This window comes from Drosophila takahashii, chromosome 2L, assembly GCF_030179915.1.
Source record: "Drosophila takahashii strain IR98-3 E-12201 chromosome 2L, DtakHiC1v2, whole genome shotgun sequence".
In the NCBI taxonomy this organism is placed as follows: Eukaryota; Metazoa; Arthropoda; class Insecta; order Diptera; family Drosophilidae; genus Drosophila; species Drosophila takahashii.
This window is the reverse complement of record NC_091678.1, coordinates 12,033,631-13,024,701: the sequence shown is the minus strand read 5'-3', so window position 1 is coordinate 13,024,701 and position 991,071 is coordinate 12,033,631. Positions and strand designations below refer to the sequence as shown.

Here is a 991,071-nt window from a genome sequence, read left to right as displayed (position 1 = left end):
GTCGCTTGGCAACATCTTGAATGAAATTTATGCTCCTTACACTTGTTATCCATACGAAGACAAATCGATGAATGTGTGGTACACTGGGGAAAATTATTTAAACAGATTTTGTGGGGTATTTTAAATTCTTAAATATCATTCCATAGTTTGACTAATGATCTATAATATTTTATATATTATAATTACTATTACTACCAGTTACTACCGAATTGAAATCATTAAGAACAGTGTCGAAAAGTATGCAACAATATTTTTAAGTACAAGAATCAGATTAATATATTTTCTTTTTATGACTGCATATTTAAAGACATATTTCTGAGTGATTACATACTTTACATTATTTTTCTTATGGATGAATGACAAGTTTTTCATGCCTATTTTTCTGAGTGTCGTATTTTCGTGCTGGTCCATAATTTATTGAATTGGAACTTAGGAGGCAACATTAATTTATTTGCCAGCTGCAGAGCGCTTTCTGTTTACCTCCGGAGCTCCAAAGTGCAGTTGCCGTAGGACCTGAACTTGGGTTTCGAAAGGCGGGTTACTTACTTGCGTCTAAGCCTTTGCCATGACATGTCAGTTGGTTGGCTCAGATAGCGGGATTACCGACACATGCAAATTGAAGCTGCTGGACGGACTGAGAGACTGCGTCTAATCTAATTTCAATTGCTTAATCCACCATGACTGACACTAAGAGCCAAGTTGAAAGATGGTCGAGTGGGATGTTGGGTTGGTTGGTTTGATGGGTGGAGCTTTTGGACTACACATCTTTACGCACCACAGCACTTCAAATACTCCAGCTTGCTATTGAATTACGCACCCACACATGTCAACATATCATGTTACACTTCACTTTGTTTGCGCGCTAAGTAAGTTGTAGTTCGGCAGCCGGAAACGGAAACGCTGCCTCCACTGTCTCACTCACACACATAAAATCACAATGTTGACCCTTTTATTTCGACTGGAAGTTTTATAACCAAAAAGAATCGGGGGCCAAAAGAAACACACTCACTCAGTCACACGAAAATAAAGCAGCTCAAGCTGTGTGTTTGCTTAAGTTTTATGTGTGCACAGATTTTACGACCGAGCTGAAACAGGATCACGTAGCTCAAGGCCCGGCTTAGTGGCCCCTGAACTTTGCTCGGGGTCAGTTGGCAACGGGTTGCATTTTAAATGGGCTTATCCCTCCGTGGATGTGCAGCGAAAAAAATACCCGCAAAACCGAAATCCACCTGACAAGCTGAAAAGCAAATAAAAAAAAGAAACAACACAAAAGCCGTCGAATAAAATTCATTAAAAGTCATTTAGCAGATAATTGTTTTTTTTGTATATACTCTTTCCTAGTGGTTTGGTTATAACGTGGCAACTTAATTGATAGATCTATTAAATTAATAATAAATTAATAGTAATAAGTTTTATAACAAACTTGTTTAATTAATAAGCTTAAAAAGAAATTTTAGTATTTAAATTAATTTAAAATAAACAATTGTGCTTCGAATAAGGATCCAAAATCGTTACTATGTTTTTGAGTGGTTACAATATTTTTAAAATGCCAAAATTGTTCCCAAAGAGCATTTAATTTGTACCTTGGGATTGATTTCTTGTAAAACCAAAAGTATTCCTTTTTTGGACGCTGATAAAGGACTTTTCAGACGCCCGCTGACGAAGTGCAAATGCGGTTTAATTAGTGCCATTCACGAGGGGCGCGGCCTCCCTGACAATTTCTCTTGGACAGCGGTCAGCGCGATGTGACAACCCAATAAAAAGCTGATCAATTTACAACTTGAAGGGAATTTGACTTGAAACACGTTTTCAATTAGCAACACTTGCTGCAAGGGCTAATAATGAGTTGACAAATGGCTTGTGTCAAACAAAAGCCGCGCGGAATAAACAAACAAACAAACCAGACAGACGGAACGCGTCTTGTTGCTGTTGTGCGTGACTTTGTGTGGATGTAGGCAATTTTCCACCCTAAAACCACCCTAGAAGCACCCGGGAACCACCCACCTAGATGTCAAAGTGGGCTAACAACCAAGCCACCCACATACTCCAACTCAAACAGAATTGTCAACTTACAAGGCTTGGTGGCTAAAGTGTCGCGTAATTTATTTTCCACCTCTCGGCGCCGACTGACAAATGAGCTGATAATTTTCCCCGTATCCTGAATTTCGCCATTGTCAAGGACATGGGAGGAGCGGCAGCTAATTCATGTCCTCAACATAGCCTAGTCATCGGAAGGCTTTGTCTAGCCGTTGACAGCAGAAATTAATTTGTGTTTACTTGCCGGCCTGACATTCGTGAGTTATTGATGGGAAATGGGGAAAATGGTGCATGTAAATGGTATTGGATAAACACAAGATCGATCTTAATTACTAGTTTAAAATGGCATTAGCAGTCACTTGGAATCTTAGAATTATATTTTTATTATTATTTTTTAATAATTTAATAATTTGGGAAGTATTAAAAAGATAATCTATTGTATATCCGCCTATTTACCCGAAATAAGCCACTAAAGGATTTATCTTCATTATGTGCTCTCAGCGAATGCTAAACTTTTAAATGAATATTAATGACTAAATTACACACTCATTTTAAGTCCACATCCCTCAAACCCCAGATGATGCTTTGGTTAATGGCTGGCACTCCAATCTCAAGATATATGTAAGACGCGGGCTATGTACCCAGACATGTATCCTTTTATGTACATATTATATCCACATGTCCTCAGAGCTGTAAAAACTTTTTTGGGCTTGTAACTTAATGACAACCCGCTAGCAAATATATGAACAGTGCGTTTCAAAATAAAAAGTGAGTGAGACATTTTAAATTAAATATAAGTGTTAAAAAAAATTCTTTTCGTTTTGCTTTAAGTATTCCGCAAATAGCCAGTTTAAACTGTTGTTATTTCTTTTTTAATAAAATATAGAAAATGTAGAAATATTTTTTAAAATTATATATTTAACTGTTCCGAAATTTTCATGCACCATCGCTTTATTTTTAGCTGCCTTAAAGCTATGATACGCACTGTTTGGTTGGCATATGTGAATGTGCTGCACTGCAATTTGACTTTAATGCATTTTTAATTTGTGCATGCGTGTATCTCGGCCTGCATCTGTATGTATGTACGCCTATATCCAGCACATGGGTGTGCGTTTGTATGTAAATAGAAAATGAAATTACCGATGCGCTACTTTGTAGCCTCCTCCATTTTCCGGCGGCGGGCATTTTCCCGAGAAGGCTGAGCGAATTCCGTTTATGACTATTTTATGCGAACTGCAAATTCTTTTGCACTTTATTTTCGGAGCAGCTTAACATGCAAATTATTATTTGCCCAGTGTGTGCCGTTCCGTTGCTGTTCCGTTGGTGCAACATTGTGAGGGAATTTTATATTTGCCGGCGCGCCCTACAAAATACAAAATGCCGTGTGTTTTTAGCTAGGGGCGCCTCCTTTTACGGACTTTCTCGGTTTTCCGGCTTCCTCAACTGCATACTTCAATTTTTAATTTGCCACAGTTTTTACCGTGTCCTTTCGTTTCCGGTGTTAATTATGTTACTCATTTGTTTGCAGGCTTCCAGTTTTTTGTTGCTTCCAGTGTGGCTAATGAAAAGCAGAAAATAGTTGAGAAAAAATCTGTCTGCTAACGTAGAGAGAAATTTTGATGGCTGCCGTTTCTGCAGGTGATTAAAGTTGGGAAGTTTTAATAACAGAAATTTTGGGCTTCTCAAAATTGAATTTAATGGCGAATTATATTTTAGAGGTTTTTGCCAATATTGATATACATTTTTATATTGGCTATCAAGTATTTCTCAACTTTAACGGCATATTTATTTTCTCAAAGTGGAAGGGGTTCCTGTAATAAGGAAAACAACCTTCACGTTTGAGTTCTGTATAAAAACTGATTTTATTTCATTAAGTCTTTGCTTACGTAGCTAACATGAAATTCTTATAATATACTTATCTATGGTCTACGCAGAGACCACATCTGTTTGCCTGAGCGGGAGCCTTATCAACGGCCTCCTGCAATGCGACCCTTTTCTGCAGTGTGAGAACTATATTTATGGTCAGGCTCAAGTGGCCTGTACTTAAGATTACAAGTGTTAGCACTGCACCCTTGTAGGGTTTGAGTTACAGATCGTTATTTACGGCTCTAGATCAATTTACATATTGACATGTACTGAACTCGTAAAATATTAGATTTATTATAAAAGGTGTTCTTCTTGAACATTCTGCCAAGGGCGGCAAGATGCGGTGAAGAGGTTATCAATTACATAAATTCTTTTCGTTAACAATGCAAATATAAAATTAGTGGACTGTATATTTAATTCGATTTATTGTATCTGCTTTTTAACTTATATGTTTAGACACCTTGCAACGGTCTTGGATTTTATTATCAAATTTATAAAATCTTTATATATTAAATCTTTAATTTTAACATGATACCTTTTCATGTACTCTTTTTCATTCTTCAACCGTTTAATATTTACTGTATAATTAAACAGACCTAGCTTTAATGGGCACCAAATCATTCTTAAATAGAACCTACTTTGCTTCACAAATTTGTAATTATATAACTTGGCCCGAAAGTATGCGTTGCAAATCCTAACTGTCATAGGACTTCCATTTATTAATTCTAAGTCTATTGACTCTTCTTCTACTAAATGAACGGTTGGAACGTCATTAGCCTCAACTAATACGGATGGTGAACTAAAAAGAACCTCACCTCCAAAGTGAGGTCCTGCCGGCGGAATATCACGGCAGTGTATTTGCTCATCTTCTATTTCTTTAGAAATCGTTAAGCTACCTAACTCTTTCTCTTTTAATGGACTCGATAATACAGTTTGTGAATCTATTTGATTTGATTCTAAAGTATTCTCTTTTTGTTTGAATTCATTACAACAAATTAATTCATCGAGGTAATTTGAAAACTGTTTCTCTGGCAGGGTAAGAAACTCTTCTTCCCTAAGAACCCAAGGACAATATCCTTCAGTGCGGAATCTTTTTTTTATGACCGTTACTATATTTTGAACATCAAACTCCAATTCATCAATAATGCGTTCAAATTCTTTGCGTTCAAAATAACATCTAGCCTGTTCCACCACATTAAACAAATTTGTAGCTAAATAGTTAATCTTATTTCTTCTTATGTTAAGAGAATCCTTGCAGCCACTCAAATTATTTACTGTCTCATCGAGATATTTGTTTAATTGCTCGACTTTCTCTAAGAAGGCCACCTTTGCACTAAAATAACTAATATCGGACATCGACATCGTGCTTTTTACAACTATATCAGTTACTCATATCGAACTTATCTGTTGATCACGTTGACTTAGCCCATTGATGACGATAGCGTTTTTTCAAAGATGTTGTCGACGACGTTCTTGTAGCGACGATTTTGGCGACGACTTCCCTTGGTGTCCAGGTCCTGCGGTCAGCCAGCAAGTCTTCTTCCTTCCAAAATGAAATTAAGTTATGGTGCCGAGATCGTCCTCTCGGTAGCTTGATGTATTATATTTATCCCAGTTTCGGGATGTTAAAATGCAATATTGCATCTGCAGGCTATTTGCCCAATGGTGTATATTTTCCCATAATCCAAATTAATGGAGTTGAACGCTTAATTGCGATTCAATTCAAGGCCCTTTTACAATATTCACATTTATATTGCAGGCTCTTGTTAACCATAGTCAATGCTAATGGTAATATTATTATTTATTGTGCACTTTTTCTTTAATAATAATATTTTTATTTAGTCGGATTTTTCAATTTTATGCTTTATAGCTTCTTGGCTTTATAGCATTTGTAGGCACTTTTCACCCTTATTTTTCCAAATTTTTGGATTTTGCGCAATTTTCTCTTGTGGATTTTTTTTTTTTTTTCCAATACAAGAGTATATCATTTGCAATTAGGCACTTTTTGCAAATGTTTTTTTGTGGGCAATTTTATTTTTAATGCACTTTTCACAAAATTTTATATTTTTTTATATCCGCTGTTTTGGCCACGGACACGCCTTACCAACTTATTGGTTTTAATATATAAATCACTATATTTCTCTATATATTAATCCGATGTTAAGGCCTCGGAAACGCCCTACCGACTTTAGCAACCTGTAGCTGTTAAAAAACAGAATCTTTAAGGTGCTTAAAAACAAAAAAGACTCTTTATTTGTCTTTTTGCTTTTATTTTGTTCAACACTTTTGTCTCTTACCTCTGGTGGGGGAAAACAATCGTGTGAATCTGTTTGCAACCTGTAGCTGCAAGTGTCTAGCACTTGACAGAACCTTTAAGGTGCAGAATATCTCTGAGTCTCTTACCACTGGTGGGGGAAAACTGCAGAGTAGTCTGGCCAATTGTTCCGCAAGGAATCAAAGGCTCGAATGACCAAAATGAAAGGGATTCCTGTAATAAGGAAAACAACCTTCACGTTTGAGTTCTGTATAAAAACTGATTTTATTTCATTAAGTCTTTGCTTACGTAGCTAACATGAAATTCTTATAATATACTTATCTATGGTCTACGCAGAGACCACATCTGTTTGCCTGAGCGGGAGCCTTATCAACGGCCTCCTGCAATGCGACCCTTTTCTGCAGTGTGAGAACTATATTTATGGTCAGGCTCAAGTGGCCTGTACTTAAGATTACAAGTGTTAGCACTGCACCCTTGTAGGGTTTGAGTTACAGATCGTTATTTACGGCTCTAGATCAATTTACATATTGACATGTACTGAACTCGTAAAATATTAGATTTATTATAAAAGGTGTTCTTCTTGAACACAAAGTCATATTTCATTTTAATTTCCGTTTGCCGACCTCGACAATGATTAAGTAACTGCAGTTGATTTATTTGAAAGACGAGCTAGAAACTGATAGAAAATATTAAGAATCTATTAAAAATTGGAATTGAAAAATTGTTTTCTCTCCTTTGTGCCTGGCATAGAAAAAGGGTTAGGTTTTGAGGCGGAAATGAGAAAATCTCTCGCTTTGCCTTTGCGGCGGCCTGTAGCTAAGTAATTAATTTTTAATTGATTGGTGGAAGCAGCCACGATGCACTCCAATTTCTCTCGTAGCCAGGATTATTATGCAAATTTGAAAATAGAAAAGGGGTTTCTGCCATTCCCCAGGTCTAGGCAACATTTCAGGGCGAAGTTAATGTCACGCATTGCAGCCAGCTTGTTGCCTTGGCACTTTTAATGTCCTCATCGCTTTCACAAGTCTCAGCTAGCTGCTAGCTGCATTTTACATGCGCTTACTGCAGTCGAGTGTAAAATGGAAAATGAGTTCGCACTTTAGATTAAAATCTGTAAACATGAGGGGTCTCAACTGCAAGTGCACTTAGCCAAGATTGTTGGCAACTTCAACTCGCCTGAGGCTTATCGCAGGGCATTCAATTAATCCGTCAGGAAAAACTTCTTGAGGTGAGCGCCATCTTGATCGGTGGCGTATACTTAATTGAATACTCGTATTAAGTATACGCCATGTGGGCGTTGAGCTTAGCTTATTATAGTAAAAGTAATTATGTGTTTAAAAAAAAGTAAAATATTTATTTCCCATTATATACACATATTACGCATACGCAGTGGATGCCATAGCTTAAGGCTTATTGTTGGGATTTTAATTAATCTTTTGAGAAAAACCTCTTCAGTTGAGCACCTCCTTGATCTTTGTTAAATACTGATTCAAAGGAGGTTCTGTAAGCTGGGATTATTTAATTTTCAACCTCTTTAATAATATGGTTTTTTTGTGGCAAATTAATACAATGATCCGAGCTCATTCAGTGTGACGAAGTGAGTCTTGTTAGCCTAATGGAGATGGAATGTCAATTAAGTGACGCAGCACAAAACGGAAGCGGAAATGAACCCCAATGAACCTTTTCCCCTTGACCAAAATGACAAATGCTTGTCATAAAGCGCTTAACTTAAAGCTGCAAAATGTACATGTACTAAGGAAATGCAACCAAAAGTTGTGGAATGTGCGAACATATTTCAATTGTAGCGAGCGAGGGCTGGCAACAGTTTTATAAATTAATAACAATAATTTATGCAGCAGCAACTACAGCACTCATAATAAATTCAGTGAAACTTTTGTACGTACTCAGAGGCAGGCGGGTGAAAACAACAACAACATCAATGGGAGAGTATATGAGAGTAAGTTGCATTTGAAGCCTTACAGGCAACTCGGCAATTCTCATCAGCTGTGCCACTGTTGGTTGCCATTCGCCTTGGGCCCGGGGAAAGAACTATAACTATGCATGTAAATTTATAACCCGGCCCCCAGTAACCCCCCAAAACCCCAGACCAAATCCCCTTTACAACACTCCCCACCGAGGAAAGCTGCAAAGGGCGGCACAACAAAACAAAAAAATCCAGCCAAACCGAACAGAACTTGTTTATGAAACAAGTCCAGGCGAGAAGTTGAGGGTGTGGGTGGCCGGAAAGGGTGGTGACACTAGCACACTCAGAAAAATATGTTACAAGGCCTTAATTGTGTTTGAATGCCATTTTCGTTCTTCCTTAAAATATTTAACTTTAAATTTTTTAAAGGATTAAAGGATTTTTTTCAAGGATTAGCTAGGTTAAATCAAATTAATTTTTGAAGTTACTCACTTACATCTCTAAATATTGTTCAGTATATACATTTTATAAGTAAATAAATAGATGCATAAAAAATTCTTAAAGGGTACATAATGAATATTAGAAGAAAACGACGTTTTTATTTTTTTTTTAATAACTGAACAAGTTAAAATTTCCTTTTTTCCAACTTAATTCTCTAATACAAAAATTCATATATTTTCCCACTAAATTTTAAGTAAATTTTTTCTCCTCTTGCTGCTGCTGGCACAATAACAACACGTAAATCTGGCAGCAGCTGACAAGTACAGAAATTTAGCTTGTTACGCTACCCGAAAACGCCATCGTATAGCTCAAAAATTGTTGTGCTCAGCTCAGGAGGCCAGAGGCGTTGGACAGAGGGGGCTTCTAAGGGGGGTCAAAGTGGGGTTTGGGGGGCCGGGACTTTCCCGAAGGCATTGAAATATTAATGCTAATGGCTAGAAGGAAACACATTTCCTTGGCGTCGGGCAATCGCCCTGATTGTATTGCTGCCGAACTTTGGGTGTTGGACGAAAACTCAGAAGGACGAACTGGCAGCAGGCGATGAGTTTTCCCAATAAATTAATGAAAATGCAAAGAGCTCTTGCAACGAAGCAATTTTCCTCGGCAACAGGAAGGGAAGCAAAAAATCCGGACAAAATGCCAAGCAGCTGTGTTGCCTCTTGCAATTTTCTACTTATGCAGTAGAAATTACAAGGAAATGCCAAAGTATGAAAAGCTATTGAGATGTTGGAGGGATAAGCCGAGAAAAGGCGAAATACGGGTTCCAAACTAACCGAGGAAAACAAAAGTTTTCAGCCACAAAGTAGCGCAGAATATTGACAGCTTTAAGGCTTAGATGCACTTATACTGACCGACCGTACTGTCACGTGCCCGTGAGACACGTTCCGCAGCTTACTCGGTAAAAGCCAAAGGCATTCAGTCGTAAGAGGACTTACACGCCGAAAATAAAAATAAAATACCTTTAACTGGCGCAACAAAATGTTGCATAATTTCCTTCTTTTTTTTGACTGCGGGGCGAACGTAATTGAATCGTAATGCAGCCATGAAATTTTTATTATTTTGTTGTTATAAAATTCAAACTCTTCTGGCTGTCGCCGCTGTTGCCACTGCTGTGGAAATTAGCATAATTTTACAACTGCCTTGAGAATTTGTCAGCCCAAGGAACTGCCACAAATATGTAAGCGAGCAGTGAGGGGCTATAAACTTTTTCAGATGACGGGCGAATAGTGTTGTCTAATCCGAAAGTCACCAAAGAAAAGCTAAGATAACTTAAAGATTAAATTATAATTGAGGAGGTGTTTAAATCTAAATAATCGCCTCATGAAAAGATAAGATAACTTAACAATTAAATTATAATTGAGGAGGTGCTTAAATCTAAATAATCGCCTCATGATAAAAATCTTAAAAAAAAAGAAAATGTATTATCTGTTAACCCAGGAATTTAAAAAATAAAATGTTTAATAATTTTAAAATAATTTTAATTTGTTGGTTTTATAGTAAAATATCAACAATTCCTAAAAAAGAAAATGTACTATTTATTATCTATTTTAAAAAGTGTAACAAAGCCATTCATTTAACTTAAATTAATCGATTTTGATTATTGGTCATAGGTATAATAAAATATTGTTATTATTTATTAGTTATTAGTTATTTTGTAATGTTTAACTTATTAAGTTATAGATAATGTTTACCGGTTATTTAGCTATAAGTTATAAACCGAACTTCAAATGGGTATTTATCAGTCACTTGGAAAATTAGATTGCCGTTGTTTTCCAACTTTTGGAGTGCAGATTTGGCCAGAAGATATCGAAGTTGGCATCGCAGCTGGCGGAGACATCAAACTGCGTTCGAAACTTTTTGCCCTTCGCCAAGAAAACTTGCACAGCTGCTGCGTGCATCCCGTTTCCCCAGCATCCTTTAGTCATGTGAAAATGTCCTTTTTACCGTTGTCGTCCAGGTTTTTTGTTCCCTTATCCTTGAGCTGTCGCAGCATCCTTGCCACGTCACTAGGTGTGTGAAAGTTTGGCAGAAAAACTTTCATGGGCCAAAGACAAAAAAGAAAAGTTAATGCAGGTCCGCTTAATGCAAGACCTGGATGATTTTAATGAGCTTTTCCTTGGCGGAGGAGGAGTCGAAAGTTTTTGGCAATAATTAGTGCGGAGGGCCAAAACGCAAATTGCATGTTTCGAATGGCAAGCCAGAAAGTTTAGAGCCTGTTTTCCTTTTCTTTTTTTTTGTAAATATTAGTGGTTGTAAATATTTCGTTTGGCACTCAAATAGCTAGCCATGCGTGTATGGGTCATGTCCTGAGAGCTTTATTAAACATTTTATTAACATCATTTAGATAATCTTCCGAAAAAGTTTGCCCAAAAGTTGCCAGCAGAAATTAACAAGTGCCGTCGCGACGTCAACGGTGATTATGATTATGAATGGAGCCTTTTCCGGCGGAGGCAATCTTTGTCTAACTGAGCTGAGAAGCTAAGCTGAGCCCCCGACCAAGTTTGCAGTGGGACGTGGCTCAAAGTTTTGGTTTTTGCTGCCCGAAAAGTTCTACATTTTTGCTAATTAGCTTCGTTTATCTGCACTGCACTTGCAGTATTTGACAGGAGTAGGAGCTGCAGCCAAAAGCAGCTGGGAAGTGAAGTTCCGAATATATATTTAATTAATTCCCGTTCGCCCGGTTTATTGTGCCATTTGATTGGTAAACTCAATTTAAGTTCATCTCTATTTTAAAATTCAATTTATTTTCCATTCATATAGCCTCTCCGTTTTTCGGACACGTGACAGAATATTAAATGCGGTCATCTTCAATGTGATTAAAGAATATTCATGGATTTTTTATATTCCCTCGCTCTTTAAGAGCTGTGTATGAATATTAAAAACTTTATTGACACGTTTTCCATTCCGAATGCAAGCAATCAGCATCACGAGCGACTTTAGATTGAATTCCCCTGGCACAAATCTTGGCAGAGACTCGGATTTAAGCTGTCTTTCTGCATCATAAATAAGTCAAAGGCCAGGAGATTGATATAGATGCAGGGGATAGGAAGAAGAAGGACCACATAATTTCCGACTCGACTGAAATTTACATTTTGAGACAAGGATTTTGCAATTTACCTTGGTCGATTTTCAGTTATTTTGCAACTTAATTGTTATGGCCATAAGCAAATTGCTGTGACACAGATGCATCAATTTGGCAGCCGGCAAAACAATGAATAATATTATTTAAATCTCCATTAAATTCCTGCAAACTGGAGGCCACTTCGTTAGTGCAACTGGGCAAAAATGGCAATTTCTTGTCCTTATCCTTATTTCCTTTATTTTGTATTTTTATTCAATTTGTGCGGCACATCCAGTCGGGCAAAAAACCAATAAATTTGCATGTAAGAGACAGGCAAAAGTGTGCAAACCGAGGGAAGCATTTAAAAATTAATTAATTCAATTGCAATGCGACTCTCGTTGCAATGTTCCACGGGCTTCCCGGGTTCCGTAGTTTCCCATTTTCCCAGTTCCTGGACCTGGGCTGCCGTATAATTTGGTCCTGTTCTTTGAGTCCCTTTTATCCTTTTTGCGCCACCTTTGTGTTCAAAATGTGTGTGTGTGAGTGTCAGGGGGGAAGTGCGTGTGCGGGCTCTGTCATTGTCCTTGCGAGGAATTAAATTGCATTTTAAATAGGCGGCGTTAATTTTATAAATAATTTATACGAACTGGCAATTTGCAATTGCAAACTGCCGCCGAACAGGTGTGAAAAGTGTCCGGCGAACGTAATAAAGGATCATTGATTGTAATTTCATTTCATTTAATTTATTATTCAGTCTGGAAAGCCCCGCCGACTTAGATACTAAAGAGCAATCACGTAATGGAGGTACATTAAAATTATGTAAAACTATTTTAAAAATGATAGAAAAAGAATAATATGATACTTTATCGATATATCTACAAAAATATATATGTATATATCATAACCTGTTTAATGAGTATTTATTTTCTTATTTAACAACCTGTCAGACTTGCATTAAATACAACATTATTTATGGCCATTGATTAATGAAATAATTTATGCAGAAGCCAGTGGAAAGCTTTAAATTGCATTGACACTATTGCGTATGAATGGATTTATAATTGAGTGACCATCGCGTAATTGTACACTTAAAGGAAACTTAATATAAAACGATGATCGATTTTGACTTGATATGCGGGGACTTCATTGGTATGCTATACCAGAAATTTTACATGCGCATATCGATTTGACTTTTTGTGTGGTCATTATTGTAAAGTGAAAGTGGAACACTTTAAACAGGCCCATTAAATTTGACTTCCCTTCTTTGTGATTGCAAATGGAATGTCCAAAAAGGTCAACCAATCAAGCGGAGATAATTCGCAGTCACAGGACACATCGTATCACATCAATCATAAGGACTCCTCCCCTTAAGTGACAGATTTTTTATGAAACATTCGAGCAGTTAAATTGAGCAGTAAATGTGGCTAAGCGAACGAAATGATTTGAAGTCATTTAAGTGCCATTTGCGAGGAATATTGATTTACAGACTGCGTGGCTGGCATTTGAACTGCGGTGGATGGAGAGCGTTTGACTGGCTTAATTAGATGGCTAATTAGTGTGGCCCAAGGGCCCAAAGCACGACGATAACCCGTCATTATTGGCCTGGCCAGCTGTCATAAGGTATCAAAGCGATTTTCCTCCAGCTCAAGTAGTTTATGCACGGCATAATAATAGCGCAAGTCTGTCGGGTAATTTGCATAATGCATCCGATAAGCTGCCTTTCTCATTGACAGCCGGAACAATGCGGCGGAAGACAAACAGGTGAATCCTACACGAATATGTAATATATCGACGCGAGTTAATTAACAAATTCATCCATTTACACAGCAAATATTGATTTAAAGTTCCGGCCCACGGGGGGAAAACATCAACAGGATTTATCTTATCTTCTGGGAAAAAGTTAAAAATTAAACTTCAAACGCATGCAGGGTAAAAAAGGTGGCGAAAAATCGGAGATTCAAGCGAAAAATTGCATAAAACTGTCGTTTCTGTTCGTGTTTGTTTTCTGTGGCATTTACATGAATCTATATATATAGTATATATCTGTCTGGGCAGGGAAGATCGCTGGATGACATTCATAAACCGCACATGTCGCTGGCGTCTGGCAATCATAAAGAGGCAACGATGAAAATGAAATTGCACTGCTGGCCATTTTAAAATTTGTAAAAAATGTAAATAAAAATTCAGGGTGGCTGTAAAATATATATAAATAAATTACATGTGTTTGCTGTCGCTGTTTGATATTTACAGCAATTTATTCCCATTTTTTGCCTGGCCAGGCCAGAGTGGGCCCTATAATTTCACGTCGATAAAAGGGTTAAACCCTCATCATCATCATTGGCATTGACAGGGAACCAGGAGAACGGGAAACCAGGGACTTGACCAAAAGCCCTTCTGGCCAGCCTTTGGGCTATTTAAATGCACTTTAATTTGACAGATGCTCCTTCAGTGGGAAAATCAAAGGGGCCAGGGGGCAAAGTTCACCGGGGGGCGGGGGCAGGGCCACCTTTGTGGACCTGAATCTGAACCGCCTTCTGTTTGTCGGCAAGTCAAGCGTTAAAAGTGCTTCCAATTAAGCACTGATTTCGGTGCCCGAATGCTGGGCAAACAAAGTTTTCATTTCTAATTAAAATCGTATTAAAGCCAAACGATAAGAAAATGAAACGAATAACGTTGCTAAGCCGCAAAGTTTAGCTTTGAATGGTTTCTCTTTTTGGTCCGCAGTAGGCAATACAATTGATTCTTTTTTTTTTTTTTTTTTTTTTGGCCATTTCTACTCAATAATGTTATTAGTCAGGCCAATTTCGGTGAGTGTTTTTGTGTGTGTGTGCCCTTGGTCTTTTTGTTGCGATACTTTTTTCTTCTCGGCGGCGGCGAAAAACACTTTCCTTTACTTAGGCTGATTTCATTGTGATGGATTCCGTGAGCCGATGGCTTAGCCTTGGACTAGGAGGGATTTTCCGGCTTGATAAGTCATTTTTAGCCTCAATTATCCGGTCATAAGTATGGGGAGGTATTTATTGAGGAGAGTTTTTAAAGAGAAAAATAAATAAAAAGTTCCTATTACAATACACAACTCATTACTCTATGCTAAAAAATATATAAATTATTAAGATACGATATCCAGACTTGATAATTTGCTTATATCTTTTTGTAGAACCTAGGAAAAATTTTTAGTGAGTTGCAAAATAGTTACCCCAGGTTGAGGAGTCATTTAGAGCAGCAATTATGCGCCCATAAATATTAGAACTCACCCCCTTTCCGCCATAAAGTTTGGTTGCATAGAAAAAGTGAGAGAAAAACTATTATTTCACGCTAAATTGCATTCAGCAGCAAAACAGTTTCATTCAACGACTTCACAGAGACTGATAAATGGGCTTTCCCACAAAACGGCAGATAGACACCGCCAGAGGCAAAAGTTTTACGCTTTTTGTCCACTTTTTTGCCTTTTCACGGGATATATTTGTGTGGATTTCATCAGGCGGGACGAGGACGAGAACGAGGCCTACGCCTCATTTGATCCAAAGTATTGGCACACAATGCGACCTCGTCGAACCAATAACAATGACAGTTATGAGTTTTTGTCCCCTGGACGTTGGCAAATGGAAAAAAATGCACGTTGCATGGAAATGAGAGTTTGCGATGCGATCCACGGGAAAAGCAACAATCGGAATCAATTAAGCTGCATGCTGAAATAGTGGAGGGAGGAGAGCCAGTTGTTAGTTTTGTTAAAGGGAAATCCATTGATGCAATCTTCTTTTAAAAAAGGCTGGTAATAAAATCGAAAACCAGAGATTTTTATATTTCACTTTAATATTATTAAACCTGTTGTAAAAACTACAAATGGGTACATAGCTTTCTTTAACAAGAATTAAAAAAAAAGGGAAACGGAGCTTGAATACCATTTTTCTTTACCCTAAATGGCCTGCATCGAGGAAAAATATCGCAGATATAGATAAATGATTGGAAAGAATAGACAAACCGGATGAATGCGGGCAGCAGGACAGTTTGTCAAAGTTTTTGTATACACAGAAAAAAAAATTGATATGAAATTGCACTCAAGTTAACATTATTTCATATCAAATTTGGGCCGATATTAATTAATGCAAAATTGATATTTCGAACATATCAAGTTGATATTTTCGAGAATATCAAGTTGATATTTTTAAATATCAATTCAATCCTAAGAAAGATTAGTGTTTAAAATAACATTTGAACTTTTTGGTCATCAAAATGATATTTTTTATATCAATTTTTGTCATCAAAATGATATTTTTTATATCAATTTTGTTCATCAAAATGATATTATTTCGTGTACCCCCCAGTAAAACAAAATTTTTATTTTATATTAAAACAATTTAATTCTAATCATTTCACATTTTTTTGAGTCGGTGTACATATGTATAGGTGGGCCAGCAAAATCTTCAATATTTTATTATTTTAGTTTTGCCTGTGACACACACAACGTAAAACTGCGGCCGGCACACACACACACGCACATTCAGAACCGAAATGTCTTTAAATTGTGTGCTAACTCGACGGCAAAGTTAAAATCACCACAACTTTGTAATGTTTCGACTTAGCACTCAATAAAAAAATAAATTGATTTCATTTGACAATAAAAACACCTTGTTCTTGAATATTTTTGGTCTCAAAGTTGGGCCAGCTGTTTTTGCAGTGCTGCACAATCTCACATTGGTACAGTGTTGTAAACTGTGGAACACTATTTCTCCCTTTCGAACTAAATTCGAAACGACATTTGATATTTTTTCATATCAAAGTCATACGATTTCATATAAATTGTAAATATACTTGTTTTAAATACCGAATTCAGTATTTTTTTTTCAAAAATTAATATGAAATAAGATCAAAATAATATTTCTTCATGTTAGAATGATATGACGAAACTTGATCCTTAAAAAAGATCAAATTAACCAACAAATATCAATTTGATATTTTGTCATATTTTTTTCTGTGTAGAAATGGAAAACCGAAGCGGCGACGGATATTTGTGTGCAGTTCAGCGGACGAGAAGTCTACGGCTCATTGAAGCCAAAACAATACGATGACAGTTATGAGAATCTTTTTTCAGCTTCCCATGGATACAAAACCATTGATATCACTTAAATTGTGTGGCTGGAAAGATACGTGTCATGCCCATAATGCGAACTCACTGGGAAAAATCGATAGTTAAATTGGATTTATTAATAACTAAAGTATTGCAATCATAAGCATAAAACTTGAAACATCCGATCGACTTTAAATATTTAAAAGAAAATGATCAAAATCAATTAGCCATTCACTTGAAAAAAAAATATTTTTTCCCTTATTAGAAGAAATTTTGATTAAAGATTTAAAAAATTAATTTTTAGACAAATTCTTGCAACACGTTTTTTATGGAAAAAATCTGTTTGTTTTGTTATTTTTTCATATATAAGTATAGAGAAGATAGCCAATTATTTTTTGGTTTATAAAATGTACGATTCACCGCAAACTAGTTGGCATCGCAACCGGAACAGGCGAATACTGTTCTTTGAGTTGCCAGACGGTCTTCATTGAATTACTATACATTTCGGCGCTGACATGCCGTGGGCTACAAATGACATAATACTGGCATACAGACAGGCTCTCCCGTCATCCCGGCATCAAGTTGGCCACTAATGAACGGCGTTGCCTATAAACAAACATCAACGACTAGGGGATCAGCCATGGCAATGGACCAATGCACGTTGTGTTGGCCACAAAATTGCATTTGCGTTTTCCTCGAAAATACTATACGTCGTGCTAGACTAACGGCCTGTTTTGTGGGTGGAGGCGAATTCCCAGCCCACTCGAATATCCGAATTCCAGAGCCAAAGGATGACAGGCATTTTTAGCCCAGCAGGAACTCCGCGTTCATTCGCTTTTAATTAAAACTGTGTCGAATTATTGTCGCTACCCTCGTCATCGACTGGGATTAGATTTGTTTAGTGTTCGCACTCCCAAGTACTCCAAAGTTAAGTAAATCAATGTGGATGTTGTGGTCACAATTTCGCTGTTTAATTAAGACCCATAGTTGGCACACATATATTTTCCACCACTTTCGTTTGATATTAATGTGCAATTAAGTCTTTAGTTTATTCCATTTCGAGAAGTCGAAAGTTTCCGACAGCAAAATTGTCTTGTAAATTACTTTTGCATACATTTTATGCGGTTAGCAAAAAGTACATGGACAATTTGCTAAGTCGCTGTAGAAAGTTGTCTCCGAGTCCTGGAAATTTGCTTAGCTATGGTAATATTTATTTGGCAGTTTTCGGTCAGGAACTTGGTAACATTGCCATGCAAATTGAAGAGTGTAATTATTTATTATCCTTTTTTCTTTCTTTTTTTGCAATCAAGCTGAAAGTTTATGGGAAACCTTCGGGCTTAAAGATTTGCTAGAGTGAAAAAATGAAATAAAACCCCATCAACTAAATCCCAAAGTTGAGAGCCAAGCAAAAGTGAAATTGCAAAACAATTGCTGACTCTCAACTGCAACCTCGGGGATTTTGCTAGCAAAGAAACAAAAATTATTTTGATAAAATATCATTTTGTTCTGCGACTCTTGTGAATTGTTCTTGAAGAGCTTATTTGGTTGTCAGAAAATTGTCAAACAAGTGCGTCTTATATCTGTGGAGTTTTTTGAAGAAAAACTTCAGTTTTGCGAATTTTAATGATCTCAAACTAGATTATGCAAACTCTCTTTATATATTTCTGAATAATTAAAATGTTTGCCAGGAATGTTGATATGTTTCAATTGTGTGCTACAAATGGTTAGTTATTCAATAAATAATTCTAATTGAGCCATTAAAATTTTATTCGGGCTTATATTTATTTAAACATGTGGCATAACAAATTTATGAAAATATGATTGTGGTTCATGTTTCTCGCTGAACATTAAATGTTACCAAAAACTCCATTTCTCGCTGTTTTGTATATTTTTTTCGGTCTTCAGGCTAAAACCAAATCTGTCCAAAAACCTGAAATGCTTAAAAAAGCATTTAAATTATAATTTATAATTATTTTATTTAATAAATCCTGAAATTGCGCAAAATATAATTTAATTTAAGGCTTTTTGCCAATTTAAAACGAAAGCTGCTTAAAGTTGAATGAAATATTTCGGCATTTAGTTGAATTATTTTCTTTGCACGCCTGGAGGCAAAAGCACAAACTTCTTGGCCGGAAACAATTATAGCAAATGAAAATTTAATTTCTGCTAGCCATGTCCGTATTTTACTCAACGTTAAAAACTTAAATTCGCACTTTGGCCCCGAGAAAACACTCGACTTTTTCCGCCACCCCCCACTCCACCACCCCCGAGTTTTCCGCTGACAGCTCTGACATGCATTTCGCGCCCGAAGAATAAAACAGGCAGACAGTAGCTGGCCTTTGTACATTCTTAAAATGTATATATGAATAAGTGAGTGGAAGGCCGAGGAAGGCGGAAAACTTTTCTTGCAATTTCTCCGGGGGCTCTGGTGGCTGTCAGCCGAATGCCAAAGGACCAAGAGGACCAAAAGGACCAGGGATCGCCACAAAATGGCGCCAATGATGAGCTTGAGAACTTGGGAATTTTCGGTGTGAGCCATTCAGTGGGTAAACTGATTTTGCCCATTTGGTTTGCTCTGAGCCAAAATACACAAGTCGAGTTCAGTGCACTCGAACTCGCTCTCGAAGGATTATTGCGGAGTTCTAGGTCCAATTTCATAATTACCATTATTCATGACGAGTTCAAGTCAAACTGGCGACTTCTTTTCGCCAGCGCCGCCACCGGAAAAACAATGGAACACAATGAGGGAAAACTTTTGCACCAACTTTGAAGACTTTTTAATGTCTTCGAGCGAAGCATTTAAAAGAGCCATAAAAAAGCGTTTTATTGTCTCGACTTCCCCGCTATATTTTCCTCAGCCATGGGGGAAACCCCAAGAGTATTCGGGTTTCCTTTCTGCAGAAGCTTTTGTTTGGTTTGCCTTTGTGTTTTTGGCTGTTCATTTCTTTGCGGAAAGGAGTCAATGGAAAAAAACAAAGGGCGTGTTAATTAAATTAAGGCGAATTCACCTTGGGGCAGGCTGACACGTTATCGGAAAAATCGAATCATTGAAAGGGAAGCTGGTCGGTGGGTTTGAACCCTAAATAATGGCCAATAAATATTTTTGCTCACGCAGGGGAAACTTATTAGAGGTTTTCTTATCGATTGGTCACGCCCTTGGTAATTGCTTAGCACCATATTAAAATAAAGTAGATCTTTTCGTTGAAATTTTGAAGCACAAAAATATTTTGGGTTATTTTCGAATTATTTCCAAAATTTTGTGAATTGTTTTTACAAATTTGTGGCCTAATTTTTGGTTAATCTTTTTTATTATGCTTTTAGTTTAATTATTTGGTAACTATGGCGTTAACTTTAGTATCTTATTGCACATGCCTTCTTCTTTCTTATAAGGGCATTAAAATGGCAGAGTTTCTTATACTCGCACGCCTTTCTCAAACTTTGGCCCTTTTGGCAAGATTAAGATTTAAATAATTTATTTTAAGTACATTTAATTTGCTGGCAACACACAAAGATATCCCAGGCCATTTCCCAGGCCCCCTGTTTATGGGCACAATAAGTTGGGCAAAAGGTTGACCCATTCGGGGGACAAATGCGCACTTAAACCGGTAACCCGAGATTGCTAGGACGTCATTTGTCCTGCCTAATTCGGCATGTGACCAAAGTCATTAGGCATTGACTTGGCCACGGGTAATGCCGATGGCATTGGGATCAATTCGTCTGAGGATGTGAGGATATGAGGGTGCTCTTTGGGGCTTAAGGAAATGCGGGTTCTGTTCCGGGTTCCGAGGCAATCTCACACATGTTTACATTTAATCCACTTTTATTGCAGCCCTCGGAGGGCAGAGGGCAGTGGGTGTTGGACCCTCAGTTATTATGCTGATTGTGTTGACACACTCGCCATCCCTTGTTTGCCCACATATAGATTGTGTATACTAAATACACCATGTTTATGGGGCCTATGGCAACTTTTGTGTTTGTGCTGAGCTTGTCACTAAATATTTTATAAGCGCTTACCTTGACGGGGCGCCCACTTCTGGGGTCCAAGATAAATAAAAATTCAATTTTATTTTTATGCCCGGCTATTGAAACCGTTTCCAGGGTAAATTTGACTAGTGCACGTGCCCAAAGTCAAGACCTGACGTCTTATGACAAATTGATTACCACCTTGTGGCAAAGTCTGGTCCAGAAAGTATCCTGCAAACCATTTATAGAGTGTGCCTTCTGACCTTTTTTTGTTCTTTTAATTTAATCAATGCCGATCGCATCGTCACACTCGAAATCTTTTTCAACTGTGACGAGGCTGAAATCAAAAGTTTTCGAGTGCAAAATGAACCCTTTGACAAAATTGTGTTTCTTTTTTTTTGTGCGGGTGGAAAAGTGAAAGTCAAGCACTTTGCTTTGGGCTTTGTGCCTCGACTCGATTCAGGTTATCCTTTCAGATTAATGTCACGGCAACGGGTTGGGATAACTTTTCAACTCTTCTGCAACGGAATTCAGCAGGAAAACCCAGAAATAAGAGTCACTAAATGAGAGATTTGCCTTTTCCGAGTTTTTAAAGTCATCCCTCATTAGTCGAACTGCGTTTTTCGGTATAATTCTTGGCTTGGCAAGAGAAATATGAGAAATGTTTTCCCTACTTACGATAGATAATAATAATCTGCATTTCCTTCTGCTGCCTTCAGTTGAGTGGAAACAAAATTGTCTGTTGTCTGGCAACAAATATGAACAATCAATCTGTCTGTCGCAACACAAATACTATATAGTAGATATTCAGTGAGAGCAACCATTTCCTTGAAACTGCTCGGGTATTTTCTGCTTTTCTACTTTCCTTTCATATCTCTTCGCCTTGCTAGCTTCCGTTTTCTATTGCATATTTTTCGGGTATGTCAAAAGTTTGTGCACGTTGCATATGGCATTTGAAAATGTGTGTTCGCCTGTATGTAAATGGTTATTTGACAAGCTGGTAACGTTGCATTGTCTTCGTTGAGTTAACAAGTCACGGAAATTACGGACACATAATAGTCAGCTTTGAGTATTGAAACTCTTTGCTTTCGCATTGCTTGTACTTCAATTGGATCTCTTGATTTTAGGGATATTTATTTGCATTAGAAAAAATTTTAAAGAGAGAATAATATTTTAATTTTTTTGTGAATATTTTCTTATTCTTGCAGCATTCCATTAGTATTTCATCTCGACTAACAGTTGGTTCAGTGATTAAATCAAATAATCAAAAGCCACGCATCCTGCTTATCCCATACATCTTTCTTATATTAATCACTTGGATTGAGTGAATTGAAAGCATCCTGCCGACACAGCATGTGCAAAATACTAATTAACATTTCGGTACGCGATGCGGCTTCAGATTTATTCCAAAGGATGTGCACTGGGTTTTAATTAAAATCGGAAGAGCAAATTTACCACAAATGCATTGGAGTTGTGACATTTAATTCTCTTTGCAGTGCCATTTAAATGTGACGCTGAAATAACATTGAATCAATTATGTAGCGTACAGTAAACAAATCTATAAAATTTTAAAACAATTTTTAGAGTGCAAATAAACAGTTTTGGTCGATTTCGATTTAAGCCGATCGATTATTCAATCTCCACCGCAAGCCGGAATTTTATAAAACAAAAGCAAAATACTTTATTTATTAATATGCGAGAGAATGTGGACAGGCGGAAGTGATGTGTGTGTATTTTGCGGTCAATGTTAGAAAATATAAAAAAGTGATTGCCAGCTGTTCCATTTTTTTATGAAAGCCATACATGCTGGTATAATATTTTAGGAATGACATTTTTATACCCGTTACTCGTAGAGTAAAAGGGTATACTAGATTCGTGCAAAAGTATGTAACAGCTAGAAGGAAGCGTTTCCGACCCCATAAAGTATATATATTCTTGATCAGGGTCACTAGCCGAGTCGATCTAGCCATGTCCGTCTGTCCGTCTGTCTGTCTGTCTGTCTGTCTGTCTGTCTGTCCGTCTGTCCGTCTGTCCGTCTGTCCGTCTGTCCGTCTGTATGAACGCTGAGATCTCAGAAACTACAAAAGCTAGAAGGTTGAGATTTCCCACACATATTCTTTGGCTTCCTACGCAGCGCAAGTTTATTTTAGCCGAGCGCCACGCCCCCTCTAACGCCCACAATCGCCCACTAACGATTTTAAAATGGGTCCTGCGCCCACATCTTTAAAGATTTCCGAGAAGTATAAATGCAATTTTGTTGTGTATATTTATACCTATCGAAATGTAGAAGACATTTTTCAAATCGGACCATTCATTAAAAAGTTATACGCAATCAAAAATTATATATCTATCTCCCTCGCACTCCCTTTAGCTGAGTTACGATTATTAGTCGGGACACCAACCCGACACAGCGTTCGCACCCCCTTTAGCTGAGTGACGGGTATTAGATAGTCGGGACAACAACCCGACTATAGCGTTCTCTCTTGTTTAATCATAAAAACTCCAGGGATTGTGTTATTAAAATTCAATTATCTCCTTCATAATTAACTCCTGTGGCTTACACATTAAAATCGCCAACCTTTATTAAGTATTTACGTAGTGAGACCAAAAGATTGTTTGTGCTTTAATGGCTGTCGCCTGATTTACAACGCACCGACCATACAAAACAATATATCAAAAGTTTTTGTCAGCTGTGAGAGGGGGAACAAAAAAACGCCATTTACTAATTGCAACTTTTAATTAAATATCGACCTTTAATGCGGCCAGGACGCAAAAACGACAAGGATGACGCAGAGAAGAAGGCGAGTTACCGCATTTCGGGGAAAACCACATTGAATTTTGGCATTGGCATCGCAGCAGATACATTTGCGGACTCCGATTCGAACTCGGGTTCAGATACAGGGACAGTCTGGGCAGATCCGGCAGATGCAATGACTATAGCTTTCGCCATCGAGTGGGTGAACGGGGTGGACGTTGGCTCTTCCGGTTCGTTTTCTGGTCGAGGCAAGTAAACAAGCGTTTCCGCTTTTGAAAAATTGCTCCCATTTTTTGGCTGAATGGCTGACCCAATGGAAGTCGCAGACATCACCGAAAAAACCGCTTCCTGCCCTTGTTGTTTGTTATTACACCCACACAGCCGACGAACTGCGCTGGGCGGCAGATAAGCAAAATGGCAAAAAAAAAAGAAAACGGGCTGCCACACCCTCAGACATTTTGTTGAACTATAAATAATAGTTACACATTTTTTTCTACACTTTTTTGCTGCATGTTTCACCACAAGATCAACACAGTTAAAGTGCAAATGTTTCCATATGCAAGCGCCAACAACGACAAGTTTTTCCAAAAAGAAAAATGGAAAAGAAGCGTATTTGAACTATGAGATGAAAAAAAAAGAGGGGAATGGAATGTTTTAGGATGAATATAAATTATATAATTTTATGCAAAAAATGTTACATTATAAAAAGTAAAATAGGAAAAATATTGCATTATTGATTTATTAAATATTTAAAATTGCAATACTAAACTTTACTTAAACTTTTCGAGAACCTCCTTTGACCAACACGTTACAAAGTGCTTTAAAATAAATCTCATTATCTGGCTGTACAAATTTATATTGAATGTAATGCAATAAAACGTCTCACCCCGACATTGATGTAATTAAAAAACATTTGCGGCCATTAAAATGTCATTTAGTGCGCTTCATATCATTACGCCGCAGGGCCATTAAACTCATTAAAATTGTGACTTTGGTCAGGACAAGGGCGATGGCTGATATAAGGGTGATATAAGAAATCGTAAGTGAAATATCCAACGCACCAAGGGACTTGCCGTTCCGTTTGGCTTTCAATTTATCTGAGTCGGTTTCGGGTTGCCGATGTGATTAACGTTGCTCTTTGCGCTTTTGTCTTTATCTGGAGACATCCTGGGGAACTGGGGGCTGGAAACTGAGGGCCGAGCTATGCGTTAATCAAATGTCAATTACGCTGCGGATTTCGCAATGGATGTCTGCAACAATAGCTAGAGTGCTGCCAACTTGGCTGATTTTTAGCCGAAGGGGACAGTAAAAAGATCTTAATTTTTCAATTTAAGAAAACAAATTTTTTATAGGGAAATATTACAATTTTCTTAAAAGCAAATAAATGTAATTAACAAATTAAAATGTTACGGTAGAACAATACTTTATATTTATTTTGCATAAACAAAAATTTATGCTTAAAAAATATTATTTATAAATCGCTATGAAAAACTTCAACAATTATGATTTAACTTTTCTTAAACTTTAAAAATATCAAACTACAATGAAATATTTTCACCTCAAGGCATCCCTTATGGCATCCTTCTTTGTATTTTCTTTTAATTTGACTTTCCTATTTAAGAGTAATGATTATTTTGCATACATTATTCAGACCGATTCTCTGCTGCCAGCACTGGAAAGTGGCAGCTCGAGCCTGGCTTACTGGCGACACCCCAGTTGTACAATGGGTGGCCGCTAAATCTTGGCGCTCGTTGGTTTTACGTTTTCAGCGATTTTCCCTCTTGGCCCGGCCATTCACACAGATACTCGTTACTCGAATTCGCGCACCCAGACACCAACACAGTCGCACGCACACACAGCCAGTGCCAATCATAGTGGCATAGAGAGACAGGCGTCCTTTTGCTGCTGCAGTTTTGCTCCTTGGGCCCAACCCTCCATTTCCACTTCCTCATCCATTCCCATCCTTGCCCTTATCCTTTATGCAATTTGTCTTTATGCGCCACCCTTTTTTTGCCCATTTTGCTCACTTGGCTCCGTGCTCTCGCAACTTTGAGTGGTTGGCGGTCATGAGATATAGATATGCCCGACTTTACTTACGTTCCCGGCATTTTAAGTTCCCACGTCCCGCCATTCGACGCCGCCATCCTCAGCTTCATTTTGATGGTCTTTAAATATCCCCGAAACAGACAGCTTCATGCATATTAAGCATTCGCCTATGCACTTGAAAAAACCAGATTGAAATTACAGAAAAACAATAACTCCATAATATCGAAAATGACATAACAAAAAATCTGACATTAGTTTTAGTGAGTTTGACCTTAAGTCACATAAAAAATAAAATACCTTTATCAAAAATTTTTGATCAAAAAAGATTCTTTTTATTTGTATAAAATCAATTTTATCTTAATCGGAATTTTTTCAGTGTAAAATAATTTTTAATAATCTTTTCCATTCAATAGCTCATTTTGTCCAAGTGTAAGGCACTCGCTTGTGTGCCTGCCGGTGCTGTTGAATATTGAACAAACAGCTCTGGTAATTTGAAGATTATAAATCGCAACATAACACGTCGCTCAAGTGCGCCTGATGATTGGGCCTCAGGATGCATATGTGCATATGAGGAATAATCACCGCCCAAGGACATTCCCAGGACTTGTGGGAGGGACAAGCACTGGCAGTCCCTTAATATCACAGTATTGCAAGGGAATGTTCTGGGTAGATAAACAAACAATTAAATAATACGATTTCGGTTGAAATTAATTTGCTTATAACTTTAGATAATGATATCTGATTTCAATAAGAGTAAGTATGAATTAATTAAAAAAGAATTATATTTCTGCCGAATCAGAATATTTTATAAAGTAAATTTATTTAGTCGAATGTACAAGCTTTTTTTGTCACAATACTTGACAACTCGTATGGAGGTGTTTCTGATCTATAGAAATTATGCTAGCAATGCCTTACGTTATGTACCATAGAATTCATTCAATTTGGCTAAGCCAAATACATGCCAAGATAGCAAATGCTATATAAAGCTTTGTGTTCAACTTTTTCGGCAATCCAACAATAATAAGCTCATCCCCGAAATTTTGGTCCAGTCACTCAGTTCCTCTTAGTCATTGTTTACCCAATGGATAAACATTTTTTCGTTAGCTCTATGGTTTTTTTTCGAATGGGAAACTTTTGTTTGCCATTTGTATATGAAGACAAATCGAAAATGGCAAAAAAGATGATTTATTACCCACGAAGTAGATGAAAAAAACGAAGAATAACATAGGGAAAAAATGTGATTTATACAAAGGCACGTACGCATTGAGAAAAAAATATTTGGTCTTCATTAAATGGCCTTTACAACTATGAAGATTTAATTTCGGAAATCTAGGCCAAATGTTTATTTACGATCCAGCTAAGTTGCCATCAACAAAAGTTCAGTAAAGTAGAAATTCAACGTTCGACTTGTTGAACTCCCACAAAAAAAAAACAGATTTATTTTTCTAAGAGCGGCAAATAAATAATATAAATGTAGAACAAAAAGCGCATTAAATGTATTCCATTAGGCCACTCGCTTTTAAGTACATCTAATTTGCAACAATTTGAGCGCCATCTAATGTTATACATTGGGGAGAAAAGGGGAAAAGTCATAAAAATGTTTATGCTCTTTTTATGAGCACACAAGCTGCGGCATATCACACAGTTAAACAATTGTTCCCGACTAGCCAGGACATTGTTTAGCCATGTTTTGTTTTTATTTTTGTGCTCTTGCTTTTGCTGCCCCTTGCTCCTGTTCCCTGGGACATTTACTTTTATTGTGCGACTGGTTCAAGGTTCAGGCACTTTGATTATGACGTTACTACAACTACCGAGCCAACTGGCTGCAGGGCAGGACCAAAGAAATGGGGGCGGGGCGAGGGTCCTTGCCGCCGGCCCTGTCATCAGTGTTGGCCACTAAGGGGTTACGGAAAAATGGCCGGGTCAGAGGTTAAAAGGTGGTTTTAGTTGAGAATATTTTGTGATTTTCAGTTTTAACTTGAATATTTTAAAATATTGTATCATAAATAATATCTAAACGAGTTATATAACCACTTAAACGTATGGAAATATAGAAGATCTTATTACATTAAAATGATTGAACAAAATGTGGCCTACTTGTAGACACATTTACTTGTGATTTCAAAACATATAGGTTGGTAAGTTCTAACTTTAATAATATCAAAATATTGAACATATTGCATTAAAAAATACTAGTAAATTCTCCGGCTTTTTTAAAGAGGTTAAAGTTTTAAAAAGATCAAAACATATTGTTGCCTTTTTTTAGGCACAATTTTTTAGTGATTTCAAAACCCGCGTGATTTTTAAAATTTAATTTATAATTCTTAAACTACTTTCCGGTAAAAAAGACTTGATACTGGCAGAAAGCTAGCCAAATTCGCCGCTCTGCCTGCTTCATTTATGGCCAACAGGATCTGGCGATGGCGTTCGCCTGTGTGCTGGCAATTGCAGCCAAAAAGGAAATGTTAGGAGCGGCCCAAGGATGCACAAAAGATACTCACACACTTAGTCGTTGTCATGTTATCTTTATGCGGAAGCTGCCTGCTCGGAAGTGGCGCAAAGAAGTTCTGGGAACTTAAGTTACCGACTAGTTGGAGTACTAATTCGGTGGGTTTATTTCGGGGGCTTTAAGCGTTTTATGCGCCAGAAACCGGAGTCAAAGTGGCCGAGTACGGGGAAATATGTCCAAAGTTTATCAGCTTGTTATGGGGAAAACGTTTGTACGTCAGCTGTCAACGGTCGCATTCGTTTTCACCACCCTCCCACTCCCCGCAGGCCGGAAAAGCGGAATTCTTCACTTGTCTCCGGCATTAGCGGACCGGAAGGAAGTCTGTCGCTGTCCTTGTCCTGTGAACTGGGCCATAAACTAAACAAAGGCACGAATGCCCCGCCCATTTATCCTGGAATTAAGCCGGAATTCGGAGAAGACCTCCAAACAAATTGTTTATGTTAAGGAAGTCACGTAAAGTGTCGTGTCCTTAAGGAAAATCCCACAGGAGAAGGAACTAGGAAAAAAGACGCCAAGCCAAAAGACTGCTGGTCTGCCCGCAACTTTATCCTCATCATTATCATCATCGTCATCATCATCTGGCTTCCCCTTTAAGATACAATTTTCTGCTGGTCTTGCCTGGATTTCGGAATCTTAATTTAAAATTTAAGCTTGGATTTGATCGTAAAATCCCGTGCTGACCCTTGGTGGAAATTTTGTAATTGTGTTTCCCTAATTAAAGGGCCGGTCCTCCAACCCGCCCAACTCGTTGGCAACCGCAACTGAATATGCCAGGACCACAAGACCAAGACTATTATGAGCACTTTTGGTCGACCCTTGCTACGCATTGTTCGGCAGGTTATTAATCAAATGAGAAAAGTAATTTTTCAGAGGCTGGCATTCATTTGATTGGCATGCCTCGGGCCGCAGGGCAATGAACTGTTAAATAAAATATATCCCAGGCTTTGGACAAAGCTGAAAAAAAATTTTAGCAGATTTGAGATGGATTTGGTGGCCTTAATCAAAGTGACAAGTGCCTTTGATTATGACTTCTGGTGTGAGAGAAATTTATTTTGGTTATTCATTTTGAATTTTTGTTAGAAAACAATTTAAACTGCTTGCTTCTTTGCTTTAAAGATACAGTATTTATTTCCTAATAGTTTCAAATAGTTGGGGTTATAAGGATAAGGATAGGATAAGCCATTAGTTGGGGTCCTGGAAGTAAACATAAAATATTAAATATGCATAATGACAAATCTGGATGTCATTAAGGGCAAATGGCTTGAGGCTCGGAATGGGGCCCTTAAAGTCTTGACATTAATTGCAGAGAGCAAACTTGTTAGTTACTGGCCAAAAAGGGAGAAACCTTTTTCCAGGAACCCGCTTGTTTTCGGGCACGTGTTGTCTTTAAAAGGGGTGAGTGGGTGGGTGAGTGGGTTAGTGGCCCATTAACGCATCGCCAAGCTGCTCGCTTTTGCATAATTAGAAATGCCTTACGACCCACGCGCACACACGCATAAACAGGTAAATGGGCCCTCCAGGTAATACAAATTACACATACACAAACCATTGTGCGGAAAGAATCCCACTGTCCACAGGACACCCACAGAGCCTCCCCCTAAAACACCAAAGCCCAAGCCCCGTGGTGTAACTGATAGGTCTGTTTACTCAGTCGCCACAGACACCTTTCTCCTGTCCGTATTCTGTCCGAGGACTCCACAAACAAGTGACTAAGTGGCAGTATCCTTGGATCAGGTGTTAAGAGCAATGACTGTGTCGCCCGTAAATGGAAATGGGAATCCCGTCCAGACTGCTCGGGGTTTAGTTACAGCTAGAGAGCCTGTAATTAAAGTAACTTCAAGTCGTAAATATCTATTGTTTGCCAATTGATTAGGTTTCTTTTGCTGGTAAAATATTCCGATAAAAATGGATTCAAAATATTTAAATTAAATTAAGATTGGTGATTAAGGGTTTTAAAACAGTGGTACTCACAAAAAATAAAAAATTGAACTGCGGCCACACGCCTAACTTGTATTGGGCACACGTCGATTTAGTTTTCAGTAGCACTGTTTTAAAATATCCTGGGATTTTGTATTATTTTTCCTTTTGTGTCTTTAAGCAATAAGCTTTTTGAAAGATTGCTTACAAACACAAATAATCAAAAGGCCCACTTCTACAATAGAATATCACCCAGCGATACACCCGTAAATCGATTCAGATTTTTTACACCCGCCTCATTTCTATCTACATTTAATGGTCGTGCCTATCGGGATTTACAAAATTAGCGCAATCAATTTGTAAATTTGTTTCGTTTTTATATCTCTGCTCGTGGCTTGGCCTTGGGCAAGTTGATTTTCCTCCCATTATTACGAGAATTATTGCGGCCATAATTTGTTTGCAATTTGTTTTGCCAAATTTATTTGTTCTAATTTGCATTCGCCGGAGTGTTTACATTGGGATCTTTTTATTGCATAAATCGAATTAAATCGAGGACTGTCTGGACTGTAGGCCATATCTATATATGTGTATTGTCTCTGCCTGCCGGCCGACTTTGAGTGTGGACCAATATTTATAGAGTGTCTGTTCGTAGGAAAATTGATGGCGTCTGGAGAGGACACAATCATAATATTGGTCTGTCTGGTTTTCTGTGTGTGTGGTGTTTTTCCTTTTTTTGGTAAAATATTTTCTTACGGATTTGCGAATTAATTCTTGCTTATTTATATTTGTAATCGCAGTGAAAATATAATCGCGTAATCTTGTCTTCATAATTGTAATCAAAATGTACATTTTATGTAAATGAATTTCCCACGTTCATTTTTAGTTCGGAAAACGTTTTTCGCCACCCCAGTTGTGACAGGGAAATTTTAGGAGCGCCAAGACTGTGGCTCGGATTTTAATTAAAATTTATGTTTTAATCCTGATTACGTGTCCTCACCCAATGTTCGTATTTCGTATTAGGAGCACACATGTACCCATCTGTTTGTGTGGTTTTGGCCCCCGGTTATGTGTGCGGAAAAGTTGACAATTCTGCTGCTGCTGCCGCTGCTCTCATTCCGTGTGCCATGTTTTTTCTATTTTGGGTCACTATTTTTTATAACCATTTCTTTTTTTGCGACTGTCATTTTCATAACAATTTTCGGTTGATAATAAGGGTTCTCATTTTGCTTTCTCCTCTTAGAATAGTTCTTTCTGCTGTAACTTTGGACTTTTTTGCGAGCCTTATCTGTTTCTTTGACTTCCAAGCCTGCTAGTTTTCCTACCAATTAGTTTCTGTGTCGCCTTCTACTCTTTGAATCCTTTGACTTTTTCCTGAGATTAGCATGGAGTATTCTGTAGAATTTCTGTTCGCATGAAAAGGAGCTTTAAAGAGCAAAAGAAGGGGAATTTTTGTTGCTGCCTGACATTGGTACAACAGTTCTACAGCAGTTTTAATTAAATACCAAATACCGAATGCCATGCCAAATTGTTTTTATGAGTGAAACAAAGCTTTGTGTAAATACTTGAATATTCATACGCCATGTTGGCCAAATAACGTGCCACAAAGTAGCATTGTTCTGTAAAAATATATAAAATACATAACAGGGCATTAAGTATTTATTTTTCGTGTCAATAAGCAGAAAGGAAGAAACAAAGCCCTGAGTTTCATATAACACAAGTGGGTATTACAACGTGACAATAACAAAACACTTGTTATATTTTGTGGTGCTTTGAAAGAAAATCTCTTCAAATTGCCAGCTGAGTGTCAAATAATTGTGACAGCTGTTGTGAATAAACAGACAAGAACAGGGTAGTATTTCAGTATCTAATTAGGTTTAAGCAAATAAAGACCTTGTCAAAGCAAATAAATTTAAAGCCTAAAAAAAGGCCTCTTGAGATATTCCAAACACGTCAGCCGATTGCCTAGAAAATTATGCAAAAACCTTTTCGTTGGGTTCTTTTCTACACCCAAGGGATCTGAATACCAAGGGCAGTCCTTTTCTTGATTGATTTCATTGTACCCTTAAAGTAGTATCTTTTTTGAGTGCCAGTTACTTGTCACCATTTTTTAATGGTCTACGGTAAAGTGCATCAATAATTTCTCACCTTTATTACTGCACTTATCTGGAACGGTGCGGGTTGACCTGTCATTTGGTTCATCGTCATCGTCATCGTCACTCTCTCAGTTGGCTTTATTGATGGACAGGCGGGGCGCCTCAATTATGATTTGATGGCTTTCTGCTCGACTGTGTCACACGTTGCGTATGCGTAATACTCGACACATGGCCAACAGCCAGGCCCATCTAACGTTTCGGCCTCAATCCTTGTCATTGGAGCTCACTAAAAGCTTTCCCATCCCATCCACACCCCAGCAGGTATGTGTCTTTCAACTGCAGTGCTGTCCACTATAGATTACTAAACGTGATGGAAACTGTGATTAAAGATGTCAAGAAGGGCACACGTGCTATTTAAAATAACTTTCGATTTTATGGGGTGTCAGAGAAATTACTAAAGTTTTAAAAAAACTTATTACATTATTTTAATTATTAAATTGTAAAAATATAATTTTTCATACTTTTAGACATTCTTATAAAAGGATTTACAACAAATTTCAATTTTAAAATAATTTGTAAAAGTAAGGTAAAACATTAAAATTGTTATTAAATTATTTTAGTTAATAAAGTATTAAAATAAGCGTTTGCATTCTTTTAGACGCTTTTATTATATTATTGTTATATTAAAAATATTATTATTATTTTTTACCATAAAATAAAATATTTGAAATAACATAAGATAACATAAAAAAGTACTTTATTTGATTTTTGAAAATTAATTCACTTAGAAGTAGGTTAACTGTAAAATATGTTAATAATTTTAATTTTTGTTAATGGGTATTTAATAAAAAAAAAACCGGCAGCACAGATCACCTCTGATGCAGGTGGCTTAATGTCGAACGGTTGGCTTTAAAGTTAAAGAAAACTCGGCTGCAATCAAGCGTATTGAGGGGCGGCGGCCATCACGTAAATTGAGATCATTGTGGTGCAGCTGCACCGGCAGCCGAGGAATAAACGTGCCTGTTGCGGTTCGGATCCTTGTGCGGCATCCTGGCAGAGGAAGCGGAGAGCCACCGCCACACATGACCAACAATTTCAAAGTCATTAAGACAAGCCGGGGCAAAGTTTTCGCAAGAAAGAAAGATGGAAAAAAACCGAGACCGAAACCGAAACGGCTGCGAATTGGCCAGCGAGCTGCAAACTTTTTATGGCGCTGCAGCAGCATCAAAATGGCCACAAAATCATCATTCACTTGGAGCTGACTTTAATGCGATTTTGTCCCATTTCCCCAGGTGGCATTCGAGTAATTGAAATTCGAAATTCGAGTGCAGCCGGCGCTCGTCATGCGTCAGGGCAAAAGTTCAATTGCATTTTAATGAACAATTCGACTGCCGCTGACCGAGGAAAGTACGAGAGATGAGAGCTTCGAGTTCGGAGTCCCCCGAGTTGCCAGGAGAAATAAATAAAAGCGAGCATGTCACTAACTTTGTCTGTCTGCCAAAGCGCTGGCCGCTCTTCTCCTTGTCCCCCCGAGTTTTTCCGTCGGAATCGGCATGGCAAACAAATGCACTTCGGGCTAAACAAGTGTTTATGCAGGCCTCCAGTTGGGCTGTGTGTGTGATTTCCCCTATTTCCCCCCATCCCCTGACACCATATATCCCGATGATATTTGCTGGGGGAAATGGCAAAAATCCATAGCAGAAAGAATGGAAAATTGTGTGTGTGCTCTCTGCTTAAGCCGGCTGGCCTTACGGCCCGGCTAGTCAAGATTTTCCATTATTCCAAAATGCCAGTCAGGCAATCAATTTGTTTCAAAACCAATAAACACAATTTAAGCAAGACAATGTCGAAAGGTTGAAAGGCGGAGGCCTTGGGCGAAATTAGTCCTTTCATTCTGATCAAACATCCTCCCTATCTCGTTGGCCAGGAATTATTCATAAATTTTTCACACTCCTGCAAGTTGGCAAAAACTATTGGTCACATGAATATTTATGCCGGGGTATCAGAGTGTAAGAGAGTTATTTTGACTTCAGGTGCAATATGTGAAAAAAAAGAAATAAAGAGGTAAAGAAACAAAAATGTTAGGGAGAGCTTTAAAATTTAAAGATTTAATGCTTTGAAAAACTTATATTTTCTTACTTAGAAATATTACATTTTTTGTTGCATACTTTTAGACACCTTTATAAGTGATTTTGAAATTTGCGATTTTTGGGCACACCATAAATTAAGTATTATTTTAGACTTTCTTAAGGATCCAGAGTACTCCACGGTCGTAACATATCTTTAAAGTCTCTGAAATATGTTTTGTTTGTCTTTAGCTTTCCGAACTTTATAAATTCCTAAGTTAAAGTGAGAACATTAGAATGGTAATAGAATTTTAATTGCTGCTATTGCTATGCAAAGCTCCCACAGAAACCACTGCCATAACAATCAAAGTGTGTTTTAAACGAATTTTCAAGTTTATATATTGGCTGCAGAAGTTCATTAGGGTAAACAGAAAAATCTCTAGCTATTTGCCATTGTGGTTAATTGAATTGATTAAATCCATGCTCACTAATATCAAGTTCAATGAACTGAATCGAATGGGGAAGCATCGGCAGTTCGATGCATCACAATTTCGAATGCCATTTGCAAGTGCACAGAGAGAATGCCTCGCTCGCGGCAAGTGAAATTACCCCAATTTACTGATATTGATGTTTGATTCTTTCTTTTATTTTTGCATATGATTCGTGCGAAAACTGTTTGTTTTTGCATGCGTAAACACACATTCGAGGTGTCTGCCGAATGGATAGGGGATCTATATCTGCACTTGCTGGCAATTGATGCTGGCGTTGATTGGTTCATATTCAACTCCCATTCCCCAAATATCTATAGTATCTATAATTTTCCGCTTCAATTGAGCGATCCAGTGATTTTGAAATGCCGCACACGGTCTTAATTATATGCATAACTCAAAAATTGCATTTTCATTTTAAAGTTATGTTTTTGCTTGCGAAAATGTTGATGGAATTGTTTTCCCCAGCCAATCTTCATCATGCAGTTGAAACAAAAAAGGGAGGATATGTGGGGGTTCTTCAGCGACAGCTTGACATATTGTGATAAATGATATAGTTCACATAAATGAGTATGCCAAACAGCTGCACTTCAAGTTGCTCAGACAGTTTTAAAGCCCAAAATAAAGTCAAAATAAATAAAATTGAGGAGACGTGATTTATTATTTTTTAAAATGGTATTTATAATATTTTGCTTTATCCCCCTCGCCATTTAGCATAATAAATATTTTTATGACACAGTTTTGGTCCGCTTCTTAGGCTTGTTGTTTCTAAGGACGCCTATTTTTTGTGCCTGCTCCAATTACGAGTGTTATTCTTGAATGTTAATCGAGCGTGTGAATTGTTCGCATTGTCAGACGTGGGCGTTAAAAATAAAAGCGGAACATACCGAAAATCAAACAGAGCGTAGACGTACAAACAACAAATGGCACCGAATCGATATATGTGAGTTCAGCGGAGTGCGAGGACTCTGAATATAAATGTGCTTCCGTGGCGGTCTGGGTCTGCATCTGTGCTTTCATAACCAGCTTATTTGTCTAGTTGCTCACGTTTCCACGTTTCCCCAGCAAAAATCCAGTCAGATCGTATATACTTTTTCCTTACTGCCAACTCCTTCCATATTTATGAGTTCCCCTTCGATGGCTTGAAGAAATGTGTCGGCACAAATGGAAGCTTGTCGTTGGTAATTTTCGCCAGACTCGATTCCCTGAAAGATAATTTTCTGACATGGCAATTGGCAAACGAATGGCATCCCACCTATTGGCAAATTGTTTAGTATTTGTTTTTGGGCTCATTAGCATGAAAATGTATACTGTTTCTATGTTTATTTTATGCCTAATTTAAATCGGTAGGTATTCAAACCGGTAAGTTTGCAAGTTATTTATATTATATTTCTTGATAATTACTTGTAATTGTGCAAATGCATATTTTTATCTCAATCCCTCCGTTTACTCACCTTTACCCTATTATTTTTTTTTCCTTCAATCCACTTATACTCCCTTATTTATCTTTAGTCGCAGACAGTTTTAATCGGGATCTCAGGAAGTCATCCTTTAGCCGTCAGTCTGTCAAAGTTGACTGGCCTGTCAGTCCCCGGAAAGGTGTGCATTTTTTAAGGCACCTCACCGAGAACACAGGTGTTTCTCTCGGCAGACAGTTTAAGAGAGATGGGATGAGCTACCCCTGTTCATTGTCAGCAGGGTAAACATTTATATGCTTAAATTACGCATACGCCGCGTGTGCCAGTTGAACAATACGCCACCCAGCTTCTGTATTGTGTCAACTTAATTTAATTTGCCAACGCAGCAAGCTGACAATATCCTTATAGGAATAAATGTACACAAACCCCCTTGGATGATTGAAAGAGACTTGGACAATATGATATGAAAGATATATACACAGAAAATAGTGGTTTAGAAAACAGAAAAATAAAAAAGTCTAGAAAATGATATTTCATAGTATTGGTTTTTATTGGTTTTTGATTTCATTTTATTATTTTAGTTTTCAAATAAATTCTTATAAATATGAAATTATTTAAAAACTAAAATAATAAAATGAAATGTGTACCAACTACACGTAAAAAGGATCAAATGTTGCGTAAAACAATGTGTTTGAATTTTTTACAACCAATTTAAAGGTAGGTACTGAAGAATATATTTTTTTTATTTTAAGTTTTTTGAAACCAAATCTCCCTTTTGCAGATTTTTTCTCTGCATGAATCGTGGGGCACGTGGCGCTTGCAACCCGTCAAGTGGCACTTATTAAAGCGTCAATTACTCATTCACATTCGCATTTTGTTTGCCCGTCTCGAGGGTGTGTGTTTGTGTGCGTCAAAGGTTGACAATGTGTGTGCGAGTGCGTGAATGTGTGCGTGTAAACACACGTTAACAGGCTTGTTAATTGCGTGGGCATAAACAGCGCTAATTGGCATCGCAGGTGCAGCGATGATACTTCCCTAATTGCCACCCAGCATTCGGCACTTATCTATGCAAGTTGTTTGACCAGCAAATGGGTCAAAAACAGAAAATGGAAAAGAAGGAGGCGGCGAGCTCGGAAAACTTCGAAAAGTGAAAAGCACGCCGCAAAAGGCAATTCATGGACGCATCCAAATTTCATGCGTTTTCCAAGTCACATTGTCCTGGCGACAAATGGCAGCCACGACAGCTGCCCACTTCTGCTGGCCATGCAAATATTCACCAACACATCGAGTCCCGAACAGTCATGGCTAAAATAATAGTAGTAACATACATTTTTAAATATACTTACCTACAATTTGTATTATTTATTTTAATTTTTGTATTATTTATTATTTGAATGGGATACACTTATATTTTAATTAACCTTAAATTAATATATTTTGTTTTTTAAGAATATAAATTGTATATTTATATTACAAATGTTAAGTAAACTTGTTGTATTTGAATTAAATATTTAAAAAGGTTTGAAATAAGAAATTAGGTAATTAAATAGAAAGATCAATTAATTTTGTAATTTAGTTGAAATATATTTTTGAAAACTATAATTCTATTATTTTGAATCTAGCTGTCCTTTGACTAGCAAATCGAATAAACGCAATACTAGTGGCAAAAAATGCAGTTGAGTTAGCAGTCTTGTTTTTTCGCTGAGCCCAACAATTTTCAAATCGGATTCAGCGCATTTTTTCGCACTTGCTAAGTTTTTGCGGGTGCTTCTCTAGAATGGTTTTCGGTTTCGGCACTTGACTGAGACAACAAACAGAAAGGAATATTAAAAAAAAAAAGTTCCACTATTGAAACCGAAAAGTGGTGTCGAACAGGAAGAAATATTAAGGAAGAATAAACCTACCATTTGGGTGGATTGATACATTAATTTTTATCTCAGAAATAAAATTTCTACAAGTCAGATTAAATCTTAAAATTTCATTAATATTTTTCCTTTTATTACAATTATACTAGGAAATGAATACCAAAGCTTATGGTTGATATTTATGAATAGAAGTGTGTCAAAAAACTATAGTTTATTTTTATAACGTAACTTTTATCTTTAGTCTATATAAAATGGATGTTTAGTTTTGGCTTTACACAGTGTCGCCCTGAAGATAGTTTCCCAATAACTAGAACCAATCAAGATGTAGCTATATTGACAATGCAGTGGGCGAAGTAATGAAAAAAATTAGAGCAGTCGGAAGTGGAGAGCCGAATTGCTGACAATAAAGGTAGCAGATTCGCCGCACAACCACTCAGCGAGCCAGCCACTAATGAAACCACACTGCACCGCAACAGCAGCAAAATGATACAGAACAAAATAAAGCGGGGGACGCCCAACTAATTGGGAATGCTGACCAACATGCGAATGAGGTCAGATGGCGGGTTTTCCCACAGACAGTACGGTCGTTCAGTACTGAAGGAAATTCTGGGAAATTCTGCTGTTCAACATCATTGCTCATGTGACCCGGCTCTTGACCTGTGGATGGTTGGGTGGTCCTTTCGGTTGACAGTTTGTTTGTTGCGCTCAAAATCGTTTAGTTTTAATTAAATTTGCAAAAATTCACCATGTGATTTGTGGCCTCTTGTGCGATGACAATTTGTTTTTAGGTTTAGGTTTGAACAAATTTTCAGTGTTGCCTCTAATTTGCATGATAGTTTTTGATAGTTTGTGATAGTTTGCCAATTATCCAGACTTTTATGCTGCATAACTCATTATACTCAACTTTGATTTTGTAGCGGAAGAGCAATTACATTTGATTTACTGTTTAAATTACGCACACACCGTGTGGAATCCTCATTTTGTCAAATGTGGGTCGCAATAAAATCGTATGCTCTGGGAATATGTAGCACATGCCAGACAAAATAAACCAAGATATGAGTGCATTCTCGTTGAGTCTTTTGAGTGCAGTGGGGTTCGCACGGTTAAGTCATCTGGAAAGTTAAAATGACACGCGTCTGGTATTGTGTTCCCCCGACAAAAACTATTTGGAGCGAGTGGCTTGGACGGAAAGTACATTGTGTCTCCTTCAAATGTCTGAATTCAGGTTTGTACTTACAGAAAAGGTCCTTAAATAGCTTTAGTATGTCTGCTTACAAAAAACCCCAAAGCTTGTTGAATTATTTTTTTAATTACATGAATATGCTGCATATTTATTTTTGGAAAATGTTTACAGGAAAACTATGAGCGCTTCTTATTCTCAAAACTGAAATAAAAGCTTTTTACCGACATTCCATTTGGAATGAAGGCAGGTAAAATATATGAGAATTTTTTGGGTAATGTTCCCGTGAAACAGCAAAGAGCACTTAAAGAGAGCGGCTTGAGGCAATTTCAATTTACTTACATCCAGCTGAATAATTCAGGCAAAAGCGCGAATGAGTATACTAGCAATTTTAAGCTGGAAAGAGAGCAGAAATATAGATTGTCATGGCAATGATGGCAAAATGGAAAAGAACTTGTTGGGAATTTTATATTTTTTGATTGGACCATGGGCATTCGGCTACTTCTTTTATTGACTGGTCTCGGTTTTTCGTTAGTTCCTTTTTTATTTTCGTTAAATTGATGGAAATCTGCACGTCGTCAATACTGGTCGCTTAAAGGGAAGCTGTAAAAATATTTCGAAAATTAAAAACCATAACAACGGCTATCGCTGGAACAAAGGACTTAACAGGCTAACGAATCGAGGATTGCGACGCATTCCCCTTCCCTCTTTACATCTTCATTATTATGGATTTCCCATGGAGCTGAATTCATTTATTTGCACTCGAAATGTTAAAAACAAGGTTCATTGTTTGGCTTGCTGTGGTCCCTTTCAAATGACGATTTTCGAGGGGCTTCCACCTGTTCGGAATTTATTACATAAGGACCTTTTCCATTGTTATGTATTTTGCGTTATATATTTACTTTTAATTCAAGATAAATACTTTATTTTTACTAAATAAAACAGGTTTAATATTTATTTCAATGCCTTTTTTCACAACGAAGACGTGTCCAATTATCAGGAATACTTATACCCAATTGTTGGTATTCATCAGACTTCTCTCGCCCAACAATTTAAGAAGAGGTCTTGATTCCCTTGAATAAAAGTGCACTGCACTTTGGCTGATTGCAGGCATCGTTTTTCGTTTACCATCGCCTCATCGAGAATTTCCACATAATTGGTGATTTAAAAACCAAATGAAGGGCTCTTTGCTCACGACGACTGAAGGCAGAAGCGATGTCAAGCGGATGTTTTCCGATTTTTGTCGTTGAGTTTAATATTTTCCGCAATCAATTTGGAGTAGAACAGCAAAATGAAGGAGAGAAAATTAAGTGGGTAAAATTATTTAATGAATTTAATGGAAACGGTAGACATTTGTGTTTAAGAACAATAATTATATGGTAATCTGTTAAAAAATCCAAACTAGGCTCCAATTCTTAATTACTATTTAATTCATTGCTTTTATTTATAACTATGCTAGTATTATAATTTTTTTCTGCCATTTAACAACTTGGCACCTTAGCCTGGTCACAATTTCTCAGGATCTAGCCAGCAGAATAGAGTCCCAGCAGGTGAGTAATATTTCTCCCACAAGTGCGCATAAAGTAGGAATAAACTGACCATACTTACAGCCCCATAAATTTCTGGCTTTCAACGCTCTGCGGGGTGGAGAGTTGCAGGTGGGATAAGCAAACTGGGTCGAGACCAGGGGAGAATATATAGAAAACCGCATAGTAGATGCACAAATATTATAGTAGTGGTCCATTTTGCAGGCCGAGATGCTTTCGACCTGAGGCGTAGTTTTGTGAGATTGCTTTGGGGAATATTATCGCGGCAAAGAGCGGTATCATGGATATTTATGGCATCACCGAGTGCGATGCATTTTAAAGACGCTGAAGGAAACTGCCAGATTCCACTCAGCCCAATAGCCTGCGGCAGCATAAAATCCTTTGCCAACTATTAAAGTATTTGCCAAATCCTTGCCATAAAAAGAAACGCGTTCCAATGCCGGCGAATGGTAAACATTCATGGCCGTGTGATCCCTTAAGACGTTTCGGAAAAAACGGAGACAGACGGGGAGCCAGCGATTAGGGGCAGGACTGTTGTCTTACCGAGTTCTCGAGGGAGGATGTGCCGGCAAAATATTATACACAACTCACATGGCCACCCGCCGAGTGGCTCCGGCCCTCCAAACACGGCTATTAGCATATTCCCGCCATGCGGCTGCCACTTAATGATGCAGAAATGTAACCCCAGTCGAAATCTGTCCAAAATCCACGCTGGCTGCTTTCAAGTCATTGATTATGCCAGCTCGAGCTCTAGATTTTGCGCTTCTTTCACTCAGAAAAAAAATATTAGTTGAATTTTCAGGAAAAAACATAATTGTGAGAAAACTGAAGTAGGGGAGAGTGGGGGAATTTCGTCAGCATTTTTTCAAAGCTATTTTTTGTCCATCTTAAGACACGTTATCATATTTCTATTTTTATTGTTGAATGCGGTTAGCACCAAGCCTTAAAATGTGACAATCCCCTATTTTTTTAATTAACTTGGTGATTTATAAAAAATTAAAAAGTAAAACCAATATACTGGGGCAATCTCACCACATAGGGGGGTAAAATCACCACACAACTGGGGAAATTTCGTCACCTGAAAAATGTAGGCAACTTTACGCCTGAAAGTATGCTACACTGATCAAGCGTACCATTTTTGTTGACGTCCTATATTTGTTGCTGCTGCTGGTAGTCTGTTCGTTAGCCAGCTCGTCAAATATAAAAATATGTTTTTAAAATAGGTGCGAATTTACCCTTAGCGTCGGGTGGCGAAATTTCCCCAGACCGTACTTTTTTAGAAATAATTATTTTTCTTCCGAAATTAGGCGCGAAGTTAAAAATCACTAACGCTGAAATGAACATTATAGCACTGTGTATTATATAAAAAATCGTGTATCTTATTCCTTTTGAATTGTGGCACACAGAAAAAATTTCGTCGAGAACTAAATGTAGCTTTTGAACTGTTAAAACACATTTATTATTATAGCTTAATTATCTTGGCCTTCTGTGCGAAACAAATGCATTGGTTGTGTCTGGCCGTCTTGAAGGACTAAAACAAAAAAATTATATATTTTTACGACTTATGGATTCCGAGATATTGCAGGTGACGAAATTGCCCCTGTGACGAAATTCCCCCACTCTCCCCTATAAATACAAAGCAATGGAAAATTTAAATTAAATAAATGTTCTTATATTATAGTTGTACTTATCATAAAGAAGATATACTGTTTAGAATTATAAGTTCAAATATACCGTTTATTTATACACTCAAAAAAAAATTTTAGAAAATCGCCTATGGATTTGCTTTACTGGCGATTTTTTTCTATATTTCTGGAATATTTCTTGAATTTAATGAATTTTGATTAATTGGAAGAAAATTTTCTTTACCAGTAGAAAATTTTTTTATTTTAAAGAAAAAAATCGCCAGTGAAGCAAATCCATAGGCGATTTTCTAAAATTCAGGGCGATTCATTTTCTGAGTGTAAAGTGATTAACAGGAAATATTAATATGACAATTCATTAATTTTATACCTTTTTTAGGATTGAAGATGTAAAATGTTTTAAAAAACATATTTATATATTTATATATTTATTTAGGATAAGAAGAAAGTTTCATAAATATATAAACAGGTTGCTCAAAATTTAAAGATACCATCATATTATTTTCGGCTTTCGCAGATGCAATTCCGCGGTTGCGATTTTCGCTTGACGAATGAGCACGGGGGCGTATTGATCCCCGGTTATATTTACCAATTTATTCATGTCAGAGACGTGAACGGAAACTACAAACTACACTGAAGTTGGGTGGGAGGAGGGGATTTTCCTCGGCTCTAGCAGACATTTCTCATGCAGAGATTTCCATCGGCTTCTGTGTTACGTTTCTGTTTTTGTTATGCTTTCATTACAACATAGCAGTGCCCAACTCTCCAGAACATCAGAACTCCAGAGCTTCAGAACTCGAGGTACGAGTGTGTGTGCACATCAATTTCCCCATTCAGCTTGCACGCTCAGCCAGAAGGTGGAAAAGGGGGAAATAAACCCGGGAAAATGCCATTCAAATTCGGAAACTTGCTCTGCCATTTCTGTCTGTGGCTTTCCAATTAAAATATAGCTCAGTGCCAGGCATCGAATGTGATTAATCAATCATGGGACTCGACTCATCGCTAATCAAAGCCAGCCTCGCTCTCGTTACGCTTTCTTTTCATTAGTTTTTCTCGCTTTTCCCCTCGATTTTCCCAGCACAAAGGATTAAATTAAATATTCTGCTAATCAGGCGAAAGAATTGTTGCGCAATCTGCGACTAAACGCCGGAATCCGATTCGGATTCCACTTCGGAATGCCCTCGAGAGATGTCGACAGTCAAATGATTACCAATTAAGTATGCAAATTGTCTCTGTGCCACACAGACTCGCCAAGATGTTCAATCTGGCTTAATCCTTGGGCTTTATAGCGCTTTTTTTCCCATCGCGTTCCCCATCGCCACTTTATCCAATTTCTAATTGGGGACAGCACTTTTCACATTGAAATTTAATTACAATCGGGCCTTCGCCTTGAGGCGCTGCAAAGCGAAAAAAGAAAAGGCAATGGCAGCTGCTGAAATTCACACAAAAGTTTCTCTTATCAAAATAATAATCCTTTTCTTGAAAAAATAGAGGAGAAAAGAGTAGAGTAGGTGCCTATATAAAGTGTTAGTAATTAAATCCGCCTTTAAAGCTGAGATTTGAGACCACGTTTTCGGTTGGAGAAATCCAAGTTTCTGCCGCACAACTTCGACCCGCAAAACTTTGGCCGCACAAACTGTCGTAGAACAGAAAACCCGGAGGAGGTCTACAATTTCTTTGTTCGCGGGGGTAAAAACTATATTTGTGTTTTTGGCAGAGGGAGTATTTTTGGGTTTTCGGTTTCAACCGCTGACCGCAAGCTCTAGATGTTGCAGGTGCTTGATTCTATTGATCCATTCCATCTCGCCCTCCATCTCCTTTAGCTCGACTCATTATAATTTAACAAATGAACAGGGCTAAAGGGCTTAAACCGTTCAGGAAACAAGCTGTAAATCGCGAGCAAGCGAGCCGTGTAATAAATGCGGCGGCATACGCTGCGGCCCAGGTGAAAATCCGGCGCCCACCTGGAAAACGAGGCGCCACGTAACGAGCTATGCTGATTTTTGCGGCTTTAAGTAGGAGCCGTAAAGTTGATGCGTCCAAAGCGAGCACAGATACTGCACATACATGGCCATAGCCCACATATAGCGCGGCTTTCTGCCGACGTAGCGTTGATTTATGCAAACAGCCGGCGTGATGTGAGTGAATTAACGCGTCTGCGAGTAAAACTCTGCTAATGGCAGTGGCAACAGCCGGAGGACAGGAGATCGGAGGTTCGGGGCCCTTCAAGGGGTTCTGGGTTCTAGCTGGCGACTTTGAAAACTTAAATTTTTCACATTAATGACGGTGGCTGGAGCGCCAACCGCATACAAGGATGACTGTGCATTAGAACGAGTGCATAACATGGCGGATGCGCAATGTGGGGAGTGGTTTTTACAACCGTTCTGGGGGACTCAAAGGGCTGCTAAAGAAATGCTTTAAAACAGCATATGGTAGAAGAAAAATGCTCAACTAATTATCTACTTTTGAGATTTGCGAAACTTTTAAAATAGAATATTATTCCATTTTTAAATGACCTTAAATAAATGTATTTTTACCGCATAAAGCTTTTCAATGACACACAACCATTTTTGAGCATTTCAAATATATTGTCGCATTCATATTTTATGATTGTTTTCCAGGGCTATGTGTTTATGGGCCACGCTTAAGATAAATGTGGCGCAGAGTGTAATAAAATATCCATACATCCATATCTACATAAACTTTTATACGTATAAAGCCTGTAAAGCCTGTGGACATACGACCTGAGGTAGCTGGAATAAACCGAGGGCTTTATGGGCATTGTAGGTAATTGATGTGCTTTTTCTCGACTGTGTCGATTGAATATTGATCATTTACCGCATCACGTATCCGACTGGTGGACGTGGGCGAAATCGATTTACCTACATACAAGATGTATGCTGCAGATTACAGATTTATAGATTTTAAATTGCTCCTGGTTAGATAAAGTAAGAGATTTTTAAAAAATGGAAAAGGGTGCCCTGCATTTTTAAGCTCATTAATTTTTAAAATGGTTCGGGGTAAAAAGGATTGTGTTTCAAGGACTTTTGCGTACTTTTCTTGTAATTTCCCCCATCAACATTTGCACTTGCACAAATCTGTTTGAGTTAGCGAAAGATCCATCCATTTACATCAAAGTAAAGCAAATTGCCTTCCGTTCGCCCACTCGCGTTCTGCGAATCCAATAAAGCAATTTTGTATTGTCAATTTAATAAAGCCTTTTATCGAGTGTATATAAATGGATTATGCCTCCCGAGCAGAGCGCATATTTATTAGAAAAGTTTTACGCTTCGTCGGCTGGCAGGAGGCGAAGTGGATGATGAGGATTTACTGGGCCACCCGGGGAATTGATATTTATGGGGATTATCTATCAATTAGGGAGCGCAGCTTCTTATTAAGCGACTCTGTCACCGAGATACCTTCAAGACCGCCTGAAACTTAAATGAATGTCTGTCGGTTATGGTCTTCTTTCTGTTGTCCCCTGGCTGACAACTCAGTCCTTCATAATTTGGCCGTCAGTTGGGGCAACAATTTTCGTCACGTCACGCCGAACAAAGGAACTGCTTGGCATATTCATCATCAAAAAGCAGAACAGAAGGCAAGCTGTTGTATTTGCATTCAACTTGTCTGCAGTTTGCAGCGAAACTGCATCTAAAAATCCTGCAATGGAATTGTTGACAGTACAAAAGAAGTGACAAAAGGTTCCGAAAGCGTTGCCTGTTCTAGTTTGCCACCTCCTCGCTTTAACCGGCTAACTGGCCACCGAGTGGGCCAATTGGAAGGCGCAATTATTTAGGCCACATGGCGGCCGCTGGCCCGGCAAGGTTAACCGCCAACAGCCAATGGGTTAAGGGTGGTGCACTCAAAAAATATTATTTAGATTTTCAGCACAAAGAAAAATTTAAGAAGAAATTATTTGTATTGATTTTAACTATTTTACTAAATTTACTTTTTCATCAAAAAATTCAAATTTTTGTAATATTAACAAAAAACCCTTTTAAATATCTAGCATTAGATAACATTTTTATACAGGGACTTAATCTGCAAACTGTTTACGATTTATTTATAGACATAAAAGTATTATAATCATGTAAATATAATCCAATTTTTATTTTAGTGCGACAAGGGCGTAGGTGGGTTCCAAACTGTATTCTGGCTATTCTGGGTTGCCTTGGCTTTGGTTAAAAGTTGGCCGCTGGCAGAGAGGGTCATGAAACGCCTGAATGCGCAATGAGTGAAATTCAAATACAAACCGTGTTTGAATGAATGCGTCGAGAAGTGGAACCTGGGGAGCGGACCCCTGCTGGAAAAACCCACGCCCCTGTGCTCGGGGCAAAAGTGAATGCCTAACCAGTTGACTGGGTAAATAAGTGCAGAGGGCTGGGTAGAAAAAGGGCTGTGCATTGTGGGCGTGGCACGCCCTGCTTTTAGAAATGTCCTTGGCCTATGTGCAGTGGCAATTGATGGATGCATCACTCCTTTCCATTCGTCCTTCCGCTCTTTAATGCCAACTAAAGTTTCTTTCATTTGATGCACTTCGAATGGCGAAACGATGAAAACTTATGATGCATATGCATATCCAGCGACTGCTACACACTCGGCACATAAAATTTAATACTGCGATGCAGAAACATTACCTCAACTTAAATGCAATTGAATTACATACAGCGAGATGCGGAAATGCGGTCGCATTAAATTTAAGATGCTCTGAAGTTCCTGGAATGGCACAATCAAATTTTATTGAAATACTTTTCAGGAAAATAGTCGTCAGTGTTTTGATCACACATTTTTATAGACTGGTTTTATTTTTATATAATTTAGCTTTGCAGTTTTATCGTTATTATTTCAAACTGAAAATTTCTCTTTAGCTCTAAAGCAAATATATTATGTTTTGTTAGCGATATTATATGCAAAAAAGTTTTGCCCGGTCATAAATTGTATTAGCTCGCACAGACAGCTGGAAAATCAAGCCAAATAGCTTAAATAAACAATAAATAACTCATACGCAGCGTGCGCCAGCGGCACTTGAGCATAATACGCGAGGCTAATGCAGCCAAGTGGAGCATAAAACATTTGTCTAAGCCATGACTTTTAGGATAATCCAGCCCACACACACATTGTCCCTTCGCAGAGTCTCTCTATGTACGAGTACATATATGTAGCCCAGTTCTACAGTTCAGTTCTCCAGCTCCGCTGACACTTTCATTCAGATTCCGCCGTCTGCCATGGGAACTCATGTGTTATGGCATGCCTTTGTCTTGCGACGGGCCAAATTATACCATTACACAGCGGGGAATCGCACAGATTTTCGCCAGATGGAAAACCCCCTGCGAGAAGGGGGTGCATTTTAATAAAGTGAATTCAAATGGCTGTCAACTTTCAACCTTTTCGCTGTGCTTCTCAGCTAACGCATCAGAACGATCGCAATTAGTTCTAGGAGGAGTGAAAAATCTACTGGAAGACAATAAATTGCACTGACAGTTGCAATTGCTGGTCGTACTTCAATTTCAAAGTGTGGTTTTTTTAGCTTCCGAATTGGGCAACCAAAAACCGCAGCAAAGTTGAATTGAAATGCAGCAGAATATCAAAAGAAAAAGTATCAAAATAGCATTGCTGATGGAATAGGAAAAATGTAACAAAACAGAACATGAGGGAAATTGTGGTTATGGATAGTCTTTAAGCTGTAAAAATGGTATCACTTTCCATTGCATGGTTTTCATTGATATGATTTCATTTTATCCAGCGTCACTCTTTCATTAAATCAAATCCCTTTGTGCAATTTTACAGTAATGTTCATAATTTGTGTAACAAGCTTTAATGATAAAGTATGACGTAAAAAATTAAGAAGTTTTCATAACATTTAATTTATAAATCATAGAGTTTTATGTTTTCGCCATAGAAGCAGTGTTTTTACAATATTTCAGCCAACTATTCGAGTATTTCAAACAGAGCTGCCGTTTGCCGAGTGGTTAAACTTCCGCTGTATGTAAAGTGTTGAACAAAATCCATTTTAGTTTGGTCGCCACGGGATGTTGTCGCCACCTCCTGTGTATAAAGTACATATACTATGCATGGCCCATGGCCCGCCCACTGCGTCGGCATTAACCCGAACACACTCTAAAATTCCGGGATGGAGTAGTAGCAAACGCATAAGTTGAAAAGTTTTGGCAGCGCGGACTCACGGTATTCATTAGCATGCAAATTTGAAAATTTATCAGTTTGGCGGTCGAAATCCTTTTTTATTTCGTCGACCAACCGCATCTGTATAAGCCATGCACACACACACATACGCTTTCGGGGGAAAAGTTTCGTCACAGAACGAAATTGAAGGAGTATTTAGTGGCCGTGTGGTGGTTTTGGGTCTGATATGATAAGCATATGTGACGGGCACTAAGTATCCAATTTGCAGTGGCTAAATAGAGTATTTTTGGGAGTTTTTTAATATAAGTGGCTTGATAATGGCATAGAAATTTCCATTAAAGTTAGTACAAAATTCAAGGACTTAAAAAACCCCAGTGCAATGGTATTTTTTCAGTCCCCGTTCAATTTAAATCTGAATACATAGACCCACTGACCGTTCAATATTTCCTGTGGGATGGCCCCTTTTTCTGCAATCTTCACGGCAGAATTACTTCCTCAACTAATGGAACCGGTCAACAATTTGTCCGAATGGCTTCGGATGAGAGCACCCTCATATCGGGCACTTGATGCTCTATTTACCTGCCGGGGGCGAAACATCAAAGGCGAATCAGCCGGGCCCCGAAGTACCACAGTTGCTGCAATCAAGTGCTGTAAAATTGCCTCACCAGCCGGAGGCCCTGATGGGTGGGTTCCTGACAGGTGGCCCAGCAGAATGGGCTGGCAGATGGACTCACATATTTACACAGTGTGGCCAAATCCCGTCGGCTAGAAGAAGGTAAATAAATGTGGCCACAACATCGGCAGGCCATCGAAAAGGAGGGGGGATGATGTTCCCTCGCCTGTCGAACTGTCAGCTGCACTGTCATCCTTGGGCCCTTCGGGGGATATGCTGTTGACATTCCATTGTCCACGGGTTTTCTCGGATCAGCTTTAAAAGTATTTCAGGCCAAAATCATTTAGCCCCGGACCCATCTAGTTTTTATTCTATATTTTTTCCCCTTTTTCTGCTCTATTTTTTCGCTCCTTTTGTTTTGCGGAGGCGGTCCAATGAATTGGTGTAAACACTCGGGGCGTCATTCTGTTGCCATCGCAAATGCTTTCTGCTGCCGCTTCCTGACATTTCTGTGCCCGCAGTGCTTAGACAATGGTTAAGCGTCGCCCGTTGCCGTCTGGTTGAGCCTCCCCCGATATTCCCTGGGAATATTCCATTTTTAATAGTCAGGAGCCTTTTTAATTTATCTGCGAGACTGGCACGCATTTCCCAGGTCCCTGGGGCGAAGAAATGCAGGATGCGGCAGGAGTTGCACAGGATATTGCGACATTTAAGCAAATATCCCAGGCCAACGACTTCTAGTTGTTGCACAATTATGGATGCCAGGCCCTAGTAGCAGTAGTGTTTGCCCAGCTCAGAGCTGAAAATCCAACCCAAAGGTTAACCGCACGGGACCCAAAGGCACAATTGAAATGTCATCTGCACACCTGCAAATTAGTTAAGCGTAAGCGTCTCTTCGGGGCTGCATAAACATTTGTAGGCCAACAATTGATAAGGTCTTTAGTGAAAATCCCACTGGCCTGGGAAGTTCGTTCCATGCTTTCATGTCTTTCGCTTTAAATGAAATGCATAAAATTATGCAAGCGCCTGTCAGAATTTACGACACTCGGCTGGATTATTTTGCAAGTTGGTGTCTGTGAGGAGAATGAAATAATTTCCCATAAACTGCATTCGCTTGCTTCCCTTTAATTGTTGGGCAGAAATTGAGGTATTTTATTAGCATTAGATAAAATAACACATTAGTGCTGAGGTTAAATGTGTGTAACCTAATGGGTTTTACAAAGTTCCTATTAATTACTGATTTCAATTAGCACAAAATTGTTTTCTCATTTGAAGGTGGATTAAATATTAAGAAAATAATTGTTGGAATAATTAATAATAGCTAGAGAGGGAAAATAAAATTAAAGTTACATTTTCTAGGTTTCTTTTTAAAATGCCTTTGCATTTCAAAAGGACTTGGCAAGTAATCTTAAGAACCTTTCGAATTTACCTAATGAAAATGTATTCTTTGTGCATTTTAATTTTCTATGCTTGGAAGGACCTTACTAATTAATGGAGATACCCCGCCCTAGCAGCACCAACTTGTATGACTAATTTCATTAGATGATTCAGGGCCAAAACCTGACGGTACTCAGAACTGGGAACTTGGAGCTCGGACCCATCTCTGCAACAACAAGTGGCCCCATGTGCTCGTCCTGAAGTGGCGGCGCTACACTAAATTGCTTTTAATTATGCTAAAAAAAGAAGACAATAATAAAACAAAAAGGAAGAAGCTGAAAAAATATGGGAATAAGAGTGAAAAGCTCCCGCTGTGCGCTTTATGGCTCCTGGCATACTTCACAACAGGCCGCAGAAGGACGCTGGGATGCCAAGGACCTAGTAACCAGTAAGCAGGATCCCGGACCCAGGACCCGGGACCCCGAGGGAAGCAGTTAAGTTTGGCTCTCGGTTTGGGTTTCATTTTCAAGCAAGCAGCAGAGCGGAAATGAATTGTTGAATGCGAGGACTGGGGCAACTTTTCTATGGTGGTTTATGAACAATTCCAGTCAAAGTTGGTTGTTTTATTGCCTTCATTATTTCATTTGTTTCAATTAGCGACAGCTGTTTAGAGGCGGGCGAAAAAGAGCCAAGTCTGCGACTGAAATAATGTCCGAGTGGTGTCAAGGTGAATCAAAGTGTTAAGTGTTTTAATTGCACTATTGCATTTAATTACCTTGCTTGCGAAATTGTGCACTTAATCCAGATGGTTCAAAATTAAAGGCTACTTTTCTCTTCCCTTAACTAAATTTAGCTTTAATGTCTGCAGGCATTTCATTATGCACAATTTATTAGCAATAAATTTCCTAAATATTCTACCATGAGTTTACTCCCCTGAAACTTTTTCCACGTTTATAAATTCTACTTAAGGTTTTTAAATTTCAGCTCTTCCGAAGAGAATAAAAAAAGGAATGGTGTCCAGGCAGGTGAAAAATGGGTCCAGAAATTCAATAAAGTACGTGGCCAGTGTACAGTGACTGCAAAACTCCATAAAAAGTTGTACACATTTGGTCCAACTTTGGTTTGCGTGGACTGCTGATAATTCAGGTAGAATCGCTTAAAAGCTTTGGGCATTTGCACTGGATTTCGATCCAAATGGATTTAAGCAAATAATTTCAGAACTTCTCTCTCGAAAGAAATCAAACAAAAGAACAAGCAGCTGAAGGACCACAAGCGACTTCATTAACAATACAAACAGCAGGCGCATTTCTCATTTCAACAACAATTTATTTTGCCCTGGACCGAAAGGACCCTTCCATTTACAGGTGAGGCTACGATTGCAGCCTAGGTTTATTCATGCGCGATTCTCGAGTTAAACATGGCATATAGCATGAAGGGATAGGGCTACACATATATATATGTTTATTATATAGACCCAGGAGCAGGGGCTCCGTACGTGTCCACCGCCGGAGTTGTGTGACTTTTGCATATTAGCCGAGAACTAGTTGTTGGTTAGTTTGCTGCCAAGTTCCCTAGTCGAGTCACGCGCAAATACGACTTACTGCTGTTCTACCATCTTTGTTCGCACTGTCAACAATGTGTAATTTTATAAACTTGTATGTCGGCTAACTAACTTCCGGCATCATGATTGCATCAGCAGTTGAACAAAATTGGAATCAAAGAATATTGGTCGAGATTCGCAATAAAAAGCTGAAGTAATTGCAATATTACAAATTTAGTACATAAATAAATGTACATTACTTACAAAAATATATTTTTCTTGATTTTTATTCTATTTAAAATTTTTTATTTATTTTTTTCTAGACATAATTTCTATTTTCAGTGCATCATCGACTGTGAAAATATCCATTTTCCTCTCCTTACAATTCCCAACATGAGTTGCCCATGTTTGCTTTAATTTCTCCACTAAAAAACATGACTGAAAATTCCCGAACAAATGCGGTCAGAGGGTCGCCCTTGAATGGATGCTGTGCCCAAACCAAGGACTTCTTACCCTCGTCCTCTTCCGTCTGCCAGATGACAACAGAATAGCCAAAAGTGTGGAATAGACAGACGGGCACGTGCCTCCACATAAATATGTATGTAAAACAAATGCTGGAAATTAAATTGACTGAAATTTTATGGCCAAACTACGTGAAAGGCAGCGAAATGTTCACATAATTTGTGAGCAATTGTCAAAGGCAAAAACACAGCCAGAATTTAAGTTTCAATACGAGGAATCTTGAACTTAAAGTCTTGGATATAATCAAGGTTCCACAATTGCAGTTTGCCGAGCGATGCCATAAAACTCACTAACGATCCGCAGTCAGACAAAGGATGTGCTATCGTTCGGCTGTCCTGGCTGTAAACTAACTGAAATTATCGTAAACGAATTTGTTATCTCTGCGTAACATGACAACCAGCTAAAACAATAAAATTTCATCTTCCGCTTTTGTGGATAAGACGGGAGGATCCAAGGCTGCATTTTCCCTTTATGTGCGAAATTCTCTGTCAGAGATGAAAGGCGAGGGAAGGCAGGGAGAGCTGGAAAAACTGGAAAAGCTCGGTCGGAAGGCAAAAGCCGAAAGTGTTTGACAGCAATATATGCGCCAGGCTGTGCGAGTACTTAGTGCACGCCCATGACTGAAATTATGTCCGCATCAGCAGATATTTATGCAGCCTAATGCATTTGGTTCAATGGGACTCGCAGATTTACGGCTTTTGGGCGAGGATTTGGGTTTGGTTTTCTCTTTGCATTTGGCTTTGGGCGGACATTCCAAGGGAGTGTTAGTTGGCCAGCAGAAATTCGCATGATTTTCGACGAGTTTCCATTAACGTTTCATTGGTTTTCGCTAGCTTTGGATGGAAAATTGGGAACGCAATGAAATATTCTCTGCATGGAAATATAATTATTTCTTGTTACTTTGAGAACTTCTGCTTAAATTATATTAAAAGATCTATTAAAACTTCTTTAAAGATTCAGAAAGAATTATTTTTTAAGATCATAATAAGTTTTTGTTTTTTTTTTTCTTGTTTGCCATGACTTTTAAAAATAAATTTAGTAAGTTAGTCAAAATTTAAATTTTTGTAAAAACGACTAAAAGGCTCTCATGATTTTTTCTGTGAAGCCCTGTGTAATTATGTGACTGCCTTTGCATCAACGTGCTAACAGCTCCGTGAAAAATAGCGGCGCAGATAATGGTAACAGGCAATCGCCTTAAATAGATAACAATGTCGAGCGGAGATGGAGATACAAATACAAACGGGCTGCTTCGGCGTGATGCAAACGTCTGATAGGAAATCTGTGGCATTATTACAGGCAACTGAGACATCGTCGTGTCGTCGGGCGCAACATCATGTCAAAGGGGGGTCAAAGGAGAGGTCAAAGGGGCGTGAAAGCGGCTTGGGGGAATAGGTATAGATGCGGGCCCCCTTTTGCAACACTGTCGCTGTTCTTGTTCTTGTTCTTGGCACTGGCTACGATGTCCAGGGTCCAGTGTCCAGGAGCCACTTCCGGCCTGAATGCAAGGGAAACACAAACACTGCCAGCTGCCCAAGGACTTCCCCTTCCGCCAATGAGCAACAGCAGCAGCAAGAACTGCCCTGCACTCGACTACTCGCCCCAAGATTGGTTTGTTATTCGTGTGTTTGCCGGCATTGTTGGCCAGCCACTTGGAGGACGTGGGATTTGTTTTGGCCCAGCCCCGAGAATTCCGGTTAATCAATAGAGTCGGGTGGGTGAGGCGGAAATTCGGAGTTTACCTCAGCATTCAATGGAATTGAGTAGCTCACATTCAGGGACCACAAGTCTGAGTTAAATCTCCAGGCTAAGTGCCTTCGAATTTCCAATAGAAATACGTACCGTTTGTCTTTAAAATTCAGGAAACTGAAAATCCGGGATGTGATTTATTAAAAAGTGTTAAGTATAAAGTAAGTAAAAGTTAAGCAATCAAATTAAGTATTAAATCGTGCCATAACTTAAAGCTTAAGATGACCTAAAAACAACTTAAATGAAGGAAATTATTATAGAACTACTCAAAACTGCTATTGAGAAACTCCCAGCTCTCTTTAACACATTTGTTTTCAGTGCAGCATCCGTCGGTTTCTTTGGCTTTTATCTCTGGAACTGCGTGATCCCGCTGACCGCGGTAGTTTTTCATCTGCGTTGCCTGATATTTGGCTCGTCAGAAGTTATATAAGCACATGTCACGTCCCGGGGCTCCTGGATGTGTGTGACACACATAGGATGTGGATGTGGGGAGGCAGCAGGCGGGGCAGCCAGCCTTTTGAGGGCGGTGTCACCTGGTGACAAGGTGTTGGCTTTCACGTGGATTTTAGTTGCCGCGCCCGGCCGCCACGAGCTCATCACCTGTCTCCGGGTCCCCACCTCTATCCACTGCTCTCTATCCAATCCTCTCGTGGCTGTGTGATTAGCCAGGTGGCACGTAGCGGACCTGGCAACCAGCCAGATGCTTCTTCAATCAGATGTCAATTACGCCGAAGATTACCAGGGATTTGTGGCTCTTTTGTCCCGGGTCCTCTTTTATCCAAGATTATGAGTGCTCAGGGACTATCTGCAATCTTAACTTGGAATGCACACATATACAGTACACATAGTACGCATACGCCCCGCCGGTCATGTCAACAAGTCAATTGCTTACCATAAATTACTCATACGCCCCATTGAAGCGGCCGGCCGCCTGCTATCATTATTATTATCCCCCGGGGACCACTTGGTCCTGCTCAATAGCAGTGTATAAATTTGTAAGCAAAAGATAAATAAGGCCTCCTGCTGCCGCGACGACCTTCGGGATGACGCAACATTTTCCCCGCTCGGATCGATAGAATCTTTGATGATTTATAAGCAGGAAAAAGGAGGAGAATCTATTGTAATATCCTTTACACTCAACACCTTTTTTATACCCGAATGACACACATAAAAACATTTATTATTAATTTTTCAAAGTGGAGAGCCACTTTCAGCGATGCCAACAGCTTGCTGCTTAAAAATCATTGTAAAAAGTCAACATTCGATGAAAACTTAATCGATATGCAAACGCGTATAAATTTCACGGAATATGGCCAGCAACAGTTGGCTTTAATGGATCCGATCCGCGGCGGAGGGTTGCCTACTTTTTATCGCTCACTTTTAAGTCTGGTGCGGATAAATATATGTGCATATATCAAACAGGCGGATATATCCCACACATCCGCATCGTAACCTCTTTTTCTTTTCCTTTCTTTTTTTTTGAGATATCCCACCTGCTGGCAGCCGGCAAATGTAAATAAGCATAAAATCCAATTTTCTGTTAGCTCCCTGCGTGTTTGCACGGCGTCTTCTGCTTTTTTGGGAGCAGCTCCTCCGGAGAGTCCTGTCAGGATACAAGGATATGGGGATTCAAGATTCACGTGGTGGGGCTGTCAAACCCACTTGAAGATTTGCAATCAACGCCCCTGGCAAAAAGCAGGCAGCAGGTGAGCATCAATTGAAGCCATTCCCCTTTTGATCTGACAGCCGAAAGCTCACTGAAATTCACCCAATTTGGGTCATTCAATGTTCGTTGAAGGAGCCTTTAAGAGAAATAGCATGTTGCGTAATAATTTATGATTACCTCATGTGGCAGGGAGTGATGCAGAAAAAAAAACTAAAATAAAATAAAAAGGTTTACTGCCAACTGACAGCCGACTTTTGCGGCTAATCTAAATAACATAATCAGATTTGTCAGGCGAAACAAAAAAGTGGCAAAGGAACTGACCGGATCTCGCATATGTTCCCACTTGAGCTAAACACATTTGGCAGCGTCATTTACATATTTGACTTGATAAAAAGGGTTTCAAACTACACAGCTTGTTTTCCAGTCGTTTTTTCTGTTTTTTTTTCCTCAGCTTTTGGACATCTGGCAAAAAAATAGGAATATTTTCCCGAGGCTGAGAGTTTACTCAAAATATCACTTGTGATTTGCGTTGGATATTTTGTGTATAATTTATACAAGTGTTGTCTACCTTTTTTTTCTTGAGCATTTCAAAATAAGTTGGTGTTTCTAAGTATTTGAAACCTTTTAAAAAACTATCTTACACCATGAAATAATAGATTTTTACTTTGGAAGTGCAATAAACAAGCTATATTTTAAAATGAAAATTGTACATGTTTTGGTTCTAAATTTTTAAAGAAAATTACGTTTTTTTGCGAAAAATTAGAAATTAAAATGGAGAACTAACAATAATTTTTTTCATGAAGTAAAGATAAGATAGCTTTTAATTAAATCCCCCTTGGCTATTCAGTTAAACAATGGGCTAAAGGTCTACCATTACCCCATATTATTCGAATGCTTTCTTTGCTGTGCAAACTCACCGAGTTTTAGTTACCGAATCATCTGTAAATGCATTACCATGAGCACACATGCATTAGAGTGCGATTGTTTGTGAATTTGTGTGAGTATATGGCATACAAAATGTTCCCCCTGTTATTTCCTCTGCTTCTCATTCGAATTTCGGCTGGAAAATTGTGTGTGCACCAAGAAAATAATAGATATAAGGGCTTTGTTGATTGCTGAAATTTTTGAGTTATGAGCTGGCATGTTATGGCTCCATCTGATTGGGTTTTCGAATACACAACATTTGGGCCTTTGGCAAAGGTTATTAAATTCTTGTATTTTCATTATGTGTGTCTGCAAATTAGCCAAATATATTTTCCTTTCTTTTTGCCTAACTTTTCAAGGAAAGACCAATATTTCCTCTTAAATATTCATTCAAATTTTAAACTTTGGCCGATGGTGACAGCTGTGGCAAGTGTCTTTGAATCGATTAGCATAAAACTGATAATAAACTAAACTTATGTTGTTGCCGAAGAGCCAACAGCTTGAACATCAGCCGCAGCGAAATGACATGAATTTTGTCTCGGGAAAACGCTGGCAAACAGGCAAAATGTTTGCCTGCCAAAAAACAAAAGATGGCTGAGATACTCGCAGAGCAAGGCAAACACAACAAAAACAGCTTTATTTAAGCACTTTTGCCCCCACTTGGAGCAACCACCTTTCCGCGATTTCCCTGCCTTCCAAGGACACTTTCGCCTGCCAAAGATTATCAGTTCCACTTTAAATTATTATGATGGCCCTGCCATCACCCCCCAGCAGCCATGTCCTCCCAACAAATTACGGCTCGTCCTGCAAACGGAAAACAGAAAAAAGGAGCATCTACAGACTCAAAAACAAAAGGGAGCTTATATCAATTTGGTGTTTTCCTTTTCACGTTTCCCGCTTATCTTCATTTCTGGAGCAGCGTCGGGTTTATGGTCAATTTTAGATTTTATATTTGCAGCTTTCGGTTTCTTATTGTTTTTCCGCGTGCTTTTCCCCATTTCCCCGCGAACCGAGCCCCAGCCCCACCTCATCGCGAATTTATATTTGGAATTTTTTCCCATTTCCGTTTGATTTTATCGGTGTGCAAGCAACTTGTTTGCTTTCACTTTGCTTCGCTTTTGTTGCAGTTTTATTGGCTGGATTTTAAATCAATTGGGGGTTTATTTTGCCCTAGCCTTTGCGTATGCCAATTTCGATTTGCCGTTCAATATTCAGCGGTTTCTCTTTTGTCAAAGGAAAATAATCTTGATAGATATGACGTTTATTCAGAAATAGCTACATTTAAATCATGATTTTTCTTTAAGCAAAATGCTGCAAATTCAGCACAACCTTTGGCTTTTTACAGAGTATTTGCAAAGCGTTCAGCTGCTATTTTGGCAACGTTTCTAAATCGAAATGTAAATTTTCCATTTGTCTAGCGCTGCAGATTGATGATGGCTGATACTTTAAGCCGCTTTTGTCTCCAGGTTTCGCTTTTTATGGCACAACATAAAATTTCCAAATTTCTTAGCTTAGATTATTCTGCATAGCTTTTGGCATTCCGCTTTTTGTTTTCGTTGTGAATCTATTTGTGTTGGATATAAATTAGGAGATAATTGCATTCAAGCCGTGGTAAGTTAACGTTAATTACAAATTAATTTGATTTTCTTTAAAGATATAAGGTAATTTATATTTGAATTGCTTTTATCTTTAAGTTATACTAATATACTTCATACTTTCTTTAAGACAAATAAATATTCTTAACCAATTTAAGCTTTTTTTCCCATAACCATTCTGAATTCAGAGCTAATCTCCCAATTAATATTCAATATTTAAACGGTAATACTTGATATTTGCAAAACAGCAGCTAAGGTCAGGTATTTCGAGCACACTATCAAGTTCAATAAGCGTTATGGTTACGACTACGTTTACGGGCTGTGGCATTTATGAGGGTCGATTATAACTTAAGCGTTTTAAACCTTTCGCTTTTCTTTCGGTCGAACACTTTTCTACCCCTTTTGTCTCGCTACAGCCATATTCAAAGAAAAAGTCCGCAATACATTGCATTATTCAGCATAATTCAAAGGGTTTACAGGGAGGTATACGTAATCGCTGCTTCTAGAAGATAAATAACATTTTTTCTGAAAAAGGAAAATTAAAGTTTTTTTTTCGTATTTTTCTAACATTTTCGATCCAAAGAATAATTATTAAAATTTGACTACCCAAGAGAACCGACTGTCTTGAACATTCGTTTTGCACTAATTGTGGTAACTACAGATTCGTCCGTTAGCAGTGGGTATTTTTCAAAAAGGGAAATTTTAACGGGAAAAAGTTGGAAACGCCTATCCCAACAGTGCAACATGTTCGCTGCAGCATGTTGCAAAAGGAAACGTCCTTTTATTTGTTTACGCATTGTGTGGAACTTGTCACCGAATCTCTTTTGAGATGAAACCTGTTGCTGCTTAGGTATTTGCAAAAATATTTAATGCACACTTTCTAATTACATCTTTTAGTAAAGTTCCAGGATCAGAAACTTCCATTTCAGAAATTAAGTCATTATGGCGTCAAGTTTTTAATTAAAAATTATGGGAAAATTACTATCAGCGACTAAGTGCATAAGAGTGTTGTCTGCTGAAATGTGTCACATCGCACACATAAAAGCGTATATATGTATGGCATTGTATAGTTGGTAATGACTCTGGCAGACACACAACCTCATGCGAAACATTGACGAACCGCCACACTTTCTAAGCGAAACTTTTTCATTGCCCTCGGAGTGCAACTAAGTGAGGACCCACTTATGTGGCAGGCACTGAAATTTAATATGTCAGTGCGTGTGTGAATTGAAAACGAAATTACTGCGGCCCTAACTTGACTACAAGGATGGTTTTGACAAGCAGCTTTCGTTGACAAAATAGTTCAGCCCCTTTAAATAATTAAGAATTTAAGAACGTTGTTAATGGAGCTGCCTTTAAGTTCAAAAATCCATTGTACAAGTGCCTGAAAGTATTGTACACTTTATTTCGAATCCCAAAGATGACATAGATTTTTTACTGCCTACTTTAAGACACCTATTTAAGTGATTTGAATACGTTTGTAATTCCTATGATACAATTTATAATAGTCAACAGGTAGGCAATACGGGCTTATACCACACCCATAAATTAGGGAAATTATCACCTACAAGCTAATCAAGCAATGGGCTTGTGTTGCCCACAAATATGTTAGTGCCAAGCTGTCCATATCCTGATTTTGAGTGGAAACGTGTGGTTTGAGTGTGACCTCAGGAAATAGAGTTGGTTATTTGACAAATCTTGGGCCTCTAATCACAGTATCGAAAACTGAAGAAGTAATATTAGCGCATGGCTAAAATATAATTTAAAATTTAAAGTGGACTGGACTAAATAGGTAAATTTAAATAGATGCTATTTCTACGAGCATTTCGGGACAGTTTCCCATTAAAAGCTGCCCCCCTGCGTAGAAAGTGGAAAATTAAGGATACAAACTTTTGCAATCGCTCATCAGACTGTCAGACTTGGTGGTGAAAGGAAAGCGAAAGTTTTTGTTTTTTAATTTATGAGCCACATAACCTGACTATGAAGATCATTAGCTGATCAGCAGCTGGGTAGTTTGAATGCCATTATCTAAAGTAATCAATTAGGCCAGCTTTTAGAATGGCCAATAACTTGTTGTTTTCAATAAACGTTTCTTATGTAGCTCCGTTTTATGGGAAATAGATTATTCAAAAATCCTTCATTTTACTTCTATGCCCGTCCGTTCTTGCCAGGCAGCCCACGATATTCCTTTTTATAGCTTGAGAAAGGCTAATTTGCATTTTTATGATTTAATTTTCCAAATGCATCGCAATCAGTAGGAAATGGTCTATATTAATGGCTTCCGACTACTGTTCCGGTATATCATTAAAACTTAATAAACCGATTTTATGTTCCTGTTTTTATTTCTTTAAATTTGTGTCTATTTGTAAGAAAGGAATTTAATAAATCATAGCAATTTTCGTCTGTTGCCTTATGTACCGGCTTTTAATAATTAAAATTGATTCAAAAACATATCATCGCAATTACCACTTTCATATTAAGCGGTTTAATTAGCTAAGTATCCACTTGATATACTTATTTTAATTTGTTTTTTATTTTTAAAATCATTTTATTTTATTCTACGTTTAAAGACAATGTTTCCCTTATTTGCATTTGCTCAGTCCTAAAACCCTTATTTTTATACCCGTTACTCGTAGAGTAAAAGGGTATACTAGATTCGTGCAAAAGTATGTAACAGCTAGAAGGAAGCGTTTCCGACCCCATAAAGTATATATATTCTTGATCAGGGTCACTAGCCGAGTCGATCTAGCCATGTCCGTCTGTCCGTCTGTCCGTCTGTCCGTCTGTCTGTCTGTCCGTCTGTATGAACGCTGAGATCTCAGAAACTACAAAAGCTAGAAGGTTGAGATTTCCCACACATATTCTTTGGCTTCCTACGCAGCGCAAGTTTATTTTAGCCGAGCGCCACGCCCCCTCTAACGCCCACAATCGCCCACTAACGATTTTAAAATGGGTCCTGCGCCCACATCTTTAAAGATTTCCGAGAAGTATAAATGCAATTTTGTTGTGTATATTTATACCTATCGAAATGTAGAAGACATTTTTCAAATCGGACCATTCATTAAAAAGTTATACGCAATCAAAAATTATATATCTATCTCCCTCGCACTTCCTTTAGCTGAGCTACGATTATTAGTCGGGACACCAACCCGACACAGCGTTCGCACTCCCTTTAGCTGAGTGACGGGTATTAGATAGTCGGGACAACAACCCGACTATAGCGTTCTCTCTTGTTTATTGCTGCACTTATGTACGAGAAAGTTACGTAGAAAGTTAGAGACTTTAAAAAAGGGACTATGCGTCATAAGCGGACATAAAAATAGTTTATGACAACTTAGGTTTATTTATAGCTGGGTCTTCCAACTGACGAACTCGAGATGTTTAAATAACGAAATGAAAAGCATTATAAAGGGCTCATCAAATAAGAAACAAAAGGGGTTGTAGAAAACTGAACTGTTTTTGTTTACGAGAGGCTTAATATTGCTTAAATTAAAAGCAAAAAGGATTAAAAATCATAATGATGAAGTTGAAACAAATTTTCCTGGCCTGTTATTACCGAAAAAGCCTTATTAAAAATTTGTTCTTTTTGTTTAAGTTGTCAGTTGCACTGTTTTTCACCCCCATATTTCCCACAAGCAGAGTGGCGCAGTGGAAGCGTGCTGGGCCCATAACCCAGAGGTCCGAGGATCGAAACCTTGCTCTGCTAGATGGATATTTTATTTTTAAATTTCAAATTTTAATTTTTTTTTTAAACTTTTTTCTTATGTAATCTCTGCAGTATGATTACAAAATATATATTTATATATTTATTGTAATAATTTATTTCATCATACCTGATTTTATATTTCCTTTCTAGTTAATATTATCGATAGCTAGACTAAATCCTATTTCAAAGCGCCTTATTTCTAAATCACGTCAATTTCGCTCCAGGAAATGCCGGAATCCCAGAAATCCCCTAATCCCTTTCTTCTGCAGATTGGCCAGCAAATGCAAATTGTGCTCAAAGCACAAATCTTTAATCAGAACTTTATTCCGCATTCACCTGCATGTTCATACAAACGTACAATATAATCGTATGTGTGTCTGGCATTTTTTTTATCTTTGGTTGCAATTCGATTCGGAATCCCTGCTCGTTTTGTGACGCAGGTAATTTTATTGCTGCCTTTTGACTGCTCACAAAAGCAGTTCCTTGCCTTTCAAAACGCTTGTCGATTGCATTTTCCATTCGCCGACAGCACATACAACCGAAATTTACCTTTACGGGCCAAATGCAAATCGAAGTTGTGGCAGCTGCATTTCCCAGCGGGAGATCTTAAATTCATCTGCCGTTTATTCGAATGACTATCAAGTCAAGGCTATAAAAATATATAATTTATATAGAAAATGGTTTGAATTATTCGAAAAATTACTACATTTTTAATATTAATTTTTAAATAATTTTTTAATATTATAATAGAAATCAAAATTATAAAAAAATATTTTTTATTTGTGCAACTTCATAAAACAGCTTTAATCTTTTAACTTTTCTTTGCCATCTAAATAGACGATTTGGTTTGAGTCCAAATCCGATCTTTTCCAGCTTAAATCCCGGCCATTTTTGGCTTTGAGCATGCCAAGTTTACAAAATATTTTGTATAGTTTTTGTGCTGATTCCTTTTGAGCCGTGGTTTTCGTTTTGTGCACCTGCCAATCGTAAGCTTTTTTAGGTCAGCCGGCCGTCGTTCTGCGGTCAAAATGCAATTGTATTCATCTGCTGCTGCTGTCCGAGGCCTTAAAGTGTGATGGAGCCATCGCTCGTTTTTTATCCAGCACGAACACACGTTGTGTGTGCACAATTAATCAAACAACGGGCAAAAAACAGAGTGCAAAAACAAGAAATATTCAATTATTCATACGAAATGTTAACCCGAATGTGTGGCACATAACCACAAACAGGCGTCGCCCGACATAATGTTGATAAGTGTAAATGCCATATGTAAATGTTGTTCGTGCCACGCCCATTTGAGTTTTGGGGGGCTATGAAAAAATTAAGCCAGAGTGATTGTGACATCAAAATTGAGTGGTCGGATATTTATGGCATATAGAATATCGCCAACATGCGGTGGATAAGGGGAAACAACTTAATTCAATCGGAAGAAGGCTAATTGAGTGTGTCAGGTGTCCAATATCCTGAAATGGCCATCACTATCGGGTATATCTAAGGTAAATAAGGTATATTTCGCCATATTTTTGCCTTTTTTATTAGAGGTTACATTACATTTTTTTATTTGCACATTCGATTGGGAACACATTTTAACTAGAGTCGAAATTGTTAAGTAATTTATTTAATTTTAAATTGCCAACTGCAGCAATGGCGCAATTCGACTATCTAAACTGCAAAAACCAGGCACATGATGGAAAAAACGTTAATGGCACCACTGGGATGTAGCTACAAAAATTCAACAAACAAAAAATAGGGAACAGATAGCCCACAAAGTGGGTGGCATAAAAACCGCATTAGGTGAAGGGTTCTCCGAAATTTGTTGGCCATGTGGGCAAACAAGAAAGTTAATTACTTGCACAAATAGGAAATGCGATATGAAACTGCATACGAAAGTTATGAAATAATTAGATGCAAAAGGGATGGCTTGGGATCTCGGGTAATTGATAAATATAAACATAGTCACCTTAGTTTATTAGAGGTTAAACCATTTTCGCACAACGAACAGATCTAAATCCTAATTGTTAAATCCAATTTTCTGATTTCCTTTAGTGTAGAAACAAAATATTTGCGTAACTTTAGTTTTCTGCTGTCTGACAAATAAGTCAAGGCCTCAGAGAAGTCATTTTTGCCCTGTAGTTTGAAAGTCACACTAACCAAGTTCATTCAAAATTTACCGCCAGGCAGTGAACCGAAATGGTAATACAAAATTGCACCATGTGCAGTCGTAAATAAATAATTCATGTCCCACAGAAAGAGAGTCTGATGGAAATGGAGTTGCAATTGCAGCAGGGCACATCGATGTTGAATGAATTTTTAGTGCTGCTGGAGACCGAAAAACAATAAAAAATATTTTGTGGCATGGTTTTTGTTTCGCAATTGGCTGAGCTCTAGATGCAATTGACAATTGGGTATACATTTTGAAAGCAAATTGTAGCTGGGGGAAAAGCAGGCGGCATATAGCAATCAAAGTTGAAATATCATTGCACAGAGCTAAATATTCTGTTCGAAGCGAAGTCAATTGGGAATCCGAAATGCCAGCAGTGCACAAAAGAGCAAATGCAGAGGTGAGTAACTGTAACATACCTTATCATTATAGCTATGCATCCTTATAAATAATCTAACCTTTCCATAGGATGTACAGATATCCAAGGAACCGGAAGAGAACATCTATTGCGTCTGTCGACAAAGCTATTATTATGGTTTTATGATGTAGGTGATAGTGGTTTTCCTTCATATATAAACCTGACTGCATTTCGAATCCCTTTTCAGTGCATGCGATAAATGCGAAGAGTGGTTCCATGGAGAATGCATCGGATTGGACCCAGACAACGGGAATCGGTACGATAACTTCTTCTGCGAATGGTGTCTCCGCAAGGATCCCCTCTTGAAGTGCACCTTCAAAAGCAATCCACCAAATCCCATGGCGCAGGAGGTTACTTTTCCCGAAATAGCCAAGATTATCCAGGCGGAGAGCTTCATACAGCCACTGGTCACGAAGAAAACCAATTTTCAAAAACCAGAAACCCCAAAGAAATGTCGGGAGAAAAAAAAGGCCATCAAAGCTGTAAAGAAATTGGAAGTAGTCAAGAAAACAGATCCAAAACCAGTTGAAAAACCATTAGCAGTCGCCGAAAAAGTAGATCCAAAACCGGTGGATAGTGCCAAGAAAACAGATCCGAAACCAGTCAACAAGTCTTACGAATCGAGGGCATCTCAATGCAATTTGTTCCGCGAGTTGGTGCAGCAAACTTCGAATAAATCAGGAAATCTAAGCAAAAAGCGGGGCATCTGCTTCGCTTTCTATTGCAATGAGATCGCCCGACCGGAATCTAGATATTGTTGCGACGACTGTGGCACTTTCACCGCCCTCACAAACGCCTTCGCCGTAGCACCCCTCATGACTTCGGGATGGGGATTAGGCAGCGATGGATTCAGGTCCAAGGATGTGATGGTAAGATCGCTCTTTTTCTTAATATTAATTTTAATTTATGTTATCAAAAAAATCAAAAGGTTCAGTCCAACTTGCTAGCAAAAATTGAATTGAAAAAAAAACAACAGATGTCGAATAAAAGTTCACAGCCAACTGAGACAGAAATGAAGATAGAACCTGAGGCAAAAAAATCAAGGGACCAGCTGGGTTTATCCTCCAGAAGAAAATCGATGTCTTCGCGATATCACAGTCCCATTAAATCCACAAATAACCTTAGTAGTGGTATTAGCCCAGCCAAGAAACCGAAGTTACAGGCGAAACCAACTCCAATTAGATCTGGGAGCTCCGAAAAGGCGTCTTCAGGAAAAATAGATACTTTGCCTCATTGTGCGTCACCCAAGTCTTCTAGATCTGTTAAAAAAATGTCACAGACTGTACCCAATAGTCCAAGCTATTTACGAAAGACTTCTATACAAAAAACACCTTCAATTACATCACATCCCAGTACAGCCACAAAAGACACCTTTTCAAGCCATCGAAAGTTATCCTCAAATGCTAAAGTTAATACCGCTCAGGTTAAGACACCTTCTCAATCGAAAACTACACACATCAGTCGAATGGCTACACCAGTCACATCTCCCAAAAAACAGAAATCAATGCCTGTGACGACAACCCAAAGGATTTCCAACATATCAACTAATGGGGCGTTACAATGCGAGCCAACAAAAGAAAGAAGAAAATCGGTAGGCCACATGGTATCCCACCTGATACCCAAGCAGAGCGCTTATTTGGCCAGGAAGAGGATGATGATGAAGCTAGCCGGATGACTAACAAAAGGGCAAGTCTAAAGATCCTTATATAAAACCACTTCAAGTGATTGAAATCCAAACATTATCCATGTATACCTTTATTCAAATAAATCACGTACATATATTCAGTATATTTGGTTATTTTTAGTCCAAGAACACATCCTTTCTGCAGCCATAGTGAAATCAAACAAACCATTTATGGAATAAATCTCCAAAAGTGTCACATTTGTTGACCGGCGAAAGTTTCAATTTTGGCACGTCCCCGGGGCGTATACGTGATGTGAACCTTCCATCAAATTTCCATCAGTCAATGGTTTGGAACAATGGCCGAACGAAAAAAATCCAACCTAAGCGTCTCTATTCTGCATTTGAGATTTCCGGATTTTGTTTAAATATTTTATCACCGTCCTCGCCACATTTATCTTACAGAAAGCAAAAAATAGGAATTATTTCGGTTGGCTTTTGGTCGGCATTTTGATTTGTTTTCGCTTTTTCCGATTTTTCACACGTTGAGAAAGTACTTTTACCGCCCCATAAAATTGATATACGAGTGAGCTTTTGTGGGACTCGCACCTAAGGATGTGTTTTCATTATTCAGTTGGTGATTTTCGGGCCCCGGCTTATTGGCTCTAGAATTGTCATTTGCAGCATTTGCTTTTATTTCATTATTCATATCTATAGTTTACCTATTCCGCCCATCATCCATCCGCCATGTGTTGCGGAACTGGAATATAGATATAAAAAAGCCGTGACAATGATTGACAGCTTTGCGCATTTCTAGCATCGCAATTGAATATTTTTTCCCGGTCCCATGAGACTGTCGTAAAATATGGACATAAAAAAGAATAGCATGGGCACTAAATTTGATATTGCACAAATGTCGATTTCCAGTGCAAAATAAAAGCGAAGTTTTATACCCAATTAGGAAACTGTTTGCGCGGTTCATTAAAGTTTGATAGCTGTTTTTTTCAACCTCGCCTGATTCCAAAATCCGAACTTCATCTTTCGACTTTTAAGCCGATTGCAGAAATTCGAGTCGCCCGGGATTTCAATCTTAAAAGTAATCTTATTACCGTCGAGCTGCAATATGATATTTTAGTCTTTTCGTCGCCAGGCTAAGCTTGTGTTTAATTTTCCACTCAACAAAAAATATTACGTTGCCCCCTCAAGTGCGTTTTGTGTACTTTCCGAGTGGCGAAATTGTCTCATGTGCTTGCTTTGTGGGCAGATTGAAAGGGAGTTCCTCGTCCTTGAAAAATTGAAAGTGCCTCCAGCTGTCCTTGGTGTCTTATTAAAATTTTACCATATTTGCGTAACTGTGTTTGCGAAAAGAAAAAAAGTAAACGCTTGGATTACATTTTACGGCGGAGTGCATAATTTAATTTACCTTTAGGGAAATTGCAGTTAAGAAGGCCACATTTTTTTAGAAGAAATTGTATAACTATTTTTTTATATACCTATTTATTATTAATTGACAATCAATATGACCTGAATATTTAATAATGTTTTTTAGTTCGATGTATTTAAACATGATATCCTGAAATTAACTTTTATTTATCTCACATATTAAATTTCTGCTCGAGGCTTTGAAGGACCATCAGTGCTTTCGCCTCTCTTTAAGGTCCCACCCAAACCCATAACCCAACCACATGACACCACAACCCGTCACCAACTGTTGACATCCTCCTTTAAAAAGGTTAATTGTGTCGTTCTAATGTCTTTAGCCATCCATGTGCGTGGCTGACGTGTTCGGGATGCCAAAAAGGGGAAAAACAGAGGGGGCCACAAAAGATTTGCCACCAGGAACACGTTTTGTTTCAGCTTCTGTCCTCAAGACAGGAAAAATGCTTTCGATCTACGTGATGCTCGTCCCTCTTCGGTTTCATTTAATGGGGAGCAAATGGTTTTATTTCTATTTACCGTATTGCTGTTGCTGCTTGAAGAGAGAAGCTTTTAGAGAACACACAAATTTTCCTGGCACCATTTCAGTTGCAGCTGTACCCATCCATCTGAATTTATTCCCAATTGATTTTGGAGAAATTTTGATAGATTTCAATTCAGTACATCCAAAAGTTTCCTTCAGCTTGCGAGCAACTTTGGGCAACAACATCTGACTAAAAACTTCTTGGCTTGGAATAACTTGGCGGAACTTCAAATTCATTTTCAAATCGCACAAATAAAAAACGCTTCACCCACTTAAAACTTAATTTTGCTGGCATTCACTTCCCCAACAAGTGTGCATAAAGTTTTTGGCCTCCATATGAAATTGCGAGACGTTGAGAAGCCGGGAATAGACTTGTATTGATTGTCCTAGTAAAAGTTTAACGAATTACGGACATGCCATGGAAAATCTTGGTATATGGCTTATAAAATTATAAGAATTATTTATTAATAAAGCGAGGAAACTAAAAGTTCACTAAAGAATTTGGCGAATGATTTTCAAAAGTTGATTTTTTTAGATAAAACTCGATAGCTCTCAACACTATCTAAATTCAGGTCAATTGATACACAAAAATAATAGTTGAATGGCACTCTCTTCCTGGCCATTCCACACCTTAATAAGTGCCGAGTTCTTTGCCCACTTCCCATCTTGATTAGCATTCGTCAGTTGTTGGCCCGTTTTGCTCGGCCATTTGGCCTGTTTTTAAATTTCCGTTTCCGCTAGCGGTGTCAACTCCATGGCAATGTCATTTCCGTCAGGAAAAGACGCCTGGGAGGCCATCAGCTTCAAAGCTTGGGACTGAGAACTGAAAACTCGTCATCCTCGACGTCGACGTCCGTCATTGTCCTTAGCGTTTCCGCGTCATTTCCATTTAAAAGTCCTCCGCTCGTGCTCTTTTTCCGATTCTATTTTCCGGCTGGGGGCAGCGGGCTGACAGCTGGAATAGTCGTCGTCGGCACGTTGATGATGGCATCATAAAAAGTTCCATCGACTGCAATTTTTCCCAGCTGATTTATTAATGTTGACAATCGCGGCAGTCTGTTGACATTGCCCCCGCCTTCTTCAAAAACCCATTGTAATGGAGTTCCTTCGTCTTTTGTCTTGAACTTGAACTCGAGCAGGTAGTCAGTCGAATTATTTACACTGTAGATTAAAGTATAATGAAGAATGTTTTGCCATTTCAATTCGCTTCACAGCCCTCTAATTAGTTTCCTCATTTCACTTTTTTACTCTTCTTACTCTTTAACCTGCAATTAGCAGGTTTCCGTTGAAAATTGCGACTGGCTTCTAATTATGATGGCTATTTTGGGCTTAAGGCTTACGAGGTAAATGGATTATAAAACGATGAAATTATTTTGAAGGTTTTAAATTAGCATGATTAACAAGCATTAAATATAATATTTTTCTGAATATATATATATTTTTGAATTTTAATTAAACAAGACAGAGAAAATTGTCTTAATAAATGTCATAGACCAATTATTTATTTTTCATGGCTGGCGTCTCATTCCGCTAATCTTATTTACTCGGTAATTGCATCTCAAACTCGCATAAGTCACGTGTGAAACACGTGAGTTTCGTCCTGAATTCAAGTGGGATTTAAATTTTGCTACACGTGACCGGAATTTTATTGTAAAAATATATATTTGTTTATTGCGGTGCTTTTTTTTCTGTTTCTTTTTATTATTTTAATGCTAATTATGGAGTATAAATGCAAGCCAGAGCAGTGCTGCCATCACTCAGCTTGAAAAACAGGACAGATGAGCCACAAAAAACAGGGAAAAAAAGGACAAAAAATTTAAGAAAAGGGCAAAAAAAAGGACAAAAGTAAATGTGCCTACATTTTTCTGTTTTTACCAAAGGGTTATATATTAACTTAATATAAACGGATTTTAAATAAAATTTAATTATGTAATGATCTACTGCGCCCGACTCACAACCTTCTTTGTTTGATCATTTTACCATGGTAAATTTTTGTGCGTATACGTAATAATCTAAAGTTATTATAATAATTAATGCATTTCAAGTAACTATATTCGTAATACAAAAAAATTAAATATCTGCGTCAAACCCGAAAAAGAGTCGTTCAAATGTGAATTTTTTTTTCTGACAAAAAAGCAGAGAGTAAAAATCAACAAATTTTTAAAGTGATTTCCTTTTTTTTTTTGCTACAGAAAAAATCGTACTATAAAGAAAATCCATCGACTTCTTTACATCTCTTTGATAATTTGTAAAAAGAATTATTTTTTAAGTGCCGAACTGTAAGAATGATGGTTAAAAAGGCATTTTAGCAAATAAAAACAGGTTTATACACTTTCGACTAGCAAAAATAACACTCAAAACCTTTTTTTTGAAAAAAGGATAGATTTCCGGATAGGGGATGTTTGAAATTTTTTCCGGATAAAGCCGTTAAAAAAAGGACAGATCTGTCCGGAAAGAGGACAAAATGGCAGCACTGAGCCAGAGTATCAATAGCTTAAAGTTTACTACATCAATTGATTGTTTGGCTTTGGCTACAATAAATATGCCAACCACGTGTTCGGCGGAAGGACGTGATAAAGCCATACATCACTCGATTTGTTAACCCCAAATTGCCCGTTTATTATCGCTGCGTAAGCCACCTGAATAACAATTTCTCCGATTTTCCCATAAATACATAATTTAAATGCGCCAATTCATCAAGTTCATGGCTCAATACCTTTTTATTTACCTTGGTGTTTCGGTTCGAAAGTCCTTTACCTACAATAACCCGAAAACATCAATGTCGGCTCATGTGTTTTGGGCTTCTCAAATTTATGCCCATGAGAGAGGTCCCTCCTCTCCTCATCCTTTCAATCGCCGCCCTATTTTAACATTTTCCTTAGGGAAGCATACGCAACAGGAAACGGAAACGCCGATTTGTCAATTGTCTGCCACAAGATTTATGTGAGCCACGATAAATTTGATACACGAATACCTGATTTTGCTTTTGGGGCACGCGATTTTTTATGGGGTGTTCATGAATCGAGGCAATTTGTAAGGGAATCGCAAATATACTCGATTTATTTAAAGCTGTTAGATTTAAATCAAGTTGTATAATTTTGAAAAATATAAATTGACAACTTGTTTTGCTCTAATTTCAGCTATTGATATTAGTTATCTGTGCTAACTAGCACCTCAACTGATAACTAAAAAGTAAATAAATATATTTAACTCATTGAATAAATTAAATCTTTATTTTGTGCTAGCAATGTCAACAACTTTCGCACTTAAATATAAATTAAGAAGACGCTTTAGTTTTAAATTAACTTAGTCGAGGGAAAGCTAGAGAAAACTAATCAACAGGTTCGTTCGTATTAGCCAACTAATGCGCCTTGGCCTTGTAGGTGATCTTCCAGACTTCGAAGAGGCAAATGGTGGAGTGGAAGCGGTAGAAAATGGCCAGCGGCATGGAGATGTGGGTGATGATCGTCCAGCCCCAGACGCCGAAGAACTCCAGGTGGGTCTCCCGGAAGACGGCCCGTCCCTTGATCAGGGTGTTCACGAACCAGATGGCAATGTTGGCCACCAGCAGGAACGTGATGATCTCCCTGCCCGGCTTTCTCCTTCCCTGCTTGGCCCCCTTGCACCGCCGATGGCTTGCGTGCAGGATGAACATGGTCTGCAGCGAGGTCTGCACCACCCCAAACACCTCCGCTATAATGCCCTCCACGCGATCCGGCACCGTGTCCCATTTGGCAAAGTAGCTGCCCAGGATGCTGAACATTCCGTACAAGTAGACCCCCGTCTGGGCCACGATCAGCAGCAGATTGTCCAGGTCCATCGAGTGGTGCTCGTCGCTGTTGTCCTTGATGTAACGCAGATCGCGCATGAGGATCATGCCTGTAAAAAGATAGTAGAAGGAATATTATAAAAAATATATATGATCTTAACTTCACTTCAAATTAGTACATATGCTGTTTACTAACTTAAAAATTAATCTTTAAACTATAATATTTTAGTCAAACTTAAATGGGATTCCAAATAAAATTTTAATTAATTAAAATAATGTTTAAATGAATACTCAAAAATTTCAGAGGTTCTAAAATTACTTATAAGGGTGTCTAAAAATATATGCATATAATGATCCACACTTTTAAATACATTAATCAGGGATTCGAAATAATATTTTACAGATTTAAAATGTTGACTTATTCCCTATTATCCCCATAATATTCCCCCACTCACCCGTTATCACAGCCGCTGCGCACATAAAGTACATGAAGGTCTCCCAGAGAGTGACCTCCTGCGTGGCCACCAGTTCGTAGCCCGGCTGGGTGTAGAGCACGAAGTACATGATCATGGAGATAATGGTCATAACAATTATCATGATGCCAAAAAAGAGTCCCTTATGCGACTGCGAGCAGTCCACGGAGAAGTGATGGGCTGGCTTGGCGGCCACGGGCTTAACGGAATTCTTGCGCGTCTTGTCGATGTCCGGAATCGACTTGACGGTCTTCCACATTTCGAACAGGATTACGGCACAGATGAGGGAGTACTCGATGGTGCAGGGGAACAGGAAGGGTGATAGCTGCTGGACCAGAGCTCCCATTATGGTGGTGCGGGAGCAGCCGCTGAAGGGAGCCGCTGCCGTGGGCACCACCGGAGCCACAGTGGCGTTCGCAATGATGGAGCTCACATTCGTTAGCAGGTTGCCGGGATGAAGGGGATGATGCTGGTGCAGTGACTCATTCACCGCCGACCAATCAGTCCTGGTGGCTGTGCCATTGTGGATCACCAGGTCGTGGGCCGGATCCACTTCGTGCTGGCTGATGTGGAAAATCTCGTGCTTGGTCTCCTCCACCAGGACATAGAGCCACTCGCACAGATTGGTGGCCACCATGTGCATCAGGCCGAAGCGCGAGGTCACCTTGTGCCGGGCCATGTCCATGTAGGTGGTGTTCAGGAAGATGAACTGCACCTGGGCGATGCACAGGACCATTCGGCAGATGGGCGTGATGGCCACGAAGACATCCCGACACCCAGGATGGCCGTTCAGCTCGAAGAACTGACCAAACTCCAGGCCGGAATAGACCATTGTGCCGATGGCGAAGGCGATGGCTCCCACTCTCAGGTAAAAGCTGCCGAAATGGGTCACCTTGTGCTTCAGATGCACATTGCTGTTCTTTTCATCTGGAAATATATATATTATTTAATCCCATAAAGGTCTTAAATATCTCTATCAATCTTACGAAAGTCCTTGAGAGCATTGAAGAGCGATCGGTTTCGGAAGGCACTGATGTACAGGAAGATCACAAAGAGTATGCTGCCCACATAAAGGTAAACGTAGAATCCCTGGTAGACATAAGTCGGGATCTGGTCGGATATGACCTCTGTGATGGGCAGACAAACGCCGAGCAGTACTAATAGTTTGCAGTAGGTGGCCGACAGCGCTGCGCTTATGGCATCGCTGGAAATAAATATAGACCAATTTAGAAAAATCCTATATGACTTGTTTAAATTTCAAGAACTTACTTGCCTGTGCGCCTGTTCTTTTCCTTCTGCTGCTTGGCCTGAAAACTGCTGGCTCCATTGTCGAAAAAGGCCGTCGATCCATTCCTGGCACTTGTGGTGCCGCTCTGGAAATTAATGCTCGCTGTACTGCCATTCGCTGTTCCCTGCAGGTTACTGGAATATATTAAGAAATATCATATATAATTATTAAAAAATTATTATCCGATTAAAATCTGCCAGCACAAAATATGTATAACTATTTATAAAAGCAGGCGTTCCTAAAAAAAATAAAAAAAATTGTAATTTGATTGAAATATTACGGGAAACATTTTAGAAAATTTTTGTCTATTGTTAAAATAATTTAAAAATATTCCAATAGAAATTTAAAATAATTTTAAACAAATTTTTCCCATTAATTTGGTTATAAACAATATAAAAATTATTAATTCAAAAAGTTTCATTGTTGATGTGATTAGTAGCACTTTGAAATGTTTTTCTCTCCACTTCTAAAATCCTCATTATGAAACCGAAAAGTACCCATTCTTGGCCGACTTTGGCGACAGGAACATGTTGCCGTTATTTCGCCCGAAGAGCGGCGGCCGCTGGGTGAGGATCTCCTGGAGGAGCAGCGATGGCCGCCGGGACACCTGCAGCGTGCAGGCGGAGTCCTCGTGGTGAATCGGAATGGTGGGCAGTGGGAGGAGGGCCTGCCGCTGACTGGCGTGCTCCACGAGATCGAGGTTCGTCTGGGACTTGGCCAGCGGCGAGATGGGATGCGGCGACATGACCGGGATGCTGTGGTGTCCACAGTGGTCGCAGGACGTTCGGGCGTAGCGGATCACCTGATTCGAGGTGGCGGCCACCGAGTGACGCGGAGTTCCGGGCACCGAGGGGGGCAGCGAGTTCGGCGGGGATCTGGAGAACGAGGCCGACTTCTTTGGCGCACTTATGGTTATGTATTCGCAGGCATCGGAGGATCTGTGACTGCTGTTCAAGGATCGAATTTAATTTAGGGACTGCTCAAGGACTCGAACTCCGCCGGCGAGTGGCACTTATACACACGGAAACCCGACAGGTTCAATGCTTTCCGATGAACTGAACAACTGAATTTTCATTTCCAACTTTTCATTTCAAGTCTTCAGCCTGACCCTGAATAAATCGCACACAATTATATGTATTTTTGCAGCTTTGATTGATTTTTGATCGATTTTAGGCCACCAATTGAGATATTATCACTCAGCTGGCCAACAAAACCACGCGTGTTCCTTTGGAAATACCTCTAATTTGTATATAAGTGGATAGATAAAAGTACGTCGCTTGTCTCATCAATCAAGCGATAGATAAGTTGTCACTATTTACATAAACATTAAGTGATCACGTTTTTCTTTTGTTGCCTGCAATCAGTGTCTGGAATTTGAGCCAGGGCTTTCACAAACCGAAAGAAACGACAAAGAGCATGACATCTATATGGTTTTGACGAACCATTTTGATAAGATATAATACTTAGGAGTGGAAAACTATTGAAAATAAAAACTTTAAAAGAAATATATTTGTCTTTTTTGGATTTTTAGAAATATCACTGTGTATATGTGCCACTGCCGTTGAGTACTTGAATCCGAAACTAACTCATTTCCTTTCGATATCACATCGTGATGATAATGGACTCGTTGCTTGGTCCTCCACAAATTGATCGGTTCATCGTACATGTCTTTCGATTTTAAGTTAATTAGCGACATATCCGAGCCGAAGTGCAGTTTCTTTTATGAAATCTGAACAGATCGTTCGCGATCTCCAAAGCTGCGATTTTCCGCGCCCTTACAGACTCGTGTCAGTGGGAAGACTGAGGCGCTTTTGAGGCAGTTACTCCAATTGTCGGAGCTATCGGCCAGACGATATTTGACTAACTGATTAGCGTTGTTATTAGCCTGCTATTTTCACCGTACGAGTACGAGTGTGATCCGTGTGTGTAAATAAATCTATTGCAGTCTTATTATTGCCTTAATTTATTAGCCTATTTGCACTTCATCAGTCGACGGGTGCTGAATTATGTATACGCATGTTGTATATAGCATCTTCGAAATCGTATATAATTCGATTTGTTTTGATATCTGTAACTATCTGATGGCAATATCACGTCATCATAACAAACTTTGTAATTATCGTGTTCCGTGTGGGTTGTAAAAAGTTCTGCTTTTCTTTAGCAGAGTGAGCCGGTTATCTCTGCAACTTTGCCTGTCTAGATCGCGGTGCTCTTGACTTGTTTACTGGGTCAACACTGTTTGCCGATCGCAAGAAAAGCTAATATTTGCCCACATGAGTCAATTTTTGGTTGGCTTCTCAAATTATTTCAAATGTAAATATGTGACGTTACAAAATGTATTAAGACCAGTGTATTCGTTTAAATAAGGTTTGTGGCTTTGAAATGGGAAAAACCTTGAGGCTGAGTCATCAGCTTCAGAGAAAGTTACGTGATAAGTGTTAAAAATATCAACCAAAATATTATGAAAGACCTAACACATCAAACGAATCAGGTAGACGACTTTAAGTGTGAATATGGTACGCCATATTTAATTGGTAAAATATATAACGAAAATTCACAAGTTCAAGTAATTAGATCAAAGTGCACTTCATATTGAAATTTATTTTTGATCTGCTATTTATTGATTTTCTATAATAAAGACTTACATTTAAGAAAATGTATCTTTTTCTTATCTTAAATCTGATTTACAAATAATATTACTTTTTCCTTTGTAACTTTTTTAAGGGTATTTTAGTTTACCTGAAAGTAACAGTTGGCATTCTTTCGTATTGAACTCCACTGTTGCGGTCCACCATTAATTTGTCCACAATATATTTTACGTTTTTTGTTAATATTTTACTTTCTTTAATAAAAAGTTTAAGTCAAAATATATTATTCTCTTTCTCCGTTCATATACATGGTTCTGTAATAAAACCACCCGCTAATAAGTTTGTGCAGATGGCAGCACAGTTCTCGAAAAACTGAAACCCAAACCAGACATCGATTCTTATCTTTGGGGTCTTCCTCATGTTTATAATACCAACATATACATAGGCAACGCCCAACGCGTAAATTTGTGGTTAGTTAATACCCAGATATTAGCAATGGTTCCAAAAAAACCAAGACAGTAGCGGACTGAAGGTAAATACATTTCCTATCGTTATCTTTTTAAGGGTCACCATTCCGACCCTGGTAATTAACTGAGTAAGCACTCCTTTCGAATGGCTGGAAAACAGTATTTATTGCCACTATCAGTTTCTTTAAAATCACTGCACTCATTTCAGACGCCGCTTTTGCTTCTGTTTACTTTTGTAATCAATAACTTCTGTCAATATGTGCCAATACATATACATTCTTGTTTTATCGGTTTTACCTTAATATTTCCCATACTCTTTGGACTGCCCGATAAGAAAGTAGCTAGTAGTTAACAACTGAAGTCGGGCAAGTTCACCATTACTAAAATAAAATGGCCTGTAATTGAAAGATAATTTAAAGCGCGTCAGGTGGTTATTCTTAGGTTAGTAACTTTTGAATAGGAAATGCGTAACGATTTGGATCAGTCATCATTTATGAGTCATTGTTGCCGAAATTAAAAATATTCATTTATTTTTTCATTTCAGACAAGAGTTTACAAATGTTGACCTTTCGTATTTTTGTCTAATTGCACCATAAACATAAATTGCCGTTAGAAATCATTATAAAATAGTCGAATTGCGCGTTCTTCTTATTATTTTTGAGGAAACAACTAAAATACAACTTCTAAACTTGTTGAGTAATACTCCCTCTTATTGTCAATTGTCATTTCGGAAAGGGGACGATTCATTTGAACTTTTCAAACTTATTGAACTACCAAAACTCACTTGTCGTACTACTTGAGCATATTTGCGAGGTCATGGTCATAAATATGTAGTTCCCAGAGCATCTGCTTCTCCACTGGAGAAGCCTCGATTTCGATCTGTGTATAATTTGTGCGACAAACTTTGTCATGTGAGCTGATGCAGTTAGTGAAGCTTCCTCCGAACCAGATGCGGTTCCCGCTCCAAAAAGTGCCCAGAGTGTGGGAAAGTTCCGCTCGCAGGACGAGCAGACAATGCAGGGCCAAAACCAGGACCACACATTGAGAGGAAGTCTAAGGACACTCGGGAAAAATAAGCTATTAAATTTATTAAAAGATATTAAGAAATATGTCATTAAACCTGAAAGAATTTATTTTTTTTAGGTACTTGAATTAAATTTTATTTAAATGGTAATAATAAAATATTATTATTTAATAAGAATGACATTAATGATTATAAATACTGTTGAACAGTTTTCTAAAGACATTATTAGAGAGCTTAACTAAGAGGAACTACTTTGTATCGATAGTAGATTTTAGGTGTTATTTTTTTCCCAGTGCAGAGGCGGAGACCACCAGCTGATAAATTTTCAAATTTGCATGCTAATGAATGGCCTGGCATGGCACTGTTGCTGCAAAGTTTTTAACTTATGCTTGCGCTTGCCTGGAGAAAATATGCACAGGGAGATTTATCTGGCCGGCTGGTGGCATTGCCCACTAGGTAAACTGAGGTAACCAAAACAGTTTGGTCCGATGCCATTAATTGCCTGCCGAACTTTGAGTGGCTTTCATCATTAAAGACGGGGTTACACAAGTTGGAACTAGGATGGTAAAAATACAATTTAGATGATATTTATCTTTCATGGCTGGGAAAATTTCTGTAAAATAGTATTTCCAGCAGTGGCGAAAATTGCTGCCAATTGCTGACTTCAAACCAAGCTAATATTTTGCAGCGCCGGCTAATGAAAGCGTCAGTTGTGTGCCAAAATGATGCCCCAGTTATTGGCTTACGCTGCGTATGAGTGCTTTAAATGGAGTGCGATAATGTGGCCAAAAACTGTTGGCACGTTGGGTGGAAATTTGTAAAGGAGCCACGGCTTGAGCCATGAATTTTTGAAAAGTTGTTGCTCCCTAATGGCCGCCGGTATAGATAAACACTTCAACTCGCTGCAAAGCGTTCAAATTATTCAGCGAAAGGATTTCGATGGCACTTGCTGTATTTGTCAAGGGTTTTAGACACTCGTTTAATCAGCCAACTATTCACGCATTTACCTTTCACTCCAGGCCGATTCATTCATCTGCGTTCTATTTGAGTTCCCCTCGAAATGCATTCATGCATGCCGATGGAGGACTTTTAAGTTTAATGGAAGAAGGTGACAAAAGAGAAGGTGGCGAATAAATTGCCTAAGCAGATGGAGAGTCTCAAGGTTTCTAATTTATGATAAGACGTTAATTTTACTAATGAAAGTTGCTCTGGCACAAATTTAAAGCCGAAAAAAAGATAATAAAATCCATTTTAGATTATACCGCAGAATGAGTGGGATAACATCTGTTAAAAACCTTTATAATCGTAACAAAAGGTTTATAACACTTCACCACAAAAATATATTTATTATACGTATATTTGCTTGGCCTTTTTGTCCAAAATTGTAAGCCATTGCCAGAAAATTGAGTTTCTGCCCTTCTTTATTTGCAGACATAAGCCTATTTCGTGTAATTCAATTTGGCCAAGCAGGTGTATAAATTGGCATTTATTTTGGCATTCATCAAGAGGCAGGCATGAAAGTCAATCATAAGACGGACTGTAAAAGTGTATTTACGATTGAATTATGGAAAATAATTCAGAGAGGATTTGGCAGGGCAATATATGAAGTAAATTGCTAGAAAGTGGCCACCTTTGCCTCTGATAAAAGTGAAGTTCGCCACCCTTTTGCCCCAATATTTATTGGCTTTTTATTTTCGCAGCGCCAAGCCAAACAATGCGAGGAGAACCTCCGCTGTTTTTCTCACTAAGAGGTTTTCCATCTCAGCATCTCAACTCGCCACTTTGCTGTCCAAACGAAAGTTTCAGTAAAAACTTTAGACACTCAGCTGCAATACTCGAGTTAAGCGCATTTCCTTCAAAAGAATCCTTCTGCATGACTCCTGGAATTTTGACTATCTAAAACTTGTGCATTTCGCCAATAGGTGAAAATATGTGAACCATAAATCTGGAATGTTAAATTTCCATTGAGGAAACTTTAATTGGTTTAACTTACTTATTATTATCTATTAGTGATTTAATCGATATTTATTTATAAGTTTATATTTATTTGTTATTTTTTATACAATAAAATGTATTTATTATTATTTGTTTTCAAAGAATTTAAGAAAAATATTCCAATTCTTCCCAGCTACTTTAGTTAGAAACTTTTTATACAAATATCCCGTAAATGGACTTAACTTGATGGCAATGATTCTCGCATTTCTAGGGATACTTCTGCACCCTGGTTATTTTGCAGTTTTCGATTTCGCAGCACGTTTGCGAAATAAAAAAGCGCGTACGTCACGCGGAGTCAGCTCGCAGAATAACAAAATCAGTATGCCACATCACAATTGCCAATGACAATCCCTCTGCTGAGAAATGGAGCCATGGAGCCAAGGAGAAATGGTTTGGAAGGGCCCCGAGTCCCAGTTGTTTTACATTTATGCATCATTAGGTGAAGGAGTGGCTTGGCAATATGCTAATAAATGTATGGACGTGTGTGACAGTCGGCGGGAAGAAGGCTATAAAGCAAGCAGCAGGACGCCACATTCGAGGGACTCCGAGTGGATCAGGGATTGGGGTTCTCGGGCAGGATAAGCGGATAAGGCACTTGGCTTTGATGCTGCCACCTTGATAACGTCCTTCCCGATGTGTTTACTTCCATGTATTTTCCTCCCACTAAACTCTAAAGGCCACATAAATTTCGGCAACGAACAAATCCCGCAAAGCAAGCTTTAAAATTTATTAAACTTCACACCCGCCGCACACACGGTAAACAAAAATGCAATAAATATTTTATATATGTAGGTATATATATTCCGGACTGTGGTCTGGGAAATGGAAAGTGGGAAATGGGGAATTCCCTAATGCAATTGCACAAACAGCTCACAGGACACCGCAATGCGGACGGCAAACAGCTTTGCCAGTGTAATGGTCTGTTATGGAGGTTGCTCCTCGAAGGACGAGGAAGATCCCAAGGACTTGAGCTGGTATTCGAAATATGAGTTTAAGCTGCCGCTTTGATTATTCTTCCTATCAAATGAAACGACTCCAAACTAAATTGACGATAGTATCTCTCACTTTATTAAAAGCATCGGTAATTGGCAATTTCCCTCGGCATATAAAGCTGTTGTCTGAACTGGGTTGACATGGCACAACATAAAAGTGTCATCAAATATTAATGTACAATCGGACAATGAATGCAATAAATGCGAAAAACGAGGCAACGCATTAACGACTGGCAATCGAGGCTCGCGATGAGTCAGAAATGAAAGAGATCATTTTCACTGGCTGCTGCCTCCCATTAATTAAATGGCGATTCTCTTCCGACTTAAATCGTCACCATGGAAAATGATAAGCAACTCTTGCTGAAGGTGAAAATGTGAAGTCTATAATTTACCCGGGTACAAAAAGAGTATATAAGATGCGTTGAGTCGTCCAGTATTTTATTGCAATAAATTTGATTAACGCTTTTCCGTTGTTAATGTGACTAGCACATTATGCGAAATAAATAAATAAATATTAAAATTTATATTTAGTACTTATCTTGTATATTATCAACATAAAGATAACAATATTAAAACATACTAAATTTGAATTACATATTTTTAGTTAATATATATTTCATTTGTAATATTTTGAACACATGTAAGCCTATATGCTTTGATTAAGTAAGGACCATTTTACAGTCTCTGCCAGGACTACAAAGATTCCAGGAAGTAGAAGAAGTTACTCAACTCAAAGCTAGTTGACTTGCCTTTGGTTTTGTGTGTGCCTTTCGTGACGGAAACGGGAAAAGAAATAGTGCATTTGCTAAATGAAGCAGGTGGCTTTTCAAACGATACTTTATATCACCTTAAGTTTCTGAAAAGTCACCACTAAATTTCAGCTCTAAGTAAAACTGGACTTTAACTTTATGACGTGCAGTGACAATTATTTCGCGGCAAAGGATTTAATTTCGGCACACGGGACGTATGAGCGATGCAATCACAATTTTGCCGCGCAGTGAATTAATTCGCATTTCCAACGCGACATTGTCAATTAGATAGTGGAGCAGTGTGCTCTTTCAATGTGGTTTCATTAGTGGCCAAGTTAATGGATCCCATCTGCCTTTTTTATCGCAGTCTCCTCTTTCGCCATGCCCTCTTTTTTAGCGGTTTACTTTTCCACGCTGTGTGGCAAAAACTTTCCATCTCCAATTTTCTCCTATAAAACTTTTGGTTTTTGTGCAAGTTTCTCTCTTTCGGCCTTCTGTTCTGCGCTTTGTTTCTGCTGCTGTCTTCCTGCTGCGTATAAATTGCCGTCAATTAGTTTAATTGTTTTCCTAATGTTTTTTCGTTACTCTCCCTCCGCTTTCCACTTTCCACTGCACTCCATTGATGACCGTCATTGATTAGTTGTGCAATTGTTTCGCAGCTGTCATTGCCTTTGTTTCATTTTTCTCCATGTCGTTGTATTTAATGGCCGTCAAATACAAAAGCTGTTGAGTTATTATTGGCGACCATTGTTGGCCAAAATTAAAAAAAAAAGGGGAGTAAAGCTGTTGGCAAATCCTGTAGAGAAGAATCAATTTTCATGTGGCTCGTTTAGATTTTTCATTTACTAGGGGCTTAGAAAAATATATGCTTAATTTCTCATTGTTCTGAATTAAAAGATTTAATTTTTTACAGAACATAACTTTAAATATATTTGTAGAATATTGCTGCAACTCAACCACTATCTTGGTCTGACAAATGTTTTCGCTTCACATTTTTTTGTAAAAAAAACTTTCTCGCTTTGGGACAAACTCAAATGCACACATGCATGTGTGAAAACAAAGAGGGTTTTATTAAAATTGATGATGCTCTTCTGTGTTTGGTAGACGACGCCTTCAAGTATGCCATAAATCTTTGTCAACTTTTCTGAACCAACAAAAAATAAAATTAAGCCATTACAAAAGTGACACATACGTAACAAAAAAGTCTTTGGAATTGCCCAGCAAAACTAATATACTAAAGTACTTCCGGATTTTGTTATTGAAGGGTCTGCTTTCAAAAATAAACATTAAAGCTTGCCTCTAATCCGAAAAATATACAACCAAATTACAATTCAGCGACAACGCTGTGATTATGGCCCACATACTGATTTTCATATTTGCGACGACTGCACTTGTTTTGCTTTTTGTTCCTAGAAAGTGATGCAAATTGGAAACTGTGTTACATTTTCATTTTGCGCACAGCAAATATGTTGTGACAAAAATGTTGCCAGCATTTCATTTCAGCTTACAAAAAATGTAATATCCGGCTTTTCGGAATATAAAAAGCATTTTCAATTACAGTTTTAAGTGGAACACAATTAATTATGCTACTTAAATTTTGCCAGCGTCTTTCTTAAGTGAATTTAATGTAGGAATATAGATTCGCCTCGAGGGACTGCGACTAACAGCTATCAATTTCCTGACTCTGTTACAAAATTGTATTGCAAAAATTCGAAATTAATTGCGACGAGAGTGGCTCTGTGTCTCTGTTGTGTGTCTCTGGAGCAGCTTCCGGTTTCCGGTCGTTTGAAAGGATATGGGTACGGACGACGTGCATCGCATCGAATCAATCGAACTGAATTACTAATCACATATGCCAGGACAGGCAATTTCAATATGCATGAGGCATTTGTGGGGCCGGTCTAATGACTGCATGCATTTAGGAAGCCACTTCAAAGGCCTGATTAGTCTGGGAAAGCTAATTGTTGGTCTCTTCTGGGCACTTCTTCCACTGGAAAAGTTTTTGGCGCGTCTGGAAAGTTAACTGAAAGTGATACAAGGCTCGGACTAAGACCCAATTTATTTGCTTGATTAGAGGATGTTCTCGGGCCAATGCCTTTAAGTGGATTACCTTGCAGTCGGCATTTCCCCCTTGCAACAGCTAATTATAAAAGTTTCCTCGGCCAAAACTAATACTTTCTAACTGGCCACTGTTGATTGATGCCGGAGCAGTTGAAATTTTGTAATTTAAATTATGGGTTCCGCGGTTCTGGGAGCAGCTGAACTCTCTGGCATGGAAAATTGCCTGGCTGGTTGGCCGGGGAGAAGCTCACAAAACTCGGCTAAAAGTTGCGATAGAAACAGCAAAATGAAAAATATAAATACTCACCCATTTATAAGTGGCGGGGCACTTTGAGTGCCTCTGGGAGAGCTTGGGCATTTAGACGCCATTTGCCGGGATTACCACTCTCTTATGCATCTTTAGTTTTGGCCCGAAAGTTCCACAAAACATTTCCCTTTGACTGCAACCATTTAGACAAAACTGTTTTGCACCACCACCCACTGTATGTAAACCCCAACCAGGACCTTGAACCACTCGCACAATAAAAGTGAATGCCAAAAATGCCAGAGAGCACAGTCCCATGGTTCCAGCTGTGTGATATTTCGCAGCTTGGGCTGGCATAAAAGGAGCATAAACAGATTTTATTACACTTTTGCCCTTTTTAGAGAATGTAATCCGAATTATGTACTGAGTACTGAGACGAAGTTATGGCCAAGTAGAGTTATTTTTGGGGCTCAGCTAAACAGCAGAAATATATTCACCATAAACTAGTCCGCAGGGAAGGTTAGATATTATTAGATTTCTTGTTAGAAAACACGAGAAATACCAAATATACTATTTACCAAAATATTATTTTTGTAAAATCCTGGCATTATTAAAAATTTTTTCAATGAATATATGTTAATATCTTTACTTTTTTTTATATATACACATTTTTTCTCAGATTTTGTTTTGTAAACACCATTAATTAATTGTACAACCAACAACACCATTGTTATTTGCTGGTCATTGGGCATAAATCTTTTATAATATTTTCTGTTCGACAAATGCCTCGTGTCAATTCATTGAAGCAGACCCAAATCAATTAAATATCCATTATGCAAATACATTTGCCGCATCCCTCCTTCATGCATATTTATGCGCCAAGTGGGGAAACCGCAAGACTAACCAAAATAGAATTTTTTGGCAACCACAATGCCCAAGAGTAAACAAGTGGAGACGGACGAAATATTGCTGCTGTTGTTGCGATTGAGGATTTCCATATTTACTCAGGACACATTTTCTGTGGGAAGCCGGTAAAGAGCTAAAAATAAACCCGCATAGCGATGGGGGAAAATAGAATTAGAAGCCGGTGAAATGATTTTGCTGTCCAGCTGAAAATGAAGCCTGCCATACTTGTGGATAAAATTCAGTGAATAAAAATCTGTTGCATATTCTGAGCTCAAATTATGTCAGTTTTTGGCGCACAACAAACAGGATGCAATTTCAATCGAACAGCCGCAGACAATCGAACTGAAAAGCAGAATGGCCATTGCCATTCATAACCGGAAACGCGTTGTTTGTCTGCGGTAGTCCAACGGCGCCGGAAGCGAGTCAAAGGATAGTTCACTTCCGGAATGCGGGGCAAAAGTCAATAATGGAGAAAGTCAATAATGGCTTTCAAAAATATTGATTAGAATTTATCCTATAACCTAGCACTGCCGGGAGTAACTTTGTACACAATTAATTAATTATTCTAAATTTATTTTCTTTTTTTTTTGCCTTTTCGGTACTGATTACAAAAGCTCCAGCTGAGAAAACCCAGCTAAAAGTAACCATTATATCTGTTCTCGGAAAAATAGTTTACATTTCACTGGGGATAAATGGCATTGAAGGAATAGAAAACCGAGGCAAATGAAACAACAAGCCAGGCAACTAGAATGCAATTGTAAAACAATTTCAATTTTATTGTCTTACTTTCTTTGGTTTTCCTTTGTTTCCGCTTGTGTTTGCTCTGCTTAAATTTCCGACATTTTCAAACGGTCCAATTAAACTCGGTGTCAAAGGATTTTAAGCTGCCAGCAAAGCCATGGCAAAGTCCATAAACTTAATAAATGTTTCGGTAATTACGGGCGAAAACTTCATTATAATTTCATTTTTCGCATATAGTGTCAATAAAATTTACGACATTTTGTTTGCGTTGGCTGGAACAATTAAAATTTCATTAATGGCGGGAAATAAATTATGAAGTGCACAAAATGCGCATAGTCCATTAATAATCCGATGGCGGGAAATAATGTTTGCATGCCAAAAGTGCGTTTGTCCTGGTGGCCAGGACTAACTAAATAGAAGGGATATTGATAAAGCAAATTTGGTGGTAATTCATAGAGAATCCTTGTGATAAAAAGAAAATTAAACTCTGTTTCTGATATTTAAGTTTATTGCAGTCATAGCAAAAAGGAAACCATTTAATAAAATCCATTTAGATGTTCCTCTTCAAATACAGAAAGTCAACTCTTTGACTTTGAATGCAAATGAATTTCTACAAGCTAAGCTGTCAAAGAAACTTTGTATCTCCATTTTATTTGAATTAATAAAAGTTGCGTTTAATTGCTCAAAGAAAACTAATTAGAGCAATTTGTTCCTGGTTTTAAGAATCCAATGCCACTATAAATCTCAATGAAATGATCGAAAATAGGACTTGTCTGACCCCTTGTTCGAGGTTAAGTCCGAGAATCGCTTGTCGGTGGCAAGTGCAACAAAGTGCCCAATAAATTATGCCCTTGCCATTGTTTGTGCCACAAAAGAAGTGGCTGCTGCAGCGGCAACAGCAATCGATTTGTCTTGGCCGCTGCACACGTCCAACATGTCGTATGTGTAACAAGTGTTGCACATAAATATCCAAGGTTGCAGCCGCCGATGGGGGCGTGGCATGCAATGTCTTGAGGCAGCCGCAAAATAAATAAAACGAAGGCAAAAGCAAAAGTGTTTTGCCCGTAAAGTTTTGTTTGGTGCACTTTTAGCAGATATGCTGGATTTGATTTATACGAAAACATGGCAAGTTTGTGATACCATTTATAAAGTTGGGCAAAGCAATTTGTTTGTCTGTGGTAAAACATTTATTTACAGTTGGAGGTTGGTTTACAGAAGAGCAGGTGTTTTGTCTTTTTCAAAGAGTTACAAATATGAAATTTTTTGGGGAAATAAATATACAATATAAACAATTACCCATTATTGATTTTCTAGACATTTTCTTATTTGAAGCTTAACATATGGTTTATAAATAATTTATTTTTGCTGTTACGCATCAATCAAACATTATTCGAAATTTATTGAATATTTTTGTTTCGTTATTGCAACTTTTGCCTTCGGCCGAAAGTACTTAACACAATTCCACCTACGTTGTGAATTTGAATTCGTGTCTGAATTTCTCCCATTCACACCCAAAAAAGTTTTAGTTTGCCAGCATTTCTATTTGGGTCATTGGGGATTTACTGGGCCCAAAAACTTTTCATATGCTTTTGCACACCTCAAAAAGATACAAAAAACTTTTCAATTGGCAGCTTAAATTTTGCACATATTTCCGATCCACTTTAAAATTGAGTCTGCCTTTTTCATATGTTTGCTGTTCAACGAGTTTGAGTTTACTTTAAATTGATTAATTAACAGGCAAATAGTTTACCTGCCTAAGGACTTAAGATCTGGTTTTCAGGTGGCCACTCATTACATATAATTAAATCCAGGTCCTTTGCCAACCCAAAGGACGCTAATTGATTTTGCTCACAACCCAAACACACACATTTCCGAGTCCAAAGGCTCAGGGGAAAGGTTCCTAAACGAATTTGCTATCTATTTGCAACATGACTGCGGGTAAAATAATGGAATTTCCCTTTTCGCCCCTCCGACGGAAGTTTCGTAGACGGCACAAAAAGCTTGGCAAAATGCATTTCGGAGCAAAGCCCAAAAGTGTCGAAGATGCAGAAAGGCCACGGGACTTCAGACTGCAGCGGCAGTAAGTCAGCCAAAATTCCAAGATGTCCTTGTCTATATGGAACACGTTTGTGTGGGGGACTGTATAAGTTTTTAGCTGCAAGTAACGTCGCTTTCAAGGCTTGAATCTTGAATTATGTCTGTGCCAGAAAAAATGTCTGCCGGCGGTCGGAAGCATCTTCAAAGAGATTAAAGAGTGTATCTCTCAATGCAAAATTAGAATAGGATTTAAATAAGGAATTTTGCATGTAATCTTATCAGCAGACATTTATTGAGTAGGGGAGTGTAGGGTAAGGTGACGAACGATTCGTTTTTCGAATGTAACTTTTGTAAAAATCAATATTTTTCAAAAGTGTAAACGCAGAAAGTTGCTTACATCTACTGAGCATATCCCTGTAAAATTCGAATTTCGAAATTCCAATGCAGCTAAATCCCACAGCGTTTGGCGTGAACCCTACTTTTTTTGCACTTTCAAAAGTTGTAGGGTAATGTGACGAACGATTTGTTCTTTAATGTAACTTCTCCAAAAATCAATATTTTTTAAAAGTGTAAAAGCAGAAAGTTGCTTACATTTACTGAGCATATATCTAAAAAAATTTGGATTCGAAATTTCAACGTAGCCAAATCCCACAGCGTTTGGTGTAAACCATCCTTTTTACAAATAAAAAAAATACATTTTTTTATATATTATTTACGGAAAGGTTATTTTCGATACGGAAAAGAAAAAAGTAATAAGATAATACCCAAACTTACAAAAAAAAAATGGTCAAAGTGCAAATTTTTGTTTTAAATTAAATTAAACTGACGTCACTATTAAAAACAACAATAAAACTCCAGCAGTAAATGTTATCTGTTATTATTATATTTTTTTTACAAATAATCAACGATAACAGTTAAAATTCTTGAATAAAAAAAGTTCGTCACAATACCCTACAAAAAGTTCGTCACGATACCCTACAAGGTAGACTTGGAGCAAAAACGGTGTCACTCTCAAACGGCGCAAAAGAAAAAAACGCGAGGTACCAAAAACTGTTGATAAAGATCTCATGTATACGTGCATATATTTGCCTGATTTTATTTTCCACTCATCTTTGCTCTGGCACTGCTGAAACACAAGTAAATTGAATGGGTTTGCTAGTTTGCGCACCACATTTTTAGCGAAAATTACCTCACGAACAAATTACGGGACTTCTTATTAATATTACTGTAAATACATTGTCGACACGATAAGGGGAGACGACTACATTTATTTGGAATTTTTGTCGTGACGTCATATATGAGATTCGACGAGTTCGTCACATTACCCTACTCGTCAAATTACCCTACACTCCCCTAATCAATGATTTTTGAACGGTATCTTTCTTTACAATACTTTGATTACCAAATTGTTTTCACCTGTCACTCAAAATGGGATCCGTGGAACTTAAATGCCTATATTTCTCGAAACCTTCCGGCATAAAGACGTTTCATTTCGCTGTAGACAAATTAGTTAAGTACACCAGTTTATAATAAATAAAATAAAAGTAACTAAATAAATAACAAGTTTTTAAATTAAAAAAAAGACATCATCCAAACAATTTGAACTTGAATGAAGTTCAACTTTGGCAGAAACCCATGGAAACCCTTTCATCGTATAAGTAGTTTGCTTAAACTACATCACCTTAAAATAAGTAAATAAAACAAACTGAACTACGTTCCTAAATCCTAAGCCAGAGCGGAGGCTTTAGATGATACTAATTAATTTGGTTATTGTCTTCGTCTTAGCTCCCTTTTGAACCAGTCAACCTTATAACAGGACAAAGGAAACGATTCTAAAGTGCAGCCTGCACCGTTCCTGATATCGCCGACAATTTCGATTAACTTTACACAATGCAACCGGAGCTCAAGGAATACCACCTTCCTATCAATTTTCACTCAGGGGTTGGGATTAGTTTGTAAGAGCACAGACATCGATCGGTTCGTTTCATCACATTCTGAGCCTCGTATGTGATGTGTGGCATAATTTTCACCTGAGATAGTTGGGGGGCGTTTTAATGGTTTAAATAGTTTAAAAACTGATAGGATAAATTCTTTTTGAATACCACATCTCCTTTCACTTATTACCCGAGTGTGTGGGTGAGTTGGAAATCTAGAATCTAGAGTCCAGAGTCTAAATGCATTTTATTTACAACGTGCTTTGGAGAATGTCCATTGGTTTGTGACTTAACTAGGTGTAGGGAATCGATGTAAAATGCCGGTTAAAACCAGTAGATACATGTAGATAAATGAAGAAAAATTGTAAATTCTTAAGTAATGAAGAAAAATAATAAGACATTAATTTAATTAATTTATAAACTCCCCAAAAAGTTTATTTAAATTTAATCACATTTTAACCCAGTTATCTACATAATCGTATCACCTCAGAGCCCTTCGAATGACCGTGCTGAGGGTCACGAAAAAGGCAAATAGCAGGAGCAGCACAAACATCCCCAGGACAGCCATATCCCAGCCGAAGTAATCGCCCTGCATCTCGAAGTCCTTGAGGAACTGATCGGCCGTCCGGTAGTAGCAGAAGTTCATGGCCGCATGGCACTCCAGTTCGCCGCGATCGTAACCGTAGATGGCCCTCATCAGGCCCTCGAAGATGTACCTGAAGAAGGACACATCGCAGATGGGTCGCAGGAACCAGGAGAGCTCGTTCAGCCGGATGAAGAAACCGGAGAACAGGAGGAACGGAATCGTGGCACTGGGAACCAGAAAAATAGCCAGCTGCATGGTAAACAAAGATCCCGCAATCACACCGATAAAGTGGCCAATGAAGGCGGTCATCACACAAATTGCCCAGCACATGGCAAATCGATGCCATTCCGGCGGCTGACCCGTCATAAAGTACCCGATGCTGATGAACATCGTGGGGCAGCTCAGCTGCAGGGGCAGATCGGCCAGGACCTTGGACAGATAGTAGGCTCCCAGGGAGTACCAGCCATTGTAGTATTCCCGGATGAACACCGCCGAGTCCTGCATGCACAGCAGGATCGAGGGCATCGCATTGCCGGCGAACACGAACAGGATGACGAAGAACAGGCAGGACACATTGGAGACTATTTTCCCGGCATCGCCGCCGATCTGCCAGTAAACCACGCCCAGGAGCAGGGCCACCACCACGTGCATCACCAGGCGCATTTGGACAGCAACCTAGAGAACAGAGATTATAGCTAGAATAACTCAGAGAAAATAACTCAAAGAAAACCCACCATATCCCTGGACATTGTGCGCAAATGCCGGCGAAGCAGGACGCCCAGCTGAAACCAGAAGCCCACCTGCTCCTTGCCACGCAAATGGGCCAGGTCCAAGTTGTCCTTGGGGACATCGATCAGCGCTGCTGGAATAAAATTAAAGAGCAGGCAGAGAGAAAAGCGACAGATAGAGCAGAGGAAAGTGCAATGAGGAAATAAGTGCAGGAGTATGAAAAATAGGTCTGCATGAGATAAACCATCCTGACAATCAAGCCGAGCATCATCACTTACTCTCCTCGTCCACCTGGAGCTTCACCACGTTGCTGGGATTACAGTGCCTCGTCTTGTTCTGCGTGATGAGCGATTCACAGCGCTCTGCGGTGGAGGATTGGCTGCACACTTCCAGGGCTGAAAAATATTTAAAAATCGCATTAAAACCTAGACTACAAAATTTTTTATGACCTGCGGTCACACGCGTATCTTGCATTGGGCACACGTCGATTCTTCTTTGTGTCAAACCAATCTGCCGTTGCAATTTTGATCACCCCTGTTATAGACTAACCAAAATCCGCTGGATTGTAGTACTGTGGACAGACGTGACCGGAGGCAGCAAAGGTGCCCAGCATTTCCCGCTGCTCGCCGGCGTAGAGAACCTCGCCGTGGGCCAAAACCAGGACGTCGTCGAACAGCTGAAAGAGTCGCGATCCCGGCTGATGGACCACACAGACCACTATCCGGCCATCGTGGGCCAGACGCTGCAGATGGCAAATCACCTGGTAACTGGCCACACAATCCAGACCGCTAGTGGGCTCATCGAAGAACATAATGGGCGGATTCGTGACCAGCTCAATGCCAATGGACAGGCGCTTGTGCTCGCCGCCGGATAGATTCTTCACCAGGGTCCTGCGACAGGATTGCAGCTGCAGTATGTCGATAATGTCGTCTATCTGGAAATTTTAAGCATTAGCTTTCATGATTTTTTATGGTATCTTAAGCACCTACAATTTTCTGTTTCTCCTCGGGAATTGTTGAGCTGGGCATCTTGAGGTCAGCAGAAACTCGCAATGTCTCCTCGACACTCAGTAAATTCAGCATCACAAAATCCTGAGCTATATAGGCGGACATTTTGCGAAAGGATATCATATCCCTTGGGCGACCATTTAAGAGGAACTGACCCGTAACTCCTTGGAGTCTGTCAATGGGAGAATTAGTATTATTGAAAATATTAATTATTAAAGATGAAGTTTGACTAGATTTAGATCCCTACATTTTTAATTATTTTTTTATAAAAATCATAGGGAAAAGTAAATACTCACTTGAAACCGGCCAGAGCATTGAGCAATGTGGACTTTCCGGCTCCCGAGGGACCCAGAATGGCGGTCAGTCGTCCCGATTTGAAGACGCCGCATGTCTCGTTAAGAATGGGACTAGAATCCTTTTTAGCTCCCCTTAAACTGTAGCTAACTTGGCTGAAATGCAGCTCCAGGGCCTTTTGCTTGTGTGCCAGGCCATTTGCCTGAATTTGTACTGCGTTATCGGCCATCGAACGGCGGCTGATTGTTATTTATGAACCAGATACCCGTGCGCCGCGTTGTTTTTATTTGATTTTTTGTTTATGCGGGGAAGTGAACATTAAGCCGGTCAACAAACCAGCGAACTTTACTGACGAATGCGCGATTCTTAATAAATGCAGAAACAGTCTCGGAGCTTTAACTTATCTTTCGAAAGACCGTTTCGGAGGATCGCGGATAATCTTATCGCTGGGTGGATTGGATCAAGGTCGTCCAACCCAACGTGTTGGACAGCGACTTGCATGGGCTCGATTAATGGGCTCTCCAATTCCCTGCAGTTCCACCCACTTTGTACTTTTACTGATGGGATCTTGTCCGAGGTCAGGCGAATAGATTACTGGTAGGCTGGTTTAGCGATAGGAACTGTAAAAAGTTTATTCTTAGCACTTAGAAAATTCCTATTATAATTCCAAAAAATCATAGCAATTAGTTAAAAAACTGTTTTATATATTTAAAATTAAGTTTTATAATATATTTTTTAAGGCACAAAATTAACAACTTTTTTCCACCTCCGCCTAAAAGTCAGCAGCTATTTCTGCACCTACGAGTGACCTTCTTTAGAGAGTGAAATTAACAATTGGCCGACGGCACTGGGTAATTGATACAGAAACAATGACCGCTGATAATACACACCCATTTACATTGCTTATGTGGGCAGCTCAAACTGCGTAATATAATAGAAGTTAGACTCTATAATTGCCTTTGTTAATTTCAGATGGCGAACAGCTGGCGCTTATCGTAATTTTAGTTTACCCGGAATTATTGCTATTGCAGCTCAGTCACAGAATGCAAATAATTATAATTTTCTAATTTACACGAGTCATTTTCTTGAATAATAATAATAACGGGTTTGCAAGCCAATAATCAATAATTCCCAGTTTGCATTTTATAATGTGTTTTGTTATTGTCATGAATTGATTTTTTATCACTTTTAACCGCCACTTTGTATTTATTTTTATTCTGTTCGACTCCCGTCAATTAAGATTTCGCGTCGCGATCACATTAACCGACTGTCGGAGAGATATAGCGATCCCCAGTTGGCGACCAATTTCTGTTGATATTCAAAACGCGACTGATTTCAATTGCTCGAAAGTTGAAAGCCGGCAACTGCTATTAATCGTAATTCATCTGGCAACAAGTTTGAACTGCACTTAAGTTGCAGTCAAGTTTGATCCAAAAGTGTAGCATATTTCTGAGCTAGATATAGAAATTTAAATTAATATTAAAACAATTTAAAATAAATAATTTAATTTGCGAACAAATTTTTCATTGAAATGTTCAATGTCAGTGCTTGACATTGACTTTTTACTTAAAAACTTTAAACTCCGTGAGCAAAAGCAATTAAATACTTGACAGCTTTATGGGAAATTATTCAAATTTCATTGAATTTAAAGTCAGACAGTTGTGACAGATTACACCGAACAAAATTGAAATGTAGTCTTAGGCCTAGTACTCACTTCAATCGAAAAGCCAACGAAATGAAAATCTCCATACAAAATTTTGATGACAAAATATTTTGCCTGTCATTTTTGTATAGAAATTTTCGTTTCGTTGCCTTTTTGATTGAAGTGAGTACTAGGCTTAACCCAGTATAAATACAAAAATTTTAAAAATCAGTTTTATGGAAAATATTTTTAATAACATTTTCAAAGTCATACTCGCAGCCGAAGCCTGAAAATCAGGCTAGTGTTACAACTAGTCAATAAATGGTTCGTTAATACAATACAAAACAAGAGAGAACGCTATAGTCGGGTTGTTGTCCCGACTATCTAATACCCGTCACTCAGCTAAAGGGAGTGCGAACGCTGCACTCGGGTTGGTGTCCCGACTAATAATCGTAACTCAGCTAAAGGGAGTGCGAGGGAGATAGATATATAATTTTTGATTGCGTATAACTTTTTAATGAATGGTCCGATTTGAAAAAAGTCTTCTACATTTCTTCTACACAACAAAATTGCATTTATACTTTTCGGAAATCTTTAAAGATGTGGGCGCAGGACCCATTTTAAAATCGTTAGTGGGCGATTGTGGGCGTTAGAGGGGGCGTGGCGCTCGGCTAAAATAAACTTGCGCTGCGTAGGAAGCCAAAGAATATGTGGGGGAAATCTCAACCTTCTAGCTTTTGTAGTTTCTGAGATCTCAGCGTTCATACAGACGGACAGACGGACAGACAGACAGACGGACAGACGGACAGACGGACATGGCTAGATCGATTTGGCTAGTGACCCTGATCAAGAATATATATACTTTATGGGGTCGGAAACGCTTCCTTCTAGCTGTTACATACTTTTGCACGAATCTAGTATACCCTTTTACTCTACGAGTAACGGGTATAAATACATTTGTTTATATGCTATGCTATAAAAATGTCCTATTTACAATTATTGATCTCGGTAACCGCCGTGTGTGTATGTTTGTATGTTTGTCAAGGCTAGTGTGTGTGTGTGTGTGAGGGCTCTATGATCCTTTGTTTCAGATATATATCACGATTTCCTTACGCTCTACAGGCTTTTCTCAATCTTTGGCACATAAGTTTCTCTCGAATAAATGCTTAAGAAGAAACCACAGGTATAAAATTAAAACATTTAACTGTCGGCGGAATGTGGCAGGTTTCCTCGGTAGCCGAGTGCCTCATCTGAACAATCTGAGGCGGAAGGACATGATGTAGAAGGCCAGGATGCGCAGGAAGACCAGAATGCCGAGCAGAAAGATCAGCGCATGCGTGTAGCTGGCATCCTCAAAGTCCAGTTCTTTAAGTATGAAGCGGGGCAATCTATAGTGGCAGTACATGGCCTCGCAGACCAATTTCTCCCGATCATATCCAAAAATGGCCAGCATGGCTCCGTCCAGGCTGTAGTTGAGGAACGATATATCGAACATCCAGCGCAGGAGGCTCGGACAATCCTTCTCCATGAGGAAGAAGCCGCTGAACTGCAGGAACGGGCAGATGAAGAAGGGTCCCAGAATGGAGCCCAACTTGAGGCTCAGGGCCGCTCCAACCGCCAATCCAATGCTCTGCGACACCAAAGCCGTGACGAACACAATCAGGAAGAACATGCCGAACCGCCACCACTCCAGCGGCTGCTGGGTCATCAGATAGGTGGGCACTATAAACAAAGCACTGCAGATGATCTGGATGGGCAGGTCGGCCAGGGTGATGGCCACGTAATAGGCGCGCAGAGAGTACCAGCGATTGAAGTGCTCCCTCGACACAATGGGGAACTCCAGGGGAACTAAATATCATATCATATAAGTAATAAATATAATCACTATTATATTATCTACTCACACTTCACCAATATCCCCGAGAACGCACAGTACATGATGAACATGATGGTGTAGAAGAGGTATCTGAAGATGTTCGTCGCCTCGGCGGCATCGTTGCCGATCCCAAAGTAAAGGGTTCCGATTAGAAGACCCGTGATCAGGTGTATGGCAAACCGCATTGTGGTCAGTGAGCTGTCCCGCCAAATCAGCAGGAAGGTTCTCACCAGCAGGATGCCCAGCTGGCGGTAGAACGGAGTGGCGTAGATATTCTGCCTTTTACACAGATGCGATGGATCTAGTTCCAAGGTTCGCTTGGGTTTCTTGTTCTTCTTTGGCTTACAGCAGCTGCCGGCGGACTTGGCTTCGATTCCCGTCGTTTGACTGTCCCACACCCGCGAGGACAGCTCATTGATGGGTGTCAGTGGCTTGAACGTGCTGCTCTGCAGGAAGTGCGCCGGCACGGAAGTGGACATCACCGGAGCTGTCACGGGTGTGATTAATCCCGCCGCCATTAGTTGGTCTGAAAAGATCAGAAATTCCATTAATTTATTTCCTTTAATTTTAGTTGCAAACCCTTTGTTCTTACCAACTTTCTTCATGGCCGCCAATTGGGCCACTCGGGCAGTCTTGCTCTGTCTGTAGTCCTCGTTGCGACCATTGTCCATCAGGGCCACCAGCTTCTCCAGCTGGTTGTCATCCGGCGTGTCATAGTCATGGGTGGCTATTTCCATTACTGTAAGTTAAAGAATTATTAAAAAGTTACTTTCTTATAGAAGAGTTAAACCTACAGTAATCCGCTGGATTGTAGGACTCCGGGCAGTTTAGATTGAGGGCTGCGAGGAAGGGCAGTAGGTTTTGGGCTCCGCCTGCGTAAATGCACCGCCCTTCGCCGATGGCATACAGATGATCGAACATGGCATAGGTCAAGGCGCTGGGCTGGTGGATTGTGCAGATCACTGTCCTTCCCTCGAGGGCGAGCTTCTTGAGCAGATTAATCAACTGACTGGAGGTGGAGCTATCCAGGCCCCTAAAAAATTAAAGATTTCCAATTAGTTTTGAAAACCTTGATTCTCATATTAAACCCTACGTGGTTGGTTCATCCAGGATCAGCACCGGCGGGTTGTTCACCAGTTCCAGGGCGATGGCCAGACGCTTCTTCTGACCTCCGCTCAGCTGGCCCGTCCTAGTGTGCCGATTCTCGTACATCCCAATAGCCTCCAGGATGCTCTTCACCCGCTCCCTCTTCTCGCTTAGCGTCATGTGGGTGCCGATCTTTAAGTTGGCCGCAAAGTGCATCGCCTCCTTGACGGAGAGGAAGGCCTGCAGACTGGTATCCTGGCGAATAAACGCCACATTCGGCTTGAAGGCCTTCAAGTCCCGCCGATTGCCGTTGACGTGAAAATCACCCGTATAGCCATGTATTCTGAAATAAAATAGTTAAAATAAATAAAATAATAAGATGGATAGAAGTTAGGAGTAACGGGTTATCTTACGTATATCCTGACAGGATATTTAGCAGAGTGCTCTTTCCAGCTCCCGAGGGTCCCACCACGGCACTTAGCTCTCCCGACTTGAAGTAACCTGTCAGCCCCATTAGCACATCTTTGGTTTCTGTAAGGAATAATAAAATATTTCATAAATTACGTTGAAAATTAAATCGAAATTAAAGTCTTTAGAACTACAAAACAGTGCCAACTAACATTATAATCTCAAGAAGTACCACTACATTTATTGGTGGGATTTATAACTGATTAGTAAGCCGATGCCATAAAGTTATTTAATCAGTGACAGACTTCACTTCTCAAGAAATTCAACTTAATTTGATTACGTACTAAGTGCTTTAAATCATGGTAAGGATGACGTTACTTGAATTTCAAGATTAGTTTATTATTTACCTTATATGGTATTTTGAAAATACTATTTTCTGATATTATATTGATATTTTCTTTGATATTAATATCAATTTGATATTATTATTATATTATATTATATTTGATAATATCAATTATTGATATTATCAATTAATCATGAATGAGTTTAATGAATTGTAACAGAAACCCCATTTGAAATTTTTTATTTGCTTACCCCACAAGTTTTAATTGTAGGGTGTCCCACATTTTCACATTTAGTAAACCCGCACATCCCCACTGATAAGCAAATCCCATTTCCCGCGATTACTGTCGTTCAATGCTGTCTAATCTCATTTTGCACGCTTTCTGGTCTCCCCAGTCGGTGGATGATAGTGCCATAAGAAACGTTAAGTTCACTATACCACTCGATCGATCGGCTTTTGTGGGGTTCCTGGGCCAACTACATTGTTGCCGCCCCTTGTGAATGTCGCCTGGGCCCAGTTAATCTGTCGATTAGCCATGGCTACTGGCCAATTTAGATTTCAGGGGTCTGCTCGCCCACTTATCAATCACTCCGTCGTCGTCGAATCTTATCGCATCCGAGTTCTATGACCAAAAATTGTCGTTAAAACGGCTTTACGTCTTTTTTTATGCCCGCGGGCCAGATGTTAAACTAGAGCCATCGCCGGGCCAACAGGTGTACAACGAGCGATTTTTTATTGCATTCCCATGGCTGCGCCGGAGTTGGTCACCTCTTATCATCAATGTTTTGCAATGGCCTTGTACTTGGAAGTGCATTTTCGAAAAGGGGGGATTATGAGTAACCACCCATTGAACACCTGCTTCGGGGCACCTCCAAAACGTACACCCCAAATAAACTATTAAAATATTTTAAATTGAAAAAAGGTCACTCATAAGAAAAGTTATTGAAACGATTTCCTTATCTAATTGATTGGTAATTGCGATAGTAATTAAATACCATTTTGTGAGTGCACAAGCCTTATCTCCGTGTTTTTGATATTTACTGGGGTAAAAATGTTTGTGAATTTATTGGAAATGATGTGAAGCAATTAAGTTTTATTTTAAATCACAAATTTCTAAAAATTGTTTACCAATAAAAATAAAGAAATATATGCAGTGTACGAGAAAAAAACGAAAGTACCTATCACTTAAGAGATCCTCAAATATTTTAAGCACGCACAAGTCGACAGAAATCTCTGGTCATTTGAAAAAGTTTATATTAAGTCGTACCGGAAACTGCCCCCAACAATTACATCAAGAGCGTGCTAATATCTTAATAGAGAATTGAAAGCCCGCGCTCTTAAATTACCTGACTCATCTCAAAAGTTTGTTTCAAAGTCGGGCTCTTTGTAAAAATATTTAATAGACTGAAACGCTTTAAAGGGGAAAATTAAAAATATTCATTTGAAAAGTGCGACAAAAATGACACGCGAAGAGCAACGGAAAATTCAAGAAAACAAAGAAAAGATATTTCCTTTAATGGCATTTAAGTGACATCAATTAAAACGCTTGCGCCTTTCTTATAAAGAACAAAATCAGCTTTACCATGTTTTCGTATCCCTTTTGTATTCTATTCTAATACTCCTATCTAACGGGGGCATCATCTATCGTGCATTATTTTATTCCTATAATAACAACAATATTTATCACATGTCCGACATGTGTCGTAATCAAAGTCATTACCTTACTTATATGTACGATATACAAATTTCTGTCTGCCTTTACTGGCTTCCGAATTTCAATAATCTAAAATACATTAATGGTGAACCATTCATGTATGTATTAAACATTTGTTCTTGTTATTATCAATGCACTATGGGGCATTTGACCACTTTTGTTGGCCGAAATTAATAACTCGGTCATTTCAAAAGATATTGACTTGAAACTTTACCAGTCGCCATTTCTTATCCCCCCGCATATTATATATGATAATCATCCGGATCGGAAAACTATATCATATAGCTGCCATAGAAACGATCAAATGAACTTTCCTGTTTTTGGAGATAAATGCACATAACTTTAGAAATAGCAATTATGTAAGTTTTTAAAACAATATTACCAGTTTTGTACAAATCGGACGACTATATCCTTAAGTTCTCAAAAAAAGGGGCAAAGGAAAGAATTTACTTTACATTTGTACGACTTTTTGTTCAAGTTGTAGCGGAACTTTCGTTTTAAAGCCGCTAAAGTCCACTTAAGTTAGTCAATTACAAAGCTAAGTATTTCTACTATATTTTGATAATAATTTAAAGTCACGAAAGTCCTTACTTCCTTAGCCACCAGTGCAAACGATAGGAGTTTGTGAAATTTGAGGTTATGGTCTAAAAAATTAAATTACAGAAAAAGTGGCAATAAGTGGCGATTCTGACCATATACATTTTAACAACAATTAAATAATCTACAAATCCCAATAGGTTCCAGAAGTGGACTCCGCTGGACTCACTTTGTTGCTCCATTTGAAAATTAGTTTACTTACAAAAATGTACTTGTTAGACCACTCCCTTTAACACTCATTTGTAAGAAAAAACCGTCTAATTTTTGTCGTCCAACCACACAATTACTTAGTACATAGCATAATCCTTTAAATCCAATCCAAAAAGTTTACTTAGATTGCTTAAAAACTCAAATTTAAAGCTCTTTAAAACTGCAAGCAAAAAGTCGAAATACAACAGCTCGATAATTGCATATCAAACAGCTGATTTAACAGCTCCTACCTTAACAGAGGCGACCTCTATCGGATTTCTGTAAACGTAACATTGTTAAAAGGTCTTTTGTTAACACATCCTCAAACAACATTTTTTGTTTTAACGACTTTTAAAAAATGGGTTTTGGCCAACTAAAGTGGTCAAATGCCCCATAGTGCAATGGTTGGTAAGGCGATAAAGGCAGTTTGTAGATATGAAACACGAGTAACATTGTAGCCAATTCGGGTTATGTTATGCTTTGCTTTCAAAGAAGTACAAGTGGCCTTGATCGAGTATAGCAACTCAAGGATCTTTAAGGTGGATTGCATTTAAGTAGGGTAGAACATTTTTACCACCTCAATTGGTCTTGTACCTAGCACTTAACAATGGCTATCCAAACACGAATTCCGGGTAATCACAGACCATAATGTTTGTCGATGATTTATCGTGCATATAATCAGCGAGTGGCACGTGTCATAATTGCCATCAGGATCCTAATCAGATACTTAAATGAGTCATGAGTCGTGAGTCACCTGGGATACTTCTATTAAGCACCTGCTCACTGGAATATCTTTTGGCAATGGCTATCTATCGGCGGTGCACTAGAGTGAGTCATGTCCCTTCTTGTATCCACGATAAGCAATATGTAGTTCATGAGAAGTATCAAGTAACTGCGATTGCGTATTTCCTATGCATGCTCTTATCGGCATTGTAACTCTGGGATCGGCAAATTGTAAACAAAAAGTATAGTAAGGCCGCCACACTCGACGGTATGCAAATAGGTCCGTGAGCTATATTAAGATAAAAACCAATGACCTCCACATTTAGCCCTGACCATGCAACTACCCTTTATTTACTTCTCTTATTTCTGCGTGTGCCCAAGATCTGTTAAATTGAATTTAAAAGGCTCTTTGAACCCAATGATTCGCTCAATCAGCAGCTTGTCAATATAGTGAATTGAAAGTGTCTCTGCCCGTTACACATGTTCATTATACATACATATGTCCAATAAAGGGAAATCATTTCTTTCTTATTGCCATTTGCTTTCCTGAAAAGTGGACTTTGCCCCATATTTAAATCTTAGACGTGAGGAGTGTGTCAAGAAGCTGATTGTAGCCAAGTGTCCTAATCTAAATGTGGCATGAAACTTAAGTAAAAGCATTTTCAATGGCTTTATCTGGAGATTGATGAACCGAGACTATTTCAGATATCACCACTTTTAGTGCTGATGATTCAAATAATTGTAGCACTATATTTATTTTGATGGCTAGTGCATTAAGAACTCATTTTTGGCAATTCATTTTAAATATCCATTGAAGTGCCAGTGAACTGGTTAATTTTAATTGGGTTTACTGGACATAACCACGCTAGTATGTACATTATACATATATCACAAAGCCAACCCTTAATTATAATTGCCACCAATGCGTGACTGCGGGAAACCAAGCAATTTTATGACCCATGGGGGAATGCTCTTCAGATGTCAAGTAGGATTCCAAGCTTTATATATTGTATATATGAAAGAAGTGCTGACTTCACAAAGAGCTAAAACAAAGACAGCAACGTCGTGGCTTAAAAATATCCTGATAAGTTTTCTCAATAAAAAAATGTATCATTCTGATTTGCTTACATAGAAATTGTAGCTTCCTAATCCCCCCATTTTCAACAAGATCTTTTTAATCTTCGTGCCCCGATTTGAATATTGCCTTTCGATTTGACGCTTGTCTAATTTCAAATTAAAATCCAAACAAAGTATATTTTTCCGTATATATAAACACTAAGCGCGTGGGGATCTATTTTCCAATGTCAAGACTGTTTGAAAGAAAAGACTATCTATATATCTTTAAGAGTGAAAATGAAATGAAATTGTGGCTGTCACAGAAATCTTAAGGTTCTTAGGGTATTGTAAGTTACTTAACATTAATTAAGGTTACTTAATATAGAACCACAAAATCTTTATCCTAAACTTTCACAACCAAATAAGATCACCCCGGATAACTTACCCCTCTGGAAGACTCCGAACTTGGTGGTGTAACGTATGTTCTCGAACCCAATGTTGATCCTCTTGATGGTTTTGTACTGTTCGTGGGGGAAAATGGATCCTCCGCTGGTGGCAGTGCTACTGCTGTGGCGGCTTTCGTCACTATTCTGGCTCTTCTGACTCCGCTGACTTTGGTTGGCTGGTGACGAAATGGGCGTGGCGCCAATTGGAGTTCCATAGATGGACTCACTGGCCGAAAGCAAGGTGTTTTCCGTTTCGGCCAGCGGAGCATCGTGGGATTTGGACTTAACATTCAGGGTCAGGTGAGGCGGTCTCTTGGAGGTCAATTTCTTGGCGGGCACCGGTGTAGTGGGTCGGGGTAGTCCCCCAGATCCTCCAGATCCCCCAGATCCCCGGGCTGGCAGATGGGTTTCCGAGTTGGACTTCAAGTTGTTCAGTCGGATGACATCGCCACCGGTCACATTTGGCGAAACCGCACTGGCCAAACTCCAACTGGACATGTCGTGATTTCTATATACTTTCCAGAACTTCTGATCTTTCGACTTTCGTATAACCTTAACCCTCTTTCGGTTTCACTTTTATCTCTCTGTGTCTTTAGCTCGCGTTCTCCATTTAATTTGCTCTTTCCGCTCGATCGTCGTAGGCCTGTTTTTTGTGTGTTAATTTTGAGGCGCGTCAAACAATTGTGCCTTTTGCTCATTTGAATTTTAATTTCGCTCTTCGCCTTGTCTGTGTGAGTTCATTCGCTTTCTAGCTGTTCCCAAGGGCGTTGGGCAGGGGGGTTTCGACTGGGGGGAGGGGCTCATTGAGACCGGCAGACAACAACCCATTTAATGAAAAGTCGAACGGGTGGGAACAGTAGCCTGTTGCTAATCAGACCATGCCCCCAAAAACAAGAATAGCGCACGAACACATGGCAGCACATGTAAGTCGAGAGAGTCTAAACCAGGGGCGGCTCTAGAGAAATATTCAAGGGGGTTGAAATGCCGTCTATTTTAAAAATTTGTTTCACCATAAGGGAACCTAAATTATTCAAATTCTCATAATCTCTCTGGCGTTCCGAAACCCCCCTTAATCCGCCACTGGCATAAACAATGTTTGTTGTTATTGCCTCACGTAGAGCGAGAATGAGGCAAATGTGCTCTCCGTTCACAGAGACAAGCGCTGCGGGGGAGGTAAGAGGACACCAGATTATTGCGCTACAGTAAATACAGACCAGCCTATGAGTATTCCTGAAAGCTATAATGATTTACAGAAGACTAGACGATTTTAAAAACTCTTTGAAATAGGGAACATACATACATATCTGCAGTTCATAGTAGATGCAGCAGTTCAATGAAAAATACAATTTGAACTTCAATAACTCAAAACTATTTAGTTTTTATAGATTAACATTTTTTTTTCGTAGTAACTTTGAAGAATTTGTTTAGTTTTTCTTTTTAACTATTATTTTTTTTTATTTTTTTAATTTTTTTTTTTTTATCCAAGTTTTGGCGAAACTAATATGCCCTATATTTTGATTTTGTTGTGTAGCGCTTGCTAAATGCACTCGAGCTTCTTCTTTATGATGCAAATCGTGTATATTTACGTATATTTAGCACGTCACTCTCTTCAGCCTTTGTTTTGAACAATTGAGACGCACTTTTAATCGTTCTAAGTCTTTTGCTATTTACGAGTACTATTTTTTCGTATTCTCCCAGAAGCAGCTGATAATTTGTTCGGTGCATGTGTGTTGGCCTAGCCGTCGACTTATTGGCCCTATGCCATTCCCACGTCTTTCGCGATTGGTAGCACCGCGTTGCTTTTGCTCTAGGCCTGCTAACTAAGTGTTTAGTCGGTAGTTCTCACTAAAAAGTATATCAAGTTCTGAGGCTTTTTTGCGGCTTATCAACGCACAGGGGTGTGGGTTGGGGGGAGGGGTTCAAAGGAAGAGGGGCCAAAGGCTGAACCCGCTAAACCACAAAAATATTCAGTTCGATTGCTGAATTCAGACCGATTATCACTGTGTCAATGCAACTGATAAGCCGAGTGCAGCTCACACACACACACGCACACCCGCCGAACACCCGCACACACAATTACTGGGCTGAGTATTACCGCGCGTAATTATATAGATGGCTATATCTTTTGGGGAACCGAAGAGCAGCGCGATCTTTAGCGGCCGTTGGCATGGCACGAAATGAAATGAATTCAGGAAAGTTGAAAAATATGAACCGAGCTGATTAGTTCTCCCAGTGAGTAGAGAGAGAGAGGGAGAGGCAGAGATATAAAAAGAGAGAGCGCACAATCAGCTGTCTTCTCATAAACCCCCTACCAAAACAATACCCGTGTTCCATGGTTTTTGTTTACGACTTCTCTCTTCAGCGGGGGTGTTTTCATTTTCATTTGTATTATTGCTGCTCTTTTTGGGCAACTCCCAAAGGGGGAGGTTTTCCATCCCAACTCCTTTGTTTTCCTGCTTCCCAGTTGCAATCACAATTTCGCAGTCAAACAAAGAACTGGCGAGAGAACAAGTCAAACCAGTTTTTTATGACTATTCGACTGCGCACCTTGTAACTGCCTGCCGAAATATACAAAATAAATCATACGTTACTATAACTATGAAGTTTATTCACCAAAAACAATGAAACAATCCGATTTATGGTACATTTTAGTCTTGTAAAATTTCGTTAAAATTTAAATTAAAACGTGTTTTTAGTTTATTATCTGGCAACCTAGCTGGAGAATTTAAAAAAGCGTTAGGACGTTAAACATTCCACCAAAATCAGCTGTTTAAACCCACCACCACTTTCAGCATTGCCATATTTGATTTTTTTGGTGTGTTCGCTGGCGGCAAAATTCAAAATAACAAAGATGATTTTCATATAGTTTTAGGAATGGGGCTTTAAAGCGAATCACACACTTGATATATAGCCCAGTGGTTCAGATAGTATATGCTAGGCTCCACCAATATTGCTGAACTGATAATCGGCAATGCTAACTTATGTAACTTATATACTTTAATATTTGTTTAAAAATTATGATAGAATAAACCTATACATGCTGATTAGTAGACAGTGTTTACCTAATGATTCAATGAGAGAGAGAAAAAAAATTTTAATAACAATTAAATTTAATATAAATATATACTGCAAAATATTAAAAACAACATTTAACAAAAAAGATAAGTTCCTAAGAGCACAAAGCAACATAAAAATATCCAAGGGTATTAGACCAGCTTATAGTAAACAAAGAAAAGGATAATACAGTAGATAAATCATTTGGTTTTTAAAATTAAAATCAATGTATATTTTCAAGAAACATATGAATAAATTAATACATTAATTAATCACATTTATATTCCACTTATCTGGCACTCACTGTGCCTTTCGATATGAGAAAAAATGCGTGTTTTGAAGCTTTTGCGTAAAAGCTCTCAGTGAATGCAGAAGCAACACTTGGTAGTCAGGAATTGTTATCATTCTGCCGCCAACGCTTGTTGCTTCAATGTGTCTCGGACTCCGCGTCGGATACGTGATTTTTCCGAAGTACCGGTTAATTTGATACATCGTTCGCTCGTCTTTCTACCAATTTTTCGCGCGCAATTCAAAATAGAAGTGAACTATGTGGCGCTTTTAACTACTTTTGTGAATAAATTATGCCTGAGTCAACAAATAATAGGAAGAATGTGGAAAATACCATTCATACCGGCCACTTTAAATAAATATATCTCAGTGTAAGTGATGTGCAAATAAAGTGATTAAAAACGGAAACGGAAATGAGAAACGTGCACCTGTAAAAAATATGCATGAAAGCCCCGTGAAATATGCAAAAATCAAGGAAATCATAATTATTGAAAATTCAACAAGTTTAAAAATAAATAGCGAAGAGTAAACAAAAAATGGAAATTTTATGTGTAGTTTATATGAATGAAAGTGTAAACGGACAAACGGAAATTTAATTATTTTGCAAATATCCCGAATAAGTGCCGAGTGTTTGGATAGCCACTTCCCTGCCTCCCCAACAGTCGAGTATTTGTGTTTTCTATTCCCCCCACAAAATAATACAAATTCGACTAGTGAATGTTTACTGAAGAGGGGCTGAGCAAAAAGCCAAAAAAAAGTGTTGAACGTAAACAAAAGGCTGAAATGCTTGCGTCCGAAGCCATCAGCTGAAAAGTCAACAATCCGAAAACGATACTCGAGTGAAGAGTGAACCGCAAATGGTGAGTTCAAAACAAAAAATATCCAAATTGATGGAGTTTCTGGGCTTGAGCCTCCAAAGTTCTTGATAAGATAGCGAGGAAACGCGCATTTTTGGTTGGGGTGAACATTAAAAGCCTAAGGAATTTCTCGGAACTCCCCTAGTAATTTCTCTTGTTCGGTGCATTATTTTTATCGTTCGTTATTGATGATCGCTTCAATTGCGGCACGCACTGCGCAATTGATATTCCAGTTGACTCCGATCAATCTATCTATCTATAGATGGGGGGCGATGTTTTCTCACCCAGGTAATTGCGAAAGCTCACGCCCCCTTTTGGGTGACCTGAAAATATATACCCCTGCGATCCATGTGGGCGCTGGGGAATTTCAATTTTTATTAGATTGGGCTACAGTTATTTTTCGATTTTCGTCTTCCAATTTTTTCTTCTTTTTTTCGGCGCGGTAGCGGCCACTTTAAGTGATAAGCAAAGTGTCGCCATTTTTACCCAGCATTTGTGATTGCGAGTCGTATATGGCATATAGCACTATATATATATTCTGTCAGTTTAGTTACTCCACTAATTATTGAACTAAAAATTATCACACTGTTTTACCATGCTCACACCTGGCGTGGGGTTCTCTCACCCTTGCCATTTTATTACAGCTTAAAAGCATGTTATTTATTATTGAGAGCATGGTCAACAAAGGGGGAAACAACAACACAAATACGGTATCAATATATATGCCCTGCACATGATTAAGTAGCCTCATTTAATCTACTTAAACACGCGCCGAAATTGATAAATAATGGCAGCCAAAGAGCCTAGCTACCGCAATTTCTAGGGCCATTGCCTCGAACTCAACAATTGGCTTTATTTAATTATTAAAATTCCATAACTTTCAACCTCTTATATTTGTTACTTTAAAATTTAATATGGATGGAAATATATAAATCTTTGCCTCTCGAACATTTTTAAAAAAACCACAGGAACTCATCAAAACCGCGAGGTTCTTTGACAAAATGTTGTAAAAAATGTTTGAAAATAACGATACTCAAAGGGCTGCTACATAAAAAAACAGTTTGTTAAAGCCGAGAGCAACGAAAAGCAATCAAAAGAAAATTTCTGTGGAATTCGAAATATTAACTTTTAAAAATATTCTGTGGAAATCGGAATGTTGATTTATAAAAACATTCGACATTGAAGAGAGGCGACAAAATGAATTTAATGATGGTTCTGCAGAAGCAAGAAGAAAATTGTAATCAAAACTCTATAATATTGGCTTGTAGATGGTAACCATTGCCTACATCAAAGGAAGCGATTTCATTAGTTTTCTATTTTTCTTTTCGAGGAAAACGGAAATCATTTTCAATAGTTTTCTGCTTTTCTGTTCGAGGAAAGAGGTTTTGTGAATTTTTCATTGGTCGGAATGAAGTGGGTGCTTCGCAATAAAACTACAGCTTAAGTTCGCAAATAATGTTCATGCCATGTTTTCATGCTTAGGTCCGTAAAACGAAAATAAATAGAAGCCTTTTCCAAAATAATTCAGTTATGATAAATAACAAATTCACACAGATGTTTGCTAGACGTCATACCTTATTTTGCTCTCTGATTTTTTTGTTTTTGTCAAATTGTTTTCTCTCTGCCTTATTTTCTGTACTATCTCACGAATACATTTAAATGGTTGTATATAATGGCGGTCGTCGTTGTATCTCATCAATTATTTTACGAGTAGTTGCCATTGAAAGCTTTAAAAGGCTGCCGCATATGGCAAACAGTCCCAGGGACGATGAAGCTCAAACAAATTTTAAGAGTCTTACGTTTACCTTTGCCATGTGTTTTCTGGAATTGACTTCGAAATACATCATTAAAATATAAAGTGCAGGTTTTAAAAGGACTCGATCTTAATTATTTAAATAAAAGCTTTCCCAACTTGACCCAACTCGTCAGCCACTTACCAATTTATTTTTGAACACTTTACTCAACCTTATTACTGACCATTGACCACTGCAAAATGGTGAGCCCAAATTTAATTGGTTCAGGTATATGGCTGATATGTGTACTTCGGCAATTAAGGGGAATTTCCAAATTATACTATATAGACACACATATATCTGGACTTTACCAGTTCGACAGATTGCGCACATTCATCCCTAGTTTAAAGTCCAATTTGGGCACTTAAAGTTGTTTGGTTGGCGGCTTATCAATTTAAAGTCCGCACCGAAATAACAAAAGAAACCATAATTAGTTTTACATTATTTTTATGCACCCGATATCGATGACAATATGTTTATTTTAAATAGCCATAAATGCTAATTATATCATTTTCGCATGAGCAACTCCCCGGCAACAGGCGAGTTGGTATTTAGTTTTTTTTTACTTGCGCCTGTGTGTACCTTTTCCCATCGGAATCGGCAAACCAAAACAAATTGTTCAAGTTGCCGTGAAATGGAAAACAAATTGAACTTATCAATAAATCGAGTGGGCGATAACGATTAGAAAAAAAAAGTGGTGGTATATATACTATATACCATTTCATTGCCTCTCAAGCAAAAGGAAAGAGAGTCAAATTCTGATCCTGCCAGGAAAAATTCGGACTTTGTGGTAAAACCTAAGCCGCTTACACATTTTTCCTTCATCTTTTGGAATATTCAAGAGATTCTTAGTATGTTTGCCGGCCTTAACTTGGCACCGCCTGACACTCATGAGAACTTATCAATTGATTAAAGCACACGGCATTTAATTTATGAGTATTCCTCGTCTTTTTGTCTGGCCTTCGCTAACTTAGCAGAGCTTAGAATGTCAGGTGGTTAGACAGAGTCGAAATCAAGGCACCTACCTCAAAAAAAGCTTTATTCAAAGCACATTATATCTAGAACCCGATGTTCTCTGCCCAGCCACGATTCTTTTATTGATTGCAATGTTCTTTGCACTTATCACACGATTTCACAGAACAACTCTTGACAGGCTTCCATTTCTCTTACGACCTCTTATCGGGACTGTGTGTTTGCCACCCCAAAATTGTTAAAATGCGTCATGCCAGATATGCGGGAGTAAATGGATCCCCAAACTCTGGATATGCATAAAATGTGCGGGTCATTCTGCCAAAGTGAACGTTGCTATTAAATATTCTTTTGAACCAGAACATTCCATTATTTATTCCAATATATTTAATGGCTCCCTTTTCGGCCAAAAATAATATTTAAAATACAAAAAGTCCCTTATAAGCCAACACAACTGGCCGAAATCAGTCATAATCGGGAGTTGTTGACAAATCAAAGTCTATACTAAATCATCATCATTATATCAGGGCAGTAAAAACGAAGCCAGTCGTTTCAATCGATTCTTATCTGGACGAAATGCAATGCATGTGTGGACTTTATTCTCAAAAATATAAACATGTTTATCTCGGTGTTCCTCTATAAAGTTAACTACACACATACACGTAACTTTGGGGCGAGCTAAACTGATTCACAGGCTTGAGGGCTGAGCAAGCCTGGAAATTCCTTCGAAAAACCTTTTGTTGAGTACATACACTTCAGTGCATTCTAATAAAGGCCATGAAATTCCAGTAGGTCAGGAAACTAGGAAAATGAAATCGTTATGGAAAATTGTAGAAATTGTGTAGGTGAAAAAATGTATAAAAAATAAATTGAATTTGTGAATTTTAATGCTGGCTCTGCAAAATGTTACTAAAATACCTTCTTGCACTGTTTATGTGTGCCCTATAAAAGTGTCACCACGTGTGTGTTTGCAGCTAATAACAGTGTCACCCCAAAGTGTTTGCCCAACGTAATAGTGTGTCTCTATTATACATTAAGTGACGCCTTAAAAGCGCGCGTGTTTTGTTATTTGAACTACGCAAATGGTGTTTGGAGTGCAAATAGATTCGCGTAGGTCGGGGAATCCACTGCAGAATCCACGGAACATAACTCCAGGTGACGTCACAGCCGAAGCGAAACTTAATCGCACTTATTTCCGTTTGCCAACAAGTCGTGAACTTGGTCTATAAACAGAGGACAGCGAAGACATGACGCGACGCCTATCCGGAAGATTTAGTGATGTGTGCCGAGTATTACGGAGCAACAGCTTTCGGCAACGGGTACTGGGTGATGAGTACCGCCCACCTCAGACAAGCGGCGTGATGGATCCCCATTCCGTAGCTAATCTGCAGCTGCCTCCCGACTCACAAACTGCGTAATCGTTGGCTGTTTCTTAGATGAAATACTAGATGTTTACCCACAGATTTAGATACGAAAACGGTATAAATGGGGCATCGTCGCCTATTTCACAAGCCATTTTCGGACCAGAGTTACTCCGTCCAGGTTAAAGCACAGAGCATGGAAAAAGGATACCAGAGTTTAAAGTTTTCACGCAAGAGCTTTAAGGCACTCTAAGGACCTGCTCTCCAAACGAGGCTCTTCAACTGTGATATACGCGATTTAAGGATCGAACCGTACAAGTTATAAGTTACAATAGGACAACTTAGTTAGTTAAAAGGATTCTCGCCAGGATGCAGCTACTCAACATATTCCAATCGGGCATCTTCCAGTGGCAGTATCGCCGCCAACTGCTGGTCTCTTTGAGTGGTATGTTTTATGAAGATAAGATGGATTTACGGCTCAACGGGCGAGTGGAAAGTTTTGGGACCGAATCCATGCGAATCCATGTCAAGTTGTGGACAAAGAACTGGGCAGGCTTAAATGAGATTTGGGCAAGCCATGGAAAACGGCCCCGAAAAACGTTGACACAAAGTCGACGGGTGAAAATTCAATTTTCAATTTCACGCGTGTGCCCTATGCAAATGAGCCACTTGAGCTGTTGATTCGCCCTCGCCCTTGAGAGATGATGTCATATGCTCGTATGCTGATGATCTAAATGTTCTTCCTAGCCACGCTGATAACCTTCTGCCATGGCATCGCCCTCGGTTGGCTGTCGCCCATGCTGCCCAAGCTGCTCTCCCCCCAGGAGACGCCCCTGTCCTTCTCCATCGACGTCGAGGAGGCCTCCTGGCTGGGGGCTGTCATCAGCATCGGCGGAATTACCGGGAACTTCTCCTTCTCCTACCTGATGAACCGCTTTGGCCGCAAAGTGTCGATTTACGCCCTTGCCGTTCCGCACACGGTGAGTTTCTAATGCCCACATTTTCCCCGGTATTTTCATGGGTTCAACGGTATCATGTTCAATCCTTAGTGTATTTGGTTCCTGTTCTACTTCGCCCAGAACATCGAAATGCTGTATGTGGCACGGGTGTGTGCCGGCCTAACTGGCGGCGGCATGTTCGTGGTGCTGCCCATTTTCATTGGGGAAATCGCCGACAACAGGTGAGTGCAACAAAAAAAGGAGCCAGAAATCTAACAATGGGTTTCCATTGAATTTAACAGGAATTTTTAATACAGTGCGACTGCAATGCCAGAGTTATTTGAACAATTTTCATTTTTCCCTGTGCAGTTTTGCTGGTGACAGTTTCATTTTACATATTGCGACTTTCACACCAGTGCTGCCATCACTCAGCTTAAAATATAGGAAAGATAAGCCAAATGGAAATGGGGGAAAAAGATTAAAATAATTATAAATAGGACAACAAATAGGACAAAAGTAGCTTGCACATTATATGTTCAGTTTTTTATTTAATGTAAATGGGTTGAATAAGTCACTACATCTTCGCTTGATAATTTGACCGTGCTAAATTATCTATGCGAATACGTAATAATCTTGTATTACTATATCAAAAGATTTAACGATTATGTGAAACCCGCAGGAGAGTCCTAAAAAATAAAACAATTTTGTCCGAATGTTTTAAAAACAGGTTAATTCAAATACGACTAGCAAAACATTTTTTTTACAAAAGGACAGATTTCTGGACAGGAGATGTTTGAAATTTTTTTCCCAAATAAAGACCATAGAAAAAGAACAGATCTGTCTGGAAAAATAACAAAATGACAGCACTGCTTCACACGCAAAATGGAATGCAAAATATTTGCAGACTCTAACGTTGGCTACATTGAAAAGATAGGGAGCAGTTTCGTAATTGATTTTCGAATATGTAGATGAGTAATTGAATTTTCCCCAATCCTTCCGCAGCATTCGCGGTCGCCTGTGCTCCTTTTTCACGCTCACAATGAACACGGGCATAATGGTGGGCTTTGTGGTGTCCTCGCATATCGCCTACCATGTAATTCCCTGCGCCGTGGTGGGTCTGCCCGTTCTGTATGTGTTCCTGGCCACCCGATACCCGGAGCCGCCGCAGCAGCTGATCCGCTGGCAGCGCGAGGAGGAGGCCGAGCGCTCCCTGAGGTTCTATCGGCGGTGCGATGGACCCGGTGTGTCCAAGGAGGAGGAGCGCGCCTACCAGAAGCAGTTCGACGAGATGCGCCTGGCCATCCAACAGCAGAACAAGGACTCCGACGACAAGGGACTCGCCTTCTCCGATTTCCGTAAGATATACATAGCTGATTCAAAGACAGCTGATATGATATACCGATTCCCCTTGCAGTCACCAAGCGCTCCCTGAAGGCCCTGGCCACCGGATTGGTCCTGATGATAGCCAACATCTTCACGGGCACCTTCGCCTTCAACAACTACATGTCCAACATCTTCGATGCCGTGCACACCCAGCTGGATCCCAATACGAACACCATTATCATTGGGGCCGTTCAGATCCTGGGCACCTTGGCCAGCATCTACCTGGTGGATCGCTATGGCCGCCGCATCCTGCTGATTGTATCCTGTGCGGGCAGTGGCATCGGCACTTCGGCCTTCGGGCTGTACGCCTTCTATGCGGAGGAGCAGAAGGTGGACCTGTCGGCCTTCTCCGCCTGGCTGCCCGTCACCCTGATGGCCTTCATCATCTTCATAGCCAACGTGGGAGTGATATCGGTGACCATGGTGGTGCTGGTGGAGATCCTGCCGCAGAGGATCAGGGCAGTGGCCACCAGCTTCTGCCTGGGCTGCCTCAGCTTCTTTGCCTTCACCTCGCTGAAGACCTTCCCGCTGATGATGTTCCATTTGGGGCTGGCGGCCACCATGTGGTTCTGCGGCGCCGTCAGCGTCATTTGCCTCTTCTACGTGGTCGTCTGCCTGGAGGAGACCAAGGGTCGCTCCATGTATGACTAATCTCGCCTGGTGCCTAGAGAATAAAGTTCACATTGTTAGTAGTACCCATGTTGTTTGTGGTTTTCTTGGGGGAGGGGCAGGCATTAAACCAAAACAAAGCGCCCGCCGGGCGAACAGAAGCCCCAATAAAAAAAAGAAGCGGAGCAGACAGGACTTGATTTATGACCCAACAACTAGCCACCTGTCATAAGCTAATGTCGTGCAAACAATTAGCTTTGTTGGCGTTTTTATTCACCAGCACTCACCCTAATCTCCACCAGCTTCTGCTCTTTTAGACAAAGGAAATCCACATGAAGAGAAAACAATACCCTTGGAGTGGGAAAAATGAAGCGTAATTGCTTCTGAATTCTTTTTACAGAAGTTTGTAAAGCTATGTTTTATTTAGGTATTTAAATTTGATTTAATCCCTCACACAAGAATGCTCCGGGTTCCTTGCAAGTGAAATCAAGTTTAATCTCTGCTTGAAAATGCTAATCTCACTTGATTCCACTAAGCATATTCTACTTCATTCTCAACTATTGTAGTGGAATTTTCTTGGAAAACTTACAGTTGCTTTTTATACCCGTTACTCGTAGAGTAAAAGGGTATACTAGATTCGTGCAAAAGTATGTAACAGGTAGAAGGAAGCGTTTCCGACCCTATAAACTATATATATTCTTGATCAGGATCACTAGCCGAGTCGATCTAGCCATGTCCGTCTGTCCGTCTGTCTGTCCGTCTGTCTGTCTGTCTGTCTGTCTGTCTGTCTGTCTGTATGAACGCTGAGATCTCGGAAACTATAAAAGCTAGAAGATTGACATTTTGCATGCAGATTCTAGGAGTTCCTACGCAGCGCAAGTTTGTTTCAAAAGGGTGCCACGCCCCCTCTAACGCCCACAATCGCTTATATACGATTTTAAAAATTTCAATATTTTGGAAAAGTAAAAATGCAGTTTTATTGTGTTTATCAATACCTATCGAAATGTAAAAGAAATTTTTTTAATCGGACCATTCGTTAAAAAGTTACGGCGGATCAAAGTTTTTCTCCATCTCTTTCGCACTCCCTTTAGCTGAGTAACGGGTATCTGATAGTCGGGGCATTCGACTATAGCGTTCTCTCTTGTTCAATTAGCGGAGTACCCGGCTTGCCAGAGTTAAAATGGTTTTGCAGTGAACTAATTGAAAAGGATTTGCAGTGAAATGCTAAGGAAAACAAATTAAATATTTCTCGGAAAACTCAAGGGGGATAATACCAATTTAAGCTGCGATTCCTAAATCAGGTTAGAATCTTATAAATTGTTAAATTAAATGCAGTCGGTCTAAACTTCAAACTACCTTCAAAATTCGAGTGTTCTTGGAATAGGTCGTTGGTTATAATAGCGGGGCTAATAAATAAATAGGCATCTTGCTGACTCACCACGATTACGACTGCGATAGCGATACGATAGGATCACTGATAGGCGTGGCTGAAAATGGAGTGACGGTTTACGCATTATGCAAGGATGGGATCGATTCCCTCTGCCTGTGTATTTCGTTATTTATCAAAAATTGCTATTATTTTCTGCTTAAATCGATCAAGACAATCGATAAACAATCTATTTTTACTCATCGATTAACCTTTATCAGCGACATTGGCTTTCTTATCGATAAATCACAGTGCTGTTGAATTTTACTCGAGAGTTGTTCTTTGATTAAATTAAATAATTTTAAAATTAATCGTCTATGTGTTTGAGGGTATTTTAATTTTGGTAGGAAGCTTGGGAAGAAGACGATTTCCAGCTTATTAAGTGCAAATGTATGATCTTGATCAGTATCACTAGATGAGTCGATAATATCGAGTCGTTATACAAGTCGTTACAATTTTTACTTCGTACTTTTTAATTTTTTTATATTTGGGTAATGGTATCTGGCAAGGGTATTAAAACTTCGATTTCAGCTTATTGATGTTTATAAATTTACATGTATTTTTTTTTTCTTGTAATTGATAAGAATATGAAGGCACGTGCCCGTTTAACTATCATATGAAAATATCAAGCTCTGTTTTCGCTGTCGGTAAACAACTGATTTCAAGTGCAGTCAACGATTTTAAGTAGTATTCTTTCTTTTAGGGCTTCTATTATTTTCACAAGTTCTCAACTTTAAAAAAAAACAAAAAAGTGGCAGTGGCCAACACAAATATTTGTTCAATTATTCCGCGACGTGGGAGGGATCAACCTGAATAATTAGTTTGGCTTCGCTTTGCTCGAGGTATGAATATTTTGCTTTTCTGTCCTGGAATGCCGAATCTACAGCAACAACCGCAAATTAATAGCGTTCCTAATTTGAATTTGAACCATTTCCCCACCTACGTATTTTCCTCGGTATTTACGCTGGTATTAAATGACATAATTTGTGTGCGCATTTCAGAATTGATGTAACGCTTTGAGGGTGTCAGAATGGTAGGGGGTCCTTTTTATTGTGACTTTTGTATTCCGTATCCCATGTGGCATCAGGAATCGATTAATTAAAGTGAAATTCAGAGCACACGACTTTGTTGGATGGTTTACTGCATTTAAGGATACTGGCCATGCCACAGAAATGGGCAGAATTTCGTTCATTTTTAGAGTCAGTACAATGGCGACGTTACACTATTGTGAACGGCAGTCCACGTAGTGACAAATAATTCGATCGAATGGTATTATTATTAATATTTTAATACCAAGTCGATTGGTTTAGGAAAAATCAATCATTAATAACACTGTGCAGCATTTTTATTGCTTTTTAAATTTACCTCGATGGATGCTATATTTTTGGATTCGTTACGAATTCCCAAGATAAACTGCGTTTTCCAAAAAGTTCCCCGACGCAAGGATTCTTAGCAAAAGGACCTCAAAGTTCGAAAAATGCTGAAATTGGCCAACTATGCGGAGCTCTCAGAGGCAAATGGATGCATGGTTTGATTCGATGTTAAAGTTTTTTTAAAGATACACCCTTTATCTTTTATACCCCATACTTAAAAAATTTTTAAGATTTTTTTTAAGGCAGAAACAAATTCTAGAAAACATAGTCAAAAAACATAAAAGTATACAGCTGCGGTCAAAATGGTAGTAGTGTTGCCGCCCTGTGTATTTAAAAGTTTGTTGTTGTAATCAGAGCTCGTAAAAAACGGTCAACCGAATTTTTCTAATCGGGCTGCTCAGTTGAAAGACCCAAAAATTGAGAATGTCTAGCTCAGGGTCTGAGCAACAACCCTTTTTTCGTTTCGGTCTCGGTCTCGGTTTCGGTCTCGGTCTCGGGTTTCGGTTGACAACAAGCACAATGAGACCTTTTTTTACGAGCTCTGGTTGTAATTGATCTTTTCCTGGTAATATTGTATTGATTATAATTTTACTATTAGACTAATTGGATAAGAAAAAATTACAACATGAAACTTTTAAAAACACAAGGCGGCAACACTGCTACTATTTTGATCGCAGCTGTATGTTTTTCAGTTGTTTTTTGGAATTAATTTCTGCCTTAAAAAAATCCTAAAATTATTTTATGTATGGGGTTTGAAAGATAAAGGGTGTATCTTTTAAAAAACTTTAACTTCGAACCAAGCCAAGCATCCATTTGTCTCTTAGAGCTCCGCAAAGTTGGTCAATTTCAGCATTTTTCAAAACTTTGAGGTCCTTTTGCTAAGAATCCTTGCGTCGGGGAACTCTTTGGAAAACGCAGTTTATCTTGGGAATTCGTAACGAATCCAAAAATATAGCATTCATCGAGGTTTATTTTTGATGCTGCATAGTGTAATTAATTAATGTCACAAAAAGTGATATCAGAAGTTTTGTATGCTAAAGGTGCGATCGTTACTAGTTTTTACCTCGACAAGGGATTTTTAAATGAATTGAAACGAAATCCCAAATTCTTGTTGGATACATATTTATTTTTTTTGCAATTTTCGTTTTGATTTAAAAAATATATTTCATTTTTGCTGTGTTGTATTGTCTCCTTTATTATTTATGTTTAAACTTTTAACTGGTTGCTTTAACATTTTATTCCGTAACGAATAATAATATTTCGTTGTTTTCTTTTTTAAGTAAACACACTGAAATATGTGGAAACCTGGCCATCAGAATGCATCAACCGAACCATATTCAAAATAGGATAGTGTTGATTTTATGGCTGATGGTAGCACGGGAAGCCCTTGGCCAGCGTTCTTGGGAAAACAGCACCACACCTGCCCATCCAACAACGATATCTCTGGGCCAGAGTGGGGATGTGGACGCAGCGACTGCGCAGATGGAGGTGCATCGGTATGTTACCAGTTTGCCAGGCACAAAAGCCCTGGAGCCTGTCACCAGGATGCGCCTAAATGTGAGTACACTGAAAAAGCATTTTTTAACAATGTAGATAATGTCTACAATTAAAAAAAAAATTTTTAATAAATATTAAACGCTTTTATGTAGTTAACTAGTTAAAACAAGTTAATACATGTTTAAAGTAAACTAAAAAATGTTTAAAAATTAAAAAAAAAATCGTTTTATTGTACTAGGAAAATACACTTTAAAATGTTTAATTTTGAAAATGTTTTTTTTTAATTTTTTAAGTGAGTTGTTTTTTATTGTGTGTAACGCCTGTGGAGTTTTTTTTCCAAATTATTTGAATTTTACAGCCTACGCCTGAAGGAGAAATCACAGAGCTAAGCACAAATGTAACGCTCTATATGGAGAAAATCCCACGACTACAGGTGCGATGGCAGGACAATCTGCCGGACGGTAAGTGTTTTATCTTTTTATTTCCGGTAAATAGGCCCCTAGGCCCCCTTACAAAATTGTCTGCCTCAATGGCCCAGCAAGGGAATCGAAACACGAAACAAATTCCCCTAATTACAGAGCATTGTTTTCTGTTTTCGCCCCATTGCAGGCACTTCCTACAACGTCCTCGTCAGTGCAGTCAACAATAGCCGTTGTCCCGATGCTCCGTGCAGTGAATACGGAATCAAGCAGAGGAAGACCGGTTCCGAGTCCCACTTTGTATACCTGCCAGTAAATCCCAACATGAACGTGGAGTCCGTGGATTGCAACTACATGTTTGGGTGCCAGTACCAGGTCATTGTGGAGACATCCAACGCGATGGTCAGGCGATCGGCCCGCGTCTACATTCCTCGTAGGTTCATGCGAAGAATTCAAAAAGAAGATAAGAAATTCGAGCTTAAAATATACCCTGATAAAAACGTAGTAAATCCTAAAATATCATATATTTAATAATATTTTTCACTGTGTTTTTCTCTTGAGATCTTTATTAATTGCAAATATGAAACTATAATGTTTACCATGTTTAAATTATATTTATGTTTAAATTAGAGTACATTTAAAACTTTTTTATGACGTAAAATATCTTTAATATGTATAATTAAAATTCTATAAATTATTTTCTACCTTGATTAAAATATTTACATAAAAAAAATAATTCAATTGACAATATTTTTTAACGTGTATCTTCATTTCGTTTCCCTTTAAATAACAATAGAGTGTCTGGAGGGCAAGTGCTCCTGCAAATTGGCGCCCACGCCGCCAAAGGTCCTGGCCGTGGGCAAGATGCTCAGTAACGAGACCATCAGCATTAATATCTCGATCCTGGCCAGCGAACTGTTGCGCAAGGAGCAGGACTCGCGTCTGCACGAAACATTAAGGACCTACAAAATGCAATTGAAGTGAGTACTCTCAGCGGGAAATCACTTGTGAGAAACTCATGAAAACGCAATTTAATTAAATGTATCGAGCACATTTCAGTCTCGTATTCGTACTTAAATTGTTTTCAATTTAATTATAAACACGGATTATCCTGTATTTAATCATGCCAATTTTATTCAACTTTCATTGAAGATTTTAATTGAAAATTCCAGCTACTTCAATTGAAACATCAAACCAATATTCTCTGAAAATAAAACTAACTGTATGTAATGGCAAACCTCTAAAATTGCAGAATCAACGAGGAGACAAACCCCTCGCTTCCCTGGGGCGGTGTACTGAAGCACCTGATGACCCGCTCCTACAATCTCAGCGAACTGAACTTCAGGCCAACGTCCAAGGGCTTCGAGGGCATCATGCGGCTGGGTCTGGGAACGCAGCTCAAGGAGAAGGCCTCCCTCAGTCTGCAGGCCGTCATCATCGATCCTTCGGGATGCGAGGGGCCACGCAGCGTAACCAAGGTGCCAGGTGAGTTCCATTCGGCGAGTTAATCTCCTCTTTATTTACATTTCCTACTCGAAAAGTGCCCGCCAATCCCGTTCTGCTGAATGAAGGTGACAGTGTGGTAAGCCTGGATAAATATTTTACGGTCTTAATTTCTTATTCCGAATTGTATTCTGCAGAGCAACTCCATCGTTGTGATGAGCGGCATGCTAATTGCCATTATCCTGGCTGGACTGATGATGTTGCTACTGCGACGACGACGGGCCAGGACAACTGCTAAGCTTCGAAAGCAGGAGCAGATCTACATCCAGACCTTTGCCGCCTCCGCCATTGAGTGAGTAGTCACTTGGATACGACTTATCCTAGGTAACCTATTCTTTTTTCAGGATGGAGGACAATGTAAATTATGTGGACAAGTATGTCGAGGTAAGTCCTCTACGTTTGCCTCAATTTAAGCTTTAATCAAATTTTAAAGGCAACCAATTCGTTAATTTACAGAAATGGGCATTTCCGTCAGAAAGTTTAAATTATTTTATATCATTTTGAAATATTTATTTAAATTGAAAACAAGCATTAATTTGAGGCAAAGGAGAAAAAAACAAACTCCGGGAGAAAATATCTCCCCAGCGACATGACCCAAAAGAAAAAGCTAAGAATTAAATTTTTTTTAAATGGCAACAAATTTTGAGTAAAACCAAAATTATTTCACAGCGGTATGATTTGACAACATTTAAATAAATCGCCTTAAAATATTCCATCAGAATTCGATTAAATCAAATTCCGACAAAATCTAGTAATTGGATTGTATTACATGTTTTTTCCTTAATTTTCCTCCACATTTTAAATTGAAGCACTTTATACATTTTGTACTAGAACAAAAACAACATATCACATATTATATTTGACTGCAAGCAATCAATTATGAATTTATGTTGAAAAATGTGTTGTATATGCAGATTGAGTCGAGTATGCAAAAACAACATATTTTGTTATTATTACAGGTATTTGTTATTTCTCAGAGAAACGTATTTAAGTCCAATTAAAATTGATTTCGACAAGGCGGCACTTGAAATATGATTATGCATATAATCCGATATCCACTCAATATGCAAAATTTAGCTAGAAAAGGTCAAGAAGTAAAACCGGTTGTCGAAACCAAAATCATTTGTATTTCCTGAGCGGAATTGCCCATATGCATTTCATCGGTTTACAAACACTTTAAATGAAAGTAACTTAATTATAGATAGATATTTGTAAGCCAATTGTTCTTAATTGCAGTTCAATTACATACTGATTTTGTCACCCAGATTATTGGCTGCCAGTGTTCTTTATAATTAAGTTACAACTCATTTGTAAATATACATTTTAAAGAGATTGACTGCACATTTAAGGATAAACGCGACAAAGAACAATTAAGTTCAATTACATACTGATTTTGTCACCCAGATTATTGGCTGCCAGTGTTATTTTTAATTAAGTTACAACTCATTTGTAAATATACATTTTAAAGAGATTGACTGCACATTTAAGGATAAACGCGACAAAGAACAATTAACCTAGTATCTTTTCTACCTATTTATCATCTATATCTACCTCTCCAGAAGTCGCAAGTCCTGGGACTGGCAGACATATTCGAGGTTCCGCACTCGGCCATCCAAATTGGCCGAATGTTGGGCGAAGGAGCCTTTGGTGAAGTGCACGAGGCCACTGCGATTAACTTGCGCCGCATGAGGGGCACCACCATTGTGGCAGTTAAGCAGCTGAAACGTAGGTTCATACTCCTCAACTGGTAGGATCAAAACGACAGCTTAATTTCCTCTTTCAGCCAATCCAAAGGCGGATGAGGTGGCCGAGTTTCTGGCCGAGATCGAGATGCTCAAGGGAGTGGGCACGCATCACAATGTCGTCTGTTTCCTGGGATGCTGCACCATCAAACCGCCCTACCTGTTGATCACGGAATTTGTAGGGAAGGGAAATTTGGTAATTAATAGTATATAAAATATTCTCTTTTAAAAATAAATACAAAATATATAAATATTTCATTTCATATTTCACAAAATTTTTGTTCCCTCTTCAGCTGAGCTATTTGCGAGCGGTGCGCCAGGAGGCGAGCAAATTAAAGAGCCGGAATGCCAACTACACCACCTGCAAGCCCATTTCATCCAGGTCCAATGGCACTTCATTACCCAAGTCGCCAAGCGTAAACTACATCGAATTAAAGGCGTCCAGCCAGACAATTGATTTGGCCCAAATTCCGGAAAATTCCAGTGCAGACATGAACGTTCCGCGGCAACCGCATCCCTCCTTTGCCGAAAGTAAGCCACTTAAATTACTAATTACAGAAATATTGACAAGGAATTTATAATTTGCAGCCACTTACACCATTGTGGAGGAAGAGGATGCCTTCGAGTACATACTAGACAACAAGGAACTGCACAACTTTGCACTGCAAATTGCAAATGGAATGCGGTTCCTGGAAGAGCAGGAAATAACGCACCGGTATGGGATATAAAATCATACTCTGAGTACGGTATTTAATTTGGCTTTTCCTTTCAAGGGACCTGGCTGCGCGAAATGTCCTAATTGACAGCAACAAAACCCTGAAAATATCCGATTTCGGTCTTTCCCGACACGGAATTTATACGAACACAAGGACGCGAAAGGTGAGTACAGCCGGTTGAGTGGGATGAAGGGTTTATTTTAAGGCTGCAAACTTGAAGCAATCGGTTAAAAATATTTCAGAGATAAATATCTCTTAAAATATATAAAATATTTTCTTTAAAGCTCCCGCTTCGCTGGCTGTCCATCGAGGCCATTCGCGACAATGTCTACTCCAGCAAGAGCGACATCTGGGCCTATGGGGTGGTGCTCTGGGAGATCGGGACTCTGGGGGCCTCTCCATATCCGACGATCAGCAACAGCGAGCTGATCCCGTTCCTGATGGCGGGCAACCGTCTGGAGCGGCCGGAGATCTGCACACCGCAGGTCTACACCATCATGCTGCAATGTTGGCTTGAGGAGCCAGAGGAGCGACCCACCTTCGACGCCCTGTACAGGGTGCTCAGTCCAAAGACCACCTACGTGGACATCAATAGCCTGAGCGATGATTACGTCTTTCCGCCGATTAGCGAGAATAGGGAATAAACCAAGTCCAATAAGTTCACTCTACTTCTAGACGTCCTCCATCGATAATTGTTAAAAGTTTATTGCTGTCCCTAAACGTCTTAATTCGATAATTGTTACAAGTGTATTATGGTATTCGACTATTCCTACTGTACAAATATCTCCGTCTGTGTGTGCATAATGCAGAGTTCAAAATGTGCCGGAACAAAGTTTTCAATTAAGTACAAGCTTAGTTAGTGGTTAGTCAGTAAGCTTTAGAGTGTCGGCTAAGTTAAGGATACCCTTTCATTTTTAGGTAATTAAGATCTGCCGTATACGAACGTAGTTTTTGATGTGCTGTGAGTTTTAAACACTGGAAATATATTGAAATTAATTGTATTTCACATCTAATTGTTAGACTTTACTTAGCGTTCATGCGTTACTTCAAAGTATTAATAAAATTCTATTTAAAAAGTCCTCCTTGTGCTTAATGACGTACGCCATACACATCATTCCAGGCCTCAAACTGCTTGCAGTCTTCGGCGGAAACACTTTTAGATATAACCCTTAAGGCCTGCTGGAAGTCCTTCATGGTGACGGCGGGCAGCTAAAAGGATAAAGGATTACGATAATTAATGGATAAGTAATTATAGTGTAAGTAAAAATAAATTATGAGTGATTCTTTGCGAAACGTATTGAGATTTTCTACATGGTTTCAAAACGATATCTAATTTTTATCACACCACTTGAAAAGGATTAAATCCATTTAACAAAAGCAAAGATATGGCGATGCTATTTTTTTGTTTAATTTATTTATAATTTAAAATTTAAGTGGGGTAAAAAATAAATAAAAATACCCAAAAATCATTATTTTTGCCAAGTTTTCAGAAAAAATAACACCCATAATGGTTTCAGTGCAAAATAAAGTCCAAACTTTAAAAAAAAATATTTCATTCGCGGTTTTCTGCAAATCGGCATTTTTAATCTTTATTAAAAAAATAGTGTAATGTTCTATACATAATTCTTGTTGGCTCCTGAAAGTTTCGTCATGGATACTGGATTACTTTCGCCATATCTTCGATTCTGTCAAACGATTTTTTTTAAATTTTTTTTTAAATTTTTTTTTAAATGGTGTGATATTGTCATACAAATTAGATACAGTTTTGAGACCATAAAGAGAATCTCGGTACAAAGAATCACTCTTATGCGTTTTCATAGAAAATGGTATTCGGGATAAATTCACAGCTATCAAGTAACTTTGATTCTATTTAAGGATCTGCTTACCTGATGCGTTTCGATGACCTCCATTTGGTCGGGTGTCAGCAGGCGAAGGGGAGCCATCGAAGCGTAGCGGCACAGCGTGTCCACATCTGCTCCGGAATAGCCATCCGTGAGCTCAGCCAGCTCGTTTATTTCCGTAGCGTCGAGGCTGTGCTTCACCTGTCGGAGTATCTTTTCCACGATTTTCCGACGCGCCTCCTCCGTTGGCAGCGGCACGTACAAGCGACGCACAAATCTTCGACGCACTGCCTCGTCCAATTCCTGTGGGCGGTTGGTGGCTCCTATGACCAGGATTCGGATTTCCTCGTTACTAGCAGCGCCATCCAAGTGGATCAGAAACTCGTTCTTCAGGCGCAAAGTACTCTCGTTCTCGTTGCCCGAACGCTTTGACAGCAGGGAATCGACCTCGTCAATGAAGATAATCTGAAATGTATTAGCTTACAGATGAGAATAAAAGTTAACAATGTGCTCAGGCCAATTATAGTTATTTAAAGTACGACTTTGTTGAATAAGTCGCCTTAAAGGCCAGCTAAATCTTACAGCGGGTTGATGTGCAGCGGCCACGGCAAACAGTGTCTTAACCAGCTTCTCGGCTTCGCCCACCCACTTGGAGGTCAGAGAGGATGGATTGATACTAAAAAACTTGGCCTTTGCTTGGGAGGCAATGCTCTTGGCTATTAGGGTCTTGCCAGTGCCGGGTGGTCCGAAGAGGAGCACCCCCCGGGGGGGACAACGCACCCCAGTGAACAAGTCCGGCCGCCGGAGTGGCATTATAATGGCTTCTAGGAATGTGGACTTGGCAGATTCCAGTCCGGCAATATCTTCCCAAGCTAAAATAACAACAGTCGTTTATTTATTCTGCACTTGAAGGTTTCGATTTCCATAACCCACCGACTGGTTTGAAATCATGCATGCTTTCTCCGAGAATTTGCTCCACCATCTTGGGATCTAAATGGGCCAGGGCGGTCGGTATGTTTCCTGCGTTGCTGCGTTCAAAAGAATGCAAGGAAATATAAAGAACAAATTCCGCAAATGCAAGGCTTATACTCACGGGCTAGTCGAGTTCCCATTGCTAACCAAGGGCGAAACAAAGTTCGAGCTAACAGTGCGTTTTCCACCCAGAGTTTTTTTCCTGAAGTTCATCATGTCGGATGGGGCTGAACTGGGTGGTTTGCTCGCAGCCTGATGCTTGTTTTTCTGTGAATTTAATAGACAGACAGTAACGAACAGGAACATTTTGTGGTGCCCTTTAATTGGAGTTGCTGAATAAAATTAATTTTTAGGTTTCCCAGGTATTTCTGGGGATTCAATTTTAATTTTGAGGAATAGCTTTAGAAATTAAAGAAAATTTGGATATTTGTTTGGATTTCAGACCCACCTTCAAATCATCCAGGATTAGTTGCTCCCGGGCCGTGCGAAAGCCGTAGCCGCTTTGGGATGGATCCTCCGGTGGTTCCTGCTGCCTATTGATACTGGAAGGAGCTGAATTGGTCCTTGATGGTGGAACAGCCCCTTGTGGTTTGAGAGAGCCTAAGCCGTTCTGGAATGGATCCTCTGGAGGATTGGTAACCCTATGCGAGTTGGTCCCAGATGCCACAAGAGGATGGGATTGTGGATGTGATTTCATTGGAGGAGCTTGCAGGGCACTTTTGGTCATCTCTAATTTTCGGCAGCTCTCGTACGAGGTCCTGCATTCCGGCTCAAAAACTGCATTCCGGGGCATTTCGAACACGTAGCCTGCACGTGTAATCCCCGATTTCGTCCTGCGACTCGTCCTTATTGTTTCCTGGCATCGTTTTATCCGCTCCACCATTGTTTGTTCGGTACATTCGTGTTTTTGCTGCTTGTCCTGATGCTCTTTGATAACAGCAAAGTGGGTGGAATCCGTACAGAGGCTGGATATCAATTGACATGAGTCCTCGGCATACGAAAATAGGGAATTTAATGTGATTATACCTGGTTTGTTGGCACAGCAACAGGTATTGCTTTCTCCAAGCATTCTGTTTCTCGGAATTTGAGGCTATTTGGGATTGGAAAGTGGCTTCACAGGCGGCAAACCGTTTGATCCACAGTTGTTCGGTCATTTTTAAACCAAGAAAACAAGTTAAAATCCTTTAATAAACTAAAATAAAGACAAAAACTTGCGGCTAAACAGAAATCAGCTGTTGTTTAGCCAAGATCCGTAACAGTCAGCTTCTTTATAGCCACGATCACTTCTATCGTTATCGATACACCATTAACCCTTATGCGAGCGAATATTATTCACCTACTTGATTTTAAACAAGAAAGGAAGCTACCTTCGGCCAGCCGAAGCTTATATACCCTTGCAGATAAAGTAATGCTCACTCGGTGCAGTTCCAGGGATTCCAGATTCAGCGTTTCTATTTTTGAATTTTGTTTTTAAAGAGTCAAGAATTAAAACGCCTACTTCCTACAAAGTAACAATGAATTTTCTTATATATCTTTGAATATTCCTATGGGAGCCTTAAGATATAGTGGTCCGATTCGGCTCGCTCCAACATATGTACTACCTGCAATAGAAAGAAGACTTTCGGGAAAGTTTCATCGCGATATCTTTAAAACTGAGAGACTAGTTCGCATAGAAACGGACAGACGGACAGACGGACCGACGGACAGACGGACAGACGGACATGGCTAGATCGACTCGTCTAGTGATGCTGATCAAGAATATATACACTTTATGTGGTCGGAAACGTCTCCTTCACTGCGTTGCAAACATCTGACTGAAATTATGATACCCTCTACAAGGGTATAAAAAATAAATCATCTTAAATTAGAAAAATATAGCATATCTGTTTGGAAAGCAAAACTGAATGCAATCGAGCCAATTAATTCATTTAAATATATCTTTTTTAATTAACTTTCTCTTTTATCTATCCATTTCGCAATCCGGACTTAATGAAATTCTGCGCAAATAATCAGCTTATACATGGCCATGTCCTTTACTTTGTAAAATGTAAAACTTCATTAAATTGTGGCAGCTATTAACACACCTTTATTTATTCCATTGACGAAATGTATGTTCATGAATGGGTCAAAGGATTCAAATGATTTCTTTGGTATGTTGAAGGTCAAACATTTAAATTCCATTAAAGAGAAACGGTAGAATATTTTTATAAGTACCAATAAAAAATAATAGTTCCTTTAAAATTGTTCGATAGTAGATTTAATTCAAGTGTCATCTTTGGGGTGGTATGGCAGTCAGCTTAGGTGCAGGAGAGATCCCAGATATCGCTATCGATAAGCAGCATGTTATCGAATTTGAAATTACACAAAACTAGCTGGTTAAATTATTTTATTTAAATTACTAAATATGAGCTTCATTTAGTTTCCTTTTTGTTAAGCATTACACTTTTTGTCGAATAAGAAGAGCTGAAATGCTCTCAAGACTTCCGAAACAAAATGTATCTCAATTAATGTTCAATTGCTCTTAATTGGTCCGTTTCGATTTAATTAAAAAGTATTCCATTCGCTCGGATTGTGAGGCACCCTTGGATTCCATCATAAACAGAACTAGCAGCCAAGGCAGACGTCCTCAGATCTTATCGCCAAATCGGTCTGTATGCTCACGTTGGGCAAATATATACCTGCATATTGCTCATCGCCCCCATCTCAACTGCCAACTATACGAAAACACGTCCGGACACAGTCTCCGGTCGTTTGTGGCCCGCGGTTTGGGGTTCAACTGGTGGCGCATAGTGGGCTCCTTATCTCCGGACAAGGGCAAGATAACGCCGCCGATCCCATAAGCCATAAATACCCCGCAGCATCCATTAACGGATTCTCAGTTCAGTAGTCAGTGCAGCGGATTGCAGGTGTTTTCCCATTCGCCATTGGATTTTGGATTAAGGAGCTATTTTCGTCAAATCCTTTCAGCATGTGCCTACCGAAAAGGGTGGGTGGCCCGGCCATTCAGAGTATTGCCACGGCTTTAGGTAAGATTTAAAATTAATCATTTAAAATTGGGAAAATACAATACACTGCCAAATCATCAACAACTAAAATCATCAATCATGATTAATTTAATCACCTGAAATATTCTGTATTCTTTAAAGAAATACAATTTCTGTCTGTTTGTCTGTCTGTCTGTCTGTATGAACGCAAAGATCTCGGGAACTACAAAAGCTAGAAGGTTGAGATTTTCCACACATATTCCACGCCCCCTCTAACGCCCACAATCGCCCACTAACGATTTTATAATGTGTCTGGCGCTCACATCTTTAAAGATTTCCGAGAAGTATAAATGCAATTTTGTTGTGAATATTTATACCTATTAAAATGTAGAAGACATTTTTTAAATCGGATCATTCATTAAAAAGTTATGCGCAATCAAAAAAATGGTATATGTCCATCTCCCTCGTACTCCCTTTAGCCTTCTATTAACGAATTAGAAAATTAAATCAATTTATTCCTTTGCAGGCAATATTCTCTGTTTCAACTTTGGCCTGATGTTTGGCATTACTCCGGCCCACATGGCCCTTTATGAGTCGGAGGAGAAGACTCCGTTGAACGAGGCCACCGATCCGGCGGGAACTGCCTGGTTGACGGGATACCTCTTCCTCAGTGCCGCCGTTGGGGCCTTGATATCGGGTGTCCTTGCTCTAAAAATTGGCCCCAAGTCCGTGCTGCTCTGCGCTGGACTGCTACAAATTGTAAGTTTTTACCTTGCCTTTTTTGGAAAAAAAAGTAAAGGATAGGAAAAGTATATGTCAATGTCAGAACTGAGTTGGGAGGAAAAAAATTGCAAGCAAAGAATGCCTTAAACTTGTTCTCCTATATTTTTCGTTGGGCTATTAGGTTTTTTCTGGTCATATTCTTTGATTTCTTTTGCTCAACGGCTGGCAGGACTCAAAACAGCAAACAGAGGAGATACATTTAGGAATTTTGTTCTTTAAAGTGGAAAGTGAGGAATAACATGAAGGCTTCGTAATACTTAAATGTGAAACATTTTTCCCTTCCAGTCTGGCTGGGCCTGCATCCACTTTGGCTACGATATAGTTCACATCTACGCCTCCCGCCTTTTTGCGGGCGTGGCATCTGGAGCCGCCTTTGTTGCTCTGCCGATTTTCATTAATGAGATTGCCGAGTCTCGGGAAAAAGCAGCCAGGCTAACGTTTACCATCGAATTGTGGCGCACGCTGGGCATCCTGATGGGATTCGTCCTGGGCTTCTACCTGCCCTACGACCTGGTCAACATCGTCGGCTGTGCCGTGACCTTTGTGTTTACCATGACCTTTCCCTTTGTCCAGGAGAGTCCGCATTACTATCTGCGAAAGAATAATGTAGCCAGCTTGGAGAAATCGCTGCGTTGGTATCGCGGCATTCGGGATATTGACGATCGCGAGAAGCCGGAGTATCTCAGCGAATTGGGTGAGTTCCAGGCCGAGCTGAGGAGCAAGGACAAGAACGTGGGCTCCACTCCCATGTCCCATGGCTACATCATCCGGCTGACTTTCGTCAGCTTTCTACTGACCGTCTGCGCCAAGCTGAGCGGTGTTTTTGTGGAGCTAAACTACGCAGCCGATTTCCTCGGACGGACCGGCTATTCCACGGAAACCAATTATGTAATCCTGGCCAGCGCCCAGTGCATTGGAGCGCTCCTCGCCCGCCTCGTTGGTCCGCGGCTGCCGCGAAAGGTTAGTATCGGCTTGATTTAATTAAATGTAATTTTATAACTTTTAACAAGAAAGGAAGCTAGCTCAATTTTCACAATTTAATGCCCATTACAAATATTTTATTGAATATCAATTTAATATTAAAGTTGTTTTTCATTGTATGTACAAACAAAAAAATCTAGAAAACATTTTATATATAACAATGCATTTGTTTTGTATTCCAAACTTTTTTTTGCTTGTAAAGAACCAACATTTCCAACTTTTTAAAAGAACTTACATTTTTTTAACATTAACTCCGATTTTTTTCGGTATACAACTTATGCTGAATTAATTTCATTTCTTGCAGCTGCTGCTCTGCTTCTCGTCCCTATTTGCTGCAGCTGCAGTTATTGCATTGGCGTTATTCAAGATTTACGGTGGACTTTGGCTTCTGGGAAGCTGGGCGGATCGGTATTTGCCCATTATCCTGCTGGCCATACAGCTCGCTTTTGTGAGCTTCGGACTTTATCCCCTGGCGGCAGTCGTGAGCAGCGAGGTTTTGCCCACTAAGGTGAGTCGATTTTATCGTTGGAGGTGGATTAAAATTAAGACTTTTTCATTGAAAAAATATTATCAAAGTTTCTGAAAATATTTTTGTGTACCAATATTGCTTCGACAATTTAAGCAGTTTGTTTTTTTTTTAGTTTTAATTTAAAGTTATAATCTAAGTTTTATGTAAATTTATCGAAATACTATGAGTTTCAACTACATAAATATTTAACAAATTTAAGCTACGTACAGAAGAGCCTGAGTGGAAAGATTAATTATACGAGGGCATTTGAAAATTAATCCCGCTTTTAAATGTTCGGTAATCCTTTTGCAGCTCCACGACTTGCTGTACTCCCTGGCATCTGCTGTTTCCTGGCTGCTGCTCTTCGGCATGATTGAGGTGTGTGTAATGAAAACAAGCACGTGTGCAGTAAATTAATTAAAGGGATTTACTTGCAGGCATTTAATGCAGTTAAGGCCACAATCGCCCCCGGACTGGTTCTTTATCTGTGGGTCTTTGCCGGCGCCTCCATATTCGTGGGCCTTATTTCGCTGCCACTTTTGCCGGAAACACGCAATCGTCGGCCTTCGGCAGTGCAACGTGAGTTGGGTTATGTCGATGATGGCGGAGTGGCCAAAGGATCCGCGGTGACCAACGGACATATTGCCACCCACATCTGAGATGCTCGAGTATTGACTCCCATTAGCTTTACGTACGATATTAATAACGAATTTAGTTTAAGTTTTCCCTGGAGCCACTTAGAAAAGTATAAAACAAATTGAAATAAAATTAATGTGACATTTTTAAATGATATAATACTAAATTACGGATGGTATCCTGGAATTAAAGGGCTTATGATGCTTGCTTGATTTTTGACTATTGGAATTAATTATTTTTTTTTTTGATATATTAAATTTTTAAAGTGTTAAATAAAATGTAGTCAAAATTTCAGCATTTGTTATACGACCTTCAGGGATTTATTTCTAGCTCCGACTAACAAACTCTCAAAAGTATGCAATGAAATGTATACAGGTAAAATAGTTGACCACCGATTACTCATCCGGCTGGCAACGGCAAGATCCGGAATTGGATTCCACAATAGAGCAGCATGTCGCGCACGTCACTTGAGTTTTGGGTTCACAGCTTTATCTTCCACCCCGAATCTTGTTATTTGGCTACGGTTCTTATCGCTTTTACGGTCTGCAAAGAACCTTTCGTCATAAAACTTTACCCCAAGTGAATATTACTTGTGATAAAACTTACGGTAAGTGGTTCTTCAGAAGTCTGGAAAGATATTGTTATGAAATATCACCAGGCACTCTGTACACGTGTTAGTTTCTAAAAGACCTCCGAAATCTGCAGACAGGAAATGGCTATCAAGTAATTTGAGATGAACGCTTGTCTCACGTTAGCACTTTAGATTACATTATTTGTATGTAATCTAATCAAATGAAACTAGATAATCTAATATAATAAAGGTAATAGTAATCATTTTTAATAAAAGGTAACACGACGTTAAAATTCCCCTTAAGTATTGTTCTTTGAAGATTAATTGGTTTTATTATTGATAGATTTTTGTCTTTTTTAACGAGAAATCACTATACCTTAACGAGGGATTATAATGGCACCGCTGCCGCGAAATGCACCCAGTTTCTCATGTTCACGATCACTGGAACACGCATCACTTTCGCATGGTAAACAGTCCGATTAAGTTCATCCGACTGTTCTAAATAATCAAAATTTACGTGTTTACGGCTAAGAAGGCCCAGAGGGATTGCCAAAAATGGTAAATGCGCGACTGAGTTTGCGGTGAGTATCTTGACTGGGCAAATATTTGCCACGATTAGAGCGTACGGTTGATTTACAATATTGCCTCTCTTTACGGTAGGAAAATATACACCAGTTGTAAAGAGAAAGATACTCCTCTCATTGAACGCATATCAAATCAGGAAAAAACAAACAAAAGCCGTAAAAATAATTGTACACTATTATAATCGGCCGAGGGTAAGCAACAACAAATTTGCATTAACACCCCGGGCGGCAATAATTAACTATTTTCTGTGACAGTGGATTCGCTTCTGCTTCTGCTCTCATTTCGCCAGAGCATAATGAAGTAGTGATAACGGTCTATAATCTACGCCACTCGCGTTCTGCTCCCCAGTTGAACTAAGCTCGTTTACGATCTAATGCAATATATAAATATTATCATCCAGCCACTGGTTTCGCTTAGTTAAACGCCAGCACCTACGGACTTTTGACGGCCGGGTATCCGGAAAAAACATACCAACCAAAACGACGAGTCCTCGTCGGGCTATGAATAACGGAGAAATAGTATTTTTATTAAACTAGATTCGACACAATGAGCGCCGCCGGTGGTGACAAATACCAGTACTTAGCTGCCATAAGTGGTTAGTAAAAAGTTCAGAAGCACTACAAAAATGTCAGCGAATTTCCGGAAAGTTTTAAGCATATGTGTAAATGTACCAAACAAAGTGTAATAAATAATTGTGTAGTGCTCTTAAAAAGCGTGTAGTGAATTTCAGCTACAACAACTAAATCAAAACTCAAATAAGTATAGATTTAATTATAATTAATTTTCCATTTTCCTGCACAGTAAACATAATTTCAATTTCGTATGGCGCATTTTGTGGCTGGCCTTCGTCCAGTTTTCTGGAATTGGCAGCAGAGAATAGTCCTTTGGAGACTGGACCTCTGAGCCCCAAGGATCAGGGATGGGTGGCATCGAATATTTGTTTGGGCGGGCTGTTCGGAACCTTTTTGTTCACCTGGCTGGCGGATAAAATCGGCAGAAAATGGAGTCTCATGTGGATGGCATTGCCGAATTTGGTAATTATCTATGGAAAAATTCCAAAAAATATTCACTACAGTAATTAAAATTAAATGTAATTGTAGCTGGGTTGGGTAATTATACCCTTTGCCCGCAACCCAATGCATTTAATAATTGCTCGATTTATTGGCGGAGCTGCCGGCGGAGGATGTTTCACTGTAATACCCATCTACATTTCCGAACTTGCTTCAGACAAGTGGGTTTATATAGTTTATAAAGTGTATTTATTTGTTGAAATTAAACAAGTATTCCTGTTTTAGCATTCGCGGCACTTTGGGCGTCTTTCTGGTGCTCACTTGCAATTTTGGCGTCGTCTTGGCCTTCATCCTGGGCTACTACTTCAACTATGCCCAAGTGTCCTGGATCGTCTCCTCGCTGTCCTTCGTCTTTGTGGGCTGCTTTTGGTTCATGCCGGAGACACCGCAGTACTTGGCCAAAACAAATAAGGTCGAGGAGGCAGAGCACTCGCTGCGCTATTATCGCAACATCAAGTCAAATCCGGCCAAGGAACTGAGTGAGGAGCTGCAGCTGGAACTGCAGCAGCTGAAGACCACTGAGAAACCCGCTGGGGATGCCGATGATGACGATGCTGAAGCCACCGGAGTGACCTGGGCAGATTTTGGTGAGATATTGAGAAAAGTGATATAGTTTTATAGTTTTATGTCTTACAAGTTAGAAAAGGGTTCTTTAAAATTACACAGAAATTACACAGAGGGGCCTAAATATGATACAAATTTTATTTAAAATACTTGGGAACACTTAAAATGAAATACACAGAGAAGAACCGCCAGACTTGGATTGTTTCACGTGGCGTATACTTAATGTAAAATTATGCGAAAAAAAATGATTTAACTTAATAATAAATATAAATTTAAAATTAAAATTAAAGGGTTCGGACGGTAAACAAAAAACTAAATGAATTGAATGAACTAAAAGAAACATTTTTATATGAATTTTAATATTTATTTTAAATTTTAACGGTGCGTATACGAATTTTTTTGCAGACATTTTAAACAAATATAAAATATCTTTGACTCTAACTTATGATCCTTTTTATCTAATTTTCCTTTTCTATACATTTTTCTACCAGCCAAGGGCAAGACGCGCAAGGCTTTCCTGATTGGATTTGGACTGATTAGCTTCAATCAGCTGTGCGGATGCTTCGCTATGCTCAATTATACGGCTGTGATTTTCGAGCAGGCGGGATCGAGTCTGAAGCCCACGATAGCTGCCATCATAGTGGGTGGCATCCAGCTGGTGGGCACCTATCTGTCTACCCTTTTGGTAGATAAATTGGGTCGAAAGCTGCTGCTCCTGGTTTCGGCAGTGGGCATTGGACTTGGCCAGAGTGCCATGGGCATCTATAGCTACCTACAGGTGACCGGCTACCACGTGGCCTCGTTCAGCTGGGTTCCCATCGCCGGGTTCTCGTTTATGCTGCTTCTCGCAGCCGTCGGCCTGCTATCCTTGCCCTTCCTGGTGATATCGGAGATAATGCCCCAGAAGATAAGGAGCACGGCGATAATGCTGCTCATGTCGGTGCTCTGGCTGATTTCCACCTGCGTAATCAAGGTTAGATATATTCGAATATTCTGTAACATCTTCTTAATTAACAACTGAAATTCCCTTAAAATTCAGTTAATGCCCGTTTTCACCGCAACACTGGGAATGCACGGCACCGTCTTCATGTTCGCCAGCTTATCCTTCTCAGCAGCTGTTTTCATCGCCATCTTTGTGCCCGAAACAAAGGGCAAAACAGTTGAAGCCATCTTGGCTAGCCTTTAGCGTTAATAATTAATTTGTAAATCACTTGTTATTGTTTTGAATAAAATCTCAAAAAAAAAGAATGCACTTTCTGTTCGATTCGGAAAAGGTATGCAAAACTTGCACAATTGACATGATTGTTAAATTGAAAAATATAAAAAAGCACCTTCAACAATCGGTTGTCTATATGGCAACCTTGATCTTCCACAGCTGTTGCCATACAAAAGATTGTTCTAACAAGTTAAAATCGTTGATAAGATAAGATCGGTTATCTAGGCGAGATTTGTTCATGATTTTTTTAATGAGGATTGGTTGAATTATAATTATAATTGAATTATTTAATTTGGGGGAGGAAATATTCAGAAAGTGTATTTGTTCTGTATCGACCACTGGCTTAAATCAACCTTGTTGAACTATTTAAACTATAATACCCAACCCCTTATTGACATTACACATTTTTTCAGGTGAAAATTAGTGAATTGAAGAAGGGAATAAATGGCTTTGTGCTCTCACCCAGAAATCATTAGAATCGATTTATATTTCTGTTATTAGGTAAACTGCTAATTACTGCTAAACTAATTAATTTTATATAAAGCATATTAATAAAGCATTAAATCGTTTTATGGCGATTTTGGCCAAATAAACTACTCATGTGAGAAAAGGATAATTATCCAATTATAATTTACCAATTTGCATCAACAAACTTTCGTTTGAAAATCCCCCCGCAACGAAATCCTAGTACCGTTACTGGTTCAGATTAAATATTTAAAATGGATTAGATATTGAATGCTATGTAGTATACTTCTGGGATAAACCTAATTTGTTCTTGGCAAAATATTTGCCATCTCTCAAAGCGAAAGAGATCATCATTGACTCATTTTCTCCCTAGCATCTCACTAAAAAGCGGGTTGTGTCTCCACAAAATAATTATCAGCACACACCTCTTGTGAAATGAACTAGACACTCCTAATCTTTAAGTTTGAAATTAGAGTTTGCCACGTCGAGAGTAATCTTTATGGGCAAACAGACAGCAAACAAATGCCGATAGTGCGATAATAAAGTTTACAGTTTCCCCAGTGAGATTTAGCTACAAGTATTTTCCCGATTCCATAAGTAAGTGAGCTGCACTCTAAGGTAGCTGATACGTACGGAACAATGGCCAAGTTCTTTAAAAACTCCTTGCTGCGGGCACAAACACGCCACCAGCTATTGGCCACTTTGATTGGTAAGTCGATTGTTGGTTGGAATGAAAAATGCAATCTAAACATGTGGGTTTCGTGCAGTGAACATAATAACATTCGGGCATGGACTGGGAGTGGGTTGGCTCTCACCGACCCTGACCAAAATTCAAACGCCCGATTCGCCTTTGGGCTTTGAGGTTAACATCGATGAAATTTCATGGATGGGTTCCATGCTGGGATTGGGCAGTTTGTGCGGCAATCTGGTCATTGCCTTTCTATTGGAGAGAGCTGGCCGGAAATTCTGTATTTATTTGCTGGCAGTTCCCTATGCAGTGAGTTTGCTGTTTGGTTTGCAAAACATTGTTTTAAAGTGCTTAAACGTTTTCCTTTCAGTGCCTATGGATTTTAATCTACAGTGCCTCCAATATTTACTTTCTCTATGCAGCTCGATTTTTGTGCGGTTTTACTGGCGGCGCTGCCTACGTGGTATTGCCCATTTTCATCAGTGAAGTGGCCGACTCCAGGTGGGGTTTTCCGGGTTTTTTTTTTGAGGAAAAAAATATTTAATGTGTAATTTATTAACGGATCTACAGCATTCGAGGTGCCCTAACTTCCATGGTAATGCTGTCCGTTGACTTTGGGATACTGGCCGGCTTCATACTCAGCACCTATCTGTCCTATCATGTTGTGCCCTTTTTAGGCCTTATAGTTCCGGTGGCCTATTTTATTGCCAGCTTAATGCTACCCGAAACGGCGCCATATCTACTGAAGCGAAGCCAACTTGGAGCGGCCGAAAAATCCTTTAGCTATTACAAAAACGAAAAGGGAGGCTCAAGCAAGGCAGACTTTGATGAGCTGCGAACGAGTATTCTGGCTCAGCAGGCGAACAGTCCCGACGGCTTTAGCTACAAAGACTTGAGTAAGAGTAATATCTCACTTGGAATATCCTAAAACTCATTGGAAAATTTCTGTTTTTAGTTACCAAACCAGCCTTGAAAGGCTTTGCCTCGGCTACTGTTCTCTGCACTGGATTCCAGTTCAGTGGAGTGTTCAGTTTCATCAACTATATGTCAGATATCTTCGCCAAATCAGGCTCGGTCCTGGATCCCAACACATGCACCATTATTATAGGAATAGTTCAGATCGTTGGGGTCTACACCTGTACCATTTTGGTGGATATTGTGGGTCGACGACTTCTGATGTTGATCTCCTCCTTGGGCGTGGGAATCGGATGCATTGCCTTTGGCTGCTTCACATACTTTGCACAGTTCCATGATCTCGGCCATTTGAATTGGCTTCCCTTGGTGCTGATGATCTTCATCCTTTACCTGGCCAACGTGGGACTGATAGGCCTCTTCTTTTTGGTCATCGTGGAGGTCTATCCAGCCAAGGTGGGTAAAAGGGCATAACTTTTTTAGTTACTAAGCTACTTCCGTTTCAGATACGTTCGTTTGGCACTTCGGTGTCCATTATTTGGATGAGCATCCTGGTGTTCTGCACTCTGAAGTTGTTTCCCCTCATGTTGCACTTCTGGGGCATTTCCTGGACCATGTGGTTCTCGGCGACCTCCAGTTTGCTTACCTTCGTCTACTTCTTGTTCTTTTTGCCAGAGACAAAGGGAAAATCAATGGTTGAGGATTGAACCCGTTGTGTGTGTGCAAGGAACTGCAGTTTGATAAATTAAATAAAGTTAAACAAACATTAAAAAGATTTTTGTTTGCTTGCCTTCGCCAACTTCCTTTTTTATTTTTTCTGAAACTAAAGGAAAGTCTGTGATTGAAGGTAAACGACTTTCTGTCTTTGCTTTTCACTGATAGATAAGTTAAATAAATCAAAACCATACGTTGCGAAGTTATTCATTTAAAAAATATAAATATTAAACTTAGTTATTTATTGGCAAATATAAAATGGAATGTAAAATGCTCTTTATTTAATTAGTTTTCCTTTTACTTGCGTCAAGAATAAAAACAACAATAAATAAAATACAAGGTATTTTTATTAAAGACTCATTTTACAAGAAAATATGGGTGAATACATGTGTTTTGGTTGTGAAATTGTTGTGCTGAAAAGTATACTACACAAAATCCAAAAATGAAGAACCTCCCTCAGTTAAATTGTACGTTTGATCTCTAACTGAAGTTTAGATAAGTTTTAATTTTCTTCTTGGAAAAATAAATATTTGTTCCACACCACAAACTGTATTTACAGGTATCCGACCCTTAAAATACTGATTTCTAAAGTTATAAAAAGTTAAAGTAAAACTTTTTTCAGTTGGAAACGTAGCCATGGAAGTTGGCAAATTGTTTACCAGCTACTTTAAATTTTATTACTCTTTCAAACCGGCCACCTCTCAACGCTGTGAACTTCTGTTACCAGAAGTTTTCCGCCTTTGGCCTTATCTACTAAATAGCCGGTTGAGTCTGGACCAACATCGTAAATGTTACAGCTTAAGACCAGGCGAGACAGACAGACAGGCCCCTTTTTTGTGGTCTCATGGTCTCATGGTCTCAAAGTACGTAGCAAATAATTGTTTGCCTTGTGAAATTCCCGTTGGCCAAAAAAGCAATCTTGTCTAACTTAATCTATTTGCCGTGTAAAGCTTTCGCATCCTATCTTTACAAAGTAATTTGTGACGTTGCGTGTGCCAATTTGAAAGAAAATAAAGGAGGATATAGACAATGATCTCTAATATTGCGGATATAAACTTTATGAAGGGCTTCAGCTGCGAGCTTTTCTCGGCCTGCTCGGTTTTTAAACCACTCGCTATCGCATTTGCTGCGAACCTCCAGAGTGCGGCTGACATTCGGAAGGCTAAAATGGTTGCGATTTTCGAAAATTCTTTGTTGCGGCACAAAACACGTTACCAGCTTTTGGCCACGGTAATTGGTGAGTTGCCCCTTACTTTTCCCCTGAATTTCGTTTGCTCAATGCAAATCATATGCAGTGAACATCATAACCTTTGGCCATGGCGTCGGAGTGGGTTGGCTTTCGCCGACCCTGACCAAAATCCAAACACCCGACTCCCCATTGGATTTTGAAGTTAATCTCGCTGAGATTTCGTGGCTGGGCTCGATGCTGGGACTGGGCAGCCTGTGCGGAAATTTGACCATAGCTCTGCTAATTGAGAGGGCTGGCAGAAAGTTCTGCATCTACCTATTGGCCGGACCCTATGCGGTGAGTAATCCCTTTTTAATTGGTCGCAGAATTATCTCGATAACGGGGAGTACTTCCTGTTTTAGTGTATTTGGATTCTGATCTACTGCGCCTCCAATGTGTACTTCCTGTATGCAGCGCGATTTTTGTGCGGATTTACCGGAGGAGCGGGCTATGTGGTGGTTCCCATATTCATCAGCGAGATTGCCGACAGCAGGTGAGTTTATTTTTACAGCTAAAATTAGAAAATCCCATCTAAATTCACGGATTTACCGATTTGCAGCATTCGAGGAGCTCTCACTTCGATGGTGATGTTATCCGTCGATTTGGGCATACTGGCTGGCTATATACTCAGCACTTATCTGGCCTATCATGTCGTACCCTTTCTGGCCATAATCTTGCCCGTAGCCTACTTTATGGCCAATATAATGTTACCCGAGACGGCACCATATCTGCTAAAGAAGAGCCAGCTTTCGGCGGCCGAGAACTCGTTTAGATACTATAGAAATCAGCGGGATGCAATCTGCGAACAGACATCCAAGGTCAATTTCGAGGAGCTTCGTTCGGCCGTACTGGCTCAACAGAACAGAAATGCCACGCCCCTGAGCTACAGGGACCTCAGTGAGTAATAATATACCTATATATAAAATAAATAAATCTTATTATTACATATTACCTGTAGTTACCAAGCCCGCTCTCAAGGGATTTGCTGCTTCCATTGTCCTCAGTTTGGGCTACCAGTTCAGCGGCGTTTTCAGCTTCATCAACTATATGTCCGATATCTTCAAGGCCTCCGGTTCGATTGTGGATGTCAACACGGCCACCATTATCATAGGAATAGTTCAGATCGTTGGGGTCTACACCTCCACCATATTGGTGGATATCGTGGGTCGACGAGTTCTGATGCTGATCTCGACTTTGGGAGTGGGAATCGGATGTATTGCCTTTGGTTGCTTCACATACTTTGCCGAAAGCCATGATCTCACTGATTACAACTGGCTGCCTTTGGTGCTGATGATCTTCATCTGTTATGTGGCCAACATTGGACTGATCGGAATCTTTTTCCTGGTGCTGGTGGAACTCTTTCCAGTAAAGGTGGGTACTATTAATATTAAATTCTTATATAATGATTACTTATATTTTTCCTCTTTTTAATGCAGATTCGCTCCCTAGCCACTTCGCTTTCTGTGATTTTCTTAAGTGTCCTTGTCTTTGGCACCCTTAAACTATTTCCCCTGATGCTGCACTATTGGGGCATTTCGATAACCATGTGGTTCTCCGCCGCCTCTGGTCTACTCACTTTCCTGTACTTCTGGCTGTTTTTGCAGGAAACCAAAGGAAAGTCCATGATTGAAGACTAACATCCTTGCACCATTGAGGACTCAAGTAGCTTGGAGTTCTCTAAGAAATTAAAGAAAAATTAATACTGTAAAAATAATGTTATTTAATTTTAATAAAACATAAATCATTTTGGACAACTAAATAAATAAAGATAAAAAAAATGTATGTTATTGATGTTGTTTTTATTATTACTTCTGCATGCTTTTGCAGGAAACCAAAGGATAGTCCATGATTTAGATCTAACATCTTTGCACTAACGAGGGCTTAACCAGCTACATTTTCAAATGGGTTGCTAGGAAAAATAAAAATAAATTTAAACTATAAAACTAAATAACTGAAAATGCATTAAAATACAAATTATTCAAGACTATTAAAGGAACATATTGATAGACAAATGTGTCTTCAGATGTTGGATTTATTTATTTCTTTGTAAGAATTATTGTAAGAAGTATTTTAGTGAAAATACTTACTTCAAAAATTGTCCATGATTTCACCACAGCAATATCTTTGGTCGACTTGTTATTACACTTTGGTAATACCGATAAAAAAAAAGTAAAATTAAATGTTTTTTATTTTAATAACAGATTATTTGAGACATCGTTAAACAAACTTTAATTTAAAGCAGAACGTTGTAAATATTATAAATGAAATCCTCTTAACCACTGTGTAAATGATGCAGATGCTGTTTGCCGAATGAAATGTTTTTTTTTTATAATCACTCTGGTCCAGATGTTCTATTTGTCTGATGAAATAAAGAGGAGCATTGGGTAACTTATATGGATATTTTATGGATTATAAAACGTTGTAGGTTGTAAACTTGTAAATTTGTTTAATAAATCCTTCCATCGTCTTTCCTTACCGAAATACTTGTTTTTGCAAACAGGCTATAAAAAATGTAAATATATTCCAGGTGGCTTTTGGGGTTATCTGACTTAGATAGCCCCTTGGGAGGTATATAAGCGGAAGTAAAATCGCCAGTTGTTACTCTCTACCTCTAGAAATCAAATAGCGGAACTATGACGCTGAAAATGCACTTGTCCTCGCTCTTCGACAATCCCAATTGTCTGCTGAGTCGCAGGAATCGGTATCAATTCCTGGTAACCTTGCTTGGTAAGAAATACACTTCAATTCCGGTGGATGATTCCTCTCAAGAACTTTCTGATAACCAGTGAACATCGCCCCCTTTTGCCATGGCCTGGGCGTTGGATGGATGTCACCGGTGATGAGGGATCTACCCACCAGCCAATCGCCCCTCGACTTTCCCGTTCTGGTGGAGGACGTCTCATGGATAGGATCACTCGTGGGTATCGGAAGTATGTTGGGCAATATTCTGGCCGGCACCCTGATGAATCGCATTGGACGCAAGCTGGTCATGTTCGGTATTGCATTTCCCTATATGGTGAGTAAAAGTAGATAAAGTATATTTTAAACAATTTTGTTATGGGATTTCCTGTTTCACAGATGTTTTGGTGCATGATTTACTTTGTGCAGAGCGTGGAGTTCCTCTATGTGGGTCGCCTGTTGGCCGGAATGACAGGAGGCGCCTCCTATGTCGTCCTTCCGACGTTTCTCAGCGAAATTGCTGACGACAAGTGAGCGAACCAAGGGAAAATTGAGTGTTAGATATGTTAGAAATAATTGCTTTAAATTCCAAACAGGATTCGAGGACGTCTTGGCTCCATGATTCTGCTGACCGTAAACACTGGCGTCCTGACGGGCTACATAGTCTCCTCAAACTTTAACTACTTCTCAACACCCCCGTTTATTATAATCCTTCCATTGTGCTACTTTATTGGCAACTTCCTGTTTCCGGAGACGCCGCATCATCTGGTTCGCAGGGGAAAGTTCGCAGAAGCCGAAAAGTCCTTTAGGTTTTACAAAAATATCAAGAGAGATGACATCAAGGCGGAAAGTGAATTTGAGGACTTAAAGATACGAATAATCAAGGCGGAGAAAGATAAGGCTATTTCCTTTAATTACAGGGATTTCGGTGAGTACAAATTTTAGTAAAATTCTCTTAATGATATTTATAATTTTCCTATTTCCATAGTTACCAAGAACGCTTTCAGGGCCTATACCTCTGCGATAGTCCTGCTGATCGCCAATCAGTTTAGTGCCAGCTTCTGTGTGTCCTCCTATCTGTCGACCATCTTTGCAGCCTCCCACACCACCCTGAATCTGACCCTGTGCACCATTGTCATTGGATCCGTCCAGATAGTGGGCACCTATGTGACCACCTTGTTGTGCGACAAGTACGGTCGCAGGATCCTCATGTTGGTCTCGTCCTTGGGCTCTTCCGTTTGCCTGGCTGCCTTCGGCGGCTTCACGTACTTCGCCCAGGATTACGATCTATCTGCTGTGGGCTGGCTGCCTCTGGTGATATTGTCCTGCTACGTATGCCTCGTCAACATTGGCCTGGTGGGCTGTGTCTTCGTCCTGCTCCTGGAGCTGTTTCCAGCCAAGGTAAGTTTATCGATCAAGTACCCTCTATTAGAGCTGCAAACGATTATACTTTTACTCGATTCTTTTCGATTTGATTCTAAAAAAAATCGATTAATTCGATTTGAAATCGAAAACAACAAATTTTAAAAACCAAATGAATGTATTTAAAAAACAACTAATATAGATTAAGAATTTAATAGTTAATTAAGTATATTGCGTTAAAATATTTTCGTACAATCCAAAATGGAATCGATTTATCGATCATTCAAAAACATCGATTAAATCGATTTTAAAATCGAACTCTTAACAGTTATTTATCTTAACTTTTTTATTTGCAGATCCGCTCAGTTTGTGTCTCCACTTTTACAGTAATGCTCAGTGGCACCGTTTTTTTGGCCCTGAAAATCTTTCCCATTTGCGTAGCTGAGTGGGGCATCTCGGTGACCATGAGTTGCTGCAGTTTCAGTACGATTCTCTGTTTCTTCTACTTTTATTTCTTCCTAGAAGAAACCAAAGGCAAATCGCTATTAGAGGGTTAATTTGACTACTCAAAAGAGAGGGAGATACATCACATGGAGCTTCAAAACTGTCTGCCAAGTTGCGGAGATCAACCATAAGCCGAATGACTTGGCAAGTCATCTTAAAAAAGAAAACACAAAATATGTTTGGATTTCTCTTTAAAAAATTTGAGAATTTTGAAAACAAATGTATTGTAAACAAAAATAATAAAAAATATAGTGTGCGGTTTTATATATAGAAAGTCTTTTCAAGTGTAGCTCCCATATGGTAGACATCATAATAAAAGTCTTTGGCTTATCAGTCTTAGATAAACCGGTTTCGAAATATTTAAGGGGAAGTTCAGAGCGCAGATGAGTCGCATTCAGTCTGGAGAAAGCATCTCGATCATGACGTTGAAGTTGCGCCTAGCCTCGGTCTTTGACAATCCCAATTGCCTGCTGGGCCGCAGGAATCGGAATCAGTTTTTGGTTACCCTGCTGGGTAAGGAATACCATGGCATCCAGGTTGGATGGGGAGTCACTTTAGTGTCTCCTAATTCCCAGTGAACATAGCCACCTTCTCGCATGGATTGGGCGTGGGTTGGATGTCGCCGGTGATGAGGGATCTGCAAACTGAAGATTCGCCCCTCGATTTTCCCGTTCTCGTGGATGAGGTGTCCTGGATAGGATCCCTCGTGGGCATCGGCAGCGTGGTGGGCAATCTGCTGGCCGGGTTTCTTCAGGATCGCATTGGTCGCAAGCTGGTGCTGTTCTTTATAGCCCTGCCCTACACGGTGAGTCGGCATTTTAGTCGTCGAAACTATTTCACCATTACTTTAAATGGAATCTCCGATTCATCTAGATCTTCTGGTGCCTGGTGTACTTCGTCCAGAGCGTGGAGTTCCTCTACATCGGTCGACTGATGGCCGGAATGACCGGTGGCGCCTGTTACGTCGTCCTGCCGACCTTCATTAGCGAGATAGCCGACAGCAAGTGAGTGTTATTTTTTGTGGAGCGTGCTGATTAACTAACTGGCCATAAATCTTCTCAGCGTTCGCGGTCGCCTCGGGTCCATTATCTTACTATCGGTGAACACGGGCGTACTGGCGGGCTATATTGTTTCTTCAAGTGTGGAGTACTTTACATCTCCGCCGTTTATTATCGCCCTGCCCGTTTGTTATTTCATCTGTAATTTTCTGTTTCCTGAGACCCCACATCACCTAATTCGCAAGGGCAAATTCGAGGCGGCCAAAAGATCGTTTATGTTCTACAAGAACATCAGGAGAGATGATCTCAAGGCGGAGAGTGAGTTTGAGGAACTCAAGTATCTGCTGACCAAGGAGCAGACCGAGAAGGGAAAATCATTTGACTATAGGGATTTTAGTAAGTACACTTATCTATTTTTTTGGATTTACAAAGGTTTCGTATTAAATTTAAATATTTTTTGCTATATTATTTTTTTGATGAAAACATTGCGGTTCTTATTAAATTTAAATATGAAAATATTAATTTTAACTATTACAGTAAGATTAAACATTTTAAACTTCCATTTAAATATCAAATTCTTTACGTAGAATATTTAACATTGAATATAAAATTTTTAAATCTTGCAATCTAATATCTTTTTTATTAAATATTAAAGTTTTTATTTAATTTAGATATGTCGGTAATACGAATCTTTAAAATCAATAAGTAAAACTTTATTTAGTCACTTAATAACCCCATCTCATTTCAGTTACCAAACCGGCATTCAAGGCCTATGCTTCGGCTGGTGTCCTGCTGATCTGCAATCAATTCAGTGCCAGTTTCTGTGTGACCACCTATCTATCCGACGTCTTCGCGGCATCGCACACCACTTTGAACCTGAGTATGTGCACCATCATCATCGGAGTCCTGCAGATCGTGGGCAACTATGTGACCACCCTGCTGTGCGATAAGTACGGCCGGAGGATCCTCATGCTGACCTCCACTTCGGGGGCTTCTGTTTGCCTGCTGGCCTTCGGTAGCTTCACCTACTTTGCGAATAGAACTGATCTCTCCGTGGTTGGATGGTTACCACTTCTGATCCTATCCTTTTTCGTACTATTCTGCAACATTGGCATGGTGGGATGCCTCTTTGTGGTTCTCGTGGAGCTTTTTCCAGCCAAGGTGGGTTAATATTTAGTAACTACAAAAACCTTCTTTCAATTCTCATATGAAATCTTTTTCCAGATACGATCTGTGGGCGTCTCCACCTTTGTGGTCATCCTGAGCAGCACCGTGTTCCTCACTTTGAAAATCTTCCCCATCTGCATGGCTGTTTGGGGCATCTCAGTGACCATGTGGTGCTGTAGTGGCATTACGTTCGCCGGCTTCCTCTACTTCCTCTTCTTTCTGGAGGAGACCAACGGCAAATCGCTACTGGAGGCTTAGATGTTGTTTACTCCAAAAGATAATGGTTTATCAAATACTGTCGCACCTGGGGCGATTAGCCTAAGCCAGTATGCTATCTTTACGGCCAGAGGATACTCGGAAAGTCGGATACTTAAGCCGATTCCCCGGTGAAAAGCCCTTTCAGTGATCAGCGATATCTGGCCAATGCAAGACTGAATAAAGATCGGTGTGGTGTTTTATTTAAATGCAAAGCGAATAAGTTGAATTTATAGGGTACAAAATGCTGAAGCAATTATTTCAAAGGCCGAATTGCCTGCTTAATCGCAGGAATCGCTACCAGCTGCTGACTACGCTGTTGAGTGAGTAATTGATTACCATCCGTTGTTGATATCCATGATTTCTAACGACATCGTGACAGTTAATGCCATATCCATTTCACATGGTATTGGCATCGGATGGCTTTCACCCACCCTGCGAAAACTGCAATCGGACTCGCCCGTGGGTTTTGAGGTGAAGTCCGAGTTCGAGATCTCATGGGTGGGCTCCATGTTGGGAATGGGCTCGGTGACGGGCAATATTCTCATAGGGTCCCTGCTCGGGCGCCTGGGCAGCAAAAGGTGTCTGCTATTCATTGCGATTCCCCACTTGGTAATTAGTCATCAATATTCAAATAATGGAGGTTAAATGTTTTGCTTATAATGCCTGTGCTTTTAGTGCCTGTGGATCCTGGTCTACTTTGCCCAGAGTGTAGAGTACCTGTACGTGGGAAGACTTTTGGCTGGCATCTGCGGCGGTGGCATGTACATTGTTCATCCCATTTTCCTCAGTGAAATAGCAGATGCCAAGTAAGTGGATAATTTATGGCTTGTCGCAGGGCGATTATCACTGCGACTTGTGTGTAAAAGATAAGACGGGACTTTAACGTCATTTAACGTAATAGTCACCTTATATGGTAAGAAACCATTACTCATATAATTTCACCTACCTTACCCACAGCATCCGAGGAACATTCTCCGCCATGGTTATGTTATCGGTCAATGTCGGCATTCTATTGGGCTATATAATGGGCACCCACTTGCCGTACTACTCGATTCCCTGGATAGTGCTGATATTGCCCCTGTGCTATCTCATTTCCGTGTTGCTGTTCATCAAGGAATCGCCCATGCATCTGATAAGAATTGGCAAATACTCGGCAGCTGAAAGATCATTCCGGTATTATAAGAACATCAAGGACTCGGATAATATTCACGATCAGAGCCGAGCTATGGAGGAGTTTGAGATCATGAAAATTGCACTAACTAAAGGGGATACGCAGCAGGATAACATCACTTTTAAGGACTTTTGTGAGTTAGCCAATATCTACACCCAAAAAAAAATCGATATGACATTATTTAAGATTAATTTTAATTTTATATGGGGTCAGATAAATTTAACCTGGTCGAAAAGAATATTTAATGTAAAAACGATATGGGTTTTGCATGACCTGAAATTTACATGGCCATATCGATTTTACAATCTCTAAGATTATTTTAATTTAATATGTGTAAAAACGATATGGGTTTTGCATGACCTGAAATTTACATGGCCATATCGGTTTTACATTATTTAGAATCAATTTTAATTTGATATGTGGCCAGTAAATTTAACCTGGTCGAAAAGAATATTATAGAATAATATAAAACGATATGGGTTTTGCATGACCTGAAATTTACATGGCCATATCGATTTTACGGTAACAGGTTTTTTTGTGTTTAGTGAGAAAAAATAGTTGTATAACTTTATAATGGTTATCTTTTTCAAAAGGTTCACGACCTGCTCTCAGGGCCTATGGTCCCGCTCTGGTCCTGCTGATTGCCAATCAGTTCAGCGGTCTCTTCACCATGGTCAACTACATGTCGGACATATTTGCCAAGTCGGGCAGCACAATGGATCCCGATACCTGTACCATCATAATTGGAGCTGTCCAGATTTTGGGCACCTATGTGACCACTTTGCTGTGCGACATCTGTGGCCGCAAACTGCTCATGTTGGTTTCCACGGGGGGCGTGGCCATCAGCCTGACAGCCTTTGGTTGCTTCACCAAATATGCGGAAAGTCATGACGTCAGCGAGTACAGCTGGATACCCCTGCTGCTCATGTCGATGGACATTTTCCTGGGGAACATCGGACTGGTGGGCTGCTTCTTCGTCAGCCTCGTGGAAATGTTTCCCGTGAAGGTATGTTCTTATTTGCCTTAAATCGAGAGCATTTCACCATTAATTTTATCTCACAGATACGTGCCAAGGCAGCCTCAATGGCAATTGTGGTTTGCAGCAGCTTCGTCTTCGTTATGCTAAACATTTTCCCAATTTGCATGAAACAATGGGGAATATCCGCAACTATGTGGTCGTGTGCAGGTGTCACAGCCTTCAGCTTCGTTTACTTTACGTATTACATGAAGGAAACGAAGGGCAAATCCATGCTGGATGACTAGACAGGAATGTTGGCAAGGGATTTCAATAAAATGAACGAATTTGATCCAGAAACTTGTTAAATTTGTGAGGTGGAAATTATCAAATGAACAGTTGGTTGTGCAATTAAATTCAAAAGTCATTTGACTACAATCAATAAAAACAAATAAGCTTAGCCAGCTTACATGTTCATGAATATTTAAGGGGATTTTAACACCAGAAGGTTTGCTTTGCGTAAATTGCATAAATATTTAAAGGCAGAGGTTCAGTTTACATTTGTATGTATATTTAAATAAGATTAATTACATATAATTAGATAATATAAACAAAATACAATTTATGCCATAAGCTCATACAATTTGATGCTGATCTTTTTCATTTTTAACTACATTATTGGCTTTACAATTCTTCGGACAAGCACAATTCACTGATGCTGTCCATTTAAAACTAATTAAAAAACTAGCATACTAAATCACAGTGTTTTTTCCCAAGCGAAAAAAATTTGCAATATTCTACAAAATTACTAGCGTTTTCATTATAAACATACGATATATGCATAGGTATAGGCATGTGTGCGGGGTGGTGTGGGAATAGGGCAGACCGCAGTAATTAATCCTTGGGGATTTTAAAACGTACATTAAAACAAATAGTTCCTCCATTTCTCCCTCTCACTTTCTCTTGTGTTTCAGCGGCAAAATAGCGAATAATAACATAAACGGCTAACAATTAAAATGCATAAAACAAAACAAAGATAAATGTTTACAAAACAGTTCTTCGCACTGCCCCATCGCAAACCACATCTAGACTATAATAGTGGGTGTAAGGTGTAAGGATAATTGTAGTTATACTCGTAGTAATAGCTAAACATAAATGGTGTGTGGCTTGAAAGTAAATTGAATCACAAAATTGGCGCAATTTAGCAAGTTTGTTCAGTTTGCAGCGGCTTTAGCAATGGTAGGCATTAACTAATTACGTATCACTGGTTCGATGTCTGCTCAGATAGATATGCATAGATAGATTGATAGATATCACGTCTTTTTGGGGCAGCGCAGGTAGCGCAGCACCGCGTACCCCAGGCACCGGAATACCAGGAAGAACATCATCAGGATCAGCGTATTCAGCCAGAGCGGTGATGTCGAGTTTTGGGCTTTGAGTATTTCCTCGTATGGAATGAATTCGGTTGACTGCTGTTTGCAAATCTCGTAGCTGCTGGGCGATCCACAGCTGCAAAAAAACATCCAATAATTAAGTAAAATTAATAATGTGAAAAAAATATTATCTTACATCTATATCTATCTTTTCTATCTTAATAACCGTAGATTGGTACTTTGCCAAATATATCCTTCGGTTAAAAATATTTTGTAAAATATAAAAATGTTTTAATATTTCATTACTCTTATCATATTGGGGTATTAAATAATAGTATAACTATAATCGTTTAAATATGCTATAAAAAATCCATTTTCGTTTTTAATATAGGTACTAAAATGGATTTTTTATAGCATATTCAATTTTTAATTAATTTTGTTTTAATAATAATTGGGCGATTATATCAAGACGAATTTTTATTAGGTTAGGTTCTTATATAGCTCACCCTATAGGCGCACCCTCGCGGAACTCGAGAATCTGCATGTTCTGGTAGGCGTAGTGGATCATGGAGGTGTACCGGATCCAGCTGAGGCCCTCCGGAATGCGTGAAGACAGATATCCGCCGAATAGCTGGGTGGCCAGCGTATAGAGGGCACTCAAGGTGATGCTCACGTTCATGTCCATGCAGCAGGCTCCGATAAAGAAGCCCACGCTCTGGGCCACAATCGTGTTGATCAGCAGGAAGATGAGCATCAGGAAGAAGAGCTTTAAGCTGGGAATATATTAAATATGAGTTATAAGATTCCATGCTTGAAGACAAGACAATACTCACCTAGTGCAGCCCAGCATGGGATAGCTGATCATGAGGTAGACTGTGGGCAAAGTGATCACCAAGGGCAGCTCGGCACACATTTTGGCCAGATAATAGGCTGACAATCTATAAGCCCCGGAGCGACGTTCCTTGCTCACCACCTCTCGCTCCGAGGGGACTGTAAACATAAATCAGTTAATAATATTAACACCCAAATAATATTCATAAAACCCACATGAATTGAGGGCCCCGAAGAGGGCGAAGAGCATCCAGTAGGTCTGCGAGAAGAACATCCAGCCCTGAAGGTCGTGCAGGAACTCCTCGGTTCGCGGCAGCTGGAACCAAATGGCGCCGGCCATCAGAGCCAGTCCGATGGTCTGGAACCAATTGAGCTTCGAGAGCATCCGCGGCTTGGCCTCCTTGAAATTGCGACTGGAGAGGACGCAGAACTGGGTGTGGAAGCTGGTGGGATAGGACAGCCAGTCGTCATCCGACGCATGTCCATGTGCTCCACTGCCACTGGCACTGTACGAATGGCAGTCGCTGGAGGCGCACGAACTGAAGTTGGACTGCGAGTCCGACTGGGCACACCACACCAGGTGCTGGGCCGCCTCCTCGTCATCCTCCCCCTGGCAGCCGCTGCTCGCGTGGTGGTGGTGCAGGTTCTCGTACTGATGGTGGTGATGATGGTGCCGGTTGGATCGCTGGTTATAGTAGTTATTTATTATATCGTCTATTAGGATGCTCTCCGGCTGCCGCTTGCCCTTCGCCACCGAATCGCCGGCCTGGTGGCTACTGGTGATGCAGTTGCGGTTCAGATAGTTCCAGTGCGACTCCTTCGCGGCTATGAAAAGCTTCTCGCGGATATCCGGATGCGATTTCAGTTGTTCCACTGAAGAAGAAAGGAAAAGGAATTAGACCCGGCAAATTTTACTTTATATATAACTAAAATATTTCCAAGAAATATTTAATATCAATATTTAATATCAAAATGGAATGCTTTACGAATGAATTATAATTAGACATATGATCTTTCACACACATTTCATTGGTTAACTTTTTTTCATAATATAATAATTATATATAAACCTAATTTAATTTCGGTTGTGTAAAAAAAATTTTAAAATTTTGTGTTTTGAAATTCTATTTAAAAAGACCGTTACTCAGTTAAAGGAAGTGCGAGGGAGATAGAGATATGTATGTAGCAAAGCGATTGCTTGCACTGCTTGAATTTCATTACTTGTCCATAAGTTATGAGTCATAACTTGTTAATGAATAGTCCAATTTAAAAAATTTCTTCTACTTCCCGACAAACACAAAATACCCCTTTACTCTACTTACACACAAAATCAGCGGGATTGTAGTGCGGCTTGATGGTGACTCCGATGTCCTCGAAATGGCGGTAGATATTGTGCACGTCCCCGAAGTAGGCGGTGCGTCCCTGGTGGAGCAGCAGGAGTTTGTCGAACATGTGGAACATCTGGGACGACGGCTGGTGCACGCTGATCACGATGGTCTTCTGCTCCAGCTGGGCATACCGTTTCAGGACCTTCATCAGTGAGATGGCCGAGTGACTGTCCAGTCCAGAAGTGGGTTCCTATATAAAAAGGATTTTTTATAAATTTTTAAATACTGCAGAAGCATATTCACTTACATCCAGAAGCATGAGCAGCGGATTGGTGAGCAGTTCGCAGGCTATATTCGCCCGTTTCTTCTCGCCACCGGATAGTCCCCGGTTGAGGTAGTCCCCGAACTTGGTCTGCTGGCAACAACCCAGTTCCAGGGCCTCCAGAATATGATCCACCTGGCGCATCTTCTCCGCCCGCGGCATCGATTCCGGCAAACGCAGGAGGGCCGTATAGACCACCGTTTCGCGGAGCGTCAGTTGGGGGAAGAAGATCTCCTCCTGCAGGACATAGCCGATCCTTCGGCGCCACTTCTTGGACAGGGGCTCACGGTTGAGGAAGACACTGCCGCCATCGATATGCCTTTGGCCACTGAGGCAGTCCAGCAGAGTGGTCTTCCCACTGCCCGAAGGACCCATGATGGCCAGCACCTCGCAGGGACTGTATTACAAAGAGGAGGGCTGGATTATTGGTTAAGGGATTTGGTTAATGCTGCCCTGCTGCCAACTTTGATATTTGCTTTACAAATTCCCAAATATAAATGTAATATTTAAGTGCACTTTACAATTCTAATCCAGCATTTAGCAGCAACGTGTAAAAGATAAATGCTTTTACAAATACTGCAGCTGCCAGCTCATTCAATACAATGACAATCCATTAGTAAACAACTAATTAATTAAGTATTGCTCCTAGGTTGCCATGGTTTTAATTTAACTGAAAAGCCATTGTCTTGGCAGCATAGCATCACATTGCAATCAATGATTAATTTTAAGTGATTTCGCTTCGTTGATCTTGTTACCTGACAAATCCACTCACATCGGAAAGTATTTGGCGTTCGTTGTGCAAAACATTGAGGTTCTGAAAGGTCAACTGCAGACTGTGTTGCGCCTGATTTTGGGGCTGCTGATGTGGGTGGTGGCTGTTGCAAATGTTGATGCTGTGATGCTGCTTTTCCGGGCCAACCGGCGACTTATCAAAGTGATAGGATAAAGAGGCCGGAGAGTTGCTGCAAGAGACATAATTCGAGATAAATATGAGATAATCAAAATTGTATTTAACATTTCAAAGGAAGGGCTCAATTTCAGGCACTCGAACTAAAAGTCAGGTAAATGTCAATTACACATTTGGTTAAATTCCTCTTTTCCTGAAGCAAAATTGCTAGATATTCTCGACCTCATTTGGAGATTTACCCCACAGACTCCAATGTTTCCCTATCCTTATCATCAAAATGTTCATATTTTTTCGTTTGTATTATCATATAACGGAACGGCACAAACCTTTTGTTGATGTTCATGCAAAACAAAACAAAACAAAAGTCAATGTCCCCGCGGCGCAGGCAAAAGTAAAATCAGTGCGACAAAAGTCGGGGGATATGGCAATACAATACAATACAGCAATACAGTTACTCAGTCCCCGACTTGTTCCCACTGTCAACTGTTATCGGCGATATCACATGTGTGGCCGTCGCATTATCACTCACGCAAACACTCAAAACCCAAAAGGCACACGCACACTGGCCTTAAGAGAGACGAGATGTTCTCGGCATGGAAATATGGAACTGAGAGTTCTGGGGCTGTGCGTGATTCTCGTAATTCTCCGCTGATACCCAGTATTCGAAAAGTAGCGCAGGCTTATACGGTTTCGGGATCTTAAATAAGTACGGAAGCTAAAGAAAGATTTATTTATAACGGTTTTATCTGTATTATCTGTATTTTAGTTGTTTACTCAAAAGCATAACAACTGTTTCATATCCTATCGCAATATTTTAGATGTCTTAAATCATTTAAAAGATTTTTGATTTAGGTTATTATATAGAACCCATGATTTTTACAAATATCTACCATCGACAAAGTAGTTTAAAAGTTTCTTAAGATCTTAGATACCCCATGGGTCCTAAAATAAATTCACATATTTTATATCCGATCCATTTTTTCTCTGTGTATTTCTCTGTTTGTAATTTTAATGGCCCTAACAAATGGCCATTAATGCCGGGTATCTTGGAGTCGGAAAAGCCGCTGGCGGCCTTCTCACTTGCTTTCTTCTGTCTCCCGACTCTCGGTCAATGCTTCGACTTTACTCCCACTACGCACACAGATACAGAGGAAAAACACACACACACATACCCACCCAAGGGAGAGACGGAGTCAATAGCCTCTTGCATGTAGAATTGTGGATTCTACGCTGCTCTTGCGTACCTATCAAATTTATTTAAATATTTCACTGGCCAGATGGGCCTTCAGCCTTATGAATAGACCGTAGATAACGCCGTTATAGTTATAACATCTATTTCTGGATCTATATCATCCATCCCATCCCATCCTATTCCATCCCATACGATACCATCAAATTATTCGACCAAGAGCAGAAAATTTAATTTACAAATTATACAGAAATGTAAATTTCCGCCGATCGACTCCGGTAGGCGCCGAAAGTAAATAGAGAGTCCGGTCGAGTGCATTGAACCGCACTCGATGCGTGAGTGCGAGCGGGATGGGTGACCAGGCGGTACATCGGTACATTGGTACATGGGAAAGGGACGGCGATAGGGGGGCCCGAGTGGGGGTCAATGCAGTCAGCAGACAACAACGACAAACAAAGCCAGCGCACACAGATACCCACATATACCATCGCAGGCACACGCACTCGCACAGGCTGCATGCAAAGTATCTGATGAATACATTTTATTTTTATGTGCTTTTTTTCTGCCTGCCATCGGCAGTCCCGAGTTTCCTAGCTCTTTTTTCCCCGATTCTTAACAATAACCAGTGTCCGGGTCGGATAGTCAGGCTGAGCCGCAATAATCCTCAATTTCGGATTCTATTGAAAGCTTACAAATTGAAAAGCTTAAAAATCAATAAAAAAAAAGGAAAATATAAATGGTAACTTGGAAATCGGAACAAGTGATTTTTTTCACCTAGTCCTTTATCTCTTTTAAAAGCTTCAAAGTCAATTCGTCAAAAAGAAGAAATATTTTAGTAAAAAAATAAATTTTACCGAACATTGGAGCGCATACATCAATAAAATGATACTGAAAAAAGTCTAATAAATTTTGTTTGATCTTGAAAACTTAAAAAAATTAAACATAATAACATAAAATCAGTAAATTAATTAACTTTTTCAAGTGCAACTACAGTTTATAGTTAATGTGTAAAAAGACATTTTTATAAAAATAAAATTTAAAACAAACAATGATTTTGCTTTTAAATTGTTCATTTCAGTATATCTCATAACTTTCAGCTACTTGTTACTTTTCATTAGAAGTTAAGTGAAATGTTTGGTTTTCTAGGAAACCAAATACTTTCGCCCGCGAACAAAACTTCCGAACCAACTTTCCAAACTAAAACGTTTCCAGGAGATGGTTGTACGTTCGTTTTCCGCAAAAGTGGGCTAAATAGCAGCCTCCTCGAACTACTGACCCCTTTCCGATGCAGTTTTCGCATGGCACAATTTCCACCAAAATCGCGAATTGTGCACAGAACAACGATTTTGTGGCTCAGCTGGCGAGACACGTGACCTCAACCTCGGTGTCATATCACACGAGCCAAATGTTTTGTATTTCTCTTTCCAATGCTGGCATGGCGGGTGAGAAACTTTTGTTGTGCATGGGAAAAGTATATTAAGTTTGCTGGCTTCTTATAACCCTCCTTCTTCAGCCATCAACTAAACTTTCTTTCAATTTATAAACGACATTGGAACTGAGTTGGGGAGTTGTGTTGTGTGCCAAATATCACGTAGACCACGGCTAAAAGTAATAGGCTCCTAAAACTCAATTGGTAAGGAATCTAACTAATCAGAACATATTCATTTTAAAGGTAATAGTTTCCAAATTTACATTGCTCTTTTCAGCTAAGAAAACTGTAAAACGTATTATAATAAAGATATTTATTTTATTTATAGTTTTTATAATACAAACAATTTCACAAAAACATTGTTTTATCAATAATTACCCATAAAAATACATGTGCTTATATTTTATGTCTACTTAGTAAACTTCTTAGAAAATCCTTATTGCAAAGAAAACTATTTGTTTCCGAAACTTATAAAAGCACTCTCCAAAAAAACTGACAATATCCGAGAAAGCCATTAGCCCGGCATCAACTTCCTGAAAAGTTTCCCCAGACTTCATAATTTACGTAATTAGCCCGCTTTGACCTCCTCTTTGGGGCCAAGAAAGCTAACTTACTGACCAAGTAACCGTCTAACAATTTATCTAACCCACGGCTATGATGCCATTTCTTATTTCTATTTTTTGGTTTTTTTTTGGCTCTTGATTAAGGCCAGCCACACAACGGGCTAAAAAAAAACTAAATCTTGGCTTTTTTGGCGTCGCTTTCTTGGGGAACTCTCCTCGAGGAACTGGAACTGGCTTCTTGAATACGCGAAAAGGTTATTGACTTTTACAACAAGCAAAACAGACGCCAAAATAAAGCAACAACAGCAACAAAACAAAATAATATAATTCACACACACGCAAAGAAAGAGAGAGAAAGGTGGAGAAAGAGCAGGATGGAGACAACGCAAAAATTACGTGAAAGTTTGGCATTGCATACAGATCTCACTTTGTGTGTGTGTGTGTTTGTGTGTAGCACGCAATCAAAAGAAAAATTGTTTTGAAATTCTTATCTCGTTTTTTTACTGTATTTAATATAGGTTTTTGTTGCCCATTGTATTTGTGAATACATTGACCGATATTAAACAAGTTGCCAAACAAAACAGATGATCGTTGCTATCGTTCGTTTGTATATTCTTTGTATATCGTATACATAAGTTCAAAGTTCTAGGTGATAGCTTAAGCGTTTCCTTAAAACCAAAAATATTAAAAAAAAAACGGTAATATGTATAAACTTTAAATGTAATTCCCCATGGAAATACCGTATCAAGTACTTTAAAGATAAAATAATTTAATTAAAGTCTAAATGATCCCAAATATGATAAAAATATAAAATTTATAATAGAAACATTATGAATAATCAAAAAAATAAGACAAAATAAACGATTTCTTATTTAGGTTTCCCAAAAATAAGGAGTTTTTTACAAGCCCTATTAAAAATTTTTTAAATTTTGTTTTAAATAATCCTATTGTTTTGATCGGAACTGTACAAGGGCTTGAAGAGTTCATTGACTTTCCTTTTGTTTTGCTTTTTGAGTTTTTTTTGTTTTTCTGCCTTCATAATTTAAACATAAATAGATGAATAGAAAACAAAGTGATTTAAAAAAATTGGGTCACCGAATTTGTGCAATTTATTTGATGTTCTGCTTTTAATTAAATTTTTGTCATGCTTTTTTGCGTCGATCTGCTTTCATTGAACTTCCTAAAACATTTGACAGAAATTCCTGATTGTCGCGTCATTGTCAATGATTTTTTTAATTCTTTGTTTTTTGCTCAAATTATATGAGTTTTGTTTTGTAGCTATGACCACGCTCAATTGAATTTTTATTTGCGTGCTGTGCTTTTGGGTCTGCTTCACTCTTTGTGTGCCTGCTCCTTCCTCTTCTCTGACTTGTTTTATTTTCTTTTTCTTTTTTTGCGTGTTACTGACCCAATTCTTTTGGCAGAATTTTTTTTCTGGCTGTGGCTCTTCTTTGACTGAATTTTATTCGATTTTTTCCTTGGTCAGTTCTTTTTGATTTGTTATTTATTGCCGGCTTAATTTGTGGCCTTCCACTCTGAACAGGGAACTATTCAAATTGGCTAGGCATTTGTGCGCGATCTTGTTTGTTTTGCAGTTTTGACAAATGTGCCAAGGTTTTTCGAAATTTCTCAAGTCGGGACTGGAATTGCGAGTCGAGGAAATGCAGGTCAGGCGAAAGAGAGTGGCAAGATCGGCGGCGACCGCCGGCAGAACAACATGTCGTATACGTAATTTATGCATGCATATCATGCATATTGATATCAAGTATTCGCGCGAATACCAGTTTCCCAAAGTTCTCTCTCTCCTTTCGTCCGCATTACTGTGTGGGTGTCTTGGCTTCTTGGTTATTTATTTATCTTTCTTCTGGTTTAATTGAATTGGGAAGGTAGGCGAAGAGGGATACGTATGATGATTGCGATAGAAAGCAGAATCCTAACTAAACCAAACTACTTTCAGAGTTGACCAACTTTACCAGGGGCCAACTTAAATCAGATGGACTAATGCCTCTTTCGAAAATGTAAAAGGATCGTGGCAATAAAGACTCCGAGAAGTAGGCTCCATTCTGGTAATTTTCTGAATTAAAAATTCAAAATTTTTAATAAAAATTCTATATTATTAAAATTTTTCAATTTATTGCCATACTAATAATTGAATATTAAATTACTAGAAACTACAAAAAGGTCTTTTAATAAATAGCTTTTCTTAGCCAAAGTTAGGTGACGTAAATAAACACAACAAAGCGTTAACCTTTAATGAACTGCTCATGTTACGTAACTTTCCGGGCGCCATCATTGAAATGTGGGGTCAAACCAACCCAAAGAAAGGGGGTTTGCGGCAGACGAAGCCAAGTTGAGTCAAGTGGCACTTGTTGCCGACCACTCGACTTCGAGAGGGGGTGTTGGGTTGGGCTGGGTTGGTTGGTCGGGTGGGTTGGTGCTGTTTATCTGATGCCACTTGGGGGCAGGAAGCAAATATCGCACATACGACATGTGTTCGCTTTTTGTTTGCCAGTGAGTGTTTTCGAGCAGCAGCCAGTCGCAGCCGTTGTCGTTGGTTCAAGTTGCAATAAAGATTCAAAACGCAGATGAAATGGTGGCTGTGTCGTGACTTTTCAAGCGAGATATATGGCAAATGAAACAAGAAAGCGCTTTCTTCTTTCGGCTTGGGATTGGGATTGGGCTTGGGCTGCCTCTGCTCTGCCTCCATAGCCTCATCCACTGCGGTTTCACGAACTTTCACGTCATTGTGTGGTAATTAGCTGAGCTGGGAATTATGCTTCCTAGTTGGCAATTGATTGGCATCCATCTGGGGCGTCTCTCCGCCAGCACCACCGCCATCTCCACCAATACCTCCTCTCACCCGATCACCCAACCAGAGATCTGGGGATGTGTATAATTTAGCATATTAATTGACACAGTTTCTAGTGTTTCTTTCTTTGCCACTTTTTTTCTGCAGCTCTGTCTCACGCACTTTCTCTCGATGCTTCAAGAAACTTTATGAACTATGTAAAAATTATAAAAATGCTGTTCAAATTGCATGGCGAAAATAAAAAAAAAATGTGACAAGAAAGCAGCCGCAAAGTGAAAGAAAATACTAAATGCAATTTATTAGCTGAAAGTGTCACTGCAATTGGGTCATCGCAATCACCTGAGAATGCCAATCCACACCTGTATGTTCGAGCGACTCAGAGCGGCAATTGCATCACCTCATTTAACAGTTAAAACGCCAATATAGGCGTAGATAAAACAAAGCACAAAAAAACCTATAGTGTTGCGAATTAGTTGGGCAAATATTGTATCTGCAGGTGAGTGCGATTTTTTGTTGCTTTCGCTGAAAGGGAAATAAATACCGGAAAGGCCGAAAGCCATTTGAGGTTTTACATTTATAATTAATTTATAAATCCAATAAATCCAAAGCGTGTAATAAATAGTACTGATTTGCAAACAAAACTATAATTTTAATTAGTATAAAATACTATGTGTCAAAGAAATCTATTTAAAACTTAAATGAGTACAAAGAGTTATTGCATAAATTAATTTTAATATTCTCAATCATTTACTGTGCTGATTGCTCTTGTGCCAGGTGTAAAAACACTTGTTAAGGAATTCATTAATTGAAATATTTCATTATTGAATTTTATCCGCTCATTGATAAAATGGTAAAATAAGTTTAACAAACAAACAATGCAATGTGATTTAAATGTTTTCAGGAAATTCAACGGAAAAGCATATTTTAACACCGCCAGCACTGGAATAATTCAACATATTATTTTTGTGTTCAGTAAGCTTTTCGCATACAAATTAACTACAGATATTGGGAGAGAGAGAGGTCATTCGTTGCTGCAGAACCATCGAGTGTGGAAGGCGATAATCACCTGACGACACAACCCACACCGCAGACAATTTGAGAAAAGAAAACCGAGTGAAACTGGGGAAAAGTCGACACAAAAATGTCTTTGACTGCGGAAAATGAGGCAGCGAAATGTCGTAAACAATGCACCCGGCGAAAGGCGGAGAAAAGTCTAAAGTATCTGCAACTTTGTACACACACCATGTGTAAATTCAGCTGGCTTCCCAATAAATACTATATATTTTCCATGGCCTTGCAGCTGTCAAAAATGTATCTCACGAGCATACCATACTGTGTGTAGTATCTGCATCTGACAGCCGAGCATCCCAATCCAATTTGAGCCAATTTTCGTCTGGCAGACAAGACAATTAAGTGAGCATTGAACTTTGATGGCCCGAAATTGGCTTGTCTAACTTGCAATCGGTCATTTGTAATATTTACTATAGCTTTCAATAAGGAAATATTAATATGCAAATACAAATAGTTTCAAAAGCATAAACATTCGACGTATAGGTACATATTTAACGACATTAATGCTTAAAGCATTTCGAAATTTATAAGCTCTAATTTGCAGTTTAGAGTAAAAGCTAATTATTAAGGGTAAGCCTCTAAATATAGGTTTGATTTTGTACTGCAGGAGTAATGTGCTTTTATTACGTTCCAAATATGATTTTAATGCCTGTTATTACAGTCGTTGAGCTTGTTTTGTTCGCCCATTTACGGTAAATAGCCTAATTACACTGCGATCTCCGCCCCCATCACCGAGTTTTCGTAATTTTTGGGCGTAGTTGTTAAAATTACACAGTACAAGCCGACTTAATGACTTCACCCAATTGTGGGAAAGCTCAGTGCAATATGTTAGCATATGCGGAAGTGTGTGATTAAATTGGCCTCGTTGATGCACGGGGAAATTGGTTAAATTATTTTATCAAGTTTCATTGGTAATTTGAATATGAGCAGGAAAAGCTGAAATAAAAGCGCATAAAGGTGGTTTTAAAAACATTGCAAATGTAATTTTCGGTAAATTTGCGTTATTAGTTACTCGGGGGTTTCGGGATATACAATTAATGACTTCAAATACATTTTTATATAATTAGAAACAATTTTTAGAAACACAATAAGCCAAAGGGTAGGGATAGTTCTTTCTTTCTTCAGATCCACAAGTAAAAGCTTTAATATCTTTAGAGATCCTGGTGCTATTTTATAAAAAAAAACTTCTGATCGGTGTCTGATGTCAATAAAAATCCCTGAATAATTGCAAATAGCCTGGCTATAAGAAGAATAATAACAAAATGGCAAGAGCGATGAGTAAGCGAAAAAATCTTGCAGCAGGAGGAGAAGAATAAGTGGGAAAAGGGAGAAGGATACATGAAATAGAATGAAACGAGGAGAAATTAAATGCAACAACGTAAACACAAAACCACAAATTGCAGGGCAAAGCGAAGGCGAAAAACAAACAAACAAACGGGCAAACATACAAATGATGAAGTAAGGGGCTAAAGAGGGGGGAAAAACAGAGAGAGAAGAGGCGAGAAGTGTAAAACAACAACAAAATCGTAAAGGAAGAAGCAGCACAAATAAAACGTGCGAATGGCGCCCAACGTCGACGCAAGCAGAGGCAGAGGCCATTGAACCTGCAAATGGAGCTCAGAATTGGCGAAAGTGAAGACCCACTGCCGCAAGCGGAAGCGAGACAGATGCAGAGAGAGGGAGGGAGAAAGAGCGAGACGGACGATTCAAGATCTTCACTGCTGCTGCGATGACGCAGTCGTCAGATAGCAACAAAAATAACAATAAAAGAAACGAGGCTTACAATATAATAATGATTGCTTGGGTACCCTATAAGATTGAACTTTTCAAACAGTGATGCCTATTTTAAATCTTTGTTGGACTTAAGTTTAAATTTTAGTAAATGTTAGTCCTAACTTAGGAAACACAATTTTATACATTTTTGGCGAAAACAAATTTATAATATCGAAAGAATACACCATAACTAACCTTTTTCCCCAAAACGACTTTAAGAAATACCCTCTTTCTTTTTTTAAAATCAATATAAATAAAGAATTCCGATCAAAAAAGTTATAATACCCTCGGCAAGGGTATTCAAACAAAATCTGATGATGCTGCAGAAACAAGAAGACGCGATTAGAAGAAGTGGCTGGCAATGGAAGCCTGCTGATGCCGCAAGAAGACTCTTCGGAAGAATTCGAGCGGGAGAAGAAAGGGTAGAGGCGCGAAAGAGACACACTGACTGACTAACTGAGTGGCTGACTGACTGACTGACTCTGTGGATCTGGGCATCTTCTGCTTCATCATCATTAAGTTGATTATCATTGCGCTGGCTTTAATGCAGGCGCTTCTTGGAAGTCAACCCGACCACCGAAAATAAAAGAAAGACTCGACTCGAAACGGCTGAAAAGCGAAAGAACCCGAGAAATTCTCAAATTCTTGATCGCATCGCGCACACGCAACTTGCGAGCGAAAGAGACGGGCCTTTGGGGGGGCAATTTGTTTAAAATGTAGGTCTATGGGTTTCACGAAATCCTCTATGGGGCACCGGGGCCCCTTGGCAACAGATCACAGATGGCAGCTCAGAACGAGAAAAAGAACGAAAAAGAGAGGGTTGGAGTGGTTTTTGGCCTTTCTTCCATTATTTGGGCAAAAGTTCTTTGGCACGCCATGGTACTCAAAAAAATTGGAAGGACCACAGAAAGATAAAAAGCAGAAAATCATTACTTATTTCGAAAACAATTGATAAATATACCTCAACATTTATTAATATATTAATATACATTAAAATCTTAAGACTCAAAAATTCATAATGCCACAAATTTTAAATATTAAGTTGTGTTATTTCTAACCAAATTTTACTTGTTTTAGTATTGGAGCCAAAACAAGCGCCGTCAAATTGGTCAACTTAGCAAAAGCAAAAATGCAACTCATAAACTTGAAGATTTGATGTTGAGGCGCCTTAAAAGCAATTCTCTTGCTTCAGTTTCCTTTGTTTTGCTTAGTTTTTATTTTATTTATTCTGGCCTAATGTCATTACACAAAACGAATTCAAAGCGAGCCAGCGAAAAAAGTGAACCATAGCAATTTGTTTTATGGCTTTCCGTCTGGCTAAATGCATTTGGCATTTTATTGCTATGGCTGATTTTTATTTGAGATTTTTTTTTATGATTTAATGCTGGTCAGCCGGGCCAAAAGGATAGTTAGACGAAATGTTTTATGTGCGTGTTATGCAACAGTTTGCAGTTTCCAAGCTTGGGTTTTGTGCAGCAATTAACAAACGTCGGAAACTTCAGTTTTACGAACAGGAAAACTTAAAAAATATTTAAATATTTTTAGATTTAAAAAAAGGTGCTTTAGTACTCTAAATACTACCTACATATATATGTTTATGAAATGCTTTTTATTTTGTATTTACATCAATCTAAAAACACAGATTATATTTGTTTTGGCAAAAGCAACATAAAATAAATGTTGAGATGTACTCAAAAAATTGAGTTCGAAGTATGATAAAATATATTTCGACTGCAATGCATACAGTAAAAAGTTATGTTTTAATAAACTTGTTTGTCTTATTTTCCACAAATGTGAAATGTAATTTTTTCTCGGTCTCAATGTATGCATAACTAATAAAGTTTTTCACAGACGGCAGGGAAAATTAAAACGAAAATATTCATACGCCAGGTGGGGCAGCCGTAAAAACAGACGAACAAATAAATAAACTAACAAAATGTGCAGTAATAATGGGGCTGCGGGTTCAAGAACGTTCATACGGCATGAACTTGTAAAGGTCATCAAATCTTTGCCATAGAAGTGAATGCACTCGACAACAACTATAATTTGAGCTCTTGAAAGCCGGCAATAATAAAATAACGTCAGATAAAAAGACCGCTGCAACCGCAATTTAAACTAATTTACAACAACAACATCGGCAACAATGGCAATGACAATAATTTATTTTTGAATTAATTTTTATTCGTTTGCTCAGGAATAGCAGCGGCGACAACAACAATAAAAGCCACAACATATGCAACTTCCAACCACATTGTCAAGCAAACAGTGTCCTGTAATGCTATTAAAAAGTGGCAGTTAGCCCATAAAATAGTTTTACAAAGTGCTATTAACTAACAAAAATGATAAAAGTTTTAAAATAGAAGGGATTTTCTTCAATAATAATATTTGATAATAATTAATATTATTTTAAATTTTTTATTTTTAGAAATTTCTAAGATGAACAACTGCCACAAAGTTCTTTTAATTTTTAGCAACTTGCCAAACGATATGGAGCCAATGTGCAGAGCTGTCGCCGCCGTTGGTCTTCGGTTTCAGTGACTGTGACTGTGACAGTGACAGTTGTCAAAGAGCGACGTTGGCCTCCATTGCAGCGACTGCACCCCTCTCTTTCTGCCCACCCATCTCCGCTCTCTTTCTGGTCACCCCCCAGGCCCGATCCTCTTTCTCTTTCTCCCACCCACTGCCACTCCGATTCCCATTGCCATTCTGGATCCCCATATACCCCATTTCTTTCCCTCTTCCCGCTCTCCCCCCCATCAGTCATCAACGCCCCCACCTCGCCCCATCTCTTTCTTACGGGGTAGCTGCATCTCTTTCACGCACCGTGTTATTGACACTGCACGCCTAACGGTAGATAAAACCCAAACAGGGCAAACAGCCCACTATGTATGCAGCCGTACCGAACAGAACTGAACTTAGACGGGAAAAAAACGGAGGCACCCAGCTGCGACTCTATTTAATTTTCTATTCTAGATTAAATTATAATAAATTGCAATTTTTCTGCCTTATTTACCCTGTTCTTTTTTATTTTTTCGCCTGATTTTTTTGCCCTGCATTGCGCAATGCGTTTTCCTGTTTCGGTCGTCTGGCAATTTGTTTTGTCATGTCTAGTTGGGAGATTTTCTAGATCACAGCTCGGAACCAGAGGCATCTGTGGGCGCCCACTCTTGGATAATAAATCTATGTTAGCCCTAAGAAAATTTGCAAGGCCTGATAAAGTTCAAAAAAAATAAATTGGACATTTTCAAATTTACTTGAGCATACTAAAAATGAGCTAAAATTATGCACAAAAAAATAATAAACCCGTTCTATTGTTTCTTCTATTTCGCAACCCTCAAAAAACATTTTCAAGTTTCTAATTCAAAATTTACATTCTCTCCCCAAATTTTGATCTGTGGAAAAAAATGTACAACGAAAAGTACGGCCACAAAAGCCTTTTATTTGCATGCGAATAGAATAGAAAAAGTTCGAACAATAGATCTAAAATAGCTGAAGGAGCAGAATGCCAGAGGGAGCCAAATTTCGAGGAAGAGCTTTTGTGAAACCCATTTTGACAGCCAGCTGCACCCTTTTTACCTGCCCCAAAAAAAAACTATTCTAATCTAGTCCTCAATCCTTTCTAGCTACCTACGAAAACCTGAGCTGAGATTTTTGGGTTCGCATCTAACGTTCTCCTAAAAGAAATCAAACCCAACCCAAATTTAGCAACTGCGCCATTTGGAGTTTGCCTGCATTGGACGCGCCTTAAGATTTCTCTCGATATTTATGTGTGTAGCACATAATCATATTAAAACTTGACCTACTTACGAGTTCAATAACCGGTTTATCCAACTAATAAAAATGTTTGTGGAATCGCCAAAAGTTAATCAACTATGCAGTACATAATGATCCTGAGAAGTTCTAACTCGAAAGGGAAATTTGGTAATTTATATTTATTTTATATTTAGTATTGCCACAATCAAAATTTCAAAATTATGCATAATATTTCTCTTCTGATGTCAGCGTTTTGTTTCACATAATTGAACTTGATTCCTCGCCCATTTCACTCCTTATTATTTTTCAATCGAAAACCAAAAACTCTTCAAGCGGATTTGTTTGTGTTATACTGATCGGCCTCCTTATGGTTTGCTCTACTCCATATCCAAATGTATTTCCAATAAAACTCGCCGCAAGCAGAAAAAGAAAAATAAATACATAGTTTGAAAACAGATTTGGGAACGATTTTAGTTGTTTGTGTTCAACAAAGTTCAATAAACTGTAATGGAACATTAAGCTCTCAAAATGTGAACCATATCAATGTGATTTGGATTTTTAGAATCCAAGAAGTTACAGAAAAATGAAACAGAGGTTTGTTCCCATTGTGCTTATTGCTCCGAAGTTTTCTTGAAATGTCATAAACAAAACTGACGTCTTTTTTGATTGCCCACAATTGGTCTAATATTTATTGTACCACGAGAATACAAATTCGAAATAACATCAGAAATTGTAAACAATTTAAATACTATATATTTAAAGCAGTTAAATTTTTCCGGGTCACTTATTTAAACAATTCCATTATAAAAGTAAGTCGGTAAGAGCACCGTTTGGCTTATGGGGAATTATTCTTAGTGATTCATTCAGGCTTAAATAAGTTCAATATGCAACATGTTGCTGCTGCCGTGGATGCTCTTATTTTCGGCCTTTTTTTGTTGCTTCCAAATCGAGCATCGATTCCATCCTCTGGTTTTGTTGCTGCTGCTGCTGCCGCAACAAAAACTGGGTCAACTGTGAACCAATTTCAGGCAAAATTGCGACAACAGCAACATCAACATCAGCGGCAACACACAGCAAACACACAGTAATAATCACAAGAGCCATGGCGAAAATAAAACGTGCCACCAGCCAGATAAAGGCAAACGGCGAAAAAAATGCATTTAAATTGCTCTTCGGCCAAAAGAAGCGAACGGTGAATGAGGAAAAATAAAAGCAGATCTTGGATTTGCATTCTCGAACAGTGAGGGCCAGAAAAGACTGAATACCTCCACTTGGAGTGCACTCTGAATCGCATAAAAATTGAAAAATTTATGTTAAATGCACATAATGAAGCCTGCACTCGACAGTCATCGACATCGAGCGACCCAACAATGTTCTCATTGTAATTTAATTTACTTAATTTGCCAACACATAATTGAGTCTTGTGCGAACTCGATCCGATCTCGGCATTAACCCAAAGGCTGCCATGCAGTCAGTTGGTTGGATTGACAAACGAATTAAAATAAATAATTGAATCCGCTGGCTAATTTAGCTTTAGTCAGAGCCCAGAAATAAAACACCACCCTCTTGGGGTTTCTCCCTCTTTTTTTTTGAGAATTGCAACAGTTTGAAAAACTTTGGCAAATGGCAGTGATTATGTTTGTTTTCACAGTGTATTTGCAAAAGCTTCAATTTATCCGCCATCAAAGGGCAGGCGAAAAACATTTCGTCAGCGGACTTTGTGTTGATTGCAATTTACCCACTAAAAATAAAAGGGAAACGAATCATTTTTTTTAATATAGTTCACACTAAGTATGTCTTTTTCCCATTTAAATATACGTGTTTTTTACTTTAACAACTTTGCTAGTTAATTCCACCAAATGAAGCGGAGCGTTCAAAAAGAAGATTATCCAGAAATTCGCAAAGCGGAAATATTATGGAAAATAAATTCAACAGCTGCTGCCGTGAGAATGGCCGAGAAACTTGTAAGCCATAATACCCGGTGCAGGATGCATCAACCAATACACCGAATATTGGAAGCGTGTGTATATAATCCCCCTTTAAATGCAACAAAGTCGAGGGAAGCGGCTACAAAACTGCAATAACGAGCAGCTCCCAGCCAAAAAACCTGATCCTGGCAGAGAACTCGGTTCTCTTTTTGTAATTTATTTTTTCTCTGCAAAAGTGCATGCATTTTTCTCTTATTCCACAGTTTTTTTTTTTTTGTGGTTGAACACTGCAAAATGTAACCCAATTTTCGAGGCGAAACTGCAGTGTTGACCTGTTTTTTCATTTTTGGGCTGAAGAAGAAGGGGTTGGGTATCCTTTTTAACTCGAGTGAGATTAAATTAACCAGATACTGAAGGGGATGTCCCCTAACAAGTTGAATGATAATCTAGTCAATCCCCGGAAGTTTGAGTTTTGGGACAAGTTTTATAGTTTTAGCTTACACTTTACCAAAAGAGATAACTAATTTAATAACCGATTAGCGTGGATTTAATTTAGAGAAATAATTGCTCATTTATTCTAATAGTATTATCTATTTATTATGAATCAATCCGCAATTGAATTTCAACCTAATTTCTTTAGAACCTCAATTCTGTGCATCAATTCAACAGAATTGCCCACAACTGCTGTGCAATAGATGAAGTGAATTCTTTATTGAGCTTTTAAGAGTAGGAGTAATTTGTTCCTGCTCAAACTGTATAAATCGGCCCCCAACTCACTGTCAACCGAATGCAACCGGTTAAATGAAAAAAAAACTCTACAATGTTGCCAAGAGAACTGTGGGTTTAGAAAAATCCTGATCTACCCTTGGATGGCCTCCACTTTCCCCTCCTTATCGAGACGAACTCTGCATGCAATCAACGCAGGCAGGCAAAAAAAAAACACCCAGAGTTGGATTTATGTAGGTACGAGCTCTGCTCTGAAATTGGGTCACTGCTGATTGAACACTCACCTTTTGGCATCGACTAAAATGCTTTTGCCCATATTGGCCAGGCCATTGGATGACGTTAGATTATCCGTACTTGGTATCGTGGTCTGTGATGTGTGCGTAAATTCTGAGGATGTTGAGCTGCTGGAAGATGCCGATGACGACGACGACGAAGCTGATGATGAGGCAGAAGAGTCGCTGGCTGCCACCGATGATGCTGCCGGTGCTTCTGTTGCATCCGTTGTTGCTGGTGGAGCAGAGGCTTTTGCTGCTGCTGCTGCCGGCGGCTCCACTTCGATTTGGAGGCGACAATCGGCCACTATTTTGGCCAGATTGCGGCGGCTGGCACTCACCAACGGTACCTGCTCCGTTGCCTCGTTGTCATTGTCCGATGATCCCATATCGACTGTCTCAACACTTTCCACGATCATCAAATTCATTGGCATTTTTTCGTAATGAGTTGCCGGCGTTGCTGCTGCTGTCGCTGCTGCTTCACACTTTGCCTTTTTCTTGGCTTTCAGTTCCTCGGGTTCCTTTGGAATTTTTTGAATTTTTGCCAACTTGCGAGGAGCAACTTCAACTGTTTCCTGTTTAGCTGGTAGTGTTGCTGCTGGTGTTGCTGTTGCTACTTTTAATGACTCCTCTACAACTTGTTCAGCTGCTCCTGCTGTCGAGTTTATTACCAACGAAGTTGCCGTCGTCGTTGTTGCTGTTGAATTTATAATTGCCGGCTGTTGTTGCTGCTGCTGCTGATGTTGCTGCTGTTGCTGTTGTTGCTGTTGTTGCTGATGTTGCTGCTGCTGTGTTGCTAGCGCTGCGGCTCCACCTTCTGGTATGATTGTTGCAAAAATTTGTTCGCCAAATATGAAAAGATCCTTGGAAATAATCATTATCACCTTTTTGTGAACGCTTTAGCTCAGTGTTATTGTTGTTATTGTGTTGCCGCCACAGTTTAAATATACGTACGTGTGTATTGGTTGATTTTAAATGTAAATCTTGTTTAAATATATATACGACGCGTGTGTATATAACTTTTTGTTCGCCTTTTGCCTGCACTCGCCTTAAACACGTTTCCTTTATTTTAATGCATTAAACATATTTCGTTGCCGTTGGGTCTTGGGTTTTTGGGGATTTCTTTAAAATTTCATAATTCCCTGGCTTTGTCTGGTTCCTTTTTGTTTTATTTTCTCGAAATTATGGCAGACTGTAATATAGTAAAATCAGAGAAGAGTAGAGGGATAATTAATATGATGGCCAGTTTTTCATAACTTACTAGTTGAATAAGTTGTGATATAATTTTAAAAAGACAATAAGAAATTGCACATAACTGACAGAATAATTTGTTCACCTCAATAAAGTAAAGACTTTTTTAAAATCGAAACAATATTATTTACGATTTTTCACTTGACACTTTCATTAGAATTTAGTTCATGAAAAAATTCACAGAATGATTTTATCATCATGGTTTTATTTTAAAATTGTTTTCAACAGCAATTTAGTTGTACCAAGAAATTTCTAGAGGGCAAATTGATGGGCTGGATAGACTCATTTGTGTGTAACGCCCTGTGCAACTTGCAATGTTTACCATGCAAAAACTGATGAAATCCCTAGAATGAGATGTATGCTCAATACCTTTAATTTTGCATTTTCATTTGGTTTCTCCAGGAAATTTATATAAGAATTAAGGCTTGGTTAGTTAGGAAAAATTCTGCGTAGTATTTTCAAGCGAAAATTCATAAAACCACAGGAACCAGCTGTTGTTAGTTTTGCTCCAAACTATTTACTTCAGTTTAAGCTAAATATTCTTCAATTCTAAAACTCAATCTAATTTAAACTTCACAAAATTTCGCCTAGACAACGCGGCGTCTCCTCAAAAATGTGGTTTCCTTTAGTTTTTTAGCTGGACAACTTTTCCGACAACTTCCTATATGCACTGCCACCGAAACAGAAACCGAAATGATAATTAAACGGAATAAAGGAGAATCAGGGAGAAGTGGAGACGCTTTGCGGATTTTGTTATATTTGCCAATTAGCCCGCGCGAAACAAAGCGCCAGAGCAAAATGTCAGTTTTCATTTTGTGCAATTTCAATGTGTTTGAATAAAATATAAAGTAAAGTAACAAAAACAACGCACCCAAAAAGCGACGGAACGTAATAAAATTCTTCTTTGCTTTTTTCCGAATGTGATATTTAAAAACGTCAGCACATTTTTTTGTTTCAGCAATTTAAACGATATTTTGCTTTGTTTTATTCATTAAACATATGTAGGTTTCTTGTAAACATTTTTGATAACACGCGAGTTAATTTTTTTTCGGGGAGGGGGGCTTTTTGGGGGGATTTGTAAAGCCGAACCGAAAAGACGGACAGATCGAACGAATATTATGGGGAAACGTAGAAACGTAAAACGCTGGAACAACACGACGAAAACCAGAGAGCTATTCCGCTTTTCCACACAACGCGAATTCGGCGCGCTTGAGCATTGAAGAAAACATCCAACGCAGCCCGATTTCGATCTCGAACTGAACCGATCGTGGGGACCGTTAAAATTAAACGCTCGCGCTCCCGCTCCAAGCGCCGCTGCCTCTGTCGACGGCGCTGCTTAGCCATGAATGACATTCATTCTCGTTCTCTCCTGCTCTCGTCGAACTCTCCAACTCTCCCGTTCTCACCGCCTACGATCCATCTGCACGTGCGTATGGCGCTTGCACCAAAAACAAGTTTTTTTGTTCATTTGAAAACTTTAAAATAATGTTTTATAAGAAAAATATTAAAATTAGTGAGGTGTATAATATACAAAAACTGGTTCTATTTACAGCTTAAAAACCTTAAACCTTTAATTCCATTTTTATGTTTTCTATATTTGAGAATATGGTACAGAAACCACCTATTAAGGTATCAAATGTTTAGTAAAAAAAACTTTAAAAGATCTTATAAATTTTGTAATACAGCTAAAAAAGAATATTTTAAAAACTATGATATAGATTAAAATCTATAAAAAATATACATTTAAAAAATAATAAATATAGTTTATAAAAATTCATTTTTTCGTTGAGTGTACTCTCACTGCAGCTTGTCTCTCTCTCACTCTCTTTTCATTACATGAATGTTAAGTTGGCTCCGCTCTGCTTGCCTTATTACAAATGTTACAGGCTTACAGCGAGATCATTTCACCTGCTGTTAATTCCATGTTATCCAAGCTTACATTTCCTCCGGCACACCGATAATACTCGTTGATAAATAATACAAGTTAATGAAAAAGTTGGTGTGTTGGTTTGGCCGATCGCAAATTTCGACTTGGCGATAGAAATTTAAGGTCTTGATTGGCAACCCAGAAGTCATTCAACAAGTTTCGAGACGTTTTTAGAGTAGCGAACGGCTTTGCGGCGATTTAATGTGTCGCGATTGACTCATTTGAAAATGGCTAGCGTTGATTCTTTATTCTGTTTTATTAGTAAAGGGGTTTCAGATTGAAATATAGTTTGAAAATTAGTTATTATATGTACATTGATAATATGTATTAAAAAGGGCATATAAACCTTTTATGTATACTTTCATTATTATCTTTAATTGAAAAATCTAATAGTGTTTTCTATTAATTCTGATTTTAGTTAGAAGAAGGTTTCTTTATTTTGAAACCTGAAAATATTCAGGAAAACCTATTTATAATTCTCTAGAAAGTTCCCTTTAGTCCACTTTATAATTTCTTTTTGATTCTGTTAGGCAAATGCCAGCTTTTCAATCTTATCAGTCATTAAACTCAGCGAGGGTAAACGCTGCGTATACGCAATTTGAATGCGTATACGTACCGTGTGTGCGTGCAATATGTATGTTTGTAGCTGTGGGGGTGAGCAAAAAAGGGGAAATAGCCAGAGAAAGAGAGAGAGAGAGGGAGAAAGGGAGGAGATTACACTTGGAACTTGAAACGATAATAAAATAATAAAAATTTTAAATGTGTCAGTGGTTGGGTCGTTGACCAAATCATATGGAAAATAACGCACAATTGCATATTAGGCCTAAATAATGATGATTGTTCAGTTTGTAGCGAAATTATTAACTTTATTATGTTGCCATAAAGGCAAAGCGAAAAAAGTCGCCAAGTTGCCGGGTTTTGTTGTTGCAGTCTGTGCTCTTTTTTTCTCTATTTTCGGTGCGTAGCTCTCGGCTCGCTATAAAAAAAATTATTTTTTCCTGTTGCTGTGTTGGTGGTTTTATTGTTGTTTTTTTTTTTATTTATACGCACAATGTGCAAAATGTGCGAGACACACATACACATACACTGGCGGCAAATTCACGCACACGCACTTGCTCTTAACCTTGAAAAATAACACATCCAATTTGTTGTTGTTCCTGCTGATTTCTGACAGCTTTCTTTTTGTTCTTGTTTCGGTTTTTTACTGAACTTTGTTTTTGTCCTACCGCTGATAAGATTCATATTTTTTCCCATATTTTGCTCTTTTTTTGGGAGTACGTAAGTGCGTGTTGTTGGCCTTTTTTTGTGGCAGTGTATGCGTGTGCGTACAACAAATATTGAATTTCTAGACAAATTTTATTAAGCAAATTGCCGGGAGGGAATGTGAATAATTTGTTGCTTTTCCAATTTAGTTTTTTCTTGTTTTTGCTAAAATTCTATTAATTTAGTTTCGCAGCCAAATATTTATACATACATACGAATTTAGTAAACAGTTGTGGTCAACATAATAGTAAAGGTTTTTAACCTCATATATGTTTTTATTTATTGCTGTATGAATAGAAAAGGTTATAAATATGGAATTCACAAATTCCTTTTAAATTTCAAAATAAAATAATTTTCAAAAAAGGTACCACTGCCTTTCCACCTATACACACTTAAGTACATTCTTATTTTCCTACATCGAAGAACCGTTGAAAGACTTTCTGAATTTCACAAATTTTTCCTGATTTTTATGAGGTTTAATGAACTTGAACTCTTATCAGTCAGTCAGGTTGCGATTTCTTGATATAGCCCATGGGGAGAGCTGTAATGCAACAAAAGAAGCGACACAAAAAAGTCGGTGATCTTAGTCATTCGGCGTCATGTGAATTTCTTTAAGGCTTTTGAACTTGGTTGAGTTGGGAAATAAAACAGGGCAATCGAAATTGGGTCGAAGCCTTTTATAACTCACTTCCTGCTAGACTGCGTCGCTGTTAGATCTAAACAAAAATGATTAAAAAAAATGCCAAAAACGTAAATAATTTTTAAAATATAATATATAACTTCAATTATTAAGGATACTATTATCACTCTCTTAAGCTAAATATTTAATATAAGTTCCAAATAAACTTCAAACTTTACTAATCTCAAAGTTTACATTACTTTTATTTACTTGACTTTACTTTACTTTTCCTAAAAGTATGCAAATATTTTTACTTAAATTTTTTAAAATTTTGTTTTTATATGTGCATATGGAGAAAATTGTATATATATTTTGTTTTTACTAAACTATAATTTTTAGATCATTTTTCCAAGAAATTATATTTTTATTTATTCGATCAGACAGTCATGGAATATCATTTCCCACCCTTTCCGATTCTCCTGTAGCTCATATTTCAAACGCTCCCCCTCAGCTCACACATTTCCATTACACATTTATCCCAAAATATTTCAAAGAATTCTATATTAGCAATCTTTTATTCTGTTCAAACACGATGACCTCTCTGCTGGATACGCCGATAGTCTCCATTTTCGACATGATGGTGGAACGTCACCAGAGGCTACGCCGTGAATTGAAAGAAGCTGTCAAAGGATCGAATACATTGTCACGCCGGCTGAAAGAGGAGCAGAAACCCATCATAAAATCTAAGCCAATTCCGATGAAGATGACTGATACCCCTGAATTCGACCTACCGTCACCATGTCCGCCGAACGCGATAACTGCCGCACATTTGACCAAAAAGCAAACCTCCTTGAAAGTCCAGCCGCCGACGAACAAGGAGGTGATCAAGAAACTGGTCGAGAAGATATCGAAAGGTCGTGGGCCCGTCGCAACCCCAAGTGATCGCAAGTCTGGCAGGAAGACCACTGCCAAGTCCTCCAAGGTGGTGATCAGCCCACATCGGCGAAGGAGGATGGCGGGTGGTCAGGGATCATTCCGTAGCAAGCAGAAGCCAAGCAAGCCCAATATCACTCAGATAAAGCGCTCTCCTCTTTCCCCAAGAAAGATGGAGCTTGGACACAAGGATGAACCACCGAAGACCAAAGTGACTAAAGTGAAGACCACGAAGATTTTAGCCGAGAAGTCGAGTGTCCAAATGCGCAGCAGCAAGATATCAGAGATCTCCGGCAATGGAGAGGCTCCTCTCCGAAAACGCTGGCGTCTTTAAAAATCTTAAGAATATTTGGTCCCTATGCATATGGAACGTAGTCTATGTTTCCATTTCAAGTACTTAAATTGTTACTTCGTAATCAGAAGATTTAATCAATATGATCTTGGAACTCACTTAAACCCACATGAAGGCGATATAAATTGAAAATGTACTTCAGTTAGGTTTATCTAGTTTATATACGCGAATAAAAATTATTTCAAATTAATTAAAATCACCCTTGTAACATGGTATCCCTTTATTAAATTAACCATTTTTGTTTTTATTTGTATTTATTTGGTTTTATAATAAATTAGAATTTTCATTACTGCAGCTTAACATTCGGTTTCTTATTCTTAAATGTTATGTTCACTAAGCCTAAATTGTGACACAAATTTTAAGCCAATTTTGCTACGGGCCAAATTGATTTGACAAGAATTAGTTTTTAGTGTGGGATGAACCAACATTTTAATTTAGTTTCGCTTACATCTAAACGTATCTTCTTAAATATTCTGCTTTACTTTCTTTTTAACCTCTTCACATTATTCTTCTGCTTGTTTTTCCTTTAGCTTTTGCTTTGTTTTGTTTTTGCTCTGTTAATTTAAAATGCAACTACTACGAACTAACAATACTTGGCCATACATATGGTTCATATATATAGTGTATATAGAGTATGCAATTATTGGTTTAAATCTTGCCTTGCGTTTTAGATTGAATAGTTTGAAGTATCTGGTATCTGATTCTTGTATTGGTATCGGTATCGTCTGTAAACGGGCGCCAAAAACGGGTAAAGGTAAAGAGTTAGGAGGAGTTATACAAAAGAACGAAAACATTGCTCACAATTGTTTCGATTGGTTTTACAAAAATATTGTACACAATAAATATTTTGTATAATCGTTTTTATCAAATTCTCTCTAGCCATATATTGGCAATTATATTATAGTTATAATTATAATTATATACTCTCCAGTTTGCCGGTTTTGCGCTTGCTCGACATTTAAATGAATTTTCTAAAACAAAAATTCAGAGCGCTCTCTCTTGATTTGTTTCGGTTTTTGGTATGTTGTGAGATATGAAATACTTGAGGAATTCGTAGATACATTTGTCTAAAGCAAAGCAAAGCAAACAGGTGCTACGCGTAAATGCCGTGGTAAAAACAAAACAATTGCTCTAATCTAACTAAAATGCAGCTACTTATGACGTAAATTACACTGCGCTTTTCTTACGGGTAAAACATAATCATAAATATGCATAAATGACATATCGGTTTGTGTCCTCCATTTTTCTTATGTGTGTTGGGGGTTTGTGACTAAATTTTAGTTGAATTTTAAATTCAATTTCAGATTTTTTGGTGGCTTTGCTCTTGGCCCAAAACATTGCATTGGGTGTTTTGCTAGCTTGTCGAAGACAATTGGATTGGATTAACTTTACTTGCACAACATTTTGTTTAATTTATATTACTGCTAGCGTACAATGATTTCAGCCAAAGTTCTTTCAGTCTGAAAAACAAAAAATATTTGAGTAAAACGGGTTATAGGCAAACTCAATGTTCTCCACATAAAAAGCAATCTACAAGAAAGCAACTAAGGATACGAATTTAGTCAAACATAAAAGAGGTTAGTTAAGAGTGAATGAGTAGGTACTTTCTACAAAGATAAATAAAAAATAAAAATGACTTACAAAAATACAAAGTTTTACAGTGAGTTTGTGTGTAGTGCCTCAGGAATTTCTTTCCTCTCTGTGAACATTTAAATTTTGCTTGCGAATAGACCAAAATGATATTCAATACAAGTTCACTCGCACTTCATAAAAGCATAAAATGTGCTGGCCCTCAGTTTGCTCTACGGAATACAGAACTTATCTCTAGGGATTTGTTTGTCTCTGGTTGAGATAGATGTTGGAAAACATAGATTAAAGCTTGGATTTGGATACACGAATTTGCAACATTAATCTCTTCAGTCAGGCGCCAGAGAAAACGTTTCTTAAACCGAGGCAAGGGGACATGCAACAATTTGGGGTTTTGTGTATTGCTAACTAAGAGATCAGTAACAAATGCCCGCTAGTGCAGTGCGTTTCAAAACTTTCAGACAAGATTATCATGAAAAAGTAAATTTTGGCGGTAGAACTTTTAATCGAACAACTATAACTTCAGCTTCAAATTAAGAACAACCGGAATATTCTTAATTTACAGTATATTAAACTAGCATGTCTTCAAAATAATTCAGTTATTAGATCGCTACAGCTGCCCTGCAATTATGAAACGCACTGCAAGTATACATGTGTGTGGTTGTGAGTGTTAAGGTTACAATTAGTGGTCGCTCTTGCTGCTCTTGCCGCAGTCACTGTTCGCTGCTGTTAATCACCGTCTAATGAGATGCTTAGAATTCAGTGTGCACCGCCATCGACATCGACTCAATGCTCTGACGCAGCTGGCCATCGTTGTAGATCTTTTCGCAGACAATGCTCACCTTTTTCAGCAGCTCGATGGCAGTTTGGAGCACCTGCTGCCACTTTTGCAGCTCGTTCTCGTGCGCCATCTCCTGGTCGCGCAGCAGTTCCAGCCATTCCTGGTTCGTGCTCGGTAGCTCACTAAAATTAAATTAATATTTAACCAAATTTGGCTACCAATATGTGATAATTACACCCACCTCAGGGCCGCCAAACTGGGCAGGCGAGCCCGCCGATTGAGATCCACGTCAATGCGTTCCTCCAGCTTCCAGAGCTTAAGTAATAATATCACATTTAATGCCAGCATCAAGCACAGCAACAGTATAACCAACAACCACAAGCCCTTGTGTCTGAGTCTGTGACCCTGTGACCCGTGACCCGTCGCCATCGGCTGGCCGTCGCCGCCGCCCAGGTGCAACTGCTGCTGCTGCTGGTGGTGCTGCTTGTGCGGCTGCAGGTGGTGGTGGTGGTGCATCTGCTGCTGGTGGTGTAGCATCTGCTGCTGCTGCTTGCCGCCCTCGAGCAGCAGCGGATGACCGGTGGCGGCGCCGACTGCCGCCGTAGGAATGCCGCCGCCGCCGGTGGACAGCATTTGGCCCTCCAGGGGATCACCGGACGGGGCCGAAACGATCGCCTCCTCCAGTGGACGAATTTGGGTGGCGGTACCTGCGGAGAGACGGGGACGAGCGTCGAGAGGAATGGCAAATGGCACGGTTAGAAATCAAACCATTCGAACGAAAAACCGAAATAAACATAAGCAAGATTTGGTGCTGGCAACAGAAACACAACAATAACAGTACAACAAAATATAGATAACTAGTAATCAAAATGAAACTGCAATAAAAAAGCAAATGGATTATGTTTATGATAAATGCAAAAAACCGTTTGAAGCTTAAGAATTAGCATTACCAGTGGATAAACTTTTATACAAAGAAAAAGACTGCTTTGCCGGAAAAAAAATTCTTACAAAAAATTTGGAAAACATTTTTTTATTAATATTTATCCGAATTAGCTGAAGCTGCTCCAATGAAATACCAAACACTTATGAAAGAGCCAAGAAAATTTCATGATAAACTTGTAGGGAGCAAGAGATTAAAAAAAACATGACGAAACCTTATCGAAGCTTGATAAAGCAATTAAAAGTAATCGTTACAAGTAGAAAAATAATTTGATTAATAAAAGGAAGCATTCCAAAGGAGGGTTGAAATTCATGAAATTGTTTTATGATCGGCAACCTGGTTATATCAACTAATGCTCATAAATCTTTGACAATGCCTGCTGTTTACCCCTATATATAAACGCTACTTTACCTAAAGTTTTCTCTATTAGAAAGCCAAAGCTTCCACAAAAAACCTACTTTCTAACTCTTTTGCTTTTCTTACATTTGCCAATTTTTCTTGTCTGCATTCGCTTGTCAGATAAGAAACAAAATAATCTGCTACCTAATGTCTTTAACTGATAAGCTGACAACATTTATAACTCCTATTCAAGTGGACGACTCAGATAAATGAGGGCCAAAATAAATTTAGATTAATATAACAACATTTGGAGTTTACACGTGCAGATCCCTGATTAGATTACTTGATAAAAAAAAAGCAACTAATTTTTAGGGACCGAAAATATTCGTTATTTGAGATTTTTATTTTAAAAAGACTACTGTGATATTTTGTTTTAAACGTCAAAAATAACGTTCTTTTTACTCTTGTAAACAACAAATCTGGAACGAAAATGAACTGTTATTTGTTCATGTCTATAAAGTGCATAAAAACCAGTTAAATTGTTGATTAAAACTTGTACAAATCTTAGTAGGTCTTTTAAAATAAAAATCTTAAATAACAATTAATTACGGTCCCTGCTAATTCTCTTCTTATTAAAATGTTCCAAGTTCTAAATAAGTTCCCCTGAGGCAATAATTTCACTAAAAGCATCCAATTACTCAAGCGCTGTACCTCTGCTGCTGGCCTGAAGTATAGCCTTACGGTGATGCCAATGAGGATGCTGATGCGGATGCTGGTGATGATGGGGAAGCGAAGGCTGATGATGGTGGGAGTGCCTGGGATCGTGGTGGTGATGCTGGCTACCGTGGTGATGGTGGTGGTGATGGTGCATGTGCAGATGCTGATGCTGGTGATGCTCGTTCTGCTGCTGCGGATGAAGCGCCTCCTGGATGCTGTCATTGTCCGTACTGGTCGCTGTGTGGTTAGTGGTCGATGTGGTCGAGGTGGCGGATTGCTGATTCATGCCTGAGATGTATGTTGGTTGCTGTAGCTGGTTGTGGCTTTGGGTTCTTAACATGTTCTTGGATGTTTAGATGTTGTGGACATGCGTGCGTGGTTTTGTGTGGTTATCGAATTTGATTGATTTCGGATTGAGTACTTTCATTACAGAGATTAGAGAGAAATTGCTTTGCTTTGTTGCTGTATCTGTTGTTCTTGTTGTTGTGGTTGTTGCATTGTAGTTAATTGGTTACAGTGGCTTGAGTCGCGATGCTTACCTCTCCTCGGCCTGCGTCCCTTTCCCTTGGCCGGCGGAATGCAGGTCTCGCTCTGGAGCGCATGCAACTGGGCGCCAAAGAAGTCCTCCAGGCCAGCCCACGTGTTCTTCTCGATGAAGCCCTTGACAACGCCCCAGATCGACTTTTTGTACTTGATCTGGGTGTGAATCGACAGCATAGTGTGATCATCGACAGTTCTGGGGAAACGAATTGAAGTGGCCAATTGGAAAAGTTCAAGAGGAGCTCGCTGAATGACTCACCTGGCCAGGCAGAAGTGTATGAGCACACTGAAACTGTCCGCGTATGGAATGCCTGCATTAACGCTATTCACGTCTATGGAATACAGTTCGCCCGGTTTGCTGCACTCCCGCTGCACCTGGTACTCGGTTACCTAAGGGGAATCCATATATGATAGTCAGTTTATTTATTTAAGGGGCAAATGCACACTCACCTTTGAGGTCTTGGGTCCCACAGAGGCGGCCAATTGAACGGTGACGTTCACAGTGCGCGATTGTAGACCCTCCTCGTTCTTGGTCCACTCGCCCAGCACCAAATCCGTTGACTTGCGCATGGCATGGAAGTCGGTTATGAACTTGGACTTGCTGAACAGCAGATTGAACAAGGTGTCCACATTGATGGGCAGAATGGTGTGGACGATCTGGCGGCCCTCATGGGTCGAGGTACACTCGGTGGTGGGCACAAATCTACAATAGAATACAAATAGTTTTAATTACAATGGATATACACTGGTCGGCATATTTATTTTGACAGACTTTAAAGTTAAATCTACTCATATTTTAAACTTATAAATTCAAATTTTAAACTTATAAATTCAAATTTTAAACTTTTTTCCTGGGGCTTAAAACAAAAAGTTTTGATGCAAAGTTTTTCCCCAATCAAAATTAATAAATCCTGAAAAAAAAAATGTAATATTTTTCCTTGTATTTTTAATGATTTTTCAATATAGCTAAAATTACAATTTTAGCCCCTTTTTTCTACTTTTCATTAAAAATTTTACTGAGATCGTTCCATTCAAAAAATCATAAAAAATACAAGAAAAAAAAGTTTAAATTTGACTTTCACAAAATGTCCTAACTTTTCAAAGGGTGCTAATGGGTAATGAACATTTTTGTGTCATTTAAACGGAATTGAAGTGCTCTGAAGTGCCCAACTTACGGCAAGTTATTCTCCTCGGAATCCGACGAATCGGAGACATCTGTGGGCACACTTTCGGCAGCATTTTTGCCCTCATCCCGCTGGCGATGATTTTTCCCCAACTTGCGCTTTATCTCCAGCTTGGAATCCGTGGCAGTGGCCAGAGATGCTGCTGCTAAAGCGGCGGAGTTCGAAGACGTACTGATCTTCTTCTCGGCAGCCTTCTTCTCGCTGCCACTGCCGCTGGGCGCCGCCGTGTTTGAACCCGACACCGATCCCGAACCGGAGCCAGAGCCCGTGTGGTTGGCAATGGTGGAGGAGGAGGCTGTGGTGGAGCCGGCTGTGCTGCTGCTGCTGGCGCTGGGTGCGCTCATGGTGACGCTCACCGACAGCTCCGTCGGCTTCACCGAGCTGAGCGTCAGCTCCTTGGCATTCTGCTTCATCTTCTTGTTCAGTTTGCGGGAACTCTCCCGGGTCTTGTTATTATCCGATCCGCTGGCCGAGGCGTTGGCCGAAGATTTGGAGGAGTTGAAGAAGTATTTCGTCTTGGACTTGCGGGGCGCAGAGGCCCGGACGCCGCCGCCGCTGCTGGCGCTGCTGTTGCCGCTCTGGGGAAGCTGATTGGGATTCGACTGGGTGGATTGATTCGACTGCTGCGACTGCCGCTGCGACTGGCTATCGTCATCGATGGCCGTCTGGAAGTCAAAGTCCGTCTCGTTGCTGTCGTTGTTGTCCAGCGTGGGATCGATGTAGTCCTCGTCGTCGGTGGTCAGGCCCAGCTCCTCGCCGTAGCAGGTGTGCACATGCTTCCAGATCTCCTGCGCCGAAAACTGTTTGTTCATCAGCGTGTTCTGCCAGACGCGGAAGAGCATCAAGAAGCTCTTGTCGCGCGAGGTGAACGTGGCAAAGAAGTACTTGTCCTTGCCGCTGGATATCGAAATGGCATTGGGTATCACCAGGGCAGTCTTCTCCTTGGTTATGGCCGTCACATCCTTCCACTTGATGCTCACATAGGTCTCCCAGCTGAAGATGTTCGCGTGGAAGCAGACGTAGTTCTGCGACACATACAGACGACCCTGGACCAGAATGTCGCGTTGCAGGGCACACGAGTAGTCTGCGGAAGAAGATAGTCGCTTGAGTTAATTGTTTTTAATTAGGGCTTATTTAATTAACAGGAATTCTTAGTTCATTTATCTGGGAAAACTCAACGTTAATTTATTTTTCTTAAATATTATAATTATTATAATCCCCAAAACAATTTGCACGGTCTGCACGGTTTTTATTTAATATCAAAAAATTAGAACTTTATTTTAGTCATCTTTTATTGCTCATTATTTCCTGAATGAATTATTTAATTAACAGGAATTTTTAGTGCATTTACTTGGGACATCTTAGCTTACTCTAAAATAATTATTATAATTCCTAAAACAATATGTATGGTCTACATTTTTATTTAATATCAAAAAATTAAAATTTTATTTTAGTCACCTTTTTTTGCTCATTATTTCCTGAATGAATTATTTAATTACCAGGAATTTTTAGTGCATTTATTTGGGAGATCTTAGCTTACTCTAAAATTTGTTTTTTCTCATTAATAATGTAATTATTATAATCCCCAAAACAATTTGTATGGCTTAAATTTTTATTTAATATCAAAAAATTAAAATTTTTTTTTAGTCATCTTTTATTGCTCATTATTTCCTGAATGGAGCAGTCAGAACACTTATGTATTCGTGAGTCATAGCCATACAGAATTTTGATGGGGTAATCGTTAAGAATTATATTGTTTTAATATCAGTTTAATTCAGTTTACAATTAATAGGAAACGATATATTTATTTCCTATGGAGAAACTGATAAATATAATCAACTTTATCGGTCTAAATTAGCATGTGACTGATTTGATTATATTAGAATATTGATCACCCCCTTATTCAACTCACCCACTATCAGGCGCTCATCGTTGGGCACGTCCTTGAAGAGTTTCTTGAAGTCCTCGGCCCGCGACTTGTAGTTGGGATAGATGACGTTGTACCAGGACTTCTTCTTGGCCCGCTCCGATAGCCTTGATGGCTTGGCCGGCTTCTCGTTGGAGGTGGAGCTGCTGCTGTTCAGCTGCTGATCCCGGTCGACGCGCAGCAGGCTCAGCTCGTGCTGGGTGAGATCGCTCAGCCGGTGGTGCGAGATGTCCTGCTGGGAGACAAGCGAGAGGGAGAGTTGATCAAAGACCATGAGGAGATCCATTTATTGCCGGTGGCTGCGGTGGCGTGAACAAACATTTTAGCTCTAAATTGGTCGCACCAGGCAGCTCGATATCGTTGCCTTTGGCTTTTTGGCCACCTGTTCGTACCAGCACTCTGTTTGTTAACTCTTTTTTTTGTGGGTGAGTCACGCCCGTTCGTAGGAAAGTCTCTTTTCGGCCAGGTGTTTGGTTTTTGCTTCTTATCACCAACCTCACGCTTGTCGTTCGTTTACGACCCCTAATTATTTACACAAAGTTCGCTGCAATATTAGTTTGCCTTTTTTTTGTTATTCGCTATTTGGTTGCTGAGACGCCTCGTCGCTTATTGAATTCCAATTTGCCATTGCCAGCCGGGCAAACGTCAATGGAGGAGCACAGCTCAGCACACGAAGTGTTATCATCGCTGGATGGTCGCAAAAAAGCTTGGGCCCAAAAAAATAATATTTATGCCGCGAGCTTTCGCATTGAAGGGTGATTCTAATCAGTGGCGTTGCCCCTCGAAAAAGGGTGAGAGGGTATCTCTATATACCCACAACATATGCCTCTTATCAGCCAGTTAGATTAGATTGAGCTCTTAGATGGCCAATATGCGGCTATTAATCCCAATGGCCCACGTCTATCTGTCGGCCCAATGGGCAATCTATCCAGCTTTCTATCTGTCAATCGCCTGATCGATTGATCGCCAGCTCGTTCGAGTGTATTTAATTTGATTTGAACACTTAGCTTCGTCAATTTCACACCTATTTCGGGGTGTGTGTTGTGGCTAATGGTTTAAATCAACAAAGTGCTAGTTTTGAAAGCTTTTCCTCAGAATTCAAATAAAAACGGAAATAAATGGGGTTTCTTGACTAGCCCTTCGTAGTCGTAAAGATATGAAATTCATTCATTTGAACTTGAAAATATTTTGTTAGAACTAGTCTCAAAATTAGGCACAATCAATTAGTTCATCGTAAAAAACAAACACAATTCGGGTGATTCTGGGGTTATCAATTCGAAGAAATGAAAATGAAATATAAAAACTATAATTAAATTTATGTACCCCTAAAATTTTTATTGATAAGAAAAACTGTTATATTGTTAAAAATATATATTCAGAAGTCACTCCCTATTCCCGGTTCAAACCTTCTTTATGGTGCCTAACCCAAAATAGGGTTGAAATTACCTACAAGTGACGTGATTATTTAAATTTATACAATTGATAAAGAATGCGTTAACTGACGAGCGCAATAGGCTTACATATGGCGAAAAGGTACAACGAATTGATTCACTTAATTTGGAATGTCGTTGGTTGAACATATTTTGAATTATCATGCTCACAGGTAACTAAAAATGCCGTCATTATAGTGCACGCAGCTTTGAACGATAACATTGTTCTAGAAATAGTGCGACATATTTAGGGTAGGTTGGAAGTTAGGTTACAAAAACTAGTTTTACAAAGTCTTAAGTGAGTTTCAGAAAAACGTGTCTATAAACTATAGCTTAACATTATTTATACTAGTACCCTGAGTGAATCATTCAATTTTTGTTTTATCACAGTATGTCATGAAATTTCTGATTTGTTTAATTCAATTCTATGGGAAATAAATTGAATGTTTTTCTAATTCATTTCGAATTGAATGAATGAATGAATAATTTTTATGAATTTTTTGAATTTGCCAATTTTTTGTGTGCTTTATTTTGAGAACAAAATGTGGAAAATCTTTAACAAATCAATGTTAACTGCTTGGAAAATAAAATTCATGCAGATTTAATCACAAAATTATGGCCCTTTCTTCTTCAAAAGAATTTGTCGTTTGAATTATTGCGGAATTTAATCCATTCAGTCATTCAATTCCATTAAACTCAAAATTCTAATTAATTCATTCAAGCAGGGCTCTAATTTATAAACATGATTAAATAGTTATTCCGAAGTGCTAAGTCCCATTCCCTGGCGATCCTGCTCTTCGACTCACCTCATCGCGTCCACTGCTGGATGTGGATAGCTTTGCCTGGCTGGGCTTGCCCTTTGAGCCGGTGGAGCTCTTCCGGCTAGAGGGACTGTCCCCCGAGGCAGTGTGTCCGTTGGAGTCGACGCCCTGCGACTGCTGCGTTTGATCGCGACCCGAATCGCTGGACACGATGTTTATGCTGGGCGTGACACCTGGCGCAGCACTGGAACCTGAGGCAGGACTAGTGGAAGTGGCGGCCTGGTTTAGGCTGAGGTTGCTGCCATTCGATTCATTGGCACCTGGGGCTCCTCCAACTTGTGGTGGCGATCCGCCGCCGGATGTTGTGGAAGCGCTCTGTTTGGAGGACGTCGATATGGAGACGCTGCTCTGCTCGAGGCTGCCGGCAGCTTCCTGAATGGTTAGGAGTTTGCTGCTCGAACTGCTGTTTGTGGTGGTGCTCGTTATCGTGATCTCCTCGGTGATCGAATCGCGCCTGTAAGTGGTAAAGGGAATGCATTGTTAATATTGGATCATTTGGATACTCCAACTACAGCTACTTTGATTAAATGGAAAAACTCTTGAACTAGGCATGCAAATTTGGAATGTACGATGAATTCGCTTACGGAATTGGACCCAAGCCTGGCTGGAGAGTTTCCGGAGCACTGATCCCACCTACCTGTCGCCACCATTGCTACCAGCCGCCTCCGCATCCGGTTTCTCCTCCTCCGGCGGGGGATTCTCGGGATTATCCTGCGATTGTGACTGTGACTGGTTCTGGGATTGTGTCTGTGACTGGAGCTGATCGGGCTGGGTGGTCTCGGGTATCATGTTGGCATTACCACTGCTCGAACTTTCGGCAGTCGTAGCGGTTATGGTTACACTTGATGTTGTTGGGTTGTTTAATTCACTATCTTTAATCCTACAATAAAATGCATATATAAACAAATCAAAATAACAAATGCCAAATCAAAACTCATGCCCAAGACGATGGAACAACGGGAGCAACTAAATAAATCAGATACGTACAACATCTAAAGAAATACTTAGGGGATCGAAACCAGAGGAAAAAGTATTGGGAGCACTACAAAGTTTAAATTTCACATTGGATCTAGAACTAGACAGGCCAATTTATATATTTCCCACAACAATTGAGAGCTATGAAATTCAAAACTATTCAAAAGTACCAATTTATTCCAAAGAAGTACAGTGTTTTATTGTTATGGGATTAAATCTAAAGAGAAAGAAAGTGACCAACACAATTCGAGACGATATCTACACCAAAGCGCTTTATATTATAAAACTCATTTCTACAAAGTAAATCAGATTAGAGACCACAACAGGTGGATCCACTTCAATCACATTTCCTAAGCGGTCATATACCTAATTATTTTAAGTTGATAAAGGTAGATTTTTTTGTAGTGTTTGGAGAGCCGAAGAAGAAAAATTGAACAATTAAAAACTTTTTTTTTTCATTGCTAAAGGTGCATAAATATAGGAAGGAATTGTGGAAACTTTTAAACAAGGTTCAATATTTTTAAATCAAGATATTCAAAAAATATTTATGTAATACTGTAGAAAGCAACAGCCTTTGTAATAAAAAATAACTCATTATTATTACAGGAAATTTCAAGAAATCTTCAGATAGTCACCAATTAAGCATTATCACAGTGGTTGTGCACTTTTATGAGCATTTCCCAGGAACTCGATGGGACGTCAACGTTCTAATATATTGCTGCAATTATAAACCATTTTCAAAAGTTCAATGGCTAATCCGACCAGTGCTTCTGGCAATTAACAAAGAGCCATTAATGTTTCCGCAACACAATCTAGTCCATTAGTCACTGGCTTCGATAAGGCTGCCCCCTCAGATGATTAGTTTGAGGTGCCATCGACAACTGTCAATTGGCTTGTTTAGAAGACATTGTCGCCTTCTCTTAACTGATCGCTGGCTTAAGTAATTTCGCGGTAAACTAATTTCCTTTAATTGTTTGCCCCATTGATAGCACATAGCACACACAAAATACTCGTAGATTTGATAGTTTCCCAGGCCCTGGAGAGAGCAAAGATCATTTCGTACCAAAGAACCCGGTGTTTCCGACTTTTTCGCAACGTTCGCCGCAACATTTTTGACGCGTACATATACTCTTTATATATATATTATTTTCAATTAGACGTGCTCTCGCCTCCGTGGGCTGCGACGGAATGGTGTACCAATTGCCATTAAACGATTGTAATCAATTCTATTGTGCACTACTCTTCTACTCGGTGTGGGCGTGTATGTGTTGTGCCACACAATTGTTATTATTTTCTTAATAAATATATAAACGTAGAGGAGTATATATTCGTATACTAGCAGCCGCACTGTTTGGCACTGATAAGAACGATAAGATACTTCCAGCATTGAGCTTTAGTAAAGCGTTTAATGGTCAGGGAAAGGCAAGGCACTTTTCATGTGTATTTGTTCAAACAATAAAGCCTGAAACGATTTAACCCAGTTCCCTAATCTTTGTTGAGCCCGAAAAAAATATATTTTGCAACATTTTTAGTGAAACATCTGTTTATTAAAGAGCGAAAGCACTCAGAATCCATAAAATTCCATATATGCAAATTAAGCCATGACACAATCAGGCTTTAATGATTTTTTAAGCTTTTTAAGTTCCAAAGTACTGGGAAAGCAATTGTAACTGACCCAACTGTACCTTAATAATCGCCATAAAGATTATCAGCCTTATCAAAAAGTTGTACATCAAGGACAAAAAAGTCTTTGTGCCTGGTGAACATATAAGTACTTCCACTATTTACAGAAGTCTTAATAAATACAAGCACGAGTTTCCGTTTTTCTCACTCGTCGTTTATATAGAGATTCACCCCCAAGGGATTCAACTCGACCATTCTTATCAGTAGATCGGTTCAAGTTCATGAAGAATATACATATTTACTGGAATGGAGAGCATTCGAACACATTGCGAATCGAGTAAACAAAAATGAATGGCGAACACCATTTAATGACGAACATCATTAAATGAGCACGTATATATGTATAATTGCTAAAAGTCAGCTCAAATGTGTGAAAGATCAGAGATAATGTAATGGATTATAATGTGTATATAGAATTTGAATCATGTGTTGAAGTGGAGTTCAGGGGTTGTGACGGCAATTTGCGATAAGCCACAAAGTACTTGGTGTACCAAATGGTTTCCAGTATTTAAGAATGATTGGTTTTTATAATTTTTCAGAATTTCTGATAAAACTAGAAACAACATTTCTCACGAATTGACGTAGTACAGGTTTGTTGAGAATATTCCAAGATAAAATACTCGTGATTCAATGCTATTTATACCCTAAACAAACGTCATATAAGATAATTAAGCAAGGAAATTTACTAGGCATTATTTTAGGGGCGGATAAGTCGTATGGTTCTTGTTGATAAATAGAAATAGCTTTTTATATCAACAATATCTCGAATTAACAAAAAAAAAGTCCAGGAATTTTTGATGACTAAATGAGGTTTTTAAAATTGTATAATTTAAACTTTTTTAACGCAAATTGTGTGACTAAAACTTTTGTGAAATTTCGCAAACAGGCAATTTGAATGGAAAGCTATCAATGGGAAATATCATTCAGAATTCTACGCAATTACTGGTATGCAGTATATCAATTATTAGCAAAGACTGCAAGTTATCATTACGAATGGAAGCTTGAATAATAGATATTTCTCCCCCTTGAACTTTGGCCTTTGTGGCCGCAAAGTGCTCCATTAGTCATGGATTGCGAATGCATTTCCCACATGAAAGGCCACTAACTAGCTGCCCAAGAATACTAAGCTACTTCACCTAAAGTTAGTAATTGCTATATTACCGACATCGAAACGAGAGGAGACCTCTGAACCACTTAAACCCGGAGAAAAATCAATAGTGAAGAGCGAAAAAGTATTACATTTTCTTTCGCTTGACTTTCTTTGGTTCCACATTCAGTGTTTTCCTCGGCGGCTTCTTTATTTCCTCCTTCGGCATTGGTTTGCTGCCACTTTGTTTTGTATTGTCCAACCGAAAATCTATGTCATTGCTGAGGAACAGCCGAAAAAAAAGTGGCCAAAACGGGCCAAGTCTGGTCTTTGCCAGCGCAAAAAAAGTGATGACGAAACGCAAAACGTAAATACGGCAAAACGCAAAAATTATTCGTATTTTTAGCACTGCTCGGCAATATGTCATTAATTTATGAACTATCCCACACACAGTCCAACGTTTTGCTGTTAATTATTTAATTAATTTTCCGTGTTCAGAGTCGCTTTGTCGTTTTGTATTTTTCTCCTCTGTTGATTGTCATTTGTTTGTTTGTTTGTTGCTTGGCTGTTGTTGTTGTTTAAGGCACGCGATGGCGAGATATATAGGAATTTCAAAAGGTAAACTAGAGAATAGAGAACTGAATATCGAAAAGTGGGAGCTCGTGCCGGGCACGTCATCCCAGCTCGGCGTTCCGATTTGCACTCGAGAGCAGCCGCCGAGAGAATAATGGCAATCCCCCCGGTTTTCTTGGGTTCGGGGTGGGAAAATCGGACCGAGATATAGGAGACCCTCGCATACGCTAGCCGTCTTATATTCAACGATAAGAAATATCTTTTTAAAATATATAATATTCATAAAATTCATAACAATTATAGATACAAACTTTATTTTTTTATATTATATTTTAGTAATTACTGTGATTTTTTTTAGATTTTTATGTCAATCCGTTCTGGGTGGAATTTGCTACTGACCTTTTTTTAGGGGTAGACTTATATTATAGTTTAGATGGTCAAATTAATCTTGATTTAAGTTTAAGGACTTATATACAGAGCTTTTATAAGTAAAATCCAAACCAACTTCCCACCCAAATACTATAAAAATGCAAATTCAGAGTAGATAACCTCCTACGGAGGATTCCAACAACAAATCCCAGCCAAGGCTAATCGAAAATGCTTTTTTTGGCTTACGTGGAAAACGCTTCAGTGCACAAAACACCAGACACCATTCGTATACTTTTTGGTCGGTGCAAATAAATACAGTGGGCCAGACTATTAAACATTGGGAAAATGTGGAAACCCTTGAAAATTGGCCAATTACTGATTTAATGAGACTTTTTAATGAAAATAAAAACCTAATACTTAATTATAACTAGCTCATAATGCCGGATTTCAACAACGTATATACTTTTTATTGCAGCTACTTACTTTAAGTAGGAATTTCGTTGAACTTTTCGACTGAATAGCAAATAAAAACAAATCGAATTTAATTGAACTTTTGCTAGTTACATACAAAACTAAATTAAATATTTTCCCTTTTATCTTTTGTTTAAACTTAAAGTCGATAAACTTTTCAGAATTCCAAAAACTTCCACTTGCTATTTAAATTTAGCAATTGTTTACTTTGTTATCTATTAATTTAAGCACCCATATTTTCCCTATTTTGAGTTCATTCACTAAATTAACTGATAGCCAGCACAGTACGATGATAACCCAGACACATTCGCAGACTTACAAAAGTCAAGAAAGTTATTTATTTGCTTACTGGCTCCGACCGTTTATTTTCTGTGCCTCAGTTGCCGCAAAATCGATATCCTAAAGCGCCTTACAACGACGAAACGCAATGTACCTTTCCCTGCTGTGAGGCAACTGTTGCGCAATAAACGCAAAGGCTATCAAATCGCAAGAAGTGCAAGAGGTGTGGGGCAATTAGAATGGGGCAACGCGTATTATCACAGATTTTGGAAGGGGGTTATCGGGGGGTAGATAAACCAAACTGAAAGGAACAAAGAGGGGCTTATAAACGACATGCAATATGACTAGCAACGGGTTAAACATGCAAACCAGCGGGCAATCCTACACCACAAATTAACACGCTTAACTCTTAGGTTTCTTTTACACAGAAAGAAATTAGACCGAGGACTACAAAGGTTGTTGACCACTTTTGATCGTATGATCGTATATTAGGTTTAAAATTATAATAACAATTTATTTATTAAGCCCGAAAGTTAAAAATTATTTTAGTATTATTAATTTAATGTATGAAAAAAAAAAAATTCAATTATTGATACCATTTTAAAAATTATTTAAAAAAAAAAATTCAACAAAAACTTTACATTCTTGGGCTTTAAGTTAAATATTAAAAATAGTGTTTAATAGTATTTAACTAAACAAAAAATGTAGAAATGGAAATTTAATAAACTTTATTAGCTTTACAGTGAATGCACATTTTATCGAGCGTTCACTGTCAAGGACTTTTTTATCATTACAATGCTTGAAAGTCCTTCAACTCCCCTAATTTCTTTCTGTGTAAAAGCATAAAACTTTAGATTTTCGATTAGTATATTGGATAGTAGGACCTATTTGGGGGCGTGGCAACTCACATGGGCGTCGCATTGAGGCTGGCGGTGCGCTTGTGCTTGCCCTGCGAGGATGAGGACGAGGACGAAGGACGATGGAAGAAGCTGTGGGCGGTGGCCAAGGACTTGGGCAGGGCACCCTGGCTGGAGGACTTGCGCAGGCCCACGAAGCGGGAGGTGGATCCTAATCCCAGGCCAGATCCTGATCCCAATCCCGATCCCGATCCGGAGCACGAGGAACTGGAGGCCAGCGAGGAGCTCGACGAGGAGGTGGAGGACTTGTGGTGCTGCTGTTGTGCCCGCTGCTGTGTAACAAAATGCATGACAGCACGGCACACTCGGCCGCTCCTATTTTGTTGTCCTGTGCTGTACTTGGTTTGTTCCTTGGTTTTGTTTATCGAATCAGCCCTGTTTATTTGTTTGTTCCATCTATTTCTTTCTTTTTTATGTGGCACTTGCTGACGTCTGCGGAAGTTGCTTTTTACTTGGATTTTTTGGTTCGTATAGTAGAGTAAAGTCACTTTCACATAGGTTTTTTAACGGTTATTAAGTTTCTTAACCGTTAAATGCGATTTTAGATTGAGATTCTTGGGTAAATTCAACGTTTTGAGCAAAAAGTCGCCCACCGAGCTAATTCTTACAATTTTTTTCCGAATAAGAAGTATATGTACGTCGCGACAAGGGTTGCCAAGTGCGTCGAAGACCAGACGCCGCTCTACAGATCCACGTGTTTTTACTCCGATTTGCCATATAACAACAGAGAAATATCCTAATTGGCTGTTTCCAAATTTAATTATTCTCCCCTTGCTCGTTTTCAGTGAATAAAATGTGTATATAAATTGTGCGTAATGTTCGGCACCATGGCAACCCGACAAGTATCGATGGGCGATAAATGAAAACAGCTGTCTGCTAGAAGAGAAACATCGATGACGGTGGATATCGATAGTTTGGCGGAAAACCTAAGTGATAAATCGATTTTTAAATAAAATAAATAATACATTCAAACAAGTTTATTTTTATAATATCACAAGCACATTAGAATACACAACATTTGATTTGTTCACAACAAAGTTTGCTCCTCTTGGCGGGAAGGAGACAGCAGCAATAGGGCTACTGAAGGCGCTATAAAGATAAGATAATATCGTTAAATTTTACAAATAAATTAAATCGTTAAGATCAACTAAAACAATGTTAATGGTTAAAAAATGTCTTAATAATACTCAAGCTAGAAAACCGTTTGGTGTCAGTACAATGCTCGAATTGCCGCTCTTTAAAAGTCCTCGAATCAGCGCCAAATCATCGGGCGTTAAGGACCAGCCGGTTAATTGACCCACGGACTGCAGTTCTGGACAACTGTCCATTAGTAACTAGAAAGAAATTACATTTTAATACAATAAATATAAATGTATATGAATTATTTACTTACCTCGACAGATTGCACTGTAAGCTCTGGCGCCAAAGTAAACCAAACATCCTCTAGAACTTTAAAATCATGTTGCATAAACATGCTGAAAAATAAAGAATTATTAATTTTATTAATAAGATCACTTTACATTCTACCTACCTAATTATATCCTCATCCGTAAAGTCCACCGTGTCCACAGCCAATCTCTTCAGATCCGTGGAATTGCAGAGGAAGGCCTTTAAAGAACTGGTCATGATGGCGCTACTTAGGATCTCCAGACCCTCCAGCTGCTGGAATTTTGCGTGTCCCTGTGCGTAGGACAGACTGTCGATCATGTAGCAGTCGAGATCGATTAGCGAGGGACAAAGACGAGCCAACTTCCCCAGGTCGAGGTTCCCCAAACCCTTGATCATCGTGAGATGTCGCAGATTCCTGCCAATTGGTCGCTCCAGCAGCGGCAGTAACTCGGCCACCACGAATTTGTAGATCTTCAGTTTCCTCAAATTACGTGTGTGCAGCGCCCTCAGGCTTCCAGTCTTCGGGGAGTCCAGATATAGGGTTTCCAACCTGGGACACGTTTGCATGATCACCTGCAAGGTGGCTTCATCGGTGCCCGTGTCATGGATATATTTCAAGCGGCACTTGAACCTATCGTCGATATTATCGTAGATAAACTTCAAGGAGGCCCCGACAAAGGAGTAGGTGGATAGGGTCTCGACTTGGGGACAATGCTCCAGGATCAGGGCAATATCCGAGTAGCAGATATTCTCCTCGCCCGGCATTCCCACATCCACCACCGTGAGGGATTGCGAGCAGACGCCCTTGGCCAGAAAATCAATGCCGATTTCCGTAATATCAGTCTCGCCGGAAATGTCCAAAATCTGCAAACGCGTACAGCACTTCCCAATCTCCTCCAGCAACCGATCGTTGGCTATATATGGCACATATAGCTTGACAAGCTGATTGCATTTCCTCACTATGTCGTACATGTAGTGCATGTGCTCCTCCTTAACCCAGATTCCTTTGATATTTAACACCCGCAATCCAGCTCCTTGGGCTGCAATCACCTGGAATCGTAAATAGGTTTTAAGAGAATACTAAATCTAACTTTGGGAAGTTGAAATTAATATACCTATGCAAAGTTATACCCCAGCTATATGATTTATAATAAGATATAATATAACAAATATACAATTTTTAAAAAATTCCAATATAATTTCAGAAAAAATAACATAAAATTTACACTTTAAATTTCTTGCTGAAAAAATAGAATTTGGAAGTTTTCGAATTATTTGGACATTTATTTTCAGATCCCTCCTATTTCCGATTTTTAAAAATTTAATTTAAAATTGTGAAATATAAAAAAAATGTTATGGAAATATTTATGATCAAAATTAATCACGCCTATAAATTTATTTTCAATCCAATTATTTTCCAAATAAATGAAGCCTATAATCATAATGTGTATCCTTTTATTTTCTAAATAATTCAAAAATTCCCAAATTTTTTAAAAACCAAATTCAAAATTCTGAAAAAGTTCAAGAATATTTATGATTAAAATCAATCACGCCTATAGGTTATTATTTTACAAATAAATGAAGCCTATAATTATAATTTGCATCCCATTATTGTCCAAATAATTCTTAAATTTTTAAAAAGCATAATTTAAAATTCTGAAAAAGTTCAAAATACAACATATTTAAATTATATTATCTTAAAAACTACAATTTTTAACATTATTGACAAAGGTATACCAATTTCAACAATCTTTTTATTACCTGTAGAATTTTCTCGTAATAGCTAAAGGGAAACACCTCGGTCATCAGAAAAGTCACCCCGCAGTTGAGCAGCATCTGCAGGCAGGTGAACCTCATGTTGGCGTCCAGGTAATCCGAACTGAGGATCACCCTGAGCAGATCCTGATAAATATTCGACGTGGCTCCCAGCTGGGCCAAATACTCGTTTAGCTCCACCATCACGATATTAATGTCCAGATGGACATCCGGGGCATATTGCACATAACTTATGGTGGACACCAGTAGGTTGGCCAGTTCCGCCAAAGCGCTGTCGCTCAGCGATCTCACAGTGCATTTCTTCGACATGTCTCTGTTTTGGTTTTTCGCCCCAAGAAGTAAACAAAATGCGACGCAGAAAAGAGCAGAAGAGGATTCGTATTCCTCGTGGTTACATCACTTGGAGAAGGCAAGAAAAACGTAGCTTTTTAATTGCCAATTTTAAGTATTCTTAACTTTTTCTGGTAACTGTTTTGCAAATTTCTGCTTTTAGTACATGTACCTACATATAGGTACTTGATATTTATAAACAAAAATAGATTCTAAAATTATATAGGCGATGGACAACGTTTTTGCGCGCTGCGGACGAACTAGCGAGCCAAACAAGCCAACAGCGCGATCTAAACTGAGAGCCATGGGACGCCAAATGGATTGTTTTCCCTGAATTTATATGCTCACAATACAAAGGCGACAATGTTTGAGAGGCTATAAAATAAAAGAGTCGAACTATATAATTAAACCGGGTCCATTTGCTCCTTATTTGTTGGTTAATTAAGTTATTTATTTGACATCATGGGGAAAATAGAGAAATTATATGGTATTCTAAAACTGATTATAAATTCTTAATAATTGCTATTTAAACCAGCCAGTTATACAAAATTCTTATTAAATTTTTATAGACAATATCAAAATCAGTTTTAGGAATGCCTTTGATCGTTTTTTCAGTAGCTTGAAGCCTTTTAAACTGGAATTTCTTATGTGGAGTTATCCCCGACATCTCACTTTCAAACAAAAAATACATAAATTAGGTTGAAAGAGATTTAGGGGGCATCCCCGAGATTTAGAGATTTTGTCGACTGTAAGAGAATACTAAGAGAGCTCCGATCCGTGCGTTTTTAGTAGAGATTCTAGGGCTGCAGGTAGCTGGGCAGCTTCATGCGCATGAACAGCCAGGTGGTGAAGAAGGAGACCAGGATGAAGATGAATCCCATGGCGGTGAGCAGCAGGCGATTGAGATTGGTCTTGCCCGGCGAATGGGTTTGGTCCATGATGATGAATCCCAGGCCGCCGACGGTGAACAGGAAGCTGCTGGCCAATCCCTCCATGATGTACTGCCCATTGACGCGATAGGGCATAAAGGCCACCGGACGCGAGTGGCCATGCTCATCCACGGTGGCTCCCACACTCGGGGGCTCCACGATCACGTCGTAAATAATTCCTGCGGGTAAATATCCTCGTAAGTAAGTATTTTAAATAAGAACTCAACTAATAACTCACCGCCTGTGACCAGAAAATAGGAAAACAATACCAAACTGAAAACAGCCATTGGCGATGGCATTGGAATGCTGAATTTCCGCACCTTGATATTGGGCGGCACCAGGATGTGGAAGGGCAGGTTATACAGTGTCTCGATCATGGTTATTGTTAGATTTTTCCCCTTTTAAAGGTTTTCGTGGCGGTTTCACAGATTTTTGCCGGCGTAGGCGGAGTTTGTTGTTAACTATCGCATAGGGATGGGCTGTTGGCCAATTACACGATGATTCGTCGAGTGCATTATGTTTTGCAATTATGTTGCATCTGCACTATGCTGCATCTGCATCTGCAACTTCAGTAGCTTTATATGTTGTTCGGAAATACGTGTGCACATAGAACGTCGTTGTTGCAAAATCAGCTAGATCCGTAAAAGAACAACAACAACTAACAACAACAACGCAAACCATTAAATTAAATGATTATTCTCTTTTAAAATGGCAAGTCAAAAAGATCACTATTGACATGACAAGAATTCGGTCGAAAAATATTTCTCTTTTTTTATGGCAAGTCAAAAAGATCACAATTGACATGATAAGGAATTCTGTCGAAAAGTGTTTTGGAAAAACCCTCAAACTGAACTCTTAAACTAAAAATTTAGATGGAAATTTCTTATCTCATTCGTTGTCGGCTTGCCAAAAATCTCCTATAAAAGTCCATGGGGCTTGAGGCATATCTTCAGTACTTGCTGAAATATGAAGGTCTTAGCAGCAATCGCGGTGTTAGCCGTACTATTTATCTTGGCTCAGGAAGGAACGTCCTATTTACTGGAAAGTAATTGCGGAACAAGAAGGCGCACTTCGAGAGTTAAGCGTATAGTTGAAGGACAAGATGCTGATATATTCTCAAATCCATGGATGGCTCTCCTGCTTCACAATGAAACATTAGTCTGTGGAGGCTCGCTCATCACCTCTCGTACGTGTTTAGCTTAATTTGTTTACCCGTTACTCGTAAAGTAAAAGAGTAGAAGGTAGCGTTTTAAAATAGCCGCTAAATAGAGCCATCAAAAATTTCAACAGCCGCTGGATGGCGGGAGAAGCTTATCTATCTCTATTTCCCCTGCACTCCCTTCAGCTGAGTAACGGGTATCTGATAGTCAAAGTCCCGACTATAGAGTTCTCTCTTGTTTTATTTAAGACTAACCTAATGGTTGTTGATACTATTTTGCAGGATTTGTTCTGACTGCAGCGAGTTGCTTTTTGGATAAAAACTTACCTAAGTATGAATCCGACCTGTATTTTGTATTTTAGAAAGTTTAATCGATTTTATCAGTAAGGTGCGCCTAGGCGAATACGACAGGGAAAGCAGTCACGATTGTTCGTCCTCGGATTGCATACCAAGTTCTCTCGATATTAATATTGAATTAAAGTTTTTACACAAACTATTTTCGCCTTCGAAAACTCAAACAAGAATGGACATAGCTCTGCTTCGAATGACCCACAGCGTTCAATTTACAGGTAATTCGTTGGGCATTACTGAAAAAAGGCAAAACCTAACTTTAATAATTCTTTTATATTTCTTAGATTACATCAGGCCGATCTGTCTGCTCATAAATGAACCTGTGGTAGGACATTTTAACGATTTTAAGGTGACTGGTTGGGGTCAGACTGACTGGAGGGATAGCTCTAACGGGTCCCGGATACTTCAGACAGCGACTGTAATCCATCGGAATCGTTCGGAATGTTCGGAACTTATTGGCATAAATCTGGATGCTTACGAAATATGCGCCGGAAATTCAACCTCTGACTCATGTAAAGGAGATGGAGGAAGCCCGTTAAGCGCAGAGCTCAAATATGGGCCAACTTCTCGGGTTTTCCAGTTCGGTATTGTCAGCTATGGAACGACATTCTGTCAAGGTCCAAGTGTTTACACCAATGTTACGCACCAAATGAACTGGATCAAGGATACCATTTTGGAAAATTCGATTCTTCTGTAAAATCAACAAAAGAGCGAAACAATTTTTTCACACAGAAAGAGAAATTATAAATTGTCCTTTTAAATATAAATGCTGTATTAAATTTTTAAGGAATTTAAAAGGTTTGATTTTTTTCGTACCTCGATCAGAGGTGTTTGCAACAGCGGTAGCAAGTGTGAACAACTATGTGCGGCGGCCATAAGACGGTCATACTTAGTGATGACACAATTGCACTCAACTCAAAGAAGAAGAAGATGCCCCCAAAATAACAAACAAAACGTAACTCCCGAGCGAAATAACTTTAAATCGAGGTAAAATACGTACTTTGCGAGAATGGCGGATGCCAATACGCAAGGAGCAGGTGCGCTTATTCCATATCCACACGAAATCAAACGGGATTAACCAGTTTTTCTCTAGGTAAACTGCCGGCAATTACGAAGAGGGTGCAGAATCTAGGTGATTTGGGCATTTGGCAGAGATCCCGCGCCTACCACGATTTAATTGGCTACATAAATGGTACCAGCTCGGCTATTCAGGGGATCAAGACCACCGACGAGGTGCCCGAATCGGAGATGCTCAAGAAACTAGTGCGCCTCTTTGATTCGCTGGAGAAGTTGGTGGAGCAACATCCTCCGCTGGAGCAGCCCCAGCGATTTGGGAACAAGGCCTACAGGGATTGGGCCCAGGAGATGCGCGAGCAGTTGCCCGAGCTCCTGGAGCAGCTGCTGCCGGCGGCCAAAAAGAGATACCAGAGCGAACTGGAGCAGTACCTTGTGGAGTCCTTTGGCAATGCCACCCGGATTGACTACGGCACCGGGCACGAGCTGTCCTTCCTATTCTTCCTCTGCTCCCTGTTCAAGGCCGAAATCCTGCAGGAACAGGACATCGTCAGTGCCGCCCTGAGGCTGTTCAATCGCTATCTGGAGTTTGTACGGCAGCTGCAGCGCACCTACAACATGGAACCCGCTGGAAGTCAAGGAGTCTGGTCCCTGGACGACTTTCAGTTTGTTCCTTTCATCTGGGGCAGTGCGCAGCTGGCAGGTAAATCTGGTTATTGAATCCCCTACAGATTGCATTTCCATAACTATCCTTTTTCAGTCAAAAGCCCCTTTGATCCTTCAAAGTTCGTGGACGAGCAGATCATCAGTGACTTCAAGGACCACTTCATGTTCATCAGCTGCATCGACTATATCTGCAAGGTGAAGACTGGTCACTTTGGCGAGCACTCCAACCAGCTGTGGAGCATCACGGATGTGCCCTCGTGGGTCAAGATCAACGCGGGCCTGGTGAAAATGTACCAAAAGGAGGTGGGTTCTGTGAGGGATTAGAATGCAAGAATGCATTCAATGAATTACTTTAAATTTTTGTTTTATATGAATGAATTACTTAGAATTTTGAGTTAAATAGTATTGAAAAAATTTGAATTTTGAGTTTAATAGAATTGAATGAATGAATGACATGAATTCCGAAATAATTTTAATAAAGATAATAATTCTTTTGAAGAAGAAAGGGCCATAATTTTGTGATTAAATCTGCCGGAATTTTATTTACTATGCAGTTAACTTTGATTTGTTAAAAATTTTACACTTTTTGTTCTTAAAAGAAAGCACAACAAAAATATGGCAAATTCATAAAAATTATTCATTCATTAATTCAATTCAAAATGAATTAGAACAAGAAAGGAAGCTACCTTCGGCCAGCCGAAGCTTATATACCCTTGTAGATAAAAGAATGCTCACTCGGTGCAGTTCCAGGGATTCCAGATTCAGCGTTTCTATTTATTTAAATTTTGTTTTTAAGTAGTCAAGAATCAAAGCGCCTACTTCCTACAAAGTTACAATGAATTTTCTTGAATATTCCTATGGGAGCCTTTAGATATAGTGGTCCGATCCTGCTGAAACTGGGCAGTGATTACGTGCTGAAACTGGGCAGTGATTAGGTGCTGAAAGTAGGCAGTGATTAGGTGCTGAAACTGGGCAGTGATTAGGTGCTGAAATTGGGCAGTGATTAGGTGCTGAAAGTAGGCAGTGATTAGGTGCTGAAAGTAGGCAGTGATTAGGTGCTGAAACTGGGCAGTGATTAGGTGCTGAAATTGAGCAGTGATTAGGTGCTGAAACTGAGCAGTGATTAGGTGCTGAAATTGAGCAGTGATTAGGTGCTGAAACTGAGCAGTGATTAGGTGCTGAAACTGAGCAGTGATTAGGTGCTGAAAGTAGGCAGTGATTAGGTGCTGAAATTGAGCAGTGATTAGGTGCTGAAACTGAGCAGTGATTAGGTGCTGAGATGGAGCAGTGATTAGGTGCTGAAAGTAGGCAGTGATTAGGTGCTGAAAGTAGGCAGTGATTAGGTGCTGACAGTAGGCAGTGATTAGGTGCTGAAAGTAGGCAGTGATTAGGTGCTGAAAGTAGGCAGTGATAAGGTGCTGAAACTGGGCAGTGATTAGGTGCTGAAACTGGGCAGTGATTAGGTGATGAAACTGAGCAGTGATTAGGTGCTGAAACTGAGCAGTGATTAGGTGATGAAACTGAGCAGTGATTAGGTGCTGAAATTGAGCAGTGATTAGGTGCTGAAACTGAGCAGTGATTAGGTGCTGAAAGTAGGCAGTGATTAGGTGCTGAAATTGAGCAGTGATTAGGTGCTGAAACTGATCAGTGATTAGGTGCTGAAACTGAGCTGTGATTAGGTGCTGAAACTGATCAGTGATTAGGTGCTGAAACTGAGCAGTGATTAGGTGCTAAAAGTAGGCAGTGATTAGGTGCTGAAAGTAGGCAGTGATTAGGTGATGAAACTGGGCAGTGATTAGGTGCTAAAAGTAGACAGTGATTAGGTGCTGAAAGTAGGCAGTGATTAGGTGATGAAACTGGGCAGTGATTAGGTGCTGAAAGTAGGCAGTGATTAGGTGCTGAAAGTAGGCAGTGATTAGGTGCTGAAAGTAGGCAGTGATTAGGTGCTGAAACTGAGCAGTGATTAGGTGCTGAAACTGAGCTGTGATTAGGTGCTGAAAGTAGGCAGTGATTAGGTGCTGAAATTGAGCAGTGATTAGGTGCTGAAACTGAGCAGTGATTAGGTGCTGAAACTGAGCAGTGATTAGGTGATGAAACTGAGCAGTGATTAGGTGCTGAAAGTAGGCAGTGATTAGGTGCTGAAACTGAGCAGTGATTAGGTGCTGAAACTGAGCAGTGATTAGGTGATGAAACTGAGCAGTGATTAGGTGCTGAAAGTAGGCAGTGATTAGGTGCGGAAACTGAGCAGTGATTAGGTGCTGAAACTGAGCTGTGATTAGGTGCTGAAAGTAGGCAGTGATTAGGTGATGAAACTGGGCAGTGATTAGGTGCTGAAATTGAGCAGTGATTAGGTGCTGAAACTGAGCAGTGATTAGGTGCTGAAATTGAGCAGTGATTAGGTGCTGAAACTGAGCAGTGATTAGGTGCTGAAATTGAGCAGTGATTAGGTGCTGAAACTGAGCAGTGATTAGGTGCTGAAATTGAGCAGTGATTAGGTGCTGAAAGTAGGCAGTGATTAGGTGATGAAACTGGGCAGTGATTAGGTGCTGAAATTGAGCAGTGATTAGGTGCTGAAACTGAGCAGTGATTAGGTGCTGAAATTGAGCAGTGATTAGGTGCTGAAACTGAGCAGTGATTAGGTGCTGAAACTGAGCAGTGATTAGGTGATGAAACTGAGCAGTGATTAGGTGCTGAAAGTAGGCAGTGATTAGGTGCTGAAACTGAGCAGTGATTAGGTGCTGAAACTGAGCTGTGATTAGGTGCTGAAAGTAGGCAGTGATTAGGTGCTGAAACTGAGCAGTGATTAGGTGCTGAAACTGAGCAGTGATTAGGTGCTGAAACTGAGCAGTGATTAGGTGCTGAAATTGAGCAGTGATTAGGTGCTGAAACTGAGCAGTGATTAGGTGCTGAAATTGAGCAGTGATTAGGTGCTGACAGTAGGCAGTGATTAGGTGCTGAAACTGAGCAGTGATTAGGTGCTGAAATTGAGCAGTGATTAGGTGCTGACAGTAGGCAGTGATTAGGTGCTGAAAGTAGGCAGTGATTAGGTGCTGAAAGTAGGCAGTGATTAGGTGCTGAAAGTAGGCAGTGATTAGGTGCTGAAACTGGGCAGTGATTAGGTGCTAAAAGTAGGCAGTGATTAGGTGCTGAAAGTAGGCAGTGATTTGGTGCTGAAAGTAGGCAGTGATTAGGTGCTGAAAGTAGGCAGTGATTAGGTGATGAAACTGGGCAGTGATTAGGTGCTGAAATTGAGCAGTGATTAGGTGCTGAAAGTAGGCAGTGATTAGGTGCTGAAACTGAGCAGTGATTAGGTGCTGAAACTGAGCAGTGATTAGGTGCTGAAACTGAGCAGTGATTAGGTGCTGAAACTGAGCAGTGATTAGGTGCTGAAATTGAGCAGTGATTAGGTACTGAAACTGAGCAGTGATTAGGTGCTGAAACTGAGCAGTGATTAGGTGCTGAAAGTAGACAGTGATTAGGTGCTGAAATTGAGCAGTGATTAGGTATTGAAACTGAGCAGTGATTAGGTGCTGAAAGTAGACAGTGATTAGGTGCTGAAATTGAGCAGTGATTAGGTATTGAAACTGAGCAGTGATTAGGTGCTGAAAGTGGGCAGTGATTAGGTGCTGAAAAATAAATGTAAAACAAGAAAGGAAGCTACCTACGGCCAGACGAAGCTTATATTCCCTTGTAGATAACAGAATGCTCACTCGGTGCAGTTCCGGGGATTCCAGATTCAGCGTTTCTATTTATTTTAATGTTGTTTTTAAGTAGTCAAGAATCAAAACGCCTACTTCCTACAAAGTTACAATGAATTTTCTTATATTTGTTTGAATATTCCTACACTCATAAAAAAAAATCGAAGAATTTCCTTAAAATCTAGAAAATTCTTTCTTGAATTTTTGCCAAAGGCGACCTCACCTTTGTTTCAAGAAATGGTTTTTTTGAAAGGCATCATTAAAACAAGAAAAAATATTTCTTGTTTTAAGAAATTAAATTTCTTAAAACAAGAAAGGGTTTTTTAGAAAGCCACCATAAAAACAAGAAAAAATATTTCTTAAAACAAGAAAGGCTATTCTTGTTTCAAAGGTGGTTTGTTTCTTGTTTCAAGAAATTAAATTTCTTAAAACAAGAAAGGGTATTTTAGAAAGGCACCTTTTAAACAAGAAAAATTCTTTCTTGTTTAAATTTCCTTTCAAGAAATTTTATTTCTTGATTTAAGAAATAATATTTCTTGAAAGGAAGTTTTATATTAACACTGAAACCCTAAAAATAAAATGTAACTTGGTTTTTTCTTTTGCATATTATATTTATTTACATTTAAAACATTTAACACTTAACATTTAAACATTTTTAAATAACACATTTTTGACTCAAGAAAACATTATTATTAACCAAGGTCTGTTGAACTTCATATGACCTAAGGTGATCCATTTTCTTCGCCTTTCCTCATCTATAAAAAAGAGTTATTGGGATATCAATGATTTGTTTTTAGATAAATAACTTTTTTGAAATAATGTAATGTTAATAATAGCCAAAATACAAACACGTTGGACAGACGACCGAGAGAGAGGAGCTAGACAGGTAGAAAATGAAGGGTTGAAAATCGAATTTCAGACAGAGAGAGGCACGGGAGAGACACGTACATACATACATATATATTTACATACAGTCCTTTGCGCGAAAGGAGACCGAATGTAAGCAGGGCAGATCGTGTCAGTTTTAAGAAGGTAAAGAGAGAAACGTCGCGACGCGTAGGTCAAGCGAGCGAGAGAGAGGAGCAGAATATGAAAGGGTTGAAAATCGGGTTTCAGATCGGGTGAGCCGCGTACATGCATAGATATTTACATGCATACAAAAGTATGTCAAACAAATACAACATATTTTTCTTACCTTAGAAGGTTTTAAAACAAAATTACAGCTTCGACAAAGAAATTATTTGGCTGATGCAACTGCAGGTATTTTCACTCTGAAAAATAAATAAAATGCGAGTAATAAGATAAAGTTATTATAGAACTGTACACCCAGAAATTTATGTACAAATGTATGTATGTACGTAGCTCTTAGCTAAAAAACAATTCAACTTAATTGATATAAGCTTGGTAAAGAGATTTTGAATTTATCCTTTAATTACATACATACAATTGTACGCGCGCTATGCAAAAAATTATATATTTACATACCTTTGAATATTCGGAAAAAGGCTTCACCTCTTATCCGCTTGAAAATCACGTCCATCACTCACGAATTTTTTTTCACAACTGACGCTCGGGGGATCAGAGAAGTCGGTAGCCGGGTAGTAGTCGGGCCGAGTAGGCCCTTCGTCCCACTTCGTTTTTCTTGTCGTTAACATTCGGCAGCCGAAGGAAGTCAATGGCTACTTTCCTATATTCTAGGGTCATTTCATTCATATATTCAAAGGTGTTTTTGTCCTTAAATACGTACAAAAATGTTTTGGCTGCGACGGCAAAACAAACATATGAGATTTTCATTTTTCTATTTTTAAGAAAAATTCTTTCTTGAATTTTTTCCATCAAGAAAGGTTTTCTGTATTCAAAGGCCAATTTTCTAATAACAAGAAATTTTTTTTCTATTTTCAAAGGTAGGCCGATTCAATGGCGAGATTTCCAAAATTTAGAAATTAATTTTTATGAGTGTATGGGACCCTTAAGATATAGTGGTCCGATCCGGCTCTCTCCGACATTTGTACTACCTGCAATAGAAAGAAGACTTTCGGGAAAGTTTCATCGCGATAGCTTTAAAACTGAGAGACTAGTTCGCATAGAAACGGACAGACGGACAGACGGACATGGCTAGATAGACTCGGCTATTGGTGCTGATCAAGAATATATATACTTTATGTGGTCGGAAACGTCTCCTTCACTGCGTTGCAAACATCTGAGTGAAATTATAATACTCTCTACAAGGGTATAAAAACATTAAATTCAATTCACATAGTATTGAACTAAACAAATCAGAAATTTCATGGCATACTATGATAAAACAAAAATGGAATGATTTATGCAGGGCTCTAATAGATAAGATAGACATGTAAAATACTAATACCCCCTTGGATAATCTCTAGATACTCTCCAAGTTTCCCGTGATCCAGCACGTCTACTTCGGCGAACTGATGGCCTTCGAGCCGGTGTCACCTGGCACAACCATCTCCAATGCTCGACTGGGACACGTGGCTCCGCCGCCGTCCAAACGCATCTGCATTGGCACTCCCAATTTGTTGCCACCGGCTCCCGTTTCCGTGGCTCCTTCTCCGCCCGCCGAATCTCTGAGCAGTGATCTCAATGTGGGCGATTCGAGCAGCGAGAGCAGTGACAGCAGCGTGGTGCTACGTCCATCGACATCGTCGGCTTTGCTGGTGGCTGCCGCCGAAGGATCGGGTGATAAGCCGAGAACCGAGGGAGAAGCCACCAAGGCTGAGTAGAGCTGAAAGGCGATGATCTAACCTGTGTTACAAATTTCTTATTAATAGCGTTGACCCTCGGTCCAGTAAAAACTGTTTACACAAGTACAAATTACGTTTTTTCTGGGTTTCGAATTTAATTTACTATTTGTCTTCTCTAAAAAATGATTCTTATTATTTGAAAGTGTAGTCTAAACTTTAAAACGATCCCCTGTAGCATTTTTCTGGCCAAATGTAATTCACTCCATTTAATCCTAATTTTTCATCCCCAAATTACCAAAACAAAATTGTAAATCTTAAGTCGAATTTGATGGAAACAAATGTACATACCACCCACCTTTTCCATTTTAGGCGTAACGAACAAATCTAGGAAGCAAAACAAAAAGAAAATCGAAAAAAATAAACAAAATCAATATGGCAAATGAGGCATGCAAATAGATGAACTTATAGTACATCAACTTTTGCGGAGCAAAGAGCTTAAAATAAGGGGAAATTATAACGAAGAGTGAAGGAAGCGGGAAAGTGGCAAAATGTAAAACAAAAAACTTTTGCGGGGAGTCCCCCTGAAAGCATAATCATTTATTTTCGACACATCATTTATCAAACTGTGTGGCAGCAGCCAGCTTGCCACGCCTCCTCATTTCGTCACTTAAAAACTTTCTCCGGTATAGTTTTTTTTTTTTGCGTTCCTTCTCATTTTTAGAGAAAAACCGGGTAGGCAGCAGCGCATGCATTAAAACTTTGCCGACGCATTTTGATTGAAGACTTGGGAAAAACATGAAAATGTTTGCTTTTCCTCCTTTGTTTCGGTGCAAAAAAGTAGCAAGGAGCGACCAACTTCGGTCGTGTTCATCAATTTGACCCCGCCCACACGCCCTGTTTTCGAGATTGAGACCGTTCTGAGTTCAGGTTCAGTTTCATTTTCAGTTTCAGTTTCGGTGTCGGTTTTGTGTTTTGTGTTTTTGCAAATTGAATGAAATTTGCGGCCCAACTGTCAGCAGGCGTTCGAACAAGGGCCAAAACATGATTGAAGGGCGGTTATATGATGGCTGTGATGGAGTATGGAGTGGGTGGAAAGGTGGAAAGGACCTCTGGCCAACAGAAGGGGACTGACAAGGTTCAAGCTGAGATTTCGCTGTCTCTGACCTTTGGCATGAGTCAGTTACCATGGGAATATCGGGAAATCAGAGATAAATTTGGTATTAAGTATAGCTTTAATGATTTTATTGTCACATAGGTGTGTATTTTGTATTGTATTTTGTTCAGTGAAAAAAAACCATTCTGATATTTATTTAAAATACGTTAGGATATGGATTTTAAAAAATGATTTAAAATATTTATTTTATTTTTAAACCATCAATAAAAAAATACATCAAATTAAAGGTATTTTAAATAGCAATTTAAAAATAAATATCAATTTTTTATTTTACCCATTAATTATAAATGTTTTAGTTCCTTTAGTACAATGTCTCAAAAAAAGGTTATCCATTTCCAAATTTTTTTTTAAGGTTTAGATAATGAAACTTTATCGATGACTGTGTGGTTTGCCCTCAGTTTAATTTACCCAACTTCCCCTAACTAATTACGTGTAAAGCCCGTTCCCATCTTGACTTCTTACAAAGAATTTGCGAAAGTTTAAGATTTCCTTAGGAAGTCGAGAGGTGCCAGAGAAGTTACACAGGACAAAAAGGAGTCTGCGAAGTGGTTTCTAAACTGCAGACAGTACACATAACTGGCACAAAGTTGTCGCAAAAACTTGGAGTTACTCGATCGGAAACTAAATGCAAGGACAGAGCAACTTTGTCATGTGGCGGGTGGAAATTAGTTATTATTTTCGGCAAAATAGTGTCTCAAAGCATTAGAAACATATCAACATTTATTTGCATATATTTATTTATATGCAATAAAATCTGTTAATATAAAAGATCTTTAAGTACCATAAGATTATCTAAAAATATTTGTAAATTTTGGAAAACTTTACTACTTTCATATGTTGTTATTCTTTTATTATTTTGTTTAATTTCTTATTTTTCTTAGTGCCCCAGAGTGGGTGAGAAAAATTCTTTGTTGCACCACCTCGATGAGGTAAACTTAGTTCTTGATCAACTTTCGTGTTTTCTTGGCCAGAAGGGGGCGTAGTTCAACTTGGCAACTTTGTGTGCGACATTGACCAGAGTCCACACAACTTGGCAGCTTTTCCATCACGCCCGGCAGACCCAAGGTTTGCCCACTCCCAAATTAACTTGAGCCAAAATATGCGAGTGGCTTTTGGGGCTCTCTCTGCGTTTCTGCTTCTTCGGGTTGCACAATGTTTTCTTTCTGTTTTGTGACTCCATTCACCATTTGTGTGTTTAACCAGCTGACGCCAAAAAACACCCACCCACGCCCAATTTAGCTTCCTTTATCCCAGAACAAGGATACTCGTACCCAAAACGAACACAAGCCCAAATAATGAATACCAACAAGTTTTCGGTGATGATACAGATATTTGGAATAGTTGATATCCTCTAAGGGATTGTAGTTTACAAACAAAGGATTTTATAAATACTAGTAATATTTAAGGCCAAAAAATTGCATTATATAATAAAAATAAAGTATAATATAATATGGATAATTAATAAAAAATTTTACATAATCAACTGATAGTCAAGAACTTATGACAAATTTTTGATGTAGTTATATTTACAGTTCTTAAACCTTATAGAGCTCATTATACCCTGGCCGACTTCAAATACCCCTTGTGTTAAAACGGATAACCAAAGAGTTAAACGTCTCTGAGCTGAACGCACTGTTGGTGCAGAAGTGACCAGGAGAAGATGGGATAGGGATTCCAAGTTAGGAGCCTGCTGTCTGGTCTCATGTGCCAGGCAACAATAGGCAGGAAAATAGGAGGAAAATGTGTTGCAGTATGTCAGTTTTTCATGGAAAGACAGCAACAGAAGGCGATTGGAAGGCAGATCTGTGAATTATGCATCCACTGCAGATGCTTAAATTAGATGATGTTGTTTAGCTATCTTTTCTGATTATACCCGTTACTCGTAGAGTAAAAGGGTATACTAGATTCGTGCAAAAGTATGTAACATCTAGAAGGAAGCGTTTCCGACCCCATAAAGTATATATATTCTTGATCAGGGTCACTAGCCGAGTCGATCTAGCCATGTCCGTCTGTCCGTCTGTCCGTCTGTCCGTCTGTCCGTCTGTCCGTCTGTCCGTCTGTATGAACGCTGAGATCTCAGAAACTACAAAAGCTAGAAGATTGAGATTTCCCACACATATTCTTTGGCTTCCTACGCAGCGCAAGTTTATTTTAGCCGAGCGCCACGCCCCCTCTAACGCCCACAATCGCCCACTAACGATTTTAAAATGCGTCCTGCGCCCACATCTTTAAAGATTTCCGAGAAGTATAAATGAAATTTTGTTGTGTATATTTATACCTATCGAAATGTAGAAGACATTTTTCAAATCGGACCATTCATTAAAAAGTTATACGCTTTATAAATTGTCAACATATATCTATCTCCCTCGCACTCCCTTTAGCTGAGTTACGATTATTAGTCGGGACACCAACCCGACACAGCGTTCGCACTCCCTTTAGCGGAGTGACGGGTATTAGATAGTCGGGACACCAACCCGACTATAGCGTTCTCTCTTGTTTTAGTTTTAAATTAACTTGCAATTTAACCAGAATTCAACCATCCGGTCAAGCACAGATTAAGTAAGCTTTAAGCGACTGAAATTGGCAGCTCAGTTCAGCTCAGCCACTTTAACAATTATTCCGTTGGTTCTTCCCCTATTTCTAACCACTTGAGAGCCATCCTTAATACTGTTGGAATTACAAAGATTAGCGCTAATTTCCGACTACCAACTGCGGCTCTCTGGCTCCTCCCTTAACCCCTGGTTATCCCCGCCCGCCCGTTCGCTTAACCCGCCAAGTCATCAAAGGTTACAAATCACTGCCAGCTTCGCCCAACTTAAAATATTAGCCCAAATGGTTTGAGGAAAACTTCGTCATGCAAACATGACTTGGCAGGCTTTCGGCATTAGCGGGAGGGGGAGGTGGGCTTGGGGAAAATCGCTGTGGGAAATTCAAGAGCGGCGGATGCGAACGCATCTGAAATGTGCGCTGGAAATTGCAGCTTCTTCTTCCACCTTGGGGCTTTTTATTTCAGATGCTTTTCTTGCCGTGTTGCCAGCTTCCTGTTTTGGGAATTGACAGCTGCAGTGAAATCCATCCAGAGTCGGGTTAAATTCCCACATTTTAAATCTGTTCAGATACTCATGTGAGTTCTATGGAGATTTTGCACCTTGAAAAGATATCTTTTAGGGATTTTGTGACACCATTCTGCATTTTAACATATTTTAACTTAATTAATTTAAATCAAAATACTTGCTCTTTCCACATTTCGCATTCATTGGTTTTTTTTAAAGAAAGTTGCATTTGACTATTTAAGAGAAAGTCTTAACCTTCGGTTAAAATCCCTTATAAATCCATAATTATAAAATTGTCTATAACATTAGTAAGCAGCTCTTGGGAAATGTGTAAAATTTTTTTTTTTTTTAAACCTAAAACCCATTTTTTTAACTAAAATCTCCTTACGACCCTTAATCCCACCAAAGTCTCTCTTAACCCTTGTCAATCCGCTGGATTCTCCGGCGGCTCCAAGAGATTACATCCCATTGATGTGTGTTTGGCCGCTGGCCAAAATGGTGGGCAAAATGCTAGCAAGTCCTGCGTCCTTCGTCCTTCGTTTTATTCTCCTCCAAATGGTTGGCCATAAAAAGTGCGCGTGTGCGTAGTTTTCTTTTTCCCTTTGTTCTACCTCCCGAGTGTTTGTTTTTAATAACTTTTGCAATTTCTTTATGTGCTTTACGTGCGTGTCCTTAGGGGCTCGTCCTTAGGACCTGGCCAGGTGCCTGCCTTATTAATTAGGCCACAAAGTGTCCCGAAATGAGCCCAACAATGTTGGCTAAGGATATTTCGAAATGGCAGCACTCGAAAGCAAAAGCAATTAGAGTGAGAGCAGGAATAAAACAAAGAGAAAGGTGTCAGTTAAGTGTCGGAAATTGGGTTTATCCGGATATAAATTAATGTATTTAAATTTGGTATTTAATAATTATACTTAAGTATTAATATATATATTATTTTTGTTGTACTTGCATTTTCCCAGAAAATGTACTGTTATTTTCCATTTCCAGTTATTCTGAAATATTTCCCATTTTGCAGCCTTTTTTCCACCATTTTTGGCAGCAGTGAACTCTAAAAATTCAAAAACCACATCGTTCCCTTTGGCAGTGGGTTGAATGTGTTGACATTTTTATGTGAGCCTCCGTTTTCTTGGATTATTTTTTGTTTTGGCATAGTTTTGTTTTTGCCGCCGAGCAAAATATGCTGTCTTGCACGAAAGCCCCCAAACGGCATTCAAATGCACAATTGTTGTCGCCTCGACGGCGTTTGGACTTCCTCTTCGTCCTGGCTCGCCCAGTTTCCATTTTCCTGATCCTGCCGCCTCAACAGCTTGTGTGTGCACTTTGTAGTCCTTGTTTTTGGCGATGTTGACTGTGGGCTGCTATACTCGGAAAAAAACACTTTTTGGTTTTAAAATCCAATGGTATATAAGATACATAGCTAAGAAAAGAGTTTTAAAAAAAGAAAATTTAAAACATTTATAAATACCGGTAAATAAACAATAAACGGAATAACATTGGATTTATTTATTTAAGTTTATGAAATTTACTATGAGTTTTCATAGAAATTTATTTCGAGTTTAAACTATGTAAATAAATACAGAAAATACTTTTAAAACCCACACTGCGTATGCGTTATTTTTGTTTACTGATCACAGTTTTTGGCCGAGTGCACGCTAAACATCCGGTTGCTTCTGATTCCGCAGTGTGTACTTTCTCCCTTCCACTTTCCACTTTCTCCGCTTTCTGTTGAGCTGCTTGATGCTCCTGCTGTCGCTGCTTTTTGGGCGTGCTGCTGTCGCTCAACTTCCGCTCGAATAGAGTGAAAAATAGCATTTTAGTGGGCACAATTCGCCAGGGGCCAACCTGCTCGTGCTTCGCCTTCCGCTTCCCTTATCCCTTTTTGCAGATTGACAACACACACACTTGCCGGAGGTGGAGGTGGAAGCGGAAAGGGGTGCCAGAGATACAAAAAAAAAAGACCGGAGAGTGAGAGAGTTCTCTCCCAATCGGCAGCCATCTTGATCTCAGCTGTCAGCCGTTAAAGGCTCGCCAGCCATCTTGCTCTAACCAAATTAAATAGTACAATTTACCATGTGTCTGAGTGCATGCATGTGTGTGAGTTTGGTAATTGCAAAAGTTGCCAGCGAAGTTTGTCAGATATAAAGGGAATTCGTATGAACACACATAAACGCATTATGCACTGGGGAAAAATGAGTCATAAAAGATAAATGTTACATGAACTGAATTTACATAGCTTAGAAATTTATTAAGGGCATATTTATTTATACTTTTTTTGTCGAGACTAGTCCGTTTTTCAGACATTTATGCAAGTTTAATTTTTGATTATTTATTTATATTTTTTTAGATTTTTTTGTCAAGATTTTTTGGCTGCAGAAGAGGGAGGACTCTTTTTTAATGAACATTTAATTAGTATACATTTTTTCAACAATTAAATTTTTTTCTGTGTCTAAAGCTGCATTTGTATGTTATTTTTTATGCGTTGGTTGTGCAAAGAAAAGTGCAGAAATTGCAAACGACTTAAATAAGCAAACAGAAGCGAAAAACTCACACACACAGACACAGACAGAAGTTGACACACTCCCACATATGCAAATACACCGCGCATGAAGGGGGGATCCTTTACGACATCTCTTAAAAAAAACACATTTTTCGCGCTTTGCTACTTAAATAAACTACTTTTTACTACTGACTGGCTTTTACAGCCGTTTTTTGTTGTTTCGGTCCTACGTTTTTACTGATACTTTTATGTATGGGCATAAATTGTTGGTATTGTTGTTCTTCTTATTTTTTTACATTCTCACTGTAATATAATGTTACGTTTTACTTTTACATGGCAACTCTGTTGGTAGGGTACAACTATTTATATACTTTTTAACAAATTAATACAAAAATCATTAGGGTTTTAAAATCACTTTATAATGTGTCCGAAAGTATGCACTAAAATTATAATGCCATTTTTCGGACTTAATTCTTTATAATTCTTAAATTCTTGCCTACTTTTAGACACCTTTCAAATTGATCTTAATTGATTGTTGTAGGACACTTGATTCATTAAATTATAAAGAGAAAATGGTACGTTTTTGAGAGCTTTAAAAAAAAACAACAAAAGTTTTACGACAAATGCTAAACTAAATTGGAATTCTTCTATCGAAAACGTCGCTGTCGTGTTCATCTAAATTTCAAATAGCTGCGACCATGTCCAATTTTAATTTCGCTGGTTTCGCAGGTAAAAAGAGATCCGGACTGGTAACCACATTTTTTCCGCTCAACTTTATTGGCGACTTTTAGCAAATGGTTCGCTCCGAGCAGCAACAAATCAAAGTGCAGTTGAATGAATTTTTCATTGTTTTTGCCATGGGGACAACTTTAAAGTTTAAACTGTCCCCCCGGTGGACATCTAATCAGTCAAAGAGTTGGACCAACTTTGGTCCACTGCACCCATACATTCGCCGCCTGCAATTGTAACTTTGTGCCCGGAGTTTTCTCCGATTGCGTAACTTTACAAGGCTGTGGAAAAAAAACCGAAACAACTGGCGGCTTTCCAACTCGACTTCCAAGTGCGTTTGACAGTCGTTCGAGGCTGAAAGGCCGACGCCGGCAAACAATTTTCACATTTGTCCGGGACAAGGGCAAAAAGGAGCTTTACCACTCGCTGGGGAGGTCATCGTGATTGCGGCTGATATGTATATGACATTGCCTTAACTTTCCAGCGGGTGGAATTTAGGCTTCAGCAGTCGTGAATAGTTACAAATTTAAAAAATAAATAAAGTTTATGGTTTAGTTGTGATAAGCTATTTGTAAGTTACAAAAACTGGTTCACACAATTACTTATAGACCAAAGATAATCTTTTAAAAAAATCTTAGGTAGAAAATTGACAAGATGTATATTTTAACTTTCATTTATTTATCCGCATTTTTAGTAAAAGTTATTTTATATTTTTATTATTACTTCAAAAAGATCTCTTTTATAGTAAATAGTTGTATTCTTGCTATAAAAAAAGACAGGGTGGTTTAAAAATTACTTTTAAATCTTCTTATAAAGGCGTCTAAAAGTAGGCAACAATAAATTTTAAGTCCGAAAGTCCGAGGAATTCTTTCCAAAAATAAAAAAAACGGCTTTAGTTTTGAGTGCTTTGTTTTTTTATATTTTATAATTTTTTTTACATTTTATTTTATTTTGATGAATTTTTTTTTATAAGTTTTCTAACTTTTGTTTAGCCCTAACTTTTTGTAATGTCTTCAAACTATTTTCCCACTTAATGCAGGGAGCTGCCAAAATTGTTATCCCATTAAAGCTACTTGATGGCTTCTGTAAACCGATTAAAGCACTCGTAATTAAGCTGACCGCACTTGCGTCGGAAGGTACGGTACGCCTACCCAAAAACGGAAAACCCCAAAAGCGCAAGCGACACTTGCGGCCGGGCCATTAAGCGCGGGCATCCGGGAAAAGCGAGCGGGAGGAAAGCGCGAGAAAAGCGGGAAAATTTGTGGGAATAGAAAGCTTTTACTGTTACCCAGCGCACTTAATTGGAATGCACTTGAAGAGCTCCTGCAGCTGAAACAGAGACTGCTGCACAAAAATGCGAAGCACTCGGCAGCGAATTGGCTGACGATTTTATTTCCTCTCTTTGCCCCACAGGGCCAATTACTAAAGATCGGAATTGCCACAATACCAGCCAGTTGGCCAAGTTGGCAACGTGAAAGATGAAGTTGGGGAAAAACCACTTGCCATAATCCTTTTCAATCAACTATGGCGAATCAGAGAGGGAGAGTCCTGGAACTTGCTCGAATCAAATTCCCTTTTATTTCGTATTTATATTCAATTTATTCTAGATATTTGCTGCTCTATGCAGCATTTTCCACTTCGATTTGCTTTGCTTTGCCTTGGCTTGCCTTGCGCTTTTTTGGCCTTTGCCAAAAGGGGGAGATGAAATCAAGCAAAACTTGTGCATTTTTATTTTTTGTTTTGCATCAAATTGAATCGAATTCGATTGGGGAATCGCAAAAGGCAGTTTTAGATAGACTTTCCCCGAGTTAAACTCGAGTGTAATGTAACAGAAGAAATTGCCGCATTTGGAGCCCATAATTTATGGTATTGCGGATTAACCAGCCCACAGACATTTTAAAAATCGCTTAGCGCTTTTGGCACAAATGAAACATCAAAGATTTACGAGCCATGATTAAGGCATTTTGCGGCACCCTAACAACAAAAGCGCAAAAACAAAGGCCGGAAAGCAGGGCTTTGGCCAAAAGGATGCCTCAGCATCGTCCCTTCGAAAGGAGTGCAAGTGTTTCTGGGTAAAGTGTTGAGCTGAAAGTGAAATTCCCCCTTTTATTTATTGAATGTGTTAAGCAGAGGGGGATGTTGGAAGTTGGCGACTATAAACGGCAGGGGACTTTACTCTTCAGTCTGTCAGTTGCGGAAAGTGCTCTGCCAGCCAGCACGCTGTGAGTAATTGTTCGGTTTAATTGAGGGTTGGGCAAAGGAAAATAAAATAAAAATGTTAAAAGGCATTCTACTTCAGAAATGTATTTCCCATTTTTATTTTATTTAATTTTTTTTTAAATAACAGGATCGATAAATTACAATGTCGGTGTAAAAAGAACCATATTGCAAAAATACATTCGTTGGGTTTTGAAATCAAGTATACGACTAGTAAAACAGATACCTTTTGTATGCTGTATTTATATATTTTTAAGACAAAAATAAAAAGCAGGAACAGTTACCTTATAAATAGTAAATATATTTCATTTTTTTATACTCTGTTAATTCAACAGAAAATTAAAAATGTTTAAAAAACTGTTTTAAAAAAATTCTGTAATGTACGAATCAGAGAAATTTCGTTGCTAAGGATTTTTTAAACGACTTGGCTGGGCGTTGAGTCCCAAGTAAATCCACACATTGTTGCCATACGAAAAGGGACTTATTCTGTAATTAACATGAGCTTTGTGAGCTCACATCTTAGCCAGGGGCCATTACTCATGGCACTCTTTAATTATGCTGGCCAGAGATTTTTTTCGCACAGATACCAAATTACTCCATATAACATGGCCAAAATCTTTTCGGGGGTGTGAGAACCCAATTAAGACCCGCTTATTGCAGGGCAACACCAAAGTCGATCCCACTGCTGATAACGTACAATTTGTGTGGATATCTCTGGGGGATTCCCCTGGTTTTCCATACCCCCTTTTATGTAGTGACTCCTAGCCGATTTGCATTTTTTGTTTATTTGCGGCGCGAATCCTTTGGAGGCTTATAGTTTTGTAATTGTTTCGGGATGGACCCCCGGTGCTGTTTTCTTTTTTTTCTTTCTATTTTCGGACTGATTTCGATTGTGTTATCCCTGCTCGGCACTGCTTTAAATTGCTCGGGGCTTGCACCGATTTTTATTCCGTATTTTTCCATCTTGTTTTGGTTGTGCGCAATTTGCATTTTGTGAAATGGCGGGAAATTGCGCGCTCCGAAGCGTGTGAATAATGTGTGAGCTTACCGAGCTTACTCGCTGCGAAATCCAAAGGCTGCCACTCGGGTGCCGTTCCAAAATGATTTGTAGGCATTTTAATCTAATTAATGTTGTCGCGATGGAGGCTTCAAAATAGCTGCACTTGAAGAAAATAAAATTGACTTAAAAATCGAGAAAAAATAAGTAACATTTAAAAGAATGGCAAAAATCCTAGAACTGTTAAGTAACCTGAGTTTAATATAAATAATTTTGTTATCAAAAATTTTTCCGAAAATATTAAAATTATAATGGAATATAATTTAATTCATTTAAAATTGCCACATAACCCTGTTATTGGAATAAATTTAGTGTTTAACATTTTCGGTCTAAACTCATATATTATTTTAGTTTTAGTGGCTTTATACTCCAAATTTTTGTTCTCCGTTTCGAAGAAAAACCGGACTGGAATCCGAAAAATGCACATTTGCGCCCCATTGCTAATTGTCTACCAAGTTTTATTCCCTTCTCTTTCGTCCTTCGTCCTGCTGCCATTTCTTCCACTTCTCAACTTTGTTGTTATTCAGCCATTACGCGCACTTGTCGTCGGGGTTGTCATTATGCTTTCATGGCTTTAGTTTTGCCCTGGGCATAAGTTTTCTAAAAAAAACGAAATATGAATACAAAAATGGCTAAAGGGTGTATGGAGCGATGAGGAGAAGAAGGCAACAGGAGCGAAGTTGTTGATGTCTTAACGACTTTCTGACAAATAGGAAAAGTTTTAGCTAACCCTTTAAATCTCTTCACGTTGATTGCTAGAAAATAAACAAAATAGATTACTTTATATTTAAATTAAAAAATAAGTAAATTTCCTGACACACTCTCGGAAGATGTGAAATGACTTAGGATCAGCACACTGAACGATTTAAAATTGATTTACATATCTGCGACCAATTAAATTCGTTTAAATCAACTGCATTACCATTAAGATCTCGGTTACTCCCAATTTTTTAGAACCTGTTTTAGATGTCCCCTTTATTTCTTATCTTTACTCTTTACATTTATCTTCACACTCCTTTATACTATTGTAAGCAGTTCCGTAGACACCACATGCCACGAAGTTCTTTGATGTGCAGTCGTTGGTCCAAGGGTTATAACCAATTCGAGTAATTATAGTATTACATACCCCAAAGCCAAGCAAACTGTCAGCGCAGATTGCTAAAAATTTACAAATATTATGAAATATATTTTTTTTATTTGTAAATACTCACGATTTTTCAGAGCCAAAAGAGAACCAAGTATAGAAAGCAAGCAGAGAATTGAAAATATATACATTTTGAGGTATTTCTTAAAGAGCAGACAAAGCAATTCTTTTCGACTGATGTATAACGACTAAAAGAACAGAAACACTACACTATTTGTTGCTTATATTAATTAATAACCGCGACTAATAGAATTATACCTGCATTCAAAAGATTTCCATTTTTCAATAATTGCAAATAAAAGACGTGCTTTGGATTTTTCGGTTTGTTTATTTTTATATTACCTCTACAATTTATTAGTCTATTCCTTGCACCTTGTTTCACATTCTTTAATACTCTTAAAGAAAGTTCCTTTAGCTGAACATCCACCTATGTGCACCGTCTTGCAAATGTTTTGGCTTGGTATATAAACGATTTTCGTAATTAACATTTTACATGGGCCGACGCCTTCATATTTAACACCACAGATAGCTTAGTGATAAAGAAAAATATTAAATATTAATTTTTTATTTATATTATAAGCATAAACATTACACTTACGATTTTTTAGAGATAAAACACAACCAAGTAAGGAAAAAATTAAGCAGATAATGGAATAAAACTGCATTTTAGGTTTTCTTAAAAGGACTTTATAACCTGTTGCCTTTGGCTGACTTGAAATGACTAAACGTGTAGAGCGCCGAATAATTTGACTTTAATGGGAAAACAATATCTGCGACTAAAGCATTCTTTTGTGTCCATTACTAGCATATATATAAGTCTGGTAATTATAGCCGCCATTCACAGAGTTCAACGGCATATTGTTTTCGTGGTAATTCATCTTGCACCAAAAACAAAACACTTGTTTAAACTTTCTCTCTGGAAATTTTTATTGTCATTTTTATCCATATTTAATTTATAATATTATTTATACTCACTGCATTTAGCTACGCATACCTCATTTTTCTTGAGAAAGGTTTTGGATTTTTAATACTAATGTGTGGGTACTCTTTAGATTATTATTAAGGCTTTTTAAATTTAGTTGGCAAATAGGGTTAAATACTAATACAAATATTATGGGTACCAGTACATTTATAACAAATATTTTTATACTTTCTTAACTACTGTCAACAATTATTTTTATATTATTCACGATAATGATTTTCATTTTTGTGTTCTTGTTTACTTTGTTGAATGGGAATCCTGCACAATTCCCTGTGGATTTTCCCTGCCCTTTCGATTGAAAAGGAACATTTGATACGCAATTTCAATAAACAGATAATAACAAACACTTAACCCCCGGCAGCCAATCTGCAACCCCATTCAACCCCCAGCAACCAGGTGATTGTCTTTTTTGAGTCCGCCGGGCATTATTGCGAAAAGCTTTGTGCAAATTTTCTCATATTTCCCTGGTAAGCTCTTCTCAAGGACAACGCAAGACGAGGGCAAATAGCATAAAGCAAATATAAATATGCTAAAGGGGGAAACGTTTGAGAGGAAAATATATTCTTATTTGTTTTTCATATCAAATTTTGTATTTGTCTTTTGCCCTAGTAATTGTTATTTGATACACGCAAAAAGCGAAAAGTTGTATTATTTTCCTTTTTGCATATTTGTGAAAAAAACAGATTATTAAAAGAAAACTTAAAAAGGAAAACGATACAGTTCCATGAATGCTTTTCATTGAAGGCAAGTCTGGGCAATAGCGAAATTCAATTAAAAACTTGAAAAGCCGCCTAACAATTTCCAACTGCAATTAGATGAGAGAAAACACACACAGTACAGACCATTCTGATTGCTGCAACACTGGGAACCAGATACAAATGCAATATATACAGATACATGAACGCAGCTAAGATACAAAAACTTCGCTTTGGCAAAGTTTTAGCTTTTATGTAACAAAACGCAGCTGAAGGCAGCTAAACTGCAATAGATACGCCCTCTTCCTCGCCATTTTGTGTAGCATCTGGCCCACATTTAGAATTAGAAAAAAGAAAATCAATAGCTAAATTTTACTAAAGTAAAAGCAGTCCTAAGTTCTTCTTACATTTATTAGAAGATTTTTAATTTTGAGAAATTTTGTAATAATTTAAATGTACATCGTTTTCCATTGGATTCAGACTAAATGTTTGCTCAAACTTGTAGTCATATGAAAGACCATATCCTTTTTGTACATATTTCTAGTGACTCAACTTAATTAGAAACTTTACATACGCAAACATCATAATATAACTTTAAATGAAAAGATGGGGAAGTTGTTGATTATGATAGAGAAGATGCACTTATCAAAGTTGCTGAGCTAGAAAAGAAGTTATGAGTAAGTTGGAATCATATAATGACGTGGATTTGATTTGAAAAGGGGGATCTAATAACCCTGGGCCATAACCCAAAAAGTTTTTGTAAGTTTAAAAGTTTTTTTACTATTCTTTACCAATAAAAATTTAATTTATTATTAAATTCTGCATACAAATTATAGTTTCTAAAATTTGATAACATTTTTGCCAGCCTGTGTAAATGCCACTTATTAATTTTAAATCGCAATTTAATATTTAATACAAAAATTTGTTGGTAATCATAAGCCTATAAACTTTAATCCGTTGATTGGAATTTTGATATTATTTATTTTCGATTGATCTGACAAGCTGTTGCCATTCGACCTGACACTGAATCATAGATTAAAATTGTATTTTTTTCCCATTTTTTATGACGATTTGATAGGTCCAAAGGGATAAATAATAACACTGCCAGTAAAAATTGACTGCCTCGAATTTCCACTCGTGAATGTATGACTTTAAAAGTCAAAAGCGACGGTTATTTATCCCCTTTGTTCGATTTGTTCCCTTACCCTTTCAACTCTTCATTTTGTCATTTGTTATATATGCCAGAACGGATTTATGTTGGCCCTGTCAGGGGTTTCATTATTATTTGTTTCCCCGGGCTCATTCGCAACTTTGCGGCATTTGGCATTTGCATTTTTATGGCAACACTTTCAGGGGCCGCAATTATTTCCCCATCTCGAGTCCTGCGAACCGAAAATTTTTATTGCTCCTGCATCCGCAGCCTCGTGTGTGGACCTTTATCTCCCTTTGCTGTTTTTCCGGGGGTAATGGGGACTCGGCACCCGAGTGCTCGATGTTGTTGGGGATGGGAAAGACGAGGCATCAACAGTCATTTGGCAAATATATTGCAGTCACAACATCGCATATAACACATCAATATCCGGCACGGCCACGCCCACCCACACAATCCGCCCCCAGCCGACGATTTACACATAAACAGAAGCAATAAGCGAACGAAGGACGAAAGCAAATTGAAAACGACAAAACAAAAGTGAAATGTTGCGAAAATACAAGAATGCCGGGAAAAGTTGTGGGAAAATATTGGCTTGCGATGCTCTGCAAAAATCAGGAAAAATGTAAACTGGAGAAAAACTCGCTCATTGTTCGAAAAAAAGTTCTTAAATACATTTAAGAATTAATTAAGTAAGAAGTAAGTATTGACTTAAATATAAAGGTAAATAAATTGGTGCTCAAAACTTTTAAGTTACATATTAATGTATAAGAATTTTTATAGTCTAAAAAAATGGATCTGATAAATGTTTTTGTACACAATTAACATTTTTTTAAATTAAGAATTTTATTGGATTTTTGTCTTTTCAAATGCCTTGGATACCCTGAAATCTTTGTGTGCCCCTTAACTGAAGTTCGAAACGAGCACAACAGAAATTTGTTGTACCGGATATCCGCTTTTTCAGCATGTGACGGAAGTTGTTGTCCCGCTCTCACACTCGGCCATTGTAGAAATCGAGGTGGCGCTCTGATAACTTCCCTTTCATTTTTGAGCTCGTTTTTTTGCGCCTGTTTTGTATTTTTTACGGCCTCTGCAAGATCTTAATTTCGATATTGATGTCAAATTGTCGCTTGGTTTAATTAAAAAAATCCACAGAGTGCAGCAAAAGTGAAACAGGAAGCCAGAAACAAGGCAACTGAACCTGGGCCCATTTGTTTCGTCGCTGTTGTGGGTTTTTCTCTTGGCTTACTTTTTATTTTTGCGCATTTCAGCATTGTGTTTTCGTTCCATAATTCCCGAGTGGCTCGATTTGAGGACCAACACGTCGTCGAACGGTCCAAACGGTTCGGATTCCGCAGCTCCATTGTGACCTCAGGATGTCAAAAGTTATCACTTGCATTGCATGCGGAAAATTCTTTGGAGTTTAAAGATGCAGCGATAGGAAATTTAACTTGAGTCAGAATAAAAGGCAGCAAAATAAATCAAATAAATTCCTTAAAAATATATACGTGCTCATCATCATCACTTATAATAAATATATTTTTTAGGTATAAAGAAAAACATATTTTTTTTTCATTTATATTAACATGTGTTTTCAATAATTTGATTTACGTCCGATGGCTTACCACAAGAATTTACCACAAAAATTCTCTCTGCAGATGTCTGACCCATATATGCACATATTATAAATTAATCCACATGAAAACGGTCCATTTCATCAATGCCATTCGAGTTCATCCATAGCAATGCAGCATTCCATGCATGAGGAAATTTTTTCACTTCTGATTTCAGCTACCAAAAGTCCAATATACATTATTGATTATAATTTAAAATTTATTTTGCCTGCATGCCATGACGACTACGATGATGATGTTGTGAATTGTTTTTGTCTGCCGTTCTTTTGGGAACTTTGCTTTCCGTTCCGACAGTCTGACATTCTCAACGCCAATTTGCATTGATGGGTAATGAATGATGCAGAGGTTCGATTGTTGATGTAATCAAATATTTATGAATTAAATGGAAAATCATCAAACGGATAAGCCCATCAGTGTGGCGAGGGGCTGAAATGGAGCATCCTTTGATTATTGCCAGAAAGTAAACAATTTTGCATGGATTGAAGCATTTTAGCCGGAAAAACGGATTCCTAGATTAGAAAGGATTGGTTAGGATGATGGTGATTTTGAATATAGTGTTCTGGGAATAAATTCTTAATTTGTTTGGTTAAAGTTTTCCCTTGCATCCAAGTAGTTCTTTCTCGTTTCCGCTCGACAAGCTATTTGAAAACAGCTATAAACTTATCTGGTAGCTTGGGAAATATAATTAAGCGAGTGCAAATTGAAATACGCAACGTGCAGTCAACGAGGTATTATCCAAAATAGTCCCACAAAAATATTCACACAAACTACAAACTTGGTGCAAACTTTGTAAGTAGCCCACGACGAAAAGGACTTGGGCTGTGCGATTCTTGGGGCTTTTGGAAGCAGCGGCAGGATGCCGAAGTAACTTCCTTTTCAGCTTGTTCGGTGTGCCTTAGTTGGTTTAACTGGTAATTGCAGTTCGGAGGAGGGCGCCAAGGCGAGAATTGCCCCAAAAAGTGGCCAAGGAAATGGGTTCGCGGGGAAGTACATATTTGGCGGAATTATAGCCTCTGACCTCGGCAGCACAACTCAATTTTATTTCGTTACTTTCGCGGGCCAATTAAATTTCTGGGGCTAAGTGCAGAACCACCCTACGCTTTTGAAAAATGTATAAGAAATGTGTATTGTAATAGTTACATTAAAGGTGTCTAAAAGAATGCAACAAAATAATTAGAGTCCTAAAGTCGGCATTGTAGTTTCCACCGCCTACTTTTAAACATATTTTTTAGAGATTTGTATGTCATCCATATTTCATATTTACAATCCCTTCCAAACAATTGATTCAACTCCATATTCCTGGCTCGTAAAACGTTTTGCCAAAACAATACGATGTAAGGCGAACGCTTTGGTTGTCTCTCAGAAAAGTTTTGAGCTGTAAATAAAATATAACCATTTGGCACACTAACAGTATGTGGAATGGAAATCGTGCCAAGCGGGGTCAAAATCTGACTTTCTGCTTTTTTACCCCCATTTTTTGCCCTGCAGTCGTTTTATCTCAAAAGCAGCGTACGTGGACCAGAAAACGGAAAAAACAATTTCCTCGCTCGGAACTGGCTTTAGTTGTGACCCAATAAGGGCACAACAGAATGGAATCCCTTTACCAATTCTTGTTATAGAAGTTGTTCCTATTTTTTGTTTTCATTTTTTATTTTATTTCTTGGCTCCTAGCCTTTGAGGATGTTTCAATTGAGAATTGCCGTTAAGAGCATGCGGCCGGTGTCATTAAAATCATATGCTGCGCTGGTCAAAAACAGGCGAATTGCTGGGAATCAGATAATGTTGAATTGCGGCCAACCATGAAACCAGGAAAGAAATGGAAACACTTGGCACACTCTTGGCTCGAAAAAGAAGGCTTGATTTGAGAGTAGATAGGGTTGGAAATACCTTGGATTACTATAGTTGTTAAAAATATTATAGTTTAGAGCATTTATTATAATTTTCGCTATTCTATTAAAATGAAATATTATTGATTTTGTTATAATATGTTGAAAAGTTTTTAAAACTACCCTACCCCTTTTTATAATACGAAATGGCAGACGATTTTTATACGAAAGATGAAGTTTCCTTTTCACAGCATACTTTTAATGATTAAAAGGTATTTCTTATATTTCTGCGATATATAAGTGAATATATTAAACGTAATTCTACGAACTTAAATCGTTTCATTTAAACCGCTTTAAAATCCCAATCGACGCCTAGTAATCGTGGAGCAAACCAAAGTCTGGTAATAGATGGTCTTCGTTAAAAACTTTCCAATATCTGTTCGTCGGAAAACTGCATACATAGCCGAGGGCAACTCGAGGCCGACATTATGTTAGTGCTCCATTTTGTGGCCACACGCCCTTTTTCGCTAAAAGTGGGCGGTGAACCCAATACCCCTGTGGTGTGCATTGAGTTTCATGACGTCATTAGCGTTAATGGCTGTCCATGTGCATTATGCACAAGTTTAAATATTCATTTTGAATTCATTTTTTGTTTAATGAAAAGTTACACGAGCTGCAAATGAGCAGCGACTTGCATTGGAAATAATGAGCCATAAAGTGTTTGCCATTAAAGTTGCGGGCTCACGATGGTAATGAGGTGATGTGGGTGGTTTTTCGGGGTTTATGTTTGGGCGTGTGGCTTTCTCTTCCCTTTCATCGAATAGTTGAAAGGATTTGGCCCGTTGTCATGGCGGCCTTTGATTCCATTTTGTTAACCAAGTCGAGATAAGGGATTAAGTTCCAGGTGGCTTTTTGCAAGGCTCTCGGTTTCCCACGCTCTTTGGTTCTTATCAGCACTGAACTGCTGGATTTTGGTTAGTCATTAATGAGGTGATGACACGAGTATGTGAGTTCATGAATGGAGGCAAATATCCATGGCGTTGCTGTGGCAGTATCTGATTTCATATTGAATTTAGGGCCAGCGATTGCAATCTGTTGAGCTTGTGGAATTAATTTCAAGTAGGAGGTTGGGGCTTAGAGGGTTTTGGGGTTGATTTCAGTTTAAAGATTTTCCGTTGGCAAGTTTTGATTTAGAAACCTTACAGGGGAAACTGTCTTGGCTTGAATCTATTTTTATTTTACATTTTTTTATAGCATTTAATAAAATTATAATATTAAGCAGTTCATAAAAATATTATCTTTAGTAGTGGGAAAGTAGAAGAAAGAATCATAAAAAGTTTGACATTAAACAGCTCATTGTGCGGACATCAAGTTACTCATCTCTTTCTAAGCTTTCCTCGGTCTTTTATAACCCTTTTAGGTTTAACACGTTTTCCCCGCTAGATGTTGCAGCTGAACATGGGTGCAATACCCCCGCCTTTAAGTCCTCATATGGCCCACTTATATTCTGCACAGAAAACCAACTTGCATGAGCTTAGTCAGCGCTTACACGCAAAAATCGCACACATCAGGCAGTCATGGAATAGCATATATAGCTATATGTATATATTCTCTGTGCATATATGTTTCCTTTTTTTTACAACATTCAACGAGGCATGCAAAATGCCACCGAAATGAAATGCGCAAACAACAGGGGTGGAACAGGAGAGCAACAACTAGTTCGGTCTGACAACGGCTTTAGTTTTAAATTATTCTGCGCAATTTTATTTCGGCCTGGCCATACCTTCCCAAGAGGTGTTAATCAAAGGGGCAGTATGTCCCACATGATAAATGTCCGGACAGGAAAATACATTGCGGGTGGGAGTGGTTAAGTCCCTGGGGCTTCTCCTTCTCTTCATGAGTTTTGTCCATAAAGCTAGGTAATTTTCAAATTTCGTTTTATTTAGGTCATCATAAGGCCAAAATGTAATGGAACCTCTTTGCTATTATTTTCTACAATTATTTCATATTTTTAAAATGAGTAAACGTAAGTATGAGTAGACCTAAATTAAATCTCAGTTTAAAGCTGGATCATTTTCAAATTTCGTTTTATTCAGGTCGAAAATGGTCAAAACGTAATGGAACCGTATTGTTATTATTTTCGTACAATATTTCATATTTCAAAAAAAAATAATAAAAAAGTAGAAAATAATTTATTAGATAATGTCAAACACTAAACTTGATTAAAGGTCTATAATTTTACAGTTAAAAGTTGTATGTTTAATTTAACGTTACATTCTTTGTTATTTTGTGAAAATCAATTTTACCAAATTTCCAAAGAATTTCAAGTTTTAAATTGTTATATTCCACGCCATTTAAATTTTCGTTAAAAACCCTGTCATATTGCTGGCTTTTCAATTGCTCATCGGCAATTGAACTAGTTCCCCAAATCGCACTCGAATGCCCAGCATATTATAAGTTCCGGCTTGGCCTTGTTTTGCGGTTAAGTCCCTATGCCACATGCCCCGAAAAGTATGCCACATTGTTGCCGTTGCAAATATCGCTTTTTGCGCTTTTTTGCTGCCTGCATTTTATGACTCTGCTGCACACGCAGTGTGTGTGTGTGCGAGCGAGAGCGGAATAGAGTAATTGTTACATGCATTCAAGTTGACTTGCTGCGGTTTATCTGCATTCCCACCCCTTTCTCTTTCCCTTTCCCTTTCCCACTGCACATGTACATTGAGAATTTAATGCCACGACAATGCCATATTATTAGTTATCCTTTCCCAGGCCCCTGGAACCCCTTCTTCCCCTTACCGCCCCCTCTGCCACGCCTCCTGTGAAACCGAGTTGTGCATAATAAATTAACCACATGGCCGGTTCGAGTTTTGCTCATTAAAGCGCATTTGTATTTAGTTGTGCATAAAACATTAAGCGAAAATGAGCCAACGTGACCATGTCTCCATGTCCTTCCGAAATGCAAATGTGTGTGTATATTTGCTGGCTGTGCGTGCGTGTGCGTAATTACACATGTATCCTGGCTGCCCACTCGAAACGAATTCAATTCCATTCATATTTATACGACAAAGTGAGAAAGATTACCATCGAACGTGGAACGTGGAATTTGACCCGCTCCTGGGGGATCCCCTGTAATTATGTGATTAAAACGCTCTCGACTCATGGGCCTCGTATTGATTTTAAATTGAATAAACTTGTAATTAAGTGAAACGGCCTCCCACTGCACTCACATCAATGTGGTTTGTGTTTTGGGGCTGGGGAATTGACAGAAATGGAGCAAAATGATTGTTCGGAATTGGCTTGGAATTTAAGGAAGCTCAAATAAGAAATATTTTCTATGTCCGCTACAAGTTAAGTGGCCTACTTAAAGTCAAGCATAGATAATACTTTTGATTAAAGCCAATATGATTACATTTCAATACTGTATAACGAGTTATATTTATATATTTTGTCAATTGTGATAACTGCGATAATATTTAAGTATATTATGTTTTATTCCTTCTAATATTAAGATAGTACGATATTTTGGTAATAAATTTGTATATCCCATGAATTAGAATTTAATTTCATAATCTTTTTTTAAAATCACATAATCAAATATAAATAAATCAAAATTATTATTATTTTTAAACATATATGGCCATCTTTCATACTTCCTTACAAATTGTTCATATAGAACGGTCTCAAATTTAACAATAAAATAACCATAACATATCTTCTATTTATGTATTCCATTCACAGTTACAATAAAGAACCCCTCATGTAGGAAAGGAAGGCCTAAATTGTTATGATAAACTTTATTATTCGAGTCCGAACTCCGACCTTAGAGAGTCACAAATTTGGTTTCTGCTCCGTCACATTGGTTAGGCATTCAGTGGGAAAAACAATTTAAACTTTCATTACAGTCAACACATTTTGTCCTCCTTTTTGGCCCTCACCCACATTTGGCCACTTGGGCGACACTCATTCATAAATGCGAGAGTCTCCATGAAAGTGCGAGTGGGGTAATTTTCCAGCTGCTTCACATCCTTGAGCTCGACTTCTTCCTGGGGTTTTTGGTCGCCTTCTTTTCATACTTCTTTAAAGTCGTTATACCCTTTTGGAAGGGGTGTATGATTTTTAGGAAGTTTTTTTTGGCGAGTGTTATTTTTAGAAATTTAGAATATTTATCTTGTAAAAAATATATTTTAAATAAATATTAATAGTAAACTTACATTTTATTTTAAAGAATTTTAGTTGGTATACGTGGTTCTATTCTCTAATGAAAAAATTACAGTGTACTTATAAGACCAGTAAACTTAAATAGCTTTCTTTCATCATCTCGTGTGAAATTTTCCGAATTTTTGTGGCATCTACTGTAGTTGTAGTGGTGCTGAGTAATTTCCAGCAACATCTGTGGGCAGCCCTCGCGTTTCCGCTTCCTTTACACCCTTCTTCGACTTCCTCTTCCGGTTCTTGCCGCTCGCTCTTATCATTATTGCTCATCAAGCGTTTCTAATGAAGTCGTAAAAATTGAAAACTTTCAAAGCATGTGAGCGTGTCCTTTATCTCCTTGCTGCTTTCTCCTGCCATCAAGCATGCCTTTTTTTGTGGCGTTGCGGCTTATGTGTTTTGCTTTATTGCCTTCTCCTTATTTTGCTGATTTTTTTTGTCCCGCCCGTCATTTTAGCCGGGGTTTTTTTTTATGTCTCTCCCGCCATTAAATGTTTATTTTTCTGCGGTTTTTTCTTCACTTTCTTTTGTATCTTGTTGTATATTTTCCGCATTTGTTGTGCAAACTCATATAATCAGCTTTAAGCTCTCTATGCCTGCAGCTTTATAAGCTGGCACACGCTGGCAAATATTTACAAGCAAACTCGGTTTGTTTGTTCGGTCTCGACCGCTCTCGATTTAATGCTAATTTGGTGTTTCGGTCTCGTAAATAATTACCATTGCCCACGGACAAACATGAGCCCCAGGAATTGTTTAATTTTAGGTTGGCAAACAACTATTATATTTCTCATAGCTACAGGTGTGAATTTGCATTTCAACCATGTCTTGTTTTAATATGTTCATAATTGCAGTTCAAAATGAGAGCAATGGTATGATAAAGTTTTACCAAGTTTATATTAAATTATTTTAATAACTTTTTAAAACTTTACCTATATTTTTGGGTTAATATTTTTTCAAAGAGTCTATTAAATTATGTTTTTTATTTTGCATAAGGAATTTTATAGCTTTTAAATATATCTTGCTCAAGTATGTCACAGAAATGTCACATTTTGGTTGAAAATTTTCTAAAATCATACATTTTGATCAACTAAATTTAAAGTTTCGGAATATAGAAAGATCTTCTCCTTGGTCTTAGAATGGTGTGCCGCTTCAATCCATTTTATATTGGGCCAACGCCGCCCAGCTGCTGCACGGATCTTAAGCCCGAATGCGATTGCCCAACGTGCTCACCAGACACAGGGTATCAGGAGCCTCGACCCGTTCACGAGGAGTGCAACCAGGGTGTGTCGAAAAAGGAGACCAAGGAGAGCAAATGCAATCCACCATGCATAGAGGCACCCAAGAGGGTGAAGAAGGAAAAACACGATGAAGTCTCTAAAAAGAAATACAAAAAAATATGAAATATCAAATATTATAGATTTTATTTTTTTAAGAAAATATAAAAAAATTAAATTATGGTGGATACAAGCGCCAAAACTCCATAAACTTGGCTTGTTAAAATTCAATTACGCAGCTCATATATACACCCCATCAAATCAAAGTCAACCACAAATATTTTTCAAATTGAATTTTCCCACAAGAAAAAGGCAAAAACATGAAGATACGGCCATAAAAACTCAATAAGGGGCAATAAATACGTACATATATAGACGAATATGGCGGAGCAGACTACAAACAATTTGTTCAAGTTAACGTTCTCGCTCCAAAAGAATTTTCCTTCTTCATCTTTATTTTCCCGGTCTGCCCGCTTTTCCACGTCCTTTGGCTCCTTGAGGCTCACTAATTTCATTTACCACCCACTTTCCAAGGAGCTAGAACAGGGAGGAGAGCTTGTAATTGATTTCATTAAATCATTTGCCAAGCGAAGGGGAACGCAAATTGTTAGGCAATAGGAAATTACTGAATTAGAGCCCGTTTTTCACAACTCCTTTTGCAGTTTCACATGAAAAATTAAGCTAGGACAACGTGTCCTACAAGTTCAAGTTTCATGTATAGCATTTGCTTTGCTCATTTTTCGATTTCCTATTTGCATTTTTCTTCTGCATTCGGTCAGTTATTGGCTTGCGGCTACTCAGTCATAAACATTTTTCCTTGCCAATTTCCGTTGCAAAATGCAAAAGCTAAAAATTGATATTCAGGGTTTAGTGCTCTAGATGTTAAGTGATGTTTAGTTTGTACTGGGGAAGTAAATTGATAACCTATTATCCATTCTAAAAAGACTTCAAAATCTATTTACTTTTAAAATGGAATTGAGGGGGTTTTAGTTTATTGGGATTTAAAATCCTTAAATAAGAGCCTAAAAGTATGCAGTAAATAAATATGGTTGTACTTAAGTCATCCTGCTTAATTCGAGACACCTTTGTAGATTTTTTTAAAACTGCTTTAATTTAGGGATAAGAATGAATTTTTGTTCTCCTTTAACCTGCTTAGATTCAGTTTCCTTAAATTTGCGTTCTCTTTTCGTAGCTCATGTGTCACCGACATTGTTATCCTTTCGCTCGGTGGCTTATTCCCGTCGCTTCGCAAATGGAATACGTATTTTTCTTGCCTCGTCTTTGAAATCTCAGCAGCATCTCCGAAAAGCCAAAAGAATCTTCTACTATTTCCTTTCCTCGAAGCACTCGGCATAGCCACTTGGCTCCTCGTCGTCGTCTTGGCTGTTATATATGCATGCCGATGCAAATTCTGGCTGGGCTTCATTTATCACTTTTATGCAAGCCATAACTTTGCGATGCGTCTGGGCCGGACATTGATTTGACTGCCGGATCGGAGGTCTCGGATTCCGGGTTTGATTGCCCCGGATTGATGGCTTCTGCCTCTGTTTGTTCTCCGTTCTCTCGTTGCCCGTTCATTTACATTAATTAGTCTTGTAATTGGCATCAGGTGTCGTTTTTGTTGCCGCCTTTTCCCATTGTCGATCCCTGAACTCGACTTGTATTTACTGGCAATTGCGGCTAACGATTTATTTGCATACAATCATGCAATTCGATTCTGCTTGTGGTGCTGAACTCAAGGGGTTTACCGAGTGTTTGCACTCCAAGTAGCTAATTAGTTGAGCAAATTTTGCATCGCTTGATTGTGAAAGCGGGACCAAAGAGGGAGGTCCAAGGGTTATGGTCTATGGTTTTCCAAGAGCTTTCAATCAATAAATCTGCTTGTAATTGAAACTGCTCCATTTGTAAAAAAATTTAATACAAGTTTAGGTGCTCAAGATGTGGTAAATATATTTTATTTATAATGTTGGAAGACTAATTAACTACTTAAATATAAATGAAGATGTTTAAGAAATAATAGGGGTTTTGTATTCCTTATTCAAGTGTCTAAAACTATGCAATAAAAAATAATACTTGAAACCTTATTAGAAGTGTACATTCCAAATGCCATTATTTCTATTTGTTTAGCAGAGGACAACTGTTGCTTTAGTCCTACCCCCTATTCGGGAAATCGTTTTATTGTCGTCATCTTTTATGCATATGGCAGCCAGCAGAAGATGGAGTATAGGCAAATAAAATAAAATATTAAATGCCACTATAAATTTGCCCGGCTCCAACTATAAATAGCTGTCGAGCCACTTGAAGCAACATTCGCAAATTATGTATACACGCTGGTGGCCTTCGTGGGGCGTTAAGTGGGTGGTGGGTAGTAGTGGGTGGTGCTGCTGCTGTGGCAGCTGTGGTCCGAAACCAAGGACAAACATTTTTGGTAGTGCCTTGTTATTCCTGCTCGTGCGTGTGTTAATGCCAACACGTCGCGCTGTGTTTGCGTCTTCATGCTTTCCAATTAAGTCGGGGAGATAAAACAAAAGCTGGAACAAAGGTGGAAAGCCAGCCGAAAGTGAAGATTCCCCTTCCCTCCCCCCAGCAATTCCGGCTTCGTTTGTTGTCCTTTGCTATTTGTTGCCTGTCAAAACAACTTTAGTTTGGGGCCATCATGCGTGGCGAATTTGTAAGGGGAAAACATAGCTTTTGGGAACATTCCGAGTAGTTAACTTTCGGAGATTGCGAATGCGAAATGGAAATCGATTGAGTGGCAGCCTGTGTTGTGCGGCATTGATACCACATACACACATAATTAAGCAGCTTATGTCAGAGATTGTTAATCATGGCTAAGAATGACTGAAAGGCAGCCAAAGTTTGCCTATAACAGTGACTATAAATTGAGGAAGCTCTCGAAAGCAAATCATAAGTATGAACAACGGAAATGTGTGGTTCTAAACAACGGATATGAAACGATGGGTCATTTTCATATTTTTGACCAGTAAGTACAAATTAAACTACACTAATTAAAAAAAACATTTTATTAAAGGATTTTCCGATATGTTCGATATTTTAGCCTTAAGAACAATAATAATGAGTAAACTTACTCATTTCCTCCCCCATTTATTCATTACTAATAAATCCAGTTCCTCGAGAAAATTCCTTCATTCTCAGAACTTGCAGAATTCCACTGCCAATTATCTCCCGTTTATATACATAAGTGTGTCAGCCTCTCACTTAACTTAATTACGTGAAAAATAATATTTTTCCGCAACCTACGCACTCATTTAATGCCCATTAAATATTAATGAATTTTGTTGATAGGGGAGAATATGGTTTTTCATGAGATTTTTTTCGATTGATGAGTTTTTGTCCTTGGGGATTCGATGATGTTAAACAGACCAAAGTGAAAAGTAATTGGTGTACTTAAAAATTAAGTACTTGAACCAATGTAACAACTGTTTTTCTTCCAACAACATCTTCGCCAGACAAATAAAAGTTCAATCAATCATGAAGAGCAGAATAAAACCGTCTTATTGTAATTTGACTTCTGATGGGCCATCCACAATAAGCAAATAAAAGAACCAAATTAAGCTAAGCGGATTTAGATATCGATTACATAATCGCACACATACATACATAAAGAAAGTGAAAGAGAAATTCAGTAAGAGGCAGACACAAATTTTGTTGCCGCTAACTTTTTAGGCAAATTTTAATTTTATGCTGATTTAATGCTAAAGCAAAGTTTCATACAGCCTTAGAAATTATGAATAGTTTATATTCCCAAGAATACGTACTATTCACTACTGCCTAGTTATATATATATATATATGCTCTACTGATATTTCAAGCTTAGTCTTTTTATACTTTAAGAGAATTTCGTGGTCGCATATTTAATTTCTGCGAAATTCTCACAGTGTCCTGATGTCAAGAAAGCTGACTTAGTAATCCGCTTACGTGTGCAAATTTGGTGCGAACATTGAATAATCACTCACGCCGACAACAGCCAACAATAATAAATAAGTCATTTGCATTATTTTCCTGGATGAAAGGGAGAGATTAGGAAGAGTCCTGTTTATTTTGAAGAATAAAAGGAAGTAGGCAGGCGAAGAGATTGAATAAAGTAATTGATTGGTAAAATGAAAACTTTTCTTTAATTTAATTTGTTAGGGTTATTTATGTGTTGCAGCATAGAATTGTTTCCAAATTATGATTTTTAATTTTTTGTAATTTTAATTTAAAAAACTAAAACTTTTTTTGACCTTTAAACTTTTTGTTGTTCATCCTACCTACCACAACAACACTTATCGTCTTCATGCACTCGACTTCCTAACGTGTTGTTAATTATGTTTCCTGCGACAGTCTGGAAACGACAGCCTCATTACTTAGGCCGGACCATGTGCATAAGGTAAACAGCATAAGACCCGAAAATGATTAATGCATGAACTCGGTAGGAAGTAAAAAAAAATACAGCAAGTAACTGCAAAAATCAGAAAGAAGGTATTTTTCGAGTCAAGTACCATTTTGAATACCCTCCTTTATTTTTGTAAGATGTTTATGTGAAATGTCAGTTGGTTCGAATAGGTATTTGATTTTACTATTGATAAGTATATTATTTTTATTCAGAGCTCGGAGGAATTTAAATATTTTATATTTGTTAGATTTTAAAATCATTTAAGAGTTAGAGTTTGGGGCTCAGATTTTTCTTTCAGTTTACCAAAGTATTTTGTAAGGGTATTAAAAGCTTGGAACTTTACCCATCCCTACCCTACTTTTCCTGCCCATTGTGATGGCTTGTAAACCTGTGAACCTGTGTAGCAAAATGTCAGCTGATTATCAGAGGAGGACTGATAGGGAAGGTACTCTGCATACATATGTGTGCTCGTTGGTTATTAACACGCCACGTAAACCGACAATGACGTAAGACCGACGACGTAACGAAGGAAATACAAATACCCCAGGACCATCAGGGCTGCAGGTTATGTGAGTATTCAGTGTGTGGAAGTGGCAGATCCTGTTGGGAAAACCGGAGACTGAGCGAACTCTCGACACCCAGCAGGCAGCCAAAAGCGGAACGAACATTTCACGAAAAAGCAACCGGAGAGGAGTATTAGCAGAAACGGGTAATTAAACTAGTTAGGCAACTAATAGAAGGGACAGTGAGTAAAACGGTTGCGCACAAAGTTGGGTAACTACTCCAGGGTAATTGAAAAAATAATTGCTAATGCATTAAAGTATCTCTATGTGGGGTAGAAAAATAAGTGTCACTTGTATTAAATGTCTGTTTTCAATATGTTTATTAGAAATAAATTAAGGATGATAAAAGATGAAAAATAATATTAAATGGTAAATATAAATATATATTTAAATAGTAACTATAGCTACAATAATCTTGAATTTAGATTATTATTTTTATCAAAAATTAATTTTAAAAATTAAATAGAACAACAGAACTCTTTTCCAACTAGTAGTTCGAAATATTTAAAATGTTTATCCGCCGCAAAGACATTAATATTTGAAACATAATTCAATAAGAAATTAATATGATCCCTTTTTAATCGTAAATTTAAATTTAAATTGCTTGTCCGATAACCTCCTTTATACCCTATGTTTCTTGAGGGAGCACAGAGGCTCGGGCCGAAGAAGATGCCCCGTGATAAAACTGCGGAAGTGGAAAAAATGCCGATAGCATCTGCTTGGGGGAGGAAACGAGGGGAAAGAAACCGAAACAGGCTACAAAGGAAGCGGGAGAATGTTTGCCCAGGCCAACTCTCGTCCAGGAGTTGGCTTTTTGCGTATGCCTAACACACGCTGTCTTAAATAAGGAAGCTGGCTGAATTGGGGGAAAGCTGTTATTCACCTGTCTACCCACGCACAAGGACCCGCCTCAACAATTTCCCGGCATATGTGGCTGGGTTGAGGCGTTTTACATCGTAACATGGAAGACATAAACGATTTGGCTGACTTTTGGAGGGGTTTGGACTGTGGATTGGGTTAACCTTGTCGCCTCCACCTGCATTGCGAGGAGCATCTGAGCCCTGCTGTCGAGTTCAGCTTCCGTTCTGAGGCTTCTCGCAAGGAAATCGGTTTGTCTTCCGGCAGCGACATCCCTTTGCTCCTGCATTTCTATGATTTCCACCAAGTCAACAAAAACGGGAGCAGAGGTGCGCGTTGCTCTGGTTAACGAGCTGAATGGAGTATCACCAGGTCGGGGAATGTTCTTTGCCATGCAGAGGTATGAAAAACGACATAAAGGTTAAAACATGTCATGTCTACAGGAGGATTATGTGAAAGAAGAAGAACTTTCAGAGAACAAGTATCGGTAATCTTTTATGGAAATTTTTGTAAAATGAAAAACGTCTTTACTTATATTTATTTTATTTTCATTTCAAACTAAATTGTATTTTTCATTCCGGAAAATACTCTACACTAAATCTATCCCTAGCGCATTCTTCTCAAAAATCTCTCAAGTAGCAAATCCATTAAAAATTTCATCAGGCTTTATCCTGAAATATTTTTCTAGAGCATGCTGCGACCCCAAACAATTTGGCTTATCTCCTCGGAAATCGCTAGAGAAGATGACACTTTATTTTATGTTATTCCTTATGCAGGGCATGTTTACCTCAGCCCACACAACTTTCTCGGTCCAGAAATAGAAGAAAACTTTTTTGCCCTGGTTTAAAATGTCTTGCTCAAAACACTGCTATGTCATTTTTTAAGCACGACAAAATTAGCGCAACGAACTCGCCCGTAAGTATGCTCATATATATTTTTCGTGTTTACGTGTCGTATGCGTAATGTGCCAAGTTTTCATCTCGCGACCGGCTTTTTTGCAGACGTGCGCTGGCAGGCATTTCGGAGTTGAAAGTTAAGTCGTTTAACCTACATGTGAGCCCCAAGTACTTAGCCAGATTTGATGTCAGCTGTGCCACATTTGCCAACTTCCCACAGCATGTAAGCAATTACATTAAGCATACGCACTGTTGCCCTCGCGAAAGAAAACACCGCTTGCATTTGTTTTTTAATGTTTCCATTTATTGTTTTCCTTTTGTGTTGCCTCTCTAGTTGATTTAAATTAAAAATACACTTTAAATCATTCATTTTGTGTAGGGTATACAAACAAATATACAATATTTAGTTTGTTTTTCCTTATTCATTTTAAATCATTCGCGTTTTGCCAGCCATTCAAATAAAAATATACATATTTATGTGAAAAAATTGGATCCCAATTCAATTCGGTTGTCTGTCTGTGATAAAAAGCAAATAAATTTCCCTTTGAAAACTTAAAATGATTTATGCATTCGGAATAGCAACCAATTGATGGTGAAACACAAGGGACAATCCACTTTTCCGCTTTGCCTACAATATTTAAATATTCAATACATTTAATCAAAATTTTCACGTGTTTTTTGGCCTTCGATAAACATTGAAATAATATTTCTTTCTCAATATATACACATACGTATTTTATATAGTTGTCAATGATTTTTAAATGATTTCACTTAGGTGTATAATTAGAACTAATGATAACATTTCATGTTTTATTTTAAGTACAAGGTTGAGAAGACTCTGAGCTTGGGTAACTAGGATTATTTGAAACGGACCATATGTGGCTACTAATTTGTGGCATTTTCGTATAGATCGTAATTGACTTTAATGAATGTGTGCTGTGTGAGAATGCAAATTAGTCGTAGTTTACGTTTTTTTTTATCAGCTGCCAAAGGTTATATATGTTAAAGTATTATTTCATTTTCATATAGTTTTTATACATATACAAAAAATTAATCAGTCTAAGTACATTTTTTGTATGCCCTTTATGTTGGTTTTTTTTATGTTGTTTAGGTAGCGTTTAACCTTAATCAGTTGATTTGATTTGTAAACTAAAGTTGAACTTATTCCATATATATATGCAGTTAATATATATATATATATAATGTGTGTTTGAGTGTGTGTTCCGTTCAGCAACAAATCAACATAGATAAATCATTACAAGTACACAGTACAGTACACATACAATCCGCATCGCGTTAGGTAGGCTTCCTCTCCTCCCATCAACTTGCACATATATCACGACCGATCTGCATTATCCTCCGCTAGTTTACTCGAAACCAAGACCTCTTCCTCACGCGTACTTCCCGAAGGACCAGCGTTGCGTTCCCAGCGCCGAATTGCAGTGCTGGGCACTCACTCCCTGCTGCGACTGGTCCCTCGAGTCCAGGCACACGTTGATCTTGTAGTGCCGCACCAGACCGCCCTCCCGCATGATCCACCGTTGGTTTTCGGAGTCGTCGCAGGCTTTTAGAACCACCTGGGAGCCCCGGGCGAAGGTCACCAGGGTCAGGCAGAGGTCGTCGTGCTTGATTTCGCCGCGCTTCGAGAAGGCCCACTCCTGATTGCCGCCCGTGTTGTGGCAAGGAAAGATACCTACGGAGATTACGGCAGGGAATAAAAATATATATAATTTAAATTAAATTAGTTTTATGGTATACCAGTTTATAAAACTATTAAAGAAAGGCCATAAATTATGCAAAAATATATTTTAAATCTGCAAAGCCTATAAATTCATACCAAAGTTCAACGTTCTTTTTTCATTGCATATTTTTAGACACCTTTGTAAATGAAAGCCACTCCAATTTATTAAATTTAATCCCGCTTAATAAAAACTTGCGTAACATTGTGGGTCTGTAAAGTATGTACTCACCCACAGTGCCGTCGATTAAGTGGCCCATCGTGTCCAGGCACTCCGTGCCATCCTGTCGGAATTGGCCCACCTCCTGTGGGTCGGGGGCCTGCAGGTCGGGATAGACATTCTCCAGATACCATTTGAAGGGCTTGCAATGCAATTTCTCTTTCAAAGCCAGACGGTCATCAATGCTGAGCGAGGAGAAAAAAAAGGGAAAACAATGTGAAATAAATAACTTGGCTAAAGTATGTTAGGCACTAGAAGAAGAATTCATGTAGAAAATAAAGTAGCAAACATTTTGAGGAAAATACTTAAAGAATAAAAATAATTTTTAAAACTTGTCATTATTACAATTTGATAACTATCAAAAGTGTTAACTCCGAATAATACCCATTTCTATCTCTAGTATTTTATAGTGATATATAAAATCAAGCAACTTTTTTTTTGTTGCAGAACTATAAACCAGATTTGAAGCTGCTTCTGGAGCTTTTTAAAACTGACATTTACGATTATTTGTCTACACATTTTATTGAAACCCCTGATTTCCCTCAGTGTACTCACTTGCCGAAGGGAATGTTCTTGGCGAGGGGCACGGCATTGTAGTAATGCTGCTTGTAGTCATCCATCCAAACCTCCGCCGCACGTCGCGTATTCCTGGCGAAGACATTGCCGCTGCCGCCGGGGAAGGTGTACGGATGTCGTTTGCGGAAGACGTGACCCACCCGGCTGCAGGGAATGATTTCCAGGCTGCCGCCGCACTGCCAAACGCGGAACGAGATCTCCAGATTCTCGCCGCCCCACACGTCCATTTTCATATCGTACTTGCCCAGCTTGTTGAAGTAGGCCTTGTCGATGACGAACAGCCCGCCGGCGATCATCGGTGTCCGAATGGCCGTGGTGGGGTCATTGTGGCGCATCGCCCGTTCCGAGGGACTGAGATACTCCCACTTGAAGATCAGATTCCAATCGAAGCCGCCGCGCAAATCGGCGGAGGCCCCAATATACTGGAAATTATCCATGCTAATCACATCGATGACGGGACAAACGACACGGGTGGGATCCTCGCGAACGCGTTCCAAGAGCGGTTCCAGCCACATCTCGTTGCATTCCACGTGGCTGTCGAGGAAGGTTAGCACACTACTGACCGCCGCATCCGCACCCTTGACCCTGGACCGCACCAGACCCTCGCGCTTTTCATTGCGAATCACCCTAACTTTATCGATCTTAGCCAGCTCGAGACCATCCTCAGCTAAAAAGGTAAAGAAAATAATTTAAGATATGTTAGGGAAATTGAAAATATTTTATAAATATTTTTAATATTAATTACATATTTATAAAAGTAACATATCCACTTACGATGATCACTGTAGTCGTCTACCAGAACGATTTCGCGTATCAAGTGCTCGGGACTGCGATTGAGGACACTCACAATGGTTCGCAGCAAAGTGGATCTCGCCTCGTTGTGGAAGGTAATGATGACACTCGTCTCGGGCAGATCCTCGCGGTACTTCTTGGTCCGGCACCTGGGTTAAAAGGTAATCCAAGCTTAATAATATTCCCTTTCAAATGGTATTCCTTGAAACCTACATGGGATTTCTGGTGTCGGGTATATCACGATTGCTGGGTAGAGCATCGCTGGCTTCCTGGTTGAACCTATTTCTGATGTACGGATCTTCGCCATTGCGCAGGGCTCCCGCTCGAATGTAGCCCGCCTCGTTAAAGTACTCGACCTCGGTGCCCCGACCGCTGGGAGCCACTGGTAGTCGACCACCTGGTCCACCGGTTCCTCCACTGAGACCCTGAATATTGAGGATAGAGAATTTTATTTTATTGCTTTTAATTTCAAAATGTAACGAGACCTTTCGGGTGGAAATTGGTATACATGATTAGGCTAACGTGGAATTTTATGTGATTTGTGGAGAATAATCATCTTATCGCTTTCATTTTAGGATATTATAGAATTTAATTCTTATTTTAAAATACATTTTCTGAATCCTCACCTGTGATGTCTCTTCCAGAGCCACAATACCATTCAACTTGAGGCCGTGGACCGCATTGCGCTCGAAGTCCTTAACCGAGCCGATTAGAATGACATTGCCGCCGGGATCGTCGGCCCCGCTGCCAGCTGCTCCTGGTGCTACTCCCGCTCCTCCTCCACCTCCTGCTCCTCCCCCAGCTGGCGCCCATTGGCGGGCAGTGGAGGCTGCGGCCGCCGAGGAGGAGTCGTCCTGGTACTGCTGCATGGCGGTGGCCACCTCACGTAGCCGCAGCGCTCGATTTTCCACCTAAAAGGACACAAAGTCCACGAGGGGAGACAAGTGTTTTAATTTATTTCTTTAATCTGCGCCACATTGGCGACGTTGAAGCCCGTTCGGGGCAATAACTCAACTCAACTGGGAGCAATTCCCATACACTCACAGAAGTTTGAATTAAGGTACCACATCAAATTATTTTGCTTCTTAAATTAACCTAGTAGGTAACTTTTTTCTACCTTTTATTCTCAAGAAAAACTATTTAAAAACACTTTCTCTGAGTTTGTAATATTATTCACCCCACAAAAATTCACAATATAAAATTTGGAACGAAATTGTTTTTCAAGTGCAAAGTCAAAATGAAAAGGGTTGGGGTTTCGTGCAGGTTTATGGCAAAGTTTCACCAAAGTTTGAGCTCAAAACACAACAGAACAGAACAGAACAGAGCCAAAAGCAAAGCATTGCGAACAGTTTTCGTGTTTGCTTCGAGATTAATAATCTATAAATTGCAAATGTTGCCAGGAACCGGGAACCAAAAGCCCAGGCCACCGCCACAACGACCCAGTTTAAACAATGTCCAAGATTTCTCGGCGACAATTTTGCTAAAATAACACGGAAAACCTTTTAGGAGCAAGGCCTGAAACATTTGCACCCAGAGACAAAACTTTTAAAGTCTTTAAAAATAACCCAGTGCGCCCAAGACATGATATGCATTAATAAGTAGTGAAAAGGTGACCTCTTTAAGTTCCTTAGACATTTAAAATCTTGAAACTCAATTGGTTTTAGTTATTGGCTTCAATACAAAACCTCGCCCTTAAGTAAATCACAAAGCCCAGACCTGACAACTTTGGATAAGCAAACAAAAAAACGACAATGTGTCTGGTTCTTTTAAAAATACAGACAAAGCAAGGACAACAATGTCACTCAGCAGACACCGAAATAACCTTGAGACCAAGCGTTATAATACTCATCCCAATCAGACTGAAGAAAATTGATGGCAGTCCTTACTTGAGGACATTTTGGGTAAATAATTTACAAGTGCAAACACGCTGAAGCACGAAATATTGTCGAAATCGAAGAGCTGTCGGGTGAAATCTTGCATGTCGAATTACTCTATGCATAAAAAACTCATAAAAATATAATAATGGGTAGCTTAGTGTTGAAAACGCCTTTGAAATTGTTGCTAAAGGGCAACATGTTTTCAGCCAAACGAATGAAATGGGTTAAGACCCACAAAAGCAGGCAACAAAGAGCCTGAAAATAACGGTTCCACTTAAAATTAAAATCACGCATACGCAGCAGCGTGCAACACAAAGTGCCAAAGTCAGCTGAACAAAAAAAAAGCGAAAAGAAATCGCTTTCAATACGTTTGCCACACATAAATCAGAGTTAGAAGAGCCTCCCCGATAAAAGAGCTCCTGACAAAACTCTTGACAAATAGATTCAACGCAAAAGGGCAATTAATAACCGACCCGGGGGCCATGGAACCCGAATCTCCTTTCAGGACCCTGGAAATTGGGTCACTGTTTAGCGGAGTGAAATGATTCATTTGTCAATTTAGTTGGGTCACTTAGCCAGCCAAGTAGGAGGAAAAGTGCCTTCGAAGGAATCGTAGCAGATGTTGAACACTTTTTTGGTCTATTGATCAAGTTGGATTTGGCTACACAGAAAGAATTAAAGAATACAAATAAGTATATCCATATTGAGTTCTAAAATTCCAATTACATATTTAAATATTTATTATAAAACGTGTAATATTACAGGATTTAATTGGAAAATATTTGAATTATGGTAGAAAATATTATTATTAATTAAAGAAAAGAATTTCATATAAAAATCTAATTTTAAAATGTTTAAATTTACTATATAGTTGAATTTAATATTTTTATTGCGAAACATATTTATACTCAATATTAGATCTTTTGATTTACTACCTTTTTATCAGTGTAGAAAAGCCCGTTTTCAAGATTGGAACCATGTATGATATATGCCAATAAAGAATTTAATTTTCGTTTACAAGGTAAATACATGTTCTTAGAATTCCGTTCCATGGATCAAATATCCAGTGCACTCACCTCCGGGCAATATGGCTTTAATTTCAAGGCCCCCCCTGCGATTTCTGATTCAAAGCAGACTGAGTTTCATATTGCAAACTGCTCCGAGGGTTGGCAGGAATATCAAACTGTGACCCAAAGCCTTTCACAAATCGCATTACGCATACGCAGCGTAAACAGCAAGGCAAAACCAAGATGTGTAAGCCTGGAAGCTAAGTAGATGCCAGGGGAAATGCATTTTGGCAGGAGCCCATTCATCGAAGTCAAGCGAGCTGAGTGCAATTTCGAATTTCAATGGCAGCTTAATTAGTTTCATTGTTTAAAGTGCAAACTGCGTACATTGATTGGCCAAATCGCAATCCGCTAGTCACTTAACATTACTGGTTGGCCAGCGCTAGTTAATCACAATTTCGACTCAATTTTCAGAGCTATTTTTATCACACGACGGCGGCCGATTTAAATGCAAACTTTCCTCTTCATTTTCAAATTTATTTGTCCTTTGGGTGAGACAGGCAACTCCCTTTGCAAACCGTATCTATTTATGGAAATCCTCGCGAGAGTAATGACTCAAAAATTATGCCACTGACGTCAAGGGAAAGACGAAACTTCTGGCTGCCCACTCGAAAAAAGGTCAAAGTCAAGTCACCAAATCCTCCACTTTGAGCTCATCAAATTCTAGTTTGCTCGTTGGACTTGTCATTAACTTTTGGCAAAAAACTATCATCAACTTTGGCGTCAAGCTAAACCAGAGCAACAAGTTTGTCGTTATTTTTGGTCATCTCTGGGTTTATCGCTCGAGTTCAATGTTTTCAGCCAAATAAAGAAGAAACAGCAAGCAGAAAAGCGAATTGTTTTGAATTGAGTTCAGAGCCATTGGATGGCATTGATTGCTTTTTTGTTTGGGGTCACAGAGAAAATATGAAAATTTCGATAAGATTTTTATGGCGTTATGATAAAGCTGGTCTTTATTTTGCCATTTCTATGATTTGTGTGTGAGCAGAGCAAAGATAATAAACTATAGAAGACAAACTCAATTAAAGAACAATAAATAACTGAAGATTTTAATGGGTTTCGGACGAAGATTATTTGGAACTTGTTTGTTTTTAATACTTCAGCTGAGCTTAGCAGGCCCTGAATAAGTCCTCTGTCTGATCTGAATAGAATTTCTCACAATATATGTAAAAGTCCGTGAGAAACTAGAAAATACTTTCAAAATTTATAAACCTGCACCATTTGAGAATGGCCAACAATTCGATCAACCAGCAAGTTCAGGAGTTGCAGCAGAAGTCTGTGATAGATTCTCCACCGGGCATGTCCCCCAGGACGGAATTCTCCACCGGTTCGGTCATCAATGAGATTATCTCCCAGGCAGTTCCGATGGTAAAGCAACCACCAGCTCCACGCATCTCTTTTCGAGCTCTGGCCAGACTTGTAATGGTTCTAAACTCAACACTGAAGAAGGGATCTTTAGTAAACCCGGAGCCAAAGAACATTGATTACTGGCGTAACCTAGCCGAGTCCCGTGGAGCGGCCAATAAACGCTATCAGCTGGTCGTCGACATGCAGCGCAAAAGGATCGAGACCCTGGAGAAGGATCTTCGTAACCTGGTCAACTTGGCCCGAGAGACCCAAAAGATGCTGGCCGAGATGGGAGCCGAGAAGCGGGCCAGCCAGGAACTGGGTCATGGCGAACATGCCGATTAGATTTTACATCATTTATACTTTCGAACTTCCTTTGGAATCTTTCATAAACCTATAGTTAATTTAAAATGGCGATGGTCTTTTATTCTTTATATTTTTTAATTACGTCTTGGCAACAGCTGGGCTGTATAAGAATAATTAAGAATATCCCAAGAATAGTTGTAAAAAATCTTGCATTTTAATCTTTATAAAAGCCAACTATAGAGGTTATTTATTTTGTTGACCCATTAAATGTAAATATATATTGCTAATTAAAGTTTTTTTTTAATTGAAAATTTTCATTTTCTAATTAGTGACAATTTTGTGTGTTTCCCCATTTTCTTTCATTGCTGTTTTCTTTCCACAATTTTAATTTGCTTCTACAATCTGACCGTGCATGTGCTTCTCCCCCTAATTCACTCAACCTTAACCAGTATTTGGTTTTATTTTGCTGTCTGTTTGTTTAGACGAGAGATTGGAGCGGTGATTTCTTTAATCTCGACTGGGGCTTCGTGTTTTTGCCACTTCTCCATGCTCTGAGTCTGACTCTGAATGTGTGCAGTCTTCCAGCTGAATGATTTTCACATCGAAAGAGCTCCTAACTGCATAATTTAGTAATTGGAACGTATCAAATTTAGTTTTCACCAAAACAAGAAAATGCGAAGCAACGAAGAAACAAGCGAAACTTTATCACTTATTGCAATCTGTTTCGGTTTTTCCATTTCTGCATTACAAATGAGGGGTTTTTTTCTTCGGTTTTCGGGGCGCCACACCCGAAATGGGCCACCTCGAAAAGCTCAAGAGAACAACAGAATTCAATTAAAAGTCTCTGCACGCCATTCGAAACGAAAAATATTGACAAATGCTCCTTCTGCCGACAGCCAGGCAGAAAACCCAAAAAACAACCAAGTCAAAGTGCCCATTGAACTCGAACCCTGATAAAAATTGTTTATGCCACATGTCATGGGCCCAGAAATCTTGTTATTCAGTTCTTTGGCCAATAAAGTCTGGCCTACTCATAGCAAATGCGGTAAAAGTTTATTTCACCAAAAGGGGTTTCCCATTTCATTGAAATAATCAAGCATGTTTTCCCAGAAAGTTTCATTTAATATCATACCTTTTTGGCAGTACCTAAGTCAAATACCAAATATATTAATTTAAACAGAAAAGGAAAATTTATTGATATTGATATCTATTTAAATAAATGCTGTTGATGTTTAATAAATATTTTAAAAAATTTAGAATATTGAATTTAAATCAAAATTATTAAACCGATCCATACTATATTTTTAGAAATTCAGCTTTCGGCAGTTTTACTTTCAATAATTTCACTTTTTAAGTATTAAAACATTTTAAGCTTACTTCACTCAAGTTTTTAATGATTGATTATAAAACTGAGGACTGCTGTTGGATAATTTCGTAAAGCATCAAAAGGAAAGAAGATTTCTATCTTCTCTTAATGACATTTTGTGGGCCAACATTAAAGCAGAGTTTAATGTCAACAAGAAAATGGTAGACAAAGCCGAAACTGCTGATGAGTCGATGGCTAGACAAAGTGGAAAATCGAGAGAAGTACTCAACAAACGAACCGTGAAAGCGGCTCGAATCCTCAGCGCAAACAGAAGCATAATTATCTGTTATGTTTGGCCAACACCAGCGATGGATTGACCCAACAAGTTAATGGGAAAACTCACATGTGGCCCCCGATTTTCCGCACACACACCCTCGATTTCCTCGATTTCCCAGTTTTGGCCGAGTTGATAGACGATTGTGCGATGTGGTGGCAACTGCAGTTGCGTTATGCAACTCTTCTGTGGCATGGAAATGGTGTGCCACGATGCCATGCCAACCAAATTGCGGCCGCATCAGCAGCAGCAACAATTGCAAATTGTTTTGGTAGCAAAATTTGTGTGGCATCTTCGTTGTCTCCACAACTTTTTTGTTTTTAGTTTATTTCTTGTTTTTTTTTTTTGGTTAGCTTCCTCATGACAGCAGCTGCAGTTTGTGGCCAACAAGTTTCCTATCGTCTTGCAAAACTCAATTAAATAAATATATAGTTATTTGTTTTTTGCCCGGCTTTGATCTTCCTTTCTATTTCTGCTAAGGTCAGGCCGTAAATCTGCCAGCAAAGCGAGCTTACAAAGTAATTTTTATTGGAACTATTCGAAATGTATGGAATATTATATGGTTCCCAATTATGGGGAGATTGCTTTGCAGATGGTTAACAACCATCACTATTTGGGATTTATTATCAACGGCAGTAAATGAGTTTTGCAAGGTTTACTTTATGACATTAGGAAGAAGCTAATATTTAAACACCACTACTATTTTTTAAAGAATTACTGTTTTTAAAACCTTCAGAAAAATGTTAATTTGTTAAAATAATAGCATTAGCTTAATCAGTCCTTAGACCTCGAGACAAAAGTTAAATCGACCCAAGAAAGGACAAACCCTTTGTAGCATACAAAAAATTTAAGAAACTTTTTTTTTATCAGAGAAATTTACTTTTGAACCTGTATTATAAAAAGTCTAACCAACCTATAACCTTTTTTTATTGGTTACATTTTACTGTTTTTGAAATTATATTAAGCTGGAAGATGAAGCAATTATTATTTAAAACTATATTTATGGTGTGCGTTTGAACACTTTTAGTACCCCTTTCGGTGTTTTCCAATTAAAATGAATGCTTTGTCAAGTAAGTTTTAACTACATATTTCGGTGCCTGAGATCCGCATTATTGCAGGGGTTTCACGAGCATTTTGTGGAGCCGCCCCGCCTCTGGAGCATCATTTGCAGTTAGTGGTCCGTGCAGATGAAGCTGCAATAAATTGCAGGCTGCAGCCGGGTGGCAGCTGTTGCATGTTTGAGGTTTCGGGCCTGTGTGTTTGCGGATGTTTTGCGTCCAAATTGCCACTGTGAGTGACTTTGCCTAACTGCCTAACATAACATAGCATAATGCCCACAAGACAAGGAGGCTTCTGTACTTCGGTTGCGACAAGAGATCTCTCCATAAAATGTATTGAAGTGCTTTGCATAAATTTAAGGTCTCCCAGGCGTCGAGAGTGGAAGCCAAACAAAGCCATATTGCACTTCGCCACGCCTGTGAGCTTAACCTTTGACTTTCCGATAGAAAGAAGAAAATCAATTAAGGCCAGCTTGGAAATTAGCCCGAGAAATTCACGCCTTACGTCCATTAACGCACTTTATAATCAACTGGTGGCCCCAAATGTGGGTCATCCATTAAAGCGGACTTGAACCGAAGTCATTTGGACAACTATAACAAATTGTGGATATTGCTCTTTTTTCCTTTGCTCTTTCTATTATGTCAGTTTCTATCTGTCTCGGTTTGATTGTTTTCCATTTGGTCTGGCTGTGAATGGGTGACTCATGTAGTAGTCTTTTCAATGATTAAGCACAAATAGGAGTCCGGCAGCTGGTAACGCCCTCGAAAGAAGGAACATAAAGAAGACATGCAGATGGGCACAGTGGGTCGAGAAAAATATCAGATATAAATAATATTGATATGAAATAGTCACCAGTTACTTTTAATAATGTTGATAAAATGATAAAAATTATTTTACTGGTAGGCATCAAAATATTTTCATAAATTCCCTTTCCATTTTCTTTTATTGCTGACTTTTTGACACTTTTTTATGTAATTTCTTTCTTGGATAACCTTTCAAGCTGTAAACCACACTAACAAATATTTTAGTATTATGATATTTAAAATTAAAAATGTCTGCGCTGCCTTATACATTATTTTGTGACCATTTTAGTAACTTTTCAATAAGATACTTAACATTAAAGTTTTTACGCTTTATTATATCTTATTTCTAACAATTTTTGGTACTGTGTGCGATTGGGAAGGCCGGCACATGTCATCAGTCAGGCTACAGTGAGCTGATGGTCACATGGTCTACGTATGGGATGTGGCTATACAAACGCATGCAAAGAGATACATTCGAGACAGTTCAACAATCAGTTGATGGATGCACTGTTTGCAGAGGGTCGCTGGGTGGGACAAATTGCCAGAAGCTGGCGACAATCGGAGCAAAAAAAAATAAAATACATACATAGATGGAAAATAGAAACGACAACTGTGGAGTCATTTTAATGAAGAGAATTTTATCTCGCTTCTGGTTGTAGTGGCTTTTTTTTATTTTAGACAGAAATATTTGCTCCGGGTGAAACTAATACAAAATGTAGATGACCTCAAAGCCATCGGTCGTCGGTCACTGCGGTCTTTATTTATTTGCACTCGAAATTGCTGTTCATTCATTTCAGTTGGCAACGTTTTAATTAGTTTATTAGCAACATCGATGCGGCTAAATATTGAACCGCATTTCAATAAATGAGCCAATAACGATAATCAAGCGGATTAAATATTTAAAATGGCGCATTGCTGCTGGTCAATTGTGAAAGAGATTTATTTGCCAATTCAGCATGCAATAATTTATTATTTTTCAAAGAGAGGTCAATAAAATCATTTATGAATTAAATTTACAAAAGCTTGTTAGGTGGAAACATGGCAACATATAATTAAATAATTCGATAAATTTCAGCATTTAAGCAAAGTTAAATGATTATAAAATTTATAAAATTTAAATTAATTTCATCTGTTTAAAGATAATTTTTTACATGGCGACAACTTCAACACAAACCAAAAGCAATCCCGGTTAAATGTTCGATGTTTGCCCTTTCCACCCGTTTCAAAAACAAACCCGCACAAAAGTCAAGCAATAAAAAAGCAACATCTACAACTTTTGGCCATATAAAAAGGAGAAGCAAACCAGAAAAAAATCGGAGGTGAATGCCACTACTTAAGTGGCTGGAAATGTCCGAAAATCGCAGAGTAAAAAAATTTAAGACGCGCCTGGAAAGAAAACCCCGTCAGGCAGTTTTGGTATTCAGTTGTTGCCTGCGAGGAGATAAAATAAAAAATAAAAACGAACGGAATACGAACGGTTTTGCCCGACAATTGGAGACAGTATTACATGCATTTGAATTGTCTTCGGTTGGACTTTCTCGTTTTGTTCAATTGTCTGCATTTGCCGTTGAAACCGGTACTTTCACTTGCCTGGGCTTGGAAACCGCATTTAAATGATCATCTTTAAATTGACGTTTAAATGTATTTCGATCATGAGTCACGAGAGCAGTGGTGTTTTTTATTGGGATTAAAATGTCAAAGTGGTTTCTGAGTGGCTTTTAAATGAGCAGCGAGAAAGCCCATAATTGATTGTGTAGGAATCGAAAATTAGGGGAACTAAAAATGGAAAAATTACGTATATTTAGAATGTAGATAAATATTCGAAAATATTATTTTTTAATAATGAGTGAATTATAATTAAATTTTGAAATTTTAAATACGAATTTAATATTTAATATTGCATTTTCGATGGTAATATTTAAAATATTTTGTCAATTAAACCTAGCTTTTGTTGGTCATTTTAATTGGATCATCTGAAGGTCATAGCATACTTCATAACATAAAATGTTGACCCACATAAAAGCATCATCTATCGCACCCCCATCATTCCCACGCCCGCTTCCTTCTTAACGTTGGCATCTGCCCATTATTAAATAATAATTATTTAATACCCGAATAAAAAGCCATACAATTATGGCTGTGTTTTTGTTTGACCATGTTTGTTTGTGTAATCGCCGGCAAGTAGCACTTAGCCAAAGTGTTGTTACTCTCTTGCCTTTGTTTTCCTTTTCGGTGGCTTGTGGGCGCCTCTGGACTCCCTCATCATGCGAGTTGTTAACTGGTTGTTACTTGGGCCGCTCTTCTCTCCTTTCGTTGGCATAACATAATGAACTTGAACTTTATGACGCAAAACACGTTAAGTTGACGTACCAAAGTGACGAGTGTTGGGCAAACACCGCCTGTCTCCCCTCGCATTTTATATGCTTATTTTTGTAACATTATTTTTGAGACGAGCGCCGGTTAAGTGATGTTAGGTCATTGGAGATACACGGGGTTTGCGTGTCAGTTGGCCAAGTGGGTTAGACAAGAGGTTAAACATTTGGGCTTTAAACATTTGGTTTAATGGCTTGGGTTCAGCACTTGTGGTGAGATGTCAAGACCTTGAATCGAACCAATTCCTTAGAAAATATGTCCCCTTTCTTCTCCGAACATATGAACATTTTTATTGATAGTTCAAAGTTCAGCGTGTTCCAGTGCCAGTTCTCCATTATCCCACTTCCACAAAAGAAATCACTTCCCTAGCCGCATTTATCATTGTTGTGCCATTTCTGGGTTTTGGCTGCTGGCCGCAATAGGAAGCAGTCCAAACAAGTTGTAAAATAACAATAAAAATCAGCCAAACGAAATTGAAAGTGGCCCAGAGGCGACTACCAAAAATATTGGCGATAGCGATGACAGCGTGACCGGTTTTTAGGAGAAGAAAGAAATCTATTAATAAGCTAACTAATACAGAATATGGTTTAATTTTAGAAAGTCAATTAAATTGTATCATCATTGTACCTTTTAAAAATAATTAAATATTATCCTTTTGAAAATCAATACCAACCAAATAAATAAATATATTTTTTCAAACAGAAACCTTTGTTTTAAAATTCAGAAAAATTTTTCAGGCTGTAAAACCAATATTTATGTGAAATTTAATACATTTTTTTTTATGGTGTAAATCGACACCTGCAAATCGGCGAATGAGGTGGATAAGGCCATAAGCGAAACCAGACGACCTTGTCTCGATGCGTTGGCTTGCGGTTGCGTTGCGTAATGGATGAGAGCAAGAAGAAGGCAGGAGAAGCTGCCGCAGCAGCCAAGGCAGCTGCTGTCTTAGCTGCCCAGGCGGCCAAAGCCAAAGCGGCGACAACCGCAGGAGCGGCCAAGGAAAAGGCTTCGACTGCGGCAACAACGGCCAAGGAAAAAGCTTCGACGGCGGCAACAACGGCCAAGGAGAAGACAACAGCGGCAGCAAATGCAGTCAGGGAAAGAGCATCGAATGCAGCAATTGCAGTAAAAGAAAAAGCATCGAATGCTGCAATTGCGGTAAAGGAAAGAGCATCGAATGCTGCAATTGCAGTAAAGGAAAAGGCAATAGAAGTAGCTGAGTTTACCAAGGATAAAGCCACATCTGCTGCAGCAGCCACCAAAGGAGCTGCAGCAGCGACAAAAGAAGCTGCAACATCAGCCGCATCGGCGACCAAGGAGAAATCCACAGCAGCAGCAGTTGCTGTTAAGGCAAAGGCATCGGTAACAGCGATAGCTGCCAAAGAAACAGTGACAGCTGCCGCAGTTGCAGGTAGGGATAAGGTTGCCACAGCAGCAGCCGCTGCGAAATCAAAAGTAACAAAACCCAGTCAGGAAGAAGCCTAGCTGCAATATGTGTTGCAGGAACATGAAGCAGTTGCTGCTAGTTGAAACCAGAGAATCCATCAGCAATATATGTTGCAAAAAGAAGAATTATGCAGTATAACATAAGCTTCAGCATAATAGAATACATTTCAGCATGGGTAGCTGGGCAACAGCGGCAACAGCAGCAGCAACATGAGCATCCCCCGCAGCAACACAAAAGCCGGCAGCAACACAAAAAGCAGCGGCAGATGGCCCGATGACAAGAAACCAGCGGGCCCAAAGGCAAATTGGGGAACAGATAACCGGTTGGGCCCATTCAAAAATGTATATCCATAGCCGGTTAAGCGAGAAGATTGTCATTTAGGCCGACTCTGACCTCTAGTCCAATCCCAACCCCTTTTCCCCATCGACTCCCCTCTTTCCATCAACCACAAATTAGTCAAACAAAATCAAAAGTCAAGCCTGTCTGCAGATTAACATCGTTAATTATTCATAGTAAATCAAAGCGTTCACCAAATGCCAAAGAAGCAAGCAAAACTTTGTAAATAAAACTGGGCGACTTCGGGGCTTTGAGATTCGTTCTTCGTCTTTCGGATAGGCCGGTTGTTATTGACAGCCGAAACTTAAAAACTTCAAGACGAGTTTTTTGATAAAATGCTAATTTATCCGTTGGCCAAGAGAACTGACATTAAGTGTAGACGGGGAAATTAATCTGTACAAGTGAATAAGTGATTTGGTATTAAGAAAATATTGTTTTTTTATTATTCAAGTTTCTAAAGCATTAACTTTATTATTTAAAATTTAATTTGGTAAAATAAATGGCTTTCAAAATGTAGGTTTATAACTTTTCAGATTAACTGGAACATTCAGTTCTCAGAAAAATCAATTAAAACTGTTCTAACGAACTCAACATTTTCGAATTAAGTTTCTCAATGCTCTTTTATCGTTCTGCTTTCGTCATCTGTTTCACACAATAATTATTATCAACCATAAAAAAACCAGTTTGATTTCTAATCCCGATCATCGCCGTCTATTGAACTTAATTGAAATTAATTTCGAGCGTTTTCAAGAGCAAATTACTTTTTTGCTGGATCTTTGGCATTCTTTCATAGTGAGTGAGTTTTTTGTTCCCAGCTGTTGGTAATGCGATGTGGATTGTCAACCAGAGCGTAACTTGCTGTGACACGCAAATTTTAAGTTTGCTTTTTTCTCCCCAGATTCCAGTTGTATATATGTATACTGACATTTTTTATAGTCCACTCTGTGATATGCAGAGCTATAAATCGAATTCATGAGGCGATAAGGTCTTCGAAAGTATTTTAGTTTGAACTTGAAATATTTATAACACATTTGGGCTCTTTTTCCTCTTTTTTCGGCAAGGCCATAAAAGTTAAATGGCAGTCGTTATAATAGATTTTTGGGGCTGCTGCATGTGAGAAAATCGAAATGTAAACTTCGGGAAAAAGTTTCTGGCTGAGTTTGCATTTATGATGGCTTCATTTGCATATGGAGCATCTTCGAGTGTCAAGGAGATGGATATTTTTGCATACAGCATGCAAATACTGAAAGTGCGTTGCACAACTATAGGAAAAGCATGAAATAAATTCAAACTTTTAGAGATAAAGTATGGCAATATTTGCATTAAATTACACATTAAAGCAGCAAACAACATTCTATGGGAATTCACTTTCCTTTGCTGTTCTTTATTTAAATCTCCCAACAAACACGGCTTAACCCATTCGTAACCCCAGACGAAAGCGGAAAACTTTGGCAACAAAAGAGAAAGTTTAATTTTAAACTCTATTTTGAGAAGCTGCGGGAATTCCAAATGGTTAACCAAAGTAATTAACGCACAAAAAGAAAGAAGACCAACAAAAAAGGCGAAAACTAATCAATCGGTTATGTAACCAACACCCCGTTGCTAACAATTAAATTAAATTAAATGTGTGATTGACTTGTGTGCAAGTTTTTTTGTGGTTTTGTGATTTATTTTCCTTTCAAAAACATTTGCTGCTCTCGTTTTGAGCCGGGCGTGAGATGGCAGAAAACTTGGATATGGTTTTATGAATGAAATGTCATTGAATGGCAAAGCTGGAGAAGAAAGATGTAAGCCATCGATCGGTTGGCTCTCAAAACGGATGGTAATGGCAAACTTTATAGGAGTACAGTGGGGTAAAAATGGGTTTAAGTGATTTCGCAAATAAAAATATTATTTCATTGCCAACATAATGGACGTAAGTTTAAGACAAAAATAGTTTTCACTACCTTTTATGAATATTTTACCAGGAATGTTCCTCATTTGGCACATTTACCCACTTCATTTTCCAACGATTTTTAACTTTAATCCGCGAAACCTACTACAATCTATTTAAAAAAACCAAGTACTTGAAGATTTATTTGTTATTATCAGTAAGCCAACAAGAATCCATCTATTGATAATGCTAAATTTTTGAACACTCAGCAGATCAGGCAAACAAGCTTAATCTTATCTTATAAAGTTAACAGTTTAGTAAAAAGTTTGTCGCTTTAATTAAGCTTGTTCAAAAATAGCTTAATAATTAAATGGGATTCGGGCAGTGGACAGCTTATCAAAAGTGGGAAACACTACTAAAAAATAAAATTATCAAAAAACCAATGACCAAGAGTGCTGTGAGTGAGTGGACTGTGGCTGCATTTCCTGCATTTTATGCGCAGAGCAAGAAAGGAAAATAAATCAAGTTTACATGAAAAATTATTTCGATGTGGTTGCAAAAAGAAGATGATTGCTATGGGGGCTCCAAGGGGGAAGGCGAGGACCACAAGTGGCTGGAACTCCGCTTTTGACCATGATGGTGATGGCGATGATGATGACGTCGAAGCGAGAGCCTGTGAAATTGTATGCGAGTATTTCCACCATAATCGGCTTCATTTGTACAGATTTACGTTTCAATTTTTAAACACTCTGCTTTTCTGCTGCCTTTTCCATAATTACATTCTTTATCAATTTAAAAATCATCGTAAGGGATCAAAAGTGTAATTAAGTGAGGTTTATTGAATTGGTTTTTACTTTTTTAATGTTGTACTATATTTAAAGTTTACTAAAAATGCCTATAGTATATTTTTTATTTTCATTTTGATTGATTTTAATCATTTTTAGTCTGTTGTTATTATTTAAAGATATAGGACAATATAAAATTGATAATCCTATTTAAATTTTTCTTTGATAGCGAATCACGAAATCGGTTCACTAAACCCAATTTCCATTTTTCCATCAGTCTCAAAAAGCTTTTAAAAATAATTTCAAATTTGTTTGTGTCATTTTTAATATTGGCTTTTAAAAAATGTTTCTGCCCAGTAGCTACGCTTTTTTAATTCATAAAAAATGTGGCAGACAACAGAAAGGCTATGAATGCAAGAACATCTCTCAAAGTGGTCGATAAATTTAAAGGTTTTTTTGCTTAACACATTTAAAACATTATAAAAAGTGCTGCAAGGTACTTTTTTGCCCCCCACTCTTGCTTTGTTTTATTTATTTTATTGAGTCGATGCGCTAACAAAATAAAGTAAAAAAAAGTATATTTGAAATTGCAGAAATAAATTGACATTTCGCTTCATGTGAGGGTGAATTTCTTTCGTGTTGTATGTATTTTCCCTGCAGAAAACACAAACGAAATTTGTCGTCGCTCTTACTGGTTGGATAAATAAGTAAACAAAAGAAACCAAATTCAATTGAAGAACTCGTGTGTTGGAGACAAATACAATTTACAACCACATAATTGGGTAAGTATAAATTCCTGGTTTAGTCGAATAAATGGAACAAAATAAACTTGATAGAAATTAAAATAGTTTTTTAATGAAATATTTTAAGATAAAATTCTACAACTAAAATGTATTTATAGTCGGCTGATCCATGACCCAAATGCTGTGTTCAACTTTATGTAAAGGGGTTTTGCACATAAAGATAATTTTAATTGGTGAACTTTATGACTCACAAAAATAGTCTCTTCTTTTCGGCACTAAAAAACGCAACTTCTGATAAGAATACCCTCGCAAATGTATCTCTTTTTGCAACCCAAAACTGTCACAATTTCCCTAATAAATAACCCCAAAATGCTAGCGGTAAGTATGCGAGTTTTGTTATATGACTGCCAATTGACGGGCCAAAAAAACATAATTAAAACTTGTAAAGTAAGCGACAAAAATACAGGTGGGCTAATTACCAGGTGGGTGAGAGGGTGCGAAAGAGGAAAAGAGAAAACAATGGGTTATCAACTTGGTGGCAGGCTATATACGGTAGCAATCCAATAATTACTATGCAGGGCGGCATACGCAACGGACCTCTGCGATGCCATCATCATCGAGGTGTACGTTGAAAAAGATAAAAGATAATGATGATTCAGACGGAAGAGGAAGAAGCACTACTGAAGGGTGGATCCGCTTTTAAGTTGGACTGCTCGTTTTTGGACGGTTTTTCATGATCCGAAAAGTAAGCTCAAAAAGTGCTAGCTATTTACTACGATAATGTAAAGAGAAAAGGGTAAAAGAACTTTTGTCAGAAAAAAAGAAAAATGAAAGTGAAACAGTAGAGATGGAAGATAAGAATAAACGAGATAAGGAGCCCATACAAATTAAAAGATTAAAATATATGGGAATTATTAAAGATACCCAATTGGAAAATATAGAAACAATTCTAAGAAAACTATTTTATCTTCAATATTGTTTAAGATACCTAATTGAAAAATTTGAAAAAAATTCTAGGAAAGGTGTTTTATCTTTTAATGGTTAATTAGCGAATATCAGATATGAAGTATTATACTGTGTTTATACGATGCCGAATTCGCGCTATCATTTCACGCTTTCGTCCGATTCGTGCTTGTATAAACGCCATTTCGTGAATTCGGCAACACACGAAAGTTGACTATGATTTCAGCCCAAAAGCGTGATTTGGTGATAAGCAATCTGGTAACTCTGTAAAAAACGATCGACGTTGCCAGATCGCTAGAAATTGATGGCCTTTTATAGGCTATTTCTCTAATCAGTGGTATTAAAAATTAGATATTTTAACCGGTCCGGCATCCCTATCAGCTGAGAGTGAATAAAAGCATGAATTCTCGGCTGTCGTATAAACAGGGGTTATTTCTAGATCGCGCTTTTAAGAAATCGTGATTGCCATCGTATAAACATAGTATTACTGTGTTTATACGATGCCGAATTCACGCTTTCATTTCACGCTTTCGGCCGATTCGTGCTTGTATAAACGCCATTTCGTGAATTCGGCAACACACGAAAGTTGAGTATGATTTCAGCCCAAAAGCGTGATTTGGTGATATGCAATCTGGTAACTCTGTAAAAAATGAGCGACGTTGCCAGATCGCTAGAAATTGATGGCCCTTTATAGGCTATTTCTCTAATCAGTGGTATTAAAAATTAGATATTTTTACCGGTCCGGCATCCCTATCAGCTGAGAGTGAATAAAAGCATGAATTCTCGTCTGTCGTATAAACAGCGGCTATTTCTATTTCGCGCTTTCAAGAAATCGCGATTGCTATCGTATAAACATAGTATATAGCTATAAATATAGCTATACAGACAATTACAAATCCCCTAAAGTAAAAATCCTTAAAAACGATCTTTCCCAATTTAAATAATATAGGGTACTTAGTTCCTCACAGTTGAGTTGTTCACCAAAAAATTTCACCAGACTTTGTAGTAGTAGTTTACTTCGAAAACGTACCTTTTCCGTACTGGACTGGAAGTAGTAGACCATCACGAACATCCAAATGATGCTCACGAAGACGATCAATTTAATGTTGCGACGCATTTTGGACAGCTTCTATTTGTATATATATGTTTAACTCCTAATTGGGTTGAGGACGTATCACGTTCACTTCGATATTTATTTATTTACTTTTTGGTGTGGTTGTTTTGGCAAATGAATTATGCGGTTTTTTCACTGGAGGCAAAACAAAAGCATGGACATTAGTGTAAACAATATATATATATTTCTAATTTTCGTATCTGTTTCAATTGTGTTTTCCTTCTATTTTTTTCTTTGCACTATTTTCAATCATTTCCATCTTCACTCGATTCATTTGGTTTAATTGTGTTTGCGTTTTAATTGTTCAACTCTTTTCAGCTCAATTCAATTTGATTTAATTAGGCCTGTGTTCATGAATGCAAACCGATTATCTGGAGCTTTAAATGGTTTTGACATTTAATTCTCTCCTCTTTTCACAAATAAATTGCCCACGGGGATTTTCTCGCCATCGTCGTGTGTTTATTTAAAGTTATTGAGAGAATTTTTCGTGCCTGCCGGATGTGATTATTATTAAAGAAGAGATTTATTTGCGCAATTCTAAATAATACATTATCATCAATGTATTTTTTGAAATGGTATTGAAAAAGAACAAAATAATATAATTAAAAGCTTATCAACAAAATAAATTGCATTCTCACTTTAAATAAACCCTGAAGTATTCAATTTATAAACAACAGTTTGTTTGTATAATTTATCTAATCCAAGAGGCTTTATCAGAGGGGGAAAACCTCAGAACCTGATAAGACTTCCACCACAATCACAACCAAGTAAAATCTAGTTCCAAACCTTAAACGATTCTCAGCCCCTTAAAAATTACAACACACACACACATTTTTAATGAATGCTAATTAAACACTCCTAAATCCAAAAACGGTAACGTTTTATTGCGGTTTCTTTCTGGTCAGACGGTGGGAAAAGGGAAAGTGAACCGCAGCTGTTGGCCAACTTGATTTAAGCGCTTTTCAATTGGGTCTCAGCATTACGCATACGCAGCGTGTTACCATCGTGGCGATAAGATAAGAGTTCACTTCTGCTGCTAAACACAATTTATTGTAATGTTTTTGGCTGGTAAATCACACGAATAGACCACAATTGACCACTGTCTTTTCACAACCATTATCGTCGTTATTGTTTTATCGTTCTGCCATTCGCCATTCACTTGTTCTCATTATATTGCATTTACATTTACATTTACCGTTTTGTCGATTATAACGACTGTTGCTAACACGATTTTTGTTGGATTACAAACGCTGCCCGTGGCAGCCGCGCTTTGCCACCAAAAAGAGCGTCGACTGTTTTGGTGGCTCGTGCTTTTTGGGCCAGGCTAAGACGGAAAATATGACGGAAAGACGAGACACGCGGCAAACGGCGTCGCATCGACAAATAGCCAAAAAGCGCAGCGGTCGCCTATATTTTATGCTGCCGATTCCGATTGGATTCCAACTGGTATAAGAGTTGCGTTCGAGGCGGTTCGAAGCGGTCCGAACGCAACCTGTTCGAACCGCCCATCTTCTTCTGATTAGAATGCGTCTTCCAACTTGATTAAATTACAACTTTTGTTTTTGATTGCTTATAAGAGGACTTTTGGCAGCCAAGTTTTAGACAGCTTTTGCAGTGTGGTACACGGAAAAAAAATTATATACAAGGGTGTCACAGAAACCGGCGACGGAGTTGGGGACGTTTGTTTTTATAACGAACCCATCAAAACCGTAGGTGTCACAGAATTTATAGAGTTTTATAGGAGTTTTGGAGTAACATTGCTCTGATTTTGGGAACATTTGCTTTAAGGTCTACTATTCGGTTGGTTTAAAATCGTGTACTTGAGTTTTAAACGGTTTCTGTGACATTAAGGTTTGCTTTTGGGGGAAAATTTGGTTAAAAGAGATCTCTGTCACAGCCCCGATTTACGATATTTTTTCAAGTGTACATATTTCAGTCGGATTGAGGTAAAGTTGATGGACAGCAAGCAGAATACGCGGTCTGTGGCTGCCTTCAGTTTTATGAATTTAAATTAGCACTCCTTTGATATCAAGTGTTTACTTGTTGTGCATTATATTCAACCATTTATAATTCGCTCACTTAATCATTTTTGCATAAAAACCACTTTGATAAAAAGACTTTGGTCGTATGCAAATACAAAAAAGTGTAGTTTTGATTGCATTTTTTTAATATTTTTATGGAATTAGACATTTTTTCTACAAACTATGTAAAACCATTAACATAATGATGCGTATTGAACCTTAATACAGACTTAATACGTAAACAAATTAAATAAATATTTATATATAAACTTAATTCAAATTATTCTTGCTTTATTAAAGTTTTTTTCACTATTTGAAAATTATACTGTACAACATTAGCAGTATGCTTTGTTTAATGGCTTTCAAAGCTTCAATTTAAAATAATTAATATTTCAAAAGTTTCTATTGGGCTTGGCTTTTTGTTTGTTTGAGCATAAATAAAATATTTTGCAAACTCCAATTTATGGCTGTGGTCTCGCTTACTTTTTGCCTGATTTACATTAAGCGAAGTTTAATTTTATAGCTGTGTTTCGCTTTTAATGCGATTCTCTCGGTTTGGATTTTTAAATGCATCTAATGAAATATTCATTTAAATTGCAAGAACAAATTAAATTATGCATATTTTTAACTTTACCATGGCAACAATGGTAGTAGCGCAGATTGCATTTTTATTTTTCCATCTGTCTCACATGCACATTCTGTAAAAAAGGTGTTTTTTATTTATAAATAGCGAATGTGGGGCAGTCCAAAAAGGGATGTCGGACAATAGGAAGGATGGACAAGTGGGTTCTCCCAGTTCTACCGACCACTCCGCCCCATTTAAATTGGCTTAAAAACTCAACGAGCAGGCAACAAAGTCATGAATATGCACACATCCATCGGGCGAAGGGAACGGAAAGGAACTGAAGAATTCTCGAATAATTACACAAATACAAATGCACAGAATGCTCAGTTGGCTGTGTGCGTGCGGGTTTTCCATTAGGCGTAATTAGAGCATTTAGCATCGGGGAAAAAGTTAAGAAAAGCCAACTAACAGCAGAAACTGACAGATTGGGCTGCATATGTATGTGGGACTCGGATACCGTTAGCTGGAGTTGCATGCCGCTCGTACAAATATATGTATATTTGCACAAACGCATCATTGCTCTTCTACCACTCAGACAATTAACTTAAAGTTGGCAAAAGCTGCAGACGGCAGCTGTGTTGGCTTGTTTTTCCGCAAGATCTAGTTCATTATTTATGGAATCTAAAATTTGGGAGAATCTATTTAGAAACCTAAAATTGGATATAAAGTTCTTCAAAAACTTACAACTCTTAAAAAACTACTTTCACATTTTTAATTTTTATGTAATAATATTTAATCAATACATTAACAGTATGAAGCAAAGATCGTTAGTAAAAGTCTTTTAAATATAAGAATACTTGAGCTTTTAACTTTTAAAAATTGATAGTACGCATTTATATATTCGTTTCTAAAATTAATGAGGGTTAACTACTTGACAAACAAATTTATATTATTAAAATTTTTTTGAAAATGTATTGAAATTTATAAAATAAAGCGTTAAAACCACTTTGAAGAAGGCATCTTTCAAGTACGTTAGGAACCAGTTCCAAGTGGCTGCACCCAACACTTTGTGTATTTCGTAGCCACATCCTTGTCTCGAATCGACTTTCAGTTCAAGTACGATAATTAAAAGTTGGCTAAATGTTGCATGAGTTGCAGCTTCCTTGAGATGGTACTCGTTCGCCTCCCACTGCCCCCCTTTTAGCTACAGATTCTGGTCCTTTTGCTCCTGATGCCTCCTTCTCCTTCCTCTTCCACGTTTTTATTGCTGCCTGGCCACATCCACATCCATTTGATTGCACACCATTTGCCACTAGAGTGTGTGTGTGTAAGTGTAGGTTTGGGGTGTCTCACCTCAGTGTTGAAGGCAGCTGAATCTCAACTGCATTGCACATTTAACTGTCATCTCGTTTCCTTCAGTCGATATGTGAGTATACACTTAGATAAATAATGAAGTATGAGACTTAATACAAGCAGCCTTATATTTTGTATCAAACTAAGTATAACCTTTTTTAATTCAATCAAATTAAGATGGTTATGAGATGCACGATCTCTGATAAATTGATTTTTTAAAATACATATTGATACAATTGACAATACATTTTCGAACTTCATTTTTTTCAGTGCACCTCTTTTCTATTTCTCCTTTTTTCCCCTCCCTCGTATCCTGGAAATCAAAGTGTAAATGTATTTTGTCAAATGCTGGCTGAAAAGTTTCCTGTTCTCGCTGTCAGCTTCCTCGCCTTTATCGCACCCCTTCTGCCATCCTGCGGAAATGTTGAAAATATTGTAAGGAGGCGTGATGCTGCCGCAAATTAATGCATAATTGCATTAGTCACTTCATTTGTGGCAAGTGCTGCAGGAAGTCTTGCTTGCAACCGCCGAAATTCGTTGCAATTCATATTAAGTGGATGGGCGTGGGATGGAAAATGAAAACGGGGTGAAAGCAGGTGGAAATCAGAGGGTTCTGTGAGCGTGTGCTTTATGTCCTGATGACAGACGTTGCCAAAGGAGCTGATAACCGGAATTAAGCAATAATGCAAGGACGAGATTTATTGCCATCTGAAGAGGACTTAAGAATGTGGTGGCTGTGATAAAAGAGTTTCCTGACGATAAGAGGCTGAGTGATGCAAATGGTCTACACTTTAGCATAAAATGAAAGCAATTTTGAATATTAAGGGATTAGTGTAAGCTGATTAGTTTGTATTTTATGGAAAGACTTGTGAGATTCCGTTCGTTAAAGTTAATTAAGGTTGTTTCCATCATACACATTTGTACTCCATTCTTTTGACATAAGGAGATTACAACTAATAATACATTTGATTACTTAACTATACTTTAATATTCACAGATGTTAAATGGCAAATACAATTAATTGTATTTCTCGTTTGTGCATTATGACATTCAAAATATTTAAGTCCTAAGTCTACTAATTTAAACGAAATAAACTGCAGCAATGCTATTTTCAGGGAATCCCTGAAATGATTTCCTTTTTTATCCAAAAGCCTATTATTATGGTGTTTTTTTTCAGATAGTTATGATATTTTGACAGTAAAAGTTTTTCCAATATTTTTCTTTGGGGCTAAACTCTCTTTCTCTTTGAGTTTGTTGCACTTGCAAAGCCGGCCTTGGTCCTCTCTCTCGGATTTCCTCACCGTAACCCTCGTTCTCTCACATACTCTCTGAAATTCTATACTTTTGAGGCAAGGGTGGTGCTCTCCCGCTATTAACGGTGGCCAAAACTTCTCGCTCTTTTTCCCATGGGCTTCATAACAAACTGTCCGTCAGCTGCTCCATCCGCCATATAAATATATATCTCCGCACTATATATCTATATAGCACCACTGTTGTTTTTGCTTTCGGCACGCGCCTCTTTCGACTTTGTTTGTCTGCCTTCGATTTTTAACAAACAAACTGCACAAGTGCAAATTGCAAAATGCAGAATACTAAAAGCAAACGCAAACACAAACAAATGCAAATGCCTTAACATTGATTAGTTGCAGGTTTTTGCTTACACTAAAAATACGCTGTGAACACGATATTTTATCACTTCTTTTATGATTAATGGATTTATGATTTTTGACTATTGCTTGCGTTTTCACATATTGGTTGTTGGTATTAAATGCACTTTGGTGTTTTGGTGTTTGCTACGTGGTTTGTACAAGGCGTGTGTACAAAAATATATATACGCTTAGTTATGAGTAATTTGTTAACATCGAGTTATTAAATTAATTAATTTATCATTTATTTAGTTGCTACAACGCGGCGACTTTCGTTTCCCGTTTCGTTCGACAGACTGAACTTTTTTATCCCGTTGTCTGTTTTGTGTCTGTTTCGGGTTGTTTTCCTCCCTCATTCTCTGTTTTTTTGTTGCTTTTTTGGATGAAGTAACTTTTCTTCTTCTTTTTGTCGCGCATTTCCGTATTTTGTTACCCTTTAGCTTCCTACTCTCTGGTTCTCCCGCAGTTTTTTGGGGTGGCTTTCTCTTGGGAGAGAAATCTCTCAATCTTGTTCTCATCTCTTTTGCGCATGCGCAAACTTTCATTTGGATTATTCAAAATGCAAATGCCGTTACAAGTGGGTTCTTAACCTTTGACAATTGGAACAAGTGTTTAAGCATTTTAATACATAAAAATTGTTTAATCTTTAAAGAATTAGAAAGTTATTAATTAGAATTATAAAGTTATCTTGAAAAATGGTTTCATGTTTGAAAATATTGATGTCTAAAAGTAATTATCTTAAATCATTTGTTATTTTTTTAAATAATAATTAATGTATATGTTCTTACCCATTAAATAAACAATTGATACAAAAATAATTATACTTTTAATGAAAAATACAAAAGGAAAATGAGTACCTACTTTTCAAATGTATTCTTATTTTAAATCCCCAGACCGACCCAAAGCTGTCAAAAATCTGTGAATTACTTTTCACTCTCAAGGGAACTTTCGATTTGCCAGATTATAAAAATTCAAACCCACGCGTCGGATGACTGCCAATAAGGCCAGCGACATAAATTCATATTAGTATGCAGATATTTACACACAAACACGCAGAGTAGAATACACAGAAATAACCGAACACAAATATATATCTCAAACACATATTGTCTATTGAAATTAATCGCTTAACCCTTTTGCATATGTCACGTTCCATTCCATTCCCCTCCTGAAAATTCAAAAATCCCCGAAAGACAAAAGACAATGGCAGCTGTTGGGTGGTAAAGTCTGTGTACCCAGCGAGAAAACCGAACCGAACTGACATTAAGCTCAAGGACGAAATCTTCCACCCAATGCTGTGCCATTTGTATGGATTATACATGGGTAAATCATTAATATTTTTGTTTTTCTTAGCATTTTGACTTTCTGATGCCTAGCAGAAATTTGCATAAAATGGGGTTTTTGTCGCCTGCGCTGGAAGTGTGTGTGCTATGAAAATTAATAAGGCAGGGTCCTCCCATCCCATTGAATTTTATTCCCACCTTATCCTTTGTTTATTCTTATACACCAGGCGTGTGCCGTCTGGGGGCATTTGATAAGATTTTGGCATCCTATTTTCCCTGCTGATTATGCTGTATCTCGACGATGAGTTTTTATTTGTTTAGACTTCGAGGGGCGGAGTATTTTTCCATTCCAAAAGAGATAATCGCTCAAATGCATCCTAATTGGTGTTCAACACTTTCAAAGTTTCCAAAACGAAAGAAAAATGTATAATTTATTTTAAGCAGGATTAATGATGGATAAAGCAACAAAGAATAATTATAATTCATTAGTCAAAAAGTATGCTATAAAATTTGTGACACTTACTAAAACTAATTTCCGAATTATAAAGACAAATAAATACAAATTAGGAAATAAGAAAGAAAATATATTCTTTTTTAATTTTTGTTATTCACTACAGTAGAAATAAAATCTTTAGATGGAAATTCTTTTACCATGCGGAAACCAGACACCTGAAAAATAAATCTTCCCCTGTCCATTCACTTTCCACATTCCGAGTGCCCCCAACTTTCGAACCCATCCCCATGAGTGAACTCGAATAGCCGAATGCATCTGAGTCGCTTCCTCGACCGGGTAAATTGCAATATTATGCTAGACTGCGAGCGGCGACGTAATCGCCCTGAGAAACTAGGAAAACGGGTTAATAATGCCATAAACAAAAAACGCGCAAAAAAAGAGCAAACGTAAAGACGACACTTTCGTGACTGGCCAGCCAGTCAGCGATGTTTGTTTGTTTGTTTGTTTGTCGGCTGGCTGGTTGGTTTGTTTGCGAGCCGAGCGGAAAGTGAAAGGCAGCCAGCTCGGATGGTTTGGGCCAGAAAAAATGAGTAGACAGCCAGCTGGCTTAGCCATGTGGCAAACACACAATGCCCCCGACTCATGTGCCTTTGTTGCTATTTTATTGTCGCGGGGCATGCCGAGGAATTAGTGTCTTGTCTGCCTTATCACAAGGTGGCACACCTGCACTGCAAAAAAAGACAAGAAATATATAATAATAATTATAACAACAATATGCACTTGACAATGGCAAAACAAAATGTTGTGCTTTTAAATTTATTCTCAGGTCAGATCGATTTGAACTAAGCAAACAAAAATAAATAGGGAAATAAAATAATTTGTTACTTTATATTTTTATATCAGAATACGACTGTTTTTCTTGTGTATAATGTCTGTGAGTAACAGTTAGCAAGTGGCGGGTTCAATGACATAAGCAACTTCAACGGCAGCATTTTCATCATTATCATCATTGTTGTGAGGAATGCAAGCGCTCGCAGAAACATATGCTAATAAATTTCTCATAAAAAGCTCTTCACAATGCGAACGCATCACGCTCGACAAAAAGTAAATAAGTCGGCTGCAGTTGGGGGAGAAGTCGACCATTTTGATACCTTGGCTTTAAAAAACAGAAAGTTTTATAATAAATAAATAAATTAATTTGTTTACAGATTTTTTATTTAAAACATTTAAAACAATTTGAATCATCCACAATTTTAATTTCAAATCTATTCGTGAAAATTATCAATCTAAATATTAAAAAAAAAATAAATATTTAGATTTTCTTACATTTTTTTTCTTTTATTAATTTTATGAGTTATTAAACTTCAAACACAACCAACATTCTCTGTTCATATGAGGTGGATAAGCCTCGGATCATCTTCTCGCCTATTTCATCATCCCTCACTCCTTCAGTCTGCACAATCCGCATTGAGTTATATTTCATGTCACAATCGCCTCTCAAGTTATCCATCAAGCTCACCTTCAAACGCATTTTCATTTGCCTGGATTTTCCACGCACTCGAGAAGAGGAAAAAATAATAAACATAAATATTTTATGCTGTTGACACAATGTGCAACCGGAAATAATTGCACTGTAATGGCTTAATTGGTATTTATGATTGCAGCTCCCTGCATGGGATGTTGCATCTCTGCACGTGAGATATTGAGATAATTGTGATTTCATTTATTGTCCGTGCACTTGAGGCGGTCCACAAGGTTTAATTTAAAATGCTTTATGTGTACGGTAATATAAATATTAATATCATGTCGTCTTTGTGGGTAAAAGTTAAAAGAGGAAGCGCGATATAAAAACGAGGGATTGTTCAATTTTAATTACAAAGGGATTTAAAAAAAACAATAAATGTGTATTAAATTTGTCACTTTAAAATATTTTACTTCGACTTAGACATTCTGGTTAACAGTCGTTATTTTCCTCAGAACTTGCTTGCAAATCCAGCTGCAACTATAATTTATCGAGTAGCAACTTATTGGCTTTTGTTATAAATTTCCTAAGAAAACTTGCAGCACTTGCATTTGCAATTTGTTGTCATTATAGCCGCGCAGCTAGAAGTTTAGAGCTTTTGTGACTTTATTGGCAACAAATGGGCATCCTCGTTAGCAGCAAAGGTGCAGTTTATAAATAATATATATGTACAGGCAGCACCCGTGTAAAAGTGCAGAATATTGCATTCCATAATGGCCAGGAGGCAGCGAAGCGTATTGATTTACGCCCTGTCACGTAGTCCTCGGCTGAAAGTCCTGGCTGGCAGGACACCGAATCTCGGTGATGATGGAAGGCTGAAGTCCTCCACGGACACTTAATATCCTCCTTATCCCCTGCACTCCTTTAATTTCAGCTGCGTTGGTAATCTGTCTTTAAGCACGCTTTTTCCCCCGGGCCATTAGCATAATCGATGCCACTTTGTTTTCCCGCTCTCTCTGTGTGTGTTGATGTTTCCCGTAGTCCCATTTTTCTCGGCATATGCCCGAAAGTAAATGAATTAATTAACCATGTCACGAGCGTGAAATTTCAACAAAAGGCAGCAAAAGCTGCAACCAAAGTGGGAACAATTGCAATGCGAAAATTTAATTAAGTTGCAGCCATCGCAGAAGGAACTTTTCTGCCCCCGGGTCTGCCAGGAGGTCTTGAGTTGAGCTGGGTTGGGTTCTTCCACCAACGGTGCGTAGTACATATAGATAGAGTTAATATTGCAATTAAGTTTTCGTGCAGAAAAGTTTCCCCGCTTAATTGTAAAACAGTTGTTAATTAGATTTATCGGGGCTGTCTGGACGGAATAAAGTTCCCGCTACTAGTTAAATGAAGTCGTCTTCATTATTAAGGAAAACATTTAACAGGGAAAAATGAACGTAGTGAACGGAAAACCAATGTGGCAAAACTAAACTATTATAATGTACAGATAAAATATTTTTAATAGCAGATATTAATTAGAGAGTATTTATTTTAAGCTCTAAAAAAGTATTAAATCAAAATGTGTTTTCAGCTTTATTTAGGCAATTTGTTGAAGCTATTTTTTGTAAATAGTTCACGAGGATGTGCAAAAAGTTGAGTGAACATTTTCGCTAACACAGAATTCCTCGCAACTTGGTCAGCATTTTATGCGCTCCAAACTTTACGTCCCTGCTGCCTGTTGCTTTAAAAATGTTTATTTCATTTTTCCTGATGCCACGCCCACTCCCACGCATACGCCCACCATGCCCCCCGGGCGTATCAAAACTGACATGACAACGTTGTTCGCAAAATGAATTGTACATAATTCAACGAGCAGAAACTTTAATTGCTCGTGCGATAGAATCAACTTCAACTTAAAATTTCCACCCAAAATGAAGGACACGTGCTGGCATTTCTCTCGTCCTGGCATAAACATATTTTTCCGCTTGTTGTACTAGAAAATGTTATGCAAATTATGATTTTACAACTGCGGAGATGGAAATGTATTTATTGAAATTAATTTCGGGTTTGAACTGAATTGTTTCCTGTCGAGGAAATTTGCTTGTTTCTACATAACTGCGGATTTCCTGTACAGTGTGTCAGATAAGTTATGGCAAAGTTATCTAAAGATAAAAATCTTACATAAATTAAAGAAAATTTACAAAACATATTGTAGTGTAAAAAAAAAAATCATTTCTTTATTTAATTTATTTTAAATCGAAATAGAGAAGAAATAAATAATTTTATTTTTACCGCACGTTCAGTTTTTCTATAAACTGTGTGGTATTTACAAAGCACACTCATATTTGCATATGAAAAACAATTCTGGTTCTGTTTCACATGCAAAATTCAAATTTTCGGTGGCCAGAACCGAAATGAAATTTTGTCAACGCATTGATGGTTGCCAAAAAGCACGGCCCAAACCAATTTGTCACGAACGCAATTAACTATCATTCTGCATGAACTTTGACCGCATATTTCGAGGCTTCGATTTCATTTGCAGCACCGACAGGAAAATTAATTGTGTTCAAAGGATATGTGTGCAATGCATAGATATTTGTATGTACCTACATAAATACATATATGCAAGCGAATTGAAATAGTGCAATTCAATCTCCATGCTGAATTTCAAAGCACCGACAGTCTGCAAAGCAAACAAACGCAAAGGACGAGCACGGAGTGCGTGACCTTTTTCCTTTGCTTATTTTATAGCTTTTACTTTTACTCTACAATTCTATCAAGTGTTTTTAGGGAGTATTGACTTTCTGCTGGAATTTTTAGAGTATTATTTTACACAGGAGCTTAAATACCTTTCCACTTTTGCAGTGAGAAAAGGAACTTTATTTTTTGCAATTAATATATCGGTACTTAAACCATATTGTTAGACATTGCTAGATTTTTCAGATCAATAATGTTGTATGCGGCTCCCACGATAAAAAAAGTTTAATTTTTTCAATATTATAAGTCTCAGTTTATTACTTGTAAATTTGTGAGTTTTACGCTTTAGATTGCTTGATAGAATTTTTATATTTTCAAAAAGCTTTTGGATTGACACTTGAGAGGCAGCCAACTCAAACACGTAGACGGTAAACGATCCTGGCCGGCAAGGACATCAATTTCATCCGCGTGTCTGTGGGTGCGTGCGATGCGCAAACAAATAAAATGTTCAAGGTTCAAGGACAACTGTGCAATTGTTTGGGCCTCTCCAGGCCTCCCACGTGCATAATTTGCGGTCAAGACATCCTAAGTGTATATAAACACAGGGAGTGGGTGAGATAGATATAGGTATATATGTAGTATAGAATAACGCAAAGAATTCCTGCAAGTGAAGTGAGCTTGGAAAGAGCAGGAGCCTGCGGCTCAGCGGACGACCACATACCAACTGCCAGGGTCATTATTCAAGACTCAACCCAAGTATTCCAACCGAAAAGTGAGGGCAATGGAGACTTACACAATGCCAAAGTCACGTAGAAAGTAGAAAAAAAAGAAAGTGTGAGGTGCTTGTCCTTTGGGCTTGAGGACCGCCCCATCTTGGACTTAGATTGCCCTACTTTCACAGATATTTTTGCATTTCAATAAATAAGCTGACCCAATTTAAAGGCAGTTTTGGTAGGGGTAAATCACAAACATCATGGCTAAATTTGAACAATATTATAGAGAATTTGCGTTACAAAGCTATTCAAAGAATATATATTAGTTATTTTAGTTTCTGATAAAATTACTTCTTAAATTATTTTTAAAATATTTAATGTATTCAAAAAGCACAAATCAAAGGCAAAACAAAAAATCCAGAAATGCAATTAAACCCAATTTATGGAGTTATGTAGGTACATCTACCTTTTCGTTGGCTGTCTACAATGTAATCAAACGCTGAACCATTTTATTAATATTTTCTATTTTCGTTATTGCCATGGCCATTTGATGTCCGTCTGTGACACAAATCGCCTTCTGTCTGGGCATAAATAAAGCAATAAATCAGTGAAATACAATACATCACCTGTGACCCAACAAGCCACACCCAACTCAACCTTTGCGCATTCTTGTAAGCATTTCGGATTCAGAAAAGGAGCAAAAATGTTCTCATAAATTATGCCAGCTTTGGCCGCCGTAGGAATATGACATATTTTCGACTTGGACTTTGACACTGACCAGGGGTTTTACTTTTACCTCGCCTCGAATTTATTAGATGCGCATTTTTCTTTTGTTAACCAAATAAATTAATTAAAGTTCAATTTGTGTTGTCAAAAAAGCTTATTAAATATTATTTAAGCGTACCTTTTTTGCGACGAGCTTTGTGGCCCAATTATATTACCTGACAGGACATTAAAGGGAAGCCAATCAAGTTAGTGCAAAAAGTGGCTGAAAGGAATAGTGCTTAAATGGCAAAAAGGAAATTTTCTATAGTTCAGGTCAAAGTGATTATAAGTGTATAGTTTATGATAGAGAATTATTTATTGGTAAAAATATTATTAATCATGAAATGTAGCGGCATCGTTAATAAATCTAATAAAAGTAAATTTATTTTATATTTTATGATATTATAATATTTCTCTAGGTGAAACCTAGCTGGACCCCGACTAGTTTTACTTAATGGTAATAAATTTATAGCATTTTTCCAGCACCTTCTGGGAAAGTCTTAAATCTTGGCCAGCTTTATTAAGCCATAAAACTATTTTTAGGTTCAAAGGAATCGCACTCCTTTCTGAATACATATAACGTATGTGCAAGGGCCCCTAAAAAATCATTTATAAATAGCCTTGTATGGTCCTTCCACGTTGCACTTCTTCAAAGCTTTCAGCTACTTAAGCCGAAAAGGAGGAATTTTTATATACATTTTTAGTACGCCTTTCCAGCGAAATAAGGATAAATAGCCACTTGAGCGGGCGTGAGTATCCTTCGGTTCGCTCACAAGAATCCTTTAGCCAGTTTTTTTGCGAAATGATTTGCTTCGCTTAAATTTCTTCTTAGAATGCACGTAGAAAACAATAAATCGTGGACGCACATATATGGAAAAACTCCCCCACATACGTGATAACTGTAAAAGTAATGCACTAGAAATGCGGCTAAACGAGGGCGAAGATGAAAAGTCGGGCTGAGAGCTGAGAGCAGGGGATTCCCCAGCCAGCACAACTATCTCAAGCGCAAACAAAACTTAGCGGAACAAAATGCAAACATTTTCGCTCGCTTTTCGCTTTTCTTTTCCATTTTGTTTGCGCCAAAAAAGAAAATCGTGGGGGGAAAATGGGGCTGGGGTCGGAAAATAGGGTGTATTTGCACTGCCCGCTAGCACTCGCTTGCGGTCTGCTTCACACATTTACCTATCGCGTGCTTTTCCATTTTTTACCCAGAGCTGTTGTGTTTTTATTCAAATTCGTTGCATTTTATGACGGCAAGTAAGTGAAGCGGAAAGGAATTGCTTACAGGGAAAAATACCGCAAGTGATAAGAAAGTGTTGCATTAATTATGGTCATAAATATTTAAGATCTTTTACAATTTATTTGTTTTCAGCTATTATTGTTTTATTATTCAGGTGTAAGGTTTGAGAAATGGTTGCAGTCTTAAAATATTTTACAAAATTTCTTCATTGAAACATATATATTTTTGGAAATCATATGAAATTACTAGAATTTCTTAAAAGCTGTAAATTAAGTCCTTAGCACATTTCTCCCATTTGCATGCCTCTCAATTGACCCAGCTGGAAATTAAGTTTCAGTTCTGAAATTTCATCCACTTGAACCAGAAACAAACCCAAAGGTAAATTTACTTATCACACTTAAAACGCATTGCCTTTGAATGAGAAAGAGTGCTGGGGCTTGGAAAATGGTATGGGAAACCTCTTGCAATTCACTTATCCGAAAGGCAGAGGCCACGCATTGCATTTACCCTGTCCCTGCCCCTGCCCCCAATCCTCGCCAGCCTTCCTCATCCAGCATACATTTGGCTGTCCTGCAGTATCCAATTGCAAGCAATTTCTATTGCCCCCTTAAATGCCCCTCTCTCCACTTGCGCCGCCCCTTCTCCAGTGACCCAATTTCTCACGTTTGGCTTTCATGTTTTCTGCACCCTGCAACCTATTACCACTGAAGGGGGTGTGCGTAAACACTGGAAAAAATTCAATGATCAATATAGGTAAAGTATTATATAAGCGATAATAAAATCTTTCTTTAATTTGAATAAATGTCTCTGATTAAATATGTAAGATGCTTTTTTTACCAAATTAAAAAATTGTTTTAATATTTGAGAATTTCATTTTTTTGTATTAAGCCGAATTTTGTACTATTATTATTATTATTTTGTACCTATATTTGATCTAGAAATTAGTAAACATAGTTAGGGTGTTCAATTGCGTTGCAAACGTTGTAAAGTGTAAAAGTGTAAGGCAGTTCCAACAACAATTTCTATACAAAAAAATGTTCAAAAGTAGGCCTTTAAAACTATTTTGTATAGAAATTGTTGTTGGAATTGATATACACTTTTACACTTTACAAAGTTTGCAACGCAATTGAACACCCTAAGTATAATAATTTTTTTATACAAGAAAAAAGGTAAGGTACAACCAAAGAATAAAAAGATTACAGATTTATAAAGACACTCTTATCGTAAAAATTTGGCCTTGTAACCATCTTGAAACAAAAAGATATTTTTCGAGTTTAATCCCACAAAATTTAAATATTTTTTAACAAAAAATGAAATTAATATTGAAGATGATTATTCAGAATAGTTTTACTAATTTGGTAAGCTATTTTTTACAGTGTACCACTAGAAACCAGCTGCCTGCTTTATCCCCCTCTCCGCCGCCCCACCACTTGCATGGTTGTGGCCTGTGTTACATTTAACGACTTTCGAGTTCAAATTGTACAAAATTTACGGCGCCCGGCTATCTTCACACTCACTCCCAAAAAATTGCTTTTCCCTTTTCCCTGACCATTTTCCGATGATGATGTTGTTGTTGTTGTTTCTCCTCTGGCTTTTCCATTGGTGCTTCGTTGTTGCTTTTGCTGCCGTTAATTGAGGCGCAAAATGAACGCCAAAAGGGGCGGGGAAATATGGGGAAAGGGGGATTTTTGGGGGGCAATCGCCATGAACAATCATTGCGAGGCAGGCGTTTAATTCAATTGGCAACAGCAGCGGCATAATTAATTTCGGCTTTTGATAAATCATATCGGCAACCGTAACAATAATCAGCATTATAATAATCATAATGATAATGGCATTCCTCTGCTGCCGATGCTGTGCACTTAACACACAATGTTTCATGATATGAAATAGTAATGCAGCAATGCATCTATAATTATTTTAGGAAATTAATAATAACTGAAGCCCAATAATGCAACTGATGGTAGAGGGATAAAATATTAATTCAAAATAAAGCTTGAAATATTATACACGGGAACTTATAATTAAGCAATATGTAGTATGTTGTAATTTCGTTCATAGAACAAAATAATTTGATTTGATATAAATATTTAAATAAAATGACAACGAATAAATATTGAATGCTTCCACATATATATGATTATTTCATCGGAAAATGATTTGAAGCATTTATAACATTACATTTAAATAACAAAAATTTGATATAATATTAACCTATGTTAATGAATAAATATTTTAATATACATATACAAAAAAGTCCGTAGATGAAATTTATTTCAAAGATGACTATTTATATATCCGAAACTATTTCCCTTTGAGATCACTCGACACTTTAATTATAATCTTCTCCCTCACCTTTTTGGCTCAACAACTTTGATAATTACAATCCCACTAACCTCAAAAAACATTCAATGTCATGCAGACTGAATGCTCCAATGCATTCGTTTGCCTGATAACAATTTGCCTCGGTTACTTTGCTTTATTTGTGTTTGCAATTGTAATTGCACCACGTTGCTGCAACCGATTTGTCGGACAAAAGACTTATAAAAAGCCGCAGCATAAGCCTCCGTCTTCAACTTCAACTTGAGGGGTCCAACAAAAGAGGCCCATAAAGTTGCCGGCTTCATTCATTTGGCGGCCTTTCAGCCCTCAAGTTCATCGTGACCATCTGTCCATTCAGCACACTGGTCATAATGGTATAATACGTTGGGAAACTATTCGAAAAGGACTTACTTAAAAAATGGAACGTAAACAGCTAAGTGATTTATTATTATAATATTACATTCGCCTAATTTTAAAATCTTTCAAATTTTGTTGTTAATTAAAGAGATATAGCAACTTGCAAATTAGAAATCTAAAATAATTTTTAATGAAAACTAACATTTTTCTTTATAAATTGTCTAAAAAAAATGTTTCAGTTTGTTTATATACCACCTTTATCACCTCAATCAGTTAAAAGGGTAAAAGAGTCCTGAGCTAGAAAGTTGTCTAATAATATAACTTTTAACCAATGTGCCTCGGTTAAATGGGGTCCCAGCTGAGCTTGGACTTTGCTATTTTTTCTTTTTTGGGTCCTCTCCTTCAGCAGTTTTTCTTTAACTTTATCTCTGGCTTTTAGTTTGTTTTTTCTTTGCACTGGCATAGTTAGAAGGCGTTTGGATTGTGGTTCGTTTGCACAATCTGGTGTCGGTCGTCAAGGTCGTCAAAGATGCAGTGGCCAAAATGGCAGAAGCGAAAAAAACCACATCTCTTTACGTAAATCAAAAGCGTCGCCAGCACATAGAGACCGAGTTGGCCAAGTTGGCGTTGGCCAAGACTCAGACTCACTTGAAGCGAATACAACGAGCCGGGCCAATTGCATAAGGCGCGCGTGCAAACACGATTCGGCGTTGGGGCCACCTTTTTGTCTCACTACCCGGCAAACATCTTCTTTATCTGCTTCAAGCCAACTTAAATGCACTCCGTTTGTGGGGCGACAATGTCATGAAAAGCGGTTCTTAAAAAAATAAAATAGTTTGTAGGTATAATTAATAAAATTGTATAAATTATTTTGTTCTGTAATTATATCAAAAGGTTACACAACACCAAATTATTTATTTTTGTTGAAACCGATTAAAACCAAAAAAAAAAATCATAATTTTTAATTATTGGCACCCAGATAAATGGTTTATTTAAAAAACTAAAATATATGTACTAGAAAATATTTCCTTTAATATTCTTCTCATAAACACATGATCTTGATATCCAAATATATTCTTCAAATGTGCTTCGTATAAACATTTCCCATGCCATATTAATATTCATATCGCAGGTCAAAAACATTCGTGCGAGCATAAATCATCAACGACTATGCTTGTCGCTTGCAGATATATTTCAACGTTTTTTTTGTTTTTAGGATTAAATGCAATAGCTCAAACAAAAGATGGAAAAAGACAATGGTTGAACTGAAAAACAATAACATGAGTCAGCAATTGCCGCATAAGAAAAAGGTGTTTCAAAACCCAGAAGGTATTCAAGAAAAAGAACAATACCAATGAACAAGTTCCAGTCTGTCCAGTTATCAAAAAAGGATATACAAATTTAATATTTTTTAAAAAAGAAGAAATATCTACGTAAAACCTATTTGAAATTCTATTCTTTCATTTTTCTAAAAAGCCAGTTTGCAGGTTTTGTTCTCAATTTTCTGTTAAAACGCAAACAAACAAAGAGAAAAGGCATTTTTTTAGCAAATCCAATAAGCACTTTAATCAAAGCCAAACAAAAAAGTCTCTTGGCTTTATTTCACCTTTTTCAGCGAAACACAGAAACCTCCACAGGGCTTAGAAAAACAAAAACAGCACAATAATAAAGGGAAAAAATGGCAATAAAAAAATTGTCAACTTCTGGCCAGCTGAACTCGGTCTATTCCCCAGAGGGCTTACAACGCCACGGAATTTAATTTGAGTGCACTGGCAACAACCTCTACATTTATTTTTTTTGTACCTGCGGCTAAGCGAATATAAGAATAAACCCAAATGGATTATGACTGGAGACCGAGCCAAAGGCATTGAACCCAGGAAAGCTGCATTGAGAATGGTTTGTATTGGAGATAAGTAAGTTAGCTTACTGAAAAGTGACTATTAAATATAAAAAATATAATAATAGTAAATATTGGGGGTGACACAGAAAATGCTCTGTTTTCAACGTTTTCTCTGCTTTCTTTCTTGTTTTATAAAATCACTTGTAAAGGTGTTAAATAAAATAAAAATAATAATAAACACTTATTCAGTTTAATAACATTTAATTGTCATTAGCAGCTCAGTGGGCGTTATTCACGAAGCAATTAAATTGCATTTTACGCCATCGGTAATCGACAATTAAAATTCACTCAGGCCGCGAGAAATGGGCTGATGCCCCATTGAAGTTCAAAAGCCAGAAATTGCATGATTTATGACCAATGCAAACCTTGGCCAGACTGTGATGATTATAATGATAATAGTGCTGTCATTATCATTTTAATGACTTACAAACGAAAGTGTTTCTTCAGGGTCTCCACCGTTACGGCCTCTTAAAATGGTTTCACTCGCGATTTTATCTCTCTGTTATTTCCCTCCTTCTGCATCTTTATATACTTGCGATTTCCTGAATTATTATACCTAATTTATAATGCCAGAGTTCGGAGTTGTTTCCTTTGTTTGTTGTCATTTTAACCAAATATAGCGTGGCTAAAAGAAACATAACCAAAACAAACAAAAATAGTTAATAATGGAGTGTGAGGGAGACCCGTTAGCCAATGTTACAAACAATATTTATTTGCATGCAGCCATTGCATAATTTACATATCCAATTGAATTTTTAAGCTTAACGTGTTGCCAAATTTATCGCACAAATTATTTATTTTATGCAAGCTCATTAATACATAGTGTTAGCTGTTAGCTCATTAGTTAGCGGCCGGCCAAAAGCCAAAATTTATTATTAAATATTTAAATGGATTAAAACAAAGGAAATTTATAAACTAATGTAATATTTTATGACACAAAGCTAATTTATTATGCATGCTTAATGGTTGTACTGCTTTTTAATATTTAATTTTGTAATATTTTAAAAGCAAAAAGAGTTTATTAACCTTTTGCAGTATTTAGTTTCGATTTACTCCTTAAGGTCGTCTACCTTTAACCCACATTAACATAGCCCTAAAATAAATTTCCCTATCAGTGACAGAGATTCGGCTAATTATGACGCAGCATTAACCTGCCGGCTATCTTAATTTCGATCGTTATTAGACTTGAGTTTCTTAAACCCAACATTTCACTCTCTTCGCTTCTTCTTATTTACCTATTTTCCAAACTTCTGCCTGCCCTTTTTATATCATTTTCCTTTATTCTCCTCGCCTCGCTAATTTCATATTAAAATCAATAAACTCTGGTAAAAAAACGCTACACCCAAGACCGAGAGGGAAAAAGGTGTTTTCAAAATCATCTAAAATGCAGCCAAACTGGTTGGCCCCCGCACCCTTCTTTCGCCACTTCAGAACTTCAGAGCCAAGTTCAACCTGTGAGCCAGTTTAATATTTGACTCCACTACGAATGCTCGTTCTGTGTGCACTCTCGTTCTCATTCAGTATTCATTAAATATTTCTATTCGTAACCCCTTTGGAGAAGGCTGTTTGACTTTTGAAAGGCCGGTTCTGTCGAATCTTTAGTATAAAATAAAGATAGGAATTGCACTTTGTCTTAAATTTTAGCCTTTGTTTTGTTCATAAAGTAAAAATAATTTAATTTTATTTAATATACATTTAATAATATATTTACAAATCGTTGGGGATTAATATGATTCAAATCCAAATTCTGTACAAATTAATGTTAGAGTATTTTAAGGTTTCACAATATCCCTCTCATTTTGATTTCTGATTATTTCGTTGTACATTTCTTTTTCTTTCTACATCTTTCTCTTCACGTGCTCTTGTGTGTTTGGTGGTGTTTGGTCATTTAGTTTGCCCATTTTATTGTCTTTTCCAGAGGTGGGTACAATCAACTTTCGAGTTTCTTCTGGTTATTCGGTCTACCTACCCCATTCCAAAAATTTCTTCCATGCCGCCTGGGGTTCTACACACACCTTGCTGAGCTGAAACAAAATGCATATTGAATTTGAATTTGATTAGGAATGTCGGTTGACACACATTTTGGCATTGTTAATTTATGCACATGGCATCAGCGGTCGCCAGCTGATTGGCTCCCAAATGGGTGGGGTGTTGTATGGGTTTGATGGCCAGCGAAAGGGGTACCTTTAAATGGAGTAATTACCACTGAAAGGTGGCTGGAGGTACTCGCTTCCCCTCGAAAATCCCTCGCTTTCTGTTCGCACAAGAAATGGGTGAATGGCTCAAAGTGGGCAGTGGCCAAGAGTGAGTGGCGTTCGAAATGCGGGTGTCGGTTTTGTCTATTTGCTTGCACTGCCAAAAATTGTTTAGGTTAGAGTGATATAAATTTTATTTGTAAAATTAAAAAAAATATAATAAAAAAAAAAATATAATAGGTAATTGGATAAAAAACATATATTTAAATATCATTTTATTTAATAATTAAATATATACATGTTCCTATAATGTGACGTTCAATTTATATCCTTTGAGTTAGGACTTAAGAATATATAAGATTTTCTCCGCCAATGAAATGAAAATAACTTAGAACAGATCAAAAATGTGTAAGTATACTGGCATTACACCGGGAATGGAGGTTGCAAACAATAAATTCAAATTATTTTTCAATAAATCATAGATTTTTCTGCAGTGTAGCGCTCTGTAAACGTGTTTGGCATGAGCCAAAACCGTGCGTCCGAAGCATCACAAGTGCCAAAGTGAGCACTGCCCAGTTGGAAGTTCCTCCGCTCCCCTCCCATAATCTTACCCACCCATAGCCGTAGACCCATAGACTCGTAACGCTCGAGTTAAGTCGGTCGGTAAATTATAATGCGAAACTCTTTTGCCCAGCCGGGCATATCAACAGTTGGCTCCCCTAACTCATCAGATCCGAACCGATTCGTACCGACTTCTGGCGTTTTATAACACCCTCCTGGTCTGACAAAAAAAAAGTGTCCGTTGTCTAACGTGGTATGGTATATAACCAGCCTATTATGTTACCATTGACAACTCGATCCCCGGGATAATCACTGAATTGTCAAATTGCTTTCGCCCGCCGTAAATTACTCAATTCAAATCAATTTCAAAGCCAGTCAGCTGGTTATTTATAATTTTAAATTGTTTGCTTAATAGATTTTCACTGTCATCCAATTATTTGGGTTATTTTGCTTAAAAAAGGCATGATTTCCATTATTGAACTGCTTGGTTTACTGACACTTTTAATTAAACAGTCAGGCGCAACAGCTGAAAAGTTATTTAACGGCGATATCCTTGTCACTCTCCGCCGATTATCCTTTTAATGCTGTAATTTCTGCATGCATTTATCCTTAATGGATTGTGCATGTCTTTGTCTGCTGCCTTATGTCTTGTTACTCTTATACTCGCCGCTGCATGACTGTTATTCCCGTATAAGAGTTCGGTAAGCGAGCAACCAAAGCAACTTGTTCGACGTTGAGCTGGCAACAAGTTTAGTCTTAGTAATAATAGTATTTAATATAAATTAGATTTACTACAGATTATATCACCATATCTTTTATCACAAACTAAAATAACCGCAAAATATAATATAATTTTTCTAAATATTATTAAATTATATTATATTAAATATTTATATATTATTATTATTTATTCATTATACTAATTATTATTAGGGTTTGTTGAAATTTTCTTCATCAATTCCTTTTAAAGTTTTACTAAAACTTTATTTTCATTCTTTGGCCTGTTTTATGGAGCACCTCTTCTCCGAAATAATGGCACTTATTCCGCGGAACGCTTCCGTCATTACGGCCATAACACTCTGAAGCATTTGGCCAACAATTAGTGAGCGTTTGCAAATTGCTCAACACTGGCCTAACATCTTGAGGTGCCAAGAAGTTTGAGTTTAGCAAAAAGTCAGCCAAGCTGAATCAACCATCAGCTACACTGAGGAAAAATAATGAAAAAATCATACAAATATTATAAATATTGTTGTGCCTACTTATACCAAAGATCAGGTTCAAATTTAAAAGGTTTCGAAATTGTTGTGTTAAAATTTTTGCATAACATTTCCATTGTTGTTTTATCTTATAAGATAAATATAAATATTAAATATATTTTTTTAAATAATAAAATATTCCAAATTGTATTTTGCTTCATATCCCAAAATCTTTCTTATCCGTGTACCAACAACTACCACTCAAAATGCAATGCATGAGCAGCTCTTCCCGTTAATGAGCAGATGAGAGGAGAGTTGGCCAAGAAGCGGCTTCGAGATTGCAGATTATTAAAAATCAGCTGCAAAAACCGAGAAAAAACCAACACGAAAAGTGATACATTTCCCAGCTGAGTTTTTCGCTCAAATCGTTTACAGAGCACACATCCAAAAAAAGAAGCCAGCATACGGTTGCAATAATTAAAACTTGGTTAAAATATAATGGCCAGAGGGGCAGGGGGCATTGGCAGGGTGGCTGGTGGTACAATGCATCATCGTGTTGATGTTGCGATGCGAAACGACCGCACCTAATTGGTTTTGCATGAGTTAGTTGCCGCTGTTTATATAGCGGTGGGTGGAAAGGGCAGAAGGAAGGAAGGGGGCGGTGTACAAGTTTGCCAACACATTTGTGGCATTAGTGGCAAAAACCAAAAAAAAGGTGGTATTAAATCGCGCAAAATAATTCCACTTTGACCGGTGTCAATTTGTTCAAAACCAGAGTTACAGCTAAATTACCTAAATCGATTTACATAAGAACAAAAAAGTTTGAGAGAAGAAATTGTTAAACAAAACAAAATGTGGTCAAGATTTATCTTAAAAATTTATTTAACTGGTTAAAAAATTAATCAATTATTAAAATTTGTAAAAGTAATTATCAAAAGCTCTAATTTTAAAGAATAAACTTAAACATTTAAAAAATATTTTTGTTAATTTAAATAATAATATTTTTTTAAAATAAGGAAAGCAAACTTCTTAAGTTTTTTAATTTAAATAATATTATCATACCTTATTGTGTTTTATGAATTTATGTAATCTTATTAATATTATAACTATTTAAAATTTCTTTTGAAATTTCCAGATATGTACCAAGAAAATCCTTCTTTCCAAATTTTGACACCATATCACTCCAATCAAATCGATTGCAATAGGAACATGCTGAACGGCAAACAAAGAATTTAAAAGCACCTTTCGAATGTTGCACAAATACAAATCGAGCATTTTCGCATGTTTTTCAAAATAACATGCCATATCATGTTTGGGCACCCCCTTTAAACCTTCCCCCGTAATGTTATGACATAATTAAAGCCCGACACATGTTTGGCTTGCCTTTCAGCGCTGTGGTCACCTGTCCAGTTTTCCGCCTGCCCAGTTGTCCACCCCTCGCTGACATGTCACGACACCTCGTGGGGTGCTCATCACATGATGGCAGACCGTCGAGTGTGTTGAGTATGCACATTTTAAATGCAATTTAATGTGTGCAATTCTTTACGAAGCATTTGCAAAAACCGATGAGAAATATTTCCTCAAAATAAAGTGCATAAAATCGAAACAAATGAAACAATTTTCACTAGCAATTTATCTTTCAAATGGAAGTGAAAGTGCTAGCCCCTTGGTCGGTTGGTTTTTGGGATTTATGTGTTCCGCATAACTTTACTCTGCCATAATACCATCTAAACTGATATGATATTTTCAAATAAAAGTTATAAAACAAAAACAGATAAGAAATTTATCGATTTTTATGTAAGAGTATAAAAAATATTTACATGTGTATTAATAAACAAGAATATGCTTTTTATTAAATATTTATTCTATTTAGTATAACTTCCTTAGATTGGAATACGGTTTTATTAATTTGTAGGTAATTTTTTATGTTTTAAAAATATATTTATATTTTTATCGTTTATACTTGTTTTATAATTATTCTGTGTTTAGGTTTTAGGCTCCAGATTCATCTTCAGGGTAAACAAGGTACTTTTACGAATGTTTCCTTTTCTTCCATTTTATTGCATATATTTATTTTTCATTCACACGCTCGCTCGCACATCCTAAACTCCCACATAGCTACATTTTAATATTTCCTCTAGATAAGAGGACCCAGGATGAAGATGTGGAGGAGCTGGCAAGGCAACGGCCATATTTCACAATTTATTGTGCTTGTCAATTGCAAGATGGCAAAAAAAATTGCTACCATGCCATATGCATACTCGCACTCGTTCTTGAATAGCAAGAGTTTAGGGGGAAGTTCGTAGATTTATTCTACTGGAAATATTGCATTTTGATATCTCGCATACGCACTTGATGTCTGCAAATCATCATCCTGGGTGCAAGTTGTTCGCTTTGTGACTGCTTGCTTTTGGCCTTGCCATCAATTAGAAATGGTAATAGGATATTGTTATATTTAGCAATATATAAATCAATCAAATATTTGGGTAAATTTTATTTAATTAAATTTAATGAGTTATTAAAGTTTGTCTTAATATATTTTGTATCCAAAAGTTCGAAGTTTTCATTCATATACCTAATACTCTTAGTCATCTTTATTATTAAATGATTTTACTTTATTGTCAATATCATGCATACATAAATACCTATCAATATCTTATACATTTTCTCCTCCATCATTTGTTTATTAATCACATATTCACAGACAAATGCTTGTAAACCTATATGCACAACGTACACATTTGACATTCAACTTTGCCCTGACCCCAGAAAATAAAGAAAAATAAAAGACAAAAAATAAAAACAATTTTAAGGGCAGGTTGACTTGACTTGGCAGATGGCTTGTAAGTGGCTTTTTGACTTGGCCATTAACGCAAACTTGACACATTGATGACAACGTTGTTATTGGCGCTATTGCCAACGTTTTTGTTTTTGAAATCCAAGCTGTCTGTCGCCTAACACTTGGCTATATCTGCGGATATATGTGGCTATACGTGGGCGCATCGTAACTCTAGATTTATGATAAGTCACGATTTTCCAGCTGGCGGATGGAAAATTGTTTCAGGCTCGAGAGTAAAAAAGACGAAAAACCAACGTTTTTATGCAATCGAATTGCATTTTGGCAGACAGTCGGTCCTCATCAGGCAGCCAATTAAGTTGTTTAATTGAATTGCAAGTAGAAAGTGCCGAGAAAACCTAACGAGATGAAGAAGGCACCACAAAACAATTTGGCAAACGAGCTGAAAAAAGGCAATGAATAATTGTGGCTTAAACAAGCGTTTATCAACAAAAAAAAGTTTTTACTGATCTAAATTTTAAGGATTTACAATTTAGGCAATCATTTTTAAAGGGTTTCATCTTTTTTTCCATTCTTTCGCCAAAGTTCTTACTTATAATGTTCTTAAATTTTATATTGTTGGTAAACTAGCTTGCATTTCCTTTAAAATGTATTTCCATTTCTGTTGTCTGGCCGCCCTTAAGTTTTTTTCAACTTTTCTTCCTGAGGGAGTTTTGCAGAGAACCTCCCTCTGCACTTCACATAATTTCAATGAACCGCATTTACGTTTGGTTCGGTTTATCTCTCTTTCCTCTGAATTTCCGACGGCGTCGACATTGCCGTGACAATACCGAACTCGTATCCACACATATCACCCGTAGACAGAAGGAGCGTGGGATCGTACACTGTACAAAATATGTATGAGAATGGCCAACAAAAGAAACCTTTTTTTAAAACTAAAACATGTCCCAAAAATTACTCATACGAAAGGAATGACAGTTACGATTTACTTTAAAACTTTTTTAAATTATTAAATTGTGTTAAAATAATTGTTTTAGGAAAGGGGGACTAAAAAAGCAATTGTTATTCTAAATCTACGCCACCTAAATTAAAATTACTTTTTGATCGAAGGCAACAGTGCGTATGAGTAATAAACTTGAAAGCCAATTTTCAGACCCCAAAAAACTGTTTAATGTATTTTGGTGTTTCCTGAATTCTGGCAAATAAATTCTATATAGTTTAAACATTCTATATTAAAATTTAAATTTAAAAATAAATATTAACTTAAAGAGGTGTAAAAAAATTTAAAACCAAAAATGTATATAGTTTTTTTCACTGTAGTAAGACTTTGAGCAGCGAACTCGTGGAGACCGAGCGTCATCGATGCTCGCAATTTGTGGCTTTCGCCACGCTTAATGCCAATCTCAGTGGGTGCACCACCCAGTCACCACCCCCTTAAAACCACCACCCACTGCACCGCCCAATCGGATCCCCTACCCCGCAGCCATTCTGCTATCTTGCCGCATTACAATTCACTGACATAATGCAAAAATCGCAGCAAGTCAGGCGCAACTCGTTGATAGGCGTGTTCTGCAATTTCTGTCTGATTGGGAAAAGGACCTGGTAAAAGGGAGGCAGTATTGTGTATTGCATTGTGCCCTAAAGGATTCAAGGAATTTCGTGAGTGGTGGTGGTGGAAGTCCCATAATGGAGAGAGCAAGCTAATTAGATGCTTCGTACGAGCTCCCAAAATAGCATTGTTAGTTCCTCATTGTAGAGGTAAACCTAAGTATAATGGAGTACTTAAAATTGTCGTTTAAATTTATGACCAGTGATGTTTAGAGAAAAAAATCTTTTTTTTGCGAAGAAACAGGTTTTAAGCCATTATTAGGTGTTTTTTATTGCTAATAAATATGCATAAAATCGTCTTAAATTAAGCTATTAATTAACGTGTAAAATCATAGGTTTGTGTTTTTGTTAAAGACTTAATTTCACTTGAGTCTAAACTACCCTTTCGAGTATCTAGTAATTGTATTAGGTTTATTGCTGTTGAAACCCATAAAATCATTAAACGTAGCCCCCTTGGTCGCGCTTATCGATTCACGATAATCGCCTTAAATAATCCAATTGGACAGCGGAAAGTACATAAATCTTGGATTTGCGGGGCGCTTTTCTGGTATCAGGGAAACACACTAATAAATAGCCTCACTCGACTTTCAATCTATAGATTAGATTCAACTGAAATTGATTAATAAGTATTTGCGCAAATGCTTAGTCGTACGACCGATCTTGAAGACAAAAGTTCAGCCCGAAATGCTGAGTAGAGTATTTACTATATTAGCCATTGTGGCTTTAACTAGAGCTATCGACGATTTTGATCCTTTCATTGATATACCCTTCCAGCGGCTCAAGACTTCGGTGGGTTTGAAATAGAAGTAAATATAATATATTTAATTAAATACGGAAAATAAACCTCTGATCGAGAATAGTTTAATAAATTAAAAAAGTGTGTCGAGATCAAAATGATATCTATTTTGAGTGAATTTATTATTATGTGTGATATAATAAGACACTTATAATAATACATTTTCCCTTCTAAAATATCTTAACTTAAATAGGAACTTTGTTACGTAATCCAATAAAGATATCAATTTAAAAATGCATATACCATAAAGTTTATAAAACATTTAAATAAACTCTTTTTAAGATTATAGTATTTAAATGTTAACGATTATGTTTTAAAATCAGATCCCTAATTTTGCCCTAATTTTTCTTTAAAAATATTTACCCATTTCAAGCTGCGATTTAAGTTTGATTTTCGTTGCAGGCGGAGCGCATTGCCGAGCATGGCTATCCGGCCGAATCGCATTTTGCGGAGACCCCGGACGGCTATGTGCTGAATCTGTTCCGCATTCCCCACTCCCCGAAGCTAAACAATGGCGGGGAATCCGAATCCCCTCGTCCGGTGGTGCTCATCATGCACGGACTGTTCAGCTGCTCCGATTGCTTCCTGCTCAATGGACCGGAGGATGCGCTGCCGTATAACTACGCAGATGCGGGCTACGACGTCTGGCTGGGCAATGCTCGTGGCAATATCTACTCGCGGAACAACACCAGGCTGGATGTGAGGCATCCGTACTTCTGGAAGTTCAGCTGGCACGAGATTGGCTCCATCGATCTGCCCACCACGATTGACTATATCCTGGATCTCACGGGACAGCAGGCCCTGCACTATGTGGGCCACTCCCAGGGTTGCACCTCCTTCTTCGTGATGGGCTCTTATAGGCCCGAGTATAATGCCAAAATCAAGACGGCTCACATGCTCGCCCCGCCCGTTTTCATGGGCAACACCACGGAGGGACTTATTGTGAGCACGGCTCCCTACTTTGGACACCATGGGATTGGTTCCACTCTCTTGGAGAACCAGGTTCTACTGCCCCAGAACTCGTTCATCCAGAGGATATTGGACACCACCTGCAGCAATCGGCCCATTTTGCTCAGCTACTGCAAGACTCTCGCGATGCTCTGGGGAGGTCCTGAAATTGGAAACCTAAATCAGGTGAGTGCCACCGCTCTTGAACTAAGTAGAGAAAGTTTATATAGTCGATGGAAATTTTTTTACGATTTTAAGATCGCTGGTTCTCGAAAAGAGCAATTTCTTCTTGATTTGAAGAACGTTTCTTCTTGAAAATGTTTAAGGTCAAAATAATCAAGTGACGATAAAGTGATCACTACTTTCTGTTTCGATTTTTTTCCTGGGTGTACTTATAAAGCTTTTATCGATCGTTTTCATTAAAAAAACTTTAATATTTTCTTTTTATTTAATTTTATTTTTTAGACTCTTCTCCCGCAAATAGCTGAAACTCATCCCGCTGGAGTCTCCTCTAACCAGGCCATTCACTACATTCAGTCCTTCGCCTCAAACGAATTCCGTCTGTACGATTGGGGAAGCCGCAAGAATTTGGAATACTACGGCGTGGAAGAGCCCCCGGCATATGATCTTACTAAAATTACCTCTGAACTTTACCTGTACTATGGTTTGTCTGATGGTTCAGCGAACAAGCAGGATATCAGCCGACTGCCCGACCTTTTGCCCAATTTGGCTCTGCTACATGAAGTTCCCGATCCCACTTGGGGACACTTGGACTTTATATTTGCCACAGAGGTCAAGAAGGTTATCAACGATATGGTTTTGGATTATAGTAAGGCCTACGATGCTAAGGAACCTCTGGATAAATAAAAGTTAAATTTAATAAAATCTTATAAAAATATATTGAGTTATTCTGAAAGTACAAGCTAAGTTTAAACTAAGAATGCAAATCCTACATTATTATTATCTTATTTGTGAGAAATATTACTAAGTGAGTGACATTCTGAGACAGTTTTAGCCAGAATGGCAAACGTGCCGGGCTAATTACCAGCTAACAAGTGTCTTCTGGTCGGGTTACCTCATCCTCATCCCCGTCTGCCCCATTCTCCCAACTTGGTTTGGTCACGCCTCTGTGATGTACAACTTTTTTCCTCCCGGTTTGTTGACAAACATTATCGCTGTCTGGATAACGTGGTTAGCTGGTCTCATCTCCACTTACATAAGCCCTTCCCTTTCCCATCCTCAACCCAAATTGCAGTAATTAGCACTGGGATCTCCACAAGTCGGTTTGTTTGGCGGTTTAGTTGGGGCAGTTGCAAATATGCTTATAATGATGATTTATGTGGCTGTGGGGGTGGTTATCACTCGGTTGAATAAGCGACCAGATAAATTCAATGATAGGGGACAATTTAAATTTTAATTTCTGGAAGGAAAGGGAATTTAATTGTCATGGGATTTTTAAATCATATATTTATTGGTGAAAATTTGGAATGCTAAATGATTTCCTATCGCAGGTGTTAGTGTTATCAGCTTGTTAGATTAAGAGTTAGTCTCAAATCGCTTCAAGTTCAAAGACTCCTGGTGCAGTGAACCACCTAGATAATTAATTGACTCTAAGTAATTCCCATTCGCTGCTCACTCAGGAGAGTTTCGCACTTCGGATGGCTTTGCCTTTGCCTTTGCTTTTACCCCTTTGCCTTTCGGCCATTAACCATTAAAGCCAGCCTGGCGGCAATTAAACCACAGCTCTTTATTAATCGCGGACCGCTGATGTGGAAGAGGATAATGCCAGTGACGAGGCTCAAGTGCGTCAGCAGACGAAAAAAATGCTCAAAAAATTGCAGATCATCAAAGGCAACAGGGGAATAAAATTAATAAAGTGTAAAAGGATTTTGTCTCGCAGACATCGGGGAGGTTATAAATCTGCCGGTTGCCCCCTCTCTCCAAAACCTGAACCCATAATCCTTTATTTTCGTTTTCAATTTGTTGGAAAAGGCAAACAGAAAGTGTTAAAAGTATTTCTCATGCGGAAAATCCACAGTGACTGGCCAAGCGCTGGCAAACTTTTCCCGGCCTTTCCTACCCTTTTCCCTTTTCCTTGCCTCTTCTGTCTTTTCCTAAGTGGCTGCGACACTTTTGTATGCATAATTTAAACAAAAGTCGCCGAAAAACTAAGGGGTGAACTGCGAGAGAGAGCGGAAAAACAAGCAGCAGCAACAGAAAGTTGCAATTGCAAAAATTGAAAAATTTTCCGCATAAAAATATGCGCCAGGCATGAAAATATCCGGGGAAAAACAAGGGAATAATCAGAAAATAGCTGGAAATCTTGCTCGCAGCCAAGATGTCGACAAAGTGTCGCGCATGTTGTTGGCCAAATGTTTATTGTCGAAAAGTTAAGCAGAATGCAGATTGCCGCAGAAGAAAAGGGTGAGAGGTCACAAAAGAAATATCACCACCTTTTTGGGACGGTTATTATGACAGTAATAACCTAGTTTGTTTTTTTAAATCACATAATAAAAATCATCTGTGTCTCGCAATTTCTTTCCACTTCAGTCCAACTTTTTCTTATATTTTTACTTCGACATAAGTCTTTCTAATTTATGGTCCTAATTGAATTTCCATTAATTTGTCCTGCTTTCTCTGGAAAAGGAAAAGAAAATTTTGTTTGCGCCAAAAAGTTACGGGTTTTTAGAGTAATTAAATCTGCATTTGCTTAATCAAAAACAAAACACAAATTATGATGTCTTTAGGAAAACGCTTTTTGATTTATTTAGGTCAAGTTTCCAAGTAATTTTTCAGCTTTTAGTGTTTGTAGAGAAAGCTAATTTTAAAAGATAAACAAAATGTTTAAAGTAAATTCGAATTTATAAAACTATCAAAAAGTTAAGGAGAACCTAGCAAATATAAAATTTGTTTCAAGTAACGGCTTTTTTCTATTATTCAATTTTGTCTATAAATGTAATTGTTCCATCCCTATGAAATTTATTTAACAAGTACACAAGTTTTTTTTAACAAATGTAACAAATTTTGTTGTCCTTTTTGTCGATAAATAATATTTTACTTATTTCAAAATGAGTAAACTTTCCTGTAACGGTTTACTTTCAAATCTAAACAGTGATTACCAAGTCACGTAATGCAGTATTTTTATGATTAAAAATAAATACCAGAAGCTTTCAGCCAGCTTTTCTGCTAAAAGCGCCTTCCGCACTCTGGTCACACTGCTGCAGCGACGTTAAAAAAATTAAGTCCGATAATTGCAATTAATAAAATTAGAAAAAGCGCAGCAACAGTCAGATAAAATGGAGGTGGAAAGCCCGGAACACACGCGAGACTTTGCCGAGGTGGACATCAACAACGGGGCGGCGGGATCCGGTTCGGAAGACGAGGAGGAGGAGGTGCCAGCGCCGGGCAGCGTAACTCTGGACCGAAACGAAAGTGATCTATTTGTTTCGGCTTTGAGTCCCAGCAGCATCGGGGATATCCATGTAAGTAGCGCCGATAAACCCGGAATAACCCGCATCCGGAGGTTCTATACTAAATTAGCTAGAATTTCGGGGCGTCGGTCGCTTTATCAGCGTTCGCTTTGTTTGGCTTTGTGGCTACGTCACGAGTGCCGCCCACCAGCAAAGCTTGTTGCTTTCTGGAAATATATCCCCTATATAATCCCCTTTTCCCATCAAAATTACCCCCCAGCCGCTGCAGGAGGTGCTCACCGAGGACGGCGACTACTTCATCAGCATTGTGGTCTCGGATCCGCAGAAAATCGGCGATGGCATGGGCTCCTATTTGGCCTACAAGTGAGTCACCCCGCCTTATCATAGAAAGAGCATATTAAATTACATTCATTCTTATCAGGGTGACGACCAAAACGAACATTCCCAAATTCAAGCGCAGCGAGTTCAGCACCCTGCGTCGCTTCAGCGACTTCCTGGGCATCCATGATCTGCTCGTGGGCAAGTACATGCGGCTGGGTCGCATCATTCCGCCGGCGCCCTCGAAGAACATCATCGGCAGCACCAAGGTCAAGATTAGCCCGCAGCAGAGCGAGCCGGGCACCCCGATGACCCAGGAGTGGGTGGAGATCCGCCGGGCGGCCCTCGAGCGATTCGTTCATCGCACAGCCCAGCATCCAGTGCTGCGCGTCGATCTGGACTTTATGAACTTCCTGGAGAGCGACCAGGAGCTGCCGCGTTCGGTCAACACCTCGGCACTCAGTGGAGCCGGCGTCATTCGGCTATTCAACAAGGTGGGCGAGACGGTGAACAAGATCACGTACAAGATGGACGAGAACGATCCGTGGTTCGATGACAAGATCACCGAGGTGGAGAGCCTGGATGCCAATCTGCAGAAGCTGCACAATGCCATGAAGTCGCTGGTCACCTCGCGGCGGGAGCTGTCGCTGCTCACGGGTCTGGTGGCCAAGTCGGCGGCCATGCTGAGCACCTGCGAGGAGCACACCGGCCTCTCGAGGGCGCTGTCCAATCTGGCCGATGTGGAGGAGAAGATCGAGCTGCTGCGCTCGGAGCAGGCCAACTCGGACTTCTTCATACTGGCCGAGTTCATCAAGGATTACTTGGGCCTGTTCGGTGCCATCAAGTGCATTTTCCATGAGCGCGTCAAGGCCTTTCAGAATTGGCAGTACGCACAAATGCAGTTGTCCAAGCGGCGGGAGAACCGCGGACGCTTCGAGCTGGCCAACAGGGCGGATAAGCTGGATCAGGCCCAGCAGGAAGTGGATGAGGTACGTCTGCTTAACCCATTATTTATTCTCTTAATAATCCCAGATTTCTTTGCAGTGGCAGGGAAAGGTGCAGCGCTGTCAGCAGCAGTTCGACGACATTTCCGCTGAAATCAAGCGCGAAATGGAGAGATTCGAATTGACCAGAGTTAAAGACTTCAAAGTAAACATTATCAAGTATATCGAAGACCAAATGGCGCATCAGCAACAGGTATACTACGCATACTTATAAGCACACGCACTGTGGGTTAATAATCTCCCCTGCCTTTCAGATCGTCAGCTATTGGGAGGCCTTTGCTCCGTTCGCCCGCGACATTGTTTAACTCTTATTCCGTTTATCGATGCATTTCCAGTTACTTTTTGAATAACCAACAGCTATGCGCTATTCAGCGGGACCAAATTCGTTCTTAATCTACCGATTTGGAGCTACAATTTCGCCTTCAGCACTTATCTTGCAATTTGCCGCGACAAAGATCGTATTTTTATTCCTCTCCAGCATAGAAAAGTTCAACTTTATCGCTGCGTTCACATTCACAAAGCCAATATCTCTTTATTCGTACACAGTAATTATTATCAAGGCTTTTATACATTCACAGAAAGCTGAAAGTTTGCTGCAGACTCCCAGTTCTGCTTATTCTCATTCTAAGCAAGTATTTGGTATTATCTAAAACAAGGCAATGATCTGTTAGTTAGATTACAGTGAAGAAGACTCATTGGCCGTTTCCAAATTGAAGTTTATACCATGATGGTCGGGAAGTGGTTCTTCCCCGTTTATTGTTGGTATATTTATGTATTTATATATATATATATTCCTATTAAAACATTTTGTATCATGACAAAGAGAGCATTTCAACAAATAAATTTGTAAATATGTATAGATGTAAATGGTTGTTGTGTCTTGTTGTACACGTTCTGTTATGTTTTGAAAATTTTTTGCTTTCTTTCGAATTTTTTTTTTTCGTTTAAAAATGTTTTTCATTTAAAAGTATTATTTTATTGTCCAGCTAAATAGCAAACAACATTCAAGTATATTTTTAAAAATATTTATTTTAGAACCATCTTAAACACGGGGCAACTCGAGTATAGAGATCTTTTTATAAAAGTATTTAAATTGCATATCGGTTATATTTCATATTTTTTAAAGATTTTTTAAATCTTTATAAAATTTAATCCAACTAAATTCAGAAAGGTAAAACCAAAAAATTCATTTTTTAATTTAATTTAATTCATTTTAAAATCCTAAGAACAGTAGGAACTTCAGATTGGTAGGACTGTTCATAGCTCAATCACTATTTCCTATATTTGCCTCTATAATTATTGATTCTTTAAAAACCGCAAATTCTTAAGAACAAGATGATATATATTTGTAATTATCATTTCATTTTTAAATTAATTTATGTGGCAATGGAAACAGGCTTTGATTGGCGGGTCGACTGAAACTGATGATGTTGGATAGTGGGAATAGGCTATAACCTGACTGTAGCTTGGCTACCATCGCTATCGGGGAATCGGAACTTCATGACGCGTTAGACCCTTTCCGACAGCCGTGTGATTCACTTCTCGAAATAAATTCCTCGAAAGCTGGTAAAAAGCTGCTGCAAATTAGTTGATAACTTGCATTTAACAAACAAACAAATCCCGCTGCACTGAACCACTGGTGATGTCACAGCTGCGCTCGAAAGTCATTACCCTCTACAAGCACGTAAGTTCTGTTCTCTGATGTTTTCCGGGTGGCACGTGCACCCAACCTCCACCCAAAACTCAAAAGACCGCCCACTGACATTGCGTAAACACTTGCAGTTGCAGTATTTGGGCCGCGAATATCCCGGCCTGAACGGGCCGCAGAAGTTCAGGAAGCAGATCCACGATGCCTTCATGAACCACAAGGATGAGCAGGATCCCAAGAAGATCGTGGCCCTGCTGGCCCAAGGACGCTACCTGGCCAAGGAGGTGGAGGCCCTGTACTCGCTGAAGAAGTACCGCAGTGTTAAGCAGCGCTACAGCTACAATGACTAAGTGACTGAGCGGGCGGAACGGAGTGAAGAGGGCGTGGCAGCGATGCGGAAATCGTGGCGAAAATTCAAGGACTGAAACGGAAGATGAAGGTGATACGGGGGGAGGAGGAATCGTGAGAATATGATATGTTTGCCTTGCTTGTCGCACACAAAAAAGTATCACACACACATATAATATATGCATATTGTTCGGCCAAAGCAAAGTCAACCCAAAAAAAAAAACAACAATAATAATTTCGAATGTCTTGTCAATGTCCAACTTAAAGTTTGTTATTGAGGCAGCCAAAAAAAAGCGAAAAAACGGACGTAGCGAATAAACGAAGCAGTCATTGAATAAACCAAAATAACCAAAAAGAAGTCAAGTTAATTGAAGGCACTGGAAAAAAGATATAAGATATTTCAGTAACTTAAGATCGTATCTAAATTCCCTATTCCCTATAAACCGTTACTTTCTTTCCGCCGGAAGGAGGGGCCTGGCAGGTGTATGTTTATCTGGGTCTATTTCGGATATGTCGCTGTGATAAAAGTATCTATCAGATATTTGCCGCCTTTGCCAACATTCCCCGAATGCGTTGGGCGCCGTCTCGCCTTCGCTTATTGACAATATTGCGTATTTAAATTCATCTGACCGCTGATCGTGGGTCGCCCCCAAGTATATATGTAAGTTTATAGCACACGCTTACCACTAATTGTCCATGTCTTGGTGATAAACAACCTACGGACGCCGTCGAGTTGATTGAGCTTTTGATTTCGCGCTGACGAAAACATGAAAGCTTCTTCGCAATGCAATTAAAGGGAGATTTTAAAATACTCAAATACTATTCAATGTTATCAGCGGGCTTTTCACTGATAACACAAGTGCTATAGTGTCATTGTGAAAAGCGCACGATCATTGTAAGTAATTCAGTGGATTTTTACATTATAAGCTGTCGGTATTTGGATTGATAGGCGGTTTGAGAGAATCTCGACCAAGAAATACCTCCTAATCTGATTTTTAATATAATTTTAAAATATAAATGAGAAATTCTAGGCGTTAGTTAATAATTCATTTGCCTTAACTATTTATAAAACCGAAAACACTGGACTATTTTTATTTTTTTTTGAGAAATCTAGTTTTTTATCTAGAAACTAATTGTATCTATTGGCCAATTTAAAATACATTCTTCAATTAAGACGCAAGAAGTTTCAACGAATCAATATGTTTATGTGGTACAAAAAGATATGGGATTTTCAAAAGATTTATCAAATACTCAGTATAATGATATTGTGCATACAACCACTTCTCAATTAAAATTAGATTTGTAAAATGAAAGTTGTTCAGCATTGAACATTTCAACTGCAAATAAGCGGAAAAACAGTCCTTTGAAGGTAAAAAGAAATCTTATCGTACTTCAACTTTGCATACATTTATATTTTTAAACAATATTGGATCCATAATGTATAAATTAATTACTATTCAATGACATATTTTGAACATAGCTGTTTCCTAAAATATTTTATCTTATTTACTCTTGCTTAACATAACTAATCCATAGAAAAACAAACATAACTTAGTAAGAACCTACAATCGAAATCCTTGGAAACATTTGTGCGCGGGGAGGTATATAGAACTAATATAATATTCGCATTCGGAGTGCACTTAATTCTATGAATCCTAGCCTAAAATCACAATCTTTTCCAGTGGAAAGCGTTATGGTGGAGACTTGGAAATATAGAGAGAGAGCAGGTATTCGCAATCAGCCAAACTCAAAGCCAAGGACCTCGTCCAATGCATAATCGAATAGCCGGAAGTCCTCCTCATAGATATCGTACAGCTTGCGTATGGCACCGATGGGCAGGGGATCAAAATAGGTGCGCAGATTGGCCCGTGTGCTCGACGGTTTGTGGCCAGTGGGGAATGTTAGGTTGTTGGCTCCGGCCAAATAGAGGGCCAAAGCAGAATCGTCCAGCAGAGTGTCGTATTTGCCTGAAAGATAAGTTAATTAGTCAATGGTTTCTTGGAAAGAGGTGGTTTAAACTCACCCACTACATTGTACTTCATCACACAGGGATTGCACAGCTTGGCTATGACCTCCCAGTGCTCGTTGTAGTCCGACTGATTGGCTCGACTTAGCTCGGGAGTGACCAGATATTGGATAAACTCCCCGAAGCTTACATCGTCACCGTGCTCCAGCGAATCGTTACTGGCACCCGGCCGCAGCTCCTTCACGATTTGGCGACCCACCCGCGACTGGAAGTACCTCGCACTGGGGGAATCCCCCTCCAACTTATTCCTATAAGCGGAGAGTAGCCTTTCGAAGGGATGTCGCACCAGAATAAAACGTGTATACTCCTCGCTAAGCACCTGCTGCTGTTCCGCTTCGGATAAATCGTACAGTTTGGTGAACATCCCCACGGAGTGCGCCAAAGATCCCGGAATCTGGAGAGGATCGGTTCCGTTGTGCCACTTATCCGTGAGCATCATCAGCACCCGTTTCCAGTTCGTGCAGGCAACCTGGAAAACAAAGATTTATATTTTTGTTTAGTTGAACACAATTCTTCGGGCAATTAAACCAAATAAACAAGAAAAATAATTTCTTTCTGCTTACATTATGAAGTATTTCAGACCGAAGGTTAAGTTTTCTTGAAGAACTATATGGATTTTGTGGCTAGTGGGTGAATCACCTAATTCTTACGCATTTCACAAGTAAACATAATTATAGGGAACCACCGATAAGCAGGAATACATCAACCCTTCTTCCATAAAAGTGTACATGAGTGGTTCCGATAGATAATGAATTGATAAATCTATGTGCAGGTGTCATTCTGTACACTCATTTCCAAACTATTCACAACTTATTAATAGTCATTAGAACTGTTTATGAATGGGTAGATTTTCTAATGACTGGCTATTATATTGCAATTAAATTTAATGATCATTAAATAGAGCGTTAATAAGAAATAACCCATTCTGTCAAGGCAATTAATAAAATCAAATTGGCTATTAATATATACATAATTATTAATTAATTAACATTATTAAGTTTCAACTGGGACATTTTTAAAAGTAAGAACAGGGCAAATCGTTATATCTTTACAATTAAAAAAGAGGTCACCAAGTCAATTTATATTAATGTAAATATTCCAAATCGAAAGCTGCTGAAAACAAAATCCAAGTTACGTTCAAGAAACAAGTGACCCGGTAATAAAAATTAAATTTTTATGGTTTTCATTTTGCCACTTGCTGAGGGGTAATCGTTAAATAAAATCTCCTCCAAGTATGATGAGCCTAACTGCTTTGGTTTTAATTGCCCAGAGCAATAAATTATAATTTTCGCCAAGAGAGATGAACGGATGGGTTTCCCTACACTCGGAGGCATTGGGCAATAAGTCAAGTTGTTGAAGTCAACTAACGAAAACCGGGGAACACCAAGCACATACATAAAAACGTGCCCGGGTCTATATAAACATTTGGTTGCCCCCCCAATTAAACACCGCAAAAACATTTCACATTACAAAAGCAAACAATTCCATATACAGTAAATCTACGTTTAGCAGTGAGTAAGGTGAAAATGTGAGGCAATATACAGAAAAACACAAAAAGATCAGCGGCGAGGTTAAGATATGTCAAGATGTCGATTCAAAGTGAAATGGATAAATTTTTTATAAACAAACACTAGACAATTTCAGTTGAAAGACATATTCCCTGTCACTAATCCTTTGTGATAGCCTGTTTATATCAACTTTCTAAATTTTCAATCGAAATCCTCGAAAACTTTTTTACTGCTCATTCCCATTTTCCTTTTTTTTTTTTAGCGTTAAGTGTAACTAACTAGTTTTGAATGTTTAAACAACTTTCAGTACTTGAAGAATTGTCAATATGCCAGATGAAGTAAAATGCTTATTGTCGGTCTTAGTTGTTTGTTTTAGATCAGCTTAAACTTTTTTGAAGTGCACATTTAAATAGATTTTTCAGAAGCCTAGCACTTTAAATAAGATGTTTTCGTTGGGACATTGCCTTAAATAAACCACAGAAGTAACACAATATCCAAATTCATAAATCTTTGATGTGTGAAATATTTATTTTCTGTTTTTTCCTTTGCAAATTGAATATAAATATTGTCAAAATCGAGGTTTATAGATCCCTTTTCAATACAGATTGCATGATCACTCTAAAGGTCGGCAAAATGTAGGGAAACCTCCCCGTACGTAAGCAGTAATAAACGCAACAAGTTGTATCTAACGCAATTTCTTTATGGCCATTAAGGCAACACGCGATGGTCGCATAAAAATTCCGGCCAGAGTGGCGAGCCCCCCTTTTTGAGGGGGGCCAAGGGGAGGAGCTGGTGGAGAGGCTATTGGCCAAGGGTAAACATAAACAATTTACGACTTCATGGAAGAACGAGCCGGGAACATGTAAAGCTGACCACTCAACAAGTGGCGAATGAGAATGCGAAACCAAGCTAAGCAATTGTAAGCTGAAATCTGTAACCGTTCCACTGACCCCTCCTGCGTGGTGAAATCGAAACCAGTCGCGCTTATGTTCGATGATAGTCATTGAAGAAACGCCAAGATAACAGGGAACGTGTGTCGAGGTATTCAGGTGGCATGTTCCCCAGACACGCCCCCAGGCAAGTGGAACACTTCAATGGCATTGTGTGTCTAACAATCTATGATAATCTGGCCGGGGACTGGCTTTAACTAAGTGGGTTCCATGAGATCGGATTGTAAATAGTGTAATTATCTCACTACGACAAGTACTTCAATCTTGATTTGTATGCAATATTTAAAAAAAAATTGAAAAAGATTAATACAGCTATTTTCTTGAAATAAAAACTATTATTTCTAACTATAAATAATCTTAGGATCCAGGAAGTAGAAGATTCTAAGTAAAGGGCCCACCGACAAATAAATTTCCAATTAAAAAAAAAGGTAATACTCAAAGATATCAATTGCTGCGAACAATCAAAGTAAATTGTCAGAAGTAAAGGTTCAAAGGGCAACGGCAACATGAAACACTTGGCTATTTCGGTACCACGCTTGTCACAACTCACCCAACTTCAAACACCTCTAAGAAACCGGCACCTGGCAATCTAATCTCATAGTTTTAGTTTGATGTTTTCCAATAACTCATTGGTTGATAAGAGCAAAGCCGTAAAGGCCATTTCCTATAGCTGATTTCCAAAAAATTTAATTTCCTAATCCAATTAGGTAAATATCAATAAGAGGCTGCTAAAATGGACACTACAATAATTTAATAAAAAGATTATCTCTAGCTATGGACGTCATAGAACGACCTCAAAGAACCTCAATAAAAAAAACCAAAATCTATTTTAAAATTTCTTTAAATCACGCTTATCAAATGTATTCAACTAGTGAGACAGAACGTTTCAAGGCATTGATCTTTGACTTGCGAACACAAAAGATTTGCGATTTAAGACGACTGGCAAATGCAAATGAAATGGCAACGACTTACAGAATAAATGGCCTATAATTGCTGCCCATTTGACAGAGGTCGTTATTGCTGCTCGCAGTGGAATTCTTGCCGCTGTAATTGATCGTTAAATCGCGTGGAATCAGCACTATATTGAATGCACATATATAAAGCTGACACGAGAATTGACTCCCCTTTTCGATAAGCCAGAAGTGGCGCAAGCTTAGCAATCAAATGCACTCGTAACGAAACCCCCGTATAAATCTACTCCAGCTAGTCGCACTATTTACAAGGATTTTACAGCTCGAAATCAGATTATTTGGAGGACTGCCTGCGATAGTTTTTGTGGGCCAAATAAACATTTCATCAAAAGTCATTCATGTCGATGCCACAAGTCGCAAGATCAACAGAAGCTCAACATGTGCTTCAAATGGAAAATGAAAAAAAAAACAAGTTTCTATAAACAAAGCAGAGGCAAAAACTGAAAACTGAGACACAGATGCGGATTTTTGACTAATGCTTTGTGGTTGAGGTTTTCAATGAAACGGCACATGGCAACCGCAAACAAAATATATTAAAGAGAATTTTGTTTAGTGATTGCTAATGTTTGATTGGCGATCGAGTTTAAGTGTCTGATAAATAGGAAGATTAAAGAATTGATATAGACGTAGATTAAAGATAAAATGAAAACCGTTCTGACATAAAAAGATTATGCAAATGATTTTTAAAATAAATTTAAAATGAATTTACCAAACCCCTACTAATCAAAATGCATTGCTGAATAGCCCATTTATGCAAAAAAAAAAAAATGAAACGACGTTCCCCTGTCTCGGACCTTAATTTGCCGAGCCAGCTTTTGCTGATTCATACCTTAGGCACATAGCAGTATAGCAGCTTGTGCTCCTTGTCCACGATCATGTGGTCCATCTGCAGCTCACTGAGGTCCTCCAGCGTTTGTGCGTGATCCCCCAGCAGCTCGCATTGCCGCTGCATGTACTCCTGCCGCTGGATATTGATGGTTTGGGTCAGCTCCAAACTGCGGCGAGTGATCTTGACATTGTTGTTGTTGCCATCCTCGAACGGCAGGCCCGAGGTGAAATTTGCCAGGAGGGAAAAGCCGAGTGAAATGCAAAACGAAAGCCAAACCAGTTGATCCATATTGACCGCGATTTTCTGCCCGACTTTCGAATCGGATGGTTGACAATCGTTGGAGACACTATCATTGGGTTTATGTTCACTTTAACTCTGTCGCTGGCGCCCGAAATACTTGACGCGATGGACGAACTTCAGGGTGGCGGCGTTCTCAATGCCCAGCTCCTTCAGGGTGGCCCTGCCGCTGGAGCGTCGGTCGTCGATCGGCTGATTGGTGTCCACGTTGAGCAGTCCGAAACAGCGCCATAGAAATCGCCACGAGACGAACGCGCGGTGATCGTGCCCGTTGCGCTGAGCGGAATGAACTAACTCGCCGGTGGAGCTGGCCACCACAACTGGTTGTCTCTGCCGCCGATCGTCGGAGTCGCCGTCGTCGATTCCCCGACGCCGAAGACGCTCTTCGTTCCGTTCGCGTTGCCTGCGCTTGTGCTGGGCGCGCGAGATCAAAGCAATTGCCCTCTTCAACTGAGCGATCGTCGGCTGGCGCTGGTGGAGCTGCAAGAAACCAAACGGAATCAGAGTTAGAGAAGAGTCGTTTGTGAAGAGTTATAAACGGGTATTTAAGAGAGCGTGCTTAAGTCTTGCTTAGGATATAGGAATTTTTTGGCCAAAAAAATCTCTTAAAAGTCATGCTCAGTTAAGGAGTTTAGTTAGAAGTAAAATCAGTTAATAAATACAAGGAATTATTAGTGTTAATTACTGTAGTTGTCAATAAACATATTAAATTAATTTAAAAGGTAAAATTTTTAATACAAATTTAATCCTCAACTTGAAGCAAACATGACTTAAAAGTTATGCTCAGTGAAGAAGTTTAGTTGGAATTAAAATCAGTTAAAAAATGTAAGGAATCATTTGTGTTAATTACTCTAGTTGTCAATAAACATATTAAATTAATTTAAAAAGTACAATTATTGTTACAAATTTAATCCTGAACTTGAAGTAAACATCTTTAGAAGCTTTTGCATGTTAATGACCCAATTTCCCTGCCGCCTCAGAGGATGACTTTCGGTCCGAGAGGCTAATTGATAGGCATTAAAAGCGAGTGCAAGCAGCTGCATTTGGAATCGATTCAAGGAAATACTGACCACCACGGTGAGGGTGCTGAGTCCATCCCGCTCCACATGGATCGTTGTGGCCTGTCCCTCGGCGATGGCTATCTGGAATTATGAAATATATGTATTAGTATCTGAAGCAGTGTGCAATGGGACCGCGTAACGGGAACAGAGTTCCTCATAATAAAAGTCCACCAATTAGCACGTTGAGGCAGTAGGTCAGTAGTCAACGGCCAATATTGGTGACGAAAGCATTGCAAGAACGAACAGCTCAAAGTGCTAATTGCAACCAGTAATAGTGAGTTGGAGGAGTATCTGGTTATATGGATGGCTAAATGACGCTTAATGATATTTGCTATTCGTCTGAATTTCAGGCGATCTACTTTTGTCAATCAGAATTAGCACTATAATCTTTGATATTTTGCAGAGGGTCTTTTATTATGCAGATTAGGGCATTTTAAACGTCATTTTCCGAAAACGTTTGGATTTGATATGAAAAGTGGATCAGCTTAACAATTTACAAGTAAAGAAAGTAAAAAAGTTATTCGATAATTGTGTTAAAAAAAATATTTCTTTACAGTTAAGATTGATTGTGACGTGGAACTCGGACTTAAGGGGCCCCTGAAGTGGAAATTTTACTTTATGGGAGTCTCCTGGGAGCTTCTAGTATAGTTTGATAAATCAAATGACTTATAGACTTGTTTTAAATTTTACAAAATTAATAAAAATAAATAAAATAAAAAAAAAATGTTTCATGAAAAAGCTTTAAACCGAAATTAAAGCATACAGTGGACAGTAGCTTCCATGAATAAATAAAAGTTATTTAAGAATCTAGAACATTTTTGGATTTTCCGCTTTGGTGTCGAATTGCGAAGACATGGGCAAAGGTTTGCAATGGGGACGATTTTTTTGTGGGTGATGACACTTAAGTTTGTATGGTACATTTACTTGGGAGCACCCAAATATCTTGGAAAATTAGAAATGGTTGGGGAACATTTTTGGCTGTGTTCCTGCGTAATACCATATTAATTCCAAACTCTAATTCTATTTAAAAAATATTTTTGAATATTTAACTGGCATTAAAAGGTTTGCCTAGATGATATTCTTACCTCCCCCTGAAGCTCGGTGGGCGTTATGTCGTGGGGAATATCCGAGAGACACTCGAAGTCCTGCAGGATTTGCCGTAGTTCCTGAGAAGTGCTGGCCAACATCGCATTGTGTTCGGAACGATCGAAGTCGTTTCGCACACGTCGGGCAGTTGGAACCTCTTGGGGCTTCCTTCTCCGCTCCTTTCGCTTTCCCTGGATCTTCTCATTGCGATTTCGGGCTTCTCGTATGGCAGCCTTTCGTAGATTTAGTGGCATTTTCTGCAGTTTCTTGTAGGTCAGGACATTGCTCCTTTTTCTCCTCTTTTCCCTGTAAGGTGAGCACGGCGAGCGATCTCTTCCTCTTTCCCTGTGTGGAGAGCGTTCCCTCCTTCTTTCCCTATAAGGCGAGCGTTTTCTTCTTTCTTCCCTGTGTGGCGAGCGATCCCTCCTCCTTTCCCTGTATGGAGAGCGATCTTTTCTGTAGCGATCCATTATTATTCCGCTTTTTTCGTTTGTTTTGCTAATTTATATGAATTTCGATAACAAATAAAAACAGCTGTTTTTATTATGTTAGTAATCGGTGCTATCGATATATCGATATACTAGAAATATAATAAGTAGCTATCGCTGGTATCGATATATCGATAGACCGCCAAATGAGCGCGCAAATTTGGATTTTGCAAGTTTGGAATATAATACAAAAATTTAAGTTATTTGATTAATTTAAATTTAATTAATTTAAAAAACGCCCGTCTCCAAATGAACTAATTTGAATAGTTTACACTAGTTATTTTTCTATGACAACCATCTTACATATTTGCATCTTTTATTTTCATACTTAAGTTTTACCAAAATATTTACCATAGTTCACTTTGCCTATCAATTTCAAATTCCTTTCTTTTTATTTAATTTTATGTTTAAAATTCTTTGTTATCTTTAAGAATGTCCAAAGGCACAGGACCTTTGTCCAAGTTGTATAACGCTACTATTAGTGTTGTAGATAAGATTGTTCCAAACGCAGTACAGCCACTTTGGCAATCCCCAGCAGGTGAGTTAATCCATTTATTTTTATCAAATATACGAAAAATATGTTCCATTTGCTTAGGTCCTCGTACAGTTTTTTTTTGGGCTCCAGCGTTTAAGTGGGTAAGGTTTAGTTAAGTTACTTAGAGAGATATTCATGACTTTAAAATTTCTAAGAGTTCTTAAGTATTTTACAAATAGATAATAATATTTGATTTAATTTTCCATTAAAAATAATGATCATATTTCTAGACTTTGGTGCTGGCGGGTCTGAGTGATACTCTAAATCGTCCTGCTGCGAACATATCGCTCAATCAGTGTGCCTCCCTGGCAGCAACTGGTTTAATTTGGTCCCGCTACTCAGTGGTTATAACGCCCAAGAACTACAGTCTTCTGGCCGTTAATGTAGCCGTGTTCTTCATCCAAGGTTATTTAGTGGTCAAGCACCTAAGATGGCGCAATGAAAATATCCGGAATGCTGTGAACAAGCATAATAACTATCCGATCAACAAGGAGGATGATTGGTAACAAGGTTCTTAAAAAATTCTAATACGTTGAATTATAAATTCCTGATAAATAAATGTGGAAATGATTGGATGTGAAATAATTAAAATTATATTACATGTTAACTTTTATGATATTTGCCTAATTAAGACTGTACTTTAGAATTTTCAGAACAAGGTTTTTAAAACAGACCCAAAAACTTCTTATACTTAAGTTTTAACAAACATTTTAACCTTCGTTCGCTTTGCCTTTCGCTTCAAAAAAAGAAAAAAATCTTTTTATTTAATTTTATGTATAAAATTCTTTGTTATCTACAATGATGTCGAAGGGCACAGGACCTTTGTCGAAGTTGTACAATGCCACTATTAGTGCTGTAGATAAGATTGTCCCTAACGCAGTGCAACCACTCTGGCAATCTCCAGTAGGTGAGTGGATCCAATTAAATTTGTCCAAATATTTAACCAATTTTTCATTTATTTAGGTCCTCGCACTGTGTTTTTTTGGGTGCCAGCGTTCAAGTGGGTAAGGCTTAGATAAGTTCTTATAGAACTTTCATGACTTTCAAATGTCTCCAAGTTTTCCAGTATTTAATTCTCCATTAAACATTGTGTTCTTATTTCTAGATCTTGGTGCTGGCGGGTCTGAGTGATACAGTGGATCGTCCTGCTGCAAACATATCGCTTAATCAGAGTGCTTCCCTGGCAACAACTGGTTTACTTCAATGCCGCTACTCAGTGGTTATAACGCCCAAGAACTACAGTCTTCTGGCCGTTAATGTAGCCCACTTCCTCATTCAAGGTTACCTAGTGGTCAAGCACCTGAGATGGCGATGGGGATAATAACATCCGGAATGCTGTGAACAAGCATAATAACTATCCGATAAAAAGGCTCTTGAAATCTCTACTATGTTGAACGAATTTTAGAATTAGGTATTTTAGAACTGACCCAATAATTCCTTAGTTTATATTATTTTTAAAGACAGTTGTCGGAAGGCAAAACAATAAAACTTTTTCAAAAAGATTAGAATGCTATGCATAAAAGAAAAACTCAGAGAACCTTAATTCCAAAAACATTACATCCTTGGTAGTAATCCGGAAAGGCCAAATAAAACCACCATCATATTTGTTGTGCCGCTCTGAAGCTTTACAGTTTTTATTCCTTTTTCTCTTATGCATTCTTGTAATCATCCTGGTATAGCTTCTGCTTGAAACTAAGAACTCTATCGTTAAACTAATGTGTCACGCCCCCCGTTGGTCTGGGGGCGTTGGCTTGGGCATGTGACTTACGACTAAATAACTAAGATGTAAAATGTAAATAATATAGGAGACTGTTGGCATAATGTCTAAGAGATTTGGCAATCGGCTTGGGGGGTCCGGCTGAGGTCCTGGATGCCGTGCTTCTCTGGGCCTTCGTACGGCCGGGATAGGATAGTGCGCACAAGCCCCGATTTGATTGGTGCTTGGTCGTCCTGTCGCCGGTCGTCCTGCAGCCAATGCGCTGCCTCCGAAAAGGACTCGTCGTTGGGAGGAGGGGGTTGTCGTCCTCTCGGGTTCCGGGGGTTGTAGTCGCTGGCAGCCCGGCAATGCAGTCGGCAGCACTTCCCTTGCCCACTCGCACACACTCACAAACTTTGACTTTGGCCCGCCAACAGGCGTATACTTGATATATTACGTATACCACCCGATGCGCATGTGAGCGGGGCAAAGAAGAAGTCTTGTTGATTACAAGTGCTAGTGTGGATGTGTGTGAGGGTCCGCTTGAAACGTTGCCAAAAGAAATGCATTGCAGGGCTGCTGTTGTTTCTCCCCCGTTTCCCGGGGATTCCCCCTTTGGGCCGAACTTCGTCGTCGCCGTGCATTGCCATTGGTTGGTCAGACCTTCGGCAGTTGCAGCGGAAAATCGGCTCGACTTTTGGGGTCTCCTCCTCAATTGGCCAACGAGGCTTCCTTTGGGCCTTCAGCTGCTGCAATAAGGGAGAGAAAGAGGACTTATATTAGTTTTGGCTGCCAAAATAAGGCTACATAATCATTTTTTAGAGGGAAAGGGACTTAGATTTAATCTGGAAACCTTTTTGGGCATTTACCAACGCGGTAGATAAGTTGCAGTGGCAAAGAAAGGATCTTATTTTCTATATTATTTGCGGTAAATTGTCCTTAAAATAATGTTTTACGTTGAATTAAAAGAAAACTAAAACTTTTTGATATACGTTTTTTTTAGTGTTTGAAAATGATCAATTACAAAGTATTTAAGCTGAACAAGGTAAATTCAAAAAGAATTGGGTTGCCAATAACTAAATAAAAGTGTTTTCCTATGCAAAGTTTTAAGTATTCCATAAAATATATTTTTACATAAAAAGTTAAAAAATAATAAAGAGAAACTTATCTAATTTTTTAAAAATTCTTTTAATTTTCGTTATGTGTTGAAAATGACATTTTCAAAAATGAATATAATATTATTCCTTAGGCCTTCATCAATGAAGAGATATTTTATCACAACTCATGCTGGGCTTTCCCGAAACTTTATTCATCCCGCTCATCTATTCTTATCTAGAATTTTTATAGACCTGGGCCACTGTGCCACGGTGGTGGTGTTGAGCAGTGGAATGGGTAATGGGCCTCTGCCAAGATGGTAGCTTGCCAAAATCTTGCCTAGAATTTTTCTCACGCTCGCTTCCAAAAAAAAAAAAAATAACGAAAAGTGTAGGAAAAATGATGGGGAAGAAAGAAAGCATCTGAAAGACGGGCGGGATGGCAATGAACTTTATTGCGTAATGCGGAATCTTGGCAAGCGGCTCGATGAGATTTCTGCGCGGGGAATCCCCCACGCCGATGCTGTCATGTAATTAAAGCGCCACCTGCCGGCCGATGCGTAAACAAATGAAGCCGACATAATTTATGATCATGGAGTTTTGCCAATAAGTTTCCAAGACGCGCGCCAGACACGCCGTCTGCTGCGGAGATCGTTTGGCGGAATGAGCCACTATCCTCGGCACCCTCATTATTCTGTTCCCCTGGGCCAAATGACTTCGGGAGAGTTTTCCCATTGACTTAGGTCAGGAACTGTGTTATTGAACAGCTGCCAATTGCGGCGAGCCCCAAATAATATTTATTCCAGGCAATTTCCCCCATCCTGCCTCTAATTTCACACGCACGTGTTAAATTTCGTGAGTTATGGCCAAGGGAAGTGGTCCAGAAATATCCCAGAAAGAGTCCAAACGATGCTCAGGGACAACACTTGCTTTTAATTGCCTGCAACACACAGCTGCTTAATCAATTTATGAGCCTAAGGCGACAATCATTGGCAAATTGTGATTTATAGCCTCTGCTGTTAATTTTAACAAATTTCCCATCTTTCTTCCCCATCCATTATTCATTCATTTGACAGGGACGAAAAGTCTGAAAGTGTGATATGAGTGATGACTTTGATGTACCAGGAAATACTAAAAAGAAAACAAGTCCAAGTATCTAAGTATATAAGACAAAATATTGACTTGCTTATTTCCTCGTACAGAAAAACTAATGAAAGGTTAATCGACTTTTTTTTTCTGCTTAATGTACATTTTAATTTTTATGCTTGTATGAAAATCTTATTATGGTAATTTATTATTAAGCAATTATTTTTCGATCATTCTTATGACAGCTTTATGATATCTTCGTCCGATTTTAATCCTTAATAAAAATTATTATAATCCAGAGTAAAAACCAAATGACCACAAACTAGACAACTTTTAATGATCTCATCTCTTATGATCTTATATAGTCAGGCCAATTCAATTAAACCTTTAGTTCATAAATTATATTTGAATTTTAAAAACGCCCAAAGGTCTGACCAGAATAATTCTGGGAAATCTACAAAAATTACTATACTCTTTAATGTTAAACTCAACGCCCCTTGAAAAAATCTTTATTATAGAAAGCAGACGGAACGAATTAATAAAGAAAATTTCTATGTGGATTATGGGACTATATTATGTATATGCACTATAAATGGCAAAAAGTGCAAATGTCTTTGACGTTTTAAACAAATTTCGCTGTCTTATATTTTTCTTATTTCTGTTCGTTGTTGTTGCTGATTCCCATTTGTATATATTCTTGCTGTTTTTCAATGATTTTCAGAGGGAGAAATCGCTTTTATTTATTTTTTCTAGAAGCCAAAATTCGAAATTCGGCATTTTGGTTGCCTAAAAGTTGATTTTCTTATTTTTTTGCCTCGTTTTGCCGTGTTGAATTTTTCATTTACCTTGCTATTTTCGGACACACTTGACGGGCGGGCCGCCGAAGATCGAAGCCCGAAGGCGAAAGGCGCAGAAAAAGCGATAAAAACGTCAAGACCGAAAGAGAAAAGCCCGAAAGAAAATTGCGCAGAATTGTCGCCTGCCCTTATGTACCAAAAAAATAAAAAAGAATATATATATGGGGCTGTATTATATACCACGTATAAATAGTATTCAGACGCTGGCTCTCTATGTGTTCTTGGATCTTTGAGTTGCGATGACGCGCAATTGACGCGGGCAAAGACGCGTTGAAAGCGTCGCCGCTGCTTCTATTTTCGTGGACACAACTAATACTTTTGCACGGTCTGAGATATAGATTCAGATTCGGCAACGGATACAGATACAAATGCATCTGGTTGTATATTTCGTTTTAATCTATTTCAGTTGCTTCATCGAAAATGTATTTTATGTGTTGTTCGTTTTCTCTTTTTTTTCTGGGTTCCATCTGTCTGTGTTTTTGCCTCTGTCTATAGGGCGACGGCACAAATTGTAATTAGTGTTAGTTTTTCTTAGCTTTAATTAGAATTTTCTTAATTTGCACGTCGGCGTGTGTGTTTTATGGTAAACAAATGAACCTTGAGATGCAGTTAGCCTGCAGTTTATTTATCGAATGTGCAGTCTTTTAATTGGGTTAAACTGGCGGTGAGGAAAAAAGGCTGTTGTGCAATCATCTTTATTCTTACAAGTACTACCCTTTTTCTCTTACATCATTTCAAACTATTTTGATCTCTACTTGAATACATTATAATGGGTTTCCTTTGCGTAACCAGTTCATGTTTTAATAATTTATAACCCTAGTAGGATGACACACATACAAAAATTCTAGCCATTTAACCAAAGAAACTTAAAAAATCAACACAACACTAACATTTTATAAATGGGAAAATGGTATATTTTGGATTTCATATGTAGCTGTTTATAAAACTTATCATTAACGTAGAACATTTCCCAACTGAAAAAATCTCAAATGGTTACGCATTTTTTGAGATTATTAAAAAAAAAAGCGACCAACAATACGCTCTGCATCTTGTGTCTACGAAAGCTTCACATGTTTTGATTATTTTTAAAAACTGCAGTAAAAACAAAAATTTAAAACGAGAGCAGCTACTTTTAAAGAAGCGTTGTCATCGCTCTAAAATCTGATGAAAACTGAAAGTCAATCAAAAGAGCAGGAAAAAGAATAACGAAACACCCGAAAATGCGAAAAGATAAATAGAAAATCGTAATCGGGAAATTGGCAGGCTGCAAATATTAACTGGCTGCCAAAAACCAAATAAAAAAAAAGCTTTTAAAAAAAATTGCTTGAATATTGGCCAATAAATTTTACAAGACGTTGACATTTGGCCAACGACAAACGGCCTTGCCGAAGGCCAATCAAAAGTCATTATTTTGTTTCATTCGTGTGTGTTGGTGGGTGATAAACACAATCATAATGATAATTGGACACCTGTTGGCAACTGCTGGCTGGTGTCTGGCCAAGAATTCTTTGGCCAATTCAACAACAATCGGTGACGTACCAAAACGAACTGAAGAACTGGGCAGCTCGTCAAAAATGTGCGTCAGCAATTAAAATCATAATGAGAGTGCCAAGTTAGAGGCGCCACCCCGCCGAAGGAAGAGCGTTGCCCCAAATCGACGCCCCAATCCACGCGCCAGCCACGCGATTCGCATTCCACAGGATGCGTTGCCAACGATGATGCCAAAAATCTTGGCAGCACCCGGCCAAGAAGCCAAGAAGCCGTCGACTGCTGGCTGCGTTTGTTTATGTTTATGTTCGTGGCGTTTTGGGTTCCAGGGAATGAGGAAAACCCCCACAGGAAAGAGCGGAAACGGATGAAAAAAAAGGGGAAAAAGAGTTAAGAATCCCATGACAAAGAAGTTGGGATACTCTAACAATTCAGAGGAAAAACAAGAAAGGAAGCTACCTTCGGCCAGCCGAAGCTTATATACCCTTGTAGATAAAAGAATACTCACTCGGTGCAGTTCCAGGGATTCCAGATTCAGCGTTTCGATTTATTTCAATTTTGTTTTTAAGTAGTCAAGAATCAAAACGCCTACTTCCTACAAAGTTACAATGAATTTTCTTATATTTGTTTGGGAGCTTTAAGATATAGTGGTCCGATCCGGCTGGCTCCGACATATGTACTACCTGCAATAGAAAGAAGACCTTCGGGAAAGTTTCATCGCGATAGCTTTAAAACTGAGAGACTAGTTCGCATAGAAACGGACAGACGGACAGGCGGACAGACGGACAGGCGGACAGACGGACAGACGGACATGGCTAGATAGACTCGGCTATTGGTGCTGATCAAGAATATATATACTTTATGTGGTCGGAAACGTCTCCTTCACTGCGTTGCAAACATCTGACTGAAATTATAATACCCTCTACAAGGGTATAATAAATTATTAAATGGCTATAATAAAAACAGTAAAAAGCTTTTTTTCGGTAATTAGAAAAGTTCAAGAAAAATAAAATATTCAATGACCAGTTTTTGGTTATTATAAAAGGTATACAACATAATAAAAAAATCTTTAAATAATAAAACTTTATTAAATGCCAAAAAATACTTTTAAAAATTATGAATATTAAACAAATGTTGTATAATTATGTTGGCAGCATTGCTTTTTCCCAAAATCACATTAGAAGATTATTGCATACAAAGTACAAAAATAAATACATGACTTTTGGACAAAACCGTTAGGAAAACAATTCAACTTCTTAGATAGAATCAGCTAAATCATAGAAAACACGCCCAGTACGATGGAAAATTTGCAGCAGAAGAAAAATCACCACCGCAGACTTGTAGGCGCTGCCAATTGCAGACTGCGACAATGCGGCGTATACGTAATGAAGAAGGAGTCGCCTCCCCGAACCGCGCTCACATAACGTATACGCAGTGCAGGACAAAGTTGCGGGCCAAATGCATAACAAATAAATAACAAAGGCCTGACCGTCATTATAAAAAAGGAAGAAGTTGCAAAAAAATACGAGCGGACAGTTCAAAGGATGGCGATGGTCGCACTAATAAGTTTTAAGAAAAATGAAAATGAAAAATCGTTTGTGCATTTTTATAAGTGCAAAAATATGCAAATAGAGTAAATCATTACTGGACTGGACCAAAGGCAGACAAAGTTCTTCCTTGGTGATTTTTGTTTTTTTTTCCGCTGCTGATGACTGCAGAAGGAGCAGAAGGAAAATCATAATTTGGCGATTTATTTGTTTGTTTGTTTTATTTGCTTGCCCCCGTCTAGGCCATTGAGAGTTATGGTTTGTCTGATGCCGACACACAAAGCCGAGGGTGGAATTAATGTTCAACTTAAATGTGCCCGTCGATATGCATTTAAAGTAAAGTCCCTTTGACCATTTCTCACTGGCAATTCAATTAGTTTTAATTGCTCGACTTGGCGGACCATTAAAACTGCGACCCTTCGGCACTCGGCCATCAATAAAATCAATGCAGGTTATAAATCTTCAAGCCTTTCGCTGCACAAAATCGGAATTTGAATGCCGAATCGAATAGCTGGCGGAAACAGAGATAAAGGACCCTTTGTTGGACATATGCAGGCAGTCAAGAGGAAAGGACACAAAGCCTTGGACTTGGCTTGGCTTAGTTGCCAATTTCCTGGCGCGAGAAAAAAAATAAAGAAGAAAATTATTTGCCAGGATGTCCGAAACATTGTTGGTGTCAACAAATTCCTTTTCAACGGCTCCGCTGAAAAAATGTTCGACCATTGCCAGCGCAAAAACAAGAAAAAAACTAAGCGAAGCGAAGATAAAATTAATGTGGAGACATTAGGGAATGTCCTGAATGCTCCCTGAAGTGTCCTGCTCTAAGTCCTTGGCAATTAAATTTCGTGTTAATTTTTTGGCTCCCCTGCTCTGCCTTTCTGCTTTCTGGCCAATTAACTACTTACTACGAGAGCGGTGGGTAGATTTTTAATTGTTTTAATGGATCGTAAATCTCTTTGTACAACTTTTTGATTGCTGCCGCTTGCTGTGTTGTTCTTCTCCACTGCAGACGCTCATAAATTTGGGCATTCAAAATTTCGAAAATCCAACATAAAACTAGGCAATTTTATGGCTCCAATCGAGGGCATAGTACAATACTTATTTGGCCAAAATTTAATTGCACAAAGTACAATGTTCACTGGCGTGTTTTTTGTTTCCAGTTTAGTCATAAAAGAATAAATCTGTCTATGAGATTAATTTCTGATATATGAATTTCGTTTCATCTTGCGTGGTTTTCGGATTGGAATAGATGGGTTTTTGGTCTGGCTAAAAATGAGGGGTGTTGGGAAATCTCCTTCTAATCCAGACAACTCATCCTTGTCGGCTGTTCATTGAACCATGAGCACAGTCAGCGACACAGGAATCGAAGGAGGCGAATCTCCAGTTGCGGGAGGGCTCTTTAACATTTTTGGCCAAGGCCTATAAATTCGCTTGGGGGACCCCGAATGAAAATGTTGGATGGTCCTTCACCGGGCACGCCCTCCTGCGGCGCATTTAGCATTCCCGTTGTCATTTCTTACTGTTACTATGTTTATACGATAGCAATCACGATTTCTTGAAAGCGCGAAATAGAAATAACCCCTGTTTATACGACAGCCGAGAATTCATGCTTTTACTCACTCTCAGCTGATAGGGATGCCGGACCGGTAAAAATATCTAATTTTTAATACCACTGATTAGAGAAATAGCCTATAAAAGGCCTTCAATTTCTAGCGATCTGGCAACGTCGATCATTTTTTACAGAGTTACCATACTGCACACATACCACACATATTGACTATGATTTCAGCCCAAAAGCGTGATTTGGTTATATGCAGTATGGTAACTCTGTAAAAAATGATCGACGTTGCCAGATCGCTAGAAATTGAAGGCCTTTTATAGGCTATTTCTCTAATCAGTGGTATTAAAAATTAGATATTTTTACCGGTCCGGCATCCCTATCAGCTGAGAGTGAGTAAAAGCATGAATTCTCGGCTGTCGTATAAACAGGGGTTATTTCTATTTCGCGCTTTCAAGAAATCGTGATTGCTATCGTATAAACATAGTATATGTTTACTCACTCTCAGCTGATAGGGATGCCGGACCGGCAAAAATATCTAATTTTTAATACCACTGATTAGAGATATAGCCTATAAAAGGCCTTCAATTTCTAGCGATCTGGCAACGTCGATCATTTTTTACAGAGTTACCATACTGCATATAACCAAATCACGCTTTTGGGCTGAAATCATAGTCAACTTTCGTGTGTTGCCGAATTCACGAAATGGCGTTTATACAAGCACGAATCGGCCGAAAGCGTGAAATGATAGCGTGAATTCGGCATCGTATAAACACAGTAATAGTAAAACACAGTATTAGTATCTGTGTTGCATTTGGGTTTATTTATGTGGCGCCAGCCGGTTCCCAGCAGCTATATAAGGAGTTAGAGAGCTTCACTCCTTTAGCGCGCGATTATCGCCATGTGTCAAGAGCTCATAAAGATTTTGGGATACGATTAAAGGATATATCCTTTGTAATATGAAAATATTGACTGAAAGATTACTGTTTCTTGAAATCTTTGCTGGATATTTATTTATTTATAAAAAAAAAGTTTCCTACATTTATATTAAAACTTTTGCTATTTTACATTTTTTTCAAACATTATTACTGTACAAATTATTAAAAATAATCATACTAAAATCATGTAAATTGTTATATTTATTTAGATGATTTTTTTAATAACTTATGATACCAAATTAATAATTTTTTTATTTGTTTAATATTTAATAAATCTTTTATCTCTTTTAATTTGTTATTTAATGTTATAGAATGTTTAATGAATGCTAATTAAACTGCAGGGTTCTACTCACCATTTTCCAGCACTTTTCCGCGCTCAGATGTTTTCCACTCCTTACTCGTCCTTCGACAATTTATCTTCCTTCCTTTTCAGCTGTGCTTTACATCTTATGCTTTCACCAAGCCGAAAACTTCCCGCGCTGATTATAAGTAAAATATAATCGTTTTGAAAGTGCTCATTATAAACGCATATCGTTTCGTTATAAAACTTTTGACGTTGGATTATAGACGTATTGTATTGCACTATTTTTTATGCTTGGGACTATTTCATAGTTGTAAGTGTTTTTAGGTCTATATAAACATACTTGCGGGGATTATATAATATTTGTTCAAATTATTGCTTGTTGAGTAGTTTATGGTCATATCGTATGCGATTATTGTTCATATGGGTATAAAGCACTATTTAAGCTATTTGAAAATAGTTATAGGTTGGGTATTTTAAGTTTTTTTTTGGTTTTTTATTAGTTTTTTACTACTACTATTTTGTATTTATAATATTATAGAGTCAAAGGTTGCGACTCGGCTTTATTTCTTTTATACGTTTTGTTTGTCATTTGAAGTTGCGTTTTTATTATTGTTTCGAATTCATATAATTCGAAATTTTGCTTTTTTATAGTTGTATATTTTTGAGGAGCTGATGTTGGGGATCCCATTTAGGATCTTAGTCCTTTGAGTAGTATTTAGTTTATTTTACATGGTTAAATATTTTTATGCAGCTTCTGCCGTTGGAGATTGCGATGTTTTGGGCGATGCTTATCCTTTGGAGCTCCGCAGCCGTTTGCCTGGCTGCGTTTGACATGCGGCTGTGGCCAGGACGAGGACGAGTCCTTTCATTAAGCCTGGCCAGATGAAACAATCAGCTCCTGCCAAATAGCAGTTTTTCTTGCTGCTTGGGTCCGAGCCAGAGTTGCCACCTCCTCCTTATCCTCCTCCTCCCATCACTTTTGGCACGTTGGTCAGTTTGGTTCACGAAAGGCACACACTGTTACACACTCACTTTTGCACCACAGAGCAACTGGTTGTTGTTCGCCTGTTGTTGTTGGCAGTTGCGGAGCAATACTCCCTATTTTTTAATTGTTTATTTATTTATTGTTTTCTTCTTATTTGCTGTATAATCGAGACGGACGTGGGAGTATCCTTTTATTGGGCAGCGTCAGGTGTTTTTTTCATACTGTCCAGGCTCCACTGTGGTCCATCTAAGTGACCGCCGAGCACTGTGTGCCTTTGTGACTACTGTCGTGTGTGCCAAACACTGGGGGTGAGCTGTCAATTGCCCTGATCTTGGCCCTGATGTTTGAGTTGGCTAATCAAACGCGGACCGTGGCCAAAAAAGTGCGCTGCGTTTCCTCCTCCTCCTTCCGCTCCTCCTCTTCCTTTTTGGCCACATCCTGCGTCACCTGTTTTTGTTGTTGGCCGGCCACTCTTCTTGGCTGGCTACGCGTCAAATTGAGACCCAAACTCCGCTCAATTGGCAGCCGTGTAGTGGATCCCGGACCCGGACCCGGTTCGCTTTCGGGCCAGGTCCGGTGTTGGCCGCCCTGCCAGCCTTTTGTTGGCTCGCCACACCAGACGCTACCAGTTTGTTGGCCAACTGACTGACGACTGGCCGTGCGGCCTGCCAAAAAGCGAGCCAGAGGCCCTCGAACGATTGCAACGTTCAGAATTCAGAACTCAGAAAACAGAACGCAGAACACAGAATACACGTTCCGGCGTTCTCTTTGTCGCAGCAGTCGTCTCTGCTTTTTGTGTCGTCATCGCATCGCCATCGTCGTCGGGGGCTCTCCTTGCAGTCGCTCTCGTCCCCCTCGTGCACTGAGAGAAAAAATAAACAGAGGAAAATATGCCATAAAAGAAATATCAAAGTCGTGCATCTCAGTTATTATTACTATGAGTATAATTATGAATTTATTACCTAGATTGAAAGTTTTTTCAACTTTTCCATAAAACGCGAATTCTTTAGCTTCCGCTTTAACATTGTTTCCTATTCTACATTACACTTTTCTATGATTTCTTGTAAAGAACGTGTAATAAAAAAAATCACAATAAAGTTTAACATTGTAATTTTTAATTTTTTTTAAGAATATTAAATAAAAATATTTTTTTACATAGTTAATATTATTAATAATATTACCCTATTATAAAATAAATGCTTTAATTTGTTCAACAAATATTCCAAATAAAATTTCAATGTAAACTATATTTTCAAACTAAATTTCCCTTTTACATTCCGAGGAGAATTTTATTTTACCATAATCCATTAAAAATGTTTAAAACCAAAACGTGTATGAAGCGATTAAAAATTTAAAGAATTATTTCTCCAAGTGTTAAAGGGCTCCGCCCCCCTTGCATTGGCACAGGGCACCACTGTCGCTGCTCTACCTCCCTCCCCCTGACCCCTGACCTCCGCCCAACTGGCGGAGCTCCAAGCGAACGATCCCCCCTCCCACTGGGATAAAATCGTGGAGCTTCGTGAGCTCCTCGGCAAGTGTTCGTCGCTGCGACAGAGCTCGTTTGCCTCTGCCGACTTCTCTGCAGACTTCTGCGCTCTTAATAAACATTTTGTAGTGATTTAAAATATTTTCGAGATCAAAATATTCTAATATTCCAGTGTTCCGGTGTTGGGCACGAAAAACAACACAATTAGATGGATTTATGACTAGCACGTGGTTTTTGGCGGTGCATTTGATAGAGGTAGCGAGATATATGATTTTATAAGAAGTTAAGATTGTTTTTTTTTAATAATACATAATTTTTTTATTATGCTAAGTTCTTTTAGATTATATATTTTCAGAAAATCACTAACCCTCCATTTTTGATTTTATTACTAATTAGAAATGCTAATAAAATGGTTCCCAAAAAATTTAATAAATTTTATAGTTGAAATAGTTCGAATATCCTTAAATTTATTCATAGGAATAGCATAGTGAGAATACAACCCGATTTGTTCCCATTAAATCGCAAAAACAATATTTTTTGTCTACCAAAACTTGAATCTAGGAATCAATCGTTTGGCATGACTAATCAAGCTGTTATTTTACCAAATTGTTTTTGTGAAAGAATACCAAATTGAGCTAGGTAATCTGCAGAGCAACAATCAATTTATCCACCCCAATTATGAATGCAGTTGCAATTCGTAGCGGAGCAAGCAGATCTGCCAGAGATATAGAAATACGTACATGGATGCTGCTTTTCGACAAAGGCATAAACGCTGTCATAAAATTAGAATTTAAATGAGGCACTAAAAAGTGCAAAAACTACAAGGGAAGAAAGGAAAACTCTCGAAGACCGAAGGGCCGCAAGGAAAGGCCCTTCGAGAACTGCTCGAGCTAAATGAATGCAAATGGTCAACAGGTTTTAGCACATGCAAGGACACATCTTCGCAGGGCATCGATGCCAATCAGAATAAGTGGACTTAGGGGTGTCTCCGGTCTCCAGTCCCCCGGGATCCCTGGAACACCAGCCATACGCTCTCATCCTGAGTGGATACTTTGTCTGAGTTATGAAACGAGTGGCGCCAGTGTAAAAATTTTATGCAAGCAAAAAGCAAACATCTCGATGTAAAATTTTAACCAGTGCTAATAAATTTCTAATAAATGCATGTTAAATAAAGGCCACAAAGTTGTGACGGCACTGGAAGAAATTCAATTTACCACAATAGTAGATGCATTCAAAAATAAAATTCCGAAATATAAATAAAATATTTTTAATTATTCTAAAAATATTAACCAATAAAAAGAATTTAGTTTTTAAGCAGCAGGAACAACTCATAAATTTAAGATTAAAATATCATAAATCTATAAAACATTCTCTCAGTGTAATTCTAGGGGCCCAACACTCGTGTGTGTTAATTGAGCACCGATTACGCGTCCATTAATATGGCCACCAAGCGGAAAAGGACGAAGTTCGAAGGGTGGGAGTCAGTTAACCACCGGCAGCAAAAAGTGTGACAACAATGCGAGCCACACGTTGACCGCAGCAGCACGTGCTGCCAGAGGCCAAAACAAGTTCTCTCCTCCGCATTCCTCAGTCCTCAGTCCTTGAACCGGAGCCCCACCTGCCCTCCATCTAATGCCGTACCATCCCCATCAGAATCGAGGGAACTGCTGTTGCTGTCGCCCTGTTTCCGCTACCAACTAAACGTTTATTTATTGCCCAAACAGCGCCAAAGGACAACAACGCCAGCCTCGATCCCCAAACCACTTTCCCACCAATTCCTGCACCACTTCAGCGAGACAAAGGCCAAACCAAAGATAAACATACGAGTTTAAGCTAAGGTGGATACCATTTATTTCTTTGAGATTTTTAAATATATATTGAATTTTCAATTTTCAATTCTAACACTTAAAATACTATTTATAAGAAATAAATAAACGTTTTCCAAAATAATGTTATGAAACTTATTTCTATTTTAATTTATATATTATTTATATATTAAAGTCTACAATTTCAACCAATTTAGTTGTAGTTCAAGGTCCACCCTAGTGTAAACATTTACCCACACTCACTGAGCATCTCTTCACTGTTGGCAACAGTTCTTCTAACTGGGCAGTAAAAGCCCATTGAAAACTGTGCAGGGGAATCAGGCAAAAGGCTGATGGCAAAAAGCGAGAGGACTCCACACATCTTGATTTTTGCCAAACAAAACATTTTCGAGCACTTGCTCACCGAGACGGCGATGGCTATAACTGTATTTGGTTATGTTAGTCACGTGGCCTCCACTCGGTTTTTGCCAAATTGCTGGTCACCAGTGGAGGATGTATGAATATTGGAATGGAAAGGGTTCACTTGCCTTGACTTGAAAAACCGCAGTTATTTTTTAGTGGTAACTGAAGGACTTTGTAAGTGAATGGACAAAGGGAAGTTACGACGGTTTACTATTCAATAGAAAAACTTGCATTGTTTAATTTTTTTTATTTTTAGAAAGCAGTAAGTAATTTTAATTCAACAATACTTATATAAAAAGAACTGTAGTTTATTTAATATGCTCGAATTTCTAAAGAGTCCACCTAAAATTTATTCTTAAAGGTTTTAATCCTTCATCTCGGCAATCCAAACATTTTCAGACTTGGCCTAATATGTTAGTCTGTTAGCCTTATCTTTCACTCCTTTCGTAAGCTCTTTAAACCCCGAAAATCGTTTGGATTTCTCGTATTTTATTTTTTTCCACTACCAACACGTATTTCTAATCGTTTTCCTGGAAATTACCTTCCATCCGTTTTTCGGTTTTTGCCCAAAAGGCGTTGAGTTGATAATTCCTAAGCCCGCACAAACTGCCGAGCGGAGACAATGAAGAGTCACCCACATTATCGAAATGTTTTCAGGTCATTAAGTTTGTCCACAGACGAGCGGGTGGCGGAACATCCCGAACAGAGCGGCCCAAGGAAGGTGTAAGTTGAGCGAATAGAAAAACAATTGAAAATTGAAGTGGCAATTAAAGTATGTACGTTTTTGGGAAAACACTTTTTGGCCGATCTGGGATGGCAATTTAATGCACATATGCCGAGATTTATGTGTTTTGTACGAAGGGGCAAGACAAAAGCGACATTTCGCTTTAGACAATATTTTTCTTTGGAACGGAGAAAAAGCACTCTGAGTATGGGGATGCCATAAAGAAGGAATCATCTCGTTCCACTCGTGGATCTCGCTGTGCTGGCATTTAAATGTACGAAATTGTTTTTGCCGCTCGCTGGCATCCTCTGACAGGATGCGAAAACGTTTGAATATTCCTTTCTCCTTCCTCAACCCAGCGAGAAAATTGTATCCTTTTTCCAGACCCGTCCCCATATACAGATATTTATTTTGTTTTGTCGCTGTCGGCGATTTTTTGCCTGGCCGCGTATTTGGCATCGCGATAGCGCCAGGAATAGTCTGCCCAGCACCAGAAAATGCAGTTCAAATATCGGCCATGGAGTCGAAAGAACCCAACAACCGAACCCACAGTCCCCCCTCTCGGAGAACCTAGCCCCGGCTTAGAGAAACACCATCCGCATATTAATTTCATTTGCCTTGTTGACTCTCTGTCGGTCAGCCGACTCGTCTGCATTCAAAATGCGTCTTTATGCAGTGCAGAAAGGCAGTGGAAAATCACAGAATTACGCGAAAGCATTCGTCATTTGCATTCAGGGTCTTTTCTTTGATTTTCCATCGGGGTCTCTGATACGGATAAGTTGTGGATACTTTACGAACTGCTTCAGGCGAAACCAGGGCAAAATCGCGGACTTGTCGCTGTGAAAGTTTCACCGTTGTCAATGCCGTGATTTGTGTCCCACCTGGCAAACGGCAGTAAAGTCACCGTGATTGATGCAAATCCTGGTCGCATAATTAAGAAATTTATTTTTGAGGGGTTAATGCAACAACTAAAAAAATAGTTTACAAATATTTAAAAATTATTTTATATAATTAAATTATTTTTATGATATTAGTAACTTTTTCATGTCTTTTTCTACACTTGTGACAGCATGTGCTCCCATTTAATCGCATCTTGTTAGACCAAAAAGAACTTAAAGTACATCCAACCGAACCGCACTTTCTCGTACAACTTAATAATGGCAAAAGACTGCGCCGACATATTCCCAACAGGTGTAGACGCCACATCCAATTGCAAAGCTATTTTCGGTCATGGGAACGATGACACCGCTTGTATCACCTCCATCTCCCCAGACTTGTCTATAAATATATATGGAGAGGCAACAAAATGCAGCTGCAGAACTCCAACACCGCAGATCAACTTTAACCCACAAGAATCGGGAATATAACCGCAATATTGCGACACAAAACACTTGAACCACCCACTTTTTGTGTTTGAGTTATTTTACGAGTTTTATTGGCTTTTATTGGCAACGAGATTTGAATTTTTCAAAACGACACTTGCTGGCTGACTGCTGTTGGTCTGGTTGTCTCCTTTTTGTGGCTTAATCGTTAGTCATTTTTTATGGCCCGTATTTCGCCTGCAGGTGCCGTCCATAAGGACATGTGGACCGTGCACCCACATCCTGGACATAACTTAACCACTGATTGCACTTTTATGGCCAAAAGTTGCTCCTTCGGAACAACAAGCCAACATTTTTTGCGATAACCACAAACTGCTAATTAACTGTTGACTATATAAAACCGTTTAATCCTTTAGCCTTAAATGGCAGAGCATCAAAAAAAGACGAAAGAAAAATGCAAATTCGTGGAAATGCCATTCAAAGTGTGCCGCATAATGGTAGGCGACAGACAACTTGCTAATTTTCATGCACCATTTAAGGGGCGAGTTCTTTTGAAGGCATCGAAGGGAAATCCCTCCTCCATCCCGCCTGTCACGAATTCACTTGACAACTCTTTTTTTGCCACGATGCGACAAGCCAAGCCTCCTTTGGAGCTACTTAAAATTCAGTGCCCGACATAAACATCCTTAAGCATCCTGCTAGTCAACAGTCGGCAGTCAACAGTGCCAGCATTGCGCTTTAACGATATGTCAGAGATTAGGGAGCGTTACAAATGAATGCCAAGACAATTAATTGGGGGAATTAAAGAGAAAAGTGGGGGGAGAAGTTAAAAAATTGCAGAACAGTAATTATCAGAATTTATAAAGTTAGGATATGTAGAAAATATTAAAAAAAATAAATGTTAGTAAATATTAATTAATAATTATGTATTAATTTAAAACCTGTTTATACTACGTCAGACTTTACAAGTGTTATGTCATTTAGTAAAAATTTTAACTATTTTTTTTCCTACTTTAAAAAATCAGCAATTTAGACGATTTGGCGTTATTGCACTTTTAATAATGCGATAATGCCTGCAGAGTGAGTCTTTCGCAGTAATTTTAGCATTACATTTTTCTAATCATTGAACTATGCCCTGTCAAAGGAGAACTACAACGAATACTTAAAATAACAGTAATAAATTCTAGATCATAAAAATGCCCTTAGCATTACTCTATGTTATTTCCATTAACCATTATTTCCATGGCTTCCCACTCTCGCTTCCCAAGTAAATGCAATAATAACCACAATAAAAATCTGTAAAAATGAGCATTACACGAGCTGGGTTTAGAGTCATATGAATAAAAATAGAATAACCGCCAGCGGCAAACGCGAAACAAAGCAAACAATAATTTCCCTCATATATAAAGAAGGATTCGCGGAGTGGGCGAAGGACTCTCAGTGTTTTGGGCCAAGTCAAAACGGATGTACAAATTGCAAGGCATAATTCAAATTGTTTGACTTTTTGACAATGACTGCGCCAGTTTGGCCCAAACTCCCACTCCCTGAAAATCTTCTCGGATGGCCTCTTATCTTGGCATATGTGCCATGAACTGAAAACTGGCGCCATTCGCCTGCAATATTTTCGTAACGCTGGGCTATATATCTTTAAGCCCTCTCGCCTGCAGTCTCTGCAAATTTAAGGTTCCCCTTCTCCATGGCCACAGTGCGTATGAGTCACATTAATTAGCCGAACTGCCAGAAAGTGTGCTTAAAAAGCAATTAAATGTGATTAGCATAAGTTCCTCGAACACACCATATATATTTTCTAAAAATTGTTAAATACTTTTTGGCTTCTGTGCGCGCACAAAAATCGCTAAATACTTTCAGGCGGCTGCCATTTGGGTTCGAATAAGTTCTGGCGGTTTTCTGGCCTGGCCTCAAAACCATTCGACTTAATTAGTTGGCCGACGCCAAAAGTCGACGCCCCCTCGAATGGCTTTTTCCTTTTTTGGACCGAAAAACTATGAATTTATTTGACACTTGAATAAATGCGGTTTTTGCGGCAGCCAAATACGAGGAAAAATGTTAGGAAATATATATTTTTCAAAACGGATTTGCTAGCAGCCAAAAGGCTCATCCCCTTTCGCCGGTTGTCGACACACATGGTTGATATATAACCCATGTCGTGCTCTTGTTCCGCAGTTCGATTCACAGCGTTTCCTGATTTCCTTACCCCAAGGGGATTCCCCCTAAAGTCTGGGGGGCGTGTGTGTACTTAGCGTTTTGTAAAATGCCATTTTTGTGCCCTCTCTAATTTATGAATGCCTCTTCAAGGCGGTAATTGTGATATGCGAGTGTGCTGCTGAAGTATAGAGTGCATTTTTGGCGAACAAAGGACAAGGACTAGAACCAACGGGCAATGATGTCATTTGCCGATGGAGTGGCGGATTAGAAGGTGACTGACTCCAAAGATGCCTGATGGTGAAATATATTTTTCCTATACTTAAATGGGTTTAAATTTGTCCAACCAAAACGATTTATGGATAAAGAGAAAGGAACTAAACAAACAAATGTATTTATATTTTAAATATATGTAAACTCAATGCTCCAAGTATTTCTAACACTATTATATATATTTGTTATTAATAATATTTTTTTCAGGTAATATTTAACTTATTAAGAAAATCCTAATCTCTCCAAATGGGACTATAAATCAGTCGACTTTATATTATATTCGTAAGTTTATTACCTACTTTCACTTGCTCTATTTGGCCTAGCTGATATTTGAGCCCCATTGGCTAATGCTGCAAAATCACGACCTTGCACAAATATGTCCAGTGTAATGCACCGAAATAAATGGATGTGCGTTTTTTAATTTGACCATTTACAGGCCGACAGAGTGTTAAACCATTAACCAAACCATAACGGATCGCACGTATTATGATACAAATTTTAATCTTTTGCCGCATTTTTAACGGCAAGTCGAACACCTTTTGATAGCTCGGACTTCTATTAATTCACGGCATTTAAATTCATCGCCCTGTCCGGCGAAAAGTGTGCAATTTGCTCCGTGACCACAGTCCGTTTGAGGGAGTCGACCGAATCGCACACACGTTCTCTCTGCTCGACAAGTCGATTAAATTTTCAGAAATAATCGGTAAAATGTCGTGTGCCTTATCAACGTTTCTAGTCTTTATTGGCTTCTATGCCCTGGCCTCTTATCTCTACGAGCAGCTAAGAACGCCGTACAAATTGCTAAAACTCAGGTATTTCAGCGATACAAGACCCACTCTTAAGGAGCGTTATGGAAATTGGGCTGCTGTCACGGGAGCCAGCGATGGAATCGGCAAGGAATATGCCAAGGAACTGGCCAGACAGAACATCAATGTGGTCCTGATCGCCAGAAGTGAGGAGAAACTCCAGGCGGTGGCCAAGGAAATTGGTAAGTCAAGTGGTAGGGAGATTAGGAAATGTTCTGAGATTACAAAATAATGATTAACAACGGGCTGGAATGACTATTACATTTTTGTTAATTTCCATAGTCCGAAAAAATACTGGAAAAATCAATGAGATTATTATACCTATCAAATGCATTTACCTAACATGAGGTATTTTATTACAGCGCTTACCTTATCACTAAAATATAAGAGAATAATCAGTAATCATATTCAATTAGAGCAACGATGAAGTTGTCAAAGATTAATGATTATGGTATTTAATATTTATTACTTTTTTGACTGTGATTCCTCTCTATTATAACAATTTGGGAAAGCCATGCGATGGATTTTCAGCCAAAAGATTTTTTTGAACTTGGAACAAATACTAAATATTAATATATATCTTTCTTACATTATATTTCAGCAGAAGGAGGTTCTGGTGTGGAGACAAAAATAGTGATTGCTGATTTTACCAAGGGCTCGCAGGTCTATGAGCATATAGAAAAGGAAACAGCCAATGTACCCATTTCTATACTTGGTAGGTTTATATATATATATGTTGTATATACTATTACAATCTAATATATTAATCTATAAATTCACAGTAAACAACGTTGGTTCCGGCACCCCGTCATCCATTCTCAAATGGAGCCAGGAGGCGACCCAGAATATAATCGACACCAATGTGGTGGCTGTTTCCCAGTTGTCCAGGATCTTCTTCCAACGCATGAAGGCCGCCAAGATCCGGGGGGCCATTGTGAATGTTAGTTCCGGAACGGAACTGCAGCCCCTGCCCTATGGAGCCTACTATGCCGCCTCGAAGGCGTACACCCGCAGTTTAACTTTGGCCCTGTATCACGAGGCCAAGCCATTCGGAATCCATGTGCAGCTGCTGTCCCCCAACTTTGTGGTGACCAAGATCAATTCTTACTCTAGGCAGATCATGAAGGGAGGTCTGTTCATCCCATCGGCATCGACTTACGCCAAGAGTGCGGTGGATCAGCTGCGAGATGGAGTGGACGAAACTCCCGGTTACCTGTGGCACCATGTCCAAAATGCCGTGGCCACCGCATTCACCTGGCGAGCTCGTACTTATGCCGCCTTTAAAGTTTTCCGCAAAATATCGGATAAGCCTAAAAAGCAGTAACATTATAAAAAATTGTAAATACAACTTAAAGAGACAAAAATGCTTTTTTTTTAACGGTCCAATTCGTATTTAAAGTGTTCTATTTCTAAAATTGTATTTTTTCAATATGAAATAGCACACTTTTTAGCGGGGTTGCATTTGGTTCGTGCCTTTACTAAAAGCAGTTCCATATTTTAAAAGCTTTTTATGTGTTCATTTTAGTTGTACTGATAATAATTTAAAATAATATGTGGTTAATGCTTCACAAATAAAATGTTATTATAATTATTTATTTATTATATAAAGTTGAAGGAGGGGATCGACCATAGTTGCCGCGATTTTGGCCAAACAAAATATCTTTATTTCCCTCTTTATTTTAAGTTTTGGTTCATAAATATACACATTCGCTTAAAAACGTTTATTCGGATTGCCAAAGATATTCTTTTTTGTAACAGAAAACAAATACAACTTAATTTAACCTAGTCAAACAGCGAGTAAAAAAAACCAATTTAAAAACAAAATAATAATATTATTAATATCTTTTTCATTAAAATTTTGTTGAAATAAATTAAAGGTTTAAGAAAAAACCCTTAAGTTCACAGCATATTGTCTTTTGAGAAAGAAAAATCAAATCATTGTTAGAACCGTTGCTTGCATCTTGGTAGGTAAAATGACAGAGCGATACAGCGAAAGTTTGGCAATTATAAATAGGTATAACAGTAATTCTCGATGAAACAACAAATAACCAACAAAGTCGTTAAATGATAAGCATAGGTTCTACAACCTCTTCAATTCGCTCTTATCACCGACAGAAAGTCGGCTTGTTTTTTACTATATAAAGAGAATTCTCTTACTTACGCAGCCAGTTTTGGAAGTGAGCATTTACACGCTGCTCAGGATGGCGTTTATTTGGCAGCTGATCTCCGCGGCCATCTATATAGTGGGATCGCTCACCATAGCCGCATTCCTGTACGACAACCTGAAGTCCTTGATCAGCATCATCAAGGCTGTTCTGGAACCCTTCTTTCAGCCACAATTGCCAAGGTCTTTGGTGGAGAAATTCGGTCAATGGGCAGGTAAGTTTTTCGATTTAAAAATCAATAATTTATTATTTATTTTTGTTAATGTCTAGAATAAATCAATTTACAGAAATACAAAGAATAAGAATAATCGATTTGTACGGATATTTTATTAACATTTTCTTCTTTTTACTAAAACTTAATCCAGATCAGCATTTCCACATCACTTGAAAATTCTTGATTTCCAGGGTGATAGAATAAATACCTATATTTAACATCGTTAAAATTTTTATGGATATACTTGTGAATATACACTTTCGATAAGAAAAAAAATTGACCAATCATTCAAATGATTTATTTAAATTAATATTGTCAGCATGAGTAGCTATCTATTTCCATTTTCATATCACTAGAAATGTTGTGGTTTGTTGTTTATACTTTCTTTGTACTCTTAAATGCTGATATGAATTATTTTAGGGTTTGGGCAGCCGACTATATATATAGTCTTTTCGCATGCGAGTATATTTTTCTTTATAATCATCAAATTTAATTTTATTTCATCTACTTTAGTGGTGACTGGTGCTACCGATGGCATTGGAAAGGAATACGCCAGGGAACTCGCTCGTCAGGGTCTCAACTTGGTACTCATTTCGAGGACGAAGGAAAAGCTGATTGCTGTCTCCAATGAGATTGGTGAGCCTTGTTTATCTATCAACAACTACAAAATGAGTATTTATTTGTTTTCAATATGCCGTTTTAGAAAGCCAATACAAAGTGAAGATCAAGTGGATTGTTGCAGATTTCGCCAAGGGACGCGAGGCGTACGATCACATAGAAAAAGAACTGGTTGGAATTGACGTTGGCATTTTGGGTAAGTATGGATTCAAAAGATAAATTAAAATGTTTCTTAATATATAAATAGTATTTATTTTTTTTTAATATCACATCAGATTATAAACCCCATTTGGTGGTAAATTTTGATAAATGTTTTAAAAATTATTAGAGTTGTTTGGTTCGATTATGAAAATAATAAAAGCCTTACATTTTTACAGTAAACAATGTGGGCATGGCCATTGAATCCGATACCTTTGATCAGATTCCGGAGGATCTGCTGTGGGATCTTCTCACCGTCAACATGGGATCGGTTACCATGCTCACCCGCAAGATTCTTCCCCAGATGATTGCCCGCCGCAAGGGTGCCATTGTCAACCTGGGATCCTCCTCGGAACTGCAGCCCTTCCCCTACATGACCGTTTATGCGGCCAGCAAGAAGTTCATGACCTTCTTTTCCAAGGGCCTGGAGGCGGAGGTGGCCGAGCACAATATCCATGTCCAGCTGGTGATGCCCGGCTTTGTGAGAACCAATATGACTGCCTCGGCCAGTAAGGTGATCCAGGAAGGGCTGCTTTTCCCCAAAGCCTATACCTTTTCCCGCTCCGCCGTCTTTACACTGGGAAAAACGAGCGAGACGAACGGTTTCTGGACCCATTCGGTTCAGGTGCGTATTTCTAAACATCTAAAAATGTTAGAACATATTACAAATAATACTCTCTCTAATTACAGTACGCAATCGCAAAGCTGGCTCCCCAGCCGATACTCACATACGTTTTCCATAGACTTTTCAAGCGAATGAGCCTTGCAAGGCTCGAGCAAAAACAAAAGAAACCGGACCTGTTGTAACTTTTGAGGCTATGTTGGGACTAGAAGTCAAGTTAATATTTGGTTCTTAGTCATTAAAAGTCTTAATTTTAAGGCTTGGCTTTAATAAAATAAAAACGAAAATGCTTTCCTTAAAAATACTTGTTTTGATAAGAAAATTATGAAAATGTAAAATAAAAAAAGTTTTGAATTTTATCATCAATTGTTTTTAAAGTTTTTCTTAATGTAGTTTCTCAATGATTTTCAGCTGAAAAATGTTTCCTACTTATAGGGGTAAACTCTATATGGGACACCCCTGTGTTTCCTTTACCATGAATAGTATTAAAATTACAAAATATGTATATGGCGTTAAAATCCCGTTTATACCAGACCAGAGAATTCCCCATATGTTTTCCCTTAAAATACGGCAATATTTCATTTCACGTTAATACGTGAAAACCGCTTTTATGACAAGGATACTTACATTTAGAACTTTTTGTGGAAAGCTCTTTAACTTTCTCGATGAACATTTCCCGCCATGCTCGTCAGTAAAATTATATTTGACTACCAGAAATTTTATCATAGCTACACAGACTAAAAAAGTCTACACGAGATTAGTTGTGGAAGTTATTAACACCTCAGTAGTTTGTGTGACATTTTCGATTGCAATTAACCAATGGCTAAATACATTAGTTAAATTGTACCTCTAATTTTCGAAAAGTGTTTCTATATATAAAAGAGCAAATATTGTTTAAAATGTAAGAACTGACTAAAGCTCCTATATTCCCTTGTTTAATTTAAATTAAAATTTGTCCATTTATAACCGTTGCTTATTGAAGACAAAAACCAAAAGCTTAACTGTTCAGTTCGTGATTGAAATCGTGATCGGCGTTCCGACCTGCAACTTGTTGCTTCGGGAAATAAAGGTACAGACCGACAGCAATAGTAGTTAGTATAGTAATAGTAGAAACTATAAATAATTAGCACAGGTGTGCAGTGATAAGCATAGGTTCCACAAGCTCTTCAATTCGCTCTTATCATCGACCAAAAGCCGGCTTGTTTTTCCTATATAAAGAGAACTCTCTTAACCATTTAGCCAGTTCTGGAAGTGAGCCCTTGCACTCTACTAAGGATGGCGTTTATTTGGATCTCCGCGGTTATTTATACAGTGGGTTCGCTCACTACAGCCGCATACCTGTACGACAACTTGAAGTCCTTGTTCAGCATCATCAAGGGTGTCCTGGCACCCTTCTTCCAGCCGCAATTGCCAAAGACCTTGGTGGAGAAATTTGGACAATGGGCAGGTGAGTGCCTCGATTGTAAAATCGATCATTTAATATCTCTATGTGTTTTCCTTGTTATTTAATCAGATATTTACATACTATCACCCCAAGGGTCTGCTAATATTAGAGGTTTGCTTCACTGTCACAAATGCATTTCGCTTACCATATTTATTGAGGGAGTGTTTTGCTATATGAAGAATCACTCAGCACCTCTTGGCAATCATTAGCTTAACTCACATATAGAAATGGGTTAATAACTCCAAAAACTTTTGTAATATATATTGTAATTTATATTAATCGATTTGAGTAGTTTTTATACCCGTTACTCGTAGAGAAAAAGGGTATATAGTATTCGTGCAAAAGTATGTAACATCTAGAAGGAAGCATTTCCGACCCTATAAAGTATAGGAATTCTTGATCAGGATCACTAGCCATGTCCGACTGTCCGTATGTCTGTCCGGATGAACGCTGAGATCTCGAAAACTACAAAAGCTAGAAAGTTGGTATTACCCACACATATTCTTGGGCTTCCTACGCAACGCAAGTTTGTTTCAGCCGAGGGCCACGCCCCCTCAAACGCCCACAACCCCCTTAAAAGTAAAATGCAGTTTTATTGTTTTTATCAATACCTATCGAAATGTAGAAGAAAATTTTCAAATCAAAGTTTTATATCTCCATCTCCCTCGCACACCCTTTAGCTTAGTGACGGGTATCTGATAGTCCTGGCACCCGACTACGCAGTGAGCTTGATGTAAAAAGTTACAGTATACATTTATGATAAGATGAGCAATCCGTAAACAACATGACTTATTACTATAAATTATTTAGCTTGAAAGAATGGCCAGAATTTCTTATCAGAATGTTCGAGTATATTGCAGGCTTTAATATTAGCATTTTCTTTTATTTACTAAAACTTAGTCAAGATCAGTTTATATTTAGTTGTCAGCATGACTAGCAATCTCTTTGTAATTTTGATTTCCCACGATGATATGGTAAGCTTTCTTAAATTTTCTCAAATTCACCATGATTTGCCTTTATTGAACATTGTTTACAGATGAATATAAATTTTCGATTAGATAACAAAATAACCAATCATTCTAACTTTCAATTTAAATTCATATTGTCAGCATGAGTAGTTATCTCTTTTAATTTTTGGCCTGCGCTGTAATCATCAAGTTTTAATTTTATTCCACTCCCTTTAGTGGTCACTGGTGCCACCGATGGCATTGGGAAGGAATATGCCAGGGAGCTGGCTCGTCAGGGTGTCAACTTGGTGCTCATCTCGCGGACGAAGGAAAAGCTGATTGCCGTCACCAATGAGATTGGTAAGGATTGTTTATCTACCAACAAGTACACAATGTGTATTTATCCACTTTTTAAATGCCTTTTCAGAAAGCCAGTACAAAGTGAAGATCAAGTGGATTGTTGCAGATTTCACCAAAGGACGCGAGGTGTACGAGCACATAGAAAAAGAACTGGTTGGAATTGACGTTGACATTTTGGGTAATTAAGGATTAAACATATATATTTAATTTTTTCTTAATATATAAATAATATTAATAATACACATTATTATTGCATAGTGAAATTTTTTAAATATTTTTAAAATTATAATTCAAGAACCCCGCATTAAATCTTTACAGTTAACAATGTGGGCATGATCTTTGAACCCGAGACCTTTGATCGGGTGCCGGAGGACGTGCTGTGGAACCTCCTCATCGTTAACATGGGATCAGTTACCATGCTCACCCGCAAGATCCTGCCCCAGATGATTGCCCGCCGCAAGGGTGCCATTGTCAACCTAGGATCCTCCTCGGAACTGCAGCCTATGCCCAACTTGACCGTCTATGCGGCCAGCAAAAAGTTCATGACCTTCTTTTCCAAGGGCCTGGAGGCGGAGGTTTCCGAGCACAATATCCATGTCCAGTTGGTGAAGCCCGGCTTTGTGAGAACCAATATGAATGCCTATGCCGAAAAGGTGATCCAGGAAGGTCTGTTTTTCCCCAACGCATATACTTATGCCCGCTCTGCCGTCTTTACTCTGGGAAAAACGAACGATACAAACGGATTTTGGACACATGCAGTTCAGGTGCGTTTTACTATTATACTATTACTATAAAGAAATTTGTTAGTTGAGTGATTTAATATAATTCGATTTAAGGGAAATAATAATTTGTTCTAAATACTGATAAAAATATTAAACTCTCTCTAATTTCAGTACGCTTTCATGAAGCTAGCTCCCGAGCCTATACGCACATACTTTACTCATAGACTTTTCAACCGATTGAGACTCGTGGCCCTCGAGCAAAAGCAAAAGAAACTGGACCTTTCGTAACATATTAAACTAGCTAAGGAGTCCTATAAATATATGGTTCCTAGCCGTAAGTCTTTATTTTAAGGCTTGGTTTTAATTTAAAAAATCGAAAAACCTTTTGTAAAAACAACAAACAAATAAGCAAGCAAGAATTTACTATAAATTCGACATCTTGTGACAACAAAATTATAGAACTATAAATAAAAATCGTTTTCAAGTTTATAAAAAAGCGCAAAAATCACTTTACTTAAAAAAATTCTTTTGTCCAACCGTTTTGTGTTCGCTTTTGAAAAATATGACACAAAATTTCGTTTGTGGGGCCGGTTTCCAAGAGAATTCCCTTAATATTTTTCTTTTAAAACAAGCCAATAATAACGTGAAAATAGCCAAAATGACAACAATACTTACATTTAGAACTTTTCGTGGAAAGCTTTTCGACTTCCTCGATGAACTTTTCCCGCCATGTTCTTCAGTCTGGAAAAAATATTCAGCTGGTCAGGCGGTAAGGGACAGCGCGTCCCACTTAAAGTATTGATTTTATTTATAGCGTTTTGGGAACTTCAGTAGCTTTGTTCGTTAACAGCATGTAAGTTTATGATTGAAGTTATTAAATAAAAGTTTGATATTTTCGATATGTGGAACGTTGCTTTTAATAAACAAATTAGCTGTCGAATAACGTCTGGAATTTTTTTTTTGGGAATTAAAACCAAACAGGTGATCAACAACCGGAAAATTGTAGCGATGACCAGAATGACCTTTTCATTTAGTAAACTTTTTGATTTGGGTAGTAATATTTTATCGTAACAATTAATCAAGTCGTAAAATAAAAACACCAGACAGAAGAAAGGCATATCACCATGCGGAATAATGGTGGGATATATTCACACCTCAGTAGTTTGTCAGTCATTTCCGATTGCCATTAGCCTTAATATTTACTTAATGGCTGAACTTTGGCTCAAATTACCGAAGATATTCATTTTCGGATAGCGTTTTTATACCGAAAAGAGAGAAACAGTGTTTAAAATATTAAGACCGACTAAAGCTCTTATTGTGTCACTAAAAATTACTGATACGTTTGTTTCGCTTGTTTGTTCGGAAATGCAATTTTGCTTTGCTGATAAGCACAACTTATGGCATGGAAATTGTAAAAGCTAATGAGGCAAAACTGTATTAAAAAATATCAAAACAAAAAAGGGCACTGTATAAAATTTACAGAGTAAATAAAATATTGGAAAATTACAATCAATTACATCAAAGATATAAAAGGTTTTATTGTTGTTTAAAGTTCAAGCGGTTTTTAAACATTTGTTTCGCCCAAAAAAGATTTTTCCAGTATAAAATAAATAATATTATAATATTCTCTAATATATAATATTTTTTAATTAAACAAATCACGAATCCTTTCAGTAAAGTGCCATAAAATAATACAGTAATTATTTCTCGAAAACTGTATCATTCGCATAGCATTTAGCGACATGAAAATGACGGGGTAAGGGAAAATCAGTACAAGTAATCTGTCTCAGATGACAGGGGTCATTGCATGACAAAAGACAATTTGACGCATCTTTTGCTTAATTGTTTGCAATTAGTTATACACCGCTAGTAAGCTGATTATGCACTAAGGAAATATGTAAATCTACGGGTAAAAATTCCAAGACTTCGGAAAGGGGGTCATTTCTTTCGGGGCAATTAAATGTCAAATAATTCACCCAGCCCCGGACACCACGTAGTTTTTCAACATCTTTAGGCCGCAGTAAAAGGCAACAAAATTAAATTTACACTTTTATGAAATAATGAACCGACAAAAGCTGAGTAAAACCGCGGAAAAGAAACCCAACTGCAGTGGCCTTTCCGCTTTAAGTCGCTGTTTTTGTTTTTTTACAACAGTTGCTTGTTGAAGACCAGATCCGAAACTGAAAATCCGAAAACCGAGAGCCCGAAAAAACCGAAGCCGCGGCTCCAAGTGTTCAGTTTCAGTGCGTGATTGGCGCTCAGACCTGCAACTTGTTGCTCCGGGAAAAAAGTCAGACAGACAGCTCGATAGTGCTAAAGTCGGGCGATTAAAAATCGGTACCATAGTAATTCTCAACGAAACAATAAATAATCGGCACGGGCGTGTAGTGATAAGCATAAGTTCCACAACCGATTTACTTGTATTTGCTCTTATCACCGACCGAAAGTCGGCCTATGGGACTGACTATATAAACAGAAACTCTCTTAACCATGCAGCCAGTTCTGGAAGTGAGCATTTACACGCTGCTGAGGATGGCGTTTATTTGGCAGCTGATCTCCGCAGCCATCTATATAGTGGGATCGCTCACCATAGCCGCATTCCTGTACGACAACCTGAAGTCCTTGATCAGCATCATCAAGGCTGTTCTGGAACCCTTCTTCCAGCCACAATTGCCAAAGACTTTGGTGGAGAAATTTGGACAGTGGGCAGGTAAGTGCTTCGATTGTAAAATCAAACCCATTATACCCCTGAATTTCGCACATACCCTCGTATGTTTTCCATGTTATTCAATCAGATATTTGCATACTCTGACCCCAAGGGTCTGTCAATATTTGAGGTTTGCGTTTTTGGTTGCTTCACTGTCACAAATGCAAATTGTTTACCTTATTTCTGGAGGGAGTGTTTTGCTATATGGTGAAGCACTCAGCACCTCCTAGAATTGGCAATCGTTAGCTCAACTCACATCCCATTATAACTGAATATTATACAAATTGGATAATAATTCTTTAAATGTCTCTAATAATAAAGTAATGTACGTTTTAATAAGAATATCGTGAGCTTCATTCTAAAAATCTTTATCGATTTCTTTATAATTGGTTCTTATTATTTCTGAAATTTAATATAAAGATTTATGCAGTATTGGTACCACTTGTACTATGTAGATTACAATGTTTATAGTCAAATAAATCTTTGACCAACATAGCATGATATTCCCGACCATTTGTACGTTTGATGGAAAAGGTTACAAAATCCATTTATGATAAGATAAGCAATCAGTAAGCACTATGAATTTTCGTTATAATTTATATGGTTTGAAAGAATGGCCTAGAATTTCCAATAAGAGTGTTCGATTATATCGCAAGCATTAGAATATACACTTTCTTTTAATGAATTAATATCAATTAAATATCACTTGTCAGCGTTAGACTTCGAATTCTTTTTCTTTTAGCACTAGAACCTTTTTTCTATAAGCTCCCTAGGGAAATAATAATGGGAAATTTTAAAAATAAAATATTGAAAAATATTTATTGATTTAATGCAATATTTTTTAAGAAGTTCATTTTGGACCAAATAAAAAATCAATCAATCATTCTAATTCGTACTTCAAATTTATGTTGTCAGCATGAGTAGAGTTAAATGTTCTTATCACTATGAACTTTATGGTGTCCCAGCCCTAAAATAAATATTTTCCTAAATTAAATTGAAATTAAATACAATTTCTGAAAAATAATTTTATTATTTGTTTTAGCAACAGTGATTCAAAATAATTTGCCATAACAATTATTGAATTATTCAAACAACTTGATTTGTTTATATTTTCGTTTATGGACCACACAAAGTCATTCAACTCGTAAACCGGCTTGCGATTTTCACGTTTATTTCGCATTCGACGTTCGCTTTGTTTTTGCTTTATTATTTAATTATTTCGCTTTCATTGACTCAAATCTCGTGCTGCTCTTCGTGGTTGTAAATTTCACTATCTACAACACTTCTAGTTTATTGCTTAATTAATGGGTGACCTTCAAGGGTGAGCAGTGATCGACTTCTGCATAGTTTTCTAATTGAATTATGGACTCTTTCAAACGGTTTTGATTACTCACCAATCGAAGTGCAAAATCTCGGCAAAATAAACGGCATTCGCAATTATCAAGCTACACGCAAGCGCAACAATCGAGTGGTGTTGCCGTTGTACTCCTAAATGTTTCTGTTGCCGGTGTTGATATTGCTGCTGTATTTGTGTTTTCACGTTTCCGTTGCACAAATATTTGGCAACCAATAACCAGCTGCCAGTGGCAACAACATTGCTGCAATTGCCACGCTAGCCGGTTTGCTTCTGAGTGCTTCTTTGCGGCCAAATCCATTTCCATTCATGATATTTGCTGAGGTTTCGGCAACCGACAACTGGCGATGTGATTAAAACGGACCCAGTCGAATGCAGTGGGTTAATTAGCGGGCAAATGCTAGGTTCGAAAAGGTCTTTTAGTTGCTAAAACTATATGTAAACGAAAGAAAGTGACGAAATTGGTCTTGAAAAAATAAATAAAAAGTTTCACAAAATCGAATAGGAATAAACCAAAACACTTTAATAACTTAAATATATATGTCAGACCCTAGACAATATGAAATAGATAGTTAAAAATATGATATTAAAAAATGATGTTTTAAGATTAAATTAAATACAAATAAAGTACAAGAATTTCAAGGATTTTTATAATTTGAAAGGGAACAAGAAAGGAAGCTAGCTTCGGCAAACCGAAGCTTATATACCCTTGCAGATCATTCTATTAATTTACAAATCGCAAAAATGTTAAATTTCTTATTATTTCACATTAGTTTTTCGATCGTTTCTATCACAGCTATATGATATAGTAGTTCGATCTTTTAAAAATTAAAATCGAAATTTGGAAATATTTCAAAATAGTCATATCCCAGAGTAGAAGGGAATGTAATAAAAACCAACAAAGATATAATTTTTTTCCCATAAATATTCATTTAGTTTTTCGACCGTTCCTATGGCAGCTATATGATATAGTGATCCGATTTAAAAAACAAAAAAACCGAAATTCAGAAATATATAAAAAAAAATATTCCCAAGAGTAGAAGGTAAAATTTCAAAAAACACCGGAGCTAGAATTTTTTTACTTTTTTTTTTTTGATCCCTCCTATGGGAGCTATAAGATATAGTTGTCCGATCCGGTTGGTTCCGACATATATACTACCTGCAATAGAAATACGACTTTTACGAAAGTTTCATCCCGATAGCTTTAAAACTGAGAGACTAGTTTGCGTAGAAACGGACGGACAGACGGACAGACGGACGGACAGACGGACAGACGGACATGGCTAGATCGACTCGTCTTGTGATGCTGATCAAGAATATATATACTTTATGGGGTCGGAAATGTCTCCTTCACTGCGATGCAAACTTCTGACTGAAATCATAATACCCTCTGCAAGGGTATAAAAATTGTATTGTTGTACATTTAAAAATTATTTCTTCTGCACTGTTGTAAAAATGTGGTTTCCGCTCCTTTTGGCAACCTTCGCCTGTACTGTACTCATCAAGTTTTCATTCGATTCCTTTCACTTTAGTGGTAACTGGTGCCACCGATGGCATTGGAAAGGAATATGCCAGGGAGCTCGCTCGTCAGGGCCTCAACTTGGTGCTCATCTCGCGGACTAAGGAGAAGCTGATTGCCGTCACCAATGAGATTGGTAAGCATTGTTTATCTACCAACAAGTACACAATGTGTATTCGATTCATTTTCGGAATGCATTTTCAGAGAGCCAGTATAAGGTAAAGACCAAGTGGATTGCTGTGGATTTTGCCAAGGGACGCGAGATATACGATCAAATTGAAAAGGAACTGGCAGGAATTGAAGTTGGCATTTTGGGTAAGTACTGAATAAAAAGATTAATTAGGGTTTGTTTTGTAATTTGTAGATTAATTAAATATTGGGATTTTTTTTTTACCAAACTGAACATAAATTTGTATAATAAAACGGGCTCTGTAAAGATATTCTTAAATGTATTGCCTAATCATTCGCTAATCGCAGTCATTACTCCAGATTTTAAACGTTTTTTTGTTAACCGATATTTACTGTACCAATTCATACATTCATCATTGTCAACAGCAAACGGCAATCAACAGTAGCAGCTTTTTATTTGCCTACTTTGTATTTTTTTGTGACTCTTTCTTGTGCGACTGTCAATGTCAAACAATAATAATAATTGCGTGCAATTATAATGACTCTGGTTTTTGGTCTATTGGCGAGGCGAAGAGTGGCTTAGGCGATGTTCAAGTACATAGGCGATGCGCCGTTGTTGTTGGGGTTTTATTTTTATTCGGCCAAGCAGACTCATAAACGCTTCAGCAATTTACATTTCCACAGCCTTGCGAACGCCTCAAGGCATTTTTAATAAACATTTTGGCCGATAAGACTTGACATTGATCTTGGCCAGCGGAATTTAATTGCCACTGTAGCTTTGATATGAATAAACATAGAAAATATTTTACTATTATGAGCAATGCATAATATTTATTGTACCAAGGTTTTGAAATTTTGTTGTATTAAATAATATAATATACATACATAATTTTTCTAAAATATAAAATATTTTTTTGATTTTAAAAATAATAAAATCTTTAAATTCTTTTAGTTAATAATGTGGGCATGATGTACGAGCACCCCGAGACCCTGGACTTGGTGCCGGAGGATCTGCTGTGGGACCTGCTCACCGTCAACATGGGATCGGTTACAATGCTCACTCGCAAGATCCTGCCCCAGATGATTGGTCGCCGCAAGGGAGCCATTGTCAACCTGGGATCCTCCTCGGAACTGCAGCCCCTGCCCAACATGACCGTCTATGCGGCCAGCAAGAAGTTCGTCACCTACTTTTCCAAGGGCCTGGAGGCGGAGCTGGCCGAGCACAATATCCATGTGCAGCTGGTGATGCCCAACTTTGTGGTGACGAAGATGAATGCCTACGCCGATCGGGTGATGGCGGGAGGTCTGTTCTTCCCCAACGCCTACACATTTGCCCGCTCCGCCGTCTTTACACTGGGAAAAACGAGCGAGACGAACGGTTTCTGGACTCATGGCATTCAGGTAACAAGATATTATACTACAAATTTATAAAACGGCTATTCTTACCTTGCTAGCCTTTATTGTTCAGTTTTGAGTCCTCTAAAATATATAACTCATACGTAGTGTTGCCACTGAACAATTTTATCTTTTCCTAGAAGAATTAGAATTTTCCTCTCTTTCAATATTTAAATTAGTGCTCTTAAATTACAATTCTTCTAAAAATAAAAGTAACTTCAGTAAATAAAAAATATAAAAAAGTGAAATAAGTGCAAATCGAGTTACAATATTAAATATTTTAATTTTAAAACTTTATCTAATTACAGTATGCCTTCATGAAGTTGGCTCCCCTGCCGATACGCACATTTATGGGACATCAGCTCTTCAAGCGCCTGAGAATCGAGGCCCTCGAGCAAAAGCAAAAGAAACTGAAGCTTTTATAACTTGTTACGCTAAGTTAGGAGTCATGTAAATATTTGGTTCTTAGTCTTAAAGCTTAAACTTTTAACTAGAAAAACAAATTTGTATACAAAGCCATGAAAAAATAAAAATATAAAACAAAAGATAAAGGCGAGACCAAAGAAGAAACCGGCTGGCAAAATCAATTGCCAAAATGCACTAAACTCTGCCGGATTGCATAACCGTTGCAATTTGGCTAAGGAGGTGTGGTGAGGGGGGGCTTGGACGGTTTTAGCCATGAAACCGGTTGGCCAGCGCGCGAAACTGCTGACCGACAAAATGGCAAAGTGGCCAACTGCAGTTGGAAGCCGTCGGAAGACCAGCGATGACGATGTCTCCGCTCCATTGCCTACTGCATTTTTCGCTTATTTTGAGCATTGTATATTTTTATGATTTTCGTTTGTTTGGTTTATTATCTTTTTGGCCGGCAGTTAAAGGCCTCGTTTTGCCTGACGCATGCAAATGAAGTTCGAGTACTTCAACGATTTCTCGAGGAACTGCCCACAATTACTTCGCAAGTGACTTGCACCTTTATGATGGCAGAATTATTAATGGTGTCTAGTAAAATAAATGACATTTTATTTGTTAACGGAAGAATTAAGAATTATTGATAAATATAATAGAAATTTTCGATACTTCTTAAACAAATTATAAACGCGCACAATTATTTGTTTCAATCCCAAAAATACATTTCTGAAATATTTTGAAGTTTGTTTATGAAAAAGTACAAGCAACCGGTAATAAATTTGTATAACCGATTCGTGATTTCATTCATCCTAAAAGTATGCAATTAAAATGTACTATCATTGTGTCAATCAAAATCACAACGGTATTTCAAAATTTATGGTTGACCGAATCAAATATATTCATTTAAAAATTCACAAAAATAATTAATTGATAATATTTTTAAATATCTCACACTAATATCTTAAATATTTGAATATTTAAAAATAAAATGAATATTTTCAAATACCCCACCATATTTCCCAAAATATTTCAATTAAATAAATAAAACCAATCCTTAGTTTTGTTTTTGTTTTTATTCCTGCAGTTTGTTGTTGTTTTGCGGTTGTTATTCACAAGTAATTTAAGAAAAGTCGACTAAAATGCAGTTATACATTATGTATGTCCTAATAAATACGAATGCGAAATAATTGTGTTGTTTAACAATGAATTAACCAATTCTTGGTGGTTAACATTGATTGCTGCTGTTGTTCTCAATTTGCCTATACTGTACATCATGGTCTATGAGTTGCAAACTAAGTAGATTCCATTGCCAAACGAAAATAAAAAAGATCACGAAATAAAATTTATGATTAGAGCAGATGACGCCAAGGCCGGCAGCAAAGTATTCCGAATGGATCGATCTTGCAGATCAGATAGAAATGTGGCGGAGGACTGCGAAAAAACAAACGGAGAAATGTTGAGGGAATTATCGTATTGAAGCGCATCCCAGGGGATCGTGATTAATGGTACTTACCACTTAGCAGGGGGCTGTTCATCGATCAGCAAAATGCTCATCATGATCGCCGAGCCTCCGAATCCGACAGCTGGTGGCTTTGACGTCATCTGCAAGTGTGCAAAAGATAAGTACAATATTTTCAAAAATTTTAATTTAAAAAACCATCGAACTATTGATTGTAAAATACAAATAATTTCTCCTCTGACGTAAAGTCTCTGCAATTGATAATATATAGCTATATTATTTTCTTGTTTTGTTTGTTCAAGTGGCCACATCGAGATAAACAACATCTAGCATTGCCTTGTTTGTTTCACAGAACATAAGCTTCTTTAAGATTTATTTTTGGTTTTTCAGAATAACTCACGGAGGGATTTCGAAAGCAGATTTGTCTTTCTCAAAAATAGCTAGCAAATATACTTGTTCAAGTTTATTTATCAAAGTGCTAAAAAAATATTCGAAAGCATTTAATAAAAATTAATTATAATTTCCACCTTAGCCAATCATAAATTCTGGCCATAAAAAACTGTCTCTTTGAACATTTTTATGCTTTTGCACTAGGGGGGATATTTTGGGGCGAAAAATCGAAAATGAAAGAAACGTTGAATCACAAAGTTGCGACATTCGGAAAATGCTCTGTGAAAATGATTTTGAATGCTACCCAATGAAGGGGGTCCGTGACGACAGGAAGGTGTTTAGTGGGCCATGTCGAAATCTTGTCGTTAAAAAATAGAAACGGAAATTCTATTTATTATCGAGCTGGCCAAAGCGGCTGCCAAAAAATTTAGTCAAGGTTTTTTTCTCTGGGCGGTGTGAGAATATTTGCCTAATTAGTTAGATGGGTGTGTGACTGATAATTGATTTAATTGGAGGAGCGATTACTCACCTGGCTTAGGTTACTAGTAGAAATCCATTAAATGCTAAACATCTTAAACGCGTAGGGTCCTAGAAGCCCGACCGGACCACAAGATGATGGCATGGCCGGCGGCTTGGAATTGAAATTCAACATGTAAGCTATCCTTGATGGGTGAATGGGGTGGATGGTGGTGGTCTGGTGACTGGGGATGGGCCTAGAAGGCGGCTTCGTAGAAGGCGTAGAGCAGGAACAGCAGGAAGGCCAGGATGAGGAAGGTGGTGAACAAACTTTTGGCCTCATTCATTTTGATTGGGTTCTGGTTGCTGACTGCTGCTATATTGATTGAAAGGGATATTACGGAATTAGGTTAACGATTGTTTGATTAATGAACAGATCACACACTTTTAATTGGGTGACTTGGTTGTCTTGGAGAGATTTCCAACCGTTCGTAGCTAAAGGCGCGCAATAACTGAATTTCCCGATCTGAATTCCACTTCTCCACAAAAAGTTGGCCAGCGCTTGGAATTATTGCTATTGCCTAGGCGCACGCACGCACCCACATAGATCTGGATCCGATTATATAGGGGCTATATAAAAAATTCACATATATACATAGCCGGCTATTTGCCTGTATGGGTGTCCAGTTGTTGCTCATATTTTTTGACGCGGCACAAATATTTTCTAGATTTTCATATAAATATGTATGAATGTATAACGCGGTCTGTATATTTTCGATATATATATATTTTCGAATTCCATGCGATTCTGTGTTCTTTGAAAATTTTTCATTTGCTGGACTGCACCTAGACAAATTGCTTTTTTCCGACTGGACCTTGTCATTTGAAAAATGTTTTATTTATTTATTTCTCGGTCTTTGGTTTGGGAAAGATGTTTTCTTTTCCAGTTGTTTGTTTGATTAACATATTTATTTACTTTTAAGCGAATTATATGTAGATGTACCCAATTTGTTGGGTTAAAACGTTTCCAAATATTGAAGGAATATCGTAAAATCGGGAACATCACGTAGCCCCCATTGAGTTTATGGCACATTTTGGACTTAATGAGCATTTCAAGGTTTGTGATTGATGTGGATTTATCTCGAATAAATTCAATGGGAAAATGGGATAATTGCTATTTTATAAACGTTCTCATTAAGGCCGCAAAATGGAAATAATATGTTAGCTCAGGAAAGGTTGTAAATTCATCTATAAAATATTACACTTTCATTAGCTAAAATTAACATTTAAAATTAATATTTTTTAAAAATGTAATTTCAATACTTTTTAAATATTATCACATTCTTTTGCTACGAACGTCGAATATTTTTTTTTATCGACTAATATTGTCTATTGACTATTGTCTTACCTTTATCCTGCTCCAAGGACCTTCTTCTCGCCGCTATCATTTTACAAGACGGCATAGATGAGGTAAAGGAAGAAAAGCAGGATGGCCAGAATGCCGAAGGTGGTGAACAGGTTACGGGCTTCACTCATGTTGATTGAATTTGCTGCAAACGAAAAGTCAGTATTAGTTTGGAAAAGAGCCAGGCTAAAATTATTCTTTTAATATATTTATATACACGAAGTATTTTTTTATTTGGCGCGTGAGAAGTTTAATTTGAAAGAAACATAAAAAAGGCGGCAATAAATTTCGGCAAAAAACACATATGATTTTGTTTTAAAATAAGCTAATCAAATAAAATCCAAACGTATAGGTAAAAATCTCTATATATAAAGTAGACAGATATCAAAGCCATATGGAAAATATTAAATATTTTTCGGTTTTGTCTACGCCTGGTTATATCTATTTGATGGTTCTGGTTCTCTTTGTATTTCTGATAGAGCAATCAAAGAACCATATGTCTATATAGATTGAAATAATTCCAGTTTTATAGATTGGAACGGTTCCAAAAATTTAATAAAACACGAGTGAGGAAATATTTACGAACACGGCACACTTGAATTCGAATTCTTAAATCCGAAATCTAAATCATTTGACTGGGATCTTTGGGTCACTTCACTGGTCGCCTGCTTTACCTTTGGGTTTTTTGTCCGCTGGGGGAAGACACAATTTCGTGCTATTAACTGCTGAAAGCCTTTGGCTCAACTAAAATCGTTGGCCCGTCCACGAATTGGGATATAGATGAAATACTTAGCGATCTGCAGGCATCCATACACATAGATATAGATTCGTGTGCGTGTATATGTGCTTTTTGATATATGAACATATAGCGAAATATTTTGTCCCATTGGCCAAAGTGAGACGCCACTACCAGGGCAGAAAGTGCAGACTTTTTGGAAAGTCGCGTAGAAATAACATCGAAAATAAATAAAATAAATTTGCGGCGCACATTTTGACAGTTTTCTAGCAGCCGTTGGCCGGATCTGAAGACAAACCACCAACAATAACAATACGCTCATTAAAAATACGCACTCACGCCTCTAGTATATAGTTTGTTCCATTTCTCGAAACATTTGCCTTCAAATTATTGACAGCGTTTTGGAATTTCCGCAAGTGCAAAGGAACTGAGAAACATGAGTTCAAAATTTTGGCGTGGGATCTAAAAGGTTTTTGTTTAAGAGAAACTAGCAAGGGATGTTTAAATTAATAATGTTTATCTGTAACTTTGATCTCTTGGAATTATATTCAGCTTGGGAAATCTACAATACCTTCATTACCACGAAATTCTCTACATCGCATTTTCTAATCAAACACTCACCATATTATCTGTTGACATATAAATACCACCCAAAATTTTCATAAACAACTGTCACACATCTCGGGTCCTTGACTTTTCTAAAAAAAAACATACACTTTCCCTAAGCTGACACTTGTCATTAAGTCAATTTGAAAATGCAATGCGCAAATGGCGCAAAAACAAAATAGCTCGACACAAAATCTATATAAATAATGACCAAGATAATTATGGAATGTCGATGAAATTTCGTCTAGATGTAGGTACTAAAATATTGATGAAATCCTATTGGGAAGTTTGAAATTCATTGAAGAAATTCAGCAAAAAATGTTATTGTCAGAAAGCGTTCTATGCTCAAATAGAATAATTTTTGAAAAATAAGAATGAACCTAATGGAATAACATTTTGTTTTTCAGTTTGAGCCAATGCAGCTGTGACCACATTGCGTATGCGTAATATTTGTTAGATGTGGTTAAGCTTGTTTGGATTTATGATGTTTGGGAGCCTTCTTGGTATTCATGTGCCGCTATTTTCGCAATTATAAGAATTAAGTATATATTTTTAGATCACACTTATAACGATTACGGGCATTTTAATTGTAAAATTTACTTTATATTCCTCTGCCAATATTCTGCACATATGCATATTTATGATCTTAAAATTTCACATGTTCATCAAACCATATTTATAAACAAATGCATCCATTGATGCATAAACAAATATCATTCTGAGTCGATTTCATCAATAGGCGATGTAAGGCAAAGCGGAATTGCAAAGATCTTTAAGGTCAAGGCGAGCTCTATAAAGAGAGCAAAGAGAACTGGGGAACTTTGATAGAATCGAGAATATATAGCTCAATCCGCAGCTTCCGCGGCTTATCAACTCATTAGAGAGTAGGTCCGAGCAAATTTTTGCGCAGTTTTCGTGGAACAAAACAAACGAGCGGACCACAATAGAAATATATAATTAAATGCGCTGGAAGCTTCAGTTTACTTTGCTCGCTATTGTAGTCCAAATAGTGAGGTCTCAAAATGGTCAGGATCCGGAAGTGGAAACGGATTCGGATTCGGAGGTGGAATCGGGCCAGTTCTTCACCCATCTGTACAAAAAGAATCTGCAACAAATGGTGAGGATTAAGAATGACTCATTGGATCCGTGTGAGGATTTCTATGCGCATGCTTGCGAAAACTATGATCGAACATTGGAGGAGAATCCGGATGAATTTCTGCCACCTTACCTGTACAACAAGCAGGACAGATTGAACTTCTTTACGGCTCAGGTTGGAAATTTCGAAACCATACCGGGAATGTTGATCTCCCAACTTTATAAGGAATGTCGAGCGAGGGGAGAGAGCAATGTTTTCGGGGTAACTGCTGAGCCAACTACCCATTGGCAGCGTCTGATGGAGGAGATTCCCTTCCTGGCCAGCCATGGCGAGGTGCTCTCTTCCTGGCCCATCCTGCGTCATCAATGGGAGCGAAGGCAGCTCAATGGGCAGCTCAATTGGATTGCTTTCTCCGCTCAACTGGCAGCCCATGGTTTACCCACCCTCATTCGGATCTACTTTGCCCTGGATACGATTTACGTAAGTCCCATGGAGGAGCTGCCCTGTCCCAGTGTGGAGGACTTCAAGTCGAGCCTATCTGATGTTTTAGAGGGTCGTCATCATCGCGTGCCTCATATAATAGCACATGAGATGCGGGTTCTGTGTCGCGGAATGCGAGGAGAACTACCGCTGGTGAGGAGTTTGACCAAAAATGGCGGTACCACCACTGACAGACCCAGTCAGGAACAGCTCCTTCTGGACGATAACACCATGGACTACTTTCAGCACTTTTTTGCCGCCCTAAACTTTTCCAAGGAGCAACTGGAAAGAGCGAGAAAGTTTTCCTTAAATGTAGAGAAGATCACGCAGGCCTGGGAAGTTTTGAGGCACACGGAACCCCGAATAGTCTACAACTATGTGATGTGGCAGGCCATAGAGCAGCTCCGTTATCCGGATTGCTATCGAGTATCCGAGGAATTCGAGAGGCTACTGCATTCGGAGTACTGGCAATGGCATGTCTTGGGTGCCCATCTAAGCAGAGAAGTCGCCTTGGCTGCCTATCAACTGCACACCACTCGCTTTCAGAAGCTAAGGAGATCCAGTCTTTCCACAAGAGATTGGTATGGTCACCTGTGGCCAGCTTCGGTGGAGAAGAAAGAGCTTCAGGTGGCACGCATCCTGCAGGTTCATGCCCAAAACTATCTAAATATCACGGAACTCAACGAAATCTACGGAGATTTGGGTTTTGTTAATGGCTCCTTTCATGGAAATCTTCTGCTCCTGCGACGGGCTCAGTTACGTCATAGTTTCGTATCGCCTTATTTGGACGAGGAGGATGTCAATCAGCCAGCCTATTTCCTTAGGCACTTTCTCCATTTTGTGCTGCTCTCGCTGCATCGTCCTACTTATCACTACTATGCCACCCAGGGCCTGGAACTTTGGCGGCAATCCGGACTTCTTTTGGACACCGATGGTCGCTACACAGCTATGGATTGCCTCGAAAGGCAATCCTTCCAGCACTACGATGCAGAATCGGCTCCTATTTATAGACAACTTGGTTCGGAGGAGGTAGCCGAGATCTTTCATTTCTATCGTTCATCCCAGGCGTCCATCAGGGACTATCACTTTTGGTTGCAGGGCGAAAGATTCGCCTTTGCCGAGACCTTTGTGCTGGAGTTCTTCGGCTTGGATCCTCAAAAGGTGCTCTTCTATGCGGTGGCCCAGCAATTGTGTAACCGCCAAACGGAGATCTTTACGGCACAACTCAATAGGGGATATATGAATATGCCCGAGTTCCAGGAGGCCTTCAAGTGTGGAGCCCATAAACCCATGAATCCCCCGTCCAGATGTATGATCAATATGTGTGAATAAGTTTTTTTTTTGGATTACCATTTTTAAGCAATAAAATAAGAAATATTTAAAAATCTATACTTATTTTACGAATCAAAAATCAAATAGGTATAATAGTTATATTCACTAGGTAGACATTTTCTATCGGCTAAAGATTTTATAGTTTTTACACATGAAGATTAGCTATTAATATTTTAATGGATTGGACAATATTGCCAATCCAAGGCACACATGTCGCTCGTTTAAAATGTCTGTCCATCTACCATTTATTCGCATTTTGTTTGACATTCCATAGAACATATTGGCACAAATATACGGTTGATAGAAACTATATATACAGTTTGGTTGCGAGTGGATTTCGAGATGAGAAATCGTGGGCGTTCTAGACACACGTACCGGTAATAAATTGAAAAAGCATCAAAAACAATTCCAGAGAACTCTTCTCGCAGAAAAGCAAATATTTGGGGTTGAAAAAATTTAAGTGTTTGCTATTCGCACGTATAACCACATTATGGCCATATTGAATGATCCACTTTATTAAGATATAGGGCTGTGTACATTTTCCTTTCTCCGTCATATGAAATTACAAATCCCATTCAAGTTTGTTTTCATTGACCCGGGTCGGGAAGTATCTCAAGTTATCTATGTGGGTCTTCAGAACGAGACTGAGTCAATAATGGTACCAGATTCTTCGCCAGACCCGATTCCTATAAATGCAAAAGAGCTGCGAGCATTCGCCTTTGTACGTGAGCCAAGATCGCTTGCGATAACAACGAAAAGTTTTCATTCAGTAAACGTTGTTAATTGAAACCTCAATCACGTAGGTAAGTGTATATATAGGTGGTATGAGTGCACATTGTTGAGTGAGTGAGTGTTGTGTGAATGCATTTATGAGTTTATTCCCCGAAAATTATAAACAAATCATAAAGATTTTTGAATTCATAAAGAGTACTTGTGTTTTCAACATGAATTTAGATCGTTATACTTAGAAAGTAAACATATTATTGGAATAAATCAAATTTCTATAATTCTATCTGATTTATAAAGACTTCCTGGAATAGTTTACTTATGACACTCTTGTGACGCTTAAATTCTCATTTCGTTTTCACTTTTCCAACTGAAACTCTCACTTTATAGCCACACTCAAAAAGTACTCACTCATTTGCATATCTCATTACAATTTGGCCAAAATCGAATTGACTCGACCAGCCGGCTCTTAGTTTCTCCAACGTTTTCAGCTCGAACGGAGCTTCATGAAACTGGCAAAGAAATTGGTTTTCAATAATTTAATTGCAGGTGTATCCAGTTAATGCAAAAATGCACTTGCCATGTGTCATTGGTTGGCTGCTTCTAGGTGGGTAAATCTGATTATTTTGTAGGAAGGTTTATTCATTCTCGGATTATTTCCAGCAAGTTTTAGCCGTGAAGCTGTGGGAAGGGGATTTCCAAACCTAAAACCTATTCAAGTTCACGAGGATGGGAGCACCACGGAGAGTTCTACTAATCCCACACCTTCTACTACACAAACACCCTCGAATAGGGACATCACCATAGGACCCTGCAAATGGGCCATCGGTCGAAGTTGTCCTGATCCCGATGTCAAGTATTATATCTACACACGCCACAATCCGATGGATAGACAGTGCCTCCACATAGACGAGACCCTGGAGAAGTCCAATCTGACTGACTCCTACTTCAATCCCCGATATCCCACGAAGATCATCATCCATGGCTACAACTCGGATATGTTTCTGCATCCACTGCAACAAATGAGAGATGGTGAGATATGAAAGTGATATAATGGTTCTAAATAATATATTAAATGCATTAACTTATTTTCCAGAATATCTGGCCAAGGCGGATTATAATATCATCTATATTGACTGGAGTGTCCTGTCGCCAGGACCCTGCTACATAAGTGCAGTTCATAACACCAAACATGCTGGAACTTGCGCCGCTCAGTTAGTAGAGAGATTGGTGGAGACGGGAAATACGGATATCCATGTGATAGGCTTCTCACTGGGAGCTCAGGTGCCTAACTACATAGCGCGGAATCTAAGTTCGTTTATGCTGCCAAGGATTACGGGCTTGGATCCTGCGATGCCGCTATTCATCACCTCTGGCAATGCGGATAAACTGGATCCCAGTGATGCCAGCTATGTGGATGTGATACACACAAATGCCTTGGTTCAGGGAAAAATGGAACGATGTGGTAATATAATATAATATAACATAAATATTATTTAAAGTCATATTTCGTTAATTTCCTTTTTGAGGTCATGCGGATTTTTACATGAATGGAGGGATCATGCAACCTGGTTGTAATGGACAGAAAATTAGTGAGTCCTTTGTCTGCTATTATTATTAATTTAATTTATTAATTAATTTATTATCTTATCTTAAAGATTCCTTTGCCTGCAGCCATCAGCGGGCTCCTGCGTACTTCCTGGAATCCATTCGCTCACCCAAGGGTTTTTGGGGATGGGCCTGCAGTGGATACATATCCTACCTCCTGGGCATGTGTCCTCCCACGAACTTCCTGCTGGAGGCTGGGGACAACATAAGGCCCACTACCAGGGGAATGTTCATGATAGACACCAATGATAGTTCACCCTTTGCTCTGGGCAAGTGGACGGACTTGCCCACCTTGGGGGCGAAGCAACCACATTGGCGTGCTCCGCCACAGAAGCTGAAGGCGCCTCCGAATCAGGGTGTGGATCCGCTCCTGCATCACATCGACCAGTTCGGTAAATTGGCCGCCAACTTTAACAACCTGCAGATGTCTCCCAGTGGACAGGATCCCTACGAGCACTGGACGAGCTTCAGTCCGGAGCAGAAGGAGAACGATGACGATGATGACTCCGTGGAGGAACAGGACCTGGTGGAATTCACCGAGCCAGATGATCGTCAGTTTAGCACGCAAGCTCCCATACTAAGCTGGTGGGATTACAGAAGGAATCTCACATATGGTTTCATGGAGAACAACATATTTGCTGTGCCAACAGTGGATTAGCCCTAATCGATGCTATGAGCTATTGAAAACCCTTCCTTGCCCCATTCCTTACTAATACTTAAGCGTCACTTAGCTGATATTGATACTTTCAATTACAATACCTATAAAAATAGCCCCACAACCTCGTTTTCATTATTAAGTGCATTAGTTTTGTGCGATTTATTAGGTTTTAGTCAAAAAGGGTAAACAAATAGATATTGAAAGAATGTCATGCAGAACATAAACCAAGGTAAGGTGAAAAATCAGACAATACAATTCTTATACGCCCTATGTGCTGAATGCTTTTGCTTTTAAAATCGGACCATTTTTAGACAAAATTAGCATAATACACATCATTTTTCGTTGGATATTTCAATTATTTCAGTTAAATTCAATTTCATTTTTATCTGTTCTATTACATAATATTCGTTGAGTGCGAGCACCGATCTTGCTCAATCGATGATTAAAAATTAGATTCAGTTTTGAAGACACAGTAAAACTGTAATTCAAGCATCATATAATTAAACAATTCCGAATACAATAGCTGTTTTGTATATTTTGTAAATTGTAATAAATTTTTTTTGCCATAATAATTAGAAATGGACTTGTAGAATGTGGACAGCCGGGTCGCGATGTGAGTGTATAGTTTGTTTGTCCTAGGCTCTAGGTTCTGGTATTGAAATCCGTTGAGAAAATCTGGGGTGGGTACATACAATGACCTTTTTTGGTATACATCTGTGTGTAAAAAGGTCCTTCGCCATTCAATTAATCCGACCCGACCGCTGTGTTTGCTATGTGGCTGACTAATTCGTCCGCCAGCTGCCATCCTGCGTCCTGACTACTGAGCTTACAAGTAAAATGCTAATCCGTTATCCGTAATGTTAATGTGCCCCCGCCCTAGACCTTCTTTTTGACGACCCGTTTAGCTCTGGTCGGCGTAGCAGCCACCGGTGGTGACTCGGTCTTGACTGCTGGTGGCGGTACTTCGGCGGCGGGCGCTGCTTTGACGGCCGCTTTGGTTGGCGGTTTGACTGGCTCTTTTACTGGTTCGGGTTTCTCCTCTTCCTTTTCGGTGACATCCTCAGGCTCCGCCTTGATATCCACATCCATTTCCGGCTGCTCCGCGTCGCTAGTCGCCGACATGGGCGATGGAGGAGCACGCTCCTGGTCGGGATCGTCGTCCTCCTGTTCGTGTGTCGTGTTATTTGTGCTGGCCTCCTCCTCTTCGACCACAGAAAGGTGATAGAGCTTCATCTCCTCCTCGGAAATGGGAACTGGGGCGTTCGAGAGTGGATCACGCCCGTTAAGTGACTTGGGGAATGCAATCACATCGCGAATTGACCGCGCGCGGCATAAGATGGCAATCAGGCGATCCAAACCCAGTGCAATGCCACCATGTGGCGGGCAGCCAGACTCCAATGCGCTCAATAAGTGCGACAGGTGATCATGTGGGATCTTCAGGATCTGTTCCAGTATAAAGTGCTGCATGTCACGATCGTGAATGCGGATGGAACCGCCTCCGACTTCCTGACCGTTTAGTACCAAATCGTAGGCCTGAGAGCGTATATTCTCCATGTTCTCGCAGCTCGTGGCAAAGTTATCCAGATCATCACTGTGTGGCAGGGTAAACGGATGGTGAACACTCTCCAACTGGTTGGTCTCACGATTTCGCTCGAACAACGGAAAGTCGATCACCCAAAGGAAGCGGAAATCATTCGGCTTCTTCACCTTGGCGTTCTCCACCAAAAACTCGTGGTAGTCCAGTCGGATGCGACCCAACATGGCGCGCTGTAAGCAAAAGAATTCAATTTAAGAAATAATACAAAATATTAACCCAAGAGTTACTTACAGTTTCCTCTTTCGGTCCAATGCCCAGGAAGAGCAGATCGTTCTCCTCGAGATCAAACTTCTCGGCGATCTCGGTGGCCACCTCCTCGCCCAGCAGCTTGCCCAGCTTGTCCTGCACATCCTTTGTTGGACCGAATTTACGCACGAACAACGTGCCCTTGAACTCCTTGCCCAGACTTTCGTAATGCTTCCGGGCAGCTCCATTCCAAAAGGCTTCACTGGCCCGCACCACAATGGCATATGCGCCGAGATCCTCAAACTTTTCCTTGAAATCGCCGCTCTTTTCAATGATGTCCGAGACATTGTTCAACAGGAAGCCAAACCGAGTGTCCGGTTTGTCAATGCCGTACTTTTCGAGTGCCTCTTCGTAGGTAATACGACGGAATGGTGTTTGCAACCGGGGAAAATCTTTGGGCCACGAATATCTGAGGGTCTCCTCGATCAGTTGCATGATGTCATCCCGGCTGGTGAAGGAAAGTTCTATATCCAGTTGGGTGAACTCCGGCTGACGATCTGGACGCGTCGATTCATCCCTGTAGCAACGAGCCACCTGGAAGTATCTGTCTATTCCTCCGGACATCAGCATCTGCTTGAATTGCTGCGGACTCTGGACGAGCGAATAGAAGTGTCCCGCCTTTCGAGTGGGCACGACGAACTCCTGGGCACCGCCGGGTGTCCTTCGGAAGAGGGTCGGTGTCTCTACCTCGACGAAACCCAAATAGTTTATTAGATACTCGCGCATTTTCATTATGACAGCCGAACGGAGGCGAAGATTATGCTGCATATCATTGAAACGCAGATCCAGATACCGATGAGTGAGGCGCAAGCGTTCGCCAGCTCGATTGAACTTCCGAATCTCGAATGGGAGATTTTTCTTTGCCGGGTTTAGCACAACCACCCTATCTGCTTCCACCTCAACATGCCCGGTTTGCATTTTGGGGTTAATGGTGGCCGCTGGACGAGGTATTACTGTACCCTCCACACGCACAATCGATTCAATGGGCACGCCCGTCTCTACATATTCCTCCAGACCTTCTGTTGTGGGCAGCAAGAGTACCTGAGTCTGTCCGTAGGCATCTCGTAGTATGAAGAACTTGTTCATCCGCTGGAACTCTAGCCAGCCGCAAATGACTACTTTTTCGTTGATTTCATTGGAGCTCAGTTCACCGCAGTTGTGTGTGCGATCGGCAAACTTGTTGGTGTCCGCCACCTTGACTCGCTGCTCGACAATTACGGAGCTGTTAGCAGTGGGAGCTGCGTCCGCTCCATCTTCCTTGGACTCTCCATTGTTGCTGCTCAAACTGGCCGAGGCTTCGGCGGCAGCCTCTTCAGCCTCCAGATCATCGATGGAGAGCTTCTGCTGCTTCTCTTTGGCCTTGATGGGTCCGTCGTAGGGATCGTCTGGGTTCAGGATCTTTACGCTCGACACACTGACCTCCACCTCACCAGTATCGTATTTCTAAGGGAAATTTGATTTACATTTTAATTTGTAAAGTATGCTTAATTTGTAACGTATGCTTACCAAATTAACATTGGCTTTGGGTCGACTTAAGACCTTGCCCACTATCTGAATAACAGTCTGCTCTGGTGTCGACAGGAATGTGTCGCTTAGCTGAAACGGAATAGCATATTTAATAAGTTAGCTGAAGGGTATAAAGTATAAAGGAGTAAGGAATATCTTTACTCACCGACTGATCCTCGATCATGAGTTGCGTCTGGCCATAGCCATCCTTGAGCTGCAGAAATTTGTTGTTCTTGGTAGAGGGAATCCAACCCACCAGGGTCACCGTCTTGCCCACATCATCGCGTCTCAAATCGTTGCAGGTGAGATCGCGGTTCTCAAAGTACTTTAATATATTCTCGTTCTCTGTAAAGGAATTTCAAGTAAGATTACAAAATATAACAATAAATTAAAGACTTTCCCACTCACTGGCTATCTTGTACTCTGTGCTGGTTATCCCAAGATTGCTCTGCTGCTGCACCATGGTGCTGTATGTGCGCTTGTCGCCAGCTCGCTTGGTTCCGCTGGTCGGGAAGTGAATGTTGAGGATGTCCTGCACCTCCACTTCGATCTCGCCCGTCGGCATCGTTTGGTTGCACGAATTGTGGGGCCGACGCATCACCAGACCCACAATGGTCAGGGTGGTGTTCTCGGGCATGTTGTTCATGCGACGCGCCACCCGCGGATGCTTGTCCTCCAGAACCACCAGCTGGCAGGCTCCGCCGTTGCGATCGCGCAGCTCCGCGAAGCGATTCACACGCTTCTTGATCAGCCTGCCGGAGAGTTCGACAAATAATCCGCAGTGGTGATTGCGCAACTCGCCGCAACTCTGGCGCATCGGCTGCGGGGGCTGCGAGTTCATGTTGAAGTTGCTGGCCATGGCACTCATCAGCTGCATCAAATCGTTGCCGGAAATGTTGGGACCACCCACTGGAATTGAGAGAAATATCATTAATAAATGGGAAATTATAATTTAAGTAACTACACATTTTAAAAACTACTATTTATAAAGAACAAATTTTTATATTATTTTATCATTATTAAAATAAAGGTTTTCTCTCTGTACTACATTTACTACATCAAGAATATTTGTTTTATTCATTCTACAAAACTTTAATTTATAAGATTAGAAAAAACCAGGGCCGTAAATAACAGTTATTTGAGATTTTTATTTTAAAAGGCCTACTGAGATTTGTACAATTTTAATCAACAATTGAACTGGTTTTTATGCACTTTATAGACATGAACAAATAGCAGTTAATTTGCTTTGTTGACAGCCATATAATTTGTGGTCAAGAGAAAAAATAACTTTTTTTGACGCAAACTAGTCTTAGTTTTGAAGCTATCGGGATGAAACTTTTCCAAAAGTCTTCTATCTATTGCAGGTAATGTTTTATTATTTATTTATTTATATCTTCTTCCTAACGCTACAAGTATAATACCTATAATTTAATGCGCTACTCACACAGGACAAGTTAATTTTGTGTTAATAATTTTTACAGAACTCTAATTCACAAATTTTAATTATACTTATATTAAATCTAAAGCTAGGGTCGCTGTGTTTATTTTACGTCATGTAAAGTCGGAAACGGCCGGATCAAACAACTATATCTTATAGCTCCCATAGGGATAATCGGAAAAATAAGCGAAAAAAAATTATAGCTTTCATGTTTTTTGGTATATAACTTCCTACTTTTGGGAATAACAATATTTTGACAATTCTGAATTTCGAATTTAATGATCTGCAAGGGTATATAAGCTTCGGCTGGCCGAATTACATAAATTACATAAAGCTCTAGTGTGTTATAAAACATAAATTTCCTAGTTTAGTTCTTTAATATCCGAACAAAATATGAGGACTCAATCTGTCATCTGGAATGTCTGGGGATCTACTTACTGTTGAAGGGATTTGGACCGGGACCGGGCCCGAAGTTGTCATTGAAGCCTGGTCCTCCGCCGCCGCCACCGCGGTAGTTGTCGAAGTCGTTGTAGCCACCGCCATCTCCTCCGTAGCCGCCGCCGCCGCCACCGCGTCCTCCGAATCTTCCGCCGCCGCCGCCACCGCCGCGATATCTGCCACTCATGATCTGCAAATCGAAATGGGGGCTTGATCATGGACAGTTCTTATGGTAAAGACGTGAATCACGAGCACTTACGTGACCGCAATCAGCCGGTTCTTGCGCTGAGACCAACGATTCCGGGGTGCTCCGATGCCGAATGTGCTTTTCCGCCAATAAGCCGCCACTGGATGCGCTGTGCACGAGTTGCTGCTGCAGTTGGAGGCGCTGATGACTTCGCCAGAGGGTCCTGGAAATTAGTAACATTTTTTTGGGGTTTTTTTCTGTTAGTAATTGCTCCCCAACTATTGCCTCATTCAGCGGCCGATATATGTAGGAAAGGAAAAATTTTTTCAGACCCCAGCACGAGCTGAACACACACAGGCGCACACTAATCAGACAGCGGCACACACATATACACACTGTCCCAAAATGCGAATGTGTATGCGCGTATGTGCCGGGCGTCGCGAAAAAGCCGACCTAAAAACTGGCCAATAATTAAGAGCTTTACCGTAATAGCTGGATCGACTGTGGGGCCACAATTACGCCGTGTTCGTATAGCAAAAAGTCACTCAAAGATCACTAAAATCCGGTCCACAAGTGGACTGCAAATTTCCCCCGAATTTTACGAAAAAAAATTGTCACTGTTTTGGCTTGGCTGGTAAAGTGTGACCGTAGGGCAGCAGTAAATCATCGTTCTGGGGATGTAACTATCGAATAAGATTGTCCCCTTTTTATCGATGTTTTTAAATATGTTTTTAATTTGTCCCCTAAATATTAATCAAAACTATAATTTTGAGTTTAAAATTTGTTTTATTTACATGACACTTAAATCCATTAACAAATGCATTCAATAACAATCTATTTGTGTTCATCAGTACTACATGCATGTGCAAAAGTCATACAAAATTAGCTTTGTATTGTGGCAATCACAAGTTTTCTTCTTAACTTGCATTCTGGCTTATAAATTACAAAAAGTACACGGACCCGGTCAGTGCAGATACATTCCATCCCAAATGAGTGGTTTATGGAATCTAACTGCCGTAGTCGGTGCCGTTGAGTGAGGTTTTAAAGTGCTGAACCACATAGTCGTGATAGTAGCACATTATGCACAGAGGTTGGCCGAGAATTATGGAAGCCCACACGATTATGTTGCCCATTCGGGGACCCAGCTTCTTCTCAATCGACTTGGAAATGGCCGAGAGGGGAATCTGGCCCATCATGCCCATAAAGGCCCAGATCTTGTAGGTTTGCAGAGGAACAGAAACCTGTAGGTACACAAGAAAGAATTAAGAGCTTGTAAAAACGTTAAGTATCAGATCTCTTAGTCTTACCAGATATTCGTGGAAGAAGGCACTAAACAAGAAGACAATAGTGGAGGCCTGTCTTGAGGAGTAGCCCATTTGGACCACTGGGATGTAAAGATGACGGACACACCACCTATGGACTGGCATGTTCCAGGTCCGCCAGAAGGTATCAATATTATTGGCATTCCACCAATCACAGTAAAAGTTTCGATCCGCAAAGTTCAGGAGCTCTCCCACCGCATTTAGGAAGGAGTGGAACATGAGGTAGAAAAAGCACAGCCAGCACAGGTGATTGGGTAACTAAGTAATAGAGAAAAAGGTCAACGAATTTATAAAATCTATTAAACCCAAGTTTACTAACCGCCAGTTTAAGGAGTCGCTCGGTGGCCAAGGCCACATCCATGTTAGAAAACGGAATGAGGGAGTTTCGAACCGAGGGAATAATCCATTGCTGGAACAACGCCATCACTACATTCACTCCAATCACCACCTCCAACAAACGCTTGAGCAAAAAGCGTTTGCGCACGCGCGAAGTTCGCGGGAAATTCAACTCATAACAGAGCGTGGGAGCACAGAGGAAGTACAGGAGATCCCTGTAGGTCAGATTATCCGGGTACTGCACTAACTTGGAAACGTCTTCATCTTCTTCACCGCCATCCAAAACACCGTTTTCTGAAAGACAATTAGTGGACAATAAAGAAATATCGAATTCAATTGGCAAATTTTAACTTACTCAGTTCCGCCAAAGTAATGCTGGGTCGACGCTCTCGGGGATTCTTTTGGTAGTAAGTCTGGCGGCACCACATATTAGTCTGCACGTAGGACCAGAGTTTCAGGAACAACACAGAGTAAAAGAAGCAAACGGTTGAGGCGCCCACTATAAGAATTTAATCTTAAAAACCACTTTTATTTATCTTTAATTTTTTCTTACTCAAACTGAAAGCGTGACCTTTAAGGTGTATAGTGACCACAGGCAGGCAAACCAGCACCACAATGTTTACAATCTGGATGAAGATGCCCAAGCCCTCGGCAATGATTTCCTGGAAAATAGATTGGAAATTTAACGTTAATTTAATTTAAATTTAACAACTATCGATAACCAGTAACGGAAATCGCTCCCATCACAAAAACGTCACTCAGACTATCGATAGCCCCAGCCCGCCCCAAGTCCCATCTCCAGATCTGCGAGCATTGTGTGCGAAAAGCCATTTGCGATTTCATTTCATGTTGAAAAGTGCGGCGGAAAAACCCCCCAGTGAAATTATTTAAAACGAACCAGTCCCCCGAAAGGAAAGCAGACTCAAAATGGAAGTGACAGAGGCGAATTTGCAGCTGCTGGCCGGTTATTTGCAGCAGACGCTGAGCGCCGATCCAAATGTCCGCCGGCCGGGTGAGTGTGTGTGTGGGAATGCGTTTGCACACGGACGGCACGCACACAGCTGCACATGCGTGCAGGCGTGCCGTTGTGTGCGTGCGCGGGAAAGACTTTTGGCGACGCTTAGGAAAAATACGGTTTTAAAAAACCCTATGGAGGACCCTATGAGATTTTCATACCCCTGCGAGATTATGAAATAACTATCTACCCAGAATTGAGCCGGACTGCTGATCTTGATAAGACCGTTTCCAAGCAGAGCTCTAAAGCACATCCCTTTTTTCTAGAGTTCTATAAAAATGTTTACTCCACACGTGCTAAGCTTCCTTTTAAAGGAGAATGTTTTAAAATTATTTTTCTATATTTGTTTTTTACGAAAATATAGGTATACGTCTTACCAAGATATTAAAAATGTTCCTAAAATAACTAAATATCCTGTTAAAACTGGTAAAAGCCACTGAATAACCCCTTTAATAATATTTACAATAAGTAAACTTCTCTTTTATCACACTCTAATTTTTCCTATTGTCCATTTTACAGCCGAAAAACTCTTGGAGTCCACGGAACTGCAGCAGAATTACCCGATTCTACTGCTCAACCTGATAGACAAGGCCCAAATGGACATGACCACGCGGGTGGCGGGCGCCATTGCGTTCAAAAACTATGTGAAGCGGAATTGGGCGGCCCACCTGGACAGCGATGGACCGGATCGCATCCACGAAAGTGACAGGAACACAATCAAGACCCTGATCGTAACACTAATGCTCCACTCGCCGGTGGCGTTGCAAAAACAACTGAGCGACGCCGTCAGCATCATTGGCAAGCATGATTTTCCGAAAAAATGGCCGCAGCTCATCGACGAGATGGTGGAGAGATTCGCCTCTGGCGATTTCAATGTCATCAACGGCGTCTTGCAAACCGCTCACTCGCTCTTCAAGCGCTATCGCTTTGAGTTCAAGTCACAGGCTCTGTGGGAGGAGATCAAATTTGTGCTGGATCGCATGGCTAAGCCGCTGACCGATTTGCTCCAGGCCACCATGCAGCTGACCAAGGTGCACGAGAACAATGCCGAGGCTCTGAAGGTCATCTACGGCTCCCTGGTGCTGGTGAACAAGGTGTTCTTCTCGCTGAACTCGCAGGATTTGCCAGAGTTCTTCGAGGACAACATGAACACTTGGATGGGGGCGTTTATCCAGCAGCTGGCCGCGGATGTGCCATCGCTGCGCACTGGCGATGATGAGGATGCGGGAGTTCTGGAGCATCTGCGCACACAGGTCTGCGAGAATATTTGCCTGTACGCCAAGAAGTACGACGAGGAGTTCAAGCCTTTTATGGAGCAATTCGTGACTGCAGTCTGGGAATTGCTGGTCAAGACCAGCCTGCAAACCAAGTACGATGCGGTGAGTAGCGAAAGCAAACTTAACGTCTTCAAAAACTAAACTTTTAATTTATAGTTGGTTTCCCATGCCCTGCAATTCCTCTCCGTGGTGGCTGAGCGTCAGCACTATCAGAGCATTTTCGAGAACCCAGAGATTCTGGCACAAATCTGCGATAAAGTTGTTATTCCCAATCTGGACATTCGGCCCTCAGATGAGGAAATTTTCGAGGACAGTCCAGAGGAGTATATTCGCCGGGACATCGAAGGCTCTGACATTGATACCCGACGTCGGGCGGCCTGCGATCTGGTGAAGACTCTATCCATTAACTTTGAGCAAAAGATCTTTGGCATTTTTGGCCAGTATCTGGAGATATTGCTGACCAAGTACAAAGAGAATCCGGCCGCCAATTGGAGGTCCAAGGATACGGCCATTTATCTGGTCACTTCATGGGCGTCTCGAGGTGGAACTCAAAAGCATGGCATCACACAGACCTCGGAGTTGGTTCCTCTGCCGGAATTTTGTGCTCAGCAAATTATTCCGGAACTGGAGAGACCCAACAGTAAGTGAAAAATCACAAAAACGTTTCATATTCCATCAATCTAATAAATGCCTCTTTGCAGTCAACGAAATACCCGTTCTTAAGGCAGCTGCCATTAAGTACGTAATGGTATTCCGCAGCATTTTGGGTCCCCAGGTTCTGGCCAACTGTCTGCCGCAGCTCATCAGACATCTTCCCGCCGAAAGCCCAGTGGTGCACAGCTATGCTGCCTGTTCCGTGGAGAAGATCCTCACCATGCGAGATGCTAGCAATGCGGTTGTGTTTGGTCCTCAAGTGCTTGGACCTCATGCAACGCAACTCATTAGCGGATTGTTTGCTACCCTCTCGCTGCCAGGATCAGGCGAGAATGAGTATGTTATGAAAGGTGAGTTTGAAGAGCAATTCTTTTCAGTTATTTTCTGTTAACAAAGCTGTTAAATTTTCTTTGTAGCTATTATGCGAAGTTTTGCTGTTTTGCAATCGGCTTCAATGCCCTTTATGGGCGTGGCTCTTCCCCGGCTCACCGAGATTCTCACTCAGGTGGCCAAGAATCCTTCGCGTCCGCACTTTAATCACTATCTCTTCGAAACGCTGGCACTGTCTATCAAGTAAGTATTATGAATTAACTTTCCATGGAACTGTTTTTAATGATATATATCTCCAGAATTGTCTGCCAGGCGGATGCCTCTGCTGTGAGCTCCTTTGAGGAGGCTTTGTTCCCTGTTTTCCAAGGCATCTTGCAGCAGGATATTGTCGAATTTATGCCCTACGTCTTCCAGATGCTTTCTGTGCTGCTGGAAGTGCGCGAGGGCTCTGGTTCCATACCAGAACCATATTGGGCTCTGTTCCCTTGCCTGTTGTCTCCAGCTCTTTGGGACCGGACGGGCAATGTTACACCCTTGATCCGTCTTATCTCGGCTTTCATCAAGCAGGGCTCAGCTCAGATTCAAGCCTTGGGTAAATTGGTAAGCAAACTATTGGAGAGAGATCCTAGAAACAATTTTACTCATTCCCATTTCATCTATTTCGTTACAGAGTGGAATCCTCGGAATTTTCCAGAAAATGATTGCCTCCAAGGCCAACGATCATGAAGGCTTCTACCTGCTGCAGAACCTCCTTTCCTACTACCCAGCCGCGGAAATCCAGCCAAATCTTCGCCAGGTCTTTGGCCTGCTCTTCCAGCGACTGTCTCTCTCGAAGACGCCCAAGTATATAAGCGGCATCATCGTCTTCTTCAGCTTCTATGTGATCAAGTACAGCGGCGGTCAGCTGGCCCAGTTGATAGATGAGATACAGCCCGGCATGTTTGGCATGCTGCTGGATCGCGTGTTCATCACCGAAATGGGAAAGGTTCTCAAGGAACAGGAACGCAAAATGGTGGCTGTGGGTGCCACGAAACTGCTCACCGAGACGCCGGAAATGTTGCAGCCGCAGTATGGGGCCTTTTGGCCACGCCTGCTGCATTCCCTAATCGATCTTTTCGAGCGGCCACCAGAGAAGTTAAAGGGTCTCGAAATCGGAGAGTCGGCAGGAGTTGCCGAGGATCCCGAAGCTGGCTATCAAGTGGCCTTTGCCCAACTCACTCATGCTCAGCCCAACCAGCAGGATCAGCTGGCCGAGATCACAGATGCCCGCCAGTTTCTGGCCACCTCGCTCTCCAAGTTCGCGCAGTCGCGGGCAGGAGAATTGCCAGCTCTGCTGTCTCCCCTGGAACCCGAGTACAAGCAAGTGCTGCAGAAATATTGTGATCAGGCTGGTGTACGCATTGCCTAAAGGAATCGAATCGAATGACTGGGGCTCATTTATCGCAATCAAACCTCGCCATACATTCGCAACTCTTATCTATATAGACGCACTTGATCACTCATTGCCCGGTTTATTGTCATTGAAATATTGTATCTATTGTATGTAAATGTAAGTTTTGTAAACAATAAATAGTTATGTTTTTAAAACTTGCTATGTTATCACTTGGAAAACTCTGCTTTCAAAGGAACAAATCGTTTTGTGTCAAACATTTATAAATTTCCTCATATTTTCCAAAAAATTGCTGTTATTTTAGTAAAACCTGGATATTTTTAAATTTATCATATAAATAGAATAAACCATGCTGAAGCTAATTATGTGCTTAAAGTCGCGATCAAACAAATTAGGCGTAAGATGCTATCAAAGTGAGTACTTACCATGGCAAGACCCTTTTCCACAGCCAAACAGAGGGAAATGTGAACCAAAGAGTCTGCAAAATATTTAATTGTTTAAATTGTGGGTTGGTAATATTTAGAATCTATATACTTACAAATGCTGAGGATTAGGGCATTATGACCCTCGCCTTCATTGTGACCGCTTATGAAAAAGATCCAGTCCAGGGGATTAATGCGAATGCCATATCTTAGAAGTGATATAAAAGGTTGTTAAATTTCTTCACATTTTCGTTTTCCGAAATACTTACTTTAGCAGGTTCTCTAGACCCAAGCGCAGGCCACCAATGCAAAGCAGTAGAAATCCCCAGTTTACCAGGCCTGTGAAGTTAGTGAATCCAGAGCTCCAGGAAAATAGCGAGTCTCTCGGCCGATGGATCGGTCTGCCAGGCTGGGCCCTTCGCTGCTTTTCCTCTTTATTGGAAATTTCCTCAGCACGGGTTACACTTTGGGTTCTTCTATATCTCAGCTTCTTCTCGGAACCATTCGTTCCATTACCGTTCTCATCCTTATCCAAAACTTTACGATACTGCCGCAGATCGATGGGATTGCCATGCTGATCGAAGAGGTTTTGGGTTGACTTGCGGTTTCGCAGACTGCTTAGATTGTGTTCCGTGGCAGAGGCTGATCTTCTCAAGCGTTTCATGATTCCCACACCAGCGGATCCACCGTTCTTGGTGGGTTGTTCTGCCTTCCCGGGCCCCTTATCTTGGGGATCCTTATTGGTGGTCATGATGGTCTAACACTCTATAAAGAAATTTGTATTTATGATGATTAGTTTTTGCTTATCGCAAATTCTTTTTGCCATTGAAAGCAAAATACTAAGATAAGATTTCTTTTGGTAACCCATATAAAAAGTTTAAGTACTTTTATTTTGAATCAGAAATAACTCGGATTGGAACTGCGTAGGCTGCAATCAGTAATGGCTTCGCTGGAATCGGTAATCCATTGACTAAATACGCAACTCTGATAAGTAATGAGGGTAATTAAGTAATGGTTTTATTGTTTTACTGATCTATATAACACGTTTTATATATCTCTAATTTATTCGCAAATAAATGGGCCCAGACCCACCCAGAAGCAATTTCCGCAACTACGGTCAAAGCTCATCCGACTCTGCGATTGCTGATTAAGTAATCAGATACCGATTTGCATAGACATTGAACCCGCAAATGATAATGTGGTTAAGTTGTCTAGTCTATAAGCCAACAGCTTCTCACTTGAGTCGTGTAAAACCAGTTGTAAACTTGCGACGATCGTACTTGGCATTAGCTACCTGAGTCAAGATCGCATGTCAACTGGATGATCACCAAATGGCAGGGCATTATCAGCATTCAGCCTCGTTGAGTTCATTAAATATCACACCCAACCGTTGCGAAGCCAAATTAATTGACTTTCTGGAACCCAAAAATACTTTATAGTTTACTGTATCTACAGATTCTATTTTTGAATGATTGTTTCTAAGATTATAGTTAGGGATTCGCACTCACGTAACTTGTTTATGGCGAACAACGAGTGTCAAGATACGATTAGGAAATTGTTGTTTCAGCAATTGTTTAATATTTTTTAATTCAGTATAATAGGTACATATATGCAAGCAACTTCCATGACGAAATTTGAGGGTTATCAGTTGAAAGGAATTCTTGAGTAACAGTATCTACGTCACTTTATGGAGGCAACAATTTTAGTTAATAGTTTTATTTGACTAGTTTCTTGATACCTTGTTTATTTGACATCAAAGTTCGACTACTATCGCTGCTTATCGCGTATGCATTTAAAAATCAATTTAAAATTAATTTACAGTGGGTTTCAAAGCTATTCATTGGAATACTGGCATGCAAAAATATTAAAGTAAATATTTCTAAATATTCGAAGGTTAAAAGAGAATATATTTTTGTTTTTTACTGCATATGGGAACGGAGAAGTTTTTTGTGCTTTTTAGTGTTCAATTAGTATTCCATTGGCAACAAACACTAAGTTTTACATAATTATTCAGTGCGTTGAACTGATCCAAGTGCAAGGAAGACATTTAAACGTATACTTCAAACATATGTGTCCATTAAATGCAGAACGATTTAAGTCGAGTCACCGTGACGCAACGTCATCGAGAACTCGAAGTCGAAGCTCGTCATGGCTCATCAACAGCATGATGAGTAATTATCAGGCTTGTGGGACCAAAGCAGTACGATGCGTATAAAAATATATACATTACAGATCCGTGTAAGAAACCAGACAAAGGAGGTCAAATGGGATGACAATATAAAGTTTTATCAACGGGTTATTCCTCACAAAAAAAATTTGGAAAATATATATTTTTTTCAAAAAAACATGGAAATGTAATTAATTAATTTATGTTCTAAAAACTAATTTTTAGTGAAATTACTATTTTTGTCATTACTGTTATTACTATGCTATTATTTTGGACCCTATTGTTTGAATGGATATGTCAATGCATATGCACATGTATAACCCGCATGTGGCAAAGAGAACCGAACCTGAATTGAATGGCCGCTGCGGTTTGACGATTAGTTTGTTGAACTTTCGGTTTATATTTAAACAACTTAAGGTGGGGGCGTCCCAGCGGTAACTTCAGCACTTATCTGGTCTACGCAGATGTTGATGGGTCGCCTGTCTAGTGAACACTGTTTATTTTATTTAATGCTGCTAACTACGCCGACCTTAACTTTTTGAAAATATTCCAGACACTTCAAGTTGTAGCCTACTTGGTTCGATAATTACTGCCGGAACCGGTTGCCGTCATATAAGGAAGAACTTCCCATAGCAGCGATAAAAGTAGGTCAGTAACTCAAGTGAATCCATCAACTTGAGTGCTAAGCGTCTCCCGATCGAACGGCGATTGATAAAGGTTATCAATGCTGCGGTTCATAAACTCGGTGATTGCATAAGCCCCTCGTTATCATGTTGCCAGGGTAGACATGTCTGGCTGGGCCACCCTAATCACAATTAACTTGCCCCTTACAATGTAAAACGGATGCAGGCGTTCTACAGTCAAGATGCTATAAGTAGATCTATAGACACTATAAATTTAGAACTTGAAGAAAATTATGAAATTTTATACGAAATTCTGCAATAAAAAATTGTTGTTCTACTCTGGAGAATTAAAATATTATATGTTCCTCTTGGGCATTATTTATATAATATTGGACATTTTTTCGGAGCTAAACAATTTAAAATATAGAACTGTTAAGATAAGAGGTTCATTCTAGGAAAGTTCCACTGTAGTCCCAAATGTCGAGAGGAAAAAGACACGAAATTCGCCGGCTGCTCTCTAATCAGAAGGCAAGAACACTGTTCTTATCAGCATTTGACTGATAATTTCTAATTGGAATGGAATTTGTTTTTCCAACCAGACACACACTCTCTTTTTCTCTTGTTGGGTCGCGTTTTATCTCTGATCAGAAGTAGTCTCTGTTTGGGTTTTTGGCGCTAACCGGTTTTTTGGCATAGAAGTTTGTTTGGTTTTTGTTTGGTTTTCACTGTTTGGTTTTGGTTTTTTCTGTTTGATGGCGACGACGCCACATTTCGGAAATGTTTTTTAATTTTTTTTTTGTTCAGGCCGCGACGCAATGCCCGGATCAAGGTTATATAGCCATCGGGCAAATATATGCACAGGCATTCACACAATTTAGCTATATGGGCATTATCACCGCTCATTCAATTCAAGGGAAGGCGGAGATAGTTTCACTAATTTATGATGGCTATATAGTATGCATAAAAAAATAGAGGTACTCTATTTGATTAAACACGATTTGTTGCTAGTTTTTATCAGTCTGGCTGCTGTTATCATAAAAATAAAACCGCCTTAATGGCTTTTTGAGTCACAATATCAAAATCACTTTGCACGTGTTTTTATTTATTTTGCATTCTTTGTGGCCAAAAGAAACACATTTCCGTTTGGAGCAACTGCATTCGCAAATCTTCTTCTTATCCGTTCAAGTTCATTACTCCGCCTTCATTAACTCCAAACAAAAGCGAAAGTTGAAGAGAGAACGAAGATCGCTTGGGGATGGGGAGCGTAAACAAAACACACAAAAAACTCGCACACTTGATTATTTATTTTTGTTGTTCATTTTCTGTTAATAATATGTTATTTTGTTACTGAGCTTAGCACACCTTGCGCACACAATTCAATTCAAGCGTCGAGTGGTTGATTCTTCTCACAAAAAAGAACCGATCTATTGTCACGCACTGGAAGCGCTTTCTTTTACCGTAAACCGCACTCTTCGGCGGAGAATTCTCGACTGGCGCTTGGAAAATCCAATTGGAAATAAACAAAGCGACGCGATAGGTCGGACATCAGTGGTGGCGAAGATTTGGCGGGAAATAGCTGCTTTGGGTGGGAAAACGAAATTAGTGAACCAAAAAAGGTTTATTAGATCAGGAAAAAGGTTCTTAATTATTTATTAATTAAATAATTATTCTTAAATAACCGGTAAAATTCTGTCAGCACTGCCAGGCACAGGTGGTTGTGTTATCGCTATCGAGCGTCTAACGATCGATATTTACTGGAAAGCGTTTTTTGGCGCCTAGCTTGAATTAGTGATATTGGTATGGCGATTTGATGTTGAATAAAAATATTATTTAAACGGAGAAATATTAAAGAACTGCTTACAAGTTATTTTATTTATAACATTTTTGCTTAGTTACTTTAAATTAAATCAAGCAAATACTTACTTTTTTTAAACGCTTTGTAGAGAAGGCGAACCCATGTAGAAGACTTGTTAGTCGACAACTAGGTGGCGCCCCCAATCGATCTCCTTCATAGGTGGCGCCAGAGATTTTCTTTTGATTTTAATGTTTAAGTTTTTATTATTGCTCTTTATTTGCAATTTTTTATTAACAACTAAAAAACGTAAGTGAAAATTTCAATAATTTAATGCTTAATTACACAACGAAAACTCTTTGCTCGAATTATATTGGGTATAGAGTGCAGTCACATTGTGACGCCAGCAGGGCCTACAAACTAACAACAAATAAATACAGATTCAATTAAAGCTGACTTATGTACAAGAACGTATTAGGCGTGAGAAAAAGTTTCTGATAGATTTGGTATAGAGCGCAGTTTAAGAAAAATGCTTATCTTGGGCTAGTGCTGCTGTCGCCTCTCCTCGATCTCGTCTTCGTTTTCGTCCAGACCCTCGATGAGGTCTTCTAAATCGTCATCCCCATCATCCACAAATTGATCGATTCGTTTGAGTAAATTGTGTGACTCGTCGGCCTCCTCCTCTTCATTCTCCTCTTCATCTTCCAGCTGACCATCGGTGGTCTGATCCTCTTCCCCCAGCTCCTCCTCATCATCATCATCAGCGTATTCGATAATATCGCTGGCGGTGACCCCGTCTTTAATCCGTGACTCTGGCAATTGATCATAGTCAAAGACCTGACGCGTTGCTCGAGGTGGTGTCTCGGTGGAAATCGGTGACCCCAGATCTTCACTATCCTCCTCGAGGAGACTCTCTATGGACCCCGCCTTGCTGGAAATCCTCGGTTCCGGTTGCTGGGCCATCAACTTGGTACTAACTGGCTTCAGCACGGTGCTTGCGGTGGAAGTAACCACTTGAGGTGGTGACCCAGTGGACGAGGCGATCTCGTGGGCATCGGCAAACATATTGTCCAGTAGACTCAGCAGATCATTGACACCACTTGGAGGTTCTGCCACCGAAGGGGTAGTACTACTTATAGGTACTTTAGTTGTAGTAGTCTTTATAGTTGTGGGTTTAGTACTGCTAACCGGAGAATTGGTAGTGCTGTAGACAGGAGCTCTTTCGGGAGCTTTAGTAGTTGAAGGTTTCACGGTTGTGGGTTTGCTAGTCGTAGTTGTGGTAGTCATCGGAGTAGTCTTAGTGTGCAAATGTTTGACCTGATAGGAATCCACAGTTCCCCTCTTCTCGTTGGGATCAGCTATCCTAACCACGGGCTCCCTCTTCGAGATAACCGGCACTATCTTGGGACTATGTGGATCCAATTCGTTTTGGCCATAGGTCTTAACCTTGGAGTGACCCTCGATGATGAGGTACATGGGTCCCAGTAGGGGTTTCGGTGGTTGCTTGTAGTGGGAGAAAAGCGAGTCGGTGGTGGGTTCACTCGGCGGAGGAGCAGGAGCCACTGTGGGTCTCTGCGACAGATTGCTCGTCTGGGGGATGAGCAGGCGATTACTGGTCGTTGTTGAGCTGGTTCCCAGATATACGGGAGTAGTTGAAGAAGGAGTGGTTCCCACGGTGGAGGTGGTGGTGCTGGTCATCAACATGGGTCTGAAGCCCGAGCTGCTCGTCTGGGGAGTGGGTGTGATGTAGATCTCCGCTGGCTGAGCGGTGGCCACCGTGGGCACTGCAATGGTGGGTGGACCGGGGACAAAGGTCACGGGTGCATAGGTAAACGGTGAGCGGGTGGAACTGATGCCAAAGCCCCCTGGTGGCAGTGGGTGATGCGGCTTACTGGTGCCCATCAGATACTTGGTCGCCGGCATTGTGGGCTTAACCTTGGGCTTTGCGGTAGCCACCACCACCTCCTTCTGGAGCAGCTCGTGCAGCCAGGGTTTCCTTAGTCCCCCCGTTTTTGGTCCACCCTGATGGCCTGGCAGAGAATTAGGCGAATAGCTGAGGTGATGGGGCCTCGAGAAGCTGTAGGTGTGCATGGATTCCTGGAGATGTGGGTCCGAGTAGCTCAGCCTATGCGGTGGCATGCTGGTCATCCAGGGTGTGGACGATGACAGCGATGAATGGTGACCCATCGAAGGTTGATGGTAGATCACCGACGAGGTCATCGCCTGTTTGGGCGTCGGTGAACTCATGTGGTTGTGTTGACTCATATAGGAGGTGGGTGCTCCGGTGGCCATCATACTATGTCTGTACTCCAGGTGGGGCGGCGACTGGGGCGCACCACTCGATTTCATCATCATCATGGGCGGTGGCATGAGGTGGGTGTGCGGCATGTGCTGCTGCATTTGTGGGCCGTGCTGAATATGCTGGGTGGGAGCATAGTAGCTCCTCCGGATGGCCGCATATTTCGCCTGTTGCTGCTGCTGCTGTTGGTGATGATGAACTGGCGGATAGGAATGGGAGTGGGGCACCCTAACCCGTTCACTGGCCACTCCGAGGAGCAACACCTCGCTCTTGGTCTTGTTGCGCAGCACCTCCGGCGGCAGCTCCTTCTTCCTGGCCTCCGGATTACTCTGGCCCGTGCTGTTGTTCTCCGCCCAATAGCGAACGCGATCCAGGGCCGGCGGACTGTAGTCGTAGGTGGGGTCCTTTTGCAGCGGATCCCCGTGTCCCAGGGGTCGCCACTCGTTGTTGTTGTTCGGATCCAGCCGTTGAGCTGCGAAAGAGAAGATAAGACACCGCCGGTGGTAGATGATTGAGTGCCGTATCAATTTACTTTTACATGTGCAACTTTAATTGCCCCCCGAAAAATGGCCGGGGGGCATCTAAGCTGGAGATTCAGCGAGGAGCTGGGAGCTAGGAGACATGCGACGAGGCTTTGCAGCCAGAGACGGGCCAAATCATAACTCGTTAAAGTGTTAACAAATGTTTTTGTCCCGTCACTTGGTCAAGTCAATGCCGGCATCCTGGTTGCTCAAAGCGAGGGAAGGTTAAGGATTTTTCTTGCTTTTATTATAAAAATTATAATGTTTAAATTTTATTGATTTATCGGTATATTTATAAAATTGTATAGAGAAGCAAAAACCATCATAAAAGTTCTGTAACAAAATTACTAACCATAAACAAATCTTTAAATAATCGTATTTAAACAATTTTTTCCAGAGATTTTGTTAGCGTGAATACTGACCCAAACCATAATTTATTTATTCTCGAAAAAATGTATTTATCCTTTCTTTTAACACTTATTTCTATCAAAAAAATATTTATTGAATCTTAAAAAAATTACCAAAAGATCATCATAGTTTTTTAAGGATTTCGTTTAAATGTTGCAAAAATATGGAATTGAAGAACCATATTTAATGTTGCAAAAATATGTAATTGAAGAACCATATTTAATATATAAAAGAAAGTAAAACATACCGAAGAAACTACGATTGTAAAAAAATTAATCTTATGATCTGCTCAAACCGCCCTCGTGAATATCTAACTTCAATTGCTTTTGAGCAGTTTTTGCATAAATTGATTTTAATGCCTGCGGACAGTGTGCAAGATTGGAGTTCCAGTCGATTGAACCCGAGGCCCCAGCCTCTTGCCAGGTTGGCATGGGATGAGCTCCGTTTAGCTCCCTCCGCCATGTGGCTCCTAATTAAGCCAAAGTCAGAGGCCAAGCCGCCAGAAAAGCTGTGATCCCCAACGCCCACCTGGCAGCCAGCACTAACACTTGGTGGCTCCTCCGTCGGCAGGCGTTGATCAGTGGGGGCCATGACCAAGGCAATCAGCACGGCAAACAGACAGACAGCCAGACACAAAGTCGCATTGGGTCGACTCGGTTTTGGCTTGGCTTTGCTTGATTGACTGATCAACGGACTGAGGAAAAATAAATGGCAGAGGCGGCGAAGGCGATGGCGATGGCGAAGGCGAAGGCGACGACTGCGAATGCGGAGGCCTGATAAATTATTAGCTAAAACCAGACAAATCGCTTTCCATTTGAGCGGTTGCAAAGGCATGCGGAGCTATAAGCTCCTAAGATACCAAGCTGCCAAGCTCCCAGCTCCTCGACGTGAGGACATGCACATGGCTGAAGCGGAAATGGCCACTCATGCATCTTGATCTCCTTCTAGCAGTTGGCTTTTAATACGCTTACCAAAAAGGCTATCGAATTGAAGGTTTTAGTGTGCTTTATTATAGAGCTTACAATTTTATTATCTTAAAAAGTTAGTTTTCTTTTGGTTTAGAAAAAACGAAATTAAAAAAATATTTATTTGCTTGAGTAAAATATGAGTAGAATATCAATTTTAAAATGTAAAAATTTTTTTCCAACCTTTTACTGATCTTGTTATTTATAAATAATTTAATTTTTTTTGTTTTTTATGTTTCCTATTAACTGCTTTAAACTTTATTTTTAAACCAACTTTTAAGGGTATACACTGCGTCGATGAGCCCTTCCTTTTCAATTTCATAATGGATGGGCGTGCTCTGCCCACAATGGGTAGGCAGATCACTTTACCCGGAGCCACTTCAATACCATTTCAATCCATTCAATCCCACCCAATCGAGCACTTGCATCTGGATCCCATTTATCCTTGCATAATTGCCTGTGACCACGAAACAATGTTGCCAGACGATTTTCACTTTCATTCGCATTAAAATGCCTCGCATGATTGCGTTCAAAATTGTTTGATCTCCTAATGCTGGCCATTAAAATAGTGCCCACTCTCCGTCTCCGCACCCAAGCACCCAATTATGTTGGCGAAACAAAATCAAAGTGCAAATCTTTCATATTTTTTCATTTTGCTGCGGTTGTTTGTTGTTCGTTGTTCGCTCACCTGTTGTCGCACCGGGCGTTAGACCAGCCTCATCCTGACTGCCATTCGTCTTCGTCTCCAAAGTCTGCGACTCCGATGCGGTTGTTGATTGAGCCAAGACCTCGATCACATGGCCGGAGGCGGAGGCTCCGTGGAACAGGAGGAGCTGCAGCAGGAGGAGGTGGAGCAGCAGGCCAAGTATCGTAACCAAATCGCGGCTCTTGTGGCGTTCACTAATCATCATCGTGTGGCCGGCTAGTCGGTTCGTTGATCGTTGGTCTCCGGGTTTTTCGTCTCGTCTCGTTTCTCGTCTTATCTGGAATTTTCGTTAAATTGTTCAGTTTCGGTTATGACTCGCTGATGATTTAATAGCCAACATCGATTGTGTCCGCCGAACTTGATCTGTGCAATTTCAGCCACCGCAATTGATTCTTAACTATTGGATAACTATATAGCGGACGTGAATGAGGAAGTTTTTGGCGCTTGTCTTGCATTCGACTCACTTAACAGGTTGTTATCCAGATTGCTGGCCAGTTAATTTGGAGTGGCTATGAAATTCAGGTAGCCTTTTAGTTGCGATCATAAAACGGAATGTCAGTTTAATATAAAAAAAACTAAAGAGTAAAGAAAATTAACCTTTCACTTAGTTCGGTTTATTAATGAAAAGGTATTAAATTGCAAATTGATTTAACAAATCGGATTTTAACAAGGCTTGTGGAGGGAATAATAATGGTAGGATATAAAAAGCGATAAGAAGGAGGCGACTGGAAAATATATAACTTAAGTGAGGGAAAATGTCCTAAAACGAAACACCACAAGCATTAACCGAACGAGGGAAATGGAAAAATTGTGATGGGAATGATAAATGAATGTCCTAAAAAGGATATAGGAGGGTAATAAAAAGTATAAAGATTTTAGACCAGGAACCAAAAATAGTTTCAATTGTAAACAAACTGGTTTAACTCTTTTTTTCCAAAAGTTTATAAATACCTTAGTTTAAAATAACTGTGAAAAAAATATATTGCGAAGACAGTTATTTACAATATTAAGGGAGTTATAATGGGAATCAAAAGGTTATTATCGGTGTTATTTTCATACAAAGACTTTTTTGCGAAACGAAAGACTTCAGCAACGAACTTGAACAGAAACACATTGCTTAATCGAGACCAGGAAGTAAAAATATAAGATTTTGTCTATACAATCACATTGCTTGCCAACGAAAATATTTTTAGAATTATATAAATCTTTAAACGGTTTTTTTTATACTTCATTCCCACCATAAAGTCTCTGTTCGATAAAAGAAGCTCCTCCTGGCCAGTGAAAATTTCGGGGATCAAAGAGATTGATTCGATTATTTCATAATTTATAGCATTATGCGGCAGAGGGCAGACAGCCAACGTGAATGACCAGAAGACTCCCCGGAGACTGAAGACTGAAGCTTGGGGATTGGAGAAGGGAGACTGACGACCGGTAACCGGCGATCAGAAGATGCAGTCGACCTGGGTGGGCGGCGGCTCTTCTCCTTTTGGCTTTCTTTCTTCTGCATTTCCTCTCGAAGATTTTGGCCCAAGGGCTTCTTATCACCATCTCCCTCCCCAGCTGCATGTCATCTTTGTCTCTTTTTTGTTTTGCGAATATTTTTTATTCCCGGCTTGCGCCTGCCGGTTAATTCGTTCCCATCGAAAGTGAAACTTGTGCTTTTTGATCATAAAAGAAAATTTGCATTTATTTCGCAGCAGCTTCGCGGCTTTCTTGTTGTTGCCGGCGTGCTGTTACGCTTGTTATTGCTGTTGTTGTTGCTGCTGCAACGCGCTCGGCGGCAATCGTAAAAATTAACTTGATTACTACACGCATAAATAAAGCCATTAAATGGCAAACATCTTGCTATGGCGGCAATTAAAATCAAATAAAATTCGCCGACGGTCAAGAAGAAAAGTGGGATGGGTTATGACGGCCTTGTAATTGAATATAACTTGGACCGGCCAACTTTTTCAGCAAACAACTAACATTTTCCAAGTATTGCCACTAATGATGGTCGCAATTTCCCCCAATTTTCCACTAGTTTCCTCCATCGAAATTATTGCTTTTTCATAAGGTAGGCCTAACTTGTTTTGTTAACGCTCTCGTTTCGCCTGAGTTATTTAATTGTCTTTACTGTCTTACATCGCATTTGCATAATGCGTTTAATTACGCATCATTTCTGTGTTATTTAATTTTATTGGCTTTACATGACAAGAGAAATGTGTTGGTCGCTAAGTGAGTGTTGGCGGTAATTGTATAATGTGATTATCGGATAGGCAAATTATAGACAATTTATAACATTATCGGTATGATTTTTAATGTTTTTGAATTCTTTAAATATTTTACTGGAAGTTTATGAAATGTAGATTCATTTTGATGATTCCAGATTTCTATTAGGTAAGCCATCAGCCCCAATTTATTTTATCGGAAATGTCAGTTGCCTTTTATTTTTATATATTTTTAATAGCTGCAACTGAAAGTGGTCTCGTAAAGTGCCCAAGTTAAGGATTTTCTTTATCAAATCCTCTTAGGCGCCTAGTCATTACACCTGCTGCAATAAAAGTGGCCCGATTTATTTCACAACTTTCGAGCAATTCCCAGGCCTTCGACCCCTTTTGATGGCCACTGATCGCGGCAGCCCACGCCATGTCAAAACTATATGAACGCATCCAACTGAATGCGTCCCCCTATCATAAATGCACTTTCGTCTGGGGTATCTTAAAAGCAGGCACTCAGTCACTCAGTCACTGCCCACAACATCAAAACCCAAAAGGCTCAAAAGAAAAACACTAAGATGCACTCGAAGCGACAGCTGTTAAGTGGACGGCTAAGCCAAAGGCAGTTAAATATAAAAAGCCGATGAGCAGGCAAACAGACCAATAAATAGACAAACAACCGAAGCACAGACCAAATATCCATTCAAGTGCGCGACATTTTTTATGCCAGCAGCAATAGCAACAAGCAACCTGCAACCAGCAACCTGCAGCAGCAACACAACACAGGCAACAAGAAACTGGCGCACTGAGATGCATACCAACATGGCAGCGTATTAGCCAAAGACAAATACTAATTGCAGCCAAAGCAACTGCCAACAGAAGCAACTGCCACAGCGGCAACATTAGCTGCAACCTCAGCAGCATCAGCAACATCAGCAGTAACAGCAGCATCAGCAAGACCAGCAATATCAACAGATGCATCAGCAATTGCAATTGCAGCTTCGGCTTTTTGTTGCCGGCAGTTAATTTCATTTAAAGAATGTCATCTTCACTTTAAGTGAAAGATAAATGCATCGAGAGGCCCGGGAGTGCCTGGAAAATGAAAATGAAGTGGCTCTGCCCTTTCTCTCCTTCTCGCCTTGAATCGGCTCTTTCATTCTGTACACACGGCGTATGAGTGATGCCCGTTTGTTTGTCTGTTTGTCTGCTGTTTTTCTTTTTGTTTTTCTTGTCGGCATAAGCGCCGGCTTAAACTCCATTCAGAGTCTTAATTCTTTGCGCAAAGAGACGAAACATTCGATTTCGCTGGCGAAGAAAGGTGCAATTTATGTGCAGCATCCGCAGTCATGGATTATACCATTGAAAACCGAGAGTTGATTGATGGAAAATGCGTGAAAATGATCGTGGACAATGGATCGTGACCAAGTGTTGCTAGTGAAATGTCACTTTGGCTATTCTTGATTTTATTAAGTAAATGCTAAAGAGGAAAAATGTATATCTGATTGGGGAAATATATTTTTTCAAGTCTACTTAGACGTCCTATAAATCTATAAAAATCTTTTAAATAATATATTGAAGAAATCTTGGATATTAATTATTTACTTTTACTTTAAATATTTTTTAAGATTATAACGAATGTTAAGCTTCTTTGGATTCTAATATCCTAAGATATTAGTCATCCCTATCTGTAAAAGCACTATTATTTATGTGGCAATTATGAAACCATCGAAAATGTAGTAAACATGATCCTTACTAATCAAAAACGTTGGCTAGCTATCACTTTCAATAAGTAATTAACACAAATCGCAATGAATAATCGTAGATGATTTACTCTGATCTTACATAGGCTTACAAGTTGTTTCAGTATTCAGAAATACGATCTATTAACCTGTTTTCAGACTGAACGTTTCACAATCCTAATAGATTTTGTAGCATCTTATTAATTTTCGGAGGCAGATCCTTAAAAAATTATAAAATTTAAAGATTTTCAATTACTGTTTATAATCGACCAACATCTTTTCTCTACCATCTATTCTTTCACTTTCACAAGCTTACACAATCTAAGCAGGATCTTACATCACCTTATTTTTCCGGTCACTGGGATAAATATTTCCACAATTTCGCAAGCAAAGCGTTTTATATTCTTTAGTTTTTGATTTTCAATCCTTGCGGATTTCAGCGAATATTTGCACTAACTAATTTGCAGTCATTTCCTTGCCGACAATTGTCACAAATCAATAATCAAACACAAAGCCACTCGGCCGGACAGCGGGGCTGGCCAGAAGACATTTCATTTCATTCAGTAAATTTCACTTTTAAACGACCAGCGCGACCGACCGATGAAGATAGCAGCTCTTCGAGCTTCTGCCGCCGAAACCGACAGACATTCGCACGGCCTCGGGTTTCGGGACACAAGACCAGCGACTGGGGGATCTCGATCTTTATGGAGGAGCTTCAGGTTTTCTTCGCTTAGCTTCGATTCGATTCGCTTGGCGCGCCAGTGCATCCAGCCAGTGCATCCGTTTCAAAACGCGTCCGTTTGTTAACTGATTTCGCGTGGTCTTGGCCAAAACTCAAATTCGAAACTGTTAAAGGCGGCAGCGACGTCGGCGCAGGCAGCGTACCTCGGCTGAGATTTTCAGGTACAACGAACCAGCTGAAAAGCCAAAGCCTGCACTTGTCTTCGTGGTGTTGCTGCCGTCGCAACGCTTTTGGCCAACGCTTTTGACCAAAGCCAAAGCGAATCCATAAACACACGCGTCGCAGTCGCAGTTGGCCGCTCAGTCGGCTTCGCCACCAAAGTTGTCGCCTTTTCGCTTTTGTTGCTGCCTGTTTGGCGATGATTGTTGCCGTTGTCGTTGTCCAAAGCCAGACTCACTTTTCACTACCTGCAACATGTTGCTGCCGTCGCTGGCCAAAAATTCTGATTTAGAATAAACCTTTTCTTGCGCTACAATTTAATGGCTTTCTTTAAAGACTGTTTAATTTTCTATTACGTTTTTATATCGTTTATATTATTGAGAATTTTCTACCCAGAAAGGTGAAGTTCTCCTGACCAAAACCCAGCTTTCGCTTTTCGCCTCCACCTGTTGCATAAAAATCGAAAATCTTTTGGCCAAATGAATTTCTACTGGCGGCCAAGAAATCGTAAAAGATGTTAAAAGCTTTGGGCAGCAAAAACAATTGGCAATAGTCATGACATGACTGGCTGTCAATTGGCATTGCTGCTGGGCGTGTGCGTAGTTTGTGGCGAAGATGGTTAAAGTGAGCCGACAGACGTGCACACGAAGCTCGTCAGCCTGACATATGTAAAAAAAATTCAAAAAAAATCAATGGAAATAACAACGGCAGCGGAAAGATTATGCTGTCTTTCGGCCTCAGAGCCTCCCTTTGTCCCCTTTCTCTTGAAGGTGTCAATTAAGGCGCAATGTTGCAAAAGCCTCGAACAAAAACGTATGGCAAATCAAAAGACTCTGGCAACGAACTTGACGCATGGCTTTCACGGCCCAGAATGGCGGAACATATGCATGCAAAATATCTAAATATCTATGGTTACAGAATTTTAAATGCTGTCAGTCATTCCACTTTCTTTTTACGGCAATGGCATTTTTACACTGCTCAAAATTAAAAAAAATAAAAGTTTAATTTCTATTTTTTTGTTTCAAAAATAAACTCTTGAATTCTTCAGTAAATACCAAAAAATAAATCACTGCAAGCTTAAGTAGTTTCCAATTAAAAACGAATAACCTTTGATCTATTCAACAAAAAGTGTTATTTCTACTTTTACTCTTTAAAATAAAATGTAAAATTATTTAGTTAATACCAAAAAATAACAAATAAAATAATTAATTAGCTTACAATTAAAAGCAAATAACCTGAGATCTATTAAACCAAAATAAAAATGTAATATCTACTTTTCTTCTTAGGAAAACTCACAGTAAGCGTAATTAGTAAACAATAAAAAGCGAATCACCTTTGATTTATTTCGCCAATTTTAATGCGATGAAATCAAGTCAGAGAAGGACCAAATCATCGCAAATCACTGCTCGGTAATTTGTTTCCCCCGTTGATTTTCCCCCTGCCTAAATCACCCAATGAATTTCCTCAGTCAGTTGGTCATTTGGCCGGGGCTCGTTAACTTGTTTCTGTGTTGGCCACTTGCAAGGCCATCGCGCCATCTCAAGTGCAGCTTTGGCCAAAACACCCCCGCCAGCAACTGGGAACCCCCTTAATTAGCGCATGTGTTGCATGCAACTAAAGTTGCATGTGGTCAAGCTGCCTGCTGCTAGTGGCCAGTTGCTAGTTGCTATCTGGCAGCCCACTCAGCCGTGTAAATTGTATCAATAAATTTATTGATTTCAACTGTTGCTGCTGACTTGTTTAATATTTTGCGACGATTTATGTTGCAGGCATGCAAATTTTAGTATTTATTTGCTTTGTCGGCGCACCGATGCAGCGGTGCAGAGGAACCAGATGACCAAGATGACCAGATCTCTGACGGCTCTGGCTTTAATGAACATGTCGTCTCCGCCGTGTCGTCGCTCTCGGGAAAGAGTCATCAAAAGACACACGCATGGCAAATTTGTGTGCTCCGGCTGTCAGCTCATGTCGCGTGCCCCTGCCCCAAAAATCTCCTCCTCAAAGTATCACACTTGAAATAATAATATTCCATTTGAAAATTTTTTTGCGTTGTTTGTTTATTTATATTTTTTGAATGCAACAGGAAAAAGATCTTAAAAATTGTAATAATCCAAACTCCTATTTTGTTCTTATTTGTAAGTTACAATTATGGACTTCTTTAAATTAAAAATGTGCTCATACAAATTGGTATATATTTATGGATATAACTATTTGCATTTCAAGTTTATGAAAAGAAATTTCACATTCAAAATGAATCTAATAAAAATATTTTGATAGTCATTTTAAAATATTTTAGTTTTGTATGGTTTTAAGTGTGTGGCTTGAACATAAAATACGTATAAAATTATTTAAAATCATATTTTTATTTAATAATTTTGTTATATTTTAATGAATAGGTATTATTTTGTAATATTTCATCATTTCTCGCAAGTGCACCTCTGCGTCCTGTTCATGGCAGCGTAGTTTAATGACAGAAATTAGGCAACCTTTCACTGGCACATAATTTCACCCACAGAGACACTTCCGTCACTGGGCGAGAGTCGGTTTGTTTTCTCGTTTTCGATTTTTGGTTTTTTGGACCGTCTACAAAACCTCCCATAGAACACTTTCGTTCATTGGCCAACCGAAAACGCGCCTTGCACATATATTATTTGTGTTTATCGCTTTGCATTTGGGGTTAGGGCAATTTCTACGGCCATCGACTTGCCACTTGAGCCGCCGAAATGCCTGCCATGCATGCAAAATCAGGTGAAAAGCGCTGCCCGCGCAGACGTCGCCCGGTGCATTGCTAATTAGATAAACAAATTTGTATTTTTTTCTTGGGACCCGCCGTCGACACTCGCACACAGAAGCGGACACCAGGCGATGGACATTGTTGCACGCACTCGAGTTATTGAAAAGTGAAATACGCCGGGAAAAGGTGGCAGCTTTGGGTGGGGAAAATACGAAAGACAAATGCTCTTTTGATAAAATTAATATAGAAAATCTTGTTAATTTTAGGTGGTTTTTAAGTTTAAGAAAGGTTCATAAATACTCTCAAAGATCTGAGTTCTAGTTCGGTTCGGATCTAAAATCGAATAGTAAGGAATACTATATTAAAAATAAATATATATTTTCACTTAATTTTATTCTTATAATTATTAAAAAAATTTAATATATTATTGTATGCCATATAGGAATAACTATACCTATTTGAATAGTTAAACACCCATCGATTTCTCCCCGCTGATAAAGTACAGCCCCTTGTCAAAGTGAGGCTACCCATTCGGATAGCAGATACTACAGTGATAAATGCACAAACAGTCCGAAGCTTAGTTTCTAAAAAAGAAAGTGAAATTCGAATGCGGACAGAACGAAGCGCAAAGTGCGCGGCCCAGGCAGCTCCCAACTTGGCCAACTTGGCCAGGACCAGGCCAATACGACGACAGCAACAACAAAAATGAAAACAAAAAATAAATATATAAAAATCAAAGACAAAACCTGCCTGCGAGCCGCAACGAACGGCAGCGAGTCATTCACAAGTTGTGATGCTAAACAAATATGACTAATTATGGAGGAACTGACGCACTAAACAGCGCCACATAATGCGCCCGTCGTCTCGGTTTCGACGTGGATGCGTCCACCGATGGACCGGAGTCCGGACCGGTTTCCCGGCGGCCTAGGCCAAAACCAAAACCAACACCCGCAATTTCGCCAGTTCGTGGAAAAGCGCTCGATTGTATGAATGAAATGCGTTTTACGCGACAAAGTTGCCACCGATCGCCAATGGCGGTTGTATACTCGAAAAAACAGATTGAGATAGAAATATAAATACAAAAAAAAACTTTTCTAAAATTACTCAAAGTATAAATAATTTTTGTTTCAACATAAATATTTTCTCACAACAATAAGCGGTACAAAAAGATAGAAAAAAAATTTTTATAGAACAACATGTAAAAAAAAAATTGTTATCCTGCATCTATGAGGTGGTTCAACTTGTTTCTCTCAAATAAATCCCTGGGACAAATTTTTAAACATATTTTATAAATATTATACATACTTTTCCAAGTCCGTCTATTGTTCACTGTAAGAGGTGAGTAATGCCCGTTTTGCTCCGCAGATCGCTCATCATCCATATCCAGGTCGAGCGGCGGACGAAGCAGATTCGGATTCGTTGGCGGCGATATTGGCGATCACAACATGTGGCGACCCCGCCCTCGCCAGCTGCACATCAATCGGTTTCCCTCTTCCAGGGGGCAGGGAACGGGTGAGTGGGTGGCGGACGAGGCGCCAACGTTGCGCTGGGGAATCGCACCCGTCAGCCTGATGGCGGATGACTTTGCCGCAGCGCTGAGTGTCCTGCCGGAGAAGCATCATCGCATCGTGTCCTGCGTGGCCGCCTACCAGTCGCACGCCCTCGCCTTCGCGGAACGCCATCAGGTGGAGAACGTGTACACCAGCTTCGAGGATTTGGCCAGGTGCCCGAATGTCGGTGAGTCTCTAGATTTGGTTTTGTAAGGTCAATCAGAATGCCTGCGGTCACACGCTTACCTTGCATTGGGCACACGTCGATTCTTCTTTGTGTCGCATGTGCGTGGTTTTATTTGAATTTTTTTTAAGTCAATAAATTTGTACTTAGCTTAAGTATATACCCCTATTGAACAACCACCTAATCATACTTTTGTTGCTCCTTAGATGTTGTGTACATTTCTCCATTGAATCCGCAACACTCGGAGCTGTGTCATCTGATGCTGAATCACGACAAGCACGTCCTGTGCGAGAAACCGCTGTGCATGACGGAGGAGCAGGTGACCAAGCTGCTGGAGAAGGCGCGAGCGCGAGGTCTCTTCCTTATGGAGGGAATGTGGCCAAGATGCGTGCCCGCCTATCACTACCTGAGGCACCAGATCCTGCGAAATCGCCTGGGAGAAGTGCAGAAAGTCCGTTGCAGTCTGGGCTTGCCTGTCTCTCAGGGGTAAGGTCTTAATATCCAACACAAACCACGAAAATAATGTAAATCTATTATTTTTAAAATACTTTTTTAATCGTTATTCATTACCTTTTATTTTAAAAACATTATTTTGAATTCAACGACTTTTATATAAAAAGGGAAAAATAGCTACATATTGTTTTTTAACAACAAATAAGTCTCAAATAAATGTTACCTTACAATAAAAGTTTTTAAATATTAATAAAAAAAAACTGTCTTCTGTATCGTAATACGTTAAAATACATATATAACACAGAAACTGTTTATTATTTCTTCAAAACTATAGCATTTATTTAAGCTTTCAATATTTTAACTTTAGTGAAATAATAAGTGAATAGTAAACTAGTAACTAAATAATCCCCAGGAGACTGGGACTTTACGGCGGAGTCACGAGCGATTTTGGGGTTTACGGAATGCAGCTGGCACTGTGGGTGTTTCGGGAGGTGCCGCGCTGTGTCAAGGTCAGCGGCAAGGTCAACGCCGATCACGTGGACGTGGAGGCTGACATAGAACTATGTTTCACTCGCGGCAAGAGGGCCTTCATCGAGGTCAGTTCGGAAAAGCGGCTCAGCAACCAGGCTGTTATTCAGGGCAAGACTGGGACCATTAAGGTGAGTTAATATGTGGATATTCCAGACTGGTATTCGACGTATCGATCCTCTCCAGATGAACAACTACTGGTGTCCCACTCGTCTGATCACCGAGGAGGTGGACTACGAGTTTCCGCTGCCGGGTGGCGAGCAGATGCCTCCCACCCACTACCACAACCGACTGGGCATGTGCTACGAGGCCGAGGAAGTGAGGAACTGCATCCTGAAGGGCAGCAACGAGAGCGATGCCTTCAGCCACAACGAGAGTCTACTGCTGGCCAATCTGATGGACACCATTCACGCCGAACTGGGAGTCGGAGAATTCGCTTCTCTTCGCAAGGAAACTGAAGATCTACAGCAGCAGATCGAGAATGTTCAGGACGAAGTCCAGGATCCCGAGGAACTGTCAAGCGAGACGTGCCGGGTAGTGCAGGATGTTACCGGCAGAGGAACCGTGGAAGCTAAGCAGGAGGAGGAGGAAGCACCTCCCCTGTCCAAGGTCATAGATAACCCCTAGAAATTAATAGGTGTTTGCAGAAAAATATAACCTGCTGCTCGGATAATATGGAAATGCTTTTAAATAAATTCAGAAATTAGAACGTTCCCATTTCCATTTTTTCTTGAATTATAATTTTATATTGCTCCAAACGAAGTATTATATACCGATCGCTAGCTTAAGAGGTAAATAAATACTTATTTTACGCAATATTTTACGCGTCTTGTACTTTACCTATTTAAATTACAGGTAAGATAAAGTTTACTTTAAAAAGCTTTTAAAATGGTTTGAGTCAAAGCTAAAATATAAGGTCCAAATTTATAAGTAATTTTTCCCCAATGAGGTAAACTTATAATATTAAAAAAAATTAGGTGAAATAAGGATGTAAAATATAAACATAAATGTTTAAATTAAATATATACAATCCAAAAATGTTAATATAAATATTAATCATATACATATTTACAAAAACCTTTTTTTCTGACAAAAAGCAAACTTTGTACAAAAAGGCAGCAAACCACTAAAGATCAGAAAACTAATTTCGTAAACAAAGCTCGTCACAGAAAATTATTTATGCAAAAGGTGGGTAGGAGGTGAGTGGATATTTTTGTAGATAATCGCTAAGCGAGAGTGTGGGCTTCCACACCAAACAACAAATCAAATTGTTGTTCTACCTCTGTTAGTGGTTGTCACTGTTATTAACATGAAGTGTTGGCCCTCAGCGAAAATAATATAATGCAGGCCCATTGGCGTCACTCGAATGTAACCGGTATAATCGCTGATAACGACAGTTTAAAGATAAGATATTCGGCAGTTTATAATGATAATATACTGGTTATTGATAAGGGCGTTCCATGTACAAACTAATTCTACGTAACAAATTCATATAGAAGTTTCTTCTAAACTTTTAAAAAACTGACCATTTAGAACCATAATTTTTCTTATCCAATATTTATATTTCTCAATTATTTTTTTTTTCGGAGTATAGTACAATTTTTGATCATAATAAAGACAATTTAAATGTATTTTTTTTATTTTACAATTTTATTTTTACTTTTCGTTTTGCAGTAAATTTTCAATTTGTTACTAAAAATAAGATGACTATAAAATTCGCATATTTCATGTAAAGTCTATTTACTGCTTCTTCACCTTCTTCTTCGGGGAGGCTTTGTTCGATTTGGCAAACAATTTGCGCCACACAAATTTCCACACAATCTTGTTGATGATAAACAGGATGTAGAGCACCAGAGCGGCGAGCACAAAGATGTCCAGGTTGTTGCTGGCGATGATGTTCATGTGGACCAAGGGACTCTGCATGTGGGCGGCGCCATGATGACGAATCACGTATTCCGTCCAATAGACCACCGATTCCTGGGCACTCAAAGGACGATCGCGATACAGCTGCGAGAAGCTCTTCAGCTTCTTGGCGAACTTGGGATTCTCGATAACCTCCTTGATGGCCGCCTTGAACTCATCCAGATCTAAACTGGCCAAAGGCAGCTGAAGGCCATAACCACTGGCGGCCAATTTGTCGGCATTTCCGGGCTGATCGGCGAAGACGGGCAGAGCCAGCATGGGAACTCCATGGTATTGGGCCTCGGCCACGCCGCCCTTGCCGGCATGCGTGATGAAAAGCTTGATCTTGGGATGGGCCAGGATATCGTCCTGGGGCAGCCACTTCTTGTACAGTATGTTCGCCGCCTTGCCGGGTGTATTCTTCGGATCCTCCCACTTCCAGATCACCTGCTGCTTCAGGCTGCTCAGACCCTTGAATATGGTGGTCACCACTTCCGGCTGGATGTGCTCGCCCTTCAGATTGGAACCCAAACTAAAGAGAATGGCACCGTGCTTGCCCTTCTCCAGGAACTCCTTGATGTCCTCCGGCAGAGGATCGGGCTTGCTCTTCACCTGAATGCCTCCGATCTCGATGATGCCCGGCACATTGGGTCGAATGGGTCCCTCGCTGATCCCATGGCTATTGCAGAAGGCCAGCGAGACATTCCTTTTGGCCAGCTCAAAGCTGGGTATGGACTTGTCCTTGCCCCAAAGTCGCCTTAAAATATAAGAAGGAGATTAGTTATCTTTTAGTTAATCTATTGATAAGTACACTCACTCATAGAACCCATTGTATTTGTGGCTCAGGAAGAGACTGAGAATGTTAAATCCAACAGTGCTGCCAAAGTTCTGCAAACGCTGCTGGAAATTCATGGGTTTTCCCGGTTCGCCGGCAATGTTCATCTGGGGAACGCTGGACAGCTCGGGATTGCCCAGAACCTCGTTGACCATCATCATGGGCGCACCGGACCAGGAAATAATTACGGGGCAATTGAACCGAGCACCCAGGGCCACCTGATAGGTGTTGAAGAAGAACCCGACGAAGACCACGTCGAATTTGTTGCCCTTATTCAGATACAGTTCCTGGAAGCGCGGATCCTCCAGGACGTCCACCTGCTTGTCAATCAGCATGGCCAGCGAGCTGAAGATCGATTTAAAGGTGTTCCAAATCGAGGGCTTATCCTTGACCATGCCAGCCATGCCGTCGTTGAGCACCTTCTCGTCCGCCTCACTCATTGGGACTACAATATGCTTGATGCTCTTGTGGGTCACTTTTGGAGGCACCGAGGAGACCACCGTCACATTGTGACCCTTCTCGGCCAGCGTCTTCATGATGGACATGTGGACGATGAAGTGCGACGGACTGTGGCTGGTGAAGACGCCCAGGATGTTGGCTCCCTCGCTGCCCTGGGGCATCGATTGCAGGGCCAAGAGGGCGACCAGGAGGCCACCCAGACTGCAGCCGATCCAACTGCTCCGGTTTGTTGTCATTTCGAGCTCCTTTCAAGTCCAAGTACAAATGGTAACTGAATGGCCTGCGAGCAGCCGGCTGCTATCTTATACTCAGTTCGGTTGGGCGATAACGCACTGATAAGATTTCTTCGATCGCTTAATCTGTAAAATATATAGATTTAGAAGCATGAATTTCATGAAGAGTTTGCTAACTAATAATTACGTGTTCCTTAAGAGAAGTTACACGTTGCCTTTTATGTAGTATTGGACTTTAGTTACTATGTTATCTTCCTTAAAACATTTAAATCATATTGCTCTCTGGCAAACAAAGATAATAGAAAAAAAATTGATTGCACTTCAGAAACAAAATTTAACACGTATTCAGAAAATTTCAATAATTATGTTTCTTTTTGGCCTTATAAAGAGAAATCAACTTTAAAATTAGCTCATTAAAATTAAAAACGCCCAACACATTTTGTCTCCTTTTCTCTTTTTTATGATAAGCTTTCATCAGAGTTTAAAAACAAGAGAAGGAGAAATCTATTCTTGGGGTTAAAGTACAATCCAACGCACACACAAAATTGTTTGCTTAGTGTAAATTATTGTTGGATCATTAACGTAAATAAATTGTAAAATATTAGTATGTATGTATTCTTTACTTAGGATCTCATTGTAGCATACAGTATACAACACCTTGTGCCTTCTAAGTAAGAAGTCAACTTAATATTATAATTAGTCACTAATAACCAGAAAAATCTACCTTATACTTTAAAATAGACCAGCGTAAATACTTTTGAAATGTTTCAACTGCAAGTACATGGGTTAAAGTGCAACCTTGTCACATTGTCAATGTCAACTTGTAGGTTAACTATTATTTCACTAAATTGGCACTCTCCCCCTGATGACTCCAACACAACAATTATAGATATTCGAAATACCTCGTCTATATAGAGACACCATCCAAGTGAGCCATTAAATAATATAAAACAAATTTGGAAAACAATACGCGTTCGGCACGCGCTGCCTCTATTGCCACTCGAATCACTGAGAATTGAATCCGAACCGAATTGGAATCGGAATCGGAATGACCCGAGGAGATACTATAGTTCTCGAGAGGAGAGCGCAGCAGAGCGAGAGGCCTCTAAAAATAATCGCTGTGGGAGAATGTGGGAGCAACCTGTTGAGCGAGTGTTGCTCTAGGTCTGGGAATCTGTTGTTGCTGTTTCATTAATTGTTGGGTTGTTAAAGGTGCATGACATCAGTATAAATTAATTATATGCATAACTGTATGCAGGTCACCGGAGGCACTCGAGTTTCAATGCAGATAGCAACAGTTATAGGGAATTTATTATGCGTTTGTATATAAAAAATCCAATATTAATTTACCCATTCCGCTCCTGGTCAAAACTGACCAAAAATTGCAAACGATTAGATTCAAGGCCTCCAGTGTTTCGCCAACAATATATAGTATATACCTCCGTGATTAATCAATTCCAACGGATGCCTGTTTTGTACAGAGTCATGCTTTCCGGCAAAGCTTTTATCTCTCTAGTACTCGTAATCAGTGTTTCGTTTATGAAGAGCTGCTTCTTATAAATAGTACAAAAGAAAGGCCATATCCGTTATTCTTTTTTATTAGTATTAATTTATTAATTTGATTATTCCTAAGAGCAGACTAGACTACCTACTTGATCACTGACCCCGCAGCAACACATTCATGCACTTTCGTATTTCATAACGCCCAGTGATATTACGTATACGCAATGATAAGATGGCTGAACGGTTAATTATTTTTAAGCTTGTTAGGCAATGTTTTGGCGCGATAACTGTGGCCACGCACAACTCTAAAAATCTTGCGAAATATGAATTTAACTATTATTGTGAGTAGAACGAGTAGTGCCAGACTGGCGAGGAGAACTACTCCGTAGACATCGAGATTGCTGCTGGCCACAAAATCCATGTGGATGAGGGGACTCTGCAGATGATAGGCTCCCTGGTGACGCAACACGTACTCGGTCCAGTAGACAACCGATTGCCGGGCGGTCAAGGGACGATCCCTATAAAGGGTGGAGAATTTGCCGATGGCCTCTCGATACGATGGCTTCTCCAGGACCTCAAGGATATTCTCCTCCAGTTCCTGTGCCGTCATTGTGTGAATGTCCAACCAACGGCCAAAGCCCGACTTTGTCATGATCTCAGCATTTCCCTGTTGATCTCCAAAAATGGGTAATGCCAGCATGGGAACCCCATGGTATTGGGCCTCCGCCACTCCGCCCTTGCCAGCATGGGTAATGAAAAGTTTCACCTTTGGATGAGCCAGGATATCGTCCTGCGGCAGCCAATTGCTAAAGTAAATGTTGGACGAGTTCCCTGGCTTATTGCTCAGATCCTCCCACTTCCACACGACTCGTTGGGGCAGTTTGGATAGCACTTTGTACAGGATATCTGCAAAGTCGGGTCCAAAGTTATTGGTATTCACATTGGTTCCCAAACTGAAGAATATGGCACCCTCATCGGCATTATCGAGGAACTCGGCTAGTTCCTTGGGCAGTGGATCCGACTGCTCTTTAACCTGTATCCCTCCAATTTCAATCGATTGCGGAACTGTTGGTCTAATAGGTCCTTCGCTGGGCGAATGGTAGTTGTAGAACAGCAAGGATATGCGACGCTTCATTTCGTAGTAGTTGGGGAACTCCGGATCTGTCTCATTGGCAAAAGCTTCCCTGAAAAGGGATGAGATCTCCTTAGATCGCTAAAAATACTTGTATTACAAATAATACTTACTCATACATCTGGTTCATCTTGTAGTTCAATAGTTTATTCACTACGCTCAGGAAGGAATGCTTGAAAAAGTTTCCAAATCTTTGGGTAAATTTCATGGTGTTTTGGCCAGCTTCGAGGGCTACATTCAAGCTGGGCACATAGGATGGATCATTGACATTTCCCACAATAACGTCCATAAAGGGCAGTGGCACGCCCACCCAAGTTATGATCACCGGACAGCGGAGCTTGGCTGCAATGCCCAACTGAAAGTCGTTGGCCATCGGACCCAAAATCACCAAATCAAATTTGGTCTTTGGATTCTCGTACAGCTCCTTGAAATCGGGATGCACCATGAACTCACGCTGACCCTCCAACTGAACATTCGCCTGGGTGACGGCTTTTAGCATGGTCGTCCAGATAGAAGGTTTGTCATTGAATGTTTCCTTCATATATTCGTCGATGAATTTCTTTCGTTCGGGAGTCGGTGGTGCCACAATCACAGTGATATTTTCATGCGCCGCCAATTTCGGTTTCATCTGGGTCACCACTGTGATGTTGTGACCCCGATCCGCAAGGGTTTTCATCACAGCCATGTGCACGATCACATGGGAGGGACTGTGTGTGCCGAAAATTCCTAAGATATTGGCTCCATTACTTTCTTGAGTCTTCATGCTCAAAAGTAATACGAGCAATAGCCCGATCGGAGTGTATTTAATCATTGTTAATGAACTTTTCAATTGAACTCACAACAAACGACTAAGTTTCGACCTCTAGCGTGCTAGCTTTTATAGTACTACTACTACTTCCATGACCATTTGAAACGATCTGAGTTGATATAGGTTTCATTGTTTTAGCTGCGCCGTAGTGACTGGACATATCAGGGAGGTCCGGCAGGGTCTCTGTCCTAAACTTATCTCTACGGGGTTTATCGCTATCGCTAGGGTCTGGCATCGTATCGCGTGTCTGCGACCTGAGTCATGATTAAATTGAACAAACTGCAAACTTATCAACAAACAAAACTCGAGTTCTATATTATCATGTTTGTTGCCTTGTATGTGGGCAAAAGTATAGTTTGCGTAATTCAGTCACATCTTGTTTCTAGTGGCCGGCTATCAATAATAGCAAAATTAGAGATTAAAATTAAAAAATTAACCCAAAGAGATTTGATAACAAGCTTTTCTACGAATTAATATTTAACCTATTACAGATTGACAAAGTCAAAAAAAACCTAACCTCGTTTTTTAATCGGTTTATAACCATAACTTATTATTATTCCAGTTTTCCAAAAAATAAAATCCCAGGCCATTTTTAAACTATACAAATACACAAACTGTTAATACAATTTAATTAGTTTATTAATTATATACAGTTCTTATTAATATTTAGAGGTTTTTTCTTTTTATTGCTTCTTTTTCGTCTCTAAGATTTTTGGCTGGCCCCTAAACTTGCTCCAAATAAATTTCGCAACCAGACGAGCTAGGAGCAAAAACAATACTATGAATGTTGCAATTAGAGCGTAGATATCGAGATTGTTTAGCTCTATGAAGTTCATATGAATCGAAGGGCTCTGCAGATGGGGAGCACCGTGATGTCTCAGGATATACTCCGTCCAGAAAACCACCGATTGTTTTGCCGTCAGAGGTCGATCCCTGTACAGGGCCGAGAATTTTCCAATAGCTTGGCTGTACTTCTTGTTCTCCAACACTTCTTTCAGGGCCTCCCTCAGACTGTCCTCCGTTATGGTAAGCAAATCGAGAGCCAGACCATACCCCGATTTTTCCATCACTGCAGCGTTACCAGGTTGATCCCCGAAAATGGGCAAAGCCACCATGGGTACTCCATGGTACTGGGCCTCGGTGATGCCACCCTTTCCGGCGTGAGTGATAAAGAGTTTGGTGTTCGGATGGGCCAAGATATCATCTTGGGGCAGCCAGTTCTTATAAAGAATGTTGGATGCGTTGCCGGGAGTGTTTTCCAAGTCCTCCCACTTCCAGATAACGTTCTCTTTCAATCCTGACAGGACCTTAAAGATGGTCTGCACAATTTCCGGCTTCACCGTGGAGCTCTTGATGTTTGAGCCAAGTGATAAAAAGACAGCTCCTTGGGTGGACTTGTTCAAGAACTGACCGATATCCTTGGGCAGCGGATCCGGCTTATCCTTAACCTGAATTCCTCCGATTTCAACAAGTCCAGGCACCATGGGTCGAATAGGACCCTCACTAATCAAATGGGAGCCCACAAAGGCCATTGAGATATTCTTTCTCAGCTCTTTCAGAGTTGGTTGATCTTTTTCCGCGAAGATTTCATTATAAATGCGCGTCAATTTGAAATCAAAGATAACAAGAATATACTCGAAAAACAGGTACTTAGCCAAGTTTTCGGCTCGCTTAAGCAAACTCATGGGCTGCGTTACAACGGTGCCCAATAAGGGCACATAAGCTATCTCTGCGGGATTGCCCGTGTACTTATCAATCACAGTGGCTGAGGCAGACATCCAGTCGATGATAACAGGTACCTTCAGCTTATGCGCAACTCCCAGTTGAAAGTCGTTGATGAAATATCCCAATATCATTAGATCGAATTTGGTCTCGTAAACGCGTTGAAACCTCGGATCTGAGAGTAGTTCGGCTTGGGCATTGATCATCACTTCCATGCCAGAAAGAAGTCGATTCATGGTGCTCATGAGTGAGTTTTTCTGCCCGGCCATTTCGGTCATTTGGTTTTCCATAATGAGCTCCTGATCCTCCTTCATCGGGATCACAATCAGGTGGATGTCCTTGTGCGTTACTTTAGGTTTCAGCATAGAAACCACCGTCACATTGTGTCCAGCTTCGACCAGTGCCTTGGCCACCGACATGTGGATGATCAGATGCGATTGACTGTGGCTGCTGAAGAGCCCCAGAATATTTGCTCCCTGGGTGGAAGCCACCACGCCGAGTAGCAGCAAAATTACGGAGCGAACCGCGAACATTTTGTAAACTTATTTGCCTGACCTCTCCGGTCAATGTCGAAATAATAACTGAAGAGAACTGGTTGGGCGGCTAGCTTTTTATGGGTAAAACATTCGAGCTGCCAGTCATTTGATCCGCTTATCGACTCCCTTCGATTTTATGCGATACTCTTATCTAAAGCTCTTAATTATCTGACTCAACTCTTTTCTTTTATTAAAGCTGGTAACCGGCAATATAAAGGTTCAAACACTTTCCTTCGGCGTTCTATAATAAAGGGTTTTCTATTTTTAAGGGATTTATAACAAGAATATTTGTTATTATAGAGAGAAAATTTCTATTTAAATATAACGAATACAATTTTATTTCACAACTTCAATTATTTTTGCAGTACCTACACATTGTATAATATAAAAAGTAATTATAGGTAGGTAACTCTTAACAGTCGCTATCGGTTCTCTTTGATTAGAAACGGTTCTCTTATCTGCAAAAAGTAATTCAAAAGTCGGTAAGTCCTATCAGTTACTAAGCAAAAATTAATCTATCAACTCTCTTTGATTGCAAATGTTACTCTTATCTAAAAGCTCTTAAAGTTCTGACTCAACTATTTCCCTTTTCCTTGTGCATACTAAGCTTCTACCACAGGATTTAAAAAAAGACTTTAAGACAAATATTCAGTCATTTAAAATTATTCTAGAGAAATATTATTTTTAAGTCAGATGTATAATATCATTGTATTCATTTATATAATTTCACCATTTATTTTTCTTTATTTCCCCAAAATAAAGTGAAGTGAAGTCACCTTAATTTTATCGAGCATAGATATATAAAACATGTTTTTTATTTTTGTTAATTATTGTATTTATTTTTTAATGAGTACATTTATTGATTCTTCTTCGCTGCTGAGGTGTTAGCTTTGGCAAACAGTTTGCTCCACAAGAATTTCCCAACCAGTCGAGCCAGAAGTAAGAAGGAGATCACGATCGATGCAATAACAGTATAGACATCCAGATTGTTGAGCTCAATGAAACTCATATGGACCGCAGGACTCTGAAGGTGTGGGGCACCACGATGCCTCAGAACGTATTCCGTCCAGTAAACAACTGTTTGTTTTGCAGTGAGGGGTCGATCCCTGTACAGAGTGGAGAATTTCCTAGCTGTTTCACTATACTTGTCATTTTCCAAGACCTCCTTTAGGGCCTGTCTGAAACTGTCTTCGGTAATAGTGAGCAAATCTAGGGCCAGGCCAAATCCAGATCTTTCCATTTGAGCAGCGTTTCCTGGTTGATCTGCGAAAACTGGCAGGGCCACCATGGGAACACCATGGTACTGGGATTCCGTGATGCCACCCTTTCCGGCGTGGGTGATAAAGAGCTTGGTGTTCGGATGGGCCAGGATATCATCCTGCGGCAGCCACGTTTTGTAAAGAATATTAGTAACATTGCCTGGGGTATTGTCCAAGTCCTCCCATTTCCATATAACATTCTCTTTCAGTCCTGACAGGACCTTGAATATGATCTGAACGATTTCCGGCTTCACTGTGGAGCTCTTGATGTTCGAGCCGAGGGAGAGGAAGACAGCTCCCTGGGTGGACTTGTTTAAGAACTGACCGATATCCTCTGGTAGAGGATCCGGCTTATCCTTCACTTGAATGCCTCCAGTTTCGATAATGGCAGGCACAAGAGGTCGTATGGGACCCTCACTGATTAAATGGGAGCCTGTGAAAACGAGTGTGATATTTTTCCTTAACTCTTTGAGAGAGGGTAGATTCTTATCTCCACCATAGATTTTCTCATAATTGTGGTTCAGTTTAGACTCGAGTATTGTCGACATGTACTTGGAAAATAGATGCAAGGCCAGGTTCTCGGTTCGTTTTAGGAAGCCCATTGGCTGCGTTGCAATAGTGGCCATATGGGGTACGTAGGATAATTCCGAGGGATTACCGGCAAACGCATCAGTTATGAAATTGGGCGGCATTAACCCGTCCAGAATGACGGGAACCTTCAGCTTCGCTGCAACTGCCAATTGGAAGTCGTTGAGAAAGTAGCCCAATATCATCAAATCGAATTTGGTCTCGTAAATTCGCAGAAATCTCGGGTCGGTAAGCACATCGGCCTGGGAATCGATCATCACATCCAAGCTGTTCAGGAAGCGACTCATGGTGTCTAGCACTGAGTTCTTTCGTCCTGCCATAATGGCCATTTGTTCCTCTATGCTCCGCTGCTGCTCCTCCGTCACTGGGATCACAATCAGGTGGATGTCCTTGTGCATTACCTTGGGCTTCATCATCGACACCACCGTCACATTATGTCCTGCTTCGGCCAGAGCCTTGGCCGTCGACATGTGGATGATCAGATGCGAGGGACTGTAACTGCTGAAGAGCCCCAGGATATTGGCTCCCTGGGTGGAAGCCACTATTGCGAGCAGCCCGAAAATAGCGAAGCGAAGCGGCAACATTATGTATTTTCTTTGCGTGGCTTCTCCGAGCAAGATCAATACGAAACTGATGGGGAATCGGTTCTTTCGCCTGCTATTTATTGGTGAACTCGACCAGCAGCTATTTACGCAAATGGCTTATCGTCACCTTTGCTTCCGAATGCCGCTTTTATCTACGTGAACTGAGGTTGTGATTACACCTAAGCACTATTTTTGTTGTTGTAATAAATATCTTAAAGAAAGTGCTATTTAATGATGATACAACAAGAAATTAATATGTTACATATGTAAAACAAGTGCATTTTCTAATCGATGTATGCTTACTTGGTCACGATGATTCAGCAAAAACACTCTTTCATAGAACCAATCGACGCAGTCTACCATTTATGTGTGTCTACTCAATGAAATTTATCAAGTTTATTAAAAACCAAAACTCTCAAAATAATATAAATTGTTGTAAGAAATTTTGGCGGACTTAATAAGCATAATCAAATGGTTTACAGATATAATAAACGCTCAAATCAAATCGAATGCATGGCGAGCTTTTAATCGTCGTTAGCAAAGAAAACAAATTGATAAGAGCAAATATTACTTTGACATACTTTATTATTTATTTATTTACTTATTTCGCCAACAGATTTTCCTTAACTGGCATCTTATAATTAGTTTCATTTATTCAGAACTCTAGAAAATCATTTTGAACGGATTGTCCGATTGGGTAAAATTCTGTACCGTATTTAGTTTCCATCAAAACTTTGCAGCGCAACGAAGGAGACGTTTCCGACCCTATAAAGAAAGTATTGTATTTAATTTTACAATTTTCACATATAAAAACATTCCCTACAATAATATTTCATTGTGTCCCAACCAAAATTTATACACTTAATATGAACCTTATTATTTTGTTCATATGTTTTTTTTGTAATGAACACTTAATTTTATTAAAATATAAGTGGCCTAAAATTACAAAATACAATTATTCAATTTTATGTTATGTGCGTTTGACTGTGTTCTTAATTGAATCGTAAAGAAAAAAAATCTTTTCGTTACTTTCTTATCGCAAGCCGATAAGGATTTCTTGCAGCTCTGTTGAAAGATTAGCTTACAATTTGTAAATCCAATTTTCGAAGTATAACGATGATAGTGTTCAATTTGTAAAATAAAATAAATATTTGGTATTTTATTCAAATTTGTGGGGGGAATTGTCGTAATTATTTGTTACAACAGCATTTAATAGCTAAATTTATTTATTCTTATTTGCTGCTGAGATGTTGGCGTTGGCAAACAGTTTGCTCCACAGGTATTTTCCAGCCAGTCCAGCCAATAGCAAAAACAATATCACGATCGATGCAATAACAATATAGATATCCAGATTGTTAAGCTCAATGAAACTCATGTGGACTGCAGGACTCTGGAGCCCCCCACCTCCAGATGCCTTAGGACGTACTCCGTCCAGTAAACAGCAGTTTGTTTAGCAGTGAGGGGTCGATCCCTGTAGAGGTTGGAGAATTTCCGAGCTGTTTCACTATATTTATCATTTTCCAAGACTTCATTCAGTGCCTGACTGAAAGAGTCTTCTGTTATAGTGAGCAAATCCAGGGCCAGGCCAAATCCAGATTGTTCCATGGCAGCTGCGTTTCCGGGTTGATCCCCATAAATGGGCAACGCGACCATGGGTACTCCATGGTACTGGGCCTCGGTGATGCCACCCTTTCCGGCGTGAGTGATAAAGAGTTTGGTGCTCGGATGGGCCAGGATATCATCCTGCGGAAGCCAGGTTTTATAAAGAATGTTGGAAACATTGCCGGGTGTGTTCTCCAAATCCTCCCATTTCCAAATTACGTTTTGTTTTAGGCCTGATAAGACTTTAAAGATGGTCTGAATGATTTCCGGCTTCACTGTGGAGCTCTTGATGTTGGAGCCAAGGGAGAGAAAGACTGCTCCCTGGGTGGACTTATTTAAGAACTGATCAATGTCCTTCGGGAGTGGATCCGGCTTATCCTTCACTTGAATACCTCCAATTTCAATAATGGCAGGCACCAGAGGACGAATGGGACCCTCGCTGATTAAATGGGAACCGGCAAAGGCGATTGAGATATTTTTCCTTAACTCATTCAGAGTGGGCATATTCTTATCTCCACCGTAGGTTTTCTCATAAATGCGGGTCAGCTTAGTATCGAGTAATGTCGAGATGTACTTGATAAACAGATGCTTGGCCAGGTTCTCAGCTCTCTTCAGAAATCCCATGGGATGCGTTGCAACAGTGGCCACATTTGGTACGTAGGAGATTTCTGCGGGATTGGCCGTAAACTCATCTGTAATGGCGTTGGGCGCTACTAACCAGTCGATGATAACGGGAACCTTCAGCTTGGCTGCCACTCCCAGTTGGAAGTCGTTGAGGAAATAGCCCAAAATCATCAAATCGAATTTGGTCTCGTAAATTGGCTGGAACCTCGGATCGAGGAGCAGATCAACCTGGGAATCGATCATCACTTCCATGTCGTTTAGGAGACGATTCATAGTGTTAAGCATGGAGTTTTTCCGTCCCGCCATGGTGGTCATTTGGTCCTCCATAGTGCGCTGCTGCTCCTTCGTCACCGGGATCACAATCAGGTGGATGTCCTTGTGCATTACCTTGGGCTTCATCATCGATACCACCGTCACATTATGTCCTGCTTCGGCCAGTGCCTTGGCCGTCGACATGTGGATGATCAGATGCGAGGGACTGTAACTGCTGAAGAGCCCCAGGATATTGGCTCCCTGGGTGGAAGCCATTATGGCGAGCAGCCCGAAAATAGCGAAGCGAACCGCAAACATTTTGTAAACTATTTGCTTGACTTCTCTGGCCAATATCGAAATGAAACTGATGGGGAATCGGGTATGCGGCTGCCTATTTATAGGTGAACTTGACCAGCTGATAGCCACACGAATCGCTTATCATCTTTTTTGAGTGGACGACTGCCCTAACTACGTAAATTTAAGGGTGTAATTTATTGTTTTTTTTAAAGGTTTATGGTTGGAGAAATTTCTAAAGTATTTACATTATTTTCATTGTTATTTCTTAAAAAAATTGCTCCCTTATAAATTTTAAAAAGATGCTGAATAATAATGATACGACAAAAAATCAGTATAATGGATAATATTTTTGCCGAATTTAATGATTAATTTTTTCAGTATAACATATTTTGGCTATTTAAAACTTATATATATAAGGATCTTTATTTATTAAATAAAATACCTTAATTTCCCTGTTACATTTTATTAACATTACATTCAATTATTTTTCATTATCATGGATTTCCCAAATATTTAAAAACAAGCATTCTCTAATCGATTTATGCTCGTAGCTCAAATTTGCTTTGCCACGATGACTCAGCTAAAACCAGTTGACACCGTTTAACATTCGGGTGGGTCTGCTTAAAGATAATTATTTGGTCTGTTTAACACCAGCTAAACTCTCACCATAGAAAAATTACTCAATTAAATGGTGTAAATTATGTTAGTGGGCTGCCCAAACATAAACAAATAGTTTATAGATATCATAACAAACACCATAAAAAAGCGGAAATGCTGAAGGAGCTTTTAACCGTCGAAAACCAAAAAAGAAAGAGAATCGAACAAAGCTTTTTTCATAAGAGCAGAAATAGATCAGAATTTCCTAAGAGAATTTAAAAAAATATTTAGGTACAATTACTGTTACAAATCAATTAGTTTTAGTTTTATGGCTTATTCTTACCCCAAAATCCTCAGCTTTTACTTATGTATTTACAAAACAACCATTTCCCTCCCCATTTACCATAAATATAATACCAGTATGCCCACTCTACTTCACTTTCTTACTACCCGGTGGAAGGGAATTCTTTTTGGTCCTCAGCAATTGCTGATTTTGTCCCTTGATGTGACCCCAATGATTGATCTCCCGCAGTTCCACGTCAAACTCTTTCATTGTTTTCCTTAACTCTGGATAGAGCTGCTTGAGCACTCCATGATCGAGTGTGGGAAATAGATGGTGCAGGGCGTGTTCTCCAAAGTGAGTGAGCACCAAGAGGTCCGACCACTTGATATCTCCGCGATCTATGATCGTATCCACCTGATAAAGACCCCAATCGATGTCCTTACGTTGCGTATCGCCATCGTGTAGAATGCGAGGATCATGATGGGCTGCTGTCAAACCAACTAGGCCAAAAATAAAGCTTCCCACTGCCACGATTATTTGCCAGCTAGCTAGACTGGCCAGCAGACCAACGCCAGTGGAAAAATATAAAAATATCGGTAGGGTAAAACCAATAAGATCATCCCAGTGCAACAGATTCCTCTTAGTCAGCGATAGAGCCAAACTGAAAATATAAAATTAATTACCAAAAAATCAAAGCTACTTTACTCACTCACCGCAGGATAAACTGTCCTTGGAAAAGGACTACATACACCACCGGAGATATAATCACAGAGATCCATCGTTGCGTTTTACTGGCATAATGCCGATCGGGAATCCAGCACAAGAACGGCTCAAACATAGACATCTCCAGATCGTGCAGCGAATTTGCATAAACATGGTGTGACAGGGCATGCGAAATCCGCCAGTTCCGAAAGTTCATCATAGTCAGATTAAAGGTATACATCCGCCAATTATCCCGCTGATGAAAGTAATTGTGAGTAGAGGTGGCCACCCAGCAAAGGGCTAAGCCAGCCACACTCTGAAGTACCAGAGAATCCAGAATTGTTCCTGCCCAGCTGAAGATGAAGACGGACACCAAGATGGCCAAGTGGAGAAACTGAAAGGTAGTTAAAAAAAAAATTAGTAGGTTATAAGGAAAAACTAATCCTATATTTGAAACCTATCTTATTCCATTTCTTGTAATCTAATAATTTCTAATCTAAAATGTAAAGTTATATGGTAACAACATGGAATATTATCAGATAAATAATAAACAATTTTTTATTAAACTAATAAAAACTTAATTATCTTAAAAAATCAGTACCTCTGTTTTCCTCGTCGGAGAATACTCGATTTTTCTCAGCTTTTCACGAACTCTCCGCTTTAGGGTCATGTAGAAACCATTTTCTTTGAGGGTAAACTTGTAGTTCCTTGGCTTCGAGGCCTGTCGCACTTCGAATTTGCCCAGCATTCCTCGAGCCCGCTCCTCGATGTGGTGGGATTCGAAGGGTTCCGTGATATCCGTGCCTCTGGTGCACTCAATCCAAGAGGCACCGCCCGGATGGCGAGCGGCAAAGTCGCTCAAGTCATAGAGCTTATCGTTAATGCGCCAAAGACCTTCGGCCTCGTCATCGGCATTCTTGCCCTCGAGCCAGCTAGGCAAGAGAAAATTATAATCTTCCATCATTTAGGTTCTTTGTAGAAAGGGGTTTAAATATAATAGATACAAACCTTTCACTTGTAATGGGTCGATGTTGGCGGTAGCTCGGATAAGTCCTCGATATTCCCGATACTTTCCAGGCCACATCCTCTTCAACGTTGGGCGCCATTATTTGCACAGCTCGTTAATCGATCTACACGAATAAAATGAGTTAAATTTAACCAAAGAAAGTACTTTGAATCTTAATGCCTAATCGCGGCTGATAGCTGGCTGATTGATTCCCAAGTTCAACTTAATACCCACCGAAAGAACCGGTCGGTCGGTGCACCCTTCGGATGAAGACAAACCGCAGAGTTTGTTTACGTAGCGCCTACTAAACTTTTATTTGGAGCGTCGCTCGGCTTTTGTCTTCGTATTACACTCGCTCGATCAATTAGTAAAGCTCTGATCCGAGGAGAGAATCGCAGATCGAAAGCTTTGCGCTCACTGCCTCTCACTTCTTATCATGGGTCGAATGGAAATGGAATAATATGTAAATGGTATTCAGTGCACACTTAATTTTAATGTTATTGCTAGTCTAACCTGTGTTGGTTTTAATGGGTTATTGGATTGTATTTTGAGAGCTAAAAAGCGAATGAAAATCGATATAATATCTTATAATAAATCTCATAATAACTTACAAACATTTCATAGAATTATTAAACCTATAAATATACCTGTATTATTCTGATCAAATTATAAAGCATATTTTATGGGATCTTCAAATGAGAAGACTACCCCCAACAATCACCAAAACTGCTAGCTTTCGGCTAGACCCTCGCCAGCCAAGCGAAGCCTCAAATTGCTGCGATAATATAATATAGCACCGCACTGACCTATTGCCGCCGAAGTCTGGTGCTTGGACATACCCTCACTGTGATCTCACCTAATGAAATTCTGATTAGTACAAAATGTTAAAAAATAAAAAAAAAGAATATGAGAATTAGATAGACGTAATAGATTTAGAGGCGGCAGCTGCGGCCCCACGGCGCTCCGCTGATAAGGCAGACGTCTTATCAACATGGAAACGTTTTGTTTGTAAAGTGGAATCGATTTTCGGTTTATATAATCTGGCGAGATTGGCGCTACGCATAAAATCCTCTGGCCAGTGGCGGTGCCATTCAGTTAGTTGCCGGAATCGCAGCGCGCAGGTTCTCGAATCGGTTTGGATTTTTAAGGATTTCCAAAAACAGGCATCAAAAGGACTCGCCCAAAATGGTAATCGAGGAGTGGAAAAAGAGTGGCATTGCCACCAAATTTCCCACCTATCGCAACTCGCCCCTGATCACCACTCACAGCTGGCAGAAGGGCAAGCGGCAGGACGATCGGGCCGAAGGACTCTGGCGCATCTACGATGGCATCTACGACTTCACCGAGTTCATTGACAAGCATCCTGGCGGTCCTTTCTGGATTCGCGAGACCAAGGGCACCGATATAACCGAAGCCTTCGAGGCTCACCATCTTACGACGGCACCCGAGAAGATGATCGCCAAATACAAGGTTCGGGATGCGGCCGAGCCAAGGATCTACACTTTGACACTGGAGGAGGGGGGATTCTACAAGACCCTCAAGGAGCGAGTGCGCGAAAAGCTGAAGACCGTCGACAAGAAGCCAAAAAGAAAGAGTGATGTGAGTGCTAGAACTGACAAAAAAGTTTTTAGGAAATGGGCGTGAATAGTATTTCATATCAATTCTATATTTCTTATCAATTACAAAGTGAGCCCCAAAAAACTTATTACTAATCTTACATTTCACGTGTCGCAGCAGTTTTATAAGTCTCATGACGATAATGGGACAGAATTATCAGTTTTCCTGGGTTTCTTTTTTGTCCAAATTTTGATAATTAAATAATTAATTAGTTATAATAATTTTCTTTAGAAATAAAAATATTACAATATTTTTTTTTTATTTTTAGCTCATTCACCTGGGAGTCCTTGTGTCGCTCTTCCTTTTCGGCATTGCCAGTGCCAAGTACAATAGCCTTTTGGCTCTGATCTTGGCGGGTGTGGCCCTCTGCTGGACGGTGATCGTGTCCCACAACTACTTCCATCGCCGGGACAACTGGCAGATGTACGCCTTCAATCTGGGCCTGATGAACTTCGCCGCCTGGCGTGTGTCCCATGCTCTGTCCCACCACATCTATCCCAATTCCTATTTCGATCTGGAGCTCTCGATGTTCGAGCCGCTGCTCTGCTGGGTGCCCAATCCGCACATCAAGAGCAAGGTGATGCGCTATGTGTCCTGGGTCACGGAACCGGTGGCCTATGCCCTGGCCTTCTTCATACAGATCGGCACACGGTGAGTGATCGTGATCGGGGAGGCGATCGTAAACAAAGATTGTTTGATTGATTGCTATTGATATTTCAGTATTTTCTACTCGCTGCGTCACACGAACATCCTCTACTGGCACGATCTACTGCCGCTGAGCATACCCATTGCTATTTACCTGGGAACCGGAGGATCTGTTGGCGTCTGGACCTGCGTGCGAACGTGGCTCTCGATGACGTCGATCGCTAGTTTTAGCTTCTGTGTGATAGGTCTGAATGCGGCCCATCACGATCCGGAAATCTATCACGAGGGCGATGCGAATCGCGAGGATCGCGACTGGGGCTTGTTCCAGGTGGACACGATCATCGATCGCGGCGATCTCAAGTGGTCACAGTTCCTGGTCCTCACCCACTTTGGCGATCATGTGCTCCACCATCTCTTCCCGACTTTGGACCATGGACTCCTGCCCGCTCTCTATCCGGTTTTATATGAGACTCTTGATGAGTTCAAGGGTCATCTGCGCGAATGCAATCACATTGAGCACATGATCGGCCAGCACAAGCAACTGCTGCGCATCGAGCCCAATCCCAGGGCTCCGGGGGCGGGAAAGTAGAAGCTACTTGGTTTTGGGGTTTAATTAAAAGTAAATAAATATATCCACATAATCTTATTACTTAACATATATGGGCCATGTCTTTTAATTTAATGGAAAATTTAACATTCTTATCAGTTTCTGTGGTGTAGTTCCCCCAGCTTTTGCTGGTGATTAGAAATTCTTAGATATTTCATCAGCGAGAATAAAACACATTTGTTAAATTGATTTACATTTATTTTGTTCCTTTTTTGTATACTTTTCATTTAGTGTAGAGTGATGATCTTATCTCTTTATCATTGCTTGATAGAGTCAAAATTAACATAAACATAAGCGCAGTGCATATAGCTTGTGTCGTCCGTAAGTCTTGTCTGGTCTGTATGACAAAGGTAATTGAGAATACATATAGAGCAAAAAATTCGAACAGCGGGCGACATTTACCGGCGGACACCGCCGCGGGGCCTTCACTTTGAAGGGGCTCTCTCATTTCGCGATCGATCTTTCTCAGGCTGTTCGATTGAGAATCGATTTGGTTCTTTCATAGTTAGTTGGTTGAATGCATTTCGAAAGTTGTATAAAAATATATAAATACAAATACAAATACAGGTCCAGCCAGCAGTGTCCCCGTGGCAAATGTCGCGCTTACACAAAAGCCTGATCCTGTTCACTTATGTATGTATGTATACTAATCGATGCGGTGATCGATCGTTGTTATTTGGTTTCATTTTTTGCCTAAGTGCATTTGGCGTTGGTGTTGGTGGTTTGCCTCCCGTCGTTTTCGATATATATTTTGTTATAGTTTTATTATTTTGTTTTTAAATTAAGAAATTAAATTAAAATCATAAACATAATCATTATGAAATATCATTTAAAATAAATTAAAAAATGAAATGGCATTTAGAATTCGTTTTCAGGAGCAAGGTCGAATCTTGGTGGGAAGGCCAATCCGTCGAATTGTGGCCTAACGGACGTCGCACGGGGCTGTAGAATAGAGAGATAAATAAAATTATATAAGGATTAGCTTCAGAAGAATTACGATATTCAAACATGCCGGGGAATGGGACGAGTCGCCCAGTTGGATCGACTGCACTGGGATAGAACGATAACGAGAAGGCCCAGCACTCTCTACGCACGTTTCGTAGTGCCAGCGAGTGCAGGGGTGAACTATAACGGTAACCAGGTACGAAGTGAGCTAACGTAGATGCTCTTCGAGAGAGAGTATGTCTTGCTGGGGAGTCGAGTGTCGGATGAGAGAGGAGCGAGAGCGCTTGACGAGTACGACAGCGAGACGACAAAACGTAACGAATGAGTTGGAGTTTGAGCAACGACAACGAACGAGTGAGCGAGACAACGAGATGAGCTGCGGTTGACTGACTGGCTGACTGACTGTGTGGGTGTGAGGGAGTGGGTGGGAAGAGTTCCGACACAACAAGAACGGGTCAAGACGTGCACGAACACGTCCACTTACAAATGTTTCAGAAAAGTTTCTACTGCTCCAGCAGCGCGCTCTTGCGGCCCTTTGACGCTGTCGGCTGCAGTACACATGTACAAATACAGTTTATAATAATATAGTGGAAGAATAGTATTGATTTTTTTTTTTGTAAATGGTTGTAGAGAAAGCAATTCGATTGATTTAGCCTGATGCTGCTGTTGGTTGCTTGCTTGTTTACTTGTAATTTTTTTTTTTGCTTTTCGTTTGGTTTTCTGTCAAAATGAACGCATTCTTGGTTGGTATTCGATGAATTGATCCATTGATTTCGGATTTGGGTGGCTTCTAATTTTTACATTTTTTTTCTGCTAGCGAATGTCGTATGATGCAACTATATTATTGTTATTAGTATTTATTTTATAATAATTCTTATAAGCTATAATTCTCTTTGCATGGTTTTTGTTCTCTCATTATCGTAAATGAACCATAATTGGATCGCTATATAGATTGTTTTTCACTTGGTGGTGCTGCCTCAGATTTAGATCTGTTTTCGTGAGAAGAAGCAGAGAGCATACGCGCGCAATATGAAAGGGAAGAATATACGGATTATTCAAAAACTGATCTGAAGAGAACGTAGTGATTGCGGCAAAATGGAGGCTCAGTTGGTGTTCGATTGAGAGAAATTCAAATGATATATTTTCTTTTTTCTCTGAGAGGAGGATGGTAGGGTCTCATAAGGTCTAGAGAGGTAGGGTGTGATGATGATGGGATGCTCTAATCAAAACTTACCGCTGGGCTGGCACCACGACCGACAGAACCGGCACGTCCCTTGGCGCGGAATTTGCTGATGGCCTGCTCAGCCAGATCGGCACGCTCCTCGGCCTCCTCCAGCTCCTGCTGAGCCTTGCGGAATTTGGCCAAGTTGAGGGCGGCGATTTCCTCGGCCTCCTCGATCTGCCTCTTGTATGTCTTGATCTTCTGTTGCAGCTTGTCGACCAGATCCTGCATGCGCTCGTGGTTCTTGCGGTCCTCCTCGGACTGGAAGCTCAGCTCCTTGACGCGACGCTCGGACTTGCGCAGGTTCTTCTGGGCATCGGCGTGCCTCCTCTGCTCACCGTCCAGCTCGTTCTCGAGCTCGCGGACGCGCTGCTCGAGCTTCTGGATGGCCTTCTTGCCACCCTTGAGGGCGTTGGCCTCGGCCTCGTCGAGACGGACCTGCAGCTCCTTGATCTGCTGCTCGAGGGCCTTCCTCAATTTCTCCTGGGTCTGGGCATGATCCTGCTCGGCGCGGAGCTCATCGGCCAAACGGGCGGCATCGACCATGGCCTTCTTGGCCTTCTCCTCGGAGTTCTTGGCCTCGTTCAGGAGTTCGTCCAAGTCGGAGTGCAGGGTCTGCAGCTCGGACTCCAGCTTCCTCTTGGCAGCGGAGATGGAGGCGTTCTGGGCGGACACCTCGTTCAGCTGCTCGTGGGCATCGGCCAGCTCCTGCTCGGCCTGGCGACGGCCGCGATCGGCCTGCTCCAGCAGAGTGCGAGACTCCTCCAGTTCGTTCTGGAGGGCGTTGGCACGACGCTCGGAGATGCCCAGCTGTTCGCGGGCATCGTCGCGGGCGCGCTGCTCCTCCTCGAGGGCAGTCTGGATGTCCTTCAGCTGCTGCTGGTAACGCTTGATGTTCTTCTGGGCCTCGGCGTTAGCCTAAAAAAACAAGAAAATAGTTAAAAACAATTAAATAAAAAAAAAAAATAAAAAAAAAAATAAAAAAATATGAGGTACTATCGCATTCAAACCCACCTTGTTGGCGTGATCCAGAGCAATCTCAAGCTCGTTGATGTCAGCCTCCAGCTTCTTCTTCATGCGCAGGGCCTCAGCCTTGCCCTTGGCCTCGGCTTCGAGGGAAGCCTGCATGGAGTCGAGGGCGCGCTGGTGGTTCTTGCGGGTGTTCTCGAACTCCTCCTCCTTCTCCTGGATGCGGCGATCGATCTCCTGGCGGACCTGGGACAGCTCCAGCTGGGCGCGCAGCACCTTGTTCTCCTCCTGCTCGAGAGCAGCCTCAGCCTCCTCGAGGGCGGCCTGGAGCTCGTCCTTCTCGGCCTCGAGGCGCTTGCGTGCCTTCTCGATCTCATGGATGTTGCGGCCACCCTCACCGATCTGGTCGAGCAGATCCTTGACCTCATCGGCCAGGTTCTTGTTCTCACGACGCACAGCCTCCAGCTGCTCCTGGCCCTCCTCGTAGGCGCCCTTAAGACGGAACAGCTCGGTGGAGTAGTTGCGGCACTCCTTCTGGGAGGCATCCAGCTCGGCGGCCAGATCGTCGACCTTGAGCTTCCACTCGCCGATGATCTTGTCGAAGGCCTTCTGCTTCTTCTCGGCAGCATTGGCAATGGCGTTGGCACGGTCGACCTCCAGCTGCAGATCCTCCACTTCGGTGGACAGGCGCTGCTTGGTCTTCTCCAGGCCGATGCACTTCTGGTTGAGGGACTCGATGGTCTCCTCAGCCTCGGCCAAACGGGCCTGCAGCTTCCTCTTGGCCTCCTCCAGCTCCTCGGAGCGGGCGACGCCATCGGACTCGTACTTGCTACGCCAGACCTGGGCCTCAGCGTTGGCCTTGCTCAGCTGGCGCTGCAGATCGGCCTTGCCCTCGGCCTCCTCCTCAACCTGCTCGCGCAGATTGTCCAGGTCGTGCTCCAGGTTGCGGAACTTGCCCAAAAGGGTGGCACGCTCGCGCGACTCCTCGTCGGCCAGACGCTTGGTATCCTCCAACTGGGTGGTCAGGGAGATCTTGATCTTGGACAGCTGGGACACCTGGGACTCGGCCTCCTCCAGCTGGCGGAGCAGGTCGGAGTTCTCGATGGACAGCTTCTTCTTGCTGGCATCGAAGTCGTTCAGAGTCCTGTTGGTCTCATCCAGTTTCGACTGCACCTCGTTGAGGGTGTGCTGCAGCTGCTTGGCGATCTTCTCCTGGGCAGCCTGTATTTTTGGATTTAGATTTGCATTAGTTTCGGATTGATTTGGGGTTATTTCTCCATCGGAGGTTTGTGAGTGTGGTGGCATTTTGGTCGTGTCAAGTGCTGTACAAGGCATTGGGGAGTTAGTAGATCAAGCTTGGAGATTACTCAAGTGGGTGGGTCGTTTTAGTTTTTACATATTTTCTTTGGGATTTTTCGGTGTGGTTGCATTGCAACTACGTTGATACTATACACAGATGTAGAGACGTGGCAAAACTAGAAATTTCAGCATTTTAATTTACAGCATCGCGTTGAGAGCATTTAACGCATAGTAAAGATCAAGTTTCAATACCTTCTCGTTGGTAATGTGGTCGACACCGGCGCGCAGATCGTTCAACTGGCCGTAGTACTCGTTCTTCTCCTTCTCAGCCCTGGTTTAGACAGATAGATAGAGACACAGAGAGGTTCGTATTGCACGGGTTAGTTTATGTTTTGTGGGGGATAGACAGAGACAGAGGCAGAAACATAGGCGAGAAGCGAGAGCGACTTGCTATCCTTGCGTTGAACCTTTTTTTTCGAGAAACCCTTCATTTCGATTAGACAGAGAGTTTTGGGTAACACACAGACGTAGTTTAATACGTAGTTGTGTGTTTGCTTTATTTGGTTGGAACATGCGTGTTCAGTGTAATTCTGTATATGTGTGGATCGCTCGGCGTCCCTGCTCGGGCGCCACTTGTCGCGACATATTACCTTATCGCGACCCAGCTGATCGCAGGCGGTACGAGTCTGATTCAGCTCGTTGTGGCAAGTCTGGCGATCGTGCTCGGCCCTGGATTAGCGCAAAAGTGGGTAAGAGAAAAGAGAGCAAATTTCTATTAGCTGCGTGGGTTCGATAACCAAGTCTAAATAACTCCTGGTTTCTTCATCTTCTCTCTGTCGCGATAGCGTTGGCGCACCTGAAAAAGCTAGCTAGATGTCTAGTAATTGCAAACGGTACTTACTTAGCCTTCAGCTTGTTGAGCTGGTCAACCTGCTCGGCCATCTCGGCGACGGCATCGTTGTGCTTCTTGCGCAGGTTAGCCAGGGTGGACTCGTGCTGGATGTTGGCCTCCTCAAGATCGCGACGCAGCTTGCTCAGCTCAGCCTCGCGCTTCTTGTTGAGCTCGATCTGGGCAGAGGTGGCACCGCCAGCCTCCTCCAGACGCTCGCCCAATTCCTCGAGCTCGCGGGCCAGATCGGCGCGCTGCTTCTCAGCCTTGGCGCGGGCCTGGCGCTCAGCCTCGACCTCCTCCTCGAGCTCCTCGATGCGGGCCTGCAGCTCCTTGATCTGGCGCTGGTGCTTCAGCACAACGACCTGCTCGTCCTCGAGCTTGGCGGTGATGGAGGACAGCTCCTTGTCCTTGCGCTGGATGGTCTGCTCGAGCTCCTTCTTGTTGCGCTCCAGATCGGCAACGGCCTCCTGGGTCAGCTTGAGGTCACCCTCAACCTTGCGCTTGGACTTCTCAACATCGCCGCGCACCTTCTTCTCGCGCTCCAGCGAATCCTCCAGCTCATCGAGGGTCTGCTCGAGCTTGGCCTTAACCTTGTTCAAGTGGTTGATCTTGTCCTCGGCGGCCTGCAGCTCCTCACCGGTCTTCTGGTTGGTCTCGCCCTGCATCTTCTTCTCCTTGTTCAGCTTGTTGATGAGCTCATCCTGGTGGGCGATCTCGTCGTTCAAGTTGCGGATCTGGTGATCCTTGGTGGCCTTGTCCTGCTCGGCCTTCTGGACGTTCAGTTCCAGATCCTCGATGTCCTTCTTCAGGCCAGAGATCTCCTGGTCGGCCTTCTTCTTCTGCTGGAACAGCTGGTTGCGGGCATCCTCCTCCTGAGTCAGGCGCTCTTGGATATCCTATTTGATTGGAATTTTGGGTAATGGGTAAGTAGCTGATTGGTCACTCCTAAATTTAGCCCAAAAAGCGCAAATGGCCAGAAATAGCCGAGAGCAAGTTTCATGCTCGATTGCCTCCGATCAATTTCGTTGCCTTTTCCGCTTTCGTGGCACCACATCGCATAAGTGGGTGTATTAATGGGCTATACTTACGCGCAGCTGGTTCTCGAGGTCGTTCTTCTGGGCGGTCAACTTGGCGTTGCGCTCCTGGTAGTCCTGCAGGGCACCCTTCTCGCCGGACAGCGAGTCGAGCAGAGCGGTCTTCTCGGCCAACAGCTTGGCGTTGAGGGCCTCCAGCTCCTTGCGCACCTTCACTTCAGCGGCATGCAGTTCCTCAGCCTTCTTGGCCTTCTCCTCCAGACGCTGCAAGTCATTAGAGGCATTCGATGGGTTAGTAAAGGAGCTGATTTCCTCAGCTGCTGGCTGGGCTTTTGGTGCTGGTTCAACAGGGGCTGATTCGGGCTGAGGAGCAGCCTCTGGCGGAGCATCCGCTGCTGCTGGTGGAGCAGCCTCAGCTGGAGCTGCTTCCTCAGCGGCACTGGGTGTGGTTGATTCGGTGGATTTCTTCGTTTTCTTGGCTTTCTTCTCATCGGCCATGTTGCTAAATCACTTTCGCTAACTCTTAAGCCTCCTTCTAAAGGGTCTAATAACTTTTATTAACTCCTATTAACCCCCTTTTAATTCGTTGAGCTATGGTGATCTTATGATCTTGTGCTCAGTTCGATTGGTTCTTCGTTGGGGGTTCGATTTTTGTGTGTGGTACCTGTTACCGCGACGGCGACTGGTCAAATACAACTGGAATGGCTGCTGCAAATGCACTGGGCCACTTTGGCTATAAAATTAGCCAAAACGCCCCGATGCGAGCAGAACTGAGCAGAGCAGAGCAGAGCAGCGATATATGGCAGCTGCTGCCATGCCACTTGGCATGTGTGTAATCGCCTTGGTTAGGAGGTAGCCATCATAATTCACAAATTGCTGCCATTGCTATATGGTATGGGGCTATACTGCTCTGGTATGGGGCCTATCAAGTCGCACTTGTGCGGCGGTACCAGCAGGTGTACCATCTTAAGTGCTTATATATAGATTCCCCTGTATACACATCGCATTGTGCGTATTGGTTGTATACATGTTAAATTACTCATCGGGGATCGGAACTTTACGTGGGCATCTTGGGGCATTTTTTATTATTTAATTAGCAAGCTAATTGGCAAACTAATTGTGGCTCTTAAACAAAAAATCCCCAGCTATGTGGCAGGGCCAAGAATAGAACAAGTCATAATTTTTGCAAACTATATGTAAGAATGTGAGAGGTGAAGAGCCGTTGGATTCCAGCGAAAACAGAGGCCACATTTGGCCTGATCGAAAGTGCGAGGAGATTATGACAGCATCTATTTTTGGCTGCCCCCGGCGATTGGAATCAGATCGTATCGATACGTTCGAACAGCTGCCAGTGGGTGGGTGGCTCTCAAGTTGTTCGAATAAAATAGTTGGGTATGCAGATGATGCAGGTATTAAGATGTGTGCTTAATTAAGCGCAGGAATTTCGCATCGCAACAATGTTTATGACCATTGATTAAAATAGGATTGAGTTGGCTGTGCAGCTGCCTCAGCTCATCCAATTACCCCAGACAATGACTAAGGGAATAGACACCCCAGGGCTACCTCAGATGATTGTCACCAGCAACTGGTCCTGTCCAAGTTCACCATCGTCGAACCAAAACCAAAAGTCCGCCACAGTCTCCATCTTTCTATCTTCTCTATACTCACGGCAATCTCATCCTCGATACGGCTGACGTTGAGGAGGGGCTTGACCTTCTGCCACAGTTTGTACCAGGGCCAGGTACGGAGCTGCAGGTACTTGCGCAGGTTGCGCTGGACAACCTTGAGGGCGACGCGCTGCTCCTGGAGCTTCTTGAAGCCCTTGCGGGACAGGTAACCACGAGCCCAGGCCTGCATCCAGGACATGATCTTGCCCAGACGCTCATCACGGAACTCCTCCATCTGACCCAGGACACCGGCGCGGAAGAACACCTGTTTTTTGTTGAGGGTTGGAAGTGGGTTTGGGGTGGTTTGGGTGGGAAAGAGAGAATATAGGTTAGATTTCTGTTGGTGCCATCTCCTAAAGAATGCGTGCACTAAGCGGAACCAACACTGTTCTGGGAGCTTCTGGGGGAAACTCATTCAGACGGTATAGGTTCATTCTTTTTCTTTTTTTGCTTTGCTTAAGCGCTTCTTCAAAAACACTTTTGGACAGGTTGAACTGGGATAGATAGAGGATGGATGGTACAAACGAAAACACAGAAAGGTACATCAAATCACAGGTCAAGAACAATAACATGTATAGTTTTAGTAAAGGGATGCAAATGGGGTTAAAGTGCAGGCAGATGATAACACTAAGATGAGACTAAGATAGGGAAGATAAACCCTCCAGATCAAACGATCCCTAACCCAATAGTTGACAAGAGCTGTGTACTAGCAGCTGCAAAGGTTGTTACGATTGGTTTAGGAAAAGCAGTTCCAGAAAATATATCTTCGGAAGTGTGCAGAAGATGTTGTGTAAAAAAGAGGCGTGTGAGGTCTTGATAATATCCACGGACTGGCAAAAACCCTCAATCAAAACGAGACAACTTAATAAGTTCTCCAGTTTTTGAATGAAGTTAGGCAGTCGGAAACATTGTCCAGATTCAAGCAGAAGAAGTGCAGATGATTTAGTTTTGTGAATAGATATATTGTCGGTCATATACCTTTGTGTTACCCAAACGGTACTGATCTTCGGGCAAATCGATAAACTTAATGATTATTTCAGTGGCCTTTTTGTCTTTCTCAACGCCCTGCAATTGCTTGGGGCACATGATCTTGTAGCTGTATGGGGGTTTTGTAGTTTGAAGGTATTGTATTAATTTGTTTCAAACGGTTCGGTTAGTATAAGATTGCATACGTACTAACTAAATTTGTATTGGTTTTTGGTGGGGGTTAGGTTAATTAACTACTGACTAGGGAGTAGTACGGTTACGTCTAGGTACGTTACTACTAATACGGAGTGTGTACACCAATTAAGGGGATTTTGGGTGGGTGGGATTATGTTTGCCTTTTTGTAAAGGTTTTGGTTTCGGGGCTTGGATTTTGGATAATGTATGTAGGTATGTCCTTCTAATCACAGGCCAACTTAAAGAGATATAGAGATAGAGAAAAAGGACATGCGAACAGAGTGTTCCCGGTTCGAGACTCTAAGCTTTTTGCTTAGTTTGCATCTCGACAAGGTCCGACTCCATGTGTGTTTTCTGTTTTCTTGGTGCAAAGTGTAAATATGAGTCTGGACATCAGTTTCGGAGCCATAGACAAAAGGAGTTTTTGAAGTATTTCGGAGTGTGCAATCAAGAATAAGTGATTGGTTGTGCGTGCCTTTGTGTTACCCAAACGGTACTGATCATCGTTCAGTTCGGTGGACTCGATCAGAATTTTCGTGCATTTCTTGGGACAGTCGAGGCCCTTAATGCCCTTGGGGTTCAGGATTTGGTAGCTATATGTTTACATATATATGATGATAATCAACATTAAATGATACTACAGTATTTCAAGTATCTAATTATGGTTTAGTATCTCTAGCTTAAGGTCTAGTGTCAGTTACAGTTGATCTTAACTCTTAACGATAAACTCTTCAAAAAGGAACTTCTACGAAAATACTTTCGAACCCATGCTTGGGATTTTTACGAGTGTTCGGTGTTCGTGTCTACATGTGTGTGTGTGTGTGTGCATGTTGGAGTGGGATTTCACATCATATCATTTCCGGGAATAAGGAAAGAAGTGCTGAATTTGAACTGAGCGCCCTTAGTAGGGTTATGTTGCTGTTTACCTAAAGGGCGCCTGAAATCTTTCGGATTCTGTATTGTAATCTGTATTTTGTATTTCTTTGTGGATGCTTTTGGGCTCGTATTGCCTCTGACTGGCATTTGGGATACGAGTGAAGTTCAATTGTTTGGTTTTGAGACAAGTTGATTGGATTCGAATACGAGCTGTGTGGTATTCGTCGAGTGTGAAAGGGATATATTTCAAAAACTACTAGTTGAGGGGTGGAGCAGAAAGAAAGAAATAAGTTCAAAATGCATGAAACTTCTAAACGGATCGGAACGCTTAAATGCCTTGGTGTGTCCAATGCGGTACATATCGGGATCCAATGAGGTGGATTCCAAAATGAGGGATCCACACTTTTTGGGATCATCGACGCCAACAATGCCAGCTGGGTTCAGGATTTGATAGCTGCAATATGGAAATATTTATACCATCGTACCCACTCGGTACAGTTGTGACTTGCCAACATAGTTTTTCTTTTTTTCAAGTGTGTAAGTTGTGTAAAGTATCGTGTTTGGTAGCTCTCTCGTTGAGGGTTTCTCGAGCACCGTTTCGAATATTATTGACTACATAAAAATACTGAATACTGTTGAGCCATCCACTCATAAGTGTTTGCTTTTACACAATTTTGAAGTTGTTTTGCCAGATTAAGCTTAGGTAAATCAAGATCTTTTCATGCCTTGGTGTGACCCAGACGGTAAAGGTCCTCGTTCAGCTCGGTGGACTCGATCAGAACCTTGGAGGCTTTCTTGGGACAATCGAGGTCCTTAATGCCACGGGGGTTCAGGATCTGGTACCTGTCGGGATGTAGAGTTCGTTTTCGTTTTTGATTTTGATTCCATACTCAGAACAAATCGTGATACACACAGTGAGACTTAAGACGGAGATACACCTAACACAGCACTGGAACTGGAATTGATTTCTGATACATTCTGGTACATATGGTACATGGTACATATATGGTACATACAACGAGGTTCAACAATTGGGGATTCGATTGAAAGATACACTAGTCATACAATTGGAGTAAGGAAATTCGCTAGCATACGAAAGGTGGATTTGGATTTAAAAAGTAAAACTCTTATGCGTGCGTGCCTTGGTGTGACCAATGCGGTACATATCGGGATCCAGTCCGACGGCTTCCAAGCACTTTCCGGCAGCATTCTTGGCCACCTTTTCGGCCGCCATGATGGCAGGTGCCAGAATCATGTAACTATAGTTGAGTATTACAATTGACAAGTTAATAATCGATCGATAAGTAATGGCTTACTCCTAGTAACTAGTGCTAGTCAACTGGTGTATGTGCAAGATACCAAAAGTGCTGGACTTGAACTGAACTCGTTTCTAAGTCTATGTGCTAGTGTATTAACTAAGTTTAAAGTTTAAAGTTTAGAGACCTAAGTCACCCCGCAACCCCGCATACTTACCGCATCTTGAAGTCGGGGTACACCATCCTGTTGGGGAAGCCCTTACGGCAAATACGGATACCTTCAAGCACACCGTTACAGGTCAGCTGGTGCATGACCAAGTGGGCATCAACCACACCAGGCTGCTTCATCTCGTTGGGAATGATGCAACGGACGAAGTGAGGCTGGGTCGAACGCAGGGTGGTCATCAAGCTGTTCAACTGCTCCTTGTAGGCCGACGAGACGGTAGCGAAGCCACCGCCCTTCTTGCCACGACCTCCCTTGGCCTGCTCACCGCCACCCGACTGGCCGGCGTGATCGGCGAAGATCTCGATCAGCAGCTTGTTCTGCGACTTCTTGAACTGGTCGACAACGGTGTCGTTCAGGGGATCCTTGTTCTTCTCCAACCAACCGGTGATGTTGTACGACACACAACCGGCATAATGGCCAATGGCGAAGTGGGCAGCCTGCTGGCCGGGCTTTGGAGGCTTGGGCTTCTGGAATGGAGCCGACTTGCCCAAATGGGTGTTGGTCAGCTTCTCCGAGAAGGTCTGATCGGTGGCCTTGGGGAACATAGACTCTTCCTCCAGGATGGACAAGATACCCATGGGCTAGAGATCGAGATAAATTCGTGTCATTAGTCTTTTGTCGTCGATTACGAGGGGCTTCTGAAATTTTTGTTCTAGTAAAAGCACGCAATTAAACTAAGGTAGTTCGTAATACTTATAAGCGGCATAACGCTCGACTAATACGACTTACAGAACACATTAGTACATAGAACTTACCCCTTACTTTTTTAGTGGTGAGTCGTAAAGTTGCAAATGCATTAACTGTTGGTGCTTGTTTAGCTTTAGGCGATCTTACAACTAAGTTAATGGAAATTAATATCGATTAGATTGCATTACTGATTAGATCATTCTTCGGGGTGCACTTTAATCGCAATTGTGTATTATGGTTTAATGGTCAGCTTGGGCTATCTGCTCTGGATAGATAGTTATGGCCGTGTCTGTACCTTTTCGATCAGATCAATACACAATTGCAGATCCATGCCGAAATCAATGAAGGTCCATTCGATGCCCTCGCGTTGGTATTCTTCTTGTTCCAAAACGAACATGTGATGATTGAAGAATTGTTGCAGTTTTTCGTTAGTGAAATTGATGCACAATTGTTCGAAACCGTTGTACTAAATTGTGGAACGGAACAATATGTAACGTAATAATAAAGCGGTGTTAATTTGGATGTTGTTTTCAATGTTCGATTTTCGTTGGGTTAGTTACTTTCTGTTTTTCCCTCGAACTCTTTCTGGGGGTTCTGCATTCTGTATAGAAATGACAAGGATGTGGGTGGGTGCTTATAACATATATGGAGCTAGAAAACGCTTATGGGCGCACTTCTCCGCATGACTGAAATAATAAATATATATATATAGAGGCGGAGCCTTTCTGGGATCATCAGTTCTAGATGATTTGCCATTGAGGGTGCCAAAAACTTTATAGCTAAACTTATTCATATGTATGAAGATAGTAGAACGAGCGAGAGCGAATAATTTTTGGCTTGGAGGGTTGGTTGCGAGGAGACGAACCTTTTCAATCAGATCGATACAGGCCAACAAGTCCATACCGAAATCGATGAAGGCCCAGTCAATGCCTTCCCTCTTGTATTCTTCTTGCTCCAAAACGAACATGTGATGGTTGAAGAATTGTTGCAACTTCTCGTTGGTGAAGTTAATACACAGTTGCTCGAAACCGTTGTACTAGATATCATATTTTGGGGGAAATGGCGTGGATTGATGGGATGAGTACATATATTCAACATATAAAAAACCAGTGCTAGGATGGGGCCATGCCGACAAGATTCCCTCACATTCAGAACACTCATTTTACAATTTACTGTTTACCTGAGTTCACTCTGGCGGAAACCCATCCGCAGATTCAAGATTCATATCTAAAATATCGATTGAAAGTGCTATAACATGACATAACAAACAGGAAATACTTGGGTGCGTTTCTCAAGAACACACAAAATAAAGTACACACGAAAAGAGATAAACATGGATTGATTTGAATCTAATAAGCACCTTTTCAATCAGATCGATACAGGCCAGCAAGTCCATACCGAAATCGATAAAGTCCCAGTTAATACCCTCCTTCTTGTACTCCTCTTGCTCCATGACGAACATGATATGGTTAAAGAACTGCTGCAGTTTCTCATTGGTGAAGTTAATACACAATTGCTCGAAGCCGTTGTACTACATTGGAGTTATTCAAGAATATTTACACGATAAAATGGGGTTCATATAAGGTAACTACGGATAGTGCTACAGTGTAACTTTGTGTGGTTTAAGTGCGAAGACAGGTTGCACCTATGTAGTTCCCCCGAGTGGTTCTGAGTCCCTAGCTAAACTGTTAAAAGACGTGTTAGCAGGTCAGCTGGGGATGATTCTACCTCAATCATCAAGTTGATTTGGGCTAGGTCATCACCAGCTACGGCCGACTAAGATCCCACAAGGCGATCAGCAATGAGAGATTCATAGTCATGCCAAGTCCCCCGATCCGTCCGATACTCACGTCGAAGATCTCAAAACCAGCAATATCCAGTACACCAATGAAGTGCTGACGCTTCTGCTGGGTATCCAGAGTCTCGTTACACTTCTTCACCAGCCACTTGAACAGACGATCGAACACACCCTTGCAGAGGGCACCGATCGAGTTGGTGACCTGCTGGACGTTACGGCCCTGGGTGACGAACTCGTTGCCGACCTTGATGCGGGGCTTCAGCAAGTTCTTGTACAGCTCGGCGGTATCGCAACCGAACAGCTTCGACACACGGCCACCCTCCTCCTCGCCGTCCTGCTCAGCCTGCTCCTCGCGACCACGTTGCTTGAACTTCATGCCACCCATGTGCATGACAGCGGCGGTGATCCTGTACACATCCTCCTTCTCCTGCTTGGTGAAGCCCAAGATGTCGAAGGCTTGCTGTGGGTCGAAAGGTTTTGGTTGGGGGAAAGGAAAGAAAAGTGGTACTTTAGTATGGGATTTTCCTTTTTTTCTTTCGGTTAATTGGCTTTAATTGGCGTTACTTTTTTGGGTTTGTTTTTGAGCATTTTTTCTGTGGTTGAGTGTAGCTTACTTCTAGTAAATCATGCACAACATGCTTAAACGGTCTCACTACAAGTTACCAAAAGTTTTTTCGAGCAGCATTATGGTTAGTAGTCCTACGGAGGTTTTTCTCTATAGCTAGGTTTACCAGGGCGGTGGCTTAAGTATTCCGGAATCATTGGGAAACGCGTGATTTGCCGGGTTGCTTAAACACTAACAAGACAAGTAGGAATTTTCTTTCGGAAAAACAATGTTTTTTAGGTTTATGAGGTTTACGTGCTTCATTTTTAACCGGTTCGGTAAAGACGGCTCTCGGGTCAGTCTGTGGCCGTAATACACAAAAGTTATCATAGACATAAAGGATTCAAATTGAATTTGTACATAATGTCCTTGCCAGGTACAAATCAGGGAATATTCACACACACTTTGTTGAATCTATAACTATGAATTTCTTATGGATAACATGATGCATTTTCATTCCAATCGTTCTCGTCGGGGCATTCGTATTAGGTACAGGTACAGATAAAGAAAGTGACAGAGCATCGGCTTAGAGACCGATACCTAGGATGCTTTTTTCGGGCAGGGGTTGCGACATTCGCCATTCCATCATTCTTACTCTCTATAAGGTCCGTTTTCTGAACCGAAACTTGGGTAACAATTTAGAAAAAAAACAGAAAGATTGGATAATCACAAAACACACAAAATATATCTGTTCGGGTTTGGTGTGGTTGGTATAGCTCATCGGTTCGGGGGTTCCCAGTCGTTCAGACATTACCGATATCGGATGCATAAATTTGCGGAAAGTGTCTATATGTCTGCGTGTGTGTGTGTGTGCGTGTGGGTGAGGTGTAAAGGTTTTCTTGTGTGCGAGTGTTTGGTTTGGCGACCACTTACATCTGCAAGCTGGAACTCCTCACCGTCATCCATGTTGGGTACAGTTACTTTACCCTGGGATACGTTATAGTAGTCGTAAATGTTATCGGAGAGGAAGCACATGTCTACATACACATAGTCGGAAAAGAGGTTTTTCTATGGTTTAGCAAGAAGAACAGAACTTATGCTCTAAGCCTAGGGTATCACATATGTAATGCATATGTGCTTTATGCTTTTTGGTGTGTGCGTGTTTTTGGTTTTGGAGTGTCTGTGTGTCTTTGATTTGGTCATTATCCTTGTGCATTCTTTCCCAGCCAGGAGCAGGCTTTCATCTCTCAATGGCCTTCGAATACCAACCCGGTGTCAAGTGAGAAATCGGAAATAAATCAACTGTATAAATTCGGTGTAAGGTCAACAGAGATCATCATTCCTGCTCCCAGCTGAGGGATTTGGTGGCTTTTGTGTATGGTACAAGCGGAATTTTTTTGGATTGTGGTACAAGACTACGTGGGATAGTAAAAAGAATACGGAGAAAGAGATAGAGAGCGCAGTAACTCAAGATAATTCCGGAATAACATTTGAAAGTTAACCATATGTACACAGATATCATAGCCGTCACTACATAGAGCGAAAGATCGATAAGATCGTGCTCGGTTCATTGTCAAACATCATCAGTGGTGTTTATAAAGTTTATAAAGAGAGAAAAAAAAGTAATACGTAACACTGATAGAGAAGATATCTTTTTACAAAAGTTCCGAGTTGGAGTTGGGTTTGGTTGGGAAACACTGGACCTGCACCACAACTTACGTCAGTTAACTCAAATTCTTCCCCATCGTTGACACCGGGTATCCGCGTTTTGCCCTGGCAAATGCCAGGATAATCGCCAATATGCTGGCCCAGAAATACCATCTCTAATTAACGCGAACAAAGAGACTCGATGATATAGCATTTAACGCAGAAGTAAACGGATGTGTGTTGTTGTGTGAGGTTAAGGTCCTACACCCTGCCTACCTACTAAAATATTCTGTTTAAGTTGATTAGGTTTTAAGTTAGCTTTAGAGTTATATTAGGCTTGGGCAGCTTGGTAGGCATTATGAATTTTGAATAAGATCAGGACATGGAGAAACGTACATATATATGTACAGACTGGACAACATTGAGGGCACAACACAAAAGGAAGTTAGGAGTTATGAGTGGTTGGGGGGTTATGTTTTCGAGGGTAGTACGGTAGTGCAGACAAGTAACCATGTTCTGTATGGCCTTACATCCACGGCGACCCATTCCTCGCCATCGTTAACGCTTGGTATGGTGGTTTTGCCTTGCGAGACAATGCGATAGTCGTATATGTTGTTCGAGAGCAGGCAGTATTCTTTATAGATATATATACGATATATATGCGAACAACATTGTACGACAGTTATGAAAGATGTGGTTGTGTGGAAGGTATGTGGAAGAGGTAGAAACAAAAATATTTTCAATAATGATATTATTGAAGAATTTCGAGGGTTTAGTTGGATATGAAATGTGTTAGGACCTTTTGTGGGTGTGGGTAGGGTGGGGCAGGGTATCTAAGTGAAAGCCTTCTACTATGGACTCCAATTTTCCGATCCTCGGGATGTTTCTTGGCATAGTATTCGGGGCTACAGCTAAGCGGATAAGGGGTGGTCTAATCCATTTACGATACGATAGCGGTACGCAATAAAATAGTTAACCAACTAGCTAAAGTGTTGCTCTAAAATAGATTACGATATTTCGATAGTAGTAGTTTAGCCAAATAAGTAATAAGTATCTAAGTGTCAATCAACAATATAAAAACGAAATTTAGATAATCATATAAGGAGGGGGCAATTACATCGGTGAGGGAGAACTCCTCAGCATCATCGATACTGGCTACAGTGACCTTGCCCTGGGAGACAATGTGGTAATCGTAGATGTTATCGGTCAACAGACAAGTGTCTAGACAGATAGTGTGTATATAGAAAGTACATTGATTAATCTATGGTATCAATTTCGTATTGGTATGTGTGTGGGTGTGTGTTGTGTTTAGTGTTCGTGTGTGTGTGTTGAACCTAAGCAACAACTAGAAGAGATTTAAGAAGAACTGAAAAGTTCGATGATTCTCCGGATGAGGGATGTCTGAATGAGTGAGTGGGGCGATTGTATACCTTTAACACCGGCAACGGAGCCAGACATGATCTGGTAGAAGATGTGGTAGGAACGCTCCAGGGACTGCTGGGAGATGACACGGGCCTTCTCCAGCAGATCTGTAAGGATAAGAGTATAGAGTTAGAATTCCATAGTGATAGGGCTCCAAGTGAAAACTTACAGGTCTCAATATCAGCACCAGCCAGTTTACCAGTGGGGCCGAAGTGGATACGGATGAATTTACCCTGTTTTAGAGGAAAACGTATTTTATTCATCTGTTCAAAATTCTTCATCTATCCAAAGTACTTACGAAACGAGAAGAGTTATCGTTACGCACGGTCTTGGCGTTACCGAAAGCTTCAAGCACAGGGTTAGTCTGCACAACCTGATCTTCCAGGGAGCCCTTGGACTTGGCGGACTCCTCGGTCTTCTTGGAGGCACCAACGGTGGCGAAGTACGCAATGACCTTCTTGGTGTTCTCAGTCTTTCCGGCACCAGACTCACCGGTGATCAACATAGATTGATTCACGTGGTTGGTCAACATGTCGACGTAGGCACCGTCAGAGATGGCGAAAATATGGGGTGGCACCTCATTACGGCGCTTGCCACGGTACATCTTAGCGCAACGGTTGGTATACACGGGGTAGCGCTTGTAAGGATTGATGGCAACGCAGAAAAGACCGGAGTAGGTCTGTTTTTCGCCAGGGAAGATTGGAAAGAATTTTGCTGGTTAATACGGTGAAGATTTCTTCGTTCATTCATCTTTGTTAGCTTGTTTTTTTGGAAAGTTATTTGTTTGGAATAGTTGGATTCGGAGCGTCTCCATAAGTCTTTTGTTGTTAAACTTTCATGGTTTTTTTTTCGGAGAGCTCGTCATCCCTCCATAGACAGAGGAAGTGTTAGGAATAGGTTTTTCTTAAACATACAACTTTTAGTAACAGTTTCGGTTGTCTTTTGGTCTACCAGTTTTTTGGTGTTCGGTTTTTGTTATAAGTAAAAAAAACTAACTACGATGTTTTGCAGGATACTTGTTTAAAGTATTTTTCTGTTTGGATTGGGGTAATGTGATTGATTGATGATCTGTTTTTGGGGGGCTTTCAGCTCGGCTTTCTTTGTGTGTTGATAACCAATTCTTGTGGCTTTGATTGTGTAGTGTGTGTGGTGCTGTGTATAGAACCGTTTATTTTCCAGTTGTACGGTTCATCCGACTGGACGGCCAAGATTCGATTTTAATAGAAGCTTGATTAGTGCATACGTCACAGGAGATGAGGATTTAGCTGGGGTTAGGATTTTTGTAGGGCTTTTTTGAGTGATTCTCATGAGTCTGGTAATTTCGAAAAGGGAGCAAATGATAAGGTTAGCAGTCTACTCGAATGCATTAGATATTTTGAGGCTTTGATTAGAGACTAGTTGCAGTAGAGCTCTAATTAAATTTTGAATAATTTGGAGATGTTTCTGGTTTTGTTCTTTTCCAAGTGTGAGTGTGGGTAAGCGGCTGGGTAAAAACATAGAACGCATATTTGTGTGCCACCCTTGCTTTGGCAATTACTTACGTAGATCAGCTTGTTGTAGTATCTCTGTCTCAAGTTATGGAGCACAGAGGCATCGTTAAGGTATGTCAAGTTGGACATATCCTCGGCTTTTTCGTATTTCGGAGGGTTCACTTGCTGGAGCAGATCTTTCTTTAAGTCTCGTGTCTGTGTTCATTTTCGTTTGTCGTTCGATTCGTTCGATTCGTCGGATTCAGTTCGAATTGTTATGTTTAGTTTTTGTACAATTTTTGTTGGTTAGACGTTTGGGTTAGCAGTTCGGTTTTTTGAGGTTGAGAGAGAGAAGAAGAGATACCCATATATTAGTGAGTTTCTGGCAGTACAACACTTACGTAGATGAGCTTAGCATAGTAACGCTGACGCAGATTGTGCAACACACAAGGGGTATTAAGCACGGTCATGTCGGCCATATCTTCGATTTTTTCGAATTTTGGTGGATTCACTTTTTCCACCTTCTCGGATTTTAAATCTCGTACCTAATCGTATATGTGGGTGAAATCTATAGTTTCTTTTCGTTTTTTTTTGCTACATAAAAGGTTATTGAAGTTTTGCGGGCGGTTTCCAAATCCCCGCTCCTTGTTAGCCATTGAAAAACCCTTTTTTTAGTACCAAAAAGAATTTAACACGGGATAACAAGATACGGCCTTTTTAGAAACACCCTTAAGAAAGTTACTCCAATAGCCGATTTTTCAAGTTTTGATGAATTGCTCTTTGAAGATAACTGCTCGTAGACGATGTTATTACCTCTCCACCCTGCAGACCGACGGAGACGATATCGCCCTTGGTGGCCTTGATCTCACCAAGGAGATAACCCTCCTTCTCGTCGGGAATCCAGCACGACTTCTTGGAGTCATAGGGTTTCGATTGATCGATACGCCTCTGCTCCAAAGACACGAACAAGTAGGGGGTGGGATCCTCATCCTCCTGATTTGGGATTGGCTTCGGCATCTTGATTAAATTTCGTTTAGAAACTTAAAAACTCGTGAAATAATATTATTGGGACTTTTCAAAATTTCTTAGTTAATCGCGTCGTGAGCCCAAAACTTCCCTGTAAAGATACACAAAACAAAATTAGAATTATTATATGGTTCGAATTATTTTTGAAGTTTGGATTCTTTTTTCGAAGTCTGATATTTTGGTTTTTATGCTTTTGACCTATTTTGACAGCAGCAGCAATAGCAGACACAATAACCGTTGTACGTGTGTGTGTGTGCTTGAGATTTCGAAATTTTATTTCGATTTCCAAATATGAGCATTTTTCCCGTTTCGCGTTTTCGAAATTCCCGTTAGCGTAACCGGATATTTATGTATGTGTGGCTATTCAAATGCTTCGATTCAATCTCACACCTCAAAGTTAATTAGGCCTTGTCGGTGCTTGTGTTGTTGTTTTTGTTATAAACAGACAACAAGTGAATTGTGTGGGTTGTCGCCTAAATATAGATCACGGATCGGATACGGATTCGTACATATATATCACGTATATATGTGGGCAGTTTGCTACATATATGCACGAATTTTCTGGGCGTTGATATTTGTTACGTAACGTTGATTTTCAATAAAATTATTGGGGTATTTGCGTTTACTTTTTTCGTGGAAATAATTGAACCGGGTGTTGAACCGGGTATTGAACCGTTTTATGTGTTTTCTACTAAATATGTATATTTTTTTTTTTTCTTTAGGGTAAAATTGTCACCAAAAACTCACTCACTCTACCCAGAAAAGTTCTTTCACCGTTCCAGATTTCGGAACGTGAATTCGGATTAATTAAACTGCTATCTCGATAAGGTAGCGTGTTCTAATACGACCGATTTACGAGATCGCAATGATTCCTTTCAGTTTACCTCGGAAGCACTACGATTTTCGACAATCCACACGAAATCGACTATCGACAATCTGATTCGATTCGACGCGAACTTTCAACGAATGCGTTATTTTTAAAATTCTCGAAATTATTTCGAAACTAAACACACATACATATTCTTGTCCAATATATGTATTTGGTTGATTCGAGAGCTTTTCGTCTCATGCTACCGCATGGCAAACATACATATACATAACGTATATGTATTGGCGATCTCTTTCTAATGTCTTTGGTTATTTTTAAAACATATTCGAAATATTTTTGCCCATGTATATGAGTCGACTACGAATTCGAACATTCTAATTCTATTTTCTATTTAATAGCATGCCACGCATATGTCTCAGCCACACAGGTATTTGTGTATGAAATCATTTGGCCAGTAATTCGAAATTGCTATTACAGCATTTCGAAAACACAAGGAAAAACAAATTTTCACTTTTGATGAAGTAACAGCTGGCTGTCTCTTTCTGACATTTGACTAATCTATATGTTTCGAAATTTTTAAGTAACCGACATATGATATGATGAAGGACATTTTTTAATCATTATAAGATAATCTTTGACCAAATACTAGTTAGTTTTTTAGAAGGATTCATATTCATTATCCAAAGTTAATTAAATTGAATAATTCAGTTGTTACTTCACTTTCAGAACTTTTCGTGTGGTATTTCTCTGGGATCTGTTACACAAGAAGCTGATGACAGAGTTGCATGCTCCTCACGAAACTATCTTCTGATCGGCAATTTGCACCTATAGGTTAGATTAAGTAACTGAAGTAGTTCCTAAGGTAAGATCGGTAATTGTAATCCATTTCGATTCGATAATCCGAGGTAAGTAATCCGGGTCACTGTTCTCATTGTCACATAGTTTTCATAGATCCTTTTGCCAGGATCACGATTATCGCACACACACATACACTTTTCTTGCATTTCTCGATATATCTCGTTGTATAGATATATATATTTAGTAATAATTATTTTAGGTTTATGCTTTTTTTGACAAAAAGGTCAAAATTGTTGCTGATGCCGCCGCTGCTGCTGCTGCTACTGCTACTGCTGGGTGGTAATATCCAAAAATCAGAGATCGCACATCAAAGGTGTTGCACTTACGCGCTCGAAAGCCGTTCTGAACCGTGCAACCGGTAAACTTGCCTTTTATACGGGGCAACTTGATACCCATGGATCCCGTAAGACCCCGAAAGCTTTTCGATTCGACGATCGGTGTGCGTGGCGCTGTTTCTGTTTCGGTTTTTCTTGCTCCCTTTTTCGGTCTAGCACTTGGCTGCTCTGGTTCCTCTTCTCTAGCAAGTGGGCATTTCTTTGGGGGACGGGGATGGTATGGGGGGCATATGTGTGAGCATATGATGCAATCAGGATCGTTGCGGAATCGGAATAGAGAGAGCGAAAAGCTTCTTCTCCGGCGATTGCGTGAGCTCTCTCGTATTTCTCCCATGACTCAAGTCGAATAGTAAAATTCATTTCAATGACAACTTTTCAGCAGGGAGGCAATTCTTCTCCGCCAGAATCCCTCGCTCTTTCTTCGCGCCGAGCTTTCTTTTTACTTATTTCACATATCATTTCTAGACGCACACATGTGTATGGATGGGGGGATCTTTATTTGTTTTTCTCGGTGATCATTTTTCGCTTTTTGTTCTGGTTTTGGTTTTTGGTCACCTCAATGCCAATTCGATCTGGCACTGATGTGGGTGGAAAAAGAGATCAGGCGGCGCTAGTTTTCCTTCTGATCGGCGATCACTTTACGAACAGTGACTGAACAGCTGTTCGAGGGGATCGATCGACAGCAATCAATGGAAATGAGGATCGATAAACATCCATCTGGATCACGGTTGACTCGGGCAACCTCAAACCTAGATCCTACGGGCTAATGATTGATGATCTAGCCCAACGATATTAGAATAGAAAATTCCTGACTGCCAAAAATAAAGATGTGAACTTCAAGAAAACATCGATGAGCCAGATAATGCGAGCAGCCACAAAGCACAAAAAATAAGAAGCATAAAACACATACATACATTTGTAGTAGACGAAATACTCGCACTCTAGATATAGATAGATAGCCAGAGAAATGCCACATCAAATCAATGTAGTCGGCGTCCTTCAGAGCAATGCGATGCGAAAATCTCTAGCTTTCAATGCTAAAACCCAATACAAATGCCACTGGCAATAGGAGTGCAATGTAAAATTGTACCGATTTGTAGGAAATTTATCAAATCCATAACGCTGACAAAAGAAATTATGATTAATGTCAACAGAATTAAAATTTCCTCCCCTCTTTCAGTCGTGTCACATTCCGACACAAAAATTATTCATAATTTTCAAGCCAATTACAAAATTACAGATGCAATATTTTTGGCAGAAATATGTGTGAAATGAAAAAAGAAAAGAAAAATTCATAAACACCCTCTACAAGGGATCGGACAAATACTTTTCATAATGGCTTGAAGCGCTTAGAATATTTGAAATTTAACAAAACAACAATATGTAGCGGAAAAAGAATACGCAAAAAAACAAAAACGCAGAAAATCTGACAAAAACAACTTTCAAACATTTTTTGGGAATATTTATAGTTTGAAGAGTCTCAGTTCTCACTCAAGTGTGAGTGCTTTTCCCCTTTTATTCTTATGGGCTGGGGGTGCTGCTCTCAATTCTTTTCTCACATATAAAGTTATCATAATTTCTTGTAGGTTTCTGAAACAAAATCTGTGACATTGTCAACCAGAATTGTGGGTACAAAACAAAAACTAGAAATTTGAAACAAAAAAATAACAATTTAATTAAAGAGACAAAATTATTTTAGGATTTATTTTTCATTTATGCAAAGTTGGTGTATAATCCAAAGCTAGAAACCCCTTATACATTTATTAGTATTTTTAGAGAATAAACGTTTAATGGTCATAAGTAATAGCTTTTCCCGGGTGCGATTTTAAGTTATTCTATATGACTACCCGGCATCCTTGCAAATATTCAAATCCATTTTTCTGTTCCCAATTCGTAATAAAAAAAACAAAAACACATTTTCGTTTTGAGTCATTGACGCAAAGCAATTTTGCAATTTAGTGTCAAGATAGTGATGCTTTTTTTGTGTATTTTGGCACTGGCGGTCTCCCTCCCCTTTTTCAGGGTGTTCGAGGGGGTGTCTAAGGGGTGCTTGTCTACACGAGGCAGCAACAATTATTGCTTGCAATGGGCTATTTCAAAGCTGCCGCCACACTGCGATGTGCGAGGTCCTCCTCCGCACCTGCACCACCAGCACCGCTGAGTTCAGCACCACCCATCGTTGCTGCCAAGAAAAAAGACACTTTGAATGGCATTTTTATTTGGGGGGTAGATAAGAGGGATGGTTGTGACAGAAACGCAGATCACAGAGAAAGCGTAAAGCCTCAGGAATACACCTGAACCCCTTAATGTCGGTCAGTGGATCATTTGCAAATGGCTTTTCTATAACGCTTCTGCTTTTTTGCACGACGGATCATAAATCATCATCAACGATGACAATATCAAAAACTTGACCCATATTTGAAATAGTCCCAAAAAAAGTATTATTTTTCATTAAATAAATATAATTATCATATTTATCATTAACTTCATCAACTTAAAAAATCGTTTTTTTTTTAAATCTGGAAAAGTGCCTTGACCCAAAAAAAAAACCATCCATGAATTCTTCTTCTTGATGTATTTTGTGTCGCTAAAATAATGTACATTTCTCAAGTTTTGGTCGATACTTTTAATTTTATACAGCTTTAATTCGGGGCTTAAGCAGAGACGGATCCACAATTTTCTTGTGCATAGTTTTTGAATACCATACTTCTATTCAGCCCGAGAGGAGGGATTTATATCCCGAATCTGCACATGGTCATAAGTCTTGTTCATTTCTCAGTAGCCCAACTTTCTAATAGAACGTTGCTATTTGCTATTATTAACTATTAACTATTTTGTTAGTTTTCTTTAAATATTCCTTACTAAAATAAAGCCATTTTATTTTAAATTTTTTTAAGATACATTAGAGTATATTAAATACTAAAGAATAACAAGATTTTATACAAATTCATTTAGTTACAAAATTGTAATTACCTTTTGGAGAAAATAATATGAAAGGTCAGCAATTCTTAAAAAAAAATGCGGTTCATTTAAATAAGAAAAACATTTAAAGAAAACCAACAAATAAAATCATTTTTAATAGAAACTTTTTATTAAACTTTCAAAAAATATATATTTAGCACTTATTTACTTAAAATATCAAAACCTAAATAAAAAAATTGTAATTTAATTTCCGATATCGAACTGTAAAATCTTTTCATTCAGATGTGGGTGTAAATAAACCCTTCTGTGTTAACATCCCGCCCAATTAGTTTGTTTTAGATATGTATATCAGTAACCCTGCCCGAAATTTTTTTCAAATGGTATTCCCTAAAAATTTTGCACCAATTGGTCCACACAGAATGAAAATATTTTAAAAACGCCAACCGTGACCAAAATACATATATAGTCTATAGATAACTCTCGTCTAAATGCATTGGAACCCATCCAAATTGTCGATATAAAAATATCCATCGTCGGCCAGTTGCTCCGCAGTCCCCAAGCCCCAACCCCCAAACCGTAACTCGTAATCCTCGAGCGCCGATCGTCGGTCAACGTTGTGTACTCGGCATCTGCATCGCATCTCTAGTGCACCGATCCCATGCCCACATCCACTTCCAATGCCCGAGAGATCTCTCTTAATTTCGCAAAAGATTTAGCAAGGTGGGGAAAGGAGGAGTAAGGAGGTACGTTGCCAGGTAGCACATGGCATGACAAATGTAGGAATACTTCCTCAATTACGTGTGGGTTATGCAACAGAGCTCTGGCCACCCTACGAAATATCTGGTAATTGAACATCTCGGCAAATTCCTTTCGAAGTGGAATGTGGATGGACGGAAAATCTGGCATATGCACTTGCAACTGTCAATCCTACAGTTATTATAATTGCACATGTACTTAAATGCTCTTTGTTCTATGATTGATCACTAACAGAGAAAACTGATGTTCTACGCATAAAAAAAAACAATAATCTTTAGAAAAATATATATTATTTTTAAGTATAAAAGTTTCTAAAAAAAAAAAATGTTCTTAAATATTTTTTTAAACATTTTTTTAAAATTAAATGAAGCATGAGCGGATACACAGGAGGTGATATGGGTTATATATCACCCCCCACTCAGGGGAAAAATTTAAGGAATTTTGGTATTCAAAAAGTATGAAACCAACAAAATTTTCAGATATCACCCCATTCAATAAAATCCTAGATCTGCCACTGAAATGAAGATACCATATTTTTTTTAGGTACCAATATCCTTTGACTAAACAAATATTATAATTAAATTGTGATATTAAAATAATGATGTTTAAAATCAATAAATAAAAAAGAATATCTCATAAGTTATTTAATCTTCTGCTATAAGTACTGGAATATTTAAATACTCATTTATAATATTCGGAATCGGGATATTACTTCTCAAACGTGACACAAACTAAGGATCTTTTTTGGGAAAAAAAACATTTAAAAACAAATACTTTACGCACTTGCTCAAACCCCATCAGTTAGCTTATAAGTTGTAATAAGCTAGCTTAATGGTCCAATTAATTAATTAAATGAATTAAACGAAAACGAATAATGAAAATTGCCACAGAACCCTTTTCTTAAATGTGTGATATCGTTTTGGTGAAACTATTTTCATCACGGCTGTTGTGGTTTCTGGCCAAAACCAATCCCAAAATGTTTATTTTCCTAATACACAATTTCGTTTAGATATTTATGCAATCTATAAAAAGGAAAACGTTTTCCAGCCCTCAGCTGGGTGTTGATGTGGACCCGTGTGGTCTGAAATGATTAATTGCCTTGGCTCAATTGAAAATCGTACACGCATAATGCAAAACCGATCCGCAGAAGATTTCTCTACTTATAAATGAACTCATAGTTGTATGTAGATGCCATCTATCGGTAATTAATTAGGCGATCCAATCGAATCATTTAGTATTAGTCACTGATGTGTGGAGCATTAAAAATTATTTCTGTGAGCATTTGTCACCCAATTAAACTGACTGCAGCCAAGTACCCCAGGCAGCCAGCCATAGATTCGACTATATAGCCACTACTATACTATAGAACTCAAGTGCAGCGAAATGCAATAATCGAAGTCTATATAGCGTCGAGACTTTTATTAATGATGAGTGAAAATGGGAAAATATTAGAACATTTGAATAGTTCCCATTTTCACGGGGTGGCCAAATCCCCCCTTCGGACGCCTCTGCGCGTAATGTGTGTATGCGGTCTGATTAATCATGAACAGCCATAAAGCCACATAGCCATATAGACAGCATGGAAATGAGTCAGTACCGAGCCGAATGTAAAAGTATTTTTCGATTTTGTTTTTAGAAATTTATGAGCGACATGCAAAGTGTATTTTTAAAACATATTTCATACTCCACAAAAAGCGAAGGAAGAATATTCCACATATGTATTTGGGTCGGATCGAATATGTATAATAAGTTTTTTGAAAGTTTTAGGGGCAGATAATATAAAATAATGAAACGGCAGGTAGAGTTCTTCATACAAATATCGAATGTAGGACCTCGTACTAGTTGAATAAACATATGTACATATATATATTATATTTGGTGGATTCTTTATATACCTTGCCAGCAGCATACCTACTGAATCTAAAAAACATTTCATATGCGTTTAATATAGCCGCCGCTGTGTTCTAAATTTAAAGCAAAAGCTATTTAGTTGCGAAGAAGTTCAACACAAGCGAACGGAACGGAACGTTCGCTCTACTCTGCAGTTCTCTATGTATACGAGAGTATCTAGAATTTAGAATTTACTATGTAGATTCAGATACACAGTCGCTCACAGGGCCTGCGTCCTGGGCACTAACTATACGGATCCACGGGCGCAGAACGCATACGCCGTGTGGTACGCGTACACGGACCGACAAGTCCGTCAACATATCTCACAGATACGCCAGATACACAGATCTGATGCGATCGTATCTGTATCTGTAAAGAAACTTTTTCTTTTCTTTAATTTTTTGCCGTGCTCGTCAGCACGTCCATATCCACGTTGTGTTGGTGTTTTCATCTCATGAAATGTTTCAATTTGTCTATTTTTAGTAGCAAGTTTCTTTTTGTTTATTAGTTCTTCTTTTTTTTTTTTTGTTTCTTTCTTGACTTTCCCAGCATGTACATAACGTTGTATATAGCTTTGGATATATAGCAGTGGGTCGGTTTGGGTTGGGATCTTTTGGCTGCTCTGATTTAACGTCACAACTGAGGAATGTCTTCTACTCGATCTAGCTGGATCCGCCACGCATTGTTTGTTTGTGCCCCGAAAGCTTCGACCATATATCCCGATGTGTTTATATAGTTTCCATATACATAGCTCGCTAATGGCTAGGTGTTTGCATAGATTTCGCTTTGGCTGTCTATAAGGTCAAACTATGCCCGTGCGAGAGGTGCTTTGATGATAGGCTAAGGTATCGCAAATGGGTCTTTATGTAAGGCATTTGTATAATGGGAATTGTTTTTGAAAGGCATAATATCTGGAAAACCCTTTATATAAGGCATTCATTTGGAATGGGATTTGTTTTTGAAGGCACATTTTTTATATTTTACCATACTATCTGCCAAAACCCTTATCTTTAATTAATTAATTATGGGTAATGTTACGCCTAGATTAGCGATACTAAGCGTTTTGTAAACAACAGGGATAAACACGGCCACACACATATGTCCTGCTATAAAATACCCATCGATGGGTTGCATGGGTTAGAGCTTTATCGCCACCACGGCACGTAAATCAATATTAGTCTTATCTTGACCAACTGTGAGAATTTGCACAAGCCGCACACAGGCCAAAGATATTGGCCCCTGAGCCATGACAGAAATGGGTATCCATATCCAGCCAGCTCACTCGAGTTTCACTTTCCGCACGCCATGGGTTACTGGTCGGAGACTCGGGCCTGGATCTTCCGTGATCCCGCCAAGCTCATCCGCTATTTGGTACTCTTCGCCTGCTGCATCGTGGTTATTGTCCAGTTGTACGAGTGCTTCGCCAAGCTCTACGATCCGCCCATTTCCACGCATTCCTACTACAGCCTAAACGAAACCATTGAAATGCCTGCAGTCACCATATGTCGGGAGCCACCCTATAAGGAGGAGGTGCTAACGGTTAGTGGAAGGTTGCAGCGGGGTTAAATCGTTATTAAATCGAAATATATTCCTGTAGCGCCTTTCCGGCGGTGCCTGTCCGCATCCAAAGTATGCCACCTGCTGGATGAACTATCCTTTTGGGGAAATATCTCTGGAAGAGTTCTTCGAAAATAGCACGCACGATATGGGCGACACTTTTGTATTTTACGGACTGAACGAAAATCCAAATAGTATGTTAAAAAGATTTCTAATATATTTAAAACCCTAAACCTACATTGATTTCACTTAGATGTGGTTATGAACACCAGTCTACATTTTTATATGGGTCGCTGCTATACCCTTAGGCCCAAGGAACCCGCCAAGAGAGTATCGAGAGCGGTGGGCTACTCCCTAATGCTGGAACATTCCATGTTGACCACTTCCACCAGCGATGTGGAAACAGGTGGTGTGGGTTGGCATGTCTTTATACACGACAACAAGGAGAATTTTACAGGTAAGCATACCATAAATTAAATCCAATACGCATAAGCTGTAGCTATTTCCATCTAGAAATCAATATGAAGGGTTCGGGGCGTGTGGAATATGTTTTTGTAAGCGTAAATGAGGAAATTGAGATCAAGCTTCAAACGCAGTACTTCTCCAATGTCCAGACTCGACAAGAGGCTTGTTCCAATGATGAGGATTACAGTGACTTAAAGGTAGGCTTAGAAACAATAGTATTATAAGTTAAGTTAACTTTCAGAATTCCACCAGTGTGGTGAGCAGTGCATCTGGCAGGATTTGGCTGATAATATGCAGTGCTCGGGACCTTGGATGCATGAAATTGCGAGTGAGCCCTGCAACGACTCGGTTTCCATGAGAAAATTAATATCGGACTATAAGGAGTAAGGATATGCATTTAATCTAAAATTTTAAATTTTTAATTTTGTATTCTTTAGTGTTTATGAAAATGAGGATGACTTTGACTGCGACTGTATTCAGCCCTGCCAATCGAGAATCTACACAACCTTCATACAGAACCGCAAGACCTTCAACCAACCAGAGCCCCGCACCCAAATCTATATATACTACACAACCAAACTGATATCGGTGGGTTCCCGCAATAATATGATGCATCGAAATTAGCTTGAACATGTTACGATCCATTTGCAGATGATTGAAGAGCGTCCCAGCTATGACACCACACAATTCATAGCAGATGTGGGTGGTTCCCTGGGATTTCTGCTGGGCCTGTCTGTCCTGGGGTTGATTGGAATACTAGAACACGTGGGACTGGTTATCCTCTATTGCTAATTGATATTCATAAATAATCTTTCCTTCCAGATGACCCTCTTTTTCTGCGGCGGATTCATTAAGAAGATGCAGCAGAAGGAGCAGGCCAAGTTGGCCGCGAACTCCGAGGATGGTCAGTCCCAAACCAGCGATGAAACCATCGATATAGCCATTGTCTATAAAAAGAAGGAAAAACAGGAGAAAAAGCAAACTAAATATTGAGTCAAGAACCAAGCTGGCTTGGTTTAGCACTTCTTACATTTAATCAACATCACGAAAAAAGTTACGGTTTCTTAGCCTACAACTTAACATAATACAGATGCACTCAAATAAAAATATTTCGTACGTTTAAGAAAATCGAAACAGAACTTTTCCTTTAAAGATCTCTTACAAAATAATTTCAATCCCTAAAGTGCCGAAAATATATTTCATTCGAGTGTGCAAGATACTTTGTACCGCTCTGGGGATCTAGATCCTAAAGCTCATCAGCAAACACAAGCCCACAATCATCAGGGAGCTCAGTTTCCCCAGGGAAGCAGCTGAATTCACCTTCACCTTGATATTCGTGTTCAGTATATCCCCAAGTTTGTTGATCACATCCGGCAGCGGGGAAGTTCTAATTTCGCAGGCTGTATTCTCAATGGCCTCCTTAACACTGGCAGTTAAAATGCGGAAATTAATGGAGTAATGCAATTCGTCGTAGATGAAGACGGGTAGCTTATTGGAAAGAACCCAAAGACGCTGCTGGTCATCCACCTTGATGTCACTGGGGAATACCAAAGTGTCGTTGCTCCTGAAGATGCGACTCTGAGAACTGTGACTGAAATCGGTGGCTGTGCGCCAGCAGGCAACTTCATTTAGATTGGGCAGCGCGTAGAAAAGGACACCGGTGGCAGGATCCAAAAACTCCGCTCCAGCCTGAGTGTTCGGTCCCCTCGAACCCAGAACTTTAAACTCCCGATATATCATCGCCGATGTGGCCAATGTTTTGTTCCGCAATATCGCCGTATCCACCGAGAACTCCGCCGTGGAGCAAAGTGGATGGAAGTACAAGGTGGAATAGCCCGTTTCCAGAGGCTTCGACAGAGCAAGACCATATAAGCCATCATCCCACTGGAACTCAATGCCATTGATGCTGAAGTTACCGGCCATCGGATCGGGGTGGAAGAAATGATGCTGGACTCGCCACGACTCCTGGTCCTTCCACGAGTAAACCACCAGGCCGGGACTGCCCAAATCGGCTGCGTAGGCATAGGTGTTCTCACAATCGGAGTCCTCAACCGCCAGATTGGCCAACAAAGATCCCTGCTTCAACTGACCGGCGGGCAGGATGTGCCGTCTCAGCAGATCATCGTTATGCAGATCGTAGACCAACAGTTGGGCTGCCCCGTAGATCTTCGTCTGCTCCAGGACCCCAGAGATCCGAGAGTCCAGCACCCAGAGGCGTCCGCACCGATCGGCTCGCACGCGGAATGGAGAAACCAACTCGGGCTCGGCTTCTTGGAGACTGTGAGCCTGCCAACTTGGGTAGGGCTGCAGGACGGGACTCTTGCTGGATGTATCTGTAAAAAACAAAAAGTAAAATGGGTATTTTAAAATTTTTTTAATTTATTAAATAAATTATCTTTATTTAGAAATATTTGTAAATAAAAAATTTAGACAAAAGATCTACATAAATTTAAGCAGCTTTATTGAATAATCAAATGATGATTGATTTATGTTATTTAAAAGGCAAATAAATAATTATATGATGGAAAAATATTTAAAAATCCATGAATTGAAAAAAAATTAAATTAGTTTGTCGTTCTCAGAAAATAAAATACCGTTTAAAAAAATATTATTGTATTGTATTCTCACTGACATTGAATACTTTTTTAATATTTTTTACAACCTCTTTTTATTAGTTTTTTTTTTATATTTGTATTATATTTGAAGGTTTTTTTTTATTGTTAATATTTCTCCCGTCAACGGACTTTTTATATGTTGTGTTGCACTTAAATTTATTAATTTGCATTGATTGTTTGTTTTGGATGCCGCTAATTGGACTGTTGGAAAAATTTGGTGTACATTTGTTGACTGTTGGTGAGTAATTCGCACAAATTTGCACATGTCTAAACTGATTAACTGACTAATAAGCCGAGATTGAGTTGTGGCTAAGGCAACGGCCCACTTGCCTTGTTGTTGTGCCGATAAAAGGTAAAGTAACTTTATTTATGTACTAGAAATTGAATACAATGTATACAGGAGTATTTAAATTAAGCACACTTTAAGACGAATATCTGAGTTTATAGCAGTTTTAGAATCTGAGATATGACTTTAAGAGTACATATCTCAAACAACTAGTGGACTTGTTATGACCAAATGTAAGTGTTTATTGTCTACTTTACAGCCCCCACACTGAACCCCAAGTGAACCCCAGTATATGTACAATGTATATATCCAGTATGAACCGATTTGTGGTGTGCGGTTGTTGTCAGACAGTTAATGACGCCAGCGAGCGGAATTATCATGCTAATTGCCGCAAGTGCGAAAGGAAACAGAATTGTTTGGATGGTCAAGTTGATCAGACAAACAATTGCCGAGCTGTGAGATCTGAGATTTGAGATCCCAGATCAGTTCTTGGCACACATAGTGCAACTGCATGGGGCAATTATATTCAAATTCAAACGCAAATGATGTGGCAGCTGCAACAATGCAACTCATGCGCTTACCATTAAGATCAAGGTAGGCCAACGAGGCCGGCACTCCGGCCCGCCATCTGGGCAAAGTGACGAAGAGTCGGTGGCCGGCGACCTCCAGGCCAAAGGGTATCACATTGGCCGGCTTGAACTCGCCCCTCTCGATGGCCGACCATCGCTGGTCGGGGCTGTCGTACTTGAAGTCCATTTCCCGCCACTCGTAGGCCACGCGAAGATTGTCGTTTCCCAGGGAAGAAACCGCCCACAGAAGGAGCAGTCCACAACTAAAGCGCAGCATGGCTCCAATAAATTCACTGTAAATACCGAAAAAATCAATTAATATTAGCCGCTCTACTCATTTAAGCTTCCGTTAAGCCACAATGGCCTTGTCCAAGCCATAAACATAAAGTCAGCCAGATTAGACACTCGGCAAAACCAAATTCGGATTCATTTAATAAGGTAGCGATTAATAAATCAAATATTTCAACAATTTTGTATAATAAATCTTTGTTTATTTACTCTGGATTTTTCTAGATTTTTTTCTCTGTCCATTTGTATTCTTATAACGCTGAGAATCATTCAATATTTTGTCACTTGGACCAGCCTCCACCGTCATATACTTGGCCTTCTTATTCTCCGTGTGAGTCACATTTTGTTATGTCTTTGGTTCACTTGGTTATTTGAAAGTTGCCTTTGGTCTGTTTCAAGTCGGCCAAATTCTGACTAAGTTGCCAAACAACAAAGATTTTTTTCTGGTTAAAAGCGAGTCTTGAGGTACATTATCTAACCACGAGATCAGAACATTTTCGAGGAAGTTCAACGATGTTTTGTATACCCTTTTCAGGGGGAATATTTTGGTATACCAGTATACTTATTACTTTAATTTTTCTAAAAATATATAGAAGAAGCAATAAAAATAATTATCAAAACCCATTGAACCTTTCTCCTTCTTCAGCACCTCTCAAAATGTCTGGCACATCACTCAAACTTTATTTTTAGAGTATCTTTACCATCTTTGTATCTCCGTGTCTCAAGCACTCGACCTCATCATCAAAATTCAAGCTGAGTCTCGCAATTCAGGCATTAGCATTTCAATGGGCGCACTCCGACTGACCGCCATTCTCTTTGATTGTTCCATCTAATAAATTTTATTGATGATATGGGCATTTTTTTTCGATGATATACGTTTTGTGCACGCATTTTTCAAGTATTTTAAGTGAGTCAGCTTTAAAGTACTTTCTTAACATATTCCCTTTCCGATTTTCGGTTGGGGGCGTATCTAAGCGGTATGTTTGTGAAAATGTAGTTCCATTATTAATGGTTTTTAATCAGGTTTCACTGCAGTGGGGCTTTCCATCCTTACTCAACTAGTTATTTTTATTTGATTTATTTTTGTTACAGTTTTTGTGTTTTTTTGTTACAACCCAGTTGAGGACAATTGTGAATGGCAACTCCAGTTATGCAAACCCTATCGTCTGGCGCGACTGAAAGTTTGTGTCTCGAATCTTTCGTTTGGCCCTGTTTTCGGTTTTATGACCATTGAGTTTATTTGATTTGCTGGACTAATCTTTACTAAATGTCAACAGTTCGGGTCACTTAACACACCTTTTTTCAGATCACTAAAATAGCGGAAACACAACCGCCAGTGTCGAGACTCGAAACGAAACTAAAAGTCAAGTGAGCCGCCAGTCAAGTCAACTTTTCTGAGACCGGTCTGCGTGAGTGGTTCCCGCTCCATGTGGCTCTCTTGGAATTCGACTGAACTTGAATTAGTCAGCCGCTTAGACGGTTTAGCACGTTGCAAATGAATTAAAGTAATTTTTGGCACGCTCCCTGGGCTATCCCACAAATAAAAATAATAATATACAAATCTCCCACGCCATCCGATATTAATCCAGCCATTAAAGTCTCCAGCTGTGGCCCTGTGATTGACTGACAAGCCCCTGAAAATAGTCCCACACCGCTTACAGCCGTCACAGGCCTACCGATTAATTATGATTGACCCATAAATATGAAAAGATAGTAGTCGAGCCAAGTCCAAGTAATTTCTGTATTTTAATCAATATTTGAAATTCAATTTTAATTATCTTGTTTGTTATTCATCATGGAAAGTTCCTGGCTTCTGATTTCATTCATGGGCAGCAGAGTGAGTGATATGTCTTGGGGATAGCCCAATGAGTCATCGGAGTTGTAAAAAGACGATAATAAAATATGAGGAATATGTATTAAATATTCTGCATTTAAGTCCAATCTGAAACCCAATCCATCCAAGAAAACTCAAGTACATATCTTTATTTTTATTCGATTTATTAAAATTTCAATAAATTAATTTCAAAAGAATAGAGAACAATCGAAACATTAAACTAGAAATATTATTTTTATGCATTTTTGTTTTCCTAATAGTAGTTTTTGCTTTATATTGGTTTAAAAGAATTTAAACAATTGCTTATATAACTTGCTTGTATATTTTCTTTTTTTTTTCGTTTTGGTAAAAACATTTTACGTACAAGAATGCTAAATATATATATTTTTTTGTTTTCCTCCTGGTTTTTGCATCTTTTCATTTACATGACAACATTAAAAATGATTTAACATATTCAAATTTGTTGGTTTTTTGATTTTATGCATTTGCTTTAAATATAGTATAGGCATTAGCTAAGTATTTGTGTGATTATAATTGTTGAACGAACAGAAATGGATAAGGAAAAATCGAATTGTTAATTCCGAAAGCTTGAGTTAAAAGTAAATGCAACAAAAATGGTTTAAAGCTTATGAAAAATATAAACATGGTTAACATTTATATTTAATCAAAGATTAATTATTAAAAAAAACTTTGGTCGAAAGCTTCAAAGATCTTTGGCAAAACAAATTCTTATCGTTTATTAGTTTGAAAATTGTTCGATCTTGAAATACTTTCCCAAAAAAAGTAGTTGCAACTATCAAAGCATTGTAGATTAATTTTACATTGATAAATGAGTAAATCAACACTAAACAAAATGTGTAACAAACATTATCGCAAATCTCTTTCGGATCCATCATTATACGGATGCTCTGAGAAGTGGTGTAGTCGATGTGGTTGGTGATATTCTGCCGCCGGGTTGTGTGGATTGTACAAGACGCGCAGTATGCAAAGGCGGTTCGTCTGATACCGATAGTTATAGCTATAGTAGTGGTGTTATGCGGTGTGGATATAACGATTGAGTGGTCGCAAGACAAGGACCGAAAAGTCCAACAGTTAGCTCGATAACTGTGATGTGCCCTCGCCTCAGAGTTACAATATACGGGACCAGGCCATTCGTATATATCCTGACTAGACTCCGGCACATCGCCTGCGTCCGATTCGAACTTGTACTTGTGTGGTCGGAAGGCATACTCTTCAGGGCATGCAAAACGTAATCCAAAGATAGACATATACCACTTATTTATAGATATAGATAGAAGGGGGAGGACGGACGCAGGGGACTTTTCGCTCAGCAAAATTAATGTGACACGCTTTCGACTGAACGCAGCAGACATTTACGCTTGGATCTTGGATCGGTTGTGTGGGGTTTAGTATTACAGTGACTGCCATTTGTTCAGCTACTCGCGTGTCGCCCAGCGCAAAGACAGACAGAGATTGGTGGACTAATTTGTAAATTTTAAAATTTAATTCTTAGTTCCTAGGTTTCTTTTCTTTTCGCAAAACACCTAAAGCCCATTAAATGTTAACAAAACTTGTAGCCTATTAGCTGTACTCTTTTCAAATGAACGCGTGCATTGCATGGATTGAATTTAATGGTTAAAAGATTAATTTGCCAAATGAAATAATTATAGTTTTAAGGGACCACCACCAAAAGGAATACTAAAAGTTGGCTACAAACGGGAAATGCAAATGAATCTTAAACGTAAACGAAAGTACTTTTTTTTTGACTTGACTATATGCAATTGTCTTGATTAACTAACATAACACAGCCTCAAATTGGCAATTAAAAAGCGTATTTAAAATCAACAAATCCAAAACGTAGATAAATTTATTTTCATAGATCTGCAATTAGGATTTATCTTTTTATTGCCGCAAAAAAAAAACAAATATAATTTATTAAATAAGTAAAAATATCAAAATGTTTGAAAAATTATGACCTTTTGATTTGAAAGCTCTTCTTAGGGTTTCTAAAAAATTGCCATTGATATAATATTTTAAATATCTTTACAATTGAATTGTGACTTGAACAATTTTTATAATTCATAAATTAAAAGTTAAATTGATTTGCATTCCCGACAAAAATAAAGCACAAGTGATAAGTAAAAGCAACACTACAAAATGAAATGCGTCCATCAAATATTTACAAAGTCTTCGCAATACAGTTACCAGAGAGAGAGAGAGAATATATTCTACGAGTACGAGTATAACGACTGTGTACAGATGCGAGTTTAGTCGGGGATAGTGTGTGAATCGTATACGAGTAGAGTAATAGAGTATTGCCACCAAATCTGGGATATTGTCTGTCTTGCATTGAGGTACTCTCGTCTGAAGCACGCCGTTCTAACACCGCAGGACAATCGAACCAGGCCAACGAAATTTATATGGCCGGCCGGCGATATCCCGATGGCGGTGCGGCGAATTTGCCAGACCCAAAAGTCCAACATCAATTTTGCGCTAAACTGGCCCGAGTGCGGGGAATCTTCGGATTCACTCGCTTCTGCTTGGGCAGTTCTTCACTTGTCATCGCTTATGATTAAATTACACGGTATAGTTACATTAATACATGTATTTATACATAGATATATAGTATAATGGTTGGGTTACAAGTGTTTACTATAGGTATATACTCAAACAAAGGTGAGTGTTGGTTAGTGTGACGTGTGGTGCTCTCTTCGGGGGTTTTGAGTGCTAAGTCTAACTACCCTAGGCTACACTGGGTTAGGAGTATTCGAAGATCTCGTCGGGGCATGGAGAACAATCCGACTCATGCGCTGCTTTCCATAAACATAACGAAACAAAAGGGATACGACTAGTACTGTTTAACTGTCAATCAACTACTTATGCTAGCTACAATTTCATAGGTTTACCATCGGATTAACAAAAGCCTGAGAGTCTCTATGAAGGGTCAAGTAATCGAGTATTATTTTCTTTTATTAGTTCAAAGACTATTTGAAGTTGTGGAAGGGAAGATAAATGTTGATAACTGGGAACTTTGGAAGAACGCTACGGTAACAACAAAACAGAAGCATCAAGATCAATCCCAAAACAATGTATCGAGTGTACTTACTAACACGTGAGAAATTCCTATCTATATGCCGCCTATAGGCCACTCTAAAAGCTATTTAGCGGATTTACTGGGGAGGGGAATTTTCTTTTACTTTGTAGTCGCTGTTGTTTTTGTTGTTTAGTACCAACCATACCATAACCAAATGACTTAGGATAGATAGTATTGTATATGCATATATAATTATTAAAAAAGGAAAACAAATTGAATGTAGATACCTGCTCTGATCTGTTGTTGTCTCGCGATGACACACACCAAATATATATATTACATACCAAAAGAACATAAACGATACAAAGAAATGTTGAATATTTTTATAAATACGTTTGTATGTATTTAGTTAAGTATACTATGTAAAGAAAGGTAGAACTTACTTTTTGCCAGCCGCAACTGAACGAATGAACGAAGGTCTAGACAACATGGGGCCTGAACAGAAGTTTTATGAATTGTATAACATTGTAACAGTTTGCAGAGCGTTTCACGTGAACAGAAAGAGAATCGATAGTATAAATTACGCACGAATAACACAAAAACAACACAAAAATGCTGCTTATGGCAATTGTCAACATACCCAGAGCTTTGAGCGTTCAGGTTTTTGGTTTTGGTTTTTGTGTGATTTCGAAGATTTTCTTTTTTCATTTGTTTTGGAGGAGATATAATTAAACAACTTGAGTGTGTGTAGGTGGATGTGTTTAAAGTATATGCTCACTAAATAAAACTAAAAAAAAAAGAAAGAGAATGTTAAAAAAAACCAATATTCGTATAGGTAAAGTGTCAACGATTAATTTGTTGATTATACAGATATAGATACAGATAAAAGATAGAGATCTACAGCACAGCAAAGTAGCTTCAGATGTTTAGTATTAGTGTGTGTGGTTGGTTTAGCGTTGTGGTACATTGTGTTATACAAAGAGCACGAATAATATATCTAAAAGATGTATTTATGCACGCACATCGAGAAGGTCGGATTAGGGAAATTAAACAATTTGGATTGGAACAAAAGCTAAAATGGAGTGCTTTAGATGAACGAAATATATATATATATATGACATCGACTGGTTTACTAGGCATAACCGCTGATTAGTGGGTAGCGCGTGTGTGTGTGTTTGGGGTGTTGTGTTTCAAAAACTGTTATACATTGAAAAAGAACTGACTTTGGTTGGAGTTTTCAAAACAACTTGCTTGCTGAGTGCGGGCGCTGTTTGCTGTTTGCAACTATAAGCATGATCCTCTTGCCTCACTCGTGGAAAAGCAGGGGCAGCGGCAGGCTCAACAGCGGCGGCTGAGCCTGCAGAGCGGCTGGGGTCCTGGAAAAGGGCCGCCCAGCAGGTTGCACGTGCTGAGGATGCGGCTGCGGTTGCAGGTGCGTTGGCGGCTGGGCTGCTGGCGCCTGCAACAGACCCGGCGCAGCGGGCAGACATCATCTGAAGCGCGGCTGCATCATCTGCAGCATGTTGGGATGTCCCGGCAGCATCACGCCCATTCCGGGCATCGCCATCGCTCCGGCTGGCAAGGCGCCCGGCATTCCCGGCAATCCAATCTGCATGGGCAGCAGGCCTAAACAGAGAGCAATATATTAGCCACTGAGTATTGAGTTCTAGAAGGGTTTTCCCCAGGGACCGTAATCATTATAAGTGAAAAAATTAAAATCTCCATTTAATGATTATTTTGTAAGCAAAAAAAAATATCGTTCAGATATAATGATTATTAAATGAGCGATATTATTTCGCTTAAAAATATCACTCAAAGTGTGATTGCAGCCGTTCTGTACGGAATTTTACAAATGTTTAAATTTTGTGCTTGTAGGTAGAACCACGGAGCACACATCGAGTTAATAAAGGAAGGTGATTTCTTTGTATAAACTTTTTAAAACGCGGTTTTTAGTTTACATAAATACAAAAAGTTGTATCAACCTTAGGACTTTATGTCAATTATATATTAGTAAAACGACTTAACAAGATGTTATGGACTATTTATTTTTTTCTTAACTGGGTATGTGCTCCGTGGTTCTACCTACAAGAGCACATTTCAATCTTTCTAAAATTCCGCGTGGGACAGCTGCAATCTAACTTTGAGTGATATTTCTAAGCAAAATAATATCGCTCACAAAATAATCATTAATTCTGAGCGATATTTTTTTCGCTTACAAATTAATCATTAAATGGAGATTTTTATTTTTTACTCAAAAGAAATACTCATTACTTTCGGTCCCTGTTGATCTACTCACCTGCAGGCATGCCGTTGAATCCGTGCCCACCGGCTGCTCTCAGCATATTCCCGCCGATGAGGGCTCCGTGGGGACCGATGGCCATGGCCGGTCTCAGCATCGGCTGCATCAGCTGCATGTGACCAGGTAGCGGCATCTGGAGGTGACGGATCGGAGGACGAGGAGAGAAAGATATAGAAGAGCATGGAAACGCGATATCGGATTAATACTCTTGATGACACTTTAGCCGGGTCTATATTGAAGCCATTGTACACAAAATTAGCTAAGTTGTTATTAATTATGTTTGTATTGTTTTCTTTTTTTTTCATTTAAAATATTAATAAGTTGGTTTTGCGTACTTATTCAATAAATGGATAAGAGGTGTGTGTATGTGTGTTTGGTTTTTCTGTGGGTGGAAAACATTTTTGCATCGCATTACAAATGTATGATAGAGCAGAGACAAGATATATAGAGTAGAATATGGAGTAGAGCAGAGAGAAGAGACGAGACCTCTGCTCTTCTCACCATGGCAAAAATAATATTTTATTTTTTTTTTTCGGTTGTAATTAAATAGTTTGTTGATTTAAAAAGAAAAGTACTTACAATTCGGAAACTGAACTGACGACGACGATGGTGTGGAAGAAGGTGTGAGGGGATTGCATTGCAAACCATTTAAGGTTTTGTATCTTAATATTTGAGTTGCACTTCAATTGGGGCAACGTAAGTAAATTAATCGTATTCGCACTTAAGAGAAAGAAATAGTAATTTGATTTACTAACCAGAGGCATGGGGTCGAGTTCAAGTTCCAATATCTTTCAGTTAGAAGTTAGTTTTAAACTTGTGGTGGAGGAGGTGGATGAGGGGGTGAGATTGGGTTAGGGGGAGGGGAGGTCTATGGCAAGCTCATCGGTTGAAAATGAAATGGAAAGGATCTCCAACCGACAGTCCTCTACCTTTGGCAAGCATTTGTACTGCGCATAAAACCAGATGAATGATGGAGTGTTAATGTGAAAGGGAATCGACTGGGATCTGAATGTAGGGGGTGGGGGAGGTAGACAGAGATGCATGATCTTAAGAACATAAAACACTGATTTGGTAGTACAATTTACAGATCAAAGAACATTTAGATATTATGCTTATGAGATATATTTGAGATTTTTTGTATATTTTGTGGATGAAGTTATCGAGATAGTAGAGATAGAGAGACATATCAATGCGGTGTGTAGTCGTACTTAATTCATGTGTTTATTTTGTGGATATGAATTAATCAATCAACCAGTCAATCAATCATCAATCAATTAAACCAACCAACGCAGCAACCATTACGACAAATTCAAAGTAATTGTTTTGTTTTTTTTGTTTTTTTTTTTTTGGTATTAGAAATTATTGAAATGTACTTACATGGCTTGCAAAATAGTTTAAACATAACTCACGACTTTTCTCTCATTCATTATCATAATTGTAACTCATCGCTTTCTGTTTTACTTGCAAGGCAGTACGTACTAGAAACTTTCTGGGGGACAGTATTGATCTTGTGGATTATATACGCATGGGTGTGAGTGATTGAGAGAGATAGAGGAGAGTAGGTACTTGCTTAGACTACATAATTACTTGCATAAGTACGACTAAGTAAGATTATAATGGAGTTGTTTTGGCTTTTACTTATCTTGTTGCATTTTGCACCTTGCATTTCTCATATCATTTTGCGGGTTGTGAGTTTTATTAGGAGGTTTAGGAGTGATTAGGTTGGGTTTGGTGGGGGAAGATAAACTTGTTGTTGTACAAAAACGATACATACTGTAAAACTGTTCGGGCCCTGCGCAACACTTTGCAACTCTTTATCGTTTATCAACATTGAACTTCTGCTCGTACTGCAATTGTAACGGTAACTTTAACACATTTTTCGAGTTTACAAGCTTAGTAATGTTTAGAAATTCACAGGGTGTAAGACATATTAGTTGAAATCCCTTGTTTATAAGCTGGATAAAAGTGATGTGTTCGAAAAGTAAAGGAAATCTCAAGCGGTAGTGCGTTTGTAGTTAGCCAAATGAATTATTTCACACATGATCAAAAAGGTGTTTCGATTTTAAGGGTAAAACTGTTATTGGCTGATGAGCTCATAGGTTGTAAAAGTAATGGTAATTATTTTTTACAAATACAAAAACTATTTCCGATACTTTTAAACACATCGGTGGTATAATGACTTCAACAAATGATTTCAACGGCAGAAATTAGAGATTAGTCTTGTGAGTAAGGGGCTAGGTTAATCTATAAATATCTAGCAAGAAAATCCGATTAAATTTAGGACCCCCCACTAATCCTGAAACACATTTGCTAGTAGGTGATTAGCATGATGATGATGGCGAAGCGCTACACTAAATTTGGTTAACCCACTCGAAAATGCTGTCGTTGGCTTTTTGGTACCACCCCTGGGACACAAGATCGGTATTTGTTTCGTTTTCTTTGTTTTGTGGTCTTTTACAGATTGAGATTCTCAGCACTTGGAATTCGATTTTGTTAGGTCAAGTTCATTCTTTCGATTGGTTGTACGCGTTGCATACGCAGCACCGCAGGATTTGAGACTTACCATGCCGACGGCTGCGGCCGCCGCAGCCGCTGCCGCAGCGCCAGGATTTGCCGGCTGTCGGGCAGCCTGAAAGCGCTGGAGCATCACAGCCCGATTCAGTTCCTCCAGTTGCTTCACCTGCTGCTGCTGAGCTGCCGCATGTTGTTGCTGAGCTACCGCCTGCTGTTGTTGCTGCTGCTGCTGCACCGCCGACTGTTGCTGCTGTTGTTGTTGCTGCTGCTGCTGCTGCACCGCCTGCTGCTGGGCTGCCACAGCGTGTGCCACATGGGCTGCTTGCACCTGTGCCTGGACCACGGCCTGCGCCTGAGCTTGGGCTTGAGCCTGGGCCTGAGCTTGAGCTTGAGCTTGGGCCACTTGGGCGTGCGCCTGAGCCTGAGCCTGTGCCACGGCTACTAGAGCGGCGGTCTGCAAGAAAATGTTGGGAATCGATTGAATTTATCTCACTTGCCACTGGGAGGGATTATTTATGTGGTGCAACCCGATTCAAAAGCTTTTCCTAAGTGAGTGGGGATTTCTTTATACATATCCTGGTGATAATTTATAAAATGATCCTATTTTTCTAAAGCGAGTATATTTATAAGCCTTTAATTGATTGGTGCATCGACCCCAAACAGATAACAAATGTTAACTAAGCATTATGAAAGTTAATTTAATTCAAACGAAAAATATTTAAATAAATTTGAAATAACATTAATTTAAAAGTTCATACTGTGTTCCTCACAAATTGTTTAAAATATTATTATTGACCTACTCACTGCTCGAAAGGAAAGTCTAAAAAAAGAAAGGAGTGTAAAATGTAACACTTTATTTTGGAACCTAATTTAACTAGAAAAATATATTTAAATAAAAAAGAATATTTAAATAAATTTGAAATAACATTAATTTAACAGTTCATACTGTGTTCCTCATAAGTTGTTTAAAATACTATCATTGAACTACAAACTACTCGAAAGGAAAGTCCAAGCAAAGAGATTGTAAGGATTTAAAACTTTATTTTCGGAACTTAATTTAACTGTAAAAATCCGCCCCTAATTTCCAATCAAATCGATCCACCCCAATAATAATTTTCGCGCTATGACTATACATCCCTAGAATAATGGGTAATTCTTGTAGGATGATTGAGTGTCAGCCTCTTACTTATTTTCTTCGAAATGTAAGGAAGGGGAAACTGACAGCTGCACTGCCTTTCCGAATTTTGGTATGGGGATTAAGGTTTGGGGGACCAAGACAAGATAAAACTTTCCCTTCTATCGAATTCCCTAGGCTTCGTGGAAAAATGCTTCAAATCAAAGAATCTTAATTGGTTAAATTGAAAACCGCCGTTTCGTTTGTTTTGTTGCCATTAATTTCTTTGTTTAATTAAAAAATTGTACAGACATATATCATACTATATGCTAAAAAAAGTAATTCTGTTTTGTTTCGTGTGATTCTGTTTGTCGTGTAAACGTAATTCCGCCATTGCATTTTACGAAAATTGCAAATTGGTATCAGTAGTTGTGTGTAAAAAAAATCGTGTCCAGTTTGGAAAAATGGAATTCTCTTAGAACGCAAAATGCAGTCGAAATTCAAGTGTGAGTCAAGTTTTGTATGTGCAATTGTATATTTTATTTGTATAATTTTTTTTGTTTTGAGAAAATTGTCTTTTTTACACGTCCGCGCTTCAGTCCGTTGCGTTTGGTTGTAATTCCTGTTTATCAGTGGAAGTCGTTTCCGTCGCGGTCTGTTTTTATTTATATTGACTATGGTTTCTATAACTATGATAAGAACTCACTTCCTGGGCCTTCGACATGGCTGTGGAGACGACAATCGCGTTAGCCATGCCACTGCTGCTGTTGCTGCCCGTGGGCGAGATCCCGGCCAGCGAGGGGGGCGGCGGGGTGGCGGGCATCGGCGCGGAGGCACCGCCATTGTTGCTGGGACTTTTCCGACTCTGTGGATTCGCCAGGGCGGCCATAGCGGCAGCCAGTCGCGCCTGTATCTTCGGTTGCCTGGCGCGCAGCTCTTCCAGACTCAAGTCCTCCTGCGGATGCATGATCTTGGTGGTCACAGCGGCGCCGGCAGCTCCGCTGGCGGCGGGCGGAGCCGGCGGTCGCTGCTGATGTGGCTGGGCATCGGGCGGACCACTTGGTGGTGCGCTGGATGCGCCACCAGCATGATTGGTGGTGGGCGGAGCACTTATGGTAGCATTACTTTACAAAAAGGGTGGAAATAAAGGATTAAGTTAGTGAGGAAGAGCTTGGTTTATGCCTAGAAATAAGTCGTTGGACTTGCTTCAGAGGCTGAGATAAATGTGGGGGAAACCACTTAGAAATTGCCAAAATAAACTAATTCCTTTAACTGAAAATAATCTTTAAGACAAAGTTTAAAATGGTATTTGGAGCTACCCAAAAATTAAATTATTTTTTAATAAAAGAACCTAAAACTCTACAAAAATTAGGCATTTGAAATTTGAAACAAAATATAGCGCTCTAAACGAATAGGTTACCAATTAAAATTAAAATTAAAAACAATTATTTAAAGCGTCAGTTCTAATGTAAAACTCAAATATATGTAGGGAGCTACATGTTTTCATTATTCTTAATATTGTTTATGTGACTAGTGCATTAATTTAATTAATTTGTAGCACCAGGTAATAAGAAAGAAAGAAATAAATAAAATACAATGATTTAAGCAACAATTGGCAGAATTCTAATGTGGTTTTCCCCGCTATCGATGCCCACCTGTACGCTGGAAATGTTGGCTTTTGCTGGGCCATGGCGGCGGCATGGTGATGGTGGGCCGCCGCCGCAGCGGCTGCCGCCGAGGTGGTGGCCATGGCGGCTGGAAACAGGGGACGCGGCGGCATCATGTGCGGCATCATGGGCACTGGATACGGAGGCAGTGGCGGCATGTGCTGCATCATGCCCATGCCATATTGGCCGAGCATGTGTGGCGGCATCATGTTCGGGGGCATCATCATGGGCGGCGGTACGCTCATGGCATCTGCAAAAAAAGCTTTCCTCAGAGACATTTATTGTAGATCTAAGGGAAACACTTACATTCCACCTTCTTCTTGGCCACCGGCTCATCATCGTCCGAGTCCGACTTTCCGCCATTCTTCTGGCGCTCGTGATCCCTGAGATCCTCGGCCGGAATGCCGTCCATGCCGAAGATTTCGATCTCAATGTTTGAGCGATTGGGCAGCGAGTTGGGCACCTTGTCCACCGTCTCCTTGTGCACCTGCATGCAGTGGATGGAGAGCCCCGGTCCGGTGTACAACTTCTTGTGGCAGATGTGGCACTTGAAGTGCTTGGCCTTCTGGTGCTGCACCAGGATCTTCTCATCGTCGAACTCTCGGTTGCAGTACCTAGTTTTTTTTTAGCTAAGAGTTAAGGAATATTTTCGGAATATATGTATGTGTCCACTTTCCCCTGTAAACCCCCCCACCCTTCTTCCAACAATACCATTACATAAATTTGTGTGTATGTATGTGGAGATACAGCCAGCGGCACATGCCGTGGAAAAAAACTTTGTGGTTTGTTTTGCGAAAAGGATACCAGCACCAGGGTTTGGAGGCCTTCTTCTTCTTGCGTCCCATGGTTCAAAGGTTGGATTTTAACACTTAAATTTACGAAAACGCTCGAGTAATTGGTATAAAAATGCAATTTGATGTAGCAAAAAAGGTTCCGCCGTGGAAAACAAAATGGAGAGCCAGTCAGAGTGACCAGATGGTGTATAAAATATCGCTAACAGTGCAGCCGCGGAAATATCGAAAAACTATAAAAATACTGAAATCTTATCAAATTTAAAAAAATAATTGGTAAATCTCTTAAAATAAAATTGAAAGATTTTAACGACATGGCTGACATTTTTTTAAATTTATTATTGTTGTTGCAGGCTAAAATTGAGACTTTCTAGTACAAGTAAGCAACAATTCAACAGTTTAGGGAATGCTCAGATTATTTCTACGACATCTGCATAATTCTTCCTGCCATCATTTGTCTTTTAGTTCGAACCTAATTCAATTTTGGCACCAGAAAACTGAAATAAAACAGGCACACAGGGTGATTTGTGTGCTCCGTATCGTATGCGAATGGTTCTAGTCTAGGATAAAAACTTAATGACTAGCGCCCCCTGTTGGCTGGTAGTGCCATTAATTTAATGACTTTTTTTGCACACCAAGCAACGGTCACTCTAGGCCAGCCGGCATTTATTATTTTTACGGAAAAACAGAATAATGGCAGATAAAAAGGTAAAATAAATAAATGAGAAAGCTTTCCGCGAATAATCATCATTTGCGTGATCCCTGCAGGTGGGCGACGGCAAGGAGAAGCGGCGCAAGGAGTCGATTCTGGACCTCTCCAAGTACCTGGAAAAGCAGATCCGCGTGAAATTCGCGGGCGGCCGCGAGGCATCCGGAATCCTCAAGGGCTACGATGCGCTGCTCAATCTGGTGCTGGACAACACGGTGGAGTATCTGCGGGACTCCGACGAGCCCTACAAGCTGACCGAAACGAACCGCAGTCTGGGATTAGTTGTGTGTCGCGGCACAGCGCTGGTCCTCATTTGTCCACAGGACGGAGTCGAGAGCATCGCCAATCCGTTTATAACGCAATAATCGGAGGATCGGTATCTTTATCTCTGGATCCTGCGTTCCAGATTCTAGATTCTAGACTAAGTACAAAACGTTTTTGTGGAAATCGGTTTAAATATATATTTAGCAGAGACAAACTACGTATAAATTAGTGCTTAAATCTAATTAGGCCACAAACTACAACTATTGGCAGGCTTTCTCAGGATTTTTGAACTCCATAATATTTTCTCTCAGATTTTTGATACTATTTGATTTTGAAAACATAAATACTTGATCTAATTCAATTTACAAATATTCATTTGTCAATAAATTGTATTAAATCCTTATTAGCACCTTTGTAAAACTTTGTAGATAGTATATTATTATTAGACATCGAATTTTAGGTGAAATCGTTTTTTTTAAATATGATTCAAAACCACATTTGATTGGTTAACATTTTTTAAATCTTATTATAACTTAACAAATGAAATGTGTAACCAATCAAATGTGGCTTTAAATCGTATTTAAAAATAATTATTTCACCCAAAATCCGATGTCTAATTATTATACAAAAGTTATCTATATTGATCCAAACTCATATCATAGCCGAAAATAAGCCTGTAACAACAATAAGGTAGATATCTGTATCACCATCTGTATACAAATGCAAAGTTACCGAAAGAAGGAACTTCCTTTCACAACATCCCAAATATTATGGAGACCAAAAAACCCCATTCAACGAGCCTATCTAATGTTATGCGGGCTATCACCTTAGTCCAAGCCGAACTCGTTGCGAATCCAGGGATACTGGGCAGGACACTCCATGCAGGTGTAGAAGAAGCGATCCTCCTGCAGCACCCGACTCCGCACCTTGCAAACATTTGGCAGATTGCAGACCCGCTCGTGAGGATCCAGATCCTTCGGTTGGCAGTGCCAGGACTCAAACTGATGCAGCTGATTGCTGGGCGTGGGATGGCGCATCCACTGGATGGCCTGCTGATTGGTCACAAAGTGCACATCCGGCAGCTTTTGCAGATCGTCGAGGAATTTCTGAATGAAAAAACAGAGATTAAATTATATTTTTAACTGATTCTTTCAACACCCACCAGAAAGGCATTCAGATAGTCAATCTTCTTGAACCAAGTGGAGTGGAAATACAGGCCAAATGGCGCCCTATTGCTGAGATAGTGCCTCTTGAAGTTGTGCGTCAGCATTCGGTAGACATCCTCGCCACTCAAATGCGGCGGACAACTGTCCACCATGCCGCACATATATTCACCCGCCTCCAGTTGGTTCATCACCAGTTCCCAGATGCCCGGATAACTCCTCGATGGACAGTTCTGATTGACGCCCGTGCAGCTGTGCGGCATCTTGTAGTCCAAAGTGTAGGGCCAAAGGGGCGGATTGGAGTGCGGTGCCACCATGGAGGAATCGTACACGAAGCCAAACTCCTTCATCATCAGGAACTGGCGATTCCAGCCGACGCGCAGGAAGGGAACCCTCATGCCCCGGATCTCCTCCATGCGAACGGCAGCAAACTTGTTGATGATATTCGCCTGGCCCACCATCTCATCGAACCAATCCTCGATGGTGGCGTTCTTGGACCACCACATCTCGGGTCCACGGTGACTGAAATATATTATGAAACCCATAAATAATGTAACCCATTGTATTCACAGCCTAAATCAACTTACGCAGGATTCTGAAATTGACACACATGTTAAAAAACATGAAAAATTGTATTTTATATTGTGTGCAAAATTGTTGAAATGTGTGTCAAATACAAAAGTGTTAAAATGTGAAAAATAATTGTTAGCACACACAGCTCACTTGTGTTTTTTACTAAATGTGCTTTTAATACGACGTGTTTTTTACATACTGTGCTTTTAACCAAATGAAAATTACATTTTACTGACATTAACGAGTTAGTTAGTTTAGTTATGTTATGTTAGTTTTAACCAATTCCAAGCATATATGAATTCTTATACTCCGGAAAACCGGTTTAAATTTTTTAATGTCAAAAACTCATTGTGTTAAAAACACGCTGCGTAAAAAACATGTCGTGTTAATAACACGTCGTGTAAATAACACAAATGACATGTGTGTGTTATTTATGTATCTAACATATGTAGGATACAATTTTTTACACACAAGTCAATAACTTTTTTTGAACTTAACACTTTGACATTTAACATGTTAATAACACAAGTTTTTTAAAGTGTGTGTTATTTTCCGAACCCTGAACTTACGTGACTGAGTGCACGGCGATTTCATGCCCATCGTTCCACAGCTTCTGGACATACTGATAGTTTGTGAACGGGTGGGAGACATAGAAGGTGCCCCTGATGGGACAGCCGTTGGGATTCCGCCTGTTCTGTGTGAACAGAACCTTCGAGAAGAGCTCCCAGTTGTCGTGATTGATGGCATCGTCGAAGGTGAGCAGTATCATCTGCGGAACGCTCTGGGCGGGAATGCCGCCGGGTATCTGGGTGCCATCCTTGGAGCAGAAGCACTGGGGCAGCTGGCACTTGCGGGGATCACAGGCACCTGCCGCATTTGGATCGTGCTCCACATCGCACCAACCCTCATCCGAGCCATCGGGACAGTCCACGGATCCGTCGCAGAAATACTCCTGCGGCAGGCAGGTGCCATCGGCGCAGCCCAACTGGTAATCATCCGCACAGTCGGCCATCTCGAGGAGAGGCTTTGGAGCCGGCACCTCCGCGCTCACATCGCAGTTATCCACATTCGCCTTGAAGTCGCAGATCTGACGGACGACATCGAAGAGCAGGCCCTCGGAGCACTTGAACTCGAACACCTCGCCGTCGAGGCAGAGGAAATACTTGGCGCACTCGCTGTTCGTCCAGATCTTGTGGACTGGTCGGTTGGGATTGCGGTAGAAGCGGGCATCTTGCATGCAACTGGCCGGAGATGCAGGCGCGGAGGTCGAGCGACGTTGCCGCGTGTGGTTGCTCGTGATTATTCCATCATCATTGTCTGCAAAGCAGCGAGATAGCCGTGTGTAATTAACAAGGAGACTAATTAATGCCGCTACTGCTGCTGCTACTGCTGACCCAAAAACGAAACCGCTCACGTCAACCCAAAATTATCCACCGCCGATTGCAGCAATATTTCATTGGCTCGGCTACCAATCACGCACTGAAAATGGGCGGCAGTTGTCAGTCAACTGTGGACAAGAAACGCCGCATAAGCCCACGTTTTCGCCACTTGAATTGAGTTGAATTGAAGTGAAAAATTTGTCAAATCTCAAGGAAATATTTATATAGATATATGTAATACTCAGTTGGATTTCGATGACCTTTTTGATATTTTAAAGACCTCGATTAACATTTAAATTATTTTATCTTAGATGGTCTTTCTTCAGGGTAACTGAGAAATATGATTTATGTATATTGAAACTAGTCACGAAATACTACAGTCTACCATTCGAAATTATAATGTGGTTGCTGGTTAAGAATTATATGGAAATCTTTGGATTTTTATAGATACGTTTTTTATGACTTAATAATTTAATGTTTGTTTTTTTTCCCATTTTTAACTTAAGGTCAAACAAATGCGTTAGAAAAAGTTTTATATTAGACTAAGAATAATTGACTTCTATAACCTTCTAGAAATATCTCTTGAATTTGTTTGGCACCTTTCATTAACTTATTGTACACAAAAAAAAAGTATGTTACCGTAAAATCGACATGGCCATGTAAATTTACATTAAATACTCTTTTCGACCAGGTCAAAATTACCTGACCACATATCAAATTAAAATTGATCTATGTTTCATATTAATTTTTTTGTTGGTGAAATTGATTAGACAAAACAAGAATCTTAACTCTAACTTTTTTTTAAACTAACATATTAAAAGTCTCTTTATTCTACGAATACCTTCTCAAAATTGGTTTATCTGTTTAGAAACGTTAAGAAACGAGAAATTCCAACTAATACATTCCATTTTTTCCCGAAATCTTCCAGAAACTCTTGAAGATCTTTTGGTATAGCCAATCATTGGAACCTCCCCCTGCTCCGCCCTGTTGAAAATCCGCCCCCAGCCATGTGCCACATTGCGGCGGATAGATTGAAATGCGTTTGCATCATGGATTGGCAGCAATGGCCCGTAGCGCAGCCGAGCCGCACCAGATCGTAACTCAGGCGGAGATTGGGCAAGCGACGCGTGTTGGCCAAAATGCAAGATGCGATCTCGATCTCGAGATTCGAGATATGTGTGTCTATGGCAGATAGTCCAACTCTGACTGGCTGTCTTGTATGTATCTCAATCTCGATCTCTAGCTCTGGCCGGAGCAGCTGGGGCAGTTGCAGCATTTAGAAAGTAAATTTATCATCTTGCCAGTTGGAGAGGCCAAGGCAGCGGGTCAGGAAAATTTCAGCAACTGTCATGGGGTTCAATGCACACGCTCTTTTATTTTAGTTTTGGGGCGGGGTTGGGGTACGGGGACAACACTCGAATCCGAACCCGAACCCACTTGGCGCCCCGTTTGCGGTTATATAACTCGCATTCGATCGACAACTTTCACACCCAATGCGCGCGCGCATGCGCATGGCGAAAAAACCAAAATAAAGGCAAGACACGCACCCAATCAAAATCAAAAATCAAAACTAAAGACCCAACAAAAGGGGAGAAATTACCAATGACCAGGGCATCCAGCGAAGACGACATAATAATCATAATCACTATAAAATAAGTGAGTAATAGATGGTCGCTGAAATTAGTGGGCGGTGATAACCGTTTAAAGCGTCGTTGGGCGGAAGCGACGACCTTGACTGTGAAACCCGTTTGGCAATTTACATTTTCCCCCGGGCAGAGCATTTTTCAGCCTGCTTTCTTCCACTTTTCGTGTCGTGTGTCCAATATTTCGATCCGTTTCGAGTGCGAGCACTTTGAATTTTCCGACTGCTCTCGGAAAACTTGGGAAAAATCACGGAACCGCACCGAGCCAAAGACGAATTGTGACTGAAGTCGAGCCAGATGCAGGCAAGGCATTATATATTTGTGCATTTCTCTTACAAGAGGGTAGTGGAGAGACCGCCAGAGAAAGCTCTTCGCAGTGGGTGATATATTTATGATTGAGAGGCAGAGAGAGCATTTTTAAAATATTAGTTTGCTGAATAATTTATAAACGAGACATCAACTTATCAAAATTACCTAATCGGGGTGTTTGTTTTGCTTTAAAAATACATATATGTATAAACATTGTTTTGGGTTTTAATTCATGATTTTCTTAAATTGAAATTTTGATTATTTTAATTAGATGAATAAAATTTAAGTTTTTAAATAATAACGGCTAAAAAATAATACCTTTTTAAGTAGTTTAAAATATGTGAAAAGGTCAGGTATTTCCAAATGCTGATACTCGTCCCAAAAATATAAGGCCATTTTTCTAACCCTATTTTGCATTAAAAATTTAAATAACAACCTAATCATGGTGAAATATATTTAAGGGCTTTGACCTAATGTCAAAAAACGACTACTCGAAAATATCGAAAAAATCGACTTTAATCACTGTCGATAGTTTTGCAGCTCTAATATAAATAAATGTAATTTCTTCAAGATATTTTCTTGTTCTTTCCCTAATTTTTAATCCGGTTTAACGGTCCATTTAAATTTGAATTTAAATTTAATTTCTATAAAATATGTTCTAGTTTTTTTCCTTAATTTTTAATCCGGCCATTTAAATTTAAATTTTAAATTTAATTTCTTCAAGATATTTTCTAGTTTTTCCCCTAATTTTTACTCCGGTCTAACGGTACATTTAAATTTGAATTGAAGAGCTGCCAACCTGCCTCGCTTGCCCCTATTTAAAGTGACATTGAGGTATTACAAGGGTAAGCCAAAACGGTCACACCAGAATAAGCGTCAAATTTTTTACTTGGCGCGCCGGAAAATAGAATCCTTTTCAATTTACGGCCTCGGCTTTGTTAAGTTTTCTCCTGGTTAAATCCTGAAAAAGAAAAATCGAGATGCAGAAGGCGCGTCCCAGCAAGGGCACGCCGAAGGCGCTGGGCGGTGGACGCCAGAGCGGCCAGTTTCGGGTGCCGCAGCTAACCGCACAGCAGCAAATGCGAGCGCAGCAACAGCAGGAGGAGGAGGACGCCGCCATGGACGCCCTGGACGATGCGCTGATCTTCGACGACGAGGAGGGCGGCACCAGGATTGGCGACATCTACATACCGCCGCCGGTGCCGCCGCACTGCTCCATGGAGAGCACCGGGCCGCGTCTGATAATCGCCAAGATTGTTAACCACAATTTCAAGAGCTACGCCGGCAAAGTGGAACTGGGGCCGTTCCATCAGAGTTTCACCGCTATTATCGGGCCAAATGGCAGTGGCAAGAGCAACGTCATCGACTCCATGATGTTCGTCTTCGGCTGCCGCGCCAATCGCATCCGCTGCAAGCGCGTCTCCACCTTGATTCACTCCTCCTCGGCGTACCCGAATATTCGCAGCTGCTCGGTGGCCGTGCACTTCAAGCAGATCGTGGACAAGGGCGACGGTAGCTGCGAGGATGTGCCGGACTCGAGCATTGTCATCGAACGCACAGCCATGTCGGATAACTCTTCCTACTATCAGATCAACGACAAGCGGGCCCAGTTGAAGGATGTGGCCAAGCTGCTGAAGAAACATCATGTGGATCTCGAGCACAACCGTTTCCTCATCCTGCAGGGCGAGGTGGAGTCGATTGCCATGATGAAGCCCAAGGGGCAGACGGAAAACGAGACGGGCATGCTGGAATATCTGGAGGATATTGTGGGTACGCAGCGCTACATTCGCCCGCTGCAGCAGATCAACCAGAGGGTCGATCAGCTAACCGACGATCGTACCGAGAAGCACAACCGCTGCAAGCTGGCCGAGCGCGAAATGAAAGACCTCGAGCAGCCGTTCAACGAGGCCGTCGACTATCTGAAGAAGGAGAACGAGCTGGTGCGCACCAAGTCCTTTCACATCCAGAAGATTGTGAGCATTAAGAAGAGCAAGCTGGAGCAGTACACCCAGGAGCACGACGTCTGCGTGGAGGAGCTGAAAACCCACGACGAGGGCACGGCTGCTTTAAAACAGGAACGAGCTGAGAAGGAGACAATCATCAGGAAGGAAATTGAGTAAGCAAAAATCTATAGTTTATTATACTTACACATTATATCATTATTTACCCTTCAGAGCCTACGAAAATCTAGTAAAGAAGCGCGAGCAAATCAAGAAAAGGCTGGTGACCATCGAGAGTGCCCACACCGAGATCCAGAGCACCATGGAGAACACGAACAAGCAGCGCAAGAAGGACAAGGCGCAGATAGAGAAGAACGAGAAGGAGCTGGAGGATCTGCACAAGTTGCCCGAGAAAAATCAGCGCGAAATCGAAGATTGTAACAAGAAACTGGAGAGCCTGGAGAAGAGCAAGGTTACTTTAAGTGAGGAACTTGAAAAGCAGCAGGCCGAGTTGTCGGAAACCACGGCACCGCTGACCGAGAAGCGTCTGAAGCTCAGTGACGAGTTGGTCGGGCTCAAGGAGAAGGTGAACGCGGCCAAGGGAGAGCTGCAGGTGTACGAGTCGCAGCTGAAGATCCTCAAGCAGGCAGAGACCACCGAGTCCAGGAAGTACGAGACCCTGAAGAGCTCCTACGAGCAGTCGCAGAATAGTCTGGAGGAAAAGAAGGGCAGGGTGGAGGAGTTGAAGGAAAGCATTCCACGCATGAAGAGCGAAATAGCCAACAAAACGGCGGAGGTAGATAAAATGGTCAAGGAGGAGCGTAATCTATCCATGCAGTGCAACAAGCTCAGAACAGAGGTGAGGATTCAACTAGTTTATCTTGATTTTCCAAATTAATCACTGATACCTCCCTTAGATCAACGAAAGATCGAGCGTCATGCAGGCTCAGCGCTCCAATAACAAAGTCCTGGACTTTCTCATGCGCATGAAGATGGAGGGAAAGATCCCGGGGATTCTGGGACGCCTGGGCGATTTGGGTGGCATCGATGCCAAGTACGATGTGGCCATTTCGACGGCCTGTGGCCGCTTGGACAATATTGTGGCAGAGAACTATGATGCTGCATCGGCAGCTATTAAAGCCCTCAAGGATTACAACGTGGGCAGGGCCACCTTCATAACCTTGGACAAGATCGAGCACCTTCGTCGCGAGGCCAACTCTAGGATTAATACGTAAGTATATTTAGCCATCGATCTAGCCATGTCAGTCTGTCCGTCCGTCTTTCTGTCCGGTTCTACGCAAACTAGTCCCACGGTTTTTAAGCTATCGGCTTGAAACTTTCCCAAAAGTCTTCTTTCTATTGAAGGTAGTATATAAGTCGGAACCGACCGGATCGGACAACTATATCTTAAAGCTCCCATAGAAAGAATCGGAAAAAAGAAACGAAAAAAAAATTATAGCTTTGGTGTTTGTTGAAATATTACCTTCTAGTCTTGGAAATATTATTTTTTAAATATTTCTGAATTTCGGATTAAATATTTAAAAAATCGTATAAGTGCCATAGGAACGATTTGAAAATTAATAGAAAAGTAATAGGAAATACATTTTAGCTTCTTTTGTTTTTATTGCATTCTCTTCTAGTCTAGTCTTCTAGTCTTTTTAATACTTCCGAATTTCAATTTTAATTTTATCAAAATCAGACGACTATATCATAAAGCTGCCATAGGAACGATCGAAAAATAATTGGGAAATTAATTGGAAACAAATTATAGCTCTGTTAATTTTGATTGTACTCTCTTCTACTCTTGGATACGATTTTTTTTTAATATTTCCGAATTTCAATTTTAATTTTATCAAAATCGAATGGCTATATCATATAGGATTGCTATCCATAGGAACGATCGAAAAATAATTGGGAAATTAATTGGAAACGAATTATGCTTTTATGGTTGGTTTTGGTTTGGTTTGTTTTTTTTTTAATATTTCCGAATTTCGAATTAAATTTAACAAAAATATGACGACTATATAGTTGCCATAGGGAAGGATATAAAAAATAATGTTAAAAAAATACGAGATTTAAAATTTTTGCTGTTTGTAAGTTAGCAAGAATGATCTGCCAGGGTATATAATAGCTTCCCTTCTTGTTATTGACCAACTTTTGTAATTGCAGACCCGAAAACGTTCCCCGCTTGTACGATCTGGTTCGGGTTGAGGATGACCGCGTGCGAACCGCTTTTTTCTTCGCCCTGCGCAACACTCTAGTGGGCGACGACCTGGAGCAGGGCACGCGCATTGCCTACGGCAGGGAGCGCTTCCGAGTGGTTACCCTACGCGGTGAGATGATCGAAATGACGGGCACCATGTCCGGTGGCGGCAATCGCCCGATACGCGGTAAAATGGCCGCCCAAGTGCGCACCAAGACGGCCGAATCGGCTGACAGCTCGCAGATGTCGCAAAAGGCCCTGGAAGATATGCAGATTCAGGCGGAGGAGCTGCAGACGAGGGTCAACTACTGTCAGGAGCAGCAGGGCAGTCTGGAGCGCGAGATTCAAACTTTGAGAGCAAGCCAGCAGCGTGAGGAGGCGGAGTACAAGCGGCTGGCGGTGAGCATTACCTCGCTGGAGCAGCAGATGGCCAGCAACCTGAAGCAGTGCGAGGCGCAGCGCCAGCGGATGCTCAAGAAGACCACGGACGAGGGGGCAGTCAAGGAGCGTGAAGAGCAAATAGAAGCAGCCAAGCAAGAGCTGGAGCAAGCACAATTCGCCGAACAGGCGGTCTCCAGCCAAATCGACGAGATCCAGACTCAGTACGAGACCCTGAGAAACGAAAACGTCAAGCCCGTGGAGGCCAAGATCAAGAAGGTGGGCACTCAGATCGAGAAGCTGGCCGCCAATGTGCGCTCCTTGAATGTGGCCCTCGCCTCGGCTGATCGCAACATTCAAAAGATCACGGGAAACAATAATAATCTTCGTGAGAACATAAAGGCAGCGGAGGAGAAACTTAAATCTCTGAACGAGGATCGCCAGAAGTGTCAGGAAAAACAGGAGACGCTGGAAAAGGAAGCGGAGGAGGCGGAAGCCGCCATAGAGGGTGCCAAATCGCAGTCTTCTGACATAAAAAAACAAATAGATGAGATTACCAAGCAGGAGAACAAAAGAAATATCGATCGTGTCGAGATAGATACCAAATTACAAGCGGCTGCGGGAAAGATGAATAAGGTGAAGCAGGAAATTCCCGCTTGGCAGGCGCAACTGCAGCCCTTGAAGCTCAACGAGATACCCGGAGAATCCGAACCTCAGGCGCCGCTCAAGGAACTCAATGAAGAAGAGTTGGAAGCAGAGACGCTGGAGGCTTTGCAGTACAAGCAAACTATGCTGGAGGAGGATCTGAAAACGAAGAAGCCCAATCTCGGTTGCATCAAGGAGTTCAACGAGAAGCGCATAGTCTATCTGGATCGCGTGCGTGTCCTGGAGGACATCACCTCCAAGCGAAACGAGATGCGCGACAAGTACGAGGAGGTGCGAAAGCGTCGCTACAAGGAGTTCATGGATGGGTTCAGCATTATAACGCGGAAGCTCAAGGAAATGTACCAGATGATTACTTTGGGTGGCGATGCCGAGTTGGAGCTGGTGGACTCCATGGATCCCTTCACCGAGGGCGTCAACTTCACGGTGCGTCCGCCCAAGAAGAGCTGGAAATACATCTCGAATCTCTCGGGCGGTGAGAAGACTCTATCCTCGCTGGCTTTAGTTTTTGCTCTGCATTACTACAAGCCTTCTCCGCTGTATTTCATGGATGAAATCGATGCGGCGCTGGATTTCAAGAATGTGTCTATTGTGGGGCACTATATAAAGGTGAATGCACATGTGATTTTGTCTTTAATCTTGTAATTCTAATGACATTTCTTGTATTTTATTAGGAGCGTACAAAGAACGCCCAGTTCATAATTGTTTCACTGCGCGTCAACATGTTCGAGTTGGCCAACTATCTGGTGGGCATATACAAGGTCAGCGACTGCACAGAATCCATCACCTTGCTGAACCATCCGCCTACGCTGCCCACGCAGCAGCCCACGATCGCCAACAGTCAGTTTGTGGGTGACACTATCGAACAGGAACAGGATGTTACCTTGGAACCCGATGAGAACCAAACACAGGATACTCAAGCCAGGCCTTCAGAGCAGATTAATCAGCTGGGCGGAAGGGAGACCACCTTTGCCCCGCCCTTGGAAAGCACAGTAAGAGATACCATACTTGCTCAAGCAAGCGAGCAAAACGCTGCAGGGCGTATTATTCCGGACGTTTCCTTGGACAGTCCTCCCTGTTCCCCACCTCTGGGCAATGTTTAAGTTTAGATATACATACTATCTTACTCTTAGACTAATGAATGTCTCATTTTGTAAAGTTTGAAACTCCTAATTTCCTTATGATTCAATAACACTTCTCTGGGTAATGTTTAAGCTTACATATACATATTATCCTATTGTTAGACCACTGAATGTCTATTTTCTAATCTTGTGTAGTTTGAAACTGCTAATTTATGGTTTAATATTAAAAACGTTGCTAAGAGACCGCTGTTAATATAAACTGTGTTTGCAATTTGTTTTTATTCTTTTTAAGTATTACTATGTTAAAGAACCTACATATTTAATAGGACCACTGAATGTGTTTTTATTTTATTACAAAAGTGTATATTATAACATTTTTACATTCCTAACTAAAGCTAGCCATAATCCGTGAGCAAATCCCTTGCAGCGCCTCAGTGGTAGAGTTCTTCATCTCCGTTATATCCTCGCCAGAATCGGCTGCTTTGGCTACCAGGGGATCCAGGGGCAGGGAGCCCAGCAGTGGAACTCCCATTTCGGCGCACATGGCCGCTGCTCCTCCGGTTTTGGCCGGAAAGATCTCCGAGCTGTTGCCACAGCTGCCGCAGCGGAAACTGCTCATGTTCTCAATGACGCCCACAATGGGAATATTCTGCTTCTTGCAATAGTTGATCTCCTTGCGCACATCCAGCAGAGCCACCTCCTGTGGCGTGGTCACCAGGACGGCGCGCAGTGATTCCGGCTTGGTGTCGTCCTTTAGATAGGAAACAACGGACAGGTGCTCATCGGAGGTGCCGGGCGGTGTGTCCAGCAGCAGGAGATCCAGATTGCCCCAGTCCACCTCGCTCAGGAACTGCCGAATCATGCCGTTCTTCTTGGGACCCCGCCAGATGATGGCATCATCGACGGAGCCGAGCAGAAAACCAATGGACATCAGGCATACGTTGTCGTCGACGCCCACGGGTGACCAGCCGGAACCCGACTGATGGACACTCTCGCCCAGGGCGCCCATCAGACGAGGTTGCGACGGACCGCAAATGTCGATGTCCAGGACGCCAAAGTTGCTGTCCGGACAACTCCTGGCCAGGTAGCGGGTCAGCAGGCTGGTCACCGTGCTCTTGCCCACGCCTCCTTTTCCTGAGAGGATCAGCAGCTTGTTCCGCACATCTCTTAGGGATTCGGCCACCAAGGCCTTGCCGGGATCCTCCACTTTCTTGCTGGGATCGCTGCAGATGCTCTGGTTCGGGCAGCCGGCACAGGCGTTTCCCTTGCCCGCCTGCTCGCTCTCCACGCCAGGACAATGTTCCGGAGGAGGTGCCTGCATGGCTTCAGCTTAAATAGTAATTATTCGGTAAATTGATTGTGAAATTAAAAATGATAACAATGGCCAGTGTGGCCAAACAAAAAAATTCTGGAAGCAAGTGGAGCCAAAAAATAAACAACATCCTAAAATATAAAAAATAAAGTTTGTTAATTTGTAATAATAATTTTTTAATTTGTGTGGCCAACTAAAAAAAATGTTCAAAGCAAGTGGAGCCAAAAAATAAACAACATCCTAAAATAAAAACAAATGTTTGTTAATTTATAAAAATAATTTTTTAATTAAAAAAAAGTATATAATAGATAATTTTAACATTCAGAGAAAAAGCTCTACAGAAATGTCTTGAAAATACCGATCCTCGACTTTAGTAAGGAAATATTTTTAAAAAGCTTTAGGTAGTTTGCTTCACGAGTTGAGTCCAATAATTAACCTTTAGGTAGTTTGCTTTAATAAAAATTACTTCAATAACTTGATTAAAATTTTTAAAAATACAAGTGACCACATGCTTTGTTCAGAAAATTGTTTTAATAAAATTATCAGATCACAATATTAGTTTTAATTAAGACATATCAAACAAGAACAAAGAATCAAACAAAATTTATTTGTTATTTTTATATATTTATTTAAGGTACAAAATAAATATTTTTAAAAAAGGATAAAAATAAATATATTTAAGTATCAACTTTAGTTAGTATTTTTTCCGAAATCCGGTATTTCTCGCAGCTACGGTCACACACCGCTCCTAAGTATTGCTTGTCATCGCATTTCGGCAACTCACAAACAACTTGGAAATTTCCCTGAAAGCCCCGAAAGTACATAAATAATTGCGACATGGAGACACTACTGGGTATCAAGGGTCCCGACTTCGTGATGCTGGCGGCGGACACCACACACGCCCGCTCCATAATCGTCATGAAAGAGGGTAAGCCCGTGGGTCGGGATTTTCTTGGCGGCTTGGGTCTCATTTTGCGACTATTTCTTTTGGAAACACATTGCAGATCTGAACAAAATCCACAAGGTTTCGGATAATCTGCTTATATCGACCGTCGGCGAATCGGGCGACACGGAGCAGTTTACCGAGTTCATTTCGAAGAACATAGCCCTGTACAAGATGCGCAATGGCTACGATTTGAGTCCACATGCTTCCGCTCATTTCACGCGCAAGAATCTGGCCGAATATCTTCGCAGTCGCACGCCCTATCAGGTGTTTATGTTTGTGGCCGGGTAAGCATCTTGCAATCACTTAATCCTTTTCTATTTACTCATTGTATTTCCATCCAGCTACGATGCCATCGAGGGCCCCGAGCTGAACTTCATTGACTACCTGGCCAATGCGATGCCCGTGAATTATGCCGGTCATGGCTATGGTGCCATCTTCGCATCCAGCATCTACGATCGCTACTGGCACCCCAACATCACCCAGGACGAGGCCTACGAGGTCTTCAAGAAGTGCATTGCCGAGATCCAGAAGCGGCTGGTCGTCAACCTCAAGAACTTCACTGTCTCGGTGGTGGACAAGGATGGTGTGCGGGAACTGGAACCCATCAGCTCCGCCAGCCTGGCCGCTTAGTTAGTTTTCGATTTGGGCATTCTAAATGCACGGTTTTGTAATAAAATGCGTCTGGATTTTGGTACGAATATGAAATGGTGGATGATATTATTTCAAACCAACTTAACTTAAGAGATATGTTTTTCTTTTGACCTGGTTTAGTTGTCTTTTGTTAATCGGTCTACGCAAAATAACAAAATAATTGGAATTATAATCTTTCAATTATTTTGTGATTTTGCCAAGGTCCATTAATTTTTATTTCAAAAATATTTTTTGTTTTAAAATTTTAGTAGGAACATTTTTTTCTACGCAAAATCACAAAATAATTGGAAGATTATAAACAAGGAACATTAATTTTTTATTTCAAAAATATTTTTTCTTTTAAAATTTAGTAAGAACATTTTGTTTACGCAAAATCACAAAATAATTGGAAGATTAAAAACAAGGATCATTAATTTTTTATTTTTAAAATTTTAGTAGGAACTTTTTTTAGTATTTTTCCTAGTACAATTAGCAGTCACACTAAAAGTTGTTACACAAAATAAATAGTATTTTTAACACAAAATGAGCCTCGAACAACAGCCAATTATAGACCCGCACAATCCCCATGGACTTGGTGAGTCCTCAGAGTAAACAAATAGGCCAACATACTAATAATCCTCCCGGTAGGTGATCCCAACGATACGAGGTTGCGCAAGGTTGAGCGGGAAGTACTGATACCCAAGATAATGCGGGATCGTGCCAAAGCGGAATTCTGCTCGAAGGAAGTGGCCGATTTCCAGGAGTGCTGCAAGGCCAGCAGCATACTAATGGTGGCCACCTGCCGCAAGCAGAACTCGGCGCTCAAGGAGTGCCTCACCCAGTGGTACCAGAACGAGGCCTTCAAGGAGGAGTGCAAGCAGATATATCTCCAGGAGCGGGCCGACTATCGCAGCACCGGCATACCCAAGAAGCACCGGCTGGAGAAGTTATAGAATATATGTAGTAGTTCCCTATTGTTGTTTGCTTTGTACAAAAGTTAAGTAATTGAAACGCCGCACAATTGTCTCTGTCACTGTGGTCTCCTGCAAGTCTTTGGTAGTCGCAATATCTTTAGGTCTATGGACAGTTAGGAGCAGCACATCCTTATCCGAAGTTTCGGCCACGCGTTGAACGCCTTTCAGGTTCTTTGACTGGTAGTAATCTGAATCGCAGGGAGTTTGAACTATAACCAAGAAGCTGGCGTGGTACAAACGAGGACTCTGCTTGTAGACAACTGAAACGGTGTTATAACTAAGTAAATATTTCGGAATTCTAGAGCGAAACACTTACGAAAATCACCGCCAAACTTGATGCCACTCTTGATCACCCAGTTCTTGGACTTTAAATAGATATAGCAGGCCAGGTTTTCCAAAAATCTTTCATTTAGCTTTAGGGCTGTCTCCGTAAAAAGCTGATAGTCCATGGAACTGCCGGCCAAGTTGGTTATCTCTAAAATGTTCAAGTAGTAGGCCAGGAAACAGGACTCCTCCAGGCCCAAGAGCAGCGTTTCATCCTCGTCTCCAGATGCCGGTCCTCCGCGGGATTTGCTTCCCTTGCCATAGCAACCATTGTCATACAGCGATTTGGCCTCAACGGGGTCTATTATCTCCACGGAGAGACCTGTGAATCTTCCCTGATAGAATTCTCCATTTTCTACACTCGGAAAAGGCGCGAAACTTGAGTTTTTATTATAACAGCGCTTTCTTTTGCATGGAAATGTGAATTGCATTTTGTTTAGTTTTGGAAAAATATGAAGGCAATAAAAATACCAGAAAATATTTCTCACCAGATGGTATGTATATTTCAACATCCTATTTACGGTTACACTAAAATAATGGTAAACAAATAGCGCTTTAAAAAATTTCCCCAAAGGTAACTTTAATTTAATAGTATAGTTAAGACCTGTTTTAATCACTTGTTTTCAGAAAAATGGATGGTGACGAAGTATGTCGGGTGTGCCTGCAACAGGATGGGGATCTGATCAACATATTTGACAGTATGCAGGACCCGGAGATGTCCATTCCGGATATGATTGCCCAGTGGTGCGGCTACCAGGTTGAGAGGGGCGACTTACTACCGGAGACCATCTGTCCCACCTGCCTGGAGGATGCCCGAGCCACAATTGGAATAATCCAAAATATTCAGAAGAAGGAAATCAGCAGAATCTCGGCCAAAGAGGACTGGCTTTACGGCCAACATACAGTTAAAGTGGAATCGAATATAGCCCAGGAATACCAGGTCAAAAATGAGCCCGTTGACGATGACATATTCACGGAGGCAGCCTTCAAGGGAATGGATAGCTCCCTATTTGAGGAAGATGTCTGCAAGATTGAAGACATGGAAACTGATCAATCTAATAGCCTTAAGTCTATATTATCTGCTTCAGATCTGGATAATATACCCAAACTAACAGACCCGCCTTCTCGCGTGAAACGGCGTTACAAGTGCTCGCTGTGCCCCAAATCTTTTGCGGATGCCTCGCAGTTCAGTCAACACATTGTCACCCATTCGGGCGATAAAGCCGATGGCCAAAAGTCGGATTTTTCTGAATCCGATTTCAGCGCCGCTGAGTTCGAAGAGGACGATTATTATCCGGACTCTGAGACAGAATTGCCTCCAAAGAAGTCAAAGGATAAGCAGCCCCAAAAATCGTTGACACCCAAAAAAACACATTTAAAGCAACACAACCCAAGCCATTTGCATGATCAACTTGATAAATCCCAATGTAAACCCACTCTTTACATGCCCTACAAATGTAATTATTGCCCGCAAACTTTTAAGGACAAGGATTCCTATAGATTGCACTCAAAAACGCATGGTAAACAGTACAGATGTTCCGACTGTCCAAAGACTTTTGCGAAGGCAAAGCATTTGAAGCAGCACATTTTAAGTCATTCAGAGGACCAATCAGATAAGCATAATTCTAATCCTTCGGATCCTCCAAATCGGGTGTTCAAATGCCCAAAGTGCCCCAAAACGTTTCCGTATGCCTCGAGTTGCAGTCGCCACCTGATGAGTCACTCGGAGACAAGACCGTACAAATGTCCCCAGTGTCCAAACTCCTACGCACGTCCCTATGCCCTCAGAGCCCACTTTTCCAGCCATTCCGGGGAGCGACCGTTCAAGTGTGATCAGTGCCCGAACACCTATCGTAAGGCCCACCATCTCAGGCACCACCTGTTGACCCACTCCAACGAAAAGCCGTTCAAGTGTTCCCAATGCAGCAAGGCCTACGCGGGCAAATCGGATCTCAATCGACATCTTCGGACGCACGCCAAAGTGAAGGCCCACAAGTGTGATGACTGCTCGAAGACCTTTTCCCGCGTTGAAACTCTAAGAGTTCACATGCGAACCCACACGGGCGAAAAACCCTTTAAGTGCGCCCACTGTTCGAAATCTTTTTCGGTTAGAACCAATATGTATAAGCACCAAGGGCAATGCAAACTTGAGAAGACAAAGCGTGACTGATAATTGTTTTTAAATATAATACAACAAACCTTATTACTTTGGTAACCTGTAACTAACTAAACTTAATGGATTTATTTCTTGATTAAAAAGAAGCATTTTTATATTTTTTTCCTTAAGTTTTTGAGCTGTGTTAAAGTTAATAATATATTAAATAACTAAACTTAATGGATTATTTTCTTGATTAAAAAGAAGGCATTTTTATATTTTTCAATCAATTACAAAATTGGATGTACACTTCCTTAAGTTTTTGAGCTGTGTTAAAGCTAATAATATATTAACTAACTAAACTTAATGTATTATTTTATTGATTAAAAAGAAAGCATTTGTATATTTCTTCATCAATTACAAAATTCGATTGACATTTTCTTAAGTTTTCGAGCTGTGTTAAAGCAAATAATAATAATAATATCATTCAGCTCCTATAGGAGCAATGTGTTAAAAATTACGATTTTTCAGTTTTTTATGCAATTTGAGAAGTTGTTATTAACATTAAACTTTGGAGGCCTTTTTTTATGTATATCACGATCAGGAAAAAAATATTCCCGATTGGGTAACTAACTATCATTAAAACAATAAAAATGATAAAAAATATGACTTTTTTAAAGCTATTATCCTATAGCCCTTTGATTAATGTTTTATATTTTCAGGAAATCTGCAAAGGAATCAAAACTTCTGCTTGACAAAGTTAGCGTTTCTTCGTTTTAAACTAAATTCCGTTTACAAATAAAAGGTTTTGTTTCATCACAGTCATTCACCCTCATGGCACCCATATAGAGAACAACGCAGTGCATATTATCGTTCCAATAATCGGGTTCCCCAGGAGACCACTTTAAATAGGGAACTTGGTTGTCGGTATCCGGATATACAAAGTTCCTCTTTCTGTCCCTGTCGTTGACACCCAGCCAATATCGGACATTGTAATAGGCTTTCGGTGTAAAGGCCACCAGCTCTTCTTCGTTCTCGAAGGTCGCCAAATGCCCCCCATGATCTATGCAGAACCTTTCAGCATCGAGCCAGGATTTCTTCATAAAATGGTGGATAAGGAAATATCTTGATTTCACTTTCTGAAAGAATGAATTAATCTTAAGAATATGCATTATGTCTGCTAATTGCCCATCCAAACTGGTCTGAACACATTGCAGTTTACTTTCTAGAGATGATTGCTTGGATTCCTGTTGGATTAAGTTATTTAAAGATTCTTCTATCCTCCTCAGCCTTGCATCTCTGGACTCCAGAGATTCCTTTACCTCGGATTCTTGCAAGGCTGTCTGCGATGTCTGGGTTTCCTTAATTGCTGAGAGGTGGTTATCCATCTTGAGCTGCAGAGATACCAGTTCATTTCCTAGTTCTGTAAGATGAGACTCCGTTCTGTAAAGTTTATTCACAACGTCTTGAAGAATAACATCCTTGGAATCCAGGGACGACTTTACATTGGTCACAGATTCTTGCAGGGATGCCATCTGGATTTGTATCTGATTCTTTTCCGCACGGGTGTCGTTCGCTATAATCGCCTCACAGGTTTTCCATCGATCCTGGTTGGCAGCAAAGTAATCCATCACTGGCCTCAACGTAGAGAAAAAGTGACCGCTACATCGGGATTTCAGGTCCTTCAATTCCTTTTCAGGACTCGGAATTTCTGCGGATCCTCCCAGAGATCCATTCAGATTTTTAGTAATTAAACTAAAGACCAGAAGAGCTGCGAGCTTACACATTTTATACCTGCTAAGCAAGTGGCCCCATTTTATACAAGCGATCGCTTATATATAAAGAATTTGGTTTTTATGGCACTCAAAAAATTATTCGCCCTGAATTAGATAAATTTGCTTCAATGTGTTTGTTTTTATATTTTATAAAAAAGTCTTTTATTTAGAAAATTCCATTTATTTAAAATAAATTTCTTTGTAAGTATATATGTATTTTTTCTAACTTATCGGAAAAATTACCATTAATGCAAATTTGTAGAACTTCAGAGCGAACATTTTTTTGACTGTGGAAATTCACATATTTTATTATAAAAACAACACTTATTATTTTGAAGACTTTTTTATTGCTATTTTTGTATTCATTTTCCCAGGAAATATATGTATATAACAACATACATATGGGCACTTCCAAAAAAAAGTCCACCAAGCCAAAAACCTTAAAACTTGAATAAAACATATTTCCGCATGATTTTGCCCCGATATTAGTTTCTAATTAGTTGGATACTGAGCTTAACTACAAATTTGGAGTATAGTTTGATTATTTTTATGACAAACTCCACCAATATACGCAAAAATCAGTTTTTGGCTATTTTTTTGTTATTTTTTGGACCTGTCTTCTGTTGTTAATTTATCCTATAGGAATGCTAATATGTGACATTTTTCTGTACTGAATGCTTCATTCACATGCTAAAGTATTAAGTTAAAAGCAAAACATCCAGCAATTGAGAGATAGAGGTAAAGAAATTCGCTGTACAAAACCGTCGGAAAAAATGTCCCGAGCGACATGTCCCGAGCGAATGTGGTTGAAAATGCATAAAAAAAAAACGGCAAAGAATTTTTGAGTAAAACCAAAAGCATTTCACAGCGACATGTTTGAACAACATTCTAAAAAAAATCGCATTAAAATATTCCATCAGAATTCGCTAATTTCTGGTGTTGTATGAACTTCCCCGAAATCCACTTCTATTTTTGTCCCGAGCGAATACGGCAGTTTTTTACCGATATCTTAAAAACTAAAAGTGGTACAAAATCAAGATTTTTACCAAAAATAGAGCTTGGGAAGAGTGAAAAGAAAAGCCCATAATTAAAATTAAAATCCATTGTTTTACAATTTTTTTTCAACTTTAAATGTGTGCAAATGTCCCGAGCGACATTTTGGAAGTGCCCATATCTAGACTAAATCTACAACATTGGAAAATAAAACAAATTTTAAAAAAGTCAAGCAGCCAGCACCAATAAATTTCATTCTTTCTCCTAGCGAAACTCTTTTACTCCTTATTATCTTTAGTGTAATTAGAACCCAAAAGAAGAACTGTCCACTAATATAGTAAAATTTGTTATAAATTAAATCGCATTTTCTAAAATGTTAAAAAAATTCAATACCCAAATGTAGAAAAAAACATGGTAATACTGTAGTTTAAGGGACTAGTTAATTATGGGATTAGTTAAAATAATATTTTTTTTTGGTTTTTCAATCAGTATATTTGAGTATTTGTTTTTATTCTGTAAACTAAATTTCGTTGCCTATTTGACAAATTACAGGGTTTTTATTATGACATTCATGCACCCTCATGGCCCCCTTATAAAAGACGACGCAGTGCATATCATTATTCCAATAATCGGGTTCACCCGGAGACCACTTCAAATAGGAAACTTTCCTGCCAGTGTCCAGATATACGAAATTCCCCTTTCTGGCCCTGTCGTTGGCTCCCAGCCAATATCGGACATCGGGATCGACTTTAGCGCTAATGGCCATTAACTCTTCATTGTTTTTAAAGGTCGCCAGATGTCCGCCCTTTTCTACACAGAAGTATTCGGCATCCCTCCAGGATTTCTCAATATCGTGGTTAAAATAGAAATATCTAGATTGGATTTTCTTAAAGTTCATACTTAATCTAAGTGCGTGCAATATCTCTGCTAATTGCTCTTCCAAACTGATCTGAATTTTACTTTCTAGGGCAATTTGCTTCTCCTCGGAGTCCTGTCGGATTAGCTTCTGTAAGGATTCTTCCATCCTCTGCAGTCGAACATCCTTGGAATTCAGATCAGCCTGCAGCTTGTCGATCGCAGACTCCTGAATTTGGTTCCGACTAAGTATCGCCTGAAGTCCGTCAGCTTGAATTTTCAAATGGTGTCGAAGGTCTGCCATGTGCTCAAATACAGGGTGCAGAGCTGCATGAACAAAAGCCCCGCACTGAGTAGGTGCATCTTTGAGTACGCACACTGAACAAGTTTCTCCAGATGCGTCCTGCAACACGACCACACCACAGAGATTAAATGCAAGAAAAGCACAATATAATAAAACGACTGCCTTTGTCATTTTAGGAACTCTGATAAAGTCCAGTGTTTTGAATGAACTGATTTATAATTTATTTTCTGAAACTGAAATATGCTTCACTACGCTGATAAGCATACATATACCATACGGTTTCGATTTATTACAGTTCTCAGTAATATTCACCAAGATAAGACGAAAACAAGAGAGAACGCTATAGTCGGGTGCCCCGACTATCAGATACCCGTTACTCAGCTAAAGGGAGTGCGAAGGAGATGGAGATAAAAACTTTGATCCGCCGTAACTTTTTAACGAATGGTCCGATTTAAAAAATTTCTTCTACATTTCGATAGGTATTCATAAACACAATAAAACTGCATTTTTACTTTTCCGAAATATTGAAATTTTTAAAATCGTATATTAGCGATTGTGGGCGTTAGAGGAGGTGGTGCACCCTTTTGAAACAAACTTGCGCTGCGTAGGAACTCCTAGAATCTGCATGCAAAATGTCAATCTTCTAGCTTTTATAGTTTCCAAGATCTCAGCGTTCATACGGACAGACAGACAGACGGACATGGCTATATCGACTCGGCTAGTGACCCTGATCAAGAATATATATACTTTATAGGGTCGGAAATGCTTCCTTCTAGCTGTTACATACTTTTGCACGAATACAATATACCCTTTTACTCTACGAGTAACGGGTATAATTATTATTAGCAAAGCGACATTTACATTTTAAATTTTTACTCGGGAATACTCTTATCAGTTTTGCAGTTCCGTCTGTCCGTCCGTCTGTCCGTTTCTACGCACACTAGACTCTCAGTTTTGAAGAAATCGGGATGAAACTTTCCCAAAAGTCTTCTTTCTATTGCATAAGTCGAAACCAGACGGATCGGACAACTATATCTTATAGCTGCGAGACTAATTTCATCGGACAGGTCCTCACATTTATCTTAAAAACAGGTCAAGTCAAACACTAATAGAAAGTTAAAAATTAAATCTAACTTTCTAAAACACATGGTAATACAATAGTTTAGGGGACTCACCCCAAATTAATTTATTAAAATTCAATTTCTTTATGTTTTTCAATCAGTATTATTTAAGTATTTGTTTTTATTTTTAAAACTAAATGTCGTTTCCTATTTGACAAATTACAGGGTTTTCATTATCACATTCATTCACCCTCATGGCGCCCTGATAGAAGACAACGCAGTGCTGTCTATCGTTCCAATAATCGGGTTCACCCGGAGACCACTTCAAATAGGAAACTTTCCTGCCAGTGTCCAGATATACAAAATTCCCCTTTTTGGCCCTGTCGTTAACTCCTAGCCAATATCGGACATCGGGATTGACTTTTGCGCTAATGGCCATTAACTCTGCTTCGTTTTGAAATGTCGCCAAGTGTCCCCCCTTTTCTACACAGAAGAATTCAGCATCTCTCCAGGATTTCTCAATATCTCGGTTGAAATAGAAATATCTAGAATTGACTTTCTGAAAACTCATACTCAAGCTTAGTGAATGCATTATGTCAGTTAATTGCCCATCCAAGCTCATCAGCTTACTTTCTAGGGCGGATTGCTTATTTTCGAATCTACTGAGTCTCTCCTCGGAAACATGCGAGATTAGCTTCTTTAAAGACTCCTCCATCCTCTCCAGTCTTCCGTCCTTGGCCTCCAAACAAGACGTTACGTTAGTCACAGATTCTTGCAGGGATGCAAGCTGGATTTGGGTGTCGTTTGCTTTAGTCGCCTCACAGGTTTCCCATCGATTCTGGTTGACAGCAATGTAATCCATCACCGGCCTCAAATTAGTGAAGAAGTGTGGGATACAGCTGACTTCTAGGTCTATCGATTGACTTCCAGGATTCCGAATTTTTGTGGGTTCTCCCAGTGATCCAGTAACTAGAACGATGACCAAAATGGCTGTGAGTTTATTCATTTTTGTGATATTTCTTAATATGTCAGCTTAATCTTGAAGAATCAACTCCAGCTTTGGGGCTCGGGTGTTCCTTTTATAAGTAGCTGTGAGCGCTTACCAATAATGAAATTGGCGTTTTTGTATACGGTTCTCATTAACATTTATTTATGGAATTCATATTTTGTTTATTATTTCATTTCAGACTGTTGTGTAAAGTCTTGATTTAGTATTTGCCCAGATTCGACCTTATATAACCTTTTTCTTGGATATGCCAAGATACACCCAGAGAAATAGGGCCTATTTTTTAGGTAACAAATGATATAAAATTTTAAATGGACTAAAATTTGAGTAAGAGGTTTCCTAAAAATAACAAAACGCGTACTATTTTTCTACTTTTAAGGTAATAGTGCACTATTCTAAAAATAGATTTCCCCCAGGTCCTTTTAATGGTTTTTAAATAGTTCCGTAGGCCAAAGGCTAACCTAGGTAGGTATAGGACCCGGGGCTCGATTCCCACCGTGGAAATCTTCTTTAGAAATATACAATATTTACGTATCTGAATTATACAATATAAACAATTAAAATAATCAAATATGTGACTATCAATGGTAAAAATTTTGTGCGGGAGCACTACTGCTATTTTGACCGCAGATGTATGTTTTTGCGTTTTATGGCTATGTTTTCTTTTATTTTTTTTCCCCTAAAAAAAATCCTAAAAGTTTAACGTGGGAATGTGTAATGAGTTAAAATGTAATTAATGAATCTTAAAGGTAAGCAACGTAACGGATTAACGTAACATAACATAAAGGTATTTTCTAAAATAATTTTATGCCTCTATTTTGTATTAATTTCAAGTCACTTATGATTATGAAAATCATATGATTTTTAAATTCCCTGTAATGTTATAATTTGTAATTTTAAGTTCTAGTTCTCTCGCTCCTTTTGATAACACTTACGTTTCGATTGCCATTACGTTTTGGTTTGAGTCTTTGATTTGAAGTTTGATGGCACCTACTTTTTTGGTTGTGTTCCTTGCTGATTCGATTTTCGCAATCGACTATTCGATTGGACGCAAAAAAGTCACAAGACCAAGTCAGCTGAATTCTCGTCGTGAATTTCTGAATTTCGGTTGTGTCGCAGTAGTGTGAAAAACACTCGGTAATATTTGATAGATTTTCATAAATTCCGTGCCGAGCGTCGTCGAAGGAAAGCCCTCAAAATGACTACCGCCTTGTATTTGCCCGAGGAGAACATTGGTGAGTTTTCCGCCCCCCCGCAATTCGCCCGTCGACCTCTGGTGAAAAATCGAACTGCGAGTGTGTGGGTGCGTAGGGTGGTTCGATGGGTGTCCAGCGAAGCACCCCATTATTATAACTTGCATTATAACTCCCCCCTTGGATAACCCCCCCAGATATGATTGCTGCCACCTCGGTGCTGCAGCAGCAGGCGGCGGACATCCGCACCAGGACGATCAACTGGGCCTCCTACATGCAGTCGCAGATGATCAGCGAGGAGGACTACAAGGCGATCAGCGCCCTGGACAAGTCACGTGCCAGCTATTTGGCCCAGAACTCCAGCCAGGTGGTCAAGACGCTGCTCAATCTGGTCTCGCACCTGTCCAAGGACTCCACCATCCAGTACATACTCGTGCTGCTCGACGATCTGCTGCAGGAGGATCGCTCCCGCGTGGATCTCTTCCACGAGACCGCCGGCAAGCTGAAGCAGTGCATCTGGGGACCCTTCCTCAACCTGCTGAACCGCCAGGATGGCTTCATTGTCAACATGTCGTCGCGCATCCTCGCCAAGTTCGCCTGCTGGGGCCACGAGACCATGCCCAAGTCCGACCTGAACTTCTACCTGCAGTTCCTCAAGGATCAGCTGGCCAGCAATGTGAGTCTGCTTGTTTGTGGCAGGAGGATGAGCATGTTTATGTTGTCCGTGATCTGTAAATGAAGCCAGGAGAGCATGTGGAGAATGTTACCGTGTATATCTAGCACTTTTTTTAGAAGTTCTTGCATTGGGTAAAGGTTTTTAAAACCAAGAATGGGATGCCCAGTGCATATATTGCTTCTTATTTCATATACAGTCGAAATTTGTTAGTTTAAAACGTAGTTTTTGCACTGAATTTGTTTCAAAAGAGAGTGGAAAGCTTTTAAACACCTCTGGATAAAATATGATTTAATTCAGTGCTAATTTATTTTGTATATAGACCAAATTTTCTACTTTTCTCAATGATTCAGTTTTCTAAGCAATTCTTGCATTGGTTGAAGGTTTTTAAAACCAAGAATGGGTTGCCCAGTGCAAATATTGCTTCTTATTTTATATACAGTGGAAATTTGTTAGTTTATAACGTAGTTTTTGCACTGAATTTGTTTCAAAAGAGAGTAGAAAACTTTTAAACACCTCTGGATAAAATATGAATTAATTCAGTGCTAATTTATTTTGTATATAGACCAAATTTTCTACTTTTCTCAATGATTCATGGGTTTTTAAATCAGGCACTAGCTAAAAGCATGTGATATGTAGCTTAAAGAGATAGCATGGATCTCGCTTGGTGCAGTTTTTTTTTACCATTTCAATTGCCAAACCGAATTAGAACTTATACCTTAACCCTTTTCAATACATAACTCACTTGATCTCAGTAAATTGCCTAACTCTACGCAAAGCTAACCTTATAATCAGCTTCCTGCATGTATATATATTTCGATTAATTAATTCTATTTAAAACCAAACCTCGTATAAGACTAAAAGCCAAACACAACTGACCTCGTCTTGGTGAAATACTCGTGAAATCTCTGCAAATGAGGAGTCTAAACAAAGAGTTTGTAACTACATTATGCCATACATCAGCACACCCAGAATCTTGTCACATCCTATCCGAGCCTTATGTTATCCCGGATATATTATATTCGCCACCTCACCCCTCCCGATCATCACGTGCAGTCGTGTGTCATGCGTCATGTGTCACATATATAGCACCAGAATATAATATTGTTATTTACCTTGTGTTCTTGTCCATCAAACGTATTTATCTGTTCCGCTGCACTTGAACCCTGTGAACGATTTTAATTTATATGCAATTTACCATCTATGAATCGATCGAATCGATTGAATCGATGTCCACGAACCGACCCACGACCTCTGATCCCACCCTAGGGCTTAGCCTATCTGCAAGAGATGGCCCAGCTGGCCAAGCGGACACAAACGATCATTGTGCACACGCATGGACAGCATGGCAAAGACAAAGACCACCATGGCCACCAGTACAGTCCCACTCTGGCCCAGCTGCAGCAGCAGCACGAGCTGGCCGAGAGGGCCAACGAGAGCTATCGGGAGGTGGGCGGTAGCAGTGACCACCAGCAGCTGGACGGCAAATGTGTGATACCGGTATTCCAAACAACTAAACCCAAAAAAACCAAACTCGCAGCAATCCTCTCGCCGAAACAAACCAAAACATCCACTTACCCACCCACAAAAAAACCAAAAACACACACAAAAACACGAATAAACTATCAAACAATTATGGGCACACGAGGGAACACAGTCGATAAGCTCAGTCATAATATAAGATTGTAAATATTTTAGAAAAATAATGATAATTAATTCTTTTGCCTCTCAAATTCGATACAAACTACTACAAAAGTTCTTCTGAAGTTTAAAAGAATGTCAAACCATACATCTTAATTATTATAGTTTAAAGAAATGCCTCTTTCGACTGTGATCCGTGTGTTTGTGTGGTATTTCTTAGTCTATTTCGTAACTGTTTACTAACCCGACTAATAGCGCGTGAGAAAACAGCAGGAGAATCCGGCGCGAAGGACCAAGCGACCAGTGTTGTCAAGCAGTGTATAAAGCATATCAGTGTGGTGTAACGGTAATTCTAGGTCTAGGTGTTGGTTAAAACTACACGAAAATCAACCAAAATTACACAAAGATAAACCGATGGCATAAGGTGAACTGTTCGAACCCCCCATTGATGTTGCATATACTCAACTCTCTTTAAATGTTGTCCACTCTCTATTTCACTATATTTCTCCTCTTGTACGTAGCTTATAGTAATTATCGTTGTTGTAGCTAGCGAAAAAATAGAATCCAGCTGATATCGTCATAACTAACAAAAACCTAACCAATGAAAAGTGAGATTAAATGCGAGAATAAGCTAATGGGAAATTTTTTCAACATTAATAGAACAACGAATACATCCAGTCGGTGGCCCGCTGCCTGCAGATGATGCTCCGCGTGGACGAGTACCGATTCGCCTTCGTGGGCGTCGACGGAATCAGCACTCTGATCCGCATCCTCTCGACCCGCGTCAATTTCCAGGTGAGTTTGAAATTGAAATGCGTAAATTGTTTGGTACAATTTAAATTCGATTTCTTATTCATAGGTGCAATACCAGTTGATCTTCTGCCTGTGGGTGCTGACCTTCAATCCCCTGCTGGCCGCCAAGATGAACAAGTTCAGCGTGATCCCCATCCTGGCCGATATCCTCAGCGATTGTGCCAAGGAGAAGGTGACCCGCATCATCCTCGGCGTCTTCCGCAATCTGATCGAGAAGCCGGAGGATTCATCGGTGGCCAAGGACCATTGCATCGCCATGGTCCAGTGCAAGGTGCTGAAGCAGCTATCCATTCTTGAGCAGCGTCGCTTCGACGACGAGGACATCACCGCCGATGTGGAGTACCTCAGCGAGAAGCTGCAGAACTCGGTGCAGGACCTGAGCTCCTTCGATGAGTACGCCACTGAGGTGCGCAGCGGTCGCTTGGAATGGTCGCCGGTCCACAAGTCGGCCAAGTTCTGGCGCGAGAATGCCCAGCGCCTGAACGAGAAGAACTACGAGCTGCTGCGCATCCTCGTCCACCTGCTGGAGACCTCCAAGGATGCCATTATCCTGTCCGTCGCCTGCTTTGACATCGGAGAGTATGTGCGTCACTATCCCCGCGGCAAGCAGTGAGTATATATTTTATTTTATTTTTAAAACACCTTACTAATAAACTCCTGCTTCTTAGTGTGCTGGAGCAGCTGGGCGGCAAACAGATCGTGATGCAGCATCTGGGACACGAGGATCCCAATGTGCGATACGAAGCCCTGCTGGCCGTGCAAAAGCTGATGGTACACAACTGGTTAGTATGCATTCCGAATGCCCATCCTCTCATCCCTTCCCCATATCCGCATACAGGTCCAGTGATCCTCTCATATCATTTGTTTTCCATCCATTGACCAAGATTACGATCGAAATTCTCTGTGCACTCACACTCTCTTTGTTTTTATCAGGGAATACCTGGGCAAGCAGCTGGAGAAGGAGAACGAGAACCAGAAACAAGGTGCCGCACCCATCTCTGGCAAGGCCTAAGTGGTCCAATCAATCAATCAGTCAGTCATCCATGCACAGGCACACAACAAATATTTTAGCCAGGCCGCCAGCCTGAGACCTTAACTAACAATAAGAGTCGCTGGGGGATCCGATATCTCCAGCACGATCCTTCACTTCTCCACCACACCAACTACTACAACGATGTTTGTTCTTGCTACCCTTAAGCGCATGTTTGTTCCCCGTTTAAACTAAGTTCTTGTTTAGCCCCATACCTCCGTCTACGCCCATTTACGTCCTCGGTCCATAAAACGTATTGAGAGAACAATTCGATTTTTTGTTGGCATTCCAAAAAAAGCAATTCACTATAATGGCAGAGCAAATACAAACGGCTATCCTCCAGGATTGTTCCATTCAATTGTTTATAATTTGTTGTTGTTATTATTATTTGTGTTCTTAATTTTATGTGTGCGCCGCTGTACAGAGTTTTTCTAAACCAGATGATATGCACTTCTTATGTATTATAATCGCGTCAGCGCACCCACAACTAAACGAAAAAGGAAAAATATATTGTATAAACCTATCAAGTATTTCTTTCATTAAAAACTAAATCAAATAAGCATAATTGAAATGAAAACTATGTATTGCATAATAAAGTTGTTATTAAAGTGTACGATAAAGTTTTGTGAGTGTAAAAGAAAATATACATAAATTAGCCCAAATAATTCAAAATTTCAAGTGTATTCTTGTATAATTGTAAAAATTGGCATGTGATTTAAGAGAGCTCTACTCTCTCTTTCAATATTGCTATCTTACTGTGACGCAATATTTGATTAGGTGCTCTTTTAGAATGGTTTCATAGTTCAGTTACTATCTATAGGCTCTTATCTAGGGCACGAGACCCAGGGAAATCTCTTATTGGCTTCTCTTTTTACTATTATTTGATAGTGACACGTGATATAGTAGCTCTCTTTATAGTAACGCCTGACCTACTCTTTGGCTTTTCAATGAATGGTTATCAGAGAAATAATTTTATCACTGAAATACATTTTTCGTGACTAAGAGCTGGGGAGTTCCCTTAAACAGAAACCTCTTAAAAGACAGCATTCTAAAAGCTTTAAAGCTTAAACTTAAGAGCAAGGGATCATAGATCGTTCTAGTAATTTTATTCCCCAATAATTAAATATATCCCCCATTACAAACCACATAATATAGTTTTTAGTTGTTTTTTTTTATTATTTAACTTTTTCTTGTGGCTGTCACAATTCTCATCGGGTTTAAATTAAATATTCCACTTTTTATTTAAATTAAATAATAAATTGTCCTATTTAAACTTTATAATTAACATAATTGTAGTTTTTAGGTCTGTACTTTGTTGATTTGTAGTTGTTGCTGCTGTTGCGGTTGTTTGCCGGACTGTGACTGAACACAATAATACAGTTGGACATCCTGCAGAGGTTGTTGGTGAGTTGATGTACAAGACAGCGCCCGTTTACTTGGTGGCCGACTTCAGGTAGGCGATCAGATCGCCGCGCTCGTTGGGCTTCTTCAGGCCGGCGAAGATCATCTTGGTGCCGGGGATGTACTTCTTGGGGTTCTCCAGGTACTCGAACAGGGTGTCCTCGTTCCAGGTGATGCCCTTGGCCTTGTTGGCGTCCGTGTACGCGAATCCGGCCGCCTGTCCGGTCTTGCGACCGATCAGACCATGCAGGTTGGGGCCCACCTTGTGCTTGCCACCAGCCTCAACGGTGTGGCACTGGGCGCAGCGCTGCACGAACAGCTTCTTTCCCTTCTCAACATCGCCAGCAGGAACACCCATTGCGGATTATGTGATTGATTTATGTGTTAACACGGACTCGACTGTGGAATACAAGAAAATAGATAAAAATTATCAATATTTGCTGATTAATCATTAATTATACTATAAGTATTTATTTCTCTTATCATTTTCCAAACGTTTTAGATTTATTTAATCTGATAATTCGGTTTACACAAGAAACAAATTAATCAAATTCTGAAAAAAAAGTTTTCTAAACTTCAGAATTGGTACATCAAGTGAAAATAAAGAAAGAACAAGAGAGAACGCTATAGTCGGGTGCCCGTCAGATACCCGTTACTCAGCAAAAGGGAGTGCGAAGGAGATGGAGAAAAACTTTGATCCGCCGTAACTTTTTAACGAATGGTCCGATTTAAAAAGTTTCTTCTACATTTCGAAAGGTATTGATAAATACAATAAAACTGCATTTTTACTTTTCCAAAATATTGAAATTTTTAAAATCGTATATTAGCGATTGTGGGCGTTAGAGGGGGCGTGGCACCATTTTGAAACAAACTTGCGCTGCGTAGGAACTCCTAGAATCTGCATGCAAAATGTCAATCTTTTAGCTTTTATAGTTTCCGAGATCTCAGCGTTCATACAGACAGACAGACGGACAGACGGACATGGCTAGATCGACTCGGCTAGTGATCCTGATCAAGAATATATATAGTTTATAGGGTCGGAAACGCTTCCTTCTACTTGTTACATACTTTTGCACGAATCTAATATACCCTTTTACTCTACGAGTAACGGGTATAAAAATGTGTACATAATAAATGAAAACTTTCCATTATGCATAGAATATTAGTCCTAATAATGATGATCATTTTAACAGTAGTACTTTTATTTCCCATTATTTTTCTGTGTGTAGGGGCCATGAAAAAATATTTGTCCCCTTGCCCCGTTATGTAAACAATTGATAAGCTGGCTGCGGAAACGGAATTATTAAAATGGCTCTTGCTAAGTGCATTAGTCGGCTGATGTTTCTGATAAGGCTATAATTTTCATTATCTAACTGAGTCTGCATTTCCATTTACCTTCCCCACTCCCCCTCTAGCCCACATACATATTTTCTCTCCCCCTTTTTCACGCGCGTGTAGGGCAACGTCATCAAAAACGCAGACATTGAAAAAAAGCTTCAGACGCTGGTCACATGTTGTTGCCCCCACTCTAGCTCTCTCTCCCTCTCACACATTCGCCAATCTTCGAATAATAATTGCGTCAGAACGGAATCGCTCAGCAACAGGCGAAAAACCTCTCCAGGAAGCATCGTATGAAAAAACGTTAGTTGTTTATATAACTACTATGGTATGAATCCCAGGGTCTGTGTTACGGTCAACTTGTTAATTGCCGGATAATTAGTTGCATGCAGCTATTTGAACTTGAGAGAGTGCAAGGTGCCGTTGCAATGAGTAAGACACCTACACAAGCACGCAACTACACAGAAAGAAATTGGATAAGGTCAAATAAAGACATTTTTACAATTTCGAAGTCACTTTAAATTAATTATTGAGCTAGAAAACAAAATAAAATATCACATGATTTTTTAAACTTTATAAAACAAAACAAAATCTATTATATTACAATATTACATTTTTATTTCTCTCCGTGTCTGAAACATGCACTTTGAGAGTGACTGATGGCGAGGCAACAACAATGTCAACATCCGATTTGGCCTTGATGAGAATTTTTCAGTTAGTTCTCGTGCGTGAGAGAGAGGAAGAGAAAGTGCAATTGGAAATGGAAAATTGGAAGCAGGCCAAAGGCAGCTGTGTTTTTCCTTTGTGTGGGTGTTCAAGAGAGAGAGACTGAGAACAACGAGATGAGTGCGAATTGGGCCAACATCCAAATTTCCTTAGAAAAGCGAATGTTACATAAGCCGCCTCCTTGCAAAGGTGAAACTTCTGCTTTTTTCCCCATATAGAAAATGGCACATTGCGGAAAGCCAAAACCTGCTTAGCAACCACGTGGCGCGCTTTATAAGCTGAAGCAAAGGCAAACAAAAAAGATTCCAAGAATTGATATATTTTTTTTTGCCAGACTGAGCGAGCGAGACAGCTGATGATCGGGTTCTCTACTCTCTTTGCTCATGTAATCGACGCTCTCCGGGGCTTTTTTCAATGGCAATGTGACTTTGGATTGCTATTTTTACCATTAATAATTTACTGATCACTGTTTTGTCTAAAATGAAAAACCAACAAATAAACTAGTAAACAACTAGGGAGAAAATCTCACTATTATACACACACACACAAGGACACGTTTATGTAACCTGAATCATCCCCCAAAAAATATTCAATTTGCATGCGAATAACTTTCACAGCACAGCGCGGATGGAAATTATGCAACGTTAACTACGCGGAAGTGTTTCCCATTATTATCTGCCTGAGAACTCGCTAATCAATAACTATTCAAGGTAATATTTACGTCACTTCGAAGTTCGAAAAGTCCACCCACTACTTACATTGAACACAAACGTCGAGCGTCGCCGATTTTTCACGAATGACCGCTATATTTCGTCGTTGGGTTTTTTCAAATTAGTGTGCGACCGTACTTAGCCTGCAAATAAATACCAATATACCAGTTCAGATTCCAAAAATACCAGCCGTGTTAAGTAAAATTTAAAATAATTTTTTATTTAAATAAACATAAAAAATAATCTACAAAGGTCTGTAGGTTATCCCTTTTGGTTTTGTCAAACATTTTTACCATTTATTCCATAATACTGAAACCATTCTTCATAAACTATTATAATACGAGACTTGAGACCTTGTTTACCAATATAGAAATTCAAAAACTCCTGAAAAGCTATTATAATATATCGGAAGATAATATTTTCTTGAACAAAATTCTACGACAAGCCTAAGTTTGAATATTTTAGATATTTGCCAATAAAACGTTTTTTAATAAGACCATACAATCATATGTGTTAAAGGCTGACTGCTTTATAACTCTTATGAACCCCGCTAGGCGCGCATTTCAAATTTAAAAACAGAATAATTCCTTTAACTTTAATTGACTAAAGTATTTTAATATCATTTGGTCTTGGCTTGTTGCCAATTAAAGATAAATAAGGTTAGGTGGCAGCAGAATCTTGTAAATGACTTCTTTGGCGCAGTGTTCCTGATATTATGACTACCAATCTTGTTGTTTCGTAGGCATTTTTCCTTTACTTGTTTGTCTTGAGGAAGGCGATCAAATCGGCCCGTTCTTCGGGCTTTTTGAGACCGGCGAAGACCATTTTGGTGCCGGGAATGAACTTCTTGGGGTCCTTGAGATACTCGTCCAGATTGCCCTCCGACCAGGTGACGCCCTTTTTCTGATTGGCCTCCGTGTACTTGTAACCCGGTGCAGTTCCGCTCTTGCGGCCCACGATCCCGCCCAGATTCGGACCCACCTTGTGCTTGCCACCCACCTCGTAGGTGTGGCACTGGGCACACTTCTGCACGAAGATCTTCTTGCCGTTCTCCGCATCACCTGCACCCATCCTGGAAACTTGTAAAAATAAGGAGAAGGGGTGTACGTTAGTAGGGTTAGTTATTTTTGGAACCCATCTACTGGATTATATAAGAGTATGGGAATTTTTTTTTTTAAATCATGTATAACATTAAGCTAATTGAACATGAATTTCATTTTCTAAGTTTCATGTACATTTTTTAAGATTATAAATAACTTTTAAAACTTATGCAAATAGTAATTTTTTCAGTGTCCTGAAAGAACCGTTTGAAAAGTGCAAGTCCTGCCGACCTGCGAGAGAGCGAGAGCAACTCACTTGGCCACTCTCTGGGCTGCACAATGTTAGACGGAGACAGCTGCAAATGCACGAAAGCAAAAAACGAAATTGGGTCAAAAAAATAAGAAAAACAAAAATTTAATCAAAATGGGTATTAAATGAAAAGCAAACAAGCAGCTCGAGAACTTGGCGGCACTTCTAATGGGAAAAGCAACCGAAAGGTAATTCAATTAGCAGACACAGGCCGCCCTGCCACCCCCTTTTCCCCCATTTCCACCACCACCCCCTCACCCCTTCGCGTTGACTAGCAGATGCACATGTGCTTTGAACATTTCCTTTCAATTAAAACGCATTTTACGCACTCTCTTCCCCTTTGCCCCTCTCTCCGACTCTTTTCATGTGGCAAAAACAGATGCCACCGCATAGCAAAACCAGAAAAACAAAATAGGGAGTCATGAATAAAGGTGGAAAGAGGGGGAAACAGGGGCATATAACGCTAATATGGGAATGGAACTTATTATAAAAACTAAGTATCTAGTAAAAATATTTTAGTCTATTTAAGGGTATTGTATAAGAATAATTATAGCATTTTTAAAAAAATTTACAGACTATAATAATAGAGAAATGGCTATAAAAAAGGGAATGTAGTTTTTTTATTTTTATTTATTAAAAATTTACTTTACTTACTTTAATTTACTTTACTTTTCCTGTCTTCTTAAGTATTAGAACCACTCAAAAACTGCATTCATGTTTTTGAATTTATATGTATGTAGACTTAGATATATGTTTACATAAACCATAATTGGGATAAATATTTGTTCTAGTAAATGTCACATGAGAATAAGTGATATTTTCCAGGCGACTCCCCACTGGCGCCAGGTGCACCACCTCTGCCATCTATATCACCATCCTGGCTCTGTGACCTAACCTAATTTGCCCAGGACACATAATTTACCCGCAGGCAAAACTATCCTGGCTGTTGGACCGAGTTCCTTTGCCTCCCGACCACTATAAATAAATGGCGCAAGAAATTAAATTACGCTTGAACGGGCTCGGCAGAATGTGGCAGTGTGAAAGGGATGGCAGAAAATGGGGAGTGGAGTGGGGCATTATTGTTTACGAGATCTATTGCTGCGGAAGTCCATAAAAAGGTGAGAGGGTGCTCCGTAAGTGGGGCTTACAAAGCGTGTTGGGGACATGGATAAAGGACAGTCTGCGAACGAAAGGATATGAGAATACTGTATTGGTTAGTGGCTGAGGATGTCGCTAGAGACGTGCGGATATTATTAAAAAATTATAAATTAAAACGCAAAAAGCTTATCTGCTCTTTGAAAATAATAAGAGGTTAAATAATGGAACTAAAGTATCACATGTATGTATGAATTTCCATTTATATTTCCTTTGAAATGAAATCATAAGAACCCATTTGAATTTATATGACTTTTTCAGTTAACAAACCGAAATATAATAAATAACTTTTCTATTGGCTTACAAAGAACGTAGAGCAGGTATACACTCAAAATAAATTTAACCCTAAATTTTAGAAAATCGCCATTAAAATTTCTTTTTTCTAAATACAAGAAAGTTATTTCTAAATCTAAGGAAATTTTTCTTAAGTCAAGAAAGTTTTCCTTAAATCCAGGAAGTTTTTCTTAAATGTAGAAAATGGTTACCATGAACTAAAATCACCCTAAAATCTAGAAAAAATGCCCTTAAAATTAGAAATTATTTTCTGAAAAATGGAAAGGCAAACGAAAATAATAAAATATATTGGCAACACCTTTTCTAAAAATGAGTGCCCTAACCCTAAAATTAAGCTAACCCTAAATAATAGAAACATTTCCTAAAAAGTAGAAAGTTTTTCTAAAAAATAGAAATAGTTGTTTTCACATGCTCTGGCACACCAAAATGTTCAATGCCAGAACTTGTCAGCTGCCGGCCAGCTGTACTCGTGGCGCAGACCGTTAAAGCACTTGGTTAGCAATCGAATCGACGCGGGTTCGAGTCCCAGAGCAAAATTTTTTAACTTTTTTTTTTAATGTTATTTTATTTTTTTTAATTTATTTTATTTTATTTTTATTTATTTTTTTACTTTTTTTTATTCTTTTTTTTATTGATGGCAAGCAGTAAACTAAAAATAATTAGGTTTATATTCAGTTATTTACTATATACTACACATAATATAAATTGCGTTAGCATAAATATATACATATGTATATACGTATGTAAATAAGTAAATCGCGAATGGTCAAAATTATGCAATTAGTATTCAAATGTGTTGTCCGCTTCACCCTTTACATACATTGCTCGGTTTGCCACAGCAAGTTTAAGTGCTACAATGGCCCAGTATGTAGGCCATTCGCTCCTCGCGCGGGAGACCCGGGTTCGATTCTCACGACGGACAAGTAAAAAATTGTAAGTTTTTTTCATGAACATAAAATATTAACTAATCATAATTTCTACATTCCCAATCTTCCGCAGTCCCGTAGTCCACATTTACAACCACATTTGGCTTTGGTTAGATAAGAAATCCAAGCGCAAATACATAATAATAAATACATAACCTTTAACATTCACAATATACAAGACACACAACGCCTGCATATGTATATAGGGAGGAGTACATAATATAAACGTATATACAAAAAAAAATCATGATTGAACATGTTTTTTTGTTTTGTTTTTAATTTCTATTTTTTAGGAAAATTTCCTACTTTTTAGAAATTTTTGCCCTTAAATTTAGTAAAATTACCCTAAAATTTAGAAATATGACGTAAAAAAAAATCAAAAATATAGAAAAATGTGACCCTAAAATTTAGGGCGAGCTTGTCTTGAAGACAAAAGTAGGGCGATTTCCTTGACTTTAGGGTTAATTTTATTTTGAGTTATACTTTAAGGAAATGGAGATTAACTTGAGACTTGGAACTAAGAAACTTGAGCCGTAACCATGGCTAGTCTAATACATATTATTTAATAAGAGTTCCTTCGAATACTTCAGGCTTGACCACTGGAATCCGAGTTTAGCTTTTTTAGCTCCCTCCCCCCAAGTTTCTAGGTCCTCGGCCAGCGGGTTACCAAGAACAACGCTTTGGCTGTTGCGCAATTTGGCATGACTTTGATATTCCCGCCAAGCCACACCCCCCACAAACTATACCCATAAAGAACCACCTCCACCACCCTGCCAGCCCTGCAATTCGAAAACCCTACATTGCTTTCTCGTTCCCCTTTCTTTTTGATTGCACAGTGGTACTCTTGTAGGGTGAACTTAGATTGCACGGTAAATCGTAAAATTGTTACCAAAAATTCAAATATATTTAAAAAGCTAATTGGATGTTTCTTTTAAAAATAGTAAATAAATTAAAGAAATGTTTAAAAATAAATTTAAAATCCCAATAATATCGAAATAATATCTTTTACTATGACTATACAATTTGTTTTTTTGATTGACGGAAGTAGTACTGTGTATGTTACAGCATGTTTATACTACGCGCTTTTCACTGCTGTGGCTGCTTCTCCTTCTTCTTCGTTGCTTTCTTTTGAGGGGGTGGCGGGGGCTGGAGAGATGGCTTCTTTTCTAGAACGAGGTCGCTGACTGCCCTTCAACGCTTTCTGCTTTCTGTGCCTTCGGATGCCCGAAAGTTACATAAGCCCCAACAAGAACAACAACACCGCTAGTTGGCTTTGCATTTTATGCTGAGAGAGGAGAGACCAATGGGGCCAGAGAGAGTATAGAGAGAGCAGCCCCAACATAAACGACAGAGAGAGAGAGGGACAGAGCTGCAACGCTGCGCGTGAGAGAAACGCTGGGAATGTGTGAATGAAAAATTGCTAAAAATTCTTCATTTCAGGCAATTTATAACTGTTCCTTGCTGCGACTGCACTGCTGACGTCGCTGCATCGATATCAAAGTGGAAAAAGGGGCGAGATAAAAAGGGGGTTTGGCAAAAGTTTGAGAATGAAATGGATTTTAAGTTACATGGTTTTTAAAAGTTTTTAAAAAATGTTATGAGTTTTCAAATATAAATAATATTTAAATAAGGTACAAGGATGTCTGCAAAATCGGACATTAATTGTAAAACCTTAATAAACACTCAATTACGCAAAGTTGGGTGCTGTGCGCCTTACGTCACTTAAAGCATACTTAAAAAATGTTTTGTAAAAAATCGAAAATTTATTACTCATACGTACTGTGGTCCTTGATCAAAATTTAATTTAATATTTGTATGTATGAATGTATTTGGCGTGAATTTTTTTCCCAAAAAATGTTTGGTTTTATGGTCTACCTTTTATTTGTATTAATTTTTCCATCGAAATCAATAAGTGAACAAGGTTTCATTAAGTATCATGCCTGTATAGGAGGCACTAACAATGCAACAGCTTACCTGCTGGACGCCTCTCTCTCGCTCTCTGCCGCTGCTTGTTGCTCTGCCCCCACTACTTGGAGCTCTCTTTCCTGCTCTCTTGAGGAGCGCTGCTTGGGGCAACTGTGGCTGCTGCTCCGCTTGGCGTTTTCATTCAATCAGCTGAGTTCGCGGCGTTCGGTTCTTCTCCCGATTCTCTTCAGCGTTTACCGTTAGCGTTGCGTTGCACAGCGATCGAATACTACGCGCTCTACGTCCGAGGAGGAAACGAAAATCGTACAAGTTTTCGAGTTTTACAAAATCCCTCAAAAACAACAAGACTCGGCGAGAACGGAAAATTTGTTAGCTGCTTGTCACCTTCGAAAAGTATCTGTGTTCTGACCGCTGCAACGATTGTCGAGAGCATTTCAGCCAGGGCCTACTTAGCTGATTTAAAAAGGAAATCAAGGAAAATAAGCTAAGGGGCAGCCACCAGAAAGGAGCTGCCAACTTGCAAATTACGGTAAGTTTATGGGGCCGTTAGCGCTGGCGTTACCGTTACCACCCAGTGCTGTGTAACGCTCTACTCTTTTATGCTGCGTGTGTCCTTGCGAAGGCTGCACGTGTCCTTGAAATGCGTCAAGTGGTTCCTACGACGCTCTCTTTCTCTTTCTCATCGCTGGCACTCTCTCCCTCTCTTTCTGTTCTTTTTACGCATTTTACGTAATCACGCCTAAAAGTTTTTTGTTTTTTTTTTTCGTGTTTGCGTTTTGCTTTCAAGCGTAAATCTCGACTCGTTTTTCATTTGGTTTTATGACCTGCCCATTCCCATTTCCACCCCGAGTTCTTTCGCATTTCCTTTATAAATTCCGATATGAACGAGAGCTCTGCGACTTATGTGCTTCCTGCCTAAAACCAGATTATCCCATAAGGGTCTCGCTTTTTTTTATCGGCGAAGGACATCTGCATATGAAGAGGATGAACCACAACTTGAAAGGCGAATCTATTTCTTTATTTTATGGGAAATTGATTTACTTGGCTCGGAAATTGCGTTGTAATACTTTAGGTAAGAGGGTTACAAAAAAAGATTTATAAAAAAGGGTTACGATAATGTGGTATGTTTTTAGGTAAATCATCTAAATATCTAAACTTCCGTTTTTAAAATTGTTTATAGTATATTTACATTTTTTTGTACCGCAAATGGAACAGTTTCTGGTCTGGCCGAGCACATTAAGTTAAATACATATGTACGTTTTCGAAACTCGAATCTTTGATTGAAAAAATAGGTTTATTCTTTACTTTTATAGCTGTTTCAAATGATCTTCTCGGTACTTATAAAAATTTCATATGTTTAGAATAATATATAACTTGACAAATAAAAAAAATATTATTATTTGTGGGTACTTGTGTAATTTCATATTTTTAGAATATATGTTAATTGTTTATACTTCTGCATGCTTTTTCTTTTTATAAATAAGACACTTTTCTTCAGTAATATCAGTTTATGTTTTAAATAGCTAATTTTAAGAAAAAGTTTATTCAAAGGAATTTAGCTGGTCGACTGAACTTTATTAACATTGGCGAATTCTTTTGAACTAAAAGTTGGGCCACAGTTTTCCATCCCGTTGATTAAACATAACCTTGCTTGGGAACTTTGAAAGTGGCTCTCATGCGAACTGAAGCGCATAAGCTTTCTGTTTGGTTGTCATAAAGAATTGGCTCGTTCCTTTTTTCTGGTGGCAGTTGATTACTTTTGCCCCATGTACTCGACGAGTAAGTTCGCACACAAAAAGTTCTCAAAGGCTTTCTCGGCCCCGCCTCCTGTTTTTCAATTATGTCACTTCATCTGTATTCCACACACCAGTCACTGATGTACCGCCCCCTTTTTGGCTTCAGTTTATTAATCATTTCTGCCCTTTGTTTATGCCTTGGCAGGCACTGGCATTTTATATAGGCCAATGAGCCGAACTGTATGTGCGGCATGGCCTTTTGTTATGAGCTATGAGCCGCAGCTAGTTCACATGGCGGTGCCCCAACATCAATTACAGCATAAATGTTGAGGAATTGCCATAATTTAATTAATTTGCTTTGTCCTGCTGGCAGAGACATTAAACTTAATGATTAATATTCATCGTGCGAAGACCGCTAACCGATTCGGTGTAATGAGCCAACTTTAATGCCATTGGTGGCAATTGAACACTTGGCCATTTAATTGGGCATTCACTGTAGCCCACAAAAACGAGTATATAACTCATCTACACTATTTATATCAGCTATCCGATTCTCTATGTAGGTCAGCTCTGTTGGTCGTTCATTTCTTATCATATCGTTAAGTGCACTTGGTGTCCCTCAACCATAACTATAACCAACATATGGGCTATGCCTCCATCCAGAAAACCCAAAAAAGAAAAAAACTTATCAAACTTTGGGTCGTTTGTATTGCATTTATAACACTCGGAAACTCGGGGAAGCCACCACAAAAAAAAGGAAATCAATATTTGCGCTTAAAATAATAAAGCGAATGGAGGAAAACCAAAACAACAAAGGAGATTACAAACACGAATTGGTTTTCCCAACTCAGTGGGGTCAGAAAAATGGGGCGGACATGAAGTGTTTGCCAGATAAGCAAAGCAAGCACTACCTAACTACTCCCCCAACTTCCCGCTGAGTGCATTTTCATTAACGAGAAATATATAAATGTCATCAGTGACATCAACAAATTTGTGGCCAGCTGGCTGAAAACCAGAGATATTTCAAAAATGAATCGTCATGCGGAAAAAGTGCTTTAAATTGGCTGAATGTTTTGTTTTGAATAATTTAAATTTTGGTATACATTTTAACAGATTTGATAGATGACAGAAGCTTTCCATGAATTATTAAATGGTCGAAATTATATTTAGAATTTGTTTACTCAAACATTTTTTTTGGTTCATGGCTAGAATGTGTTTTACTATGAAGCAATAATTCTTTTTTAAATGTAGGAAAAAAGTAATAACAATTTTCAGATGAGACAAATTTCTGATTTCAATTTTGAAATATTGGCTGTGCATTTTGCTGAAGTCACTTTCTTGATGGTCCGGATGTGATACAACATAACCTATTTGAGAAAATTCCAATTAAACCATTTTATTGTTAATTTCCCTATTTTATCTACGAAATTTCAATTACCCAAGAGCGGAAATGGGCCCCAAAAAACCGAAATGAGCCTTGTCACTCAAATCCCGATAAAAGTTCACAGCTGTGCTATGGATGGGAATGGTTGAAACGGCTAGAACCCAACCGAATTTTTCCCGTTGCGTTTGACTGATTGAGATTAGCTGAAAATTAATGACAAGGCATCAGTCTGGGCTTACAATGAGCTCCGAAACAATTTTGCCAACCGAAAAACAAAAAAAATACTAAGCCGACAACGATGAATGGCATAAATTATGTACAACAATTTACACGCAGAACCAGGACTTGCTGAAAATTCCGAAGCGTGCCAAGTGGAAATTGAAAATGGTCAGTGGAAATGAGCAGCGAAAAGGAGGAACTCAAGTTTGACAGGAAAGGCAGGCAGACAGGATGGCCCGTCATGTCAATTAGATTTAATCGAAAATCGATGTTTGATATTTGAGCTTGCAGTGCCGAAAAGGTCACGAAAAGGTTGATATCATATGCAAAAAGTTGGGGTCAAACCCAATGACCCTTCCCCCATCAATCCAATTTTCCAGCTGCGTGAGTGTGTGTGGTCTTCAATATTTTCACAGCGTCATCTTTGTTTATTTTGTGGCCCCACGAATAAGTGTTCTGAATTATGCATTGGCCACGATTGAAAGCACTTGAGAGAAAAAGAGGGAAAGACCCCCACGTTAAGCTGGAAAACTCATTGCAAACTGAATTGCTTCGGTCAGCACAGAAAGTTTTAAAGTCATCGAAAAGTGGGCCAATGTAGGTTTGGGGAAACTTCTAAAGAGTGTGTGAGGTCTTGGACTTAATTGGAAATTCTTGACAGAACAAACTTTGATGTCAAGAAACTAAGAGTTTTAAAGTTTTCAAGAAAAGTGTCTTAGGATACTAACATAAATAAAATATTTATTCATTTAGCTTGCTAAGATATATTTTTATAGATTTCCTAATAAATGAAAATTAAAACCATTTAGTTTATCTTTTCGGTTCATAAATCTTTCGCTTCGCCCATCAATTAGTTTTATTTGTAATACCTTTAAACAGAGATACTTTTTGGAGTGTTAATGCGTGAAAACAATTCACCAATTGCTTATAATTATTGGAATTTCTTAATCAATTAGTATTATTTTATTTACTTCAATGTTTAAACAATATGTGCATGCCCTTGAAGCCGATTTCAATTGAAATTTAATTTGTTATTTTCATCATTCAGATTTCATTGGTTTTTTATGCCTTGCCTTTAGGCTGCCTTCATTTGAATTTTATTGGGATCTTTTTCCGTTGTTTCATTAATTTATTTAAATCAATTTAATGAGCCATAAAACGATGCCCCCCATCAGCGAAGCGATCTCTCGCCCTGTCTAGCCGTATTTTTCCACCATCTATTTGGCTTTGTGAGCCGCATTTCTTATCAGGGGCAGGCATAAAGATTTTCCCATCATTATGTAAGAGGTTAGCTCGGCCGTTAAACCATGCTTCAGATCCACTCCCCCTTTTTCCCCTTAGCCAAGTTAACGAGCTGCCCACAATGGGACTTTGGTTTAGCTAATGACCAACTGACTGGCGAAGCTGACCGCGCAATTTCTTTTGACCAACTTTGAACTTCGCATACACAGTTTTTCTTGCCTCTTTTTCCTCTTTCTTCAACTTTATTTTTGGGTGGCCGCATTTGGCTTATTGTTTATTGGCTTTTCCTTCGCCTTCGTCTTGATGTTTATTATTGTTTACGTTGGCATTTCATGCGCAATAATGGTATAATATTTGCATTCGTATTGGCGTACGTGGCGTATGGGTAATGGTCGTGCCAAAAGAACAGGAAATGGTCAGTGGCCATTGTGGCCATCGGGGATATTGCACATCGGCATCCCTTGGTTCCTCGCACTCCGCATAATGGTTTGTTTGAAAATGTATTTAGCTGTCTGGGGAATGTTTTTTCTATGGTCGAATTGTGGCTTATGAAACTATTAAGGTGCTATTTCGCAAAGGGTCAGTGACTGGTCTACAAATGTGTTAGTGAATTTGTTAAGAGAAAATATAATAGAAAGACTTACTTTTAATTTAATTTAGAAGGTTTTAAGTAACAGATTTTCTTCTTCGGAACTTTTGCTATTAGATCAAATCAACAAGCATTATATTGTTAATCCGCTTAAACATATGTACAAAAAATTTGAAAATGTAATTAAATAAAAATACTCAAATACTGCTGGATAAATAATTCCCATTCGAGTGAGAGTGAAAGGAATTTTGGTATTCAAAAAGAATGCAACAAAAAATGTTTTCTGAAAATCCCTCTACAACCAAATTTTTGATCCACCACTGATTATAGTTATTTGTGTAAAGATTGAATATAAAGTTTATTTCTAAATATATAAAGGTTCTCTTTTCTCCAAGTTAACAATTTTAAACGCTTCTGTAGTTACCTAAAGGAAATTGGCTGAAGAGCCAACCTAATTGTTTGCCATTATATTGGATTTTGTGCGGTTGAGCGTAACGTTTTCCTGGCTAAAGTTTTCCCCGAACAGCTGACAACTGGTCTTCGGGCTGTTAAGGTTGTTCTTCTCCTGCTGCCCGGTGACGTCTAACAATTTTCCATTTAAATGGCATTGTCTGTGATGTTTGCATCTCATTCCAGCTGTTCCCTATTGTCAATTATATTTGTCTTTCTCAGGCTGAGTCTCCCACTACCGCTGTTTTCTTACCCCGGTACCCCCGTGTGTGTTTGTTCTGTGTATCTGAAAGATACTTGCAGCATAGCTGCATGTAGTTCGTATTCCTCAACTAACCCGCAACATGGCAGTTTGTCTTTTTCCTACTTTTTTCCCCCCTTTTTATACCCTTGTAGAGGGTATTATAATTTCAGTCAGATGTTTGCAACGCAGTGAAGGAGACGTTTCCGACCACATAAAGTATATATATTCTTGATCAGCACCAATAGCCGAGTCTATCTAGCCATGTCCGTCTGTCCGTCTGTCCGTCTGTCCGTCTGTCCGTCTGTCCGTCTGTCCGTCTGTCCGTCTGTCCGTCTGTCCGTTTCTATGCGAACTAGTCTCTCAGTTTTAAAGCTATCGCGATGAAACTTTCCCGAAGGTCTTCTTTCTATTGCAGGTAGTACATATGTCGGAGCCAGCCGGATCGGACCACTATATCTTAAGGCTCCCAAACAAATATAAGAAAATTCATTGTAACTTTGTAGGAAGTAGGCGTTTTGATTCTTGACTACTTAAAAACAAAATTGAAATAAATCGAAACGCTGAATCTGGAATCCCTGGAACTGCACCGAGTGAGTATTCTTTTATCTACAAGGGTATATAAGCTTCGGCTGGCCGAAGGTAGCTTCCTTTCTTGTTTTGGTTAATTTACATGACAACACGTTTGGAAAGTCAGTCAACACACAGAGGGCAAAAGGAGGTGAAAAGAGAGATGAGTTGGGACAGTAGTAGTGGAGATGGGGGCATTGTAAAGTAACTTGTATCTATATCTATACATTCGCTTGTAAGTTGCAAGTTAACTAGACTGTTACAATGTCGCAGTTACAGTTGGGAAATGGGTAGGGAAAACGTAGGGCTGTAGGGCACTTGCCGCCTTTTTTGCGGTTTTTCCCCTTCTCCTTCCCAAAATGCTTGACTGCGGTTCTGGGCCAAAAGACAATGCATCTATGGATCTGCCGGCTACACTTTTCTCCGCTGCCTCGCTTTCCTCACCTTACGGTGGCCACTGCAGCCACTGCAATCGGGGAATTAGCATTCTTATAAATATTTATTCAGGTTTTTCCCATCTTCTCTATAGTGTGTATCTTTGCCTCTTTGAACTCCCATTATCGTCTAGCGAGTGTGTGTGTGCGTTGTTAATATTTATGATTTATACGTAGATCTCTTGAATATTGCCTTCTAATTGCCGACTCAAGTTGAACGGGTCCCCAACTTGACTTGCGACCATGTGATGTCATTTGTTTGTTGTTTCTTGGTGAGATCACGGCGCACCCCAAAAGAAAAGAAGCTTACAGATCTGTCCAAGATTTTGTCATGTAATGCCTGCTGTTTGAAAAATACTGAGCGGGGGTCTCAAGGTTTTCCAATCCATTACTTTGGCTTCAATGAATCAATTAAACGGTTTACAATCAAGTGTAATATGCGTATTAAAGTACAGTCTGACCCAATTAGATATCGTTATCTATTCACAAAGATCTGCCGCTCAAGCTGGAGTCTAGACCTCTCTATCGGTGTCTCAATTTCGCTCAGTTTTTAAATTACAATAGCAGCTTTCATGCCAACCAGCTGCATAGTGAGAAAAATTTAAGAAAATAAGTGCCTAAAAAATAAAAAAAATATATATATGATCTAAATTATATGATTTACTTTTAAATGAGTTAAATTAGACAGGCTCTAGTTAGGAAAATTTAAATTTAATTAAATCATTTCACGGAAAATTATTTTTAGTGGATTTTAAAAATATTTCATTAAAAATTCTTCGTGAAATTGTCGATCTATATTTTTATGATTTCAAAAGAAAAATTTAATTTAGAACTATTTTTGAAATCCACTAAATATATTATTTTAGAACTTCTTCGAGAAATTATCGATTCATATTTAATGGATTTATGTTCATAAATTCTTCACTGTGTAAAGTGTGTGGCAATGAGCAAGTGATATTGAAGCCTCATTAAGACGGATGTCAAAGTGGGCGGATGGGCGATACACTGGCTCTCTAGGTGGGCGGGGCAGTGGGTCGCTGTTTGTTGTGGCATCTGCGGTCGTGTTTGTTGTTGTTCTTGTTCTATTTGTTGTTGTTGTGTCAGTCAGCGAATCGCTCAAGTGGCACGCGCTTGATAACAACACCAAGCCAAGCTCCCAGTTGCCATGTTTCCCGGTCCCATTTCTCGTCTCCACAGGGAACGACGACGCACTGCAAGTCGAGAAACACTCATTTGAAATGCAATTGAAACCGCCAGAGACAGTCAGTGACATGACAGCAGATAGCGGATAGCGGTATGCGACAGTAGCAGCAATAATAATAACGATAGTGGGAAAAGTAGGGGCAGTTATCTAACAACAGGCAGTTCCCATTCAGAGCAGCTATCTAGTAGTTAGCAGGTAAATGCAAAATGTAGCACGGTTCTAATAACTATGAGTGGAGGTAGAAAAGTTAGATGTAGGTTCTTAAATTACTGTAAAAGCTAGAAAAACTGTGGAAACCTCAAGTATAAAACAATTAAACCAAATGTTACAAATGGACATTCTATTTTGAGTTAAAAAGGTATTTTTAAGACAGATATTTTGGTATCTTAACATTAGCTTTTTACTTATATTAGGCATAAATTATATATTTTTTTTAATTAAACAAAAATATTCTTCCCTAAATTTTAGATATGTGTTAAAATAAATGTGTGGTAAAAAAGGACTATATTTTAATTTTTAACTATTATGAAAATCCTTGAATAAGTTGAGAAACCCACGTTTCTACTCTTACATTGCCTTTCTAAACGAAAAGGATTAAATCTAGAAAATTCTCCCCTTGCTCGCCAGTCCATAAAAATGTCAATAACATTTCTGTTTACCCAATTTACGAAATTAGGTTAACTAGTGTTATCAACGGCATTTCAGACATACATGGCTGTCATGTCCCTCCAAATGCCAAATGGCAAATGGCAAAAGCCGACTCCCTACTGTTGGCTTTCCTTTTGTAACTGCCACTTTTGAAACGAATGATGGAGGGAAAACGACGAGTTGAAATGGAAAATGCATGAAAAGCACAAATTGATAATTGAATTTGGCACAGGCTCAAACTGCAGTTGTTGTTTTGTCGCTACTATTGCTATTGCAAGTATTGCACAGCATGCGCCAAGTGGGTCAATGTGAGCCGGGGTGACAAGCTGTAGCTATAGAAATATGTATAGAAAAAGTAAAAAATCACACACATCAACGGCGACATAAAATTGAAGCCAATTAGGAGGAAAATGGAAAATATTTGTCAGCCAGCTGGAAACCAAATGCGAGTGTAGGTGTAACATATAACTAAAAAAATCGCAGAGCATGAGGAAAAACCGGAGAAAATCTATCAGAATTCTCACCGTATTATTAGCTGTTATTCGGCCATTATAGGCCCTAAAATATGTTAAGCTGTCTGCGTGGGTGATAAAACTTCAGCGCAACACAATGATGGGCCACAAATTACCCAAAAGACAGCGCGTCGTCATCAAAGATATTCGATTTCCAACACTCGACACTCATAAATTTCACAAGAGCTCTGGCGCCCAGGATATTGAAACATATTCATGACCCGCAGGGCAGGCACGAAGGCCCACAAATATTCGTGGATATACCCCGAATCTAAAGTATTGCATGTTCGCACCCATTTCTCCACTTTCCCCCCGAACATTTGCCCCTCAAAACGGCTGGGCATTCGGTTAATTTAACGACAATAAAAACATCACGCATACGCCCCGCGGTGCCAGCGGTGATGGTAAATGTGGTAGATGTAGATAGATGGTGGTTTACGGCGGGGGGATCCAATAAAGCAACTGCCTTGAAATTGTCATCGAAGAGAAAGAGAGATAGAGAAAAAGTTCAATCATTAGTTGGCACATGACAGAATGCAGCGAGTGAGCAAGAAGAATTAGCTTACTTTAATTGGTAGAACTAGGAATACTCTGGAAAATGTTGAATTTTAATTTCTGTAAAGATAAGAAACCATAATATTAGTTGTTATATTATTAAAAAATATTATAAGATAGTTAATATTATTGTCTTTAAATTTTCTTAAAGTGCTTAAATTAAAAATAAAATCAAAGAATTATGAAATTATTAAATCAACTTAATTTTTTCGATAGTGGTCAACTTTTCCAAAATATCTTAATACTCTTTTTGAAGGTGAAAAAGTGTCGCACGAGTTGTGAAATATGAAAAGGCATTGAAGGAGTGTGGTTGGGGGAGGAAGGGGGCATTATACACACAGATATATGTACATAAGTGGGCGAGTATCGTGTTGGCCCGTTAGCTTTAAAACGCCCACACCATCACGATCTCTAGCCCCCTCTCTCTCTAACTGACAACACAGCAGCTGCATTCGTAGTATTCCAAAGATTAAAACGAAAACAGAAAATATTTCTCATTCCCGAAATGTTTATGTCAAAGCTAAGAAGAAGAAATGGAAATCCATGCAGAGGCGGAGGTGAAAATGGAGTCAAAAAGGGGACACTGGGGGGAAATTTTGTAAATTTCAAGCGAACTCAGATAAGCAGAAATGTGTACCTCAATGCAGTGTATAGGAAATGCAGCCTTTTCTATTATTGATACTGCAGTATTCCACATGTGGAATTTTTATTGATACTATGGAGTCTTTAAAAAAATTATCTTAATTATTATTAAATTATCTAATTAAATTATCTAATTATTATTATTTTTTTTAATTTATTAGGGTTTGATTTTTATTTTAAGGATCGGAATTTCGGTTAGGAATAGATTGAATATAGTCGTAATTATTATTTGAATTTTTGCCCTATAATTATTTCTAAAGAATTAATGCTCAGTAATTAATAGACCAAAGTTTAAAGTAAATGTTTTCGCTGGTGAGTGTTTTTTTAGATTATTAGTATTAATCAGTATGACGTTATAACGCTTATTATTTATAGGTCAACTGTTAATGCGTAGACATAAAGCTTTGTAAATACTAAAATTTAAGTACTATTTTCCCAATACTACCCACTGTACTCCTAAATGTTCGTTGGCCCGGCTATCTGCATGATCTCAGCATTATAATGAGCCAAGCAAATGCGCAGGCGTATTTTGAGCGGTGACAAGATTGCTTACAAAACATACAAAGTGGAAAAATATTTAGCAAGAAGCTAGAAGGAAAAGCGATCCCCAAAATAAAAAGCGGACAAAATAAAACAATATATTTATGTGTCGCGTGGACGCGACAAGCTGCTGTCGTATCTGCTTTTTTCAGTTTTGTTTTATTGTCTGTCTGATATATGGAAATGTTTTATGTGTGGACTGCACTTTTCGACTGTCGCCATAGATAAATTCATACATATAGGACACATAGAGCTGGATTGTAAAACTTGACGGGGAATTGAAATTAATTTGCTGTCCGAAGTCGGTGGGAGGAAATTTGGGAGGGGATTTGGATTTGATTGCACATTGCATAATTTCGAGTGACGTAGAACATGCACACAATCTTTCTCCTTGAAAAGTGGCGCTATGTAATCTCTTTCCAGGGACAAAAACAGGATTTTGTCCAATTAAAGCAAACATCAATTCTCGTGTGTAAACTTTACATACAGTCGTCTCACTTACAAAGCCGATTTGTGTGTTTTTCTTTTATTATCCGTAACGAAGCGTTCGGTTTTCAGTTTTGTCATTGAATCTGGCCTAAGCCAGATCTGGAAAAACTGGAGCATGCAACGTTTCGATTTGGGCCTCTTTTTGGGCATACCACTCGCGTACATACTTCAGTGCATATGGGCAAGGTCATCAGCATTGGATGGGTGGGTTGTACAATGGCCTCTTTGGTCGGGGTGTGTGTGGAGCCAATGGAGCATTTCGATTAGAGCTGAGCAGCGCCGTTCGTGAATAAAAACTAGTTCGACTTTATGGTTAGGCTGTAGGGTACCGTTTAAATGATTGTTTTGGCTAAACAAAAAGTGGGAATAGTGAAAGTCGTATTTATTGGGATAGCTGCAAGAGGTTAAATACATTTCATTTGAGTTCAATCAAGTGAAAATCGAAAATATTATTAGAACTATAAAAATATTGATACAAATATTATTAGGAATATTTTAAAAAATAAAATTACAAATCTTATTAAAAATAATAATTAAAAAATTATTAAATGATTAAGACCTAATCCTAATTTTCAAAATAAAAAATTACACTTAAATTCAGGGAGCGTAAATAACAGTCATTTGAGACTTTTATTTTAAAAATAATACTGTGATAATTCGTTTTAAACGTGAAAAATAACACTCATTTTACTCTTGTCCACAAAGCATATGAATATCAACAAATCTGGAAAGCAAATTAACTGTTATTTGTCCATGTCTATAAAGTGCTTAAAAACCAGTAAAATTGTTGATAAAAAATTGAACAAGTCTCAGTAGGCCTTTTAAAATAAAAGTGTCAAATAACTGCTATTTACGGTCCCTGCTTAAATCGAATAAATATAGGTTTCAAACAATTTCCAAGAATATTTTAATTAGAATATCTTTTTGGCTCTTTTTCGGTAAAAAAGGCTTTTATATTCCGCACAATAAACTCTTGAAAACACATTCTTATTCACTGTATCATCCTGCGATTCCCCGTTAGTCAGCTTTTCGCTGGGGATTTCGTGGATTTTTGGGGATGCTGACTGCCGCTCAAATGTCACGTCAGCCACTCGACAAAACGAGAGTGGAGTGATGCTTGGGGTTTGAGCCATTGACTTGGCACTTTGAATAGCACTCCAGACCAATACTAATCCCCTGTCTGATTTCCGTCTTCTCCTTGCAGCCTGTGCGTTTCGTTCGTTCCACGCTTGTGACCCCGTAGCCCACGTCCACTTTTGTGGCGTGTGCAATCCAGAAGCCGCCAAGACGACTTACTCGATAATGAAGATGAGCTCGCCCAGGATCATGCAGCAGAAGCGGAGCAGCAAGTCCTCCAACTCGTCAAGGGTCTCGATGACCACCTCGACGGCGGAGGAGAATCTCCTGGAGTCGAAGCTCTTCAGTTGGATGCGTCTATTCCGCTTCGCCTCGCTGCTCTGCCGCGCCGAGTAACGGATACGATAGAGGTCCCGAACAAGATCCTCCCCTTTCCCAACAAAAAAACAATATATATATTATATTAAAAGAAATGCATATAACAGATACTCGAACTAGTTGCCGCTTTTCAGTCAAGTTTTCCTATATATAATGAGACACCAACAGAGAAACACCAACAACCTATATTGTCACCTTAACTTTTCCAGCAATGTAGAGACTAAGTATTACGAAATGAGTAATCAAGGATACACCTCCTACCAGAAACACCATGTTAAGTTTAAGCTGAAAGGCAAGGAATATTATCAACCGAAACCCAAATAATACAATCTTTAAGTTAAGCTCCTTTTTGGGAAATCGAAATCGATACCGAAACCGAAACCGTTTTCTTTCAGTTAGCTCTTCACAATTAAGTCAATTTTTAGTGTAAATTCCGTAGCAACGGAATTTCTCGCGCCTTTCGTACCTTTTGTATTGTAATAAGTGAAAAGAAAAATGAGACACTTACAAATTGCAAACTACAAGCGAATAAATATTAAATCATAATCCACTTATTGCGTTTTTTCGGGTTTATTAGTGCTTAAGTTTCGAGAACAGCCGACTAAAACATGAGGTACATATATATTTTTGTAATTACAACACTGTTTTGCGGGTCACAAACGAAATAAAACAAAAATAGAAAACTTCAAGAGAAAACGTTTATGCAAGGCTATTAAATAGATAAATATATTAACTAAAGAGGCGAGCAAATGAGCAGTACTAACAATAACAATACGATGTTTACACACATGTAGAGGAATATATTTACACATCAAAAACTCGAATCGGAGTCTATGCAAATGCGCTTATCCAATAAATATATTAACACTAATTCACAATAGTTATCCAAGCCCAGCAATATGAGAAGTGCATTTAACCCAAAGAAGTGGCCAAACGACAGCGATTGTTGTTATAACACACTAGCAATGCAAAAAACACAATAGCAAAGAAAGAACCTTGATTTCTGAACAACCTCAGAAAGTAATAAAGATGGAAATAACAATGAAATAACTACGACAACAAAGAACAAATACAGTTATCAGAGATTTTCGAAATTCAAATTTACTTATTAATTAGTTAGTAAGCCAGAATGCAACCCTGCAAACATGAACATAACGGTAATAACGGTAAATGCCAAAACAATGAGAAAACTGTACTAGAACATAGCAATATCACTGCAGCAGATAATTGTTGAGAAAAATGCAATAAATCGATATCGATCAATAAATAAAGTCTTTAAGCTGTTGAGTGTTCAATGCAATAAATGTTTTTAGTTTTTTTTCGGTTGGGATTTATATAGTGTGTACATTGTTAATTGAGATTAACATGTTGGGCTATCCTCTTAATTTGTAGTATTCTTATTACATTCGTATACCTTTTTTGGTGTCGGTATTGTTTAAAGGAAACAAAATATTCGCTATTTAAAGTGTTAAGTACATGTTGGCGGCTTAATATTTGAATTTCTCCCTGAAATATTCGATATATAAACACCGATAAATATTCGATAGCACAACATATGTTATGTTGCATTCCATATGTTATCTTACAGGGTGATTAGAGTACTTGTGAGTAGTTGGATTAATTGAGATGCAAGTTGAAAGCTAAACAATCTATTTACGAGATAGTTTTTGATATTCTATATTTATATTGAAGATTTTTTAAACCACGAGAGTATCACCTGGATAAGTACCCGTTCTGGTGGGGAAATTTGCATACTGGCAGGATTACACAGGCGCTGAAGTAAGCCCCCAATATTACTAACAATTTGCTGGATAACCCAACCCCAATTACAAGAATTATCTTAAACTACACATGCAATGACATGGACCCCCATACAAAGTGCATTCGTGGAGGCTTATTAAAATACCGGTTCTCTTGATTTCAGCGCAATGGAGGAAATATGCCGAGTTTGTCTGGGGAACTATGACAACATGGTCAACATATTCGAAGGAACACAAGAATCGGGACCTTCAATTCCTGATATGATTGCCCTGTGGTCCGGCTATCAAGTCAGGAAAGGCGACTCCTTTCCTGAAAGTATCTGCTCAATTTGCCTGGAAGATGCCCGAAATGCATTTGAGATCCAAAAGTCTTCCAAGGCGGGACTCCAATTCCTATGCCAAGTCACAAAAAGGGAGCACGTGGAGGAGGAAGTCTCAAGTGCCACCCAAAACTTAAGTTATCCTGTGAAGGACACGACTCTCGCAGAACCGGAATCGAATGAACTGAACGAGCTTCCTGTACAATTTTACTTTTTCGAGGATGAGATATTAGTCAGTGAATCTGAACAGTCCGATGGCCAATTTGTAGAGGAAATGTATCAATCAAAAGCACCTATCCAAGACGATGAAGTCTATGAAATATCAGGCGATGAAACCGAACAATCCGATTGCCAAATTGAAGATAGTCAAGATATTGATAGTAATCACAATAACCAGAAAACAGATGATAATACGAATTCTGGCAATGATAAATCTCTGGTGTGTCCCTATTGTCAAAAGATCTACCAACGTAAATGGAATCTAAAATTGCACATTCGAACGCACAGTGGTGAACGGCCCTACAAATGTTCCCAGTGTACGAAATCATTTACCCGAAGTTGTTATCTCATAAGCCACATGGCGGATCATACGGGGGAGCTACCTTTTAAATGTCGCTACTGTCCCAGGGCCTACCGATTTAGATCGAGTTGCTCACGACACATGCAACGACACAGGGATGCTTTAAAGGATGATGTTCAATCTCCTGAAGAGAAACAGTCAAAAACTCTAGAAGTAAAAGATCCCACAAAGGAGTCCCACATAATGACACACACTGGGACAGAACCAAAACTGATGCCCAGTGAAGACCATTCCTATACCTGCAGTGTCTGCCTAAAGACTTTTAATGATCATGCTTCTCTTATGGTTCACAACATTACTCATAAAGCGAAGTCTATGTACAAGTGTCCCATTTGCCCAATGTCCTTCGATCTAGCACACGAAAGGAATCGACACAGCCGCACGCACGAGGGAGAAAAGGCCTTCAAGTGTACCCACTGTCACCGGAGTTATAGGCAACTGAAGGAACTCAATCGGCACATCCGGGCTCACACGGGAGAAAAGCAGTTTGAGTGTGATCACTGCCCCAAATCATTTGTTTATGTTTCTCATCTCAACCAGCACCTGCGTTGTCATTCGGCTGAACGGCCACATAAATGTGATATCTGCTCAATGACCTTCAGGCGAATGGATGGACTAAAAAGACACCTCCAGTTTCACGGCGAGGAAAGGCCGTATAAATGCGATTATTGCCCAAAGACCTTCAAGTACACAGCTTCCGTTCGGATGCATATCCGTGTTCACACGGGCGAACGGCCATTCAAGTGTCGCGAGTGCGAAAAGACTTATAAACAACCCTGCGATCTCAAGCGGCACATGCGGACTCACACGGGCGAAAGGCCGTTCAAATGTGATTATTGTGAGAAGGCATTCACAGATCTTTCAACTGTGAATGCTCACATAAGGACACACACGGGTGAACGTCCCTACAAGTGCTCCTACTGCCAGAAATCTTTTTCGCAGTTATCTAGTCTTAATAATCATTTATTTATTCATAAGAGAGAGCTACAAAATGGAGCCCAGGAAACGTAGGGCTTATTTAGTTTATTCAATTAATAGATTTTTTTAAAATATTTTATAGTTTGTACATTTAAAATACCATGAAAACTAAATGCCTCATAACTAAGCAGGTTCTTGTTATATTTTTCGTGAACATAAATGAACAGTTCTTCACCTAAAATATTTTTTAATATCTAGAAGCAGACAATAGTTATTTAAGAGGAGTCGGCATGAGAGAATTTTATTAACAGAACATTTTTAATAGGTTTTATTTTACTTCAAAGTCCTTATACAATTCTTGGCGAAATAAAAAATATATGGACTAAAAATATACTGAAAAGCAGTTGATATACATAGATGGTTTCAAAGAAACTTTTGTCTGTTTTAGATTGACGTATATTAATGTATCAAATTGAATATAATTAAAATTTCTGATTAAAATTCAAATTTAAATTTCAAGCAATGCCGCTAATCGATAACAATTCGATTGCAAACACATGTTAATGCGCCTAACAGCACAATATGTGTGCTGGCACAGGGTGATTAGAGTACTTAAAGGGCCAACTGTAAAGATGTAAACAATCCACGAATTAGTTATTATTGTTTTAAAATTGTTAAATTAAAACATCCAAATGTGAGCATGTTAATTAGGTTAATCGTTGGAGTTTATTGATTTATTTTCTCTTTCAGATCAATGGAAGAAATATGCCGGGTTTGCCTTGGGAGCGATGACAACATGGTCAACATTTTTGAAGGATCTCAAGGATTGGGACCCTCTATTCCGGATATGATTGCTCAGTGGTCCGGCTATCAAGTGGAAAAAGGCGACTCGCTGCCGGAAAACATTTGCTCAAGTTGCTTGGAAGATGCGAAAAAGGCATTTGAGATCGAGATCAAGGAGATAAAGGAAGAATTCCGAAAAATATCAGACTCTAAAAGTGAGGAGACCATCATAAGCCAAAAGTTAGGTGATCTTGTCAAGGACTTGACATCCGGAGAACAAGAATCAAATGTAGAAATGAAAACCCTGAAAATTCCAGAACGAATGAGCTTTCCATTATCTGAAAATGAGATGTCAGCCGGCCAAGCTGATAAATCGCATGACCAATTTCCAAAGGACAGGAGCAGTATTATATCAGTTGGTAGCAATACTCAAGAAGTCGAAGTTTGTGAAATACCAGACGATGAATCTAAATCTAATCAATCTGATTCTCAGACTCAAGAGGATGAAGTCAGTGAAATATCAGTGGGTAATGAGGCTGGCGATTATGACAAGGATCCTTGTGGACCGAAGACCTTTAACACTGATACTCACAATGAGGAGCGACCCCACAAGTGTCCCAAGTGCACGAAAACGTTTGCACGCTTATGTATCTTTAAGAATCACCTTAGAAAGCACACAAATGACAAAGACAAACCATCATGTAAAGCGAAAAAAGCGAATCGAAAGCGAAAGGTTGAAACGAATAATGAAAGATTTCAGTGTGATCATTGTCCTCAGTCTTTTATGTTCGAAACTTCTTTAACAGCCCACCTCCTCCTGCTTCACACAGGGGAACAGCCCCCCCACAAATGTCATCAATGCGAGGTGAACTCTGCGCTTTCCAATTCCTTTCAGGTGCACATCCGTGAACATACTAGAGAAGGACCATATAAATGTAATCATTGCCCGAAATCTTGTAGGCATCACACGGAGGAACAACTACCCGACCATTTAAAGGAACATTTGCATAAATGTTATCAGTGTCTGGCCACTTTTAAGCTAGAAGGCAGTCTTAAGAAACACATGTGGGTTCACGAACGAGAACTCAAGCGTATAAATAAATGACAAACCCAACCTTTCAATCCAAATCGTATTCGATTTATTGTTTCATAACGCTTTAAACTAACTAACTTTCAATACCCGGCCTTCGCTTTAAGATTCAACAAAATTAAAATCATGGGAGAGCCCTCTTAACAATACATAACGTAATCGTAAATAATGCAATGAATTAGGAATAAGTTAGCACATTGAGAAGTTTAGATAAATCTGATCGAAGAAGGTGATGCATGAGTAAATGTAGTGGTAAACAAATTTAAGAGAGGTTTGCTTAAGATCGAAATATACTATTAGCTAAGGCACCGAATTGGTAGCAATCGCAATGGGCCAGGTGGTGGGTCCTTTGAGCACAATATCCTCCAGCGCATTCTTGATCTTGATGAAGCGTCGCTTGAACTCCAGGCCACAGCCCTTGGACAGCCGGAAGTCCACCAGAATCTTGCCATCCATCTCGATGATGTGCGCCTTGAAGACCAGTCGCAGCTTATTCCGATCGACGGTGGAAACGGTGACCACGCCATCGTCCCCGACTTTGCACGTATAGCCACCCAGTCGCTCGATGGTTCCCACCAATCGCTTGATGGTGTCGTCCCACCGCGTGGTCACAAAGAATCGCGTCATCCGCCGCACCAAACGCTGGAAATAGTTCTGCGAGGCGCTGCTCTGCGTTTGGTTCATTTGCGTGGCCAACAGGAGATCGTCCAGCAGGGCTGGCTGTGAGAAGGAGTAACTGGGTCGTGCCTCCTGGGCGAAGGCCAGGCGATCGTCTTCCTTGGAGCGACCACTGCCCAGCCGCACATTGAAGTCATCATCGCTGCGCATCGTGGGCATGGGCTGGGAGCAATAGTTGCGCGAGATGGAGTCTTCCAGGCCATTGCTCAAGTGGGCACTCGACTGCAGACGCTGCCGCTTGGCCTTCGGCGAACAAATCTCCAGGGCAGCCGCCGAGTCCACCAGGTCATAGGAACGATCTGTGGAAGTAGAGAAGAGATTTTAGAACCTTAGAGTATGAATAGTAGTAAAGAAATAATTAATTAACCAATTAATTTAGCAGTAAGAAAATCAAACGCAAAAAGCAACTCAAGCAAAATGCAAAAACCATTTGGTTTTTGGTAATAAAGCTCTATGGAAATTATACACACCATACAGCTAAAATCACCAAAGAACAAATAATGCGCAAACAAAAGAGCAACTCATAAGTAAAATAGTATTAATAATAATAATAATTTAAAAAAATCACAACCCTTTGAAGATATATTCGCTGATTGATCTGCCAAAGCCAATGCTTTGGTAATCTAGCTTTATGAAGTAGTTTAAATCTATCATACAGCTAAAGCGCCAAAGCAACGGCAAAGCAGCTGCCTTACTTCAATTCACTTCTTATATTTATTTATTTATTATGTTCTTAAATTTAACACTTTATTTCTGCGGACAATGCCTAACTGGCGGCGCAGGCACAGGGCGACTCCCAAAATGTCGAAAGCATTGAGAGTCACTAAGTACCTGAGCCATCGAGTGGGCTTGAAAGATATGCACTGATATATACTATACACTCATATAAGAAATCCCTACCATTGTCTGCAAACTGCATGTTGCACCATTTGTGATCCAGGGTCTTCTCCAGGGTTAATCGCGTCCCAGGACTGGTGGACAAAAGCTTGCGGAGCAGGGAAATGGCCAAGGTGTCCAGCTTGCTCCAAGGAGTCTGCAGCTGCCAGTGATCGTTATCCTTCCAGTTGATAAACTCCGTGCAGTTAATGGACGGCTGATCCCAGGGCAGTTCTGAAAAAATCACCATAAAGCATATTAATTCACTGATTTTTTATAAACAAATAAAAACATAAACAAATTGACTTGGCAAGCAGGTGAAATGGTACAAAATCATTCCTTGTTTTTTGTGGCTGTTTGGTTTTTGCTTGTGCGTTGTTAAGCAATTTAAGCTGGAGCTTTGGTATAAAAGCTTTAGATGATATACAATGTGCGTGAAACAATCTACAGCTAGAATACCAAAGAAACAGCAAAAATGATAAATAGTGCAGGAGGAGAAATGTGAGCATAGAACCGAAAAAAAATGGGCAATGCATGTGACTGATTCCGTTAGATGCGATAAGCTAAATCGATGGCAATGCTCTGGAATTATTTTCTTTGATAGGTTTTTCACTGTTTTTTTTCTGTTTGTCATGAGAGTGCACACAAAAATCACGCAAAATAATAAAATTGGCGAACAAATGTGCATTAACTGGAGAACGGATGTACAAATCGGATATTGCTCCCGTATTTTCACTTACCCCCCGCCAGCATAGTGACCAGAATAACGCCACAGGACCACAGATCCGCCGGCTGGGCGTGATAGGCCTTTTGGAGGACCTCCGGGGCCACATACGGCAAGGTGCCGCACCGTTTGTCCAGCAGTCGCTCCTTGCCCTTGCACCTGCTCCATGATAATGCCAAAATCACAGCAGATACCGAGAATTGCCGGAGAAACGGGTGGGAAGAGAACATAAAGAATTGAGAATTAGTTCGTGGCTTTAGTCAGTGATCACACAGAGCGAAATGTTAGGTATTAGATTAATTTTCCTAGAGTTATTAAAAAGAAAAATTATTTTCTAACGAATATTATGTGATATATGACAATTCTGTCTTTTTAAAGCAGTTTTTTCATAAATAAACAAACTGGAAAAACAAAGTGTAATGAGAAAATTCTTTCAACCTTTCCATAATTATTGACTTATTTTCTTGGTGTTTACCCATTTCGTTTAAACAGAAAGCTCAACCCAAAACAATAAAACGAATCAAAGGGAAAGAAAGATAAGCTCGGATTGCAAAGTATAAACAAATAAGCTTTACGTCCCAGAATTGATAATGATTTAAACGAAGTTTGCAAGTAAACTTATAATTGCTGACCATTTTTTTTTTGTTTGACGCAACTATTTTAAACTCTCTAATGCTGGCCAACGAATTAAATGAGTTTTCGCTTAGTTGCAAACTAAAAAACCACCAGGGGCATGTTTAGTTTGGCTGTTTTTGCCGACAGCGCTTTCAATTAACTATTCTGCTTGTTGGTCAGTTTGGCGCTGAAAAACTTTTTCCCTCCGGTTAGCCAGCGTTAATGGATTTTATACGTTTTCACGCAGTTTGGGTTTAATTTCAAATATATTTGTCTAGATTTAAATTTCCTGCAGGGGACCTTCTAAAAAAGATACTATCAGCTTGTTAATTTATAAAAATTAAACGATGAATTCTATTCTATTCTATATCCCTTTTGATTTTCTTTTACACCCAATCTATTTAGTTATACCTAATACCTAAACATGGTGGCCATGCCAAAGTCGGATATCTTCACGTTGTCGTGTTCGTCCAGCAGCAGATTTTCCGGCTTCAGATCCCGATGGGCGATCCCACGCTGATGCAGATAGTTGAGTCCGGACAGGAGCTGTGTGAAATATCTCTGGGCTTCATGCTGCGGCATTCCCACATCGGGCTCTGCAAAGCATAAACAAATGGAAATACACGATTAAAAAGGATCAAGAATTTAACTATTTTAAATATAAAGGCAGTTAAGGGATGACATTTAAAATAAAAACACCTGTCGCGGAAATTGAATTACAATTTTCGAAGCTTTTTGAATATACCTATATATTCTTTCTGCATATATGTATTAATATTTCTTTATGCACATTTTCCTGCGGAACTCGACGCATGGAAAATGGGAAAAATGTGCAGCAGAGCAAAACCACCCAGGACAGGTCAGTTTGGAGCAGGTGGAAAAACAAATGTAATGCATCAGGATGTGCGTGTGTGTGTAAAGGATTTATGGGCTTAGCCGGTTGCAGGTCCTTCGTTCAGTGGAACAACAACAGTAACAGGATGGGACAGCCGCAAAGCAATCAACAGTTTTATGAAATTTTAATCAAAGCCCGGACGCAAACAATGCCAAAATGTTTGTTTAGTTGCTATGTTTACCTGTTGGTTTTCTAGTCAAACTATCACATCTTGCTATCACTATCTTGCATTTCCGTCTTGGAATTTCTCTATAATATTAAAGTTGGCATATCTTTGACTAGGAGAAAAATGTACCTACCAAAATATAAATATAACTACAAAAGATACATTTTAATAATATAATTTTCCACCTTTTTCTTTACATTTGTCACAAATATCTGTTTCTATTGGTTATAAAAAGAAGTAAGGCGAAAGACCCCAATGTTTTCCCCACTTGTCGCCCACTCTGGAGTGGCACTCGGAAATGCATTAAAATAACCAGGCAGGAGATGCAGACGGAAGGAGAAACAAAGGACGTCACAAAGGAGAGGAGGTTATCTCCCAGGGTTACCGATAGCTAGACATATTGTATTTCCCCTGTCTTTCACCTGATTGACTGTCAAAGGCAGCCGCATCCTGCAACCGAGATCAAACGTCATCATCTCATTTCCCCCATCCATCCGCCACTTATTGATTTTACCTTAAGCCCTTAAACCCTCCTTGTTTCTGCTCTTGACTCTTTCATTTTGGTTGGTGCAGGCCAAAGGCGAAGCGAAAAAGCTGAATTATGTTTAGAAATTTGCATCGAGTTGAGGGAATTTGCCATTTCGATTGAATAAATTTGATAGTTCTTGAGTGCAACGTTTTAAGGCGAAAGGATCTTGAGAGAAATTCTAAAGAAAACATGAAATCTGATTTAAATAATATCTATAGAGGGTTATAAACCGAATAAAACAATTGCAATTCACAAGTGAGAAAGACTTGAGAGTCCTTGAAATCAATTAACATAAGAATGCCATAGAAATCCCCACCAATTTTAATTGCGTTTTTGTCCCAACCAATTTAAAAGAAAAGAGCAAACAATTGGCGAGTAAAAACTTCTAAGTAATCATTTTCCAACCGAAGCAGCATCAATTTCCATCGAGTTTTCCTTAAACATTTTCCCCAAGTTCTCTTCCTACTTTTTCCTTCTTGTTTGTTGTATTTCTTTGGCTTCTTGTCACTCTCAATTTGTAATACCTTAAATGTTGATTGTGTAGGGAGATAAAGTTGGGCAGGTGTGCCACGCCCACATCTATAGAGCCAGCCCCCATCTGTAGGTCCTTACTCAGTTTGCCCCATTGTTTGCCATTCATTTATCATGTGGCATGTTGCTGGTTGGCGCCATTTGCACAACTCTTTGGTCAAGGATAAAATTAAATGAAGGCGAGTACATCATGCACTAGGGAAAAAATTGCAGTATTTTACTCTAAAAATCTTTTTATAAGGAACGATATTATATATTTTAAAATTACTTAAAAGCTTTAATTGGTAAATATGATTTTTTAATATTATTTTTAATATCAATTAATTTTCCTCTTCTAGCCTTTTTTCTTCCAGTAAATGTATGCGAAATGATATCTGTTTAAGTACGAAACAAAATATTGACTGACTTTAAAAGCTCGAGTATCGCAAATAAAAACGGCGAGATGAAAACGTATACATTTGCATAAATGAGAAGCCGAGAAAGTAAGATGGAAGCAATAAAATTGCAGGATGTCAGTAACATTTTAGCATAATTAATTGCATTTCAGCAAGTGGGAGAAAAGTATCGCCGCCACCCAAAACAGTGGAAAATTATGCAAGGCATCGGGAAATGGTGGAAATTACTCGAAAATTTCATTTGTAATTGAAGCATAATTTATATCGAACCGCCCCTCGGATTGAGTGAATGACCAAATCGGTTGGGAATCTATAAGCCTCCCCTATATTTCATCCCACCATTCGGGGGCGTCGTATAAGCTTAATGAATGCATTTCTGTGCAAACAGACAATTAAACTCACACACACACGTGTGAGTTCGCAGTCGAGGACATCTGGTTGCGTGTGTGCATCTCCATTATGTTTCATTTGCATATTGAACCTATTTATGGCAAGCCATTCATTGCACTCTGTGTGGCTCCTCCTCCTGCTGCTGCTCCTGCTCCTGCACCTCCATCCCCATGAGCTCCTCCTCCCTTTGCTTCCCCCTGAGCTAACCAATTTTCTATCCTGGCGGGGAAACAGGCGCTAGACCGCTAAAATCAAAAGCAGAGATGCAAGCGTGATAACTGATGATGATGCGATTTCGTGAGGTGAAATTAAGTGACCATAAGGTGAATTAAGGATTGTTAAAAAATAATATTATCAGTAAAATACTATCAATAAAAAAAATAACTATTTAAGTAAATAAGATAAATTTCACTCAATGCTATGGTAATTTATTTAAAGGGAATCCTTTAATTACTCGTAATAATCACAGTGTCCATCACTCGACATCTCTAGATATCATTAAAAATGGCTTAGCAACCGGGGGTACTAAATATGGCTGCCACATTGATTATTACACCAGCTCCCCGTGCAGCAAAGTGATGATGATGATGATGGTGATTGGGAATAGGCGAAATCGGGGGAGGAGTAACAGGATGAGGTGGCAATCAATGCAAGGACGCCACTTCCATTAGGGGCAATCTCTCTCCGTTTCCAAGCTCACTCTTCTGCTGCTGACCTTTTGCCAACAACCAAGCTGTTAATATTTATGAAAATGCCACGAGCTTGGCACCTAGCGTCGTCCGTCCCTCCGCTTTCCCCGCTTTTCCATTTCCCTCCTCGCCTGTACATTTGGCAAATTGTCATTGCAAAAGAGACAGAAAGCTGGCGTAATCAAGATACGTATCTTGTCAGTCTGATTTGTCGTTCCCGCTGCTGCTGCTGTGTTCCATGTTCCATTTCGATTCACTGGATGTGGCAGGCAGCAGGACGAACTTCAAGTTGCACCCACAAAAAGTACAACGAAGCCATCACACAATCCCAGAACCTCGCTGTCAGTCGGTTTGTTTTGCCCATATTGGCATATTTGCCCCGTCTGGCCGACGTCTATATGACTATGTGGCATCTGCGACAAACCCCATTCCATTTCGCTTCCTGCTTATATGAGTTTAGGTTGTGGCATGCCACACACACACATAGACTGAGGCAAGAATAATAATGAACCATAACTAAGAGCCATCTTATCAAATCACATTGAGAATAAAAAGAAGTGATTTCGTAAGAAGTACCCAACTTAAGATTTCTGTCTTTACCTGTTCTTATTTTTTACTAGCCAATTATCATAGTTTTCCAACTTTAAACTTGCTTTCATAATCCCCATTCACTAACCAGATTTGCGTAATATTCTGAACTATTTCAAAGCACGCTTGTGGGATAATTTCCTTTATTGGATTCTTGTTGGCCAAGTTTCATTCCCAGTTTCTGGCTTATGGCAGTCGAGTGGCCAGCAAACTTTAAGTAGCTCCTTCGAGAGGCTTTTGCTTTGATAAAGAAGCTCAGTTGGTGGTGACCCGGAATGCAATTGAGACTGGTGGAAACTCTTTTCAGATGAAGTGGGGTTTAGTTTAGACAGTCATGAAGCAATGCTCTTTAATAACCCAAAATATAGCTGATAAATCAGACTGATATATTAAGGGCTATTTTCTCATAGGTTTGTTAAATTGAAAGTTGGGTTTAAAGTTTAAATCTTTTAAGAACAGCAATTGTAAAATTAAGAAATCGTTTAAATTAAATCAAATAACTCACAATTATTGAATATATTGTCAGAGTTTAAAAGTTCCTTTAAATGTACTTTTTCAATAATTTTGAGTTATTTGATTTCATTTAAACGTTTTCGTAATTTTACAATTGCTGTTTAAGAACTAAATAACCCTACGAATTCACCAACTTTATGACTACAGACGATTTATTTGATTGTAGAGATCTAAAAACTTATAAATTAAACTCAAACTCACCGATTCGATCGAATAGCTCTCCGCCGGCGGCATATTCCAGGAAAATGTACTCCACGGTGCCCTGCGAGCGCTTACCGAAAAAGCGCAGGATATGCGTATCCTGGAGCATCTTCTGTATGCAGACCTCCTTGCGCACCGAGTTCGCCGCATCCGGATGCTTCTTCAGATCCACCATTTTCATGGCCACAGCCTCGCCAGTCTGCCGGTTGATTAGCAGCTTCACCCTGCATCAAGATATCGGATATAGTCGTGGGATTAGTATGGGATGGTATGTATATATGACGACGGATGCCGGACAAACTGCAGTTGCAGTTGCAACGTTGCTGTCTGTGTATCGACTGCTCTCCGTCCGGGTGCATCGAGTGCGCCGTATGCCTGTCGTCGTACTCCCGTATTCCTCAAATTCCCCGGATCCCGAGACACCGGGGACATGCGCACTAAACAGCTCCTTAAAAAAGGCGGCGCGCAGCGGGTGCTTTCGGGATGAATGTATGTATATAGCGAATACGCCGGAAAAGTGCGTTTCAGTTAGTATTTTCATTATTTTTTTTTTGCTCTTTTGCTCTGCAGCATTTCCGGTTTATTGACTTCAACACACACAGACGCACAAAAAAGGACAAATGCAAATTTAGACTTAAAATATAAAATACCAGTCTTTAAAATAAATTTAAATTTAAAATTGGCCATATTGTCATTTTTAAAGTTTCGTTATTTCATAATTTATGTACAATTTCAAAGTCATTTAAAATGATAATGATTAATGTCATCAGGGATAATTTATCTTTTAAGTTATTTGGGTATTTCTGTCTATACATTATCACTTATAAATAAAAGTAAATATTGTTGCGATTTCTAGCTGTAAATTCTACAGATTCAAAATAATAGCTCTACTAAGTTATGTGATGGAATTCGTTATTAATATTGAGACACTCACTCGCCGTAGGCTCCTTCGCCCAGAGTTTGGGCTAAAGTCCAACCCTCGACAAACTCCCTGGTGGCCGCAGGACCTGTTCCCGTTTCCGTAGCCGTTGCCGCCATGGTGTCCTGTTTTTCTGTTTTTTTCTCCCAACAGGGTCCACAGAAGTCCACGCTAATAGTTATGCCTCAGTTTTGTTGTTTTGCTGTGCTGGCTAGTGTTGATAGTTTAATATCCGGTTGGCCGTATCCTGTATCCGTGTTGTAGCCTTGCCGCCATGTGCGTGGCGTTGTCCTTGTCATCTGCCGCCGAATTCTCGCTTAGCTTTCGCCACCTCGTGCATATCTGTGTGAAAAGCGGAAAAATAAGAAAAACAAATAAGGCGATTAGTGGAAAGTTCACAAAAACAAAGAAAAAAGAATAGGGGCTAAAGGGATGAAGGGGGAATTTACAGACAACAATAACAAACAAAGAACGTGAAACTTTTCTAATTTCATGTTCCACGATTCCACAACGTTCCGCGGTGTCATTCACAGTTACTCGCCAAAACACACACAAGCGCAAAATGAAAAGCACATGGGGATGCTGAATTTGAAGTTTTGTGGTGTAGAGAAGCGAGAGCAGAAGAGAGAAAAAGAGCGGCAATCGTCAACTACTTTTTGCGGCCCCTTCGCAGTGACGCCGTTAATATTTCATCCTTTGGCATGGTCATGGTTCGTTCGTTCGCCTCTTCGGCTGTCCTTTCGGCTCTTTATTCGCGAGTCCTTCCTTTTTGCGCAGCCGCTGAGCAGCTTTTGCGGCAAAGAAAAAAAAAAAACAAACAGGAATAAAGCAATCGAAGCGAAGGACATGGAGTTGTAGAAAAGAGAATAGTACTCGTTTTAAAGACCAATATTTAAATTATTTTAATTTAAAATATTTAATTTGTTTTCATCACAGTATTCAGAAATTGCAAATTACAACATACAGTGATGAACTTAATTCTTGGCACACTTGGCATCTTGGACTTTAGGTTCAATTTTCTCCGACTAATATATGAATAAAAAAATTAAACAAAATTTGTTTATATAAAGGCCTCATTTTACTGTTTAAATAATTTGGTTTCATATTTATATCTCTTAAGACTAATTTTTTAAAACTCAAAAACGAAAAAATGAGCCTATTCTGCCCGAACAAAATTCTTGGCACACTTGTGTTGTATTTTACTATTTCGCCAAAACTTAACCGATTTGACTCATTTTTTTTGCTAAGTCCGCTTTGGCTTAGTTGTCTAGATGGTATAATGTTAAATTTGTATCCTTAAATCGTTAAAATAATATAATTTTAACGAAAAACGGTTATATAAAAGTATGTTAAATGCCATTACCCATATCTGTGCGAAAAATAATATTTTAAGGGCTGGATCAGGGTCAATCATATGCTAATATTAGGAAATATGTGCCCAGAAGTTGTTTTTACCATTCGGATCCTTTTACGGCGTTTTAAAGAACTCTCACTGTGCAAAAATGCAAGGCACATAGCCCGACCCATGGGTTTTAGAGGCCAGGGAAGCGAAAGGATCAAGAAAAAGGATAATGTCAATCCTTAGATTTTATAAGCACAGATCGAAGTTCAGGATAGGAAGGACTTTTCCAAGGATATTCAACCAATGGCATTTTTAAAGGCCCTGCAAAGTGCTAACTAAATTTTTGTGCAGCTAGAAAATATTCATTTATTTTGAAGGTCAACTTTCCGAGTCCTTAAGTCTATGGAAAGGTTTGGTATAGCACCTGATAAAGTAAAAAGGTTAAAAAAGTCGATTGAGATACTAAAGTATCCCTTTTTGTATCCTAAATGGTTATATTGGTGGCCTTTGAAATCACTTAATTTTTTCTAGCTGCACAAAAATTTAGTTAGCACATTGCAGGGCCTTTAAAAATGCCATTGGTTGAATATCCTTGGAAAAGTCCTTCCTATCCTGAACTTCGATCTGTGCTTATAAAATCTAAGGATTGACATTATCCTTTTTCTTGATCCTTTCGCTTCCCTGGCCTCTAAAACCCATGGGTCGGGCTATGTGCCTTGCATTTTTGCACAGTGAGAGTTCTTTAAAACGCCGTAAAAGGATCCGAATGGTAAAAACAACTTCTGGGCACATATTTCCTAATATTAGCATATGATTGACCCTGATCCAGCCCTTAAAATATTATTTTTCGCACAGATATGGGTAATGGCATTTAACATACTTTTATATAACCGTTTTTCGTTAAAATTATATTATTTTAACGATTTAAGGATACAAATTTAACATTATACCATCTAGACAACTAAGCCAAAGCGGACTTAGCAAAAAAAATGAGTCAAATCGGTTAAGTTTTGGCGAAATAGTAAAATACAACACAAGTGTGCCAAGAATTTTGTTCGGGCAGAATAGGCTCATTTTTTCGTTTTTGAGTTTTAAAAAATTAGTCTTAAGAGATATAAATATGAAACCAAATTATTTAAACAGTAAAATGAGGCCTTTATATAAACAAATTTTGTTTAATTTTTTTATTCATATATTAGTCGGAGAAAAATGAACCTAAAGTCCAAGATGCCAAGTGTGCCAAGAATTAAGTTCATCACTGTAAGTCAAGAAAATTAGTCTAATATTTTCTTATTCTGCCCACTGTAATGCTTTTAGTTGTTGTACATTTTGCGTCGGTATGTATGTACACCATGTTTGCTAGTACACTGTGTGGGTGGATATGGGATTTGGAGGGGAAAGCAGGAGATTCCACAGAATCTTTCCTCTTCTCATTCCCCTAGAAATTTGCGTACTTGTTTCCTCTCTTTTCCCCTTTCCTTCCGCTCTGAAAAGCTCTCCCATTAAAACCCGCTCACATTCTCCACACAACCCCCCACAAACTCCACATTCTGCAAAAATATGACGTAGTCGTTCTGCTTGACTAGCTCTAATTTAATGACCGTTGCTGTTGCTCTCTGAGCTTGCGCTCAAAAGAGAGAAGCCGCGATTCGCAGGGAGAGAGGATGCTGTTGCTTTTCTTGTTCAACAGGCCACTATTAACATTTTTTACGCGTGTGTATTTGTACATTCAACAGAGTGGAATTTTTCCTACTTATTCGCACGGGTGTGTGTATTTGAGGGTTTCCTTTCGTTTCGTATTCCTTTTTTTTTCTTTGGCTATTTTTAGGTTCCGCCATTTGAGGAGCTTCCTAGTAATACTTTCTCCCCGTAAAAATGTTTAAATAATTGAAAAGTTTCAAGAAAAGTCGTTTTTGCATTCGCAATGAGCTTCGATTGTCATGCAAATTGAATTGCGGGATTATGATAAGATAGGGGATGGATAACTAGGGTTAGCTTTTGTCGTTTACTGCTCCGTAAAGGGATCTGCGCGTATTATCCTTTTTTACACGGAAAATAATAAGAAGGGAAGTCCTTCTTTTAATTCAAAAATGTTCACAACACATTTACACCTGCCCTTCAAAGTTTAGTTACTTTGTTTGAGAAAATATGAGTATCCTGGCTAAATTATTTACACAAAGGAACCCTTTTCGCCGTGTGACAGAATCACTATGGACGGCAGTCCATGTAGTGACGAAGCGCACCAGGAGAGTGTGCGAAGGCGACTACTATTATATAGCCGCAAAAATGAAAATCTGCTGTGATAGTCCGATCGTAATGAGTAATACACCAATCGAAAGGTATTGCAAAAACTTAAAGGATTGCATACCAAGACCTCAAGAAAATCAATTGGTTTGGGAAAGAGAGCGGTGAAAGTGTAAAAGTGAAAATTTAGAAATTTGGATCTGATGGGGCCGTTGGGGATAAATGCCCCCTCGCAATGTTTTAGTAGTTTTTCTATTAAAAATTCCCGTCGAATGAGGGGTCATATGATAAAATCCGACGCTCCGTTCAAAAGTTATAGCCAAAATAAGATTTTCTTCTTCTTCCCAAAATGAAATAATTTGTCCCTTTGTTTGTGGGTATGCATCAAATCGTGGTTTTAGGATCCTGAACTAAATTTTACTGTGCTTAGCAGCAGGATATGAACAACGTTTGTTCTACAACTTTTGGAAAAACCCGCTAGTTTGGCGGGAAATCATTGAAAAAAGCTAGATTTTGACGGCTTATAGTTTCTAAACGACCAAAGCTACAGACTCGTGCTACACCTCGTTAAAAAGGTAATTTAAAATGCTAATCGCGTTGCCTTGGGTAAAATTGGCTTAATGCAATAGTTTAAAATGTATGGCTAAAAGTTGTTTTTCTAAATCACTTTTTAGCTATTTTCTCAAAAACGGCTCTAACGATTTTCTTTACAACTTTAAACTGTATAGCCCTTGAGATTCCTTAAATTTTGGTATATAACACATTACTGTAAAAAGTCACGTTTAAAAGTTATTTTTATACGAAAATAGCCACTTTTGCCAGCTCGAACAACTAACGCTCCCTGAGTATTGAATTTTGTGTGAGGGTATACGAACTGTATTTTGGGGTCATGGAATCAGTAAATTTGCACTTAAGAGTTCCATAAAGGAATCTTTTGTTCTACGACTTTTGGAAAAAGCCGCTACTTTAGCGGGAAAAGCTAAAAATAGCTAAATTTCGTTAGTTTGTAAGTTCAACACTACTGAAGGTACAGACATGTGCTAAAACTCGTTTAAAAGGTATTTTGATATACTTCATCGCCTTTTTGACTTAATTCGTTTAAATACAATGGCTTACAAATTATGATTGACCAATTTAAATTTAAATGTATATATTAGCTCCTATGAGAGCAAATGTAAACAAACAAAAACTTCTGATATCAAATAAAAACACCTCTTAACGAGGTAAAAAACTAGTGACGATCGCACCTTCAACATACAAAAGTTCTGATATCAACATTTGTGACGAAAAATTATTACACTCGTCATTAAATAGACTTTTTAATATTTTCTCATTCGGCACGCTGCAATAGAAAATGCCTGTAAAGGGAAAACGGCTGGAATAGTTTGCTAGGGCGGGCCGAATGAGAAAATATTAGAAAGTCTATTTAATGACGAGTGTAATAATTTTTCGTCACAAATGTTGATATCAGAACTTTTGTATGTTGAAGGTGCGATCGTCACTAGTTTTTTACCTCGTTAAGAGGTGTTTTTATTTGATAAAAGATAAGGATATGAAGGTGTGGGTGAGAAATGGGAAGATATAGGATAACATGTGTTACACTGCTTAAGCTACAACTAAAAAGTGGTAATAAAAGTTCTCGGAGGACGGAAAAGGGGGCGTGTCAAAGCACGTGTTGACAGCCCAAGGATAAAACCTCAAAAGTGATGGGCAGCCCAAAGGGGAGAGAGGAGGAAACATAGGGAAAGGGAGGAAATGGAGGACAGATGATACCGGATGAGTAATGAAACTCCACTAAAAACTTTGACAAGTTTTCACAAAACTTTTCACAGAAGCATCCGAAAAAAGTTCAGCCAGAGATATCAAAGTTAGAAAAGTATGTTATGGACAAATTTCAAGAACATAGGGACGAGAAAGAGAGAGGTACAGCCCAAATTAGTTTTAAGAGCTTTGTTAAAGTTTTGGTACTAGAAATCTCAAGGAAATTATTTAAGAATTAAGAGAGACGATTTTTTTATATTTTTTGTTTAGGCTTTTCATAAATTGTGAAAATTTAATAAAATTGTAAAAAATTCTTTTGAAGCGTAGGCGATTTTAAAATATAATAAGTAAAAATATGTTCTATGACTGTAAAACGCTAAACATACCCCCAAAGGCAGAACCCAAATCATTAAAAAATTGTCATCTGTCAGGCAATGCTTTATAAATGATATGAGCTTGTTCAACAAAGAACTATAAATTTGTCTTGCCTTTGCATTTGGGGACCTTTTTTATCTGAAAAAATAAATGACTAAGAAAAAAGAAAAGGTTTCCTTTTTTTAAACAGAACAGTCCGATCAGATAAATGTCTTTTTCTATGAACACTTTTGATTAGCTTTGTGTAATGAAATCTGGGGAAAATCCGGTGACTAAACACTTCGGTGAAAATGAAGTTCACAGGAGCAGGAAAGCGGAAAAGTTCGGTAGGAGGTGTGGACAACAGACAGCTGGAAAAGGATTCAGAAAACCCTATCCTAAACAAACAAGTTACAGAGTAAAAATCAAATAAAATTAAAGAGTCAAACGAAGCGCACACACTGCTGACTGAAAAGCGATGGGGTTAAAGAGCGATGGGCGGGTGGAAAAGGGCAGTGGTTTGAGATTGGAGCGTGTCTTTGTTGCCACACCAACACAATCTCACATTTAGCTCTACTCCACCATTTTCATGGCTTGGTGGCAAAGGCTAAAAAGCGAGTCAAGTTGAAAAAGCTAACTAAAATGAAAATAATGGTGTGAGAAGCAAGTTTCGATATTACACAGTGAATAAAAGGATTGATTAACTATTACTTTAAATCCAAAACAAACCTTTTTAAACAGATACATAACTTTCTAGTTTGATAACATTATAGTATCTCCGAAGAATATCCCAAATGGGATTTTTTAGACAGCTCCAATCTATACAGTTTGAGAAATGTCCTTTAAGACAACTCCTATTTCGAAGATCTTAATTTAATTACAGTGAATCAAATGCTAAATTATTTTCAGTGTATTCCTGGACAAGTGGCTTTTTTCGAATGAGGGAAGGGGACGAACTAAAAACTAGTCGCCGGCTGAGTGGGCAAAGGAGCAGACTGAAAACCAGCAACGAGTAAAATTAATGACATTGTGGGTAAGTCACATCCAGTCTGGAGAGCATGGAGTTCAAGTCCGGCAAAAGAGTAAGTCAGACTATAGGAGACTACGGGCCATGGTCAGCATGCTGGCTTTATTGGCTGATGCCAGAAAATCCTGTAATGACGTTGGTTAATGGTTAGCCCAAGCCATTAGCTCCGATTTCTAACAGGGGATTTGGTTTCCAACAGAAAGCTAGGAGTGGGTAGTACAAAAACGTGGATTATAGGAAATGGATTGCAGTAAACAAATTTATGAATGCTCTTTTATGATTTGACAGAGAATTGCAAAGCATAAGACCCCGTCGACAGTAGAAGGTATTAGCCTCATGTGGTCTTAAACTAATTATTCTTTTAGCTAACAATTTTTTCAACAGTTGAATAATGTTTAGTTTTGGTTTACAGATGGGAAATTGGTTGATAAATTAAAACATTATAGTGATAGTTAATAAGTTATTAATATTAACCTTTGAATAGAACTTAGAATATTTTAAAGAAAGTTTAATTTTTTGACATTGAAATCCATAAATTTTAAGAACTTTTTGTTAGATTTAAATTTCACCTACAGCCTATTATAAGAAGTAAAAATTAAATTATAATTAAACAAAATTTAATGTATTCTTTTGAAGTAATTGACTGCAAACCTAACCAGAAGGGGCACACTCCAATCATCATTATAGAGCATTATGATCTGTCTCGTTTGCGATGAATGATATAGCCCACTAATTGCAGCAGTGGATGCCCTGCTTTATTGATCGCTTGGGGATTATGCAGATGCCACAGGAGGCTGTCTTTTTCTTTTTTTTTAATTTTGCATTTTATCTACCGGTTACAGGCGGTCGAAAAACCACGGGCCTCAGAGACTGAGGAGTGGACTGGAAGACTTGAAGACCTGAAGACTCGAAGGCTCTTGGCAACAGCGGGGAAGATATAACTTCGTTACCAGGACAGAGAGTCGCTGAGGTGTCTGTGTGTGCGTTCGTATCTGTGCGGGGCCGATAAGGCTAAGCAAATACGAGTTTTGTAAAGTATTTCAATTTGAACATTCGCTTTTTTCCCATCTTATTTTATGCGCCCTGTACATGAAGCACAAGCTGCAGGAGAAGAAGAAGCAGCAGAAGGAGGCTGCGAACAGGAAAGCCAGAAATGAAAAAAGATATTGCATGGCCATAAAAAAGCCACACAGATACACACTAACACACGGGTACAGTGAGAGAAAAGGACGGGCCTAACAGGCTGGCAGACAGACGGACAAGTGGCCAGACCAGCGCTGCAAGTTTTTTCTTGCGTTTTTATTTTATTTTTTTCTACATATATATTTTTTGTTTGTTGCTTTTCTCCCTGCTCCGCTGGTAACCTCGAGTTTTTCCTTTTTATTCCGCGGGCGTTGCAAAAAAAAAAAGAAGGGGGACAAGACGCACAAGCCAAAGAGTGGCTGAAAAAATATAAATTAAATGCCGCATGTGCAATTTGTTGTGGTTTTTAAATATACTTCAGAGCAAGTTAAAGTGTATTTAATTAAAAGAAATTCAAGATAACTTTGGGTTTTAAAAGTTAATACTTTTTCAAAAAGTTTGCCAATTTAACTTCTTGCTGAGTAAATACGGATTATCTAAAACGATTTTCCTTATTACTTCTAATAACACAGGTTCGGTGGTTGTGTATAGTTGAAAACGGTATTGTAATTAGAAAATATACCTATTTTTCACTTGCAATTTGGTTTTTGTGTTTTTAATTTTCATTTCTAAAATCGTAAAACTATTGTCTTGCGGATTGTATTTCATCTGATCTTTCATAATTCGATTGTGTGAATTGGGCTTTCTTACTAGATAAGTTTTTCATTATTTTACTTATTAAAGGTATTTTCCTTCTTTTTATTTTAAGGTAATGCGGGAAAACTTTTTTTAGTCACAAATTAACGATTATTTATTGTTTACTTAAAGATTTGATAAATAATGGATTGTTTCTTACATTTTTATGTTGTTCTCTGCTTCTTTTTTGTCGACTTAGAGCAAAAGAGCGCCGAACTTTTGCAAAGCGGTTTTTTTGTCGGCTTCTTCTTCAGGTTCATCATCTTGTTCTGCTTCTAGGAGATTGAGGAACTACCCCGAAACCGAAAGCCGAGAAACCGAATAAGAACCGAACCGTTTTGTCCTTTTTTTTTAGGATTTTGTCGAGAAAGTCACCACTGAAAAATGTCTTCCGTCCCTTTTCTTTGTTGCCTCCTGAATGGATGCGGCACACAAACGCACACAGACGTATCCGGTGTCCTGCGAGCCGCGTTTTGTCTGTATCCCAATTTTAATGAAACAGCCTCGTAGTCCTTGCACTCCCCCTCCTCTCGTTTCTCTCCTTGCCACGCCATCATCCTCCTGTTCGGTTCGATTGAAAAGCGCCGCCTACTACTGCAGTAGTAGTTGTACTACTATTAATTTACTATCACGATGCGGCGTGGTTTGGTGTTTGAATTCTTTCGCTGTCGGTTTATCCTGTGGCAGGCGCTTCGTCCTGTCTGAGAGTTGAAGTCCAACTGCCGCCTAGGTCCGACCGAAAGCCTCGGTGGAGACTCGAAACTTCCAGAGAGCGCAGGAGAGACCGGGAGAGCGGGAGAGAGCTTACGCTTGCGCGCGCCAAAAACGAAAGGCAGGAAGGGAACAGGATGGAGGGATAGGATGCCAGTGGCCGTGGTGGTGGTGGACTCCTCTCGCTCTTCCTCTTCTCGCAGCATCTGGCAAGTTCAACTTGCTCTCTCGCTCAAGTTCAGCACTGCACAGTGGGACAGCAATTCTGCTTAATTAAATTGTTCAGTAACTAATAAGTTGTTTTATCCTACAATTAGAACAAAATTCACGAATGTCAAAATAACCAACGGAAAGAGTTTAAAATTTCAAGTCAACTAAAAAATTGTCTCTTATTTTTCATCAGCCTTAATAAAAGTTGGGGTATTTTCTGTGGTTTCATCCCACTGTGCGCTGGCTGCTCTGACCGGCGCTGCAGAGGCTGAAAGCCGGCTACCGGCGAGGGCTGTTGCTCCTTTTGGCTATTTCCCTCTCTCTTAAACTACAGCACAGTGGGTAACGGAAGTCGAATTTCAACAACTTGAACTTCCTAACTTAATGTCTTTAGAAGTGAGAAATATTGGCACCCAAACTTCTTTAATTTGAAGTCTCCAAACTCTAGTTAATTTTTGATGTATTCATTTTATTTTGATGAATTTCTAACCCCACTGTGCGTTGCTCACCTTTCTGCAGCTTCAGTTGACTTCGCGTCAGAAATTCTCGCCGCAGCTCGTGTGCGTAGGAATTGGAGTGGACCTTGTGAAAAGCTCTTTTGTGTACATTTCTATATACATACATACAAACATTGCGAAATTTGATATTTTGGGAGTAATTGGATTATAGGTTTAATGGTTGACTGCCTTTGATAAGTAAACAAAGTTAAAGTTGTGTGGTTGGTCCTAATAAAATGAAATAAAATGTTCCCTTAACTTCTAGTTTTTGAAATAATATTTTTTAGGCACAGTTAGAATAGAAAATATGTGCTACTGATCCCCAAAAAGTGAGCTACAAAAAATGATTTTGTTATATTTTTACCGCATTTTGGTCCACCCCAAAAAAAGTTCCTGCACATATTTATTTTAATAGCTTACGCCATTTGTCGAACTGCTTCTTTATTTTTGATTTCGCTTCGCCTTTCGCTCATCGAATAAGACCGCGACTTCAGACTCGTTTACATACATACATATACATATGTAGGCGATATATGTGGATGGTTTCGTCTGTCCCGCTCCCCAACTCCTCCCTCCCCGTTTCCCAACCCCCGCTCTCGACTGTCTCCTTTTCGCTGACTACATCAATATTTATTTATGTACATATATTTATGTACAACTGCGTACCAACAACAATAGCAACAGACCTATGCATAGGACACAACAACTACAGCATCCATTTCACCACTAATAACAACAAAAACTTCTGCTTGACAAACCCGCAAAATAAAGGAAGGGAATAAAGTAAAGAAAATCGGAAAAGAAGAAAAAGGAAACAAAAGACGCACGCGGTTGCCACGGAAACTGAAAACTTTAAGTCGTGTGTGTGGTTGTGCGAGTTCACACTCTCAGGCGAGAAGAGAAGCTGCGAGCAAAAAAGAGATGAGAGAGCAACAGCCGCCGAGAAAAAGGAGACACTCAGCCTCAACTCCCACCGCCCAAATACAGTACAGCTTCGATAACTTAACGAAACTGCAAAACGACAGTTGAATTCCCTTTTCGAAAATATAAAATGCATAACTACATACTTTCAAGAATATCATATTTTATAAATTCAAAATTTACAAAAAATAAACATGAAAAAATTTTTTTTTGGCAGCAAAAAATTTTTAAAGCACTCAATACCAAAAAACAAATAAATATTAATAAATATTTAATTAAAGATGTGAAATGCACATAGAAATTTTAAAAGTTCGAGTTCTAGAAGTTGGACTGTTTTTACCTCCCTTACCTACTTCCCAACTCTCGACACCCCCAACTCCCCTTTAATTTATTACGTGCTGTGAGCAAATTTCTCAATGTTATTCCATAGTCTCTGGGACAGATTATTAGGCTTAATTGATTGGCGCGTCGGTTTGGTCAAATTAATAATAGTTCCCAACACAACAACAATAGCATTCAGCGGAAGGGGGGTTTATTGATTAAGGAATTATTATGCTCACTCCATTTTCTATAAGTTTGCGAAATATTCACTTCATCCACTGATTGAATTAGAGAAATTGAATGGAAATTAAGTACATGCTATGAGCGCTTAATTGATCTAATGTTTCGCGAACTAAACAACCCCCCAAAAGGTTTTTCGAATCAGAATGTTTTGATTATGGTTTGCAAATAAATGCTTAATAACCTCAACTGATTATTTCTGGCCTTGATGCTTTCTGAAAAGCACAAACTCACTTTCATCAATTTTGACACTTGTCAGAAACACAAAGTAATTGTCAAAGAGTAATATTTTTTTAAAGCTCTGTGCCATTAAAGTGTTGTTAAAACCCTGCAACTGCAAATAGGTTATTTTCTAAACTGCTGAATTGCTGAAAAATAGAGTAATTAGGAAAAATACGAAACTAAAAAAAAAAAGAAAATTACACAATTACATTTTATTATTTTCCTCGCTGCTTAAGGACTTTATTTGCTTTAAATCGCTAATTTTAAACGTGTTTGCCCCCACACATACCATCTGAACCAAATGAACTTAAAAGTAAAACCTGTTAGATAACTTAACTATATTTTACAAATATGGACTAAAATTGAATAGTTTTTTATTAAGAGAGCTGTCGTAGTACCTATCGCTTCATAAAAATTAGTTTTAAACACTGCCAGTAGTCATGACAGTCCAGATCTGAAACTTCAGTTTGGACAGAACAGCTTTCATGGTTTTCGTGCTAGCGCTGTTTTGTCAAAAAATTTATATTCTTGTGCTATTTTACAATTTTTATAGGTAAAATGGATAAGAACCTTGCCTATCCAGCACGCTCGCTGTCGGGGATGCTAAAGAGGGAACTTGTGCAGGAGCTCCTGGAAGAACGAAAACGGGGTGCTGAATATGACCAGAAACTGGACGAGCTGGCGATGATGAGTGAGGTTCAAAAAGAAAAGGTTAAACTGCTAAAACAATTGGAAGAGGAAAATCAAATAGCTGACGATTTGCGCCAAAGGATTGAGGCCCATCAACTAACAATCAATTCCGAGATGGCCGAGCTGGGGGCGAAGCTGCAGGAAATAAGTCAAGAAAATAGATGCTGCATTTGTTTAGCGCAATGGTTGGCGAAGAGCGACCATCGCCTGGTTTCCCTAAAATGCGGCCACCTTTACGGGGAAAAATGCATTCGCACCTACTTGCAGCAGTCAAATCGATGCCCAGAATGCAGGGTTCTAGTCCTCGAAATAGACATCCGTCCAGTCAATCTTGTTAAAGCCTCAAAATACAAGTGAAGACGGAAGCGCTTCAATGGAATATAACAATTTTAAAATGATTTTTTTGTTTTTCTTTTGATGAATTTATTTGGCTTGAATTGATAACAAGTGCAGGAATCTATAAAATACAACAGTTGAAGATTCTTCACGGAATAATACCGTTTTCTATTGTCGGTATCGATTTAGAAATTAATAAGAACGCTATAGTCGAGTTGCTGCATGGTTGCATAAATATTTTACATATGCTTTTCGAATTTCATTTGTTTAATTAAAATAAATATTTGTTTAACTCTATGGGTTGCATTCTAATGGGTTATTTAACACCTGTAAAAATACAGATCCCAAATACTCTACAAATTCATTTAATCCTATAAGGACATTATGTTGAATGCTTTTTTGATTATTGCTTCCAGTGTAAAACGAGTTATAGATATAAAAATGTAAAACCTAAGCCGGGTTTATTTACCTAAATCAAAAGACCTACGAAAACAAAAGTGGCCTGTTTTACACAAAAAACTGTCGTGTTCTTGGTTTTTTGATTTAGATAAATATAGGAACTGCTTTTTGGGATTCTTTTGTTTGGTTATTGCTTTGGGGTCGTGGCTTCGTACTGCAGCTGATGTCTCTTTTTTTGACCGGGCCGCCGGATCCTACGTTTTCCATTGATTTCGTGCTCACTGGTTGAGATAATCGGCTTGGCGAAGGTATTCTTCTCATCCTCCTGGTCGAAACTCTCTTCCAGCGGTTGGTAGGGAATCTCCAGGTACTTCTCCTTCTCCGACTCCTCTGACTTTGCCTTTTCCGGGCTGCTGTCCAAATGGGATTTAGCAGATCCGTACAGGCTATTGGAACTCGACGAACTTTCGGCTGTGTGAAAGGAATCGCTCAAGGATTCGTTGCCACTATTGCGAGGTTTCGGTCGGGGCGTCTTGCGTGGCTTGAAGAATTCCGGATCTGTGATGAGGGGAAAGCTCCGACGGCCGTTCTTTATGATGTGTACGGGTCCTTCGTGAGGTTTGATCTCGGGCAGGACGGGCATCGAGTCCTCGGCCATGGACATATGTCCGAAGTGCCTCATCATGGCCACCGCCTCCATTTCCGCGGTGCTCGTGTCCTCCCAGTCGGCCATGGTGGCGTGCTCCCCCAATGGCCGGGTGCCCGCGATCTTCTGGATCTTCTCCATCATCTGAAGGCAGTCGCGGATTTCCCGGCCTTTCCCATTGACCTGTTCCAGCTCCGAATTGCGCTTTTCCCGGGCACTCAGATATTCGTAGGTGCTCTTGGGACGCGGACAAAACTCCTGCTTCTTCTTGGCCTCGTAGGCCAACTGGCCGTGGATGAGGTTAAAATCCGGCTCCATGTCCACCAGATCCTCCTCGAAACGCGAATTGGGAACCCAGGCCATGATCGTGTTTGATCTTGAAGCGAAATTTAGTTGTTACTTTTGTCTGCATCAGCCCTAACCTCAAACTCACCTTAAAACTCCCCAAACTAAATACAAAAACAATTGAACAGTAAACTCCGGAAAATTCAGATGATTCGTGGAATTTTTTTTGAAGTCAATTCAGTGTGACCTTATGCTATGGAACAGGAAAATAGCGTTAGGCTATTTCTGGGCAGAGCTCGTGCTGTGGTGAATTTGGGCGCACCGGTGTGTGGTGAATAATATTGCGCCAAAAAGTCAAACAAAACTAAAACGGGGGAAAAGGTGGAGAAAGGGGGGCACACGGGGGGCAGCCAGCAAGTCATTAAATAAACAAAGCGTCGCGTCCCTCGAATCAAGATATGGTATGGCCTTAAATTATGCACCAGCCAACTCAACTCACCAGCGGCGTCTTTTCCGGCTACCCGTTTTGCTTTTGTGGCTACGTCTTCACGGAATATTTGCTCCTGTTTTTAAATTTATAACTGTTGCGGCTCACCGGGACACGAAGCACTTATTCACAGCTATCAAGGCGTTATTTGCAGCAGAAGAGTGAGGAAAATGCAAAAAATCTGCAAACGCTGCTGAAATTCACTTTACTTGCTGGAACTAGTGTGACCGCGCTGAATAACGAACAAAAATACCATCCGGGATAAAAATAAATACCATTTCAGTTTTATAAATACCATACATACCGTATATACCACTAATTTAAAAAATCATTTTTCTGATTTAATTTTTTAAATATAACTTATGTTCTGAATAACATTTTAAGAATATTCAACCTATACTTTTTTTTAGCCTAAAATAGTTGTGATCTGATATATCGTACACTTAACTCTTAAAACAACAAGATATTGCTGTTCTCAACAATATATAAACTAAACTAAAAAATACATTTTTCAATAGTTTATGTCCCCTGTTTCGAGTACATATCCTTGATGATCTGCAATCGAGTCATTCGAGTGGCGCATAGCCACGAGTCCTTGATTTGAAAGGCCTCGAACTGCTTGCGATCTTCCTTAAATGGCTTGTAATAGACGTCATAAATTATCCTCAGGATGCGCTGCACATTCGCCTGCGAGGGTTTCTTTGCTTGATTTCGAAATATCTGGTTTCTGGACATCTTTGTGTATCTGCCGTCGTCCCACCAATCGGGAAAGTCATCCGTATCTTCAGATTTGAGGTCCTTTTCCTCTTCATTTGTGGGAGTAATTTGGTGTACAGCCTTTGGTGACAATGAGATCGTTAGGAACTCCTGCTATTCGCTAAGAGTTATGTCTTACGTGCGGCGTACTCCAACTCCAGGCAAGTTCTATAGGCGTGGACTCTTTGGACTCGGCTGGTGGCTCCTCCTCAGTCAGCATTTCGACTAGAAGCTCCTCTTGCTGATCATGTTCGGCCAAAGAAAGGGCCAACTCATCATCCAACTCCTCCATTTGCTGCTGGGCAAAGACAACTTCCGACTTCTCGACAGCTAAGTCCAGTTTGGTGGGAGCTCCGGGCGGCGGATCTATTGATTGGAACCACCGCAGCTCGCCATTTACATTGACTGCCTGTGGGTTGCGTAGAATAGACTATCAGTAAAGGCTCCATTTGGTTATAAAAGATAAAATGTGTAGCTTACAATGACTTGCTTATCGCTAATGTCTCCCTGAATTATCTGCGGTTTGCAAATGGTGATTATGGGCGGCTGCTCCTCCTCCTCGTATACAAAATCCAGCTGATCGTCAGCCTGCTCCTCGCCAACCAGGTCCTCCATCAAATTGCTGAGCAAATTCTCCTTTGGCTTGGGCAGCGCTGTTTCTACCTGAACGCCTGAATTTGATTGAATTTCCTCGCTATCCAACTGCTCCTCCAGTGTTTGAATGTCAGGCAATTGATCCTCTAGCAACTTCTGTTGCTCCCTCTTCTTCTTTAGCTTCTGATCCTTTATCTTCTGCCTCTCTAGCATCTCTTCCTCCATCTGCAACTCCTGGCGCAGTTCCTCGGCCGTTTGAATGGCCTCCTCGATGCCCGAGTGCCGCAACTCGTGGTGCCGCTTGAGATTGGCCTTGCGGTCGGAGCTGTAGGTGCACAGGGAGCACTTGAAGGTCCTGTGGCTCTTGTCCGGCCGGTTGTGCACCATCAGGTGGCGCTTGAGGTCGTAGGGGCGATTAGTCTCGTAGCGGCAGCCCATCACCTGGCACTGAATCTTGGCGCTGCGATCCGGGGACGAGGTCTCCGGCAGGCGATCCTTGGCCTCCGGATGCTTGATGGAGATGTGCCGCTTCAGGTTGGAGCTCTTGTCGCTGCTGTAGACGCAGACGGGACAGCGGTACAGCTTGTCGTCCAGCGGCACCGCGTGCCTCTCCTCGTGCCGCGACATATTGTAGGGCCTGTTGGACCTGTAGGGACACCTGGCCACGCGGCAGCGGAACCTCCAGACGGCGCATTCCGCCTCATCGGAGGATTCCTGGTCCTCGCTGAGCATCGCAAATGGGATTTTGGTCCACTGATGCCTCTACTTTATGCTGTTGCTACAGTTCCAGCCGCCACCATATATGCTTTTCTGTATGCCTTAAGGATCCGCTCATATCGCTGGATAACCGAAATTTGTGTTACAATTCCATGGATTTTGTAATTAATTTTTATTTATAAACAGTTTGGCTTTGTTTTTATTTTATTTCATCGATAACGATAAAAATACCATATTTCCTTAAAATAAATACCAAGTCACTGCTTATGTCACGGCTATCGAATTATAGCCATCTCTAGCAGTGTTGGCACAAAAACTCGAACAAAAGAGGCCCACAGGGTGATTCCTGCTTGAACCGGTGTTGGTAAACACTTGTATATATGGCGCGGTCTTTTTAAAAATTTGAAAATGATATGAATTCTGAAATGAGTAAGAAATTAGAAGAAAATTCAACATTTTTAATGCCAAATAAAAGGTAGTAATTTTTGATTAGAGATAGAGGGCCCACCCAAATGCCACCCCCCAAACCAAGCGACCTCCACTTGGCTGAGTTCATTGTCCTTGCCGCCTTTTTACTACAGGACACATGCGCCCTGCATCGCCTGCAGCCGGCTTGGCGTATTCATTGAGTTTTTGGGGCCACCATTCAGCTTGCAATTCCCCCCTCAGCCCTCCTTTCAAAACTCGGTTCAGAGTTCGTCTGGGCTGTAAGACTCGGTTTTTCGATCGGGAGTCCTTGCAGTTTTTAAGCTGTTTCGAATTTTCCAATCGCTCAGTTGCATGTCGACTGCTGGCCAAGGCGCACGGAAAACTCGGAAAAACAGCGGGCAACCCAAAAATATTTTCAATTATTAAAGTGCAAAAAAAAATATTGTTTAGTTTGACCAAAGGAGAGAAAAAGTAAATTTCATGTAAAAAAAGGGCTAGTCCTATACTGTGTGTGTTTGCTTGTTTGTGTCGGTGTCTAGGCCATTAAAATAATTGCACAAATATATCCGGTTATGCTGCCCCCTGTTAACAGCAACAGGGAATACCAAATAAATAAACAACCCCCCCAGAAAAAAAACACGTTTTAATTGGTTAGCCAACGCCCCCGCCCCATGTTAAACCCCCCTTTGAACCCTCAACTTTTCTGTGTTTGCCTTTCTAAATTGGCATAAATTCATTTATGGGTCAAACACCCTCTTCAAAGTTACCAAACCATAGAAAAAAAATGTATAAAAAAGTAGCCCCCATGCACTTGGCTGTATTGGTGTGCGTTTTTCGTCTTTGTGTGTGTGAGTGTGCACTTCCGGTTGCACGGCACGTAACGGAAATATGCAGTGAAAAACCCCTCCCAACGAATTCAAAATTTGAAATTGCGCAAGGTTATTCCAAGTGAAAGAGAAACCACAAATACTCGCAATAATTCTTAAATATTCTTAAATAAAGCTAAAACCGCCTCCATCACCCACTCATTAGTCAGTCAAAACGTGCAATTAAAGCCAAACAAAGCAATCATGAAAATTAAATGAAAATATTGAAAGCGATTTTCGTTGCCAATTTGTTTATAATTCAAACGATATGTTTTTCATCTTTTTCGCGCCGTTCCTCACGCAGACGTAAACAATTAAAGCAAAACGAATTGGAGAAATCTAAGGCCAATATTGGAATATTATTCAATTTTGATGCTCTTGCAATAAGTAAATGTTAAAAAATGTTTTTTTTTAATTAAGTTTAAATGTAATAAAAAGTTAAAAAACATGTTTTTCTTCAGATTTATTTTCCATTTATTTTAATAGAAAGTGTGATGTTTTTTTTTTAATTTTTAGACCCTTGCAAGAGTATAGAAATTTTCGGAAAAAGTATTGAAAACCCAAATTCGATTTCGTGAGAGTTTCGCGCCACCAAATATTTTTATTCCGTTTCAATGATTTCAGTTTTTTGGCCGGAATCAGTTTTCAATTTCGTTTTGATTTTCGACCTCTGACTTCGTAGCTGCACTGGAGGTTCTACGACAGCAAACACGATCAATTGCCGCCCTCAAGAGGAAATCTCAACTCAAGGTGAGTGAAGGGGTGCACTTTACCCAGACCAAAATTTTAAAGATATTTAAAAGATTATTTAAAATACTTGTTTGTTGGAAAATAAAAAAATGTTTTTGAAATATTATAATAATAATAACAATAGTTATTATACAAATCCTCTTAAGGATTTTAAAATGAAGTGAACATATTATTGGAAAGATAATATTTTTTGCTGGCTGCTAAGTAAGGAAAAAACGTTGGTTGTGATAAGGATTATTAGAGACCTCTGTATTGTTTGCCCAGTGGCCTTTGACCCTTTGTCCAGGTGGGTCCTCATTCTCATTCCCATTCTCGTCGCCATTTGCATCCCCATCATCGTCCTGTCGATGACTCTTCAGTGTCCACTTGTGCCAGTTTCTCGATTACCAAGCAGCCCGATTCAGGGGATGGGGATTGTATTGCAGAAGGGGAGAAGGTCGCACCGAACCGAGAGTCTTCTCATCTATTTTCTGTTTCCGTGCCAGCTGAAGTTGTTGCACTCGAAGCCTGTGTTTGATTAATTTAATTTAAACGAGGAGAGGTCAATAGAAGAGGAATTGAAAGCTTTGCAAATAATAACGAGAGGAGATGATTGATTAGATTAAATGTGCCATTTAGCACACACCTTAGTTGCAGGATTAAAATAGTTGCAATCACATGGATTTTTCATTTGACACAAACGTAAAATTGTGACTAAAAATGAATAATTAACTATTATAGCCAGATGAAACCCAATTTAAGAGAATCAAGTTTAAACTATCGTTTATAACCATCTATTTTTATCTTTTTGAGAAAACAATCAAGAATTTAATGAACAACAATACTTTTCTTAATAATATCAATTAAGTATTCAAATGTTTATCCAATTGGTTTAATTCTCGTTGGAAAAATCTTCGATAACACATAAAATAGGTGAGCTGATGGTGTATTAAAACAAAGAAATGTGAAGATAAATTGGCAAGCAAAAAGGCAATAATCCGGAAAAACAAATATATAAATTAATAGTTCAATTTGATTGTATTTTGCTATTTTAAAATCGAAACTCTTTAAAAATCGTATGGATAGAATGTTATTAAGTAAGCCCTATAAATATGTTTTTCTTCGCGTTTTGTGCATTACTGTAAAAATTGAACCGTAAAAACAAGTTAACCTACTTTCAGGTGGGCAATGGTGTGTGTTTGGCCACGAGCATTAGTATTTGTGTAGGGTGCTGCATACAGTTACATTTGAGTTGTTCCATGCAAATAAACAAACAAACAGAGGCACAAATACGAAGGCAATGGCGAACACATGCAAGAAATTTGATTCATTTGCATGTTGCACCCCCAACAAAAGCTGGCACACAAACATAGATACCAACACACGCAAAAGCACACACCCCACTGCACACACACCCAAGTGCAACTAAAACAATCCTCGCAGAAATACTATGGAGGTCAACTTAACAGTTGTGTATAGTTGGAATTATTTTTGTTTCTGCAATTCACTTAGTTTATAAAACTTTTTATTTTATTAAATAGTAAATAATAAAATAATATAAATATTAAATTGTTAGCATATAACTTATAGGATTCTCAGTATTGATCTAATATTTATCTTTTTTATATATTATTATTTTATATTTTATACAATTCATCACTTGAGTTTGTATATCATAAAAACTGCAAGAGTTTATCTTGAATGTTCTGTGAAGGTCAAATTCCGAGTTCCTACAAAAACAAAAACCCAATTGAGTCCCCGAACACAATCAAGTTTCACAATGCCTTTGGGAAATTGATTAAAACGATCTGAAAATTTAGGAATTTTAAATACTGTATTTTTGGACACATTTGTAAGCAATTGAGGAGGAGGACGAAGGGCGGAGGACAGTTAAACAGCTTTTAAGCACAAACAAAGCCCCCAAACGAAAGGGGTAAAAAGGGGCAAAAAGGGGTAAAAGGAGGAGAAAGAGGGGGTGGTGCCTTGGGGTCACCGCAGGCGAGTGCAGTGCCCTCAATTAGAAGGCGCTCAAGGACATCGGCGCACAGCTGCAGCAACAACAACAACAACAACAGCAGCACGAATGCCAACAACAGCTGCTCGCTAAGTTCGTCTTTAATTGCTGACAACACGGCGTATACGTAATGCCGACCTGCATTTCCCCCAGTAAAATGTTAAGTTTTGATTTCTACGGCTGCTCCCCTGCACTTTTAACTGTTTCTCAAGCAGTTCGCGCTTGGCCTTCTCCAAAAAAAAAAAACAAAAAACGAAAGAATCGAGGGTGCATGGGGTTGCAATGGGCTCCCAAGTAGTTGGCGTTGCCTTGGCTGACATCCTTTGGCATCCTTTCGCCTCATCTTCAGACTCAAGTTACTGCCGCAAACAAAAACAGAACGAAAACAAAGTTAGAATATAGCGAAGGCGGAATGGTTTTTATTAATACCCTTTGCATTCGAGTTTGGGAATTAAAAAAGGGAAGAAAATAAAAGGAAATAGAAAGTACTTGAAAAATATCTGAAATAATTATAATAAGGGGAAATGTTTTTGTGATCGGCGCTATAGAATTGATATTAGAATTAGTTAGTATATATTTTAAGAAATATGTTTCATATTTCTATATTTTTCATCCAATTAATGGAAGGATCATATTTTCCTAGTCGAGAGTGGCAATTTGTGGAGTGTTTGTTGGGTTTTCTCGGTATTTTCTCTGCTGCTGTTGCGTCTGCTGATGATGTGGTTGCCATTATTGTTGCGGTTCGTCCTCGACGTTGTCTCTGCCTGTGGAATCTGCCAAGGACACGCACTATTCGTGTGTGTGTGTGTGGAGCCACAAGTCGTTGGCGTTTGTTGCCCGCCACAAGGACACTCGAGGCATGCATGCCAGATTTATGCCACCCACTACCCACCTTCGTCCTGTGCCCCCGGTGGTCCTGCAGCCTGCCAAGGATCGGTGGCCGGATGTGAGAGCAGCCGAGCAGCCTTCGTCGGAGGTGAAGCGACAAACCTGAACCTGAATTTCTCTTCATGTACACAGTGAAAAAAGATATCCTAGTTTTAATTTAACTTTTTTATGTTTTTACATTTTTTTATTGAAAGTACAAATTTTTCAGAGGGTTGTATATCCTTTTTTTTTGGTCCTGGCACTGGGCAACTAATCATCGCCATAGTTATCGCAATTACTATCGCCATAGTTATCGCAATAACTATCGTTATAGTCGTTGTAGGAAGAACAATGAGTATCAATATTTGTATCAGTGTGGTGATTGCTTTGGGTACATTCCTGGGTATCATTGTGGGTATCTTTGTGGGTATCGCTGGTCAAAAAGAGGTGGGTATCATGTCTTACATCCTCCGTAGTTACATCTGCAAGTCCTATTTCATAACCTTTTAGCGAAATATTGTCATAGTCTGCTTCGCCAGATGCCGCTTCTTCTATTGAATTGCGCGAGTTGCTTGAATAACATTTAGAGCACTTTTGCCTGCGAGCAAACAAAATACCCAGCCCACCAACAAACCACATAATCACTATAGTTATATAGATATATGCAACGGGATCCATTCTTAGCTCCGCCCGAGAGGAAAGTTTCAAGCCAACTGAGCTCAAAATTATTCCGATAGATCAACCTTGCCACATGCTGAACATTTGTATACTCTCCCTCTCTAATGCTCTCTTAGCTCTTTTAAAATCCCTATATACATATCTTAAAAGGGAATACACTGTTATGGAAACCTTAAAGAAATTAATTCTCTTATGCTAGACCTTTTAAATTTGTTTGCTGGGTGTTGAATAAGGCAACAACTTCATAGAAAGAAAGAGTTTTTATTTATTTTGTCAATAATTCTACACGTGTTAATCGATTGCTCTTTTCTTTGAAAAGTCTCTTAATATTAATTTATGAAAGAGAAAAAGACTCAATACACTTAGCCATTTTGCCTTATAATGTTGTGCGTGCTTGGAATTTAAGTTAGTCGCAAAACATTGATCACATTAAGAGTACAAGAAACTGTTAAATTACAAACTCTTCTAGGATTTAAAGTATAAAATATTAAGTTAATTCTAACTTGATTTTGCCAGTGGCTTTTCTTGTAAAATTGTATATCCTTAGGCGGACTGACTTATCATAGTTCATGGAAATATGGTGCTATAATCCGGTGGTGGGCCATCTTGAAAGTCGTCTGGAGGCTTGAATATTGTATCGTATAGTGGTGGCTCATCCATTGTATCAGCTGGTGGTATCGATGCTTCCAAATCAGGCACATTTTCGTGCTGACTCAGTGGAGGCTCACTCGCGGAAAGTTTTATATTTTTTTTATTATTTAATATTCTATCAAAAAACCAAAATAAAAACGCAACCAAAATTATTTTAAAAAGGGCCAGTAGAAAATCTTCCATTTTTAATACCGGTGAAGTGGATTGCTTCAACCCAACTGATGAATGAGCTTATACTCTGCGTTGATAATGCTTTTACTCGCATACATAGAATCGTGTATACAATCTCTGTGCGTAAAAAAATGTTTTACAGTGCTCTTTTAAAATAGAGAACAATTGATGAAAATCAGAGGTAAACCAATTTTTTATGAGATCACTTTTTTAAGTCAGCACAGGCGTACTCACTATGGTTACCAAGAAAAATCTCAAATACATGCATGCTGTTGTTTTGAATGAATTAATTCCAAAAATGTTTATAGACCGCTCTTTAATTTGACTCATATACATAAGTATATTTATTTGAAAATTTTTACTCACACCCGCGTTTTAGGTTCTGCGAGTTGGTGTCAAAGTGTATCACACATACGCACTGTTGCCTTCGACCGAAATATAGATTGTACAATGTGCATATTCACAGTAAAAAACAGATTTCCAGGTTTCAATTTATGTTCTTGTTTTCACAGTTTTTTTGTATGGATTTAATATAATTGTCAAAAGTTATTAAAAAGTACAAATTTTGTTAAATGATTTATATAAATTGTATGTTATTTGGTCCATGCACTGAAATTAGAGTGTCGCCTAATCATCACAATCACAGCCGTCATTACTATCGTCATTGCCATCGCCATAGCTATCGTCACTATTATCGCCATAACTATCGTTATAGCTATCGCCATTGTTGTCGTTGTAGGAAGGACAATCGGTATCATTGTTTGAATCAGTGTCGGTATTGTTTTGGGTAAATTCCTGGTCATCATTCTGGATATTAATTTGGGTATCATTGTTTGAATCAGTGTCGTTATTGTTTTGGGTAAATTCCTGGTCATCATTCTGGATATCAATTTGGGTATCATTGTTGGTATCGCTGGTTAAAAATAGGTGGGCACCATAGCACTTATTGTTGTGGATATCGTGGCTTACATCATCTGTAGTTACATCTGCAAGTCCTTCTTGATAACCGTCTAGCGAAATATTGTCATAGTCTGCTTCGACAGATTCTGCTTCTTCAATTGAATTGTGCATATTGCTTGAAACCCCCTTAGTGCACTTTTGTTTGCGACAGAACAGTATACATAGGCCACCAACAAGCCACAAAATCGTGAAAGATATATAAAAACATAGAACTGGATCCATTTTAGGCTCGTCCAAGGGGAAAGTCTTAAGCATACTGAAGTACAAAATTTTCCGTGAGATCATCCTTGTCCATATGCTGAACATTTTTATATATGTATGTATATTTCTCTCTTAAGCACTTTCTTAAAGCTTATGCTCATATGTATATCTCTTATGCTAACTTTCGTAGAAGTTAGCCAATTTATTCTTATCATTTTTCTTTGGTTTGTTAAGAGTTCAAATTTTGCTTCAGAGGCCTTTGATTGCTCTTTGGTATTCATTAATAGAAGAGAAATAAGCCTGCGGGGCGTGATACCAATACTCTTAGCCATTTTGTCTAATAATGTTGTACACGTTTGGAATTTAAGTTTGCAGAAAAATACTGAGCACAAAAAACGCGAAAGAAACTGTTAGATTAAAATATATTCTGCGCTTGCACACTTATTTTATTGTAGTATAACAATTATTGTGAAGAGTTTAATTCCTAACTTAAATAAATTATAACGAAATGCGTGTATTTTTAACGTGGGATGTATCATTATCGTAGCTGGTATTGATTTGTGGAATAATATCTCCTTAAAGTGGGACTGAATTTTCCGACTCTTGTGAAAAGAGTGTGTTATAGTCCGGTCTGGCGTCATCTCGTGGGTCACTTGGCTTGTATACATTATCGTACAGTGGGGGCCAATCCGTGGTATCATCTGGTGGTGCCGACGCTTCCAAATCTCGTGGATAAGGCATACACCGGAGCTGAATCACTGGTCGCACACGCAAAGGTTGAGACATTGGAGGCCTCCTTTCGGAGGTCTCACTCGCGACAGACTCTCTATTCTTTCTGGCCCTTGATACACATTTATAAACCATATAGATAAAGCAACCTAACAAAATTTGTACTACTATTAAAACTAAACGAAGCCTATCATCCATTTTGAGTAACGCTAGAGTGGATTGTTCCGATCGTACTGAAGAATGATCTTATTCGCTCCGCATGATATTGCTGACATTTGTTTATTAATTTGCATACAAACATATTAACACTCTCGGCGCAGAATAATACAAATAAAAAGCGCGAGAGCAACGGCATACAATTGCCTCAAAATATAGATAATTTGCCTAATCTCAGGATCTTCTCTTGTAAGAAAATGTTCTAATAGAATGGAAAACAATTTTAAAGTGAAAGTTTTTAATAGAACTAACTATTATTATAAGCAGCTTTATTCTTAGATAAGTAAAGCATTGTTAATGCTTCTACTTTTGTAGCTACTAATTATGTACCATCTTCCAGGGCTGACATTCCCAACTCCCTTTAAAATAAGGAGTTATAGTCCGATGGTGAACCATCTCGTAAATCATCTGGTGGTTTTTATTACCATCGAAATCAAACTTCATAGAACAGCACTTTCTTCCACTGAGCAGTGTGTCAACTATCATAGCCACCGCCACAACTACCGCCATAACTACCGCCGCAACTAGCAGCATAGCTATCGTCGTAACTATCGTGGAGATCTTGGGTGTTATCGTCGTTTGAAAATTTGTTGGTGTCATTTATAGTTCCTGCTGAACGTCTCGTTTGATAACCTTCTAACGGAGTAAAGTCATAGTCTATAGAGCCTGATTCTGCTTTGAGTGCTCTATTGCGCAAATTCCGCGAAAAACACTTTTTACTCTTTTGGATACATGTATAAAATATAGAAAAAATTAAAAGAATTAACGAAATACCAAAAAGGATTGATAAAGTAACATAGATATATAATTCCATTTTTATGTCCGTTCACTAAGCACGTTTCTAGCATACTGACGATTCAGCTCAGCACATTTGTGCTCTATAATGCTCTCTTATGGTCTTCTATAAAGCAAATACTCTTAACAAATATCTTAAAAATTACTTAACTGTTATGCCAAAGCAATAACCTTTTTTGTTTAATAATTTCAAATTTGTCTGATAAAAGTTCAAGTTTTGCCCCAAGGCAAAAACAAAACAAAAGAGCCACACGTGTTAATCGGTTGAGAAGTCTCTTAATATTCGTTAATAAAAGAGAATGAGACCTGTAGGGCATAATGAAAATACCAATACTCTTAGCCATATGGCCTAAAAATCTTGTACATGTTTGGAATTTAGGTTTGCCGAAAAAAAACTGAGCACATTACACATTTAAAATTATTAATTATTTTTATTTCAGTATATAAATTATTTTATAAAAATAATAAATAAATAAAAAATACATTTTTAACGAAATCAATGTTGAATTTCTTAGAATTCTTAGAGGTATCATTGTTTGCATCCGCTCCGAAAAAAATCTTCTCAGAGAGGTATTTAGTTTTTAGACTCGTTCGGAAACAGTGTGTTATAATCTGGTGGAGGGTCATCTGGTGGATCATTAGGTGGGTCATTAGGTGGGTCGTTTATTATATCGTATTGCGTATCCGTTGTATCTGCTAGTGGTATCGATGCTTCAAAATCGGGTGGTGCCGATGCTTCAAAATCGGGTGCGTAAGGCGTACCCCGGAGCGGAATAACTATAGGCTCACACAAAGGTTGACTAACTGGAGGCCCATGCAAAGGCACATGCAAAGGAACATACAAAGGCGGATTGACAGGAGGTACACTCGCGGAAGGCTCTCTTTTATTTCTAGAGTTATAAACACGTTCAAGATACAAATAGCAAAGGAAACTTAATAAAATTATAGCTGCAGTTGCAAGTGCAAGTTCCAACTTCAGATAATCGTCCATTTTGATTACCGGTAGCGTTGATTGTTCCGAACGTACTGAAACCATTCGTTTTGGGATATTGCTACCATTTGTATATTAATTTGCACATGTAGACATACATATGTAGACTTTCAGCGTGAAATCATAAAAATAAAGAGCAGGAGAGAAAAGTTATAAAGAGCTTAACACTGCCTCAGAAGAGAGATAGCCGGTATTTATCTTTAAAAAATATTTGGTAGTACTCTATTGCTGCAAACTACCCTTTTTCCAGTAGGCATCTGGATCTTGTGATCTTCTGTTGGGAGAAAGTAGTCTTATAGAATGAAATACAATTTTGAAGAAATAAATTGAATGTTTTCATTATAACAATATCCTCTAAAATTATAATTTTCTAAAAATATACATTATTTCATGAAAAATTTCACACGACGAATTTTAAATATTAAAATAAGTATTGCAGCTTTAATCTTCGATGAACATGGTCGTTGCTTCTATTATTGTAGCTATCAGGCTGGGGCTGACTTCCCCGATTGTCTTTCTTCAGAACTGGGGAGTTATATTCTCGTGGATCATCTGGTGGTGCCGATGCTGGAAATTCTTGTCTGTTGGGCACACACTGGTGGTCAATCGTGGAACGGTTAGAGTCCTCGCAAGCATTACGTAAAGCAAGTAGAACTAAGAGAACACCGATCAAAATAATTAGGAGCCATATTAGAGGACTCGACAGAAATTCTTCCATTTTAAGTTCCGATGAAGTTGAATGTTCAAAATGTACTGAAATAATGATTTATGCATGTCGTATGATTCATGCTATTTAGAACGACTTAAATCATTTTTAATAATCAGTTCTAACCCGAAGAGATAACCCTCTGTCAATCAAATTTGGCATCTTTCGTATTACTTCAGAATTTTAAGACAGAACAGTCGCATTTTGGGGGTCTGCTCACCATGGCAACCAAGAAAAAGCTCATGTTGTTGTTATGAATGAATTAATAAAGAGTCGAAACTTGTGGTTTCTTTTTTGCCAAAACAAAATGTTTATTGACCGCTCTTCAATTCGACTTATCTCTCAATATACATAAATAAAGGAATGAGAAGTTCTCTTAATTTCTACTAATAATGTTGTACTGTTTTGTTGTTTTTTTTTCTCTTTGTATATGATACTTCCCGTTTTTATTAAACTACATTTGAGATCTTGGGACTTTTCAGACTCTTAGGGAAATAGAGTGTTATATTCCGGAGGTAGTTCATTCCTCGGGTCGTTTGGTTTATCTTTAGGTTGGTTATCAGGCGGCTCACATGCTGTATCATCTAGTGGTGCCGATGCTGCGAACTCTGGTAGGCTCGGCACGTCATCAGCATCTCGCTCACACCCGAAATACTTTCGAACCCTTTCACATTCCTCCGCAGACCACAAATAACGCAAAACAAATATAACTAAACAGAAAAAGGAAATGGGTAAAATGCAATCAAATATTTTATCGAAATCCATTTTGAATTCCGTCGAAGGTGAAAGCTTCAAGACAACTGAACTATGACGTTATACTTTGCGTGTGAAGCGGCTGTTTTTTGCGTATGTATACATATGCTCTCAGCATAGAATTTCTAAAGCAAGCAAGAGCCATTTTATACAGTGAACTCTTTAATGAGGAATACTCAAGCATAGTAATAAAAAAAACCAAAACAGTTCAATTTTACATTTTAAATACCTTTGGTTGGGGAGCAATTTCAGATGCAAATAGTTGAGCACTCTTGATTTTTATGTTGTCACTTTTTCGAGTCAACACTGTAGTCTACATAAACAAGTCTTATTTTTGGGGGTGAACGCTCCAAAACAAATAAAAGAGACCACAAAAATAAGAGTTTCCTATTGTTTGCCAAATGCTCTTAACTTTCGCATGTCTCTTAACAAAAATCAAATGGTCTATAAGACACCAGTAAATTTTCAAAAATATCCTTTTCTTTTATTGTATTCCAGGAAGAAAAATTGTAATTGATGATTTTCAGTTTCTTTATTCAAACATAAAAAATTGAACTTATTTTTAACAAGGTTTAGTACAAAATACTAACACACATAAATCAAATGTTTATGAATAGAAAAGCTTTTTTTAAAAGCCGAAATTAAATTAATTAAAAGCCAAAAAAAATAATAAGTGTAACAATTCTTCAGATTATAGAATAATTGATATTATACCGTTGTTGGTATCTGTTTAGACTTTAATAGTAGGTATCATATGTAGTTTCTTAAAAGTCCTGTTCTTCCAGTGGATCTGTCTTTTCGAACTTTTAAACAAATCGTTCGTTTGTATTCGATGGTAGGTTATCCCCTGGGTCGTCAGGGAGTTCATTGTGTGAGTCATAAGGTGGCGCATACGTTGTATCAACTGGTGGTGCCGATGCTTCCAAATCTAGTGGGTGAGGTACAATCAGGAGCTCATTCACTGGAGGCTCACACTCGGCAGGATCAATAGTTCTACAACATTTCGATGAAGATATCATATAACGTAGAACCATAATAACAAATACAAAATAGCAAATGTTTACAAAGTAATCTATAAGTAAAATGATGAGATTAAACCAATGTATTTCCATTACAAAGGACTGTTTTGACTGTTCTAAAATATAGGGAGTTAGTTAATCATAGGATGCGCATGACACAAAAATCAAATAAAAGAGAGCCAAAAGGAAGAGTTTGATATTGTTTGTCGAAAGCTCTTAACTTCCGCATATCTCTTAAAATCCTAACATTTATTTCATAGTTTTGAATGAAAATGGTTGTGTATATAAAATATTCTGTTGAAGATAAATAATTTAAAATGCAACATTTATTTTTCTGTGTATATTGTCTATATCCATCTCTTTCTCCGCATGATAGTGTGGGTGGCTTCATGTTTTGTGGCTGCATGTTTGGTCAGCCATGAAGGCCACAACAAATGCTGCAGACCCACCCACTCACCACTCACCAGCCCCTTTAACCCCTCTTTCACCTTAACCCCCCAATGTTGTTACTTGCAATCTTGACATTTAATTATCCGCTGTTGACTGCAGCTCCCACTGAGGCTGCTGACTCTGTGTGTCAAGGTCCTCGGTTTGTTTTCGGTGGCTGCCAGGAAACGCATCTGCTGAGGTGATCTGCTGCCAAGGTCTAATTCGAGCAGGAAATTCGACCAAATGTTCAAGGCGGAATTTATCAATTTGCGAGAATGACAGGACTTTTGGTTGTGGAATCAGGCACATTGAATGAAACTTGAAGCTCAATTTAAAAAATGTATAAACAACATTTTTAGGTTTTTAATGTTATAGTATAAACGTGACTTTAATTTTGAAGGACATTTATTTTATTAAACCCTCATAATTGTAATTAAATAAAAATGTTTATAAAATATGAAGACATTAGCTTTGACCAGGCATTACATATATATTTTAAAACTTTAAAAACCTTAAAGTAAGTAAAAAGGTAATCTTAAAATGATTGCTGATAATAATTATCATTATTATTATTTATTTATTTTAATTGGTGCTAAGTTGTAGATTATTTCTAATATTGATTGATTAATTTTATGTAATAACTGGATTGTTAAAATAAACTAGCAATACTAACTTACTAATTGTTAACCGCTTGCTCTTTAATTCCCTTTTCAGTTGTCGAAATGGAGCGATGCGAAAGCCGGCGAAGAAGGCGAAGGTAAGTCATTAATCTTGAAGAAATCCCGGCCACATCTCTGCATTACGTATACGCAACGTGGTTGCCATTGAATTGTTACGAACTTACGAAAATATCCTTTCATTTAAAAGTTTCTCAGACAAGTTTAGTAGACTTCGAAAATTATATAGTATTTCACGATTTTAAGTAAATAATAAATAAAAACCGTAAGCAGCTGTGATTACAGCAGAAATTTAAATGGCAATTGCAGCTGTATGTTGTCTGAGTTTTCAGGTCAATCAATAGCATTCCGATGGCTCCTGCCTGTGATTAGTATGCCATGAAAAGCCGTGAAAAGAATAACTGTGGGTGTTTGTGAGTCAGTGTGAGTGAGTGCGACGCCATTTTGCTTGGCATGCAGCTTGGTTTACGTGTGTTCGCGACCTACGACAACATGAAAGAAAGTTGCCTAGGTTAAGTCCTGCGCAGACTCACACAAAGGCACTCGAAGGAATTCGATTCTACAAGAGTGTGCGTGACCTGCATATGTGTGTGTGTAGGAGTGTGTGCACTGTAGGTGCAATCAATGAAAGTTCAACGCACGTCGGAGGCAAAAAAAATGGGACTTTGAGTTGACTGAAACTTATCCAGTTAAAAAAAGAGAACATTTAAAACTTATTTTACAAGTGGGCTAAATAAAATTATTAGTGAATGATATTTATGATTTTGTAGCATACTTTTCGAGGTAATTTTTTAGATACTTAAAAAAAAATCTCCAATGAATAGTTTTAATATTTTGAAACCATTACCACTATTTTGAAACCACTAAAAGTAATGATGAGTCATCAGTTTGTATTTTTCTTTCCTAAATTAAATGGACTTAAAAGCTTATAGTTGGTTTTTAAAGTGAAAAAGGCTATCTTGATTCTTGTCAAAGAATCTGTAGGCAATCCACAAAACACTCGACTTAAGGGCTATGCAAACATGGTTGCAATTTTTAGGGCGCATGTGAGTTTGATGTTTGTTTGGCTGCCGATGCGGCCAATGTCATTTGAAAATATATGCCAAAAAAAGTGACAACATATCGAACCACACATGCACATTTAATACGAAAAAAAAGAAAACAAAATAAAAAACAAACAGGCCATAACTGACCCAGATTTCTGATGCCACCACATATCGCGTATACGCCGCGTGTTTGTGTTTGCTTTTAGAGTTTTTCCTTTTCACCCTGCCCCTCTTTTTCCCCGTTTTTGTTTTTGCATTTTCCGATGAAAATTATTATTTTGTTTTCTAGCCATGATAACGATAACGATTACACCCCAAGGCTATAAAAATCAGGGAAAATTCAGTTTTGATGGCAATTTGATGATTTCCAGGAGCTCTTGCCTTGAATAGCATCAGTGCATCGGTGTGGGTGGGGCTGCTGTTCAAGGTCGAGCTCGGTTGAAAATAACCGGATTATCTTTGCCAGACATCTGTGTGGCTACACAGATAACAAGAGAGAACGCTATAGTCGGGTGCCCCGACTATCAGATACCCGTTACTCAGCTTAAGGGAGTGCGAAGGAGATAAAAACTTTGATCCGACGTAACTTTTTAACGAATGGTCCGATTTAAAAAATTTCTTCTACATTTCGATAGGTATTCATAAACATAATAAAACTGCATCTTTACTTTTCCGAAATATTGAAATTTTTAAAATCGTATACAAGCGATTGTGGGCGTTAGAGGGGGCGTGGCACCCTTTTGAAATAAACTTGCGCTGCGTAGGAACTCCTAGAATCTGCATGCAAAATGTCAATCTTCTAGCTTTTATAGTTTCCGAGATCTCAGCGTTCATACAGACAGACAGACGGACAGACAGGCGGACAGACGGACAGACGGACAGACGGACAGACGGACAGACGGACATGGCTAGATCGACTCGGCTAGTGATCCTGATCAAGAATATATATAGTTTATAGGGTCGGAAACGCTTCCTTCTACCTGTTACATACTTTTGCACGAATCTAATATACCCTTTTACTCTACGAGTAACGGGTATAAAAAGTATGGGGATGAATAGATATTAATATATATACATATTTTATTTTTACCATTGAATAATGTAAAATGGATATTGGAAACTGAATTTTTCTGAAATCAGAAAAGAAAATTACAGTTTCCAGCTGTATTTTTCGAACAGTAAATTCAACTTTTAAAGATTAGATATTTTGTTAATTTATTATTATTAAAAAATCTCTATTTCTTTCCCAATTAGACGACGGAAAAAAGCTGCACTTTGTGAGTCCGGCACGCCGGAAATCGGTGCTGGCCCCCATTCTCAATAAGATCAAGAATGGCGCTGATGCGGCGGACAGTGCCGAGAAGAAACTGGGTAGCGAGAGCAGCGGCAGTGGTCACATAGCGGTCCAGATTGAGCCAGCCAGGCGGGTGAAGGTGGGTCATAGGCTCAGATCTCTTATCTCAGGAACAATATAATTATATCAATCTACCTATTAGCGTCACAGCATCCACGGCATGATGGAGGAGGAGAATACGATCCGGCCGCATCAGGAGATCCGCCAGCTGACGCTGGAGGAGAAGAAGTTCCTGCTGGCCGTGGAGAGGGGCGATATGGCCGGCACTCGCAGGATGCTGCAGAAGGCCCAGGACACGGAGTACATCAATGTGAACTGCGTGGATCCGTTGGGGCGAACCGCCCTGCTGATGGCCATTGACAACGAGAATCTGGAGATGGTGGAGCTGCTGATTAACTACAATGTGGACACGAAGGATGCGCTGCTGCATTCCATCTCGGAGGAATTCGTTGAGGCTGTGGAGGTGCTGCTGGACCACGAAAACGTGACCTTTCACAGCGAGGGCAATCATGTGAGTGGAAAATAGAGCTGGGAAAATATCGAAAATATCGATATTTTACTATAATATCAATGAAATCAAGGGAAAGTATCTAAAAAAAATTATAATAATTATGTTTCAAAAATATAAAAATTATGTTTAAATAATTATGTTAACAATAAAACGTCAGAAAACATTGATATCTCCTATGAAAATTATCGAAATTATCGATAATGTAGATTTTCGTTCAAGCTCTAGTGGGAGGTGTTTATTTTCGAGCTTTCTTGAAACTCTCTTCTACTTTCCCTTAGAGCTGGGAGTCCGCCTCGGAGGATACTTCGACCTTCACGCCGGACATTACGCCGCTGATCCTGGCCGCTCACCGCGACAACTATGAGATCATCAAGATCCTTTTAGATCGGGGAGCCGTACTGCCCATGCCTCACGATGTGCGATGTGGTTGTGATGAGTGCGTTCAGTCCCGTCAGGAGGATTCGCTCCGCCACTCGAGATCCCGCATCAACGCCTATCGGGCCCTGGCCAGTCCCAGTTTGATAGCACTCTCCTCCAAGGATCCCATCCTCACGGCCTTCGAGCTGTCCTGGGAGCTGCGCCGGCTAAGCTTTCTCGAGCACGAATTTAAGGTGGGCTTGGAAATTGACTTTGTAATTATTTATTTATCATATCATGCTTTAATCTTACTCCCCAGAACGAGTACCAGGAGCTGCGCAAGCAGTGCCAGGACTTCGCCACCGCCCTGCTGGACCACACTCGCACCTCCCACGAGCTGGAGATCCTGCTCAACCATGATCCCACCGGTCCAGTTTACGAGCACGGCGAACGGATGCATTTAAACCGCCTCAAACTGGCCATTAAACTGCGACAGAAAAAGGTAAAATCTGAATTTAGAAACCTACATTTATTTATTATAAATCCCTTTTTTAGTTTGTGGCCCATTCGAATGTGCAGCAACTGCTGGCGAGCATTTGGTACGAGGGTCTGCCCGGTTTCCGAAGGAAGAACATGGCCCTGCAAGCGGTCGACATTATCCGGATCGGCATCATGTTCCCCATCTTCTCGCTGGCCTACATCCTGGCTCCCTACTCCAGTATTGGCCAAACGATGCGCAAGCCGTTCATCAAGTTCATCTGCCACAGCGCCTCCTACTTCACCTTTTTGTGTGAGTAATTTAAGTCAATTTTTTAATATTACTATATTAATATTTTAATTGTATTTTAATTGCGTGAAATTCCCTTTTCCAGTTCTTTTGATGCTGGCTTCGCAGAGAATAGAGACCTTCATTGGCGGCTGGTTCTTTGCGGACTCCTCGGGAATGCTCAACAAGGTGGAGGAGCTGCCCACGAAGCGAGGGGCCAAGCCGACCTTCATCGAGTGGCTAATCCTGGCCTGGGTCAGTGGACTCATCTGGAGCGAGGTTAAGCAGCTGTGGGACGTTGGTCTGCAGGAGTATCTCAATGACATGTGGAATGTGATCGACTTTGTAACGAACTCCTTGTACGTGGCCACGGTGGCTCTGCGGGTGGTGTCCTTTTTTCAGGTGATTTTCTGGATTCCCCTAATGAAATTCCCGTAGTTAACCATTTATTTATTATATACTGATTAGGTCCAAAAGGAGATGATATACAACTCGCATGCCACGGACCTGCCGAGGGAGCGATGGGACGCCTGGGATCCGATGCTAATTTCGGAGGGCCTTTTCAGTGCAGCGAACATTTTCAGTAGCCTCAAGCTGGTTTATATATTCTCGGTGAATCCGCATCTGGGGCCACTGCAGGTGTCGCTGTCCCGGATGGTAATGGACATCATGAAGTTCTTCTTTCTATATGTCCTGGTCCTGTTCGCTTTTGGCAGTGGTCTCAATCAGTTGTTGTGGTGGGTTTATCTGTCTTTTGTCTTAAAAAACTGATTAAATATTAAAATTATTTTTAATATCCTAGGTACTATGCTGATCTGGAAAAGAAGCGTTGTCCTGAGGTTTCTCCCATGAGTGCTCTTCTAAACATGAATGGAACCAATGATCCAAATGCGTGTATAGTGTGGCGTAGGTTCTCTAAGTAGGTCATTTATTTAATTTTAATAAATTTATGTAAAGGTGATGCAAATTAATTTAATTGCTTACAGTTTATTTGAGACCACACAAACCCTTTTCTGGGCTGTCTTTGGCCTAATTGACTTGGACAGCTTTGAGTTGGATGGCATTAAGATCTTCACCAGATTCTGGGGCATGCTGATGTTTGGCACCTACTCAGTTATCAATATTGTGGTGCTGCTCAATCTGCTCATAGCCATGATGAATCATTCGTACCAACTAATTTCGGTGGGATATTTGTAGTCTTCACTTAATCTTTTAACTTATTTAATTTTTGTATTTTCTAAGGAACGTGCTGATGTGGAGTGGAAGTTTGCTCGGTCCAAACTGTGGATTAGCTATTTCGAGGAGGGCGGAACCTGTCCACCGCCATTCAATATTATACCCACTCCAAAGTCCATTTGGTATGCCATTAAATGGATGCGTCGGGTCTTCTGCAGTGGATCCTCGGCCGCTCGAAGGGAACATCTCAAGACGATAAGGGTTGGTACCCCAATTCCTTAGTTATATTAATTTAATATTAATTATTAAAATAATCTATCCTTTTCTGGCATCTCCCACAGCGAAAGGCCCAGCAGGCGAGTGATCGGGACTTCAAGTACCAGCAGATAATGCGAAATCTGGTCAGGCGGTATGTGACTGTGGAGCAGCGGAAGGCCGAGTCGCAGGGCGTGACCGAGGACGATGTGAACGAGATCAAGCAGGACATTTCCGCCTTCCGGTGCGAACTGGTGGAAATACTCAAGAACAGCGGCATGGACACGAATGTGACGGCGGGTCAAGGAGGTGGTAAGCCGCAGAAATCTCTCTGGATTACTAACCGTCCTCTATTTGAATGGGTTCTCTCTTTCTGCCCACAGGAGGTGGTGGCAAGAAGAACCGCCAGAAGGAGCGTCGCCTGATGAAGGGCTTCAATATCGCACCGCCTGGCTCGACGGGATCTTTGGCACCCGTGGCCGAGTTCTCCACCTCGCTGGACAACTATGACAACCAGCACGAGATCCTCAGCTCCACACTGTCCACCCTCTTCACGCCGAACTTTATGCACAAGCGCCAGCAGAGTCAGGCCGGAAGTGGAGGCGGTGGATCGGAGTCACCGACCACGCCCACCGCCTGCCAGGGAACTCAGGGGGCGGCAATGGCCTCCAGCAGCCAGGTCACCAAGTACAATAAGTCCGCTTTGAAGCCGTACAACAAGCGCATTGCGGGTCATAAAAAAAGATGGGGTATGTAATGCTTAAAATTATAACAAAGGAAGTAGAGAAAGTTAAAGAATGGAAATCAAATTATTATTATACAAGTTATCAAGAAACAAAAAGGCTGTTGCTAAGAGGCAAAAGGTGCACCTGGCGCCATCTACATCTAATGTTCAAAGTGTAACATTATTTATCCTGGCGCCATCTACATCTGGTGTTAATGGTGTGTAATTTTCCTTTGCAGGCACCTTGATAGAAGCCGCCAAGGTTGGCAACGTGAGCAAAATGCTGGGCCGTTCGAAGTCGGAGGACTCGGTGTGCAACTCCTCGCACACAGCCACCCCAGTTCATGGCCAGATGCGGGTCACCTATGCCCAGAATTCACCCCAGCAGGGATACGGATACCATGGCGAGACCACCAGTTCCACAACAACATCAAATACACCAACTCCAACGATTTCGGTGGTCAGCAATTCGCCAGCAGCCCATGCGGGAGTGGGTTCGCACTTCTTTCACACGACAAGCGGTGGGTTTGAGTTCTAGAAATACCCACTAATCGTGCCAGTAATCTAACCGAATTTCAAAATAACCCAGGTCTCACTGCCATTGCCGCTTTGAAGCGGAAGCGCAAAAAGTTCTCATCGAGCAAGAATATTTGCCCCGTTACCGAATCCGTGGCAGCGGCCAATGCAGCTGAGTTACTTAATGATAAGGTGAGTTGCTAGGTTTTCAAGAATTAGTTTTTATTATTATGTTTTTTTGTAGACCCTGAAACGGGTGTCCAGCTATCCGGCAGCAGAGGCCGGTGTGCAGCACAAAGATCCGGCCCAGTTGGTGAAACCACGGCGGCATGAGCAAACCCAGAGCCAACACGACTCGGTGGAGACCAATTCTACCTTCACGCTGTCCATCGATCCATCCAATACGTCCGTGAACTCCAGGGAACCTCTGATCAGCACCAGTTGTGTTTCTACCACGGGTGCTATTGGCTGAAAGCACTTTCGGAACTCAAAGGAGGCTAGAAATACCAAAGAAAAGAAGGGGCAGATGGGATTGCCAGAGATACCAAAGATAAAGCAGCTAAACTACTTAGATGGCGCACCTGAAGCATACACTTAGATACTATACAGATACACTTTGTTGACATTTTTGATATGAAGACATAACCGAGTATGGAGGTAAACTAACTAAGGAAGCTATACTTAAAACCCACACAGCCTAGATCTTAAATTACCTCACCATGTTAAGATATAGAGGCCATTCGATGGAATTAGCACACACCATACCCCTCACTAACTGTTAATCACTAACTCAGAAACAACTAACGTGCACTACTGAAACGATATTTCCTTTACCTCAAACTAACCTATAAAACTTTATTTACAAAACTTCAGTCTACACATCTTACTATCGGATCGTATCTATACATTCATTCATTTAAGAACCAAAGTTTTCTGATCTTTCCAATTACAACTACAGGATGTGGTGGTCCGATTTTGATACAATACCAAATTAAAATCCAAAATACATACATATATTAAAAACAAGCTTCTTGCATAAAAATTATCTCCTCCACCTGAACCATGAAGCACACATATCATGCCAATCGCTTTATAGAGAAACCTTTTACACCAAAAAAAACAAAGTACCAACTCCTGAAAAGAGTTGAAAATATAGATCCAATAAAGACCTTTACCAAATACAAATACGAATACTAAACTATCCCATATCGATGTTGAACGTTGCCTTAGCATGAAACATATTTTTTATACACATAAGTTTTGGATGAACATTGAATTACTGAAACGTACTGTACCCGCAATGAGGGAAGCGCTGTGTATTTGTTGATTTGAGAGAACGGATTTTGAAACCAAGGATTTGTTGTTGTTCCAGCAAGCAAGCAAGCAAGCAGAAAAGCAAAGCAAACGCAAAGCAAGACAAGTATATAAATCAAAAGAAACCACAATTTTATACACCGATTTTAAACAACACGACAAACAATAATCGAATCGCATACTACTAAAGTGTTTGCATTTTATGGGTATGTATATTCGCAAGATGTGCATATCCATAGCCTACACACACGGCGATTTTAGCATATATAATATATATACATATATAGAATACAAATATGAATAATCGAAATTTTTAGATGATTTTTGCGTTAAATTAGACAATTACCCACACAAATACACAAATAATATACGAAATATCAACGAAAACAATAACAAGGAATATCATATAGCATTTTATATAAATACTTTCTTCTGGAACAGCAGAAATATGTTGCACAATTGCCAGACATATCTTTGCTAAAGCCAGAAAAACAAACAATCTAAGGAGGCAAACGAAATACCAAATACAATGTTAGAATAATATAAAAAATTGTTATTTGCACGGAAACATAAACTAATAAAAATATATCGAAACGTATGAAGCATTTTTTATTTGGCTTTTAAAACCATATTTTAGCTTTTCGATCTGAAAATGAAATAATATATAAATATTAAAAATAGCTCCAGATCTGCTAATGGATAGGGGTACTTACTTTGTCCATTAATTAAAGGCCTTGTCCCAGATTCAAATAAAAACAAAATGTTTTTTTAATATATAAAAATATACAAATAATAAAATCAAACTTTTTATTTTTATTTTGGCTGCTTTTTCAACTAAGATGGTTAAATATTTAACAAAATTAAAATCTCTCTAGCACATAAATCAAAAATAAACTAATTTTAAAACATATTTTCCATTTCTGTTTGAAATAAAGTAAAACTTTAGAGCCTTTATGCTAGCATTGAAAATATTACTTGACTTTATATATAAACCTCAAGAAACCGTCAGTTTGCAGCTCAAAATAAGGGGTGCTTGGGGTTATATCAAAATCCAGGAGTTCTTTGAGTCCACCTTTTATCAACAATACCAAAGATTAAACTTACATTATAGTCTCTCGTCTTTAGTGTTTTCATTGTCTAAGATCTATTTAAATCATCTACTTTTCCTTATAGCAAATTTTGCATGAAACCTTTATGGGTTCTAGGTAAAGTCGCAGGATATTGCACCTTCGATTTGTCTGTTTAACGATGCTCCAACTCAGTGTGGGAAAAATCAACTAAACTGGACTGCATTCAAAAGAAGACGACATCAGTGGAGTAACTCGGATGCTGACAAACACTGGCCAAACTGAACAGGATCGAGGGCCAACAGACAGACCAGCAGGAAACTTGGAAGTAGATCATTCCGCAGGACTTGGAGGCAAAACTGGACAGGATTGAAGGGCATAAAACACAGGCAATTGAGACCAAAAAATAAATCCTTCGAGAAGTCCGGCAAAGAACTCTATCCTGAATTAATAAGAAAATAATAGAACCGAAGTTCGAGCGGATTGGCTCAAGATATTTTTACACAGGAAATAATAAGGATCAAGATTGGACTACTGCTGCAAATACTGTGATCGGTATTATGTCTAATGTACAAATATCTTGAGTCAATACGCTTGAACTTCGACGATATGATTTTCCCATCAATTCCGGATAGACTTTTCCGCAAGTCTGCTACCCGGTTTATATATTGGTCTGTGACGCCTGCCGTTATTTTTGATGACCCTCCCTTCTGTCCAGGTTCTTCTCGATGATCTACGGAACGATCTAATTTCAAGTTTCCTGAAGGACTACCTACCGGCCTTCCATCATGGGCAACTTGATCAGCGTTTTATTAGGCTTGTTGACCCAGATGTATATTGCATAGGTGGATTCGTATAAATGTCAAACCAGTTAAGATGAATTTCCAACACTGACTTGAAGATCGTTAAACGAACAACAGAACAAACAGGATCCATAAAGAGTCCGTGCAATAGATGCTTCGAAAAATCAGCAGAGGATTTCATTGAACTTCGAATATGTAATCACGAATAACGAGGAAATCTAATGTAGGAACTCTTTAGTTATTCGTTGTCAGAGCTTTTCTTTGTCGTTTATAAGGAAATATTTCTTCTTAAGTAAAAAGATAAATTTTAAAATATTGAAAAGGCCAATATAAAAACCTTAATATTTTCTGCTCATTTACGAATACTAGTTTCAAATACAGTTATGTGCTCTTTTAAAAATCCGAAAAGTCCCAAGCAGCTGAATGAAAAATCCACAAACAAAAACCAAAAGTATTTTTTATTATTTGTATATCGCATTTATTTTAAATGTTTCATATATATATTTTGCAAATAAATTTTATAAGTTGTAAACATAGAAACATACATAATTCCCATTTATTTATCATTTGATTCCGATTTAAGTTTATTTATTTATTTATTTTATATATATATATATAATTTTTTTAATTTGCATCAAGCAAATGTTTATGCTTTACATGAACAAACATTTGTTTTGTTTTGTGTATTTTTTTTTGTTTTTTCGTGATTTTTTAGATAAGATTCCGTTTTGTATAATTCACATTAAATGCTATGGAAAGAAACAATTACATTTAGTTTAATTTATTTAATTAGAAAAATAATAATAATTGGAATATAAATCACTTTGCCTAGTTGGGGCTGCTATAGCCACATGGACAGCCTACGAAAAAAAGTGTTGGGTTGAATTTGTTTAGTTGGTTGTTGGTTGGATGTGAAATGCAACAGTTGGATTGCCAGCGGATATAGCAGCCCCAACTGGGGTTGCCTTGGTTTTCTCGATTTCTGCTTGTCGTATAATATGTTTATAATAAATTGTGTAATAATTCGTATAAAAAGGTTTGTGAGAATGAAAGAAGCGTCTGCTGTTTTACATATATCTATGTTTTGTATATATATATATATTTATATATCTGCGTAGATTGGAGCGATCAGGGGGAAACAATTATACAGCACTGAATACTTGTAGCTAGTAGTCTAATAAATTCATACTTTTCGTTTAATTATTCGTTATGCATTTGCCCTCCGGCATCAATTTGCGGCGCCCCCTTTACAATTCGGTTACCTTTTAGCTACTTAGGAGTTTCATTAGTTGGTGCAATTTGTTGACCAGCTATCTACAATCGTTATGTTGGAATACATTTTACAAAAATGGTTCTTGTAAAAAAATCTTGCTCTTGCTCTGGCTAACATGCTAGTTCTACACGTATCATACAGGAATTTTACAAACCCGCCGGAAGGGGCAAATGCAATTTTTGGGGCCACACGGAAAGTAACAGCTTGAGAAGCATTTTCTTTTTCGTTTTCGGAACAGGATTTGACAAGTACTGATGAGCCTTTAGGTTCTTTCGCCGGCTGCTCAGCTCTCTTTTGTTTATAGCACATATGGAGATTAGACTTTCGGTTTTTTGTGACAACAAATATTATAAGTAAATACCATTAATAACATTTAGCTGTGTGAATGTAAGCCGTTGCGGTTTTTGTGTACATTTAATACAATTATGGGGGTTCTGTTTCTGCCTTCTCATCTCAGATCTCATCTCATCTCTCTTTCTTCACCTCTATAACTTTCTACCTTTCGCTAGATTTTTTGATTTCCTGTGTTCTGCTTGTTTTGTTTAAAATTAGACAATATACAGTTTGATTTTGTTTGATTTTGTTACGGTATACATATAAAAAATACATAATTACAACTAATGGTTTAAATCACTTTTTTGAGACATAAAGTGTTTCATATTTGTTTTTCTTTTTTTTCTATTTTTGCCTGTCGTTTTGCCTGTCCCACGTTGGGCGCCAGTTTTTTTGTTTTCCATTTTATGTCCTCTTAGCCCCGCAGCATATTGACGAGCATGGCGACCAGGAAGGTGCCCACTAGGAAGGAGACCACAATGCAGACGGCCTTTTGCTGGTCACTCAGACGCCTCCGGTTGGAGTACAGTGAAGTTAGCTTACCGACGATTCGCCTCAGTCCGCCTGCCTGGGCCAAGCTGGAGGAGATGGCTGCCGCCGTCGAGGAGCTGGAACTGGATGAGCTGACGCCCAGGCCGGTGTGCGGATGGTGGGCGTGGTGCATGTGATGCGAGTGGTGCATGTGGTGCTGATGCTGGTGGTGCGAGTCGGTGGCTCCTGCTACAACGAGGCTGCCGCCGCCGCCGTTGCCTCCGCCTCCGCACGGCTGATGGTGGTGGTGGTGATGATGATGATGGTGATGCAGGGGATCTGCGCAGGCATTGAAACCGGACAGCTCCTGCTGCAGTCGTCCAATCGCCACGGGATCGGCTCCAACGCCGCTCGCACCGCTGATAGCGGACGCACTCACCGATCGCAAGTGCAGGCCATTGGTGGAACCATTGCCGGCCGAGAGTTTCCGGCTGCTCCGCTGGCTGCTGCTGGCGGCCACCGCCTGTGGTGGCGCCGTCGAGCCGTGCAGGTGGTGGTGGCAGGTGGCCGAGCTGGGATCCAGCTCGCTGGGCACCTGGTAGCGCAACGGACTCGACGGCTGGCCGTAGAGCAGCTCTCCGCCCGCCGCTATCCGGACGGGACACACGCGGAACTGATAGCAAGTGCCGGCGGCCAGATTGTCAATGGTGAACTTGGTCTCGGGGCCGCGATACAACTGCCGGTATTCGTGATTGGCCAGATTGATGGGAGCTCCGCTCGAGCTGCCGCTGGAACTGCTGCTGCGACCCTTGGGCGACAGGGATTCACCTTCTAGCTCTGCGGCGCCCAAAACGGCGTACTGCAGCTCGTATTCCACGCGATCGTGGAAGGAGTTCTTCGAGTGCTGCCACTCCAAAGTCAGCTGCATGCCCAGCTGGCCGGGCAGCTCCATGAGGCACACGCTGCCCTCCTGGACGACGCGCGGTGGCTTTATGTTCGCTGGGAGAGTGGCCGAGGTCTCGAAGACAAACTCCTCGGAATAATCGCCATCGCCAGCCCGATCCGTGTGGGCGTAGATGCGGAAGGTGTAGCTGCTACGCTCCTGCAGCTTGTGCACCTTGCACATGCAATTAGTGCCGGAGTAGACGGCCTGGAATTGCTTGGCCCGCGACACATACATCTCCACAAAGTATTTGGTGAAGTCGCCTCCGCTGCCAGAGGGATTGGATTGGTTCGCCACCTTGCCAACTCCATTCTCGCCCCACTTGAGCTTGATGTAGTTGTGCCCGGCACCGCTGCACTCGAGGCGCGGTGGCGCCGGAGGAGCCGGCTGGGTGGTCAGCTTGGCATAGGCACTAAAGGCTCCCGCCCCGATGGCGTTCACCGCCTGCACGCGGAACTTGTAGCCGGTTTCGGGCATCAATCCGCTCACTGTGTATCTCGTACAGGCATCTGGAGTGGCGATGGTTCGTTCCCCATACTCAATGTTGTACGAGCAGATGGGCGAGCCATGGGCCGCCGGCTGCGTCCAGTTGAGGGTCACCTCCTGGGCGGTGAACTCGTAGCCCTGCATCTGCGGAGCTCCTGGCACGGCGGCCGGCGTGCACACGCTTATCACATCGGAGGAGGTTCCGGTGCCGGCGGAGTTGCTCGCCTTGATGCGGAAATGGTAGCGTGTGTAGGGCGAGAGGTTCCTCAGCTCCGTGCAGGTCTGCGCTCCCTGGTAGCAGTTGTGGAACTCGGAGCTCGGTGGCTCCTTTACCTCCTCCTCCTCCTCGCCATCCCTAATCCTCTCCTGGCTGGCACTCTTCAGCGTGTAACTGGTCACCGGTGCGCCGTTTTCCTGCAACGGCGGCTGCCAACTCACGCCCAAATGGGTGGCCGACTTGACCAGGACGCGCAGCTCCTCGGGAGCACCGGGCGCTGCGGCGGCTGCGGTGAATCGCATCCACTGCGACCAGTTGCCGTGGCCTATCCGGTTGATGGCCCGCACCTGGGCCTCGTACATGCCGCCGGGGGTGAGGTCCTGGGCCACAAAGTAGGCCTGCTTGCCGCGGTAAACCACTTGTGGAGGTTGCACCTGCTCCAGTCGCCTCATCTGGGCCTCAAACTCGAGGACCGGTGCCCCGCCATTGTACTCCGGATGCTGGAGCTTCAGGAGGGCGGCGTACGGCGAGGGCGGATCACTGCAGTGCGGCGGCGGCGGGGCAGACGGCGGCACCGCCTCCGTGGTAACGTGTCCAATGTCCGAGTAGGGACTCTGCCCGGCGGGACCTTCGCAGCAGGCCCGCAAAGCGTAGGTGGTGCCCGGCTGGAGGCGCTCGCACATGGCCTCTGTTTCGGCCCCGCTGTAGATCCGCTCGAACGCGGGTCCAGCGGCACTCAGCTCTAAATGGTAGCGAAGGATTTCAGCGCCACCCGCATCGCTGGGTGCATCCCAGCGTGCCTTGAACTGGGTGCCATGGATCTTGCCCTTGGCATGCGGCTTCCCGGGTCTCCCTGGACGTTCAGCCAAAGTGCGGTAGCTAACCTCCGGCGACCAGGGCGAGAAGCCCGCCTCGTTTTCGGACCGCAAACGGAACTGATAGCTGCTGGCCCGCCGCAGCTGCAGGCACTCGGTCAGCAGCTCTGTGCCCTTGTAGGTGTTCAGGTAGCCATGGCCTGATTCCGCATCCTGCAGCTGCAGCAGAAAGTCTCCATCCTGTGCCCGCCGCTCCCAGCCGAGCTTCAGGGAACTGGAAGTGCTGCCCAGCAGCTGCGGAGGTCGCGGCACTGGCGGCGGATTGCCCGAGGTGCTGTAGCTCGCCACTGGGGAATAGGGACTCTGGCCCGCCTCGTTCACGGCCGCCAAACGGAAGCTGTAGACCGTCGTTGGCTGGAGTTTCCCGATGACATAGTGCTTGGCCTTGATCTTGGCCAGCTCCACAAACTTCTGCGGCTGTCCCGCCATCCTACCCTCGTCGTATTCCAGCAGATAGTGCTGTATGCTGGCGCCGTTCGCCGCGGGAGCTGCCCAGCGCAGATTTATGGAGCTCTTGGTGCGGGAGACCAGCTTCGGCGGCGGCGGTTGATCGGGCTCACAGGCGGGCGTGCGAAATTCCGTGGGATCGCTGACCGTGCCGACCAGCTTCTCGTAGTGCACCTGCAGGCGCACCAGGTAATCCTGCCCTGGCTGCAGATCCTGCACAATGCACTCGTAGGCTTCGCCCTGGTAGAGACTCTTGTACTTGCACTGCTTGCCGGAATCACAGAGGAGCACTTGGTAGCGCAGCTGGCGCATATCCACCGTCACCGTGTCCGCGATGGCCGGACTCTCCCAGATGATCTTGGCCGCCCGCGCAGTCACATCGATCACCTCGGGCCTGTCAATGGCCGAGATCTGCTCGATGATGGTGTTCTCCCTGTGGTACTCCTCCTCATCGTCGCCGGCCAGACTGGAGTTGTCCTCGCCGTCCTCGGAGGTTCCCACCGAACTGGCGCCGCCCACACTGCTGCCGGTTCTCTGGGGCGGATTCCCGTTCCTGGTCTGCGTCTGCTGCTGGGCCACCGGGTGGTGCTGCTGCTGCTGCTGCTGCGGCAGGCGACGTCCTTGGTGGTTCACCACGTGGTGGTGACTGCTCAGGTGGCCGGGCAGGGTGACGCCCGGAGGAATGTTGTTGTTGTTATTGTGACCATTCAGTTCGTTGGCACGGCGCGGAGAGGGCGAGTGCGGGGGATCTGGATGGAAGTGGAATATATTAATGTGATCTCTTGGCAACACGAATGATTTTGTAGTTCGCTTAGCAGGGATATAACTTTAAAAATGCATTTAAATCTTGATAAAAAAATATTTTAATTCATTCTTTTAGTTAAAGAACTTATTTAAATTTTAAGAACCGTTTTTCTTTGGTTAAAAACTATTTTATAGTGCTTTCAAAATACTTTTATTTTAAAGTTATTGATTGTTCGAACTAGACAGATTCTAAATATTAAGGAATAACCAAAAGAGTATTTATCAAAATCAAAGAAGACTGTACTTAGCTTTACGTTTTTTAAGTAATATATTACTTTAGATCTTGAAGAATTAGGATCATATTCTATGGTATGCTATTGTCATTTAGTAATGTAATATGTTGTTTAATTATTTTCTTAGTTGATGAATATTCTAAGTCTTCGTTCTTCTTATTTTTAGACCTCAGTTGTAAGGATTGTTTGGATTTCTAAAAATATTAACTCTTAGAAATTTTAACAAAATTTAAAAATTGTTTTTTAGATCCTATACAATATCATAAAGTATGTTTTAATGGTTCTTTAAAACTTATTCCCAAGCCAGACGAACTACATACTCATTATTTAAGGTTCCCTGTGCCGCAGGATACTCACTTGACTCCCGCTGCTTCTCCAGCTTCCTGAGCAGCTTGTTGTGCTGCCGCTGGCTGCGCTCATCCCGGTAATTGGGCGGCGAGGGGGAGTGCGGGGAATGTGGATGGGCCTGTGGATGTGTGTGCGAGTGGGCGTGTGAGTGGGTGTGCGCGTGTCCATGTGAGTGGGTGGCTGGGCCATTGGTTGGTGCTCCTCCTGCTGCTCCTCCAGCAGTTGCTGTTCCAGGAGTTGCGGAGGTTGCTGCCACCTGCTGCTGCTGTTGTTGTTGTTGCTGCTGCGGAGGTGGTGCTCCTTGGGGCGCCTGCTGCTGTTGTTGTTGCTGCTGCTGCTGCGGTGGTGGTGGCGGCAAATGAAAGTGCGGCGGTCCATTGGCCGCAGGTCCTGGGCCAGGATAACCAGCCACCGGGGTGTAGAAATGCGAAGTGCCATTCGCGCTTATCTGTAAAAATAAACAACAAATTATATTTAATTACCCAGTTAAATATTTAAAAATATCCCGTTAAAATTACTTTAATAAGCAGCGTTTTGCCCGTTTTCTTAGGATCCTCCATTGTGGTTTCATTAAAAGATCATATATTTCTAAAAACACCACGTCAACATTTAATTTAACACGCTGGCTAAAAATATCTCGCGTCTAAAAAAAAGAACTGATAACAGCCAATTGATTTTCGGTTTCTTATCTTTCGCAAAATAAGAAAAACCAAAAAGGTACACGTTTTCTTTGCACACTGAATTCCTTAGACTTTGTCTGCTCAATTTGCATTGCCTTGTTTGTTTAGGAACTTTTTAACCCGCATAAATTTAAATAACAAATCAAACGCCTGAGACGTTTGTTTAATAAATTTTCGATTTGTGGGTGGTTTGGCTACTAGAATACACTAAAAAATACATTCAAATTCAGTGATAAATAGTGTCATTTTAAACACCACCCAAGGTTTAGATCCCAGATACTCTTTAGCCTGGACACGACCCTTTTGGGTACTATTATTTTTGGGGTGACCGTAAAAAGAATTTCATTTGGCGCGTATATTTAAAATTGAATTTCAAATGTGTTGCAAGGTGCTGTAGAAATATTCATTATATTTTAACAGTAAGTATGTTTTTAAAAAAATATTTTTTTGTTTCAGAAGAGCAGTCATTTCATAAACAAATTGGGAGTGACAAATTTGTATTTGTAGGGGCTCATTGCAGTAATAATATTTTTGAAATCTTTTTCATACCTACTTTAGTTAAACAACCTTTCTTAAAGCTTTAAAACCAGGGACCGTAAATAATCATTATTTGAGATTTTTATTTCAAAAAGACTACTGTGATATTTTGTTTTACACGTCAAAAATGACGTTCTTTTTACTCTTGCCCACAAAGTATATGCATTTCAACAAATCTGGAAATCAAATTAACTGTTACTTGTTTATGTCTATGAAGTGCAAAAAAACCAGTTAAATGGTTGATTAAAATATGTAAAAACCTCAGTAGGCCTTTTAAAATAAAAATCTCAAATAATGATTATTTACGGTCCCTGTTTAAAACGTTTTATGAAAAATATATTTTTTAGATTTTCTTTCATCTACTACTCTTTATAGTAATCATTTAAAAACCGTTAAAGTTGTAAACTAATTAAATATAATCAGTAGCCTTGTGAGAGCCTAAAAATTACATATGTATTTATTATCGGGCACGTTTAAAAATTTACAAACTAAATTCCCGATCCGAACGATTTCCCCCAGCAGATAGATCATTAAATAAATTGCCTTTGCGGTATATATGGGCAATTAGCCACGCCCGCATGCTACATATATTAACTAAAAATTGCCAAAGTGGCCCAACTGATGATTGATAATTTCGCTCCACCAATTGCTGCAAAACTGTGGCAAATGTTTTTCGCTAAAATTACTCTAATTTTACGTTTTTACATGACTTCAGTTGGCCTTATATCTAGGTTGTTCAATTTGTACGCTTTAAAACGTAGCTTTCCACGGTTCTTTTTTTTGGGATGGTCATAAACTATGAAAAGCCAAAAATATGGGTCAAAGTTAATGAGTTTTATTTTTGTTGCGGCTTTTTTAAGCTCGAAACAACAGCGTAAAATAAAGGAAAACAAAAGGAGCTAAAGTAATATATGGAAAACAAAAAACAAAGAAGATTATAACTTGTTCTGCGAGGGAGTTTCGGTTTCGCTTTCCGTTTCGGTTTCAATGGTGCGACAGATACCGTTATTTCGAGTGCTTAACTCAAGTTGCATAATGGATACTACAGCTATAGCAGCAACTATGCAAATTAGCATACAATCAAATTATAAACATTTCAACATAAACACACAAGCGGAAACTGCCATTTGTAAGGTGCTGTATGCGAATCCCTGTGTTTCGAACAGTGGCTCACGCTCAAGGGGTTGCAATTTCTTACATTTGCCAATTTTCGGAAGAGTTTCAAAAAAAAAAAATTTACAAACTTTGTTGGGCCTTTAAATTTTTTTTTTTTAGGTTCATGTGTTTTATAAAAAAATGCTGAAACTAATTCTAAGAAGATTATTAAAAATGTATAATCATTTTTGGAGCTGACTAAAAAAAAATAAACAAAATGTTTAAAATGTAATTTTTAAATTACTCTTATTAAAAAAAAAAAAATTTAAATAGCAGAAAAAAAAAAAAAAAAAAAAAAAAAAAATAAAATGAATCATTCTTTTGACTTTGGATAAATCGGAAACTGCAGGGTTTATCTTCAGCTATGCTCGAAAACCCCCTGCAAATTTTCCCAGCTTGTGCCCATGCATGTTTTCGAGTATGTTTTTCTGTTGTGTTGTGGCAGCAAATAGTTAATTAAGTCAAGGAAAATTCAGCCTCAGCCATTCAAGTCGGAATGGCGGAGTTGGGAGTAGGAGTCAGTTGAGCAGCCACCGCCGGCACTTTCATTTCACCAACAAAGCGTGACGAAGCCACATGTGTCCAAGCTGGAATGGGAATTGGAATCCGAGGCGGATGAAGTTGTTGCCCGCTGCATTAATCAAGTTTTCCACTGCGAAAACGGCATTAGGAATGGCGGGTTATGTAAAAATGTGACAGCAAAAGCAAAGTTCAGCTCAAGTGGAGTTCAATCAATGTTGCCACAAGCGTGCACCACCAGTCAGTTAAATTTACTAACTAACTTAAGATAAAACCACAAGAAGGCTCTACAAATTGTTATGCAAATCGAGGTTTTAGTCAGCATAAGGTGCAATTTTAGGAGTTGGGAAAATATTTATTTATTGTTCACATAAGTTGAATATTTTAAAATGAAAAATATTTGTTTAACTATTCCACAAATATTTAAATATTTAAATATTGGATAATTTACTTAAATATTTCAAAATGATAAATATACCACAAGTTTAACACACATCAACTTGACAACTTTAAAAGCAATTACATTTTCATTAAAATGAAGAACATGTTTTTTACTTGTCCGGTTCTTTTATTTATTTATTTGATTTGTCTACAATTTACAAATAAATCACCGCAAAAGTGTCAGTAAATAAAAGCCACTCGCCCCCGGAAAGCGCGTAATCAATGGAAATTATATAATTCACAGTGCAATTAATTCGGATTTTAATTGAGCGATTGATAATAATACAATAAATAACCTGAAGAGGGGAGTTGGGCAATAGAATTTAAATTGCGCTAGGCGCTGGTCCAGAACCGGATTTATAGTCTGGCCAAGTCACGAACTCGGATTGTTCGGGCCATCATCTCCGGCTCTTTGGTCAACGATTTTCCCTATTTTCGCTATGGAAATGAAAATATTTCAATTTTGCCCCGACTTTTTGTGTTTTTGCGTTGCCAACAATTTCTGCACATAAAAGAGATGATGGGAATGTTTATGCTGTACAATGAAATTGTTATTATTAAATTATTAGACATAAGTGGCGACGGGAGCAACAGTTGGGGGCTTGAAACGTGATGTGAATGGGTAACGCTCATCTGCTTTGGTTAACAAGCGTTTTTTTTCGTTCGTTCGTTTGCCATTTTGCAAATTAGCGAGGCAATTTAAATGGAATGCAGCAGCCAACAGAAGACTATGAACTTGGCCCATCATCATGGGAGCGAACTAGTTCCGCATGTTAATAAGCCCAGAAAGGCAAAAATAAATTCCAATGACAGTAATTTGTAGCAGTTAAACTTAAATAAAAATTGGTACATTTTTAGAAATTTTAAAATATTTAAAAAAAATATTTAGACGCAAAAAATTGAATAAAGAATTATATTTAAAGCAATAAAATCTAATCCAGAAAGTAAGAAGAACTAACTAATATTTGTTATATGTAGCAGTAATAGGTACTCAAAATGGAATAACTAGATTTTAGATAATTTAAAAAGAAATAAAATAAAATTTTACACACAAAAAAAAAATTAACAAAATGTAAAAATTAACCAATATTTTCTGATTTCATTTCTAACTTACAATTTGTATTATAAAAACGTGCTAATGTTTTATCGCTCAATAAAAATGTTCGTAATGTTTGGGAATTCCCCTCAAGTAAGTTTACTCTGACTTGAATAAATATATTTTTCGAATGGATATAACAAAGGAAAATGAAAAAATAATGTACAAATTAAATAATAAAATTAATTGATACATTTCTTCCATTTTAAATATTTTGTATATTCTTTAAGTCACCTGTCGATCAACCACATTTTCCCTTGGTAAACACCTACTCTCAACTGGCTAATTAGCATTCTTCGCAGAACGATTGTCAAAGCTCACGCCTAAATGACAGCTCGCGAAATGCAATGAAACGAATTCAGACGGCAAATAAACTGCCTCAGAATGCATTCGCCGTTCAAATATTTGCGCGCACAGTGAGTCAGAAGTTGAGCAATGCAAAGGGGGACTTTGGAATTGTGCGAAAATGGACTAATTAGTTATGCAATTTTCACACTTTCCCGCACCGCCACCCGCCCCCTCGCAAGTTTCCCCGGAAACTAGAAACTGGCGAAAGGCTAGCAAACAAAATGATATTGCAGTTTTGAAAACTAAACTTAAGCCAACCGATAAATAAATAAATTATAAATGCAAAAAGCGCCGACAGCTGGCCAACTGTTTTTCCGCTTTTGTTTTTGTTTAAACTTCACTTTAATTGTTTTTATTGTTTAGGTAAAAGTTTACCCATTTTAGCCATTGTTTCGGTCCGGTTCAGTTTGCATTATGCAAAGTCTGGCTGCAATTGAATAGTTTTCAGTTTACGGTTTTCCAGGAACCGCTGCTTCACCCGGATCCCATACGTCGACATTTGGTCAATAAATTATTTTTACAAACGCCCCCCGTTCGAAAATCGAATAAGCATCGGGGAATTATTGCTGCTGATTGCTGGTTGTTCGCTCAATTAGCTGTCAATTAATTGATAAGCGGAGGAAGTCCCGCCAATGGGATGGAAATGAGATACCGATAGCGACGCCGACATCATCTTCCCTTTCCGATGGGGGTATATATTACTCTGTAAGGCTTTATCAATTGTTTGCCATTTTCCGATTCACTTTGAATTGCACTTCAGTATCAATTAATTTATTTACAGGAATTTCTGCAGCATACTGACATATTTCCCATTTGATTTTATTTTGTAGAGAACCCAAAAAATTTTATAGGAACCTTACCAAAAACAATTTTTAAGTGTTTTATTTTTTTATAAACCGCTTTCAAAGTAACAAGTAACCAAAAAAGATAAAACACTTTGATTTCTTTTATAAGGAACTTATTGAAATACTTCCAGTAAATTATGGTTAGATATTTTTAAGATCAACTTTAATTCTTATATTAGAAAGCAAAGTAATTTTTGAAATACTGCATACGAAGCTATTTTTTTACTCAGCACTTGAGTTTGATTTGCTGATTTCTGCTTTTGAAAAAATAGTAAGTAATTTTGTGATAGGAGGAATTCTTTCCCTTTCCCGAAAAATAATATGTCGGTGTAATTATAAAGGTGCTACTTACGAAGGGCGCTGGATGGAGGTGTCCCTGGCCAGGATGCAGTTGCTGGTACTGCTGCGGCGAGAGCATCACGTGGGTCAGCGTTCCGTTCTCGTTGACGTACTGGGGCACCTGGACGGGCACCGGCATCGGGGGAGGGGGTCGGTTCTGGGAGACCATCTGAACGGCGGGACCTGCAAGTAGCGAACGAAAAGGGGGACAAATTACTTAAGATTCAACAACCCAACAAGCGGCAATATGCTGATGATGTGTGCGAGTGCAAATGTGAGTGCTACTATCTCGCGGATACAATATAGTACACATATGTATATGTGTGTACCATATATATAGTCATGTATGAGGGCACAAGTTAAAGCAGGCGACAGCTGGCGCCAGCGGGGCGACAGCTAGACAAGCGGGAGAAAGGACGAGATGGGGGGATTCCAGGACATTGCCAGGACAGCCATTGCTGCTTTATGTCAGCGGCGATTTCTCTGTGTTTGTTTAATGGATATCTCTCTCTCCCCAGCCGACTCTCTGTCTTTTTGTGGATGTGTGCAAATATATATGCACAGAGAAGAATTTATTGTTTAGAATCTTCTAGTTTCTATGTTTACAGCAATGCATAAGTATTACCTAAATTACAGAAAATAAAATAGGATGATATATATCTTTTTTTAAGCCAGTCGGTAGCCTCAAAAGCTAGTTATTCCTTTTTCTAAATTAGGTATTAGATTTTAAATGCCATTTATACACTATATTTAAAACAAAACACGAAATATTATGTACCTATATTTATTACAAATATTTTATCTATAAATAAATTGACCAGGGTTGTAGAATCTGTATATCAATTGGAATTCAACTGAATGTTATTTTTATTTTATATTTTTATTTATTTATTGATATATTAAATTTCAATTTCAAAGCCAAAATATATTACTTCTTTATATTTTTTTCGCCCAGTGCATATTTTGAATATGTATGTTTGTGTTTGCTGCAGCCAACAAAATGCTTGACAGAGTCTGCCAATTTCTGGCTCCCTCGTCGCCTCGAACTACTCAACTACGATACGCATACGCACCGTTGCCCAATTCCGATTTCATTTGCAATTTAAGTCTGCCCGATGATTAATATCCAGCCCGTTCCGATCCGTTCCGTTCCGCTCCTGTCATAGGCACTGCACTGTCCCCGTCCCCGTCTCCTCGATAGTTGGCTTTAATAAATGTGTTGGAAGCATAGAAGAAGTCTCTAGAGCAAACATTTCTTGGCAGCCTCATTTCGCGGCGAGAGAGAGAGAAAAATCGAGATTTGGATAGTGCGGAGGTTGGGGAAACGAAGTTGTTGGGGGTTCTTGGCAGGGCATCGGATTCGGAATCAGAATCATAGCCTCAGCATTGTCTGGATATGTTTCGGGCTCTGGTTTCGCCACTCTGTCATTAGGGAGAGAAATACCATGCCATTGCCATTTCCATTCCCATTTCCATTCCATCTGGGGATCCATTTCAGCTGCAACGTTGTCGCATGTCATTGCCACAGAATAAACGACAGCCGACCGCCCCGAAAGTTGCCCCCTCAAACAATTCAGATATATTTTGATTTGTGGATTTGTATTGCTTTTCAATTCTATTTCTTCATTTTTTTTTCTTCTTGATTTTTTTGGCTGCAATGCGACGAAGAAAATAATGGAAAAAGCTAAAGACTGGGAATGAGCAAACATTTGTTAACGGAAGATGTCTGCTCGAGATTAGCACATAATTCGGTTTGATAAATGATAAGCCACTGAATGTCCGGCCAGACTTGTTGATAAACCTGCATTTGAAGTGGAATAATTGAATTATTTGTGTAATACATTGTTAAATGCCATGTTAATATTAATGCGGTTGTCCCGACCATAAATCAAAGGAATGCATTTATTGGTTATATTTTTTATTATTTATTATGTATATTAAAGATTAAATTTTAACACTCACTTGACGTCCCCGCTACTTAAATTCCCACGCTTTATCACATGCACATAAATTTTTAAAACCGAACCGAATACGAAAAAAAGCGAGTCAAAAATCCATGTTCATCATAAAATGCATTCCATGTTTGCACATCAATATGGATGGGTTAAAATTCGATTCCCAGCTGCAGAATTGCACTTTGCATGCCGGGGCACGTAGAACGAAGGAACGTGGCCACGCCCACTTGTGGCCCCTTTTTGGCATTTCCCACTTCTATTTTTCATTTTTTTTTTGCATTTTCCCTGCCTTTTAGTTTTTTTTTTGTGTTGAGTTTTATGCGCCTTCTGTTCTGTTTCGCCGGCTAAACAATGCAGAGTTGCATTTTTTATGGACACCACGCGGCGTATGCGTAATGTCGGCTAATGGATTGCGGGGAGGTTATCGTGTGAGAGGCGTGCATGTTTGTGGAAAGGGGATTCCCCCGCTTTCGCTTTAACAGTTAAACTGTAAACTTAACGGTAATGCGGCTCTTAATACGCTTAGCCATGTCTCGCACTCATTGAGGCCGAAAATGCTGGGCCCCGCCGTTCAATCAGGCGTTAAATGCCATCCGCCGGCAGAAATTACTAGACTACAGACCACCGGAGTCCCGAGTTCGAGTCCCCTCTGTCCGGTGTCTCCTCTTGATCTGCTCTTAGGTGTAAAAATGTTGGTTTAGTGCGCTGACGCATAATGCGACTGAAAAGCGGAAAACCGATGATGGCTGATAAACTTTTCTCCCTTTTCTTCCTTTTCCCCCCTTTTTGCCACACACAATACCCAATGCAGTTAATCATTCTGTGAGGGGAAGGGGGTTGGGTTGCGTTGGGTTGGGTTTTTAGGGGCCGGAGAAGATTGTCTGGCCAGGAAATGCACACCGTTCCGAGAGCGAGATAGATGGCAAGTGAATTTCCCCCCAAGTGTTAAAAGGCAGCAATTAGTTGGGCGAAAAGGGGGTTGGCTACTCTAAGCAGAGGAACAGAGGAGCAGAGGGGGATGGCTTATCACTTGGCCAGCAGACAGACGGTTAAATTAAGTACTATACTTCAGCGACTAAGTCCTCCCCTTCCTTACCCCCGCGAACGTCTGCAACTTCTACTCAAACTTAATTAATGCTAAACTGCTTAAGAAGCGATCTGGGGCCGGGGTTCTTGGCTGGCGAGGTATTTTGGCCAAGGAAAGTGTAAGTTACCAAGGAGTTGCAGAGCAGTTTCCTCGGATTCCAGGGAGTATCAACTATTAGGGAAATTTAAATATTTTATGCTTCATGGACTTAAGACCAAAATGAGTATTAAAGTTTAGAATAAATCAGGAAACTTTTAAATGAGATGATTTAAGTCTTGAAGAAAATCATGGGAAACTTTTTCTGGCGATATTTGTAAAAGAAAATGTTTATTTATTTCTTAAAGATTTTAAAAATATTTAATAATGTTATTAAAACGTGAGACATACAATTACTCAATAAAATTACAGTTACGTTAAAATTAATTAATATTAAATAAAAAAAAATGATATGCAGTGACAAAACAATTGGTCGGAACTTTTTAAATTAAACAAGACAATTTTAAATGTTAATATTTATTTCTTAAGTAGTGAAACTCGAGTACACACATATCAACCCTCGCTATCTCATCATTCACTTCAATTTTCTGCCCCGATGCGTTGACCTTGTCCCTGCCCCCCGCCTAAACCCCTCTTGGCCCCCTTTAAACCACTCTCCATTCCTTCGACAGACAGTGTCAAAATAAAGTTGCGGCTCAAACGCGTTTGGGCTAATTGCAAATTGTTATTGCTTTCCTGTTGTTACGCATTGTTGAACCACTTGGCTTCCTTTCCCCCCTCCCCTCAGTCGGTCGTTTGTTCAGTTAGTCAGTGTCGAGGGTCGGGGTTTCAGGGGTGTCAGGGGTCAGGGGTCAGGGCTGTTGTCTGGAGGCTCCGATTGTTGGCATCACGCACACGCATAACACGCACAAAATGTCTATAAAATTAATAACAATTCGGTTAGCAGCCCAAAACCGAAAACTTTGATTGAGGAAACTCAAGTAGTGATTGCTATTCGGATTGAATGTGTTGTTCGATATGTTCAAGTGAGTTATTGTCGAGGAATTTATCTTATTATATGAATATTTTATATATATTATTCTCATCCACGCTTTGCTCCTTTGATGAATGCCCAGGGAGTTGAATAAACTTTCGATTGTCTTGAGCTTGATTTATGATTCTTATTGATTGGAGGATATGCAAATGATTTTTGTGTGCGAGGGTGTCAATTTGATATGGATACTATTGATTGGAAAACTTAACTCCCGAGGGGCTTTTGGTCCGTCGCTTTGATGTTCTCGATAATTACCCACCGAATCTCGACCAAATTGCGGTTAGTTGGCTCATTATACTCAACACTTTTCCTCACTTATCTCAAATTCCCATCTCATGGTAATTGCGCGACTCGCTCTTTCTCCAGATCTCGACTTCTCAGTTTCCCAGTCTCCCTACAAAACTGTCTCCCTCTTTCCCCTTAATTCATCTCCAATTAACGATGCGTGCGCAATTATCTCGATAATTATGTTGAAACACAGAAAAAAGACGAGAAACAACAAAAAATGGCTTTCGCAAAATGCAATTAGAGCAGAACACTCACGAATTCCGTCATGGAAAGCGCTGGCAGAAAATTTCTTTAAGAGTTCTCTTCACTTTGTTCACGACATCGCGCATTAATTGCGCATACGCCCCGTTAAACGGAGGACGCTTGCCCACAAATCGAAGGCAACAAAATGCTCTAAGGCCCAATTGATTGATGGTTTGTCGGGGGGTTGGAAAACCTCTGGAAACAGAGGGGAAATGTGAAAATGGAGGAGGCTATTTGGGGAGTTGGGGTGGCGCCACCTAGCGCCATTTGGCAGTCTGCACGTGTCACACGTTTTATCCGAGAGCTTCACTGAGCGAAAAAACATCTTTCAAAAATGTAAAAAAAATATGGGAGTAAAAATGAATTTCTTGTGAAGGATTGTAAACCTCCTAATAATATTAAAATTAATTAAAATATTTAAAAATAAGAATTTTTACCATCTAAGTAAAAAATATATTTAAAATATGGTCAGGATATTTGATTGATATTTTTCCAGTGCCCTGGCCCCTGTGTATTTATTTGAATTTCCAATAATTCCACAGCCTCTGTCTACTTTTTCCCCCGCGTCATGAAAATATTGGCTTTTTGTATGTCACCTAAGTGAAGTCCTCATAGACAACGGCAAAATGGCTTAACAAAAAAAAAACCTAAATGAAACAGGAAAAGCGTTGAAACAGTCGTGAAATATTTGGTGTCAGCAGCCAGGGGAAAAGTGGGCGCTTTGCGTACGAGGGCGTGGCAGCCTGCTGTGACCACCCACACAAATACACCCAATTGCCATTTGGATATACACATTAATGTCTGCATATACATAATATACATACAGCCCGTCAACACATTATGCCTTCATTTATACTTTATGATGAGTAAATATTGTTATTAAAACGAAAAATTGCGCGTTGTCTGAGCAATAAACCAAGGCCCCTCCCCCAAAATCCCGCCCTCTGACCTTCGTCTGTGACATGAACAAGGCTGTTAGTCAGCATTTGGTTTATTGGTTTTGTCTCTTCCAGCCAAGTTAAGTTCGGATGAAAGAGGGCTTCGCCTGCGCGGCCCTAAATTAATGTCTTGGCCGTATCAGGTGCATAATGTATCAGGTGGTTGGCGGTTGGTGGGGCTAATGGCGCGTATTTTCGGTTTAGTTACGAGATTTATACCGATTAGAGGGGGTTTTAGGAGGTTGCGAAAGCAGAAAGGTTGGCACTCCTAAGCCTGAGAGTTTAGAAACAATTAAAGAACGTTTAAGGGATTTTATGAGGCGGAAATTGATAGGCTCTATATTCTTTTAATTAAAGAAGAATTTAAATATTTTACATTTATTTCTAATTTTAAAACAAGTTGAAAGAGCTTATTATTATTTAAACTGATTTATTCTGGGAAAGATACATAGGCAATTACAAATAGTTTTTGGTTTAATATAAATGGTGATAAAAATATTAAAACAAAGAAATTTAATAAGCTTTTTAAGAAAATAAAAGCCTAAGTTCATGTGTTATTTTAGTCATAAAAAGAAAGGCACATACAATTAGCTTTTAGTTTAAATTGTAAAAAACAAATAAATCGATTTAGCTTTTTAAGCAAATAAATCCCCAAATATACCGCCATCGCAGTTCGGGTACTTTTACCCAAACTTTTATTTCCCAACTGCCTGCTTTTCAATTTCGGCCCCCTGCTCGACAACAATTATGGCTCCACTTAATCAGCATGTTTAATTATTTCGAGAAGTACTCCTGCTCCCTCTCGGAAATTCTAGCCACAATCGTTAACACTTTCAATTTGTTGCACTTTCGGCCCTGATCCGCACTTCAATTTCTTCACCCGCTGGGCTTTCGGGTTGTTTCGATGTTCGCAATTCGCCGTTCGCTCTTCGCATTACCATAAATGCATGCAGTGCTCCTGGCTGCTTTTCTTTCCCTCCTTGGCCACCCCCCGAGCAATTAACAATTAGTAGGGACTGTATTGCACCCCACCTCCTGCGAGGGGGCATAAGCCCCAATTCAATTAACTTGCCCACTTAAGCCGAAAAAAGAGAGGGAATGGGAAAAGCTGTATTTTTGTTGTTCTGTCCAGGGCATCGGGAAAATTCTATTAAAAATCTAGAATTTTTGGTTTTAAAAACTTAGGTATTTCAAATCAATTTAAAAAAAATAACAAGAAAATGTATTGTTTTTTACGATTAGTTATACAAATATTTTAATTGCAAAATAATTTTTTACAACTGAATCTTATGAAAATTTGTTGAGTGTAAGATTGGGTTATCGTCGAGAGTTCGCCAATTTCGTTCTGCTCTTTTATTTCGTCACCGCCTGGCTTCTCTTTCTTCTGTCCCATACCCTAACCACCCCCACAACCCATCAGAGTAATTCTTCTTCTGCCCGCTACAATGGCATTGACATTAAGAAATGCTAACCCGCAATTTGCAATTTGCCAGTGAGCGGAAAGGCAAAAAAAAAACAAAAATTAAATATTACTGCCCAGAAAGGAGAGTGGAAAAGAAGAAACAATAATAATAACAAGCCAAGGCGAAACAAAAAAGAGAAAAAAGCGAAGAAAGCGAAATCAGCGTGTGGCGCATGAAGCTCATTAAAACACGAAATGGAAGACGAATGACCAAAGCCAAAGGAAGGGGAAAAAGTAGCGAAGGGGAAAAAAGGGGCTCAAGTGGGTGGCCAGAAAAGAGTGCAAAAGTAGTACACTGAAACAAAAAATAATTCAACATAAATGGTTTACAATGCTGGATTACAATGAAAAAGTTTTATGGAATATAAAAAAAAATTTTTATAAATATATGTTTTTCAAAGTTTTCCAATAAAGAGGTATACCTCCTAAATATATTTAACAGTATTTCAGTATTATTATTCTTTAAAAAAATCTGTTCTATTTACTTCATTTTTTTTGAGTATAGTTAAGTGAACCGAAAGAAACCGGCGGAACGAAAACAAATGAAATCAAATTTAAAGCGTGCGTAATTAATTTTCCCCCGCAGACTCGACTCCATAGAACGGGGGGCGGTAACTAAGGCAGGAGGCGTGGTCATCTGGCGAGCTATAGGTTAACCGTTGTTTGCTTGTTTCCTTTCTCTTTGGCTTTTGTTTGCTTTGTTTTAACCCGTTGTTTTGTTAAGATATTTAAGCGGGGAAAGGGTCTTACAGGATTTCCAAGAAGGAGTAATTGTTTTATATAAGATTCATTAGAAACGGGAATGCCGTGATTTACTCTAATTGTTTTAAGTGAATTTACGGAATAGTTTGCTTTAAAGAAGAAAGTTCATTTTAGCAGTGGTAAATAGAATAAATAAAAATAGCAATTTATAAGTTTGTATTATTTGTTTAAAATAAAACCTATCCTCTTTTTTGACACTTTGTTTATCGTGTAAATTAACCCCTCTTCAGATGATAAATATTTGTTTGCCTCGGATAAGTAATTGTTGCTTCTAGCAGACAATAATACCTCTTCAACTTCGTCCACCGTTTCATTCGAGCGTATTTAAGTCCACGACTTTTGCCTTTTGGCGGCACTTAAATTTCAATTCGCTGTTGTTCTTGACTTTTACGGCTTTGGTTTGTATCGCTGGATTTTGTGGACTTTGCCAGCTGGCCATTTTGGACATTTTAGCCATTCTGTAGCCAACGCCAAAGCCAAAGCCGTTGCCTTTTTGCCTGAATAATTAATTTTATTTATGCCGCGACAAACGATGCTGCTGCGCTTTTTTCTTGAATTTGTTTCTTGCTGTTTTTTTTCTGGTATTCCCCTAAGCCGCAGTGCTCATAAATTGTTGAACGCATGCAAAGCTAAATGGGAGGGGGAGGGGCTGTGAGGTAAGGGAAAAAGGCGGTACAATTAGTTGGCAACACGAGTGAGCCAAAACAAAAGTGAAAAGACAAAAGCAGGCTATGTTCGCTGTTCGCTGATAGCCGAAGCAGAAAATAATTTATTTCCTTTCTGAGACAAGAAATCAAATTTATAGATCAGGTCAATATAATAGCATTCTACAAAATAAAATAAATTTATATACAAAAAATAAATACAAGAAATAAATTGCATTTAAATAATTTATTTTTTTTTATTTTAATTAAAGTCTTTAAAAATACAAACCTTTTTACCAAGTACTATTATTTCGACCACCATTGTTTAGTCACACGCATACCAATACTAATGGCGATTTACGTGCTGCGCCACTTTGTCCAAAAGAAGATTTATAAGGCCGCACAGCCACTGAGGATACTTCAAGGACAAAACATGGAAAAACTCCCCACGAACAACAAGAAAATTCAAACAGACTTAACTCAGACGCAGACCAATAAAACTTGGACAGGAAAAAAAGAAGACAACAGGAAAACAAATGGCAGCCGGAAAATCCGGGGGAAAAGGGCCTGCGAGTGTGAGTGTGTGTGTGACCCAGTACAGGTGCTAAAGAACACGAAGGATAGACGACAGAGGTTCAACAATTTGCACCTGTCACAGTTTGAGCGCCACTGAACCGCAGCCAGATCAAATGTTTGCTCAGCTGTTGAGTTCCGGTGCCCCACCTGCCACCTTCCAACTGCCACTCCCCTCGAAGGTGTCGCTTTGGATTTGGGTCAGTGGGATATACATACATCCAAAATGTATATAGACTGCCGTCTTGTGGTCATTGTTTTCTTGCCTCTCGAAAAGGTTCTCGTCCGTCAGTCACTCGCTTCGCTGATTTGTATGGTAAGGCCTTGGGGTCCGGCAAGAACATTAATCACAATAACCTTAATTAATCATCCTTTTCCTTTCTTTTTTTCGGACGGCAACCCTTCATGGAAGAAAATTCAGGCGTAAAATACAAATTAAACACGTCTAATAGAAGCCTTTTAAGCAAAAGGAAAATGCAAAGGGAATCTTTTTAAATTCTTCGTAAGCTTCGCTTTAATTGTTTTTCGTAGCTGAAAATTCTCTTTAGTTTTTTCTTATTTTCCTAGCATTTTTTCTATTTATATTTGTGTTGGTAAATATTTATGTATGCAATTATTCGTGATTGTTTTGCAAAACTTTTGTGAATTGATTTTTTGTGTTCTAGCTAAAAACAATAATTGCTTTCTCCCTTTCATCGGAAACTTTTACGTGATTTAAGCTGAATTTATTGACAGCTTGCTGGCAATTTTAACTGCCATCCACATATGTCACTTCAGAACAGCCCCCTTATCCCATCCTATCCTGTCCTATCCCTATCCTATCATCAAGATTCAGACAGACTAACGACGCCGGCTGTTACTTGTTGTTTTTGGAGTTGTTGTTGTGCCTGTCAAACCGTAAATGGCGTCACTTTGACAGCCCAAATATATATGGATATATAACGCCCTTTCACCCACTGTCCATCACCGATGTCGTCCGCATATCTATATGTTTATGGATTTTCATTTCTTTTATTTAACATATTTTATGAACGTTTTATGGCAATATTAATATTCCCTGTTGTTTTTGTCCTCACGCCCCTTAATGAACATTGATTGGTGGGAAAATGTGATCCCATGCAAACATAAATAAAAAATAATTCACAATTGACAGAGCCAATTTCGTAGAGTTTAATCAATTTGACAGATTCAATCAGACCTATTTCATGCAAACATGATAGGGTTCAAAAATTATGATAGTTTGAAATATGTATTTGCTTTAAATTCAAAGATTAAAAATATACTGCAGATTTTTAAGACCAATCTCAAAGCAATCAGAAAAATCTTAATAACCCCATAAATCCTTCGAGTATAAAGCCATTAGTTTCGACTTGATAAACAAGTATTAATTAAATTTTTTTATGACAGAAATTTTGTTTTGTAATTATTGACTGCCTTTGTCTTTGTGGAGGCGAATTCGTCGGATAATTCCAGCGAAGTTGTTTAATTATTAATTTGTTTTTGTTTTTCGTCATGGCCTTTGATTGAATGCGTTTTGGCGATTTGTTTTTTTATGCATTCCGCATTTTTATTGCATTTTTTTCCGTCTTATTATGAAATAATAATAAAAAACGTATTTATTTTTCGCTGGAATTTCAACAAGCATTTTATTCGTTCACTGGAGATTTGGCAAGTCTTTGGCAAACATCTCGGCACTTTTGGCTGCCAAGCAAAAATTGTTTAACAATCTTTTTGCTTCGATTTCTTTGCTTACTTCTGCACTTCATTGTGTTAATTATATGCTCGCTGTTTATAACAATTTTTTCCCATCTCTTTCCGTGACTTTTTGTTTGGTTTTGTTTAGTTTTTTCTCTTTCTTCATTTGCGTTCGTTGAACTCGTTGGATTTTTTTTAAAGATTTCGGAGATTTTGCCTTATTTTTTATGTTTTTTTTTCTGTTTGTTTTTTGTCTTTTGCACGCGCCTCTCGTTCGTCTTTGATTTTTTCGAGGGCCCGACATTAAAAAAAATATGCCAAAGTTGAGCGCACTGAAGAAATATTTTTGTTTTCATTGTGGCTGAAAATGTGAAAGTTGTCGATGAATTCGGTTATTTATCCGCTTTCTTGAGAAGATCGGCGGAAGAAAGGGCTGGAAAATGGTTATTGAGACTGGAACGAATGCGGCTGGTGAACTCTTGACACTCAATTTTATTAGATGGGAAAAATTACAGTGAGTTTTTTGATTTAACGAGCATAAAAAAAACTAGTTGGTTGATTTTTTTACGATTTTTATCAAATTCGGTTTGAATTTTATTTGCTTTTCAAATATGACTTGTGATATTTATTTGGTGCTCAAAATAAGCCAGTTTATCTGTCAACACGTGCGTAAAGGCCTACGCAAAATTTAATTTAAATCTAAACGATTTGAAAAGCCTCAAAGTTATGACCGCAAGCGTGTGTTTTAATTTGGATTAAAGATGTGATTCCTGCTCACAGTTTTAATCTGATACTTGGCACACTCGACTTCTTGTTTTGATTTAATTCCGTTTGCCTTCTTGCCTTGATCCCATTTATTGTGCTGGAAATGGAAACTCTTTCCATTTGTTTGCTCTCCTCTGCTTTGCTGAATTATTTCCAACTGAATTGTATATTTAGCTTTATATTTTTTTATGAAATTGTTTCTGCTTATCTCTGCATCGTTTCTACCCGGCTATTCTGTTTCTTTTTTTCATATTTATCTCTTCAATTTCATTCACTGTTTGCCTTTGCCAAGGCAATTTTCTATGGCGTGCATTTTTATTTTTATTTTTCTGTGCAAAGTTATGCGCGTTGTAATTGCAAAAGTGACAATATCCGCTTCGTGCTTAGTTGCAGCGTAAAAAAATAAAAAGAAAAATTAAAAAAAAAAAACAGAAAAGCAACAGCAACAAAAGCGGCACGAAAAGTATGCCACAAAACGGATGCAATAAACACGCAGCCCAAAAGCCAGAGCCAAGTCATGAATGGCAAAGTGAAAATGGCAGTGCCAAAGCCGAAGCCAAATGCGCAGAAATTAGCAAAACGGAAAACGAGAAAATTCCAACGGCAACGGCAGCGTAGAGTAGAGATTTTTATAAAAAGAAAGAGATTTTTCCAGCTGCGGAAAAATTTTAATAAAGCTGAAAAAGAATGTATCCACCAGATATACACACTGTATCTGTATCTGTATCCGCGCATAATTAGACGCTTAGCGGGTCAAACAGATACAGATACAATTTTATAAATTGCAGTCGCCTTGTTTATAGTTATTTCTTTCCCCCAATTGTATTTCTCTAAAATATTCAAAGTCACGTTGTCTTCGCCAAACGATCTACTCTGCACTTTTCCCACGAACATATTACCATCTGAATTTGAATTTGAATTTGAGTCCCACACACGACGATGTTTTCTGGGGGCCATAAAAAGCGTTAAAGATTTTGGCCAATTTCAACTCAAGTTGATGGATATTTTCGCAATTGACCTTGGGCTCGGTTTAAATGGGTTTTTGTTTCGGAGCTTTGGCTCGTGGATTTGCAAACTACGGATACAAAGATACTATAAATATGTCTCAATAAGCACTGGGTTAATGGTTTCCTTTGGCGTTTGTTTCTTGGGAAATCTTTTTGTGCAAAATTAAATTATTTAAATCTGAGCAATCAATTGTTGTGAAGGTTTTTCCGTTATAAAAAAATTTAAAATGCAGCCTTGTATTTTTGTTTAAAAAATCCAATCTTTATTTAAACTTTAATAGCTTTTCAAATTTATTTTCATTTAATATACTTGCATTTAATAGAGACCATAACTGCGTGTGTAATGCAAAAATAAGTTAAGCCTTTAAATTCTATGAGCTTTTCTAACAAAGGAATTCCTTTTATCTGCGCAACTTTTCCTATAAAACGCACTGGCTGATCTCATTCAGCGATTTGCCCTGCACCAAAACTAAGTATCAAACTATCCGTAGTACGCAGTTACAGTTTTTAGCAAGTATTTCAAGTATTATATTTTTTTTTCTATTTTCCTGCGCAAAATGTGGAGCGGAGTGCATTACTCAGCCGGTCTTTTGTTTTGCATTTAGTCGAGTGGCGAGTGGCGATGTGTGGGCGTAATCTCGAGGCATTGTCACTCAATGCCTCACTTAACGGCACTTAACGGGCCAAATGCTCACAAAACACGAGCATAACGAAATTTGAACTGCATCCGTAAGATACGCGCCACACACAAAAGGCACAGATACATTCGCAGATGCACTGCTCGCAAGTGGCTGCCGTCAATTATAACATTTGTGACAGTTGAAACTTTCAAATTAACCCACACACATGGGACGAATTTGTGAATTTGCTTATCGCACAGCCAGCAGCATGCAAAAATTCGACTACGTTCACCAAACCAAAAAATTTTAAATTTTAATGGAAGTATTAAATACCCCGTAAAAGGAAAAATTCTAAAATATTTTGCTGTATAATTTTTTTGGTTTGAAATATAATTATAAATTAAACTTCTTTTTGATTTGGATAAAATGTTTACTTTATATATAGGTCATGAAGCAACCTGCATATATTCAATGTAAAGTCTGTTCAACGCAAAATAATACCCTAGCCGAAAAGCGTAACCAACTGAATACGAAATACTGTCCTCACTTTGCATCAGCCAAAAGGCACTGGCTTTTTCAGCTGAAAAAAGCGGCCAAGAAGAAGTTGAAAAACCCGCCATGGCCATTAGACGACTTCGAGTGGCAGCCAAGCGGCAACGAGTGACCCAAATACTTTGGCTTCAGCTTCAGCCTCAGCTTCTACTTCACAGATACATTTGCAGATACAGATACAGGCTCAAGATTTCAGATACAAAGCACGGCTTGGGATACAAGATACAGATACAAGTGCAAGCTGCAAATGCAACTTCAGCTAACGGTAAATGGCAAAACTGCGTCGGCTGCCAATGCAGTTAACCGCATTTCGCAGGCGTGTATCTAATAGATACATTTCGCATGCCGTGACTGCCACGCCCCCCTGCCCCTTGCCTCTCTTTTCGCATGCAGGCACGCACACATGACATTCTTTTCGCTTCGACTACGAAAATTTCACAAATTTTCAGAGCTGCAAACAATTTTTTGAGCATTTTTTTTGTAAGCTGCCTTTTTTTTTATTTGCACCAACTGCAGTTGACACTTTTATGGCTTTTATTCTGCTCTTTTTTTCCGCCTGCCAGCGGCAGTTAAACTATTTTTTAATTATTTCATTAGCAGGGCGAGGTGCAGCAAGCCAAACCAAACCAAAACGAAAAAAACCAACATGAAAAGGGGAAAAGGAAAAGTCTGCCTCAGACATGTTGACATAAATACGTATGGCAGCAACTTTAGCAGGTCTTTGAACTTGAATTTAATTATGAAACTTAAGTTGGTCAGCAAAATATAAACACTGTCAAAAGTAAAAGTTGATATGCCAGGTGAGTCACTAGAGACGTTTATTTGAATAGCTAAAAGATACGCTTGAGGTTATTAATAGGTATTAAGAAAAGTTAAGATAATTATAGTTATTTGGGTCGTTTATGAATACAGCATCCTGTTTGCCAATTTTTTCGCACGCTTTAAAAATATTAGCTAGATAAACTTAATTTTATTTGTTAAGCTTATTAAGTGGAATTTCCGTTTAGAATTTAATTGTATCAAGAACTATAAAGAATTCATATTTTTATGTGAGTCACGAAGTGGAATTCACATTTTGGAATGGGTTTTAAATTTTCGCTTAGTTCTTAAGACTTTGTCCAAATTAATTCCGAGAACCTGTTAAAATTCGTTTGGGACTCGGAACCTAACACACTTAGAACCAAAAAAAGTTGGTATTTGCCATAGAAATCGAAAACTTCGATTGGATGAATCATCGTTCTTGATTTATGGTGGCTTATGAATGCGATCCACTGACGCAGTTCTTGGCGATTCTACAGAGAATTCTTTTGAGAACAGTCTTCAGGGGATGTCTATGCATTGTCGTCACTCATTCGGCGATAAGATTGTCTCCCCTAACCACACATATGTAATCTCCCCTTCGATCCACCTATTTGTGAATGGACAAGGGGCGAAATAACAGAATGAGTAGGGAGAAAACAAACGAAAGCAGAGTAAACAGCGAAACGAACGTAAATTGAGGATGTGAGTCACCCCCTGAGGGGCAGCAGCGTTTAAGTGAATTATATTTGGCGCATCTGCCGCTTCGCTTTTAATTTGCATCTTGAAGATACAACACTCGACTGCAGATGCCGCTAAAGATACAAATACGCAGCCACAAACAAACTGGTGGAAAAACAAACACTACACTATGTCAATTTGCCTGCACATTTCTGTCGTCTCACTTTTATTGATAAGAAATTAGTGGGACAAACAAAATGCCACGGGGGAAAACTTATCGGCTTAAATTGGCCTTAGGCCTTCGGCCAGGAAAATGCCCCAGGAAAATTTGGTCGATAAATTTACATGCATAAATCATAATCAAGCCTGTAAGCTCATTTAATATGCGAATTAATTAACATGCTGCAGTTGCTCAAAGGGTTCCAAAGTGAATTTAATCTAGCCGGGGGAATTTAATTGGCAAATTCATTGAATATTTTATACAAAGCTGGTAAAAGTAATTAGAGCCAAGTTTATTGAACGTTTAGAAAAGGCTGAAAGCATTTATTAAATAATTAATATCAATAACAAAATACAATAGTCTTTTTAAAAAGATTGAAACATAAAAAGACAACAGCTTAACTTTAAATTCAGTAATTTATTTTTGCCGCAATTGTTTGTTTATTTCGACCACAATTGCAAGTCAAGTTAAAAGGAAAATTTCATAATTAGCGTTAATTGCGGCTTAGTTGTGCAAATAGAACACAGGCCGAAAGAGAAAGTGGGAAAGCGGGAAAAGCGCGGGTGAATGCAAAAATGTGAAGGGTATACCCCACATCCCCCTTTTCCCCCTTTTTTGTGATTCATCAAAGGCAAATTGCAAAAGAGTGCCAGACACAAAAAAATGAGCAGGAGAAAAGTGAACAGCAGGGAAAACCTCAAGTGACCGCCATTCCAGTCTCTCGCTTTTCCACCTTTTTCCCACCGCTCCGCTGGAGGCAAAAACTTGAAGTTAATGTGGAAAAGTGAATGGCAACCTGGCCCCAGACCATTGGATAATTTGTGGCAAGTGCTGCACCGCCGCCACTCCCACTTTTACGCCCCAAATAAGTGAGTCAAACATTCGCACACACCCAATAAAAATGCCAAAGAGTTGGGCGAACCTCCCCCCAACAATACTAAAACAAAACCAACAAATAACAGAAATCAGAAATCAGTCCAACAAAAACAAAAAAAAAATATAATAACAAATATCAATTGAAATTTTCTCGGAAAAAGACAAAAAACTGCAACACAACCAAAGGGGAGGAACACAAAATGAAAAAGATATCGCATAACGATTCGGTGAATTTCAGTTGGGTTTTAATCAGATTTTCTGGGTTCGCTGACACGAATCAGCAATGCAGTATATATTATAAAAAATTTTTTAAAAATCAAGATTGGCCCTAATAAAAGTGGAAAATTTTAAGCAATTACAAACTGTGTAAATACAATGGGTTTAAATTATAAACCATTAAATTTATTTAATTTTCAATCAAACAAAAATTAATTTAATTAAAATAAGTCAGAGCTATACTTTTATAAATTAATCATAATTGTAGGTAACGCCTTTTTCAACTTTATTGATTTTTTCTCATATTTTTCCATTTAAATTTTAAAATGCTCACAGACCATACAAGTTGTCACTTTTTTCAACATCCTAAATAATCGAAAAGTCTCCCCTCTGGATTTCTCTGTCGACTGACTCGCTTTTGGGTGCGGCGTGTGCCGGCTTTTAATTGAATTGAATTGAGCGTGGCCAGAAGACATGTGAGTCTTGGATTCCGCTCCATCAGAGCGCTCTATATATACCTATATATAGCTCCATTTGAGTCCCCGAGGTCTGCACTTTGCATGCGACTGGGGGCGTTTGTGCAAATGGTTAGGGCGTGGACCTGCCAAAGTTGTTGACGTCGTTGGGTATCTTGGCTTTTTTCGGTTTTCGAATTGGAGAAAATGTACTTTTAGGGCGGCAACAAGTGCCAACTACTTGAAAGACGTTTGTCAACTACCAGTTTGCTAAATTAAAAGTTTACTTATTACTAAAAAAATTTAAAACTTTTTTATCTTCTTAGGAAATTTATGAACATTTTGCATTTTGTATTGCGCAAATTTTTTATCTTTTTTTCGAATTTATATTTTATAAATTTTTTTTTATATTTAAACTCAAATATTATCCCATTTTATTGGGTTGCTTGGGTTTTTTTTACCGTGCATGCAAATTTATTTGCCATATTCCTTTGGACTCATTCCACTCTATTTTATTGTATCAAATTATTTCACTCAAGTGACATCATCATCGGCAGCATCTTCAACTTGCAGGAGCAAGCATCTTCACCCTGACCTCGTAAAACTTTTGCCGCATTTTCGCACGTGGCCATAAAAAGGCAAAGGAAGGGGCAAAGGATGTGGGCGGGAAGTGTGGAGTGGGCGTGGCCACTGCAGGATATGCGAATGCTTGCCAAGACCCCAAAGAGATGGACTTCCTGCCTGAGTCGTGAGGGAGAAATTCTCGAAAGGATTGCATAACAGCCAGTGGCAAAAAAAGAAAAAAGTCTGAGACGAAGAAATAAAACTGAAACTTTTACGTCTGACCTTGTTGCACGGTCAGTCGCACACAAACAAACTCCTTTCGGGGGACTTAATTGAATTTGAAATGGAATTTGTCACTTGCACTTACACTTCAAGTCGAAACAGTGCGTATACGTAATCATCTTTGATGGTTGCTTACCTGTAAAAATAACAAAAAGGGTAGGCACAAATAAGTATTTTTATAAAAATGTTTGCAAATAAATATACAGATTTCTACACATTCTGGATATTCATATAATTTTTACACGATTTAAAGGGCTTAAAGTGTAACTGAAAGCCAATTAATAATTCATAGGCATCCATTGGCCATGTATGCATATTGTTTCCATATTTTTAATTGTACAATTTATAATATTGCTCATTTTGGCCTCACGTTCACGTGGCGCTTGCTTTACACAGAATGCAAACAGAGACGGAAAAAGCCGCAAATATAATTGCAAACAAAATAACAACGGGATTTTCCACTGTCGAGTGCTGAATACTCTTTTGAGGAACTCTGATTTAATTCCTCTTTTTTCCACAGAACAGTTAATATTCAGAGAAAAAACTAATATTTTTTTTTAAGTTCTTTAAATGGAAAAAAATATTTAAATTTTTAAACTCTATGATTCTCTTATTACAACTTCCAAAAGAATATTGTTCAAATACTGGCTGGCTTACAAAGTAATAATTTTCTGTGAACTGCAATTATGTCTAAAGCCAAATTCGTAAATAACCAAAACAAACATGTTCAAAATGGAATATTTAAAACGTATTTCAACGCCGCAAAATAAATTCAGAGGTGGAGAAAAAAAGGGGTGCTAATGGGGAAATTACTAAAAAATTAAATTATCAATTTTATTATTTTTCAGAAAATGTGTCATGTATTGAATTTTATAAAGTAAACAAATATATTATAATTATTTTATATTCTTAAAATGCCTGTCTCTCTATTCCACGTGAATTGTTTTTGGTAATATAATAACAAAATTCTGTAGAAATATTTAACCTCTTTTCTGAAACGACAACGCCTCTGCCAAATTAAATTATATAAATACGATTTTTGGAAATTGGTCTGGCGATTTCGTTTTTCGGCTAATGAGTCTGGGGATGGGCTGGCAAATTAATTGCATAATTTAGTTTTTCCAGCGTTTGTGCAGCATGTTCCGCATGTGCGCCAAAAAAAATTTCCAAATTTCAGGGGAATTACGGAGGAAGTTTTTGAATTTTCAGCGCGGCCTAGAAATCCATTATTCCATTTGTGGAAACAGCCAAACAGTTTTGTTTTCATCTTTTGAAGCGACACAATTTAATACGAAAACATATTTATTATTTTTTCGAGATCCCTCCAGACAACATGTGGATTTAATGCCATGTCGTCGACTGTACATATATGTGTGTGTATGCATTATTATGACGAGCCTCGACACATTTTGCGGTTTATGAGGCCAGCTGGGCGAGGCAAGGCGGAGTTTTTGTGTCTTCATTTGTTTGATTTTTTTTTGGTAAGTGCCAGGAATGTTTTTTGCTCGTTTTTACGACAACACACATCAGCATATCAGCCATAAATATTACAACATTTGACAAATAAATCCTTTGCCATGAAATTCTGTTTTATATGACTTTTTATTAATTTAGTTGTAATTTTTTTTTATGGAAGCAAGCACTTAGTCGAACTACAGAAACTTATGATATGAAATTAATTTAAGGACCGGCACGTGCGGGTAGAAGTTAATTTCAATAAAAATCATAAAAAAAGATGTACTAATTAAGAAATAAAAAATAAAAGAAATCTCATGAACTGTGAATTTTAACTGCTTTAAAGCAGCTTAAAAGAAAACAAACATTTTCTTATCAAAAGCCCTATTTTATGCCAATTACGACTGTGTTGAAGTTGCCCAGAGGTCCCATGAAAATATTATCATTTTGTGAAAACCTTTTCCATTCAGCAGCGGGCCATAATAAAGGAATACTTGGATATTTATCTGAAAACAAATTGGTTCACTTAACAAGCACGGCCAGTTGACCTTTTAACCCTTTCCACCACAGCCCCACAATTGACCCCCAGCAGAGAGCATTAACCACTAAAATCCCCTTTCGACCACAAAAGTCACACAAACGACCGGCAAACAAAGGAGCGAGAAATGGCCAGCGGGAAAAAAACGAATTGTAACCGAAACTGTTGGCAATTTATTTGGACCAGACTCTCTCGGCCATTCGAGAATCATCCAATCGAACGGAATCCAACCGAACTGAACTGAGGCCCATTTTTTTCGGGGTGGCAGTAGCAGCAGCAATTACAACAATCATAACGTGCCCCAAACAAGCAACAATAAAACGACAAAGAAATTTTTATGGCAAGTACAACAAACGATATCGAAATCAATATAAATCTGCAGACGCAGAAACGATACGGTGGGGAATTCCAATACATATAGACTTTAAGGAGGTGAAAGGTGCTTCCTGCGGTTTTTTATCTGATTGTGGGAAATGGGTATCCAATGAAAATTATTAATAAGATAAATATTTATTTTATTCTTATCAAATAACATATAACGAATTCATCAAGATTTAACGAAGACTGCCAATCCTGCATTTATTTTGCTATGAGGTAAAATAAATATTTACTAAAATTGATAAAGACTTGATATTTTATTAAATTATTAAGCTATCTTTAAATATGGAACGACCACGAATGTCAAGTGCCACAGTTATGAAACGCAGAGTTAATTTTTTCAGCAAATAAAATATTTTTAATAAATGAAGCGCTCAAAAACAAAAAGCCATAATATAACAGTCGAAACAAAATCAAGAGTAACAAAAAGTTTAGAATCAGAAAGGAGACTCCAGATAAAAGGGGAGTCCCATGAATGGCACTTAACTTGCCCAGAGATGGAAATGGCATAAGAATGGAAAAGTGGGCGAGGAAAAAGGGGGGAAAGTGGTGGAAAATGTTGGGGGGCAAACTGCTGGGGAAGGGATGAAGTGGGCCTTGAGGCCAGAGAACCAGACTGAGATAGATAGAGATGGAAACGTTACAGTTACAGTTTTAATGCGCATTGCATGTGTGTCCCCTGCCACCCTCTTTTGCCCCGCCCCCTTTTTTCCCCACCAATTGTAAGTTTCTGTTGTTTGATGCCAATTTTTTGCATTTGCCTCCCCTCTGCACTTGCCCTTCTCCCTTTCGTTGGCTTTTTTTTCGTTTTTTCGGGTGCTGTCCTAGGCGGCAACCCGATTTCCCCCCATTTCCCGACCAGCTTTCCTTTTAGCTGCATTTGTCGGTTGTTGAACCCAGTTTCTAGAAGCTTCTGCCGTCCATAAGTGGCCCTGTTGGCCAACAGCAACAACTACCAGCCGCTGAACTACAACAAAAGCAATACAAATCAAATGAAAGCTGCGCTGCTGCTGCATCTGCCTCTGCAATTTTTTTCATTAGGGCAAAAGAAAAATGCGGCGATATAAATAAAAATGTATACAAAAGGCAGTACTGCAAAAAATGTACTAATAATATAGATTGCAATTAAATGTGCGCCTAGTTGTGGAAATATTAAATGGATTAAATCTAAGGTAATAATAGGTAATTATTAAATAATTAAAATGCATAATAATATAAATTTGAATTAAAAATGTGCCAAGTTATGGACATATTAAATAGATTTTATCTTTTATTTAAAACAGAATCGTTTTAATTAATCGTTAATTTAAGATCTTTTAAGGCCAGTTATACAAATTGATTTTAAATTGGTAAAAATAACCTACGGTAATATTAATAGATATTTAAGACCTCGTTTAAGTCCCAAGTAAATTAAAAAAGTTGTTAAAATGTATTAAATGTTCTTTTAATGTCGGGAATTCCCCCTATTAGCTATATCTTTATCTTTAGTATAATCTTATCTTATCTTTAGTATCCAAGAGGCCTTCCCCGGCTTTAATGCTTTTAGCCAATAATTGTTCGATGCATAACTTTTATAATTTTTAATAACCGTCGACGGGCGGAGGACATTAGGCCACACCCCCATTCTAAAACCCGTAAAGTGTATCGCCCCACTCACCACCCACCGTCTCTGACCAAGCGAAACGACGACAGCAGCAAGTCATTAAAAAGCAATTAAAAGACTTTTTTGTTGTACGGGACACAGGCGTCTGAGGAGACACTCAATAGCCGCTGGCCATTCGCAAGGTCAACACGCACATGGTACGTATAAAAAAATATATGCAAATATGTAAATACATATATCCAGATATACATATATATATATGTATGGGAATCTGTGTATATAGCCGATGTATTGTCTGGCGTGTGTCTGGCGCGGCAGCGACGAGGCCTGTGGCAAACAAAAACATATTACGCATACGCCACCGAAAGACACGCAAGGCAAACAAACAAGAAGAAGAACAAGGCGGCCGCAAAACAAGGACAAGGTGGAATGGGAGTTAAGGGCCAGATTCTCCCCCAGATACGAAGATATATGGACTTGGAAGGTATATATATAAAGAATGAGATATCAAATGAGTTACTCGAGAAAGGTTTTTAAAGAAAGTTTACGGAACTATGACAAGAAAAAGTGCTTTCAGATATATGTATTTGGAAGGATACAAAGAATAAATGATTTAAAAAATCTATAAAGAGAAAATTCCTCTATACAAAGTTAAAAAACTGAAATCCAAGGCTAGAACCAAGAAAGAATAATGCCAAAACTATTTCAATTAGTTTTCTTAAATTTTGTTAGTTTTTATCATCATAAATCTGTGCTGGTCTTGGAATACTACCAACTTATAAACTACAGCTATCCACCATATCTAAGCACATAAATAAAGAAAATTCCACCCCTTTTCACATGAAAACTTAACTTAGCCACAAAAAAATGGCTCATTGTCGTAAGCAAAAAAGATTTCGCGACTTTTAAATTTGCAGCTTGTTTGTTTTTTGTTTGAGGCGAGGCTAACGAAACGTAGTCAGAAATTGCCAAAACGTGTTGACAGTTTTCCCTGCCGCTGCTCCAGCTTCTTTTTCATCTTCATCTACATTTTCCCCGAGTCCTTTGCCTTAAGCATGTCCTTGAGCTAGAAAATTTATTGTCGCTTTAAGTTATTTTGTCATCCTGCATTATTTCGTTTAGTTTCCCTCGCCTTTTATTTTTTTTGCCTTGATTTTCCTTCCCACTATTCTGTTGTTTTTTTTCTGTCCTTTACTTTTGTGGGTGCTTCTGCCACGCCCTGATTTCAATACGGAATTGCGCAATGTATTAAGAAAACATTTTCAAGCAATTTAAAGGCAATTTTCCCACTCCCAAAACGGCAGAGGAGAAATTTATGCGAAATTGTTTTTTTCGCTTTTATTTTGATTTCGATTTGGGGGATTGCTGAAGCTGGAGTGGAATTTATTTGGTACCCGGCAGTGATTATTTGGCCAATATTGCGGCTTACTGCGGCTTACACGGGCTTGAACGAAAATGCGAGGGCCAAAAGGTATATATTGAAAGATATATCTCTCTGAAAGAGACTCTTTTTGCTGGCCTATAAATTGCGCGTTAATAGACCTAGTTTTATTGGCCATGCAAATGTCAAACTGCCGAATCGACAATGACTTGACTTAAATGTGGGGAATTTAATTGACTTGGCGAAATATAAATGAATTTAAGCCCAGCTTTATTAAATCACAATTGGAATTGTTTGCAATTTATTGTTAGAGATTTGTTCACTGTTTGTTATACATTTGTTTGTCGAAGCATGTGGCACTCAAAGTTCAGGGTCATATTTACCGTTGGCTATGCCAAAAAAAATTATAACCATAGCTGTACACAAGTACACAGAAAGAAATACAGGAAAGAATTAAGAAAAAAGTGTTTAAAAAAATATTTAATTAAATGGAATTTTAAAAGTTATGTGGAATTAAATAATATTCATATTACCAAGAAAACTTGGTTACTTTTTTCATAGGAACTACAATCTTATTATATTAAATCAATAAAATGATTTGAAAATTACTTTCTAAGAACACTTTTATGACAATATTATATACATTTTGAGTATATTTTCTATATAAATTCAATTTAGAGCATTCTGATAAGGTTCTAATAATTTTAATGGTGACTGCGATTCGTTTTCTTTGCATGTACTACGCACGAACTCAAATCAAAGCAAGTGAAATTCCCATTTGACACGCAAAAAATTCAGCTGTTGTTGTTCTCGATTTTTGTATTTTTTGCTGTTTGATTTTTTTTGTTCGCTACTTTTGTTTGTGTTTGCTATGTGGGGCGCAGAGATTTTGCGCTTGAATATCAAACGCAGCAAAAGGGGGCGGGGCGGGAAAATCAATTACGTGTACGCGTCGCAAACGGAAGTGGCAGACTACAGCAGCAACACTAGCAACACTAGCAACACCAGCAATACCGCCAGCAGCAGCAACAACAGCAACAAGAGCAACACCAGCAACGACAACAGCAACATTGCCACTTTAAGCCGGAAATGTGCGACAACCACAAGAGCTGGACGGGATTAGACAGTGGAGCAGCTCGAGGGTCAAGCTACACCCCACTCCTACTCTCAGATCTCTCCAACCACCACGTGCCTGACATTTCAATTAAATTGCCAAAAATATCTATACCCTGGCTGATTTATACCTCGCACACACGCACCAAAAAAACTTTAAGCCCGAAAAATGCAAACGAATAAATTGCGCTCCTTTGGCAAATCCCGAATTGCAAAAAAAATAATATATATATATGCGCATGTATAAAGAAAATCGGGAAACAACTTCCGTTTGATGAGAGTTGCATAAAAATGCGGATCAAAATGGAAAATACTTTTTTGCCTCTGCCAAAAAGTAAAAAGTGTTTTCTGCTTTTTTGAACAATTGCCATGGAAAAAAAGCTCTAAAATCCAGGATTTGATTCAGCAATTGGAAATGACTTATATTATATTATATTTGTACGAGAAATGTACGTTTTAAAACCAATTGTAACTTCAAAATATAGTTTTCTCTGATAAAACTTAAATCCAATATTCCGCTTTTATTCTTTTTAATGAAAAGTAGAATTCTCATTTAATTTCATAAAACTGAGATATAAGATATATTTAAATGAGTAGCTACTGAGGCAAATGATTTACCGAAATTATATAACTGACTGATTAAATCCAGAGGCTGCTTGTATAACAAATTGCATATCAAACAGAGGCACTTGTGATATAACTTTTAAGCCCCACACGTATGCATACTCAGCGCAGCTCAAACTGTGCAAATTGCAATTAGTGCCTCGTTGAGAGTGTGAGACATTGACTAAATGAGTGATTGAGCAACTGGCAAACTGATGCACCGAGGAGCCCAGAAACCGAACAACCTCACAACCCGTGCCCGAATGATATAATTACGTTTCAATTAGTGCAGCAGTCTGGTGCCACATGCCGCAAAACTTGCAACAAATTATATTAAATGAGGAAACCAGATGCAGGCAGGCGGAAATTCCGAGGGGGGATTTTGGGAAAGCCCATTAAGGCGGTGATAAACTGACATTGATAGTGGAGTGGAGTCTAGTGTTTCAGTGAGCTGAGCAAATACCGATGGGATCTTGGTTCTAGAAGACAAACAAATGTTTCTGCAGATACGAAAATTAATTAAGCCCCACGAACGAAGGGGAAGAGCATTCAAATAAATAGAGATGTTGGCAAAAATATGGGTCAAAATGCAGAGTCAATTGTTGACGAGCGGCGTTGACGGCTCGAGTTCATCACCAAAAACTTAAAATATGAATAATATTTTTTTTGGCGGGGGTGCCACCAAAAATTTATGCCACCTCATGTCGCCTTCCCCAAACTTTTCAAAACCGAAAGCAATTTGTCATTGGGACTTTTGACAGCACCGTCGTCGTCGTCGCTGTCATTAAGCCCGCAGAGGAAACCTCCGGAGGAAAATAAATCCTCAAACAGCAGAGAAGAGCAGGAAGCCGGCATTCGTGGGCCATAATACTTCACTTCAAAGTGAGGCATAAAACTCGACGAACTATTGGGGAATTTCGAGTTTTGGCTAACCTTCGAATTTGGCATAAAATCCGAGTATCTGGGTATATATGCAAATGCAATGGGGGCTATATTCCGTGGGCCAACAATAAAATCGAGCAAAAGCGAGGAAGCCAATAAATCTGTGCCGCCAAAGCGGCTCGTAAAAATGGACAAGTTTATGTTAGAGGTTAAGGAGGAGGAAGGGGTTGAGGCTGGCTGCAAAGGGGTTAAGCAGAGCAGCTGCCATTTATTCCAAACCGCATAGCATAGCGAGAAGCTTAGCTCTCTTTTAGCCATTTCTACCTGTCGCCTGGCTGGCTGACTGCCTACAGTTTGACATCCACTGACAAGACATTTTATGCACTTTTCTTTTTATTACCCACAGGAATTTTTCAGCGAGAGCTAAGAGCTTGTAATATGACATCACAAGGGACAGGACACACAGGACCTTCGGCTATGTCCTCACTTGCAAAATGGAAATGTTTGCTTACGCCTCACTGAACAATTGTTGGGTGGTTCGGAAATCGGAGGGAGAAGCCTGGGAAAAACGTTTTATGTGCGAATAATAAGTAACAATCATTTGTGGATTCTATCAGCAGTGTTTGCACAAGTCCCTTTGTCCTTTGTCCTTTTCCTGATTTGTATTACTTTGTGACACAGTTTCCTTGGCTTTTATATAAGCAGGTGCCTTCCCTACTCGTATTACTACATGTTTGTCTTACTTTCAGTGTAAAAAACTTTTGCTCTATTAAATGAGACGGAGGAAAATACGAGTTTTTATTTGACAGCTCGTTTAATTTCCCAGGCCGTGGCATCTGTTAAACATTTAACGTCCGGAAGACAAGCCAAAAGTTCAAAAGTGCAAAGTTCATAGCCTGGGTTCTCAGCCCGTCGCTGTATAATAAGTCTTAATAAGCCGAGGGCGTTCGATGTGCGGGTTAATTAAAAATTATTACCAAAGAGATTAACCGAAAAATGGGTGCTGGCGGTATAATTATTGCTTGATATTGTTTTCCCGCTCTATTATTGGATTCCCTCCCCGATTTTCCTGTTTATCCTCATTGATTCTGATCTGTGGGACAAGTGTGGATGTAACGCTTAGATTTCCCAACATTGCCCTCTTCTATTTGCTCTCCAGTTTCACATATTTCTCCCAAGTTCATTGACTGTTCGGTCTTAATATCCAAGATGTTTGCTTTACTTGTATAAATGGGAAACATGTGCTTGGAAAAATTGGCTCAGGAACATCAAAACATTAAACATAAAAACAGATAATACAGAATTGAAATAAATTGAGTTTAAACAAAACATGAGTAGATCTTTCAGCAGTATTTAATGTATATTTAATTAGTAAAAGAAAAATTCTTATCGTAAAAAAGTAATGTTATGAAATGTGATAAGAGTAAAATAAAGTTTTGAAATTTCGAAATTCCAGACTTTGCCTCGCTTCTTACTTAAATATTGCCTACAGAATAGCATCATATATGAGAAGGAAGCTGCTCTAGATTTCGCTTTCTTCAAATGTCGGCCTTCAGCCACGTGCCCTTTATCAGCCTTCAGTTCGAATTCATTTCAATTTTTATATATTTTTTCCTTCTGCTTCCCATTTGTTTCTGTGCTCATTTGGTTTGACCGCAATGGGAATCTGGGGTGTGGGCATATAAAATAATAGGAATTATGTTGATTAGAGAGTTGGACGCGGCAATCAACACCAGTGACCACCCACATGCCTTTTGTTCCTCCAACTTCTTCGGCATATACCACAGAAATACTTCCATATCTGCTCTATTCAGCTAAATTCTTTTTTTGCACAACTAGAAGGAGAAAAAGGAAGCCAAAACAAGAGCATGCTCAGCATTCTTATAATTATAACATGCTCAGCATCCATATCAATATAGTAAAGTTGATGTCGACCCGGGCGCAAATTCCATTAGAACACACTGTGCTGGTAAGGGGGCTCCTCAGGGGTCTTCAGGGGGCAGGGGACAGGGGGAGTGTGCCCAAGTCTAAGGCCCAGCACGCACTCAGAGCCCATTTCCTCTGCAAGTTTATTCGATTAACAACAATCAGGCCAGGCCAAACCAGAGCAGGGCAAAGTCGATTGGAGTTGAGGGAAAAGGCAAAACTGTCGGAGAAATCACTGCACAAAAATGATATCTAGCTTAGAAAATTATAATCAATATTAACAGCTTGATGAATATAAAAAAATATATTACTAATCTACATTTTAGAATATTTTTCTTGATTTCTTTGTCTCAATTTCCCACGACCTAACTATCTATCTTAGAAATCATCAAAATATTTATAATTATATTTTATGTTCTCTTATTTATTATTTGTTTTTAAAAATATCTTGAAAGGAACAGAATTTTGTAATTTTGTAATCTAGATGTAACATTTTTATTTTTGACTTATTCTGTTAAATATCTCCTATTTACAATTCTTTATAAACAGCTATGTCTATGAAACATTACTTTTTGATTACGGCATCTATGCTAAGTGACTTAAAATTCTCGCAGTGTAAAGTAAACGTCTTAAATTATGATTTTCTGTTTTCATTATAGGTGGCAATTATTTTTCCCCCAGTGCAGGCATTTGCCAAATGAGCAAAGGAAGCTGGCATGGCAGGAGCGGAACAGAGACGTAGATAAGGGACGAAAAAGGGGGCTGGGGATGGGGATGGGCTGCTGCTGGTGTGGAGGTAGAAAAGCCATTTACACTTGCCCGTAATTGTAAATTATGTGCAACTTAGTGGAGAGAATACTCCCAGTTCGCTGGCACTTTGTGCCGGGTCCTCGATGTTGACATCAAACTAAGTGACAGGGTTCCTTCCAAGGGTGAGCTTTAGTGGGTTAAGAGGAGCTCTATGTGTGTGTGTGTGTGTGTGTTGGTGTGTGTGGATAACTGCCAGCCTCACATGCAAATTCAATTAGCACACAGAGGCGCACACACAACTTGCAGTCAGTGTAAGTCGGGGAATTGAATTAGAAAATGCGCCAAAAAACAATCAAAAAGAAACCAAAATTGAAGTCTCGTCTCAAGTTGCAGAGTCGATCAAGGGAGGCTCTTTGTCTCCCAACGAAACCACAATTAAGGTTAATGACATTGATAAATTGAAAATGCTGGTTATCGAGGTTTCTGGGTTGCGCCAAAACCCAAAACCGATCAAATTCAATTATATACACATATTTTGCCAGCACTCGCGGTCTGTCTTCATCTGAGTGACACATTTTAGTTCTATTCGTGTATTTATTTCCCTGGATTGGACTGCCATTGCCAAGTCTTTTGGGCTTGGTCAGAATCATTCAGCTCAGCAAAGTTCCAGTCTGACTGGCTTTCAGTTCTATGGTCAGTTTTTGGTTTGTGTGGGTGTTTCGAAAAGTATCTTGGCATTAGCATGAACACAAATGCGAATTGCTTGTTATTTAGATAAGCTACGCATATAGGGTGATCATTTAATTATTTATTTATTTTATTTAAATATTATTGGGTACTTAGTATTAAAGAAATATCTGTTGGCGAATAAATAAAAATTTATATTTTGTAGGTTTTAATCTAAATATTTTTTAAAATTTACGCAAATTAAAATCTGCACCCTGTTTTGCAAATTGGTTTTTTTCCCTTTTATGCAAATCACGAGATGGGCGTACATTGGTCACTTTATGTGTACTAAGTATAGAGTCAACGGGAACTGGAACTTAAGCTGAAGCCAAAGCTTAAACCGAATGCCATATCTATTCAAATATATCGCTTTACTCCATTCTGGATGCCATTTGGTCGCTGTTATTATGGAAATTCAAATAATACCGAGTGCATTCAGTGTGAGCACAGTAAAAAAGGCGATTTCTAGCTAATTTTGTTGCTTGACGATATTAAATGACTGGCGCAGTCGGAAGGGGGTTTTTAAAAAGGGGGAAGGGAGAAAGGGTGGCACATTCTACTCTCCGAAGAGATAAATGAAATGCAAAGTTTACTTGTTGACTTTGCGGTGGTTTGAGGTTGAGGTTTGCTTCTCAGCAGATTTAAATGCCAAATGTATACAACTTACTGCAAGGGCGGCTAGTAGAAGGAGGTGAAAGTGGGTGGGTGGTAGGGTTTGGATAGCTGAATGCTGGATGAAAGTGGGCGCCTAAGCTCTCAATGTGGCTTTCGTCTATTTTTAGCCGGCGAGCTTTCCTCCTTTTTCGCCCATTTTTGTTTGTTTGTCGCTTACCAAGTTTTTTGGCAGCTTAAGAGCCCGGCAACTGCATCATCGTGGCGAAGGCTTAGCGAAGTATCTCTTGACGAATTGAGATACTTAGCCGAGGGATTACTTTAGCTGTAATTAGCTACAGCAAGAGATGCTTAGATGCTTCACATTCCTCAGGGATATATTTTATTTTATTTCTTTAAAAAAAGTGTCATTTGGTTACCCAAGTTGGTTGGGAGTAAAGTAAAGTAATTAGCTTCATTTAATCTAATTAAATAAAAGTTCTATATGAATACCTAATAGATTTTTAGAGAGCCGATTGCCCATGAATATGCAATAAACATTTTGCAACGATTTTGTTTATTATGGTATTTAATTTTTATTTCAATAAAGATTGAGAAGTTCAGGTAACGTTAGCTTATTGAGAAGCGCATAGAAAGGCTCTCAGATTAGTAATAGATTTTGGTAGCCTCATATGTTCATTTATTTTTGCAATAACCCCTTCAGACTCACCGTATTCCGTGGACATGGCGCACATGGGCTGGTGGTGGTGCGGATGCGGATGCGGGTGGTGCGGATGCTGCGGACAGATGCCCTCGTGCGGATGCGGTGCGATGTAGTATTCCGGCGGATAGAACTCGCCCGGATACTGGATGTACAGCTGGCCCGGCGGCAGTGGAGCAATTCCATTCGTTCCGTTAGTCAGGCCATTTCCCACCTGACCACCACCGGAGCCGCCACTGCCGCTGGAAAGGCTGCTCACGCTGCTGGCAGAGGAGCCACCACCGCCGCCGCCGTTGGGCGAAACGCCTCCCCCCGAGCCACCACCCCCCGAGACACCGTTCTCATGGGGTGGCGGCATGTTCGGGGGCGCCGGCGGCAAGGGGGCGTGGTGGAGGGCGTGCGGGGGCGGCGGCAGGTGGTGGTGGTGCTGCATGGCCGCCATCAGGGCCAGCTGCTGTTGTGGGTGGTGCAGGGCGCAGACGGGCGGCACAATCTGGGCGCCCTGGGGCGGTGTGGCGGTCTGCTGCAGTAGAGGTGGAGATGCCGGCAGCGAGCAATTCGATGAACCGCCGTCCGAGGGCGAATGTTGCTGTTGCTGTGGGGCATGTTGCTGCTGCTGCAACTGCTGTTGCTGCTGCGGTTGCTGCTGCTGCTGAACCACCAAGTGCTGCTGCTGCTGCGGCAACATCACCATGGTGCAGGCGGGCGAGGCCGGATTGCTATTCAAACTGGTCGTTGAAGAGGTCGTCGAGGAGCAACTGCCACCCGCATTATTATTGCTAATTATTGTTCCGTTGGCGTTGCTTATGCTGCTGTTGCTTATGTTGCCGTTGTTGCTGTTGCTGCTGCTGTGTTGCTCTGCAACATTCAGTCGCACCATGGTATTCCGTATTCCGCTTTCAAACTCTGTCGTCTGCCACGTTTCGCTTTTTGCCTAGGCTATTGCTTTCAGCATTTTTCAGTTTAATTATTACGCGTTTCTTTGTCTATCTGCAAGAGAACACAGTGTTTGTCTTAAATTAATAGTTGCACGTAGGCTGCGGAGGAGGGCCTCTTGCCTTTTGGTTACCAATCCAAAAACGTTATCATTTCTTTGCGGCGATAAGAGCTGGGAGCAAAACAACCCACCCACCCACTGGCCCTCACCCAAGGTTATCGCGGGAATTTTCTGGGAATTCTACGCGTCTGTTTTCGAAGAATTTCTATCGGGAAAAGTTTATTAGAAATGCTTAAGAGTCTATTTAGGGCCAGACAAAGCTGATAGACTAGTTTTATAAAATCACAGATTTCTTAAGAACTTATATTTATTATTTAATAAAATGAAATTCAATAAGGATTGAGTTCAGGTCAGGTCAGCTAATTGAGAAGCGCAGAGAACGGTTCATAGAGTACTGATACACTTCGGTAACTCGTTTTGAAATTTTGAAATATAATTTAAATCATTTCCATTTTTCAAATGAAATGAAAATTTCTTTGAGCCAGAAAAATAGACCACACGCAATGTCAACACATGTTACGTGGCTTTTATGCCCATAAAACCAAATATTTATAGATCAAAGATCAATGACGAAAGACTTCCGTTCCACATAGAATTTACAGGAACATAAACGACAGCATGAAAGACGCTAAACAAAGTGAACATTTTCAATGAAATCTAGTGCGAAAATAAATCAAATTGGAATTATCTCTCCAAACCGTTGACAGCATCGCAGGCCCACGACAATTGTTGTTTTTTAGTGCTGCCTTCTGCCCAGCCAAACAATTGCGAATTGTAAGCAGAATTGCGCATTGTGTCAATTTGACAAATAATTGAAATATTTTCACAAAAGGCACAAACTAAGCGACAAAGAGTGTGGGAAACGGGGGAAATCAAGAGGTGGGGTGTGGGTGGTGTGGCCGGGGAAACACCACCCACATGCATTCATACAAAAAATAGAGAATTGCGACGGAGATAAGAGTGAAAACTAGCTAATAAGAACAACAACAACAACAGCGGTAAAAACAGTACAGCAGCGGGCACTTAAATGAAACCCCGCAAATAGCAAATAACAAACAAAAAAGTGAGGGCAAAACACGAAAAAGAAAGACGAAACTGCAGAACAAAACAACAACGGCAAAATTAAAACGTAAGCGTGTCTTAATCGTTCGATTTGGCATTCCCCAGCTCTTTTTTAGGCACTGATAAAAATATGTAAAAAAATGTTGACATTACAAAAAAAAAGAAATGGTTTAAAAATCCATAAAGATATGAAAATGTTTCAAGGTAACCAAGGTAGTTATATATTAAAACATATCTTTAAGATGGGTTTACATTTTAGGATAAAACAGTATCCCTCATCAGAGTGAGAATCGCCGGGAAAGGCGCTTTTGTTTGAAAAATTGAGGGAGCTTTTAGAACTTGATTTTAGTGTCCTAAGTATTTTTTATTTCCGAAATAAGTTCCCTTTTGTTTTTGTTCAGTGGCCACACTCTCCTCCTCCCTTTTACTTGTCTGAGGGTTCGATCCCACTCGTTTTTTCTCTGTCTGTAAAGAAATTTGATGCCTGCGCTTTGTTGTTGGGTGTTTTCATTTAGCTGTTAATGCAGCTTTACTTTAATGGGTTTCTTTTTTGGCCCTTTCGCTCGTTACGTCTGTCCGCATTTATCGCACCTTCCACCAACAACTGGCCCGAACACTTTTTTTTTGACAAAGGTGTTGGGTGTTGCATTTCTGGGGAGTGAAAAAAAGAGGGGGTCAGTGAACCCCGTTAGCCGGCAAAAATCATTTCCATTTCGGGGAGCATTGACTTTCGGAGCGAATCATTATGGAAAAGAATGTGAAAAGTGAAAGAAAGGCATTCCGTAAAAAATTCCCCGATTGAAGAAACAATGACGAATGAAATTAAAGTGGGTGGAGGTAAAAGAGTACTTTAAAAAGGCATTGTTTTAATTTTTCGGCCTTTAAGAAATTTATTAATTATCTAAGAGCTTTACAATTTCCAATTCAAAACCCATAATAAGAGTAATAAATTCTTACTTAATTAATTCAAGAAAGTGCTCGTTCTGTGATTAATTGTCTTGAAAATTCATACAGAACGTAGAAAAGTTTTAATGGCCAATGATTTACAATCTCGAAACTATGTTTCCCACAACCACCGCTGTTTTCCCTTCTCCTTACATTTCTTGGTAACTGCTTAAAGATACTTGTGGAAACCACTCCTACTGAAGATGGCAATCTGAATAGAGTTACCAAGTTTTGCAGACCCCCTTACCAACTTGCCAGACATTATCATGAACTAGATGTGGAACAATCTGTTTGTGCTTAGGAATTTCCATTGCAAATGCTTTGCGTGGGTTGCATTCTAATTGATTTAGTGCGTCTGCAGCGGCAGCAATTACCACCAAACAGTTGGTGTTGCTATTGCTGCAGTTGTTGTTGTTGCATAATGCTGTGGGCCAAGAAGAAGTGGCATAAGAACCTGGCCAAGAAGTTGAAAACGGCGTGTGGGAATAGGAGGGAGAGGCAGGGGCAGAGGCGCTGCAGTCACAACAACAGAGTGAATGAAGTGCGACTGTTGTCACCTGTCTCAATATGCACTCTCGTACCTGTCTCAAGTACTCCCGGAGACCGAGGTCTCTCTATCTCCCTCTCTTTCCCATACCGAAGACCCGAAGACCCTCACCTGCCCGCAGTTCACACCTTTACACACACACTCACCCAGCTACACGGGCACAAATAATATGTCAAATGTTAATTCAATTGGTAATGGTTAGACTAACATTTAAAATAACATGTTTTCCATAAGTCAAGATTTTCATCGCTTCGTTTGATTTTCTAGAAATGCTTTCTTGTGGAAATAGAAACAGAAAACCTAAAAATAAATGTTTACCGCCTAATATTAAAATTTAATAAAACTATTGTATGTATAATTTATTTTAATATTTCAAGAAATATTTTGAAATTTTAAAATATTTAATTCGAACATTTTTCAGAACTTTATGACTCTCTCATGTAATTTTCTTTATTATTATTTAATCAAACGAATTATATTGTATACCATAGTATAATTAAATAAACCAAGAAGTAATAAGCTAAAGAAATTTATACATGTTTTGTCTAAAATGAAAGTGATTTTATTTCAATTAAAAATCGATCGTTAAATATTTTAAAAAATAATTGTAATATAAAACATATATTTTCCCACATTTCCGGATTTTTCGGAGTGTGGCAGACAATGAGACACGCACCTCCAGCGCTGACGTCGCCAGGTGAGCTCTGAGCTCAGGTGAGAGGGCGGGACAGACTGAACTGAGACGGAGGACACCACGCGGAAATCTACGCAGCTTAGCAATCTGCTTCTTTCTGTTTCTGTTTTTGTTTTTCTTTGGGTTTTCTTCTTTTTTTCGCTATATTAAATGGCAGACAGATGAAGAGGAGACATTTGTAGACTTTTTTTCTTAACACCCGCCGCATTTGTGTCAAAAGTGTCTAGACCGGCTTCAGGTGGTTACGGAGTGAAAACTTGCCCCCGGGTTTTTATTTTGTCAGTAGGTGGTAGGTGGTCGGTGGGCTGATGGGTGGGCGTGTCGGGGCCACTCAACGGCAACGCATTTGCGACACGTTGAGCGTCTTGATGAGGCCATTTGTTGGAGTATCGGAGGAGCACCTGTCCCCCCAAGACATCTTCATACTCATCCGCCCTCTCCACATGGCGCATCCGAGGTGTCAACGGAATCTGAACGTGTCTTCAGATCCGCCGCTGCGAAGGTGTCAAATGTCTAATGAATTATTGAGCAGCCATCAGGCGAGTGTGCTGCGGCCAAATGGCAGAAAGTCGTGATGTGGCCGACGAGTCACTCAAAAGGATTGCAGAATGTTCAAGGAAATGGGGAAAACATTTGACTTTATTTTGGGAAATTTAAAAAAATTATTTCAATAAATTAACTTTATTTTGGAAAATTTTGAAGAATTATTTGTTACTGCATTTTATTAAATATAGTAAATTTAGTGTGTATCGCTTACTAAAGAGATATACAATTATTTAACCTACGTACCTATACAAAACACTGTACCACAAACTACAAACAATTATAGTTTCCTTAGAAAAAACTAGCTAAATGCATTTAAATAAATGCAATAATAAATAAATCAATTGAATTTAAAACCTACTAACGATGAATAAGACTCGTTTTGTGAAAATAGAATTACAATAATTGATTCACACAATGTTGCAGCCACACATAAATTGGGGCCAAAGACCATTAAGTTTAACCAAATCGAAGAAGCCATTAATGAAAAGGCCCCCACCTTAACTTGACTTTCTTTCCCCTGCCATGAATAACAATTACCTTTAATGAGCATAGAGGCTGTTCCAAGTTCAGAATTACCTTAAAGAGTAAATGAAATTAGCATTTCTCGTGCTCACAAATTGCAGATTGAGTTAGTGAAGGTGCTAAATATTTTAGGGCTTTTCTTTTCGGGGCCAAGTCAACACTTTCCCACTCACAGAAGCCCAAAAGCCGAAAGACAAAGCAATTCTTCTCCCACTAACCGATTCTTCTTGGCTTTTCTTCAGCTTAACAAATGGCTTACTTACTTTGTGTGCAAATAGCAAATAGCAATGGAGCAGAGGCAATTTTTCTAACGGTAATTTCTAACATTTACCTAGTTACCGTTAATAGACAAGTTGGCCAAGTTGGCGAGAGCCAAGAGCCAAGACATGGAAAAATGTCTAGAAAACTGCAGTCAATGGCGGCCATTTCACAGCTTTCTTTCTTTCTTTGTGCACTCAAGTGCGTCGTGTCTGGAAAATTCTCTAGGGAGGAGGGGGTAAAGAAAAGGGGGGCGAAATGTGGAAAATGCCTTTGGTGCGTTCTATGTCGTGGCACATTTTTGCCTGACCAAGCTCAATGACTGGTTATCGGTTCCGTTTAGAATGGTTTCTGGTTCAAAAAATCACCATTCAGGCCAGCCAGCCAGCAACCGGCAAAATGCCACCTGCAACATGCAACATGCAGCACCATAACTTAATTGCATAAGTCTCCCAAATACCTCAATAATTGCACACAAAAAAAAGGAGTCCCGAAAAAAAAACAAAAAAACACGAGACAACATTTTATCATATCCAACAAATTGGCAACTAACAACCAACATCCAACAACCTGTTGTATTGGCCAGCTTCTTCGCTTAATTACAGACACACACTATGTTAATGATTTGCTTTTTTTGGTATTTCTGGTTATTGTTTGCATTTTTCGCCGTTGTACTTTTGGTTTTATCTTCGGTTGCATAAGGCGGCATAATAAAAACAATGCAACTACAATTTGTGGCAGCGTTGGCGGCTAATTACTGGCATTGCATAAAGGCAACTTTTTGTGTGAGCGCAGGTTGATGACTCAGGTTTTGGCTTGGGATGCAGATTTTTCGAGAAGTTGCATAACAGGAAATTAAATTTTTCAGCTTGCAGATTTTTATAAGATTTTCCAGAAAGTTTCTAAATTGTTTTACATTTATTCTCTCACATTTTAAAAAGATTTTTCTGGTAGTTCCCAAAAGTGTTTATTAAAAAGGTTAAAATTAATTTCTCAGTTGCAGATTTTAAATGGATTTTTCTAAAAATTCCCAAATAATGTTTATTTATGTTTAAATTACAATCTGACAGTTTGCAGATTGTAAGGAACCTGCACTGAAATTTCCACAAAATGTTTAAGAAACTTAAAAGCCAAAAACCACACATCAAAACAGTTCATGCCTTTCCGTTTACCAATCGCTTTGGCCACTTTTCGATCCACACATATTCCCACATGTCCATTAGTCAGGGTTGAAGGACCCCACTAATTAAAATGTTCCCCGAGTGCCAAGGATATCTGTTCGCATCTACAATGGTATATCTGGAATATGCATGTTTAACACGCCCAGTGGCATGCAAAAATAATCCGAAAACGAAGTGCGATGGCTACGAAAAACCCCGGGGTGTGTGTTGTGCGGAAAATATCTAGGGGGAGAGGTAGATAGGGAAATAGACACACATGCAATGCGGTTTTTCAATTTCCCCGATAACTAACTACCAACACACAGGGGGGCGTGGCTTGGTGTTGAAAGGGGCTTGTTGAACCACACAAATGACTAAATGAACGCCCTTGGAACCACCAACACCACCCAATTTAGATGCGGGTGCAGGCATCGCATTATGACAATGCCCGAAATGCAAATATTTTAGCCGCAGCATGCGGGTCCGATAAATAGTTTTCGACCCTAATGATAATCAATTTGTTATATAAATTTACGAAGGAAAAAATAACTAACGAAATTATGAAAATAACACAACGTAGATAAGAATTTGTAATTTAAATTTCGATCTGAATTTGTTATTATGAAACCAATAAAAATGTATTTCGAAAGTATTTAATTGTAAATTGTTTATAAATGTACGTGGAAGTAAAAACGATTTTAATTTTCCTGTTCTGATCTATTGATTTAGACTAAAACTAAATATTTAAAAATTATATTTCCTGGGAAAATAATTAATTATTTTTTTTAACATAATCCACACTAACAAGAATTCCCAAATTCCCCAAAAGATTAGACACTTTTTTATGGCCCCATTGTCTGTGTGGTTCCAAATTTTTTTGGCATTCCATACATTTTAAATGCAGCAGAAATTACACTTACAGTAGTCGCAGCACACACACATGCGCAGACACTTTGGTAATGAAATAAATTATTAGAATTTATTGAAGTTTGGCGACAGAAGCGACTCGGCAACGAAGGCCATAAACTCTAAAATGTAATTTAATTGTTGTCGACAGTAAAAACTTATCTCATAAATGCAGCAATCATTGTGCCGCACACGAAAGAGAGAGAGAGAGAGAGGGGCAGAAAGAGACAGAGGCAGAGCGATGCGCACATTTACATTTTTGGTTATTTTCTGGACTATCCTCGTTTTGTGATATGCCCCTGATGCTGCTGGTTTTGGCCTTTTTGATAATTGCATTCCTTAACTGCAACTGCTTTTCCTTTTCCATTTTCCCTACTCCTCACTAATTGGTAGAAATTTCCATTTCGCCTTCGTTACAGTATATATAAAATTTCGTAATTTTGCAATTGTAGTTTGTTGAAGTGAAAAATTAAAACTGCAAACAAAAAAGCCAAATTAATTGTGGGCAAGCAGTGACGCATGTAATTAGCATCATGTGGAAAGTACAAATAGTAAAAAGCCAAGTTTTTAAAATTAAATAATTTAGCAAGAAGAAAAAATACGCAAAATGGTGGTTATGAAATTGTTGGGCATGGCATAAAAGTAAAGAGAAAAAAAAAAGAATTTATGTCTAACAGCATAGAAAATATTCAACACAATTTTGACTCATTTTACAGTGAAGATGTTAAGTTAAATTTACTTGCAAATTTTAACCCTGATTTTCTCTGCACTTTGCTAAATAATCCCCTTAGCTCAATAACTGGTTTCGGTTCTATTTTATCAACAACTTAATCAATTTGCAATCTGTTTGCAAATCTCCAACGACAACAAATGCCTTGAGGTGTATCCACATATATGTTCGTCTGGGTCTGTGTGATTCTAGGAGATTGGGGAAAATATCCGAAATTGCTGGTTGCATATGGCCAACGACAATCGTTGCAATGCAGAAAAACGAAAAAAAATAATAACATAGGAGACCCCAAAAAATGTTCGAGAAATATTTATGGAGCACACAAAAATTTCTGCAGCAATTTGCCGATTGTTGAGCTACGAGGGGTTCGTTGCAGTGCAGTTAGAAAAAAAGTGCGGCAAAAATACCTAAACAAAATTTAATCGAAGCTCGGTGAGTGAAAGGCGAGGGGTGGAAGGGGCTGCCACTTGCATTCGACGGCTGAGTTTATTAGTTTATAAAGTTCGGTTTTTGTTTTTGTGTGTACCAGTTTGGTGCATGTGAGCAAATTGCTTTGGCCAAACACATACGATATATTAAAAAAAAAAACAGCCACACAAACATTGCAAAAATATGTATGTATATAAAATAGCTAAAACCCAAACTGGGAAAACTTCAAACTTGGGTTTTTCCGCCAAGCGACAACAAAATAATAATAATAAAAAAAAATAGAAAATTGTTGCTCCACTCGCTCTCTAATTGGAAACTTTGCTTGGCGTGAGGTTTTTCCCCCAATTATAACCGAGATCTACTTTTTGTCAAGGGGGATTTACCCCACAAACCCTTTACCACCTCTGCTTTTCCTGCTTTCCCCCGGCAAACTCGTTCACCGTTTTTTGCGTTTAGTCTAAATTTTTTGATAATAATATCCACTTTTTGTTTCTGTCTTAATTTGGTTTAAAATTGTTTTGTTTGAAACTTTTATTTGTTTATTTTTTGCAACTAATATGAATACGTTTTTGTATTGTGGTGAATTGTAACCCCTTGGAAGCTGCAATCGTTTTTTAGAATCATGAAAATTGAGTTATTTTTGACTGCAGTTGACATAGTAAAAAGTTGACGGAAACTTTTAATGCAGAAAATAATTGGAAAATGTATGTCAAACAAATAAAATCAAGCACTTTCTTGTATCTTTTTGTTCGGAAAATTTACAAAATTGAATGAAAAAATTCCTGGTCAACTGAAAAACTTTAAAAGAGAATAGAGTTGTGATTTATTAAATTTAAAAAGTTAGCCAGCAACTATTTGGCTGTATAGCAGCAACTGTGTTCTAATTATATAACCAACTATAGATTCTTTAGAGTTATAAAGCTCTCGAGTACTCTACTTAAAGTGACACATAATTACACTATGATTAGCTCCCCGATTATTGTTAATCTTCTTTCGAGTATTTCTTTATTTTCACAGCCATTGTAAAATCTCGGCACGCAATGCCTATAAAAGGAGCATTTACGAGTGCGTGATTTTTGTATTAATGCAGGCTTTTCGGGAAGTATGAGTAGTATAAGAGGAGGCCCAACTGATAGCCGTCATGTGAGGCGACCGCAAAATTGGCCAGACAAAAGACGAATCAGCCGAATGGAAAGATTTCCATGACAAATGTCATAAAATTCGTTGAGCGAATATATTTTATTTTCCTTTTCGCCGAGCTTCTTTTTTTATTCTAATTTGTCATATTTTGTCATTTAGCATTATAGTTTTGAGAAGGGCACACACATATCTCATTTGGATTTTTCGATTGGGTCTGTTTGGGGGGTAAATTTGCTCAAATGCCGGCGCCTATGGAGTATGTTAGCTGCTTGACAACAGCGGAAAAGAACGGAAATGCTGCTGCTGCCTAACCGAACCACCCCGAAAAAAGAAGAAAGAGGAAAATCGAACAAAATGGGAGCGGGGTTGTAGGTTTGGGGGCTCTGCGGGTTTGGGGCTCCCTCAAACAATGAGTTTGGGCCAAGTCCATGCCAAAACGGACATGCCAGCGGCAACAACAGCAATAATGCTGAGCACATCGGCCGAACCGATGCCAAGAAAAAAGGCTAACACACATACACGGAGAGAAAACAGGCACTGTGTTTCAGTGAGCGGCAGCAAACGGAAGAGACTTGACAACATACGCAACATGGGCGAAAAATGAGTGGCGACGACGCTGGAGACGGCGCACATGGCGTATGAGTGACGAAGCTCCGGCTTCAGACTCCGCCGGGAAAGGGACAAGGAGAAGAAGAGCCCAAAAACGAAAAAAAAAAAATAAAACCGACAACTAAGGCACACGCCCCGCACAGATTTGATAGTTTTTATCGATTTAAGTGGATTTTGGCCTCACACAAAACGAGCTTGCACTGAGGCGAAAGAGATGGCTATAAAGGGGGGTAGAGAGAGAGAAAGAGACAGCAGTAAAGGGGGCGAAAAAGGGGCGGCAGGGACATCACAGATATATAGACAGACAGCCTTGGTTTTTGGCAAGCGTCGCGGCCCCAAACAAATAAACATAAAACAAGCAAGAATGTGCGATTTGTTAATTTGGTTAGGACGAACGCCGAATTACCCTTACTTTTATTATAATTAAAATATCCAACAGTTTTATTAAAAGAAATACACAAACAACATACAATTTTAAAAATTAGATTTAAGGTGGTGAAGATTTTATTCTTCATTAGAGTCTCAAAAAAATATTTAGAAGTTTCTTTACTTTTTAAACAATTGAATATTCATATAATATGGCTATTAAAGTTTTTACCAAAAGTAAGATTTATAATTTAAAGTTATATTTTAATAAATAGGGATAAAGTTCGAAAAAACTAATGAACAAATTCCACAAATAATTGAATTTTTCTTATTTAGTATAATCAATTTCATAACATTTTGGTAGCCCTTTTCGATAGACCCCCTTTATCCACAAGGGCATCCTAAAATCATTGTAGTTCGCTGATGTGCGTCTTGGCAGGCCGCATAGATAAGCGCTCTTCCGCACACAAAAACGAAAAAACGACGACCGAAAAGAGTGGAGATGCTTTGACATCCGAAATCAAAGAGCAAAGTTTTGCGTATAAAGCATAAAGCTTCGACCATGAATTGTTTAACTTTTCGCCCGGCTCCAGCATTTTTCTTTATTATTTATTTTTTTCTTTTTTAGTAGTAGTAGTTCAAGCAGGAAGTCTGTGCGTGTGCCGCCACGCCCACCCTGCTATACTGCCTCCTGCTTTTCATTTTTTTTTTATCAACACTTTTGCCGGGGGGTCCAAGCAAATGCGTAAAAATTATGCCACAGCTTGAACGACTCGACACGAGCGAAAAAAGGAAAAACGCACAACAAAAATATATAAAGGAAAAAAAAGGAAAAGAGGAAAAAAAAATGGGAAAACAAAATGCTGGGCATACGGATGCTGGGGAAACCAAAGCCGGACAACCAATTTACTTTTATTTTATAGATGCCTGCTTGAGGTTTCTGCTGGGTTTTCCTCTAATATATATGCCATATTCTGGGTCTCGAAGCGTTTTTCTTTTTCGTTTGAAAGGCGTTAAATATTTCCCTTGTATGTGCATAATTTATGCCTACCAGCAGAGCCAAAAATAATAAAATGGAGATAAAAAATGTATTTATTTTGCTCTCATATATATACGCATGGGCCAACTGAAACTATTGCCCAACAACTATGGCGATTTCGCATGGAAAAAGTGCCCGGCTAAATGCGCATAAATATTAAATGAGCTGGTGGAGAGTGTATCAATTGTTCTGGCCCCCCATCTGGACCCTCGGTTGGAAGATGATGATTTAGTTTTCAGCACTCCATTGCAATAAATTCCGTTTGCCAGGCCATTTCCAACTGGTTTTGTCAGGGCGACTCTTGTCTGTCTACTCTCCGTACTCCGTACTCCCAATATACGAGCAGCATTTATAGAGAAATGTATAAAAGTACTATATATATGGAAGGGGGATCCCTATCCCCATTCCCATCCCTCCTAACTGCTTGGCACTCAACATTATAAATTGCCGCATGAGGGGCAACCGGGGATTCTGTTTCTGTAACTGGGCAAAGTCATTGCAGCCAAACAAAAACTTATTATTTATATACACATATTTGTATGTTTGCAGCGCTCACAAAGTACTAGTGGGATTGCGGAGGGGTCTCCACTCTCCACTCTAATAAATAATTATCGTATTGTTTAAGTCTCGAATGGAATGCCATAAATCATGACTTGGCCACTAGACGTCGCGAGATATTTGACTCTGAATTATTATCATCACAGTCACATCAGACTGATAAGCACTATGGCGACAGTGCGAGCGAAGATAGGGGCGGGAAGGGGGGTGCAAAAGGATGCTGGGGGGAGAGACCAAGGGTGGTGTAACCTCAAGTAACTCGGGTTCTAAGGGTGCTGTGGTGATGAAATTTGGTACCCAAGCTGGTTTGATTTAGTTGTTCAACATAAATAAAAATCATAAGTGTTTGCAAGATGAAAGACCCCAAAATTATTTAATACAATCAAAAGCTCTAAATAGATATTAATATTCTTTTGAAAGGCAGAAGTTAATTTATACAAATCAAAAAGGACCAACAAACTACATCCACCAATTTTCCTCATAAAACTGAGTTACTCCCTCTGTAAACCATTTTCCAGCTGCTAATTTTCCACAATTTATTCAAAATTTATACAGAAAACTTGGGGAGCCCCGTTACTTGAGTCTCGTATGAATATCTAATCTGCTTCCTCTTGAAGCCCGACCGTTCAGCCGACCAAGTTGATAGGCCCACCCAGGGGCCAACAAAGTGAGAGGCACTTGTTACCAATACGCCGCTTGGCTTTAGAGGGAAAATTGCGTTTTGGCCACAAAACGTTTGCCTTTTGGCTTACGGCCTCCAGCTCTTCTACACACACACAAATAACTCAGTTTTCAGGGGGAGGGCAGCGTTATAGGGCCCCAAAGAACAGTAAACGCGTCAAAATGAGCCAAAATCCAGCCTCAAACACACGAAAATATTCAAATAAACTGGCTAAAAAGGGGAAAATTTGAGCTAACTCAACTCCCGGGAAATATAGAAAATACGACGAACTAAGGTTTAAAGGAAAAGCTTTTAAGCGGGGCACCGGCATCGGCCACATCATCATCATCATTAACATTATCGGCATTCTGTGCCCAAATGAAATGCGGAAAAGCGCAGCTAACTACACCGCAACCATGCTGCAATGTTGCGGCTTTCAATCAGCGCAGGTGGACACCCATTTTCTCTCAAATTTGATGAGTTGGGATTTTCTAACGACAAACAAGTACACACTTCAAACGTAAATTTAATAGGCGGTCAGGCCCCTGATTTTCCCCAATAACAATATATAGATTAATTTCACATGTCTGTTATAACATATTACTAAATGTTGTACTTTTCTTGCGTCTATTATTTAGTACATCCTTTTCTGTACTTTCTCCTCTTGAATGGGCTATTTTAGTTCGATTATTGGAGCTAAGTCCCTGGAGTTCATTAGTTTTGCTTTTGGTACTCCCATAATATATCTTCTGAGATTTTCTAGATTTTTCTGTTAAATCATTTGACTGGAATCGTATTTTTTTAATATCACTTTCCGGTGACTTTGCCCTGGGTTTAAATATTATTTTTCTATCATCAGTTCCTTTTAAAAGCCCCTTAGGTTTGGGTCGAACATCTTGGGTCTTACTATACTTTGGATTATGATCTCCACCTCCAGGTGGGACAAATCTTTCAGGTGATGTACCTCGCCGTTTGATTTTCTTTTTTAGATCTTCTGCTGGAATATTTTCTTTATAAGGCTTTATAAGCATGAGACACTCTCCTGCAATTTTTCTATGATACCGTCGATTTCTAGAAATTTCTTTTCTGTAATCCTCGGGATCAGGATAATTTCGTTTACTGCTTTTTTCAATCTTTTCATATTGCAGAATATTATTAACAGACTTTTTGATGTGACGTTCTCTTGGTTTGGTCTCCTTTATTGGTTTCTCTGAAACATTATCTTTTCGTCCACTGTTTATCCGTTTAATTTTAGTCTGATTCGTAGATGTAGGTTTTTTATTTTCGAATGAATTCTTTGGAGTTTTCCTTGCTGATTTTAGAGAGTTATTACTTTTTGGCATTATCATTCGGGCAATATCTTTACCCGCTGGAGAATAACTTCTTTCTCTTGTTATCGGGAATATCGGATTTCGTATACGTTCTCTATCGATTGTCCTTCTCAGCTGATTTCTCTCCATCATCTCACTCCAATAGTCAAAGCCACCCTTGGGTTTTCCAGCTGGAGTTACTCTCTTTAATAAGAGCTCCTCCCACTCCAATTTCCTCTTTTCCCCAAGAGGAAGTTTAATAGGAAATTTTCCAAGATCCTTGATCTTTTGCTCCCAGCTAACGGGTTGGAATCTTTTTGGTTCAATGGGCAAGAGGCTGCTCTCCTTGAAGGGGTTAACCAGTCTGCTAAAATTCTCATATTTATATCCGAGATCATTGTACTCTTTATATTTCCATGGGACGACATCCGTGGGAAGACCTCCACTTGGTAATCGCACCCTTCGCTGTGGATCCCTGTGCAGCCAGCTCCATGGCATTCCATTGAAATAGGGTTCGGGCATCATGAAGCCACCGGAGAATCTGCGTCGGTTTTCAGTGCAGGGTTTTACCCTTGGCTTTGGCGGTTTTCCGTCTTGAAGTAACCTTCTAGAATGTTGATTTTGTACAACTGCAGCATATAGATCCGAGATGTGCGAAATCTGAACGAGTTGAGCTGCTTGAGGGGAAAGGGCTGCCATTTGAGATCTCGCACTCGGTACGCAATCGTTGGCCAACATGGGACTTTGCAGTATCTCCTCGCAGGCCTGGGATCTCATTTCCGCCGTCATATTGGCATAGGGATTCTTAAATTCCCGTCTGGACCTCTGTTCATTGTAATAGCCAGACTGACAGGGACATCGTGCCGGCGCATAGCCATATGGTATAGACTCATCCGAGGGATAGCTCTCCAGATCGCCACCTTTTTGGTAACCCAATCGCCTGAGTCCCGCCCACACTTCGCTACCCGGTGATTTCGATTTCGGTTGTCCTGGCATCCCGATTCTCGAGAATGGTAACATGGCATCCTTGCCGCAATAACCAGGATTGTGAATATTCTGAAGACTATCGTCCTTGTTCTTGCATCCCGAACAACACTTGTTATTTCGCTTGCATACTTTGGGTAAATTCAGAAAGTACTGCATCATGGTTATCAAGATGAGCAACGTCCGTGTGGGAATGGGCTTCCTCAGATTTCCGCATTCATCGAATATCCCGTAGTAAAGCTCACACGTATCGGGCAGAACGAATGGTATCTTGAGCGTATTCCAGCCCAAAATTAAGGGATATAGAATTCTGGCGAAGAGCTGCAGGGTCAGTTGATGGAGGAACTGGCAGACCGAGCTGGTCGATTTGTTTACCATATTGGCCAGCAACTGGATCATTCCCCCGTTCCTCTGACCCCAACGCCTTTCGCTCGACACACAACAACTGGCGGCCCTTCGACCCTCCAAATATGGCCTACAACTTTGGACCCGCTGGAGGCGACTGGAGGCGAACTGCGGCAGACAGGCCATCGGATCTGTGCGATCGCTGTGCGATCTGCAGCAGCAGGAATTCATTTTGGCCCGACCGTCTTGAGGTTTTCGAAAGGGAAAGGTGATTAAAAACTGAACAATTTTGAAGTTGCCCGGATAAGGCAGTAATTTGGAATGTTATTTGTCTACGAAAAATATTCCTATGCATACTGGGCATGTTACAAAAATGAAGAGATAACATTACGAATTTATTGAATTTAATTCACAAAAGATAAATTAAATACAAAATATGAAATAAATAAAATCAAGGGATAAAAGTACGAATTTATTGTACCAAAAATAATTTAAATAAAAATATAAAATATTTAAAATTTGGGCATTACAATACGAATTTATTGCATATTATATACAGAATATTATTAATTTTTGCACTATTTTTTAGGTTCCCCAAACTGGGGTTCCAGCGACTTTCGCTCCCCGGATCTATACTTATCACTAATAGTCGAGTGAATGGAATACCGATCCGCATACTGATCTATTTGATCCTTTACAGATCCGCGTTTGATCCTGGAGGTGGAGAACTTGTTTTTGGAATTTAGGCGAGTTTGTCTCGGATGTCGGGGCTGCCAGGTCCAATGTTTCTTTGGATCAAAGGGCTCATGGAAGAGTATGGGCACCTGATCGGCCAAGTATCTGCGGGGAAGTTTCGAAGCTCTCGGCACCTTTGGGTAATTGTCACGGACTTTTCCTAGAACGAAGGGCCGTATTGGTTGCTCCGAATTTCTCTGCACAATGGCGTTGTACAATTTCGAGATCTCCACAGCTGTTTTCTTTTCACGTTTATAATCTGCTTTGGCCGTTCTTTTCCACTCTAGATCCACCTTTTTTAGGGCCTTTCTTAGATCCTCATAGGTTATATTGGTTCCCTTCTTTTCGATCAGTTCCCTGATTAGAATGCGAATACGTGCTGTCCTCAAATCTCCCACAGGACCCACATAGCTGCCCTTGAGGCGATGTCGCCCTAGGTCTTTCATCAGCAACTCCACATACTCATCTGGCTTGGCATAAGCTAGGGCCAGTTCGTCGTTGAGAAAGAGAGACTTTCGTCCGAATGTTTTCTTTTTCTTTTTTTTACGCAAGTCTTCAAGAGATGCCTTCTCAGATTCTGATTCTGGCTCCATTCTTTCCACCGTTTGTAGGTCATGATTATTAATGGTATTTTTCACCCTCTGTGGTAACACTGAACTGCCAAAGGTATGAATGATCCAATCCGAAGATTCCAAACTCGATTCTAAACCATTTGCTTGATGACTGAAAGGATATTTTGGCAAATCCCTTCGGTCATCATTCAAATAGTCCAACAGCATGGGAAGTAAACTATCGAGGGCCTTCGACTGGATGGGATTTCTTAAGTTGCCATGATGATCGAATATGGCCATATAGCGATCACAGACATCTGGAAAGCAAAGTGGCACATTGCAGGCATCCCAGCCACAGCCCTTGGGGTTCAGCAGATGATTGTAGTTCTGCAGGCTGAGCTCGAAGAGAAACCCGTCAATTTGCTCGGGACAGTAGCCAATCACCTTGGCCAATTGCTGGATTTCCACTTGGTTTCTCTGCCGCCACAGACGATGCTCCTGGGATAGGCATGTGGATCTGGTTCTGGGAGCTTGTCTCTTGCGGATCGAATCTATTCTAAGTCGCTGCGGAAATTGTGCGACCAACTCGCAATTTGTGCCAAGCATGCCTATCTTGCGGAGGATTCTCTAATTTTTTTAATAAAAACTTTGGATTTCAAGAGGAGCCAAAAATAAAATGCATTGGGGATTTGTAAATTGGAATTGGAAAAATTGGCAAATAAGTAAAGGCCAGCCAAATTTTAAATATTTATTTTATTATTTATCATTTTAATATAATAAAATGTTTAGACAAATTTAAACCACAGTTATAAAGGTATGTTGCATTTTACCATGAATAAAGCAGGTTGATATTTAGAAAAAAATTCAAAAGCAGGTAAATATACCTGTAAAAACCTATCCCAAGATTTCGGACATTAAAGACGCCCTTCTCAATCAAAAATCCAAGACTATTACTTGCTCGAAAGCCTAGAACAAACCCATTTCAAGCGGCACTCGTTGCCTAATCTATTTATAGACCACTATAGAGAGCTCACCTTGTCAAACCCATTGGCAGGTGTAAATAACCCTCAGTTGCTAACCCTCAATATGCCATTCGTTGGAGCATTGCGCCGACTGACACGAAAATTAAATAATGGTCTTCACTTTTTTTTTGTTATTTCGGCCACGAAACGTGTTCGCGAGGTAAAAAAGTAAATTTGATTATGTTAATTTTTGTTCTTGCATTCCATGTATTTTTTTATGTGGCGAACACACCCAAAACCCGAAAAGGAAATTAGGCCCAGAATGCTGATGGACAAGTGTGTGTGGGCCAAACAGATAAAAGAGATGAAGACGAAGAAGCGGAATGAGTTGAAAGTCAATAACCGCAATAAAGCGACGGTGGGATTTTCGGGCCTAAACAAACACGCAACTTGGGCCGCTAAAGAAAAGTTCACCGACCTCCGACACAGTTGGTCAGTTTTTTTTGGCCGAAACTGAGCGGAAATGATCAACAGTTAGGCGGTGCACTTGTGCAGGCAACTCTTTCCAGCGTTTTCGCCAAAACAAACTCTTCAGATTCACACGTACAGTGTGTAGTGTAGGCAAACTCAAACAGACCGTAAAATTAATAATTACTAAATTGCATGTTCTTCTTTTTTGTTATCACGGGGCATAAACAATAAATTTGTATGTCAAAAATCTAAGTGCAGATAAAAGTTTACACGTAAGCCTCAACAACAATAATAACGACATCATCATCATCAGCAATCTAAAATCAACGCTCAGCCATTGGGGAATGTTTGGGCAATTGAGTTAAATTTATTTGATGGGGATTTTGTTTGTCTAGTAAGCCTCTTATGTGAAAAGCACTCGAATAACAGGGGGTTCACTATAAAATGTATATCTCTATATCTGTTTTTTTCGCAATAAAATAAAAAGTTAGATCTCCTTGGCAATCAAGTGAAAATTTGTTGACCCACTTAGAAATAAACCTGGTAAGCCTGACCACCATTTTCCATTTAAAAAACAATAAAATAGGTCAGCAGTGAGTCAGGTTAAACTTCATTTATATACAAAATCCTATCCTTTATAGTTGTGTACGCAAAAACCCCAGGACCAGCAAGGAAATAACGTTTTTGGATTTTTCAAGTATTTCTAGGCGTCTAAAAAATTTAAGACCTGTTTTAGTTTTTTATTCATACTTACAATGATGAAAAATCGGCAGCTAGTATTTTATACTTTATCCGTCCCAGCAATATGCATTTAAAGTTGTTTTATAATTGTTTAGCAATTTTATATTTTTTAAAAACCTTGGCGCTTTATAAAATGTTTATTACTTGTTTAATGGTTATTCTATAAATTTTATTTTATAACAATTTAGCTAATTGGAGTTTACAAAGTATTTAGTTGTATTTTTGATTAGCGCAAAAGTATTTAGCAAATATCTGTTGACCTTTTAAAGGCTTTTAATTTTTGTATACGATTATAGTTATTATTTAAATTGCACAAAATTGTTATTGTTATTTTTTAAATGCTTATTAAGTTTAGTCGTAGTTGTTATATGTATTTAATGTTATTGCTGACAAAAGAGTTAATTCAATTTGTTTTGCGTGATTTGGGCAAATCTATTTATGAACACAGCTTATGTAAATATTCTCGTTGATTTTTAGCTGGATTTATTTGTATTGCACTTTGATTGTTAGTTTAATTGGAATGCTTCAGTGTTCGATTTTTGTATTGCACTTTAGCCCACACAGACTGAAAAATAAAATTATGCATTAGGTAAAAGTTTTGCTGTTTTTAGACCCAAATTGAGGTTACTCGGGAATCGCTTGTTTATAATTCGATAGCAGCAAGTAAATAATTTTTAATTGTTTATTATACCCCTTCGGGAGTGATTTTTGTTGTTTGTTTGGGGCTGTTTCTTTGTATCTACAAGCACTTGTATCTGCTTCTCGCTCGCCATTTTTATCTATCGATAGAAAGCTTTCGACTCTATAAATTCTAGAAACTTATGGCGCCGCCCCCGACCAAAATAATCTAAAAGTTCGCCATGAGTAGAGCGATATATTCTGGTGAAATTTTCCATGTTAATTAGCTGAAAGTTGGGGGAGTGGAAATCTCTCTGAAGCTTTGACCTTTTTTTGCACTTTATTTTCCTTAGAATTGGATTATGTTTAATCAAAGTTTTGCGGCCTTGAAGTTTCTGCACGTTGAAAAGTTTTCTATCCAAAATTGATGGGCAGCTTACTTAGAGTATCTGCAAGATAGCAGAGTTGAAGGTCTGCAGGTTTCGGGAAATATTTGCCTGCAGTCCAACTTGAGATTAGGTTAGGTCAGTTTTTGGGTCATAATTCCTGTAGGCAAACTTTGATAAGCCAATTACAGTTGAAGTTTCTTGCAGATTATTGGCTGGACTCCATCGGTAATTGGTTGTTACTGAGAAGCTTAGCAAGTAATAAAAGTTGACGATAGTAAAATATATTGATGGGGCAAAAACTTAGATTTAAATGTTTTTCTGTGATTCGAAGAAAAAATGTAAAGTGAAAACATCAAAATGAAAATAATTTCTGAGAACCGCCTTGCATTATTTGTTCAGCTGAGCTAGAATTCCCAGAAAGCGTTGAGTAATGCAGCTAGAAACTAGAAACGGCAATATATTAATTACCAAGCACTAGTTAGCTAACATAAGTTCTAAGTACATATTTTAGCATTTTTAAACGACCCATAAAGCTTTTGCCTGCAATTTTTGAAAATGTTTAAATTGGCAAGCACAAAATAACTGCAAAACAAACAAACAAAGTATAAACAATGTTGTTTAGATAATTATATGAATGTAAAACATTTTTTATGATGACCCCAAAATGAAATGGTTTTTTGCGAATTTTTATGTAACCTCAATGTGGGCCAAAAAAAAAGTCAAAAGTCGACTATAAATTCAATAAACCAAAGGCCATTTTTGCACTTTTCTTAGGACTGTTTTTTTATAGGGCTCAGTTTTCTTATTCACACATATACACACACACGAGCACGTTGTTCTGGGCTGTTTATGTTTTTTTTCTGATTTTCTTTCTTTTCCTTCTTGATTTTCTCTCCCACACTCGCTCACACACACAGTCCCACACAATGCACAGTGAAATTCCGCTACACCGGAAATTACAATTGAAAAAGTGGTTGGTTTTGTTTGTTGTTTATTTTCTTTATCATTCTCTTTTTTTGTTGAACATTAACTAAAACGTCACACGAAATTTGTGTTATTATTTATGATTATGGCGACTGTGTTGCTGTTTTTTTTTTTATTATATAGCGTTCTTTTTTGCACAATAGAACAGGATGCCAGGCGAAACAACAATAAGGTTGTGTAATTTTAATTTTCAGTATTAATTTTGAATATTTTTTTATTTTAGATTAAATTTTTTTTTTGAAAATGTTTTCGATTGTGGTTTTAAAATTGTTGATAATGTTTTAAGGAAAACATTTTACGTGGAAGTTTTTATGTTACTAAATTTTTAATTCTTTTTTTTTAATTTTTTTGTTTTTGCACCACTTTTTTTACACTCACTTTTAATTGTTTAACTTGTAGAAACAACTATTGTTTATTGCAGAAGGAGGATGAAAACACACGACGCGCTGCCCTTCCTCGATCCCCTCTTCGCCGCTTTTCCTCTTCAGTTTTCCGCTTTTCAGCTGCGCTGCCAAACCGTACAGTTTGAGAGTTAATATCGGACTGCCAGCAGCCGCCGATCCGAATCGGTGCACGACTGGAGCGAAGCCCGAAGTCCGTTCTCATTGGAACCGAGACCGAAACCGAACCCGAATAGTATCTCAAAACTGGAAGGCGGTACTGGAAGATACTTTTTCGCTCGGGGGCCCCGCATATGTCATTTGTTGTTGGGCGGGCGAGCAAGTAAGGAAAACGGAAAAACAACAAAAAATACCATATAGACCCGCAGCACAGCTGAGCGGAATATTTACTACACACAGGCGGGTAAGAGCGATTTATCTGAGAGATACAAAAGCGAACGAACGACCGTCACCGCAGCGTAGTAAGCACACAGATACGACTCGGCCACGCACACACTCTTGCCCAAAAACCGGCATTCCTCTCAGTGCATTTTATTTTATTTTATTTTTTTGTTGGATTTAAAGAGAATTTACTGAAGACCACAGATTTAAAGAGCGCCGCTCTTAAAAAAATATCACAAGAGCTATTTGAGTTGGCAGAAATTTGTGTGATTTCCCGGTTTTGCATATTTTTTCCAGTTTCAGCAATTTTGAAATTGATTTTCTGAACTAGTTTTCGCTGTGCAAATATTTTTAATTGCATTATGTCGCCCAAAATTTGAAAACTTCTGCAACAGTTGTTCTTTATATTTGTTTTTCTTCTTTTTTGAATACAAAATCACGATTGCTGAATTTTCATGCGAAATTTGCATTTCTGGGCCATAATTAACGAGTTTTGGGACTTTAGCTTGAAATTGGCAAATAATTTGAAGCATTTAAATTTTATTAAATTGTTGAATTTTTATTTTTCAGATGTAAGTTTACTACAAAAATGTTGTAAAGACCTTTTTAAAAATGGACTATATATAATTTAATTTTTAATATATAGACAAATTTACATTTTTGTTTGAAAAAACTGAAAGTGAAAAAAAATTAAAAACTTTTATTAACTGAACTAAATAAAAATCAACCTTTGAATGAATAGCAAAATTTTAATTAAAATCTGTAAAGCCGGTCTGAAACATTAAGTAGCAGCATAATTGATAACCCCAAGGAAACCCAAGACAGAAGGCAATAAACGAGATTTTGGTTTTCTGAGTGATAAGATTTTGAACTTTGACAAAGCGAAAACCAAAAACAAAACGTAATTGGACACTTTGAGCACAGGCATTTATGTTAAGGCAATAACTCAGAGCGCCAAGTCAGAGTCGTATCAGTTTTCCGCACAAAAATAAATTGAAAACTTTTGAGAAATAACCCAAAGTAATAGCTGCAAAATAATAATAATGTGTGTGGCCTTTGAAATGCGAAACGTTTTATGGTTGTATGTATTTTTTCGCTTCTTCTTCTTTTTATTTTTTTCTTCTTTTTTTTTGGAGCGAGTAAAACACAAAAGCCATAAGCTAAAATGCAAACTAAGTAAGAATTGTGTTAGGTCGCATCATCATGAACGCGATGATGATGATGACGATGCTACACTACACTCTAATAAAATTTACGACAATGCGAATGACTACGGCGACGACTCAGTCTTAGTCTGAGAACCAGATGGAGATGCGGAGTCGGCGGAAGCGGGGTGTCTTGTAAGCCCTGCAGTCAACTAACCAAAACTAGCAAAGACCAAAGGCCCGAAAAGTATCTATATAGCGCCCCCAAACCCACCGAACCCACCTCTACTTATACACAAACATATATATCTGCTCTTTTGTCTGGCTCTGGTGTGGGAAAGAATGCAGTGAAGGGAATTTCCAAGTCAAGACTTGGCAAGCCATGGCCGTAATGTGTAATGTATCTCTTGGATACATTTTTAAATTGTATGCCATACGCTGCTGGGGCTGTTTTGGAACGTTGACAATGCAACTGTATCTGTATCTGTAACTGTGGCTCTGTATATCTGCATCTGTATCTGTATCTGTGCCCCAGCCAAAAGGCCAACAGCATTTGCATTGGCCATTGCCAATTAATCAAAAAAAAAAAAAAAACGAAGAAAAAAAGCAGCAGTAAAACGCTTAAAAAACCCGAAAAAGAAACCTGCAATTGATTTCAATATTTCAGCAGCATTGTATCTTTCACACAAAAAGCGCCGTATATCGTTGCGTAAATCAATATATATGCAGACAAATAGTATTGCCTTGTTTTTTATTACTCCGCCCACTTTCAAAGGCCTCTCGAGTGCCACGCCTAAAAATGGCCCACAAGTATCTGAGACATATAAATGGTTTCAAGTACAAAAAATTTACAAAAAAAAAATTTTTAAACTTGATTAAATATTTTAATTATTCATTATTAACATTTTCTGTATTTATTTAAAAAAAAATTATTTGCATAAAAAAAAAACATTTTGTAACATATTTATAAAATTTTATATTCTCTAACTAAAACAATAGGTTGAATTTTCTGTTATCAGAAAAGAGTTTGTTTCTCATTTGGTATACTATTTTTCTGACCACATTTGTATCTTTGAATTTTTTCCGTCCGAGTGTTTACCTTTCCCTTGTTGCATGCCTCTTGTTGCACTTTTCGTGCAACGTTTTCAATTCGATTCGATTCGTTTCCCTTTTCTCGATTTCTCGCCGCACTTCCACCGTTTTCTCTCTGGCTTTTTGTGGGCTAGGTCAGTTCAAAGTTCACGTGTTTCGCCTCTATTGATTGAATCACCATCGGAATTCGGGCATTTTTGGTCCAGCGCCAAAGCAACCTGTTCCCTGGCAACTAATAGTTTGGAAATTGGGGGAGTCTTGCCTTCGCTCGACTGCATTGTTTACTCCCTTTGACTTGGCTGCCATTGTGTACCTCATTAATTGTGGATGGTTGCAGTGAACAGCGCCCAGATTAGTTCACTAGATATGCAATTAAGCAGTTGGTTATGCGAATATTCGAACGGAGAAGATATAGAATTGAATTGCCGAAATTTTGGTGAATGGAAACCAATCATGGAAGAGCGAAAGGAAATAGAAGAAGCATTTATTTCAATTATGTGGTATTTTGTGGCTATTAACACGAGTTGGTAAGCTAAAATGATTGGTTTAATTTGAAAGCCATCATTTTCCTTGATGAATAGAAGCAATTTGAGAAATTTCCCTATTTACAAGCACATCATACAAAGTAAGAAGAACACTCCATAAAAATATTTTGTAAACTAGAACCATACAACCACATCACTCCGCAATTCAGGTCACTCCGACAACAGATGGCGCTGCATGCGAAATATTTTTGCACCAGGGCATACGCATAATTTCAATTGCTAGCATCAAATGTTATTTTTAAGCACAACAATTTCGCTTCAGGATGGGAGGCCAGTTTGTTTTTTGGGGGGAGCAAAATTCTGGGTGGGGGGGTAGCACAGAACTCTTGAATTGTTGTTCTGGGGCAATAAATTGAAATGCACAAAAGAGCTGGGGGAAAATAAGAAGAAAACCCGTGCTGGAACAACTGAGCAAAAGGAAGCCGGGTCTTGGTCTGCCCCTTTCTTTCCAAGCTCGTTTTACAGCTGCTGCTGCCCTACACTGTAGAAAATAGATATTTTTCAAAAAGTTGGGTGATCAATTGAGGATAAATGCAGCCAAAACCATAAAGAATGAAGTACCTATATTTAAAGATATTGACTTCTTTTATTATAGTAATGCCAATCTGCATTTTTTGTAAGCTTTTTATTTTTGCACTTGTAAGCAATCTTTTTTTGGTGACATATTTTTCTTAGTGTACTTGTTGCTGTTGCAACGATTTAGTTGCGGGCCACTTGTCATGCGAGAAGGCAGCATTCGACATTCGGCATCCAGCATCAGAAGCAGTTCTGCAACTGGTCGCCTTGCCCGAGTCTTCAAATTGCCAGTTAGCCAATCTGCCGCTCTCTCTTCTGCAGCAGCAGCAGCATCACCGCCCCCACCCCCTTTCCGCCTTCCGACCCTCCAATACCCCTCAATAAAAACAGAAAGCCCCTTCGAAAAAAAAAAGAAAACCCCCCCTCCCATCATCAACACTTCGCCTGTCCACATTTTTGCAGTAGTCGAGTGGCTTTGTTAGCGATGCGGCGGCGACTTGCAACTTGTTCTGAATTGCGGGCCAGGGGGTGGTGATTTAAGGGGGTGGTAAAGGTGTGCATAGCGAGAAAATACGATAAAATTAATGAATTGCTTTTGAAACAGAAAAAACTGTTTCAAAATTGCCCAATTGTAATTCTATAAACACGCAGTTCTAAAGTATTATAAACATTTCGATTTAGAAACTTTTCAGGAAATGAATTTTCAGAGACCTTTAATAATGTCACATAATAAGCATCGTTAGTTTTTATTATATTAGGTTATTTTTACTAAATTACAAATATTTCTTTAAGCCTAAATTATGTTTAAAATATTTTTCTCCGTGTATCAGTGGAATAAATCCGAAACTGGCCACTTTAGACCGAGAAAGAGACAGAGAGAGTTAAAGAGAGGGGAAAAGAGAAGCTGCGTGTAACCAAGAAAAAAGAAGAAATGGCAATGGGAATTGCAATTTGAGGCGCAGCATCTGTGTGTGTGGGATTTTCCAGTTGCCGTTTTTTGTTTATTTGTGCTGGGTGGCATTTGAAATAATTTGAGCTAATTTCTGTAAATGTAGATCTTATCAAAAGGATTGTGTAGTGCAACGAATTCCAGGGATCAGCATGGAGTTCAAAACGGAAACAACTAACAAGTAAAGTAAATTAAGTAATTTAAACCAAACTGTTGCTTGAGGATTTGTGGTTCACATAAATAGCAAATTGTGGTTTGAGGGAAGATAAAATGTGTTTAATTTAATATTATGTAGCTTTAAGTTTCAAAGGAAAATTTCTTATTTCTTATAACTGCTTGATTTTTCAAATGTATATGTAGGAACTAAGTGTATTTAATTTTAATTTATTCTTATAGTTTAATCTTAAAAAATAATCAATACCAAATTTGTATAAATTTAATTCAATGAAAAATTGGCATTCAAATCATTTAGAAACATTTTCTCATCCTCATGTTAAACTAAGATCTTAAAACATTCTAAGATATACGAACGAGAAAACGCCCTTAACATATTTTGAACGTACATCTTAAATTTAAAGGTAAACCTATGCCATCTTACCCATAAAATAAATCACTTTGCGTCAATCAATTTGTAATTGCATCTGACATTACCATATGAATTTGTCAAAGGCCAAATAACCGCTAGATCATCAGCTTAAATGTTTGTAACGGAGGAACCGAACCATATGCACTCACCTGAAAAGATATGCAAAGTGAAAAGCATTAGTATAAATGAATAAATTCCATAAAGATCAAGGTCAGGATAAATCCGATACCCTCGAACGGAAATCAAAGTAATCGCATCCTTTTCCGAGCCAATCTCTCGACGTCTCTTTGAAGGAAGGAGGGAAAAAGCGTTTGCCCCAAAGGCAGGAAAACCGAAAATAAAAATAGAAATAAAAATAACCCGTGACGATGAAGAGGGGAAGAAAGTTAACCCAATTCAATGAACGTATCTATGTCAACGTCTGTTGTTGTTGTTGCTCTGTGGCTCTTATCAGGCCATAAATGTTTTGAGTGCAAAAAATCAATGGGGAGTGGAAAGGGGAGTTAGAATCTTTGGAAGTGCAATGCAGACTATCTATATAAAAACGGCATTTGAAACTAGTCTGGCCAGATATTAAAGTATCTGTGTGGCCAAGCGGGTGGCTCTGCATTTGTGTCTGTCTGTAAGTGCATTTGTATCCGTGCTGGACCCATTTCGAGTTCAAGATTCTTTTGTGACTGCTGCTTTTGCCTTTCGGGGCGACATCGAATCGGTGGCTCTCTGTCTCTTCTAGTTCTCTTCTTTGGGATTGGGTTCCTTTTTCATATACCCCTGTAATCGTAGAGCTTTGGGTATACAAGATTTACCAAGAGGTCTCTATAAATACTCTCTTCTACAACCAAGTTTTACTGAGGCCAGGTGCTATATTATATGAACAACAAAAATATATTTTAAAGAAAAAAAGTTTTTAACGAAATTTTAAAGAAATACCTAATATTAAGTATTACGTTTAAAGTTTCTTTACAAATTTAACAGTTATCTGGGTTTACCTAAAAGTATGCTTCTTTTATTTCTTTTCTAGAACTCCAGTGCTTACCAACATTATTTTGTCAAGGAACCTAAACTTTAGAACATATACATACTTGAGTATTTCTTGTTTTATCTGCCACTGCACAAGAAAAAGAGAGAAAATCCCCGAAAATGCTACTACTGTATGCATTGTAAAGATTTCAATTTGAATTGCATTTGATGTTTGCAGCTTAGTTGGATTTCAAAAAGTGGGAGGGTTGGGTTCCCTCTAGCTAGTTCTAGTTGAGGAGAATCCAAAGCAAATGCTGCCATTCATGTCGCTCGCCTGTCCTCGTTCGCTGTGTTTGAGATATTGCAATGAAACTGCTCACAGAAATACTCAAACTCACACATGCACTGGGGAAAAGTGTCAACATTACTGGGAATATTTGGAAAATTTAAATATATATTAAAAAGGAGTCACGTCGCCCACTTTTTTTGTTTAAAAGCCCCTACTTAAAGCATTTAAATGGATGCTTTAAAAGAGATATATCATTTTGGAGCATTGGAAAATATTTTTTAAATAAATAATACTATTATCTTTAATAATTAGTTCTTAATTTCAGTGTAATCTAACCGCATCTAACCGAAACCAAACCAAACCGATCCAAACTGCACCATCTATCGCCTTGACTTGAGTTGAGTTGGAGATGGTTCGTTGAATCGGCTTGTGCCACATATTTTGATGGAATGTTGGTGGTCTTACCCTCCTTCCTCATCGTCAATTCCACCAATCCCACCAGCAATTCGAAGTTTTTAAAGTTTCAGCACACATCGAATGTTCTTGCTGTTATTCTAGTTCTTCGACTTGTCCTGTCTCATCCAACTAAGCCGTAAAGTGTTTTTGGGGGGGATTTTATTGCGGGTTTGTTGGTGAGGACATGGTTTTATTTGGAGAAGTCAAATATAAGGGGTTAGAATTTGTCGGTTAGATATTATATGGTTTTCCTCAAAGTTCAAGCTTTGATGGTTGAATTTTATTTATTGACATGGCTTGAGTGCGTTCTAACTTTAAAAAGTTATCCTCTTAAAGTACAGCTTTTATTTTTATTTTTGTAAGTTTTTAATTTTGTTGTACTTTTTGATTTAGATTTTGATTATTATAATTAAAAGATATTTCAATCCCCAGAAATAAGTATTAAATATTTGTATCTTACAAATAATAAAAAAACACTTCTTTATTTTTAGATCCATCAGTGCCACATTTTTAAATTAAAATCTGTCCATTCTGAAGGAAGTCTGCTAGACAACCAGAAGAATTCGAATCAGTGTCACTTCTTGGGTTCTTCCCTCCGCTCTGAACTTGTTTTTCTTTTTTTTTATACCCGCAGTACCCGCATATTTATTCGCTTTATGAAGCGATGGAAGGGCAGGAACACTTTTCAAGGTCCGAGCTTCGGTCAGAGCAAGTAAAGTCCAGTAAAAAGTGGGACAATTAAAACGTTGCAGAAGTCGTCATGGGACGAAGATCGGGTTTTTTCCACAGCCCTTGGATATCGGTTACAGATCCGTCTTCATCTCCGTTTTATTCGCCCTATGCCTGCCCGACTTGTTTTAATTAAAGTTGAGTAGAGGCTGCCAGGGGAGGAAGAGTCCTGGAAGAGTGTCAATTGGATATCACTCATAATAAGATGCATCTCAGTGTTTCTGCATCTGTTGTTTTGTGTAATTATTAGTTTTTATATTGATGGTCAACGAACTGCATCTTGTCACTCTGGAAATACGCGGAATTCCTGCCTTTGATTCGGTTAGGTGTACTCGTTTTATATCTGCCAGATGCATCTTGGATATTTTTAGCTGCCGTTTCTGCCTTGCCTTGCCGTCTCCACTCTCTTTTTTCTTACAGTCCCGAGGCGGATTTTACCTCATTTAAACGTGTTCCTCCTCCTCCTTTTTTAGCTACTTCTCTTGCGGCCGCAGCTTCATCTGGTTCCACCTTTTGACCAGCGTAAGTCGGCTGTCTTCCTCGTCTACTGCCTTAATTCGTAATGATAGTGGACTTTATACGCAAGCTTACAGCTCTTTGGAAACACCCTTAAAAAAAGTATACCCTTTTTAATATTTTTTAAAAATATTATTTAACGCAGAAGAAAACCAATTTTTTTAGTGGTTTAAAATTTAAACTTTGAACATTTATCAATTATGTATAAATTTTAACTAAAATTTTGACATTACTTTTTAATAATGGAGGACTATTATTAAAATTATAAAGTAGAGCAGGTGTATTAATTTAGAAAATTCGTGCCAATAAAGCATCTAACTAGTAAATTATATACCGAGAGGAACAACGTTTTAAGCGTGAAGATCGAAAAGATAGCATAGAGAAAATTAATAATATGAATGATGTACCTTAACATTCAATTAGCAATTATCATTATCTTTAGACAAATAAAGTATATATCCACACGCTTTATGTCAATAAAAAAAAACCACATAAGGAATACAAAAGTATTTCGAACATATTTTACATTTTTAATATTTGAGTATTATAATAAACTCGTATAGATTTTTAAGGAAGTTATTCAGGAACTGTAGTCAAGAAACTCTCAAAGGCGATTCTGTGCTCCCAAAAATGTTCATCATTTCACCATAGGGTATCTCTGCATCTGGGAAGGCCTTTCTTTCTGGTTTTTCCCCACAATCTTCATCATCATCATCACGTGATCATCATCGTCGGCATAAGCGTCATCATGCCGTAATTGTTAGACTGTAAAACTTTGGCTTTTGGTATGCGCACTTTCTCCTTAAATGCTATTTTTCGTTAACATTGTTTTCGCCGTCAGTCGACAAGTTCCCCTCGGTTTTAGTTTTTCGTTTTTCCCTCACCAAAAGATTAGGTGCAATTGGAGGAGTTTCGTGTATATCTTTCAACATCTAATTTGTGGCTTTCCTCGACTCGGTTCCGTCTTCTTTGGTTTTCGTTTCTCCCTCGCTTTTCCGCGGCTTGTTGATTTTTTTGACATTTCTCGCGTAATCTGTAATTTCTTGTTTTGGCCACGGCGAAAATTCCCAATGGTGTTTAATTGGCATTTTTTAGTGTCGCAATTTTAATGATTTAATTTTCACTGCTCGTTCGTCGACTGATGTTGTGCAAATTGCAGTTGCGAGTTTCAAGAGTTGCAGGTTGCAGGTTGCAGATTGCCGTTTGCCATTGCTGTTGCACTTTTTCATGGGTGTGTTGACATGCGTCAGCCACTGAAAATCGGACAATGGAATTGGGAATGGCAGGGAAATGCTAATGGTAATGGAAATCGAAATGAAAATCAGCTATTTCAGCTCCGGATTCCGATTGTGCGAAGTGTCTGAGCGCAGTTGGCATTGCTAACGACTTGGATTTTGGATTTTCAGCTTTCGAGTGAGCGTGATTAGCAATTGGAGCAATTTGGCTAGAAGGAAAAAGTCGGGTTGGGGAGAGGAGATGGGGGTTCTTGGTCTGGTTTCGTTTGGCGAGTCGGATTTTGGGGGCCGCAAAACAGTGTCGGTATATGGAAATGAGAGCCCCGGCACTCGAAAGGTGAAATAGCAGAATATGCAATGATGGAGATTCGCATATCAAATGACTCGGGGATCTGCACATTCATTATGAGGCGGAGCTTGAAGCATCCAGTGATTTTTTATTTACCATTACATGAGAGATATTCCTTTGCTTAATTAAACAAAATAATAATAATATTACCAAAAATAATTAATAATTAAAAGCAAATAATATCGTTTAAAAACCGGGTTACGTGGCTTTATTTTCGGTTCATAAATTGAGCGATGAGTTTATCTCGAACATGAAGCACCTTTAATTGGTGCGGAAGGTAAAATGTTTTCCCCCCAAATTCAATTGGGATATCAGTAACCCAATTTAGCCGCCTCTCGAAGCCCTTCAACCGATTGCAAGTGGAGCGTGCTCCAATTTGTAATCGATTTCCCCTCAATGTATCGCATCCGTATCAGACAACAAAATTTCAATCAAAATACTCGTATCACTTGCCACTCTCGGCACTCCAGCCACAAGTTGCACTAACCGCAAATCGCTGGAGGAGCCCAAGCAAAAGGATGGGAGAAAAAAAAACGTTTGGAAAATGCGGAAAAGTCGGGAAAACGGTGTAAAGGGGCGTGGAAATGGGGGCTGAAGCTGGGGGGCTACCAACACCTAAGGAAAGACCTTGAAAAGCATGCGATGCGATTGCAGCTCACAACTTTCACCATGTTGCGTTAATTTTTCATGTCACAGTCAGACAAACGAAACGAAACCAAGCGAAATAAAGCCGAGTTGGCCCAATCTGATACACTGGAAGAAAACAACCTTACGCCCTTCCAATCACAAAATAAAAAATACACACTGATTTTGAGTATACCCCTTACGAATATAAAACACAGATTTTAAACGTATTTTATATGAGAAATATTTTAACATATTTTTTTCCAGTGCACACAGATTCCAACTTGAAAAGGAAAAAAAGAGAAGGGGCGATACAATAAAAGAGAGACAGACAGACAGGTAGATATCCAGATAGAGTGAAGTCTCCTCCACAAGTCGGCATCATCATTACGGGTCTTATCATCGCCGTCACGAAATGCAACCGCAAGGCCTACCCACTCAGCCCCCTTCTCGGCAAACATACTCGGATTGTCTTGCCATATGCAATTAATGTTTTGTTTTGTCTTTCACCTTAGCATCACTGACAAAAACATGGGACACAATGAGACATTAAAATTCTCATGATTATGTAGTCCGACTAAAGTAGTATAATATTTTCTTATATTAAAGTATCGAGTTCTTTAAGTAATTTTAATTTTTACCTTTATGACAAAGCAAATATTTATTTTTCCCAAAATTCCATACCGTAACTACCCCAAAAACCTATCTAATTTATGAAAAAGGGAATACAACAATTTATTGCAACCAATAAATCAACATCATGAACATCCTTTCATTATTTATTTTAAGAAAAAGGTCGCGCAGTTTTTTATCGAATTTTTTGCAGCATACTTTTAGACTGACTTTTAAGTCATTTAAAATCTCCCAGAACTTATTAATTTGGTCTATTTTCATAGCGAAATAATTTTTAGAATTTTAATAAATATATACGTGTTTTTTTCTCGCCGTGTGCAAAGTGAAGCCAAGGCGAAAAGGGAAAGAACTCAAAAGGGGGTCGCGTTCTAGCAGCATCTTCTTCAAGGCAGCGCCGCAATATGACCAACCCATCCAATCCAATCCGTCCAACCGGAGCTGTTGCATCTTGCACTTTGTAGGTAGAAGTTGGTGACCCACACACACACGAACCTGTGTCTATGTGGTAGTCGGAGCCGCTGCAAATTGCATATTTTTCCTCGGCTTAGCTCACGTTTCTCGCTCGTTTCGCAAGCTGTTGAAAAGTTCCCTTTGTCTCGCGCCCTCCCTTCCCCCGATCACGATGTCTACTGGAAGCACTCGATCTATATGTATATATGCGATACAAAGCCCGCTCCCTCCCTTTGAAGTTGCGTTCATTTTCTTGCAAGCTGTGGTGCATCTTTTTTTTTGCCTCAGCCAACACGGCATATGCAGTATGAAATTGGTTAAAAAAATTAAAGACAAACTTTATTGTGTTTTAAAAAAATCTTTAAAACACAAAGCGATAAATATATATTGTTTTTTATCAACACCAACTAATTTACACTCATTTACAACAAGTTAATCTTTTTTCTTATCACATCTTTCAGAAAAAATATTATATTGCATACTTTCAGTGACTGATTCAATTGAAATATTTACCAACTAACTTTTATTTCACAACTTTGAAGCGGTTTTATAATGATTAAAAAAACATCCATTTATATTTTTCGATTGGTAAATTTAATGAAGTTAAAAAAATATTTGTATTTTTTTTTATAAATTTAATATTTTTTTGTAAAACCTATTTCTAGAGTAATTTAATCCGCGGTCTGCGTAGCTCACCTTCCTCTCCGTTTTTTAATAAAGGTTGCCTTGTGTGGTTGCGTTGTTCTTTTTTGCCAGCTGTTTGCTTACTAAGCCCACCGATTCCCTCTCCACAAGAAACTCCAACCAAACTTACAACTTAACCCCCTGGTGCCCCCGTTCAAGTAAATCTGTGCTGAGGGGATTGTCGTAGGACCTTGGGGCGCGATGAGCCCAGAACCGAACAAGGTGTGCAACAGTTGCAGCTAAATTCTTACCGATTTTTTCCCCTTATTTTCTCATTCTTCATTCTTTTCGCCTTTGTTTGTTTTATTTTATTTTGCGCTTTTGCTCTCGAACTTGTTGTCGGTTTTTTTTTGTGTTTTGGGGGATTTCCCAGTTGTCTATCGTAAGCGATTTATTTTTATTGTTACGGCACAGAGAGACTGGGCCAGAGATTTATGCGCTTACCATACCGATTTTTATACATTTTTTACGAATCCATATTATAGGCGAATGGAATGCCAATTTTATGACAAAATTTATTAAAAGTGATTTTTTATGGAATTTATTTTATTAATATACGAGAGCAGGGCGCTAAACTTACTGGTCGGATCAAGCTGTGGTTTATTTTTTTGCAACAACCCGTCGAATACAGGATGCACTCGAATATAGCACAAACTTCAGGCTTACACAAAAACAGCTTTATGGATATAAACTGTATATTATACAGATTTAATGTGATGAATATTTGTTCAAATATTTTTATATTTTTCTTAGCAAGCCTCTTTTCCATCTTTGCTCCTATTGACATTTGTTTGATGTTAGCTGCTCGATTGCATCGCCAACAATTTAATGTAAGCTGTTCAAAGATCAATAAGAAAACTAAAAAAAAAACAAAAAAAACAACCTATAAAATTTAAAAAAGTTTCTTGCACATTTCATAAAAAAATGTTTTCCTAATAATACTGATAAAACTTAAAAATAAACTACATTTATATAACCATTAATTTTTGGTTTAGTTTAATTTCTTAAGGATTCTCGACTGGAATGGAGCTTACATGAATTTTACCCTTTAACCGTTAATGCAAGACGTCAAACTTTTGGTATGCAGTTTCAACTTAAAGACAACTCTCTCACACACTCTTGTTTGCTTGTGAGTGGGCAAGAAAAAAAGGAAACTGCATTGAAACTCATAAATCGAGTTTTTCCAATTTTATCCCACTGCTTCTTTCCCACTTCTTTTTCTTCTTTTCACACACACGGCAAGGCGACGTGTTTTTCTTTTCCAAGCAGATTTTTCCTCATCGACTAATTTTTCTTTTCCAAGCACACACACACTCACATTTTCCGAGACTTAATCATTATTTTTCCAGTGCTTTGCTTTCATTACTTGCTTACATCCACCAGTGTCTTTTTTTTAGGTTGTTGTTTGTTTTGTTTGGTTTTTTTTTTTTGGACGGTAAGGGGGAGGAGATGAGTGCTTCTTTGGGGTTTACCCTCTGCTTCTTCGTGTTTCAATGTACTTGTTTTTTAGCACTCTTCTGTGTGCATTGATTTCTTTGTTTGCCAACAACAACAAATAACAAATGCATCCAAAGTAAGTTGGTATCGGTATGTGTGTGTATTTGTGAACCGCATCTGTATCTGGGAGCTGACTTGTTGACTGCTCAGTTTGCTTGATTCCATAGCAAGAACATCTACAGTGGGATTACTTACCTTGGTCACAGGTTCCGTCTACCCATCTCTTCTTATTTTTGTTAAGATTGTATTTTTACATAAAAACTCTATTTTTGATCCCCAGAGAACACCGTAAACAAAAATATTTATATGTATCTCAAACGAAGATTTTAAGTCTGTAAAGTAGGTAATAATAAAAACTGGTTTTATAATTTTGAAGATATTTTTATAGAAATATAAATTGATTGTGGAAAAATATTATCTTTAGAATTTATATAAAATGTTTACTTTATTTTCTTTTCCCATCCTTACATAACCTTTCTTTCACGGATTTGGGTTTCAGTTCATGGTTTTATTTTTGTTGTTATTTCTTTGTACCTCTCTTTTACTCTCTTTCTCTCTCTCTTTCTTTTTGTCTCCTTCTCTTTCTTCCTGCTGATCAAGTGCTCAATTATTATTACTTGTTGTTGTACTTCTTGGCTTCCATTGACCATTCCGTGATTCCGAAAATCGCATACCAAAGCTTCCAGTGAAACCAATTCCAGTTTTCAATTGGAACAGCAAAAAAAGAAGAAAAACCATCGAAGATTTGAGTCTCTCTCTCCCTCCTTCTCGGTCATTCTCTATTTCCGTCTCTGTCGCGGGTTCAGACACCCGTAAAGCAGCGCTGCCGACGTCGCTGCCAACGTCATCGCACTTGTACCGCGCATTTGTATCTGTGTATCTGTGAGATCGCATTGGAGAGGAATTTCCAATTAGAGGCTGCAGAGCGGTATAAGAGCGAGTGGGAGAGTATAAGAGCGGCGGCTTAGAAGAGAACCCCAATTGTGTGGGTGGCGAACATTATTGGCTACTATTCGGCCACTAAAAATTCTAAATACCCTTTACAAAAAGTCTCAGCTGGTTAATTTTTTTAAAAATAATTTTTTAACTGGTTGGTAAAGTATTCCTACATACCTACTTTTTCATTTCAATTCATAGATTTGAACGAATAAAAATTAATTTTGATATGATTTGAAAATTTGATTTACAATTAAAGGTGACATAAAAATTTTAATTTGTTCGGGTCACACAAAGTAATGGGAAATATTTTTATTCTAAGTATTAATTTCAGTTCTTTAAACCTTATTTATCCTTTTAAAACTGAAAATTTTTCTTCATCTTTCTACCTTAAAATCGTTACTACCTCTGTTTTGTATTTAATTTTTGGCATACCTTTCTAACATCAAAGAATTATTCCTTTAGCTTCCGTTTTGACCTCCAGACATACATTAACACTGCAATTGCTTTTCCCAGCAATTAAACCGGAACCGAAGTTGTACAACCTTCTTTAAGTGGCGAAACATTAAATCGAAAGTGAATTTTAATTTCGTTTTTTGTCTACCCTAATGAATTACTAAAATTTTGATTACTCCTTAAAGTCGAGCCCAGCAAGAAACCGTCGTAAAAAGTTGAAAAATCGTTTGCCATAAAGCCAAACCCTTTATTTTTGCGCGCCAAACTGACGTAAAATTTAAAGAGCTTTTAAAGCTATATTTTTGTTGTCGGTTACGAAAAATGTGTGTTTATGTAAATAAATTACTCGAGCTACCGCAATCAATTTGCGTGCTAATGAAAACTCATTAAATGAAGTGCCGAGGCTGTGGCAATCAGCAGAGATGCAGCCTTCTCCGTTACCTTTGTCATAAATAAAAATGAAGGAAAAACCTAGAAAAAGAAATCAGAGAACCCAGAGAGCCAGAAACCTGGAAAGCCAAAACAAAAACCATAATAAACCAAAGGCGTGGGCGGAATATCCATTCCAAAAAGGTCGAGACCTTTGACGTTTACTGGGGGGTGAGTGAATTGCGGCCAGTACTATTCTTAGTCGGTTCAACTCTAGTTGAACTCTCTTGTCTGATCTCCGCCTTGACACATTTTCAAAACAAAACGGATGAAAAAAATCCACCAGATGTACAAGAAAAAACGAAAAGACAGAAACTGCAATTGAAGAAACTGCACAAAAGGCTTAAAGTTTGTCAGCACTTTGACATGTTAATTACATTTGCGTTTGCCCACACTCATAAAAATTAATTTCTAAATTTTGGAAATCTCGCCATTGAATCGGCCTACCTTTGAAAATAGAAAAAAAATTTCTTGTTATTAGAAAATTGGCCTTTGAATACAGAAAACCTTTCTTGATGGAAAAAATTCAAGAAAGAATTTTTCTTAAAAATAGAAAAATGAAAATCTCATATGTCTGTTTTGCCGTCGCAGCCAAAACATTTTTGTACGTATTTTAGGACAAAATCACCTTTGAATATATGAATGAAATGACCCTAGAATATAGGAAAGTAGCCATTGACTTCCTTCGGCTGCCGAATGTTAACGACAAGAAAAACGAAGTGGGACGAAGGGCCTACCCGGCTACCGACTTCTCTGATCCCCCGAGCGTCAGTTGTGAAAAAAATTCGTGAGTGATGGACGTGATTTTCAAGCGGATAAGAGGTTAAGCCTTTTTCCAAATATTCAAAGGTATGTAAATATATAATTTTTTGTATAGCGGGCGTACAATTGTATGTATGTAATTAAAGGATAAATTTCAAATCTCTTTACCAAGCGTATACCAATTTAGTTGAATGGTTTTTTAGCTAAGAGCTACGTACATACATACATTTGTATATAAATCTGTGGGTGTAGAGTTCTATAATAACTTTATCTTATTACTCGCATTTTATTTATTTTTCAGAGTGAAAATACCTGCAGTTGCATCAGCCAAATAATTTGTTTAGCGAAGCTGTAATTTTGTTTTAAAACATTCTAAGGTAAGAAAAATATGTTGTATTTGTTTGACATACTTATGTATGCATGTAAATATCTATGCATGTACGCGGCTCACCCGATCTGAAACCCGATTTTCAACCCTTTCATATTCTGCTCCTCTCTCTCGCTCGCTTGACCTACGCGTCGCGACGTTTCTCTCTACTCCTTCTTAAAATTGTCATGATCTGACCTGCTTACATTCGGTCTCCCTTCGCGCAAAGGACTGTATGTAAATATATATTTATGTATGTGGCTCTTTCTGAAATTAGATTTTCAACCCTTCCTTCTTCATTTTCTACCTGTCTTGCTCCTCTCTCGGTCGTCTGACCAACGTGTTTGTATTTTGGCTATTATTAACATTACATTATTATCTATTATCTAAAAACATCTATCTATTCTTATCTAAAAACAAATCATTGATATCCCAATAACTCTTTTTTTCCAGATGAGGAAAGCCGAAGAAAATAATTTTTTATGCCTGCAACTACATATTTGGTTATAATAATGTTTTCTTAAGCCAAAAATTTGTTATTTAAAATTGTTTAAATGTTCAGTGTTAAATGTTTTAAATTTAAATAAATAAAATATGCAAAAGAAAAAACCAAGTTACATTTTATTTTTAGGGTTTCAGTGTTAATATAAAACTTCCCTTCAAGAAATATTATTTCTTAAATCAAGAAATAAAATTTCTTGAAAGGAAATTTAAACAAGAAAGAATTTTTCTTGTTCAAAAGGTGCCTTTCTAAAAAACCCTTTCTTGTTTTAAGAAATTTAATTTCTTGAAACAAGAAACAAACCACCTTTGAAACAAGAATCGCCTTTCTTGTTTTAAGAAATATTTTTTCTTGTTTTTATGGTGGCTTTCTAAAAAACCCTTTCTTGTTTTAAGAAATTTAATTTCTTAAAACAAGAAATATTTTTTCTGGTTTTAATGGTGCCTTTCAAAAAAACCATTTCTTGAAACAAAGGTGAGGTCGCCTTTGGCAAAAATTCAAGAAAGAATTTTCTAGATTTTAAGGAAATTCTTCGATTTTTTTTTATGAGTGCATGATCATAATCAACGTCTTGATGATGATGACGATGACGAGGTGACAGCCCGCATTGGAGTGCCCCACAACCTACAGACTTGACAAACTGACTAAGTGACAAACTGAATACCTGACTGACGGTCAATTTATCTCCACACCCACTGATCAAATAGCCAGGTAAATAATACAGCACCTTCTTAGTTGAGTAGGCTGCTTATTAGAGATGGGTAATTAATGATAGTATAATCGTTAAGATCGATTAAAAATCGATAAGCCTATAAAACCTATAAATTTAAGCTTTTGAGTAAAAAATAATTTAATCAATAGATAATAATTGTAAAAAAAAAGTAAGATTGATATATGAAATGACACTTTAAATAATTTTTAGTGAAAGTAACCCACATTGTTTTTCAGTTACGATTCCATCTCCAAAATGCGTCACCTGCTATCAGTGACAAATTCACCCAAGATCGAGTGACTGCTGGAATCTTCTGGGTTGGCAAAACCGAATCTTGATGGATGTTCCATCAGAAGGGGGAGGAGGCCGGGGCAGTCGAAGGTACGTACATACGTTGCCACTCGATGTCATCGTATGATATGCAATTTAAGCAACAATTTATGATAGCTGCCTAAGCACGACTGCCACAACGATGATGACAGGGCAACGTTGTTGTCGGGACAGCAGAAAGTCAGAAAGTCAGCGAATCCCAAAAGGTTGTCCCATGAGGAGGCGGCTGATTGAAAGAGATAAACCGTAAGATTCAAATCCATGCCGTTGGCTCTTTCCGCATTTTAATGCACTCCAATGTGGGCCGAGGCAAAGTTGACAATTGTGTTGTGACATTCAGCGGACTCAAGTTGGCCAAGTGCACTAGAAGAATTATGGAAAATCAAGATGGGGAAATTGTAAAAGCTCTTCTAATGGCCATGGCTTCTGCTCGAAAATAGTCAAGAAAACAAAATCATTAAATTGAGCTCTCAGGAAAATCCGCCTGTCGCAGACATGACTTCCGAGCTGCGCTTCATCATCAACAAACTGCATTTTTCCAGACAGCAAAAAACACAACCCAAGCTGTCACACGAATGAACCAATATAAGCTATACACAATCGCGGTCAGGAAAATGTAACAATGAGTTTCACCTAAAACAGAATATAAAATAATAGCAATCAGATAAAGTATATTAGGAATTATTTTTAATTAAAAAAAAGTTTAAAATATAAAACTAGAATAAATTAGATTTCAATAAACTATTTAGACCAGACAATTAGACTAGGTTAACACTTTATTTGGTCGGTTTATTCTTTATTAACAGACCTCGGAATTTATGAGAAACCAATTTTTTAAAATTAGATCTCCAGCCACATTTCTTTATTTAAAAATGTTTTTTGAAAATCATAATTAGTTTGAAACCAAATCTAATTTCGGTTTATGTTTTCAATCTATAACCAACAACATATTGCTAAAATTCCGTTTTAAAAAATAATACAAAAATTCAACATAATATTCATGTACTTTTTTTTTGAATGCAGGTGTACATTCGTCTATATTTATTATATATTTGTACGTCCCAGCATGTGAAGGGGGATATATTAAACTAAATAAGTGTGCGTCACGTACAGGACATGTCTTCGCCTTCGGATGCGTTTCTCTATGCTTAAGGGAAGTCTCCTTTTCTTCACTTTCCCCTCTAAGAAGGGTCCTCTTTAGCTCGTTAATAGTGGCGTGGTGGAAGGAGGGAAAATGGGGCCAACGGAGAGCGATGGCATCCATACATGTCAATGCCAGATGCCATTTTGTGCCACTTATCAGCTTAGTGACAGCTTCAAAGATACTCTGCCTGGAACTCCAAGAACTTCAGCAAAGCCATTCAGTAGACAATTAATTTTGAGTACACTCAAAAAATTTTTTTTCCTAAATTTTAGAAAATCGCCATAAAATGAAATTTATTCTTAATTTTAGAAAGTTTTCTGAATTTTAGAAATTGTTTTCTTGAATCTAGGAAAAAATACCATAAAAACAGAATTTTATGAAAAACCTTTCTAAAATTTAGAAAAATTATTTTTTTTCTTAAATCAATGGTGTTTTTTCCTAGTTTGCTCTCCAAAAGTTTTCCTAAATTAATGGCGATTTCGCCATTAAATTAAGAAAAAATGTACTTCAGCCCTTCCTATAATCTAGAAAGTCGCCATAAAAAATACGGTAAATTTTTCTAAATTTTAAGAATTTTTCTGAATTAAAAAAAAATGTTTTCTTGAAAACAAAAAAGTAGAATTAGAAAATCACCATAGATTTAAGAAAAACTTTTTGTATTTCTTTTATGCTTCTCACTCTTTCTTCGAAACGAAAAAGAAGAAGACAAGGGGTTAGTCCGCGGCGCGTTGCGACGACAGTTTTGGCGTATGTATGTATATGTTTATGTGTGTTTGTGCGTATGATCGAGAATTTTCTTGTGCGTAGCTGTAACTTTTATTGCGTTGTTGTTTTGGAAATGCAGTCTCTCGCGAGAGAGTTGCTTGCGTTGCGCTGCATTTTGAACCCTTGTGCTCAGTTTTGGATGAGCATTCAAAGTAATAAGTTTGTGTTGAGCCCATTTAAGAAAGTTAAAGTGCGATCCCTCTAAGAGGCAATTAATAGGTAAGCAATTTAAATAAATTTAAATATAAATTTGGTAAGTGTGTGAAAATTTATGGTAAGCAAAGGCCATACTATTGCAGGCCGCAAATACTATCCTTCTCTAATATTAATTTTTATTTTCGATTGCAGGAATAATTTCAATTTCAGGTATTGTTGATAATTTGGCAGTAAGTAAATTTTAATAATAGGTAATATATTAAATACCTACTTAATATTAATATTAATAATTTTTATCTTTTTGTTTTCTTTTCTTTTTTCTTTTTTGTTTAGGAAATATTTAAAATGTAATTTTTATCTTTTTTTGTTTTCTTTTCTCTTTTCTCTTTAGGAAATATTTATTATCTTATTTTTATCTTTTTTGTTTTGTTTTCCTTTTTTGTTTAGGAAATATTAATAATTTTCTTTTCATCCTTTTTATTTTCTTTTCTCTTTCTTGTTTAGGAAATAAAATAGTAAAATAAATATGTATACATTTTATTAAAATAAATAAAATTTTCTGAAAATAAAAAAAGTCCTTTCTTATTTTAAGAAAAAAATTCTATTTTCAAGAAAAGTACTTTCTGGATTTAAGGAAATTTTTCGCAAATTTATGTCAATTTTTCTTGATTTTAGAAAAGTATTTCTGCTTTTCAGAAATTTTTTTCTAAATTTTAGAAAATTCCTTTCTAAAAAATACGGTAAATCGCCATCGACTGAAATTCATGGCGAATTTCTTGATTTAATGGCGATTTCGGGCTGTTTTTTTTTTTGAGTGTACCATTAAGAACAGTTTTTAAATCCCTTATTATATTATATCAATATTATAACGTCTGACTAAGAAAATCACACAAAATTGACATTTTAAACTATTGATGGAGAATGCTTAAATGGAAATACCCGAATCGCTCACTTCAATAAGCTGAACTGAAACATCTGTTCCAAAAATATGACGTATTATCCTCGAAGAGATGTCAAACGCTGTGTTGGCTCTCAATTAGTTGCATCCAAGCTCGTTCTTGTCGCCTTGTCCCACTTAAGATATATAGTCATATTCTCCTTTCCTTTTTGGTTAGATTAACTTAAAGCTGACAAGGGCAAAGTTTATTTTTAGCTCGGCTTAACTTTAGAGCTGGCAATTTTTTTTATTGTCGTTGCCGAAAATACCTTGAGCAGGAATGAGCTGCTTTTCTACCCAAGCACAGCCATCAACTAGGCTGGTAAAAAAGGCTTATAACTTCTTAAGCACTGAGAAAAATTAACGAGAAATAAATCAAAATAATAAGAGTGAACTAAAACAAAACCAATAAATTTATCACGTTAATTGAGAGTTGAACAAAACATTTGTAATATTAAAATATTAATAGCAATTATTATAATAAGTTAATCCCTAAAACGTGTTATATAGACATAATTTTCAAAAAAATGATTTAAAATCATTTGTGAATACAAAAAAGTAATTCAAAATATTTTAAAATAATTTTTTGTTGTATAATAAAATTTGTAATATTTTGTCATAGTAATAGTGGGTGCATGGGGACGGTGGCAAAGTTTTTACCACTTCAGAGACTTTTCACAGCCCCCCGTTTGCAACTTTTTTCCAGTGACCTGACCAAAAGCCTCGAGGAGGAAGCGCAGTGACAAGAGATTTAGTTGACTTTTGTTTTGCTACGGAAATGGCAAAATGGCATGACAAAACGAGGAATGCACAAAAGGCATAGGCGGGTAGAGCAGGTGGAGCAGGTGTGGCAGGTGGGTGTGGCATATCGGACGTGCAGCTCTCTCTTCCTTTTGTCTAGTGCATTTTTCTGTCGCATGTCCCTTGCAAATTGCAAGCAGGCACGCCATGAGGATGACGACTACGACGTTGATGCAGAATCTTCGCTCTCCATCCGCCCAAAAAGAAGGTAAAAACACCCATCATCCCACCCACCTGAAGGACAGCCAGGGACTTGCACGTGGGAGTGGAATTTCAGACTACGTGTAGTCCCAATGATGGTGGCTTATCCTCAGCTCAGCAGTATAGGAATTTCCTTGACATTAGACATATGCCGGAGAAATTAAATGGAATGGAATGGTGTCGGAAAACAATGGCTATAGAAAATTTTATTCAAGGTTTAATACCCAAATAGCAAGACAAAAATTGAAAATATTTATATGCTAAACAAAATAGCACCAAACATAATATTTTATTTTCACATTCATGAATGAGTCAACAATTTAGAGATTAATAATTTAAAGTCGAATTCCTTTGTACTTTGGAAATGCCAAGAGAAATGATTTCTCGGATCCAAAAACCAGTTTAAACATTACATCTTACTGTTACTGTAAGTTATATATTTTATTTTATTATATCTTAAAATATTATTCCGTTTGCAATTACAATTTAAGCTCCTTTGTCTGGACCAGCAATTAATTATTAGACAATTGTGTGGAAAATTTAAGTCGAGCCTTTATACTTAAAATTACTTCCACTGCCGGGCATCATAATTTTAATTAAAGCGTCTAATTGAGACGCAAACACGTAAAAATGTCGTTATTAATGCAATTAAATGTTTTTGTTGGCCAGCTTGGCTGCCAGAAAACGTCTTTATGCGTTAAGCAATTAATTGCGCATTAAATTTATTAAATATAAGTATACATATATTAAGGGAAAAAAGTTGAATAACTTCATTGGCGAAGCCATTTTGCCATATAATTAATTTTAATTACTTTCTTCTTTTTTTTTTGAGCCAACTTTGACGCACTTTGCCAGGTATGGCAAACACTTTGACACATTGCCAGGAAAATTGAGAGCTCAGAGGGGAGGTTGTGTGAAATCTAATTTTCGTTTGCCAGCGCTGGGAAATTTTTCCCCAGGCTACCTTGACACACTTCACAGTGTATTGAAGAAACTTCAATTTTCCCAGATAAAGTTTATTATCTAGATACATTTTTCTTAAAAGAAGAACAAATTACCTATAGGCCAAAATATACTATGAATTACTTATCAAAACATTAATTATTATAATTTGCATTTAATGGTAAATATACCATTAACAATTATTAGTTTTAAAACATATGTTTAATAAAGGTTTTAGTAAAATTATCTCCGGTTCCAGAATTCCCCAAATCCGCATTATAACTATAAATACTTGCCGAAAGGCAACTATCGAACCCTTCAGATTGTTCAATTAAACTCCATATTTTCTCCTCAGCTTTCAATTATTATCCCCATTTTGAGCAATTAATTTACACAGCCCTCAGACGAGTGCATTGCAAACTGCAATCATGGAGGTTTTTAATACAATTACATCGGCTCAAACTGTGTGAGTTCCAGTGGCTCCCAAACTGTAATCAACGTTTCGGTCACGTCAAAGCCGTAAATTGGGCTCTTTAAACAGCCTCTAGCTGTTTTTGGCCAACCCAAACTGGTCATAAAATGAGCGAATTTAAATCCCACAAAATACGAAACACAGCACAAAATTAAAGTCAATTAAATAAAGGCTGGCAATAATTAAAGCAAGCAAACAACAACCGCAGGAGAACAATGTTAATACTCTTAAACCCCAGCCCACACACCCAAGGGCGGTAAAATGCAACAATTATGCAGCCACGCCCACCAAAATAAATGGATTGAATGGGTGGATTAACCAAAGCTGTTTGTGCTTATACAGTGACGAGAACGTTACTATTTTATTTTTAACAAATAAAGGTATAAGGTATTTTTAAATCTATAAATAAATATTATTTATATATAAATCGGCACTTAATGAAGTATAAAATATTTAATTATAAAAAATTCAGAGAGGTTAAAAATTTAAACATTTATTTTATAAAATTTATTATTTGCATTCATAGCTTTAAAACAGCGGTCGGCAGCGTCGGCTGCTCACTTAAGCATAGGAAATTGTTCTGCTCAAGCGCTGCCTCCACGTATACTGTAGAACAGCGGTCTGCGCACACACACTGTTAAGCCGCCCCGTACAATTTACTCACACAAATATAAAACAAAATGTAATTGTATGAGTGTGCCGACCGCTGCTTTAAAATAATATTTAAACCAAATAAAATTTCGATACATAATTATTTTATGCTTAAACTCCGAAAGATTCTCCTAATTGCAAAATCTTTAATGAGTTGTTTAAATCTAGTGAAAATACTCCCTATAGAGATACTGACCATCACTGAATGAGTGAGTTAGTGGAGATTTCCAGATAAGGAGGCGGAAAGGGAAAAGCTTTTAGCGATTTATGGCACACAAAGTTCGTTAACCAACACTTCCACACATCTACATACACACCAAATGCTCCTATACTGATGCAATATCATAAAAACACACACACACACAGACACAAGCTGGGGTCAGATTACCAGCAAATTAGCGGTTTATTAAAGCGCCATTAACACTTTATAATTTAAAGCCCCCGAAAAGAGCATACACACACACAGAGCGTAACCGCCAAAAGGCACAAAAGCAACGTTGAAAAAAGGGGCGGAGATGGGCGTGTCCGGAATGGGGATGAGTTTTTCAAAAGGCGATGATCTAAAATGCAGGCGGCCGAAAAAATGTTTAAACCAGGGGGCGTGGCCCGCCAGCTAATGAAGTGGAGTTAAAAACTGAGCCTTTCACAGCTCAGGAAAATTAAGTGAGGAAAGGGAAGGAAAATGGAAAGATAAGCGGTCGCAAAAATCCCGGTAGTTACACTGAAAGCTTTTTTTGGTAAAACAATTAAGAAATATACAATTTATAGTACCTTTTCCCATATTTTGTATCTGGTATTATTAACAGCTTAGCACAGAGAACCAAAATATTTTCTGTGTTTTTATATCCAAATAAATTTGTATTTAGTTGTCTAATCCTTCTCTTTACTTTATAATATAAGCTAATAAAATATAATAATTATTATAATGGAGTAAAAGTATCTAAACTTTTTATTCGTGCACAGGCCGTAGAGTTACTTATTTATTTATGATGTATTTGCAGTGCACAGGTTCTAAAGAGATGAAGGAAGCAGCAGCAGAAATCCGAGGAGATGATGGCTCTGACCTCAGATTTAGTGTGAATGGCATATATATGCTTGTGTCAGTGTGGCAGTGAGGTGTGAATTGTGGGGTTAAAGGGCAAACAAGGCTTGTCTGCGGCTAAAAGCTGCCTTCAACCCATGGGCCATAACTTTTGAAGGTTCTATGTGAAAAGATTAAAGTTGAAAATATTTAAGGCATACGGCAAAAGATTAAATGCCCATGCTATCACCATAAATGCCACTCACTTCCAGCACTCAACTCCGCTCAATTGGAAATTCATTTGATTGTGATTAATTTCATATAATTTAAGCACATAAAATATGCAACTTCTGTTGCCTCACCGCAACCGATAATTTGCCCACATTTATATGGCCAGCATAAAAAGCCAAAGCATTATAGTGAACATTATATTTTGTGGGCAGTAATAATCAATAAAAAGAAAAACAAAAATAAGACGGCAAATTACATGGTGGCAAAAATGCCAAAAGTCCGAAAGCAACAAGCAAAATGCTGTAAAAATAAAAAAACCTATTTAATTTGTTGACGCTTGTGATTTATGTGCAATTTAAATGCAAAGGTCAGGAATTCAAATCTGTGAGAAACAGGGACTATTGACTATTGAATAATATTTGGTATTAACACTATTAAAACTAAGCAAACTAATTGCCTTTTGAATGACAAATCAAAAAAATATTAAACAAATTGCCACCACCAAATTGGCTGCTTTATTTTTACAGCTAATTCATGCTTATTCATTTAGCTGAATATCCAATTAGTTAGGCAAAATTGCGCACAATTTTAGTGGCTAGCAGCACAATACACATGTCGTATACGCAATATTCTCTTATTAAATTGGAAGCGCCCGAAAGCAGGCATTAAAAAAATACAAAAACTTTATTTTCTCTGTTCTAAATACTGCAGAAATATTTCACAAATTGATGGCTTTGTTTTGTTCCGAAAAGCGCTCAACTTAACTCAACCATTTAAATGCAAACATAAAATGAGTAGAAAAAAATGAATTTAATATCGAATGCTGCATGCATTTCATTTCGAGTCTCGCAATTTACCGCCAAATTGCTCATTTCTAATGCGATTATAGAAAAAATGCAAACGGAAAACAGCCAATTCAAAAGCAAAACCAATAGGACCATTAAATCGCCTTAAAAAATAATATAGGGAAAAATATATATGGCCAAAATTCAATAAGTTAAGCATCTTAAAAAATCCTAAGCGACTTAGACGCCTCAAAGTGAACCAAAAAAAAACATAAATACTCATTGACGACCTTGGCCCAATTCCGAAATAAAGTTTCCCTCCAAATAAAAACTTTTTAAATCTTCAATTTTCAGGCAGGCAACAACGTAAATACCTATAAATATGCGCATTACACAATTCATTTCAACTAGTTTCGCCAAATTCATTTCCATGCAAACTCCCCAAAGTTTTCCGTCGATATTTCCATATTCCTTTTTGCAGCGCTTGTTGTTGTTAACTAGCCATAAGTACTTAAGTGGCCAATTTACGATGCCGAGGGACGCAATTCAAAATTATTGTCAAGCTGCAAAAGTTTTTGCGGCAGATATAGAGCGAAAGGATTTATTGCAGAGTGCATTTCCTGTTCGTTAATTAAGTGCTAATTGAAATTTTCACTAGTTCGGTGGCAACAAAAAACCATGCAAAAAATAATATCTTGAAACCCATTAGTTGTGTTAATTGTTGGTTAGTCAATTTGAGTTATTTTTTGTATTGTCCATTATAATGAACTGCACATTAAATGCTTTGATTTGCTGCTTTAAATTAACAAAAAAATTTAATTTGAGGTTTTTATTCCATTTAAGAAATTTAATATTTATGTCTTTAACTTTTTACTACATTTTCCTGGCTGCTTGATTTTTAATGAAAATTAAATCTGAATTCATAAAAAAAAGTTTGATAATTAAAAGCTTAAAACCAGAACTGGATTTTGATTCAGTTCTGCAGAAATTCTCCTCAAACTGATGTATGATTTCCATTTAAAGAATGCAATTTCCACTCCTAAATTGACCGCAATTTTCTGGCTCTCTTCTAACCATTTGAAGCTCACAACCAAGTCCTTACATGCAATAAAAATTAAACTGAAATTTGTGCTTGCCCACTTTTCCATCGAGCGTTTTTTCCTTTTTATTTTTGTTTTTTTCCTTCACTCCCTCTGCAATTTTCCAGCATTTTCTCGGACGCTTTTCGCTTTTGCGTCTGTGACAAACGTGCTGACATTTTTCGCTCGACGCTTCGCATCAAATTAATGCTCGGAAAATATGCATATGCATGTCGGGTAAACGAGTATATTGTAAGCAAAATATTTGCACACGGGGGGCGTTTCGGGCGTTGGGGGCGTGGTGGCAACATGCTAACGAGTGTCACTAATAGCAGCAGTAGCATAAAATGTTTGCTTAACAATGAAAATGCATCGGAAAACTGCGTGCCTTAGTTTCCATCCCTCCAACCATCCATCCATCTCCACCCGCTCGCTTTTCTCGCCATATTCTCATTCTGCAGCCCTAAGCTGAAATGCATGTACAAGCTAGCTGATGGGCGTGGCAAACAGGGGCGTCTGGGTTTTAGGGGGGGGTTACTCTAACTGACATTTAGTTGGCAGTCGGAGCGGCCAAGGCATCACGATGGATGGGAAGCCGTGGCTCCCGCTTTTGGCGCCAGCTGCAGGCAGCTTTTAGCCAGGAACACCAGAGACCCAAAGCCTCCGTTCCTTTACCATTTCTCGGAAATTTTCACCCCAACAAAGTGCGTGCTTAAACTCACAAGAATTTACGAGATTTAACATTAAAATATCTACAGGCTGCCCATTAAATAAGAAAAAAGCCACAGAGTGAAGAAAAAATAACGAAACAAAAAACATTAATTTCTACGGAATTAAACATATGTAATTTATGGAGGAGTTTTTAGCCACAAATCTAGATTAAGTTGTTTCTGGGCTACAATTTTGAAATTAAAATCTTTTTCTAAAAATTATTTTAAAAATATTATTTTTTAAGGAGGTAAACATATGTATTTGTGTCACAAATATTTAACCACAAATCCACATTTAAATATTATTAAGCTTTCATTTCTTTCGTATTCATTTTATAAAATAATCATAAACCATAAAAGGGAAACCCTTCTCTTCACATGATATGCATTTGGTGTAAATATTTTATGAAAGTTGCATTTGTAATGAAACCCAAACCATTTTTTCCCCCTAAAATTATTTTTCTCATTTAGCATCGAAAAAAATAAAACAGAACTGAACTTTAATAACTCTTTTTTACGCGACTCCAAAATATTTCGCAGTATATTGCACATTATTTATTTAACGGCAAATTGATCAAAAAGCGTCCAATAAACATACAAAAATGAAAAGAAAAACACACACAGCTGAATGAGCAAAACTTATTTATTCCCGAAACGAAATGAGATATAAAGCAAAGTGAAAACAAGAACACAATTTGCAATATAAGTATGCCTTTTTTATTTGACCTTTTGCCGTAGAAAAACATGATTGGGTAAAAAGAAAAGAATCAATATTTTTCATTGGGGTTGTTTGTTTTAATCAAAAAGATTTCCCAAAAGTCAACCGAAACCTAGTTAAAAAAGCAAGCTTTAAGTTTAGTAAGTAAACCATGCTAAGCAATTAGGATAGTTTGTTGGAGGTCAGAATGTTTAACGTCACGCAAGACTGGGAAATGCAATTTCAATTAAAAGTGATGAAAATTGCTGCATACTTTGGTGGACAAAGAAATTACTTTACTAAATTTATCAGCAACACTAGTCACAGGGGTTTGGTTTTCTTGAAAATAAGGATCTAACTAAAAAAAAAATTTATAATAAATTTCAAAATAAAATTGATGTTGCATATAAATGATTAGGTAAACATTTAATTAATATCTTTACGTAAAACAGAATGTTTTAGGCACTAAAAGGCATAAAGGTATAAAAGGTATAGTACCTATTTATTACCTATCTTATAATTTTTCAGCAAATAAATTTACAACACAGTGTTTTATGCATATTTTAAAAAATGTAAAAGGTATTTTAATATTTAAAAATATAAAATGTATACTGTTTCAATGGATCATTTTTAAAAATATTTCCTGCATGTGTGCAAAGTGCAATAAATGTTCGTTTCTTAAAAATAGGGTTTTCTTCAGAGATTTTCCGTTTGTTTACTTTTTTGCTTCCTTTCCCATGACTGCTCACATAATGAGCTCAAAGCCTGAAGCCTTTTGCCACGTTGGCGTGACTGAAAGACTTTTTCTTGTTACACTTTTTTTTGTTTTTTCGCGCTAATTGTTTAACTACGAGGGTGGTTATTAAGTTGCAGGAAGAACTGGAGGCATATAAAACACAGGAAAAGCCAACAGCGGTCGGCATCTGCAGGAGTCTTGATTAAGACAAAATGAAAGAGAGATGTGATACATTTAATGTGCGAGTTTCTTGATTATAAAATAACACTGTAGGTTAAATTTTTAAATTGAACTAGAACTACACAAAATTAGTTTTAAGCTGAAAGTCCAACCTTAAGATATTACTTTAATAGTATTTCCATTCCCGTTCCAAATATCCTATGTATTTATGCTAATTTTGACCAAATTGCTTGCCTAATGCTATTCAAAATCTATTTACGGCATACAAACAAACCTGACAAATTGTGTAGCACCTGAAACAGCCAAGTAAATATCAACAAATCCCCCATGACTTTGTGCTTTTTATCTTAAAATAAATCCTGGGGAAAATACGAATTTCACACCAATTTTATTTCAAAACGGAGGTGTGGCTGTGGCACTCTTAAAATCAATGGCAAATCAACAAAGTCAAGCGAAATAATGCTGTTGTTTTTACGGTACCGACTTAACTATACCGCAAGATAAATTTTAATAACTTAATGAGCTGAATCACATTAAAATAAAATTGTTTATAAATTATTAAGTCTGTCAAATAATTGTAATATATATTTTTTAAAAAATATTTATTTGCTCTTTGATCAAAAAAACATTTTTTAAAACCAAGGAAAATGTATAAAACCATTAAATTGTTCTTTGATCAAAAACATATTTTTTAAAACCTAGGAAAATTTAAAACACCATTACGACATAAGTATTTTTTGCGTATATGAAAATAAGTAGGGTATTCGAAAGCAAAAACCTTTATTAGCCTTTACCCAAAAGAATGCAAAATTGTGGTGCAAAATCGGTGGTCTTATTGAATGGAGCTAATCAAATAGTTGAACCAGATTCGCAGTTGAACGCTTCATTAGTTTTGACGCAAGTTGGGCCGCATCCCGAGTGTCGTGGACAGGCGACAGCTTTTGCAGCAGCACAAGAATTGAAATAAATGCGCACTTTCAAAGTCATTTGCAGGCAAATAGTCGCTGCGGGACTTTCCGCACCCAAACACACACATATATATATATAAGTATAGTGAAAACTTATCCCAGTGCGCTTGGTATTTTTCAGATTTTTCTTAATTTTTCCCCCTTTTGCCACTTTTTGTGCTTTGCTGAGCGGATTTTCCGCACTGTTATTTTTGTCAGGAGGTTTTCACCTCCCTCCGCGCGCCCTTTAGCAATTGTTGCTTCGCCTTTCCTTAAACTTCATTCGTGACATTTATTTGCGGTCTTTTTTCTTGAGTTTTTTTTCCTTACCGGGCTTTTTTCTCTGGCTTTCCATTCAAGTGAGTTTTTCTCGTGGCGCAGACTTTTCCCTTTCGCAGCGCATTCAAGTACATGCAACTTGTTTTGGGGTACACCCTCGGTTTTCCACTTCTCCTCGGACTCCCAGTTTTTCACCTTATTTTAGCCATTATGATAAGCGAGGCAACGAGGCACCTTTCGCTTTTGGCCTGCTCCTGCTGCGAGAGTATTATGATTTTTATTTAAATTAAAAAATTTTAATTACAAAAAGTAGGTGTTACAAAATAAAAAGGAATTATTTGCAAGGGTAAGCAGCCACAAAAAAACTAAAGACAAATTACATTTTACCTTATATTAAAATTAAAAGAGAATTTATAAAATAAGTATTATAATAATCATGAAATATAATTTTTGAAATATGAGCTCCATATTGTTTTTTTATATTTTATTGACAAAGTTATGTTTAAAATTCTATACCAATAAAATGTGATGAATTATAATACATTTTAGAGGATATCAAAGAACCGAGCTTCATTGTTTTTTCTCCTTAAATCTTGAGCAAATCGTGCACGCGCCTTGCTTTGAGGTAACTTTCAATAAATAAGGAAAGGGGAAGAAGGTGGGGCGCTCTGACCAAAAGGGGTAAACCTTTTTGCATTTTGGAAAGTAAATTCATATCCCAGCAATGATTCGGCAGAAAAGCAATATACGAATTTTTCTTTTAATAATGCACTCGAACGCTTTCGCTCCCGACAACTTCATACTTGGATGATGAATGGCTTTTCTCGTTGCTATAATTTCTGTGCGCTCTATTGCAGTTTTATGTAATAGTCTCTTGGTAAATGCTTGGCTCTTGCAATTCAAAAAGGGGCTTTTTTTAAGCCCTTGAGACTGTCATTAGGTTGTCACAATATTTGAGAATTAATAGTTGTGGTGATTTAAAAATAACTACATTATTATACTTTAAAAATAGCGATGTTATTATTTTCTATGCAATTGCTTTATTATTTATTTCTTAATAATTTGTAATTTAATTTAAATTTATATTTATTTTTAAAGCTTTAATATGTTTGTATAATTTGTGAGTGTCTTTCTTTTATTTGTATCCAATCTACAGTGAATTCACGGCTTATATATATTTTCTTAAAAGCAAATCTCGGCTTTAGCCACTTTTCGGTGCATTTTCAAGCAGCAATCTGCTTATCTACTGCCATTTATTAGCCCACACACGAGCACTCCATCATGCTTCTATCTAATCTCCATCATTATTCCATATCCCAAGCCATTTTGGAAATGGTTCACTTGGTTCTCCCGGAGGACAAGCTCCACTTCTTTTTGTACAAGACCACCGAGCAAATGGAAAAGCATTTCGATTACCGTTCACCTCACAAAGGTGCTTCAGGAATATCAATTTATTATCTAAGTCAGTTTTTGAGGTCGCAGGGGAGTCAGTGAAAAGAACTTGCCACAAAATGAAAATGTTGTAGCCTTTTACGCATTGGCAATCTGCTATCAAATGAGTTGCCTCAAGCTTTAAGCACACTTGGCTGCCACCTATCCTCTTTTCCTTTTTTTTTTGCCAACTCAATTACAGTTTCAATTGCAATTTTAAACATTCTCCTATTCATTTGCATTCATTCCATTCGCCGGGTAAACTCCGCAAAAAGCCAACAGCAAACAAGAGTCAAAAAGCTCATCATGTGGCACCCACACAGATGTTTTGGGCCCACACACAGATACTCCGGAAAAGCCACAGATACACAAACACACTCATCGGCTGAGCTCCATTGAAGCAGAAGCTTAAGCTGATAAGGCATTTGAATTTTTTACACTTGATTTAGCCGCCCGAAATGAAATGAGACTTTTCACCTGTTGCCAGCGATGAAAAGCTGTTGGAAATTTTGTGGGAATAACGCCAGCCCACAAAAAGCCAACGAACGCGTCAAATGAAGCATACGCCATGTGGGCCGGCCAAAAAAATATATAGGCGCCAGATAAAAAAGGGACCACCATGAAAAAGGGTAGAAAGATAAGCCACTCTAGCTAAATGCCAAAATGTAATTAGGCAAACTTTTGCATTAAGTTCGCATTAATGATGCACTTACAAAAAAAAAAAACGTAGCACAGAGAAACAAAAAATCCTCAATTAAAGTTGCACTTAGCCATCCGCCACTTTCAGTCGCTCCTTTCTGGACTCCTCGTTTTATAATCAACTTTTCCCAAATCGTTCGGACATTGTCAGTGTTGCTGGAGCAGCTCTTTTACAGCCAAAAGGTTATGAAATAAAATTTTAAAAATACCTTTATAGTTTTTTTTTTCAACTGCACATATTAATTAAAATAATATATGACCCAAAGTTAAAACTGGACTGTGAATGCAATATCTTAAAAATGGTAATGCATCTTAACTCAATTTAAAATTAAAAGCTTTTTGATATATATGGTAAAAAAAATAGTTTTATTTAATTTTATAAAAAAAAGTCTTATACTCTGACTTCAAAATATATTTAGTTCACCTTTCTCACATCTCCGATTTTTTAACTCCAATTTGTATTCGCCAACTCTATTTATCGCGAACCCCCTTAGATTCACTTCTCCGTTGTTGCAGTCAAGTTTGTGCAGTTTTGAAAAATTGATTGCATAATGCGACACAACAACTGAAGTTGATGAGGAGCGACAGCAGACGAAACAAGGGTATGATGGAATGAAAGGCAGGAGGTGATGCAGAAGAGCCAGGAACAGAAAACGCGATAGATGAACTGACCACCATGGACCAGGGACCAAAAGGCTCCATTCGTTCACAGAACGATTATGCGAGAGGAAATGACACGAAATTTGGAGTTTTTAAAAGGTTTATTTATTTAAATTAAAAAAAAAATTTTGAGAATATGACCAAATAAATCTTAAATTCATAAATAAAATTTTAAAATTAAAACTCAAATATGTTGAAAGCAGAAGCTGAATTCGTTATTAAGAAACCATAGAGAATAGATCTGCCTTCCCTCTGCCGCACACATACAATGTAGAGCAGTGTGCTGACAGTTGCTTTAAGTTATTTGTTTAAGGTTTTATTTATTTAAAAAGCTTTCCTTAGCTCCAGAAGAGTGCCCTGTCATTGCCATTTCATAATGTCAAAACTAACCGCATAAACCTCATCACTACAGCGAGTTTGCGTATACACCGACCTCATATCGCTGGTTACAAGAGAAAAAAAAGAAGCATCGCCACCTCATCATCAGGCAGCGTCATCTTCTGTCATGTTCGCGCAGACTTTGGCCGCGGTCGATGTTGCTGCTGTTGGTGTTGCTGCTGTCGCTTACAGCAACAACGTGACAGCTGTTGTTGCAACTACAGCGAACTGATGCACAACAGCAACATGCAACAACATCGCGGATGGCAAGTGGTAGTCATAACAACAATGCCGTCGACACCAAGCGCCATTCGCAGCCTCTCAACTTCATCCAGCCCTTGGTACTTATTATAGTTGCCGTTGATGTTGCTGTTGCTGTTGCTGCTGCTCTTGGTGGTGTTGCTGCTGTTGTAAGCAACAAATTGCAACAGTCTGTAGTCTGCAAATTGCCACAGAGACTGGGAAATCAGATGGCAGCAGGGAAGTCAACATGAAGAAAACTCTTGTTTGCCAATAATGAAATGCAATATATTTGCATTCCTCGGAAATCATTCGTTGGGCAACAGGAATTACTTATAATTTCAGATGAAAGTTAAATTAATTGGAAAATATGCGTGAAGCAATTTATAAAGTTTAAAACCGAAATTATATAATAACTAATAAGTTAAATGTTTTATTTTATGAAAAGTAAAAAGCTATCTCTTCTAAATCACATAAACGTGATTTTACTAAGCCTTTTTCCCTCTCCTTTTCCAAAAACAAAATCACTTCCCTCGATCGTTTGGCAGAAAACCATCAGCCAGCAATTTGGTATCTCAAGCACTATCAAATTTAGCCATTCAACCCACAATTGCGATTTCGGGGCAGCCAACAGATAAAAGCATCAATAACCTTTCACTCGCCGTAGGAAACGCCATCAACTTTTCATTTTTGGCCATCCAAATAATTGCCAACCGAAAAGCCTTCATCAGTCATTTTTTTGCGCCCCCCTTACTTTGTGAACTCTTTTTGCGGCCTTTGTCTTTTCCTTCAAGCAATTTGTAATGCAACACTTGCCGACCGAAACTCATAAAATCGGAAATCCAGGCAAACCCTAAACCAATAATTTCCATCATGATGATGCAATAACAACACGGGGATGACTTTCCGAATAATTGCTGTCCAGCTATACAGAAAAAATAAACAGGAACATTTCGCCAGCATACAAATTGTTTGCTTAGCAACCGAAAAAAAAGTAACCTTCAGGCCGAATCGTCTGTCAGATTTTGAAGATTTCTATTTTCTGAGTTTTTCTCTTAGGGCAAATTTAACCATTCCGGATATCCAAAGCAATTACATACCCATCTATGAGGTGGATTGTTCAGGCACTAGACTCCTGCATGAATCTATTCAAATTGAATTATACATACTGCACAGTATTAACTGTACTCAACATTTACTGTAAAGTCTACTAAGTGTGTAGTGTACAGTGTCAGGCAAACTGAAATGAGTACACCTTTTTTGAGTACACCTTAAAAATGAATGCTACGATCATTCATCGATTTTCATGCTGTACACCTCATAAAAAAGGTGTTCAGTAAAAATTCCATATGAACAGTAGTGTGCTTACTGTCATTCACAACAATAATATTGAAACTGTATGAAAATAATTTCGTAAGCATGGAAATGGAAACCGTAAGAATATTTATCAAATTTTGTAGGATTGATGGTTAATTTTTGTATTTGCGGTACATTTAGCTGGAATTGTCTAAGACCGAGATGGCAAATATAAAATGTAAAATAATTAGTGGAGAATACACCGTGACCAATAAACGAGGAAGCAGCAAGGTATGGAACACCTTTGGGAAAATTGATGACCATAACGGACAAGAGTTAAAAAGTGTTGTGTGCTGCAGAACTTGCAAAAATGTTTATCGATTTAAAAAAAGTACTTCAAACCTTGTAAAACATAAGTGCTACATAATAGATAATACAAAGAGGACAGCTGGGCCAGAAGAAGTGGAAGTGGATTTGGCAACAAAACATTACGGAGTAAAAATTATAACGGAATGGACTTTAAAAAACGGACGATCTTTTAATATAATTGACGACTCAGGACTAAAAAAGTTAGCGCAGTTTCTCATTAAAGTCGGTGCCACCTTTGGGGAAAATGTAAATATTAATAAGTTATTGCCCCATCCAACCACTATCTCAAGAAACATATCGAAAATTTATTTCGACTACTTCACGGAGATAAAAAATGAAATTCTGAAAAATAAAACTCACGGCTATAGCATAACGACAGATATTTGGACTGACGACCATTTAAAAACGTCCTATTTATCGCTTACCATTAATTTTATCAAAGAAGGGAGTTTAGTTAACCGATTATTGGCAATAAAATCAATGAAGGGTGAATCTTGTACCGGTAAGTAAAAACACAGCAACAAATTTGCTTTAACAAAGAATATCCATAGGCATAAGAATAAAACGAAAAATTTCCAAAATTTTGAACGAATTTCAATGTGACCTGGAACTAGACGAACCTATCATAGTTACAGATCGAGGTTCAAACATGATATCGGCATTTCGTGGACTACCACATATATTTTGCATCAACCATTTGTTGCATAATATAATTGAAAAAACAATAAAGGAAGTTCCAGAACTAGAAGAATTGGTTAAACGATGCAGTAAGCTCGTAAAATACTTTAAAAAATCTGGAATGAATTCAAGCTTGGACATTTCCCTTAAAAGTTTTTGCCCAACACGGTGGAACACCGTATATTACCTGATTAAATCGATAGAAACAAACTGGATTCAAATTCTAAATATTTTAAATGACAAAAACCAAATGGAAAAGGTAGCGGAAATAAGTTTGAGCAACTTAAGGGAACTTATAAAATTACTGTCTCATTTTGAAATGGCATCCAAAAAATTAGAAGCTACGAAGGAACCAACATTGCATTTGGTCATTCTACATATTAATCATTTACGAAAAATTTGCAGTTTAGACACAGATGATCCGGAAATTATTCAAAATTCCAAATTTAAGTTACTTACTCTTATTCAAAGTGTAGTTCTCCAAAATTTAACAAAGTTCCATAGAATGGCTTTATTTCTAAACCCACAAACCAACAAGTTGTCACAGTTTTCCGAAGAGGAAAAAGAGGAAACAATTGGCGACATAAAAACCATTATGAATTTGTATGCTTCTGATTCTTTGGAAAACCATATCCCTTCACCCGACCATGAGATCGATGCCATATTTTCGGACTATTTCTCAACCAACGAGGACCGCAATACTTCGGAAAAAATTAATAATGAAATATACTTATACGGAAATGTACGCGAAAGGATTCAACTCCACATTTGACATCCTTCAATGGTGGGCCACTTCAAAGGATCAGTTCCCACTGCTTTTTAAAACAAGCTGCAAAATCTTTGAGGCTTCTGCAAGCAGTGCAGCGTCGGAAAGAGCGTTTTCCATTGCAAAAAATTTAATTTCGGACAAACGTTGCAAAATTGGTACAAATGAAGACATGGTTAATCAAATTATGTTCTTAAACTACAATATTGACACAATAAACATAAATGTAGACACCGACACAGACAATAAAGATGAATGAAAAATAAATTAATCAATTAACCAATTTCAATTTACTAATTTTTAAATTCTCATATCTTTATCAATTACACAGGTCAACAAAATGGACTTTATTAAAAGGTGCAGGCCTATTGGCATTAAAACATGTTAATATAGACGTATATAAGCATATCTGCATACTTAGTTTTCGAGTTTAACGGGTGGTATTTGTGCAATCGCGGTTTGAAAAAAGTAGCAACATTTTATATTTTTATTTAAGATATCTTCGAGGGTCTGTGCTCAGTTGTAATAATACCTATGCCAAAAAATTGCTTAGATGCCCTTCTACATTATTGCACTTAAGGTTCCATCATAATTTGAGTCAATCACAGCCTATGAGCCATTGAAGTAATTTGTTCACCTCTATTCCCAACCAACTTGATGCGGTGAACACGCTTAAAAAAATACAAGGAAAAATATATGCCCTAAAATATTTTACAGGCATCTAGAGGCATCTTTCACCGAATTTTTAAGACAAATAAGACCATTGTACGTCGAAGGATGGAATTTATAGAATTTTTTCCGTAAGAACTTAAAAAGTAACAACTATTTTTAAATCCCATTTTACATAAATATCTGACACATTCGTAAAAATGTGCCTTTCAATTTGGTTAGCAGTAGGCGCCGAACATAGACAAATTATATTTTTAAGGGGTTAATATGCCTTAAAAAAAATCCCCACCACAATTTTAAGGCGACGCCACTGTTATCTTTAAAAAGCCTACTGTGTAAAATCACGACACACTCCTTACGTAAGAGTGACTCTAAAATACTTGTTACTTTTCCCATTCTTACGGAAAAAATTCTATAAATTCCATTTTTCGAAGTACAATAGTGGGACTTATCTCAAAAATTCGGGAAAAGACGCCTTTAGATGCATGTAAAATATTTTAGGGCACATATTTTTCCTTGTATTTTTTTAAGCCTGTTCACCGCATCAAGTTGGTTGTAAATAGAGGTGAACAAATTACTTCAATGGCTCTAAGGCTTTTATTAACTCAAATAATGATGGAACCTTAAATGCAATTATGTAGAAGGGCATCTAAGCAATTTTTTGGCATAGGTTTTATTACAACTGAGCACAGACCCACGAAGATATCTTAAATGAAAATATAAAATGTTGCTACTTTTTTCAAACCGCGATTGCACAAATACCACCCGTTAAACTCGAAAACTAAGTATGCAGATATGCTTATATCCGTCTATATTAACACAATTTAATGCCCATAGGGCTGCACCAAAAACACTGTTGGCCTGTGTTATAATCGAAAAATGGAACACCGAATTTATCAGCTTATATGTGAAAACATGGTTGTCCCATATGGTCTTTTGTTTAAGATAAAAGTGTGGCTTAGAGGTAAAGAAAGTTAAAGAATTCAGGATTGTAGAATAAAAATCAATTTATAACTTTTTGAATCCAAATTATCAAAAAAAAATTTTAATATCATTCAGTGTACACTTGGAATACTGTACAGCAATAATACTGTACTCACAAAAAGGTGTACAGTAAAATTGTGAGTGAGTACACCATTTACACAAATATAAAAATCATAGCATTCTACAACATTCACAAAAAAGGTGTACAACAAAAAATGTACACCTTTTTGGGGAAAATGATTCAAAAGGCCTTATGAATGTATTCATGCAGGAGTCTATCAGGCACTGAGAAAAGTGAAACTTAACTTATAAATTGGGAACTTTTATTTTTAAGTGATTGTTAATATCTATTGTGTTTTCTAATTGAAAAAAAAAAATAAAAACAAATGTTTTAAAATGTTTTATAATTTATTTCTTAAAGTTAATACAAATATTCAAGAATTACAATGTGTATTGAAATTAAACTTTGATTTTCGAGGACATCGACATTTTCTAATAAACCGAAATGTTAAAATCTACTTTTTTATACCACTAGAATACTAAAATCTTTTCTAAAGGCGCCTTAAAAAATAGTGAACGTAGATTTTTAGAGTCAATTTAAATTGTTGCCTACTTCTAGACATCTTTATGGGTGATTTAAATTCCATTGATACACACAGCACCTTGTAGATTAATCCCATTTTTTGGTAATATTTCCCTGAGTGTCTCGATAGCCGTGCTGATAGCTATACAAACGGCACCGCTCCGCTCCGATGATGATGAGGATAATTCAATACCCTCAAGATGGCCGCAAGTGTTGCACTTGACGACACCAGACGCACAGACAAGGATACTTCGTGGTAATGGGGATGGGAGGGGGAGGCACAAAAATCGGGCTGTAAACATGGCATAAAGCATGACAGGGATAACAATGCCGATGACATAAACACGAACAATGGGCGGGAGCTGGGGTTTTGCCTTTCAGGGACTGCGATTCGGTTTGTGTCCGATTCATCTGCCTGAATGGACCAATTGTCTGCCTCCTGTCCCGGTCCATATTTCTGTCCGATATTCCATTTCCCTTGCCGCTCCTCGGTTTGTCGGATGAAACACTTTCCCATTGAAGCTAATGAATGTCATGAACAGGACCGAACAATTGGACAGGCCAACGTGGGCAGCGCCTGGGGGGTTTTACTTGTTGGAACGGTAGAAAATCCTGGCAAATATAATATTGCCAAGCAAGGACCGAACAGGACCGACAAAAGAATTAAATAAGAATAACATCAATTTAAGTTTAATTCGATTTTATTTCTATTCCCTGACATTATTTATCAGGTACTCAAGCCTTAGTTTCATATTGATCCCTAAAATGTCTTAAAAATGTACTTTAACTTCAGATTTATTTATACACATTTCATTCAAATACAAATTCATAAAATAAATACTCATAAAGTATTTAATTAAATATCTAATAATTAATTATTTCTTTGAATTCTTATCCTCATTCTATTCTCTAATAACTGCCCTCGCTCTCACATACTGCCAACCATTATTCTCTTGACGATTATTATATGATAATCATGGCATTCGATTTTATGGCCAATGGTTTGCGAAGAGGCTTTCTGTCACAAGACGATATAAAGACCTAAAAAAAAAATTATAAAATGTATCATTGCTTTATTTATGGACTATTGAAAAAAAGGATTATGGGGGCTGACACAGAAATCGCTGTGTTTAAATCACTTTTAATTTAAAAGGGGCAAACAATTCATGTAAGAAGAAGACCATCCTGTTTTCACTTCAGATTTTTAATCACGTTTGAACTATTGCCATATATTTATTTTAATAAAATGAGTTGCATTTTAGAAAACTTCTATGTTTAAACGATTTGTTATTTAAATTGAATCAAGGCAGTCCTAAAACATAAAACATAAATATATTATTAGATTATATTGGCTTTTTATTAAATTTCGATCCTTATATTTTCCTGTGTAATCAGTGCATTCGTTGAACAATGGAAAATGGACAAGGCTAAGCCGATGGGACATTGAACATTGCTCACCGCACGATTCATGAGATCGGGTGTAACATATATCCCCCGAAAATGTCAGGCTTGTCCCACTCAGTGTCTCGGTATTTGTGGGCCATTGTGGGTGTGCTTGTGTGTGTCTGTGGGCCAAAGTGTTGGCCATGTCAGAGAAGCTGTCAGAAAAGCAAAAGGGAGGCGGTTCGAGCCATGAAGGTGGCTTCCACACGTCACGGGCATAATTGAAAATTGACAGTTTATTGCCATAGGCACGCCCACTTTTGGCCTGCTGGCCTTGTTGGCCATGATTAAAATAACAAAAGCACGCAAACACACACACACACCTTATTTGGGGACGAAAATGTCAGTGAATGAGCTTTAATTTCGACATAATAGCTGGCAAATTTGGCATTGTTCGTTGCTGTTGAGTTGGTGGTGGAAATTCGGGTGGTTTAGTGGCCAGCAAAGTGGGTGGTATGTATGCAGGCCGCTCTATTATTTTGCGGTAATTGGTTCAGTTTTCGCAATCTCAATTGTTGTTGCTGTTGGCGATGGGATGTTGCTGTTGTCGTTGTTGTTGCTGCTGTTAATGTCTGTGGATATTACTGATATTGTTTGTTGGCATTGCTTGTTCCTTTAATTTTAACAAATTTAACCTATGTTTTTGATGTTGGCTATCACGTTTCTGTTTCATTCAATGCTATCAATGTTGCTGCTGTCGCTTTGATGCAGTTCTTGCTAACTAATACTTATTATATTTTTTTATAGGGATAAGAATGCTGTTTTTAATTAAGTGCTGTTTTTAAATTGCTTCCCTTATTCAAATTATAGTACAATGGCCAATGTCTAGAATTAATTGCTGCTTATAATATAGATTTCTGTATTTATTTTAATTTATATTTTAATATTCATTTTTATACCCGTTACTCGTAGAGTAAAAGGGTAAATTAGATTCGTGCAAAAGTATGTAACAGGTAGAAGGAAGCGTTTCCGACCCTATAAATATATTCTTGATCAGGATCACTAGTCGAGTCGATCTAGCCATGTCCGTCTGTCTGTCTGTATGAACGCTGAGATCTCGGAAACTACAAAACGATTTTAAAATGTGTCTGGCGCCCACACCTTTAAAGATTTCCGTGAAGTATAAATGCAATTTTATTGTGCATATTTATACCTATCGAAATGTAGAAGACATTTTTCAAATCGGACCATTCAATCAAAAAAAAGTTATATGTCCATCTCCCTCGCACTCCTTTTAGCCGAGTGACGGGTATTAGATAGTCGAGACACGAACCCGACTATAGCGTTCTCTCTTGTTTATTTTATTTTCATTGTTAAGAAAATACATTTATAAAATGTATACTTTTTATAAATATTTAGATTAGTAGATTAAAGTCAAAAGTCAGTGCAAAAGAAAAGCTCTACATCTTTAAATGCTTTTTCAATTGCACAACTTTTTTGCGTTGCAACGTTGTGAGCTTTACAAACATTGTTTCGCCTGAATTTTCCCTTTGTTATCCCAGGGGTGGCAACTGTTGAGCCGCTTTTGTGCAGACCACAGGCAACCGCCCACCTTTTGAATATTTGATGTTCTACTTAACCACACCGGCAAACACACAGGCCCCAAAATCAACGCCCAAAAATTTATTTGCGGACAGGTGTCGTGTTTATGGTTAAACATTCGCATGGGAATTGCAATTGTAATTGAGGGCCTTTTGTTCGGCCTTGTTTGTAGCTACTAAAACATATCGGGGTAATTGCTGGCTTATGACATACAGGGAAATTGAATTACGACAAAAACACACACGTTCTTGGGACGAAAGTTAAAGGATTAGCTTGATCAAGGACTTCAAGTGGTGGTGGTCAACTTTTCGTTGCCTTTAATTTACAACTTTCGAGTTCGAGTTGCCCTGTAATCATGGCCGGCGAAAAGAAACTGAAACTCTCCGACGAAAAACTGAAGAGGAGGGCGAACGAAACGAAAAACTTTGGCGCCAAGACGACATTTTAGGCCAACGCAAGGAAAAAGTTTTCCAAAAGAGAAAACAGACAGGCCAACAACGGGGGTAGTGGGGTGGGAAAACTAGGGGCAAAGAAGCTGGGAGATGCCCCCAGAAACTGTAACATATTTGCATAAATTTTTGGTTTCCCCCCAGCGCATTCAACTTGAAGCCTGTCACAAAAAAAGAAGCCAGGGGAAATGGCCAGGCTCGGTGGGAAATTTCCTATCTAACAAGTTTGAAGTTTCCCTTCTTTTCTTTTTTTTTTGTTTTGTATTTGAAGGTGGGTACCAAAAATTAGCAAAAGACGCGACTTGAACAAGTGACAGCAGTTCAAAGTTGAAATCATCAAAATTACTTGGCGAAAAAGTTTTGTTTTGTATTTTTACCAACTTTTATTTTGCCTGGTGAAAGGTGCGAGGTGATGAGTTGGCTACATGAAATTATTTGTCATTATGCATTTGTGAAAATGTTTTCATTTTACATGTGGCATACCGACAATTTATTTATTCCTCGTGTTTGCTTTTGTTTACCTGTTCACATTTTTTAGGCTTTCGTTGGGGCCTTTGATTTATGCATTATGTAAAAGATTTTCATTGTCGGGCCACGAATATCATTTGTCATAGCAACGAGCGAGATTAACATTGCAAATTGATTGATGAATCGCTGCCGACATCTGGAGGTTTCAGATTAACAGCAGGTTTGGGGTTAAATTGGAAAGCCAAGTTATGCGGTTTAAAACGAATTTCAAAAATTGTAGAATAACTCCCAAGTCTCAATCAATTTTGAATCAGATATTTTTAATTTTTACGCAATATCCAACCCACAAAATCAACTCAACCAAGTCTCAACTTCTTGGTTCTTAACCCTGTGAACAATTTTAGCCCACAGAAACACATCCAGGCAATTGACACAAAAACTGTGTGACAAGTGCCGACTTAGGACAAATCAAAGTCAGCTCAGCTCAGCTCGTCTCATCTCATGGAGCATTTCAAATTGCAATTAGCCACAACAAGTCAGAGTGATTAAGCCATGATTTTGATGACTTAAAGGAAGAAAGAGACAGAGATTAGGGAACAGACAGAATGAATCGGAGACAATGGACGAAACTATATCTAAATGGAGGTAATAAACGTGCGATTACTAAACTCCCTGCAAATGTCGACGTCGAGAAATTGTCGCATTGGCAAACTCAACCAGAGCTAAGCACGCACATGTACTGAGGAAAAAAATGGTATAATTTCTATACTTGAAAATAAATATAAGTTAAATTAAACTAGGGAATCAAAATCATATAAATAAAAAACAACTTCTAAAAAAAGTGTATTCTAACATTTTGTTCTCAATTTCTTTAATTGGAAATATAATTTGAAAAACTAAATTAATAATATTCCCGTGATTTAAAATCACCCAAAAAAGTCCCTGGAAAGTATGCAGTAATTTATTTTATTTTGGATAACATCTCGTAATTTTTGTATACACTTTTGCAGTAATTTATTTTATTTTGGATAACATCTCGTAATTTTTGTATACACTTTTGCAATCCAATTTTAAATCACCTTTTGGGCTTTTAAATAAACCCACCAGCGAAATGTTTTTCCGGGTGTACATAAAGATATAGAAAGACCGAGCTAAAGAGGCAGTGGCAACTGCGACAGAAGGGGAGATAGAACATTAAACAATTTGTTTCACATTTGTGGAACCTTTCCCTCGCCATTTTCTCTCTTTTCCCTTGGCCAACATGAAAACTTTTGCCAGACTTCGTCGTCTTGTGCCTGTGTATAAAAATATCCATGTGTGGAGTATCTGTGTTTTAAATATCTGTGTGTGAGCGGTGTAGCCAAAAGTGTGTAAGGGTATGTGTTACTTGTATAACATTACAAAACGGTACACATGTGCAATCTGTCTACGGTTAAATTTGTTACGTTGCACGCCATACGAACATAAAAAGTGCATTTCCAACTTGGCACCATTCGACACTAAAGATTGCATGGAGAAAATCGTCGTCCCCGTTTTCCTTTCTCGACCCCTTTTCCCCCAACTCGTATGCTCGCTTTCCCACACCCTTTCACCTTTTCCTAGTTTCGTATGCAAATTGTCGTTTAAGCTAAAACACGTGACCCTTGTGCGACAATCGCTTCATAGAATATTTAAGAACAGGGATTTCATTTACAGCTAGCAAGCTGAAAATTAGATTTTTGCCAGTGAGACTTAAGCAGGAAAATAATTTTGAATAATTCTGAAACTACGGAATTATGTAAGGAGACTTAATAATACATATTGTTTTTGAATGAATATTTTTTTATTCAAACAACTTCAAATCATTCCTTTTTTTATGATTGTTATTTGAAGCTAAATTTTAAAAAAGGTTAACTCTTAAAAGTGATACATTTCTGCAAATCTATTATTTAAAACATTTTTTTAGTTTTAAAATACTTATTCCATAGCAGTGTGTTAATGTGTACCTAAAAACCTAAACAGGATTTTTATGAATTAAGCTTTTTAAATCCCAACAATTCTTAACAAGTTGCAATAATGATTCAATAATTTCTAGGAATGGCATTTGAATAAGTATTAGCCAGATTTGTAACTAAGGCTAATGACCAACAAAATTCCGAGAACCAATTACTAAATCGTTTTGTATCTGCAAGAGCAGCCACAATTTAATTTACAATCCTTCGACAGATGGGATAGGTGCATCTTTAAATTGAATATAAAATTCTGCTAAATTGAACAACGGAAACAGCTGTAAACGAGCCAAGGAATGAATCCGAGAGTTAAAGTTACATATGCATTCCCTCTGCGTTGTTTCCGTCTCTCTCCCTGTCTCTATTGCCCTCTCTTTCCAACCCCGCACGTTGTCGTCGTGTCAAACTGCCAACAGCTAAAAGACTTTGGCTAACTGGGGGAAAAATCGCGAAAAAAACAAGAAGCAAAAAAGATTGTCATTGGGAAAACGAACTGAAAATACCTAGTAGAATTTCTGAAATTTAATATAAACCAAAAACTGAAAACGCAATGAATAATTCGATTCCCAATCATTTCAAAAGGTGTTAAAATATGACTTGTATATATTTGTATATATATATTACAAGTTAAGTAGTACCTATAAATAAATATTAATTATTATAAAAAAATATGTGTCTTATTATTATTGAAGAAACTTACGAAATATTACATTTAAATAGAATTAAAAATATATAGTTTAAATTGATAAAAATAATTGTACATTTTACACATAATTTAGAAGGGTAAAACCCCGTGGAGAGATGAATTTCCGTATAGAAAATACAACAAAAGCCAGGAACTACAAAAAATATGTGAAAAAATGGCGAAAAAGGGGAAAACTACTGCAACTGTCAAATGCATTATCATGGCATCTTTTAGCCAAAAGTTCAGAAGGTAAAAACCAAAAGGAAATGCAGTCAAGTGCTTAGGAAGTAGAAGTACCACTCTGATCTGAGAGAACTTATTTAAGATTAAAGGTGTGACACAAACCAAACCTCTCATGTTTTGGCAGTTGATGAAAGTCACTTGAAAAATGTAATGCAAATTTGAATAACAGCTGGTTATTATTAAAAGATAAATACAGGTGTGCGTATAAAAGCTACAATAACAGAACCATTTAATTCAATTACCATAATAATTGTGTCTGTTTTACTTTCACGCGTTTTAATTGTTTCAAAATTACATCAAACAGGATTAATGCGAATAATTAAATTAGTTATTCATTTACAATTGATTACACAATACTGTTTTGTTCTCGAAATAATTTACTTTTTGGTTGGCTTATCGGGAATTAAATGTATCCATTTAAAGCAGCATACGATTTAATTAGTCATGGTTCGCCAAAGGAAATAAATCGAAATTATATTAACTTGTTTGTATCCACATAAATTATTGAAACCTTAGCCTTTATCATAGTTTCCCTTCCTGCTGCTTAAACTCAAACAAATTAAATCAATTCCCCATCACGCATACGCCACGTAGACCGTAAATTCCATTCCATGAAGAAAGTAACATGCATGAAAACGTGTATAGGTATATAAATATATATAGACTTATATAGATATATGTGCAGCAGCATCAAGTTGCACTACACGCCGTGGACAAAGTAAAGCTTAGTTAGTAGTCTGCAAATTTTTTTCCTGGGGTTTTGTTTGGGGGTTAAGCATACACGGTTGTGGCGCTTAACAAAGTTGAAGGCAACCGCAGGTTTTCCAACATTCCAACATATGCGTGTGTGCGAAAAAAGAGGAGGGTTAGGGAAAAGGAGATTCCACTACAAACTGCACTTTTCCTTTGGCAGCTTCAGAAACTTTTTGGCCATGACTAAGAAACTTTTGGTACCACCCCGAAAAAGACAGCAGGAAAATTTTCAATTGTTGCACTTGCCAGTGTCTTGGAGCCATCCCTATATCTCTGGTTTTTCCCCCTTCGGGCTAACAATTAAATCTGCGGCCAGACTGTGCGGCAATTATAAAAGCACATAATTTTGGTTCAAGTGTTTTTTGGCCTTATATTTTTTTTTCCACCCTGCCTCCCTTCATTATTATCCGCAAAAGCTTTTAAAGGGTGAGATAAATTTCACGCTTAAATCTCCACCGTTTTGAACCACTTCCTGGGGCCACAAATTCAAACAAAAGCACGCAGAAGTTTGCTTGTTTGTCGTGTTTGGTTTTTGGTCTACAACTCTCCAATTTGTGAAACAATCCGACCGTAAATGTCGGCCTCTCTCTGACAACTGCAGTCCTTAAAGCGCTTTAATTAAGTTCGACTTGAGCCGGTTCGCTGGAACAAGTTCCTGGCCACAAGAACCCTTTCCCCAAAAAATCCCAAAAAGCCGATTGAAAGTTGCGAAAATTGGTGTCAACACTTGGCCAACATGACTGGCAAGACAACCACCAACTATACCAATTCGATTCTCTGATTTTCCTCCTGCTGCAAGTTTTTAGTGCGGGTATTTCATTAAAAACTTTTTCGACTGTTTGTAGTCATTTACCGTGTGTGTCGGTTGCACAACATTGTAATTGTAGTAGTTTAAACTGCAACAGGAACTGCGCTTTAGGTAATTAATTCTTTTAAAAATACTGTAATAATAATATTATTTTATAAAATATTTTAATTTACAAGGCTTAGATTTAACGAAAAACAAAAAATATTACCTATTTGCAACGTTAAAATGTGTGAAAAGTTTAATTTTTTTAAAATTGGTAAATACATTTTTTCAAAGCAGGGTTATTTAAGGGTTAAGGTTTATTTTGTAAACAATGCCTATCGGCGCGGTTTTCGCTTATCAAATAATAGAAAGTACTTCTGGGAATACTACAAAGCCCCTTAATATATATAAATTAATATATATACTGATTTCTCAGGGATTATACCAATCTAGCGGCAAATAAAGCTTATCAGCAATATTTGCTCATAGAACGCCCGAATCAGTCATCTCAGAATAGTCACCATATCTGCAACAAACAAATACGAACACATCGAAAGAGCTTATAAAAATAGTCTCTCATAAACGGAATAAATCAGTTGCATCTTAAACTCGATCAAGTGAGCAGTAACTACATAAAGAAAATGCATAAACGGGCAATTGTTTTGTTTTTCACGCTTATTTCTACGAATTTCAACGAATCTGTGGCGAATTCCCTGACATCAACTGGCTTTAAGACCGAATGTGATGATGCCTGCGTAGAGACACTCAAACCCATGATGGATCTTATTCAGAGCCAGCAGGATCGATTGAAGACCTGCGAGAGGAGCGATACGAATGCAGAACAAATAAAGATCGATGGCCAACTGGAAGATCTGCAGCACAAAATCGAGGAATTCCCATCTATCTACGAGACCATCGGCTCACGATTGTTCTATATCGAGAAGAGACGTAAACAGAATTGGTTTTCAGCCGCCAACATGTGTCGCCAAAAGGGCGCTTACCTCGTCAGCATCCGAGATGCCGCGGAACTTGCCCTAATCTCGGCCAGACTCAATGAGGACACTGAATTTTGGCTGGATATCAACGATTTGTGCAACCAGGGAGAGTACATTTCTTCGTCCTCCGGCCAGGTGGCCACCTTTATCGATTGGCAAGCCGACGAACCGAAATCCACTGAGAAGTCTGAGCGTTGTGTTTCACTTGTCAATGGAAAAATGAAAGTTAAATCATGTGGCTCCAGTAATTACTTCATTTGTCAAGCTGATGTAGAAAATTAGTATACTATCTATAAGAAAAACTCTATCGTTCGTTTGAAAATTATAATTTTAAATAAATTTAACCTAAATATAAAAAGTTTCTCAATTTTTAAAATTATTCTGTGATCTCTCTACTTTTTTTTCTTAGCATAATAAAAAATTTTTATTAATAAATTTAATATAAAAATAATCCCAACTTTGAATACGTAAAATATTTATTGTATATATTTAAAAACTGTTCATCGGCCAACATGATATTAATTAAAATTGTTGACTCAATTCCTATTTGGTTTGGCTTGTCCACATTTTTAGAAGAAGGTGTAAATCTCTTTTACATTACTCATTAAAAAAAAGTAAATTCAATAAAAATATATTTTTATAAAAGTATGTGTTTATTTTATTTAAAAATTAACATTGTTAATTAGCCTGGCAAATAAAGAGGCATTTGGTTTCACAGTGGCTATCGTAGTACCATCCGTTGTACAAAAAAATGCAGTGCTGATAGTTTTCATGGTTATCGGGTTCGCCGTAGCCCCAGTTTAGAAATTTCGCCGGTTGGCCGGTGCTCGTGTGGACGAACTGGCCCTCGGTGGCCAGATCCGTGGTATCCAGCCAGTAGACTTCGCGATTGACGAGATGATCCTCGATGGCGGACTGTTCGCTGGAGCTCTCGATTCTCACTAGTTGGGCGCCCATTTGGCGACAAACGTTGGCAGCTCCATACCAATTCTGCCGGGTGTCCTTCTCGATGTAGTAAAATTTCGAACCGATCTTTTGAAAATTCGATGGTATGGTTACGTTCTTGGAATTGGGCTCCGGAAAATTTCCAGTGCTTGATAGTTTGGCCTGCAGATCCTCTAGTTGATTTTTAATATTTTGTTGGCCCCTTTGAGCGTTATTTAGTTGGCTTCTTTCGCAGGCATCCCACTCCAGTTGGTGGGCAGCCACGTGATTCAGCATCGCTTGAAGCGCCGTAAAACAGCATCCATCTAATTGGGTTGGCTGCTTACTTAGGGAACCTGCTAAATTCGGACCCTCAGTGGTCAATGCCAATGATACAGGGCTACTTCCAATCACAGCCGCGAAAAACAAAACTATTGCCAGCAGAGGCATTTTCAGTGTGTAAACTTGGAAATGCAACTGATATTGCAAGCCTTTGTCATATTGATTTTATACGATCAACCAATGTGTTGGTATTAATCAGTACAATTGCAGATTAGCCGGCTATTCTAAGATAATGATAAGCTCAAGCTTAATCCCCTGCTCTCTCAAATACTTATATTCTTGATAATCATGTACAATATAGAGCGTTACTAAAAATTACACTTTTCGTGCGAAAGCTATTTTCTCCGAATCTATCAATTAATTACAAGTCAATAAACTATTAAATAAATATTAAAAGTATTGCTATCAGCTGGTGCATTCCTAAGAATATTTATTCCTTGAAATCTATATTACTTAGAATTTATATTATAAATATTGAAATACGGATTAATAACACTATGCAGCATCAAAAATTTACCTCGATGGATGCTATATTTTTGGATTTGTTACAAATTCCCAAGTTAAACTGCGTTTTCCAAAAAGTTCCCCGACGCAAGGATTCTTAGCAAAAGGACCTCAAAGTTCGAAAAATGGTGAAATTGGCCTACTTTCGAGTGCTCTCAGAGGCAAATGGATGCATGGTTTGATTCGATGTTAAAGTTTTTTAAAAGATACACTTTTTTTCTTACAAACCCCATACTTAGAATAATTTTAGGGTTTTTTTTAGGGCAGAAATAAATTCCAAAAAACATAGTCAAAAAACTAAAAAACTTACAGCTGCGGTAAAAATAGTAGTAGTGTTGCCGCCCTGTGTTTTTAAAAGTTTTTTTGTTGTCACTTTTCTTATCCAATTAGTCTATTAGTACAATTATAATTTATACAATATTACCAGGAGAAGATAAATTACAACAACAAACCTTTAAAAACACAGGGCGGCAACACTACTACTATTTTGACCGCAGCTGTATGCTTTTATGTTTTTTGACTATGTTTTCTAAAATTTGTTTCTCCCTTAATAAAAATCCTAAAATTATTCTAAGTATGGGGTTTAAAAGATAAAGAGTGTATCTTTTAAAAAACTTTAACATCGAATCAAACAATGCATTCGTTTGTCTCTGAGAGCTCTGGAAAGTTGTCCAATTTCAGAATTTTTCGAACTTTGAGGTCCTTTTGCTAAGAACCCTTGTGTCGGGGAACTTTTTGGAAAACGCAGTTTAACTTGGGAATTCGTAACGAATCCAAAAATATAGCATCCGTCGAGGTAAATTTAAAAAGCACTAAAAATGCTGCACAGTGTAATTTATTTATTTATCAAATTTAATTAAACTAAGTTATGTTGTTAAATGATGTTAAATATTCAAAGAAAATATTCAGAGACATTTCGAAGACCCAAGACTGGCTGCATTTTGGCCAGCTAGATAAATCTACCTACATAAAGCCACATAATGCAGACACTGCATGACTAATGCGAATAATACACACATAAGTGCTGCTAATGCACAAGAACATGCAGTTCGGCTTGAAAATGGGAGCGGGTAAATTTTCGGAAGCTGAAACTTGGGAAGGGGGAACAGAACGGAACCGAGAGCATTGTCGCAATATGACGCATACGCGTATATTTTATGGCCAACAGATATGGCAAAAAGCGGGGGGCGGGGCAGATAACTATGACTTCATTATGAGCTCATGCCCGTAAAGTGCAACCAAACCAAACCGAACCGAACAGAACTGAACTGAGCTGAACCAAACAAAACCAAAAACCAAAGAGCAGCCCAGTGGAGGCCCGACAACTGCCAGCATAAGCCAAACATTAATAATAAACAACTTACAAGCCATAAACCAATGGGATGCCGACTACCAACTACCGACTACCAGCAAACAGAGGCAGCGGCAACGAGCCTCAAATAAATTACACCATGAAAAATAAACAAATTCAACGGAGGCAGTGCAACAAAAAAAAAAGAATCAACCAGAGAAAATGACATTAAAAGCGTTGGAAGGGGTTGAAAACGCATTTCCAGTTAAATAAAAAAAAATAGTAAAAAAAACCGAACGCATAGAGAGTGCTAAAATTATGACAACAGGCGGCTGATCCTGCACTGGCCATAGCCCAAAAAAAATTCGAAAAAAACAAAGAGTGAGAAAAATGGAAAAAGAAATCCGCTCAACTGGCAGCCAAAAGGCAATGGAGATGGTACAAATTGACACTGGACATGGGGACATCGAAATGGACATGGATGTGGATGCGAGGTTGGGTTCGAGGATGAGAATGTGCAAAGTCCAGGGGATGTGGACATTGGCGACAGTCGACTGACGGAGAAAAACGGAGGACAGTCGGCAAGAATGATGCATGCCACATGCTACGCACTTTACTCTCACCAAAGAGCCAACAAGCCAAGAGATTTTCCCATTCCAGGAAACCAATTCGGGCAAAAACGGCGCTTTTTAATGCATACTTTTAAGCACCTTTATAAATTAATTAAAAATTTACTAATTTACGAAACACAAATCATAAGGGTTTGAAATACTGTCACTTTAGGTGCCTTAAAGTCTGAGGTGAAGTAAGAATTCACTTAGAAAGTAAGTTAAAGTTTAAAATATATTGTTGCCTATTTTAGACACCAAAACTATCACAAAACGTCTTATAAGGCCAAAGAAGGTTATTTTTTAAATTAATGTTTTTAGTAATCGAAAATAAAAATAATCACTTTTCAGAACACCCTCTAAAAGAAATCACCAAAATAGCGACAATAGACAAATGAAACCCATCACAAAAAAGGGAACAAACAGAGAGAGAGAGAGCGAACCAGATTGTGAAGAAAGAGAGATAGCTAAACGGAGATAAAAAATGTTTTTGGCAAAAAGCCTGGCTTGCAAAAAAAAGGAAGACCAATAGTTAAAAACTGAAAAATTCGTATGTGTAAGTGAAAATTTGCGAAAAAGCGGCGCAGCAACAAAGGGAAATGGACACCGAATGTCTCTGTGCGTGCGAAAGAGCCGACCAAGGGAAATGGAGACAGAGATGCGAGATTGCATGGAGAAGAAGGCAACAAAGTTGCATTGGGTAGCTTCAAACATAACCAAAAAAAAAATCGAGGAGTCCATAAGACCACAGCGTGTGGCGGGCCAGTGGAAAAAAATTATATATATCTACATGCAAAATGAGCGGAGCTAAAGGGGAAGAGCACTTCCCCGGCAAACTTGGCAGTGGAACAAAAACAAAACAAAAAAAGGCACTAAAAAAAGGGGAAGAATCCGGGGACTCTGGTGACACAGTGTCATCTGCATACACACAGCTGGATATGGTCAAGTTGGCGCACAAAATTGCCTGGGAGTGTCGCCAACTGTGATGACTTCAATATGCACTACACTCGATCCGTATACGGCGAACCCGAATAGATAGGTGCCCAGGCAAATGCAAATTGAAACACAGCTGAAAATGGCAAAAATGAATCGGATTAGATGTAGCCGGATAAAGTCGACAGAAGACGCAGCCAGCAGTCATCTCTGGAGGCCAATTGCCAGGTGTCGAACCGAACCCAGCGGATGCCGTTGATAGTCGCCAATGGAAAAGGACAAATAGTTCAGGATTTAAGTCGAGGATTGCCCTTTGATATGTGGGTAGGGCAAAGAAAATGTTTGAATAAGAGATACAGAGAAGTGAGAATTAGTTCCACAAATATACTTTGCACAGTAAATAGAAATACGTATATAATAGATACCATAAAATAAGACAATATATCAATAAAGATTTATCTTTAAATTTATTTGGATTTAAGTTTAAGCTAATTTAAAATATTTTTTCTTTTTATTTATTTAAACCATTTTAAGGTAAATATTGGAGCTATAAAATCATCGATTTTTTTGATATTTTCACAATATTGTTTCGATTACATCGATGAAAAAAATATTAGATATCAAAATTTTAATATTTTTTTAAAATTCTAGTAAATTTCCTTTATGAAAAAAATTTGTTCTTTAAATCTTCAAATTAAAAATATGCCTTATTAACAAGAATTTTTCCTTAAATTTATTTACATTATCTTTTAAGAAATATCCCCAAATATCCCTTATTAAACCATTTATTTTACACACATCTCCTCCACTTTATTAATTATAAAATGCTTTAGCTTTGCGGCTAAAACAAATACCTCTTAATTTGCATTCACCTTTGGCTCTTTCTATTGTCAATGGTCAACACACAGTCCAACCTGCCTATGTCAACTGATGCCGGGTCAGGAACTACTTATTGCTTGGCCAAACAAACAGATTATTTGGCAAATAAGCCGAGCAAACAAGCCAAGAACTTGGCCATTGCTTTCGCTACCTCAGATGCGGCCAGTCGAAAGGCAAACAATTCGAAAACACAAAGGGAGCGCCCAACGGTTTCGAAATTAATTTTAACCCTGACCAAAGCAGCGCACACAGTACATACTAAAGAGCCCAGTTAGTCGGCCGAAGCTGGCTCAGTTAGCTTTGCTTAACTGATTAAGTCCCTGGTTGGTTGCAGACGGCGGCCCAAAAGGATCCTGCGAGGGGAGGGGCAGGGGGTCCGGAAATGGGGTCTCGGGTTGCCCATGTTACTCTCATCCTACATGTGGCCACCATGAATCAAAGCGGAAAGTAATGGCCAAAGTTACTGGGAAGACACTTTAGATCGTCCAGACTCTATACATGGTCAGTGCACTGAGAGAAATAATCCAGTGTATTGGGTAGAATATTTTTTACCCCCAAGGATCAGTTTTTCTTTTAAATATTAATAGATAATAACTTTAGCAAACGCTAAAAATATTAAAAAAAAAATGTATATTATGCTAAATATTATTAGTACTAAAATTATTTGACATCGTATTATAAATGAAATAATTTTGTAATATTGGCTTTTCAATTTAAAAACTCGATTAAAGTTAAATTTATCAAAGAAGTTACTATAAATGTTCCAGTATAATTAAAATTCGAATTTTAAAAAATTCTCTCACAAATAGTTTTAAAAAATAAATGTTTGTTAAAATTTATTTTAAAAGATGATCCCAGAAAAGGTAACTTTTAAAAAAAAAAAGTTTTATTGAAATATATATTTTTTTATTTATTTTATATACTTGTTTATTTATGATATATATATATTTTTTATTTTATATATTTATTTTTTTTTTAGATTCACACTTTTCTAACCTTTTAGAGATCCCATTATTTTTTAACAGTGCATGGGCCATTCCTTGGACAAACTATATGGACCCAAATAGCCCCAGGCATCATGGACAGGAATAAAAACTGTACAACAAATGTCATAAAACGGCCACTCACCTCGATAAACTTTGCTACGCTTGCCAGCGGCCACGATTTGTTGCTGTTGCTGCTGCTGTTGTTGCTGCTGTTGCTGTTGTTGCTGTTGCTGCTGGACAGTTGCTGCGTCCAGTTGCAGTAGCAATCTGGGAGCTGAGGCTGCTGCTGCCGCCGCTGCCTGTGCAATATTTCCATTAACATTTGTCACCGCCGTTGGCGTTAAATGTTGCTGATGCTGCCCATGTTGCTGATGGTGATGATGAAGCTGCTGCTGCTGCTGTTGCTGTTGATGCTGCTGCTGTGCGTGATGGGTATGTGGATGAGTATGGGGATGCGAATGCGAATGCGAATGGGGATGGTTGTGAGTGTGGATGTGAGGATGATGGGCAATGGCGCCATTTGGGGCTGCCACTGCCGGCGGTCCATGTGCCGGGCAAAAGCTGCGATATTCGCCATTAATGTCAATGTAAATTGGCGCCTCCACAAGTGGCCAAGCGGCGCCAGTCAAAGATGCTGCTGCTGCTGCTGCTGTGGCACCACCCGCTGTTGCTGCTGTTACAGCCGGAGTTGCTGCCGTCACAGTTGCTCCTGCGGCGGCTGCTGCTGCAGCAACTGCTGCTGTTGCTGCTGCTGCAGCAGCTGCTGTTACTCCATTAGGTTGCAAGGTGATCAACTGCACGGGCAGCAGTTGGGCGCCATGAATATGCGGCAAGCCGCCATGTTGCGCACAGTGTTGCTGTTGCTGCTGCTGCTTGGGTGACAACTGTTGCTGTTGTGGGTGTTGCTGCTGCTGCTGTTGTTGCTGCTGCTGAATTTGCTGTTGGTAATAAACCGTTGTCTGCTCGTAGGCGGTATAACCCAAGGACGTAGTTGTTGTCGTCGTAACCGACGACGACATGTTGCCGCTGGCCAGCGACGATTGTTGCAGCTGCTTGGCCTTCAAGGCGGCGGGCTGAAAGGGCGGAGCCAGAGGGGTCAGATTCGATTTGTAAGCCTTTATCAAAGCACTGCTGGTTGATGATGTTGCTGCTGTGATGTTGCTAGTGCTGCTGCTATTGCTGCTGTTGTTGGCAATTACAGATGAACTGGTGGTTGCCTTTTGATTTTGATTGCCTTGCTGTCCGTTTTGCACTTTCCGGCCAGCCTTTGATCTTTCATTAATAGGGCCACGTCCATTTGTGGCTACTTCGCTGCTCCGATTGTTATTATTGTTGTCCACCACCGACAACACTGCCGGCGGTTCACGATTATGACCTGACCTTTCGATTACCTGATAGCTTTCACCGATGAAAGTCACCAAATCCTGGCAGGCCTGCTGCAGTTCCGCCGATGTTGCTGCTGTTGTGCCAGCTGCAGTCCCATCGTTTTCGTCCTCATCATCACTTTCGATAACATGTTCGATAATGCGCAAGTTATCGTAGTCGATGATGCGGGCATAGCCCATGCCCAGTGCTAATTCCGTAAGTCTGGCCACATCGTCGATTTCCTCTTCATCCGAGGACTCAACAGGTACCGGTTCCACCGGAACAACCCTTTCCTCAATCGGAGGTTCTTCAAAGACATCATCCTCGGTCTCCTTTGATTCCCCACCGTTTATCGCGGCTTTCCCATCACTATCGTTATCGTTATTATTATCGTTTCGTATACCATTTGTTTTCACTTGCATTTCGTCCTCTTCTTTGATTGCTCCCTCCACTTCCAAATCCTCCTCAACAATTTGACTCAACCTGGGTTTCAGGGGCTTTAGCTCCGATTCATCATCATCATAGCCATCGGTTTGGGTACTGTTATCGATAAATATCGTGTCCGTTGAGGCAAAATAGTCGCACTCATCGCACACCAACTCCAATTTGCTTTCATTAATCTCCAGAACAGCTGCTGCCATTTTGTTTTATGTTTTGTATCTTCTTTGTTGATTAGTAATTATTACTGGTTATCATTGCATTAATCAGCGATTGCAAATTGAGATTCTGCTGTGACAACAGCTGGAATTTATTGGGATTGCCTTGGCACATTCTCGACGAAAGTGTCATGTTGCTGCTAATCAAACGAAGTCACTCAAGCCGAGCTTGGATAAGCATAAGGGCCAAGTTTTGGGCCTCAATTATTTACACCTTTCTGGACTGGCAATGCCTGAAACGAAACGGAAAACAGAAGGAAAATTGTTTAACTCAAGGAGTTTTTCACTTTCAATCAACTTTTTGCCCTCTCAAGTTCGAGGCGAAAGTTTGACTTGTGTTGTTTTTTTTTACCCTTCAGACCCTTTGCTCCTCTGCAGAGATTGTTTATTGAAAGCCATAAAATATTTATTTTAATTAAAAGGAAATCATAAATGCAAGTAGAAAAGGAGAGCGTTGACTGAAAATGTTTGCACAACTTGTGGAAGGAGTTCCCTTTACTTTGTTTGAAAAGCATAGTTTTGTTGGTAAAACGTATACAGGCCAAAGAGCCAAGAAAATAAATGAAAATAAATATTTTTGGCCAACAAAATTTACTGAATTGTCTATCATTTAACCAACAATTGGTTGACCAATTATAAACAAATTTAAATGATGGCCAATCAAAGTGAAATATAAACCCGTTAATAAATATTTAATGCCGGTAAATAAATTTGGATTAATCTTAAGCACTTTATTTAAATGCATTTTACTTTAAATTTATTTTGCCACAACGACAATCAAATGAAACCTAACACACACGAAATAAAGTGCAAAAAATAACATCGAAAGCAAAAGGCAAAATCAGCTAAATCTGCACAAATGCAAATGAAAATCTATTCAACAACTTTTTGCCACATGCCAGTACACGGAACAGAACACACGGAGATTGGTCAATATGCGAGATGTGTATGTGTAAATTGCGTTTTGGTCAACAATTTCAATATTTTATGCGGCCGACCTGGCGTATGAGCAATGTGTCCGGCCGGCAGACACCAGAAAATGTGCTGTGCGAGTTCTTGTGGCCAGCCGAATCAATGAATAATACATATAATATACCGGAAGTTATTTTCTATTCAATTTACAGTACTTAAATATGTTGGAATATTTCGAGAGACTACACACTAAGCTCAGGCATCAAAGGTTCAATGGCAAAATAATGAAAATTCTGATTGGATTTGTATGCAAATATTTTCTGCTTTTCTGCTTGTAGAAAAATGTGTTATTTCCCTTCGACATATTAAGTAGGCTAGATACAATTTAAGTCATTTGATTTGATTCTAAAGATTTTGTCATTCAATATTTAATATTCTTTTTTTTTCAAAACCAATTACATTTAAAATCCTTTTATTTTTCAATTAATTTCAATATCTATTTCATTTGAGTAAAATACCTATTGTTGACTTTTTAACGTGACTTAGGGAAAACTAATATTATTCTTTAGATTACATCTTGCTAATTGGTCAAAGTCAAACTAAATCAAATAAAATTAGTTTTCCATAAATTTTTAATCAACCCTTTCCAATGTTTGCCATTTATTGGTCAATAGATGGGCAAAATTATAAATATTTAATATGATTAAACAGTGCTCATTAAAGCAAACCAAACAAGGCAACGTTAATTGGTTGAACTTGCTAAAATTGTTGTTTAGAAATTTTGCGCTTCTCTGCAAACAAACAAAATGTTTTTATTTAAATTAATTACATGGAACTATATTTATGCTCGCTTAAAAGCCGGCCGCAAAGCAAATATCATAAACCAAAGTGAAAACAATTGGAAAAATTATCTAAATGTATTTGATAATATTTCAGTGCATTTCATTTGCCGGGAAAACTGTTTACAAAATAGCCGCAAAATTTTTGTGAGCTCATTTCCATTTCCAAACGCGCGATTTCATAATTGAAATGCAGAAACATTTTCAAATAAAACCAATATTTGCACAGTCCAATAATTACACAATCAGTGGGTGCGAAATTTAGAAAGGGGGACAAATTATAAAAAAGGGAAACCATAATTAAAGTGTTCCCATTTAGCTAAACTATGCGTGACCATAAAATAATTTGCAGAAATTATTTAATAAGCACCTCTTGCCCTGGTCATAAATGAAAGTCAGAGTCATTCAACTGGGCGTTAGTAGGTGGGTAGTATCAATAAAGCCGAGCTGCGGGGAAAAAGTTGCAAAACGATGCGATGCGCTCTCCGCAAACTTGGAAAAATGCAATTAAGTTGGCAACGCCAAAGGAATGATGGGCAAAGGGTTTGTGGAAAGGGGGCTCAGATACTTTTACTATCTGTGTGTGGCCATGTCCTTGTGCGCCTTTACGCTTCGGTGTGTGAGTAAGCCAACAAATTTAATTAGCGCCGCAAGATGGTAACAAAAAAATAATAAAGCAACAGCATAAGTAAAGATATTGCTGCGCTGAAGACCCTCCCAGCCAAGTCAACAAGCTTTACGGGAGAACGGATAAGTACTCATTTCAAAACACTATGCATAATTAAATTGATTTCTGTCCTGGGTGCCAATAAAAATCTAATATAATTAAAATATTTTCTTTAAAAGTATCAAAATATTACGTTATGAATTAGACTAATAAACTTCGTCGAATTGTTGGAAATTCCTTAAATAGCCATTTTTATATTAGGTGCCTTTTCATGGTATAGCTATAAATAAAAAACTTCCGAAATAAAACTTTCAACTTAACTACTTTCTTGAAATTTTAAACCAATTACATTTTGAATATACTATATATTGAATGTATATTTTTGGTAGGAAAACATTTGGGGGGCTTTTTAATCTTCATTTAAAATTCCATGTGACAACCAACTCTTGTCAAGTCTGCCCAAAAGATGCTTTCTTTGGACTAAAGATTTTTTGGTACATATTCAAAAAAATGGCAGCGCCAACTTAAACTCAGGATTTCATATTTGCGCTCAGATTAACACTTAAACCCTCTACAAACTCTCTGAAATGAGTAATTTTCCAAAAATTCTCTCTGCTTTTCTAGAAATCACTCTCTTGCCTTCTCTCTCTGAGGACTACCCACTCTCACGACGCATGAGTGAGCGTTTGCCCGCAGGAACTATCGAAAAACAGAAACCAATTTCGAGCTTTCAGCTCTACAAACGCAACAAGTTAGACTTGAATTTTATGACCACCGGCAAAACAACATAAAAAAAATTTAAAAGGTTACAGAATAGAGCTAGGATCGTCAAATACCCAATAGTATTTTTATAAAAAGTACCAAATATTTTCTTTTATTTTCTTTTAAATTTTCGGGTTGTTTTTATATTATTTTTATAAATTGAAACACATCTTATCATTACCAACATTTCCGTCAAACTAATATGCCCTTGAACAGTGGGAAAAGAACACCCAGTAACCCCAAATAGTAATAACTAGAAAACCATTTACGACTCCAATTTCCATTTGGACTAGGAATCGGAAATGAGAGATGTTTGAATTTTGCGCATTGCTGACCCTTTTGATGTTTCGCATACTCTTTTCGGCCTGCCACTTCTTGATCTTTGGCATTTGGGTCCCACGCGGCGTATAATTAATATTAGTATTAATTTGTTTTATTGCTCATACGCCGCGTGGTCCGGGCTTATCTTAGATGCGGCCCAATGATAAATTCGCTGCACGCTCATCACGCCCCATTCACATGACATGACGTTTGACTAATGACAGACCACCGCCCCCTCAACCCGCTATCCATCCCATTCTTGAAAACTTTAACGGCTTACCTTTAAGCTAAGCAGGAACGCGAACAAAAAAAGGAGATAAAATATAACAAAAAGGGAGCAAAAGAAAAAGAAAGGAGCATAAAAGTAGGCAAGACATAATAACATAGATAAAATGTTGACAACTTGCTAACAAATGAAATGCAAACATGTTGCAGCAGGTCCTTGAAGACAACGATGATGACGACTATGCGGAGGACGAGGAGGATGCTGATGAAGGAGCCGCACAAAAGGGAAATTTATATGTAGCCCCACGAACGCTAGCCTAAGCCCCACAACTGATAAGCACGCGGAGAAGGGCTTTATAAGCCGAAGAGGAAATGCTCTTGTGGGATCAGAGAGTAACATAAATTTTATAATTTACAGGGCAATACAAAGTTTAAGGTTCAAATGTAATTATTTCAATTGGCTATAGAATTTTAAAAAATGTGTATAAATATTGGAAGAAAATATTTACTGTCAGTGTTAATTTGTTTAAATAATTTTGATTTAATTTACATGTAAATTATTTATAAAAATTATATTAATCCCAGTATGTAAACCTTCTTCTTAAAATCGAAATGTCGTGTTTTTTGGATAGAGTATAAAAAGCGAACTCCAACCAAATCAGCGAGCACCTCTTAGCCCAGATTCTTATGGCTGTGTGGGTGAGACAAAAGCGAAATTCTGATAAAAACTTTTAGTTCGGAAACTATACGAATACACCATATACCCTTAAAAGAACACTTTTAAACAAAATCAAGTTGGAGATATCAATTATTATCATCATTCATTATTATCACAACCTATTTAACTGAAATAAAATAAAACGGGGTAATAGAAGTTTTAGTTATTAAAACGCTTTGGAACTTAAAATGCAGATTGTTAAACATTTAAAAATATCAACACACAATCTTTCAACAAATACATTTCACTAAATGGCCCTATAACCATCATCGAAATACCCTCGGCGAAGATAGGAAACAAATGTAGAAAGCGGCTTGCAGACAGGCAAACTGTGAAAGGAGCTTAAGGATTTAAGGCGGAACACGGAATGGAAACGCACGGAGTCCGGAAAAGTCGGGTGAAAATGAGGAGCAACGGAGGCGCACCAAAATTACGGTGTGAGTAATTAAGACGCAAGTGCGTAGAAGTTGCCCGCATGAAAATGACGCAAACGCTCAGCGTCAAACGAGACGCTGGGGGGAACCCCCCGAAAGGAAGCAGAAGAAATGGCTTCAATTAATTGACTTAGACAAAAAATTTAGGAGAGAGAAAAATTGTTGCTGCTGGTAAACATTTAAAAAATAAAACAAAACATTTTGCATACTTTTAGGCATCACTGGGAAAAAGCCGTTTAAATTTAAATAATCATATAATTCTGGTTAAGCAAGCAAAAGAAGACTTAAATCCAATCAAAATGTCTTAAACAGTGTATCTTGTGTTGATACTTAGCCTCACTTTAATTCTTGCGAATCTGTGAGTCAACAAAATGCAAATCACATTTCGCAACAACAGATGGCCCGTCTGTTTTGCAATGGAAAGCAAGTCAATTAAAATTGACAATCTATGGGTATAAAATTTCCAATTGGCCAGGGCGGCACGTCCCAGACATAAAACAAAATTACAAAGCCCACAAAACGAGGATGGCGCACACACACACATGGACAATAAACAAAGTGCAATTAGTTGATATACGAGATACCAAAAGGGTGTATATGACACACACATATACCTTCATAGGTGGCACATACAGGTCAAAGTTTATTGCCTGTAGTCTCCCGGTAGCTGCAAAATGCAACTCATATTTTACCAAGGCCAAAAATGTCTCGCTGGCTGCACATAAAGCATTTTACTTGGTAAAACCCAAACTGACACTGATGCTGACACTTCCACACAACTCATCTGTCTCCCCTTATTCCCTTTGCCCCACCATTGTGCATATAATTTGTCACTTGCATGGTCTTTATACACCGAAAACACGGTCAGCAGACACAGTCCACTAGAGAACACTAGACACGAACAAGAAATTCGAAGCAGTTTAGGAAGCAATTATCTTATAAACACTAATATTTATTATTTTACAAAAAAAAAATTGAAATCTATATTTTAATATAAATAAAATGGCAATATAATGCCTAGAGGATTCATATAACAGCCTAATACAAATTTAAATATTTCTTAATCTTTGTTGAGCAAATAAAACTGTGAAAATATAATTTATGAATTAATCGTTTGAAATTTATAAGAATAAATACTTTTAATAAATTGGTTTGGAGAAGATGCACCCTTTAAAAATCTATCGATTTTAAATGTACATTACAAATGAAATAAAAGTGAATTGAAATTAAGGTAACCCTTCGAATAAATCCTATTTTTTTTTGGTGTAAAGACACAATAAAGGAAAATGAGGGAAGGGGCTGCCGGACAGGTCATCCTTTTGAATAAAACACAGCAAGTATGACTGTCATCCTGCAGAAGCTGTCGTTTATCACGCATGTACATATACTTTCCGCACGTACACACACCTTTGGAGCTCACTGTGCAACTGCATATATGTAGGTTGACTCTGTATAAATGTCAAAGAAGTTGTGTCATTTCACGAGCCACTGTGTTTGCTTGTTTGATATAGAGGATTTACGTTCAATTGGGCATATTTGATTAAGGAATTAAACTTAAACCAATTCAATGAATAAAAAGGAAATATTGATAAGGTAGGAAGTATATTAAAAATCTTAATTTTCAGGAATTATTTTAGATAATATTGGTAGTTTTGGGATATTTTTTAATTTAACCAACCCCATGGATAATATAAATGGTTATTGCTTTTACTTTAACTGATTTATTATTTTATTCTCCATAAGCATTTATTGCACTAAAGCTAACTCTAACACTATTACTTTTTAATAAATTCTTGAAACCATCCTTTCCGAATCTATAAATATTCGTGAAATACCCATAAATTCCTTTCCATCATCCCCATTGTTCGAAAATTCAACTTTTCTCATCTGCCATAAATAATAAGAGGGAAACGTGTCATTCTAAACATGCCTTATGCTTTCACCTGCCGACTCCATAAAACAAAACGCATTCATGGTTTGTTTCTGTTTCTGTGCACACTGACAAGTGTTAAAATAACATTTGTACTGCATTTTAAATGGCATTTTCAGAAAAGAATTTCCTACCGGCAATGTGTTGCTTTTTTTGGGTAATTCCTTTTTTATTTCTACTGTGCAGGAACGCTGAAACCAAACAATCAACAAACGAATTTCCTGGTTGTCCGGCCATTTGCTTGTTTTGGGTTGGAGTCAAAATGCTACATTTAGCCGAGGAAAACATCAAACATGTTAAATAAATGTTCGCTTTGGGCAGATAGCTGTCGACCCTGATTTTTCGACGCTTCTATTTTTAGGCACCCAAAAGCGGAAATCAAATAGACTTTTAACATACTTACAAAAGCCATTTTTGCATACACACATACTTATAAAAGGTTGGGGCAAAAATTGTAGCACACTTTTTAACGCTGCCCACGAAAAAAAATTCGGGGATTATTAAAAATTAAAATTGTAATGCAATTGTAAACTAGCACATTAATTTTTAACTTTTACGGGCATTTTTTACAACGATAAAAATGACTTCTTAGCTTTTTCTTTTAATTTAATAATTTAAAAAGCTTAAGGCCACAGAAGCTATAGCTACTATTAAACACCGAGGTTATAGGCAATTTATAATTTAATAATTTATATTTTAAGTAATTCAATGTTATGTATATAATTAGCTTGGACATATTTTACCTTTTTTATTTAATTAAATTAGTATCCAAACTTTTTTTTCTATTAGCAACTAAAAACTTGCAGTTTAAATACTGGCTTAAAATATTTTATGAAAGTTATGTTTTTTGTTCAAGTTTTTTAATTGAATATTTTCTGTTCTTTCATATTTCTTAACTGTTTTTTATCGACGACCAATAAAACGCTTCAATGCCTGCCATATGGCCATCTCTGACACTTTTTGATTAAATTACCATTGACTGTCAATAACAGGGATAAACAAAAGCGCTGCATTTTCCCAACTGTCCTTTGCATCCTTGCAACTGCCATATTTTTGTTGAGCTTCCAAAGTAATAATATTATTTTAACTTTATTTAAAGCTTTTTCGTTCAGCTTTTCCATCACTTAAACCAGAGATGACGACGATGATGCATGAAGCATTGACATCTTGGCTTGTCAGTTGATTTTGACAGATGTTAAAGCCTTAATTGCCACTATAAACATGATTGATATCGAAAACTTTGTCCTTTTGTGTTTTGTATATAAACATCTTTCTTTGTTTTTTTTCTTCTTTTGTTTGCTGTTTTTTGTGCACAACCGAGTTTAATTAAACCTCCATATGGTATATTTTCTGGGGGCGATTACCGAAGAGTTTGCGAGTGGGCGGTCAGGGATTCTATATTTAGCCCACGCTGATTAGGAACAGCAGTGTAGTGGCAACAGCGAAAAACGTCAGCACAAAAGGCGTCCCTGATGTAAATATCAGAAGCCAATATTGGACAGCACTGTGCGGGAAAGTTTGTTCAATTCTTTTGCCACTCCTGTTGTTATTGGTCGTGGATTATTGATAGATATGGCTAACTCCCCCTGTATATTGGCCAGCCTCTGTAAGGGCAATAGATAAACGCTTGACGTCGGCCAGTCGACGTAAATCTTGTTACCAACTGGATGACGATTTAAGCTTGGCCAAGGTTTCAGATTACATCTGGCATTAAAGGAAACTCAACACTTTCCCATCGGTGTTACATTTAATTTCATAGATGGGACATTTAAAATTATATTCAAATAAATAACACTTTAAGCTCTATTATTCTTTTAAAGTAAATAAAATATTTGACAAAAATTCGTCTTTAGTCTAAATACATTTATAAAATTTATTTTGGATATTTAACTCATATTTTATAGCACTCACAAAGACAAAGATTTCAATTTACAAATTAAATATTTAGGGTGTTCAATTCCGTTGCAAACTTTGTAAAGTGTAAATCAAATCCAACAACAATTTCTATACAGGGCCTAACAAGGCCTACTTTTGAAAACTATTTTGTATAGAAATTGTTGTTGGAATTGATTTACACTTTTACACTTTACAACGTTTGCAACGCAATTGAACACCCTAAATGTTTTTAAAAAAATATTTCTGAAAATATCATAGCAATCTGAGAATTTAGTGTGCCTAAAATCGAACTTCTATCTATCCAGTTTAATTTTGTGTTTCGCCCGTAGCTCCCACTTCCTCGTAGCTCCCAGTTCTTAGAATCGGTTTTAGTGATAGCACACATTAATACAGTATACATTAGTATCATTAAAAATCGAAAATATGCCCAACTTTAATGGGGCTATTATAGTACACACGCTTCAGTTGCTGAACGCGCCGGCGACACTGCGCGAAATCGTGGTGACCATAGCTAAAAATACCGAATTGCCGCAGGATGAGCTGAAAGTGCCTGTGAAACAAACCCTAGAGATGGGCCATCGTTTGGGATTCCTCCAGAAGTTGGATGGTGAGATATGTTAATAATATTATTGTCAATTTTTCTTAAAAGTTTTTCATTAAAAAGGTCGTTATTACATGGTAAATATGACCTTCGACACTCTTATTAATGAGATGCATGCCCTGGACAAGGAAGAGATCTTAGAGAAGCCTAAGATAGTTAAAAACAAAAAAAAGTTAATGCAGAAGAGTCCCTTAATATCGGGTATGGATAAAAAAGTCACTAGGAAGATTGTCAAGTCCTCGGAGCCAATTGGAAATCCAAAACCCGCTGAAAAATCTCGACTCCAGGGCACTTCCAGTTTATCCACCATCACAAAACAATCTTCATCTATGCTAGCGAAGTCCAAGCGTTTCAAGTAGCCCTATCACAAAAAAAGTATCTCCTAAAAACCAACAATCGCAGTAAACCCATATACCCAGATCTTTTGACAGAGGACCTCCTCTTTGTGCTTAAGGACAATGTGAAAAAAATTGTCTGCTCTGTTATATAAATATTTGGCAGTAATACGCAAAGTATAAAATTCTTTATAAAAGTCGCCGAAGTTGTTTCTTTACCCATACTTTTCAATATTTTCGAGTAAACAAATAAAGTTCGGCTAAAATAAATGTTTTTAATAATACTTTAAATTTAAGGAAATATTTTTACTAAATAAACAAGTAAAGAAAACAAATCTGATTAAATGAAGTTTTTTAAGAAGCTAATGCTAAAACTTTAATTAATATGCTCGTAAAGCCATTTCCAAAATTTTTAATAACTCCATTAGGAATAAATTGATTAAATTACCAAGATGCAATCGGGAATACACACCATTGCTTTGTGTCTCCTAATTCCCTTGGCCAATGAGAGGATGCCTTTGAGAAATGACTGCTCATTTGCGCAAGTTGACAAATGTCTCAATTAGCGGAAGACGAGTCCTCAAATGCAAGGGAGGTGAGGAATATATATATTCGGTTAAGTTGGGTGGCAATGAGACGCCCGCCGATGTCGCGACGCATCCTATTCAATTTGAAAAGCAAATGAAGCGTCGCCTCTGCCAAGTGGCAATTTGCTCTGTGCATTGAGTTGACCATATGGTTGGAGACCCACCAAAGGCGCCCCACGCAATGGCAACCAACCAGAGCCCTACGAATAGTCAGTTTCTGCCAACCTACGATGCCAGCACCCCTTAATTTTCCCAAAAAAGCTTTAATACACTCAACAAAATTAACCATATTAATCAAAAAAGTATATCCCAATTAAAAAAAAAAAAATGTTCTAAAAAAAGACTTAGTATCAAAAATTAAAACAAAATATGGTATTAAAACATTTATGGCCATATGACACTTGCCTATTTTCGAATAACTAAAAAAAATTACTTAAAAAAAAACAGTAACCCTAAAACTAAATGATTTGTTTATATATATTAATTAATAATAATTAAATTGTTTTCAAAACAATATTTTGAAAGTCATTAGTTTTATTCTAGGTGTAATAGTGGGTTTTGAACATAGTTTTTTCTCGCTGCTTTTCTTTGACCTTTGCGATGACGTCGGACCGGCGACGGTTACCTCAAAAAAGAGAGCAATGTAAACAGAGAAAGAGAAAGGCGGAGAAAGACCGACAGAGAGGCCCCGATTGAGAGAGAGGGACCGTGAAAAGCCTGGTGAATATACCGAGCATGGTGAGAAACGAACGAATTCTACACGAAGAGTGCAACAAATGTTTGGGAGACAACTTCGGGCCAACAAGGTAAATGTTGGGGCATACACGGTGGTTGAGTGGGTGAGCTCTCCTTTCGGTGGGTGGTTTTTAGCGGGTGGTTTTAGTGGGCGGCCGGGCGGGCTTAGTGGGAGGTGGCTTTTGGGGCACATGACGCGTGGGCAGCGACAAAAGCGAGTGAAGTTATGTCTTGCCCTTTTTTTCGGCATACTGGCATACATAGCACAGCGAATTATTTGTGTGTGCAGATGTGCAAATGTACAAAATGTGTGCCTCAATGTAGGTTTATAGCAGGGTGCATCGAAGTTGAAACTAAAATATTAAAAAATTATAAATCAAAAATCAAAGCAATACATTTCATTTCCCTGGTCCTTATAAACTAAATGCAATAAAATCCTTATAAACTAATAAAACATTTACAATATTTTGTTTGCATTACACCTGAAACTTAAATTAAAATAGTTTTTTATTTCGTTTCCTAATTTAAATTGAACACTTATTAAAAGGCTATAGAATACGAATCGTTATTAGGATTTTACATTGCAAGAAAGTACTAATAAATAAATAATTTCACTAAATTAAATAAAGAGCTTACAATTATATTTGGACTTTTTAATTAGGCAAATATATAAATTACAAATATAAATCTCTGAAGGCTTTTATTTTTTAAGTTCAAACTTATTGTTCCACCCTAGTATTGCAAGATCCCTTATGGGAGACTTGGTTCGAGATGAGCGCGTGGCCAGACAACGAAATGTCAAAGCAGCCTGCTTATTTTTTGTCCGTGCTTCGTTGTATCCCTAAATGTGTGTGCGATTTTTGGTTTAGCTTTTTGGCATATGGTCGCCTTGCTGGGAAAGTGGGAAACCGGTAAGAGGGGTGTTTTGCCCATGTTGTTGTTCGGTGGAAAAGCTGTTTCGCTTATTTCCCTCTTTTTACTCGAGGTTTTCTAGTTAAATATTTTGCAACACCGCATCGCATTTCCATGATTAGCAGATAAACATATGTTAAGTTGCCAACTTTGCGGAGGTGGGGTGGAGAAGGTTGCAGAGTCTCTGCGAAGTGGGTGATATATATGGGGCGCTGCGACTTTGATTGAGCTTTCAAGAGGACCAAGTTGAGCACAGAAATGTTTGTTTAGGATGCAACAGCTGTCGAGCTGAGTTGGAAAGTTGTTGGGAAAAGTGTGTCCCGAAAAATAGAGGCTTTTTAAAATATTTACTTTTCCAGCTAGAAAAGTAAACTATTTAAAAAAAAATAAATTAAAGATGAAAAATATTTGTAGAATAATAGTTCTCTATAGTCATGATTTATTCGCTCAAAACCGAAATGTTTAGAAAAGATTTTAAAATTTAGTTTCTTTAGTGATAAGAAAATAATGTTTGAAGAAAAAATAAAGGTGACAAAATCTGAATAATGAAAATAAAATTATTAAAAAACAATCACTCAATAGATTTCGCACTAATCACAATCCTTTTATCTTTTCACAACCATAGTCATTCCTTTTGCTAAGAACATTACGCCAGCCCTAAATTCAATTAACTTTAATGAACCAAATTATAATTGCAAATAAATTATCTCATTAAAATTTCGCACTTTGCCTTTTAGTAGCACAGAAAGTCTGGAATCGGCGTCAAGGCCAATTACAAAACTTTGTCCAAACATCTCACTACCAAAAAGGGCGAAACTGAGACTTGTGGATCTGTAAGAGCAGATTTCCCCTTCGCAACAGCCGCCTTTCTGGTCGACGGACTAGCATATGCCTAAGTAAAAAGCTTACCAAAGTCAAACTCGATTATAAATGCATAAATGCAATTAAAAGCAAATGGAAATCGAACGAAACTCGCAAAAGCTTTGAGCGAAAAACCCCTCGAGGTGGTAGAGCAAAAAAGATTACACTTTAAGCAAAATGTAGGAAGTTCGGGAAGTGTGTTGTGTTCACTTTAAAAGGATTTATTTAGGGTATTATCTAAAAAAGATTTTTTTTCATTAAATAATTATGTTAAATTAATGTATTATCTTGACATACTTTAATATATAAGAAATAATTTTCCTCAGTGTACGAAAGCAAATCTTATAAAAGATATAAAGACACAGACGTGCATCAGGGGGACCAAGGGGTAAAAAGGGGTGAGGCAGGGAGTGGGCGGTGGGAGATGGGACACCCAAAAGGCGCGACAAGTGTCGGCTGAGCTTTGTTTGGCGCAAAGAGAGCAGCGAAATGCGAAGAGCAAAAAACGCGAAGCCAAAATCCAAAGACGACCATAGTGAATTGCTACGTTTATGCATTATAAATCATGAACTATTTGGTGGACAAAATAAGTCACAAAATGGTAAGTAGGTACACTATTTTAAAAATATAGATTGAATTTAAATAAGTTTGTTTAATTTTGTCTATAGGTATTTTTGTGGCGCTTGTTACATTTTTATTAAAATTTTATAATTATGTATTATTTTTATTACTGATTTATTTAATTTTCAAATTTAAGAACAATTTGTAAACTTAATTTATCGTGAATTTATTTTGCAAACGGGACCACGCATAAACCTTGTAACAGTAAAAGAAGCCCTGACCATGCAGTTGCGTCAATGGGTGCGAAGGAGAAGGAGTGAGTGTGGGAGCGGAAGGGGAATACTAGAAAGAGTGAGAGAGAGAGTGGGATCGCGAGAGGCACTGGTTGAGTTGGTTTTGCTGACTGCACTTGTTTTGCCATCATTGTTATTGTTGCTTGCAACGTTTTGCTGCCACTTGGCCGCAAAAGCAACAAAAACAAACCCACACTAATACACGTGCGCGGTATTGCCTGAATGTGTTTGTGAGTAAGCTAACATATTGTAAGCATTATTTCATATTTCTCAATGGAAAAAACAACTCCAAAAACCGTTAAAATAACTCTTAAGGCTAACTTACCATTTTTGATAGAAAAATATTTGAAAAATATAGAAATTGGTATGCAAAATAATGCAACATATGCTAGCACACACACACAAGCACACTCTGAAATAATCAACTTACTTTGCAAGTATTTTGCCTTTGATTTGGATTTTGCTTTTGTTTTCTATTTATTTATTTGTTGCTTTTCGGTTTTAATTTTTTTGCTGCACTCAACCACACAAACACACACGTACGCGAAAAACACGAAAAGCAGCCAACATTTAATTTTTTTTGTTTTGATTTTCACTGCTTTGCATTTGTTGTATTTTTTCTTCAAAATGCGTAACAAGTATTTTACGAGTGTTTAACAAATAACGAATAAACGAACGTAACGAAATAACGGTAAACGCTCACGTTGCAATTACGACAATTTTTGCAGACGCAAAAAATCTGCGACGAAATAGTGAAACTGTGGGGGGAAAAAACTAACAATTGTACCTGCCGAATTTGTTTTTAAATGCTCGCCAGCTTTTCTGATTTTCCGATGCGAACGCGCGCGCTGCGAAAAACCTATTCAAAGCGAGTCGGAGGAGCCCCTCTATATAGATTCTCTCTGGCGGTTTGGAGGCATTTCGCATTGAGTGAGTGCAAAAACGGCTGATTCGGTCGGCTTTCTCTCTCTCTCACGCCCCCAGAAAAGCTTCGCGCCCCCAATGCTCTTGAGCGCTCTTCTTCGGTGCTCTTTATTGCCCCCCAGCCGCTAACGCTAATTACATCGGTGATTTTAACGTTAAGCTCAGAAAAAAGATTTTTTCAAACTCACTAAAAAAGCATATTTAAAAAACAAAGACGTTCCTGTTTAGGAATCACAAAACTTTGAACTTTAAATAAGTATTATAATGTTAAATTTAAAAATAATTATAATTTTGTGTTCACTAGCCAACTTTTTTTAATGTGTAATATAGCAAATACAAATTTTTCGAGTGCAACCTCTTTTTCTCTTTCAACCAGTTCGGCTCTTCATTTTCAATTCTGCGTGGGCGTCCTGAGTCTTTGCCACCCACTGAAAGTCCTGGAATTGGTTCGTGTCCATACTGAGTTTGTTATTCAACAAAAGTATCAAAAATGAAAGGAAGATCATTTAATTTACCAAATGCAGCTGTAAAATAAAAATATTCGTTTTTATTATTCTGATAACTAGGTACTATTAAATTATCAAATTATAAGTTAATCGCATTAATATAGCCTCATTCATACTTTTTACTTCCAATAACCAACCCAGTAGTTAACCGGAACTTTTAACTGAAGCTTCAAAATAACTTAAGATTGAAATATTATATAATCGCAGCAATCCCAATTTAAAAGTCGGAAACAATCCCTGGTTAAATAGTAGGGACATTAAAAAAAAACTAACTTAGTAACGACGTCGACTGCGCCGCTTTTGTCTCTGCCGCTGCATCTGCTTGGAAAATCGCACGCGTGGGCGAGCGGTAAAAACCGCAATGAGAGAGTGAGTGAGCGAGCTTGTGGAAGTGAGTGGGTGGCATGACCGAATTCAAATTGAGCGCTTTTCCGGTCCTGCAACCTGTATGAAGACGACGGCTCAAAGCACTCAAACGAAAGCTTTTCACGGGAGAGATTTGTTGATTTTGCCTAGCCGGCCAGTTATCCAAACAGCTGTTCACAACAAAAGAAACAGAAACAAATAAAAATTAATTATTTAATAAGCATTAAGTAGATTTAAACTTTTTGTAAAAAACATAACTACCATACTTTTATACTTTTTACTTTTATTAAAGACTTCTTGAACACTACATTTCCTTTTACTTCTCATCTGAGTGAGGAGGAATTCTAACATGAGGAGGAATTATTACATATAATAATTCAGCCTCTTGGCTAACTTTTTGACATCATATGTATTCTACAAAATTTTAAAAATAATAGTAAAATTTTATACAATTTTTTATTACCTTTCTCTGCAAAGACCATAAGATCAATTTCTCCGAATGTTTGAAAAAAAAAAACTAGAGTACATTGGGGTGGTCCAATAAATATAAATATCTTCTTTTAAGTATAGTACATTTAGTGCAGGTACTACAAATGTATTTCAAACCTTAAAAATGCTCTTTTAAAACGGTCTTAAAATTTTCATAAAAAATTACTCATACGACACATAAGCCAGTTCGAGTATAGCTCAAAAACTTTGTAACTTTTTGATTAATAAATTAAATTGTTGTTATTGTTAATTGTTGTATAAACAACACAAATAAAATCTACGCCACGTAAAATAAAATAAAGTTTTAATCACAGACAACAGTACGTATGAGTGATAATCTTTGAAGCCATTGCGCTGACCCTAGGAAGCATTTTTGTTTAAAAATTTGAGAGTAGGACCGCCCTATTGTTCATATATATATGAATAATTTATTTCAGTGGTAACATAGATGTGGTGTACTATGTACAATGTACATATGTACTAAGTGACGCTTAGAAATTCGGCGAATATATTTAATATCGGCTCTTAGAAATTCGGGGAATATATTTAATACCGGCTCTTAGAAATTCGGCGAATATATTTAAAATCAGTTCATCGGCAACATTCGCCGTCCGCAGTTCAGCGTTTTTGAAATGTACAATTTCGGAATTTTTATTTTCTTCGCCTTTCCCGCCTGCAATCTTTACGGTATGGCTGGATCTCAGGATTATAGGCAGCTGGATGGACAGGACATTAATGAGCTCCGCAAGCAGTTGAATATTCAAGATAGCCATTTAAACGGAAAACTTGCGTTCTTGGAGACAACTCAAACACACATTCTGGAGAAGCTGAATAAAATTGGACGAGGGTCAAATGTGCAAACAGCTGATGAGGACAAACTATGTGTTGTCACCGATGCCCCTAATCAATGTGGGGCATTCTGCCTGGCCGCTCAAAGGCCATTTATCGATCAAAATCACTATTTTCACAAGCAGTTAAATACGCTTGCTGAAATTTTAAAAGAAACTCAGACAAATATAAACACCTTTCAAAAAGAAAACCTAGAAAGGCTGGAAAGAATAGAAAATAAAAACTTTGAAACTCTGAAAAATATGGAACGAGTTCGAAAAGAAACTCTGGCATTATTGCAGTCTAAAACTGTAATTGAGAGAATAGGTAAAAGATACTTTTCCATTTATCACGATGTCAAAATATCTTGGACTGATGCCGAAGTCTTCTGTCGGGAACAAGGAGCTTATTTGGCTGTCATCGAGAATCAAGATGAGCTCGCCGCCATTCAACTTAAATTGAGGAATGATTCACAATACTGGATGAGTTTCCTCCTAAGGTTAGAGCCGATAACAATTGAGGACGAACATTTCTGCCAGTGCAATAAAGAGCGCGCTAATGGGGGTAACTCCCCCTACTCTTTATGTAATTGCGATTCTTCTTTCGCTCCCATTTGTCAATTACATCCAGCTTCTGACAAATATAGCGCTATTATAGGTAAGCCAGTTCGAGTATAGCTCAACTTTGCAACTTTGCAACTTTTTGATTAATAAATTAAATTGTTAAATTGTTGTTATTGTTAATTGTTGTATAAACAACACAAATAAAATCTACGCCACGTAAAATAAAATGAAGTTTTAATCACAGACAACAGTACGTATGAGTGATAATCTTTAAGCCATTGCGCTGACCCTAGGAAGCATTTTTGTTTAACGCTATGATTACAATAAACAAAAAAATGCCGCACAAAAGTCCCAGCAACAATAACCGATCCCTGCCAGTGCCAAGTTTTAAACTTTCGGCTACAGTGTTCTATAAAAAACTAAAATAAATTCACAACTAGCTTTAAAATACTACTTAAAAATCTTCATTATAATTATTTTTCTCTTTTAAATAAAATGTCTTCAACATTTTTTTCTTAAAAGGCGTGCAAAACTTGTTCCATTAATACCATTATTTATAAGAACTTTTGCATCTAACCAAACCTATGCGGTTAATATCCATGCTAAAAATGTAAAGTTCAGCTGGGAAGTTTGCGATAGGAGTGTAAACTAAGAATTTTTCCATTCTGAACATTCTATTACTTTTAACGGGAATGTCTGGCTTATCAAATCAAACCGTGACCTTCCAATTATCCGTAAGTTGTACTAAATGTATGATTATATTTTTAAGATAACATATATGAGATTTACAAACAGGCGGCATTTCAAAATTAGAAGAGTAACAGATACAAGTACACTATTTTACATGAGCTTCTAAAAAGCTTGAAGTCAACCCAATGCGGTTTATGTCCAGGCTAAAATAAAAAGGTCGCGAAGGTTTAAGAGTCCCAAGTTCAGTTCCGAAGTTTTTTCTGAAAAAAATGCATAATAATGATTTATTCATTAAAATTATTTTCCAAAATTTAGTAGAGCTTCATTCATAAGTTAAATAATACTTTCTCACAAATCATTAAAAATACGAAGATTTGGATAATTTAAGACCGTAATTTAAAGGGTTTGCAAATATTTTTATTTTTATATTAATCATTTCTTTTAAAGAGTGATTGCGTTACATTTCATTGCTGTATTTTTTTTTTTCGGTATCATGCCCCAACCTTGCAGAACTTTTTGGATGTTTTGCGCAGTTTTAGCCACCACTCGAAGTCGTTCTTGATATATTTCGCTTTGACAGCGCGTTCACGTTGCTGGACAAATTTGTCGCGATCGCGCAGCCAAATCCGGGCGTATTCCCAGCCCATTAGGCAAGCCATCGATACAGGAGTGTACTGTAAAATAAATACAAAAATTAGGTATATGAAAGACATTGGGTCCTAAGGTCATAAAAGGTAAATTTATTGCCTACTTAAATGGGCCCTCGCAAGAAAATTGTATCCTTATTTTGTAGTGTCTAAGACTTTAATAATTAATTACTAGAAATAAAATCTTTCTTTTAAAGTGAAAAAAATTTAGCTTGTTCCTTAATATTGCACTGCATTTGAAATTTTTCTGTATAATTACCTCTAGTTCGCAGGATGGCACAAAGCGTTCTCGTTTTCCCGCCTCGGTGGTAAGATTATCCTTAGGCTTACAAAGCCGAGCTCGAGACCATTCTTTGGTCTGTTTGTTCATTTCACAATATCTGTTTGTACTTAGAATTTACTTGGTTTATTTTTCAGATACTTAAGATTTTGAAAACACATATCCGAATGTGATAATATTTTCGGATCTGACGATGAAATCTATTTGAAGGAAAATGCTTATCAGGTATTACAAAGTGTTGGATTTTTCAATTTTTAAAGTTTTAGTTTTAAAAACACAAAAACTCAACATTCTGTGTTTTTAAATATATACATAGATGGTCAAAGAATGTAAGGGACAAAAGTTGTCGAAAAAAAAACAATAAAATAATATTAGAATGGAAACCGCCCCAGAACAAACTTGGTGAAATACCCCAAACCAAAACCATTCGAAGGACAAACACTGAAATGTTTCGAAGGCGTTTCCTTCAGCCAACAAAGCCAACAACAACAACATGTCCAGGACGATGGAAAAGCAGGAGAAGCGTAAATAAGAAGCAGAAATTGAACCTGGAACTGAAAGACAAAAGGCAAAGAAGTATAACAAACTTTAAGTCAATACACCTACACAAAATACAACAAAACAGGGCGAAAAAAATAAAACAAAATTAAATAGGAGAAGAAAAACTCGCCACTTTTCCCCCATCAGCCGAATAATAAAAGAAGCAGCACAAGAAAAACAAAACACGGCGACAGGCCAACAATTTGAGGTGGGCGTTTTTGGAAAGTGGGCGGGGCAGTCGATGGTTTGGGGTGACTCAGGTTCTAAGTAAGGGAAAAGCTCTCAAAACACTCAAAAAAAAGTAGCATTGAAAATGACTATACCATGTGAAAAAACGCAATTACAATCATTTTTGTGTAAAAAGTGTATTTATTTTGCCATATTTGATTTAATAATAATATTTTATTTTAGCTTAAAACTACCTTTTTTTTAAGTATAAAAACATTTATGTAATACCTCCATTTTCTTCAGTGTAAATGGTACGACCAAACGTAAATCAAACAAAAATAAAACAAAGCAAAACAAATAAAATAAACAAAACTACGCAAAAGTAGCAGACGACGAATACGAATATACGATGACGATGAGGCAAACAAGGAGCTAAACCAAACAAGTGGAGCCAAATAATTAATGGATGTTGTAAATCGTCGAATACCCTTTACAATTAGAATAATATTAAATAAACTATTGTGCAATTAAAAAAAAAAATTTCAAAGTTTATTATCAGCTTGAAGCTTTATAAAATAAAGGGAATCTATAATATTAAAGTAAGTCCTAATTTATTTTACAAATTACTAAATGCTTGAAATATCACTAAGACTCCTTTAAAAATGAGAAAATAAATCAGAAAGAACTCTAAAGGTGAATAAATATTTTAGGTAATTTAAAAACTGGCAGACCTTAAATCGTTATCAAAAAAAATTCTTCTTTGTGGGATTAAAAGTAATATTAAAACTATATAGTTTTTTAATTATTAAAATTTAATTATCTCAAAGGATACTAACCCACAAAGCGAAAGAGAAAGTGGAAGCAGAAAAACGAGAACAAGTAAGGGCATAGTAAACGAAGGAAGCCGAGAGAACCCTACAAAAAAAAAATAAACAAAAACAAAGACAAATACAAAACATCATGATGATGATGATGTTAATTTCCATGATGATAATGATGAGAAACAAACGAAGCATTTTCCGTTTTCTAAAACAAACATTTGCAAATGTTCTCAACAAACTTTTTATTTGGCCAAAAGAATGAGGGAAACAGAAGCCAGACAGCTGTGGGTGGTTGGGGTGGTAATGGGAGGGAAGGTGGGGGTGATGGTTGGTGGGTGGTTCACCGAAGTGGGGGGAAGTTTCGAGCAAACAAACACACAATTACAGTTACAGTTGTGTTTGTCTCTCCGTTGCTGTGCGCACTGCAAACAAAACTTCCTATTTTAACCCACCGCCCCCTTCTCCTCTTCTTGGTCCGCCCAGCCAAACACCCCACCCCCTGGGGGGCTGTTGCTGTCTCACTCGCACTCAACTGTCGACCGCTCACGTGCAATTGTATGCGTAAATAAGCATTTTACTATACAACACAAACTGTTTCTTGTCCTTGTCGTTGCTGTTGTTGTTTTGTTGCCCATTAGCTTGGGATAATCTCTGGGCATGATTGGCTTTAAAAATACCTTTTGATGAAATAATATTTTTGCCCTAATTATTATTATATTATGGCCATGCAACTTCAAAAATCTTGAACAATTATTTTCTTCTCCGTTCTAATTATTTAAAAAAAAATATAAATAAGATTGAAAATTTAAAAAGTACCTATACATAAGTCCTTCCGGTTTAATATTAGTTAGAATTCTAAGAAGATACTTCTTGATACTTGAAAAGATACTTCATGATTAATTAAGTTTATCCGTAGGGGAGTGTAGGGTAATTTGACGAGTAGGGTAATGTGACGAACTCGTCGAATCTCATATATGACGTCACGACAAAAATTCCAAATAAATGTAGTCGTCTCCCCTTATCGTGTCGACAATGTATTTACAGTAATATTAATAAGAAGTCCCGTAATTTGTTCGTGAGGTAATTTTCGCTAAAAATGTAGTGCGCAAACTAGCATACCTATTCAATTTACTTGTGTTTCAGCAGTGCCAGAGCAAAGATGAGTGGAAAATTAAATCAGGCAAATATATGCACGTATACATGAGATCTTTATCAACAGTTTTTGGTACTTCGCGTTTTTTTCTTTTGAGCCGTTTGAGAGTGACACCGTTTTTGCTCCAAGTCTACCTTGTAGGGTATCGTGACGAACTTTTTGTAGGGTATTGTGACGAACTTTTTTTATTCAAGAATTTTAACTGTTATCGTTGATTATTTGTAAAAAAAATATAATAATACCAGATAACACTTACTGCTGCAGTTTTATTGTTGTTTTTAATAGTGACGTCAATTTAATTTAATTTAAAAAAAAATTTGCACTTTGACCATTTTTTTTTTTAAGTTTGGGTATTATCTTATTACTTTTTTCTTTTCCGTATCGAAAATAACCTTTCCGTAAATAATATATAAAAAAATGTATTTTTTTGTTTGTAAAAAGGATGGTTTACACCAAACGCTGTGGGATTTGGCTACGTTGAAATTTCGAATCCAAATTTTTTTAGAAATATGCTCAGTAAATGTAAGCAACTTTCTGCTTTTACACTTTTAAAAAATATTGATTTTTGGAGAAGTTACATTAAAGAACAAATCGTTCGTCACATTACCCTACAACTTTTGAAAGTGCAAAAAAAGTAGGGTTCACGACAAACGCTGTGGGATTTAGCTGCATTGGAATTTCGAATTTTACAGGGATATGCTCAGTAGATGTAAGCAACTTTCTGCGTTTACACTTTTGAAAAATATTGATTTTTACAAAAGTTACATTCAAAAAACGAATCGTTCGTCACCTTACCCTACACTCCCCTATTATAAATGTTCGAGCTAGAATGGTTTTAGGTCTGGTTTCGGGTTTTTCTTTTAATTTTCATGAAAATATTTACATGTTCTACGAGCCTTTTAAAAATAAATCAATCTTTTTAACACATAAGTAAAAATTTAAAATGACTTACGAACCAATTGAAAATCAAATTGATTGATAACTTTTTTGTGAAAAATTTGATATAACTTATATTTCACTAATATATTTTTATTTTCTTTTAATTTTCTTGGTAAGACTAGATCAATTCGATAGCGAGGTATTGGAAATTCGAAAAATACGATTATATCGTTTCTTACTTGGTTTTAGTGCTATTTGTTTATTTCAGGGGGTGGCAATGGGAGAGGGGTTGGTGGACGACTACGGTATTTGATTGTCAAATTCACCCCCTCAATCCGCTGCCCACTCTTCTTCTTCTTCTTCACGTTGTTGAGCTTCTTTGTTGTTGTTTCAGTGCTCATTAGTCGCATTCGCATTGGCTCCTTGTTGTGTTTGTGTGTTTGCCCCTCTGTCTATGTGTTTGCATTTGTTTGTTTTAAAATTTTATTGTATTTCATTCAGTTGTTGCCTCGTTTTTGTTTTATTCCCTCGTTGTCGTTGGCCCTGCTGACTTCGTTTGCTTTTAACCCCACATCGCCCCCAAGGATTATTTGCCCACCTCCTCTTTTTTGTTTTTCCTAGCGCAACTTGCTTTTCCACTGGAGTCTCGTAAGCATTTGCACTCCTCATTTATCGGTGTCTACATAACGATAACGAAAAGTATACAATTATTTTAATTGTAAAATAAAAACGAATTGTTTTAATTCCTTGGAAACCTTTCCAATTTAAAAGTAATAATTGCAATTGCTTTATTTATTTATTTATTAAAATTTATTTTTTAAATTTTTAATTTTAATTCGTTGACATTTTATGGAACTATATGGGTTTTATATGTTTCAAAATTTTCGGATTCCATATAAAACGTTTCAAAATAAAACTATTAAAATTTAGTACCAGTAAATAACTTTCCAAACTAAAAGTTATTAAATTTATTAAGTAATTAAATGTATTCCATTTGTGACAAACAGAAATTCCTGCTTATAAACCAAACCATTTGTTTAATGGAATTCCCCAATTACTAAGTAGAGAACAGTACTTTTCTTGGAAGACTTACTTTCATATATCGCCAGGTTTAGCGTTGTTTTCCTCCCTTTTCAATTACATTTCAAGGCATTTTAGCGCGTCGACAGCCATGAAAAAGTGCACTGAAATATTCGACATATTCCAGATGAGCAACAACTATGACAACTATGCAACAACCACCAAAATAAAAAAATTAAAAAATAAAACAACGACCGAAGCCAAGAACTAAGGCTACAACATAAGCAGACAGATACATTTCTACACCCAACCACCCACAAAAAACTCACGTGTTGCCAACGTTGGTTGGTCAACACCAACAAAAAAATGCTTAATTAATTAATTTTTTTGCATTCGTTTGTTGTTTAATTTCTGCTTTACTTTTTCGGTATTTCCCTTCTTTTTTTTAATATATCTTTTCATTTTGGTTTTGCTTTTTGGCATAGCTGCGTTGGCATTTTTTGTTGCCCCTGCGGGAGTGTTTATATGTCATTGTTATTGTTAACAGCTGTACTTTTGAAAATTTACAGCAGTAAAAGCGCAGAAAAAAAAGAAACAACTTGCACATAAAAAACAACGTAGCAAAACAAAACAACCAAATAGAGCCAGCAACAAGAACAAAAACAACAGGAGCTGCAGAAAACAAATTTTGCTGAATGCACACGAAAAATCAACGAAAGTGGAGAGACCAAAACCAAAACGAAGCGAATGCACAGAAAATTAAGAATATCGGATGACAGAAAATTTTGTAAAATATTTTAAAATAATTTGAAATATTCGTGTAAGCCCTAAAATAATACAATTTAATAGAAAAACATTACATTTGGTGTAAAATATTATTTATTATTAAACATTGTTAAAAAAGGGAGCTAAAAGCGTTTTATCTAAAATGTATAAATTTAAAATAATTAAAAGTAAATTTTTTAGAATTTATATTCATCTACGGAGGAATTGTGCCCGAACTCAAGTTTTATAACATTTTCTTTTTAGTGTTTCGAATTGCAGCGGGAGCTCTGTGGCTCTGTTATTGTTGTTATTTCTGCCGCTGCTTCTTGTTATTGTTGCTAGCCGAATAACAAAAAATACAACACAGAAATAAGCAGAAGAACAAGAGTAAACAATTGCAACAACAACCAGCTGGCTCTGGGTTAGTAAATAAATGCGACAAGCGTATTTTTTCCGTTGAGCAAAACAATGTCAACACGGCGAAAACATTTCAACCGAAAATATAAAAACTACCAAAAGAAAATACCACACCCGCACAACATTTTTGGTAGCAGCACTGGCCGAATAAACATTTTTATCATAATTATATTCAGATGAAGTACAGTTGTGTTTCAGTTAGTTAGCGATCTGCAATTAAGTGTTGCATACCGAGAAGGGCAACCTTATCAAGTGTACTAAAGAAAATGGGAAAAACAGAAAGCCAAAGGGCGATGAAAAACTAAAGAAAAATTTGTTTACTTCCGCTTGAAGTTTTGCCAAGGTTTGCGATTTGTTTTCCAGCGGGTGGCAATAGAAATCAAAACAAGGCAAGATATTACTTTAAGGCCTCATCCCGGGTATTTGCAGAGTTTTATAATATGTTCTTTAATTCACCTTAAGTAAAAAAACTGATAAAAAAAAATGTATTTTTTTTTCAATATTAGTTTTTTTTTTAATATTTACCTTTATTGGAAGAGAAGACTATTTCAACAAAATTCAGCTAAAGAATTCGCGTTTACTATTGAAATGTGTTCCGGGTTTTCTGGTGAAAGTTCTACGTCTAGTGTTTATTTCCTATAATAGTAAATGACCAAGGATATTCCGCTACAAAGTAAGCCTATCTGGCTTGTCTGAATTTAAATATTTAATTATTTCCTTAATGAAATTATTCTTACGAAAGATTTGATTGTTTAACACCTGTACAGTGGACACTCTTCCTGACAAAGACAGGGATAGACAAAAGTAACAACAACTAATTAAGTTCATTGCTTCTATTTGCGTATTTCGCTGCCTTGCATGCAAACGTATTTATGTGCAAACAGTTGGGGTCAAAAAAATAGGTTTCTAAACTCATACCGAAAGGAAACATAAAAAAATACTCATGTTATTATTATTATTTACAACAATTTTTTTTAATGTTATAATATGTTTTGGTCACGTGTAAAAAAATCATACAAATTATTAAAAACACCCAAAAACCTTATTTATATCTTTCATTGAAAAAATATTTTTTAAATTAATTTATTTAATAAAATCAACTTTTTGCACATGGTGCTTCAGTTTTGACCCCAAGTGTAATTGAATGTACATATGTATGTATGTGTGCACATATTTCTTGTTGCCTTTTTCTGTTGCTGTTGTTTTACTGTTGTTTTAGTTATTGTTGTTGCTGCTTTGCATATTTTTTGCAGTGGAAGCTCAACAACAAAAGGCGGCCGAAAACAAAACAACAAGAGCAACAAAACTCATCAGGCTCATCTTCATTAACTTTGCTTTCTGTCTTTCTGTCCGTTTCCCTTCTTGTACACACCCTCTTCATCCCCCCGGAACTTCTTCTTCTTCTTCCCAGCCACCCCCCACCCCCTTCTTTGCAATTTTTCTCAACCCAACTTTCTTGCATTGTCTCTGCAAAATGCGAAAAACAGAAGAAGAAAAAAAAAAATACTTTTGTTTACTCTTATGCCTTGCGTTGCCTTTGCTGTTGTTGTTGCTCTGTCGACTTCGCAGTCGCCGCTGTTTACACAATTCCACAGCCGAAGTCCACCAACAACAATAACAATAAAAGACAGCCCAAAAAACAAGTCAGAATTAATTCAAAGTCCAGATACATAATTCGATCGAGATACATATACCCTAAACTTGAGATAAAGGAAAAGGTTAAACTTGTTTTTCGAAGACAAATAAAATACAAACATAAGCAAACAAATTTTTTGTATAATATTAAATATCTATAAGATGTTTTAAGACAAATTTCTGTAAACATTAAACTAAGTATGTAAAGTTATTATTTCATTAAAAAATAAATGCTTTGATACATCCCCAACCCAAAATACCCCAAAAGTGCAACAAAATCCTAAAATATAGCGATGATGATGATAAACCAGGAGCAAAAGCGACTGAGAAATGCGAAATGGATAACCTTCAGTTGCGGCGCTGCCGACGTCAACGTCTCAGCTGGCAGGGGGGTTGTGGGGCGAGGGGTCAAGAAACAACACAACTTAATTTCTGGTAGTCAGGGACATTATTCCGCCGCTCTCTTTCTCTCTTCGCTATCCCCGCCCACGCACAAACATTGTAAACAAACGGAATTGCTTCCTAGTTGTAAATTCGCACGCAAACATACGCAAATGCACTGAAAGAAATTGAGTTTATAAAGTACAAAGGTATACATATTCTTTACCTAAAAACTGAAGTAAATTATTTAAATTAAACTGTAGTTATTATCCGTGGTATAGTCTAATTTGAAAAAAAATATTTTAAATTAAGAAAATATATTTTTTGTTCTGTGTAAAACATTCAACGCTGACTGTGCGCCTGCTCTCTCTCAGTTTTTCCATATCTTTTTTTCGCTCTCTGGGAAAGAGAGTTATTTTCCTTAATGCTCTCCCGTTCTCCTGTGCAAACAAGTGTTTGTTTGCTGCGTCGCCGTTGACGTCGGCAGAGGCAGAGACAGCGGCAGAGTGCCCCTCACCCTTAGAGAACACCACCCACCCCCACACCCTGTCGAACTTTCTTATTTGATTACTGGCAAAAAAAAAAGAGTCCCGCTCTCTGTCAAATTGTGACAAACGAATTTGTACTAATTAGCATTTCTCATGCGGCCTTCACAGTGGGCCACATTGATTAAAAATGTGCCCTTTAAACGATGACTTGCCATTTTAAGTGTCGCGCGCGCATAAAGTTCATGCAGATTAAATAAGTTAATCGTCGATGGACCCTACATGTTATCAATATGATGGGTTACAGTTCAAAAATTATGGCATGATGTTTAAAGATTTAAGAGGGCTTTAGCCTATGACTAATAGTTGATAAGATTAAATTAGTCCAAAATGCGTTACCAAAGTGATTTTTGTATTGGACATTGTGTTTTATTAACTAATTTTTTTGTGAATAAAAGCAGTCATGCTCTAAGCTTGATTGAAATTAAATAAGTAATTAGATTATAATTTTAAAAACTTTTTAAATTTAACTGCATTTTTTTTAATTATCCAATTGTTTTATTATTAATTATTGGTTTACTTTAATTTATTTTTATATCCATATTATCCATTGTTTTCAATCGAGTTTTGCTTTTTGCATTCCACTGTGGTCGCCAAAAAGTAACGGGACAACAACAATTCGCCCAAGAATAGAATTCTAGCACAGAACGCGCGAGGGAGAGGGCAAGACAATAGCTTATAGTAAAAAGGCAAGAGAAAGAAAGCAGGGGGCGTTGGAGGAGCATAAGGAGGAGAGAAGAGAACAGCACGTGAACTGAGAACTTGCGCACGAGAGAAAAACAACAGTAATAAAAACAAAAGCAAAAATACACCGCCCACGCAGCCACCAAAAACGCAATGCACTTTGACTGCGGCAGAGGAAAATACAGCGGCTGAACTGAGCCGAAGACAAAAGAATATCTTGCAAAAATTAATTAAATACAGGTGGAGAAAAAATTAAATATTTGTGTACAATTTTATATTCAATTACCAATTAAATAGTACAAATTTTATCGTACAGACGCACAGTAAAAATTTGGTACATAACTATAAAATATATTTATTTTATGTTTTGGAACATAAACATTTTTCCCGGCGCACAACTGCAATCCTAAGGCAGGCACAAAAAAAACAAAAACAAATATAGTGCAACTACAACTCAAGGCAAACCATTTAGGCAGCGCTGCGGCAGAGCGTGGGCAGCGACGCCGGCAGAAGACGGAAATACCAAGCGAACGATGACGAACGTAAAAACTACGCACCAAGCACAAAAACAACACCAAAACACGCCACGAAAAACAAACAAACAAGCAAGGAGTGCGAGCGAGAGGTATAGAGAGAGCGAGCGAGCGAGAGAGATGAAAGATGGGAGTGGGGTGGGAGAGCACCTGCCCCCTACTGTACCGCCCACTCGGCTAACGAGCAAACAAAACTAAACAAAAATAAATAGAAACCGAAACAGAAACACAAGAAAAGCAGCGAAATAGAAAAGCAGGAAATATTTCGAACTTATCAAGTGGGGAGAAAAGTGAAGACTTACAGCTTTGCATTTCTATTATTAATTAGTTTCAACAAAGCCCATTTGAGTGCACAATATTACCAAATTATTTTTTAATACACTTTGAAATTAAGAATCAAGAATAGCATTTAAAGGAGTAAAAAATTTAAACCAGTTTTTAATGTGAAACTTTACACATTGAAGAAATAATCGTAACTAATATTATTTTAATAAATATGTGACTGCTCTTCAAAGTACATACATATTTCGCGAATTCACACTCATAAAAGCATTAAATAAATAAGACAACAAGAGCATTTCAGGAATGGTAAACTCAATTATCTTTGTCAAATTTGACGACCGCTTTCAATGAACTTTCTTTTGTTTTTTTTTTTGTGGCTTAGGAATTGTACTACGACGTAGTAGAAATTTCGTTTCATTTTGGCGCGAAGCAGCTTGTGATTATGGTTTTTATTGTCACCTTTTATTTTTGCTTTTTGTGTCGACCTCGGTTCGTTCAACTCGGTTTTTTCGCTGAACCGCTCCTGTCTACTTGTTTGTTTAATTTTTTGCCATTTCTGCTTCACATTTTATTTGTTTGTTTGACTCGGCTGCGCGCGTGTCGTTGTGTGTGTGTGCGGCCCAAGAAGCGGTCCCCCTCTCCAGTCATCACCCCCTCCCCCACCGACCATTCATCCCATCCCATCCCCCCTTTTGTTGTTGCTGCCGTGTTTCTTTTGCTCTTTATCAAAACAACTGCGCAGTCGACGTCAACGCAACGTCGCAGTCAGCCTTCATACAGCAGAGGTCGCAAAAGTAGCACCAAATACCTTAATTGTTATAAAAATTCAAATTAGGTTTCTTGGAAGTCTTAACGAAGATCTAATGGGTAAGCAACAAATCGGATTTAGCAGTTTAGGTTGAGACAAATGAAGACATACACATTAACCATATTTTAAGTCCTTGTTTACATATCTGAGTGCATATTTATTTCGATTAAAACGAAATTTTAAAGGAATATTAATTAAAATCATCTTGAGTACTAGATTGTTCTTCTTTGACCGCCACTGTGTGTCTGCTAGTGTTTTTTTTGGCGCGCACTGCTCTCTCTCCAAATCTTACTAACTCTCTCCGCCGCCTCGGTCGCTCTCTCTCGCTCCTCCGCCTCGTCCCACCTCCTCGCGCAATTGTTGTTGCTTTAAGCATGACAAAGCACCGTAGAATTTCACAACAGGCCAAAGAGAACTTCATTACGATGTTCGTTTTGTTTTTCCACGAAACAACTGTTTACTCTGCCTCTGCCGCTGCCGCCTGTGCTCATTTCAATTCCTCTGCCGCCGTCGCAGCCGGCGTCGCTGTCGGTGCGTTTACAAATCGATGCCAATAGGTTTGCGACTGTTTGCCGAAACAGACGCTAACAGACGGTGCTCGCGAGCGGTTGTAACTAACGGTAGAGCTATAGTACGCCTATTGCGCGCGTAACGGGAAAAGTACGGAGCAGTAAAAGCGCAACAGCGCCTCCGAAATAGCGGTAAATATCGCCAGTGCGTGAGTGTGAGTGTGTGTGAGGGAGAAGTTTGTTTTCGCCGCAGCCTCCTTTTGTTTTCCTTTCCTCATTCGTATTGTTTGCTAAACAAATAGCGGAAAAGCAATTGCCAGACGCAGAAAATGTTCGAAATATTTTTCAAAAAGGATACTACATTTTTAAGCGATGTATCAGTGGAAAACAACTCTAAAAGTGTTTTGGAAAATAATGTTGAACTAATATTGACTGAACTAAATGTTTTAAAACTGTGTTGAAAAGTGAAAAGTTATAAAAACGTTCAAAACATGTGCAAACGATTTAAAATACCCAAAAACAATTGAATATTAAAAAAAAATTTTGAAAAGGTTAATATCAAAAATAATTGATTAAAGTTGTGTGAATAGTTACATAATATTTTAAAACCCTTATTGTAAAAATAAATACAAAAAGTACAATTTTATTTCCGAAATACGGACATAAAAACCAAGTAATAATGAAAAACTAGAACAAAACTGTTTAATAAACACATTTCATGGTAAAAATTGATCAAATATTTTGAAACACACTTAAAACCCTTGAATAGCTTCAAAAGCAAATATTTATTTGGGTTTGATAACGAAATAGCAAATAGGCCAACAAAAACCATTTTTCAAACAAATATTTCACAAAAAGTGTTTTTAAAATTTATTTCAATAACATACAGCATGTGCGTTCGCTGGTGTGTGTGCGTACGATTGTAAATTGTTTTTTATTTCATTCCGCGCGCCTTGAAATGTATTTTTAAGTTTCTGTGCTCAATTTCGCTTTGGATGTTGTTTACTTTTTGCGTTGTTTAATTTGTTTTGGCCCGTGTTGTTTCTCTCCCCCGTCTTCTTCTTTTTTTATTCAAAATGACAAAAGGCGAAAACAAACTAAATTGTGGATAACATGGATTTTATGCAAATTCAACGTTTTCTGATTCAGACCTTTTATTTTGGCAGCGATTTTAAACGAATTCAAAATGGTTGAAGACGGCTCAAAGAAATCTGTCAAATAAAGCAGGGAATATAAAAATCAACACGAATTAAAATGCTAAAAAAAACCGCAAACTAATTGATTACGTAAGTTTCAGTATCAAAAAGTGAGACCAAAAACTTTAAAATATTTTACAAAGTTCCAAATCAATAAAAGTAAAAGAAAACCTAAAGAAATTGCCAACAACACATTTAATTTATAAATAAACACCCAATAAAAACTGCCAGGCTAAGCATTTCCGCCGTGATTCACATTACAAGACAATAAAAACGGTGACATTTAGAAATTCCTGATAAAATCCGCATACAGTCCCCGAACATATTCTCGTTAATCAAACAACAAATAAAATAAAAGCTACGAGACATGCAAATTAATTTTTAGCGCAGAAAAACCCGAAATCTATAAACACAATCAATAAACGGAAAAAGTACAAGAAACACAACCAAATATAAGACCGATTTGACCGCAGAATTCCTAGAAAATCCCTCAAAACTGTGCTACTTAAAAATAACACGAGGCCGCAGACGAATTGCGATGGAAAAACCGAAAAAAAACAGGCCCAAAAACACATTTAAAAAATTTCCAATTTCGAAACAATAACGGAAAATAATTGGAAAATCACTTGAACACAAACAAAGAGCGAAAAAGTGCGTAAAAAAGGCATCGTGGCGTAAAAAACAAGTTCTAAAAATAGACCACAATGTGTCGCGTCTAAAAATTGACGCAGAGTGTGGCGCAAACAACAAAAGCAAACAACTAAACACAAACAATAAAAAGCACATGAAGACTGAACTAAAAACAAATTAAGGTTTTATCGCTCCGTCTCTTTCCAACTCTGCCTGTGCGTGTGATTGTGATTGGGAATGTGAATGTGTGTTCCGTGTGCGAGTTTACCGTTATGATTCATCCAGCTGGTTGCGCAGCGTCGCAATCTGCGCAAAAAGAAATACTTCTCGAACTTTTGTCGGGGAGACAAAAACCGATTACTAAACAATTTATTTTATGAAATTATGTGTGCTAAATCGTGTGCTAAAACACAAAGACATTTATTTACTTGTAGTCATAGTTGCGGTCAGTAGAATAGCTCCAGTTGTCAAAATCCCCAAAGAACTTTACAGTTGCTATCAGTAGTATAAGTTCAGAAAACAAAATCTTTGAGGATTTAAAATTATTTATTGGTTTCATGTTTGATATGTGGTATCTAATAAAAAGATACTATTACTATTACTAACTATTCAAATCTGCAAATATAAAAAAAAACCCTTTTGATTGTATCTTTTAATATCATAACGAATTGAGATTGATCCTCTGTTCTCTCTACGATCACAGATTGTTTACCAAAACTAAATATCCCAGATAGTATCATTAAACTATAAGTATTAGAGACATTTCATAGAAATCAGTTCGACTTCGAAATTCGGGTGTAATACAAATCCCACGCGAAATCCGACTGAGGAGATTTTGAGAACATGGTTCCTGAAAAATCTTAAGACGCATTCTTCAGAACTCTTCGTTAGCTTCTGGTATTCCGTAATCCAGTGCTATTATATTGACCGCTTTTGTGCTTCGTAAATACGTACGACAAGTACTAAAACGTAAAGCAAATTGCGCTCGTCGCCAAAACCAGGAAGCGAAAATCTACGTTCGACAAAGATTGATGTAAAAGCGAGATGCCGCATAGTATAAACCCCATGCGTTGGTGTTGGTGCGAGTGAAAGCGCACGTGTCCCTGGGTGTAGATTGTGTGTATGAGTATGTGTTTATACTGTGCGAAATACACTTCCGTCTATTGTGAATGACGAGGCGCGAGCAGTTGCCTTGCCATCTTTGTTATCGTTTGTTGTTGCTTCTGTTTCTGTTGACTTGTGACATTTACACACACGATTACGAAGAAAAAGAAAAGGAAGCAAAAAAACAACATTACCACTCACGCGTTTTTCTTGGCAGAATTTTCTCCGCTAACAGAAACTGCGACATTTTCATTTCCACATATAAAAAAATATCAGTTGCAGGTTGTAAAGTCGCCACTAAAACATTTTCCTTAGGCCTTAATTTAGGTCCTTAATTTTAACAGGTCCTGGGTTCAAACCTCAGTGGTATAGAACATATTTTTTTTATTTAAATCCATGCAAAAAAATTGTATTGATATAATAAAAATTTTAAATACTTTGGGACAAGCATTGAAACATTCGAGAAGATTTCAAATATCTTTTGAATTAAGTAAATTATCATAATCATATTTTTCCTAGTGTAAAAACAAGTTGCACGTCAAAATGCTAATGCCGAATAAAATCTGCTTTATCATCCACTGCGGACTTTATTCCACTGTATAATGCTATACCGAGCTATATACTATATATAGTGCCACTGACCTAGGCAGACGATGACGTGTTCTGTAAAAGTGATTATAAAAAATTGCTGCGGATTTATAACAGGGAATTTGCTGAATGGAAAAAGCTCGTTTCGATTGTTTTCACTGTTTGGCGAGATTAGAAATGTCGATCAGTTAAAGATCATATAATGGCGATCGTTAGATAGATCGTTGAAAACAACGCAATATCGGTTTTTGGTTTTTCCCTACACTGAGATTTCTCAAGAAGTTATGGAATTTCCACAGCATTTCAGGTGACATTTAAATGATATGGCTACGTCACGGCTACGGGTAATTTCATAATTTTGCGTCACATCATGGTTAAGATAAAATTTCGCCTAATCTACCCTTGGAGACGTCCCCGATAAGCACGAGGTCTGAGTTTATTTTTAGTTGTTGGCACAGATATTATAATAAGTTTTTTTTGGGATTATAATGAAGCTAAACAGGGTTATGGGACTATTTATATTGTGAAATTAGTTTGAACTAATTTCTGAAGTTACTGTGTTAATGTCCTCATGTTAAATTTATAGTAGACTTTAAACTTAGAATACGTATGGGAACTCAGAGCTTAAAGCGTACTTTAAATTTCATGAATTGTAATAGTCAACATTTGCCATTTTTATTCTCGAACCAATTACAAAAATCTAAGCCAAATGTTAGAGTGTTAAAATATTTATTTTATTTCCCCTTTCCGTATATAAAATTCCACTCCTCCGTTTACATAAAATGTCATTCGAAATTTATCAATTAGATGTCAAATCAAATAATAAAAATGCCAGCAATTAGCAAGTTGACTGCCACCGGACTTGCGACTATAGCAGAGGCCTATGATGATCGCTTTGGGTCTCCGAGTTTCTGGCTGTTAAGTTTGCTTTTGGCCATGCTTAGTTGTTGGCCTGAAAATTTCCCATTTCTGATTAACACCTCGCGACGCACAAATAAGTTAACAGAGAACCCCGGGACCGAATGAAATGGAATAATAATAATACCAATGACCAATGGCGATCGCGGTTCGATTGCACGTATTTGGCCGCAAACAGTTCGCTGAAAATGTTTCGAGTGGTGAATGAGTGTGTAGACTGAATGACTCATGGTTATCATTCGACTCAGGGACGGAATGTTTGACGTGCGGGAAAAACCCGGCGATAGCGTAAACAAAACGATAAATGCCGAAGTCAAACTTGTTTTCATAGACTTTAAATTGAATATTATTTAAGTTTGTGCTAAGGGAAAGTCGGTTCTAGCGTATTAAAACATACACAGGGAGAAATGATAAAGTAAAATGACGTTCTTAAATTGAGTATTTGTAGGATATGTAAGATAGGAATTTTGAGTTACAATTGAACTCATTTTCTCCTTGTTTTTCGCTGGTTTGTTCCCTTTTTTAAAAAAATTAAAAAATTTTTTTTTTTTTTTTAGTATTTTAAAGTGAGAATGGATGTACATTGTTGCATTTTCAGTGCCAAAACTCTCAATTTGAGTTTAAGTAACTTTCTAAGCTTACTCAGTGTAGAAGTTATGTTCATAATACAAAATTATTCACAAATATAATATTACTCTACCTATAAAAAGTGTCAAATTGACTAATCGTCTTGTTCTTTCTTATCATTTTAGTAAATGAAAAGTAGTAAACAAAGTGCTAAATGAAAGAGAATGAGACCCAGTCGACAGGACCCAAGAAGACGATGTTGATTGAGTGCATTTCACGTGACATTCCCTGAGAGTTTTCTTCAAGAAGAAAAGCAAAGCTCAAGTAGAGCTCTTTGGCTACTTAGATATAGATAAAGCAAGCACCCAACCTACCGATCGGCGGTTGAGAGGCGGTGTGGCAACTTCAATGAACTTCAATCCGGCCAGCGTGGTAGCCGCCGCAGCAGCAGCCGCACATCAGACCTCCCACCACCATCATCATCATCACCACCACCCGTATTTGAGCCACCAGCAGTTGCAGCAGCACCACCAAATTACCACCCAACAACAACAGCAGGTGATTCCACTGCCAGTGGGAGGAGGAAGTTTACCAGTGGGTGGTGGCAGTAGTGGTGGCGGCGATATATCGCCCAAAATCATGGAGTGGACCAACGACGATGCTCTGGAACTGATCGAGCAGTATCGCTGCCATACAGAGCTATGGAATCGAGCCGATCCCAAGTACAAGGATAAACTGTGTCGATTTCGGGCTTGGTCGGAGATAGCCGAGCGTTTCGGTTGCAGCAAGGCGGAGGTGGAGCGAAAGATGAATGTCCTGCTGACCCAATATCGGCGGGAGAAACACAAGATGTTTGTTAAGATATACCAGGGCATTCAGCCCAATCCGTCCAAATGGTATGCCTTCAAACGATTCGATTTCATGGAGGCGGGAGGTGGCAGCTTAAGCGGTGGTTCCGGCGCACCAGGTGTGAATACCTCGAGCGGTAATCTGGTTCCCAATCCCGTCTCCTCATCGGCCGCCGCTGCCGCCCACAATGGGCTGAACGGACTGGCGGCTGCAGCGGCAGCCTATGAAAGCGGTACGATTGCAGCGGCCGGAAATGGAGGAGCACCACCCGGTGGACCAGGCGTGGGTGGAGCTCCCGGTTCACAGCCCGCCATGCAGCATAGACGCATCAAGACCAAAGAGCTGAAATATTTCGGAGCGGTAAGCAGTATTTTAAATCAAACAAATAATATTTTAAATCAATAAACAGAAAACCCCCGATTTGATTAAATATTTGGAATTGCCCATCCAACATTTTCGGGTATTCCTCACATGCTTTCATTTCGTATTTTCTTATCAATGTTATTTGTTATTTAAAACCTAAAGAAAAGTATAAAATAAGCAAAAGAAAGCACATTACCTTCAAAATTTATGGGAAGACAGAGTTTACTTTAAATTTAAAATGTGAGCGATAAAACTTCCAAAACTTTTATAAAATTCTTACATTATTGTCTTTGTACAATATTTAAAATTTGAAGTATTATGTTTTCAGTTTGCCAAAAGTCTGAATTCGTAGATCTCATGCTTAAAAATGTATAAGACCAACAAATAATGGAAAATATATGTACTTAATTGTTTGACAAGACATGTGTATTTGTGTATGCCTACCTTAATAATGGTTCATAAATACTTCAAATTTCATTGAGTAGAAAACCGGCCTTATCAAATAGATTAAAAATCAAAGTCCAATTTCAGAAATGATGAAAAATTAACCAGAATTTAAACACATTTTAACCCTAGAAAGTCAAAAAGGTGAGAGATTAAGCTACGACCAAAATGTTATCGGTTTCTAGATTAGCAACAAATTTTTTGAAGAAAATACCAAATTGAAAATTTCCGACTAAGAAATAAAATCATAAAACTTTCCAACTTGGTAAAAAAAAGTATTATAAAGGGAAATGGCATTATCGTAGTGTTTTTGATTCCAATTAAATTTTAATTCATTATTTTCTTTAGAACTCTTATCAAAAACCAATTCAAAAGAAACGTTTTTATAAGCACACGTGTGAGCAATTTTTCGGCTTGGCAACCACTATTATTTATTTTACTCATTTTGTTTCAAACTCTTGGAAGCTAATCAATTTGAATATTTTACAGGCAAATAAAAAATAAAAATTTTGTAGTGCTAATTTCAATCAAAACAACGGCTTTGAGTTAACTGTGAAATGAGAGCGAGAGAGAGTTGGCAAAAGAGAGAGCCCCCACTCTCTTTGGCGCTCAGGCAAACATGTGCGCAAGTGACTTGCTGTTTTTGCAATAAGAGCGGCCCCACTCACTCTCTCTCTCTGTCTCTCTTTCTTGTTTGTGCTATTTTTTGTTGTTGACGATCAAAACAGAATTAAAATTTTACGCATAAATTTTTCTTAGAAATGCGCAGTCGTGTGTGTGTGAGGCATTGGCCCCAGCTCTCTCCCCCTCTACCCGTCTCTCTCTCTCCCACTCTCGCACTGTCTGTCTGCTTGTTGTTGGTATTTTTGTTGCTTTTATTTGCGTTGTCGCGCCAGGCAAGCAAAAAGTGTGAGGTGGAAGGGGGGGTGGTATGGGGTTTGGGGGGCCCTGACATTTCGTCGCCGCTCTTCTTCTTCTCCTTAATCTTCTCCTTCGTTTGTTGTTGTTATTATTATTGTTGTTGCTTTTGTTTCTCTGTATGATGAAATGTTTGTTTTGCACGGCGAAATGTGTTGGCGACTGCGACGTCGGCAGAGACAACGCAGCACTTGCTACGGGTATTTTTTTCGGCTTCCATTTTGTTCCGTTTGTTAGTTTGAATGCCCTCCCTCAAATGTATAAATACTTTGATGAAAAGTTTGTAACAAGTTTATAATCATCAAATCTCCAGTTCCATTAAACCTCTCAATCTCGAGATCTGCAAGGGCTACGAACACCATTTTTGGGATGCAGGCGCAAATATAAATCCCCAAAACATTTTTGAAGTTTCCTTAAGTCAACTATTAAATCATCATCAAAGTAAACCCAAAAAACATTTTTAAAATTTCCAAAATCAACTAAAAAATCCTGTTTTATAATTTAAAAATTATAGAAATGATAATAATAATTTACCATGTTTTTCAATTAAGCAAAAATCGTTTGCTCAGCATGGGAGAATATTTTATAAAACAAAACTATTAGTTTTTAAGTTTTTATTATTTTGAGGACCAATAATAAAGAATATTTAAGATTTATTAATTAAATTAAATATTCTAATTAACCCTGTATAACAATTTTTGCAGTTATTTTTCTATATCATATTAAAATCTACATTGGACTAACTAGCAACTTTGGGTCTTGAAACTCCTTTGTTTTACTGTTGCTGTAGTGACGTTTTGTTTTGTGGTTACCCAGTGGACACCGCACCCCCTCCCCCGAGTTTCCCTCCTTTTGCCCGTCGTGATTCGCTGGAAGCTTTTGTTTTTACTTGGCTCTGTTGTTTGTCAGACTTATCAAAACAAAATGCCAGGAGTTGTTGTTGCCGTTCGCCTTCTCTTCTGGCTGTTTTCGCTCGTTTTTTGCTGCTGTTTCTAGAAAACAAATGAAATTTTTGCAAGGAAAAGAATATAAAACTTGGCGCCTGGACTTTTTCTCAGTTTGCTGTGTGTGTGTGTCTGTTTTTTTTCGAGGTAGTGGGGAGGCATGGGGAAATCGGGGGCGTGGCCCAGCTAAATGCATGCAACTTGTTTGTCCATGTCATGTCACCTTTGGTTTTCTGGTTTTGTGGTACCCGTAACATATTTTGGTATTTACGACCATTAAAATAGTAGCAGTGGTAACCAGCTTTGGAAATAAACAAAAAAGTTTTTTCATACAGCTTATGATGTTAAAACATTAAAATACTTTTTATTACATTAGAATTAAATGTTAAAATTTTCAAGAAAGTATAATACAATTTGTTACCATGGGTTATTATAGGCTATTATTGCAGAAATAATAGCCATTAATTGATAAAATTATATTAAAAGGTGTATTCATTGTATAAAAATTGTATTATTATATATTTTTTTGTCCGGTATTTTTTGTTGTTATTATTCATGCAATATTTGGTCTAACAAGTTTTTGCTTATAATTTAATTCGTTAAATCACTGGGTCTGCATTTTTTTTGATTTTTCTTTTGCTCACTTTTGAGAAGACAAAATCTTTTCACACTGGACGTGCCTCCCCTAAGCCACCCCCCATAACCATTTTTTTAAAAAATGGTTTTTCTGCTACCGTTGTTTTCTTTAATTTTTTTTTTGTGTTTTGGTTTGGCTTTGGTCTCGTGTTGTTTTTTCTGCTCCTGCGTCATTATTATTTGCGTGTGCAGGCACTAACAACAACGCCCACGCCCCTTTCCAGAACGCCCACCAACGGACAGAGCTCCCATCCACCCAACGCCCCCACCGCCCACTTATTGTTATGTATTTTTGTTCATATTTTGCAATTGTTTTGCTCTGCGGTATTTTCTTCAAGACAAGTGAACAATAAAGACAAAAACAAGATGAAGCCGAAGACGAGCTGGTGTTTTTGTTTTTGTTGTTGTTTCGCTTGTTGTCCCGCAATGTTGTGGCTAGCAAACAACTCACGCACTGCCTCACATCCACCACCCGAGTATTTGCACCACATAACCCGCAAAACACCTGCAAAAAACAAATTATTTAACAAGTTATCAGCTTTAAATTATAATTTTAGTTCCAGAAATGAGCAATGTATTAAAACGCGAATTCTTCAGTTTCAAACGGTCAAGCACAACTATTTTAAAATACAAGTTTTATAAAGTAGTGAAAATGGTTAATTAAAAAGCTCCTTATCCGTTATTTTTCTAAAGGTCATCTCGAATTCTTTAGAATAGCACAAAAGTTGCACATAAAAATCAATTTTTGGTAAATGAATGATATTTTAGAGATGCTTTTAAATCATATACTAAAAGTATATTTAATATTTAGATTTTTAATTTACAAACAAAAAACATCAACTACACTTACTATTTAAAAAAACGTTTTTTTAGTGTAATTTTCTCTTGTTTGTGTTTCCCATTGTTGTTGTAGCTGGAGCGGCAGTAGCGGAGTATCAAGCTGTTGTTGTCGTTGTTGTTGTAATTCGCGTTGTTTTGTTTTCCCTTGCAATGCCTATAAACCACCCATTTCCCACCCCCGCGGTGGCGGAATGAAAAGTGCATGGCAAATAAGCAGCAACTGCGACGCCGGCAGCGAAGTCAACGTTTGTTTTTGTTTACTCATTCATTGCAAAGTTGTTTAGAGCCAAGCGCGCAGCGTATGGTTTTTTTCTGTTGTTGTTTTATACATCATGTAGATGATAATGATGATAGTGATGATGATAGGGTATAGGGTTTAGTGTTGTGGGAGGGAAATCTGGGTGGTATGCGGGTGGGGCGGAAAGCCTAGAATTCGGTGTACTTCCCCGCCGTCGAAAGTTAAGCAAGAATTTTGGAGTTTTGGGCGCATTTGGGAGTGGTAGACAAGGAAAGTTGAAGTTCGAATTACAAAAACATATTGTAAATATATTAACAATTTTGGCAAAATATTAACTTCTATCTGAAAAGATATTTAATTTAAGAAATTTGATGTGTTCTTTTAAAAAATTGGCAACCCTGGAATGCTCCCAGATAAGCGAAAACATTCTTTTTATTATTTGTACAATATTGAATATTTCGGAAATCGCTTGAAATCGCTTCCCAGAATATATGTAGATGGCAAAGCTTTTAGGGGATTAACTCTTAATCCGAGACACTTGGCAACCCTGGAATTGGCACCTGCCAGGTGACAAAGCCATCTCAAACTCGAACACACACACACCTGTGCACACCGCAATGCATTTTCAATTGCAATTTGTTCCACTGTTAATTTTACGACTCCCCGTCCAGTGTAAATCCCCCATTTTAGAGCGGGACGGCAGATGAAAGGGGGATTGGGGGTTTTGTGTGCGGCGCTTGCGCTTGCGGTTTTCATGGCAGTTTCATTAATGTTAGTGTAGCAGTTACCGTTGTTGTTGTTGTTGTCGTTGTTACTTGCGCCGTACTTTTTGTTGTTGCTGCGGTGTATGCGCTTTTGCGAAAATATCGCCATCGTACTTCAAAAACATTTGGGTGAGCAGCAGATATAGGATACAGTCGAACTTTGGTAACTTGAATTTCTTGAAATTCTTCCTTGGGGAGAAACGTGTTTTTTAAAATACCATGAATTTTACGATGTACCTATAAGTTTCATAGTTTATAAATTATTTTTATATTATTTTATAATATTCTATTTTAAAAAAATTTAATTTGAGAATTTAGTTTCATATAAATATTTAAATTATTTGAAATAAGTTATTCCTTCTGGACTTTGTAAATTTTTTTTTACTTAAAAAAGTTTAGGGTCTAGGGTCCGGATGTGTAATTTAAAGTAGGGATTAATTCAGAGTTTAAATTTAACATGAGGATGAGAAAATTGCTTTTAATAAAGCGGTGATCTATTTATGAATTAATAAAAAAAATATTTCTTTTCGATATTTACTGTGTCAGTGCAAAAGAGGTAGCTCGCGACAATTGTGAATGGGCGGCGGGCGAGGAGAAAGGGGGTTGGTGTGGAGAAAGTGGGCGGAGGAGGGGCGGTGGTGAAAAGGGGGAGGGCAGGGGCGGATTTCGTGCCAAAGGAGTAGAAGCAGCGACGACGCGTAGTTTGTGTAGTGTGTTATTTATTCATTGGATTGGATGATAATCAGTTTGTTTACATTTTTCAGTTGCACACACAATCCCAGAGAAAGAGAGAGAGTGAGCGAGCGGGCGATAGAGAGTGGGTGAGAGCGAGAGAGTGCGAGTTCATTCTCTTGTCTGTTTTATTTTATTTGCCTTAACAAAATAATAATACAGACATGCAAACACGCATATAGCGTACTCGTGCACATACACACACACAAACACTCTGCTCTGAATGCGTAAACAACAAAAGCAGCTGCAACAACAATAACAACAAGCGGGAAAGAGGCGGCACTAGTGGGGTGGCGGAAAGGAGGGGGAGGGGCCAGCGGGGCGGCGTAGTTGAGGAAACTTAAAAACAGCAGCGGAGGCAACAACAAATAAACAACCCAGGTTGAACTCTTATTCTCGGGATGCCCCAATAAACAACATTCGAATTTTGACATTTCTTATCGTTTGATGGAAAATTGTGGAAATCAAACTCGAAAAATCAAGTGGGTTAAGAAAAAGTTTTAATATTTCTAGATTTTTTAATTAACAATCAATCACTGTGATTCCAATAACTTTATGGAATTTTGTGTTTAATCAAGTGTTTTTTTGTAAATAACTTTAAGAACTTGAAGAATACGAAAAAAAAATTGATATAATATTATATGGATATCAAAAATGATCAAAGAGCCTTCTGGCTTCGTCTTTTCCGATCTTTTCGGTCCTCTGCGTTTTTGTCGCCGCTTTTTGATGGAAAGTTCTAGGCGCCATAACTCAGACAGACAAAAAAGGCAAAATCAAAGAGATCGTCGCCGACGGAAAGGGATGGCAATACCCATTGAGGGGCAGAAAGAGAGGGTGGGAGCGGAGCGCCTACTTTGATCGCCGTTGACCACATTAAACTTTTTATTGTAGTTGTTGCTGAATTATTTTCGTGTGAGACTCAAACGTGGGGTAGGTTAATGCTAATGCCGTCTCGCCTGACCATTAAAAGCCCCTCTCTATTTGTATCTCCCTCTCTGTCTGACCCGCTCTTTTGGTTCTTTCGAAAATAAGCATTCTTCAGACATTCTCTTTCTGGTCGGAAGGCGACTCTCTGCCAACTAATGCTGACATTTGCAAAAGTTTTCACAAAAGACATCGAACAACGTGGGATATTGATATTGAATCGATTTATTTTTATTGTCTTTCGATTTGATGCATGATGTAATGCTGATTCGGATTTCTATATTTCTATATTGTTAGCTTGCTGTCACTAAATCAATTTAGTATATATTTTAATGTCTATAGGGTAACTTTGTTAAAAAATACTGAATCTAGATACAATATCTTTCGTTTCTATATTTCAAAAACATTGTTTTTACCAATAGTTTTTGTCCTTTCTAAAATATCTTCTACACTTCCGATCAAATAACAGTTAATTTCCGTTTTATCTGTCTCTTAATGAGTCACCCACACAAAAACAAACAGAAACCAGATCTCTTAAAGCTTTCTCTTAAAATCTTGTCTCATCCACTCTCGCCCTCTCTTTTGCTCGGTCGCTCTCTCCCGCTCTCACACGTTATTCGGCTGTTCGAAATTTTTACTACGCCGCTAGAATAATTTCGGACCAAAATATTACGAGTTCGAGTCGCGTTGTCGTCGCTTTCGCACACACAAAACAAAAAAAGTCCAGCAACAAGTGTAAAAATACCGATCTTTTGAAAACACGTTAATCAAAATGCATTACCACAATAGTAATAATAACATAAATTTGAGATCCCCAGGGATTCCACATAGAGTTCCCCTAGAATCGGTAGCAACTACAAACACATCCAACGTAAGTTCTCTGCTTTATTTGGAGTAAAGGGTTTTTTTGGTGGGGGGTTTGTTTGGAAAGTTCGCGCACTTTGCCACCTGTATGTGTGTTTTGTTTATACCCTCCCCAAAGGTATTGTAATTTTAGTAAGAACTTTGGAACAGGTATTTTATTTCTGCTTTGATGATAATTTTATTAAATAAGACTGTATTCCAAAAAATAGATTACAAAAAATAATATGTATTCATTTATACCAACTTTAACTGCAAGGGCATTCAAAATTTACTGAAGTTAACTTTCTTTCTTGGTTATTTTTGTTGTATTTGTTGACCTGTCTGTCTGCGTGCGTGTGTCTGCTAATTTGTTTTGATCGCTTCGTGTGTTTGCCATATTGGTATCTTAAAACAAAAACAAAAACCAAAAACAACAATAACAATAACACGATCTGAACGCAGTCAAATTATTATTTATTTTACCATTATTATCATAATTTGGTCTGACTCCGCGCTCATTCGGCTTTAATTTATGTTTAGGATTTACTCAGAGCATTGACAAAAACAACTTTTGGCGGGGGGTTTGACCGGCATTGGAATGCGGTGGGAAAAAACAAAAGTAGAAAATTCTAAATAATTTCAACTCAATCGGAAATACGCCATACAGGTGTATGTTTTTGGTTGATCACAATTAGCATTATTATATGCAAATTGCTTTTGACTTTTAACGAGATATTGCAGGTATTAAGAAATACAAATAAAGTAGTCTGGATTGGGGTTTAAAAAGTGGTAATTAATAATAAAAAAAAAGACTAATTGTTTCAGGTTTAAAAGTAATTCGCTTTGAAAAAATTCAAGAAAATGTGAAGGTTTGGGAATATTATAAATGGTAATGGTAATTGTAATTTACCAAATAATAATGTTTTATTTACTAGAAAAAATATGTTCCAGAAAATTCCAACCTAATTTCCCATTTTAATCAGTTAATCTCCTATCAAACTCTAACGTGCTTATCCATCATGATTTTCCAAAAATTTGACACGAGACATCAAATAGAGCTTAGTCAGCATGATTGTATAAAATAGTCATCATTACTCTTTAGTTTTAAAATCTATTTCCTCTGCTATCTGAAGAATTTATTCGAATCACGCTTTTAGCACACATTTTAGGCCACTATCGGGTCTATTAACAGACTCCCATTCGATAAGAGATATGGTGGTAAAGATAAACAAATCTGTGTATATACAATAGGTAGTTAAATAGACACTAACGTGACCCACATTTAAATATTTATGTTGGGTCTATTAAAGCTGATTATTTTTTATAAAGAGAGAGAAATTATTTTAAATTCTATTCTTTAATATTTAAATGTTTTATATTATTATTGTATTCATTTTTAAATTTTTAGTTTTTTTGTATCTGTAAAATTACGGTTTTTTAAGTATTTGGTTTTTATGAAATTCTGAATTTTAATCGTTCTATTGAATATTACTTTTAGGGATTTTAATTTAATCTATTTATACCCGTTACTCGTAGAGTAAAAGGGTATACTAGATTCGTGCAAAAGTATGTAACAGCTAGAAGGAAGCGTTTCCGACCCCATAAAGTATATATATTCTTGATCAGGGTCACTAGCCGAGTCGATCTAGCCATGTCCGTCTGTCTGTCTGTATGAACGCTGAGATCTCACAAACTACAAAAGCTAGAAGGTTGAGATTTCCCACACATATTCTTTGGCTTCCTACGCAGCGCAAGCTTATTTTAGCCGAGCGCCACGCCCCCTCTAACGCCCACAATCGCCCACTAACGATTTTAAAATGGGTCCTGCGCCCACATCTTTAAAGATTTCCGAGAAGTATAAATGCAATTTTGTTGTGTATATTTATACCTATCGAAATGTAGAAGACATTTTTCAAATCGGACCATTCATTAAAAAGTTATACGCAATCAAAAATTATATATCTATCTCCCTCGCACTCCCTTTAACTGAGTTACGATTATTAGTCGGGACACCAACCCGACACAGCGTTCGCACTCCCTTTAGCTGAGTGACGGGTATTAGATAGTCGGGACACGAACCCGACTATAGCGTTCTCTCTTGTTTTTTTTATCAGTTTTACATTTTTCTTGGTTAGGAATCTTAACATTTTTCGATTTAATAAGTTTTTATTAAATTCTGAATTTTGAATATATCTCTTAAATAATATTACTTTTTAGGAGCGAAAAAGCTGCTAATTAATCGCTTTCCATTTAGTAATTTTATGGGGTGATTATTAGTTCTCAAGTAGTCAGTGTCGTGGAGTTTCTTATCTTGATGGTCCAATCTTTTGGACTGCGTCACGATGACGAAGTTAGGAACCTTTGAACACCCAACAGCCTGAGTGTGCCACCTTATCACTAACCTTTTTTTCGTATTCGTTCCGTTTTGTACTTCCAGATGGGCCTGAATATACCCATGCTGATAGCGAACAGTCAGACGCTGGACAGTTGGAATACGGCGGGTCAGTACTCGCCGCCGATATCGGGCTCAGGCGGTGGAGGATCAGAGAGAGGAGGAAGTGGTGGTGGAGGTGGAGTGCCCCCTCAGCAGCTGCGTGTGCCCCTGCCCATGAGCTATCATGGCGGAGCTGGCGGCAGCAGCAGTAGTGATTTCCAGCAGAGTCCCCTGAAAACCATGGATACCTCGGACAATGAGGACAACAATAATACCAAGGAGGATGTGGCGGCGGCAGCGGCATTGGGACAACTGGCTGCTAAAGTCGAGCTAAGATCGCCGTCGAGAGGAGGAAATGGAGGAGGAGGAGGTCCCGGTGGAGGAGGTGGCTCCTCCAGTAGTAGGGAGCCCAACGATCCAGTGGCCAGTGAAGCCATTAAATCGGATAGGACTCTAAGCGAAGCTGGCAGCAGTCCCATACCGAATACCAACATGCACGAGGCGCACAAGAATCACCTGCTGAACAGTCCGGCTGGAGGAAGAGCGGTTACCCCCCGGCAGGCGCACGAGCAGATGCAGATGCACCACCATCAGCAGCAGCAGCACCAGCACCATGTTACTCAACAACTGCATCATGGCCACGATGAACTGGACATCAAGCAGGAGTTGGTGGACTATTTCCATGGCCAGGCGGTTGCCGTTGGTAATCCCGCACCGCCGCCACCGCCCGAATCGCATCGTTCCTATAGCTCGGCGGGCGAGGAGAGTCGCCTGCAGTTGGTGGACATGGCCCAGGATCTGAGGGTGGCCCAGGCGAAGGCCAATTTCGGTGCCTTCGTCCTGCCGCCCAGGGGAAGTGATGCCAGCAACACACCAGCCACAACAGTCGCCATGCCCTTGAATATGCGAAAACTAAGCGGTGCCGCGAGTGCGGGTCACATGCTAATGAACTCGCTGCTCGGCTCCAGGGAGAGCATGTCGGATGGCGAGGATCCAGATCCGGATGCGGATAACGATGAGGCCACCGAATCGGCCAATAGTCCGGGTCGCAACATTAAGAGCAGTGTTTCCGCCCAGGCGGCCGTTGCGGCATCCGCCTTCTATGCCGACTCCCTGAATCGAGATGATTGCGATTTCATTGGATCAAATGTTTCGCTGAAGCTAAGGACCATGGATCGCACGCAAAGGATCATTGCGGAGAAGCTGATCAGCGAGGTCTTGTACTATGGGCAGTTTAACGAGCTGGAAAGATCGGCCAGGATACAGCCAAAGTGACAGTGGCGCCCCAAGAAGTGGACGGCTGCATTGGGGAATGGCAGTAGTAGTGGTAATGGAGCTGCAGGAGGTCTAGGCATCGGGGTGGGTCTGGCCAGGATCAGGCTGGGCGGCAGGAGCCTCCTTGCCCCGCAGCATGGCAAGTGAATTCCATTTGAAAGTCATAGTCAAAAACAGAGACAAACATAAAAAACAGAAACCAATATAGAAAACAGTACAACTTACTTTTAGTTTGGCCAGGATCGGGGTCACCACACTTGTACAAAGCTTGGGCGGAAAAAGGTGGCAGCGTTACTTAGGCGGAGAGAAAGTGGAGAAAGGGGAGAGCACAGACGAGCTGGGAGAAAAGTACTTACATACATGAAAGGGGGAGAGATGCGCGTGTTTGATTTATGATTTTAATAATTAAAATTGGAAAATGATTTATCATTTTAAAATACCTTCGTAAGTTTTTCAAAGGATTTTGTTATTTAGTACCAATTGCTAATTGAAAGGGTGTTTAAAAAATAGAGTGAAAGACAAACAATTTCCGTTTTTTAAATTATTTTAAATATTGTAAAATTAATTGCTAATAGATAAGAGGTTTAAAAAATACAGGGAAAAACAAAATTTCTCCATTAACTATTTCAAAATTTTAAGTTTTCAAATTCAAAAAAATGCATTAGCTTTAAAAAAAGTGAAAATCTGCACTGTGCAATCTTAAAATAATCATGATGTTTTAGTATATTTTTAAAAGAAAACTTAAAAATTCAAAAATGGATACAACGGAAAAAATTTTTTTTCTTTAGCGAAAGTATAAAAATCTTGTTCATACCACCATCTCTCCCTTTGAGTAAAATACAAAAAAGGCAACATAAAACACAAACCAAAGTTACTTTCTATTCTGTTCGAGAAGGGCTGCATAAACAATAGTTTAGCCTTCGTGTCCACAACTTCAATATTAAACTACATAAAATACATATAGATACTAGATAGGTTAGAACGGGTCTGGGAATGGGGTCTTCTTCGACACACCTGAGACATCTAACTAGCAGAATCTCAGTATTACTTATAAAATACACACTACATAGACCATAGAAGCCAGCAAACAGAAAAAAAAATATAGAAATGAAAGCATTTGCCATAGATCGATTCCTTGGGGCCGATCGTCCACTTCTTGGTGTTATTCTAACTGCTGATTGTTCCAGCCCGACTTTAAACCTCGCTGTAGAGCAGAAATACAAGCATACAAGTATATGTAAGAGAAAAGTAAGCAAAACTATTGTAAAGACAAGGAAAAGCGGCTGCTAAAAAGTCAAGCTCCAATTTGGGCTGAAACCACTGAAACTCAAGTTCCCGAAAAGCTAACCGTTGAGAAGGAAGGGTCTTGTGAAACCTATATGTTTTCTATAAATATCTGCATATGGATATATAATATATCATTGTACCTTATTTTGAAACAGAGATGTTTTCTTAGTCACTTAAGTCTGGTCGCCGAAAAGTCACCAATCCAAAAAAATAAACCCATCAACTGAAAGAAACCAACCAACAAACAAACAAAAAGCAACCGCAAACTTTTACCTATATATTATACAAATACTGTCGTCACTAGTTCGTTAAAGAAACAGCAAAAAACAAAAGCAAAACATTATTGTACATTTTCGTGTTTATTTTTTTTAGGTCCTAATGATTTTTGCATAATATTTAAGTAGTTTTTATTTTTATATGCAACGCAAAGCAGAGCAAAAAAACAGAAACATTGAATTAATTTATATAAAAATATATATATATATATAAATGTGTACGTATACCTAATAAAAATATGGGCAAATTAGTTAGTCACATAAACGAGAGAAAGAGATAGATGATGGTTTGAGTGGAGGATGATTATGAAATGCAGCTCGGCTTTTGCTGCTGCGTTTTTAGCCGTAGTTTTTACCGTAGCCTAGAAAAAATAAATCAAAAACCAACCAACAAAAGTCCAAACTGAAAAGAAAAGTCATGTGTAAAAAAAGTGGAAAATTAGATGTGAATAAATTAATTAATTCTGTAAAATTAGCGACAATTTGTTTGGCATCGATGTGCAAGCGTGTGTTCGTGTGTGAGTGCGTATGGAATGTAAACCAAAATTAGTTTTTCCTGAATGTGTAAGCAGCAGCTAAAAAACATAAATAAATGTGTGTACCTATTTGTCTGACAAGCATTGTAAACGCCGTGTTTCTTTTGTGTGGTTACTTGATAGTAAAATTAATTTGTAAGGGTCTGTATTTTATATTTAAAGAAGTTTTATGAGAAACAGAAATTTAAAAACTTTGAATTTGCGTTATAAAGGAGTTAAAGGTGTTTTAAAAGTTTTACAAAAATGAATTTCAAGAAGTGCGCCAAATATATCGATTGTTTCTACACTGAATCAATCGGTCATATTCTACATTAATTTGACGCAAATTTTACATTCTCCCCAAAAACAGTCTACACGCTAGAGCTTCCTTAAAATTCCGCCTGATGGCGCTTTAACTTTGGGCGCATCTGGCAACGCCGCGTTAACCCGCTGTGATTCAAATTCCTGAAAAATTGGATATTCTTAATAGCATGTTTAATGAAATTCTAAAACCGCAGTGCCAAATGAAATCTTTTTGAATGGAAAGCTTAATAAGAATGTTTTCTGTGATATCATGATGCTTTTATATTTAATGGATTGCAGCTTGGTTTATCTTTTGTTGCCCCCACCTAAAAGTTCTAAAAGTTCTTTCTAAAAAAATACTAAGACTTCTCAACACTTTCTTTGTTTACTAATTTTACTTGATGTTTTTTCTTCACAATATAATCTTTATCGTTTCATTACACGAAATAAAAACTAAATCGCATGCGTTATTGATTTTTGATTGATTTGTGTTTTGTTTTTTTTTGTTTGTTTGTTATCTTATTTTTTGTTTGTTTTTATATGTAACTTAGAAAAGAAACTTAAGTGTCTGGCTTAATGAGTAGAAATAAAATTGGTTATACAATAAGGCTACGCTTTCATTAATCATTAATTAATCAGTTACTCCTCTAAAAATTCTGTACGAACGCGCGCAGGCGCAGGATTCGCAAGGCCGGCGGATCCAACAACAACTGGATATAGCAACTTGACTTGAATATATATATAGGGATATATTTTCGTTTACATATTTTTTTTCATGATTTATTCTTCTTGATTTAATGCCGCCGAAAAAAGATGTTTAAAAACAACATTTAAAAGGTGGAGAATACACTAGAAATTTGTCGCATAGATTTGCATAGAATTTTTGTCTCATTCTTGAACATAAACAAAATTTGTATTTCTCTGGTTCGTATGAAAAAAAAATGCAAAAAGGTTTGAAATTTGTGCGCTGCTGTGTTGGGTCGCGACATTGGCTTCCGATGAGGCAGAAAGTGATGATGAGGGAGCGATGATGATGATGGTCTTCTTCTCTGTGGCGATGGGGCCTTAGAACTCAAAGTTGAACGAATTTCCACGGCCACCGCCGGCGCCGCCGCCGTTGAATTGAAAGAACGAGCGGAACATTTGATTCGGATCGAAGTCGGCTGAAGAAATAAAAGTAATTATTAATAATTTCTTTTATAAAATATAATCCTATGTTAATTCTCACCCTGCTCCTGTTCCTCAATGTCCTGACCGCTGTCGTAGCGCGCCTTTTTGCGAGCATCCGAGAGAATGGCGTACGCCTCGCCCACCTCCTTGAACTTCAGTTCCTCCTCCTTGCGCTCCTCGGCACTGCTGTTGGCATGCCGATCGGGATGATGGACCAGCGCCTTCTTGCGATAGGCCTTCTTGATCTCATCATCGGTTGCACTGCGCCCGATGCCCAGTATCTTGTAGTAGTCCTTTCGCTTCGACTTCTTTAGTGCAAACTTGGCCTCGCGCAGCAGTCGCTTAATCTCCGGCGTCTTCTCCAGCTGCAGCGCCGTCTCATAGTCGGCCACCGACTCCTCGAACTTCTCCAGATCATTGTAGCAGCGGGCGCGCAACAGCAGGGCCTTCAGATACTGGTTATTCAGCTCCAGCACTCGATTGCAATCGGCCACAGCCTCGCGCTGATTGCCGATACGTGTGTTGACCAGCGCCCGATTGTAGAGCAGCTTCGAGTTGATGTCCTTGTTGTGCTCGTCGATCTTCAGGGCGTCCGTGTAGATGACATGCGCCTCGCGATACCGGCCCGATTTGAACAGCATGTTGCCGTTCTCCTTCATCTCCTTGAGCTGCTTGCACTTGCTGCGCATCTGCTTGGACTTGTAGTGATCGGGATCGAGGGTCAGGGCGCGCTCGAAGTGCAGGATGCCCTTCTCCAGGTTGTCCGTGTAGTAGAGGCACAGTCCCCGCACGTAAATCGCATCCGCCGATGTGGTGTCCAGCTTCATTACCCCGACGGCAATGTCCAAGGCCTCGTCACAGCGGCCCAAATAGGCAAGGCATTCGGCCTTGAGCAGGCGGTATCTGGACAATTTGATTGGAAATTGGAGTTTTAATATAATACATATTTTTATGGGGGTTTCGAAATCACTTTTAAGTGTCTAAAAGTAGGCAGTGAATAAAAGTGAAAAGTAGTATAATTTTTCCAAATGTATATATATATTTTTAGTCGTTTTCCTGAATGAAATCATTGCACTTTTGAGTTTAAAATATAATGTTGCATACTTTTAGACACCTTTTTTGATTATCTGAAAAGTGATTTTAAAAACCCTGCGATTTTGTGGCACCCCCTATTTTATATTAGAATTTTTCAAAATGTATACATATTTTTTTTTAGATTTTTATCTCAAGCCCCTCTGGGTAATTTTGGCTACTTGCCGTTTTTTAAGGATACACTTATATATTAGTGTGGGATTTAATATCTCACCTCAGGCAAGCGGGTGCCAATTTCAGGGCGCTGTCCAGGTAAAAGACCACATTGCGATAGGCTTTTGTATCGTAGTTCGTCTGGATGGTGGCCTCCAGTTGGCGCAACTTCTGCGAAGCCGTCTGTTCGCCAGCCACAGCAGTGCTCTGCGAATTCAGCTCGGCGACCATTTTGACCGCCTGTTCGGTGCCAATGATGTCGCCCAGGGCCAGACAGCACTTGGCCACCCGGACGTAGGCCTTCTCGAAGCCCGGATCGATGCGGATGGCGTGGCGGGCGTCTGTGAGGGCGCTATTATAGTTGAGCAGCATCATGTAGCAGGCGGCACGATTGCCGTAATAGGCCGCCGAGTCCGGACACAACGAGATGGCGTCTGTGTAGAGCTTGAGCGCATTCTGATAGTTCTGCGCCTTGTATTGGTCGTTGCCCAGTTTCTTCTTCTCTTCGGCGATGCTGCAAGAGGGAAAAACAATTTTCTTGGTCAATCCTTGAGGGCTTAGCTCACATTGCACACAAAAGGATCTACGTCCTTTGCATAGTCTACATAATTTGAATTTTTAATTTCATGTCGTCAACCGTGGAGGCGAAGTAAATGCCGCGGGCCAACAAGAAAAATATACAAAACGACCGGTATAAAATGGCACAAACGAAAAGCAACAGGAAGTAATCCGCTTGCTGTTTCACCAGACGTCTTTTCAAAATGCACAGTGACACGAAAATTGGGGGAAAAGTCAAGCGGAAAATGCATGCACTCATAGAAATTTTTACCTAAATACTAGAAAAGTCGCCCTAAAACCGCGGTCGCCCTAAAGCTACGAAAAATTTTCTTATTATACGGGTGGCTAGCCCTAAATATACGAAAAATCGCCATGGAAAATATTTTTTAGGGTTAGTTTTTCCAAAAAGGCCAATTTGCCCTGTTTTTTAGGGCGAAATTTTATGACGCAATAAATGGATACATACATGTAAAACATGTTATGTACATGTGTGTCAAGACAAGTGAGTAAGAATGGGTAGCCCAGCGGTCTAAGCACTCGCACTTTCAGCTTTGCTGTTTGAAAATACAGGTCGTGGGTTCGAATCCTGTGTGAGTCAACACTTTTTTTTTTTTATTACAGTTTTTTTTTTATTACAGTTTTTATTACTAATTAAGTTTTTTCGTCCGCGTGTTAAATTTAAAGTAGTCTTAAAAACCTAAATAGATATGGAAATTCTGAGTTTAAAGACTAATTTATGTTAAGCATGCGAGGAAACGGCCCGAAGTATCCCAGTCACCAGCAAAAAATACAATTTTTTGTTTGTATAACTTAGACCGCAAGAAAATAAGATGTGTACAGGGTTTGTACGTTGCATAGCGCGATGGGACTGTGGTGCAGCGCTAGACCGTTAGACTCCAACTCGAGAGGCCGTGGGTTCGAACCCTCGTAGAGACACCTAATGTTTTTCTCAAGTAAGTTGTTTTTTCTCCTTATATATATCTCCTTAATTCGATTACAAAGATGATTTTTCAGTTATAACCGGCGGTTATACAAGTCTGCTGCCTCCTGCCCCCAACAGCATCGTCCGGTATAGCCGACAATTCAAGAAACAAATTATCTGAAACGATGTTCGTGTCTGTGTGTGTGTATGTGTTGAGTCCAGTTCCCAGGAAATATCAACCCACACCCCCCCCCCCCCCCATCATCGAAAAATTAATTGATTTTTTTTTGCTTTTTTTTGGTATTATTTTTATGGCGATTCGCCCTAGATTTGTTGCCTAGTCGCCATTGACCCCCGTTTTAGGGCGATTTTCCCTGTTTTTAGGGCGATTTTACCGGAAAATTTCTATGAGTGTGGTTATTTAATGTAGTATTAAAAGAATAAATTGTATTTAATTAGGGTCTGTCCATATATTACGTAATCACCTAGGGGGGGGAGGGGGTCAACCAAATGATTACTCCAGTGCAAAAAATTTTTTATTTGTATGAAGAAATGATTACGTGGGGGGGGAGGGGGTCAAAAATCACCAAAATTGTGATTACGTAATATATGGACAGCCCCTTAGGTAATTAAATGATCTATATTGAATCCTTAATTTGTAGTATTTTGGAACTGCCTAAATAATTGAATGCATTTTATTTATGGTATGGTTTCTCCTTTTTTACAAAAAAAATTATATATTTTTTTTAAATTTAAGTCCATATATCACAATAGATTAACTATTTTGACACTGGATTAGTCACATAACCGGTTTGGTTTGATTTACGATCCAGCATTTATTTAAAAGATAAGAATGAAAAACAATTTTCATTTGGTAAAAACCAAACACTTTTCCCGCAATAAATAATTATGCTCGTTAGTCTGCCTCCGATCAATTTCCACTCCCATTCACCCGGCTTCCATCCCACTTTTAACCCACTGTCGCCCCACAAATCCCCGACTCCGCTTTTTTGCATTTGAAGGAAGTGCAACAACCTGCGCCAAGCTCAAATGGGCCAAGAAATTATGGCATCACAATGGCCGCCAATAGGGCGACACTAATGCGGACGCCAAAGAATCCCGAAAGCCAAAGAAATTCCTATCCCTATTTCCCCCCACTACGAACAGCAAAACCCACTTGGAGTTGTGCCAGGCAGGGTGTTTTCACTGTACTAAGAGAGCATTGTCGCCAGTATTACGGGGGCATAAGTGCTTTATGGCTGGCTGTCGGTTGTTGATATTCTCGATTTTCACTGGGTCTGCTCTTGTTATTTATTTGCTTGTGATTTCGGTTTCCTTTTTGCCTATTTATTTTTTGCTTCTGTGTGCCATTAAAAATACATTGGGATATTACAAATATCAAGGGGGTATGCCCCTCCCTCTATGGGAACTGCATAGTAACAACAAGAGAGAACGCTATAGTCGGGTGCCCCGACTATCAGATACCCGTTACTCAGCTAAAGGGAGTGCGAAAGAGATGGAGAAAAACTTTGATCCGCCGTAACTTTTTAACGAATGGTCCGATTTAAAAAATTTCTTCTACATTTCGATAGGTATTGATAAACACAATAAAACTGCATTTTTACTTTTCCAAAATATTGAAATTTTTAAAATCGTATATATGCGATTGTGGGCGTTAGAGGGGGCGTGGCACCCTTTTGAAACAAACTTGCGCTGCGTAGGAACTCCTAGAATCTGCATGCAAAATGTCAATCTTCTAGCTTTTATAGTTTCCGAGATCTCAGCGTTCATACGGACAGACGGACAGACAGACAGACAGACAGACAGACAGACAGACAGACAGACAGACAGACGGACAGACGGACAGACGGACATGGCTAGATCGACTCGGCTAGTGATCCTGATCAAGAATATATATACTTTATGGGGTCGGAAACGCTTCCTTCTACCTGTTACATACTTTTGCACGAATACAATATACCCTTTTACTCTACGAGTAACGGGTATAAAAACGGTTGGTTTAGGTATGTCTATTCAATTTCGGAAGACCTACTTCAATAGCAATTATTTATTTTTACAGGCTTCCAATTGAGTTTTTCTTTTATTTAAAAATGTATGTAAAAAAAGTTTTATATTAATTTAAAAAGCTTTAGTACTTAATCTTCAATTTATTATTTCACCAGCCTTATTTTGATTGGAACTTGTATTAATTTATATTAATTTAATAATCTTTCATTTCCATTAAATTTATAAAACTTAAATTAAAATATTTTTTTAAATTTTACTAAAGCCTATTTATTTTTTCCTTTCTTTCTTTTGATTGGAACTTGTAAAACGATGATTACAAAAAATGTGTGTGAATTGCCTGCGAATAAGATACGGCGGGCAAACAAAAGATGTTAATTACTACTAAAAAAAAAGAAGAATGATTTTCATTGCTCAGAATTTTTTTTCTTGTCTCTCCAGCAGACAAATAGAGAAAGGGCGGCAAGTGGGTGGTTTTGGGTTCGTTTTTTTATTTTTTCAAGTGCTCAGCACAAAACTTTTAATTGCTGCCATAACTTGCCAAAGCGGTCGCGGCCCGAACCGCATAAATGGGGCCAAAAAGGGGGTTTCGGATATCTTAGACGGAACGCGAATGGGGCGGCAGGCAACACTCCAGTCAACGGCAGCAGTTTGCATAACAATTAGAGAAACCCATAAAAGTCAAAAAATCGCTCTCGCTTGATTGGGCAACATTTTAGAAAGCCATTTGTTAGGGCCTCCGTTTTCCTCGCGAATTTTCCCCACCCCAAAAAAGTAGGCAACGCGGTTTGAATTTGCAATTCAACTTCAATAAAATACAAAAAAGACAAGACGTGCGGAAAACTTCAGCAGACATTATCTGAAATGCAAAAAAAAAAAAAAAAAAAAAAATTGCAACAAAAGTAAAGAGCTGATTTAAATTAAGTAGTGGGGAAGGAAAAGGTGGGGAAATGGCTGGCACGCCCAAAAACATGAAAGCCCGGGCTAGATAAATAAAGCTCAAAAGGGAACCGCCACCTGAATGGCAGGAAAAACAGGTAACAAAAAATGGTAAACGGAAAGCGAACCAAAAAGAACCAACAAGCTGAAAGCAGAAGAATGAATGCAAAGCATGCAATGCAAATTTAAGCATGTATAGATTACATTTGCGGTCAGAATAGTAGCCCTCTACAAATCAAAGCTTCCCAGAGGGAGCTAGCTTTTGTTCCAATATTTATTATCATTGGTTTTAACACACAGCTTTTCAAAAGGGCTTCCTATCTTTATGTTTTCATTATTTATTATGTTTATATGCTATCAAAACTATCGTTCTATAAAAACGTGGGTTAACGTAGGTTTAATAATTTAATTTTTAGTATTTTAAAAATTGCATCCATAGCTTTTAATATTTTCTTCTTCATATCTCATCACAAAGTTAATATTAATAAGGCAGTTCATCTACCAATAATTAAGATAGCAAAAAATATGTATTTTACAAAATTCAGTAAAAAAAATAGTTTTCTAAAATTTTGAAAAACTCTCTTAGTTTTTAATTTTTTTTTTTCTCATAACTAGTTCTTGTTAATGAGCAGTAAACTCGTATTAAAAATGTTATTACCTACATTATAATTTAATGTTGCCGCCGTTGGTGCTAAAATCTTGACCCCCGTTGTGTGTACGTGTTGGTCTGCATGTGTAAATGCCTGCAGGTCACAGTAAAGTTCAATGCGCGATAAGCGAAGTCAATGGTAGAAGAACATTCGAGGAATGTTACGAGCGTAGTGGGCTAGTGTGAGTTGGTCGGAATAATCATTCCCTCATGAATATGCATAGTTCGTAGAGCAAAAGGGGAAAAAGGGGGTGAAAAAGAGTGGGGGCTTGTGATGACAAAACTTTTCGCACAGCCAACGAAGGAAACTTGGACGTCGTGTGACATGTGCTGCAAGAATCATGCAAAGTAGATTGTCAGGGTGTCAAATCTATCAGTTAACTGAAGCGATATCTGCGACGCACAATTGCTACAGTGGGACCACTTCAATCTCGAGTAGTTTTTCCCAGTAAAGTTTTACAATCTTCTTGATTACTTTTACAAACATTTACTCAAGTTTTCCCTTGCGGTATAAACTTACTTTTCGTCAAAATCTTAGTATTTTCCTTGAAGGATGAATGAAATGTTACCGAAAAGTCAAAGTAATGTAATTAAATAAACTATTAAAATTTAAGTTTTTGGAATATTTTATGGGGAACAAAGCCGGCATTTTGAAGTGTTTTATATTCATGCTAATTGAGATACAAATTTCTTAAAGGAAAGTTTTAAACGTTGCCAAAATATCTAGTAAAAACATACAATATATTCTGGAGGCACTTTTGCTTACAAATTTCACTGGCAACTGCAAAAATATATACTTCAAAATTCAACATCTCTACTTTCGCAATTTCCGCACAAACTTTTCCGCCATATATCAAACTTCCCAGTGCACTGCCATTAGCATTCCATTAGCATCCTGTCGTATCAAATTGGCTTTGACAACCAAACAGCAAAGGCAACAAACTCTTATTTTATCCGGCATTCGGCATTTCTACTTACCGCGGCAGAAATGTAAATTCCTCCGAACTCATATACAATTTATTGAGCATTGGATAGAGCGGAGGATTCAGACTTTTAGGGTTATTACTTTTCGACATATGAAAAGCGGGGGTTTACAATTTTAAACACCTCCCATTAAAGTGGCCTCAATCAAGTGGCGATGTGGATATTATTGTTATGATCTTTGTACACTACTAACGTCAAAAACGACAAAAATATTCGAATATCAAAAGACTATTTTAGCGAACACGTCGTTATTGCTGGTGGTCTCTGGCAGCCAACGGAAGCGACTGATGTTGATGCTGCTACTGCTGCTGGTGTTGCTGCTGTGCTGCTGATGTTGCTGCCGTGCTGCCTGCATGTTGCTGCTGCTGCTAGCGATGATTTTAATGCAACGGCACGTCGAGAAGCTTGAGAACCGAGTAGTGGAAGTTACGAAGGCAAAAATACGACCATGTTGCCGGTGTTGCAATAACAGTCAATGATATTTAAAGTAGCAACAGCACGTGGAAAAATATTACATATTTTAAGAACTATTTTTATAGTTCCAAATTAAAGGTTTTTTTTAAATATTTATATTTATTAGAGTTTAGGTTTTTAGACACAAAAAAGATGAGAATAACCTTGATCATATTTATTTTAAAACATACTATAATAATATGCATTTGTTTTTTTATAAGAAGTGTCCTTATAAATCGAATTATTATTTTAATACTCTTGTAAATTAATTTTTTGCCTGCACTGTGCTTGCAGTGAGAGAGGAAATTCTAAAGAGAGACCGCAGAAAGCATTGCATTGTGCAGCGCGCATGTGAGAGAGTTAAAAGTGAAGAAAGGGGCAGGAAATGGGGAGGGTGGCAGCCAGTGGGTGGTGAAGCCTCTCTGCAGGTGGCTTTAACGATACGCCAGACAATGCCACTCGCCATCTCACAGCCATTTGTTGGTCAATAAGAATAGGAAAAGGTTTAGAAAAGAAATATGAAAAGAGCGAATACCCTTAAAACTTATTTTAGATTACTAAAACATTAATATCAGGTTAAATTTCTTATAATATAAAGTCTAGAAACAACTTTCTAAATTCTTTTAATCAACTTTTTTATATATTTACAAAATAAATTCAAATGTATTTTTAAATATAACAAAATGCTTAAATAAATTATTAAAAAATTACTTCAACTCAATAAGAAAATGCTCAAATAAATTAAAGAAACTTTAACTCAATCAATAAACTTCGGAAAAATTAAAAATAATGCAGACATTGCAAGATATTGCCCTTCGGCAAAAGTCAATATTTTATATCATTCTTCCTTCCTCCCCGAAAATGCCCTATAAATTCCACTTCAGTTAACGCTGCGCAAGTCAACAAACCCTTTGCGAAAGCGCATATCAAATAGTTTACCCGTTTACCCATCACAACACGCTTAGGGAGGCGTGGAAAAGTGGGCTGAGAAGCGGGCAGCGGACATGACCTGCCACAAGTTGAAATTGCTTGCCACAAGACCCGAACCCAAACGCACACAGATACTCACACTTATACGCACACAGTACTTGCCGTAGTACGGTAGACATTTTCTAATTGTATAAGAATTTTTTTATCATATTCGCACTATTTAAAATAAAATAGAAATTCCAAGAAACAGAAGAAGAATATTAAAAATATTATTCTAATAAAACCTTATCAAAAAATCGTTTACCCTTTTTAAGGATTTAAGTTTAAAAAGAATATATTAAAGAAATTAAAAATAAAATTGACTTAAAAATCTGTATAAATAAATTTTAGGTTTCATTAATTTTATTAAATAATACAAATTGCTTTTCAACTTAGCCAAGTTCCACTGTGGCTTATACTGATTCACGTGGACCACGCACAGTAGGTCAATGCGGGTTCCGAGCTTGTGCTTGTATTTGTTTTTGTGTTTACCCCCAACTGCGTGAACCGGAAATGCTGTGCAGACATAATGGCGGCCGAAAATAAAGGGAGCGGAGAATAAAACAAAAACACTGTTGGGCGAAGAGCCAAAGCAGTTTGGGCTTAAGTGAATAAGGAGAAGAAGTTTCCAATAAATAAAAGAAAAGCTAGCTTAAGAACGGGGGGAAACTTCAGGGAAATGTTCGAGGCAGAAGGTATGTATTACAAAGTTAATGAACCTTGCCAAGAGTCGGTGCTCCGAAAGTTTAAGCCAAATTGCCGGAGAAGTTTCTGGGGAGCTAAGTAAATGAGCAGACATTTTGAGTAAAAACACAATGCATAAAATCTGTTAAATAAAGAAAAAAATCTATTTATTTACTGCTTTTGCATGTCAATTAAAAAGACATAAATTATCTTGAGTATATAAATTTATTATATTTTAGGGTGAAGCATGCCCTAATTATTGAAAATAAATCATAATTTTGGTAATTTACCATTTCAAGGGACTAGAAATTTTCGTACTAAGACAACTTTTCCTTCAGTGAAGAAGATATGAGCTTATTGTCTGTGGGTTGAGAACTAATGCCAACAATATAAAATACATAATTGATTGTTGTCTCGCAACCGCCTCCATCATCGTCATCACCATCGTTATAGAACGAACACTTGTATATGGATGAGCTTGTGTTCTATTGACACTTGCTTCAATTGAATTTATGGTCCCCAGTTTTGGGTCGTTGTCCGACCCATTATTTCATGTGTTAGCTTGAGGGGGAGGTTAGGGGCTTCGGGTTCAGCCAGTTGTCAGTTGTTTGCTATTTATGGCACACACAATACGTAATAAAAATACACACCGTTGGTTGTACATATGACATCGGGATTTATGACGGTGCTGAATGTTTGCCTTTAACTTCATGCGACATATCTATTAGATACGTGCTTAATGTTCGATCAAATTGGTTATTGACCAATACACAGAGTGTGCCAATTAGATAAGAATGATAAATTGCAATGGGAATTGAAAAGTTAAATATGGTAAATTTATGACAAAATATAATTAAACAATAATATTAGTACAGAAAAGATAAAAATCAAGCAATATTTCAAATATTTGCATTTTAAAAAACAATTTTGTTGATAATAATAATATTGTCTCATATTTGACATTAAAAATACAATCTGGAATGCTACACATTTTTCCCATCTGGCACGTTGGGAATTTCGAATTTTCTCCAAAGAAAACGAACCGTAAATCATAAGGCGGGAAATGCATTGCCCCTTGACACAAAGTGGCCCATAAAAATATGTTCAGAGTGTGCAGGCTAAATTGCGTCTCCAAACATATAATTTTAACAATTCCCCGAGGAGGCGGTGGCATATTCACAGACAGGAGCACTCCACACACGACAATGGCCTATAATTCTTGACCGAAAATGCATTTGGGGGCAAGAGTTTTCGGACTGGGATTGCGGATCGGTTTACGGTTACCCATGTGAGTCATTTGTTTGCCTGCAACTGCAACTGCAATAAAATGCATGCAAAATTTAATGCTACTGCAATTTAAAACGCAATCTGAACGCCCACAGCAACAAAAATTGCAACTGCAACAGCAACATGAGCAGCAGATACAACAATAACAACAATGGTCGGGCATAAAAACATTTATGTCGGGGCAATAAACGACACACCCAGTACGAAAAAATAGCAGAAAGCTAAAAGACAACACAAAAACCAAAATTATAGTGCGGTAGCAATGCATTGTACATATTTTCCCCATGCTGCACTTTTTTTTTGTGTTATTTTTTTTTTGGATAAGAATTTGCGCCGGCGACCTCAATGTGCCATATGCCAAAGCTTTGGTACCCAAAAAAAAAATACAAAGTTGGGGCCAACACATGTGCCAAGAGACCCAAAAAGAGACCCCCCGAAATGCTCTCCTAGGAGAAAGGACTGAAAACTGAAAACCAGAGGGTAAAATGGTCGAGAGCCAGTGCATTTGGCAGCCCAGTTGGGCTCTGACATTTTAAAGAGATTGAGAAATGTCGAAAAGATTTGTGTCTCCTCACAGAGAAAGAAATAAATACCTATTGATATAGAACTAAAATAATATTTATTAGACAAATAAAATCTGAAGAGTTTTTGAAACACAAAATGTTTTGTGACCTTAAATCTGCATTTACCATTTACCAAATGTCCTTTGTTATTTTTTCTCTCAGTGTATTGCTTCTATTTTCTTTTTTGCCTTGATCAGAGATTGGTCAATGCTCTTTGCTCGGGAAAAAAGTGTGTGAAGGGCAAAGGCTGGCAGAAAAGTCAAAGTAGTAAAATGAATCAGCTTAGCGATAGATATAATGGTGTTGCTCATCTTTAAAATAGTTTATTTGCTGTTAAGTAAAATATCTTTTGGACTCTTTAGATAACAACAATATACTGCAAATTTTCCTCTTTTGTTATTAATATTTTGGAAATTTTCCTCTTTTTTTATTAATTACAAAATTGTTATTGATCAATTTATTCTATAATATAAACCCTTATCAAAATATCTATTTATGGAAGGTATAATAAAATTGATAAATTAGTTTTTCATCGGAAAAATGTCACTATTCTTGTAGACATTTCTTATCGTGATTATATTAATTTTGTCTGAGTATTCCAGGAAACCTATCAAGTATTTGGGTTAGGCTGTCTTTATACCTTTTTACGAAGACAATTTAATAAACTTGTTATAGTATTTGTAATTTCTTATATACTGGCATTATTCTTTTTGTTTGTTCAACTCATCAACCGCATTATTCAACCCATTTTAATGTTTGATTGTATCAATTGATTTTCAATTTCAACGCCTCTGCACGTGGCTACTGTGAGACAGAGAGGTGAAGTGCGAAACCGCGACAAAATGAATATGCAAAAAGACACCCAGACGACACCCAAAGTCACAAATATAAATATATACATAGACGCACCCGATTCGAGTACAAAATGTGCATACAGTTGCGGCCAAAATAATACAATTATTTGCATGTTTCTAGTTCAGTTAATAAAAAACTTTTTTATATTTACTTAATAAATAAAAAGAGTGCATTTTTATTGAACACTTTTAAAATAATAAATAAACAAATAATTTAATAAATATTAATATATTAGAAAAAAAAATGAGAAAATTAATCAAAAGTATTTGCAATTTAAACATAAACTACTATTTTAACCTCAACTGTGTATTTAGATGGGTCAACGTCGTTTTATTTTTGGTTTCTTCTGTACTTTGGTTTAGCATTTAATCGTTAGTTAGCATTTAATCGAATGTGATAAAAAAAAACTTACTACAACATTTTATTCACCGCTATGTCGGATCGTTGTGGATTTATAAAGATACAGTTGCCTTTTCCGTGTGGTACAGGTCGACTATTTTTATGCATATGGAAAGGGAGGACTTAATAGCTTGATTTATGCTTCTTTTTGGTTCACTCGATCTTCTTATTTCGGGTTGTTGAATCGAATTCGTTTTAAGGCACTTTTTATTCATCACAAATAGAATGGCTCAATTTGATCGTATTATTGACAGCGTAATTTTTATTTTTTTTTATTTATTGACAGAGCAAACAAGACAAACAACTCAAAGCGAAGAGAATTCTTAGAGCTTTGTTTCTTCTTATTTATTTAGCAATTTTCCCTTTTCCGCGAATTTTCACAATTTTCGCGACGAGCGCGCAAAACGACGTCGATCGACGCACTGCTGCAACTGCGACTGAGTGGGCAGAGCGACGATCCCCTCTGCGATGATCCCCTCTGCCGACAGCGAAGAGAGAGAGAGAGCGAAGACCAGCAAGCAGAGGAAGAAAGAGAGCAAGCTTTGCAGTGCAAAAAAACAGGTACACATCAAAAAGATTTCAGCAGTCTGATAATAAAATGGGAATTATGCTTGTGTGATATAATTAATTTTAATTGGGGTTCAGGTTAAAAATGTGTAAATTAATGTGTAATTAATTACTAACAAAAATATTATTTGTGAAAAAGTGTTTCAGAAAAAATAATAATAATTCATATTATCCGAAATTAAAATATGTTTCTTTTACATTAATATTGCAATTTAAAATTCCGTTTTTTTTGCTTAAACTCTTCCTCAAAATAATTGAAAAGTTGTTGCACTCGCTCTTTCCTTGTCCTCGCACAATTTCATTCGCTTTGTTTCTGGTAAACATTTTTTATTTTGCTCTTCTCCGGGCAATTTTACTTCCCGTTGTTTCAGAGAAAACACACATTTATAAATGTAAACATCTATAGAGACCATATATAGTATATCTACCATATAGCACGCAAAGTGAAGGCGTGTCATGGATTTTAAATGAGACATGGAAAAGATATCGTCTGCTGGCTGTCAGCTTTTAATTAATGTTTTTTAATAAAACCGAAAATGGCAAGACAACAAAAACTGTATAACGATATGGGACAGGAAGAAAGTTGTGGCTTTGTAAAAAAAAAAGTCTTGGAGAATATGAGAATGCAAAAAGAAACCACAAAATATGCCCAACCTGTTGCTCTAGTTTACTATCAAATTGGAGCAAATCCAATTGTAATTCAGTGCACATTCCGCAGCAACAAGTGAATTACATTGCAACTGCAATTGAAACTTGCAAAAACACAAAAAAAAAAAACTGCAACTAAAACCAAGTGAAAGTGCAGACACAAAGCAATTAAAGCCACCAACCATTGCCATAATGAATGCAAAAAATGAAACAAAAGAAAATAATCCACAAACAAATGGGAAAAAAGCTTTAAAATTTCCAGAGAAATTGCCACAAATTCCCGAATTAACTAAAAACAATAAAGCCACAAAAAAAGATAAAACTTTTCAGAGTAAAAATTTTATTACCTACTGTTGCTTTCAAACTGTAATGGCGCCATCTAGTAAAGTGCTAATTTACAAGCTGCCAACACCTACAGTTTGAATCTGAAAATGGAAATTGCTTTTCCCCAGCCCAAGTGCACTCTCTCTCTCTTTCTCCCGCTCGCTTACTTTGTGGCTACACTGCAAAAAATAACAGAATTTTATAACGGAAACATGTTTTTTAAAAAGCCCTGCAAGTATATTAAAAGGTTATAAGGTTCTCCAAGAACAAAACTAAGCTTTATATTTAGATAGTTTAACATGATTTTATTTTGAATATTTTTATCGCTGTGTAAGAGCTAGCTTTCAAGTCGTTAGAGGCGGCAGACTGGCTAAACTGGCTCTTAGATTCGATCCAGACAGATAAGGGAAGACAAGACAAGAGACTCTCATGGGTAGCAGATGACAGCTGCCTGAGCTTTTTGACATGATCTACGAAAGATCGGGTTTTTAACTGCTGGCGGGGAAATTGAGCAATTTCCCGATGCATTTAACTAAATGTTTACGATATGATAAGACTTGAGTGACAATTTCCGTCGCAAAAAATATTAATGGAAATAATCTTTAACTCATATTTATTTTGGCCATTTATTATTTTTATTTACTAACATTTTTTTATTCCTCACTAACCTTACCCAACGTCTTAAAGTATAGCTTTTGCGAATATTCGCACACTTTTTAGACATAAAAAATCCCATTATATCATCATAAGCTCAATTGAAAAATTACCTGACCAAAAAAATTTAATTCGCGCTTGCCCCCACAAGTTGGGAATTACGTAATTTTAAGCTATTATGCTATTGTCTTCAAGTGAATGCCCCTTCACAGAAACCCACAACATCCGTTTGAGTTTGGAGCTTCTCGAAACAGTCAAGATCTTGAAGATTCAAAACCAAAATCAAATTGTTTCGCCCGTGCTACTGATTTTTCTAATGTTTCTTTTTGCCTATTGTGTGTTCTTTATCCAGCCTCGTGCCTCGTGTCGAATCAATAATTTAATTGACCCACTTTGACTGAAGTCGAGCAATAACATTTCGAGGGTTACGTACGTACATATTTGGAGGCTAATTGCCCGAAGTTATAGTTGGCCAAAAGTTTAGCCAAAGCAATGGCAACATTGAAAATAGAAGAAAAAGTAAGCGCATAACAAAATTGGGTCGAAACTAGGTTGAATACGTCTGCACTGAAAGCGTTAGAAACTTTTTGGTGGCCAATAAAATAGAACAAAGTGCTGCCAAAACTGTGCTTAAAGATAAGTTTAGCGAGCAACAGTTTTAGAAATTTAAAAGTTTTTTATTACTTATTTACAACCTTGAAATGTGAATTTAAATGAATTCCAAATCTGACCTAAAGAGAACCTTAGAAGTCAAAAGCTTCTTAACAGCTGTTTTTAAGTAATTTTCTTATCAGCTATTTAATAAAACCATATTTCAAGTGCTGAACTTAATCTTATCACTAATGTTGTGCTCAAATTATATTCAACTTAGTAACTAAACAATAGCTTCTTCTCTTCGAGTGAATCATAAAATCTGTAAAGCTACGAGTTGAGGGTTGTTCGGGGATTATAATAATTTGACATTTGCCAAGTGCCTTATTCAGTTTTTAAGAGTCTCTAATTTATCTGATTGATTGCCGCTTGGCTTCGATGATTCTTGATTGGTGACCATGAATCACAGAAGTTGGTCAAAAATTGTCAGAAGAAATACTACTTCTATTGGTTATTGGTTACAAAAGGGAAGATAATAACACCTTCATGAATTTATAATTCTGTCTTGCAACACTGCTTACAAATTTTAGCAGTTATGCTTTTTATAGATTAAATAAAAACTTTTCTCTTTGACCTTTTTCTGACACACCCAAAACGACCTTGAACTTGACAGGGCCAAAATGTCGAACCGGCATCTATAAATATGTAACAGACCTCCATTCCATTATTCTTTTTTCAGGGCGAATAAAATCAATAAGCTGATGCTGTAATCTCTCTGCATCGAAATAAAATAAAATTTCCCCATTTATCGGGGTCGGCATTTCTAATTTATCAACAGGTTGACTCATAGTAGACGTGCAAACGGGTTCCCTCAGCTTCTGCTCTCTTCTTCCCATCGTCATCATCAAGTTTCCAAGTAAGTGCAAACAACAAAAATCATAATAAAAGTTTTTATTCCGTGGGGATGAGTCAGTTTTTGGCCAGACAAGAGAAATTTTTCCGGCTTTTTTTTTGTGCCCAGTCCTTGAACTCTATAAGGCGAAACAAAATTACTAATGGAAATAAGAAAAACGCTGAAGGTAAGCGGCGTATTTTTTTGCGCTTGGGTTCATTCACATTAAGTTTGGACAACTTTTTCGGTGGCATGTGTGTAGGTTGTCCCCTATATTTTGGCATTGTCTTTGTTTCGCTTTTGGTGATGACTGTACTTGACTTTGAAACATGATCGGGTTTTAGTTCTTCACACGAAATTCAGGGACAAAAGATTGTATCCCCCATTTTAATCACTGTCCATGCAAAAATCTTATCTATCTACTATGGATTTGATTCTGCATTATTTGCGATTACTCACGGGAAACAACAAAAACAAGTGACGCAAATTCTAGCGGAAACAACGTAATAAACACCAAAACAATTGCACAAAGTATATCAAAAAGCGCATAAACGCCAAAAATAAACTGGAATTTCCAAATATATACTACTTTTTCACCCCATTCAAGTGTCAACTGCGATTATCCAAAAACACGGAAATAAATAAAATAGCGTACATATATTTGAATGCAAATAACAATTCTTATTTAGTTTCTAGTATTGTTTTTCTTTCTAGGTTTTGTGTGGAATTAAGGAGAAAGGAAAATAAACACAAATGAAGCGTTTCGAGTACGAATTTATAACTGTTTATATTGGCAAATTAGCAAAAATGTGCGCAATTCAATGAAATTGGGGTAAGGAGCTAATTAAATTTGTATCCCAATTTTCTGGTTATTCTTTCATAAATGTCCAGCTGACAATGACTCTTAAACTGTGGCTTTAATGCAGGCTTGTGAAATCAAAGAGTCTTGAATTTCAACATTTAACGTGCCCACACACACACTAACAGGAATTGAAAAACATTGGGCGGCAAACAGAAAGTAAAACCAGTTTCCAACAAGAACTAAACAAAGCGCACCTAGCAACAACAAAGGCCAAACAGTAGAACCTGGCTAACTGAAAAATGCTAAATATTCTTTAATTTTATTTTAATGAAATTTTAATTTAAAATGATTTTATATATATTCCAAGTAAATTTTTAAATTCGGAGGTTATTTAAATTCTTTTGTGAAAACCCTAAAAAAAAATGGTATATACAAAGCCTTAGACATTTTAGATATGTAGGTAGATCCGATTTAATTTTTTGACTTAAGGAATATTCACTGTAAGTGCAGGGCGTGTGCGTTGGCGTCGCTGACGTTGTGTATCTTTGTTTTCTATATTTATTTGCTACGTTTGGCTGCTGCCCATGACCATGTCCAATGGGCGAGACAAGGAGGGGAAATGCGGGAGGGGGCGAGAGTGGGACAGGGGCAGAGAGACCCCGGGCAATAGATTACATAAAACAGCAATGCAAACACATACTTTAACACCTTGCTGTTATCGTACAGTTTGGGATTGACTGTAATTGTATGGTTTTGAATATAAAAATAAACAAAACAAAACCATTCCAATTAGAATGCATAAAACTGATTGGATAAAAGGGATTTTAGTCAAAAAAAAATTTAATTTAATATGGATTTGGAACTTTACATTTTTTTGTAATCAGTTGCTTATCTTATCAAAAACAAATTTGGCTTATGACTTTTTACAAATTAACTGCGCATAAACTAAGTTTTAGGGGATTTTTGTAAATACGTTTGTGGATTTTACACCCAAATTGTCTGGTTTTTATTATAATCTTACGATCTTTTATCTATAAACATAGCTACAGTTTGAGAGACACATTTTCAGGTGTGCTGTTATCGTTGGTTTTGGAGTGACTGTAGAGATTCGCCTGTTTTTTTACTTACGTTGCCGCGTCCTTGGGCACAATTTCCTCTGCCGCTGCGACGTTGGCGTCGACGCCCGGCTGCTCCACCGTTAATTCAACGTCCATCTCGGAATTCGATGAGGTTTCCTCGCGTTCGCTATCGCTAATCTCGATGACTTCGTCGTCCATGCGTGGCAATTTCTAAGCAGAAACAACAACAGCGACCAGAATCCAGTGCTTGCCAAACGTTGTTATTTGTCAATTCCCTTTTTTTCACTGTTTTTCGCTTTTGCGTCAGTGGCGAGCACGCGTGTGTTTGTGCCTGTGTGTGTGTCGCACGCGCGCAGAGATAAAAAGTTCCCGAACTTCTGGTGCTTTCTTTTGGACCGCTTGCTGTTGACTACTCTTCCGCCCCTGCCTCCGACTCAATTTAATTGCACGTTGCCTGGCTAATAGGTTGGTAATTTTGAAATTTATATTTCGAATAGCCAAACGACGGATCGCCCGAAAGCAGACGGAAAAAAGCGTGCGATAATTAGGGATGTCAAAAATATATCAAAATATCAATATATCGATATTTTTGCAAAAAAATATATTTATATCGTGATATTTATTTAGCCAAATATCACAATATCGATATTTTATTTTTCGATATTATTTGATATTTGCATATCTTTCTCTCATCTGTGCACACAAAAAATGAAGCGTGTTAAAATGTATTTCGGTGAAATTAATAAAAACAAACTAAGTGAAAACTTTGTTTGAAAACTATTAAAACAAGTGGGAATACATCAAATATGTTATCCCACTTGAAAAACAAACACTTTTATGTGTGGGACTAATAAAATAAGAAATTCAATAAAACGTATTATATTGTTTATACTTTTCTAGTGCTTTTACATTAATTTTAGGGAAAAAGTTGTTAGTTTGTTGTTAGCCTTTTTACGCGGCTAAAATTTTGAAATTCAACTGAAAAAAAATATCAAATGTATCTGATATATCGATGTTTTTTTTGGCGATATATGTATGTATGTATCATATTGATATTTTTCTTAAAGAAAATATATCAGCGATACGATATTTTTAAAATATTTGACATTCCTAGCGATAATTCGCCGAATTGGGGATGTGAAAAAATATCAAAGTATCAGCACATCGATATGTTTGAATAAAAATAAATATTTATATCGTGGACATCGGTGGTTGGTTTTTGTCTTCGCTGTTTCGGGCCAGTTAACATTGAGTGAGTGCAAATTTAACAGTGCGCAAGAACTGGATTTGAAAGTTAACAGTGCGCAAGAACTGGAGTGGAAACATTACCTTTATTATCGATGTTTTATCGGTGTGTGGCTGCGGTGGAAAGTGTCTCCGCTGTGGCAGAATGGTGTCTTCGCTAGGCGCTTGTTTTGATTGACAACGCCAATCAGCTGATCTTCAAGCGGCGTTGCAGTTTAATTCCAAGAATTCAACAGCTGATCTAATATTCTGCGCAATTGCACTCATTGCATTTATTAAAGTGTTGTTTTCCCGCTGCGAATGCACTTCAACATTGTTAAAAGTGTAAAGCAATAGCTTCCTTCGATCTACTAAACTGATTTTCAATTTCTTATTGAGTTCGTGTCAAACCTGTGTTAAAAGAGCGATTGAGCGGATTCTGTGTATAACGCAAAAGGTATTATTATGTTGTGTATTTACATATATATTTTGAAAATAGGCCAAAACTTTTTAAAAAATGTGTTTAATTCTTTGCTTTAGAAATAATATAACTGTCTGTGTAAATACATATGTAGATTATAATTGGCTTGAGCCTGCACACAAAAAAATTTGCTTGGTAAAATTGACCAACAAAGATAGTTACGTAACTATTAAAATAGTTACGTGTATTTTGTTTTTGCTTTGGGTTTGTGTCTTTGCTAATTGTGTGTATTTTGTTGTTGTGAAATGACAATTTACTTAGTAGAATTGACAATTTTACTGGTTGGGGCCTGTTTGACAATTATTACAGTTGATTTTACCAAGTTTTTTTTTTGTGTGTGGCTTATAAAGTTTTGCTAAAAGTTTAGTCTCGAAAGAGGACTGAAAAAAATTTGTTGGTGGAAAAGTTTGGAAAAACCTCTAGATACCGGATCGTAAATAATGAATATTAAAATATAATACAGCTCCTGAAATATAGTCTACTGATTTTTGATCAATGATTAGAAGGCGTTCGCAACGGAAATTTCGTTTCAGCAAGGAAAAACTTGAAGTTTGATTTTCTGCTTACTTAAGTGATCCTCTTTAAAATTCCTAATTTACAGATAAGCATTGAAAATGGACAATAATGGAGAGTTTCTGCTCAACGGAGACTGCGTCTTGGAGATAATGCAATACGTAATTGAAAATTGCGAGACTAAGCCCAAAAGCTATAGTGATTTAAAAAACTTTGTGCTGGCCCATGAATTTTTCGTTCGATTGTTTGAGGATCACCACAAACGCCTTTACGAGGATCTTGAGTTGGAACTTGTGTGTAGAATAACAAAGCTGGTGATAGATCATCGAGTTAATAAAAAATCAAAAGAAGAAAATACATTTTTCTGGAGATCCTTCCTACAATCAATCAGGGGAAAAAATCCGATTAATGGTGAACTGTATTTTTACCGTGATTGCGTAACCATTTTTATAAAAGGTAAGTCATTTACTTCATATACTATGGTGTAAACTAACATAATTTAAAAATCTTTTTTATTTTAAGGTAAAAAAGAGGTCTGCGGAAAAGAAGAGACGTTAGATTTATACTTTAAGATTTCTGCAGAAGAATTAGATGACATATTCCGCTCAAATGAATATTTGACAACGCTGTCCCTTGAAGGCCTAGAAATCATCTATACCGAAGTTGTACCCCATTGTAGTAATCTCCAGGAATTGAGAATTAATCTAACAGCGCTAGATGATTCAGTCCAATTTGCAGAGTTGGCAAAGTGGCCCAATTTAAAGGAAGTTTTTATTGATAACTTGTACGATTTCGGTTTGGAAACGATGTTTTTTAATGATTTACCAAAATGGTGCAGGCCCAAGAGTCTCGGACCTTTGAAACTGACCATCGAAGGTTCTCTAAACGATATAAAGCTACCTCTTATATATGCGAATTTTGACTCATTACTAAGTTTGCGCACTTACAAACCCTTCCACTTCTCCAATAACTTCCACATTTTGACATGTAGTGAAGCAATTAAAGCAGAGTACGATATATCTGAAATGTCGGAATGCAGCAATTCATTAGAGAAGTCTCTCGTATCCATAACTTTGGGCGAATATGTGATAGTTAGGTTCGACAGGAGTAAAGAAGAACTTGAGTTAAAGATTCGTGAGAAGTCGGACGTAAGTCAAATGGGTAATTTATCGAAGCTGCCCAATGTAAGTCGTTTGATCATACAAAATAAATGCCGTCGTAGTGATTATCCCGAATCTCTTGCAAAATTCCTTCAATCCATGGCTCCAAAAGGAGCATTTGCTTTAAAATCTTGCACAATTAATTACGGAACAATCGGTGAACGAGAATGCACAGAACTTGCAAAAATAGAATCACTGCGATATCTAGGGTGTCAGATATCCGAGTGGAACTTGATCAAGAGTTTAAGCCAAATACCTAACCTCCAACACGTAATGATTCAAGTCCGAGAAGGTATTAATTCCGATACCTCAATGATGATTTTCAATTTACTAACAGCGTGCCAAAAGAAAGCTTCAATAATTGGGGACAAATTTTTTATAACATTTGGAAAATGTGAAAAGAGGTTACTAATTCGCTTTTTTAATTTTCCTCACAATGATAATTCTGATGTCAATGTTCCGATATCTTTGGCGCAACTTGAAGGCGTTAGAACCCTTCAGGTCCTAGGACTCCCCAGTGCTCCATCCCTAAATCCATTTTTAAATGCATTCCCAGGAAATATAAGCTCGATCCAAGAATTAGATTTATCCGAAATGTACGATAATCGTACAAAAGTGCGCTTCGAAGATATCTCGAAAGTGACAGAAGTTCAATCTATTAGGATACTAAAGTGCTGTCTATCAGACATAACTGGCATTGAGAAATTGGCCGACATGAATAAACTGGAGGAGTTGCAAATATACTATTCTGGAGAAGGAAACCTTTCCCAACTTTTCAAGGACCTGGCTGAGAAAAATATAATTCAATGTATTCGCACTCAAGAATTGAATTCCGAAGAAGTGTTAAATGTTTCCCGAATAAGGTCGTTGAAAAAACTGGAGTGTGAGTTTACCGACCCAGAAGATCTTCCTTCCTTGTCAGAATTAGCTAACTCGAGTATTGAGGAATTAAAGTTCAGTGTACCAGAATCAAGTCATTCTCAACAGAAAGTTTTGGCTTTATTTTCCTCAAATTGTAAAACTAGACTTCAGCACCTAAATGTGTGCAATCTTGACATGACTAAAAATTCTGAGATTACACAAATTAAAGGTCTAAAAAGTCTAGTTTTTCAAAATAATACATTCAACATTTTGGAGCTTAAATCAATGCCCAATCTTCAGAAATTGGAAATAGATTACAAAATTGGCTTTGACGAATGTAAGAACATTGCTGAACTTAAAAGTTTGGAGTCCTTACGTTGTTCTTTGCTTGATGAGCCGGGCATTCAAGTTTTAGCAAATATTAGAAATCTTAAAAAATTAAATATAAATAGTGATTCATATAGTGATTCGCTAAGTGAACTTTTTCGCGCTTTTGCCCATCGAAGCGATTCAAAGCTAATGGAACTCCACACACCAATTAGATGCTCTGATGAAATCCACGAAATATCGCAAATTAAAACATTAGAAACACTAAGCCTCGATTACAAAATCATATGTGACAATTTATCAGATCTTGGCCAACTAAAAGAACTTAAATCATTGAGTATTTTATCACTACGTTATAAATATGCCAGGTATCATTATCATGCGCCTATAGATAGTAACAGCATTCTGGTGATTATTCAAACTTGTCAAAAACTCGATGGCGTCACATTAGATTTCACTCAAAGCGCTAAAGTGTCTACAAACTTTGTGAGGGATATTAACGCAATTTTGAAATCTGTACGGAATCGAGCTCTCCAGAGACCATTAAATCTAAACCTGATTCAGGAAAGCTATTTCCCAAAATTCCATGTAAGTAGTTATAATAAAACCAAAACGTTATGTAAAATGTACAATTTTTTTCATGCAGTTAGAAGCCACCGATGACGATTACTTAAACATCTCCTATTCTTATATAACATCTGAAATCAGTTATAAGCCAGAATTCTTTGACGACGGTCCGGAATCTGGCGACATTGACAAAGTTGATGAGTATTGAGGATAACAAAGGAAGTTTCAAATGTTAAATAACAATACTATATCTAATAGTTTTAAATTTTATATATGGGCACTTCCAAAATGTCGCTCGGGACATTTGCACACCTTTAAAGTTGAAAAAAAATTATAAAACAATGGATTTAAATTTTAATTATCGGCTTTTCCTTTCACTCTTCCCAAGCTCTATTTTTGGTAAAAATCTTGATTTTGTACCACTTTTAGTTTTTAAGATATCGGTAAAAAACTGCCGTATTCGCTCGGGACAAAAATAGAAGTGGATTTCGGGGAAGTTCAAACAACACCAAAAATTAGCTAATTCTGATGGAATATTTGAATGCGATTTTTTTAAGAATGTCGTTCAAACATGTCGCTGTGAAATGCTTTTGGTTTTACTCAAAAATTCTTTGCCGTTTTTTTTTATGCAGTTTCAACCACATTCGCTCGGGACATGTCGCTCGGGACATTTTTTCCGACTGTTTTGTAAAGCGGATTTCTTTACCTCTATCCCTCAATTGCTGGATGTTTTGCTTTTAACTTAATAGTTTAGCATGTGAATGAAGCATTTAGTACAGAAAAATGTCACATATTAGCATTTCTATAGGATAAATTTACAACAGAAGATAGGTCCAAAAAATAACAAAAAAATAGCCAAAAAGTGATTTTTGCGTATATTGGTGGGGTTTGTCATAAAAATAATCAAACTGTACTCCAAATTTTTAGTTAAGCTCAGTATCCAACTAATTAGAAACTAATATCGGGGCAAAATCATGTGGAAATATGTTTTATTCAAGTTTCAAGGTTTTTGGCTTGGTGGACTTTTTTTTGGAAGTGCCCATATATTTCTTACTTCAGATTAACTAATGAATATTATACATAATTGACTTGTATATTTTACTTTAAGAGAAAACGAACTATAATTTTGATTTTCCCATTTAAAGCATCTTAGATACATAAGTCAAAAAATCTTTGAAGATTGCAGTTCACAAAATATGTTCACACTTCTTATTAAAATGCCCAGTTTTCGAATTCATCATTTAAACCGTTTTAGTTTCTTGTTTTTGAAAATTTTGCACATATGGCGTATGATTATTTTTATTAAGTATACGCACAGTTGAAACAACCACCATTCGGTCCCGACGGACATGGCTAGATCGACTCGTTTACTGATCGTGATCAAGAATTTCTAGAGTCGGAAACTTTTCCCCGAATACATATACCCTTTTACACTACAAGTACAGGGTATAAAAACAAAAGGGCATAAATAAAAAAAAACAATTTGCTACCTAACTCGGCTAAGGAGAGTGTACCCGCTGTGGCAGGAGGGTGTCTTCGCTAGGCGCCTGTTTAATCTGAAGATATGGCAGCGCCAGTATGCAGGATCAGCTGATCTTCAAGCGGCGTTTTAGTCTAACCAAAGGAATTCAACATAATATTCTGCGTAGTTTTACTTATTTCACTTGTTAAAGTGTTGTTTTCCCAAATTTAAAAGTGTAAGCAAATAGTTTCCTACTGTCTACCATTCAGATTGCCGAGCCGCTGATAAGAAAGCCAGTAAACGGAGTCCGGCTAGGACGCAAAAGGTATTATTATGTTGAAATACTTACATATGTCCATATGTATTTACATTAATTTTCGAAAGAGTCCAAAACTTTTTAAAATATACGTTGTTGTATTAATGTTATCTTTTACAATTCCTTGTTTTATAAATAATATAACTTAATGTCTGTCAGAAGTAAAAGACACCCTTTCGGTGCCTATAAAGTATGTTACATATACATATATATGTACTTATGCACATTGGGGCGGTCCCAAAAATGAAATCTTATTTTTACCGCTTTACAGGAAAGATGACTGTTTGCAAAAACTTTATTCGAAAACTACAAAATTTTATGTTTTGACATTTATATTACCTAAGTTACCTGTACGGTCTTAATATTTAACTTAACTTAATAAATATTAGGTTTCGATACATTTGGTCTTTTCAATTTTTTAAAGACTAGAAATCCGAATTTGATTTTATAATAACCTAACGAGCTGCAACGATACTCGAGGCACTCTACAATATATTCCATTCAGTTCTCCTGATTTTACTGATTTGTACAGCTAATAATAATTGTAAGGCGTTCGCGCCTATATGAATATCCATAACGGAAATACTGTTTCAACAACTAAAAGCAAGAAATTCGATTTTCTGCTTATTTAAGTGAATGTGAACATCCTCTTAAAAATTCATAATTTGCAGATCAGCATAAAAAATGGTCGAGAATGGAGAGTTTCTGCTTAACGGCGATTGTGTTTTGGAGATAATGAATTACGTAATTGCTAATTGCAAGGCTAAACCCAAAAGTCACAAACAAGATTCTAATGATTATGATGACTTAATAAACTTTTTATTGGCCCATGAACTTTTCGTCGAATTGCTCGAGGATCATCACAAACGCCTTTACGAGGATCTTAAGTTGGCAATTGTGTGTAGGATAACAAAGCTGCTTATCGATCTTCGAGTCAATAAACAATCAAACGAAGAAAATACATTTTTCTGGAGATCCTATCTACAATCAATCAATAAAAGAAGTCCTTTCAATAGTGAACTGTCTTATCACCCCCCTTACGTACACATTTTGATAAAAGGTAAGTCCTTAAATTCATATTTCATAGTGTGAACAAACTCAGCTTAAACGTCTTTTTTTATTTTAAGGGAAATCAGTGGTCGCCGAAAAAACCGAGACGTTAAAGATAAACGTCAACATTTCTGCAGAATCATTAGCTGACATATTCCGATCAAATAAATTTTTGACAACGTTGGCCCTTGAAGGCCTGGAACTCCTTGGAAACCTTTCCGATGTCATACCCCATTGTGGAAATCTGGAGAATCTGAAAATTAAGCTAACATCGGGAGACTCAGCTGATCAATTGTCACCGTTGGCAAATATGCCCAATTTAAAACAGGTTTTTATTACTGGCTTGTACGAATACGGTTTGGAAACGATATTTTTTAATGATCTAAGAAAATGGGACAGACCCAACAGCCTTCGACCTTTGACATTAACTATCGAAGATTGTCTAACCGATAGAAATCGGCCTGTTACGTTTGCGACTTTTCCCTCATTACGAAATTTGCGCATTCACGAACCCTATGAGTATAATCCTTATGGTGATATAAAATGGAGTTCATTAATTAAAGCAGAGTACGATATATCTGAAATGTCGGAAGACAGCCCTTCAATACAGAAACCTCTAGCGTCCATAACTTTGGGTAAATATGTGAGAATTAAGTTTGATAGGAGTAAAAAAGAACTTGAGGTAAAAATACGTCAGGAGTCGGACATAAGCCAAATGGCTGACTTATCAAAGCTGCCGAATCTAAGTCGTTTGATCATACAAAATAAATGTCGTTGGAGTGATTATCCCGACTCACTTACAAAATTCCTTAAATCCATGGCCCCGAAAGAGGCTTTTGCTTTAAAATCTTGCAAAATTAACTATGGATCAATCGATGAACGAGAATGCACAGAGCTTGCAAAAATAGAATCACTTCGATATCTAGGGTGCCATTTGTCCAAATGGAATTTGATCAAGACTTTAAGCCAATTACCTAACCTCCAACACGTGATGATTCAAGTACGGGAGAGTATTAATTCCGATACCTCAATGATGATTTTCAATTTACTAACAGCGTGTAAAAAGCAAGCTTCAATAGTTGGAGAAATATTTATTACAACATTTAGAAAAAATAATAAGAATTTACAGATTCGTTTTGATGATTGTTCTTATCACTATCATTATGCCGATATTCCGATATCTTTGGCGCAACTTGAAGGCGTTAGAACCCTTCAGGTCCTAGGGCTTCCCAGAGCTGCATCCCTAAATCAATTTTTAAATGCACTCCCAGGAAATATAAGTTCGATCCAAGAATTAGATTTATCCGAAATGTACGATAATCGTACAAAAGTGCGTTTTGAAGATATATCGAAAGTAATAGAAGTTCAATCTTTAAGGATACTAAAGTGCTGTCTATCAGACATAACTGGTATTGAGAAATTGGCCGACATGAATAAACTGGAGGAGTTGCAAATATACTATTCTGGAAAAGAAAACCTTTCCCAACTTTTTAAGAAACTGGCTGAGAAAAATATAATTCAATGTATCCGCTCTCGAGAATTGAATTCCGAAGAGGTGTTAAATGTTTCCCGAATAAGGTCGTTGAAAAAACCGATCCAGAAGATCTTCCTTCCTTGTCAGAATTAGCTAACTCGAGTATTGAGGAATTGAAGTTCAGTGTACCAGAATCAAGTCATGCTCAACAGAAAGTTTTAGCTTCGTTTTCCTTAAATTGCCAAACTAGACTTCAGCACCTAGATGTGGGCAATCTTGACATGACTGAAAATTCAGAGATCACACAAATTAAAGGTCTAAAAAGTTTAACTTTTTACAGACAATCCTTGAACGTTTTGGAGCTTAAAACAATGCCCAATCTTCAAAATTTAGAAATAAAGTACAAAATTGGCTGTGACGAATGTAAATACATTGCTGAACTTGAAAATTTGGAGTCTTTAACTTGTTCTTTGTCCAATGAGCCGGGTATACAAGTTTTAGCAGATATCATAAATCTTAAGAAATTAATTATCAGTGATTCAAAGGGTTCGCTAACTGAAGTTTTTCGCGCTTTTGCCCACCAAAGGGAGTCAAAGTTACACGAACTCCATACACCGATTATTTGTTCTGGTGAGATCCACGAAATATCGCAAATTAAATCATTAGAAACACTAAATCTCGATTACAAACTCATATGTAATAACTTATCAGATCTTGGACAACTAAACGAGCTTAAATCATTGACTATTTCTGAACATAGTATTCACGGAAAATCATTTCGTTTCAATGATATATTTGATAAATGCAGAATAGATAGTACATGCGTGCTTCGGATTTTTCAAACTTGTCGAAACCTCGATGGCGTCACATTGGATTTTGGTTTTAAAGGTGGAGTGCTGATAAACTTTGTAAGCGAAGTTAACGCCATTTTAAAATCTGTAAGGAATCCAGTACTCCAGAGACCATTAAAACTTAATTTAATTCAGCAAAGCGATTTTCCTAAATTTCACGTAAGTAATGCAATTACTAACAAATTATTATTTAAAATCAAAAATGTTTTTCCTGCAGGTAGAAGCTACTGATGACGCTTACTTGGACATCTCCTATTCTTATGAAACACATGATCAGACTTATGAAGCCAATTTCTTTTCCGATGGTCCAGAATCCGATGACAGTGACTGTTTTGATTACCCTCAGTTCTGACAAAAAAATATAAAATAGAGGTTAAAAGAAGACCTCATTTTATATTTTATATTTACCTTAAAGATAACATGTTTAACATGTACTACATCTATATTTCTTACCTCAAATAATAATGATTATAATTTTACCTAGTTGAAGAGAAAACTAAGAAATTCTATTTATAATTTTGTTTTCCTCATTTAAAAAGTGGTGTTGTTCTTGGTGGTGGCTATTGGCATTGGCGAATGAAATTGAAACATTTACCTCTATGGATGCCATTAAATTGTATAATTTAAATCCCATACTCAAAAAATTTGTACGATTTTTTAGGCAGTTTTTTGTTTTTATTTTACATGGCTAGATCGTATCTTGTGTATGTTAGGAGAGTGTACTCGCTATGCGTATGTTTAATCGAAAGAGGTGGCAACGCAAATATTCCTGATCAGCTGATCTTCAAGCGGCGTTACAGTTTAACTGCCGGAATTGAATCTTATATTCTTCAGTTTCTGTTTTTGATTTGAGCGAAGTGCTTTTTTTTCACTTATTAAATGGTTGATTTCGTGATAAAACAATAGTTTTCTTCTGTAAACCATTCCGATTTCCAATTTTTGTGTGAGTTGGTGTCAAAGTCGGTGATAAAGAAACGAACACACAGAGAGAATTACTTTGAGTTGAAAATGTTCTTGAAAGTAGAACGATATTTTTTAAGTTACTTGGTCAAATCAGTCATCTAAATTTATAAAACTTTGTTCTTAAATTGATCTCATAACGTGCTTACACGGCTTTCAAGAACGAATGATCCCTTGCTTACACGAAAAAATGTGGTTTTAAGAACGAGTGTTCTCAATTTTACTTACATTTTTCTGTCTATGTATGTATGTAATTATATTTTTTGAATATAGTATGTATGTATGTATATTCTTTATCAACATCATAAGCCATCATAAAGCCATGTCCATGAGGTCCGATTCTGAGCAAACGAATCGCTCGGTTCTAAATCTACTTTTTAATCGCCAATTCCCCAGGGTACATAAAGAACTTCGCTTTTAATGATTATTCATGCATCATACAAAATACTGATATATTTTATTGACGATTGAGTGACAAACGAGGTCTTTTTATTAACAAAAATGTTTAACACCCAAAACTTTCGAAATTTAATTCCGGTCCAGTACCCTAAAGTTGAGTATTACATTTCTTCAGATTTTACTGATTTTTGACTGCTAACAGTAATTTTAGGGCTTTCGCGCCCACTTAAACTTCCATAACGGAAATACTGATTCTACAACTAAAAGCTAAACATTTGATTTTCAGCTTATTTAAGTGACAGTAAAAATCCTTTTAAAAATTCATAATTTACAGATTAGCATAAAAAATGGAAGAGAACACAGAACTTCCGCTCAACGGCAACTGTCTTTTGGAGATAATGAATTACGTAATTGCAAATTGCAAGGCTAAACATAAAAGTGACCAACAGGATACTACTGATTATGATGACTTATTAAATTTTGTGTGTGCCCATGAATTTTTCGTCAAATTGCTTGAGGATCATCACAAACGTCTTTATGAGGATCTTCAGTTGGCACTTGCATGTAGGATAACAAAGCTGCTTATCGATCTTCGAGTCAACGAGCAATCAAACGAAGAAATTATGTTTTTCTGGAGATCCTACCTACAATCAATCAATAAAATAAGTCCTTTCAATGGTGAACTTTCTTTTTACTACGATTACGTAACCATTTTGATAAAAGGTAAGTCATTTACTACATATACCTACTATTGTATCTACTATTGTAATCTTACTTAAAAACGTTATATATTTTCAGGCAATTCACCGGGCCCAGAAAAGAAAGAGAAATTAAAATTAAATATTAACATTTCTTCAGAAGCGTTACATGATATATTCCTCTCAAATGAAAATCTGACAGCATTGGCCTTTGAAGGCGTAAAAGTTCTTGGAAACCTTTCCGATGCTATACCGCATTGTGGTAATCTCGAGGAACTAAGAATTAAGCTAACAGCGGGAGACGTTCCAGACCAATTTGCATCGTTGGCAAAGAAGCCCAATTTAAAGCAAGTTTTTATAACTGGCTTGTACGAATACGGTTTGGAAACGATATTTTTTAATGATTTAAGAAAGTGGGATAGGCCCAACAGCCTTAGACCTTTGACATTGACCATCGAGGATTGTCTAACCGATATAAATCGGCCTGTTACGTTTGCGACTTTTCACTCATTACGAAATTTGCGCATTTACGAACCCTATGAGTATGATCCTTTTGTTAATATAGATTGGAGTTCACTAATTAAAGCAGAGTACGATATATCTGAAATGTCGGAAGACAGCAATTCAATACAACAATCTCAAGTATCCATAACTTTGGGTAACCATGTGAGAATTAAGTTTGATAGAAGTAAGGAAGAACTTGAGGTAAAGATCCGTGCGGAGTCGGACCTAAGCCAAATGGGTAATTTATCGAAGCTTCCCAATCTAAGTCGATTGATCATACAAAATAAACGTGATTGGAGTGATTATCCTGGGTCACTTGCAAAATTTCTTCAATCCATGGCCCCTAAAGGAACTTTTGCTTTAAAATCTTGCAAAATAAATTACCAAACAATTGATAAACAAGAGTGCACAGAACTTGCAAAAATAAAATCTCTTCAATACCTAGGGTGCCATATATCCGAGTGGAATTTGATTAAGACTTTAGGCCAATTACCCAACCTTCAACACGTGATGATCCACGTCCGGCAGGATCTTGATTCCGATACCTCACCAATGATCTTAAATTTACTAACAACATGCCAAATCCAAGCTTCCATAATTCAAAGAGAAATTATTACGACCATTAGAAAAATTGAAAATAATTTACAGATTGTTTTTGTTGATGATTTTGAGAATATTGACGATATTTCGCCATATCTGGCGCATCCCAATGGCATTAAATCCCTTCAGGTCCTAGGAAGCGCCAGTACTGCATCTCTAAATCCGTTCTTTAATGCATTTACCGGAAATTTTAGTTCGATCCAAGAGTTAGATTTATCCAAAATGTTCGCATTTGGTGAACGAGTGCGTTTTGGAGATATCTCGAAAGTGACAGAAATTCAATCTATTAGGACACTGAAATGCTGTCTATCAGATATAACTGGCATTGAAAAATTGGCCGACAAGAATAATCTGAAGGAGTTGCAAATACAATATTCTGGTAAAGGAAAATTTTCCGAATTTTTTAAAAAATTGGCTGAGAAAAATATAATTCAATATATTCACATTCAAAAACTGGATTCCGAGGAGGTTACACATATTTCCCGAATAAGGTCGTTGAAAAAACTAGAGTGTCACTTTACCGACCCAGAAGATCTTCCTTCCTTGTCAGAATTAGCTAACTCAAATATTGAGGAATTAAAGTTCAGGGTTCCAAAATCAAGTAATTTTATACAAAAAGTTTTGGCTTCATTTGCCTTAAATTGCCAAACTAGACTTCAGCACCTGGATGTGTGCAATCTTGACATGACTGAAAATTCTGAGATTACACAAATTAAAGGTCTAAAAAGTCTAGTTTTTCAAAATAATACTTTCAACATTTTGGAGCTTAAATCAATGCCCACTCTTCAGAAATTAAAAGTAGGTGACAAAATAGGCTTGGCCGACTGTAAATACATTGCTGAACTTGAACATTTGGAGTCCTTACATTGTTCTTTGCTTAATGAGCCGGGCATTCAAGTTTTAGCAAGTATCAAAAATCTTAAAAAATTAAATATTAGTTATTCAAAGGGTTCGCTGGCTGAACTTTTTCGCGCTTTTGCCCATCAAAAAGATTCAAAGTTACTGGAACTCCATACACCAATTATTTGTTCTGATGAGATCAACGAAATATCTCAAATTAAATCATTAGAAACACTAAGTCTCGATTACAAAATCACATGTAACAATTTATCAGATCTTGGGCAACTAAAAGAACTTAAAACATTGTGTATTTCTGAACATAAGGTTCACGAGAAATCATCGTTATATCGATTTAATGATATAATTGATAAATGCAGAATTGATAGTAATTGCGTGCTGCAGATTTTTCGAACTTGTCAAAAACTCGATGGCGTCACATTGGATTTTGCTTTTAAAGGTGGAGTGGCGACAAACTTTGTAAGCGAAGTTAACTCCATTTTGAAATGTGTGAGGAATCCAGCACTTCAGAGACCATTAAAACTTAATTTAATTCAGCAAAGCGAATTCCCTAAATTTCATGTAAGTAATACAAATAATAATTAATTATTGTTTAAAATCAAAAATGTTTTTCCTGCAGGTTGAAGCCACTGATGACGCTTACTTGGACATCTCCTATTCATATGAAACAAATGATCAGACTTATGAAGCTAATTTCTTTTCCGAGGGTCCAGAATCCGATGACAGTACCATGTTTGAACCCCCTCAGTTCTGAAAAAATATGAAATAGAGGATAACAAAAGACCTAAACCGAAAAAGATTTAGAAATTCCATTTTTTATAAATTTACATTTTATATTAACTTTAAAGAATAACATGTGTTACATGTACATTAGGGCGGTTTTTTATAAGGAATTTTTATCTCACCCTTTTAAACACAAGATATTTGTGCAAAATAGCTTAAATAAAAATCCAAAAAATTTTAAATTAAGTGTAAGGGCTTGCGCAATGGTCTCAAAGTTTCCAAAAAGATTACTCATACGGCACGTAAGCCAGTATGAGTTTTGGGTAGGCAAATCTTTTCCCATATCTAGACTTGTCAAATATTTGATTTCGTTCAAAATCGTTAACAAAATGGAGAGCATTTTTTTTTTTGGTTGGAAAGCTGAATCTGAATTCAAATCTGAATGCAATATCAATCAAAGCGCCAGGAGGCATTCACCAGGCAAGGTGGATGGCCAGAGCCATTTATTCCATGAAAATACTTATGTTTCAAAGGCAATTTAACATTAGCAACGACGAAAAATAGCTCTGGAAGACATTTGTGTGTTTGTCGTAACGGAATATTTAAAAGTGTGGTTTACCTGCACTATTGCTAAGAAATCGCCGTATCTAGATTTTCAGTTCATCGGACGAATGAAAAACTATGAAAAAATAGATCAAACTGCGTCTTCAGTAGCATTAAAAAAAATGTTAAACCATTTATGGTACCTTACAGATGAAACGGCTTCGCTTGCGTTTTTTGACGAAGAAAAAAAGCTTGCTTAAAAGCTTGCAAAATGAAGAGAACTCGTGTGAAGAAAAGAATAACACGGCTTAACAAGAAAAGACAAACGGATGTGGCTTGATGGACTCTCCTGGTGATGCTCATCAAGAATATATATACTTTATAGGGTCGGAAATGTCTCCTTCACTGCGTTGCAAACTTTTGACTGAAATTATAATACCCTATACCCTATAATGCAAGGATATAACAAAATAAATAAATTTATGAATTTTCGGTACAATTATATTGCTTTGTTTGTTTTTAATTATTGTTACCACTGTAATTTAAATTGTTAAGCCTGCCGCCAAATCGAATTGCCACTTATGCGAATATGGCACTACCAACATATAGTATGGCAGCTCTACTTGAGAAAAAACCAGCGAAGCAGCAACACAAAGTTTTTTAAAGCTCTCTATTATAATTTAAAATTTGATTTAAATAAAGACCGCTACATAAATTTGTCAACCCTAAACTGTTTCACCTATTATTAACATCGGTGCCACGATACACTCTTAAGAGGGTCACCCCATGTTACTTCTTTTAAAAATATGTTTATAGCTTTTTATCCACATATTCTGCATATGGCTTGGGGGCGATAAATTAAAAAAAAATTTTTTGATTCTGTGGTGCGACTCCCTTAAATATTGGAACTTATATTGTCATAGCAATTTTATTTTTCTTTACCCGTTTGTAAAGGTGACAAGGTTACCTTTATGTTTAGACTCAATAAGTAATGACAAGTCTACGCCACCTATATGAAATTAAAATTTTTGATCAAGGGCAACAGTACGTATGAGTGATAAACTTAAAGGTCAATGCGCAAGCACTAAATCGCATTTTTTTAAACTTTTTCTTTTTGGTATGTCTTAAATGCACCAATGCGCAAAGTATAAGGGGGTGAGAGTAGGACCTTAGAATTTTTCATACAAAAAAAAACCACCCTAATGTACATATATTTCTCACCTTGAAGCATTTTTAATGCTTTTTAAATTTACCTCGATGGATGCTATATTTTTGGATTCTTTATGAATTCCGAAGTTAAACTGCGTTTTCCAAAAAGTTCCCCGACGCAAGGATTCTTAGCAAAAGGACCTCAAAGTTCCAAAAATGCTGAAATTGGTCCACTTTCAGGAGCTCTCAGAGGCAAACGGATTCATGGTTTGATTCGATGTTAAAGTTTTTTAAAAGATACATTCTTTATCTTTCGAACCCCATACTTAGAATAATTTTAGGAATTTTATTAAGAGAGAAACAAATTTTAGAAAACATAGTCAAAAAACATAAAAGCATACAGCTGCGGTCAAGATAGTAGTTTTTTGTTTTTAAAGGGTTGTTGTTGTAATTTTTCTTCTCCTGGTAATATTGTATTGATTATAATTGTACTATTAGACTAATTGGATAAGAAAAGAAAACTTGAACTGCGTTCCCCAAAATATCTGAGAAAAAGGACCTTAAATTTGGAAAAATTCAGTAATTTGCCAACAAGCAAACTAACTATGTTTATTTTTCTGTCAAAGCATTTTAAAAATGTCACTGTGTGCGTGTGTATCTTTTGAGTTTCATACTCAAAATAATGTTAAGTTTTTTTTTAAGAGTCCTGATATATATAATTTATGTGGTCGGAAACGTCTCCTGCACTGTGTAAAGGGTATTAAAACCATGCAGGCAAAAATTAAAAACGATTTAGTACGTATCTCGGCTATGCAAGGAGAGTGTCCTCGCTATGCGTATGACCAATCGAAAAGGTGGCAACGCATATATTCCTGATCAGCTGATCCTCAAGCGGCGTTTCAGTTCAACTACATGTATTCATCAGCTGATCTAATATTTTGCAGAGCGTGTCTTTTTGTTTTGAGCGCAGTTTTACTTATTTTACTCATTCAAGTGTGGTTTTCGTGTGACGTGCTAAATCAGTTAGACATTAATTAAAGTGGAAAACAATAGCCTTCTTGCTGTCTACTATACCGATTTTGTGTGAGTTGGTGTCAAAGCCGGTGATAAGAAATCGAGTAAAAGGAAGCAACAGGTATGTATGTATGTATATAAGTATACATACATTCTAGGCAAACGAATCTCTCAGTATTAAGGCTTACCTGCTATTCAATCATCAACAATTCACCGGAATTTCATCAAAAAACCTTGGCATTTTGAATTTTCGAAAGATTTCTGAATTACAAAGTAAATATTATAAAAAACTAAGGACTTATTATATAGCTGATAGATAGTTGAGAGTGTCAACTTGAGACACTCAACTATAAAGTTCGATCTGTTTTGTTTTTTTTTTTAATTTTTTTTAAATTATAGGATGTTAAAAAATTGGAAATATAACCTTACTAATAAAGTTTAAAAATACTAATAAAGTTTATCCTGATTTTTGACAGACTACAATAATTTTTTGCACCCACTTGAACTATTGTTTCAACAATTAGAGCTTGAAATTCGATTTTCTGCTTGTTTAAGTGAAAGTAAACATTCGTTTGGAAATTCATGATTTAACGATCAACATAAAAAATGGACGACAACAGAGTGTCTATGCTCAACGGCTACTGTGTCTTGGAGATAATGAATTACGTAATTGCTAATTGCAAGGCTAAGCCCAAAAGTGACGAGGATGATCCTGTGGATTATGATGACTTAATAAACTTTGTGTTGGCCCATAAAGTTTTCTTCGGACTGCTTGAGGATCACCACAAACGCCTTTACAAGGAACTTGAGTTCGGACTTGTGTGCAAGATAACAAAGCTAATGATAGATCATCGGATCAATAAAAATTCAAGGAAAGGAAATGACATTTTCTGGAGATCTTACCTACAATTAAACACAAAAAAGAGTCCTTTTAGTGTTGAACTGTCTATTGACCGTGCTAAGGTAAACATTTTCCTAAAAGGTAAGTCATTTTATTCATATGCGATTATGTTTCAGTTAACAATCGTAGAAGACAAAAACTTTGTGATCTATGAAGGGCTTATGTACATGCAACCTTAGTCACCATAATGGTTAAGACCAATTAAAATGTATTCTAAAACTTTTTTTATTTTAAGGCAATTCATCAGACTGCAAAAAAACAGAGAAGCTAAAGATAAACTTCATCGTCACTGCGGACGCATTAGCTGACATACTACGCTCAAACAGTCATTTGAGTAAATTGGATCTCAAGAGCACAAAAGTACATGGCAATCTTTCTAATATCATACCCCATTGCGTTAATCTCGAGGAGCTAAGAATTACTTTGGATGCAAGACATGATGCTGCCCAATTTGCACCGTTGGCAAAAATGCCAAATTTAAAGAAACTTAGTATTACTGGCTTATTCAAAAAACGTGTTGAAACAACATGCTTTAAAAATGTTATAAAATGGCAGAGACCTAAGGGTTTTCAACCTTTGACATTGACCCTTGAAGATTATCTAGATAGAGATTATTATGAATCTGATTCAGATCTAAATCCGGATATGGATTTTATTACGATTGCAATAATTCCCTCATTAAGAAATTTCACGATAATCAATTATGACTTTATTGCCGTTTATGATATTAACGAAACAACGAAAGACTGCAATTTGGTGGAGGAATCTCTCGTAAACTTTACATTAGATTTAGGTGTTAATATTCAGTTTGACAGGAATAAAGGAGAACTGGAATTAATTATATTTGAAGGGGCAGACACATGTGAAATGGGAATTTTCAGTCAATTACCTAATCTTCAACGCGGGATATTCGATACCGAAAACGATATAAATTGTGATACTACAATTATGTCTTTCAGTCTGCTAACAGCATTTGAGGTGGAAGCTGCTATAATTGGATTCGGATTTCGAATTACCTTTAGAAAAAAGGAAAAGCATTTACAGATCATAATATATAATGGTAATAATATCGATATTCCGCAATATCTAGTACAAATTGATGGCGTTAACTCCTTACAAATTCTGGGACACCCCAATACTGGAACCCTTAATACGTTTTTCGAAGCTCTCGCTAGCAATTTAAATTCGATCCAAGAATTGGAATTACCCGAATCAAAAGAAATTTCTTTTAAAGAAATCTCAAAAGTGTGTGAAATTCAAAGCATTAGAAAACTAAAATGTTCCGTAGCAGATACAGATGGTATTCAGAAATTGGCCAACCTAAGTAAACTGGTGGATTTGGAAATATACATTACTGAAAAGGGATCTCTTTCTGAGCTTTTCACGAAACTAGCCGAAAAGAACATAATTCAGTGTATTCGTTGTGGAAAACTCAGTACCGAAGAGGTTCTAAAAGTTACCCAAATAAGGTCCCTAAAGAAATTGGTATACCGTCTTTCCTATACGGGAGAACTTCATTCGCTGTCAGAACTAGCTAAATCGAATATTGTAGACTTAACTTTTATACATCGAAAGCCCAATTTTGGCTATTCTACAGATACTGTAATTAAAGTTCTTTACACGGATATTCCACTGCAACAACTTAGCTTTGCAGAAACAGTTGATGTTACCAAGATAAAATCTCTGAAAGAGTTAAGGTGCGGATTCTTACATCCACAGAGTGTGGAAATTTTGGATAGATTACCACACCTGGAAACCTTAACTATCGGCTATATGAATACATTTGATAATACTTGTTTACAATTTCCATTGAGGATCTTAGCACTGAAATCGCCAGCAACTCTTAAAACATTGGATTTGAACAACGTAATTGGCTATAGCGAATGCAAATATTTAACTGAAATTGAAACATTAGAATCTTTAAAATGCTCATTGCGCAATGAGCCAGGCATTCAAGTTTTAGTCAATATAAAAAATCTAAAAGAATTAATTATTAAAGACCATTTAGGTTCACTCAGTGAACTTTTCGGTGCTTTTGCTCATAGAACTGAGTCAAAATTACAGGAGCTCCATACACACATTAATTGTTCTGAGGAGATCCGTGAAATATCGCAAATTAAATCATTAATAACACTGAAAATTTTTAACGAAAGCAAATGTGATAACTTATCAGAACTATGTCGACTAAATGAGCTAAAATCATTGAGTATAGTGGATAAATGTAATTCCGAAATAGATAGCGAAAGTGTCTTGCCAATTTTTCAGTCCTGTCAAAAGCTCGAATGTGTCTCATTGGATTTTCGAGGAGGAGTTTCCCTAAACTTTGTCAAGGAAGTAAACGCCATTCTAAAATCAATAAGAGATCCCACTCTTCATAAACCTTTGAAACTCACCATATTTAATGAATCCGTATACCCCGAAATCCCTGTAAGTATAACAAGCAGAGGTGACACAAAATTTATTCAGTAATTAAAAATTGTATTCTTACAGGTAGAAGACTTTGATAAGGAACATTTGAACGTGTTATTTTTATACGAAAAATTCCATTACTCTGAAACAGAATCTGAAGAGGAGGTTTCAGAATGCTCTGAAACCTTTGATTATGATTGGTGGTAACTAGTTTTAGAACAAGTTATAATTATTTGAAAGAAAATATTTAATCTCAATGCTTAATGGTATCAGATAATATATAAATGCACATGTATGCTTTGTGATTCGGAATTAAAAACTTTGTCTTATTTTGTATACCTAATAAATTTATTATTATAGTTTTTTAAAATATTTATTTTTCAAAACTTTACATTACATTAAAAATCAAACTGTTTTGATATATTGAACAATATAAACTTATTTTTTGAATATTATGCATTATGGCTTTAAAACATCTGACAATTTTCGAGCTGATTGTTATTCCGACGACATCCGAAGGCCTTTTCGAAGGGTTCGAACCCGTCCAGAACTTGCTGCAAACGCACCTGGTCATCTTCGTACTCAACGTTGAAGTCGCTATTGCCGCAAAAGAACTGCCCCAAATTGAGGAAGAATATCTTTTCCGCTGGCAAATGGGTGAAGTCAAATTGGTTTCGGTTCCTGGCATTTTTAGAGTACGCAGAGTACGTGAGCTCCAAACCGGCATTATCGGCAATGCGTTCATTGATATTTCGTTTTCCATCGCGATGCAAGCAATCGACGACTTCATCGTACCTCTGTGAGTTGAATTTGCGATCGTTACCACTTCTGTCGATCTTAATGCCCTCGGTGTCGAAGGCGTTCATTAACTGGTGGGCCAGGGTGAATCCCATCAGGCTGTACTTAAACACAAGGTCGCTTTCGGGAAGGAAAAATGGTTCCTGAAGCAGTCCAAGTGGCAGGATAATCACGTTCTGACGCATCACATAGTACGAGGTGGAGGCTATGGCCCTCTTCGGTTCGGGTAGGTCGAAATATTCCTCTCGTCTCGTTGTCATTTTATGGATTTGTTCAGTAATCTTTTGAGTGCGAAACTGCAGCAACTTGAGATGCTCACGATGGTAATCAAGGTCTCCAGAGGATAACTCCAAATCAGCGTAGTGCCGACTGACGAAATTGCGCAGATCATCGGTTTTCGGAAGGTTTCCAATGTTCAGGATAATATCCTTTGCCTTTCCATCGACAAATCTCTTCTGCGAAGCGGTTAACTCAAGGCGATTGTGTTCGACTTGCAGAAGGAATTCGCGGCGCAATTGTTCAAAGATATCATTAATTTCCTGGTTGAAGGTCTTGAAGGTTGAGGTTTCCAGAAAACGCTCCTTATAGATCCAACTCGCAGCCAAATTCATGTTCCGGCGTATATTAGCAATACACTCGATTGGCTCTTTGCCGTCAGTCGTTTCCTCTAGTAGGTACATTCCAAATCGCATCATTATATAGCTGGCAACAACCTGGGCTTCGTCCTGTTTGTCCATCAGCTCCTTGAGGGCGGTGAAGTATCTAAAGTCCTGGGCCAATAATCGAAACTGCGGTGTAATACGACGGCCTAGTATTATCTCAAGGAAAGGCTGCAAGTTGATTCCCGTTTTTGCTTCCAACTGTTGCAAACTGATAAGACCACTTTCAATATAGTCGAAACCTTCGGTCAAAATTTTCACCGACAATTCCAGCTTTCGTATTTTTCGCGCTAGAGCTACAACATCACTTGAGGGAACCTTCATGATGTAGAGAAGGGCTAGTGTTTCCACAAAACTGTTCAGACGTTGTGATTCCTCTGCAAAACTAGGCTTGCTAAGATCGAATCGAAATTCACTGGCGTTATGGGGATTCGAAACGATATCTATGCTGAGAAAAACATTGGTAAGCCCATAGCGGTGCAGATGGGCGAGGGTCTCCAGCCAGTTGAAAGGTTTCTGGGGCCAAGAACTTCCATTCGGGGTGAATTGGGGCCAGGTGAGTCCTTCGCCAGGGGGAGCCAGTTTGAGGTACTCCACTAAACTGCTCATATTTCGCGGAACTTCACTGCAAGTGCGGTAGAAACGAAGGACCTTGGCCTCCACACTGGACTCATTAAAGTCCCGCGACTGAGAATTCTCCTCCAGTTCCCCCATCAGCTTTACTAGCTTCTGGTTCATCTGGTGGTCCAGCATTTGGATGATATCGTAAAACGAGTCGTCGATGTGCCGCATGTTGTACTTGCCGCACGCAAAATTGTAGAATGTTCCACAGGCACTGGCCTCCTCGTCTACATGGCTAAGGATATGATTTAGCAGTCTTGTATTGGAACTGCTCGCCACAAGTGGGACAAACAAAAGGCAGATAATCCACATAATAGCTGCGAGCACACTGAACCCCGAGAAGACATGCATCTAGTAATGAGTGGCCAGCGAATCTCGCCTTATCAGTTAGGCACTATATGGTACTCAACCCCACCTACAGCTGATAACTCAGGGAACAGGCCCCAAGACAGTTTGTATTGAGGTTGGGCAAGAATATATACAAAACAGACTTGCAGTAGCAGTCGCTTCAAAGTCCAGAACGATGTGATTCTCCTATATCCAAAGTATTAGAATTTTTTTATTATTATCCGTTATCAGAAAAATGCTACTGTTGAACTCATTCACAGCAGTAAGGTCTTATAAGCATCGAATAATTTGTAATTGATTACAAATATTTTGTAATTTGTACCAAGCAAAGAACTTAAAAAGTGTATTTTTAATTTAAAACCAAAATCAATCTACAAACCAGGTCAGAAAATGGATGAGAACGGAGAGTTTGTGCTCAACGGCGACTGCCTCTTGGAGATAATGAATTACGTAATTGCTAATTGCAAGGCAAAGCCCAAACGTTACAAGGGGGATCCTGTTGATTATGATGACTTGATACACTTTGTGTTGGCCCATGAATTTTTCGTCGAATTGCTTAAGGATCATCACAAACGGCTTTACGAGGATCTTGAGATGACCCTTGTGCGCAGGATAACGAAGCTGCTGATAGATCTTCCAGTTAATAAACAGTCAAACGTGGGAAATTCATTTTTTTTGGAGATCCTACTTGCAATCCATTAATGAAAGAAGACCTTTCAGTGTTGAACTAACTTTTGTCTACGATCACGTAGAAATAAGTATAAACGGTAAATACATTTCTTGTTAACTATTTTGTAAATATTATTTTTTATTGATAAATATTTATATTTTAAGAGAAATCACTCGACAGCGCGAAATATGAGACTTTGGACTTAAACGTTATTTCTGCAGAAGCATTAGCTGACACATTTCGGTTAAACCGACATTTGAGGAAATTGACATTTGAATATGTTAAGACATATAAAAGTCTTTCCGAAATAATTCCCCTTTGCGCTAATCTCGAGGAATTAGAAATTATGATGCAAGAAGAACACGATGCTGCCCAATTTGCAATGTTGGCAAAAATTCCAAGTTTAAAGAAAATTATTATATGGGGCTTATTTGAAAGCAAAGCGGAATTAATACTTTTTAAGGATTTTAGAAATTGGTACAGACCTACAGGCCTTTAACCTTTAACATTGACCATACAAGATTTTGAAAACGAAATATGTCGGACTCCTATTACGCTTGCAATGATTGACTCATTAAGCTACTTGTGTGTAGGCGAAAAAAATGAGAACGACGATGAAATTATTAAAGCAGAATACGACATTTGCGAAATACCCGGAAAAAACTATACAATAGAGGAATCTCTCGAAACCATATCTTTAGATGCATTTGTCAAAATTGAGTTTGCCAGGAAAAAAGCTGAATTGAGATTAAAGATTCGTCAACAGTCGGACATACGTCAAATAGGCTACTTATCAAAGCTGCCCAATCTAAGGAGATTGGTTATACGCAGTACTTATGAAGATTATGATGATGTGTACCCACTTGCAAAGTTCCTCCGATTTATGGTCCTAAATGCTCATGCTCTAAAATCTTGTCATATACCGTATGGATCAATTGGTGAAATGGAGTGCATCGAACTTTCAAAAATAGAATCACTACGATATCTGTGCTGCTATTTGTCTAGGTGGTGTCCGATGAAGGCTTTAAGTCAATTGCCCAACCTTCAACACGTCTTAATTCATATCGACTGGTATAATTCTATAAAATTCAAAACTTCTATGATGATCTGTAATCTACTAACAGCATGTCAGGTGCAAGCTATAATAATTGGAAGTGCATTCAGAATAACCTATAGGAAATATGAAAAGAACTTACAGATTTATATGTCACACGATTGTGATCCTGATATTTTGACATCTTGCAACTTGATGGCGTTAACACTCTTCAAATCATGGGACGACCGAATACGGCATTCCTTAATACACTTTTCCAAGATTATGCTGGCAGTTTGTGTAAAATCCAAGAATTGGATTTATCCAAGTTGGAACCAATTCGTTTTGAAGATATCTCGAAAGTGTGTGAAATTCAAAGCATTAGGAAACTAAAATGCTCCGTATCACACACATCTGGAATTCAAAAATTGTCCGACCTTAACAAACTGGAGGATTTGGAAATATACATTACTGGAAATGGATCCCTTTCGGAGCTTTTCACGAAACTAGCTGAAAAGAACTTAATTCAGTGTATTCGTTGTGGCAAACTCAGTCCCGAAGAAATTATAGCGCTTTCCCAAATAAGGTCCCTTAAAAAAGTTGGTCTGCAGTCTTTCAGACACGGAAGATCTTCAATCGTTGACAGAACTGGCTAACTCGAGTATTGAAGACTTAATTGTCTTACATCAAAACCCTTATCACATCGATTCCATTTCTGTGTTTTCGTCAGACTCTATGACCAAACGTCGTCACTTGAATATTCAGCTTAAGCAACTTAGCTTTAATGAAACCATTAGTGTTATTCAGATAAAAGGTCTAAAGAAATTAAGTGCCGGATTTTTAAATTCGGAGTGCGCTGAAATATTGGATAGATTATCGCACCTGGAGGATTTAAGTATTGGCATTATACAAAAACCGGAAATAAATCACCGTCAACTCTAAAAAATCTGGATTTATATAACTTTATAGGCATGGCCGAATGCAAATGTTTGACTGAAATTGGAGTCTCTAAAATGCTCACTGCGCAATGAGCCGGGCATTAACGTTTTGGCGAATATAAAAAATCTAAAAGAATTATTTATTGATTACCATTGGGGTTCGCTCAGTGAACTTTTCCGGGCTTTTGCCCTAAAAAGTGAGTCAAAATTACAGGAACTCCATACACAGATTATTTGTTCTGAGGAGATACGTGATATATCGCAAATCAAGTCATTAATAACACTACACATCTATTACGAAAGCGAATGTGATAACTTATCAGACCTAGGTAGACTACATGAGCTAAAATCATTGAGTATAGTGGATAAATGTAATTCCGAAATAGACAGCGATAATGTTTTGCCAATTTTTCAGTCCTGTCAAAAGCTCGAATGTGTCTCATTGGATTTTCAACGAGAAGTTTCGATAAACTTTGTAAAGGAAGTAAACTACATTCTGAAATCAATAAGGGATCCCACTCGTCTGAAACCATTGAAACTCACCATATTTAGTCGATCCGTATTCCCGGAATTTCACGTAAGTTAATTATAACAACATTTGGTTCGTAATTAAAAATTTTATTTTTGCAGGTAGAAGACATTGATGAGGCTAACTTGAACGTGATCTATTTATACGAAAAATTCCATTACACTGAAGAAGATTTCATTGAAGATTTCTTAGATAACTCTGACTCCTTTGATTACTAATAAGTCTCTTTTCCAATAAAATATAATAATTCAAAAGGAAATACTCCAACTTATTTTTCTGTTTTTGAAAATATGGATGAGGCACGCATTTTGATACCTGTGCACTTTAAAAATAAAAAAAGTATAGAAATGCAAATTTTGGTATACTGAGGGCTGCTTTTTCCAGTATTCATATGCTGCTGATAACATACTGAACGATAAAACGTACCAATCTGTCTTTCTCTATACAAATTGTAGCCCGAGTCACTTTGTTGTAACTTTTTTTATCCAATTAGTCTAATAGTACAATTATAATCAATACAATATTACCAGGAGAAGACAAATTACAAAAATTAACACTATTACTATTTTGACCGCAGCTGTATGCTTTTGATTTTTTTTACTATAATTTCTTGAATTTGTTTTTCCCTTAAAAAAAATTCTTAAATTATTCTAGGTATGGGGTTTGAAAGACAAAGAGTGTATCTTTTAAAAACTTTAACATCAACACAAACCATGAATCAGTTTGCCTGTGATACTTCCGGAAAGTTGGCCAATTTCAGCATTTTTCGAACTTTATAGCATCCAAAGAGGTAAATTTTTGATGTTGCATAGTTTTAGACTAACATTTTGATTGCAGTTCACAAAATCCACATATTAAGTTCACACTTATTACTAAAGTGCCAAATTTTTTTATTCATCTTTTAAACCGATTTTAATTCTTACAATGAAAATTTTGTACACATGGCGTATGATTATTTTTATAAAGTATACGCACAGTTGAAACAACCACCATTTCTTCTCGTTTAAATTTCACAGTATAAAGTAGAAAACTCAACGAATTTTACATTTACTCACTGACGAAAGGTGGTTGCTTTCCAGCTCACTGACAATTTCTGAGCTAATAGTAGATATAATACGGTTAGCTTTTTATACCCGTTACTCGTAGAGTAAAAGGGTATATTGTATTCGTGCAAAAGTATGTAACAGGGAGAAGGAAGCGTTTCCGACCCCATAAAGTATATATATTCTTGATCAGGATCACTAGCCGAGTCGATCTAGCCATGTCCGTCTGTCCGTCTGTCCGTCTGTCCGTCTGTCTGTCCGTCTGTCCGTCTGTCTGTCTGTATGAACGCTGAGATCTCAGAAACTATAAAAGCTAGAAGATTGGCATTTTGCATGCAGATTTTAGGAGTTCCTACGCAGCGCAAGTTTGTTTCAAAATGGTGCCACGCCCCCTCTAACGCCCACAATCGCTTATATACGATTTTAAAAAGTTTAATATTTTGGAAAAGTAAAAATGCAGTTTTATTGTGTTTATCAATACCTATCGAAATGTAGAAGAAATTTTTCAAATCGGACCATTCGTTAAAAAGTTATGCGTGATCAACGTTTTCTATCTCTATCTCCATCTCCCTCGCACTCCCTTTACCTGAGTAACGGGTATCTGATAGTCGGGGAATCCGACTATAACGTTCCCTCTTGTTTTCGTTCGATTAAGTCGTTGTAATTTTATTCGAATATTTTCGGTTTAACAATTTAATTTAAATTAAATGTAATATTTTAATAACTATTATTTCAAAACAACGAATGTATTATCTTTTTAGAATAATTTTTTTGTTACATACTTTTTAAATATTCGGAATTCAAATGTTTAATATCGTATGTTAATGACAATAAGAAAATGTTGTTTAGAAAAATAAACAAATAAAATGATTAAAGTCAACTATTACTTATTTCAGATGTATAAATAATCTAGTAATGAAATAACATTATTTTCGATTTTTTAAAACCCCTTTAAGATGTGATAAGCCTGATGAAATAGAATTTAATTAAAATCTCTTGCAACTCCACATTTGTAATCAATTTAATATCAAATGATAGCTGTCATCTAAGAGACAGAAGGAGAGGAAATCCACAAAAGAAAAACCCCAAACGAAACGAACAAGAAAAATCCATACGTCATGTGCAAACACAATACATAAAGTCGTATTCCATTTGCCATATAGAAAGATATATATACGGAACTCTCTCGAAACAAATGGAGAGAACGGAATGCGATTGGTTCGGCGACGGAATGGAAATCGTTATGGAGAAGAATCGCAGAAGGCGAAACGAAGACAAATAATAGAAAAATGACCGAACTCTCTGGCATACATTGTACATAAACATATAGAGGTGGCAAAGGTGCGAGACCAGAATTTATAAGCAGTGCTATTTATAAGCAGCCGAAAAACGAAAAACGAACGCCCCCGGGCAAAGGCAAAAAAAAGAAAAACCCCATTATCGTATTTTACGCAAGTGCGACTGCGATGGCCTGCCATTGTGCTGCTCTCCTCTGAATCAGCAACACAAAAAGAAGTACAAATAAACGGGACTCGAATGGAAACGAATGGGAAACGGAAAACAGTTGACAAAAAATCAAAGCTTAAGCCAGAAAGAGATAGCAACAGTGCCCCGAAAAGTATAGTTCGTTGAAAGTTGTCATTTACTTTTTTAATTGAAATTAAAATGCTTTTTGTCCAAGACAGCTGCGCAAACTCGAAGTAAAAGCAATTTTTATTTTCCCATTTTCTTCTCTTGCAATGCATTTATTTTAATTTACTTTGCAACAGAAAATGCCAAAACAATTGTCATTTGTTTATATAAGGCGTCGTTCGTGAGAGTGAGCGAGAGCGCAAACATATACGACTGGCTATGCAAATATGCTGCTCTCTCGCTCGCTCGTGTTTATTGGTTGCAGCCCACCTGAGCGTGCGACAGAGATGGCGCGAGAGTGTGAGAGAGAGGGCCCGGGCTGAAACGAAATGAAATTGAAATGAAAAGAGTTTTTTTTTTGCTTTTATTGGGGATTGAGCGAGAGAGAGAGAGGGAGGATTTGAAGACGCACAAACGAATTGAAAAAATAAATAAAACGAATGCGAGAGAGAGAGAGCGATTACGTTTGTCATTGTATTTTTCGGGGTTGCACACAGAAATGAAACACAACACAGATACAGATACAAATACACGGCGATCAATCGCACATACCACTCCCCTTTTTGGCCTGGTATTGGTGTAATGCGAGACGGGCCACAGACATTCGCATTCGTACTCGTACTCGTATTCGTATTCTGGTTTTGCTTTGCACAATCGCAGATACAGATACACCAGCCCAGGTCGCTCTCACAGATGCATACATACATACGGATGGGGGGATATACATATACATTCGCCTCTGCTGGCGTCGCTGCCACGAAAATCCGAAAGGAATCGAATTGAAACTCGCCTTTCATTACGAATTTGTCATTCGTAAGAGAAGGTAATGCAATAAAACTTTTGCGCGCGCATTTCTCTCAGTACATAACGGTAGCGCTTCGTGTGTGTGTATGTGTGTGCGTTTGTGTGGGTGGGCTAAAAAAATAGCACTCGATTGGCGCTTTCTCGCTCGCTCCCCCGCCACAGCCGCCTCTCGCCATCCCGCTCTCAGTCGATTCCCATTCGAATGCAATTCGTTTCGTTGATTTCTCCGATTCGCGAAAGAGAGGGGGAAGAGGAATCAGTAGAAGTAGCAGAGGCCGAGGCAGCGACGCCAACGCCGTCGTCGCAGCGGAGTAGCTGGCATCTCTCAATCTCTCAATCTCTCAGTGACAATCCGTCGGTACGGTACTCGAAAACGGACACAGCTCCGGTTTCCAAAATTCCAGTACGAAAACGGTAATATTCGAACTCGATAACAATACACGGGCAATCGGAATAAATCACTTGAAATATTAAAAATTCATAATATTTCACGACGAAATTCAAAGCGAATTATATCCAATAAACAAAGTGCGCGAGTGTCTTGTGACAGTGCTTTTCAGTTTTAGAATTACTTTTAGACCTCGTTAAAGGTAAATCTCTCTTCTATTTCGAATCACTTTCAGAAGGGCTAAAATAGGTTGATTTATGCAAATCGCTTTTTATTATCTTGAAAAGAGGTTTGACAATTGGAAATTTTTAAATTCTTCTTGAGCAATCTTTCACATTTTCTGAACCCAAATTATACGATTCAAACTATATATTTTTTTGAATATCAAACTTGAAATGTATTTGCTCATAAAATCAATAATTTGAAAGGATGGTTAACGATTTTTGTATTTTACCTGTTTTAAACGGAAGCCGGGCAAAAAAATGCTCGGAGCTTTATTGAAAATAGTCTAAATTATTACAAATCAGGCAAAACCTAACAATTTAATCAAATATTAAATTTTACCAAGATCTGAAATAATGGAAATTGCGAAATATTTTTTGAAATATTTTCAAATATTTAACTTTTAAATCTAAAATCACAGAAATGTATAAGAATGTAAAGCCATTAGTTAACGGATGTGAAAAAACGAGCGCCGATCAATTAGAATTTGCATAGAGAAGCCTAATAAATAATTAAAAATGAATTAAGAGTTCATTAATTATTTATCTCCCTCTCACCTCAAATCTTTTCTCTAATTCTCTCTGTCTAACTTTGTGTTAATTTTTTGCCACGATAGAAATTAAACGCAAATTAAGAAACCGATTAAATAGTAAACAAATCAAAAGTGTTGGCCATCATGATGAAGTATGGATTCTGTGACAAGTGAACAGAGTGAAAAGAATAACAATAAAGCGGGCGCAATAAACAACAACATTTGTAGTGGTATTGAAAGAGCCGCGGGCAATATGAACACCACCGCCATGTTGATGCACCACCAGCAGCAGCAGCAGGCGGCCGCAGCAGCAGCAGCTGCAGCAGCCCAGCAGCAACAGCAACAGCAGCAGCAGCAGCAACACAATGGACGCGACGGCAGCAACAGTTCGCGCGGAGCCAACGAGGATCGTCCGAATGGCCGCAATTCGCACACTGGACGAGGATCAAGCTGCTCCCCGGCCAGTTCACCGAGTCGTCATCCCAGTGCCGTGAGTCCTGTGAGCTCCCTCAACCACTCGATGATGCAGCAGATGCAGCAGCAGCAGCAGCAACAGCAGCAGCAGCAACACCACCAGCTGAGCCCCCCGCCACATGGAATGCCATCGGGCAATGGACTGCCGACGGGTCTGCCACCCAGAATGCCCCACGGACTGCCGCCCCATTCGCTGGGCCTGCTGAATTCCCTGCAGATGATGCACCATGCCTCCCCGCTCGAGCTGATGGCCGCCGCCCATCACCATGTGCCCCCAAGGTCGTACAACTCACCGCCACCGATCTCCACCTCGGATCCCAGTGCCAATGAGTGCAAATTGGTGGAGTACCGGGGTCAGAAGGTCGCCGCCTTCATAATTAGCAACGAAACCATGCTCTGCCTGCCGCAGGCCTTTGAGCTCTTCCTGAAGCACCTGGTCGGCGGTCTTCACACGGTCTATACGAAACTCAAGCGACTGGACATCGTACCGCTCGTCTGCAATGTGGAACAGGTGCGCATATTGCGCGGATTGGGCGCCATCCAGCCGGGCGTCAATCGCTGCAAGTTGCTCTGCTGCAAGGACTTCGATGTCCTCTACAGGGACTGCACCACGGCCAGGTACGAACGAAGAAAACAAATGGGGGAAAGTCCTACACGCAATTGGGGGTATTTTTCATTTCCCGTTTTTATTTTCATTTCACGGATCTGAGCTTTACGGTTCTAGTTCCGTTTAGTTTATCGCTTTAAGTTTCACACTCAGGGTCTACTAAAAGTAGTTGTAAAGTCTAAATTATTATGCGATTTCTTGGTTAGAGTTTATTTATTTTTTCTGAATAAAGAACAAATTTTTTTAAATAAAACAGGGTTTTACATTTGTAAGGAATTCTTGTTCTATTGTTTCTCAAATTATTAAAACAATTTTAAAACAAGAGAGAACGCTATAGTCGGGTTCGTGTCCCGACTATCTAATACCCGTCACTCAGCTAAAGGAAGTGCGAACGCTGTGTCGGGTTGGTGTCCCGACTAATAATCGTAACTCAGCTAAAGGGAGTGCGAGGGAGATAGATATATGTTGACAATTTATAAAGCGTATAACTTTTTAATGAATGGTCCGATTTGAAAAATGTCTTCTACATTTCGATAGGTATTAATATACACAACAAAATTGCATTTATACTTCTCGGAAATCTTTAAAGATGTGGGCGCAGGACCCATTTTAAAATCGTTAGTGGGCGATTGTGGGCGTTAGAGGGGGCGTGGCGCTCGGCTAAAATAAACTTGCGCTGCGTAGGAAGCCAAAGAATATGTGTGGGAAATCTCAACCTTCTAGCTTTTGTAGTTTCTGAGATCTCAGCGTTCATACAGACAGACAGACGGACAGACGGACAGACGGACAGACGGACAGACGGACAGACGGACAGACGGACATGGCTAGATCGACTCGGCTAGTGACCCTGATCAAGAATATATATACTTTATGGGGTCGGAAACGCTTCCTTCTAGCTGTTACATACTTTTGCACGAATCTAGTATACCCTTTTACTCTACGAGTAACGGGTATAATCATTCTTACTTTACCCATTCAATAAGAAATCGTTTTAAAAAAATATATTTTTTAAACCTTTTGATTTTCTGGATTCATTATTAAAATACGATTACCAAGAGATTGTTCCAATGTAATTAAATCAGATTTCCAATTCCAATTGCTTTATGTTTTTCTAGGTTTTATCTCTTGATTTTGTCGAGTGCATTTGCCCAGTTAGCTGCATTTCTAGTTCGGGGTTTGCTCTGCAAAATTTTCTCATTTCCTGTTTCCGCTTTAGCCAACTTACGCACTCAACTTGCACCCGCCAGCCGCCACCCCCAGTTCTTCACATTTGCAACGGGCGCAATGCAAATAGTTTGTGCATCGATATCGATTAACCCGGGCAATCAAAAAACTTTCGTCTCGCATTTCGCCTTTTGCCTTTTCCGATGACATTTGGCGGAAATACGCAATGCAAACGTAACGCTCCCTGCAACTGCAACGTAACCCCTTTGCTAACTATCCAAAAAGCTGCGTAATTCTTTTGAGCGCCTCTAACAATAGTTGGTGAAACAGTTTTCCACCTTGTACAACTTTTCCTCCTTTTCCATCCGATGTTTTTCTGTTTTCTGCATTCGACATGTGCGGTGCCCTGTCAGCTCATTTCCGTTCGAGTGGAAAAAACGACAAGCAAAAACATAGCAGAGAAATAGGTTTTTGTTTTATTTTTTTTTATGGGGGAGATCTATGAGTTAGTGGGTCTACAGTTGTTTTACGGTTAAATGTTATATTACATTCTAGGAAAGGCTATTGTCCTGGGTTACAGAAAGTTTTGAAGTCTAGTTAATATTCAAAGTGTAAGAAACTTATAATTTATTTTTACATATAATTTTAAATAATTTTTACCAAATAAAATGATAGAAAAATATAATTAAACGTTCTAAAGACCAACTTAATTAAACGCTTATATTCCGAAACCCAATACTTTTTGGATATTTAAACATCCCCCGTCCGAAAGTTTTCCCAAAACATTTATGAACAGAACTGCCCCGGCATTGAGACATCAACAGTCGAAAAGTTTACAACCTTGTATTTCAATATCCCTTTTTTATTCTTCTCGGTTGTATTTTTTTTGTAAGCCGGTGGAGAGTCCTGGGCTTTTGTTTACAGTTCCCGGTTACAGTGAAGAACGGGTTGAACTGGCCGCTGACCACAATGCAGTCGATGGAAAACCATCTAGTTAATTATGGAAAAGGGCTGAGCCTCATGTATGGAGTGTGCTCCAAAGTGCACATGCGCTTTCGGCAGAGAACTCAGTACACAGAGAAAAATTGGGAACGTTTGGGATGCCACAAATAAGATCAAAACGCAAAGACTGACTTTTTTGATAATTAATTTAAAGTGCCTTAAAGCCATTTAATATAAAATAAAGGGTTCAGTACAGTATAAATCTTTGTTTGTTTCAGATGCAGGTCTTTTGTCCATTTTTAACAAATAGAAATTTTAAATTGTTGAATTTTCAAAAAAATGTTTTTTTTATAAATAATTAAATATATTTTTCTCAATGAAGAATTGAGCGGAGAACCAGAACAGAAACGGATACCCAGTCTAAGTGCAATTCGAAAACCGAACCGGACCCAACATGAGGAACGGTTAAAAATGCGGTTAAACCTATTATTAGGTTGAAAAAGTTTTGCACTAAATTGAAACAAGTTGGGAGAGCGAAAGGGGAAATGCGAGACCGTTGAAGGCAGCGCTCTCTGGGGATAATTACAAATTGTTTGGCCAGTGGGGGGTTAAAGGGGGCTGGAGCTCACAGGGCGTGTGCATTTTCACACCCGCTTGCCCGCCAAAATGCAAAAGTCCAACCCATCAATGAAAAACTTCCCTTTTTGTACCCCGAATTTTTAGCCAATATTTCTTTCCGTTTCGTTGCAGTCCTTTTTTTGTATTAAAGTTTACAACACAACGTTTAACAATTTTGCCTCACTTGTCTCTTCTTCTTCTCTTTTTAATTGCAGATGCCTATCGATCAAGCCACCAGAGAGGTAAACACACAAGTATAATAAAAAAACTATGGCAATAATTTCTCTCCTCCTTACCTCTTTTGTTTTTTTTTCATTATTATTTATTTTACGAAGGAAAAGAAAAAAGAACGCATCGTATCGATACACTTGAGAGTTTTTAGAGCGAAAAGAATTTGTTTATTAAATTAATTAAACTTGAAGCGAAATTTTTGGGCGAACGTTGAAGGGCGGAAGTCGAAAGGATACGCCAGATAAGAAGTGCAAAAAATTCAAATAAAAACTGTAAATAGAGCGTGAAAAAAGGGGTTTACATCGGATAAGAATTTTCGGATGGGCATAACGGTGTTAACGGTAGTCGGAACAGGTGTGTGGATTGATTTTTTGAGATACCATATTAAGGGAAATATTTCGACAGACTAAAAGAAATTTAGGAAAAATGTTATCGTTTAATAAAAATGGAAATTAATTCACGAGGAATAAATTTTATAATTTTTTTATAAAGCCTAAGTAGTGGTTTTGCAAACAAAGATCCTCACATTTTCACTCTAAAACACTCTTGAGCTCATCCAATTGTATTCTCCTTTTGTTCAAATCAAAACTTACGTTGCAATAATTTTTTATTATATTTGTTTGCCTTTTTGTGGGGCTTCTCCTTTGGCAGCCAACCATAATAATGAATTTTTTTAAATATATAGTTGTTTTTTTTATATGAATACCACGCTCAATGCTCATAATTACAAGAAATATTGACACTGACATTTCATGGGTTCGTATAATTTTGTCAGCATTTTTGTGTGAGTCGCGCGCAGTTGGTTCAGTCAATTTGGTTTGGCAAATGGCAAACAATTGATTTTGATCACAGTTGACAGTTCAGTTCGGTTCGGTCTCCACTCCTCATGTCTCTCGCGGCATTTTTTCACCTAACTTGGCTAAAACGGCGTTTAAGCGGCATCCAACAAAAAGGTAGAAAAGCCAGAGAGGCAAAGGCGAAACCCCAATGAGCCACAGCAACGTGTTGTGACCGAGCTGGTGGGCACACCTTTCCACTAAATTGGACTAAAGCCGTACTCCGCCGAAGACTTACCAACCGATTGGATCCGATCAGAGCCACGGACTTGCAGACCACAACTATGCAAATTGCTCGGGCCAAGTGGAAAATGTTGGACAAAAAAAATTACAGAAAAAACGAATTTAAAAGCCATCGATTGATTTGACTTCATTTGAGTTTAATTTGTTGTTAAATTTGTTCGAGTGAAGAATGCGCGGGGAAGGAAGCGAGTTAAATGAGTGGGAGAGTTTGTGGGAATTACAGGGAAGATTGTTTATCTGTAGACCCAGAGTGGTAAAAATCTATTAATAGAAAAATTTGTTTTACGATAATTAAATTAATGAGAAATGTTGGATTTATAGCTAGTTAACTAAAAAAAAAATAAAAAAAGAAAGTATAACTTTTTAAAATATTTAAAAACTAATAACCTAAAGCACTGAATTTAATATTATTTTAGGATGATACAAAATAATTGTTAGACTTTTAAAACTTTGAATTTTGTCATCATTGATAAAAACCTAATATTTAGAAAGACAGAAAACCGGATAACAACTATCTGCCATTTTGTTATAATAAAATTTTCCCATAAATCTTGCGATGGTGAGAATTCAAATTGATTACAAATAACTTAACACAAATTACGACAGCACATTGATTTATTATGTGGATTTCATATGCACAGCTTTGTTGTAGAGACAGACTATAATTTATGCTACCCAACAATAGCGGCGACTGTCGAATGTCTAATCACAAATGACTGACTGACAATCAAGAGATCAACTCAACCAACTCAACCGAACTCCTCGGGCTGTCAAATTTGAGAGGCGGAAAAGTGTTGCAAAGAAAGACTGAGGAGGTAAAAATAAAAATAAAAAATATATATCTGTATTTAATTGTATTAAATTTCTAAAATAATTCGAGTCTATGATTTTTGAGGTGTGAGTTTCATTTCGGCCCATTTGCATTTTGCAAATTCAGCTTAATTGAGTGTAACCGAATAACAAAAGCAACATTGTGGCTGCCTCTCTGTTCAATCTAAATGAGGCAACAATAGTTCAATTTATTTTTATAATAATTATACAGAGCCTAAAACAAAACTGCACCCAGTGTTCATATAAAGTCTGTATGGTTGGGTATTCTCTCAGCATCATGAGATGCGATATATAGTCGGTCTTAAATGGAGGAAGGGGAAGTAGGGGGCGATCTTGGGTAGCCATCCCATCCATTGTTGGTGTGGCATGTTTGTAACTACATTTTTTGTTGCCCCGTTGTTCGGTTTTTTGTTTTTTTGTTGCGAACTAAATGAGTTATTAGCACGCCAATTGAAATTGAAGTAAGTGAGGAAAAAACAAAGTATGCAAAAACAATTGCCCAGAAATCTGCATTAGTGCACTGCCGTTGGTCCGGGGGAAATCGCAAGTCGCGTAGAGGAAATTATATGGCTATAACTTGGGGAGGAAAGAAGGCCACCCAAAATTGCTAATTACCATGTGATTTTCATTTGAATATTTGACTTCGCAAGACATTTGCATAGTAAAATGTCGCACAACTTATTTTTTTGCTTCCTTAACATATTCAGGCCCATAAATTTGCCAATGATGCCAATTCTATTAATTTCTTGACGACAATGATGCCAATGTGGCCAAAATATGGCTTAAAACCTGTCAATCAGTCTAGCTAAGCAGATTTTCGAATTACTTAATACAAATCCAATTCCTTTTTATTTTTGGATCGTTTAAAACCCACATACCAAACTAATACCCCACTTGATTGAGAGCTCCCAGACCAACCTAGTTAGTGTTGTATAATTTTCAATTCCAATTGCCAGTGGCTCCCATTAAATGTTGTACTTGATCATTTGGAGAAGTAGAGGGCATAAAAGCAAACCCACAATTAGCCTGAAAATATTTCCCTGAGACTTACCCTGGGCAAAAGCCTTTTGCGAATGCCATGTCATTCGTACATTTGCATGTCATTTAACAATGAATACGAAAGTCGTCTGAAGTCAGCGTTGTCTTTGTCTCTCGTCGTTGGGCTCAATGCAAATTCCAATAACATTTATTGTTAACAGCGAAAGAAATTCGAGCCAACTTCAAGCGCCAAGCCAAAGGGGGTATTCTTTCGCGGCTTCTTTCTGGGAATTTACTATGTATATTGTCGTTCTTACGGCGGCTTTGAGACAAATCGAGAGACCCGAGACCCAAGTGGCATTCGAGGGGCGAGAATCAATTTGAGGCTATGGATTCAATTAACATTCTGCTCGGCGAGCAGTGCACTCGGCATTGGTAATTGCAAATATGGAAATTGTGTTGCAGGCACACATTTAATTGTCGGTTGCATTGGCTTTGCATTGATTTAGTTGCCGGCAAACACGCTCTGCAGCGGGCACAAGGTGGCAACTTGGCCATAAATATAATTGATTTGCCAATTTGCAGCTTAGCCCCAGTTTCTGGACTGAATCCCCCTTCGGCAGTGGGCTAATAATCCCAGGCAGTGTGGATTCGCTGACAAATGCAGGGAACGCCTCCTGAAACTATTCGCTTTGATTCAATTCGATTCGATTTATGCAACTTCCAGTGGAGTGCCACATTTAGCACAGTTTGGCGCATATTTTGGCGGCTGTTTCTCAAGCCACAAGTCTCCCGGCCGCAAGTCAATAATTAACAACTCAGCTATCCCTTGATTATTGAAATATATACATATGTATGTAGCTATGTAGGCACGATCGTCGAGGAGACGCAAGGAGACAGCTGCAAACAGGTTCGCGAATTGTGTGGCTAAGTTTACCACCAACCGGTTCCTCTCCTCCGGTTGCTATTATATTGTTTTACTTGTTTTGGCAGGCATTACCCACAGCGACTATTTTGACAAATTGTTGTTTATTCCTGACTAAACGTTTGTCCGTTGCGCGAAAAAAAATGCAAAATGACATTTGCGGCTAGTGACAACGGTGCATAAATTAGTAAAATGGCAGTTGGTCTGGTCGAAAAATTGGAATTCGGTCTTAACCGTTGGAAATTGTATAATTCACAGAGTATTTTGGAAAATTTGGGTTTATATCAGATTTTTCTTTGTATATAATATATCTGACAAGGTCCTTTCCAAGCTTAATATTATTTATTTATGTCAATGGATAAATCGTGTTCTATATACAATCAATTTCTAAGAAATCTTTTAAAAATTTTCCGAAAACATTAATAAGTTATATTTTTCATATCAAAAAAGTTAAATTGAGGTTATTACCCAGATAAGCAATTTTCCTTTGAAACTGCAGGTCATTAATAATATTGCATCATCATGTGACCATTACGTTTTTGCCTCAACCCAATTATCCAATCTTATCCGAACCCTAGGCAAAAGACACATTCTAGTGAAACCAAACTTTCTGGACAAGACAAACATGTCAGCTTCTGCAGAGCCGAAAAAACTTTCCAATGAAAGTGTTGCCCTGCCCGCACAACCTGCGAAACGAAACAAACCAAACCGAACCGAACCGATCCGAACCCAAGCACTTCCCACATAATTCATTCAACTTGACTGACAGACGCACGGGTCCCGGGATTTTTGCACGTCATAGCCGGGGGAACGGCCTTCCGATTCCGATTAGATCCCCAGAACAGAAACACTTTCGCTCTCCACAGAATCATTGTTTTCATTTCTCAGAATGATTCATGGCTAAAGAGTCTCTTTATTTGACCCAAAGGGGCCAAGACAACAACTTCAGGTTTGTTTGTCGTTAAACGTTTAATGGAGCACAATTAAAATCCAGCCGCAAATATTGTCTGTGGCAATATGTAACTGTAAATATTTGGAAGAATCTTGGTTATCCGAAGAACGCACAATTACAAATTGTTCAGAGTTTCGCCATATATGTAGGTATATATAGTGTAGTGTGTATGGTGTGGTATAATTTATATCGTGCACACGATCATTGCTACCTGTGTTTATTTGCCATCGTCTTTGTCTTTGGCTTCTAAAGGGGGGACACCTGTGTACCAGCGGCAAACATGGAATGAAGATTCCATAATTTAATTGCTAGGCAGAAGAACCATCTGGATTGGAGACCCCGGACAGCTGGGCTAGGGGTCGCTCTATTTGATCAAGACCCCGGTCTCCCCTTTTGTAGTATTTGCTGCATTTAGTGGAATTCGGGCCCCCGGGTTTTATCTCTTGTTTGTCATAACTTCCACCCGCTGCGCCAAGTTGTTTATGACTCTTCGGTTAACTATTTAGCTTAACCTGCGTCAAGTATTTGCCCAAGACTTGTTTAAATATTTAATATACAAATAGCAGCAATTGCGGGCATAAATTACGAGAAAAAATAGTTGAACTCATTTTTTTTTTGGTTTTTTACTTTTACCTTTTTATACCCGTTACTCGTAGAGTAAAAGGGTATACTAGATTCGTGCAAAAGTATGTAACAGCTAGAAGGAAGCGTTTCCGACCCCATAAAGTATATATATTCTTGATCAGGGTCACTAGCCGAGTCGATCTAGCCATGTCCGTCTGTCCGTCTGTCCGTCTGTCCGTCTGTCCGTCTGTCCGTCTGTCCGTCTGTCTGTCTGTATGAACGCTGAGATCTCAGAAACTACAAAAGCTAGAAGGTTGAGATTTCCCACACATATTCTTTGGCTTCCTACGCAGCGCAAGTTTATTTTAGCCGAGCGCCACGCCCCCTCTAACGCCCACAATCGCCCACTAACGATTTTAAAATGGGTCCTGCGCCCACATCTTTAAAGATTTCCGAGAAGTATAAATGCAATTTTGTTGTGTATATTTATACCTATCGAAATGTAGAAGACATTTTTCAAATCGGACCATTCATTAAAAAGTTATACGCTTTATAAATTGTCAACATATATCTATCTCCCTCGCACTCCCTTTAGCTGAGTTACGATTATTAGTCGGGACACCAACCCGACACAGCGTTCGCACTTCCTTTAGCTGAGTGACGGGTATTAGATAGTCGGGACACGAACCCGACTATAGCGTTCTCTCTTGTTTTTCTTCCTCTCCTTGTGGCTTTACAATTTTTTATGGCACATAATTAAAATGGTAGCACGTTTGCGTTCTTCTCGTTTTTGGCTTTTTATTTGTCTCAAGTCAACGGGGTGCTCACTAAAGTTGGTTAAAGCTTAATTAGGCATTGCAACTTGTGGGCGAGAGGCAGGGGATACGACTTCAAAATGGCATTCTCGTACGGGGGAAATTATTAAACAGCGAGATTCTTCAGAATAGTTAAGCCCGTGATGGATGCGTTTATGGCGAGACAGGCCATCAAAAAATTATAGACACTTTTTGGCGAAGGCAATCCGCGCTTTTTACAGAAGCAAATAAAACTAAAGAATTTACAACAATATTATTTTAAAATATTCTGCACGGTCTGGCATAAATAAATCATGGACAAGGGCTATAAATTAGCTTTAGATATTTACCACGGTTTTGTGCGGAAGTACCTAGGTATAAAATTTTACTAAAATAGTTATCTTTTTTACTTTATTTACTATTTAATTTTATTTTTCCAGTATTTCCATCTTAAAACTCTCAAGTGATTGTTAAACACCTATTCATATATTTTTTGTTACCACTCAAATAAATAAATCAAATAATCAGCGTGAAAATGCTGCAGCACAAGGAAGAAATTAGCATATGATCTCCACCTACTTACTTACCCCCCCATAAACTTGCTGAATTGTGATCACAGTGCTGAGGCATTTGGCATTTTTTTGTACTGATACCACGGATATTGTCCATTGCTTTCAACCCAACAGTAACTCTCTGCAATTCCGCAGTTCCAGACCGGGTAGACCGCCCAAAAGGGGACCCGTGGGGCTCTCCCTTCCGCCCACTCACCTATCGCAGCATCCGCAACTGAAGAAGCATCGCCTGGACAACGGGGATTATGCCTATGAGAATGGGCACATAAGTGGTGAGTAATCGAATACAATGTAGCATATACACAGGGCAAAATTTAACTTTTTGAAAAGATTTAATGTGACCGTATCCTAAACGGATCTTTACAAAATACGTAGTGAGACCTTCGTTTAGAAAATAAGGTAACATTTAGGTTGATTTATACACATTCAAAATTTGTTTAGAGATAATATTACAGTTATTACAAATTTAAAATGAATTTCAACAGCCATCAATATTTTTCCTGTGCACTTCAAATTCCCACTTGCCGCTGCCAATTGCAATTCTCACACAATTGAGTGGCATGGCCGCAGGGGGCACGAATTCGCATTCGAATGGTAATGAAATCATTCCCAGATTGGCCACAAAACTTGCTTTCGGGGCTCGGCGGCTGTTGTGCTGTTGAGCTTTTTTGTGTTTCTGAGTTTCTGTGTTTCTGTGCTTCCCCAATCGATCGATAATCGTCGCTGCCGCCATTTGTGATTTGTGGTCGCTGCTTGTTGGCTGATTACAGCTTACAGCTCAGCCAAACGAACAAAAACGAAACGGATACACAGCCACAGATACAGATACTTTGGCTCTACGTTGTTCCCAGCCAAAGCCAAACTCAAAGCCAACAGAGCCACAGATAAATGGCAGCCAGAGCCACAATCAAGTCGAATTCCACACTGTGATTTGTACTGGCACAGGAAATCGCATTCAGCTGGAAAAAAACACTTTTTCGAATTGTATCTGTGTGTCTGTAATTATGATAAGTACAAGCGGACTCACATTTAATTGATTTTTACATATTTCTCTAGGAGCGAGAGCGATAGAGCCCGGCTGACAACTTGGTCAACGCCTCTTTCTATTAATGTGTCCGAAACGCACAATATTGAAAGATACCCGCAACAGCAACAAAAGCCCAATCGAAAGAAATCTCAAAATCTGTTTTTCTTTAGAACCATGCGCCGCCGGCGCCTTCTGAAACGAAGATGGGTCTCAAAAACTGTTGGCTTCTTTTCGCCCCGTCATCCATGGCCATAAAGAAAAGGTTCTTTGAGTGAATTATGGGGCGTTGATACTTGAGTGATATTGCATTATTAACAAAAAAGTGCACGAAGGCATTTCTATAAATTTTTAACTGCATTTTCACATACCAACGACCATCGTTTAATTGCATTCCGAAGCGAACGAATTTTTGCCAATTTACAATGTGTGCACTTTGGTGAATTTTAAAGCATTTAATGGCCCACTAAATTGTCTAAATGCATATGGGCTTGTATATATCCAAAGCAAACAAATGACAGCCGTAGATACACACGCCAGATACAAAAGTATCTATATGTACATTTACCCTGTGCGTGGGTGCTTTTAGTTGTTGTGTTTAGTCTGCCCGCTCAGACAATAGACATGCCATATATAGATATATATATATAATAGATATAGAATATATTTATATGGCAGACGCAGACAGGAACAGGTGTCAGTTGGGCGAGCCATCAAAATTAAAGGCAAATATTGTCGAGGATGGGCCAATGGCCGAAGTGAATATGCATTTTGCAAATTAAATATTTACCAAGGTTCAGGGCAAATGTGTGGTAATTATTGATTAACGTTTAAGTGGTTATGTTGGAGGGTTATAGGGTTAAATATTTCATTTAAATATGTTAAATTTTGTTATATTTTAATATAATTTAATATTTCCTTATTCTATATTTTTTCAGATATGAAGTCTCCGCTTTTGGCTAATGGTTACAATCCGCCGCCCATCAATCACATGGCCTTCATGCAGATGAATGCCCACCATCCGGGAGCGGCGGCACTGATGTCGCCGGGAATGCCACCCCATGGACTGCACGCCCGTCCCGAAAGCCAGATGCTCAAGGCCGCTGCCCAGAATGCCGGCATGTCGGCGGCCAATATGGACGCCTTGGCCAGGTCGGGAATCTGGGAGAATTGCCGGGCGGCCTACGAGGATATCGTCAAGCACTTGGAGCGATTGCGGGAGGAGCGGACGGACGAGCGCCAGCAGGCGATGGGCGTGGGTGGAACGGTCGTCGATCGGGTCGGAAACGTGATGGTGGCCGAGCACAAGCCCAGGGATCTCAGCTCAAGGAATTGTGAGTACTTAAAATTAAGAAATTTGTATTTTTATTTCAACAAATTAATATATTATTTTATCAAAAAAATATATATACAAAACTAAAGTCCTTCAAGCTGAAAATAAGGCAAATTGATATAGAACTTGGTTAAAATATAAATGTACAATATAAAAAAAGTATGTATAAAATGATCATGAAAGGAATTACATTATTAAGACAATTTGTTCGACATTATTTTTTAGTTGAAGGAGAATTGAATTTAACAGAAAGTAATCTGTTAAAACTTTTTTCAGATCTACATTTTTAAAGTCAGAAAACTTTAAATTATGAAACATTTTAATTTAATTTAATTTTTTTAATTCTAAAAATTAATATAAATACAGTCATGACTATCATTTAACTAATATTTTTGTTCTTTTCAATTTTGTTAGGCTCCCCCACTCGCCAAAGTCCGGTGCTGAATCTGAGCAAGTCCGGCGGAAATACGGACCACGGCGGCAGCAACTGTGACGCGGGCAGTGAAAGGAGCGACTGCCACTCGGTGGCGGGCTCCCCTGGGAGAGGACGAGGCGGTTCGCGCAGCCTGGACGAGGGCAGTCGCAGTGGCGTCGGTGGGGGCGTGGCCTCCCATGTGGGCGGCGGAATTATCGGCGTGGAGGACGACGAGGAGGAGGAGGAGAACCTGAGTGACGAGAACCAATCCGAAGTCGATGAACGCTGCCTGGCCAAAGATGACGAAGGTGAGTGGACTTTACATTGATTCCAGCGAGTGAGAAAGATGCGCGATAAGCGATAAGCAACAGCACAATGTGCGATAACTGATAACCGATAACTGAATTGTTGTACTCATTGTGACATATCTGACTGACTCCGTTCGCAATTTGTGGTTTTTTCCTGACAGATTTGAGTGACACGGAACGTGATAATCTGTCCACGGGCTCGGCGGCAGCTGCAGCGGCTGCAGCAGCAGCAGCAGCTCACCAGCTCCACCAGCATGCAGCCGCCACGCACCACCACCAAGCTGTGGGTCTCTCCCACTTGGGGGTGGGGGTGGTGCCACCGCATCAGCGGGGCTCCCCCTCGTCGGCCGAGGCAGCCGCTGCCGCCCTTCAGCACCAAAGAGCCTTGAACTATTCGCAATTGGCGGCAGCTGCAGCAGCGGCAAATGGGGCTGCAGTGGGCGGTGGTGCGGTGGCCAATGGGCCATCCGTGGGTGGTGGTGGAGCCCTGACCCCCAATGAGGCGCTCTTGGCGGCCAACGATGCGGCCGCTCTGGCCGGAGGTCTGGCCCTGGGTCCGTTGGGCATCGATGCCCATGCCGCCGTTCCAGCCAGCTCCACCGAAACGCTGCTCAGGAATATCCAGAGTCTGCTCAAGGTGGCGGCCGATAATGCCAGGCAGCAGGAGCGGCAAATCAGCTACGAAAAAGGTGAGTTTCAAATATTCTTAGGCTAACATTTTAAAATTAGTAAAAAAATCCCAGCAAAAAAGAATTTAAACTTAATTTTCACGATAGGAATCAATCCAAACAACAAAGAAAATAATATTATATATCCATTATTTAAAAAAAAATCCTGTTTGTTTTTCTAATTTTAGCTGAGCTTAAGATGGATGTACTAAGAGAACGTGAGGTTAAAGATTCGTTGGAACGTCAGCTTGTTGATGAACGTAAACTGAGAGGTGAGTGACAACAATTGCTTAAATTAATAAACTTTTAAAACTTTTAAGACTAGATTAGTTTATTTAACTTGAAAAACAATATGAAAAATTAAAAAAAATAACAAAATTAATACTAAATGACTGTATGTTTATGTTGAAAAAAGTTAATAAATTATTTTAAGACCAAAAATATTGCTAGGATCGAAAACTTTATAAGCTTAGGGATTTTTCCTGTTAGATACGAGTATGGTTTAATTTTGTTTTTCAATTCTCTTAAACAAAAAACCGGTTCACATTAACGTCAGTCCACTGTGAGTGGCGGTCCATCCCTAGTTGGCGCAGCAAATCAGTCCTGACAGTGCGCCACATCCACATCCACATCCACGTCCATGTCCACATTTAGCTCCAGATTCAGATTCAAACTCCGATCCCGGCCAGCTCCTTCGCTCCTTGGCTCTGCCTATGCCGATTCCGACTCCAATCGGGCGCACTTAATGCAATCTGACTCAAATGACAATGACACCTGATATGCCGACTGTCTGCGAATGCCCCCCTCTTAACCCCTTGGGGGCCCCTTAACCCCTCCACTCTGGTGGTCGTCGCCAGGTTGCGAGAAATAAGAAAACAAAAAAAATAAAGGGTTTTAAGGCTCAGGCTGCTGTTCTGTCTCCGGGCCTTTTTCAACAGAAATCACAATTCAAATGAATTTAATATCATTTCATTATTTAGTTACACTCGAATGATTGGCAAAAAGTAGCCAAACAAAAAGGGGAGTGAGTTGGGGAGCTGGAATCTGAGTTGCAGAGACAGAAATCCTTTAATTGGTTGTTGTTCTGGCGTTTCCTTGTGATGACTTCTTGAAAAACAAACCTTAAAAGGGTTGACCGGGGGTTAAGGGTTGATTACCTCTAGAGAAGGCAGCGATGGAGAAGAACTAAGCCTAATTGAAGGAATTGAAGTTTAGAAAGCAGAAACCACTCAGCCAATTAACCAAAAATAAACAAACTTTATTATTATTATTTTAATAAATCCTTAATATTTTCACAATAAACGTGCGCTTTATAATCTTTTTTCAATGAATAACTTTTTAACAAACCTAAATATTTATAGATTTTTGTAAACCTTTTTTCGTAAATCACTAGATCAAAATAAAAACATTAAAAATCCATTAAATTGGATACTTTATAGTAATTTGGTAAGGCACCAATTATTGGCTCTTGTACTCGATAATTTTTCAATTGCATATGCACAAAAAATTGATCCACATATTGGCCCCAAACTCGGCAATCAATCGCAATTCATTAGGCTTACGACTACTGCAGTTTCTCCTGCCCAAAGGCAACCCTCAAATTTAAAAGCCGCCATTGAGCCACCCAAAAAATGCAAGAGCTCCACCCAAAAAATACAACAAAAAAAGAAAAGAAAAAAACCGAAAAGAGCAGAATTACAATGCGAAAACAAAGGGAACCAGGGCACGGACTATAATTGCCCACCGACTGACCGACCCGGCCATAACTTAATCTCCTTTCCCCTCAGTTTGTGGGAAAATTATGGAGGAAAAAGCAGTACATAAATCAGCAAACGAAAACCGACAAAAATTGCATGCAACTATGCAAAATGCCACACAGGCACATAGACATCTAATTGCAACTAATAATAACGCCGGCGATAAAAATCGCAGCCATGTACGATTTAGAGTTTGAGTTTCCACTTTTCGAGTTTCGAGTTCAGAACATGGCAACAATTGGCCATTTGCAACGCGAGAGCGTGGGTGCTATGGGATTTAGCGAAATATCGAATGGAAAATGGAATGGAGCTGCAGATATGGAGGGCAATGCCATCGACCGATCCTCGCTGAAATTCAATATGCCTGCAACAGATTTGGATTTGATTTGAGGTTGATTTTATGGCTCCACCCTCAAAACGGCTGTCACCACGCTTCATCGCATCCATCCACATCGAGATCGTCGATCAGAGTCACTCGAAGAAATATTTTTGAAATGTTTTTTTAAATGGCAAAGAAATATAAGAAATATATTTCATCATAAAATATTTTGATAGGTTTTAGTGGAAAATATAATTGGCAAATAATTTGGAAAAATGTTTTAAAAATAACATTTAAGGGTAGAAAATAGTTTTTCTAAGTGCAATACATTTTGTTAGTTTTTCTGTGTTTTTTTCTATGGCTCGCGATCTGGAATGATTGCAAGTCAGGATCAATAAACATAATTGCGCCCACACACACGGCCGGATGCGCACTTGAATTGGCACAGGCAACAAGCCAGAGAACTAAGGCCAGATCGAGAACCAGAACCAGAGAACCGGAGAGGGCCAGAATCGTTTGAATCGATCAAATTACCAGTTACCAGTCCCAGATCGCCGCACGATCTATCTATCGCTCAGTGGGCTCAGTATTTGCAATTCTTTTCTGTTCTCGGGGCCTGAGTTGTTATTTTTGCCTATCTCCTGACATTTCCGTGGAAGGAATTTCGTGTTAATGTTCGCATCATGATTTGCGAAGGTGAAGATCAGTGGGTCAGTGATGGCAAACCATCAACGTACACAAATATTTAAAATGTAACCTAAATATTTTCAGACGTTGAGACTAATATACGAAATTCGTTTATATTAACGAAATTTATTGATTTAACTTTGGAAATTTGAGTTGTTTTTGTATTGGTTAATTTGTGTTAAAGTTTTTATTTTTAGTTTAATAGGAGGTTCTTAAAATAAGATATTTTATTGATTTATTTGAATATTATTTTTTATAATACTTTGATCAAATGTTTTAAATAAATTTCTTCATGTTTTCTGTATTTTTAGTACTCTACCAAAAGCGCTTCCGACGGGAGCGGAAGATCCGCATCCGCTATCAGCAGCAGCTGGGCGGAGGAAGTGGGGCAGCGAAGGGCAGTCCGAATGCAAATGGCAGCGGAGGCGGTGGTTCCGGATCGGCTTGCAGTGAATCGGAGGCGTGTGGCGGTGGGGGCGGTGATAGCAAGTGCAACAACAACAACAATAATAACAACAATAGCAACAGCAGTAGCCACGGCGGCGATGTGGAGACGATGAAAGGTGAGTTTCGGGGTTCAAGGACACGCACAACGCATGGCTAACAGATCCCCAAAATCCCAAATTCCCCAAACCACCCAAACCATACTCCAAACTCTACACACCCCTCTCTCCACACCTCTTCCAATCAGATATTGATTACGAAAATGAGATAAATCATTTATAGAATAGCCAAAGATCAGGAAGATTTTTTTTAAGTCTGTAAAAAATATCCATAATTAATATACTAATAAAGATGATCATCAACCAATAAAGTAAGAATAAATTCTAGTTTATTTATCTATTAGGCCGTACATTTTAAACTAATTTAACTTAAAAGGAAAATACTGAAGAAATATCTAAATAAAATTGAAATGAGGATAAAATCAAAACATATACATTTTTTTTTGATTTTGCAGTTTATATAACATTTAAAAATTAATTTAATTTCTTAAAAAGATGTCTGCCCAGCTACAAAAAGTGCCAAAATGGTTCCCAACACCAATCCATAAAAAAAAACACCTCCTAGTCCACCCCCCAAAAATGCCACCCTACGCTTTTTAACCAACACAGCGCCCTCTTCTATTGACCATCTTCCGTAGAAAACGATGCTGGCAGTGAAAAATCAGACAAGTCTCTGGCCTCCAATTCCTCCTGTGATGTTACCGCCGGACATTCGGCTGGCTCCGTTTCCGGTTCCATCTCCGCCGGCCTCAACTGCCCGGATTCCCCCACCCACTTCAAGCGGGAGCCGCACTCCGATCACGAGGGCTCCGTCGAGCGTCAGCCACGTTCCTCAGCCGCCGAGGAGGATAACACTAAAAGGTATTTTATAGATCTATTACCCACACCCTATATCAAAAGACTCTTTTTATCAAGCTGAGTTCTGACTTAGATAGTAGCGATAAAAAATAACTTCCATATATGAATATGTGTTTATTTATGTTCCAAGTTAGTATCCGTTTTATTACCTTAACACCAGGGACTGGCCTTTACGCAATTTCCGCTGAGCCAAGTTTTCCAAACAAGGGCTGGGATAAACCGAAACCATTTAGTAAAAGGGGGTTTTTTCTTCAATTAACAAGTTTATTGGTTTTGCGTCCGATATTTAAAAATGCTTTGAGATTTTGTAGGTAGTTCAAAAAGAGATACTTTAAAGACGACTTGCTTGCAAAACCCTTACATTTTTATATTTATTTCTTATTTAATCTATTTACAGGTGTGGCAGTCGCGATCGGGATGAGCGACCGCCCAGCGGATCAGCAGCTTCTGCTGCCGCCGAGGGCAGTTTGGCCGCTGCAGCAGCCGCAGCAGCAGCAGCAGCGGCAGCAGCAGCCAGCAACGGAAAAGGTCCTTGGAGCTATCCAGGAATCGATCTGATGGCCACCGGCGCCTTCTGGCAGAACTATTCCGGTGAGTTGGGAACTAAAATATAGTTCTTAAGTTAGGAAATGTTAAGTTAAATATGTTAGAAATAGAAAAATTTAAAGTGATATAACGTAAATAACAAAATATGAGTAAAACTATAAAAAGTAATTTTAAAATAAATATTTAATATCTAAAACTATTTTCGAATCGAATAAAAATGTAGAATGTAGAGTCTGAAACTTAAGAAAACATATTAAAATTTGTACTAAGATTTGTTTTTATTATTTTCATTTATTTCCCTATAGAATCCCTGGCCCAAGAGCTGGAGATGGAGCGCAAAAGCCGTGCCGCTAATGCCGAGCGGGACGTGAAGAGTCCGCTGTCGGAAAGACCGACGGCCTATTACAAAAACTCGGTACTCTTCGGCAGCGCCAATTAAGTAATACACCTGGGCAGGTGAGGTGGCGAGGATTTATTTGATCTCAGAGTGCAATCCAATCCAGCGGCGGCTCTTGAGTGGGAGTAAAGTTTATTAAAGTAAAGTGTACATACCTAAGAAAGTTACAATAGAAGACAGAAAAGTTCGAGTTTTGTGAACGTTGCAAACGTTGGAGCGGCCATTTTGTATATAGAGAAAATATAGTGAAAAGATGCAGAACTTCCGATATCCCTTATAGAGTGCTTAGATCCAATAGCGTACAAGCTTAATGTAACGTTGTATATAGAGCAGCCGATACGAAAGACTTTTTAATGAATTGAAAAACGATAAGCTGAAAACCCGTGTAGGCAGTTGGCATACCTAGCATTTAACTTCCCCAAAAAGAAACCATTTTAGCATTGCTTATAAACATTATGATATAGCTTCAATTCGAGTATATAAATGTAACAAAAATATTAAATATATGAAGTAAAAACGTAGATATTTAGGAAGTAAAGAATAAATCTTACGAGCCGCTTTTTAGTGTTTTAAATGATGAAATGATGGATAAAACTTTGATTTATTTTACGAGGTAATTTTTCTAAAGCTAAGATTTTAATTTATTCACTAGCCTAGCAGAAGTGCAGTAAGCCCTTAATACTAAAAATAGCATATAAAAACAATTAACTTAAAGTATTTCACTTGCCTAGGCGGTAAACAATAATTCATATTATATATATCTAATAATAAATATTAATAATGAACGCTAAACAAAACAAACTTGTATGCCCGTTACAAAAGCAAAACAAAAAACATAATGAAGGAAGAATGATCAAAAATTGACATTAAAAACTATTTAAACGCTTCATATGCTATTATATATACACCCTATAAATATACACACATTAACTTTAGTCATAACAATAGTCAAAGAACAAATAATTCCGCGAATCAGCAACAACAACAATAACGGTTCAAAAATTGTGCAACATTTCGCCGCTCGCAGTAAAAACACAGAAATTATTATAATAAATACGATTAAAATAATACAGCAACCGACAGCAGACAGACAAACAGCAACACCAACAAGCAAGCGAAAAAGTTTAAAAATAATATATAATAATAAATTATTATTGCAAAAATAACAAGGCCACAAAGTGTATTTTCATTTATTTTTTGGAGGTGTTTGCGGGCGACCAAAAAGTGGGCGACAATTAAAGCCATTTAATGCCTGTTTAAATCGGTGGAAATATTAGTATAGATAAAAAAATAATAGGCTTTTTTAAGCTTGAAAATATTTTATTGGAACTTGAACGAATCACGGAGGTGAGTACTTTAGAATTATAAAATAGAACCATTTTAAAAAATATGTAAAATTCTGCTTGTATTGAAAATTTTTAAGAAAAAAAGATTAAATAAGGGCAAATAATTTCACAGCTCTTGAGCAGATACCATAACTCAAATAACAGGAAGCGCTATTATGGTTGATTTTTTGAATTAATGATCCGAAATCATTGGCATAGGATGTATCTTTGTTTAATTGCTGTCTATACAAAAGCCTTTATGCTTCGCAGATAAATTTGTTGTGTGTTGGGCCTCAATTTGGTCTAACATATGCCGTCTATGCGATTTTAGCATTTAATTATAGCACCCAAGCAGACGTTCATCAGAGGAGCGTGAGATACGAAAACCAATCGATCAGCGACCCGGCAAATTCTTGTTTCTTCTTTTTTTATAATTTTTTATGGCCATCAGCTGCGAGGCGCGCGTTTGGACAGTTATCGATCCAGAATCCATAAAATGTATACGCCAGATGATGATTTATGCGTCTGCGTCTGGGCTCAAGGGGATCAAATCACTTTGGATCAGCTCTCAATCTCTGATTGGCGAGAAGAAACCACGCGGATTCAGAATCGGCAACAGATTCAGAAACAGAAACTGCATATTGTGATTATGATTATTGGTAAATTATATTTAATTTACAGTTAAACGATCACGTATGTACGCCAAAGGCCCCGAAAATGTTTTCGCCGGATAGCCCGATCTTGCGATCTCCAAACACACTCCAAAAATACCTCTCCGACGACCTGACCTCAATTATCGATTTAACTTTATTATTGGTTTTGATTTGGACTTTTTGATTTTCTGGGCGCATCTCAGCAGAAAAAAGTTGAAATTAAAAGGAATGCTGTTGATTGCTATGTTCGTCCCGATCAAAAACAAAAAAAAGGGCAGTACAAGAGGTATGGGAGATACATATATGTGTCGCTGGATCTGGAGCATTAGGTGGGCAGGTCGCTTAATTCTCGTTAATTTCTCACTGGCAACGTGCAGCGTTTAGCTGATTGCGGGTTTCCCAGTCGATCGCTGCTCCTTTTCACGTCCATTCCCTTTCCAGTCGAGACTTAAATTGTGGCAATCATATTTTGTGTTAAATGCATTAATTTTAAGTTTTATTGAAGGCTCCCTGCCCATATATAACTGTTATTTCGCCAGTTTTGCTGGAACTGGTTGACAATAAATCAGATTTATTTGAGGGGCGGTTTTTTGGGCCAGTTATAACTGGGTTAATCATGGGAACAAAGGAGAAATCAAGTATAAGGTCAGGTCTAAAAGATAAAAAGGATTTAAAAATTTCCAAGGTATCTTCAATAACTTTATAGATTGTTATTAAAAATTATACAGGACTAACTTAATAAATGAGAATGCTTTCCGTCTCACCAACATCACCTGAACCTCAGTCTACAACTAATTTACTAATCCCTCTCGTAAGAACCTTTTACATGGCCGCCCATAGATCATCTGTGGAACATCTAACAGCTCTTTCATTGTAGCTGTTGTCAGGCCTCATAGATCATGATTCTCCTCCCGGATCGTGGATCGTGTATGCTGTTGACAAGCAACTGTCACCACCAGCGGCCCAGGCGCCATATTGTTGGGGCTCCACTTCGACTTCCACCTTTACCTTTTCCCCCACCTACATCTTCCAGTTCCGAATCCATCCTTTTACCTCGGGCCTCCTTGGGGCAGAAGCACAAACTGCATGGCAGGCAATTTCCACACACAAATAAGCCGCCAATTTGCCCCCTCTGAAGGGCGGATAGTCCGTAGCCCAGACGACCGAAACAAGGCAAGCGAAACCCGCCAGACACTACGTCAACTCCGAAGACACGTGAACAAGAGTACCGTGGGATAAGTGCTGGATGCTATACATAAGTACAAAAAAATTAAACAAGAAAAATTATTAAAAAATAATTTAATAAATGAAAAACCTTTTAACTTAGCATTTCTTTTTCGGTTCTTTTTATTTTTAATTCGCCAACACTTAAGTTTACCATACACTATTATTATTTATCTTTTTTATTATTTAATTAGCAATTGATTTAACTTTTTAAAAAATATTTCCATATTTTTAAAATAAAATAATTGTTCTAGTTGAAAGTTTTCAAATTTATCAAAAAAAAATAATATTATTGGGAAAAGCTTTAAGAAATAATATTTATTTAACCCACAGTTATGGCTTGGAAAAAAAGCTAGCTCGGCCGCATCTTCCTCCGATGAGTCCCTGGATATAAATCAGTTTGCGCGGCTTTTAATAAATTGTAATTGAGTCGCGAGTCGCGACTGCAGCTCATAGATACATTTGTATCTGCTGTTTAGGTGCTTAGTTCGCCGGGGCTTGTATCTTTAGCTTTTGGCTGCGATTGCGATCGCGTGTGGGAATGCAAAGGCGAAGACTCGCAGGCGAATCTCGAGCTTCGAGCGACCCATACCCATACGAACGATCCGATTTGAAGGGATCCTTATAAAGCGGGCTGCTGTTAAGTTAACCCCTCTGCACGTTGTATACATGGCACTTTGCCGGCTGTCGCCACTTCGGTTGTTTGGTTGTTCGGCTGTTTGGTTGTTTTTCGTTGTTCGGCTGTTCAGAATCCCCATCCGCCCCTTTCCCTCATCCAGCATCATGCTCGAAAATCACGTAATGAAAAATGTTTTGTGCGCAATTTTTCTTTTCATTTGTTTCGTGCCTCTCCAGCTTGCGAAAAGAAAAAAAAAACGAAAAAAGACTGTTTTGTTTCGCTGTTTGTGTGTGTCGAGCAGCAATAAAACCCATTGAACACGAGTTGCTTTCGAGGCAACATGAACAATTAATGCAACATATGTTAGCGGGCCGCAGAAACCGCAAAGCGAGATCTGCAGCGAGATGATCCTTTATGCATTTAATGGCCTTCCAAACAAATCGAATTAGTTGCCAACGCTCGGGGCTGGCAACACGCGAGCGGAACTATCCAAATAGAACTTTGGAATTTGATTCAGAGTGAGTCTGAATGCCTTATAAGATCTGTTTGGTACTCTTTTGAGTTTGAAATGTATGATTATTTCAAGATAAATGTTATTATATAGTCCTTATAGTCTTCTATATCATTGTTAAAAAAATGATTTGAAATTTCACTTTAATTTGATTTAATTTATTTGTTTTAATATCCCGATGAAGTAAGACTAGACTTTAATTATATGATCTTGAGATAATGTAATGTAATATATTCAAAGCAAGATTATTTTAAAAATATTTCATTTATTTATCTATTTTTTATTGACATTACAAGTTTTATTTATTATCTTAAATTATCGAAAAGATTTTCTAGAAAAATAAATGTCTCCCTACTTAATAACATTTTTTATTAACCTTCTTTAAAAAGAGTACTCAAAATTAATTTCGTAACAAAGATTACCAGCTACACCCCCAAGTCGAAATCAACTCTCATGCTTCCCCGTTAACTTCGATATCCTCCTCTAATAGTTACAACTAGACTTTTTTCTAATTGAAACTTTTTTTGCAATCGGCCAGCAGCAAATGGTTCGATCGATTGCCAAGATACGAATTAACCCAACAGATACGCAGGTTGCAATCACACCGATTGCCAATGCATATGAAAAATTGTACTTTTAATTGTATCTTCAGCCCCGACCCGGCCCAATCCAATCCATTCTATGGGCCATAGGCTATAGACCAGCGTCCCAGGTCCCACAAATCCCAGATCCCAGTTGCAGCCCTCCTCATCGCTTCTTTAATTGCTTCGCAGTGGAGGCGAGGAGAACTCTTATTTGTTTTGAGACTTTTGGGCGGGCAATTTATGGCTTATCATTTTTTGCGCTTTTAATTTCTGTTTTCCTTTTCTCAGGTGGGTGTGATGAAGGCGGGGGAGGGTCGGCAGAAATGGAATGGGTTGAGATTCCTGGTAAGCAGGTGGATTTTCGTGGGTTATGGGTCAGCAGGAATGGCCAACGGTAATGCTTTAAGGTATGTCAGATTTTAGTGCGATAAAGCACTAGGAGAAAGATGTACACAACTAGATTTTAATGACTTTAAATTTGTTGAATTGCTTTTAATATAAATTATTTAAATAAGAAATATTTTATTTTTATACAATTATTCCTAAGTAAATTATCTATTTAATTTGTAATTGAATATTTTAAAATCCCTACACTTTAATAAGAAATATTTTAAATATAGCACAATATTTCCAAGTACCAAAAATCAAGAACAAAATATTTATCATTGTCGAAGAGTAGGATTTAGAACAATAGAGCTTAGAGATTTTCCCTTAAAGACATTCATATGTATAATCCCCTCTTAATAGGGATGCCCCCTCAAACAGCAAGACATCGACAGGTGCTTCTGTTGCCGTTTAATTTACCTCCATACAAGCGTCTTGCAAATTCTTTGTCAATTCGAATGCAATTTTAACAGAAAAAACGAGAACAGAGGAAACCCGCAGAAGCCGCAACCGAAATCCGCTGGGCCCAAACAAAAAACGATGGTTCTTTGTTGCTCAAAGGCAGAGTATAATGGGTAGTAGGGGCAAAAAAAAGAAGGAGAAAAATTATTTCATAAATCCTTGAGTGGCTCTTCGGCGATTCTAATGCACTCAGGCAAGAAACGAGAGGGGAGTTCTTGGCACTGCCTTTGTGTGTTATTGAAGGGATAACTACTTATAAATGTGGCAACAACATGCAACTATCTCTCGAAAAAAGATTAGCGAAAGGCTTACATAGCATACGTGGATGCGGTTTGATTTTTTATTCTCGCCGGCAGCTGACACAGATACAGATACTTTGCGAACTATCCACCGAATGATTACAACAATCTTTGAGAATCTTTTTCGCTTGAAGGAGCGCCAGCATGCCGGCTGGCAATTCAAGTGGAATCTTTTTTTTCATATTTCTTTTCAGTTTTCTCCTTTCTTGTAGTAGTAGTAGTTGGCCCAGCGGTTATCCGATATTATTTCGCTAATTCGATACTTTTATTTCGAGAACACGGTTACCTACCCTCTCTCTTTATCATTTCCTTGCATAATTTCTCATAATTTTTCTTATTATGATAATTTTGCTGGCGAAAAAATATAATATAAATTTTATGTGAATGCAATCTGATCCGTTATTTATGTGCCACATAATATGTAGCGAGGTCTGCGGGTCCTTGTACCGAATATAAACCGTTATGTGGGCGCAGACCACACATTATGTTAATCATAATTTCACTGCACTGCTTGGCATGGTCTTTATTTTTCATTGGCTTTTATTTTTGTGATTTACAGTTTCTGAGGTCGCAGACAGGTGACAACAGCTGTCAGTGGGCAACAGTTGGTGGGAAGATTTAATTAAGGCTGGGGAAGGAAGATTTATTTAAGGATCCTAACAAGCAGTTTCGGTCAAGATTATAGCACGAAGAGTAAAATCTTTTTAATAAGTTGTTAGTTGTATTTCATGTTGTATTTTTATTCTGTTTAAGTTTTCATGCTCTTTCTTTGTTACTTCAATACTTTATTACCACTGTATGCCCGCATGTTCCAAGAAAATTCCCAGATTTGCATCCGCTAAACTCAGACTTCTGAATTCATTCTCAGCCTCTTCCGGCTCAAGAAAACAAACCGCAACTTGTGCACGTTTCCCTGGCATTCATACTCCCCCTCTATATCCCTTAGCCCCGGATTTTTCCTGTTTAATTTCGCAGCAGCACAATATCCATATCCTTCCTGCTTAGCCGCTGGCTTGTGGGTGGAATATTGGAGCGGAGATGGTGGCAGGCCGTGAGGATTCCTTGCCAGAGAAAAGAAATTGTAAATTTTCTTAAAGGAAGTTTGAATTACGGGCACTTTTTCAGCCTTTTGTCGGAGGAGAAGGTCCCTTCCCCACTTGCTCCTTGCAGTTTTTGTGTCCTGCTCCATCAAACAATGTCTATAACTAGATGTGTGGCAAGTGTGCGAGTGTGTAATGTATATGGTTTTCACTTGCTGAACTCTTATAGGTGGGAATAAAGTCTGCGCTTGCAGGGCATACAGGGTGATCTATAGATCGATCATTTAAAATGTTTTTGATTTTTTCCAATTTTTAATTAGTATTTTATTTCTAGATTAATTTTTGAGTTTAATGATAATAAAATATCAATAAATAAAATTATTGGTACCTTTCCTTTTTGCACTTTAAGAATAACTAATTTTAATCATGTTTCTCAGAGTTTTTAAACAAAACTTTTAAGTTATCATTAAAAATCATCTAAACTTTTTCTTATTGGCTCCTTTCAATTTCCAGGATCCTGTATAAAACTTCCAACACATCCAAACATCTTACATCCTTGCACACCCATTGTCGAGTAGCAGTTAGTTAGTTTTTGTTTGAGTAAAATCAACGCCATATTGTAGACATTGTTAAGGTTTTTGAAAATTTTATAATTAATTTTCTGGTTAACATGTTTTTCATATGTGTAAATATGCGCACAATCCATACAATACCCCAGTCCTCTTCCCCCTGGTTGATGGGTAAAGTTCAGGAAGTGTGTTTACAAAGAAAAGCCTTTTGTACAAGTATCAGATTCCTGTGCTGATTAAAGAAGCACCCAACAAAGGATTTGGTAGGGGGATTGGGATTCGTGATGGTACGCTAGATGGGGCTAGAACATCTTCCTATGCGAGAATATTTATTAAAAATTTAAACATTATAAATGATTTGCCACATGCTACTCATTGCCACGCTCATATCCTGTTTAGTTTTCCTGGGGGTAGGGGGAAGGGAAAAGGGAACTGTTCTCTTGTGGCGCCATGACTTTACAAGATCCCGAGACTCATTGCTATATTAACCATTAAGGCATTTTAAATCCAGACGCCGTTCTCCTCCCCCCTCGCTTTTAAGTTTTCAACGTCATTTACTTCGTTTCAATTCAATTTGAAATTCAAACTCTTTTTGGCGGCTGCCGCTGCTTCTGCCGTTGATGTTCCTGACTCGGGATTTATAAACTGAGTGAGTGACATGACCATGACGATATGGTAGGTAGCTAAACTGCTGAATCACCGAATCGGCGGGACTGCCAAATGGCATTATTGTAAATATCTGGAAGATGTTTTTCTGTTTTCGGTTTTCTGGTTTTTCTTTTTTATCCATTGTGTGCGAGAGTTCAACTCTTCGATTCTTCGCTTTCCTCCAGCAGTTGTCCTTTTATTTTTTCTTGCCGTCATCCAGTCATGTGATCCATCTTAATTCTTTCGGCATTCGACATCGGGAGTTTTTTATTTCGGTATTTTGGAAAATCCATTGAGCCAGTTCCACACTTGGCTCTGCATTTTAATTTGTCAGCGATTTTCTTTTCAATTTTATTTTCCTCAACTGAAACTCTTGCGATTATATTGCATAGCATTGGGCGCCCTGCCAGCTTCTGATCGATGACGTTTTTATTTGCCATATGCGAGTGAGAGTGTGTGCGTGATGGATGGCTTCCGAGGGGGCGGGGGATTCACTGAAAGGGGAAGCCCCTCTTTGAGCTTACATTTAATTTAAATTGAAAATGTTACAGGCAACTGAAAGGCCAATAAAAAATATGTCAAAATGTCTGGCTTGCAAAAAGGACAGAATAACTAATTTCCTTATGGTTAAAAAAAATAAGTTTATATAATTCAATAACATGTAAGGACTGCTTATTAAACTTTTTTTTTAAAAGGTTGTAAAATCACCAAATCCATGAATATATTTTTTCATAATCAAAGTTTTGTCGGGCTTCAATTTCTATTATGTGATTAATTTTTAAAGCTAGAACACGTATGTATTTCGTTGGTGATTACATAATATATGGGCAGCCCCAAAAAACTGTTTTTAAAAATTTTCATATATATATCATATATCTTATGATTTCTAAAGCTTCGGAACAAAATGAAATTAAAAACAAATTGCCTCCCAATCTATACACATCTTGTACTATATTTGTGACTCTTGGGGTCAAGCTGCTTAGTTACCAATTCATTGATTTCGATTTCGTTTGGCGAAGGCGAACCTTATGACTGAGACAAGACGAACTTGCAACTGGGCTGCGTGCCAATATATCACGATTATGTCAGTCGCTTGTGTTTGTTACTCAGCAGGCGGTCACCTTTAACCAACTGATGAGTGCGAAGAGGGGTTCCCAAGAGGAACAAACTCCAGTTGGGGACTTAAGATTTGCGTGCGCACGCGTACAGCGCCAAAACGAATTAAATCTGATGCACCAGCAAATGATAATTCAATTTTTTTGTTGTACTGCCGAGGAGGGTCTATAATACCTGAGAATCTGTAGATTCAATTTGTCCAACTGTTTCGCCCCACAAACCAACAACACACACGCACTTCAATTTGGCAAGTTGGCAGTTCGATTTGCGACCAAATGAGGAATCTCTACAGGACACGCAACCCAAGATTAAATGGGGGGATAACCCCCTACCAAAAAGAATCAGAAACAGAAACTGACGATGTCAAAGTGTTGCAGTTGCTGTTGATTTTGATTTTCTGGCAAATCATTGCCGTAATCTCTCAGCTGCTGTCAGTTGGCCAACCGATTGAATGAATAAAGGATAAACATACACACATTGCGCAATTGTTAGGCAATTTATGCAAACAGTGAGTCCCCTTTTCCCATTCGGTTTCCTTTTCTTTCGCCGTTTTCGCCTGTCAAATTTGCCAAATCACGATGACGTATCGCTAAACCACGCTTGACATTACCGTTTTTTGTTATCAACCCGAAAGGGTTGCATACTAATTTTTTGAGAAAGAAATAAGGGTCCATTTTCCTATGGCTGCCATGCGAAGCGAGAGATAAGAATGCGTTCGCACTGATTGATGCAAGAATTTGATGGGACTTTTAGGTAATGGCATGAGGTTTTATTTTGGTTGGAAAGTTATTAGGCCAGGGATAAATCTGAAAATCGTTATTATATTTTTTATAATTATTTAAATTGATTATTGCTCACCTAAAACTTATTAAAATCAAATGAAAAAATGAGCTCTTTTCCGTGTTCATATCATTTGTAATTCAAACAATCCAAACAACCTCTCCAAAACGAAATCTCTTCCTTTTCGTAAATGTTTACAAACGAAATGAGGAATTGCCTTTGGGGGGACGGATGGTTAATGGGGCGATATTTAACGATTGCCCGCTTAGTGTTTATTTGTGCATCTAAACATTTTTAATGGCAAATCGCAAGATCCATTCGAGAACAGTTCCAGTTCCTTCCTCCCATGAAGTCCAAATCAAAATCCCACCCAGCGTGGGTGATTTTTGATTTTAATGATACACGGGCCAAGTATTTTTTGAGTTATTGCACATATAGTGCGCACAGTGCGTAATAAAAATCCTCGTCCCGTTCGCTCGATGTGTGCCATAGTGTAGTTTTTATTGTTTCTCTGACGATTTAATTAAATTTCCAAAGCGTGCCGACAGTCGATGTTGATGCTGATGCTGTTAGTTGGCCATTTAGTTGCAGCGTTTTATTTGTTTGCTTTAGGCGCGTCGTCATCCCCGTCGCCCTCTTAATTCCTTTCGATTCGTATAGCCCATTCCAGTTTTTGTCTCGTCTCTAATATAATTTCACACGTTTCCCCTGGAAAACGCAGGGCGTTTTGATTTTAGTGCCGCAATCAAAAGTTTTGCAAATGTTTATGCACATTCCTCGGTCACCACAAGTCTTTGGCAATTTGTTTGTTTTTCCGGTAGATGTTGCCATTTTTTTAGGTTTACAATAGAGTCGCATTCTGATTTTCAGTATTTTTATGGAGTTTCCTAATGATTTTTGGTAACAGATAAAATGTAATTAATATTAAAATATTATAGTATAATTAAAAAGGCAAATTTAATATATCTGAAATAATACAAATATTTATTATATCATAACAACACGTTTATAAAAAGGAGCAAATATTCACCTTTTATCATATATAATTTTGCCCACTCATGGTATTAACATATCACCTTCTGTTTCGATCACTCTTCATCCACCTCCCATCGAAAGCCATATAATTCATAGAGCCACACACGTTTCTTCATTAAAATCCACGTGTTTATTTGTTTAAACTAACCTTTTATGGGGCAGTGGCGCTACATCTAGCCGCAGACACACACACACATCACTGAATATATGTCGAGGCGTCGGGGTTATCTATATCTAACACATCGGTCCATATAGAGTCGCCTCTGCTGCTGACAGCTAATTGAATTTAATTGGTGCGAACAGAAATTTACACAAAATATAAACAAAACTTTCTTGTTCTTGTTGCTGTCCTTTTTTGTGTAGCATAATTTTATGAGTTGTTTATTTCGTTAAACAAGAATAACCTTAGCTTGTTATGGCACATTTTTATTGTCGCTTGTTTATGAATAAAAACAAAGCATAGGCAGAACAGAAACGAACAGAATGGCGAACAAAAAGCCGAAGCCTTTTATTTTTGGTATTCAAAATAATTGTGGTCAGACGAATTCACGATCTGGGCGTTAAAAATCTATAAACGAATGTCGGCTCTGCACGATGCTGACTGAGAATTTCCTTATGTACTCTATAAAGAATGAAGGGGTATATTTGCAAGGTGAAGATGGTATTTTAGGTGGTGCCTAATATGGTTAAAACAGTGATAGTCGGAATTAAATACTAAATAATAATAATTTTCTATCTATCTCTTTACTCTTAAGCTTCAGGGAGTAATAAAAATATAATAGAGATCTGTTAAATTTTTAAAAAGACTTATGATAAGCTGCTGTAAAAATTTGATTGCAGTAAAAAGCATTATTGAAATGTAGGGCACTCAGAATTCTTTAGGCTTACACCTTGGAATTATGTTACCAAGTTCTCCCACAAGACTCACTCGATGTTGTGGCGCCACTTGGCCATCTTCCAAGCCTCGATGATCATCATCTGTAAATCATTTTGTGTGACAACCCGCTGACAATTGGACGAGAACGATCTTCAAGAGGAACTCGAAGGAGAAGGAGACAGCTTAATTCGGATGGACATGGACCGGTGGCTCAAGTTCTCAAGTTCTTGAGTTCTGGAGTTGTCTAACGAAGTCCCTTAACGACGACGACTGCCTTATACGGACTCATATACGAACATAAAGTCGCGTGGCTTATTTAAAATTAACAAAGCAATAAAAATGCAAACTCAAGGCAACCAGAGGACGATAACAATGTGGGAGAGAAAAAGGAGAACGAGACCCGGGAATGGCCTGCAGTAAAATAAGTTCATTGTGGGGATAAACCTGAGATACTTAGTCATTCTAATCCCGAATGAAAAAGCGAAGAAAAAACTGAGGCAACTTTCCAAGGAAATCTTTATCGATCCCGGCCAGCTTATCATATCGGTGGCTAACAAACCCAAATCCCTGACCAGTCCGCATGCATTCTCTTATCCCAGCCATCATCGCTTTTTCGGCCTGGCCAAAACAATGCAACGCGCAATCAGCAACACTTCATCGGCCACCAAAAAAAAAAACGGAGGAAAGTGGGGGGAGGTGAGGCCACAGCAAATAAACAAAAGGACACAGCGCGTAATGAGGGCGAAAATATCTTTATTTAAAGAGCCAGAGGCTGGCTTCCTTGGAAGACAACAGAAGTCTGTGACTCCGAGAGTCGGAGTCCCTGGTGCAAGGCAGCATATTTGTCATTCGCAGGGAGCAAGAGCTCCAGGCGGCGATATGGCCCGGGGCAATAATCATGAACAGATCTTGTAGACGCCGCCATGGACCAAATGCTCCTTAATTAGATGAGGCGACAAGCCGAAAACCCGGGAGCTCTTGCCCGCTGCTGTGTCCTCAGTCTAGGAACACGATCAACGATATATTCAAGTAGTTTACACTTGAAGAAAAAGAATATGGGAGACTCGGAAAACTATTTAAATTAAAAAGAGAGATGTGTTTAATAATAGTTTTGCCTTCAATTACTTTGAGGAGTTAATTCAATAAATTGTAATTTGTATAATTGTAATTGTAATATATCGTATTTGCATTTCAAATTAGAACCACTAATATATTTTTTCGAGTGCAGTACGACGTTGATTCTGTTTTGGGGTATATATTATGGAACGGTGGCCAAAACAATGCCGTGTTTACAACTTGTACGCTATGCAAGTGGCATGCTCATGCCCACTCCCTCCGCTGCCCCAATCCCATATCCCATATAGCCATCCATGCCCTTTAGGCCCTTAACTCGGCGGAGTCTGGGAAGCTGAAGCTGAGTCTCGACTTCTGCCACTAATGGCATATTTTGCATTCCAATAAGGCATTGCGCCAATTGCAAATAATTTCCGAGTGTATAGTCAGCTTAATAAGATCACGATTCCCAGATAAGCTGCCTAGATAGCAACTAGGACTTGCAGCAGACTTCAAGGGTTTAAATTTGGTTAACAGTGGTTATGGTTAGAGTGGGAGATTCAGACACACAGCATATTCATAAGAGCGAAATTCTCCAGTTGCCCAGAGATTATTAGATAAATATAGAAGGAATTTTAAGGTAATTAAGTTTGGGGTTGGTTTTATAATCACACATATCAATAAAAAGTTTTTTTTTTTGCTTTCTAAACTAAGAATATTAAGAATAGTTTTAGGTAGTCATAATTTTATTTGTTATATTTTTTTTAATATATATAAAAATTACTAATGCAATTTTTTTATTATTACATTTCAATGGTTATTTTAAAAATATTAATTTTATAATTTTAAAATAATAATAAAATAAAATTAAATTTAAAATAAGCAGTTATACGTTTTAATTCTTTGCATTCAAATATTTATTTTCCAATAGAAGAGTATGGCCAAGCCATTGAAGGCCTGAGGTTTGCCCAAGAAACAATAACTTAATTTAGTTGTCTTACATCGTGTCGTTGTCGTCGCCAGTCGAGGCAGTCGGTCCAGACACCCCGATCCGGGTCCTTGTGGCCACAGTTCACTGTAGTGGCAACCTTTGCATGGTGGTATGTCAGTAATTCTGTAAACAGGGGACACGCGGTCCACGGGGGGAAGTCCAGTCGATGGTGGAGTACGCATATGGATCGCGGTTCGGTTTTCGGGTTTTTCGAAGTCGCGTATGTAGCGCCAATTACACAAAGCCAAGTTAAGTTAAGTAGTTCCAACTCTTTGGGTCTCTGTGGCGAAATCTGTAAATCTGAGCAGGGGGCACAAAAAGAGAGGAAAATCGGCAGAGAAAAAAACCACCGCAAAATGCCATTTGACCAAGATGGGTTCGCGATGATAAAGCTACCGATTCGACCAGACGTGGGCGCCAAACAATTCAATGCAAAAGGGGCAATTAAAGCAGAGGGAATTAAGATGCTATACATAAAAAAAAACCTAGGCTATGAGATGATATTTTAAAAAATGTTTTAAATAAGTTAAAGGAACTAAACACTAAACATATTCTAAAAAATTTGAGTATTTTAAAGTGTTTTAAATTAAATATTTTCTGTTATTTCATAATTAAATTTTGTTAGTAAAATAAGAAGAAATAAAATATAACAAATGTTTTAACAAAAATAAGAACTCTTACACAATTTTAATAATATTTAATTTAGTAATAAGATGACTGAAACTTCGAAACCCATTTTTCCTCTCAGCGTATTGTGTTGCCCCTCGTTCCCCTCATCCTTTATAGACCAAGCCCATCGAATTAATTTGCGGTGCATTTTAGTTTACAACTTTGTAATTAATTTGCAAAAAGGGACAGACACAGAAGAAGGCCTTAAGCCGCCGATCGTTCGACATTTGTCTTTTTTTCTTCCTCCCAACTCCTTCAGCTCCAGCCCCAATTTTCCTTGTGACATTTGCGTGCTGCCTGTGATGTCTGGATTATGTGGTCTGGAATTGGATCTAGAGTCTAGAGAAGTCGGTACTTAATGGCACGCAGCATGGGGAAGCGATCGTTGGTGCATTGGCCACGGAAATCGTCTTGGGTTAGATCGAACAGGGCCACTCCTCCCAGATTCCTGTCCCTGGCATATTTAGCTTTTCCAGACGCCGAATCCGGATCATCGTAGCTGATCCACAGTCCATGTTCTCCGTTCTCATCGGCGGCACGGAAAGCGTAGCTGCCATAGCGTTTTGTGGGATCGATAACCCTTTTCACCGGGGCACTCGGTCCACGGGCATTGGAGTTACCCGGATTGGGCATCAGCTGGCAGATCTCCGCCCAGTTGAGAAGTCCCTCCTTCTTGCTCTGAGGTCCGGCTGGAGCGGGTCCTTCGGTGGCAGGAACCACCGGCATTCCAGAGTCGCCCGAATCCTTGGTCATCTTCCACGACCTGCCATAGGTGGCAATGCCGATGTTGATCTTATTCGCCGGCACTCTCTGGAGCAGCCAGTGTTCCATTTGGTAGTTCAAGTTGTAGTGACCCAGGCGATTCTGGCCGACGGCCTCGTAGGTGGGCGCTGAAAAGTCCGCCTCCTCGGGATTACGTTGCGGAGTCAGGAAGTCAAAGGTTCCCAGGTTAATGAAGTCCAAGCTGGGAGCAATTGAAGGGGCGTCGTAGTACCCTACAAGAAATATAAATAATAAATATTAAAAAATGTTCTATCTTTCTAATAATCCTATTAATTTTCATATTTTATTATTAGAAGTTTAAGAAATATTACGAGTAAATATTTAAATATTTACAATTCTCTAGTACTGTTACAAAAAATAAACATCCTTATATAGCGCAAGATACAGCTGTTTATAAAGTGATCAACAGCTGTGAATCAATTAAAAAAGTTTGTTTTATAGGGGCTTTCATCGGTACTCAATGACGTAAATAAAACGCATTACTGACTCATCAAACTACCAGTTAGTCGGCATAATTAAAATAATTGTAAATTATATCTGTACTTACAACTTGAGTTAACATTTGGCAAAACGGTGAGACTCAACAGCAGGTCGTTTTGCTTCAGGGCGGCATTCAGGTCCTTGATCAGGGCAGTCACCTGACCCTTGTGGGTTTCCGATTCGGTATCCACGATATAATCGCCGGTGAAGAACTTCTTGAAACTCTTCCACGCGGAACCAACATCACCGTGAACTTTGCGTGGCTTATTCCTTGGCAGTTGGAGGGCCAAGTCCAGGCCATCGAAGTTGTAACGCCTTACCAAATCGCGAGCGGATTCGATGAAACGCCTGTGACCTTGCTGTCCCGATTCCAAGAGCTTTATATACTGGTTCCCGTCATTTAGATCGGCATCTCCACCGACACTCAAGAGGAACTTGATGTGGGGATAGCGCTCCTTCAAACTGGACACTTGGGCCAGGTGACGCTGCTCGAGATCCAGTCGTTTGTTAATGCTCTGCATTTCGTAGTTATCGGCATTAACGCCAGCATAACCGTAGATCAAATGGGTGCAGAATTGCAGGGCCAGCTCCATATCGGGTATCGAAAACTGAGCCAGGCCTATATATGGGGGATTACACATTTGGAAAATTTTACAATTTAAATGGGAAAACTTACCCTGTCGCTGGAAGCCCTGAGAGTCATAGAAACAAACCAGATTAGAAGCGGCGCTCACTTGGAATCGAGCCAAAACAGCCAGACTCAGTGCCAAACTGAGCCACAGAGAGCCAGTCATCTTTGCAGAGAGGGAGAACGCGAGCGATAGATATAAACCCAGAGAGCTCTACGAAATCAAAATAAACACTCTGGACCTTGGGAGGTATTATTTTGTAACAGTCCGTCGCCGGCGAGATGCGAAACCAAACTGAATTCGAAATGACACTTAGCACTGGGAATTGGAATAAATATGGGCACCGGAGCTTTTCAGCGGAATCACCGCCGCCCGATTCCCCGTAACGAACCCAAAACCCCGGACCAACAATAGCTTACTATCAACGAAATTCAACGAAATTGTTTGTCTCAAGTGGCAGCTGACATCGGGGGTTCAATGAGATCACCTCTCGGCTCGGTAATTTACACAAAATAAAAAGAGGAACAGATAGTACTTGCTCGAGATAATACCCACCGACTCATAGTTTAAATAGGCTAAATCTACGGCTATTTATGGCAGCACCCACTGATAAGTCTGCAGTTTATAAGGTGTTGGCGAATTAGCAAGGTCGCTACTGCTCGTCGTTACTCATGCCCAAAAATATGTAAATATCTTGGTTGAAAACGATTAAGGGACTTTGGAGGAGCTTATAAGCGGATTATTAACGATGTGCTTTCAAGGTCCAATAAAGGTAGGCACTTAGCGAATAAGTGCAAAATAAATACAACTTACACACAAAAAAATTTGCTTGGTAAAATTGACCAACAAAGATAGTTACGTAACTATTAAAATAGTTACGTGTATTTTGTTTTTGCTTTGGGTTTGTGTCTTTGCTAATTGTGTGTATTTTGTTGTTGTGAAATGACAATTTACTTAGTAGAATTGACAATTTTGCTGGTTGGGGCCTGTTTGACAATTATTACAGTTGATTTTACCAAGTTTTTTTTTTGTGTGTACAAACAGAGGCGGTTAAGACGATTAATCAAAATAAAAAGCTTTAACTGTTGAAATTATTTAAAAATCCACAAAAATTGTTATGTAAATCTAATGGAACACCGAAAAATTTCTAACCAAAAATATATATGGCTGTATGTTTTTATAGCGATAAGAAATTTAATAAATAAATTCATTCCTTCAAGATAAATACTTTTCAAATCCAAGTTGGCATTATAAATCATTTATTTGAAGTGGTTTTTGATATAATATATTTTTTTTCATATTTATAGACGATATTTGACAGCCCTTAGGATGGGATACTTGTCACCCGTGCACTGCCCACGGAAATCATCGTAGCTCAGGTCGAACAGGGCCACGCCTCCCAGGTTCTTGGCACGGGCGTAAGCAGCCTTATTGGAGGCTGCATCCGGATCATCGTAGCTCACCCAAATACCATCGGTTATTTGGCCATCCACTGGGCGATAGGCAATGCCACCGAATCTCTTGGTGGGATCGGAAATTCTTCGCAGTGGCGAGTCGTTGCCCTTGAGGAATTGATTTTGGGGATTGGACAACTTGCCGCAGATCTCGGCGTAGCTCAGTATGCCGGGCTTCTGCGACTGGTGGCCCTCGGGAGCTACTCCCTTGGTCTCGGGCACCACTGGAACACCATCGAGTCCCGATCCGCTGGACAATTTCCAGGCATTGCCATAGGTGGCCACTCCCAAATTGAGCTTACTCGATGGGAATCCCTGTTTCAGCCAGTAGTCGACCTGGAAATCGGCATTGAGATGCACCAAACGATTCTTCGATGCATCCGGATGGTAGATAGGAGCAGTATAGTCCGCCTCCTCGGGATTACGAAGAGGAGTCAGGAAATCAAAGGTAGCCAGGTTCACGAAGTCCAACAAGCCATTCAGAGCGGGAATGTCAAAGTACCCTGAGGTTAAGATTATTTTAAAATTAATTTACATATTAAATAGGAATATTTCCCAAGTACTTACAAGTAGAGTTAACATTGGGCAGTACGGTCAAACTAAGCAGGAGTCCATCGGGTCGCAGGGAGTCCTTGACATCCCTAACAAGAGCGGTAAACTGTTCCTTGTGCAGGGCCGACTGGGGATCCACTATGAAATCTCCAGTGAACAGCTTCTTGATACTCTTCCAGGCCGAACCCAATTCACCGTGAACCTTCCTCGGTTTATTCTTGGGGAACTGATAGGCCAGATCCAGGCCATCAAAACCGTAGGTCTTCACCAGATCAAAGGCCGATCGGATGAAGCCAATTTGACGAACCTTCTCGCCCTCCAGCAGCTCGATGTATTTATTGGGATGATCAATGTCGATGTCACGATCACCGCCCAAACTCAGCAGAACCTTCAGATGGGGATACTTCCTCTTGAGGGCGGTCACTTCGGAGAACTGGTGCTTGTAGATATCCAGATTCTCGTTCAGACTGTACGCCTGCAGGTTTTCACCCCGAAGTCCCGCGTAGCCGTAGACCAAGTGGCTGCAGAATTGCAAAGCGATCTCCAGATCGGGATTGAGCAGCTTGCCCAGGCCTGGAAAATTCGCAGTTTACATTCAGAAGATGACATTATTCATTATATCCGAGATTCGGAGAGGGCATTGTTGTGGGACACTACTATTAATCGGGGAACCGAGATCTGACACCCAACACTCTCGCTCTCAGCGAGATCAACGGGTCTCCCCCTGACTACCGCCTCCTGGAGACTGATCCATTGTCTCGCCGACTTCAGTGGCTTAATTGAACGCCGACAGTGTGAGCCCAGCGAGCGGTTTATTGTTGATCGACTCGGGTGCGGGGCACAGTGGGGCGGGATGTGTAAAACTATATAATAATTTAATCAGCATCGATAAAAAAAAGGAAAGGAATATCTAAGCTATAGAAAAAATAAAAAAACACAAAGATATAAACTTTTTAAATAATAAAAGATCACTTTATGCATCTAATTATTTCATACAAGATAAGTCCGACTTTGTTTTTATAAATTCATTGAAATAATTAAAAATATCGCTCAGAAACTAAAATTCTAAGATTTTATCTAAAACCTTAAAAAAGTTAATAAATATTTAAATCTAAACATCTAACATTTAATCCTAGCAGTTAATAATATTTTTGGTATTATATCAATATTAAATATAAAGAAATATATTTTTACCCTTTCAGAACAATTTTTTCTTTTTGCTTTAATTAAGCTACTAATAAGTTAACTCTATGGTTTTTCTTCTTCACATTAAGTGTTGCATATTTTGATGGAATTATTATTTTTTGCCTCAGCTTTCCTTATTCTAAGAACACTGTGCGGCGCTGCTGCGTCACTTGGTGCTCTGCTTGCCACTTGTTTGGATCGCTGGTGGTGCCAAGTCAGCGTCCGCTGGCGAAGCAGTTGTCGTGCTGGACTCGCTGTGTGTTGAACGCTCTGGTTTTCATTTTCATTTCGAATGCGTGGGATCGGCTCTCTATCGACTTAACTCAAAATAATCCAATAATTGCCATATTTCGGGTGTTCATTCAATAATTACTTCTCATTATTGCTGTTTTGGTAAGTTAACTTTGCACTAATTAGCTTGTTAGCCAGAGAAGCTGGATATTTGAGAAGGTTTGTGCGGTGAAATCTCTGCGGGAGAGCCAGTCTCTCTGCGTTATTTTGAAGAAAAAACTCGTCTGATAAGCCACTGACCTCTATAGAACTAGCTTTGGCTCTCTTTATCCCTCTGTTTCTCTCGCCAAGCGATAAGCACTGCAAGCTGAATTAAATTAAATCCGAGTTTTGTTTTGAATCCCATATGATTATGTAACTTGATTAGCATGCTTTTGTTTTTATTCGTTTGTAAATTTGGCACATGCTAATCAAGAGTTGTGCTAGTTTTAAGCGGTTGTTTTGTAGTCTTTATTATTTGAATAGGCTTACTTGGACATAAAAAACTACAAAATACAACATTTAAATATATTTCCGTATTAATGTAGTTTTAATGGGTGTTTTTATAGGCTATAGTTAAAAAATAAAAACCGGCTTTTATGGCATGGAATTATTTACTATCTGGTTTGTTTATTTATTACTTCAAACTTTACTCAGTAAAAAAAATAGGTAAGGTAATAAATTAAACGTTTTATTAGTCTCACTTGGACTTCTCTACCTAAAGCTAGTGTATGTAAAAATCTTTTTTTGACAGCTAAAAACAATTGAAGCTGCGCTTTTCATTCATTCAAAAGTTAACTTCTGCTTAATTCCGATCTCCTCACTCACCTTCTCTTGTGTAACTTGAAGAGTCATAGAAGCAGACTAAATTGGAGGCGGCTTCTGTGCTTGCCGCAAAGAGACACGCGACAAATGTAAACCAGACCCAGGCCTTCATGGTGCCGGGGATATATACAAAGAACTCTGTAAACACAACCGCAGAGCAGATCAAATGAAATCGAACTGAGACTGAAATCGAAATGGAAACCGAAACCGAAACCAAAACTCAAACTCAAACAGACGACAAAAAGCTTAATGCGAGCTTTAAGAGGGGGATCTACTGAGATCGGAGACCAGAGTCGAGCTGAAACCGAGCTCATTGTTGGTTTACTTATTCCCGCAATGACTTAATTGTGTACACACAAGTTAATGACGATGATTGCGACGAGGCAGACGCAGGGTCAAGACTTCAAGACCTCCAAAGCAAAAAACAAAAAAAACAAGAAAATAATCTCAAAACATTGAAACGCGCTCGCTGATTAGAATTCAAAAACAGTATTTCAGATTGATTTCGCAAGTAAATATAGAACTCAATGTGGTGGAAATACCCGTTTACCACATGATATAGTTTATCACACGCACTTAATCAGTTTTGATTTGCAAATCGGAAGTGTTTGGTAGACGTACACTGAAAATTTGGGAATTTTTCTAAAATTTAAAGATAAAAGTAATGGTTTGGGGAGGTTTTTATGTTTTAGTATTTGTAAGATTTTAATATATTTAACAATGTTTCTCCTTACTAACCGATTTGTTAAGGTTTAGAATAGGTTTTGACCATTCGGTTTTAATTGTGTATTAGAGTATTAGTAGTAACTAACAACAGTAACACTAATCTATCCCATGAAATATTTGATCGATCGCACAATGGGGAATTTCTGGCCAGTGCAAAGCCCCCGAAAATCATCGTAACTTAAATCAAATACGGCAATTCCTCCGAGCCCTTTGCTTTTGACATATCCTGCTTTTACTCCAGCAAAATCAGGATCATCGAAGCTCAGCCAGACACCATAGTCTCCATTCTCATCCGCAGAACGAACGGCGTAGTTTCCGTATTTCTGGGTCGGATCCGTGACCTTGCGAAGGGGCGCATTTTCTCCTTGAAATGGGGTAGATGCATTGTGCCACAACTTGGCGCAAATCTCTGGCCAACTTAGCAAACCTTCGGCACTTGAGATTTGAACACCTCCTGGCGCTACTCCACACGTCTCGCGGACAATTGGAAATCCACTCCTATCAGAATTCTGCGTCATTTTCCAGGCCCTTCCATAACTGGCTATCCCCAGGTTTAACTTCTGGGCGGGACAATGGTTTTGCAGCCAGTAATTAATCTGGAAGTCAACATTTAAATGAGGCAAACGAATCTGTTGGTCCTGGAAGAAAATGGGTGCGGTAAAGTCGGCCTCCTCGGGATTTCGCAGGGGAGTGAGGAAGTCGAAGGCAGCTAGGTTTATATAATCGAACTGCGGATGCAGTTTTGGGACATCAAAGTACCCTGAAATAGTTTAGGTAATCATGGTTAATTAAAAACTTTTAAAGACATATTTAATCCTCTACAAAAAGCTGAACTGAAATTGTATTGGGAAAAACTTATACTTGAAATTGAAAAATTTCCCCATATTATCACATTTGAATTATACTTACAAGTGGAATTTACATTGGGCAGCACAGTCAAAGAAAGCATTAGATTGGCAGAACGGAACGCGTTCTTAATATTTCCCACGAGATCGGTGAACTGTGACTTGTGCTGTTCTGCGAGGGGATCAACTATGAAGTCGCCAGTAAAGAGTTTCCTGAATGACATCCAAAAGGTGCCAAATGATCCGTGGAATTCCCTGGGTTTATTGCGGGGAAACTGAAAGGCGAGATCCAAGCCATCGAATCCATTTCTTTTTAGCATTATCATACTGCTATCTATGAAACTTTGCTGCTCCGTGCGATTCGCCTCCAAGAGTTCTAAATACTTATTGGGATGAGCCTCATCCACATCGCGATCTCCGCCCACACTAAGCAAAATCTTCATTTGGGGATACTTCTGGCGCAGATTCGTGATGTCCTTGTAATAGAACATGTCCAGATCTACATTCAAACTGAACAGCTCGTGGGTTCCGGCCTTCAAACCTGCGTATCCGTAGACCAAGTGGGTGCAGAATTGCAGGGCCAAGTCCAGTTCGGTCGTACGCATTCTGGCCAGACCTTGTCGCGAATACGAGGACGAGTCGTAGTAACAGATCAGATTGCTCGCTGCAAGGGCCAAACTTGACACACTAAGCACGCTCAATATATAAAATAAATTGAATCTCATCTTTCCGTAGAGAACACGTCCTGACTTTACGTCTGATAATTAGCAACTAAAAACTCATTCAAAAGCTCCATAGCTCAGCTGCTGAATATCGCTTATCTCATTGTTCTTTAGATGTCAATTGTCGATTTTCTTGTATAGGTTTTTACCAATTGTTATACATTTTGTAATTCCAGAAACCAGCTATAAATAAAAGTTTCTAAAAATCTTGAATTTATTTTAAAATTTTGCATTTATTATTATTATAACAATAAAATACACTATCCCATAAAATATTTGATTGATCGCACAATGGGGAATTTTTGCCCAGTGCAAAGTCCTCGGAAATCGTCGTAGCTTAAATCGAATACGGCGATTCCTCCGAGTCCTTTGCTCTTGGCATATCCTGCTTTTATTCCGGCAAAATCAGGATCATCGAAGCTCAGCCAGACACCGTAGTCTCCATTCTCATCCGCCGGACGAAGGGCGTAGTTTCCATATTTTTGGTTCAGATCTGTGACCTTGCGGAGGGGCGCATTTTCTCCTCGATACGGGGCAGATGCATTCTGCGACAACTTGGCACAAATCTCGGGCCAACTTAGTAAGCCATCGGCACTTGCGATTTGAAGACCTCCTGGCGCAGCTCCGCACGTCTCGTGGACAATTGGAAGTCCACTCAGCTCAGAATTCTTCGTCAATTTCCAGGCCCTGCCATAACTGGCGATACCCAGGTTCAACTTCTGGGCGGGACAATGGTTTTGCAGCCAGTAATTAATCTGGAAGTCAACATTTAAATGAGGCAAACGATTCTGTTCATCCTGGAAGAAAATGGGAGCAGTGAAGTCGGCCTCCTCGGGATTTCGTAGGGGTGTGTGGAAGTCGAAGGCAGCTAGGTTGATATAATCGAACTGCGGATGCAGTTTGGGGACATCAAAGTACCCTGAAAATAGTTTAAGTAAATCATGGTTAGTTAAAAACTTGTAAAAATAATTATTCCCCTACCAAAAAATTATATGAAAAGAAGCTATATTTAAAATTTTTAAAAATTATTAATTTCATAATTTATTTGATTTATACTTACAAGTTGAATTTACATTGGGCAGCACCGTCAAAGAAAGCATTAGATTGGCAGAACGGAACGCGTTCTTAATATTCCCCACGAGTTCGGTGAACTGTGACTTGTGCTGTTCCGCCAGGGGATCCACTATAAAGTCGCCAGTAAAGAGTTTCTTGAATGATTTCCAATAGGTTCCAATGGATCCGTGAACTTTTCTGGGCTTATTGCGGGGCAATTGAAAGGCGAGATCCAAGCCATCGAATCCATTTCGCTTTAGCACAATCATGCTGCTATCTATGAAATTTTGCTGCTCCGTACGATTCGCCTCCAAGAGCTCTATATATTTATTGGGATGAGCCTCATCCACATCGCGATCTCCGCCCACACTGAGGAAAATCTTCAGTTGGGGATACTTCTGGCGCAGATCCGTGATGTCCTTGTAGTAGAACATGTCCAGGTCGACATTCAAACTGAAGAGCTCGTGGGTTCCGGCCTTCAGACCCGCGTATCCATAGACCAAGTGGGTGCAGAATTGCAGGGCCAAGTCCAGTTCGGTCGTACGCATTTTGGCCAGACCTTGTCGCGAATACGAGGACGAGTCATAGTAACAGATCAGATTGCTCGCAGCATGGGCCAAACTTGACACACTAAGCAAGCTTAGTATATAAAATATATTAGATCTCATCTTTTCGTAGAGAACACGTCCTGACTTTACGCCTGATAATTAGCAACTGAAATCTCATTCAAAAGCTCCATAGCTCAGCTGCTGAATTTTGCTTATCTCACTGTTCTGTCGATGATGCCACTATCAGGTTTTCAGGCATTACGTAGTTCCTGCCAATGTTTTCCGAGTTTATTGCGTTTGTTTGTCAGTTAAGATTGTTTACGAATCGTCATGACTCAACTTTCGGGGGTATTTTTTACGAAAATATATTTCACGTTGTCCGTGAGTGTCTGGGACTTATAGTAATGGCCTTAAAATATATGCGAGACATACATAGGTTATAATAATTATTTTCAATAAATAAACTGCTAAGAGTCAAGCATCAGAAAACTGTAATAATACATTTAAATATTTAAACAACTTTTAAAAACCATTTTTATTTATTAATTAAACACTAGACCGCTTTTAGAATGTACCCAATTTGCTCCCATAAGACTATCTATAAATGGATTCACAATTAGGAACTTAATATCTTTGATACCCGTAGCTCTTAATGCTTTGCAGTTTTTCGTGACTTACTTCTATTTGCGCCTCATAATCATCGTCGTCATTAGGCGGTTGATGAAGGTGAAAGACTTTTATTAGCTGACCCAGAGCCGTAGGATCCGTAACTATAAGACCCGACTCTCGAATGGAGGACAACCTGCTGGGCTGCCGAATCTTCAGCAGCTGTTTTGGGTCCGCGGGGAGGCACTTAAATCAGGAATCAATTGAAGCATTAAATACCCCAAACAAAGCGGCGAAAGATGTTCCTTGAGCCAAAGTCGAAATGGGACAGGACGGCTAATGACAACAGTCACAACAATGCGATGGGGATGGATCCGATACGATCCGAACCGAGGCAAAGTACCCTGTGATGTACTCTGTCGTATGTGACACAACCAATTAGACAAAAGGACGTGGCGGGTCCTTGCAGAAGAATGCGAAATAATCCTCACACGCTGCTTAGCGTTGACAATGAAAATCAGGAAAACCGGGGGAGAACAGGGGGCGGGGCTGAAAGGCGTGTTCGTGTTGAGAGGCGGCATTATCCTTGAATGTCCTCGAATGTGCGAGTTTTATCCGCAGCCATATCTGTATCTGTGTCTCGCATTGTTGTTTGATTTATATCGGAGGCCCGCTCATAATCATCTCATTGTTTGCCCCATTCCTCTATATCTTATATATCATTGTGCCCCAGATTAAACCAACCAAACCATTTGTGACCTTTGCCCATGTCCACTGTCTATTAGCCACAAATCCCCGTTCCCATCTACAAACTATTTGCCTTCGTCTTTTTGGGTCGTTTTGTGTGCTCATTTAGGCCAGTTTCGATATCATCAATCAGTCAATCACTGCTGGGCAAATAGAAATCAATGCCAAATAGCTTAATGTGTGAATTAATGTGCTATATGGGCATACTGTATTTCATTTATGAGCTTCAGTGTTTATCTTTCATTTTAGTATTTAATAAAACTTTATTAGTTTGGATTTATTTTGAGTAAATACTGTAAAATAAGAATAACTAAATACATAATTTTATATATTTTTATATTTTTTGACTTATGAATTATTTAATAAGTTATAATATAAAAACATATATATTTTGTTTATGTTTGGCTTCAAAGACTTTATAAAATTTTGATAAAATGCTTTCAAAAATTTTGTTAATTTTTTCAGCCTTAATAAATACAATACAATAATATGCAATGTTTAAGTCCTTTGAAACCCCTTCGTAAATAATCGAAAGCACTTCTATAATACCCATCAAGTTTTTATTTACTTTCCTCCCGAGGAAAACTTGAAATTGGTTTCCATTATGGGCATTCTTTGGATCCCAACTTGGCTACAATTAAGTCCAATAATAATTTAAACAAATACCTTTGCCACCCCCGGGCTTTCTTTCACCTTCAGCCTCTCATTATCTCTGGCAGCAGGTGCAGAAAACCGCGAAACATTTGCCTCATTTCATATTTCTAATTAGACAGCCGACGCTTTTCCAAAGTTTTTTGTAACCGGGCAGACAATGCAATGCCCGGAAGTACAGAGCAAAATTCAATTTTCACAAAACAATTGCCATTAGGCGAAGGTTTTTCTTGGCCACCCAGGAAGGAAATACGAAATACGAGTGCTCTGCCCAATTGATGTGCCTAATCAGTTTATCTAAGGCATTTTTTTGGGGGGTTGCTGGCCAGCAGCAAATTCATCATTGTCAAATGTGCGGCTTGACATTTTCCAAAAAGGGGGCTTGGAAAAAATGTAAACTTTTTTGAGGCAACTTTTGGCTTTTTTTTTGCGTTTTGAGGGTTGTTTTTGGCGGGCAATATAATTAGAAATTCATAATGAATTTTATTTGCTTTGGCCACAGAGCGAAGCAAAAAAAAGCGGAGAACGAAAACAACACGAGGCAACGTCGCCTTGTCCAAATGAATTTTTTTGGGTAATATTGACGCGCATTTTTGTGCAAATAAAATTAAAGCGCCCCCATGCCATCCGTCGCCCTTATGAAGCCACCGCATAAACAGGCCGAGGCATATCAAATTATCAGTCAAGGGCTGGGCAGTAGTCAGTCATTCAGTCAGTCCATCAGTCGCAAATTCTGGGTCGAGCCTTGGATTTTCACATTTTTTCGGGGGAGGCATTTTGGTCTGGGGGATTTGGGGGTGTTAATGCGGCGTGCAGGTATCAAAGCGACGTTTGAGAAATGAAATTAAAAATTCTTGTTGATTTTAGCGAAAAAAGAAATGGATAAAGCGAAAAAAAGCCAAAGGAACAAAGCTAATTTAATAGGCGAATATTATATACACTTCCGGAAGATGTAAGAATCAGAATCGAAAATATTACAATTAGACCCGTTTTTTGTCGTACCTTTTTAAATTTAAAGTAGAGACTAGAGCCTATTTCTTGTGTACATATTAAATTTAAAGTAGGCTGATGTAAGAATCAGAATCGAAAATATTACAATTAGACCCGTTTTTTGTCGTACCTTTTTAAATTTAAAGTAGAGACTAGAGCCTTTTTCTTGTGTACATCTTAAATTTAAAGTAGGCTCTAAGGTAGGTAGGCTGAGAAAACGGCCCAAAAACCCTAAATATGTATAAGAATTTTGAGTTTAAAGCAACTTTAAATTTAATTTTTTGCAATTATTTTCACAAATGTAGTATTTTAAAGAAAATCTTCAACATAGTCACAAAACCCGATATTCATTGCTGTCGGAAAGTGAAGCCAAAGAATAATATAGCTCGCCTCGAATTCTAATTTTTTAATGAGTCAAAGAGCGCTTCTTGGGCTATCCATGTCCAAGGAGGGGGGCTTTGAGGTTCATTCCATGGAGTCAGTCGGTCCTAAAATACCCCTCACTATTCCCTGAACTGTCATTCATTAGGTAAAGACATTTTGTTGCTGTCTTCATTAGAGCCTGGGTCTCTCGTTCTCAAAGTAGGTTTGGAATTTATCTAGCTTTCAGCTAGGGTTTCCTGCTTGTTGCCGGGTCCGGAAATTGCTTTGGTTTTTGCGGATGACTACTTGGCGCCACATGTTGTCAGCAATACAGAAAAATACGAAAAAAAAACCGAACAGGACCTTGAAGGACTTCTCTTTGGCAGCAGAATGACCTTCGGTGTGTTGCTCATATTCATTATAAGCCCAAATAACTGTTGTCGTTGAGTGGCAAGTGTCAAAATACCATGATGGGCCCAAAAGGATTGTTACCATCTCCTCGATGGCGCCTTCTGGTTTTCTGCTCAATTTGTTCTGGCGTCGATTCGGCCAACTCCCCCCCTTCTCCTGATTTTCCACTCCTTTTTGTGGGCTCTCGAGTTACCAGTTGCAGCTAACTGACTGCTTATTGGCCTGGCTTTTGGCTCGCCACTTGGCCCGGCTCATGTGTGATTTACCGGGGCTCCGGTGCTCAAGTGTCAGCAGAAGCTGAAGGGAAACCTTAGTGGCGACTCTCGACTGAAGACTGGCGACTGGCGACAGTTGGCCCTGGCTCAGCATTAAGCCTCATTTCTGGCCAATTTTGCCCCACACCTTCCGATAACTGTTGCCAGTAAATCAATATCGCCGCTTTGTGGTCAATCACAATGCGATTTTTTTGTAGTCGGACAGTTAAGGATATCAGTTGGTGAGTTGGTAGGATATTATAGGTACAATTTATGGTTGGTTACCAAAATATATTTTTAGAGCTAATCGATTAAATATTTATATTCTAATTGTTCCAGGTTTTTATCTTTTTGCAGTGTATAGTCATTAATTAATTTTCTGATATAAATGAAACGCCTTTTTAAACAAAAGAAAGTCGTTGCGGCATTAATTCATTGAAAAATATAATAAAAATCGAGTGACAACAACAATGTCATAAATAATAATTAATGCCACTTAATTCATACTACCAACAACACTAGAACGGAGAACAGCGAAAAAAGTTAATATAAATAAAAATATTTAAAGCAGAGCAGAAATCTCATCTGAGAGAGAGAAAGCAGAGACAGAGACAGTCATAAAAATGGTTTATAAGTCCATAAAAAGCAATTGTTTGCATTGTCCGTAATTGCATTAAAAAACACAGAGAGCCATGTGGACACTCCAATAAATATTGATGGGGAATTGGTTAACAAAAAAAAAAGAGAAAAACTGAAAATCTGAAATCGAAGCGTATGCATTTTTAATTTCGGTCTTAACGTGGCATATAGAATGTAATTAAAACAGAATCTGATTAAATAAAAACAAATTAAGTGGTTTGTAAATAAATTGAAAAGCAAGTGGGTAAGCAAAAAAAAAGAAAGTAAATAAATTTGCGGCTTTTGTTATTGTTACATAAAATGCATTTGCCATTTTTTATTGCCTTTGATCACAAACAATACATTAATAACATAAACCAACCGCTAATGATATAAAACGAAGCGCTCTACTAAATTTTATTCGTTATACAGAAGGCCTGTCTGCGTTTCCAATCGTTTTAGAGAACTTTTACTTAAGGCTAAAGTTAAAATAATATTGTGACAGGACCCATCTTTCAAGTCTGGGCTTTTCCCAGCTGCAGGCGATATTCACAGACCATCCACATTTGTCTATTTTCCTATGCAAATCGTTTGATTTCCTCGTGGAAATGGAAATTCTGGGCCAACCTGGAGAACAATCACAACCCCTTTTGCGCATTATGCGTAATTCGGAAAATGTTTTCTTTTGCTTTGCTTATTTTTTAATTGCTAAGTTCTTATTTCCACCTCAACCCTTTTTTCCGTTTGGCCAAAGCCTAAATCTTTTTCAGCCTTTTTCGACTGCCAAAAAGTTCACCGAAGTGTGTAAAGTTCTTCTCTCCGCTGAGGGGTTGGGGTGAGCTGCTTTTGCATTAAATTTGTGTAAATGGATTTTGCTAATGGATCCAATAATTCATTTACAATTTTACTTTTTAGCCTGGCAAATGTTATTTGCGCCAAGGTAAATAGGAGTCAAGACGACTTGGCCGCACTTTTCTGCGGTCGCCGTTTGGGGAGGAAGACAAGAGTGGTTTTCCTTAGCTTTGGCTTGGCTTCTCGGTGGTTTTGGTTTCGTTCTTGGTTGGCCCAAGGTGGAGGATTTCGTACTTATGGGAAATTCCTCGGCTGAGACTTCTTTGGTGTTTAAGAGCTTACGAGGTACTTTTCCAGCCCTACTTTCAGCACCAATTAGTCGTTAGTTGGTTTGAAAATGGATTGTGTTTAAAATATTATTCAAGTATACAAAAGTTTATCTATTTTTCGTAAGCATTTATTTCGCGGAAACACAAAATAAAAAAACATTTTTATGTCCAATAAATTAGTATTTCATTTGGTAGATTTTATTATAATTCTTATAAATTTAAGATTAAATATTTTTATTAATTCATTTCCCTCCCGTAACATTCTGAAAGCGCTATCGCTCCTTTATTTCCCGCTTTTCCCCTTAATCCCGGTCCTTTGTAACCCCTTGCGAGGAAAACAATTCCAAACACACAATTAAATATCATTTTTTACGCCCAATAAATTTGTTAAAAAATGCATGAGGCTGCGTGAGGTCCCTTTTGTGGGTGAGTGTCTGCTTAACAATATGAAAAATAAAGCTGACCATTTTTTTCGCACGACAGACACGCAAGGATGCGGATCAGGGGATATACATGTGTATGTATATATAATTCAGTTCAGTTGCGCTGGCGATGTGCTGCGGATATAATTTTTTTCATATATTTATGATGTCCGCAGATTTATTTACAGAGCGAAAAAACATATCTGCGGAAGCTTTGGGATGATTTACAAATATTTATTTAATATCCACTCTTTCTTTTACTAAAGAATATTATTAAAGCATCACAAATATAAATTGGATACAAGTTTTAAAAGAGTTTATCTTCTTTCTCTATCTCAATTATCAGTACCACATTTTTTTAAAAACGTTTATTATGTTAAAAGTAAAATGTTATTCTGAATTCTTATTATAATTTTTTGTAGTGCACTCAAGTGTAAATAACCGCAAGCGCGTCGTTTAAAAATTGGTCAAAAGCTCGTCTAATGGATGGCTCATTTTGTTTGCGGAGAATCAGTTTTCCCTAGGAAAATGCGGTGAAAGGGCTTCAAAAAAGAAGAGTGTGTTGTGTGGGTTGTGGGGCTCTCACCTTTCAGAAAAAATATATATGCTGAAATTTCCAATTCCATAAACCGGGAAACGCCTTCGAGATTCCAGTTTTCCCCTGGCTCGCTAATGTCTTTTTTCTGCAGCGAATCAAATCGAAAAGAGCTGAAAGCCATGGCAAAACTTGGCAGAAACTTCCAATCAGACTCAATTTGTTCCAAGCAGAACCGCAATGAGAAGACGAGATGGAGATGGCCAAGAAGACGAGAACATGGCTCACATGGAGCTCCTTGTCTCACCTCGTCCTTCGTTTCCGCCGCCTTGGCAATAATAATTTCAAAATTACAAATTCACAAAACGTACGCGAAATTATGCGCAATGTCTGAACCTTGGTTTGTTCCCCCTCTTTCCCTTCCTTCCCAGAAAAACCTCTTCCCTTAAACCCCCTCCCCCCACAACGCCCCTGCTCGAGGTCTGCGCGTCATCATCATCCTCATCCTCCGGTGCCCTCGTGTATCTTTGTATCTTTGCATCTTTCAGCTGCCATCTGCCGCTGCTTCTGCTGCTGAAAAAGCTGTGCCGCGCCTAAAGCACTTTTTATATTATATATATTCACATTTTTATATAGCTATTGATGTGGCGTATATATTGGGTATATATGCCGCCATGCCGTATCAAGGATTACATGTTGCGCAAGTCGGGCCACATCCACATCCTCACCTCTGTCTTGGCACAGTGGGAATTTTCTGGTTCTTTTTTTTAGGTAGAAGAGATAAAATAGATCAATTGTAGTATTTTCTATTTTTTATTTATTCACCCCATAAAGAAATGTATAAAGTTATACATTATACATTAAAGTTATTAAATTACAAAAAAAGAATTATAATTAAATTTTATTTAAATGTACGTTAAAAATAACTCTTACGAACGTAGTGAAAATAGATATACCTCAAATACATCAATATATATTAATAGATAATAAACTTCCTCATTTATGGTTTCACCTTTATTGCGTACTTAAATTATGAACACTCAAATTTTAACAGCAATAATTAAAAATTAAATAGTTTTATCGACCATCCGATCCTAAATGTTCACCATTAAAAAACTGACTAGTTGCTCCACTGTGTCTCGTCTCCATTTTCGTCTTGTATAAAATGCATAAAATTCACATTTAGATGCTGCTCTCCGGCCTGCAACTGCGACTGCCGGCTTCCATGTTTCCATGTTTTCCCCTATCCGATCCGATCCGTCTATAACTGGCATTCATCATTCATTCATTGCCTCCACTATCCACTCCAACGTCAGACTGCGATTTTTCATAGCAAATATGGCGAAGTCGCGAATCGCGCGAGTTGCTTGTGCGGCTTTTCGAGTCTGCGAGTCTTTGAGTCTTTCAGTCTTCGAGTCAATCAAATGCCCCAAGTTCATTACGAACTGCCAGAGTGGTTGGGTGAGTAATAAGTGTCGGGTCTTCTCTCCATAATAGTTGGCCTGCCTATCTGTCTGCAATACACAGAAAGAATATTTTATATATATTGCAGGTTGGTTTTATCATTTAAGTATGGCTTCTGATTCTGATCTTCAAAATAATATTCAGTTTATCATTCCGGGAAATGCTATATCAACTTATTTCCATTTTGATTATAATTTTCATCAACAAAAAACTGCTTAGTCTAATTGCCATTATTAATTTTAATGATAAATAACGAAATTAATATATAGACTTTCAAATATGCTATTTTTATTTAGTTATATTTTTATTTTATTTAAATTTTCTTGGTTATCTTGGCTTTATTTATGGAAGCCTAAGATCATAAGTACATATTTTGATCATATCTTTTTTTCTCTGTGTGGAATAGTTGGCCAAGTCTTGGGCATAGATCAGGTTAGTTCGCTGCCACCTTCGTCCATTTTCGGCTGCTACTTTGTTGGCTGTTTGGCTGTTGGCCTGGTCCGGACTTCGGAGTCGGGCTGCTGTTGTTGCTGCCTCTGCTGATGGGGATGTTGATGGGCTTGATGCATGTTGTGTTAGCTTCTGTTGTTGATTTGGAATGCAGTTTGGCGGTGTGGCCCGGGGCCATATTTCCTGCTCCTGCATCCGCAGCTCCGCTTTTTGCATTTTGATTACTTTTTATTTTTGTTTTTGCTCGCAGTGCAGTTGGAAGTTTCGATTTAGTTTTTGTGGCTTATAGAGAGAGATGTGCAGATATTTTCTATAGATGAACATTTTCCGTTCGCTTTGAAAAGAACCGAAAATTCAGCACTTTGCCAACAATTGGCCAAAAAGGAAAACTTTTCGACTAACTTTTTAATGGCCACGAAGAGGGAGAGCTTTTAACTGTAATTAGGAAACAGGCAACGTAACCACATTGAAAAAAACCTTTATATTAAAATACATTTTAAAAGACAAAAATATTAGGAATATTAAAAATATTCACAAAACTACAATGAAGGGAGGAAAAATATTATATTAAGTGGTTAATAAAAAATTCTGATAATTTTCTTTGAAAAACAAAATCCGGAAACAATGCCCTGTGCAGCACTTCCAAATATATTTTCTTTTGCGCACATTTAAAATTCAGTATATTTATGGCGAAAATAATAAGGAAAAATTCAGCTCAATTTTCATGAGTTCCGCTTGGCATGCAATTTGAAAATTTTCGCAATTTCGCTTCTGGTTTGCTGTTGCTGTTTTTCCTCCTTTTCTGTTTCGAGCAATGACATAAATTTATTTGGGTTTCTCGTGTTCGCTCGGCGCACAAAAGTTGATGCCACAAAATGGCGTCTGGCCGGGGGAAATTGTTGCATGCATTTGCATATTTTCTGCATCGGCTTGGCCCGCAAAAGAGCGAGTGCGCGACATTTTATTCGGAAAAGTGTAGGCCCACTCACTCCTCACTCTGCACTCCGGCAGGCCAAAAAATTTTCCCTTTTTCCTGGCCATAAAACATCGCCAGCCCTGTGCCAACATGGCCAAAATGGCGTTGGGGAAAATGTCAACCATGTGCAAAAAGGCAAACATCACTGGGCGAGGGGCCGCCAGTAGCAAGTACCAACCGGTTGAACTACGACTATTTCTCAGAGCACAGTGGTACGGTAAATATTGGATATTATGTTGAGAAATCCATATTCATGTATCAGTAATCAATGAAAATCACAGAAATTTTACATTACCATTAAAACAAAAAGAATTCCTTGTTGTAGAACTTCGTTAACATAATTGTTAACTTGTTTACAAAAAAAAATCTAATTAACTTTACTGAAAATATATTTAAGATGTGTCTGAAATGCAAATATGAATAATTACATATATTTCAGCTTAAACAAAAAGGAATTAATGATTATAATTTAATTTTAAAAATAATTTTTCGGATACATTTTTGTACTTAACCTCTAAGAAATAATTGAATTATATGAAATGGTCAAGATCACCATCTGAGACCACTGTACAATTGGGCGGGCAATCAGCCAACCAAAGCGACGGCCATGCGATGTCCAATGCCCAGGCCACCAAGACCGCTCCTCCTCTGCCGCCTCCCAGACCCTCCCCCCTCTTCAAACCCCCGGCCTTAACCCTTGGCCAACCCCGCAGTCGGAGTAGAACCCGCAATTATGCTGTAGACCAAAGCAAAATAATTACTTTGATCGTCAAATGATATTATTTTGTCGGCCATGCGGTGTCTGTGGTGCAGGGCGGGAGTGTTGATGGTGGGTTGGGGTGGGGTGGCTGGGTGGCTAGTTTACGGAGGAAAGGGGGAGGGAAGGCCGCCCCAGTGGGCCGAGTGGGAGGCGTGGCTGGGTCTGCATGCAATTGAGCTGGGTGTGCGAGTGTGCCGTGTGTAAGTGTGTCTGTGCTGGCAATGGCCGTCGCAAAACAGTGGGTTACTTGTTTTTATATATGTTGGTCTAATAATTTTTTTTTGGTATTTTATTCCATTTTATACCTTATTTTCGATGATTCATGTTGTTTTTTTTAGACAATATTAAAATATTGAATGATGTATAATTTAACAATTTGTTAAATTCCTTATATTAACGCTTCCTTATCTATGAGGGTTCAACCAACCTTAATTACAACTTAGAATTTATTATTAGAAATTATTTAGTAGACAAAATATTAAACATAAATATTAGTCAAGTGGAAGCCAACATTTAGATTAAACGATTGATTAGAAATCCAAAAAACCTGCATTTCAAACTAGATGAATGTAGTTTTTGTCTCTTAATGTCATTTTTAATTATTTCGCTTAAGAAAATCAAGTGCTTGTTAAAAACAATGGATTCCAAATATTTATATCTGCCTCGTTTTAATATTTCTCCTACATTTAATTTATATAGTTAGAGATTCATACCACTGTTTTCCACTGGCCTGCCACGGTGACGTCGACAATGGCCGCCATTAGCTGAAAGTGCAATGTGCATTTGGCCAAATTTGCATTCGTCGGCATCCCCGCAACACCCAAAAACCCCTTTTAGCTGGCCCAGCCCCACAAGTTAATTACTTTTTCGTACATTTTCGATGGCGCGTTTCGCACTGGAAATTTCCTCCTTTTTTTCCGTCTTTATTTATTTCACTGCAAATGAAGCCTCCGCATGGCCGGGATGCCTCCTCCTCGTCGTACCCTATCCCCCCATCCATTATATATGGCATCGTGGCCCCCGAAACCTCCCAAAACCGAAAGCGAAGCTACAGCTCCATTTGCAGTCCCAGTTCTCAGTCCACATCAATATCCGCGTCCTGCATTTCGCTCCTCCTTTCGGTCGTCGTTGTTAGTTTGAATGCGTTTTCGCATTTATATGCTAATTTTTTGGTTTGCATGCAGAAAATATTGCTTTCGACAAATGGCCGGAGAGCGGAGAACGGGAATGAAGTTGGAAGTTGGAACGATGATATAGGGGGGTTTTTTCAGCCAGTTTTCGGTGTGGTGTCCGGGGAAAAAGGGGACGATCCCGGGGCCACGGAATTGGTCGGCGAAATTGCAACGAGCTGACCAATGGGCGGCATCATCATCATCATCACCGTGAACCCAAATGGGAACAACCGCAAAATTGGAATGGAATTCAACCAGGATATATGTTCTCGGTGTTCCAAGGGGTTTAGCCGCTAAATTATAAATTATTACTCATAGGTGGATAAGTTATCAGTAGTTAGGACATCCTAAAACGGAAAATATTTCAATTAAATTTTATGAGAATATATTTTCGAAGCTCAACGAATAGCATCGTTATTCTTTTTAACAAAAGGAGTCAATTAAAAAATCTCTAGACCGAGCAAACTGACAGATTTCACTCATATTACAAGTTTTGCAACTCTTTGCCATAATGAATATTTTGTTTCATCTTCCAAGAATCCCTAATAGAATTCTTGTCTGATTGGCGCAAGTAAAGGAAATCTTCCCACACATTAACTTTAACCTTTTGTCGACAGCCCAACCTCCTTTGGCAAATTAATAAAAAGGAAAATGTTTCAACCGGGCTGCAGATTTATGGCGGTTAGAAAATGTGCAATTAATGCGTGTATAAATTACAACGGACAATTAAATGGGGCCCAGACCTGCTGAAAGTAGTCTGTTACCATCCGCAAATTATCCACAAAGAGCCACAGAGATACATGGCATTACACATACGCCGCGTGGGCGTCGACATCGCGTGCTTAGGGAGTGTGATTTATTTTTGGGAGAATCGTCTGGATGAGCATTCATATGAATGAATGCGTTTATAATGAAGTTCCGATAGCACATACGACTAATTATGCGCCAGGAAGAGACCAAAGTGATGCGATATGAAGTAGACTAGCCTACATACTCGAAACCTGGGGAACAAGGACTAGAAAATACTCTATTACTTATTAAATTATCATTCTCATATTAATAAACCCAATAGAATTTTCATTGATTTCTTAATAGAACGGTTTTTTTAATATTTTAAATATTGAATGAAATTTTTTAAAATAAAAGATCAATTTCTTTTTATATCACACCTTGTACCCTTTCTCTTTTCTTTACTCTTTTATTCCACTTACCCCGAAAAGGGGGTTAGCTGCGTAATCTACAGAACGCAAATTGAGTTGTCTATGTGCAATGGACAAACAGTATACCCCCAGTCCCATTCCCATTCTCAGTCTCAGTTCAACCCCCTTTGTACTCCGCCCGTGCTTGTGATCCTGCTGCAATGCAATTCATAAATTTCAACAATGATAATCGAGCAACTGAGTTTGAAGAGGGCGTTGCAAGATTGCTGACTGCACTTGGGGGAGATTACAGGAGGGGCTGGGCGAAAGGATGTGGATGTGATGGGATGGCAGCATCCAGCCGGCAAGTGTAACATATTGCACATGCACACTCGCCTGCCCATGTGTGCTGTGTGCATTGGTCCTTTTCGCCCAGGACAACGTCCCATCGCCCGATTGCGAAGCCGATGCCATCGTCGCCACCCAAACAAACACTCGACGCTTTTGTTCCTGCTGATGGAATTATTTGTTCGCACATTGTCAACTTGCCACTCCCCCAAAGCCCCGGGGCTCATCGCCCCGCCCCCCATCCTTAGGGTGTGCGTGCACTGCAAGAAAAATGTACAAACATTTACTGCTTTAGTACTGTCATTCAGGCAAATATAGGCTATAAGAAGCAAAAAACCTAACTATATTTAATTAAGTAAGATTACGTTATAGTTTGGAAAAATATGATATGATGGCTTACAATATATAAATTAATTTAAATTTATATTAATATTTTAATCATCTTTGGATTTCCATCTGGATCCATATTGTTTTTGGGCATAAATTAAACAAATGATCGAAAAGCGGTTTAATTTTGTATTTTAAAAAGCCAATCACAAAACTACATATTTAATAATAATACTTTTAGATACATTTTAAATTCATAAATTGATTACTTTTGTAGTTTGGACTATAAAGATTTTAGGGAACGTTTTAAAGTTTTTTTTTTTTTGACTAGGAGTAAATTGGTGATACATCAATATTATGGATTATTTTCTTTCCGTGCACCGGTGGCTGGTGTTTCTCATTGCAAAATGCAATTTGCCGCCACCCGAAAGGTTTTTCCTCTCCCCCATTTCGGTCTTATCTTTGCTTTCATTTCATAAACCAGCTTCCCCTCCGCCAGTCCAGTCACAGTTTGCAACACTTTTCGACCGCAAAACGAACTCAAAACTGAAACAATGAAGACTCGTTGCTGCAACTGCAATCCATTCTGTGGGCAGACTGCAGTCGCCGGCACAATGTATCATCAGTTGAACTTTTGTGCGGCTGTCATAGGCAGAAATTGGTTGCATGCCTGGGTCTCAGTCTCTTTCTCTGCCGAAAAAACCAACACACATTTCCCCGAAAAAGAGCCCTTGCAACTTGATTTGCAACTTCATTTGCAATGGTCCAGGGTTCAGGATGGCGGGAAGGGGAATTGCATGGAGGTCCAAGTCGAAGGCTTGTAAATCATCTGGAATCGGTTTTGCAAAGACAATGTGATTGGATTTCATATTTTCGTTCAGGGTTTCGGGATAAGATCTCAAGGCTTGGCTTTCGGTTTTTGAAAAGGGGTTGGGAGAAATACTTCGACAATGGCATTTTAAGGGACCGTGACTTAATAAGGCTTTGTCCCTGGGAAAGAAAATATATCTCTGGAATAGCAAAATAATTGTGTTAGATAGAAGTGATGTATTTTTCTTTAAATCATTTTTTCTGACATTTTCATTGAATTTAAGAATAAAAATATTTTTGGCTTTAAAGATTTTAATAGATTATTTTTAATCCGTCTGAAAAAATGTATCACTTATTCTACAAAAAAATACTAAATGCTATTTTGTTTTGAGAAATATTACACCTTAAATCCCCTTAGAATCTAACTACATTTTCCCATGACTTATTTTGGGTTTTCCTTGCCCGAAGCTACCCAACGTCTCTATAACCTTTTCCATAGTTTATTTTTATGTGCTGCTGCAATTTAGTAGAACAGCAGGGCCCGAGGAGGTGCTCAGTCTGCACTCTGGTTAGTTTCCGAAGAAGACTAATTGAAGACTCTCAACACCTCAGCACTGAACGGAACAAGCTGAAAGCTGTGGCTGTGAGAGCCTAGAGCCACCTCATATTCTCAAGTATCAACTGGCCTTAATTAATTTCTCACCCATCCAGCGGCAGAAACTACGCAGCTTATTTAAATGTTTATTAAAATGTAGTACCCTCCCTCGGCTGCCTCCTTGCTGCTTGTTTCTCGGACATTGTTGCGCCTAATTTCATATAAAATATATGTATAATATATATATTTATGTGCGGCGTTATGGCGAGGCAGGCGATTCCCTAACAACGCGCCAACATGCAAATTGGCAATTTAGTTTTAATTTTTTAATAGCTTCAAAAGGAAAACTCAACACGTTCCGTTGATTGTTCAACAGATATACATATAAATTGTATTTCGTTTGGAAAACTCAAAAGCGGCTACCGTTTTCTGTACATAGGAAAGTCAGTTTTTTTTCGTGTGCACTTTTCGTCCATAATTTTTAATTGCGAAATGCAGAATATTTAAAAAAGTTTCAGTCAAAAGGGGCCAGTAATTGTTTCCCGAGTGCATACAATATCATGTCAAGCAGGCATTACAATTCAATTAAATTCTTTGGCCTCTTATCGAAAAACTTTTGCGGCAACAACTTTTCAGTATTCCCAACCATTTTTCCACTTAGCAAAAAGAATGCATAAATTAATTAACCAAAAATGTGTGTTTGAAATTGTAACATCCCAATACCAAAGTGTACTTCTATATAAATCTGGAACTGATGGAAAACAAAGACATAAATCGATTAAATTTGCTGTCATTTTAAATTTGACACATGAAACAAAATGCGTTAAAAAATCCCCACCCACGGCCTCCAAAAAAATATAAAAAAAGAAGGGGAAGTTTGTTCCTGTCACATGTAGCTGGGTGTGAAAACAGCAACAACAACAGCAGCAGCAAGGGTAACATACGTTCGAAAAGCTTTTCAGATTTTCCCTCCCCCACATCCCCACCCCCCATGGGGGGTTTACTTACGGGAAAAAGGGTGAAAATCTGATGTGGAGGTGGGGTTTTCTGGGTGCGCGACGTTTATGCAAATTGTCAGCCGTTTGACTGTGAAAACATTGTGTAGCCATTTGAACTTTCGGGCAACAAAGAGTTGAGTAGAGGGCTTTTAAATGGAGGCGAGGACATTTAAAATTAAAATAAATCTGTGGAGGATGGATAAATAATAATGAAAAATAAATGTTGGTTATTTTGAAATTATAAAAATTGATGAAATTAATTTTGTACTATTGCAATCATAATATCCTAAATCTTATAAATTACAAATTGTATTATTTTCATTTTTCTAACCATTTTATATACTGTCTTATGGTCTTTTAAAAAATCTATGTTTTCTTTCTATAAGTACGTATAACCTACTATTAAACCTGTCTTGTTCTTGCCTTCAGTACCTGTTGTAAGTGTCTTGTTACTTCCTGCAATTACATATTCATATTTCCAATCAACTTCCACCTCAGACTGCTGTCTTTTTTTTTAGAATCTTTTCTCATTAGATATTTGAAAAATGGCAATTACAAGTGGAACGCGCTTCCGACTTGTGTAAGGCGGCACCGGGCAATAAGTATGCGTCTTTCAACCCACAACTCTGACTTTAACACTTGCGACAACTTAATTCGCGCCAAGCATGCGAGCAGCTTTAAATGAAGACTCTTCTCCGCTCCACGGAGAGGCCCAATTTAAATTAATCAAGTTGGTGGGCTGCACAACAGCACCCATTCAAGGCCTTTCGTTTTACCACCCACTGAAGAGCTCCTCACGAACTCCCGATAACCTCAGCTGTTGCGTGTTCCCGACTAATTTTCATGTGCGTTCTAATGAACTTTTAATTGTTTTCCAAGGAAACATAAAAGATTCGATCAAAAGACATTCTGAATTGAAAGTTCCTAAGAAACTGGAGTGGGAAAGGTGGGAAAATAAGGAAAATTGGATGGGAAGAACTTTTATTAATATACCTAGATCAATTTAGTAAATTCTATTTCATTTAAATAAATAAAATTGTAGAAAAATATTTAATTTTTTAGATCTATGACCTCTATTGATTAACATTGCCAAAAGGTAACTCATAATTCAGTTGAAGGTCCTTCAGTTCAATTCTTCTTTTCCGAGTGGCCAACCACACGAAGCCCACATAAATAAATTGCCAGCAATTACGGCGTTAACAAGTTTTATTGACTGACTAAATGCGCAAAGCCCCCAACCGCCGACCCCCGAAATCCATGAAGTAAACCTTCCACCAGTAAATGTCCCCTTCCAGCCGCCGCCTATGTCCAAAGTAAAGTCCAGAGATTTTTTTCCGTAGCCCTTCGTTCTCCCCCCTTTTCGATTTTTTGGGCAAGGACATTTCATGGGCTTGTACAAACGTTTAACCGAGTGTCTGCCCCCCTCGAGTTTTCCAAACCCCCCCTCACTCTTTTTTTTGGTGGGGGTGGTAAATTTATTTGCGCTTCGTGGTCGTCTGGTCAAGTTTTTGTTTTTGACCAAAAGAAGGGGAGTTTGGTGTCGAGGGAGAACAATGAATAATGTCCGCAGTCAGCCAGGCGCAATCGCTTGTTTCCACTTGCCGGCCACCCACTGGCCCGCCCCCCATTCGCTACCCACCCCACTTAGGCGCCCATTCATTCCGCTAGATCAATCTTCGTTGCACTTCTGTTGGGGGCCCTCCCCCTCCTTTCATTTTTCGCTCCATGTCCATGTCTGTCTATCGATTCGACACTTTGTTGCATTTGAAATTTATTAGCCAGCTCTATTCCACTCGTACACATGGAAAAGGGTCTGAAATCTATAGATTGAACATAACGTGCCATTTGGATTTTGTTAAACCCTTAAAAATATGTTTTTTTAAAGGTTAAAATAATAAGAAAAACTCTTAACACCGTCAAACTTTTTTTTAAAATTTTAAAAATAGTTTAAAAGATAATAAACAGTATTTTTTTGAGAAAATATACTTTTTATATAAAAGGTATATTCTGAATATTATATTCTGGGGTATTATAAGGTGACCCTTACTTTGTATTTTGTGGATTTTTGATTACAAGAGTTTTTTTTTTTGGAAATTCATAGCCAAATAATAAACTCCAAAAGAATATTTTTTCCTGTGCAAAAATACACAGATAGACATCTTCTTCGTACTCATACATATATATCCCCAGCATATTTCTCACATTATAACTGTCAGTCCACAATTTACCTTTCTAGCTTAGCATAAAAAATGGCAAAAAAAATAATCATAAGGCGACATTGATTCTGTGCTATTTTTTTTGGCAATGGCAGCCAATAAAAAGATAAAGCCAGCAAACCATATCGCCTGGGGGGAGGTTATAGCCATGTGTCTTGGTCTCGGGTGGTTCGTTCCCCTCGGGAGGTGGTGATATTGGTTTTACTGGGCAGGGGGTGTTAAAGGGAGAGGGGCGTGTGCTAGGCGCTATCAGCATATGCGGTTTAAGTTGCGGTTGACATTTATTTCACGCACCATTGCACAAATAAATGCGTTGCGGCTTGCCAATTCGATTGGAGGGGGTGAAAAGTATATATTTATATGGATTGGTATCGGGTAGGGTAATGTACTGAAGTATTGCAACTCTGGAGAGTGGTTTAGGAGACTTTACAAATAAATTTTGATAATAAAACGTTTCTAGAATATTAAAAAAAAATTAGCTGGGGGAAAATGTAAAAAATATTTTGTCCAATATTTTGAATTTTAATAAGGGGTTACGTCAAAATTTTTTGAATTTTTGGGGTTTGAATTGATTGGGATTATTATTTGCTTATATAATTATTTGCTTTATTTCGAACAAAATATATTGGTGGAACTCTATATACTAAGTATATAAAATAAAATCTAATAATAAGTAATTTTAGCAATTTGATATGCCTTTTCGGGGTTGTCTTACCTACTCAGCTTAACTTTCATATTTTTTCCTCTTCCCCAGTAAAGTTTATATTTAATCGATCATCCGAACGTATATCAATTAATTTATCCATCACATCTTCAATTAGCAGACACACAGAGAAAATCGAACCGGGAATCGTTTTGGGAACCCAGTCTCTAGCAAAACTTTGGCGGCCAGAGATCATCTCCATCACCTTTTTGTGGGCCTGGAGACCCTTTAACCCTTTTCGTCGCCGGTGCAACTTCTGGGCCACGCCCCCAAAAAGGCAAGAACAAGTCCCCTTCGAGGGTCTCGGGGTCACCTCAACCAACTTCCTCCACACTTGTGTTTCAATATCGTTTAGGATTTCTTTTTCGATGTGTTGCCTTTTTTGGTTTTTTTAATTTTACGCTTCGAAATTTTATAATTTCCACACTTTGTGCTAGGCTGCTGCCCCTCTTTCTTTATTATTTTATCCCTCTCGTACCGTTCTTGGGGCCTCTTGTCTTGAGCTTCAAACATCAAAAGTAAAGTTTTGTTTTCCATTATATTCTCTTTCTTGTGTCTTGTATTTTTGCTTAGCCGCACTAAAAATTCCTGTCACGTACACAACATTTTAATTGATGCCATTAAAAGGTTTGGGTCACAAGAAGTCTGGGAAAAATAACAAAAAATGTATATTTTTAGAGCGCCAGGAATAAAAATATGCAAAACGATTACTTTTAAAGGCTGATCAATTTGAATTGGAGGTTCTACAAAAAAATAGCTCTATCATTGCAGCTTAAAATGTAATATAGATCTGATAAGGTGTTTGGCTTAAAAATATATATATTTAATAATAATATTTATAATATATGGGACGCTCCATATCAACCCGGCCACCCCCCTTTTTTTTTAATTTTCTATGTGGAAAGTACCACATTGATTGCAAAGCCCCTTGCTTCCAATATTTTACCTCATACCCATTTTTTCAATGTTACCACTCTTTCGCCGTATAATCGCGTAAAAAAGAAAACACAAAATCATTTTTATCCTGCGAACGAAAGAAACAATTGGCATGGTTCAAAATCAGAAAAACCTGTCTTTCCATAGCCGGTTACGAGAAAAATAATAGATTTTATTAGACCGTAGATGACCAAGCGATAGCGTTTTTAAAGTCTAAAAGTAGGATTTCGTCCAAAGGGCCAGTCTGCAAAAATACCATTATATTTTTCTCAGAAAGCCCCATATTTAACGGATTTTATGCCACTGATTTCAAAGTGGGATCTCTCTTGAGGAATTAGCTATGAATTCTTTTGTACGTTTTTGTAGTAGTTAACTGTCAGAAAAAGCTAATAAGTAATATAAAATAATCGTATATGCTTTGGAAAAAATTAACAAATCAATGAAAAGAATTCATAGCTAATTCCTCAAGAGAGATCCCACTTTGAAACCAGTGGCATAAAATCCGTTAAAACTCGGGCCTTTTGAGAAAAATATAATGGTATTTTTGCAGACTGGCCCTTTAGACGAAATCCTACTTTTAGACTTTAAAAACGCTATCGTTTGGTCATCTACGGTCTTAAAAAATCTATTATTTTTCTCGTAATCGGCCATCGAAAGACAGATTTTTCTGCTTTTGAACTATGCTGATTGTGCCTTTCGTTCGCAGGTTAAAAATGATTTTGTGTTTTCCTTTCAGCGCGAATATACGGCGAAAGAGTGGTAACATTGAAAAAATGGGTATGAGGTAAAATATTGGAAGCAAGGGGCTTTGCAATCAATGTGGGACTGTCCACATACAAAAAAAATCAAAAAAGGGGGTGGCCGGGTTGATATGGAACGTCCCATATATTTTTTCCAAAACGATAGATTTAAATGATTGGACCTAACACGCTAACTGAAGCTTCAATTAGTGGCATGATTTAGCGAATTTCGGTGAAGTGGCTCATGAAAGTCAGAGATAGTAAATAATCCCCTGCAGCCTTTATACTTGCCGACAGTAATTAATGGAACTAACGCCACTCACGGCTCTATTCGCAGGATATCTAAATCCTGAAACTTTTTAGCTGTGTAAGTGAGAATTTTAATTGTACCCCAACCGCTTACACACACTACTGCGTACTTCCCCACCACGTGTGTTGACTTTAATTGTGTGAAAAAGCAAAAACATTCTAATTTACAGAGCTGCGCGAAAAAGGATGCAGGATTTGTGAGCTCTGAAGTTTCCCCCACTGTTTATGTGTGAGTGTGTGCTCGGAATGTGATAGTGTAATTATGATGCGGTTTTGGGTTCGCTTTTCAGATCCTGGCAAACAATTGCAACCGAAGATTAGTCAGCTCAGCCCTTAGCACACGCCCTCTTTTTCCAGCATTTTCCATGGCCATGTGTCGCACGTTGCGAGTCCTTTTTCGTGCGTCCTTTTTGCATACTCCATTCGATGGACAATGGCAAATGTACTTTGTACTTTATGCAACTCTCCATTGTTTGCCATTGTAATTATGTTGACAATCCATCATCATACATCATCATCATTGGTTGATGTAGGGGGAATTACTATATATTTCTGTAAAATTCTGTTGAGGTTTCTCCGATTGCGATTGTATATTTTGGAAACGGCGCTTGGCTGCCTTTTGTGTCGCATTTTGGCTAATTTGTTTAATGAATGCATATGGAGATGGAGATTCGAATTGGACGCGGTTGGCATGTGATGAGTGATTGAGGGGTTGAAAGTGTGGAAGAAGGGGTTGTTATTTATTTATTGATACAGCTGAGAAGGCGATGCAACATTGGGAAATTTTAATTGTAATGAGTTGTGAATTTTTATTGAAATTAATAATTATAAACTATAAAAAATCATAATGAATTTCTTTTTAATTCTCTTATAAAATATATTTTCTGTTAGATATGAAATATATATTTTTAAATTTAGCTGTCGTTATCACCAAACCTTTTTTAATTAATACCTATCTACAAATAAGTCAAACTCAATTTAGTTGGCAGCCTAGCAGCTTCTATCAGCTAATCACTCAAACTTAAGACCCAAACCACCAGTCCAAAGTCAACCCACAGTCTGTCCGTCAATCGCAAGAATATATGTAGGTTTTATGAGGAAGGAAAATACTTTCCCATCTCTTACAGCAAATAAGACAAAAGTGGAAAAAATATTGCGAAGGAAAAAATGTTCTACGCTAGTGTGTGAGGGAAAGTGTAACTGTGTTTAAACTCAATTAGCATAAAATGCAATCCATCATGGAAAATGTCAAAAACTGCTGAGCAAAGTTGCCACAAGTCGGAGCATAAAAAAAACGAACGGAAGAAGCCAAATCAGGGGTTGCAAGCTGAACCGCAAAAAACAGTATGAAAAAGAAAAGATGTGGAAAAAAATTCTAATATATTAAACAAATATGATAATAAAGTTGGTGGGGTGGGCGAATGGCGAAAGGGAAGTGGGAGTGGCCAGGGCATTGCCAAATGCAGGAAACTATAAAAAACCAAAAGACGCTGATAGAGAAAAGAAAGTTGTGAACTTTGCATAACTTTTTCAACCAAGGATTTCACATCCACTCAGGTATTTACGACCCAACCAAATGCGATAAAATGTCCCACCCGAAAAATATAAAGTAGATTTCAAAAACCAGCAAGTTAGCCTAGTAGTGCACTGAAAAAACAAAATTAAATGGTTTTTATAATTATATTAAAATTTTTTAAAAATTGTGAAAAAATAAATAATAAAGCTTATCAAAAATATAAAAATTTGTTTAAGATGGTTGAAGGTTTATGCTAAACATTTTGAAAGTAGTGATCAGTAGCATTTAGAACAATTTCGAATTTTCAAATAATTAAGAACATACTAAATTTTGGGGAGACATTTTTAAAGACTCTTATATGAAACTAATAAACTGAACTTTATCATTTTCTGCAAATTTTAAGAGTAAAATATTTTTTAAACGTAAGATAGAAATAATATCAAAGTACTAGTAGTTTCTCAAAGTGTTCGAGTAGCTAAGGGTCAAGTAGTAGCTCCAGGATGGGAATGGGTTAAGCAGCACGAGTCGGCCATAAATTTCCAGGTGCTGCTGGCTTTTGTCCTGGCCTGCCTGAATTATTGTCACGGGCAACAATGATGTGGCAGCATCAGCGTCAGGAGCTGAGAAGTCCCGAACGGAGGATGAGCAGGAAGTCCATAAACCATAGGCTGAGGGAACTTTTCCACGGGGTTCGGGACCCCCTATATTCCACTCCCCCGACAAAAAGTATTATCGAAGTGGGGTAATAAAAAATAGGAAAATATGTTTGAGATTTCGGGCTCTTTTGGTTCATATCTAAATTACGCTCATCCGCAGACATATCCTGCATGGTTTTCAAGCCAGCATTAAATGTGGAAACTTTGTACAATTTTCGTAGCATACTTTGGGGAAAAGCGAGGCAAATCAGACAAAGACTTTGGGGGTAAATGCTCCTCCTATTTCTCCGAGGATTCTCAAACTCCCAGCGTTTGGGGCGTGGCCACCACAAAGATCCTGGCCACCACATAAATCTGCAGGATGTCTTGGCCTGGGAAAATGCAATGCCAAGGCGAGAGGAATTAAAAAGATGGCAAAGAGAGAGGAAATTTAGCAGGAATGATAAAGGAAGAGCCAGCAACTACAAAAGAAACGAAGAAATTTTCGCTTGCCAGCCAAAAGGGAAAATTGCATTACGCAGATGTTGCCAATTTCAGGGGGGAGGGGTGGGGGAGGAAAATGCAAAGGGGGCTGGGAAAATCCAGTGGAAATTCTTCCCTTTTGTCCCGCCCAAGAAGTGCTAAAGAAAAAGTCATAAAATGCAAGCAAGAAAAGAAAATTGCAAATGAAATGTCGAGAGTTTTGCGAGCTTTTCCGGGGTTCGAGGGGGAAGGACGTGGGTGGAAAAAAGGGGCGGAGGAAAAGCAATAAAATGGCGGATATAAAGAAAAGCGGTGCCCAGAAGCAGGGCTTTTCCATGTACATACATACATACCACGGTCTGTACATAAACTCCCCTGAATAAAGAGATTTAAAGGAAGAAAGTATACAATGAAAATGGTTTGCCGGAGATACGATATTATTTTTGCATTTCACTGGCAATTAATCTTTCAATTTTCAAACACCAAAAGATAATTGGGGAAAATTACTTTGCCGGCGAAAAATGGAAAGAGGGTGATATACCGACATATTTGGTTATTGGTGGAAAAAACAAAAACCACGGAAAGGGCAAAATAATTAAAAAAACAACAAAAAAGTTATGAGTTTAATCTTAAAGTTAAAGTAAAGTAAAGTTTAAGTAATCTAAAGTTTTGACTGACTTAGGTGAATCTTATAAGATTGGACGATCGACGTTGGTTGATATGGATGATACATATATCAGCTCCCACTCGCGTAAAAAATTAAAGGAATTTTGGTATTCAAAAAGTATGCAACAAAAAAATTTTTCTGATATCACCCCCACAAAACAATTAATATATCTTATCTGTAAACCAAATCTTAAACCATTACAAAATAAAATAGGCCCACCTTTTCCTTCAAAACTAAAACCAAATTCCAAGTTGAAATGTCCTTTCCTGAATGCCCGGAACCTCTTTGAAATGAATTGTTTATGAAGAAATTTACATACCGCAGAAGTTGCGCAGGACTTTTCTATAAATAACCCTAGTTGGGGACCCTCTTAGCCACCAAAAACTCCACCCTAACCTCCTTGTTGAAAACTACAACCGACAAAATGAAATTGCCCAACGAAATTTGGAAAACATAAATTTTAAATTAGTGCGGGCCAAAGGACCCGGCGAACCCTTAACCCCACAAGGGCCGAAAATTAAGCAGAGACTAAAGCCAAAATATTGTTTTTACCTTGTAAGTAAAATATTTATTCAATATAACAATATTTCTGATTGAGGGATGGACGAGGGAAAGGGATGGGGATAGCGAGGGAGCGAAAGAGAGCGGGAGCTAGGGGAGAGAGGGAAAGGGAGAGCGAGAGTGCGCAGTGCTGAAATTTTGCACAAAGGAAATGCCTTTAAATTGTAAAACGAGACGCATAAACAAATGCACAAACGCAAACTCAAACCGAAAAACACACAAAAAGTCGCCTGAGTAAATAATAAAGTAAAAAGGCAAATGAAAAAGCAAAGCAAAAACACTAAAACCCAAAGGCAAAGGTAAAAGCAAAAGCAAAGACAGAAAGCCAGTACATAGCGGAACGAATGGCAAGTGGAACACGCTCTTGGGGGCGGAGTCTCAACGATGGAAATGAAATCGCAATCTGAATTGAAATGGGAATTGAAATGGAAAAGAGCGAGCCAGCTAGAGGGGGAAAGAGAGCGAGCGATTCGGCGAGCGAGCGAAAGAGAACGGGAGACACACACACACACTCGCGCAATGAGAGAGCGAACCCTGTAGTTCGCCGGGACTGGTCCCGAACTAGCGAAATCGCCATACACCGGGGGCTTGGGACTAACTCCCGTTCATACCACCCGCAATGTAAATTTCTATCCACTTTTACCACGGCATGTCCTAGGCGGTGGTCATATGGCGAAGTTCTGCATTACCTTTCGCCACAAAAGGGACCGATAGGTGGTCCCATATTATACCCCTTTTCGACACAAAAGGGGCCACCTATCGGACCATCTATCGGACCACCTATCGGTCCCTTTTGTGGCGAAAAGGGGTATTAAATGGGACCACCTATCGGTCCCTTTTGTGGCGAAAAGGGGTATGAAATGGGGTTGGTGTTTTCAATACCAAAAAAGCTGAATGCTATGAAACTTCCCTAGAAAAAATACTTTTTGTTAAATTAATTTATTGTATTATAAGTAGACAATTTTTCTATTTTTTTAATTTATATTTATTGAACAAATTCCTCTGCTGACACGTTTTTGTTGAGTGCCTCATTGTTGTTATTATTTGATTTGGATTTATTTTTAAAAAATCGTTTCTTTTGCAATTGAATTGCCTTGGGAATCAATATTTCTGCATTACCAGATTCTGAAACAATATCTAAAAAAAAATAAGATTTTAGTGTTTTAAAATAAAATGAGAACAGAAACTAACTTCGGCAAGCCAAAGTTTTAATACCCTTGCAGCTTTCAGGAATAAAATTATGACTAGAAAAGCATAAATATAAAATAAGAATAACCAACAGTTAAATGTAGACTTATTTCACGCTTTTGAAACTTGAACCGACAGACAGACGGACATGGTTAAATGGATTTACTTTATAGGTTTGAAAAGGTCTCCTTTACTGCGTAAAAAACTTCTGGACTAAATTATAATTCCCTCTGCATGGGTTTAAATATATATTTTAAGATTTTGTTATACAAGCCTGTTTACATCAAACCATGTTTTAAAAGTGAAAAGCAGAAAAAGACAGAAAGAAATAGGATTAAAGACAGATGGCATTCTAAGTAAATAGATTGAAATTGAATCAAGAAACTAAGTGTATTATAAAAAATACAGTTATAAAAATAACCTACCGTGAAGTGCACCATAGAAATGTGTAAAGGAGTTTACGGCTTTTTTTTCCAGAAAGGCCTTTAACATTAAATCCTACAACAAACTCATCCGTGAGAACCCTCCGCAAGTTTTTTAAACCCCCTTCTGGCAGCAACAACGATCTCATGGCTTTAATCTAAAAAGGAAGAAAATTTCACTAAAATATTTATATCAAAGAAAAAAGACTTACGTCGGAGTCCTTTGCACCACTATTTCTCCTTCTCCTCTTTAACAAATCGACGAATGTGCCTGTTGCTGTTCATGGCTAAATATCACACATTATTAGGTATTTCACTTGCACAACTCATGGTGTTACTCACCTGTTGACGACACTTCAGATCACAACAAAATATAACACTTTAAATGCACAATAAGACAAATTAAATACATGTTTACAAAATTTGGCGCAAACGTTGGGCTAGTGATGGTAGCGGGGTTGGGTAGTTATGGCAATCCGTTACGATTAATATTGCGACTACCGATATCGTATAATCGATGGCAATAAAAACATTCGCTAATATTATTTTTGTTTAGTTCTATGTATATAAAATTAGGTACTTATATATTTATTTTATATATCTAAGCACCAATAAAATCCGCTTGTTATGGAAGAAAAGAAAACGTTTTGCTACTGAACCACCGCTATTGTTAAAAATATTGCTGCAGCTAAATTGCTCATTATTAAATATAAATACTATAAAAAGCAATAAAATTCTATCATTTATTATTTTATTTTATCTCATTATCAAGTTTTTATTTTATTATTTTAACTTTTTTTAAATTTGTTTTTTATATAAACAAAATAAAGTTGTATTCGTTATTAAAATCATTATATACTTGTCAAAAATTTCATTTTACAATTTTTTTAACTCATATAGAAGTGTTCACATAGAAGTGTTCACTCTCCGATAACTCTTTTGCTCTTGTAAAAAATACACACGCCACCTATTGACCCTTAAGGGACCACTGGGTGGTCGATCCCTTTTCTACCCCGAAAGTGCCACCGGCCCCCTTGAGAACTACAGGGAAATGACAAACAAATACAAATGCACACAGTTATTGCTGCGCTGCCGACGTCGACGTCGCTGCTTTCATTTGCTCCCCTTTTCGCGCCTCTCCTCCTTGCTCCGCTCCTCCTCGCTCTCCTCTTTCCTCCTACGTCCTTGTATTTGTTGTGAGCAGAAGCAATCCCCGAAACGTGTTCAAAACAAATAAAACAAATTATAATCAAGCAAAGGAGAAGAAGAGGAGCAAGAAGAAAAATAAGAGGAGACATTTTAGAAATTTTAGAATTTTCTCGCAATTCGATTAGAAAGATTCTGGGCGGAGCGACAAAAGGACAGGTAAGCTAATCTTGAATATGGTTTAAGTTTACTTTTGAAATAAATGTATTTATAAATTAAAAGAAAATTCGATATTAAAGAAAAACCCGACGGCTTTTAGAATTTTTAAGCCAACTTTATTTTAAATAATTTATTATAATTAAATTATTAACAAAAAAAAACGTTTTCTTATACCAAACTGTATTTATTTAAGAACATATTTAACATTCATTTGTAGTAATTATGCAAAAACAAATTTATTTTATATTTTTTAGGCATTGAATTCATTAAATGTTTATTATGTGATAAAATACCATTATTTTGTGATTCATCGTTTAAGTTATCTTTATTTCATTCATCAAAAAATAACAATAAATATTTTTTGGCCTATAGTAAATTTTTTATTTTTTAAATAAAATAAGACTAAAAATAAAATTTAAAAATAAAAAGATGATGGAAATTCAACACTTCTTGACGCTTACATTGTTATCGGTGTAGCTGTTGTTGGTGGCAAAATAATTAACCCACTGCTGCCCCCTCAGCGAGGTTAGCCCCTCTTTTTGCTCGCTCTTTGGGCCTTGCATAAAATTATCAGCTGCAGAAATTATAGCAAAATGCTACAAGTTTTTGTTGGTTAATTTGCATCTGGTTTTGTATCAGACGTTTTAATTACAAAATGCTACAACAACAGGTTCGTTTCGATGTTTCAGTCGAGTTGTTTAATTACCTTTGATTGCCGGTAGAATTATGGGAAATGTGGGAACTAATTGATGAACTCCAATCATAATTTTCAGAAAAATTTGCAGTCTGGGATCCATAGGCATTTTAATTATGCAAATTAAGCTTTATTCTTTAATGAGAGGACTATTTTGAAAGGCAGTTATCTAACAATGTTTGCTTTTAAATTAAATATATTAACTATCTTATTTTATATTGCAGATTTAATTAAATGTTAGGAATTCGGTAGAACATTTGAACAAACAAAATATATTATATAAAAAAACTAATTGAAAGAAGTTAAGAAAGAAATAGACTTTACGGACGAACAATTCAAATTAACATATAATTTTAGTCCTTACTTATAGGTATTTTTTGTTTGTTCGTTTTCACTTATAACTTGTTTTCATCTAAAAATGCAGCCATTAAAACCACACCAACTACGTACATTTTACTGCCAATTACGTTAGTCAGCTCACCTTACCTTACGAGGCACCGAGGACTCTTTTCAACTGCCGCTGGCGCAAGGACCCTCGAGGCAGGACCCATTTCCAATTCCAGGAGCGACCATGTTAGCTGCCATTTTCCCCCTTTTATAAGACGGGAACCCCGGAACCCAACCGAAATTGAGTTGAAAATGCTTTCTTACAACTAAATCAAATGTTTTGATAAATTGCCCGGCACACGCAAACATTTCGTTTGGACAAAATGGCCGAGAGAGCTGTCGACTCGAAATATATGGTTGATGCCTATCTGGCCATTAAAACAAGGCCAAGACATTGTAAAAAAAACGAAAAACAATTGCGTGCTTTTTAATGCGATTTTCGTATTTCGCTAAAGTTTTTCCCTGCATTTTGTTATGGTCTTCTGTTGATCTTTCGTCTTACTTTTAATCTATATAAATATTTACATTTTGTGTGGCTGCAGTTGTCAACACAATTGAGCAATTAAATGGGGGATCTCCGCCGAGATCTTCCCATGACTTATCAAGAAAGAGGTTCGGGTTCTTCTCATGACTCTTACGCTGCCGCGGCAATTTTCATTTCAATTTCTGCGCACGCGCAACGTTTCAACCTCCTACTCACGTTCGCCGGGTTTTTCTTCTCCTTTTCTTATAAGATTTTCCCCCTTTGGTTTCATGACTTCCACAATTTATCTGTGATTCCATGTGATTCCATCTTTTGCCTGTGCAGTTTTTCCTGTCATGAGCTAGTCGATGGGATGTTTTAGGGTTGTCATCGTCTCGCTGTATTTATGATTATTGTTATTACTATTTCATCTTCTTCTACTCCTTTGCCCGTGTCGTGAGCTTTGAACTTGAATCCAGCAACTTCAATCCATAAGAAATTATTGAATTCGAGGTTGAGGTTACTCGGCGCAAGAAAATTGCTGGCCGAGAGGTAAGTAATTTAAGATTCCTTTTGCCTGTTCAACATTTGTCTTGAAAATGATATAACTTTCAAATGCCCCGCAGAACTAATTCGAAGCTTCCAACTCTTTTTAATAACTTCAAAGTACACTCAACCAGCAATTTTCATATCCATCTGCAGTCGCTTTTCTAATGGGTTAAGGGCCTCGCATAGGCCTGTGGTTCTGTTTTTCTCTCGCGGCGCTTTCTATTTTTATATGGCGCGTGTGTGGAATCAATGAAATGGAAGATAATTGCACACACCCAGCATTTCCATTATTATTAACATTAACATGAGGAGCAAGGATAAGGGGCGGGGCCAGGTGGGAGAGGAGAGGAGAAAAGTGGGAGGCAGGTGTGTGGCAGTAGCAAGCAACACGTGTGAAAATCAAATTCCATGGCATCACCTACGCAAATTACAAAATGAACACACGCAGCGTCGGCAAAGGGGGGGCCTTCGGGGGGTTAAAGAGCTGGCCTGGAGGGGTTAAGGGGGTCGAGCGCATGCCTGAGCACCAATGGGTTAAGCGCGTTAATCATTTTAAGCATTGACCGGCCTCAGCTTCCTTTCAGTGATGCCGTCAACAAGTAGCTAAAACGTTCTTTAAAAATATTTAACATGGTTAAAATGTCTAGTGTTAAATATTTAACAAATATATAACGGAAATAGCTACTCATAATTTCCGTAAAATTTTCAAAAATCAAAATATTTGAGTCGACATTAAATTATTATATATTATTTTTGTATTATTTGCATTTAAAATTGTTTTAAACTTTAAGGAATACCCTTGACTTAAAATTCTTAAAAAACTTTCAAATTAGTTATAGTAATGAAAGTTAGAAAGAATTTTAAAATATCTATTATAATAGCCTCAACTTGGCGAGAAAATAGCCAAAATGATAACACGTTCCCCTCTCTGTATAATTTTCACTGGCTTTCTCTGTTTTCCTCTCTTACCCATTCATCGATGATTATTGCGTTAATTATTATCCTGCATCCTGGTTTCCAGAAGTCCATGGGGCTATTTCGAAGGCATACTTGTGCGTAAACTTCAAAAGGAATCTCTGTTATTTTCGTATGAGGTGCCTGCTGCCCGGCTTAACCCCTTGCTGCCCCCTTTTGCGAGGTCTTTGTCCTGTTCACTGCCTTGGGCTCGGGGCTGCCTTGGTTTGTCCAGCTGCTGCCTACTTGCCACTCCCACTTTTCCTTTTCCTCGGCCTGTCAGCAGCAACTGACCTAATAATCATTTTCAAAGCGAAAAATTGTTGCTGCCGTGTTGGCCTAACTTATTTCATTCACACTTTGTGCGAGCAGGGGTTAAGGGGGGCGAACTGGTGTTAAACGCTTGGGGAAAACATTTTCCTTTTTTAGCCTTTTGTTGCTGTGTGCATAGCGCCTATTGCGTAGAGTTTTCCGGATTGGACTTTTTGGTTCCAGCCTAATTTGGGCTGCTTTGATGAATGTTTTGAGGGATGGGTGGATTAAGTAAGTTTTAATGGGAATTTGAGATCTGTAAATGTGTTTATGTAGCCTTGAAATAAAAAACAACAGTTCAGAAATATAATATTATTTAAGACAATTCAATCCCCCTCCAAAACCCATTCTTATACCCATTCAAATCAAAAGCTTATCACTAATAGACCATCCCGAGGCCATTTCTCATGGGTCAATCAGTTGGTTTCCCAAAAAAAAAGTAAAGCGAACCAGAAGCAAATGCATTAGAAGATTTCTCTCACCTTTTGAACTCCCAGCGAAGACAATTTAGTCATCAATCAAAAATGTGAATCAAATGCAGTCCAGTCCAAAAGTGTGATTGCTCTTCGAACACGAATAATGATCAAGATATTCAGCTGCCACTTGGCAAAGATAAAAAACCCAAAGAGTTCCGATCGAAGATCAAGAAATTCAGGGGAGAATTCAACAATTAAGGTGAAGCGTTCACCATACTCATACAGCACATCCAAGTGCCAATTAGGCATTTTGTACATTTTTCCTGGTCGAAGGCGACAATTACCAAAGACAAAGTATTGACCACAAAACATTTGTCTTTCCATTTGTCGCTTTATTTGTATGTCTCACTGTCTCACCGGCGACTAATCGAAATTAAATGACGTGTGAATGTTGGCAGCTGCTTTCTGTTCTGTTGGCTTTCCTCCTCACCGACGCTGTGCTGTTATTATTATTGCATAGCTTTCGATTGCTGTCAGTCAGCAGCTCCCAGGTTCCAGGTTCCAGACCTCAGTTCCCGTTCCCCCAATTGCCACCGGCTTCGTTTCAATTGGTATTTGTTATACCCTTTAGTTTAGGAGATATGGGCTCTTCAATACAGAAGTTCATCTGTAGAACAATATTAATATCGATTTTTACTAAATAAACTTTATTTAAATCTTTATATACAAATCTATATTATAGTTTAAATCATTAAAAACATTTTTGGATGTTTGAGATCTAGTAAAACAATGGTGAACTACAAAATTTAAAAATCAAAATAAAACCCATTCTGTTTTTTTAAGCATTTATTAAATTTTGAAAGGTTAAATCGAAGCGCTCTTCAGAAGTAAATTAAAAAAATATATATATATACACTCATAGAAATTTTTACCCTAAATCGCCCTAAAAAACTGACTTTTCGCCCGTGGATTTAGAAAATCGCCCATAAATCGTATCCGCTGGCGATTCGCCCGTGTATTTAGAAAAATTTTCTAAAAAATCCCGATGGAAATTTGGTTTAATTTAGGGCGATTTTTCTTAAAATAAGAAATATTTTCCTGACTTTAGGGTGATTTGCCCTAATTTTAAGGTGTATGTTTCTAAAATTAAGGGCGAATTTTCTGTTTTTATAGGCAAATGCCCTAAAAAATTAGACAAATTAAAAAAAATCGTGTTTGAGCATGCTTAACTGAATTTGGGTTTTGTTTTTTTTTTTAATCGTCTATATTCTGGGAACTGGGACTGCTTTAATTAAACAACACCGGCGGAGGACACCGATTAATATTATTGTATTGGTGTGTAGCTTATATGGGAGCCGCGTTAAGAGGGGGGCCCGATCTATACAGCACAGCCGTTAGAACTGAAAAATCATGTTTGTAAATGAATTAGGGAAATAAATATGAGGAGAAAAAACAACTTACTTTTTTTGGTCATTGCGAGAATCGAACCCACGACCTCTCGGTTTAGAGTCTAACGTCCTACCGCTGCACCACAGACCCATCGCGCAAGACGACGAACAAACTCTGCACACATCTTATTTTCTTGAGGTCTACGTTATAATATGACTAAAGGCAACTAAACCGTATATTTTTTTTCCTGACGACTGTGACAATTAGTCCCGTTTTCTTGCCCGCAAACACAAAGTATGCTTTTAACTCAGAACTCCCATACGTTTTTAAGGTTTAAAGACTACTTTAATTTAAAATTCGGACGAAAAAATGTCCTCAGTATTATAATGTTTAAAAAAAAAAAAAACATAAAAATCAAGTTGAATCACACAGGGTTCGAACCCACAACCCCACGACCTTAGTCCTCATATAGCAAAGTTGAAAGCGCAAGTGATTAGACCGCTGGGCTACCGAATTTCACACTTTTGGAGTGATTTTTAAGGCGAATCGCCCTTGTATTTAGAAAAATTTTAGAAAAAAAAGTAGGGCAATTCGCCGTTGGATTTAGAAAAGGTCAAAACGAAGCAAATCGAAAAAAATCGCCCTAAATATTAGAAAAATAGAAAAATTAACCCTAAAAATATTTTTTTATGGTCACCTGCCTTAAATTTATGGCAAATTTGTCGTAAAAATAGAAAATTTTTCTCAGTTCAAAGGCGAAAAAATTTTTAGGGCGATTTTCTAAAATGTAGAAAATTATTTTTATGAGTGTAAGTGTGTTATCTTATAGCATTTGCTCCAAATCTTTCAATACTTAATATTTCAGTCAAGCATTCTTTTTAAAAATTCTTAAAATAAAAATGTCATTTTCTTTTTTTAATAAGAGCATACGGAGGTCGACTTTAAAGGGCATACCTTAACAATCTGCTCCCGTTCTGTTCGGTTGATTGTCGTATGTCGCTTTTTGTGGTTTTTATCAATTTAGTTGTTATGTTATTGGGCTATTTGAGGAGACCAAAGCCAGACCAGAAGGACCCATAAATTATGACGACTGTCAGTGGATGATTGCAATTGCGTTTGCGATTACGACGAGCTTGTCGATTACCAACTGGCGTTAAAATGTTGTGGCAGCTTTCATAAATTTCGTATAGACTTTCACGCCTGATATTTGTGTGCCACTCATTCCCATGTTCGGACATTTAATTAATGTTTAAATAAACCCGGAGAGTTGGCTTCTTGGCATTTCGCCTCGAGTGTTTTGTGGATCAAAAATAAACTGTGAGAAAATTGGAAAAAGCATCAGACGATCTGCGGAGTGGTTGTGCCACTTATGTTTGATTAAAATTTGTTTAATTTATGATGGCTGACCAACGATGAACTTGTCTGTAAATTGTACAATTTTATGCTTCATTTGTCACGGCCGAGTGGGATTTGTTTTGGTCTGAAATATGGGATGATATATGTATTTTTCCATCAATTTTAGGTTCGATTCGACGACTGGCTCAAAGTTGAGCTGCTCAATCTGGCTTGCAACTGTCATCAAATTGCACTCAGCTCGTCATTATTTACAGCTTTGTGCTAATAGTTGCCTTCTTCATTCAGCAGATGCCTTTTTGTTCTCCATCTCACCGAGCTGGCTAATTTACATATAAATTAAAACTAGAAAAAGTAAGAGATGTGCACACGCATCACAAGGAGGTCTCTTCAGCTGGCAGTTTGTTAACCTCCCAGCTAGTCTCGTTCTTGTATTTTGGCATTAGTTGTCTGGGTTTCGGGTTTCTCAGGCCCCGAAATTCCTTACGAAATTTCATAAATGCCTGGCAATAAGCGACCCAAAGCGGCAGGATAAATCCCAGCGTAGGATATCATGTAAAAAACTCGAGCCACATATGCGACACTTTGCTGCACATGTCCTGCCACAGGACACAAAAGGCATCTCGGGCACAAAAAACCGCAAAATACTTAAATGTCTTTGATGGCTGGCTCTCAAACATCCACATGAACCCCAACCCCAACTTGGTTACCAATTTTAGTTTTCGGCTTGGCATTTTGTGCGCTCCAAAGAATTTCGAACGGATCGAATCCGAAATATTTTCCCAGTTCAAATTTTAATCTGTGCATTTTACAACTAGCATACCATTCCTCAACCTCTTTGATCTGCCAGCCGATTGATATATCAGATCATTAATAATAGTTCGTTTCTTCTAGCTTTTTCCAATCTCTTTGGTTTTTTATTCGGCGCCTACTTTCTTGGCATATTATTTGTTCAATTTCACGGTGTACATACTTAGTTATAGTTGTTATGTTCTCTGGCTTCGATTCGCTTTGGCCACTCAGCTGAAAACATTTGAATTATCATTTTGTGGCACTGCCTAATGATGATTGTTTCGCATTTAATTGGTTTTTCATTCGGTTGGTGGTGCATGACTGGCAAAATCTGTAATTTCAGAAGTTGTAGGGAATTGTAATGAGTTTAAATGATTGAAAAAAATCATTGGATTAATGGTAGTTTTTGTTCTGTTTTTTAGGAGATGATAATTGGAAAAGTATAAATCTTAAAATATATTTATGAACTATAGAATATATAGTCTTGATTTAATTTCCGTATATTTTCACAAACCGAATCTTTCAAAATAAATCGTTTTTATTTCTTGACCCTTTCTAAATGTCAATTTCATTCACTCTACCCTTTTATCCACTTTACCACAAGCCATTACCACATATCATCTTTTCGTCTTTAAGCAAATCGAATCCTAAGCCACTCTAATGGATTCCGAAACCCGACGAAGAACATGGATTCCATATTTCAGTCGACCCAATCACCAACCCCACAACCTCAGAATACCATCTAATTGCCATAATCCATTTATAAGGTAGCATAGTCGCACAATGCACAACAAGGCGAAGCCCGGGGAAAACTGTGGGGAAAAGCGAAGGAAAAAAGGAAAAACAAACAAAATAAGCCAGACAACAGGCAAAGTAAAAAAGTCAGTTGTTGCAATATGACAGGGCTAGTAAATAAATAAGGCGGACAGCCCCCAGAAGTCGTCGAAGCCCCCAGACTTTGGAACCCCCGTCGCCTGCAGTAAAATGATACAAAGAAATGCGAGACGACTTTTCAGTACGATTTCCCGACGTTCGAGGAAAATCCTTTTTATTAGTGCGATAAAAGCCGGCGAAATGTGGAAAAAGTCTACGGAAACGAAACGAAGAAGGGAAATAACAAAAATTTGCATTGCCTACTTGGCGGCGTCTTTTATTTATGAATCTTTTGCCCGTTTTTCCAGCTGTACGGGGAAAAGCTGCGCTTATTATAATTTCCCTTTGTGCATTAGCCAGCCAATCCCGAGCCCAAACCCAAACCCCTTGCCGTCTGCCGCCCACTGTGCACAGTGGGCCTAATGGATGTTTGCTGTCGCTTGTTTTTTACGATTTGTAAGTGCAATCAGTTGTACAAATGCAAATCTCCCATTGGGTTCTTCTGTTTTTTATTTTTCCCGGGCTCAAAGTCATCTAAGTCGTTTAATTTTGTTTAATAAGATTTCGCGGTATTTCCCCGCACGTGTTGCTTTAATAATCCGGCATCAACCACCAAAACAAATTACCCCAAAAATCTCAAGAATTTTCTACGCATTTTTTTCACATTTTTACTCCCATTTGGTTTGGTTTTTCTTCTGTCCCGGGGTTTCACTTTCGTTTTGGGCTTAAGATTTTGATTTGTGTGTTTATCTTTTGAATTTTTATTAGCAAATAAGTTTGCTTTCCGTTTTGAGAAGGGGCCCAAAAAATTTAAATGAGCGGAAATGATGGAAAATAAATATCCGCTTACAATTAGAAGAAGAAATGAGCCGAAACCTAAACATCTGTTGTGGAAATTGCAATTTAATCGCAGGAATTTTCGATTTTCAGTTGGCCACCAGAGTACAGCTGTTGATTTGAAGCATTTGGTAAATAGAGACAAAAGTTATAGACTACTGATAAAGCGATGTTTGCACTGTTGTAGTTAGATTTGTCTACTCATGGGTCTGTTTACCTTTGGCTAAATATATCGAAACATGTGTGCAATCCAGAGCTTATCATGTGGCCGGGCTATCAGCCACCCAATATTCCCACCCACTCTCAATTGTCAATAAAATAATATGTGTGTCTGGGCGAGAGATCTCTTGGGGATACTACAATAGTTCTCTAGTTTTAGAGCTTTGCTTCCGCAACAAAGTCGCCTTTGTTGGGTCCTTTGAAGTTGACCGACCTGAGCGGGGCTTTCAATTAGCTTTACACCTTTCCCGACTTCCAACTTAAGTCGCGAAGAGACCGCACACAAAGCCAGTTGAGGGATGAGTTCCACAGAAATACTGAAATACGAGATAATCGTCAGGGATGAGAGAGATTGAGCATGGGGCGGTCGTGACTGGCGAAACTCACTTTCGCAGTATTTTGTAGAAATGAATTATATCATAAAAAGAAGAATATTATACTATACTCTAAAATAGAAGAAAGACTCCAGAAGACAAGCTACAAACGGTGCATAAACAATTTAATATTTCCAAAATATTGTTATGCAATTACACCCATACATATATCTAAATATTTTAGCAATTAGAAATACAGTAAACTTTTTTATAAAATTAACTTAATAAAACTATTAATTCATTGTAATTTCCAATATCGACTCACGCGGCCACCTTCACAATAGTGGGTTTCTACCGTGTTCATTTATTGATCGTTAAAAATGATTTAGACCTGACAATGAGACATTGTTAAGAGCGACGAGGAGCTCGTAAAATGCTGCGGTTTTTTCGGGTTCTGTTTGCCACTTTTCTGGTAAACCGTTTGCAGTTGAAAAATAAAATAAAGTGAGCCCGAAAAATACTCAAATTAAATAATTTTTCTTATTGTTTGCCATTGGGCTACTGTTCTCTCTTTTTGCGGTTTCTGCGGCCGCCAACTTGTTGAACGACTGAGTTTAAGTTTTAGCTCCTAAAATTCCCAACATGTTACCGACGGCAGAAGAGACAACAAATTAATGTTGTCGAAACACGAGAAAACCTTGTAAACTGTCGACCGTCGAGGTAGAAACCCTTTTTGATTTTTGGCAGGGCCTAAACCCGTAGAAGAATCGCTGGGAAAGAAGCTCCACTCTAGAGGGAAGCTCAGCACGCACGGCAACAACAACCAAGGCAACCAGAATAAAGCAACAACGACGACTTCTTCTTGGCGGCTTTTGACTTTGGCCTTTTGCATGTGGACCTGGTTCTCGGTTGTTGTTGCATTTGTTGCACGCTTAAATGTCTTCTAAGTGGCGTAAATCTTAAATTGTTGCCCCAGGCCCTTCGGCTCTTTCGCTTTTTATGGTTTCAGGACTTTGATTTGCCTTGGCAATCGTCGCAGATTTGGGGGATTAGTTTTAGTCGGTGATTTGGCCGACTTTTTTTTCGTTTGTTCTGATTTTATTTGGTATGCAAATTTTTGTGAGAGTTGCTGATCTACTTTAAAGGAAAATACATTTAATTATGTTTTTGGCCAGACGATTGGATCCAAATTTGTCTGGCAATAGGAGTTTTTTTAACGTCTTTGATTCCTTTTTTTAGACTTCTTTAACACATCTCAGCAAATTAAACTGTAGATCTAAAAGATCAAGTTAATATTTCACTCCCATATTTAATCTTCAGAAAAAAACAGATAAAAGGATATTAAAATGTTCTATCCATTTCGATTTAAAAAAACCAAGAGGATTTTTATTAACCTGTATTCACATATTAATCACCGGTTATTTATTTTATTTTTTAGTCCACTCAAGGGGTGGTAAATAAACCGCTAAAATAAAAAAATAATTAAAAAATCTCCTCTAAAAGAATTTTAATTACTTACCTAGGCAAATTAAAAAGATATTCAAGATATTCATGTTGTTCCTTAGAGTTCCAAGTTTGACTCCTTATTGAACCATTGTGCCGAAATGGAAGGTTTTTATATGTCAGCTCTACAAATCAGCATTAGCTCCGGAAAATTTCGCATTTGTTTTAAAACGAGTATTTTTTCAAACATTTTTATTTTAATTGAGTATTTGTGTTCTCAATTTGAGTATGTGTCAAATTGAGTGTAGGCTCATTCCACGGCAAACGTGACAGGGAGTTGGGGGGTCTTTCCGAAAATATGGAAATAGATATTGTAATATATAATAGCAACTTATCAACTTTCCAAATACTCCATTTTAAAACGTCAAAATTTTCTTGGCTTTATACCCCAATTACTCATCTTAAAGAATAAGCAAATAAAAGGTTATTAAAGAATAAGCAAATAAAAGGTTATTAAAATGTTCGATCCTTCTCGATTTTACAGAACCGAGATGATTTTTAATAACTGTATTCACAAAATAAAATCCGACCCTTTTTTTATATGTTTTGTTAAGTATTTATTTTATTCATTCTTCATACCACACGCCCCTGGGTGGCATGTAAACAGCTAAAAACAAAAACCAAAAATACATTAATCTCCTCAAGAAGTATTTAATGTACTAACCTAGGCAAATTAATAAGACCATTGAAATATTCATATTGTCGTTCAGTGATTCAAATTTCCTCCTTGCTTAACAATTTTACCGAAATGGATTGTTTTTATATGTCAGCACTAAAATTCAGCATTAGTTTTGGAAAATTTCGCATTTACATGGAACCATTTCTAATTACTCCAGTTGTCGACATAAATTAATTTGTCACATTAAATTAACAACTAAGACGTAAAATATTTCAAATTAAATTTTTTTAATAATCGCTTCCTTATGTAAGTAATTGTTTTTCTTTTCAAGGTCATTTAGCTAGGGCCCCTAGTTTACCAGATCTACGACAAAAACGTTAAAAAGGTCATGTTTTTTTCATTAATCCATAAAAATAATTTTCCTTAAAAAACGTTACAATAAATTAACACATAAAAAATAAGAATATTTTTGTTATTTTTTCGAAAGTGTTCAAATATGTAAAGTAGTTCCAAATTTCATCCCGTTTTGGCTGTCGAGTAATTCATCTTTTTTTACTTTTTTGGTACTAGTAATAGGCAGTTTTATCTTATTTTTCCAAAACTCTCCATACAGTTTTTTTAGATTAACTTTTATTTACCTTAGCCAACCATTCGACAATTCTCAGGACAACGACTAGCGACCTTCCCCTCAATTTATACATGGGAAAATGATTGATTGTTGTCAATAGGAAGCTTCCAAAGAAATTAACAGTTCAAGTGTTGCCTAACTCTCCCCCTCTCGAATCGATCCACCGCGCAGCTGTCAAATTCGTAGCATCATATAAATGACATGGAAACAGTCGAAAAAAAAACAAAAATATAGAAGCATTTTTGTCACGCAGCCAAATCGATGACGTCGCAGCAGAAGGCAGAAGGCGGTGTAATCAGTTCCGCTTAGGCAAGTCACAAGTCACAAAAGTAGCTGGATAAGTCGGAACTACACGGCCTATCTGGAGGACTGATGACTGCGACTGCTCTGCTCTGATGATGATGACAGCCGCGTGTGATTGACAGGGATTTATGATTGTTGCCTAAGCAGTTGAAAATTCTGTAAAGTCCTTCTTGGTGGAATATTTCAAGGAAGTGAGGGAGTGGAAGAATTGCAGACCCCAAGTGAATGACCTGCTTGCATTTTGTCTTCGTGTCAATGAATGGCAAGAAAAACACAAACAAACATTTATTCATTCAAATGCTGTGAAAATTGCATATTATGTGGACAGACAGTGGAGGGCCAATAACTTGGAAAGGGCTTTATTACAAACTCATATAAACAAATATTCTTATTACTCTACATTTTTGAATAAATAAAATCAACTACTAATTATATTCGACTTGTAGGTAAATAGTGTCAGTTTTATTCATATAAAACATACTAATAATAAACTATACTAGTTACAATTACAAAAGGTTAACATAAATATATTTTGTTACATTTGTTTTAAAATCCTAAAAAATGTACGTTAATATAACTGTCTTTCCTTAATATCAAAATATTCTTTTTCTATATTAATTCTATTTTGATTTCTTTTTTTTTGTCCCCACTGTACTTGCAGTCATCTTCGCTTTTTGGTTCACTCACCTCGCCTTGAGTAAACATTTTTTGCGGGCAAATTTTTCAATGCGCATTGCATTTCATCTCTAAGCGAGATATGGGCACCAGGACGAGGACGCGAGTCCTTTTCAAGATGATAGGCGGGCAGAGCAAGCGAGATGGGGCTATGTGCAGAGGGAGACGGGGCATAGATGTCTGCTGTGTGTATGAATATTCATGCCTTGTTTATGCATATTTGCGTGTCAAGTGATGCCGCCTCCTTTCGTTTCCCTTCCTTTCCAATCCCTCGTCCTTCGTCCTGCGTGATTCCCATTTCTCTGCTCATTGCTCTTATTCAGCGGCCTCTTCTTCTTCTTCTCCTATATTCTGCACGTGCATCACGACGTATGCGCAATATTTCCGCTTATGCTTTTCGGTTTGCTTTTCAAGTTTGTTTACCATTGCACACGAGTTGGATCAAAAAGCGGGGAAAACTGCGGGGAAAGCGATACCCGAGCTGTGTGTGAAAAATTTTCTGTTTATGCTCACATTTCATTTGAACGTGAGTTTGTTTGTTTGCCAATTTGAAGTGCTAAAAAGTCGGTGGCTGAAGAGGGCCAAAGGGTTGACTGGACGGAGGGGAGACTTTGATTGCAATTTGTGCTGAGTGTGCGAAAAAGAAATGTCTGAAAGGAGGTTGCGCTTCTGCACTTTCAGCCTGGTAAATGGGCAATGCTTCGGAGAGAGGATTAAGGATGGGGACGTGATCCAAAATGGCGCGAATAATAGTAAAAATTACGATTTTAATGGAAAATAATGAATAATAGGACCAACAACATTTAATTGTTTTACCAACTCCTCAGGTAATAAAACCTTCAACTAAAAATTTGTTAAAAAAACATTTACAATTTTTAAAAACATTTAGCTAGCTAGCCACTGTCTCTTTCTGTCGATTTATTCATATATAATATTTTCTTCTCTGCCAACCCACTCGAAAGAAATATGTTCACATCAGTCTGATTTCCCCGGCGTGTCCATGACAATTGCCCAGTCAAAATGGGGCGTAACCGGGCATGTTGCACCGCGTCTTGGTCTTCAACTGCGAATTGGCCATGGCCCAGACGGAGATGATGATGATGATGATGGATACTCGATACTTGATACTCAGCCCGAACACGAGCAGAACAAAAGCTATATAGCGATGCCCTTGAGTGATCTATGCAAAGCAAAAGGCGGGGCTCAGGACCCGGGATCGGAGGATCGCTGGTGATCGTGGTTATGCGGTTGGTTACAGCCAAATGAAAGGTAGCCGTTGCCAGTAGCTCTCTGGTAGCCGACTAGTCATCAAAACTGGGAAATTAGCATAGACAGTTTCCAAGCCAGCCATTGCCAAAGTGCGTAGAAAATCATGAAAATGGCTACTGGAGTGGCCAACAAGCAAGAGCCAACAGCACGATGCAGATGAATATGCACACAGGAAAAACGTAGTGGTTGATTTAAAAGTTGTTTCATAATTAAAACTTATAATCTTAATAAAATGATTTTAGAATTTTTTATGTATGTTTGATTGAATATTTAAGTGTGCATTTTAATATAGGGGAGAGTGGGGGAATTTCGTCACAGGGGCAATTTCGTCACCTGCAATATCTCGGAATCCATAAGTCGTAAAAATATATAATTTTTTTGTTTTAGTCCTACAAGACGGCCAGACACAACCAATGCATTTGTTTTGCACAGAAGGCCAAGATAATTAAGCTATAATATTAAATGTGTTTTAACAGTTCAAAAGCTACATTTAGTTCTCGACGAAATTTTTTCTGTATGCCACAATTCAAAAGGAATAAGATACACGATTTTTTATATAATACACAGTGCTATAATGTGCATTTCTGCGTCAGTGATTTTTAACTTCGCGCCTAATTTCGCAAGAAAAATAATTATTTCTAAAAAAGTACGGTCTGGGGAAATTTCGCTAAGGGTAAATTCGCACCTATTTTAAATACATATTTTTATATTTGACGAGCTGGCTAACGAACAGACTACCAGCAGCAGCAACAAATATAGGACGTCAACAAAAATGGTACGCTTGATCAGTGTAGCATATTTTCAGGCGTTAAACTCCCTACATTTTTCAGGTGACGAAATTTCCCCAGTTGTGTGGTGATTTTACCCCCCTGTGTGGTGAGATTGCCCCAGTATATTGGTTTTACATTTTATTTTTTTATAAATCACCAAGCTAATTAAAAAAATAGGGGAATGTCACATTTTAAAGCTTGGTGCTAACCGCATTCAACAATAAAAATAGAAATATGATAACGTGTCTCAAGATGGACAAAAAATAGCTTTGAAAAAATGCTGACGAAATTCCCCCACTCTCCCCTACTAAAATATGAAAATTCAACTTAACACCAGATATCATTGTAAACATTCAAGGTTTCTTTGAAATTCGAATTGTTGTCATTTAAATAAGTACCTATATTATTTAGAACTACTGAACTACTGATTTATAGTTCAAGATACTACTCTTTTCTCTCCGTGCAAATGACTCGGCCTCAAAGCCAGCGGCATTAATTTCATACAATTAATGGAAATTATATGAAATTATGAGTGGAACATTGAAATTCCTTGTGAACATCACCCGGGACAACAACAATCCAGGCGAAATTCACTGCCCGCCTTCAAACGGAAAACTCATCGCCACTAACTTGGGTGGCAATTTCCATTTAGACACAAGACACAAGCGCAGGCCAAATGAAAGAAAATTAAATTTTTCACTGTCTTCTTAATTGAAACATTAGCCAAACATTTTAGCCATCCCCATTCCCATCCCCATACCCTGAGACTGCTCCACTCCTCTGTTCATTTACATTCAAATTAACTCGTAATGAAAACGAGTCGAGAAACTTTGACTTTGTCTGGTTGTTGTTTTCCGTGGGGGTTGTGGCATTTAATTAGTTGCTCTGATTGTTGCTTCTCCGTCGTCCTGTTATCGCTTTCCCCTGTTTTATTACTATTTGTTGGCCATTTCTTCTCGGCTTAGTCAGTTAAATTATCCACGCCCAAGGATCTCTGTTTGTTTTGACACTCGTTTGATGTTCGTTTGCTGCCATTTGATGGCAGTTACCTATTCGATTGAATGGATAATATAAACTGCGTTGTTTTCCACCCCTGACCTTTGGAAATACAGAGAAATAGAAAACAATGCCGTCATTGCAGTATATTTTGAATAGTTTTTTTATAAGGGTAAAATAAGTAGTAAGTTGTTGTGTTTCTAAAATAGAATATATAAAATAAATGTCTAAATATTTCTCCATATTGGATAGGTACACTCAAAATAAAATTAACCCTAAAGTCAAGGAAATCGCCCTATTTTTGTCTTCAAGACAAGCTCGCCCTAAATTTTAGGGTCACATTTTTCTATATTTTTGATTTTTTTTGACGTCATATTTCTAAATTTTAGGGTAATTTTACTAAATTTAAGGGCAAAAATTTCTAAAAATTAGGAAATTTTCCTAAAAAATAGAAATTAAAAGCAAAACAAAAAAACATGTTCAATCATGATTTTTTTTTGTATATACGTTTATATTATGTACTCCTCCCTATATACATATGTAGGCGTTGTGTGTCATGTATATTGTGAATGTTAAAGGTTATGTATTTATTATTATGTATTTGCGCTTGGATTTCTTATCTAACCAAAGCCAAATGTGGTTGTAAATGTAGACTACGGGACTGCGGAAGATTTGGAATGTAGAAATTATGATTAGTTAATATTTTATATTCATGAAAAAAACTTACAATTTTTACTTGTCCGTCGTGAGAATCGAACCCGGGTATCCCGCGCGAGGAGCGAACGGCCTACATACTGGGCCATTGTAGCACTTAAACTTGCTGTGGCAAACCGAGCATTGTATGTAAAGGGTGAAGCGGACAACACATTTGAATACTAATTGCATAATTTTGACCATTCGCGTTTTACTTATTTACATACGTATATACATATGTATATATTTATGCTAACGCAATTTATATTATGTGTAGTATATAGTAAATAGCTGAATATAAACCTAATTATTTTTAGTTTACCGCTTGCCATCAATAAAAAAAGGAATAAAAAAAGTAAAAAAATAAATAAAAAGAAAAAAAAATAAAACAAATAAAAAAAAATAAAATAACATAACATAAAAAAAAGAGGTTAAAAAATTTTGCTCTGGGACTCGAACCCGCGTCGATTCGATTGCTAACCAAGTGCTTTAACGGTCTGCGCCACGAGTACAGCCGGCCGGCAGCTGACAAGTTCTGGCATTGAACATTTTGGTGTGCCAGAGCATGTGAAAACAAATATTTCTATTTTTTAGAAAAAATTTCTACTTTTTAGAAAATGTTTCTATTATTTAGGGTTGGTTTCATTTTAGGGTTAGGGCACTAATTTTTAGAAAGGGTGTTGCCAAAATATTTTATTATTTTCGTTTGCCTTTCTATTTTTCAGAAAATAATTTCTAATTTTAAGGGCATTTTTTCTAGATTTTAGGGTGATTTTAGTTCATGGTAACCATTTTCTACATTTAAGAAAAACTTCCTGGATTTAAGGAAAACTTTCTTGACTTAAGAAAAATTTCCTTAGATTTAGAAATAACTTTCTTGTATTTAGAAAAAAGAAATTTTAATGGCGATTTTCTAAAATTTAGGGTTAAATTTATTTTGAGTGTAGGGAAATAAAAAGTAAATTAATATTTTATTTACTTCTGTCTTTTTCCGAAAGCCTTATTAATTTTTGATGAAATTTCAGGGTTGTCATTGATACATCTCTAGATTGCACTTGCCACAACCCGTTCCCACCCACTCCCCAGGAAAAACCACACCTTACAACCCCCAGCCCTTCGCTTTTTCCCATCACCAATTTCTCGGGGCGCAATGTTGCCGTGGCAAAAAGAAAACAAGAAAACAGCAACACGTGCCCCTTTTAATTAAAATAAATAAATAGGCGCAAACACATAAATAAACAGAACACCGAGCTATAGAATGGAACTACAATACCAAATAGAGATTGTTTCTCTGTCAAAAATTTTCTCTATTGAGCCTTCTGTAGTATTCAATTTCATGCATTTATTTGTAAGAGCGGGTTGTGCCCCGGGATATAAAAGGAGTTTCGTTGCTCGGGAAGGGGTGAGTTCTACCCCCATCATCTATATAAGAAACTCACGATTTGGGGCGCCTTGAGCTATGTTATGACTTTTTTCTGCTCTGTTTTCTTTGTGAAACGTGCGCATTTGAATTTGAGCCGAATTATTATTTAGTCGCGGCGAGACGCAAAACGTTTCTCGGAATAAAACATTTCCAACAACTTAATTTTTGTATACCGCAATTTGCATGTGGAATAAATCAAATGTAAGGCATAAACGCATAAAAGACTCGAGAACACCCCCCAAAAATAGCACAGACATGAGTTATGGTTTAAGGTGGAGCAGCAGCAGGAACAAGGAACAGTAGCCATTGTCTGGCCAGGATTATGACCATTTATTTGCCTGTCCGTCCTGAAAATGGTAAATACTCTTGTGGCAGTGGTGGTGGGGCGAAAGTTTCGGCCTAAGGCGATTTTCCTCGGCACAAGAAATCAAAATCAATGAAGATTTCACCGCACAATGGAGCGGTATTAACAGAAAGAGTTGGAGTAACCTGCACCAGTTTGGTTTCCACTTTCTGAGGATTTCTGGGGACGAGTCCTTGGCTTCCTGAACTTTGCTGCTGCCCTTTCATGGATTATGCATCGCTTAGCTCGAGCAAAACTTTTCAACCAACTCAAATTATTTATTACTAATTGAAGGAGCAGCATTGGCAAATGGAAGAATGACTTCTACTTGGCTTTTTAATTTGATTATTTTTCGAAGAACATTTTCCACCGACCCGACTTCAATTTGTCAAAGTTAATTAAACCGAGTTAAGAACTTTATTGAGCATTTCCTGCTCGCAACAAATGAAAACCAATCAAATTTAATGCGAACTTAGCTCGGTGGCAGAGGGAGGAGAACTGAAATATCTCTGGTGCAGCCATTGGGCAAGACATAATAATAATTTATGTTATGGCAGCGCCAGAAGATCTGCAACCGATATATTGTATGTATGATCCATGCCCACCGACATTTTATATATACCCTATATCTAAAGCGGGTTAAACATTTTAACGAACGTTTTAAAAATATTGCAGTTTATTTAGAATGCGTTGAATGAATGCGTTATTGAATGAAATAGATAAATGTATAATTATTATAAAGAATATTTTGTTAAGCAAAAAATATGTATTGTATTTTTTGTATTACTTAACTTTTAATTTAAACGCCTTTTTTTACATGCTGTAGATAACTTTTATTTAAAATCTTTCAGCCCCAATCTGCAATTTAAATATTATACTAATTTTTTCATTCACTTCAGGGTATTCATTCTTCATTTTTCTTACCGTCCCAACTTCTTAATATTTTTCATATAAATGCACAAGTTTTTGATTGATTCAATCAAAACGAAGCAAAACGCAAACGGCGATCAAGAAGTGGACTTGAAGCTAAAGCCAACGCCAAGTTGGAGGCATCAGGTTTTCTGCATGCCTGTCACGTAATTTATTGATTTAGCTCTTGGGAATACGAGAGACTGTTCGTGGATCGTGAAAAATGAAATGTTTGCCACTGCCAGCAGCAGAAGCAGCAGCTAAAAAAAGAACACTGTTCTTTAGTTCTAGACTAAGTTCTTAAATAAAAATTAAATTCAAATTATTAAGAATAAATTCAATAGGAAAAATAATATTATTTATTTACAATTTTCTTTTCAAATAGCATTGTATTAAATTGAACTCAAAGAACCGAAATTACATCAATATTTGTGGAGGTTTTTTCTGAAGACTTTATGCGTCTGATTTTTCCCTAAATATTTCTTTATATTTTAAGTTTCACCATAAGTTTGCAGTTCTTATTTAAATTGAAATAAATAAAAAAATTCTCTGTGTGCACATGAGCAGACTGTGCAAACTGGCATGATGGCTGACCGAACTGGACTGGGGCTGATTGGTTGTCGATCGATTTGGCTGCCGGCCAGACAAATTCAAATGCATTGGCCCCGATCTGTGAATGCAACTGCTCCGGGAGGCAGGAGGAGGACCGATCGCTGAGGGGGGTGCGGGGATCGAAGGCACTTACGCATGTACGCCTCAAACGATACACAAAACTTGATCATCGGCGGCCACAGCGATCATCGATCAACAGACAGACAGACTTCCCATCCCATTCGATTCCATCCCATCCTATACCATACCATCCTGGGTCTCTGAGATAATGGCCGGCTTGCCATTTTGCATTTTTGCATTTGTAATGAAACTGAAAACCAGAATGAATTGTAATTTGTTCGGAATCGAGCAGAAGCAGCCAGTCCGAGTCCCAGTTTTGAGCATAAGATATAAGATCAACAGCATGCCAGACTGAAATTGCACTTCAGGATGTTTAAAGTGGTTGGGGATAAGGTTGAGGTTGAGGACGAGGTGGAAAGAGTCCGATAGGAATAAACTTGGGTATGAGTTACAGTGGGTTGAAATTTACAAGTATAGAACTGAGAAACTTTTCAGAACATTTTTTTTAAACGCCTCTTTAAATAAGAAAAAAATTCTAATTTGATTTTCGTTTAAATTTATCAAAAAAATCTCTAATAATGCTTATTTGCACACAAAAAAAAACTTGGTAAAATCAACTGTAATAATTGTCAAACAGGCCCCAACCAGCAAAATTGTCAATTCTACTAAGTAAATAGTCATTTCACAACAACAAAATACACACAATTAGCAAAGACACAAACCCAAAGCAAAAACAAAATACACGTAACTATTTTAATAGTTACGTAACTATCTTTGTTGGTCAATTTTACCAAGCAAATTTTTTTGTGTGTGCTTAAGAAAGTAACTTAGTTTTTCCTTGCACATTCAATTAATTGTAAATATTATTCATTTTAATACCATACCATTTAAATACCTTTTTTTCACCATTATCGAAATTATTTCTCAATCTTATGTAACTAAGTGATTTTTTGCCAATACACTTTCCTACAATGCCCAAACCACTGTGCAATTTTTTGCAGTCTTTCCCAGATCGCTTCCATTCGCTTCTTCATCTTTGGACTGCGATTCGTATGCAAAATCGCGCATTTTCAACTGTTATCAGACCCACTCTTTTGGATTCTGGCCGCTGCATTTACATACAGATCATCTCACACTCCCCAAAAACCCCCTGAGTTCTCGAAAACTAAAAGAAAAAACAAAACTCCTCCGAAGGCAACGCAAATGGCTATTTAAGTCATTTTGTTTGCAGTTTTTTTTTTTGCTGCGTACGATGTTTTTGAGTTTTGAGTTGCAAGGCGAATTCAAAATGGTTTAATATTATGCACAAATCGGGCGAGTTGCGTAGTAAATTATGGGCCATTAAGCGAACAGGTAAAGCGAAAAGCGAGAAAGTCTGCGAGGGGTTTACCTGGGTAATCAAATTTGTGTGCAAAAATGGCAGCCGGCCTCTGGGTGTAAAATGGGGGGCGGTGTCTTTGGCTAGAAGGAAAACGCAGCAGCTTCCAGGGAAATGCGTGCTACCTGTAGGAAATCCAGACCGAAAGAGAAAGATATATGATTGTAAAGTAGCGATGCTGCTGCCTTTGGGTGCAGCTGTTGTATCGTAAACTAAACTAATTATAAAAAATCCTCTGCCTTTGCCTTACAGCGATCAGTCTGCTCGGAAGTTTAGCCTCAGGATGTGGTTGCTACTGCCTTTGCTGGCCTTAATTTCGCCCTCGTGGCAGGAGAATGCCACAGTGATCAACAATAGTTATGTGACCAAGGCAGGCTGCGAGGCCCTGGTCAAGGAGCCGAATCTCTGCGAGTGCCAGGATCAGGAGATCAAGTGCGAAAACCTCCAGTTGCACAGTGATAATCAGCAGCTATATGGTATTGGATGCAGCATCTTCGATGCCAGAGGATACGGGTATATTCCGCCTCTTCAAGTGGGCAACATTGGATCCCTGATCGTACAGAACTGCGCCATACCAAATGCCCAGAGTATCAAGTACCTTCTCAGCAAACTGGGTGTTAGCAACTACACCGAACTGGAGATCTTCAACTATTTCGATCCCAAGAAAACCGATCGCGGAGAGGTTCTGCAGCAGCATTACACAGATCATGAGGGTCTTAAAAAAATCTCTATCATTGGCTTCAAGTCCACGTTGCCGGAGAATTTTCTGGAAAACCTGCCGGCCCTCAAACAACTCTCTCTAAAAGGAAGCAGCGATTTGCCCGGCACAATTCTGCATAATCTAAAGAACCTAACACATCTGGAAATTGTGGTCAAAAATCTGGGCAAAGTATCCGGGGATATATTCGCCAAGCAGTCGAAACTAAAGCACCTGATGATCGATTGCGACGCCAAGAATAGCAGTGTGGAAATGTCTGCCTTTGGACCGCAGGAACTTTGGCACATGACCGATCTTCAGTCGATCGAGCTGTTCAACTGCGGCGACAATGTGCCCACCGAGTTGTTCTGGATGTCCGAACAGTTGGCCTACATTGGTATCAGAAGTAACATCAGTTACCTAAGCAAGGACTTCTTCAAGGTGCAGAAGAAACTACTCACCCTGAGATTGGAGAGGAACAATATTGCCCGGCTGCCCGATCAGCTGTTTCGTAACACTCCACTGCTTTTGGAAATACACTTGGCATTCAACAACTTGGATCGCATTCAGAGGTGAGTTAAAATCTTTATTAAATATTTAATAATCATGTTTTGACAAAGAAAGAACAATAAGAGCACATCGTTCTTAAACTGAGAATAAATATCTTAAATACCGCCAATTCAACTTGATTCAAGCATACTAACAAAATTATCAACTCAGACGAAAACGTCACAATTCTCTCTGTGTAACTATTTTATTTTCTTATGCTAAATTAAATTATTACTAGTTTTGTTAGACTTTTTTATAAAATAATAAATAAAATCCCAACCAAAATTACCCTTTTAGCGGTCTCTTTGACAAGTTAAAGAACCTACAGGTGCTGAATTTGGAGCACAATCCGATAACCACAATCGCCCTAAATGCCTTCACCCCCATACCAACTGCCCATATTTACGTGGGCAAACTCTTTAAGGCGGCCAAAAATAATGCCGACTGGGCTCGATCCACAAATGCCACCATCTGCGAGGAGGAGTATATCTACGGGGTGTGCATCTACTGCAAGCGAGATGAGTATCTGGACCATTTCGCCGACTCGGAGAACTGCAACAAGCCGACTCCGAAGGCCAAGGATGTGCTGGCCAAAAAGGCCTACGAGAATAAACTGAAGGCCATGCCCACACACTCTTGGAAAAAGGCGAAGGAATGTAAGTAATCCGAAGATACAACTTTTATCCTCATTCCAGTGATTTTTGCAAATAATTTATATTAAATTTGACATGCGACTTCCCTTTGCCAAATTGAAAACGAAATAAAAAGCAGAAGAAAGCGCATGAAATACAAACAATATTAATATTTGTAGCTCGCTTTCAACGCCGCCGATGATAAGGAAAGGAAGAAAAGTTTGTAGGTTGGTGCGAAGTCAACAAAACATTTTTATATATAAATCATAAAGGAAAACAATTTATCTTTTGATTTGTAGCCAAGGGGTGGGTCGCTACGAAAATGAAAGAAAACTTTTTCGCAGGGAGCAACATGTCAAATGTAATAAGGCCTAATGTTCTCTTCCTTTACTTTTCCCGTTTTTCGGAGGGCTGGAATGGATTGCAAGTGAAAGTCGGATGAGGAAAACCAAGTGAATTATGCGGGTTGCGAGGGGGAAAGCGAAAAACATTTCAGATTGCTATCATTTATGATAAAGAAAAAAATCAAAAAAAAATCCAGTGACTGACGGAAGCAACAGGGAAGTAACAGAAAGTCATGAGCAAATGTTTCAGTGTTATGCAAATTACATCTGACATTTCTTATTGTTGATCTAACATGTAACTTGGGATAGGGGAGAGGGGGTCCCACTGAGCCGACAACTCATAAATGTCAAGGATATCACATGTTGAACTCTGTGGGTCGCCAGCGATGAAAGTAGATTGAACAGCAATCAAATGTAAATTTCTATAAATGGAAAAGGAGTCCTTTGGGGTGGCATAAGGACCTCTAAGCGATCTAAATGGGTGCTTAAAATAATCCAATTGAAATGTTTCCTATCTCAATAAGGGGAACGCGAATGGAGTTTTTCATATTTTGATATTTAAGAATATGTTTAAGGACTTTAAGTTTATCTTAGTTCTGTAACTCCCTTTCTCAGTTGTCACCCATTTTAAAACCCTAATGGGTGGCACTTTGGGATCGGGTTCCCTTACTATGTATATTTTTTACACTTTTCTGAACTCACTTTGATGCGCTTTAATGCAGGCCATAACTCATGGGCTCACTTACTCAGTCAGTCGTCGGCGGGCTTCTAATCTCAATTTGCTGTTTGAGTTGCCACTAATAAAACGCACGACAAACTGACACCACTGGAATCGAATCGAAGTGAACCGAACCACTGGCCACTTTGGACGCCACCGAACTCCAAAACGACAACGGCGATCCACATGCATTTGTGCTGCCGTTGATACACGACATTGGATTTGGGTTTCTTTATGGGTTCCTTCTTTTTTTTTTGGCTTTCTGTGTTTCCGATAGACATAATTTGTCGGGCATGAGGTGACACTGACATATGCCGAGGGTCTAAAATAGCAGGACTATTGACGTTCTAGAGATGGGATTTTTTTCTGAGGTGGAATTTATATTTATATTTTTGTAATTTAAATTTCTAAATGATTTTTTTAAATTTTTACTTTGAAAACATTAAAATTTCATATAAAATGCCTATAATAAATTTTAATTATACAAAGTAAATATTAAGGTATACCATTTTCTTATTAAATCTTTTTCCTTAACGCCTGGCTTATTAATGGAGCCCCCAAACATTTCTTACAGCATCCACTAGCCAAACTAATTTACTCAATATTTTTTCACACTACTCTAGAATAGCGTACAACCAGAGCCGTTGTAAAGGAGGTATTTCAAAATCTAAAAAAAAATCTAAATAAATGATAGTACAGTGGATTTAAAGCATATATAAGAGGTATTTAGCTTCGTACCCTCCTTGAAATTATTCAACGAGTACACCACTGTCCCTTAACTGACCAGCGACAACAACTGGACAGCCACTTGGCCCCAGACTGCGACTGGCTCTCCACAAATGCAGCTTTTGTACTACTCGTATCTGGCGGATACATTTCAAAGCAATGCCAACTGGCCTGCGTTTATCGCCTGGTAGCTCAGCGAACTCAGACTCCCCGAGAGTGTGGGGCCAGAAAACAAACAGGGGGAAAAGAGTGAGGACCGTATGCGAAATTTATGGGCATCAACGTTCGGTTTGAAGCGGGATTGGGATCCCGATCCCGAAAAACCTGGACTGCGGACCCGCGCCGACTAGCTCCAGTGGCTGGCTTGGCATTTGTAATGCCTAAATGCTTTGGCGAATTGATTTTTGGTGTAAACGATGTGCAATTTTAATGGATTGTGCTGCCAGATAAGAGCCAAAGGAGTCGGGGATACTCCGTATATCCGTGCTTATAGAGAGGGGACCCAGCGCAACTTGGATGATCCCATACGAGCCGTGGCTTGTCGTGTGTCGTTTAATTGAATTTGTTTTGATTAGTTGCCCGATGTGTGTGCGGGCATTTTGCAAATGCAGCTTAAAGTGTTCTCCTCCCGGAGTATTAAACCCACAAAACAAGGGCATACCAACAAGGAGAGAGCAGGGTATAAAAAACCTTTGGGCCTTCAAGGCATCCCAGCTAAATTGACATTGTTCATAGTCATAACATGACGGAAAAATGTCAATTTAAATATTTGCAAATATTTTAACAAGGCATGTGGCCCGGCAGCGCTAATTTCGCATGTGCGAAATAAAAATTTTGCACATTTTTTGCGCCAAAAAATAAAAGAGAGCCCGAAAAAGGTGCAACAACTTTTTTAATTAATTAAGGGAATGATAACGAGAGCGCCAGGGGGCCAAAGAAAATATTATGCAAAAATTGTGAGTCAAGAGAATGCGAAAAATGTTTGGGTTGGAAAAGGTTAACACGACGCGGTAGAAGGTTTAAAAAGTTGTAGGAAATATAAGCTTCGTTGAAAATTCCTTTTTGAAACATTTATAATATTAAATAACACAGGTCAACAAAATGGACTTTATTAAAAGGTGCAGGCCTATTGGCCTTAAAACATGTTAATATAGACGTATATAAGCATATCTGCATACTTAGATTTCGCGTTTAACGGGTGGTATTTGGGCAATGGCGGTTTGAAAAAAATAGCAACATTTAATTTTTTGATTTAAGATATCTTCAAGGGTCTGTGCTCAGTTGTAATAATACCAATGCCAAAAAATTGCTTAGATGCCCTTCTACATTATTGCACTTAAGGTTCCATCATAATGTGAGTCAATCACAGCCTATGAGCCATTGAAGTAATTTGTTCACCTCTATTCCCAACCAACTTGATGCGGTGAACACGCTTAAAAAAATACAAGGAAAAATATATGCCCTAAAATATTTTACAGGCATCTAGAGGCGTCTTTCACCGAATTTTTAAGACAAATAAGACCATTGTACGTCGAAGGATGGAATTTATAGAATTTTTTCCGTAAGAACTTAAAAAGTAACAACTATTTTTAAATCTCATTTTACATAAATATCTGACACATTCGTAAAAATTTGCCTTTCAATTTGGTTAGCAGTAGGCGCCGAACATAGACAAATTATATTTTTAAGGGGTTAATATGCCTTAAAAAAAATCCCCACCACAATTTTAAGGCGACGCCACTGTTATCTTTAAAAAGCCTACTGTGTAAAATCACGACAAACTCGTTACGTAAGAGTGACTCTAAAATACTTGTTACTTTTCCCATTCTTACGGAAAAAATTCTATAAATTCCATTTTTCGAAGTACAATAGTGGGATTTATCTCAAAAATTCGGGAAAAGACGCCTCTAGATGCATGTAAAATATTTTAGGGCACATATTTTTCCTTGTATTTGTTTAAGCCTGTTCACCGCATCAAGTTGGTTGTAAATAGAGGTGAACAAATTACTTCAATGGCTCATAGGCTTTTATTAACTCAAATAATGATGGAACCTTAAATGCAATTATGTAGAAGGGCATCTAAGCAATTTTTTGGCATAGGTTTTATTACAACTGAGCACAGACCCTCGAAGATATCTTAAATGAAAATATAAAATGTTGCTACTTTTTTCAAACCGCGTTTGCACAAATACCACCCGTTAATCTCGAAAACTAAGTATGCAGATATGCTTATATCCGTCTATATTAACACAATTTAATGCCCATAGGGCTGCACCAAAAACACTGTTGGCCTGTGTAATATTTAATTAAAAAAATTTATTTATTATTATAAAAAGTTAAAAAAAAAACATTAAATAAAAATTATATTAAATTAAACAAAGCTATAAGTGAAATGTCTAAACGTGCTTTAAAATTCTTTAAGCTTCTGTAAATAAGTAAAAGTATTATTTCGATTTTCTGTGCATATTTACCACAACCGTAATTGGCTTTAGGAAAAATCCCATTTAAGCCCCTGCATTTCAAATTTCAGTGCCTGGACTTTTCCTTCGGATTTTCAATGACCCCACACCTGAGGCAAATCGAATTCCGAGCTCCATTCACAAGTCAATTAGACAGTGAGAAACCAAACACAGAATGGCATACAGTCCCCTGGGGGGTCAATTCGCAATCTCCATTTGAATGACAGGCGGCAGTGCAGTTAACTTGTTGATTTTGCACCACAGAAAGGGGGTCAAGTGGGGGGGTTAAGGTAAGGTTAAGTCCCAGCCGGAAATCTCGGTAGAATTTCAATTGTTTATGTGTAAAAGTCAATTTGTGAGGCGAAACTCGAGAGTCGTAGGCAATTTGTGTTGGGAGCCTGATTAGAATAAGATTGACAGCTAAGCTGGTGGAGTGGGTGAGAATGGGAAATGGGACTCGGAGCTAAACAATGGGGATATCCTTGTGTCCTCGTATCAGGCACTTGCACTTCCACTTGCACTGGGGCAATGCACTTGGCTTGTGGTTTTTCGAATTTAATTGAATTTAATTGATTCGGTTTAGGAACTTGGGGGAGTCTGTGTGCGCTCACATTTTCGGGGTGGCTTTCAATCGGGAATTATACGGCGGCTGGACTAGGGGATACTTTAAAGTTGGACTTCACTTTGGACCCCGTTAAATGTTGCATGACTTCCAGAGGCTCGCAGTTTGGTAGCAGTGAAAAATTGCAGCTGTCAGCGTTGGCCAGAAAAATGATTTGTTGATTTTGTTTCTGGGTTTGAGGAGCTCGTGGGGTTGCATAAATCATAAAACGCTTTACATATTGCATACATATTGGATGGCAGCTCGCAGCTCGTACTTGCTACACGTATGCAATTAAACTTAATATAAATGTCTGGTAATTATTGTGTCTGGCTTGCATGAGCTGCAGCGACTTTAACTTATGTATAATTGACTCACTCAACAAGCTTACCGAAAACGTATATAAATTAATAATCTTTCACTTCGCAGATCCCGAGAAGGAAGAACAACTCTAGGGGCTCCGAACGCTTCACTGGGATTTTACGCATCAGTACTAACTAGTATGTGGATTTATGAATGGTTTATATCTACAACTATAATGAGATTAAAATAAACTGAAATTAGAGTAAGCAAAGAGAGCAAGGTGTTTAATCTTTCTTAATGTTTCGACTTTTATGCAATTTTGACTTTTGTTCAATTTCAATTAATTCTTATAATGCAGATCTTTCAATAAGTTTGAACTATTTTTTAAAAGGTTTTAAATAAAAGAATAAACGTATATGAATCTGACTTTTTATTTTAAATAAACACCTTCGATTACGGTTCAAAGTAGACCATTTGGAGAACTTTAATTTATATAAACAAAAATATTAGACAAACAAAACAAAATAATTTTAATAATAAATGTCGCAGATACTTTAAAATAAATTAATCTTCTAGAATTTCAGACATCCATTTGTATTCCTAATAATACCAGTGTAACTATCAAATAACTCCCCAAACATCAGTGAATATCTCCCTGCAATCACAGCTATTAGCCCTGCAGAAAACCAAACGACACACAATAGCATTCCATTTGCTCCATAGTCAGGATGGCAGGAGTATGGAACTAATATTTGCCAAAAATGCCAAAACAGAACGACTGGCATAAAAATCACAATAAAACAAAACAAAACAGAGCAGGAACAACAGGATCCTGGAACCCGAAGGCGAAAGGCGACTATTGTACACATGTGTAGCTTTGGCTTTCGAAATGGTTAGATGGGTGGGTGTGAAAGGACAGGGGAGATATATAGCTGGTCGAGAGTCCTGAAAGCTTTCTTCTCCCATATCGCGCCTTTTGTGTGCGATGTGTGTTTACATGGTGATTTTTTGTTGGCACGCGATATCCTTTTTGCTGGCTGTTTACCCACACCCCGATTTTATTTCCCCCCGTGTTTGCTCCTTTCGGGCTGTCTGTCATAAGTGAAACTATGAAATGGCTGGCAAACATTCAACTATTGTTTGCATTAGATGGTCCTTTTCAGCTTTTCGGTTTGCGTTTGCTCAAATGCTCCGCATAATTGTTGCCGCCGGAATTGTCCATCTAACAATGGGAAATCATCGAACAACACAGGCGGGAATAACAACATTTGTCCTAAGTTATTTATTTCGATTTATGACCAAGTCGCTAAGGCAATATAGTTAATTAGGGGGTTAATCGAAATAGTACGCGCGGAATATCGACATAATAAAATTATCTTAAATAATAAAACAATGCCGAACACTTTTTTTTGTAGAAATGGAATATTTTATATGCCAGTTTTGAAACTTGTGTATTTTAATAAAAATCTGGATAAGTAAGATTTTAATTCCTGATTAAGAAAATATCTAATTTAAACTTGTAATATATTTATAATATGACTTCTAACTTTGTTTAATTTAAACTTGTAAACTTTTGTATTATAGGAATTTTGAAAATGTATATTTTCTTTTTACTACTTTAAATAGCTTTTTCTCTTTCTGTCTTAAATGTAATAAGTCCCTTGCCCATTTTTCAGTTTATTTCATTCTTTGAGTGCTGGCTGCACCTGAAGGGCAGTGGAGTATTGCAATTGCAGGCGGTGTCCTCGTTCTCTGTCGGTGTCATGTCTTCATTGCTGGATGCAAACAGCCACGGCAAACAACGAAACAACCAAACAACCGAACAACCAGCTGCTGTAAATTTATGCACGCACATGCAGCTGGCTGCATTTTTTGCAAGGCCTTACTGTTGCACGTTGCCGCCTTTTTGGGGCGTTTTTCCGCAATGTTGCGAATGTTGCAGGTGCAACGGAACACCAACAGCACGTGGCATGTGCAACAATGATGTCAAACAAAATATGCAGTTGCAGATCTAAAGTGAAGTGGGTTCGCGGGGTGCCCCAACAGATACATTTCAGCCTTGATTGGGTTGTCACCACACGCGTTGTCGCCGGGCCCAAATGAAAAACTTCAAATGGATGTCGGTGGCATTTTTTTGTAGCTCAGGAATCCAATGAATATGTTTGACTTGATAAAAAGTTGTTTAGTGTTTTGTTGCTGGATGGAATATTCTTAAAATGTCCAAAATCTATTTATAAACTATTTCTAAGGTCCTTAGATTTGTTTTAAAAAAATGTCTTTCTAATTAGGTTTGTATGGTACTTCATAGTAATAATACTTTAATTTAAGTAGAGTTTAGTTTAGTCGTAGTTTAGTAATTTATTCATATTAACAGAGATTTAAAAAAAAGGGGAACACATAAAAACCATTAAAATATTTTTAAAAGTGATCTTTGAATTACATTGTTTTTAATATTAATATTTACAAAATCTTAAAACACAATAACTAAAAGTAAATAGCGATTTTACTGTATTCCTTTAATAAAATGGTTTTCCCAACTTCTTTACTTTTAAGTCCATTTGGGTAACAACTCCCCCAAGACAAATATTCCGCATTACCTCGATCCTCTAATATTGACTTCGGCCCAACCGCCGCGCCACTTAGCCGGGCTTTAACAAATAGCCCAAAGGACAAATGGCCCAGCCATCGAAGAACGACAAAAACACATGAATAATGCAGGCTATTTACCACGGCGACCACGCCACGCCCACTCCGCCAATCATCAACGCCTAAGTATCGAAAATTAGCGCAAACAACAATTAAAAATGCTTGAATGCATTTAATTATTTTGTTGATTGTTTGTGCAAATATGTAGGTTCAAATCAGAGAAAACTAATCAAAAATGCAATTGAAAAATACATTTTGCGCAAATTAATTAAAATTATCGAGGCGAACGGACAAATCAACAGCAAAGCAACAGAAAACAAGAGAGAACGCTATAGTCGGGTTGTTGTCCCGACCATCTAATACCCGTCACTCAGCTAAAGGGAGTGCGAACGCTGTGTCGGGTTGGTGTCCCGACTAATAATCGTAACTCAGCTAAAGGGAGTGCGAGGGAGATAGATATATAATTTTTGATTGCGTATAACTTTTTAATGAATGGTCCGATTTGAAAAATGTCTTCTACATTTCGATAGGTATAAATATACATAACAAAATTGCATTTACACTTCTCGGAAATCTTTAAAGATGTGGGCGCAGGACCCATTTTAAAATCGTTAGTGGGCGATTGTGGGCGTTAGAGGGGGCGTGGCGCTCGGCTAAAATAAACTTGCGCTGCGTAGGAAGCCAAAGAATATGTGTGGGAAATCTCAACCTTCTAGCTTTTGTAGTTTCTGAGATCTCAGCGTTCATACAGACGGACAGACGGACAGACGGACAGACAGACAGACAGACAGACAGACAGACAGACAGACGGACAGACGGACATGGCTAGATCGACTCGGCTAGTGACCCTGATCAAGAATATATATACTTTATGGGGTCGGAAACGCTTCCTTCTAGCTGTTACATACTTTTGCACGAATCTAGTATACCCTTTTACTCTACGAGTAACGGGTATAAAAACCAAACCAGGAGTAAAATAACAAATGGCAGAGCAAAAAGCAACTAATTAATGAGTTGATTAATAAACAATTAGATGTCGGAGCAGGGGAAATAGTTGCCAAATCGATGGCAATTTATGAGCTGGTAATTGACGCCCACACACGAAAAAGCGGGCCCATAACTCAGCACTTTTGGCCAAGTGGCGACTGTTGTAAATCAAGTGAGCCTGAGCTGAGGCCGAGCCAGTGAGCCAACTTGTTTGCTCTTTTTTCGTTTTAGTTTTCTCATTTTTTTATATTTTATTTTTGGCATGCAAACTTGGCCCAGCTGGAGTTGAAAAGTCTGGAGAGGCAGGGTGCCCACTCTCAGATCCCCCAAGCCAGATACCCGAAAATTTTTTAGTTAACCTCCTCTATATCCTCTATACCAAAGCTGCCTAGGCACAAAAGTGGGTGGAGCAGCTGGGATCCCGGTGGCAGCCACTGCACTTGGCTTCTGCAGTTGCAAATTTCTTACTTCGTACACCCGGCCACGCCCACTCTTTTTTTTTCTGCAGCCCGGGGTTCTTTTTTTTTGGGCTCACACACACACAGCAACTGCAAACTGATTGTTCAGATACAGATAAGTGGGCCCACGACTTGACTATGCCTTTGGTCGCGGGATTACAATAGCCGTATTGGTTCAAGTCTCAAGCGCAAATATGTTAATTGCAGCAGCGCTAAACAGAAGCCAAAATTGGCTGGGTTTGGGCGGCCTCTCATTTTCAGGGAGGTGTATCTGATAGTCAGAGTTCAAATAGCAATTGAAATAAATGTTCCGAAAGCGTTAATTGCTTCATTAACAAGCAAATTACCATACAAATGAAGGCTATATCGAAATAAAATGGAAAAGTGTAGGTACTTTATAAAATATCTTGACTCTTATAATTATTCATAAAAATAAGATATGCCTATAAAATATATCAAACATTTTATACTGTTTTAATGTGCAATTTATAAAATATTTAACATATGTTTTGAATCTAGATAAAATACAAATAAATGGTATCCATTTTTACCTACGAGCTTATTGTACAGTTAATATTTTTTCAGTCCCTTAAATTAAATTAAAAAAATATTTTCAATTGTATTAAAAACTTCGGTAAATAATTTCACTAAAACAGTTATAAAAGAATATATTTCTATTAACCATTTGAACAATTTTTCTAAAAATTTCCTGTGCCCAAAATGTATTTAAAGAATTCGTGAAATTTCAGCAAATTGAAATTAATTTAAAGACACAAAAAAGCGTTAATTGAACAACATTAGAGCCAACATTTGATTGCTTAATTTACATGAAAATTAACTAAACCAGAAGCTGGGTGAGAAGGCGAAATCAGAGAGCAGCCGGAATGCTAAGGAAAATGCCAAACTAGAGCCAGAAATAATGGGTCAGGACTCAGGAACCAAGAGCAGGAGTCATCCCTTCGGTGGCGAGGACAGTGCGGAGTTCATAAAGATGCAGACCATTAAGACGTTTTAATTCTTGATTTTACACCCTCGTCGCGGGAATTTTTCTGGGGTCCGGTATGAGGGAGTCCGAGAATGAGAATTCGGTCGTGGCTCATGACCCACGAGGACTGTCAATTTCTCTGGGCTTTATGCCCTCGTCTGTTGTCGTTTTATTTTTAATTTCGTCTGAGCGCGAGCCTTTTTTATGCCGTCGAGGCTCATTAGATTTGCAAAATGTTTCGCTTCTCTCCGCTGGCGATGGTGGTCGTTAATGTTATTAGGTTCTTGGTTCTTGGTCCCTGAATCCTGAACCCAGAGCCCTCGAGTACTGTCCGAATGCAATTGGATTAATAAATGCCATTAGGCATTGCAAGTGTTTTATTTTTATTCCATTTTTTGGGATGGATAATTTGTATTTATGCTGTAATTTTATGCCCCATTTAAGTCGAGTTATGATGGAGGACAGAAAGAAGATGTTAGGGGGAGAAAATGGTAAGGGAATTTTTGATGGCATGATCTGTAATTAATTTCATTCCTTAAAAATCATATTTTTAAAAATTATTAATCTTTGAATTATTTTATTTTATCACTCATCGAAAAGCTTTTTTTTTTGTAAGTCGTGACAAAAATTATTAAGGGATGTTCATATTATTTGGCAAAAAAAATGGAATGTTTTATAGGAGGTGGAGGATATGGAAATGGAAATAAGACAAATGTCAACAATCGCTGGGTTATTTCAGCATTTCATGGGGTGACTTTGTGGGTGTGACCCCGACACTTGGCAAACACATTTACCAACAGCAATTAGACCAGCGCGTTTTTTATTTTAATATAAATGAAGTGAAATTAAAAGGCAACTGTTGACAAAGGCCGCAGAGTCGAGTCAGTCACATGTGGTTTGATGGAAGGAGAAGTTACCATACAGTCGAGTTCGACGGTCATCATCAAAGCGGCAAACACACGTGTCTGGGCGGTCAACTTGGTCCAGCGGCAAATGCTTTTGACACCTTTCAAGCGAGCGGGTGTGAAAAAAGCCCTGAATAAAAGGTCGCACGGCCGGACAATTGCAGAGGTCGCTGTGGTCGGGGTCACCAAAGGCCCCCAAAACCCTTTGGCTGACAGCAGCAACGCCCCCGAGTTCATAATAATCAAAAATTCCTGGCCACTTGCTAATGAGCGCGTTCAGGAGGAGCTCAGTGAACCCGAAATTTGAGGAACTCTCAAGTAACGAAATTTCGGACGCATCTCAATAACTTCCAGGCTGACACTTTTTGTGTTCTCAGGTTATCAGGTGTTTTGGTCAAGAAACTAAGGTCAAAGTTAAAGAAGTTTACAGAAATTGAACATTTAAATTAGGGATATGTGTTTTATTCGCACCAGTAAATAATGAAAAGTCACTTAAATTGAATATCATTTTTCTTGGCCGCCTAAAAGTATGTACTTTAATCGTTTTTAAATAAGTAACTAGTGATATTGATTTATAAGATTTATTACGTTGTTTATTATACCCGTTACTCGTAGAGTAAAAGGGTATACTAGATTCGTGCAAAAGTATGTAACAGCTAGAAGGAAGCGTTTCCGACCCCATAAAGTATATATATTCTTGATCAGGGTCACTAGCCGAGTCGATCTAGCCATGTCCGTCTGTCCGTCTGTCCGTCTGTCCGTCTGTCCGTCTGTCCGTCTGTCCGTCTGTCCGTCTGTATGAACGCTGAGATCTCAGAAACTACAAAAGCTAGAAGGTTGAGATTTCCCACACATATTCTTTGGCTTCCTACGCAGCGCAAGTTTATTTTAGCCGAGCGCCACGCCCCCTCTAACGCCCACAATCGCCCACTAACGATTTTAAAATGGGTCCTGCGCCCACATCCTTAAAGATTTCCGAGAAATATAAATGCAAATTTGTTGTGTATATTTATACCTATCGAAATGTAGAAGACATTTTTCAAATCGGACCATTCATTAAAAAGTTATACGATTTATAAATTGTCAACATATATCTATCTCCCTCGCACTCCCTTTAGCTGAGTTACGATTATTAGTCGGGACACCAACCCGACACAGCGTTCGCACTCCCTTTAGCGGAGTGACGGGTATTAGATAGTCGGGACACCAACCCGACTATAGCGTTCTCTCTTGTTTTATTTGTATTTAAAAATTAATAGGAGCAATATAAGATAATTCTTGCAGGACTTCTAAAACTTTGTTGTTCTTCAAAAATTCTTAAATAACTGACTTTGCTTATTTAATAAGACAAAGCTAATTATTTGTTAATCAACACATACTCCAAGTATTTAAACACATATCAGACTATAATTAAATTTTTGGCCTTTCCCCTGGGATTAAGTCTTTTGAATATCCCAGTCGTCAGAAATTCCGCCGTCGCCCAAGTAAATTGAATTCTTTTTCGGCATACGAAACTAAACGAATTAAAAGTGTTCGGCTGCAGTCCTCTCCATTCATATATTCACATAGATATAGAGAGGGAACGACCACGCCCACAGGAGGTGGAAAAAATAATTAAATGATAAACTAATTTACGCCCGAGCCTTTAATAATCAGACGCCAAAAAGGAGGAAACGAGAGGCCAGAAACTGATAGAGTTAGAGATATTGGGGGTCTCTGTTTTTGGGGGGAAAAAGTGGGACCGAAATTGGGTGGATATATATAACCGACCGGGTGTCCTTGCTGGTTTCGCCGCCTGGGCAAATAATTATTATTTTTCGAAACTATAAATCTGCTTACAAAATATTTTCGTGCATTTTTCTCCAGCTACCCACAGCGCAGGGGGTTAAATGGTGGGGTAGCCAGGGGTTAAGGCGGGAGGAGGAGAGTCACCAGACTGCGCCAGCCTCGGCAATGATATACAGTTTTCAATTAAAAATTATAGTCTAATGAAATTTTCCAGCATCGCCGGCAGCTGAATTTTCTGAGGTTTTTATTTTCTTTTTCGGTTATATGGGATGGGGTTAGAGGAAAGTTAATTGCCAGTTTCTGTGGGCGCAAGAACCTTTAAAAGGTTTTGCCAAAAAGGGTTTACCAATCACCTTTAGTTTGTATTATGTTCGCCCCACACTATTTCCATTTATTTTCAGGTTTTCCTGTGGCTCAAGCATTTTGTCATCTTGTTGGCACTCTTTTGATTTATGCTATTTACTTTTTATCAAACTGCCGTCTGCACTGGCTCAAAAATAATTACAAAGCTGGGTACTTCTCCCTCTGCCATCCTCATCTGAGCTCAACTCCTTTTTGGCTACATTTTTCGATCAAATTTCTTAGTTCACAAAAACTACAGGCCACAGACACTCACACACACAGAGCCCAGCCACAAAATATTTTGGTATGAAAAATGTCCAAATTGCTAACCGAAAAATGTCCTTTAAAACTGGGGATATGGTAGAACAGAGCAGAATTGCCTGCGATGTAGTTTGCTTTTTGTTTGCTTTCTAATAGTTGCTCTCCCCCGCCACAAAAGTGGAAGATGAGGACGATGAGCACCTGTCCCATAACTGGAACCCTGTCCCTTGCAGAACTCAACCCCATCCTCGTATGTAATCCGAAACATTGTTGGTTTTAGTTTTTCCGGGGCTATGGTCTATAGTTTGAGTAATTTGCTTTTAAGCGGTTTTTAATATCAAAGTATTGCCGAAATATTTCCTAAAATACGTATATAACCAACCCCCAGCGCGACACGAAACTTTTCATCCCGAAAATGCGTAGAAAATCTGTTTGAAATTGTTATGTCATTTTTATGCAAAATATTTTCAAAATAAGAAAAACAAAAATCGCTGAGCTGGACCTCGCGCCTTGTGACTGTCATAAAAAAAGCGGGGAAAAAATCGTAACATTTAAAAGCTGTTCTCATGAACGTAATGGGATAGGGCCCAGAAAAAAAACCAAAACGAAAGTGAAGAAGTCATCAAAATGTAACTCAAGACATTTACCGAGACTAATTTCTGTTCAGTCCAGGTTTTTCGTGGGCTCATTGTGCCATTCGCTTCACTTTTTTGTTTTCCTTTTTTTTGTTTGTTGGGGCGGCTTTTTTCTCACCCCAACAGTTCATTAGCCAGAATTTACAGTCACTTTTAGGAAATGCAACCGAAATGGTACACGAAATGTAGGCCCAAAAAGGTGCTTTGTTTTTGAGGGATGTAGATGTACACTGTAGATACTTTGGCCCAAACATCTGAGGTCCTCCTCGTCCACAATTACCATGAATATTAAGCCACAATAAGAGGCCCAAAGCTGCAAGCTGAACTCGCAATTGATGGAGCCACAGATGTTTCGGTGAGGTTGTGGTTTTGGTTTGTGGGGTTTTAGCCTCACCTTCGACCAGGTAATTGAAGGGGGTGGGTTCTAAATGGAAATATTCCCGAGTAACAAATGCATTTTTAATGAAATTTCTGTTTGCATTAGTTAGTGAAATGGAAATCTGCGATGAAGTAAAAGGGCGTGGCATTGTAGTTATTAGAAAGTTTATTAGTAGAATGGTATTATTTGTTTAAGTATTATTTATTATTAGAATTCCAGCGAACTTTGTTAAAATCAAATTATTTTTCAAAAACTAAAAATATTTTAAAGTTTAAATCTAATTTGGAATTTTTTAAAATCATTTAATTGAATTTTTAAAATAATATAATCATAATTATAATATAATCATAGCATATAATCCAATGTCTAGTCATTTATCAACATAGTTATTCAGATAAATCAAAATCTATTTTCCTATACAATACCATCACTCCTTATATTCGCTCACATACCATAAATCAATTACGCTACCATTTCCGATTTGCGTCAAAAAGGAAAACAAAGAAGTGGTTTGCAAAAAATAACAGCGTACAGAAAACATTCACATTTCCTGGCTAATCAAGTGAAGTCCCTGGAGAAATGCGCATTCATTTCAAAATTCCAACCGATAAGTTACCCGTGCGGAAGACTTCCCCTCCCCAAACACCCATTTTCCTGATGGCCTGCATCCCGTGGAACTACCCATTACATACGCAGTTAACTCAATTCCTCGCCTTTCTGTCCATTTGCAATGTTGGCAGCCAAATTGAATTCAAATTCAATTTGAACTTTTCAATTTCGGGACCAGCAGAGGGAGGATAACAACGGCAGAGCACATTTCAAATGCGTAAAATGTAATGAAAATTATGAGTTGAACCTGAACCCAGGACCTTAAAAGCGAAAAAAAGTGAAAGCTAAATGAAATTTTACAAACCAAATTGTTCATGCACTTTTGAGCAGCACTTTCAGCGTTAAAAGGGCAGACAGAAGGCTCAGACAGTTGGCCAAATGAAATGAAACATACTCGTAACTCGCAACTCGAAAATTTAAATTGAAATTGAAATACGGCAAACTTCAGACGTGAGTTGTGTGTTTTTGTTGCCTTTCGTTGCCGCGGGCAGCGTTTTTGTAGCTGGGTGTGACATTTGACGCCCAACGTGGGGCATTTTCTTCGTTTTCCACCCGGGTCGCCCCTGAACATCCACTAGTTATGACAGTTACAACTTTAATCAGACAACCGCCCATCCACCGTTCGGCGCATTCATAACCAGCGAAACTTTTACGAGCCACTTGGCCAGTTGACGAGCTCTGGAGCTCAGCTGTACCATCCAGGTATATACGCACAGATGAGGTCCTGGACGTTCCACAATGTTGACCAAACATAAAAAAGATGTTCGCCGTCAAGTGGGATTTTGTGTTGCAACTCGACGGAGGGATACCACTTAAAGAAAGATTGTGCTTTTCTGATCTAAAAATTGATATTTTTAAAGTTTTAATTGCAATTATATTATGATTTAAATCTGATTTTAAAGGAAATATTTTACAAACTTCCAGATCACTTTAACTTTTATAAATCGAACCTTAATCTATTACCAAACGTTTTTTATTTTATTTTATTAAGACTTCAACCTTGTAATATAAATTCATATTGCCATTAAAACTTAATTATTAATTATTTATAGATACTTCAAATTATTATTTTTTATTTAAATATTTAAAAGCACTGCAGGGTATTTATATTGATATTACTCAAAGTCGAATGCCATCAAATGCACTCAATGCAGACAGGACTACATTGCACTCCTTTATGTTTAGTACCCACAAAAGACTGCTCTGCACCCAAAATCGAACCTGAAATCCCGAATAGGACCAGACACATTCCCAACTGCCGTCGAAAAACTCTCCGGGGCAGGCCGACAATTATTATTTTACAAATTGATATTTATGAAGCAATTTACAAAATGTTTTTACGCCAAACGACTTTTGCAATCGCCGGAGTTTGGTGATGGCAGTCTGAGGCTTGCACAAACATTGCACAGATTGCAGTCGAGAGACCAGGTCCTGATTTCGTCCTGGAATGGACTATGGACCCTGGACCCTTGGGCCGTGCTGCATTGGCGTTGCAGTCGGGGCAAAAAATGTCATGAATTTCATTCGGGAAAAGGAAGAGGAGGATGAAGAGGGCGGCACCACAAAACGGTTGACTTTTCCCCAGCGAGGCCCCACAAATGTTTATTAATTTTATTGAACAATTAATTAAATGCGGGCAAAATGTTTTGTCAGCGGCATCGCCAAACGACAGCTGCAAACGACGACGACGACGGCCTTTGGGATTGGATTGCACTGAGCCTGCAAGTATGCAGCTCAATATTAAAATACCACAAAAACGTAACTTCAAGTCGAGGGTCAGGGGCTATGGACATATAGAAGAATATTTGGGATGTTCTCGATATCTTTTTTTAGCTTTATCATTAAAAAATAGAAACTTAACTATTGAAAATGCATAATTTTTTAAAAGTTAAACACCAATTTTAATTAAAATTAGTAATATATAAAAAATATAACACCCCAAAAGAAGAGTAGGATTTTACAAAAGGCAACATATAGAAGCTATTCCGGATGCTCTCAAAATCAAAAAAGGGTTATCATAAAAAAATTCAAAACTAAACGACCAAAAATTATAAAGCCTACTGTATTAAAGATTATACAAAAACTCAAATTTAAAAGCTTAGCTCAAATTTGTATTACAATTAATGTAGAATCAACAATCTTTCCAATAATATCGGGCTCAAAAAGGTTACAGAATAGCGAAATCATTTATCGGAACACTCCGAAAAAAAGAGTACGATTTTATGAAGTGCAACAGCAGTTGCAACAACAATCAAAGGGCCGTTAGCACTCAATGCAAATGTTGCAGTCACAAATTGTTTTTATTGAAATGGGCCCACCCAACCTGCCTTAAAATAAAGAAAATTGCCAAATGAAAATGGCTATTGTTTAAAAATATATGTTCCGAATGTTCCTCCCCCCGTTCAAAGCAAACCAAATGCAGGCCATAACAGTTTTGTTGTTTAATGGCAAATTTATTTGCATATTGTAGCACTCGCAGTGGGTGGAATGGGGGGTTGCCCAAGGAAAATGGGTGGGGAAATTGAAGGAGGGCGAGGGCGAGCAAGCGATATGCACTTGACACTCAAGTGGACGCTACACACATGCCGAAATCGGGAGAGGGTATAGGTATTATTCTCGAGGGTTGCTCAGCATTCAAAAAAGGTTTTTCGCTTTTCGCACACTCGCCGCGCGCTTAAGTAAATACAAATTTACATTTCGCTGCCATAAACACTTTTAAATTTGAATTTTATTCGTTCTTTCTGTTTTTTGTGCGCGCCGCATGCAAATTGAAATTGATGCCAAGGTAAACAGTATCTGTGCGGAAGCCAGACAACTGGCCAAAAGGTCAGCGCGTTGTTCCATCCAGCTTTTCAGCTGACCCCATCCTCGGATGAGATGCCAAAGAGCTTAGCCTGGCCAATTGCGTTGACAACTCCGGTTGGCCAAGTGGCAGAGAGTGGGAAACCCTCGAGGAAATGTCTTGGCCATAAGTCAAAGCCACTTCACAAAACACTTCCGGCTCACTGGGACGTTTTGGGGATTTTCTATTATCCGCTTGTTGGACTTTTCTTTTGTCCTTGAGGTTTTCTTCTGTTCGCACATGATTAAGTACAACTTACGGGGGACATTCCCTGTTCACCAACGATTGTGGAACTGCATTTTTAAAGACGGAAAGTCAAAATATTTTTATTTTTACTTATAATAATGTTTAAATTCTGCAAAGAAAACTAGAATAAACAGGTTCCAATAAAGTATAGAAATATATTATAATTTAGGATACACATTTTATTCTATTTTACCAGTATTTACTTGCTTTGATTCTTCATGTAGAGAGACTATATAACTTTCATAAACTATTTTCTACACAGAATACTTCCCGAACTCAATAGGAGTATATCAGTAGAAAGCCAAGATTAGCAGTTCGATTATTATTATTATTTTATGTTTATTTGCTGGATAATCAAATGACGTAAACTTAGCTCCTTTAGTTTTTCCAAGCCCCTTAGCTTTTCAAAAATTTCCCACCCCTTCCACAAGTACAACCACAAGTAGCTTTGTTTCTTTTACCCAACACTTTACTCCTTTTAACCAATTTTCCCTTTTATTTCTGCTGTCGGGGAGCAATTGAAATGGTATTTTCATTTCCAAGTGTACACTTGTTGCTTGAAAACAGAAGTGAGTGGGTGTGTGGCTCGACGAGGGTTTATTTTGGCAGTAAGTGTAAGCCCTCTGTCCCCGCTTTTCGTTTGTAGTTTCCCGTTTGGTGGTTGCTGCCACTGCCACTGCCACAAAAGACCCTTTTTCGCCTGAACCACCGCAAAAAAGCTGAGGAAAATCGTCGCATAAAAAGGGGCGTTTAGTGTGTAAAAAGAAGCTGGGTGAAGAGAGAGCCCTTGTTGTTTTTGTTAAATTTTGCAGAAAGTCACCAAAAAATCACCACCCACACACCCTGCACGGGGATCCGCTTTCCTTTTTGTGTGGGGGTGCGTGTGGTTTTCGCTACCGGGTTTTTTGTTTAGCCTTTTGGGTATTTAAACTAAGCGGATTGTATGGGTGACATGAGTAGGTGTTAAGTGGCTTTGTCACTTTTCCAAAGGGTGGGAAAATGTGAGTAGAGTTCAGGTACTCCGTGTTTTTCGATGGAGAAATACACACTCTCCCATCAGTGGAAAAACCCAATCAGTTTGTCTTGCACTCAATTTAAGCATTTAATTGCTTTCTGCAATCATTCGAAAAACACTTTCGCAAGCCAGCCTCTCAAATTGTAAAATCTCACAAAATTAATCAGTCCACTTGGGGCCCGAAAGTCAGAGCAATTAATCCAACTCAAATGACTGACTGATTCTATCGTTTTGCCATCCGCATCGAGAGACGGAGATTTTCCAAGGCAATAAATCGTTGCCTGCTGCTACGGCTGTTAATTTGCAATTCCGATTTCAATTTGAGCACAATTTTTGCTCCGAAAAATATGGCCATCGGGCAATTGTTCAGCAATGCCGGTCATGCACTCGAAAAAAATGTAGGTAGCTTGTAAATATTACAGAACATTAGGCTTTCAGTGGGCTTAAATCTTTTGAATTGAACTTACGAATTTAGCAATTTTAGAATCTTTTAAAATTAAAATTTTTGTTTTCAAACAATATAGTTCGGCTTCAAAGTGTATAATTAAAAAGTGCAAGAATGTTTAAATTTTTTAATATAAATCCTAAAACAGTACTTTAATTTTAAGTTACTCGCAAATAAGTATTTGTTAAATATATGTTTTTTTCAAGTGCCTCATCCCTTTTAGATCCCTGAGAGAGTGATGCCCCCGCAGTAACCGCAAACATTTGACCAGGAGCCCTCAGGGGCTGCTCCTGTTCGAGTTCCAACTGCAGGACCTCCCCTTCGATGTGGATGTGGCTGTGTGGATGTGGCTGTGGTCATCCTGCGTCCGTTCGCACGGACATGCGTCCGTTTGTAAGCCATTCATTTGTCCAATCATTCAACCGGAAGCTATACCGTTTGACACACATATACCCGTAGAGCGTAGAGCCCAACCCATCCGGAATTTGCCGGTGGTGCTGGAACCCGCTGGGTGTCACACTCGGACACTCGCATGACACATGCAAATTTTCCAGCCGCATTCCCCCCTCCCCCCGAAAACAGCCACATCCGCATCCACATCCACATCCGCATCCGCTTCTGGTGGCAATGTGTCATGCGAGTGGCAGTCGCCACTTAATTCATTTGATGCCGTAATTTGGCAATTTCTCGCAGATTTCCACAGTCTGACATTCGGATTTGATCAATTAATTTGAATAACACCGGTCATTTATCATGTCGCGGCCCCAGAGTTGCGAAAGGGTTGCCTGGCTGGCTGTTAGCTGACAGGATATCCCCAGGTCTAGGATTGCTGATTGGAGGCAACCGACGAAGTTAATCCCCCACCGAGTAACTCCAGTTTGGGTTCGTTTTTTCGCTCAACTCACGAGGGATTTGAATTGTTTTCATTGGGTATTTTTAGGGAGGGTGTCATTTGAAAAGTTTACTTAGTTATTTAATTAAAATAAACTGGCAAACCGACTTGCACTTAAATTGCTTACTTAAAAATTAAGTAATTCCAAAATATTATATTTACTTACTTATTTAACTACAGATTAAATTTAAATAATTATCATAAAAAGTTTATCATTATTAAGTTAAATGGAAAATGTAGGCCTTTTTTATTTTATTTTAAAAAATACTTCTTCAGAATGGTTGAGGCATTTTCCATTCCTTCAAATAATCATAATAAATGACAAACAAAATGCTTGAATTATGTTTTTAATAAGCACAACAATACTTTATGGCATTGCCGCAATACTCCCTGTTTCCATACCCATATATCTTTTCTTCCCAGCCAAAGCAAGTCACGTAAAAAAGTAAGCAAAAGTGAGTGGAACAACAAAAGAAAAGGCCCTGAAAGAAGACACGGCTGCTTAGATAAATGAATGCGAATTATGAGCAAGAAGGGGAGCATTTTCCGAGGGAAAACTCAACTTCCAGTGCCACATACTTTGCATACTTTTCTGGGAAGCATTCGAAAAACAAGCGTGAAGCCGCAGCAACTGTGTAAAATTTGTTTGGGAAAAATCTCCCGAAAAGCGCTGAAAAAAAACAAATCACAAAAGCCGAAAAAATTATATACAAATGACTTTTTATGTTGATTTCATGGACGCAGCTGTTGCGGGGGACTCTGTCCCTGTTGTTGCTCATAATTTATTATCCTGCACGGTTTGTTTTATGAACTTTAAATAAAAATTTATTAGCAGGCAAGGGAGACGAGATAAAGTCGAACAAGTTGTGCGGCATGTGGCTGTCGCAAGACAGTTTGCATTTTTGATTAATTTTCATTTCGCTGCTATCGACGATGCATCAATCAAAGTTTTCAACATTCTGTCCGTGAAATGAAACAAAAGTCCTCCCTTTTGGCAAAGGAATTTACCCTCCTTAGGCATAAAGTTTGATGTATGGGCCTATCAATACATTTGACAAATACAGCAAGTGGTCAGTTCATTTAGAGAGCTGAGCTTGTGTTTAACAAAAAAGTTAAAATTATTATATTTGATCTTGTATTGATAGTTTTCTAAACGTAACTGCATATAAATTCAATTGAAAAATATTTTTAACATTTCTAGATTTGCAATATAAATAGGAAAATGGACTTACTAAGACTGACACCTTTTGGAAATATTTGAAAGATATGCGTTTCTCTCTTTCCGTTCTTTCCTCAGTCGACAGTCTGATTTTCTTCCCCTAGACCAGCTCCACCATTCATTTGTTGACGTCAGTCTGATCCCCTGCCGCTTTAGCATCCCCAAAAAAATCCGAACAGAAATCTTAATCCAGACTGTTAGGGGGGAAATGTAATACAATCTCACAATTTAACGCTACTTATGCACGGCGTATGAATTTCATGCCATTTGTAAGCCACTCCAAGGCATCGAAGGAAATTGGCCCCCAACAGGAATCAACAGAATCCAAATGAAATATAGACAAAGCTATTCAGACATACTGGTGATGGCTAGTAAAGACGAAATTCCGGAGTGATGATTTCCAATATTTGGTTTCATGAAATAACGATTTTGCACCATATTATTTTTTTATACCAGCTCCTAACTTTTTTTTACAAAGACATTATTTAACTTTTGTTTGTCCTTGTCATAAAAAAATACATACCTATTCTTTATAGAGTTGAAAACGCTTCCTTACTCTTCGAGTAACAGCTATAAACATTTAAACACACAAAGGTATTATTTTCCTGGTATTACGGTGTATATTTTAGCAGCTTTAAAAATATACACGCATTTTCCGGAAATAAGATTTGTCAAAAATTTATTCTGAATCAGCCGTGTCGGAAAATCGTTCAGCAATAAAGTTAAAATCTTGCATAATTGTTCCCCAAAGTGGCATATGGACAAGTCGATTTTTTCGAGGGTTGTCTTCGGGAATTATCTCGACAGAGAGACCGCGAAAAAAGAACGCAACGCGAATATAAGGTTGTACACCAATTTTATTAACTGCAAATCTTATTTGCATGTTTATTTTGCATAATGTGCCGAAAAACAAGCGTCAAGTCAGCGCACACACCCCTGCAAACTAGGGGATGAGGGTAGCTTTCTTTTATTCAAATATTTTCTTATGACTTGCCAGAGCGCGACAAAAATTCGATTTGAGTGTCTGTCAACCGCCGAACTCCGCCCAAAAAAAAAATGAAAAACAAATTTCACGCTTAACAACGCGGTTTCGTCCGTTTGACGACGATTTGCATACGAAATCGGAGAAGTCAAAAAAAGGGACCTGTCGAAGGGTGGTTGCAACAATTACATCTGTTATTTGGCCTCTCGATTCAAGTGGCTTTCGTTATTTTCATATTTTATGCATTTTCCACGTGTCAAATCGCGCGTCAATCAATCGATGCGCATCAGGCATTTTTAATTTTTTCGAAAATTTTCTATCCACTCTGCTGTTCTACTGCCTTTTTATTTGTTTTTCATTTTTATGCCCCGGCACACCCCACGAAAATATAAAAAAATAAAAAAGCGAAGAAGGTGCTGGTTTCAATTTTACGCCGATTGGTTTTCGGCAATCGCCTGTGCAAATAAGCTGAGCGAGCGATAAGCCCAAGGTCCAAAGTCCACGCTTGTCTGGCTATATCTCACTGGCCGTATGGCCGTATAGCCGGGGCTCAAATTTAAATAAATACAAGCAAAGTGGAAAATAAAATGCTCACAAAAGGTAGTCAGGGGTATTTTCCCCTTTGAACGTAACGAGACAATTTTTACACCGGGCCAATCTGTAATTGGATTTATTAGGGTACTTTAGTAGATAAACCCTCGACACTTACTGGGTACTTTTTAGAAAGTATGGCTAGATATTTAGAGCGAATGTACTGGGAAATAGTTGCTTATTTTTATTAAGATTTAATAAAAATAATATAAATTCTTAGGTACAAATAGTTATAAATTATAATCAGTAAATACTTAAAACTACTATAAAATTATGAAAAACTCTTTAAATATAATTTAATTAATATGTAATAAATAAAGGCGCAAATGGAATTGGGAATAGGATTGGCGAAAGCCTAGCCAATAGCTTAGCAAAAATATTTGTTATAAGCCTGGGAAAAATCCTGGAAAAATGTATGAAAAAAAGGTCGTATATAAAGCCAAAGTTTTGTTTCAAAATGTTATTTAAATTTTTATTTTGATTTTAAGTAGTATTCTTCGCACAACTGCTCAACAACGTTCTCAAGCTCAACTTAAATGTTTGGTTATTAACCCAACCAAATATTAAAATGTCGAAATGAGATGTTGAAAATGTTGAAACCAACTTGGCGGATCTTATTAAAAATTCAAGTATTGCCAATTTTTGGACGTCAGCCCGAGAGACAAGGAACCGTAATGCGATACAAGAACATAGCCCTCTTCCCAGGAACAGGAACAGATGAGAGCGTTGACAACGCACGGGGAAAAGGCACTTACAACAATGGAAATGATTTTTGCATAATTTATTCGATGATTATTACAAAGAAGGAGACAGTTTTTGAGTGCCACCGTTGCCATCCGTTGGGCGCCAGTTAATGTTGCTTTTTATTACAATTAGAATGTTTTGGGGATTGTAAGTTGACGCCGCGGCTCCTTGGTCCTTGGGTTCCCTTTACTGGGTTCTTGGTTCCTGGTCCTGTTTGTGCTTGTGCATATTCACCGGATTTAATTTGACTGTTGCCGGCAAAAGTGATTATGTGCCTTTTGCCAGCTGCAACATTTCAACTCCTGTCCCCAGAGTGTCTCCGGATTGCCGTTCTACACATGAGCCACCTCTCTCAAGTGGTTGCTCCGGATCTTTCATTTCGACTTCAATCATATTTCATGCCTTCTACCCGCCCCGTCGACCCCTCGACCCACTTGGTTTATGTTTATTGTTTTATCCGGGCTTTCCGCCGTGTGCCAAGGACTCGCGCACACACTCAGACATAATCAGAAAAGGTAATCAACATAAAGTTGAGCGTCGTCAGCAACAATTCTCGTTCCCCGTCGGCACTTGTCACATTCACAAATGAATGAAGTGCCAAAAGCACAACTGAGACGGGAAAACTCCGGGAAAATTATGATACCAAGGAGCTGGGCCCAAGGTGTAACAGTGTATCTAGTTATTAAGCCAATCCCAGCTAGAAAAAGGTGAGTTAAGCCGTTTTCCAACAAGTTACTAAGCTTAAGAAAATATTATTTATTTTTATTAAAAACAAAACAACAGTCTGTTTAGTTTTGCCAATTTTTTTTGTTTCAAGCATATTAAGATGCAAATCCTATTTAATTAACCAAACAATTTTAATTCGATCTAGTTGGATAACATCTAAGTATATAAAGCGAATTTTAACTGTTCATTAGCTAATCATGTCTGGCATTATTTATTTCATATGTGTAACTATTATTGCTGTTTCGCAATACTATGGTAACTTGTTCTTTATTTATTTAGATTTGGCTTATGTATGTATTTTATTTACCAGATCCCCTTGCAAATATGTGGATATTTTTTTGGCTATAAATGTTTTTTGAACAATAAGTCGAATTAAAAAATGTTTCCTCTGTAAAATTAATTTAACTTAGCACATAAAATGTGAATCATGATATAACAGAATCGAATTCCATTTTCCTCTTGCAACTTTTTTATTTAAAATTTATTTTTACTTCATTTGTTTTTTACTTTAACCCACTGTTTAATTTAAAGGCGCTGCGCAGGTAATTAAATTCTCTCTCGTTTCCTCGTGTCAAAAATGTACACTCAAGTCGCCATATCTTACTCATTTCTCATATCTGGTTGGTCTTTCCATCAAAACCCCCAAATTGATTGATCAACTCAATCGGTTGTGCATTTGAGTTTTGTGTTTCGCCAAGCAGAAGAATTCAATTATTCAAAAGCCGAAAACAACCTGAAGGTGGGTTTAATGTGGGGGCTTAGGATTAGGGGCAAAAGGACGTGGTCGAATCATACTCGACTGGAAGGAATATGAAAAAACTTTTTTTTTAACTCTTTAATCAATATTTTTCCTTTTTTTGAAATGTCCAAATGTTACTAGAAAATTAGTAAACGAAAAAAAAGAGTAAAAAAACGGTGAACCTTAATAATTTGATTGATGGTTGAATAGTCGAACCCTTTTTTGTTTTTACCAGATGATGGTCTCATGATAAATTGCTGATATATTTATTTACCTAAAAATTCTATATGCATACCGCCCCCTGGTCAGAATCAACGAACTCCCTCATTATGGACGGGCGACTTAATTAAATGAGCTTCTCTGGTCATTTTCTGCCCGCAAAGAACGTCTCGAAACCAAAATAAACACTCCATCGATGGATGCCACCCCTAAATAGCTGGACCTCAAACCACAGAAACCCCAACACTTCGAACACGGCTCATTTTGCGGTCTGCATTGCATTTAATTAAATCATAAATAAGCATAAAGCGAAACGCATCTCCCGACAATTAAACAAACATAAAAACCTACCAAGTGACAATGCCACGCCCCCTTCTCCTTCCCATCCACACACGCACACACGCTTATTTCGCACTGCATGGGGTAAACAGTAAATTGCGCACTCAAATGACCGAAAACGCATTGAAAATTGCATTTAATTAAGTCAATCCCCGTGCTCGCCTTTGGCCACAAAAGCCGCAGCATACTTTCCAGCTTCGTTGGGGACTTTAATTATGTCCCGTTTTAAGGGCGAGTCCTTCTAGCACAGGGTACATCATCTATATGTTTCACTTGGAAAAAAATAATTATAAAATATCTTATGATATTAAGATAAAATCCTATTAAGAGTGAAAAAGGCCTACATACAACGGCAAAAAATATAAAATAAAATTACTTATGAAATAATAAATATAAAGTAAAATTCAATAATTAAATCAGTAACTCATTAACTTCAGTTGAGATGGTTTCAATGTATTTCTAGCTAAATAATGCCTTGGGTTTACAGTTGTTTCTTAGTTAGATTTAATATTTTTCAAAACCCAACTCCTAAATGGTAGGATGCGCGTAAACAGGGATGAGTCGAGATCATCACTAGGTCCCGCAATGGAACTGATTTTTATGCCCACCAGATAGAAGTTCCTCGGCTTGCCGTCGAACACCTCGAAGGCCATCAGAGGCGATCCCCAAAGAAAATCGTTTCCGGTATCGCCCACCGAACACATATGATTCTCGGAAAGTGGTCGGTTCCAAATTTTCGAACTGCAGAACTGCAGGCTGGCCATTTGCACCTGTTTCTTGACCCGCCACTCACTAACTAAATCCTTCAACTGAAATTGGTCCCGCCAGTCTTGAACCAAATCTTCTGGCCTATAGAATCCGGCCTGCTCCAACCTCTGGCCAATATGTTTGTCCTTATCGTCACCTGCGGGTGGCAAACAGATGGGCTGCACAAAGTACGAGAACTCCACGATCCCCTGCAGTTTGGCTAGTGCGATATTATAGTTAAGGCCTTCCAGAGTAGCAGCTGATCTGTATTGGGGATGCACCACCAGTTCCTCAATGTCCAAAGTCTGTGGCGATATGCTGCATTGGGTTAAGTCCTTCACTTGGCGACAATCCCCGTCAGTAAAGTTTCTTTGTGCCCGCCAGTCTCCAAAAACTATAAATGAGGCATCGGCCTTCGGTATGTTTAGCACACAGTGGGCGGGAAGAATTGCATATCGCTGGTTGATCAGCACCGCAAGACAATGAAACTCGGTGGTGGCTTCACCTGAATTCTCATAGCCCACTCGCCCAATCCAGGTGTACTCATCCGGTGACGTTATCTCATTCCGATCGTAGAGCTGACTTTCCAGCAGTTTTCCGCATTCCTCGTGTCCCTGAATTGCTGCAAAGATTTTCCATGTTAACTTGTTGTTTAAAAGAGCTAATAATGCCATATATTTATAATGAAAGTGATTAAACAACTATGTAGTTAATAAACATTTTTGTAACTTTTTTATATGCTCACTGAAATGTACAAATTAATAATTTAAATTCTTTAAAACTTTTAACTCACATGTTAATATCCCGAATATAAAATATAAAAATGTTATACCGCCTAACATCTCGGTGTGAATTTTCAACGGAACTAATTCTCAATTCAACTAATCGAACAGGTTTGTAGAATTTATCAAAGCTTTTTCTTAGTAAATTTCATTGCACTTAGATGCTTCAGTCTGAGACGGGTTTTTTGTTTATTTCTCGCATAATTGAAAACGGTTTGATCAGGTTTGTTCGATCGCGGCCGAACTTGTTTTATGTTCACCGGGCGCAGTACAAGAATAAGAAGTCGGCTTTAGAATGTAGTTATAAATTTATTGGGAGAAAAAGCGGCGCGTGATGTGCGTCGTCGTCGAGAGTATTTCAGTAGTGGACTTTGAGCTTAGAAGCCACGTTATGCAACACTAGGTGGGAGTTGCAACGCGTTAGCCCTAGCTTACAGAGTTGCCATACAGTTACATTGATTTAACTAAGTTTACGTTATATTCAAATGCTCCTCCGACATACTCCCCTCGTTGAAAGAACGCAGATCTTTCAATTACAATCAAAAGGAAGAGGAGCTAATTTATGAATTGCCCTACGCAGGGGGCCTTTAGCGGTATGCAGATCCACGACTCGTACTCGGTGGTCTCGTCCGTAAGTAACTCCAGTGACTCTTGCTAGGTTCCAGCATCGAGGAGGAAGGTTGTCCTCGTGCACGATGACGAGTTGACCGACCTGGATGTTGGCTTGCGGCTTGGTCCACTTGCCGCGAACTTGAAGAGAATGGATGTAGTCCCTTCGCCACCTGCGCCAAAAGTGTTGATTGATGAATGTCACGCGTTGCCATCTGGTTAGATAGCGCAACTTGGAGTCGTCGTCCTCCTCTGTTGGGTTATAGAGAGATTCATCTGGTGCAGATAATAAAGCTGACCCAATTAGGAAATGGGCCGGCGACAATGCAGCTCCATCATTTGGGTCGTCCGATACTGGCGCAATGGGGCGTGAATTCAATATGGCTTCGACTTCTGCGAGGACGGTCAGGAGCTCTTCGTATGTAAAGTTTGCTTCTGCGATGTTTTTCATCAGGAGCGTTTTAGCTGATTTGACAGCCGCCTCCCAGAGGCCGCCGAAATGTGGGGCTCTGGGAGGGATGAAACAGAATGAGAATCCCTTGCGAGCGCTGTATGACTCTAGAAGACTGATGGATTCAGGCTCCAGTAATGCAGTTTGGAACTCCTTCATTTTGTTGGCAGCTCCCACGAAGTTTTTTGCGTTATCGCAGTAGATGCGTTGCGGTAACCCACGCCGGGCAATAAACCTTCGAATGCAGGATAAGAAAGCATTAGTTGTAAGCTCGGAAACTAGTTCGATGTGGGTAGCCTTCGTTGCAAAGCACACAAATATTGAAGCGTAAGTTTTGTACGGGGACTTGCTTCGAATTTTGTATGAGGTCAGGAAGGGACCGCAAAAATCGACGCCTGACACCAGGAACGCTCGTTCGCCGACAAGTCGATCTGGAGGGAGATTTCCCATGATCTGGGACATAAGGCGAGGCTTGTAGTGGAAGCAGTGAGTGCATTCCCGTACCACTTGACGCACTAACGCTCTGCCGTTGATGACCCAAACGTTTTCGCGAAGTAAGGAAAGCAAGACTTTCGGTCCTGCATGTAGGTTGGAACGGTGAAGGAACTCGACGTATAGCCGTGTAAAGCGATGCTGTTTTGGCAAAATGGCTGGATGCTTAGCGCTGTATGGCAGATCGGAATTATCCAGTCTTCCCCCTACTCTCACCAGGATCAGGATTGCATTGCCGATATGCATTTTGTCTAAATACGGAGTCAGTCCTTGAAAGCTAGACTTTAATGGCTTGTCATTCAGTAATAAATTGATCTCTGTGCTATATACCGTTTGCTGAATTTGTGCTACGATTCTCCAAAACGTTTGATTTAGCTCGATCGCTGGCACGTGTACTACATTTTGAACAGTTGAATGTCTAGCTGCAGGGACCCTATTAAATACTCTAAAAATGAAGGATAGCGTACGCAGGATACGAAAGTATGACGATGACCGCTCGATAAGATCATCTAGAATGCTGGGTACTACAATAGCACTCGAAGTTTCGACTATCATAGATTTGGGTTGCATCTCGATTGATGACTGGAGGGGTGGATTTACTGGATTAGGCAGACAAGGCCATTCGCTTTCCGACCTTTTCAGGAAGTCGGGTCCAGTAAACCACATGTTGTGCTCAAGATCCTTTACTGAGCATCCTCTGGATACGATGTCCGCAGGATTTTTGCTTGTTGATACGTAGCGCCATTCAACATCTTGTGTGTACGACTGGAGCTCAGATATCCTGTGAGATTCAAAAGTTGGCAATTGCGACGAGTGTTTCCCAAGCCACTGTAGAACGGTCTTCGCATCGGTCCAAAAGTATACCTTTGAGATGTAAGGCTCGAGTTTGTGTTTGAACTTTTGATATGTTCTATTAAGCAGCACGGCTGCAGAGAGCTCAAGCTTTGGGATTGACAAGGATTGAATTGGAGCGACTCTTGACTTTGCAACTAATAAGCTGACCTTTACTACACCATTGATTATGCTGCGAATGTAAAGGCAGCAGCCGTATCCTCGTTTGCAGGCGTCCGCAAATCCGTGAAGCTCGCTTTGGTATTGTTGTGAGGTTGATACATATCGTGGAATTTTCACTGTGGATAAGTTTCGCAAGTCATTTTTCAAGTTGTCCCAGACGATTCCGAGATCGTTGGGAATTGGCTCATCCCAAGAAAGTTTGCGGATAACTAAATCTTGAATGAACGTTTTGCAATTCATGAGGACGGGCGCGATAAGTCCAAGCGAATCGAATATTCGTGATACTTCTGATAGGATAGTCCGTCTAGTAGAAGTCGAAGAAAACTCGAATTTGAACTGGAAAATGAATACGTCGTCTGATGGCTGCCATGCTAGTCCAAGCATTTTCGTTGATTTCAATTCCTCCAGCTGCATTGAAATTTCGCCGTCTGATGAATTACCTAGTGTGGGTGAATTACTGTTGAATTTGGTCATCGTCAATCCAGCCTGACTTAGGATTTTTGAGACTTCCGTTTTCTTCTGTAGTGCAGTGTCTATATCGTCTGCGCCTGTAAGAAGATCATCGACATATAGATCAGTTCGGAGTACTGCAGCGGCGAGAGGATATTCTAATTCGTTTAACTTGGCTATGTGAAACAGACTCCGAATGGCAAGGAAGGGAGCTGCTGAGACACCGTAGGTCACCGTATTTAGTTGGTAGGTCTGTAGAATGTCTGTATCGTTTTCTCTCCAGAGAATTAGCTGAAATTTTCTATCTCGCTCGTCAATTACAAATTGGCGATACATCTTTGAGATGTCACCTGATAAAGCGTAACGATTGAGCCGAAATGAAAGCAATGTCGTGATTAAATCTTGTTGTATTGTGGGTCCTACCATTAGAATTTCGTTTAATGCTACGCCGGAAGAAGATTTTGCGCTGGCATCAAACACTACTCGTAGCTTAGTGGATAGGCTCTGGGGCCGTAACACGCAATGGTGGGGAATAAAGAAATGGGGCTCACTTTTGTCAACGTCGTGTATGAGTGACATGTGACCTGTTGTGATGTATTCGCGCATGAATTGAACATATGATTCCTTTAAGGACTGATTGTTATTTAGCCTACGTTCGAGTAGGGAAAAACGTTTGGCGGCGCTGTCGTATGATTGGCCTAACGTTTGGGGTGATTCCTTAAATGGAAGTCGAACGGTAATGCGACTGTTGGATCCAACAGCAACTGTGTTCTCGTAATGCTGTTCACATAGCTGTTCTTCTTCGGTAAGAGTTTGTCGTGGCGTTTGATACTCTTCCACTTTCCAAAAGTGTGAAAGGATTTCATCTAGAGATGGTTGATTTTGAACGAAATTGCATTTGTAGCGCTCAGGCTCAGTAGGCATCATCGTACTTCCACCAACTACCCATCCGAAACTTGTATTGATGAGCGTGGGCATTTTCGTACCCATTGTGCATTTTCCAACTCGGATGGCTTCGAAGAATCCTTCAATTCCGATCAAAATGTCGATTTTGCTGGGTTGAAAGAATGTTGGATCAGCTAGTACGATTCCTTCTGGCATATTCCATTCAGTTATGTCAACGCCCTTACTAGGTTGTTGAGCACAAATGGATGCGATCACCGCGAAATTGGATGTCCATTGAAAGTCCGAAACTCGTGATTTTAGAGTTGTATGTACGCTGTAATTGATTTGCCTTGAGGTGTCAGAAATACCACTGATCGCTTGGCTGACGCGGCATTTTGATAACTGCAGACGCTTCGCAGTCTCCTCCGTGATCAAGTTAAGTTCCGAACCTGAATCTAATAACGCTCTGACTATCTGAAACTGGCCGTTTCCGTCCTTGATATGGACTACCGCTGTTGGTATGAGACTTCTCTTTGCGGTACGTGCTAGAAGAGAAATCTGTGGTGCCTGCGGTGCTGTTGCTTGACTCTGATGTAAAACTGTTGACCGACCCTCGATGGATGCTACCTGCCCTTGATTTCGTGAGAATTCATGCAGGAGAGTGTGATGCGCTGTTTGGCAGACTCTGCACCTCGAATTAGATGAGCATTCGGTTGCAGTGTGAGATTTCCGTAAGCAGTTGAAGCAGAGGGGTGTATTTTTTGCGAAATCCTTCCGTTGAGCTAAGTTTAATTTAGCAAAGGCCTTGCAATGAGATATATAGTGAGTGGCTGACTCACAGTAAACGCAACTAGCCTGTGTAGTAACAAATGCCTTCGGCAATGAACTTGGTAATGACTTCGGCTTCTGACACCAATCACTTTGGCGGTTCTTGATTGCGCTCCGGTGACGACCTTCTAGGAACTGGCATCGGTGTGTAAGTGTTTTACAAAAGTCGTCCCAATTGGGTAGCTCGTCGAAAGATTGTTTTTCATCGTAGCTGAGACGAGTATCTGCGTCCACTTTTGCCAGAACCAAGTTGATCATTATCGCGTTCATAATATCATCCGCGCTGCCCAAAGAAAGGAGAGATCCTCGGATAGCTGACGATGTATCAATTAGCCGCTGAAGTCCTGCCGCATCTGGCTTGACGATCGCTGGAAGGTTGAATAGGTTCGTGATGGAATCTAAAAAGATAAGTACGCTATTATCATAACGCTCCTTGAGTCGATCGAATGCCTTGGAGTAGTTATCTTCAGTCACTTGATACGCACTGACTACTTCAAGTGCTGGTCCTGACAAACAGTTTAGCAAATAATTGAATTTGTCGATTTGAGGAATTATGGGATCACTATGTACAAGATTAATGAACGCTCCCTCGAATCGTTTGTAGTTGCTGTAGGTTCCGTCGAAGTTTGGCAACTTTAAACTTGGCAACCGGGATTGATGTGCGCTTGCTGTTGTATTGAGAAAGGTAGACTCGTGAAGGCTCGTGCGCCGTTGTTTGTTGATGAGGAATTTTAATTTGCTTTTTGTCTCAACAAATAAGATTTCACCCACTGCGCGTCCGTCGTCGTCAATGTCTAATTCTTCGATTCTAGTTTGCAGCTGGGATAACTGCCGAAAATATGCCTCTAGAATCTGCACATTGCAGTCTAGGGATTCCGCCGTTTCATTTGAGTTGGATTCTACGCGGTCAGCTAAACGTTTGATATTGTCCTCGACCTTTGATCGTTGTTGCCGCAGTGAAGGTAGCTTCTCGTTGTTGGTCCCGTCGCCTTTGTTGTTTGGACTCATGGCGTTGAGCTTGACTATAAATTTTGGAACGACTATATAAAGGGAATGGTCTACAGCTCGAAAAAGAACCGTTCTGCTACCGGGAATTAGTTTACCCTAATCTGTACCTAAAGTGCAGCTCGGCGTTAGAAAATTGGCAAATACGTAGACACAAATTCAGCCAAGGTACTTAAGCAGCTGTAAAGCGTATGTATGTATTTATTTTTGGCGGTATGCGAATATGGGAACAGAGATAGATGACAATGTTTGTATGTGTGTACTCACGGCACGCTTTCACGTGTGTATGTATGTGTGTGCGGTAACGGAATTTTTCGTCCGTGTTTGTGCACAAGTTGACCACTGCACGTGGCTGCAAATCGCTGACTGGGAGAGGGAAGAAGTTATGCAATCTTGGCGCAATGGTGGTCCAGAAAGATTCCGTGCTTCGTGCTCCTCAACGCTGGCGATGATCCAGAATATGGTTGACCTGTCTCCAGACAGGCGGACAATGCTGCTGATGTCTCTCCGTCAATTCCGGTAAGCTGACTCGTTCGATGTTGACTGCCGCTGTCGTCGCCCGTGGTTGGTGCGATGCGCTGGACGCTTTTCCAAATCTAAGACCAATTCTGAACCTCCGCTTATTCTGTACTGCGTCCTGTCACGGTCGCCAAAATGTTCGATCGCGGCCGAACTTGTTTTATGTTCACCGGGCGCAGTACAAGAATAAGAAGTCGGCTTTAGAATGTAGTTATAAATTTATTGGGAGAAAAAGCGGCGCGTGATGTGCGTCGTCGTCGAGAGTATTTCAGTAGTGGACTTTGAGCTTAGAAGCCACGTTATGCAACACTAGGTGGGAGTTGCAACGCGTTAGCCCTAGCTTACAGAGTTGCCATACAGTTACATTGATTTAACTAAGTTTACGTTATATTCAAATGCTCCTCCGACAAGGTTATTAATGAACTGAAATCATGAGTGCAACATCAAATCGAATTCTCCTAGACCAGCTAATTTTCTGTAAGCAAGGGATACAGAATTTCCGAATTGTATGTAGAACGATAGACTGTCTTTGCAAATTCTTATAGAATCTGTAAATATAATTGCTTTTCACGCGGTAATAGACTACTTGAGCACCAGTAACATTACACAGCGAGCTTTGATTGGAACTGATTCCAGATCGGTCGATTGATTAAGCTTATATAAGCTATTAAAGCTTTCGTTCGCTTCTATTTGTTGCAATTAAGACAAGTTTTAAGCTTTTTAATTAAGGCTTATTCTTAAATATTGATTCCGATTTGAATGATATAAAATATATAATCACAGTGAGGGTATTCAAAACTCGCTTATATCAACCGAGTTGTAAATGCACTTTCTGTTTATTTTGACAAAGCAATTGGCCCAAATGGATGCCAGGATTGTCTGATAATGATATGTTGATGATGATGTTGTCGTCGAGCTGGCCAAAGGCCCATCGGTGGAGTCAAACTGCACGTCATCGCCGTCTGTTGTTTATTTTAATTACTGAAATTGCATTCGAGTGCCAACTGCCAAATGGCCGAGGCACCAAGGTACCAAGTCACCCACCCAACCCACTCATTCCGCCCACCTACCGCCCACCACCCCCTTGGCCAATATGAGTTGGCTCCCCACTTGTTTTGTTAGCAGCCAACTGCACCGCTATCATCGTCCCCGTTGTTGTTGCTACTGCTGACATGGCTGCATTTTGCTTTCATTTGCGTTTACGTTTGGTTTGGTTTTGGCCATTGCCTTCAGCTGGAAGTCCCCGATCCTCCGACCCCTCATACCACCCCCTCATCAGCCCATCCACCGACCAATGCATGTATCAAAGTTTGTTCAGGTAAAATGCCGTCGCGCAATTGTTATGAGTGTCATCATCAACGTCGACGGGCGGCCAAAAGTGGAACGGGCTCAGAAACAGGAGTAAAAGAACACTGGAAAAAATTTAGAATAAATGAGAAGTGAAACTATGAAAAACTGACCGAGGAAAATTAAAAGTATTTTAACCTCAGGTTACTATAAAATTAATTATACTTTTGAAAACAGAGGGTTAAAATTTTTAATCATTTGAATTAGCTGATAAATGCTATTTCCAATACTATTCTATATTTATGGGTTATGTTTTGATTACAAATTTAAACATTTTTTATTGTACAATATTTCTTCCTGTGCAAAAGGAGTTGGGAAGTAGAACCAACCTCCTGTTAAACATGGGACACATTATCGATGCCCGTTACTTGGACGGCTGAATGGAGGGAGCTACTAACGTGGTCACTGAGGAAGGGAGCTGTGCGTGGTCAGTCAACGCGAGCTTTATGCAAACACTTGGCAAACAGAAATGAAAGCATAATATTGAGCGCAGGAGGTATTGGGTGGCAAAGTGGGAGACTGGAGTCACAAGTGGCCATCGCCAAGGAAAGCTATTGGAGGATTCATGGGACAAAGGAATTTAATTTCAGGCAACCAGAAAGTAGATGGATTTTAATTTTAAACTTTAAACTTTATATTCACTTTTGTGATATCTTAAAAAAAATAATTTTCCTAATCCTTTGATTTGCTTTTAACAATTATATTTTAAATTTAATATCCTCAAATTAGTTTTTTTTTCTAAAAAATGACTTACCAACCAGCGTAACTTAAAAAAAAGAATATACAAAGTGGACTTAATAGTCTTACTTGCCCATAATAAAACCATTAAAAAAATTACAGACAACGCAAAATCGAAAAACAAACACACGAAACAAAACGCAATTTCTAGCAACAAAATCCTCGGGCAGGAGACACTCAAATGCGCTTTAATTAAAAATTAAATCCGTTTTGCGCTCATAATTATGCAGTTCTCACATGCGCACCCCCGCCCCCTCCCGAAACTTAACCCATTCCCACCCCCAGTTACCAAAACGAGCGAATCATTCCGAACTGGGTCTGTCCGGAAAAGTGGAAAACCGAAGAGCAGGGAGCTCGTTGGGCGGGGCGTATGAGTAATAAATTTGTAAAGCACCAAAAGGGGTTGGCAAAGCGAAAGCGACAGGCGAAAAGGGGTAGTGGGTGGGGGTTTAGAGCGACAGAGACAACGCCATGTAATCAGTGAATAATTCAGTTATAAGAAAATAATTTTTCGCCAAACATTAAAAAAGCGCCAAGCAAAAGAGACAAGCGCTACCCTTGGCTTGGAAAATTTTGGGGGAAAACGCGCCCCGCCCACAACAATAACAGACAGAAAATCTCAGCGAGGGCGATGGAAAAACCAAGGCAGAGACGAAGACGTTTGGCGTCATGTAAATAAGAATTATGAAAATAATAATGGAAAAAGGATTAAGACGCGAAAGCAGCCGCATCACCGACCCCACAACCCAAAAGGGGCCAGACAGACATGAAAAGCGTTGCAAAAATGTGGTTGCTTTACAAGCAGAAAATATAATGGGCATAAGAGCGATACGAAGTGTTAGGTACTCTATATCAAATTGGAATTAGGATTTATTTTAGCTGTAATTTTTATTACCATTATAAAATAAAAGTTTATGTTTAGTGTTCGGTGTCGAATTTAAAATATACGCGAATTCTTCAGGTATCGTATGTCTTTTTAGATATTACTTTTTGGGATTTTCATTTCTTGATCTTCCTTTCACTAATGTAAATTTAAATACAAATCTCAGGACCCAATTTCATTTTTGCAGGGTATCAAGAGAAAGCGGGGTCAAAGGTTCTTCCGAAAAACCAAGACGAAGATGAAGATGTCGGCGAAGGCCAAGACGATGGCAGTAAAAGGTTATGACGCTCGGCGTATGTGCGCCCCGCAGGTTTTCGCCGGGGTTGGGGGTTAAAACACTGGAGGGACGGGGTTGAGGGTGGGTTAAGGACAGGGGGTAGGGGGTGTTGGTGGTGGCGGTACACTAAGCCCACACGACATGCAGTCGCGTATAATTATGGCATTTTTACAGTGCGGTCTTCGCTGTTAGTTTTCCTTGAATTTAATTACTGCCGCCTTTTTGCATGAAATATAGCGGAGGAGGGTGAGAAATTCAAGTGGGTGCCGGGTGGTTTATGTAGCTTGTTCCGGCAACTTTGCTGCATTTTTAATGCGACCACACAGCTCACACAGGGAAAAGAAACGAGAGTGCCTGCCAAGATGCTTAACACCCAACCGCCGACGACACCTGCCTGATTTATCGCCCAAGACGCGACAATTTCCCACAGTTTCCACCGGGATGACATAGCACCACCACCGGAGCCACCATTTCCATTTCCACATTCTTCCCCTTCCCTCAAAAAGACCAGAAAAGTTGTTAACATTTTAGACATTTTTTTTGTCCTTATACATTTTCTTCTTTTTAATTTCAATTTTCTACTCGACAAACGGAGGCCAACAATTTGTCGGTGCGGTGTCCTTGTTAGTCCTTGATGAAGGGTGGTGGTGTGTGGTGCTGTCTCATTTCGCTTGTGTGTGTGTGTGGTGTGTAATTGTCTTGTTATTGTTGCTCAGGCCGCTTAACATTAATTTTTATTTATAAGACCCCCAAGTCTCAAGGTGCAAAACGCGGCAATTATGCCAGGAAATGCCATTAAGCAATTATATTTCACATAAAATTTATAGCATTTTCGGTTTTTATTTATATCTATTGTCTGTATCTCCTTGAAGCTCAAGGGAGAACTTTTGTTTTGCTGGCTCAACTTTCCTTGGATTTGAATTGCCTGGGAGTTTTTTAATTAATTTCAGATTTCTGTGTGTGTGGTGTAGATTGTAGGAAAATAAAACATAGAAAAATATACAATATAGAAAAAATATTTTAAAGTAATGAAAAATTGAAAATTTATTTAAAAAAGCTTTGAATTTAGTACTTATTCCTATATCTCTCTACTGACTGTAATTAAAATATGCCGCAATAGCCGAAGCTCAATCCCTTAAAACCAAACAAATCTCAAGTCCAAACGGAAAATATTTTTTTTCTTTTTGAGAAATTTGTTGCGGATAACATCAAAGGGGCCAATCATTTGCATTTGCCATCCAACAGCTCTTTACAATGCTTGAAATCCGCTTTTGAGACCCCCGCCACTCACACGATTCTCGATCCTCCTCTTGACTTTCAAATAGTATTTTGCGTAAATATTTATACTTCTTTTGTCAGCAATTTTTTCAATAACTTTTAATACCTACATATATCACGGGATGGGACGGCAACAATGGACTTGAAATGAAAATTGGTAAATCGTTCGCTTCTCCACGCCCTTTGTTGTTGTGGGCGGCTTGGATTATGGGCAAAAGTTGTGTAAAACTCAGACGTAGGGGGGGTAGATAGACCATCACCATCACACTCATATGTGATATATATATGGCCATTCCGAACTCCCCGAACCCCCGATGATGAGTCGTTGGTCGTTGTAATGAATAGCCCTCCGTCAGGCATTTTTACTCGGGTCTGCAGCTCCGGCAATTTGAGACCGCACTTATCTGCGATTATGACTTTTTAAAATTACACTTTTCAACACAGAAACTCCTTATCCCTCCCCCCAACTGAAACAACGGCAATTTATTGAAGAGATGAACGGCACAAAAAAAATAGGCAAGGAATTTTTTGCCATATCCCATATCCATATCGGCAATATCCCATGGCATACCTCAATTTAAAACAGGAAATGCCTCTTGAACTGCCGTTGGTTTGGGGGTTGATCGGCGTTTTCGCTGCCTTTTGATTTACTTTTATTGGCAGATTAAGTGCGTCAAAAGGTAGCGCTTAACATACCCCTCTGAATCCGAACGGCCGCCCCCTCTTGAATTTGCAGAATTATTGAAAATTTTAACGCAAAAAAAATAATCTGCAAGCGAACATATGGAGTGTGCATGTGCGTATGTTTCTATCAATTTTTATGGTACAGTTGAAAAGTCGCTTTTGATGTTTATCTCTAGGATATAAAATATCATACGCACTGAAATCACTGGAAGTTTATAATGTGTTAATGCATGGATGAAAATAAGCACTTATACTTAGAAAATATGATACGAAAAACAAAATGGTTTCAAGAGAAGATTTGATTTTAAAATACCCTTTTTAGATATTTAAAAAACTTTCACAAATCAAAGAAATAAATGAAACAAATTCAGCATGACTTTTCCAATACTAATTTAATATTTTCGTATAAGTTACATTTATTAAACAACTAAATAATAATAAATTGATTTTAGTAAAATTTTTCAAGAGCCAAATCATATTGTAATATGTAACTAACATTTTAAAAACTACAAACCACAATTGTTATTCCGTGCCCAAAACAACGAGAAATTTTCAACCCCCTCACACTTGAGACCTCCCTTAGGCTCTAATCTAATCCCAAAGGTGTAAATTCAACCGTGAAATGCGTAAACTATAAGCGAACCCAAAAAACAACAGTTTTCATTCGAATAAACAGCCTCTCACGGGCGAAACAACCCTTTTCCGGAGATGGGGTTACATTCTGGATGTAATTATAAGCATAAATACGCGTGCCCATTTGCCACTGAATAAATCAGAAATATGATGAATACTAAATAAATATGCCAGGCTGCTTCACATATATTTACGTATCCTTGGACCAACAATAAAACTCAACAGCTCTGGGCCTTGTAGCATACTTTTTTGGGCAGAGAAATGGGGAAAAAATATATAAGCAACAGCAGCAACCCGAAAAACCGGTTTTTAATTAAGATTAAATGAGCAAAGGAGCTCACACACATGGATTTAAATTTAAATGAACAGCAGAGGATGCTCAGGCTTCGAAATCAGAGCCAGACTGGCTCCTCGTCGACTTCATTAAGTTCCAAACCAAAAAAAAAAAACCAAAAAAAACCAACAGCCGAGCTGAAGCGTGTTAAAATATTAATTTATATTTAAATCGAAAATGATGCGTGCACACACACGACTCGGATTTGCATATTTGAGGGAATAATTTTCTCGAACGGGTTTGGAAAATGCTAAAGATAAACCACTTGAAAAGCTAAAAATAGGTGGAGAAGAAAATGTTGCAAATGTTTTGATTGGAAACGAAAATAGGTTGGCCTAGAATGTATTAAACAAAATATTATAAAAAATCGAGTTATAACTTATAAACAAAAGTAACTTCTTTCTTAACAAACATGTTTTCTCTTGCTCCCTTTGTTGCAACATTAAAATTTTATTTAATTATTTTCCAGCCGCCTTTTAAATTAGTTTTTTTCTCAATCTCCAAAGGTGAATATCCATTTTACCTAAAAATTTCTACCCAGCAATTAATAACTCCCAGGACCATTGCCAAAAGTCCCAAAACTCAACCCATTGCGACCCTCGCAAAACATGACCCTAAGTAAACATTAAAAACTCGGTGCAAGAAATCAGATTGGCCAGGAATAAAACGCACCTGCGGGGCCTATACAAAAACGTAAAAGCCCTGGAAATCAGGAAAAACACGCAAAACAATTATTCTTAAGATATCTCAGCGGCAACATTAAAAGCCAATTCCACTTGATGACAATAGAAACAAAGCGCACAACACCTGCCCTCGGGGGCGTGGTGGCTGGGTGGGCGTGGCTGGGTCCATAAAAAATGCAAAGGAATCAGCTATGAAAACAAAACAAAAAAGAATCTGCCAAAAGTCTGCCTTCACTTCGTTGGTTTCGCTTTTCCAGCTTTTTCTCTTGTTATTATTCTTGTTGCTCCTTTTCTTAGGCATTGACATGAAAAATAATGTCACCCTCAGTTGCCATCGTCGCGGTTCCTTTTCTCCACTTTTTCTAACGTCTTGTTCTTGGGGTTTTTCTAACGAATTTTTGTGTCAACGCCGCATGTCGCCCCCTTGGTGAAAAAAGCCAGTGGATTCTGAAGCTTTTCCGATTTGTCATTTAGTTTGCTTCATTCAAGAGATCCAGAATTCAAATATTTTTAAAATTATTTTTTTAACTATTTTACATACATGTTGTTACTATTTTCTAGTGATAAATAATAATCGTATTTATATAGATTACTTGGTTTGTTATTGGACATCGGATTATGTGCAAAAAGCATTCGATTTCTAGCGATCTTTAGTTAAAGGTGAATTGTTCTCGATAACTCAAAATTAGATTTAGGCTCAAAACAATTTCGATTATTTGAAAAATTATAATATAAACACCTAAAACTCCACAAAAATTAAAACAAATTCGGATTATAATTAATTAATAGATAATTTATAATCTTAATCAGAGCAATCATTCTTCGCCACGATCAAAGAGCTATTGAAGCTCCTTCCCCTCATTGTTGTTGTTGGCATTTAAGTTGACATTCTCGCCCACCGGTGAGCCTTTGGCCCCCATCCACAAGCTCCACAAAAGAGCGACTCTACAAGGCGCGTGGCTCTAATGGGCCAACTTGTAAGCCTCCAATGCTGCCCCGAGGGCAGTGATGGCACTCACTCCACTCCAATTTCGGGATCCCCAACCTGGAACGGAACGGAACTGCTCTATATAATTGTCACCATGGGTGTCGCTTGTTTCGTTTTATTTTTTTTTTGGCAGCTGCAGGCGACGAGTTGAAATGCCAAAACGTTTAAGCGCAAATTGTGGCAATTAAAAAAGCGAGGCTGAGAGCTCTGCAATTGCTTTTTTGGACAGATGCCAACAGGCTGATAAGCACTTGACATGGCCAGTGATGATGGTGAAACAGAAAAAATTTGGGAATTATAAGTGGAGGGAAGTTCGGTTGGCAAACAAACGATGTCAAAAGCAATTTATATGCAAATCGGGCCACACAGTGTCGATGCCAACTGAGGCGTTGACGGCGAGTCGAGTCAATTGATGAGTTTTCATTGCATTTATTTGGGCATGAAATATCAAATATGTTTCGTGAGCATACCCCCAGCCCCCCCGATCAGCCCCTTCTGCTTAACCCTTTTTGCTGGCCAAGGATCGCAAATTGGGCAGCACTTTTGAATAATGCATAAAATCGGAATTTGTGAAAATGAGTTCAAACTTTACAAGAGCATTTGAATATCAAAGCGTTGTAATTTTACAATCTTTTTCGTCTTTGTGGCTGCTTTATATAAGTTTTTTTTTACACGTTCAACGTTCATTTAAATTATAATCGAAATTTTGTAATATTTGATGATAACACTGATAAGAGGTTAAATTATAAAGCTTTAAATTGCCAAAGATAAAGTTTTATACATTTTTGGTCTGTTGAATTAGGTATACCAAATTGGAAATGAATCTCATGGTAAATATGCTTTGATCTGAAACACCTTTCGTAAAAAAAGGTATTATCTGAAAACTTTCGGTTCAATTAGATCTTGGTTCAAAAAAGATTCATGGCATATATTCTTATAATGTTATATTCACTTATATTATATTATGGTTGCCTAAAAATCTAAGAAACTTGTTATATATTTTATAGAGAGGTGGTAACATATTCTTCAGAAAATTTGAAATCAATAGAAAATATTGTGTTTTAAAAGTCCATACAATTTTAAACCGTTTTGAAGTTATATCTTTTAAAACCGTTCATAAATTCAATTAAATAGTCTCCATTTTTTGGGGATCAGCAATGCGACGTATGCTAATAACCCAACTAAAACATGCGAAGAGCTTTCCTTAACCATCGACCCTCAATGCGCCCATACCAATTCGATATTGTTCCACCTCGTGGCCATGAAATTGCTTTCCGCTCTTTGCAACCCACACTTTCCGACTTCGAGACGAGGCCAAAGCCGATTCCTAGAGCCACATCAGGATTCATCTGGCTGCCGCATATTATCCTGGATTGTTATCAACGGCAAGCGACCCATATAACTGCAGGCCCTCGGGGTCTCAGCCAAAAAAGAACAGCAAGCCGGGGGCAAAATGAACTCAAACGAAAAAAAGAGCGCAAAAAGAAAAACAAATTTAAAAACCAGAAAGCAAGCTTTTTAAAGGAAATCGAAATCTGTGTACCCTTTGCTTACTAAAATGGTAATTAGCTAAGAGTATCAGTATGGATAATAATAAAAAAATTTAAATAATGAAGATACTAAATAGAATAGATAAACAAATTTATAAAGTTTTTTAAATTTAATAGAAATACGATTATAACTCTTCTTGTCTGCATTAAGGTTTTCCTTCCCTTTATTTAATTTGTTTCATATTGAACACATTTTTAAAATTACAAACCATAACCGAAAAGCGTATAACCCCCTGGTAAGAGTATTACAAAAAAGTTTCACTGAATTCGCATGGGGGGAGGATTCAGTTTCTCGGTTTGGGGTGCGTTTTCAGGGCCGGCGCCTGCAGATAGGCACAATAATTGTATCAAAAGCATATTTTCCATTCTGGTAGAACGAATTTTATGCTTTTTCAATAAACATTAACCGATTTTGGTATTTTTTCATATACGAACCAACAACAAAAAAATGAGAAAAAGTAATGGCAATGAAAATGTTAAATGGCAAGCAGCCGAAAGTATGCAATCATTCATGCGTTCATTATTTCATAGACTGAGCTCCGAGGGCATACTGTACAGTGTATATCCATTTTTTTTCAACACAAATATGCAAACAGAAGGTTTCAAGCCTCCGCGGAGTACGGCAATCAATGGATTGGAAATATTTTCGTTTAACATTTCGCCATTGGCTTAATCTGTTAGATACGGTTTCAGCCACTTTTCACTGCCCATTGTTTGTTCTAATTTTTCAGTCACTTTTATATAACTAAGAATAATAAACATTTTAGAGTATAAAATATAAAACAATTTTTGGGATTTTTCTAAAGATTTTTTAATAATTATTTTTTAAATTAAATATTACAAAATTTTTCTATCAGTCACTATAAGCAACCTAGTAACCAACTCTTCTTTTTCAGCAAACTAAGCCCCATCTTAAAGACCCAGCGAGCATGAAGGTCACAGCGATTGGGACGACAACATTAGCATTACCATAATGTTTCTGGCCACTTGTTTGACTCAATTAGATTCATTAGGAGAAAATGGCGCAAGTGTCCAATCTAACTTTGACCATTCGAAGGACTAGTCATCCACATCGAGCGAGGGCGCAAGGATAGGTCAGCGGAAATAATAAATGTTTGGGCACATTAAATAAATGATTATTACAACCGGGGGGTTGTGGAAGGGACTTCTTGGGACACTGAAACTGATGGGGAATAAAAGCGCAGCATAAATGTATTTTATTTGCACAGGACATACACGCTGTCAAGTTATCTTGCAAACCAGTGGGAAATAAAAATTATCAACGTGCGAAAATAAAACTGAAGCCGATATATTCGGGGTATGTGCCAAAGTTATGATTGCCTTGGCGCACCCATAAAAACTGATTATGTCACTTGATTAGATGATTTTTTCTTGGCAGCCATTCATTCCCTTTGGAATGGAATGACAATCGCATAAAGCTGGAATATTCCTTTTAGTTTATTGTTGCACAAACACATCACTCAAATCGCTGAATTTATGATCTGTCGCAATGTCATAAATGTATCGAATTTTTGTAGCTTCGTTTCCATTTTTTGTTTTCTCCTTGAATTCTTGAATTTCCACCCTCGCACTTCCTGCGGCCCATAATTAAAATAATAATTTTCACGAAAAACTTAAGACCTTGTAATTATAATTGTCAGTTGTGCCAACCCCAGAAGAAGCTGGGACCGTGAAGTTCGGGGTTGCTGCTCATTAAACATAATTTTTGTGTAAACAAAGGCGAGTGTAATTTGAGAACAAAATCGATGTCGGGTTTCATTTGCTGGCCCACTGCTAAAATAAGTGGGTGGTGCGGGTGGTTTTCCAAAAAGATTCACAGAGTATCTTTACCCCCTCGCATTTCTTTATGGACCACACACAAAAGTATGCTTAAGATATTTTTTATTACACATCAGAAGAACTGACAAAATTGTTATTGAAAAATGTATTTTAGTACTGCCTATATGAATATAGAGATAACAAATAATATTTAGTATTTGCAATATATTTATTTAATTTTTCTTTATATTTAAAAACACTTGGCTCATCACAGTTATCTCTCTAACAAGCTCAAATTTAAAAACCAACAATTATGTCATCGCGAAAGTTTGAAACCTTCAATTATATAGACTCATCAGAGGTCTTATTCTTCTGTAGCATCAATGCCAACCTAATTGACAAGTGGAGGTCAACAACTCAATGCCTTAAAACAAGCCACTCATTTGCATGTCAACTAAAGACAAAAGACCGTCAATAAGTGGATAATGGCAGAAAAGAATAGGGTTCTGGAATGAAAAAAACAAAGAAACCAATGGCAATTGGCAAATGAAAGTGCTAGCGGGGATGTGAGCTAAACTGGTTAATTATAGTTAACCCCCGAGCGGAATGATGTAGCAGAAAAAGTTAACCGCAAGGAACTTATGTCGTCATCATGTCAACGGCTGTTAACCAAGGGGTTGGGGTCCTCTGATATAAGGGTTTTGGGTTCTGGTCCTGTTCACTTGACCGCAAGAGTTGAAATATGCCACTGCAAATTGGAAAACCAATTTTACTGACCCCCGGGCATCGAAACTGAAGAGCGAAAAGCATTGGAAATGATTGAAATAAAATTGGAAATGAAATTTGATTGGAAAGGAATTGAAAAAGGTCTTTGACTTAAATTTAATAAACATGACATGTCAGGCACTTAGTTATAAATTCTAAAATAGCATAGAAATTTTAAATTGATGGCATTGTACAAAAATACAAAATAGGTATACATTTAAAACTTATTGTTTAGAAATATTTTAATGTGCAAAATTAATTGATTTTCCTAGAAACCAAACCAAAATGGGTTTCGTGGAATACCAACCGCTTTAGCCAGCAATTAAATAAACATAAAATGTCAGCGACTTGGCCAAATAATTTCAATAACCAAAATTGGCTGGAAAACCCTTCCGGGGGAAGGACCTTATATGGGAAATGCTGGCTTGCGGTCGTTTTAAACAAACCGCAGGTGTTGCATACATTTGCCAGCTTTGCATTAATTATGATGTGTGTGTCTCGTGAGAAAGGGGGTGCGGGGAAAGCGAACAGGGGGCGGTTAGTGTCCAGAGGGGCGTGCCGGCAAAACTATTTGCCGCACTTGCGACCAAAAGCTCGTACGTAAAATTGTAGCATACTTATGGGCTAAAGTAATTTTATTGCCATGCACAGGAAGCTGCACAGACGACGTCGTCCTGGAAGAGGTCCTGCGGAAAGGCAGGGGGAAATTCGGTTCCCCGTAGAGCTCCTGCCACATCGTGTGACCCGTAAACTTTGCAGTTTCTTTGTTTGGACTTGGCCCAACGTGCCGGGCCCAAGTTTGTTGCCGCTCTTATTATTTTAGTTGGGTAGTTTTCGCTAGTTCCTCCCGTTTCCTGTTGTACAGAAAGAAAAAGTATAATCCTAGATTTTATTTTACAACAGTGTATCATAAACTAGTTACATAAGAAAATCTGGCGGACTCCTTAATGCATTTTTTCCAAATTTTTCAAGTTATTAGTTGATTTTTTATATTTTTAAAAAGTTGTAAAGACTCTGTTTTAATTAATGCATTTCCCAAGCATTATGGGTATGATTTTCAGTGTATAGTTTTTTCTTACTACCGTGGAGAGTGGATGATGTTGAGATCCTGCGTCCTGGGTATGCGTCCGCACATAAAATGTTATTGCGAAAAACTATTAAATTTCTCTAGAGATGAAAATATGATCAGAAATTTAAATCGATTTATTAAAAGCCGTCGCAGTTGTTCGTTCAAGTGATTGGAGTTGGAGCTGGAGTTACTTGGCCAACTACGAAAAGGAACATGTGTTGCCGTACAAAAGTTTTCGGTTCCCGAACACCGAAAAGGTTTCCACTGTAAGACGATTTCTGTTTGATGGGAGTGTAAGGGATACAGTGGGAACTTCTTAAAAATTACTAAGACAGGAGAGTAAGAAGAAGCTGTGACATACTTTTTAGATGGCAAATATTAATAATGGCAAATAAAAAACAAATAAAATTTATCATAATAATATATATTCTAAAATAAATATTTTTATAAATGTATATTTTATTGCTATTAAAAATAAGAAATTTGTTAAGCTTATCTAGTATTTCAAATAATCCACTTAAGAGCCCACGGTGCCCAGTTCCCTTTGCAGAACACATAATAATCCGCAATGGCAGTCATATTTCGGTCAAAACTGGGGAAAACAAAATTTACTATGTACACTTAATGTCTAGACAAAGCTTCCCAATTACCTTATCCGATTACACGAAGATTTGGCCCACGAAGTGTTGGATGTTGACTACGAGCCCCCCGGAACCCGAAAAGAGCCAAAAGTGTAAACCCGATCCCAAAACCCAAGCCCAAAAGCATTGCTTTTTCGAAACCCTTGACCCGGCATGCCAGGAACTCTTCGAGAGAAATCTTCATATTACTGTTGTCCCTTTTTTAGGACATACCCCAGCCCTCTTTTTTTGGAGCGGAAAATGTTGAAATAATTTGGGCAAAAGAAATGTTCTCACACCTTTCTCACTGGGGGGAAAGGAGTAAAAGGCACTTAAGTGCCTTGGCCAGGACTCGGGTTTTTAATTGAAGTGCAGTCCACAGTCCTTGTGTGTGTGTGTCGTTTTTCAAGCAGGTGTAAAGTTAAATCATAAAATGAAATTAAAATAAACCAAAGCCGAAGCTGAAGCCCAAGCCAAACGTAATGAAGTACGGAAACACTCCACAAAAAAAGTCCAAAGGAAAGAAAGGATTAAGCGTGGGCTAACTCGACATCCCAAAGGGTTTCCGTTTCCGGTTGCCTCCCCTGGTGCCCATAATTAGCTGCAAGTTGGCTAACAAATTTTTGGAGAAATTTTTCTACACTTTTTTTCCGCACATTTTTTTTAGGAAAGCTACATTTTGTTATTGAAAAATTCATGAGCCCTTTGCCTAGGACATTGACACAAGGACTCGATGGGGCAGTTCAGGGGCGTGGCATAAGGATATGGACATATAAAAGAGAAACAAGGACAACAAGAGAAACTAGGATTGAATACGTAAATTAATTTAAAAATGTATTTTGTTTTTGCTCACTACTTTTCACAATTGGGAGAAAAGGACGTAAATATTCTTTAAAAATGTATTTTAATAATTTTTAATTTGAATAGAAAAAGGTTTTTAAACATTATATATTAGTTTATATCAATACTTCCAACTTAACTAAACCTATTTCCTGAATCAAAACGAAACCCTTTTCCCGACTTAACCCTTTAAAAGCACACGCCTCTGCCTTTAGCCTGTGCAAACGTTTTTGTCATATTACAATATAATTTATTAAAATTCTTATTTGCAGCGCAAAGGACAGCAGCTGAAAGATAGAAAGAGACAGCCGAAGACAGGTCTCTGCTATAAAAACAAAACCGCCTCGTTAGTGTTGAATTTTTAATAAAAAGCCGCACATGATACCGAGTCCAAAAGTAAATTACAATATTCCTTCTATAATTTGTTATAATGAGGCACATTTCTCGTTAACTCATCCTCTGCTCTCCCCTTTTGGTATTTTATTAAGTGTAATTGCGTATTGGTGGCCATTAAATAGATAAAACCCTCGGCAAGCCTCGACTTTTTTTTGCGCTGTCCTTTTCACATTTGCATATGGAAAACGCAATCAAAACGCCAGAAAGTCAACAAAACCGCTAAGTAAACTCAAACAGAACGGTCAGTGAAAATGTGGGAGGCCACCTGAAAATCCGAACATTTCATTGCGATGCCCATGCGTTTGTGTGTGAGCTCTAGCGAATTGCACACGCCCCTCAGAGAAACCTATATACATAAACACATATATACACCACATCCGCCGACATTCAGTTCCGGTATTCAATGTTTGTCTTTGCGGTTACGCCTCCGGAATCGACTGGCGGAATCGCGTGGGTCAGCGGCCATTAAATGCCGGGTCAGCAAATTGTGCATACGACCTGTGAGCATTCGGGTTTTATTCGGGGGTGTCACAGAAATAAGTTTTTTAATAACGGAAATCCCATTCTTATTTTATTTACTTTTTAATGTTATTAAAACAGTTCCAGTTTCCAGAATTAAATTTTATATTTAGCTGATAAACCAAGTATTTATTTTTATATTTTTTTTTTATTTTCAGACATGTCAAAAATGAAATTTAAAATGGGGAAAGGTGAAAGTCCATATATGTCCAAAAGAACAACAATGAAGTGACCCATAAAGAGACAATGTGTTTATGAACCTGAAATTATTATCAAGCGAATTTTTAGCAAGTTGGTGCAAAGTATAAAACAAATAACGGCAGAATTGGACTTACCCAATTAGATAAAAAATTCCCCCTCAAAGAAAAAAAACGCCCACACAAAACCAAACCTTGCCCTTTTGTGACTAAACCTTAATAAATAAAACGGCATTTGAAAATAAGGGGGTGACCAATTAAGAACCAATTTCAAAAGTCACAACACAAATATATGATTAAGAAGACTATTGAAGAAAGATAACAAAATCTATACGTTTATTTAAAAAGATAAGCCCCCCAACTCAAGAATTGAATTCTTTCCATTGTTCTTTCCAAGCCAAAGCACAACAATTTCCCCCGGAATCTTTTAAGTTCGAAGAAAATTAGCCCAACAAATGATGCAGAGAAGGAAAAGCGAAATGCCAGGAACAGGCAATTAAAGAGCAACCAATACCCCCGCCGTAAATTCAGAAATCCCCCGACCTTCGGGGCAGGCAGCCAAGCAAACGGAAAGGAAAATTCATTACAAACAAATTAACAAATAAATCAAATTTCAATACGAAAATTTGTTTGCGAAAACAATTTTGAGACGGGTTGGTAAGTTAGTTCTCGGGGATAAGTCGGTGGGGGGATATATACAAATCGCATGCCACGCCCCAACGCGGAAACCGAGAAAAGCGGGGGAAAATGTAGAATCCATTTGACTGACAGGCGGCAAATCGTCTGAAGCCCAGTCAGCGCACTTGAGAAATCATTTATCTAAATTAATTCCTGTCGTTTACATTTGCCAGAAACAAAAGGGCGGGGTATTTTAAGGATGAGCGCGGGGATTTTCTTTGGGGGTAAGTTGATTTTAAATGCCAAGGAAAACAAAAATCAAAGATTAAGTCAAACATTTACTACTTTCCGGATTGGGGTTCTAATTGCCTGGAAGCTAGACAAACTCACGCCTTAAAATTGCTAACCCACTGATAAATGACATGAATGCGCATTTCTGTCGACATCGCGTTAATAACTCATTTCGAAATTCCGCAACAAACTCTAACATGCGCGTAACCCACAGCCGACATAAAAAAACATACACCGAAAAAACAATTAAAATTGTTCTTAGACTGAAATGGCAACAAAATTTTCAACCCTTTCGAACCCGGATCCCAAAACTCTGTTTGCCCCCTCATTTTAAGCGCAACGGGCGGCTTTTCGTCTGAGGAAAAGTTTTGATACATCAAAATCGCGAGGGAAACGCGCGGTTTTTGACGTTAGGCTTCGGGAAAGATGAAAAGTAGCATTTGAGAGTGAGAGTTAACCCCCAACAACAACTATATATACTACTACTGAAATGAGAGGGAGAGTGAGAGAGAGTTATACTTGCCTGCTGTAATAATTGGTTCTGTCAAAAGCAGCAATTATAATGCCTAAGCCTCTCTATAAATGATATATCAAATGGAATATTTGATTACATATTTCATTTGTAAGCCGGGCAGAAATGTTATTTTTTAAATCTCTAATAATAATCTTGAACAACATTGTTAGGTAAAACTAAGTTGGATAATGTGGAAATAATATGGCTAAAATAATTGTGTTTTAAGTTATTAATGTTATAGAGAATAATATTAAATGCATTTATAAATAAACTCTTCTTTACTTAGAATTTAGTTTCATTGTTTTATTTTATGTTTTCCCTTGAAAATAATAGTTTTTTTACTGCAGATTTGCGTTAAAAATTCTAGGAACTTCGTATACGTTATAGATTAAAGTTAAGTACATTATTTTGGCATTAATAGACTCTTTAACAATTATCTCTGATTCCAAACAAAATCAAATTAGCTAATTAATTCCCTTCACCAAATTTTGATGTGGTGGTTCCAGGAAAACATTGTTTACAAATTCAGGAGTCTTTCGCGCATAGGCGACTACAAGTTTATACGGAGATAGAAACTTTTGGTCCTCATTTCTGTCGCCCTGCTGCAAATTCATCGATATAACAATGTCTATAAAATCGTCCAGGAAATCTTCGTGCAAAGATGAAGGCATCCGCTCCAGAAAAGGACAAATGGCTTTAACATTATCTAAAAATTAAAGTAAGACAATGATTTAGGGGTCTAAAAATGTTCAAAAATTATTCACTCACCTTTCAGAGTCCTTACACCCTCGTAAACGAATACTTCATTTCGTATTTCCACATTGTGTTGAATGAAACCCACATCGTTCAACAACTGACTGAATTCCTCGCCGGGATTTAGGCTATAGTGAAGTGGTGATATGAATTGATCCACATCCTGCATATAAGTCGACCACTTTTCATTCGTTTTGAGCAGCTTGTAGACTTCGTAAACCGGATTGGAGGCCAAGAAGACCAGGAGACAGTCACCTCCTTCGGGTTTGAGGAGATTGTAGATATTGCCGAGGGCCCCCTTCAGGTTTTGCACCCAGTGGAGGCAGTAAAACGAGGTGACATGATCGAATCCACCACTCAGTTCCTCGGGGAGTCGCTCACATCCAATGTCCAGAACTTGGAACCGGGTTCGCTCCTCCCGCTGATAATGCTTGCTGGCATAGCCCACCATCTGACTGGAAATGTCTGTGCCCACCAATTGACCGCGAACCGGCAGCAGGGGCCTCACAAAATCCATGAGAACATTTCCGGATCCTGAACCGACATCCAAAAGGGAATCCTCTCCATCGGCGCGCCACTGCAAAGTCGATGCAAACTCGTCCAGAATCAATTTGGCATCGTGCCTTTGCACCTGGTTGGCGTGCTGATATAGAGAGGCCTGATTCATGTCGACAACTGATCGACGATTGGGGCCGATCTCAGCTTTATATACACCCCGGCTAGGTCGTGATGTCATCAGCCAGAGATTCTAATTTTTTGCTCCCGCCTGAAATCACGCTCTTCAACTCATGACGTCGAGCTAATTACGTACGAGCATTATTTATTTTTAAAGCTTTGTAATTTTATTGGTTCCGTTAAGGGGAAGCCAACAAAAAGAGCGAGCGAGCTAACAGCTAGGGCTTACACTGGTCCACAAAATATTTAGACGAAATTGATCATTTATCCATGAGGGCACATATTTTATTGGTAAAGTATTAAAGTATTTTTTATTTATTTTACATTTTAGAATATGGTGATAATTTATCCTCACAGTTAAATATATATATTTTTTTAGAACTCATGAATTCGTTTAATTAAAAAAACATGTCATCTTTAAGCACTAAAAAAAGTAATTAAAATTTTAAATAATATTGTTAGATAGTTTTCAAATAAATTTTGTGTTTAGGACATTATTTTACCTAAATTTAAAACATCATTTAAACTGATATCAGAATCAAATATTATTTAAATCATTAATTACAAATTTAATTTTCATAATTTCATAAACAACAAATTCGCAAACAATAAAAATGCAAACAAAACCTCGTGCTAATTTTTATCTTCAGAAATCGGGCATGGAAAGCTCAAGTTCTAGGTCAATGGAGCTTAGCTAATGCTTCCTTCATAGAATTATTATGACTGAAGTACGTAACCAGGCATAGAAATGCAAATCACAAATGAACTTGAGCACACCCCTGGAAGTAAATTCCACACGAAATTAACATAATTTTCATGACCAGTGTACCAGCCTCCAATTGAACAATGGCAATAAGCCACAGCCAATGAATGAGAATGCCCAAAAAAATGCTCATAATATTCGGTGAACCCAAAAGTGCAGAAGTGAAATATTTTTGGGGTGCATTCAACTCGAAAAGACATTAAAAAAGAACTGGAGTTAGTTCGATGACCTACCCTAAGAAAGATTTTAAAACAGTGCAAGAGAAATTACGCTATTTTTGGAAAATTATAAGTATCAATAATGATGTTTCAAAATATAAATAGAAATGTGGAATATTTTTTTGGTTAGAGTGCGAGACATAGCTCACCCTTTTCCTTCTCTCTGATATTCCGGGGAATATAAATTCATTAAAAACATTCCATTTAGCTGCAAATTACATTTGTGTAATTGCTGCCAGGCCCAGAAAGCGAAGCTCATGATATTTCAAATATTTCACATATGAGCGCAGTACGACCGTTTGATGTCCCTGGGTTATGAATACGCTCTCACGTTCTCATATTCATAGCATAGCATTCTCCAACACTCGGGACATCACATCCATATAAATTCATTTGCCAAAAGTGACATCAAAAGCCCCTTTGCTCGGTTTCTGTTTCTGGCTTAATGTGTGTGGGCGTTACGGCTGGTTAATTGCATTTGTCGCAGACTCTTTTTGGCCAAATAGGCAAAAGGCAAACGGCAAACGGCAAAAGGGGTTATTCGGCTTGCAATTACCGAAAGCTGTCGATTGGCTCGAGCTGTCACAGAGCCACGGAAATCAATTAAATCGGACGAGCCGAACTGAGGACTCCAGGATTTCGATTCATTTGGGAGTATGATGAGTTTACTGGCTTGGGGTATTTTAATGCATTTATATGACAAAATTTAATTATTCTTGGAGACAAGGGAGAAATAAGGAATTTAAGTAAAGTGTTGTCTTTAGGGAGGAACTGAAGTTCACAGTTCATTCGTTAAAAACCAATATTACAACGTATTTATTTGTAGATTTACAACTAAAAAATCCTGTACGAAAAATAAAACTTATATTAATTAAAGCATCGCTTTAAGGAAACATGAATGTTATATGATTGCTAAATTCGTTGTTCATGATTCATAATTGTGTCATTTGTCAAACAGCCAATTCAGATGAATTTTTCAATGGAATTCGTTATCAAAATTAGTTGCTCATTCGTAAATAATATTTCACTAGATCAGTGGCCACTTTAACAGAAAAAAAAATTTAAATTAAGCTTTTATAGTTATGACCGAACAAAATCATGACCTTAAATTTAGTGATTAAACTTAATAGATTAACAATTCAGGTTTTTCCCCGACTGTAAAATTAACAAATATTAATGTTCAAATTATTGTTATTTTTATGAAATCTATGTTAAGAAAGTTTTTTAAGTAGGAATTCTACCAACGATTTGCATATAAAATCAACTCTCATTGTTCCTTAGTAATCCTAAGCCAATTAATTCAGCTTACACCTCCTTTCGAAATCTCAAACACCCCTTTCAGTGTAAACAATGCAAGAAATAAAGAACCAAAAGGAAAAGTAAACGAAATTGAATAGTTTTATGCAATATCTAATGGATCCACGAACACTTATAAACCCGCCCTTCACCCACTAAACAACCCTTAACCCCCAACTTCACCATCTTACCACTCCTTCCCGAGAAAACCTTCGCACACACTTGAAAACTATTTAAAGTTTATCTAACTGAACAGTAGACTATAGAAGTCCGTTCTGGTTATTTGTGCGTGTGGTATGGGGGGTTGGCAGTAGGAACAACAAAAACTTTTCCATATGTTAAAATATCAAAATAACAAACAAAGCAAGAAAATCGTATAAATGGGAAAGGGTTTGAGAGCGAGATTCGGTTCCTCACGGGTGGGGAAATGAGTTTTTAATGTCCCAAAGGGGAATTCTTTGGGAGTTCTATATAGCCAGAAACATGTACACGGAAAAAATAAAACAAATTTACAAGTTATTGGTTAATTTTATTTTATTGTATTTAATTGTTCGACATAAAGAAATAGAAAATAGAAACAATTTTACAATTTGTAGGTTTAGAAAAAAATATTGTTTATTTAATTTAAATAGTTTTATGTTTAAGAATCAGCTTAAACTGTATCACTGTATTATTTTAATGATTTTTTTACAATTTTTTATAAAAATAAATCTACTTATATGTATCCCTTTTAATCCCCAATGGACTAATTGTAGTAATTGTAGTTAAAATCTAACAAATTCTTTTCGATCCACTCCCTAAACATAGCCACATCCGTGTAGGTTGCCGGGACATTTTCCTTTCCGCAGTCGATGCCCCAGTTCACGATGCCCACCTGCATGTAGACATCCGAATTCCGGGCTCCGATCGAACAGAACAAGGCTGATCCTCCATCGCCGATGCAGGCATCCTGGTTTAACTCACCTCCGGCACAAATTAGACTCTCGGGAAGCTGATAGCTCCAACCCAAGTTTGTTCGTCTTAGCTGTTGCTCACATGTACTTCTTTTTATTATCGGTAACGTAACTCTCTTCAGAATGGTCGAATGGCTTGGATCCGTGGGATATGTTTTTCCCCAACCGGCAACAATGCAGCGATGTCCTTCGAACGATGTTGTTGGACTGGGCAAACAGATGGTTCGAATGTGGTTCTTCAACTGGAATTTTGACTTTAGGAAAAGAAGCGCTATATTGTTGGCACCTGTTTGAAAATCAAACCTTTCGTGCCACACTATTTTCTCCACCTCGCGCTCCTCAAACTGGAATCCCTCTCTGTTGGAATTAAGGTCCCATTCGCCAGCCCTGACTATAATTTTATCCTTGGTCTCATATTTTACGAGATGGGCTGCAGTGAGGACAACTCCTGGTGCAATTAGGGAGCCGCCAGCCAGGAATTTTCCATTTTTAAACAGAGCCACAACCCAGGGATATTCACCAGGAGTCGTTAGATTGTTGAAGTGATACCATTCCATTTCTTCATTTGGATTACTCTTGCCGCACGGTTGGTTTTCAGCTCCATAGTTAGTGGGATAGTAAGGTTTACTTGGATTGATAGTAGGAGCAATATTTGGATGGTTATTTTCCGGGTATAAATCGCATCTTACAGGATTATTCTAAGAATAATCAAGAATATATTACGTAAGATCTTTCGGACCTAAATCGATTTTATAAACTTACTTGTCGGGGAGTTTTGCAACAAACTTCAGACGGTCTGCACCTATTTGTGCGGTAATACGGCTGATTAAAATTCAAAATGGGTGCCTGTTCATCACAATGTTCCCTAGAAAGACAGTGGTAAAGGCAGGCATCGCCAAAAAGAACCAAGGAGCCAAGGAATAGAGCTCCGAAAGTCCAAAATCGTTCCATAATTGTTAGAGATGAGAAAGAAACTAACAGTCCGATGATGGTGGCTCCCTCGCTTTATACATCCCAAAATCCACAGTCATAGGTCTTTATCGTACATTAGTGTTCAAACTTAGCTTTTTTTGACAGTGACGTTGTTTTGTCTAAATTACCAAAAATTTGAGTCATAAATGATTCATATTTATTAGAAATAAGGGGTGCCGAAATAAATACTTTTATTGTTTAAAAATTGACACAAGTATGTTATAGAAAATTAAAGTGAGCATCGAACGAAATATTATACAAAATTATTTTATTGTATTATCAAACAGTTTGTAATTTTTGGCAGTGTATATAGTCTGTGATAGAAGAGTGAGCAATGCGGATTTAAAATACAAAGTAAACGGCGATTTGTTGTTATTGATTAGAGTGGACAGACCCAGACAAACATATGAGCTCATCCTTTGGCTTCATCATCTCAGTTTCGCCCTACGAAAATCCAAGGGGCGACTTTCCTGTCTCCCAAGACGACGATGCCCGCAAACTTGATGAGTATTTAAAAGTTTTCCATTGTGTGTTTGATGAATATTTAATTAAGCATAAAAGGAGCGGAGCAAGAAAGGGAAAAACTTCGGCAAAGGGTTGCTACTGTTTCACTGTGTTTTTCTTTTGTTTTTCATTTCCTTTTCGCCGAAAACCCATCCGCTGCCCCATTTCCCCTTTTACCCAGCATCGTGTGGCGAGCTTAGAGAGTGCAAAAGAATAAAACAAAATCAATTAACGCTTCCTTGTTCCGTTTTTGCTTTTAGCTGGTTGTTATGTTTGAATACCCTATTTGTTGGAAAATTGAGAAAAGGAATTTTAAAAAAATTATATTTTAATAAATTAAAAAAATTCAACCTCTTTCTAAAATGTCAATTAATTTTGCGTCCCATGCCCACCAACCTATTAATTTAAAGTTAAAAAAAAATTAGTTATAAAATTAATTTCTTAAATTAAAAACTTATGGATTAAAAATAATAAAATTAAACTGTATTTTAAATTACGAGGTTAAATTAAGTTTATTATATATCTTAAACTCTAAGTACCTAGAGATATTCCATATTACCATATAAGTATACTTATACGACAATATTTTTTGTGTAATTATTATAAGAGTATCCAAAATTCATTTATCAGAAATCTTTCACTCTTCTTCGACTGTTTATATAATTTTTATTATACAAGTATTTTACAAGTTGTAGGTAAGCAAAAGGCCAGGCTCAAAAGAGCAACGAAAATAATTAAATAGTAAAGAAGGCAGCGCGCGCCAAGGAAAGACCCCTCCCCCACCCAATAATCCGGCCCACTCAACCCTTTGTGCCACTTTCTCCCCACAACACACATTTCTTTTCGTTTTTTTTTCGAGACTCGGGGCCCAAAGAAGCCCACAAATAGCCAAAAGCTAGCGAGTGTTGATGGCAGCCAACGAAATCCTTTTACATTTTCTATTTTTTGGTTTTTTGCGGGCGTTGGGAAAATTAATTAAAAATTAAATGAATGAACGAACGCTGGGATAATGAGCCCCTAAGCTGATTTTGCGCTTAAAAGTATGCGATGGGAAAAAATTGTCGAGCTGCCCGAGCATGGCATTCAATAACAATTTCCACCCCACTGCCACGCCCACCTCAGCTATACAGGTATTTTGCCCACACCCCACCCACAACAACAAAGAAAGGAAAAACTTGCATTTTTTTGTCGCAATTTTTTTGCTGTTTGTATTTTATTTTCGTTTAATATCGACAAAGCGCCAACGGAAAAGAAATCTGAGGGGCGTGGTGGAGATGGAAAAAGAGCAACAGAGCAACAGAGAAAAATGGTGAAATTTTCTTTAACGTAACAAAATATTTTTATAAAATAATCAAGTTTTCCTTTTGCTTTGTTTGTTGCAAATTATTTTTAGCTTTGTGGAAGAGGCGAACGAGGAAGCTGTAGGGCTTTTTATGTGTTCGGGTGTAAATTAAAATCGTCCGCACTGCGCTTTTTTATAATGAGAAAACTGTGGAGGGGTGGAAACTCAATATTGAAAGACAGAAATAAAATTAATTAATAATGGCAAAATATTTCAATGGTGAGCTCTCATAAAAAGAGAGATAAAGGTTCGAAAATGAAAGGAAAAATATGATAGGACAAGGAAAAGTTAAAAGTTAAAAGGAATTCGTAAAATGATATTTTTTTATCAAAAGAAAAGTGGCAACCTATTGGGGGCAGATAAGCGAAAATACACGAACTTCTTTTCTAGTTTAAGTTTCAACTTTCAATATAATCAATATATATCATTTATTTATCCTACAAAAATAATTCCCTAGTTGTTTTTAAGGTAAAGTTTCGGTTTCAATTACGAATTAGCTTTTGTCTCAGGGAATGACCTTACCCTAAAGGGGCTGAAAGTCAAATTCATGGCACAGCAACCCCTAAACCGCAAAACATTCAAACACCAAACCCTTAACTATGTATATATCTTCCCCTTTTTGAGAACAAATGAAGACAAGGACAAGAAGACTGAACACTATCAAAAGTCAATTACAATGCAATTATTGTTTCCCCCTGCCAGTGGAGAACCAGAAAACATTTTCAAAAGCCATTGAAAACTTTAATTGAAAATATCAAATTATTTTCGAGTTAGCGTCAGCATAAAAAAGTCAGTCGAAAGACTCCTTGAGTTCGCCTTGAGTTCGATGAGGTTTTAGGGAAGACCTCGGGCTGAACGAGTGTATAACCAAAGATACACTGGTGTTTGTATGTAAACCATTAATTACATGGCCAGATTGTAGTGAACTGGGGGAAAGAAAGTTGCCGCAGAGTCAAGAGTCAGGCCAAATTGTAATGAGTTGGCATTTTGTGAAATTCCCTGAGACACACAGGCAGACCCCACTGAAATATCTCGTTGTAAAGTAGCTGAAATGACATTAAAAAGGCAAAACCAAGCAGAAAGGACGTATCCACATCCTTATGGACACTAACCAGCCAGAAGGAAGGCACACACACATGGGGTTAAACCCGAGCTGGGGATAATTCTTCTTCAACCCACTCCCTGCCCATCGTTTCATAGTTTACAATCTTATTATCTTGCCTTGGCATCTCAAGGCCCACAAACACCCACTCACTTACCCACACATTTTCCTAAGGCAATTAAAAATCTTCACACTGTCGTCGATGTCCTTTTCCTGCTTTTCCCACTTTTCCAACGCTTGTGTCCGTTTTGTTATTCCCCCTGGCCCAACTTGATTTTGTTTATTAAACATATTTTGCATAAAATTCACTTTATTTGCAGTTTATTTCGTAAGAAAATTATAAGGTTCTTCACAATCCCCCCTTTCCGTGTGTGACACGCTTGATAGTTTTTCCTCGAGAGGGGGAAATTGCGTTTTAAAGGAGGGATAGTGTACCTTATTCTTTGATTATGTTTGATCACGTTCTGTTGAAAAGTTTATTTGCTGGTAAGAGAGGTTTGTTTGCCTGGGATTTCATAAGTCTGAGATGCATTACCGGGACTGGAGGAGATAAGAAGATATAAGCGAAAGATTCTAGTTTATATAAAGGATTTAGGAAACAAAAATCTTATTTGCCAATGCAATGTTATTTCCATGATATAAACAATTATTGCTATGTATTCCCCATACATTTTCGAAAATCACTATTTTTTTAAGCAAATTAACTCCATAATATTTATCTGCCTAATCCCATCAGCACCGTTCATCTCATATTCCAATTTTGCCACCCCGCACCAACATTTCACGCAATTCTTATCTAACACATTCACTTCAACGTATTCCTCCAGCACCCCGAATGCAGTCACACATGAAAATCCCATAAAAATTGACAATAATAAGCCACATATCATCATTCCGCTCTCCACACATATGCACAGACGTACGTTCCACTCGATAAGAAGTCAGCAAGGCCTGCAAATCAACCAGTAAATCGAAGGCTGCTACCCTTCCAAAACCAAAAGCCGAATGATGGAGAAAATCCCATAAAAAACAGTTCAATGATATAGAAAAATAGATAAAGCTAAATTTGCAAAAATAACAACAAAGGGACTCGGAAAATGGCAGGGGAAATGGCAAATGGAAAACGCGTGGCTGCGAATCAACTTTAAACTAAGCCGCAAAAGGCACTTGAAAATCAACAAAAAAAAAATCGAAGAGCACTCGGATCTCAGTGGTGTTGTCAAGTGAATAATGGGACAAATCCGCAGAGTAAATATGACACGTTGCAAAATGGCATTCGATGATAAAAAGAAGGAATCTCAGGGTTCAGAGCCACACTCGGAAATGCGACCAGGAAATTCGCACACAGAAATATTTTTCAGAATTTAAGCTCGTTAAATCATTTTAAAAGTGTCTCCAATTTTTAAATTATATTTATTTAAATTAAAAGTGTTTTCTTTAAATTATAAATAAATTCTGAAAAAAGTTGAGCTAAAACCAAAAATATTTTCAATTAAAAACTTACTTCACATTACTGAATAAATACATAGGAATGAACCCTGGAATCCCAATTGAAAACATTAAAAATCTGTTTTTAAACCTACAACAAACTTTACTTTCTAGCTAAATTTTTTAAAACACTTTTTATGTTCAAATTGCAGACATGGTAAAATATTTTTGCAAGTGAACATACTCATAAACGCCCCACATCTGGAAGGTTTTGTTGTCACTGACAGACGCACATCCTTCGGGAAAGGTGTTTTGACAGGCCGTCAGGGCAAGTCAGAAGTGCAGACACAAAAAAAAGGGAACAGGAAAAAAAAAAACCAGGAGCAGTGGCAACAAGGGGTTAATATTTGCGCCGCACCCTCACCGTAGCATATCAATAAAAAGATCGCTCCGCTGGGCATACGAAATGTTTGTTTGATAAGCCAGTGTGGAGAAGTTCCAGACACTGAACAAAATTGTAAGTAAGAGTAAAAGAGTTTTCCAATTAAATCAATGTATTTTGAGCAATGACTTAACTGAAGTTATAACATTGATAAATATAACATCTTTTATATTATGTTAATGAATTTAAATGGTTTCTTTTAATCTTTGTTTATTGCAATCCTGTTTATCATATAACTTTGCCATATAAATAATATAACAATACTAATTATATATTTAATAATTTGATATAAAGATTAATTTTTGTCAGTGCTTCAAGTTATTCTGGTGGAAAACTCTTTGCCCTCTGAAGTTAATACAAATATTACGCCTTTTTATGCTGAAAGCAAAAAGTGCAAACCAAATGTGGCATAAACATTACTTTTGGAAAAAGGGTTAGCCACACCCACAATTTTTTGTAGCCGCCCCCAAGAAGTTATGACTTTGTGTCATTGAATCTTTATGTGTGCATTCGATATGCATTAAAATTCAATAATCATAAAAATAACACGCAGAATAAAGGGAAAATCCAGCCCAGCCCCCCACTGAACTGAACTCCCCCAATTAACCCTTGAATGGCAGAAAAGGAAATTGTTTGGCTGTGTCTTTCTGTGGCAATATGAACGTCACATAAATCTTGCCAACACTACTACTAAGTCGCTATTAAGTAAAATTGACCACATATTTTATCTCATATGCGCACGCAACGAACGCAGACGAAGAAGGGGGAGGGTCAGAGGTCATTGTGGGTGGCGATGCTGGACAGCCAAAACAATGTGCCAGTAAATTAAACCAAAGCTCCAAGAAATCGCAAATTAAATACATTTTGGGAAAAAGTAACAATTAAACAAGAAATTCGGAGGAAAGATATTGCACTCTAATAAATATATATTTATTGAAATTATAAAGAGAAAATAAGCCAGACCTTTAAAAGATTTAAATAAAATATTTAAGGCACGTAGTGATGTAGTGATGTTTTTTTGGGGGATTGGTATTACCCTTATAAATTTTTATTAAATTTTTGAATTTAAAAAAATTAAGTTCTTAAAATACAAGTCATTATTATTAATTATAGTTAAACTATAATGAAGTTAAATCAATCTTTGATTTCTATGTTCGTATGTTCCCTGAGGATAAATATTGATATACAAAGTATTTTTTACAAATAAGTAAAAATATAATAATTATGGTTATAAGTATCACTATCAGATGGGAGGGCAATTGGCTGTCATCAAGGACGAAAACGAGCTGAGAGTTCTTAGGGCAAGAATCACCTACGACACAAGCTACTGGTTGGACATAAACGATCTGGTAAACGAGGCCGATTATGTTTCTTGGACAATAAAATAAAAGAAATGCAAGCCAATTGTTCACCATCCAATTATTTTTTATCAGTTTTGAGTCTCTCAAATTATAAAAATGTACAGTAAGTTCGGCGAAAGTCTAGCATTAGTCACCTTAATCCGCTTAAAGGTGTAATTTAAAAATTCCCTCCAAAAGCAACCGGAGTTGCCAACGAAGTTTCATCATTTTCCACTCATCTGGCAGCTCTGTAGTATATTTAAATACCATTATAAAATACCAAAAATATTGGCGGGAAACGTACTGTTCATATTCGTCGTTGTTATAGCCCAAACAAAACTGACGATGAATTCCCATTCGTATGAGCACGACCATAGTTTAGTTGTTGAAATAAGTTTCCTAATCCTTATGGCGAATTCAAAAGTCCGTTTAACGTCTGTTTTCGAATAAATAGCAAAGAACGAGAGGCCGTGCTACGTTAAAATTACACTTACGTATAAATGACATTTACGTTTTGACAACGTTCCTCCAAAATACTAGTGTTTCCAATTGGGCTTGTTAGTTGGTTGGATTCCAACATTTTTAGTACTTTGGTCATCCGCCAGAGAGCGTTTGCAATTGATTATAGTTGAGTTTAAATAATTTACAAATATTTCTATTTAATACGATTTACTACGGTTTACTATGTTTTCCCAGGGCTTACTAGGTGTTACTACAATTGGGCCATTTTACAATTTTACAAATTTGCAATTGGAGCATTTTGTAACTCTAGCATTTTGTAATTTGAGTATTTTACAATTGGAGCATTTTGCGACTGGAGCATTTTGAGACTGGAGCATTTTGAGACTGGAGCATTTTGAGACTGGAGCATTTTGAGACTGCAGCATTTTGAGACTGGAGCATTTTGAGACTGGAGCATTTTGAGACTGGAGCATTCTGCGACTGGAGCATTCTGCGACTGGAGCATTCTGCGAATGGAGCATCCTGCGACTGGAGCATTTTGAGACTGGAGCATTCTGCTATTGGAGCATTTTGCGACTGGAGCATTCTGCTATTGGAGCATTCTGCGACTGGAGCATTCTGCGACTGGAGCATTCTGCGACTGGAGCATTTTGAGACTTGAGCATTTTGAGAATGGAGCATTTTGAGACTGGAGCATTCTGCGACTGGAGCATTTTGAGACTGGAGCATTTTGAGACTGGAGCATTTTGAGACTGGAGCATTTTGAGACTGGAGCATTCTGCGACTGGAGCATTCTGCGAATGGAGCATCCTGCGACTGGAGCATTCTGCGACTGGAGCATTCTGCTATTGGAGCATTTTGCGACTGGAGCATTCTGCTATTGGAGCATTCTGCGACTGGAGCATTTTGAGACTGGAGCATTTTGAGAATGGAGCATTTTGAGACTGGAGCATTCTGCGACTGGAGCATTTTGAGACTGGAGCATTTTGAGACTGGAGCATTTTGAGACTGGAGCATTTTGAGACTGGAGCATTTTGAGACTGGAGCATTTTGCGACTGGAGCATTCTGCGACTGGAGCATTCAGCGACTGGAGCATTTTGAGACTGGAGCATTTTGCGACTGGAGCATTTTGAGACTGGAGCATTTTGCGACTGGAGCATTCTGCGACTGGAGCATTTTGAGACTGGAGGAATTTGCGACTGGAGCATTTTGAGACTGGAGCATTTTGCGACTGGAGCATTTTGAGACTGGAGCATTTTGAGACTGGAGCATTTTGAGACTGGAGCATTTTGAGACTGGAGCATTCTGCGACTGGAGCATTTTGAGACTGGAGCATTTTGCGACTGGAGCATTCTGCGACTGGAGCATTTTGCGACTGGAGCATTTTGGTGACTGGAGCATTTTGGTGACTGGAGCATTTTGAGAATGGAGCATTTTGAGACTGGAGCATTTTGCGACTGGAGCATTTTGCGACTGGAGCATTTTGGTGACTGGAGCATTTTGAGAATGGAGCATTTTGAGACTGGAGCATTCTGAGACTGGAGCATTTTGCGATTGGAGCATTCTGCGACTGAAGCATTTTGAGAATGGAGCATTTTGAGACTGGAGCATTTTGCGACTGGAGCATTCTGCGACTGGAGCATTTTGAGACTGGAGCATTCTGCGACTGGAGCATTTTGAGACTGGAGCATTTTGCGACTGGAGCATTTTGAGACTGGAGCATTTTGAGACTGGAGCATTTTGGAGACTGGAGACTGGAGCATTTTGAGAATGGAGCATTCTGCGACTGGAGCATTCTGCGACTGGAGCATTTTGAGACTGGAGCATTTTGGTGACTGGAGCATTTTGAGACTGGAGCATTTTAAGACTGGAGCATTTTGAGACTGGAGCATTTTGCGACTGGAGCATTTTGGTGACTGGAGCATTTTGAGAATGGAGCATTTTGAGACTGGAGCATTTTGAGACTGGAGCATTCTGCGACTGGAGCATTTTGCGACTGGAGCATTTTGAGACTGGAGCATTTTGAGACTGGAGCATTTTGCGACTGGAGCATTTTGAGACTGGAGCATTTTGAGACTGGAGCATTCTGCGACTGGAGCATTCTGCGACTGGAGCATTTTGAGACTGGAGCATTTTGGTGACTGGAGCATTTTGAGAATGGAGTATTTTGAGACTGGAGCATTTTGAGACTGGAGCATTTTGAGACTGGAGCATTCTGCGACTGGAGCATTCTGCGACTGGAGCATTCTGCGACTGGAGCATTTTGCGACTGGAGCATTTTGCGACTGGAGCATTTTGGTGACTGGAGCATTTTGAGAATGGAGCATTTTGAGACTGGAGCATTCTGCGACTGGAGCATTTTGAGACTGGAGCATTTTGCGACTAGAGCATTTTGAGACTGGAGCATTTTGAGACTGGAGCATTCTGCGACTGGAGCATTCTGCGACTGGAGCATTTTGCGACTGGAGCATTCTGCGACTGGAGCATTCTGCGACTGGAGCATTTTGAGACTGGAGCATTTTGAGACTGGAGCATTTTGAGACTGGAGCATTCTGCGACTGGAGCATTCTGCGACTGGAGCATTCTGCGACTGGAGCATTTTGCGACTGGAGCATTTTGCGACTGGAGCATTTTGGTGACTGGAGCATTTTGAGACTGGAGCATTTTGAGACTGGAGCATTTTGAGACTGGAGCATTTTGCGACTGGAGCATTTTGCGACTGGAGCATTTTAAGAATGGAGCATTTTGAGACTGGAGCATTTTGAGACTGGAGCATTCTGCGACTGGAGCATTTTGAGACTGGAGCATTTTGAGACTGGAGCATTCTGCGACTGGAGCATTTTGAGACTGGAGCATTTTGCGACTGGAGCATTCTGCGACTGGAGCATTCTGCGACTGGAGCATTTTGAGACTGGAGTATTTTGAGACTGGAGCATTCTGCGACTGGAGCATTCTGCGACTGGAGCATTCTGCGACTGGAGCATTTTGCGACTGGAGCATTTTGCGACTGGAGCATTTTGGTGACTGGAGCATTTTGAGAATGGAGCATTTTGAGACTGGAGCATTTTGAGACTGGAGCATTTTGAGACTGGAGCATTTTGAGACTGGAGCATTCTGCGACTGGAGCATTCTGCGACTGGAGCATTCTGCGACTGGAGCATTCTGCGACTGGAGCATTCTGCGACTGGAGCATTCTGCGACTGGAGCATTTTGCGACTGGAGCATTTTGGTGACTGGAGCATTTTGAGAATGGAGCATTTTGAGACTGGAGCATTCTGCGACTGGAGCATTTTGAGAATGGAGCATTTTGAGACTGGAGCATTCTGCGACTGGAGCATTTTGAGACTGGAGCATTTTGCGACTGGAGCATTTTGAGACTGGAGCATTTTGAGACTGGAGCATTCTGCGACTGGAGCATTCTGCGACTGGAGCATTCTGCGACTGGAGCATTCTGCGACTGGAGCATTCTGCGACTGGAGCATTTTGCGACTGGAGCATTTTGGTGACTGGAGCATTTTGAGAATGGAGCATTTTGAGACTGGAGCATTCTGCGACTGGAGCATTCTGCGACTGGAGCATTCTGCGACTGGAGCATTTTGAGACTGGAGCATTTTGAGACTGGAGCATTCTGCGACTGGAGCATTTTGAGACTGAAGCATTTTGAGACTGGAGCATTTTGAGACTGGAGCATTTTGAGACTGGAGCATTTTGCGACTGGAGCATTTTGAGACTGGAGCATTTTGAGACTGGAGCATTCTGCGACTGGAGCATTCTGCGACTGGAGCATTCTGCGACTGGAGCATTCTGCGACTGGAGCATTCTGCGACTGGAGCATTTTGCGACTGGAGCATTTTGGTGACTGGAGCATTTTGAGAATGGAGCATTTTGAGACTGGAGCATTTTGAGACTGGAGCATTTTGAGACTGGAGCATTTTGAGACTGGAGCATTTTGAGACTGGAGCATTTTGAGACTGGAGCATTTTGAGACTGGAGCATTTTGCGACTGGAGCATTTTGAGACTGGAGCATTTTGAGACTGGAGCATTCTGCGACTGGAGCATTCTGCGACTGGAGCATTCTGCGACTGGAGCATTTTGCGACTGGAGCATTTTGCGACTGGAGCATTTTGGTGACTGGAGCATTTTGAGACTGGAGCATTTTGAGACTGGAGCATTTTGAGACTGGAGCATTTTGAGACTGGAGCATTTTGCGACTGGAGCATTCTGCGACTGGAGCATTCTGCGACTAGAGCATTTTGAGACTGGAGCATTTTGAGACTGGAGCATTTTGCGACTGGAGCATTTTGCGACTGGAGCATTTTAAGAATGGAGCATTTTGAGACTGGAGCATTTTGAGACTGGAGCATTCTGCGACTGGAGCATTTTGAGACTGGAGCATTTTGAGACTGGAGCATTCTGCGACTGGAGCATTTTGAGACTGGAGCATTTTGCGACTGGAGCATTCTGCGACTGGAGCATTCTGCGACTGGAGCATTTTGAGACTGGAGCATTTTGAGACTGGAGCATTCTGCGACTGGAGCATTCTGCGACTGGAGCATTCTGCGACTGGAGCATTTTGCGACTGGAGCATTTTGCGACTGGAGCATTTTGGTGACTGGAGCATTTTGAGAATGGAGCATTTTGAGACTGGAGCATTTTGAGACTGGAGCATTTTGAGACTGGAGCATTTTGAGACTGGAGCATTCTGCGACTGGAGCATTCTGCGACTGGAGCATTCTGCGACTGGAGCATTCTGCGACTGGAGCATTCTGCGACTGGAGCATTCTGCGACTGGAGCATTCTGCGACTGGAGCATTTTGCGACTGGAGCATTTTGGTGACTGGAGCATTTTGAGAATAGAGCATTTTGAGACTGGAGCATTCTGCGACTGGAGCATTTTGAGAATGGAGCATTTTGAGACTGGAGCATTCTGCGACTGGAGCATTTTGAGACTGGAGCATTTTGCGACTGGAGCATTTTGAGACTGGAGCATTTTGAGACTGGAGCATTCTGCGACTGGAGCATTCTGCGACTGGAGCATTCTGCGACTGGAGCATTCTGCGACTGGAGCATTTTGCGACTGGAGCATTTTGGTGACTGGAGCATTTTGAGAATGGAGCATTTTGAGACTGGAGCATTCTGCGACTGGAGCATTCTGCGACTGGAGCATTCTGCGACTGGAGCATTCTGCGACTGGAGCATTCTGCGACTGGAGCATTTTGAGACTGGAGCATTTTGAGACTGGAGCATTCTGCGACTGGAGCATTTTGAGACTGAAGCATTTTGAGACTGGAGCATTTTGAGACTGGAGCATTTTGAGACTGGAGCATTTTGCGACTGGAGCATTTTGAGACTGGAGCATTTTGAGACTGGAGCATTCTGCGACTGGAGCATTCTGCGACTGGAGCATTCTGCGACTGGAGCATTTTGCGACTGGAGCATTTTGGTGACTGGAGCATTTTGAGAATGGAGCATTTTGAGACTGGAGCATTTTGAGACTGGAGCATTCTGCGACTGGAGCATTCTGCGACTGGAGCATTCTGCGACTGGAGCATTCTGCGACTGGAGCATTTTGAGACTGGAGCATTTTGAGACTGGAGCATTCTGCGACTGGAGCATTTTGAGACTGAAGCATTTTGAGACTGGAGCATTTTGAGACTGGAGCATTTTGAGACTGGAGCATTTTGAGACTGGAGCATTCTGCGACTGGAGCATTTTGCGACTGGAGCATTTTGAGACTGGAGCATTTTGAGACTGGAGCATTCTGCGACTGGAGCAATTTGCGACTGGAGCATTTTGCGACTGGAGCATTTTGAGACTGGAGCATTCTGCGACTGGAGCATTTTGAGACTGGAGCATTTTGAGACTGGAGCATTTTGAGACTGGAGCATTTTGAGACTGGAGCATTTTGGAGACTGGAGCATTTTGAGAATGGAGCATTTTGTGACTGGAGCATTTTGAGACTGCAGCATTCTGCGACTGGAGCATTTTGAGACTGGAGCATTTTGAGACTGGAGCATTTTGAGACTGGAGCATTTTGAGACTGGAGCATTTTGAGACTGGAGCATTTTGAGACTGGAGCATTTTGAGACTGGAGCATTCTGCGACTGGAGCATTTTGAGACTGGAGCATTTTGAGACTGGAGCATTTTGAGACTGGAGCATTTTAAGACTGGAGCATTTTGAGACTGGAGCATTTTGAGACTGGAGCATTTTGAGACTGGAGCATTTTGAGACTGGAGCATTTTGGAGACTGGAGACTGGAGCATTTTGAGAATGGAGCATTTTGTGACTGGAGCAATTTGCGACTGGAGCATTTTGCGACTGGAGCATTCTGCGACTGGAGCATTCTGCGACTGGAGCATTCTGCGACTGGAGCATTCTGCGACTGGAGTATTTTGCGACTGGAGTATTTTGCGACTGGAGCATTTTGCGACTGGAGCATTTTACGACTGGAGCATTTTGCGACTGGAGCATTTTGAGACTGGAGCATTCTGCGACTGGAGCATTCTGCGACTGGAGCATTTTGAGACTGGAGCATTTTGAGACTGGAGCATTTTGAGACTGGAGCATTTTGAGACTGGAGCATTTTGAGACTGGAGCATTTTGAGACGGGAGCATTTTGAGACTGGAGCATTTTGAGACTGGAGCATTTTGAGACTGGAGCATTTTGAGACTGGAGCATTTTGAGACTGGAGCATTTTGAGACTGGAGCATTTTGAGACTGGAGCATTTTGAGACTGGAGCATTTTGAGACTGGAGCATTTTGAGACTGGAGCATTTTGAGACTGGAGCATTTTGAGACTGGAGCATTTTGAGACTGGAGCATTTTGAGACTGGAGCATTTTGAGACTGGAGCATTTTGAGACTGGAGCATTTTGAGACTGGAGCATTTTGAGACTGGAGCATTTTGAGACTGGAGCATTTTGAGACTGGAGCATTTTGAGACTGGAGCATTTTGAGACTGGAGCATTTTGAGACTGGAGCATTTTGAGACTGGAGCATTTTGAGACTGGAGCATTTTGAGACTGGAGAATTTTGAGACTGGAGCATTTTGAGACTGGAGCATTTTGAGACTGGAGCATTTTGAGACTGGAGCATTTTGAGACTGGAGCATTTTGAGACTGGAGCATTTTGAGACTGGAGCATTTTGAGACTGGATCATTTTGAGACTGGAGCATTTTGAGACTGGAGCATTTTGAGACTGGAGCATTTTGAGAATGGAGCATTTTGTGACTGGAGCATTTTGAGACTGGAGCATTTTGGAGACTGGAGACTGGAGCATTTTGAGACTGGAGCATTTTGAGACTGGAGCATTTTGAGAATGGAGCATTTTGAGACTGGAGCATTTTGAGACTGGAGCATTTTGGAGACTGGAGACTGGAGCATTTTGAGAATGGAGCATTTTGTGACTGGAGCAATTTGAGACTGGAGCATTCTGCGACTGGAGCATTTTGCGACTGGAGCATTTTGCGACTGGAGCATTCTGCGACTGGAGCATTCTGCGACTGGAGCATTCTGCGACTGGAGCATTTTGAGACTGGAGCATTTTGCGACTGGAGCATTTTGAGACTGGAGCATTTTGCGACTGGAGCATTCTGCGACTGGAGCATTCTGCGACTGGAGCATTCTGCGACTAGAGCATTTTGAGACTGGAGCATTCTGCGACTGGAGCATTTTGCGACTGGAGCATTTTGGTGACTGGAGCATTTTGAGACTGGAGCATTTTGCGACTGGAGCATTCTGCGACTGGAGCATTCTGCGACTAGAGCATTTTGAGACTGGAGCATTTTGAGACTGGAGCATTTTGCGACTGGAGCATTTTGCGACTGGAGCATTTTGCGACTGGAGCATTTTGAGAATGGAGCATTTTGAGACTGGAGCATTTTGAGACTGGAGCATTCTGCGACTGGAGCATTTTGAGACTGGAGCATTTTGAGACTGGAGCATTCTGCGACTGGAGCATTTTGAGACTGGAGCATTTTGCGACTGTAGCATTCTGCGACTGGAGCATTCTGCGACTGGAGCATTTTGAGACTGGAGCATTTTGAGACTGGAGCATTTTGAGACTGGAGCATTCTGCGACTGGAGCATTCTGCGACTGGAGCATTCTGCGACTGGAGCATTCTGCGACTGGAGCATTTTGCGACTGGAGCATTTTGCGACTGGAGCATTTTGGTGACTGGAGCATTTTGAGAATGGAGCATTTTGAGACTGGAGCATTCTGCGACTGGAGCATTTTGAGAATGGAGCATTTTGAGACTGGAGCATTCTGCGACTGGAGCATTTTGAGACTGGAGCATTTTGCGACTGGAGCATTTTGAGACTGGAGCATTTTGAGACTGGAGCATTTTGAGACTGGAGCATTCTGCGACTGGAGCATTCTGCGACTGGAGCATTCTGCGACTGGAGCATTTTGCGACTGGAGCATTTTGGTGACTGGAGCATTTTGAGAATGGAGCATTTTGAGACTGGAGCATTCTGCGACTGGAGCATTTTGAGACTGGAGCATTCTGCGACTGGAGCATTCTGCGACTGGAGCATTTTGAGACTGGAGCATTTTGCGACTGGAGCATTTTGAGACTGGAGCATTTTGAGACTGGAGCATTCTGCGACTGGAGCATTCTGCGACTGGAGCATTCTGCGACTGGAGCATTTTGCGACTGGAGCATTTTGCGACTGGAGCATTTTGGTGACTGGAGCATTTTGAGAATGGAGCATTTTGAGACTGGAGCATTTTGAGACTGGAGCATTTTGAGACTGGAGCATTTTGAGACTGGAGCATTCTGCGACTGGAGCATTCTGCGACTGGAGCATTTTGAGACTGGAGCATTTTGAGACTGGAGCATTCTGCGACTGGAGCATTTTGAGACTGAAGCATTTTGAGACTGGAGCATTTTGAGACTGGAGCATTTTGAGACTGGAGCATTTTGAGACTGGAGCATTCTGCGACTGGAGCATTCTGCGACTGGAGCATTCTGCGACTGGAGCATTTTGCGACTGGAGCATTCTGCGACTGGAGCATTCTGCGACTGGAGCATTCTGCGACTGGAGCATTTTGAGACTGGAGCATTTTGCGACTGGAGCATTCTGCGACTGGAGCATTCTGCGACTGGAGCATTTTGAGACTGGAGCATTTTGCGACTGGAGCATTCTGCGACTGGAGCATTCTGCGACTGGAGCATTTTGCGACTGGAGCATTTTGCGACTGGAGCATTTTGCGACTGGAGCATTCTGCGACTGCAGCATTTTGAGACTGGAGCATTTTGAGACTGGAGCATTCTGCGACAGGAGCATTTTGAGACTGGAGCATTTTGAGACTGGAGCATTTTGAGACTGGAGCATTTTGAGACTGGAGCATTTTGAGACTGGAGCATTTTGAGACTGCAGCATTCTGCGACTGGAGCATTTTGAGACTGGAGCATTTTGAGACTGGAGCATTTTGAGACTGGAGCATTTTGAGACTGGAGCATTTTGAGACTGGAGCATTTTGAGACTGGAGCATTTTGGAGACTGGAGCATTTTGAGAATGGAGCATTTTGTGACTGGAGCAATTTGCTACTGGAGCAATTTGCGACTGGAGCATTTTGAGACTGGAGCATTCTGCGACTGGAGCATTTTGAGACTGGAGCATTTTGAGACTGGAGCATTTTGAGACTGGAGCATTTTGAGACTGGAGCATTTTGAGACTGGAGCATTCTGCGACTGGAGCATTTTGAGACTGGAGCATTTTGAGACTGGAGCATTTTGAGACTGGAGCATTTTGAGACTGGAGCATTTTGAGACTGGAGCATTCTGCGACTGGAGCATTCTGCGACTGGAGCATTCTGCGACTGGAGCATTTTGAGACTGGAGCATTTTGAGACTGGAGCATTTTGAGACTGGAGCATTTTGAGACTGGAGCATTTTGGAGACTGGAGACTGGAGCATTTTGAGAATGGAGCATTCTGCGACTGGAGCATTTTGAGACTGGAGCATTTTGAGACTGGAGCATTTTGAGACTGGAGCATTCTGCGACTGGAGCATTTTGAGACTGGAGCATTTTGAGACTGGAGCATTTTGAGACTGGAGCATTTTGAGACTGGAGCATTTTGAGACTGGAGCATTTTGAGACTGGAGCATTTTGAGACTGGAGCATTTTGAGACTGGAGCATTTTGAGACTGGAGCATTTTGAGACTGGAGCATTTTGAGACTGGAGCATTTTGAGACTGGAGCATTTTGAGACTGGAGCATTCTGCGACTGGAGCATTCTGCGACTGGAGCATTTTGCGACTGGAGCATTCTGCGACTGGAGCATTCTGCGACTGGAGCATTCTGCGACTGGAGCATTCTGCGACTGGAGCATTTTGAGACTGGAGCATTTTGCGACTGGAGCATTCTGCGACTGGAGCATTCTGCGACTGGAGCATTTTGAGACTGGAGCATTTTGCGACTGGAGCATTCTGCGACTGGAGCATTCTGCGACTGGAGCATTTTGCGACTGGAGCATTTTGCGACTGGAGCATTTTGCGACTGGAGCATTCTGCGACTGCAGCATTTTGAGACTGGAGCATTTTGAGACTGGAGCATTCTGCGACAGGAGCATTTTGAGACTGGAGCATTTTGAGACTGGAGCATTTTGAGACTGGAGCATTTTGAGACTGGAGCATTTTGAGACTGGAGCATTTTGAGACTGCAGCATTCTGCGACTGGAGCATTTTGAGACTGGAGCATTTTGAGACTGGAGCATTTTGAGACTGGAGCATTTTGAGACTGGAGCATTTTGAGACTGGAGCATTTTGAGACTGGAGCATTTTGGAGACTGGAGCATTTTGAGAATGGAGCATTTTGTGACTGGAGCAATTTGCTACTGGAGCAATTTGCGACTGGAGCATTTTGAGACTGGAGCATTCTGCGACTGGAGCATTTTGAGACTGGAGCATTTTGAGACTGGAGCATTTTGAGACTGGAGCATTTTGAGACTGGAGCATTCTGCGACTGGAGCATTTTGAGACTGGAGCATTTTGAGACTGGAGCATTTTGAGACTGGAGCATTTTGAGACTGGAGCATTTTGAGACTGGAGCATTTTGAGACTGGAGCATTCTGCGACTGGAGCATTCTGCGACTGGAGCATTCTGCGACTGGAGCATTTTGAGACTGGAGCATTTTGAGACTGGAGCATTTTGAGACTGGAGCATTTTGAGACTGGAGCATTTTGAGACTGGAGCATTTTGGAGACTGGAGACTGGAGCATTTTGAGAATGGAGCATTTTGTGACTGGAGCAATTTGAGACTGGAGCATTCTGCGACTGGAGCATTTTGCGACTGGAGCATTCTGCGACTGGAGCATTTTGAGACTGGAGCATTTTGAGACTGGAGCATTCTGCGACTGGAGCATTCTGCGACTGGAGCATTCTGCGACTGTAGCATTCTGCGACTGGAGCATTTTGAGACTGGAGCATTTTGAGACTGGAGCATTTTGAGACTGGAGCATTTTGAGACTGGAGCATTTTGGAGACTGGAGACTGGAGCATTTTGAGAATGGAGCATTTTGTGACTGGAGCAATTTGAGACTGGAGCATTCTGCGACTGGAGCATTTTGCGACTGGAGCATTCTGCGACTGGAGCATTCTGCGACTGGAGCATTTTGAGACTGGAGCATTTTGCGACTGGAGCATTCTGCGACTGGAGCATTCTGCGACTGGAGCATTTTGAGACTGGAGCATTTTGCGACTGGAGCATTCTGCGACTGGAGCATTTTGAGACTGGAGCATTCTGCGACTGGAGCATTTTGAGACTGGAGCATTTTGAGACTGGAGCATTTTGAGACTGGAGCATTTTGAGACTGGAGCATTTTGCGACTGGAGCATTCTGCGACTGGAGCATTTTGAGACTGGAGCATTTTGAGACTGGAGCATTTTGCGACTGGAGCATTCTGCGACTGGAGCATTCTGCGACTGGAGCATTCTGCGACTGGAGCATTCTGCGACTGGAGCATTCTGCGACTGGAGCATTTTGAGACTGGAGCATTTTGAGACTGGAGCATTTTGAGACTGGAGCATTTTGAGACTGGAGCATTTTGAGACTGGAGCATTTTGAGACTGGAGCATTTTGAGACTGGAGCATTTTGAGACTGGAGCATTTTGGAGACTGGAGACTGGAGCATTTTGAGCATTTTGAGACTGGAGCATTTTGAGACTGGAGCATTCTGCGACTGGAGCATTTTGAGACTGGAGCATTTTGAGACTGGAGCATTCTGCGACTGGAGCATTTTGAGACTGGAGCATTTTGAGACTGGAGCATTTTGAGACTGGAGCATTTTGAAACTGGAGCATTTTGAGACTGGAGCATTTTGAGACTGGAGCATTTTGAGACTGGAGCATTTTGGAGACTGGAGAATGGAGCATTTTGTGACTGGAGCAATTTGAGACTGGAGCATTCTGCGACTGGAGCATTTTGAGACTGGAGCATTTTGCGACTGGAGCATTCTGCGACTGGAGCATTCTGCGACTGGAGCATTTTGAGACTGGAGCATTTTGCGACTGGAGCATTCTGCGACTGGAGCATTCTGCGACTGGAGCATTTTGCGACTGGAGCATTTTGCGACTGGAGCATTTTGCGACTGGAGCATTCTGCGACTGGAGCATTTTGCGACTGGAGCATTCTGCGACTGGAGCATTTTGAGACTGGAGCATTTTGAGACTGGAGCATTCTGCGACAGGAGCATTTTGAGACTGGAGCATTTTGAGACTGGAGCATTTTGAGACTGGAGCATTTTGAGACTGGAGCATTTTGAGACTGGAGCATTTTGAGACTGCAGCATTCTGCGACTGGAGCATTTTGAGACATTTTGAGACTGGAGCATTTTGAGACTGGAGCATTTTGAGACTGGAGCATTTTGAGACTGGAGCATTTTGAGACTGGAGCATTTTGAGACTGGAGCATTTTGAGACTGGAGCATTTTGAGACTGGAGCATTTTGAGACTGGAGCATTTTGAGACTGGAGCATTTTGAGACTGGAGCATTTTGAGACTGGAGCATTTTGAGACTGGAGCATTTTGAGACTGGAGCATTTTGAGACTGGAGCATTTTGCGACTGGAGCATTCTGCGACTGGAGCATTCTGCGACTGGAGCATTTTGCGATTGGAGCATTTTGCGACTGGAGCATTTTGCGACTGGAGCATTCTGCGACTGGAGCATTTTGAGACTGGAGCATTTTGCGACTGGAGCATTCTGCGACTGGAGCATTTTGAGACTGGAGCATTTTGAGACTGGAGCATTCTGCGACAGGAGCATTTTGAGACTGGAGCATTTTGAGACTGGAGCATTTTGAGACTGGAGCATTTTGAGACTGGAGCATTTTGAGACTGGAGCATTCTGCGACTGGAGCATTTTGAGACTGGAGCATTTTGAGACTGGAGCATTTTGAGACTGGAGCATTTTGAGACTGGAGCATTTTGAGACTGGAGCATTTTGAGACTGGAGCATTTTGGAGACTGGAGCATTTTGAGACTGGAGCATTCTGCGACTGGAGCATTTTGAGACTGGAGCATTTTGAGACTGGAGCATTCTGCGACTGGAGCATTTTGAGACTGGAGCATTTTGAGACTGGAGCATTTTGAGACTGGAGCATTTTGAGACTGGAGCATTTTGAGACTGGAGCATTTTGAGACTGGAGCATTTTGAGACTGGAGCATTCTGCGACTGGAGCATTCTGCGACTGGAGCATTCTGCGACTGGAGCATTCTGCGACTGGAGCATTCTGCGACTGGAGCATTCTGCGACTGGAGCATTTTGAGACTGGAGCATTTTGAGACTGGAGCATTTTGAGACTGGAGCATTTTGAGACTGGAGCATTTTGAGACTGGAGCATTTTGGAGACTGGAGACTGGAGCATTTTGAGAATGGAGCATTTTGTGACTGGAGCAATTTGAGACTGGAGCATTCTGCGACTGGAGCATTTTGCGACTGGAGCATTCTGCGACTGGAGCATTCTGCGACTGGAGCATTTTGAGACTGGAGCATTTTGCGACTGGAGCATTCTGCGACTGGAGCATTCTGCGACTGGAGCATTTTGAGACTGGAGCATTTTGCGACTGGAGCATTCTGCGACTGGAGCATTTTGAGACTGGAGCATTTTGAGACTGGAGCATTCTGCGACTGGAGCATTTTGAGACTGGAGCATTTTGAGACTGGAGCATTCTGCGACTGGAGCATTCTGCGACTGGAGCATTTTGAGACTGGAGCATTTTGAGACTGGAGCATTTTGAGACTGGAGCATTTTGAGACTGGAGCATTTTGAGACTGGAGACTGGAGCATTTTGAGAACGGAGCATTTTGTGACTGGAGCAATTTGCGACTGGAGCATTTTGAGACTGGAGCATTCTGCGACTGGAGCATTTTGAGACTGGAGCATTTTGAGACTGGAGCATTTTGAGACTGGAGCATTTTGAGACTGGAGCATTTTGAGACTGGAGCATTTTGAGACTGGAGCATTTTGAGACTGGAGCATTTTGAGACTGGAGCATTTTGAGATTGGAGCATTTTGAGACTGGAGCATTTTGAGACTGGAGCATTTTGAGACTGGAGCATTTTGAGACTGGAGCATTTTGAGACTGGAGCATTTTGAGACTGGAGCATTTTGAGACTGGAGCATTTTGAGACTGGAGCATTTTGAGACTGGAGCATTTTGAGACTGGAGCATTTTGAGACTGGAGCATTTTGAGACTGGAGCATTTTGAGACTGGAGCATTTTGAGACTGGAGCATTTTAAGACTGGAGCATTTTGAGACTGGAGCATTTTGAGACTGGAGCATTTTGGAGACTGGAGACTGGAGCATTTTGAGAATGGAGCATTTTGTGACTGGAGCAATTTGCGACTGGAGCATTTTGAGACTGGAGCATTCTGCGACTGGAGCATTTTGAGACTGGAGCATTTTGAGACTGGAGCATTTTGAGACTGGAGCATTCTGCGACTGGAGCATTTTGAGACTGGAGCATTTTGAGACTGGAGCATTTTGAGACTGGAGCATTTTGAGACTGGAGCATTTTGAGACTGGAGCATTTTGGAGACTGGAGACTGGAGCATTTTGAGAATGGAGCATTTTGTGACTGGAGCAATTTGCGACTGGAGCATTCTGCGACTGGAGCATTCTGCGACTGGAGCATTTTGCGACTGGAGCATTTTGCGACTGGAGCATTTTGAGACTGGAGCATTTTGAGACTGGAGCATTTTGAGACTGGAGCATTTTGAGACTGGAGCATTTTGAGACTGGAGCATTTTGAGACTGGAGCATTTTGAGACTGGAGCATTTTGAGACTGGAGCATTTTGAGACTGGAGCATTTTGAGACTGGAGCATTTTGAGACTGGAGCATTTTGAGACTGGAGCATTTTGAGACTGGAGCATTTTGAGACTGGAGCATTCTGCGACTGGAGCATTCTGCGACTGGAGCATTTTGCGACTGGAGCATTCTGCGACTGGAGCATTCTGCGACTGGAGCATTTTGAGACTGGAGCATTTTGCGACTGGAGCATTCTGCGACTGGAGCATTCTGCGACTGGAGCATTTTGAGACTGGAGCATTTTGCGACTGGAGCATTCTGCGACTGGAGCATTCTGCGACTGGAGCATTTTGCGACTGGAGCATTTTGGAGACTGGAGACTGGAGCATTTTGAGAATGGAGCATTTTGTGACTGGAGCAATTTGAGACTGGAGCATTCTGCGACTGGAGCATTTTGCGACTGGAGCATTCTGCGACTGGAGCATTCTGCGACTGGAGCATTTTGAGACTGGAGCATTTTGAGACTGGAGCATTCTGCGACTGGAGCATTTTGAGACTGGAGCATTTTGAGACTGGAGCATTTTGAGACTGGAGCATTTTGAGACTGGAGCATTTTGAGACTGGAGCATTTTGAGACTGGAGCATTTTGAGACTGGAGCATTTTGAGACTGGAGCATTTTGCGACTGGAGCATTCTGCGACTGGAGCATTTTGAGACTGGAGCATTTTGAGACTGGAGCATTTTGGAGACTGGAGACTGGAGCATTTTGAGAATGGAGCATTTTGTGACTGGAGCAATTTGAGACTGGAGCATTCTGCGACTGGAGCATTTTGCGACTGGAGCATTCTGCGACTGGAGCATTCTGCGACTGGAGCATTTTGAGACTGGAGCATTTTGCGACTGGAGCATTCTGCGACTGGAGCATTCTGCGACTGGAGCATTTTGAGACTGGAGCATTTTGCGACTGGAGCATTCTGCGACTGGAGCATTTTGAGACTGGAGCATTCTGCGACTGGAGCATTTTGAGACTGGAGCATTTTGAGACTGGAGCATTTTGAGACTGGAGCATTTTGAGACTGGAGCATTCTGCGACTGGAGCATTTTGAGACTGGAGCATTTTGAGACTGGAGCATTTTGAGACTGGAGCATTTTGAGACTGGAGCATTTTGAGACTGGAGCATTTTGAGACTGGAGCATTTTGAGACTGGAGCATTTTGAGACTGGAGCATTTTGAGACTGGAGCATTTTGAGACTGGAGCATTCTGCGACTGGAGCATTCTGCGACTGGAGCATTTTGAGACTGGAGCATTTTGAGACTGGAGCATTTTGAGACTGGAGCATTTTGAGACTGGAGCATTTTGAGACTGGAGCATTTTGAGACTGGAGCATTTTGAGACTGGAGCATTTTGAGACTGGAGCATTTTGAGACTGGAGCATTTTGAGACTGGAGCATTTTGAGACTGGAGCATTTTGAGACTGGAGCATTTTGAGACTGGAGCATTTTGAGACTGGAGCATTTTGAGACTGGAGCATTTTGAGACTGGAGCATTTTGAGACTGGAGCATTTTGGAGACTGGAGCATTTTGAGAATGGAGCATTTTGTGACTGGAGCAATTTGCTACTGGAGCAATTTGCGACTGGAGCATTTTGAGACTGGAGCATTCTGCGACTGGAGCATTTTGAGACTGGAGCATTTTGAGACTGGAGCATTTTGAGACTGGAGCATTTTGAGACTGGAGCATTCTGCGACTGGAGCATTTTGAGACTGGAGCATTTTGAGACTGGAGCATTTTGAGACTGGAGCATTTTGAGACTGGAGCATTTTGAGACTGGAGCATTTTGAGACTGGAGCATTCTGCGACTGGAGCATTCTGCGACTGGAGCATTCTGCGACTGGAGCATTTTGAGACTGGAGCATTTTGAGACTGGAGCATTTTGAGACTGGAGCATTTTGAGACTGGAGCATTTTGGAGACTGGAGACTGGAGCATTTTGAGAATGGAGCATTTTGTGACTGGAGCAATTTGAGACTGGAGCATTCTGCGACTGGAGCATTTTGCGACTGGAGCATTCTGCGACTGGAGCATTCTGCGACTGGAGCATTTTGAGACTGGAGCATTTTGCGACTGGAGCATTCTGCGACTGGAGCATTCTGCGACTGGAGCATTTTGAGACTGGAGCATTTTGCGACTGGAGCATTCTGCGACTGGAGCATTTTGAGACTGGAGCATTCTGCGACTGGAGCATTTTGAGACTGGAGCATTTTGAGACTGGAGCATTTTGAGACTGGAGCATTTTGAGACTGGAGCATTCTGCGACTGGAGCATTTTGAGACTGGAGCATTTTGAGACTGGAGCATTTTGAGACTGGAGCATTTTGAGACTGGAGCATTTTGAGACTGGAGCATTTTGAGACTGGAGCATTTTGAGACTGGAGCATTTTGAGACTGGAGCATTTTGAGACTGGAGCATTTTGAGACTGGAGCATTTTGAGACTGGAGCATTTTGAGACTGGAGCATTTTGAGACTGGAGCATTTTGAGACTGGAGCATTCTGCGACTGGAGCATTTTGAGACTGGAGCATTTTGAGACTGGAGCATTTTGAGACTGGAGCATTTTGAGACTGGAGCATTTTGAGACTGGAGCATTTTGAGACTGGAGCATTTTGAGACTGGAGCATTTTGAGACTGGAGCATTTTGAGACTGGAGCATTTTGAGACTGGAGCATTTTGAGACTGGAGCATTTTGAGACTGGAGCATTTTGAGACTGGAGCATTTTGAGACTGGAGCATTTTGAGACTGGAGCATTTTGAGACTGGAGCATTTTGAGACTGGAGCATTTTGAGACTGGAGCATTTTGCGACTGGAGCATTCTGCGACTGGAGCATTTTGAGACTGGAGCATTTTGAGACTGGAGCATTTTGCGACTGGAGCATTCTGCGACTGGAGCATTCTGCGACTGGAGCATTCTGCGACTGGAGCATTCTGCGACTGGAGCATTTTGAGACTGGAGCATTTTGAGACTGGAGCATTTTGAGACTGGAGCATTTTGAGAATGGAGCATTTTGTGACTGGAGCAATTTGAGACTGGAGCATTCTGCGACTGGAGCATTTTGCGACTGGAGCATTCTGCGACTGGAGCATTTTGAGACTGGAGCATTTTGAGACTGGAGCATTTTGCGACTGGAGCATTCTGCGACTGGAGCATTCTGCGACTGGAGCATTCTGCGACTGGAGCATTTTGAGACTGGAGCATTTTGCGACTGGAGCATTCTGCGACTGGAGCATTCTGCGACTGGAGCATTTTGCGACTGGAGCATTTTGCGACTGGAGCATTTTGCGACTGGAGCATTTTGCGACTGGAGCATTTTGAGACTGGAGCATTTTGAGACTGGAGCATTTTGAGACTGGAGCATTTTGAGACTGGAGCATTTTGAGACTGGAGCATTTTGAGACTGGAGCATTTTGAGACTGGAGCATTTTGAGACTGGAGCATTTTGAGACTGGAGCATTTTGAGACTGGAGCATTTTGAGACTGGAGCATTTTGAGACTGGAGCATTTTGAGACTGGAGCATTTTGAGATTGGAGCATTTTGAGACTGGAGCATTTTGGAGACTGGAGACTGGAGCATTTTGAGAATGGGGCATTTTGTGACTGGAGCAATTTGAGACTGGAGCATTCTGCGACTGGAGCATTTTGCGACTGGAGCATTCTGCGACTGGAGCATTCTGCGACTGGAGCATTTTGAGACTGGAGCATTTTGAGACTGGAGCATTTTGAGACTGGAGCATTCTGCGACTGGAGCATTCTGCGACTGGAGCATTTTGAGACTGGAGCATTTTGAGACTGGAGCATTTTGAGACAGGAGCATTTTGAGACTGGAGCATTTTGAGACTGGAGCATTTTGAGACTGGAGCATTTTGAGACTGGAGCATTTTGAGACTGGAGCATTTTGAGACTGGAGCATTTTGAGACTGGAGCATTTTGAGATTGGAGCATTTTGAGACTGGAGCATTTTGAGACTGGAGCATTTTGAGACTGGAGCATTTTGAGACTGGAGCATTTTGAGACTGGAGCATTTTGAGACTGGAGCATTTGAGACTGGAGCATTTTGAGACTGGAGCATTTTGAGACTGGAGCATTTTGAGACTGGAGCATTTTGAGACTGGAGCATTTTGAGACTGGAGCATTTTGAGACTGGAGCATTTTGAGACTGGAGCATTTTGAGACTGGAGCATTTTGAGACTGGAGCATTTTGAGACTGGAGCATTTTGGAGACTGGAGACTGGAGCATTTTGAGAATGGAGCATTTTGTGACTGGAGCAATTTGAGACTGGAGCATTCTGCGACTGGAGCATTTTGCGACTGGAGCACTCTGCGACTGGAGCATTCTGCGACTGGAGCATTTTGAGACTGGAGCATTTTGCGACTGGAGCATTCTGCGACTGGAGCATTCTGCGACTGGAGCATTTTGCGACTGGAGCATTTTGCGACTGGAGCATTTTGCGACTGGAGCATTCTGCGACTGGAGCATTTTGAGACTGGAGCATTTTGAGACTGGAGCATTTTGAGACTGGAGCATTCTGCGACAGGAGCATTTTGAGACTGGAGCATTTTGAGACTGGAGCATTTTGAGACTGGAGCATTTTGAGACTGGAGCATTTTGAGACTGGAGCATTTTGAGACTGGAGCATTTTGAGACTGGAGCATTTTGTGACTGGATCATTTTGAGACTGGAGCATTTTGAGACTGGAGCATTTTGAGACTGGAGCATTTTGCGACTGGAGCATTTTGTAATTGGATCATTTTGTAATTTTCTTTACGATTTACTTCGCTTTACTGTTGTCTACTACGGTTTACTATGGTTTACTACGATTTAATACGGTTTTGTAGTGTGACCGCAGTTTTCAGAGTTCACAGTCTTGTAATGGAAAACACATCAATTGGCGCCAATTTGAAAAATGTTTCAAAATGTTGACCTCCAGGTCATATGTGTTGCCGCAACTCCAGCATGTTTTTTTTTCAGTGCGTTTTTGCGGTTTTACGACCGTTTTTGATTTGTTATTGGCGCACCCCTTCAGCACAACACAGCCTAAGACTAAGTTTGTTATTCTTTCCGCCTCGGAAATCTTATTTTGGTAATTTCGTACAGTTTTCGTCGATGTGAGTACTAGGCTTTATGGAGAAAATGCCTGTGTGAACAAGCTATTAGGCGACTGGCTGCCGGTTGTTCTATCGATAGTCACGACGGCATTAAAACGTCCATCGAACTATCGCGAGTACGCCGAATAGTGACGTGTACTCTCTATTTTTTTAACAAAATATAAGCCGCATCTGTACACTTGATTTACTCAAAGAAGAGCCGACTAAGAGACTGACAAGCCGCGTTGATTAAAAAGTACGCAAGATAAACCCCGTATAGATAGACACGTAAGCGGTAGCGAAAGAACAACAAAGATGAGGCAACTGGGTAAGTTACCTTATGAAAGAAATAACCAAAATTATGTTATTAACAAATGCACACATATATTTAAAACGCCCCCGCAGCGAGCATATTGTTGCTGGCTTTTGTCGTGGGCAATGTGAGTGCCTTCTACTCGCCCACCGATGGCGTTGTGGAGCTGACGCCCTCGAATTTCGACCGCGAGGTGCTGAGAGACGACGCCATCTGGATCGTGGAGTTCTATGCCCCGTGGTGTGGCCATTGCCAGAGTCTGGTGCCCGAGTACAAGAAGCTGGCCAAGGCGCTCAAGGGAGTCGTCAAGGTGGGCTCCGTAAATGCCGATGCGGACAGCACGCTGAGCGGCCAGTTCGGTGTACGTGGCTTTCCCACCATCAAGATCTTTGGGGCCAACAAGAAGTCGCCCTCGGACTACAATGGCCAGCGCACCGCCAAGGCCATTGCCGAAGCCGCTCTGGCGGAGGTCAAGAAGAAGGTTCAGGGTGTCCTGGGAGGCGGATCATCTGGCGGCAGCAGCAGCAGCTCATCCGGCGATGAGGTCATCGAACTTACCGAAGACAACTTCGACAAACTGGTGCTAAACTCCGACGACATCTGGCTGGTGGAGTTCTTCGCCCCCTGGTGCGGTCACTGCAAGAATCTGGCGCCCGAATGGGCCAAGGCCGCCAAGGAGCTGAAGGGCAAGGTCAAGCTGGGCGCCCTCGATGCCACCGCCCATCAGAGCAAGGCAGCCGAATACAATGTACGCGGTTATCCCACCATTAAGTTCTTCCCGGCGGGCTCGAAGCGCGCTAGCGATGCCCAGGAATATGACGGCGGACGCACTGCCTCGGACATCGTATCCTGGGCTGGGGATAAGCATGTGGCCAATGTACCGGCTCCCGAACTGATTGAGATCACCAATGAGTCCACCTTCGACACTGCCTGCGAGGGAAAGCCGCTGTGCGTTGTCTCCGTGCTGCCGCACATCCTGGACTGCGATGCCAAGTGCCGCAACAAGTTCCTCGACACTCTGCGCACGCTGGGCGACAAGTTCAAGCAGAAGCAGTGGGGCTGGGCCTGGTCAGAGGGTGGCCAGCAGCTGGCCCTGGAGGAGTCGCTCGAGGTCGGAGGCTTTGGATACCCCGCCATGGCGGTGGTCAACTTCAAGAAGATGAAATTCTCGGTGCTCAAGGGTTCCTTCTCCAAGGACGGCATCAACGAGTTCCTGCGCGACATTTCCTACGGACGCGGACACACGGCACCCGTTCGTGGAGCCAAGAAGCCAGCGATTGTGTCTGTGGATCCCTGGGACGGCAAGGATGGCCAGCTGCCCACCGAAGAGGACATCGATCTGAGCGACATCGATCTGGACAAGGATGAGCTGTAAGGCTGTCCGGATCGGAGACCAAGACTGTGCGGCCCAAGCTCAAATTTCCACTTATTAAACACTTGCATTCTGAATGATATTCATTAGTCAGCCAGCGTATCTAAATATAAATAATTCATAATTATCTATTAGCCTTTTCTACCATCCTCACATAGAACTAAACGAATTGAAACCAGCGAACATAAGAACTATGTATGTAAAATAAATAAACTGTGCAACAAAATGTGTAAATTGCGGGAGAGTGTTAATTGGAAAAGCGAAGGGAGTAGAACACTTAACACGTCGTTGCAATGCAATGCAATAATTTCCCCTTTAAATCTGTTTTTGAAAGCAAATATTGAACATGTTCTAACTTAACTAGCATAAAGAGGTTTATTTGGAACAATTTGGGAAGATTTCACCATACGGGTTGTTGAGTAGTTTTTAAAAGATGAATCATAGTAATGTCTTTTCATTTTCTCCAAATTATATTGAAATTTGAATGAGTCAGGTATTAAATGAATTATTATATTAGTGTACTATACCAACGCAAAACTGCATTCGATTTTGTATTTTATTTTCACCGTTATTTTCACAGCGGTAAAATCGTTTATTTTATGTAAAAATTCGCATAAAAATGTCCAAAAAGATAAAATTTGATAGGCTTAATTCTAGGTAACGTCTAAAAACGTCTTTTGACACATTGTATAGAAGGAAGTATGGTCTAAATGCACAAATTGTAGATCGCTTAAATGTATTCGTGGTGGCAGATTGGCGCTTATACTATGATTGGCATGGTATATTTATTAAGTACTTGGTTTCGCTTTAAGTACAACCTGTGTTTGAAGGGACGGGGATTTGCATATGCAATGTATGGGAAAATTCGAGGCATCACAAAGAGTTCGTCTGTTAGTACGATTCGATTCTGTATGCAAATTGGGCTTCGAGGGGACGGTATATAAAAAGATTGCCAAATTCCGTGAGATTTCGTAAGAAAAAAGCAGGCAACGTGACTCAATTGCCACACTTTGGCTTTGCCCAAAGAAAAAAAAGAAAAGAAGGGCGAGGAACAAAGCGGTGTGTAAACGGTCAAAACTACCTGCATAAAAAGAAGTAAAGAAGGCCAAAGATGCAGGAGGGGCAGGTGAAAAAGGTTCGGAGGACAGGCCAAACTTGTTGAGCCTGGGATTAAGAGAAGCAACAGATAAAGAAACTGTCGGGGATGCGTAGGAAACCCAATTTACAATTATGAATGATTAATTCCCTTTCCAGCGAACTCCTCAACTGGTTATTGCTATGTACTATTGACCTAAGTGCATTTGACAAGAAACATTAAGGTATTGTTGAATTACAAAATGAAATTCTTCAATTTTTAAAAAAATCAAGAATTTCTTTTACAGTAACCCACATTTTTGTGTGTACTAATTTCGACCCTATTTAGGATAAGGTATTTTCCAAACAAAAAACCCGTTTCTGTATTCAAGGGATAATGAGATATTTAAGGTAAATTCGGGATACTTCTTGTCAGTTGCGACTTGGGATCTAAAATCTGTAGATATTCGTTTCTGGCTGGCATTCAAGTCTTTTTCGAATTACTAAATGTAAGTACAACTAAACCACGATCCTTCGGATGTCTGGACCACTCAGGCCAACGTGTGGTGCTTCTGGTCGGGATAGTTCTCTATCGACTGGATGGAACGCGATGTGGCCGCCGTGATGGTCGAGGATACGTCCATAAACCGATACTTCTTCTCGTCGCGGCACAGCAAGGGGTAGCAAATGATGCCGTAGTAGAAGATCAGGCAGAGAACGATAACGGTGAAGATGATCGCGATGATGCCGAAGGTGGAGATCCCGGGCTGACTGTCCAGATACTCCTTGGGCGACTGGGGGGGCGGGGTCGTGGTGGGCGGCTCGGTGGTCTTGTAGCCCCGTCGATAATTCCGCGCTCCACTCGCACTGAAAACCAAGCAACTGGCGCCTGCAAGAAACGAGATCAAGTTGGGTTGGATTTCTAAAAAATCTGCTCGCGATGCGATTTCGTTTCCTCTTGACCATTTTTTTTCTCCCCCACTTTCGTTCACTCACCTAAAAAGAGCACACACAGCAGGTACGAACTGCGAGACATTTTTATTTCACTTCGAATTTACGATTGAGCACGAAACGCGACGTTCGTTCGCCTTTCTTTCTTTATTTTCGGCCACGAGACGGGACGCAGACGCAGAACAGAGTCGAGAATCACACAAAGCAACAGACAAAAACCTTTCGCGTAGGGATGGTGGGTCGCTATCGATATCGCTATATATTCCGATAGTTATCGTGGGCGAGAAGGTCACTTTTGAAAACTGAAAAATTCCGAAAGATTTTTAATATTTCTTTGAAATGTATATTTTAACATCATTATTAATAAATTAATAAAATGTATAAACAATAATAGAATTAACTTTAAGCCTTTTTTTATAATGACGTGACTTTCCTCACCCAACAATACTGTGACCCCCTCACGCACGCCGCCTAGCAACCATCGCCCATCGCCAGCCAGCAGCGTTATCGATAACTCGACGAAAATTTGCTTGACAAGCGTGTGTGCGCTACTCCGTTCGTGTACACTTTATTTTCAATTGGTGAAAATTGTTATAAAACTTGCGAGAAAATATGTGAAAATAGGAAAAAGGCCAATTTCGACACTCGAACTGTGCGTGCACAATCGAATTGGTGACGCTCCGACCGCGAAAAGCAGCTGAAAAGCATAAAAAACAAAGGCGTTAGCGACGGAACGACGGGCGAACTAAGCACATAGACGCTCCAACCGATCGTTCCAATACAGTTGTGTGTATTTAGCCGTTGCAACTAATTAATTTGACGCAAGTAAATGCAAGTAAAAAACAAAAAACGGCCAACGCAGAGCAAAAGTACAGTGAAAATTGGTCGATTGTCGGCGCACGAAGACGAACACGAATAGCAAGAAGAAGAGTACGAAACAAACGAGAAAGAGAAACGAAACGAACGGCGATTTTGCGTTCGTGTGTGAGAGTGCGCGCGCGTGTGTATGTGTGAGGGTGGAATATAAACAAAAAATTAACAATACGAAAATCCAAAAACAATTGCTCTACTTGGCGAAAAGTAAAATGTCACATTTGCCACTGGACGCACGGGCCATTCTGCAGTATCTAAATGATTTGGGCTATAGGAATATATCAGCCGAGCAACTCCGTGAATTTCTAAAAGGTAAGCAACCCGTACAAGTGTGAGTGCGGCATGTGTGTGTGTTTTTGGTTTGTTATTTTTCAAAGCACAATGTTTTTAGTTGCGGCTTTTCGGTTGAATTTCAAACGATTCGTCACCATTTTTATTTATTTTCCCCCTACAACGAACGTGCGTGCAAAGCGCAGGCGAGAAAAAGAGCAGCCGCACAGCCAGAAATACGTTGCAGTGGAAAAAATAAAAACGAGTATTACTCGGAAATTGTGAATAACACACCATGTACACAAATGTACATACACATGGCACAGTGGTTTGCAACAACAAGAGCTATTCGGGCCGAAAATGTACGAATAATCGAAAAGACCGTGCCGGCATCGAATGGAAACGGCATTTGCAAGGAGAACGTACCGTGGGATATATAACTTTCTGTGGAAATCCTAAACACATGGCTCTTTTGAGCCCACTGTACTGTGTTTTTTTTGTGTTTTGCTTGTTTGTCATAGTTGTTGTTGCTGCCCTGGGCCTGCTTTTCTGCGTTCGTGTGTGTTTTTCGGCCTCCACCGCATTGTCAGCTTCATCCGCAACTTCACATGAATTTTTTCCACAAACATACGCATACAGCAGTGGGCACATTAGTAGGTCATTTTGATATCTTGATTACAATAAATTATTAAGAAAATAGGGGACTAAATATGTATAACAAAAACAGAGGGGAATGAGAACTTTTAGCAAACTTAGTTGTATTATTTTTTAATTTGTTAGTGCTATACATTTTACCAATGCTGTTTATATGAATTGTGTGTGTGTGTTTCCCCTCTCCCTCTCTTACTCTCTTTTGCGTTTTTTTCGTGTGTTATTTTTCGCCTTACGCTTTGTGTGCTCGTCCTCTTTTTCTTATTTTCCTTTGTTGTTGTTGCTGCTGCTGCCGCTTGAGGGTTGCCACTCGGTTCCCTCGTTTTACTTTGCGCCATCGCTTCGTGTTGTAATGGCGAATATAAAGTGGGGGGCTGAAAAAGTGCCAGCGCAGCGTGCTGATGTGCTCGTTTTTCAGGTTATATTAACGCCCGTCGGTACAAGCGCACATATTGGTTGTTGGGCAGATAACTTATTTACAAGTATTTACGAGTGGGTGAGTGAGCCCGGCAAGGTTGCCGGACTAATTGCAAATCTGAGTTTAATATCGGTCATCGCCCATTATGCCTTTGTCAGCTCATTCGCATTGTTTTTGGTAGACGTAAAAAATCAAAACAAAAATATGAATGCGATAAACAATAAATTGCGCAAAACCAAAACTGATAAGAAAAGCTAAACACATACATACGTAAATGTGTAGAGCACAGGAGTGACTTTAATTTTAATTAGGTTAAACCGAGATTTTGGAAATCCTTTTGACCAAATTAATTAAATAAAAAGAAACAAACTGAATATTATTGACTATTCTAAATAGAATGTTATGACTGACAATTTTAGTACCAACTGTTTTTTTTTTAATCATTACGCTTTGACATGTGTTTTTCGGGGATTATACATAAATACAACTGGTTTTCAATCGAGTGCAATTGCCGAGTTCAATTTATGTAGCAGCTGTGTCACCTCTAATTTTACGGCATGCTGGCAACACCTGGCTGATTTCAGACGACCTGGCAACTCGCTGCGGTAGCACAGCTGCTGCTTCTTCTTCTTCCACCCGCTTGGGTTGTTTCTGTGGTCCCATTTTAGTTTGGAATTAAAATAAATTAACTCACACTCGACACTCGATGGCCTTTTAGGCAATACATACCGAAATGCATTCGAATGCAGTTATTGATTTGATTTGTGTGTATCCAAATGCCAAATTGCATAACACATCATCGCGACGCCCACAAGGAGCGAGAAGAAGAAGAACCACCACCAGGAGTAGGATTTCCAGGCAGTGATTTAATCTGATTTATTTAATTTATTTCGTGGCAAATAAGTTGTAAATGCGGTTGGTGTCGGTTTCCCAGCTACAGTCGAATTTCGAATAGCTCGAATAACTTGAATTAATTTTCAACTTTAAACTGGCTCCGTTCATCTAGAATTGGAGGGAAAATGATATTGCACGTTCCGCCATTGCTTTAAAAGTGCAAAAATAGTAATGCATAAATAACTTTGTGTTATATTCCATTTTCCTAATTAATTTTTTGTTTTGTACATAAATTAATTTAAAATTATATATTTTTAAACAATTTTAAATACATTTTTTGTTGTTAGGATAAAATGTATATGTAATCCTTTTAGCATTAAAGCATTCCCAATTTGTTTTTGAAGTTCGACTGTAGGTCAATTTCCCAAGATAACCAAGAAATTAATGGCGTTTTCCCCACTCTCTCTCTTTTTCTCTTTAATTCTGGGTCCTTCGGCTGCAGCTAATTTGCGCCAGAAGGTATGCAACCGCAGTCGGACAAACAAAGCGCCAGCAGACTCGCAACAACAACTAGCAACACAACAGCAGCAACTTCCGCAGCAGCAGCAGCAGGCACTCCTCCAAAAGTAAAGGTCATCAAGAGCAAGCGACCGCTGTGCCACTTTAAGTTCTACCTGGACATCTGCGACCATCAGCTAGCCAAGCGCATTGAGGCCGATATCAAGGCTTTGGGTGGACATCTCGAGTTCTTCCTGAGCGACAGTATCACACACTTTGTCACCGACAAGCCAGAAGCCAGTGGCGGAGCACCCAGGACACCCGGAACACCAGGCACACCCAGCACACCCACCAATCACTATCAACAGGATGATGGTTCGGCCAGGAAACCGAATCAGCGGCAATCTAGAGCGGATGCTATACTGAGTCGAGTGCGCAGGAGCACGGTTGGAGTGACACAGAGTAGCAATAGCACGCCAACGACTGCCGTAAAGCGAAGCTATACCATCTGGCAGACGGATTACGCCCAGCGCTTTATCAAACGCATTCAGACTGAGCTTAAGCAATACCTTGAGGGCAAGAAGGAAGGTGGAGGAGCATCATCGACTACCAGTCCCCATCACATTCAGCTAAAAAAGCAGTATGTGAAGATCGAATCCGTCAAGCGAAACTATAGACCTTACTATCATCTCATCAAGCAGCCAGACGACTGGCCAAAGATAGACTTAAGCAGCGACGACGGCGCCTTTCGACTACTAACCAAGTCGAAGACCAAGGAGAAGGAGCAGAGCATGACCCGCAGGTCTTTGGGTTCACGCACATCCCAGAAAGAGAAGCCACCCCAGCATCCAGCTCTGCAGCAGCTTAAAAAACAGTCGGCAATACCACCGAATAGTCCGCGTTCCAATTGTCGCGAACCCAAGGATTCGAGTGAGAAACAGGGTGGAGTTTGTGAGATCTGCAAATTGGAGTACGATATCCTGAATATCCATTTGCAGAGCAAAGATCACGAGCTGTTTGCCAAGAATTCGAAGAATTTTCTGGCCCTAGACACGCTAATTCGTAGTTCAGCGAATGTGAATCGGTTCCTGGAGGAGGAGCCCGAAGAGAGTGAACTGGACATGGATGTGGATGAATCGTTGAGTAATGAGGAGTTGCAGAGTCCCCGCCAGAGGCCATCGCCAGCATTGCGCGAGAAATCCAAGAGGATAACCAAGGGAAAGCATTCGTCGGAAAAGTTTCAAGCGTCTGGAGTTGCCTCGCCTCAAACGCCTTCGCCGGGTGGCAAGAAGGCACTGGGAAACCCACCCGGTAGCCTGTCGGAGCTCCAGCGCCAGGAGCATCCAACCACAGCCGCGGCAACGCCTACAGGACGTAGGAAAACGCAGAATTCTGGTCTGTCGCCACCCATAAGAGCCATGTTGCCACCCTCATCACTTTACAAAGTGGTGGAAACCAGGGAGGAATGTGCCACGCCTCCCAGAGGAAGAGGAAGACCACCCAACCAAGTGGATTCGCCATCGCTAATTGTCAAGTTCCAGAAGATCAGGCAAACCGAGTTGCAACGACTCAACGGGGAGGCGGAGAACTTTATGTTCCCCAGAACAGCGGTTACCACGACGCGGAGCAGCAGTGAGCTGCCCACGGATGTGGATCGGCAAACCACCTCGGATGTGCGGGGCAGGCACAGCATCTCCTCCGCCAGCCTAGACACCAGCACCAGCGAGGCGGAGACGAAGGAATCTTCGGGATTACCCATCTCCCACATACGCAAGCGAGCCCAGGCAGTGGGAAGGCGGAGAAAAGTAGGAGGAGGAGGAGCAGCTGCCCAGGAGCAGCTGCAGCGCCAACTGTCCACCGGGAGTAGTAGCAGCAATAGCAACCAGCAGCGCTTTCCGAGCGCCCCCATCCAGCCAGAGGAAGAGCCTCAACCGCAGCCACAGCCGCAGCTAAAGATCAAGATGAAGCAGGAGCAAGTGGTGGCCACCAGGAAGAGCAGTCGCACGGCCACGGCCATTGTGACAGCGGCCACTGCCAGCAGTCATCAGCAGCAGCAGCTCAGGCAGACAACCAGCCGGAAAATGGCCAATAAACTGGAGGATCGGATGGGGGAGTCAGTAATAAAGCCCAAGATGAAAATCAAGAAGGAGGTTATCGAAGTGGAGGAGGAGTTGGAAGACCTGGAAGACCTATTGGATAACGAATTAGGCGACAGCAGTTTGTCCTCGGGCAGCGATGAAGATTACGTAGCTAGCAGTCATCGCAAAGCCTCGGCGGCACCACGAAAATCCACGGATACTCGAGAGCAGAGGGCCGCTAGGCGGCTGTCCAGATTAACCATAAACCGAAGTGCCGGAGAGCTAGAGTTAACCACCGAAGTCAAGTCCTCGCCCCCGCGAAGAAGTCGCGGAAAGAGCCAGAAGCCGTCGAGTCCCACGAAAAACAAGGTCAAGCAACCGAAGATTGCGCCACCAGCGATGGATTTGTTCTTCGATTGCAGCAAAAGCGAAAGGCTACAGGAAATGCAATACACATTCGAATCGCTGCCGAGAGGAGAGCTATGGAATCGGGTGTTCCTGCGGCAGGATGCGGGAGAGGAGAACTATTACACGTACTACGGTAGCACGAACTATAGGAAACTGCCCTATGAAATGGGTCCCATACCCATGGCCAAAACATTGCCGGCACACAGTTGTGCAATGTGTTGCGAGGCAGGAAAGCAGGAAAATCGCGAGGAGCTAAAGCAGGAAGATCAGAAGCCTGTGCCCAAAAAGGAAGTCAAGAAGGAGGAGGAAGCACAGTCCTCTTCCTCCGCCACCTATAAGAACAAAAAGCTGCACCTTCTGCAGCGTTATCAGCAGGAACAGGAGCAACTGCAGCAGCAGCTGGAGGGGAATTCCCTGGCCACTGCCATAGCCAAATGTGATAGCAAGGCGAGCACCCCAGAACTACTGGAGCGGGAGTTTGCCTCGGGCTCTCTGGGAGATCGAGTGCAGCTGATAGAGCGGGTGAGGAGCACCTCCAGTTCCAGTTGCAGCAACAGCCAGCGGAGCGGGATTACCTGCAGGAATAAGCAGCTGGCGCGAATTGCCGAGTTGCCGCCAAGGAAATCTCCCCGGGAACATGCCTCCACTTTGGCTTTGGTCAGTTGCATCATAAGGCAGCGTCAGGATTCGCAAAGTAAAACGAATTCCGAAGCGGAAGAGCCACCTCCCCCTGTGGTGGTGGTTGCTCCAAAGCTTAAGACTCCCATGAAACAGGAACCCATTGTTGCACCCTCATCGCCCAGAACAACTCGTTCGCAGGCTGCAACGCCAGTGGAGGAACTTCGATTTGCCACCGAGATTAGCGAGACGGTGAAGAGGATGAGGCGTGGGCAAAACAAGTACGATCATTCTCCGCCTGCACCGGCGCAAAATCCCAATCCCACGCCGGGAACTTCCTCGCCAGCCAGAAGTCGTCGCCTTACGCCGGCCGCACAAAATTTAGGACAAAGCTATTCGCGCCGCTTGCAATTCACAACCAGCCAAAGGGAATCCTCGGCGAGTGCGCTGTTGGGCAAGCGCAGTAGAAGAGTTAATCCTGCGGTAGTGCGTCCCAATATCCAGCAAGCTCCCGGAATGGGCGCCTTTCGCGGCGTTCGCAAATTGCCCAGCAAAAAGGGTCTGCTCGAATACGAAATGGAACCGTGTGCCCTCAAAGCTCTCGATCAACAAGCCAGTCAGTATTGTAATCCGGGTTTCGTTGCCTGGCAGTTGGACAAATACCTGGAGCTAGCTGGCAAGGAGTACGATCTGGAAGAGGACGAACTGCCGGTGGTGAAGGAGAGCGAAAGAAGAGAGGAAAGGCTTGTAACTCCACCACCCACTGATTGCTTCACAAGCGAGTTTGACTTGTGCGATTTGATACTGGGTAGCGCAGGCAGTGGCGATGATGAGGACGAGGTAGCCAGAGGAAATCTACCCGGCTCCAGTCGACGAATGAGCAATCTCAATCTGTATGCCAGCTATTATAGAAAGAAAAAGAGCCTGAAATCCAATCGCACGGGCTGGCCAAAAGCTCAGAGGCGGCGGAATGGAGGAAGTCGATCCTTGCCAGATGAGCGAATTAATTTCCAGAAAATGGGTCTGGCCGAGCTTCACCCCATAAAGCAGGAGCCGATGGAAACGGAGGAGGAACAGACCACGACCACCACCACAACCACTACGACTTCAGCGAGCAGGGAAAAATTGCTTAGCAAAGAAGATGAAGATGATGAAGGTGGTGGTGGCAGAGATGACGATGAATCACCTGCCGATGATAAACAGAATTCGCGAGAAGATGCCGTGATGACGCCGCCAGCGACCGATGTTGATGAGCAGGCTGAACTGGAGAGTCTGCCCGACGAAGATGAAACCATGGCGGATTCCGTGGATCAACAGCAGGATGATGAGGCTGAAATCGAAGCCACTGATGCGGATGTCGAAGAGGAGGAGGAGGAGGATGAGGAGGATGTCTTTGAAGATGCCTACGAAGAGCAGGAGATAAGCCCGAAAAAGACAGAGCCGCCGGAGAAACGAGCACGGATACCGCCCTCCATATCTGTAACTACGCCACCCGAAGAGCACTCCGCGCAGGGCAAGAAACTCCTACTCACTCTGCACAATGGCCAGAGACTTCAGGCCACCTCGACGCCAAGTTCGGGACAAGTTCAACAGCAGCAGAGAAGAACGCCACAGCTGAACGGTAGCCTAGGCAGCTGCATTTCGCCCAGCGAGAAGCTGGGAGACAATTCGGACATCTTCACCGTTTCGTCGGATGGACTGGATACCGATCTCGATTTGAGCAACACCCAGGCGGGCGATTCGCACGAGCATTGCCCACACCAGACGACGCCGAAGCGGAAGTTCGACATCTCCAAGTATGCGCCACCAAACAATGGAAAGGCGGCGAGCAGTTGTGCCGCCGAAGCGGCGACGGCTGCCGTCAAATCCCTGGCCATCTCGCAGTTCCTCAAGAAGGAGGTGCGTGTCACCTGCCGGCGGCTAAGAGCGCCATTCCGACGCTTTCGATACCGCCGCTGAGCACAGCACGTCATCATTATCATCATCCAGATCAAGAAACGCATCATTCAGCACCAATCACGTTTAGCTTTTAGTGTGTACAGCGACGATGAGTTATAAGTTTCAGTTTTTAGGTATTTTTAGGCCACAAATCCCTCCAAAAACCAGAAAAACACAGCGATATCAAATCGGTCATCTTTTCAATTTTAATTTCGTATTAAATTTGGCAAAGTGAATGTTGAATAAATACCTATTAAATGTTTTCGCTTACTATCTATCTTTTGAGACTAAACCACTGCCGAAATGTGTAAAAGCCGAAATGCTTTTCGAAAAGTTCTATACGATTCAATCAACTTTGTCAGATTTTTTCGAGTTTGAAATTGTGAAGACAAACACCCATCCATCAACTAAATGTAGCGTAATTAAAACTCACACACAAACCACACACGGAAATACGTACATAAGCCTTAGTTTAATCTTAGTTTAGCTCAAATTCCCTTGCCCCCCAAGAAAAACATCTCATCAACAATTTCGGACAATTCCAAAATCTCTCATTTTCAATCTAGCTCTTAAGTAGTCAAGTTTCCATTTATCGTTTTTGTTTTTACCTGTGGAAATCACCAATTAAACAGTTTTCATTTTCTTAGCCATGTACTATTATCAAAGTCAACGCTCAAGCAAAGTAAAAAAAAAAAAGGAAAAAGTAAACTATGTAACAGAGATAAATAAATTTAAACAAAAAACCAAAAGCAATTGTAAAAATATTTAAACAAAGATTAAATTAAATTAAATATTCACTAAACATACACATATCAGTTTTAATTTATTGAACGCAAATCGAAAGGGTTTAAATAATTACGGTCGATAGATAAATATATGTGGTTAGGTCTTATTTGAGAAATGTTAATTATCTAGACAGTAACGATCTTTTTGGGATTTACCTTGATCTGATTCTAAAAATTGGTTACAAATTGGAATATTTCGGCTGATTTAGAATAGATTTTCGACTAATAACTAGCCGTTGTAAACTACTAATTCTTTTTAGCAGATGCCACATTACATTTAGCGCAGGCAATCCCGATTCGCCACCATTACTTCCGCACTTATCGCATATCCACTATCCGCCATCCTCATTCCCCTGCTAATGGCCACTTCTTTGATCCAATCCCATCCCAATTTAGACTTGCGCAAGCTCATCAAGTATGAGGAGCGTCTGGCGGAGAACGCAAAGGAGGACAATTTCAACGGCCTGCATAAACGCGGCACCGTCAGCTCGCGTGCCAAATTGAGTGGCGAGAAGGATAAGGAGAATGCGGCTCCACCATGTCCATGTTCATCTGCCAAGGAGAAGGAGTCCAAGACTGACCAGGAGCAGCGTTCCAATGGAGGAGATGGTTTTGCGGACCTAGCTCGCCTTTTTAAGGAGAAGCTCCTGATGGATGCATCCGTGCCTCCGACGGCAACCAAGGATTTAGAGCCCGAACACTCTCAGGCAAACGGAAAGCGTCGCAGTCGCAGCAAGACTCGTCAGGGAAAAGAACCTCCGCTGTCCAGTGGCGAATCGGAGGCTAATGATGCAATCCGTCCCAGGATGCAACGCCGCCGACGCAGCAAGTCGCATCCGCGCAGCGCCAGTCGGGGAGCTGCTATGGGTTAGTAGTCCCTATTAAAAATTATTCAAATAAATTAATGGATATATTTTTTCAGCTCGCCGTCGATGCAAATCCAGGCACTGTGATCCGGTGGCATTATTTCAGTACTACCAGAAGGAGTGGGCTCATTTCCGCAGCCAGATACCCGGCGAGAATGTCCGCGTGAATGCCCGTTTCGGGGGGCACAACAAATCATTGGATCCGAAGAAGTGAAGATATATTTCCATTGCAACCATTCTTTTAAAAATCCCATACTTCGATTGATTCCGCTGTTCAACTGCAGTCATTACTTACATTTATTTATACTTCTATCCATTCTTAATTCATTCGTATTGACACATTTTGAAAAAAAAAACTTGAGAAGTCGAATAAAAACAAATTCTTAATGTGTGTTTAAATAAATGTTTAATATCTGAATTATATTTTGATTTTATTTAAAATTTAATTGCAAAGATACCAGTTTAGTTTGAAAGAAAAAATCTGTTTTCAAAACTGGAAAATGTTTTGAAACCAGTTTTTTAAGACTTTACCTTCAATTTTTAGACCAGCTGTCAAAATTTAATTAGAAAATAAAAAAATTTCAACCTTTGGCAACTTGAACAACCTGTTGTTGGGTAGCATTACTTAAAGGACTTTAGAAGATGTTGGAGCGACGTCGAAGATCCCAGTTAAGACTGGATGCCCTACTACCCGTTCCAACAAGAACCACAACGATGAGACGGACCCGTCGTGTGTGCGTCAATATCGAAGCTAATGGCTCCGGACCGATAAGAACTCGAAGGAGGCGAAGAAGGGAGTTAATCAATCCCTATTTCATGACCTATTCTCCCATATATGACTCTGTGCAAATGGGACATCAATGGGGTTTTGATTTGTGCTCAAATGAATCGCCATACGAATATGGAAATTTTTTGGAACCCCCAAACCGTTTAAATGCAGGGGAAGGAATAATTCCTTCAGAGGAAACCAATAATGCTAACGGAACCCAAGTTGTTCATGACCTTAAGAATATATTGATGGGATTGGATGGCTATTTGCATGAGAAAAAAGTAAACCTACTGAAACCGCATCAAGATAACTCCAATACCACTGATAATCAGGTGGATCAAAGTGGCGAAGCCCAGGACTGCCAGCTCTCAGTTCTAACCGATATTATGTGCGAAACCATTGATCGGTTAAACAACTATATGGGCAATCATTCCAAGCAACAGGAATGGCAGTCTGCTCTAAACCCAATGAACCAGTTTAGGGGAAATATACCACCTGTCCATGTATTGCAGCTACCTGTGCAACCTTTGATCGTACAAACGGTTCCTTCATACCCATCTTCGGATCACTATCCCTCACCTGAATCCATTTTTCAAAAGAAACCCAATCTGGACCGTTTACCTTGGTTAAAGGAGCGGAAACGTAAGCGTCCTTCCAAATCTACCACCTATATACACTTGCAAAATCAGGGCAGTAGTACCGATGACTTGCCAAAGTCCTTGGAAGGATCATATTCAAGTAATAAGCTATCGGATAACCCACGACAATCTACAAAGGATGCTGGCACAACCATGTGGTGTTCTATGGAATGCGGTAGGAATCAGGAACGATTTCCTTCTACGCAAGAAAGGCTACAAGAAGATCCTGAGATCGCATATTCCTTGAGATCAACTCATGGCTTTCCGCCCCCTTGTCTCAAGGCCCCACCACCAAGTATTAAATCAGAGGACGAATTAGACGAACAGGGAAAGTATTATCACCCGACTGGTGAATCCATCTACGTGCTTGGCTCTCCTCAAACTTCCAGTTTCCGGTCCAGTTGCGATTATCGTCGTGAGGGGGGAAACCTTAGATATTCCTTTATAGAGGAGGAGGAGGAGCAGGTGGATGAGGATGACTGGTATCAAAGTGCTAGCAATAAATTAGCTGAATTGGAAGTGGAGCAGGACTTCTTCAAGCAAATGGAAAAGCAAACGGGAATGTCTTCAAGAGATGAAACCCCTCAAACTGACTTGGAAACCACCAGTGACAATAGTTTCGTAAATATAATAGCCACTAGCGATAAGGCCCTCAGTACCACAGGACTAAGTGGCATAACCACCCAAGAACCCATTCAAATTGAGAGAATGTGCAAAAAGTCATCTTTGAAACAGCGACATAAGCTCAAAAGTGGGAAACACAGTGGAAATACAGCAGGTACTCATAAGGTGATGTTTGAAAAAGTGCAACACACGGAAGGTGTGCAGGTTCAACAACATCCAATGAGAAAAGAATCTATTCCTAAAATACCCAAGGTCAAGAGAACCAGGAGCAATCAGATACGCTCTATTAGTTGCCACAGCTCTACATTTAGGTCTAAAAGATAAACTAGTCACATAGAGGGATTGATAATGTAAGACCAAGAAAAAATGGCAAAAGCAATCTTTCACTATATTTTCAAATTCAACAGATTTGAAATTATTTTTCTACACTTTTCGGCTCTTTTTCGTACAGATCTTTAAGAGGGACTTGGGTTAGGATGACAGTTAGGTAATAAGTATAATGTTCTGCGAGGAGCCAACGCCGGAACCGGAGAAACACATCTGTCGCTGCAAGAACTGCATACTCCGCCATTCGGATATCCTTCCCTGGCCAGAGCCCCTTGGAGTCATGGGTGAACGTCATAATAATACCAATGATAATAACAATGATAAGGATGGCAATAATAGTCGTCGGGTCTCCACCCGTACGCTACAGTCGATGGACAGCGTGTATACCCTAAAAGACGGCACGGAAAAGCAGAATGAGCCTTACAAAAATCATCAGAATAATCGCAACGAAACTGTTGTATCTAGCTACACTGCACCATATAATCGACACGGTGGTACCACACCTGCCCATCATGGGGATGAGACTCCAGCCTACTATGATGACCAGACTCCAAGTCGATCTGGCGCCAATACCCCAATGCGGACATTGCCAATACAGCAACCAGCTCAAGCTCAAGCTCAACCTACCATTCTGCTGATTGTGGTCAAGTGAGATAGGATAGGTACTTAGTTTTTCAGTTCCAAAGTGAAATATGTCGTTTTTAGCAAGAACGATCCACCACCGTTTCCGGGTAGAGGATACACGATCCCAGGAGCTGGGTACCAAGGTCATGGACCAAGTCCACAATATCAAGGCCAAGGACATGTACCATATCAAGGTCCAGGTCCCAGAGGCTATCCAGTTCCTGGAGGGGGACCACCAAGGTAAATTAAAAAGAATATTTAAAAAAGCATTTTTTTAAATCAGTGGAGGCCAGCAGAAGCATCACACATGCAATTGCGTTTGTGTGAGTGGGAGCATGCACGAACTTGACTGTGTGCGTGACTTTTTTCAGCTTGACGGCGTACGTGAGCGTCGAAACGCTAGCAGCGCAGCGGCAGAGACATTGCCTATCCCGTGGGCCCTGCGCGCTGCCTCTGCTGGCCACCACTGATTTAAGTTTCCTAGTATTTGATTATAATATTTATCTCTTTATACTTCAGTTATTATTATCCACCACCTGGAGCTGGACCTGTAAATGGACCCAGGGCAAGGCCAAGACCTAACTATGAACATGAACACGTTCGCTAGTAAGCTATTATAGAGATATTTATAATGTTTTTTTTTAATTTGAAACTGTTTCAAACTTTTTCCTTTCCACAGTAACAGTCAGCGATATAGGTAAGTACAGAACCTATATCTTAACTATATTTTTTAAACTCTTGATTATCCACAGCGACGGTGTTCGGACCAGTCGAAATAGGTAAGGTAGCTTATTTAGATCCATAAAAATCATATAACTATGTTTTTCTTGATATAGATACCAGGATGATTGGAGTGGACAGCCAAGGAGGTAGACTACTTATTGGTCAACTTAAATGTTTAAACTTTTTCGTTTTTGTAACCATGTTTTAGATACTCCAATAATGCTGACCACCCTCGAATAATTCGACAACCGGAAACTCAACGAAATTGTCGATGTAACATGGAGAAGATCCAACCGGAAAGCCCGCCGAGTCCCCAAGATACAGAAGATTTTCTTCCCGATCACCTTATAGGAAGTAATAAAACAAAAAAGAGCAAGCAGCGTTTGGTAGGCAGTGGACTTGGTCGTCCATGTAATTGTCAAGGATTAGACTCAATGAGAAATAATCCGAGAAATCCCAAAAATCAATCGGAAAGTCTAGAAACAGGGGGATATGGAAATATGAAAACACCAGCGAACACGGGGGAATATTTTACCGAAACGGGAAGCCCGCAGGAAGCGCAGGAAGTTATTGTGACCGATGCCAAAAACAAGACATACAAATGCATACAGGTAAGGCGAAACTAAACTTTTGACTAAATAATAAATGTCTTTATCCCCATAACAGGTGCCAATTTGCATTTCAACTGGAAAGACTAATGCTTGTCGTTGTTGCAAATGTGCTCCCGCTGAGGATCCCGAAAACGAGGACGGGGATTCGGATTGCGTGTGCAATCAGCAGGGAAAGTGCACCTGTGTTCCCGACAATATGTTGCAAGATGAGCTTCCTTGCGAGTGCGATCTCACCAATTTGGAGCGAATCCTTCGAGATCTTATTCCAAATTCCGATTGCATTTGCTACTTGAAGAAGAAGCGACGCAGGCGTCGAAAGAAGTGGGCTCCAAAAGTCTATTACGACCGTTTTGCCAATCCTCCGTTTGTCCTCAATCCAAAGCCCAGATGTCTGGAGTACGGCTACAGTCCGTTCCATAAGCCCGGCTTTACGCCTTGCTGCTGTCCACCGGCTGCAAAGAGCTGCTACACCTGTGACTACTGCTGTGGAGGGGGCTGTAGGTTCTAAAACCAAATTTCCCGGTGATGAGAAAAGATATCTGACGATGTCCGACCATCCTAACAGATCCTCAACATTTTGTCAGCTTATGCCAGAAAACTCGTTTATCAGTTTTTTTTCTGACGTAAACTGACAATTTTTGAGGATCTCAGATTGTCTGAACCATAACCTGCCTTATAGATCCTGTAGAAATGTTTCGCTCATAACGATATTTTGTAAGCCCTCAAGAAGACAAATATACAAAAAATAAGATTTCTGATAGATTATTTTAGAACTTTTGTATAAAAATAAAACGGGTAAACCAACATAGAAAAAATTCGTTTAATTTAGGCTAACTTTGTTTTAAATGCCAAATATAAACAGCTATGTAACTGAGCCTTTGAGCTGCTGTTCCTGACTTCTGCTCCTTTGACATGTCTGGCCTAACCAGAAGGCGTCGCACTGCCCAGCAGATCCTCTTGCGACGAGCCTTAAGCAAAAGCGTTGGCAGGGACCAGGTTTCCACCGAATTGGTCCCAAACCAGGGTGGTATTGTGGTAGCTCCTTCCCTGATCGGAAATGCGCAACAGATCAATCGAATTCCGGAAAGATCCTCGTCGAGAGCAGTGAGGAAACTTCATAGGATTCTGGCAGCCAATCCTTTTAGGCATTTAACTGAGCGAGAAACGGCTGGAAAATTTCCGGGATGTCAACTCCAGAAGAAGGACTCTCGATCCTGGAGGAAACTCAAGCCAAGTGGTGAGTTTGGAAATTTATTATTTAAGCATATTCGCTTCTTTCTTTTTTTACCGTTTCTTTCCAGAGGATAAACCAACCTTAAGCGGTCACAGCCTGAAACCCAATGAACATTCTAGGGGCAGCACTCGATCTCGACACAGTTCCTCCACCTATCCGTCCACCTGGCAACTAAACATCAGCAAGTCCAAGGAAGAACCAAAAGATAATCCCAACGGATCTCTGGAGGAGATCATCAACTGTTCGATTCTCAATCGAACTCCCTATGATCACAAGCTTAATACGCCTCTCAAGTCGGATAATTCCTGTCAATGTACCATAGGTAAGAAAGCAAGAAGAAGGGGCAGGAAAAACAAGGTGGAAATTAGAAAAAGAAATACCTTAGAGGAAAGAAATTTTCAAAAATGTGGGGTATTCAAACGATTAAAGGAAAGGGTCTACAGCGGCGAAGAATTTAATCAACAACGAAGAATTTGTAAGAAGCCATCAAAAACCAACGGCAATCCAAAGAGTATTTTTGAGTGTTCAAAAAGTTGCCCCTACAAGAACTATGGCGGTTATAGTCCCTCGGAAACGGATATTGAAATGGATGTTGATGGAAATCCAAAGCTACAAAGTCAATCTGATTATCTAAACAAAATAGAGAGGATTAGCAAGCCACCCTCAAATGTGGATAACAAGTGGAACCTTAAGCTGCCCAGCAATACGGAAATCAAAGAATATATGGCCAGAGGTGCTCGAGGAAACCGTATTGATCACAAAATTAAGTACATACCTCAAGGTCGGATAATGAATAGAAAGATATCCAATTGTTATTGTACAAAAGGGAAGAGAAACATCAGCCAAAGCAGAAATTTTAGTCCACAAGTAACTGTAACAAAGAGACGTGGTCTTGATAACCGAAATGTGTCCAATGATTCTATGGAAGTTACTTCAGTGAACGTTCATGAGGTCAGAGCGAGCTATGGAAGAAATGGTGATAAAATACTTTCACAAACTAGCTTATTATCGTCTGAACATTTTGTTCAGCACATTAATAATGTGGAGAGTGAAGATAATTTAAGCCAAGTTGAATTAAAGACCTCAATGGTTTCCCAAAATAATGCGAAATCTTATGAAGTTCATGAATCAAATAGTTTTTATACCAACGAATACAAAACTGGAGAAAATCCTTACCGTAACGGAGAATCATCGAATGATTCAGATAACCCAAAAACAAGGACGGTAACCAACTATAATAAAACGGAAAAAAGGTCCTACAATGTAGGGAAACTCCAATCTCCCGAGTATCGACAAGGTATGGTTGCCCAACACGTAATTTAATTTAAACGTTGACTAATTCATTGATTTTTAGTTGGAAAAAGAAGATCTGCTTTCAGCACTAAAGAAACACCTAGAGGATTCGTGAAAAAGAAAAGCGGAGAGAATGCAGGACAAATTAAAAATAGTTGTCCTATATGCGTTGAAGCCATTACTCAGACATCTGAATTATTAATAACCTACAGAAAATCTCCGGCAATACCTTATAATGCAAAACAACCCAAGCAAACTCACGATTCCAAAGGGCAAAAAAATATTGTAAGATCCAATATAAAAGCGCCGAATTCATCAAAATCAGCTAAAACAAATGTAAGGACCCAACAACCCCAACTAATGCAGAAAGAACCTTCGAAACCTGTTAAAAATAAGTCACAGCAATCAAAACCAAATGCTTTAAATCTAATGCAATCCAATTCGCTTATAATTGAATCCCGTGATGAGCAAGTCTCTCTAGTACAATCCAGTTCAGTAGAAATTGAAACGCTTCAAGAATCCTATCATGTATCCCATATAGGAACACCCAATAAAGAGTATATCAGGCAGGCAAAATCAGGTAAATCAAATTCACAGACCCCACAACCTCGACAAATGAAAAGGAAACCTTCAGAATCATCAAATCAGCCTAACCAAGTGCGAAGTAAACCGAACCAATCGAAACCCAAGGGTTTAAGCCCCAAACAATCCAGTTCCCTTATAATAGAATCGCACAAAGAGCAATACCACCTAGTGCAATCCAGTTCCACAGAACTCAGGCCAACTGAAATCACTGCTCCGAAAACTAAAAAGGTAATTCGAACTCGTAAACGCAAAAGAAGTCGGTGCTGCAGTTGCTGTAGTCGATGTAGCACTCGAAAAAGATCCGGGAAAAAACCGATCCCATCTGAAAAAACTAAAAGTCAGGTGTGTGAAAATTGCCAATGCAAAAAATCAGCTACAAAGGTTAAAAAAGAAATATCCAAGCTATCGACAAGTAATGACAATTGCGACGTTCGGGAAATATTAGGTATGCTGCAAAAAACTGTGGCTGGACTGGAAAAGCAAATAAATATCAGAAATGGGTTTGAAACACCTCAAAATACAAAGTTTAACGATCAAGCTTTATTAAATGATATTCAGAATAAAAAGGGTATTGATATTCGTACACCATATTTTCCTTACCAGCATGAAAATTCCAATTCGGAAAGAAGGAAATTGGATCATCCTATGGGTACTTTTCAAAATCAACTGCCCGATAGTAAAACTAGTCTTGCCAATGTTGAAACCCCCACCAACTTATACCCAAATAATGTTTATAGTGGTAGAAGATTCGGTTTTGATGGTGGAAACTCATCGGACATTTATAAAACGAATTCACAAATATATTTCACAGGTCGTCATCCTGTGAATAATGAAGCAAGTCCAAATAGTGTTGAAATATCTGCACATACTTATCCAAATAACAAAATTCAAAGGAACGCAATGCCTGAATACGAATTTTATAATAAAGGTCTAAGTCCAGCTCATGTAGAAGATTTTTCACGTTCCTTAAATAAACAAGCAAGTCCAAATCGAGTTGAACCATCAGCAAACATTTATCAAAACAACGAACGAAAGATTGAACCGTATCGAAACAACACTATTCAAAGGGAAGCAATACCTGAAAATTATTGTTTTAAGAACGGATCTAGTCCTCCATATAAAAGTGAGCGAATATCCAGAAGAACTGAATATAATTACCCCAAAGAATTAGGTGAACAAAAAAGTGAGCCGTATCGAAACAACCCTGTTCAAAGGGAAGCAATTCCTGAAAATTATTCTTTTGATAACGCATGCAGTCCAGCCAATCTTGAAGTACAATATAAAAATGAAGGAACATCAAGAAGAACAGAATATGAATACCCCAAAGAAATAAACGACAGAAAAAGTGAACCTTATCAAAACAACGAGTATGAGGGAATATCTAGAAGAACGGAATATGATTACCCTCAAGAAATAAACGAACGAAAATATCAACCGTATCGAAACAACGAGAATGAGGAAATGTCTAGAAGAACGGAATATGATTACCCTCAAGAAATAAGCGAACGTAACCGTCAACCGTATCGAAACCAGGAACCCTTTAGCGAAACCATTGGTATTGCAAATGAATCACAAAGACAAACCATGAGGGATTATGACAATCAAAGTTTAAATCAATCAATTAAACCAGTGGGTCTATGCAGTACGAACCATCCTCAAATCGAAGTTTTCCAACAGAATCCTATGGCAAGGAAGCCAATGACAGATTCAGCTTATAGCCAATGTTCAAAGGGCACAACAAATTCAGAAAGGCAATATCCAAAGGAAATATGCAGAGGTCCAGAGTATTGCCCATATCAAAGTTTGTACAATGCAGACGATGGTCTAAAAAATCGAGGGCCAGTAACCTTTCAAGATGCACATCTATATATCCCTAACAATGAAAGCAATGGGCAAAAACCCTTACCAATATGTGACAATTCCTGTTGCCCGTATGATTTAAAAAATTCAACATCGCATAATAGTCCAATCCATCAATCCTATCCAACGGAAATTGACATATCCAAGTGTAATCCTGAATGTCTTTATGCACAATCAATAAATTCAGGATCATGTAAAGGACCCGAGTATTGCCCTTATCAAAACAATCGTTCTGTTGTCGTCACATTCGAAGATAAATCCAGAAATTATCAGGATCCTACAGAAGTATGTGTTAATTCCACTTGCCGAGAAACCATGCCATATTCCAGATCGTGGGAGAATCCTATTTATCCCATGTCAAATAGAACTCAATATTATCCAAACGAAAGTGAACTAACAAAGGGCAAGATTGATTGCTATTGTGTTGAAAAGGAGAGAGAAATTCCTTTCCAGAAAGGTGGAACCGCTTATAATTCTAGAGACTTTTTCGAAAATCCATATTGTCCTAAAAATGTTTCAACTCGGAGTGAAAGGAGACAAACTAATCCCAACAGCCCACAAACAGAACCGCTTTACAAAAGTTCGAATAAAAATCAGAACGAACAAGAATTATATATACAAGAACTTCGCGAATGTCCTGAACAAATTGTTCAAAGTGGAGCAGTAGAAAGTTGTAATTATTCAGAAAATCAAATGTATTTTACTGATCTCAGAAATCAAAAGTTTAATGAATCTTATAAAACAGAAAATATGTCACTAAATTGTCCGACAAGGCTAAAGTCCTCCCGTCAAGATGATAGAAGTCGAGGGGCTCCACGAATTACAAAAAGATGTGAAAAACAAAAAAAAGATGATAATAATGATTATGATTACTATTTTTGTGAAAATCCAAATTGTCCTGATAAAAACCCAACATATAGAAAACCAATTAATGCAAATAGTTCTTTAAGAACAAGATCGGAAAGGCAAATAAACGTAAAAGTAAACCAAGAGGATGGGTATTCTCAAAATTCATGCTTAGAAGATTGTCAAAATCGAGGATCCCATGTTAATAACCCAAATAAAATAGCAAATAATAAATCAGAGTTCTGTGAAAATCCAAAATGCCCAGATAGATTAAAAAGGCTCGCCAAGAAAAAACATTTTTACAAGGATTCGCCGAACCACGAAGAAATTATAAGGAAAACTCAAAGATATGAAAGAGCTCCTCAGAACTCAGAATGTCCGGCTAAAAAAAGAGCAATCGAGGATCGAAATAAGTATCCAACTAACGTCGATCGTGATTCTGAAAGAAATTACGGAAAGCAATTGTGCGCAAATACAAAATGTCCTGATAAAAAAAATATGCATAGGAAACAGGGTGAAAATGGATATGCCGCACAAGACTCTTATAAAGTCAGATCTCAAAGACGTTCATCAAACAGCGACAAAAAACATAAGAAAATTCCTAATACTATATGCGCTGATCCCAACTGTCCAGAACGGAATCTAGAAAATAATGACATACAATGTGAAGAAGATCCAGACTTATATCGTACAGATGGTTATATTCACCAACGTTATCGATATAACAATGATATAAACAATGGTGAACAACAGTTGGGTAATAGGATTAAAGTATGCGGAAATTCGGAATGCCAAAAAAGAAATGTTAGCCCTAAAAACAATTATAGAGAGACCCGATATGAAAAAGAAGTATGTGAGAACCCAGGTTGTCCCGATAAAATAAATAAAAAAAGGACTCAAAAGGAATATGAATATACGGCTGATACTTGTGATAAAGACTGTTCCAAAACTAAAACATCAAAAAAAGACAAATATAAAATGGCTCAAGGACGAAATCCATGTGACATGGGCTACGATACTGATGATCTCTGCTCTATGGATTGTCCTAATCGTTATCGAGTTCTCTTCACAGATCTGCGAAAATGCAAAAATAAAGAAAAAAATACAAGTCGCCAAAGCAGTGGAAAAGCAGATATATACGATGATAATCAGATTACAACAAAGTCCTGCAACACATGCAAGCGTTATGTACCCCTTGAAAGAGATCGTCGGGCAATTAATAAATACTGCAATCCCCCTAAAATTGAAGCAGAAATAAAGAATAAATCCGTCGAAAACTTAGTTAGAACCATCTGCATAAGTCCTGGGAAGGAAGCACCAATTTTTGTGAAAAACCGACATAATCCCCTTGTGACAGACCCAATTTTCAATAGCTATGACAAGCATATTTTGGATAATTTTGAAAAATTCAAAGAGAAAGAAAAGCTTCGGAAATGTGTTGAAGACTGTCCTTTCATTGGTCACATCGAAGATAAGGTCCTGTCGAAAAAATGCTCCTCTGACTGCAGTTGTGAAATAAAACCTCAAGAATATGATACCGATACCCCTTGCGATTGCAAAATAGAAGAAATTTTAGAGTACGAAGATCCGAAAAAAACTAAATCAAAAGTCTCTTTCCTTGGTTGTTGTACAAAATCCCCGAAAGAGGAGAGTAAATCAAGCCCTGAAGGACAGAGCCAGCCTCAGCCTAATAAAAAAGAAAAATCTAATGAGGAAAATCCAAAAGAGAAAACCGAATCAAAATCAAGTGGACTTATCTGTTTAAAAAAAAAGGAAAAACATACAAAAGAAAAATCTAAGCCAAAAGAGAAAACTGAATCAAAGTCGAGTGGGTTTCCCCAAGAAAAGCAGAAACCTAAAGAAAAGACCCAATCTAAATCGAGTGGATTTAGCTGTTTCAAAAGAAAGGAAAAAGTTCCCCAAGAAAAAGATCCCCAGGAAAAGCCGAGACCAAAAGAGAGATCATCTTTAAACAAACCAAGTGATTTTCTCTGTTTTAAAAAATCCGAAAAACGTCCCCAAGATGAGAAAATTAAAAATGAAAAATCAAAAGATGCAAGTAAACCACCATCGAAGCGTAGTGGATTTTTCAGTTGGTGCAGGAAATCCGAAACTCCAAAAGAGTATAATCGGAAATCAGAGGAGGTTCCCTTGGAAATAAAATGTCCATGTAGTGATGAAGAGATACCTATGCCTAGACCTCAAGTTCCATTCCGCTGTCCATGTGCCCCCGATGATATCGACGATGGAGAGGTTAAAGTCCTGTATGACTCCAGTTTCCGTTTCCAAAAAGAAAGTTGCAGTTGCGCCGAAGTTCAGAGAAAAATATACTGCCATAATAATCCCCAAACACCAGAACAGGATACTTCGGATTGGTATGCTACATCGCGGGCAAGTTCCGTAATAGCTTGCCGCCAAAAGGTCGAGGAGCAGGAGATCAAATACTGCCCATGTGCCAGTGCTAATGGGTTCTATAAAATTGTGCGGTAATTATGATTGAGAGTTTCAACGAAAACATAAATATTTTTGAGAAAATTCTCAATCATAAGTACTTAAAGTAGGCAATTAAAATATATGCTAAATTTATTTAAATAAAATAAAAATGTGAATTAATAATAACAGGTTTGACTCAAGTTTTGAATAGGTATTTTAATATTTTTTCGGCCTCCTTAACAGTGATATCTATGTTCTAATTTGTAATTAACCGAAAAAGCCACCACTTCTAAATTCTTCCTGCTGTTGTTGCTGCCCAAAGGAGCCGGGACCACCGAAACCTTGCTGTTGCTGTTGCTGACCAAATCCGCCACCATATCCGAAACCTTCCTGCTGTTGCTGTCCACCGAATCCACCGAAACCACCTAAGTCCTGTTGCTGCTGTTGCTGTTCAAATCCTCCGAATCCTCCGAATGGAAATTGGGGACGCGCCGACGCTATGGCAATCAGAACAACCAGACATAAAATCTAAAAAACAATCGAAATTGAAATTAGTTAAAAATACAAGGATTGAAAATTTTAAAGGACTTACAAAGAATTTCATTTTTGTAAAGTGTGTTTAGCTCTCTGGCAATTTCGAAACACGAATGCACGTATATGAACAATCTTTGAGGGTATTATTGCAACTGACATTGTTTCTATCGGGTCTGGCTATTTATACCTTTTTGACCACCTTAAGAGACTCTCCTTACCTGCATGTTATTTTTCCAAGAAAATATCCTAGGTAGGGAAAGAGAGATTCATTAACAATGTATTAAGATACGGATCTCGTGGAATACCGGAAAGCAGGTAGTGACATACATTGCAAATGGCTCCCTGAAATTGAAAGAAAACCAGAATCTCAAGGTTACGGACTTAAATCACTACTTTATATACATACTTAGTACAGTTTGTTCACAGTAAATAAATAAATCATAATTACATGTCGTTCGTTTACTAGAAGAGTTATATTAGGGCAATTATCTGCTGTCGCACGCGACGTTCCAGTACTTCTTTTCTTTTGGCACTAGGCTCAAATTAAAGGTCTTGATTAGCACTAAAATATGTGCTAGGGCTGACTTTGGGACATTTTTCGTTTTTAAGATATATAAAAAAAACCAAGGCTTTCGCAAGCGACACCAATAGAAGTGACTTTTTTGACTTCCTGCTTCCTGTAACGAAACGTGAAGGAATATTTTATTGCAGTTAATTTCATAGTGTTCCTTGTTCTTTCTTTTTTAAAATGTATTTGGTTTGACTACAAAATATTGAGAGGTTAATTTTTTATTGGCATCGAAGTGACTGTCACACGCTACATGTCGCACGCGACAGTGTTTTCCCTTATTTAGGTGGTTTTTCTTTTTTTGTCCATTTAACAGGGTTGTCCTGGAAAATTATCCAAGGTTACTCAAATTACTTAGCTTAGTTGAGGATCCATCTAACTCGAATCAAATATCAGTGCAAAATCATATAGAAATATGTTTATACCCTTGCAGAGGGTATTATGATTTCAGTCAGAAGTTTGCAACGCAGTGAAGGAGACGTTTCCGACCCCATAAAGTATATATATTCTTGATCAGCATCACAAGACGAGTCGATCTAGCCATGTCCGTCTGACCGTCTCACAGTGGCGCCTTGGGCCAAAAAACGTGCAATAAATCACTTTTTCGACTTTGTCCTAGAAAGTTGTGACCCATACCAATCGACAGATAATTGATCCACTATTACAAATATGTAACCCTTTTTCAAATCAAAAAATTTTTGTAAAAGATATGAATTTTCAAAGTTGAACAATTTTTCACTTAAAAAAAACACACCGTTTTTAGGTAATTTTTCGCACTTCCGGGGGGTTTTTCTTAAAAACTAGGTATCGAATCGCTTTGCTTCTTTTTTCCACGGATTGGTGTGTTAGTTAAGAGTAAAAAAAGTAAAACATATTGCAGTTTGCCATGCGCATCTCTTAGTTATGAGTTATTTGCGAAACGTCCATTTTTTCCATATTTTTCAACTTTGATGGAAAATAAAAAAAAACTATTTAATACTATTTTTTTTATACTTCCGTAAAACGTTATTTGGACTTTCTTCTTGATATTACGAAAGTTGTAGCTGCGTCCGCCTGCGTCCGCGGTTTTAAGAGCCAAAAAAGGGAAAAAAGTCATGGTCCCAGAAATTGCATATGGCGCAACCTTGTGAAAGATTTGTCCAAAACATGGTTTTAAAGTCCTGAAAATTTTATATGATGTTCAACAGCTCGATATAAGAAATTTTAGTTCTACCACTTTCGGAAAAACTCGCTAGTTTAGCGGGAAAACAGCTATAAATAGCTAAAATACGGAAAGCCGTAACTTCTAAACTACAGAAGCAACAGACTTGTGCTGTATCTCGTTTGAAAGGTTTTTAAAAAAGCTTTAAGCGCCTCCTAAATGTAGTTTGTGTAAATGTAATATTGAAAAAGATATGCACAAAACAATTTTTTTTTAAATTTTTTTGTTTAGTTTTTTTTATTTTTCTCGAAAACAGCTCTAACGATTTTCTTTAAAACTTTAAACTGTATAGCCCTTGAGATTCCTTAAATTTTGGTATATATCATGTTACTGTAAAAAATCACGTTTAAATGTTATTCAGAAACGAAAATAGCCACTTTTGCCAGCTCAAAACAACTTACGCTGCCTAAGCATTGAATTTAGTATGTGCGAATCCAAACTGTATTCTAGGGTCATGGAATCACAACCTTGTCACAGAGTTAGAATCTTGTAATTATAGTCCAGAAATGTTAAGTCTATTGGATTTACCAAGTTTACCAAATTGTGACCATTATTTCAAAAAACATGAAATATAAAAATTTTTATTTTTAAAAAAAAACTTTAATTTTTTTTTTTTGTTTTTTTAGTTTTTAAAAATTAAAACATAAAAAAATAAAATAAACAAAACGTAATTTTTAAAAAAAAAAAAAATTTTTTTTAAAAATTCCAATTTTTTATTTATTTTTTTTTAATAAGTTTTAAAAATTACAACATGAAAAAAGAAACTAAAAAAAACAAAAACTTTTTAAAAAAAGTTTTTTTTGTCGGAAAAAAATGGATTTGTTTTTAAATTCTGACTTTGCCGATTTGTAAGTACGACTCTGCCACGCCCACTCCCTGTCTCAAGCAATAATTTGAAAGGTGGATCAATTATCTATCATTTGCCGTTTACAAAATTCAATTATCTTCACTGGTTCAAAAGTTATGATTTATTACCAAAAAAAAGTCAAAAGGCGCCACTGTGCGTCTGTCCGTCTGTCCGTCCGTCTGTCCGTCTGTCTGTTTCTACGCAAACTAGTCTCTCAGTTTTTGAGCTATCGGGATGAAACTTTCCCAAAAGTCTTCTTTCTATTGCAGGTAGTATATATGTCGGAGCCGACCGGATCGGACAACTATATCTTATAGCTCCCATAGAAACAATCGGAAAAAAAAAACTTTAAAAAATTCTAGCTTCGGTGTTTTTTAAAATATTACCTTCTACTTTTGGGGATGTTATTTTTTAAATATATCTGAATTTCGAATTAATTATTTAAAAAATCGGACTACTATATCATATAGCTGCCATAGGAACGATCGGAAAATTAATGGAAAAGTAATAGAAAATAAATTTTAGCTTCTTTGGATTTTATTGCATTATCTTCTACTCTAGGATATGACTCTTTTTAAATATTTTCGAATTTCAATTTTAATTTGATCAAAATCGGACGACTATATCATATAGCTGCCATAGGAACGACCGGAAAATTAATGAGAAATATTAGAAAATTGAACATTTTTGCGATTTGTTAATTAATAGGAATGATCTGCAAGGGTATATAAGCTTCGGCTGGCCGAAGCTAGCTTCCCTTCTTGATTTTTCAAGTTTCACGCTTTTTGGCTTAGTTAACATCCCCAGAGAATTGCCCATATCTCAAATACAACAGTTCGAGATAGTTTGAAAGCAAACAAGATCCAAAATTTATGATTTTGAGATGGTGAATTTTTACATAACCTTTTCTGTGTTTTTCGTTAATTTTTTTTTGAAAACTTACGACACAATATATTGCTATAATTCAACAATTTTAAAGCATTTGGTGGGAATATGTATCTTTAAAAGAGAGGGCTGCAAAAGTTAATACATGTATTTTTTCCCACAATTATAAAAATCTTTTTATTAACAAATAGTTGAAACCATTTAATTCTAAGCCCTAAACCTTTAATTTCTCATATACTAGTTCAAGTTTTTACTTAAAAAATTTTAATTCTGGAATATTTAGCTATTTTTTAGCTAGCGATAACAGTCGCTGCGACAATCTATCGTTTACTTCCCATCCACAGGCCAACAGCTGTTTTTCTCTGATTGGGCCACCTGATATCGATATCGCACCCCGTGTTTTGTTCCAATAATATTTAATATTATTTATTAATTAAACTAACCGTCAGGATCATCAATTCCTTTCCAATATTGGAAAACAGGATTGTGCGAATATAAACCAGTATTTTTTGTTGAAAAATCAGGGTTAAAGTGGAAAAAATGTTCAAAAGCATCCTAAATACATCGCGGCAGGTGCTTTATCCCGTGGCCAGGACCTTCAGCCGCACCAGCCACCAAGGCAATGCAGTAGTGACCGAATCCCCGGTGGCCGCTGCTCCGGCCACAAAATCGCCCCTGATTCTGCCGCAAGATTACACGGATTACCTGCCGGTCAGCAGGAGCACCGCCCGGCAGGCGTGGATCGAGAACACGGATGCGGTGGCGGAGCGGAAGGTGGGACTAATTGAACTGCATCCGGATGTCTTTGCCGCCCAGCCGCGGGTGGACATCATCCAGGAGAATGTGGAGTGGCAGCGCAAGTATCGTTATGTAAGCATGGCGCACACGAAAACCCGGGCGGAGGTGCGCGGTGGCGGAAGGAAGCCGTGGCCCCAAAAGGGCGGAGGTCGTGCCCGTCACGGTTCCCTGCGATCGCCCATGCTCAAGGGCGGCGGCGTGGTCCACGGCCCCCGATCGCCCACCACCCACTTCTACATGCTGCCCTTCTATAAACGCGTTCTGGGCCTGACCTCCACGCTGAGCGTTAAGTTGGCCCAGGATGATCTGCACATCATCGAGAATGTGGACATACCCACTGGGGATGCTGGGTTTCTCAAGGATCTGATTGCCGAACGGAACTGGGGACCCTCGGTCTTGATCGTAGATGAGTGAGTATTGCTTGGAGGAACTTTATAAATCGTGTTTTAACCGACTTCTTCTCTAACCAGAGACCACATGTTCCCTGCTAATATTTGCCAGGCCAGCGATGATCTCGGCTATGTCAACCTGATGCCAACCTTTGGCCTGAACGTGTACTCCATGCTTAAGCACGACACGCTGGTGCTGACGGTTGCCGCAGTGAAGCATCTGGAGAAGCGGCTTTTATACCAACTCCATCGCAATGACGCCGCCAGCAAGGGCGGAAAGTTCAAGCTGGATCAAGTGTAGATGTTAGGAAATCCTTCAGTTTATTTGTAATCTTTATGGATGCCAGAAAATGCATTGTTAATGAAAAAAAAGGACATTTTTCATTGACTTGGTTTCAGTTTTTCTGACAAGATAAGGAAGATCCTCTAAAAGTTGCAATAAGACATTTTTTGATTATTATACCCGTTACTCGGGCTACGCAGCGCAAGTTCACGCCCCCTCTAACGCCCACAGTAGCCCTAAAACGATTTTTAAAGGTGTCTGGCGCCCACACCTTTACAGATTTCGGAAAAGTAATAACGCAGTTTTATTGTGTTTATAAATATCTATTGAAATGTAGAAGAATTTTAAAAATCGGACCATTCATTAAAAAGTTATGCGCGATCAAAGTTTTATATCTCCATCTCCCTCGCACTTCCTTAAGCTGAGGTTTTTTTTATAAGATTTATAAGATATTGGTTTACCATTAAGATTTGATCTATAACAGTTTAAATGCTTTAGTTTATTGTTTGTAGCAGTCAACAAAAACGTTTTGTTCCTCAATTGTGGCCTTCGCCACGGTGACCAGAGGATCCTTGTCCGCATCAGAAACTAGAACCTCGCAAGCTCCCTGCAGTAATTCGCTCAGTTTGGAAGAGAAGCCCTTGAGGAAGCCCCTTTCAGAATTGCTGTGATTGCAGAGCAGCACGCTGGTGTTATTGTGGGTGAAGTCCAGAAGTTCGTGATGCGACATTTCGCCGGTGATGATGAGATCCGCTTGGACATTTTTGAGCAGGGACGCTCCAGAGCCGGCACAAATGCCCACGGATTGGATGATAGTCTTGGGCTGGTGGCCCACAGCCAAGGCGACGTGGACGCTGTTTTCGATGTGCCTCTGCAGGGAATCAACCACCTGGGAGAGCTCTAGTTTTGTTTCTATATACCGGCCGGATCCGGTGCCCGGTGGAGCTCCCAACTCCGGTTCCAGGGGCCGAATGCTAATTATTTTAGATAGTGCCCGCGATAGCCAGTCGTTGACACCACCGCACGCCTTATCCCACGCCGTGTGGGGCGAATATAGAGCAACATCGTTGGCCAAACAGGCCGCCACCACGCGCTCCTTCCAGTTCGTCCTCGTAATCCTTGTCAGCGGCCTGAAGATCGGCGGATGATAGCTGATTATCAGCTGCACATCCTTCGCCAGCGCCTCGCTCATCACGGGTTCGGTTAAATCGTTGGTTAATAGAATTCTCTGGATTTGTTTCTCCCGGTGCGGTTCGATTAGGAGTCCCACGTTGTCCCACTTCTCTGCCCATGCTATCGGCGCAAAGTTCTCCAGCTCCTTGACCACCGTCGCCAGTTTTTGACCACTGTAAGTGCTCATCCTTCTTAGCATGCCTTATTTTACTCTTATTTGGTAAATATCAAAAATATTACAAAAGTTTTCAAAGAGCCGTGCAAAAATATCTTATCGTGCTGCCAACTTAATTTCAATTGCTGTTACGTTACTGGTAAACGTAATAGCTGTTGCGTACTACGACCTGCCGTTATAGCATTTTTGTTGTAATACCGTTAAAATTCAAATTTTCTAAAAATGGTTTCATGTAGAAATGAAGGAAACAGTTTTTAAACATGTGTGGCAAATTTTTAAACATTTCTATGTTGAAAAATAAATAAAAAACAAGAGAGAACGCTATAGTCGGGTTGGTGTGCCGACTATCTATCGTAAAGGCTCTGGACAAAATCGGCGAAGGGTTCGCATAGGGGCTGTCCATATATTACGTAATCACAGTTTCGACGATTTTTTCCCCCCCCCCCCCATGTAATCAATTCTTCAAACAAAAAAAAAAAATTTGCACTACAGTAATAATTTGGGGGCCCCCCCCCCCCCCTAGATGATTACGTAATATATGGACAGCCCCATACCTAAAAGAAAAATTCCCAAAAATCAGCGATGCTAAAATTAAGGAAGGGATTTTTGTCGATAAAAAGTTAAATTTATTTGAAAAAAACGATTGGCTTGCCTTCAAAAATGTGGTAAAAAATTTTCTTGGAAACCACAAGGCAGAAAACTATAAAAACCAAGTAGAAGAACTTCTAAAATCGTATGAAGCCCTTGGATGCAATATGTCATTAAAAATTCACTTTTTACACTCACACTTGGATTTTTTTCTGCCAAATTTGGGTGATGTTAGTGATGAACACGGGGAGAGATTCCATCAAGATATTGCAAGCATGGAAAGAATGTACCGGGGGAAGGCTAATCCCTGTATGCTGGCGGACTATTGCTGGACGATAAAACAGGAGGATCCATATGCGGACTACTCAAGAAAAAAAATTAAAAAATCACAAACCAAACAAGAGAGAACGCTATAGTCGGGTTGTTGTCCCGACTATCTAATACCCGTCACTCAGCTAAAGGGAGTGCGAACGCTGTGTCGGGTTGGTGTCCCGACTAATAATCGTAACTCAGCTAAAGGGAGTACGAGGGAGATAGATATATAATTTTTGATTGCGTATAACTTTTAAATGAATGGTCCGATTTAAAAAATGTCTTCTACATTTCGATAGGTATAAATATACACAACAAAATGGCATTTATACTTTTTGGAAATCTTTAAAGGTGTGGGCGCCAGACACATTTTAAAATCGTTAGTGGGCGATTGTGGGCGTTAAAGGGTGCGGGGCGCTCGGTTGAAATAACCTTGCGCTGCGTAGGAGGTCCTATAATATGTGTGGAAAATCTCAACCTTCTAGCTTTTGTAGTTTCCGAGATCTCAGCGTTCATACGGACAGACAAAAGCAGTTTCCGCTCAGTCACTTCAGCGGGTGATTTCCCAATGTTTGACGGCTCCGGAGCCATACGCATTTCACCCATTCAAATAGGCTTTGATTACTTTAGACGATTGTTAAATAATCAGACAGGTGCGATCGTTAAATATTTTTACATTTCACAGCACTGGCCTCTTTGCCTATCGTTATCGATATTTGGCAAAAACCGCAAAACATTCCGCACATGGAAGATCAACCACCGCCAAGTATGGATTATCAACCACCGGACAATTATACAATTTATAAAGCGATTCCGGAACCACCGGGCTGGAACCCGCGTTCATGTTCGGTCGACGTTCCGCAGTTGGAAACTATAGCTCCAAACGCAGCTCCAAACGTTCCTATAATTGTACCGGTGCCCAAACAATTTAAAAAAATAGATTTAAGGGGTCTCCGGGTGCCTCAGTCCGTGGTTCTACCATCGATTTTGGACCTGGTCCCGGAGATCCCACCCCCTTGCATCGCATCCCCGGGGATCGCATCCCCGAGGATCGCATCCCCGGAGATCAATGAGCCATCAGGTAAAATAATTAAATTAAATCAAATTACATATTTATAACACCAATTTTGTTTTAATTTACGCATGGTACTATTGCAAGGCAATATTCAACCACATTGGAAAAATTATGTAGCATTTCGAAGACGACCACTCGGCGGAGGAGCTGTTTGCTCCATTTGCAAAGTTCCATTTGCAGAAATATCTTAGCGTGCTGCCAACTTAATTTCAGTCGCTCTTACGTTACACGTTACTGGTAAACGTAACATCTGTAACGTACTACGACCTGCCGTTATAGCGTTTTTTTGTATAGCCGTTAAAATTCAAATTTTCTAAAAATGGTTTCATTAGGTGCCTATGTAGAAATGAGGGAAGCTAAGGTGTTAATTTTTAAACATTATATTTTTTTATGTTAATATAAATAAAAAAATATTATTAAAATTATAAAATTATATTAATATAAATAAAAAAATATATACTCAATAGTAAACATAGGTCGATTAAAATCACTAATTAACTTGAACCGGCGCTAAAATAGCTTTTCATCGTTTTTTCTATTACATAAACGGATAATTATATTCAAAAATTTAAGTTAGCCATAACCAAAATCCATACTTTTACTTTTCCATTTTCAATTTATAATTAATTTTTTTTAAT

General features: G+C 38.9%; 102 protein-coding genes, 12 long non-coding RNA genes, 1 other non-coding gene and 1 pseudogene across 200 annotated transcripts; 60 read left to right on the top strand and 56 right to left on the bottom strand.

The window, feature by feature from the left end:
* Positions 1–13,028: 13,028 nt before the first annotated feature.
* On the top strand, positions 13,029–13,855 carry LOC138911881 (uncharacterized). The gene is made up of 3 exons (XR_011417516.1): positions 13,029–13,425; positions 13,492–13,654; positions 13,720–13,855. It is a non-coding gene; the product is annotated as an uncharacterized lncRNA (long non-coding RNA).
* Positions 13,856–61,980: 48,125 nt separating this feature from the next.
* Positions 61,981–62,052, top strand: TRNAM-CAU (transfer RNA methionine (anticodon CAU)). Its single transcript has one exon. It is a non-coding gene; the product is annotated as a tRNA-Met (tRNA).
* Positions 62,053–62,840: 788 nt separating this feature from the next.
* LOC138911884 (uncharacterized) lies at positions 62,841–65,540 on the bottom strand. 2 transcript variants are annotated; one of them, XR_011417519.1, is made up of 6 exons: positions 65,407–65,540; positions 64,792–65,111; positions 64,633–64,725; positions 64,013–64,371; positions 63,604–63,719; positions 62,841–63,543 (listed from the first exon to the last, which is right to left on the bottom strand). It is a non-coding gene; the product is annotated as an uncharacterized lncRNA (long non-coding RNA). The 2 variants fall into 2 exon arrangements; XR_011417520.1 differs by lacking the exon at positions 63,604–63,719 and having other exon boundaries at positions 62,841–63,116.
* Positions 64,488–66,407, top strand: LOC108067064 (CXXC-type zinc finger protein 1). The gene is made up of 4 exons (XM_070211490.1): positions 64,488–64,613; positions 64,682–64,758; positions 64,819–65,500; positions 65,560–66,407. Exons 1-4 carry the CDS (start codon positions 64,581–64,583, stop codon positions 66,304–66,306), a joined length of 1,539 nt encoding a protein of 512 aa, XP_070067591.1. The 5' UTR covers positions 64,488–64,580; the 3' UTR covers positions 66,307–66,407.
* A 5,026-nt stretch (positions 66,408–71,433) lies between these two features.
* OtopLb (Otopetrin-like b) lies at positions 71,434–76,562 on the bottom strand. Of its 3 annotated transcripts, none has more exons than XM_017156060.3 (6): positions 75,329–75,550; positions 74,240–74,689; positions 73,724–73,876; positions 73,441–73,658; positions 72,437–73,381; positions 71,434–72,091 (listed from the first exon to the last, which is right to left on the bottom strand). In XM_017156060.3, the coding sequence occupies exons 1-6, from the start codon at positions 75,436–75,438 to the stop codon at positions 71,574–71,576; spliced, it is 2,394 nt and encodes a 797-aa protein (XP_017011549.2). In that variant the 5' UTR covers positions 75,439–75,550; the 3' UTR covers positions 71,434–71,573. The 3 variants fall into 3 exon arrangements, with proteins under 3 accessions (XP_017011549.2, XP_017011557.2, XP_017011566.2); XM_017156068.3 differs by having other exon boundaries at positions 74,240–74,686; XM_017156077.3 differs by lacking the exons at positions 74,240–74,689; positions 75,329–75,550 and adding an exon at positions 76,482–76,562 and having other exon boundaries at positions 71,436–72,091.
* Positions 76,563–89,890: 13,328 nt separating this feature from the next.
* Positions 89,891–104,365, bottom strand: LOC108067079 (ABC transporter G family member 2). The gene is made up of 14 exons (XM_017155922.3): positions 104,275–104,365; positions 102,179–102,822; positions 97,114–97,231; positions 96,708–97,043; positions 96,409–96,647; positions 96,207–96,353; positions 95,643–96,140; positions 94,987–95,586; positions 92,099–92,345; positions 91,785–91,974; positions 91,345–91,729; positions 91,074–91,190; positions 90,801–90,925; positions 89,891–90,741 (listed from the first exon to the last, which is right to left on the bottom strand). Exons 2-14 carry the CDS (start codon positions 102,675–102,677, stop codon positions 89,962–89,964), a joined length of 4,281 nt encoding a protein of 1,426 aa, XP_017011411.3. The 5' UTR covers positions 102,678–102,822; positions 104,275–104,365; the 3' UTR covers positions 89,891–89,961.
* A 1,885-nt stretch (positions 104,366–106,250) lies between these two features.
* LOC108067120 (fibroblast growth factor receptor 3) lies at positions 106,251–123,185 on the top strand. The gene is made up of 15 exons (XM_017155963.3): positions 106,251–106,381; positions 117,511–117,787; positions 118,086–118,188; positions 118,337–118,579; positions 118,943–119,126; positions 119,399–119,631; positions 119,688–119,728; positions 119,787–119,941; positions 119,994–120,033; positions 121,209–121,374; positions 121,433–121,587; positions 121,685–121,922; positions 121,980–122,106; positions 122,165–122,270; positions 122,392–123,185. The coding sequence occupies exons 2-15, from the start codon at positions 117,548–117,550 to the stop codon at positions 122,749–122,751; spliced, it is 2,391 nt and encodes a 796-aa protein (XP_017011452.2). The 5' UTR covers positions 106,251–106,381; positions 117,511–117,547; the 3' UTR covers positions 122,752–123,185.
* LOC108067125 (facilitated trehalose transporter Tret1) lies at positions 110,646–113,517 on the top strand. The gene is made up of 5 exons (XM_017155996.3): positions 110,646–110,946; positions 111,249–111,481; positions 111,551–111,681; positions 112,442–112,794; positions 112,854–113,517. The coding sequence occupies exons 1-5, from the start codon at positions 110,871–110,873 to the stop codon at positions 113,471–113,473; spliced, it is 1,413 nt and encodes a 470-aa protein (XP_017011485.2). The 5' UTR covers positions 110,646–110,870; the 3' UTR covers positions 113,474–113,517.
* Fign (Fidgetin) lies at positions 122,777–126,162 on the bottom strand. Of its 4 annotated transcripts, none has more exons than XR_011419809.1 (8): positions 125,947–126,160; positions 125,369–125,885; positions 125,042–125,187; positions 124,882–124,976; positions 124,531–124,820; positions 123,994–124,413; positions 123,135–123,316; positions 122,777–123,082 (listed from the first exon to the last, which is right to left on the bottom strand). XR_011419809.1 is itself a non-coding variant. In XM_070219180.1 (7 exons), exons 1-7 carry the CDS (start codon positions 126,072–126,074, stop codon positions 123,197–123,199), a joined length of 1,716 nt encoding a protein of 571 aa, XP_070075281.1. In that variant the 5' UTR covers positions 126,075–126,160; the 3' UTR covers positions 122,777–123,196. The 4 variants fall into 4 exon arrangements, 2 of the variants coding, with proteins under 2 accessions (XP_070075281.1, XP_070075282.1); XR_011419810.1 differs by having other exon boundaries at positions 122,777–123,066; XM_070219180.1 differs by having other exon boundaries at positions 122,777–123,316.
* Positions 126,163–127,819: 1,657 nt separating this feature from the next.
* LOC108067131 (facilitated trehalose transporter Tret1) lies at positions 127,820–130,895 on the top strand. The gene is made up of 6 exons (XM_017156024.3): positions 127,820–127,946; positions 128,431–128,663; positions 128,973–129,647; positions 129,973–130,176; positions 130,489–130,554; positions 130,614–130,895. The coding sequence occupies exons 1-6, from the start codon at positions 127,889–127,891 to the stop codon at positions 130,833–130,835; spliced, it is 1,458 nt and encodes a 485-aa protein (XP_017011513.2). The 5' UTR covers positions 127,820–127,888; the 3' UTR covers positions 130,836–130,895.
* Positions 130,896–132,396: 1,501 nt separating this feature from the next.
* LOC108067140 (facilitated trehalose transporter Tret1) lies at positions 132,397–134,818 on the top strand. Its single transcript, XM_017156036.3, has 6 exons — positions 132,397–132,563; positions 132,770–133,002; positions 133,069–133,199; positions 133,264–133,625; positions 134,094–134,575; positions 134,642–134,818. The coding sequence occupies exons 1-6, from the start codon at positions 132,515–132,517 to the stop codon at positions 134,786–134,788; spliced, it is 1,404 nt and encodes a 467-aa protein (XP_017011525.2). The 5' UTR covers positions 132,397–132,514; the 3' UTR covers positions 134,789–134,818.
* Positions 134,819–135,782: 964 nt separating this feature from the next.
* LOC108067148 (facilitated trehalose transporter Tret1-like) lies at positions 135,783–137,608 on the top strand. Its single transcript, XM_044395281.2, has 6 exons — positions 135,783–135,992; positions 136,051–136,280; positions 136,342–136,472; positions 136,542–136,867; positions 136,927–137,339; positions 137,390–137,608. Exons 1-6 carry the CDS (start codon positions 135,923–135,925, stop codon positions 137,588–137,590), a joined length of 1,371 nt encoding a protein of 456 aa, XP_044251216.1. The 5' UTR covers positions 135,783–135,922; the 3' UTR covers positions 137,591–137,608.
* Positions 137,609–138,730: 1,122 nt separating this feature from the next.
* LOC123003200 (facilitated trehalose transporter Tret1-like) lies at positions 138,731–140,495 on the top strand. The gene is made up of 6 exons (XM_044394961.2): positions 138,731–138,834; positions 138,893–139,122; positions 139,188–139,318; positions 139,385–139,722; positions 139,784–140,196; positions 140,262–140,495. The coding sequence occupies exons 1-6, from the start codon at positions 138,765–138,767 to the stop codon at positions 140,460–140,462; spliced, it is 1,383 nt and encodes a 460-aa protein (XP_044250896.1). The 5' UTR covers positions 138,731–138,764; the 3' UTR covers positions 140,463–140,495.
* Positions 140,496–141,443: 948 nt separating this feature from the next.
* Positions 141,444–143,537, top strand: LOC108067072 (facilitated trehalose transporter Tret1-like). Its single transcript, XM_017155902.2, has 6 exons — positions 141,444–141,552; positions 141,612–141,841; positions 141,904–142,034; positions 142,101–142,432; positions 142,493–142,905; positions 143,223–143,537. The coding sequence occupies exons 1-6, from the start codon at positions 141,459–141,461 to the stop codon at positions 143,421–143,423; spliced, it is 1,401 nt and encodes a 466-aa protein (XP_017011391.2). The 5' UTR covers positions 141,444–141,458; the 3' UTR covers positions 143,424–143,537.
* A 231-nt stretch (positions 143,538–143,768) lies between these two features.
* LOC108067053 (facilitated trehalose transporter Tret1) lies at positions 143,769–145,999 on the top strand. Its single transcript, XM_044395296.2, has 6 exons — positions 143,769–143,883; positions 143,946–144,175; positions 144,244–144,374; positions 144,433–144,764; positions 145,117–145,529; positions 145,593–145,999. The coding sequence occupies exons 1-6, from the start codon at positions 143,790–143,792 to the stop codon at positions 145,791–145,793; spliced, it is 1,401 nt and encodes a 466-aa protein (XP_044251231.1). The 5' UTR covers positions 143,769–143,789; the 3' UTR covers positions 145,794–145,999.
* Positions 145,990–148,271, top strand: LOC123003266 (facilitated trehalose transporter Tret1). The gene is made up of 6 exons (XM_044395297.2): positions 145,990–146,113; positions 146,173–146,402; positions 146,469–146,599; positions 146,751–147,097; positions 147,558–147,970; positions 148,027–148,271. The coding sequence occupies exons 1-6, from the start codon at positions 146,035–146,037 to the stop codon at positions 148,225–148,227; spliced, it is 1,401 nt and encodes a 466-aa protein (XP_044251232.2). The 5' UTR covers positions 145,990–146,034; the 3' UTR covers positions 148,228–148,271.
* Positions 148,272–148,468: 197 nt separating this feature from the next.
* Positions 148,469–170,709, bottom strand: E23 (Early gene at 23). Of its 3 annotated transcripts, none has more exons than XM_070214388.1 (9): positions 170,316–170,709; positions 168,206–169,385; positions 152,529–152,735; positions 151,759–152,170; positions 151,446–151,701; positions 150,340–150,996; positions 150,126–150,282; positions 149,799–150,065; positions 148,469–149,428 (listed from the first exon to the last, which is right to left on the bottom strand). In XM_070214388.1, exons 2-9 carry the CDS (start codon positions 169,069–169,071, stop codon positions 149,233–149,235), a joined length of 3,018 nt encoding a protein of 1,005 aa, XP_070070489.1. In that variant the 5' UTR covers positions 169,072–169,385; positions 170,316–170,709; the 3' UTR covers positions 148,469–149,232. The 3 variants fall into 3 exon arrangements, with proteins under 3 accessions (XP_070070489.1, XP_044251230.1, XP_070070493.1); XM_044395295.2 differs by lacking the exon at positions 170,316–170,709 and adding an exon at positions 169,814–170,185; XM_070214392.1 differs by lacking the exons at positions 168,206–169,385; positions 170,316–170,709 and having other exon boundaries at positions 152,546–152,716.
* A 3,136-nt stretch (positions 170,710–173,845) lies between these two features.
* Positions 173,846–174,520, top strand: LOC108068814 (uncharacterized). Its single transcript, XM_070214235.1, has one exon. The coding sequence runs from the start codon at positions 173,846–173,848 to the stop codon at positions 174,518–174,520; it is 675 nt and encodes a 224-aa protein (XP_070070336.1).
* A 253-nt stretch (positions 174,521–174,773) lies between these two features.
* Positions 174,774–191,944, bottom strand: GramD1B (GRAM domain containing 1B). Of its 13 annotated transcripts, none has more exons than XR_011417673.1 (12): positions 191,150–191,943; positions 185,442–185,684; positions 184,790–185,258; positions 182,539–182,788; positions 180,618–181,710; positions 179,893–180,145; positions 179,702–179,832; positions 179,442–179,638; positions 178,897–179,190; positions 177,148–177,613; positions 176,180–177,088; positions 174,774–175,998 (listed from the first exon to the last, which is right to left on the bottom strand). XR_011417673.1 is itself a non-coding variant. In XM_070211799.1 (12 exons), exons 1-12 carry the CDS (start codon positions 191,446–191,448, stop codon positions 175,963–175,965), a joined length of 3,852 nt encoding a protein of 1,283 aa, XP_070067900.1. In that variant the 5' UTR covers positions 191,449–191,943; the 3' UTR covers positions 174,774–175,962. The 13 variants fall into 13 exon arrangements, 12 of the variants coding, with proteins under 12 accessions (XP_070067900.1, XP_070067897.1, XP_070067899.1 ...); XM_070211799.1 differs by having other exon boundaries at positions 176,968–177,088; XM_070211796.1 differs by having other exon boundaries at positions 174,774–177,088.
* Positions 191,945–192,120: 176 nt separating this feature from the next.
* Positions 192,121–194,929, bottom strand: LOC108068763 (uncharacterized). Of its 2 annotated transcripts, none has more exons than XM_017158512.3 (5): positions 194,309–194,929; positions 192,690–193,597; positions 192,552–192,633; positions 192,346–192,492; positions 192,121–192,247 (listed from the first exon to the last, which is right to left on the bottom strand). In XM_017158512.3, exons 1-4 carry the CDS (start codon positions 194,630–194,632, stop codon positions 192,346–192,348), a joined length of 1,461 nt encoding a protein of 486 aa, XP_017014001.1. In that variant the 5' UTR covers positions 194,633–194,929; the 3' UTR covers positions 192,121–192,247. The 2 variants fall into 2 exon arrangements, with proteins under 2 accessions (XP_017014001.1, XP_070075081.1); XM_070218980.1 differs by having other exon boundaries at positions 192,376–192,492.
* Positions 194,930–195,107: 178 nt separating this feature from the next.
* LOC108068838 (putative oligosaccharyltransferase complex subunit CG9662) lies at positions 195,108–196,178 on the bottom strand. The gene is made up of 2 exons (XM_017158656.3): positions 195,821–196,178; positions 195,108–195,761 (listed from the first exon to the last, which is right to left on the bottom strand). The coding sequence occupies exons 1-2, from the start codon at positions 195,957–195,959 to the stop codon at positions 195,451–195,453; spliced, it is 450 nt and encodes a 149-aa protein (XP_017014145.1). The 5' UTR covers positions 195,960–196,178; the 3' UTR covers positions 195,108–195,450.
* Positions 196,179–196,395: 217 nt separating this feature from the next.
* On the top strand, positions 196,396–197,869 carry LOC108068759 (spaetzle-processing enzyme-like). Its single transcript, XM_044394960.2, has 4 exons — positions 196,396–196,768; positions 197,024–197,072; positions 197,126–197,310; positions 197,377–197,869. Exons 1-4 carry the CDS (start codon positions 196,549–196,551, stop codon positions 197,787–197,789), a joined length of 867 nt encoding a protein of 288 aa, XP_044250895.2. The 5' UTR covers positions 196,396–196,548; the 3' UTR covers positions 197,790–197,869.
* Positions 197,870–198,001: 132 nt separating this feature from the next.
* On the top strand, positions 198,002–205,305 carry Ptpa (Phosphotyrosyl phosphatase activator). The gene is made up of 4 exons (XM_017158655.3): positions 198,002–198,129; positions 198,186–198,809; positions 198,867–199,075; positions 204,858–205,305. Exons 1-4 carry the CDS (start codon positions 198,102–198,104, stop codon positions 205,212–205,214), a joined length of 1,218 nt encoding a protein of 405 aa, XP_017014144.2. The 5' UTR covers positions 198,002–198,101; the 3' UTR covers positions 205,215–205,305.
* On the bottom strand, positions 202,766–204,045 carry LOC138913330 (uncharacterized). Its single transcript, XR_011419001.1, has 3 exons — positions 203,956–204,045; positions 203,666–203,741; positions 202,766–203,225 (listed from the first exon to the last, which is right to left on the bottom strand). It is a non-coding gene; the product is annotated as an uncharacterized lncRNA (long non-coding RNA).
* Positions 205,306–216,848: 11,543 nt separating the features above from the next.
* On the bottom strand, positions 216,849–217,248 carry Sfp23F (Seminal fluid protein 23F). Its single transcript, XM_017158536.3, has 2 exons — positions 217,114–217,248; positions 216,849–217,060 (listed from the first exon to the last, which is right to left on the bottom strand). Exons 1-2 carry the CDS (start codon positions 217,175–217,177, stop codon positions 216,891–216,893), a joined length of 234 nt encoding a protein of 77 aa, XP_017014025.1. The 5' UTR covers positions 217,178–217,248; the 3' UTR covers positions 216,849–216,890.
* A 123-nt stretch (positions 217,249–217,371) lies between these two features.
* LOC108068781 (tabkunin 2) lies at positions 217,372–217,914 on the bottom strand. Its single transcript, XM_017158537.2, has 2 exons — positions 217,645–217,914; positions 217,372–217,575 (listed from the first exon to the last, which is right to left on the bottom strand). The coding sequence occupies exons 1-2, from the start codon at positions 217,709–217,711 to the stop codon at positions 217,406–217,408; spliced, it is 237 nt and encodes a 78-aa protein (XP_017014026.1). The 5' UTR covers positions 217,712–217,914; the 3' UTR covers positions 217,372–217,405.
* Positions 217,915–228,565: 10,651 nt separating this feature from the next.
* On the top strand, positions 228,566–229,021 carry LOC108068779 (uncharacterized). The gene has a single exon (XM_017158534.3). The coding sequence runs from the start codon at positions 228,679–228,681 to the stop codon at positions 228,940–228,942; it is 264 nt and encodes an 87-aa protein (XP_017014023.2). The 5' UTR covers positions 228,566–228,678; the 3' UTR covers positions 228,943–229,021.
* A 6,790-nt stretch (positions 229,022–235,811) lies between these two features.
* On the bottom strand, positions 235,812–262,291 carry Pgant2 (polypeptide N-acetylgalactosaminyltransferase 2). 4 transcript variants are annotated; one of them, XM_070214645.1, is made up of 8 exons: positions 262,189–262,291; positions 256,505–256,723; positions 239,482–239,766; positions 239,069–239,280; positions 238,838–239,004; positions 238,043–238,730; positions 237,500–237,672; positions 235,812–237,222 (listed from the first exon to the last, which is right to left on the bottom strand). In XM_070214645.1, the coding sequence occupies exons 2-8, from the start codon at positions 256,589–256,591 to the stop codon at positions 236,921–236,923; spliced, it is 1,914 nt and encodes a 637-aa protein (XP_070070746.1). In that variant the 5' UTR covers positions 256,592–256,723; positions 262,189–262,291; the 3' UTR covers positions 235,812–236,920. The 4 variants fall into 4 exon arrangements, with proteins under 4 accessions (XP_070070746.1, XP_070070750.1, XP_017014118.2 ...); XM_070214649.1 differs by lacking the exon at positions 262,189–262,291 and adding an exon at positions 257,778–257,948; XM_017158629.3 differs by lacking the exon at positions 262,189–262,291 and adding an exon at positions 257,784–257,948.
* Positions 242,929–243,557, top strand: LOC108068825 (uncharacterized). Its single transcript, XM_017158633.3, has one exon. It carries the CDS (start codon positions 243,027–243,029, stop codon positions 243,489–243,491), a length of 465 nt encoding a protein of 154 aa, XP_017014122.2. The 5' UTR covers positions 242,929–243,026; the 3' UTR covers positions 243,492–243,557.
* A 21,802-nt stretch (positions 262,292–284,093) lies between the features above and the next one.
* Positions 284,094–286,377, top strand: LOC108068839 (lipase 3). Its single transcript, XM_017158657.3, has 3 exons — positions 284,094–284,500; positions 284,910–285,641; positions 285,921–286,377. Exons 1-3 carry the CDS (start codon positions 284,396–284,398, stop codon positions 286,320–286,322), a joined length of 1,239 nt encoding a protein of 412 aa, XP_017014146.2. The 5' UTR covers positions 284,094–284,395; the 3' UTR covers positions 286,323–286,377.
* Positions 286,378–288,652: 2,275 nt separating this feature from the next.
* Snx1 (sorting nexin 1) lies at positions 288,653–291,075 on the top strand. Its single transcript, XM_017158660.3, has 5 exons — positions 288,653–288,937; positions 289,146–289,249; positions 289,308–290,193; positions 290,249–290,401; positions 290,463–291,075. Exons 1-5 carry the CDS (start codon positions 288,752–288,754, stop codon positions 290,511–290,513), a joined length of 1,380 nt encoding a protein of 459 aa, XP_017014149.1. The 5' UTR covers positions 288,653–288,751; the 3' UTR covers positions 290,514–291,075.
* Positions 291,076–291,710: 635 nt separating this feature from the next.
* osi (electron transfer flavoprotein regulatory factor orsai) lies at positions 291,711–292,562 on the top strand. Its single transcript, XM_017158644.3, has 2 exons — positions 291,711–291,892; positions 291,991–292,562. Exons 1-2 carry the CDS (start codon positions 291,851–291,853, stop codon positions 292,204–292,206), a joined length of 258 nt encoding a protein of 85 aa, XP_017014133.1. The 5' UTR covers positions 291,711–291,850; the 3' UTR covers positions 292,207–292,562.
* Positions 292,563–293,595: 1,033 nt separating this feature from the next.
* On the bottom strand, positions 293,596–298,903 carry LOC108068830 (carbohydrate sulfotransferase 13). Its single transcript, XM_017158642.3, has 3 exons — positions 298,489–298,903; positions 294,228–294,699; positions 293,596–294,171 (listed from the first exon to the last, which is right to left on the bottom strand). The coding sequence occupies exons 1-3, from the start codon at positions 298,774–298,776 to the stop codon at positions 293,942–293,944; spliced, it is 990 nt and encodes a 329-aa protein (XP_017014131.2). The 5' UTR covers positions 298,777–298,903; the 3' UTR covers positions 293,596–293,941.
* LOC108068831 (serine/Arginine-related protein 53) lies at positions 298,858–301,434 on the bottom strand. The gene is made up of 3 exons (XM_070211503.1): positions 300,932–301,434; positions 299,856–299,927; positions 298,858–299,265 (listed from the first exon to the last, which is right to left on the bottom strand). Exons 1-3 carry the CDS (start codon positions 301,400–301,402, stop codon positions 298,858–298,860), a joined length of 951 nt encoding a protein of 316 aa, XP_070067604.1. The 5' UTR covers positions 301,403–301,434.
* Positions 301,435–301,770: 336 nt separating this feature from the next.
* Positions 301,771–302,541, top strand: LOC108068773 (mitochondrial pyruvate carrier 2). Its single transcript, XM_017158527.3, has 3 exons — positions 301,771–301,958; positions 302,016–302,056; positions 302,186–302,541. The coding sequence occupies exons 1-3, from the start codon at positions 301,853–301,855 to the stop codon at positions 302,459–302,461; spliced, it is 423 nt and encodes a 140-aa protein (XP_017014016.2). The 5' UTR covers positions 301,771–301,852; the 3' UTR covers positions 302,462–302,541.
* Positions 302,542–302,673: 132 nt separating this feature from the next.
* On the top strand, positions 302,674–303,454 carry LOC138912906 (mitochondrial pyruvate carrier 2-like). Its single transcript, XM_070214658.1, has 3 exons — positions 302,674–302,862; positions 302,919–302,959; positions 303,061–303,454. The coding sequence occupies exons 1-3, from the start codon at positions 302,754–302,756 to the stop codon at positions 303,274–303,276; spliced, it is 366 nt and encodes a 121-aa protein (XP_070070759.1). The 5' UTR covers positions 302,674–302,753; the 3' UTR covers positions 303,277–303,454.
* Positions 303,455–322,317: 18,863 nt separating this feature from the next.
* On the top strand, positions 322,318–324,101 carry LOC108068764 (hydroxysteroid dehydrogenase-like protein 1). The gene is made up of 3 exons (XM_017158514.3): positions 322,318–322,692; positions 323,112–323,225; positions 323,293–324,101. Exons 1-3 carry the CDS (start codon positions 322,413–322,415, stop codon positions 323,832–323,834), a joined length of 936 nt encoding a protein of 311 aa, XP_017014003.2. The 5' UTR covers positions 322,318–322,412; the 3' UTR covers positions 323,835–324,101.
* A 576-nt stretch (positions 324,102–324,677) lies between these two features.
* LOC108068775 (hydroxysteroid dehydrogenase-like protein 1) lies at positions 324,678–326,525 on the top strand. Its single transcript, XM_017158529.2, has 5 exons — positions 324,678–324,889; positions 325,403–325,525; positions 325,593–325,703; positions 325,885–326,330; positions 326,396–326,525. The coding sequence occupies exons 1-5, from the start codon at positions 324,712–324,714 to the stop codon at positions 326,510–326,512; spliced, it is 975 nt and encodes a 324-aa protein (XP_017014018.2). The 5' UTR covers positions 324,678–324,711; the 3' UTR covers positions 326,513–326,525.
* Positions 326,526–327,566: 1,041 nt separating this feature from the next.
* LOC108068772 (hydroxysteroid dehydrogenase-like protein 1) lies at positions 327,567–330,287 on the top strand. The gene is made up of 5 exons (XM_017158526.3): positions 327,567–327,774; positions 328,956–329,078; positions 329,146–329,256; positions 329,397–329,842; positions 329,972–330,287. The coding sequence occupies exons 1-5, from the start codon at positions 327,603–327,605 to the stop codon at positions 330,086–330,088; spliced, it is 969 nt and encodes a 322-aa protein (XP_017014015.2). The 5' UTR covers positions 327,567–327,602; the 3' UTR covers positions 330,089–330,287.
* LOC138913321 (uncharacterized) lies at positions 329,654–331,215 on the bottom strand. Of its 3 annotated transcripts, none has more exons than XR_011418982.1 (3): positions 330,955–331,215; positions 330,476–330,541; positions 329,654–329,794 (listed from the first exon to the last, which is right to left on the bottom strand). It is a non-coding gene; the product is annotated as an uncharacterized lncRNA (long non-coding RNA). The 3 variants fall into 3 exon arrangements; XR_011418984.1 differs by having other exon boundaries at positions 331,032–331,215; XR_011418983.1 differs by having other exon boundaries at positions 330,476–330,713; positions 331,032–331,210.
* Positions 330,546–337,474, top strand: LOC108068834 (hydroxysteroid dehydrogenase-like protein 1). 2 transcript variants are annotated; one of them, XM_070216589.1, is made up of 6 exons: positions 330,546–330,653; positions 332,297–332,510; positions 335,394–335,516; positions 335,585–335,695; positions 336,462–336,910; positions 337,213–337,474. In XM_070216589.1, exons 2-6 carry the CDS (start codon positions 332,333–332,335, stop codon positions 337,327–337,329), a joined length of 978 nt encoding a protein of 325 aa, XP_070072690.1. In that variant the 5' UTR covers positions 330,546–330,653; positions 332,297–332,332; the 3' UTR covers positions 337,330–337,474. The 2 variants fall into 2 exon arrangements, with proteins under 2 accessions (XP_070072690.1, XP_017014136.2); XM_017158647.3 differs by lacking the exon at positions 330,546–330,653 and having other exon boundaries at positions 331,982–332,510.
* A 5,815-nt stretch (positions 337,475–343,289) lies between these two features.
* Nepl9 (Neprilysin-like 9) lies at positions 343,290–345,272 on the top strand. The gene has a single exon (XM_044395096.2). The coding sequence runs from the start codon at positions 343,326–343,328 to the stop codon at positions 345,270–345,272; it is 1,947 nt and encodes a 648-aa protein (XP_044251031.1). The 5' UTR covers positions 343,290–343,325.
* A 1,187-nt stretch (positions 345,273–346,459) lies between these two features.
* On the top strand, positions 346,460–348,389 carry LOC108068820 (phospholipase A1 member A). The gene is made up of 5 exons (XM_044395066.2): positions 346,460–346,605; positions 346,662–347,030; positions 347,095–347,463; positions 347,528–347,590; positions 347,657–348,389. The coding sequence occupies exons 1-5, from the start codon at positions 346,569–346,571 to the stop codon at positions 348,262–348,264; spliced, it is 1,446 nt and encodes a 481-aa protein (XP_044251001.1). The 5' UTR covers positions 346,460–346,568; the 3' UTR covers positions 348,265–348,389.
* A 354-nt stretch (positions 348,390–348,743) lies between these two features.
* AspRS-m (aspartyl-tRNA synthetase, mitochondrial) lies at positions 348,744–354,331 on the bottom strand. Of its 2 annotated transcripts, XM_070219679.1 has the most exons (8): positions 354,161–354,331; positions 353,749–353,899; positions 353,490–353,679; positions 352,022–352,522; positions 351,780–351,958; positions 351,614–351,703; positions 350,093–351,550; positions 348,744–350,031 (listed from the first exon to the last, which is right to left on the bottom strand). In XM_070219679.1, the coding sequence occupies exons 3-8, from the start codon at positions 353,674–353,676 to the stop codon at positions 349,141–349,143; spliced, it is 3,306 nt and encodes a 1,101-aa protein (XP_070075780.1). In that variant the 5' UTR covers positions 353,677–353,679; positions 353,749–353,899; positions 354,161–354,331; the 3' UTR covers positions 348,744–349,140. The 2 variants fall into 2 exon arrangements, with proteins under 2 accessions (XP_070075780.1, XP_017014108.2); XM_017158619.3 differs by lacking the exon at positions 354,161–354,331 and having other exon boundaries at positions 353,749–353,994.
* A 111-nt stretch (positions 354,332–354,442) lies between these two features.
* mdy (diacylglycerol O-acyltransferase) lies at positions 354,443–364,692 on the bottom strand. 2 transcript variants are annotated; one of them, XM_017158592.3, is made up of 9 exons: positions 364,575–364,692; positions 360,692–361,187; positions 360,539–360,630; positions 360,426–360,478; positions 355,888–355,996; positions 355,690–355,833; positions 355,318–355,628; positions 354,984–355,256; positions 354,443–354,917 (listed from the first exon to the last, which is right to left on the bottom strand). In XM_017158592.3, exons 2-9 carry the CDS (start codon positions 361,171–361,173, stop codon positions 354,684–354,686), a joined length of 1,698 nt encoding a protein of 565 aa, XP_017014081.1. In that variant the 5' UTR covers positions 361,174–361,187; positions 364,575–364,692; the 3' UTR covers positions 354,443–354,683. The 2 variants fall into 2 exon arrangements, with proteins under 2 accessions (XP_017014081.1, XP_070075781.1); XM_070219680.1 differs by lacking the exon at positions 364,575–364,692 and adding an exon at positions 362,936–363,060.
* Positions 356,129–360,197, top strand: Cse1 (chromosome segregation 1). Its single transcript, XM_017158588.3, has 7 exons — positions 356,129–356,346; positions 356,869–357,728; positions 357,783–358,266; positions 358,328–358,630; positions 358,697–358,853; positions 358,910–359,210; positions 359,281–360,197. Exons 1-7 carry the CDS (start codon positions 356,262–356,264, stop codon positions 360,016–360,018), a joined length of 2,928 nt encoding a protein of 975 aa, XP_017014077.2. The 5' UTR covers positions 356,129–356,261; the 3' UTR covers positions 360,019–360,197.
* On the top strand, positions 360,225–380,841 carry LOC108068806 (trans-1,2-dihydrobenzene-1,2-diol dehydrogenase). The gene is made up of 5 exons (XM_017158593.3): positions 360,225–360,413; positions 378,841–379,212; positions 379,416–379,695; positions 380,075–380,321; positions 380,377–380,841. Exons 1-5 carry the CDS (start codon positions 360,350–360,352, stop codon positions 380,815–380,817), a joined length of 1,404 nt encoding a protein of 467 aa, XP_017014082.3. The 5' UTR covers positions 360,225–360,349; the 3' UTR covers positions 380,818–380,841.
* On the bottom strand, positions 365,265–370,152 carry LOC108068804 (mucin-5AC). Its single transcript, XM_017158591.3, has 2 exons — positions 369,886–370,152; positions 365,265–367,775 (listed from the first exon to the last, which is right to left on the bottom strand). The coding sequence occupies exons 1-2, from the start codon at positions 370,106–370,108 to the stop codon at positions 365,548–365,550; spliced, it is 2,451 nt and encodes an 816-aa protein (XP_017014080.2). The 5' UTR covers positions 370,109–370,152; the 3' UTR covers positions 365,265–365,547.
* A 980-nt stretch (positions 380,842–381,821) lies between the features above and the next one.
* Positions 381,822–384,650, bottom strand: Ugt37D1 (UDP-glycosyltransferase family 37 member D1). Its single transcript, XM_017158654.3, has 3 exons — positions 384,522–384,650; positions 382,910–383,745; positions 381,822–382,849 (listed from the first exon to the last, which is right to left on the bottom strand). Exons 2-3 carry the CDS (start codon positions 383,620–383,622, stop codon positions 381,931–381,933), a joined length of 1,632 nt encoding a protein of 543 aa, XP_017014143.3. The 5' UTR covers positions 383,623–383,745; positions 384,522–384,650; the 3' UTR covers positions 381,822–381,930.
* Positions 384,651–385,201: 551 nt separating this feature from the next.
* Positions 385,202–387,143, bottom strand: Ugt37E1 (UDP-glycosyltransferase family 37 member E1). The gene is made up of 2 exons (XM_017158509.3): positions 386,368–387,143; positions 385,202–386,306 (listed from the first exon to the last, which is right to left on the bottom strand). Exons 1-2 carry the CDS (start codon positions 387,063–387,065, stop codon positions 385,367–385,369), a joined length of 1,638 nt encoding a protein of 545 aa, XP_017013998.3. The 5' UTR covers positions 387,066–387,143; the 3' UTR covers positions 385,202–385,366.
* Positions 387,144–387,745: 602 nt separating this feature from the next.
* LOC108068843 (UDP-glucosyltransferase 2-like) lies at positions 387,746–389,361 on the bottom strand. The gene has a single exon (XM_017158661.3). It carries the CDS (start codon positions 389,315–389,317, stop codon positions 387,746–387,748), a length of 1,572 nt encoding a protein of 523 aa, XP_017014150.3. The 5' UTR covers positions 389,318–389,361.
* An 815-nt stretch (positions 389,362–390,176) lies between these two features.
* Positions 390,177–391,716, bottom strand: LOC108068758 (UDP-glucosyltransferase 2-like). Its single transcript, XM_070214220.1, has one exon. The coding sequence runs from the start codon at positions 391,635–391,637 to the stop codon at positions 390,177–390,179; it is 1,461 nt and encodes a 486-aa protein (XP_070070321.1). The 5' UTR covers positions 391,638–391,716.
* Positions 391,717–392,973: 1,257 nt separating this feature from the next.
* On the bottom strand, positions 392,974–394,511 carry LOC138911802 (UDP-glucosyltransferase 2-like; annotated as a pseudogene).
* Positions 394,512–394,963: 452 nt separating this feature from the next.
* LOC108068786 (cytochrome b5-related protein) lies at positions 394,964–397,466 on the bottom strand. The gene is made up of 5 exons (XM_017158566.3): positions 397,349–397,466; positions 397,117–397,238; positions 396,710–397,040; positions 396,120–396,502; positions 394,964–396,067 (listed from the first exon to the last, which is right to left on the bottom strand). Exons 2-5 carry the CDS (start codon positions 397,212–397,214, stop codon positions 395,554–395,556), a joined length of 1,326 nt encoding a protein of 441 aa, XP_017014055.2. The 5' UTR covers positions 397,215–397,238; positions 397,349–397,466; the 3' UTR covers positions 394,964–395,553.
* Positions 397,467–398,197: 731 nt separating this feature from the next.
* On the top strand, positions 398,198–400,036 carry Cyt-b5-r (Cytochrome b5-related). Its single transcript, XM_017158567.3, has 3 exons — positions 398,198–398,713; positions 399,000–399,382; positions 399,452–400,036. The coding sequence occupies exons 1-3, from the start codon at positions 398,300–398,302 to the stop codon at positions 399,963–399,965; spliced, it is 1,311 nt and encodes a 436-aa protein (XP_017014056.2). The 5' UTR covers positions 398,198–398,299; the 3' UTR covers positions 399,966–400,036.
* A 123-nt stretch (positions 400,037–400,159) lies between these two features.
* On the bottom strand, positions 400,160–422,155 carry Mhc (myosin heavy chain). Of its 32 annotated transcripts, none has more exons than XM_017158561.3 (19): positions 420,871–420,965; positions 419,911–420,214; positions 419,170–419,313; positions 417,927–418,307; positions 417,798–417,861; positions 417,637–417,735; positions 415,493–415,596; positions 414,068–414,475; positions 413,083–413,253; positions 411,522–412,111; positions 410,385–410,502; positions 408,013–408,276; positions 406,399–406,608; positions 405,320–406,206; positions 405,069–405,147; positions 403,165–404,340; positions 402,163–403,068; positions 401,413–401,476; positions 400,160–400,925 (listed from the first exon to the last, which is right to left on the bottom strand). In XM_017158561.3, exons 2-18 carry the CDS (start codon positions 420,112–420,114, stop codon positions 401,432–401,434), a joined length of 5,850 nt encoding a protein of 1,949 aa, XP_017014050.1. In that variant the 5' UTR covers positions 420,115–420,214; positions 420,871–420,965; the 3' UTR covers positions 400,160–400,925; positions 401,413–401,431. The 32 variants fall into 32 exon arrangements, with proteins under 32 accessions (XP_017014050.1, XP_017014049.1, XP_017014048.1 ...); XM_017158560.3 differs by lacking the exons at positions 405,069–405,147; positions 410,385–410,502; positions 415,493–415,596 and adding exons at positions 404,671–404,749; positions 408,990–409,107; positions 417,324–417,427 and having other exon boundaries at positions 420,871–420,961; XM_017158559.3 differs by lacking the exons at positions 405,069–405,147; positions 410,385–410,502; positions 415,493–415,596 and adding exons at positions 404,671–404,749; positions 409,648–409,765; positions 417,324–417,427 and having other exon boundaries at positions 420,871–420,960.
* A 6,863-nt stretch (positions 422,156–429,018) lies between these two features.
* Positions 429,019–430,728, top strand: ppk17 (pickpocket 17). Its single transcript, XM_017158584.3, has 8 exons — positions 429,019–429,252; positions 429,311–429,464; positions 429,524–429,727; positions 429,784–429,932; positions 429,988–430,118; positions 430,173–430,323; positions 430,387–430,500; positions 430,558–430,728. Exons 1-8 carry the CDS (start codon positions 429,019–429,021, stop codon positions 430,726–430,728), a joined length of 1,308 nt encoding a protein of 435 aa, XP_017014073.3.
* Positions 430,725–434,840, bottom strand: yellow-b (L-dopachrome tautomerase yellow-b). The gene is made up of 3 exons (XM_017158583.3): positions 434,790–434,840; positions 433,218–433,498; positions 430,725–432,068 (listed from the first exon to the last, which is right to left on the bottom strand). Exons 2-3 carry the CDS (start codon positions 433,480–433,482, stop codon positions 430,975–430,977), a joined length of 1,359 nt encoding a protein of 452 aa, XP_017014072.2. The 5' UTR covers positions 433,483–433,498; positions 434,790–434,840; the 3' UTR covers positions 430,725–430,974.
* Positions 434,841–437,266: 2,426 nt separating this feature from the next.
* Positions 437,267–446,937, bottom strand: BuGZ (Bub3 interacting GLEBS and Zinc finger domain protein). Its single transcript, XM_017158581.3, has 7 exons — positions 446,760–446,937; positions 446,262–446,569; positions 445,944–446,205; positions 444,995–445,412; positions 443,224–443,628; positions 440,658–440,793; positions 437,267–439,987 (listed from the first exon to the last, which is right to left on the bottom strand). The coding sequence occupies exons 1-7, from the start codon at positions 446,798–446,800 to the stop codon at positions 439,851–439,853; spliced, it is 1,707 nt and encodes a 568-aa protein (XP_017014070.2). The 5' UTR covers positions 446,801–446,937; the 3' UTR covers positions 437,267–439,850.
* Positions 446,938–447,325: 388 nt separating this feature from the next.
* On the top strand, positions 447,326–448,122 carry LSm7 (U6 snRNA-associated Sm-like protein LSm7). Its single transcript, XM_017158525.3, has 2 exons — positions 447,326–447,454; positions 447,515–448,122. Exons 1-2 carry the CDS (start codon positions 447,440–447,442, stop codon positions 447,818–447,820), a joined length of 321 nt encoding a protein of 106 aa, XP_017014014.1. The 5' UTR covers positions 447,326–447,439; the 3' UTR covers positions 447,821–448,122.
* Positions 448,123–448,460: 338 nt separating this feature from the next.
* Positions 448,461–452,707, bottom strand: ChLD3 (Chitin and LDLR binding deacetylase 3). Its single transcript, XM_017158517.3, has 4 exons — positions 452,435–452,707; positions 450,025–450,772; positions 448,882–449,404; positions 448,461–448,825 (listed from the first exon to the last, which is right to left on the bottom strand). Exons 1-4 carry the CDS (start codon positions 452,613–452,615, stop codon positions 448,547–448,549), a joined length of 1,731 nt encoding a protein of 576 aa, XP_017014006.2. The 5' UTR covers positions 452,616–452,707; the 3' UTR covers positions 448,461–448,546.
* Positions 452,708–453,648: 941 nt separating this feature from the next.
* On the top strand, positions 453,649–459,321 carry glu (structural maintenance of chromosomes 4-like protein gluon). Its single transcript, XM_017158634.3, has 5 exons — positions 453,649–454,902; positions 454,961–455,585; positions 455,644–455,957; positions 456,896–458,579; positions 458,645–459,321. The coding sequence occupies exons 1-5, from the start codon at positions 453,767–453,769 to the stop codon at positions 459,071–459,073; spliced, it is 4,188 nt and encodes a 1,395-aa protein (XP_017014123.3). The 5' UTR covers positions 453,649–453,766; the 3' UTR covers positions 459,074–459,321.
* Positions 459,322–459,386: 65 nt separating this feature from the next.
* Positions 459,387–460,458, bottom strand: Nubp1 (NUBP iron-sulfur cluster assembly factor 1). The gene has a single exon (XM_017158635.3). The coding sequence runs from the start codon at positions 460,371–460,373 to the stop codon at positions 459,438–459,440; it is 936 nt and encodes a 311-aa protein (XP_017014124.1). The 5' UTR covers positions 460,374–460,458; the 3' UTR covers positions 459,387–459,437.
* A 648-nt stretch (positions 460,459–461,106) lies between these two features.
* Prosbeta4 (Proteasome beta4 subunit) lies at positions 461,107–462,051 on the top strand. The gene is made up of 3 exons (XM_017158521.3): positions 461,107–461,292; positions 461,369–461,594; positions 461,652–462,051. Exons 1-3 carry the CDS (start codon positions 461,202–461,204, stop codon positions 461,938–461,940), a joined length of 606 nt encoding a protein of 201 aa, XP_017014010.1. The 5' UTR covers positions 461,107–461,201; the 3' UTR covers positions 461,941–462,051.
* A 364-nt stretch (positions 462,052–462,415) lies between these two features.
* Positions 462,416–462,973, top strand: LOC108068768 (COX assembly mitochondrial protein homolog). Its single transcript, XM_017158520.3, has 2 exons — positions 462,416–462,535; positions 462,589–462,973. Exons 1-2 carry the CDS (start codon positions 462,484–462,486, stop codon positions 462,891–462,893), a joined length of 357 nt encoding a protein of 118 aa, XP_017014009.1. The 5' UTR covers positions 462,416–462,483; the 3' UTR covers positions 462,894–462,973.
* Tsen2 (tRNA splicing endonuclease subunit 2) lies at positions 462,884–463,669 on the bottom strand. The gene is made up of 2 exons (XM_017158519.3): positions 463,231–463,669; positions 462,884–463,174 (listed from the first exon to the last, which is right to left on the bottom strand). Exons 1-2 carry the CDS (start codon positions 463,667–463,669, stop codon positions 462,912–462,914), a joined length of 702 nt encoding a protein of 233 aa, XP_017014008.2. The 3' UTR covers positions 462,884–462,911.
* Positions 463,599–465,999, top strand: LOC108068762 (zinc finger protein Paris-like). The gene is made up of 3 exons (XM_070218852.1): positions 463,599–463,732; positions 463,790–463,812; positions 463,866–465,999. The coding sequence occupies exons 1-3, from the start codon at positions 463,691–463,693 to the stop codon at positions 465,406–465,408; spliced, it is 1,608 nt and encodes a 535-aa protein (XP_070074953.1). The 5' UTR covers positions 463,599–463,690; the 3' UTR covers positions 465,409–465,999.
* Positions 466,000–466,109: 110 nt separating this feature from the next.
* LOC108068757 (C-type lectin domain family 4 member K-like) lies at positions 466,110–467,120 on the bottom strand. Its single transcript, XM_017158505.2, has one exon. It carries the CDS (start codon positions 467,118–467,120, stop codon positions 466,110–466,112), a length of 1,011 nt encoding a protein of 336 aa, XP_017013994.2.
* Positions 467,121–472,359: 5,239 nt separating this feature from the next.
* Positions 472,360–477,349, top strand: VhaSFD (V-type proton ATPase subunit VhaSFD). 3 transcript variants are annotated; one of them, XM_070214963.1, is made up of 7 exons: positions 472,360–472,562; positions 472,718–473,196; positions 474,463–474,693; positions 475,495–475,629; positions 475,694–476,256; positions 476,316–476,418; positions 476,486–476,668. In XM_070214963.1, the coding sequence occupies exons 1-7, from the start codon at positions 472,526–472,528 to the stop codon at positions 476,492–476,494; spliced, it is 1,557 nt and encodes a 518-aa protein (XP_070071064.1). In that variant the 5' UTR covers positions 472,360–472,525; the 3' UTR covers positions 476,495–476,668. The 3 variants fall into 3 exon arrangements, with proteins under 3 accessions (XP_070071064.1, XP_017014114.1, XP_017014115.1); XM_017158625.3 differs by having other exon boundaries at positions 472,361–472,562; positions 476,316–476,429; positions 476,581–477,349; XM_017158626.3 differs by lacking the exon at positions 474,463–474,693 and having other exon boundaries at positions 472,363–472,562; positions 476,316–476,429; positions 476,581–477,349.
* A 480-nt stretch (positions 477,350–477,829) lies between these two features.
* On the bottom strand, positions 477,830–480,997 carry Cyt-c-p (Cytochrome c proximal). Its single transcript, XM_017158627.3, has 2 exons — positions 480,901–480,997; positions 477,830–478,477 (listed from the first exon to the last, which is right to left on the bottom strand). The coding sequence occupies exon 2, from the start codon at positions 478,434–478,436 to the stop codon at positions 478,110–478,112; it is 327 nt and encodes a 108-aa protein (XP_017014116.1). The 5' UTR covers positions 478,437–478,477; positions 480,901–480,997; the 3' UTR covers positions 477,830–478,109.
* Positions 480,998–481,451: 454 nt separating this feature from the next.
* Cyt-c-d (Cytochrome c distal) lies at positions 481,452–547,670 on the bottom strand. 2 transcript variants are annotated; one of them, XM_070215262.1, is made up of 2 exons: positions 547,667–547,670; positions 481,452–481,931 (listed from the first exon to the last, which is right to left on the bottom strand). In XM_070215262.1, the coding sequence occupies exon 2, from the start codon at positions 481,921–481,923 to the stop codon at positions 481,606–481,608; it is 318 nt and encodes a 105-aa protein (XP_070071363.1). In that variant the 5' UTR covers positions 481,924–481,931; positions 547,667–547,670; the 3' UTR covers positions 481,452–481,605. The 2 variants fall into 2 exon arrangements, with proteins under 2 accessions (XP_070071363.1, XP_070071357.1); XM_070215256.1 differs by lacking the exon at positions 547,667–547,670 and adding an exon at positions 486,552–487,007.
* On the top strand, positions 486,891–500,717 carry LOC108068817 (uncharacterized). The gene is made up of 2 exons (XM_017158618.3): positions 486,891–487,032; positions 499,163–500,717. Exon 2 carries the CDS (start codon positions 499,261–499,263, stop codon positions 499,429–499,431), a length of 171 nt encoding a protein of 56 aa, XP_017014107.1. The 5' UTR covers positions 486,891–487,032; positions 499,163–499,260; the 3' UTR covers positions 499,432–500,717.
* LOC108068815 (zinc finger protein 678-like) lies at positions 500,942–503,372 on the top strand. Its single transcript, XM_044395090.2, has 3 exons — positions 500,942–501,041; positions 501,106–501,192; positions 501,338–503,372. Exon 3 carries the CDS (start codon positions 501,342–501,344, stop codon positions 503,082–503,084), a length of 1,743 nt encoding a protein of 580 aa, XP_044251025.2. The 5' UTR covers positions 500,942–501,041; positions 501,106–501,192; positions 501,338–501,341; the 3' UTR covers positions 503,085–503,372.
* Positions 503,574–504,902, top strand: LOC138913372 (zinc finger protein Paris-like). Its single transcript, XM_070216935.1, has 2 exons — positions 503,574–503,685; positions 503,742–504,902. Exon 2 carries the CDS (start codon positions 503,746–503,748, stop codon positions 504,877–504,879), a length of 1,134 nt encoding a protein of 377 aa, XP_070073036.1. The 5' UTR covers positions 503,574–503,685; positions 503,742–503,745; the 3' UTR covers positions 504,880–504,902.
* On the bottom strand, positions 504,891–528,312 carry grp (serine/threonine-protein kinase grp). Of its 2 annotated transcripts, none has more exons than XM_017158594.3 (7): positions 528,097–528,312; positions 513,589–513,915; positions 512,655–512,878; positions 508,176–508,353; positions 507,159–507,301; positions 506,443–506,652; positions 504,891–505,841 (listed from the first exon to the last, which is right to left on the bottom strand). In XM_017158594.3, the coding sequence occupies exons 2-7, from the start codon at positions 513,690–513,692 to the stop codon at positions 505,165–505,167; spliced, it is 1,536 nt and encodes a 511-aa protein (XP_017014083.1). In that variant the 5' UTR covers positions 513,693–513,915; positions 528,097–528,312; the 3' UTR covers positions 504,891–505,164. The 2 variants fall into 2 exon arrangements, with proteins under 2 accessions (XP_017014083.1, XP_017014084.1); XM_017158595.3 differs by lacking the exon at positions 528,097–528,312 and adding an exon at positions 522,280–522,667.
* LOC138911875 (uncharacterized) lies at positions 508,736–510,765 on the top strand. 2 transcript variants are annotated; one of them, XR_011417511.1, is made up of 3 exons: positions 508,736–508,943; positions 509,057–510,162; positions 510,217–510,765. It is a non-coding gene; the product is annotated as an uncharacterized lncRNA (long non-coding RNA). The 2 variants fall into 2 exon arrangements; XR_011417510.1 differs by having other exon boundaries at positions 509,054–510,162.
* On the top strand, positions 525,800–526,288 carry LOC108068811 (E3 ubiquitin-protein ligase RFWD3). The gene has a single exon (XM_044394957.1). The coding sequence runs from the start codon at positions 525,800–525,802 to the stop codon at positions 526,286–526,288; it is 489 nt and encodes a 162-aa protein (XP_044250892.1).
* On the bottom strand, positions 526,514–527,867 carry squ (squash). Its single transcript, XM_017158598.3, has 2 exons — positions 527,746–527,867; positions 526,514–527,688 (listed from the first exon to the last, which is right to left on the bottom strand). Exon 2 carries the CDS (start codon positions 527,673–527,675, stop codon positions 526,854–526,856), a length of 822 nt encoding a protein of 273 aa, XP_017014087.2. The 5' UTR covers positions 527,676–527,688; positions 527,746–527,867; the 3' UTR covers positions 526,514–526,853.
* her (hermaphrodite) lies at positions 528,458–530,373 on the bottom strand. The gene is made up of 3 exons (XM_017158664.3): positions 529,321–530,373; positions 528,980–529,249; positions 528,458–528,921 (listed from the first exon to the last, which is right to left on the bottom strand). Exons 1-3 carry the CDS (start codon positions 530,164–530,166, stop codon positions 528,604–528,606), a joined length of 1,434 nt encoding a protein of 477 aa, XP_017014153.2. The 5' UTR covers positions 530,167–530,373; the 3' UTR covers positions 528,458–528,603.
* On the top strand, positions 532,148–552,594 carry Trpgamma (Transient receptor potential cation channel gamma). Its single transcript, XM_070215271.1, has 17 exons — positions 532,148–532,196; positions 544,070–544,112; positions 546,333–546,511; positions 546,575–546,943; positions 547,222–547,554; positions 547,620–547,802; positions 547,856–548,090; positions 548,173–548,468; positions 548,535–548,803; positions 548,869–548,985; positions 549,053–549,248; positions 549,309–549,503; positions 549,584–549,809; positions 549,881–550,246; positions 550,461–550,742; positions 550,811–550,929; positions 550,982–552,594. The coding sequence occupies exons 4-17, from the start codon at positions 546,593–546,595 to the stop codon at positions 551,207–551,209; spliced, it is 3,396 nt and encodes a 1,131-aa protein (XP_070071372.1). The 5' UTR covers positions 532,148–532,196; positions 544,070–544,112; positions 546,333–546,511; positions 546,575–546,592; the 3' UTR covers positions 551,210–552,594.
* On the bottom strand, positions 537,184–537,627 carry LOC138912820 (uncharacterized). The gene has a single exon (XM_070214202.1). It carries the CDS (start codon positions 537,625–537,627, stop codon positions 537,184–537,186), a length of 444 nt encoding a protein of 147 aa, XP_070070303.1.
* A 1,781-nt stretch (positions 552,595–554,375) lies between the features above and the next one.
* Positions 554,376–690,225, bottom strand: mtgo (miles to go). Of its 3 annotated transcripts, XM_017158569.3 has the most exons (6): positions 618,329–618,510; positions 615,973–616,524; positions 596,701–597,681; positions 566,325–566,494; positions 560,361–560,799; positions 554,376–559,715 (listed from the first exon to the last, which is right to left on the bottom strand). In XM_017158569.3, exons 3-6 carry the CDS (start codon positions 597,569–597,571, stop codon positions 555,943–555,945), a joined length of 5,253 nt encoding a protein of 1,750 aa, XP_017014058.2. In that variant the 5' UTR covers positions 597,572–597,681; positions 615,973–616,524; positions 618,329–618,510; the 3' UTR covers positions 554,376–555,942. The 3 variants fall into 3 exon arrangements, with proteins under 3 accessions (XP_017014058.2, XP_017014057.2, XP_017014059.2); XM_017158568.3 differs by lacking the exons at positions 596,701–597,681; positions 615,973–616,524; positions 618,329–618,510 and adding exons at positions 673,934–676,045; positions 689,832–690,225; XM_017158570.3 differs by lacking the exons at positions 566,325–566,494; positions 596,701–597,681; positions 615,973–616,524; positions 618,329–618,510 and adding an exon at positions 560,870–561,227.
* LOC108068789 (uncharacterized) lies at positions 610,367–612,836 on the bottom strand. 2 transcript variants are annotated; one of them, XM_070219750.1, is made up of 2 exons: positions 612,530–612,836; positions 610,367–612,475 (listed from the first exon to the last, which is right to left on the bottom strand). In XM_070219750.1, the coding sequence occupies exons 1-2, from the start codon at positions 612,728–612,730 to the stop codon at positions 610,451–610,453; spliced, it is 2,226 nt and encodes a 741-aa protein (XP_070075851.1). In that variant the 5' UTR covers positions 612,731–612,836; the 3' UTR covers positions 610,367–610,450. The 2 variants fall into 2 exon arrangements, with proteins under 2 accessions (XP_070075851.1, XP_070075852.1); XM_070219751.1 differs by having other exon boundaries at positions 610,367–612,464; positions 612,530–612,655.
* Positions 613,032–615,800, bottom strand: LOC108068790 (uncharacterized). Its single transcript, XM_017158572.3, has one exon. The coding sequence runs from the start codon at positions 614,389–614,391 to the stop codon at positions 613,078–613,080; it is 1,314 nt and encodes a 437-aa protein (XP_017014061.2). The 5' UTR covers positions 614,392–615,800; the 3' UTR covers positions 613,032–613,077.
* On the top strand, positions 634,225–635,464 carry LOC138914986 (uncharacterized). 2 transcript variants are annotated; one of them, XR_011420688.1, is made up of 4 exons: positions 634,225–634,412; positions 634,473–634,657; positions 634,872–634,947; positions 635,391–635,464. It is a non-coding gene; the product is annotated as an uncharacterized lncRNA (long non-coding RNA). The 2 variants fall into 2 exon arrangements; XR_011420687.1 differs by having other exon boundaries at positions 634,233–634,657.
* Positions 684,814–685,705, top strand: LOC108068792 (uncharacterized). The gene is made up of 2 exons (XM_017158575.3): positions 684,814–685,123; positions 685,181–685,705. The coding sequence occupies exons 1-2, from the start codon at positions 684,940–684,942 to the stop codon at positions 685,474–685,476; spliced, it is 480 nt and encodes a 159-aa protein (XP_017014064.2). The 5' UTR covers positions 684,814–684,939; the 3' UTR covers positions 685,477–685,705.
* A 3,937-nt stretch (positions 690,226–694,162) lies between the features above and the next one.
* Positions 694,163–694,897, bottom strand: LOC108068778 (uncharacterized). The gene is made up of 2 exons (XM_017158533.3): positions 694,674–694,897; positions 694,163–694,441 (listed from the first exon to the last, which is right to left on the bottom strand). The coding sequence occupies exons 1-2, from the start codon at positions 694,782–694,784 to the stop codon at positions 694,259–694,261; spliced, it is 294 nt and encodes a 97-aa protein (XP_017014022.1). The 5' UTR covers positions 694,785–694,897; the 3' UTR covers positions 694,163–694,258.
* A 10,990-nt stretch (positions 694,898–705,887) lies between these two features.
* Positions 705,888–725,230, top strand: LOC108068793 (knirps-related protein). 4 transcript variants are annotated; one of them, XM_070219752.1, is made up of 4 exons: positions 705,896–706,026; positions 707,001–707,120; positions 711,023–712,046; positions 721,770–725,230. In XM_070219752.1, the coding sequence occupies exons 3-4, from the start codon at positions 711,246–711,248 to the stop codon at positions 723,039–723,041; spliced, it is 2,073 nt and encodes a 690-aa protein (XP_070075853.1). In that variant the 5' UTR covers positions 705,896–706,026; positions 707,001–707,120; positions 711,023–711,245; the 3' UTR covers positions 723,042–725,230. The 4 variants fall into 4 exon arrangements, with proteins under 4 accessions (XP_017014065.2, XP_070075853.1, XP_017014066.2 ...); XM_017158576.3 differs by lacking the exon at positions 707,001–707,120 and having other exon boundaries at positions 705,888–706,026; XM_017158577.3 differs by lacking the exons at positions 705,896–706,026; positions 707,001–707,120 and adding an exon at positions 706,077–706,385.
* Positions 725,231–725,797: 567 nt separating this feature from the next.
* On the bottom strand, positions 725,798–745,221 carry Tpr2 (Tetratricopeptide repeat protein 2). Of its 2 annotated transcripts, none has more exons than XM_017158579.3 (4): positions 744,730–745,221; positions 727,898–728,350; positions 726,650–727,494; positions 725,798–726,584 (listed from the first exon to the last, which is right to left on the bottom strand). In XM_017158579.3, the coding sequence occupies exons 1-4, from the start codon at positions 744,876–744,878 to the stop codon at positions 726,487–726,489; spliced, it is 1,545 nt and encodes a 514-aa protein (XP_017014068.1). In that variant the 5' UTR covers positions 744,879–745,221; the 3' UTR covers positions 725,798–726,486. The 2 variants fall into 2 exon arrangements, with proteins under 2 accessions (XP_017014068.1, XP_017014069.1); XM_017158580.3 differs by lacking the exon at positions 744,730–745,221 and adding an exon at positions 739,137–739,416.
* A 907-nt stretch (positions 745,222–746,128) lies between these two features.
* Positions 746,129–755,467, top strand: LOC108068835 (uncharacterized). Its single transcript, XR_006412458.2, has 7 exons — positions 746,129–746,361; positions 746,987–747,354; positions 747,421–749,834; positions 749,893–751,600; positions 752,263–752,651; positions 752,719–755,125; positions 755,184–755,467. It is a non-coding gene; the product is annotated as an uncharacterized lncRNA (long non-coding RNA).
* A 6,826-nt stretch (positions 755,468–762,293) lies between these two features.
* LOC138911951 (uncharacterized) lies at positions 762,294–766,065 on the top strand. 2 transcript variants are annotated; one of them, XR_011417581.1, is made up of 4 exons: positions 762,294–762,535; positions 762,970–763,396; positions 763,551–765,742; positions 765,806–766,065. It is a non-coding gene; the product is annotated as an uncharacterized lncRNA (long non-coding RNA). The 2 variants fall into 2 exon arrangements; XR_011417582.1 differs by having other exon boundaries at positions 762,891–763,396.
* Positions 766,066–766,191: 126 nt separating this feature from the next.
* Nepl8 (Neprilysin-like 8) lies at positions 766,192–768,556 on the bottom strand. Its single transcript, XM_070211628.1, has one exon. The coding sequence runs from the start codon at positions 768,151–768,153 to the stop codon at positions 766,192–766,194; it is 1,962 nt and encodes a 653-aa protein (XP_070067729.1). The 5' UTR covers positions 768,154–768,556.
* On the top strand, positions 768,385–771,542 carry LOC138911955 (uncharacterized). The gene is made up of 4 exons (XM_070211629.1): positions 768,385–768,412; positions 768,533–768,917; positions 768,985–771,368; positions 771,422–771,542. Exon 2 carries the CDS (start codon positions 768,541–768,543, stop codon positions 768,850–768,852), a length of 312 nt encoding a protein of 103 aa, XP_070067730.1. The 5' UTR covers positions 768,385–768,412; positions 768,533–768,540; the 3' UTR covers positions 768,853–768,917; positions 768,985–771,368; positions 771,422–771,542.
* A 3,276-nt stretch (positions 771,543–774,818) lies between these two features.
* dac (dachshund family transcription factor) lies at positions 774,819–796,635 on the top strand. Of its 5 annotated transcripts, none has more exons than XM_070219672.1 (12): positions 774,819–775,389; positions 776,026–777,033; positions 779,962–779,988; positions 786,814–786,944; positions 788,635–789,030; positions 789,444–789,752; positions 789,914–790,441; positions 790,609–790,692; positions 793,495–793,746; positions 794,325–794,547; positions 794,942–795,135; positions 795,396–796,635. In XM_070219672.1, exons 2-12 carry the CDS (start codon positions 776,096–776,098, stop codon positions 795,527–795,529), a joined length of 3,216 nt encoding a protein of 1,071 aa, XP_070075773.1. In that variant the 5' UTR covers positions 774,819–775,389; positions 776,026–776,095; the 3' UTR covers positions 795,530–796,635. The 5 variants fall into 5 exon arrangements, with proteins under 5 accessions (XP_070075773.1, XP_017014126.2, XP_070075772.1 ...); XM_017158637.3 differs by having other exon boundaries at positions 786,808–786,944; XM_070219671.1 differs by having other exon boundaries at positions 786,787–786,944.
* On the bottom strand, positions 787,084–787,781 carry LOC138914952 (uncharacterized). Its single transcript, XR_011420654.1, has 2 exons — positions 787,700–787,781; positions 787,084–787,631 (listed from the first exon to the last, which is right to left on the bottom strand). It is a non-coding gene; the product is annotated as an uncharacterized lncRNA (long non-coding RNA).
* Positions 796,636–810,473: 13,838 nt separating the features above from the next.
* On the bottom strand, positions 810,474–812,520 carry Idgf3 (Imaginal disc growth factor 3). The gene is made up of 3 exons (XM_044394826.2): positions 812,266–812,520; positions 811,657–812,208; positions 810,474–811,321 (listed from the first exon to the last, which is right to left on the bottom strand). The coding sequence occupies exons 1-3, from the start codon at positions 812,381–812,383 to the stop codon at positions 810,666–810,668; spliced, it is 1,326 nt and encodes a 441-aa protein (XP_044250761.1). The 5' UTR covers positions 812,384–812,520; the 3' UTR covers positions 810,474–810,665.
* Positions 812,521–813,492: 972 nt separating this feature from the next.
* Idgf2 (Imaginal disc growth factor 2) lies at positions 813,493–816,694 on the bottom strand. Its single transcript, XM_017158501.3, has 3 exons — positions 816,508–816,694; positions 814,240–814,797; positions 813,493–814,175 (listed from the first exon to the last, which is right to left on the bottom strand). The coding sequence occupies exons 1-3, from the start codon at positions 816,614–816,616 to the stop codon at positions 813,520–813,522; spliced, it is 1,323 nt and encodes a 440-aa protein (XP_017013990.2). The 5' UTR covers positions 816,617–816,694; the 3' UTR covers positions 813,493–813,519.
* LOC108068798 (phospholipase A2 inhibitor beta) lies at positions 815,640–876,988 on the top strand. Its single transcript, XM_017158585.3, has 4 exons — positions 815,640–815,802; positions 869,882–870,898; positions 871,173–871,531; positions 876,785–876,988. The coding sequence occupies exons 2-4, from the start codon at positions 869,913–869,915 to the stop codon at positions 876,808–876,810; spliced, it is 1,371 nt and encodes a 456-aa protein (XP_017014074.1). The 5' UTR covers positions 815,640–815,802; positions 869,882–869,912; the 3' UTR covers positions 876,811–876,988.
* LOC108068800 (chitinase-like protein Idgf1) lies at positions 817,332–818,800 on the bottom strand. Its single transcript, XM_017158587.2, has 2 exons — positions 818,140–818,800; positions 817,332–817,990 (listed from the first exon to the last, which is right to left on the bottom strand). The coding sequence occupies exons 1-2, from the start codon at positions 818,798–818,800 to the stop codon at positions 817,332–817,334; spliced, it is 1,320 nt and encodes a 439-aa protein (XP_017014076.2).
* LOC108068799 (Imaginal disc growth factor 1) lies at positions 818,990–820,572 on the bottom strand. Its single transcript, XM_017158586.3, has 2 exons — positions 819,858–820,572; positions 818,990–819,716 (listed from the first exon to the last, which is right to left on the bottom strand). The coding sequence occupies exons 1-2, from the start codon at positions 820,516–820,518 to the stop codon at positions 819,058–819,060; spliced, it is 1,320 nt and encodes a 439-aa protein (XP_017014075.2). The 5' UTR covers positions 820,519–820,572; the 3' UTR covers positions 818,990–819,057.
* Positions 845,842–847,136, bottom strand: LOC138912418 (uncharacterized). The gene is made up of 4 exons (XR_011417963.1): positions 846,874–847,136; positions 846,744–846,818; positions 846,535–846,689; positions 845,842–846,058 (listed from the first exon to the last, which is right to left on the bottom strand). It is a non-coding gene; the product is annotated as an uncharacterized lncRNA (long non-coding RNA).
* LOC108068802 (uncharacterized) lies at positions 853,057–860,223 on the bottom strand. Of its 3 annotated transcripts, none has more exons than XR_011417961.1 (5): positions 860,209–860,223; positions 859,616–859,723; positions 858,968–859,558; positions 853,133–858,913; positions 853,057–853,071 (listed from the first exon to the last, which is right to left on the bottom strand). It is a non-coding gene; the product is annotated as an uncharacterized lncRNA (long non-coding RNA). The 3 variants fall into 3 exon arrangements; XR_001770456.3 differs by lacking the exon at positions 853,057–853,071 and having other exon boundaries at positions 855,189–855,536; positions 857,349–858,913; XR_011417959.1 differs by lacking the exon at positions 853,057–853,071 and having other exon boundaries at positions 858,790–858,913; positions 859,616–859,825.
* Positions 876,989–896,548: 19,560 nt separating the features above from the next.
* LOC138912419 (uncharacterized) lies at positions 896,549–896,933 on the top strand. The gene is made up of 2 exons (XR_011417964.1): positions 896,549–896,610; positions 896,666–896,933. It is a non-coding gene; the product is annotated as an uncharacterized lncRNA (long non-coding RNA).
* Positions 896,934–898,084: 1,151 nt separating this feature from the next.
* LOC108068770 (phenoloxidase-activating factor 1-like) lies at positions 898,085–899,543 on the bottom strand. The gene is made up of 2 exons (XM_017158522.3): positions 899,193–899,543; positions 898,085–899,021 (listed from the first exon to the last, which is right to left on the bottom strand). Exons 1-2 carry the CDS (start codon positions 899,239–899,241, stop codon positions 898,147–898,149), a joined length of 924 nt encoding a protein of 307 aa, XP_017014011.2. The 5' UTR covers positions 899,242–899,543; the 3' UTR covers positions 898,085–898,146.
* A 23,175-nt stretch (positions 899,544–922,718) lies between these two features.
* jhamt (juvenile hormone acid methyltransferase) lies at positions 922,719–923,857 on the bottom strand. Its single transcript, XM_017158510.3, has 2 exons — positions 923,206–923,857; positions 922,719–923,143 (listed from the first exon to the last, which is right to left on the bottom strand). The coding sequence occupies exons 1-2, from the start codon at positions 923,855–923,857 to the stop codon at positions 922,902–922,904; spliced, it is 894 nt and encodes a 297-aa protein (XP_017013999.2). The 3' UTR covers positions 922,719–922,901.
* A 2,935-nt stretch (positions 923,858–926,792) lies between these two features.
* On the bottom strand, positions 926,793–934,840 carry LOC108068752 (phenoloxidase-activating factor 2-like). 3 transcript variants are annotated; one of them, XM_017158500.3, is made up of 4 exons: positions 934,720–934,840; positions 931,173–931,555; positions 927,858–928,186; positions 926,793–927,793 (listed from the first exon to the last, which is right to left on the bottom strand). In XM_017158500.3, the coding sequence occupies exons 3-4, from the start codon at positions 928,044–928,046 to the stop codon at positions 926,888–926,890; spliced, it is 1,095 nt and encodes a 364-aa protein (XP_017013989.2). In that variant the 5' UTR covers positions 928,047–928,186; positions 931,173–931,555; positions 934,720–934,840; the 3' UTR covers positions 926,793–926,887. The 3 variants fall into 3 exon arrangements, 1 of the variants encoding a protein (XP_017013989.2); XR_011417949.1 differs by lacking the exons at positions 926,793–927,793; positions 927,858–928,186; positions 931,173–931,555 and adding exons at positions 934,305–934,473; positions 934,530–934,661; XR_011417953.1 differs by lacking the exons at positions 926,793–927,793; positions 927,858–928,186; positions 931,173–931,555 and adding exons at positions 934,305–934,473; positions 934,530–934,630.
* A 20,393-nt stretch (positions 934,841–955,233) lies between these two features.
* On the top strand, positions 955,234–957,010 carry CaBP1 (Protein disulfide-isomerase A6 homolog CaBP1). Its single transcript, XM_017158493.3, has 2 exons — positions 955,234–955,419; positions 955,497–957,010. Exons 1-2 carry the CDS (start codon positions 955,407–955,409, stop codon positions 956,777–956,779), a joined length of 1,296 nt encoding a protein of 431 aa, XP_017013982.1. The 5' UTR covers positions 955,234–955,406; the 3' UTR covers positions 956,780–957,010.
* A 313-nt stretch (positions 957,011–957,323) lies between these two features.
* LOC108068706 (uncharacterized) lies at positions 957,324–959,178 on the bottom strand. The gene is made up of 2 exons (XM_017158433.3): positions 958,847–959,178; positions 957,324–958,739 (listed from the first exon to the last, which is right to left on the bottom strand). Exons 1-2 carry the CDS (start codon positions 958,884–958,886, stop codon positions 958,402–958,404), a joined length of 378 nt encoding a protein of 125 aa, XP_017013922.3. The 5' UTR covers positions 958,887–959,178; the 3' UTR covers positions 957,324–958,401.
* A 667-nt stretch (positions 959,179–959,845) lies between these two features.
* On the top strand, positions 959,846–968,626 carry chif (DBF4-CDC7 kinase regulatory subunit chiffon). Of its 2 annotated transcripts, XR_011419719.1 has the most exons (3): positions 959,846–959,986; positions 962,350–967,521; positions 968,569–968,626. XR_011419719.1 is itself a non-coding variant. In XM_017158468.3 (2 exons), the coding sequence occupies exon 2, from the start codon at positions 962,369–962,371 to the stop codon at positions 967,406–967,408; it is 5,040 nt and encodes a 1,679-aa protein (XP_017013957.2). In that variant the 5' UTR covers positions 959,846–959,986; positions 962,350–962,368; the 3' UTR covers positions 967,409–968,193. The 2 variants fall into 2 exon arrangements, 1 of the variants encoding a protein (XP_017013957.2); XM_017158468.3 differs by lacking the exon at positions 968,569–968,626 and having other exon boundaries at positions 962,350–968,193.
* Positions 959,851–969,425, top strand: Hyls1 (Hyls1 centriolar and ciliogenesis associated). 2 transcript variants are annotated; one of them, XM_017158470.3, is made up of 3 exons: positions 959,851–959,986; positions 968,569–969,039; positions 969,095–969,422. In XM_017158470.3, the coding sequence occupies exons 1-3, from the start codon at positions 959,887–959,889 to the stop codon at positions 969,250–969,252; spliced, it is 729 nt and encodes a 242-aa protein (XP_017013959.2). In that variant the 5' UTR covers positions 959,851–959,886; the 3' UTR covers positions 969,253–969,422. The 2 variants fall into 2 exon arrangements, with proteins under 2 accessions (XP_017013959.2, XP_070075004.1); XM_070218903.1 differs by lacking the exon at positions 959,851–959,986 and adding an exon at positions 967,385–967,521 and having other exon boundaries at positions 969,095–969,425.
* A 132-nt stretch (positions 969,426–969,557) lies between these two features.
* On the top strand, positions 969,558–971,607 carry LOC108068749 (uncharacterized). The gene is made up of 2 exons (XM_017158496.3): positions 969,558–971,419; positions 971,477–971,607. Exon 1 carries the CDS (start codon positions 969,681–969,683, stop codon positions 971,391–971,393), a length of 1,713 nt encoding a protein of 570 aa, XP_017013985.2. The 5' UTR covers positions 969,558–969,680; the 3' UTR covers positions 971,394–971,419; positions 971,477–971,607.
* LOC108068750 (uncharacterized protein CG42266) lies at positions 971,569–974,107 on the top strand. The gene is made up of 8 exons (XM_017158497.3): positions 971,569–972,044; positions 972,102–972,260; positions 972,540–972,626; positions 972,700–972,717; positions 972,773–972,799; positions 972,857–972,889; positions 972,952–973,354; positions 973,410–974,107. Exons 1-8 carry the CDS (start codon positions 971,569–971,571, stop codon positions 973,860–973,862), a joined length of 1,656 nt encoding a protein of 551 aa, XP_017013986.2. The 3' UTR covers positions 973,863–974,107.
* An 85-nt stretch (positions 974,108–974,192) lies between these two features.
* LOC108068698 (uncharacterized) lies at positions 974,193–981,775 on the top strand. 2 transcript variants are annotated; one of them, XM_070215165.1, is made up of 3 exons: positions 974,193–974,588; positions 974,656–975,885; positions 975,943–981,775. In XM_070215165.1, exons 1-3 carry the CDS (start codon positions 974,267–974,269, stop codon positions 981,660–981,662), a joined length of 7,272 nt encoding a protein of 2,423 aa, XP_070071266.1. In that variant the 5' UTR covers positions 974,193–974,266; the 3' UTR covers positions 981,663–981,775. The 2 variants fall into 2 exon arrangements, with proteins under 2 accessions (XP_070071266.1, XP_070071249.1); XM_070215148.1 differs by having other exon boundaries at positions 974,193–974,591.
* A 59-nt stretch (positions 981,776–981,834) lies between these two features.
* LOC108068713 (heterogeneous nuclear ribonucleoprotein A1) lies at positions 981,835–982,386 on the bottom strand. The gene is made up of 2 exons (XM_017158441.3): positions 982,198–982,386; positions 981,835–982,133 (listed from the first exon to the last, which is right to left on the bottom strand). Exons 1-2 carry the CDS (start codon positions 982,207–982,209, stop codon positions 981,873–981,875), a joined length of 273 nt encoding a protein of 90 aa, XP_017013930.3. The 5' UTR covers positions 982,210–982,386; the 3' UTR covers positions 981,835–981,872.
* Positions 982,387–985,991: 3,605 nt separating this feature from the next.
* mRpL4 (mitochondrial ribosomal protein L4) lies at positions 985,992–987,385 on the top strand. The gene is made up of 2 exons (XM_017158434.3): positions 985,992–986,848; positions 986,909–987,385. Exons 1-2 carry the CDS (start codon positions 986,181–986,183, stop codon positions 987,126–987,128), a joined length of 888 nt encoding a protein of 295 aa, XP_017013923.2. The 5' UTR covers positions 985,992–986,180; the 3' UTR covers positions 987,129–987,385.
* A 75-nt stretch (positions 987,386–987,460) lies between these two features.
* Positions 987,461–988,576, bottom strand: LOC108068705 (NIF3-like protein 1). The gene has a single exon (XM_017158432.3). It carries the CDS (start codon positions 988,480–988,482, stop codon positions 987,610–987,612), a length of 873 nt encoding a protein of 290 aa, XP_017013921.2. The 5' UTR covers positions 988,483–988,576; the 3' UTR covers positions 987,461–987,609.
* Positions 988,577–991,071: the final 2,495 nt, after the last annotated feature.

Bases quoted from the DNA above. Each gene is read 5' to 3' on its own strand.
- Nepl8 (XM_070211628.1), bottom strand. From the start codon at position 768,153: ATGCATGTCTTCTCGGGGTTCAGTGTGCTCGCAGCTATTATGTGGATT.
- LOC108068779 (XM_017158534.3), top strand. From the start codon at position 228,679: ATGGTGTGCCGCTTCAATCCATTTTATATTGGGCCAACGCCGCCCAGC.
- LOC138912820 (XM_070214202.1), bottom strand. From the start codon at position 537,627: ATGCACAATTCAATTGAAGAAGCAGAATCTGTCGAAGCAGACTATGAC.
- her (XM_017158664.3), bottom strand. From the start codon at position 530,166: ATGCTCAGCGAGGACCAGGAATCCTCCGATGAGGCGGAATGCGCCGTC. The intron at 529,250-529,320 runs GTAAGCTACACA...CGCAACCCACAG, and splicing joins TTAGCGATAAGCAAGTCATT to GCAGTCAATGTAAATGGCGA. The intron at 528,922-528,979 runs GTAAGACATAAC...TTGTCACCAAAG, and splicing joins GGAGTTGGAGTACGCCGCAC to GCTGTACACCAAATTACTCC.
- LOC108068792 (XM_017158575.3), top strand. From the start codon at position 684,940: ATGCCCAACTTTAATGGGGCTATTATAGTACACACGCTTCAGTTGCTG. The intron at 685,124-685,180 runs GTGAGATATGTT...TTCATTAAAAAG, and splicing joins ATTCCTCCAGAAGTTGGATG to GTCGTTATTACATGGTAAAT.
- LOC108068750 (XM_017158497.3), top strand. From the start codon at position 971,569: ATGTTCTGCGAGGAGCCAACGCCGGAACCGGAGAAACACATCTGTCGC. The intron at 972,045-972,101 runs GTGAGATAGGAT...TGTCGTTTTTAG, and splicing joins ATTCTGCTGATTGTGGTCAA to CAAGAACGATCCACCACCGT. The intron at 973,355-973,409 runs GTAAGGCGAAAC...TCCCCATAACAG, and splicing joins AGACATACAAATGCATACAG to GTGCCAATTTGCATTTCAAC.
- Hyls1 (XM_017158470.3), top strand. From the start codon at position 959,887: ATGTCACATTTGCCACTGGACGCACGGGCCATTCTGCAGTATCTAAAT. The intron at 959,987-968,568 runs GTAAGCAACCCG...ATCCCAATTTAG, and splicing joins ACTCCGTGAATTTCTAAAAG to ACTTGCGCAAGCTCATCAAG. The intron at 969,040-969,094 runs GTTAGTAGTCCC...ATATTTTTTCAG, and splicing joins CAGTCGGGGAGCTGCTATGG to CTCGCCGTCGATGCAAATCC.
- AspRS-m (XM_017158619.3), bottom strand. From the start codon at position 353,916: ATGTTACTAATTTCCAGGACCCTCTGGCGAAGTCATCAGCGCCTCCAA. The intron at 352,523-353,489 runs GTAAGTAGATCC...TCTCAATTCCAG, and splicing joins CGGTCCAAATCCCTTCAACA to TGGGTGGTCCCAACATTTCC. The intron at 351,704-351,779 runs GTGAGTAAAGAT...ATTCCGTTTCAG, and splicing joins TCATGATCGAGGATCAGTCG to CTAAGCGACACATTCCTGTC.
- LOC108068830 (XM_017158642.3), bottom strand. From the start codon at position 298,776: ATGGATCAACTGGTTTGGCTTTCGTTTTGCATTTCACTCGGCTTTTCC. The intron at 294,700-298,488 runs GTATGAATCAGC...TTTGTTTTCCAG, and splicing joins TATACTGCTATGTGCCTAAG to GTTGCCTGCACGAACTGGAA. The intron at 294,172-294,227 runs GTGAGTTTAAAC...CTTATCTTTCAG, and splicing joins GATGAAGTACAATGTAGTGG to GCAAATACGACACTCTGCTG.
- Snx1 (XM_017158660.3), top strand. From the start codon at position 288,752: ATGGAGGTGGAAAGCCCGGAACACACGCGAGACTTTGCCGAGGTGGAC. The intron at 288,938-289,145 runs GTAAGTAGCGCC...ATTACCCCCCAG, and splicing joins GCAGCATCGGGGATATCCAT to CCGCTGCAGGAGGTGCTCAC. The intron at 290,194-290,248 runs GTACGTCTGCTT...ATTTCTTTGCAG, and splicing joins CCCAGCAGGAAGTGGATGAG to TGGCAGGGAAAGGTGCAGCG.
- OtopLb (XM_017156060.3), bottom strand. From the start codon at position 75,438: ATGTCGCTAATTAACTTAAAATCGAAAGACATGTACGATGAACCGATC. The intron at 74,690-75,328 runs GTTAGTTTCGGA...ATCCTTGAACAG, and splicing joins GTGATATCGAAAGGAAATGA to CAGTCACAGATCCTCCGATG. The intron at 73,382-73,440 runs GTAAGATTGATA...ATATATTTCCAG, and splicing joins CAATGCTCTCAAGGACTTTC to ATGAAAAGAACAGCAATGTG.
- LOC108068811 (XM_044394957.1), top strand. From the start codon at position 525,800: ATGGATAAGAACCTTGCCTATCCAGCACGCTCGCTGTCGGGGATGCTA.
- LOC123003200 (XM_044394961.2), top strand. From the start codon at position 138,765: ATGGTTGCGATTTTCGAAAATTCTTTGTTGCGGCACAAAACACGTTAC. The intron at 139,123-139,187 runs GTGAGTAATCCC...TTCCTGTTTTAG, and splicing joins TATTGGCCGGACCCTATGCG to TGTATTTGGATTCTGATCTA. The intron at 139,723-139,783 runs GTGAGTAATAAT...TATTACCTGTAG, and splicing joins CCTGAGCTACAGGGACCTCA to TTACCAAGCCCGCTCTCAAG.
- Nubp1 (XM_017158635.3), bottom strand. From the start codon at position 460,373: ATGCAGGCACCTCCTCCGGAACATTGTCCTGGCGTGGAGAGCGAGCAG.
- LOC108067079 (XM_017155922.3), bottom strand. From the start codon at position 102,677: ATGTCCAGTTGGAGTTTGGCCAGTGCGGTTTCGCCAAATGTGACCGGT. The intron at 96,141-96,206 runs GTAAGAACAAAG...TGATCTTTTCAG, and splicing joins GGCGGCCATGAAGAAAGTTG to ACCAACTAATGGCGGCGGGA. The intron at 92,346-94,986 runs GAGGCACTCGGC...CTGGTTCATAAA, and splicing joins CCGCCTCAGATTGTTCAGAT to TAACAATCAGCCGCCGTTCG.
- E23 (XM_070214388.1), bottom strand. From the start codon at position 169,071: ATGATTATTTCCAAGGATCTTTTCATATTTGGCGAACAAATTTTTGCA. The intron at 152,736-168,205 runs GTGAGTGTTCAA...TGTCTCTTGCAG, and splicing joins ATTTTAGTCGATGCCAAAAG to CAACTCTCCGGCCTCTTTAT. The intron at 151,702-151,758 runs GTAAGTGAATAT...CTTTTTATATAG, and splicing joins CGCTGCTCATGCTTCTGGAT to GAACCCACTTCTGGACTGGA.
- LOC108068764 (XM_017158514.3), top strand. From the start codon at position 322,413: ATGTCGTGTGCCTTATCAACGTTTCTAGTCTTTATTGGCTTCTATGCC. The intron at 322,693-323,111 runs GTAAGTCAAGTG...ATTATATTTCAG, and splicing joins GGCGGTGGCCAAGGAAATTG to CAGAAGGAGGTTCTGGTGTG. The intron at 323,226-323,292 runs GTAGGTTTATAT...ATAAATTCACAG, and splicing joins TGTACCCATTTCTATACTTG to TAAACAACGTTGGTTCCGGC.
- Mhc (XM_070218594.1), bottom strand. From the start codon at position 420,114: ATGCCGAAGCCAATCCCAAATCAGGAGGATGAGGATCCCACCCCCTAC. The intron at 417,736-417,797 runs GTAAGTTTTCAC...TTATCCTTACAG, and splicing joins TGGTGCTGATATTGAGACCT to ATCTGCTGGAGAAGGCCCGT. The intron at 400,926-402,162 runs GTAAGTTTTGAT...TCTATTCTACAG, and splicing joins GTCGTGGTGCCAGCCCAGCG to CCCCGTGCGACGTCCGTTAG.
- LOC108068817 (XM_017158618.3), top strand. From the start codon at position 499,261: ATGAAGATGAGCTCGCCCAGGATCATGCAGCAGAAGCGGAGCAGCAAG.
- LOC108068831 (XM_070211503.1), bottom strand. From the start codon at position 301,402: ATGGATCGCTACAGAAAAGATCGCTCTCCATACAGGGAAAGGAGGAGG. The intron at 299,928-300,931 runs GTAAGAATATCA...TCATAATTCCAG, and splicing joins CCACCGAGCTTCAGGGGGAG to ATAGCCATCGCCGAGGGACA. The intron at 299,266-299,855 runs GTCAGTATTTCC...GGTTTCTTGCAG, and splicing joins TCAGCACCCTCACCGTGGTG to CTCCACCAGCGCCAGCCGAC.
- Cyt-b5-r (XM_017158567.3), top strand. From the start codon at position 398,300: ATGGTAATCGAGGAGTGGAAAAAGAGTGGCATTGCCACCAAATTTCCC. The intron at 398,714-398,999 runs GTGAGTGCTAGA...TTTTATTTTTAG, and splicing joins AGCCAAAAAGAAAGAGTGAT to CTCATTCACCTGGGAGTCCT. The intron at 399,383-399,451 runs GTGAGTGATCGT...TTGATATTTCAG, and splicing joins TTCATACAGATCGGCACACG to TATTTTCTACTCGCTGCGTC.
- Idgf3 (XM_044394826.2), bottom strand. From the start codon at position 812,383: ATGACTGGCTCTCTGTGGCTCAGTTTGGCACTGAGTCTGGCTGTTTTG. The intron at 812,209-812,265 runs GTAAGTTTTCCC...CCCCATATATAG, and splicing joins TCAGGGCTTCCAGCGACAGG to GCCTGGCTCAGTTTTCGATA. The intron at 811,322-811,656 runs GTAAGTACAGAT...TATTTCTTGTAG, and splicing joins GCCAAATGTTAACTCAAGTT to GGTACTACGACGCCCCTTCA.
- grp (XM_017158594.3), bottom strand. From the start codon at position 513,692: ATGGCGGCAACGGCTACGGAAACGGGAACAGGTCCTGCGGCCACCAGG. The intron at 512,879-513,588 runs GTGAGTGTCTCA...ATCTTGATGCAG, and splicing joins GGCGAAGGAGCCTACGGCGA to GGTGAAGCTGCTAATCAACC. The intron at 508,354-512,654 runs GTGAGTTTGAGT...TATGCTTTGCAG, and splicing joins AGAGCTATTCGATCGAATCG to AGCCCGATGTGGGAATGCCG.
- VhaSFD (XM_017158625.3), top strand. From the start codon at position 472,526: ATGACTACCGCCTTGTATTTGCCCGAGGAGAACATTG. The intron at 472,563-472,717 runs GTGAGTTTTCCG...TAACCCCCCCAG, and splicing joins TTTGCCCGAGGAGAACATTG to ATATGATTGCTGCCACCTCG. The intron at 476,430-476,580 runs GTTAGTATGCAT...TGTTTTTATCAG, and splicing joins AAGCTGATGGTACACAACTG to GGAATACCTGGGCAAGCAGC.
- LOC108068820 (XM_044395066.2), top strand. From the start codon at position 346,569: ATGCACTTGCCATGTGTCATTGGTTGGCTGCTTCTAG. The intron at 346,606-346,661 runs GTGGGTAAATCT...GATTATTTCCAG, and splicing joins CATTGGTTGGCTGCTTCTAG to CAAGTTTTAGCCGTGAAGCT. The intron at 347,031-347,094 runs GTGAGATATGAA...CTTATTTTCCAG, and splicing joins ACTGCAACAAATGAGAGATG to AATATCTGGCCAAGGCGGAT.
- LOC108068770 (XM_017158522.3), bottom strand. From the start codon at position 899,241: ATGTTAGGCGGTATAACATTTTTATATTTTATATTCGGGATATTAACA. The intron at 899,022-899,192 runs GTGAGTTAAAAG...AAATCTTTGCAG, and splicing joins TATATTCGGGATATTAACAT to CAATTCAGGGACACGAGGAA.
- Ugt37D1 (XM_017158654.3), bottom strand. From the start codon at position 383,622: ATGACAACAAACCGGAGCAGTTGGATCGGCTGCAGTCTGGGTGGCCTC. The intron at 382,850-382,909 runs GTGAGTGTACTT...TTATATTTTAAG, and splicing joins AAATACAATGGGTTCTATGA to GCGACTTTGGGGCAAGGACA.
- LOC138911955 (XM_070211629.1), top strand. From the start codon at position 768,541: ATGGATGAGAACGGAGAGTTTGTGCTCAACGGCGACTGCCTCTTGGAG.
- ppk17 (XM_017158584.3), top strand. From the start codon at position 429,019: ATGGGTTACTGGTCGGAGACTCGGGCCTGGATCTTCCGTGATCCCGCC. The intron at 429,465-429,523 runs GTATGTTAAAAA...GATTTCACTTAG, and splicing joins ACTGAACGAAAATCCAAATA to ATGTGGTTATGAACACCAGT. The intron at 429,728-429,783 runs GTAAGCATACCA...ATTTCCATCTAG, and splicing joins CAACAAGGAGAATTTTACAG to AAATCAATATGAAGGGTTCG.
- yellow-b (XM_017158583.3), bottom strand. From the start codon at position 433,482: ATGCTGCGCTTTAGTTGTGGACTGCTCCTTCTGTGGGCGGTTTCTTCC. The intron at 432,069-433,217 runs GTAAGCGCATGA...TGTTTTTTACAG, and splicing joins GGCCTACCTTGATCTTAATG to ATACATCCAGCAAGAGTCCC.
- LOC108068768 (XM_017158520.3), top strand. From the start codon at position 462,484: ATGAGCCTCGAACAACAGCCAATTATAGACCCGCACAATCCCCATGGA. The intron at 462,536-462,588 runs GTGAGTCCTCAG...TCCTCCCGGTAG, and splicing joins GCACAATCCCCATGGACTTG to GTGATCCCAACGATACGAGG.
- LOC108067072 (XM_017155902.2), top strand. From the start codon at position 141,459: ATGACGCTGAAAATGCACTTGTCCTCGCTCTTCGACAATCCCAATTGT. The intron at 142,035-142,100 runs GTGAGCGAACCA...AATTCCAAACAG, and splicing joins AGCGAAATTGCTGACGACAA to GATTCGAGGACGTCTTGGCT. The intron at 142,433-142,492 runs GTGAGTACAAAT...CTATTTCCATAG, and splicing joins CTTTAATTACAGGGATTTCG to TTACCAAGAACGCTTTCAGG.
- Fign (XM_070219180.1), bottom strand. From the start codon at position 126,074: ATGACCGAACAACTGTGGATCAAACGGTTTGCCGCCTGTGAAGCCACT. The intron at 124,821-124,881 runs GTGGGTTATGGA...TTGTTATTTTAG, and splicing joins GCATGATTTCAAACCAGTCG to CTTGGGAAGATATTGCCGGA. The intron at 123,317-123,993 runs GTAAGCAGATCC...TTATCCTTTTAG, and splicing joins AGGTCATCGAAACGCATCAG to CTGCCCGCCGTCACCATGAA.
- LOC108068757 (XM_017158505.2), bottom strand. From the start codon at position 467,120: ATGTGTAAGCTCGCAGCTCTTCTGGTCTTTAGTTTAATTACTAAAAAT.
- LOC108067131 (XM_017156024.3), top strand. From the start codon at position 127,889: ATGTGCCTACCGAAAAGGGTGGGTGGCCCGGCCATTCAGAGTATTGCC. The intron at 129,648-129,972 runs GTTAGTATCGGC...CATTTCTTGCAG, and splicing joins GTCCGCGGCTGCCGCGAAAG to CTGCTGCTCTGCTTCTCGTC. The intron at 130,177-130,488 runs GTGAGTCGATTT...ATCCTTTTGCAG, and splicing joins GCGAGGTTTTGCCCACTAAG to CTCCACGACTTGCTGTACTC.
- osi (XM_017158644.3), top strand. From the start codon at position 291,851: ATGTCACAGCTGCGCTCGAAAGTCATTACCCTCTACAAGCAC. The intron at 291,893-291,990 runs GTAAGTTCTGTT...AAACACTTGCAG, and splicing joins TCATTACCCTCTACAAGCAC to TTGCAGTATTTGGGCCGCGA.
- LOC108067148 (XM_044395281.2), top strand. From the start codon at position 135,923: ATGGCCAAGTTCTTTAAAAACTCCTTGCTGCGGGCACAAACACGCCAC. The intron at 135,993-136,050 runs GTAAGTCGATTG...GGTTTCGTGCAG, and splicing joins GCTATTGGCCACTTTGATTG to TGAACATAATAACATTCGGG. The intron at 136,868-136,926 runs GTAAGAGTAATA...TTCTGTTTTTAG, and splicing joins CTTTAGCTACAAAGACTTGA to TTACCAAACCAGCCTTGAAA.
- LOC108068775 (XM_017158529.2), top strand. From the start codon at position 324,712: ATGGCGTTTATTTGGCAGCTGATCTCCGCGGCCATCTATATAGTGGGA. The intron at 325,526-325,592 runs GTGAGCCTTGTT...ATGCCGTTTTAG, and splicing joins TGCTGTCTCCAATGAGATTG to AAAGCCAATACAAAGTGAAG. The intron at 325,704-325,884 runs GTAAGTATGGAT...ACATTTTTACAG, and splicing joins AATTGACGTTGGCATTTTGG to TAAACAATGTGGGCATGGCC.
- LOC108068772 (XM_017158526.3), top strand. From the start codon at position 327,603: ATGGCGTTTATTTGGATCTCCGCGGTTATTTATACAGTGGGTTCGCTC. The intron at 329,257-329,396 runs GTAATTAAGGAT...AAATCTTTACAG, and splicing joins AATTGACGTTGACATTTTGG to TTAACAATGTGGGCATGATC. The intron at 329,843-329,971 runs GTGCGTTTTACT...CTCTAATTTCAG, and splicing joins TTTGGACACATGCAGTTCAG to TACGCTTTCATGAAGCTAGC.
- LOC108068839 (XM_017158657.3), top strand. From the start codon at position 284,396: ATGCTGAGTAGAGTATTTACTATATTAGCCATTGTGGCTTTAACTAGA. The intron at 284,501-284,909 runs GTGGGTTTGAAA...TTTTCGTTGCAG, and splicing joins TCCAGCGGCTCAAGACTTCG to GCGGAGCGCATTGCCGAGCA. The intron at 285,642-285,920 runs GTGAGTGCCACC...TTTATTTTTTAG, and splicing joins AAATTGGAAACCTAAATCAG to ACTCTTCTCCCGCAAATAGC.
- LOC108068800 (XM_017158587.2), bottom strand. From the start codon at position 818,800: ATGAGATTCAATTTATTTTATATATTGAGCGTGCTTAGTGTGTCAAGT. The intron at 817,991-818,139 runs GTAAGTATAATT...AAACTATTTCAG, and splicing joins GCCCAATGTAAATTCCACTT to GGTACTTTGATGTCCCAAAA.
- LOC138913372 (XM_070216935.1), top strand. From the start codon at position 503,746: ATGGAAGAAATATGCCGGGTTTGCCTTGGGAGCGATGACAACATGGTC.
- Sfp23F (XM_017158536.3), bottom strand. From the start codon at position 217,177: ATGTATATATTTTCAATTCTCTGCTTGCTTTCTATACTTGGTTCTCTT. The intron at 217,061-217,113 runs GTGAGTATTTAC...GTAAATTTTTAG, and splicing joins TCTTTTGGCTCTGAAAAATC to CAATCTGCGCTGACAGTTTG.
- LOC108068843 (XM_017158661.3), bottom strand. From the start codon at position 389,317: ATGTTCGCGGTTCGCTCCGTAATTTTGCTGCTACTCGGCGTGGTGGCT.
- Pgant2 (XM_070214645.1), bottom strand. From the start codon at position 256,591: ATGCGTCGCAACATTAAATTGATCGTCTTCGTGAGCATCATTTGGATG. The intron at 238,731-238,837 runs GTAAGTGGATAT...TTACCTTTTTAG, and splicing joins AGACGACTACAGTGATCATC to CTGAGGATGGTCTCGAGCTG. The intron at 237,673-238,042 runs GTGAGTACACTG...CTCCTCGCTCAG, and splicing joins AAGAACATTCCCTTCGGCAA to CATTGATGACCGTCTGGCTT.
- LOC108067064 (XM_070211490.1), top strand. From the start codon at position 64,581: ATGCCAGCAGTGCACAAAAGAGCAAATGCAGAG. The intron at 64,614-64,681 runs GTGAGTAACTGT...ACCTTTCCATAG, and splicing joins ACAAAAGAGCAAATGCAGAG to GATGTACAGATATCCAAGGA. The intron at 64,759-64,818 runs GTAGGTGATAGT...ATCCCTTTTCAG, and splicing joins TATTATTATGGTTTTATGAT to TGCATGCGATAAATGCGAAG.
- BuGZ (XM_017158581.3), bottom strand. From the start codon at position 446,800: ATGGGACGCAAGAAGAAGAAGGCCTCCAAACCCTGGTGCTG. The intron at 446,570-446,759 runs GTATCCTTTTCG...AAAAAAAACTAG, and splicing joins GCCTCCAAACCCTGGTGCTG to GTACTGCAACCGAGAGTTCG. The intron at 446,206-446,261 runs GTAAGTGTTTCC...CTTTTTTTGCAG, and splicing joins GGCCAAGAAGAAGGTGGAAT to ATGCCATGAGCGTACCGCCG.
- LOC108068815 (XM_044395090.2), top strand. From the start codon at position 501,342: ATGGAGGAAATATGCCGAGTTTGTCTGGGGAACTATGACAACATGGTC.
- LOC108067053 (XM_044395296.2), top strand. From the start codon at position 143,790: ATGACGTTGAAGTTGCGCCTAGCCTCGGTCTTTGACAATCCCAATTGC. The intron at 144,176-144,243 runs GTGAGTCGGCAT...CGATTCATCTAG, and splicing joins TTATAGCCCTGCCCTACACG to ATCTTCTGGTGCCTGGTGTA. The intron at 144,375-144,432 runs GTGAGTGTTATT...AAATCTTCTCAG, and splicing joins AGCGAGATAGCCGACAGCAA to CGTTCGCGGTCGCCTCGGGT.
- LOC108068762 (XM_070218852.1), top strand. From the start codon at position 463,691: ATGAAGGCAATAAAAATACCAGAAAATATTTCTCACCAGATG. The intron at 463,733-463,789 runs GTATGTATATTT...GTAAACAAATAG, and splicing joins AAAATATTTCTCACCAGATG to CGCTTTAAAAAATTTCCCCA. The intron at 463,813-463,865 runs GTAACTTTAATT...ACTTGTTTTCAG, and splicing joins TTTAAAAAATTTCCCCAAAG to AAAAATGGATGGTGACGAAG.
- glu (XM_017158634.3), top strand. From the start codon at position 453,767: ATGCAGAAGGCGCGTCCCAGCAAGGGCACGCCGAAGGCGCTGGGCGGT. The intron at 455,958-456,895 runs GTAAGTATATTT...TTGTAATTGCAG, and splicing joins GCCAACTCTAGGATTAATAC to ACCCGAAAACGTTCCCCGCT. The intron at 458,580-458,644 runs GTGAATGCACAT...GTATTTTATTAG, and splicing joins TTGTGGGGCACTATATAAAG to GAGCGTACAAAGAACGCCCA.
- Ugt37E1 (XM_017158509.3), bottom strand. From the start codon at position 387,065: ATGATTAAATACACTCCGATCGGGCTATTGCTCGTATTACTTTTGAGC. The intron at 386,307-386,367 runs GTAAGTATTATT...ATCCCTTTTCAG, and splicing joins AAGATGAACCAGATGTATGA to GGAAGCTTTTGCCAATGAGA.
- LOC123003266 (XM_044395297.2), top strand. From the start codon at position 146,035: ATGCTGAAGCAATTATTTCAAAGGCCGAATTGCCTGCTTAATCGCAGG. The intron at 146,600-146,750 runs GTAAGTGGATAA...CCTTACCCACAG, and splicing joins AGTGAAATAGCAGATGCCAA to CATCCGAGGAACATTCTCCG. The intron at 147,098-147,557 runs GTGAGTTAGCCA...CTTTTTCAAAAG, and splicing joins CATCACTTTTAAGGACTTTT to GTTCACGACCTGCTCTCAGG.
- LOC108068834 (XM_017158647.3), top strand. From the start codon at position 332,291: ATGCAGCCAGTTCTGGAAGTGAGCATTTACACGCTGCTGAGGATGGCG. The intron at 335,517-335,584 runs GTAAGCATTGTT...ATGCATTTTCAG, and splicing joins TGCCGTCACCAATGAGATTG to AGAGCCAGTATAAGGTAAAG. The intron at 335,696-336,461 runs GTAAGTACTGAA...AAATTCTTTTAG, and splicing joins AATTGAAGTTGGCATTTTGG to TTAATAATGTGGGCATGATG.
- Cse1 (XM_017158588.3), top strand. From the start codon at position 356,262: ATGGAAGTGACAGAGGCGAATTTGCAGCTGCTGGCCGGTTATTTGCAG. The intron at 356,347-356,868 runs GTGAGTGTGTGT...TCCATTTTACAG, and splicing joins TCCAAATGTCCGCCGGCCGG to CCGAAAAACTCTTGGAGTCC. The intron at 358,267-358,327 runs GTAAGTGAAAAA...GCCTCTTTGCAG, and splicing joins GGAACTGGAGAGACCCAACA to TCAACGAAATACCCGTTCTT.
- LOC108068786 (XM_017158566.3), bottom strand. From the start codon at position 397,214: ATGGCGCCCAACGTTGAAGAGGATGTGGCCTGGAAAGTATCGGGAATA. The intron at 397,041-397,116 runs GTTTGTATCTAT...TCTCTTGCCTAG, and splicing joins CGACCCATTACAAGTGAAAG to CTGGCTCGAGGGCAAGAATG. The intron at 396,503-396,709 runs GTACTGATTTTT...ACTACCTTTCAG, and splicing joins CTCCGACGAGGAAAACAGAG to TTTCTCCACTTGGCCATCTT.
- LOC108068806 (XM_017158593.3), top strand. From the start codon at position 360,350: ATGCTGAAGCTAATTATGTGCTTAAAGTCGCGATCAAACAAATTAGGC. The intron at 360,414-378,840 runs GTGAGTACTTAC...TTTGCTCCGCAG, and splicing joins AGGCGTAAGATGCTATCAAA to ATCGCTCATCATCCATATCC. The intron at 379,696-380,074 runs GTAAGGTCTTAA...AATAATCCCCAG, and splicing joins GGCTTGCCTGTCTCTCAGGG to GAGACTGGGACTTTACGGCG.
- LOC108068749 (XM_017158496.3), top strand. From the start codon at position 969,681: ATGTTGGAGCGACGTCGAAGATCCCAGTTAAGACTGGATGCCCTACTA.
- LOC108068778 (XM_017158533.3), bottom strand. From the start codon at position 694,784: ATGAACAAACAGACCAAAGAATGGTCTCGAGCTCGGCTTTGTAAGCCT. The intron at 694,442-694,673 runs GTAATTATACAG...TTTATTTTACAG, and splicing joins TGCCATCCTGCGAACTAGAG to TACACTCCTGTATCGATGGC.
- Cyt-c-d (XM_070215262.1), bottom strand. From the start codon at position 481,923: ATGGGTGCAGGTGATGCGGAGAACGGCAAGAAGATCTTCGTGCAGAAG.
- chif (XM_017158468.3), top strand. From the start codon at position 962,369: ATGCAACCGCAGTCGGACAAACAAAGCGCCAGCAGACTCGCAACAACA.
- LOC108068790 (XM_017158572.3), bottom strand. From the start codon at position 614,391: ATGCTTGGCACAAATTGCGAGTTGGTCGCACAATTTCCGCAGCGACTT.
- LOC108067140 (XM_017156036.3), top strand. From the start codon at position 132,515: ATGAGCGCCGCCGGTGGTGACAAATACCAGTACTTAGCTGCCATAAGT. The intron at 132,564-132,769 runs GTTAGTAAAAAG...TTTCCTGCACAG, and splicing joins GTACTTAGCTGCCATAAGTG to TAAACATAATTTCAATTTCG. The intron at 133,003-133,068 runs GTAATTATCTAT...ATGTAATTGTAG, and splicing joins GGATGGCATTGCCGAATTTG to CTGGGTTGGGTAATTATACC.
- Tsen2 (XM_017158519.3), bottom strand. From the start codon at position 463,669: ATGCAATTCACATTTCCATGCAAAAGAAAGCGCTGTTATAATAAAAAC. The intron at 463,175-463,230 runs GTAAGTGTTTCG...ACACCGTTTCAG, and splicing joins CAAGTTTGGCGGTGATTTTC to TTGTCTACAAGCAGAGTCCT.
- LOC108067125 (XM_017155996.3), top strand. From the start codon at position 110,871: ATGCAGCTACTCAACATATTCCAATCGGGCATCTTCCAGTGGCAGTAT. The intron at 111,482-111,550 runs GTGAGTTTCTAA...TTCAATCCTTAG, and splicing joins CCCTTGCCGTTCCGCACACG to TGTATTTGGTTCCTGTTCTA. The intron at 112,795-112,853 runs GTAAGATATACA...TTCCCCTTGCAG, and splicing joins ACTCGCCTTCTCCGATTTCC to TCACCAAGCGCTCCCTGAAG.
- squ (XM_017158598.3), bottom strand. From the start codon at position 527,675: ATGGCCTGGGTTCCCAATTCGCGTTTCGAGGAGGATCTGGTGGACATG.
- mdy (XM_017158592.3), bottom strand. From the start codon at position 361,173: ATGACCACCAATAAGGATCCCCAAGATAAGGGGCCCGGGAAGGCAGAA. The intron at 355,257-355,317 runs GTTAGTAAACTT...TCTATTACTTAG, and splicing joins AGCGACTCCTTAAACTGGCG to TTACCCAATCACCTGTGCTG. The intron at 354,918-354,983 runs GTAAGACTAAGA...GTGTACCTACAG, and splicing joins CCTTCTTCCACGAATATCTG to GTTTCTGTTCCTCTGCAAAC.
- LOC108068759 (XM_044394960.2), top strand. From the start codon at position 196,549: ATGAAGGTCTTAGCAGCAATCGCGGTGTTAGCCGTACTATTTATCTTG. The intron at 196,769-197,023 runs GTACGTGTTTAG...ACTATTTTGCAG, and splicing joins AGGCTCGCTCATCACCTCTC to GATTTGTTCTGACTGCAGCG. The intron at 197,073-197,125 runs GTATGAATCCGA...CGATTTTATCAG, and splicing joins TTGGATAAAAACTTACCTAA to TAAGGTGCGCCTAGGCGAAT.
- LOC108068763 (XM_017158512.3), bottom strand. From the start codon at position 194,632: ATGTCGAAGAAATGCACTGTGAGATCGCTGAGCGACAGCGCTTTGGCG. The intron at 193,598-194,308 runs GTAATAAAAAGA...TTACGATTCCAG, and splicing joins ATTACGAGAAAATTCTACAG to GTGATTGCAGCCCAAGGAGC. The intron at 192,634-192,689 runs GTAGGTAGAATG...TTTATTTTTCAG, and splicing joins ACGGATGAGGATATAATTAG to CATGTTTATGCAACATGATT.
- Prosbeta4 (XM_017158521.3), top strand. From the start codon at position 461,202: ATGGAGACACTACTGGGTATCAAGGGTCCCGACTTCGTGATGCTGGCG. The intron at 461,293-461,368 runs GTAAGCCCGTGG...AACACATTGCAG, and splicing joins CATAATCGTCATGAAAGAGG to ATCTGAACAAAATCCACAAG. The intron at 461,595-461,651 runs GTAAGCATCTTG...ATTTCCATCCAG, and splicing joins GTGTTTATGTTTGTGGCCGG to CTACGATGCCATCGAGGGCC.
- LOC108068758 (XM_070214220.1), bottom strand. From the start codon at position 391,637: ATGTCGACGGCCAAGGCTCTGGCCGAAGCAGGACATAATGTGACGGTG.
- LOC138912906 (XM_070214658.1), top strand. From the start codon at position 302,754: ATGATGTCGAAGGGCACAGGACCTTTGTCGAAGTTGTACAATGCCACT. The intron at 302,863-302,918 runs GTGAGTGGATCC...TCATTTATTTAG, and splicing joins ACTCTGGCAATCTCCAGTAG to GTCCTCGCACTGTGTTTTTT. The intron at 302,960-303,060 runs GTAAGGCTTAGA...TCTTATTTCTAG, and splicing joins GGGTGCCAGCGTTCAAGTGG to ATCTTGGTGCTGGCGGGTCT.
- ChLD3 (XM_017158517.3), bottom strand. From the start codon at position 452,615: ATGCTCTGCCCGGGGGAAAATGTAAATTGCCAAACGGGTTTCACAGTC. The intron at 450,773-452,434 runs GTAATTTCTCCC...GCTGCTTTGCAG, and splicing joins GCTGGATGCCCTGGTCATTG to ACAATGATGATGGAATAATC. The intron at 449,405-450,024 runs GTAAGTTCAGGG...AATATATTTCAG, and splicing joins ATCGCCGTGCACTCAGTCAC to TCACCGTGGACCCGAGATGT.
- LOC108068798 (XM_017158585.3), top strand. From the start codon at position 869,913: ATGTGGTTGCTACTGCCTTTGCTGGCCTTAATTTCGCCCTCGTGGCAG. The intron at 870,899-871,172 runs GTGAGTTAAAAT...TTACCCTTTTAG, and splicing joins AACTTGGATCGCATTCAGAG to CGGTCTCTTTGACAAGTTAA. The intron at 871,532-876,784 runs GTAAGTAATCCG...TTCACTTCGCAG, and splicing joins TTGGAAAAAGGCGAAGGAAT to ATCCCGAGAAGGAAGAACAA.
- LOC108068706 (XM_017158433.3), bottom strand. From the start codon at position 958,886: ATGTCTCGCAGTTCGTACCTGCTGTGTGTGCTCTTTTTAG. The intron at 958,740-958,846 runs GTGAGTGAACGA...CGTTTCTTGCAG, and splicing joins GCTGTGTGTGCTCTTTTTAG to GCGCCAGTTGCTTGGTTTTC.
- GramD1B (XM_070211796.1), bottom strand. From the start codon at position 191,448: ATGCATTTTGTTACACAGCAGCGGGCACAACAGCAGCACCACAAGTCC. The intron at 182,789-184,789 runs GTGAGTCGAAGA...CTTGTCTCCCAG, and splicing joins CCAGCAGTGGACGCGATGAG to CAGGACATCTCGCACCACCG. The intron at 179,833-179,892 runs GTGAGTGTGCAT...GATTCCCCTTAG, and splicing joins TGGGACCCAAGACCTCAAAG to GTAACCGAGTACCAGGTGCA.
- LOC108068773 (XM_017158527.3), top strand. From the start codon at position 301,853: ATGTCCAAAGGCACAGGACCTTTGTCCAAGTTGTATAACGCTACTATT. The intron at 301,959-302,015 runs GTGAGTTAATCC...CCATTTGCTTAG, and splicing joins ACTTTGGCAATCCCCAGCAG to GTCCTCGTACAGTTTTTTTT. The intron at 302,057-302,185 runs GTAAGGTTTAGT...TCATATTTCTAG, and splicing joins GGGCTCCAGCGTTTAAGTGG to ACTTTGGTGCTGGCGGGTCT.
- LOC108068793 (XM_017158576.3), top strand. From the start codon at position 711,246: ATGAACTTCAATCCGGCCAGCGTGGTAGCCGCCGCAGCAGCAGCCGCA. The intron at 712,047-721,769 runs GTAAGCAGTATT...TTGTACTTCCAG, and splicing joins AGCTGAAATATTTCGGAGCG to ATGGGCCTGAATATACCCAT.
- Cyt-c-p (XM_017158627.3), bottom strand. From the start codon at position 478,436: ATGGGTGTTCCTGCTGGCGATGTTGAGAAGGGAAAGAAGCTGTTCGTG.
- LOC108068804 (XM_017158591.3), bottom strand. From the start codon at position 370,108: ATGATGATTAGTGAACGCCACAAGAGCCGCGATTTGGTTACGATACTT. The intron at 367,776-369,885 runs GTGAGCGAACAA...TCTCTTTCGCAG, and splicing joins AACGCCCGGTGCGACAACAG to CTCAACGGCTGGATCCGAAC.
- Ptpa (XM_017158655.3), top strand. From the start codon at position 198,102: ATGGCGGATGCCAATACGCAAGGAGCAG. The intron at 198,130-198,185 runs GTGCGCTTATTC...GTTTTTCTCTAG, and splicing joins TGCCAATACGCAAGGAGCAG to GTAAACTGCCGGCAATTACG. The intron at 198,810-198,866 runs GTAAATCTGGTT...ATCCTTTTTCAG, and splicing joins GGGCAGTGCGCAGCTGGCAG to TCAAAAGCCCCTTTGATCCT.
- LOC108067120 (XM_017155963.3), top strand. From the start codon at position 117,548: ATGCATCAACCGAACCATATTCAAAATAGGATAGTGTTGATTTTATGG. The intron at 119,942-119,993 runs GTGAGTAGTCAC...TTCTTTTTTCAG, and splicing joins TTTGCCGCCTCCGCCATTGA to GATGGAGGACAATGTAAATT. The intron at 120,034-121,208 runs GTAAGTCCTCTA...CTACCTCTCCAG, and splicing joins ATGTGGACAAGTATGTCGAG to AAGTCGCAAGTCCTGGGACT.
- LOC108068698 (XM_070215148.1), top strand. From the start codon at position 974,267: ATGTCTGGCCTAACCAGAAGGCGTCGCACTGCCCAGCAGATCCTCTTG. The intron at 974,592-974,655 runs GTGAGTTTGGAA...GTTTCTTTCCAG, and splicing joins GAGGAAACTCAAGCCAAGTG to AGGATAAACCAACCTTAAGC. The intron at 975,886-975,942 runs GTATGGTTGCCC...ATTGATTTTTAG, and splicing joins ATCTCCCGAGTATCGACAAG to TTGGAAAAAGAAGATCTGCT.
- LOC108068825 (XM_017158633.3), top strand. From the start codon at position 243,027: ATGGCCAACAATTCGATCAACCAGCAAGTTCAGGAGTTGCAGCAGAAG.
- Nepl9 (XM_044395096.2), top strand. From the start codon at position 343,326: ATGCGCTGGAAGCTTCAGTTTACTTTGCTCGCTATTGTAGTCCAAATA.
- LOC108068781 (XM_017158537.2), bottom strand. From the start codon at position 217,711: ATGCAGTTTTATTCCATTATCTGCTTAATTTTTTCCTTACTTGGTTGT. The intron at 217,576-217,644 runs GTAAGTGTAATG...TTTATCACTAAG, and splicing joins TGTTTTATCTCTAAAAAATC to CTATCTGTGGTGTTAAATAT.
- jhamt (XM_017158510.3), bottom strand. From the start codon at position 923,857: ATGAATCAGGCCTCTCTATATCAGCACGCCAACCAGGTGCAAAGGCAC. The intron at 923,144-923,205 runs GTGAGTGAATAA...TTTAATTTTTAG, and splicing joins GGGTGTAAGGACTCTGAAAG to ATAATGTTAAAGCCATTTGT.
- mtgo (XM_017158568.3), bottom strand. From the start codon at position 675,797: ATGGCAGCAGCTGTTCTGGAGATTAATGAAAGCAAATTGGAGTTGGTG. The intron at 560,800-566,324 runs GTAAGTAGCACC...TTATTTTTACAG, and splicing joins ACCTCCATCCAGCGCCCTTC to ATAAGCGCGAATGGCACTTC. The intron at 559,716-560,360 runs GTGAGTATCCTG...ACTTCCATCCAG, and splicing joins GGAGAAGCAGCGGGAGTCAA to ATCCCCCGCACTCGCCCTCT.
- Tpr2 (XM_017158579.3), bottom strand. From the start codon at position 744,878: ATGGACGACGAAGTCATCGAGATTAGCGATAGCGAACGCGAGGAAACC. The intron at 728,351-744,729 runs GTAAGTAAAAAA...TCCCTCTTGCAG, and splicing joins GTGCCCAAGGACGCGGCAAC to CATCGCCGAAGAGAAGAAGA. The intron at 727,495-727,897 runs GTGAGATATTAA...CAAATTGTCCAG, and splicing joins TTGGCACCCGCTTGCCTGAG to ATACCGCCTGCTCAAGGCCG.
- dac (XM_070219671.1), top strand. From the start codon at position 776,096: ATGGATTCTGTGACAAGTGAACAGAGTGAAAAGAATAACAATAAAGCG. The intron at 779,989-786,786 runs GTAAACACACAA...TCAACCCAACAG, and splicing joins TCGATCAAGCCACCAGAGAG to TAACTCTCTGCAATTCCGCA. The intron at 786,945-788,634 runs GTGAGTAATCGA...ATATTTTTTCAG, and splicing joins TGAGAATGGGCACATAAGTG to ATATGAAGTCTCCGCTTTTG.
- LOC108068789 (XM_070219750.1), bottom strand. From the start codon at position 612,730: ATGAATTCCTGCTGCTGCAGATCGCACAGCGATCGCACAGATCCGATG. The intron at 612,476-612,529 runs GTAAACAAATCG...CTGACCCTGCAG, and splicing joins TCCAGTTGCTGGCCAATATG to CTCTTCGCCAGAATTCTATA.
- LOC108068705 (XM_017158432.3), bottom strand. From the start codon at position 988,482: ATGCTAAGAAGGATGAGCACTTACAGTGGTCAAAAACTGGCGACGGTG.
- LOC108068838 (XM_017158656.3), bottom strand. From the start codon at position 195,959: ATGATCGAGACACTGTATAACCTGCCCTTCCACATCCTGGTGCCGCCC. The intron at 195,762-195,820 runs GTGAGTTATTAG...ATTTACCCGCAG, and splicing joins CTATTTTCTGGTCACAGGCG to GAATTATTTACGACGTGATC.
- Idgf2 (XM_017158501.3), bottom strand. From the start codon at position 816,616: ATGAAGGCCTGGGTCTGGTTTACATTTGTCGCGTGTCTCTTTGCGGCA. The intron at 814,798-816,507 runs GTGAGTGAGGAG...CGAATTTTCCAG, and splicing joins TTCAAGTTACACAAGAGAAG to GCCTGGGCAAGCTGCTCAAT. The intron at 814,176-814,239 runs GTAAGTACTTGG...TCTTAACCTCAG, and splicing joins GCCCAATGTTAACTCTACTT to GGTACTTTGACATTCCCGCT.
- LOC108068814 (XM_070214235.1), top strand. From the start codon at position 173,846: ATGACCTCTCTGCTGGATACGCCGATAGTCTCCATTTTCGACATGATG.
- LOC108068752 (XM_017158500.3), bottom strand. From the start codon at position 928,046: ATGGAACGATTTTGGACTTTCGGAGCTCTATTCCTTGGCTCCTTGGTT. The intron at 927,794-927,857 runs GTAAGTTTATAA...GATTATTCTTAG, and splicing joins GTTGCAAAACTCCCCGACAA to AATAATCCTGTAAGATGCGA.
- LOC108068799 (XM_017158586.3), bottom strand. From the start codon at position 820,518: ATGAGATCTAATATATTTTATATACTAAGCTTGCTTAGTGTGTCAAGT. The intron at 819,717-819,857 runs GTAAGTATAAAT...AACTATTTTCAG, and splicing joins GCCCAATGTAAATTCAACTT to GGTACTTTGATGTCCCCAAA.
- mRpL4 (XM_017158434.3), top strand. From the start codon at position 986,181: ATGTTCAAAAGCATCCTAAATACATCGCGGCAGGTGCTTTATCCCGTG. The intron at 986,849-986,908 runs GTGAGTATTGCT...TTCTCTAACCAG, and splicing joins TCGGTCTTGATCGTAGATGA to AGACCACATGTTCCCTGCTA.
- Trpgamma (XM_070215271.1), top strand. From the start codon at position 546,593: ATGATGGAGGAGGAGAATACGATCCGGCCGCATCAGGAGATCCGCCAG. The intron at 546,944-547,221 runs GTGAGTGGAAAA...ACTTTCCCTTAG, and splicing joins TTCACAGCGAGGGCAATCAT to AGCTGGGAGTCCGCCTCGGA. The intron at 548,986-549,052 runs GTAGGTCATTTA...AATTGCTTACAG, and splicing joins GTGTGGCGTAGGTTCTCTAA to TTTATTTGAGACCACACAAA.